Source organism: Bubalus kerabau, chromosome 5 (assembly GCF_029407905.1).
Source record: "Bubalus kerabau isolate K-KA32 ecotype Philippines breed swamp buffalo chromosome 5, PCC_UOA_SB_1v2, whole genome shotgun sequence".
NCBI classification, from domain to species: Eukaryota; Metazoa; Chordata; class Mammalia; order Artiodactyla; family Bovidae; genus Bubalus; species Bubalus kerabau.
Genome location: NC_073628.1, coordinates 44,976,159 through 46,097,528, shown reverse-complemented (window position 1 = coordinate 46,097,528; position 1,121,370 = coordinate 44,976,159). Strand labels below are relative to the sequence as shown.

The following is a 1,121,370-nucleotide window of genomic DNA, read 5'->3' as shown; positions in this document are numbered from 1 at the left end:
ATCAGCATACCCCTTCCTGTGCCACAACCACACGTCCATGGATGACCTCACCATGTGGAACAGACAGTCCTGTGCTGCCCACAGTCACAAGAGGGATTCAGCACAGCAAACTCGATCACAGAGACCAACAAGGGAGGTTTCCGACACTTCCCTTCAGATCAGGCTCGCCCGGGAGTTCCCTGGTGGCCTAGTGAATGGTTAGGATTCTGGGCTCTCACTGTCATGGCCTAGGTTCAGTTCCTGGTGAGGAAACAGGTCCTGTCAGCCAAGAAACTTTCCACTATATAAGAAGAGGAGAATAAGGCACTCAGGCCTGGAATAAATCATAGCAGTAATGGCAACGTCTGATTTACTTGAGGTGGAGGACCAGGTGCTGGGATTTGAGGTCCCTGGAGGGTTCCACATCAGCCTGAAGTATAGCAGGGTACCATGCAGCACAAAGTTTTATCCCATATTTTCAGAAATGTGCCAAAAGCAAAACCAGGATGTGGTTATTTTACCAAGAGTAATATTAAGGTGGTGTTAACGAGCCATGGCTTTCTAATATGCCTGTCTGCATGTAATACAAAATGTTTTGTTGTTATAACAAGATTTAAACACACTGCAGGGCAAATCATATTTTCTAAAACACAAGAACTACTTTTAGTAAAGAAGCCTGACTGGATATATCGTATTTCAAGATGTTGTGTTCCTCCTCCACTCACCTCAGCTTTATTGAGAATTTCTGTTATGTTTAGTTTCTGTAGGGCTTCCCTGGTGGCTAAGATGGTAAAGCGTCTGCCTACAATGCGGGAGACCCGGGTTCAATCCCTAGGTCGGGAAGATCCTCTGGAGAAGGAAACGGCACCCCACTCCAGTACTCTTGCCAGGAAAATCCCATGGACAGAGGAGCCTGATAGGCTACAGTCTGCTAAGTCTGCTGCTAAGTTGCTTCAGTCATGTCCGACTCTGTGCGACCCCATAGACGGCAGCCCACCAGGCTCCCCCGTCCCTGGATTCTCCAGGCAAGAACACTGGAGTGGGTTGCCATTTCCTTCTCCAATGCATGAAAGTGAAAAGTGAAAGGGAAGTCACTCAGTCGTGTCCGACTCTTAGCGACCTCATGGACTGCAGCCTACCAGGCTCCTCCATCCATGGGATTTTCCAGGCAAGAGTACTGGAGTGGGGTGCCATTGCCTTCTCCGTGGCTACAGTCTATGGGGTCGCAAAGAGTCGGACACGACTGAGTGACTTCACTCACTCACTCAAACATTGACTATACTGTAAATATTTACACCCATACAGAAAGTCCTGCTTAAAGAATTTGGTTTATTTTCCCCAGTATGTCATCATCTCCGTTTTTTGAAATTTACGCATTACACAAAATAAAGAATAATAGGATAATGGCTCACAGGTATGTCTGACATTTAAATAGGTGGAATATGAGAGGTCTGCTTTGTTGCAGACACCTGTGTTCCAGTATCATTTGAAAACTAGCTGTGTGATTTCCCCATCAGAAAAATGCAGACCGGAATTTTCTCTAAGATTTATTCCATCTTGTGTTTCTGTGCTGGCTGTGAACCTGTCATTTTAGAGTGGACAGAGGGAGTGAAAGCGCTTCAGTATACATGATTACACTCGCGTTTAGGCTCTAATGCATGCAAAATTGGAAAACCTTCTTGCATCAGGATAAAAAATATTTGCTTCAGAGTAAAGGACTTTTTGGTAGCTCAGTGGTAAAGAATCCGCCTGTCCATGCAGGAGACGCAAGTTCAATCCCTGGGTCAGGAAGATGTCCTGGAGAAGGAAATGGCCACCCACTCCAGTATTCTTGCCTGGAAAATCCCATGGACAGAGGAGCCTGGTGGGCTACAGTCCATGGGGTCGCAAAGAGTGGGACATGACTTAGCAACTAAACAATAACGACAACAACAAAAGATGTTATGCTGTCTGCATCTCTAAATGTACGCTCTTGATGTTCCATTGTTATTCATTGTTTTCTTTCATCTAAAAGTCATTCGTCGATCATACCAGCTGCCACGGTGCCCTCATTTATAGAGCTTTTAGGAGTAGCGACTTGTTTGTAGGGTTTAAGCAGATTACTCTTCACAACATGGAATTGCATTTTTCTCAATCAATTCCTACCATGTTACAGTCCTTCAGGGGATTTATCTTCAGGGTATCGGCCTTCCTGAGATGGTGTCTTGCATCCTGTGTTTTGCCAAGCGGTCAAGCATTCTATAATGAGCATTCCAATAGGTCAAGTTTAGACGCATTTCAAAAGCAAGATTAGCAGTTATGTGCTTGCATTCCCCATGTGCATTATTTGCTTTGTATCACAATGGGGTCATGAGTGCATGTTTTAATAGCATTCGTGTTGTAAAATTACTCATCAGCAGCGGCCAGAAAGAACACAAAAGATAATTGCGAAAAAATGCTTTGGGAGGGTGTGCAAATCAAGGAGACTTTGATGCAAACCTCAATTCTGAAGATTAAAAGTTCCTTTAAAATGGCTTTCCTTATTCATATTGATTACCTTGCTGTCAGGAATGTGTTTGCCAGAGCTCAAAAATATGAAAATGTATGACAATAAAAGTTTCTCATCAGGCTTTTTATTAGGCAATGAAATATACAAGAAATCTTTTTAAGTGGCTTGTGTTGCAGAGACCCTGTTTGCAGCTTGGTGGTAAATATGTCATCTACTGGGAGATATAAGCCAATGTCCAAACCTGTTTTTGCATCTCAGATATAGACCCCATGGTATTGTATAAATAATATTTTTTTACTTACAATGACTGTTAATTGTGACAGATTCCCAAGTCACCTGATACACATTTTGACAAGATGATTTCTGAAATTTAATTCCAGGTTTGTGCTGACAGAAGACTTCTGTAGGAGGTATTGATTAGTAGACAAATTTAGACTTCAAGTTTTTAGAATAGCTCTCTGCCTTGGGTTTCTTTTGATTCCCTGGTGGCTCAGATGGTAAAGAATCTGCCTGCAGTGCAGGAGACCTGGGTTCAATCTCTGAGTCAGAGAAATCCCCTGGAGAAAAGAATGGCAATCCATTCCAGCATTCTTGCTTGGAGAATTTATGGACAGAGGAGCCTGGCAGGCTATAATCCATGGGGTCCCAAAGAATCAGACACCAATGAATGACTAACACTTTCACTTTTGGGTTTCTTTTATGGTGGTGGTGAGAAATGGTTATTTATTTAAATCTGTAATAGGATACTTGGGGAAAAATACATTTTCATCTTCCAAAGCAGATGAAAATAACATTTCTAGCAATGTTCTACCAGAGAAGGCAATGGCACAACTGTGTTGCTTCTGTTAAGCTTTGCCTTTGGAGTAGTTGTTGTACCCTTTAACCCTTATCTTTTAGTAACAGGAAGTATATCTCAAATTAGATAAGCTGGCAGACAAGCCCTGGGAGCCATGACCATACTCTGATGTTGAAGTGACTACAGTTTCTCTTCTCAGTTGTCTAATATAAAGTCCATTCCTTGCCTGTTTCACTGAATCCAGCTTTAGCCTGAAACATTAAACTTAAAAGCTTTTGCACAGCAAAGGAAACTGTAAACAAGGTGAAAGACAACCCTCAGAATGAGAGAAAATAATAGCAAATAAAACAACTGACAAAGGATTAATTTCCAAAATATACAAACAGCTCATACAACTCAATATTAGAAAAACAAACAATCCAATCAAAAAATGGGAAAAAGATCTAAACAGACATTTCTCCAAAGAAGACATATAGAAGGCTAACAAACATATGCAAGGATGCTCAGCATTGCTCATTATTAGAGAAATGCAAATCAGAACTACAAAGATATCACCTCACACTGATCAGAATGACTATCATCAAAAAGTCTACGAACAATAAATGCTGGAGAAGGTGTGGAGAAAGGGAACCCTCTTGCACTGTTGGTGGGAATGTAAATTGATACAGCCACTATGGAAGACGGTATGGAGATTCCTTAAAAAAACTAGGAATAAAACCACCATATGACCCAGCAATCCCACTCCTAGGCATATGCCCTGAGGAAACCAAAATTGAAAAAGACACATGTACCCCAATGTTCATTGCAGCACTATTTACAATAGCTAGAACATGGAAGCAACCTATTGGAAGGAATCCATCAACAATTTCCATCAATCCATGGAAGTTGTCCATCAACAACTGAATGGATAAAAAAAAGTTGTGGTACATATACACAATGGAATATTACTCAGCCATAAAAGGAATGCATTTGAGTCAGTTCTAATGAGGTGGATGAAAATAGAGCCTATTATACAGAGTGAAAAAGTGAAAGTCACTCAGCTGTGTCCAACTCTGCGACCCCATGGACTGTAGAGTCTATGGAGTTCTCCAGGCCACAATACTGGAGACAGTTGACATTCCCTTCTCTAGGGGATCTTCTCAACCCAGGGATCGAACCCAGGTCTCCCACATTGCAGGCTGATTCTTTACCAGCTGAGCCACAAGTCAGAAAGAGAAAGATAAATATTGTATATAATGCATATACATGGAATCTAGAAAGATTGTCCTGATGAATTTTTTTGCAAGGCAGCAATGGAGAAAAAGGTAAAGAGAACAGACTTATGGGCACAGGGAGAGGGGAGGAGAGGGTGAGATGTATGGAAAGAGTAACATGGAAACTTACATTACCATATGTAAAATAGATAGCCTATGGGAATTTGCTATATGTCTCAGGGAACTCGAACAGGGGCTCTGTATCAACCTAGAGTGGTGGGGTAAGGAGGGAGACAGGAGGGAGGTTCAAAAGGGAGGGGATGTATGCATACATATGGCTGATTCATGTTGAGGTCTTCACAGAAAACAACAAAACTCTGTGAAGCAATTATCCTTCAGTAATAAATTTATAAAAAGTTAAAAAGAGAATGCTTCATTTATTTTTTCTTGTTGGTTCCTCAGCTCAGCTATAGACTTTAGAACCTTGATATTCTATGCTATACTCAGCACATGCTGTGTATTCTCAGTCACCCAGTCGTGTCTGACTCTTTGTGGCCACTTGGACTGTAGCCCGCCAGGCTCCTCTCTCCATGGGATTCTCCAAGCAAGGATACTGGAAAGGATTGTCATTTCCTACTCCAGGAGATCTTCCCGACACAGGGATTGAACCCACGTCTCTTACGTCTCCTGCATTGCTGGCAGATTCTTTACCACTGTACCACCTGGGTCCAGGCTCTGCTTCTGTATGTTCCCCAGTCATCTTCTGAATTAGCCTATTTTCCTTGCTTCCAAGTTTTCCTTTCCCTCTGGGCTTGGGAAAATAATCCATGCGCTGGCTCTGCTCAGCAACAGCCCCGCTGTGCCCCTGGTTGCAGTAGGCGCCCGTCACATACCAGTGTGCTGCAGAACCAGATGTCTCTATGGCAGCCTGTTCAGTAGTTTATTTACATGGGAAGTGATGCTGCAAGTACAGTCGAGTCTTATTTTCCTGGTGGTTTTGTTCTATAAAGATCACACAAGCACACATACTGAATTCGTGAATACTGAACCTTTGCTCCCAATTTAGTTCTTGTGAGCATCTGATCCCAATATTTTTATCAACCGATCAATACATGACCTGTATGTTTGTGTGTTTCCGGTTAAAGACACTTTATTTAATATATATCGTCAATTCATTGGTGTTGAATTAACAGCCAGCAGCACTATAACTCATGCCTGAATGAAGGTTGTCTAACACATGTATATTCTCCAGAAGGCACATCATGGATAGATTATGAAGGTTTTATTAAGCCTCATTTATTATTAGTTCAGTTTAGTCGCTCAGTCATGTCCAGCTCTTCGTGACCCCAATAGATATGTTAATATGTGTAAAAAGTGTGCAAACACTTGTGTTCAGCAAAGGTTAACATGGCAGGCCTGAGGCTGCTGTTTTTCTTATGAAGTCCTTCTTGCAGGATTGGCCATCTGGGAACCTAAATTTCAGGAGCATTCCCACCACCCTAACTGCTAAGAGGGACTCAGTGTAACTAAACTTTTGTGCCAACTATGAGGTTCGTACTGAACACCTGCTTTCCTTCTGAGGGCCTGGAATTTTGGCGAGTGCTGGGCAGAGGTCTTATGTGATCAACCCCCCATAAAACCTTGGACACTCTCTAATGACCTTCACTGGCTCATAACATTTCACAAAGCTTGTCACAACTTATTGCTGGAGAACTTCTGTGTGTCTTATATGATCTTGCTGGGAGAAGACTCTTGGAAGCAATTGCCTGGTTTCCTCTGGACTTCATCCTACACACCTTTTCCCTTGGCTGATTTTGCTCTGCTTCCTTTTGCTGTAATGATTTTTAGCTCTGAGTGCAATTACATGCCGAGGCTTGTGAGTTTTAAATAAGAATCATGAAACCTAAGTCACACTGGGCTCCTCGGCCACAGCCTGCATGACTCTTAGTACAGTGGGTGTCCACTGGTTTTGTACCTGAGGAGTTAATGAACCAGATTACTTTGATACAAGTTAGGCTGAAATTGTGGGTGTGAATCCCGTGGATTTGGAGGGCCGACTGTGTTGCTGTGCCACATTGTACACAAGGAGCTTGAGCATCTGCAGGCTTTGGTGCCCACGGGGGCTCTTGGACTCAATCTCCCATGCACACTGAGACCACTATGCCTTCTATTCTCACTATTCTATGTGCCTGAGAGGGAAGTGGATTAGGACCTTTCCTCTACCCTCTCGTCTCCCTTCCATTCATAGAGCTGACCCCCTTGCTGTCTTCTTTGTTGTATCTCTTTTCTCTGTTTACTTTCTTTTTTTCCATTGACAGATTAAGAGCAGTAAGTGCCCAGATTTGGACTCATCCTTTACTAACAGTTGAAGGCTCCATTTGGGACTTTCTTAAGCCTCATGCACCAACTGAGATTTACCAATAAACTCCAAGTTGGAATTGGACACTGGCCCAGTTACTAATGTCACTTCCTCTCCTCTTCTAATATTGTGTACTGTATACACCTCTTATACCTTGGAAGGAAAGCTATGACCAACCTAGACAACATATTAAAAAGTGGAGACATTACTTTGCCAACAAAGGTCCATCTAGTCAAAGCTATGGTTTTTCCAGTAGTCATGTATGGATGTGAGAGTTGGACTATAAAGAAAGCTGAGCACCTAAGAACTGATGCTTTTGAACTATGATGTTGGAGAAGACTCTTGAGAGTCCCTTGGACTGCAAGGAGATCCAACCAGTCCATCCTAAAGGAGATTAGTCCTGGATGTTCATTGGAGGGACTGATGTTGAAGCTGAAACTCCAATACTTTGGCCACCTCATGCGAAGAGCGGACTCATTGGAAAAGACCCTGATGCTGGGAAAGATTGAAGGAGGGAGGAGAAGGGGACAACAGAGGATGAGATGGTTGGATGGCATCACCGACTCAGTGGACATGAGTTTGAGTAAACTCCAATAGTTGGTGATGGACAGGGAGGCCTGGTGTGCTGCAGTCCATGGGGTCGCAAAGAGTCAGACACAACTGAGCGATTGAAGTGAACTGAACTGAACAAAAACTGCCATGCAAAAATAAGGGGTGCAAAGCAGAGGCAATGTGGGATTCCAACCATTTTTTGATCTTCTTTGAAAATTAGTAAAATACTCCCCAAAGCACTAATATTCCTTGTCTGTTTCCCTCCTTTTTCTTCTCATCCTCTTCTTCAATCTATTTATTTCCATGTTTCCCTTGAGTGGATTGTGGTGAATGTAATCTGTGTTGATAGAATTAGCTGTTCTCTAAGATATTCCTTTTTCTCTTTGTTATCTTCCCTGTATTCTCTAGCCCATCACTTTAAGTGATTAAGTCAAATCTCTTTTTAAGATTAAGTCAGATCTCTTAATTCCAACTGTAACCTACAGAAGCGGTTACATTCCCAAGAAAAACAAGCTCTACCCCATTAGCCACTCTTTATTACACTTCTGAAAACCACTAAGTTTTCCCAACAATATTTGATTTATTTCAACACAGAAGATTCACTATACCTGAGACAGTAGTTTTAGTCATTACACAACACAGTGATTCTGTTTTACTTGTTTATCAGATGTTGTATTTTTGGTGTTATACCTTACCAAGGAGCCTTTAGGTTCTTGTCAAGAGGAAGACTGATAATTTGTTTCAGCTGACTTCATAGATAGGTGTCTTTCTGAACCTACAGAATCCCAGCATTGGCCATATAATCCAATGTGGAGTTAGCATTTCTTTTGAGACAAACCCCCTGAATTTTAGAGTCTTACTGCTTAAGTTAAAATCTTACCTCCACTAATGTGAGCTCTGTTATGTGGGCCATTTTTTAAGAAACCTTTTATCAGCTTTAGTTTTCCTTTTTGTAGAATGAGGGTTACATAAGTTAATAGATATGAAGTATTTAGGGGCACTAAATAAGTACTCATTGCTATTAATAATAGCAATACTTTTAATAAGTACAGAAAGATAAGTATGAAAGTCTGGAAGCAGGAAGGTATGAATTAAAATTCCTGGTTCCACACACTTACTAGATTTGTGACTTTTGGGCACGTATTTTTTGTTCACGTTTTTTCCTTATTAAAATTAAGGTGAAAATACACATTTAGGGTATGTGAGAACCAGATATTATAAAATAATATTGTTTAGAATTATGTCTAGCATAAAATATACAAAGAGGTAACTATTATAATTATTATGGGAGAAAATAAATAATCTGAAGAAATCAGGTAGTAGACCATTGATAATTCATGCCTTTTATTATCTTATTTATGAAAATGTGCTTAAAAGTATTGCTTTGAGGTGATTACATTTCCATTACAATTTCGTAGTTATTTATCTGCTTCCCTGTCAGCTCCACTAATTGTTCATTTCTTCAATGAAGTGCACACTCTTAGGGTCTTAATCATCTTTGTATTCTAGGTCTTAGAAAAATATCTGATCCTCGATAGGTTCTCAGTAACTGTTTGCTAAATTAAATCTAATTCTCATTGTGCTATTACAACTAAGGAGCATAACTAATAGGAAATATTGGGTACTGTTAGGACATATTTATAAGCACAGGAAGAATTCTAAACTGGCTGTCCTCAAGAAAGAAAAGCTAGAAAGAATCAGTTAAAATTTATATGATCAAAAGATGATGTTTTTAGCACTTACACATTATTTGAGTCATTAAGAAAAAGATAATATCAGACTTAAAAACTTGAATATTAATTTTGATTAGTTTTCTATCTTCCTTATGGCACCAAAAAAACTCTTAGTTATTTTCCTTTTTTGGAATTTCTTGCCTCTGTCCTTTTCTTGTTCCATATCCACCATCTTAGTTGTAGATACAGCCTCAACATCAGCTCACTGACTCAGTGGCCAAAATACAGAACAGCATTAAATTTGGGATAGCTCACATAACATAATAGAAATGACTTTTCCATGTGTATTTGAAAGCATTTTATTAAAAGATTAATATCACTATCTCTCTGCCTTCTCTTTTACTTAATACCAACAACTACACTCAAAATTCTTTTAGGCAGCAACTGAGACCTGTCTTGGGCTTCCCAGGTGCCTCAGTGGTAAAGAATTCGCCTGCCAATATAGGAGACTCAGGAAGATCCCCTGGAGGAGTAAACGGTATCCCATTCCAATATTCTTGCCTGAAAAATACCATGGACAGAGAGGCCTGGAGGGCTACAGTCCATAGGGTCGCAAAGAGTCCAACACAACGAAGGCACACACGAGATGTATCTTAATGGAAATTTTCCAGGATGAAAATTTTCATCCCAGTGATCCCACTCATCCCAGTGATCTCTAGCTAATTGAGGATCAGAAGAGCACTGCTTACTTTTGCTTTGCTAGAAATATCTCATTATGAAAGGAAACAAATTCAACATTCTCAAATACACTCCTTTCAGCTTTATTTTCAAACCTTGATTCAAGACACAGTAGTCATTAAATAACCAGAAAGATTAGCTTAAATACCTTTTCTTCCTTGAACTTTTCTTGATGCTACCACCAGATGCACACACACACACAACACACAGTAACACACATATGGCAATAAGCTATACCAACATGGAATATTAGAATACATGAACTTTGGAGTTAGATGTGGGTTTGGATCACAACTTCATAGTAGCAGTATAACCTTGGGCATACCCTCTTGGCATTCTAGTTTTCTTATTTTTCAAGGAAAGTAAAGATAATACTAAACTCAGAATTTTAGTGACAGTGGAATGAGATCAAATGCATTAAACACCAGATGCTGACATATCATATGACAAAACTCTATCTAAATATTAAGTCCATAAAATCTTTCAACTTCTGAAATTCTTCTCCATTGACCATAAGCCAAATCTGCTATATGTTTATACCTTGTGTGTATATTTCTTACATTTCTTCATGGACTCTAAGCATCTGCAGGGCAGAATTTCTGTCTCTTCATTTCTGTATCTGCACAAATCCAAGCTTAGTGAAGTTGCTCAGTCGTGTCTGACTCTTTGCGACCCTATGGACTGTAGCCCACCAGGCTCCTCCATCCATGGAATGTTCTAGGCAAGAGTACTGGAGTGGGTTGCCATTTCCTTCTTCAGGAGATCTTCCCAACCCAGGGATTGAACCCGGGTCTCCTGCATTGTGGGCAGACACTTCACTGTCTGAGCCACCAGGGAATCCAAGCTTGGGGATGCCTAATTTCAGCTCAAGCTTTCATCTATTTGTTTCTACCAAAAACTGTTCTGAATCAAAGTTTTTTTTTTTAACACATGATTCCACTATTGTCTATCATTAATGGCCTTTTCATCATGACTTATCATGCAATAGAATCTCTAATAGGAATGTTCACCATCTATATCTTAGAACATGGTCTTCTAGAACCACTAGCAGATTTATCACGTCCTTATGCTTTCAGTTCCTGCTGAGAATCTTCTCTGTGAGCATTTCTGTCTTCTCAGGATCACTCTTTTCACCAAGTTTAGTTTTCTGTCTTCTTTTATTAGGAGTATTTCTTCACTTTAGTCAAGTGTGACTTTTTCTAGAGCTATCAGCAGCCCTTACTTTATGGAAGTTCTCAATGTGCTGAAGTGGAGCTGATCTTACTTTCTAAGTATAAACTGTTTCTTCTATTCTTATTTTTCTCTACTTGCTGAAGTCCAACCTTTTGTGAGCTGCACTCTTATTCTTCCACTTACCCTCCATCACATGCTTACTAGGAGTCGGGCACTAGAAATATCATGTCTGAAAATCACTGCAGGCCTTGTCTTCATGGAGTTTATAGTTTGGTGGAAGAAAATACATTAAACTTAATGCACACAAACAGATATATAATAAAAAGTATGGTACGTTCTATGAAAGGAAAGTAAAATATGTGATAAGAGGTTAAGAAATAAAGATTGGAATTAGATTGGGAAGGCAGTTTGGAGAAAGTGGCATTTAAGAAGAGATCTAAAAATATGAGTAGAAATTTGAGAAAAGTGTGGTCCTAAAGTGGCAGAACAAATCACATGTTTAATTAGCTAAAAACATATTATATGGTTAGAGCACTGAGGGTAATGTGCAGAGTTGCATGAGATAGACTGGAAAGACTGGCAGAGGCCACATCAAGGAGCTCTTTGTTCAGTATTTGGAATTTAACTGGAGGAAAATGTTAACCTTCTAAAGGGTTATAAGCATGCTTGAAAACAGTCACTTCAGTCACTATGTATATTAGAAAAAGGTAGATGAAGAAGGTAGAATCCAGTCAAGAGGTTATTGTAGTAGTTTCAGCAACAGATGATGACGGCTTAGACCAGAACTAAAGTAGAGATTTATGGCCCACGCTAGATGAAAGAGCAATGTCAGAACTTCCATGGCTGTTGGTGAAGGGAAGATCACAGAGCAGGTCAGAATGGATGTCCCAGATGAGGCTAGGAAAACTGCCTCTGATTACATTGCATGGTAAGGCTTCCAGAAATCTCTGTTTGTCAAGATGATAAAAAATTGCTGATGAGAAGGACACTCATATTTTTGAGATGCTCAGTGGTGTCTGTGCTCTGGAAGTCAAGGCTAATTGTAGGAGATGTAGCTTTAGAACAGTATCAACGAATCCAGAGGGGAATCATAGGATACTAACACTGTATTAAAAAAAGGATGGAACGGGGGCATATGACCGTGGGATTCAGTGGTCTACCACCAAGGAGCCGCTGGCTTGACAATTTGATGATGAATGAGCAAGTCCAGTAGCCGTGGCCTGAGAATGGTTCTAAGCATGAAAGGCTTAGTCCTACCATGTGTGATGACGTTTGCTCTGTCAACTTGGCTATGATGAGCCACAGTTCCCTGAGACCCCTGTCTAAAAAAGGAATCAAAAGGAATATTCTCTCAGAGAGCTGGAGGAAGTATTTTGTAGCATTCATACATTCTCTCCAGTTAGCCAGTCAAATGTTAATATGAGTACAGCTGGGAAGGGATTTTGCAGATATGATTAAACTTTTTAATCAGTTGACTGTGTGTTAATCAAGAAGGAGATTATTCTGGCAGTCAGTTGTAAAGCCTTTTTCTATAGGGTTTTGGACTTTGCTAAGAGACTCCCCCTTGTGAACAAGTTCCACCTCATGCTCTTGGGGTTCCAGTTTGCTTATCTTCTCTTTCTAACCGCTTGCCATAAGGATTTCAGATTTATTTCATCAGTCTTGCATTGCTGTATAAGACAATCCCGTATAATAAACAAATAGATGGATAGATAGGAGATAATAGATATTCATCTTAGTTGCAGAGCTCTCTGTAGGGTTGGCTGAGGACTCTGTTGTATTACATTTTCTCTTATTTCCACATCCTACTTCCATTTCTCTCTTAGAGGTGGTAATCCTATAAGTTCAGTTCAGTTCAGTTCAGTTCAATCCAGTCGCTCAGTCGTGTCCGACTCTTTGCAACCCCATGAATCGCAGCATGCCAGGCCTCCCTGTCCATCACCAAGTCCCGGAGTTCACTCAAACTCATGTCCATCGAGTCGGTGATGTCATCCAGCCATCTCATCCTCTGTTGTCCCCTTCTCCTCCTGCCCCCAATCCCTCCCAGCATCAGAGTCTTTTCCAATGAGTCAACTCTTCGCATGAGGTGGCCGAAGTACTGGAGTTTCAGCTTTAGCATCATTCCTTCCAAAGAACACCCAGGACCGATCTCCTTTAGAATGGACTGGTTGGATCTCCTTGCAGTCCAAGGGACTCTCAAGAGTCTTCTTCAACACCACAGTTCAAAAGCATCGATTCTTCGGTGCTCAGCTTTCTTCACAGTCCAACTCTCACATCCATACATGACCTACCCCCTAGCAAAACTCCTGCATGAAAACTTGTCTTAGTCCATTTCTCAGAGAACCCCAACTAAGAATCCCCCCATATTTAGAGGAAGAAGAGTTGAACCTATAAGTGATGCTGAGAAAGAAAACCCGGGAAGTAAGAAAGAAAATCACAAGCAGATTGTCTCCCAGAAACCACAAGAAAATTGTTCAAGAGGAGAGCAATAAGAAGTTATAATAGTGCCCAAATATCAAGTAAATGCATCATGAAAAATCCTCTGATATGGCAATGTAGAGACCATTAGTGACCTTGGTAAGAAGCTTCATAGAGAGATGGGGACAGAAAATAAGCTGGGGTGGGTTGAGTAGTACATAAGAGACAGAACACAAATTTAAAACAGCTAAGAAGCTTGACTGTACATATGAAATAGGGGAAAAGTTGAGTGGAAATGATATCAGTGGAGAGCAATTTTCTTCTTAAGATGAGCATGTCTAAATATGGAAGGGATAAGGATCCTACAGAGTGGAAGAGTTGAAGATGCAGGGAAGGATGAGGAAAAGTGATGAAGCAAAGGCCCTGGGAAGTTCAGGAGGGTTGGGATCTCAAGATTATAGAGACATGGGACAGGAAGGTCATGTACATAGAAACAGCAGGGGTTAAAAAAAGTTGAGTAAAATTGAGATATAGGATGTTTAAAGAGTTTCTGGCAAAAGAATAGAGGATTTCCTAATTGGCAGTTTCATGTACAAACAGCAAAAACAGTTACATATACTTTATTCAAAAAATTTAATATTGTAAATATATTAATATCATATACATACCTGTATCTATAGGTATGTTTATATCTGTACCAAAGAACTTTATATCTTAATAAACTGGCAAAAAAGTGAAATTAGCAAGAACACTAATGAACTATTGTTATCACAGTTGTTAAGGTGGAACTGTCATGATTTTATAACTACCTTCTCTTCAGCTACTCTGAATTTCTTGATTTGGTTTAAGGCCAAGGACAGCAAACTTTTTTCAACAAAAGGCCTGATAGTGAATACTGCAGGTTTGTGAGCCATGGTTTCTTCTGCAACTATCCAATTCTATCATTGTATCATGAAAACTGTCATAGACAGTATGTAACATAAATGAATGAGTGCAGCTGTGTTCCAATAAAATTTAAAGAACAAAAACAGATGGCAGGCAGGATTTAGGCCACGGGCCATCACTTGTCCACACGTGCTTTTATCCATGCCATGGATCTCATCTCACGGGTGATTTTGATGAGTTCAATTCAATGATCAGTTTATTGTTGAAGTCTTCTGTGTCTCCCAGGTTCATATTAATGTACCTCTTCCCTGGCTGCTCAGTGGTGAAGAATCCACCTGCCAATGCAGGAGATGCAAGTTCCATCCCTGGGTCAGGAAGAGCCTCTGAAGAAGGAAATGGCAACCCACTCTATTATTCTTGCCTGGGAAATCCCATGGACAGAGGAGACTGGCGGGCTTCAGTCCAAGATGTCACAAAAGAGTCAGACACAACTTTGCAATTAAATGACAACAACAAATGGTGTTAGTATAGTATTCTTAAAATACCTACAATATTTATGCAATACCTATTATGTAATAATTTATGTATTTTATTCTGATTTCACTGAGAATGGAGATCAAATCTTATTAACCTTTGTATCCCTAGCACAGTACTAACATAAAGTGGAAGTCCTACAAATAATTGTTCATTTAATGAATGACTAAGCAAAGTATGGCACCCCACTCCAGTACTCTTGCCTGGAAAATCCCATGGACGGAGGAGCCTGGTAGGCTGCAGTCCATGGAGTCGCTAAAAGTCGGGCACGACTGAGCGACTTCAGTTTCACTTTTCACTTTCATGCATTGGAGAAGGAAATGGCAACCTACTCCAGTGTTCTTGCCTGAAGAATCCCAGGGATGGGGGAGCCTGGGCTGCCGTCTCTGGGGTCGCACAGAGTCGGACACGACTGAAGCGACTTAGCAGCAGCAAGCAAAGTATGAACCATTACTGTCTGACTCAAATAGAAGTCCTTCCTGCTGAGGCAGTTGAGCTGTTAATTAGGTTCAAGTTCAGTACCACCTTCAGAGGTGGTTTAATAGCCACGAGTGTTTTATGAACTCTGAACCTGTTACTGGCATGATGTATATTTCCATGTCTTAAATGTTTCTCTGTCTTAAGGTATACACTTCTATTTATTATGATGCATGTGTGTGCTCAGTCATGTTCAACTCTTTGTGGTCCTATGGACTGTAGCCTGCCAAGGTCCTCTGTCCATGGAAACTTCCAGGCAGTTGCCATTTCCTACTCCAGGGGATTTTCCCAATCCAGGGATTGAACCCACATCTCTTGCATCTCTTTCATTAGTAGGCAGATTCTTTACCACTAGCACCACCTGGGAAGACCTTATATCATGATTTCATTTCATTAAATAGATTTACTATATTCACATTATGCAAAATGATTTTGCAGAAACAAAGTAGATTATATTTTGTCTCTCTTTTTTAAAGATAGTTAATTTGTGCTAAGTTAACGTGCTCTATGAGAATTTGATAAATAACACTTACTGAGTACTTAAGCTGTTATTCAGTCGCCCAGTCATATCCAACTCTTTGTGACCCCACGGACTGCAGCACATCAGACTTCCCTGTCCCTCACCATCTCCTGGAGTTTCCCCAAGGTTCATGTTCGTTGCATCGGTGATGCCGATCAGCCGTCTCATCCCTTTAAGCCCTCTTCTCATTCTGCCCTCAATCTCTCCCAGCATCAGGGACTTTTCCATTCAGCTGTCTGTTCACATCAGATGACCAAAATACTGGAGCTTCAGCTTCAGCACCATTCGTTCCAGTGAATATTCAGGGTTGATCTCCCTTAAGATTGACTGGTTTGATTCAGGAGTCATCTCCAGCACCACAGTTCGAAGGCATCAATTCTTTAGCATTCTGCCTTCTTCATGGGCCAACCCTCACAACCATATGTGACTGCTGGGGAAACCATAGCCTTGACTATACAGACCTTTGTCAGCAGAGCAGTGTCTCTGCTTTTCAACACACTGTCTAGGTTTGTCATCCCTTTCCTGCTGTTAATAAATGCTTGTATTATTCTCCAGGCTATGTTAAGGAACATTCTAGTATAATCTACATTTTAAAAATGCAAAAACCAAGAATGTAGAGGTAAAATAATTCATAAAAGGTCATACAGTTAATGAGACTGAGCCAGGACTCCAATTCATAGAGTCTGACTTCAGATCCCATGCATTTTAAAGGTTTTCCTGTATCTTTAATGTACTGAATATCACAGCCCATCCCATGTTAATCACATATGAAGAACAATTTATCATCTGACCAATTCTTGTTAGTTTTTAGGTCAATATTGTAGGCAGAATAAGGCTTTTTCCCATCTCCCTCAAATGTCCCTACCCTAATCCCCAGAACCTAGGTACATGTTATTAACATAGCAAAAAGGGCTTTGGGGATATGATTAAAGTGAAGGACCTTGAAATGGAGTTTCTAGGAGTACCAGGTTGACCCAAACTATTTTGATTGCTTAAAAGCACAAAACTTTTCCTTGCTGCAGTCAGTCAGAGAGAGAGAGAGAGAGATGTGATTACAGAATAAGGATCAAAGTGAGGCAATGCTACCTGTCTTTAAAGAGGAAGGGAGGGGGCTATATGATGAGGCATGCAGGTGGCTTCAGGATGCTGAAAAGGCAAGGAAATGAACTATTTCCTGGTGTCTCCACAAAGAACGTAACCTCATTGCCACTTTGATTTCAGCCCTTTGAAACCTGTAACACTAGAACCCGCAATTCTGGTCTACTGAATTACAGGATAACAAACCTGCGGCATTTTAAGCTACTGTGTTTGTGGTTATTTACTGCACTATCAATGTTGCTGTTCAGTCACTAAGTCATATCTGCCTTTTGCAACCTATGGACTGCAGCCTGCCAGGCTCCTCTGTCCATGGGATTTCTGAGGCAAGAATATTGGAGTTGCCATTTCTTTCTCCAGGGGATCTTCCCGACCCAGGGGTCAAACCATGTCTCCTTCATTGGCAAGCAGGTTCTTTACTACTGAGCCACCAGGGAGCCCCCTGCAGTAGCAATAGAAAGCATATAATCAGCAATAAAGTTCTCTCCAGTATTAAAGAGAGGAGAAATGTTTTCATTCTTTCTGTATTTTCTGTCTCCCTTTCTCCCTCTTTTTCTCCACACATATGTGACCACTCACACAGACACATCTGTCTTTATAATTCTTCTGGCAAGGATGTTTTAAAATGACATGATTTGATAAGGAAGACTGACCAAATTCAGGTGGCGCTAGTGGTAAAGAATCTACTTATCAATGCAGGAGACATAAGACACTGGGGTTCGATCCCTGGGTCAGGTTGGGAAGATCCCCTGGAGGAGGGCCTGGCAACCCACTCCAGTATTCTTGCCTGGAGAATCCCATGGGCAGAGGAGTCGGGGAGGCTACAGTACATGGGGTCGCAAAGAGTCAGACGTGGCTGAAGCAACTGAGCACGCATGACCAAATTCCAGGCAGAATGCAGAACTTTCTCAAAAAGCAGTAAAAACAAGTGGTTCAAACTTGTCTTGGGCTTGGTTTTCAGGTCCTTTCCAGCCTTCCCTACCCTGTCACATGATCTCCTGTCTATCCTAATCGCTGACCCTGACTCTGCTTTGATTCAGACTATTTTGATGACGTGGGCTTATTCTTCCAAGTATGGATTCCTGGTTTTGCTGTTTTCATTCCTATATGATTCTGAAAGGTACGCACATGTTTCTACCTAGCCAAGATGTACTCATTTCTAAAAATATCTTACCTGAGAACCAATTTACATGCAAGTTTCTCCCTACCTTTCTGAAATGGCCTCAGTCTGTATTTTCTTCTGATTTTAATGAGAGAAAATGCTCATTACATAAATGTTATAATTTGAAAAAGTTTCATGAGAAGAAGTACCAAGTGAAGTGGCAATTAAGTCTTTAGTTCCTAAGTTCTTCACCTTTGCATTTTCTTCTTCATGCCTTTTGATCTCTTATTTTTAGACTCCATCTCTTTGCATTTTTTGATCGATGCAACCCTTTTCAAAAGCATATGACAATTCATTACAAAAACCATGAAAGTATTCAAAGCTTTGACCCAGAGATTCTACTCCTGGAAAACAAATGAAGTGAAATAAGATGCAAAATGTACCAGGATATTCATTATAGCAATAATTTACAGCTAGATGAAATCTAAATATTCAGAAAAGACAGTTGATAAAGTATGACATGTCAACATAATTGAATAACAGATAATGAAATTTATAATCATGAAGAACTGGATTCAAATCCCAGATAAATTACCTAAACTACTGAACACATATGTAAATAGGGAAGGCAAGTCTCCTATTTAAGCCATAGTCTCCTCATTTAAAAATATGAATAATACTCTCATACTGACAACATGAAGATTAGATGAATTAACATATGTTAATATCCTGTGTTTATCACAGTTCTTGGAACATCATAACCACTCACTGCATTAACATCTTAGCTATTCATTTTATAAGAATAAATTAGAAATCACCATAAAAATGATTAAAAAACATACAAGAATTGGTAGATTAACATGAAGTTATAAGAATATTGCTATTAAGAAAAGAACTCAGGAAACAATTAGATAAATGTAAGCTATCTACAGTTTTAATAAGGTTTTGATTTAAAAGAAAATACTTAAAGATTTCTTACAATTTTAAATAGCTGAAGGATTTGAAAGCCCTTAAAGCCTCCAGTGGTTGCCAAAGGCAGTTTTATATTCATTATATTGTACAAACTGGCAAATGCTTTCGAAAATAAGCAACGCAAAGTTAAAAAACTCATACTTGCATTTTAGCAGCTTTCAGAAAGAGTCTAATCAGAAGGCCAGTGGACCTTTGTTCTACTGACATGCCCTCCAAAATTACACAAGCTCACAATAGGTGGCCCCAATGAGGCCTCTTTTTATAATGACAAAGAAAACTGTTCCTACAAATCAAAGCCCATATAAACAAGGGAAAGGCTATTTTAAAACATTCACAATCAAAGCCAGTTGTCAGCCAGCAAGAGACACTGTTGAAATGACTCCTATCCATCGCATATTTATTTCTACAGATGGAGAATTATACATTTGACTTGTTGGAAAGGTTGGGTACTAAAAATAGTCTTTAAAAAACGGAAGCACATAGAGAGGAACAAAAAGAGAGGCAGCTGCTTATTTCTTTTTCTGTAACAAAATGTGACTTCTAATGTAGTAATGGAAAAACAGCAGAGCCCCAAACGAAGCAATTTATAAAATCCATACTATAAAATAATGCCGCAGAATATGATGCTGATTAGCATTTAATGAAACTGCCAAGTATCTTAAAATATCAGTTATATAATTTTGCTACCTTATTGAGAAAACCACGGAGTCAGTGAGGTGGTGGTTTTTATCACAGATGTTGTTGCTACACAAGTGGATAACCTGAGCCTCTAGAGAAAAAAAATGATGTTCTATGTTGAAGGTCAGTGATAAAAGAGGGAATTGCCTTGTGATAAGAAAGAGAATGACTTCATACAGATCCCATCAGCAGCAATGAAAATTCCTTGGGTAGATTTTGATTCAAGATGCTTTGTAAAAATGATTTAAAATGTCACCGGGACTGAAAATTTCTTTCAACTCAAACTTAGCTAAATAATTATTTTGCATTCTGAGATCAGAATAAAGGCAACCACAATCACTAGTCCTGTTTCTTGAGAATTTTCTTCAGACCTCATCAAAATTTATTTTGCCACTCTTTGCTCTGTTTTACTTGTTTCTGTTCTTTCAAATTTTGGTGCTGGAGAAGATTCTTAAGAGTCCCTTGGACAGCAAGGAGAGCCAACCAGTCCATCCTAAAGGAAATCATTCTTAATATTCATTGGAAAGACTGATACTGAAGCTGAAACTCCAATACTTTGGCCACCTGATGCGAATAGCTGACTCACTGGAAAAAAACCTGATGCTGGGGAAGATTGAAGGCAGGAAGAGAAGGGGACAACAGAGGATGAGATGATTGGACGGCATCACGTATTCAATGGACGTGAGTTTGAGCACCTCCGGGAGATGGAGAAGGACAGGGGAGCCTGGCGTGCCGCAGTTCATGGGGTCACAAAGAGCTGGACACAGATTAGCAACTGAACAACAACAACAAAATTCCTTACTAAATTGAATCCAGTCCTCAAATGTTATTGCTAATTTATTTTAAATCTTGTAGTTCTGGTTCTGTACCAAGTGGAGGACATAAACCGTAGTATTTGCTCTGTGGTCCCACAGACCTTCCTCTGTGTTGATAAACATGCTGCTGCCCATCCTTGGCCTGATTTTCTCCTCTGGGCATCAGAAATTAGACGAGCCAGCAAATGATGACTGACAGCTAAGGTGAGTTAGAAAATGAACCTTGCTATATAAACTGAGTTTATTAACTATTAGTAATCTCTGAGAGTTGATGGCATTACTTCAATAATTGTACATTTTTATTTGTTCTAGATGAAAATTAGCCAAAATCATCTGACCAATATATATAGCAAGATGATTTTTACTTTTCTCTGAATTTCTAAGTGCATTCATAAACAGCCTAACACTACATGGCACGCCTTATAGGAATTGTAGGATATTTTAATTGAAAGGTACCATACAGATCAATGGGTCCTCTCTTAAAAACCATTCCAGATATGTAGAGGTTTAGGTGTCAGACTGAGGTGTATTTCTGGAGCTTGGATTGGATAATTCTGTTTTAAAAGCATGGCTATCTCAAGAGAGAGAGAGTAAAAAGACAGTGTCTAGGAATAAGGCTGGAAGTATAAGTTAAGCAGTCAAATGGAGATACATACCTAAAAATGCTGAGCAATTAAATGCAAACTAGACATAAGGGAACTAAAAGAGACTAGGGATTCAAGCACAGAGTTATTGAGTTTGGATGAGACGGTGGAAGAAGAAATTTGGTGAAACACTGAAATACTGTGGCAGAGTCAGAGGGACCTTTTCTAGAGCATGTTTGGCCTCATTTCTGAATGGGGAGTTGTTATAAGCCCTGAGCCAATGTAAATAAGTATGACTATAGACTCAATACTTAAATTCTATTTCTAGAATTCAAGTCAAATTTGTCATCCAACCTCTATGTGAAGAACTCTAGTGGCAAACACTTATTATTTTCCAAAAATGTCCATTTTGGTTTTGGAAAACTCTGAATATTGGACAGTTTTTCCTTTTCTTATACCCAAATGGGTCCCTGATAACTTCCACCCACTAGTCTTTTATGCTTTACATAACGATAGAAGGAATGGAATATCAATTGGATTATTTTTAGAAATTCAACTGGACCAAAAATTCAAGTAGCAAGATTATCTGGACATCTTAATTTAGGGTCTTAATTGCCAGGAAAAATAGAAATAAGTTATTTTACTAAAACTACAGACAGGCTAATATTCATGTAATTGTTTTCTACTAGCAAATGTTTCACAGCATTTTAAACATTCTGTAATAAAATAAAGTCCTTTTTAGAAGATATTTTAAAAGCGCTATAATAAGATTATTATCTTTATTGTCAACACCTTTGGTGAGGACATCTTGAGGCAGGTACTTAGCTTGATTCTTTGTAGGAGAAATGTCCTTGATGTCAATGACCTTCAAATGTACAGTCAAAATTATGGCAGGAAAAGTCTGAAGACTATTTTTTACTTGAATTCCATAACATATTTTGGAGGAAGAATGAAAATAAAAGGGGAACATTATGCTTTCTTAAGATAATTGGAAAGTATTTATCAAGCTCAAAGGAGTCAATTAGTGTAAATTTGTTGCTATTTTATTAAAATTAAAGAAAGGGGGTAATAAAAGGAACAAGTCATTCCACAATCAAGAGGAAAAGAATCACAATCGTTCCCATATTTTACAAGAGCATGTTCATTCAGATACAACTAGCAGTTACTTATTACCAAATGGCATCCTTTCCATGGAAATATGAGCTTGAGAAGAACCCTTCGGGGAATGATCAAAATCCAGCAAAGCAAGCACAGGTGGCTTCTACCTGAGTAGGAGGAGGGCTACATTTTGTATTGATAACAGTTTTGATAAGGATCTCCAGAGACACATGCCAAGGATTTCCTCTGGGACATCCCCTGGGGACTTTAACATCATTTAAGTTATAGCAAGGTCAGGTTTTTTGCCCCAGCTCTATTGCCTAAACCTTTCATAAATGGCTCTGATACATCAAATTGTGGTAATCCTCTTTTTCCATGAGCAGGGGCTGCTTTTCTTCTGGAAGCTGGTTTCTCTTTCGACGACATAACAGGCTAGTAAGTCCTCCCAGCACAGCAGTAAGGACAGACCCAACCACAGCTGCCCCAATGAGCCACGGCCAGATTCGTTGTGCTTGTTCTAAGTAGGGCTTAATGTAATCTTGAAAAATGTCCGGTTCTGAAATAGAAAGACATCCCAATGTTTTTACTATCATCATCATCACCATCATCCTTGCTGCATACTTTGGAGTCAGAGGCTTAAGTCTGAATGCCAGCTCTGCTACTCACTAGCTGTAAGAGCTTGGGGAAGTTACACCTAGAACCCCAAGGCTTCAGCGTCTTCAACAGGAAAATAGGAAAACAATACCACCTTGTCTGGATGTTTCAAACTTCATAGATAGTATCTGACCTGTAAATTGTATAGTGTCTGCTCCCTGCCAGCTACTCTAACTCCTCTAGCTGTTTATAGTTATTTGACTCCATATTTCTAAATAATAGGCAAATACTACTATCTCTTAATTTCTCGAGTTTATCTCTGGAGTTTGTCATGCATAAGTAATTATTTTAGCTCTCTCACAACTTCCCTTTTCTCCATCTTTTCAGTATAATAACATCAGGATTTGGGGCCAAATCCACATCTAGGACTTTCATTATTTTTAGTATTTAAATTTGATTCACAATTGAACCTAATAGTATTCTATGATTACATTATGATTACATTTCTTTCTCACATCATTTTCCTCTTGGAGTTGCTTGATTTTAAAGGAACCATCATTATTTACAAGACACTCTAAAATATCAGTTTTGTGACACAAAGGAAAGAAGAGAGTGTATCTTGGGCTTACCTTGCAAAAAAATATGACTTTATGTGACTCAAGTCTTAAGCAAAAGTAATGCATGTAACTTTGGGGTAGTTCCCTAAAAAAGAAAAAGGATGCCTTCTCCTTTTCCCTTTTCTCCTTTCAACTAATGCAAATAGCATGCTGGTGAGCCAGCACAGGTCATGTGATCAAGGGTACACCCCAGGTCTTATAGAACTACAAGGAAGCAGCGGCTCTGGTCCCTGAAATTATGGAGCCCGTATTTGACTATATGCCAAGACTGCTATTTGACCAATTAATAAACTAACTTATCTGGGCCATGGATATTTGAGCCTATATCTGCTCCCCAACCTTACCTTCCCTCTGTGGCTGATGTAGGAACTGTAACAGCTTTTTTTTATAACCTATTTTGTTGGCTACAACTGATTAGTTCTGAGTGAACCACTGACTCCAGATGGGCCAATCAGAATTGGCCATTACTCAGAATTCACTGAGGAGAATTGAGTCCGGTGACTCAGGAGCTGGTAACAGTCTTAGCGCTAGGGAAGGGTTGGGGAGGGGAAAATGAGAAAGGGAAAGAGAGAGAGAGGAGATAAATCTTTAGACTGCTTGTTTCCTGGTTCCTACTGTTTCTCTGTCTCAGCTACATTTTTGTCTTTTTTACATTTCTAGTGTTCATTCCTTCCTTGGGTTCTGTAAACCACTAAATTAGCTTTTTATGTAATCTTGTTTCTATGGCGTTTCTGACATTTGCACTTCAAAAAGTCCTAATTATTTTTAAAGGTTAATTAGATTTCTGCAGTAATAAAAGATGGAGTAAGTACCTTAAGATACTCTGAAATTACAGTTATATGAAAGCTATGTTATCATAAAAAATTACATCAACCAAATAAAAAGAAAATGAGTATTAGTTTATAAAATAACTAGGAAAGAATGGGTAGCAACATGTTGTGAATGTAAAATGAGAGTCTCAATGTTCACCATAAACTCAAGAACTCAGAACAATTAAAACAAGAGAATTTGTTAAAAATTAATTTTATATTATATTTCAATCTTCATTCGAAGGAGAAAAAAGTGGCGTTTCCCTGACTTAAGTGGGACAGAGCTCAGACCCTGTCTGTTTCCCCTGTTACTTTCCGCATTCCTGTCCTTCGCACAGCCTTTTGCCAGCTGTCACTAAGATACTTTTAATATTCTTAGGTTCCATTAAGCATAATTTGAAAAATATAGCCAATTAATGTTTCTCTTCATCATGAAGGGGCAATAAGCTCCAAAGAATTAACATTATAGAGTAAATAATAATAACAATTTATAACTTTGAATTAATAAATTTAAATCTAAGAAATAAAAGCTAACAAAACTAAATTTTAAAATGTGAAAAATATTTTCATCAAACATAAAAGTTACTGTTTTAATACATTTAAAAATCATATTGAAAATGAGACTACAAATGCTTAGCTTGCATTGCTATTAATCACTTCACTATATCATGCATTTTAACTGTGACAAAATGCAGATACATAGAGGTTACATAATAATTATGATTTTCTTTATTGCTTGCTGCTCAGCTCAAATGCTTTCAAAGTTTTAAAATACTATTTCTTTAGGTGTCCTTTCCGGCTTATTTTATGATTTCTCTACTTTGGTTCATTTCAAGTGGTTTTAAATTTTACTGTCACCAGTGGACTATCTTCTTTGAAACAACCCGTGTTTCTTAATGGCTTCAATCTAAACTTTTGACTTTTCCTTCTCAGTTATTTGTTTTGCAGCCTCAATAGTGCTCCTGTAAATTATTTCTTAATATAAAAAGTTTTCTATTATTTTTACCTACTTAAAATTTCATTTTTCTTGTTACCTATTCTCTATAGAATAATTATATAGTTTTCTATTTGGTGCTCTGTCATTTCCAGCATTTCAAGCATTATTCACATGACCATTTATCTATACAAGAAATGCATAAGGTAGTTAGGAATCATTATCCTAATTTAATGAATTCCCAACCTGAAACTTAGAAAATTTGCCTGTAATATTTAAACTCTTCAATGTATGTGTAACGTTAGGTATGATGCCTTTCACATAAAAAGTAATTTATAACTATTATTTATTACTCTCATTTTATACTGTTCATGGGGTTCTCAAGGCAACAATACTGAAGTGGTTCACCATTCCCTTCTCCAGTGGACCACATTCTGTCAGACCTCTCCACCATGACCTGGCCATCTTGGGTGACCCCTGCATGGCATGGCTTAGTTTCATTGAGTTAGACAAGGCTGTAGTCCATGTGATCAGATTGGCTCATTTTCTGTGACTGTGGTGATGAAAAGGCAAAAAGTTAGGATACTGAAAGATGAACTCCCCAGGTCATTAGGTGCCCCATATGCTACTGGAGATCAGTAGAGGAATAACTACAGAAAGAATGAAGGGATGGAGCCAAAGCAAAAGCAACACCCAGTTGTGGATGTGACTGATGATAGAAGCAAGGTCTGATGCTGTAAAAAACAATATTGTATAGGAACCTGAAATGATAGGTCGATGAATCAAGGCAAATTGGAAGTGGTCAAACAAGAGATGGCAAGAGTGAACTTCAACATTCTAGGAATCAGCAAACTAAAATTGACTGGAATGGGTGAATTTAACTCAGATGACCATTATATCTACTACTATGAGCAGGAATCCCTTGGAAGAAATGGAGTCATAGTCAACAAAAGAGTCCGAAATGTATTACTTGGATGCAATCTCAAAAACGACAGAATGATCTCTGTTCGTTTCCAAGGCAAACCATTCAATATCACGGTAATCCAAGTCTATGACCCGACCAGTAAAGCTGAAGTTGAACGGTTCTATGAAGACCTACAAGACCTTCTAGAATTAACACACAAAAGAGATGCTCTTTTCATTATAGAGGACTGGAATGCAAAAGTAGGAAGTCAAGAAACGCCTTAAGTAACAGGCAAATTTGGCCTTGGAGTACAGAATGAAGCAGGCAAAGGCTAATAGAGTTTTGCCAAGAGAATACACTGGTCATAGCAAATACCCTCTTCCAACAACACAAGAGAATACTCTACACATGGCCATCACCAGATGGCCAACACTGAAATCAGATTGATTATATTCTTTGCCGCAAAAGATGAAGAAGCTCTATACAGTCAGCAAAAACAAGACTTCTGACTGTGACTCATGAAACCTTATTGCCAAATTCAGACTTGAACTGAGGAAAGTGGGGAAAACCACTAGATCATTAGGTATGATTATACAGTGGAAGTGAGAAATAGATTTAAGGGACTAGATCTGATAGACAGAATGCCTGATGAACTATGGACGGAGGTTTGTGACATTGTACAGGAGACAGGGGTCAAGACCATCCCCAAGGAAAAGAAATGCAAAAAAAGCAAAATGGCTGTTTGAGGAAGCCTTACAAATAGTTGTGAAAAGCAAAGGAGAAAAGGAAAGATATACCCATTTGAAAATGGAGTTACAGAGAAGAGCAAGGAGAGATAAGAAAGCCTTCCTCAGTGATCAGTGCAAAGAAATAGAGGAAAACAATAGAATGGGAAAGACTAGAGATCTCTTCAAGAAAATTAGAGATACCAAGGGAACATTTCATGCAAAGATGGGCTCAATAAAGGACAAAAATGGTATGGACCTAACAGAAGCAGAAGATATTTAGAAGAGGTGACAAGAATACACAGAAGAAATGTACAAAAAAGATCTTCATAAGATCCTCATGACCCAGATAATTATGTTGGTGCGCTCACTCACCTAGAGCCAGACATCCTGGAATGTGAAGTCAAGTGGGCCTTAGGAAGCATCACTACAAACAAAGCTAGTGGAGGTGAGGGAATTCCAGTTGAGCTATTTCAAATCCTAAAAGATGATGCTGTGAAAGTGCTGCACTCAATATGCCAGCAAATTTGGAAAACTCAGCAGTGACCACAGGACTGGAAAAGGTCAGTTTTCATTCCAATGCCAAAGAAAGGCAATGCCAAAGAATGCTCAAACTACCGCACAATTGCACTCATCTCACACACTAGTAAAGTAATGCTCAAAATTCTCCACGCCAGGCTTCAGCAGTACATGGATTTCCAGATGTTCAAACTGGTTTTAGAAAAGACAGAGGAACCAGAGATCAAATTGCCAATATCTGTTAGATCATTGAAAAAGCAAGAGAGTTCCAGAAAAACATCTCTTTCTGCTTTATTGACTATGCCAAAGCCTTTGACTGTGTGGATGACAATAAACTGTGGAAAATTTCGAAAGAGATGGGAATACCAGACCACTTGACTTGCCTCTTGAGAAACCTATATGCAGGTCAGGAAGCAATAGTCAGAACCAGGCATGGAAAATCAGACTGGTTCCAAATAGGAAAAGGAGTCCATCAAGGCTGTATATTGTCACCCTGCTTATTTAACTTATATGCAGAGTACATCATGAGAAATGCTGGGCTGGAGGAAGCACAAGCTGGAATCATGATTGCTGGGAGAAATATCAATAACCTCAGATATGCAGATGACACCACCCTTAAGGCAGAAAGTGAAGAAGAACTAAAGACCATCTTGATGAAAGTGAAAGAGGAGAGTGAAAAAGTTGGCTTAAAGCTCAACATTCAGAAAACTAAGATCATGGCATTCACTCCCATCACTTCATGGCAAATAGATGGGGAAACAGTGGAAACAGTATCAGACTTTATTTTTTGGGGCTCCAAAATCATGGCAGATTGTGTTTGCTCCATGATATTAAAAGACGCTTACTCCTTGGAAGAAAAGTTATGCCCAACCTAGACAGCAGAGGCATTACTTTGTCAACAAAGGTCCATCTAGTCAAGGCTATGGTTTTTCCAGTAGTCATGTATGGATGTGAGAGTTGGACTATAAAGAAAGCTGATTGCTAAAGAATCGATGCTTTTGAACTGTGGTGTTGGAGAAGACTCTTGAGAGTCCCTTGGTCTGCAAGGAGATCCAACCAGTCCATCATAAATGAGATCAGTCCTGGGTGTTCATTGGAAGGACTGATGTTGAAGCCGAAACTCCAATACTTTGGCCACCTGATGCAAAGAGCTGACTCATCTGAAAAGACCCTGATGCTGGGAAAGACTGAGGGCAAGAGGAGCAGGGGACGACAGAGGATGAGATGGTTGGATGGCATCACCGACTCAATGGACATGAGTTTGGGTAGACTCCAGGAGTTGGGATGGACAGGGAGGCCTGCCATGCTGAGGTTCATGGGTCACAAACAGTTGGACACGACTGAGCGACTGAACTGAACTGAACTGAATTCTTATTCCAAAGTAGTTCCATCAATATTTCAAATGAATCAGCTTGCAATAAAATTTTATCTCTTTCAAACTTGTTTTGGTCACTGATTTTATTCAATTTTCTCTTCTGGATTCCCAGATTCTTTTCTTCTATGCTCCTTTGTGACACTTGGCACAATCATCTGTGTTATAGTTATTTATATATGTGTCTTACTTTTCAAACTTGATCACAAACTCTTGACAGCAAGTAGTGCATCTTTATTTATCTTTCATTCTTCTATTTATTTATTTATTCATTCATACAGCAACATTTACTGAGACACAATATATGCCATGTGGTTGTTCACACATGTGAAAGGATCAGAGCCCCTGGCCTGAAGGAAACAATAACTGGAAGAGGAGCCTGACAAGTAAACAAATTGTTTTAAGAACAGTGCTGTTCTAATGAAAGCATGTAAAAGATATAATGGGATCACAGGGAAAAGACCTCCTCTATCTGTCTGGGGAGTCAGAGAAGGCATCCCAGGAGACTATCCCTCTGAGTAGAAAAATGAATTAGAACTTGAATGTAGGATGCTGATGGCAAGCCATTCCTGGCAGAAGGAACAGGATATACCTTTGCATACACATAGGCAAGCATAAGTGAACAAATCCATGAACAACAGAGACCTCATCAAATCCCGTGTGCAGAATGAAATATTCCAATTACTGTGCATGCCTCTTCCTCTCATTTTTAAAAATTAATTTATTCATTTTAATTGGAGGCTAATTACTTTACAATATTGTAGTGGTTTTTGCCATAGATTGACATGAATCAGCCATGGGTGTACATGTGTTCCCCATCCTGAACCCCCCACCCACTTCCCTCCCCATCCCATCCCTCAGGGTTGTCCCAATGCACCGGTTTTGAGTGCTCTGTTTCATGCATCAAACTTGGACTGATGATCTATCTCACATATGGTAATATACATGTTTAAATGCTATTCTCTCAAATCATCCTACTTTGGCCTTCTCCCACAGAGTCCAAAAGTCTTTTCCTTATATCTGTGTCTCTATTGCTGTCTCACGTATAGGGTCATCAGTACCATCTTTCTAAATTCCATATATATGCATTAATATATCGTATTAGTGTTTTTCTTTCTGACTTACTTAACTCTGTATAATAGGCTCAAGTTGCATCCAGCTTATTAGAACTGATTCAAATGTGTTCTTTTAAATAGCTGAGTAATATTCCATTGTGTATATATACTACAGCTTTCTTACCCATTCACCTGCCAATGGACATCTGGGTTTGTCCATGTCTTAGCTATTGTAAACAGTGCAAAAAAAACCAATCTCATTCACCATTGTGATGAAAAGAATAAAATCTTTAGGAATAAAAAGTGAAAGTGAAGTTGCTCAGTCATGTCCGACTCTTTGCTACCCCCATGGACTGTAGCCTACCAGGCTTCTCCATCCATGGGATTTTCCAGGCAAGAGTACTGGAGTGGGTTGCCATTTCCTTCTCCAGGATATCTTCCCAACCCAGGGATTGAACCCTGGTCTCCCGCATTGTAGGCAGACGCTTTACCAGCTTAGCCATTTATCCTTAGGAATAAATCTACCTAAAAAACAAAAGACCTATATATAGAAAACTATAAAACTATGAAAGAAATCAAAGATGACACAAATAGATGAAGAAATATACCATGTTCATGGATTGGAAGAATCAATATAGTGAAAATGAGTATACTACTCAAAGCAATCTAAAGATTCAATGAAATCCCTATCCAGCTACCAATGGTATTTTTCACAGAACTAGAACAAATAATTTCACAATTTGCATGGAAATACAAAAACCCTCAAATAGCCAAAGCATCTTGAGAAAGAAAAATGGAACTGGAGGAATCAACCTGCCTGATTTCAGACTATACCACAAAGCTACAGTCATCAAGTATGGATGTGAGAGTTGGACTGTGAAGAAAGCTGAGTACTGAAGAATTGATGCTTTTGAACTGTGGTGCTGGAGAAGACTCTTGAGAGTCCCTTTAACTGCAAGGAGATCCAACCAGTCCATCCTAAAGGAGATCAGTCCTGGGTGTTAATTGGAAGGACTGATGCTGAGGCTGAAACTCCAATACTTTGGCCACCTCATGTGAAGAGTTGACTCATTGGAAAAGACCCTGATGCTGGGAGGGATTGGGGGCAGGAGGAGAAGGGGACGACAGAGGATGAGATAGCTGGATGGCATCACCGACTTGATGCACATGAGTTTGGAGGAACTCTGTGAGTTGGTGATGGACAGGGAGGCCTGGCATGCTGCGATTCATGGGGTTGCAGAGTCAGACGTGACTGAGCAATTGAACTGATTGACTGAGAGTCATCAGGACAGTATGGTACTGGCACAAAGACATAAATATAGATCAATGGACCAAAATAGAAATCCCAGAGATAAATCCATGCACCTATGGACACCTTATCTTTGACAAAAGAAGCAAAAATATACAATGGAGAAAAGGCAATCTCTTTAACAAGTGGTGCTGGGAAAACTGGACAACCACCTGTAAAATAATGGAACTAGAACACTTTCTAACACCATACACAAAAATAAACTCAAAATGGATTAAAGATCTAAATGTAAGACCAGAAACTATAAAACTCCTAGACCAGAAACTATAAAACTCCTATAAAACATAAGTAAAACACTCTCTGACATAAATCACAGCAAGATCCTCTATGACCCACCTCTCAGAGTAACGGAAATAAAAGCCAAAATAAACAAATGAGACCTAATTAAACTTAAAAGCTTTTGCACAACAAAGGATACTATAAGCAAGGTGAAAAAACAGCCTTCAGGATGGGAGAAAGTAATAGCAAACAAGGCAACTGACAAAGAGTTAATCTCTAAAATATACAAGCAGCTCATGCAGCTCAATACCATAAAAATAAACTACCCAATCAAAAAATGGGCCAAAGAACTAAACAGACATTTCTCCAAAGAAGACATACAGATGGCTAACAAACACGTGAAAAGATGCTCAACATCTCCCATTATCAGAGAAATGCAAATCAAAACCACAATGACGTACCATCTCATGCCAGTCAGAATGGCTGCTATCAAAAGTCTGCAAAAAATAAATGCTGGAGAGGGTGTGGGGAAAAGGGAACCCTCTTACCCTGTTGGTGGCACTGCAAAGTAGTGCGGCCTCTATGGAGAACAGTGTGGAGATTCCTTAAAAAAACTGGAACTAGAACTGCCATATGACCCAGCAATCCCACTGCTGGGCATACACACCGAGGAAACCAGAATTGAAAGTGACACGTGCATCCTCCTATCATTTTTAAAATCAAATGTCAAGTCTTTTGAAATATATTAGAAGAAGGAAGCTCTTAGCAAAGTAGCACCATATAGAAAGCAGAAGTACATTTGCCAACAGGATTCAACCCATTTCGGTTCCATCTTTTAACCAGTTATGCATGTGACAAAATGACCTGCTACTCAATTTTTTAAAACATCGCTATATTCAATTATAAGAGAAAATGTTTTACTAAAGCAAGAAATTATCAGCAGCCTTTTATGGAAAACACTTGAGTAATTATAAACATGTCTGCCTAAATGATGAATAACTAACTGCCTGAACTAAATTATATTGAAAAATTTAAAGACATTTTTAGTAAGGTGGTTAAAGTTTAGCAATGAATAGAGATAAAATTTAAACTCCTTGAAAGTACTATAGGAGCACTAGAATAATTCATAAAATGGAAAATAGGCAGCTATTGTTGTTTATTTTAAAGCAAAACTTTTCTAAAACTTGTGCAAATTCACAGCTGTATGAAAATACTGTAAATACATAAAACATTTAAAATCAATTTTATTAAAAAAAATCTAACTATAAATAAATAATAAATACCATTAATCCCTTAATGTGATACTCCTTTCCCTTTTCTTCTCTAATACTTCTTATTGCCTTTTCGGTAAAAAGTACCCATTTGGACATTAGGGAAGGAACAATGAGGTGGAGCTTGGTAGGCTGCAGTCTACAGGGTTGCAAAGAGTTGAACATAACTGAGCATGAACACATGCATGCATACAATGAGGTGGAACATGAAAGTCACTACCACATTGTGATCGTAAAGGACTGTAAAGACTGGCAATTTATATGTTCATGTCTCTCACATCAGCATCTGCAGGCCACAATCTCTTCTGAGGTTCAAGGCCATCTAGCTACTCAGAGACATCTTGATTCTGATGTGCCATTCACCCCATTTCACTATGTAGCAGATACCACCTTGAGATTCTCTCCATGTCTGGCCCTGTTCCTGTTGTTACTGCCTTGATGAATTCAATCACCATTTATCATAGGCCAGAAAGCTTAAAGTCATCTCTAATATTTCCTTCTTTCTCACCTATTACATAAATCATTTTCCAAGTTCCATAAATTTTGCTTTCAAAATAACTTCAAATTCTTTTGTCCTTTCTACCTCGCCTCCTATCACCGCTGCTGCAATTCAAATTTCCTTCAGCTCTCCCCTGGATACTTGTAATAGCATTTTCATCAGCCTCCCTGAATGTGCTTTGCGACTGCCATAAAACTTTCTACAAGCTGCAGCAAACATAATCTTATGAAAACTCAAATTCGACCCTGATTTATTTAAAATTCATTAATGAATCTGTTATCCTAGCAGTATGGCCCAAATTCATGATCAAGACTCCCTTTTCAACTAATGAATTCCTCCTGTCATGGATATTCTCTGAAATGTCACTTCATTGACTCCTAGAGATAGGCACATCTCTAAATAAATGAGTCATTAGGAAAGTAGTGGTTTAAGGTCTTATTCTTTCATTAGGAGGAGACTACGTTGTTTGCCACTGTATTTGTAGTCTAAAAGAATGCCTTGTACAAGACAGTTACTAAACATATGTATGTAAAAGGAATAAATAAGCCAATAAAATCACCTAAAAAATACCTAGTGCAATAGAAGGCTTGAAATACATTCAGTTCAGTTCAGTTCAGTCGCTCAGTCGTGTCCGACTCTTTGCGACCCCATGAATCGCAGCACGCCAGGCCTCCCTGTCTATCACCAACTCCCGGAGTTCACTCAGACTCACATCCATCGAGTCAGTGATGCCATCCAGCCATCTCATCCTCTGTCGTCCCCTTCTCCTCCTGCCCCCAATCCCTCCCAGCATCAGAGTCTTTTCCAATGAGTCAACTCTTCGCATGAGGTGGCCAAAGTACTGGAGTTTCAGCTTCAGCATCATTCCTTCCAATGAACAACCTGTCTGACTCTTTGTGATCCTATGGACTGTGGCCCAACAGGCTCTTCTGTCCATGGGATTTTCCAGGCAAGAATACTGGAGTGGGTTGCCATTTCCTTCTACAACAGCCAAGGTAGAGAGGGGGACAAATCATATGTAGAAAAACTAGCATGCAGTTCTAACAAAGGAGTGATTAAACATGACTGTGTGTGTGTGTGTGTGTGTGTGTGTGTATATATATATATATATATATATATAATTATTTCATATCTGAGAGTTTGACACATAGATGAAGAGGATCAGAATTTAGCTAGAGAGAATAGTGTGATCAAAAGCATGAGCCCAAGAAAGAGTCTATTATGTTCTGGAAATGGAAATCATAAAATCCTGATGGTGAATCTTTGAAAGACTGTTATCAACATGTTCCTTTCTTTACACACTATGGGTGTTTCTAGAAGGAAGGGGAAACATGTCACTGGAGATGACCCTTCTTTTCGACTCACAGGAATTCACCCCCCTTATCACTTCTCCACACTCCACCCTTATCACATCTTAACCCTGTTCACAGTGATCTTAAGGTTTTCAAAGAACTGATCTCCTCCACCAGCCATTTTAGTCCTCTTCCTATTGGCTATGATCTTCAGATAAAACAGAACAGGTCAATCAAACCCATATCTGTCCAACTAATGGCTCCCCAAAGGGCAAGAGAATATTGATAAAATACAGATTCTCCTGTTGACCTTAAAGTGTGGTTCTGCTATGCCACATACTAGCTAGATGGCCTGGGACAAGTTATTCATATGCTTTACACCTCTATTTTCTCATCTATGATCTGGAAAAAGAAATAATAGTATCTTCATAAGGGTAGTTATGAAGGTTAAAGCAAATAATGCATACAGCACATCTAGAAGAGTTCATGAAACCTAAAAAGATTCATAATGTGTTGGCTATTATGAAGTGACTCAGTTTATCACATTTGTGTAATTTTCCATTGCTCATGCTTCTCAAATTGGACAATTTAGCATTCCAGAAATATATAGTACACTTTACACCTCTATTTTGTTATTCTTTTATTTTATTTTATTTTATTTTTTTTTAATTTAAATTTATTTTTAAACTTTACATAATTGTATTAGTCTTGCCAAATATCAAAATGAATCTGCCACAGGTATACATGTGTTCCCCATCCTGAACCCTCCTCCCTCCTCCCTCCCCATACCATTCCTCTGGGTTGTCCCAGTGCACCAGCCCCAAGCATCCAGTATCATGCATTGAACCTGGACTGGCGACTCATTTCATATATGATATCATACATGTTTCAATGCCACAGGTCTTTTATTTATTTATTTATTTTTGACTCATTATTTAGAGAATACTTTATTAGTTTCTATAATCAAACCCATGTAGATAAGACCTTACATAGTTAATACAATCTGCTACCTGCCCGCTCACCCTTCATGGCCTCATCTTGTTTTTCTAGTTTGAACTATTCTGAAGTCATTGCTTTCTCCTCTGTGCTCCCGTAGTATTCTGTTTATGACTCCTTTACTGCACTTAACACAGCCTGATGTTTCATAGTTTCTTTGCCAATGGCCTGATTTGTACACTGAATTTAGAGCTCTTTGAGGCTAGAGGTATGTCATTAATGTATGTGTCACTAAGGTGTAACAAGAGGTAGGAAGTTGATAAATGTCATTTATCTGTTCATTTAATTTTACTAATTTATTCACCTTTTCATGAATTATCCATGAATATAATTAGTGCTTGTTGAATACCTCTTATCCACAAGCTCTGTGTTGTTTTATTGCTTTTGACCATCTTCTGTTAAGTAGAGAGGACCCTGTAAAATTGAAATCTGGCTCTTACGTATGTTGGTATTTGATACTGGGAAAGTCACTGAGATTGTTTTAGCATCAATGTCCTCACCTCATTCTAGGGATAATAATACTTACCTAATATATTCTGACTAATAATACATGTATAGTATGGAGTAGACTCTCAGATTGTGGGGGAACTTTGCTATCTGTTCTTCATTTATCAAGAAAATACACACATACTTAAACTAAGGAAGATTATTTAAAGCCTGGGTATAGTTACAATCCTAGGCTTTTTAACACTACCTTAATCATAGTCATAGCAATTATTATTATTATATCTATTAGCATTATTATTATTAATAGGATTTAATATCAAAAATGTTCACAGGTTTTCTTGATAACCCTAGCAGGAAGCTCCCAAAGACGATTCTAAAACTGGTAGTTATTTTTCTTGTGCAGACTGCACTAGGTTCTTAATGCCCTTAATTATCACAATATCTCTTTGAGGTATTATATTCCCAATATCTTAGGTTAAGAAGCTGAAATTCAGGGAGTGGAAGTCAGAATTCCCAAGGTCACACCAAAGTCTGTTAGCATCAGGTCTCACACTCTCTGATTTTAATTCTTGTGCTCTTCCCAGGTTGCCACACACAGAATGCCTTATATTAAGCACAATGGATAATAGCTTAAAGATTCTTTCAGCTTGGGCCATGTAATAATAAATCAGTGATGAACTAAGGATTATAATGCACTTTCTAAGTTAAAACATTGGGGGATAACACTTTAAAATCATAAGGTTTTGCACACTCTCAAAAAAGATTGGTCACATCAGACTGAGCAACTCATATGAAAGAAACTGAGCTTTACCTGAATCTTGTATGTAGCTATAGTCGTAGCCTAGATCTTTGGATGAAATAAAGAAATCACCGTTTCTGTAGAGAGGGATGAAAGGAACCATGTAGGATTCCCGGTTGTGCCCAATGGGTGCATTAGCTTCTGGATAAACATCTTGAAGAGGATGATACTTTCGAAGCCACTGTTCAAAAATACTGCAGAGGCAAGGATTATTCAGAATCAGAAACATATTGTTGTTGAAGAAATATCTGGAGTTCTTAAAGTAAAATAACAAGGCATATCTTAAAATCTAAAGCCATGGAAATATACCAAACATAGTTTTCATGCTTTGAAAAGATTTTGTAAAGCCACAGTTCATGCTGTCAGGCCCTGATGAAATCCACTCATTTGAGAGAAATATTAGAGGATAATTTTGGAAAAGGAATTTCTTAGATGATAAGTGAAAGTTAAATGACAAGTTAAAACCCTTCTGAATGCCACAGAGCAAGTGTAATTATTGGCTGAGTGACAACCGAGACATAGTCATAAATAATATATGTCTCTTATCTCAAAGAAAGTTCACCCAAAGAAAGAACATGCAAAACTAAATTGGAATCAGTATTAGAAGTTGGCTAATTTTTGGTCATGGTAGGGGACTTTATTTCAACCTCCTTGTTATATTTAGAGAAGTATATGTTTAATGCGGGCTGTCCCTGTTGGTTCAGCAGTAAAGATTCTGCCTGCAATGCATCAGTCCCTGGGTTGGGAAGGTCCCCTGGAGAACGGCAAGGCAACCACTCCAACATTCTTGCATCTCATGGACAGAGGAGCCTGGTGGGCCACAGTCCATGGGGTCACAAAGAGTTGGACATGACTGAAGTGACTTAGCATGCATACACACATACTTCATTAAGTCTTGTTGAGAGAAAGAGCTCACCTTCCATGACAGAAGTTAAACATATTTAGCACTTACCATTTCCCAACTTCCCAGAAAGCTAGAGTATGACCGCACAATCAATACTCAGCCAATCAGACATACCCATTCAAGACTTTGTAACAGGAGATACTGACACAAAGAAGCAAGGACAATGGAAAAGCATTCTAGCAGTGGGCAAGGGCAGTGGTGCTAACATCATCCTGTTTATAAGCATGAGATCAGAGGTATCAGTAAAGGTAAGCGCTGCCCAGAGGTACCCTGTGTTCGAGAGCACAGCTTTGGCAGATGATTTGGCTGCTGCCCTCCTTTCTCGTTCTTACCTGTTTCTCAACCTGCATCTCCACGATCTCCTGAATTATCCATTATTCTTTCAGCAAACTTGTTCCCTTTTTAATTCAGCCAGAGTGAATTTCTGTTGCAAGCAATTAAAAACTCTGACAGGAACAAAAGCTAAAAAACTAAGAGATCAAAACTGTCCAGTAGGGATGGAAGTGAAACTAAGTATAACAGAACATGTAGTGGATAATTACAGGGGTGACAAAGAGAATGCCTCTGTATGATCAGACCACATAACACAGAGGGAAGAACACTAGATCTGGGGTCAGAAAATTCCCCTTGGGTCCTAGATTTGTGATTTAAGAGCTGTATAGAAACTGGAACCTATTATACAGAGTGAAGTAAGCCAGAAAGAAAAACACCAATACAGTATACTAACGCATATATATGGAATTTAGAAAGATGGTAACAATAACCCTATGTATGAGACAGCAAAAGAGACACTGATGTATAGAACAGTCTTATGGACTCTGTGAGAGAGGGAGAGGGTGGGAAGATTTGGGAGAATGGCATTGAAACATGTAAAATATCATGTATGAAACGAGTTGCCAGTCCAGGTTCGATGCACGATACTGGATGCTTGGGGCTGGTGCACTGGGACGACCCAGAGGGATGGAATGGGGAGGGAGGAGGGAGGAGGGTTCAGGATGGGGAACACATGTATACCTGTGGCGGATTCATTTTGATATTTGGCAAAACTAATACAGTTATGTAAAGTTTAAAAAAAAAAAAGAGCTGTATACGTTGTATAAGCTCATAAGCAAATCACAGAAACTCTTGAAGGTTTAGCCTTCACATCCTTAAAATGAAAGTAATAATATCTATCCCATCTGTCTCCAAACAAATTATCCAAGGTGGTAGTTTTTAGGAAAGTGCTAAATAGATAAGCTATTGTTATTTAGCTCTAGAATTAAAGCTCGGAGGCAAAAGTTTTGTGCAAGAAGCTGGTGTCTAAAAAAAGAAAGTGATGTTTCAAGTAGACAGAGAAGTTTAAAAAAAATTTTTTTTTGAAATACGATAAAGAAGCCAGATGGCAGCAGTGATGATTGCTTTTTGGTGATGAAAAAGAATTCTATTTGTTTAAAAAATCTGGACTTCAAATGCTAGTTGTGGTCAAAGTTGTTTTCATTGTGAATTAATTGCAGGATAAGTAGGCTGCTGATAAATACCTCGATTATTAAATACAGTTTCTGAGTATTTCCTATATGTTTAGTTTTGAAGAAATATGAACCTATGTAAAACTCAAGTTCTGTGGGTTTTGACAAAGTTGTCTTAACGTTAAGACAACTTTAAGACTCTAAAATGTTTTAACCTGTTTAATTTTTCTTTTATTCATCTGAATAATGAGAGTGATATTTAAGTCATGAAGGTATTGCAAGGATTAATTAAGTAACCTAAATGTCAGATGAATGGATAAAGAAGATGTGATATATATATATATATGTATATATACACACACAATGGAATATTGCTCAGCCCATAAAAAAGAATGATATAATGCCATTTTCAGTAACATGGATGGACCTAAAAATTACCATGCTAAGTGAATTAAATAGGTAGATAAAGACAAATATATTATATTACTTGTATGTGGAATCTAAAATAGGATACAAATGAACTTATTTATAAAACAGAAATAGACTCACAGACATAGGAAAAACTTATGGTTGCTAAAGGAGAAGGGAGTAGAATGGTAAAATAGGAATTTGGGATTAACACATATACACTACTATACATAAAATAGATAAACAAGGACCTACTGTATTCAATGTCTTAAAATAACCTCTAATGGGAACTATATTCAATGTCTTGTAATAACCCATAATGGAAAAGTATCTGAAAAGTATATATACACATGGGCATCCCTGGTGGCTCAGTAGTAAACAATCTGACTGTCAATGCCGGAGATGAGGGTTCAATCCCTGGGTCAGAAAGATCACTAAGAAAAGGAAATGGCAACCCACGCCAGTATTCTTGCCTGGGAAATCCCATGGACACAGGATCCTGGGGGGCTACAGTCCATGGGGTTGCAGAAGAGTTGGACATGACTCAGTGACTAAATAACAACAATGTATGCATATATATGTGTGTGTGTGTGTGTACTATGTAAACTAATCAATTTGCTGTACACCTGAAACATTGTAAGTCAACTCTACGTCAATAAAAATTAATTAATTGAAAAGATTAAAGGGTTAATTAAAATAGCATAAGTAAGATATTGGAACAGATCCTGATGCTGGTAAAGACTGAAATCTAAGGAGAAGGTGCAACAGAGGATGAGACAGTTAGATTGCATCACTGACTCAATGGACGTGAATGTGAACAAACTTTGGGAGACGATGAAGGAATGGAGCCTGGTGTGCTGCAGTCCACGGGGTCTCAGAGTCGAACACAGCTTAGTGACTGAGCAACAACAACTGAAATATATGGCTAAGCGTTGGACAGATGGTGAGGAGAAGCCGTCTTCACCCCACAGCATCTTTCTCTTCTTCATGATTCATGTTATACTAGAAGTTACAGCTGGTGAGAGATGTGAGACATGCTATCACAGAAATGCCAAAGCTGTGCATATTTGAACTAGCTCTTTTAAAATGGTTATTATTCTTTAAGCAGCAATGGGGAAACAGTATTCAAGAGGATTTTTTTTTTTTTTTTGGTGTGTACCTCCATTTCCTCAACTGAAGAAATTAGGAACTGGCTTAACTGGCTTAACAAATAAATCCCAAATTCTTTTCAAGTCCTGTATTTTATGAACTACTCTTCTTATTTTGATGTCTATGGTTTTCTTCTTTTCATGAAAGCATTACTTGTTCATTACACAAAATTCAGAAAATAGAAACATGCAAAAAGGAGAAAATTAAAAAACACACATACTTGCTTAATATTTCTGTTAGTTTTTTAAATATGCAAATATAACACTATATACATATTTTAACAAAAAGAATTATAACATAGACACTATTTTATAAGACTTTTTATTAGTATTAAATGTTGAAGTTATATTTAAACATGTTTAAACAATATTATCCCAGGGACGGGGGAGCCTGGTGGGCTGCCGTCTATAGGGTCGCACAGAGTCGGACACGACTGAAGCGACTTAGCAGCAGCAGCAGCAGAAACAATATTCAGCAGTTTTCAAGTGGTAAATCTATTTTTTAATGAGAAGGAGGCCCTCTGATAATTAATCTCTCCCTATCCCTATTAAACTTTGGTGATTTAGAAACAGTCCAATATACAATGAGCTATTAGATAAGAGCTTCAGGCAGACATTGCACCTTTTGTCAATTGAGAAAAATTACTCTTATAGTTCAGTTTATATATAATCTTATTTCTGCCAAGAAATAAAAATTCTTTACCTAAATAGGACAAGGACATCAATTCTTAGCACCAAGAGATATAATGGATGAAACCATTAATGTGCTCACCCACCTTATCCACCTTTTAAAATGAAGGTATTAATCCTGTTTAAATTCTTCATCAGTGGTTCTCATCTTCAGTTAATTTCATCATGCCATGTCTAGAATGGCTCACATCAGAATACTAATGTTTAACTTGGATAAGCACACTCACATTTTGGGAAGCAAATTATCTTCTTACCGAAGATTTATTTAACCTGCATCTAGATGGTTTTCTGGAAGCCTGAGCAACAATGAAATGCACAAGAGAGGGTTTAGGAAAAGGTTAAACTGATCACAGACAAAAACAAGGAGGAATGTGTTTTATGTATAAAAATAGCACGGATGTCTGGTCACTTCCATCCTTACAATAAGACAAAGCTAGATAAGTGGAAAATCAATAACTTTTCTTGGACTTATGAGAGAACCGAGGTCACAGAGCAGACTACTTCTCCCCAAACTGCAGAGATAACTGCAAGCAGAGGAACTCAACTGCTATTCCCTTTTCAGGAAGAGAAGCTGGATCCATAAACCTAAACACTTTGATAAATGCCTGGAAACTGGTGATGAGAGAAGCTAGTGATGAGATGGACGGCTAGTGATGAGAGACACTCCTGGGACCCATAGTCGTAGGGGGATTCCCACACATGTGGGGCTTTTACTTCCAGGAACTCTGTCCGATTTTCACAATAAAGATCTGAGAAAGATCCTCTCCTGGCTGTGTTGGGGGAGGGAGAGAGTATCCATTGTGAAATATGCCCAGAGATCTTCTCCACACCAAAGCCCTTCAATCCAGAGGAAATAACCACCAGAGTATTATTCCAGTAGGAGGAAGGGAACTCCTCTCAGTCCAGCCTCTTTCAGCCTTCCTGTCTCATTTAAGGCCACACGGGTCAGGGCTTCAAGGAAATAGATTGGGAATATGACAACTAAAAAGGGTGATCAGAGGTGGAAAAATCAAGAAGCTATACCACTGCAGAAACACTCATGACAGTCACAGCCCCAAGACACTGGCCAACTAAAAGATTGAAATTTAATCAGAATTCTATAGAACACGTTCCCTCTCCTGTACTTTATCATGATACCAACAGAGTTCTAGTATGATATGAGTGGATTATAACTAAAAGATCTGTGAGACAAATAGTTTCTGAGGAATAGTATCACTTTGTGTCATAGAATAAATGCTTGATTATAAGCAAAAGTGTAAAATAATAGTCTCTGTGGAATAGTATCAATTTGAGCCATAGAATATATGATTATAAGCAAAAGTATAAAATAATAGTCTCTGTGGAATAGTATCAATTTGAGCCATAGAATAAATGATTATAAGCAAAAGTGTAAAATAAATATAGATGAATGCAAACTGATATGCATACCTACCTACATCTACCACGTGGAAGAATTCCAAATAATTATGCAGACACTTTGAGTACATAAGGAGCAATGCACAATTCCCACTCCTTATGTGTGGGTTGTCTGTAGTAACTTTCCCCCAAAGAGCACAGTACGGAAGAGCAGTGGAACCATTTAGGGGTTTGAAAGTGAAAGTGTTAGTCGCTCAGTCATGTCTGACTCTGCCAACCCTATGGACTATAGCCCGCCAGGCCTTTCAGTCCATGGAATTCTCCAGGCCAGAATACTGGAGTGGGTTGCCATGCACTTCTCCAGGGGATCTTCCCAACCCAGGGATCAAACCCAGGTCGCAGATTCTTTACCATCAGAGCCACCAGGGAAGTCCTTAGGTTTGAGAAAACTGGTGAATATGGTATCTGCCAAGTGACCAAAGCTAACACTGCCCATGTTCAGCCATGTTGATAGCGTGTACCCTTGATATGATGAGGAGAAAAGAGTGCTTTTTCCTCGGTCCTCTTCCTTCCCAAGTAACTCCAGTCTACAAAATTCCAGTCGAGGGGCATTCTATAAAACACCTGAGCAGTAATCCTCAAAACTGTCAAGGTCATCAAAAACAAGCAAAGCTCGAAAAATAGCCACAGTCAAGAAGGAGGGAGGAGACATGATCACTCAATGTAATATGAGATCCTGGATGGGATCTTGAAACACAAAGAGATATTAGATAACAACTAAGTAATCTTAATAGACTGTAGTTAATAATAATATAGCAAAATTGTTTCATGAATTGTGACAAAACTTCCATACTGATGTAAATTAAGAATAGGGGAAACTGGATGTGAGATATATGCAAACTCTGGTATGTAAAGAGAAAATGATTCTTAAATTTCCTTTTTAAAAATAGAACAACAAAGACACCTAATGTGATTGGATATTAGGGAACTGATTTGCTTTAGTACATTCACTGGTACAAAAAAACTGTATAAATACAATAGAATTCTTTTTCATTGATTTATTCAACCATTTCATAAATAGTTGAATACATATACACATCAATAAACTGGCTCTTTGTCGGGTATTGATGTAGTTCTGTGTCCTTGTAGTACTTAGATCTAGTGATGGAGATGGATACTAACCAGTAATTTCAGAAATGTATCTTTAGTTACAGACTGGCAGATACAAAAGCAACATGGAAATACAATTTAGTGAAGAGGTCTTATTGATTCTGCTGCCTTTGGGAAAGTCTTTGATGGTGTTAAAGGATGACTATTTAGAGAAGTGGTATATGAGTTTTTCTGAAAAAGAATAGAATTTGCAAGAACCTTCAATGGGATGCTACATTCTCTTATCTGTCTCACTCCTCCTGTAGCTTCACTTATTATCTACAGCTGATGACTTCTCAATTTATATTTACAGAGTAAATCTTGGTCTGAAATCTCAGCCCAAATTTCCAGCTGCCCATCTGGCACCCTCATTGAAATATCTCAAAAGCATCTTAAAGCACAGCAAACAGAATCTTCAAAAATCATGACATTAATATCTCTTCCTTATGCTACCCTTCTCCACTGATCTGTAACTTTGGGAATAAAAATATCTGTCCAGCCAGAATATGTAAAAAGTGGCCAATGTATCTATGGAGAGAACAGTTTGAGATGAAGCTAGAGAGGAATCGGGGGCAAAATCAAGAAGGGCAGTTGAGGACATGCAAGAAATATTTGCAATTTCTCCTAAGAGCAATAGGAAGTCACTGTTTGTCTCTGCAGTGATGAGAGATAACATGAACAGATAATTTTTTAAAGAATACACAGATTGCACTGTGAAGAAAGAACTGGAGGATAGTCAGAACTGATGTGCAGGGAACAAGGGATGAGGAAATCAGCAAGAAAATGTATCTATGTTAAAAAAAAAAATGTGTAGCTTTCCAAGTGGTACAACTCAGGAGTGAGGCATCACAGAAGACTCCACATTTTCTGGTTAAAGGGGACTCACAATCAAAACAGAAGCAGAAAAAAGGAAACTGAAGAAATTCGGTAAGGCCCTGGAGGCAGATAAGAACCCAGGTCTTTGGGCTGATATACTTGGGCTGCTTTTTCCTCTGACACTCCAGTCACCTCTGCTGGGGACTTGGTTTTTTTCTTCCTTATTTTCCCCGAGTGGATCCTGAATTACTTCTGTCACTGACTAAGCCTTGCTTTCGGGGGCAGGGTTTGGAGATAGGACTGGAAACGTACAGAAAAATAGATGCTAGAATATGAGTTAAAGACTCCACTTCAGAAGTTATCTCTGAAAATAGAAAATAGTCTATAGTCATCCACTATAGTCTATAGTCATCCTATTTTCTTTCCCTGTGGGAGGAACAAACCTAGACTGAGACAGACATTGTTTTCAGAGCAAGCAAAAATACACTGGAAAATATCAGTGCTACCTACTAGCTACAAAACCTCATCTTTTTAATCTTCCTTTTCTCTGTGCCTAACACATAGTAGGTGTTCAATATTTACATGATCATTGCTGCCGCCCTCCTGAGTTTATAATCTCACCCAGGAGAATGAGTTCTTAATAAAGCCACTTCTCTTAACACAGCCTCTCGGTGTATGTTGCTTATTGACGTAAGCTTCAACAAATCAAGGAGGTAACTGTTATATTGATCCCATTTTACAGAAGAGAACATTGACTCAAAGGGTTGAAACTCTGCCAATGCAGACCCAACAAGACTGTGGCAGAGAATCCAGTGTTTCATGTCAGATTTCTGTTAGTTTTACAATTATACTCAACTTGCAGAGCTGTGGCCAGAGCCCAGGTGTTCTATTCCAAGTTAAATACTCTTCCACTAACAAGCGAAATGTTATTGATTACTATTTAAAGCAGAAAGATGGACAAAGCATTAATGCTTTGCTCCAGGTGGTGCTAGTGGTAAAGAACCCATCTGCCAATGCAGGAGACTTGAGATGCGGGTTCGGTCCCTAGGTTGGGAAGATGCCCTGGAGAGGAGCATGGCAACAATGCCAGTGTTCTTGCCTGGAGAATCCCATGGACAGAGGAGGCTGGGAGGCTATAGTCCATAGCGTCGCACAGCTTCAGACATGATTGAAGTGACTTAGCATGCACTAAGCGTTTTAGAGCTGTGCACAGAAGTGAGAACTAGGTATCCTTTGTCATTTTACTTTACCTGAGAAATGAACATTTTATTACAAAGTGTCTCAACAGTGCAGAGAAGAGTTGTGAAATATTAACATCGATAGTCTAAAGACTTGTGATTTTTCTTTGTGGAACTGAGACCCTTTTTACTTCCTCCCAAAGGCCATGAGAACCCATAGACCAGCACTGGCTTAGTAGGTCACAAAGTGGCGACAGAGAAGGGGGCCAAAGAGAACGGCCTTGGCACGGATTCTGGGTCTGTGCATTGACCTGTCCTTGAGGACCAATGGAGAGTTCCTCCCGAGGGAGGCCAGTGAGCACCCGTGAAGTGACTCTGGAAGTGCTGAGCCTTATCTAGAAGCTGACACTCACTGCAGGCACATGGGAGAAAGGGGAGCTAAGGGAAGAGGGTGCAGTGCATGCTGTGAACACAGGGGAGCCCTGCAGGATGTGCAGACAAAAGGGCAAAAATCCAGCTTCAACCATTTATAAGCAAAGGTTCAATGCCTGAGTGCGTGCTAAGTCGCTCAGTCATGTCAGACTTGAGAGACCCTATGAACTGTAGCCTGCCAGGCTCCTCTGTCCACGGGATTCTCCAGGCCAGAATACTGGAGTGGGTTGCATGTCCTCCTCCAGGGGATCTTCCCAACCCAGGGACTGAACCCTCACCTCTTATGTCTTTTGCATTGGCAGGGGGGTTCTTTACCACTAGTGCCATCTGGGAAGCCCAAAGGTTCAATAAAAAGTCCCAGTTTTGGTGCTGGGATTTGGGGGCCCCAAAAGAAGCCAAAAACATAAAATTTCTTGACAGACCTTGATTCATATTTCTGGTATTGGTTTTGTGAGAGGATAATCTTTGTGAGCCTCAGTTTACTCATCTGTAAAATGTGGATAATAAACTTCAAAATGCCGTGAGATATAACTGAGATTAGGTGTACAGTACACCCGAAACAGTGCCAACACACAGTAAGCACTCAACAGTGGGTAATTGTTGCTGTTATTCTTACACCCATCAGAAGCCATCATTTCGGCAGTTTAATATAAGGAGCCAATTTGAATTCCCTTAAAACAGAGGTTTTATATTTCTGCTCCTTGGGAATTTTGGTGTATCACAAGAAGGATGGAGTTAGCTTAACAAACAAATATGTCAGTGAACTTTATTTCTTGTTTTAAAGAAATTATATGAACAGAGAGTGAATTAATTATAGAAGTTAGCTTCACAGATGCTGAAACTGGATTGCTCAGATTAAGATTTTGGTTGTGATTCTCAGAGGCTGTGCAGACTTGGGCAAACTACTTCAGCTCTGTATGCTTCCGTTTCCTTCCCAGTAGAGTGACAGCTACAGTATGGGTTGGATCGTGCCCCCAAAATGCACATGTGGCTTTTTGGAAAGTGCTTGCATTTAGAGATAGGGTCTTTAAAGAGCTAATTAAGTGAATATGAGATCCTCAGGGTTGGTTCTAATCATTATGTCTGGTGCCCGTATAAGGAGGAGAAATTTGGACACAGACAGGTACAACAGAAGGAAGAGCCTGTGAAGACACAGGGAAAAGGGAGTCAAAAAGAAACCATGAAGTGAGGTCTCAAAAGTCACCAGTTTTGCCCATACCTCGATCTTGAAATTTCTAGTATCCAGGATTGCAAGAAAATAAATTTCTCTTGTTTAAGCCACCAAGTCTATGGTACTATGTCATGGTAGCCGTAGTGGTTTAATACAAAACAGCATGTTATCTGAAGGGTTTCTTGTAAGTATTTAGGGAATAAATATATGTAAAATTACTTAGAATAATACATATAATAGAATACAGAATGCTGTTACTTTTATGAAAATTATAGCTACTTTGTTTTTAAGTTTCTTATTGGAGTATAATTGCTTTACCATGTTGCTTAGTTTCTGCTGTGGAACAAACTGAACCAACTCTATGCATACATACATCCCTCCCTCTTAGGCCTCCCTCCTGCCCCACTCCTTTCCACACCCCAGGTCATCACAGAGCACTGAACTGAGCTCCTTGTGCAATACAGCAGGATCCCATTAGCCGTTTATTTTACACATGGTAGTGAATACATGTCAGTGCTAATCTCCAAGTTCATTCCTCCCCTTCCCCTACTGTGTCCACATGGCCATTTTTGTGTGTGTTCTTGAATGTTGAGTCTGTTTTTGAGTTCTTCTTCCTTTGCTGTTGCTGTTTAGCTGCTAAGTCATGTCCAACTCTTTCTCAATCCCAAGAACTGCAGCCCACCAAGATGCGTCTGTCCATGGGATTTCCCAGACAAAAATACTGGAGTGGGTTGCCATTTTCTTCTCCAGGGTATCTTCCCAATGCAGGGATCGAACCTGTGACTCCTGCATTGCAAGTGGATTCTTTACCATGGAGCCACCAGGGAAACTCCTTTCCTTATGATTTCCTTAAACTTTTATTTGCCACTGTATCCTTTGCTTCTTTAAGGCTTTTAGGGTATAAAAACATCAATCAGATTTACTGTTTCCCTCCTGTGATCATTACATATGTCATGCTAGATTGTAATTATTTGATTTTGTGTCATTCTCCAATAGTATATGGGGAATCCAGGGAGAGTAATTACATTGTCTTATTGGTCACTGCAGACCAAATGTCCATCACAGTGCCTTCTCATTAACAAGAGGGCTAGATTCGTGTAGATCAAAAATAGGTAAAATTTGAGAATTTTGTAGTATTTTTGGGAGAGAGCTCACATTTTATCAAATTCTGAAAGAGTATTAATTAAATTAAAGAATCATTTACTTAGTGGTTAACTATTAGAACTGAGAGAAGGAGAAATCCAAGAGATGCTGATGATTTATTTTGAGTTGGTTATCTCTAAATGTGGAGTTACTCTCTGACCCACACCAGTTAGCACAGTGTCTGGCATGTAGTAAGCATTGTTGTTGTTGTTGTTTTTCTGTTGCTTAGTCACGTCCAAAATTTTGCAACCCCATACCCGGCCTCCCTGTCCATCACCATCTCCCGGAGCCTGCTCAAACTCATGTCCATCGAGTCAGTGATGCCATCCAACCATCTCATCCTCTGCCGTCCCCTTCTCCTCCCGCCTCCTTCCTCTTCTGCTGAGACCACTGGAAAAACTTGGAGCCTTTCTTTGGGTTTGAAATAACAGTGTCCCAGTAATTCCTCATCTTCATGTTGCTGGCTAATGATATTATATAACTCATTTAAGGAGTATTTGAAAATTTTTACTGAAAAGCAATACTTTTAAAAGAAATGGACACTTTAAGAGCATAAATTGTTAGGAATGAGTAGCTGCAAATGAAAAGCCTGCTATACAGCTAAGAAATTCAACCTCAGTTGACTATAATTCCAAATGTATACTCTACTCCACAATTTCTTAGCTTAGTTGAGGAAAAGGCAAAGAAGTCTTTGGGGAATGGGTATGGAGTGAAAACCAGATTACAATCATTTAAGCTAATGATAAAACTTGAAGGAACTTAGGGTACAAACCAAAGTATCAATGATAGCGAACTGAAAAAAAAAAAAAAAAAAACAACAACAACAGTAAGCTAGAAGTCTAAGGGGAGAAAAAGGCAGTTTCAGAAGTTACTATTTTTTTCTTTTCCCATAAATACTTACTGGTATCATAAAGTGGCAAGGTACACTACTAAGAACCATGAACGCTACCATATGTAAAATAGGCAGCCAATGGAAATTTGCTGCATGACTCAAGGAGCTCAAACCAAGGCTCTGTAACAACCTAGAGGGATGGGGAAGGGTGGGAAGTGGGAGGGAGCTTTAAGAGGGAGGGGACACATGTACACCTATGGCTAATTCATGCTGATACGTGGCAGAAACCAAAGCAATATTGTAAAGCAATTATCCTCCAGTTAAAAATAAATAAATATTTTTAAAAACATGAAAAAAGCAAGCCATAGTGCTTCCCATGTGATGACAACATGCACCCAGAATTGAGAGAAAATTCATTAGACAAAAATTGATTGAAATTAAATGAGCCAAGCTGCACTCACAGACCAGAGCTAGTCAGAGTGAATTTGTGAAAAAGGTATCCTAAAGGGCCAGCCCTCTCAGCTGATGCTCAGTGTAAGTGAGAGGAAGGCTATTCATGTGGCTCTCAGTAGACACTACTGATTGACCTTCAGAGTCTCTGTGGTCTTACCTGGGAAGTTGTACTAATAAAGCTTACCTTGTTCCTTTCACTATGGTGCCCATTTTGTAATTCGTTAAACATTGTATCTTGAACCCACTACATGTTAAGTTCCAAGGATGGAAAAGAAATGTTCCGATTCTCATGGATCTCACTCCATGATAAAAAGATAAATAAAATTTCAAAGCAATGTAAATGACACTTTGGAGGGGGCATGTGTATAAAACCTATGGGATTACAGAAGCAGCAGCTAACTGCTGGAGTCAAGGAAAGTTTCACAGCAGGGATGATATTTAAACTGGATGGATAGATTATGGGGAAGGCATTGCACAGACCAACAGGGAGCCTGGGCACTCATGCTACTGAAAAATGAAAGTGGCTTGTTGTGTTAGAGTGGGATATAGAGTTGTGCAGGATCAACAGGAAGTGAGACAAGAAAGGTGAGAAGAGTCAGACTGTAAAAGATCATCTGTCCACCAAGGAGATGGAAGAAGTAGGGATGGGGAAGTAATTTGAACTCCATCCTCAGAGTTAATTTGCCTGATAAGGAGTGAACATGACTGAACTTGAATTTTCTAAATGCAACTATAGGAATATGTATATTATTAAATAATAATAAATCAACATCTATTACTTCTGTCTATTGAAGATCGCACAGTGTGACAGTAGGCCAGTAGAGAAACATATGCAGACAATTACTACTTTTCTGCAGGTCGTTACGATGCCTCTCTTTCATACAAAATTTCTCTTCTCGTAAACTTTTCCATCCTTTCTACTATTCAGAGTGATGCTTATAAGCAACTAATCAATTCAGTAATGATTCCCATTTATTATGTAGTCATGTATCTAGTACTAGGCTTGGGATTTTGATATATATCATTATATTATTTCTCCCCCAATACTGCAAGAGAGGTCTTAGTAACAGTAGCAGTAGTGAGAGTTAGCTCATATAACACTCACTATATATCATGTACCATTATAGGTACTCCTATATGGGAACTCAATTAATCCCCAAATAATTCCATAAGGAATGTTCTGTTGTTATCCCTATTTTGCGCATGAGAAAACTGAACCACAGAATGGTTATGACAATGGCCCAGGGTCACATAGCTTGGATTCAAATCTAGGATTTGGAAGGATTCAAATGCAGGAGTGGCAGGATTCAAACTAGGCAGTCTGATCTCAGTACTAGCTCTTAGCCTTAGCAAAGTATGACCTCATGGTGGTATTCACATTAAAATACAGGAAAAAAACAAGCAAACAAAAAGCAGGAGTTTAAATAACTTTCCTCAGTTTATTTAGTTAATAAATGTAGCAGCAGGACTCAAACTCAGGTTTGCTGCACTCAGCACTTCCCATAAATGCTTCCAGTTGTGTGTTTTGCAAACACACACACACACACACAGAGTAGACCTGTGTGACTTGCACATTTTCCAGTTTAGTCAGGAAAAGAAAAAGAATGTTGGAAAAGAGATTTTGAGTCTCAGAGATTTTCTGTGACTGAGTATTAGAAATGAAAGCTCAATCTGTTCACTGCTATATTCATAGAACTTAGAAGAGCATCTGTACACAGTTGGCACTCAATAAATGTTGGATAAATAACTATCCCAGAGGGATATGGAGAATATATCATATATATTCAGTGAACAGTGGTGGTGGTTTAGTATTTAAGTTGTGACTCTTGTGACCCATGAACTGTGAGCCCACCAGGCTCCTCTGTCCATGAGATTTCCCAGGCAAGAATATTGGGGTGGGTAGCCATTCCCTTCTCCAGATATTTAGTGAATATTTATTCACTAAATGGGGATTTATTGAGCATCATCTCCCCATGCAGGCAAGTCAGGCAGTATACATGGTAATGTGGAAGATAAAAGGCTACAAAAGGTAGAGTCTTTCCCATAAGCAATGTTTAGGAAGGATTTATACCATTTACACATATTTTTTTGTATCTTTCCTTTAGTCAAGGCTCTAGGATCTGTATATGATGTGAAAAGCCTTTTTAGGTATCGATACTTAAAAGTCATCCTTGGTGATAATAACAATATGTTCAAGGTGGGCATAATTAGTATACAGTTTCACCCGCCTAACATTCCTTTCATGAACACCAGACAATACTCTGTGGTTTCCAACTTTCCCTGTGAATTATGTTTTTAATACCATTATCTCTATGTCATAGGGGCTTCCCAGGTGGCGCTAGTGGTAAAGAATCCATCTGCCAATGCAGGAGATGTAAGAGTTGTAGATTCGATTCCTCTGTCGGGAAGATCCCCTGGAGAAGGAAATGGCAACCCACTCCAGTATTCTTGCCTGGAGGATCCCATGGACAGAGGGGCCTGGCGGGCTACAGTCCTTGGGGCCGTGAAGAGTCGGACACGACTGAAGTGACCTAGCACAAACGCACGCTTATATAAGCATCACTTTCCATATGATGTTAATGGCTTTACTGATTAAGGTAGGATTCACCTCATTCTGACGGTGGAAAGTCCATCAAACTGAATAGATAGAGAACTCCTTCATTTGGAGAGATAACACCTTCCTCCAGACAAAAGGATATTGCTACCATTTCAGCACAGTGCCCTTCAGACACAGCCTGTACAATTTCAGCCTCTCATGGAATTGATATTGGTTTGATAGGAATTCAGAGAAGTTATGGAATTATTCCTTCACCTAATAGCCTACATCACAACCTAGAGATATGTGCATTCACAGTTAAACAAAGACTATAAAATCAATTTTATTTCCCTTGCTGGCTCCAAGAGTCCATGTTAATAGAAATTACTAAAATCCTCGTTTTTCATCTTGGCTCACTAATAGGATATTTGTCAATTTATCAATATCCATACCTGGCCTGCATATTTGCTGGTCTCTGTCTCTTTTCCAGAACATATAATGAGAAAACTGAATAGGTTAATTCGGTACATATGGATTTTAAAAGGGAGTAATGAGGAAAGTGAGCCGATAGGACAAAAATCTATGATTGTCAGCTTAAGGCATTTGCACTTCTCCATATGTAATGAGTCTCTGTTGCCATTTGAGAGGGTGAATGACATGAAAAAAACCTATGCATAAAAGGATTTATATGAAAGTGTCACACTTTTTTTAGTTGGAGGGAATTAGAGGATTTTTTGGTTGGAGAGAGATTAGAGGCAACGCGTACTTCTAGGTAGTTAAGTATCTTACAGCCTCTACTAAAAATGTAAGAAAAATCAAAGGTAATGTGTGTAAATGAGATAAGGGAGCAAAGAAGATCACAAATGTTTGAACACCAAGGATGCCATCTGGCAGAGGGAAAAAAATCATTCTGAGCTCAAGTACTGCATTTCAATGAACAGAAAATATTCCATGCACGCCTAAGAGTATTTATGATGTTGTACAATTATAGAAACATATGCAACAGAAATGCATAAATAATTTATAAAGTAATAATACTATCATTAGCCATTTAGATGAAAAAATATATAATGTGCTCAAGACTAGCATAATGAACAAAGAAGACAATGTAAAACATCCTTTAGAAAGCAAATTCATCTGGAGCTGACAACCTGACATCTTAATCACAACTAACGATTCTGACTGCTGGAAGGAAAGAGCCCAGGGAAGCACAGGTCAAGGACTGAAGAAGGGATTATTTTCTGTGTGATTTTCTTTAAAATAGTAGTTATATACCCATCTAGTCACTTTTTTTTTTCTGCAGCTGAAATCTTCATCTACGAATATGTCCTAATCTTTCCTTTCCTACTCCTCTAATCTCCTATTCAACTTGAGAAAAACTGATGAATATATTTCTTACGAAGGTCAGTGATCTGTCCCCAACCTGGAATGCTCCTATGGAACAGTTCCTCCTCTTTACACCAGTATGTCACAAACTACATTTGTATATATTGTGTACCTATCATTTTTCAACTTTAAACTTTCCTTTTAATAAGATTTATCTCTTTATTAATATTCTCTGCTTGGTAAGTTGCCCTTCTTATATTTTCCTTTAATTCTTTATATATGGCATCCTTTAGCTCCCTGCACATATTTAAAATAATTTATTAAAGTATATTCCTAGAAAGTCTAACATCTAGATTCCCTTAGTCAGCTTCCATCGACTGTTTCTCCTTCCTTGTGTATGGGATACACTGTTTGTATTTTCATTCATTATGAATATAATTTTTAAATACCACCATCAACAAAATACCACCAAACCAAATCCATAAATACATAAAAAGAATTATACAGAGTAACCAAGTGGGATTTTCCTAGGAATTCAAGGTTGGTTTAACATCCCCAAATCAATTAATGGAGTTCACTCATGATTTCCTACCTAAAGAGAATAATAGGATTAAATAATGAGAATAATTTTTAATTAGCATTAGAAGAAATTCGGTACAACGATAGTGGCATATGTTTTAAGAAGTTCCAAATGTTTCTGCTATTATTTACTGATGTTAGGTCAACAAATACATTTGGAAAATTGAATTTCAGCTTGGAACAAAAGAATGTAGTCACAAGTAAATGAAGTTTCAACACTGCCCTGGCTTTTGGTAGGTAAACCCTAAACGTGGAATTCAGGGATCCAAACAGAAGCATTCAAAGGCATGTGATGGACTCTGGTTTGACTTTGACTTACCCAAATTCACAGGTATTGAAAAGTCATTCCTGGGTCCTCCTATTTCTTCCAACCCTTCATATGAATAATATCTCCCCCCAAAACTAGCTACATTAGATACTTAAGTAAAGTCATATTTGGCACTATTTACAATTTTTTATTTTTGCAGAAGGACCAAATTTAATTTCCATGGGTCAGGGGCAGATGAGTGCTAAGATTATAGTTGTAGGTAGTCCGTCTGCTTGATATTTTTAAAATCAAGCAGATTTAAATAGTGGTTGAAATCTGTGATAGAGGTTTAAATAGCCTAAACCTTCTTGAAAAAGAGGCTAAGAAGAGTCAGGCAAGATATTAGCATCCTAGCCAAGTATCCTTCACAACAAGGAAGAATTTGATTTTCAATATGAAGAGTTTCTCCTGTGTCTCTGCAGTAAAGAATCCACCTGCAATGCAGGAGACCTGGGTTTGATCCTCAGGTCAAGAAGATCCCCTGGAGAAGGAAATGGCTACCCACTCCAGAATTCTTGCCTGGAGAATCCCACAAACAGAAAACACTGGTGGACCATGGGGTTGGAAAAGAAGCAGACAAGACTGAGGGACTAAACAACAAGCTTGAAAGAAAGAAGTCCAGGTGTACAAAGAAGAGGTTAACAGAATGCTGTATGTTGGTGGATATCTGTGTTCATAAAATTAACTTTTGCCAAGTCTGTGGTAATGTGAACGGTGCTAATTCAACCTATTCATCTAGGGCATGAACATAGTGGTTATGAGCACATTAAAATGCTGATGCCCAAGCTTCCATATTTATTAACTAAGAAGTTCTATGTCTCAGGTCTGTATCTGGGTATTTTTAAAAAGGTATCCAATGGATTTAAGCAGCAAGGATTGAGAACCACTTTTACAGTAAATAACCTATTTTGTTAGGTTTGATTTATGAAAAGAATGAGACAGACACTGAACAGAACATTAAGTATCTCAAGCTGAGTGGAGCTGCAAAGCTACTGACTAATTGATTTTTAAAAAATAAGCCATTCACAGTTCTCATAAAATTTAAAATGTGTAATGTGTTTTGGTAAAAACAAAATCCCAAGAGATTGCTTTAATTGCTTCCACAATATTTATTTTTATGTCTTTTGATTAATTTTGAAAGAGTGGCATTGTGACAGTAAGATGCATACTGATTACTGTGGAGAAAGGTAAAAATCGTCTCAGACAGTCTCTCCCTGAACACAGATGAAAAAAAGTTGTGTTTTTTGTCTTTGTTTATTTTACTATTATAACTTGAAGAATCATGACATCTTATATCTTGAAGGCAATGAAGAAGAAAAATTGCATTTTCATATTGGCTGTCTGCATCAAATCAAGCAAGAATAAAAAGAAAATTGATTTTTTTTCTAAAAGTCTGGTGGATAGAGTAGCCTGTTTTAAAGAAAATAAGGAAAAATTTCCATCACCTATTTGCTAACATCTGGCCAAATAAAATGTGAAAAATGGAAAAATAGCAAAATTACCTGGGGATACTCCTTATTCAGTGTGAAAAATGAAAAGATTTTCTTTTTAGATATTAGACTAGAGAAATGAGGATTTAAGGGCCACCTCTTTTGGTACCTTTGACGATGTGCATCACAGATGGTATTTGGGGGAAAATCTCATGACGTTATGATTGGAAGAGTGAATAAATCGATAAACAGAAGCAAAACATATATTGATAGATATTGCATGGATTTGAGATAAAATGGAATATTTTTATTGCCCACAAAATAATCATTATGACGTTCGTTGTAGACAACGTAAATAAACACTGACCTATTTTTCCAGCCCCAACAGGCCCCTTTCACGCCTATCTTGCTAATTTCTGCCCGGAGTTCAGGGTTGTCCCAGTTTTGAGGACTGATCTTGATCTCAGTAGGAAGAACTGGTTATAGTTGTTGTTGCGGTTTAGTTGCTAAGTTGTGTCCAACTCTTTGCAACAGCATCGACTGTAGCCCACCAGGCTTCTTCTCCACAGTATTTCCCAGGCAAGAATACTGGTGTGGGTTGTCATTTCCTTCACCAGGGGATCTTCCTGACTCCTGTGTCTCCTGCATTGCCTGGTGGATTCCTTACCCTGGGCCACCAGGGAAGCCCAGGAAGACCTGGGACATCACTACAATAGAACTTAAGTCCTACCATAGACTAACCCTGACTGTTTGTTGACATATCTATTCCAATAACTCTGCTTCTTTTCTGCCATGTTTCCTTGATCTGGCTACTATCTTATTAACTTATTTGTGAAGTTCTTCTAGAATTGAGTCTCTACCTATCTAAACAAAACTTCCCATGACAATCGGGTGCCTTGTCCCAAATTGAATCTACTTGAGTAAGCAATTTTTTTTTCTAAACAGACTGTCCCTTTCAACTGCAGCTAAAACAGTGTTATCTGTCCATCCCCTGCCTAGAATACAACAGAATACTCAGCACATTCTCCTTCTGCAATTAAGAGTTAGTATTTGTAAATCCCCAAATTCAAATACCTCCTGAAAATTCAGCAAATATTTCTGAGTGGCTACTATGATTCTTGCACATAAAAATCTTTAAAATATATTTCCTGCACTTAAAAGCACACAGTCTGGAGAGGAAGACAGATATATGAATATGCTATTTTAATCTACACTAGGATAGAGACAAGTAAAAGACAGTAAAAAGGAGGAAGTGATCAGCTTCTATTGAAAGGAAATAGAAAGTAACAGTGTTTGAGCTGAATATCAAAAGGCTGCTAGAAGACCAGGTGTTATATGGAGACCGAGAAGCTGGTGGAGAATTTCAAGGAGGAGATTCCAGTTTACACAAAGGCTCCGTGGAGCGGGGTACATTTGTGACAATTCCACACGGAGGTATCTTAAGGAGCTGGCACGTATATTTTGCCTTCAACTCTTGGTGCCCTGAGTTAAGGTATCTACTTTTCATTCTCTCCTCAAAGTTTGTGTACTGCCCTTCTCTGCATTTAGAGGCCTGTAGGCAAATAGGAAGAAGCTTCATGATTCATCATGACATACCAAAATCTTTGGGGTTTGTCAGTCTAAGAAGGAGTGAAAGACACTTTGAAGAATACTTTATTTCCTTTTCTCCATAGAAATAATTCTCAAGGGAGGAGTCTCTGAGGGAATTTTTATTGAGGGGGTTAGATGCTATAGAAAAATATTTTATATTTAGATCCTGTGATAGTTATTATACTATTGCTTTACAGACCCAAATATACCCTACCACTATCAATAATAAGGTGGACAAATTGGTATATTCTGTTGAGGTCATCCATCCTCTTTGCCAAGTTGCAACAATGTTTGCTCAATACATTCATGTACAGAGTAGCCATAGTGGCAGAGATGGAGGCCAGGAAATGGGTTCAACCATATAGCTCATACAGGTTTCCTTCTCAGGAAGGCTGACCTAGCTACCACCACTGAGTGCCAAATCTGCTAACACCAGGGATCTATTTTGAGGTTCTGATCAAGTAACAACCCTTGGAAGCAGAGCATAATTTACTACCTGGTATGTTGATTATATTGGATTCCTATCATCATAAAGTATACCACAACTGCTTTCACCAGCACAGATGAAAATTTGTGTATAATTGATGTTTTTGAACTGTGGTGTTGGAGAAGACTCTTGAGAGTCCCTTGGCCTGCAAGGAGATCCAACCAGTCCATTCTAAAGGAGATCAGCCCTGGGTGTTCTTTGGAAGGAATGATTGTAAAGCTGAAACTCCAGTACTTTGGCCACCTCATGCGAAGAGTTGACTCATTGGAAAAGATCCTGATGCTGGGAGGAGTTGGGGGCAGGAGGAGAAAGGAACGGCAGAGGATGAGATGGCTGGATGGCATCACCGACTTGATGGACCTGAGTTTGAGTGAACTCCAGGAGTTGGTGATGGATAGGGAGGCCTGGCGTGCTGCAATTCATGGGGTCGAAAAAAGTCGGACATGACTGAATGACTGAACTGAACTGAACTGAACTGTACTTTCTCTGTATTTCTGCAACTACCACCACCCATAGACCCATGAAATGTTTCTTTATTGCTACATTCTCCCATTCAACATTACTTCTGAGTACAGAATCCATCTCATAGCAAAACCAATGCAACACAGCTATTTCCTATGGAATGCACTAGTTTTACCATGTATTCCTATCTAAAAGCAACCAGCCTGATAAAATGATGAATTGGCCACTGAAGATTCAGTTAGGTGCCAGTGAGGACTCGCATCCTAAAGAGCTGAGGTCCTCTGTTTTATAAAGACAGTAAATGCTTTGAAAGACAGTGGTGGTGGTTTAGTCGCTAAGTCATGTCCGACTCTTGCCATCCCTGGACTGTGCCTTCCAGGCTCCTCTGTCCATGGGATTCTCCAGGCAAGAATACTGGAGTGGGTTGCCATTTCCTTCTCCAGCAGATCTTCCCAACCCAGGAACTGAACCCGGGTCTCCTGCACTGTAGGCAGATGACTCACGAATTGAGCTATGAAGGAAACCCCCAAAACATGATTCACTGCTAAAACTGTCACTGGTGGTGGTGGTTTAGTCACTAAGTTGTATCCGACTCTTGCGATCCCATGGACTGTAGCCCGCCAGGCTCCTCTGTCCATGGGATTCTCCAGGCAAGAATACTGGAGTGGGTTGCCATTTCCTTCTCCAGGGGATCTTCCCAATCCAGGAATCGAACCCGGGTCTCCGCCATTGCAGGCAGATTCTTTACCGACTGAGCTACAAGGGAAGATTTGAAATTATATACTGTTGAAAGACAGTATATGCTTTGAAATTCTCCTGTGTATATTCTCTACAGGCGCTAGAAATAAGAGTGGAAATGGAATGGTTCCTTTCACAATAACATCTTATAACACACTTACAAACGTTTTTCATGTCACTATCATTTTGAAATTGTCTGGTTTTTAGGTATTAATTTTCTGAAATAGAAGAACTGCTTCCACCTGGGTACATAGAAATATTTCATTGAATTGGAAATTTAATTGAAAAATATTTTAGATGCTTCATGATACTGAGTATATGCGTATGAAAGAGGATTACTATATTGGTTAATGATTCTATGTTAAATTATCCTGATTATTAAGGTATATTTGAGTTTCTTCCACACAGTAGTGCAGGAAGCACTATGTAAGATATTCAGGGAATTCTCTAGGGGCGTTTTTAGTGTTTCTACATTAAATACTAATGAATTAGTGGAAGACTATTGTAACCAGAGAAAGGTAAAACAACTTGAAATTCAGGTTCTCTAGGAATAAAAGTTCGATATTAAACAGCCAATGGATGGGCTCTGCTTGTTATTAGCTAGTGTTTGTCAGTCCCAAAGATACTTCTACTTCTACTGGGAATGGGACTGTGTAATCTGCACACATTCTTTGCCAAATGGATCCCTGACAGACACTGCCAGTGGACTGGAAGAAGAAAAGGGACTTGTTCATCCTTGTTTATTTCAGCAACTGCTTGTTACCCTCAGAAGGGCAGCAGAATATGGATACTAAGGCGGAAAGGAGGGGTAGGATGCATTGAGACATTGGGATTGACATATATACGCTAATTATCCTACGTACAAAATAGATCACCAATGAGAACCTGCCATATAGCACAGGGAACTCTACTCAATGCTCTGTAGTGACTTAAATGGGAAGGAAATCCAAAAAAGAGGGGGCATATATATATGGCATAGCTGATTCACTTTGCTGTATGGCAGAAACTAACCCAACACTGTAAAACAACTATAATCCAATAATTTTTTTTTTTTTTAAGAGAAGAGCAGTAGAGTCCAGCCTCCAGCTTTTTTATCTAAACTCCTAGTCATCATCACCATTCCCTCTAAGAAGTGTCTACATTGTTGGGCTAGCACCCCCCACCAAAGTCTGGTATCTAGTCCTGTAAAATGCTGAAGACCAGCGGACTAGAGCCCCCAATGAAACTTTTGAATTCCTGCTCTGTGAGGCCCCTCTTCCAATGTCAAAACACCACGAAATACCTATTCTAGCTGAACAATACCCTCTGTCAGAAGTCTGAGTCCTTTTCTGTGTTTTGTTGTTTAGTCAGTAAGCTGTGTCTGACCCTTTTGCAACCCCTCCAAATGCCACTTATCTCTAACCATCGCCATATCTCCCCTTAGTCTTGGAAGGGGTACTGCTTCCTCTACTTCCTTTCCCTGGATATATTCTTTCAATTTCTTTGTTCACTTTTTAATTCTCTAATCTGATATGAAACACACACACAAATCCTTATCATTTTTCATAATAAACTACAGAAAATTAAGTTCTTATTGGCTAATTGATCATGGGTTAATTTTTTTTTTTCATACAAAGTTAAGAAAAACCCAGTCAGTAATCATAGAGCACATTTTGAAGATATAAGGCATAGGATAGTACCACAAATATTTGAGATGTATTGGGGTCGCACAGAGTCGGACACAACTGAAGCAACTTAGCAGCAGCAGCAGCAGCAGCAGATTTCATATATTTTATAGGTGAAAAAGTATATTCACATACTCAAATTGTTCCAAGCATACAAGTTTTTTAATAACAGATGCACACATCAGTTTTTGAAGTAAAACTAAAAATTACATCGAGTTGCACTAGTGAAATTTCCAGTGCTCAAAAGTTAAATTTGCAGACCTAGATCATTAGCTTTCTTACTTATATTAGACTACGATGATATAAGGTAAGGTTAAGGTAAGGTGAAGTCGCTCAGTCGTGTCTGACTCTTTGCGACCCCACGGACTGTAGCCTGCCAGGCTCTTCCATCCATGGGATTTTCCAGGCAAGAGTACTGGAGTGGGTTGCCATTTCCTTCTCCAGAGGCTCTTCCCGACCCAGGGATCGAACCCAGGTCTCCCACATTGTAGGCAGAGCTTTACTGTCTGAGCTATATGTGGCAGTCGTATGATGCCAAAGATGAGAATGCAAATAAAATACCACTATTCAATGATGTTTCCATTTTCCATCTTTGTTCTAATTTTACACGTGCCCACAAGACTGACAGAGCTGGGGAACACAGCTCTCTCACGTCAATCCCATCATAATAACAGTGCACCACGAGAAATATCTTGGATGGAAGTTGGGGCCACAGCAGCACTTGACTCTTTTGTTTCTTTTTGTTTTTGTTTCTGAGCTTTTGTACTTACTCATGAACTTTGCTTCCTGAGTTTACACCACTCTGCTTCAGCAGTTCCTCTGACATCAATTCTGTCTCCGCCTCTGAACACACGTTTATGTCTTAGCTATTATTCATTGATCTCTCAGGATTCCTCACTCCCTAGTCTCTGTCCCAAGGTCTTTGCTTGATGGCTTCCATATATACACTCACCACTGACACTAGTATTGCCTTTACTGGTAACTGAGAAGACAAAATTAATACTTGTCAGTAATCAGTTCTGTTTCTGCTTAAGAGGTAAAATGTTGCAAGAGGTTGTAGCTCCTAATTTAACAATAAGAAGAAAAATCATTACTAAAAAAAAAATATGTTTGTCTCATCCAAGAGCTAGAGTCACAATGAAACCAGCAAACTGATTACGGTGGATGATAAAAAAATGTTGAGGGGAGACAGGATATGTGAACTGTTTCACCTTTGGCAGAATAAAAGTCATTAAACTGGGCAAGAGGGAAACCACTGAAATTTTAACAAATTGATTAAGCTACATGTGGGCTATGGAACAGTTTAGAAGTCCTGGGAATCCCAGACAGAGGAATACACAACCGCTTGCCAGTCCTTTTCTCCAGGACTCCACTGGATGCCTATGGAAAGACTGGGAGCCCTGCCTGTGTTCTGAAGATGAAGGAGGTGCACCTGGAGGGCCCACTGTGCTCAGGGGCAAAGGTGATAACTGACTGTGTTCAGACCCCAGATCTTTCTTTCATATGAAGAAAGCTACTGGGAAATGGAAGATGCTGGTTCACAAACCACCTTGGGAGCTTTCCCCATTGTAATCTGAAACTCACCCCGTTAGCAGAGGGCTGGGACAGCCAGAAGTAAGAGGCAGACCACTTCTGACTGCTAGTGGAGGGTTTAATAATACGCAAGGGATCTACATCGCGGAGGCTGGTTTGGGGGGCTTCCAGGTGGCTCAGCATTAAAGAATCCGCCTGCAATGCAAGACCTCAGGAGACTCAGTTTGATCCCTGAGTCAGGAAGATGCCCTGGAGGAGGGTATAGCAACCCACACCAATATTCTTGTCTGGAGAATCCTATGGACAGAGCATCCTGGCAGGCCTGATGTTGGAAAAGACTGAAGGCAGGAGGAGAAGGGGCTGACTGAGGATGATGGTTAGATGGCATCACTGACTCAATGGACATGAGTTTGTGTAAACTCTGGGAGTTGGCGATGGACAGGGAGGCCTGGTGTGCTGCAGTCCATGGGATTGCAAAGAGTCGGAAACTAAGCAACTGAACTAATTATCTCAAGCCTAGGTCTTGGGCATAGCTCCCACTGTCAATGAATGGTGGGCAGACTGTCCATTCCTAATATGGGCAAGTAGATGAGGAGACTCTGATTGCCTGGTTTCAGCTCTAAAGAAGACCACAGTAGTCACATCTTCTCGATGACCGCCTTCAGCAGGGGGAAGCATTTCACCTCCACTCCTGTCCTCAGACAAAAATTAACTGCCTGTGGGAGAGAGCTAAGAATTCTGCCACCAGACTCCATGTTGTAACTGACATTAGCACACCCCCACAACACAAATCTGGAAACTTGTTCTGATTTCTCTTCCCCCCTGAAATTAAAGGGACTCTGCTGCTTCCGTTTTTGAGGAAATGAGCCCTTTTTTTTTTTTTTTTTTAGAAACGATTTTTCTTTTTGTAAATATTTCTCTTTCTCCAGATAAACTCCTCTGTTTAAGGATATAGCTATAGAAAATTCTTTTCATTACTGACATTTTTGACATTGTGAGTCTAGTAACATGTCTTTCCTGAGATTCCAACAGATTCTCATCCTCACTGCTATTTCTAGAGTATTGTGACATCTTGTGCTTGACAATAGTTATCTTGGGCCTTGTTGACTTCAGGATGGAAATAACATTTGTATCGTACATCCTTGATTTTCTCTGTTCTCAGCGTTGCCAATCCTACATGCAAAAGCTTTGTTTTGATATTTCCATAAATCTTCATATCATCTAAATCACCTTAATTAAACAAATGCATATAGCAAAAAGACATATTATGAATAATTTGACAAATGAGGTTCTGAATACAACATTTCTTACGGATAGTTTGCACATTAGTTATCATTCTTTGATTAATTTTTTCTTTGGGAAAAATATGGGATCATCTACTCTAGATGATTATCTTTTAGAATTGAAACCATCTATCTTTTTTCTTAATTTTTTAAAGCATTTCAATGTGCTTCATTTCAATGCTTTTTTTTCTTATTTCCTTAGCAATATTTCCCTTAAATTATAAATTCAGGCATGTATCTCTTACTGTTTGTTAAAGGAAAGAAAAGCCATTTCAAAAAGATCTTTTTCTTAATTCTTTTCCTCAAAAAATTTGTTGTCCTTTCTGTTTTAGTTTGTTACCACATTTAAAAAACTTTGGCCTAATTTGACATTTTCAATTCCTTTTCTGTTACTAGTACAGTTAGAAAGTCTACTACAGTTAGACTTTCAGGCTCACCACTCGTTATGGTGAAAATTATGCTCCCCTAACCCAAATTCATATGTTAAAGTTCACATCTACAGAACCTTCAGTTCAGTTCAGTTCAGTCGCTCAGCTGTCTCTGACTCTTTGCAACCCCATGGACTGCAGCAGGCCAGGCTTCCCTGTCCGTCACCAACTCCCAGAGCTTGCTCAAACTCATGTCCATCAAGTCGGTGATGCCATCCAACCATCTCATCCTCTGTTGTCCCCTTCTCCTCCTGCCTTCAGTCTTTCCCAGTATCAGGGTCTTTTCAAATGTGTAATTTCTTCACATCAGGTGGTCAAAGTATTGGAGTTTCAGCTTCAGCATCAGTCCTTACAAGGAATATTCAGGACTGATTTCCTTTAGGATGGAGTGGTTTGATCTCCTTGCAGTCCAAGGGACTCTCAAGAGTCTTCTCCAACACCACAGTTTAAAAGCATCAATTCTTCAGCACTCAGCTTTATTTATAATCCAACTCTCACATCCATACATGACTACTAGAAAAACCATAGCTTTGACTAGATGGACATTTGTTGGTAAAGCAATGCCTGTGCTTTTTAAAATGCTGTCTAGGTTGCTCATAACTTTTCTTCCAAGGAGCAAGCGTCTTTTAATTCATGGCTGCACTCACCACCTGCAGTGATTTTGGAGCCCAAAAAATTGGTGTCTCACTGTTTCCATTGTTTCCTCACCTATTTGCAATGATGTGATGGGACCAGATGCCATGATCTTAGTTTTCTGAAAGTTGAGTTTTAAGCCAACTTTCTCACTCTCCTCTTTCACTTTCATCCAGAGGCTCTTTAGTTCTTCTTTGCTTTCTGCCATAACAGTGGTGTCATCTGCATATCCCAGGTTATTGATATTTCTCCTGGCAATCTTGATTCCAGCTTGTGCTTCATCCAGCCCAGCTTTTCTCATGATGTAAAGCTAAATAAGCTAAATAAGCAGGGTGACAATATACAGTGACATACTCCTTTCCTTTTTGGAACCAGTCTGTTGTTCCACGTCCAGTTCTAACTCTTGCTTCTCTATCTGCATACAGATTTCTCAGGAGGCAGGTCAGGTGGTCTGGTGTTCCCATCTCTTTATGAATTTTCCAGTTTGTTGTGATCTACACAGTTAAAGGTTTTGGCGTAGTCAATAAAGCAGAAGTAGATGTTTTTCTTGAACTCTCTTGCTTTTTCTATGATCCAACAGATGTTGGCAATTTGATCTCTACTTCCTCTGCCTTTTCTAAATCCTGCTTGAACATCTGGAAATTCACAATTCAGGTTCTGTTGAAGCCTGGCTTGGAGAATTTTGAGTATTACTTTGCTAGCATGTGAGATGAGTGCAATTGTGCGGTAGTTTGAGCATTCTTTGGCAGAACCATAGAATGTAACTATATAGAGATAGGGTCTTTGAAGAAGTAATTAAGTTAAAATGAGGTCATTAGAGTGGTCTTCTACCCAATCTGACTTGTGTCCATATAAGAAGAGGAAATTAGGGCATGGACATGTACAGAGAGATGACCCTGTGGAAATATTGAGAGAAGACAGCCATATAAAAGCCAAGGAGACAGAAACTAAACCTGCCAGTACAGTGATCTCAAACTTCTAGCCTCCAGAATTGTGAGAAAATTAGAATGTAAGCATCTTAAATCAAAGACCTTGTCTATTTTGTAGTTGTGTGCCAACAACTTGAATATGCATTTATAAAAATATAATATTAACTATTAAAGCTACAAGTTCAGATTGGTACCAATATTAGCAGAATTTAATGGCTGAGGAAAGTAAGACTTAGAAGAGAATAAATAGTTTGCCAGAGATCACGTAGCTAGATGTAGCAGCCTTGGGATTCAAAATGTCACATATCTGATGCTAAAATCTGTGACCTTAATCACATGATTTACTGCTTCCGAATCTCCTGATTTTTGACCTTTTGATAAATTTTACAGTCCTGTTCATCCCTTGAATCTGATATTTGGTGCTATTTCAGCAGGCCTAAGCTTTGTATATCTATATGATTATGGTGGGTAGCTTCCTATAGTCACACTACTTCTGCCTTCTTTGGTTAAATCTCCCCTGTCATGTTAGATATTCCATTCTTACCCTTCCCCACAAGACCTTGAAACACTCTTCCCTTTACTTTGCAAAAAAGTGTGTCCTTGGTTAAGTTATACTCTCTGGGCCTCAATTTCTTAACACTCTCTTTCAAATTTAAAAGTTCAGCAATAATAGTCACAACTCATGTTTCTTTATTGTCTTTCATTTGGAACTTTTAAGTTATCATGATTTTAACTTCAGCAATTTAATTTCCCTACTACTAAGACATACTAATCCTGCAAAGAGTTGGGAGATTCCCCATATTGTAGGAGGGCCATTCTTTACAGACTTAGTTATAGCACATGGCCTCTTCATCGGTTAATCAAGTACAACAATGCTTTAATAAGTATTTCATGAATGTCTCCTATGTGTGAGGGTCTTTGTTAGGAGTTTGGTGTGTGTTGAGATGCTACAGATGATCAATGCATAGATGTGGCCATGTGTGTGAGTACTCACTCACTTTAGTCATGTCCAACTCTTTGCAATCCCATGGATGGTAGCCCACCAGGTTCCTCTGTCCATGGGATTCTCCAGGCAAGAATACTGAAGTCAGTTACCATGCCCTCCTCCAGGGGATCTTCCTGAACCAGGAATTGAACCCATGTCTCCTGCATTGCAGGTGGATTCTTTACCACTGAGCCACTGGGGAAGCCCAGATGTGGCCTTAAAGGAGTTCAAAATTGAGTGGGAGATACAGACAAACCTATGATATGTCTAGTCGAAGCAACTGATATTAGAGTTAAATCCAATGATAACAGCAACAACAAAATCAGTTGTGGAAATATGGATAAGCATGACTATAATGGTATAACTGCCTTTTGTTCTAGGGATTTAAGTCCAGGGAGCATCTTTAAAGCTGGTAGAATCCAAAAGTATGAAAAGAAACCAAGAAACAGGGAGGTCCTCCTCTACCATCTGATTTGATTCCTAGCGCAGAATTTCAGACACTCCTCTGGTTTCTGAGTTCACCTCCTTCCCTAACCCTGGGATTTCTGTCTTTCTAAGCAAGTTTCAGCCTTGCAATCACCAGCAGGCAGGCAATCTGCTCCAGGGACCTGCTTTCTGCTTGGACTATTTCTGAGCTGCCACATTGGCAAGGCATTTGGTTTGCAGGCATGTGGGTCAGGGCAGCCTTCTTAGCAAGATGACCCAGGGGAGGCTTGAGGAATAGAATGGAAAGGAAGTCTCATCAGCAATCACAGCCAGGAAGTCACGCCAAAAGATATAGTTAATCTGTAGCTGAGGAGTGAGGCAGGCTTGGCATCCCTGGAATGTTTTGTTTCAAGTTAGTACCTAGCTGGGATTCCCATGCCCTCAAGAGACAGACTACAGGAGAACTGAGGAAGTGTTGTTGATCCTAGAGAGCACTTGAAAATAGAGTAAAGAACAAAAGTATTACATATGCTTCATAAAAGTGCCTTATACTCTACTCTCTTTACAAGAACTAGTCATATGTGTGTGCTCAGTCACTTCAGTAGTGTCTGACTCTCTGCGACCCCATGGACTGTAGCCCACTAGGCTTCTCTGCCCATGGGATTCTCCAGGAAAGAATACTGGAGCGAGTTGCTATGCCCTCCCTTCAGGGGATCTTCCCGACCCAGGGATTGAACCCGAGTCTCCTGTGTCTCTTGCATTGCAGGGAGATTCTTCACCTCTGGGTCACCAGGGAAGCCCTAGTTCTTGTATAATGCATTACAAACTGTAAAGTCACTTTCCTATGAGAAAAGGAATAATATTACCACACTGTGAGTGAGGAAACAGAGGTGGGGAGAGGTTCAGCCACCTTCCCAGGGTCATATTTGTATCTCAAAGCAGAGCCAGGACACACTCACAGGCCTTCTGCTCCCAGGTCTCGTGGTTCTTCCGCTAGAGGACTTCTCATTCACGCTTAGAGTCTAGGAACTATGCTATGAGATTCTAGAGGTTGGGCATCCCTTCCTGCCTTCTCCAACTTTGCCACACTTACTTCCTGAGTCAGTGCCTGCTGCCTGCTCAGCAAAGATGAGTCCTACCCACATCAGAGGAGGGTTTAAGATGAATGTGTAAAGAAGATGTATTTATATATATATATATATATATATTTGTATGAATATATATATATATATATATATGACATATGACATATAAAATGACATCTTAAATGTATGGAATATCATCAAAATATATTACATGATATGCCACAGGGTATGTCCAAGGGATGTTTGAAAAATTTGGAGTCTACATTGGAAACCTTTGCAAAGTTAAGGGTAAGTTATCTATTTTGGGCAAAAACTAATGTGGTTGCAGACTTCTGTACTATATATGTGTGTGTGTGTGTGTGTGTGTGTGTGTGTAGTATGGGCTTCCCTGGTGGCTCAGTGGTAAAGAATTGCCTGCCGTTGCAGGAGACACAGGTTCAATCCCTAGGTTGGGAAGATCCCCTGGAGAAGGAAATGCAACCCACTCCAGTATTCTGGCCTGGGATCCCATGGACAGAGGGGCCTAGCGGGCTACAGTCCATGGAGTCGCAAAAGAGTTGGATACAACTTAGCGACTAAATAAAATGTGTAGTATACACACGATGAAATATTACTCAGGCATAAAAGAATGAGATAATGCCATCTGCAGCAACATGAATGGACCGAGAGATTCTCATACTAAATAAACTAAGAGAAAGATAAATATATGATATAGCTTACATGTGGAATCTAAAAAAAAAGATACAAATTAATTTATTTACAAAAGAGACTCACAGACATAAAAAATGAACTTATGATTATCAAAGGACAAAGGAGATGAGGAATAAATTAGGAGTTGGGTTTAAAATATACACACTACCATATATAAAATAGATAAATAAGAATCTATTGTATAGCACAAGGAACTACACTCAACATCTTGTAATAACTATAATGAAGAAGAATGTAAAAATAATATATAAATATATTTTCAGTTATATATATAAAACTAAATCACTTTGCTGTGCATCTGAAATTAATACAACATTGTAAATCAATTATATTTCAATACAATTTTTAAAAAGAGAGAATCAGTTAAAACTGCAGGCTCAAGCTTCTGAGCACTCTAAACTGCAACCTTTATTCCAAATATTTGGTCTGGTTTTTGTTACCCTTCACATCTCCCATTCCTCACTGTCTAGCCTCCACTTGCCCCCTGCACCCTTCCCTCACCCTCACAGTCCCCCTGTTACCCCATACCCTGTCCAGTTTGAGGTTGCTAAATTTTTCACCATCTAATTCTGCTTAGTTGATTGGCCTCCGGCTACAGTAACCACACTGCTTGACTAGGGCTCAAGATAACCACCTATTCTGTTAGCTCCTGTTCTTATGTTGGGGTAAGATTAGATTCTCTCTATATATAGACATATATTTCTTCTGTTCTCCAAACCTTTTATGAAGCAGTAAATAGTACAGGATGAGAAGATGGGTTCATATCCTGACAGGTTACTTAACCTTTCTGTACTTTAGTCTGATCATCCCTAAGATGGGGATGATAATGGCACTTAATTGGTAGGATTTCTGTAACTATTAAATGGGTCAGTCCATGGATGCCCTGAGCATTTGGTGCACAGTATGCACTCACATCCTAAATCCTAAAAGATGATGCTGTTAAAGTGCTGCACTCAATATGCCAGCAAATTAAACTGGAAAAGCTCAGCTTTCTTTCCAATCCCTAAGAAAGGCAACGCCAAAGACTGTTTAAACTACTGCACAATTGCAATCATCTCACATACTAGAAAAGTAATGCTCAAAATTCTTCAAGTCAGTCTTCAACAGCACATGAACTGTGAACTTCCAGATGTTCAAGCTGGATTTTAAAAAGGCAGAGGAACCAAAGATCAAACTGCCAACATCTGTTGGATCATCGAAAAAGCAAGAGAGTGCCAAAAAAACATCTACTTCTGCTTTATTGACTACACCAAAGCCTTTGACTGTATGGATCAGAACAAACTGTGGAAAATTCTGAAAGTGATGGGAGTACCAGACCACCTGACCTGCCTCCTGAGAAATCTGTATGCAAGTCAAGAGGCAACAGTTAGAACTGGCATGGAACAAAAGACCGGTTCCAAATAGGATAAGGAGTACATCAAGGCTGTATATTGTCACCCTGCTTATTTAACTTATATGCAGAGTACATCATGCAACATGTTGGACTGGATGAAGCATAAGCTGAAATCAAGATTGCTGGGAGAAATATCAATAACTTCAGATATGCAGATGATACCACTCTTATAGCAGAAAGCAAAGAAGAGCTAAAGAGCCTCTGGATGAAAGTGAAAGAGGAGAGTGAAAAAGTTGGTTTAAAACTCAACACTCAGAAAACTAAGATTATGTCATCTGGTCCTATCACTTCATGGCAAATAGGTGGGGGAACAATGGAAACAGTGACAGACTTTTTGTTTTTGGGGTCCAAAATCACTGCAGGTGGTGACTTCAGCCATGAAATTAAAAGACGCTTGCTCCTTGGAAGAAAAGCTATGACCAACCTAGACAGCATATTAAAAAGCAGAGACATTACTTTGCCAACAAAGGTCCATCTAGCCAAGGCTATGGCTTTCCCAGTAGTCATGTATGGATGTGAGAGTTGGGCTATAAAGAAAGTTGAGTGCTGAAGAATTGATGCTTTTGAACTGTGGTGTTGGAGAAGGCTCTTGAGAGTCCTTTGGATTGCAAGGAGATACAACCAGTCAATCCTAAAGGAAATCAACACTGAATATTCCTTGGAAGGACTGATGCTGAACCTGAAACTCCAATCCTTTGGCCACCTGATGAGAAAAGACTCATTGGAAAAGACTCTGATGCTGGGAAAGATTGAAGGCGAGAGGAGAAGGGGACGACAGAGGATGAGATGGTTGGATGGCATCACTGACTCAACGGACACAAGTTTAAGCAAGCTCCGTAGTTGGTGATAGACAGGGAAGCCTGGCGTGCTGCAGTCCATGGGGTCGCAAAGAGTTGGACATGACTGAGCAACTGAAGAGAACTGAACTGCAGCACTCACATTAGGGCTTCCCTAGTGGCTCAAATGGTGAAGAGATAGCCTGCAATGGAGAAGACTCGAGTTAAGCTGTGGTTTCAGTATTTTATTTGGGTATTAACAATGACCTATTTCCTGAAGTTTCTGAGTTTTTCTTGTTTTGTTTCTCATGACTTGAAATTTTTTACTACCAAACTTCACAAGTCAGAATCTTACTCATTCTTCATAAAGTCACCAGTCATATGAATTCCAAACAGTAGGCCCTAACAACTATTCATGACTGTCTGCTCTGCGCCTGGCAGGCTGCTCGGTCTTGCAGATCCAGGGGTTGAGGAGGACCATCTTGTGGCCTCTACTTCCTTGACGCTCTTCTCTTCACTCTCATATATTCCGGCCTATTAAGCCACTAACCCTGCAGAAGTTACATTTTCTTTTATGTTACTTAGTTTTTACATATCTGGATCAGTGGCATTAGGTGGGGAGGGATAATATTAGTGACTGTTGCATCCTGGTGGCCTAATATATAATATAGCACACAAAACAGAGAGAGGACTTATTGTTTGTTGAATTAACAGCTGAATGAATGCATGCATGCAGAGATGCGCTTATTTTTGTCCACTCGAGCCCTCCTAAGCAATGAGGTATTAAGGAAAAGGAAGTATTTCTAAAGCTCTCTCTGTTTCTCTGACAGTTATCCATAGAGTACCCTCAGGCATCAATGTTCATCTTCCTTCCGGAGGAATTTATGGGCATAAACATTCCAGATTCCATAGCTAAAAACATCAGCTTGGCTTGATGGGTGCTGTAGTCTTAGGTTGCTTTAAAGTTTCAAATGTCTCTGTTTTTAGCATACCCAAAATCTGATCTTCTTAGAGAAAAAGAATAAACAACATTCCAAACTATTCGCTTTTTTAAGGGAATCACTCTTCAATCCTTTCTTCTTTTGAGAAAGTTTTTACAGATCTGAGAACAGCGTAGAGTCCCTTATCAGACCTTAATCTTTATAGCAGAGAAAAATAATTTATACTATAAATTGGACTTATCTATTTGCCAGTTACCTATTAATCATAACTAAAAGCATGATTACAATGTCACTAAGAAACCTGCCTAAAGCCCCGTAATTGTCCTAATGCATTCTATTGTCACCTCATCAAAAGCATGTTATCCAGAGGACTGTAAAGTTGAGAAAGAACCAAGGATTTTGAGATCAGTCCATTCTTTTGACAAAGAAGAATACTGAAGAACAAAGAGTTAAAGACTCTGAAGCTATAAACATTGAATATGAAAAATTATATAAAAGGTCATATATTAACTTCTGAATATCAAGAAACATACCATTAATATTTAAATGACAATTAACAACTGCAGAAAATATTCGTAAGGCTACTGACAAAAAAGACCAACTAAGAAATTATGAGGATCCTGTACAATTCAATAATAGAGTGACAAGTTAACCTAATATAACATAGCAAAGAATGTAAATAGACACACATAGGAGACAGAAAATACAGATAAATATTTTTTCACTTGAGTCAAAAGATTATTAAGTTTGAGAATAGCTAGTGCAAATGAGCATACAGGTTGGCCAACACACTTTATTTGTGGAAATGTGTAAATAGATAGCACAACCAGTTTTGAATGGCAATTTGAAAATATTGACAAATTTTAAATGTATTTAACCTCTCACCTTTCAATTCCAATATGAAAAATCTATTCTTTAGCTATACTCACAAATGTCCAAAATCATATATATATGATTTAAATTTTTACAAATAAATATTATATTAAATAATATATGTATATTATTTTACCAAAAACAATAGAAAAAAGAAAAATCAAAATGCCTGTCAATAAGTGATTTTTGTTGTGTTTAGTCACTAAGTCGTGTCTGACTCATTTGCAACCTCATGGGCTGTAGCCCGCCAGGATTCTCTCTCCAGAAGATTTCCCAGGAGTTCCCAGGCAAGAGTACTGGAGTGGGTTGCCATTTCCTTCTCCAGGGGATCTTTCTGACTCCGGGATTGAATCTGATTACTAAAGAATGTTGCAACCAATATGATGAAATTCTATTTTTTAAAAAATATTTTATTGAATCACTTAAACAGTGACTAGATTAACACTGCATGATAATAACATCTTTTAAAATTTTTATTTATTTAAATTGGAGGCTAATTACTTTACAATATTGTAGTGGTTTTTGCCATACATTGACATGAATCAGCCTTGACATCTTAATATCATAAAGAAATTAATGCTGACCTTGTGGAGTCCCTAGAATCTGTCTTAAAGTGCCATTGTGTTCCAGGATACGAAGAAGTTAATGAAGGATAAATTTTGGAAAGTGAGTTTTATTTATAACACCTAAGTTTGAAAAATAAGTTATAAATTTTTTAAAAACCTTAAAATGATCTCAATTTTGACTTGGCTTACTTACTGACAGACTTATTTACTAATTTATTTACTCACTGGCTTACTGCTTACAACCTTTGCCTACAATATAAAGGATTAAAAAAAAAACTTTCTAGATAGCAGATATTTTGTGTCTAACTAGAAGAATTTCCTGAGATTTGTGTAGCCTTTACTATAATCTTGATTGTTTAAGCGAGAAAAAAGCAAATGTTTCTTGTTCCTCACTTATAAAAGAATGAAGATTCTTTACAATCCTGTTGCCATCTTTTTAAAAATTTTAAATGTTTTATTGACACTTTGATTAAAAATATAATGAAATATTATTTCTCAGCCATTCATAATCCTACTTACTCATGCCCACATTTCCTCCTCCTATTTTTGCCTTGCTCAAATCAGATCCTCCATATAGAAAATGTGAAATAAATCTTGTAGAATATCTTTTAAATTACCTTCGTGATTTCTTAGAGGGTTCTTAGAAAATAACAAAGTTTTGTTTGCTTCACCTTACAAGAAGAGAGATGCTAGAAATACTTAGGTTCATTCATTAGTTACATTTGATGAGTTGCATGAGAAACATTCTCAAATAAGAAGCTGCTCAGACTGCTGCTGCTGCTAAGTCGCTTCAGTCGTGTCTGACTCTGTGTGACCCCATAGACGGCAGCCCACCAGGCTCCTCCGTCCCTGGAATTCTCTAGGCAAGACCATTGGAGTGGGTTGCCATTGCCTTCTCCAATGTATGCATGTGTGCTAAGTCGCTTCAGTCGTGTCCGATTCTATGCGACCCTACAGACAGCAGCCCACCAGGCTTCTCTGTCCACAGGATTCTCTAGGCAAAAATACTGGAGTGGGTTGCTATTTCCTTCTCTGACTCAGGCTACCTAGGTTAAATTGGTATAAGTCAATGCCATTAACTTTTTCGAACTTCTGGGCTTTATGACAGTTTCCTAGAGATTCATCAATGCCTCACTGTCCATGTCACATTTCTGATTATCAGAGTCTTGATGGTGTATTGCTTGATATTAGGCAACAACAGTACATTGTGACCAGTCATAATTGCAGTTATTTAAAGTGCTAAGTTGGCTACAACCATACTTACCTCTTTTTAAAGACTTTTTTTGAAAGAGAAGTTTTAGCCTTACAACAAAATTAAAGGAAGACAGAGATTTCCAGATACTCCTCCCTCCACCACACACACATAACCTCCCTCTCATCAATATCCCCCACCAGAGTGGTGTATTTGCTATAACTGATGAACCTACAAAGTCATGCCACAGGCAAGCAAAGTTCGTAGGTTACCTTAGGGTTCACTCTTGGCCTCCTACATTCTATGGGTTTGGACAAATGTATAATGATGTAACCATCATTATGCTATCATACAGCATTATGCTATCATACAAATTTTAGTGCCCTACAAATTCTCTGTGTTCTACTTGTGTTCATTCCTGCTGCTCTTAACCCTGACAACAACTGATCATTTCATAATCTTCACTGTATTGTTTTGAGATTGTTCTATAGTTGGAATCATACAATACATAGCCTTTTCAGGTTGGCTTCTTTTGCTTAGTAATATGCATTTAGGTTTCTTCATGTCTTATCATGCCTTGATAGCTCATTTCTTTTTAGCACTGAATAATATATTACTGTGTGCATTTATTTACCCATTCACCTATTGAAAGACATTCTGTTTGCCTACAAGTTTGGAAGTTGGAAGTTGCTATACACATCTATGTTCAGGATTTTATGTGCACATGGGTTTTCAACTCCTTCGTGTAAATACCAAGAAGCATGTTTATTAGATCCTATGGTAAGAGTATTTTTAGTTTATGAGAAGCTGCCAAACCGTCTTCCAAAGTGGCTTGCATAATTTTGCATTTTCACCAGCAATGACAGAGTTCTCACAGCTCCATATCCTCACCAGCATTTGGTATTGTCAGATGCTCCTAGTTCTTATAACTGTATAGTGGTATCTCTGTGTTATAATTTGCATTTCTCCAATGACATATAACATGGAACACTTTTTTATGTGTTTGTGTGCCATTGTATATCTTCTTTGGTGAAGTGTCTGCTAAGACTTTGACCCATTTTTTACTTAGGACCATTTTCTTATTGTTGGGTTTTAAGAATTCTTTGTGCATTTTAGATAACTATTTTTACCATATGTGTGTTTTACAAATATTTTCTCCCAATCTGTGGCTTACAATGAAATTCTATGAAGCCTTTAAAAAGAAAGAGATAGATCTGTATGTACTGATATAGAAATATACCTGATACAGATTATTAAATAGATGGAAAAGTATAGAATCAAGACAACTTTGTGCATATCAGACAAATATTTTTCTTTCTGGAAATACCAAAGAAAAATGGTGATGTGAAACTTCTCTTACTTTGTTAATTTGTTTCTTTATCTACTTTTTAAAATTTTCTAAACATTCAAAATTCATTTATTCTACCTAGATGGTAGTATAGACTTTAGGCAATTTTTCTCAATTTGCTTATTCCTCAGGTTGTATGTGTGATTTAATTTAAAATTAAAGAAAAACTAACATATTTTAATAGAATTTTAAAGGAAGTCCTTAAAAGAAATCAAGAACATGCAAGTTTCCCCAATTTTGACCTTAGCTTTCTCGATTTTCGCTCATGGAAAACTATTCTCCAGCCAGCCTGGCCAAATACCTCAGTTTGTTTTCATCTATCTTATAATTTATATATTTTGTTTCCTTAGTATGATATACACTTTCTTACCTTCCTGTCATGTCTGTAATTTCTCCTCATCTTTAAGAATCAATCTAAGCATAGTCTTCTTTAGAAAGCATTTAATTTTCAGGACAAAGTTAAGTTCTTCCTTCTCTGGATTCACATACCTCTTACATTTTTTTAATGGGCTTTCCGGGCAGTTCAGCCATAAAGAATTCGCTTGCATTGCAGGAGATGCAGGTGATAGTGTTATATTGCTATGTATTTTTGTCTCCGGTCTTTTTGAAGGATTATAAAGACGGTTGAGAGCCAAAGAACTGAAGCTTTCAAACTGTGGTACTGGAGAATAGTCTTGAGAGTCTCTTGAACTGCAAGGAGATCAAACCAATCTTAAAAAAATCAACCCTGAGTATTCATTGAAAGGACTTATGCTGAAGCTGAAGCTCCAATATTTTGGCCACCTGATACAAAGAGCCAACTCACTGGAAAAGATCTGATGATGGGAATGATTGAGGGCAGGAGGAGAAGGAGGCAACAGAGGATGAGATAGTTGGATAGCATCACTGACTCAATGGACATGAATTTGAGTAAACTCTGGGAGATAGTGAAGGACAAGAAAACCTGGCATGCTGCAGTCCATGGGGTTGCAATGAGTTGGAACAACTTGGCTACTAAACACCACCAAAGCATCTGGAGGTCAGGCCTTTTTATTCATACTAATAGATAAAAAGGCACAGTTACTGGCATAGTATCTAGAATATAGTAAAAACTTAAAATGTTTGATGAATGAATGAATTTTTAATGAAAATGATTTATCCTCAATCTAAGAGTAGTCAAGTCTAGTCAAGGCTATGGTTTTTCCAGTAGTCATATATGGATGTGAGCGTTGGACTACAAAGAAAGCTGAGTGCCGAAGAATTGATGCTTTTGAACTGTGGTGTTGGAGAAGACTTTTGAGAGTCCCTTGGACTGCAAGGAGATCCAACCAGTTCATCCTAAAGGAAATCAGTCCTGAATATTCATTGGAAAGACTGATGTTGAAGATGAAACTCCAATACTATGGCCACATGATGTGAAGAACTGACTCATTGGAAAAGACCCTGATGCTGGGCAAGATTGAAGGCAGGAGGAGAAGGTGACAACAGAGGATGAGATGGTTGGATGTCATCCCTGACTCGATAGACATGAATTTGAGTAAGCTCCAGGAGTTGGTGATGGACAGGGAGGCCTGGCATACTGCAGTCCATGGTGTCGCAGAGTCGGACACAAATGAGCGACTGAACTGAACTGAACTGAAGAGTAATCAAAAGGAAAACTCATCTTTGGACTTTCCAAGAATTCTCCAATGTGATTAAGAACATGGCTCTTTAGTAAGACTGCATTGTTTAACTCTCAGTTCTGCTCTCTTATTAGCTATATATCTTGGGACAATTACAGAACTTCTCCAACTCTCTTTTTAAAAATATAAAGTAAGGATAATACTAGAACATTGCAGACTTGTTGTGGATTAAATGAAATAAAACTCGTAAAGAGCTTAGAATAGTGCCTGCATGCGTGCATGCTCAGTCGGAAGTCATGTACAATTCTTCTGCAATTCCATGGACTGTAGCCCACCAGGCTCTTCTGTCCAAGGAATTTTCCAGACAAGAATACCGGAGTGGGTTGCCGTTTCCTCCTCCAGGGGATCTTCCTGATCCAGGAATCAAACCTGTGTCTCCCAAGTCTCATGCATAGGCAGGCAGATTCTTTTTGACTGAGCCACCTGGGAACAGTGCCTAGCACATAGTAAAAGCTAAATACATATTATCCTTTAGAATGACTGTATTAGATCCATTCTCCTACTTTTTTAGAAAAAAAATATTAATTCATTATTTTTAAAATTTTTGGCTGAGCTGGATGTTTGTTGCTTCTTGTGGACTTTCTCTAGTTGCAGCAAGAAGGGATTATGCTCTCATTGCTGTGCATGGACTTCTCATTGCAGCGGAGCACACGCTCTAGCATGCAAGGGTTTCAGTAGTTATAGCTCACGGGCTCACTAGTTGTGGCTCACCAGCTTAATTGCCCTGTGGCATGTGGGATCTTCTCTGTCCGGGGATGTATCAACTACATTGGCAGGTGGCTTCATAAACATTGAACCACTACAGAAGTCTCATTCTCTGATTTTCTTTTCTTTCTTTCTTTCTTTTTTTTTTTAACTTAAAGTGATAGAAAGAACTGGAATTACTCTATGTCTTGAGAGTCGCTTGGACTGCAAGGAGATCCAACCAGTCCATCCTAAAGGAAGTTAGTCCTGACTGTTCATTGGAAGGACTAATATTGAAGCTGAAACTCCAATAGTTTGGCCACCTGATCTGAAGAACCGACTCATTGGAAAAGACCCTGATGCTGGGAAAGATTGAAGGTGGAGGAGAAGGGGACGACAGAGGATGAGATGGTTGGATGGCATCACTGACTCAATGGACATGAGTTTGAGTAAGATGCAGGAGTTGGTGATGGACAGAGAGGCCTGGTGTGCTGCAGTCCATGGGGTCACAAAGAGTTGGACATGACTGAGCAACTGAACTGAACTGATGTCTTTATTTGCCCAACAATGGTACGTTTTGGTGGCAAGTAATTTGTTACTGGAATCTTCTCACTTTCTCTAAACATGCGCCTTGAGGCATATTTCCTAGTTTTGGACCCTACGCTTCCATTTTCTTCTTCAGTTCATGTTTCTGGCTTGTGCCTGGTTTCAATGCGGTAAGAGTTATTCTCCTGATCCTGAGTATACTTCTTGTCTTGTAGGCCTGCCGCTCTTCAGAGTTCCATTCATTTTTCATCCTTTTTATGTAGTTTTCCAAGAATGGCTGTAATGATCGCATGAATTATAATATACTACAGTTGTTTACTTGTTTGTATTTCCCACTAGACTAAGCTTTGTTAAGCCAGTGATCTTATCTCATTATTCTGTTTGGCCAATGCCAAGAACAAGGTCTAATGGTCTAGAAGCATGCTAAATCTTGAAGCAAGTTTATAGCTTTGGATGATTTGTGCTTTACCAGACTTGCAAAAAACATTTTTTAGCTAAAATGACTTCTCTATAGTTTCCTTTGTAGCTATGATGAAAGTAACTTGCTAAGATTTTTTTCAATTATTTATTTATTTTATACAAATTTATTACAGATCTTCTAATTACAAAGTAGACAAAATGTTGTGGGGAAAAACAAAAACAACAGATATAATTCAAGACGTGGGTCCTGCCATAGTAGCTCAGAGATTAGTGGTAGAGACAAAGCACAATCAATAAGAAAAGCACACAATCAATAAGAATGATATAAATGATGTGTTCAAAATAAGAAGTAGAGAAAGTGATGTGAGTTAACAGATAGGAGCAGGATTATGCTGGCCATTATTTTAACAACCAGCTCTCTGAGTGAAAGCCTTGATTTGTAGCATTTGCCAGCTTCCTGATGTAAATACTCCTACCAACACTGGTTTCTAGCTACGCTTGAGATCACCGAATGCAAAGTTGTGAAAATATGTACATAATTCAACCTTGCTAGTGATTTGCGGCTGGGTCCAACATGCCTTTGGATGGGAGAAATGGTTTTAGACAGTCATGGTCTGGTCATTCATCATGGAAGAGCTAAAAATTGAAAATAGTCTTGAAGATTGTATAGAAAATAGTTTAGTCATGGAAAATATGTTCCAGATTTGGAGACTGGTAAAAGCAATGCATAACAGCAGTAATGAGTGTGGAACATTCAGGCAAATGTATTCAGCACACAGTAGGCATTCAACAAATATGTTTGTGAATAATTGAACAGTAGTAAATAGACCATCTGATTGGATAATGCATCTGTATGCCGAGAACTAAGAGGACGGCTCAGATGTTGCAGCAATCCACAGGTCTCTATCTTTCTTTATAAAGATGCTTTTCAGAGGAGATGATTGGATGACATCACTGTTTCAATGGACATGAGTTTGAGCAAATTGTAGGAGATGAGGAAGGACAGGGAAGCCTGGCATGCTGCAGTCCATGGGGTCACAAAGAGTTGGACACAACTGAGAAGCCATAAGATAGGATTAACAAATAATTCTAAGAAAGAAGAAAATTTTAGTTTTCATAGGTGGGAGAGGCTTCTAAATGTTGTATATCTTCCTAATAGCTTTACCTCCATTAAACATGCCTCCAAACGTTGAATTAAATTATAGTATTTTCTATAAATATAGATCAAAGAGGGCTAGATAAAGATCAACCATTTTCTCTCACCTGGCTTATAAACATGGAATTCGGTGGTTGGCAGGAGTCAAGAAATGTTTTTTTTGTAAATGACCAGAAACTAGATCTTTTCTACTTTGTGGGCCATATAGTCTTGTTTCAACTCTGCCATTTTAGCACGGAAACAGCCATAGACAATATGTAGATGAATGATTGTGGTTGTGTTCCAATTATATCTTATTTATGAATAAGGTAAGGGACAGATATGGCCTAAAAGCCATAGTTCGCATGTTTCTTGCCTGGGGCATCAAGAGATCTAGGAAATTTAGGTTTCTTAAAAGTTCACAGGATGGTACCAAAGATCAAAAAAATGCCCCAAATTCACAAAGATAATATGACATAAAAATGAGTCAGTAATCAGGATGAGATGGTGGGAGGCATTATTGACTCAAGGAACATGAGTTTGAGCAAAATCCCAGAGACAGTGAAAGACAAGGAAGCCTGGCATGCTGCAGTCCCTCGGGTCGCAAAGAGTCATACAAGACTGAGTGACTGAACAACAGTAGCAAACAGAGTTTAATCTGTTCTGGTAGGATATTCTTCCCAACACTCTTCCTTCTGCTTGATGTCTGGGTTTTGTGGTTTTGATGTTATTTGCTATCATAATTTTGGTACTTATATACTTTCTTGGAAACTGATCTCTGAATAAAACTTGATATGGGATATTACTTAATTCTTATAATATTAAAGTTGCCAAGAAAGCAATAAAATCTGCTTAATAACCTTCCACTTACTTATTTGATACTATATCCATGTTCTTGGGAACATGAGTGAGATGGAGATGGTGACAACTTCTTCAACCACTCATCCATTGATGGACCCTTATGTTGTGTCCACATCCTGGTTATTGTAAATAATGCTGCTATGAAGGTAGGAGTGCCCTTTTCGAGTTAAGTGTTTTGTTTTCTTTGGATATGTTCCCAGAATTGGGACTGCTGGATCATATGGCGGTTGTATTTTTAATTTTTTGAGGATCCTCCATAGCATTTTCCATAATGGCTATATCAATTTACAAATTTCACCAACACTGCACAAGGATTCCCCTTTCTCCACATCCCCTTTCTCCGCATCTATCTCTCGTCTTTTTGTTGATGGCCATTCTAACAAGCAAGAAGTACTGTTTCATTTTGGTTTTAATTTGCAGTTCTCTAATGACTAGTGATGCTGAGCATCTTTTTATGGACCTGTTGGCTTTTTGTACATCTTCTTGACATCCACTACATTTAAAACCAATAAGCATGTAATTTATGAAGTGCCAACCAACCTGTCAACAAACGCGTGATGAAGAAGGAAGATGGGATCATTGGCAGATCCTGGTACCTGGGACATTGTTCCATTCATGTAGATGTGCAAGGCATTGTGCATACTGCTTTGAGAGGCATCTGCTATCCCAGTAAGTGGATCAGCAAATCCTGTTGGCAAAAAGAAAATTGGGAAAAAAAAAAAAGTAGTTTGTTTTAATGATTGAAAATCTAAGTGAGTTTCTCATTTGGTTTACAACTACACTTGAAAAATAATTGCATGATTCAAAACAATGAAGTCAATCATAAAATGCATTCTGTATTGGGATTGTTCATATTCTAGATACCCAGTGAGCATTTAGTAAATCTTTGTAGAGTTGAATGGTGTTAATCTGGTCACAATGGACTGATTAGCCAGATGGAATTGGCTAAGCCAGTCTGTTTCATCCTGTTGCTTCTGCCTACTATTCCTCCTTTAGATCCTAAAAAGTAGTAAGACCTTTTTGCAATAATCAGCATAGTCACTCTCACTTCAGTCTGTACCAGCACTTAAAAACAGATCTTTCCAGCTGTTATGTGTCCTCTTGCTTTCCAGTTCTGGTGGTTACTTTTACTTTTTATTTCTGATTCCAGAGAAAAATTAAAACTTATGACCATTGACATTACAATTCATCTTTGACAGTCTGGAGGACTTCGGGTAATGTGTTTCATTTTGCAAAATATTTCAAAGTTAATCAGGACTCCATTAAATGGCTCTATTCATTGCACCAGGAATAATAATTATGATAAGTTATTTTTTCCTGTATGTTAATTGAGCTAAATGCTTTCTGTGACATAAGTCCTTCAGTCTTTGCAGTAGCTCTACTGATTAGAAATTATCCCCACTGGAAAGAAGAGAAAAATGAAGCTCAGAAAAGTCCTGAGTTTTCCAAGCTTGCACAGGTAGTAGCAGAGTTGGTATTTTAACCCATATCAGTTAGATGGCAACATCTGCGCTCTTGATATTCTGTGTTCTCTCCCATACATTACCAGGGAATAGGTGAAGTATGATATTATTTCAGTGTCCATTCAGGGAAAACACAAAACAAAAGTAGAACTCAGTTTTAAATTAAAAAAAGTGGGAGGAATAGAGTTAAACCTTAAATCAGAACCAAGCTAAAGGAAAATGCCAAGGATATATTGAATTTCAAAATGTAGCCTTATCAGGAAAACAGAAACTATGAGGTTATAATTTTATTTTAAAAGGTAGGATAGAAACAGTGCAGACAATAGGAGGCAGAAGGAAACTAGCTTCCTTTCAAACAATTAGGATTATTTTGTTGTCAGCTCCATTTTTAAAGTGCAGCTCTTGACTTTTGAGTTCAATGCTTTGTGTTCTCCTACCGTTGTGACTGACTATCTCTGCCCCTTCAGCTGATGTTTTTGTCTCCTCCTTTTGAGCTTTTAAACTCATTCTCAGAGACAGTATCAAGCCCAGCTACCTCCAGAAGCTTAGCCCAAGACCACACACTTCTTTCTCCCCTCTGACATCGCTTGTGTATGACAACTTTTATGATTGTGTATGTGTGTGTGTGCTCAGTTGCTCAGTCATATCTGACTCTTTGAGGACCATGGACTGTAGCCCACCAGGCTCCTCTGTCTATGGGATTTTCCAGGAAAGAATACTGGAGTGGGTTGCCATTTCTTCTCCAGGGGATCTTCCTGACCCAGGGATCAAATCCACGTTTCTTGCTTCTCCTGCATTGGCAGGTGGATTCTTTACAATGAGCGCAACCTGAGAAGCCCAAGATTGTATATACATGGTTCTTAATATGTGCAGGTATTTTTCTAAAAGCTTAACATGATTATTTTCATGTAACCTTCAGAATGATTCTAAAAATTAGATATCTTCATAATCTCTGTTATGTAGATTTGGATAAAGCAGTTTAGAGAGTTTAAGCAAACTGTCTAAGATTAAAAAGCAAATAACAGAAGCTAAGGTTGGAACACAAACCTGTTTTATTCCAGAACTTAAGCTCTTAAATGCATTGGTTTATTGCTTTTCCTATTAGTAATAAGTCATATATCATGGGGGGAATTTTTGTAGAGCAATGGTCTTTAAGCTTTTATCTTTGAGTAGAACAAAATGAAAGCTTTAAAACCATCTTTTATGTATGCTCTCACATATTTTAAGTAGCTTCTAAATTGCTTTAATTATAATTGCAAATAGTTTTAGAGGAAAAAATTCAGGGGTAGATATTGCAAATAGTATAAATTTTAAAATAAAAATTTGAAATCACTTTATAAAAATGTATCCAGTGTAATGATTTGTTATTTGCCATCATCCATATCAAAAGTACCTAAACAAACTCTTCTATTATAGTCTGAAATTTTATAGGATTTCCTTTTTTTCACCAGATCTAATGTTCTTGTTCTGTTTTCCCACAGGAGTATGCCAAAATATTATATATTATGCTTGAAATATTTTTTAAAAATTCATCAGCCTATCATACTTTTCTGAAACAAAACTAGGTATAAAAGTTAAAATTACCTTTTAAAAACTTCATGTGACAATATAATCTAGATTGTCATTAAAAATTTTAGTAATACATATTTTATTAGAATGATGTAACACTAAATATTTTACAACATAAGTTATTAAATGTAAAAAGTAAAGTTTTATTGAAAATTCATTTATTAACAATATTTATGGAAGATTGTTATTTAAAAGGTCTTCCCTGGTGGATCAGACAGTAAAGGATCTGCCCGCAATGCAGGAGATCAGGCTCAATCCCTGGGTTGGAAAGATCCTTTGGAAAAGGGATGGCTACCCACTCCAGTTGGAGAAGGAAATGGCAACCCACTCCAGCACTCTTGCCTGGAAAATCCCATGGACGGAGGAGCCTGGTAGGCTATAGTCTATGGGGTCGCAAAGAGTCGGACACGACTGAGCGACTTCACTCACTCACTCACCCTCTCCAGTATTCTTGCCTGGAGAATCCCATGGACAGAGGAGCCTGGTGGGGTGCAGTCCATGGGGTTGTAAAGAGTCAGACACGACTGAGTGACTAACATCCATTAGTTAAAAATTATTGCAGATATCTACAATACCCTACAATAGTCGTTGCTAGAAAGAATAAGGCTCAGCATATTACTCAGCCATTAACAAGAATACATTTGAATCAGTTCTAATGAGGTGGATGAAACTGGAGCCTATTACACAGAGTGAAGTAAGCCAGAAAGAAAAACACCAATACAGTATACTAACGCATATATATGGAATTTAGAAAGATGGTAACAATAACCCTGTATACGAGACAGCAAAAGAGACACTGATGTATAAAACAGTCTTTTGGACTCTGTCGGAGAGGGAGAGGGTGGAATGATTTGGGAGAATGGCATTGAAACATGTATAATATCATATATGAAACGAGTCACCAGTCCAGGTTCGATGCACTATACTGGATACTTGGGGCTGGTGCACTGAGACGACCCAGAGGGATGGTACGGGGAGGGAGGAGGGAGGAGGGTTCAGGATGGGGAACACGTGTATACCTGTGGCAGATTCATGTTGATATATGGCAAAACCAATACAATATTGTAAAGTTAAAAAATAAAATCAAATAAAAAAAGAAAACAAACAACAACAAAAAACCATTAGTCCTGAAAACTTTATTCTCATAAAAAACTAGATGGTAATAAAAAGATTTTTATAGGAGTTTCACTTAATTACTTAAAGTCTTTTTTTAGTATATGCCAAAAATGACATAGCTGATTCAGCATGAAAATAATCTAATCCATCAGTGACAACTCAAACAAAAATTCTTTGATGAAAGTAGCTATAAGTGCTTTTGTTTACAAAGCGCTTAACTTCCAAGATACTCGCTACTTTTCGTTAGAGCCATTCATTCCAGCAACACTGGCATCAATATTCTGAGTTCTCTGCTGGTTTAGTACCTCGTATGATTTTACCCCTTCTGGGAGTGTACTGTGATAAGTAGGGATATAGGCTAGAGGTACGCCTTTCTTCTGAAAAGTTGAAGGGAGATTATGCAAGGGTATGTGGTAAAGAAGAATCTCAGGAGATTTTTCATTCAGACTCATTTTAGTAAATTATATTTGGGAGAAAGATCTGGAAATAAATTTTCTTAAAACTCTCTGCCAGGTACCCTTTAAAGTGTCTTAGTGAACCTGTAGTGGTGTTTTTTTTTTTTTTTTTTTTTTTTTTTTTTTTTTTTTTAGCAATTTGAAGATACTGTTTGTAGAGAAAAGAAATTTAGAGAAGACCAAACTGGGTTTAAATTCTACGTTTCTTACTGAAAGTATTACTTTTCTCATGTTATGTTTTGTGAGCCTTGTTTTCTTCACTGGTAAAAGAGGGAATAATTAATACCCATCTCTCATACCCTTAGTCAGTCAGTTCAGCCACTAAATCCTGTCTGACTCTTTGCAACCCCATGGACTGCAGCACACCAGGGCTCCCTGTCCATCACCAGCTCTCGGACTCAAACTCATGTCCATTGAGTCGGTGATGCCATCCAACCATCTCATCCTCTGTTGTCCCTTTCTTCTCTTGCCTTCAATCTTTCTGAGCATCAGGGTCTTTTCAAGTGAGTCAATTCTTCGCATCAGGTGGCCAAAGTATTGGAGTTTCAGTTTCAGCATCAGTCCTTCCAATGAATATTCAGGACTGATTTCTTTTAGGATGGACTGGTTGGATCTCCTTGCAGTCCAAGGGACTCTCAGGAGTCTTCTCCAACACCACAGTTCAAAAGCATCAGTTGTTTGGTGCTCAGCTTTCTTTATAGTCCAACTCTCACATCCATACATGACTACTGGAAAAGCCATAGCTTTGACTAGACAGACCATTGTTGGCAAAGTAGTATCTCTACTTTTGAATATGCTATTTGGGTTGGTCATAGCTTTTCTTCCAAGAAGCAAGCGTTTTTTAATTTCATGGCTGCAGTCACCATCTGCAGCGATTTTGGAGCCCAAACACTAAAGTCTCTCACTGTTTCCATTGTTTCCCCATCTATTTGTCTATTTATCAAACAATTTCTCTCACTTTTATAGCAAGTGTGCTACAATTAGTATAGAATCTAGCACAAGACAAATGCTTCCTGAATAGCACCTATCATTTTTGTAAGTTTGCTGCATCTGAGAAATCGGTGCCTATCCAGAGAGCTGATAACCAAGAATATGGGCCACTCCAACTGCAGAAAAGCTGCTTTTGCCACAAATTTCCACCTTAAGGATCCATCCCAGCACCAGACACTTTTTGACTCATGACCCCATGATCTGTAGCCCGCCAGGCTCCTCTGTCCCTGGGATTTACCAGGCAAGAGTACTGGAGTGGGTTGCCATTTCCTTCTCCAGGGGATCTTCCTGACCCAGGGATGAGACCCATGTCTCTTCCACCTCCTGCACTGGCCGCAGATTCTTTCTAGCACCACTTGGGAAACCCCTCCTAAACTCGATTTCTCTACAAAAGCCTGCCTGCTTGCCCTCAGCCAACAATAGATGCGTCAGGGTGATCCTGAAAACTAGATTGCTATTCTAAGCATGTTTTCAGCTAGGCTAGAGTTTCTCTACTCATTTTTTTTTTGCTAACTTGCCAGATGATGCATCTAGGAAAGTCTCCAATGTTCTTATGAAGGGTATTTGAATGAGAAGCGCGTGGGGTTTGCCAGAATATATTGTGTTATGTGCTCAGAAATAGTTCAAAGGTATAGGTTGGACAAACACCCAACCTCTTTGTGATAAATACCAAATTGTTAATACAGACAATCTGATTATATTAACAATTTTAAACGGACTCTGTGTATCTAATGTCTTAAAATAGGACTGGAAAGTCCTCAGAAACAGAAACCAAAGACTTTGCTTTGATTTTCCATAGTCAGAAACAGAACCTTGAACATATTTGTATTTAAAAGAAAATGTAAAATATTTCTCAACATATATATATGTATATCTATATGCAGATATGTACAATGTATATATGTGTGTGTTTGTAGACATACAATGGAATACTATTCCAGCCCTAAAAATGAGAGAACTTTTGCCATTTGCAGCAACATGGATGGACTTGGAGAGCATTATGCTAAGTGAAATAAGTCAGATAAAGAAAGCCAAATGCTGTATAATATCACTTATATGTGGAATCTAAAAAATATACCAAAGTAGTGAGTATAGCAAAAAAGGAGCAGACTCACATATATGGAGAAGAATTTAAAAACCATCAGTGAGGAGAGAAGGGGGGCAGGGCTGGTATAGGGATAGGTGAATAAGTATGAACTATTAGGTGTAAAATGAGCTACAAGGATATATTGTACAAGACAGGGAATATAGCCAATACTTTATAATAACTATAAATGAAAGATAATCTTTGAAAATTGTGAATCAGTATGTTGTACACCCGTAACTTATATAATATTGTACAGTAACTATATATCAATTTTTTAAAAAGCCTTAAAAAATACTTCTCAATTCTTCACTGATACCATCCTGTAAAGATTGGGAGGAGGAAAAAGAACAGTGCTCTCCATAAAATCTACAAGGGACCTTTAAAGAGCTCTATGCGCCTACTTGTTAAGTGACCAAATAAAGAGAATGTCATGGTTGTAAACAATATAAAATGTGAATAATTTATTTTCTATTTTACTTCTTCACACAATTCATTTTTTGGCTGGTGAATCAACTTGAAAAAATAGAAAAAATAACACCAACATCAGTAGTTTCTTTTGCCAAGATTTTATTCCCTTTTGGAAGAGTGAGTCCAAGAGGAATTCTAGTCTATAGATCAAACTTCTCAAATATCTTTCATGTACATGATCTCATTTGAATCCCAGGGGTGAATATTATCACTGTCCCAAGTTTTCAGATGAGAAGACTTAATGGAAGTTAAAAAACACACTTAAATTCAAGCTAGAAACCAAGGCAATCAAGGAATTGACTATGGCTCTGACTGATTTCAAATGCCATGCTCTTTTCTGCACACTAAACCGGGGTAGTGTTCATACTGACTTGCTGACACACCTTGAGAACCTTTTATTATGCACTATGAGATGAGTTTAGTGACTTGCTATTCTCATCCGTTGACTATCCTCAGCAAGGTGCAGAATGCATTATTGCCTCTCTCTTGTCCAAGGGTTCCCCACGGATGGAAAGTCTAATAAGCCAGCAGGGACCTTGTTAGCAGTCACAGATGCCAAAATGGCTCAAAGTTCTTTGTGAAGGGCAGTGACAGTTGCCCAAATTACTCTTTGTTATGCCTTCAAGTCTGCGTGCTACATTCCTATGGGAAATTAATAAACACAGTTTCAGGCTGATAACAATAGGAAACTTCAGCTTGTCACTCCATCTGTCTTTCTCTTTCGTTTCTTCCCCAACAGCACTCTGGAGAGTTTTTGTGTTTGTTCGCTTGTTTTTTTAATATTGATGCCTATCTCTGAGCCCTGGAGATTCAGATTTAATTGGTACAGAGTGGGGCTTAGGCACCTGGAGTTTTAAAAACACCCCAGGTGGTTCTAATATGCAAACAGGGTTGAAATTCAATGATTTAGGCAAAATTGCTCTCTAACCTCTAAACTTGAACTCACACTTAAAAAACTTTGCCTCTGAATATATTATTTTCTTCACCTAAAATATTTTCCTCCTATATTGTGACAGTCTAAAAATGCTTCTGTATTTAAAATTCCACATCATGAACTTCTACCTTGAAATATTTTCATACTGATAACTGCTCCAATGTGTACCCATAAAAATGATGTTTTAAAAAATTGAGCAACTACTACAAAGCAGGCACTAGGTAGGCGTTTTCACATGCATTATCTAATTCATTACACTCCTTTCTAGGAAGCTGGGCTATAAATGTTACATTTTATCATGTCTGTTGGAGTCTAAAATGTGAAAAAATACATGGTTAAAATTTTAGAACAGAGTACATTGAATTTATTTAATTTTAAGTGCTTCTCTAACCTATTTTAACATTTCATAGAGTTTCAGGGATATGACTGGAGGAAAAAACCAAACAGAAGATAGAAAAATGTACATTGATGCATGTAAAGATCAAAGAGAAGGGACAGTTGATAACATTCCCCGCCACCCCCCACCCCCCAGCTATATTCCAATTCACTCTCCTGATGCAGCTTTCTTCTGGAACTATGAAGTACATAGCCTCACAGGGTTACACACAATGATTTTATGAGGTTGTATTTCATGGTTGAGTACTTTTCAAAAGTTTATAATTTAGATGACTTGCAGCAGAAATATAATACTGTAGATCAAAAAGGATCCCTGGATCTATGCAAGTCGCTAGTTACAATGAAGCATTAACTTTCATTCCAACTTCAAGGTTTCTTACACAAAGTGCTAGCTCTACAGTCATAATTAATTAGCATTTATGTTTATTAAGAAATATTTTTAATTTGACTCAGGAAGTCTCTTCAACTATGGGGAACAAAGCAATGAAGCAAACACGGCTGTGGGTGACTGTTTACCATGTAATTATTAGATGGCAGTTAAAAGGTCTGGAGAAGGAAATGGCAACCCACTCCAGTGTTCTTGCCTGGAGAATCCCAGGGACAGGGGAGCCTGGTGGGCTGCCGTCTTTGGGGTTCCACAGAGTTGGACACGACTGAAGCGACTTAGCAGCAGCAGCAGCAGTTAAAAGGTCACGGTTCAGATGGTGCAGAATCTGCCTGCAATGCAAGAGACCCTGGGTTTGATTTCTGGGTCAGAAAGTTCCTCTGGAGAAGGGATAGGCTACCCACTCCAGTATTCTTGGGCTTCCCTGGCAGCACAATTGGTAAAGAATCTGCCTGCAGTGGGGAGGCCTGGGTTCGATATGTGCGTTGGGAAGATCCCCTGGAGGAGGGCATGGCAACCCACTCCATTATTCTTGCGTGGAGAATCCCCATGGACAGAGGAGCCTGGAGGGCTATATACTGTCCATGGGGTCTCAGAGAGTTGGACATGACTGAGCGACACAGCACACACAGCACAAAAGGTCACAAATGATCCATAAATTATGTAAATTGCTTAGAAATGCAAACACAAACCCTACCCAAAACTGTGAATCAGAAAGTCACTGAGATTCACCATTTGTGTTAAAAAGTCTTTCCCGTGGTTCTAAGGCACACTAAAGTCTGCATTAGAGAACTGCTGCTCTAATTTTCATTGTTTGCCCAAAGACAATGGTGAAACCAGTCAAAATTACAGTCATCTCCATGAACTCAATAAAGAAAGTAGAATTATTTCCTGTATTGTCACTTGAAATTGTTTATTTTAAATATCAGACTGATTTCTCCTCTTGGTAACACCAGTGTTCATGTGTGTATATGTATACTTGTGTGTGTGTGTATGCAAAGAAAATGACATTAATCCTTTTGTTTATATACATATTTACACAGTATACATGCGATTTACATTATCCAGTGATTTTTTCAACATTTCTTAGATCTTATCTCCAGTTTATAAACATATCTATACAATTTTCTTACACATTAATCATAATGGTTCAGTCTTCATTTACAATTTGTCTGAAGGTTGTTTTAAGGTAACATTTTAAATGGCATTCCATATTCTTAGACTTGTGCATTCAGGAAAACTCAGGAGTCACAGTAGAATCATTTAGTTCACTAAATGGCACAGACTGAATCAGCAAACGAGTTATAGGCAAAGTGGTATTCAAGCTGTCTTCTCTTCCTTGTCCTTACTTTGACTGAATTGATAGTATCTCCTACAGTTGGTATACTTCATTAGGTGTGATAAGTCTTTGATAATACATTAATGTTAATTTAATGCTAACTATTTTTGAAGCAAAGGTAGAGTCACAACCATCTTAGTCTCTGTTTCCCCCAGTCTATTCTGATTTTAGCACTAAAAGTCCTGGGTCCTAGGTACAGCCAGCTTTATTGCAACTGAGTGTTCCTCACCCAAACCTATCTATATCTGGTTTAATGCTTTGCTGTTGCTATCTTGAAATTTTTAATAATTTTTGAATGAACTGCTTCATGTTTTAATTTTGTGATATATTCTGGAAATTATATAGCTCATCTTAATTCTGGAAAACCCCATAGTCTCGGGCAAACAAGGATGGTTAGTCAGACTGCAAAATTTCTATATATAATATTCCTTCATCAGCTTGATTTGATAGGGCATTTCTATCATACGGAAGTCTGTTAAATCATTTAAATGTATCCTACAAGCTCATTTATGTCTTTGCTTTTTAATTAGATAAGATCATTTAATGATACTTTCATATGCAAGTCACAGATTGTCACTCTATTTATAATTTTCTGTAATGAATATTATAACATATTTGCATGTTAGAGTTCATAAAGCATTTTTCCACTTGACATTCCCAGTAATGTACTAGAAAAATATTAACCTTATCTCAGAGGAAAAATGAGGGTGGTAGTGGAGAATATATCGACTTGTACTGTCAATTTCCATAATGTAAATAGTCCCATGATTGTTTCTTTCAAAGTACCAACTGGGTCTCATTGAGTAAAGGGTTGGGAAAAGGTATTGTCAACTCTCAAAGCAGATATGAATTAGCACACTCTTGTATGTTCCTCACATAAAGGAGACAGAGTAAAGCTCAGCATGCTTATGCTACAAATAAAGTTAATGAGACTGAAAATCTAGATGACACATTAAAAGTCACATGTCTTCTGAATGGCTAATTCCAAAACTGTATCAATCATCTCATTTCAAATCCCATATTTTCTCCTTATATCATTGTTTTTCTCCTCTTTCATATCTATAAACTTGTATATAAAAGTTATTGCTATGAATGTATAAGAGCATACATATGCACAGATGAAAAAAAAATCAACATCAAATAAAGTTAGGTGGCGCTAGTAGTAAAGAACCCACCTGCCAGTGCAGGAGACATAAGAGACGAGATGTAGGTTCAATTTCTAGGTTGGAAAATACCCTGGAGAAGGAAATGGCAACCCACTCCAGGATTCTTGCCTGGAGAATCCCATGGACAGAAGAGCCTGGTGGGCTACAGCCCATGAGGTCACACAAGAGTCAGATATGACTGAAGCAACTTAGCACACAAAGTTAGCTGCAGGAAAGTATAATTAGTAAAGATTCTATTTATATTAAGGGTAATTATTTTTAAGATGCTTTGATTAAAATCACTTGAAAATGTTTGAATTTTTTCATAGGTGTGCTTGCATTCATCAACCTTCAATTTAAAAAAGTCTTCCCTAGGCTAACAAATTACAAAGCCTCATCTTCATAGTTTAATTATAAATGGAAGTATAATTCATATCTTTGTTATGACTTAATTACCACTTGGCAACAGAGATTACTGCTTTTACTATGCTCTCAACTACTGTGTAGTGGGCTGTTTTATTACATAGTTATGAAACAATCCTCACAGTAACTCTGTAAAGAGGATACAATTGAAGCAACTTTCAGGTGGTGAAACTAATGCTTAGAAAGGTTCACTGGTTTATCCAAGGTCATTCAACTGGTAAGTGGTGAAGCCAGAATTTGGGCTAGTTATCAAGCAGATTTCTGCTCTCAATCATTCTGTTATACTCCCTTACTTGGTGCAGATTAATTGTATTGAAATATAAATACATTAAGATGACAGCAGATCTTTTTTTCTAGTTATAAGAGTACGCTTAATTCTTTTTAAGGAATTCCCTTAATTTTTATTATGAAAAAAGTTGGACAAAAACAAACAAACAAACAAAAAACCACAAAGCATCAAGGACTTCCCTGGTGGTCCAGTTGCTTTGGTCTTCACCTTCCAATGCAGGTATTGTGTGTTCGACCCCTGGTCAGGGAGCTAAGATACCACATGCCTTGCAGCCAAAAGCCAAAACATAAAACAGAAGCAATATTGTAACACATTCAAAACGACTTTAGAAATGTTCCACATTAAAAAAAAATCTTAAAAAACAAACAAACAAAAAACACAAGGCATCGTATCCAGCCCAGTTTTCTATAAAATACTCTTTCAGCATAGAGAAGCCCCTTGATATTATGGACATTTCCACTGTCTTTAGATGACTACCTTAAAAGCTTTGTATCATAGAACTTCAAAGGCATATAGTCAGTTGAATCAATCAGATTCTTGTCACAAATCACAGAAAAGTTTAGCATTATTTGGTAATGCCGCCAATATACAAGGTCAGATGTTTATCCAGTGATTGGCTCTGTCAAATGCAATTCCTTTACTGAATGTCAAACGTTTGTAGACTATATTTTTCCTCCTTTCCCCTTGATATTGTCACTTGCTGCTGTTGTCAATTCCTCTTCCATCACCCCACGCCATCCATCAGCTTCCCAGGCATTTGCTCTTTTCCTTTCTGCTTTTCTTTTTAGCTATGCAGGATCCTAGTTCCTATTTTAGAGGGCTGTCTACCAGCATCAATACCATGCAAAGCCATATCAGAGTGAAAGGTGAAAAGAAAAATCAGTAATACTGGCTCTGTATTTATTTAAAATTTGATATTTCATTTTAAAAAAGTTTCTAGAGATATAACTCCATCTCAAAGATTGCTTTTATGAGTCTTTCTAAGTAGAAAGTACTATCATTTTGCTACAATTTGGATATCAGCTCAGCTTAGATCTTATATATAACGTTTCTGAAATATATGATATATAATGTTTTTGAAATATTTTTTGTCCACTGGAGGTCTCAAATACTGGTCTATTCCATTGTTTAGAATTTACTTTCTAAATGGAGTTAGAAAATAGACTAAGCATCAACATGCAAGACAGTGACTTTATCATTTAATGAAATTTTTCCATTAATAGATAAGCATTTACAGATATCTGTAAAGATCATGTAAATTTTACAATGATGCATGAGGTAGGTATTGTGATTTTCCTTATTTTGTAAACGAAGGAATTCAAGTCAAGACAGTGACCAAAGGTCAACTAATTAGTAAGTAATAGTATAAGGATTTTAACCCAGGTAATCTGTTAACCATTGGAGAAGGAAATGGCAGCCCACTCCAGTGTTCTTGCCTGGAGAATCCCAGGGACAGGGGAGCCTGGTGGGCTGCCGTCTATGGGGGCACACAAAGTCGGACACAACTGAAGCGACTTAGCAGCAGTAGCAGCAGCAATCTGTTAACTGGGCTTCCCCGGTGGTTGAGTGGTAAAGAATTTGCCTGCCAATGCAGGAAATGGCAACCCACTCCAGTATTCTTGCCTGGGAAATTCCATGGACAGAGGGGCCTGGTCCTCTAAGTGTTGGATACAACTTAGTGACTAAACAATAACAACAAATCTGTTAACCACAACCTTATGGTTCCTATAAAACTCTGTTTGGAAGACTTGGGGATATGACCTACCCAGGTGATGGTCTAACTTTACTACCTATTAGCTGTGTAACCTTGTCAAGTTAAATTCTCTGAATCTCAGTCCTTCATCTTTGAGTGTGATAATGAATATGGTATTAGTCATTTGAAAGGAGTAATTAAGATAATGGATGTGAAAGGCTGTTAGGAACTGAAAATGTAGGGCTACATTGATGTCAGCAGTGGTTTTTAATTACAAGGGACTCTGGGAATCTGCAAGACTATTTTTTAGCAGACTGAAAAAATTTGTGTTTTTTTCTTTTTTTTCTTTGGACCTTATCTGACATTCCAGCCCTTTTAGTCATTTATTTTCTTTAGATTATAGTTAGTTATTCACGGCCCAGTTCTTAATTACACTGTAAATTCCAAGACAGAAACATCTGCATCATATTTGTTAGTTATTCCTAGTGTCATATCTTTTTGCCTTTTCATACTGTTCATGACGTTCTCAAGGCAAGGCTGCTGAAGTTGTTTGCCATTCCCTTCTCCAGTGGACCATGTTTTGTTAGAACTCTCCACCATAACCCATCTGTTTTCAGTGGCCCTACATGGGCCATAGTTTTATTGAGTTAGACAAGGCTGTGATCCCTGTGATCAGTTTGATTAGTTTTCTTTGCTAGTGGTTTTCATTTTGTTTGCCCTCTGATGGATGAGGTCAAAGCTGTGTTTTTCCAGTAATCATGTATGGATGTGAGAGTTGGACCATAAAGAAGGCTGAGGGCCAAAGAACTGATGCTTTTGAACTATGGTATTAGAGAAGACTCTTGAGAGTGCCTTGGACTGCAAGGAGATCAAACCAGCCCATCCTAAAGGAAATCAACCTTGAACATTCATTGGAAGGACTGATGCTGGAGCTGAAGTCCCAATACTTTGGCCACCTGAAGAGTCAACTCATTAGAAAAGATCCTGATGCTGGGAAAGATTAAAAGCAGGAGAAGGGGCAACAGAGGATGAGATGGTTGGATGGCATCATTAACTCAATGGACGTGAGTTTGAGCAAGCTCCAGGAGATGGTGAAAGACAGGGAAGCCTTGCATGCTGTAGTCCATGAGGTCACAGAGTCAGACACAACTGAGCAACTAAACAACAATAATTCCTAGTGTATAGCAAAGTGCCTGCACAGAGTGGATACTTTATAAAAGTTTGTTGAATAAATAAATATGGAATATTTATTTTTCTTTCTAAAACCATGTAACTCCAGTTGCTAGCATAATTTTATTTGACCTTATTTTAAATTTAAGTTCTTGATTTATTTTTACAAACAATTTCCAAGTACAATAGCATAATTATAAAATCAGTTAAGCTGAAATTTTTGGAACATGCCTTTAGTATTCCAAGGTTTATGATTGAGTAAAATGGATCTTGACCCTGAATTGGCTCTTATGCTTTTATTTAATAGGTGATCCTATCAATAGTCTCCTGAGGGAATAGTTAATTACATATAGAGAAGACCCTGAGCTTGTATGAAAAATAGGTATGGTGTTGCTCAGCATGTAGATGATAATAGATGTTAGGAGAGGAGAGACAGGCAATTCTTTTCTCAAACAAACCATATTATATAAATAATTATTCACCCATAAATAATGGAATATATTTTGGGAAGTTCCATAGGGAAAAAGGACATGGAATGGCTAAGGAAAACAGAATTTCATAGCCTTTTTATATTTGTTGGAAAATGAGCTTAAGTGGGAAAACTTTTATAGAAAATGGAGAAAAGTAAATAATGGCACATGAGAGAAAATAATTTACTTTTTCTCAGTCAAGAATTGAGGCTTCAACATAAGTGAGGCATCCTAGACCAAAACTAAAATCCCAAGCAATTACTAGATCCTACAGTGTAAAAAATTGAAAAGGCTCAAACAGAAAGACCTAACACATATCTGTTAATATGGTCACTAAACCCATTTCCTCAAACTCCTACTCACAACCAAACTCATACCCAGTTTTGGCCTTGTCAATGAATTGTGGACAGTGGAATGTGGGCAGTAGGCAGGTAAATCACTTCCAGGTTTGGCCCATATATTCCTCCTCTGCTAACTGCTAAGTCACTTCAGTTGTGTCCGACTCTGTGCGACCCCATGGATGGCAGCCCACCAGGCTCTGCCGTCCCTGGGATTCTCCAGGCAAGAACACTAGACTAAGTTGCCATTTCCTTCTCCAATGCGTGAAAGTGAAAAGTGAAAGTGAAGTCGCTCAGTCGTATCCGACTCTCAGTGACTCCATGGACTGCAGCCTACCAGGCTCCTCTGTCCATGGGATTTTCCAGGCAAGAGTACTGGAGTGGGGTGCCATTGCCTTCTCCAATTCCTCCTCTGGGACCCTCCAAATACGCTTTTCCCTTATGTCCCAGAAGATGCAGAAGATCATCAGGGAGATGGGGTTTAGAGAAGCCATTAAAATGGTCATGTGAAAGACTGCTCACCAGCCATTAACATCCACACTGGACTTGGCATGAGCAAGAAATCAACCCATTTTTATTAGGTTAGGCCATTGGGTTTGTTTGTTACAGCTTCTATGACTTGTCAGTTTGGACTACCATAACAAAGTACAATAGACTGAGTGTTATACACAACATAAATTTATTTCTCAGAGTTCTGGAGGCTGAAAGTCTGAGATTAGGGTGCTGGCATGATCAAGTTTTGATGAGAGCACTTTCAGGTTGCAAACTGCTACATTCTGGTATACCCTCACATGGTAGACAGCAGAGAAGGGAAGCAAAATTGTGTTGTCACTTACAATGGCACTAATCCTATTCATGAGGGCTCCACCCACATGACCTCATCTAATCCCAATTGAATCCCAAAAGTCCAACTTCTAATACCATCACACTGGGGAGGAGATAAGGTTTCAACTCAAGAATTTGGAGAGAACACAAACATTCAGTCTATAATATCCTAACATGTTTCTCTTATACATTCTAATTTCCTTTTGTAAAACAAATGCTCATAAGTTTAATAACTTGAAAAGTCTGGAGTAAAAGAATATTTTGACACTTCATTTACCAGTAGAGAATTAGTTTTGTTTTAAATGAAACCCAGACATAATACTGTGGTAAAGGTATATGATTTTAATTTTATGCACTTCAATGAACACTAGGAAAAGGCACTGTGATAGAAGCTGCTACTTTTTTTTTTTTTTTTTTTACCAATACTAATTCCTTTCTTTTCCAAATAATGACTATACTAAATGTGGGGCACATGGCTACTGGCTGGAGGTTTTATTTTCCAGTTTCCCTTTAGAGCTAAGTGTGGCCATGTCTGTGTGACCATGGGGATAAAATAGAATTGATAAAAAACTCTTCCAATGTAGGTCTTTAAATAGGAATGGGCATGTGCTCCTTTCCCCATTTTGTGTGCTTCCTACTGATTAGAGTGAAGGCATTAGAATGCCTTCTAGAGGTGGAAGTTGGGAATCAAGGACCATAGAATTGTACTACCAGTTCTAGATCATCTACCTCTGCATTGTTTCATCTGAGCAAAATAAACAAAACACTTTTTCAGTCACATTATTTTGGGGTTTTTTTTCTTACAATATTTTAACAGGAGAAATAGACTAATTCAGCAGCAACGTCCTATGAAACTCATGGCATATGGAAGGAATCTCAGAAGGGATACTTAAAATCACAGTTGCTGTTGGTGTATATATAAATGGGGCTTCTTATCCTGATTAATTACCATACTTCAAGTATTTATTACAACTGATCTTTTTTATCAATATATTCTTTTCTACCTTTTTAAACACCTAAGTTATAATTTCAAGTTCACAAGCTTTCAAAGCTTTTATTTTCAAGTCACCTACTGTGAAGTCAGTCACAAGATTCTGAATTTAGTATGGAAAAGAAAAATAAATACAGATAAGGTTAAAATTAATGACCAAAGATAACAATTCTAATACTTTGAATAAATCCTAAACAGTACTTTCTTCATTGTAATATTTAACATTTAACAAACATTTATCTGATTGGAGGAAGAAACGGAGACCCACTCCAGTATTCTTGCCTGGGAAATCCCATGGACAGAAGAGCCTGGCAACAACAGTCCGTGGGGTCACAAAAGAATTGGACACAATTTACTGACTAAATAGCAATAATCTTATTTGATACATGGACGTTCAGAGATAATACAGAAATACTATCTCCATTTTATAAACGAAAAAGATGTGCTCTGTGAACTTCAATGACTTACACAACGTCTCAAGTCGAGCTCAATAGAGCGTCCAACAGGAGCAGCTGTCCTCGTGCGCCTGTTATCGCGAGACTGGCCGTTAGCGCGAGACTGGCCGTTAGCGCGCTGCCGTTAGCCGTCCCCGCCCCCAGCGGTTAGAGTCACGGTGGTCCCCATGGCAGCAGTCTCCCAGGGTGGCAGTCTGTGGAACCTGGCCCAGTTGCCTGCCAGCGCCGACACCGGGCAGGGCAGGGGCCCTTTGTTTGGCTTGTAAAAACTGCGAAACAGAGGCGCCCTCAGTGACAGCCGGCGAGCAGCCCCAAGCTGGAGTGGCGGCCTGTGGGCTACTGTGAGGAGCGTCGATGGTGGAGGTGACCTCCTGCCTGGCCTCGCACCAGCTGCCCCGCAGGTGTGAAAGCAGCCTGTTCTGACATCTGAGGCAGGCTCCGTGAGTCCCTTCTCTGGTTGTTAAACTTTAAGAGTATTATACTTTTAGATAAAATTTTGTGGAACAGATAATAGCATTTGTTGCTTTGGAGGTTTACAGGAACATCGTGACCTGACCCACATGGTCAGCTGCAAGAACAAGAAGTATGCAACAATTAACCACGTCCCTCCATCACCTTGCCTTTAAAAGGACTTAGCTGAAAGGCTTCTGGGAGTTTGGGGGTTGTTGTTGTTTTTTTTTTTAACCGCGTGAACCACCCCTCTTCTGCAATAAACTTCTGTCTCCTTCAAACTCTGATGTTTTGGTCCCATTTGGCCTCACTGTGCCCTGGGCACAGGGACTTGAGGTGAGTAACAGTTATTCTTCAAGGATCAGAGTATCCTTATAATATATCTAAGCATTTCCCAATGAGATTATGAGCTCAGAATTCGGCATTTGTATTCAAGGTTTTATGGTCTACATTTGGATTTCAGCTCTTATGATTTATGTGCTGCAAGCAGATGGCATCCAACATTTTTTAAATCTATGAAATGGGGATAATAGAAATCAAGGCTGATACCAGGCAGATAAATTGTATACTAAAATACCTTATTTAGTAGTAACCTCTCAATAAATGTTAGCTGTTAGTTCTTTTTGAGTTTTAATTTTTGAGACAGAATAGGTTTATAGGACAATAAAAATACACAACCCTAGGGAGTACCATTTATGTTGTATTTTATGATAATATATTCCCTAGCACAATACAATAAAATCTGGATGTTGCCCCTAGAGCTGTACAATGTAGTAACCTTAATGAATTTTTTAAAAAAACAATTGAATAGCTTTTATCTTGAGGAAAGTGGTATCTCACCACACACTCAGCATTGAAGATAAGCTCCTATTTCACATGTATTCCCTTGGATCCAGCTAAAGCTGTAATATAAATTTCTGCTGAAATTGACCTAAATAAATAAATAATCACTTTCATCCTCTTAAATTTTGCTTTTAAAAGGCAAGGATAATTATTCATAGTCTCTGGCATGAAATTGATTGGCTCTAAAAAGATGAAGACTAGAGTTAACCCTTGGCATTTGTAGCTGTGATATTTTAAAAGACCAGATTTTCCTAAGTAAGTTTCTTGAGATTTAAAAGTCAAAAGTTTATTTAAAAATTTTTTTTGAAGTAACACTGGTTTGTGATGTTATATGTTTCATGTGTTAAACATTATATTCAACTTCTGTCCTGCTGCCGCTAAGTCGCTTCAGTCGTGTCCGACTCTGTGCGACCCCATAGACGGAAGCCCACCAGGCTCCCTTGCCCCTGGGATTCTCCAGGCAAGAACACCAGAGTGGGTTGCCATTTCCTTCTCCAATGCATGAAAGTGAAAAGTGAAAAGGAAGTCTCTCAGTCGTGTCCGACTCTTAGCGACCCCATGGACTACAGCCTACCAGGCTCCTCCATCCATGGGATTTTCCAGGCAAGAGTACTGGAGTGGGGTGCCATTGCCTTCTCCGAGCTTCTGTCCACACTATAGCAAAAGTTTAGTTCCATCTGTCATCATACAATTGATTTCAGTTACCCTTTCTGCTCTCTCTCAACCCCTTCCTTCTGGTAACCACTATTCTGTTCACTATATCTATTTATTTTCTTTTTGTTTATTTATTTGGTTTTTGTTTGTTTGTTTGTTTGTTTTTTAGTAAAATAATAGAATATCTGTCTTTGTCTGACTTATTTCATATAGCCTAATACCCTCAAGGTTCATCCATGTTTTTGTAAATGGCAAAATTTTCTGTTTTTTAAGGCTGAGTTGTATACCATTGTGTGTGTGTGTGTTTATCTCATCTTTACTTCTCATCCACTGATGGACATTTAGGTTGTTTTCATACCTTATAAATAATGCTGTAATGAATATATGAACATAAGTAGTGTTAGTTGCTCAGTTGAGTCCGACTCTGCAACCCCATGTAGCCTGTCAGGCTCCTCTGTCCATAGAATTCTCCAGGCCAGAATACCGGGGTTGCCATTTCATTCTCCCGGGATCTTCCCAAACCAGCCATTGAACCCGGGTCTCCTGCGTTGAAGGCAGACTCAGGGGATATATTTTTTCAAACTGATACTTTCTTATTCTTCAGATAAGTACACAGAAGTGGAATAGCTGGTTCATACAGTAATTCTATTCTTAATTGTTTCGAGGAATCTTCATAATGTTTTCCACAGTGGCTGTACAAACTTGCATTCCCACCAGCAGTTGTAGAGTTTACTTTTTTTCTCCCCATCTTCTTCAAGGTTCTTTTTTTGGCCAAGTCACATTATTTGCAGCATCTCAGTTCCCTAACCTGCAATTGAACCCATGTCCAGTACTTTTTATTTCTTGCCTTTTTGATAAAAGCCATTCTAACAGATATGAGGTGATATCTCATTGTGGTTTTGATTTTCATTTCCCTAATAATTATTACTTTGACAACAAAGGTTCGTCTAGTCAAGGCTATGGTTTTTTCTGTGGTCATGTATGGATGTGAGAGTTGGACTGTGAAGAAGGCTGAGTGCCGAAGAATTGATGCTTTTGAACTGTGGTGTTGGAGAAGACTCTTGAGAGTCCCTTGGACTGCAAGGAGATCCAACCAGTCCATTCTGAAGGAGATCAGCCCTGGGATTTCTGTGGAAGGAATGATGCTAAAGCTGAAACTCCAGTACTTTGGCCACCTCATGCGAAGAGTTGACTCATTGGAAAAGACTCTGATGCTGGGAGGGATTGGGGGCAGGAGGAGAAGGGGACGACAGAGGATGAGATAGCTGGATGGCATCATTGACTCGATGGACGTGAGTCTGAGTGAACTCCGGGAGTTGGTGATGGACAGGGAGGCCTGGCGTGCTGCGATTCATGGGGTCGCAAAGAGTTGGACACGACTGAGCGACTGAACTGAACTGAATAATTACTGATGTTGAACATTTTTTCATCTGCCTGTTGACCACCTTTGAAAAAATGTCTATCCAACTCCTCGGTCCATTTTTAAATTAGATTCTGTGTTTTTTGTTTTATTTTTGCTGTTGTTGAATTGTATGCTGCTGCTGCTAAGTCGCTTCAGTCATGTCCAACTCTGTGCGACCCCATAGACGGCAGCCAAGAAGGCTCCTCTGTCCCGGGGATTCTCCAGGCAAGAATACTGGAGTGGGTTGCCATTTCCTTCTCCAATGCATGCATGAATGCTAAGTCGCTTCAGTTGTGTCCGACTCTGTGCAACCCTATGGACAACAGCCCACCAGGCTCCTCTCTCCACGGGATTCTCTAGGCAAGAATAGTGGAGTGGGTTGCCATTTCCTTCTCCTGAGTTGTATGAATTTTGTATAATTGGGATATTAACCCCTTATCAAATATATGATTTGCAAGTATCTTCTTCCATTCAGTAGATTGTCATTTCATTTTACTTTTTTTAATTGTGAAGATTTTTAGCTTGAGATAGTCTCATTTTTTATTTCTGCTTTTACTTCCTTTATCTGAGGAGACACATTCAGAAATATATTGCTGAGACTCATGTCAGAGAACAAAGAGGAATAGCGAAAAGTATATCTAATCTACTTTCTCAGGAGTAGAAATGTATACTTTTATTAGTGTGTTGACTATGATTCTTCTATATTTTTGGCCATCTAAAATGTCCACTGTTTTCACAAAAGAATTTCTTCTAAGATTCCCACATAGAGTAGAGTGATTAGTGCTGGACCATGAAACAGATGCAGGATTAGAAGTGTATCAGAGCTCTAAGTTCTGCTCTGCCAACTTAGGGAAGCCAGAATGGGATACACATGTAATATTTTACATATGTAATATTTCTGCTGCATTTTGAAATATGATGGTTACCTAGAGTAAAAGCCCTTGTGCTTGTGCTGAGAACTGAAGTAACCATATACAGTACTTTCCAAGGAATGCCATTTTTACCTGAAGGCACACTTGAGAAATTAACTATGATTATTCAGAATTAGGCAGTTTGGTAGACAATGTATTCAAAGTAAGTATGTCACTTAGCACAACTGATAATATTTTTTGCCAATGAGAAAATTTTAGCTTTCAAGCAAAAATTAGAATTTTGGAATGTTTTATTCCATCACTATAATTTTGCCAGATTCTCAGTATTTAAAGACATTCCTCATGAGATTGTTGGTGATATTAATAAATTTGACATTTAGTATTGTACAATGAGAAATGTCAGCATTTGAAAGATCTACATATTGCAGTGAACCTGTATTTTGCAAATGATCCATATGTGATATTACAAACTAATTATGATAAAAATCATTCATAATGTAAGATAGATCAACAAATTTTAATATAACAAATACAAAAAGCTTATTGATCTGCTTTCAGCTTTGACAGTACAACTAAACATTTAAGAAATTATACTAGTTAAGTTTTGGTAGAGAAAGATAAAGAAGATCCAGAATTATCAAAAAATATTTTTAAAAAACTGTTCCTATTCCAATTTTATATGTGTGAAGATGGATTTTCTTCAAGGTCTTCAATTAAACATCTTGTCATAATATGTTGAGTGTGGAAGCAGACATAGAATCCAGATGTCTTTTTTTTTTTGCAAATATATAAATCAGTGTCATGCCACTCACTACTTTTTTGAAAATAAAATTATGTTATTTATATTAGCATGGAATGACTAATATTATTATATAAATATTTACAAATCTTATGTTTTCGTTTTAAAAATGGAAAGTAGCTATCAACATAACCCACATAAAAAAAAAAGCTTTTTGGCATTCTCCATACATTATAAGATGTGTAAGTAGATACTGAAACCAAAATACAGGATTTTAGATCAATCGTTGTATAAGATTATAAAGCAGTCGTACAAATACATGAGGCATAGCCAAATTGTATTTGGTTCCTCAAGTCTCCCAACTCATAATTTTTAAGTGAACAAATGCATAAAATAGAATTCTAATTTTTCTTTGCAGTGTTTTTATTGTTAATGAGTGGTGGCATTTTCCCCAAGATTTGTCCCAAGGAAGTGAAATCTCCACAGACCAAATGCCTGACTTTACATTTAGAAAAGATACATTGTTAACTTTCTCCTTAAAGATCTTCTAGGCCCTTAAGTTGAAATATTTATTGGAAAAAAAATATTATCCTGTGGAAAATGGCTATTTGCCATTTTTTACCTTCCAAAGGTAAAAAACCTAAATGAGAACTATTATTAGTAAATACATATCATTAAACTAGTAACCTATGCCTAATTATAAGGGACGTTGGGATGACTAATGAGATTGCAAAGAAGACAGATGGGGGGGGAAAAAGAAACATGTCTTACATACACAGTTGGAGGTACGGATGTGTACATCCTTACAATAGCCTCGATATGTAGTTATTAAATACATTTTTAAATGAGGGAGAAGATGCTCATAATGTTAGAATTGATGCTCAAGTATATTGCTACATGCCTTCAAAATTAGTATTTCAATCCCTTTTAAATGGCCCTGTCCAAGTATGAGATATTTTTCCTCTCTGAACTTCCCAGATGGTGTTAGTGGTAAAGAACTCACCTAACAATGCAGGAGACAGTAAGAGACTGTATTAGATCCCTGGGTCGGGGAGATCCCCTGGAGAAAGAAATGGCAACTCAGTCCAGTATTCTTGCCTGGAGTATCCCATGAACAGAGGTGCCTGGCAGGCTGCAGTCCATGGGGTCGCAAAGAGTTGGACACAACTGAAGTGACTTAGTACTTTCTCTAATGTAGCACTCCATATTATTTCAGGCTTTTTAAAAAGGTAACATTACCTTCTAATAAAAGAATCCCAATTCAAAGCAAATTCACTCAGACAATAATATCCAGGATACTTATTTAAATTTCTTACATATAATAGAAAGGATCCTATTTGCACTGAGAGTTTGAAGTAAAGAGAAAAAAGAATATTCTTCGGGTCAAATTAGTTGAATCAGCTCATTCAACTAAAAGGAGACAGGATGTCTCCTAAACTCATTGGAATAACTACTTCACTGAAGATGGTGCTTCAGCTTAATTTGTGAATATTAAATATTGCAATAGTGTTGCAAGGATTAAGTGATATAGCATGTGGGAAATGAGAAGTCTGGCACACAGAGGATTTTATTATTATGATCAGGATCATTGCCTGATCAGAATATCAACAAAGTTGGATTTTATTGTTATTATTATGATCAGGATCATCGCCTGTTCAGAATATCAACAAGGTTGGCAAGGTGATAATTCTGGGGTGTTAAGTAATCCAGGCAAAGAAAGATTTTCCTGGTCTGCATGAACTCTTTCTCAAAACCTTCCACCTCATTCTAAGTCAGAGTACACCAGTCTACACCAACCTATTTAGTTTTTTTATTTTCTCAGCACTGGTAAAGAAGATGGATAAGGAAGAGCTTGAGCCTTGCCATCACTAGAATGGCTCATCGCACTTAACAAATCTCCTTGGCATTCTGGTTTACACAGTAGTTCTCAGTTTAATTTATATTTTGAGTTTGTGTGACCATTTCTGGATATACTAAGAAAGTCCATTTCTCAGGCAGGGAGACTGGAAACTAGAACATCCTTTGAGACATCATTGTGACCTGTCACTGACCTTTTTCTTCTGGTATGAACAGTTACCTTAAGACTTTATTCAAAATTTCAAAATTCCCATTATCTTTCATGAAATCTCAGAACTGACTTACCATTTCCTAGACTGGCTTCCCTGGCAGCACAGTGGTAAAGAATCCACCTGTAATGCAGGAGGCCGCTTGCAACACAGGAGACTCAGGTTCGATCCCTGGCTCAGGAAGATCCTCTAGAGAAGGAAATGGCAACCCACTCCAGTATTCTTGCTTGGGAAATCCCATGGACAAAGGAGCCTGGTGGGGTACAGTCCCTGGGGTCACAAGAGTTGGACATGACAGAGAAACTAAACTACCACCAGACTGTTCCTCAAAAAATTCTGGCAAATGAAAAGGTAAAATACTTTCCAGGTAGTCACAATAAAATAGAAAGGGTAGATACACTACATGAAAAAAAGATGCCAGAGAATCATAAAAGAAGGGATTTTTTTAGAAGAGCTGCTACATAAACTAGATGTTTTAGTGTTGTACAGCTTAAGAGGACAAAACAAGGACCAATTATTAGAAGTCAATGGGAGAAGTTCCATAATTCTCAATCTGATGCTTACCTTTCTGCCTCCTAAAATAGTCACCAAGTGTTTATGATACTCTGTACTCTAGAGTCTACAAGAGTTTCTATACTCCAACCAACTCATATTTGTCTTCTTCATCCTACCTTGGATAAAGTCCTCACCATTAATCATCCTCCCACAGCTTGTTGATTAGTATATTCTACACCTTCTATTGTTTTTGTTCAGTTGTTAAGTCATTTCCAATGCTTTGCTACCCCATGGACTGCAGCACGTTAGGCTTCTCTGTCCTTCACTATCTCTGAGTTTGCTCAAACTCATGTCCATTGAGTTAGTGATGCCATTCAAGCATTTCATCCTCTGTCACCCCCTTTCTCCTCTTGCCCTCAGTCTTTCCCAACATCAGAGTCTTTTCCAGTGAGTCAACTTTTCGCATTAGGTGGCCAGAGTATTGGAGCTTCAGCTTCAGCATCAGTCCTTCCAATGAATATTCAAGGTTGATTTCCTTTAGGATTGACCGGTTTGATCTCCTCGCTGTCCAAGGGACTCTCAAGAGTCTTCTCCAACACCACAGTTCAAAAGTATCAATTCTTAAGTGCTCAGCCTTCTTTATGGTCCAAATGTCACATCCATACATGACTACTGGAAAAACCATAGCTTTGACTATATGGACCTTTGCCAGCAAAGTGATATCTCTGCTTTTTCATACACTGTCTTGGTTTGCCATAGCTTTTCTTCCAAGGAGCAAGCATCTTTTAATTTCATGGCTGCAGTCACAATCTACAGTGATTTGGGGGCCCAAGAAAATGAATCTGATACTGTTTCCATATTTTCCCCATCAATTTGCCATGAAGTGATAGGACTGGATGCCATGATCTTAGTTTTTTGAATGCTGAGTTTTAAGCCAGCTTTTTCACTCTCTTTCACATTCATCTAGAGGCTCTTTAGTTTTCATCACTTTTTGCCAGTTTAATGGTATCATTTGCATGCCTGAGGTTGTTGATATTTCTTCCAGCAATCTTGATTCCAACTTGTGCTTCACTCAGCCCAGCATTTTGCATGATGTTCTCTGTATATAAGTTAAATAAGCAGGGTGACAATATACAGCCTTGATGTACTCCTTTCCTAATTTTGAACCAGTCCCATATTCTATGTCCAGTTCTAACTGTTGCTTCTTGTCCTGCATACAGGTTTCTCAGGAGACAGGTAATGTGGTCTGGTATTCCCATCTCATTAAGAAGATTCCATAGATTTTGTGATGCAGTCAAGGGCTTTAGCATAGTCAATGAAGCAGAAGTAGATTTTTTTTTGGAATTCCCTTGCTTTTCCTCTGATCTGCCTTCTATATGTCTTTGCTATTTCTCAGCTTTATCAACTTTATCAACTGCATAGCTCAGTTGATAAAGAATCCATCTGCAATGAAGGAGACCCCAGTTCGATTCCAGGTTTGGGAAGATCCGCTGGAGAAGGGATAAGCTACCCACTCTAGTATCCTTGGGCTTCTGTTATGGCTCAGCTGGTAAAGAATCCACCTGCAACGTGGGCAATCTGGCTTCAGTCCCTGGGTTAGGAAGATCCCCTGGAGAAGGGAAAGGCTACCCACTCCGGTATTCTGGCCTGGAGAATTCCATGAACTGTATAGTCCATGGTTTTGCAAATAGTTGGACATGACTGAGTTAATTTCACTTTCACTATAAACACTATTCTAGCCATATATATTTTATCCTTTTGTTTTATCTACACTTATGTTTTCATACTTCTATTTCACTGCATAAGTTGTTTCCTCTACTAGAAATGCTTTTCCTTCCCTTCTTTTCTTGGTGAGAAATTACTGATATTTCAACTGTCAGTTCCAGTTTCACCAGCTTGGGAGATAGTTCTGGTTTAGCTCTGGGTTCCTATCTCATTTTATATTGACCATCATATTGTGTTTTCCTTGTGGATTTGTGTGATGTTTTCTCACTAGACGGTGAGCTTCTCAAGGTCAGAAAGTGTGTAAGAGTCATCTTTGTATGTCTTTGAACTTTCATAATTTCCCATAGTACCAGGTTCATGGAGGACTCTTGAAGTTGAATGCAATTAGATTTCATCTTAACCTAAAGAACTTCCTTTTTTTCCCCCTAATGAGATAGGTTGATCTGTATCCTTAAATGGCCACATAGACATTCTATTAGAGTGGACATGTCAGCAAAATGCGAGATGTTGAAATGAATATGTTGAGAAGAGTCTTTGAACTATAAGTCCCATGGTTCTATGTTGCAATGTGCTTGAGGCTGAAACATACCATTCAATTAGAGTTGTTCCTTGTTCCTGCACCTTCTTCTATTTTAGGTAACAGAAACTGCTTTTGCTCTTTCCTCCTTGATTCTGGGAATTCACCCTGAAAAGCAATAGCTTTTATCTCCAGAAATGCTCCTTCCCTGAGTCAATCTCAAGAAATTTTATTTTCTGTCCTTGCTCCTCCCTGTGTTTTTCTCTGTACCTCGCACATCATAATCTGTTTTCTCAGGACTCAGTCTATACTTTGCTTCTAAGCTAATTGTCAGAAAAATTAATGACTGATAACCAAGTTGTCAAAAACTAATTCCAGTTTAACATAATAATAGCTGCCATTTATTGAAGAAATCTTATATGTTCCTTACATGTATTATATTATTAAATCCTTACATGAACCCTGTAAGTTATTATTCTTATCTACATTTTCCAGATGATGACATTAAGGCCCTAAGAAGTTAAACAGCTTACTCAAGATAACAGACGTAGGAACTGGTAGAATTTAAATCAAATCCCAGTCACCTTGACTGCCTTTAACTACTTTGCTAAACTGCCAACCCATACCCATCCTCCAATATACACTCCAGTATGAATTTTGCATTAACATTATTATAAAGTGTGCAATGCAACACACCATGGGTATCAGAGATTTGCATATGGGAAGATTCTTCTCTGAATCCATAGCCCATACTCCACAGGGACCACCTAATCAGAAGGCTACCTTTTATAATGCATGCTAATTTTTCTTTGCTTTCTGGGTATCTTTCATGCAATTCATAAATCGCACATCTTCAATCTTTAGCATTTAAATCTAAGAGGAAAGCTGCAGTTCCTCCATCCCAGGACTGACTGTGGGAATCTGTTTTATGGGAAGTACATTACATACCTCTAACAAGACCCAAAAGAAAAAAGAAAAGGCAGCAATAACTGTGAGGTTCAATCAAAACCCACAGTTCCAACTCCACCTGCATTAATTGAGGGAGCAGAGAGCAGTGTTTGCCTGTGCTCCTGCTTCTCCAGTCTTGCCCTCCTGGCAGCTGTACCCACTTGAGCACTCCCTGAAGTCCAAGACACCTCTAATCCTTAGCTCCTATCCTGGTTTTGAGATGAACTCTGTCTCTCCAGTGAGCAAACTATTCTCTCGATCTTGATCTTTGTCTTTGTCCTTCCCCACTGAAAGGAACCAATGTTTCTTGGAGATATGGCTGATTCCAGGCTTTGGGCAGTGTAGGCACAAGATGAATCTAGAATATTTTTTTGCACCAGAAAAAAAAAAAAGAAAACGCTAAAAATGATAGGTCATGAAACAGAGACACAGCGTCACAAGAATCAGCTTAAAGGTCTGCTCAGTGGTGAAATCTGGAACGGTTATCGTGCAGTGGGGAATCTGGGCCACACCTAGAGCAGGTGATCAAATTAATGTCTCCCAAGTGAGACATGTTCACCATGTACCTTCAGCTGTCATACTCTCTTAGAAAGACACAAAACCACTTCTATAAAATTCTGGCTAAGTATATACTACCTGGATCCATTCTGTTAAAAATTCTATTTAAAATGTGTTGTGTGCATGCTCAGTCACGTCCAACTCTTTGCAACTCCATGGACTACAACCACCAGGCTCCTCTGTCCATGGAGTTTTCCATGCAAGAATACTGGAGTGGTTGCCACTTCCTACTCCAAGGGATCTTCCCGATCCAGGGACTGAACCCACATTTCCAAAGTAGGTTTTCTACCACTGAGTCACCTGGGAGGTCCACCCACTAAAAGTAGGAACATTTTATTTAAAATTGGGAGACTATATTTTCTAAAAATCATGAATCTCATTTAAGAAAAGGTTGTGAAGATATTTCAGATTAAAAGAAGCTCAAAGAGACAGAACAACTAAATGTCACCTGACCCTAGACTAGATCCTGTTACAGAGAAGAAAAAATGATATAAAGGATATTAGTGAATTAAAAATATTGCAATATAAACAGCAGATTAGATTAAAGCATTACACCTATATAGAATTTACTGAAGTGTTAACTGTTTTGTGTTTATATAAGAGAATGATACAGTGAAATATCCAAGGGTAAAGTATTCTTTACCCTTGCAATGTATCTATGCAGTTTATCCTCAGATGGTTCAGAATAAGAAAGGAAAAAAAAAAGATAAAATGTAAACAGTAAGTGAATCTGAGTAGAAAGTATATGTGTGAATGAGAAAGAAAAAAAACTTACAATGTAAACAGTAAGTGAATCTGAATAGAAAGCATATGTGGTTTTTTACGGATTTTATTGTTGTAATTTTTCTGTAAGCTTAACATTATTTCTTAGTAAAAGTTTAAAGAAAAGAATAAATAAATATGTCCCTTGTAAGGAAAAGCTCTTGGTGGTGGCTGAGATCAATGTTTTCTGACATCTTGCTACCAGTAAATAAGCTTCATACAATCGGTATAGACAAACTAAGTGTTGAGTTAAGTGCAATTGGAAGAGTTTTAGATAATATTTATGTTTTCATCATCAAACACACATTGAATATTTATTAATATTATGTTCTATAATGTCTTTTCTCTCCTCAACAAAGAATAGTAGATTGTGTGTATGTCGGGAGCCGCGTTAGGCATTACTGACAAAATAGAGGCACGGCCCTAAACCCCCTCCCTTTGTTCTGTAGGCACGGACTCGGAATGAAGGAGTTAGGCTTTGTGATTCTGACTTGTTTTTCCCTTTCCTTGGCTGAGTTGACTGAAGAGAATATTAAGGTGCTTATTGTTTTTGAGAGGAGCATGAGAAGGCATAAAGCCTTCTGCAGCTGTGCTCAAAGAATAATTCATAAAGTTAACCACTGACATTTGTTCAAGGACTTTTACAAAAAAGTATTCCAGGGTGAGCACATAGGCCACAGCTTGAGGCCATGGGAGGGATTGCTATCTGAAGCCCATTTGTGAGAAAAGTTTATGGCAAAGGAGTTTGCTGAATTTAGGGCCTAGGAATAATTAAAATAGTTAGAAGCTAAAGATTTAAGGATTGCTGTAATGTTAGCATATTCTACTATAGCTTATAGAAATTAGGGACTTTAGAGATATTATTAGGTAGAAGCCCTTTCTAAGAAATAGTGAGCTTAGGATACTAGGGGCAAACAGGACTTAGAAAGATAAAAATTAAACTGAGGAACGTGGTATGCAGCCCAGACATTAGCATGAGTTACAGTGTATTCACAAGGACACATGAGAAAAAGTAGATAAGAGAATCACTGAGGAAGGAACTCCTTTTGAGGGGCAACAATGATTTTTTGAGAAAAATAAATCTGGGTCCATGAGAACTAAAAATATAAAACCTCTGACCTAATGCTTTTGTAAAAGTATAAAAGAGAATCATAAACTTGAAATAAACAGGTCCAAGAAAACTGAGAGGCTGCCTCAGTTTCTCTCTCGCCGACACTGCTCACCCCTTCAGGCTGAATCCCTGGCTGCTGGAGCTGGACTCCGGCATGTGTACATAAGAATGCTTTGTAGGAAAAAAATAATTTACAAACATAACTTATTAGTATTAACAAATTATTTACAATAAGCCTGATGTCCCCTACTGATTCTGTACATTAGAAACTTATTTGAAAGCCACTGGCTCTGTTGACATGACTCAAGCAGTTTTCTTTTTTGACTTGAGATCCAGAGAAATGAGGATCCCTACCTTATTTTTAAGATCAGCCCAATTTCCCAAATAACAAAGTACATGCGTTCTCACAGTTAGAAAATATGTCTGAATAACCTGTAAAGGTCTTGATCCCTGCCTCCTGTAAATGTCATAAACTTCTGTCCATAGATCTTCAGGCACTCTTTCAAATCTAATTCCTTCAATCTATTTGTCACTTCCACTGTATAATTGTAAGGGATTTGATTTAGGTCATACCTGAATGGTCTAGTGGTTTTCCCAACTTTCTTCAGTTTAAATCTGAATTTGGCAATAAGGAGTTCATGGTCTGTGCCACAGTCAGTTCCTGGTCTTGTTTTTGCTGACTGTATAGAACTCCTCCATCTTTGGCTGTAAAGAATATAATCAATCTGATTTTGGTATTGACCATCTGGTGATGTCCATGTGTAGAGTCTTCTCTTGTGTTGTTGGAAGAGGGTGTTTGCTATGACCTGTGTATTCTCTTAGCAAAACTCTGTTAGCCTTTGCCCTGCTTCATTCTGTACTCCAAGGCCAAATTTGCCTGTTACTCCAGGTATTTCTTGACTTCCTACTTTTGCAATCTACTCCCCTATAGTGAAAAGGACATCTGTTTGGGGGTGTTAGTTCTAGAAGGTCTTGTAGGTATTCATAGAACCATTCAACTTCAGCTTCTTCAGCATTACTGGTCGGGGCATAGATTTGGATTACTGTGATATTGGATGGTTTGCCTTGGAAATGAACAGAGATCATTCTGTTGTTTTTGAGATTGCATCCAAGTACTGCATTTCAGACTGGACATGGAACAACAAACTTGTTCCAAATAGGAGAAGGAGTACATCAAGGCTGTATATTGTCACCCTGCTTATTTAACTTATATGCAGAGTACATCATAAGAAACGCTGGGCTAGATGAAGCACAAGCTGAAATCAAGATTGCCTGGAGAAATATCAATAACCTCAGATATGCAGATGACAATACCCATATGGCATAAAGTGAAGAAGAACTAAAGAGCCTCTTGATGAAAGTGAAAGAGGAGAGTGAAGAAGTTGGCTTAAAGCTCAACATTCAGAAAACTAAGATCATGGCATTTGGTCCCATCACTTCTTGGAAAATAGATGGGGAAACAGTGGAAACAGTATCAGACTTTATTTTGGGGGGCTCCAAAATCACTGAAGATGGTGACTGCAGCCATGAAGTTAAAAGATGCTTACTCATTGGAAGAAAAGTTATGACCAATCTAGACAGCATATTAAAAAGCAGAGACATTACTTTGCCAACAAAGGTCCGTCTAGTCAAGGCTATGGTTTTTCTAGTAGTCATGTATGGATGTGAGAGTTGGACTATAAAGAAAGCTGAGCACCAAAGAATTGATGCTTTTGAACTGTTGTGTTGGAGTAGACTCTTGAGAGTCCTTTGGACTGCAAGGAGATCCAACCAGTCCATCCTAAAGGAGATAAGTCCTGAGTGTTCATTGGAAAGTTTGATGTTGAAGCTGAAACTCCAGTACTTTGGCCACCTCATGCGAAGAGTTGACTCATTGGGAAAGACCCTGATGCTGGGAAAGATTGAGAGCAGGAGGAGAAGGGGACAATGGAGGGTGAGATGGTTGGGTGGCATCACCCAGTCAATGGACGTGAGTTTGTGTTGGATCCGGGAGTTGGTGACGGACAGGGAGGCCTGGCATGCTGCAGTTCATGGGGTCTCAAAGAGTTGGACACGACTGAGCGACTGAACTGAACTGAACTGCATTTCAGAATCTTTTGTTGACTATGATGGCTACTCCATTTCTTCTAAGGGATTCTTGCCCAAAGTAGTAGATATAATGGCCATCTGAGTTAAATTTACCCATTCCAGTCCATTTTAGTTCGCTGGTTCCAAATAGGGAAAGGAGTACATCAAAGCTGTATATTGTCACCCTGCTTATTTTACATATATGCAAAGTACATCATGAGAAACGTTGGGCTGGATGAAGCACAAGCTGAAATCAAGATTGCCAAGAGAAATATCAATAACCTCAGATATGCAGACGATACCACCCTTATGGTAGAAAGTGAAGAACTAAAGAGCCTCTTGATGAAAGTGAAAGAAGAGAGTGAAAATGTTGGCTTAAAGCTCAACATTCAGAAAACGAAAATCATGGCATTCGTCCCATCACTTCTTGGCAAATAGATGGGGAAACAGCGACAGACTTTATTTTTCTGGGCTCCAAAGTCACTGCAGATGGTGACTGCGGCCATGAAATTAAAAGATGCTTACTCCTTGGAAGACAAGTTATGACCAACCTAGACAGCATATTAAAAAGCAGAGACATTACTTTGCCAAGAAAGGTCTGTCTTGTCAAGGCTATGGTTTTTCTAGTAGTCATGTATGGATGTGAGAGTTGGACTATAAGAAAGCTGAGCGCCAAAGAATTGATGCTTTTGAACTGTGGTATTGGAGAAGACTTTTGAGAGTCCCTTGGACTGCAAGGAGATCCAACTAGTCCATCCTAAATGAAATCAATACTGAATATTCCTTGTAAGGACTGATGCTGAAGCTGAAATTCCAATACTTTGGCCACCTGATGCAAAGAACTGACTCATTTGAAAAGACCCTGATGCTGGGAAAGATTGAAGGCAGGAGGAGAAGGGGACGACAGAGGATGAGATGGCTGGATTCATCACCATCACTGACTCAATGGACATGAGTCTGAGTAAACTCTGGGTGTTGGTGATGGACAGGGAGGCCTGGTGTGCTGCAGTCCATGGGGTCACAGAGAGTCGAACACAACTTAGCGACTGAACTGACTGAGCCTGCAATGGACTATAATTCCCTTAAGAATCAAGCCCTGCTTTATGTCTTTAAGTCAACATCTGGAATCTAGCTATTAACCCCTACAAACTCCAACAGTGTGCCCAGTCCTCCCATGCAGTGACTGCAAACTTGTCTGTGTGCCTTTCTCTTAGCTTGTAGGTTCAGACTCTTGTGCACCATACAGTGCCTTCTCGTGTTATATTATTGTAGGACCAGCTTGATATTCGGCCTTCGAGAAATGTTCAACTCACTCAGGGTCATCAGAGTGCAATAGAAAGGACTCTGGGATTTTGGCATTTGGCAAATCTAGGAACATATTTAGCTCTGCTGCTGCTGCTGCTGCTAAGTCGCTTCAGTCGTGTCCGACTCTGTGCGACCCCAGAGACGGCAGCCCACCAGGCTCCCCCGTCCCTGGGATTCTCCAGGCAAGAACACTGGAGTGGGTTGCCATTTCCTTCTCCAATGCATGAAAGTGAAAAGTGAAAGTGAAGTCGCTCAGTCGTGTCTGACTCCTAGCGACCCCATGGACGGCAGCCTACCAGGCTCCTCCGTCCACGGGATTTTCCAGGCAAGAGTACTGGAGTGGGGTGCCATTGCCTTCTCCGATATTTAGCTCTGCCATTTAGCAAATGGATGGTAGCCAAAGTACTTAATATCTCTGATCTTGTTTCCTCTCTTTAAATTGGAAATAACAATGCTACTTCCTCAGAGGATGGTTGTAAGAATTGAGACAGTGCTACACAGAATCTTTGGTATGGTGACTTGCACATGGTGATTATTGGAAAACATTAATTACTAACACTATTTAAGGAAAATAAACAAAATTTTTATTTTAATAGCTGCACCATGTTCTCTTTAGGGTGATACTCTCCTTATTTAAATTCTTCTGGGAAAAAGCAAGGCTCTAAGGTGTTCGGGATTAAAAGAATACAGGAAAATGAAAGAGACAATGAAACTATCCTGCGTAGCTCATCAACAGAAGTTAGAGGACACAGCAGAAACCACAATGATGAGAATCAAGTGAAAAGTTAAGGAGGTTAAGGAGGAAATAGGAAAAGAGAAAGTTTCATCTCCACGATAAGGTGCCAGAGAGATAAAATATCTAGTGGTAAATTTTGAGTATCTGCTTTGCCACGAATTGACAGCCTTTGTCTTCCTGGAACTCAAATTAAATCTGTAACTTGAGTGAATGTTCCTGTTTTCTCTGTTTGTAGGTTTGTTTCCACAGTGAAAATTGAAGTGGCAGAGATGGGTTCTCATGACTGAGATGGCGCCGAGCAGAGAAGGATGAACAGGTACTTAAGGGACGGTGCAAGCAAGGTTGAGAGTTTTGCAGGAGAAGTAAGTAGGCCTTAGAAGAGGCTGTGAGAGGGGATCTCTGATAAAGCACAGAAAACTTGAGGGATAACAGGATGGGACCTTAACCTGACCTCTGGATTTTATCCTTATTATAGTTAAGAACATGGACTTGTCTCAAAGAAGCTTGTGTTCAGAATATTTTAAACTAGATAAAAATACTAAAAGTTAGAAAAATATGATAGGTCCCCAGTCTTATATCTATGATTCCAAAATACAACAGTTCTAACAATGTGTTGTTTTGTTTGGCACCCATATAAGTGGTGAAACCTGATTTTATTCTCCAGTAGGCTGCCTATTGTTTCTGTTTATTGCCACGATAGGTATAGTCATACAATTTGCTGAAGAGTTATTCATGTTTTGAAATATGTGTGCCACCCACGTTCTGCTAGAGTGATTGGTTTTATTTATATTATCATATTCTCAAACACTTCTGGGCCCAGGGTTTTGGATAAGAGTTTGTAAACATAAATTCAGAAAAAAAGAAAATTTAAATGAGTGAAAAAAAAAAAAGAAAAAGCGTTTACCTTCCAGGGTATTTCTAAAGCTGAAATTGGCAGCTTTATCCATGGGACCTGATTCATACTGGGTCAAACTCAGGCAAAACTGCACATCAGCCGAGGAGGGGAGCCTTGGGGTCCTGGCTTTGTCGTGGTTTCCAGGATTGCGCAGTAATGGTCCCTCAGACGTCCCGTTGCATAAAGCCTGGCGACTGTTGTACTCCTCCAGTCTGCTGCAGACGATCTGCACGGAATGCCTTTGTGTTAAATGAGTGTTGTAAAAGGGGGAAGGTAGGGAGGTTGGGATTCCTTATTCGGATTTTGGATATTTGGATGTCTAATCATCAGGAGATTCATGTCTTAAATTGTTGAAGGAAGCAGCTTTCTGACGCTTGCAGAGTAACTGTAACCCATGAAAGTTACAGTTCAGACCACAGTTCTGGTCTTGATCTACCACTTAAGAAAATAAATTCCACAGATCTCATGTAACAAATAATAATAATTACTTCATATAATTGTTGTCAAATATTAGGAAAATTAATTTGACAAACATTTGCTAAACATCCACTGTGTATCTTCACTGGGCATATGCTTGTGAAGCTAGCCATGGCCCAGAGTTTAGGTCTGTACCCTCTTCTTTTAATTCTTTCTCTCTCTGCCTCCTTCGCTATAATAACCAGTTTCATGGCTTACATGCCACTGCATGATAAGAACTTTCTAATTCCTATCTCAAGTTCAAAAGCTCTCTTCTGAGCTCTAACCCTGTATATCCATCTCTGACTTCATATTTCAGTGTTATCTCACAGGCATGTCAAATGTAGTATTAAAAAAAAAATTGTTCCTTCGTAATAGCTAATAAGGGGAAAAATCTGAAAAAAGATATATATACACATATAACTGAATCATTTTGGGGTACACCTAAAACTAGCACAACATTGTAAATCAACTATGTTGTTATTATTGTTTAGTTGCTAAGTTGTGTTCGAATCTTTGACCCCATGGACGTTAGCCTGCCAGGCTTCTCTGTCCATGGGATTTCCCACCAAAGGATACTGGAGTGGGTTGTCATTTCCTTCTCCACGGGATCTTCCTGACCCAGGGATCAAACCTGTGTCTCCTGCACTGGCAAGTGTGTCCTTTACCACTGAGCCACTTTACTATAAAAATTAAATTTAAAAAGAAGTTAAAAAATGAAAAAAACTTGAAATTAAAACAAGGTTAAAAAATTGTATTCCTCTCCCTATACTTCCAGTCACATCAACTATCCTGAAACTTAAACCAGAAGTCCATAAATCTTCATTTCATAGCCAAAGACTGTTATCATCTGTATTTTGTTCCCCTTTATTTTTCACATTGAAATCATCAGCCAAACTTGTCAATTCTACCTCCAGAATACATCTTGAATCTCTATTTGTTTACAAATTAGACCAAGTCAGACTGGCTACTTTTCTCTGTGCATCACCTGTGCTTCTCCATCCCATGCCTTTGTTTCTGCCTAAGCACATCCATTCCTTACCATTTATCTGATATTCTACTTAGTCTTCAAGGTTAAACCAATATTTTGGAAAAAAAATAAAAAGGTCAACTATGACTTAAAAAGTAATTCAAAATTGTCCAACTCTAAAATCTGAAGAAGTTTGAGATCCTTCGCCAAATCATTACAATTTCATTTATATGTGAAAGTCACTCAGTCATCTCTGGCTCTTTGTGACCCCATGGGCTGTAGCCTGCCAGGCTCCTCTGTCTGTGGAATTCTCCAGGCTAGTACTGGGGTGGTTAGCTGTTCCTTTCTCCAGGTTATCTTCCCAATCCAGGGATTGAACCCAGGTCTCCAACATTGCAGGAGGATTCTTTACTGTCTGAACCACCAGGGAAGCCCAAATATACTGGAGTGGGCAGCCTATCCCTTCTCCAGGGGATCTTCCTGACCCAGGAATCGAACTGAGGTCGCCTGCATTGCAGGTGGATTCTTTACAAGCTGAGCTACCAGGGAAGTGCTCACTTATATGCTGGCAGAAGAATAAACTATGATCAAAATATTTGACAAGTCAAAAGGAGTTCTTTCAATAAATACAAAATAAAAATTCTAAGTGATTAAAAATATCACATTATAATTTAATTAGCAGATTTTTTTCTCAGTGGTATGTAAGTTAATTCCTCAACTTAAAATCATCGATGCCTTAAATTCCATGAGGGCAATTAAACAGGTAGCAAGATAACAAACTTAAACCGAAGCATAAAGTATAGGAGAGCTCACCTTGCCATTTGTGACTATTCACAATGGCACTTAATCCATAAGAGGCCTGTGCCCACTGAGTAGATAATAGGGTTGTTTGTCAAACTCAAACTTGACTCATTTTAATCTCCCTTGATAGTCAGTAGCACATCCTTTTAAAATAATATCTCCATGAAGATAACTTTCTTTTTTTTTTTTCAATTTTGTTCTTCCCCAGAATCTAGAAGAGATGCTATAAATATTTGATGGAATAATAAAAAAAACATCGATGGAAGAATCAGTGACTCTTCAACTACCAACATGTGTTGAACACCATTTTTTCCTAGTTCTGTTATTGGTACCAACATTGGCCCTAAAAGATATTTTCAAAAATATATCATTTGTGTTAAACATGTATTGAGTCCTCACTCTCAACAGGAAAGGCATCTCTGTGTATACTTTCTAAAATTCACAAATCACCTTGTAGGTTGATATCATTTTATTCCTATTTTAATGATAAGGAAACTGAGTGTGGAAGTGTGTAAAAGGCTGGTAGTATCTAAAGCCCTGTATCATGATTAATTTATGGGCAATAGGCAAGGTACATGGAACAATACTTTAAAAGTGAGTCTTCCTGCTTAACTGTTTATATCACTGTTAAGAATAATCAAGGCAATCCTATCAGTGTCCTACTCCAGTGAGTTGGCAATCTATAAGAATGTAAAATCAAGTTATGTTGTTGTGCTCAGTCGCTTCAGTCATGTCCAACTCTGAATGTCATGGACTACAGCCCACCAGGCTCCTCTGTCCATTTCTCCAGGCAAGAATATTGGAGTGGGTTGCCATGCCCTCCTCCAGGGGATCTTCCCGACCCAGGGATCACACCTGCATCTTATGTCTCCTGCATGGGCAGGCAGGTTCTTTACCACAAATGCCATCAAGTAAAATCACCATCAAATAGAACTGAATGAGCCTTGCTCCCAAGGGATGGCTGCTACCATGTTACACAACAGACACTTGGAGAAGCTTTTAAGTTCCAGTCACAAAGATATCACTTACTAAATCAAGGGCTGTGTGTTAGAAAAAAAATTAGGTTCCAGATTCACATTCGTGTGGGCTTCAATTCTGGTTCAGCGACTTACTAGCAATGTGTCAATGAATATATTATTTAGGCTTGCTAAGTCTCAATTTCTTCAACTGTAATATGAAATAATAAATATAATGTTAATATATATCATATTTACATGTGTTTATTTTTAAAATATACTTAAACACATTATTCATATTTAAATATGCATTAAATATATATAACAGACTAGTTCAAAATTGGGAAAGGAGTACATCAAGGCTGTATATTATCATCTTGCTTATTTAACTTATATCAGAGTACATCATGTGAAATATCAATAACCTCAGATATGCAAATGATACCACCCTTATGGCAGAAAGTGAACTAAAGAGCTTCTTGATAAAGGTGAAAGAAGAGAGTGAAAAAGCTTACTTAAAACTCAACATTCAGAAAACTAAGACCATGCATCCAGTCCCATCAGTTCATGGCAAAACAGTGGAAACAGTGACAGATTTTATTTTCTTGGGCTGTAAAATCACTGCAGACGGTGACTGCAGCCATGAAGTTAAAAGACACTTGCTCCTTGGAAGAAAAGCTATGACAAACCTAGACAGCATATTGAAAAGCAGAAACATTACTTTGCTTTGGGGGATACTGAAGGACAGGGAATCCTGGTGTATGCAGTCCATGAGGCAGCAAATAGTCAGATACAACTTAGGGATGGAACAACAACAATTTTTGCATTAAATGTAATATATTGGATCCCTTTATAGTGTTAATTAACTACCCATCACAGCATGTATATAGATGGAAGCATTTTCATTTCTGTTTGAAAAATAAATCATATCCAGATATTTTTAAAAGATCTAAGAAATCCTACTGCCTAGAAGACTCCTGCAGTAGAATCAGTTAAATTAGAGAGGTTTGAATGAAACTATTTTACTTAAATTACAACTGCCAAGTGACTACATGTTCAGATGGCTAAATGTCTTAGTAACAAGGAGTAAATCTACCCCAGTTCCAGAAATAATTTGAAATAAATCTCAAATTATTGTTCTTATATTTGATATAAAAGGGGAGGCAGGGTAGGAGAAAGTATTAGCACTAGCTATCATCATGGAGATTGCAATCAGACATGGTTTCCAAACTGAGCAAATTACATAATCTCCTACTATCAAGGTTTTTCATCTGTAAATGAGGACTATAACAACTTTTTATGAAGGATCCAATAATTTTACCTATGTAAAGCACTTAGTATATAATGCCAAGTAGAGAGTGTTTAATAATGACAGCTATTATATTATTATTGCATACAAGACTATTGGGCAGGCCACCAAATTGTTAACCCTGACTCTATTACACAGGATGAATAATCATTATTATAATAGCTATCATCAATATATCATATGAGGATATATTGTGATAATAATTCCATACTTAAAATTCAAAGAATATGTCAGATACTAAACTAGTCATTTTACATTAACAGTTTTCATTGAATCCCTTCAGGATAATGCTTTAAAATATATTATTCTAATTTTCAGGGGGAAAAGGTCTCAGATAATTAAGTAACTTTTCCAGGATCTTGTAGCTAAGTGAGTTACAAAAGTCATGTTTTTATGGCTCAAAAGACTATCCCCTTCCACTTCATTAATCTGCTTTCCATTCAGCTTAGTATTTTCATTAGCACAGAAAGCATACATATATCTTAATAACACCCCATTTTTTTCTGTTGAGAAAAGAAGCCAAAGGTCAAAGATTACAAATAACTTGTCCAATATCATCTGACAAGTGGCAGAGGTAGAATCTGGTGACAAAAGTCTTCTGGTGAGGAATTTGTTCTTTTTCTGTTTCAACAAAGGTGACTTATATAATGTAGAGAAAAATCAAGTGTCCCAAGTCAAATGAAAAAAAAAAAAAGAAGAAGAAACGGATGTATTAATGGAGAAGGTGAGCTTAGTGTTCTCTTAAACTTAAAGAAATAGCAGGAAAAAAAGCCCAGTTATTAAAAGCGTTAGGAACAAAAATTCTATTATGGCATTAGAGGTTTATCTAAAAGAATGTAAAACATATGACATTCCACAGAATCTTTTTCATAAAGAAAAAAGAGAAGCTGTTATTTCACAGAGCTGTTGCCATGGTTACCTAAAACCCATGACTCTCTGCTGAAATGTAACTTTTTTTCTTCCTACTGTTTGCTTCCATGTGATGTGCTTTTCACCTGATGAGTGAATTCCCTGGCCATACTTCACTCATGTCCATCATCTCAAAATGTTTTTTTCTCTTTATTTTGATCCATCATAACAGCTATTCTTGAAATACCTTTTCTTGTTACAGCTAGCTCATCTGCTGCTTGCATAACATTGGATCTAACTGTGTTGAACACAGTTCGCTGCCCCGCCCCCCCCCCAAAATCAGTGAACTGCTTTAATTCAGGAGCACTTTAAACATGCTTCTAGTTTAAAGGCTCTTGGAATTAAACAAACCAAAAAATAAATAAATAAATAAATGAACAAATATACAGAAGATATGAATACTGAAAATAAGCTTCCTATCATAAGTAATATTTAGTAATTAAGTAATGTTTTTTAATGTATTACTTTATTTAATAATAAACCTCGTCAGTAAATATTATTAGTCTCACTTAAAACTCAGATTGGGTTATAACATGCTTGATCTTCTCTATGTGTGCTTTATTTTTTTGCACACACACAAACACACACCTAGAGAAAGCTACCAAAAATGTTTTATTCCAGATTATAAGTTGCTGCTTATTTTTGGCATCATTGTTTTCTTGGCCTTGGTTATCCAGTGGTTAAGGTTATGGTTATGGTTTAAGGTTCCAGAAATCTAGCTATGTCTATACAGAGTTTAGTTTTTTATGTGTGTTAGCATTGGAGCTAATGTTTCTATGGTTTTCAATTTTGTTCAATTTAGCATATACTGATAAAGCCCATTCTATGTATATATTATGTTCCTGGGTTCTGTGGATATAAAAATAAATTAGAAATGGTTTCTACATTGGAACAGCTGGCAGTCTGTTAGATAAAGACAGGTCTGAAAACCTGAAGAATTATAGTTACTATGTTATAAAATCTGTACAAAGTGTAATGATAGTACACAAGGGTGAAGGTCAATTCTACCTGAATAAGGGCTGTGAATAAATAAATACCTAATGGAATATTTTCACTATAACGTGAATGAAAGGGACTACTTCAGAACATCTGCCGCAGTTGTCTGTGTAACTGAACTTTAAGAGAGTTAAAGCAACTACAAGTCAGAATTTACATCCATGAATTAGCGGCTCGTTTGATCCTTTCTCAGCCTAAATGGCCCTTTATAAATAGGAAACTGCATGGTTGGCTTGAAATAGCACTGGAGTCAAAGGCACTGGGTTTTTCTGTCCTCAGCTGTGTCGCCTTAGGCAAATTATTGTACCTTTGGGGGCCTCACTATGTTTTACAAAATGTAGGTACAACACTACACACCAATGGCGGTCTCTCAGCTAAGAGTTAATAAATTCAATGAATTTCTGAAAACTCCATTTTTTGTGTGTGAAGTAAAAGATATTTTAAATCAAGAAAAAGCAGAAGGCATTTTTTTTTTAACCAAAGGGGTTTGAGTATAACTGCTTAGGAAGATATTAATGAATTCACCAAGTGTGGAAGCTATTTAGTCTCACCATCTCACACAGTCTAGTTCTTTATTTGAGTGTTTGATTCTGGCAAAAGCATTTCAATTAGTGATATGTTTATTATAGAACCTAAGTTTGTAAAGTGAAAGAGATACCAAAACAATTTCCATATTAATTAAATCAGTCATTCTTAGGGCTGGCTCTGCATTAGAATTACAGTAGAAGGTTTTAAAAATACAGATGCTTGAACTTCACAGTGGACCTCCTGAATATGATTTTCTGGCAGAAGGTAGATGCGGGAGCACATAAAAATTTTTAAGTTCTTAAGCGAGTGATTTAGAGGATACTGAGAACCGCTGCCTTGTTGTTGTTCCATTGCAGAGTCATGTCCCACTCTTTGCGACCCCATGGGCTGTAGCATGCCAGGCTTCCCTGTCCTGCCCTATCTCTCGGAGTTAGGTCAGTTGCATTGATTTAATTGCATTAAGTTGATATAAATAACTGATCTTCATTGTTATAGGACTTTAACCAGAAATGTGCAAAGGAATGGAAATAGCCAACTAGAACTGAGTTTGACTGTAACCACACATAGCAACACTGCTCACAGCAGGTGGACATAAATGTTTACTCATTTCACCTTCCTTAAATTATTGTTTGCTCACTTTTCTTCAGTGGTCTTTGTCCCCTGTATTTCCTAATCTTATTTTTAACACCAGTTACTCCACAGTGGTTTAATCATAGAATGATATTAAATCTAATGCTGCAACTATTTTAACCTAGTGTTTACATACTAGACACACAAAAAAACTGTTTAGAAGTAAAATTGAATATAATCATAAAGGAAAAAGAGAAAAATTCCACTCAATAATCAATAAATGAATAGAAAAAGTTAACATAATTTGGTACTTCTCATGTAATTAAGTGGCTTCCCAGGTGGCTCAGTGGTAAAGAATCTGCCACCCAATACAAGAGATGCAGGAGACGGGTTCAATCCCTGGGTCAGGAAGATCTCCTGAAGGAGGAAATGACAACCCACTCCAGTATTTTTGCCTCAAAAATTTCATGGACAGAAGATGCTGGCAAGCTACAGCCCGTGGGGTCACAAAGAGTTGTACACAACTGAGCACACACACTCACAAACACATGTAATTGAATATCAATTAGTATTTGTCTATGAAGCTTCAGTGTGGATGTTGTAACTTTTTGGTAATTTAGATAATCCACCAGTTTTTCTAGGTCAAGACAAGCAGTACAGTTAAGGAAAGCATTATAACTAACTGAAAAATCCCATGTTCAAGCTTAACAGTATTTTAAGCAGTAACAGAGGATGTGAGAGTTAGATGAGTTTTGCACTATATAGATTAAGGTAGGAGGTCTGAAGGCTTATTGAAATAGATTTTTTTGAAGCACATTTTTTCCAGTCTTTCCTGCACAAATACACTCCTTGCTCTTGGTAAATAGCTGACATTAGTGACACCAGATATTACAGTGGCCATTTTCAATGAGTTTCAATAGGTCCATTTGGAAGTTGTAGTAACTTAGTGTGGGGTTTGGGGGGTGTGGGTGGGGGAGGGGGAATGTTTAGGAAGCAGTTCACATTTCAAAATTGCAGAGTTCAGGTGAGAAGGCAAGATTCTTCCCATCTTATTTAAATATTGAGCTTATTTCCATAAAGCATGGCTAGTCAAAAGTGCTGTGTTAGAAATGGTTGGAACACAGGCAGACAAGCATTCCTTCTACCTTATAGTTTTAAAATAATAAATAATTAAAAGCATATTTCTTTTGTTACCTTTTGCCCCTAATCCAAAGTGAAAAAAATCAGAAGAGGAAAAATAAAAATTAAATTTCAAAATAGCGATCTCTTATCCTATACCTCAAAAGTTTACACATGTTTAGGGAAAATGCTTATTTCTTCTGCATCCTATTTTAAAAAGTGAGTCAGGATGGGTCAGATCCTTTGGCTAAAGATATCATCACAGATATGTCCTTGGAAATAGTATAGTGTGGTTGTGCAACCAGGCTGCCTGAGAACACATTTTGTCTCTGCTACTTACTAGCTTTGATATCCTGTACAAGTTACATAATATCTCTAAACCTCAGTTTTTTTTTTTTTTAATCTTTAACATGGGGAAGGTTAGTAAGATTATTAAATGAATTAATGCACAAAACCACTCAGAATAGGGCCTCACACTTGCTAATCAATCAGTGAATATTAGCTATTTTCACTGTTTACCTGTTTAAGCCTGAGTATTCATATTTTTTTAAAAGAATATTTAATCTAAGTAATATTCCCCTAAATTCCTAATGGTAATAATCACTATAGACATTTAGTAAATGATGTCTTTCCAGGACCCTCCTTTGAATATTCTTATCAATAGGGATCCTGGGATATGGCCAGAGATTTGTATTTTCAGTTTATACACTGAATTTTATTGGGAATAAAATTTCAGAAATATTGACCTAAATCATTTTTTTTTAACTTAATCATCTAAATACTCATTCATCCATTGGTTCAACAAATACTTCATGAGCTCTTACATTTTGCCTGGCATTGTATTATGTGCTAGGAGACAGAGTGATGAACCAAGTACTTTTTATTCATTAGATTTTAGGACCCAAGTACAGGATATTGGACAAAGAACCACACAAATCTCTATGGAACTGCAATTGTGAAGTGTGCTATAAAGGAAAATTATAAAGTATGTTGAGAGCTCTTGACAGGGGACATTTTCTAGGCTTGGCAGGAGAATAACAGATGGAAAAGGAGGTTTCTGAAGACCTGCCAGAAGAAGTGATGGCTAAGGTTCTTTTAAGCTTTGATACTGTATGTCCTGCACACCTTACCTGCCAAGAGGAGAAGAAGGATGCTGGGCTGAGTAGATTAGGGTTTGCAGGGTTGCGCCCTCCCATGTACTCATCTGTGCAAACGTCACAGTTTTCTGCATCTCTCCAGTCCCAGTATGGAATCGTGAAGTTCTCATCCCCGGTCAGCTTCTGGATTTCCTGTTCCCACAGCAGCAGGAAGAGTCTATGCCAAGGCAGGAAACCCGGGGCTTCATGAGCAAAATCAATGTCTCTCCAGACTTCAGAGTCCCCAAGCAGCGTGTCCCTTGACACATAATAATGCATCCAGACAAAGAGGTCATAAACACTGACGTCATTAAACAGGGGTGTTGTTCCATGATTCATTTGGCCATAGGTGCCCGTGGGGATGACATAGTCTGGGCTGGTGGTATGTTTTGCCAAAGTGAGATAGGCAAGAAATTTGTTCTTCTCTGGGACACTCAAATCAAAGATGTTTCTTCTCACCAAAAGTCGCCTTTCTGTGCAGCGGGGTCCCCTAAATCCAAACTTACAACTTCCGCAATTGAATCCCATGAAGTTGCCAAAGCACTGGCAGGTTCTGTTATAAAAGATGGAGGGCCAAGACTCGCGGTCGTCCACCCCCGTGAAGGGGAACTGAGGTCCAAGTGGTGCCGTGGACAGAATGACGTCCTGGCAGGAGCCCCTGCCTGAGAGCCGGCCACAGGGGCTCCCATCGCCTGCCCAGGGCGGGCAGCACTCCTTCTCCATCAGGCTCTTGGAGGAGGCACAGGCTCGAGGGAAGTGGCCGGAGGAGGTCTGGAAACTCCACAGTAGGCAGTACAGGGCAGCCAGGAGCATTCTTCCTCCGGTCCTCACACGGTCTGCCTGAGCTGGTTAATGGAGCCACACTCTTCCCTTTCCAGCTCCCCACTCAGTGACTATCACATGTTTTGGCTAAGATCTATATAATACCACTCCCACCTCCCGCATTAAACCCTCTCAGCCTTTATCTAAGCTTTCATCTTCTGAAAACCACATGACTAACTTTTCTCTGGAGTTGGCATATATCCCATCAGTGGGATAGGCCTATGTTAAAGTGAGAAACACTATTCACTATTAATAGTTTAAGTCTTATGGTTAGAATAATACAAATAATACCATCCGATCTACATAAACCCAGTTAATTGACTATATAACTAGTGACATTTCAATTTGAAAATAAGAAGGCATGTCAGGAATAGAGCCTCTTTATTAAGACAATTCAGGTAGTTAGAGATTTTGGATGTAAGATGGTTTGTTTCTCAAAGACCCTAAATAATAGGCCAAGGCATTGGTAGGATTTGGCTTTGCAGGAAGAGGCATTTTTCAGAGCCTGGAGATTATGTCTTATATCTGAAGCTTATTTATTTTATACAAAGTATCAGAAGATTAAAACTTTTTCTGATACGCTTCCAGATTATCTTGATGCCAGTTGCTGCTTGCTGTCTAATTGCTCATTTTCTGAATATTGCTAAGGATATGTCACTTTGATAGCTGGGTCATCAGCTTTACTTTGGAAACGTTTTCTGGCGAATATTTGAAAGAAATCTTCCCAGGTGGCTCAGTGGTAAAGAATCTGTCTGCCAATGCAGGAGAATCAAGAGACATAGGTTCAATCCTTGGCTTGGGAAGATCATCTGGAGGAGGAAATGGCAACCCGTTCCAGTATTCTTGCCTGGAAAATCCCTTGGATAGAGGAGCTGGTGGGCTATAGTGCATGGGGTCACAAAGAGACAGACATGACTGGGCAATTGAAAACAAAGCACACATTAGAAAGGAAACTTTTTTATTGAAGTGTAGGTGGTTGTCAATATTTTATTAGTTTCAGGTATACAACATAGTGATTCAATATTTTAGTGTTATACTAAAGTCACTATAAAATATCGCCTATATTACCTGTGCTGCACAATATGTATTTCTGCTTATTTATATATAGTATTATATATATAATAGTTTGTACTTTTCTTATTTTAATGCTTTCACCACCTTGTTTCACCCATAAGTTCTAGAAATCAGTAAATCATTTGAAGTTTTGTTTGCAATTTGGTCTTGCAAAGGAGTTCTCATTGCAGTGAGTGAGCGAATAAGGTCTGATACTTTATTCAACAAATTTTTATTGATCATGCAAATTCTTTCTATATTTTTTTGTCTCTCTGTGTATAGTGATCTGCTGCTGCTGCTGCTAAGTCGCTTCAGTCGTGTCAGACTCTGTGCGACCCCGTAGATGGTAGCCCACCAGGCTCCCGGTCCCTGGGATTCTCCATGCAAGAACACTAGAGTGGGTTGCCATTTCCTTCTCCAATGCATGAAAGTGAGAAGTGAAATTGAAGTCGCTCAGTCATGTCCGACTCTTAGCGAGCCCATGGACTGCAGCCCACCAGGCTCCTCCATCCATGGGATTTTCCAGGCAAGAGTACTGGATTGGGGTGCCATTGCCTTCTCCAGTATAGTGAGCTAGATAAACTGAAATACATGGATAGAAATATCATTTTACCACTACACTAGTTTTTAAATGAGTAGTGTGTTGATGTATGGCAAAACCAATACAATATTGAAAAGTAAAAATAATAATAATAATAATAAAGAAAATCAAAACATCAGACTTTTAATGGAGAGACATCTTTGAGAACTGAGGATATAGAAAAGATTGAATAGTTTGAAATAATTATGCATGAGTTTTTTAATAGAAGTATTCTCTGAGTCAAGCTTTAAAGGATAGGCATAAGTTGGAAAGACAAATGAGAATGGAGACAATACTTCAGGCAGGGGAAACTGTAGAGAGATGAGAGCTGTATTTTTCATCTGCTGAGTAGGAGCATGAGCTTCATGTATGCACCCATGCCATAGGAATTAAACCTGGGCCCAATCCATGTGCTGTGCTGTGCTTAGTTGCTCAGTCATGTCTGACTCTTTGTGACCCCAGGGACTGTAGACCACCAGGCTCCTCTGTCCATGGGGATTCTCCAAGCAAGAATACTGGAGTGGGTTGCTATGCCCTCCTCTAGGGGATCTTCCCAACCCCGGGATTGAACCCAGGTCTCCCGCATTGCAGGTGGTCTTTACCATCTGAGGCACCCAGGGACCCAATCCATGGAAGGGCTTAAAAACTAAGTGGTTTGAACTAAAGTGAGTTGAAGAGCTAGAAGATAAGAGCAGTCAAGTCAAAGTTGTCCCTGTGAGGGATTTTTTTTTCCTTATCCTGTTCCATACTTAAAGCTAGTGGCCCATTGAACTTGCAGAACAAGACAAGAAGGTGAAAACTGAAAAAGCAGCAGGGATGCAGAGAAGGTCATCACTACATGTGATGCTGGAATGTCAGCCTTTCTGTTCTCTTCCCATTCTGCTTGAGTTTGTCTCGCTATTTAGAAAAAATATCGAGGCCACCCTACAACTCTCTTGAGACTTAAGTAGCCGTTTTAGGTGGAAGGAAGCAGTGTGTGCATGAGAGGAAGAGAAGAGAAGTTTCCATGGAAATGCTGCCTCTGGCTGGATCAGAAAGTCATCACATGATCTCCACAAGGAGGCTTAATCTTTTTTCTTCTTGCTTTCAGAGCCACAGAGAGACTAACACGAGGCTTCTTGTCCCTGGAAGTCTTGCTTCTATGTTACTTATAAGCATATGTGGTCTTTTAAAATTCTATTCCATCTACTTACAGACAGAACTTAACTTTTCATGTTCAATTTAATTAGAAATTTTGCTTTATATCCCCTCCCCACCACCCCTGCATCAGGCTTCCCAGTGAATAACTGAGAAAGCCTCCATCATACTACTGGGCTTCTGTGTCTATTCTCACAAGTCTCTTTTTCATACTCTTCAGAGCATGCTCAGAGGAATTCCTGATGTACTTTGTTCTCTTAATTTCATTTGCAAAACTGATAACCTTAAATTGGTAGACTTCTTTATTAGTCTCAAATATAGGACATTATCTCCTCTGGCCTATTTGTAAAACAGTCTTATTGCTAATACAAAATTCTTTGGAGAAATGTCTATTGGTACAGTCGCTATGGAGAACAGCATGTAGGTTGCTTTAAAAACTGAAAATAGAGCTACTATATGATTTAGCAAGTCCACTCCTGGGCATATATTAACAGAAAATTATAATTCGAAAAGATGCATGCACCCCTGTGTTCATTGCAGCACAATTTACTATAGCCAAGACATGGGAGCAATATAAAAATCGAGCAACAGATAAATGGATCAAGAAGTGCTTCATATATACAATGGACTATTAATCATAAAAGAGAATGAAATAATGCCTTTTGCAGCAATGTGCATGGACCTAGAAATTGTCATACTAAGTCAGATCAGATCAGTCGCTCAGTCGTGTCTGACTCTTTGCAACCCTATGAATTGCAGCACGCCAGGCCTCCCTGTCCAACACCAACTCCCAGAGTTCACTGAGACTCACATCCATCGAGTCAGTGATGCCATTCAGCCATCTCATCCTCTGTCGTCCCCTTCTCCTCCTGCCCCCAATCCCTCCCAGCATCAGAGTCTTTTCCAATGAGTCAACTCTTCGCATGAGGTGGCCAAAGTACTGGAGTTTCAGCTTTAGCATCATTCCTTCCAAAGAAATCCCAGGGCTGATCTCCTTCAGAATGGACTGGTTGGATCTCCTTGCAGTCCAAGGGACTCTCAAGAGTCTTCTCCAACACCACAGTTCAAAAGCATCAATTCTTTGGTGCTCAGCCTTCTTCACAGTCCAACTCACATCCATACATGACCACAGGAAAAACCATAGCCTTGACTAGACGAACCTTTGTTGGCAAAGTAATGTCTCTGCTTTTGAATATGCTATCTAGGTTGGTCAGAGAAAGACAAATATCATTTGATATCATTTATATGTAGAATCTAAAAATAAAAAAATGATACAAGTGAGCTTACATAAAAAAAACAGAAATAAACTCACAGACATAGAAAACAAAGAGATGATTACCAAAGGGGAAAAGAGGTGGAGAGATAAATTAGGAGCTTGGGATTAACATATACACATTACTATACAAGAAATAGACAACAAGGATCTGCTGTATAGTACAGAGAAAATAATATTTTGTTATTACTTATAAGGGAAAAGAATCTGAAAATTTTATATCTATCTATCTACCTATCTACCTATATATATGTATCTCTCTGAATCACTTTGCTATGTGCCTGAAACTAACACAACATCATAAATCAACTATATTTCAATTTTTAAAAAGTGCAAAGTTTTTGTCAAACCCCATCTAGATTGGTTCCTCCTTGAACTCTAGATATACATTTACTAAGTGTCTCCAGTTTACAGAATTTGAAAGTGTTCTGTCCTATCCTGGGAGATTATTGTATGAGTTAACACCTTAGCTAATGTGAGACTATATTAGTCAGAATTAGGGCCTCTGTAAATATTCTGCAATTATTTATGGAGCATCAATTATCAGGCATACTATGAGGAAGGGATACTATGGGAAGCACAATGAAAGGTTTGGTTTCTCATATAAGAGGTTTCTACCCTCATGAAACATATAGCCTATTAAAATAATGTCTTAATTTTAGTAATTTTAATAATATTTATTGGAGAAGGGAATGGCAACCTACTCCAGCATTCTTGCCTGAAGAATCCCAAGAATGAAGGAGCCTGGAGGGTTGCAGTCCATAGGATCACAAAGAGTTGGACATGACTGAGAGACCAAGAACAGCACAGCACAGCATATTTCAAGAGACATCTGAAAGATTAGTAGAAGTCTGTTTGGTGAAGAGAATAATAGGAGTGTAAGCTTTCTAGACCTAGGAAACACAATATGCAGAAGTTCTAACTTGGAAACGGTATGGCATGTTCAAGGATCCTAAGCAGTTAAAGTGGCTATAACCCCCAAAGAGATGTGATGTATGTATAGAAGGTATGTGTGGATAGGATCATAGTACTTGAAGAATTTGAAGCAGAGTTTTGATGTAATCATGTGCACGTTTAAAACATTTAAACATAAAACTCAAGCTGCTGACATGAAAACAGATGTAGGGTGGAAGCAAGAGTAAATGTAGAAATAAATCTTAGGAGATTATTGGAGTAACCCAGACAATAAATTATGTGGCTTGGACCAGAGTGATGATCCCTGTGATAAAGAGAAGTGAAGGAATTTAAGACACACACAAGTGATGAATTCAAGAGGCATGAGAGGTGAAGAGAAAGAGAAGAGAATCAGGAGTTGACTTCTAGGTTTCTGGTTTGTAGAGGGTAAAATGTTTGTGCGAATTGAAGACAGTTTCAATTTTAGACATAGAATTTGAGTGTTTAAGTTTAGTCTAGCCACAAACAACTTCCTCTCTTTTCTGGTGTTTGCACTGATAATTCAGCTACTCACAAGTTGTGACCTAGCCAACTTTGATAGGTTCCTTCACTCTGACCACTTGCCTTTGCTTCTTTGTTTGATGATGACTTGAACCTTCTTTTCCAGCATTTTTAGACCCCCTCTTCTAAATTTTAACAATAACTAACATTTATTGAATATAAGTAACATATTTAGTTCAGTTTGAGTAGTTACCATTTTTAAAATAAATGTAACTATGCATATTAAAAAGCAGAGACATTATTTTGCCAACAAAGGTCTGTCTAGTCAAGGCTATGGCTTTTCCAGTAGTCATGTATGGATGTGAAAGTTGGACCATAAAGAAAGCTGAGTGCCGAAGAATTGATGCTTTTGAACTGTGGTGTTGGAGAAGACTCTTGAGAGTTCCTTGGACTGCAAGGAGATCCAACCAGTCCATCCTAAAGGAGATCAGTCCTGGGTGTTCACTGGAAGGACTGATGCTGAAGCTGAAGCTCCAGTACTTTGGCCACCTGATGTGAAGAACTGACTCATTTGAAAAGACTCTGATGTTGGGAAAGATTGAAGGCAGGAGGAGAAGGGGACAACAGAGGATGAGATGGTTGGATGGCATCACTGACTCAGTGGACATGAGCTTGAGTAAACTCCAGGAGTTGGTAATGGACAGGGAGGTCTGGCGTGCTGCAGTCCACAGGGTTGCAGAGTCGGACACAACTGAGTGACTGAACTGAACTGAACTGAACTGAACTTATGCAAATAGTTAAATACACTCAAGTTAGGAAAAATAATATAATGAATGAGCATGTACCCATCATCAAGCTTCTTCAACCATCATCTTTCTCTAGGTACTGTTTCTTCAGTCATACCCACAAAAAAAGCAAAGAATTCTTTAGTGTTTTAAAACTCTCAGATAGCATATATTGCCTGTAATATTTCAGTGAAGATAGCTCACAATTAAGAACTTGAAAATACAAACAGAGAAGTAGTACAACATCTCAGACAAAAAGAGAGAACAATAACTCCTTAATATTTTTATATCTATCTGACTTTAAGATTATGCTCAATTTAACTTAATTATATTAAAAGTATTTTTTCCCCAAGATCCAAATAAGGCCTATACATTGCTTTTGGTTGATATATTTCTTAGGCTTTCTTTTTAATCAATGTTTCTCTTCTTTGTTTCTTCCAAATAAAATACTTACAGAAGAAACTAGAATCTCTTCTATAGAGTTCTCCACATTTTGAGGTTGACTAATTTTATCCTGTGGCTTCATTTAATGTTTCTTTATCCCATATTTCCTATCACTTCATGAATCAGTTCAGTTCAGTCTCTCAGTCGTGTCCGACTCTTTGCGACCCCATGAATCGCAGCACGCCAGGCCTCCCTGTCCATCACCAACTCACAGAGTTCACACAAACTCATGTGCATTGAGTCAATGATGCCATCCAGCCATCTCATCCTATGTTGTCCCCTTCTCCTCTTGTCCCCAATCCCTCCCAACATCAGAGTCTTTTCAAATGAGTCAGTTCTTCACATCAGGTGGCCAAAGTACTGGAGCTTCAGCTTCAGCATCAGTCCTTCCAATGAACACCCAGGACTGATCTCCTTTAGGATGGACTGGTTGGATCTCCTTGCAGTCCAAGGAACTCTCAAGAGTCTTCTCCAACACCACAGTTCAAAAGCATCAATTCTTCGGCACTCAGCTTTCTTCACGGTCCAACTCTCACATCCATACATGACCACTGGAAAAACCACAGCCTTGACTAGATGGACCTTTGTTGGCAAAGTAATGTCTCTTCTTTTCAATATGCTATCTAGGTTGGTCATAACTTTCCTTCCAAAGAGTAAGCGTCTTTTAATTTCATGGCTGCAATCACCATCTGCAGTAATTTTGGAGCCCCCCAAAATAAAGTCTGACACTGTTTCCACTGTTTCCCCATATATTTCCCATGAAGTGATGGGACCAGATGCCATAATCTTCGTTTTCTGAATGTTGAGCTTTAAGCCAACTTTTTCACTCTCCACTTTCACTTTCATCAAGAGGCTCTTTAGTTCCTCTTCACTTTCTGCCGTAAGGGTGGTGTCATCTGCATATCTGAGGTTATTGACATTTCTCCCAGCAATCTTGATTCCATCTTGTGCTTCTTCCAGCCCAGCATTTCCCATGATGTACTCTGCATATAAGTTAAATAAACAGGGTGACAATATACTTCATGAATATTCACTTATAATCTCATATTTTCTATAATTAGGGAATTAGAAACAGGGGATTTGATTAGATTCAAATGCAATTTTGTGCTTATTTTGTTTAGAATGACTTCACATGTGTTTCTGTGTACTGTTTATTTAAAGACATCAGAGGAAACGGTTGTCTTATTTTTGCACTTTTTTTTTTTGAATTTGTTATCAATATTTATTAACTATACTTGTGATATCATTGAACAAGCAACATTAGGTTTTTTTTTTCATGGAGATTTTTATTTTAAAATTCCAGCATATTTTAAAATCCCTGATCAGAATATTTTATTTATTTTAATATAAATTTATTTACTTTAATTGGAGGATAATTACTTTACAATATTGTATTGGTTTTGCCATACATCAACATGAATCTATCACGGGTGTACACATGTTCCCCATCCTGAACCCCCCTCCCACTTCCCTCCCCATACCATCCCTCTGGGTCATCCCAGTGCACCACACCCAGGATCCTGTATCATGCATCGAACCTGGACTGGCAATTCATTTCACATATGATATTATACATGTTTCAATACCATTCTCCCAAATTATCCCACCCTCGCCCTCTCCCACAGAGTCCAAAAGGCTGTTCTATACATCTATGTCTCTTTTGCTGTCTTGCATACAGGTTTATCATTACCATCTTTCTAAATTCCATATATATGTGTTAGTATTGTATTGGTGTTTTTCTTTCTGGCTTACTTCTATAATAGGCCCCAGTTTCATTCACCTCATTAGAACTGATTCAAATGTATTCTTTTTAATGTCTGAGTAATATTCCATTGTGTATATGTACCACAGCTTTCCTTTTCATTCATCTGCTGATGGACATCTAGGTTGCTTCCATGTCCTGGCTATTATAAACAGTGCTGCGATGAACATTGGGGTACACATGTCTCTTTCAATTCTGGTTTCCTTGGTGTGTATGCCCAGCAGTGGGATTTCTGGGTCATATGGCAGTTCTATTTCCAGGTTTTTAAGGAATCTCCACACTGTGCTCCATAGTGGCTGTACTACTTTGCATTCCCACCAACAGTGTAAGAGGGTTCCCTTTTCTCCACACCCTCTCCAGCATTTATTGCTTGTAGACTTTTGGGTCGCAGCCATTCTGACTGGCTTGAAATGGTACCTCATTGTGGTTTTGATTTGCATTTCTCTGATAATGAGTGATGTTGAGCATCTTTTCATGTGTTTGTTAGCCATCTGTATTTCTTTGGAGAAATGTCTGTTTAGTTTTTTGGCCCACTTTTGGATTGGGTCATTTATTTTTCTGGAATTGAGCTGCAGGAGTTGCTTGTATATTTTTGAGATTAGTTGTTTGTCAGTTGCTTCATTTGCTATAATTTTCTCCCATTCTGAAAGCTGTCTTTTCACCTTGCTTATAGTTTCCTTTGTTGTGCAGAAGCTTTTAATTTTAATTAGGTCCTATTCGTTTATTTTTGCTTTTATTTCCAATATTCTGGGAGGCGGGTCATAGAGGATCCTGCTGTGATGTATGTCGGAGAGTGTTTTGCCTATATTCTCCTATAGAAGTTTTATAGTTTCTGGTCTTATGTTTACATCTTTAATCCATTTAGAGTTTATTTTTGTGTATGGTGTTAGAAAGTGTTTAGTTTCATTCTTTTACAAGTGGTTGACTAGTTTTCCCAGCACCACTTGTTAAAGAGATTGTCTTTTCTCCATTGTATATTCTTGCCTCCTTTGTCAAAGATAAGGTGTCCATATGTGCGTGGATTTATCTCTGGGCTTTCTATTTTGTTCCATTGATCTATATTTCTTTCTGCCAGTACCATACTGTCTTGATGACTGTGGCTTTGTAGTAGAACCTGAAGTCAAGCAGGTTGATTCCTCCAGTTCCATTCTTCTTTCTCAAGATTGCTTTGGCTATTCGAGGTTTTTTTGTATTTCCATACAAATTGTGAAATTATTTGTTCTAGCTCTGTGAAAAATACCGTTGGTAGCTTGATAGGGATTGCGTTGAATCTATAGATTGCTTTGGGTAGTATACTCATTTTCACGATATTGATTCTTCTGATCCACGAACACAGTATATTTCTCCATTTATTGGTGTCCTCTTTGATTTCTTTCACCAGTGTTTTATAGTTTTCTATATATAGGTCTTTGTTTCTTTAGGTAGATATAGTCCTAAGTATTTTATTCTTTTCATTGCAATGGTGAATGGAATTGTTTCCTTAATTTCTCTATTTTCTCATTATTAATGTATAGGAATGCAAGGGATTTCTGTGTGTTGATTTTATATCCTGCCACTTTACTATATTCATTGATTAGCTTTGGTAATTTTCCAGTGGAGTTTTTAAGGTTTTCTATGTAGAGGACCATGTCATCTACAAACAGTGAGAGTTTTACTTCTTCTTTTCCAATTTGGATTCCTTTTATTTCTTTTTCTGCTCTGATTTTGTGGCCAAAACTTCCAAAACTATGTTGAATAGTAGTGGTGAGAGTGGGCACCCTTGTCTTGTTCCTGACTTTAGTGGAAATGCTTTCAATTTTTCACCATTGAGGATAATGTTTGCTGTGGGTTTGTCATATATAGCTTTTATTATGTTGGAGTATGTTCCTTCTATTCCTGCTTGCTGGAGGGTTTTTATCATAAATGGATGTTGAATTTTGTCAAAGGCTTTCTCTGCATCTATTGAGATAATCAATGGTTTTTATTTTTCAATTTGTTCATGTGGTGTGTTACATTGATTGATTTGTGGATATTGAAGAATCCTTGCCTTCCTGGGATAAAGCCCACTTGGTCATGATGTACGATCTTTTTAATGTGTTGTTGGGTTCTGATTGCTAGAATTTTGTTTGGATTTTTGCATCTATGTTCATCAGTGATATTGGCCTGTAGTTTTCTTTTTTTGTGGCATCTTTGTCAGGTTTTGGTATTAGGGTGATGGTGGCCTCATAGAATGAGTTTGGAAGTTTATATTCCTCTGCAATTTTCTGGAAGAGTTTGAGTAGGATAAGCGTTAGCTCTTCTCTAAATTTTTGGTAGAATTCAGCTGTGAAGCCGTCTGGACCTGGGCTTTATTGCTATAAGATTCCTGATTACAGTTTCAATTTCCGTGCTTGTGATGGGTCTGTTAAGATTTTCAATTTCTTCCTGGCTCAGTTTTGAAAAGTTGTACTTTTCTAAGAATTTGTCCATTTCTCCCACGTTGTCCATTTTATTGGCATATAATTGCTGATAGTAATCTCTTATGATCCTTTGTATTTGTGTGTTGTCTGTGTGATCTCTCCATTTTCATTTCTAATTTTATTGATTTGATTTTTCTCTCTTTATTTCTTGATGAGTCTGGCTAGTGGTTTGTCAATTTTATTTATCCTCTCAAAGAACCAGCTTTTGGCTTTGTTGAGTTTTGCTATGGTCTCTTTTGTTTCTTTTGCATTTATTTCTGCCCTAATTTTTAAGATTTCTTTCCTTCTACTAACCCTGGGGTTCTTCATTTCTTCCTTTTCTAGTTGCTTTAGGTGTAGAGTTAGGTTATTTTTTTTGACTTTTTTCTTGTTTCTTGAGGTGTGCCTGTATTGCTATGAACATTCCCCTTAGCACTTCTTTTACAGTGTCCCACAGGTTTTGGGTTGTTGTGTTTTCATTTTCATTCATTTCTATGCATATTTTGATTTCTTTTTTGATATCCTCTATGATTTGTTGGTTATTCAGTAGCATGTTGTTCAGCCTCCATATGTTGGAATTTTTAATAGTTTTTCTCCTGTATTTGAGATCTAATCTTACTGCATTGTGCTCAGAAAAGATGCTTGGAATGATTTAAGTTTTTTTTAAATTTACCAAGGCTAGATTTATGGCCCAGGATGTGATCTATCATGGAGAAGGTTCCGTGTGCACTTGAGAAAAAGGTGAAATTCATTGTTATGGGGTGAAATGTCCTATAGATATCAATTAAGTCTAACTGGTCTATTGTATCATTTAAAGTTTTTGTTTCCTTGTTAAGTTTCTATTTAGTTGATCTATCCATAGGTGTGAGTGGGGTATTAAAGTCTCCCACTATTATTGTGTTACTGTTAATTTCCCCTTTCATACTTGTTAGCATTTGTCTTACATATAGTGATGTTCCTATGTTGGGTGCATATATATTTATAATTGTTATATCTTCTTCTTGGATTGATCCTTTGATCATTATGTAGTGTCCTTCCTTGTCTCTTTTCACAGCCTTTGTTTTAAAGTCTATTTTATCCGATATGAACATTGTTACTCCTGCTTTCTTTTGGTCTCTATTTGCATAGAATATCTTTTTCCAGCCCTTTACTTTCCATCTGTATGTGTCCCTTGTTTTGAGGTGGGTCTCTTGTTTTTGTATCCATTCAGCCAGTCTTTGTCTTTTGGTTGGGGCATTCAACCCATTTACGTTTAAGGTAATTATTGATAAGTATGATCCATTTCCATTTACTTTATTGTTTTGGGTTCGAATTTATACACCCTTTTTGTGTTTCCTGTCTAGAGAAGATCCTTTAGTATTTGTTAGAGAGCTGGTTTGGTGGTGCTGAATTCTCTCAGCATTTGCTTGTCTGTCAAGCTTTTGATTTCTCCTTCATATTTGAATGAGATCCTTGCTGAGTACAGTAAACTGAGCTGTAGGTTATTTTCTTTCATCACTTTAAGTATGTCTTGCCATTCCCTCCTGGCCTGAAGAGTTTCTATTGAAAGATCAGCTGTTATCCTTATGGGAATATCCTTGTGTCTTATTTGTTGTTTTTCTGTTACTGCTTTTAATATTTGTGTTTGATCTTTGTTAATTTGATTAATATGTGTCTTGGGGTGTTTCGTCTTGAGTTTATCCTCTTTGGGTCTCCCTGGGTTTCTTGGACTTGGGTGATTATTTCCTTCCCCATTTTAGGGAAGTTTTCAACTATTATCTCCTCAAGTATTTTCTCATGGTCTTTCTTTTTGTCTTCTTCTTCTGGGACTCCTATGATTTGAATGTTGGGGTGTTTAACATTGTCCAAGAGGTCTCTGAGATTGTCCTCATTTCTTTTAATTCGTTTTTCTTTTTTCCTTTCTTATTCATTTATTTCTACCATTCTATCTTCTACCTCACTAGTCCTATCTTCTGCCTCCATTATTCTACTATTTGTTCCCTCCAGAGTGTTTTTTTCTCATTTATTGCATTATTCATTATATATTGACTCTTTTTTATTTCTTCTAGGTCCTTGTTAAACTTTTCTTGCATCTTCTCAATCCTTGTCTCCAGGCTATTTATCTGTGATTCTATTGTGTTTTCAACACTTTGGATCATTTTCACTATCATTATTCAGAATTCTTTATCAGGTAGATTCCCTATCTCTTCCTCTTTTGTTTGATTTGGTAGGCATTTATCCTGTTCCTTTACCTGCTGGGTATTCCTCTGTCTCTTCATCTTGTTTATATTGCTGTGTTTGGGGTAGCCTTTTTGTATTCTGGCAGTTTGTAGAGTTCTCTTTATTGTAGAGTTTCCTTGATGTGGGTGGGGGTAGTACTGGTGGCTTGTCAAGGTTTCCTGGTTAGGGAAGCTTGTGTCGGTGTTCTGGTGGGTGGAACTGGATTTCTTCTCTCTGGAGTGCAATGAAGTGTCCAGTAATGAGTTATGAGATGTCAATGGGTTTAGAGTGACTTTGGGCAGCCTGTATATATATTGAAGCTCAGGGCTATGTTCCTGTGTTGCTAGAGAATTTGCACCGTATATCTTTCTCTGGAACTTGTTGCCCCTTGGGTGGTGCTTGATTTCAGTGTAGGTATGGAGGCGTTTGATGAATTCCTGTCGATTAATGTTCCCTGGAGTCAGGAGTTCTCTGGTGTTCTCAGGATTTGGACTTAAGCCTTCTCCTTCTGGTTTTCAGTCTTATTTTTACAGTAGTCTCAAGACTTCTCCTTCTATACAGCACCATTGATAAAACATCTAGGTTAAAGATGAAAAGTTTCTCCACAGTGAGGGACACCCAGAGAGTTTCACAGAGTTACATGGAGAAGAAAAAAGGAAGGAAGGAGACAGAGGTGATCAGGAGGATAAAGGGGGAAATCAAAAGGAGAGAGACAGATCCAGCCAGTAATCAGTTCCCTAAGTGTTCTCCACCATCCAGAACACATAAAGAGATTCACAGAGTTGCATAGAAAAGAGAAGGGGGAGGGAAGAGATAGAGGCGACCTGGTGAAGAAAAAGGAGAGTCCAAAGGGGGAGAGAGCAGTCAAGCCAGTAATCTTTCTCCCAAGTAAAAATGGGTACTGAAGATTGGCTTCTTAGAGGACAAAATTGATAGCAAATACCAAAAAGCAAAGATTAAAAATCTAGAGTAGAGGTTGGATTTTCAAAAATACAATATTAAAAAAAAAGACAAAGTCACAAAAATTATAAAAAATATATATATGAAGTTTTGCTTTAAAAAATAGGGTGTCTCTCTCTTTTTTTTTGCAAAGTAATAGTAGGTTATAAAAATGAAAATTAAAGGAGTAATAGAGGACTTAAAAAAATTAAAGAATGATAGTAAAAATAGTAAAAATATATCTAGGACTTTCTCTGGTGTTGTTGTGGGCAGTGTGGTGTCATTTCATTTTTGGATAGTTTCTTGGTCCGGCTTATGTTTCTCAAGATCTATAGGCCCCTTCCTATGTAGTTGGTACTAACTGCAGGGTTTTAATCTATTGCACCTGTCACTTCCAACCTGTTCCCTCTGTTTTATCTTATTTTTGCTGGTCTCTTCAGTGTCTAATTTCCACCCTGGCACAAGGGGTGGTGGTGGACACTTTTTTAGGCTCACTTGTTCAGTCATGCTGTGGGGAGGGAGGGACACTGCAAACAAATAACACTGGTTTGTGCTTGCAGTGTCTCGGGCACACTGGGTTTGCCCCCACTCACGGTTGTGTGCTTTCCCTGTCTACCCTGCTTAAGCTCTAGGTTGTTCTGCCAGGAACTGTCTGAGGCTGGCCCTGGGTTGTATGCACTTCCCAGGTCTAAGCCGCTCAGGTTCAGGTACTCGGGTGGTCCTCAGAGGCACAGACTGAGCAGCTCAGGTGACTAGGTGTTTGGGGAGTGCGGTCGCTGTGACTTATCGCCTCCCCCGTCCCTGCCGCTCGGTTTTCTGGGTGTACAACTGCACCTTCTCAGGCGGATGTTGACCGTCCAGAATCCCAAGAAATCTTGGTTAGCAACGAAGCCTGCTTGCAGTTTGGTAGATGATGCCTTTCTGGGGCGCGACTGCCCCCTTCCGGCTCTGGTTTCCCTCCACTGCCTGTCACCAGAGGGGCGGGATGGTCCGGTCTGCAGCCTGCTCACTCTGCTCAGTCCTTTGTTCTGTGAGCGGGCCTGATGGTCTCAGGTTTGGGCTTTTCGTGTAGCTCTAGTCAGTCCTTTGTTCTGTGAACGGGCCTGGCGGTGTCTTAGGTTAGGGCTTTTCGCGTGGTAGCTATCCCACAGTCTGGTTTGCTAGCCCAAATTAGTTCCCTCAGATTGCTCTCGGGGCATTCAGGCCAGGTCCTTACTCTAAGCAGTGCAGCCCTCACCTTCCTGCCCAGCCCCCACTTGCTAGTGGTGGATGCAGGCGTCTGCGCTGCTTCTCCGCTGGGAGTTACCACTGGGCACGTAATCTGTGGGCTTTAATTATTTATTTTTCCTCCTGATTATGTTGCCCTCTGTGGTTCCAAGGCTAGCCACAGACTTGGCAGTGAGAGTGTTTCCTGGTGTTTGGAAACCTCTCTCTTTTTTAAGACTCCCTTCCCGGGACAGAGCTCCATCCTTACCTCTTTTGTCTCTCTTTTTCTCTTTTATATTTTTTCCTACTTCCTTTTGAAGACAATGGGCTGCTTTTCTGGGTTCTTGATGTCCTCTGCCAGCATTCAGAAGTTGTTTTGTGGAATTTACTCAGCGTTCAAATGTTCTTTGATGAATTTGTGGGGGAGAAAGCGGTCTTCCCCTCCTATTCCGCCACCATCTTCTCTGCTATCTGCACTGTTATTTTTTAAATTGATCCGTGGTTTGAGGTGATGTCAGATGGTCTTCTCTATTATATAGTTTTTAAAAGCAGAGACATTACTTTGCCAATGAAGATCCATCTAGTCAAAGCTATGGTTTTTCTAGTAGTCATGTATGAGCATGAGAGTTGGACTATAAAGAAAGCTGAGCACCGAATAATAGATTCTTTTAAATCGTGGTGTTGGAAAAGACTCTTGAGTGTCCCTTGGACTGCAAGAATATTCAACCAGTCCATCCTAAAGGAAATCAGTCCTGAATATTCATTGGAAGGACTGATGCTGAAGCTGAAACTCCAGTATTTTGGCCACTTGATGCGAAAAGCTGACTCATTTGAAAAGACCCTGATGCTGGGAAAGATTGAAGGCAGGAGAAGAAGGAGATGACAGAGGACAAGATGGTTGGATGCCATCACCAGCTCAGTGGACATAAGTTTGAGTAAGCTCTGGGAGTTGGTGATGGACAGGGAAGCCTGGTGTACTGCAGTCCATGGGGTTGCAAAGTCAAACATGGCTGAGGGACTGAACTGAACTAACAAACTTTTACTTCATGGCTTCATCATTCACTAATTGTTTCTTACATCCAGAATTTCAACTAAAGATTACAAGAATAGGTAATTTTGTAGTTGGAGAAATATCAATAACCTCAGATATGCAGATGACACCACCCTTATGGCAGAAAGTGAAGAGGAACTAAAAAGCCTCTTGATGAAAGTGAAAGTGGAGAGTGAAAAAGTTGGCTTAAAGCTCAACATTCAGAAAACAAAGATCGTGGCATACGGTCCCATCACTTCATGGGAAATAGATGGGGAAACAGTGGAAACAGTGTCAGACTTTATTTTTTTGGGTCTCCAAAATCACTGCAGATGGTGATTGCAGCCATGAAATTAAAAGACGCTTACTCCTTGGAAGGAAAGTTTTAGATAGCATATTGAAAAGCAGAGACATTACTTTGCCAACAAGGGTCCGTCTAGTCAAGGCTATGGTTTTTCCTGTGGTCATGTATGGATGTGAGAGTTGGACTGTGAAGAAGGCTGAGCGCCGAAGAATTGATGCTTTTGAACTGTGGTGTTGGAGAAGACTCTTGAGCATCCCTTGGACTGCAAAGAGATCCAACCAGTCCATTCTGAAGAAGATCAGCCCTGGGATTTCTTTGGAAGGAATGATGCTAAAGCTGAAACTCCAGTACTTTGGCCACCTCATGCGAAGAGTTGACTCATTGGAAAAGACTCTGATGCTGGGAGGGATTGGGTGCAGGAGGAGAAGGGGACGACAGGGGATGAGATGGCTGGATGACATCACTGACTCGATGGATTTGAGTCTGGGTGAACTCCGGGAGTTGGTGATGGACAGGGAGGCCTGGCGTGCTGCGATTCATGGGGTCGCAAAGAGTCGGACACGACTGAGTGACTGAACTGAACTGAACTTCTCCACTTGCATTTATTAAATGTAATTCTTTTGTAAAAAAAAAAAAAAATAACTTTTCCTCACCAACTATTTGGCTACTCTGAAATATGCTCAGTACAAGAAAGGTGGGGAAATGTTCAATTCTTACCCCTGATTTACTGATTTTCAGAATAATGATTTGATGCCCTAACAACCTCTAAACAGAACCTATATTTTTGTTTTAACTCTCATGAAGACTTCTGGAGTTTTATGTATTTGATGTGTTTCCTTTATATGTAAAAACTGGTGCATCTTTGCTCAATGTTCAGTTTATTAGTGGCCATTAGCCAAACTACATTATGATATGTTAGACAATGATTTTTATGATTGTGTTAGGTCTATGCCAGTGAAGAACTGAAGGGGGAAAATTGTAACCACTAACCCTCTACATTCTATGTTTAAACTCATTAAATTTATTCAGTAAATATTGAGCATCTACCTTGCCTCTGAACCTGTACTAAATACTGAAGAAATGCAAAGCTGTATAAGTCACAGGCTTCAGCTGCCACTGGATTTGATGCCCTGAAGTCAGACTTTTATTTTTTAGTCTAAGTTCTATGAATTATTAATTCATAGGCCCATGAAGAGAAAAGGGAGGAGGAAATAAGCATATAGTTACATCTTGTTCAGTAATATCATTTGTTGCAGCTTCAGTATATTTAGCCATACCAAATAGGGCTCTCTTGAGTCTTAAATGGTATAATACATGTTAAACACTCAACACAAGGTCTGACACCTATTAAGTACTCAATAAATGTTGACACTGTTATTATTAAAGACCACAAATTAGGTATGGACTGTGTTCATTGGTACAGGGTTCTCATTAGTTCTATATCTTTTCAGTGTAAAGAGCTAGGAAATAGCCATTTTATTAGATATAATTAAATACCATTATTATAAATTGGCCCCTTTTTCTCTTTCCAGGAACCTCACTTGCCCTTTCTCTCCAATTAAATCCTTATTTTATAAGATACTAAACTTTTGTCATTTTACTGAGAAATCATGCTTCCTAAGACTCTGAGCTTAGCACAGGCTCCTTCCCCAATAAAAATCCTTCCTTTTTAATTTCACTTTCACAGTCTTCTTACAATGAAAGATTCAGCTCAGATATTAAGGAAGACTTTGCTAACATACAGACCTCCTTCAAGGATGTGTTGTGGGACTTTCCTCTATTTTCTCATTGAGCCATGGGATCACCTTTGTCATTGCACTCATCTCATTCAGCACTGGTTTAGGAGTCATCGTGATAAGGTAGAAAGCAATGGGACTCAGAATAGTTCAAATTAACTTTGGTGCTGCCATGTTATGTGTGACTTTGGGCAAAGCACTTAAACTTTCTGATTTTAAACTTCTTCAGTTTGAAGTCATAGTGCCTGTCTTTGTTGTTGTTCAGTCGCTAGTCATGTAAGACTCTTTGCAGTGCCATGAACTGCAGCACACCAGTCTTCCCTGTCCTTCACTATCTCCCAGAGTTTGCTTAGACTCATGTCCTTTGAGTTAGTGATGCCATCCAACCATCTCATCCTCTGTCGACCCCTTCTCCTCCTGCCCTCAATCTTTCCCAGCATCAGGGTCTTTTCCAAGGGGACAGATCTTCACCATCAGGTGGCCAAAGTATTGAAGTTTCGGCTTCAGCATCAGTTCTTCAGGTTGATTTCCTTTAGGGTTGAGTGGTTTGATCTCCTTGCTGTCCAAGGGACTCTCAGGAGTCTTTTCCAGCACCAAAGTTCAAAAGTATCAATTCTTCAGTGCTCAGTCTTCTTTATGGTCCAAATCTCACATCCATGTGTGACTACTGGAAAAGCCATAGATTTGACTATATTGACCTTTGTAGACAAAGTAATGCCAACAAAGTTTGCTTTTTAATATGCTTGTTAGGTTTGTCATAGCCTTTCTTCTGAGGAGCAAGTTTCTTTTAATTTTATGGCCGCAGTCACCATCTGAAGAGATTATGGAGCCCAAGAAAATAAAATCGTCTACTGTTTCCATTTTTTCTCCATCTATTTACCATAAAGTGATGGGACCAGATGCCATAATTTAGTTTTTTTCAGTGCTGAGTTTTAGGCCAGCTTTTTCACTGTCCGCTTCACCTTCATCAGGAGGCTCTTTAGCTCCTCTTTACTTTCTGTTATTAGGGTGGTATCATCTGCATATCTGAGACTATTTCTCCCAGCAATCTTGATTCCAGCTTGAGTTTAATCCAGCCCAGAATTTTGCATAATGTACTCTGCATATAAATTAAATAAGCAAAGTGACAACATACAGCCTTGATGTACTCCTTTCTGAATTTTGAACCATTCTGTTTTTCCAGGTCTGATTTTAACTGTTGCTTCTTGATCTGCCTACAGATTTCTCAGGAGGCAGGTCAGGTGGTCTGGAATTCTCATCTCTTTAAGAATTTTCCATAGTTTGTTGTGATCCACAGAGACAAAGGCTTTAGCATAATCAATGAAGCAGAAGTAGATATTTTTCTGGAATTCCCTTGCTTTTTCTGTGATCCAGTGGATTTGCCAATTTAATCTCTGGTTCCTCTCTATACCTTTTTTAAATCCAGCCTGTACATCTGGAAGTTCTTGGTTCACAGAGTAGCATAGGCTCAAGCATAGCTTGAAGGATTTTGAGCATTACCATGCTAGCATATGAAATGAGTGCAGTTGTGCAATAGTTTGAACATTCTTTGGCATTGCCTTCCTTTGAGATTAGGATGAAAACTGACCTTTTCCAGTCCTGTGGCCATTGCTAAATTTTCCAAATTTTCTGGTATATTGAGTGCAGTACTTTCACAGCATCATCTTTTAGGATTTGAAATAGCTCAACGGAAATTCCATCACCTCCACTAGCTTTGTTCATAATATTCCTTCCTATGGTTCACTAGACTTCATACTCCAGGATATCTGACTGTAGGTGAGTGGTCACACCATTGTGCTTATCTAGGTCATTAAGACCTTTTTTTGTATAGCTCTTCTGTGTATTCTTTAGACCTCTTCTCAATCTCTTCTGCTTCTGTCGGGTTCTTGCGGTTTCTGTCCTTTATTGTGTCCATGTTTGCATAAAATATTCCTTAGTATCTCGTTTTCTTGAAGAGATCTCTAGTCTTTCCCATTCTATTGTTTTCCTCTATTTCTTTGCACTGTTCACTTAAGAAGGCTTTCTTGTCTCTTCTTGCTATTCTTTGAATCTCTACATTCAGTTGGGAATATCTTTTCCCTTTCTCCTTTGCTTTTTGCTTCTTTTCTTTTTTTCCAGCTATTTGTTAGGCCTTCTCAGACAACTATTTTTTCTTCTTGCCTTTCTTTTTCTTTGGAATGGTTTTGGTCACCACCTCTGTACAAAGATATGAACCTCTGTCCATAGTTCTTCCAGCACTCTGTTTATCAGTTCTAATCCCTTGAATCTATTTGCCATTTCTACTGCATAATCATAGGGAATTTTATTTAGGTCATACTTGAATGGCCTAGTGGTTTTCCCTACTTTGTCCAATTTAAGTCTGAATTTGGCAATAAGGAGTTCATGATTTGAGCCACAGTCAATTCCAGATCTTGTTTTTGCTGACTGTATACAGCTCTGGCAGAAGGAGAAGGGGACAACAGAGTATGAGATGGTTGGATAGCATCACCGATTCGATGGACTTGAGTTTGAGCAGGAGCTGGGTGTTGGTGATGGACAGGGAAGCCTGGCGTGCTGCGGTCCATGGGGTTGCAAAGAATCGGACATGACTGAGCAATTAAATTGAATAGAGCTTCTCCATCTTCAACTGCAAAAAATATAATAAGTCTGATTTTAGTATTAACCACCTGGTGATATCTATGTGTAGAGTTATCTCTTGTGTTGTTGCTAGTGGGTGTTTGCTATGACCAATGTGTGTGTGATGGGAGGGACTAGCTGTGGGGAAAACTGAGTCCTGCTCTGGTGGGCAGGGTCATGCTCAATAAATCTTTAATCCAATTTTCCGCTAATGGGAGATGCTGTGCTCCCTCTCTGTTAGTTGTTTGGCCTAATGTAGGCTCAGTCCTGGAGTCTGCAGTCTCTATTGTATGGCTATAGGCTCTATGGTAAGGCAAACAGTGACCTCCTTCAAGAGGACTCATGCCAACACATCATGCCTCCCAGGACTGCTGCTACCAATGCTTCTGATCCCACCTCAGGCCACTGTAGACCCACACCTCCACAGGAGACCCCCAGACACTCACATGCAGGTCTGGCTCAGTCTCTTGTGGGGTCACTGCTTGTTTCCCCTGGGCGGGTGCACACAAAGTTTTGTTTGTGCCTGCCAGGTTTCTCTGTTTCCCCCAGTCCTGTGGAAGTTCTGAAATCAAATCTCTCTGCCCTTCAATGTCAGATTCCCTGGGGATTCCAATATTTGTCGAGGTGCCTTTTTAGGGCAAATCCCTTGATTATTGTAGTATTGTAGTCAGTTTTGAAATCAGGAGGAATGGTTGCTTCAACTCCCCCCCTCCCCCCCCAGGATTCTCTTGGCTATTCTGAGTCCCTTGCCCTGCTGTATGAATTTTAAGATCTGCTTGTCAATTTATACTGCCTCACATTAATGGTAGACACCTCTGACTAGGAAACCTGTCTGCCCTTTGGCACCACAAACTGGGGCACCCAATGCAGGGCTGCCTGCTGCCTATGAGGGCTGGGACAGCCATTGAGGCAAACTGCAGACAGACCCGGGGTTGGGGTGGGGGGTGTTTCCGGGCCATGTGGGCAGCCCAGGGGCCTCAGGGCAGGAAGTCCACTGGCCCGGGATACACATGACTGGCTGGCTAGGGCAGTGGTGGTGGCCTGTCTTATTTGCTTCCAAAAGTTGCTAATGTGCCACAGCTTTCTTCTTCTTCTTTTTTTTTTTAATATATAGCTTTGGATAACAAAAACTCAATTTCTTGTCTCTTAAAGTTTAAATCTGAGCACTCATTACAGCTCACAATTTCTGATTGGCCATTTTAAATCAATTGTCTTTTCCTGAGCAGCTCCTCTTGTCCCTGAGTATCCTGTGATCCATTCAATAAATAAAAAAAATAATTCCCAACATAGGTCTTAGCAAGCCAAGTTAACATAATTAGCGTATCTTTTATGGTGAATAGAAAAAAATTAACCTAGTGATTATGCTTGAGGTGATATATTTCCAAATAAATGCAGCAGAATAATGTTCTATGCAAGATGACAGTTGAAAAAATGTTACCTAAATAATCTATAGAATTTTTTCTTTCCCACTTCACTTTTGTCCAAATAGCTGCATAAATTACTAAAGTTAAGTATGGGTTTATGAACATATTCACCTAATCTCAACTTTTGTGCCCTCTCTATAGCATTCAGTGAGTCCTGACTATCCTTTTAACTAATTTTTTTGACACTTAACCTGATAGCCTTTTGACTGTTCCCAAGATCAATTTGCCCAGAAACATTTCTTTTAATAATATTATGTTCTTATTTCTGGGCAAACTCACATTCATTGCAGCAAATATTTATTTATATTATTCACTGTGAAGCTTGTACTCAGAAGAATAAAGGGCAGTGCCTTATTTTTTCATTTAATCAACCAACATACATTTATTAAGGCTTGTATTTTGCCCAGCAATGTATGTGACAATGGAAGATAACAGTGACTAATGAGCCATGGTCCCTGCTCTGAAGTAGTTTGGCAAGGGAATTCAGAGAAATCAAGAGACAATTATGGAACAGTTTGTTAAGTGCATATTGTTAATAATAGTGAATGTGGTATCTGTCAGGGCCCTTGCAGGAAACAGCTGACACACTCAAGTTGACTTTTTGAGGAGACTTTAATAAAGGAACTATTTACAATTTTGGCAACAGGGTTAAAGGAAAGGAACATGGGATAATGCTGTACCCTGGGCATGAAGGGCAAGGGGAGGAAACAATTACTGGAAGACAGAGAAGGTTACTGTGTTGACTGAGCCAGCTGGCAGGAGCTGTGGCCTTGTAGAAGGATGCAGGCAACCCCTTGCTACATGGCAAAGAAGGATTGGGAGATTAAATACACTGACCCCTGACTCCACTTGCTTTCTGATTTTTCTGTCTGTGCACCTCTATGGATGAAGTCAAGCTTAAGCCAGAGGAGCAAGGAGCCTACTAGTCCAGATCTTATAAGTCAGTTATGTATTACTTGGAGCCCAGAACAGGATGGAGAAGGCAAAAAATGGGCCTGGGAGACCAAAGGAATGATATTTAGCACAAATGCCAGTTCTGTGCTTTTCACATAGTGTTATGCATCTTTACAATAAACTTGAATAAAGTGGTTATTCTAATTCTGCAGATAAAAAAAATGAGGTTCAGAAATAATAGATGACTTATCTGAGAGTATGCAACTAATAACTGATGAATCCAGGGCTTAATACACTGTCTCTGTCCTTTTCACCAAGTCTATCTGTTGGGATTTATGTGCAGGGAATCATGGGAACACAGTAGAGACACATAACCCATACTATCCTGTGAAAAGGCCTGCAGAGACAAGATTGTCAGGAATGGCTTCCTGGGGAAAGATGATGCCTGAACTGAACTTTGAAGGAACACTGGGCTAAGTGAACAGATGAAGGGAAGGAAGTGCAGTGTAGGTAGAGGGAGCAGCAAAATTCAGAGATCACAGATGCAATTAATTGATTATGGATGGAACAGACAAAGCAGAAACAAAAATATGATTTCTATTCAAGAAGTGTGAAAAACTGATAGAATTTAGTATTTAGGGCATTTTAGGTGAGTTAAAGACTGGATGCTTTAAAATATGTGGAAAAACGGTACAGATGAACCTATTTGCAGAGCAGGAATAGAGACGCAAAAGTGAGAATGGATGCCTGGACATGGTTGAGGGTGGGGCGAATTAGTAGTTTAGGATCGACTTATATACAGTACCATGTTTTAAATAGATGCTTGGGGATAGTGCACTGGGATGACCCAGGGGGATGGTATGGGGAGGGAGGAGGGAGGAGGGTTCAGGATGGGGAACACATGTATACCTGTGGCAGATTCATTTTGATGTTTGGCAAAACTAATACAATTATGTAAAGTTTAAAAATAAATAAAATTAAAAAAAAAATAGATAGCCAGTGGGAACCAGCTGTAGAGCTCAGGGAGCCCAGCTTGGTGCTCTCTGGTGACCTAGAAGGGTAGGATGGGGGTGGGTGAAAAGGGGCTAAAGGAGGGAGGGGAGATATATAGGTGTGTGGCTCATTCATTTTGTTGTGCAGTGGAAGCTAACACAATACTATGGAGCAACTATACCCCAATAAATTAAAGAAAAAAAATGGATACTATTACTTCATGGCATATAGATATTGGTGTTCATCTGGACAAATGCATAGGATTATTTTCAATGAAAATAAGAGCAAAGGAGATATATTAAAAAGTCATCATCATGACCAGTGACACAACATGTTTCCTCATTACTGAAACCCTACTCTTTTACCATTCCCCAATTCATCACTCTCAAGGATGAGGCCATCATTTTCTAGAAGTTTCACCATGATAAAATTTATAATTTTTACTACTTCCCAGAGTATAATAATATGTGCTGTTAATGTGGCTGACAGACCTAATCCCATTAAAATATTACATATGTGAAAAAAATCAATCAATAATGCTAGGTCTATGAGGAGATTAATGAGACTTCTGGTTCCAAAGTTCTATAATAGCACATTTGTTATAGCTTGGTGCCCACACCACTTAGATATAAACTGTATTATGTTAAACATTTCCTTTTTATCCAGTGGCTGATGACATAGCCTCCTACGTAGAGTCAATCATTATGTATACCAAAATCCAACATATAAACAAAAATAGGCTTTGAAACAAGTGAGTCCATTACATAAAACCAAAGTTTTGTCTCATACAATATTTGCCTCATTTTGAGCCCTGGTTTGTTTGTTTATGGTAAAATAAGGGTAATAAAATCAGTTCACAGGATTACTGTGAGAACTAAATTAGACAGTGTTTTTAAAACAGAAGACTTCAATCCTCAACCCTAAAATGTTCCATAACTTTTCCTCTTGCATTCTATACACTTCTTTTCTGGAGGACATGCCATTGTTTGACTTTTAAAAAGACAGGTGCTGTTTTAAAATGTAGAAACCATGTACATTTAGTTTGTTCCTAATTAAGCAATTCTAAAAGATTGTTAGGCAATGAACATGAAAGAATTATATAGAATTTTAAATTATCAACTTCTCTTTCATCTCACATTATCTGAATTCATTAATAACTGAGCTTAATGACAAATATATTTTTATACTACTAAGATTATACATCACACTATTCCTATTTTATAAGCTAGAGAATCAGACAACCTAAGATATCAAGAAACTTTTCTCTGATCCTTTGCGTATTTCATAGTTGTAACTAAGTTCCCAGGCATAGAATTCCTCATTCTTTCTGATCACTTTACTCCTCAAGGATCTGATATTTTTAAATCCCTTTGATAGCATCATATGAAAATCACTACTGTACACAAAGGCATATTTACATCATACGATCAAAGGAGTGAAATAGAAAGCATGCTTTATGCCACAGGCAAGCAATTCTGATGCAGCCTCAACTTTTTTGGCTTTAACTTAGCCTGGAATAAGCTGGAAATGAGGCAAATGCCTCACACTCAGGTCATGTTATGAACTAGTTCTGAGGAAAGAGAAACTCCAGGAAAATCGGCAAGCTTTCCATAAAATCAGGAACTTTCACCTACACTTCAATTCAAGTGTGTCTTCCCACTGGCTTGACTGTAAAACCAACCTGCTTCTTTTCACCCTGTAGAGATGATAGTTTATTATCAACTAGGAACATACAGAGCACACTGACAGCTTTCAGACCAACTTTCATGCCAACTATATGACGCAGTTTCACTTCATTGAGGAACAATGGTTAAATGCAAAGCCTAAAGGCCACACTCTACAAAGGCCGAGCGAGGGATACCAGGACTGTGTCAGAAGGACTGAAGAAAAGGCAATTTTCCTTTGATCTGACAGCCTAGGCCCTACTTCAAACTCAGTTACCTTGTCTACGGTGCTATTTAGTGGCTTAGAATCTTTCCAGCCAAGAGCTGGCCTAATAGTGAAAGTCATATGATTTTCAGTATATCAGGTAAAGAAACAAGAGACTATGTCAGACATAAGCTTTTTGTTATTAAACTCCTAGGGATGCATGTGTTTATTAATTTCATTTTCTTCCAGCTTATACACATATATATTTATAGAAATGTGAAGTAAAATACTGATGCAGACACTCAGTTGCTTTAAAAGAAATTTAAATTTGAAAAAAGATATTGAAAAATATATTACATGAGTGTTAGTTGCTCATGCATGTCCAACTCTTTGCAACCCCATGGACTTAGCCTGCCAGGCTAAGTCTGCCCATAGGATTTCCAGGCAAGAATACTGGAATAAGTTGCCATTCTCTTCTCCAGGGGATATTCTTGACTCAGGGATTGAACCTGGGTCTCCTGCATTGCAGGCAGATTCTTTACTGTCTGAGCCACCAGGGAAGCCCTACAAGGTTGAAGTCAAAAAAAGAAAGAAAAGAAAAGAAAAAAAAAAAAAAGGTGGAAAGAGGGAGGAAGGAAAAAGAAAGGAGGGAAGGGAGGGAGGGTGGGGGAAAAAAAGAAATGTAGGGTAGGAAAACATTTCCCATCTTCTTTTCTAGTTTCTTCAGTTCAATTCGGTTCAGTCTCTGAGTTGTGTCTGACTCTTTGCAACCCCATGGACTGCAGCACCCCAGGCTTCCCTATCCATCACCAACTCCTGGAGTTTGCTCAAGCTCATGTCCATCGAGTCAGTGATGCCATCCAACCATCTCATCCTCTGTCATCCCCTTTTCCTCCTGCCTTCAATATTTCCTAGCATCAAGGTCTTTTCCAAGGAGTCTAGTTTCTTAGGCTGGTCTAATAACTGATGTGAGACAGATTAACAGGAGAAAAACAAGTTTACTGTTGTAAATACAGAAGGTCATAAAAATATGAGTCTCAGAGAAGTGACCAAAGCAGGCAGCTTTCATGCATTTTAGACAAAGAATCAATTATTTGTGAAGATTTGACAAAATAAAGGGATTGGGGGTTGGAGTAGCAAATTAATGAAGTAATAAAGTTCTTTTGTACAGTGTTCTTGTCCTTGAATTTCCTGTCTGGTGATAAGGTGTAGGGAGAATACATTCACATGGGAGATTTAATTCATGCTTTCAAAGGATAAAGGAAGGTTAGAATGTCCTTCTTGCATTGGCTATTTCTCAAGTAACTTTAATTCAAAATAGTCAATGTGCCAAAGTGGCATATTTGGGGGTAGTGCATTTTGCTCTCCCTTAGAAAGAAAGGCAAAGAGGAAGGAAAGATGGATGGAGAGAATTCAGAAAGGGAAATACTTGGTTAATAATATAGATGTGGACTTATTGGTAGGAGGTAAGGTTTCAACACCCAAGTAGGACATTAAATAATTTGAGTGATAGAAAAGTGAGGTAGAACTCTAAGATTAATTAACAAACAGTACAGACTTCAAGCTAAAAGCTTTATTAAGGAAAAATAGTCATTTCTTAAAGATGCCAGAATCAATTTATTTACCAGAAAAGTAAAAATTTTCTCAATTTGAATACACCTGTTTATTGCTCAAACCCAAATCCTAAAAGTGAAGTTACCAAAAGGATGAAATACAGAGAAAAGAAGAAAACTAGGAAATTATTAACCAAAATCTGTGGTAGCTTTATCAGATAAAATAGATAAAAGATTTATTAAGGATAAAGAAAGTTATTGTTGACAATAAAAGGAACAATTTCTTACCATATGAATTCAAGATTATTAATTTACATTTACTAGTATCTTCTGTGTATAATAAACATTCAATTGTATTGTTTTTGTTGTATAATTTAAAATATTTTATAGTTTTGCATCAACAATACACAAATTCTCTGTACTTTTATATTTCCCCAAATTTGTAGAGTGAACACTGACCAAATTGAACATTGATGTTGAAGTGTTTAAAATCATAGCAGGGATCTTTCAGAAACTATTACACCAAAGTTCATCATTTTAGTAAAATATTAAACATTTCAATAATTGACCATCAACCAGGCCAAAAATTAAATATCAAAAATACTAAGTAAATAAAATCACAGAGATGACTTTTCTGACCATATTACAATAAAGTAATTAGATACAAAAAAGGCAAAACTACAAAACATATATTTATAAATGTGCAAATTATATAAGAAATTAAAATAGATGTTAACATATATTTAGGGGTTAACACACAAGTTATAAGTAACAAAACCTGGAGGATGCAGGAAAAATGTTTCTTAGAAAGAAATTTATAGTTCAAACTGCATATATTTCAATACAGGTCCCACTGAGAAGTAGTGATTTAAATGTTCAATTGAAGAAATTAAAGGAAAAAAAAAGAAACCAAAGAAAGTAGAACAAAATAAATACAATTAAAGTAGTGATTTTTAAGACAATGAAACAATAAAAAATATTTTTCTTGAGAACTAGTAGTTAAATTTCTAAGATCAATAAGAAACTCCAGTGAAATCATAAGTTAACTCTATTAAATTGTAAAGAAAGCATAACTATAAGTCCAGAGAGAATTAAACAAAATCCTAAGAATTATATAAGCATTTATGATCAAAATTCTTAAGTTTAAATGTTTATGATCAAAATGGAGTGTATACATCTAGGGGAAAATACAATAAACAAAACTGACTTGATAAGAAATAGAAAATATAAATATACTCTAAAACCATTAAATAAATTTAGTCAGTAATAATATATCTATGTACTTTCAGAAATGCAGCTTTTCCAGTTGCTCTTATAATTGTTTAATTAAAACATCCAGGAACACATATCTCCTATATTATATTAAAAATAGTAAAAATGGTAAACGATGCTATAACTTATTTTTTGAGTCTAGTTCAGTTTATTTCAAAACTAAACCAAGATAATATGAGACAGGAAGACAGTAGGGGATTAGCATTTATGGAAATCATGAAAAAAGTTCAATTTTAGCAGAGAAAATTAGCAAAGTAATCAAAAAACAACATGTTATGACAAACTAGGACTTATCTTAGTAATTAGAAGATAATTTCAAACTATAAATTCATTACTGCTACTGCTGCTGCTGCTGCTGCTAAGTCGCTTCAGTCGTGTCCGACTCTGTGTGACCTCACAGACGGCAGCCCACCAGGCTCCCCCGTCCCTGGGACTCTCCAGGCAAGAACACTGGAGCAGGTTGCCATTTCCTTCTCCAATGCATGAAAGTGAAAAGGGAAAGTGAAGTCGGTCAGTCATGTTCGACTCTTAGCGACCCCATGGACTAGGTTTTATTAAAGCATACTTAATTTCACTTACTGCTAACATTAAACACAAATACATGATAAAAGGGATTCTTAAATGAATAAATTCACAAGGACATGACTCCAAGGAGAGATGGTGACGCATCACAGGAGGGGGAGACGTAAAGATGAGCACAAACGCCTGCGAAACTGAACCTGAGCCAGAAGAAAGGAGATCAGCAAAGCTACAGAACACGGACTGTAGAAATTCCAAAGTGAAAGTCGCTCCCTGTCTGACTCTTTGGGACCCCACGGACTATACAGTCCATGGAATTCACCAGGCCAGAATACTGGAATGGGTGGCCGTTCCCTTCTCCAGGGGAATCTTCCCAACCCAGGGATTGAATCCAGGTCTCCTGCATTGCAGGCAGATTCTTTACCAGCTGAGCTATCAGGGAAGCACATAGAAATTTCAAAGGGCTCAGCTATTGACAGCGCAGTGCAGGCCTGGAAGTGTGTTTGGAGGGTAACCTGGAAACAACTTGATTATTTGAAAGACTTTTGAAGATGCAGTTGAATTCTAAGATCTTTAACCCCAATTCTGAGAAACTGTGTCCTCTGCACTCCACTGTCTTGCCAGCAGAAGTCAGAAGATTCTTCTCTGAGAAGGGCAGCAAGTGCACAATTGGGGGTGGAGTATTGTGTTAAAAACAGAGGAAATGGGGAAAAGCCCATCCAGTTTTTGAAAAGGAGCCCCCAAACATCAATCTTCATCCTCTCCTTGGCTTGTAGATTTTGAACAGTATTTTTTGTTTAATTCTAGAGAAGAGATTGGAAATATTATTTGAAAAACATTACCAGCCCTAAGAACTCAGTGTTTCTGAAAAGCTTTCTGAAAAGCTACTTTACTCCCTGTGATTCATCTTCCAGGCTACAAGCCCCTCCTCCCAGTGGCTCATGTTTTCCAATTAGCTTTTATTTTTTTTTTACTTCAGGTTGAAGTGTGAGCAAAGATCACACAATACCCAAAGAAAGCTTTCATGTGAAAGAGACAAAAGCAAAGAGGTGACAGCAACTGTGACCCTAAACTAACTGATACAAGATTTTGTTTTGTCCTCCAGAAGCACCTAATGTCAGATTTCTCCATCAGAATATAAAGATGAATATACATGAACTTCAGACATTAGCTTTTACAGAGAAGTATGAGGCCAACCTCCTTTTTATTTCTTTACAGATAACTTATTTTATCTATTTGGATTCTTATAAGATTCTTTTCATCTTCATAGAAAAGATCAGAATTTTGTAAAGATTTTATAGAGAGGAAAAGAAGAAATTTCATTGAGTACCTGCTAAAAGGTCTTCAGGAAATTTTTGATAAAGAAGATTATTATGAAGTCTTGAAATGTAGTTTTCCTTTTGTTGCCTCTTTTAAAATACTTCACTAAATATGCATAATTTTTTGAGAGTGTGACATCAATGTTTAGTTCTTTTTTATGGTATGCCGTGTCTCTAAGACTGTCCACAAATTGTCCCAGTTATATTTGGGTAACAGGGTATGTGCCAACCATTTCATTAATGTTTCCTTAGAATTGTTAAACCTTTATGGGTATTTTCATATCTGGGGGCATGGGGAGAAGAATGATAATCTCGCATATCAGACATAGCATTTAACAAGAGGGAGTTGCTCATTGTCCTCTGACAAAAACCTGGGGTTCTAAATGGAAGAATTTCAAATCGGCAGGAGTGAGACAGAAATTACCTCCCTAACTTCTTCAGTTGTGTAGGATTGTCCTTCAAGAGATGATTCAGGAATAGGACACGATGATATTTGTTTGTGAATTGGTTTATCTTACCCAGTTATATCAGTTTTATAATTAGTGGAAATTCTTAAGGTTTAAGCTGGCAGCGTCCATTAAATTATGGTATGCATATTTGTCTTTGTCTACATCCCTAAAAGTACTTTGATGTAAGTTTAAGAGGCTGTATATGGAGTTTGCTAGTCAAGTACCACTTTAAAGAAGTCGAAGTCGTCATTTAATTGAATAGGCAGTTCCATATTAAACGTGCTAAGTTAAACATTTAGCATCTTTACTAAAACTCTCTGACTCTCCAGTGAGAAAAAATGATTTGAAGTATTCATCCATAGAAACTGTTTATTTTTTATCACTATGTACTGAACTCTGTGTTTGATCTTGCTGCTGCAGCTGCTGCTAAATCGCTTCAGTCGTGTCCGACTCTGTGCGACCCCACAGACGGAAGCCCACCAGGCTCCCCCGTCCCTGGGATTCTCCAGGCAAGAACACTGAAGTGGGTTGCCATTTCCTTCTCCAATGCATGAAAGTGAAAGTGAAATCGCTCAGTCATGTCTAACTCTTAGCGACCCCATGGACAGCAGCCTACTAGGCTCCTCCATCCATGGGATTTTCCTAGGGAAATAATTATTAATATGGTATTACTTCACCTCCCAAAAGGAGAACAATCTAATGTGAAGACAGCCATGAAACCATGAAATTCAGTGCAAGTGGAAAGAGCTATGATAACGGTCAGCCCAGAGTAGCATCATACACACCAACCTAGGCAATCGGGGAGGATTCTTGGAAGAAATAACCAGGGTCAAACACCGATAGAGGGTTCAGAGTAGAACAAAAGGCTCCCACATAATTTTTTTTAGTTTGATGCAAATATCTTTTCCAATTAATTTTTAATGTCTTTATTGAGATATAATTCATATACCATGCAATTCACTTAAAGTGTACAATGTGTTGGTTTTGGGGTTTTTTGTTGTTGTTGTTGCTGTTTGTATTTAGTTTCTTTTATCATTGCTGCTCCTTTTTTAATTGGAATATAATTGCTTTTCAATATTGTGTTAATTTCTGCTGTACAATGAAGTGAATCAATCATATCAATGCATGTATTCCCCTCCCTCTTGGGCATCCCTCCCACCCCAACCCCATCCAACCCATTTAGGTCATCACAGAGCCCTGAGCTGAGCTTCCTATGTTATACAGCAGGTTCCCACTAGCTATCTAGTTTACATTGGTATTGATTTTTAATATATTCAAAGACATGTGTAACCATCAGCACAGTCAGTCTTAGAACATTTTCATCACTTCAGCAAGAAACCCCACACTCTTTAGCCTTTAGCCCCTATATTCTCCCCTCTACTTTCAGCCTTTTGCCATCATTACTATACTTTCTGTCTATCAGTTCAGTTCAGTTCAGTCGCTCAGTCGTGTCCGACTCTTTGCAACCCCATGAATTGCAGCACTCCAATTCAGGCCTCCCTGTCCATCACCATCTCCCGGAGTTCACTCAAACTCACGTCCATCGAGTCGGTGATGCCATCCAGCCATCTCATCCTCTGTCATCCCCGTCTCCTCCTGCCCCCAATCCCTCCCTGCATCAGAGTCTTTTCCAATGAGTCAACTCTTCGCATGAGGTGGCCAAAGTACTGGAGTTTCAGCTTTAGCATCATTCCTTCCAAAGAACACCCAGAGCTGATCTCCTTTAGAATGGACTGGTTGGATCACCTTGCAGTCCAAGGGACTCTCAAGAGTCTTCTCCAACACCACAGTTCAAAAGCATTAATTCTTCGGTGCTCAGCGTTCTTCACAGTCCAATTCTCACATCCATTCATGACCACTGGAAAAACCATAGCCTCGACTAGACGGACCTCTGTTGGCAAAGTAATGTCTCTGCTTTTCAATATGCTATCTAGGTTGGTCATAACTTTTCTTCCTATAGATTTCTTTATTTTGTACTTTAAAATGAGTGAAATCATATAGTATGTAGTCTTTGTTACTGGCTGCTTCCACTTTGCATAATGTTTTCACTAAGCATAGAATTACCAAATGACCCAGCAATTTTAATCCTAGGTTTATATGCAAGAGAAATGAAAACATATGTTTACATAGAAATGTGTATGTGAATGTTTATGGCAGCATTATTCAAAACAGCCCAAAAAAGTGGAAACATACCGAGTGTCTATTAATGAATGAATGAATGGGTAAAAAAAATGCAGTGCACATTTACAGTGGAATGTTACCCAGTCATAAAAAGGAATAACCCACATCCACGCTTCTATATGTGTGTTCTGCGACAGCGAGGATGAGGGGTCTAAAACAAATTAGGACTGCAATCATCGCCAATTCCTATTAACCTAAATTTCATTGTCCACAAGGCATATTCTCTGTCTCTGTCTAAAATCTTCATCCAAGTCTCTAAGATCATAGGCTTTCTGAGAAAATTGAAGGCTACGCAACTGGGTCTGACTCAGATTATTTTGTCATTCACCAGAATGACCAGAAATTTACTAGAATCACCAGAAATTTACTAGATTGAAGAGATATATGAGGAAAAACTGAAAAAAAGAAAGGTTAAAGGAAAGAAATAAGCAACTCTAAAAGACAGCAACATTTGCTGTAATAGAAGAAAGGAAGAAGTCTCTTTGTTTGAACTTGCTGAACACCATTCCTGCCCCCCCAGATCGGGAGAGCCACTGTGAGGATCGCTGGAGGAGGTCATGGAGAGGACTAGACCGTTGATTGACCCTTGAGCCAGCCCCAGGCAATCAGAGGGTCCTCACCCCTCCCCTGTCCTTGGAATGCACATCTGCCCACTGCTGCCACAATAGGAGCCATTTTCAAGGACATGGCTCTGAGAGAACACTGTGTTTTTGAGACCTTCTGGATGGTATATGTGGTTAATTATTCACAATAAGGCCTCTATATAAACTTATGTATGTATGTGAGAAGCTGTCAGGTAGGTATGGAAATGTGCTCATCTCAGACTCACCAAGGCAAGCTTCATATGTAAGTTTCCTTGCTTATTAAAGGACTCCTACCAGTCTGGAGTGGTCTGCCTCTCTCTTTGGGATCTCTTTGACCCCAAGGTACAGGCCCCAATATGCAAACTAAAAGAGATACAGAAAAGAGAATAAATACATTAATCAGTGCAATATGAACAACAACAAATTCCTCCTTCTTGTTCAATTGTCTGCTTCAATTTTCAAGCTTTTCAAGGTTTACCTTATACTATGTCTTTCCTGGTGCCACAGTACAGATAATCGCTACTATGATGCCATCAGCGTTACAGTAGGTCGTTTTTGGCACAGGATCCAGAGTTGAATTTTGTCTCATTTGGCGTCTTTCTCTCTGGGGCTCTGTCCTCTCTTTCCCTTTCTCCCTTCACCCCTTCTGTGCTGTTTGTCTTTCTGTGTATTCTCTCTATTTCTCTCTCTCTCTCCCTCTCAGAAACGTTTATACTTATTGAAGTTAAAAGAATTTCTTAAGATTTTGGTGTCCATTTTCTAAAGCTTAGTGACACATTTCTTATTCACCTGAATCTCAGTTTCATGTACCAATTTTTTGAAGCATAGGTTTTTTTTTTTTTGGTGGGGAAAATAAAGGAACTTAAAGATGATGTGTTAATAATTCCATTCATTCTCCAGAGCAGGAAAATAAGGGGGAAAGAGATGTAATAAAATAGTCAAAATTACAGTTAGATAGGAGCAGAACAAGGAATAGAGTCAAGTTTTCCTGACCCTTTTTTAATGATCTTTAAACCCTTCATCCCTACCTGTTGTGAGAAACTTGAAAGAATTCAAGATATGAAGCCTTTGAAAATTGTCTGTCTACCGTATCTATAAACCAAAAGCAGATTTCCCATGTGTGTTTTCTTACGAGGCCCCTTCAGAGCCCTTTCCATTGTGAGACTTTTCTCCTACTCCTGTTTATTCTTCCCTCAAACCATTAATGATGATTAACTCGGTGAGACTGCTATGCACACAGTCTTTTACCTCTTCCCAGACACCTCTCTACTCACCACCAGAGGCTGGTCTGGTAACAATCTGATTCCATGCACAGTAGCTTTCACATTGCCACTCCCAACAAGTTTGTGAGACTCGGATTCAATCCAGAGTATAATTTTAGCATGATAAAACATATAGCACTATTGAAAACCAAGATCTTCCAAATACCTTCTTAGTTCCTACCCTTTCACTGGTGTTTACTGTGAAAACATTCTATTCAAATCAAGATTTAATGGATAAAGGTATCTACTAGATGCTTTGGAGAATAAGAAGCATATTGAAGAGGTACTTCATGAGAAGAAACAGGAAGTAAAAGCCTCTTTCAACCTAGTAGAAAAAATAACATCACTTTAGTTCAGAAATGTACCTGAATGCAGTATCTGAATACAGACTTGACTGCAGGAGAATCACCTGCAAACTCTGGCAAAATGAGGATTCCCAGGCTCCATTGTTAAAAATGTTCATTCAAGAGAACCAGGCAGAAGTCAGGAAACTTTAATTTTGAAGTTAAGATTAAAGTTTTAACATCCCCAGAAGATTCTAATATGAAGCCAGATTTGATTAAGCTCAACAATATTTTGCAGTTTGGGGCATACAAATTTTGCACATCGTTGCACATATTCTGTTGGATTTATCCATGAGATTTCTTTGCATTTTTATGATTGTAACTGGTACTATTTATCTAATTTCATTTTTTTTTCAAATAGTCATTGCTACTATGTAAATATTCAACAAATATCTTGGTACCTCTTTGATATTTTCTGTATATTCAATCACATCATTTGTGGAAAAAGCAACAGCTTTTATGCCTTCCTTTCCAATCTGTGTTTTTATCTCCTTCACTTGCTGTACTGATTAAACCTCATATTCCTGGGATAAATTCCACTTAATGTATTTTACTATTTATAGGTTACTGTTTTGATATACTTATATTTTTTTAGGAATTTTTGCATCCCTGTTATATAAATATGATAGTAGAGTTCATGGGTTAAATGTTATAGAATAAGAATAATAAGTTCTAGGCTAAATTCTGGCTGAGAATATGGGATATTATTCATTCTAAGCCATCACTGTTCATCTAAACAATATTAATATAAATCTCTTGCTTTTATCATACATGTACACTTTAAATATTTCTCTCATAAGCATTATTTAATAAGATTTTCAAAATAACCCTGTGGAGGAATATTTTTTCATTTTTCAGATAAAGTGACTGAAATCTGAGAAAAGGTGATATAAGCTCAAGTGCTTACAATTTATTAGTTTCATTAGTAATTAGGGGACTGCACTCTAATATAGTTAGTATTTGGAATATAACATTTCTAAATTTGAATCAGTGTTAACATTCTCCCTATGTTCTTACTAACACTTTGGCTTGTTAATTGTGATTGCTGCTGGCTATAAAGTATGGGAAATTCTTAATGTCTCTATAGAACTAAAATTTACATGTTGCAATCATAATAGATTTTCACTTTTTGTGTTTTCTCCATGTTTTCCAAATACATTTTAAAGAATATTAAAGAAACACGAGATCAGTCCTGAGTGTTCATTGGAAGGACTGATGTTGAAGCTGAAACTCCAATACTTTGGCCACCTGATATGAAGAACTGACTCATTTGAAAAGACCCTGATGCTAGGAAAGATTGAAGGCTGGAGGAGAAGGGGACGACAGAGGATGAGATGGTTGGAATGCATCACCGACTCAATGGACATGAGTTTGAGTAAACTCCGGGCATTGGTAATGGACAGGGAGGCCTGGCTGCTGCAGTCCATGGGGTTGCAAAGAGTCAAACACGACTGAGCGACTGAATTGAACTGAGCTGGAGTAAGTCTTGGAAAGATGAGGGGAGGCCACTGGAAAAGTTAAGGTTGCAAATCTTTGCTCTTAGTCCTTTGCATTATATGGATTTCCATAATAATGAGACGATGAAAGAATTGGAGAGGGGGATTCTGGTGGTATTCTTTAGCTATTTTAACATACAAGATCTTTGTACCTGAATCTCCTGGATTGCAGACAGATTCTTTACCACCTGAGCCACCAGGGAAGCCCTTGTAAAATCCCCTGTTTCTCAATTAGGCTTAGCCTAATTAAGCAAGGCCACATATCAGGAAATATCCCTAAGATCTGCCAGGCGAATGACTTTCATTTCTTTCTAGAGTATTTTCCCATTTTAGAATGTCCCTTTACCCTCAAAAGGGCTGTATCTACTCAAAAAGGGAATGGATGGAGTGGATACTTGTAACAGAAAACTCTTTAGTTCCTAGTTAGTGGAAGAAACAGGTGATTATTTCTGTAACCACTCTAGGGTCACTATAGGCATCAATATTCTTATGAAATCAACTTTAATTCTTCATCTTATTTTTAGTAAAGCCTCATCGGGTGAAAGAAGTAAGCATTGGAATGGAAGCTTCTGAAGATTTCAGAATGAAATCTCTGAGAGTTTAAAGACTGATGTGCCCCAAATCTGTCAGAGAGGACCCTGTATATAGTTTTTTTTCCCTCATTTACTGTGATGCTCTTAGTCACACTACTTTCTGAACTTCTATTACAGCATGCTATAGTAGTAGGCACTGGAGCAATGAGAAATAAATTTTGCAATATTTATAGTTAACTCCCCACTTCCTGATTTTCTCCCTCCCTGACCATGAAACTTCAAGAGCCCCACTTATCTTCTACAGATCAGATTGACATTGAGTAAGGTGTATCCAGAGTTTGAGCCTGAATCTGTTATGACAGATAATAAATCACCTTGAATACTTACTGTATTTGAGGAGGTGTCAAAATCACTTTTATAGCAAGTTGATGACAGGGATTATTTTTCCCCTGAGATAAGAACTTCCATAGTAACACCAATTTTAGAATGGTTACTGAACTAATGATCCAATTCCAATCAAATGCTTATGATTATTTCTTGCCATCTAATTTGTGATCATGAAGAAGGTGGAGTGCTGAAAGCACTAATGTGATTTTTTTCATATCTTTTAATACATAGAGAAAGCATTCTTATTAATCTCCTGAGTACTTCCTCCCTATCTTTTTCTACTCAAAATTCAGTAAGTTTCATTAATAATGTTTTCTCCTAGATTCCCAGAGTGACATCACTAGGGAAAAAAATTACAGTTCTGTGACTGTCTAGTCAAATACAAATTAAATTTATTTAACTTCAACTGGACCTTGAGTGCACCTTTTCATCTTTTCTACAAATACTCCAAACTTTAAACACACACACACACACATACATACACACTTCTTGGCAGAGGACCTGATCTTTTATCTTAGCTAGAAAATTTCTCCCTTTTTCAGAGGAAGAAGCACTTGTACCCTTCTTTCCATTATTTTATTTCTTCTTTTTTTCTTTTTTCAATGTTTATTTGGTTGCGTTGGGTCTTGGTTGTGGCATGCAAGATTGTTGTTTCATGTGGGATTTTGCTGTGGTGCAGAGACACTCAAGTTGTGGGCTCAGTAGTTATGGCATGAGAGCTTAGTTGCTCCACAACATGTAGGACGTGAAGGATCTTAGTTCCTTGACTAGGGATCAAACCTGCATCCCCCACATTGCAAGGCAGATTCTTAACCACTGGACCACCAAGGAAGTCCCATCCCATCCTTTCATTTCTCTTGCACCATGCACTTTTGCTCTTTTGTACCTCTTCTCAAGTCCTGCCCCCATGCCCATATTGTATGCTGTGACAGTCTTTGATTTCTGCTCTGAACTCATCAAATCTTTCTTCCTTCAGTTGTAGAAGAAGAAGCTTGATGAGTTTCAAAGAAAAACTTTCTCTTGACTCTCTCAGGATGGCTTTTCCCCGCCTTCATTTCACTGCCCACTTCTCTTCATCTTTTAATCTGATGATAGCTTCCTTCAAGATACTAAATATCTCTTTAACAGGTCAGTGGCAGATCCCTAGAGCTGTAGTGATGAGTTGCTCTTAGTTCTTATTCTTTGATGTCTCTCTGCACACTGATTCTGTTGTCTTCCTCCTCTCTACTGAAAATCTCCCCACTTTGGTTATCCATAGTTTCTTCCTTCCCTGATCATTCCACCTGCTCCTTCACTTGCTTTTCTTCCTATTATTGTCACTTATGGATAGATTTCTCAAGGTTCTATTCTCAATCTCTTCCTTTAATATACTTATTTACTTTCCCTAGGAGGATATCCAAACTTGAAGAGTTTTAAATATTCTTTAAAAAGTATTTCCAAATCTATAACTCCTAAATTGTTTCTCTTGTATTTTAATTTCCTAAGCAGAAAAATCTAGGAGCTATTTGTAGAATTTTTTTTTCTTTCCATTTAGACCAATAAGCCATGAAGGGGAGAAGAACTTGCCACACCCAAAATATGACTCTGTGCATAAAGATCATCTTAAGCTGGTTGTTATTTTTTTTTTTAAATAGCAGACACAGAAAAGCTCTGAAAACCAAGTAGAAGTTATCCTTTTGTAAAAGACACATGTTATAAGGGAAATCTGCATCTTAAGGACGACTGTCTCTGGAGAGAGGAGGGTGACAAATTATCTAGAAACTCTTATCGATGGTGATGGCGAAGGGATCATGCTAACCTACATTAGCAACCATACCCTTGTTGACTGGATTTTCCTGACAGCCCTCCATAACTCACTCTTCCCGACCCCTCAAAATCTTTTTTTGTATTTAACTGGAGATTGTGTTTAAGGTGGTGACCTGGGCCATTTCATACTGTTCATGGGGTTCTCAAGGCAAGAATACTGAAGTGGTTTGCCATTCCCTTCTGCAGTGGACCACATTTTATCAGAACTCTCCACCATGACCCATATGTCTTAGGTGGCCCTACATGGCATGGCTCATAGTTTCATTGAGTTAGACAAGACTATGGTCCATGTGATCAGATTGGTTAGTTTTCTGTGATTGTGGTTTTCAGTCTGTCTGCCCTCTGATGAAGAAGGATAAGAAGCTTATGGAAACTTCCTGATGGGAGAGAATTTGGCCACCTGATGCGAAGAACGGACTCGTTGGAAAAGACCCTGATGCTGGGAAAGATTGAAGGCAGGAGGAGAAGGGGATGACAGGATGAGATGGCTGGATGGCATCACTCTTTGCAACCTCATGGACTGCAGCATGCCAGGCTTCCCTGTTCATCACCAACTCCCAGAGCTTGCTCAAACTCATGTCCATTGAGTCAGTGATGCCATCCAGCCATCTCATCATCCGTCGTCCCCTTCTCCTCCTGCCCCCAATCCTTCCCAGCATCAGAGTCTTTTCCAGTGAGTCAGCTCTTCGCATGAGGTGGCCAAAGTACTGGAGTTTCAGCTTTAGTAGCATCATTCCTTCCAAAGAACACCCAGGACTGATCTTTTTTAGAATGGACTGGTTGGATCTCCTTGCAGTCCCACAATTTGAAAGCATCAATTCTTTGGCACTCAGCCTTCTTTATGGTCCAACTCTCACATCCATACATGGCTAATGGAAAAACCATAGCTTTGACTATAGGAATCTTTGTTGGCAAAGTGATGTCTCTGCTTTTTTAGTACACTGTCTAGGTTTATCATAGCTTTTCTTCCAGGGAACAAACATCTTTTAATTTCATGGTTGCAGTTATGTCTGCAGTGACTTTGGAGCCCAAGACACTTTAGCAAATATTGGTATAGCAATGCTTCTGGGGGAGACTACTGTACTTCCGGTGGTATAGTTATAGTGGCTGTTATTATTAAAGGCCTGTCCCACATATTTCAGGAAATTTTGCCTCCCTGATCCCTGTTTCCCCCCATATCCTCTGCTTTAGCTCCTCTTTGAAGTATGTAGATAATAGGATTCAATCCACATTTCCTGAATTGTTTGGCAGATATGAAGACCCCCCTCCCCACCAAATGGAAGTGTTAACTACTTGATGACCCTGAACACATAGCCCCAGGCCTCTTGGAGCCTAAGGACTGATAAAGTTAACCCCTATGACACTACTCTGTTCCCTCATCATCAGTCAGAGAACTGTACATGTTCTATAAGGACAAAGACCCATATAGTCAAAGCTATCGTTTTTCCATTAGTAATGTATGGTTGAGAAAGTTGGCCCTAAAGAAGGCTGAGTGGTGAAGAATTGATGCTTTCGAATTGTGGTGTTGGAGATGACTCTTGAGAGTCTCATGGACTGCAAGGAGGTCAAATCAGTCCATCTTAAAGGAAATCAACCCTGAATATTCATTGAAAGGACTGATGTTGAAGCTGAAGCTCCAATACTTTGGCCACCTGATATGAAGAACCGACTCATTGGAAAAGACCTTGATGCTGGAGAAGACTGAGAGCAGGAGGAGAAGGGGACAACAGAGGATGAGATGTTTGGATGACATCCCCATGTTTGGATGGACGTGAATTTGAGCAAACTTCGGGAGATAGTGAAGGACAAGGAAGCCTGGCATGCTGCAGTTCATGGGGTCACGAAGAGTTGGACAGAACTTAGAGACTGAACAACAATAGCATGATCTGATCACATACCCTCTGATACCCTCTCCCTATCTGGCATTTGAAAATGCTTTGCCGAAACCCTTCAGGGAACTTGAGGATTTTAGAGACCTGTGCCACCTCATCAACTTCCATGATCCTGTCTCTGCTGCAGCCTCCTGTGTTTCGGATTGTTTGGCCTCACTTCACATAGGGCACATGAACTTGCATTAACATGTTCACTAACAGTCAGCAGCATGCCTTAGTGATTTTGATAACTTAAAATATCCCAATAAATTGCCAGTCACTCTCAGGGAGATGGTATTACTCCAAGTTTAGAGCTATCATATAGCTAGTTGGTCATTAGGCCCAAAGAATAGGGGAGGTTAAATCCATCAGTTGGGAGTTATTCTCACTGCAAATCTCTGAGTCTTGTTAGCATTGGTCCATATCTTTCTTGTTGTCTTTGTTTTGATCCATATGTAAATCAGCGATCCCTGCTAGCACCATATCTAGATTTTTGAGTCCTTCAGAGCATTTCCAAAATCTATAGAGGCTCAAATTTCTCAGAGAGGTTTTGCCCTATGAAAAATTCAAAAAAGTTTACAGCCGATGGGGAACATTACAACAACAATACCAATGGATTACCTGGGCCTGATCACAGTTATGCTGTGATCACATCTTTAGCCATCCATCCTTAACTTCCAAATGTCTACCAGAGATATTTCTTTTTTTTCCTAAATCACTAATCAGACTGTGTCATTCTGTACTTAAAATACGTTATTGGTTTCCATTTGCTAAAGATAAAAATGTAGATCCTTAGTGTGACATTGTAAAAAAGTGCCATAATGTGTGAATAAGTTGCCTTTTTCTACACATGGACATCACCAGATGGTCAACACCGAAATCAGATCGATTATATTCTTTGCAGCCAAAGATGGAGAAGCTCTATACGGTCAACAAAAACAAGACCAGGAGCTGACTGTGGCTCAGATCATGAACTCCTTATTGCCAAATTCAGACGTAAATTGAAGAAAGTAGGGAAAACCACTAGACCATTCAGGTACAACCTAAATCAAATCCCTTATGATTATACAGTGGAAGTGAGAAATAGATTTAAGGGGCTAGATCTAATAGAGTGCCTGATGAACTATGGACGGAAGTTCATGACATTGTACAGGAGACAGGGATTAAGACCATCCCCATGGAAAAGAAATGCAAAAAGGCAAAATAGCTGTTTGAGAAAGTCTTACAAATAGCTGTGAAAAGAAGAGAAGCAAAAAGCAAAGGAGAAAAGGAAAGATATAAGCATCTGAATGCAGAGTTCCAAAGAACAGCAAGAAGAGATAAGAAAGCCTTCCTCAGTAATCAGTGCAAAGAAATAGAGGGAAACAACAGAATGGGAAAGACTAGAGATCTCTTCAAGAAAATTAGAGATACCAAGGGAACATTTCATGCAAAGATGGGCTCAATAAAGGACAGAAAAGGTATGGACCTAACAGAAGCAGAAGATATTAAGAAGAGGTGGCAAGAATACACAGAAGAACTGTACAAAAAAGATCTTCACGACCTAGATAATCACAATGGTGTGATTATTGACCTAGAGCCAGACATCCTGGAAAGTGAAGTCAAGTGGGCCTTAGAAAGCATCACTACGAACAAAGCTAGTGGAGGTGATGGAATTCCAGTTGAGCTATTTCAAATCCTGAAAGATGATGCTGTGAAAGTGCTGCACTCAATATGCCAGCAAATTTGGAAAACTCAGCAGTGGCCACAGGACTGGAAAAGGTTAGTTTTCATTCCAATGCCAAAGAAAGGCAATGCCAAAGAATGCTCAAACTACCGCACAATTGCACTCATTTCACACGCTAGTAAAGTAATGCTCAAAATTCTCCAAGCCAGGCTTCAGCAATATGTGAACCGTGAACTTTCTGATGTTCAAGCTGGTTTTAGAAAAGGCAGAGGAACCAGAGACCAAATTGCCAACATCCGCTGGATCATGGAAAAGGCAAGAGAGTTCCAGAAAAACATCTATTTCTGCTTTATTGACTATGCCAAAGCCTTTGACTGTGTGGATCACAATCAACTGTGGAAAATTCTGAAAGAGAGGGAATACCAGGCCACCTGATCTGCCTCTTGAGAAATCTGTATGCAGATCAGGAAGCAACAGTTAGAACTGGACATGGAACAACAGACTGGTTCCAAATAGGAAAAGAAGAACGTCAAGGATGTATATTGTCACCCTACTTATTTAACTTCTATGCAGAGTACATCATGAGAAATGCTGGGCTGGAAGAAGCACAAGCTGGAATCAAGATTGCCGGGAGAAATATCAATAACCTCAGATATGCAGATGACACCACTGTTATGGCAGAAAGAGAAGAGAAACTCAAAAGCCTCTTGATGAAAGTGAAAGAGGAGAGTGAAAAAGTTGGCTTAAAGCACAACATTCAGAAAACGAAGATCATGGTTTCTGGTCCCATCACTTCATGGGAAATAGATGGGGAAACAGTGGAAACAGTGTCAGACTGTTTTTTCGGGCTCCAAAATCACTGCAGATGGTGATTGAAGCCATGGAATTAAAAGATGCTTACTCCTTGGAAGAAAAGTTATGACCAACCTAGATAGCATATTCAAAAGCAAAGACATTACTTTGCCAACAAAGGTCTGTCTAGTCAAGGCTATGGTTTTTCCAGTGGTCATGTATGGATGTGAGAGTTGGACTGTGAAGAAAGCTGAGCACTGAAGAATTGATCGTTTTGAACTGTAGTGTTGGAGAAGACTCTTGAGAGTCCCTTGGACTGCAAGGAGATCCAACCAGTCCATTCTGAAGGACATCAGCCCTGGGATTTCTTTGGAAGGAATGATGCTAAAGCTGAAACTCCAGTACTTTGGCCACCTCATGCAAAGTGTTGACTCATTGGAAAAGACTCTGATGCTGGGAGGGATTGTGGGCAGGAGGAGACAGGGACGACAGAGGATGAGATGGCTGGATGGCATCACTGACTGGATGGACGTGAGTCTGGGTGAACTCCGGGAGTTGGTGATGGACAGGGAGGCCTGGCATGGTGCGATTCATGGGGTTGCAAAGAGTCGGACACGACTGAGCGACTGAACTGAACTGAACTAAAGTTGCCTTTTTCGCACATATTCCTACACACCCATACACCCATACACTCTCTCTCCCTCTCCATTTCTTTGTCAATTCCATTGTGCACATGCTCATTCACTAAGTCATTTCTGACTTTTCGCAACTCCATGGACTGTAGCCACCTAGTCCCCTCTGTCTGTGGGATTTTCCAGGCAAGAATACTGGAGTGGGTTTCCCTTTCGTATTCCAAGGGATCTTCCTGACCCATGTATTGAACCTATGTCTCCCACGACTCCTGCACTGGCAGATGGATTCTTTACCACTGAGCCAATTCCAGTAACCTGAGCCTTTCCTGACTGAATTTTTACTATTTGCCAAATGACATATACTCTACATCTCTAAGCTTTTGCTCCTGTGACTTGGAATGCCTTTTTCAACTTGACGGTCTAATAAAAATCTTATGTAACTTTTAAAGCATCTTTGAAATGTCAAATGTCAGAATGCATCTCCTCTGAAAAAAAAAAAAAAAATCTGCAACACGGATGTGGACCAGTCACTTCTTTCTGCTCATGCCTTCAGACTCATACCACTCATGGCAGCGATCCACATGGAATTATAATACATGGTGGATATTGCTGTGTTGCCAGAAGGTGGACCCATTTCAGGGCCCAAGAATAAGCTCTTGTCTAACACTCAGAAATTTTCTGAGGAGACACATGTACTGACAAAGCAAAGGACTTTATTGGGAAGGGGCAGAGTAGCAGAGTGCAGCAGCCTGAGGGAACCCAGGAGAATGTCTTAGCCATGTGACTCACAGTCGGGTTTTATGGCAATGAGGTTAGTTTTCCAGGTTGTCTCTGTTTCCATCTTCCTTGTCCCCATTTCTGGTCTGACTCAGAGTTCTTCCTAGTGGTATATGCATCTCCCACCCAAGATGGATTCCAGCATGACCATTTCTGAGAGGTTGGCAGGACATATTATAGGCTGGCGGCCCCTCCTTGCTTGTGGCCCCTCCTGAATTCTCCACGTTAGTTATCCACAGCAGTACAGTGTTTCTTATTGCAACTTGCTGTTGTGAGACAACTCAAACAAGCACTTATTATCATTCATGGCACAAGTGGGCAGGCGGTTTAGGCCAGAAGTTCCCCCAAAGTAGGAAATATCTTTTTTCCTTCCCCTCATTCCAGTCTGGGCTGTTAGAGGAGGGCACTCCCATAGATCACGTGTCTTCTGACATCACGCTGAGATGGCAGCTTCCATCATCTGGCCTATTTGTCCCGCTCAGAAGAGAAAGAGTAGTCAACCTATTATGTGAGACCCTGGCATGTAATGAGCAACACTGTTCTACTAGTTGTTAGAAGTCCTTTGCCTACATATTAAGAAAGACTCTTAGGAAAGACCCTTTGCTTTCCCTTGCACTGCCTGTCTCACAGACGAGAAGGAAGGTCAGTGGAAGAAGTTTCCTCTATGTGGTAACAATCTAGGGCCAGAGTCTTAAAACTGCCTTCTAAAGGAGTACCCTTAGTCTCTCCTTGTCTCTGCCTGTCTTCATCTTTGTGTGTGTGTGTGATTCTCATTGCTTCCTCTTTCTCCTTGCCTGTTTTTGTGTATTCTCTGTCTCTATGTCTTCCTCCCTCTTTTCCTTGACTCTTAATTGTGAGAGGCCTGAATTATTTGAAGCTGATAAAGTGAACTCCATGCCTTAGTTATGTGTATGTGTGCGTTTTTGTGTGTGTGTGCACTTGTGTGTGTATGTACCTGCGCAGTCGTGTCTGACTCTGCAACCTCCCTGGACAGTAGCCGGCCAGGTTCATCTGTCCATGGAATTCTTCAGGCAAGAACACTGGAGTGGGTTGCCATTTCCTTCTCCAGGAGATCTTCCCAACCAAGAGATCAAATCAGCATCTTTTGCATCTCCTGCATTAGCAGGTGGATTCTTTACCATTGAGCCACCTGGGAAGCCCATAACATAGGTGGGTGTTCTAAGCTATTAATATGGGTAGATTATAAATAGACCCAATTTGACTTATACCTAAGCCACTTTCTTTAGTATACTTTTGAGAGACTTGTTCTCTGGAGCTATCAGAGACATTGCTTGACTGACTAAAAGGTTTTCACTTGGTCTGATTTTCTTGAGTCTTGTTTCAATTTTCCTGATAGAACTTGTGGAGAACCCCCACCCCACTTGATCGCTAGCATGTGGTGTATTGGTCATTGGGAGTGCTGGGAAGGAGGGTGGCAGTTGCTCTATTGTGGCTAAATTGACCCTGATCCTTTGACGTTGCATAATAAATAAGAACAGTTGGGTTTTCAGAAGGTAACTATTATAAAGGAAACCATGTTCCATTTAAATAAGACCTGCCTTAGATAAGACTAGCAAAACTAAGATACTGATGCTGGAACACATTTGGATATTGATGTAGGAAGACGTCATAGGGTTGATTCAATAAGATGTCTGGTGTCTAAATATGACACTATTGCAACATTTTCAAGTTTTGAAAGAGTACAAGAGCATTTAAGATTCCTCAAATGATTTTCCTTTCAAATTTGCAGCTCCCCGAATATCATTTATATATCTTTGTTATTTTTTTTGTAATGACAGTCTATACTGTTCTTAGTCATAGTTGCAAGAAGCAAAATTTTGCTCAGCCTATTTTTTTAAAGTACTATATTGTTTTTGCAATGTTTTAGAGAGAAAATACATGTCTAGTTGTAAAGCTGATTATGTGATATTCTTTGAGTCCTATTGCCTTTTCTCAAGTCTTTAGAAAAGTGGAACTTACAAGAGACTTAGAGTAGGATTAATATAATTCCAAAGATGTTGGAGGAGTTACAGCTATGCTGAGGAACCAAGATATTATTTGAGAGAAATTCTTTGAATTGAGACTGAATGTATTAAGATATCAAGTTGTTAGAAATTTCTAATTTGAATTTCTTTAAGCCAGAAAGCGTGGGTGATTTCATTTTTTGGACTTAAGTTTTCTTACTAAGAGGAGAGAATTAATAATCTTTAAACATGAATTTTTTATATGGCAACAACTGTATTATTTCAAATATGCTGGCTCACAGCACTCACTGTCCAACATGTCCTGTGAGACCCATTTGACTACATGACAAGGAAAACTTAAGATCGAAATTAGATTGGAATAAAATGTAATTAATATACATTTTTTTCATCCATTTTAGATTCATCTGAATACATAAACACTGAACCACAGGAAACTTGTTCCAGGAGAGCAGAGATTAGGGAGCAACATGAGGAAGGTGAGTGTAGACCAAGCGTGATTTATCATTGGTCTTTTTTCTTGGTGTCTTACAAATACTACTGGCTGACCACAGATATCACTATTGACTATCTGGATAAAAAAGCAAAATCTGAAGAATGTGAAGGGAAACCTTCTTTCTTTCTATGATATTCTACTTTAGCCTCACTGGAGAAGTGCTGTAGGAAAATTTCTGTCTTATAACCCCACCTCCTTTCCTTCAACTCATTCTTACCTGTATCAATAAGAAAAAGTAATTGGACTGGTGAGATTTTTCCTTCAGTAAGCTATATTCTCCTCTATAAGTTGGTGCTCTGCATTCAAACTCACTTCTCGTGTAAGCAATGGTCTGTTATTTGGTGGGCACTTGTATTCTCTTTTCTTAAACACAAACTGTTTCCACTCAATAAGCACACCATCAGACAAGGACAGATCCATCTCCTGATTTTTATATTTGTCCTGTAGAATTTGGCCAGCCATTCTTTCACTTTTTGTTTTTGCAGGCAGTTTGATACAAGAGCAAATGCCACACAAATTGGATAAAGCTTGTGCTACAAATCTGATTCCCATCACTGTGCCCCAGGGTTTAGTTTCCAGGAGGTAGTGAGCTGGCCCATTATAATACCAATTTAAATCCATACACTCTGACCCAGTATTCCAGAAATCCTACATTTGAAAATAATTGAACATTAACATCTCTGCTGGGAATCAAGATTGCTGGAACAAATATCAGTAACCTCAGATATGAAGATGACACCACCATTATGGCAGAAAGTGTAGAAGAACTAAAGAGCCTCTTGATGAAAGTGAAAGAGGAGAGTGAAAAAGTTGGCTTAAAGCTCAACATTCAGAAAACAAAGATCATGGTATCTGGTCCCATCACTCCATGGCAAATAGATGGGGAAACAGTAGAAACAGTGTCAAACTTTATTTTTTTGGGCTCCAAATTCACTGCAGATAGTGATTGCAGCCATGAAATTAAAAGACACATACTCCTTGGAAGGAAAGTTATGACCAACCTAGATAGCATATTCAAAAGCAGACATTACTTTGCCAACAAAGGTCCATCTAGTCAAGGCTATGGTTTTTCCAGTGGTCCCGTATGGATGTGAAAGTTGGACTGTGAAGAAGGCTGAGCACCAAAGAATTGATGCATTTGAACTGTGGTGTTGGAGAAGACTCTTGAGAGTCCCTTGGACTGCAAGGAGATCCAACCAGTCAATTCTAAAGGAAGTAAGTCCTGAATATTCATTGGAAGGACTGATGCTGAAGCTGAAACTGCAGTACTTTGGCTACCTGATGTGAGGAACTGACTCTTTGGAAAAGACCCTGATGTTGGGAAAGATTGAAGGCAGGAGGAAAAGGGGATGACGGAGGATGATTTCGTTGGATGGCATCACCGACTCAATGGACATGAGTTTGAGCAAGCTCCAGGAATTGGTGACTGACAAGGAAGCCTGGCATGCTGCAGTCTATGGGGTCATAAGAGTTGGACACAACTGAGCAACTGAACTGAAGTGACTGAACTTCCTTGTTAATAAATGTGTTCTTTGATTTTCATTTAGATTGCCTCTGTGTTTATTATTTCCATCATTACTCTATTACTTGAAACTTGGATAAAAGGTGGACTGAAGACAGGCTCTTGTTCCCTCTCTCTGAAATGCTTGTGTCCTAGATAGCTACTCAACTTACTCAATTTTTTCATTCTGTTCTCTGTTGAAAGGTCACCTTTTCAGAATACCTTCATCTGACAATCCTGTCTAAATTCATACATTTGTCTTGCTTTGGCCTCTTCATATGTTCTAACTTTCTAACTTTGATTAATTAGTCAATTTTGTATAGCCATGTTGTGATAATTTCCTAAATTTTTGTTGCACATTTAACACTATAAAACATTATATAAGTAAATTTATACTAAAGGTATATAATTATGTAATATGTAAACCCTGAAAAGAAATTATCATATACATACATTGTTGTTGTTTAGTCTCTAAGTAGTGTCCTACTCTCTGTGACCCCATGGACCGTGCACGCCAGGGCTCCTGTCCTTCATTATCTCTCAGACTTTGCTCAAACTCATGTGCATTGAGTCGGTGATGCCATCCAACCATCTCATCCTCTGATTCCCTTCTTCTCCTGCTCTAAATCTTTACCAGCAGCAGGGTGTTTCACAATGAGGTAGCTCTTCACATCAGGCTGCCAAAGTATTGAAGCTTCAGCTTCAGCGTTGGTGTTTCCAATGATTACTCAGGGTTGATTTCCTTTACACACACATCAGTCAGTTCAGTTCAGTTGCTCAGTCATGTCCGACTATTTGCAACCCCATGAATTGCAGCACGCCAGGCCTCCCTGTCCATCACCAACTACCAGAGTTCACCCAAATCCATGTGCATCGAGTCAGTGATGCCATCCAGCCATCTCATCCTCTGTCGTTCCCTTCTCCTCCTGCCCCCAATCCCTCCCAGCAGCAGGGTCTTTTCCAATGTGTCAACTCTTTGCATGAGGTGGCCAAAGTATTGGAGTTTCAACCTCAGCATCAGTCCTTCCAGTGAACACCCAGGATTGATCTCCTTTAGGATGGACTAGTTAGATCTCCTTGCAGTCCAAGGCACTCTCAAGAGTCTTCTCCAGCACCACAGTTCAAAACCATCAATCCTTTGGCACTCAGCTTTCTTCACAGTCCAACTCTCACATCAGTACATGACCTCTGGAAAACCATAGCCTTGACTAGATGGACCTTTGTTGGCAAGGTAATATCTTTGCTTTTGAATATGCTATCTAGGTTGGTCATAACTTTCCTTCCAAGGAGTAAGCGTCTTTTAATTTCATGGCTGCAGTCACCATCTGCAGTGATTTTGGAGCCCCCAAAAATAAAGTCTGCCACTGTTTCCACTGTTTCCCCATCTATTTCCGTTGAAGTGATGGGACCAGATGCCATGATCTTTGTTTTCTGAATGTTGAGCTTTAGCCAACTTTTTCACTCTCCTCTTTCACTTTCATCAAGAGGCTCTTTATTTCCTCTTCACTTTCTGCCATAAGGGTGGTGTCATCTGCATATCTGAAGTTATTGATATTTCTCCTGGCAATCTTGATTCCAGCTTGTGCTTCTTCCAGCCCAGCATTTCTCATGATGTACTCTGCATATAAGTTCAATAAGCAGGGTGACAATATACAGCCTTGACAGACTCCTTTTCCTATTTGGAACCAGTCTGTTGTTCCATGTCCAGTTCTAACTGTTGCTTTCTGACCTTCATACAGGTTTCTCAAGAGGCAGGTCAGGTGGTCTGGTATTCCCATCTCTTTCAGAATTTTCCACAGTTTATTGTGATCCACACAGTCAAAGACTTCAGCATAGTCAATAGAGCAGAAATAGATGTTTTTCTGGAACTCTCTTGCTTTTTAGATGATCCAGCAGATGTTGGCAATTTGATCTCTGGTTCCTCTGCCTTTTCTAAAACCAGCTTGAACATTTGGAAGTTCATGGTTCACGTATTGCTGAAGACTGGCTTGGAGAATTTTGAGCATTACTTTACTAGCATGTGGGATGAGTCCAACTGTGCAGTAGTTTGAGCATTCTTTGGCATTGCCTTTCTTTGGGATTGGAATGAAAACTGACCTTTTCCAGTCCTGTGGCCACTGCTGAGTTTTCCAAATTTGCTGGCATATTGAGTGCAGCACTTTCACCGCATCATCTTTCAGGATTTGAAATAGCTCAACTGGAATTCCATCACCTCCACTAGCTTTGTTCGTAGTGATGCTTTCTAAGGCCCACTTGACTTCACATTCCAGGATGTCTGGCTCTAGGTGAGTGATCACACCATCATGATTATCTTGGACATGAAGATCTTTTTTGTACAGTTCTTCTGTGTATTCTTGCCACCTCTTCTTAATATCTTTTGTTTCTTTTAGGTCCCTACCACTTCTGTCCTTTATCGAGGCCATATTTGCATGAAATATTCCCTTGATATCTTAATTTTCTTGAAGAGATCTCTGGTCTTTCCCATTCTGTTGTTTTCCTCTATTTCTTTGCATTGATCACTAAGGAAGGCTTTCTTATCTCTCCTTGCTCTTCCTTGGAACTCTGCATTTAAATGGGAATATCTTTCTTTTTCTCCTTTGCTTTTTGCTTCTCTTCTTTTCACAGCTATTTGTAAGGCCTCCTCAAACAGCCATTTTGCTTTTTGCATTTCTTTTCCATGGGAATGGTCTTAATCCCTGTCTCCTGTACAATGTCACGAACCTCCATCCATAGTTCATCAGGCACTCCATCAGATCTAGCCCCTTAAATCTATTTCTCACTTCCACTGTATAATCATAAGGGATTTGATTTAGGTCGTACCTGAATGGTCTAGTGGTTTTCCTTACTTTCTTCAATTTAAGTCTGAATTTGGCAATCAGGAGTTCATGATCTGAGCCACAGTCAGCTCCCGGTCTTGTTTTTGCTGACTGTATAGAGCTTCTCCACCTTTGGCTGCAAAGAATATAATCGATCTGATTTCGGTGTTGACCATCTGGTGATGTCCGTGTGTAGAGTCTTCTCTTGTGTTGTTGGAAGAGGGTGTTTGCTATGACCAGTGTATTCTCTTGGCAGAACTCTATTAGCCTTTGCCCTGCTTCATTCCGTATTCCAAGGCCAAATTTGCCTGTTACTCCTGGTGTTTCTTGACTCCCTATTTTTGCATTCCAGTCCCCTATAATGAAAAGGACATCTTTTTTGGGTGTTAGTTCTAAAAGGTCTTGTAGGTCTTCATAGAATCGTTCAGATTCTTCAGCGTTACTGGTTGAGGCATAGCCTTGGATCACCATGATATTGAATGGTTTCCTTGGAAACAAACAGAGATCATTCTGTCGTTTTTGAGATTGCATCCAAGTACTGCATTTCAGACTCTTTTGTTGACCATGATGGCTACTCCATTTCTTCTAAGGGATTCCTGCCCACAGTAGTAGATATAATGGTCATCTGAGTTAAATTCACCCATTCCAGTCCATTTTAGTTCGCTAATTCCTAGAATGTCGACGTTCACTCTTGCCATCTCCTGTTTGACCACTTCCAATTTGACTTGATTCATGGACCTAACATTCCAGGTTCCTAGGCAATATTGCTCTTTACAGCATCGCACCTGGCTTCTGTCACCAGTCACATCCACAACTGTGTATTGTTCTGGCCTTGGTTCCATCCCTTCATTCTTTCTGGAGTTATTTCTCCACTGATCGATCTCCTGTAGCATATTGGGCACCTACCAACCTGGGGAGTTCCTCTTTCAGTATCCTATCATTTTGCCTTTTCATACTGTTCATGGGGTTCTCAAGGCAAGAATACTGAAGTGGTTTGCCATTCCCTTCTCCAGTGGACCACATTCTTTCAGACATCTCCACTGTGACCCGCCCATCTTGTGTGGCCCCACACAGCATGGCTTAGTTTCATTGAGTTAGACAAGGCTATGGTCCATGTGATCAGATTGACTAGTTTTCTGTGATTATGTTTTCAGTGTGTCTGCCCTCTGATGCCCTCTTGCAACACCTACTGTCTTACTTGGGTTTCTCTTACCTTAGACATGGGGCATCTTTTCACGTCTTGTCCAGCAAAGCACAGCTGGTGCTCCTTACCAAATGCACACATGCACATATAATCAATCAGGTTTGAATTGAGAATATGTACAAAGACCTTAAGTAGATAATGCTAAGAGTTTGAATTACTAGTAATTACTGACAGCAGTATCTCTAACTTTCAGGAGATTTTATAATGTGCGTGTGCATATATGTGTGTGTGTGTGTGTGTGTATATATGTATATAAAATCAGATTATGGTTTGGGAAGTGGTTTACAATATAAGTCATATGCTATTTAGAGTCTTGGTGCATAGTTTTCAACTCAAACATAATTGATAGAGTACATATCTGTATGTGTATGTGCATTGAGTGTTTATATGTGTCTAAGTGTGTATATATATATATATGTATATATACACATACACTTTTTTTTAGGTATTTTATATAGATAATATATTATACTATATATACTATATACATCTCATCTTATTATAGGATGATTTATTATGAAACATATATAATCTAAAGTATACCTGAAATCAACCTTCATCATAAGAGCACTTAAAAAAAAAATAGTACTGAGTATTTTAAAAGTTTGTTATTCTCATGCATTTTCACTTTTTATTTCTCATCTTACTCTGAGTCTTCGATTGGAATCTTCTTGATTGGTTTGACTTTAACCTTTGGTTTTATGAAAGAATTATAGAATTTCAGAGCTGGAAGCCCTTGCTGAACATCAAAGGGCCAGAGCCACTTATCTTTGAAGCAGTCAGATATTCTCTGACTTGGCCATAGGCTCTGTCCACCCATCCTGAGTTGTTTGGCCTGACAGGGAAGATTTTAATTCGCTATTCTGCCCCACTGCCCTCAGAGAACTGTTACTTTCTCTATATTCTGCATTAAGAAAACAGACAGAAAAGGAAGGGGAATAGAATTCAGACTTCCACTATGCCAAGAATTCATATTACTCCTACCAACTTGTCTTTGCTTTGATAAATTTTACCAGGCTGTCCCTAGCAGCAGCTCAAAATTCCCACACAGCTTGATTTTTGGAGCAGCAATACAGTGGAAAGGTGACCAAGGTGGTATTAAATCTGCATGTACATGGAATGCACACAGTTTTTATTTACAAATATTATTTGTATAAGTATTGTATTCAGTTCACTTCAGTCGCTCAGTCATGTCTGACTCTTTGCGACCCCATGAACCCTGTCCATCACTAACTCCTGGAGTTTACCCAAACTCATATCCCTTGAGTCGGTGATGCCATCCAACCATCTCATCCTCTGTTGTCGCCTTCTCCTTCTGCCTTCAATTTTCCCCAGCATCAGGGTCTTTTCAAATGATGCTCTTTGCATCAGGTGGCCAAAATATATATACACATATACAAAAAGGGTACATACATTTTCTAAAAATGATGTTTTTCAGTTTTACATAAAGTTGAGGAAATACCCATTGTCTTTATAAATTAGTTTTGGCGTTGTGATTTGGGCGTTGCTAGAGATTACTTAGGTGTGCGCACTGAAGCCCTTCACAACTATTTTTGGCACCATCACTAACAAAGCAATTTAATTAATTTATTTGAAAACAGTTTGTTTTAATGACCTACTTCTTGCAGTATCAACTATCAATCTTGAAAGCTAAGGGTAGTCAGGATTATTTTTTTCAGGAAATATTTGGTTAATAGGAAATTCATCCATTATCCCAATAATCCGTAACCTGAGATCCAAGTACAGATGGACAGACTTCATTCATCCAAGAATACCTAAAACCTGAGCAAAATTCACATGGATATGTACTTTTCTGTAGAAAGGGTCTATAATTCCATAGAAGCATGCTAGATTATACTGGTTCATAGGATGTTTGTAAGGCTGAATATGAGAAAGAAAGAATGTTTTGAAATCTTAACATGACAGAAATGTATTTCTTCCTCACTTAAAATTCTAGGCTGATATGGTGACATTACATTCTGAAATGGTCAAAGACCCAGGATCCTTTCATCCTTTGTTCCACCATTCTGTAATATTTATTTCCAGACGGATCATAAATAGATCAGAGTTTGAGCCAAGAAAGAGAACTCTTCCCTTTAAAAGTAAACCTGAAAATTGTTCCATGCTTTCAATAAATACCCTATTAATTAAAACTTAGAGTCCTCATTTTGGGTTGCATGTATCTAGGCAAATATTAAATGTTCTGTTACCTTAAAGGAGGAAGAGAGTGGATTCTAGGTAGTATCAGTAGTCTCTGACATAAACATACACTGTTAGTGGTTAGAATGATACTTGGTACACACAAAAAAAATGTGTAATAAATAAATATAGCTCTTTTAACCATGGATTCTTTTAAAGAGCTCTATCTTATCCAGGATGGAAAGAAAGTAGAAGCAGAAGAGTCAAGATAATATGATTTATAAATTATTCCATGTAGTATTGCCTTTTTCATCTTATATATAATTTATTGAATTCTGCCTTAGTAAGAATGATCTACTACAGTGAGATCCAAACTGTTTCTTCCACAGTGCTAGGGATGCATGAGAGGACTTGCTCGTTGACAGAATTCCAGAGTGCTAACTTCAGTTTGTGATCATTGAAAAGCATTCTGTCAGGTGTGAGGCTTCAGCCCTAGATAATCTTTATCCTCTGCTACATGGGAATTCTAGACTTGCACTAAAGAAATAATGTCTCTACAGGATTATTTTATGCCAACCACATTGTTCTATTTGATGCAAGAGGCAGGGTTAATATTTTTTTAAAACTTCTCAAGACCAAAGAAATACAACTTTGTATATCTCAAAGAAGAGATATGGCATAGATATATCAATATTTCTAAACTATCTTAGAATATTATTATGTAAGTATTATTATCATCATCATTATTGATATTAAAATTATTTCTCTATGAGGAGCTTGATGATTATCTAATCAAGAAGATGGCACATCTTTGGAGATTCTGAACGTCATAAAATCTAAGTTCCGTAACTAATCAGATCCATTACTTTATAAACTATAAGACCATATGTTTGACATCAAATAGCATTACTATTCCCCTTATTTAGTATTTGTGGTTGTTGTCCAGTTGCTCAGTCATGTCCGACACTTGTGACCCCATGGACTGCAGCCCGCCAGGCTTCCCTGTCCATCACCATCTCTCAGAGATTGCTCAGTCATGTCCATTGAGTCGGTGATGCCATCCAACCATCTCATCCTCTGTTGTCCCCTTCTCCTCCTGCCTTCAGTCTTTCCCAGTATCATGGTCTTTTCTAATGAGTTGGCTCTTCGCATCAGGTGGCCAAAGTATTAGAGCTTCAGTTTCAACATCAGTCCTTCCAATGAATGTTCAGGGTTGATTTCCTTTAGGGTTGACTGGTTTGATCTCCTTGCTGTCCATGGGACTTGCAAGAGTCTTCTCCAAAACCACAGTTCGAAAGCATCAATTTTTTGGCATTCAGCCTTATTTATGGTCCAACTCTCACATCCATACATGACTTCTGAAAAAACCATAGCTTTGAATAGATAGTCCTTTGTTGGCAAAGTAATGTCTCTACTTTTTAATACACTGTCTAGGTTTATCCTAGCTTTTCTTCCAAGGAGCAAGCGTCTTTTAATTTCAATGGCTGCAGTTACCATCTGCAGTGATTTTGGACTCCAAGAAAATAAAGTCTGTCACTGTTTCCATTGTTTCCCCATCTATTTACCATAAAGTGGTGGGACTGGATGCCATGATCTTAGTTTTTTGAATGTTGAGTTATTTAGTATACAGAGAATTAAATATGATTTATTATTCTCAATAATTATGAAAAACAATTCCCAATAACTATAATCATGAAACATGAATTTGATATTTGTTAGGGATTTTATCAAAAGCATTCAAGTATTACATTAGGAATTAGAATAGGTGAGTTTTATTGCTCCTTTCAGCTCCAAAAGGTCATTATTATTTTATCAATTATGAAACCTAGATTCTAATTCTAATTCCTCTCCTAACTGTGCAAATATAGGTAAGTCACCCAAATTTCCAATTCTATAAGGCCAAATGATCCACTTCAAAAAAATCTAAATCTAAATCTAAAGATTTATAATCTAAATTTAGCTATTAAGTGTATTAATTTCCGAGAGAAATCTTTAAAAGAACATATTGATGGAAACTTTGTAATTTTTGTTGCAAATAAAGAAACATATTTTAAAATAAATTAATAAAATAGGTGGAAGAAAGATTTCTTAGGAAGCAATGGAAGCATTTATCTTTGAAAATATTTCATGACCAGATGAATCATAATGGCTAGGTTCAGGGGATAATATAATTGGCAAGCCTTGGCATATATCCACCTTTGTGCTTGCAATAGGGTCGCTGGTCTATAACCAGAGAAGGAAGAGTATTAGATGCTTTGGCTTGTAGGTGGCCTTCATATTCACGTGGAATTTTCTCTATATACATGTTTATGTCCCAATATTTCCTTTTTATAACACCAGTTATATTGGATTAAGCTTCAACCAAATGACCTAACTTCATCATCTCTGTAAAATCCTATCTCCAAATTATTGGGGGTTAGGTCTTCAATATAAGACTTTCTGAGGGTTATGGTTCAACTCATAACTAGAATAGGTCCATATTTAAAACTTTATTTAAAGATACATAAAGATCACATCTCTTCAGTAATTCATTCTGCTTTTACCTTTCCTATGTTAGTAGAAAATATATGATCTCTTTTAGTGTAGCTTCCTCCCTTGAGTTACATTGTTTAATAATCCCACAATTTATTCAGTCCTGGGATCCAGTCTGCTGGAAAATATTCAGTGCAAGAAACTTAAAGGTTTTGATCAGTGTAGCAGTGTTTTTTTTCCCCTGCTGCCTTTGTTCTTTCACTGACATCTGATGTCACTGTTTTAGGGAGACCCCAGATAGTAAGGATGTTTTCAGTTACCCACTAATCCAGTGGCTCCTTCACTGGTCAGACAGGAGTTTCTAAAGCTATAAGATGGGAAAGAAATGGTTTCTACAAAGTATTATGCTTGGCAGTCGTGGCCATATGGACAGCTGGGGCTGTCAGGCTGACTGTGCTTGAATAACCCAGGAGGATGTAGATCCCTTCACAGTCTGTAGTGACTTAGTTGGAGAACAGCCAGAATCAGTCTGCCTTGTGGTCTCCAGAATTACTGGTTTTTATTTGACCTGGTATGCTGAGTGACTATTCCCAGAGTACTCCCTCTGGACCAAAGTAGTTAGGATGTCAGGGGTGGGAGTGGAAGGTTTTCAGCCTTATCCACACATTTTTTTCTTTGTGACATCCTTTTTCTCCATAAACACTCAGTCTTGGAAGTGAGCCTGATTCACTTGCCTGGACAATTCCGAGTGAGTAGCCCTTGGATGACCTTGATTTCTTTTCAGCCAGCATTCCCAACCTGGTTGATTTCAAGCCATGAGACCAGAAAAATTTTAATAAAACTGAGCCTAAGGAAGGAGAGGGATTGAGTATAAACTCTAGCTTACGTTTTTCTCTCTGAGGCTCCTTGCCTCTATAAAGATATTTTTTGACCCGTTTATCAGTGATATGAAATAGATGTTATCAGTTAAACCACAACTTACCAGTAATGGCTTAGTCCACTTTTTTTAGCTAGAGTGATTTTCCCTTTTGTGATCTTAGCTAGAAGAGAAAATTTAAGCAATTATTCCTATAGCAACAATGACATCAGAAAGGCCCACTCTGTCAAAATAAATGTTTTTAAGTTAAAAAATAGTAATTCTTATACAAATATATATCAAACACATTTCAAAAATTTAATACTTTGAGGGAGCCAATAGAGTGGTAATTCTGGTTCAAAATACATTTGTTCTTTGCATCTCGTAGACACAAAGAATAGATTAATTGTTGCCAGAGGTAAAGGGTGCAGGGTGGTTGAAATGGGTGAGGGGGATCAAAAGGAACAAACTTCCGGTTGTAGAAAACTAAGTCATAACGATAAAACCTGTAGCAAGGCAGCTATAGTTAATAATACTCTACTGCATATTTGAATGTTGCTAAGAGAATAGTTCTTAAAAGTTCTCATCACAAGAAAAGAATTGCAACTATGTATGGTGATGGATACATTGTTGTAGTGATCATTTCACAATGTATACAAATATTGAATCATTATGTTGTACATATAAAACTAATATTTATATATGTCAATTATACCTCAATAAAAAAGATTCATAAAATGGATTCCCTTAGGGCAATGAGGAAAAACATAACTTGGATGAATTTCACAAATTTAATGCTGAATTGAAGCAGTCAGATAGGAAAGAGCACATCCTTTATGACTATCTATATATAAAATAATGATATATGATATATGTGATATAGAGAAGCTTGACATACATATAACTTGTACTTTATATGTGTACATATGTATTCATTTTATGTATAATGCAAAAATAATCATGATTAGAAGTCAAGTGGTGGCTATCATTTTGTGCGTAAACTGAGTTTGTAGGGGCTTCTCTGATGATTGCCGCAGTCTGCATCCTGATTTGAGTGCTGGTTACATTGGGCGAGCTCAATTTTTGAAAAATCATTGAACTGACACTTATTCTTAATATCCCTACCCCCAAAAAACAAAGAAAATTTGTGGAACACATTTATTTATTAAGCTATCGGATAAATGTGTAAATGCATTTGCTAAGTTAGATTTAAAAAAAACTGATATCCTACATGTAAATAATACTATAATGTTTGGGGTTATCTTTTCTATTGGGCAAGGGTTATTTTATATTTACACGGACTAAAATATTTTCAATTAGGAAATTTCTGAAGGTTTAAAAAGTTTGCAGCTCTATTGTACAGTATTTTACAGAATCTATGAACAGATCCCTGTGTGCTTCATTGCCCAGTCGTGTCCAACTCTTTGAGACCCTTTGTACTATAGCCCTCCAGGCTCCTCTGTTCATGGGATTTCCCAGGCAACATACTTGCCTGGGAAAGCAGAATACTTGCCAAGGAAATGGAGTGGATTGTCATTTCCTTCTCCAGAAAAGTGCCCTGCTGCTGCTGCTGCTGCTAAGTCGCTTCAGTCGTGTCCGACTCTTAGCAACCCCACGGACTGCAGCCTACCATGCTCCTCCGTCTATGGGATTTTCCAGGCAAGAGTGCTGGAGTGGGGTGCCATTGCCTTCTCCAAAAAGTGCCCTAATCAATAGTAAATAGTAAGTCAAATATACATTCACCTAGGAAATAAGTTAATCATGGGTTTTGTGTTTAATTTAGCAAACTTATTTCTGCATTCTTTTCCTTACTGATTATACATCTTTACTTCTCAAATACTCTTTGAATTCTTGGCTGGATCTGTTAGACAATGTGACATTTAAAAATACGAAATAATCTTTTTGTGCTATTTCCATATTTTGAATAATTTTATCTTAATTACTCTAAAGTTATATTCTGCATAAATAATAGCTTCGGGAAGGAAATCGATCTTTAAAATGGCAAATTCTCTCCCTTAAATATAATTTTAAAAATTTTATATTATCAGTCACCCAGATACATGTTAATTGTTATTAATAAAATAAATCAAGGCCTTAAACTTTCTCAGTATCTACTTATATTATCACTTCTCTTTCAACAAGTTAATGAACAACAAAAAATTAACAGGTTCCTCGAAAACGTTTGTTGGACATAAAAAATATGCCTATTTATCATGAGAGGAGATTAATCCTCAAAACAGTTTGGCAAGGTTGGTATTAATTTGTCACTAATTCATCAAAATATGTAAGTAATTGGTTCAAGATCACTTGACTTATAAGTAGTGGATTGAGATCATAAGCCCTCAATCTTTTTCCAATGTCATCTCAGAGATGACTTCTCAACAATTTGCAAGGGGCTTGTTGGAAGAGTGAAATTTAATGAGGTGATTATCAAGACTTTAGCCTAAATCTCTAATAGGATAAAAGCAATTTTGTTTGAAATGGCTAAATGAGCATTAAAGAATGTCAACTATTCTAATTCCACATAATGAAAAACCAATGTCTACTTCTTTTCTGTCTCACACTGGATGTCAGATATGATAAATGTGGAAAGGGCAGAAGGTGATGTCATTAGGGTTGGAATTACACTGATTGCTACTGGCTTGAATTGATGATTTTTAAAAACCCAGGAAGAGACTATTAGCAAAAGGAATACAACATGAAAGTATAGACTGAGTCTGGAGTTCTAGATTTTAATTGTACCCTACCAGCAAATCTCTATAGCTTGACGAGCCTGATGGTCCTCTCTGAGCTTCAGTTCCTTACTGTGTAAATTAAAATAGTTGAGCTAGGTGGCCTCCAAGGTCCATTTTAGCTTGAACCCAGTAAGGAGTCAGTAATAGAAGACTGAACTGAACTGAACTGAACTGAAGACAGTATTTACACAGAAGCATCATTTTCTTGCTTATAGAACAGTCTTATGGACTCTGTGGGAGAGGGAGAGGGTGGGAAGATTTGGAAGAATGGAATTGAAACATGTAAAATATCATGTATGAAACGAGTTGCCAGTCCAGGTTCAATGCACGATACTGGATGCTTGGGGCTAGTGCACTGGGACGACCCAGAGGGATGGTATGGGGAGGGAGGAGGGAGGAAGGTTCAGGGTGAGGAACACATGTATACCTGTGGTGGATTCATTTTGATATTTGGCAAAACTAATACAATTATGTAAAGTTTAAAAATAAAATAAAATTAAAAAGAAAAACTTTCAATGACTCCCCATTACAATATAGCATTGTAGTTTAAAAATTAATTTCTCTCTATCCCTATTTTCTTATTTGGGTTGTTGTAAGGATTTAAGTAAGATTCAATTCAGGTCAGTTCAGTCGTGTCCAAGGCTTTGTGACCCCATGGACTGCAGCATGCCAGGCTTCCCTGTCTGTCACCAACTCCCAGAGTTTGCTCAAACTCATGTCTATTGAGTCGGTGATACCATCCAACCATCTCATCTGCTGTCACCCTCTTCTGCCTTCACTCTTTCCCAGCATCAGGGTGTTTTCCAGTGGGCTAGTTCTTTGCATCAGGTGGCCATAGTATTGGAGCTTCAGCTTCAGCATCAGTCCTTGCAATCAATATTGAGGGTTGATTTCCTTTAGGATTGATTGGTTTGATCTCCTTGCTGTCTGAGGGACTCTCAAGAGTCTTCTCCAACACCACAGTTCAAAAGCATCAATTCTTCGGCACTCAGATTTCTTTATGGCCCAACTCTCACATCCATACATGACCACTGGAAAAACCATAGCTCTGACTTTACCTTTGTTGGCAAAGTAACGTCTCTGCTTTTGAATATGCTGTTCAGTTTGTCATAGCCTTCCTTCCAAGAAGCAAGTGTCTTTTAATCTCATGGCTGCAGTTCCCATCTGCAGTGATTTTGGATGCCAAGAAAATAAAATTTGTCACTGTTTCCATTGTTTCCCCAACTATTTGCCATGAAGGATGGGGCTGGATGCCATGATCATAGTTTTTTGAATGTTGAGTTTGAAGTCATCTGCTTATCTGAAGTTATTGATATTTCTCCTGGAAATCTTGATTCCAGCTCGTGTTTCATCCAACCCAGTATTTTGCATGATGTACTCTGCATGTGAGTTAAATAAGCAAGGTGACAATATACAGCCTTGACATACTCCTTTCCCAATTTGGAAACAGTCCATTGTTTCATGTCTGGCTCTAACTTGCTTCTTTACTTGCATACAGGTTTCTCAGGAGGCAGGTAAGGTAAGGTGGTCTAGTATTCCTGTCTCTTTCAGAATTTTCCACAATTTGTTGTGATCCACACAGTCAAAGGCTTTAGCATAGTCAATTACGTATGTTAAAAATACCACAGTGTTCATAAAATGGTAAACATTCAATAAATACTGGCTATTACTATTGACTATGGGCTTAATTAATTTTTCACCTGATTCACCTAACAGCCTTTAATCTGCATTTTATCCACCTCACTACCATTGTCTCTCACTGTTCTCTGCCTTACTCATCCTGCTGAACGAAACAAGAGTCTGTTTTTCAAGGATCATTTGCAGGGTAAAGAGTTCTAAATTAGTCATTTTTGTCCCTCAACACTTTATTCACTCTATTTCCTTCTTGCTTGCCTAGTTTCTGAGGAGAAGTTGGATGTAATTGTCTTTTTTTCTGGCTTCTTTAGGGACTTCATCTGTGATTTTTCTGCAATTTAAATATGACATGTAGAGATGAATTTTTTTTTTTTTTTTTTGGCATTTATCCTACTTGATGTTCTCTGAGTTCCTGGATCTGTGATTTGATGTCTTACATTAGACTGGGGAAATTCTCAGTCATTATTGCCTCAAATATTTTTAATATTCCTTTTCAGCTTTCTTCTCTTTCTGATATTCCCCATTACAAGTATGTTGCACCTTTATTTATTTGGCCGAGCTGGATCTTAACAGTGGGACCTGGGATATAGTTCCCTGACCTGGGGTAGAACCTGGGTCCCCTGCATTGGGAACATAGAGTCTTAGCCACTGGACCACCAGGGAAGTCCCTGTTGCATCTTTTATAATTGTCCCACATTTCTGGTTATTCTGGGTTTGTTTCTTTTTTCAGTCTTCTTTTCTCTTTGCTTTTCAGTCTGGGCGATTTCTGTTTAGATGTCCTCAGGCTCAGAGATTCTTTCTTGAGGGGTCCACTGTGTTAGTAAGCCCATTAAAGACATTCTTTAGTTTGTTTCCATCTCTAGCATGTCTTTTTTATTTTTACTTCAAATTTCCATCTCTCTGCTTACATTACCCCATCTACTCTTTTCTTTTAAATTTGTTTTTAATTGGAGGATCACTGCTTCACAGTGTCGTGTTGGTCTCTGCCTTACAACAGCATGAATCAGCCCTAAGGACACATGTGTTCTCTCCCTCTGAAACCTCCCTCCCACTGCCCACCCCACCCCACCCCACCCCTCTAGGTTATCATAGAGGACCAGGTTGAGCTCCCTGTGAAATATAGCAATTTCCCATTAGCTACCTATTTTACAAACCCCATCTCTTCTTGTATACTGTCTACTTTATTGGAGTTCTTATATTAATCATAGTTGTTTTGAATTTTCACAGTCTGATCATTCTAACATACCAGCTGTATCAGAATCTGGTTGTGTTGCTTACTTGGTCTCTTAAAATTAAAACTGTATTTTCCACCCTTTTGTATGTCATATTTTTTTCTGGGTACCTGGACGCAATGTACTGGGTTAGAGAACTTCTGTAAATAGGCCCGTAGTAATGTGGTGATATACAGAATGGGCATGAATTTGAGCAAATTCTGGTAGGTAGTGAAGGACAGAGGAGCTTGGCGTGCTTCAGTCCATGGGGTCACAAAGAATCGGACATGACTTAGTGACTGAACAATAGCCACAACGTGGTGTTGAGGTGTCAGGGGATGGGAAACATTCTAGGGTCCTATGACCAGATCTTGATGTTTCAATGAGTCTGGGCCTCTGGAGTGTTGATTTCACAGGCACTTCTGAGTTCTCCCTGCCCTCAGGTGGGAAAAGAACAAGCATTTTTCCTGACATTGAATTAATGTGTGTGTTCTTAGACACGAATAGCAAAATAAAAAATACTTAACACCTTATCTAAACAACCTCTATGTCTTCCATGGCACTTATGAGTCCAACCAAGAATGCAGAAGGGAATGTACATCTAGATTTTCTCTGTTGCTTAATGTCTTGGTAAACTGGCTACTCCCTTTTTGCTTGCTAACAACTGAAGAAGCAGTTGCATCACCTATCAAAGAATAAGTGAAAAAAAAGTCATTTTGAGTTATGTGTCCAGATTTTCAGACCCTTTACATTTGTACAACTCAAAAGAGAAGATTGATGAGGTCACCACTCCAAATTTCATTTCAGAATCAAACCACTAGCCCTGAATTTCATGTTCTAGAAATCCTTGGTGGATAAAGGATGAACCACCGAGAGCTATGGAATGGTGCTGAGAAGAAAACAGTATCCAGGAGACACTTAAATAATAACAGGGCCACCTCACCTGGGAAAAGAACTGCTTCTGTGTTAAGTGGCTTTACTGTAAAGTAGTGAAAGTATTGGATTTTTTTTTTTTTTTAGTATTTCTGTGACTCACTTGGAAAAGAAAGGAAAGGGAACAAGTAAAATGTTAAATTTTGGATTTAATTTTATAGCAGTAAACTCAGTAAAGATATTTTCATAGGTCAGGGGAAAAATGGTCAATTTTTTCATATATGAGGCATAAAATCATGTGTTAATGTAAACTGACAGAATGTATGGTATTGGAACAAGAATAGAGAGGACTGTAAAATATAACAAAAGGAAAAGTAGATCCTGAAAAATGTGGAATGATAAAAGCAGCATATCAAATCTGTCACAGATAAGCTTTTTAATAAATGTTGGAGCAACTGGTAAACCATTTGAAAAAAAAAAATTATAAACTTTTACCAATCCTTTACCTTACACACAAAAATGTCTAAATGAGTTAAGCAGTATTATATCAAAATCAAACCAAACTAGTACTAGAAGAATAAATCTTTTTACCACTTGTAAAAATTAACTCAAAATGGATTACGGACCTGAAATTTAAGAGCTAAAAACTAATATCTAGAAGAAAACATAGAAGGTCTTGAATTCAGATATTTTAATAGTACAAAAGGAAATGAGATATCAAAGGATGAATTCAACTTTATCAAAATTTAGACGTTTTACTCTTTAGAAGACTCATTAACCAATGAAAAAAAATTAAGCTATGGCTGGGGGAAAATATTTGCAAAACATTGACAAAAGAAATACATATCTAGAATATATAAAGAACATTTCAACTCAATAATAAACCAATTTAAAAATAGGCAAAAGATTTTAATAGACACTTCATAAAAGATGGAAAATAGAAAAATGGTCCTGATGAACCTATTGGCAGGGCCGCAGTGGAAATGCAGACATAGAGAGCAGACTTTTGGACACAGTGGCGGAAGGAGAGGGTGGGACAAACTGAGAGCATAGCATGGAAGCGTATGAATTACCATATGTAAAATAGATAGCAAGTGGGAATTTGCTGTGCGACACAGGAAGCTCAACCTAGTGCCCCGTGACCACCTAGCAGGGTGCGGGGGCGATGAGCCGGGAGGTTCAGGAAGGAGAGGACGTATGTAAACTTGTGGCTGAACTGTGTTGATATATGGCAGAGAGCAGCACAATATTATAAAGCAATCACCTTCCAAGAAAAAAAAAATCCAAAACAAGATCCTTAATATCAGTCTTAAGGAAAATGCAAATTTCAACACTACAGAGCTGCTGTAATGCTTACAACTTTAAAGATGAACATGCCAAGCGCAGGTGAGCAACCGAACTCTAAGACACCGCTGACAGAAATGTAAAATGGTACAATCAATTATTTTCTATTTCCTTTCCTCTGTTTATCTTGGATTTGATTCGCTAAACCTTTTCAAGTGTCTTAAAGTGAAAGTTGAAGTCGTTATCTGAGACCCTCCTTCTTATCTAACATAGGCTTTTTTGCTCTAATTTTACTCTGATTATTGCATTAGGTGCATCCACAAATTTTAATATGCCACATTTTCACTTCCATTCAGTTTAAAATGTTTTCTGTTTTGATGTCTTCTTTGAACCATTTTCAAGTGTGACATTTAGTTTCCAAATATTTGATTTTCTAGATATATTTACACTATTGATTTTTATTGAAATTTAATTGTGATGAAACACATATTTATAAGATTTGTTTTATGAACCAGAAGATAGTCTATCTTAGTAATATTTCATATGCACTTATAAAATATATGTATTCTGATATTTTTGGATGGGATGTTATGTAAATGTCAAACAGGTCATGTTAGTTGATAATGAAGTGAAAATCTCCTATATCTCTACTGACTTTCTATCTCCTTGTTCTCTAAAATATTGAGACATCCTCAACTATATTTGTGGACTTCTTTATTTGTATAAGTCTATGCTTCGTGTGTTTTGAAGTTCCATTATTAAGTGCAGAAGCATTTAAAACTGTTATGTCTTCTTGATGATTTAACTCCTTTATCATTATAAAATGACTATTTTATTAATGGTTGTAATCTTTACTCTAAAATACACATTTTCTGATATTAAATTTGCCATTCTACCTTCCTTTTGATCACGTTAACCTGACATGTCTTTTTTCATCCTTTCATCTGATGTATATTCTTACAATTAAAGTGAATTTCTTCCAGTCAACATACAGCTGGATCTTTTTATAAAATTCAATATACCTTTTATACTTTTTGACTGCTTGTTTACATAATTTTACGTTCAACATAATTATTGATATGGTTTGGATTAAATCTCCCATCTTGTTTTTTGTTTCAATTGATCCTCTTTGTGGTTATCACAATTTCCCTTAATTTTTTTATTTTGGATTAACTGAATATTTTTAGTCATTATTCCATTTTATCTTCTTTGCTAACTTACTGGTTTTTGCCTATGTATTTGAATATTCAGTGGTTCTTTTAGTGTTCATATTATGCATCTTTATATTCCTTGAACTACTTTAGTCCTGTAGGTATATAAAGTAAGAAGGGCAAAGCACTTGGCCTCTCCTTTTGGTTAAATTTTGGATTGTTTCTTTTCTATGCCTTAAGTCACTAATATTCTGCCCCACCCCAAGTGTGTGCTCTTCTCTTAACCAAATATAATGTAATGTAGTTTTCACTTCAGACAATACATATTTTTTATCTCTAGAAATTCAGTTTTGCATGTTTCTGTTTTTAATCTCCCTCCTTAACATGGTCATGGTTTTGCCTACTTTCTTGAACATATGAGATATACTCTCTGTTATGTCCTTATGTACTTATGCTGTTATCTGTGCCTTTTTCATTTACATTACTCAGTTTTCCTTCTTATTAGAGGTTATATTTTCCTGCTTCTTGTATGTTTGCTAAATTTTTTATTAAATGGCAGATATGGTGGATTTTACCTTGTTGAGTACTGGATAATAGATTCTTTAAATATTTCTGAGTTTTTATCTGTGGTGCAGTTTATTTTCTTAAGATTAGTTTCAACCTCTGAGGCTTGCTTTTTAGCTTTGTGAAGTTGGTCTAGAGCAAGGTCAAGTTTTTCCATAATATTCAGGTAACCTGAGTCCTTGACCTGATGCGTCATAACACATAATGTTTTCCACTCTGGCTAGTGGGAAGGAAAACTGTTTCTAGCCAGAGTCTTCCAAGTGCCCCTGTTTGGCAGTCCTTGCCCTGGCTGTGAGTAATATCTCACACTTATGCACAGTTCTGCGCTCAGCCAAAGATTCTGAGGAAGCCCTCTGCAAAGGGTTTTTTCAGCTCTCTATGTAGTTTCTTCCACTCCTGGCAGCTTTCCTTGTTCTGGTACCTGCCTCCAAAATTGCAGCTGCAAGTATAAAATGATGGGTATTATCCTTACCTGACTGGGTTTTTGTGATGATTGAATTAGATTGACCATGATATAAATAAGGTATAATGTCCCTACCCATCAAGGGGTTACCATATGTTACTTCCTGTCCTCTATTCTTTCTCCTTACTCAAGAATAAATGAGGCTAGTTTGAGTTTCCACTTTAGTCAATGGGGTAACAGTATTTTTAGAAGGAAGGACTAGAAGACAATTCACCTGCTTACAAGCGTTTTCTTAAAAGTATAGCAGTAAGACATACTTTCCACTGTGCTTTGCTGGATTAGACTCACAGCTTCCACCCTTCTCCCCACGCTGCACAGAGATTAAACAGAATGAAAGTGGCTAATTGCTTATCTATGCTCTATACATCACAAGTAAATGGGCTACCTTCACATAGAAAGCTTTGAAAATAGCCTGTGACTAGTGTATGTATGTATGTGTGCTCAGTCATGTCTGACTCTCTGGGACACCGTGGACTATAGCCCGCCAGGCTCCTCTGTCCATGGGACTTCCCAGGCAAGAATACTAGAGCAGTTTGCTTTTTCCTACTCCAAGGGATCTTCCCAACCCAGGGATGGAACTCGTGTCTACTGCATCTCCTGCACTGGCAGGCAGATTCTTTACCACTGAGCCACCTGGGAAGACAAGACTATGTAGTAGCCAGTCTCTAAGAGGGACCCCAAGGATCCTCCCTCCTGATACTGAAAACCTTGCTTACCTGCCTCCAACAATATATCAGGTATATTCTGCATGCCAAATAGAATACAACAGAAATAAAGAAATGACAGCTTCTGACTCTGAAGACCATAGATCAAAAAAGCCACTGAAGTTTCCTGCTTTCTTGCTCACTCTCTCTTTCTCAAATTATTCACGCTGGGGAAAAGTCAGCTATGTTGTTTGAGAAGTCACATGGAGAGGTCCCTGTCACAGGGAACTGAGTTCTCCTGCCAATAGCTATATGAGTGACTTGGAAGTGAAGCCTTCTGCCCCAGTCAGGTTTACAGATGACTGCAACTTCAGCAAAAACTTGATTGAAACTTCACAAGTGCTCCTAAACTAGAACCACCCAGGTAGCCTGCTCCTGGAGTCCTGATCTTCAGAAACTGTGCTAGATATTTAATGTTTAATGTTTTAAATTGCCAAGTTTTGGAGTAATTTTTTTATGCAGACTGGATAACTAATATTGATGTTGGTATTTGGATGTGGGAGTGCTGTAACAAATATCTAAAAAATTGGTAGTGGCTTTGGAACCAGGAAGTGTTAGAAGCTGGAATGATATGAAGAGTTTTAGTGAGGAAACTGTCTGCCAGACATCATGGATTTTGAGAAGACTTCCTGTGATGGGATAAAGGGGCATGAGGATAATACTGGAAAACAGGAAGGAAGATCCTAGTTATGTGGTAGCTAAAAGTTTAGCAAAAAAAAAAAAATTTTTTTTTTCATTTACAATAATGTCCTGAATATTCATTGAAAGGACTGATGATGAACCTGAAACTCCAATACTTTGGCCACCTGATGCGAAGAACTGATGTATTGGAAAAGACCCTGATGCTGGGAAAGATTGAAGGCAGGAGGAGAAGGGGATGACAGAGGATGAGATTGTTGGATGGCATCACCGATTCAATGGACATGGGTTTGAGTAAGCTACAGGAGTTGGTGAGGAAAAGGCAATGGCACCCAACTCCAGTACTTTTGCCTAGAAAATCCCATGGACGGAGGAGCCTGGTAGGTTGCAGTCCATGGGGTCGCTACAGTCGGACACAACTGAGCGACTTCACTTTGACTTTTCACTTTCATGCATTGGAGAAGGAAATGGCAACCTACTCCAGTGTTCTTGCCTGGAGAATCCCAGGGACGGGAAGTCTGGTGGGCTGCCGTCTATGGGGTCGCACAGAGTCAGACACAACTGAAGCAACGCAGCAGCAGGAGTTGGTGATAGGGAAGCCTGGCGTGCTGCAGTCCATGGGGTCACAAAGAGTTGGACACGACTGAGTGACTGAACTGAAACGAACTGAATGTGAAAGGTAGGAAACACGCTTATTGAACTAAATGACCCAGTAGGGAGATTCTTGGACAAGACATTTTTCTCCTTGTTGCTTCTAGTAAATGAAAAAGAAAAGTGGTAAACAAAAGCAAAAACTGTTATATGTGAAACGGCTAGGATTTGATTGCTTTAAAATTATTAAGCCTCTGAAGATAGCAAAGGATGTTAAAATTAAGAAGTTATTTCTTAATTAAAAAATTAAACATTCCTTGGGATTTCCCTCGGGGTCCATTGCTTAGGACTTCGCCTTCCAATGCAGGGGGTACAGGTTCCATCTTTGGTCAAGGAGCTGAGATCCCATATGTTTGGCAGCCAATAAACCAAAACAAAAAACAGAAATTCAATAAAGACTTTAAAAACGGTCTACATGAAAAAAAAATCTTTAAAAAATATTAAGCAATCCAGGCTACTTCCAGGAAAACTAAAGATGTAACAAATACTGTAACTGAAAAATATTTTGGTAAGATTTCAGATAGATTGAAGGTGATGTCTCCAGGTACGTCTGGAGGCAGAAGACCCTCCAGAGAGATAGGATTACTGGGATAATTAAGGGTGCTGTACATCAGCATCACCCAGCATTGGACAGAGACCCACAGAAGAGAAAGGCTTATTACAAAGGCTTTTGTTACTGTAGATTTTGTCTAATGAACTCCAAGAAGATTCACAGGGGACCCAAAAAGTTTTTAAGAGGATTATATCAGCAGAAACAATGTCAGCTTGGAGCAAAAGGGACAGAAAGAGGACAAAATGAAATACCGTTGTACTCTCAGACTCCACTAGGAGTAAATAGGCTGATAAGACAGCTTACCTGTTAATATGCACTGTTTCTCATGGAAAAGGAAAAGTGGCTTGGTGTAACCAAGAGCCTAGAAGGCAAACTGAAAAGCCATGGAACATAATTCCTGAAGAGGAGTAGGACTGACTGACTTATAATAATAATTAAAAAAAAAAAAAAAACTTTCAACATTTTCTCAGCAGCATCTGAGAGCTTCCAGGAACCATGACTCCTATGTGCCACTCATGTCTCCCTTTTTGAAAAAGGATGTAAGTAGTATATGTAGACATTCTTGTATGTTTATGTTGGATGTATGAGGGCAGATAACTAGTTTCATTAGTTTATGACTTCAAATGGAAAGGAACTAAACTTCAGGATTTATAATGGAATGAAGCTTTGAGGGGCCTTGAATGTGTTTGTGTGTTTTGATATAGGAGTGATATGAATCACTGGATCCAGACAGAAACATATTAATAACATAGTCTTTACTGATCCCCACCTCCTAGTACTCATGTCCTTGTATATTCCCTACCTACTTTATATTGTAGATACTCTGTGTGTACAATAGAATACAACAGAAGAGGCACTGTGAAACTTTGGACACTGTAGGTCAGAAAAATTGAATATATATTCTCTCTCTTCCTTCCTCTCTCTCTCTTTCTCTTTTTCCACTGCAGGAAACCACCTACGATGTTATGAGGAATGCTATGGAATCAGTATTTGGATGAGATTCTCTAGTTCATGCCAAGCCTCTACATGATTGCAGTCCTACCTGATAGCTTGACTGAAATCTCATGACACACCATGGATCAAAAATATTCAATTAACCTGCTCCAGGATTTGTGCTCCTCAGAAACTGCAGGTGAAAAAATGTTGATTTAGGTGGATAACTTGGGAGTACTTTATTAGACAAAGATAAATAATTAATACACCACTTATGCAAAGCAATGATGTGCAGGACAGCTGGTCTAAGCATCAAGCTGTCTTATTATTTCACCAGCTAAAAAATAAAGCAGAAGATGGTGGGTTCCATTATAACCACTGAGCAACAGTAGCATCGAAACATGGCTTTTCTGTATGGTTTGTACTCAGTTATTCCTGATAAAACCTTAACAGAGTAAGTGAGATGTACTGCGATTTATTGCCCACTTGGTAAGTCAACTCTGTTTCCATCACTCCTGTGTTACAGCCCATACTTCACCCACATAGAATGACTTGTATTTCCCCAGGGTGTCGTATTTTTTATATGCTTGTATCGGATTTTCTCTTTGTCCTGTTGTCTTCTTGTCCAGCTAACAAACTCCTTCTCATCCTTCCTCAAATATGTCCTCTTCTGTAATGCCTTCCATAATGCTTTCAAGAAAATTGGCTCATTCTTTTGCCTGCTAATGCACCTTGAATATAATTCTTCCTGATGTCTATAATACTACAATATCTCTTTATTCCAAGTGCTTCCTAGACTGCCATACATGGAATAGGTGTTATTAATAAATATTCTCTGGCTTAAGGAAAGAATGAAAAGATGAGAAAGCACTCTCAGAAGACCTGTTGAATAGGAAATACAAAATAAAAAATAAACTTAAGTTCTAGAATAAAGAGATGTAATATGCAATTAAGAAGTGACAATTTTATTACAGTGTTCCTAAATGTATTGTTACTTTAAAATAGAAATATCTAACATATCACCAAGACAGATCCCTTGATTTAATATAGAAGCGAATTTTAATTTTTGTAGGAAAAAAAGCTGTGTTTTCTACTCGAGATGAATAACTGGACTAGTGGAATATGATAGTTGTAAAACTCTGTGTGTGCACACACACTCAGTCATGTCCGATTCTTTGCAACCCCATGGACTATAGCCTATCAAGGTCCTCTGTTCATGGAATTTTCCAGGTGCAAATACTGAAATGGGTTGCTATTTCCTTCTCCAAGGAGATCTTCCCAACCCAGGGATCAAACCTGAGTCTCTTGTGTCTCCTGCAGGCAGATTCTTTACCACTGCACCCCCTGGGAAGCACATAAAACAGCTATATCCCACTTATATTCCCAGAAATCATAAATTATGTTTCAAGACTGGCACATCTAGCAATGGTAAAAGAGATGCCAAGCAATTGGACTCGGCCAAACTGAACCGCAGATTCCAGGACTCTTTATAAACAGCAGGGTCAGTGAGAGAGTTTCCGTTGACTTAGGGACATGTTTCTAAACACCTAGCACATGCTTGAGCTTAAGAGTGGGCATGGACCCTGCCCATGAACTTCTTACAACAGAATACAAAAAATAAGGAAATGTGGCAAATGACTTATAGAATGATGGATAAGACACTGTAAGAGATGTAACACACAGAAATTGAAAAGAGGGAACTAGGAATGTTGAAAAAATGGTGGCTCTTAAAGGCATGATGGAGAATGTGGATCTGAAAGAGGTTTTGAAGTACAGTTACACACCAGTGTATTCTATTACTCATTCAATGATTCTAAGAAACAGTACAACAAAGGATTGAGAGCACCACAGTGAGAACCAGAGAGAACAGAACTGAAATTGTGCTTTTCCTTCTTGCTAATTATATGACCTTGAATATATGAACTTACCTTTCTGGGTCTCAACTTTATTTCACGTAAAATGAGGTCAAATAAAACTGTACGTAGAATAGTCAGATTATGTAAGGGAATCTATAGAAAAAAATATTATACAACCTAGCATATGTGCAGTTACAAATGCACTGAAATAATTATTACTGCTCTTATTATAGCTATTAATATTAATATTATTAGTTCTGTAGCTACCTGGAGAGCCACAAAGGTGAACTTGTCCCTTTTCTCCTTCATACTGCTGTGATGGATGCCGATATGATGCCTGAAGTTGGAGCAATCTCCATGTGATTATGAGAAAAGGTCAAGAGCATGATACAGCAGTAGAAATGTTGACACTGTTTTCATTGGGCCTTTGGATCATGCCATAGGCATCTTTATTTTATTTATTTATTTATGACCGTGCTGGGCCTTGGTTGCTGCATGGCTTTCCTCTGGTTGTGGAGAGCGGGGCAGCTCTCTAGCTGTGGGGTGTCTGCTCCTCACTGCGGTGGCTTGTCTTGTCGTGGAGCAGGGCTCCAGGCGCGTGGGCTTCAGTCCTTGTGGCTCCTGGGCTCTAGAGCACAGGCTCAGAAGCTGTGGCTCACAGGCTTAGCTCCTCTGTGGTTATGGGATCCTCCCAACCCCAGGATCAAACCCGCATCTTCTACACTGCCAGGTGGATTCTTGACCACTGAGCCAGCAGTGAAGTCCCGACATCAGCATCTAACTGTAAGATGGTTGTTACAGGACAGTCATAATTTATGTATTTTAAGTCACTAGTTAATACATTTTATTTGTATCCCCAAACACTGCTGGCTGATCTATTAACCATCCAGCAAAGCCCTTCTAGAATGATTACGATAAGGGAGACACTACATGGCATGATGATGTTGGAAGGTGAAAGCAGGCCCCTTTGTTCTAGAAAGCAATACTATCATACAAAGTCTCGCTAGATTCCAGGTTGGGAGGAAAGAGGGCCGTTGCCTCCTGGATTCAGACTGCAGGCCCTTCCTTCCCCTTCACGTTATCTCCGTGCCTATGTCGGAATCTGAGTTTCCTCATTGGCAGAATGGAAATAAATAATGAAGACTTTATCAAGCTGTCATGAGGAATAGATACAATAACATATGAAAATTTTCTTCCATGGTGCCTGGCAATAGAAATCATCATCAGCTTGTAGTTATTCATGTTTTTATAGCATCATATTATCATTTCCTAATGGATTTTCTTGAAAAATTCCCCAAGTATGTAATATGTAAGCAACTAGGCTCCTAATTTGAAGTATCATTATAAATTCCTCCTGGTCCAAGACCCAACTATTCTTATTTTTGATCTGTTTCTCTTATCCCCAGTCCCACCTGCCAACCAGTCAGAGCCCAGCTTAAAGGCCAGTTTATTGAATTGAACATTTCCAAAGTACCTTTAGGTATGTGGTAAAGAATCTGCCTGCAGTGCAAGAGACCCAGGTTCAATCCCTAGGTTGAGAAGATGCCCTGTAGAAGCGAATCGCTACCCGCTCCACTATTCTTGCTTGGATAATTTCATGGAAGCAGTGGCCTGGTAGGCTACAGTCCATGGGGTCACAAAGAGACATGACTATCACTTTTTCTTTCACAAAAGCATCATTATTCCTTTACATATTTGAGGCTGCTCCCATGATATAAATGCAAGACTCCTGAGAGTTTTTGTTAAATGATTATATCATACTAATTATCCTTGGAGGTTAAAATTTCTAAAAGTTAAATAGGAACCTCAGATTTTCTTTGAAATATACATTTACTTCCTGGGCATAATGAAGAGAAGTTTGCAAACTGTGTGAGAGTTGCATTAGAATAGCTCATTTTGATTGTGTTTTAAATGGTGATAATAAGGAAACATCCTAACTAATGGCTCTATTAGCATATTTCTTGGAATCATGTTAGCACTATGTGACAGGGTTGAATCTAAATTAGTGAATAATTTAGAGATAAAAAGTTTCTGCTCTAACTACAATTATATCTGCAAGTTCTTGAAATTATGGAGTAGAACACTTTTTAAGGTCATAGACACCTTAAAAACTTCAGGTGACCTATCTGATCCTATACTGATTCTATTTCCTATGGGATTTTGAGAAAAATTAAGTAGTATCTCCAAGCCTCACTGTTCATTTGTAAAATGCTAATAATCATTATATTCACTGAATAGAGTTGTGAGAATTGGATAAAACCACGAATGGAAAAATGCACTGAAAGTCATCCACGGGTTACAGTTATAATCTAGACATCAGACTCTCCTTTCTTCTCAATACCTGGGTTGGATCAGCCTGAGTCCCCCTGTTGCATACCATATTTTCTCTCCAGTATTTCTGAAATCCTGAGGGAGGTCAGTTCTCACAGTCATATTTCATCTTGACCTTCATTTTTGTTCAATACTGTTCTCTGTGTGAATTTCAGGATTTTTCTCTTTGTTGCTGTTCAGTGTCAATTCAAACAAAGCAAAGCACATCCTCCTGATTTTCTTCTGTAAAAATTTAGTTCTTACTAGACCCCACTGCCACACTCTGCTCTATATCTCAGGTTTGTATAATCATATCATTAAACATCCATTAATGTACTCTGCCAAACAACTGGACTGCCTCCGCCCTTGGTTTCTCTTTCCCACTTTCCCATCTGAGAGTATTTATGTCACTGCCGCTTACCTCCCCATCCTCTCCACACATGTGATTATTGTGTTTGTTTTTTATGTCTTTTCAGCATTTTGAGTAAAGGAAATGTAGTTCTGTATGTTTTTAATTACCTAATGAATGGGCAAGTTGAGTTGCTCTTAAGAATCCATCTAGGACTGAAAAGACACATCTTATCTTGACCGCCTGTTTGATCTTAGTTATAAGTTGAACAGCCTGACCTACTTTACAAGGGCAGGCCATTTGTTTAAGGAAGATAGGAATTATTTTCAAAGTGTATATGCTCTCATTCTGGCCTTAATATCCTCATCTGTCTGAAGAGAGAACGAATATTTTATCTGTCCAATATGGTGCTTGTGATGAGTAAATTAGAAAATCAGTATTGATATATTTTGCAAAATTTAAAATCTAATACATGGGCAAAATTGAATTGAAACATGGCACAGTAAACAAAACATGGACCCTAACATTAATAGACCTGTTAAGTGACCTTAAAGGAGTCTTTTGACCTGCCTTTACTTCACTGACTCTTAAAAACATTGTTGCTGTTGTTCAGTTGCTAAGTCCTGTATGACTCTTTGTGACCCCATGGACTACAGCATGCCAGGCACCTCTGTCCTCCTCTATCTCCCTGAGTTTGCTCAGATTCGTGTCCATTGATTGGGTGATGCCATCCAACCATCTCCTCTTCTGTCGTCCCCTTCCCCTCCTGTCTTCAATCTTTCCCAGCATCAGGGTCTTTTCCAATGAGTCGGCTCTCCTCATCAGGTGGCCAAAGTACTGGAACTTCAGCTTCAATCAACATCAGTCCTACCAATAAATATCCAGGGTTGATTTCCTTTAGGATTGACTGGTTTGACCTTGCTGTCCAAGGGACTCTCAAGAGTCTCCTCCAACCCCACAGTTCGAAAGCATCAATTCTTTGGTGCTCAGCCTTTACGGTCCAACTCTCACATCCATACATGACTACTGGAAAAACCATGGCTTTGACTGTACAGATCTTTGTCTGTAAAGTGATGTCTCTGCTTTTTAAAACACATCTAGGTTTGTCATTTTTCCTGAAAAAGAAGAAAATAATAATACTTTTCTGCAGATCTGTTATAAAAATTAAGAGAAACAAAGCTTTGAATTAGTTTCTTTTTTGGTTTTTACAGTACAAAAAGAATAGACTCAATGAATTCTATTCATACTCCTTTCTCATATATTTGGCTCTGGGAGTCAAGAATATTATCTTTCTTCTTGCCCAGAATTCTGTTAGCTCTGTTTGAGGGAGACAGGATGGTAGATGTGCTGTAGCTGACAGGCAGCAGGACCCTGTCCATGAAAAGCACAGAAGAGAGCACAGATCTTAGGCCTTATTTGGACCACGGGTCGGGGGATGATCATCTTAAGGCCATCCTGCTTTCCTTTAATGCGGTTTAGCTTCATTCATTCGGTGTCACTGTCAGCTTGCTGCCTTAAGAGATAAGTAGGTGAGAGGCTTCCTTCTTGGTGCTGCTGACAAAGGAAGAGTTATGTCTGGTTTCTGCTGAGCATAAGATAGAAACGAAATTTGTCACACTACTGCCCCTTTTTAGGAAGACAAACTTTAAAAATTACCATCTGGGTTAACTGCTTTTTGCGATAATATGAAGTCTTAACAATAAATAGCAATGAGTATCTATAAGGTACCAGGCACTGGGCTCATTGCTGGGATTGCAGAGAAAAATCCCACACGGTGATTTGTTCCTGCCTTCATGTAGTTCTCAAATTAGGGGAGAATCTGAGACTCAAGTTTTAATTCTGTATAGGATCAGCTTAAGCTGGGGATTCAATATGAACAAATGTTTGCCAGAGAAGGAAAAAAAAAGGTTTGGGTCTTAAGGTCTCTCAGAACACTCAGAAGCCATCGTGTTGCTAATGGGGTGGAACTGAACAGAGATAGAGTAAAGAGGGGCCAGCGTAGGGATAGACGCTTGTCATGTTATTTAGCAAGAAATGGAATGCTTGTTAATAGGTAAGGGAGCTTCTTGGGGCTTCTCACGTGGCTCAGTGGTGAAGGATCCATTTGCAGTGCAGGAGACAGGGTTCAATCCCTGAGTAAGGAAGATCCCCTGGAGAAGCAATGGCAACCGACGGCAGTGTTCTTGACTGGGAAATCCCATGGACAGAGGACCCTGGCGGGCTCTAGTCCATGGAGTCGGAAAAGAGTCAGACATGACTTAGCAACTAAACAACAGGAGAGTTTATTAGAAAAGTGCTCTCAAATTGTCACTTCAGTATGCTACACTCTCCCTTCTTTCCAGGGCATGTCAGTTCTATACTAGGTCCAGCTCTTATAAAAGCTGTTGCTGAGGCCAACGCTTTCCCCAGTGGATTCACCTCTCGGACTACCTTAATGCTATGTTTGAACTGATCTCGTTGGGGGAAGACCTACGCCCGCAGCGGCGTTTTCTCTGCAGCCCTCTGCTACCCTCTTCTGGTGAGAGTCTATCACTGCAACTAGCCCTTAAATCCGGGCCAATCTGTCATCTCGAGGTATGGTTCAGATCAGATCAGTCGCTCAGTCGTGTCCGACTCTTTGCGACCCCATGAATCGCAGCACGCCAGGCCTCCCTGTCCATCACCAACTCCCGGAGTTCACTGAGACTCACGTCCATCGAGTCAGTGATGCCATCCAGCCATCTCATCCTCTGTCGTCCCTGTCTCCTCCTGCCGCCAATCCCTCCCAGCATCAGAGTCTTTTCCAATGAGTCAACTCTTCGCATGAGGTGGCCAAAGTACTGGAGTTTCAGCTTTAGCATCATTCCTTCCCAAGAACACCCAGGGCTGATCTCCTTCAGAATGGACTGGTTGGATCTCCTTGCAGTCCAAGGGACTCTCAAGAGTCTTCTCCAACACCATAGTTCAAAAGCATCAATTCTTCGGCGCTCAGCCTTCTTCACAGTCCAACTCTCACATCCATACGTGACCACTGGAAAAACCATAGCCTTGACTAGCCAAACCTTTGTTGGCAAAGTAATGTCTCTGCTTTTGAATATGCTATCTAGGTTGGTCATAACTTTCCTTCCAAGGAGTAAGCGTCTTTTAATTTCATGGCTGCAGTCACCATCTGTAGTGTTTATGGTTGGTAAGGACCAAATTGGGGAAAATGACATAGGGCAGGACTTCATAGCCAGATCCAGCTCCAGGATTTAGGAAAACAAGCACAACCCAAGAATTTGACATCTTAAGGCGATGGTGAGAGACTTCAGGTGGTGGGCTCAAAGTCATATCAGGCAATGACCCATTCCATCACTGGCATGCTCCCCTCAAAAGGGTAGACAATACATGAGTAACAAAAAGATTATTTTCCATTAGATCATGTTAGGAAGCATCTTCCATGATACCTTTCCTGGTCATCTGATTTAAAATGATAATCTTCCCACTTCTATTTCTTTTCATGTTTCATTTTCTCTATAACATTTAGTTATCTAACATTATATTTAATAGCTTAATTTTTATTAATTTTCTGTATATGCTGCTAGAACAGCAGGAGATCATGGCCTTTTTTTGTGTGTGTCACTGTTCTATCTGTAACACTTAGATTGGGGCCCAACACCTATTATTTGCTCCATAAACATTTTCAGAATAAAGAAATAACACTAGGAATCAGAATCTGATCACTAGATTATAGGTTGGGACGAGAATCTTCCATTACAAATGCAATGAAATCCTTCATTCCTGCTGCTTAGAAGTGAGAACCAGGTAAGGACTGTAGATATGAACTGAATTATCAAAATTAGGCCCAAGATTAGTCTCACTTTCAGTTATCTCACTTTCGGTTTGGCTATCATTCTCAAAGTTTATAAGAATTACCCAGGAGGCTTGTTTAAATGCAGATTCCTGAATCCCAACCCTAGAAGTTATAATTCAGAGGGAATGGATTGTGGTTCAAACATCGGATTTTAAACAAGCACCCCCAAGATATTCTAATGGAGGAAGTCTATTCATGACATTTAAACGGAAAGAAAAAAAAACAAAACATAAAAGCGAGTCCTTCATGATTCAAGATTAAAATCATTCTTAGAGATTGAGGCAGAGAAAGCAATGGTACCCCACTCTAGTACCATTGCCTGGAAAATCCCATGGATGGAGGAGCCTGGTGGGCTGCAGTCCATGGGGTTGCTAAGAGTCGGACACGACTTCACTTTCACTTTTCACTTTCATGCGTTGGAGAAAGAAATGGCAGCCCACTCCAGGATTCTTGCCTGGAGAATCCCAGGGACGGGGGAGCCTGGTGGGCTGCCGTCTATGGGGTCGCACAGAGTCAGACAAAACTGAAGTGACTTAGCAGCAGCAGTGGCAGTAGAGACTGAGGAAGATCATTCAAGTGGGAATTTTGCTTATGGAATAAAATGGTGGTGGAGACTAGGGACCAGTGAAGCCTGAATGTATCAGAGCATCACTGCAAGCTTGATTTTAGCACTTGCTAAAATGTACTTTCTGCGATCTTATTCTCAAGATTTGCATTTTAATATTCATTGGTGATTTTGATGCTAGGAGTCCGAAAGTCATACTTTTGAAAAATACTGGCATGAAAGGAAGAGAAGGGAAATTAAAAAAAAAAAATACTTGCTGATGTCAAGTACTGTTCCAAAAGAACTTTACACAGAGGAAAATATTATGACCATTATTTTACAGGTGAGAAAAATTAGAACTACACATGATATAAGACCCTGTGGTCACATTGATAGGAAAGAGGTGAGCTTTGACTTGGGTAAAAGAATTCTTAAATTCACCAGCTATGGCCCTTTTGCTGCTGTTAGATTTATCTAGTATTCACAGTAATCATCTTGTAGCACTTACATAGTTTGGCCAACTCTCTATAGGTGTGTAGGCTTCCCAGGTGCTGCTAGTGGTAAAGCACTCGCCTGCCAATGCAGGAGATGTAAGAGATGCAGGTTTGATCCCTGTGTCAGGAAGATCCCCTGGAGAAGGGCATGGCAACCCACTCCAGTATCCTCAGCTGGGAAATCCCATGGACAAAGGAGCTTGGCAGGCTACACACAGTCCATAGGGTCATACAGAGTAGGACATGGTTGGAGTGACTTAGCATGCAAGCACACATGTAGTTGTGTAAACCCTGCTACAATCAAGATATAGAATCTTACCAGACCATTTTGCAATTATTTCCCTTCTCCCATCACTGGCAACCACCTTTCTATTTTCTGTTTCTGAGTTTGACTAATTTCAGTTCGGTTCAGTTGCTCAGTCATGTCCAACTCTTTGCAACCCCATGAATTGCAGCACGCCAGGCCTCCCTGTCCATCACCAACTCCCAGAGTTCACTCAGACTCAACGTCCATCGAATCAGTGATGCCATCCAGCCATCTCATCCTCTGTCGTCCCCTTTTCCTCCTGCCCCCAATCCTTCCCAGCATCAGAGTCTTTTCCAATGAGTCAACTCTTCGCATGAGGTGGCCAAAGTACTGGAGTTTCAGCTTTAGCATCAGTCCTTCCAATGAACATCCAGGACTGATCTCATCAGAAAGGACTTGGATCTCCTTGCAGTCCAAGGGACTCTCAAGAGTCTTCTCCAACACCACAGTTCAAAAGCATCAATTATTTGGCACTCAGCTTTCTTCACAGCCCAACTCTCACATCCATACACGACCACTGGAAAAACCGTAGCCTTGACTAGACGGACCTTTGTTGGCAAAGTAATGACTCTGCTTCTGAATATGCTATCTAGGTTGGTCATAACTTTTCTTCCAAGGAGTAAGCGTCTTTTAATTTCATGGCTGCAATCACCATCTGCAGTGAATTTGGAGCCCCCAAAAACAAAATCTGATACTGTTTCCACTGTTTCCCCATCTATTTCCCATGAAGTGATGGGACCAGATGCCGTGATCTTCGTTTTCTGAATGTTGTGCTTTAAGCCAACTTTTTCACTCTCTTCTTTCACTTTCATCAAGAGGCTTTTGAGTTCCTCTTCACTTTCTGCCATAAGGGTGGTGTCATCTGCATATCTGAGGTTATTGATATTTCTCCCAGCAATCTTGATTCCAGCTTGTGTTTCTTCCAGCCCAGAGTTTCTCATGATGTACTCTGCATATAAGTTAAATAAGCAGGGTGAGAATATACAGCCTTGACGTACTCCTTTTCCTATTTGGAACCAGTGTGTTGTTCCATGTCCAGTTCTAACTGTTGCTTCCTGACCTGCATACAGGTTTCTCATGAGGCAGGTCAGGTGGTCTGGTATTCCCATCTCTTTCAGAATTTCCCACAGTTTATTGTGATCCACACAGTCAAAGGCTTTGGCATAGTCAATAAAGCAGAAATAGATGTTTTTCTGGAACTCTCTTGCTTTTTCCATGATCCAGCGGATGTTGGCAATTTGGGCTCTGGTTCCTCTGCCTTTTCTAAAACCAGCTTGAACATCTGGAAGTTCACAGTTCATGTATTGCTGAAGCCTGGCTTGGAGAATTTTGAGCATTACTTTACTAGCGTGTGAAATGAGTGCAGTTGTGCGGTAGTTTGAGCATTCTTTGGCATTGCCTTTCTTTGGGGTTGGAATGAAAACTGACCTTTTCCAGTCCTGCGGCCACTGCTGAGTTTTCCAAATTTGCTGGCATATTGAGTGCAGCACTTTCACAGCATCATCTTTCAGGATTTGAAATAGTTTAACTGGAATTCCATCACCTCCACTAGCTTTGTTCGTAGTGATGCTTTCTAAGGCCCACTTGACTTCACATTCCAGGATGTCTGGCTCTAGGTCAGTGATCACACCATTGTGATTATCTGGGTTGTGAAGATCTTTTTTGTACAGTTCTTCTGTGTATTCTTGCCACCTCTTCTTAATATCTTCTACTTCTGTTAGGTCCATACCATTTCTGTCCTTTATCGAGCCCATCTTTGCATGAAATATTCCCTTGGTATGTCTAATTTTTTTGAAGAGATCTCTGGTCTTTCCCATTCTGTTGTTTTCCTCTATTTCTTTGCATTGATCGCTGACTAATTTAAGTATCTCATATAATTGAATCATGAAATTTTTGTCTTTTAGCCATGGGATTATGTAACTCACCATAACATCCTTAAGGTTCATCTGTGTTGGTGTATATGACAGGATTTCCTTTTTGAAAGCTGAATAGTATTCCATTGTGTATGTGTGTGTTCATATATATGTATGTATGTGTATCTATATATATTTATTACATCATATTTTCTTTATCCATTCATCCATTGATAGACACTTAGGCTGTTTCCATGTGTTGGCTACTTTAAATAATGCTGCAACAAACATGGATATGCAAATATGTCTTTGAGAATTTTATTTTTATTCTTCTGGATAAATGCCCAGAAGTGGGATTGCTGAATTATATGGTTATTTTTAATTTTTAAAGAACTCTATATAGTGGTTTCTAGACTACTTTACACTCTCATCAATAGTGCACAAGGATTCTGAATTCTCCACATCTTTACCAGCATTTGTTATTTTATGCTGTGTTGTTTTTTGTTTTTTTTTTTGCAGTGGCTAACCAAACTGGCATTAGGTGATATTTCATTATGGTTTTGATTTGCATTTCTCTGATGATTAGTGATGTTGAGCATTAAAAAATATTTTTAATGTCTTTCAGCCTACTGGGGGTCCAGCACTCAGTTGGAACCACAGACTGAATCCTGACTCTCGTGCTGTCTCTGTGACTGCCTTCACCCCAGCTCCTCTTGGTACCTTTAATAAATTTAATGGCAATTTTTATATCTTCTTTAAAGAAATAGCTACTTCAGTCCTTCTTACCTTCTCCTGGTAACTTGAAGGGATGTTCTCGTCCAGCTGATCACTCAAAAAATTCTTAGACAAAATTTCTTCTTTGGAGACTGCAAGGTAGAAATGCCCTTATTGTCTTGCTGGCTTCATAAATATCAGCGTTAGTGCTGTGTGCACACTGATTCAGAGCTTTTAGACACCTACAGTTCTATGCCAAAAATAAGATTAAATCACTGTTTCCTAGGCAACAATTTCATGGAAAATATATAGTTTTCCTCCAAAAGTGTCTTAAATGGTAAAATTTACTATTTACTATCCTAATGTGTTCACTTTTTAAAGGAACAATCGACAACCAAATGCTTTAGCAGGCATGGATTATTAAATTAGGCAGCTAAACCCTGATCGAGTTCTAACTCATGCACATGGGCCGGATGTCCTTTTCCGTGTAAGCACTACGTGGCAGATGCCAGTGGGGTGGGCTGCAAGGACAGAAGGAAGGACGGAAGGAAGCAGAGAGGAGGACAAGGAGTGGGGAGGGAGGAAGAAGTTACTAATGCATATCTATGGGATTGTTTTGAAGATTAAAGCAAAAGGCTCTTCATGGGACTAGAGGCTTACTATACCCTCAGTAAATGGTGACATTGTTATTTTTTATCTTGTTAAACTAAAAACAATTGTTTCCAAGCCAAAAACTTAGGCAAGCACTCAAGTATTAAAAGTATCCAGAAACATGGCCTGCATTGTATCTGAGATGGTATGGTATGTTTGAGTCTAGGCATTGATAGGCTGGCACAGACAAATCTGTCCTTTTTGACTTAAATTGACATTAAGATATAAAGATTTGGAGTCTGGATGAATTTCATCCCAATTCTTCCAACTATTTAGACCTCCTATCTAAAGGCTTTACAAGAAATATTTTATATGCATTAACTCTTTAAACTCTGACACTCCTAGAGAAGAAACATATCATTGTTAATACTTTAAAGGCATGAAAGAGATGCTCAGAGATTTTAAGTGATCAGATCAAGCTTGCAAGATCTGTTTAAGTCTAGTTTCTAGAATTCAACCTCAGGTCAGCTCCTTGATGTCCAGCTGCACACTAACCTACAGGTCCTTTCTTTTGTCCTTTTTCTAGGGAAATTGATGAGGCATTTTCATAAATTAGAACTAGCTAAATAATATTTAACAAAATGGTCCTAGACAAATCATGTACGGCTTATCTAGTAGAGTAATGAGTCAGTACACACTACCTAATACTCCAGGCTATGAGTAGGACGCAAATCAAAATTATAAATTATTTTGGTAGTACTTTCCCACCAGAGAACCTTCTTTAGAACTAGGTTAATTACACAATAATAAGTATATTTCACAGTAATTCATAGTGTTATTATATCAAACCTGAAACCTCCCTGAGTTCATACAGATGCCTTAGAAACACAAATGCTACAGAATAGGTTACTGGCAAACTCTGGGATAGAAACACATCCTGGCCCTTTTTATTCCCTCATCTTAAGTCACTTCAAAAATAAACCTCAGAAAAGAGTGCATTGAAATAAGACACAAATGAACCCATTCAATGAACTGGCACCCAACCTTCAGCTAGTTTTATAAACTGCAAAACTATTATTCATTTAATCTGTATTCAGTTCAGTTCAGTCACTCAGTTGTGTCCGACTCTGTGACCTCATAGACTGCAGCACGCCAGGCTTCCCTGTTTATCACCAGCTTCTGGAGCTTGTTGAAACTCATGTCCATCGAGTTGGTGATGCCATCCAACCACCTCATTCTCTGTCATAGATTTTCTTGTTCTGACACACTTATACTCACATATTTTAGAGGGAATAGCTTACGACGAATTTCAGGGAGGTCTTCTTGGTGTATTTTTCAAACAAACAAAACATAAATGTTCTCGTCAGTTAAAAGCATATTTTCCTCTCTCTTTTCCAGAGTTGAGTGCAATCCTCCTGTAGGCTGATGACATTGCATTTGTTTTCATTTAAGGGCTGGCTTGGATGGAGACGTTCAACTGGTTCAGTGTTTCCAGCTCTCTCCCTTGGCTAACAGATGAGAATGTTTTTGTTTCCTTTGTCAGTTTGGATCCAGACTATTAGCTCAATATTGACAATACGATGCTCTGAGAGGTATCAGCTGATTAGGCTCTGAAACAGAATATGCTTTTGTTGAAAATGGATCAAACATTTATATATCCTTTTAACAGTGTTTTAACCACATTACTGTGGGCGAGGTATAGTGCGGCCAGCCACCCATCAAGAGAGGGAAACCAGAACGTGGTTTATAATTCTGTCACTCACAGTCCCCTGGGGGGAACAGAGTACGACACCCAGTGTCACTCAGGGGAAGCCCCTGGGTCGGTCATGAGGCAGGAGAGCGGGGAGCTGTGCTTGGTGTCTTTGCTGTGGTTTCCATGGGAAGCAAGTTTAGGATTAGCTACTTTGAATAATTTCAGCTGACTTTCAGACAGAGGCGCTGCCCCTTGTTGTCTGATATCTGGTCTTGGGACAGTTAGGGCAGGTACACAGTGATCCGGGGCTTTCCCGGTGGCTCAGCGGTAAAGAGTCCATCTGCAGTGCAGGGGACGCAGGTTCAGTCCCTGGGTCAGGAAGATCCTCTGGAGAAGGAAATGCAACCCACTCCAGGATTCTTGCCTGAGAAATCCCACAGACAGAGGAGCCTGGTGGGCTGCAGTCCATGGGGTCGCAAAGAACCAAAGAGGACTTAGAGACAACAATAACATCAAACAGTGGCCCAGAGCGTGAGAACCTGATGGGAGCTGGTTCAGAGTGTGAACTTAATGGTCCATTGAAAGGAAACTGACTGGCCTCTCATGGGGGCCTCAAAATGGGATCAAGACAGCATTAAAAAAAAAATCATAGACAAAGTAAAGAATGTAAGTGGTATACCTTGTTTCTATGTTTTGTTATTGCCTCTCGGATCCTTTGGGCTTCCCTAGTGGCTCAGTGGTAAAGAACTTGCCTGACAATGCAGGAGATGCAGGTTCAGTCCTTGGGTGGGGAAGATCCCTTGGAGAAGGAAATGGTAACACACTCCAGTATTTTTGCCTGGGAAATCCCATGGACAGAGGAGCCTGGCAGGCTACAGTCCATGGGGTTGCAAAGAGTCTGACACGACTTAGTGACCGAGCATGCATGCACACTCAGATCCTTCTCTTTTCTTATGGGTTAGATAGAAATTCTCTACCAGATGTTCAACCATTCATTTCATTTTCCCCCTGGGTATAAAGGAGGAAACTCCAAATTCCCTTATAATTAAGTTGGTCCATTTGACTTAATTATGGTGAAGAAAATGAAGGTAGAATTGAGAACACATTCAGATCTGATCACAAAACCCTCACCTTCCCCCTTTCAACCCCATGGACATTTGGGGACTATATATTGAAAGTAAGTGGCACAATTAGAAAGTAACTTGGGTCCTAAATTAATGTGTAGCAGAAAAGACACCATTTCCAGCAGAAAAGAAATCAATCCCCAAATGTCTTGCTGTCACAGCTAATGTAAGCAACCAACAAGTCTTTTTGAAGTTTAAGGACTTATCTGTTAACTTGCCTATGGATGCTTGGTTATTTTCAGAGCAATGACATTGTTAGATAGGAAATCTTATAGTTCAGATCTCATAGGGTATAAATTATGATGCTAGTAAGATATGACACTAAGACTGTAACATTTCTACATAGTACAATGAAACAAAATTTTTCTCAGTGTTTAGGGAGCTTGCATTTTCTCCCTTGTTACTATTCTCAATGATAATTCCTTGGTTTTGCAAAAGTCACTGTGAGATAGGAATTCTTAAGATATAGGAAAGGTTTTCCTGTGCCTTAGATTAGGAGCATCTAGAAGGCAGAAGGGTTTTGTTGTTGTTGTTCTCTTTTTCTTTTCCTTTTTAATTTTCCACTGTATACCAACATTTGCTGTTGTTGTTCAGTCACTCAGTTTTGTCTGCTTCTTTGTGACCCATGGACTCCAGACCACCGGGCTTCCCTGTCCTTCACCATCTCCTGGAGTTTGCTCAAACTCATCTCCATTGAGTCAGTGATGCCATCCAGCCATCTCATCCTATGTCCTCCCCTTCTCCTCCTGCCTTCAATCTTTCCCAGCATCAGGGTCTTTTCCAATGCGTCAGTTCTTCGCATCAGGTGGCCAAAGTATTGGAGCTCCAGCATCAGTCCTTCCAATGAATATTCAGGGTTGATTTCCTTTAGGATTAACTGATTTGATCTCCTTGCAGCCCAAGGGACTCTCAAGAGCCTTCTCCAGCACCACAGTTCAAAGGCATCAATTCTTCAGTGCTTAGCTTTCTTTATGGTACAATTCTCACATCTGTACATGACTACTGGAAACTATAGCTTTGACTATACAGACCTATGTTGGCAAAGTAATGTCTCTGCCAACAACTGTCTCTCTCTAACTCACAAACTGACTGGTCAGCATGGAGTCATGTATATAGTAGTTTTGTATCATATATTTGTGTGTTTAATTTTATGGACACTTAGTTATTGTGGTTTGAGCTGTTTAAAGGTCTGTTTTCTGTTTTAGCTAGCTTGACAAGCATACTTGTGGAAAACACTACAAAGAATCACCTATTATTAGATTTTAAAGCATGAGGCTAATAAGCCCTTATTACACATTCCTTGTCATCTGTGGTGCCTACCACTGCTCCTCAGGATTACCTTTTAGATTATTAAAAAAAGCAAAACAAGACAAAACAAAACACCTGCTTCCAGGAACTACGCCTTTAGTTGTAGTTGATTGATCCTGGTAAAGCTAGATGAAGCCTGCAAACTTTCATAATCATTTATGGTTCTGAGAAGCATAGGCACCCTTGAAAATTATATAGCATGCTCATTCCCCAGACTTTAAGGCAGTTTAGGTGTGTTTGTGTTGTATGTGATATATATCATGGAAATACAATAAAATCAGTTTTTTTTCTGTTTTTATTTAAATTCTCTAGAGCTCCTTCTCCATTCTTTTTAAAAATCACACGGATTGTTGAAGGAGCAAAGCTGACTAATTCCATTTCTCATTTTTCCTACTAGGGAAACTGAGCCAGCCAAGCGATATTTTTTTCCTTCTGCTTCAAAGAATTTGTTATTTCTTCCCTTGTACACATCCCATTATCACTCTGTCCTTTCCAAGTCACATTTTGCTGCTCCTTCAGAAGGTAAAAGTATTTTTTGAAAAATATCATGTCACTCTGTTGTATTCACTGGCTCTCTATACCATTTCTCTAAGATTCACTTGTATCTCTATACCATTTGAATGCTCCTGCCTTTCTCACAGAACCGAGATGGTAGTGTTGTTCAGAATATGTGTAATGAATGCTTATTGAGTGACTTCAAATCTACTACACAGGAATGTCTTCTACATCCCTGATTGTGAAAACTGCACAATAAAAGCTGTATCTATGTAACTTGTCTTACCACTGCCTTGGGCTGGGAGCTTATCGACTGTGGATAGTTCATTTATTTAATTTCTGTACTAGATCTAGAATAATGATGATATACTAATAATATATACAACTAATAATGCAACTATATAATAATATATATCACAATGTATTAACCAGAGTCACACTATTTGTCCTCATGGAGTTTACTCTAGCAGGAGAAACACACATAAATAGATTACAAAACAAAAGCTTATTTAGTTTCTTTGTAAAAAGGGATTTAAAAGTAATGAATAGAGTGTACAGAGTATATAATAGGGGTGCCTGACCTGGCTGGAAGAGTTATGAATGGTTTCCCTGTTGAAGTAATTCTTGAAGCTGAGACCTGAGGATGAATAGAAGTGAGTCAGTAATTATTTTACTTGGCTTCAGTATTAATCACCAAATTGCTAAATGTGATTTAAATTATTTGCTTCCATTTACATTTTTTTTGGGATAAACCTATGTAAGGCATCAGATAGTTTTTAACTTAAAAAAAGTTTTTAATTTAAAAAGTCAGGGATGAAAACTAGAATGCTATGCAGGAACATAATGTAAGGATTCTACATATCTTATTCTTTCCAAAGAGCTTTCAACCAAAGACCACGTGTGATTACATGTTTAGTCCTTTTTCTAGTGAATATAAAGGAGAACATAGCAATGTCCATGTTAGCACTACACTTTTTTGGTTGTGCTGTGCTTGTCTTCAAGTTAAGTAGATGAATTCAGTTGTTTTTTTATTTGTAAACAAACAGTTAAGGTTTGTTTTAATTGCACATTGTCCAAATATGACCATATGCATTGCAATCATTATATCACCTTTACAAAAATGAACCAGTGTTTACAACAGGCATCCTACCTGTATAGGGACTGTTTTGAGATTTTTTTTTAAATTTTATTTTATTTTTAAACTTTACATAATTGTATTAGTTTTGCCAAATATCAAAATGAATCCGCCACAGGTATACATGTGTTCCCCATCCTGAACCCTCCTCCCTCCTCCCTTCCTATTCCATCCCTCTGGGTCGTCCCAGTGCACCAGCCCCAAGCATCCAGTATCGTGCATCGAACCTGGACTGGCAACTCACTTCATACATGCTATTTTACATGTCTCAATGCCATTCTCCCAAATCTTCCCACCCTCTCCCTCTCTCACAGAGTCCATAAGACTGTTCTATACATCAGTGTCTCTTTTGCTATCTCGTACACAGGGTTATTGTTACCATCTTTCTAAATTCCATATATATGCATTAGTATACTGTATTGGTGTTTTTCTTTTTTCTTTTTTTTTTTTTTAAATTTTATTTTATTTTTAAACTTTACATAACTGTATTAGATTTGCCAAATATCAAAATTAATCCTGGCTTACTTCACTCTGTATAATAGGGTCCAGTTTCATCCACCTCATTAGAACTGATTCAAATGTATTCTTTTTAATGGCTGAGTAATACTCCATTGTGTATATGTACCACTGCTTTCTTATCCATTCGTCTGCTGATGGACATCTAGGTTGCTTCCATGTCCTGGCTATTATAAACAGTGCTGCGATGAACACTGGGGTACACGTGTCTCTTTCCCTTCTGGTTTCCTCAGTGTGTATGCCCAGCAGTGGGATTGCTGGATCATAAGGCAGTTCTATTTCCAGTTTTTTAATTCAAATAAGAAAATAAATATGAAAGAGATATGAAGAGGGATGAAATACAAGGGTGAAGGACACATGCTATATTTGTGACATTCTTTTCCACCTTTCTGGTTATTTCAAAATACAACTATGAGAACTTAGGAATGATTCATGGATTGTTTTAATGAAAGAACAAAGTTAAGAGGAATAGAAAACAAAAAAGGAAGAAGATAAACCTCCACATAATTACTTTTAAAATTAGTAATATATAACTTTGAGGATTACATCAAAATTATGAGTTGTGGGATTAAAATGCTTACCTAATACTTAATGCCAATTAACTTTAAAATGGTTAAAATAATGCATTTTATGTTATATATATTTATCACAATAGAAAAAGTGATTCTACAGTTGATAATATAATAGTTTAAAGTGTTTGCTCAAATACAATATAGTATTGATGCAAAAATTTTAAATAAACAATTAATAAATAGAATCTAATAGAATAATTAAAGCATGATAAACCATCATCAAATGAAACCTAGTCCAGAATGAAAGAATATTTTATTATTAGGTAATCTATTCATAATTTTATCAAGATTATTTGACAAATGACAAATCTCCAAAAATGTTACAAAAAAGAATCAGAGTTAAGCATCTGTTTCTGACAAAGTAGCAATAGATAGAGATGTGTCATGTGTATGAGAAAAGTATTCTTGCTAAAACCAGGTGGCTCAGATGGTTAAGCATCTGCCCGCAATGTGGGAGACCCGGGTTTGATCCCTGGGTTGGGAAGATCCCCTGGAGAAGGAAATGGCAACCCACTCCAGTATTCTTGCCTGAAAAATTCCATGGACGGAGGAGCCTGGTAGGCTACAGTCCATGGGATCACAAAGAGTCAGACACGAATGCGTGACTTCACTTTACTGCCACTATTATGTAATATCATTTGTGAGTACTGAACAATGCAACTGGACAAAGAATAGAAAAAAATTATACACATTAGGAAGTACATAAAATTATTATTCTTTGTACTTCATATAATTGTTTACTATAAAAACTAATCACTTTTTCAGAAATTTTTAAAGTCAAATAAAGGTACTCACAAGGGTTCTATCCCTGGGTTGGGAATATCCCCTGGAAGAGGAAATGGTAACCCACTGCAGTATTCTTGCCTGGAAAAATCCCATAGACAGAGGATCCTGGCAGGCACGACTGAGCACATTAAACTCTAATGCTGTCTAAAAGGGTACTTACAAAGGATAAGAGACTGTATTAAGCTGAAAGTTAATTTACCAAAACCAATTAGTATAAAACAAAGTACGCAAAGAAAATATAATGAAATATCCCCATTTCACATAAAAATTAAAAGAAAATAAATTTTATATTTTATTTACTTATTGAAGTATAGTTGATTTACAATATTGTCCTAGTTTCAGGTATATAGTAAATATATATATATACATAAATATTTATATATACACATATGTATTTATGTATACTTTTTTAGTTGTTTCCATTATAGACTATTACAACCTATTGAATATAGTTCCCTGTGCTATATCAGTTCAGTTCAGTTCAGTCGCTCAGTCGTGTCTGACTCTTTGTGACCCCAAGGACTGTAGCACGCCAGGTCTCCCTGTCCATCACCAACTCCCGAAGTTTACTCAAACTCACGTCCATTGACTTGGTGATCCCATCCAACCATCTCATCCTCTGTTGTCCCCTTCTCCTCCAGCCTTCAATTTTTCCCAGCATCAGGGTCTTTTCAAATGAGTCAGCTCTTTGCATAAGGTGGCCAAAGTATTGGAGTTTCAGCATCAACATCAGTTCTTCCAATGAACACCCAGGACTGATCTCCTTTAGGATGGACTAGTTGGATCCCCTTGCAATCCAAGGGATTCTCAAGAGTCTTCTCCAACACCACAGTTCAAAAGCATCAATTCTTTGGCACTCAGCTTTCTTTATAGTCCAACTCTCATATCCATACATGACCACTGGAAAAACCATAGCCTTGACTAGATGGACCTTTGTTGGCAAAGTAATGTCTCTGCTTTTCAATATGCTATCTAGGTTGGTCATAACTTTCCTTCCAAGGAGTAGGCGTCTTTTAATTTCATGGCTGCAGTCACCATCTGCAGTGATTTTGGAGCCAAAAAATAAATAAATAAATAAAGTCAGCCACTGTTTCCACTGTTTCCCCATCTATTTCCCATGAAGTGATGGGACCAGATGCCATGACCTTAGTTTTCTGAATGTTGAGCTTTAAGCCAACTTTTTCACTCTCCTCTTTCACTTTCATAGAGAAAGAGGCTTTTTAGTTCCTCTTCACTTTCTGTCATAAGGGTGGTGCCATTTGCATATCTAAGGTTATTGATATTTCTCCCAGCAATCCAATTCCGGCTTGTGCTATACAGTAAATAGGAAGTCCTTGGTTTTCTCATCTATGTTATATATGGTAGTGTGCATCTCAGAGAAGGCAATGGCAATCCACTCCAGTACTCTTGCCTGGAGAATCCCAGGGACAGAGGAACCTGGTAGGCTGCCATCTATGGGGTCACACAGAGTGGGACACGACTGAAGCGACTTAGCAGCAGAGCAGTGTGCATCTGTTAGTCCCGTACTCCTAATTAATCCCTCCCCTGCCCTTCCATTTGATAACCAGAAATTTGCCTTCTGTGTCTGTGAGTTTCTTTCTACTTTATAAATAAAATCATTTGTACTATTTTTTATATCTATATAGAAATGATATCATATAATATTTATCTTTGACTTACTTCACTTAGTATGGTATTCTTTAGGTCCATCCATGTTGCTACAAACAGCAATATTTCATTCTTTTATGAATAACATTCCATTGTATTTATATATTCCACATCTTCTTAAAATAATTGTCTGTTGATGGGCATTTTGGTTGTTTCCATTATAAACAGTGCTGCTATGAACATTGGGTTACATGTATCTTTTCAATTTACAGTTTTCATTTTTTCCAGATGTATGCCCAGAAGTAGGATTGCTGGATCATATGGTAACTCTATTTTTGTTTTTTTAAGGAAGCTCCATACTGTTTTCCATAGTGGATGCAACAATTTATATTCCTACCAACAGTGTAGGGGGGTTCCCTTAGCTCCATATCCACTCCATAATTTATTTTTTGCAAACTTTTTGATGATAGCCCTTCTGACCCATGTGAGGTGGTACCTCATGCAGTTTGATTTGCGTTTCTCTAGTAATTAATGATGTTCAGTATCTTTTCATGTGCCTGTTAGCCATCTGTATGTCTTCTCTCAAGAAATGTCTATTAAGTCTTCTGCTCATTTCTTAAATGTTTTTTTGTTGTTGATATTGAGTTGTATGAGCTGTTTGTGTATTTTGGAAATTTAACCCTATCAGTCACAATGCAAATATTTTCTCCCAGTTCATAAGTTGTCTTTTTGTTTATGGTTTCGTTTGCTGTACAGAAGCGTGTAGGTTTGATTAGGTTCCATTTGTTTAGTTTTTCTTTTCTTTCTTTCTTCTTGAGAGACTGACTTAAGAAAATATTGCTACAGTTTGTGTCAAATAGTGTTTTGCCTATGTTGTCTTCTAGCAGTTTTATGGCACCCCACTCCAGTACTGTTGCCTGGAAAATCCTATGGATGGAGGACCCTGGTAGGCTGCAGTCCATGGGGTTGCTAAGAGTCAGACACGACTGGGCGAATTCAGTTTCACTTTCCACTTTCATGCATTGGAGAAGGAACGGTAACCCACTCCAGTGTTCTTGCCTGGAGAATCCCATGCACGGAGAAGCCTGGTAGGCTGTAGTCCATGGGGTCACATAGAGTCAGAAACGACTGAAGCGGCTTAGCAGCAGCAGCAGTTTTATGATGTTGTATCTTACATCTAAGTCTTTAAGCCATTTTGAGTTGATTTTTGTATATGGTGTGAGAGTGTTCTAAATTCATTGACTTATATGCAACTGTCCAGCTTTTCCAACACCACTTGCTGAAGAGATTATTTTTTCTCTATTGTATTTTCTTGCCTCCTTTGTTGAAGACTATTTGACTGCAGGTGTGTGTTTTTGTCTCTGGGCTTTCTCTTCTATCCCTTTGATCTATATGTCTGGTTTTGTACCAATATCACACTGTTTTGATTGCTGTAGCCTTGTGGTATAAAATGATTTTCTATTTTATACTTGCTATTTAAAATAAATATTGAGGCAGACATCACAGGGATAAATAAGAACTATGTAGGACTTTTTGTACAGTTTTAGCAGATATTTAAAGTTTTGTTTTGTGTTTTATATGAGTATGTCCTTAATCATTTGATTGTTTACGGGACTCTTAATTCTTCCTGGAATAAATCTGCATCTAATATCCCTGAATGACACTCTTTCCCTCTACCTTTATGTCATATTAGCCATATGGTAGCCACATTGAAGTATCTTCCTAGGGTTGAATATAATGAAACCCAGCACACCTGTCTTAAAATGAAAACTGTATGACCTTAACCTGAATTTCCACTGGAGGCATACAGGATATTTCCTTCTCTTGGAGCCCCAGCAAATCAACTGGAACTAGCTGCCTCTGTCTACCTGACTTCAAGGGTCATCAGGCACTTCAGCACCTCTGTGTATATACCTCTGTGTATATATCAGACTGCTTCCTCCCGATGGTGAAGCACACTCATACCCAGGGCAACTTTCCCACCCACTTTGGTGATTGTAGACAGAGATTCTAGTTGTAAGTACTCCTTGAGGGAAATTCTACAATACAGCCATTTTCCACAGTCTCTGTGAGTTTGCTTCCTGGCTGAGAATCCCAGTTAATGTGAAAAAGGGACCAAGAAATAGACAAAGCAGAGAGGATATACAGAATAACTGCAGGAGGCATTCATTCATTTATCCTAAAAATATTTTTTTGATTGTTCAGTGTAAGGCAGTGTGCTATGTTAGGAACACTGAGAGGAGGAAAGACTGGTTGCTGTTCTCTAGGACTCAGATATTATTAAAGGACCTTTCATCAAAATTATTTCCAAATTTTCATAGAAAGTGCCACAGGCTTCATAACTGATGCTTTCATGCATTTTAAAAAGCTTATCAATGGCTATGTTGTATTAGTCTGGGTGCTGCTCTTTGATGATGCCTCTTTGATATCAACTTTGATATAATGAACTGCAGGTCTGTGAGGCACCTTAAAAAAGAGAAAGGGTCATTTCAAAATTCCTGAAAGGATTTTGGTATGACCCTCCCCTGTGATACTGCTTTTGCTTTCCAGTTTTATGTATTTAAATTTTAGTATAAGTAATTATGTGTGACCACAGCTTTCTGACATCACAAGATCTTAAATCTGTTTCTCCTGGATGCTTTCAGCGTGTCTGTAGTCTGCCCACGGGTGGCGGCTTTACTTCGCTTTCTCCTGGCACTTGTCTCACCGTGTTGTCACTGTTTTCTCCTCACGTTGCCTTCTAGACTGTGAGGTTCCCAGAACAGAAGGTAGTTTGACTATACAGATTAAAATTGCCAGGTTTATTAAGTAAAAATATAGGAATCCAGTTAAACTTGAATTTCAGAAAAAAAAAAAAATATAGTGTAAGTATGTACCATGAAGTGTCTGGGATATACTTAGATTATAAAAATGACTCATTAATCTGAAATTGAAATTTAGCTCAGCTTTTTCTGTTTTTTTTTTTTTTTCTGGAAACTGTAAAAAATGTCTTAAAACCTGAAGATCCTATAATTCTGTTTTTAAATGTTATTTAACGATAAAGGACATGATATAATCAGTAGCAAAGGAAAGTTTAAAAATTATGTCAGTCCTTTTATCAAATACTGTATTGTGGGTTATGTGTGCATGCTCAGTTGTTCAGTCATGTCCAACCTTTTTGCAACTCCATGTCACTGTAGCCCACCAGACTCCTCTGTTCATGGGATTTCCCAGGCAAAAATACTAAAGTGGGTTGCCATTCCCTTCTCTAGGGAATATTCCCAACCCAGAGATCAAACCCATGTCTACTGTGTCTCCTGCCGGGGTAGGCGGATTTTTTTTTTACCACTGAGCCCCCTGGGAAGCCCCATTAAGGGACACACACACACACACGTATAAAACATGGGAATAAGTCTTTAAGTGTAGATGGGTACGCTTTCACATCTGGGCTTACTGCAGCATAAAGTAAGCTGTAGAAACCCTAACGCTATAGGTCTGTTAAACAATTCAAAATGTATCACATACTGGGTATAAGTCCATTCACTGAAAGAGCACTGTGACCAAATTTTATTTCATGTATCTATAGATTTTATAAGATCTGTTTTTTAAACCACAGTCTTAATAGGTATTAATTTCAGTTTTTTCATGAATTTGTGCTTTATCAAAGAAAATGAAAATCAGTACATGCATTCATTCAGTAAAGTCTTGTTTAGATGCTAAAATGTGCCAGTCCTAACCTAAGCAAAATCCTAAACAAAGATGGTGGCATAACAGTGAGAAGAAAATGAGCATTCATAGAAATAAAATTGGCAATATGTTCTTATAAGTAATGTCAGATGATCCAAACAATAAGCAGTTAATACCTATATTGTGTAATTCTGTGATTATAAAAATTTGTGGAACTTTGGGAACAAAATAGGAGATCTGCTAAGTACTTCAGAGTAGCAAAGTAGTCAAGTAATGTAAATGAGGTAGAGATACCAAGGTTACACTAGAAAAGTCTTTAGTTTTTCCTATTACTCATGTCTAGATTCAATGTATTGTTTACCTGCTTTCAGTTGGTAATTGATTCTTTATAATAAAATACATAGAATTATCAAATAAAAAAGAATTGGATCCAACAATTGTGGATCCAAAAAATTAAGGGCTTAAGTTTAGATAGGACATGTTTATAGGAGAGAATGCCAAGGTATCTAGGAAACTTTCTTAATTGTATTTTGAGTATTATTTGATGTAGGAGAGCCATCTTCAGAATGTTTTAAATTTAAAAAAATCTAAAAAGTTGGTTATAGGTTATTAACTTTATCCCCCTAAAGCACAGCTTATTTCCTCAAAACAGTTCTGTTTCCTCATTGACTCTTTACTGGTTATAGTTCTTATGTTTCCATGGAAAAAGGAAATCTAAGCTTATGTGCATTTCATCAGAAAAACAAACACAAGACTATTTTACTCCATCTAGCTATCATGCATTTATCTAAAATACTACCTTGTCGAGCTCCATACCTCTTTACTTCTCTTTCTGACACTTTTTTATTGAGATGATAATTTATGACCTAAGTTAAGGGCATTTAAATCAAAGACAACCTTCCTTTGGACGCCAGGAAGGCAAGAAAAATTCCTCCTAAGATTCTGATAATAAATGATAAGATAGATTTTTCTTACTGTTTAAAAGACACATGAAAGTGGTCACCATGGAAACCAGACGTGAGTCTCTGGAACATCAAGAAATCAGAAGAGAGGTCTTGAGCTGAGACTCTGAGTCTTAATTTTGGAATGCTGACATAGATTTTAACCCTCATCTGAGGATAACTTCTTCATAAGCTGGGTGATTTATTTTAGATTACAGTCTTGGGATCTGACTTTTTTTTTTTTGTAAAATTCTACTCTGAGCTATTTTCTTTCTCTTTTAGTTCTCCTTCCTCCCCCTCTTCCTTTCTTCTTTTATTTCTCTTTATCTTACATTTTCTTTTTCCTTTCCTTCTTCTTTCATTCTTTTTCCTGCTCTTTCCCTTCCTCCTCCTCCTGTTTCTTCTTTTCTTTATTTTTTGATGAACAATTTATGGTGGCACATGTGACAAGAAAGAAGACAGAAGAAGACTCCCTTGGCTTTTCTACACTTGGGATATTACTAAGAGGACTTCCCTGGTGGCCCAGTGGATGAAAATCCCCTGCCAGTTCAGGGGACTCAGGTTCAGTCCCTAGTCCACGAGGCTTCCACATGCTGTGCGGCAACTAAGCCCGTGAACCACAACTGCTGAGCCTGCACTCGAGAGCCCATGAACCTCAACTACGAAGCCTGCGTGCTGCAACTACCAAAGCCTGTGTGCCTAGAGCCCGTGCTCCGCAACAGGGAAGCACTATGAAAGAGAAACCTGTGCACAGGGAGGAAGGGAGAGTAGCTCCTGCTCCCCCAACTAGAGGAAACCTGCGTGCAGCAATGAAGACCCAGCACCACCAAGAACTAAATAAGAATATTGCCAAAAACTGTGGAAAACTGTACAACATATTAAGGTCTAAAATGAAAGCAATACTTGGGAAACATATCACTTAAGTATTCTGACTGAGCGAATATTCTAGCTAGATCAGAGTTAACTCATAATTGTTAAAAATGATTTTTTTCCCAGGATCTCCTTATATAATTATATATGATTTAAATAGAATGATATGTATTTATAAATCATATTTATAAATGTATTCATAACTTATATAAATACATTTATATAATAACATATAAATATAATAACATATATAGTAAATAAATATATATAACATATAAATATAGAACTCATCTAATTTATATAACTATATATAACACATTAATATAAAACATATAACATATAAATATATTTATATAAATACATTTATAAATATAGGAAATTGTTTAGAAAAGAATTTCAAGTAAAACAATTAAAATACAATTCATATTCATGTACAATATAAAGGTAGCTAGACTTCCAGATGGAGAAGGCAATGGCACCCCACTCCAGTACTCTTGCCTGGAAAATCCTATGGACGGAGGAGCCTGGTAGGCTGAATTCCATGGGGTCGCTAAGGGTCGGGCACGACTGAACGACTTCACTATCACGCATTGGAGAAGGAAACGGCAACCCATTCCAGTGTTCTTGCCTGGAGAATCCCAGGGACGGGGGAGCCTGGTGGGCTGCCGTCTATGGGGTCGCACAAAGTCGGACACGACTGAAGTGACTTAGCAGCAGTAGACTTCCAGAATGTGAGGTTATTGCTCTTTGTAACCTTAGTGCAGGGGCTGATATGCGAACTAACTTGGGCTAGCAAACCAGACTGTGGGATAGCTACCACGTGAAAAGCCCTAACCTAAGACACTGCCAGGCCTGCACACAGGACAAAGGACTGAACAGAGCTAGCTGGCTGCAGACCATCTCCTTCCGGTGACAGGCAGCCAGAGCCGGAAGGGGGCAATCGCAGCCCTAGAGAGACGTTTTCTACCAAACTGCAAGCAGGCTTCTTTGCTAACTAAGACTTCTTGGGGTTCTGGATGGTCAACATCTGCCTGAGAAGGCACACCCATTGTACACCCAGAAAACCGAGTGGCAGGGATGGGGGAGGTAGTAAGTTGCAGCAACCGCACACACCAAACACTTCATCACCTGAGCTGCTCGGACCTGGGAAGGGCACACACAGGCCCAACCATGTCTGCGCCTCTGAGGACTACCTGAGTGCCTGAACCTGAGCGGCTTAGACCTGGGAGGTGCATGCACCCCAGGGCAGCCCTCGGACGGTTCCTGGCGGAGCAACCTAGAGCATAAGCAGTGTGGGCAGGGAGGGCACATGTGCCGTGAGTGGGGGCAGGCCCAGTGTAGCTGAGACACTGCGAGCACACGCCAGTGTTATTTGTTTGCAGGGTCCCTCCCTCCCCACAGCGCGATTGAACAAGTGAGCCTAAAAAAGTGTCCACCACTGCCCCCCTTGTGTCAGGGTGGATATCAGACCCTGAAGAGACCAGCAAACAGAAGAAGCTGAAACAGAGGGAACCGCCTTGGAAGTGACAGGTACAATAGATTACAACCCTGTAGTTAGTACTGACTAAATAGGAAGGGCCCTATAGATCTTGAGAAATATGTAAGCTGGACCAAGGAACTATCCAAAAATGAACTGACCCCACACTGCCAACAACACCATGAGAGAAAGTCCTAGCTATTTTTTTTTGTTACTATTTTTATGATCATTCTTTTCTTTTTAAATTTTTTTTTAATTTTTAAGTCCTCTATTACTCCCTTAATTTTCATTTTTATAACCTACTATTACTTTGCAAAATAAAGACCCTATTTTTTAAAGCAAACTTCATATATATATATATATATTTTATAATTTTTGTGACTTTCTTTTTCTTCTTTTCTTTAATATTGTATTTTTGAAAATCCATCTGCTACTCTAGATTTTAAATCTTTGCTTTTTGGTATTTGTTATCAATTTTGTACCTTTAAGAACCCAATTTTCAGTACCCATTTTTACTTGGGAGCAAGATTACTGGCTTGACTCCTCTCTCCTCCTTTGGACTCTCCTTTTTCTCCACCAAGTCACCTCTGTCTCCTCCCTCCCCCTTCTCTTCTCTACCCAACTCTGTGAATCTCTGTGTGTTCCAGACGGTGGACAACACTTAGGTAAGTGATTACTGGCTGGATCTGTCTCTCTCCTTTTGATTCCCCCCTTTTATCCTCCTGGCCACCTCTGTATCCATCCTCCCTCTTCTCTTCTCTGTATAACTCTGTGAACATCTCTGATCGGTCCAGACTGCGGAGTGCACATAAAGAAGTGATTGCTGGCTAGCCTGCTCTCTCCTCTTTTGATTCCACCTCATCTCATTTGGGTCACCTCTAACTCCATCCTCCCTCTTCCCTTCTCCATGTAATTCTGTGAACCTCTCTGGGTGTCCCTCACTGTGGAGAAACTTTTCATCTTTAACCTAGATGTTTTATCAACAGTGCTATATAGAAGGAGAAGTCTTGAGACTACTGTAAAAATAAGACTGAAAACCAGAAGCAGGAGGCTTAAGTCCAAATCCTGAGAACAGCAGAGCACTCCTGACTCCAGGGAACATTAGTCGACAGGAGCTCATCAAATGCCTCCATACCTACACTGAAACCAAGTACCACCCAAGGGCCAACAAGTTCCAGAGCAAGACATACCACTCAAATTCTTCAGCAACACAGGAACATAGCCCTAAGCTTCAATATACAGGCTGCCCAAAGTTACTCCAAAACCATTGACATCTCATAACTCATTACTGGACACTTCATTGCACTCCAGAGAGAAGAAATACAGCTCCACCCACCAGAACACCGACACGCTTCCGTAACCAGGAAACCTTGACAAGCCACCCGTACAACCCCACCGAAAGTGAGGAAACTCCACAATAAAGAGAACTCCACAAACTGCCAGAATACAGAAAGGCCACCCCAAACTCAGCAATATAAACAAGATGAAGAGACAGAGGAATACCCAGCAAGTAAAGGAACAGGATAAATGCCCATCAAACCAAACAAAACAGGAAAAGATAGGGAATCTATCTGATAAAGAATTCCCAATAATGATAGTGAAAAGGATCCAAAATCTTGAAATCAAAATGGAATCACAGATAAATAGCCTGGAGACAAGGTTTGAGAAGATGCAAGAAAGGTTTAACAAGGACCTAGAAGAAATAAAAAAGAGTCAATATATAATGAATAATGCAATAAATGAGATGGAAAACACTCTGGAAGCAACAAATAATAGAATAACAGAGGCAGAACATAGGATTAGTGAAGTAGAAGACAGAATGGTAGAAATAAATGAATCAGAGAGGAAAAAAGAAAAACGAATTAAAAGAAATGGGGACAATCTCAGAGATCTCCAGGACAATATTAAATGCCCCAACATTCGAATCATAGGAGTCCCAGAAGAAAAAGACAAAAATAAAGACCATGAGAAAATACTTGAGGAGATAATAGTTGAAAACTTCCCTAAAATGGGGAAGGAAATAATCACCCAAGTGCAAGAAACCCAGAGAGTCCCAAACAGGATAAACCCAAGGCAAAACACCCCAAGACACATATTAATCAAATTAACAAAGATCAAACACAAAGAACAAATATTAAAAGCAGCAAGGGAAAAACAACAAATAACACACAAGGAGATTCCCATAAGGATAATAGCTGATCTTTCAATAGAAACTCTTCAGGCCAGGAGGGAATGGCAAGACATACTTAAAGTGATGAAAGAAAATAACCTACAGCCCAGATTACTGTACCCAGCAAGGCTCTCATTGAAATATGAAGGAGAAATCAAAAGCTTGACAGACAAGCAAAAGCTGAGAGAATTCAGCACCACCAAACCAGCTCTCCAACAAATGCTAAAGGAAATTATCTAGACAGGAAACACAAAAAGCGTGTATAAACTCGAACCCCAAACAATAAAGTTTATGGCAATGGGATCATGAGGCTGCTGCTGCTAAGTCGCTTCAGTTGTGTCCGACTCTGTGTGAGCCCCTAGATGGCACCCCACCAGGCTCTCCATCCCTGGGCTTCTCCAGGCAAAAGCACAGGAGTGGGTTGCCATCTCGTTCTCCAATGCATGAAACAAAAAGTGAAAGTGAAGTCGCTCAGTCAGGTCCGACTCCCAGCGACCCCATGGACTGCAGCCCACCAGGCTCCTCCGTCCATGGGATTTTCCATGCAAGAGTACTGGAATGGGGTGCCATTGCCTTCTCCACAATGGGATCATACTTATCAATAATTACTTTAAACGTAAATGGGTTGAATGCCCCAACCAAAAGACAAAGATTGGCTGAATGGATACAAAAACAAGACCCCTATATATGTTGTCTACAAGAGACCCACCTCAAAACAGGGGACACATACAGACTGAAAGTGAAGGGCTGGAAAAAGTTTTTCCATGCAAATTGAGACTGAAAGAAAGCAGGAGTAACAATACTCATATCAGATAAAATAGACTTTAAAACAAAGGCCGCGAAAAGAGACAAAGAAGGACACTACATGATGATCAAAGGATGAATCTAAGAAGAAGATATAACAATTATAAATATATATGTACCCAACATAGGAGCACCGCAATATGTAAGACTAAAATGCTAGCAAGTATGAAAGGGGAAATTAACAATAACACAATAATAGTGGAAGACTTTAATACCCCACTCACACTTATGGATAGATCAACTAAACAGAAAATTAACAAGGAAACACAAACTTTAAATGATACAATAGACCAGTTAGACCTAATTGGTATCTATAGGACATTTCACCCCAAAACAATGAATTTCACCTTTTTCTCAAGCGCACATGGAACCTTCTCCAGGATAGATCACATCCTGGGCCATAAATCTAGCCTTAGTAAATTCAAAAAAAATGAAATCATTCCAAGCATCTTTTCTGGCAATGCAGTAAGATTAGATCTCAGTTACAGGAGAAAAACAATTAAAAATTCCAACATACGGAGGCTGAACAACACACTGCTGAATAACCAACAAATCACAGAAGAAATCAAAAAAGAAATCAAAATATGCATAGAAATGAATGAAAATGAAAACACAACAACCCAAAACCTGTGGGACACTGTAAAAGCAGTGCTAAGGGGAACGTTCATAGCAATACAGGCATACCTCAAGAAACAAGGAAAAAGTCAAATAAATAACCTAACTCTAAACCTAAAGCAACTAGAAAAGGAAGAAATGAAGAACCCCAGGGTTAGTAGAGGAAAGAAATCTTAAAAATTAGGTCAGAAATAAATGCGAAAGAAACAAAAGAGACCATAGCAAAAATCAGCAAAGCCAAAAGCTGGTTCTTTGAAAGGATGAAGAAAAGTGACAAACCATTAGCCAGACTCATCAAGAAACAAAGGGAGAAAAATCAAATCAATAAAATTAGAAATGAAAATGGAGAGATCACAACAGATAACACACAAATACAAAGGATCATGAGACTACTATCAGCAATTATATGCCAATAAAATGGACAACGTGGAACAAATGGACAAATTTTTAGAAAAGTACAACTTTCTCAAACTGAACCAAGAAGAAATAGAAAATCTTAACAGACCCATCACAAGCACGGAAATTGAAACTGTAATCAGAAATCTTCCAGCAAACAAAAGCCCAGGTCCAGACAGCTTCACAGCTGAATTCTACCAAAAATTTAGAGAAGAGCTAACACCTATCCTACTCAAACTCTTCCAGAAAATTGCAGAGGAAGGAAAACTTCCAAACTCATTCTATGAGGCTACCATCACCCTAATACCAAAACCTGACAAAGATGCCACAAAAAAAGAAAAGTACAGGCCAATATCACTGATGAACATAGATGCAAAAATCCTTAACAAAATTCTAGCAATCAGAATCCAACAACACATTAAAAAGATCATACATCATGACCAAGTGGGCTTTATCCCAGGGATGCAAGGATTCTTCAATATCTGCAAATCAATCAATGTAATACACCACATTAACAGATTGAAAAATAAAAGCCATATGATTATCTCAATAGATGCAGAGAAAGCCTTTGACAAATTTCAACATCCATTTATCATAAAAACTCTCCAGAAAGCAGGAATAGAAGGAACATACCTCAACATAATAAAAGCTATATATGACAAACCCACGGCATACATTACCCTCAATGGTGAAAAATTGAAAGTATTTCCCCTAAAGTCAGAAACAAGACAAGGGTGCCCACTCTCACCACTACTATTCAACATAGGTTTGGAAGTTTTGGCCACAGCAATCAGAGCAGAGAAAGAAATAAAAGGAATCCAGATTGGAAAAGAAGAAGTAAAACTCTCACTGCATATGGCATGATCCTCTACATAGAAAACCCTAAAGACTCCATCAGAAAATTGCTAGAGCTAATCAATGAATATAGTAAAGTTGCTTGAAATAAAATCAACACACAGAAATCCCTTGCATTCCTATACACTAATAATGAGAAAATAGAAAGAGAAATTAAGGAAACAATTCCATTCACCATTGCAATGAAAAGAATAAAATACTTAGGAATATATCTACCTAAAGAAACTAAAGACCTATATAGAGAAAACTATAAAACACTGGTGAAAGAAATCAAAGAGGACACTAATAGATGGAGAAATATACCATGTTCATGGATTGGAAGAACCAATATAGTAAAAATGAGTATACTACCCAAAGCAATCTATAGATTCAATGCAATCCCTATCAAGCTACCAATGGTATTTTTCACAGAGCTAGAACAAATAATTTCACAATTTGTATGGAAATACAAAAAACCTCGAATAGCCAAAGCAATCTTGAGAAAGAAGAATGGAACTGGAGGAATCAACCTGCCTGACTTCAGGCTCTACTACAAAGCCACAGTCATCAAGACAGTATGGTACTGGCACAAAGACAGAAATATAGATCAATGGAACAAAATAGAAAGCCCAGAGATAAATCCACGCACATATGGACACCTTATCTTTGACAAAGGAGGCAAGAATATACAATGGAGAAAAGAAAATTTCTTTAACAAGTGGTGCTGGGAAAACTGGTCAACCACTTGTAAAAGAATGAAACTAGAACACTTTCTAACACCATACACAAAAATAAATTCAAAATGAATTAAAGATCTAAACATAAGACCAGAAACTATGAAACTCCTAGAGGAAAACATAGGCAAAACACTCGCCGACATAAACCACAGCAGGATCCTCTATGACCCACCTCCCAGAATATTGGGAAAAAAAGCAAAAATAAACAAATGGGACCTAATTTAAATTAAAAGCTTCTGCACAACAAAGGAAACTATAAGCAAGGTAAAAAGACAGCCTTCAGAATGGGAGAAAATAATAGCAAATGAAGCAACTGACAAACAACTAATCTCAAAAATATACAAGCAACTCCTGCAGCTCAATTCCAGAAAAATAAATGACCCAATCAAAAATGGGCCAAAGAACTAAATAGACATTTCTCCAAAGAAGACATACAGATGGCTAACAAACACATGAAAAGATGCTCAACATCACTCATTATCAGAGAAGTGCAAATCAAAACCACTATGAGGTACCATTTCACGCCAGTCAGAATGGCTGCGATCCAAAAGTCTACAAGCAATAAATGCTGGAGAGGGTGTGGAGAAAAGGGAACCCTCTTACACTGTTGGTGGGAATGCAAACTAGTACAGCCACTATGGAGAACAGTGTGGAGATTCCTTAAAAAACTGGAAATAGAACTGCCTTATGATCCAGCAGTCCCACTGCTGGGCATACACACCGAGGAAACCAGAATTGAAAGAGACATGTGTACCCCAGTGTTCATCGCAGCACTGTTTATAATAGCCAGGACATGGAAGCAACCTAGATGTCCATCAGCAGATGAATGGATAAGAAAGCAGTGGTACATATACACAATGGAGTATTACTCAGCCATTAAAAAGTATACATTTGAATCAGTTCTAATGAGGTGGATGAAACTGGAGCCTATTACACAGAGTGAAGTAAGCCAGAAATAAAAACACCAATACAGTATACTAATGCATATATATGGAATTTAGAAAGATAGTAATGATCACCCTGTATATGAGACAGCAAAAGAGACACAGATGTATAGAACAGTTTTTGGACTCTGTGGGAGAGGGAGAGAGGGTGGGATGATTTTGGAGAATGGCATTTGAAACATGTATAATATCATATAAGAAATGAATCGCGAGTCCAGGCTTGATGTAGGATATAGGATGCTTGGGGCTGGTGCACTGGGATGACCCAGAGGGATGGTATGGGAAGAGATGTGGGAGGGGGGTTCAGGATGGGGAAGATGTGTACACCCGTGGCAGATTCATGTTGATGTATTGCAAAACCAATACAATATTGTAAAGTAAAATACATACATATATATATATATATATATATATATATATATATATATATAGGACCAACAGACGCAGGAAAAAAAATAAAATGATATCAAATAAAAAAAAAAGAGTAGACATCAAGTTCCAAGCTACATGTCTAGCATCTTGTCCATTCTATGTATAGATGTAAATAACTGAATATTAAAATAAACTAGTCCTCATTCCCAAATATTCACTTACCACATTACAATTGCTTCAGACCCCTTATTGCTTATCTACAGCAACCTCACTATTATTTATGTTTTAGAGAAGGAAAATAAGACATCTCTGACCAATTTGAAAACAAAATTGAGAGGAATTTTTTTTGTTATTTATGATCCTAATAATCCAACAGTATTATCAAAATTCTTGCCTCCACACAGTATTGTACTGGAAGAATAGAGCCAGATTGTGAGAGAATGTGAGAAGAAAACAACCATGATTTGCCTGGGATCACTATAATAATGCTTAGTTTGTAAAGTGACTTTATATATAACCAAGAGAATTAGTTTCAAAATTATTTTCCATTTTTCCCATTTCCAGATAAGGAAATCAGGTTCTAAAATTCAATAGCTTGTCCGAGTTCCCTTGTCAAGTAAGAGCCAGATAAACCACTTGGACTGGGACTCAAAATCTAAGTGGGTCTGGGTATCCATTCTGGGCTATCACAGCAATGCAGGGCCTAGAGTAATGACAGTTCAAGTGGGGCTGGCCGGCGCTGTACAGTGAAGATAAGGATCTGTGTTTGCCTCATGTATGCCAAGAGCACTGGTTGGACAAGGGCTTTACCCTAGAGAACACTGACTGAAGAACTTGTAGCTCTCCTTGTACTGAGGGAAAAAGCTCTTTTATTATTGTGTTTTTACCCAGTATCAAGACAAATTAAAAAATTCCCAGGGCGATCTTCTCCATTTGTCCTGCTTGGAGAATAATAAAGACATAAGTGACACTTGACTCATAAGTAACAACTTCTTTGACGTAAATTTCCAAGTTATGCCTAGAACTTAGATTGAAATTTTATATACAACAATGTAAAATGAAAAACATTTCAGTTTTCATTGAAAGCATTGAATTTTTAAGGGTCATTTAAATAAGGGTCTATGTAATAATAATAGCCTTAAAAATAGCAAGAATAACAAAACTTTTTCAAAGAACAGGCTACTTTTCTTATAGTAATTATAAGAAATTTATAAGAAATCTAAGAAGTAAAGAAATCTTATACTAATTATAAGAAATATACAATTTATATTCTTAAATACTTATTAGTTAAGACATTTTCCCTTTTCTCTTTGTTTTGCTAGTGAACTCATCACTAAACATTTTTCATAAACCACTGGTACTACATTAATAAAAAACCACTTGGGTGTTTGTCAGCTCCTTTTTCTACATGGTTTTCATTTTATATTTCTAGTGACTTTTATATCTCACTCACGTTTAGAAATTTGGCATATTAAATGCATTGAATAAAATGAGATAAAAGAACAAATTCTATTTTGCAATTAAGCAAACTGAGATATGCTGAAAGATTGTCCAAGCTCTACTTCACTGACACCAATGTCTTTTTGGTTTTCAAAATATAGCAATATAGTATTCTATTACTTCAGAAGTTATAGTTGTTGTTCCCTATGCCTGTAAAACCCCTTCCTTTCTTCCTTCTCTTGGGTAAACCATACCTCCCCACCACCAACACACAAACACAAGCACACAGAGAACATTTTTTGCATAGTTGACTGGAATGGATCTTTACCTGTTATTAATGCCTCAGAGAGAATTTATTTTTTAATGTTCTATACAAACAAGACACCATGGTCCCTCATGTCATGCTCTACTTTACAGCTTACCTTGTCCAATTCTTATTTGCCTCCAATCCACAAGTTGTGAGACAAATTAGTTAAGTTTGTGTGTTCCTTAGTTGACTGTAAGCTCCATGAGGACAGGGGCTAATTCTACTTCATTCATCATTGAACCCCAATATCTAGCTATGATTTACACACAGTAGTTTAAAAAATACCTAATCAATGGGATGAACAAATCAATAAACATATAAACACTCATATATACATACCTAATAGTATAGGCTTTTTAAAGCTAAGCGAGTATTTACTTAGTTTATCATTCTTATTGCAGTCCCTCGTATAGTAACTGATGAAAAGAAAAAGCCGTGATAAGTTTTCATTAAATGAATGAAAATAAAATTCCCTTAAATTATTTTATAAAGCCACTTATAATCTGTTAACTGGTGGGTTCAGAGAAACATATAGTTGCAAACCCTTTAGAATTGCAATAACCCCTTTGGAGTCTAGAACGTGAGCAGGTAAAATCTGTGAAGCACGGATGCAAAAACAGAAAGCAAAAGGTGGGTAAGAGTGCCCAGGTTGCAAAAAGGCCCAGTCAGTAATCTTGCATATCTCTTACAAACCAAATTTATTGTCAGTGATGTTAGCTGAGAAAATGGGTGACAGCATGTACCGTGTGTACCTCTATTTTCATAAATATTCATTTAAACATTCAGACATATTGAGTGGCTTTTAGGTTCTAGAATCCTTTCCTAAGAATCTGAATACATCAAACAAACAAAGATAGAGTCCTTCCTTGAGGAGCCCACAGTCTAATGGAAGGGAAGGGAAGACACCCACAATAAACAATAATCACAACAAATGGGTACCTTATATGGTACATGGGACAGGATAAAGAGATACAGGGGAAAACAGATTTGAGTAGAGGGGTCAGGAGTACTGAGGCTGTAAGGGAGAATAGGTTACAGTATTAAACATACTAGTCTGGGAAGGCTTCATTAAGGAGGTGCAGGAAAGAAGCAAATTAGCCAAGACCGTGCGGTCAGGCTCTCTCGCCCCTCGTCCTCTCACCCTCCAGCCACGTTCTGTGAATAAAGATTATGTTAACAACCGAGATCACGTCTAGTACTGCGATGCGCGGCACGAGGTACGCGCTTGGCCACGGGCTAGTTTTGTTCTGTAAGCACATACAAGCTCCACCTGAAACGCCCTTAGTGAAGGAGTTGTGTTTGCTGCTCTGGCTTTTGTGCCGGCCGGGAGAGACTAGGTCTGGAGTTCCTACGGCTCCTTGAGTTTTCTTCCAGGCTCTTGGCTCACGCCTTGCCTACCCCAGGTTCAGTGAACGGTGAGATAAGGCAAGGCCAGAGGTAAGATTTTAGCAAAGATTTGAAGGGGAAGAGAGGGCCCAATGATAACTTGAGAAAGAGCATTTCATGAGGAAGAAACATCAGTGTTGGAGCATGCCAGGCTTGTTTTAAGAAACAGCAGAGAAGTCCTGGTGGCTGGGGTAGAATGAGGAAAGAGAATGAATACTAGGAAACCAAGTCAGAAAGGTAATGAAGTGGGAACAGACTCTAGAGGTTCCATTTGACTCTGTTTCAAATGGAAAATTACTGGAGGATTTTGAGTTAAGCTAACTTCTTAAAGAGAAAATTCTGGCTGCCGTGTTGAATATTAGACTGTAGTGAAAAAGTGAAGAAGCTGAAAGACCAGTTTGGATGCTACTGCTGTAGGCAAATAAAAGATGATGGTGGCTTGAGTCAACATGGTATCTGGGAAGGCGGTTAGAAGTGGGAGGATTCTGGATAGATTTTGAAGATAGAGCCAAGAGGATTTCCTGACATTGTCATGTGCGAGAGAAAGAAAAGAACCAAGGGAAGTTTCGAGTTTTAAATGTAATAAGTAGCTTTTCCATTCTTTTTCGCTGTTCTACATATTTTTACATGTAGAATTCCATAATAGCTCGTGCATGCATGCTACATCACTTCAGTCGTGTTTGACTCTTTGTGATCCCTGCATGGACTGCAGCCGGACAAACGCCTCTGTCCATGGGATTCTCTAGGAAAAAATACTGGAGCGGGTTGCCATGCCCTCCTCCAGGGTATCTTCCAGACCCAGGGATCCAACCCAAATCTTACTATGCTTCCTGCATTGGCAGGAGGGTTCTTTACCACTAGTGCCTCCTGAGAAGCCCTATTAATAGCTAATCCTAAGGTAAAAGTCTTACCCTTGAGCAATTTACAATCTGAATTTGCTTTGGGGACTTAAAACAATGCTCCTTTTAATTTTTACCTAATTCATCACTTTACAATTATGAGGTTAAAGCTGTATTGTAAAATGTCACTGAGCAATTTAAGATTATGTAATACTGTTTTCCTTTCTCAGCTGAAAATATCACTGTTGCTCAACATGAGGAATGTGCTTTAGTTCTAGCTTTTACAGCATGGAAGTGGCTATGTCTTGATAAACTATATGATGCATCTATGGAGTGCTTTATCATTTCTGACATGATTTGAGATGTTCTATTGTGCCCCATCCTCTCCATAACCCTGGGAGACAGCAAGAAAGATATGCAGGAAATTGAAGAATGTAAGTGACTGAGTAGCCACTGTGAGAACCCCTTCTTACATAGGTTCGGCCCACTTGGGTGCTTTAAGCTAGTTTCCCATGATGAAAAAAGACAGGGAACTTGTGTTCCATGCTCATTCAAAGCTAAATGCCTCACACAAGGGTCAAATCTATGACCATGCCGTCATCACCGATGCCTCAGTCAACTGGGCTTGCAAATCATTTTCTTCAGCAGACTTAATCACACTTCCACAATCATCTAGTCATCAGCTTCCCTTTATTTTCCTCACTATTTTTGTATTCTCTCATCTATTCCACCTTATCTTTCTTATTCAGGAAGGTCCACAAGAGCTTTGCTGGCCTCTCTACAAAGTACTAAAGCTTGCTTTGCAGATTGCAATCAAAGAATCTCAAAAACAAAGAATGCCACCATCAGTACACAGGAAAAATGGGGAGAAGAAAGATGCCATTGTAAAGACCAACAGGGTGTGAGATACATATCTTTTTTTTTTGTCAAATCAGGAAGGAAAGCTATCAAAGAACAACTTGCCTTGCTTTCAAGAGTCGTGTGTGAAACCTATATTAGCAGTGTCTACCTTATAACCAACTGCCTGACTTCAGGGTCCTCATCTTTTAACCTTTCACACAACTGCTGCAAGCACATGGCTAGGAAACATAAGGGGCACAATAATCATACTGCTGTAATGTCTTTTCTTTAAGCCGCACAATTAATTTACACTAATTTCTTTTTTCAGAGGCAGAAATGAAGTCTGATTTGGGAATTTAAAGATAGCCTCAGCATTTTTTTTTTTACAATATTGGTCAGTTACAGGGGTAGTGGTGGAAAAGGAAGTCAAGTCATTTAAGGAAGTAAAAGATACTTAATTGCTACAGAGAAAGAAATTTTAATGGACGTAGAGAGAATCCTTTGCAAGAAGTGCAGGCAAATGCAAAATGGCATTATTAAGTAATGCTAATAAAAAGCCCATTCTTTCAAATCATTCACACCTCTGAATCCTATTGGGGCTCCCTGAATTCCCCGTCCTCTGCACCCTACCGCCGTGACACCCCTTCTCCCAATCCCGGTCGGAGGTTTAAGTGCCATCGTCAGGGAGAAGCTTATGATCTACCTGCTCCCCCAGCCTCTCTCTGAGTGACGAGCCACCCACGCCTCCCCGCACCGCTCTGCTCCTCCCGCGGCTCCCGGAGGGAAGCCGAGGCGCCGCAGAGGGAGCCCGAGGCGACCCTGGATCGAACCCCAAGCCTACGAGGCTCCAAGACTCCGGTCACCCGGCCTGTGCGCGCCCGTTCGCTCCCCCGGCCCCGCCGCGCGCCGCAGGAGCCGGGCCGGCGGACGCTGCGTTTCCAGCCGCGTCTGCCCTAGCGCGGCACGTGCTCCCGGCGCGGGCCCGAGAGCGCGAGCGCCCAGGCCGCCGCGCCGCCTGCCGCTGCCGCCGCCCGCACCGCCGCCGCTAGCGCCCCAGCCGCATCCCAGGCCGCTCGGCGAGCGCGGGTCTCCGGCTAAGAGCGGCCGGCCGGGGGACGCCGGGCTCCGGGCGCGCACCCGGTAAGCGCAGCGCGTTTCTCCTTCTTTGGGCTCGGGGGTCGCGGTGGCGGTGGCGGTGGGAGCCAGCCGGGGCCCCTCCCCCAGCACAGGGATGGAGGGCCGCCCGGCACGGGGCGGGAGCCGGGGCGATGCACCCGGGAGGGCGGGCGGTGGGCAGGCGGAGAGCCGGGGGAGCCAGGGACGCTGCGAGGTCCTGCAAGTTTGGAAAAGTCACCCGCCAAGGACGTGTGGTGGGTAAATCAGAGAGGAATCTCGAGTCCGGAGCCCAGGCTACCGCGGCGTCTCTCCAATGAAAGCTTTATGAAGATCGCTTTGCTCGTATTTGCATAAGTGAGGAATTTAAGTGGGCTTGTTTCCATAGAAAATGAACTAAAAAAAAATCAGAGGAGAAAAAAAAAGAGGTCTGAGCCAAAGGGAGGGTTTGGACATTTCTCTTTCTGTCTCTTCACGCATACCGATACATGTGCACAGAGGGGCACGTTTGGCAAAGAAGGGGAGTCTCTATTTTTGAAGCCATTAGGTGTTGCTGGGGGAACTCATAAGAGCGTTTGCTGGCGCTTCACCCTGAAGAAGAGCAAAAGAGGAATCTCGCTGGGTGTAAATGCCAGTGTTCCATTTCTAAAATGACACTTCCATGACTACATTTCCGAGAAGGAGCAGTATTCTAGAACAGGGGCCATTTTAAGGGGTACACCTGCAACTCTGGACCTTTAAGCTCAAGTTTATGTACTTCCTCTGGGGCTAGGAAAACATCCTTACTCCAGGTTCCCTTATGGGACTTTGCAAAGGATGGGGTCAGAAAGAGGGTGATGGAGAGAGAGGAAAGAGAGGAGAGCTAAACATGACCGAATGGGCTGTGTATGGTGACAGAAGGAGCAGGAGCTGGGGGTCAGGTTTGCCATCACTGCGTTTATTTGGTATCACCTTGGGTTAGTAGTCTCTGGGCTGGTGTCTAGGAAAATGTGTGACCTTGAACATGTAGAAATGTAGAGGCTCTTCTGTGTATTGGGTCACTAAGGTCCCATGCAGCAGCAGTGTCTGCCTAGGATCGAATAGGTTTGAGGATCTGCACACAAGGAAGAGCACCCAGAAAATCTGGATCAAGGGAGCTTCAGGGTAAAGTATCAAAGGCATTTGCAAGCTCTTGGCTGTGCTGTTGGTGTAATGCATACAGAGAGGTCTGTAGAAATGGCTGGGAAGGACGATCAGACATGTCGCCTATAGCCAAGAGAATCTGGAGTTCTGAATGTGATTTGGAGAGGTTCAGATCCACAGAGTCTAAAGTCACATGCTTTTCTAAAGGTAGCAGTTAAAGAAGAAAGTTGGGTGGCAAGCTGTGATGTTCCTTGAATGAGGGTTGGGAAATACTCTGGAATTGATTCTAGTGCAAGGAAAATGAATGGCATCCTACTTTAAAGGTTGGGCACTCAGGTGATGGCAGGATGGTTTGAGAGTGATGTTTGAGAATACTGTAATCTGGGCAGAAGGGTTAGCAGAGAGAAGGGTTCCTAGGCTCCTAGGAGGCTACTGGCACCTGCCTAGTGTCCTTGACACCTCTGCCACTTGTGTGCAGAGGGCACAGGTGCCTGTTGCCCCTCAACACCAGCTTATCCTTAGAATGTAAGGATCTGAATCCCAGGGATTGAGATGAGAAAGAGCACATGGGGAAACTCAAGTCCTAGGGGTGTGCCCCAATCCCCCGACCCTGGGAGCATCTGGCTGTGGAGCTGGTTTACCCATCCAAATTCGATCCGAAGTCTGTGTTCCTAAAGGAACTCACTGTGCCACTTGGTGGCACCAAAAAGTTGCGCTGAGAACTCTCTTCTCTATAAATACAAACTACCACCCCTCCCTCCTCCGCGCTTCCCCCCCTTCCCCCCTTTCTCAGTAGCAGGGAGAATTGCTGCACACGCCGCCCTCAGCTCTGCTGTTCTGCGCGCACGGAGCGCAGGAGATGAGCTTAAGATCATCTTGGGGCTGGGGGAGCCTGGGACCGGAGAGGCCGACTATGCCCCGCTGATCCGCGCGGCTCAACTTTCTGGGGGGGCTGGCTAGACCGCGACTCCTTGCCTGCTGCGCCGCCAACAGGGGGTAAGCTTGCCAAGTGTCTGTGTGCCTAGAGGGTCCCCGGGCCCACCGAGGACGAAGGAGCTGTAAGCTTGCGGGGCGCTCCCAGTTGTGTTTGGGGGAGGGGGTCGCGGGTGGAGCGGCGGGGGTGGCCAGAACCTCGAGGTCGAAGCCCGCTCCATTCGCGGGTGGCTTCGGTTAAACCTGTTGGCGAGACAGGGCGAGAGCAACCGGGGAAAGGAGGGAATGGCCGGGGCTGGCGAGGAATTCTGCATGCCTTCGGGGGCGAGGTCCCGCGCCCCAAGGCCAGGGGCGGGCGTTTAGAATTCGGACTGGGCTCCACCGACCCACCCGAGGGCTCAGAATTCAGAGATGCGAAGGCAGAGGGAAAGAGAGGGGAGAACCGCTTCGCGGTGGATCGCTTGGCGGTGGTGACCGCGGCTCCGGCTGCGGGAGCACGGAGGACAGCGGGTGGTGCTGAAAGCCCTCTCTCCGCTCCCGGTCCGGCCCTCCGGCTCTTTGCTCTCCCCTGGATGTAGCTTGCCCTTCGGACACAAAGCCCGCTAGTTACCTTCAAGCGGCATTGTCCAGGCTACAGCCACTTGGGAAAGAACCCGGGCAGGCCAACGAGCTAGCCAGGTGACCAGAGCCTCGCCTGCACCTGGGACCTCACAGAGGGAAGGGGGCACTCCACCTGGAGGGCTTAGGTGCTGGTGTTAGGTCTCCCTCCGGAGCAGGTGCTGTGGGGAAGGGAAGTTGAGGGGCGGGTAACAAGTGCTTGTGCTCACTCAGGCACCATCTCAGTGCTGCCTAAGCTGAATCGAAAGCTCTCGAGTGAGCAGGCAGATAGACTCTCCCACAGTTTACTCTCCGCCGAGTTACTGACAGAGGCCAGTCGGAAGGCAGTGGCTTCCTGCCACCGTCTTGATTCCCTACGTGTTTCATTGTTCTGAGTCCCGTGAGACTGAGCTAGAGCTCATCTGCTGGCCTTCTGAGGCAGCCAAGAAATCATTGTCGTGGGCTCTATGCAGCCCCCCACCCTACCCCCGTGGGGAGCTCAGCTTAGGGTTTCTGCAGAATTTTCTTGGCTATGCAACGTTCTAGACATTCTTTAGAGTTTCGAGTGTTGGGCATGCCACCTCTTGTTAGGTGAGCTTTGTGTATCTCCTTCCTCTCATGGAGCACAGGGCATCTCCTTCAATTTCTCTCTTATATCCATTTAAAAATTAGTTGTGACTGTTTTTGTCCTTTATGGACGTCAGTTTCTGTTTAAAAGGATCTTTGGTTGGGACTTGAAAATCCTGCTTGGTGAGCTCATCAGGTTACTTGGTCTTCCAGACTCCAGCCTTCTCCAGCGGAAACCTTTTCAGCACTCCGGACAGATCCTACAAGGTTTGGGGGTTTTTTGGTTTGTTTTTGACGAATGGGAATAGAATGTAGTATTTCCTACATAACTGCTTGACTGTTTCTCTAAGAGAAAAGCTTTCCCTGATCATTTAAACTCCAAATATGTTATTTAGGTAGTTTCATTGCACTCCCGAGACTGTTGCTATCCCAAGGTAATGTTTTGGCTGTAGGTTATGCTCAAAAAGAAACCGAACTCTTTAATGTTCATTCATTAAAGGGCATATTGAGATTGTTTGGAGGAGAGGGATGGTATTTGAATATTCAACTACTTGCCCAGTTCTTCACTTTCCTTTCATAGGTAGACAAGCCTTTGCCATCACATCATGGTACACATTTTTTATGGACATAATGACAAATGTCAAGTTGAAAACTGAAAAATTCACTCATAGGTGAATTTTTTGATATGTCCAACCAGTACAAAATATGCAAACTTTGCGAATGTTGAAGCAACTACATAATATTTTCAGTTTTTACTCTGTTGACATTGTTATATTACCTATTCAATGATTTATCTCATTAAACATGTTTACTTTCATGACTAAAGGATTTTACTAATTTTAATTTTTTTACATTTCTTCAAAACATGTTGAAGGTTTTATGAGTTGTATTATATTGTTTCTTATGGTATTTTCAGAGCATTTTATAGAGAAAAACTAAATTAAATGCCAATGAAAGTAGAAAAATGTGAGATACAGTTAATTGTGAAAAATGTTGCACTTATTTGTGTACCATTTTTTCCCCAGGATTTCTGTCCTCATGAGATGAAGAGACACACTTATTCCTCCTTATACTTTTTGCTGTGTTATTTTAGTAGGTAGTTTAAACTAACTTCATAAAACACTGAAGATTGTTTTTTGATATATGGTGATATATGCTGAAAGTGATCAGTTTGGAGTTTGGATAAATTGAAGAGGTATTAATACAAAGCAGAAACCTTCTTACAATTGAGAAATATAGGTCACTTTTAATATTCAGAGAATTGTTAACACTAGTCCCAAAGTATCATTTAGTTATTTTCATTGAGTAGAGTTTGGAGAATATAAGAATATAGGAGCATCAGAAGACATATTTTAAACATATGACATGCTTGTATAACATGAGAAAATTTAAATTTTCATTTTGCATTTTAACTGTTTGAAACTAAGAAAACATTTTCTTGTTATTTCTTTCTCTCAGTTGGTTAAAATGTAGTTCTATAACAGTTCTAAAAAACATTATGTCATAAGCTTACTTTCATTTCCTTTAAATTCTCAAACAGAAGGAAAAATATTTAGATTTTACCAGTTCTAATCTCATTTGAATTGTGTTTACCTTTAGTAGGAAGGGAAACTAAGCAAAGGTCTTGATGCAGGCTTATCTCTGCTCTTATAACTATCATTTATTGAGCATAGGAACCATGCCAAGTATTAAATATGTTAGTTAATACATATAACAATCATACAAGGCAGTGATTTTTCTGTCGTTAAAACTGAGGGCTTTTTCCTTTCATTGTCATGTAGCAGAGAAGTGGAAAAAATAAAATTATATGTGTATATAATTTTATACACATAACTGCATACATAACTCTCTCTCCACACACACACTTATACACATGAATCTGATTTGTTTGGAACTCAGACTTATCCTTTTCCCATTATATTGTTTTTGTTGTTTAGTTGCTAAGTTGTGTCCGACTCTGAGGCCCCTTGGACTGTAGTCCACCAGGCTCCTCTGTCCATGGAGGAGTGGACTGCCATTTCCTTCTCCAGGGATCTTTCTGACCCAGGGATCAAACCTGGGTTTCCTGCATTGGCAGGTGAATTCTTTACTGCTGAGCCATTAGGTAACTTTAATCTGTGATGTGGCTAAACACCATGGAATGATTTCATTGTGGTTTCCAGTGACTTGTGATACAATTGGGAGTACAGACCCTTGCACAAGATTGCTTGAGTTTGAATCCCAGCTTTGTGGCTTATTAGCTATGTGACCTTGGGCAAATTACTTAGCATTGCTCTGCCTCTCTTCCTCATTTTTGAAATGAGGAACAGGTTGTAACACTATTAACCTCATTGAGTGATTATGGTGAATTAATTACACAAATAGGCTTCTTGGGTGACTCAGTTGGAGAAGCCAATGGCACCCTACTCCAGTACTCTTGCCTGGAAAATCCCATGGATGGAGGAGCCTGGTAGGCTGCAGTCCATGGGGTCGCTAAGAGTCAGACATGACTGAGGGACTTCACTTTTCACTTTCATGCATTGGAAAAGGAAATGGCAACCCACTCCAGTGTTCTTGCCTGGAGAATCCCAGGGATAGGGGAGCCTGGTGGGCTGCCGTCTATGAGGTCACACAGAGTCGGACACAACTGAAGCGACTTAGCAGCAGGTGACTCAGTGGTAAATAATCCACCTGCCAGTGCAGGAAACATGGGATCGATCCCTGGATCAGGAAGATCCCCTGGAGAAGGAAATGGCAACCCCCTCCTGTATTTTTACCTGGAGAATCCCATGGAGAGAGGAGCCTAGTGGGCTACAGTCCATGGGGTCTTAAGAATCGGACACGGCTGAGTGACAAAACCACGATCACCAATATAATCTTTGACAGTTTACTCTGTATTTCTCAAATTGATATTCCAAGCTTCAAAACAAGAAACACAGCCAGAAACAAGTTACAATGTAAAGAAGGAGGAAGGCAAGTCTATTCCAAACTACTCTCCTTAGAATTATTAGAACATTTCAGAAAAAGGGAGTGACACATCCAGATGGCTCTTACTTGTCTTCTTTTTTTGATGATTATGTAGACCTTGACAGGATGAGTTTCAAGTAAATCAGCAGTTTTCAATTGGCAATGGCTTTGACCTGCAAGGAACATTTGACAGCGTCTAGAGACATTTTTATTCATCACAAGGGTGAGGAGGTGTGTGCTGTTGGCATCTGCAGATCAGGGATGCGCTAAGCATCCTGCAATGCATAGGATGGCAGCCTGCCAAAACCTCCAAAATTACCTAGTCCAAAATGGCAACAGGTGTAAGGTCAAGAAAGCCTAATCTAAATGATTCTATGAAACAGCTTTATTTATTAGGTTTGTTTGTATGGCTTCTAAATGTAGCTGATTCACATTACATAAGAATTTGGTGGAAAGTTGAATTTCCAAAATGTTTTGTAGCCAATGCATAAGGTTTAACTAACCATCCCATTTGGTCAGATGGGAAGCAGTAGCATCTGATTATGTTGAGTGTGGGTTTCGGAGCCAGAGAGAATTGAATTTATGTCCTGACTCTGCCGTTCATTATTATGTGTGAGACCTCTGGCAAGACTCTTCACCTCTAAACCTCAATTTCAAGAGAGATTAAATGTAGGTAGTAATCATACCTACCCCACAAGGTTATCATGAGACTTACATTAAATTATGCTTATATATTATTTAGCACAAAGTAGGCACTCAATAAATATTAGCTATTAATAAGTAACTAGAGATTGAGTTAGAAATGCCAAACCACATTTTCAAGCACCTGATGCTAGGTAATATAAGATGCACAATAATGCTTTACAGTCTTTCGAGGTGTGCCGTAAATAACAAGAAAGCAGCTGAAGGCTGCAAAATGGGAAGAAGTTTAGAATCCCTGCTTGATAATTAAATTGAGACTAGTTAACAGTTGATAACATCATTTCTATTGCTTTGCTGTAAAAGGCTGTTTCAGGTCTTCATGGACTACTAAACCAGTTGTGTAATGATTTAAGATGATTTAGTGAGCTTTATTCTACTGCCAACACCTTTTAATTAATGCGTAAAATTACAGACTTCACTTTTGCACAATGTTATTTTATGGCCCCTTTTTGCTTTAAGGGGATTTCAGTCTAAATATGGCATATTTTTCGTCCTGGGCTAGATGGAGGGGGTGCTGGACTTTCCTATTTACAAGGTCACAGATGTGTGCTTGAGATAGCTATGACAATGGAGCTTTCCCCAGACTACGATGCTCTCGGTATCGTTATACCCCAGAGTGTCTCTTATCTATGGGATGCACTTGTTTTCAGGAAAATGTATCCGAGGCATCCATGACATATGCAGTATTGATACCCCTATCTGTGAGGAGGCTGTTGCTCAGGCAGAAGGAATCATTTTAGTGCTGATGTCTTGAGCTGTGTGATTTGCTTGTGTGGGGATTAAGTTATATAAGAGACATCTGTGCCAGAAAGATGGTCAGCATTTGAGAAAATTGTTGAGAATAAGACAATGCGACTGTGAATCTGATTACTATGTAAGTTGCCATTTATGCTAAATTCTGTCCACCAATAGTTTCTTCTCCATCTTCACTTAGGATACAATATGAGACCGTATGGTTCCCTGAGGCACAGTACTTTTATGCATATTAAATATATGTCTATTTTCTATAATGGGGTAGTGATTGATTTTATTATGGTATGAACCTAGAATATTGAATAAAGTAGTCTAGTGCTTCTGAGGAGAAGACAATGGCACCCCACTCCAGTACTGTTGCCTGGAAAATCCCATGGATGGAAGAGCCTGGTGGGCTGCAGTCCATGAGGTTGCTAAGAGTCGGACACGACTGAGCAACTTCCCTTTCACTTTTCACTTTCATGGATTAGAGAAGGAAATGGCAACCCACTCCAGTGTTCTTGCCTGGAGAATCCCAGGGAAGGGGGAGCCTGGTGGGAGGCCGTCTATGGGGTCACACAGAGTCGGACACGACTGAAGTGACTTAGCAGCAGCAGCAGTGCTTCTGAAAATAGGACCCTGAACCAAAATATCATGTAAGTTATAGTATTTGTGCAAACTCTTATCATTTACTACTTTTGATTGAATTATAGAGTACTGCATATTTTTAGATCACAGGTCTATAATATTTTGAAAGCTTTTAAAATTACTGTCATAATTAATTTCTTCCCATTATCTATAACAAGAAAAAATATATATAATATATATTTACATATATATGAATTAAAAAAATATATAGCTAACCCTGCCACATCAGAGTTATAACTTAAAGCAATAATTTGTTCTCTTGGGGATTCTGTTCTGATATATGAAATGGAAATAATCAGACCTTCTGAGTGGTAATTTTGTTTAGTTTAAAATGGGATTAAAAGGGAAAAGGCTCTGTATGCTGAAAATAAAATAATATGATTTTACTATCCTTTTTTTTCCTATAAGACCCTTGCTAAATGAATGAGTGGACCTCCTGATGCAATAGCTAGGGAGAAAGGGCCTCACTCATGAACTTATATAGAAGCAAGAGAGAGCAGGTTCTTATGGAAAGAACGCTGTGGGATACAAAGAATTAATAAGCTTAAGGAGAAAGGACTGAGAGTGAAGTTAATGCCACCTTTTACAGTCTAAGTTCATAGACTGTAAAACGTGAAAAGATTTATGCCAGCAACATCATGCATTTGTCCTACAGAAATACATTGAAAAGTAATTAAAATGCAACACTGTTTATGATAGTAGTAAAATCTATGAGGAATCTAAATATTCAAAAATAGGGAATAATTAAATTTTGTACATTCATATAATTGAATATGATGCAGCTGTTTGAAAGAAATAGGAGTTCTAGGTGTGAATCTCGACTCTGCTATTCACTTGCCTTAGAATCTTAGCCAAACCATCCTCTCTCTCTGAGTCCTAGATATGTCAAGTGAAAATATGCATAAAATGATCTATCTTGCAGTTTTTTTTAATGATAGTTAAATGACATTTCATGTGAAACGCTAGCCTAGAACATAGTAAGCTGTGGTGAATTATAATCTTATCATTATCCCCATCTTCAAAATGAGCTAATCTCAAAAGATATTTATAATACATTATATAGAGAAGAATAAAATATATTGCATTGTGGATTTCATACTAATATTCCATTTAAATAAAAAAAAGTCTCTGTGTTAAAGATTATATGCTTAGAGAATTATAGAAAAGCAGAACCAAGTTTCAGGATGTGATTAAATACCAGTTTTGAGATGATGTTTTGCTGGGTTCTAGTCCCAGTCAATGGACATGAGTTTGAGTAAGCTCTGGGAGTTGGTGATGGACAGGGAGGCCTGGTGCGCTGCAGTGCATGGGGTCGCAAAGAGTCGGACACAACTGAGCGGCTGAACTGAGTCCTAGTTCTGCTAAAAAGCATTATTCTTCATGAGTTTCAATTAAACTATATCATATAGAACTCTTCCTAGTTCTATGTTGCTGTTTTTCTTCATATATCGAGAAGCCACGTGGAGCACCAGAGGTTTCTCCCTCCTACTTCGGTTAGTCTGTACTTCTCTTTTTGATGGTCTCTGTTGCCTGGACCCATTGGACAGGAGGATTTTCATGATCTGTTTTTTAATTTTCCATAGTGGGATGGGGGCACGTGTTTAAATCTCAGTCAAGTAGCTGACCAAAGCGCCTGGTGGAGGCAGTTCCTTTTATTCCTTTGTTCAGCAGAATTTATTGAATATGCATTTTGTGTAAGGATTATATCAGGTGTTGTATATGGCACAAATTTACTCTTTTAAGGGTTTGAAGTCTGTCTGAAGACAAAGCTTGTGTATAAATAGTGATAGTGTTGTGGTTTAGTCACTCAGTTGTGTTCAACTCTTGTGACCCCCTGGACTGTAGCCCACCAGGCTCCTCTGTCCATGGGATTCTCCAGGCAAGAATGCAGGACTAGGTAGCCATTCCATTCTCTAGGGGATCTTCCCAACCAGGGATCGAACCTGGGTCTCCTACATTGCAGGCAGATTCTTTCCCATCTGAGCCACTAGTTCAGTTCAGTTCAGTCACTCAGTCATGTCTGACTCTTTGCGACCCCATGAATCGCAGCACGCCAGGCCTCCCTGTTCATCACCAACTCCCGGAGTTTACTCAAACTCATGTGCATCGAGTCGGTGATGCCATCCAACCATCTCATCCTCTGTCGTCCCCTTCTCCTCCTGCCCCCAATCCCTCCCAGCATCAGGGTCTTTTCCAATGAGTCAGCTCTTCGCATCAGGTGGCCAAAGTATTAGAGTTTCAGCTTCAGTGTCAGTCCTTCAAATGAACACCTAGGACTGATCTCCTTTAGGATGGACTGGTTGGATCTCTGTGCAGTCCAGGGGACTCTCAAGAGTCTTCTCCAACACCACAGTTCAGAAGCATCAATTCTTCGGTGGTCAGTTTTCTTCACAGTCCAACTCTCACATCCATACATGACCACTAGAAAAACCATAGCCTTGACTAGATGGACCTTTGTTGGCAGAGTAATGTCTCTGCTTTTGAATATGCTATCTAGGCTGGTCATAACTTTCCTTCCAAGGAGTAAGCCTCTTTTAATTTCACGGCTGCAATCACCATCTGCACTGATTTTGGAGCCCCCCAAAATAAAATCTGACACTGTTTCCACTGTTTCCCCATCTATTTCCCATGAAGTGATGGGACCAGATGCCATGATCTTCGTTTTCTGAATGTTGAGCTTTAAGCCAACTTTTTCACTCTCCTCTTTCACTTTCATCAAGAGCTTTTAAGTTCCTCTTCACTTTCTGCCATAAGGGTGGTGTCATCTGCATATCTGAGGTTATTGATATTTCTCCTGGAAATCTTGATTCCAGTTTGTGCTTCTTCCAGCCCAGCGTTTCTCATGATGTACTCTGCATATAAGTTAAATAAGCAGGGTGACAATATACAGCCTTGACGTACTCCTTTTCCTATTTGTAACCAGTCTGTTGTTCCATGTCCAGTTCTAACTGTTGCTTCCTGACCTGCATATACGTCTCTCAAGAGGCAGGTCAGGTGGTCTGGTATTCCCATCTCTTTCAGAATTCTCCACAGTTTATTGTGATTCAAGCCCATAAGTAGCTATACTCTTAGCTGCTTATAAATCATATGAAAAAATATGGATGAAAATGCCTCTTAAACGGAGAGAATAGAGTATATCCTGCAAGGTGAGGGACCTGGGGAGATTTTATAAAGAGACTATTTAAAAATATTACTTCATTCTATCCTCATTAATGTTTGAGGTAGGTACTATTCTCATTCCAGTTAGGCTCAGAGAGACTAAGTGATCAAGGGCGCACAACCAGCCCATGGCAGTGCCAGGATTTAAACCCAGGTTTTCTTGACTCCAAGCCAATGCTCTTAAAAAACTCTGCCTTAAAGGCCATGAAACAGGAGCATATCAGGGCTAAATTCCAGTGTGAACAGAACCACTGGGGCAAAGGGATATACACCCAGAAGAGAAAAAAATTTGACTTGACTAGCAGACACCCTGGGCTTCCCTCATAGCTCAGTTGGTAAAGAATCCACCTGCAGTGCAGGAGACCCTGGTTCAATTCCTGGATTGGGAAGATCCCCTGGAGAAAGGAAAGGCTACCCACTCCAATATTCTGGCCTGGAGAATTCCATGGACTGTGTAGTCCATGGGATCACAAAGAGTCGGAAACAACTAAGTGACTTTCACTTTTAGCAGACACCCAAGTGGGGGGCAGTTTTAGGAGAGATCAGGGCACAAGGAAAACTGGGATAGCAATTTGGAAAGCAGATTGCTCAGTCCAACACTTAAAAAATACTACAAATAATGAGTAGTCTTGATAGCAGAAATTCAGAAAATTACAAAACAAAGGTAAAAAGCAAAGAAGAAATTAAAAATTATGCATATTCCCACCACCCAGTGGATATCTCATTATATCAGTTCAAACTGCAGGGAGATCAAACCAGTCAATCCTAAAGGAAATCAACCCTGAGTATTGATTGGAAGGACTGATGCTGAAGCTACAATACTTTGACCACCTGATGTGAGGAGCTGACTCTTTGGAAAAGACCCTGATGATGGGAAAGATTGGAGATAGGAGAAGAAGGGATCAATGTAGAATAAGATGGTTGGATTGTATCACTGACTCAATGGACATGAGTTTGGGCAAACTCTGGGAGATAGTAAAGGTCAGGGAAGCCTGGCATGCTGCAGTTCATGGGGTCACAAAGAGTTGGACACAACTTAGCGACCGAACAGCAATGTTTCCAGACCATGTGTACGTACATCCACACTCATAATATTTCTTGTGAAAACACAGCCATATCCATTTTTTAATTTTTCTCAATATGTGTGTAGTTCACTTTTCATCTCCTCTCCCCACCCTCCACACATACACTTTACAAGATAAGCTTTCTATTCAAAATTTTTTTTCCAGTCTCTTTTACTGGTTTCTCCTTGTCTCTGGGTCTTTTGGAGTTTAAACATTGGAATTCTTTGGGGGCTTAGTCTCAGAAGTAGTTTCCTTTCTCTAATTCCTAGGTCATTTCATCCAGTTTTGTGGTGTCCAAAAAAAAAAAAAAAGTCATACCAATGCCCCTTCCATTTATATCTCCTGTGAAGACCTCTCTGTAGAATTTCAATATCAGATGCTTATTAAATATCTCTTTTTGAATTTCTACCAAGTATTAAGGTGGGGCTGGTGGTAAAGAACCTGCGTGCCGGTTCAGGTAGATGAAAAGATGTGGGCTTCATCCCTAGTTAGATAGGATCCTTTGGAGGAGGAATTGGCAACTCACTCCAGTATTCTTGCCTGGAGAATCTCATGGACAGAGGAATCTGGCTGGCTAAAGTCCATTGGGTCACAAAGAGTCACATGCATTAAAAATTGATGTATTAAAAAACTGAATTTTGGTTATCTCCCCCCAAGTCTGTTCTTCCACAGTTTTCTGTCAATATGACACCATCTTTTGTTTGATCAACCTGAAACCTTAGTGTCCTCATTGATTCTTCTCTTTCCTTTGTAGCCCCAGTCAGATCTGAAAGCAAACAGTTCCACTCTATGGTCGAGATAGATTCAGAATCCTATCAGTTCTCAACCACCTATACTACCATCTCCCTAAGCCAAGCCACTGTTATCTTTCCCACCTGAATCGCTGCAGCAGTTTCCCCAGTACTTCTTTGGTTCTGCCTCTGTGCCCATATTCTTGTTGAAGAGTTGGTCATCTGTGTCCCTCCTCTGTTAAAAACTCCTTGAACAGTTGGTCCTTGTCTGTCCCTCCTCTGCTGAAAATTCTTCCAGAAAGTCACTCTCACAGTTTTAAAGCCGAAGTCTTTTAAAGTCCAAAAAGGCTTTAGTCATCACTCTAGCTCTCAGACATGCCTTCTTCCTCTCTCCCCAGTTTTACTTCACTTCAGTCACCCTGGCCTTCTTGCTGTCTCTCAGCACACTAAGTATAAACCTGCCTTAGGGACTTAGCCTTTATTATTTTTTTTTAACCTGAAATTTTTGTTCCCTCGATATTTGCATGACTCATTCTCTTTCACAAATTTTGCAGTTTAAACTTCTTTGGCTACATTAGAAATTTTTGTTTTTCATATGTCTTGACCCTTTCTGCCTTCCTTCCCTGCATTATTGTTCTCTGTAATCTTCATTACTGTGTAGCATACACTATTTTACCTCCTTACCTTGTTTGACACACCACCTTGGGTTACAGGATCCAGTGAGGGTGTGAATTTGTGTCTTCTTTGTCTACAATTGAATCCTCCGCAACTAGAAGAGTGCTTATTACAGAACAGTTATTTAATAAAGACTTACTAGACAAATGAGTGATGCTGTCAGAGTTAGGATATATTCTACTGATCTATTTGGAATTTATGCTCTATTAATTTCTTGTAGTTTGGAAGCACATGGGATGACTTGTTGCCTAACTATATAATATACTGAGTCATAGCACAGTTCTGTGAAATTTCTAAGTCATAATTTATTTCAAAGTATATTGCATGGGCCAAAAAGTTTGTTTGGATTTTTCCGTAAGACGTAACAGAAGAACCTGTTGTTCTGTTGGCAAACTTTTTGCCAACCCAATACTTTCCAGTATCTGAGGTTCATAACTAGTGTCAGTAACATACAGTCCCTGTGTGTAGTCAAGGCAGATGATGAAGCAATCACTGCTTTATCATCTGGCAGGTCACAATCTAGTGGTTGATGCCAGGGCAATAAAAATACATTTGTGCTAGATAGCCATACACTTCTGTACCTTCTTCTGTGTGCTGATTCATCACTCTCTAGTTTTTAAGCAAACTCCTGTAGATTCTATGTCCCTTGGAAGTTCCAACTATGTTGCGTGGCCCCTCTCATTTTTCATGGACTTTGGAAATGACCTCTTTTGAAAGAAAGGTAAGTAATGTGACCAGGGATGATACAGAGAGTATGTTATCGAGTTACTAGGTGTAGACATGAATTCTAGCTCCACAATTCTTTAAGTGATTGGCTTGTTTTTAAGTTCCAAAACCCATTATGTCATTAGGAAAATAAAGATAATAAAATAATACCTACATCTCTGGGTTGTTATAAGGATTTTTGATATACACACAACACATACAAAGGCATACCCACATACAGACCTAGATATACAGTGGACATAGTATATAATCTGTAGAAGTGAGAAAAAGAGAGCCTTGTATGTGTCTGTTCTTATAAAGTGCTCAGGAAACTCTCTTGTCTTTCTGACATCATATGTTCTTACTTTTTCTGCTTCCTTCCTGAGCTGCCTGCTTCTAACACAACCTTGCCTCTTTGTGGGACTTCCTTTTCAGCCGCACTTTTTCTTTATTTATACTTGGGCTTCCCTGGTGGCTCAGACACTAAAGCATCTGCTTACAATGAGGGAGACCCAGGTTCGATCCCTGGGTTGGGAAGATCCCCTGGAGAAGAAAATGGCAGCCCACTCCAGTACTCTTACCTGGAAAACCCCAGGGATGGAGGAGCCTGGTAGGGTACAGTCCATGGGGTTGCAAAAAGTTGGATATGACTGATTGACTTCACTTTCACTTTCATACTTGCTCTTCAGGTAATATTACTCATTCCAAAAGATTTATATATTGGTGACCCTCAATTTATATCTATAACCCAAAATGCTTCTCTCGGTCCAGCCTTTCAAATCTACTTTCTTCTTCGACAGCTATACCTGGGTGCTTCCAAAGCATCTCAAATTTAACATGTTCAGAAGAAAAATCATTGTTTTCCTTTGCTTTCATCTGTTTCTGTTCCAGTCGATCCTATCTCTCTTAAATAGTATCCCAAATATACCAGTTTTATAGACTCCAAACCCAGGAGTAGACCCTAATTCCCCTCTACCTTACCCAGATCCAGTCCATCAGCAAGTCCAGTTGATTCTACTGGCAAAAGATATCTGATTGTGTCCACTTCTCTCCATATCCTTGTCACCAGTCACAGCCAAGTCATTATCATCTCTTACCTAGAGTATCATGTCTCCTTATCAAGTCCACTGTCCAGAACGGTGACAGTCTTTTCTAAGGCTTTATGCGCCTGTCATTTGTTTACACCTCCTCAATGGCTTTCGGTTGCACTTAGGCTCCAAATTCCTTTGATGAGCTTCCCAGACCCTACATGGTCTGGCCCTTTCTTATCTTTCCAATCTCATCTTGTACCACAGCTGCACTCACCCTTTATGTTCTTACCACGCTTTTCACATGACTGACTTAGTTTCTTTCTTCATTTTATTGTTCGCATTCATCAGGTTCCAGCTAAAGTCAGCTTTTTAATGTATTCATCTGTAATCTCCATGAGTATGGTAAGCATGTACACCCTGTTCTCTCTTGAATATTTGATTCCCAGGAGAGAGTCATAGCATGGGACATAAATATATGTTCAATAAGTTAATGAATAAATGCCTGGTGTATGATGAGTGCTCAATGAAAGATAATAAGGGTAATCATCAGTGTACTTCACTGCACTTGTTGCATTAGTCTCTCCCACTCCATAGTTAATAGATATTCATTGAATGAGTTAAATAATTTAGCCTATCATGAGAAGATTATATACACACACACACACACACACACACACACACACACACACATATTCTCAGTACATGGGGCTTGCTGGAAACAACTAATAAATACATGAAACTGGTATTTTAAATTCATTAGTTTGATGTGCTGCTTCTAGCCTCACATCACTTTGATGTTCTTACATAATAAAAATGAGCCCTGTTTCCTTACTAGATTTTCTCACTAACATTCTGGATTTAATGAGAGATTGTGATTGCTTTTACTTCAGATTTTTTCTGTCTGCAGTAGAATTCACATGATCATGAGAATAAGCATTGGTCCCCAAGTCTTTGCTAAGCAAAGTGAAGGGAAAGCTTGAGAATATTCAGATAATTTCCCAGTGACAAAATGTCTTTGCTTCCTTCCCCCCTTGCTTACAGTGCCAATTTCCATACAGAAGCTGATTTTTCCTTTAAATATTGCTAAAAATCTAGTTGTTCTGGAACATCTAGCTATTTTGATGACAGGTTTGTGTGTGTGTGTGTGTGTGTGTGTGTGTGTGTGTGTGTGTGTGTTTGGCAATATATAGAGGAAGCCTTTTTCTGTTGCCATAGGAGCCAGTGGAAGGAAATGGTGAAAATGAAGGTGAGAGTGATTAGAAATGTGATTCAGGTTATATTCATTTTGTGTCTGGACTAGAATTTTTGCAGATCTGATGAGTTTTGAAAACCATTAGTATTCTTGAAGAAGCATCATAATTACATAAATTCCTGAAGCAACATCACCTGTCTTTGAAAGAGACAGATTAGGGAATTAGTCACTTTAAAACAATTTGACATCCTTGGCTGGAGGAGTGGATATCTTAAAAAATAAGTCTTTTAAACAACCCTTTAAATAAACCAAATCACCAATCTGTCCATTGTTTTTCTTTCTTTTTTTTTTTTTACAAATCATGCTAGAATTTGCTGTAGGCAACCTGGGACAATTTTTTTTTTTATTCCCAGGAGTTTAAACTGAATTAGATGACTGTATTCATAGCTGTCTTAAGTTTCTACTTGGAAGTGTAGTTCTACATACTCATCTTTCTAGCCCTTTGAGTCTTCATGATGTGGAAATTTTTCCTGAATCAGGAGTAAAGGACTGATTACTGTCAATTTTATTACAGGACTTTGTAATTACTTTGACGACTCTGGAGAACTGAGTGGGTTGCCAGAGAATTTTCTGTCCTCACCACCTAGCCACCAAATGCCCTTGGAAATTTAATAACAGAAAAAAATCATCTCTTTATATAGCCCCTTTCAATATACAAAACATTTGCATAGCTGATATCTTATATTAATTCCCATAAGGGCAGCCTAGCACATGTTATCCCCATTTTTCAGATGACAAAATTCTGGTGCTGAGAGGTTAAAACAATTTAGTAACAGTTCTTAGTAGCAGAACTGGAATTTGAATATTATTTTCTGCAAAAGTTGGTACCCATTTCACTATGCCTATGTACTTGGGGTTGCTTTACTTTATAAATCTTCCATACCTCTTCCTTCTATCCTACAGTTCATTTAATGTGCAAATATCAATCTGGCCTCATTTGTTATTTTCTGTATTATATGGAAACTAAACTTAATACTTGTTGGGAAGATCATTCAACTTGCTTTATATTGCATTTGAAAGGGAGGATGTAGGCTTTTTTTTGAAGTAACTTTTTTTAATTGCATACTCAATACATGTCCAATGCTGGAAATTTGGAAGGAAATAAAGAACGTTTTAGAAAAAGAAGCAAAAAAGCCCATTATTTTTATTGGATATCACCAGTGTTTAATATTTTGGGATTTTTTTTTGAAGATTTTTGTTCATGACATACTTCTTATTTTAGGATACTTTCCCTCACCTCTGTGTGATAATATAGGTTGACCTCCCACACATAATTTTTGGTTTTGTGTACTCCATATAGGGCTTCTCTGGTGGCTCAGATGGTAAAGAACTTGCTTGTAATGCAGGTGATCCAGGTTTGATTCCTGTGTTGGGCAGATCCCCTGGAGAAGGAAATGGCAACCCACTCCAGTATTCTTGCTTGGAGAATTCCATGGACACAGGAGCCTGGCGGGCTACAGTCCATGGAGTCTCAGTGAGTTGAACACAACTGAGCAACTTATTCCATACGAACAAATAAAGAAATTAACCTAAGCAAAGTAGGATCAAGATGCTTAGCAAGCTGCTTTTATTGAATCACAAAATCACAAAGGAGACAAGAAAAAGATTTTGGGATTCTTTTTTTCAAGTTATATCATAAGCACTCTCTTTCTCTGCTACCATAAACAGAAGTTCCCAAACTGGTTATACTTCTGTTGTTAAATCCCCTTTCTGTTTACTTTTCCAGGTGTTGAAGATCATGATCACATGGATGCGTTTAACCACATGGTCCCTGGAGACATGATGGTCCTTTAGCGCATCTAAAGTACTGGCTGACTTTTTGGGTTGCCACTCACCATCGGACATCGTTGGATTCCATCTGTCAGAACCCTCCTAAATTTTCCCCACCATGCTGTCTTTATTAGCGTGAACTCCTTCCCTAAAATGGTCCTTCTGTTGATCCTGTCAGTCCTGCTTTTGAAAGAAAATGTCCGTGGGAGCGCACAGTCCAGCGAGCGGAGGGTGGTGGCGCACATGCCGGGCGACATCATCATCGGGGCTCTGTTTTCCGTCCACCACCAGCCCACGGTGGACAAGGTTCACGAGCGCAAGTGCGGGGCGGTGCGGGAGCAGTACGGCATCCAGCGGGTGGAGGCCATGCTGCACACCCTGGAGAGGATCAACTCGGACCCCACGCTCCTGCCCAACATCACGCTGGGCTGCGAGATCCGGGACTCCTGCTGGCACTCGGCCGTGGCCCTGGAGCAGAGCATCGAGTTCATAAGGGACTCGCTCATTTCTTCAGAGGAAGAGGAAGGCCTGGTGCGCTGCGTGGATGGCTCTTCATCGTCCTTCCGCTCCAAGAAGCCCATCGTGGGGGTCATCGGGCCGGGCTCCAGTTCGGTGGCCATTCAGGTCCAGAACCTGCTCCAGCTTTTCAACATACCTCAAATCGCCTACTCGGCCACAAGCATGGATCTGAGTGACAAAACTCTGTTCAAGTACTTCATGAGGGTCGTGCCTTCCGATGCCCAGCAGGCACGTGCCATGGTGGACATCGTGAAGAGGTACAACTGGACCTACGTGTCCGCCGTGCACACAGAAGGTGAGTCTTTATCACTCTGAGTATGTCGCATGCCCTCTAGCTTCCCAGTTAGCATTTCAAGGTTTGGAGGGCTAAAATTGTCCTAATAATTTGAGATTCTTTGAGTGTCTCAGTTATACCAGTTATATAAGAAGGGACAGGATAGCGGATGTCTAGGGCAATACAGATTTAAGCTAAGGCGACTGGATACCTGGCCATCATTTGGCAAAATGTATACTTTATGTTTGTTTGTTTTGGCTTACTATTATATTATTTGTACGTCTTCTATAATGATGCTAGGGACTTTTAAGTTCTAGATCTTCACTGAACTCCTGACATTTTCAGCAGTTGCCCTGAGTGCCCTCTGAGAGGCTTTGTGTTAAAGGGAGGTACCCTTAAGTACACATCAGGCCTCAAGCCAGCCAGATCTGGCCCAGGTATGTTGTAAGAGGAAATGACCAAACAGTTTACTCTAACAACTATCTTTCAGTAGTGTGTCTGGTTAAATCTGAAATGGAGATGTGTTAGTTCTGTCCTTGTATGAGACATTCTCTGGAAGTGTAAGTTTTAATAATTTAATGTTAGTTGGTTTTGAAATTTATTGCTGCTTTATGCTGAAAGCATCGTGAGGGAGGAAACTATGACTGAGGTCTTATACCAGATAATAGTAGCCTTATTTATTGTTGATAGTGCTTTTAAAGTTCTTTTGTATAATTTGTTAATTCTCAACCAAGACTGTTTGAACGATAGGTTTGATTGGACCTACAGAGGTTAAGACATGCAAATCGTGAGGTTTGCTCATCATGCAACACTCTTTCTAAGAAAGCGTGCTGCCTGTGCTAAACACTGTGGTATACCAAAGAAGATGCACAACACTTTGTTAGCATTAGCTGAGATTTTAAAATTCTGCAATAACACTGTCTGTACGTTCCAAACAATCTAGTCTTGTAAACCGTGAGATTAAGTTATTAGGAAATTAATGAAATGGCCAGAATAAGACTACTTCATAGGTTGGGAGCCAATCACCAGTTAGATTTAGCAAACCTTTCATTCATTGTCAAGTAGCGTAATATGGATTGCACTGTGTGGCCACTCAATAATATTCAGAGTCGCACAAACATAAAATAATAAGCCTCTACACTGGATTAAGACTTCTGTGCCTTTGGAAATTTTCATACGTAATTTTATGGATTATTTACAGAGATGTTGATGTATAGAAGTTTTGTGCAATGGATAGGTGATTGGACTAGGAGACCTTTGAAATTTTTTTCCATAATGCTGGGATTTTTCTTACAAAAACACTAATTCATTTGATTCTCACAACAAGCAGTGATACAGACAATCCACATATTTTGTTTCTATTTTAAAATACAAAAGTTTCAAGAATTTAAATAATTCATCCAGTAAATACGTGATAGCAACTTGAGAGGCAGAAGTGGGGCTTATAGCTACAAATTTCTAACTCAGTACCCTGTTAGAATTTAGTAGACTCCAATAGAAATACACCCAGAGGATATATTTATGCTGCTGCTGCTGCTGCTAAGTCGCTTCAGTTGTGTCCGACTCTGTGTGACCCCATAGACAGCAGCCCACCAGGCTCCCCCGTCCCTGGGATTCTCCAGGCAAGAACACTGGAGTGGTTTGCCATTTCCTTCTCCAATGCGTGAAAGTGAAAAGTGAAAGTGAAGTCGCACAGTAGTGTCTGACTCTTTGTGACCCTATGGACTGCAGCCTACCAGGCTCCTCCATCCATGGGATTTTCCAGGCAAGAGTACTGGAGTGGGGTGCCATTGCAGCACATATTTATTAAGTTCTAATATGCAAATAATATACTAATATTCTGTGAAGGATGGCAGTATGTTTCATGCATTATCACCCTCAGTGGGTATGCAATCTGGCAAAGGAGGTGGAGCATGCATTAATACTTGCATAACCATAGTTCAAGATGACCAGAGTTAGAAATGTTTCTAAAGTAGATTGAAGTAGAAAAAATATAACATCCTGCTCCATGATGATGGAGGCCAGGGTGGAAATCTTAGAGAAGAAAATGAATTTGATAGTGAAATTTTAACTGGATGAATATTGACAATTGGTGAAAATTAAAAAGGCATGGGTTTTCAATAAAGGACATGAGAAAATAAAAGATGAGACAGTATCTTCTGTCTAGCTTCAGAAGAGTTGGTCGGTCTATATGAGATACTAATCCAAAATTGTATTCAAACAGAAACTAGTCATCGTTGATTCTTACTAATTTAAACTTTTTTTTTTAACCTAAGTGTACACCAGTAGTGAATGATATAATACATTATGATATGTCCACATAATACACTATTACATGGCTATTAAAATAAATGAGGCACTTTATAGATAATGAGATCATAATGATCTCCACAATCATTTTAAATGAAAAAAGCACAGCATAGTTGTATGTAAATGGTGTGTTATTTGTATAAAATTGAGTTTGTAAAAGCCATTTGATTGAAATTTCATAGACTTGTTCTCAAGAGAAGAGCAAAACTGATAACAGTTGTTCCTTCTGAGGAGGGCTTCTAAGGAGTTAAGGAATAGGGTGGAAGGGAAGACTTTCTTTTCTTATGTAATGTCTATATGCAAACATTTGAAGTTGTGTGTTACAAGCATAGGCTACCTATTGCGACTTAATAATTAACAGAAAATATTCTCTTTGTGGGCAAAAAAAGGAATAAAATCTTGATTGCCAAATTTAGGCAAATTTAATTATTTTTTAAAAAATAGGCCAATAGAAATTTTGTTGACAAATTTGGACAAAATATTTGGAAGATACCACTGGGATACAAACATTAAAAATCGGAAGAAATGCTCTTTGGTTTGTTGTTTTATGTGGTTAATCAAGAGGTATTTATATTGCTTGGCTCCTCAGCAAGTAAGTGGCTAGTGAAGTTACATGGTGTTCTATCTTAAAATGTATTATTAGCATAGGGGCAGTGAGGTAGGAAGTTTTATAAAGTAAAACTTACCTCCAGGGTCAGAAAAGTGCTTGAGTATAACAAAATACAACTCTGTTGGGTACCCTGGAAGTCCTCAAAGGGATGCCTGGCTTTCTGTTGCCTGGCCCTTCAGGAAGCCCCTGGAGGATTTTCATGAAATGATAATACCATGTCTTACTTGAGCCTTTTTCTTGGCTGGTTTAGGGCAGTTCTCTCTAGCAGTAGGTCACCGTACCCCAGTATCTCAAACTTATTCCCATGTCCGAATAATTATCTCTTTCACTCAGTAGATACTCCTCCTCCTTGAAGAGAATGGAAATTTCCAAATGCTTTATACACAAGACATTGAGGTCTGTAAACAGATGTTTTATTTTCAAAAACATCTTTTGTCCCCCCGTGTTGCCTGTTCACTTTATACTTAAATGTGGCAATACTTTGTCACTCAGTCCTCTTGGTGGCTGTCTCAAGATCTTCCTTGGAGAATGCATGAGCTATCGCTGAATTTCAGAGGAGAGCACAAGGAGACTTGGATTTCAGCTCCAAGGTTAATCTCCTACACTTGCATTTCATTGCTTTATGGTTTTTGTAGGTTGTGCTAAGTTGCTTCAGTCGTGTCCAACTCTGCGACCCCATGGACCATAACCCATCAGGCTCCCCTGTCCGTGGGAGTCTCCAGGCAAGCCTACTAGAGTGGGTTGCCATTTCCTTCTCCATTTGTAGATTACAGGGCTGTGAATTTACTGTGGCTTGTTATATTATGCAGAAATACTGACTAGGCCTTGAAGGCAAAGAGATTAAATGCATGGGAAAAAAAAAAAGAAAAAATATTTTTAAAGACAGATCACTGTAGGGCTTCAGCTGTGTGGAGGAAAGGAATGTGAAATGACTAAAAAAAAAAAATTGTATTCCTTGTAAAAGAGTCAGTCCAATAGCCACTGTCTCTGCTCTAAGAAAGTTTAAAGGGCCCTTTGCTGCCATACATTTGGAAACCTTGGTACCTGTGTCCATTGACAGAGTGAGTGGGGCTTGCCTGTGGAGCAGTGTGGCAGGTCAATTGCTTTGGTTCTGATGACTTCCACTAATGACTTCTTTGCTTTGCAACTTGATAGTTCCCTTCCACTCTCACTTGCTTTGGTCAATAGAAGTTGGTAGAAATGAGTCCTTTCTTTGTAGTCTGTCTGTCTTAGAACCCTGTCTTCAGCATGTAAAGGACGAGAGCTGCTCGGTTGTCCAGATGAGGCCACCTTAGATCACTTGACCTCAGCTTTGTGAGAGCACTCAGTCAAGGCACACAGTTGCTCTCCTGACCCACAGTCAATTTCAATCACCTAGTAGATCCTAACCAAAACTATAAACATTACCTGCTGCTACTGCTGCTGCTGCTAAGTCACGTCAGTCGTGTCCGACTCTGTGCGACCCCATAGATGGCAGCCCACCAGGCTCCCCCATCCCTGGGATTCTCTAGGCAAGAACACTGGAGTGGGTTGCCATTTCCTTCTCCAATGCATGAAAGTGAAAAGTGAAAGTGAAGTCCCTCAGTCGTGCCCAACTCTTAGCAACCCCATGGACTGCAGCCCACCAGGCTCCTACACCCATGGGATTTTCCAGGCAAGATACTGGACTGGGTTGCCATTGCCTTCTCTGAAACATTACCTAAGTAACCACAAATTCTTTATTTGTTGTTCAGTTGCTGAATCATGTCCAACTCTTTGAGACCCTATGAACTGTAGCACGCCAGGCTTCCCTGCCCTTTACTATCTTCTGGAGCTTGCTCAAATTCATGTCCATTGAGCTGGTGATGCTATCTAATCATCTTTTCCTCTGTTGTCCCCTTATCCTCTTGCCCTCAGTCTTTCCTAGCATCAGAGTCTTTTCAAATGAGTCTGCTCTTTGCATCAGGTGGCCAAAATATAGGAGCTTTAGCATCAGTCCTTCCAATGAATATTCAGGGTTGATTTCCTTTAGGATTGACTGGTTGGATCTCCTTGCAGTTGAAGGGAATTTCAAGAGTCTTCTCCAACACCACAGTTTGAAAGCATCAATTTTTCGGCTCTTAGGTTTCTTTATAGTCCAACTCTCACATCTGTAAATGACCGCTGGAAAAACCATAGCTTTGACTATACAAACGTTTGTCAACAAAGTGATATTTCTGCTTTTCAATATGCTGTCTAGGTTTGTCATAACTTTTCTTTCAAGGAGCAAGCTTCTTTTAATTTTTGTAGCTGCAGTCACCATCCACAGTGATTTTTGGAGCCCAAGAAAGTAAAGTCTGTCACTGTTTCCGCTTTCCCCTCTATCTATTTACCATGAAGTGATGGGCCCAGATGTCATGATCTTGGCTTTTTGAGTGTTGAGTTTTAAGCCAGGTGTTTCACTCTCCTCTTTCACCTTCATCAAGAGTCTCTTTAGTTCCTCTTCACTTTCTGCTATTAGGATGGTATTATCTGCATATCTGAGATTATTGATATTTCTCCCAGCAATCCTAATTCCAGTTTGTGAGTCATCCAGCCTGGTATTTCGCATGATGTACTCTGTATATAAGTTAAATTATTGTATAATAATAGATGCCTTCAAGATGGTTTCCAGGATAAGTATTTTCATTCCAGTGACTTTAAACTTGAACCCTACTGCCAAATAGGATACTATTATAATGTTTAAACTTCAAAATCAAAACAAAAATACATATATTAATAGGCATTAATATTCTTGAGCTTTCAGTGGAATAAATGCCATGGGCAAGAAAGAATATTTAAATGCCTCACCCATACCTCTGGTTCAAAGCTAGAAATTTGACAGTTTTCTTAAAGTACAAATGCTTTAAATAATCAGACACTTGCATATATTCCATTATTATATGCTTTCCTTTGATATAGCTCAGTTTCATTGAGAAAAGTAATTATAAATTGGCTTTTATGTACAAAACATGTATATTGTACTCTGTGGTTGACTCACAGCATTTTCACACTGCCCAGTTTTGCTGACTTTAGTTGAAACTGTACTGTACATTAGCACCCCCTGTCAGAGTGCCTAGCATATAGTAGATGCTCAAAGACTACTTGGTGAATGAATGTATTTGTGTTAAAATAATATCCAGCACACTATTAATGAACATATAGCCTGTGGACAAATAGCAGGCACTTGTGATTTTTCACAGTTTTGATCTCTGTAAAAATGAGATGACAAAAATGCCTGCCCTTGATTAATTGTAAAATCCTGTTCACACCCAACTCCGCTTTTTGTTTATGCTGGTTCTTGAATTAGTTGCTTCCACCTAATGATAAAGGGATGCTAATTTGTTTTAGCCAAACAAAACAAAAGGAAACATCTGAGTGATGCTCCAGGGGAAACAATGTTCGAGTAAGTTGAAATGGTAATGTGACATCCTTATAGCATTGTCTTCAGGCTAACTTTCAGGTGATGATATGGTTCTTCCAACAATTATTTAAAAATTTGATAATAATCGAGCTTTGGTTGAAAGACCTTCAATGTGAGTCATAGACTGGAAAGTGGAAACAATCACCATCACATCTTTTCTACTGCTCGAACTGGGAAGGGTTAATTTTGACTCCACATTCCATCTGTTTCTGTGACTTTAATCCTGTGTTTTGCTGCTTTTGCTGTTGCAGCATACATGATGCCCTGCCTCAGGGAGTCCTGCCCCCTCCCTGACCCTTAAACTGAAGTACGTTTGTCTAGCTCACTGCCCACCTGTGAAGGACTGTGACTTTGTTAAGTTCCTTGTGTGAGAATGGAGGCCCTCATCTGCCGCTTGCTGACGTGGCAGTGACCTTCACTTTGTGGGGCCAGAAGCATGGACAGCTGCGGCTTCCCTGTTGATTGATGTGGCAGGGGATACTCCATTTCATAGCGCCTGTGAAATGGTGGTGAGGATGTGAAATGAGCAGATCTGCCTGCCTGAGGCTTGCCATTCTAGGAGATACACACAAGAAAAGATCTTTTTACTTTGTTTCCTCACTTCCACCATTTCTGATCCATAATGAACCTGACATCGAGGCCCCAACAAGTGGTTATTTTGAGAAGTTAGTCTGCCGTCTTCTCGGTTATCTGGCTTTGCGAATAAAGTCATACTCCTTGCTGCAACATCTTGTCCCTGGGATTTATTGGGCTATCACATGGCAAGCAGGGTGAGCTTGGACTTGGTGACACTAACTGTGATTCTATGAGGACAACAATGTAGTTTGGAAAGATGAGAAACAGCAGCATGGGCCCTACTGAGTACTTTTTAAGGGGGTTTCATTTTGCTTCTTTCAGGAGTTGTATAGTGTTGAGAGTTGAGATCAATCTTCAGATAGTCATGATGTTAATTCAGACAGAAACACTATTGTTAATTTTATACAATGTTTAACATTGGAAGCATCTTAGGCAAGCATTTAATAACCCCTTTATCTTACATTTGAGGAAACAAACAGTAAGGATAAATAATTTGACCTTATTTTACACAATCATTCACTGGTGGCTCAGACGGTAAAGCATCTGCCTACAATGTAGGAGACCCGGGTTCGATCCCTGGGTTGGGAAGATCCTCTGGAGAAGGCAATGGCAACCCACTCCAGTACTCTTTCCTGGAAAATCCCATGGGAGGAGCCTGGTAGACTACAGTCCATGGGGTCGCAAAGAGTTGTACATGACTGAGCGACTTTACTTCTACTTCTACATGATCATTAACAAAGTTGAGTCTCACAACACAAGATTCCTGTCCAAAATTTTGTTTTCACATTCAGTGAAAGAATTATGTCTCTAAGAGGTAGAGGGTAAGTTCTTGTTAAGTCCTGTGTACAAGACTGGAATAAATAACCTCATGGAGGGGCTCTGGAGAAATGAACTTAAACCTCAGTTGGGTGATGAGGAAGTTAGATTATTTGTCCTTTTTGACAACTCCCTTTCTTGACAACCAAATGTTTAATTGAGATTCTTTTATTCTATGAGTTAAAGCATGGTCATTTATACTATATTGTGTCATTAATTTTCTAGTTGATTCATTTATCCCATCAGATAGTCTGATAAAATTACCATTTTTTTTTTTTTTTAGGTTAGAGAATAGGTATGGAAAGAGAAAGTGATTTTTCCCATAATACTCCAGCTACTTAGTGACAGAGCAAGAATTTGTACCCAAGGCCAACTCTTTGGTATCTCAGATGGTAAAGAATCTGCCTGCAATGCAGGAGGTCTGGGTTTGATCCCTGGGTTGGAAAGATCCCCTGGAGAAGGGAAAGGCTACCCACTCCAGTATTCTTGCCTGGAGGATTCCATGGACAGAAGAGTCTGGTGAGCTACTGTCCATGGTGCTGCAGAGTCAGACACAACTGAGTGACTTAACACACAACTCTTTTTAATTAAGCCCAGACTCCCTCCCTGTATATTGGGATAGGTGTTGCTTCAAGGAAAAGTAGAATACACATCTATGAGTCTCTTCCCTTCATAGGAAACAAGACACTGTTCATCCTTCTTTTGAGAAAATCTTTTGAGCATATTTCCTGTGTCTTTGTATCTGCCTTTGAAAGCAGCACCTTTCCTTGTTCCCATGGAAGGATTTAATTATAGTAAAAAGAAAATGAATTAAGAAGGAGGCATGTGGCAACAAGTTGTCCTCATAGAGGACCTTTGTGTGCGTCTGATGATAAGTACAGACTGTACCTGGTTGTTTCTATTCTCATCTCCATTGCAGATGCCCCAGCCCGTCCTTCAGATGCCAATTATGGGAGGAAGCCTTATGGTACAATTTTTTTCAGCACAGGAAGACATATTGTTAAATGTTGTAGCCTTATGTATGAAAAACTTCTTTGGAATTCATCAGAACTAGGAGTTATAAAACCTCATCTTGGCACATTTGCAAATACTCCAGAGAGACTTCTCAATTTAACCAAATGTTGAATTGAGGATGTATTTTGGCAAGAGATGTAATAGTCAGATGTGTTCATCTTAGGGGACTTTGAAACCAGAGATCATGCCCCAGTGATGCTTTTTATGCATCATTTTTCACATATTCAGAAAGGGTTTTTTAAAAGAGAAAAATATCTAGTCAGTGGTTTTTTTTTTCCCCCCAAAAAAATACATCATGGGCGTGAATTCATTGTAAAACCAACTTAGTTGCTTGAGACCAGCAGTTAGTATAGAGTAGAATATAAATATCAATATATTACATGATAGAGTAGATACTGCTTTGTAAATTTTTATCTTTAGATACATATAGCCATATGTGTATATGGTTACCATTTACAATGTTTTCCTCACTGTGTCTTACTGCTAAAAAAAAAATAAGCTTACAAGCAACTAATTCTGCTTTTCTCTTTTAGAGAAATGCAATTCACATACAGATGTTTATTCTTCTGTGACAATGTCATTTGATTTGTCTCTCCTGCATAGGTGGGTTTAAGCCTTATTAGAAACAAGCAAGAATTCCAAAGTATCCAGGGTGGGAAATGATAGAAACTTTGAGCAAAATAAAAATAAGTCATATACGGTTAGTGATAAATGGCATAAGCATCAATATCAGACAATGTCAAGGACACTAGTTGAGGATTTTAGAGGCAAGTTTCCAGTACTAGTTTTTATTAAAGATCAAAGTACACTTGAAAGTGAAAGTTGCTCAGTCATGTCCGACTCTTTGTGACCCCATGGACCATACAGTCCATGGAATTCTCCAGGCCAGAATACTGCAGTGGGTCGCCATTCCCTTCTTCAGGGGATCTTCCCAACCCAGGGATCAAACCCAGGTCTCCCGCATTGCAGGCAGATTCTTTACCAGCTGAGCCACCAGGAAAACCCAATGAACATTTTATTTTTGGAATATTTCAGTCCAATATAATAAGAAATAAATGTCAAAAGTTATTATGTAATTTTGGTATTAAAAGTTTACACAAAACACATTAACATGTGTAACTCCCTCATACACACACACACATAAACATATAAAATACAATGTGAAGTATTTATACTGCTTATAAGGTGATCCCTTGGTTATATAAAATCATGATGCACCATGAGATAAGGTGTGTAATAAGACACAGCTTTAAACATATAAAGTGACAGTCTTCTTTCAGTTTTCTCTGAGTTTCCAAAGATTCGATTTTTAATTTTCAATTAATAATATAGTCAGGTCCAAATTTAAGGTGTCTTTAGAGTGTGAAGATCAGGCCATATACCATTACTAAAAAAAAATGTTAGATAAAACATGAGAGAGCGCTTTTAGAAATAAAAGTTGTTCAATGAAATAGGCAAGCTGCAGTGGAGTCATAACCTTAAATCCAGTGTGTTGCAAAGACATCTCAAGAATTTACATTTCTTGACCTTTTAGATCACTCTAAGTAGTAGTATGAACACAGGCAGGTTTGAATGAAAATCCTGATTAATATTCTTGCTAGTTGGACGGATTTTGGACAAGTAAGTTATTTAGTTTCCTCATTATTAAACTGAGATAATAATTCCTGCCCCATAAAACTGTTTTGAAAAGTAAGCATAAAGCAGTTAATGTTTGGCACAAAGCAAGTGCTCAATAAGTGCGTTCTAAATTTGCCTGCCAGGGACTTGCCTTGCCTTACCTTGGGCATGAAGAAAAATGCATCGATAATGTTTCAGTTTGGCTTTGGTTGGTTAAAATTTATTATTGGATGAGATGGAAAATTAGCCAGGAAAGTGAACAGTAAATATAGTGAGTTTTAGATTCCTCCTGATTTTCCTTTTGGAAGTTGGGTCTGTAATCACGTATTATGACATAGTTCTTAGTGCTTTGGAACAATTGTAACTGGATCCCACAACCTCTCCTCCAGTAGCTGAGATGCATTGTGGTGTAGTATAATGAACAAGGTCTGAGGAGTCCTCGCTAGACTGCTTACACCATTATCTCCAGTGTGTGAGGGTGCAGGTAGGGGGCCAGGAGGGAATCAGGTTGTATAAACACGAGATTAAAGGCAGAAAGTTGATGCTGTACTGTAAGCACTTCTGAATTGTCACTTTTATAAAGAACATGAATATATTTTATAGTAAAAAAAAGCACAGTGGTTCCGTAACTTCTTTATAAATTTCAAATTAGACTTGCTCCATCACCTTCACTCGTCAGTAACTGCAACTTTGTTAATGAAAGCTAAGCTGTAGCACATTGAGGCATGCCATGGGCTTGAGTTTAAACCTGAAAGGATATAACATGGACTTCAGGAAATAAAACAGACTATATCTAATAATAAATAATAACATTAAATAAGTTATAATATATTAATATAAGTTAATATTAATTATATCATAATTAATATAAATATATAACATAATGTAAATATATACTATGATGTAAATATACTATAAATATTAGTCAATATAAAATAATAATATGATAATTAAATAAATAATAAATATTTAATAATAAGTTGACTATATTTAATAGCTATTCTAGTTTATAAACAAAACAGATGCTGTCTTACACATCATTAAAGCTTAGCTATAACAATGACAGTAATAACTTATTTATCAATTATTTAATGTGTTATCACAAATTACCTGTTTTTTTATAATCTCTGAAGTGGTATCAAAATACAAATGTTTATGCTATTATTAGTACATTATTACTAATATTGTTTGAAAGTCAATCTTACCCATAGCTACAATGAGAAGTAGATAGCAAATAAGCAAAGCAAAAAGGGTGTGTCTATGCTCCTTTTCTCAAGGACTCTAAAAACAAAAAAATTTGTATCTTTGACAATTCTTTCATCATATTTCTTTTTTTGTTGGTTGTGTAACTTTTTTTAGAAGTTTTATATCAGCTTTTCACCAGATTTTGGTTCAGAATTCAATCTTTGATTCTTCTTGAAGAGAGTAGAGGGCCATTAATATTAAGGAAAGCTGTATTCTTACATTGCTGCATGATGGCTTTATACTCTTTAAAGAAGCTGGAGAAATTTAAAAGTAAGACATATTGAAGTATTATGTTAGTTTAACTTCAATTTTAGGAATTTGAAAAAAATTTAAATTAAAAATGAAGCTCATAATAGGTTTTATTGTAGTAAATTGAGAAAAGAGAAAAACTATATTAAGACACTTAAAAAGTTAAGCTATCCGGCTATGTTATTTATGATCAAATTTAATTTGATCATTTTCAGTTCCCATGTTAGTACTCTCCTCCGTTATCAGTTCGGCTCAGTCACGTCCGAATCTTTGTGACCTCGTAAACTACAGCACGCCAGGCCTCCATGTCCATCATCAACTCCTGGAGTTTACCCAAACCCATGTACATTGAGTTGGTGATGCCATCCAACCATCTCATCCTCTGTGGTCACCCTCTCCTCCTGCCCTCAATCTTTCCCAGCATCAGGGTCTTTTCAAATGAGTCACTCTTCACATCAGGTGGGCAAAGTATTGGAGTTTCAGCTTCAGCATCAGTCCTTCCGATGAATATTCTAGACTGATTTCCTTTAGGATGGACTGGTTGGATCTCCTTGCAGTCCAAGGGACTCTCAAGAGTCTTCTCCAATGCCACAGTTCAAAAGCATCAATTCTTTGGTGCTCAGCCTTCTTTATAGCCCAACTCTCACATCCATACGTGACCACTGGAAAAACCATAGCCTTGACTAGACGGACCTTTCTTGACAAAGTAATGTCTCTGCTTTTGAATATGCTGTCTAGGTTGGTCATAACTTTCCTTCCAAAAAGTAAGCATCTTTTAATTTCTGGCTGCAGTCACCATCTGCAGTGATTTTGGAGCCCAGAAAAATAAAATCAGCCACTGTTTCCACTGTTTCCCCATCTATTTGCCATGAAGTGATGGGACCAGATGCCATGATCTTCGTTTTCTGAATGTTGAGCTTTAAGCCAACTTTTTCACTCTCCTCTTTCACTTTCATTAAGAGGCTCTTTAGTTCTTCTTCACTTTCTGCCATAAAGGTGGTGTCATCTGCATATCTGAGGTTACTGATATTTCTCCCGGCAATCTTGATTCCAGCTTGTGCTTCCTCCAGCCCACCATTTCTTATGATGTACTCTGCATATAAGTTTAATGAGCAGGGTGACAATATACAGCCTTGATGTACTCCTTTTGCTATTTGGAACCAGTCTGTTGTTCCATGTCCAGTTCTAACTGTTGCTCCTCATCCCTTATCAGTTCAGTTCAGTTCAGTTGCTCAGTCGTGTCCGACTCTTTGCGACCCTGTGAATCACAGCACACCAGGCCTCCCTGTCCATCACCAACTCCTGGAGTCTACCCAAACTCATGTCCATCAAGTTGGTGATGAATCCAGCCATCTCATCCTCTGTCGTCCCCTTCTCCTCCTGCCCCCAATCCCTCCCAGCATCAGGGTCTTTTCCAGTGAGTCAACTCTTCGCATGAGGTGGCCAAAGTATTGGTTTCATAGATAAGCATAATTATTAATAATTCTTAGTTGTTTTTTTTCTTTTTAATTTATTTATTTTTTTAATTTAAATTTATTTATTTTAATTAGAGGCTAATTACTTTACAATATTGTATTGGTTTTGCCATACATCAACATGAATCCCCCACGGGTGTACACGTGTTCCCAATCCTGAACCCCCCTCCCACCTCCCTCCCCATATCCAGAGGAAATAACAAATATAAACAATAATTAATTTTCTTACAATTAATATTGAAACTCTATGTTTTTATTAAAAATATATGGTGGTGAATCAGGCTGGCAATATTAATTACATAAATTTATATTTATATGCAATCAATAACAGTAAACTGTTATTGATAATGAAAAAATTCAAATTATTTGGCAATTTGTAGGTACTTTCATTTACTGAATTGCACAAAATTATGAAAATAAGTAAAAACTGGGAGCAAAATTTTTGATTTGAGAGAATATTTTACATAAATTGTATTATACATTTTTGACAAAGTGCAATATATTTCAATACAAGTATATAGTATAGAAAACCATACTTAATAGAGCTTGAAGTCCATGTGATGCTATAATGAATGAATGAATTTGCTCATTAAACATTTATTGGGAATATACTATGAGCTAGACTCTGTCATACATAATATGAAAAGGTAAGATGGAAACACTTGTCAGCATGTGACTTTTCTCAGATATATACCAAACCCTGATCTCATACTAAGATAAAATGTACACTTATAGAAAGAATAGGGTATGTGTAAGCAGGAACTCAAAAAGTGCACCTGTCTGGCAAGAGATTAATGTATTAAGCAAATTGATTGAAAGAAGTCTTTATTAAGTGTATATAATTTAGAAAATTATAGAGAATATAAAGATTTTTTTTCCTCAAAGCAATCTCCACTTACCAGTCCTTACCAAATAATACCAGTGAGATATGTGATCCTATAAGCAGGATATTTACATGACTAAGGTGAATAGGGATGGATATCTCTGTTGGAAGAAAAAAATGAAAAGAAATAAGCAGTGTGCTCCATCATTTTGTTTAACACAATATGATTGTATACTTGCCTTGTGCTTAGTATTCTGGAATTGAAGGGAGCCATGTGAAATGCCACTGGTGACCTAGTTTTGGTTTTGTTAATATTGTTTAATGCCCCTGGTCTATTATGAAGTTTTTGTTCCATTCAAGATAGGGGATCTGATCTAGGTGCCAGAAAAATGCTTTTTTTATTTAATAAAAAGGAAAGATTTTAATCTCCCTCACTGACAGATATAGCAGAATACTGTAAACAATAAGCTATGAAATGCATTATCATACATTATCACTAGTAATTAAGATATTCTCTGGCTTAACAAAATTGAAATAATTTATTTTCTGAACTTAAGACTTCTGATAATTATCTTGTTATGGGGAACCCTCAGAAAACTTAAATAAAGAAACCTTTTCTCCCTTTTAATCATACTACATTTTTCTTGGTACAAACTTAGCATTCTTTGAGAAAAGTTATTCATTATCTCAACCCTATCTCTAATTTTGATGTTATCTGGTATCTGGATTTTTCTTTAAATTTTCAAGCCTCCCCATCATCTCTGAGTCTTTTCTGAGTCTTAAACTCTCTAAAAAGCATCAAGTTCTTTTGAGTAATCATTGGAATAAATGGTTGTACTGAATTGGTTTCCTTACTTGAAAAATGCCTATTTTCAGGAGGCTGTGCTGCTGTGTGACTTTAGGCAATAGTGTTTTGGATTTGTCAGGAACCTAGCCTCAAAGCCTATTATATACTTTTGTTTTACCTTCACTTTGTCAGAAGATGGCAAATTATTGTATATGGTTAGAAGGTTTCTTTATTGTATATGGTTACTAGTTTTTCAGTAGTCATGTATGGATGTAAGAGTTGGACTATGAAGAAAACTGAGCGCCAAAGAATTGATGCTTTTGAACTGTGGTGTTGGAGAAGACTCTTGAGAGTCCCTTGGACTGCAAGGAGATCAAACCAGTCCATCCTAAAGGAAATCAGTCCTGAAAATTCACTGAAAGGACTGATGTTGAAGCTGAAACTCCAAAACTTTGGCCACCTGATGCGAAGAGCTGACTCATTTGAAAAGACCCTGATGCTGGGAAAGATTGAAGGTGGGAGGAGAAGGGGACGACAGAGGATAAGATGGTTGGATGGCATCATCACCTTGATGCACATGAGTTTGAGTAAACTCCGGGAGCTTTGTGATGGACACGGAGGCCTGGCGTGCTGCAGTCCATGGGGTCACAAAGAGTTGGACATGACTGAGAGACTGAACTGAATTGAGAAGGTTTAAAGAGACTTAGGAGAATATAATACTTATGCCATCAATAGAAAGAAAGAATATCATCTGTAAACATGAAGAAGAAAAATAAACTCTCAAGCTGTTTATATACAACACACTAAAGTGGTCATTATAGGACTCTGAAATGTCTTAACCATTCCTGAAGAAAAGCAGAAATGCTGAAGTGATTGAATTTGAATATGAAAAACTTGACTTTTGATCCAGGTACCACATCAAAGAATTTGGTTTTGAGATCAGTGGAAAGAGCATTAATCTTGGAATTATTCTGGAGACCATATTTGATTTCCCACTTTGGGATAACCTTGGGCAGTTCACTGAACCTTTCTGAATACATGAATTCTCATTTGCAAGATGACAGACTACATTTGCACTTTCTGTACTCATGTTTTGTTATGATGGTCAATTGAATAATCAGTTAATGCACTTTGTAAATCTAAAGCTGCCTGATACCTTAATTAAATATTAAATGAACGCTTACTATGTGCCAAGATCTATATGCTTGGACTTTCACAAAATATTTTGCTTTTACAAAATATTGAGTACAGTACTGTGAAAATTAGATGCCAGTCCAAGACTTCATGAATAACGTTTTCATCACAGTAAGTACAGTAATGATAACTGTAACAGTAAGAGTTCAAAAAATCGTAGCTGTTATTTTGTGCTCTTTTGTCAACCTCAATTTTAGGAAAGAGAAACTCAGGGTTTAGAAATTTAAACAACTTGTCTATAAAGTAGCAGACTTCCTGGTGGCAGGATACCAGTTGGAAAGGAAATTTAATGTTCAAAGAACGTTTATTTTAAGGACACTCAGTTTTACAAGCAATTGTGTTTTTGTTATATTGAAAGATTTATATTTTTACTGCTTTTATCATTGAGTCTAAGGGCTTAGACTCTATGGTTAAATAGGCCAAAATTTGAACAAGTTACATCATAACCTCTGTAAATCTCAGCTTCAATTGTTCAATGATTGATGACGTTGATGGTGATGATGATGATAGACAGCCATTGCAAGGTGTTTCCCGGATGTCCAGGCACTTTGCTGAGTTCTTGTACTACATGGTTCTTGTACATACATGGATTCATCCAATACATCGATCGTATGAGATGGTACTATCATTATCTCAGTTTTGTGGATGTGGGAACTGCGTCACAGAAAGTAAGAACACTGGTTGACCTACATCCACTATTTATTGTGCAAATTAAATGAGCCTTTTAAATATATAAAACACTTATGGTGTGCAGTTCATAGCAAGCAGTCAATAAATATCATCCATTACAACCAATTTAATTATTAGAAGAATTTTTTTCTTGGCCTAATAATGGATTCAAATGTAAATTCTTGGCCTGTGTTTGCACTTTGAAGCATCGTCATCCTATCCTTCTGGTGGCTGAAAACAACTTAAATGATAGTAAGTGAAAACAAGACAGGCACAATGATATATTTAAAAACATATATTGTTTTCAGATACAAAAGTAATATATAGATATTATTTAACATTTGGAAAAGAATAAAGTAAAAAGTAATTTTAAAAGTCCTTAATATAACAGCAATAAAACATTTTTGGTATCTTTTTACCTATCTTATGCACGATTTTAATAACTAGTTATAACTAATTTTAAATTTTGCAATTTTTGTTCACATTTTTAAACTTAACATTGTAAAGAGAACAGTTTCCTTATTTTCCGTACCCTTTATGCACATTATTAACCATGGTTATCTATTATCTTTTCTCCACTAAATTACAGATTTGAGGGCCAGTAGACTATTTTTATTTTTTACAATTATGAAAAGTGTGTAAATGAACATATTTTATGTGGTATTCACCTTTGTATTTAAAAGTTTTTCTTAGATAAATTAGTAACAACAACTATTACAAGTGCCACAAGTAAAAAAGATTAAATTCCTGTATTAACTTTCAAAGGGTATGAACAACTTTTAAGACTCAGTATTTGACTGTTTATAATACAGCAAGACTGAATTTTTAAATAATTGCTGGCAAAAAAAGTTCAGGTAATGTAAGTATATTTAACTAAATACTAGCTTTCTTAGGAAGCAAACCATTGCATTTCTCCCTGCCCATATATGACCCTTGGCTTCCTTGATGACCCAGTGGGTAAAGAATCTGACTGCAATGTAGGAAACACAGGAGACACAGATTGGATAACTGGATTGGGAAGATCCCCTGGAGGAGGAAATGACAACCTATTCCAGGATTCTTGCCTGAAAAATCCCATGGTCAGATGAGCCTGGTGGGCTACAATCCAAAGGGTTGAAAAGAGTCAGACATGACTGAGTGACTAAGCATGCACGTAATGTACGGCTCCCTCAAAGTTGTATTCAATTAAAGCTTTTGGTACTATAAAATAAATTCTGAAGATTTAAATATATAAAGTGTGCACCAGTTATGAGGTTGTTATTAACCTACTGTAGAGACCTCATCTCTATGGTGAATCATCCTCCTTCATAAGTCCTACTCTTAACCATACACAGACATTTTATTGCCACTTTAGTCACACTCCTTCTTTATTAAGAATAGTCATAGTGAGGTATAACTGATATACAACAACCTGTACACATTTGATATTTACAACTCAGTGAGTGTGAGCACATGCATACACCTGTGGGACTATCTTTTAAGTCCACCTGCACTGAATGGCCTTCTTCTAATCACGTTTCATCCATCTTTGATGTTTGGTCCTGCTTCCTCCATGGGCTCCTTAAGCCCGTGTATATCATTCTTTCCCATTTTCTGTCGTAAACTTTGCAGTGTTTGTCCTCATTATTATAATACTTTATAACGCTTTGCAATTTTGTGTCTGTGCCCTATTGACTTAATGAAGCATAAAAGGAGGTGAAAGCATAGAATTTGGAATCAGAATATCTCGATCTGAGGTTCTCAATTTTAAGCTATCTTGCAAACATGATATAGCACATCTTAAGGTCTTTCTTTATATATTTTAAAAGAGTTGTTCTTTAAGATTACTGTAGATTGACTGAGAAGGGGCATGAGCAGCATTTAGCTGGTAAACTGGCTCTCAGGGGGATATGGTTTGTAATATTTGCTGATTTCCCATCATGGCCAACTTTAAGCTAACAACAGGATGGGGGGATATTTGTTTTTCAGTCACTAAGTCATATCCGACTCTGCGATCCCATGGACTGCAGCATGCCAGGCTTCCCTGTCCTTCACCATCTCTAGAAGTTTGCTCAAAGTCATGTCCATTGAGTCAGTGATGTCATCCAACCATCTCATCCTCTGTTGCCCCCTTCTCCTCTTGCCGTCAATCTTTCCCAGCATCAGGGTCTTTTCCATTGAGTCAGTCTTTTGCAGAGGTAGCCAAATGTATTGGAGCTTCAGCTTCAGCATCAGTCTCTCCAATGAACAGTCAGGTTTAATTTCCTTCAGGATTCACTGGTTTGATCTTGCAGTCCAAGGAACTCTCAAGAGTCTTCTCCAGCACCACAATTTGAAAGTATCAATTCTTTGGTGCTTATCCTTCTTTATGGTTCAACTTTCACATCCATACATGGCTACTGGAAAACAAGCTTTGACTATATTGACCTTTGTCAGCAAAGTGATGTCTCTGCTTTGTAATATGCTATTTAGGTTTGTCATAGCTTTTCTTCCAAGGAGCAGGTGTCTTTTGATTTCATGGCTGAGGTCACCATCTGAAGTGATTTTGGAGCCCAAGAAAATAAAAGCTGCCACTGTTTCCACTTTTCCCCATCAGTTTGCTATGAAGTGATGGGACTGAATGCAATGATCTTAGTTATTTGAATGTTGAGTTTTAAGCCAGCCTTTTCACTCTCCTCTTTCAACCTCATCAAAAAGCCCTTTGGTTCCTCTTTGCTTTTTGCCATTAGAGCAAAGAGGAACTCAACAGTCTACTTAGGTGACATGTCTGGAATTGTCTGAATGGGAGCTACCTCCTACACACTTCTGGCCCCAGGGGGCTTTTCCAGGGTGATGAAAATGCTCTGTACTTTGGGGTAGTAGTTACTTTGGTGTACACAGTTGTCCAAATTCACTGCAGTATATAATAAAGATATGCATATTTCACTGTAAAGAAAAAGACTCCTGAAATGGTGGTAGTTGTTATCTCATTACTGTAGCTAAAAATGAGTATTTATTATGTTCTAGGAAATGTGGTTCTATTTTGTTTAATCCTTACAACGATGCTCTGAGTTATGTAAAATTATCATTACTATTTAACAGATGAGGAAATGGAGGCAAAAAGGGACTAAATAAAAGAATATATTTATCAGAATGCATCCTTAAATAGTCTGCATGGTCATGTGATTATTGCTGCCTTTTTAAAAAATTAATTAATTAATTTATTTTACTTTACAATATTGTAATGGTTTTGCCATACATTGACTTGAATCCACCATGGGTGTACATGTGTTCCCCATCCTGAACTCCCCTCCCTCCTTCCTCCCCATCCCATCCCTCTGGGTCATCCCAGTGCACAGCCCCAAGCACCCTGTATCATGCATAGAACCTGGACTGGCGATTCATTGCACATATGGTAATTTACATGTTTCAATGCCATTTTCCCATATCACCCCACCCTCTCCATCTCCCACAGAGTCCAAAAGACTGTTCTATACATCTGTGTTTCTTTTGCTGTCTTGCATACAGGGTTATCGTTACCATCTTTCTAAATTCCACATATATAGGTGAAGTCGCACAGTCGTGTCCGACTCTTTGCGACTTCACACAGTGTAGCTTAACCAAGCTCCTCCATCCATGGGATTTTCCAGGCAAGAGTACTGGAGTGGGTTGCCATTTCCTTTTCCAGAGGATCTTCCTGACCCAGGGTTCGAACCCAGGTCTCCCACATTGTAGGCAGACGCTTTACCATCTGAGCCACCAGGGAAGTCCATATATGCATTAGTATACTGTATTGGTGTTTTTCTTTCTGACTTACTTCACTCTGTATAATAGGCTCCAGTTTCATCCACCTCATTAGAACTGATTCAAATGTATTCTTTTTAATGGCTGAATAATATTCCACTGTCTATATGTACCACAGCTTTCTTATCCATTCATCTGCTGATGGACATCTGGGTTGCTTCCATGTCCTGGCTATTATAAACAGTGCTGCAATGAACATTGGGGTACACGTGTCTCTTTCAATTCTGGTTTCCTTGGTGTGTATGCCCAGCAGTGGGATTGCTGGGTTGTATGGCAGTTCTATTTCCAGTTTTTTAAGGAATCGCCACACTGTTCTCCATAGTGGCTGTACTAGTTTGCATTCCCACCAACAGTGTAAGAGGGTTCCCTTTTCTCCACACCCTCTCCAGCATTTATTGCTTGTAGACTTTTGGATCGCAGCCATTCTGACTGGCATGAAATGGTACCTCATTGTGGTTTTGGTTTGCACTTCTCTGATAATGAGTGATGTTGAGCATCTTTTCATGTGTTTGTTAGCCATCTGTATGTCTTCTTTGGAGAAATGTCTGTTTAGTTCTTTGGTCCACTTTTTGATTGGGCTGTTTATTTTTCTGGAATTGAGCTGCAGGAGTTGCTTGTACATTTTTGAGATTGATTCTTTGTCCATTGCTTCGCTTGCTATTATCTTCTCCATTCTGACGGTTGTCTTTTCACCTTGCTTATAGTTTCCTTTGTTGCGCAGAAGCTTTTAAGTTTAATTAGGTCCCATTTGTTTATTTTTGCTTTTATTTCCAATATTTTTGCCTATGTTTTCCTCTAGAAGTTTAATAGTTTCTGGTCTTACATTTAGATCTTTAATACATTTTGAGTTTATTTTTGTGTATGGTGTTAGAAAGTGTTCTAGTTTCATTCATTTACAAGTGGTTGACCAGTTTCCCCAGCACCACTTGTTAAAGAGATTGTCTTTTCTCCATTGTATATTCTTGCCTCCTTTGTCAAAGATAAGGTGTCCATAGGTGCATGGATTTATCTCTGGGCTTTCTATTTTGTTCCATTGATCTATATTTCTGTCTTTGTGCCAGTACCATACTGTCTTTTTTTTTTTTTAATTTTATTTATTTATTTTTATTTTATTTTTAAACTTTACATAATTGTATGAGTTTTGCCAAATATCAAAATGAATCTGCCACAGGTATACATACTGTCTTGATGACTGTGGCTTTGTAGTAGAGCCTGAAGTCAGGCAGGTTGATTCCTCCAGTTCCATTCTTCTTTCTCAAGATTGCTTTGGTTATTCGAGGTTTTTTGTATTTCCATACAAATTGTGAAATTATTTTTTCTAGCTCTGTGAAAAATACTGCTGGTAGCATGATAGGGGTTGCATTGAATCTATAGATTGCTTTGGGTAGTATACTCATTTTCACTATATTGATTCTTCCAATCCATGAACACGGTATATTTCTCCATCTATTAGTGTCCTCTTTGATTTCTTTCACCAGTGTTTTATACTTTTCTCTATATAGGTCTTTAGTTTCTTTAGGTAGGTATATTCCTAAGTATTTTATTCTTTTCGTTGCAATGGTGAATGGAATTGTTTCCTTAATTTCTCTTTCTGTTTTCTCATTGTTAGTGTATAGGAATGCAAGGGACTTCTGTGTGTTAATTTTATATCCTGCAACTTTACTATATTCATTGATTAGCTCTAGTAATTTTCTAGTGGAGTCTTTAGGGTTTTCTATGTAGAGGATCATGTCATCTGCAAACAGTGAGAGTTTTACTTCTTCTTTTCCAATCTGGATTCCTTTTATTTCTTTTTCTGCTCTGATTGCTGTGGCTGCCTTACTTTTTCTCCTTTTGCTTGAGAAAACTTCCTCATTATGGATGCATGTTGACACTTTGGAATTGCCACAAAGCTCTGTAGTCACTGATAGAGCTAATGAGACAATTATAATTTATTTTTTGAAAAGTTCATTTGGGTACTTTTATGAATTGTAACTATTCTGAAGACAATTTTATTGAAAAAGTAATAGATTAGAATAATTAGGAATAAACTCAAATATCCAAATTTTGCCATTCAGAGAATGTGTTAAAGTTAGATGATTAAAACTGGTATGTGCTCCCATACTGGCACTCATTGTAGTAGTATTATTTGGAAAAAGGGTGAATTATGGTTGCTAGGTTTTGTGGTAAATGACATGTCATTATTCATGTCTGTTTTAGAATTGTTAAAGGAGGCTGTGTCTCTTTAAGAATAAATTAGAGTAATAAGCTATAAATAACAACTTAAGTGGGCATAAAAAATTTTATATAACATAATATGTATGGCTTCTGTTGTCTCCTTTGTTTTTGTCTCCTTACCTGCCTTTTTACACTCTTCAAATAGGCAAGCATTCACTATTGTCTAAACTCAGCTTACCACCTTACTGTCAATCTGCAGTAAATAAATTTTGTGGGGAATTCTGTAGGAAATTTTGACTATGTGATGTAAAAATACAAGGCATTTAAGAAACAAGAAGTTTTTGCATACATCATCGTCACTGCAGCACCACAGTGACCTCAGCAAAATCTGATTAGGGTTGCATCTAGAATAACCAAGAACACATTATTCCCACGGTAGCAATACTTAAAAACTCAAAGAACTAAATATTTAAATATTAGCAGGTGTTCTTTTCATGTCAGTGTTTATGATAGAAGACTAGGAATTTATTCTATAAGTTTATTGTTTACTTTTAAATATGTATGTCTAAGGAAAAAGCACTTACCATTCAAAATGAATATAACCTCTGCTGCAGAAACAGACACATAGATCAATAGAGTAGATCAGAATAGAGAGCCTAGAAATAAACCCACACCTGTGGTCAATTAATCAATGACAAAGGGGCAAAAATTTACAATGGAGTAAAGATGGCCTGTTCAGTAAGTGGTGCTGGGAAAACTGGACAGCTATGTGTAAAGCAAGATATTAGAACATTTTCTCATGCCATATGCAAAATAAATCCCAAATTAATTAAAGACTTAGATGTAAGACCTGAAACCATAAAATTCCTAGAAGAAAACTCAGGTAAAACACCTTTTGACATAAATCGTAGCAATGTTTATTTTGGCTCTGTCTCCTATGGCAAAAGAAATAAAAGCAAAAATAAACAGAAGGGACCTGATTAAAGTTAAAAGCTTTTGCACAGCAAAAAAAAAATCACTGACAAAATGAAAGACAATTTAACTGAACTGGAGAAAATATTTGCAAATTATATGGTCAGCCAGGGATTAATATTCAAAATATATGAACTGCTTGTACAACTCAATATCAAATGGACAGGGAACTCATTTTGAAAAATGGGCAGAAGACCTAAATACACATTTTTCCAAAGAAGACATTCAGCTGGCCAGCAGACTCAAAAGTTGCTAATCATCAGAGAAATGCAAATTGAAACCATGACTAGATATTTCCTCACACCTATCAGAATGGCTATCATTAAAATGAACATATATAAGAAATGTTGGTGGGGATATGGGGAAAAGGAAACCCTTGTATATTGATGGTGGAAATGTAAACTGATGCAACCACTGTGGAAAAAATATGGAGGTTCTTCACAAAAGTAAATGTAGCCCTGCCCATAATCTCTAGTAATTCCACTCCTGGGGACATAGCCAAAGAAAGGGAAACTCGAACTGGAAAAGATACATATACCCCAATATTCATAGCAGCATTATTTACAGTAGCCAAGATAATGGAAGAAATGTGAATGTCCATCAACAGATGAATGGCTAAAGAAGATGCGGTCTGTGCATACTCACACACTCACAGAGGAAAATTCTTTAGCCACAAAAGGAATGGAATTCTGCCATTTGCAACAACATGCGTGAACCTAGAGTACCACACTCAGTGAAATAAGTCACATAGGGAAAGACAAATACTGTATGTTATCACTTATATGTGGAATCTAAAAAAGAAAACACATGATTGTAAATAACAAAACAGAGACCCACAAATATAGGGAACAAACTAGTGGTTACCAGTGGGGAGGGGGGAAGAGAAGAGGCAAGACAAGAATATAGGATTGAGAGATACAAGCTTATATATATATATATATATATATATATATATATATATATATATACACACACACATACATACATACATACACACACACACCCCCACACATACATGTATGCAAAATGGATGTATTATACAGCACAAGGGAAATACAGTAACTGTTTTGTAATTACTCTAAATGAAGTATACTCTATAAAATATTGAATTACTATATTATGCACCTGAAAAAAATCTTTATAAAGTTAGAACTTGGATTCATCTTTAGAAAAAGCAACCCCAAGCCTCATGCATGTATCTGACACATTTATTATTGAAAAATCAATTTGCATATTTGCATATAATATTCTAAATAAAAGCCATCTGCTCTAAGAAAGCTAAGATGAGGCACATTAATAGCTCACATAAAACAGAACATACCTTTTTAAAAAAATGTTTGCATGAAAAAATGAATGTTACCTGTGATCAAATGGTATCAGAATCTTAGGAAAAGAGCACTGATTATTAAGGAAACCTGTTTTGTGTTAATGTTCCCATTTATAGGTGGATTAATATACAATATCTAACTTTCCTATATGTCACTGAGTCTTTCTACATTGTTTACTTCTTGTTGTATTGAATTATTCCTCAAAAAATACTATACTGGCAGAATAATCCAAAAAGTATTTTAATAGTACATTTACCAAATAATTTTAGCTTTCTTTTCCTAATTAACTTCTTAGGTTTATTTGTGTTATAAATTTTGTAATGTTCTGATCAGAAAAACTCCATTTGAGATGTACCAGGGCACTTATTCTCTTTAACTAACATTATGTTGTGTGTGTATTTAATGTCACTAAATACTTTGGTCATTGACATATAAGCTAAGAAGTACCAGTTGAGTTGAAAGTACAAGTTTGGTTTTGGTATTTGAATTGTTAAAAATTAAGTAATAAAAATTCTATTGGAGTAAGGTGTTAAATAGATGTTAATTATAATTCATGAGCATGGAAGCTTCTTTCAGTAAAGGAAGAAAAATTCCTTAGAAGTCTTTCATAACATTTGTCACAGTTCTTTTTTTTTTTAATTGGAGGATAATTGCTTTACAGTGTTGGTTTCTGTCGTACAATAGCATGACTCATCCATAAATACACATACATCCCCTCCCTCTTGGGACTGCCCCCTTCCCCCGCCATCCCTCTCCTCCAGCTTGTCACAGTGTGCTGGTTTGAGCTCCCTGTGTTATGTAACTTCACACTAGCTCTCTGTTTTACACCGGGTAATATGTATGTTTTAATGCTACACTCTCAATTCATCCCACCCTCTCCTTCACCCACTGTGTCTACAAGTCTCTTCTCTATGTCTGCATCTCTATTCCTGCCCTGCACATAGGCTCATCAGTCCCATTTTTCTAGATTCCATGTATATGCATTAATATCTAATATTTGTTTTTATCTTTCTGGCTTGCTTCACTCTGTATAACAAACTCTAGGTTCATCCACTTCAGTTCAACTGATTCTTTGCCGTAGTTTTGAGTACATGATGAATGAATACATATTGAGTTACATTTATTTAAAGTTGAATTTAAATACCACCATATATTCTAATAGGACATAAATATGCTAAATTATATAGAAAATTTTCCTTTTAGGACCTAGAAGTCACAGTGTATTTTGTAGGCTACTCTTGGCAGTTGATTGGTGAAGGCTTGCTCTGTATTGTAGCCTTAGGGTGTTTGGTTTCCCACCAGTATGAAAATCTGAAACTCTGTCATAAACTAATTTTATCTAATAAACCAACAGTTCTTGGATTCCCTTGTTTCAGTAGCCTGTTGAGCCCTATAACTTAGTTACCAGTTGCTACTAGACGTTAAGATGTTGAGTGAGTAGCCAGATATGGTATACAACAGTTACGTGTTGCTGGGCGTGGTTAGTGAGCAATCATCCCTTATGAAAGAGGAAGTGGAGGGTGAGGAGTGAGCGTTAACTTGGCCCTGCTGCTTGAAACAGTATGATTAAACCCTTTTCCTTTTATCCCATACACAATCACTTGACCTTTTTTTACTTGAAGACTTCGGCTTTGTCCCGTGGGTTACTGCAACATATGGATTCAATAGTATATGAGGTATTGTAAGACTGTTTACAACATTTGCATAGTCATAAAAACTGATCGGCCCAGATGACTTTCCATGCTACATTATGGGTCTTTTTTTCCTTACATTGTATTTGATTCACAGAGGAAAATAAAAGAATGCTTAATCTACTGTATTCATCTTCCTTTCTTCCAACAAGGACTGAGAATATGACAAACAATAGCAGATTTCACACATTGAATGACAATTCTGTATAGTATTTCATACGTATGATCTCATTTCATCTTCCTGTTGACTGGTAATGCACATTCAATGATTGTCATTTTATAGGCACCAAGGAAACTGAAGTATAAAGAAAACAAATAATTTTATAAGGTTACATTATGACTGAGACAAAATTTATTTTTGCCAATTTCTGATTCCAAAGACTCTTTTCATTATATCTTGCTATATTTAATGTTCCAAAGTCAAATGGTACACAAGTATAAAGGGTAACTGTGAAATCCTGAACCTCCAATTCCACTCACGAAGGTACCTACTAGGGACTGTTTCCTGTGTAACTTTCTACCTTTTCTTTGTATTTTTTTCAAAATCAGTTTCTTTTTCTTCTTTCCTCTTTTCCTCCATACTTTTTTAAGTAATATTTTTAACAAAAATTCAGTTATGTTTACCTTCTTTTGTAGCTTAATTTTTAAAGCAACAACAATATATTATGGACTCTTTTTCACATCAGCGTGTTGCATCTTGTGAGTGTAAATCAATTCCAGATCATTGTCCAGGTGCTTTGCTCTTTGTGTGTGTAATTCTATTGGCCACATTCTTTCTGTCTGTATTCCCTGTTTCAGATCTCTGCTGTTGATCATATCATCAGCGTTGGACCTATACTTTTCCTTTCTACCATGTTTCTGATTGCCATCCTCAGTTGACTTCTAAACATAAATTTGTGTCCTTCTCAGGTACTAAGCTCACAATTTATCTTCAGCCAGAATTACAGATACCGAGTATTATCACTTGAATAGATTATGTTCTTACCCTGGCCATCAGGAACGCAAACACAAGTTTACCCTCAGAAAGGAAAAGCATTGTTTATGTTCTTTTTTCCCCATAGCCCAGTGCTCTAACATCCTCATATCATAGAATGTAGAGGGAAAATGGAAGCCTGTGTAACATAAATAAGACTTTCTAGATGGATTTCAGCTTTCACTGTCTCCTGCCAATGTCTTAAAGATTTCTGGCTAAAGAAAGACATCAAGAGGAGAGAAATTAATCTTTCTTGGTGGAAGACTTGCCTAATCATGTTGTAGAATTGATTTGATTACTTGCCATTTGAGATAGTCATCCATAGGACAGCCAGTTCTGGTTATTTAGGGAATCTGCTATAAAACAGGACTGGGCCAAGGTGTAGAAGATAATTAGTGAGTGTTCGAGCCCAATATTAGGTTACAAGGCTTGACTCATAAATTTCGAGCTTATAGACCAGGCTGTTTGATTTGTTCTTTTCAGTTATACAAACAACAACTGAAAATGCATAATTAGAAAGCTGAACAAAGTAGAACGCGTTGTTTTCCAGCATTGTGGGCCATAGCATGTTGGTGTGTGAATGTGTAGTCGCTCAGTCATGTCTGACTCTTTGTGACCCCATGGACTGTAGCCAGCTAGGCTCTGCTGTCTGTGGAATTTTCCAGGCGAGAATACTGAAGCGGGTTGCCATTTCTTACTTCAGGGGGTCTTCCCAAACTCAGGGACTGAACCAGTGTCTCCTGTATTTCCCACACTGGCAGGTGGATTCTTTACCACTGCGCCACCTGGCAAGCCTCACAGTTTACTGGAGTAGAGTACAAATATTTTCTGTTATTTTGACTTTGAGATCTTGCGATCTTTGAGCTACAAAAAGTAATACAGTGGTGGGAGTGAATACGTTTGCTAGTATTTTGTGTTTAGCAAGGTCTATATCAATTGAAAAAATATTCTATTGTTGTAAGAGTTAAGTCAAATACTAATTTAATGCTGAAGCAAGCTGTCTCTATAACTGGTAGAATATCATAATTATTTGTGACATATGGATTCTGAAATCAGATTCAGGCTGGGGGATATTTTAAACCAGTGATAATACAGCAGGGACCCATCCAGCATATCTCTCCCTCGGAATCTCGAGCATGGCAGGGCTAGCTCCCTGAGTCTTTATGTGTATAATGTTTAAGTGAGTATCACTGGTATAAGAGGAAAGACATTTTTTTATCAGAGGGGCAACCTCAAGAGTAATATGAATATTTTAATATTTATTAAGGAATCCACTCTAGGGAAAAAGAGCATCAAGGAACTGATGGAACACATAAGGCGGATCCAGGAAAGCCCTTGGTGTGTCTGGCCTGGAGTTCCAAACTAGCCTGTGTTACCTTGAGACTAGAGCATTTCTGATTACTTCACTGACCACTGATCTCAGTTTAAGAGCAAATTCTATTTATGGCAGGTAGGACGAGTCTGGGAAGTGGCAGGAAAAGGCAGAAGAAGAGTTGATAGGTCCATGTTGTATAAAATGGAAAACAAAGAGTTCTCAAAGGGATAACATTTGTCCCTAGTATTATATTATGGAGTATTCTCCAATTTTATTCCAATATTTTTCATCTACACGTTTAATGAAAGCACACACAAATATCGGAGAAGGCAATGGCAACCCACTCCAGAACTCTTGCCTGGAGAATCCCACGGGAGGAGCCTGGTGGGCTTCAGTCCATGGGGTCATGAAGAGTTGGACACGACTGAGTGACTTCACTTTCACTTTTCACTTTCATACATTGGATAAGGAAATGGCAACCCACTCCAGTGTTCTTGCCTGGAGAATCCCAGGGACGGGGGAGCCTGGTGGGCTGCCATCTATGGGGTCGCACAGAGTCAGACACGACTGAAGTGACTTAGCAGCAGCAGCAGCAGCACACAAATACACACACGTGATCCCACATATCCCTGACATGTGTTTTTTTTCATGCGTCCTAGTAGAGCCGGGGATGTTGTGACATGTATGATGTATGTTGGACTAACATACATCACTGGGAGAAATACATGCCAGCTTTAATGAGGATCACCTGGCAACCTGTCAGAAATACACATTCTTGCCCCACCCCCCCACACTTAGTGAATCAGAAACTTTGGGAGTGGGGCCCAGAGATCTGTGTTTTAAACATTCTGATGAAGGCTAATGTTTGAGAAGTACTGAATTGAGTCCCTGGGGGTTTCATTTTTATATAATTCTTGAGAAGCATCTGCTCCTATGTTCTCATTTTTAAATCCTTCCAGACGCAATTCAAAACCCACTTCCCGCTTCAACTTTCCTGGAACCCAAGTGGACTCTTCTTCCTCTTGACATACCAAAACCATTTCATACCATACTAAGGACTAAGGGACCTTGTAAGGCACTGTCTTTTATTACAGTTCTGTTGGCACACATTTCAAGTCCCTACCAGACTAGTAAGGAACACAACTTTGTCTTACTGTGTTTTTTAAAATCTTGCATAGCTCCTAGCTTGCAGTGAATCATATTCAATAGTTGGTGATTATGGGTTTAAGGTCCTGTGATACATGCTGGAGACACAGGAGACGTGGGTTCGATCCCTGAGTCAGGAAGATCCCCTCGAGTAGGAAACGGCAACCCACTCCAGTATCCTTGCATGAAAAACTCTGTGGACAGAGGAGCCTGGTAGGTGATGGTCCATGGCATCGCAATGAGTTGGACATGACTGAGCGACTGAGTGCTTGCACACACACACACAGACACATGCAATAGCAGAATGCTTGAATTTTCAGTTACCCTGTATAGTGTACATTGAATGCTTTAGGCCATAGAAACCAACTTTCATAGAACATTCATGAAGTGAGATCCTATTGCGGGCCAGGCACTAATTCATTTAAAATTTATGTTGAATAATTGCTGCAAACCAGGCTTCATGTGATACACTGGGGAAAATTATGATATGGCATCTGCCCCTAAGAAACAAACAGGCTGTGTTTACTTACAGTTCTCATGAAGCCTTATCCAGACCACTCCATCCCTTCCAGGCCACATCTAATCTAACCAAAGCCTCAAGACACTCTACCCACCTACTCTTGTTTTATTTTCTTAGGGACGTTTATCATTATCTCAAAATGTCATGTGGTTTTCATTGTCGTTTTGTTTTTTGTCTACCCTTCTCCCAACTCCTTCAGAGTAGGAACTTTGCCCAGTATATTCACAGCTGTATCCCCAGTGCTTAAAAGAGGACTTGGTACATAATACCCACTCATTAAATATTTTTAAATGGATGAATGATTTCCAGGGTGAACAACATTGTGGGGAACATATTTTAAGTCCCTTCATCGATAAGGAAACTGAGGCTTCAAGAATTTAAATGATAAAGAGCCTAGAATTCAAGTTAAAAATCTTTCTAATTCCAAAGCTTGTATTCCTAGCTAGCACCATCTGTCTCCATGTGATTTTTTTCCCCATTAGTGTCTCTATCTCTCTTTTTTCCAAGGGCACACAGGAATTTGAGCTGCGGTCCTCACTACAGATTGCCTGTGCTTGAAAACTCTGCTCAGAATGTTAGGGAACTTTGCAAGTAAGCATTCCTATGCATTAAAGTACCTAGGACTGCCAGGATCTTGCACAGAATCAATTCTTCCAATAGTTTTGGTTATCTGCAGTCCTAGGTTGTGGAAGCTTCCTTGAACTGAATCAAGGAAGCAGAAAGATGGGATTAAGGAAGCAGCTAGCCAATGCATTGCCAGTCCAGTAAACTGACAGCAGGAACCTTGGCCATGAGGTTGTTTTTAAAGAGGCCTGTGCAGGTAATGGGGTGACCTTCTTGGCAGCAATAATTTTTTCCCCTTTCTGGGTAGCTTGCTTTCTGTTCATGATATTGAGAGAAGAAGGCTTATGAAGAACTTTAGAAAGCTTTTCTTTTTTTTGATCAGGACTTCAAATATCCATTCAATCAGTAGAATCATTTAATTCTGACCTTGTCCTCCTTAGCTTCAAAGTATTGAGTATTAGATTGGAATAGTAACAAATTCACTGATTATAAACTAATGGGGTTGTATAAAGATACTACTTAGGTGGTGAAATGAAGCAATTCCTTCTTCATGGGGCTTTCACATGCTGTGGACAGGGAATAGGCTTGTTAGGAAGAGTGTCCTGAATTTTAGTCCTACTTCTGCTACCACTGGAAAGCCTTTATTCTCACTCAGCCTTAGTTTTTCTGTCTAATGGGATTCATCAGGATTATGTGGCAGAGATATTTGAGAATTAAGTGAGAGAGTAGATTGTAAAGGACCTTAGAACCATGTTTGGCATGGTACAGCTTAAAGGTGCGTTAGACCTATTATTTTAACCTGTATGTATGTATCAGTAGCTCAGTCGTGTCTCTGAGACCCCCATGGACCATCACCCACCAGGCTCCTCTGTCCAAGGGATTCTCCAGGCAAGAGTACTGGAGTGGGTTGCCATTTCCTTCTCCAGTTATTTTAACATAGGATAGTATATAATGGGGAGAAGGCAATGGCACCCCACTCCATTAGTGTTGCCCGGAAAATCCCATGGATGGAGGAGCCTGGTGGGCTGCAGTCCATGGGGTCCCTAAGAGTCAGACACAACTGAGTGATTTCACTTTCACTTTCCACTTTCATGCATTGGAGAAGGAAATGGCAACCCACTCCAGTGTTCTTGCCTGGAGAATCCCATGGACGGAGGAGCCTGGTAGGCTGCAGTCCATGGGGTCGCACAGAGCTGGACACGACTAAAGTGACTTAGCAGCAGCAGCAGTATATAATGAATGAGGTCCCAGGTATAACAGATTGGAAACCCTTCAAACCTAGACTGGGCCCGGAGCTGGAATTGTTGCTGCCTGCAGTTCTGTGTCAAGGTCATGCTGGCCAAGTTAGCCTCAGGTCCTTAAAAAGGCTACCCGCTAGACTAATTGAATGAGGGTCATCTTGGCCATATTTTGGCTTGGTTTTGTTCCTCTTGATAATAGTATTATAGTTATTTATTTTTCTGTTAACACCCACCAATCTTTCATCATTCAAGTTTGTCACTAAATTCTGCCCTGGTTCACATTCTCAATGAACCTCTTTTATTTTTCTTCACTCACAGGAGAGATGAAGGCTTAGCTTAAGAATGTTTTCTACAAATGGGTACACTGTACAATTTCTGTGATGATACAAAGAATGGAATATGTGTTAAAGTTGGGTCTTTGCTTAAAAGTGGTTTCCCCTATGGCTCAGATGGTAAAGAATCTGCCTGCAATGCAAGAGACCTGGGTTTGATCCCTGGGTTGGGAAGATCCCCTGGAGGAGAGCATGGCAACCCACTCCAGTTTTCTTGCCTGGAGGATCCCCTTGGACAGAGGAGCCAGGAGGGCTACAGTCCATGGGGTTGCAAAGAGTTGTCCATGACTGAGCGTCTAAACACATTTCCCATTCCAGGCCACATGTGAGTGCTTTAATTCAGAGGGTTTTCATTTAGAGCTTGGCCAATCTCTCCCTCTTCAGTCCTGAAAAATGGTAGGGGGTTCAGTTCTTCCCTCTGGAAGATTTGAGCTCCATGAACCCTCAAAATCTGACAGCATATTTGCTTAAAATATGTTTTGGTGCTGTAAACATGGGAGTCCAGACACCTGAGTTCTGCTGCTTGCCATCTGGTGTGATCTAACTTGCACTACTCTGCTATAAAATAAGGCCAGCAATGCCTCCCTCACAAGGTTATTGCTACTGCTACTGCTACTGCTAAGTCACTTCAGTCGTGTCCGACTCTGTGCGACCTCAGAGACGGCAGCCCACCAGGCTCCCCTGTCCCTGGGGTTCTCCAAGCAAGAACACTGGAGTGGGTTGCCATTTCCTTCTCCAATGCATGAAAGTGAAAAGTGAAAGTGAAGTCGCTCAGTCGTGTCTGACTCTTAGCGACCCCATGGACTGCAGCCTACCAGGCTCGTCCACCCATGGGATTTTCCAGGCAAGAGTACTGGAGTGGGTTGCCATTGCCTTCTCCCACAAGGTTATTAGGTAGGTTACATTAAATAAGATAATGTATATTCATCACCTTGAAAGGAAGAAATTAACAACTGTTGATGTGTTTGCTTATCTCCTTCCGCAAACCTTGCGTAGCTGTGTGCCACCCCTCTCTCTGCCCAGATTTTGCCATGATAAGATTATGAGGCATATCCTAAGGAAGCTGTAGCTACAGCCCATAAACAGAGCTCTGTGTCTGTGTGAAGAAAGTGGCAATGAGAGTGCCTTCCTGAGTTGTGTCACTTTTTTTCAGACAATGCACCATCTTCCATTTAAATCATGTGAATAGTTGAACCAAAGGTCACCAACTCATCACCCTAGTTTATGGCAGAAACATTTCTGCAGATTTCTGCATCAGATATAATTCTCCCACTCAGAAATTTGGGGAGAATTTAGGAATGTTTTTCAGATGGCATTTTTCTCTGCACTAGAAGTCCATATAGTGGGGATGGAGGAGAGTAACTTTTCAGTGGGGGAATCGAACACGCTACTGCAGCCAGGTGACCAGCTTTGCCATAAAAGTCATAAATCATATGGATAAAATGTCCCCTTGATATGATGTGATGAGAATGCTACTTTCTTCTGTGGTCTTCTCAAAACACATGCTGTTGTTCTTCAGTTGCTAAGTTGTATCTGACTCTTTTGTGACCCTAGGGACTCTAGCCCACCAGGCTTCTCTGACTGTGGGATTTCCCAGGCAAGAATACTAGAATGGGTTGCTATTTCCTTCTCCAGGGAATCTTCCCTTCCCATTGGTAGGCAGATTCTTCACTACTGAGCTACCAGGGAAGCCCAAAACACATAACCCCCATCTAATCATGAGAGAAACAGTAGAAGAATCTGAACTTTGAAAGTGAAAGCAAAGGTCCCTCAGTCGTGTCCGACTCTTCGCGACCCCATGGGTTATACAGTCCATGGAATTCTCCAGGCCAGAATACTGGAGTGGGTAGCCTTCCCCTTCTTCAGGGGATCTTCCCAACCCAGGAATAGAACCCAGGTCTCCTGCACTGTAGGCAGATTCTTTACCAACTGAGCTATGAGGGAAGCCCAGTTTTGAAGGGCATGTACAAAATACCTGATTAGTACCCCCTCAAAAATGCCAAAATAATAAAAGAAAACAAGAAAAATCTGAGAATGAATTAGTCATGAGGATTCATAATGTGGTATCCTGGGTGAGATCTTAGAAAACAAAAAGGAAATTAGGTAGAAAAACAAAAAACAGGAAATGTGAATAAAGTATGAACTTTAATTAATAGTAATGTATCAGTAAAGATATTAGCAGTAGGAGAAACTGGGTATGGGACATATGAGGAATCTCTGTACAATCTTCACAATAATTCTATAAATCTAAAATTGAAATAGTTTTAAATCATCATTTTTCTAACTTATCCTTCACAATTCAGGTCACTCCTTTAGGGAACCTTCCTTTTATGTAATTCCAAAATCTCACAACTTCCTCTCACCTACCACCATGGTTTTATAAGCCTCTTCTGTCTATTCCATACTACATTGTGTTACAATTATTTCACAAGACTAAATGCTCCTTAAGGACAGGCATGTGGTTTTTTATCTTTATATTCTAGTGCTATCCAGAGTGTATGGGAGACCTTAGAGATAAATGTTCAGTAAGTGGTAGAATAGATGAAAATGTTAAAAAAAAATCAAAGTTAAAATAATTAGATGTTTTTAAAATGAATGAAAAGCTTAAGGGGCAGGCCAATAGATGCCATGAACTGTCATATGCTGAGATGCTGTTGGAGGAGACCAGTGACTGACAATCCTGCTCACAGTACACTTCACATGTTGTTACATCACTGAAACCATCATCATTAGCAAGTGGTTCATTTCTGAAGGGCAAGGCTCCACTGTAGGGATTGAAAATGGTACACAGAGACCTGTGGGTATAAGCACAGATGTTCCATCTATAGTTACTCCATTTGTCCTGCGTATGGGCTTCATTCATTAATTCACACTTTCGTTCAACAAATGTGTCATGACAAAGATAACACTACTAATTTTCATTTATTGCATAAAAATATATATAGCCATATATTGTGCCAGTTGCTGTAGCTGTACTAGCTGATTCTGTCCTTGCAACAACTTTCAGATATATATTAATGCTATTGCACGCATGCTCAGTTGCTTCACACATGTCAGACTCTTTACAACTCCATGGACTGTGGCCTGCCAGGCTCCTGACATGGAATTCTCCAGGCAAGAATACTGCAGTGTACTGTATTTCCTTATCCAGGGGATCTTCCAGACCTAGGAATTGAACTTGCATCTCCTGCTTTGCAGGCAGATTCTTGACCATCTGAGCTACCAGTGAGGCCTATATTAATGCTTTTAGTCCTGTTTTAATAGATGAGGAAATTGAGGCAGAGAAGTTAGGTAACTTTGTCTGAGGGTAAAGAAGAGTTTGCCATGTTGCGAGCACAGGATATTCAACTGGCAGAGTCAGGGGAGAAAATGGAGAGGGGGTGGGAAGAAGCAGAAATGGTGTGCTACTGATGAATGTGTTGCCCTGGACTTTTGCCTGAAAATTTGTTTCACTTACACCCTTTCTTTGAAGAAACTGAGAAACCAAAACTTTTGTACATTTTCTTCTCAACCTTTTCTTTTCCTTCTTCAATAGAAATTCAGTATTAGTTCAGTTCAGTTCAGTCACTCAGTCGTGTCTGACTCTTTGAGACCCCATGAACCGCAGCACGCCAGGCCTCCCTTTCCATTATCAACTCCCGGAGTTCACTCAGACTCACGTCCATCGAGTCAGTGATGCCATCCAGCCATCTCATCTTCTGTCATCCCCTTCTCCTCCTGCCCTCAATCTTTCCCAGCATTAGGGTCTTTTCCAATGAGTCAGCTCTTTGCATCAGGTGGCAAAAGTATTGGAGTTTCAGCCTCAACATCAGTCCTTCCAATGAACACCCAGGACTGATATCCTTTAGGATGGACTGGTTAGATTTCCAGGGGACTCTCAAGAGTCTTCTCCAGCACCATATTTCAAAAGCATCAATTCTTCGGTCCTCAGCTTTCTTTATAGTCCATCTCTCACATCCATACATGACCACTGGAAAAACCATAGCCTTGACTAGACGGACCTTTGTTGGAAAAGTAATGTCTCTGCTTTTGAATATGCTATCTAGGTTGGTCATAACTTTCCTTCCAAGGAGTAAGCGTCTTTTAATTTCATTGCTGCAATCGCTATCTGCAGTGATTTTGGAGCCCCCAAAAATAAAGTCAGCCACTGTTTCCACTGTTTCCCCGTCTATCTGCCATGAAGTGATGGGACCAGATGCCATGATCTTAGTTTTCTGAATGTTGAGCTTTAAGCCAACTTTTTCACTCTCCTCTTTGATTTTCATCAAGAATCTTCACTTTCTGCCATAAGGGTGGTGTCATCTGCATATCTGAGGTTATTGATATTTCTCCCTACAATCATGATTCCAGCTTGTGCTTCCTCCAGCCCAGCGTTTCTCATGATGTACTCTGCATATAAGTTAAATAATCAGGGTGACAATATATAGGCTTGACGTACTCCTTTTCCTATTTGGAACCAGTCTGTTGTTTCATGTCCAATTCTAACTGTTGCTTCCTGACCTGCATACAGATTTCTCAAGAAGCAGGTCAGGTGGTCTGGTATTCCCATCTCTTTCAGAATTTTCCACAGTTTACTGTGATCCACATAGTCAAAGGCTTTGGCATAGTCAATAAAGCAGAAATAGATGTTTTTCTGGAACTCTCTTGCTTTTTCCATGATCCAGCGGATGTTGGCAATTTGGTCTCTGGTTCCTCTGCCTTTTCTAAAACCAGCTTGAACATCAGGAAGTTCACGGTTCACGTATTGCTGAAGCCTGGCTTGGAAAATTTTGAGCATTACTTTACTAGTGTGTGAGATGAGTGCAATTGTGTGGTAGTTTGAGCATTCTTTGGCATTGCCTTCCTTTGGGAGTGGAATGAAAACTGACCTTTTCCAGTTCTGTGGCCACTGCTGAGTTTTCCAAATTTGCTGGCATATTGAGTGCAGCACTTTCACAGCATCATCTTTCAGGATTTGAAATAGCTCAGCTGGAGTTCCATCACCTCCACTAGCTTTGTTCCTGGTGATGCTTCCTAAGGCCCACTTGACTTCACAATTCAGGATGTCTGGCTCTAGGTGAGTGATCACACCATCATGATTATCTGGGTCGTGAAGATCTTTTTTGTACAGTTCTTCTGTGTATGCTTGCCACCTCTTCTTAATATCTTCTGCTTCTGTTAGGTCCATACCATTTCTGTCCTTTATCAAACACATCTTTGGCATGAAATGTTCCCTTGGTATCTCTAATTTTTTTAAAGAGATCTCTAGTCTTTCCCATTCTATTGTTTTCCTCTATTTCTTTGCATTGATTGCTGAGGAAGGCTTTCTTATCTCTCCTTGCTATTCTTTGGAACTCTGCATTCAAATGGGTATATCTTTCCTTTTCTCCTTTTCTTTTTGCTTCCTGTCTTTTCACAGCTATTTGTAAGGCATCCTTAGACAGCCATTTTGCTTTTTTGCATTTCTTTTTCTTGGGGTTTGTCTTGATCCCTGTCTCCTGTACAATGTCACGAACATCCGACCATAGTTCATCAGGCTCTCTATCAGATCTAGTCCCTTAAATCTATTTCTCACTGCCACTGTATAGTCATAAGGGATTTGATTTAGGTCATACCTGAATGGTCTAGTGGTTTTCTCCACTTTCTCCAATTTCAGTCTGAATTTGGCAATAAGGAGTTCATGATCTGAGCCAAAGTCAGCTCCCAGTCTTGTTTTTGCTGACTGTATAGAGCTTCTGCATCTTTGGCTACAAAGAATATAATCAGTCTTATTTTGGTGTTGACCATCTGGTGATGTCCATGTGTAGAGTCTTCTCTTGTGTTGTTGGAAGCGGGTGTTTGCTATGACCAGTGCATTCTCTTGGCAAAACTTTGTTAGCCTTTGCCCTGCTTCATTCCGTATTCCAAGGCCAAATTTGCCTGTTATTCCAGGTGTTTCTTGACTTTCTACTTTTGCATTCTAGTCCCCTATAATGAAAAGGATATCTTTTTTTATTTTATTTTATTTATTCATTTATTTTTAAAAATTTATTTATTTTATTTTTTAACTTTACAATATTGTATTGATTTTGCCATATATCAACATGAATCCGCCACAGGTATACATGTGTTCCCCATCCTGAACCCTCCTCCCTCCTCCCTCCCTATGCCCTGACCAGTAATGCCAAAGAAGCTGAAGTTGAAAAGTTCTATGAAGACCTACAAGACCTTCTAGAATTAACACCTTAAAAAGATGTCCTCTGGGGCTGGTGCACTGGGACGACCCAGAGGACATCATTTTAAGGTGTTAGTTCTGGAAGGTCTTGTAGGTCTTCATAGAACTTTTCAACTTCAGCTTCTTTGGCGTTACTGGTCAGGGCATAGACTTTAATTACCGTGATATTGTATGGTTTGCTTTGGAAAGGAACAAAGATCATACTGTCGTTTTTGAAATTGCATCCAAGTACTGCATTTCGGACTCTTTTGTTGACTATGATGGCTACTCCATTTCTTCTAAGGGATTCTTGCCCACAGTAGTAGATATAATGGGCATCTGAGTTAAAACCACCCATTTTATTCCATTTTAGTTCACTGATTCCTAGAATGTTGATGTTCACTCTTGTCATCTCCTATTTGGCCACTTCCAATTTGCCTTGATTCATGGACCTAACATTCCAGGTTCCTATGCAATATTGCTCTTTATAGCATTGGACCTTGCTTCTACACCAGTCACACCCACACCTGGGTATTGTTTTTGCTTTGGCTCCATCCCTTTTCATTATTTCTGGAGTTATTTCTCCACTGATCTCCTGTAGCATATTGAGCACCTACCAACCTGGGGAGTTCCTCTTTCAGTATCCTATCATTTTGCCTTTTCATACTGTTCATGGGGTTCTCAAGGCAAGAATACTGAAGTGGTTTGCCATTCCCTTCTCCAGTGGACCACATTCTGTCAGACCTCTCCAGCATGACCCGTCCGTCTTGGGTGGCCCTGAACGGCATGGCTTAATTTCACTTAGCCTTAGACAAGGCTGTGGTCAGTGTGATCAGATTGGCTAGTTGTCCGTGACTGTAGTTTCAGTCTGTCTGTCCCCTGATCCCCTCTCTCAGTGCCTGCCATCTTACCTGGGTTTCTCTTACCTTGGACATGGGGTATCTCTTCACGGATGCTCCAGAAAAGCGTAGCCACTGCTCCTTACCTTGGATGCGGGGTAGCTCCTCCTGGCCGCTGCCCCTGACCTCCAGCCTGGGGTAGCTCCTCTCGGCCTTAATAATTCAGTATTAAGTACTCAGTAAATACCAGGTAACCACTATGCACCTGGCAGTGCTTAGGAGAGAAAGGCCTTTGTTATTTTGAAGCTTTCAAGCTAGACTCAGAGAGATCACCCTGGAATCCTGGGTCTGCAATTACTAACATTTTTACTTTGGCCGGTCAGATTCCAGCTGCCTCTTTGTAAGTGGAAACTCTCATTCTTCTCTTGCAAGGTTATTGGGAGGATTAGAGATATGTGTCAAGCAGTGGGTGTATGGTATTTATTTGATTAATGGTAAACAGCATTTTTATTACCCATGGGAAGATAAAAGCATGGGGGCTGGTGGGAGGAGGAATTGTGCTGAAAGCCGGCTTTCAATTTTCATATATTTTCCTGCGCCTTGTTTGAATTTTAATTTTATTGAATGCGCTTACCCCATGAGGAACATTCTGAATAGGGTTTATTTTGTAGGGAGAAAATAGTATTAACAGATGTGTCAACTTATCTTTTATTCATTGTGCATTATTTGCGGATGGGAGCCCTGCTCATGCTCAGAAGTCCAGTCGTTTGGCATGGACGGTCTGAGGCTCATACTAGAACCGGAATGCACTGATGAGTTCTTCACCGTCAGTATAGTCAAATGCAGGCTACTCTTACATAGAGCCTATTCTGTAGTGGCTGAATCTTACTATTGGAAGGGATCTGACTGCTCATCAGGTTCATTCTCCCTATATCCACCTCTGTGTAGTCATCCACATGAAAACATGAATGACTTCTTGGTGTTTATTCATATTCCAGTCTTGCTGCTTATATCTGTAGTAAAAATAGGGAGCCTTACTTTCTACCAGCTATTTAAAATGCCCCCATTTTATAATCTCGTCAGGAAGCTTGTCTGCAGATGGCTCTTATTCGGCTCCATTTGCCTGTGAAAACCTGAGTGGAGGAAATACTTTAGGGTGGGATGTTCCAGACTATGTTCAGCTGGTCTACCCTCCTGCCTTTCTAGAGGTGGAAACTGCATCCGTGCCCCACGTCTCGTTATGTTCCTCGTTGAGCTGGCCTCTCAAAAGAAGCATGTCTACTGATTATGCCCAGGTATATGGAAATAGCCACATGATGATGGCTTTGTGCTCTCCCAGCTCATTGATTGTGATCTAAGTGCTGGTTTCTTCCTTTCTAGAAGTGGAGAGGATAGTATCTACTTTTCAGAGCTATTTAAATGGCTATAGAATGTATGTAAAGAACTTCACATTGGCCAGCAAATACCACACCCTCAAAGTATTGGAAAATTAAAGAGTATCTTTAAAGACAATATAAATCTTGTTCACAGTTTTGTATAAAGGAAAATCAGGAGGAAAAAAATTTTGGAACAAATTTTATGAAAATATGTCTATATGGAAAAAACATTATCTTTCTAAGCATATAACATATAAATATATGTATAATATATATAATGAATGTAACATTATATGTCATTATGTTATATAACATGGTTTATGTTATGTATAAGTATATAAGTATATAAATATAGCATATAACATATAAATAATGGTGATAAAAAGAGAGATAAAGATTTTTCCTTTTTACCTAAACTTCCAGGGAACTCAGTGCTAAGATAAATTTTTAAATATACTGTTATTTTCCCTTAGATGATTGATACCTTTAGTTCTTTTTCCTTGTAACTGAGTTTTGATTGTTCAATTTCAGCAATCGGCTCCTTTTATGATACGCCTCATTAGATCGCTTTTAGATGACCTCAGTTACAAACATGTCATGCCTTTTATTTCAAGAGAAAAATGAAGGCAGTGAGATTAGATGGCATGCTCCTTAAATCACACTGTTAGTATTGGTAGATTCAAGGTGAGGACGACCAGATGCTGCGTAGTGTTCTTCCAAGCTAGTCTGTGGAGTCACACTCCAAGTTTTAATGGGAGCTTATGAAGCTATTTTCAGTCAAATAACTTTTATCCAGTCAGGAAGCTATTCTAATGGGAAGTTCAATGAATACCTTCCAAAGTACTTAATATTTTATACTTAGGAAATGGCTGTTAGTGCTATCTTTGCTCTTAAAAAAAAATACACAGAAAAAGTATTTGCCTACCCTCTATTTAATATTTTCAAGGGAAAAAAATGAACTGGCAGTTGCCTGATGCAGAATTAAGCTCTGAAATATCCACATGAGGGCAGACTCATATTCAGAAACAATTTCTATTTGCCCACGAGTAACCACCTCTAAATGTTACCTACGGAATATACCTTCTAAATCCTGCCAGTGGGCCCCCGTTGATTTCTTTTCAGTCCTGAGCACTGAGTAGCAGGAAGAAGCACAGTCAGATAAACAGACATCCCAGTCCCTCAGAGCTGGCACCCAAGTGACGTCATGAGTTACGTCGCAGTAGAGGGAGACAAAAGGAATGCGATAGCTGCCTATACGTTTTATCTCGTACTTTTCTCCCAGGCTCATCACCAGTGTTGTTATCTTGGTGTTCTGAAGTATCTATGTTCTTAAAAAAAAAAAAAAAACATTTACTGAAGTATAGTTGATTTACAGTGTGTTAATTTCTGCTGTATAGCAAAGTGACTCAGTTATACATGGATACATTTTTATATTCCTTTCCATTATGGTTTAACACAGAATGTTGAAGGGAGTTCCCTGTGCTAGACAGTAAGACCTTGTTGTCCATCCATCCTGTATGTAACAGTTTGCCTCTGATAACCCTGAACTCCCGTTCTTTCCCTCACCTCCCACCTCTCCCTCTTGGCGACCATAAGTCTGTTCTCTATATCTGTGTGTCTGTTTTTGTTTCAGAGATATGTCGATTTTATCATATTTTAGACTCCACATGTGAGTGGTATATGGTATATTACTTTTTGCCTTTTGTCATAAATTTTAAATTATATGATCTGATATCACTGACTTTTATATAATAAAATTTACAAAATTATGTAGTGTAGCAGTCTCATGAAGTAAATCTATGGAACTTTAGAATGGTGCTGATTTAACCAATAAGAAATTTGAGGTTTAGACAAGCTGAGTGGCCAGTCCAAGTTCAAAAAATTATTAAGTTATGGAATGTTCTTAAAAACCCAGGTCTTTTGACACCTAGTTCTATGATTCATTTGCTATTCTTTCATTTTACTTTTCAAAAAAGTCTATAGTAATCTTTATTTTTTTTCTTTACAATTTTAAAGGCTATACTGTCTCAGTGGTAAAGAATCCGCCTGCCAATGCAGGAGCTGCAGGTTTGATCCCTGGGTTGGGAAGATCCCCTGGAGAAGGAAGTGGCAAGCCACTCCAGTATTCTTGCCTGGGAAATCCCATGGACAGAGGGGCCTGGTGGGCTACAGTCCATGGGTCTGTGAAAGAGTTGGGTGTGACTTAGTAACTAAACAAAAATGACAGACTCCACTTACAGTTATTATAAGCTGTTTCATATATTCCCTGTGTTGTAGCCTACCTGACACCCCACGCTTTCTCCCTCTCCCCTTCCCCTGTATTGTCCCTCCCTCCCTCACTGTAACTACTCATTTGTTCTCTGTATCTGTGAGTCTCCTTTGTTGTCATACCGACTAGTTTGTTGTATCTTTTAGATTCCACTTATAAATGATGTGACACTGTATTTATCTTTCCCTGTCTGACTTATTTCACGTAGCGTAATACCCTCCAAGTCCATCCATGTTGCAAAATTCCATTCCTTTTTATGGCTTAATAGCATTCCATACACATATATCTTCTTTATCCATTCATCTGCCTGTAGACACTTAGGTTGCTTTTATATCTTGGCAATTCTAAATAAAGCTGCTGTGAACATTGAGGTTCATATATCTTTTCAAATTAGTGTTTTCTTTTTTTCAGTGTATACCTGGGAGTGGAATTCCTGGGTCATACAATAGTTTTTTGAGGAGCCTCCATACTGTTTTCAACCGTGGCTATACCAGTTTACATTCCCACCAATAGTGTAAGGGTTCCCTTTTCCCCATGTTCTTGCTGAAACATGTTATACTGTGTTTTGTGTGATTTGACTGATTGACATGAGCAACAGGAAATAGTCCTTCACAAGGCACTGGCCACACTGAGTCAGCCTTGGTGAAAGGTGAAGGGGCACAGGTCTGCTGAGTGAGCGCCTGTGGTGGATCCTCTGCTTGCAGAAAGTTGGCGGAACCAGGACCAGGTATTCAAGAGTAATTAAAGCACAGAAGAAGCCGCAGCCCCATTTGCAGGGGAAATGAATGTAGGCAATCGCTTCTAAACAGGTTTATATCAGCTTAGGAAACTTTTCCTGGTGCTCTTATCATATGGCAGCATTGTTGACCAGGGGTTTTTCTACTACGTGTTGTGAAACTGTATCACAGAAATGGTCCATGACCTTTGCAATTTTCTCTCCTGAAGCAGGCTAAAATTTTTGATTAGGAAATAGAGGTTGCTGCTGCTGCTGCTGCTAAGTTGCTTCAGTCGTATCCGACTCTGTGCAACCCCATAGATGGCAGCCCACCAGGCTCCCTGGTCCCTGGGATTCTCCAGGCAAGACACTGGAGTGGGTTGCCATTTCCTTCTGCAATGCATGAAAGTGAAAAGTGAAAAAAGTGAAGTCGCTCAGTCGTGTCTGACTCTTAGCGACCCCATGGACTGCAGCCTACCAGGCTCCTCCACCCATGGGACTTTCCAGGCAAGAGTACTGGAGTGGGGTGCCATTGCGTTCTCCGGAAATAGAGGTTGAGTTACTAGCAAATACTGTGAGATGATAAGGAAAGATGTCTGTAGCACTGTGTGTGGGTGTGTGTCGGAGTGCTTGTGTTTGTGTAGTGGAGGCATACACGCACTCATATGTGGACAGATGGTTGTGGTCAGGAATGCTATGAGTGGCTGTGCTGATGAATGTGTTCTATAGAAGACCTGCTTTACTAAAATTTGGCCACTGGGTCTTTCCTGACCTAGGACAAAAATATATTTAGCCTGACAAATTGAAATCAGTCCATACCTTTCACATATAATATACTTTGAAAGGACCGAGCAATTCTACAAGCATGTCATATCACCTCTACTCACTAGACATACTCATTCTAGACCAAAGCACATACTCAGATAATTTCAATAATCATCTGGCAGGTTGTGATAAGCTCTGTGAAAGGATTACAATTGCTGAAGGATTACAGAAGAAGGACATTAAATTTAGTTGTGTGTAAAAACCATGTGTCAGTAGAAATGACATTGGGCTAAACTCTTTTGTGTGTGTGTGGTTTTATTTTTAATTATTTTTAGTATAAATTTACTTATTTTAATTGGAGGGTAATTTACAATATTGTATTGGTTTTGCCATACATCAACATGAATCCACCACGGGGGTACACGTATTCCCCATTCTGAACCCCCTTCCCACCTTCCTCCCTGTACCATCCCTCTGGGTCATCCCAGTGTACCAGCCCCAAGCATCCTGTATCATGCATCAAACATGGACTGGCGATTCGTTTCATATATGATATTATATATGTTTCAATGCCATTCTCCCAAATCATCCCACCCTCTCCCTCTCCCACAGAGTCCAAAAGACTGTTCTATACATCTGTGTCTCTTTTGCTGTCTCGCATACAGGGTTATCGTTACCATCTTTCTAAATTCCATATATATGCGTTAGTATACTGTATTGGTGTTTTTCTTTCTGGCTTACTTCACTCTGTATAATAGGCTCCAGTTTCATCCACCTTATTAAAACTGATTCAAATGTATTCTGTTTAATAGTTGAGTAATATTCCATTGTGTATATTGTACCACAGCTTTCTTATCCATTCATCTGCTGATGGACATCTAGGTTGCTTCCATGTCCTGGCTGTTATAAACAGTGCTGCGATGAACATTGGGGTACACGTGTCTCTTTCGATTCTGGTTTCCTCGGTGTGTTTGCCCAGCAGTGGGATTGCTGGGTCATAATGCAGTTCTATTTCCAGTTTTTTAAGGAATCTCCACACTGTTCTCCATAGTGGCTTGGGCTAAACTCTTAATTGTGAAAAAGATGCTGGCATGGTATGATGAGAAGTCTTCAAAGTTTACAGCTATTGCTGCAACCAGAAGCTGAAGGAGTCCTGCTTGAAAGTAGTGTGTGGGTAATTCTGCCCTCGTAGGTAAAGATTTGCAAACACTTCAGAATATTTTGTGTTACTGGGGGACTGAGTTGGGATTTTGCTGCCTGATTTTTATTATTTACTCTCTTCTTCACTAGTAGCCTGACCAAAATATGATGCCCATAAAGTCAGTGTGGGGACCCATAAATCAGCTTTATTCAGGTGTCACATGCAGGGTTCTACCCTCTCTCTCTCTGGTGCTATTTTTTAAAAATAAAAGAAGTTAGAGACAGAGATATTTCCTTCTACTATCCCCAGAAGATGGAAGTGTTTGTGGACGTTTGTTCCCCTTGGGCCATGGCAGGAACATAGATGAGGAGAGCCTAAATATTTTCCCCTATAATTGCTATTGACAAATATAGAGAAATAACAAGTGGCTGTTTTACTTCTTATGTTTTTCATTTATCTTACATTTACAAAACTCTCACATAAGGTGAGTACACATGTCATCCTAAAGACTGATCTGATCTGAATTGAAAAGGGAAATAAAACTGCATGTAGCAACTTGGTCCATAGGGACTTAGATTCACTGAAATATGTAGAATGGATCATATTACATTTGTAATGATGCAGCTAATGAATAATGAATTTTCTGATGCTATCTTTGGGTAATCATCTGCAAACATATGTTTTTTTTTTCCCCAAGACTTCATGGGATGTTGATTTTTATGCAAACTAGAAATTCTCCACCATCTGTAATAGCAAACAAGTTCTCAGTGCTTTGGCGAATAATAGAACACCAAATGAATTTGTGAAATTATTCAAGCAGTGTGGAATGATTTCTTAAAGTTGTTCTTGAGCATTACTCTCTAGCTCTTTGACCGCTGGGGCTGGCTGGCTTGCTGATGCGCTGAAAGCTTTTTAAAAGTTTAATGTTTTGTCTATATAGGGTCTTCAGTTCTGTTTAGTTTTGTGTATGCTTTGAGCGCTTGTCTCCTACACACTTCTTTGCTTTTAATATTAGGCTGTGGGTTGTCAGAAGCTTCTTTGCAGTAGCAGCTTTTGCTTCTTAGTAGACCTAGCCCTGGAGATAGGATTCTGTACGTACTCAAGGTGGAATTAAAAGGCACACATTATATAGCTTTCCAGTTTCCATGGTTATGATGGATTAGTCACTAAGTCATGTCCAACTCTTGTGACCCCATGGACTGTAGCCCACTAGGTTCCTTTGTCATAGATTGTACCAAATAGGTCCCAAATTTGCAATGAGCAGAATAACCAAATTTAATTCTCTTAGCATGCTAGGTTAAATGGTCCAGACTTCGCTTATGGTAATTTGATGCCAGGGCTCTTTGGTTGGATCTGAATTCTTTGACCTAAAGAATGTGAGCCAGTTTATTAGATTCCTGCTACTGCTGCATATATTCAATTGCAAGTATTATTTGTAGGCATATTTGCTTTCTTTTGCCCCAAATTCTGTTGCAATAAAAGTCTACTCTTACTCTGCTCTTTGTTTCATCTGCAGCTCCTTCTCCTTTGATCATAGATGTCCCACCTTACTTACTTAAAATGTATGATAATCTGTCTTCCTTCCTCTCTCCCTTTTGTCTTTTCTAATCAATATGAAATTTACATTCATTAACCTGTGCATTATTGCTATCATGTATGGAATATGGAAGAAAAAAATAACTTGGTGATTAATAGAGCTAACTTTGGAATCAAAGGAATTTGAAATCAAATCCAGACTCTGTTCCTTACTAGTTATGTGAGAAGGGACTAATCATTTAATCTTATTAAATGCAAGTTTCCTCATCTATCTGGAGAAGGAAAAGGCAACCCAATCCAGTCTTCTTGCCTGGAGAATCCCATGGACGGAGGAGCCTGGCAGGCTACAGTCCATGGGGTCACAGAGAGCCAGACACGACAGACATTTTCCTCATCTATGAAAATACCTATGAAATGGCAGTGTTGTTATATACATATTAATAGGAGTAATATTATCTATGGAATAGCAATGTCATGAATATGACATAGAATGATGTATGCAATACATTTAGCAGACTGGGCAACAGTAAGATGCTGGGACTGCCATTGCTGCTCTGGTGGTAGTGTTGGTGGTGGGAGCAACAGTGGAAAATCGTGCCTTTTCAAGGGCTTTCTAGTACCATTTGAATGTGTGTTGCAAAGTTCAAGTCATCAGCATTGGGACGCCATCATGACTGAAAAGTGGTGTGTAAAGTTTTAGTTTTCACTAATGACTTAGGATTAATTTTTACACATGAACAAACTGAGCAGCTCCTGCCAATTTCTTTGCAACTCAGCAATACTCAACACCACTGAATTGATAATGGAGATGTCATCTCTCCTTTAAGTTATTCCTATAAAATCTATGACTATGTTAGCCTGAAGACCTTCATGACTGTGTCTTTGAAAATTGCTTTTTTCATCCCTCTATCCTCAAAAACAAACATCCAGAATAACATTGCACTATAATGTTACAATAAGATAAGAAACCTGACTGTAAGCTACTGAAAATAAAGCTAATGAAGGATTACAAGAGCTTCAAAATGAGGAAAAAGACTAATAGATTAGGAAAATTAAGGAGAGGCACCATGAACATTCATTACAGCAAACTGAGGTTTTGTTAACTGAGGTTCGCAGGTTCGAGGTCATTGAGTTCCCTTAGAAAATGGCCATAGTTAGCCTTGCACCATAATTTATAAAGCAGAAGATATTGTTTCTCTCTACACATTGAACCATTTGAAACTGAACACAGATTTTGTTATTAACCTCTTGAGAAGCAAAGAAAGGAGGGACAAAGAAAGAAAGGATCACTCTAGGAATCCTTAACACCACTGAGTCTTCTCACTTTCACATGTGTATGTGCCATCCTCTGCAGATACCATCTTCGAGTTGTGGGTATTACGTGTGACCCTATAATATGGGAAAGGGTATTGGAATTAGAAGGAAGAGACCTGTGCTCTAGTACTGTTCTTCCAGTGTCCAGCTGCTTTGTCACCAGAAGTCACTTTAGCTCTCTGTGCCTCCACTTTATCCATAAAAGTTTGTTTGTTTTATATGCTGCTGCTGTTTTATATGACTGGTTCTTAAATGTCTTCAATCAAAACCCCCTTTGATAATACCATGGAATCCATGAATTTTCATGCCAGAGGTGTACAAATCTTATGAAATATACCTATGTAGAGTTTCAATAATTCCATACGTCCCTAAAGCTCATACATCTGTATTGACCTTAGGCTAAGAACTGTTACTCTAGGTGATTGCTGTTGTCCATCATAACTTCTTAATTCTGTGATCCTTGGGCATGTAAAATTTAAAATTTTTCTGTCAAATAACTTAGCTTTTTAGGGTCTAGTGGAAAAATGTTTGTGTAAATGTTCTAGTAATAATTTTGAGACTCAGGTATGTCTGTTTTGTACTTCCTCTCACTTTGGATTTACTGTGAGATTTGGGCAAGTTTCATAGTTTCTCTGGGTTGTATCCCTAGGGTAATGGAGTTGCAGAAAAATCTTGGACTTCAGAATCAGATCTGTCCAAATTCTGGTTCCTTCACATAGTCCCTTTGCAAGTTTAAGGGAAAGTACTCTGTGAGCCTATATTCACTGTAAAAAATCTAATGCTTTGTGATTTTGAGGTATAAAAAAAATTTTAAACTATTTGCCCAGTACTGACCTCAATCCCTAACAACTGATCCCCTCTCAAATCTAAGAATGTGCTTACTTTGGTTAGCCTTGCATTTTCTTTCCTCCTCTCTCTTCCCGTCTTTAATCTTGGTCCTCTTTCAGCTCATTCCAAGTTATCCTCAAGTCATCACTTTCTGTTTTGGATCATGGTGTGAACTATGATACGGTGTGCTCCCAGTACCTCTGAATTTTTAAACAGGAGTAATAATACATGTCAAAGCCATCTTAAGACATTTGTAAGCCTTGGACATCCTTACAGGTAGAACTGCTTTTCTCAAAATAACATTCACAGTTTAATACAGTTACATTCCATATTTTAAGAAGTTTTCTGTTGCTGAAGATGTGAAAACATTTTTGTATTTTATAATTCTGAGATTTGAGTTTTTTGTTTTTTTTTTGAGATTTGAGTTTTAAAAAGAAATTTGTTGTTGCCTTAATATATGTATGCATATAAGTATACAGATATATGTGATTTGTCTTGTGTTTGTATATATAGAGAGTTATAACTAATTACTTGGTGTATGTTTTAGTTTGCAGATTTTCATGGCTTAAAAGTAAAAGTCTCTCAGTCTCTCAGATCAACTCTTTGTGATCCCATAGTCTGTAGTCTGCCTGGCTCTTCTGTCCATGGAATTCTACAATAAAGAGTACCGAGTGGGTTGCCATTTCCTTCTCCAGGGTATCTTCCCAACCCAGGGATCGAACCTGGGTGTCCTGCATTGCAGGCAGATTCTTTATCAACTGAGCCACTAGGGAAGCCTGCACAGCTTAGAGAGGATAATTGTTTTTGTTTAGGTCTTTTGCACTTTTGATAGTCTCTACAATTTTATATCTGTCTTATTGTTACCAATGAATACAATGGCTATGTTTTTCCCCAGTTTTGTTGAAGTATAACTGACAATTAAAATTATAAGCGAGTTGAAGTGTATATCGTGATTTGATATACATATACATTGTGAAAGGATTCTTTTGATCTAGTTAATTAACACACTCATCACTTGACACACAGTGGCTGTGGTTTGAGTCCTAGTTTTCTTACCTATTAAGTTTCGTGAGTTTGGGTAAATTCTTGCATTTCTCCAAGCTTATAGTTTTCTTAATGGACTGCTCTTTCTCATTCAAGGAAACTTAGGTTAATTAGTAATTAAAATGAGGCCATAAATAATCTTGGGAGAAGGCAATGGCACCCCACTCCAGTACTGTTGCCCGGAAGATCCCATGGATGGAGGAGCCTGGTAGGCTACAGTCCATGGGGTCGCTAAGAGTCGGACACGACTGAGCGACTTCATTTTCACTTTCCACTTTCATGCATTGGAGAAGGAAATGGCAGCCCACTCCAGTGTTCTTGCCTGGAGAATCCCATGGATGGAGAAGCCTGGTAGGCTGCAGTCCATGGGGTCGCACAGAGTAGGACACGACTGAAGTGACTTAGCAGCAGCATATATAATCTCATTCTTCACTCTTGAATTTTTTTTCAAAATTAAAATTAGTTTATTCAGCTTGAAAAGTCAAATATAAAAGAATGGAAAGAGTTAAGAATAAAGACTGTAGTGATTTGATTTACAATTTAGTGTCTTTCATCTTGTATGCTAACATGGCAGTTTGCCTTTCCATTGATGAATTAGTTTGATTTCAAGTTTATAAAATGAATTATTAATACTGAGATTATCCTCTAAATTTTAGCTTTTGTTTGTAATTTGCTTTTGGTTGAGGGCTGCAAAGAAGAAAAGATGCATAAGGAAGATTAGTTGTTGACAGTCTCTTTTATACAGTGTTTTAAATGATAGGGCTAAAGACGGTTTAGACTGTTCATTACTGATAAGTATGGAGGTATTCTTTGTCATTTTCTTAAAAAAATATGCCAGTGTCTTTAATTGTGAAACAAAGAAATACCAGAAGCGAATGAAAGTGCAGCAGTTTTAACCTGTGCACATTTATTCCTTCCATCCTCTAAGTGTACTTTCTCTTGATTGTTTTTACTGAAAGCCTTACTTATATGTGAGCAGCTGCAAATCATAACTCACTGTATAATGCAGAGAAACAAAATATGTCTTGAGTTTGAATCAGAAATAAAATGAGACATCTTTAAACTTAAACTAGGACATACAAGAGAATCTGATACTGCTGCTGCTAACTCGCTTCAGTCGTGTCCGACTGTGCGACACCATAGATGGCAGCCCACCAGGCTCCCCCATCCCTGGGATTCTCCAGGCAAGAACACTGGAGTGGGTTGCCATTTCCTTCTCCAATGCATGAAAGTGAAAAGTGAAAGTGAAGTCGCTCAGTCGAGTCCGACTCTTAGCGACCCCATGGACTGCAGCCTACCAGGCTCCTCTGTCCATGGGATTTTCCAGGCAAGAGTACCGGAATAGGTCAAACTATTTTCTCCAGCATCATATGTTACAGTGAAATTCTTACTATGTGAAACTAGAGAATTTAAGTTTAAAATTAAAACAATAACAACAAAACTATTATGAGTTTTGAGTTCAGTTACCACTGAAAAGTCTATTTATGAATTATCATGTCTACTCTAGCCTTAGTTCAAAGTATATGCTATTATCAGAAATAAATCTTTTGCAGTCTTGATGTCTGTACAACCATAGCCTTGAGGAATAACATTTAGATGTTTGAATATAGACTGTGTAGTAGAACAGTTTTACCTGAAAATAGTTCTTGTTTATTCACATATAACAGAGAGAAATAAAAGAGAAAATGTGTTACTTATGAACTTAAGATAGAAATCTCAGCATAGTCAAATTTAATTTTACTGGGAACATTTACATAATTATCCAGCTGACCAATAGCTCTTATTTTAGTAAAATCAGCAGCTTAAGTAGTAAATATTTGTTTACTTATCAGCACTAGATAAGCCTTTTTTGCAAAATAGAATATCAAAGAATAAATTTTGACCCAAAGAGAATTCTTTGTCTCTTAGTACTTCTATACAGTACTATTTTTCTATAGATTCCTTTTTAATCAAGACTCTACAAAAAGAGAAACATAATTTTATTCTGTATCTAATAGCAAAGATAAGTATTTTCTGAGTATGTACTGATCATACTGAAGTTTGGAATTCTGTTTTCTTAATGGTCCTGGGACTGCTTTCGTTTATTTGAAGAGTAACAGGCAAATTTGGCCTTGGAATATGGAATGAAGCAGGGCAAAGACTAATAGAGTTTTGCCAAGAAAATGCACTGGTCATTACAAACACCCTCTTCCAACAACACAAGAGAAGACTCTATACATGGACATCACCAGATGGTCAACACCGAAATCAGATTGATTATACTCTTTGCAGCCAAAGATGGAGAAGCTCTATACAGTCAGCAAAAACAAGACCAGGAGCTGACTGTGGCTCAGACCATGAACTCCTTATTGCCAAATTCAGACTTAAACTGTATAAAGTAGGGAAAACCACTAGACCATTCAGGTATGACCTAAATCAAATCCCTTATGATTATACAGTGGAAGTGAGAAATAGATTTAAGGGCCTAGATCTGATAGATAGAGTGCCTGATGAACTATGGAATGAGGTTCGTGACATTGTACACGAGACAGGGATCAAGACCATTCCCATAGAAAAGAAATGCAAAAAAGCAAAATGGCTGTCTGGGGAGGCCTTACAAATAGCTGTGAAAAGAAGAGAAGTGAAAAGCAAAGGAGAAAAGGAAAGATATAAGCATCTGAATGCAGAGTTCCAAAGAATAGCAAGAAGAGATAAGAAAGCCTTCTTCAGCCATCAATGCTAAGAAATAGAGGAAAACAACAGAATGGGAAAGACTAGGGATCTCTTCAAGAAAATCAGAGATACCAAAGGAACATTTCATGCAAAGATGGACTCGATAAAGGACAGAAATGGTATAGACCTAACAGAAGCAGAAGATATTAAGAAGAGATGGCAAGAATACAGAGAAGAACTGTACAAAAAAGATCTTCATGACCCAGATAATCACGATGGTGTGATCACTGACCTAGAGCCAGACATCCTGGAATGTGAAGTCAAGTGGGCCTTAGACAGCATCACTACGAACAAAGCTAGTGGAGGTGATGGAATTCCAGTTGAGCTACTCCAAATCCTGAAAGAGGATGCTGTGAAAGTGCTGCACTCAATATGCCAGCAAATTTGGAAAACTCAGCAGTGGCCACAGAACTGGAAAAGGTCAGTTTTCATTCTAATCCCAAAGAAAGGCAATGCCAAAGAATGCTCAAACTACCACACAATTGCACTCATCTCATACACTAGTAAAGTAATGCTCAAAATTTTCCAAGCCAGGCTTCAGCAATACGTGAACCGTGAACTTTCTGATGTTCAAGCTGGTTTTAGAAAAGTCAGAGGAACCAGAGATCAAATTGCCAACATCCGCTGGATCATGGAAAAAGCAAGAGAGTTCCAGAAAAGCATCTATTTCTGCTTTATTGACTATGCCAAAGCCTTTGACTGTGTGGATCACAATAAACTGTGAAAAATTCTGAAAGGGATGGGAATACCAGACCACCTGATCTGCCTCTTGAGAAACCTGGATGCAGGTCAGGAAGCAACAGTTAGAACTGGACATGGAACAACAGACTCATTCCAAATAGGAAAAGTAGTCCGTCAAGGCTGTATATTGTCTCCCTGTTTATTTAACTTATATGCAGAGTACATCATGAGAAACGCTGGACTGGAAGAAACACAAGCTGGAATCCAGATTGCTGGGAGAAATATCAATAACCTCAGATATGCAGATGACACCACCCTTATGGCAGAAAGTGAAGAGGAACTAAAAAGCCTCTTGATGAAAGTGAAAGTGGAGAGTGAAAAAGTTGGCTTAAAGCTCAACATTCAGAAAATGAAGATCATGGCATCCGGTCCCACCACTTCATGGGAAATAGATGGGGAAACAGTGGAAACAGTGTCAGACTTTATTTTTCTGGGCTCCAAAATCACTGCAGATGGTGACTGCAGCCATGAAATTAAAAGACACTTACTCCTTGGAAGGAAAGTTATGACCAACCTAGATAGCATATTCAAAAGCAGAGACATTACTCTGCCAACAAAGGTTCGTCTAGTCAAGGCTATGGTTTTTCCTGTGGTCATGTATGGATGTGAGAGTTGGGCTGTGAAGAAAGCTGAGCGCTGAAGAATTGATGCTTTTGAACTGTGGTGTTGGAGAAGACTCTTGAGAGTCCCTTGGACTGCAAGGAGATCCAACCAGTCCATTCTGAAGGAGATCAGCCCTGGGATTTCTTTGGAGGGAATGATGCTAAAGCTGAGACTCCAGTACTTTGGCCACCTCATGCGAAGAGTTGACTCATTGGAAAAGACTCTGATGCTGGGAGGGATTGGGGGCAGGAGGAGAAGGGGATGACAGAGGATGAGATGGCTGGATGGCATCACTGACTCGATGGACGTGAGTCTGCGTGAACTTCGGGAGTTGGTGATGGACAGGGATGCCTGGCATGCTGCGATTCATGGGGTCGCAAAGAGTGGGACACGACTGAGCGACTGATCTGATCTGATCTGATAGATCTTTTACTATTGTAGGTAATGGCTTAATTGATTAGGGATTGCCGCTTCAGCCATCCACAACAGTGGATCTAGGTAGATTGGAGAATTGAGAAACTCAGGACCCACAGCCCTTGTTCAGCAGCTGCTTCTGCTCTCAGTTGGATGACATAGGAGACTTCTAAATCACTTCCCTGCCTTCCCTTTGTCCTTCGAAGCAGTTTTGTACTCTGAGCTGAGAAAGTTCTTAAACACTGATCTACTCACAACAGTCTTCTTCTTTAACCCCTAACTGCTTCCTCTTATACACCTGGATAAAACCCATATTACTTAGTAAGGCATATAAGATACTCCATTACCTGTTCCTGTTTTGCTTCCCCAGGCATTACTTTTCTGTCTTCATTGCCTCACATTTTTGTTATTCATAAAAAACCTAAACATGAAATAACAGCAGAACAATAATAGTAACAAAACCCCAACCATTGATTCATTACCAGCTGTGTGATTGATCACTGGATTTGGAGTTTTCATTATTCATCTAATCAGAAATTACTTCCTGAATGCATACTGTATACTTGGCATTATACTTAGCAGAGGTTTCCATTGGCAAGCAAAGAATACTAGTCGTACAGGTCAAGCAACAGCAAGTACATTCCCTTCCCTCTTAGAGTTGCAGTCTTGGGAATCGGGGGGTGGTGAGATAATGTTATCATTCAAGCAAATGAAAAGTTTCATTTCTTTTGGGTGCAAGTCCTAGGAGACTCTGTGTTGGGGCATGTGACTAATCAGAGAGGATGGGGAAGGTACATTTAATACAAGAGCTGAAGAAGGATTAGAAATTGTGTAGGCAGAGTGGGAGGTATAGAAGTGCAATGTAGAAGTAATATGCAAAGTACAGAGTTGGAGGGGAAATAGACATGGGTGAACTCAAAGAAGGCTGGAGTGGTTAGAAAATAGAGAATGGGGAAACGGGGTTCATGAAAGGGACTTCAGCATGACAGGGAACAAAGCATGCAGAACCAGTGAACTTATCATTAATAATTTGGTTTGAGGGGTACTAGGACGTCATTACTTCCCTGGTTACTCAGACAGTAAGGAGTCTGCCTGCAATGCAGGAGACCTGGGTTCGATCTCTGGGTTAGGAAGATCTCCTGTAGAAGGAAATGGCAACCCACTCCAGTATTCTTGCTTGGAAAATCCCACAGACGGAAGAGCTTGGCAGGCTAAAGTCCATGGGGTCGCAAAGAGTTGGACACAACTGAGCTACTTCACTAGAAAGTCATTTGGGGTTTTTTAATGAAATACTTTGGCCACCTAATGTGAAGAACCAACCCATTAGAAAAGACCCTGATGCTGGGGAAGATTGGAGGCAGGAGGAGAAGGGGACGACAGAGGATGAGATGGTTGGATGACATCACCGACTCAATAGACATGAATTCAGGAGTTGGTGAAGAACAGGGAAGCCTGACGTGCTGCAGTCCATGGGGTCACAAAGAGTCAGACACAACTGGGAGACTGAAAAACAATGACAGTATAACTTTGATATTTATTTTGAAAGATTCTTCTTCCTGCATGACAGGGAATTGGTTAGAAGCAAGGGTCCAATTGGATGCGCAGGAGAGTTAGAGTTAATGGCTAGAGTCCAACAAAGGGGACATCAGTTTATACTTATGCTAGTTTGCAAATGGTGAGTATAAAATGAGATATATTTCTGGAGTAAAATATATAATCTCATTTAAGCCTTACAACCATGCTAGGAAGTTGATCTTATAAAGCCCATTATACAGATCAGTCAATTGAGGCTTCAAAGAGTTATGTAAATTTACTTAGTCCCACAGGGATGTTGGCATAGTCAAGCCACAGAAGCCAGGTCCCTTAATTCTAAATCATATTCTTTGTCAGCTATGCTGCTGTTTTTCCGTATTCTGCCGTGCTGGGTTTCTCACATTGCTATGACTTTTCATTTACTGTTTTCTCACATTACAATGCTGTTCTTTTTTTTTCTTTTTTTTTTTTTAATTTTATTTTATTTTTAAACTTTACATAATTGTATCCTGAAAATCTTCTCCAACCATTTGCCATTTCATGTTCCTGGTCTTTGGTAATACCTGTGCTTTATGATTTCATAGCACGTTTTGCTCCCTTCTGTCTCCTTGTTTCTCTTTTTAGTAGTTTATAAGTTTTTAAAGACAGGCAGTAGAGCTTTTACTTTTACAGCCCCAATGCCTAGCAAGATGCTAGGTGTATAGGGTGAGCAGAAACATTTAAATTAAAAGAATGTTCATGATAACCATCTAGATCGAGCACTCTAACACCTGGTAGATTATCTGTACAGCACTTCTGCCAAGTGATCACTGCAGGCATCTGCCGGTACCCTTGATAATACTTTATTGACCACTTTCTACGTCTCAAGCACATAACTTAGACACTTACTACATTATCATATTTAATAATCATAAGGTCTTTATGAAATACTTGCTACGATTGTATCCATGTTGCAGAGAAGGGAACTGAGTAACTTACTCAGGTCATCAACTCCAGAATTCAAATTTAAGTGGCTCTGAATTCAGAGATCCTTGGTCTCGATTACAATGCATTCATTCCTGTTATACTTGTTTGATATTCTTTTTTTTTTGGCTATCCAGTCCTAGATGGCATGTAGCACTTTGACTTCCCTGACCCTAGTCTCACAATGACGTCTTCTCCATGCCAAACAAATCTGATAGAAATGAGTGGTTCTTTCTGACCCCTGCCATTTCTGCTCTTTCTAACTCCTTCCGCTAATGGAACGGAGAGCCTGCTTTTGGTGTACAATGACATATATTCAAGTTGTGCTGAAATGATGAGAAAGCTTTCAACAAGCTCTGGCATCAATGGATAGGAATCTATTCCTTTTATAAATGCATTTAAAAATATAAGACATTAGTAAAAGTATTTAAAAAGCAAGTTGTTGGAATCTTACTTGTCAGTGTAAATCTAAAGGTTGGTTTCACCTATGTGAAAGTTTTGCTGAATGTTGGCCCTGCTCTCAGCACATGAAATCCTGCAGTCATGGAAGGATTAGTGTCCTAATCCCAGAAGCAGTCTAGTCTGCCAGAGTGTGTTCCAGTTTTAGAGGTGGTAGAATCATTGAGTTCTTAATTGCTTGTAACCCGTACATTCTCTGTCTAGGATCAGCTTTCTGATTGGGCCAAGGAACCAGGCAGAGGTCTGTTTGAAAGACAATATCTCTCTGTGAAAGGAAATAGGCTTTAGTCTCAAAACATAAATTTTGTACCCAATGTATCAAAACATTGTGGATTTGAAGTGGATCTTAATGTTCACATAATCAAACAACAATTCTCAGCAACCTTATAAATGGCTTCCTTGGCCATGCTTTATAAAGGAAGAAAATGATTGTTAGGAAGATAAGTAACTTGCCTAAGTTGCAAAGCTGGATTTCAAATGTAGGTCTGAAGGATTCCAGAGCCTAAGCTTCTAAACATTAAGCCCTTGTCCTATACAAGCGTTCCTTTAGTATTTTAGCACTGTTGTATTTTCCCTTTTGGTTTCAGGTTAAATATCCCCATAGCTTGTAATTTTTCTTTACGTGATGTGTCTTTGTACCATCCCCACCAGTAGTCCCAGTCTTGGTTGACTAAGGGGGAGAAGAACTATAGCCCTCTAATCCAAGTGCAATAGATTCTTTAGAGAGACAGTCAAAAGTAGAAATGTAAAATAATGTGAGAAATTAAATTTTCTTTAAATTGCAGAATGTAAGTGTAAATATTAAAGACTTTTTCAGGCTTCTTTGCATTTAATAATCTACCCCTGATAAAATCACATATCAGAATATTACAAAACATTTTCTTCCTGAGTGAAATGAGAAACCTACCTTAGAAATCTTTCTTGCAATTTAGCATAAAGGATAATAGATCATTTGGTCCAACCTCTGGCATTTTAGGAGAAAACTGTGGTGAATTCATTCATAAACTATAGTGTTTAGTACCTACTAATTTGCCAGGACCTCTGATGCCCCTGGACTTCCCTGGTGGCTCACTGGTACAGAATCCACCTGCCAGTGCAGGAGACACAGGTTCAGTCGCTGGGTTAGGAAGATCCCCTGGAGAAGGAAATGGTAATCTACTCTAGTATTCTTGTCTGGAAAATCCCATGGACAGAGGAGCCTGGTAGGCTCCAGTCTGTAGCGTTGCAAAGAGTCGGACACAGCTTAGCAACTAAACAACAATTGATATCTTCTGTTTTTTCAGTTGTGTTCCTTTAGTATGCCCAGCTCTAATTATTCTTTGATTCTGTGAGGACCTACAACTCATGACCTTACCTATCGTTTAATGTCCATTATCCTTCTGAAGCCCTCTCCAGTACTCTTGCCTGGAAAATCCCATGGACGGAGGAGCCTGGTAGGCTGCAGTCCATGAGGTCGCTAGGAGTCGGACATGACTGAGCGACTTCACTTTCACTTTTCACTTTCATGCATTGGAGAAGGAAATGGCAACCCACTCCAGTGTTCTTGCCTGGAGAATCCCAGGGACGGGGGAGCCTGGTGGGGGGGGAGGGGAGGGGGGCTTGTGGGCTGCCGTCTCTGGGTTCGCACAGAGTCGAACATGACTGAAGCAACTTAGCAGCAGCAGCAGCAGCAGCAGCATCCTTCAGAAGTCTTCGTTTCCATTTTATTTAACCTATATTTCGAGTTCAACTTTATAATCACCCATTGGCAGATCTTAATTTTCCCCTGTACATCATTCCTGCCACCATAACTTCCCAGACATGACTCCAGCTTTGATTATCCCAGTTTCTCCCATTTAACACATGCCCCTGAACCGCTGAACAGGGCTGGAGTAAACATGCGGTGATACTGGTTGGTTTTACTTTAATTTGTGATCATAAACCTTATGTGGTTTCAATTTACTGCCTGTCAGTCCTGAAACCACATTTGGTTAGTCAATCCACTCTCCCACCATCCTGGTTTACTATTTCACACCTGTTTCTGTCTTCTGGAACATGTACTGTTTCTCTTTCTCTCTATGCTAAATAATGTCCTTGATCTTATTTCACTGAGAAAGTGGAGAAAATCAGGAGAAATCTTAATTCACTCAGCAATACATCCATCAAACCTTCTGGTTTTCTACCTTTGGATTTTGCGTTCCCTCCTGTTTTAATAGATGAACAGAGCACAAGGTCTTAAGGATTATGGTTCTAGGCATATGGGTCCTCTCCTAATGAAATGTATCAGCTAATGAGAATGGTAGGTTTTAAAAAGATGACTTTGTATGACTTGATGTCAGAAAAGTTGGGCACAAGTTCTGCACCTGTCATCAGCTAGCTATGTAACTTTGGATGTTGCTGTTGTTCAGTTGCTAAGTCTTGTCTGACTCTTTGCAACCCCGTGGACTGCAGCACGCCAGGCTTCCCTATCCTTTACTATCTCCTGGAGTTTGCTCAAACTCATGTGCATTGAGTCACTGATGCCATCCAACCATCTCATCCTCTGTTGTCTCCTTCTTCTCCTGCTCTCAATCTTTCCCAGCATCAGAGTCTGTTCCAATGAGTTGGCTCTTCACACGAGGTGGCCAAAGTATTGGAGCTTCAACTTCAGCATCAGTCCTTCCAGTGAATATTCAGGACTGATTTCCTTTAGGATGGACTGGTTGGATCTCCTTGCAGTCCAAGGGACTCTCAAGAGTCTTCTCTAGCACTGCAATTTGAAAGGATCTAGTCTTTGACCCTCAACCTTCTTTATGGTCCAACGCTCACATTTGTACATGGCTACTGGGAAAACCATAGCTTTCACTATAAACTTTGAAAGTAGGTAAAAGTAGATATTTTAAACCTCACTTCCTTATCTTTTAAGAAAGGAGGCAACAATATCTATTGCCCATATTGTAAGATTTAATGAAATAACAAATGTTAATGTGCTTTGTATATTATGAAACAAATAAGCATGAAGATTAGCCTGCTCTGTCGGAACCGGGCTCCGTGGTCAGCTGCGTGGACCGTGCCTTGCGCTAATCGGGTGGAGAGTGTGGACAGAGGTGTTCACTTAGGTTCACCATGGTGTCACCACTCAGACGTGCTGCGTGGCTGCCCTGACTGACCCATTCCAATAACAGGTTGTCTAATTGTTCAAGGAGAGTGTCTCAGCAGCTTCCCTTAGCAGTGCACTCTAGCTTTACAGTTTGTAAAGCACCAGTAAAAATGTATCAATAATCCTTTAAGGCCCAGTTCAAGAGTTACTCTGAGAGTTACCCATGCCATCTCAACAGGCCTTCCTCCCAGCTCCAAGAATCCCCAGTTTTTGCATTCATATTCATGCACACAATGTTGTTTCTTCTTTTGTTTTTCCTTCCTCCCCCTCCCTGTCTTTATACCATGACACAGTAGACGCTTTGATCCCTAAGGGTACGGATGTGGAGGGCCGTTGTGCTCTGTGTGTCTTTGTTTCCCGGGATTTAACGAGAGGGAGAAGCCTGGCACCGTGGCCCGTGCTGAGCTGAAGCGCTGCAGTTGCCTGTCTGTTTTCAGTACCTGCTCCTCACCCAGCTCCAACTTATTCTTCCGTAGTGTGAACCCTGAGGGCAAAGGCTGTCAAGCACATAGTTGCTTCTGGTTCTAGTATGACGCTGGGAACGTAATAAATACTAAGCAAATGGTGGACATGCAGTGAGGCAGGAGAACCTAAATTCTTCCATTTATTTAACACATTTTTTCAAGGATGTGATCTGTCCCTAATTATGAGAAAAAGTACTGAAAATAGAGCGGTGAACAAAAGCAAAAAAAAAAAAATATGCCTGCTTTTTGGAGCTCATATGTTAGTGGGTGAAGATGGACAATAAGGTAATAAATGAATGCTGATGTACGTCAACGTGGGATCAGCCAGATCAAATGTTAGATAAGGTTCCTGGAGCAAGCCTTACTGGGAAGAGGGCTTTGGACTCTTGGTTCAAGGGGGTGCAGGCTTGTGGCTATCTAGAGAAGAGAATTCTGAAAAGTGGGGAAAAGTGCAGGATCCTTGGTAGTGATGGGAAGCCTTTAGAGTATTTCAAACAGAAGCTTGAGATGATCTGATTTATGCTAAAATACATATTTATACATATATATAAATATGTACATTTATAAGTGAAAATACAGTATTATATTTACTGATTGTAAAAAATGTCCAATAACTTGTTTATTAAATACCAATTTCTGTTGCTTCTGTGTATTTTACTGATGCTGGACACATGCAAAACAAGCTTGCTCTTGTTGCAAATAATATATTTGGTGAATACATTACCCAAATACACTCATCATATACTTGATGAATAAAGGAGCTAATGAACTTGAATGAGAGGTTGCCAAGGAGCCCATCTACCAGGATTCTTTGAAAAAGTGTCCTGGGTTTATGTAAGAATTAGAGGCAACAAATCTAGTTATTAGCATTCACAGCTTCTCATTTTTCAGTGTTTTTTAGGAAGTAAGGATTCCAAGACAGGATTTTCTGCCTGCCTTTACCTAATGTTCTTAAATGGCAAGATCAATGCACATCCGGCTGTCTAAATATATCCATCAGCTCTTTCCTTGATGAAAATAACACACATTTTTATAAACTCCTTCAGTTCCTTATTATGACTTTATATAAAATATAATCTTTTGGAATTCTTAATGGTCCCTACTTTAGCATCTTACGTTTTTCTTAACCTAAATTCAGTTTTAAAAAATAACAAGCCAAAAATAGATACACTTGAAATAGAAGTCAATGCATGGAAGCCAAGAAGTTTAGAAGAGGACATGCATACCATGCACTTGTTTTATGTCCACATGTCTTTTAAAATGTTATCACCACATTTCCAGAACTCTCCTGGGGGCAGAGATAGCTCGAGTTCTAGGAAATATAGGTGCTTCTTGTTTTAATATAAGTAAGAGTTGCACTGAAGTGAGAACATGAAGAACGAATAGAGGAGGCATTTTTGTTTCAATAATGACAATCTGCCTAAAAAAAAAAAATATATATATATATATAGTTGATATTATTATGATTAATGTGATGTTATTTGTAGTCTTTGCATGATTTATTTTTTTAATAAAGTCAGATGGTGATCTTAGGGGCTTTGTTATAATTTGGGGATAATCACTGACTCCCATGCAGTTGTGAGAAATATAAATATACAGGGAGATCTCCTGTGGTCTTTATACAGTTTCCTCCACTGGTGACGTTTTGCAGACATCACCAGAACAGTGATTTTCATGCAGTCAAGGGAATTCCCTGGCAGTCCAGGGGTTAGGACTTGACGCTTCCACTGCAGGGGACACAGGTTCGATCCGTGCCTAGGGAATTAAGATCCTGCATGCTGTGCAGCGTGGCATAGTGGTAGTAATAATGATGGTGATGCAGTCAAGATACAGTGAAGCTCCACCACCACAAAAATCTCTCATGCCTTTTTTTTTTTTTTCGCTAGCCGCACCACTTCACCTGCCTTCCCACTTCCGCCATGTGGCCTCTGGCAACCACTAAGCTGTTCCCTATTTCTGTAATTTTGTCATTTTAAGAATGTTATAAACATAGAACCATGCAGTACGTGATCCTTTGGGACTGGCTTTTTTTTTAAAAAAATTTAGCATAATTCTCTGAAGATTTATGTAGATTGTTGAATGTGTCAGCAGAGTGTTCCTTTTTACTGATGGCCATATTCCATGGTATAGGTACATCAAGTTCATTTAACCATTCACCCATTGAAGGACATCTGATCTGATTCCAGATGTTGACCATGATTAATAAAGCTACCACAAACCTTCCACTACAGGTTTGATGTCAATATAAGTTTTCATTTCTTTAGGATAAATGCCCAGAGATGCAATTGCTTGGTTGTAAGATAGTGGAAAGTTTGGTCTTTTGTTTTTCCCCCAAGAAACCTCCAAACTGATTTCCCAGGTGGCTGTACCCATTTTAAATTCCCACTAGTAACATATAAATAATTGATTGTGTCATTATTCAGCTTTTTCAGTTTAAGCCACTCTGAAGTGTGTAGTGATATTTTAATGTTTAATGAGCATTTCCCTGATGGCGGTTGATGTTGAACATCTTTTTATACGCTTGTCGTCAGCATGGCCTCTTCAGTGAAAAATATCTAAGCAGGACTTTTATCCATAATCTAATTGGAATATTTTATTTGACTGTTGAGTTTCAATAGTTCTTTATATATTCTAGATAGTATTCCTGTGTTGGCTATGTGGTTTACAAATGTTTTCTCCAGGTAGACTGACTTTATTCTTCCTCTCCAAAAAATATTTTACAAATACTTTCTTATAGCTGTCCTTTTAACAAACTCTTTTAACAAACTTATAGCTGTCCTTTTAACAAACTCTTTTAATGGGGTCTTGGCAGAGGACAGTTTTGAATTTGATGAAGTCCCATTTATCAATGCTTCCTTAAATGCTTTCTATTTCAAATTTAAGCACTTTTTGCCTAACACTAAGGTATGAAAAATTTTTCCTAGTTTTTAAAAAATTTGTAGTTTTAGGTGTTTCTTTAACTTCATGATCTATCTTGAATTATTTTTTGTATGAGATGTGAGTTTAGGTAGGTGCTCTTCTCCTTCTCCACCCCCCTTCTTTTTTTTGCCTGTGGGTGATGACTTTTCCATCATCATTTGTTGAAAGAGCTCTATTTCCTCCATTGAATTACTTTACTCCTTTCTCACAGATCAGTTGGCATATTTTGTTTGGATGGGTTCATTTCTGACTTCTCTGATCGTGAAACCAGGTAGACTGATTTTATTCTTCCTCTCCAAAATTGTTTTAGCTATTCTAGTTTCTTTACTTCTCACTATAAATTTTATAGTTATCTTGCCTGTCTCTACAAAAAAATTGTACATATTTTGTTAGCTCTATACCCAAGTACTTCATTTTTTGACTGATTATATTTGCTATAGTGATTTTTATGTTTATTGCTAGTGTATAAAAATACAATTGATTTTTATATGTTTGTCTTATATCCTGTAGCTTTGCTGAACTCACTTAATAGTTAGGCATATGTTTGGAGATTCTTTGGGATTTTGTTTTTAGACAATCATGTCATCTTCAAAAAGGAATCATTTTATTTATTCCTTTAAAATCTTTATATCTTTTATTTACTTTTATTACCTATTGCATTGGTTAGAACACCTCTGTCTTGAGTAAAAATGGGAAGGTTGGGCATTTTGCTTTGTGACCAGTCTTATAGGAAAGCTCTCAGTCTTTCCCATTCATATAACAGCACGTGTTGTCTTTCTATAGGCGCTCTTTATTTATTTATTTATTTATTTTTTAAAATTTTATTTTATTTTTAAACTTTACCTAACTGTATTAGTTTTGCCAAATATCAAAATGAATCCGCCACGGGTATACATGTGTTCCCCTTCCTGAACCCTCCTCCCTCCTCCCTCCCCATTCCATCCCTCTATAGGCTCTCTTTATCAAGATGAGGAAATGCCCCAGGATTCCTGTATTCCAGAGTTGTTTTTTCTTTTTAATTAATTTATGTTGAATTTTGCCAGATGATCTTTCTGTACTGATTGGCACAATCATATCATGTGGTGTATTACTTTGATTTTCAAATATTGTACTAGCTTTGCATCCATGAATAAACACCATTTAGTCATGGTGCTTGATTCCTTTTATATATTGCTGAATTCCATATGCTAGAATTTTGTGTAAATATTTGGCATGTATATTTATTAGGGATATTGGTCTTCAGTGGTTTCTTTCTTTCTTTCTTTCTTTTTATTTTGGCAAGGTTTTGGTGTCAGAGGACTACTTTCTCTAGCTTGAGTATCATAGATTACTGGATTCCTAAGTTAAATTGAGAAAGGAATCTTCCTCTTCTTTGTTCTGGAAGAAATCGTGTAGACCATATTTTAATTCTTCCTTAAATTGTTGGTAGAATTCTGTAATGAAACCCTCTGAACCTGGAGATTTCTTTATTTTGAATTCTAAATTATGACTTTAATGTCTTTGATAAATATAAAGTATTCAAATTATCTATTTCCAATTGGGGGAGTTGTGGTTTTTTGAGGAATTGCTTCATTTCCTTTAAGCTGTTAAATTTATGTTTATAAAGTTGTTCATAGTATTCCATTATGACCCTTTGGATGTTTTCAGGTTTTGTGTTGAGATCCAATATTTCATTTATGGTATTGATAATTTGCATCATCTCATACCAGCCTTCTTAGAGATCTGTCAATTTTATTGATCTTTTTTTAAAAGAGCTAATTCTTTGCTGCATTGATTTTCTTGATTTGTGTGTAGTTTCAGTTTCATTGATTTCTGCTATTATTTTATTATTTTCTTCCTTTAGCTTGCGTTGGATTTCCTTTATACTTTTTTTTCTTTTTAAGGTGGGGGTTTAAATGATTTATTTGAGACTTCTGCTTTTCTAATGTAAGCTTTTAAGTGCTGTACATGTTTCAGAATTCCATTAACTGTGCCCCACAAATTTTGATTTGTTATATTCCATATTTTATTTTCAGTGTATTTTAAAATTTTTCTTGAAACTTCTTTTTGGCCCTTAGATTATTTAAAAATTTGTTACTCAGTTTCTTAGTGTTTGGAGATTTTCCTGTTATCTTTCTGTTGTTGATTATAGCTTGATTTCTCTATAATAAAACAATAAACTGTGCATGATTTCAAGTCTTTTATGTTGAGGTTTGTTTTATGGACCAGAGTAATGTCTACCCTGATGTATGTTCCAAGGGCACCTGAAAAAGAAAAGTTTTTTTTCTGCTGTTGTTGGGCGGAATGTTCTATAAATGTTCATTAGATTCTTGATATGTTCATCTGTGGTATTGTTCTTTGTTTTATATCTTTACTGCTTTTCTGTCAGGTTATTCTATCAAAATGGTTGAGAGTGAAGTGTTGAAGTTTCCTACTAAAATTATGGATTTGTCAAATGCTCCTTTCGATTCTGTCAGTTTTTGCTTCATGTAATCAGTAGCTTTATTGTGTGTTGCATGCATATTTAGATTAGATTACCCTCTTTATTGTTATATAATGTCCTGCCCTATCTCTGATAATTGTTTTGTTTTGTTTTGGATTCAGAGTTCTTTTCTTTCAGCCCCTGAAAAATACTTAGTTAATTCTTTATGGTCTCCTTAGTTTCCAATAAGAAATCTACTGTCAATCAGATTATTTTTCCTCTTAGGTAAGGAGGCCTTTCAGTCTTATTGTTTTAAGGGTTTTTATTGTTTTTATCTCTGTGTTACAGGTTTCATTTAAATGGATTTCATTGGGTTTGTAATGCTTAGGGTTTGTTCCAATGAGGTACCCTATTAGTGGAGATCACGAATCTCTTATTGATATGTGGGCTTCTTGAATCTGTAGGCTGTTTCTTGCCATATTTGGAAGTTTCAAGTCATTATGTATTTCAGAACTTTCTCTGCTCCACCCTCTTTCTTTCCAGGACTCCAATGACGTGAATGACAAGGAAATTGGGTCCCTCCTTACTCCTTGGCAAGGTTGGAGGTGTAGTCTCTGGCGTAGCCTTTGCTAGCATAAATGGGGGAGAGGGGAGCAGTTTTGCTGTAGATTTTTAAGTTGAGTAGAGGGATTATTATCTAAAAGTTTTCTTTTTGGTCAGGCTGCTCCTTTTCTGATCCAGTGGCTAGAGGGAGCAGGCTTTTGTTAAGGCTATTTTGACTGTGCCCCCTGGTATTTCTAGGTTGCCACCTTCTTTAGATCCAAATCTGAGATACATGAGGTGAAAAGTAAACTCAGGAAACTCAACGTCATGTTCTTCTTTAAGTCTTGGTATTCATGCTTTCTCCCTCCCTCTACTCTTAAGATGTTTTAATACTTGTTTTGTTTTGTTTTTTTAATTTTCTTAAAAAAATTTTTTTTTAAACTTTTAATGCATAAGGTTTTAGTTTTACCTAGTGAGGTGAGTAAGAAAAAGTACATATATTCCATCTTCCCAGAAACAAAAGTTGGCACTTGGTTTTGAAAATATTTATAGTTTTGAAAATTTTGACAGTTGAATCATTTAGGAAAATATAAATCTTTGTAATCTTATACATTAAGTTCATATGTAGAGTGAAGAATTTCATTTGACTGGGAAGATGAAAGTGGGTGAATTAAGAATTGAGCATTGTGTTCTCACAGCTGGTAAGATAATAGTTTATATGATCTATGGGAAGACACCATTTGGAAACTTTTTTATTGTTTTACATGGGAGGAAATATTTTTAAATTTGCATGCCAATTTCCTTCTTGAAGCACTTCCTTTATGAAGCATTATCCTGTTGTATCTGATGGTGGTGCTGGTTTAGTTGCTAACTTGTGTCCAACTCTTGTAACACCATGTACCGCAATTCCTCTGTCCATGGAATTCCCCAGGCAAGATACTGGAGTGGGTTGCCATTTCTTTCTCCAGGGGATCTTCCCAACCCAGGGATGGAACCTGGGTCTCCTGCATTGCAGGTGGAGTCTTTACCAACTGAGGCTCCAGGGAAGCCCTACTCTATTTCATCTTTCACTATTTTTTGACCCTAGTTTTCTAATATAATCTCTTGAATATACTAGCTGCTCAAAAAAAAAAAAAAAAAAAGCTTAATTAAATAATAATAGGCTTCTTTTCTGCTTATTTAGGCCCTGCCTTTGACCTCTGCTTGCAGGTATTTGTCTTCAGTTGGTGTGCTGGGTTTCTTCTAAAATATTTGTTTTCAAAGAGATCTTATTCATTTTGATGCCTCTTAAGTGTTCAAACCTGATCCGGCTTCTCTTCTGTTTCTAGGCTTTCACTTATAAAGACATATATTATGAAAATATGGATGAACCTGGAGGACATGATCTAAGACACAGAACAACAGACACTACATAATTCTACTTATATATCTAAAATAGTCAAACTCCCAGAAGCAAAGAATCTAATAGTGGTTTCCAGGGGCTGAGGGTTAGGAGACATGGGGAGTTGTTGTTCAGTGGGTTTAAGGTTTCAGTTATCCAAGATGAATAAATTCTAGAGTTCTACTATACAACATAGTCCTGTAGTAACTATTGTGTAGTTTAATTTTTTTAAGAGGGCAAGTCTCATATTAAGTGCTCTTATTGCAATAACCAAACAAATAAACAAAAAAGACATAATAAAACTCTGGGAAGTTTTGGGTATGTCCATTACTTTGCGACAGTGGTATCATAGGTTTTGCATGATGGCAGCCCACTCCAGTGTTCTTGTCTGGAGAATCCCAGGGACGGGGGAGCCTGGTGGGCTGCCGTCTATGGGGTCACACAGAGTCAGACACGACTGAAGCGACTCAGCAGCAGCAGCAAACTCATCAAATCTTGCAGTTATTTTTCTATCAATTGTACCTCAGGAAAGCTGTTAAAAGGGCATACAGTAGATATATCATCACACCTAAATCTGCACATCAAAATACTCAATCAGTAATCTGTTTATTAAAAACCACACGTTTCTTTTCCTAATTCCAACTTTAATGTCAAAGATACCACTTTACCACTCCCATCAAGACTTAATATCAATCGAACCTAATTCAATTCAACCTCTCTCTCACCCTTTGTACCTCATTATGGAGCACGTTTTGCCAGTTCTTTCTTCATGATGCTCTCTCATCTTTGTTTTCCTTTGCTATTCTACTTTTGTCAGTGTAACCCAGGTCCCTAATCGCTCATTCTTGGAATACTATAATTGCCTAACTGGTCTTTCTGTCTTGTTGCTCTGCCAATCTACCCATGTGAAATTGCACATGCGTCTTATAAACACATTTTCCATATAATTTCCCTGATAATAACCTTAATGACTTGCCATTACCCACAACACTGAGTTCAGCATGCTTTAACCTGGAATGCTGTGACCTTTTAAATATAATTCCAATGCATCCTTCCTTGCTTCTCTACAAAGCTTCTTAGAAAAATTTACATATATACCTAAAATGGAAAGAGTTCCAGAAGACAGTCAATTTGAGTTTTACATACAGCTCTCCCTTGATAGCTCATTTGGTAAAGAATCCCCTGGAAATGCAGGAGACGTGAGTTCAGTCCCTGGGTTGGGAAGATCCCCTGGAGAAGGGAAACGGTACCCACTCCAGTATTCTGGCCTGGAGAATTCCATGGACTGTAGAGTCCATGGGGTTGCAAAGAGTCGGACATGACTGAGCAACTTTCACTTTCACTGCCATTAGCTGTGAGAACTTGGACAAGTGACTTAATTTGGTGACTTTTTTTTTCGTCTGTCAAACTAAGGCTGCTGCTGCTGCTGCTGCTAAGTTGCTTCAGTCGTGTCCGACTCTGTGCGACCCCATAGACAGCAGCCCACCAGGCTCCCCCGTTCCTGGGATTCTCCAGGCAAGAACACTGGAGCAGGTTGCCATTTCCTTCTCCAGTGCATGGAAGTGAAAAGTGAAAGTGAAGTCGCTCAGTCATGTCCGACTCCTAGCGACCCCATGGACTGCAGCCTACCAGGCTCCTCCATCCATGGGATTTTCCAGGCAAGAGTCCTGGTGTGGGGTGCCATTGCCTTCTCCAAACTAAGGCTATAATTATATAATTAGATAATTCCTAAGGCCAAGTATAGATTTCAGTCTTAAAAAAATACAAATAATATACCCTTTATCTACTCTATTTTGTCTTTTTCCTCTAGAAAACCACTTTTGTTTCTTACATTTGGATATCCAATATGCTCTTATTTTTTTTAGCCAGTAGGTATGCTAGGTAAGGCCCATTAGTGGGTTTGGAAACAATTTTGTGAACAAAACCAGAATGTTTTTAATGAACTGCCAAAGTATAGAACAGAACAACATAGAAATATCAGAGTACATTCAATGTAGTAAAAATAAATATATTTCATAATTTTTGTTCTAAATACACACATGATGGATATGTTTTAAAATATATTTCTTTCCATTGGTCAATGAAGTTGCAAGTCACAGCTTTAAGTCATATACCACACATTCATGAATGCCATATTTAAACCATGGAGACTCTACTGGACAGTTCTCTTAGATGCTACACTAACCCTTCTTCCCTTTGTCTTGTGCTTCCATCTCAATAGCATTTTGTTTCTTTCAGCCTGGTCCTGAATCTTGCTTCAGACCCAAGCTTTTTTTTTTTTAAAAGATTCTAGGTGAGTTATATTTTAAATTTATTCGAGGGAGATATAATTTTTTATTGGAGTATAATTGCTTTTCAATGTTGTGTGGTTAATAGTTCTAGTTTTTGCTGTACAATAGAGTGAATCAGCTGTAAGTATACATATACCCCCTCCCTCTTGAGCCCCCCTCCTACCCTCCCCATCCCACCCCTCCTAGGTCATCCCAGAGCACCGAGCTGACCCCTGGTGCTATACAGCAGCTTCCCACCAGCTATCTATTTTACACATGGTCGTGTATAAATGTTAGTCCCTATCTCACTACTGGCCATATACTCAGAGCCCAGCTTTAATATCTGTCTCTAGCACCCGCTGGTTTGATACCATGTGGAATCTATCCTGGCTTCTAGCATCTTTACTTTTTTGTGTGACCTGTGATAATGTTCTTAGTTTTTTTCCACATGTCTCAATGGAGCCCCTGTCCTGAATTAGCTTCTGTTATGTATCTGACACTCCCCAGGTAACTTGAAATAGACAAATAGAGCAAATGAGGAAGGATAAGGGGGAAAGATTCATATTTTTTAAATGTAGACATTTCCATTTATTTTTTTTTTTTTGTCTTTAATTGCAAAGGTAAGTAGACAGCATCTATTTATGGCCTTTGGGAACCGTTATTACCGTGCACGTTTGTTCAGAAATTAGTTCAGGCCATGCATAGTGTTTGTGCATGTATGTATGCACGTGCTTATGTGTGTTAAGTGTGTGTATTGTTTCTACTTGAACTATTCTGTATGGTTTATAAAGCCCCGCTGCGCCGAAACCCATCATTTCTTCTCTTCAGAGGCATTCAAAGGAGTCCTTGAGAAGTTCATCAGCATTTTTCCTTTTGTTTTTGAAGATGGAGTATGTCTTTCCAAATGGAGATAGCTTTCCTCATGGACTTCAGAGACAGACATAGTTGTAATCAAATTTTGTGCATAGAAAATGTGCCATTTTGTAGTAAAAGTCTCCCGTAGGGTTTTTCATGCTAAATTGAACTGTGAAGTTAATAAATTGAATGATAATTAAAATTTCCCTGAGAAATGAGAGGCTGTAAGCTCTCACACAAGTGTGTATTTTTTCTAACAAATATATGTAGTTGTCCCTCTGATCTGTGAGGTGGTTTTTTTTTTTTTTTTTTTGTCTCTGGTTTTAAAGATCATGTCTGAGGTAGCTGTCAATCTGTGGAAAATCTCTGGATGAAGAATTCAGGTGAAGAAGGCAATTATATGATTCCTCCCTATTCCATGCCCAAGGCTTCAGTTTACGATCACTCCTTATGCACTTGTGGGCTTCCCTCGTAGCTCAGTTGGTTAAGAATCTGCCTGCAGTGCAGGAGACCAAGGTTAGATTCCTGAGTCAGGGAGACCCCCTGGAGAAAGAAATGGCAACAACCTCCAGTACTCTTGCCTGGAGAATCCCATGACAGAGGAGCCTGGCGGGCTACAGTCTATGGGGTTGTAAGAGTCGGACACGACTCAGCAACTAAACTACTGCTGCTATGCACTTGTACGTGTTTTATCACTTGGAATTTCAGGATCTAGAACTTGATGGGCATCCTTCCCTGTTTGATACACCTTATAAATTATTTTTCAGTCACATTATTAGAAATGAGAATGGTGTTGAGGCACATGTCAAATGATTTGCACCCTGTTTGTATTGGTATTTCAGTAGCCATCATAGTTTTTAAACAAGCAAGAAAAATCAAAGTGTTAGTCGCCCAGTCATGTCAGACTCTGTGACACCATGGGCTACAGCCTGCCAGGTTCCTATGTCCATAGGATTTCCCAGGAAGGAATACTTGAGAGGGTTGCCATTTCCTTCTCCAGGGGATCTTCCCAACCCAGGGATCAAGCCTGGGTCTTCTGCATTGCAGGCAGATTCTTTACTCTCTGAGCCATTAGGGAAGCCCAAACCAGTCTTATGGTTAAATTGTTCCTGCCTCAACTATGTCCCACAGCATCAATGCATTGACATCTTCTACAACTTGTAGCATACACACCCTTCCATACTTTGCACTGTGTACTTCCCTGGCCTTATTTAAGTCACATGTTTGCACATAGCCTTTGCCTGGCCAGCCATTTCTTGGTTTTCCCATTTTAGGTCCTTTTCTGTGTAGGTGCCAGTTATTTCCTATTCTCTCTGCTTAAAGACCTGCTGTTCACTCTGACTCCCAAATCTCTTCAAGTTTAAGAAATCTTGATTGTAGTTTTCTCATCTTCTGAGAAATTTTGCTTATCCTCAGACCTACAATTCTCAAAGTTTAGGTGGCCTAAACTAGACAAGATTAGTTTTGTTTATTTCTATATTTCTGTAGTCTGGCAAATTATGGGTACATAATATCCTTTAAATGATTTAATATTAATATTAACAATGGTTATGGGAATACATGAAAAAGTAGGTCAAGGTTCTAAGTATAATTAAGAAGCAAGTTATTGGTGAAGTATTTCCCAGGATAATTAAGATAACTTAAGGCATAACTCTTGTAGCTGGGGAGCTTTGTGGCTCTCAGATGAACACTACCTTGCCAGCAAAGTAAATACAAATCTTAGTGTTAATTGAATCCTCATCATACCAAGAATATCAACAGAGTGTTTCCTTGTTTCATTTAATTTCCTTTTTGATATCATGACCATGGACACCTGAAGGGATCCTAAAGACCCTTTCAGAGGATGTATAATGTCAAAATTATTTTCTTAGCAATGTTGTTTTGCAGTTGCTAAGTTGTGTCTGATTTTTGGGGCTCCATGGACTGCGGCACACCTTATCTCCTTTATCCTCCACTATCTCCTGGAGTATGCTCAAATTCATGTCTCCTGAATCGGTGATGCTATCTAACCATTTCATCCTCTGCCACCCCCTTCTCCCTTTGTTTTCAATCTTTCCCAGCCTCAGGGGTCTTTTCCATTGAGTCATCTCTTCATGTCAGGCGGCCAAAGTACTGGAGCTTCAGCTTCAGCAGCAGCCCTTCCATTGAATATTCAGGACTGATTTCCTTTAGGATGGACTGGTTGGATCTCCTTGCAGTCCAGGGGACTCTCAAGAGTCTTCTCCAACACCACAGTTCAAAAGCATCAGTTCTTTGACACTCAGCTTTCTTTATGGTCAAACTCACATCTGTAAATGACTGCTGGAAAAACCATAGCTTTGACTATATGGACCTTTGTCAGCAAAATGATGTCTCTGCTTTTTAATATGCTGGCTATGTTTGTCATAGCTTTTCTTCCAAGGAGCAAGCGTCTCTTAATTTCATGGCTGCAGTCATCATTCCCAGTGATTTTGGAGCCCAAGAAAATAAAATCTTTCACTACTCCCACTTCTTCGCCTTCTATTTGCCAAGAAGTAATAGGACCAGGTGCCATGATCTTAGTTTTTTGAATGAGAGTTTTAAGCCAGCTTTTTCAGTTTTTCTTTCAGACCAATACTTAAACATTATTAAAATATGTAATAGTGACAATAATTTAAAAGTACCAATAAAAATTAATAATAGCAGAATTGAGTTTTTGTGTCAGGCATCTTACCAGATGCTTGAGGTATTTCCTCTCATTTAATTTCACAGAAAATCTCTAAAGTACGAATAATACTCTTTTTTTTTTTCCCTCTAATAGAAGACAACATCAAGGCTCAGAGTTAAGTGTCATACTTCTGGTTACAGAGTTAAAATATGTGTAGGAGAAACTCAAATCCAGGTGTATTTTAATCTAAAGCCTATGCTTCCTCCTGGGCTTCCCAGGTGGCGCTAGTGGTAAAGAACGCGCCTGCCAATGCAGGAGACCTGAGACACAGGTTTGATCCCTGGGTTGGGAAGATCCCCAGGAGGAGGATGCAGAAAGCCACTCAAGTACTCTTGCTTAGAGAATCCCATGGATAGAAGAGCCTGGCGGGCTACAGTCCGTAGGGTCGCAAAGAATAAATAAGGCATGACTGTGGCAACCAGGCATGTATGTGCATATATTATGCTTAGTACTGTACTCCTCTACTGCTTCATCAGAGTTTCATGGAGAGGAAAACCATGGTACCAAATCATTAGTCATGTAAGAGTATATCATCTGTTTCTGTGTAAGCTGTGTAAACTAAAGAGCAATTCATACTGTCTTCAACATGGTCAAGGAATAATTTATGAAAAAGATTTTGTCTGAGCTGGGTATTTAAAAGATGACTAGGTTTTATCCTGTGTAAAAAACAGGAAGAACACAAGATCACAATTGACAAAGTGACTAGTCTGTATAATGGCATAAAAGTGTTGACCCAGCAAAACACATTTGATGAACTGCAAGGCATTCCTTATTAATAAAGATTCAAGGACAGCAAGCCAACTGCTGGAGAAGAGTTTGGAAGGGTGCTGTGCTTAGTTGCTCAGTTGTGGCTGACTTTTTGTGACCCCATGGACTCTAGCCCGCCAGGCTCCTCTTCCGTGGGATTCTCCAGGCAAGAGTACTGGAGTGGGTTGCCATGCCCTCCTCCAGGGGATCTTCCCAACCCAGGGACTAAACCCAGGTCTCCCACGCTGCAGGCAGACTCTCTACCATCTGAGCCACCAGGGAAGGGTGACAGGCGCTAAATCACCTTGTAAGCCAGGATAAAGTGCTTAGTCTTGGACTAAAAACAGTGGGGAGGGGACAACTCTTAACCATAGTTTTTATTAAAATCTTTTGGGGCAGGGGGTAATTTTAAATTTGTAGAACAGCTGCAGGGATGGTTCTCACATGCCCTTAGCCCAGTCTCCCCTAATGTACATTTTATATACTCCTGATACATTTGTTAAAAGTAAGAAATCAGCTTTGAAATGACAGTCTTTATTTGGATCCCAACAGTTTATCCATGCATCCCCCCTTTTTTCCATTTCAAGGATACAATTCAGGATATTATGTTGCCTTTAGAAGGGTTTCCTAATTTTGGTATCACCATTATTTAACAGTTTCTCAGTATTCACTTGTTCTTGGTGATCTTGCCACACTTTTGTAGAGTATGACTTCCTCATAGATTTTAAAAATTAAATTCTTTGAGATAAATATAAACTCATATGCAGTTGTAAAAAACAATATAAGGAAAAAAAACAACTATATTCTTGCAAAACTATACTTTCAAATTCCTATTGGAATAAGTGAATGATTGGTGTTGCCTTTTTTTTTTTTGGACTCTACCGTGGGTCTTGGATCTTATTTCCTCTACCAGGGATAGAACCTGGACCCTAAGCAATGAGACCATAGACTCTTAACCAGCAGGGAATTCCATTTTTTGGAGGGGAGGTGTTGTCATTTTTAATTTTAGGCTTCCCTGATGGCTCAGATTGTGAAGAATCTGCCTGCAGTGAGGGAGACTTGGGTTCTATCTCTGAGTCAGGAAGATCCCCTGGAGAAAAGAATTGGCTACCCACTTCTGTATTCTTGCCTGGAGAATTCCATGGACAGAGGGGCCTGATGGGCTATAGCCCATGTTCCATGGGATTGCAAAGAGTTAGACACAACTGAGCAGTTAGTACTTCCACTACACACTTTCAGTAGTTGTGTAGTAATAACTCATTATGGTTTGAATTTCCAGTTCCCTGTTAATTACAGATATAGAATACCTTTTCATCTGCATTTGCTCTTCAGTGAATTACCTGTTCATATATTTTCCCATTTTCTAATTGGACTGTTATTTTTTAACATTCAGTTTTGAAAGTTCTATATGTATTGTAGATACTAGTCCTTCATCAGGTTTGGTTTGCAAATATTTTCTTTCAGTCTGTAGATTATCCCCTCATTTCCTTCACGTGGGCTTTCGCAAAGCAAAAGCTTTTCATTTTGATGAAGTACTATTTCAATTCAGTTCAAGTGCTCAGTCGTGTCTGGCTTTTTGCGACCCCATGGACTGCAGCACGTCAGGCTTCCCTGTCCATCACCAACTCCCATTGCTCAAACTCATGTCCATTGAGTCGGTGATGCCATCCAACCATCTCATCCTCTGTCGTCCCCTTCTCCTCCTGCCTTCAATCTTTCCCAGCATCAGGGTCTTTTCGAATGAGTCAGCTCTTTGCATCAGGTGGCCAAAGTATTGGAGTTTCAGCTTCAGCATCAGTCCTTACAAAGAACACCCAGGACTGATCTCCTTTAGGATGGACCAGTTGGATCTCTTTGCAGTCCAAGGGACTCTCAGGAGTCTTCTCCAACACTACAGTTCAAAAGCATCAGTTCTTCAGTGCTCAGCTTTCTTTATGGTCCAACTCTCACATCCATACATGACCACTGGAAAAACCATAGCCTTGACTAGACGAACCTTTGTTGGCTAAGCAATGTCTCTACTTTTAATATGCTGTCTAGGTTGGTCATAACTTTCCTTCCAAGGAGTAAGCATCTTTGAATTTCATGGCTGCAATCAGCATCTGCAGTGATTTTGGAGCCCCCAAAAATAAAGTCTGACACTGCTTCCGCTGTACTATTTATCAGTTTTCATTTTATGGATGATCCTTTTGGTATCAAGTCTAATCGAACTCTTTGCCTAGCTCTAGATACTGAAGATTTTCTCATATGCTCTTGGTTTTTTTCCTAGACTTTTATAATTTTGTGTTTCACATGTAGGCCTCTTATCTGTTGAATTCATTTCTGTTTAAGGAAATGGTTTAGGTTGAGGTCCATTGTTCTGCTTATGAGTGTCGGTTTACTCCAGCATCATTTGTCAAAAGGCCATCCTTCCTCTACTGAATTGCTTTTGCATGTCTGTCAAAAATTTATTGGACGTATTTGTGTGGTTCTATTTCTGAATATTCTATTTTAAAGATCTGTGCATGTCTCCTTCCACCAATACCACTTTGTCTTGATTACTGTAATTAAATAGTAGATATGAGTATCATTATGCATAGATTTTTAAAGAGATAAAGCAAAAACTATATTTATTTTCTTCTTGTGCCTTGTATTATGAATTCACACCAAAGGCAAATGATTTTTACTAACTCTAAAACTCCAGATTGAATTCTGCTTCCTGGCTGTATGATTTTTATCATTTCACTTAAGCTCTGTAGATCTGTTTCCTTAACAGTATATATCACTGGGGGACTAAAATAAAGTAAGATAAATTAATAAAGCAGTTTACCACATTTTTCTATTTCCATGCTTCCATATAGTCTTAAAAAATAACACGCCTCCCAAAAGCTTTTATATGACTTTTATTTATTGATATTCACCATATTAAAATTAATACTGAAAAATGTTTTAAGTATTCATAAGTTAATTTTAGAACAACAATGTAACAATTATTTGTTATATCAATAACAATTTTTAAAATAATTTTAATTTCCAAACAAAATAATTGTTGAAACGAGTGGTACTTGTTAACATATTTGCAAACCTTTCAAATATCTGGCTTAAGAGAAGACATCTCATTTCTCATAACTGCTTCAGAATTGTCTTTTTAATATATTGTTTTGACCTAAGTATTTGAAGAAATTCTAGCATCATGCAGATATATAAATGGAAAAGAGGAATATTTCATAGTATTTCAAATAATTGTAGATATTACTCATTGCTTCTGCAATGAAAGGATGCAAGTAGCAGCTTCTAAAAGGTTAGTTGCAATGTAGCATCTGATAGGTTTAGCAATGAAAATTTGATGCTTTTTGACATTAAATCCACTAGCAAGTTTTGGACTTTGAATGAATTTTTACCCTTGCATACTTTTGTAACTCCATCCATTCATCATTTGGAAAATTTTGTTCACTGAGTTGTGGACATTTTCAAATGTTTACAAATATCTTGTTATATACATTCAAATAGCTCATTTGTTAATATCACTATTGATCCCATTAGAATAGTATTGAAGTATTGAGAAATTAACTTCATAGTAGTGGGTAAAAGTTTTCCAAAATTATTTTTTCCTTTTAATCTCAAGTTTTATTACTGGCATAAAATACAGTCAGCTGTTTTCTTTGAAATGATAAAGTTACTTCGTAAAACTTGGATAAAATACCTGCTAAATATCCAAATCTAAAAACCATCAATTGTATGGCAGTCATTCTTTCAAAGAAAGTTGTGCTTCTGTGAAAAACCTGGCCAGTTCATTTCCCAGTTCAGTCTCACAAGGGCTGTTCCTGTAGATAACCACCCTGCTTTGATATGCAGCAATGTGCCTTATTAATACTTATTAATACCTGCCACTTTATTATACAGAATATTTTTTCTTTTTTTAATTATAGTTGATGTACAATGTTGTGCCAATCTCTGCTCTACAGCAAAGTAACTCAGTTATACTCATCATACAGAATATTTCAAAGATGTGTATTGAAAAAAAGGGTTGATGTGAGTATAACTGTAATTTTCTTTCAATTTTTTATTTAAGTGTGTGATGGTGATAAAACAAAACTTTTCCAGTTTCATACTGCTGCCTTGATTCATATTAATGCCCCAGGAGTTTTACCAGCCACTGCTTTTGTACCATCAGGGCAACTGTCCATACAGGAGAAAACACAAACAACGCCTTAGTAATATTATGAAAATTATTTCAATATTGTGAATCCTCTGAAAGATTCTTCAGGACCGCCAGGGTTCATGGCCATTTTTTGAAAACTGTTGAATTACAGCATTATATAAAATGGGAGGACACTCTGTTGGTGTTCTTAGTATGATTAGAATTTGAATTTATTTTGTATCAGAAAACTTGGTTTATTAAAAAGTTGTTCCAAGTGTGCTTTGCTGGGCGTGGGGTTTTATTGAGATCCACAAAGCTCCCCTGTTCAAATGAGTTATAGCTTTAATTTTCTTAATTGTCTTAAAGAACTGCCTCAGTTTATGTTTGGGTATTCACCTACTGTTAACATTTTATCTAGTCCCATAATCATTATTAAGATGAAATAATTTAAAAGATGTTTATTACATACTTACAATTTGCCAGACTCTGGGGATACATTAACAAGTAAAATGAGTCTTGTCTTGCTGTGGTGGCATGAGACGGGGCACTTAACTTTTGGAAATTGTGAGCACGTGGGTAGTCAGAAAATAATTTCCAGAAGAATGATAACACTGCAACCACGTCTTAAAAAAAAACATGTGTGGCTAAGAGAACTGAGGTTGAGAATTGGAACAGCAGACCTTCTTCCTGGAGAGTAGCATTTATGATGCTTTGTGTGCTTCATCCTTGGGGTATAATGTCAAAAGTACGCAATAATTAAGTTGAATTGAGTCAAACTGAATACCAGATTTTAAGTTACAAATAATCATACAATTAGAAAGAAAATGACTCAAATTGTTCAAGTGGCAGTTTAACAGAAAATCTTAGATAAAAATAAAGGATTTTCTTTTTGTGATACCATCAGGCAAGTTCCTAGATTTAAAGAAATGAAATGGGATGTTTCCTTGAGATGCTATGCCTGGCAAGTACAAGTGCCTGAAGGCTGTCTTTAGGTTTTATCAGTAATACTGCAATTCAAATCTTAGCCTTCCTTTCTCCTGGTGCTTTTAATAAACCATCTAGGCATTACATAGATTTTAAACCCTTTAAGTTAAAAAATATATATCTTACAAGTGTAAAGTGAACTTAATTTAGCTGGGTTTTATGATCTTTATTTAAGTTTAGAGAAGTAACTTTCTTAAAGAGAATAAAGATATTGCTAATTAGTTGCATAATATACATAAAGTTGCTGTACACATGGAAGCTTTAGTTGCTAATTAAAATCCATTGGGAAAACAACCAAGGAGGAAATAGTCTTATTCATGTGTCGGTTTAAAGTAGGCAGAGAATTACTATCAGGGAGAAGTTTGTAATGGATTGATCCAAAAATTATTATGCTCACATTGTAAAGACTTGCCTGTTACTGTTACAGTCAGTCAGTTCACTCAGTCGTGTCTGACTCTTTCTGACCCCATGGACTGCAACACACCAGGCTTCCCTGTCCATCACCAACTCCCGAAGCTTGCTCAAACTCAAGTCCATTGCATCGGTGATGCCATCCAACCATCTCATCCTCTGTCGTCCCCTTCTCCTGCTGCCTTCAATCTTTCCCAGCATCAGGGTCTTTTCAGATGAGTCAGCTCTTTGCATCAGGTGGCCAAAGTATTGGAGTTTCAGCTTCAGCATCAGTCTTTCCAATGAATATTCACGACTGATCTCCTTTAGAATGGACTGGTTTGATCTCCTTGCAGTCCAAGGGACTCTCAAGAGTCTTCTTCAACATCACAGTTCAAAAGCATCAATTTTTCAGTGCTCAGCTTACTTCATAGTCCAACTCTCACATCCATACATGACTACTGGAAAAACCATAGCTTTGACTAGATGGACCTTTGTTGACAAAGTAATGTCTCTGCTTTTTAAAATGCTGTCTAGTTTGGTCATAACTTTCCTTCCAAGGAGTAAGTGTCTTTTAAATTCATGGCTGCAGTCACCATCTGCAGTGAATTTGGAGCCCAGAAAAATAAAGTCAGTCACTGTTTCTATTATTTCCCTATTTGCCATGAAGTGATGGGATTTGATGCCATGATCTTAGTTTTCTGAATGTTGAGCTTTAAGCCAACTTTTTCACTCTCCTCTTTCACTTTCATCAGGAGGCTCTTTAGTTCTTCTTCGCTTTCTGCCATAAGGGTGGTGTCATCTGCATATCTGAGATTAATGATATTTCTCCCAGCAATCTTGATTCCAGCTTGTGCTTCATCCAGCCCGACATTTCACGTGATGTACTCTGCGTATAAGTTAAATAAGCAGGGTGACAATATACAGCCTTGACGTGCTCCTTTCCTGATTTGGATCCAGTTGGTTGTCCCATGTCTGGTTCTAACTGTTGCTTCTTGAGCTGGATACAAATTTCTCAGGAGGCAGGTCAGGTGGTCTGGTATTCCTGTCTCTTTCAGAATTTTCTACAGTTTGTTGTGATCAATGCAAAAGCTTTGGCATAGTCAATAAAGCAAAAGTAGATGTTTTTTGTAACTGAGAGAGTCAATTCCTAGGAAGGTTGATTAGAAGTCCAGGGTCCCCGAGGAGGAGAGAGGGGTTGGGGTTATCAATGAGGAGGAAAGGACAAATAACTCAGTTTAAACTCTGTGCTGGGGATCATATAACAACAATGTATCCTGCTTGAGGACAGTTTCTCCTTCCTGAAAATCTAACTAATCCTGATATTTTAGAATGTATATTATGGGAGTGGGTCTGGTAGGATCTTTCTAATGTTAAGTTCTAATCCTATTATCCTAAAATATAAATTGGGGGAGTGGGTCTGGTAAAATTTTTACAACCTTGAGACATTCTTTTGATTAATTGTGATAACCAATTAAAAAAGTGTATAACTCCCTTGCTAACACCAGCAAGGGGTCATTCTCTGTCCCCCTTCTGATGTCTATGTCAGAAGTTTTTCTGGCCCTTTTCTTATTTTAATAAAACTTTGCTACACAGAAGCTCTTGAATGATGAAGGCTGGTTGCTGGTCCCGAAGCTAAATATTCAGAGATCACGAATCCAACATCATTCGCCATAAGCTATCAGAACTGTCTTGCTTTTTCGATGATCCAGCGGATGTTGGCAATATGATCTCTGGTTCCTTTTCCTTTTCTAAATCCAGAATACACGCCTAACTGCAACTGCAGAAAAGAGAACCTTCCCGTGAAAGACTCCAACCTAACAACCTAAGGCACAGCCTGGCTGGCTCACAGAAGGAAGGATTGAGAGAATACCAAAGGAGAGCTAGCAGGCTGTGTACCGGCCCCTCCCTGCCTGGAGGCAGAGAAGCAGGCTTGAGACAGCCAGAGCCTGCAGGCAAGGGGCTGCTGCAATCTCAGCCCTGAGATGACATCCTCCACCAAACTGTGAGCAGGCTCCCAGCTGCTAACCAGGTCTTCCTGAGATCCTGGATGGTTGACATCTGCCAGGAAGATCACAGCCTAAGATCAGCTCCCCGGAGGAGAGCTGTGGGGCACCCGGGAAACAGAGCAGCGGGAGCAGGGAGGTGATTAAGACACACAGACCACCTGGGACAGCGCGCTCGCCAAGCACCTGGTTGCCGGAGATGCTTGGACCTGGGAAGCGCACAAAACGCCACCCAACCCACAGAGACTGAGACAGAACTGTGTCTGAGTGTCTTATGTGGAGGTTCCAGTCAGCAGTGAACTGGGTGTGGCATAAGCCCTCTTGGAGGAGGTCACCATTAACCCCATCATAGAACTACCAGAACTTACACAGGACTGGGAAATAAACTCTGAGGGGGCACAAACAGAACCTTGTGTGCACCAGGACCCAGGAGAAAGGAGCAGTGACCCCACAAGAGACTGACCCCGACTTGCCCATGTCCAGGAGTCTCCGGTGGTGGCATGGATCAGCGGTGGCCTGCTGCACAGTCAGGGGCACCGAGTGCGCCATTGGGACCTTTTGAAGGAGGCCACCATTATCTTCATTACCTCCACCATAGTTTGGCCTCAGGTCAAGCAACAGGAGGGAACACAGCTCCACCTACCAACAGAAAATTGGATTAAAGATTTACTGAGCATGGCCTTGCTCATCAGAACAAAACCCAGTTTCCCCCTCAGTCAGTCTCTCCCATCAGGAAGCTTCCATAAGCCTCTTATCCTTCTCCATCAGAGGGCATACAGACTGAAAATCACAATCACAGAAAACTAACCAATCTGATCACATGGACCTCAGCTTCCTCTAACTCAATTAAACTATGAGCCATGCCGTGTAGGGCCACCCAAGACAGACGGTTCATGGTGGAGAGTTCCAACAAAATGTGGTCCACTGGAGAAGGGAATGGCAAACCACTTCAGTGTTCTTGCCTTGAGAACCCCATGAACAGTATGAAAAGGCAAAAAGATAGGACACTGAAAGAGGAACTCCCCAGGTTGCTACTGGAAAAGAATGGAGACAAAACTCCAGAAAGAATGAAGAGACAGAAGGGAAAACCACTAGACCATTCAGGTATGACCTAAATCAAATCCCTTACGATTATACAGTGGAAGTGACAAATAGATTCAAGGGATTAGATCTGATAGACAGAGTGCCTGAAGGAGGTTCATGACATTGTACAGGAGGTAGGGATCAAGACCATCCCCAAGAAAAAGAAATGCAAAAAGGCAAAATGGTTGTCTGAAGATGCCTTACAAATAGCTGAGACAAGAAGAGAAGCTAAAGGCAAAGGAGAAAAAGAAAGATATACCCATTTGAATACAGAGTTACTGTTGACAGCATAGCCTTAAAAATGCAAATATTAATGCCTTGCAAAAGAAGAATTGAAAAAGCAGGATAACCATGTAGCTAACTGTAGGTTAGCTACAGTTTTACTTCTCTGGAAGAAGAAAATCAGCAGAGAAAGATAGTGAAGAAGTATGTCCTAAAGCAGTGTGGATTAACATGAACTCTACAATAAGTTATTCATTCATTCTAAAGTGATTTATTGAGTACTTATTGTGTTCTAGGCATTTTTCAAGAGATAGAACAGCAAGTAAGATGGATTTAGTTTCTATCTTCAGAGTCCTTCCCTTGTAGGCTCATGAGTCTTTACTCTTCCAAATTGCCCCAGAGCTAGTTACTTAAAACCAGCATATTGCACCAGTCGAGTGCTATCTCATTTGTTTTCAAACTCTTGCTCACATAGACGCTAAAAGAATTACATGCACACACAATAAATATGTTTATGTATATATATACATGCACTTTTCAACAGGTTGATGTTGTTCTCTGAAATGTTTAATTATAAATTTTAAGAGTTTCAAAGGATACAATTGTTACTATATTGTATTTACATTTTAAAATAAACCATAACAATGTGGCAGTCTGGATAGGAGGGGAGTTTGGGGAGAATGGATACATGTATAGGTATATGGCTGAGTCCCTTCACTGTCCATCTGAAACTATTACATTGTTAATAGGCTATACCCCAATATAAAATAAAAATGTTAAAAAAGAAAGAAACATCTATAATGATAAAAAATAAACTGTAACGTCCTTGATTTAAATGTAATCAGTGAAATCTAAAACATATAGTGATTTAATATATAGCATTGAGCCATTTAAAAATACAACTACATATTTTAATTAATGTCCATAAAATTAACATTGCTCTTAGTTCCTCTTGAATTTGTCTTTCCATTCTATTTCCTTCACAAAATTTTGTCTTAACATAATGTATTTTTATCTTAATATATTTTTATTTCTAATCTATTGTATGTTCCTAAAACAACAACAGGAAATGCAGACAAATTATGTGTGTGTTTCCTGTGATTAAAAGTATCCAGGTTTGAGTTATTCTCATAAATATTTTAGTATTCAATTTATCAAAATGTTATAAAACATTATAAATATGATATAAATTATGAAATATTATTACACATATAAAATATTTATTGGAAATATTAATTTTTTATAAGGTGGATGAAGCTTTTCCCCTTATTATTCACAAACCCAGGGCTAAATATTACTTAATGTTAGGATTGAGACTTAGGTTAGCAAAAGATTTATGTGTCACTTTTTTCTTATTTTTTAATTTTATAAATATATGGACTATGAAATACTCTTTACATAAATAAAGAGATGGGCTCAGAGCAGTTCTGTTATTCAAATGACAGTAAATTCTTTGAACTCCTTCTGAATTATCTGCCCAAACCACATCATGAACATAAGGAAGTATTTAATGACCAACTGACCTGTAAATCCTCCTTCAGTTTTGATAAAAGCAGAGAATTATAATCCATTTGATTTGCCAAAGTACTGGTTTCCCAATACCACTGCCACGATTTTGAAATGCTATTTTATTTGCTTTCCCTAAGGTTTTACACCTTGGGGCAATATATCATGGTAAATTTAGGAGAGAAAATGCTGTGTGTCTTGCATTTTAAGTGTACTATGGAGAAGAAGAAACCAGCATGGTTGATCAATAGTAGAATGTAGCTCATTTTTAGACTTAATTTGACCTTCCAGATGCCAGTCGCTCAGTTGTGTCTGACTCTTCGCAGCCCGATGGACTGTAGCCCACCAGGCTCCTCTGTTCATGGAATTCTCCAGGCAAGTATACTGGAGCGGTTGCCATTTCCTACTCAGGGGATCTTTCTGACCCAGGAATCGAACTCATGTCTCTTGTGTCTCCTGCATAGGCAGGCCAGATTCTTTATCACTAGCACTATCTGGGAAGCCCTTCAGGTACCAGTTTCTATCTAAACATTTCACCTGCCTTATCTCATTTAACCTTCATATCCACTTAGGAAATAAGAATTTCTCTTACTTCTTTCTGTAATCTTAAAATAACTTGGTGTGGATATGGTGGCACAGTCACTTGAGAAAGTTTTTAGTTCACATACTGAGAATAATAAATGTCTAAATCATTTGGAACAAATGAGTATCTTGATTCATCATTTGGAAAGCAACCCTTTGATAATGTATTTCAGTGTTTTGTCTGTAAATGGTAAAAGATCATTATTAACTAGAATAATCTTTCATATGAAATATATGCCATTTTTAAAATTCAACTTTAAGATATGCTGGTTCATTACCATTTCAAGAAGGACAGTTTCAAATCTAGGATTTGAACTCATATAGACTTACACATGTTAATGCTTTACTGAATATATCTGTAAAATACAGCTAATAACAAGGTTCTTATAAATTTTTAATGAGATGATATATCTAAAATATTAATGAAGTGAGGGGCATAGAATCCACACTTGCATCACATTGACTAGGAAAAAAAGCATGCAGCCTCTGACGCGATATGGAGCTGAAAAGAAAGTAGAAGCTGGATCCCGAGGTAGGTGCGGGTGTGTGTGAGTTGCTCAGTCATGTCCAACTCTTTGTGATCTCATGGACTGTAGCTCACCAGTCTCCTCTATCCATAGAATTCTCCAGGCAAGAATACTGGAGTGGGTTGCCATTCCCTTCTCCAAGGGATCTTCCCGACCGAGGGATTGAACCCAGGTCTCCGACACTGTGGTCAGATTCTTTACTTTCTGAGCCACCAGGGAAGCCCAGATTACTTTGTATTCTGAAAAAAAAAAAAAAAAGCTTAATCTTTGAGGAAAGGATAGGGGTAAGGGATAGTTACCACTCATAGATTAAGAAAAATAAAACTCCATATATATGCGTTAGTATACTGTATTGGTGTTTTTCTTTCTGGCTTACTTCACTCTGTATAATAGGCTCCAGTTTCATCCACCTCATTAGAACTGATTCAAATGTATTCTTTTTAATGGCTGAGTAATACTCCATTGTGTATATGTACCACAGCTTTCTTATCCATTCATCTGCTGATGGACATCTAGGTTGCTTCCATGTCCTGGCTATTATAAACAGTGCTGCGATGAACATTGGGGTACTCGTGTCTCTTTCCCTTCTGGTTTTCTCAGTGTGTATGCCCAGCAGTGGGATTGCTGGATCATAAGGCATGTCTATTTCCAGTTTTTTAAGGAATCTCCACACTGTTCTCCATAGTGGCTGTACTAGTTTGCATTCCCACCAACAGTGTAAGAGGGTTCCCTTTTCTCCACACCCTCTCCAGCATTTATTACTTGTAGACTTTTGGATCGCAGCCATTCTGACTGGTGTGAAATGGTACCTCATAGTGGTTTTGATTTGCATTTCTCTGATAATGAGTGATGTTGAGCATCTTTTCATGTGTTTGTTAGCCATCTGTATGTCTTCTTTGGAGAAATGTCTATTTAGTTCTTTGGCCCATTTTTTGATTGGGTCATTTATTTTTCTGGAGTTGAGCTGTAGGAGTTGCTTGTATATTCTCGAGATTAGTTGTTTGTCAGTTGCTTCATTTGCTATTATCTTCTCCCATTCTGAAGCATATATATGGAATTTAGAAAGATGGTAACAATAACCCTGTGTACGAGACAGCAAAAGAGACACTGATGTATAGAACAGTCTTATGGACTCTGTGGGAGAGGGAGAGGGTGGGAAGATTTGGGAGAATGGCATTGAAACATGTAAAATGTCATGTAAGAAATGAGTTGCCAGTCCAGGTTCGATGCACGATACTGGATGCTTGGGGCTGGTGCACTGGGACGACCCAGAGGGATGGAATGGGGAGGGAGGAGGGAGGAGGGTTCAGGATGGGGAACACATGTATACCTGTGGCGGATTCATTTTGATATTTGGCAAATCTAATACAGTTATGTAAAGTTTAAAAATAAAATAAAATTAAAAAAAAAAAAGAAAAAAAAACTCATTTATTTGGGAATAGTTTTAGATTTACAAAAAGATTTGCAAAGATAGTACATAAAATTCTGGTATACTCTTCACCCAGTTTCCCCTAATATTAGCATCTTACATTTGTCAAAACAATGAAAGAGCATTGTACAGGATTTTTAACTAAACTACTACTGGTCATATCCTTTTTATAATGTAGGAACTACTAGGAAAGGCAAGAATGCTTTACTTTTATCAACATAACTCTTTGGGGATGTGTTTTATAGACTTTCATTTTTCATCCACATCCAGCAGCCATTTCAGTTTAGTCAAGACTTTTCTGCCCCACTCAATGCTCAGAAAACAAATTCAGTAAGAATCCTCTCAATTACATCACTTATCTAAATACAATTAAGATCTAGTTAGTTAACCAGACAATATTTATCTTAATTTAAATTCTTGCTTTTAACTATTCCAATTGAGTGGGCAATTGAGATATTATATTTGTCATTAATGTTTCCAGTGTTTTTTAGTTTTTTTTTTAAATATATAAAGTAGGAAGTAATTATTAAAATGTGCACAGAACCTTTAGTCAGTGAATAGAATAACAGGTGTGCAGGACTCACCTTTACACAGGAGGAGCATCTCTCTACACTGTAAATCATACAATAGAATGCCTTTGATTTTTGAGCTTTTTGCCATGGACCAAAATCACTGCAGATGGTGATTGCAGCCATGAAATTAAAAGACGCTTACTCCTTGGAAGGAAAGTTATGACCAACCTAGACAGCATATTCAAAAGCAGAGACATTACTTTGCCAACAAAGGTCCGTCTAGTCAAGGCTATGGTTTTTCCAGTGGTCATGTATGGTTGTGAGAGTTGGACTATAAAGAAAGCTGAGCGCTGAAGAATTGATGCTTTTGAACTGTGGTGTTGGAAAAGACTCTTGAGAGTCCCCTGGACTGCAAGGAGATCCAACCAGTCCATCCTAAAGGAGAGAAGTCCTGGGTATTTATTGGAAGGTTTGATGTTGAAGCTGAAACTCAACATCAATACTCAACTGAATACTTTGGCCACCTGATGTGAAGAGCTGACTCATTTGAAAAGATCCTGATGCTGGGCAAGATTGAAGGCAGGAGGAGAAGGAGACAACAGAGGATGAGATGGTTGGATGGCATCACCGACTCAATGGACATGGGTTTGGGTGGACTCTGAGAGTTGGTGATGGACAGGGAGGCCTGGCATGCTGCTGTTCATGGGGTCGCAAAGAGTCAGACATGACTGAGCAACTGAACTGAGCTGAAGCTGATATGGGCCCCACAGCAACATTTTGGATTGGAAAATACATTCATATTTGTTACAAACCTCCATGTGTCTGCTTGGTTACCCATCAGTTTCACCCCAGACTCCTATCAGGAAGTGTGTTTTTCCACAAAAGGAGTTTAAAATTACTCTTCTATACTATAGTGCATGAGAGCAACAGACAGGAATACACAGAAGCATCAGAGTTGAAAACAAAGAAGGGCAGAGCCAGAGTGTTTAGCAGATGAACCAGAAGATAACTCTTAGCAAACCTGAAGGCCTTCTGCAATGGTAGGAAAGTCCCTCAGACAATATAAATGGCACGGGGACCTCAAGAGATCACTGGCAATGATCAGACATGTATACAAATGAAGGTCAACCCAATAAAAATATATCCTAGCAAGGATTATCATTTTTTCAAATATCTGTAAGGAAATGGTTTGGAAAGTTATATCAGACTCCCAGAACATTTATGTTTGATGTGTATATTCATAATGAAGTTAAAGAATAAGTGTTTAGCTCCTTATTCCAGCAAATGGTTGGTCCCTGTATCTCAAGAAATATTCAGTTTATTTGCTGGAATCAAGAGTTAGATCCTGCAGGTGCTGTGCCGACACAGTGGTGGGATGCTTGACTCTCGTGACATCGGCGGCTTCTCTTGCTTTAGCAGTCGGTTTGCTCTCAGGGTTAGCTGAGCATTCATCACAGAACTCCCGGGCCCTCCTGTTGTCACCGGCCTATGACTCCTGCCACCTTAGGAATGCCATGCATTAGGTTTAGATTATGTAAGAGTTACTAGCTGCATCGGGGATGACATTGCATTGCTGAGCAAGAAAATGAATTTCTTTTGGGTCTTTGCAAAATGGATTTTTATTAAAACTGGGACTCTTTTAGAGAAGGCTGGAGGTGCATGAAGGACCTTGAGACACCCCATTAAGGTTATGCCTTCTTTAAAGCAGTAAAGGTCTTGCAGTTTTAAAGGCCTGTAAATTGAAGTTAGGAATCACACATTGAATCTCAACTTCCACTTGCTGGTTTGGCAGCTTTTGGCAAGTTGTTTACTCATTCTGTGCCTCGGTTTTCTCACCAGTAAAATGGAGATAATATACTCCTAATAGAGGATGAGAGAATTCCAGGATGTAACAGCTCTGCAGTTCCTCATGTGGCAGCTGACACATATGAGACACGCAAAGTATTAGCTCTTCGTTCTCTCCACCGTCAGTCTTTTAAGGGCAGACTAACGCTGAAGATTGATCTGCTATAAATGAAGGAACTTAACTGAGTAGAGTAAGAGGGGACATGTGTTACATTTAACTGATTCACTTTGCCATACAGTGGAAACCAACACAACATTGTAAAGCAAACATGCTCAGATAAAAATGATTTTTAAAAAAGATAAATGCACCACAATATTTATTGCTGTGCTGTTTACAATAGCCAGGACATGTAGGTAACCTAAATGTCCAACACCAGAGGAATGGATGAAGCATATATGGTACATGTGCACAATGAACTATTACTCAGCCATTAAAAGAATGGAATGATGTCATTGCAGTAACATGGATGTATCTAGAGATTGTCATACTGAGTGAAGTAAGACAGAGAAAGACAGATACCACATGATAGTGCTTATATGTGGAATCTAGTAAAAGGATAGAAATGAACCTATTTACAAAACAATCACAGATGTAGAAAACACACTGATGGTTACAGGAAGAAAAGAGGCAGGGAGGGGTAAATTGTGAACTTGGGATTGACATACACACTACTCTGTGTAAAAGAAACTAAGGAGGACCTATTGTGCACCACGGGGAACTCTGCTCAATACTCTGTAATGGCCTATATGGGAAAAATAATCTAAAACAGGGTGGATATATGCATATGTTTAACTGATTCACTTTGCTGTGTACCCAAAACTAACACAGCATTATGAATTAACAATACTCCAATAAAAATTTAAAACAAACAAAAAAGAAAATATCTGAAACTTTCATATCAACTGTAATAATAACATGCAGCTGTGTTTGTTAGTCACTCAGTCTTGTCAGACTCTTTGCGACCCCATTGACTATAGCCCGCCAGGTTCCTCTGTCTATAGGATTCTCCAGGCAAGCATACTGGAGTGGGTAGCCATTCCTTTCTCCAGGGGATCTTCCCAACCCAGGGATCAGACCTGGGTCTTCCACATTGCAGGAGGCTTCTTTACCATCTGAGCCACTGGTGAAGTCCCAATAATATGCAAATAAATTTATGCAAATATCTGCAAATAAAAAGAGCTTCTACAAATGAAAATGTGCAGACTTTTCTGTATGGTGATAGATAAAGCAGATCTAAATTGTTATAAATCTAAGGATTTATAAGCAGAAATGATAAATGTCAGGAGAAGTTAAAAATTATTTGCAAGATTTCTGTAAGATTGAATGCCTTGGCAGTGGAGTTATGCCGATGGGCAAGAGAAAGCAAGCCTTCTCTCTGTCCATCATTACCAGGGCATTTTGAAGTCAAATAACACTCCTATCAAATGCTGATATAGAACCTAAGAGTTGAGGGAATTCTATGCATATTAAATGTCATTCTGTTCGATATTTTTCTCCATAACAAATGGCCTATCCTTAAACTCTGAAGGTGACACAGTGTGATAGCTTAAATTAATATCTCCACTTTGCACCTGCAGAAAATGCCCTTCTTACCTGCTGTGGTCATTTACTAGAACTAGTACCAACCTCCAACACTATTTCAGATAGTCAAGACCTTAATATCTGATAACAAGGAGATAATACCCTTGAAATTGAAACTTGTACATTCTGGGTTGAACTTACTAAAAAAAAAAAGGCCGGTTTTTTTTAAAAGACTTAAGCTATCATTAATTATCAGATATTTAAGACTGTCTTACAATGAAAACATCTGGGATGAATTTCTCCAGCTCATTTATTTTTTTTTTAAATGTTCCTTCACTTGGCAAAGAAAGTGAGAGTGTTAGTCGTTCCTTCGTGTCTGACTCTTTGGGACCCCATGGACTGTAGCCCACCAGGCTCCTCTGTCCATGGGATTCTCCAGGCAAGGATACTGGAGCGGGTAGACTTTCCCTTCTCCAGAGGATCTTCCCGACCTAGAGATCGAATCCATGTCTCCTGAATTGTGGGCAGATACTTTACCATCTGAGCCACAGTGAATTTTTAACATTTTCAGATGGATCTGTTGTTTGAAAATACAGTTTTGCTGGGCTCTCCTTTTCGACACCCCAGAAATAATATTTCATTCAATCTATGAGAAAATTAAAATAAGAGTGCTCCAACAGGAACTGCTTTACTAGAGATGCAATTATACATTTACTCTTCTAAACAGGATGAGTCAAGAAAAATATGCTAAGCCTAGAGGAAAAATTAGAATACCTAAATGTTTTAAATGTATTTGTAGAAAAACTTCAGTGAGAAGAAGTCTTCACTTGCAGTTCACTAAAGGAACTTCCATTTTTGTGTCTGAATAAAGGGAAATTTATGTTTTTCAATTTACTGCTAAATTGCACTGGTGCAATATAAAAACTTACTCTGAATTAAGAGTCAGAAAACAATTATTGGGTTGCTTCTATGGATAATAGAGTGCTGCTAATCTTAAAGAACATAGTGTTGAAAACTTAGCATCATCAACTTCCTTACAGATCTATTGTGGGTAAGATTTATATAATAACAGCTATCATTGATTCCTTTTGTGCCAAACCTGGTGTTCAGCCCTTGGATTTTCAAGTGTACTTCTTATAATAACCTAATTTATTAGATGTGATTATTCCAATTTATTAGATAAAGAAACCAAGTCTTTGAAAAATAAGATTCAGGTTCGCCAAGTCCTGTTTTTTTAAAAAAAACTGAGTTTAAGAAAAGAGAGGTAATAGTAGATTCATAAGACTCATAAGACTGAATTACATTTCAACAGGGATTTAGAGCGTATTATTGAAGACATTCTGAGAACTCTGAAAGGGAAACAGTAATGAAACAATAATAAAGTTTCAATAAAGCTCATATCTTTTTTTAATGGTAAGTTTAGAAATACAAAGTTATGACCCAGAGGGATGGTATGGGGTGGGAGGGGGTTCAGGATGGGGAACATGTGTATACCTGTGGTGGGTTTATGTTGATGTATGGCAAAACCAATACAATATTGTAAAGTAATCAGCCTCCAATTAAAATAAATAAATTTAAATAAAAAAAAGAAATACAAAGTTATGAGAATCTATAGGCACGTTATATCTGGATTTTGGCAAGGAATTTAATAAGATAAAGTAGTCTGACATCTAATGTGAGATGGACGGTTCTGGTAGATTTATAACTTGTTTGCTGATGCTAATAAGCATGTGGATTCTGTGGTGGTTCAGAGTTTGGGTTCTAGATTCATATCTGCCTTCCTTGCTGTGCCTCAGTTTCTTTGTGCAGCCATTAAGGTCCTCCCTTATTGAACAGCCGTCACACATTTGTCTTAGATTTTACTATGATGGAGTAGATAATCTAGGACAACCCAGAAGTTACCAAATTCTTTATCATCAACTCTAATGTCAGGCATGTCCTGCTGGACATATGCATTATTGATTTGAATACTGGCAGAGATAGAGTACTGATGAAACTTGAAACCATTCCAACCTTTGGGATATTGTCACTGACAGATTAGACACAATACTAACAATACAGATGAAAGTATAGTATCATTTGCTGAGCGCCAAGTATATGTCAGATGCTTCTCATGCATTGCCTGTAATCGTCAGAGTCACCTAGAAGGGTATGCATCATTTTCCTCCTTTTACCCATGGAGGATTTCAGGCACTGAGAGGCTCAGGGCTTCCCAGGTGGCGTCGTTTAGTTGCTCAGTCGTGTCTGACTCTTTGTGATACTCTGGACTGCAGCCACGCCAGGCTTCCCTGTTCTTCACCATCTCCTGTAGTTTGCTCAAACTCATGTCCGTTGAATCAGTGATGCCATCTCACCCTCTGCTGTCCCCTTCTCCTTCAGTCTTTCCCAGGTGGTGCTAATGGTAAAGAACCTGCCTGTAGGTGCAGGAGACATGAGAGACTCGGGATCCATTGATCCCTGGATTGGGAAGATCCCCTGGAGGAGGGCATAGCAACCTACTCCAGTATTCTTGCCTTGAGAATCCCTTGGACAGAAGAGCCTGACGGGGTCATAGGGTCACCAAAAGTCAGACACTACTGAAGTGACTTAGCGAGTACACACACAGGGTCAAGAAAATGACCTTCAGTCAAACAGCCAGGTCATAGCAGTCCTGGGGAACAAAGGCCCAGATCTGCTTCATCTACTTCACACCAAAGCTCAGGTCTTTCTGTTACATTTTACTGTCGCTAATGAGATGGAATTTTACAAGTATAAATAATTTATTTTTAATTTTAGGTTAAAACATACTATGCTTGAATAAGAACAGAATAAGGTATCTGTGACTTCCTAAAGTTCTCATTAAAACAATCATAAAGACTTTATTGGAAATTAAACATGAATCAATAATATGGTGGTCATTTCATGATAACCACAGAAGGCTCTAGGAGTGATAATATAATGGATGTACTCTGTAAAGGATCTGTCCACCTTATGCCTGGGTTCATGGGAGACAATTAATAAATGGTAGTGATGTTGATAATGATGATGGTTTTTTGCCCTGAGCAGCCAGTATAATTGTATTTCATTTTGAGTTCAGGGACTCTTATTTAAGAAGGACTCAAATAAGCTGATCGGAGAAGGCAGTGGCACCCCACTCCAGTACTCTTGCCTGGAAAATCCATGGACAGAGGAGCCTGGTAGGCTGCAGTCCATGGGGTCGCTAAGAGTTGGGAACGACTGAGCAACTTCACTTTCACTTTTCACTTTCATGCATTGGAGAAGGAAATGGCAACCTACTCCAGTGTTCTTGCCTGGAGAATCCCGGGGATGGGGAAGCCTGGTGGGCTGCTGTCTCTGGGGTCGCACAGAGTCGGACATGACTGAAGCAACTTAGCAGCAGCCGCAGCAGCAAATAAGCTGATAATGTCTCACAAAAGAGCAACTTGACAGGTTTCAATACTATGCCACTTAGGTAAGATTGAAGAAATTAGAGATATTTGGCTTAAAAAAGACTTGATTAATGGGTATCATAGGATACATATAGACCTGTGAGAGAGACTCACAAACATTAGTAAGTTAATTCAGTTCAAGATTAGAAAGAAAGTCTGGAGAATTGGTATAAAGTGTCTCATGAGGTCCTGAGCTTCTCATTACTGGAAACATTCAGGCACATAGCAGATGACTGTCAAAAATATAGGAAAAGTTTGAGGGTAAATAAGCATTGGAGAGATGGCCTTACTTCCTGTTACTTTCTCTCTGAAAATTTATACACATTTACATACAGCATTTACATTGCCACATATATAAACTCACATGTGCACACAAATACACATACTAGGAGTATGTCTAGAATAAAATTGTAGTGTTTGCCCAGCTTCAGATTATGGGGGATAACAGTGAATTACTAAAATACAAATTTTGCACAGCAATCCCTTCTATATTTTAAAACTAAAATATATTCACTTTGAAATCCTGGTAAAACTCATTTCGAAACCTCAACTGAGGCATAAGGGTAATCTAATACTGTAAATTTTATATACAGGTTATTAAAGAACATATTTATCCTTGAAACAAAAAAGCCAAAGCCAAAGTAGCGGCTGTGACTGAATCTCATAAAACAAAAAATTTTAGGAAACTTCCTAGATTACATGTGATGAGTGTGGTACCCTTGAGTCCAGCAGTATTGACTCAATAACTTGTCCTTCAAAGAGGTCATTAGTAATCTTGTAATCATCAGTGATCATTAATACTAATAATCTTGTGATCATTAGTAATTCTTAAGGCCCCTGCCTTAAGGAATGGCAGACTTCACCCATCAGACCTTTCAGCATTTCTCTAATATGAGCTTTACCCTCAGTTTCTTCAGGGGGCTTCTCTGGTGGCTCAGTGGTAAAGACTCTGCCTGCAGTGTAGGAGATGCAGGAGACGTGAGTTCGATCCCTGGGTCAGGAAGTTTCCCTGAAGAAGGAAATGGAAACCCACTCCAATGTCCTTGCCTAGGAAATCCCATGGACAGAGGAGCCTGGCGGGCTACAGTCCATGGGGTCACAAAGAATCGGACATGACTTAGTGACTAAACCACAACAAAAGAAAAGTTCCTTCAAGCAACATAAAAGTTGAGGAGGCAAGTGAAGGCAAACAGCGACCGAGTTACAGTCAGCTTTGCTTAGCATTTCTTCCAGCACGTTTACTAACTCCCTTTCCTTGTGAGACCCTGAAGCTTGTCACTCCCCTAGATCTAGAATGAGCCAGCTCTCCCAGTTCTCGAGTACTTTTTCTGATGTGACCCCTGGCAGCTTTACACTTGTGATCCTCATCAGAACTGTGTTCCTTAGCTGGCCTCCACTCTTGGCTCCAGCTACACAGTCTTCCAGGTGCCTAGAGCAAAGCCTTTCCTAGACACTATCCTTTTACTACCGTTATCTCAACCTGTGAGCATCTTTCGTGTGTTTTATCTGATGATGGGAGCCTTCAGAGAAGCTGTGTTTAGATGTAAACTGTTGAGATCTTTGAACAGGTAAAATAACAAAACTTGGAATGAGAGGTTGTAGGGTGACAATGCCTGAAGTATTTAAGCAGAATCTGATCATCTGACAAGAATAAAGTAGAAAGTGAGACAACATAAAAATTTACTTTCAACTTTGTAAGAGCAAAATAGCATGTTTCCTGTGGTAGCATCCTTTATGGATCAGTCCAACAGTATTCCTCTCTGACTGTTCCTTGCTAGACAATGGGAAGTCAAGGTGGGTGACGCTCATCATTGCCCTGGTAGTGTGCCGATCTATCCTGTAATGTATTCAGTGCCATAAATCTGTTAATTAGTGTGGCAGAGAGTTGTTAACTTCTGAGGGGTGTTTTGCATAATAAGTTTTGCTTTGATAATAGTAGTAGGCAAAAAGCTTGTAACCTTATTTGACTAATTCCTCAGGGTTAAGAGATTCAGAATACAACTTTTTGAATCACTCTTAAAATATGGTCATTTTTGAGGCAATTGATGTAAAAAGTGAAGACTAAAAGCATCAAGAGGGGAAAAGTCCTATGGATTATTTCTTCAAGAAACGCTCAAAATACAGAAAGTTTTAAGAGTTATCTGTTATCATGATCCCTTCAAAGAAAACCAACTGCTGAGTTGTCTGTTAGTTCAGTTCAGTTCAGTCGCTCAGTCATGTCTGACTCTGCAACCCCATGAATCGCAGCACACCAGGCCTCCCTGTCTATCACCATCTCCTGGAGTTCACTCAAACTCACATCCATCAAGTTGGTGATGCCATCCAGCCATCTCATCCTCTGTCGTCCCCTTTTCCTCCTTCCCCCAATCCCTCCCAGCATCATAGTCTTTTCCAATGAGTCAACTCTTCGCATGAGGTGGCCAAAGTACTGGAGTTTCAGCTTTAGCATCATTCCTTCCAAAGAAATCCCAGGGCTGATGTCCTTCAGAATGGACTGGCTGGATCTCCTTGCAGTCCAAGGGACTCTCAAGAGTCTTCTCCAACATCACAGTTCAAAAGCATCAATTCTCCAGCGCTCAGCTTTCTTCACAGTCCAACTCTTGCATCCGTACATGACCACTGGAAAAACCATAGCCTTGATTAGATGGACCTTTGTTGGCAAAGTAACGTCTCTGCTCCTCAATAGGCCATCTATTCTTCGAAGGAGTAAGCGTCTTTTAATTTCATGGCTGCAGTCACCATCTGTAGTGATTTTGGAGCCCCAAAAATAAAGTCTGACACTGCTTCCACTGTTTCCCCATCTATTTGCCATGAAGTGATGGGACCGGATTCCATGATCTTTGTTTTCTGAATGTTGAGCTTTAAGCCAACTTTTTCACTCTCCTCTTTCACTTTCATCAAGAGGCTTTTTAGTTCCTCTTCACTTTCTGCCATAAGGGTGGTGTCATTTGCATATCTGAGGTTACTGATATTTCTCCCAGCAATCTTGATTCCAGCCTGTGCCTCTTCCAGCCCAGCGTTTCTCATGATGTCTGTATTAGTTTTCTATTGCTCTGTGGTGAATTTCCTCTGATTTTGCAACTTTAAAAAAAAAAAAAAAAATATATATATATATATATTTCCTCTGAGTTTCTCTAGGTCAGGAATCTGAGAGAAGCTCAGCTTCATGATTTGGGCCCAAGGGTCTCTCCTGAGTCTCATATGAAGGCTTGACACAGGGAGTGGTCTCTCCCAGGCCCACTCGTGTTTCTTGAAAGCTTTGTTTCTTTTTTTTTTTTAATTGGGGCATAGTTGCTCTACATCACTGTGTTAGTTTCTGCTGTACAATGAAGTGAGTCAGCTATGTGTACACATATATCCCGTCCCTCTTAAATCTCCTTCCCACCCAAGCCCCATTCCGTCTTCGAGGTCACCACGGAGCAGCAGCTGAGCATCCTGCAGTGTTCAGTAGCTTCCGACTAGACATTTATTTTACACGTGGTAGGGACACAACTGAAGTGACTTAGCACACACACGCAGTGTATTATGGGGCCCTCCCCTGTGGCTCAGCGGTAAGGAACCTGCCCGCTAATGCAGGAGATGTAAGAGACGTGGGTTCGATCCCTCGGTTGGGAGGATTCCCTGGTGGAAGTAAATGGCAGCCCACCGCAGTATTATTGCCTGGGAAATCCCGTGGACAGAGGAGTCTGGCAGGCTACAGTTGGACTTGACAGAGTGGCTAAACAAGTATATATACGTCAACCCCCCCTCCCGGTTCATCTCATGCCTCTCCCCACCGTGTCCACATATCTGTTCTCTGTGTCTGCATCTCTACTCCGGCCCTGCAAATAGGTTCATCAGTACCATTTTCTAGATTCCATATATATGTGTTAATATACAATATTTGGTTTTGTTTTCCTATTTTTTAATGACTGGTGCCTGGAGATTCCAGTTTCCGACAGTGTGAGCCTCTCCATGGGCTACCTGAATGCCTTCAGAACATGTCAGCTAGTTTTCCAGAGGCAAGAGTGCTGAAGTTGGGCGCTTTAACCTTTTTATATCTTAATCACGGAAATGATAGATCATGGCTTTTGCTGCATCCTACTTGTTAGTTAGGAGTCAGTCATCCCGGTTGCCCAGTCGACATTCAAGTAGAGGGTGTGTGTGCATGTGTGCTAAGTCGCTTCAGTCGTATCTGCCTCTGCAACCCCATGGACTGTAGCCTCCCAGGCTCCTCTGTCCATGGAATTTTCCAGGCAAGAATACTGGAGTGGGCCGCCACGCCCTCCTCCAGGGGATCTTCCTGACCCAGTGACAGAACCCACATCTCTTATGTCTCTTGTACTGGCAGGCGGGTTCATTTACCACTAGTGCCACCTGGGAAGCCCATCAAAGAATTTGTTGACCTAATTTTAAAACCATCACATGGTCAACTTTAGGGAGAAACATTTGTAGATCAGTATGGTGATGGACAGGGAGGCCTGGTGTGCTGCGATTCATGGGGTCGCAAAGAGTCGGACACGACTGAGCGACTGAACTGAACTGATGGCTTGATTAGTGCAGCTAATTCCAGCTTTGGGAGGAAGAGTCTGGTAGATAGGAAAAAGGACTGCTCAGAAGAGTGAGGCAACAAAGTTTCTTGTTCTGATGCTATTCAACGTGCAAAGTGAATGCTTCTAGAGTTTTAGTGTGAACATGAATTACCTTGAAACACTGATAAAGCATGGATTTCCAGGTCCCATGCCCAGATATTCTAATTCAGTGGGTCAGAGAGCTTGAATTTCTAAGGAAGTCTCAGAGATCACTTTGATCCATCTTCTGAAACCAACTTTAAATTTCAAGACTCTAATTGAATTAGCCTCCTCAAAATGTGGCCCAAGGGCTAGCAACCTTGTCCCCTGGTAGCTAGTTAAAAATGTGAAATCCGAGGCTCCAGCCCAGGTCTACTGGGTCAGAAACAGCAGTTTCACATTATCCCCAGGTGATTCATAATAGCGTTGGAGTTTGACAAGCACTGCAATCTAGACGGTATTTCTCAACTGAACAGGACCTCAGTTTTATCCTCTGTTGAAATGGCAGTATTAATCTTATTTTAAATCCAACCTACTGTGGGGTGAAAAATTAGGATTTGAAGTCAAATATGCAGGAGTGAACTGAGCTTCCACTAGCCATAGTTTCTGCATGGATAAAATGGGGACATTTCATAGCATCCTCTCTTGGTTATTCTAAAAATGAAGTAATGCTATGACTGTAATGTGCCTAGCTCCCTTTTGAACAGTCTGACATTCATTTTTACATGAATATTCAAGATGCAGCTACTGCAGAACTGCTTGTGAAATTGCTTATTTGTTATGTTGGTTCCACCTATTTGATTAGTTAATTTGGTAAATTTAATGATGCTGTAAGTGAAATGATTCCAGCTAAGGATTATTGATTTGAACCTCAAGAAGAGGGAAATAAATTGATTCCTAGGTAATTACAACTTAAAATACATACATTGAGTGTGTGCAGATGCTGGCTGATTAAGATAATGAATATTTAAAAACTGATATAAAACTGGGGCCAAGTTGTAGGGAGGTAAATTGTGGTTCAGAGAATAATTAAAACAAAAATGAGGGATGACTGACCAAAAATTAAATGGGCTTGCCTGTTAAGTGGGGTATTCTTCAAGCTGAGGTTAGATGTTCTAAGAATGTATATCATTGCGGGGCTTTTGCTTCAAAAGAAAGCTTAAAATAGATGATTTCCAATGTCCCTGAAATTCTAAGTCCTGCTTTATAGTATCTGCATTTCTTTTTCCTGCTTATACTCTTTCCCCTCATCTTCAGGGAAGTGCATACTTTGATCTATGATTATTATCTTCTGAGAGATGTTGGTGAGGTCCCAATATAAACAGCAGGTTGTATTGCTGAGTAATTAAGAATATGGTATGAAGAACCAGTCAGGCCAGAGTTAGAATCAAAGTTATTCTACTTACAAGCTATGTAACATGGGCAAGTTATTATATACCTGTCAGCATCAATTTCCTCATCTGTTCATAGGCTTGAGAAGAGTAATCAGTCAAAGGATGCTCCGAAGGCCATAGAAAATGAGACATAGGAGGGATTTTACAAAGTGTGGCATGTGGTAAACTTTCAGAAAGTGCTAGCTACTCTTATCTGAAATATTTATCTAGGATATAAATCTCTTATCATTTCAGAACCCTCACTTCTCTTACCGATCACAGTAAGGACAACATATATATTACAAGCTAATTCTCTTCCTGTATTATATTCTGACCCTGTAAATTTCACCATAATGTTATTTTGCTGTATCCTCATTTTTAATATAGCCAGGTACCCAGAAAGAAAATTTCACATTCACCAGAACCTACATACTTATTTCCAATGATGGGCTTTATTTGATTTGGAGATATTTTAGTTAGCGTGCAATATGATTTTCTTGAACAAACATGCTGACCTGAATTCTGGCACATGCCTTTTCTCTTCCTAAGGCATCTCCTTACTCCTTATTTCCACTCCCACAAAACATCTCTCTGTCTATTTTTCTCATATATCATATATCATTGTTCCAACTAATGTATTTCACAATCAAATCTGTGACTCTACGTTATGTCTTCTCCTCCCATTCAAAACTGAAATCGTTTAAATTCCTTTTAGAGTTTATAAAACCCCTTCTTCACGTATTTTCAGCTAACATCTCATGGGCAAATATCACCAGTGATTTCCAAATTGCAGATCCAAGGTCTCGTTTTCATCCTTCACCTATGAAACATCCTCACACCATTTGATTGGTTAAGAACTCCTATGCTCTTTTTTGTTGTGGCATTCATGCCTTTCTGTGTTTTAGGGTTCCTTCTTTTGTTCAAGGAACAATGGCTGGTAGACTCCCAACTCTATTTCTAAACAGGGACAAATGACTTACACTTTCTGGCTTCCAAGGATCTATGCCTATATGAAGGATCTGTACCTAGCATCATGGTGCTTTGCATGTAGTAGTAAATGGTGGCTCTTGTTATGGTAATAATTCCTTATAATTTTTCTTTCAGTTCTCTAGCTGCCATTAGGGTTTGTGAATCTTCAGGGTTTTATTCATAGTTTTTTTTCACACTTTACATGGTTTCCTTTTTAAATTTTTATATTTTTAACTTTTTTTTATTGGAGGATAGCTAATTAACAATGTGATAGTTTCAGGTGGACAGCAATTAACTGAGCCATACATATGTATATATTAATGGTTTCTTGATCCTCTCTGTTCACAAGCTTCAGCTATCATTTTCATGCAGAAAAATGCCAAATTTTTATCTCATGTTCTAACTTCTCTTAGTTTGAGGTTCAAATGGCTAGTTCTTAACTATTCACCTGCAGAAGGATGTCCCACAAGCAAATCATACTTTATGCCTCAACATCATTCATCAATTTTACATAATCTGTTTATTATCAATTAGTCTCTTTTGCTGTGTTTGGTATTCCCATCCACTTAGTTATCAAGGACAGGATCTTCAGAATATTTATTGAGTACCTTATTAACCACCCCTTATGCTTAACATTTGCCAACATTTACCTTCCCCATTTTCCCCTCTTCTTTATGTGCCTCGTTACTTGCATTACCTCGTTACTTTAATGGGGTAGGAGACAAGACGTTGAGAAAGTAAAAACTAGGAGACTATTTCAACAATTCAGACAAGAGCTTAGTACAGGTTTAGTCTATACCATTATACTGGGCACAAAAAGTGAATCTATAGACAAATTGTCATGACGTAATATAAAACTTACATGATAAAAGGCAGATGACCACATAGGTATTCAAGTATTCTAAAATACTGATGGCTTTTTAAATGATTCTGCATTGGGGACTGTGTTCTAATAAAGCTGATATTTATTCACATTGTTAATGTTATTAACATTAACATGTTAACACTGTTAACATTTATTCACATTGTTAACATTTTTAGAGTATTAGATTCATTTATCTGTTCATTCACATATTCATTCATACATGCACAAATTAATTCTATAAGCAATTAATGAGCATATATTTAAAGCATTGTGGCAGGATCTTTAACCACAGCTCTTTCAAGGAGCTGACAGTCTGGGAGGGGAGATAAGCAACTCCATGTAAGGTGTATGGTTTATTAGCCAACTCAGCTGACCATTTCAGTCTCTCGTCCATTGTGATACCCACTCAGGAAACTGGGAAAGTCAGTGCTCACATCCATAGACTCTTTAGCTGGATACATTTCTAGCTATTGAGATTGAAACAGAGCTTTTCTATGGATAGCTCGAAAAGTTCTGCTTTTTGATACAAAGAATAGATTCAGCTGAGTTGATCCCTTTTCCTCTTTTACATCACTGCTGATCTTGAAGGCAAATGTGGTATTTGTGAGTATTACAACTACCTTGCAAAGAGGAAGTAAAGAGTTTAGGATACAGGTCAAGATTCTGAGGATGAAATGCTGGAAATTTAGGAGTCTGGATGTCTCTAGAATTTTTATCTTTCTCAATTTTCATGTTACTTGAGTAACAGCTCTTAACCTATACCAAATTAGTCATCTAATTTTTAAATTTTTTTTAAATTTTAAAACAACTTCAAATTTATTAAAAAAATTGGAAAGGTATACAGAGCTCCTATATATTTCTTAACCTAGAATTTTTGTTAGCATTTCTCCTACTCTGAAAAGCTTGAGAACAAGTTTTAGATATGATCCCCTCTTATTCCTTGTGGGGTGGCTGGCTATGGGCCCGTAACTAATCACCACAAACTTGGTAGCTTGACAACAGAAGTTTCTTCTTTCACATTTCTAGAGGCCAGAAGTCCAAAGTTAGCACTCCTGTGCTAGCATCAAGAAGTCAGTGGACGGTGCTCCCTCCAGAGGCTCTCGGGGGAGCAGTTCCTCACCTCTTCCAGCAACTGGTGTCCCCTTCCTTTGGCCTGTGTCTGCATGGCTCTAGTAAATGCCTCTATCTTCACACTATCTTTTCTTTGTCAGATTTCCCCTTTCCTCTCTCTTATAAGAGCATCTGTAATGTCATTTCACAGGCCATCTGTATAATACAAAATAGTCTCCCCATCTCATTATAATTAATTAATTTAGTCACATCTGCAAAAAAACCCTTTTATAAGGTGATACTTACATGTTGTAGGTACCAGGTACCTTGACTCCTTTAGATCATGATTCTGTTTACCATGGACTCCCCTCGTGGCTTAGCCGGTAAGGAATCTGCCTGCGATGCAGGAGACCTGGGTTCGATCTCTAGGTTGGGAAGATCCTCTGGAGAAGGAAATGGCAACCCACTCCAAGTGTCTTGCCTGGAAAATCCCATGGACAGAGGAACCTGGTGGGCTACAGTTCATGGGGTCGCAAAGAGTCAGACACGACTGAGCAACTTCCCTTCTTCTCTGTGTTTGCCATAGCTCTTGATTCTCTAATATATGTTTCCTATTTATAAGAACATTTTGTCACATAGGCATAATATAGCCATCAAAATGAAGAAGTAAACATTGATTCAGTAATATTACTTAGACCACAGACCCTGTTCAGATTTTTATAATAATAGCAAATATATCCTTTTTAAAGTCTGTCAGCAAATCCAGGATTAAGTATTCTTCATTATCATTTCTCTTTAATGCCCTTCAATTTGAAATAGTTCCTTGGTCTTTTCTTACTTTTCACGGTCTTATTGTTTTTAAAGTATGTAGTCCAGTTACTGTGTAGGATGTCCTGCCATTTGGGGTTGTCTGATATTTGTTATGATGAAAGAATCTGTATATTCTGTGCGAGATTACCACAAAAGTGATGTTGGGCTCAGTGTTTCATATCAGAAGACACACAATGTTGATATGTGTCATTATCAACGATATTGACATTTATCATTAGGTGAGTGAGATCTGTCAAATTTTCTCACTAGGAAATTCATTAACAACTGTGTGATATTTATTAATGAATAAAGAACCAAAAGGTATCTCCTGAGAAGTTACTTTGAAAGCATGTCAATATCCTCACTCATTAGCCTAAATCTCAAACACCAGACTTAGTATCCACTGATGATACCTGCCCAAAACAGTTATCACTATGATGATGGTCAAATGATGTTCAAACCTTCTAATTACATAATTCATTGTAGATTTATTAGTTGGCATGGAAGAATTCCATGCTCTCCCATTTATATGTGTACCCATTTATGTTTTTGTATCAATGCAGTCTCATGGGTTCTTATTTAACTCAAAAGATTACAACCTGTCATCATCAGCATTTATTTGATGTTCTAATTGTCCCAGGCTTGGCTTGTGGGAGTCGCTGGTCCCTGTGTCCTTTTGATATGTCCATTGAGTATGTCCATTTTTGGCACAACACGATGTTCTCAGATTATCTTGTATTTTTCCTGCTTCAGCCCTGGAGTCAATTATATGTCTTTAGGAAACTCTTCATCCTTGGCAATTATAAAAAAATACTTGGACATTCTGTATTCTATTTGTGACTTGAATGTCACCTTTGCAACAGACTGAGATAAGAAAAATCTGTAAGTTATATGTGTGTTTGCATGTATCTATGTATTTCTATATCTTACCTTAATTTTGACTGGGGCTATACCATAGTAGGTCATATTTCACATTGATGCTTCCAGTTGCTTTCCAACATCATCGCTTTTCCATATTCAGAAATCTGATTTTCAGTAGTGAGAAACTGGTTTTCCGTTATCCTTAATGAATTGACCCATTTCGTCAATCTTGTCTCTGTGTTACCAAACTCCTCACTATGACTGCAGAAAGCTTGGTCTTGAGTTCATTGTCTTCCCCCTTGGATATATTGGCTACCCTAATTTAGGTTCTCATTTTTCCCACTTGGGCTAACCAGCTACCTTGCCTCATAGATTGTCTTATGCTTTCCACCTAGATGCTAGAGTTTTCTGTTTAAATATCTGATCTGACTGTTACTATCTCTAAAAACCCCTGCAAAGGCTAATCATATGCTATAGAAGAAATTTAATATTTATTGGCATAGTATATAAGCCCTTTGATTGCATACCTCTTGCCTACTTGTTTTTCAGTTTATTTTAAATTTTTAAGTGTATAATTTAGTGAGCTTTGATATATTCACAAAGTTGTACAATCATTACATACCAGTGCCAGAACATTTCCATCACTGAAACCTTGAACCCATTAGCAGTCAGTCCTTCTGGTCTCTGGAAGCCACTAATCTACTTTCTTTTTCTGAAGATTTACTAATTCTGGACATTGCATAGGATTCCAGACAATATGTCCCTGTCTGCTTTTAAAGTCCCTTTCTTTTATAATCCATCTCTCAAACCCTTCTTTCCATCTATGCAGTTCTGATTGTAACATACCACATTAATATAGGCTAAATATTGAATCAGGCGTTCAAAATTAACCATGGCTTAATAAGACGTATATGTATTTCCTTTTCTTATAAAAACCTGGTCTTATTTATTTATTTATTTATTTTTCCATAAAAGCCTTGATTAAGCTTTCAGTAGCTCAGGCTCTTTCTATCGTCCTGTCCACCATCAACAGATAACTTCCTATCACATCCAGATTCCAACCCAAAGGAAGGGCTAGACCAGCTATCCTTTTCATATATATTTGCTGGTCATTAATTTAATGCTGTGGACTTCCCTGGTGACTCAGATGGTAAAGCATCTGCCTGCAATGCGGGAGACCTGGGTTCAATCCTTGGGTTGGGAAGACTCCCTGGAGAAGGAAATGGCAACCCGTATTCTTGCCTGGAAAATTCCATGGTTGGAGGAGCCCGGTAGGCTGAAATCTATGGAGTCACAAAGTCAGACACAACTGAGCAACTTCACTTTCTTTTCTTTTTCTTTTTTTCATTTAATGCCGTAAGATGCATGTCTTACTTTTCCTGTTCTGCCTGTAACCCTGGCAATGACCTTGTAGGCAGGGCAGCTCTCCCCTCCCTGTCTGCCTTGAGTGGCATCCACAGCAGCTGTTCTTCCTTTTGCTCCCATTTTAGATGACCCGGACTCCATAACCCAGGGCTCCCCACCACTTCTCCCATTTCTCTCGGTTCCCAAGCAGCCGTCAATAGGAAGCTCTGGTTTCGGATATCTTCCTGTTGTCCCTTCATCCTCGTGAGTTGTGGTGGTGTCCTTCTACCACTAATGTTTACCAGTAGTATGACTATTCATCTTATATCTCCTTTAGTGAGTTTGGATAGTTTGTGATTTTTAAGGAAATCACTTGTGTTTGGCTTCCCAGATGTTTTATCATTATGCAACAAATCTATTCTACAAGACACTTCTGATTAAAACAGATAGACTGGTCTCTGTTCTAATAGCTGACCTATGCCTGATAGAGAACATGATATTGAATTCCGCACATCATGTTTTCACTTCTGTTGGCCTAACTTCATGGGCACAGTTAGCTTTAAAAGATGGTGGGGAATACAGTTATTATTTTGGTTGGCCATGCACACAACTGAAAATTGTGGATCTTATTCTGTGAAAGAAGAGGACACTGCAAGTTAAAGGACAGCCAGCGTTATTTGCCACAGTGTGCAGCCTGGGCACCCACGAGTGTTTGTGCACACTGCCTCCTACGTTATCCATCTTACACCCAGGAAAGACAGCTTCAAAACCTCATCCAGTTCAGGATCTTGAGGTTATGGTACTCGACTATAGCAGCTCTAGTCGTGGATCTTTGTGAGCCAGTGACCCCTAACATACACAGAGTACAACCCTGGAGTAGGGGCAGGACAGCTCCAGCGCCACTGCTGTCTAACTTTCCAAATTTATGGATGCTAATTTGCTCAGTTTTCCCTTATTATTCTTATAATGTCTGAGGGTATATAGTGATATTTCTTATTCTATTTCTGATATGCATCATTTCTCTTTTTTGGTTACCAGTTGACTAGAGTTTTATCAATTAAAAAAATTTTTTTTCAAATATGCTACTTTTGTTTAAATTTATTTTTTTCATTACTTGTATGTTTTCAGTTTTGATGATTCCTACTTATAACTTTATTTCCTTATTTCTGCTTATCCTGAGTTTAACTCTCTCTTCATACTCTAAATTCTCAAATTGCAAGTTAGATTGCTGATCTAAGATATTAATTATTTTATAAGGTAAGCGTTTAATGAGATCACTCTAAAATTTGTTTAACTTCATCTTACAGATTGTGATGTATCTTATTTACATATTCATTCAGTTAATTTTTTTCCCTGGAGACTTTCTCTTTGGCCTTTGTCAAAGTGTGTGATTTAGAAGTGCACTGTTTACTTTCAAATATTTGAACATTTCCCAGATATCTGCCTGCTATTTATTTCTAACTGGATTCTATTAGGATTCAATAAGGAGAAGGCACTGGCGACCCACTTCAGCACTCTTGCCTGGAAACTTCCATGGACGGAGGAGCCTGGTGGGCTGCAGTCCATGGGGTCGCTGAGTTGGACACGACTGAGCGACTTCACTTTCACTTTTCACTTTCACGCATTGGAGAAGGAAATGGCAACCCACTCCAGTGTTCTTGCCTGGAGAATCCCAGGGACGGGGAAGCCTGGTGGGCTGCTATCTATGGGGTTGCACAGAGTTGGACGCAACTGATGTGACTTAGCAGTAGCAGCAGGATTCAATAATACAATTATATGATTTTTACTTTTGTAAATTTAAGGTTTCTTGAATGTATCAGTTTGTGGTCTATATTGGTGAAGGCTCCATGTGTGTATTTGAACAATGTGTATTCTCCTGTTTGAGGGTAGAGCACTCCATGATGTGTAAATTAGGTCAAGTAGGTTACAGTGTTTTTGAGATCTTTTATGAGTGTCCTAATTTTTCACCTACTTGTTCTATAAATTATTGAACAGAGTATTGAAGTCTCTAACCATAGTTGCAGATTTGTCTATTTCTCCTTTCTGTAATAAGCATTTTTATTCTTGTTTTTGGGCTATCATATAAACTTTGCCATATAGAAAGCTTTATATTTAACATGAGCTTCTTATAGTCATATGCCTTAGAATTTTCATCTATCTGACAATCTTTTAACTGATGTTTTTAGACTATTCCCACTTAATATTATCTATATTAATATGGTTGAATTAAAATCTACAAATCTGGTAGTTGTTTTCTATTTGTTCCATCTGTTCTTTGCTTGATTTTTCTTCTTTTTCTGACTCCTCTTGGGTTAACTGCACTTTTTTAAAAGAGAATTTTCAGTTTTCTTTCAGCACTTTGAAGATGTCACTTCATCATCTTCCAGCTTGCCTGGTTTCTGAAGATATGTCTATAATTCTTATTCTTATTCCACTAAATATAATTTGACTTTGTTCTTTGCCTACCGTGAAGAAATTGTCCATGGTTTTCCAAAGCTTGAATATTATGTGCCTAAATATGATACTTTTGGTAGTTATCCTGCTTTTTCTGAGTTCCCTGGATTCATGATTTTTCTTCTATCAATAATTTCGGACAATTATTATGTTTCACTTATCTCTGCAGGTGTCTCTCTGTTTGTAGTTTTTGGGACAGTTGGTTGCTTATAGCACTTTGATGAGTTCAACAGAATTTGTGAACTTGCTGTTTGCCTGGCTTTTTCTTGTTGTTAGATTGGGAGTTGCACACATTCTGGCCTTCAACATCCTTGAGCAAAATATGGAACTTACTGTAGTTGTAAATCTGGAAAATTTGGCATTTTTAAAATCCTCTATAAGTTCTATCTATCATACTCTCTCTTAAAATGGTGCAGCTATCCTAGAGTCATCTGGAATAACAGACTTGAATGGAAAAGCAAATCCCTTATTTTGACTTTTACTACTGTAGTAACTCCACTGTGTCACACTTTTTTAATGAAAAAGATCTGGTGCCACATTCTTTTCTCCACTAAGGTGCTTTTTTAAAACTTCCTAATGTGACTGTTTAAGATAAAAATATCAGTTCACCTTTCCAACCCCTTAGGCCACAAGTTACCAGATTTTCTATCAAATCAGATTGAAAGCTGCATCAACAGAGTGCCTCACTTAGCATATCTGTATAGTCATCAATCTGGGCTGTTTAGCTCCAGCCTAGTGGCATCCATCTCTCTTGGGTCTTTACTAAAATATTAAATCAGAGCCCAATAAATAGCAGTATTTCAATACTTCCAGTCATTTCTTCAGCATAGACTTGCAGAAAGTGGTCTTCCTTCTAGATATTGGGACAAGTTTCACCAAATACTTGTCACAACATGCTGAGAGTTATCAAGTTTCCAGAATATATTACCTGTGTGCTCGCAGCCTGTTCAACTACCTCAAAGAAAATACCACTTATTTTATATTCTGTTAGAGAACATTTCATAATATGGTACCAAAATATAAGCTGTTTAGAATATAGTTTCACATACCTTTAAAAATCTGAATTAATAGATTGCATATGGTATGAGATAAAAGGTAAAATCCCAAGATAGGGGATGTTCAAAAGCACAAAGTCATCAGAGGCCCTGGATTTTCCTCTCCTATTACTCTGCCATCTCTAGCAGATTGCTTTTATCTGCTTGATTCAAGATGGTTTAATAGTACAATGGCATTCCAGCCAAAAGGAAGACAAAGATACGATTCTTTCCATTTAAAATATAATATAGATATTGCACACATCACTCCTGCTCACATTCCATGATAAAAATTTATATAACTGGCAATATTTAACTGCCCAAAAGAGGTTGGAAAATTTAATTTGATTTCACGTAACTATTTACCTAGCCTTCATATTTCCCATTGCCTAAAATGATTGTTTCCCTTGTTTTCCAACTTGTCAACTCATATTTCTTTTGAAACTGCATTTGTATGTCACCTAGTTTGAGAATAATTTTTTTTTTTATTAAGCTACCTCATGACCCCTTGCATAGTTTTCTCCTCTGCCACCTAGTACTTTTTCTAGATTCTTTCAATTAGAGCAGAGACTGTGTCTTACTCATCTTGGTATTCTATGTGTCTAGCAAAGGTATGCTGTAAATGAGTTTAATGATGGTAGGGCATGAATGTATTTTTAATTACTAGATGAAGATGTGAGTGAGTGAATGAATGAATCAGAGAAGGCAATGGCACCCCACTCCAGTACTCTTGCCTGGAAAATCCCATGGACGGAGGAGCCTGGTAGGCTGCAGTCCATGGGGTCGCAGAGAGTCGGACACGACTGAGTGACTTCACTTTCACTTTTCACTTTCATGCATTGGAGAAGGAAATGGCAACCCACTCCAGTGTTCTTGCCTGGAGAATCCCAGGGACAGGGGAGCCTGGTGGGCTGCCGTCTATGGGGTTGCACAGAGTCGGACATGGCTGAAGCGACTTAGCAGCAGCAGTAGCAGAATGAATGAATAGATTAGAAATAAGTAACTTAATACATGAATGGGTGACTGAATAAACGGACAGATTTTCAAGACCTTTGGTATGAAGATGAGTGGTGAAATTAGTGAGTTAGGGAATAATTGGGTGAGAAGATTGATCAATTAATGAATTATTTAGTGTGCATAAATGGTTAGATGAATGGATGGGTTAGATTGGTTGGTATGAGAGTAAATGAATGAATGATAGGGTGAGTGGATGTATGAATGGATGAATGGATAGAAAGGAAAGTGGGTGAATGGATGAATCATTAAATTGATGGATAAATGGATTCATATATATACGTGTATTGGTGAGTGAATGGTGAATAAATCATAGATATAGCTAGATATATACATCTATATGCATCTCTGTATATATACATATATATATATATGTATATAGATATGCACACACACACATATCTAAGGGCTTCCCTGGTGGCTCAGACAGTAAAGAATCTGCCTGCAATTCAGGAGACCTGGGTTTCTTCCCCACATTGAGATCTCCTGGAGGAGAGCATGGCAACCCACTCCAGTATTCTTGTCTGGAGAATCCCCATGAACAGAAGAGCCTGGCAGACTACAGTCCATGGCATCGCAAAGAGTCGGACACGACTGAGTGACTAAGCACAATAATTCGCAATACACATCTGAATTGACCCTTCTGCCATGTTGGATCATTTTGGGAGATAGAAAAGTCAGCCTGGATTTTGATCATATCTCTGCCACTTTCTCTCTGATTCTTCTGTTACTTAAACAGGTCCCTTGAAAGTGTTTTGTGAAGGGGAAATAAGGCACTATGTAATGTGATTGGTGCAAAGCATATGTTCCATAAACAGTAATTGCTATTGCATTCATCATCATCATCATCAAATACTTAGTCAGCTCCTGTTTCCCACACAGCTTTTGACTGATGCCTGCACGTATGTGGACACGTATATATAATTTTGGCTCTGCCTTCTAGGATCTCCCAGTTACTCCGAGTAGATAGGACATATGTATTAAAGGATAACCACCGTTAAGATGAAGGGAACACTCAGTGCCAGATGACAAATTAATGAGGAACTGAAAAAAGAGAAAGATCATTAAAAGTTAAGCGAGTCTTGAAATGTTATGTTGGAAGTTGGGAGGTAATGAGAAGGAGGATTAAATTAGCAGAGAGCAGATGATAACATCTTGCCCATACTTCTCATTATATTGCCACTTATCTCAAGAATCTATCAGTAAAAATGAATAAGTAGCAGGAGTTTCATTTAACTTAAAAAAAAAAAATGAGGTCTCAATAGTTGAATGAATAGCCCAAGGACAAACAGTGACTTTGACCCTGGCGCAGTTGCAAATGGCAACCTCAGTTCTTGGCTGCTGCGTCTCATTGGACTTGCCAGTTTTCTCAAAAATAAGCAAAATATTTTTTTAATGCTGTAACATTGCTCGGAGGGCAACTTGACTGAATTGTTTTGACTTAAAAACGTTAATCACTGAGAACATGTGAGATGCTTATCCATGGTATCCATTCATTTACTTACTTGTCTAGATATTCTAACAAGAGATATATTCTAAATATTGAATAAGAACAATATTCTAAAACAGTAAATTCATGTATGTTGCCTAGTCTCAGTATTCTTTTATACCTCTTGTCTCTGGTCAAGGCTTCTAGGTTAAGTTGATTTATTTACTTAGGTTATTCCTGAAAAAGTTCTCACCTAGCGATTCAGAGGCTCCTGCAACTATAAAAAAAGGGCTTAGTGATCTAATATAACAGTAATTTTAGGCCCTGAAGTCTAACCCAAAGGGATTCAAATCAAAATTTTAGAAGTTGTTTGATATGTGTCATTTAGTATATACTGCCTAATCTCTCTGAGCCTTATCAGTATCTTTTTCAGTATCACAGAAATGCCTGTACCTGTTGACTCACTCACTCTGATGGGTCTAGAATATTTGTTTTCCATACACCAATGGAATCATAAATAAAAGGTGACTTTACCTCCATCCACTCTGGGCATACCATTTATACTAACTACAGCCTGTAGGATTGGTTGTAGATCCAGGTTCTAGATTGGTTTTAGACTGGGTTTTGGATCTGGGTACTCGGATTTAGATCTTTAGATCTCTAGATCTCCCAGATTCCATTACTGCTGTATTTGTCCTGTGCTATCAAATGTAGCTAACTCTATTAGATCTCTAGCAATGATGAAGAGTACAGGATGAACCAACCAAAACATTTTTATCTCTCAGTTTCCTGATTATCCCCAAATTCTTGAATATTGTTTACTAAATTTTGTTCCTGCTTCCACATTTTTTCTGTCATTGTTTATTCTCAACATGCAGTGTGGTCCTTTTACATTAGAAATTAGTTCTGTTGCGCTGAAGCATTAACCAAAAATCAACTTCAGTTAGCAGTGGACGTTCCTTTCTAGAAAACTTCCTTGGTCTACAGATAGTTTAGAAAGCAGTTTTAAGAACTCTATAAAGCTCTTTTGGTATTTAGCAACATTCTTTTGTAATAAAAGTTGTACATACTTAAGATGTACAAGATGATTTATATATATCTATATATATATTATATATGTACACATTGGCAGGCGGATTCTTTACCACTATTACCTCCTGGGAAGCCCTACCTAACACATAGTAATTGTTGTATGTTAATTATTGGATAATATCTCTACTCTGTTTACAGTCTCTCAACATTTCCCAAACCCATTCATGGTAAGTGTAAATCAACTCACACATTCTGATCCTTCCTACTTCTCTGACCTCATGCCCTTACTGCACTCATTCACCCATTAAGGTAAATTAGTCTCCTTGGTCTTCCTCAAAATCTCCAAGCACAAGTCTGCCTCAATAGTTTGCTCTGCCTACAACAAACTTTGTCTCAATCTGCTTGGTTTCCCCTCTCTCCTCCTTCAGATGTTTACTCAAATATCATTAATGAAGGCCTTTGTTGAACACTGTATTTTGAGTTGAACATGTTCTATATAAAATAAGAGAAAAAGATCTTTCCAAGTTCCAATTGTATTTTTTTCCCATCAAGAAGACTTCATTGGCTTTCATGATTTATTCCACCACATCTCGTCTAAGCTTCAGTTTAGTTCAGTTCAGTTTAGTCGCTCAGTCGTGTCCAACTCTTTGTGACCCCGTGAATCGCAGCACGCCAGGCCTCCCTGTCCATCAGAGGCCAGTATTATGATGAATAGCTGTACAGTGAACTCTTATCACATTTCCTCCTTCTTGGCCGGGCAATGGTGCTAACCCAGAGCTCTATGTCTCTGGCTGACTCAACCATGGTCAGTACCTCAACACTCTCCCAAATAAGAGGTAAACCTTGTGTGTGTTTATGCGTTTCTGTGTGTGCATGTTGGGGGGTGGCGTTCAGACTTTTGATCCATTCCCCAAGTAAGAATTTCTCAAAACTGCTGTAAGAAGCTACAGTTATGAAATAAGTATATCTGTATTGCAATTCATAGCTGTAAAACTGTATTTTCTTGGGGACTTAACATTTTAAAATTAAAATTTCAAATGCATGTGAAATGTAAAATTATTTCTAAAAATGGTTCAACTGGTAAAGAATCTGCCTGCAATGCAGGAGACATAGGGGATGTGGATTCAATCCCTGGGTCAGGAAGATGCCCTGGAGGAGAAAATGGCAACCTACTCCAGTATTCTTGACTGGAAAATCCCAGGGACAGAGAAGCCTGGAGGGTTACAGACCATAGGGTTGCAAGGAGTCGGACATGACTGAAATGACTTAGCAAAGAGCAAATATGCACTAAAGATAATTTTAAAAACTGTTATTTTTATATTGAGCTCAGTTCAGACAAGTACTTGAACATTAAAAATTATATAACTTGAATAATTATTAGTGGTAATGATTTTATGTAATTTTATCAGTTTCCATTATATCTGTCCTTAATAGAGTCACTGATATTTTTCTGAGTATATTTATTTCAATACCATGTCAGTTTTTAACTTTTCTATAAAATTGCTACAATCATCTCAAAACTGCATTTCGGGTTACTAAAGTTTAAGTTGTTGATACCTTCAATTGACTCTTCCATGAAGAGCAACAATTACCAAAATATGGTCCAAAAACTTCAGAGGAGTCTCAAAAATTTTTTCATGGGTTCCATGTGATCAAAACCACACACACATATATATCGATATATGTGTATCATTACCTTTTTGGTTTTCATTTCCTTATGAATACATGGTAGAGTTTTCTATAGGCTTCTTGATATGGTATCACAATAGACTGAATCAGAAGCAAATATGAAAATCCAACTGTCTTCTGTAAATAAGATACTTTATAAAACAAAAATGTAAAAAAAGCCACTTTTAACAGAATTTTGTATAGAAATATGCCAATCTTTGTCAAAATATTTATAACATGTAATGGTTTTATTATTAAGTAAATTAATAAGTAAGTATTTTGTTTAAATTTTTAATTTTGTAAATGTCAACGTATCACCCACATAAACAAAAGTCATTCTTGTTACTCAATAGTATACCCAGTAGACACCAGAATAAATTCTACTAAGTGAAGGACATGTTCAGTTATATTATACGGAGGTGCATACATATTTAGGTTGACTCTTGAGAGTCCCTTGGACTGAAAGGAGATCCAACCAGTCCATCCCAAGGGAAATCAGTCCTGAATATTCATTGGAAGGACTGATGCTGAAGTTGAAACTCAAATACTTTGGCCACCTGATGTGAAGAACTGACTCATTTGAAAAGACCCTGATGCTGGGAAAGATTGAAGGTGGGAGGAGAAAGGGATGACAGAGGATGAGATGGTTGGATCCATGGCATCACCGATGCAATGGACATGAGTTTGAGTAAACTCCGGGAGTTGGTGATGGACAGGGAGGCCTTGTGTGCTGCAGTCCATGGGGTCGCAAAGAGTCAGACGCGACTGAGCAACTGAACTGAACTGAATCTTATAGGTATGGTCTTTAAAACATTTTTGTAAAACAAATTCATCAAACAAATTGTTTCTATGATTTTTTAAATTATTTTTAACAATTTTAGATTCTGAAAAAAATCTATATCTTGTCAATTTCAATCCTTTGTGTTATAAAATATGTTTCCAAAATTAAAGTAGGAGTCCTTTAAAATATTATCCTCATTCTCAGTTACATTATAAATATTTCAAAGTTCAGTCCCTTTGAATATGTAGTTGTGCTTGTGACAACTATAGAAATGTACCTGAATTGGCAGAAACAGCAGCTTGTTTTCCTGTTTTCATAATTTATGTGTGTATCACAACAACTTTCAAGTAGATTTCTGATCCTTTTCTTATGTAGTAAGAATACTATTTTTCCATGGTACTGTGCTCCATCAAAATTAGAACTTCATTTGTGTTACAGAAACAAACCATTTTATCTCCAAATGCTTATCTTTCAAACTGAACTTAATTGTCTCATTCCCCATACTGCCAGATATTTTACCTTCAGTGGAAAGAACTTCGAAAAGTTTATTCCATGAAGTGGAAGAAAAAAATTAAGACGCTTCTAGTGATTCTCTTGTAAACTGTGTCATTAAACTATTGCAGTTAACTGTTTACCATGCTTTTATTTTTCTTATCTACACAACACAGCTTGAAATGAAAATGGGCAAAATTACTGCAGAACACAGTTATTTGATCTAAATGAAAATTCATGCATATTCTGTGTCTATATGTGGGTTGCATTATTGTCTCGGACATAGTGTTCTAAAATGAAGGACTAACTTGGGAATCAGATGCTGGCTTCTTTAGAAAGTTTCTGTTATCAAGTTTTCATCTGGTCAGTGATATGACTGTCATGCTGGACGGTAAACATCAAACAAAAGTTTGTTATATTGTACATCAATTTCTATAGAAATGGGAATGGTAACTTTTAATTAAACATGCACCTCTAATTTTTTTATGTCATTGCTACTGAAACAGTTTATTTACAAAATAAAAAAGCATTACAGTATAATCAAGTGTGTGCATAGTTGGAGATTGATCCCATTCTCAAGAGAACGAACTACTGCAGTAAGAGTTCAAATTACTCTCTCATACTCATTGACTATTGCCTGCAGAATCCTATGGAGGAGGAGCCTGGTGGGCTACAGTCCCTGGGGTCACAGAAGAGTCAGACACGACTTACTGACGGAACAACAACTCATTGACTGCTTGACCTCTGTTTACTGAACATATTCCATATACACTTAACTTATTCATTTTCCATTTTCCTTGATGCAGCTGACTGTATGGCATGACACATACTACTGCTGCTGCTAAGTTGCTTCAGTCGTGTCCGACTCTGTGCGACCCCATACACGGCAGCCCACCAGGCTCCGCCGTCCCTGGGATTCTCCAGGCAAGAATACTGGAGTGGGTTGCCATTTCCTTCTCCAATGCACGAAAGTGAAAAGTGAAAGTGAAGTCGCTCAGTCGTGTCCGACTCTTAGCAACCCCATGGACTGCAGCCCACCAGGCTCCTCCATCCATGGGATTTTCCAGGCAAGAGTACTGGAGTGGGGTGCCATTGCCTTCTCCGACAACATATACTAGAGCATCAAACACATCTGCTACAAACACCTCAGACTGGAAAAAGTTACCTGTCCCTAGCTACTCATGTCAAAAAATGCTGTGTGTTGTCAGCATAGCTCCTGTGTGCTACCCTTGAAAGAAAATTAGTTATATTGTATCTGAAAAGTCATCAGAGGAGAAAATAACTTTCTTCCTATTTAACCATCTGTTTAGGTAGAAACTGTTCAGTTCAGTCGTTCAGTCGTGTCTGACTCTTCATGACCCCACGAACCGCAGCACACCAGGCCTCCCTGTCCATCACCAACTCCTGGAGTCCACCCAAACCCATGTCCACTGAGTTGGTGATGCCATACAACCATCTCATCCTCTGTCGTCTGTTCCTCCTCCTTCCCTCAATCCTTCCCAGCATCAGGGTCTTTTCAAATGAGTCAGCTCTTTGCATCAGGTGGCCAAAGTATTGGAGTTTCAGCTTCAACATCAGTCCTACCAATCAACACCCAGGACTGATCTCCTTTAGAATGGACTGGTTGGATCTCCTTGTAGTCCAAGGGACTCTCAAGAGTCTTCTCCAACACCACACTTCAAAAGCATCAATTCTCCAGCGCTCAGCTTTCTTTATTGTCCAACTCTCACATCCATACATGACCACTGGAAAAACCATAGCCTTGACTAACTGGACCTTTGTTGACAAAGTAATGTCTCTGCTTTTTAAAATGCTATCTAGGTTGGTCATAACTTTCCTTCCAAGGAGTAATCGTCTTTTAAATTCATGGCTGCAGTCACCATCTGCAGTGATTTTGGAGCCCACAAAAATAAAGTCAGTCACTGTTTCTATTGTTTCCCTATCTATTTGCCATGAAGTGATGGGACCAGGTGCTATGATCTTAGTTTTCTGAATGTTGAGCTTTAAGCCAACTTTTTCACTCTCCTCTTTCACTTTCATCAAGAGGCTCTTTAGTTCTTCTTCATTTTCTGCCATGAGGGTGGTGTCATCTGCATATCTGAGATTATTGATATTTCTCCCAGCAATCATGATTCCAGCTTCCTCTGTGCTTCCTCCAACCCAGTGTTTCTCATGATGTATTCTGCATATAAGTTAAATAAGCAGAGTGACAATATGCAGCCTTGACGGACTCCTTTTCCTATTTGGAACCAGTCTGTTGTTCCATGTCCAGTTCTGTCACTTCCTGACCTGCATACAGGTTTCTCAAGAGGCAGGTCAGGTGGTCTGGTATTCCCATCTCTTTCAGAATTTTCCAGTTTATTGTGATCCACACAGTCAAAGGCTTTGGCATAGTCACTAAAGCAGAAATAGATGGTTTTCTGGAACTCTCCTGCTTTTTTGATGATCCAGCGGGTGTTGGCAATTTGATCTCTAATTCCTCTGCCTTTTCTAAAACCAGCTTGAACATCTGGAAGTTCATGGTTCACGTATTGCTGAAGGCTGGCTTGGAGAATTTTAAGCATTACTTTACTAGCGTCTAAGATGAGTGCAATTGTGTGGTAGTTTGAGCATTCTTTGGCATTGCCTTTCTTTGGGATTGGAATGAAAACTGCCCTTTTCCAGTCCTGTGGCCACTGCTGAGTTTTCCAAATTTGCTGGCATATTGAGTGCAGCACTTTCACAGCATCGTCTTTCAGGATTTGAAATAGCTCAACTCTTAATTGCGTGCTTTTTTAAACACTTTACTAGACGAGATTATGGACAAAGGTAGGAGTACAAAATAGAGATCTGTCAGAACCATCCCAGAAAAAGAGAAATACCATTTGATACCACTTATATGTGAAAGCTAAAAAGAAATGATACAAATGAACGTATTTACACAATAGGAAGAGACTTCCAGGCTTAGAGAACAAACTTCTGGACCAGGGAGAAAGGATAGGGGGAAGGAATAGTTAGGGTGTTTGGGGCTGCCATGTATACACTGCTGTATTTAAAATGGATAACCAACGAGTCCTACTGTATAGCAGAGGGAACTCTGCTCAGTATTGTGTGTCAACCTAAATGGGAAAAGAATTTGAAACCGTGTATATATGTAACTGAATCACCTTGCTGTATATCTGAAAATACCACAACATAATTAATCATCCAATATAAAATAAAAAAGTTAATAAAACAAATAATCTCAATTCCTTTAATATAGGCTTTTTTCCCAAATGAGAAAGATGTTCAGAGGTGGATAGGCAGTCTGCAGTAAGCAGGGGGCTCTGCCCTGTTAGATTACTGAGGGCCATAGGTTCATCTGTCTGGCTGCCCTCCAGCCTCTTAGGTGTTGCTGTCGTCTCATTCTTAAAGCTAGCTGACGATCACCATTCACATTTGAGCAGGAAGGCAAAAGAAAAAAGTGCAGGACAAGCAATTTCCTCTTAAAGAGGTAGTACTGAAGCTCTGTACTTCTTTTCTGCTTGTATTCCATTTGAAAGACTATAGTCATGGATACCCATAGCTGCAAGTAAGATTAAGAAATATAGGCTAGGAAATGTAATGGGGAAGATACCACAAACTCACTACTTGAAACCAAGATTGTGCTAGTGATATGAATTACATTGTCAAAGGAAAGAATTCTCACCAGCCAGGTCTCAGAAACATATTAAATTAAATATCTTACTTTATGCATAACTATGCCCAAGAGCCCCTATAATATTTTCCTTGAGGTTTAATGTGATTATTAAAATAATACTTTATTTAAAAGCAAAAAAGTCCAAGAGGAATAACTAAACCAAGGACACCAGGATAACAAGGATAAACTGGGACAATTTTGGGGAAACTGAAATACATATTATCTCTCTAACGGATGATAGTAGGAAAGGGCCTTATATTTATTTGGCACCTAATACATAGCCAGATTATGCCAGTTACTGTAAATTTGCAGGTTATTTTGGCCTCTTAACCATCTAAGCATGTCAGTATTATTCTCCTCAATTTCTATATGAATGAACCAAAAGGTTAGGTGACATCCCCAAAGGCCTCATAATCACTGACACATTCAAAACTCCAAATCATGCACTTTCCACTACACCAAACTCTCTCAGTTCATAAATAGATTCTTAAATAAATGCTTATCAGAAAATAGAAGAGTATTACAAGATTGCTGCTGCTAAGTCACTTCAGTCATGTCATATGTGGGGTCATATGTGACCCCATAGACGGCAGCCCACCAGGCTCCCCCGTCCCTGGGATTCTCCAGGCAAGAATACTGGAGTGGGTTGCCATTTCCTTCTCTAATGCAGGAAAAGTGAAAAGTGAAAGTGAAGTCGCTCAGTTGTGTCCGACCCTCAGCGACCCCATGGACTGCAGCCCTCCAGGCTCCTCCAACCATGGGATTTTCCTGGCAGGAGTACTGGAGTTGGGTGCCATTGCCTTCTCCAATTACAAGATTAGATAATGCTTTAATAGATTTCCCCCCCATGGGGATGGTATTGCTTTTTATTTTTATTTTGAGTAATCGTAGTTAATGTTTTGTTACTTTTAGTGTGTAAGTCCTGGTATCCCAGCTGCTGCTGCTAAGTCCAACTCTGTGCGACCCCATAGACGGCAGCCCACCAGGCTCCCCCATCCCTGCGATTCTCCAGGCAAGAACACTAGAGTGGGTTGCCGTTTCCTTCTCCAATGCAGGAAAGTGAAAAGTGAAAGTGAAGTCGCTCAGTTGTGTCTGACTCTTAGCGACCCCATGGACTGCAGCCTACCAGGCCCCTCCATCCATGGGATTTTCCAGGCAACAGTACTGGAGTGGGTTGCCATTGCCTTCTCTGGGTAACCCAGAAATATGTCTTATGTTTGGATATAGTACTTGAGAAGATTCTCACGCAGCAGGATACATAGTAACCTGATCAGAATAGCACACATCTTGTTGGATTAAATTCTCCCCACCATTTCTAATATGATCCAGTTAGATCCCAAGAGACTTCCCGGGTGGCGCAGTGGTAAACAGTCTGCCTGCCAGTGCAGGAGATGCAAGAGATGCGGGTTCAATCCCTGGATTGGAAGATCCCCTGAAGAAGGAAATGAACCCACTCCGGTATTCTTGCCTGGAGAATTCCATGGACAGAGGAGCCTGGTGAGCTACAGTTCATGGGGTCACAAAGAGTCAGACACGACTGCGTGACTGAGGACACACAGGTCCCAAGCAGTGACTGAATTATCCTACTTACTTTACCATTCAAGCATTTGTGTATACATTTTCATCATAGCAAATGGGTGAAAAATATCTCATTTAAGGAATATACTTTCTGCTAGCATGGTGATGTCTCAACTCCTGTTACCATCATTTGACTCTTCCCCATCTCTCCCTTACCTCTAACTATGTAGCCTGTTATGAAATTTGAAGTTTTGTCATAGACGGCTTGATTATCATTGAAGTGACCTTCCAACTTATTTTCTGATTTAAAGCATCAGCTCCCTAAAGTGTGTGAAGTGCGGCCATAGGTAAGGCCATTTTATCCTTGTAAAATGGAAATTCATTGCCAGCCCTCAGCTTCTGAGTTTCTTGGATCCCTTTGCCACGTTCCACAGTTCCATGTCCACATGCCCTCGGCTGCAGCTACCCTGTGCTGCTTACAGGTCTCTGAATATAGTCTCCTGTCTACGTTTCCTTAAAGGAAAACAGCCATCTCTTTCCCAGTGATGTCACCTGGAAAATTCCTACTCATCTTTCACGTCTTAACTCTCAACATCGCTCCCTCTGAGAAGGCTTCTTCCACTCAGCTCTGACAGAATGAGGTCCTTGTGTTTTCACATTTGCATAGCAGACTCTGTATTCCTTGGTCATAGCACTTTTTGCCTTGAATTACAATTATTATTACTAATTGCACTTATTAAACTCCAAACATTGGAGGAAGTATTTTATATATTTATGTACTTTGGCTTACTTCAGATAACAACCCAGTGAGAGTTGTTCTTTTAGTATAAAGAAGGCTCAAGAAGAGCAAAGGGAATGTCCCAAAATTAAATTATTAGTTGATCAAGCCAGGAAATAAATGGAAGTCAGTGTACTTAAGGTTATGTTTTGAACTATTATGTGATTTTGTTCCCCTACCAGACTTTGCGTTCTTAAGAATAGGGACAATATAATATTTATAATCAATCTCTAGCCTAGCAGAGTGCCTACCATGTAAATGCATGCTTAATGAATATTTGTGGACTAAATGAAGAAAGAGTTTATGAAAGAAATGAAGAAAGTCCTGCTAAATAATGTTGTATTAGGATAGTAACTGGGCAACCAAGAAACTCACTTAATTAGAATAAGTTTTATGATAAATGTCACCTATCACTTAGATTTATTTTATTCTTTGCTCTACTTAAGAATTCTATTAAGAGAGCTGCATTCTGAACACTGTAGTTTTTATGTTCAAGGCTTGTTAAGGCAAAGTGTTAGGTGATTATTTATTCTGACAGATTTAACAAACTGAGGGGATCCTGTGTCAACTTGCTACGCTGAGCTTTGCACTTGCACGATCTCACTTATGAGTAGTATCAACAATGCTTGAGTAGAGGTTTTGAATTTCTTTTGATGCTGTTTTGTGAAACTGATGGTCTAGAATCAGTAAGACAAAAACAAGTGACTCTCAAGTGCTGTTTTCACATCTTGATTTTTAAAAGATTCCTTACAACTGGCGTTATGTAAGAATCAATTTTATAGGCAGGCATTCAAACAGTCTTCACCTCAAGGTGCTGTTCAACTAGTAACTAGTAGCAAATGCATTCAGACATTTATTTATTGTGCAAAACATGATGTCAAGGTCAGAATTGCTAAGGAAACACTGAGGAGAGAGTGATGAATTCTGATGAAGGAAAAGACTTTCTGTTAGTGGGAGGTATCTAGGTGCTGAAAATGTAAGATTTTGTAGGTGGATGACAGGTGGGGAGGAAACTCCATATATAATGGCAGAAAAGCAAGAAAAGTTCAGGGTAAATTTGGAACATGGAGAGGAACAAGGTGTGATTAGAGAGTAGGTGAGATGTGAAGAAATTTGATAGAAAGAAGATAGGCTTTTAAACTAATGAAGTTGTGGGGAGAGGGAGAAGAGTGGCAGATAATTTCTTATGTGCTCAGAAAATGCAGATATTTTAAAATTTTATAATTACATATTATATATATAGTTTTAGTTATCAAGAGGCAATATATGTGGCATACAAAATATACTGACTTACAGGATAGAATAATTAAACATAAATACTGTTCTTATGAAACTTGAATACTTGGCATGAGATTTCTCAGTATCATCATTTACGCACAGCAGTGATCAATCAATGTATTGGGGTGGCCAAAAAGTTCATTCAGGTTTTTCAAGTAAGATCTTAACAGCAACCCAAATTAACTTTTTGGGTTAATACCAACCCAATACCACTGTAAAACATATGCTGCGTTGTTCAAAACTTTGTAGAGCTAGTTTTTAAAGACTTTTCACCATCCTTCTTATTCTTTTTTTTTTTTTAGAGTATTTTTTATTTTTTTTAATTTTTTTTATTTTTTATTTTTTTTTTTTTTGTGAGCACATGTATACCTGTGGTGGATTCATTTTTTTTTTTTTTAATTTTATTTTATTTTTAAACTTAACATAACTGTATTAGATTTGCCAAATATCAAAATGAATCCGCCACAGGTATACATGTGTTCCCCATCCTGAACCCTCCTCCCTCCTCCCTCCCCATTCCATCCCTCTGGGTCGTCCCAGTGCACCAGCCCCAAGCATCCAGTATCGTGCATCGAACCTGGACTGGCAACTCATTTCATACATGATACTTTACATGTTTCAATGCCATTCTCCCAAATCTTCCCACCCTCTCCCTCTCCCACAGAGTCCATAAGACTGTTCTATACATCGGTGTCTCTATTGCTGTCTCGTACACAGGGTTATTGTTACCATCGTTCTAAATTCCATATATATGCGTTAGTATACTGTACTGGTGTTTTTCTTTCTGGCTTACTTCACTCTGTATAATAGGCTCCAGTTTCATCCACCCCATTAGAACTGATTCAAATGTATTCTTTTTAATGGCTGAATAATACTCCATTGTGTATATGTACCACTGCTTTCTTATCCATTCATCTGCTGATGGACATCTAGGTTGCTTCCATGTCCTGGCTATTATAAACAGTGCTGCGATGAACATTGGGGTACTCGTGTCTCTTTCCCTTCTGGTTTCCTCAGTGTGTATGCCCAGCAGTGGGATTGCTGGATCATAAGGCATGTCTATTTCCAGTTTTTTAAGGAATCTCCACACTGTTCTCCATAGTGGCTGTACTAGTTTGCATTCCCACCAACAGTGTAAGAGGGTTCCCTTTTCTCCACACCCTCTCCAGCATTTATTACTTGTAGACTTTTGGATCGCAGCCATTCTGACTGGTGTGAAATGGTATATATTTTTAATTTAATTTTATTTTTTAAACTTTACATAATTGTATTAGTTTTGCCAAATATCAAAATGAATCCGCCACAGGTATACATGTGTTCCCCATCCTGAACCCTCCTCCCTCCTCCCTCCCCATTCCATCCCTCTGGGTCGTCCCAGTGCACCAGCCCCAAGCATCCAGTATCATGCATCGAACCTGGACTGGCAACTTGTTTCATACATGATATTTTACATGTTTCAATGCCATTCTCCCAAATCTTCCCACCCTCTCCCTCTCTCTCAGAGTCCATAAGACTGTTCTATACATCAGTGTCTCTTTTGCTGTCTCGTACACAGGGTTATTGTTACCATCTTTCTAAATTCCATATATATGCGTTAGTATACTGTATTGGTGTTTTTCTTTCTGGCTTACTTCACTCTGTATAATAGGCTCCAGTTTCATGCACCTCATTAGAACTGATTCAAATGTATTCTTTTTAATGGCTGAGTAATATTCCATTGTGTATATGTACCACAGCTTTCTTATCCATTCATCTGCTGATGGACATCTAGGTTGCTTCCATGTCCTGGCTATTATAAACAGTGCTGCAATGAACATTGGGGTACGAAATAAATGAATCAGAGAGGATAAAAGAAAAACGAATTAAAAGAAATGAGGACAATCTCAGAGACCTCCAGGACAATATTAAACGCTACAACATTCGAATCATAGGGGTCCCAGAAGAAGAAGACAAAAAGAAAGACCATGAGAAAATACTTGAGGAGATAATAGTTGAAAACTTCCCTAAAATGGGGAAGGAAATAATCACCCAAGTCCAAGAAACCCAGAGAGTCCCAAACAGGATAAACCCAAGGCGAAACACCCCAAGACACATATTAATCAAATTAACAAAGATCAAACACAAAGAACAAATATTAAAAGCAGCAAGGGAAAAACAACAAATAACACACAAGGGAATACCCATAAGGATAACAGCTGACCTTTCAATAGAAACTCTTCAAGCCAGGAGGGAATGGCAAGACATACTTAAAATGATGAAAGAAAATAACCTACAGCCCAGATTATTGTACCCAGCAAGGATCTCATTCAAGTATGAAGGAGAAATCAAAAGCTTTTCAGACAAGCAAAAGCTGAGAGAATTCTGCACCACCAAACCAGCTCTCCAACAAATACTAAAGGATATTCTCTAGACAGGAAACACAAAAACGGTGTATAAATTCGAACCCAAAACAATAAAGTAAATGGCAACGGGATCATACTTATCAGTAATTACCTTAAACGTAAATGGGTTGATTGCCCCAACCAAAAGACAAAGACTGGCTGAATGGATACAAAAACAAGACCCATACATATGTTGTCTACAAGAGACCCACCTCAAAACAGGGGACACATACAGACTGAAAGTGAAGGGCTGGAAAAAGATTTTCCATGCAAATAGGGACCAAAAGAAAGCAGGAGTAGCAATACTCATATCAGATAAAATAGACTTTAAAACAAAGACTGTGAAAAGAGACAAAGACGGTCACTACATAATGATCAAAGGATCAATCCAAGAAGAAGATATAACAATTATAAATATATATGCACCCAACACGGGAGCACCGCAGTATGTAAGACAAATGCTAACAAGTATGAAAGGAGAAATTAACAATAACACAATAATAGTGGGAGACTTTAATACCCCACTCACACCTATGAATAGATCAACTAAACAGAAAATTAACAAGGAAACACAAACTTTAAATGATACAATAGACCAGTTAGACCTAATTGATATCTATAGGACATTTCATCCCAAAATAATGAATTTCACCTTTTTCTCAAGCGCACATCCTTCTTATTCTTGAAGACTCATGATATTGTACTCTTGTGGTTACATCCCTGAATAAGGGCCCTTAGTTTAGCTTTAGTTTACATGTGTATGAAGGCAATATAAAATTACTTTCTTATAGACTTATCACTGTTGTTGTTAATGTGCAATTAAAGTGTGGTTGTTGTTCAGTCACTAAGTCCTGTCCAACTCTTTGCGACCCCACGGACTGCAGCACGCCAGGCTTCCCTGTCCTTCACCAGGGCTCAAACTCATGTCCATTGAGTTGGTGATGCCATCCAACCATCTCATCTTCTGTCACCCCCTTCTCCTCCTGCCCTCAATCTTTCCCAGCATCAGGGTCTTTTCATATCAGGTGGCCAAATACTGGAGCTTCAGCTTCAGCATCAGTCCTTTCAATGAATGTTCGGGGTGGATTTCCTTTAGCATTGACTGGCTTGATGTCCAGTGCAGAAGGTCATAAATCATTAGAAACTGTGTCCACATCCTTTTTCAGAAGTTTGGTGAATGGAAAAGACATACAGTTTTGGAAGGGATAATGGACTCAAGGATCCTTACTCTTTACCCTGTTAAATTTTGATCCCTCAGGTTTGCCATCCCAGCCTTCCTCCATCACCAGAGCCTTCTCCCCTAAACACACTATGAGGATGTGAGGGTGAAGAACCATCATTGACAGCAAGCTGAGCTCCCAACAGTGGTAATAGAAGCAACTTGCTGATAATGGGACTGATCAAAGAGGGATTGGACAGCACTGTGCTATCCAAGACAGTTGCTGCGAGTCACATGTGGCTGTTTAAACTTAAATTAAAACTGAATAAACAAAAAATCTGGTTCTTTAGTTGGTACTTGCCACATTTTGAGTGCTCACTGATACTAGACAGCTCAGGTTTGCAGAACATTTCCATCATTGCAGAGAGTCATGTTGGGCAGTGTTAGACTCTAACCTTAGGCCTGCCTGGGGTACTAAGTTGTTAAATAATTACTCATCAATTATCTTTTCTCTCTGAGCATCACTTCTCTTTATGTAACATTATGATAAAATGATAACACTGGCTTTAATGACCTGAAGGAGAAGACAAAAAATATTAGCTAAAGCCCCTTTCAACATTGTATTAAAAGCCACTCTAAAGTGTCAGATATCACTGTATCATGTGGGGGAACTCGTGAGTTTGATGGCAGGCTTTTGAGTCTAGCACTGATTTCTTTTTAGTGCATTTTTTTTTTTTTAGTACATCATTACATCTTACATGGAACATTTTTGGTACAGTTAGTATGAAAGGGAAAACACGGGTTGGCTATTGTGTTTTATCCTGTCTTCAACTGGGAAGGGAAAGCATTTTAGCTAAACTACAGATTCATACTTTGAATAAAACTGCTGAAAAATGGCTGAAATGTGAGCCTACCCTAACAAAGTCAAACAGCATGTTGATAACTATGTTATTTGAATACTAACTTGGTCTACACCATTTGTGACCCTAAAGACTGAGTTAACATGAAGAAGAGTGTGTTACTTTCAGTGGTGTTTACATAAGCCTCTGCTCTGTGACACACACATTTAGGTGAAACACTCTTGAAACCTTGCAAGGCAGGAAGCCACATTACAAAGGTCATATGCAAATCACTGCTGAAATATCTTTAGTAGCATGAAACATTCAATTATATAATTTTCTGCCTCGCTCTGAATTCATACCTTTTTTCTTTCTCCATAAAATGACATTTTTTGTATTTTTTCCCTATAACTTACATGACTAAGCAGCAAAGATTTGGAATAAAATTGCCACGTTAGGCAGTGCTGATGCTGGGGATACTGAGGATTCTGTGAGTATTGTGCTTGCCTGATGGCGGCTGACTGACAACATTTATTCAGGGTCCAGAACATCCCATGGAGCCCTGTAATAATACCCATTAACAAGGGGACAGAGAAGCAAATGAAAGGGGCATGCTCATATAGTCTAATGGCTTATGAGCAATCAGAACATGTGACTTTAAGGAAGCATCAGAATATATACATCCAGGTTATATCTCTGCTTAACACACTTTCTTGTACTTCTTTGAAGATACTCTATTAATGAAGAAAAATATGACACCATAAGCTTTTGCCATTTAAAAAAACAGGTTAGTTTCTTCTTCTTTTTTTTTTTTTCTTATATAAGCATTTATTGTCCAGATATACCAGTAAGTTGTCATTTGAGAACTTATTCTCTGCCTAGTTTTAAGCAAGGAACTTTTAATCTACTTGCAGTGATGTGTGTGTGTGTGTGTGTGTGTGTGTGTGTGTGTGTGTGTGTGTATACATCACAGTAAATGAATAAAATTAGTTTGGAAACTGTTATGTTGCTATTTGTGTCTTGATCCTTCCTTTTTTCTCATAACGTTCAATCAGTAAACACAAGACTTCTACCAGCTGCAAGGTGCTCTAATGGTCTGCAACGAATTTTATCCATAACATCCAGGGGTTTTATTTTATTTCTAACAGGGGAAATGGCAATTCGGAAATCTGGGTGTTTTCTGTGCTTTCTATACATTTTATCTATAACCATAATGTGGGAGACCTGGGTTCGATCCCTGGATTGGGAAGATCTCCTGGAAACCGGAAAAGCTACCCACTCCAGTATTCTGGCCTGGAGAATTCCATGGACTGTATGATCCATGGGGTTGCAAAGAGTTGGACACGACTGAGCGACTTTCACTTTCACTTTTCACCATAACCATAAAGACAATTTAAGATTATAGGAACTTTAGAAAACAGAAGAAAAAAAAGGTCATCCATAGTCCTAACACTCAAATTCAGTGACCCCTACAATTTTATTTTCTTTCCATCTTCTCTCTATTCATATTAAGAGATGTTTTACAGATAAAAACAGTCATGGGGTAACAGATAGAAGTAGATACCTGTTCTTCTGTTTTGTTATTATTCTCATGTAAGAAATGGAAACCAGATGCCCAAGACTGGAGAGAAATTGTTCTGGTGAGATGTATGGAAAGAGTAACATGGAAACTTACATTACCATATGTAAAATAGATAGCCAACGGGGAATTTGCTGTATGGCTCAGGGAATTCAAACAGGCTCTGTATCAACCTAGAGGGGTGGGGTGGGAAGGAGGTTCAAAAGGGAGGGACATATGTATACCTATGGCTGATTCATGTTGAGGTTTGACAGAAAACAGCAACATTCTGTAACGCAATTATCCTTCAATTGAAAAATAAATTAAAAAAATAGTAAAATAAATAGACAACCAAAAAAAAATTGTTCTGATCTATTTTTTGGAAAAAAAAATCCGTGTCTGTTTTTCCTCTGTCCATATGCAGTGGTAGGGCAGTAGCCATTCTGACAGCACCCGGGTCCCTGTGCCTTCTCAGACTAGAGTTGCTGGTCAGGAGAGCTCTCTATTCCCAGTGGTCCTTTTCCCACTTACTATGAAATTTAGAGGACATAGTTGACTGAGAAGTTGATGGTACAAGTTTTTACCACATTTTGGAATATAAATTGTGTATTAGAGTATTTGTTCAACCATTCAACCTATATTCATTGAGTGTATGCCACATGCCATTCTATGTACCATTTGTTGCCGTTGTTCAGTCGCTAAGTAGTGTCCAACTCTTTGCGACTTCATGGACTGTAGCAACCAGGCTCCTCTGTCTTCTCAGTCTAAATCTATATAAGCAGACAATACGCTCTTTGCCTCCTTTCCTCATTTCCTATCAATATATGTTTTAAATTGTTGTTGTTCAATTCTGACTCTTGGTGACCCCATGGACTGCAGCATGCCAGGCTTCCCTGTGCTTCACTGTCTCCCAGAATTTGCTCAAATTCATGTCCATTGAGTCAGTGATGCTATCTAACTATCTCATCCTCTGCTGCCCCTTCCCCTTCTATCTTCAGTATTTCTCAGAAGAGGTAGATGTTTTTCTGGAACTCCTTTGCTTTCTTGGGATTGGAATGAAAGCTGACCTTTTCCAGTCCTGTGGCCACTGCTGAGATTTCCAAATTTGATAATGTATTGAGTGCAGCACTTTCACAGCATCATCTTTTAGGATTTGAAATAGCTCAGCTGGAACTCCATCACCTTTAATAGCTTTGTTCATAGTGATGGTTCCTAAGGCCCACTTGACTTCAAATTCCAGGATGTCTGACTCTAGGTGAGTGATCACACCATTGTGGTTATCCAGATCATTGAGACCTTTCTTGTACAGTTCTTCTGTGTATTCTTGCCACCTCTTTTTAATATCTTCTGTTTCTGTTAGGTATTTATCATTTTCTGTTCTTTATTGTGCCCACCTAATGTGAACTATTCCCGTGATAGCTCCAGTTTTCTTGAAGATATCTCTAGTATTTCCCATTCTATTGTTTTCCTCTATTTCTTTGCATTGTTTACTCTCCTTGTTATTCTCCGGAATTCTGCTATCAGTTGGGTATATCTTACCCTTTCTCCCTTGCCTTTTGCTTTTCTTCTTTCCTCAGCTATTTACAAAGTCTCCTCAGACAACCACTTTGCTTTCCTGCATTTCTTTTTCTTTGGGATGGTTTTGGTCATGGGTTTTGTCCATGAGGTTCTCCTGGCAAAAATACTGGAGTGGGTTGCCATTTATTACCTTCCACAATGCACCACAATTTTTCAGAACTCAGCAGTATGACCCATTCGCCTTGGGTGGCCCTGTATGGCATGACTCATAACTTCATTGAGTTATTCAAGCCCCTTCACCATGACAAGGCTGTGATCCCCGAAGGAGCCTGTATAATCCACTGGAAATTAAATGGCAGGTGAGGGAGAAAAATCTCTGCTCTTGTCCAGGCTACGGGCTTGTGTATGAGACATGTAGTTAAACACGCAGTTATAATCCAGTACACCCAATGATACTGCAGAGACAACATATGTCCAGGAGCTGTCTAGGCCCTTAAAGAATCTAGGAGGTCAGAAAAGCCTTCAGTAAAGAGATGTGAAAAATTAACAGGAGATTTTCAGAGAAGGAGCAGAGATTGGTGTTCTAGGAAGAGAAGATAGCGTGAGTGAGCTCAAAGGAAAAGCAAAGAATATGGTGCATTCCACGTGTGTGTGAGTGTGTGTGTGTGTTTGTGGTGGTAGAAGAGTAGTGGACTTTGCTGAGAGCTTATACTGAAGATTCTGGCAAAATGTAACCGAAAGGCCCTCCCATGAAGGTGGATCACCTTATCGAAAAGGCATGCAAAGACAGTTGGGAGAGTTCCGTGAGTTCTAATGAGGGGAGTAGCAGGAAGAGAATTGTGTTTTAGAAAGACCATTTTGCCAGAAGTGTCTTCTGTTATTCCTTGGCTGAACACTAATAGGAAGAGACTGTACAGAGCAATCACATTTGAATGGACTGAATGAACCCACCACGTTTGGAAGATGAGGTAACACATAGTCTGTTTAATGATGGGTAAATACACACACATACTGACATAGATCTAGGTCAGAATTTGTCATCAGTAATCATAACAGCACTTAGTTATTGAACATTTAATATGTATACTAGCAATTGCACATAGAATATCTTTAGCCTCTCCAAATTTCTGCAGTGTAGGTATCCCTGTTTATAGTCCAGAGAGTACTGAAGCTCACAGAGCCTCTTTCCCAGGCCCCTCTATTCAGTGAATGACACAGGCCTCTCTTCACTAACCACCTCCCCCCCATACTGTGTCAACCATACACTATAGTCCTTCTCTATTTAAGTGCTGATCCAGGAGAACCAATATGAACCACTATTGAGGTTTGTTAGGTTGGAAAAGCAAACACAGCATGAGTCAGTTTTTACCTCCCAACACACTGAATAGAGGGATCAGCCTGCTAAGGGGCAGAGACATGCAGTTTAATCCAGGGAGACCTGAGTTTCTGAGCAAGGTAAAAGCTCTTTCCCTTTAATTTCTCATGCTTCTCAAAATCTGATTTTTCAATACCCCAATTAGCCCAGAGAAAATTTTCTTACATTCAAACCTTAGCTCTTACCTCTTCATTCTTCAATAAAACATTTGAAAGCTGTAGCAGTTCTGGAAATGGAATTGATGCTGCTAACATTATCCCTCTCTGGTTTGGATTCAACCCAGTTTACCTGCAAAGGAGAAAAGAGATAGGAATCTATTCACTGGTTTAAAAAATGAGATAAACTTGTTCTGTGTCTGTCTTATTCACACACACATGGGCGCAAACGTGTCTGCCATTTGAGGAGGAGAAATTGTGAAGCAGAAATTCCTAGACCAATTTTCTGTAGTAAAGAAATTCATTTTCTGGTTTCAGCCGTGTCTCTTTGCCAGCAGTGATGGGCAAATAGCTGGAATGTTATTCATGGGTGCATTTGTACACTTAGATATTTCCAGCTTCTTTCACAAGTAGCGTCTCCTTTGATCTTAACAATAGACCTGTGAATCGAATGTGAGTTAGACTTGAGAGGTGAAAATTCTCTTCAATGATCACAATAGAACGGGCTTTGCTACAAAGTAGCTTTTTAGCTAGGTACTCTGAAGATCAAAGAGAATAATGCCAAAAGAAGAATTTTCTTGTAATAGGACAGGATGGTATTTTTGACTGTATGGTAGAATCCCCAATAGCTTTTCGTAGTATTTTTCTGATTTCTTAGTTTTGTACTTCTGTTTGCCATTCTAACAAAAGATTGTCCCATGTCAAAGCATATCACCTTATAAACACTAATACTGGTTTCAAGATTTGTATTTAATTTTTCTCTTAAAATTAATATATTCATTGCAGGAAATTTAGAAGATATTTCTGATTAAAATAATAAAGTTTCTCCAAGGACAATTATGCTATTATCTGTCTCATTATTACTTTGTCTCCCCCCTCTCTGTTTCTCTTTGTCTGTCTGTATCTATGCACACAGACTTACCCAGTACATACATACATAGATGTCTATGTACACCCATCATTTATCACATACTCTCTTAATAGGTTCTTTTTATAAATATTTTCTGTTATTTTTTTCAATTGACAGTACTACATAGATTCAAGTGAGTTACTACTGGGTACCAGGAGTTTTGCTGAAGAGTTACGGTTGTAAATGAGAAAGAGTAGTTATTCTAATGGAGTCCAGTTGATAACAAACAGAAGAAATACTTAATCATAAGCAATATAGTCATCATTTTAGGTTTCTAAAATATTGCTTCTGATCGTTACATACTGTTGTCGTATGGGTATATGTATTAGATATATATATATATACACACACACATATATACATTGCTATTTTTTAAATGTTGCAATGAATATCCTTATAGATAAGGATATAACACATTTATATCTTTTATAACACATCCACAGTTATTTTAAAAGTAATACATTTCAAAGGTTTCCTTAAGGTTAGCCTTAAGTTTCTTAGAAGTAAAAGTGTGTGTCTTATTATTTATATATCTAGTATCTTATAATATCTAACTTGCACTTTATGAATTGTCCATGTTACAGTGCCTCAGGCTCAACCATTGATCTGATCAGTTGCTTGAAATTTTTCTTCAATTAGAATAATATTTCATGATTATACTTTCTATGGTAAAATTTGTTCATCTAACAAATGTTTAGCTAGTATATTACCTAATATAGTTCAAAAGTTGGGGTACACACTGGGGATGTAATGAAAATTAACTAGAACCTAATATTTTCCTCATCATGTTTATGGTAATGAAAGAGGCATAGTAAGCCACCAGTTACAATAGTGTGATGATTTTATTGATGGAAGAAATTCAGAGCTGAAGGAGCACAAAGATAGAAGAGGGCAACGGGAAGGGGAAACCATTAGAAGAATGTGAGCTCATGCATGAGAGAAGGTGAGTTCCCTCTGGACATCACTCATATTTACTTTGAGGTCTGGTGGTTGATCCATGTTATTTTTATTATAAAACCATAATTATAGTAGCCTGAGATTGCTTGTACATCCTAGGAGGGATAGCTTCAAGGGACAGCCAGGAAATCAGGCATCATCCAAACAGTAATGAAGGAGCAAAGAAAACTCATTCTGGGCTTGATGGTTAGTTTGGGAGCAAAAGTAATGTCATTCCAGGTATACAAACGGGAAGGTGGCCGTGTTTCATTTCTCATCACTTGCCCCAGTTGAAAGCAATTGTTCTTTTTACTCACTTTTCATTTTATTTGTATTTTGCTTTTATTACTCTTCTTTATCTTTTGTATTATATTAAATTCAAATCTTATTTCCCCTTTAATTCTGCTCTTTGGATGGTTTACATGATTAACTCTTATCTCTTCGAGATCTGTTATTTTGCATATATTATAATAGGACACCAATAAGTATTTCTTGAATTCATCCTGTCTTTTGGAAATTAGTCTATTCCTAATAATTATAATGAAAAGTGTGTGTGCATATTAGTATTTGAACAACAAACATACTCAAAATAAAGATTTCCATCAATTTTAACAGGCAAGAGCAGCAAAAGGATATAGGGGTGAATCATAGTTTTGAAAAAATATTTACTCCATGTAATAGAGACTCAAAACTTCTAGGAACTTTTTCTGAGATCTTCGAGACTTGAATTCTGTGTCCAGCCAGGGTATACCTAAGTTAACCAAGAAACATGATGCTTTCTGCCTTGTCAGGTGAACTTCATTAATGTATAAAATAAAGAATAAGATTTCATTTTTGTACTGTCATGGGTAAACTTTTGTTTCTGCTCATTGGAGAGTTGCGTAAACTGGAAGCACTGTGTCATCTTTAACTGAAACTGTAGCCATCTGGCTTTTGTGAACCACACTGGGAGCTTAATTAGAGAAACTGGCCCCTGACTCAGACTGCTTTGAATACCAATACCTGATTCATTAATTGGGGAATAAAATTCCTCTTGCTTTGAACCACACTAATACTGGAAGGCAGAATGTTAATACCAGTGATTTTCAAAATTAGAGAAAAATCAGCAGTTTTCTCCTTTTCTTTCATTTTAGAAAGGGAATCTTACACCGAAAGCGTACAAAACAGCTCTGGGTGAGATGGCACCGGGTTGCCAAAGGCCCCCTCCTTTCTCCTCTCCTTCCCCTTTTGGGCCTGCCTCCTCCTCCCAGTCTCCCAGTCATATCTGAACTTTTGCATGGAATCCAGGTTTCTTCCAATCATGTTTGAAAGCCAGGGGCTGCACAATCTAATTTTTTGGTTCTAGGTCCAGAGGTTAGCCCTTGACACTCATGCAAATTGCTGATATTCTTATTGGTAGTTTTTGGATAGGAGTGAGGTTTATAATAGACTGTTCATTTGCTGCTCTTTCCTCAGCTCTGAATAAGGTTGTTCAGAAAGAGATGATGAATCCTGGTGTCCCACCCTCACTATCCAGCAAAAAGCAAGTCTTTTCCTGCATTGCTGATGGTTGATATTAATATATCTGTTCACTAGAACCACACAAAACAGCAGAATGGGTAGCTAACTTGAAAACAAGAGGTGGTGTGTTAAAGTTAAAGCAGAGACTTGAAAGGTGAGTTCACCCAGGGAAGAGTGTGGAAGAGGTACTAGGAAAAGGGAATCACCATTCCAAGGGCACAGCGGTAAAAATAACACATTATACATGGCTGAAGCTCCTTGGCTTGCATGTGCATTGATCGGTATAGGAATTCAGTCAAGAGGAAAGACCTGTGAGTGACTTCATTGTCCTAATGAGGAGTTTACATTTATCTCTGTATGGGAGGCACTGGCATGTGAGTAAATACAATTTTTTTTGAGAAAGTTTTTTACCCAGTATTCACTCAGCAAACATTTTCAACAGAAGGAACAAGCATACTCAAAAACAGAGATTTCTATCAATTTTAATAGGCAAGAACATCAAAATATTAATGCAGGTTGTTGGGTTGTTGTTTAGCCGCTAAGTCACGTCTGACTCTTTGTGACCACATGGACTGTAGCCCACCAGGCTCCTCTGTCCAGTGAGGCTTCCCAGGCAAGAATCCTGGAGTGGGTTGCCATTTCCTTCTCCAGGGGAAAGTGCTGATCCGGAGACTGAACCTGTATCTCCTGCTTCACCACTGGATTCTCTACCACTGCGCCATCAGGGAAGCCATTAATGCAGGAGATAGGATAATAAAAGCTGTATATTTAAGTCATACATGAGGCTTAACAAGTGATGCAATCACAGGGAATCACTTTTCAGAATTCTAGTTATAATCTCTCATTTAGTTATCCTATTAAAAGTCTTATCAGTAATGTGTTTCCCATTTCTTTGTGTAAAATATTCAGTATGTTCAACCCGTTTTTAAAGCTAAAGAACATTTTATTGATGGAGTTGCAAGATTTTTCAGTGAGTCTACCTGTGCAGAGACTTTTCCCATTGGTAAACATTCTCACTCCTATTAAAGCACAAGAAGTAATAAAGTAGTTAGACTAAGAGTGCTCCAGGTGATAATATTTCATTGATTGGCAGTCCATCAGCAGTTTGAATGCCATCCTGCTCTCATCTGCTCCCAGAGCCCTGTGGAGGAGCCAGGTTGAATAACTATCCTAAAACAATCATAATGATATTCTTTGAAAAGTTCATGACAGTTTGGTGCCTCAGATAATTGATTACTTTCTTTGCATGGACGAAACCAGAATAGATGATATGGAAGACTTAAGGACACCGTCACACATCCACTTGGTGTTTGTATTTAGTTAACTGATAACTTATCAATTCTAAGCGTCCTTGTGAATTGCAGTCTTTGTTTTTAGCTCTTTATGATCAGCGCATTTTCTGCCTAGAAATTGGATCAAAATAGTTATTAAGAATTATAAAATTGTTAGAAATGTAGCTACAAGCTACACACAGCTGTCTTCTTTTAAACCATAAAGGAACAATTAAAGAATTTATTCTCCCCCTCTGACCCAAAACACACATGCACACACACAGATGTACCAAACTTGATTGTGTTTCTTCCCCTTATAAAACTTCACTAGTTCTCAATCATCCAAAATCCTGAGTTTGTTTTAGTTCCTTTATAATCTGGCCTCTCCCTGTCTTTCCAGCTTCAGCTTCGCCTCTGTGTCTCCTGCACCTTTTACACCTATCAAAGCAAACTTCTTGCTCATCCTGTCACAAGATAAACCTGTAAGGATGAAACAGTGCCCCTCTCAAAAAAAAAAAAAAAGCCTTTTCAAGAGGTCACAGCAATGATCAGTTTAACCTTCACATGTATCTTGCTTTAGGTCACACAACTTTAGGAACATCTGTTCTCTGGCCAATGCTCTCAAAGTATCAAGCATTTGACACTGATTATTTTGAGTTATTATTCACAACTTCTTAAATAAGGTTTATCATGTCCCTTTTAGAAAAGAGGAATCTGAGGCCCAAAACAAGTGAGGGTGTGGGCTTCGTTCAAGATGCAACAGAATTTGAATGCATATTTATTGAGACAATTCCAGATCTATCAATATCTATTATTTTACTATTTCCTCTACACTCATAATGGGCGAGAATGAGGCAGAAGGCATCAAGAATTCTCACTTGGAAGGCCGGTAAAACATCATTTGTTGATGAAAATATCACAGAACATAGAATGTTTGCATGGGAAGAAAATAATCTTCATATTTATTTTGAAATATTACCATGTCAGTGAGGGATAGCATTGTGGCTTCCCAGGTGGCACAGTGGCAAAGAATCCAGCTGCCAATGCAGGAGATGCAAGGAGAGACAGGTTTGATCCCTGGGTTGGGAAGATCCCCTGAAGGAGGAAATGGCAACTCACTCTAGTATTCTTGCCTGGAAAATTCCATGGACAGAGGAGCCTGACTGGGCTACAGTCCATGGGGTTGCAAAGAGTTGGACATGACTGAGCCCGCACCTAACAATAACAATATTGCATACTGTTGTTGAGATGGATACAGACAATAGAAAATTGACCATACTCAGAACTCAGAATTAGTAGCATTTATCCATTTAGTGCTTCCCCGATGGTGCTACTGGTAAAGAACCCAGCTGCCAATGAGGAGACGTGAGAGACATGGTTCTATCCCTGGGTTGGGAAGATATCCTGGAGAAGGGAAGGACAACCCACTCCAGTATTCTTGCCTGGAGAATTCCATGGAGAGAGGAGCCTGGCAGGCTACAGTCCATGGGGTCACACAGAGTTGGACACGACTACTGTCACTTAGCATGCATGCACACATTCTGATACATTCACAGAGCTGTGCAACTGTCCCACCACCATCATGCATTTATGTGCTGGAAGAAATGGATGAGGTTATCCAACTGCTGCTAACTCTAAAGGTAATATAGAGAAGAGAGACCCAGATCCATTTTGTGTTGATATCTACTTGTCCAGATAAATTTTCATATCATGTAATCTTCACAAATGAAAGTTAAGTTGTATCAAATGACTACTGTAAATTTTAACGCTGTACAGAGTCAAAGTGATTACCTAATAGATGAGAGGAGGGATAATGCTGATCATAGAGTTTGAATTCTTTACTAATGACTCCTATGGGAAGACATATCAGAATACTTAATCCTTCTAAACCTCAAAGTAATAGCAGTTATTAGTAACAACAGCCGTAATGTGCTCATATGAGACCACTTGCTCCTTGCTTCCTAGGGGGTTGTAAGGATTCACGAGATGGTGCCATTTGAATAGCACAATTGGAGTTACTTACCTGATACATGCATTAATCTAAAACTTTTGACTTAGGTTTCTACTTTGCATCCTGAAATTTATTAGAACAACAACAAAAAAGAGAGGCCTGGGATGACAATGATATTGAAACCCATTTGTTGAGATATTAAAAGAGGAAATGACATATTATAAAAGTCAAACTCAAAACATCAAAGTAATTTCAATATTCAGCAGTGTCACGTTATATTTTTGAATTTCAGTACTGTCCTTTTAAAGTAAAAATGAGATATCTAGGTCATCAGATCTTCAAATGGAAGCTCTTGTATGCTGTGCTAATCTTAAAGTTGTCCAGTAGGGCAATGGAAGTACTTAAAGTGTTTTAAATAGTTTAGTGATGTGTTCAGATTTAATTTATGAATGTGCAATCCTGAGAGAACCTTTGAGGGATGTAAGAAACTGGTTGTGGGGGAGAGTAGCAGCCAGCCTCTGGTGCTGTTAGCATTTGAGAAGGAAGTAGATAATGAGCATATACTCTGGGATCAGGATGAACTGATTGTTCAAATAGTGTCTTTAACTTGTTATCTTTTCACTTAAAAATATATCTAGCTAAAAAATGTTGAAAGTTGGTACCATATATTCATATATGTCTCACCAAATTCACCATCTGTTAACATCTTACCTTGCACTTCTCTTTTGTCAAACCACTTGAAAATGTCTGTAGATGTCATAACATTTCACCCGTAAGTACTTCCGCATGCATATTTCAAGAATGAGCAACTTCAGCCAATAGCACCTTGAAACAACTAAGGAAATCAACCTTAATTCAATAACATCACCAATACACAGTCTGTACAAATTTCCGCATCTAAGAACTCTTCTTTATGGCTATAATTTTTGCTTTTATAAACATGTGTTTTTTTCTTTTTGTTTTCATGTATAATATCCCATTGAGTTTCATATATTCACATCGTTTCTCATCACTTTGCTGTTAAGTCTATGGTATTTTTTATTTTATTGACGTATCATTGACTTACAATGTTTTGTTTATCTCTGCCAAACAGCAAAATGATGCAGTTAAACATATATATTCTTTTAATATTCTTTTCCATTATGGTTTATTACAAGACATTGAATATAGTTCCCTGAGCTATACAGTAGAAGCTTGTAGTTTATCCATCCTGCATATACTGATTTGCATCTGAAAAATTTAAACTCCCCATCCATCCCTCCTCCAGCCTGCTTCCCCTGGGTGACCACAGTTCCCTCTGTCTCTCATCAGTCTCTCTTGATCAAGCAACAGTCTCTTTCAGTTGCATCATTTCTCCATATCATTGAATTACTAAAAAAATACTCCAGGCCAGTTGTCCTTTGAATACCTCATAGTCCAGGTACACCTGATTATTTTTCCTCATGAATAAACTTACAGCAAACATTTCAAGCAAGAACACTGTTGGTGACGTTGCATCTCTCACAGCATGGTGCAGGCACAAGATGTACCCCTACTTGGTTAAGATGAGGATCGATAGGTACCTTCATCGCAGAGGTAGTTTTTCCATTTTGTATTGATAAAATGAAAATTGATATCTTGTTCCCTAGCAGCAGTACGACCTATGGTTTAGTGATCTTGTCTAAAGTCATTATTACCATTACATTGTTTTTACATTTGTGATATTGGCATTTTTCTGTATAAGAATGTCTGTCCCTTTTCTTCTCTTTTTGCTTCTCTCTCTGCCTGTCTCTCACTCACTGCTGTGTACACATGGTGTCTTTCTGTTTTCAGTTAGAATGTGGTATATTCCATCATCATCATTGTTCTTTTCGCCGTTCAGTCTGCCCCAGTTTTGACGGTGGGATCTCCTTTAAACTGAAGTCCTTGTCCTTCTGTTGTTTCTCCATTAGACATGAGCATCTCCTCATTTTCTGGCACAACAAGATGTTCCCGGCTCATCTTGTCCTTTTTCTGCCCCAGAGTGGAATCAGCCATTTCCCCAAGAAGCTCTGGTTTTATTATTAGAAAATGATGATTAAAGAAACAAAGATCTAAGTTCTGGATGTTTATTTACTTTGGTGTTTTACCTTTTGGGCCCTTTCAAGGGTTCAGTTGGGGACAAACATGTGCACACACGTGTATGCACATGAGCACAAGCATTAATGTGTTTTTACTGATAGTTCACATGGAAATTCAACACCACAGGGTTTTTTCTCCCCTTCCTCCTTTTGATGTTTATGTTTCTTTCCTACACTAATAGTCTTGCTTCCCAAAATATCCATGTTTACTCATATTTCTAATCTTACAATGTTCCCCAAAAGGTTTCAGATTAGACCACCAACTCCACCACAATTTAAATCATCTAAACAAACTTTAAGATTGTTTTCCAGTTCTTTTTATCCCTGTGTTACATTTCACATAGGTTTTACAGCCATTGTTTCCTTAATATAGGTACTATATTTTTGAACAATTAGATCCTTTCCATTATTCTAAAGTTACAACTACGTAAAATTATAAACTCAGGGAACTGTTTATTATTCCTACCTTTATTCCAATCAAAAAATTCTCCTTTTTCCCAAGCAAATGAAATAAAAAATAATTCCCGACTCTCCCTGGAGGTCGAAGTGCTTTTAAAGTTCCTCCAGAAAGATAGAAACCTGGGACGAGGTCACAGTGCATGGGGAGATGTCAGATCAGAAAAAATAGGGACACTCAAATAATGTTGCAGGTTGAAGCTAAAGCACAAAAAAGAAAGAAAATCACCATCGGTTTATTCTGGAGAATTTTGGAGTGTATCAGCTAAGGCCTGAGCCACTAATAGGGCCTGTTTTGATGTGTCCAGACAGGCTTATTTAATTTTGTGTTAAGAAGTTTCAAGTTTAAAACTAGGGCACCCAGATCTGGGAGAAATTACTAAACCCCACTGAATGGTATTTGACCAAGTCAATTTGACTGTCAAAATATACCAGACCTTCTACAGTCTAGCTCCTTCTATTTCTGCATTTTGACTCTTCATGTTATATTATTTGTTCTTTCCATTAAGCCACTCCGACTTATGTCCTGGTTCTTGCATACACCTTTTTATTTCTAATTTCTCTGCTTTTGTCCATTGCTTAGAATATGTATAGCATTTTCAACTGGGGAGCTACTAATTTAAATACAAGACAACAGATATTTTGTTTCCTTCCTGTCTCTCAGCATTTGTTTACCTGTGCCTACTAGATGCCAGATGTGCTCTTTTTATTTCACCAAAGACAGACAGACTTACAATTGTTGTGAGTTTGTTTAGTGTTTATTTGTCCTAAACTGTGAGCTCCTTGAGGACTGGCCTTAATGGTCTAGCGTAATGCTAACACTTGGGAGTGTCCAATAATTTTTTGTTAAATAATCAAGTATAAATTACCAAAGAGGAATGATCATGGTTTCTTCCTTTGTAGCTTGCATGTGGAGATAAAATGCACAAATTACAAGTTTCAAATGTCCTTAGCTTCAGCTGTCCTTTGATACATTTTTGGTCTATTTTTTTCTAGATCTATCCCCATGAGCCATGATAGCATAATATTGGTCCATCTTACTTGTTTGAGCTTCATGAAAATACAATTAATATGGGTAACCTTGGCTTTTTGCTGTGAAAATTAGTTGTTTTGTATTCTACAGAGACTATTTTAAAGTAGGTAGACCTGGCGGCAAGGTTCTGGGTGATTAAAAACAAAGCAAAATAAAATTGAATAAACAGTTCAGACCTTAACAGTGGCATTGGGTGCCACTCAGTTGGACTTGGGATACATGTTGTGGTGATCTCAGGAGGAGACAAATTATGTCAGATGTGCCAGAATAAAAAGGAATTCTTGAGTCATCCACAGATGAATTAGTCATCAACTAAAAATATAGAATATGCAAGGAAAATTATTGCAGGAGATGAAAAATAGAGCAATTGTGAATTTATAATATAGTGCAATCAAGCATTTTTAGGCAAGTATCAGTAGCGTAGCAAACACAGCACAAATTCAAAGTTATGAGGATAAAAGAGAAATATGGACTAGAATCAGTGTTGGAATGTGTTGATGAGGATGGTTTGTTTTTAAGATGAAAAGCCAGTATACCTTAGAATTTAAACTATATATTTGATACCAACACACACATGTAAAAATATAACCAAAGTTTAAAGTTAATAAATCTCATTCTAATGGCCACACTGTTTTGCTTCAGGTGGGATTGTTGTTGTTCAGTCACTCAGACATGTCTGACTCTGCAACCCCATGGACTGTAGCATGCCAGGCTTCCCTGTCCATCACCATCTCCTGGAGCTTGCTCAAACTCATGTCCATAGAGTTGGTGATGCCATCCAACCATCTCATCCTCTGTCATCCCCTTCTCTTCCTGCCTTCAATCTTTCCCAGCATCAGGGTCTTTTCCAATGAGTCAGCTCTTCCATCACGTGGCCAAAATATTGGAGCTTCAGCATCAGTCCCTCAAATGAATATTCAGGGTTGATTTCCTTTAGGATTGACTGGTTTGATCTCCATGCAGTCCAAGGAACTCTTAAGAGTCTTCTCTAACACTACAGTTTGAAAGCAATTCTTCGGTGCTCAGCCTTCTTTATGGTCCAACTCTCACATCCATACATGCCTACTGGAAAAACCATACCTTTGACTAGATGGACCTTTGTCGGCAAAGTAATCTCTCTGCTTTTTAATATGCTGTCTAGGTTGGTCATAGCTTTTCTTCCAAGGAACAAGCATCTTTTAATTTCATGGCTGCAGTCACCATTTGCAGTGATTTTGGAGCTCAAGGAAATAAAGTCTGTTTCCATTGTTTTCCCATCTATTTGCCATGAAGTGATGGGACTGGCTGCCATGATCTTAGTTTTTTGAATGTTGAGTTTTAAGCCAACTTTTCACTCTCCTCTTTCACTTTCATCAAGAGGCTCTTTAGTTCCTCTTCATTTTCTGCCACAAGGGTGGTGTCATCTGCATATCTGAGGTTATTGATGTTCCTCCCAGCAATCTTGATTCCAGCTTGTGCTTCTTCCAGCCAGGCATTTCACATGTGTACTCTGCATATAAGTTAAATAAGCAGGGTGACAATATACAGCCTTAATGCACTCCTTTCCCAATTTTGCACCATTTTGTTGGTCCATGTCAGTTGTAACTGTTGCTTTTTGTCCTATATACAGATTTCTCAAGAGGCAGGTCAGGTGGTCTGGTATTCCCATCTCTTTAAGAATGGGTGGGATAAGAAACAGTAAGTGTAAGTTTTGTACAGAGGTACTTGAGAGTCAGAAAGACTGGATTTGGTTCTACCACTTAGTGAATTGAGGGCTTCCCTGGTGGCTCAGTAGTAAAGAATCTGCCTGCCAGTGAAGGAGATGCAGGTTCATTCACTGGGTTGGGAAGATCACTGGAGAAGGAAATGGTAACCCACTTCTGTATTCTTGCCTGGGCCATCCAGTGAATAGAGGAGTCTGGCGGGCTGCAGTCCATGGGGGTCACAAAACAGTTGGACATGCCTTACAGACTGAACCACAAACTTACTGAATTAGACAAATTACTTGACTTCTCTGAGGCATAATTTTTTTCTTTAAAAAAAAAAAGAATAATAGAAATTCTCTCACAATAATATTATATGAATTATATCAGAAATTTTGTGAAAAGCATTTGTATAAGACCTGTAATATAATACATGCCTAGTGATGATCATTTTTCTTGTTGAAGATCAGGCTCTTTTAGGTAAATTTTCTAAATAAAGGATGTTCAAAGATTAAAAGTATAAAAATATGTTTTCACCATTTAAATAATAATCTATTTTTAGAAACAAAAGAATGTATTTGAAACTTGCTTATCTTCCTAAAATGAATAAAAAGTAAAGACTAAAATTGTATTCATAAGCTCATTGTTATGATTATTTGTAATTACATTTTTGTTATATTACAGCCATGATGTGTAATTTTTTTGGATCATTGCAACTGTTTGTCCCTATAGTAAACGACACTGACTGTATGTCAAAGAGTTTGATTCATTACCTTCCATTTTTTTCCCACATATTCATTTACTTTGCTTATTGGTTTAATGTATGACTCTAACAACCATCTCTTCCAATTTTTTGCTTCTATTCCACAGTATTCTTAGTCTGGGTTTGCTTTAAGATCTGCTTATAAAATTAGAGGACATATACTTCAAGTGAGTCCTGGACATTCTCTTGAAAGAGATGTACAGAGTCGAAGGATTTTATGGCACAGAATATGTTTAGAAATCTTTTTTTTTCTAGTTACTGAGTGTATTTCCTTTATTTTAGAGTTTGAGACATAGGAATGCTAGATAAAAGAAGTGTTACTATTCCTATAATTGTTTTCATTTGGTTCATTTCTTATCCTACTGTTCATTTATTATATACTGATAAATTGTGATATATGAATTGATATCAGAAATAAAAAAGGCCCTGTTGTCACTGTCCGTGTCAAACATGAGCAGTCTATCAGATTTCCAAGTCATTATAAGTGATGAAAGGAGAGAGCTGTTAAGAACAGCAAGCGTATGACTTAGAGGAGTGGAATGGGGGTGTGGGAGGGAGACTCACGAGGGAGAGGATATAGGTGTGCTTATAGCTGATTCACGTTGATATATGGCAGAGACCAGCACAACATTGTAAAGAGGTTATCCTCCATTTAAAAATAAATTGAAAAGAAAGAACAGCAAATGTAAATATTGCTTTATCAGATCCTCAGGTTACTTTCATGTTTCATTTGTTCTACTCAGAGACTATTATGATAATGTCATTTTCTCTTTGATATTAAGCACCTTAAAGGCAAGTCTATATGAGAAGTAACATCTTTAGTACAAGAAATCCTGATGACATCTCCATGCATGAAGGTCAAGACAGCTTGGTTCCTCTACGCTCAAATTAAGCTGAGTACTTACCTTCTTTCTTACAGATTCCAGATCCACATACACATTCTTCTCTTTAGACTGACTTTGAGTGACACACTGCGTATCTCTGTGTATGAATGTGTTTAACCACTCACATCAATGTCATTTATATGATCTTCTGTAATAAATTATAAATTATAGTATGACCAAGATTGGACTGGCTCTTTCTTTAGTAGTATTCCAGATTCTAACTTTTCCAACTCCCTCTACCTATACTTCAAATGCTAGAAGAGTTACGTGTACTGTAATGATCAAACTGACTAATGTTTAATAAATTGTACCTGAGCTACCTCCTTCTCTCAATGGTAGGTTTAAATTTTAAAAGGCTAGTTGGTTCAAATAAAACTGACTGACTGAAGGAAGTGATTGAGCTCTTTAGGTGCCTTGTGCCTTGTTAATTGTGAACAAATGGATTAATGATATTTCTATACCATTCATAATTATGGTTTAAAATTAGCAAATTAAAATATTACATGTGGGATCTTTAATTCTAGTTTTAATATCCATGAAGGCCCAAAATCCACATTTTCATCCTTTGTATAAAGTACTTGTTATTACCACATGTCTTATCTAGTTATGTCAGCTTTCCTTGGTTGTATGTTAAATGCCGCTTTATTTCACATTGTTTTTCATATTTTCCCAACTTTCATTTCTTCCTTTGACAAGAGAGTAAACAGAAGAAAGTGTGAGAGACAATAGCGAGAAAGACCCGGGTGACTCAGATGTGTCTTATTGCTACTGTCCTTGATAGCCAAGCCTCCGCTACCTTCCACAAGGGCTTTCATCATTAAGTTTTGACTTATGCTTAAAATAATGGTCTCCTGACCAAAAACAGTAGTCACTATATGTTGACTTTTTGCCAATTCCAGGCACTTGGTTAAGTACTTTACATATGTCATTTTGAATCTCTGCAGTCACCCTGCAAGGATGACTTGGATGGCTATTTGGATGAGGAAATTAGACCCTATGGAGTTTAAATAAAGTAATCAAGTCACAGAGCTACTAGGTAGTTGAGATAGGATTTGAACACTGGTCTTTCATCTTTCTTATAACTCTTTCTATAGCTGCCTGCACGCTTTCTGTTTGTGTCCATTAATAATCAGCAGTTCCTCCCAACTGCCAATAATCAGAAAAAGGAAATGTGGGGTACACTTTAAGGAGGAAAATGTAACAAAACCTTAAAATAGATGTAATCTTTGTGTCAGCTAAATATTGTCAAAAGAGATCAGGATTAGTTGGAGTTTATTTTTGTTTTTAATTATCCCTATCCCAAAATATACTATACTAATCAGCCCATCATATCTTTGCAGGAATCATAGAATGTATGTTTTTTTTAAAACGTTTTAGGAAAAGTACAGTTTAAAGACTTTTTAGAAAAAGTATAATGAACAGAAAATAGCATATGAAAAATATGAAACGTATAGTTTACTTGTAAAGGTTATTCATTCTATAAAATTTCTATGTCTTTGAATGTTTTTGAATAGAGCAAAACCTATTCAAACTCCTTCCCTGCCATTGATCCAGTGAAGGAGTGAGGCTTGAGACCCATCTACTCTTTGCTCTTAGGGAGGGTCATCTGCCCCTCACACCTTAGTAATGGGTGAAATTAACACCTAACCCCCACTGACAGAATTCCTTCCTGTTTATTTGGAAGCATATGCTTCCCTGGTAGCTCAGATGATAAAGAATCTGCATGCAGTGCAGGAGACCCAGGTTCGATCCCTGAGTCAAGAAGATCCCCTGGAGAGGGGTATGGCAACCCACTCCAGTATTCTTGCCTAGAGAATTCCATGGACAGAGGAGCCTGGCAGGCTATAGTCCATGGGGTTGCAGAGTAGGACAAGGATTGAGCAACTATCATTTTCACTTGCTCATAATAACTAGAGTACCACTTTAGATCTAGATAAGTGTGATTAGTAATTACGACTCTAAGTCTTATAACCATGTAGCTTTTTCAGCCTTGTTTCCTTATTTGCAAAATAGGAAGTCATTACAAGGATTGGATGAATGACAATTTATGTATATATAAATGTATATATAATTTCTTATCATCTATGTCATCATCTCTCTCCACTCTTCTATTCACACCTGTCATCATATACATTTATTTTATTTTTGGCATCATCTAATCTGAAAATTGACAGCCATCACAGTCTCTTAAGAATAAAATATGAGGTTGTAAAAAATAAAATCAAAATCTGAATCTTAGCTCTGTCATCTCCTAAGTTGGGACCTTGTGAAGTCACTTAGTCTTTCTGTACTTCAAATTTCTCTTTTGTCATATGGGGATATTAATAGTTGCGGTTGTACATTGTTGATGTGAGCATGCAATGAAGTTGTTAATTACAGTAGAAATTAGCACTGTGCTGGGCATAGAGTAGGCCTACAATCGACAATTGAAATATGTTAGTTAGTTTGCCACTCCCCTTTCCTTCCTCAGAGCTTTACATTGTAGAGTCTGGTAAAGCATCTTGCACATTGATGTCTGTTTGTTGTAGCCCAGTGTTTTTCATACTTAAGTTTCAGCTCCTTTAAAAGGGAAAGCATTAAGAAGAAAAGTGGAACCTTGCCACTGACTTCAGTTCATTTCAGTTGCTCAGTCATGTCCGACTCTTTGCGACCCCATGGGCTGCAGCATGCCAGGCTTCCCTGTCCATCACCAACTCCCAGAGTTTACTCAAACTCATGTCCACTGAGTCGGTGATGCCATCCAACCATCTCATCCTCTGTTGTCCCCTTCTCCTTCTGCCTTCAATCATTCCCAGCATCAGGGTCTTTTCCAAGGAGTCAGCTCTTCACATCACATGGCCAAAGTATTGGAATTTCAGCTTCGACGTCAGTCCTTCCAATGAATATTCAGGACTGATTTCTGTTAGGATGGACTCGTTGGATCTCCTTGCAGTCCAAAGGACTCTCAAGAGTCTTCTCCAACACCACAGTTCAAAAGCATCAATTCTTCGGCATTCAGCTTTCTTTGTAGTCCAACTCTCACGCCAGTCAGAATGGCTGTGATCCAAAAGTCTACAAGCAATAAATGCTGGAGAGGGTGTGAAGAAAAGGGAACCCTCTTACACTGTTGGTGGGAATGCAAACTAGTACAGCCACTATGGAGAACAGTGTGGAGATTCCTTAAAAAATGGAAATAGAACTGCCTTATGATCCAGCAATCCCACTGCTGGGCATACACACTGAGGAAACCAGAATTGAAAGAGACACGTGTACCCCAGTGTTCATCACAGCACTGTTTATAATAGCCAGGACATGGAAGCAACCTAGATGCCCATCAGCAGATGAATGGATAAGAAAGCAGTGGTACATATACACAATGGAGTATTAATCAGCCATTAAAAAGAATACATTTGAATCAGTCCTAATGAGGTGGACGAAACTGGAGCCTATTATACAGAGTGAAGTAAGCCAGAAAGAAAAACACCAATATAGTATACTAACGCATATATATGGAATTTAGAAAGATGGTAACAATAACCCTGTATACGAGACAGCAAAAGAGACACTGATATATAGAACAGTCTTTTGGACTCTGTGGGAGAGGGAGAGGGTGGGATGATTTGGGAGAATGGCATTGAAACATGTATAATATCATATATGAAACGAGTCGCCAGTCCAGGTTCTATGCACTATACTGGATGCTTGGGGCTGGTGCACTGGGACGACCCAGAGGGATGGTATGGGGAGGGAGGAGGGAGGAGGGTTCAGGATGGGGAACACGGGTATACCTGTGGCAGATTCATTTTAATATATGGCAAAACCAATACAATATTGTAAAGTTAAAAGATAAAGAAAAAAAAAAGGAACAATAAATGTGAGAGGACACAGGAAAAAAAAAAAGAAAACTATCACCTTGACTAGACAGACTTTTGTTGGCAAAGTAATGGCTCTGATTTCTAATATGCTGTCTTGGTTGGTCATAACTTTTCTCCCGAAGAGTAAGTGTCTTTTAATTTCATGGCTGCAGTTACCATCTGCAATGATTTTGGAGCACAAAAAATAAAGTCTGCCACTGTTTCCCCATCTATTTGCCATGAAGTGATGGGACAAGATGCCATGATCTTAGTTTTCTGAATGTTGAGTTTTAAGCCAACTCTTTCACTCTCCTCTTTCACTTTTATCAAGAGGCTCTTAAGTTCTTCGCTTTCTGCCATAATGGTGGTGTCATCTACATATCTGAGGTTATTGATATTTCTTCTGGCAATCTTGATTCCAGCTTGTGCTTCATCCAGCCCAGCGTTTCTCATGATGTACTCTGCATATAAGTTAAATAAGTAAGGTGACAATATACAGCCTTAACATACTCCTTTCCCAATTTGGAACCAGTCTGTTGTTCCATGTCCAGTTCTAACTGTTGCTTCCTGACCTGCATACAGATTTTTCAAGAGGCCGGTCAGGTGGTCTGGTATTCTCATCTCTTTAAGAATTTTCTACAATTTGTGGTGATCTACATAGTCAAAGGCTTTGGCATGGTCACTAAAGCAGAAATAGATGTTATTCTGGAACTCTCTTGCTTTATCCATGATCCAGCGGATGTTGGCAATTTGATCTCTAGTTCCTCTGCCTTTTCTAAAACCAGCTTGAACATCTGGAAGTTCACAAATTCATGTACTGTTGAAACCTGGCTTGGAGAATTTTGAGCATTACTTTACTCGCATGTGAGATGAGTGCAATTGTGCAGTAGTTTGAACATTCTTTGGCATTGCCTTTCTTTAGGATTGGAATGAAAACTGACTTACATGTTTAAAAATTTTATTAGCGATATTTTAAATACAAAAGCAGTACATTATGAATTAAGTGCTAATATTTATAATGCCTATCCAATTATAAGTGAAACAGATTTCCAAATAAAGCTTAAATGAATTAACAGCCAATAAAACTCAGTCATTCATTTATTGTGGTTGATGATGCTATTTTTCTGAAATTAAATGATAGTGTGCTACATGAGTTTAACATTGAATATGGTTTTGTATTTAGCATGATTCTATCTCATTGTTGTATATTATAACTCAAGTCTCCTGTTACTTTTCTTTAATTATCCAAATCCTTTATTTGTGCATTTGGTCAAAGCATGATTTAACATTAACTTTTACAAATGCATTATCTATGTATTGTTTGTCACCTTTTTTCCCTAAAAAAAAAACACACAGTAAATAATTAGATGTGGCTTGACCACTGAAATGCATGATAGTATTTGGCTATTAACTATCCAGAAGATAAGAGCTATTGATTTCTTTGGGTTATCTTTGAAATCAGTAGACAAAGTTTGACAAAATTTGACAAAGTTTGACTTCATTATGAGCCCTTTTATCAAAGAATAGCAGATCACTCTTTGAAAATCCTTCCTTATTCAAAGACCAATACAAGAATAAAAAAATAAAGCCTTTCGTAGTTGTTTTGATGATGTTACTAAGATAGGAAAAAATAGACAAGAAGCAAGTTACAAGGCAGTGTAAAGTAAAGGGTTTTGGTTTTCTTTTGTGTTTTTTTAGTCATGCTGAAAGAAATAAGACTTTTATTATGTTAAGCCCCCTCTTGAAAGAAGAAAAAGAAAATTATCACTAAGATAAAAATCAATCTTAGTACCCTAGACCTGAAGAACCCTCTCCCTTTTTTGTATCTCAGGGTACATTTTTATTTTAATAGATCCAGGTCTGGTTCACTTTTATATTCCCTTTAATGCCTAGCATATGTAATAGATGTTCCAAGTCATTTACTGAAGGAAGTAGTGATTTAAATCTTTGAAGAATATTTTCAAAGCTGCTTCACTCTTATCTCCCAGGAGCAGTTTAGGCAGCCTATATATAAGGAAATGAATGAATTAAATAATATTTTTAAGCATGTATGATTTCTAGGTTCTCATGATTTGAATCTAATGCAAGAGTAAGTAATGAATGGGATTAGGAAAAATGTCAAATTTGGCGTAGGCAATTGTGTGGTGTTGGATTGATTTTTAAGACCCAAGATTCAACAAGTGAGAATGAATTGACTATATGACATGGGATGATAAATGAGAATATTAAGGAAACTGTTTACAATTTTAAAAGTGAAGGAAAATGTCCAAAGAATAGCATGTTCATGGATTTTGAGAAATAAGAAAGTATGAACAGTTGAAAAAGAAGTTTGGCAATGAACAGTGAGATGGGAAAGTCACAGATAAGGAAGCAAAGACATTTCACAAATAGAAAAACACCAGCTTGTGGACTTTTACTTCAGCATTCATTGCTGTTATTTAATTTTTTATTATTGAGTCCACATTTAGTTAGATGTTAGTTGAGGGAAAAGAAGACACATTTCTTTTCAACTGGCAAATCAAAGCATATGCTTAGCAAAAAGAATGGCCAAAAACATTTGAATTTAAGAGTTCAGATATTTTCTGAAAATCTCTCAAGTTTTCTAGTTTATTTAAAGGTAGGAAATAATATGTAAATTTAAATGTTAATTACCTATGAATGACCTTTCTGAATTGCCTGTTTGAAAGGCTTGTCTCTGAGACAATTTAAAGGAATTTCAAAGAGTATGTTTTTTCAAATAAAATTGATTTATAAAAAGGTCATCTACATGACTTAGAGATACATGGGTCAGGCAAGTAGATAAGTAATTGCAAATTAAATGTTAACAGTTTAGGAAGTCTTTAAGAAAAGCCTACCTGGCATTTTGGTAATATTAGCTTTTAAAGGATTCAACAAGGCACTGAAACGTCCACGAAACAGTTTTTTCTAGAGTGGATTTCAATCCAAGTCAGCCAATGTGATTTAAATATATTGATAACCTTAGAAAAATAGACAGTACCAGCTATTTGTAAAACAAAGAATGATTATTACATCGCTGTAATATCATGACCTAAATATAACAACACCTAACATGTTGTTATTTATATGATTATCTTTCTATGATCATTCTGTATATACAGATATAAAGCTTGCTTCTTGTTTATATATTTTACATTTTGTTGCTAATAGAGAAGTAACAATAGCTGCTGCTGCTAAGTCATTTCAGTCGTGTCCGACTCTGTGCGACCCCACAGACAGCAGCCCACCAAGCTCCTCCATCCCTGGGATTTTCCAGGCAAGAACACTGGAGTGGGTTGCCATTTTCTTCTCCAATGCATGAAAGTGAAAAGTGAAAGTGAAGTCGCTCAGTTGTGTCTGACTCTTAGCGACCCCATGGACTGCAGCCTACCAGGTTCCTCCATCCATGGGATTTTCCAGGCAAAAGTACTGGAGTGGGGTGCCATTGCCTTCTCCATAACAATAGCTAAGCAGGATCAAATGCTCACTGTATGCAAGGAACTATGCTAAGCACCACTTACACATATCATGAATATTTCCATATCATTTATTATAGATATATACATTGTAAATTAATATCTGTAGTAGGAATATGTCAGCATGGTACAGATGACTCTGTCACAGCTATCTTTAGGCGTTTACTTTATTTGTAAATTTACTGTGATATACATATATCATTTATAGATGTATATCCAGCACATACATAAGATGACTTTTTGTAGTCAGATCTTTCACGCATCTTAAATCATTACTTTAGGATAAGTTGTTAGAAGCAGAACTGAGTCAAAACACATATTTCATTGAAACATCATTATTTTATTGCTGTATCAGAAAGATATAAAAATAGTGAGGTTTTGATAGGAATGATAAATTATCATCCAGTAATCTCATGCCCGTTTTACACCCCCATTAGTAGTTCGTGACACGTATTTCCCTACATCCTTACTGACATTGGAAGTCGAGTCTATCTTATTCATCTTTGCAATATATCCAGAACTTTGCCTGACAAAACACATACTTAAATATATTTGTTGAATAATGAACTCATCTACAAAATATTAATAAATGCACAGACATAGAAAACAGCTTTCTGCTTGCCAAGGGGGAGGTGTTGGGGAAGGGATGGATTGGGAGTTTGGGATTAGCAGATGCAGACTTTTGTAAGTAGATCGGATAAACAACACATAGCACAGTGATAAATCATAATGGGAAATAATGTGAAAAAGAATAAACATATACGTATAACAGAATCACTTTGCTGTACAGCAGAAATTAACACGACACTGCAAATCAACCATAAAATAAACTAATAAAATAAATTGTGGAAAATTTATTGCATGAATAAGATATACCATTTATTTATAATGCTTGCTTTTATAGCCTGTAATAGTCTAAAGTTTTTGATTTTTCTTAACTGAATTGTTTTCAGGAAAAGTTTTCAATTTTTTCTTTGACTGTTTTCAAAGAAAAGCATCTCCATATTATGATAGCACATCTACACATCTGTAGCATATATAATAGCAATTTTTCATTCTGTCATTAAAATAGTGTTCTTTACTTTTATTAATATGTACTTGACCTAAATTTTCACAGCTAGAAATAATTAAATCAGAAACTACACTCCACCTTTTTTTTTTTTTAGCAAAAACTATCACTATTTTATCTATAATTGAAATAGTTCTTATGTCTACCTGTCTATTTCCTTTTGTTCTCTACCTTCAAGGAGTAGGGATATGACATGAAACCATATTTGAAGATCATATAATCCAAGTCGTGTTTCTTTTCCTTTGTGTAATGAGCCAGATTATCTTTTAATCATCATTTCTCTTTTCCTAAATTAACAGACAAACTTTCTTTGGCATGTCTTATTTTGAGGTGGGGAAGGGTTGATAAACATGGACAGCAGCAAAGTTTAGAGATGACAGTTTCTTATTCGTATCTAACAACTTCATTCAACTATTTATATATTAATTTATGTCTTTGTAATACAAGTCTGACCCAGTGATATTTTTAGGAAAACTCAGGTAATAATGCAAAGTAAGATCTTGGGTGTATTTAAGCACAACAGAAGTGGATGAGAATAGTGCATATATCACTTATGTACATAGTGATTCAGTCCAGATGAACTGGGGAAATCTGTTCTCAATTTTATTCTTTTTTATACTTTTGATCAGATTATGTATATTTAATTAGAAGACATTTATAGCACTAGCAAATGATAAATACATTTAATTTGTTATCATTTGACTCTATTTTTTCACACAGAACTGTGAAGTCTCATTGATAAATATAGGTCAACTTTTTCCAGGTCATAAAATGCTTACTGATAAGTGGTTATCTGGACTAGTCCTTTCAGTACATTTTGACATAGCCCACACTTAACTGTCATTTTTTTTTCAGTAATGTTGGTTGATCTAAAACTATAATGAATTGAGGGATGCTTTTAAGTGTTTCTGTATGTTATTAATCACCATTCAAACACCATTCATTAGAAACATGTATGTGTGAGATCAATTGCCAGTTTATAAATGGAGCTTGGTGCCCATATGGATTCGTACACTCACAAGTACTCTTTGGTACTGACATTAATTGCAGCCCAGAGTGTAGAATCACTGGTACAACCTATTATTCTCATTTCAGATGAAGTAACTGTGGCCAGAGGGGAAGTGATTTCCTCACTGTTACATAACTTGTGAGCACCCTACTATAGTGAGAATCCAGAATTGCTAAATTTTGGTCTTACATGCTTTTCCCCTCTCATCATTTTTCTTCATGGCCCCTTAAAAAAATCTGATGGGCTCTTAGCCCAGGAAAATATCTGTGTACCCATCCATATGAAGTGTTGTATGTAGCCCTGAGAGAAGTTACAGACCTGTCAAAAGACAGTCACAAGCCCAGGTAGAAATCCTCATCAAAATTACCATCATCATTTTTGTGTCTGGGAGGCAGAGTGAGTGTGGGCTTCCAGAACGTGGGGCTGAAATGAAATCCAATGATTAAGGGAAGTTTTAAGACCATATTTTTAAATTATTTTATTTATTTTAATTGGAGGATAATTACTTTATAATATTGTGATGGTTTTTGCCATACATTGACATGAATCAGCCACAGGTGTATATGTGTCCCCCATCCTGAACCCCCCCCCCACCTCCTTCCTCACCCTATCTCTCTGGGTTGTCCCAGAGCACCGGCTTTGAGTGCCCTGCTTCATGCATCGAATTTGCACTGGTCATCTGTTTTACATATGGTAATGTTCATGTTTCAGTGCTGTTCTCTCAAACCATCCCACCCTTGCCTTCTCCCAGAGTCCAAAGTCTATTCTTTATATCTGTGTCTCTCTTGCTGCCCTACATGTAGAATTGTCATTACTGTCTTTCTGAGTTCCATATATAGGCATTAATATAAAATATTTGTGTTTCTTTTCTGACTTACTTCACTCTGTATAGTAGGCTCCAGTTTCATCCACCTCATTAGAACTGACTCAAATACATTCCTTTTTATAGCTGAGTAATGTTCCATTGTGTGTATGTTCCGCAACTTCCTTATCCATTCATCTGGCAATGGACATCTAGGTTGCTTCCATGTCCTAGCTATTGTAAACAGTGCTACAATGAACATTGGGGCACGCGTGTCTCTTTCAATTCTTGTTTCTTTAGGGTGTATGCCCAGCAGCGAGATTGTTGGGTTGTATCACAGTTCTGTTCCTCCATTTTTAAAAGAATCTCCACTCTGTTCACCATAGTGGCTGTACTAGTTTGCATTCCCACCAACAGTGTAAGAGAGTTCCCTTTTACCCATATCCTCTCCAGCATCCATTGTTTGTAGACTTTTTAATGATGGCCATTCTGACTGGCCGAAGAATTGATGCTTTTAAACTGTGCTGTTGGAGAAGACTCTTGAAAGTCCCTTGGGCTGCAAGGAGATCCAACCAGTCCATCCTAAAGGAAGTCAGTCCTGAATATTCATTGGAAGGACTGTTGCTCAACCTGAAACTCCAATACTTTGGCCACCTGATGCGAAGAACTGGCTCATTGGAAAAGACCCTGATGCTGGGAAAGATTGAAGGCAGGAGGAGAAGGGGATGACAGAGGATGAGATGGTTGGCTGGTATCACCGATGTGATGGACATGAGTTTGAGTAAACTTGGGAGTTGGTGATGGACAGGGAAGCCGGGTGTGCTGCAGTGTATGGGGTTGCAAAGAGTCAGACACGACTGAGCGACTGAACTGATTCGATTATGATTGGCATGAGATGATACTTCATTGTGGTTTGAGCTGTATTTCTCTAATAATGAATGATGTTGAGCATCTCCTCCTGTGTTTATTAGCCACCTGTATGTCTTCTTTGGAGAAATGTCTGGTTAGTTCCTTTGCCCACTTTTTGATTGGGCTGTTCGTTTTTCTGGTATTGAGCTGCATGAGCTGCTTGTATATTTTGGAGATTAATTCTTTGTCAGTTTCATTCACTATTCTCCCATTCTGAAGGATGCAAGACCAAATTTTTAAAGTATATTTTCCCTCAATTTTTAAAAGGAAACAGTTGATATAATATGCATTTATTAGAGGCTTCATTTGAGCTGTAAATAGAATCCTGGAGAATGTCTTTAAGGAATTTAAATCTCACTCCTATTTCACTAAAATTAATTGAGCACACACAAAAACAAAATAAGCAAAGAAAACAGGAGAAAATAGAGAGTGAAAATCCTTCCTGACTGTATTGGTGGCTTGACTTTGTGGTGTTTCAATAGTAACGACAGCCTTTAGTTTGAGAAAAGATGGAGGAGTTACTACTGTAGCTCATAAATATTGAGGAGCGTGATCTTCCTCCAGAGACAGTGCCTACCAATTCATGTGGATTCTGGTTGCCAAGAGACAAAGTTTGGCCCATTTAAATTATGTTCAGTGGTCTGACAAATGCCAGATTTATGATAAAATCCTCTCTTTTGTGGCAGAAAAATTCTACTTAAAACATTTAGGCCTTTTAAAATTTAATTATCTTTCTAAACGATGGCAAATATGGGCAGCTTTCAAATTGAGGGCTTTTTTTTCCCCTTTTATCTGTTTGTTTTTTTTGGGGGGGGGGTCAGCATTCACATTGAAAATTCTAAATAATGCTTTCTCCCAGATAGTCAAAACAACCTAACACTGAAATCTTACTTCTAGAATACATTCATGCTGCCAAAAATTCTGAAGGCTTGAATTTTCAATCCTGGGGTATTTGGCTTTGTGCAAAGAGCTAATAGAACTGGAGGAGGGCCAAGAAGAGGCCAGAGCTTCCTAAACCACTATATTGACTTCCTTCCTTCTGGTACATCCTCTGTCCTGGTGGATTCCGCTAAGCTCTTCCAAACCAGTGACTGATAAAGAGGGCTTTCTTTATTCAAGACATCGTGAGCCTGAAAATCAATTAGTATGGTATGCCTTAAGGTTCTAGACTTCTGAAAAGAAAGGCTAAAAAAGCTGCATGAAATAGGAAAGCAGTAGTTCATACCATTTTAGTGTAAATGGTTTCAAGATGAGATGGCTCGATGGCATCACTGACTCGATGGATGTGAGTCTGAGTGAACTCCGGGAGTTGGTGATGGACAGGGAGGCCTGGCATGCTGCGATTCATGGGTTCACAAAGAGTTGGACACGACCGAGCGACTGAACTGAACTGACCTCATTATACTTAACTGTTCATTAAATATTAAGTAGTTGAAATAGAAGTGCTAAATAGTTATTTCAAATAGAGAGGCTAGATGCTCTTATTCATTGTATATATAATATTTGCAGAGGTGAAAATCCATTCTTGACTTGGGATCAACAGCGAACAGAGCATGGAGCTGTCCTCATAAAATTTATGTTTTTGTGGGCTCAAGATTGAGGTCCCTTAAGGAGTGGATTCCTCTGTGATTTATGTGTGAAGCCGCAACCTGAGGTTACTTTAGAAAAGCTTTACAAGGCAGTTTGGAGAACTGCTTCAAAGAAGAGCAGTTGATATTTCTTTCCCTACTCTTCCTTCCCCTCCCCCTTCTTGTTTTACATTTCTTTTGTTTGCAACATAATTCAAGATTAAATTTTTTATTTTATAAAGAGTAGGTGGTATACTATTTGTACCCAATGTTCTATGTATTATGATTATCAATTATTCTATCCCCTGAAAAATATGACACTCTCTTTTTCTTAAAAGCTGGTTTTTGAAAAGCTGTTATAAATCTTATTGAAGAAACTTTATCTGAATATCTTCTTTGTCTTATCTGACCATTGAGACCAATTAAAGATGATAAACTTCTTTTTATTTTGTTTTAGACAATGTTCAATGACTAATTCAGTAAAAGGTCTTTCATTTGCCTTTTATTTTTAATTTTGTCATGGCCCTTAGGCAGCTAGTTATAATTTCATTTTCTTATGTTTGAGAAGAGACAAAGTCATAAATATTGCTAAGAAAAAAGAAAATTACTTTCCTTGTCCTTCTGAAGTGTGCATTATTGACCTTTCATCCATTGTGTAGTTATTCATACCTTGTTCCGTGGTGGCTCAGATGGTAAAGAATCTGCCTGCAGTGTACGAGACCCAGGTTTGATCCCTGGATCATGACAATCTCTTGGAGAAGGGAATGGCAATCCAGTCCAGTGTTCTTACCTGGAGAATCCCATGGACAGAGGAGCCTGGAGGGCTACAGTCCATGGGGTCACAAAGAGTCAGACACAACCGAGCAACTAACACTTTCACTTCTCATACCTTGTGTGAAGTGAATAAGTGACTTGCAGATGGCATATGGATCCTACTTTAGGATTCAGTGGAACAAGGCAAGAGAGGCAGGGAGAGCGGTACTGAGGTCTAGGATTAGCCTTAGTGATCCTGCTGCCCTTACCATGGTCTGAGCTGCCTGATCTTTCACCCAGGATTTTTCTAACTGTCCTTCCTGCTTCTGCCCCTGGCTTTGGCAGTCTGTTCTCAATACAGCAGCCCGAATGGTTCTAAATTGTGTCAGTAATATCACTTAGCCCCTCAGAGTCCTCTGGTTTATTATCTGTCACTCTTCGAAAGAATATAAGCTCCATTAGGATGAGTGTATTTTATGTGCTTGGTCATTACTATATCCCCAGCTTTTGGAAGAATCTTTGACATATGATAACTGTTTCTTCACATTTGTTTAAATGAGTGAATTCTGGAAGCAGTCTGTTCTAAGGCTAGAGGTTTGAGTATTATCAGTCTGCAGACAGTGATTGAAAAAATGGAAGAAGACAGATCAGTTATTGGGTGAATCAAAGAAAGTCAACTTCAGCCTTCCAGAGAAATTTTCAAAAAAAAAAAAAAATGCGAACTGGTTGCATTAATTGATGCATAGTCTTCTCCTGCCATAAGGTTTATCATTTAGGGTCTTGGGAGAACTTACCCCATAAGGTTCAAAAGAAAAAGAAAGTACTTTAATGAAAGGACTCCATACTGATGTGTGATTAAGGCTGGGGACCAGCAGCAACAGGAGACCAATACTGCCCACTAGAACTGTGATCAAGGAGAGAGAACTAGTAATACGAGTCCAGGGAGATAGGAAGCTGTAGAAGAAGGGCCACCAATGGGAAGTCTACTCAGGAAGGAATGCTGCTTCTCTCAGAGATGCGACTCTGAAATGGGAAGGGAGGACAGAAAAACATGCTAAACTCTCTTCTACCCCCCCTCCCCTATTGCCTCCCATTAGCCAAACTCAACTAAAAGCCAGGCAAAAAGGGACACCTACCACTGCCCCCTTTAGGGGTCAGCCTTCTTGGGCCTAGACCATAGAGCAGGGCAGAGAAGTGTAGAGACTGGGCTTTGCACTCCAGTGAAGGGAAAAAGGGAGACCCACTGGATATGCACCATACAACAGAATTATACTTCTATTTTCTCAGTGATCAGACCATACCTGGGACACTGTGCTTTTTCTGGGCATCATTACTTTACATGGTCATAGACAGACAAACACAAGCTATTTCATGTAAGTCATTGTGAATATAGGCACTGGGGTTATTGAGTTTCAGAATACATGATTTGAGAAAACATACAGAATTGGCTATATAATTTGCAAGACCCACTGGAAAATAAAGTTGTGGGATCAGTGTTCAGAAATCATTAAGCCTGTCAGGACAGTGACATCAGAGGATTAAACCAAGCATGTTGCCATTCTAAGCCATGCTCCTAGATTGTATGCCCATGTAGGCAGCCCTGGGAATATGTTAACTCCATCAAACATTTAAAGGACTGGCATGTGGATAATGGGGTCAACAGGTAAAGCTCAGTATGTATCTTAAGATGGTACAACTCAGATCCAAGGTAGAGCATTTTATCAAATATTCTTTGTTTCTTTGGTGTTCTTGGTTCTTTGTTTTTGTTTTTAATTGATCTGTTAAACACCAGAAGATTCTTCCTATAAGCTGGAATTGTCTGTGCTGAATTTAGCTACAATCTGTCAGAGATGTTATGGAAAGGATTAAGTAAAATGTTGAACTATATGAATGTTTCCAACACTAAGGATTATAGATTAACATTTTTTGGTGAAAATTTTATCAGGAAATGATGTATTATTCTAATTAGAGAAGACCAATTTGAGGTTGATATCACTTCATGGCAAATAGATGGGGAAACAGTAGAAACAGTGGCTGACTTTATTTTTCTGGGCTCCAAAAACAGTGCAGATGGTGATTGCAGCCAGGAAATTAAAAGACACTTACTCCTTGGAAGAAAAGTTATGACCAACCTAGACAGCATATTAAAAAGCAGAGACATCATTTTGCCAACAAAGGTCTGTCTAGTCAAGGCTATGTTTTTTCCAGTGGTCATGTATGGATGTGAAAGTTGGACTATAAGGAAAGCTGAGTGCCGAAGAATTGATGCTTTTGAACTGTGGTGTTGGAGAAGACTCTTGGGAGTCCCTTAGACTGTAAGGGGATCCAACTAGTCCATCCTAAAGGAGACCAGTCCTGGGTATTCATTGGAAGGACTGATGCTGAAGCTGAAACTCCAATACTTTGGCCACCTGATGTGAAGAGTTGACTCATTGGAAAAGACCCTAATACTGGGAAGTATTGGGGGCAGGAGGAGAAGGGGACAACAGAGGATGAGATGGTTGGATGGCATCACCAACTCAATGGACATGGGTTTGGGTACACTCCAGGAGTTGGTGATGGACAGGGAGGCCTGTTGTACTGCAGCCCATGGGGTCACAAAGAGTCGGACACAACTGAGCAACTGAACTGACTGATAGATAGATAGATATTAGCAATGGGGTACTATGCCAAAGCCTTTGACTGTCTGGATCACAATAAACTGTGGAAAATTCTGAAAGAGATGGGAATACCAGACCACCTGATCTGCCTCTTGAGAAATTTGTATGCAGGTCAGGAAGCAACAGTTAGAACTGGACATGGAACAACAGACTGGTTCCAGATAGGAAAAGGAGTTTGTCAAGGCTGTATATTGTCACCCTGTTTATTTAACTTATATGCAGAGTACATCATGAGAAATGCTGAACTGGAAGAAACACAAGCTGGAATCAAGATTGCTGGGAGAAATATCAATAACCTCAGATATGCAGATGACACCACCCTTATGGCAGAAAGTGGAGAGGAACTCAAAAGCCTCTTGATGAAAGTGAAAGAGGAGAGTGAAAAAATTGGCTTAAAGCTCAACATTCAGAAAACGAAGATCATGGCATCCGGTCCCATCACTTCCTGGCAAATAGATGGGGAAACAGTGGAAACAGTGTCAGACTTTATTTTTCTGGGCTCCAAAATCACTGCAGATGGTGACTGCAGCCATGAAATTAAAAGACACTTACTCCTTGGAAGGAAAGTTATGACCAACCTAGATAGCATATTCAAAAGCAGAGGTATTACTTTGCCAACAAAGGTTCATCTAGTCAAGGCTATGGTTTTTCCTTTGGTCATGTATGGCTGTGAGACTTGGACTGTGAAGAAGGCTGAGCGCTGAAGAATTGATGCTTTTGAACTATGGTGTTGTAGAAGACTCTTGAGAGTCCCTTGGACTACAAGGAGATCCAACCAGTCCATTCTGAAGGAGATCAGCCCTGGGATTTCTTTGGAAGGAATGAGGCTAAAGCTGAAACTGCAGTACTTTGGCCACCTCATGCGAAGAGTTGAGTCATTGGAAAAGACTCTGATGCTGGGAGGGATTGGGGGCAGGAGGAGAAGGGGACGACAGAGGATGAGATGGCTGGATGGCATCACTGACTCGATGGACGTGAGTCTGGGTGAACTCCGGGAGTTGGTGATGGACAGGGAGGCCTGGCGTGCTGCAATTCATGGGGTCGCAGAGTCGGACACGACTGAGCGACTGATCTGATCTGATCTGATCTGATGCTTTTAGTGGTCTTTTTGTATGTAGAGGACTTATAGGTCTTTTTTGTATATAGTCACAATGTCAATAGTTTGGACATTTGCTTTCACATTATTATAGTTGTTCTAACTTACCATATTTATATGGTTTGGTTCAGTTCAGTCACTCAGTACTGACTTTTTGTGACCTCATGGACTGTAGCATGCCAGGCTTCCCTGTCCATCACCAACTCCAGAAGCTTGCTCAAACTCATGTCAAATGAATAGATGAAGTCATCCAACCATCTGATCCTCTCTTGTCCCCTTCTCCCGCCTTCCATTTTTCACAGCATCAGGGTCTTTTCCAATGAGTCAGCTCTTTGCATCAGGTGGCCAAAATACTGGAGTTTCAGCTTTAGCATCCTTCCAATGAGTATTCAGGACTGATTTCCTTTAGGATTGACTGGTTCCATCTCTTTGCAGTCCAAGGGGCTCTCAGGAGTCAGCTCCAACACTTCACTTCAAAAGCATGAATTCCTCAGGGCTCAGCTGTTTTTATACTCCAACTCACATCCATACATGACTACTGGGAAAACCATAGCTTTGACTAAATGGACCTTTGTTGGCAAAGTAATTTCTCTGCTTTTTAATATGCTATCCAGGTGATCATAGGTTTTCTTTCAAGAAGCAAGTGTCTTTTAATTTCATGGCTGCAGTCACCATCGGCAGTGATTTTGGAGCCCAAAAACATAAAGTCTGTCACTGTTTCCACTGTTTCCCCATCTATTTGCCATGAAGTGATGGGACCAGCTGCCACCATCTTAGTTTTCTGAATGTTAAATTTCAAGCCAGCTTTTTCACTCTCCTCTTTCACTTTCATCAAGAGGCTCTTTAGCTCTTCTTTGCTTTCTGCCATAAGGGTGGTATCATCTGCGTATTTCAGGTTATTGGTATTTCTCCAGGCAATCTTGATTCTAGTTTCTGCTTCATCCAGCCTGGGATTTCACATGCTATACTCTGAGTATAAGTTAAATAAAAAGGGTGGCAATATATAACCTTGACCTACTCCCTTCCCTATTTGGAACCAGTCTGTTGTTCCATGTCTGGTTATCACTGTTGCTTCTTGACTTGAATACAGATTTCTCAGCAGGCAAGTCAGTTCAGTTCAGTTCAGTTCAGTCGCTTAGTCATGTCCGACTCTTTGCGACCCCATGAATCGCAGCACACCAGGCCTCCCTGTCCATCACCAACTTCCGGAGTTCACCCAGACTCACGTCCATCGAGTCAGTGATGCCATCCAGCCATCTCATCCTCTGTCGTCCCCTTCTCCTCCTGCCCCAAATCCCTCCCAGCATCAGAGTCTTTTCCAATGAGTCAACCCTTCGCATGAAGTGGCCAAAGAACTGGAGTTTCAGCTTTAGCCTCATTCCTTCCAAAGAAATCCCAGGGCCGATCTCCTTCAGAATACTGGTTGGATCTCCTTGCAGTCCAAGGGACTCTCAAGAGTCTTCTCCAACACCACAGTTCAAAAGCATCAATTCTTTGGTGCTCAGCCTTCTTCACAGTCCAACTCTCACACCCATACATGACCAAAGGAAAAACCATAGCCTTGACTAGATGAACCTTTGTTGGCAAAGTAATGTCTCTGCTTTTGAATATGCTATCTAGGTGGGTCATCACTTTCCTTCCAAGGAGTAAGTGTCTTTTAATTTCATGGCTGCAGTCACCATCTGCTGTGATTTTGGAGCCCAGAAAAATAAAGTCTGACACTGTTTCCACTGTTTCCCCATCTATTTGCCATGAAGTGATGGGACCAGATGCCATGATCTTCATTTTCTGAATGTTGAGCTTTAAGCCAACTTTTTCACTCTCCACTTTCACTTTCATCAAGAGGCTTTTAGTTCCTCTTCACTTTCTGCCATAAGGGTGGTGTCATCTGCATATCTGAGGTTATTGATATTTCTCCCGGCAATCTGGATTCTAGCTTGTGCTTCTTCCAGTCCAGCGTTTCTCATGATGTACTCTGGATATAAGTTAAATAAGCAGGGTGACAATATACAGCCTTGATGGACTACTTTTCCTATTTGGAACGAGTCTGTTGTTCCATGTCCAGTTCTAACTGTTGCTTCCTGCCCTGCATACAAATTCCTCAAGAGGCAGATCAGGTGGTCTGGTATTCCCATCTCTTTCAGAATTTTCCATGGTTTACTGTAATCCACACAGTCAAAGGCTTTGGCATAGTCACTAAAGCAGAAATGGATGTTTTTCTGGAATCTCTTGCTTTTTCCATGATCCATCACATGTTGGCAATTGGATCCCTAGCTCCTCTGCCTTTTCTAAAACCAGCTTGAATTCTGGAAGTTCTCGGTCATGTATTATTGAAGCCTCACTTGGAGAATTTTGAACATTACTTTGCTAGCATGTGAGATGAGTGCAATTTTGTGGTAGTTTGAACATTCCTTGGCATTTCATTTCTTTGGGATTGGAATGAAACCTGACCTTTTCCAGTCCTGTGGCCACTGCTGAGTTTTCCAAGTTAGCTGGCATTTTGAGTGCAGCACTTTCACAGCATCATCTTTTAGGATTTGAAATAGCTCAGATGAAATTCCATCACCTCCACTAGCTTTGTTCATAGTGGTGCCTCTTCCTATGGCCTACTTGACTTCGCATTCCAGGATGTTTGGCTCTAGGTGAGTGATCACACCATCATTGTTATCTGGGTCATTAAGATCTTTAATGTATAGTTCTTTTGTGTATTCTTGCCACCTCTTCTTAATATCTTCTGCTTCTGTTATGTCCATACTATTTTTGTCCTTTATTGTGCCCATCTTTGCATGAAATATTCCCTTGGTCTCACTAATTTTCTTGAAGATATCTCTAGTTTTTCCCATTCTGTTGTTTTCCTCTCTCTCTTTACACTGATCACTTAGGAAGGCTTTCTTATCTCTCTGTGCTATTGTTTGGAACTCTGCATTCAAATGGGTATATCTTTCCTTTTCTCCTTTGCCTTTCACTTGCTTCTTTTCTCAGTTGTTTGTAAGGCCTCCTCAGATAGCCATTTTGCCATTTGTGTTCTTTTTCTTGGGAATGGTCTTGATCACTGCTTCCTGTACAGTGTCTTGTATCTCTGCCCATAGTTCTTCAGGCACTCTGTTTCTCAGATCTAATCCCTTGAATCTATTTATCACTCACACTGTATAATCATAAGGGATTTGATTTCGGTCATACCTGAATTGTCCAGTGGTTTTCCCTACTTTCTTCAATTTAAATCTGAATTTGGCAATAAGGGGTTCATGATGTGAGCCACAGTCAGCTCCCAGACTTGGTTTTGCTGACTGTATAGAACTCCTCCATCTTTGGCTGCAAAGAATATAATCAATCTGATTTTTGTATTGACCAAGTGTTGCCCATTTGTAGAGTCTTCTGTTGTGTTGTTGGAAGAGGGTGTTTGCTATGACCAGTGCATTCTCTTGGCAAAACTCTGTTAGCCTTTGCCCTGCTTCATTCTGTGCTCCAAGGCCAAATTTCCCTGTTACTCCAGGTATTTCTTGGCTTCCTACTTTTGCATTCCAGTCCCCTATAATGAAAAGGACATTTTTTTTGGGTGCTAGTTCTAAAAGGTCTTGTAGGTCTTCATAGAACTGTTCAATTTCAGCTTCTTCAGCATTAGTGGTTGGGGCATAGACTTGGATTACTGTCAAATTGAATGGTTTACCTTCAAAACAAACAGAGATCATTCTGTTGTGTTTGAGATTGCACTCAAGTACTGCATTTTGGAAACTTTTATTGACTATCATGGCTATTCCATTTCTTCTGATGTATTTTTGCCCACAGTAGTAGATATAATGGTCATCTGAATTAAATTCATGCATTCTAGTGCATTTTAGTTCACTGATTCCTAAAATGTCAATGTTCACTCTTGCCATCTTCTATTTGACCACTTCCAATTTGCCTTGGTTCATGGACCTAACATTCCAGGTTCCTATGCAGTATTGTTCTTTATAGCATCACACTTTACTTCCATCACCAGTCACATCCACAACTGGGTGTTGTTTTTGCTTTGGTTCCATCCCTTCATTTATATTGTTTATATTGTTACACTGTGACAAAAAAAAGTGACAATATACAGAAATATAGGATAATTGCTTGGAGGGTGAATGCCAGTGTTTGACGCCAAAGTTAGTTTAGGGACCCAAATTCAGAATCATAGCAGCTTGATTCCCAGCCTACAGTTATTCCCACAAAACATGAGGAACAGTGAAGTTCCTCCAGATAAGGGAGACCCTTTTTGAAAATAATAAACATGGATTTGTTACAAGACAGTTAATGTCAATATAACATTATCATTTAGTTAGACTAAAGTATATTTAAAATGTGTTACCTTGGTATAGAAAAGACCCCAAACTGTTGAAGATTAGAAGTTTAACCTATATTCCACAATCTTAAATTTTGAGCAGTCCGCAACTCATCATTTTGGCTATTTTAGGAAGTTATGTAGAAACATGTTTTTCTGAACCTAACTTTGCACACTTACAGCGCAGCTTAAAACTTACTGCTCAACAGCACCCCCAAATGGTTGATGCTGTAATTTTAGCTGGTTTGTATTTATTAAGCTTTTATTGACATATTAAAGTAAATTAAATTAAACTTAATAAGGACTTCCTTGGTGGCTCAAATGGAAAGAACCTGCCTGCCACACAAGAGATGGGAGTTCCATTCCTGGTTTGGGAAGATCCCCTGTAGAAGTGAATGGGAACCCCCGTTCCGGTATTCCTGCTTTGAGAATTCCATAAAAAGAGGACCATAGGGGTCTTCTGTCCATGGGGTCACAAAGAGTCGGACATGACTGAGTGACTAACACTTCAATTCAGTTCAGTTTCGTCACTCAGTTGTGTCTGACTCTTTGTGACCCCATGAATCACAGCACGCCAGACCTCCCAGTCCATCAGCAACTCCCAGAGTTTACCCAAACTGATGTCCATTAAGTTGGTGATGCCATCCAGCCATCTCATCCTCTGTCGTCCCCTTCTCCTCCTGCCCCCAATCCCTCCCAGCATCAGAGTCTTTTCCAATGAGTCAACTCTTCGCATGAGGTGGCCAAAGTACTGCAGTTTCAGCTTCAGCATCAGTCCTTCCAATGAGCACCCAGGACTCATCTCCTTTAGGATGGACTGGTTGGATCTCCTTGCAGTCCAAGGGACTCTCAAGCGTCTTCTCCAACACCACAGTTCAAAAGCATCAATTCTTTGGTGCTCAGCCTTCTTCACAGTCCAACTCTCACATCCATACATGACCACAGGAAAAACCATAGCCTTGACTAAACAGACCTTTGTTGGCAAAGTAATGTTTCTGCTTTTGAATATGCTATCTAGGTTGGTCATAACTTTCCTTCCAAGGAGTAAGCGTCTTTTAATTTCATGGCTGCAGTCACCATCTGCAGTGATTTTGAAGCCCCCCGAAATAAAGTCTGACACTGTTTCCACTGTTTCCCCATCTATTTCCCATGAAGTGGTGGGACCGGATGCTATGATCTTAATTTTCTGAATGTTGAGCTTTAAGCCAACTTTTTCACTCTCCACTTTCACTTTCATCAAGAGGCTTTTGAGTTCCTCTTCACTTTCTGCCATAATGGTGGTGTCATCTGCATATTTGAAGTTATTGATATTTCTCCTGGCAATCTTGATTCCAGCTTGTGCTTCTTCCAGCCCAGCGTTTCTCATGATGTACTCTGCATATAAGTTAAATAAGCAGAGTGACAATATACAGCTTTGACATACTCCTTTTCCTATTTGTTACCAGTCTGTTGTTCCATGTCCAGTTCTAACTGTTGCTTCCTGACCTGTTTATAGGTTTCTCAAGAGGCAGTTCAGGTGGTCTGGTATTCCCATCTCTTTCAGAATTTTCCACAGTTTATTGTGATTCACACAGTCAAAGGCTTTGACATAGTCAATAAAGCAGAAATAGATGTTAACTAACACTTACTTAAACTTAATAAACAAATATACTTATTTATTAAAATAATTTCATATTTAGATAATAGATATTTTATTATTACTGAATAGTTTATATTTGTAGGTTTCCCATTACTGCCTCCAATAAGAGAACTTTTTCTTCTTTTCTTCAAACAAAATTGTCCCAGACTCTAGAAGTATGAGACAAATAAAAGTAAAACCCCTATGTTTGAAGTGAAGAAAAGGAGCCCAGAGCCTCACCAGTTTACCAACAGTTTACATCTAATTTTAACTTCTGAGATAACCCAACATTTAAATCAGCAATCTAGTTCAACCTCCTTAGCTTACAAATAAAGAACATAGCTCAGAGAGATTTGGTGGCTCATTCAGTATCACAGAGCTCATTAGAAACACAACCAGCATAAAAACCAAGGCGGTGAACTTCAGTGCTTCTTTGAGTATAGTATGCTGCCTGGGCTAAAGTTTTGTTGGTACCAGAGAACTACTCCGACTGCCAATCATACAGATAGAAAAGTCTGGAGTGTTTTAACAGAGAGGGAAAGCTTTGCCTTTCAGTACTCGGATCTCATGCCTTCTCATTTGCTTGTGTTAATTTCACCTTGCTTATGCCATCATTCTTTTTTTCTTTCAGTAGGAAATGAGCAGGAAACAGGATAGATAAATAAATAAAGATACAAACACCTACACAAGCTATGCAATTATAGTACTGAGTAGGCAAATGACTTGTTAAAAATGAATCGTTTTTTTTTTTTTTATATGAGTCTCCAGAGAGTTCAGTCCAGTTATCCCTGTACCCGAAATTGAGCTATACACAAAATGGCCAGTCACCTTTTATTGTTATTAGGCTCTATACTGTGGATTTTAATCTTTTTCATCTCTTTGGGAGTAGGTGTGTCACATGGAAAAATCATAAAGTGGCTAGAGAAAAAAATAATGTTCCTGTTTATAAAGAAACCATTTTGTTTCCAGTATAATATCAGATGCTTACTTGTTAGTTTAGGGTGTATATTCATACCAGTAGAAGATTTAATACTTCAGAGTGTGAGAGAAATTTGAATTTCCTTTCCCTCTCCATTTCCTAGCCATCAAAAAGGACAGAAACCAGGAATTCCTAAGCATTTGTTAGATTTTAAGTGGCATGGAATTTTAGAACTTTTATTTGAAACTGAAATAAAATGTTCTGCTGTGTATGTGTGTGTGTGTGTGTCTGTGTGTGTACACACACTCCCCCAGATAGCACTAGATAGCACCCACCTACCAATCAATGCAAGAGACATAAGAGATGTGGGTTCAATCCCTGGGTCGGGAAGATCCCCTGGAGGAGGGCATGTCAACCCACTCCAGTATTCTTGCCTAGAGAATTCCATAGACAGAGGAGCCTGATGGGCTACAGTCCATGGGGTCAAAGAGTTGGACATGACTGAAGCAACCCAGCACACAGGCATATATATATATATGTATGTATGTATGTATCTCCTGTGAATGGATATTTCAGCTACTGAGTTCCTGCTTAAAATAGATTTTAAATACTTCAGCTGTTTTTCATAGTTTTGCTTGTAACTGCCACTGATTCAAATGCCATAAGTGGCAATATTTCTCTTTGTCTAACTGCTTGACAATTTTAGACATATATACAAGAAAATGTATTATGCTTTTGTCTAATCCATCTCCTCCTCACAATGTCAGTTAAAGGAAAAAACAATTGAAATTACACCCACTAGAATGTACAATGATGCAACTACCATGGAAAACAGTTTGGTGGTACCTCTAAAGGTTAAATGCAGAGTTTCTGTATGACCCAAATATACCATTTTTAGGTATGTACCTGAAGTAGTGAAAATGGACTCACAAAGAAATTTGCACACCAACATTTGTAAAATCATTATCTTACAATAGCCACAAGGTGTAAACAACTCAAGTGTCCATGGACAAGTGAATAGATAAACAAATGTGGAATATATCCATCCAATGTAATGTTACTCTGCCATAAAAATGAAGTTTTGATGCATGCTACAAGATGCATGAACCTTTAAAACATTAAGAGAAATAAACTAAACACAAAAAGTCAAATGTTGTGTGATCCTACTTATATGAAAAATCTAGAATAGACCTATTGAAAGAGACAGAAAGTAGATTAGTGGTTACCAAGGACAGGGAAGGTTGAATGGGACATTGTTGTTTACTAATTAAGAGTTTCTGTTTGGGGTCAAAAGATTTTGGAGATGGTGAGGATGGCTATACAACACTGTACATATAATTAATGAAAAAATCACAGTTTACAAAAGAATGAAATGTATCCAACAACTCTAGAAGAATAAGAAAGGAAACACCAGGGAAAATCTTATTTTCCTGCAAAATGACTGTGAGTGAAATATCTGTGGATGCCCACTGCAGGGCTCTGGATGCCAGACACCAGGTGAAAATGTATTGATCATTATTGTGCTCCCTATCTATGTGAGGCATTGCCATGGAGGCCCTGGTTGCAGAGGTGATAAGATAGGACTCACCTTTTGCCCTCTTGGAGCTTATGTGCCAGTGGGGAAGGCTGAGAAACAACAAGCAAACAGACTCAAAAAGAGAAAAAAAGTAAGTTGCAGTAATTGTCATGAAAGAAAGAAGCAGGGGGTTGAAATAGAGTGTGTTTGTCTTGTCCATGTGTGTACTGGGGCAGATGAGGGTGGAGCAATTTCTCTTTCTAAAGAATTGTATGGTTCAGAGTAAAAGGAAAAGTCATAGAAAACGCAGAGTCAGAAATAAGAATGGCAAGGTACTTTAGCCATTCAGCCACATGGTAGTGGCAGGTAATAAAGAAAGAAGAATATTAATAGGAATGGACCTTGAAACTCAGTGTACCCCACACACCATCCACATTGAGAGAGGAGGCAGATGAGGAAGAGCAAGATGCCAGCTTCCATAATATGTTAAGTGTAAGATGAGTTTTAGATTTCTATTAAATTGTATTTGGCCAGAAGAGCTCAGGATTGTTCGAACCATGTCTTATAAATAATCTATTTCCCTTGAGGCTTCCAAGGTAATTATATCCTCAATGAACAATGAATAATGAGAAATCAAAGTCCCACTTTAATTTTACTTAAGCTAGTGCCTATAACTGCCAATGAAACTTGTTGAAAAAGCTGGATTGGAGTATGTGAATTGCTCTCAATACTCCCAAGCTAAGCTTCCTACATCAAAGTCCAGGTCGTATCAAACCAAATCTGGCTGCCAAGTTTATAGTGATGGGAGTTCCTGAGCACCAAGGGAGTAAGAAAAGGCAAAGAAAAGTAAGCTGATAGGATTCTGTGAGGAGTGGAGAGATAGGACAACTGCATACTTTGGGGTGACTTTACTCTTTGCTAATGCAACCTGTGCAGTGGATGTCCTGAAATCTGACCTACATCCAAATCAGTTTAGAATCTACTCTGTGGGGGCATGTTAGATTAATCTGAGATATGGAAAGGATTTTCACAGGCAAATAACAGGAGAAGAATAATGTGTACCAGTCAGAGGAGGACGATGACCCAAGGTTTACGTATATGTACCTAGAAAATAGAATATGGTCATAGAAGAAAGTATAGTAAGAGAAGCTGAAAATGGAATTTATGTCATGTTACTTTTGAAAAATAGACCCCAGAATTAGCCTCCTTAGCTTTTATGCTTTGGGCTATCATTTTCAAATTCAGAGGAAAATAATTGCCTGATCTAGGGATTATATGTGAAAGATAAAAGAGGAACAAGAAGGGTGGTAGGAAGGGTAGCAAGGATGTAGTCACTACTGAAGTGAAAAAAGTGAAAGTGAAAGTTGCTCAGTTGTGTCCAACTCTTTGCAACTCCATGGACTATACAGTCCACAGAATTCTCCAGGTCACGATACTAGAGTGGGTAGCCTTTCCTTTCTCCCGAGGATCTTCCCAACCCAGGGACTGAACCCAAGTCTCTTGCATTGCAGGTGGATTCTTTACCAGCTGAGCCACCAGGGAAGCCCAGGAATACTGGAGTGGGTAGCCTATCCCTTCGCCAGGGGATCTTCCCGACCTAGGAATCGAACCAGGGTCTCCTGCATTGCAGGCAGATTCTTTACCAACTGAGCTATCAGGGAAGCCTAGTCACTACTGACGAGACCGAAAATGATCATTGTTATTCATGTTACTAAGAAAGAGTCTAATAATTGGCTTTTTATGTCATCAAGTAAGGAGAGATGATGAATCATGAGTATTACTTTCAAACCCTGTCATGCTATCTTAGGCATTTCAGGAGAAACCCCTCCTGTTGCAGCTACCAGGTAGAAGGCAGGGAACAGCAAGTTTACTCGACTCTGAACAGCACTGAAAAATGGGCAGTGTTCACGTGGGACTCTGTTCAGTTATTTGTATTGCACATGCCATTTGCTCAAATGCTGAAAATAGAGTATTCATAGAAAGATGACAAAATATGTAAAAAGTGTAAATAAGAAACATTGCCCCCAAGTTGTAATCTCATGCTGATAGCTATGGTTAGTATTTTAGGACACGTTCTATTTGGTGTATATGTGTGGTATTGTTACATAATACACTTTCATCAATAGTGTCTGACTTTGCTTTTAGCTCAGATAATAGTGATTCTAGTAGTAGTGGGATCTCGTGAGGAGGGTACCGGTCACAACAGGCAGAGCATGTCAAATGCTTTGGAAGCTGTGAGGACCACCACTGCCAAATTTTCTGCTACCAGATTCTGTAACTATGTATATGTGCCTGGACAAGTTTCTTTATATCTTGACTAATTTTGTGAGGAACACATCATAATTACTACTCTCCGAATGAAGACACTGGGGCATAGAGGACTTAAATGAATCTCCCAGATTACACAGGGAGTACAGGGCAGAACTGGGATTTAATCCATATCTGTTTGATTCCAAAGCTCTAGTAAAACCTACATGGTAAAATCTACAAACATTCCATGTAATTAGAATAATTTCAGATATACGGGTGAATGAGAACAGCTGTGGAGAACTTGTGATATTTTCAAGTCATGTGAACATTTAGCGGTAAAATGGAGCACTAGAGTCTGGGTCTGGAGCTGTGGCCAGAAATGAAAAATGAAATAGCATATTTTCTATTTCCACCATCCTCTCTCTCTTGGTCTTCTCTCTCCCAGTGGCTCTCAGTGTCCATGCGTGGCACAAGCGGCAGGCCCTGGGTGGACTTGGAGCCCGGAAGGCCCCCTGTGGGGAGTTCCCTGTGGGGCTTTTGTGGACTGCGGCCCCATCACCACCTGTGACCTCCCAGTGGTTAGCACCGTTTTAGTTTAATTCTCCCATGACGACTGGATTTCCCAGGTGGTTCAGTGATAAAAGAATCTGCCTGCCAAGAGGAGATGCAGGTTCAACCCCTGGGTCAGGAAGATCCCCTGGAGAAGGAAATGGCAACCCCCTCCAGTATTCTTGCCTGGAAAATTCCATGAATAGACGAGCGTGGTGGGCAGCAGTCCATGGGGTCCCAAAGAGTCAGACATGACTTAGCGACTAAGCAGCAAGAACTATAGGCCAGCCAAACCTGTAGGCACTGTAAGTGTGGTTACTTAATTCTCACAAGAATCCCTATTATACAGCTGAGGACATTATAGTACAGAAGAGCCAAATAACCTGTGCAAAGTCTCATAACCGGAAAAATGGAACAGCTAGAACTTAAACTCTGACATCTGCTTCCAATCCAGCATTCTCCATGCATTATCCAAACTACCGCAACTCCTCAAGATCAGATCAGATCAGATCAGTCGCTCAGTCATGTCCAATTCTTTGCGACCCCATGAATCACAGCACGCCAGGCCTCCCTGTCCATCACCAACTCCCGGAGTTCACCCAGACTCACGTCCATCGAGTCAGTGATGCCATCCAGCCATCTCATCCTCTGTCGTCCCCTTCTGCTCCTGCCCCCAATCCCTCCCAGCATCAGAGTCTTTTCCAATGAGTCAACTCTTCGCATGAGGTGGCCAAAGTACTGCAGTTTCAGCTTTAGCATCATTCCTTCCAAAGAAATCCCAGGACTGATCTTCAGAATGGACTGGTTGGATCTCCTGGCAGTCCAAGGGACTCTCAAGCGTCTTCTCTAATACCACAGTTCAAAAGCATCAATTCTTCAGTGCTCAGCCTTCTTCACAGTCCAACTCTCACACCCATACATGACCACAGGAAAAACCATAGCCTTGACTAGACGAACCTTTGTTGGCAAACTAATGTCTCTGCTTTTGTATATGCTATCTAGGTTGGTCATAACTTTCCTTCCAAGGAGTAAGCAACTTTTAATTTCATGGCTGCAGTCACCATCTGCAGTGATTTTGGAGCCCAGAAAAATAAAGTCTGACACTGTTTCCACTGTTTCCCCATCTATTTCCCATGAATTGATGGGACCGGATGCCGTGATCTTCGTTTTCTGAATGTTGAGCTTTAAGCCAACTTTTTCACTCTCCACTTTCACTTTCATCAAGAGGCAACTCCTCAAAGTAACTGTTAAATTACTAGGACAGACAGACAAAGGTACTGGCAGTTATAAGTGTTCAAAATAGTAACAAGAACCTGGAGTTACTTACTGCTTCTTCTCAAGAACAATAGTCATGGATCATCTCCTAAACCTTAACCTGTTCTGGTGTGGACTTCTTTCCACGTGCAAAAGTGGCAGTGTGTTTTAATCCATCTAACTGTGCTGTGATGATGCACTCAGCTTTGAGCAGTGGAAGAAGGTGTATATGTAGGATTAAGTGATTTGCACATGGTCATGTCACTAATATGTGACAAAGCTCAAAATTTATGCCCCATTTCCCAACTCCAAGTCAGATGCTATAGTCATAATACCCTGATTGTGGTCATTTTTAACCAAGGTAATTTCTAGTATTTTGGCATATATTTATTTCTTGAAAACTTACTGACATCTGCTCTTCATAGGAATGTAGGTTCACCTCTGCCTAGAAAGTAAAATGAAAACAGACAGAAAAAGCTTTTATGAAGGTTTTCTCCCAAAGGAAAAGCATTATTTCATAGTGCTGCCTGTACCCAGCATGATATCTAGTGAGATCATTTCTTGAAGATAACTCTTGGATTTATGTATAAATATCCTCAAAATTTGGGAATAGCAAATAAAATAATGAAATATGTCTTACCTGCTAGAAAAAATGACTTGAGAGACACTCTTGTTGCACTGCCCTGATGTTTTTCATCAAAATGGCCCAGTATTAATGCTGAAAACTTGAATTTCAGAGGCAAGAGGATATGAAATTAACAAGCTAATAATTTTAAATATCTTTGATTTAATTGTGAATAAATATCAGTTATTTTTATCTGCCTTACAGCGATGCTTTCAAATTAATTCATGTTTAGCAAACATGGAGGGCCAGTATAATTCATTTTCTACTGTTTCATATATTAAGTAGATTTAAGGGTTCTTCAGAATTTTGAATGTATTTTTAAACTTCTTAGAAGTATTTAATGTTCTTTGTTTCTACCTTCCCTTCTTTTTCTTTTTGATATGCTGAAAAAATTAAAGTATGCTAAGATTATATATCTTATTAAATCATATGTATGTGTATAATACACTGTATTTCTTGAATGCAGTAATGTATATGTATCTCCCCAAGGCTCCACCATGTGCTACAGCCCTGCGTACTCCAGGCTTTATGTTACCCTAGAGCTTCCCAGGGGACGCTAGTGGTAAAGAACCTGCCTGCCAATGCAGGAGATGTAAAAGACACAGGTTCGATCCTTGGGTCAGGAAGATCCCCTGGAGGAGGGCATGGCAACTTACTCCAGTATTCTTGCCTGGAGAATCCCATGGACAGAGGAGCCTGGCAGGTTACAATCCCTAGAGTCCAAAGAAACAGACATGACTGAAGCAACTTAACATGCACGCAGAGCAAGGGACTTTGTTGTGTTCATTTGCTCATCTCAATATCTGGCATTTACTAGGTTTCTAATAAATGTCTCTTGGAATGAGCTTTTGAGAGATAGTAAAGGAGCCCAGCACTCAAAGACAGACATCACTAAGACAGGCTAACGGGAGAACCAATCTAATGGGATCCGAACCTCTTGAATACATTGTCTACTTGGTTCTCGTGACATGCCTTTTGCTTCCTGACATGGTCTGCTGTCAGGCCAATTTTATTAATAAATATTGCCCAGTCTTTGGGAATATATACCCAGACGTAATTTTCCCACTCTTTTCTACCTTCTAATCATTCTCCCAACTGAAAATCATTTATCTGCAATGGTAATATTCTTCTTCCCCCACAGAGTTTTTGTAAGATCAATGGATAAAAGTATATAAACACAACAGCCCTGAATCTTCTGATTGGGTGCAGATGTGTGTATGACATATTCATGGTCCCCGTGGAACCTGTGAAAAGTCAAATAAACACATATCAATAAAAGTGACATTGTTAACATAATAGTTCTAGATGCTTAACAGTTAATGCAGCTTGATAGCTCTCCTTTCCAATCCATTTTCCAGTGGCTGTCTACATCTGTCTGTCTGTCTATATATCTTTTGGAAGCTATCTTTTGTTTACACATATATATGTGTGTGTGTGTGTATGTATTTCAGTAGGAGTTGAGAAGTGGTCCCCAAAATATATATCCACATCCTAACCCCCAGGACCTGTGAATGTTACCTTTTTTGGGAGCATCATATACACAATTTGTACATATGCTTTAGAAATACAGTGTATTATATACATAATAGATTTATTAAGATATATAATGCCTTATGCAAGACAGAATTTTATATATGTTTATATAAATATATGTATACATATATATATATATATTTGCAGGTTTTCATGAGTGTTTAGTCTCAAATCTGTGGTTCATATATTCACAAAATAAATGGTGTATAAAGTTATTTTCAATATTTAAAAGAACCCAAGAGATAGCATATGATGCTTGCAATAAAGTAACACAGGTTGATGAAAATTGGAGATTCATTTGCTCTTGCTTGGATATGCTCTTGGCTAGAATGGTGATTCTGGGAGAGGATGACATTGGTTTGTTCCCAACAGTCAGAAGTTCAAATTGATGGTGACTTATGGCTTTGGTGAATAACATATGGTAAGATGAATTAATTATAAATTGTTTTTGGTGAATAGAATGTTCTAAAGTATGAGCTCCTAGAGCAAAATAAAATAAATGGTCAAAGATTCTTGAAACTTGATAACTAAACCCAGGCATGCATACATACACTCACAGTCTTACACTGATCACAGTGTCTTTGTCTTAATTTTCCTTCACACAGGTTCAGTCTACTTTTACTGTTAATATCTCATTCATCAATTCATAACCATTTCCTAAACTTCATCCCTTTTAATGCATCCTTTTTATCAGCTGGCTACTAGACACTTTGTTGTCTATCTGAAACTGCCCTTCTTGGCAGTTATTTATTTTATTCTCAATTGAAGCATTGGTAGTTCATGTCGTAATCTCTTTCCAAACTCTGAAATGGCTCTCCATCGCACTCAGAATGAAATGCAAATCAAAACCACTATGAGGTACCATTTCACGCCAGTCAGAATGGCTGCCATCCAAAAGTCTACAAGCAATAAATGCTGGAGAGGGTGTGGAGAAAAGGGAACCCTCTTACACTGTTGGGAATGCAAACTAGTACAGCCACTATGGAGAACAGTGTGGAGATTCCTTAAAAAACTGGAAATAGAACTGCCTTATGACCCAGCAATCCCACTGCTGGGCATACACACTGAGGAAACCAGAAGGGAAAAAGACACGTGTACCCCAATGTTCATCACAGCACTGTTTATAATAGCCAGGACATGGAAGCAACCTAGATGCCCAACAGCAGATGAATGGATAAGAAAGCTGTGGTACATATACAAAATGGAGTATTACTCAGCCATTAAAAAGAATACATTTGAATCAGTTCTAATGAGGTGGATGAAACTGGAACCTATTATACAGAGTGAAGTAAGCCAGAAAGAAAAACACCAATACAGTATACTAACGCATATATATGGAATTTAGAAAGATGGTAACAATAACCCTGTGTACGAGACAGCGAAAGAGACACTGATGTATAGAACAGTCTTATGGACTCTGTGGGAGAGGGAGAGGGTGGGAAGATTTGGGAGAATGGCATTGAAACATGTATAATATCATGTATGAAACGAGTCACCAGTCCAGGTTCGATGCACGATACTGGATGCTTGGGGCTGGTGCACTGGGACGACCCAGAGGGAGGGTATGGGGAGGGAGGAGGGAGGAGAGTTCAGGATGGGGAACACAGGTATACCTGTGGTGGATTCATTTCGATATTTGGCAAAACTAATACAATATTGTAAAGTTTAAAAATAAAATAAAATTAAAAAAAAAAAAAGAATGAAATCCACAGTTCTTACCTGGCTGACAAACCTGAAATGTCTATCACACTCTCGTGCCCACCCTCTCCCCCTAGTATTCCCCAGCTATATTCTCCACCATCACTCAGCTTCTACCAGGTGCAGGAGCCAAACTGTTTTTATTTAATAAAAATGCTTCTCTGCTTTTAAGCAGCCGATAGCTTTATGAGAGAAGGAGAAAGCAGCTTGTAATACAGTAGGATAGGGTTGAAACAGAGTTAAAAATGGAGATCATTTGGGAACCTCTCAGAGGATCATCGAAACCACACAGAATAAAGAGAATAAGAGATGTAAAAAAATGAGCAAAAGGCTAGGGCCACTCCCAGAAGTGGACAAAACCTGCATAATTCCAGAGTTGTGGGAAAACATGGCTCATTTGCAGAATTCATTTTGGCTGTTTGCATAGAAAACGGGGGAACAAATTGAAGCATTTGGCTTGTTTAGCCCTAGGTTTGAGATGCATTCAGAAAAGGAGGTTTCAAAAATGTTAAGTAATTAAAAATAAACAACCCAGAAGAGATGAAAAGAAAATATCAGAAGCAATGGGAAGATCTCTGATGAGAACAATCAAACGGATGATCACTTTTTCAAAGGCCAAGGAGAAGACAGACCTGCCTCCTAATTAGTAAACTGGGGAATATTGCTGAAAAGTTAATGTGAAGACTTGATGGCAAAATTCCCTGCCATCAAGCTTATTCACAAAGATGCATATGCCTGACAGCGCCCAGCCTGGCTCCTGGTTACCCCCGGCTTTGCTGTATTGCCAGTACAGCGATGAAGAGAACGTGCCAGGGTGGCTCTGAGGTTTAAAACAAACAAAAAAATTAACCCTAGGAACTGCCTCAGGAGATGTCTGACAGGTTTGAGTCAGAAAGAACTAGATTGGAATTCTACTTCCATGCATTTTTAATTTTGGGATTTTATGTAGCTTGCAATGATCTCAAATTTCTTGAGTATAAAAAGGGAAATAAAGATACCCACTTATGGGTCTGTGGAGAGAATTAATGTATGTGATGGACTTAACACCATTGAAATCACACAATAAAAACAGCTGTTATTTTGTTATTATCCAGCCCAAACTATTTATTTCACTGATAAGGAAACAGGTAAGGGAAAAATGACTAAACGAGCACATGGAATTCATTAACTTCCTGGTCCATCTGCCTACCACCAGCTCTCTCCATCTCACCGTCACCCCTTACGGCTTTAGGATCATTAAGGATTTATAAATGACCTGAATTTCTATTCAATTTGCAGCTTCTGTTTATCATCCTCACAAAATCAGGGACTTGCTTCATCTTCAAGGAAGTCTTCAGAGATCACTTCAAATACGAGGGCCGGGTGTAGGGGGCAATACTAGAATGATCCTAAAATAAAAGAATCTGTTTCAGAATGTGACTCGGGCAGCATCATTTTCCCAGAAAGCCATCCTGAACCAGACTAGGCTAAATATCCCTCTCTGCACTGCAGAACCGGTGCTCACCTCCGTGTTACTACTTGTTCCATGACCTACTGGAACTACTCGTCTTACCAGTGGCCTTCTCTAGAATGTCAGGGCAGATGCAATGCCCAGCTCGTCTCTGAATCATTTGTTCATAGTATGGTGTCAGAAACATAGTATGTATTCTATATAATTGAAAATAACCTTGTATGTTCCATAGAGGATGTCATTACTGTGTTTTATTTAATAACATCAGTTAAAAGGATGACTGTTCCCATGTGGCTCAGTGGTAAAGAATCCGCCTGCTAGTGTGGGAGACGCAGGAGACGTGGGTGCAATCCCTGGGTTGGGAAGATCGCCTGAAGAAGGAAATGGCAACACACTCCAGTATTTTTGCCTGAGAAATCCCATGGACAGAGGAGCCTGGCGGGCTACAGTCCATGGGGTCGCAAAGAGTTGGACATGACTGAGCACACATGCATGCACGTGCAAATCTATATATTCAAATTATAATTTTGACCACCATTCTTTTGGATGCATACAATTTACTATCTTAGTTGACGTTCACGTAGATTCTTTAATATTGTATCTAGCAAAAATCATTTGCTCTACACATTTGTGTCTAAGCAGCGGTGCATTGCTGTTTGTTCACCTCAACTCACAAGTTCCAACTTGTGCTTCTCTTTCCAACTCAGTGTTCAGCAGCTTCATGCTGACAGCTTGAAATTGGCAATGGTGGGAATATTTTATGCCATGGAAATCAACAAATGCTGTGTATCAGGGCTCTTTATTTTCCAGAGAGCAGGTTGTTGTACCCTTATCAGAATATCACTGCATATAAGATTCTAAATCCACTATGATTTGTATAGTTTTGCATTCAATGTTTTGTCTATCTAAAGTAAAAGCTGTGTCTAATTTTCTGGGTCCACTTCATTCTTTATACCACCTAGATTCCTGTAAATAATTCCCAGCAGAGTTGTTTGGATTTATAACAGACACCCATAAAATAAATAGTGAATTAATATGGAAACAGGCTACTCTTTTCCTGATTTACCTTTTAAAGTTGCTTAGGTTTATTAAATACTAGTTGAGAAGATTAGCTTTTTGAGTGGATCAAATTTTAGTGAACTGGGGGAAAAAAAAACTTTGTGAAGCTAGAAAACAGTGATATTGCTAAAAGTATAGATGAATTTAATTAGCCTGATGAAACCTTTTCTTGGTCTTGTTCATTTGGACCAAAAAATGTGGAATTAAGGTGTTTCTTTGGATTTTTTTGGAAAGTATAAGGCTCTGATTGTTTTATACCCTTTTACATAGGAAAGGGGTGGATTTTCCCCCCCTTAATTTCTGATTTGTATGCAGCCAGATTATTTCAGGCTATTCCAGTGTTAAGAATAATTTGTTCATGTCCCTAAATGAAGTCTGGATTTTGAACTGCAGGTCTTTATTATAAATCTGTCTTTAGTGATAAATCAGTCCATTTCCTCTGTCGTTACTTCAAGAATATGGGTGTGTTTTAAAATTCTATTACAATACTGTTCTCAGTCCTTTTACTCATAAATAATCAGTGAAGCTAATAGATTTTTCTTCCAAATATAGTAAATGGGAAAGAAATAATTTTTATTGCAAAATGTAAATTGGTTCCATATCTCCGCCTTCTCCGAGTGTGTGAGATAACATTTAACTGTGATGGATGTCTGAATTATAACCAGGAACATTACTTATGAGACTTCTCCCCATATACGCTCCTGCACAGGGTGTTGATATACTTGGAGATGAAATAACCTGAAAGAACAATTAATTATTTGGGCAGATATTCTAAAAGGAAACTCCCAGGAAATGGCAGTGGATACCATTAGGATTTTAAAGATCTAAGCGCCTGGAGTAGTGAAAAAATCTAAAGATCTCAATTAGTTAACTAGGAAACTAACAGGAGATAAGAAAACATAAGGAAAGCAGTAACAATGCAAAATATGACTATTCCTAAGGTTACTTTGAAACTACCTAAACTCTGACCCACGAAGAGAAATTAAGGAAATAATTTTGGTAAAGTTGGCATGTTTCATCTATCCATCTATTTGTTCATTCCTCCTTCTATTTAATCAATGAATCCTTAATGAGTAGACTAAGTTGTATATTAGGTATCTAAAAATTACTGTGACAGTCTCTAAGCTCAAAATAGTACCAAGTTAGACAAATAGATATGCAGTTTCAATAGAATGTAATACTTGGAAATAAAGTTGCATCATGCTTTGTGTGAATGCTTAGGAGATATAAATATCTGGGAGAAATGCAAATGAAATAGGAAAATTCTATGTATTTGAGCACCTGTGATACACCAGCTGCTCTGCTAGTTGGCTCCCTCCAGCTTATTTCTTCCACTTTTCTCAATAATACTGCAGACAGTATTATTTCCATTTTACAGACAAAGAAACTGAAGCTAAGGAAAATAGATAAGTTGATGTTTGGGTCAAATTTGTCCTTTCCAAAGGGTATGTTGACATCCTAATGCCAGGCATCTCAGAATGTGACCATATGGAAATAGTCTTTACAGAAGCAATCAAGTTAAACATAGGCTATTAGGGTAAGCCCTAAATCAGTATGACTGATTCTCTTATAAACGGAAGAAATTTGAACACAGAGGCAAGTATGCACAGAAGGAAGACATTGAGAAGGCAGACATGTCAGATAGGGGACTGGAGTAATGCATTTATTAAAAAAGGAAATGCCAAAGTTTGCTGTCAAAGCACTGGAAGCTCGAAATAGACCCGGATTTCATACTGAAATTGCGGATTTCAGCAGATCAGGGCCCCGAAGTTTTGTCTCACTAGCCTACTGTGAGACAGTGACTTTCTGTTAAACTAAGCCACTCAGTGTGTGATTCTTTGCTATGGCAACCTAGGAACTAATAAAGCTGGGCAAAGCCATAAGGCTAGTAAGTGGTGACTCACAGTCATCCTTTTCTGGCTCCAAAGCCCACGTTTCCTCCCACACGGAGGAAGTGATTTTTAACCCACATCTCTAAGGATGAGTTCCAGGTGGAAAAGTAAAGAAAGTGCTTTCCTGTATTAGACAACTCTGAGAGTTCAGGCTGAATCTAAAGGCTTTGAAAAATGATTTCAACCATAAAATCAGCTCTGTCTTAAGGAGACTTTGAAGATCTCTGTTTAATTTGAGCAAGTAGCTAGCATGGCTGTTAGCCTCTGGAGTTGTCATTTTGTTTTGTTTTTAAATTCATACTTAGTTGCCTGGTGTGCAGGATGGTAGAGCTTAAAAACAAGAACCTTTCTGATCCTTCCAGGCAGTCATAGCTCCCTGACCCTCAGCACTCAAGCACTTATTGCCTCATGCCGTAATTTTGACAACTTCATCCTGCCTTGTAAGGGTACATCTGGTTTCCTATCCATGTTTTACTGAACACTTCTCAAATGTTTCCAGACTCTACCTGTGTATTTCATTTTCCTATCCAGAGTCTAACACAGTGAAATTTAAAACCTATGCTGATTGTGGGGCAGCTAGTCTAGAAACTTTTTATCATTGGTGTGCTTGTGTTCAATGTCCTGAAATAGGTATAGGATTTATTGTTCTGAGAAAGGGAAGAATTTCTTCCCCTTTATTATTGTTGATAATTAGATAAAGCCAAATGCTCCTATTCAGTTTCATATCCCAAAACAGAAGAAATTTTTAAATCATATATGAAGACTTTAAAAAATCTTCTATGGGACCATACAAAAGAAATATATAATTAAGTATAGAAATGCATATGCACAATTTTAGGATTCCCAAACATTGTACTAATACTATGCCTTACATAAAAAACAAAATACATATGCTTATGTTTTGGTATTTTAATTTATTTTTTGTCTTTCTTTAAAATACAAATATTTAGCAATACTCATGCTTAATTAACATATAAATAAATTTATAGATGAATAAATTATCACAAACTTTATTCTTAATTACTACCCTAGTGAGTATTGTTCTTTTAACAATGTGAAATATATCTTAATATATTAAGCTACAGAAGAAAAAAGATATCTTTCTTATATTGAGTTTTCATCAATATTTGAAGAATAAAGTTTTATTTTTATATTTGCCTTCTATAGGAAAAAGTCCGGTTTTTAAAACATTAATCTTTATTATATTTTTGAGCATTTGATAAGATATATAGCTTGTTCTGGGCATTGTGATAGCAGTATGAACAATTAGAACATACATTTCTTTCTTTTTTTGGTTATCTGTTTGGTTGTTTGCAAACAGGGAAAAGGTTCTCCACTTTTAAAGACTCATGTGACTTGACTGAGACATCTGAATAGTCCAGAATAAGTCCCCCATTTCAAGGTGTTTAGCCTTAATCACACCCGCAAAGTCTCTTTGCCCAGGTAAGGTAACATTTCTTGGATACGAGGATTATAGCATTAACATATTTGAGGACCATATTCTGCCTTTCACAGGCAGAATATAAGTTTAAGTGCCAACTCAAATACAGAGGTAAAAGAAGTATCTTCTGATTTCTCCAGATTTGAGTTGTCAAATCAAACTTCAAACCAAAGTTGAAGTGAAATAATATTTATTTGAAAGCCAAATAAATGTAGACAATAATGTTACCTTGGGAGGAAAGTTTCTATGTCTTATGGAAATCATTAATATCAATTTGAAGTTGATTATGATGATTTAAGGTGTATATTGCAAGCCTTACAGGAGCCACTAAAAACAAAAAACTCAAAAAAATATTTAAAGGAAAAACTGAGTTGATTTGTTCTTTGCAGATGCCAGTGATTTTAGATTGGGGAAATTTATACTGCAGAATTATCAAACAAACTCTGTGATGCATTTTAATCTTCTGTAAAGTGCAGGTTTCCTGAAAACTACTTCTCAGTTAAGTTGTAGGCGTGATGAACTTGAATGAGTTTTGGCAGTAGGCAGACTGGAATTTTGAATCACAACTGCAATGTTGTGACCTTGAGCATATTATTTTACTTCAGTATGGCTGTTTCTTTCATTGTAAAATGGGACAATCAGTTCAATTCAGTTCAGTTGCTCAGTTGTGTCTGACTCATTGCAACCCCATGGACTGCAGCACACCAGGCTTCCCTGTCCTTCACCATCTCCCAGAGTTTGATCAAACTCATATCCATTGAGTTGGTGATGACATCTATCCATCTCATCCTCTATTGTCCCTTTCTTCTCCTGCCTTCAATCTTTCCCAGCATCAGGGTCTTTTCCAGTGAGTCAGTTCTTCACACCACGTGGCCAAAGTATTGGAGTTTCAGCTTCAGCATCAGTGCTTCCAATGAATATTCAGAACTGATCTCCTCTAGGATGGACTGGTTGGATTTCCTTGCAGTCCAAGGGACTCTCAAGAGTCTTCTCCAACATCACCATTCAAAAGCATCAATTCTTCTGTGCTCAGCTTTCTTTATAGTCCAGCTCTCACATCTATACATGACTAATGGAAAAACCATAGCTTTGACTAGACAGACTTTGTTGGCAAATGGGATGATGAGTGTACCCATCTCTGAGTTATACCATGAGGATCAAATAAAAATAATACGTTAAAGAATTTTGGACAGGTAACAGTATATTTTGACTATTATAATTGGATTTAGAAGCATTTTTGAGCTATAAAGAGTATAAAATATTACTATTAATCATTATTAATCTTATGCAAGCTACTCTTCCTATTATCCAGGGCAAAAATAGACAGAGACAAGTCTGTGGTTTTTACTTGCTTTCTTGGCATCTGTGCCAAGATTTTTAATTAATAACAATGTCAACATTCTGAACTGTTATAAATTGCCTCTGCTGTGAAAATATTTGCTGCTCAATGGCATGTACTACAAGTAATGTATCTCTCACATCTATTATAGAAAGCATGTGTAGGAGGTCTGCATGATCAAATATAATTCAGCAATATTTACTGCATCTGTCGGGCACTATGCTAGATTCAGGGGATGTAGAGGTTAAAATGGTATGCCTCTATCCATAGACTTGTGAAGGAAATAGAACAAAAATTGAGAAATATTAGGATAATATTAAAATTTGACTTCAAGGGTGAATCAGAATTCTCTAGGCAAAAAAGGTAGCAAAGATATCTTAAAATATATTAACAACTGCTTGTTAGTGTCTACAATGTACAGGGAGTTTTACCTATAAAGCATTGCTTAGACAATGACTACTCCAAATTCGTAGATAAGAAATACTAATTCAGAGGGTTTAAGAAATTTGAGCAAGTAACAACAGCTACTAGATGATGAACCAAGGTAAAAATCTAAGCTTGTCCAACTCCAGAATGTGTGCATTGAACCACTAGGTTTATCCAAAGGAATAAGGCAGTAAGGTTTCAAAGAAGTGTTTGAAACCTCCCTGAGCATTCTAAAAGGAAAAAGCATCAGATCACAGAGAATCTGAGCTCCAGTAAACCATTCTCTAATCAACTGAACTACCAAAGTTGGAAAACTCAACAATGGCCACAGGACTGGAAAAGGTCAGTTTTCATTCCAATCCCAAAGAAAGGCAATGCCAAAGAATGCTCAAACTACCGCACAATTGCACTCATCTCACATGCTAGCAAAGTAGTGCTCAAAATTCTCCAAGCCAGGCTTCAGCAATATGTCAACCGTGAACTTCCAGATGTTCAAGCTGGTTTTAGAAAAGGCAGAGGAACCAGAGATCAAATTGCCAACATCCGTTGGATCATCAAAAAAGCAAGAGAGTTTCAGAAAAACATCTACTTCTGCTTTATTGACTATGTCAAAGCTTTTGATTGTGTGGACCACATCAGACTGTGGAAAATTCTTCAAGAGATGGAAATACCAGACCACCTGACCTGCCTCCTGAGAAATCTGTATGCAGGTCAGGCAGCAACAGTTGGAACTGGACATGAAACAACAGACTGGTTCCAAATCGGGCAAGGAGTATATTGAGGCTGTATATTGTCACCCTGCTTATTTTAATTATATGCAGGGTGTATTTTATTTAAATAAAATACAGGGTGTATATATATTTAAATTATATAAATTTAAATTATATTTAAATTAGATGCTGGACGGGATGAAGCACAACCTGGAATTAAGATTGCTGGGAGAAATATCAGTAATCTCAGATACGCAGATGACACCACGCTTATGGCAGAAAGTGAAGAGCTAAAGAGCCTCTTGATGAAAGTGAAAGAGGAGAGTGAAAAATTGGCTTAAAACTCAACATTCAGCAAACTAAAATCATGGCATTTGGTCCCATCACTTCATGGCAAATTGATGGGGAAACAATGGAAACAGTGACAGACTATTTTTTGAGGCCCCCAAATCACTGCAGATGGTGACTGCAGCCATGTAATTAAAAGATGCTTGCTCCTTGGAAGAAAAGCTATGACCAACCTAGACAGCATATTAAAAAGCAGAGACAGTACTTTGCCAACAAAGGTCCATCTAGTCAAGGCTATGGTTTTTCCATTAGTCATGTATGAATGTGAGAGTTGGACTATAAAGAAAGCTAAGCACCGAAGAATTGATGCTTTTGAACTGTGGTGTTGGAGAAGACTCTTGAGAGTCCCTTGGGCTGCAAGGAGTTCCAAGCAGTCCATTCTAAATGAGATCAGTCCTGAATATTCATTGGAAGGACTGATGCTGAAGCTGAAACTTCAATACACTGGCCACCTGATGTGAAGGACTGACTCATTTGAAAAGTCCCTGATACTGGGAAACACTGAAGTCGGGAGGAGAAGGGAATGACAGAGGATAAGATGGTTGGATGACATCACTGACTCAGTGGACATGAGCTTGAGTAAACTCTGGGAATTGGTGATGGACAGGGAAGCCTGGTGTACTGTAGTCCATGGGATCACAAAGAGTCTGACATGACTGAGTGACTGGACTGAACTGAACTGAACTGAACCAGCTAGTGCTACTGAAATCTAAGGTGTGACATCAGTTCAATCATGATGACCAAAGCTAAACAGTTTTCCCTTAATGATTACTTTCATCTGCCAATTATCTGAAATCTTTTCTCAAAATAAATTTTTTATGAAAATACTGACTCTTTACATACTTAATCCCAAGGGACTATCTCAAATTTTATTATGTCAAATTTCTCCAATACAAGCTAATTCTTCACCATTTCCAACATCTAGAAATCCTAACATTCTGGTGAATCCATATTTATATGAAGTGTTTATTTTAAACATCCCATTTTTACCATATATTAGAATAATTGCCTGACATAGAAGTAATAATGTAATTTCAATATAAAGAATTTACTTTTTATCCAAGAAATATTTGGAAGAATGTCATTTGAATTTTGTTAACATGCCCATGTTTACTTCATTGTAATATTTGTGTTTTAAGTGTTCCCAACATTTGTTCTCAAAGAACTTACAATTCTCTGACAACACAGAAATCTTTAATGATCATTTATCCTTTTTTAAAATACCGAAGTTTTATTTTTGAATACTTAAGCCCCTGTTCAGACATATATATTTTACTGAGTAGCATTTTTTGCAAGGCACTCTGCAAAGTCCTGTGCATATATATAGATGAAAAAAAATATAAGATTAGATCCATTCCTTAAGAAAGTGTGTTCTACTCGAGATAACAAGGTATAACAAGTGTTGGCAAAAAAGTAGAGGAAAGGAAAGCCTTGTGCACTGTGGCTGGGCATGTGCTGGGTGCAGCCACTATGAAAAACAGTATGGAGGTTTCTCAAAAAATTAAAATGTGATCCAACAATTTCATATATGGGTATGTACCAAAAGGAAATGAAAACAAGATATCAGAGAGATGTTTGCAGCCCTATGTTTAGTGCAGTGTTGTTGACAATTAGAATATTTGCATGTGCATGCATGTGTGCTCAGTCGTGTCTGATTCTTTGCAACCCCATAGACTGTAGCACACTAGGCTCCTCTGTCCATGGAATTCTCCGGATAAGAATACTGAAGTGGGTTGCCATTCCCTTCTCCAGGGGCTCTTCCTGACCCAGGGACCGAACCCACCATTGAGCCAGCTGGGAATTACTGACAATAGCCAAGTTACAAAAACAAGCTAAGTGCTCTTCAGTGGGTGAATGGATAAAGATGAGAGATACACACACACAAAATATTATTCAGCCATGAGAAAGAAATCCTTGACATGCCTATAAATACAGAAAATGATAACAGCAATTTTTGTAGTGGGGTTACTAGTAACAGAAAAAAAAAGATATAAAATATTAAAAATCTTGAAAAATAATTTCAAATTTATTAAAGAAAAGTCTTGACCAATTTACAAAGAAAAGGATATGTCTCAGTATTGCTTCACTTTTGTATTTGTTAGACATTCAGTAAAACTGCAGTGTGTTGTTTTTTTTTAACACGTATTTATTACTCTCAATTTATCTTGTGTAATTTGTTATTGGGCTTCCCTGGTGGCTCAGTGGTAAAGAACCAGATTGCCAGTCCAGAAGACACAGATTGATCCCTGGTTCAGGAAGATCCCCTGGAGTAGGAAATGGCAACCCACTCCAGTATTCTCGCCTGGGAAAGTCCCATGGACAGAACAGCATGGTGGTTTAGAGTCCTTGGGGTCTCAAAAGAATCGAACACAACTTAGCAACTAAATGACAAATTTTTCATTTTTCATTTCTACTTTTCTATTGTCATGGACATTTTTTCTTATGAATTGATGTACATTTTTAAGTTAAAGATTTAAACTTTTTGGTGTATATATTCAAAAATTTTGCCAATTATAAAATTGATTTGTTTTCTTATTGGTGGTTTTGAGAGTCCTTTCTGTATTCTGGATACAAGGCTTTTGTCATATGTATAGTTTCTCAGATACTTTATTAAAGTCTATGTTATTTTTAACATAGGAACTATTTACACATTCATCCATTTAGTCTACTTTATTCACTATCCTTTTTATTATGCTTATACTTAGAACGTCCTTCTCAGTTAAATATTTAGGGAAAAAATTCCCTCACTTTTCATATTTGTATTTCTATTTTACATTATACTCCTTATCCTATACTGTCTTCTAAATTTATATCCAGTAAATATATTCATTTTGATAAAAATCAAGCTATAAATTTTGAAAAAATACACAGACTTTCATAACGAAAATCAAAACAAAAAAGTTTCTTCACTCCCTAAAATTTGCCTTGTTGGCTTGTGACCAACCATTCCCTTGTCCCTCACAAACACTAATCTGATTTCCATCCTCAGAGCTTTATCTTTCTCGGGAAGTCTTAAACGAATTGTATAACGTGAAGCATGTTGAATTTGTTTTCTTGCTTAATGTATTAGAGGTCCATCCAAGTCATTGCATGTATTCATTCTTGGATCTATTTCATCGATGACTGGTCTTCCACTATATAGATGCATGGCCTAGTTTGTCAACCATTCACATGTTGAAGAATATTTGTGTTATTTCAAAATTTAGCATTTATATATACTTGGTGAGAGCAAATATTATGTAAATTTTGCATGAACGTGAATTATCAACTATATTGGGTAAAGAGAGTAGGATTGCTGGGTTACGTGGTGTGTTTCTTGATAATAAACTGACAGACCTCTTTTCACAGTGGTTATACCATTTTGTATTCCCATCAGCAATGTATGAGAATTCTTCTTGCTTCACATTTTTGCTAGCACTTATTGTTATTTTGTTTTATTTCAGCCTTTCTAATATTTGTGTGAAATTCTCTTTGTTTTTAATTAAATTCCTCTAATGACTAATGGTGTTGAACATCTTTTCATGTGCTAATTTACTATTCACATATCTTCTTTGGTAAGTTACAAATTAAATTATTTTGTCTATTTTTAAAAATGATATTATTTGTTTTCCTGTTGTTGAGGCTTGAAAGTATTCTCCATATTTAAATAAAAATCCTTTGTCAGACTTCTGATTAGCAAATACTTTATTCCTGTCGATGGCTCTTCTGTAAGTACTGAGAATATTTTTCACAGTTGAAAGATATTTCATTTTGCTGAAGTCCAGTATATCAATGTTGCATTAATTTTTTTCAGTCACACTCAGATAAGGCACATCAAAATTATTTATATACTCATAATCACAAAGATGCTCTCTTCTTTCTTTAAGAAGATTTACAGGTTTAGGTTGTATGTTTAATGACCCATTTGAGTTATTTTTTTAATAAGGTATGAGTTTTGGTTAGAGGTCCATTTCCTTACATATTGATGCCCAGTTGTTCCAGCAATGTTTGTTAAATACAGTACTGTCTCCTTTAAATGGCACTTGCAATGAAGTCAAACATCAGTTTACCATATGTCTTTGGGTTTGTTTCTAGACTCTTCTGATTTTAGTCTGTTCAGTCGCTCAGTTGTGTCCAACTCTTTGAAACCCCAGGGACTGCAGCACGCCAGGCCTCCCTGTCCATCACCAACTCCTGGAGCTTACTCAAACTCATGTCTATCATGTTGGTGATGCCATTGAATCATCTCATCCTCTGGCATCCCCTTCTCCTCCCACCTTCAATCATTCCCAGCATCAGTGTCTTTTCCAATGAGTTGGTTCTTAGCATCAGGTGGCCAAAGTATTGGAGCTTCAGCTTCAGCATCAATCCTCCCAATGAATATTCAGGACTGATTTCCTTTAGGATGGACTGGTTGGATCTCCTTGCAGTCCAAGGGACTCTCAAGAGTCTTCTCCAACACCACAGTTCAAAAGCATCAATTCTTCGGCACTCAGCTTTCTTTATAGTCCAACTCTCACAACCATACATGACTACTGGAAAAACCACAGGCTTGACTAGATGGACCTTTGTTGGGTAAGGTAATGTCTCTGATTTTCAACACATTGTCCAGACTGGTCATAGCCTTTCTTCCAAGGAGCAAACATCTTTTAATTTCATGGCAGCAGTCACCATCTGCAGTGATTTTAGAGCCCAAAAGAATAAAGTCTCTCATTATTTCCATTGTTTCCCCATCTATTTACCATGAAGTGATGGGACCAAATGCCATGGTCTTAGTTTTCTGAATGTTGACTTTTAAGCCAGCTTTTTCACTCTCCACTTTCACTTTCATCAAGAGGCTCTTTAGCTGTTCTTCACTTTCTGCCATAAGGGTGGTGTCATCTGCATATCTGAGGTTATTGATATTTCTCCCGGCAATCTTGATTCCAGCTTGTGCTTCATCCATCCCAGCATTTCACATGATGTACTCTGCATATAAGTTAAATAAGCAGAGTGACAATACACAGCCTTGACTTACCTCTTTCCCAATTTGGAACCAGTCTGTTGTTCCATGTCCAGTTCTAACTGTTGCTTTCTGACCTACATACAGATTTCTCAGGAGGTAGGTCAAGTGGTCTGGTATTCTCATCTCTTGAAGAATTTTCCAGTTTGTTGTGATCCACACAGTCAAAGGCTTTGGCATAGTTAATAAAGCAGAAATAGATGTTTTCTCTGGAACTCTCAGTATACAAATCCAACACTGTTTTGCTCAGGTGTAATTTGTATCTAAGTATTTAATTTGTGTGGGGTGCTATTGTAAATGTCATTGTTTTTTAAACTGCATTCTAGTTATTCATTGCTAATACTTAATATGATTTCTTATGTAAAATGATCCTGTAATTTGTGATCTTGCTAGACTTTTAATCTAGGGGGTATCTTTGTAGACTCCTAAGGATGTTTTGCCTAGACTATTATGTTGAAACAATGTCTGTGATAGGAGATATTTTTATTTTTGATTTCCAATCTAAATTTATATTATTTACCTTCCTGTATTATTGCACTGGTTAGTACTTTCCAGTATGCTGTTGAATCATAATGATAAGAAAGGACACGCTTTCATTGTTTTTGATTTAGATTGAGTGTATTCAGTCTTTTACAGGAAGCATTGTGTTATCTGTATATTTTTAGTAAATATCCTTTATCAGGTTGATTAAATTTCATTCTATTTCTAATATGCTGAGAGATTTTATTATGAGTGGATATTGAATCTTACCTAAAGTTTTTCTGTAAATATTGTGAGGACCATGTTATATTTCTTCTTTATTCTGTTAATTTGGTGATTTATATTACTTGATTTTTGAATATTGAACTAGTCTTGCATTCCTAGAGTAAGAAGTCATACTCTGTGGTGTTTTCTTTATATATTTATGGAATTTATTAACATTTTATTAAGGGTTTTTCTTGTCTCTGCTTATTAGGAGTATAGGTCTGTGGTTTTCTTGTAGTATCTTTTCATACTCTGGTTTAGGACATTTCTGGCTTTATAAAATGAATTGTGAATTGCTTTTTCTTACCCTATTTTCTGAAAGAGACTGTATGGAAATGGTGTTATATCCAACTTAAATGTTTGGAGGAATTCAGTAGTAAAATGATCTGAGCCTGGAGCTTTATTTTTGGAGGAATTTTAGATATTGACTTACTATTTTGCCAAAAATAAAACTATAGGAATTACCCATTTTTTTCTTGAGAGAGTTTTCATAGGTGTGACTTTGAAAGAATTATTCCATTTCATCGAAGTTGTCAAATTTTTGTTCAGAGCTGTTAGTATACTTTTAATACCTGTAGGGTATTTAGTGATCTCCTTGTTTCATCCCTGGTTATTTGTGATTTGCCTCACCCCCCTTTTAATCATGGTCAGTATGGCTAGGTGGTTCTTTAGGTTTCATTTATTTTGTCAATGGTTTTTCTGTTTTAGATTTTATCAATATCAGTCCTTATGTATGTTATTTCCTATGTTATGTATGTTTGCTTTGGGATTAACTCATTCACTCTTTTTCTAGCTTATTAAGTTCAGAGCATAGCTTATTTTTTAAGGTTGAAGGTTTGATTATTGATTTAAGACTTTTTCATTTCGAGTTTAAGAATTTATTGCTATCAGTTTCCTTCTAAATGCTGATATGCTGCATTCTACAGTTTTGGTATGTTTCATAAAATTTTTGCCTAACCAAATTCATGAATGTGATGAATTCAACCTGTAGACTCTTTGAGGCTGTGGAGACAAGGTAAGAAACCCTGTAAAGTTAGAGTAGACAGAACACATCTCTTTACTTCTCAGCGGTCCATGTACATATAAGTGGCAACTGGCTATTAGGGAAGAAGATTCTCAGACCAGTTGATTTGGGGCTAATTTACTCAACACATACTCAACATACTCAACACATACTCAACTCTGTAATTTGCCGTGAAGTTGTATTTTCACTCTAATGACCTTCTCTTGTGTTATGGCATTATTTCACATTAAGCCAAACTTGATAATACATCATTGATGCAAAATGAGCTTATACCCCTTCATCTTTGTGTCTCTCTCCCTTCATTTGCAGTGAACTTTCTTGAACTTCAAGTTTTATGAATTAGTATCCAAATCTCCAGCCTGCTTCTTTTATCATATATTGTATTGAATTGTTATTTCTAAGTGAGGTGTTTTTTTTTTTTTTTTTTTTTTTTTTTTTTACTGTAATGTAGGCTTCTTGCCTGGAAAATCCCATGGATGGAGGAGCCTGGTGGGCTACAGTCCATGGGGTCACTAAGAGTTGGACACGACTGAGCGACTTCCCTTTCACTTTTCACTTTCATGCATTGGAGAAGAAAATGGCAACCCACTCCAGTGTTCTTGCCTGGAGAATCCCAGGGACAGGGGAGCATGGTGGGCTGCCGTCTATGGGGTCACACAGAGTTGGACACGACTGAAGCAACTTAGCAGCAGCAGCAGGCTTCTCAAAGTCATGGCCTATCTCAGCATTCTGTATATCCATCTCAGTGCCCAGGGCCTCCCAATATAAATGCTCAATAAATACTTACTGTTTAGTTTTTGATCATTTCATCTTTCAGTTTATTGTCATTTAATGGATGTCTTTAAAGCAGTGTAATTGCATGCCTTGCCCTATAAAGGTAGATTTGATTACCATAGAACATCTTAAATGCTCTATTTTGCTTTCATTAATACTCAGAATACAATTACCATATGAAATTATTTTTATGTGTTCTAAAAGTGCCCTCATTTAAAATATAGAGGTTTTTATTTCATTTAAATTGAAGTATAATTGATATACAGTACCACTGGGGATAATATGTTGACAACATTACAGACTGATCACCACAATACATCTACTAACCATCTGTCACCGTAAAAAGTTAGTACATTACTGGCTGTATTCTCTATACTATACATTATATCCCCATGACTTATTTAGTTTTGTACTAGAAGTTTCTACCTCTTAATCCCCTTCACCTATTTTGCCCAACATCCCACTGCCTCCCCTCTGGCAACCATTAATTCTTCTCTGTATCTATAAATCTATTTCTCCCTTGTTTTGTTTGTTCATTTATTTTGCTTCTTAAATTCCACATATAAGTGACATCATATGGTTTTGTCTTTCTCTGATTTATTTCTAGAGCATAATACCCTCTAGATCTGTCCATGTTGTCACAAATGGCAATTTTTCATTCTTTATGGCTGAGTAGCATTTCCGCAAGTGTGCCTGCATATGCCTTGTGCCTTCTTCTTTATCCATTCATCTAGAGATGGACACTTAGAATGCTTTCATGTCTTGGCTATTATAAATAATGATGCAACAAACATAGAGGCACATATTTCTTTCTGAATTATTTTTTGTGGTTGTTTTCTTCAGATTAATACCCAGAATAAGAATGGCTAAATCATCGGGTAATTCTATTTTTAATTTTTTGAGGAACCTCCATACTATTTCCCTAGTGATTATACTAATTTATAATCCCACCAATAGTGCATGAGCCTACCCATGTCTCCATAGATTAGCAAGTGCTTATTATTTCTTATCTTTTTGATAGCAGCCATCCTGGCAGGTGTGAGATGATATTCCATTGCTGTTTTTATATGCTTTTCCCTGATGATGAGTGATGTTGAACATCTTTCCATGTATCTGTTGGCTATCGATACATCTTCCTTAGAAAAACACCTACTCTGGTCCTTTGCCCATTTTTTTTTAATCAGATGGTTCAGTTTTTGAGATTGAATTGTGTGAGCTTGAGTGCTTTGTATAATTTAAATATCAACTCCTTGTAGAATGCTTCATTTGCAAATAAGTCTTCATATTCAACAGGCAGCCTTGTTATTCTGTTGCTAGTTCCTAACTGGGCACAAGCTCCTTAGTTTGATGAGGTCTTGTTTATTTTTTCTTTTATTTCCCTTTTGTGAGGAGACATTTACAAAAAAAAAAAAATATATTGCTAAGACCAATGTCCAAGAGTATACTGCTTATGTTTTATTCTAGGACTTTTATGATTTGTGGTATTATAAAATACAGAAGTTTTGAAGGAGAAAAGACTTGCAGCAATACTTTAGATTATCAAGAGTTTACTATTTAGAACGCTTATTTTGATAAGGTATCAGTTCAGTTCAGTCGCTCAGTCATGTGTGACTCTGCTACACCATGCACTGCAGCACGCCAAGCCTCCCTGTCCATCACCAACTCCCGGAGCTTACTCAAATCCATGTCCATCGAGTCGGTGATGCCATCCAACCGTCTCATCCTCTGTCGTCCCCTTCTCCTCTCACCTTCAATATCATTCCTAGCATCAGGGTCTTTTCAAATGAGTCACTTCTTTGTATCAGGTGGCCAAAGTAGTGGAGTTTCAGCTTCAGCATCAGTCCTTCACAAGACTATTCAGGGATGATTTCCTTTAGGATTGACTGGATAGATATCCTTGCGGTCCAAGGGACTCTCAAGGGTCTTCTCCAAAACCACAGTTTATTCTTCAGCACTCAGCTTTCTTTATAGTCCAACTCTCACATCCAAACATGATTATTGGAAAAACCATAGCTTTAACTAGACGGACCTCTGTTGGCAAAGTAATGTCTCTGCTTTTTAATATGCTGTCTAGGTTGGTCATAACTTTTCTTCCAAGGAGCAAGTGTCTTTTAATTTCATGGCTGAAGTCACCATCTGCAGTGATTTTGGAGCCCCCCAAAATGAAGTCTGTCACTGTTTCCACTGTTTCCCCATCTATTTGCCATGAAGTGATGGGAACAGAGGCCATTAGCTTAGTTTTCTGAATGTTGAATTTTAAGCCAACTTTTTCATTCTCTTCTTTCACTTTCATCAAGAGATTCTTCAGTTCTTCTTTGCTTTCTGCCATAAGGGTCATGCCACCTGTGTATCTGAGGTTACTGATATTTCTCCCAGCAAACTTGATTCCAGCTTGTGCTTCTTCTAGCCTAGCATTTCTCATGATGTACTCTGCTTAGAAGTTAAATAAGCAGGGTGGCAATATACAGCCTTGGCTTACTCCTTTCAGATTTGGAACCAGTCTGTTGTTCCATGTCCAGTTCTAACTGTTGCTTCCTGACCTGCATACAGATTTTTCAAAAAGCAGGTCAGGTGGTCTGGTGTTCCCATCTCTTGAAGAATTTTCCAGAGACTGTTATGATCCACACAGTCAAAGACTTTGGCATAGTCAGTAAAGCAGAAGTAGATGTTTTTCTGCAACTCTCTTGCTTTCTCGATGATCTAGCAGATGTTGGCAAATTGATCTCTGGTTCTTCTGCCTTTTCTAAATCCAGCTTCAACATCTGGAAGTTCATGGTTCATGTACTGTTGAAGCCTGGCTTGGAGAATTTTGAGCATTACTTACTAGCATGTGAGATGAGTGCAATGGTGCAGAAGTTTGAGCATTCTTTGGCATTGCCTTTCTTTAGGATTGGAATGAAAGCTGACCTTTTCCAGTCCTGTGACCACTGCTGAGTTTTCCAAATTTGCTGGCATATTGAGTACAGCACTTTCACAGCATCATCTGTTCAGATCAGATCAGTTGCTCAGTCGTGTCCGACTTTTTGCGACCCCATGAATCGCAGCACGCCAGGCCTCCCTGTCCATCACCAGCTCCTGGAGTTCACTCAGACTCACGTCCATCGAGTCAGTGATGCCATCCAGCCATCTCATCCTCTGTCGTCCCCTTCTCCTCCTGCCCGCAATCCCTCCCAGCATCAGAGTCTTTTCCAATGAGTCAACTCTTCGCATGAGGTGGCCAAAGTACTGGAGTTTTAGCTTTAGTATCATTCCTTCCAAAGAAATCCCAGGGCTGATCTCCTTCAGAATGGACTGGTTGGATCTCCTTGCAGTCCAAAGGACTCTCAAGAGTCTTCTCCAACACCACAGTTCAAAAGCATCAATTCTTTGGTGCTCAGCCTTCTTCACAGTCCAACTCTCACATCCATACATGACCACAGGAAAAACCATAGCCTTGACTAGACGAACCTTTGTTGGCAAAGTAATGTCTCTGCTTTTGAATATGCTATCTAGGTTGGTCATAATTTTCCTTCCAAGGAGTAAGCGTCTTTTAATTTCATGGCTGCAGTCACCATCTGTAATGATTTTGGAGCCCAGAAAAATAAAATCTGACACTGTTTCCCCATCTATTTCCCATGAAGTGATGGGACTGGATGCCATGATCTTCGTTTTCTGAATGTTGAGCTTCCAACTTTTTCACTCTCCTCTTTCACTTTCATCAAGAGGCTTTTGAGTTCCTCTTCACTTTCTGCCATAAGGGTGGTGTCATCTGCATATCTGAGGTTATTGATATTTCTTCCAGCAATCTTGATTCCAGCTTGTGTTTCTTCCAGCCCAGCGTTTCTCATGATGTACTCTGCATATAAGTTAAATAAACAGGGTGACAATATACAGCCTTGACGAACTCCTTTTCCTATTTGGAACCAGTCTGTTGTTCCATGTCCAGTTCTAACTGTTGCTTCCTGACCTGCATACAAATTTCTCAAAAGGCAGATCAGGTATTCTGGTATTCCCATCTCTTTCAGAATTTTCCACAGTTTATTGTGATCCACACAGTCAAAGGCTTTGGCATAGTCACGAAAGCAGAAATAGATGTTTTTCTGGAACTCTCTTGCTTTTTCCATGATCCAGTGGATGTTGACGATTTGATCTCTGGTTCCTCTGCCTTTTCTAAAACCAGCTTGAACATCAGGAAGTTCATGGTTCACATATTGCTGAAACCTGGCTTGGAGAATTTTGAGCATTACTTTACTAGCGTGTGAGATGAGTGCGATTGTGCGGTAGTTTGAGCATTCTTTGGCATTGCCTTTCTTTGGAATTGGAATGAAAACTGACCTTTCCAGTCCTGTGGCCACTGCTGACTTTTCCAAATTTGCTGGCATATTGAGTGCAGCACTTTCACAGCATCATCTTTCAGGATTTGGAATAGTCAACTGGAATTCCATCACCTCCACTAGCTTTGCTTGTAGTGATGCTTTCTAAGGCCCATTTGACTTCACATTCCAGGTTGTCTGGCTCTAGGTCAGTGACCACACCATCGTGATTATCTGGGTCATGAAGATCTTTTTTGTACAGTTCTTCTCTGTATTCTTGCCATCTCTTCTTAATATCTTCTGCTTCTGTTAGGTCCATACCATTTCTGTCCTTTATCGAGCCCATCTTTGCATGAAATGTTCCTTTGGTATTTCTGATTTTCTTGAAGAGATCCCTAGTCTTTCCCATTCTGTTGTTTTCCTCTATTTCTTTGCATTGATGGCTGAAGAAGGCTTTCTTATCTCTTCTTGCTATTCTTTGGAACTCTGCATTCAGATGTTTATATCTTTCCTTTTCTCCTTTGCTTTTCGCTTCTCTTCTTTTCACAGCTATTTGTAAGGCCTCCCCAGACAGCCATTTTGCTTTTTTGCATTTCTTTTCCATGGGGATGGTCTTGACCCCAGTCTCCAGTACAACGTCATGAACCTCATTCCATAGTTCATCAGGCACTCTGTCTATTGGATCTAGGCCCTTAAATCTATTTCTCACTTCCACTGTATAATCAATCATAAGGGATTTGATTTAGGTCATGCCTGAATGGTCTAGTGGTTTTCCCTACTTTCTTCAATTTAAGTCTGAATTTGGCAATAAGGAGTTCATGGACTAAGCCACAGTCAGCTCCTGGTCTTGTTTTTGCTGACTGTAGGATTTGAAATAGTTCATCTGGAATCCCATCACCTCCACTAGCTTTGTTTGTAGTGATGCTTCCTAAGGCCCACTTGACTTCACATTCTATCATCTCTGGCTCTAGGTAGTGATCACACCATTGTGGTTATCTGGGTCACGAAGATCTTTAATGTGTAGTTCTTCTGTGTATTCTTGCCACCTCTTCTTAATATCTTCTGCTTCTGTTAGGTCCATACCATTTCTGTCCTTTATTGTGCTCATCTTTGCATGAAATGTTCCCTTGGTATCTCTAATTTTCTTGAAGAGATCTCTAGTCTTTCCCATTCTATTGTTTTTCTCCATCTCTTTGCATTGATCACTGAGGAAGCCTTTCTTTTCTCTCCTTGCTATTATTTGGAAATCTGCATTCATTTGAGTATGCCTTTCGTTTTCTTCTTTGCCTTTTGCTTTTCTTCTTTTCTCAGCCTTTTGTAAGGCCTCCTCAGACAACCATCTGGCCTTTTTGCATTTCTTTTCCTTGGGGATGGTCTTGATCACTGCCTCCTGTACAATGTCACAAACCTCCGTCCATAGTTCTTTGTGCACTCTGTCTCTCTGATCTAATCCCTTGAATCTATTTCTCACTTCCACTGTAGAATTGTAAGGGATTTGATTTAGGTCATACCTGAATGGTCTAGTGGTTTTCCCTACTTTCTTCAATTTCAGTTTGAATTTTGCAATAAAGAGTTCATGGTCTGGGCCACAGTCAGCTCCCGTTCTTTTTTTTTGTTGATTGTATAGAGCTTCTCCACCTTTGGCTGCAAAGAATATAATCAATCTGATTTTGGTATTGACCATCTGGTGATGTCTATGTATAGAGTCTTCTCTTGTGTTGTTGGAAGAGGGTGTTTGCTATGACCAGTACTTTCTTTTAGCAAAACTCTGTTAGCCTTTGCCCTGCTTCATTGTGTACTTATAGGCCAAATTTGCCTGTTACTCCACATATTTCTTAAATTCCTACTTTTGCATTCTAGTTCCTTATATTGAAAAGGACATTTTTGGGGGGGGTATTAGTTCTAGAAGGTCTTGTAGGTCTTCATAGAACCGTTCAACTTTAGCTTCAGCTTCTTCAGCATTCCTGGTCGGTTCACAGACTTGGATTAATGTGATATTGAATGGTTGGCTTGGAAACAAACAGAGACCATTCTGTCATTTTTGATATTGCATCCAAGTACTGCATTTAGGACTCTTTTAGGGATTCCTATCCACAGTAGTAGATATAATGGTCATCTGATTTATATTCACCCATTCCAGTCCATTTTAGTTCACTGATTCCTAATACATTGACATTCGCTGTTGCCATCTCCTCTTTGACCACTTCCAATTTGAATTGATTCATGGACCTAACCTTCCAGTTTCTTATGCAACATTGTTCTCACAGCATCAGACTTCCATCACCAGTCACATCCACCACTGAGTGTTGTTTTTGCTTTGGCTCTGTCTCTTCATTCTTTCTGGAGTTACTTCTCCACTAGCATATTGGGCATCTATTGACTTGGGGAGTTCATCTTTCAGTGTCCTATCTTTTTGCCTTTTCATACTGTTCATGGGGTTCTCAAGGCAAGAATACTGAAGTAGTTTGCCATTCCCTTCTCCAGTAGGCCACGTTTTGTCAGAACTCTCCGCCATGACCCGTCCATCTTGGGTGGCCCTTCAAGGTATGGCTCATAGTTTCATTGAGTTAGACAAGGCTGTAGTCCATGTTATTAAATTGGTTAGTTTCCTGTGATTGTGGTTTTCAGTCTGTCTGCCCTCTGATGGAGAAGGATAAAAGGCTTATGGAAGTTTCCTGATTGGAGAGACTGACTGAGGGGGAAGTTGGGTCTTCTTCTGATAGGCAGGTCCATGCTCAGTAAATCTTTAATGGAATTTTCTGTTGATGGGTGGGATTGTGTCCCCTTCCTGCTATTTACCTGGGGCCAAACTATGGTGGAGGTAATGAAGATAATGGTGACTTCCTTCCAAAGGTCTCATGCAGGTACTGCTACACTCAGTGCCCCTGACCATGCAGCAGCCCTCCGCCAACTCATGCCTCCACTGGAGTCTCCTGGACACTCACGGGCAAGTCTGGGTCAGTCTCTTGTGGGGTACTGCTCCTTTCTCCTGGGTCCTGATGCACACAAGGTTCTGTTTGTGCCCTCCCAGCGTCTATTTCCCCAGTCCTGTGTAAGTTTTCACAGCTCTTGGTGGGGTTAATGGCGACCTCCTCCTGAGGCTTATGTCATACCCAGGTCTGCTGCACCCAGTCCACTGCTGACCCGTACCTCAGCAGGAGACACTCAGGCATAGTTCTGTCTCAGTCTTTGTGGGGTCTCTGGGTCCTGGTGTGCACAAGGTTTGTTTGAGCCCTCTGAGCATCTCTGGCAGGAATGGGGTTTGGTTCTAAATGCGATTTTGCCCCTCTTACCATCTTGCTGGGGCTTCTCCTTTGCTTTTGGACGTGGGTATCTCCTCACAGTCACTCCCACAGCATGCAGTATAGATTTTAAATTATCTCTGCTTTCTATCATTTCACTGTATTATAATTCTTGAATGACTGAATTTATCTTATCACATTGTGTTTGTGCATCGTTTCCTATATCTTGACCTGCCAGCAGAATGCAGGTGAAGTCATTTAGTTTAAAATTTTAGCCCTTGGTTTAATCTCTGTTAAGTCTTTCTTTAATAAATAGCATTTTATGTTACTCTGAAGGATGAAGATATCACAGGGATGAAAGCTTCCCTAATACGCTAGTACATTTCTTGATAGCATTGATTTACCTAATGTAGGTTGGTTGGAGAAGGCAATGGCACCCCACTCCAGTAGTGGGGTGTAGCCATTTTCTCTACTCTTGCCTGGAAAATCCCATGGACGGAGGAGCCTGGTGGGCTGCAGTCCATGGGGTCGCTAAGACTTGGACACGACTGAGCAATTTCACTTTCACTTTTCACTTTCATGCATTGGAGGAGGAAATGGCAACCCACTCCAGTGTTCTTGCCTGGAGAATCCCAGGAACAGGGGAGCCTGGTGGGCTGCCGTCTATGGGGTCGCACAGAGTCGGACACGACTGAAGTGACTTAGCAGCAGCAGCAGCAGGTTGGTTACTTCCTTTCCTTCATCCCCATGTACATACTAGAATTTTCAGTCCATAGAGGGGTGATATAAGGGGAGGAGAGGGAGTCGAGGGAGGGAATGATGACTGATTTGCGTTGTTATACAGCAGAAAACAACTCAGAGCTGTAAAGCAATTTGCCACCAATTGAAAAATTAATAAAAAATTTTAGAAACACTCTGTGTACCTCCTATTTCTCATGTTGCCTGTGTACTCTGAAGTCTGATCTGTTTTCCGCCACTCTTTATAATGCCAGTCACCACTTTCTTCTTATAGGTGCCTCATTCTTCTCCGTTTCTGCGGCCTGTGTCCCGCTTCAGGCTCTTGTCATCTTGTAGTTGATTCCTTCAGTAACTTCTCAAGTGATCTCTCACTGTTCTTTCCCCCAATCATTGCTACAAACATCTTCCCCCCAAAATTAATACAGTGTTTATTCTGGAACTTTCCTGCTTGATGTATTAAGGGTTTTGTCATCCGCTACATTAGGTTGAAGCTCTCTACCTGGCTTTGATACCTTTCTGTATTTTAGGGCTTTTTCCCATTGTTAACTCACATAGACTCTGTGATTCAGAAAAGTCCGATGACAAATACAAGTATATTTCATGTCTGTTATCCCTCCCCTCAACTTCATATAAGGTTCTGTTTCATATGTCGAATTCTCTGAAACCTACTATTTACTTTCTCTACTGCCCTTTCTCTGTGGCTTAACTAAATTTCTAACACCTCTATGAAATCATTCATTCCTTTATCTTAATCTTGTTCCTGACTTTGACTAGAACACCAGTCAAGAAGCTATCATTGTAAATGGATAGAAATTGAATTCAAGTTAGCTTAACCAATAAAGGGAATTTATTTATTTATTTGCATAATTATGAAAACCAGGAATGCAGTAGAGGAAACTAACATAAAAGTAGGGCCCAGTATTGACAGATCTACTCTGTTCACCTCTTAATTTTTTCTCTTTTTCACTGAGGCATTGTTTTTTCTTTTCATTTCTTCATGAGTCTAAAACCATGGTTGCTGACTACTCTTGGTTTACATTATTGCAGAGAAAAAAGAGATTTGCTATGTTAGCTTGAGTTAAAAGAAATACAACCAAAAAGAACCTCAAGTAACTTTTCACCTGGTTAGGCTAATCACTGAGGCCAGGGGGCTAAAGAGCTGTGAATGTAAAATAGACCGTAGACTCGACTCATCTCAAACAGAGAGACGGGGGAGTCTGTTGCTAGGAAAAGGGACTATGCCCATACATGGCCCTTGGAAGCAGGACTGATGCCATGATGGTATCAACAAAAATGAGTTCTCATTAAACTTAAACATGGCCACAGTCATTTCCTTTTCTCCATAGGTGGCCTACAATACCGCAAGTTCATGACCCAACATAGTCTTGAATCCTAGGATTGTTTCTAAAACTGACTTGCCTTTATAGTGCAACATTAGGAGTAGAAAGGACTCCTATATCAGGGACTTTTCTCAGCCAGAAGTGCCCCCTGCAGACCTGGGAAGAATCATAGACATCCTGAGGGACAAGGAGAAAATAAGCCACACAGGCAGCCTCCATATGCTTCAGAGGAGACTTTGCAATTTCTGTGTGTTAGGTAATCTCAAATGGTTTACTCCGCTGTAGTATCCCAAAGGTATGATTAAAGGATTAGAGTGTGGGGAAAAGAGCAGACATTAGTGCAACAGAGTGAAAAAAAGCCAACACTTCGGTACTCTCCTGGGATTTCATTAGCTGCAAAATGAGGACGAGAGAATTGGACCATGAGTGATTATGAAAACACTGGGTGAATCCAATCGAGATGTGTTAGCTATTAAGTTCCCTGTTGACAGAAGTTATGTCTGTTCTAATTTGCTTTTTGAGTTGCCTACCTAAGTAATAGGGGTAGTGATCATGTTTTTAAGAAACATTAAAATGTTGTTACTTTTTAACAGCATTACACTCAGTGTACTACCCTATCTAATGAGCAGCTTTTTACATTTTTTGGAAGAATGCTTGGCAGTAGTTGAATGAACATATTCCAGGCCAGGTATCTACCTGGAGTTATAAATTGAGAGCTGTAGGTGTTAGCCGAAGAGTTGAGAATAGAAACAACACAGGGAGAGTTTCTACTAAGAGTTGGGCATAGACAGTGATGGCAAATAGAATGAGCAAAAAGAACTTACATCATGAGAAACGCTGGACTGGAAGAAACACAAGCTGGAATCAAGATTGCTGGGAGAAATATCAATAACCTAAGATATGCAGATGACACCACCCTTATGGCAGAAAGTGAAGAGGAACTCAAAAGCCTCTTGATGAAAGTGAAAGTGGAGAGTGAAAAAGTTGGCTTAAAGCTCAACATTCAGAAAACGAAGATCATGGCATCCGGTCCCATCACTTCATGGGAAATAGATGGGGAAACAGTGGAAACAGTGTCAGACTTTATTTTTCTGGGCTCCAAAATCACTGCAGAGGGTGACTGCAGCCATGAAATTAAAAGACGCTTACTCCTTGGAAGGAAAGTTATGACCAACCTGGATAGCATATTCAAAAGCAGAGACATTGCTTTGCCAACAAAGGTTCATCTAGTCAAGGCTATGGTTTTTCCTGTGGTCATGTATGGATGTGAGAGTTGGACTGTGAAGAAGGCTGAGCACCGAAGAATTAATGCTTTTGAACTGTGGTGCTGGAGAAGACTCTTGAGAGTCCCTTGGACTGCAAGGAGATCCAACCAGTCCATTCTGAAGGAGATCAGCCCTGGGATTTCTTTGGAAGGAATGATGCTAAAGCTGAAACTCCAGTGCTTTGGCCACCTCATGCGAAGAGTTGACTCATTGGAAAAGACTCTGATGCTGGGAGGGATTGGGGGCAGGAGGAGAAGGGGACGACAGAGGATGAGATGGCTGGATGGCATCACTGACTCCATGGACATGAGTCTGAGTAAACTCCGGGAGCTGGTGATGGACAGGGAGGCCTGGTGTGCTGTGATTCATGGGGTCGCAAAGAGTCGGACATGACTGAGTGACTGATCTGATCTGGTCTGATCTGATGATTAATAATAGCTATACTTGTTGAGACCTTTTTTTTTATGCACCAGACATTGTTCTAAACATTTCACATGCAAAAATCACATTTAACCCTTGTAACCACTTTATGAGAATTTTCTAGATAAGGAAACAAAGGCTAGGAAAGTTTAACCAACATGCACAAATGCTGAAATGAGTGATGGAGCCAGGTTTGATTAATTCAAATGAAATTTGAACTTAATCTAACTTTAGCGACATTTTTTAGGCCAATTTTGTGGCTGCCTCTTTAGAATAGAAATACTAAGAGAGCTAGGACAGGAACTAACCTTCGTTGAGTATGTATTTTGTGCCAGGCCTTGGGCTCATGGTTGTCCTACCATATCTGATGTGATTTTGAAAACTGAAGCTCAAAGACATTTAAATAAGTTATCTAGGCTCATCTATCTATTTGCAGGTGTAAGATTCAGACTTTGTCTCTTTATTGCAAAAGCTAGTGTGCTTTCCAAATATCATGATACCTGTGACAACAAAATTGTATTCATTTTTATCTTGCCAAAGAATTTGGGTACCTTTGGTGACTGGAACTTTTGGTAAGCTGCAGAGGACCATATTAATTTGATTGGACAGCAGTAACAAAGAACCATAAACTAGGTGGCTGAAACAACAGAAATTGATTTCCTCACAGCTCTGCAGAATAAAAATCTAAGATCAGTGTGTTAGCAGTGTTGGTTCTTTCTTAGGGCCTTACTCCTTGACCTGTGGATGGTCATCTTCTCCCTGGGTCCTCTTATAGTTTATTCTCTGTGCATATCTATGTCCTGATCACCTCTTCTTAAAATAATACTGATCGTAGTGAATTTGGGGGTCAGCCATATGACCTCATGTTACCTTAAGTACCTATTCAAAGGTCCTATCTCCATATAAATTAACATTCTGAGGTACTAGAGGTTAGAATCGCAACATATAAACCTGAAGAACATACAATTCAACCTATAACTTGGGCAAACAGTGCTCTGGGATCAAAACCAAAACTGCCACCACATTCAAGGTGCCATTCTCTCTCACCTGACTGCTGCATTAACCTCCAAGCTAAGCTTCCTGCTTTCTCTCTTAGCTAATCTCACATGACGTAATAACGTGTCAGTGTTTTTTCTTAAACAATTACAAAGTGTAATTCCAAAGACCATCATTCACTTTGTGTTCCACGTGAATGTCAACACCCTCTGAGCAATATTACCAAGTGGCCCCACATACTGCCATGGCTTTATTTCCATTGTCCCCATCCTAATTCAGTCCCTTATTACTTCTAAATTTTATAATTATACTCATAAAGATGGTCTATTGTTTCTCTCTAGACCATCACTCTACTCTCTTGTCTCATTATCGCTAGCGTTCTCTTTCTTAAGTGCAGTTCACATAATGTCACCTGCTCTCTCAAACCCCTTCTCTTGTACCTCTTTGCCTAAGAAGTCAGGGCCTCCACATTGTGATCCTAGCCTACTTCTGGACCTACTTCTGGTCCTCCCATCTTGTACCCTCTGCAGTGGGAAAACCGGATCTTCACCACACACTTACCCACCCCAGCCTGCCTCTGTCATTCTGTTTGCTCCTTCTGGAATGCCATCTCCTTTTCTTTTTAAAATATATTTTAAAATATTTATTCATTTATTTGCTGTGTTGGGTCTCACTGGTGTGCAAGATCTTGGATCCTTGCTGTGGCATGTGGGATCTTAAGTTGTGGTGTGGGGAACTTTTAGTTGCAGAATGAAAAACTCTGAGTTGTTGCATGTGGGGTCTGGTTCCCTGACCAGGGATCAAACCCCAGCACCCCGCACAGCACCTTAGCCATTGGACCAGAAGGAAGTTCGAAAAACCTGGACTTTTTTTTCTTGACTGCACCATGTAGCTTCCTCAACCAGGTGTTGAACCCAGGCCCACGCCAGTGAAAACACTGAGTGCTAACCACTGGACTGCCAGGGAAGCCCTGGAAGACCATCTCCTTATTGTCAAAACCCACTCCTTCTGCAAGGCCCAGCTAAAATTCTGTTTATGGGAAGACATTTTCCTGACATATTCAAACAGAAGTTATATAATCTTCCTCTCTCCACCACCAAAATTTCAACTTTATTGCATTGGATCTTCTTACAAAGAAAGTCTCTATTGTAATCACCATAAGCAAAATGGTTCTTTCAAAGTCCTGGAGTAACTGAAAATATGACAGATATTGGTGAGAAGAATCTTAGAAGATTCTATTGGCATAGTCCAGTGTTGGTGCTGGCAATAGCTCATAGAAATATGCACAGAGAACTGTTAAATTTTCAAGTCTTTTGTTAAGCATGATCATTATTAAACATTAAATTTTATTAAATAAATTATTTTAAAGAAGTAAAATATCAGGAAATTGTAATGAAAAACAAATTAATGCTAATTATTTGACAACATTTTATTGTTTTCTGTACTCTTTCAGCTGTTTACAGCCATAGTATTTATATGGTCAATATACTATATATTGGTATGCTACTATGAATCCATTTCCAGCTCCATATTCAATCACATAATGTTGGTAGATTGAAATTAGTCATAGTGAGAATATTGCTAAAAAATCAAGGCTTGATTTTTATTGTCTACACTTAAGAAAGTAATGAAGAAATTGTTAACAATTCAGATTAAATATTAAGTGTGTCATATTGGTAATAGCAGGATATAAGAATGTAGAAGAATATTATACTTTTTGAAACTGTTTTCCAATTTAGCACAGGAGTTGCTTGTGCCATGGATTGGTGAGCAAAGATCTGATACACAACTTATTTGGTTTCACTTTCATCAAACATCTTAGCACAAAACTTTCAGTCACCATGCATGTCAGAAATACCCTGATTAGTCCATTGTACCATACATTGATTACTGACACAAGATTTTGTCAAAATTCAGTGAAGGCATTTTATAAAAAGAGGATTGTCTATTTTATTATTATTTCTAAATTGTATGCTACATTTATTTTATAATTAGTAAAATTAATATCAAACACACACACCCCTGTAGAGAAGTTGTTGTTAAACATTTACCACCAGATGTCCCTCATATTCTGGGAGTCAAGGAAACTCAATCAAAAGCTATGAAACAGAGATATTTGCAAATAGTATAAATGACTACAGTGTTTTCCCCTTGCCTGTAGAGATGTTATTTAACATACCACTTCAGATCTTGACTTTACTTATTTCTAGACCTTTGTTCTTTATTTTACTCCCAGCCAATGTAGAAACTAAGGGAACATTTCATGCAGAGATAGGCACAGTAGAGGACAGAAACAGTATGGACCTAACAGAATCCAAAGTGGCAAGAATACACAGAAGAACTATTCAAAAAAGATCTTCATGACCCAGATAACGACAATGGTGTGATCACTCACCTAGAGCAGATATCCTGGAGTGTGACTTCAAGTGCATCTTAGAAAGCATCACTACGAACAAAGATAGTGGAGGTGATGGAATTCCAGCTGAGCTATTTCAAATCTTAAAAGATGATGCTGTGAAAGTGCTGCACTCAATATGTCAGCAAATTTGGAAAACTCAGCAGTGGCCACAGAACTGGAAAAGGTCAGTTTTCATTCCAATCCCAAAGAAAGGCAATGCCAAAGCATGCTCAAACTACCACACCTTTGTGCTTATTTCATATGCTAGCAAAGTAATGCTCAAAATTCTCCAAGCTGGGCTTCTACATACTTCCAGATGTTCAAGCTGGATTTAGAAAAGGAAAAGGAACAAAAAATCAAAATGCCACATTCTGTTGGATCATAGAAAAAGCAAGAGAGTTCAGGAAAAACATCTAATTCTGCTTCATTGACTACGCTGAAGTCTTTGACTGTGTAGATCACAACAAACTGTGGAAAATTCTTGAAGAGATGGGAATACCAAAACACATTACCTGCCTCCTGCAAAACCTGTATGCAGGTCAAGAAGCAACAGTTAGAACCAGACATGGAACAATGAACTGGTTCCAATTTGGGAAAGGAGTACTTCAAGGCTGTATATTGTCACCCTGCTTATTTAACCTATATGCAGAGTGCATCATGTGAGATGCCAGGCTGGTTGAAGAACAAGCTGGAATCAGGATTGCTGGTAGAAATATCAATAACCTCAGATATGCTACACTACCCTTATGGCAGGAAGCAGAGAGGAATTAAAGAGTCTCCTGATGAAGGTGAAAGAGAAGAGTGAAAAAGCTGGCTTGAAACTCAACATTCAGAAAACAAAAATCATGATATCCAGTCCCATCACTTCATTAAAATAGATGGGGAAACAGTGGAAACAGTGACAGACTTTATTTTCTTGGGATCCAAAATCACTGTGGATGGTGACCTCAGCCATGAAATTAAAAGATGCTTGCTCCCTGGAACAAAAGCTATGACAAACCTAGACGGTATATTAAAAAGTGGAGACATTATTTTGCCAACAAATGTTCCTTTAGTCTAAGCTATGGTTTTTCCAGTAGTCAAGTATGGATGTGAGAGCTGTACAATAAAAAAGGCTGAGTGTCGAAGAATTCATGCCTTCAAGACTCTTGAGAGTCCCTTGGATAGCAAGGAGATCAAACCAGTCAATCCTAAAGGAAATCAGCCATGAATATTCATTGGAAGGATTGATGCTGAAGCTCCAATACTTTGGCTACCTGATGCGAAGATCCAACTCTTTGGAAAAGACCCTGATACTAGGAAAGATTGAAAGCAGGAGGAGAAGAAGGCCTCAGAATTAGATGGCTGGATGGCATCACCAACTCAATGGACATGAGCTTGAGCTAGCTCTGGAAGATGGTGAAGGACAGGGAAGCCTGGCGTGATGCAGTCCATGGGGTCACAAAGAGTAGGACACAGTTGATTGACTGAACAGCAATATTGCAGTGACCAAGTTTGCAGGACTCAATGTTACTGTACATGGGTATGAGTCAGTAATGTCTTGCTTCCTCTCTCTCTACTTAGGAGTTACCTGCATGTATGCTGTGTGTGTGCTTAGTTACTCAGTCGTGTCTGACTCTTTGAGACCCCATGGACTGTAGCCTGCCAGGATCCTCTGTCCATGGAATTCTTCAGACAAAAGAATACTGGAGTGGGTTGCCATTCCTTTCTTCAGGCGATCTTCCTGACCCAGAGATCGAACCTGGGTCTCTCGCATTGCCTGTGGATTCTTTACTGTCTGAGTCACCAGGGAAGCCCAGGAGTTACCTTATTACCTTGCTAAGACAGCTGGAAACCAATTAATGATAAGAAGGAAGAACATGGGAATCAATGCTCTTTGGAGGCAGTCTGTAACCATTGGCAGTTAAGAGACTGAGGACATACTGTTCTCTCTTCCTCCTCAACACAGCTTTGAGTTGCAGTCTTAATGGCCTCTTGAAAGATGTTCCCATGAAATAAACAATTTAGCAGCCTCAGTTTCCACTCTTGGACTGACTTCCTCTGCTTCCCTGTGTCTCTTGATTTCCCTTAGCCTTGTGTTATGGAGGACCGAGGCTATGGGACTCCTCATAATCGTGTGGGACAGATGGGGAAAAGCTTGATAACATCTGCTTCACCTGAATGAATTAATCCTTTGAAATAGGGTGTAACTAAGCTATTTGCCATGTCAAATATAAAAATTAAAATTACCCAGACATCATTGAAGAGGGAAACAGAAGATGCAAAAGGGATATAGTGTAGGCCTCATCACCTGAGGTGTCCAGTTAGAAGTAATTTTTCCTTCCTTTGGATCCTAACACCTATATCCACCCAGTGTTTTGAACCTTTATTATGGTATATACATGTATATGTATACATATGTACATATGTGCATATCATATTTGAATATGAATATCTTTCATATATATGCAAACATATATAAAATGCCTATCATTATATGTATATGGACATTCTTATACCAACCCCCTCTAATGCTTATTAATATTATATGAACAAAGACTTATGTACCCACCCACCCCCCAGCCCCATATGGTTTTTATTGTTTTATTCATTTCAATAAGTGCTTGGGTATTGACTGAGGTTCCTCTTAAAGTGTTGAATCTGAGGCCAATGGAAACTACCTAAGATCAGGAAACTAGTAAACTGATCAGTCTTCCTCCAGGTATTCCATTTTTTCCCTAGATTAAGCAAGAATTTTAGTGGCATTTGTATTTAAAACCCTGGAGTCAACATACGAATGCTTGAAATTGAGCTTCTTTCTAGAAGAGAGCCAAAATCACAACCTTTATGGACCCAGGCTGGGAGATATTCCCCTTGCTTTAGAACAGATGAAAGTGTTAGTCGCTCAGCCCTGTCTGACTCTTTGCAACCCCATGGACTGTAGCCCGCCAGGCTCCTCTGTCCTGGGACTTCTCCAGGCAAGAATACTGGAGTGGGTTGCCATTTCATTCTCCAGGGGATCTTCCTGACCCAGGTATTGAATCCAGGTCTCCTGCATTGCAGGCAGATTCTTTATTGTCTGAGATATTAGTATTAAAAAAACAAAAACAGAAAAAACAAATAACAGCAACAAAAACAAACAAACAATAGCTAGTGAATCTGATTTACAAGTAAATGTACATTTCTTCCTAACAAGGTTACAATTATTATCAGCAAAAATTATAGTTCTTTTAGAAATGTATATACTGAGTTTTATTTTCTTTGGCTTTATATATGTGGGGAGAATGCATGTCATGTGTCTGGTGAAAAATTATTGCCATTGGTCAACTCACTGAACAAATTGACATGAGTCCATAGAGTAGAAAAATAAAATCTTTATCATACTAAGTGGATCTTATAAAAGGTAGAATATCTCAAAAGATGAACAAATACGTTATTCAGTGTCTGAGAAATGAGGTAGAACAAATAATTGAATGAAGAGTAGTTATATAAGTTACAAAATTTCCCACTTCAATGATGGTAGTTTTCTTAATGTTACTAGACACCTTTCTAGTAACTCTGCTTTAGATAGAATTTTTGACTCTGGAAACATTTACTTTTACAAAGCAAACTTAGCTTAGGAATTACCCTCAAGGCTCAAAATATATATTGAGCAATGGAAAATGAAATGCAGAATGGAATGTATATTGAAAAATGGCAAATGGAATTTGAAATGGAGTAGTCTTGAGAAATGGAAAATTGAAATTTGAGCAAGTAAGTATAAGAAAAATGTGAAGACAGTGTAAGAAAAAGTGAAATTCTCTTTATAATCATTGCAACTTCATAAAACAATGTAGGAGGCAGATTTAAAATCCCACTCTGTGGACCGTATACATATCATATTTTACAGAGACCACATATAATATGGTGGGTGATATGTTGAAGAACAAAATTTCAGACACTATCTCCTCACTCTGTCCGAGGTACAGGTTACTGATTGGTGCTCCCCTTCCTCATAGATCTAAGTCCAACTCTAGCTCTTTTGGATCACAATGAATGCATATTAGTTTCAATACCAGAGATGCTTTGCACAGCTATTCATAGTCAATGCTCAAATAATTTATGAATGGAAAGTCTATGAACCTCGAGGGCATTACTCTAAGTGAAATAAGTCAAGCAGAGAAAAACACAAATACTGTGTGATCTCACTTATTTGTGGAAAAACAAAAAACAACTCATAGACACAAAGAGTAAACTGGGGGTTGCCCATGGCTGGGTGAGGAGGGGAAACGGGGAGATGTTGGTCAAGATACAAACTTTATCTTATAAGATGAATAAGTTCCCAGAATATAATATGCAGTATAGTGACTGCAGTTATCAATGTGGTATTGTACACGTGAAAGTTGCTAAGAGACTAGATCTTTTGGTGAGATAAATATTCTCACCAAAAAAAAAAAAAATTCCTGGTAAATATATGAAGTGACAGATATGTTAACTAACCTTATTGTGGTAGTCATTTCGCATTAAATACATATATAGAATCATCATGTTCACACCTTAAAGACTTAGACAGTGTTATCTGACTGAACTGACTGACTGATATGTCATTTATATCTCTATAAAGCTGGTGGAAAACTCAATACTCATTTTCCAAAATGCATTTATTCAGCACATACTTAAGGCTGCCAAGGCTCTGGAGAAAAATGGGTAATTAAGATGTAATCCTTTTTGGTCAATAACTCACAGCATGTTAGAAAGTCAAACAAATATATAATTTCAATAAAACGTGAAAAATCTTGTGACATTGAAGTGGGGGTCAGCAATGAAGGCATAGTGAAAGGGAAAGTGTTAGATGCTCAGTTGTGTCTTACTCTTTGTGACCCCATTGAGGCATCAGTTCAGTTCAGTCATTCAGTCATGTCCAACTCTGCAACCCCATGGACTACAGCACGCCAAGCTTCCCTGTCCATCACCAACTCCTGGAGCCTACTCAAATTCATGTTCATCACATCAGTGATGCCATCCAACCATCTCATCCTCTGTTGTCCCCTTCTCCTCCCGCCTTCAGTCTTTCCCAGCATCAGGGTCTTTCAGTTCAGTTCAGTTCAGTTCAGTTGCTCAGTCGTATCCGACTCTTTGCAACCCCATGAATCGCAGCACACCAGGCCTCCCTGTCCATCACCATCTCCCAGAGTTCACTCAAACTCACATCCATCGAGTTTGTGATGCCATCCAGCCATCTCATCTTCTGTCGTCCCCTCTTCCTCCTGCTCCCAATCCCTCCCAGCATCAGAGTCTTTTCCAATGAGTCAACTCTTTGCATGAGGTGGCCAAAGTACTGGAGTTTCAGCTTTAGCATCATTCTTTCCAAAGAACGCCCAGGGCTGATCTCCTTCAGAATGGATTGGTTGGATCTCCTTGCAGTCCAAGGGACTCTCAAGAGTCTTCTCCAACACCACAGTTCAAAAGCATCAATTCTTCAGCACTCAGCTTTCTTCACAGTCCAACTCTTGCATCCGTACATGACCACTGGAAAAACCATAGCTTTGACTAGATGGACCTTTGTTGGCAAAGTAATGTCTCTGCTTTTCAATATGCTATCTAGGTTGGTCATAATGGAGGTTATTTATTTTGAATTGAAGCGCTCGAGAATTCTGTCCCTTTCAGCTGAGTGTTGAAGTATGAGCAGGAATTAAACAGAGGAATTTTGCAATAACAAGGAGTGTTGTGAAATTAGAGATAGGAGAAAGCATGGTGTATTTGGTGGTCTATATATTTTTGGTATGGCTGAAATATGTGTGTATACATAAAGAAAGAAAAGCAATAAGACTGGAGAAAAAGGCTAGATGCTAGATAATAAAAACTCCTGGATGTCATAGAGTATCCTAAGAAATTTAGATTCTACACTAAAATTATAGGATATAAATCTCTTTATATACATAATTCATTCCTCTCTAATAAAGATAATAATGCTAGCCATGTGTATGGTTTTAAGAAAAGGTAAAAAGAAGTGAAATTAATGTCTAAACCGTATTTTATTTAACTGAATACATCCAAAAATTTATCATTTCAACATGTAATCAATATTATGTTTTACATTGTCTTTTTTTTTGAAATCTATTTTGTTTTTTCTGTGAAATCTATTTTGTTTTATGCTGAAAGTGCCTCAGTGTGAATTAGCTATTTGTCAAATGCTTATTTGCCACATGTGGCCAGTGGCAACGATATTGGACAGCAAAGATCTCAACTTGAGAGGACAGTCACCAGGGCCATAATCCCAGAACCCAGCATGGTTGACGCCCTCCTGAATGGAGCTTAGAATTTAGCAACAGCAACAGCAGCAGCAGCACAGCCATTACACAACACTTCAGTTCTTTCTACTCATTTCTGAATCCTGCCATGAATGATGGTGCAGACAGACATTTCCAAACTGAGCTCCTCCTCTCAGTACCGTAGGAGTCACTGAGTCCTTCCAGAGGGGACTGGCAGCCACAGAACCCACACAGGACAGATCTGCACTGAAGAAGGTGGTGGCAGGCCAGGGAGCTGCTGTCAAAGAAGTTTCTTCTTTTCAGCAAAGGCTGTCAAGCTTGAACAGATTTGGCTGTGCTGCAGAGAATTTTCTGCCTTCATCTGGCGATGGGAGAATTTCTGGGTTGTCATTAGATCCAGTTAGAACTGAGGATCAGAGGTGGCTAGTGAGCTAAAACAGAGGCACAGTGAATAGCTCACCAACCCGCCCAACCCACTGACACACAGTTCCGTATAGAGACGTGTCCTTTCTGTGGAAATGGAATCACCCTTAATGAGACATGCACTGCAGGTTTCAGCTGGGAAGTTGACAGCTTACAAGGAAAGCAGAAGGCAGTTGAGTTCTGCAGGGTTACAGTGGGAATCTGGGTCATAGCTTCTGTCTCAACTTTTCATTTTCCTCTGGGAAGAATAGCCAGGAAAAAGAACAAAGGCAAAAACAGTTATTTTTTTCAGAAGATTAATAAATTGATATGTTTTCACTTTCAAATCTCAGTTTAAGTTATACTAACAAGATAACTGGGGCTTCCCTGGTGGCTTAGTGGAAAAGATCTGCCTACTAATGCAGGAGACTTGGGTTCGATCCCTGCAGAAGGAAATGGCAACCCACTCCGGTATTCTTGCGTGGAGAACCTCATGGACAGAGCAGCCTGGTGGGCTACAGTCCGTGGGGTAGCAAAAGAGTCAAGACAGCACGGTGACTAAAACAACAGCGGCAGCAGCAGCAAGGTAACAATTAAAATACTGTATCCCTTTTAACGTCAGAACCAGGTTTTTCTGTTCCCACTGTGCCGCTGAAGTCCTTCCTTCCTCTGCAATGAAGATTTAGTTAAGTATTTAATAATAAGTGTGATGGCGTGTCTATTTCCAGAAGCCTCTTCTTATTTTCCAGCCCTTTTCTATAGAAAAACTATAGTTAACCACTGTATATTTTGTAGGAAGACTCTTGATATTTAAACATCAATTCTCTGTAATGATGTGGATTGGGTCATTTAGTACTAAATAATACATGTCTATAATATTTCTAGAAATTGGGCAAAAGAACTCTGTTTGTTAAATAACATGTTTGCTGAGATGAATTCTATTTGGTAGTATCTCAAATTGGATTCAGATGAAACACTTTGTGGTGGGTGAATGCCTTTGGAAGAGCCGCCGAACAAAATTGAGTGATTCTCTCTCAGGGCTTTAAGGGCAATAATGTACTAAAGGAAAGGAGCATGACTTTGAAATTTAACAGATGAACAGTGAAATTCGAGCTCTTCTACTCACTAGATATCAATTATTTGGCAAATTATTTCAGCATAAATGCTCTGTTATATAAATGTGGGAAATAATAGCTACCTCATAGGATTGGTTTGGAGAAGGCAATGGCACCCCAGTACTCTTGCCTGGAAAATCCCATGGATGGAGGAGCCTGGTAAGCTGCAGTCCATGGGGTCGCTAAGAGTCGGATACCACTGAGTGACTTTACTTTCACTTTTCACTTTCATGCATTGGAGAAGGAAATGGCAACCCACTCCAGTGTTCTTGTCTGGAGAATCCCAGGGGCAGCAGAGCCTGGTGGGCTGCTGTCTATGGGGTCGCAAGAGTTGGACACGACTGAAGTGACTTAGCAGCATAGGATTGGTTGGTTTAAATAATAGCAGTAGGAGTTCTTATTACTAGTTTAATTTGAAGTGACCAGTGCAGTGTTTGGTACATACTATTAACCTTTTATCAGCTAATTCCACAGGATCTAGGTAAATGTTGTTGATAATGATGATTAAAACTGTCATGAGTAATTACTTTGCCCCATGTTCTGGTCTAATAACTTTCCCTAAGGTGCCCTGTGGGCTTCCCAGGTGACGCTAGTAGTAAAGAATCAGCCCATCAAGGCAGGAGATGCAGGAGACGTGGGTTTGCTCCCTAGGTCAGGAAGATCCCCTGGAGTAGGAAATGGCAACCCACTCCAGTATCCTTGCCTGGAAAATTCCATGGACCAGAAGCCTGGTAGTCTGCAGTCCATGGAGCTGCAAAGAGTCAGACATGACTGAACAGCCTAGCACACACACACACACACAAGGTACCCATATCTAGAAATAAAATCCGTCCTTGGGCTTCCACATTCTCTTCCTATTGTCATCATACTTCTTAGCTTTTCTTCACTGCCAAGCATCTCTCAAAAAAGTTGTATAAATATATTGTCTTCACTCTCTGACTCCCATTTACTCACAGTCTACTCCTTTATGGCTTTGGCTGTGTTGCCAAAATCAGTGGATTTTTTCCACTATGCATCTCATTTTAGTAGTCACACTGTTAATGTCCAGAAGAAAATAAAACACTCTGTTATCTTCATTCCCATAGCCATACATTCTCTTGGTTCCTTCTCCGTTATCTTTGATAGCTTTGTCTTTTCAGTTAATGCATAAATATTTGAATTCTTTAGGATGTAAGCAGAGCTCTTTTCCTTTCGCATCCTACATGTTCATCTATTACTGTTGCTGTCCATATTCTGATGATCTCAAATACTTCCAATTTTAACTTTTCTTTTCTGAGCCAGAATGTCATTCAATTTCCAATTTGGCATTTCTACTTGGCAGAAATTTTAAAATAAATCTAAAATAAATTCTAAAACTTGATACTTTTTCTAACTTTGATTCTCTTTCAGTTTTGGCTATCTCAGTTCAACTCAGTTGTGTGAACTAGAGTTACTGGAAGAGCTAGTTATCATAATTTTTTATTCCAACCCCCAGCAACCCACATTACAGAACCACAGATGGCACTCATACTGGCTATAATTTAATTGACCTGTTGGCACCCCACACCAGTACTCTTGCCTGGAAAATCCCATGGACAGAGGAGCCTGGTAGGCTGCAGTCCATGGGGTCGCAAAGAGTCAGACACAACTGTGAGACTTCACTTTCACTTTTCACTTTCATGCATTGGAGAAGGAAATGGCAACTCACTCCAGTGTTCTTGCCTGGAGAATCCCAGGGACGGGGGAGCCTGGTGGGCTGCCATCTATGGGGTCGCACAGAGTCGGACACGACTGAAGCGACTTAGCAGCAGCAGCAGCAGTGTGATTTTTACACAAGTCAGCTCCCATATATTTTTATTTCATTTATTTGATTTCATGACATCTGCCATGTATGGATTTGTATGGTCAACTTGTACCTTTGTTCTGAAGATCAAATTTCTTTTTCTAGCACCATGCCTGGTAGCAAAAAAAAAAAAAAAAAAAAAAAAAAACAGTTCAGCAACACATTATACCACTCAGCAATGCACTTGGCACATACTTTTCTGACAAATTCTAATATCCCTGGTTAGGATTCCATAATTATTATTTCTGTGTGTATTTCAAAATCCAAATTACTGTTATGCTATACTAGCTTTATTTTTCTGAATTATCTATTGGAGTATTGCTCAAATGTTGCTTATATACTCCTTGCCTGGTATAATGTCTCCAGTGAGTTTGCAGAATGAAATCCTTCTAGTAAGTTTAAAAATAAAATAAAATTTAAAATTAAAAAAAAAAAATCTTGGATGAAATTCAATAATGTCCTGCCTCACCGTGAATAATCTGCTCTGTGGGTCATGTCATAGACAGACTCCAGGGTAAGATTTTAAATAAATGGCCCAAGCTTGGAAATCTGTTAGCAAAGGTTTTCACGACAAAGGCATTTGCCATCGTTTGTGGAGTCTTATGAGAGTATGTGTTGCGTTGTTTTGTTCTGAGGAGAGAAACATCTGCCTTGAAGAACTGTATTGTTTTGTGCCGGGAAGTGAATAGACACCAGTGAGTCAGTAGAGAGTTTGGAATTGCTCTACTCATTGTGCATATGGCTGTAATGGGGAAGGACACACATTTCTGAAAGGGGGAACGACTTCAAAAGAGATGGTGATGAAATGAGAAGAGGTGTTTGTCTCTCTGGCTTTTCTCGCTCCCGGTTGTTTAATTAACCACGAGCTTAACCAAGACACAGCCCACTCAATATGGGCAGTTTTGTCTAGGATCACTTGATGAATGCTTATGGCCCCGTGAACGGCCGGGAAGTGGTGATTAGGCACTCACTGATTAATCCTGCCCACACGTATTTTGGGGGTTGGTATTGTGCCAGGCAGTAACTCCCATGAAAAATGGCAGCGTTTTCCTTCACCAGTAGTTGCCAACAAAATATGCTGTTTATAATAGCAACAGGAAATCAGGAGTAAAAACCACTTGGAATGTATTTATAAATTATTATTTATATTGAGAATCTTAATTTCCTTTTGGAAAAAAAAGATAATTTGTGTCAAATAAAAGGGGGAAAAAATCTCTTAATGTGGAAGTCCAAGCTCAGTATTTTTTTAAAGTGAATTACATTTCCTTTTCTGAAAGACTAGATTTACATGTTTTGAAATAAAATTATTTGTCTCTGGCGGCACTGGGTCTTTGAGGGCTTTCTCTGGTTGCGGGCAGCAGAGGTTGCGCTCTAGTCGCAGTGAGTTACTCGTTACTCTGGAGCTTGCAGGTGTCAGTAACTATGGTGCCCAGGCCTTGCCGTTCCCCCATATGTGGGATCTAACCTGACCAGGCATTGAACCCACATCCCCTGCATTGGCAGTCGGATTCTTAACCACTGGACTCACCAGGGAAGTCCAGTTTTTACATTTTTTTAGCATCCACTTGATGATTATATTTGAACAAATAAATTTACTCTTCCAAAATTTTATCTTTGTGTTCAAAATATCCCTGAGTAGGACTTTCTTGGCAGTCCAGTGATTAAGACTCTGTGCTTCTAATGCAAAGGGCATGCACATATTTCATCTCTGATTGGAAACTAAGGTCCTCCATGGGGAAGTGAGATCCCACATGCTGCACGGTACAGTCACCCCCCCAACTGAAAAAAAAATGAAGGAAATACAATTATAAACTTTTCCAGCAATTACAAATAGCAAAAATTATGCACTTCATAATTATGCTCTATAAAATAGAGCAATAGGCTCCAATGTGTTAATATCTAGAGTCTACCATGTGCCTAGTATTATACCTGTATGTAATTAATTAACTAATATTTGTCAAATGAATATCTAGGTTATACTATCCCTCTAGGGAGATCCTTGGAAAGCATGATGGAGCAGGTCAGTTTTATCCCACAAGCATTTGCTGGATGGCACTAGGGAGATGTGGTCTACATCTTAAGTTACACCCTGGGCAGTTGAGTTGGAACAGAAAGAATTCAACATAGAGAAGTGGTAAGATTTCAACATAGAGAAATGGGAAATAGGTATTCCAGGTAGAAAGAGCATCATGAATAAAACTAAATAAGTGGGAAGATGTGGGGTATGTTCCATATGAAGGAACATAAGAAGTAAGACCCCCAAAATGAAAGATAGGAGATGATAAGAGGTTATGCTACCAAGTAAGTAATATTGAAGGTCTGATTATGGTGGGAGAAGTAAAAGTACAACGGAAAAAAGGAAACAACTGTTAGAGAAAATTATTTGTGTCTCTTTAGTATGATTCTATTAGTTTAACTTTTATTCTTATGATCAGTTTCTCTAATACACACAGATTTATGATTTGAATCATACCTCCAATGGACATTTTGCCAGAAAAAAAACTCATTTACCAGATACAGCTTATCAATGGCTCCGTACTTTATTATCTGTCCCCAAGTATGTTTGAGCCACAGCAGCACAGTCTTTACTAATAGTGAATTGGTGCCTCCTGAAATAGTAGTCATCTGTGGCTGTGCATTGCATACTAAAGGATTGTTCCATGCCTATGCCTTTAAACACAAATTTAAAATAAATAATCTCTCTTAGGTTAAAAGAAAGATTTAAAGTCATTCTTTAGCAAGTCTTGTTTTCACTGTGTACTTTATACAAATGGAGGCAGATGCTTCCAGACCCTTCCTGAAACAGTACAGGTCAAACAGTACTGGTGAAAGCATCTAGCTTTAAATGACAGTCAAGGGTGAAATATTAGAAGCTCTTATTATCTGAATATCGAAGCCATCGGGAAATAATCTAGATGTTTTGACTGTGGTACAGTTCTGTCCGTCAGGTTTTTAGTGGAATAATATATAATCATTCAGTAGCATGATACATTCTAGACACAACCATTGCAGTTCTGATTTCAGGTAGGATAGTTAATTGTACAAATATTTTCATCTGGAAGATTTCCTTTTAATGTTGATAACTTTGTATCTGCTCATTCATTCACTTATTTTTTTTTTATTCTGCTTGTGCAAGCTATCTTCCAGGCCCCTTTAAGGACTTAAGAATACAAAAGAGAATAATATACATGTCCTGAAGGTATATAGTCTTATTGGAGCAAAGACAAATAAAACCAATTCTCTATTGGAACACTGAATGACAAATGTATGCAGGGATACATAGGTTGGGAAGAGTTTGCAGAAAAATTCCTTGAGCTTAATATTAAAGTAAGCAGATATCAACAATAAGTAGAGGTCATTTGACAGGAAGGAGACAAATTAACTGGACTTCTCTATTTTAATTTAGATGTATAACATCTTGTGGAAACCATCTCAATTGTAAAGTTTTTCTGGCATACTAGAAATGAAATGCCTCATTTGATTTTAAGTAGAGTATCTGCTCTTAGAATAAATGTGAATTAAGCATTCTGCTGTGGCTTCAGGATTGTTATCTTTCTTGATATAAGAAAAAGAATAACCTTGATCCTATTTTACATTTTCATTCATTAGGTTCTCATTCTGTGGTTGAAATGGAAAAAAATGCACGCGAATTAAAGTTTTGAAAAACAATGTAGCAAAATCTAACTGATGTGATAGAAACATTGAACCAAAACAAAATGATATCTAAGCAGTTGTTTGAGATAACATTTGATTCAGATCAATTTTGCTTTGTAATAATACTGTTTACAAAATTAGCTTCCCCAAAATTTCTCAAGTTATTTTTATTACTGAGATTGTTTTGTAATAATTTCATGAGTGTCTCTTATCAGAAATAAGCCAGGATATCTAAAAGTTATAATTAATCTTAACAATTTTATGTTGGAATCAAGGAAATTATAGGAAAATTTTATCCTATCAGCAGGCTGATTTTCTTTATTCAGTGATATTCACTTGGCATTCCATTTAAAACTGCCCATATCTACTCTCCAATTTCAGTAACTTTTAAGTATGTTATTTAAATTTTTTCATCGAACTTGTACTTTTATATTTTTCAAAATCATATTGTTGAGAATGGCTTAAAGTAAGAAAGAAAATTTTAGGGTTTTTTTTTTTCTGTTTTTTCACCTTCATATTTCTAAGCACTATGAATATATGCTTGCTTTTTTAAAGCCTACTTTTTAATTTATGGAAAATACACATCTCTTGTTGTTGTTCTTCAGTCACTAAGTCATGTCTGACTCTTTGTGACCCCATGGGAGGGAACAAGCCAGGCTTCCCTGTCCTTCACTGTCTCCTGGAAATTGCTCAGACTCATGTCCATTGCATCGGTGATGCCATCCAACCATCTCATCCTCTGTCATCCCCTTCTCCTCCTGCCCTCAGTCTTTCCCAGTATCAAGGTATTTTCCAATGAGTCCATTCTTTGCATCAGGTGGCCAAAGTACTGGAGCTTCAGCATAAGACATCTCTTAATTCACATATATTATTTCATCTTAGTATAATTGTATTATTAATCTCATATATTAAGATTCAGATAATTCTGTTAATCATCTTTCTTTTGTTCTCTGGGTATCTTCACTTCCAAATACTGAGTGGAGTATTTTAATACCCTTCCCTTTCTGGTCAGTTCTCCCTACTTCCACAGCTCAACCTATAATCTTTCTCCTTAATTTTCAATGGAAAGATTGCTTACATAGTATTTTCTATTACATAATAAGTTTTCTAGCTTGTGTAGTGTTGAAGCTGAAACTCCAATACTTTGGCCACCTGATTTGAAGAACTGACTCATTTGAAAAGACCCTAATGCTGGGAAAGATTGAGGGTGGGAGGAGAAGGGGATGACACAGGATGAGATGGTTGGATGGCATCACCGACTCGATGGACATGAGTTTGAGCAAGCTCCGGGAGTGGTGATGGACAGTGAGGCCCGGCGTGCTGCAGTCCATGGGGTCACAAAGAGCTGGACATGACTGAGCGACTGAACTGAATTGAACTGAACTTCGTGTATGTGTGGATTTATACAGTTGAAAGATCAATAACTGATATTTGAATCATTGCAACTATAATGTGGACTGAGAGTAAACTGGACTATGATTACATTTTATTCTCATAGTTCCCAGCCACAGGGCCTCTGCTACTTGAAGAAGAGTGTCACATGGATTCTTTCTTCCTTTAACCAGTGGCTTGAAATGAAGCCACAGACTAGTTTCTTATTTTACACCACATCTTCCTTTCTCCATCACCTTTGTTTCATTCTGTACCCTGCTTGAAATCAATTTCATTTTCTTCAAGAAGCCTATGAAAGTTTTTAGTTTCTCCTTTATTTTAAAATATACAATTCTAAAATATAGTCATTATATCAACTGCTGAAAAATCTAAACACTTAAAGCTTTCCAATTTTACTGGAGCACATACTCCCATTTTTTAATTCCCAGCTTACAGGAGGTTTCTTTTATGAACTTAAAATTAGTATTCTGCAGAATTTTTATGTTAAACATACATTACAACTCTTTTCTATTTTAATTTTAAAGAATACTGCTTGGACTTTGCCCTGAGAAAATCATATTTCCCTCACTAGTTTAAGCTTATTTTTTAGTCTAATATTCAGGATTAATGCCATTTGCTCCATGATTCATTTTAGTTGCTCCAAGAGAGAGTATCTTTACTAGAATATTCTTTATAACCCCAATGTATGCAATTACTGGGGCTTCCCTGGTGGTTCAGGGTCAAGAATCTGCCTGCAGTGTAGGAGCCACAAGAGACAAGGGTTTGATCCCTGAGTCAGGAATATCCCCTGGAGGAGGAAATGGGAACCCACTCTGGTATTCTTGCCTGGAGAAGCCCCATGGACAGAGGAGCCTGGCAGGATGCAGTCCATAGGATCTGAAAGAATCAGACACGACTGAAGTGATTCGGCACACCTGAAGTGTTATTAGGTCCAGGCTGCCTATAAAGTATTTTGTTGTTGTTTAATTGTTAAGTCATGACCTGCTCTTTTGCAACCCTCTGGACTGTGGCCTGCCAGTCTCCTCTGTCCATGGGATTTCTCAGGAAAGAATACTAGAGTGGGTTGCCATTTCCTTCCCCAGGGTATGTTTCCAACCCAGGGATAGAACCAGCATCTCCTGTATAGCAGGCAGATTTTTTACCACTGAGCCACCAAAGAAGCCCATAGATATTTTACATTAATAAATTATGATATGCAAAAGCCCATATATTAGGCAGTGTTGTTTGTGATTTTCAGGTGATAAAACTGAGACTTAGAAATGATAAAAGCTAAATTAGAACCCAGACCTAATAACAAAGTTCTCTCTTACAAGCTGCTTCTATATAACTTACTGTATAAACACACAATGTTTAAACAAGGCTGTTAGAAGGCATGCTAAAGATTATTACTTTGTAAAGGTATTTTTTCTATTTAACTATGAATATATTGAGAATTTTCATCATTGCCATCACAATCATTATGCACTAATATCAAATTACTTTTGCAAATCTTCCAGCATTAATGTAACCATCAAGTGCAAGACAGTCAATTGAAAAGTAGAGCTGGCTAAAAATGATCAGAAAAAAATAGATTACTCAGGTTAGTGTAAGACTGATAATGTAGCCCCCTCGGCACATTTTTCAGGAAGAGCCCTTTAAACTTTGTTAATTGAAAAATAACTAAATTGCCTACTTGCCATCATCATAGAGGCTTCTTCTTGCTTTACTTCTGAAGAAGGAAACATGCAGATGGTCTACTAGTGTTTGTTGGCTGGGGCTCAAGCTGCTATAAAGGGTCTAGCTCTGCTTTAGCTCTTTACAGTTTGTTCATAAAGATGAAACTTCACAAAAACCCACCCTCAATGTCTGAGGCTCCTATGTGCTGTGTGCTTAGCTGCTGTGATGGAGCACACTCAGGGCTGGGAGGGAGAAGATAGGTGTTCAAACCCAGACTCTGCCATCTACCCGCTAATTGCAAGCTCCAGTTGCATCAGCTGCAAAAGGAAGATAATAGGACCTTTATCACAGAGTTGATGTAAGGAGCATTGAGCTCAAATGTATGAACTAACTTTCCATACATCAAAATGTTACAGGGCATAGTTATTTACGAGTTCTCTCTCTTATCGTCTTATCGTGAAATGTGTGCAGTTGAATGACTCGTTAGTCATTTATTCCTTTGAGATCAACCCCTCCTGGTGAAATTCCATCTCCTGACTGCTAGGCCATTTCCATCCACAGCTTGGTCCCACAGCTCAGTTGTCTTGTAATTGTCTCCTGTATTTTTCAAATTAATCGCCCTTTCCCACCTTAACTTTTGAAAGCTCATAAAATGAACCTGTCATGATTTATAGGGCCTCAAAAGGCTCCAAAAATATCTAAAATTGAAGCATCATGACCTTTAAATTGGAAAGAGGAATGCAGATATAATTGGGCTTCCGAGTCTCCTAAAAGTCAATGGTAGAAGAGTGGAGGGGGTAGAATCTTCAGTCTTAGACAGATCTGTGAATAGAATGCAGCTTTCCGCCTCTGGGGATAGTAACTCTGGACAACTGTAAACCTAACTGCCTCATCTGTTTTCTTATCTGTGGAAGGAGGTCATAATATATGTCTAAATATATTATTCTGAAAGTTAAATGAGGTCACATATATCTTCATATACCTCCTGGCCGATAAGTAGCCGTCAATCTTGATCCCCATGTTCCATAATTTTAAAAGATCGCCATGAGTCCTTAACCCCAGAACTTTGCTAAATACTTTGGAATTATTCCCCCCGAATCAGTAACTTTCCAATGGTATATAAAACTTGCAAATATTTTAAATGCGCTTATACTTTTATCTGTGACAAGACTAAAATCTCAGTCAAGGATCTGGAATTTTCACTTGCAGTAAAACCATAAACTATCATGATTAGTAATAAAATATATGCATAATAGTCTGTAAAATATGACAGTAAGATATTTTTACATCTATTCTACATAAAGTATATGTTTTGCATCTGTATATTATGGCTTTAAACACAAAAATCTGAATCAGTGGGGTGAGAGGATCATCTAATGAGAAACAGAGATGAGAAAGTGAGACAGAATGAAAAAACAGGTAAATATTTTCTATCATCTCACACTAGAGTATAAGCTTTTTGGAATCAAAGGAGGAGCCAGATTGCTAGTACTGTTTGTGATATTCTCTCAGTGGAAAAGTTTTAAAAGATCAGTGTGTACATACCTACTGTAGTTTGACTGTATATTGTCCAAATAAGCAGATCAGTGAAAGAACAAAATCTCATTCATGTCTTCAAGTGCCAAATCCAACACTCCAAGGGGACCTGCACACTCCTGGCCCCACCGCATTCCAGCTCTACCCAGTGACTCCAACACTCTCCCCTCTGCTTCTCTGTTTCCCTACAGGCAACTATGGAGAAAGTGGGATGGAAGCTTTCAAAGATATGTCAGCCAAGGAAGGGATTTGCATCGCTCATTCTTACAAAATCTATAGCAATGCGGGGGAGCAGAGCTTCGATAAACTGCTCAAGAAGCTCACGAGTCACTTGCCCAAGGCGCGGGTGGTAGCCTGCTTCTGCGAGGGCATGACGGTGAGAGGGCTGCTGATGGCCATGCGGCGCCTGGGGCTGGCTGGAGAGTTCCTGCTTCTGGGCAGGTAAGTGCCGAGGAGACAGTTCACTTGCAGGTAATAATGTCAGGGATTTGGCAGCTTCAGAGGGTATCTTTTGCTTTGGAAGCTTAATCTGTTGTAGTGCAAGTAGAGCTTAAAAATCATTAACACCAGAGCCTGGAAATAATCACAGAAAATAAGTAGATAGGCCACGAGCTGATGACTAATGATAGCAGAAATCAACATATGAAAATGAGGAATCCTTAAGTCCTCAAAAAAGAATTGTAAGGAAATGAGAAGGCTTTTAAAATAACTTGCATAATCCCCCTTGGTAAGTAAACATGTGTCAAACTTTATGCAGTCTCTTCTCAAATTGATTCTAAGAATGGCTGTGTAAGCTTCTTTTATAACATAGCATTTTAGAATTTGGGGCTGGAACGGGGGAATTGCTTTTAGTACTAATTTTAAGGCATTGGTAATTTGGCTCATTATTTTATTTCACAAGTGTTATCACATTGCCTGATCACTCACATTGTTACCAGATGAGTTTCTAAAAGATTTACTTCTACAGAGACTGACTTTAATTATCTGGATGATATACTTGATTGGCACAACTCATCTCATTTCCTCCTGATCTTGTTGAATCAGTATATTAGTTAGTGTTCTGCAAAGAAACAGAAACAGCAATGTGTATCTATGAAAAGAGATACCCAGGAGAATCAAAGTTACAGCTCTGGTCCAAAAACTGGCAGGTGAGATACTCAGGAAAATCGAATGCTTCAGTTTCAGTCTGAAGTCCAGAAAAGACTAATATCCCAACTCAAGCAGTCTTGAAGGAGGAGTTCCTCTGACTCAACCTTTTTCAGGTTTTCCATTGATTGGATGAGGCCCACCCACCTTAGAGAAGAAGCTTCATTACTCAGTCTACCCATACAAGTGTTAATCTCATCCATATCCTTGTAGACAGAATAATGTTTGGCCAAATGTTTCAGCACCCTATGGCCCAATCAAGATGTCACATAGAGTTAGCCATCACAATCCAAGTCAACACCATAGTTTGAAAAGGTGAACACAGTTCATCATTTCATACCTTTAAAAAGTCATGATATTATCACATCTTTTCTCGCTAGGTAGCCAATTTAAAGAAGAGACAACCTTCAGAACCACTCCATCTTTCTAAGTGTAACTGTCCAAATTAAAAGCCAGCTAACTTGTTATTAGCTTTTGATGGCTCATTAAAGAAAACACGCTTCCTTTATTTTCCAAATACTTAACTGACCTTCTGTGATGAGACTTAGCTCCTGCTTGGCTACATTTTATGACAGCCAGTTTATGTACCTAATTCTCTTCTGTCTGAGCTGATGGCAGTAGATTGATGGGACTGTTTTATATGAGGCCAACCATCCTTCATAAAAATGATATGAGTGAGATTCCTTTCTCATCGGTGTCATACGTTTTGTTTAAAATCATCCTTGTTGGAAAGAGTGATGCATCAGCTAGTTTTGCACAATCTAGGAACCTCCTCACTGCCAATATTCTGATGTTCCAAAGTACAGTGTTACCAGTGGGATGAAAAGAACAAGAAAGAAGCTGGCTTTATACAGTCCTGTTTTTCTTTATGGGGAGGGAGGCAGACAAGGGATTCTGCAGCTCCTGTCTGCTGCTTTGCTAACATAAATAAGACAAATCCGAAGCACTTGCTTATCAGCCATATGTTATATCAACAAACAAATGTATTTTGATCACATGTAACCAAGAAAAGTAGGTTGGTAAGTACTATATTTGCCATTTTCCATCTACATTTTTTTGCCAATGGTATCACAAGGCCAAAATTCAATATTTTGTATATTTTAAAATTTATTCTGTATGTGCTGTTGATAAGTTCTTTTCAAATCATTTCATTCATGAAATAATAAATTCATAGCCTTAAATAGATTTCTTAGTTCTCTAATTGATTGGATGATAATAATACAACATTTACTTGAGCACCAGTTCATCTTTGAGCGATTCTGTTAGAAAAATCTTCCTTTCTCTGAATTTTAAAAGTATCTCTCTGTAGTTTCTACATCTTGGATCATATTTTTCTCTTTGAAAGTAATATGCTATACTCTTTCAAATATCTGGAAACCGCAGTCCAGTCCTTAGGCCCCCTTCATCTTCCCTTGGAAATCCCTAATTTTTCTATTCCTATTTCTTCATAGTGAAAAGGCACTTTGGGTCCTGACCATTTATCAGGACCATTTATAGGATCATTTATCAACTGTTGTGTGCCAGTGTCTTCACTAACCATTTAAATGCATTGTTTCATTTAATTATTAATTTGACAAATATTAAGTTGCTAGAGACTTCCCTGTAGCTCAGATGGTAAAGAATCTTGCCTGCATTACAGAAGACCTGGGTTAGATCCCTGGGTCTGGAAGAGCCCCTGGAGAAGAAAATGGCAACCCATTCCACTATTCTTGCCTGGATAATCCCATGGACAGAGGAGCCTGGTGGGCTACAGTCCACGGAGTTGCAAGGAGTCGGACATGTCGAAGCCACTAAGACATAGTATCTGTTAAAATGCTTGGACTCTATTAGTGAACAAAATAGACAATAATCACTACCCTTGTGGACCTTGAAGATGATGAGTTAGATAAAAGTTAATAAGTGCTGTGAAAAAAATCTAAGAACAACTTGCATGATGAATACCATTATCATCTCCATTTTATAGACAAGGACTTTAAGACTCAATAAATACTGAGTTATAGTAATAATAATTGGTTATATAGACGTATGCCTTGAAGGCAGAATTCCAAATGCCTTTGTAACTCTAGAGACTGAGCAGTTAGCGCTGTGTTCTACTACTTCCAACAGCAAACAACAACAAAGAGAATTTAGATCATCTATTCACTCTCATTTTATAAATGAGGAAATGGATAATGCAAGTGTTTGAATGACATGGTCAAAGTCCCAGAGGAACCCAATTACCTTGACTCAAAATCTTGTGCTGTTTTCTTCTGTCACCTATAGAATAGGAAAGGGGAAAAGTTATAAATTGATAGCAGATTCCTGGTTCTTCATAGATCCTTGGTGTAGGAAAAAAAAAAAACTACCCTAGATGATTTCAATTGAAGTTAGCATTTTTATATTAAAGTTCCCTTCTAAAAACTCGCATTCAGCTAACCCTGTAACTCCTAATAATTTAACTTAATTTTGTTTGCATGCACTTCCCTGATCTCTTTGTATGCTCCTTCCTTCCCTTACCCCCAACTCAAACTTAAATGGATCTTAGATACAAGAAGTCAAAATTAAGAGAAAAGACTATATTCAGAACTTCCTACAGGACTCCACATTTAACCACTATAGTTACTTAAAAATCTATCCAGCTGCCTTGGGACAGGCATGTTTAATAGGTCATTCAACTAAAATGTTAGGCATGTCTAAGATAACTCTGCCTCCAAGACAACCACATCAATCAATATATCTCACCATCTGTGCGGCTCATCTGTAGACTGTTAGAGTGATATGGACCTGGCCACTGGGTCTTCTCGTTTGAGCTCTGGGTAATCTGTTGTCTAATTGCCAAGAAAAATGGCCTGTCCGGGTCCCGGAAATAGTCTTGCTAAACACCTTAGCCTTGACAGCAGAATGAGATCAGTAATCTGAACAAAGGGGCTTATTTTTCTAGAATGGATACAGTGTTTTAGAGCTTGACTTGGGAAAATATTGTTTGAGACATATTATTTACAACTTGTAAAACCTAAATGATAACTTGGAAACAAGGACCAATTTTCAACAAATTAATAATTTAAAGATTGTTTTACCTTGTCTATGATTAAAACTATTTAGCTATTTGAATTGAGAATTTGATTGTTATCAGGACACAAGAGGAAATGTACTTAAATTTTAAGACTCAGTGGAATTATTACCAGTGTTTTTTTCCCCCGAGGTTATTGATTTCAAGCTATTGTTTTTAGCTTTTAATTTTTTAAAATTTAAGTATAGTTGATTTACAATGTTGTGTTAATTTCTGCTGTATAGCAAAATTATTCAGTTATATATATATATATATACTTTTCCCATATTTTTTTCCATTTTGGTTTATCTCAGGATTTGAATATAGACATTTATTCATCCTCTGTGTACAAGTTTGCATCTGCTAACCCCAGACTCCCACTTTATCCTTCCCCTCTTCTCCTGCCTCTTGGTAATCAGGTATCTGTGAATCTGTTTCACAGATGGCTTTATTGGTGTCATATTTTGGATCCAACATATATGCGATATTATACGGTGTTCGTCTTCCTTTCTCTAACTTGTCTCATTTAGTATGATAAGCTCTAGGTTCATCTATGTTGCTGCCAATAGCATCATCACATTCTTTTTCACGTGTGGGTAATACTCCATTGTGTGTATGTGTGTGTGTGTGTGTGTATATATATATATACACCATATCTTCTTAAACCATTCATCTGTGGACTGACAGTTAAGTTGTTTCCATGTCTTGGCTGTTGTGAATAGCACTCCTGTGGACATAGGGGTGCATGCATCTTTGTGAATTACAGGTTTATCTGGATATATACCCAGGAGTTGGATTGCTGGACCATATGGCAACTCTATTTTCATTTTCTGAGGAACCTCCATACAGCTTTCCATAATTGCTGCACCAACTACATTCCCACCAACAGTGTAGGAAGGTTCACTTTTCTCTGCACTCTCTCCAGTATTTGCTACTTGTAGACTTTTTAATGGTGACCATTCTGACGAATGTGAGGTGATATCTCACTTGCATTTCTCTAATAATTAAAGATGTTGAGCATCTTTTCCTGTATCTGTTGGCCGGCTGTATGTGTCCTTTGGAGAATTGTCTATTGAGGGTCCTCTGCCCTTTTTTTGATTGGGTTGTTTATTCTTTTGTTGTTATATGAGATGTTTATCAGTGTTTCTCATAGGAGGTCATGCTGCATCAATATTTTTCAAGATGGAAAGGATAAGAGATCACTTTAGTAAACATCTTTGTGGATAACATTATACACTATTGTTCTAGTAAAACTATGATAGCTATTATGCAGAAGTAGACATTAGTCTTTATACTTGTATCTCACCAGAGTATTCATTATATTTGTAAATAAGTGTACTTGATTTCCATTGGGCCATTTAGTGTAATTTAATTGTAGTTTGAAAAAAAGTTGTTTTTTGGGAAATCTTTATAATTTATTTACAGTTCCTCTTAATCCAGATGCAATGTACCCATCAGAGGTTATTTTCACCAGAGGTGATAATGCTGGGATATAGTTGACATTCTACTTTTACCAAGTTGCCAGGAGTACAGTGTTCAATAGTTAGGAAACTTAAACACTCATAGAGAAGGGAGAAGGGCTTGGCCAACACTTTACCACAGAATGTATCACGTTTTACTCACCCACTCCCCCTTTCCATGGAAATTTTGGTTGTTTCCAGTCTTTTATTATTATAAAGTGGTTGTTATATATAGGACTTCCCAGGTGGCTCAGTGATAAAGAATCTGCCTGCCAATGTAGGAAACATGGGTTCTATCCCTGGGTCGGAAAGATCCCCTGGAAGAGGAAATGGCAACCCACTCCAGTAGTCTTGCCTGGAAAATCCTACGGACAGAGGAGCCTGGTGGGCTGCACTTCATGGGGTTGGAAACAAAGAGTCAGACACAACTGAGCGACTGAGCAAGCGTGCACACGCACACATGTTGCAGTGTGCAGTCATGGGCGTGTGCTGTTTCATATTTACAGTGATGAATCTTCACGGTAGATTCTTTGAAGTGGGATTGGCTAGATCAAAAGATAAATGCATATGTACTTTCGTTAGATAGTGTCAAATTGCTTTTGAAAAATTTTATTTTCCCTTCAGTGATGTATGGAAAGTAGCTATTTCCCCTCGACTTGTCTGACAGTATATGTGTCAAGCTTTTCATTTGTAAATCTGTTATTGGAAAAATGGTATATCAATGTAATATAATTTGAATTTATTTTTTTCTGCACAAGGTTAAACTTGGTTTTCTTATGCTAAAGTACAAATATATACTTCTTAGTGCACTATCTCTATACATCTTTTGTCTGCCTTTTATTAGGTAAAAAAGTTGCTTTCGTTGAGTTCCTGTTCTGTGTTAGAAGACAAGGAGAGAGGGAAAGAGCGTGGGAAGGAGAAGGAAGTCAGCAGGAGAGGAAAGAGGGGGGAGCAGAAATTTAATGCTCTAAGCAACGTTGGATGTTTCAAGTTTTAGATGCCTTTAAGTTTGGTAATTTGTTGTTGTTCAGTCCCTCATTCGTGTCCCACTCTTTTTGACCCCATAGACTGCAGCATGCCAGGTTTCCTTGTCTGTCCATCACCAACTCCCAGAACTTACTCAAACTCATGTCTATCGAGTCGGTGATACCATCCAACCATCTCATCCTCTGTCGTCCCCTTCTCCTCTTTCCTTTAATCTTTCCCAGCATCAGGGTCTTTTCTAACGAGTCAGCTCTTTGCACCAGGTGGCCAAAGTATTGGAGCTTCAGTTTCAGCATCAGTGTTTCCAATGACTATTCAGGGTTGATTTCCTTTAGGATTGAGTGGTTTGATCTCCTTGAAGCCCAAGAGACTCTCAAGAGCCTTCTCCAGCACCACAGTTCAAAACCATCAATTTTTGTTAATATCCCCATTTTATAATTAATTTGTGTCATATTTTATATTCAGCATATATGTGATATCATACTGTATTTCTCTTTCTTTTCCAAACCTACTTTGCTTAAATAATCTCTAGATCCATCTATGTTGCTGCAAATGACATTATTTCATTATTTTTATGTAGAATATTCCATTGTATGTGTGTGTGTGTATATATGTATGTATGTATGTGTGTGTGTGTGTGTGTGTGTGTATATATATATATATATACATATATATATATATATATATACACCACATCTTCTTTAAACATTCATCTATTGATGGAGAATTGATTACTCACTGTACTTAAATGACTGGACAAGGTCACATTAGTTTATCCTAGTGGCTGTTCTAAGTATCACAAAGAGAGACATCTTTTAGCAACAGAAGTGTTTGCATATTTATGATAACTTCCCTGGTTATAGGTGGCTCAGAGAGTAAAGAATCCACCTGCAATGCTGGAGACCTGGGTTTGATCCCTGGGTTGGAAAGATCCCCTGGAGAAGGGCCTAGCAACCCACTTCAGTATTCATGCCTGGAGAATCCCCATGGACAGAGGAGCCTGGAGGGTCCTTGTCCATAGGATCACAAAGAGTCGAACATGACTGAGTGACTAAACACCCAGCACATGATAGCTTCAGTCTAATTTTGATTCAGCTTCGTTTTTGTTGTTTTAGGTTATCCTGTGAAAATTAAATAAACCTATTAAATGTAAATGCCTTAAAACTTGTTGTAAATTTTGTGATGATCTTGTAATGCAAGTAAAGTCAACCAAACTATGCCTGCTTTGCCTGGAGTTGTTTTACTCTTTATCTTCATTTGAGTTGGAAAGACCAGACGAATTACATTATGTTCGGTCTATAAACAGCCTGTTGTTTAGATGCATGTGCCTCGGATCATATGAAAAACTCTCTGAACCATATGGGTTGAGCACTGAGTATGTGTTAAGAAATTTGGAGAGCAACCTAGGAGACAGTATTTTCAGCCTTGTAGTATTTTGATAATTATTCCATCATTGGAGAAGGCTCTTTTTAGGAGTGTGAGAATATGATAGGTGTTATTTTCCAAAAGATAATCCCAGGATATGGCTTATGAATAGACGAAGTCAGACGCATATAGAAGAACAGTATCTCTAATAAAAATTACACTATTGAGGACTATGGCAGTGTGAATGATGAAAAGGCAATAGACCATGCCCTCATTACTAATTAAAATGTGCATATCACCTTGTTTGTGATAATAGCATCAGGAATGCATGTCTGTGTCCAAGCTCACCAAGATGTATACATCTAATATGTGCAACTTTTTGTATATCATGCACAACTCAATGAAGTCAGAAAAATATGTAGGAACTGCTGATGTGTTGGATAATAAGGAGTGTAGGGAGATGTCAAGGGTGTTTTCTAGATTCAGTTCATTTGCTCAGTCATGTCTGACTCTTTGCAACCCCATGGACTACAGCACGCCAGGCTTCCCTGTCCATCACCAACTCCCGGAGCTTGTTCAAACTCATGTTCATCGAGTCGGTGATGCCATCCAACCATCTCATCTGCTGTCATCCCCTTCTCCTCCTGCCCTCAATCTTTCCCTGAATCAGGGTCTTTTCAAATGAGTCAGTTTTTTGCATCAGGTGGCCAAAGTATTGGAGTTTCAGCTTCAGCACCAGTCCTTCCAATTAATATTCAGGGCTGATCTCCTTTAGGATGGACAGGTTGGATCTCCTTGCAGTCTAAGGACTCTCAAGAGTCTTTTCCAACACCATAGTTCAAAAGCATCAATTCTTTGGCACTCAGCGTTCTTTATAGTCCAACTCTCACATCCATACGTGACTAGTGGGAAAACCATAGCTTTGACTAGATGGACCTTTGTCAGCAAAGTAATGTCTCTGCTTTTTAATACACTGTCTAGGTTGGTCATAGCTCTTTTTCCAAGGAGCAAGTGTCTTTTAATTCCATGGCTGCAGTCACCATCTGCAATGATTTTGGAGCCCAAGAAAATAAAGTCTCTCACTATTTCCATTGTTTCCCTATCTATTTGCCATGAAGTGATGGGACCAAATGCCATGATCTTAGTTTTCTAAATGTTGAGTTTTAAGCCAGCTTTTGCACTCTCCTCTTTAACTTTCACCAAGAGGTTCTTTAGTTCTTCACTTGCTGATTTCTAGAGTATTAAGTGTATAACAAGATAGATGATGGTACCTTTATTGAGATTAAGATAATTGGGTAAGAACCAGGTATGAGGTTGAGAGCAGATCATGAGTTCAATTTGGATAAGTTTACCTAATGTGCATTTCAAACATAGAAATAGGCAAGAAAGCAGAAGAATTTGTAAATCTGGAGCTCAAAAGAGAAATATGTGTACTCAGTCACTCAGTCATTTCTGACTGTTTGCAGCCCCATGGCCTGTAGCCAGCTAGGCTCCTCTGCAAATGGAATTCTCCACGCAAGAATACTGGAATGGGGTGCCATTTCATACTCCAGGGGGTCTTCTCGACCCAGGGCTTGGAAACCACATGTATCTTGCATCCCCTACATCGACAGGCAGGTTCTTTACCATTACCACCACCTGGGAAACCCCAAAAGAGATATATAGGCTGTAAATAAAAATAAGCAATGCATCTGAATAATTTAGCCTTATTAATGGAAGATGTGGATATGTAGAATTAGAAAGTCTAAGAAATTGTCTTTGAGCGACCTCAACATTGAATGCATGGAAGAAAGATGAACTCAGCAAAGGAGATAGAGAAAAAGCAAATTCAGAGTTTGGGGAGGAAAACCCAGACAGTGCTGTGACCCATGGAAGAGCAGGTTTAAAGCAGAGGCCACCGGTGTCAAATGATTCTAGGAGACAAATGCAAATAATTTTGAGAGGACCTTTTTTTAAGTGGAAGTAATTGAGGGTTTAGTAAGTGTTGAGTGAATGGAGAAATAAAAACAGTCAGAATGAAGTAGCTAAGAAGTGAGTAGGAGGTGAGAAAATGAACCCAGAGCATACAAGCCACTGCTTTGGAAAGTGAAACTGAGGAATGAAGAATGATAGAATTATATATTGAGAGAAAATGAGCTCAAGAGAGAGGTTTTTAACATAATATTTTACTTTTTCTCCAAAACTGTAGTTTATGATGAAAAGTATTTTAAACAGTAAACAAGCTATACAATTAAAAGCATTTATTTTCACATCTGTAGCAACACAAGGTATTATTAAATGTTTTGATGTTTACTAATGTTATAGTGAAATTTAACATCATCATGTTTTAATTCCTAATTCCTTAATTATGAATGAGATTATATGTCTTTCATATTTTAGTCAATAGGTAATATATGTTTATATTTTTTGCAAGCTACCTAATCATGCACTGAGTCCATTTTTTGTTTATTTTTTCTTATTGGTTTATATAAAAGTTCTTTATAAATTAAAGAAAGTAGATTATTGACATGTGTAGTAGATATTTTCCCTCTCGTAATTAATTTGACTTTACAGCACTTGGAACAATACCAAACTTTATACTTCAGCTATTTTTTCACATTTTTCTTCTATGACTCTTGAAATTTGTATATTGCATACAGAGGCCTGTCACAGAGATTTTCTTAGTGGGTTGTTTAACTTTAGGATCCAGGTAGAATAGGAGGATGTAATAAATGGGGGGACAGTTTATAGTATCAACTCCCTAAAAATGTGGAAATGAGTGACATTTACAGTGTAGGTGGAGGGAGGAAGCTGAGAAGGTCAGCTCCAGATTCGGAACAGAAAGAATTTATGTCAGGGGCAAAGGTAGGTAATGTTTAAAAGTTTGAAAATAGGAAACTCGTTTAGTAACCCGTCTTTCCTTTGTAAAATCAGAGGCAAGAAGTGGGGCAGAGAGACTGTGTGTGTGTTAGGAGGGTTGTGTACCAGTGATCTAAGGAGTTGTCACTGGAGATTGTAGAAAAAGGAAAACAGTACTTTCAATAAGTGGTTTTATATATTATCATTTTATTTTCTTACTCCATTTGTTATAAGTAATAGAAGAAGATTGGTTATACTGTAATGAAGACATGTTCTTAAAATAACCACAAATTTAACATTTGTACATATGTGGTCACATCAAGCATTGTAATGAATTCTCTCTGTTAGGGTTTTAAAGGTTGATTGAACAACAGCCTTGATCTCAAATTAAAAACCAAGAGGAGCAAGTCGTGGAGATGAGTTATCTTAGCTAACTAGAGACCAAGTCCATGACCGAATAGACCTCCCTTCTAGGTAGTGAAGGACAGGGAAGCTTGGTGAGCTGCAGTCCATGGGGTCACAGAGAGTCGGACATGACTGAACGGCTGAATGACAACAAAACGCTGCCCTGAGGCCTGGCACAGCTGGACAATGCAGAACTTCCTTCCTTTAGAATCGGCCTTAAGGATGACAATAGGGAAACGCTCACATTCAGAGGGATAATTTGCTTTGAAAAAGAAGAGACTGAGTGGTCAACACTTGGCCCAGTCTCACCAAACAGATGTCGGTCATTCTCTCGAGCAGAAGAGAGGGTAATAGAGGAGAAAATCTGTGTGTCTTTATTTTACGTGTTTTGGTTTTTTTTAACCCCTGCCCAGTGGGAAAGTCCTCTGAAATACTCCTTTTTGAAGTGTAAAGAATGAGATTTATTCTCCTTCTGAAGCAGATAGATAATATTGACTTTGCTTTCAGATGAAGACTATGATGCTCAGAGACATCCCTTGTCTCATCAATGTCGCCATCTGAAATTTAAATGAAACCAATTGTTTTGTAAGGTGCTATCGATCTTACACGTGGAAATGCCCAGAAGGAGAACAAAAGGTCTTTGTATTATTCCACAGAGCAGAATTCTTCTGTGACAGATGAAACTAACCAGTGTCTTCAAAGGCTCTTCCAGTACTTGGGCTTGTGCTTTGGAGGCATCTGCATCCCAAAGGGGTCTGGTAGCTTTAAGGCTGATTGCTCTTCCAAAATTTTGTTTAGATGAATTTTTAAAATAATTGGATGGTAATAGTAGCTCTTTATGGGATATTCTTTGTGTAGTAAACACTGTTCTAAGTGGTTGGTTTTCATGTGTTTATTGACTTTTCATAACATTCCAAATTAAAAGTTATTGTTATTAACATCAGTTTATTGCTGAAGAAACTGCCACACAGAGAGACAATGAATTTTCTCAAAATCACAAGGCAGGAAGTAGCAGAGAGGGCACTGTTTGCTTAGTCTCTGTGCTAACCTATCTAGATCTTTGACAATCCTTAATGCCATTATATATTTGATCCATACAGTATAAAATATTTTTCTCCATCTTTAATAAAAAAATAATAGCAATTAAAGATGATTCTAAAAGAAAGATTTCTTTTTTTAAGTAAGATAAATAAAGCCTGGAGCAATCCAACCTTCTGTAAATGAGAAAAATTCAATGATTAGATGGGCTGTTCCCTTGGACTGCAAGGAGATCCAACCATTCCATCCTAAATGATATCAGTCCTGGGTTTTCAGTGGAAGGACTGATGCTGAAGCTGAAACTCCAATACTTTGGCCACCTGATGCGAACAGCTGACTCATTTGAGAAGACCCTGATGCTGGGAAAGATTGAGGGCAGGAGGAGAAGGGGTTGACAGAGGATGAGATGGTTGGATGGCATCACCGACTCGATGGACATGAGTTTGGGTAGACTCCAGGAGTTGATGATGGACAGAGAGGCCTGGCGTGCTGCAGTTCATGGGTTCACAAAGAGTCGGACACGACTGAGCGACTGAACTAAACTGAGATGGGCTGTTGAATCTGCATGACTATTTTTCCATGCACAACTTTTTAGGAAAACACTCTAGTAAAGTTTAGCTTCCAGGAAAGAGAAAAGTTTAAAGTTGTTTATAAGAATGATCAAGCATCTGTGCAGAAATGAAGGCAAACATAAAATGTTATTCTGTGGTGAAACCAGTAGAAATTCATTTGTTCTTCCGGTGTTTTCCAGAAGACTAAAATGTTTTGGTAGACTGACCATCTTGTGTACATATTTCTATTAATTGGAGGACACTGTGATAAATCATTCTATGCCAGTGGCTGGCAAACTAAGGGCCATGGGTTAAATCCAGCTCTCCTCCTATTTTTGTAAATGAAGTTTTATTGAAAAACTGCCACACTCATTTATACAATGTCTATGACTGTTTTGGAGCTACAATAATACAGCTGAGTAATTGCAACAGAGACTGTATGTGTCATAAAGCTTAAAGTATTTACTGTCTGGCCCTGTGTAAAAAAATTCATTGACCCTTGATCTAGAGGGTTTCTTTTTGTGTGTGTGTGTGAATCTGGCTTTCCTTACTCACACAGCTTATTAACACTTAGGCTTCGGATATTTATTCAGCAGCACTCATGATTTCTACATACATTCCACTTCCTTTTCAGTTCTCCTTGAGGTTTAATGGCAGCTGCTAGGTCATGGGATCAGAAAATTCTAGAACTGTTGGTTGAGTTAGGATATTACTTATTCACTTCACTGTCCAGCAGAAACTAACACAACGTTGTAGTTCAGTTCAGTTCAGTTCACTTGCTCAGTCGTGTCCGACTCTCCGCGACCCCATGAATCACAGCACGCCAGGCCTCCCTGTCCATCACCAACTCCCGGAGTTCACTCAAACTCACACCCATCGAGTCAGTGATGCCATCCAGCCATCTCATCCTCTGTCGTCCCTTCTTCCTCCTGCGCCCAATCCCTCCCAGCATCAGAGTCTTTTCCAGTGAGTCAACTCTTCGCATGAGGTGGCCAAAGTACTGGAGTTTCAGCTTTAGCATCATTCCTTCCAAAGAACACCCAGGGCCGATCTCCTTTAGAATGGACTGGTTGGATCTCCTTGCAGTCCAAGGGACTCTCAAGACCCTTCTCCAACACCACAAAAAAGTTCAAAAGCATCAATTCTTCGGCGCTCAGCCTTCTTCACAGTCCAACTCTCACATCCATACATGACCACTGGAAAAACCATAGCCTTGACTAGACGGACCTTTGTTGGCAAAGTAATGTCTCTGCTTTTCAATATGCTGTCTAGGTTGGTCATAGCTTTTCTTCCAAGGAGTAAGCGTCTTTTAATTTCATGGCTGCAGTCACCATCTGCAGTGATTTTGGAGCCCCCCAAAAATAAAGTCTGACACTGTTTCCACTGTTTCCCTATCTATTTCCCACGAAGTGATGGGACCGGATGCCATGATCTTCGTTTTCTGAATGTTGAGCTTTAAGCCAACTTTTTCGCTCTCCACTTTCACTTTCATCAAGAGGCTTTTAGTTCCTCTTCACTTTCTGCCATAAGGGTGGTGTCATCTGCATATCTGAGGTTATTGATATTTCTCCCAGCAATCTGGATTCTAGCTTGTGCTTCTTCCAGTCCAGCGTTTCTCATGATGTACTCTGGATATAAGTTAAATAAGCAGGGTGACAATATACAGCCTTGATGTACTCCTTTTCCTATTTGAAACCAGTCTGTTGTTCCATGTCCAGTTCTAACTGTTGCTTCCTGACCTGCATATAGGTTTCTCAAGAGGCAGGTCAGGTGGTCTGGTATTCCCATCTCTTTCAGAATTTTCCACAGTTTATTGTGATCCACACAGTGAAAGGCTTTGGCATAGTCAATAAAGCAGAAATAGATGTTTTTCTGGAACTCCCTTGCTTTTTCGATGCAGTCACAACTCCAGTTAAAAAAAAAAAACAAACAAAAAAAAACAGTGGAGAGGAGACCAAGAACAAAGGAGCTTTCCTGATTATCTTGAAACATAATGTCCAAAGCAGTTGGAACATACAGTGCATTGGAAATACTTCCTTTGAGTACCCACTCAGTTTTGAATTATTTAACTTTATCTAAAATAAATTTAACAAGGAATGGACTGGGTATAAATGTTAGTATTTCTAGTGTAGTTATGTTTACTCCTTTCATTTGCTGTCATGGACTGATGACATGGATTAAAAATTCACCCTTTTGAATATTTTCTGAAATCCAGTCTCAAAATCAAATATCTGTTTTTATTTCATTTACTTTTTCAAATTTGAGGCTTTGAAATGTGCCCATTGATCTTTATTTGTAGTAGTAAGTAGACATGTAAGTAGACATTATACTAATACTTATTTCCTTGTTTTTCCAGTATTTCTTTTTTTTCCCTTACATCGTCCTTCTCACCCTACCTCACTCCCTTCTTTTCCTCCACCCCAGTCCCACCCTGTAACCAACATGAATAACTTGCCTGTTTTCTTCTCACATTTTTTCTTGGTCTTATAATCATTGACATACATATCTCCCTCCAATTTATGGGGAATTTGCTCAGAGGGTAAAGCATCTGCCTACAATGCTGGAGACCCGGGTTCGATCCCTGAGTTGGGAAGATCCTCTGGAGAAAGAAATGGCAACCCACTACAGTACTCTTGCCTGGAAAATCCCATGGACTGAGAAGCCTGGTAGGCTACAGTCCATGGGGTCACAAAGAGTTGGAAACAACTGATCGACTTCACTTCATGTTAAATTTTGTAATTTGTATTTGTATCCATAATTAAGTATGGTTCTTTTTATAGCTTCTGGATTTTTTCCCTCAATCTCTGAAACCAGGAGAGTATTGTTTGTTTTTTCCCTTTATTCATTTAATCCAACCAGAAGTGTTTAAATTAAATTCATAAAGGGGAAAGCCAACATTATTTTCTGTAAGATAGATGTGCCTGCATCAAGCATCATGCATGCATGCATACTTGGTCATGTTCAACTCTTTGTGACTCCCTGGGCTGTAGCCCACTGGGCTCCTCTGTCTATAGACTTTTTCCAACAAGAATACTGGAGTGCATCATTTATTAAATAAATAGTCCTTTCACATTGAAATAACAATATTTCATATATTAAATTTTACATGTTAAAAAATTACGTATTTTCTGTATACCAGTATGTAATTTTAGAGTCTTTTTTTGATGCCGTTGTTTCATTTGTTTTTATCTAATGCTAGAAACATAGTGTTTTAATTATACTGTCTCTCTAGAATACTTTAATAACTGGTAAGGTATATCATCCTAATTATTCTTATATCCATAATTTTAGTGTTTTATTAAAATATTTTTGTCTATAAAGACAATATTATTTTCTAATTATAAAGTTAGTTTTCTAAGAACTAATTTTAGAAAATTGAAATTTAATGATATTAAATGTTCAATCCAAAAATTGGAAATGAGTTTTATTCACATATTTGCATCTTTCCATAAAGATAGATTGCTTTATAAAGATTGTGTATTTTTTCAGTTATTACTGTGCTTTGTAGTTTTTCTTAGCATATTTTTAAATTTCTAGCTAGTTATTGCTAGTATAGAGAATAGCAACTTAACGTTTTTATAATTCAAGTTCCTTTTAAATTATTTATAGCTTTTTCCAGAAGTTTTGGATTTTGTAGATATACAATAATTTTATCAAGGCAAATTAGCTGAGTCACTTCCTCTCCTTTACTTATACAAATTATGCCATTTCCAGAATTTATGACATTGACTAAAATCTCTAAGACATTGTTTTGTAATTATAGTGATAATAAGTATCCCTTTCTGTACTTGATTTCAGTACTCTTGCCTGGAAAATCCCATGGACGGAGGAGCCTGGAAGGCTGCAGTCCATGGGGTCGCTAAGAGTTGGACACGACTGAGCGTCTTCACTTTCACTTTTCACTTTCATGCATTGGAGAAGGAAATGGCAACCCACTCCAGTGTTCTTGCCTGGACAGTCCCAGGGACGGGGGAGCCTGGTGGGCTGCATCTATGGGGTCACACAGAGTCGGACATGACTGAAGTGACTTAGCAGCAGCAGCATTCTATTTTTGTCCTTAGCATATTTGCTTATTTTCTTTCTTCTTACATTGTTATTTTAGTCATGCTGGGTGTTCATATCTTCAGATCCAAATATGCACACACACACGCACACACAACTTAAAGAAGAATAAATACAATTGGATATGAAGTTAAAAGCTCCAGTGGTGTGTTTATAATTTGCTCTATCACCAGGAATTCTTTTAAAAATTAATTTGATTCTGGCTTAAGGTGGCAACCTAAACACGCACGTTTATCCCTGCTCCTGCTTCAGAAATCCATTAACCTGACCTGCCATTTCATTTAAAGTAAAAGCCAATCTTTACAATATTTTGCTGGACTCCCAAATATATTACTTCCCCCTCCCACCTGTGTCCTATTGCCCCTCTCCTCTCTCACTACAGTCCAGCCACAATGGCCTCTCAAAAAATCATAGTCCCATTTCCACCTAGGGGCCAGTGTGCTTACTATTTCCATAGCCTGAAACAATCTTCTGCAGATACCTCCTCGCTGGATTCTTTATCATGAAGTCTTCACTCACACATCACCTTCTCAGTGAAACTTCCCGAAACACTACCTTTAAACATGAAACATGCACTCCCATGCACACTTCTCACTCCCTACCTGCTTTATATTTGTCAGCAATACATATTACCTTCTAATGCACTATGTAATTCTCTTATTCACTCAATTTATTGTCACTGTAGTCTGTGCTAGAAGATAAACTCCAGGAATTTTTATCTGTTTGTTGCTCTCTCCTCTGTCCCTGGAAAAATACTTGGTACATAACAAGCACTTAATAAAATTATATTAAGCAGCTGGAAAACCTTTAACCCCTATGTGGCAAGCAAGATAAAAAAAAAAACAAAAAAAAAAACAAAACATTTTCCAAGCTAAAATCCTGAATGAGCTGAGATCAGAGATAGTGGAGCTGGGAGAAGAAGCAAGTTTCACATCCCCAGACAAGTGTGTAGTTTTATGATCTCAGAAAAGTTCAGCTAGTTCTGTTGTTTCCACCATCCTCATCTCACCCAAACTCTCTTTGACCATCTGATTCTTCCTTTGTCGCCAAACAAGCCTTACTTAGGAAGAGGGGGTGATATATTTAAGAGAAAGTTAAAAGTTCTAGAGATCTCCATGAAATACGAGGGTATGTGTGGAGATGAATTGTGTGAGTCTATGCAGATTACGGTACGAAAATGTAACAGTGCTGGTATGAAGCAGTGCTCAGGTCATGGCCCAAGAGGTGGCCCTAGGAATGAGGGACTGGATTCATGTAGAGATGAATAATGTTGCTAATAGGACACTGATTAAGTTATCTGCATAAAATGTTGAATTTGCTGTTTCTGTGTTTTTGGTCTTCCCTGGTGACTCTGATGGTACAGAATCTGCCTGTAATGCAGCAGACCTGGGTTCAGTCCCTGGGTCGGGAAGATCCCCAGGAGAAGGAAATGACTACCCATTCCTGTATTCTTGCCTGGAAAATCCCATGGACATAAGAGACTAGCAGGCTACAGTCCATCAGGTCACTGAAGAGTCAGATGAAACTGAGCAACTGACACGGTGTTTTTAGTATTAAGAATTTTCATATTCCAAACAAATAATTAAAAAAAAGACATTTGATGTTTTTCTTTCTGGCTTACTTCACTCTGTATAATAGGCAAGTCTGCGGCAGGGCCCCACTCTGTACCCAGAATCACAGCAAATCTTCTCCTTTCATCCTCTAGTCTCGTAGGAAGATATGAGATATCTGAGGAAAGAGGAAAGGAAGGAAAAAAACCAGAGAACAAAACAAACCAAAGGAAAGCAAGAGAATGAGAGGAACAGAACCAAATGCTGTTGTGGGAGCCACTGGTCAGCAAGCGCATGCTGAAAAAGAGAGCTTTTTGGTTACTCAACCTGTAAAAGCATACCACTTAAACTACTAACGCATATATATGGAATTTAGAAAGATGGTAACAATAACCCTGTGTATGAGACAGCAAAAGAGACACTGATGTATAGAACAGTCTTATGGACTCTGTGGGAGAGGGAGAGGGTGGGAAGATTTGGGAGAATGGCATTGAAACATGTAAAATATCATGTATGAAACGAGTTGCCAGTCCAGGTTCGATGCACGATACTGGATGCTTGGGGCTAGTGCACTGGGAAGACCCAGAGGGAGGGTATGGGGAGGGAGGAGGGAGGAGGGTTCAGGGTGGGGCACACATGTATACCTGTGGCAGATTCATTTTGATATTTGGCAAAACTAATACAATTATGTAAAGTTTAAAAATAAAAAAAATTAAAAAAAAAATTAAAAAAAGACATTTGACAATTCTACAAATCATTTAGCCTGAGAAGAAGAGCATTATATTTTTTAAATTCATTACAGAAAAGCATTTTGTTCCCTGTAACAGAATCTTAGTTTACATGATATGCCCCCAAACTTTTAAAGATGTATCTACATTTACTGTGATAATCTCAAGAGATGGTTATAACTTGACAATTCCATTTTTATATTTTTACAGTTTCTATAGTAGGCTAGATTATGTGGCAAAACAATTGAAAAAAGACAGTGGTGGAAACTTCTGTGGGAAAATTTCATTTCTAAAAATGCTACATAATCTTGATTTCTAAGTACACAGGAGGATTTTTTTTCCTTTAGCTTAGACTTTACTGCTGTGCATTTTGAGGCAATATCATAACCACAGCAATGCTAATACCTTATATTTCTGTGGTGCTCTACAGATTACAAATGCTTTTATATGCATTATTCCATTTAATCCTCCTTGTTCCATAAATGCATGATAGTCATCAGTAAAAATATGTCCAGATGGACAAATTGGACATCAGCCATCCAAATAAACACTAGGCCAGTGGCTACCAAATACAGTCTTATAGGCCCTTAGAAACCTGTAATGAAAATTTCAAAGGTCCACAATGAAATTAAAGAAATAAATGGATAAATAAATACATAAACAGACAATTATCTGTACATATACATGCGAATGTGTCCAGTTACTGGCTGCTGTTATCTTTTTTTTGAAAAGATATTTTCATTTATTTCTTCAAGTATTTATTTGGTAATACATTGCAGGTGTGAGCATATCTTAGTTGTGTCCAACTCTTTGCAACCCCATGGGCTGTAGCCCTCCAGGCTCCCCTGTCCTTGGAGTTTTCCAGGCAAGAATACTGGAGCAGGTTGCCATTTCCTCCTGCAGGAGATCTTCCCCACCACTATACAGTAAATATAATATAAGAAAAATGACCAATATAATCCTGTCCTTCTGCAGCTTAAGGTTTAAGTAAGCAAAAAATAAGAACTAATTATTTAATTCTATGATTTTTAGCTTTATCGAGGGATGTATGAAAAATTGCACACATTCAATATGTATATCTTAATTAGTTCAGTTCAGTCACTCAGTCATGTCCTACTCTTTGCAACCTCATGGATTGCAGCATGCCAGGCCTCCCTGTCCATCACCAACTCCCGGAGTTCACTGAGACTCACGTCCATCAAGTCAGTGATGCCATCCAGCCATCTCATCCTCTGTCATCCCCTTCTCCTCCTACCTTCAATCTTTCCCAGCACCAGGGTCTTTTCAAATGAGTTAGCTCTTCACATCAGGTGGCCAAAGTATTGGAGTTTCAGCTTCAACATTAGTCCTTCTTAAGGAGTTTGGACATATACCTAACCTGTGATACCATCACCACAACCAAAGTACTAAACATCTATCATCTGCAAAAATTTCCTTGTGTTCTTATGTGTGTGTGTGATTTGGTAAGAAAACTACCCTTTTAACATATTTTAAAGTACACAATAGTATATTGTTAACAGTATATACTGTGCTCTACAGCAAATCTCTAGACCTGTTCCTATAAAAACTAAGATTTTATATCCATTAAAAAAAAACAAACAAAATTTCTCCATCTCCTAGGCCGTGGCAACCAGCATTTTACTCTCTCTTTTTACGACTTTGAATGGAATTATGCAACATTTGTCCTTCAGTGATTGGCCATTTCACTTAACATAAAGGTCTCTAGGTTCATCTATGTTGTCATAAATGGCAGAATTTCCTTTTTTAAGACTGAATAATATTGCATTAATTAAATTTGAGGTTTTCCATATCTTGATTGGGCTTCCTTGGTGGCTCAGATGGTAAAGAGTCCACCTGCAATCCAGGAGATCTCTGGGTTGCGAAGATTCCCTGGAGAAAGGGAACAGCTATGCACTCCAGTATTCTGGCCTGGAGTATTCCATGGTCAGAGGAGCCTGGCAGCTACAGTCCATGGAGTTGCAAAGAGTCAGACATGACTGAGCAACTTTCATTCATTCATTCATATCTTAATTATTGTGAATAATGCTTCAGTGAACATGAGGACACAGATACCTATTCAAGATTCTGATTTCAGTAAGCTTGGGTATACACTCAGAAGTGCGGTTGCTGAGTCATATGGTACTTCTGTTTTTATCTCTTAGAGAAACCTCCATACTGCTTTCCCTTGTGGTTGCATCAATTTACATTCCTATCAACAATATATAGGGTTCCAATTCCTCCACATCCTCGCCAATATTTATTGCTACTGCTAAGTCGCTTCAGTCGTGTCCGACTCTGCGCGACCCCATAGACGGCAGCCCACCAGAATCCCCCTGGGATTCTCCAGGCAAGAACACTGGAGTGGGTTGTCATTTCCTTCTCCAATGCATGAAAGTGAAAAGTGAAAGTGAAGTCGCTCAGTCATGTCCGACTCTTAGCGACCCCATGGACTGCAGCTGACCAGGCTCCTCCGTCCATGGGATTTTCCAGGCAAGAGTACTGGAGTGGGGTGCCATTGTCTTCTCTGGCCAATATTTATTATCCTTTGTGTTTTGATAATAGCCATTCTAACAGGTATGAGGTAATATCTAATTTTGATTTTGATGTGCATTTTCTTAATGATTAGTGATGCTGGGTACCTTTTCTTATAACTGTTGTCCATTTGTATGTTTTCTTTGGAGAAATATCTGTTTGATGTTAACCCCTTACCAGAGAGATGATGTCCAGATATTTTCTCCCATTCCATATAATGCCTTTTCAATATGTTGATTTTTTTGCTGTGCGGAAACAAAGTTTAATAAGTACAGTGAGTAAATCTTTTTAAAAAATTTTTTTGAAATAGAATATTCATTTTTATATTAAGTGATGATGATAATTAATGGTAAATTGCTGAAAGGTTTCCAAATAGAAAATTGAATTGCCAGTGTTCTGTTGGCTCTAAAATAATTTGTAACCACAATGGTGTTTGTGAACCACCATTCAAGGCTGACACTGATGTGCATATACTGCTAAAGATATTATTCCAGAGGGAGTAGTGATGAGTTGAGATCCAGCTTGGCAACTTCTGTGTGACTTGTTCTTTTATTTTACATGAATGTAATTGCTACTTCTTAAGTATAATCCAGTAACTATCTACAAAATACAACATATTTGTGTTCTAAATTAAAATGCAGAGTATGGTTAGCATTTATAACAGTGTTTCAGTCATATAGTGTTAAAGGTGAAATAACATTAGTATGGATGAAAATACCAAAGAAAGCATGTAGTGTCATTCACACTAAAACCCAAGCTGCCTTGATTTCTTTCCATGTTCTTTCAGATATATATTTGTTGTTGTTGTTCAGTCGCCAATTATCCAAGTCTTTGCAACCACATGGACTGTGCATGCCAGCCCTCCCTGTCCCTCACCATCTCCTGGAGTTTGCCCAAGTTCATGTCCATTGAATTGGTGATGACATCCAACTATCTCATCCTCTTCTTTTGCCTTCAGTTTTTCCCAGCATCTCTGTCACCCCCTTCTTTTGCCTTCAGTTTTTCCCAGCATCAGGGTCTTTTTTAATGAGTCAGCTGTTTTCATCAGGTGGCCAAAGTATTAAAGCTTCAGCATCAGTCCTTCCAATGAATATTCAGGGTTGATTTCCTTTAGGATTGACTGGTTTGATCTCCTTGCTGTCCAAGGGACTCTCACAAGTCTTCTCCAGCACCACAGTTCAAAAGCATCAAATTCTACAGTGCTCAGATGTATAAAAATCATAATAATCTTTCTGTTGGCTACATTTGCCCTAATTAATCTTAATTCCAAAAGCTGTCATCATTCCAGTCCAGCTTGTCTTTCTACATTCACATTTTGAGTGATTTATTCTTATTTAAAACACAAAGCAGCTTTTTCAGATGTCTCACATTTATTGCACCCTGCTTATGATTTATGTTGTCAATCTCATTTCATAAGGATCATTGAGGTATTGTGAGAGATACCCATGGCTCTATGTCAAATGATATCCAGTCCTTCATCTTGAAAGAAGTCACAGGAAAGGTTGATTTGCTGATTTAAGACATAACTCATTTCTGAATTAATATAATTATGACAGAGTAGTAAATAAAGCAAATAAGACTGCTTCTAGTATTCTTGAACTGGTTGGGCTAGTGCCAATAGCTCTGGATAGAAAAACTAAAGACAACTGATAACATACTTAACAAAAACCTCTCAACCTCATTTGAGTGATATTTACCTTGTTATCACTGGTACAAACAAAGTAAGTCAAGAAAGAAGAAATTCAGCAATAATTAAGAAAAGAACACACCTTAACTAAAACAAAGGATTAAAAATCCAGCTTCATTGATCTTTATCCTGTTAGTTGAAAGTATGCAAATATCCTGAAGGTGAATTGAATAGCTAACAGAAAGGTAATAAAAATAAAAAGTTGCAGATAAAAATATAAGGAAAAACAAACACTTCATACTAAGGCAGTAAGAATTGTGTAGGGTACAAAATTTCTGACTGCATTCATAGTCAGAAATGGTAGTTTTCACATGAACTTATTAATCCAAGTATTTATATATCAAAAATTAAAACATATATAATTTTTACACATATGGTTATGCATGTAAGATCTATAACTGAAAATGAGACACAATAAAAATATATGACTCCTGAAGGATAAGGGTAATTAAAGATATTCAGTTTAACATATGTACATGTATACCCAACCAAACATACATGCTGAAGCTGGTTAATGATTTAGAGCTTTCTAAATAAACCACTGGACTTCCCAGGTGACTTAGTGGTAAAGAATCTGCCTGCAATGCAGGAGAGGTGAGTTTGATCCCTGGGTCAGGAAGGTCCCCAGGAGAAAGAAATGGCAACCCACTCCAGTATTCTTGCTTGGGAAATCCCATGGACAGAGGAGCCTGGCGGGCTACAGTCCATGGGGTCGCAAAAGAGTTGGATGTGACTAATGACTAAACAACAACAAAATAAGCCATCTCTAAAAGGACATGAGTTTGACCTTCACAAATTCTGGGAGATAGTGAAGGACATGGAGACCTGGGGCGCTGCAGTTCATGGGGTTGCAAAGAGTTGGACATGACTTAGTGACTAAACAACAAATGGATTGTCTCAGGGAAGGGCAAGGCATATAGAGGTTCAAACAGATGAAAAGACCCCTCATATAGTCTAGCCCTTTAGTTTCTGATGTTTTTGATAAGTATTATATCACTATGTTGTACATCTGAAATTAAAATAGTATTGTATATCAATTAGAATTCAGTTTTTTAAAAAAACCCAACTATTATCTGCAGTCTTTCTAAACAGCCTCAGATACAGAGTCTCCAACCTTTTTTTTTGATGTCCCACTGTTAAATATGAAAAGACCATTGTACACTCCTAAACATCTGAGAAAAGCCTCTAACAAGGAAGACAGAGCACAGACCCAGTCAACGTATAAGTCGTTTAGAGGAAATAGGGACTCTTCAGGGAGATGACAAGTTCAGATAAAGAACCATAGTATCTTCAAAGACATGGTAAAATATTGCATCCTTGAAAATAAAAGAAAATAATGCACAAGGGAATAGAATAAGAGACTCAGAAGCAAAAAAGCATATGCAATAATAGAAATGAAAATGTATGAATAATCAAATTGAGGAAATATATGAATATGTAAAACAAAAAGGCAAAAGGAATGATGATATAGGCAAGAAGATACAAGAAAACTGATCCTGGATGCCCCAACATTTAAATAAGAAAAGTTTGAGAAAGAATAAACAAAAGGATTACCAGTAAAGCAGTGCGTGAGACCCGGGTTCAATCCCTGGGTCAGGAAGATCCCCTGGAGAAGGAAATGGCAACCCACTCCAGTACTCTTGCCTAGAAAGTTCCATGGATGGAGGAGCCTTGTGGGTTACAGTCCATGGGGTCTCAAAGAATCGAACACGACTGAGCGACTTCACTTTCTTTCTTTTTTTCTATCGTTAAATCTATATTTCAAGAAAATTTCCCAGAACTAAATTTCCCAGAACTAAAGAACATGAATTTCAGGATTGAAATGCCCTCTGAATAGCACAATGGGTGGAGATCCCTCCCTTCTCTTCTGATGTTGAGGTACTTTTTTGTCAAATTTTTGGTAAGTGGGGAAAGAAAATGAGAAGATATATCGTTTCCAAAGGGAGATGAAAGAATGGAGGAAAGTGGGGGAGGAAAGGAAAATCTAGAGAATTAGGAATTAGGAATCACTGAGAAACATTTAAAAATAAAGAAATAAGAGGATATGCCACATTCAGGAATAGGAAGAGTTGATATTGTTAAGATGGTAATTCTACTCCAACTCTGTCTGCTGCCTCGCTTTTTAACCATGTACTAGCTGAGCTATAATTGCTTGAGTTCTTAAATATAACAAGCCTCAGAATGCTGGCATATGCTGTTCTTTAAATCTGAATGTTCTCATAGTTTTCATCTCAGCTAGCTCCTACGCATCCATCACATGTCAGTACAGATGTCACTTCATCAATGAATTTTTACCTTATTACCTAAAATAACTCCATCTTTGTTGCATGATCTTATTAATATAAGATCCTGCCATTTTTAATCATTGTATTTGTATAATTTGTAATTATATATTAATTGGCATTTTTATCTTCAGGTTTGTTCACAAGATTATCTCTACTAAACCTAGTATTATGGCTAGGACCACCTATCAAATTATGGTTCCCTATCAAATAATGAATCATCCTTGCTGAAATTACCTATTTTTGTAATCCTCCTTCCAAGCAAGACATAAATTTCATGGGGCATGTATTAGGTCTGTGTGGTTTACCATGCATTTTCAGTGCTGGCATTTAGTAGTTAAAGAATATATGTTATATGAAGTCACTTAAATATTTGATCCAAAAACAGTCTGAGAGGAATTTTCAAAAGATACTTGAGTAACAACTTCTACTGAAATTGTTTCCCATGAGAAGAGGTATCAAAAAGGTAAGCTTCTCTGTAAAGCATTAGGTATAAGCTGCTTCATAATAAAATTTGTGTATCAAATAAGGGGAAATCTATTATTCAGTAACTCATTCTTCACCAGGTATTTCTTTTTTAAACTGAAGTAAAGTTGATTTGCAATGCTGTGTTAGTTTGAGGTGTACAGCACAGTGAATATATATAAATATTCTCTTTTCAGAATCTTTTCCCTTTGAGGGTATTACAAAATATTGAGTATATTTCCCTGTGCTATACAGTAAGTCTTTATTGGTTATCTGTTTTATATAGTATGTATATGTTAATCCCATCCTCCTAATTTATCGCTCTCCCCTCCTCCTTCCCATTTGGTAACCATAAGTTTGCTTTCTATATCTGTGATTCTACTTCTGATTTGTAAATAAGTTCATTTATGTCTTTTTAAAAAGATTCTACATATAAACAATATCATGTGATATTTGTTTTCCTCCATCTGGTTTACTTCACTTAGTATAGTAATCTCGAGGTCCATCCATGTTGCTGCAGATGACATTATTTTATTTTTTATGGCTGAGTAAAACTCCATTGTGTGTATGTAAATGTAACAAATCTTCTTTGTCCATTCATCTTTTGATGGTCAAGTATTTCTTATAGACTTATCATATCCACGCAGGACAAGTGATTTCCTGGTGGGAAAGAAGTGAAGTATGAGGGTGAATGCTGTGGTCATTTTATGCAGACTCTCCCTCTGTCTCCTTCCTTCAGAATCATATCTGAATGTCCTTCATGTCCTGGAACTTTCTCACCTTTCATCATAGTTGATGTAGTTTCTCTATCCTTCAAAGTCACCCCAAGAGTCTTAAATCATATCAAGCCCACTATTTCTCAGAGGTTTCTGTTGCTCATTTTTGCTTCCCTTACTGTTTGTTTTACTGAGGACACTGTTTTGTTGCTGTTGTTCAGTTGCTAAGTCATATCCGACTCTTTGCAATCCCATGGACTGTAGTCTGCCAGGCTTCTCTGGCCATGGGGTTCTCCAGGCGAGAATACTGGAGTGGGCTCCCCTTTCCTTCTCCAGGGAATCTTGCTAGACCAGGGATCAGACCCACATCTCCTGCACAGGTAGGTGGATTCTTTACTACTGACTCACCTGGGAAGCTCCCTATCCATAATACTACCAGTTTTTAAGGGCCTGCCTTTTCAAGTCCAAATTTCCCTGTGGCTGCAAAATATTCTGGAAACATATACTAAGTTGAAAATTAGAGTTCTTTTTTTCCCTGCAGTTTAAACTTCATCCTGAAGGCAGTGGACTTGTGAGACATTTTAAGCAGGGGAAATACAGGAGCAGTTTTGGTATGGTAAGGATCATTCCATCAGTGAAATGGAAGGGAATCAGAAGGGGAGCCAGACTCCACAGAGGGGGATAATCAGCAGGAATGCCATTGCAGTAATTCAGGATCTGCTAAGGGCCTGAGATATAGTGGTAATAAGGGGAGAGCAAGAAACTGTGGATCATAGCTGTGCAGCATGAAGGGAGGTAGCAGTGAAAACTGAGCTTCTTTCACTCTGGTGCTGATCCTGGAACGGAGGGCTACCTGCTCAGGTGGTTACCAGTTCAGGCCTGTGCCTGATCACCCCTTGCTTTATTCTTCCCTTTCTTTCTGTCTCCTCAGGAAAATTCCCAACGATGCAATCAACTCAAAAGACTAAAGAGCATCTTTTAAAACAGGAAACTGGAAGCCAGGAAATTTAAGGAGCCCAAACTCTGTGCTTTCACTTCTCTCCTTTTGATGACTTACTCTCAGAAGCTTAGAACAGCCCTTTTCAAATGGATTTTCAGGACAGATGCTTAATTATCTTGTTATTTAAGGCCATTTTAGCACTGATGTAGAGACCTTTTGGGAACTCAGCTGAGGCCATTGGATCATTACCTTTGCTGACAAACTTCCTGATTTCAGTGATGCGTGTCTGCAGGCGGTGCCCTCTGTTTGTATATATTTCTCAAATGAGATCCTACATGTCTGAACAAAGAGAATTTTGCCTTTCCTGTATGAGGCTAAATTGTCTGGGGCCCCAAGGAAAAAGGCTGTTGACAACACCAATTTTGGTGCTTTTGTTGGCTTATGCAAATTTTAGAAAAGTCATTCCCTTAGTGTTCACTGTATTTCCTAGTTAGAATATATATTTAGGAAGCCATGCCTCCAAATGATATATCCAGGAATATCTCATTTATTTCAGAGAAGAGGGGCGGGGAGGAGGAGGGAATGTAAGGTGGGTAACATTTGGTGTGGTTCAGATATTAAATACAACTGAATGCATATTTACTTAATTTTCATACAGAACAATGAAATTTAAAATGCTATGCATTTCTATGGATGAAGAAGCCAGTTCTCAGAAAAGCCAGGCTACTTGCATGGATAATAAATGTCAGAGTCAGGTTTAAATCATAGTTTTTCAGACTCCAAACTTCTTTCCCTACTAACTAACAGCAAATGAGTCAACAGACCAGTGAATGCCTCATTTTTGAAAGAAAGATGGTTGAGAAGAATGAAAATTATAGGAACTTTAATTCTGCTGATTATGTTTATTTTGGCTTATTTTCAAAAATTTGGCTTTGGGCCTATGTAAAGGAATTATGTGATGCACAGGATTCACATATAATCACTAAGAATGACTTAAACAAAAGTAATCATTTTTTTCTTACATTTTTAATGATTTTGCCATTAACAACATACAGTATTTCAATCCTTCTTTCAAAAAAGGGCAATTGACATACTGAATTTAGCAATATATCTGGTAAATCTCTGTACAGATATTATTAATAATGACCTAAAAATATGAATTTGGATGAGTTGATAAATATGAATTTAGAAGAATTCATTTTTTAAATAATGTTTATAGATTATTATCAATTTAAGAGATGTCTTCAGTGATATACCTACTGTATGATGTGAACACCATCTGTACATTTATATAGTCATTTGCAGTTGATGAGGTATTTTCCTTTTTTTTTAACATTATCTCTATTTCAGAGAAAAAGGCTATGACTCACAATGTTATACATTTTATCCAAGGTCACAAGCTCAGAAATTATGGCATTAAGCCTCACACCTAGCTATTTTGATTCCAAGATCTGTGTTCTTTTCTGTCTACATAGACTGCCTTTCTTTGGAAACATTTGTATTAGTGATTTGTATGAAGTCACGGAAGTGTTGCTTATCAAATTTGCCCTTCACACAGAGCTTCAAGTTTCAACTAATGTGACTAATGACAGAATCCACATCTGAAGGAGAAAACCTTCCTGAATGAGAAGTTGAACTTAGACAGATGAAATTTAGTAGAGGTAAATATAGACTCTAGCAATTAGGTTCAATTAATGGATTCAGTGACCTTCAAGTTCTATGCACAACTGTAAGAATTTTTTGTCAATATAATTAATGCTTTGTCTTTATTTCCTTTCCTACTTTATAGAGTTAAAATCTTTATTTGCTTAATACTTTTGATATATACTTTGCTGCTTTTATTGAATATTTGTATAGGAAACCATGATCTAGAGAGATATGATTATTAGCTTTGTTCTTCAAATGAATTGATTGATTGTAGCTACTTTGAGGAGAGAAATTTGAGAACTCGATGTAGAACAACTTAGGGTTGAATAAAGCCTACTGCCTATATACAGATTGCATATTTCATTCTGTTATAATTCATGAAACAATAATTCCTACGTAATGAATGTTTAACAGCAATGAGAAAATTGTATGAATATCGAAGTAGCCATACATTTATGTCTAATCCTGTTACCACAAAGAGCATGACTTAATCACATTTGAAAGATACATTCATCATTCATGAACATACTTGCAAAATATAGGTACACCATACTTCTGCACAGAGTAGAGGCATTTATAGAATGTCAAAGGCTGATTTTTTTTTTCCCCTGTCAATATCTTAAATACAACCTATTGCTGAAAAAGCTAGAGATAATGATGGCAGGTAAACTAAATATGCTCTTCCAACTTAGATGTGCAGGATTCTATCTGTCTTCCAAGGCATCATCAAGATAGGACTATCACAGATCCTTTAGACCAGTGATCCCCAATCTTTCTGGTACCAGGGACCAATTTTTCCCATGGACCAGGTTGTGGGGGTGGTGGTTTGGGGATGGTTTAAGTGAGTTACATTTATTATGCACTTTATTTCTACTTAGATGCTGCTGCTGATCTGACATGAGGTAGCGATCCGTGGCCCGGAGGTTGGGCACCCCTGTTGTAGGCTGTATGTTTATGTTTCAGAAGTGGTCTCCCTTTGCGAAATGAAGAGGGATTGAGGTTTTTATCTGTTTAAATAGTGGAAATGTCAGTGAACCACTTGCTCCATTGTGCTCACGAATGCTTATTATGATAACATCAATAATGTAATTAAAATCCCATGTAAAATTTTTAATATGGTAAAATATTCATACTTTTGAGTTGATATAATGACACCAATTAATTCTTCAGAGTTTGGGAATTATTTTTAGGCACAGCTGAAAGCTGGGTAGGTCACAAGTTTTAAGACCATCTAGCAAGAAAAAAACATGGGTAAAAAAGAGAGAAAAATTACTTAATATACTTAATAATATTAAACTTTCTTAAATCAAGAGGGCATTTTGTACACTGACTACACTTTAGTGGCAGAACTAAGCAAATATATTCAAAATTATTTGTGGGAAATTCCCATCTGTTTTCCTACTATACACTTCCAATCCTTAGGACCAATCTATGTGAACCCCAGCTACAGAGCATTACAGAGACAAATTTTGTCTTGATAATTTGGTTGTTTAGTTTGTTCTTTTATTTCATAGGCATTAATTTATTTTGTATACACACATGTATATGTTTCCTGGTAATATTTGTTAATGGCTTTAATGAAGTATAATTGACATACAATTAACTAGACATTTTAAAATTTACAAACAAGCATATCTTTAATCCAATCTACATGCCCTTAATTTCTTTTCTTATTTTATTGGCTAGAATCTCTACTATAATGCTGAGTAAGTATGTGGACAGAAGGCATCTTTTTCTTCTTCCTCATCTTAGGAAGAAAGCATTCAGTCTTTCACTAATAAGTGTGATATGGGCTTTAATTTTCTTGCAAACACCCTTTAACAGGTTGAATAAGATCCCCTCTATTCCTAGTTTACTGAGATAATTTATCAGGAATGGATGCTGCTGCTGCTGCTGCTAAATCACTTCAGTCGTGTCCGACTCTGTGCGACCCCATAGACAGCAGCCCACTAGGCTCCCCTGTCCCTAGGATTCTCCAGGCAAGAACACTGGAGTGGGTTGCCATTGTCTTCTCCAGTGCATGAAAGTGAAAAGTGAAAGTGAAGTCGCTCACTCATGTCCGACTCTTTGCGACCCCATGGACTGCAGCTCACCAGGCTCCTCCGTCCCTGCTAGATTCTGTCAAATACCTTTACTGTGTCTATTTAAATAATCATATTTTTTCAATGTGTTAATATATACTATTAAATGAGTTGATTTTTGTATGTTAAGCTAATCGCAAGTGTCTGTAATAAGCTCCAGCATAAAGCAATGAGCTGTTTTTTGTTTGTTTACTGAAAAAGTCTTAAATTACAAATGCATTTTAAAATCGCTACATCTGCTTGAGTTAATCTATTTCTTCTTGAATGAGATATGAAGGAATTTTTCCATCTCATCTATTTTGTCAACATCATTAGAATAGAGTTATTAATAATGCTTCTTTATTACCTTTTAATGCCTGTAGAATCCACAATGATGTAACTTCTTATAACTCAAATTGGTAGTTTGTGTCTTTTCTTGCTCTTGTTTTTCCTTGATCAGTCTGGCCAAAGATTTATCAATTTTATTGATCTCTAATAAAAAGGTTTTATTTCACTGATTTTCTCAGGCATTTGTCTGCTTTCCCTTTTATTGGTTTCTGCTTTCTTATTACTTTTCCCTGTTTACTTTTAGTTTCATTTGTTTTTCTAACTTCTTAAGATGGAAGATAAGGTCTTAGATTGTGACCTCTTTTCTAATACAGGCATGTAATGCCTAAATTTCCCCTTATGTAATAGTTCTCTATTGATATCCACAAATTTCTCATGCTGTATTCTTATTTTTATTTATTTCAAAATATTTTCTCATTTCTATTATTTCTTCTTTGATGCATTATTTTAAGCGTGTTACTTGGTTTTCAAATAAAGAAGGATTTTCCCAATATCCTTCTATATTGATTTCTAAATTAATTCAGTTTTGGTCAAAAGTATACTTTCCTGGTGGCTCAGACAGTAAAGGGTCTGCCTGCAATGAGGGAGACCCAGGTTCAATCCCTGGATTGGGAAGATCCCCTGGAGAAGGAAATGGAAACCCACTCCAGTACTCTTGGCTGGAAAATTCCTGGTAGGCTACTCAGTCCATGGGGTTGCAAAGAGCCAGACACGACTGAGCAACTTCACTTATACTTTGCGTGGTTTAAATTATTTAAAATTAATTTGTTGAGTTTTAAAATTTTTATACAATTTTAAAGGCTGCCCTCCATTTATAGTTATTACAGAATATTGGCTATATTCCCCATGTTGTGTAATCCTTGTATTCCATCTAACACCCAATAGTTTATAGCTCCCACTTGCCCATCCCTATGTTGTCCTCCCCACCCCCACCAAGGTTTGTTTTATGGCCAAGTCATTGGTCTGTTTTTGTAAATGTTCCATCCGTATTTTAAAATGATGCTAATTCTATTAATTCTATCTTTTGGTAGAATGTTCTATAAGTTTCAACTAGTTCATGTTGGTTAACTCAGTTCAAGTCTTCTCTACCTTTAGTATTTTTCAACCAACTTATTCTTTCAGTTATTGAGAAAGGGGTTTTGACATTTTGACTTGACTATAGTTATAAATTCTTCTGTGTCTTTTCTTCAGTTCCATCGATTTTCACTTCATGTATTTTGAAGTCCTGTTATTTAGTGCTTAGATGCTTAGGATTATTATGTCCACTTGTCCAAATGACACTTTGATACAGTATAATACTTTTTTCAATTCTGGGTCAGATTTTATTGATTAATCTTCTTATTTCCATATGGATTGCATTTTCCTACCATCACACATGCCTGATAACTCTTTTTATTGGAATATAGGTAATGTAAGTTTTATCTTTGTGCTGGCTGCCTGTTTTTCTATCTGTCCTCCATAGGTTTTTTTTTTTTTCCTTTTGGTATTCATTATTATTGGGGGATAAAGTTCAGTTAGTTGAAAGAAGCTTGATCCTTATTGGTCTTGGTTTATAAATTTGTTAGTCAGGGCTATACACTGGAAGTGAAAAATAGATTCAAGGGATTAGATTTGACAGAGTGCTTGAAGAACTATGGATGTAAGTTTGTGACATTGTACACGAGGCAATGATCAAGACCATCCCCAAGAAGAAGAAATGTGAAAAGGCAAAATGGCTGTCTGAGGAGGCGTTACAAATAGCTGAAAAAAGAAGAGAAGCTAAAGGCAAAGGAGAAAAGGAAAGATATACCCATCTGAATGCAGAGTTCCAAAGAATAGCAAGGAGAGATAAGAAAGGCTTCTTTAGCGATCAATGCAAAAAAATAGAGGAAAACACTTAGAATGAGAAAGACTAGAGATCTCTTCAAGAAAATTAGAGATACCAAGGAAACATTTCATGCCAACATGGGTACAATAAAGGACAGAAATGGTATGGACCTAACAGAAGCAAAAGATATTAAGAAGAGGTGGCAAGAATACACAGAAGAACTATACAAAAAAGATCTTTTTGACACAGATAACCACGATGGTGTGATCACTCATCTAGAGCCAGACAACATGAAATGAGAAGTCAAGTGGGAGGCATCACATGAACATAGCTAGTGGAGGTGATGGAATTTCAGTTCAGCTATTTCAAATTGTAAGATATGCTGTGAAAGTGCTGTACTCAATATGCCAGCAAATTTGGAAAACTAAGCAGTGGTCACAGGACTGGAAAAGGTCAGCTTTCATTCCAATCCCAAAGAAAGGCAATGCCAAAGAATGCTCAAACTACCGCACAATTGCACTCATCTCACATGTGGAGCAGCCTGGTAGGCTGCAGTCCATGGGGTCGCTAAGAGTCGGGCACGACTGAGCGACTTCACTTTCACTTTTCACTTTCATGCATTGGGAAGGAAATGGCAACCCACTCCAGTATTCTTGCCTGGAGAATCCCAGGGACAGAGGAGCCTAGAGGGCTGCCGTCTATGGGGTCTCACAGAGTCGGACACGACTGAAGCGACTTAGCAGCAGCAGCAGCAGCACATGCTAGCCCAGTAATGCTCAAAATTCTCCAAGACAGGCTTTAACAGTACGTGAACTGTGAACTCCCAGCTGTTCAAGCTGGATTTAGAAAAGGCAGAGGAACCAGAGATCAAATTACCAATATCCATTGGATCATTGAAAAGCAAGAGAGTTCGAGAAAAACATCTACTTTTGCCTTGACTATGCCAAAGCCTTTGACTGTGTGGATCACAAAAAACTGTGGAAAATTCTTCAAGAGATGGGAGTACCAGACCACCTGACCTGCCTCCTGAGAAATCTGTATGCAGATCAAGAAGCAACAGTTTAAACTGGACATGGAACAACAGACTGGTTCTGAATAGGAAAAGGAGTACGTCAAGGCTGTATATTGTCACCCTGCTTATTTAACTTCTATGCAGAGTACATCGGAGAAACGCTGGGCTGGATGACCCACAAGCTGGAATCAAGATTGCTGGGAAAAATATCAATAACCTCAGATATGCAGATGACACCACCCTTAAGGCAGAAAATGAAGAAGAAATAAAGAGCCTCTTGATGAAAGAGAGGAGAGTGAAAAAGTTGGCTTAAGACTCAACATTCAGAAAACTAAGATCATGGCATCTGGTCTCATCACTTCATGGCAAATAGATGGGGAAACAGTGGAAACAGTGGCTGACTTTATTTTCTTGGGCTCCAAAATCACTGCAGATGGTGACTGCAGCCATGAAATTAAAAGATACTTGCTCCTTGGAAGAAAAGCTATGACCAACCTAGACTGCATATTAAAAAGCAGAGATATTACTTTGCAACAAAGGTCCATCTAGTCAAAGCTATGGTTTTTCCAGTAGTTATGTATGGATGTGAGAATTAGACTATAAAGAATGCTGAGTGCCAAAGAATTGATGCTTTTGAACTGTGGTGTTGGAGAAGACTCTTGAGAGTCCTTTGGACTGCAAGGAGATACAACCAGTCCATCCTAAAGGAAATCAGTCCTGAATATTCATTGGAAGGACTGATGCTGAAGCTGAAAATCCACTACTCTGCCCACCTGATGCAAAGAGCTGACTCATTGGAAAAGACCCCGATGCTGGGAAAGATTGAAAGCAGGAGAAGGAGACGACAGAGGATGAGATGGTTGGATGGCATCACCGACTCAATGGACATGAGTTTGGGTAGACTCCGGGAGTTGGTGATGGACAAGGAGCCCCTGGCGTCCTGCAGTCCATGGGGTCACAAAGAGACGGACACGACTGAGCCACTGAAGTCAACTGAACTGAGAATGCTAATGCAGTGTGCTGAATCAAGATAAAAAATGACATATTAAAGTGAGATAAGTATAAAGTCTTACAGTGTGGTTAAAACAAAATGTTGAATATAAATATATTAAGTTGGGGATGAGGATAATAAAGAGGTAGGACAGGAAAGTAGGGCTTTTCCAGCATTTAGGTAAGTAAGGATATAAATGATGACTATAAAATGCAGAGACTGAAATTCAGAAACCCTGGATTCAAGTCATCTCTAGATGTGGAAATATGTCCAAAACACTTAAAATATTAGTGTTTCCATTTCTCTCTATGAAAAACTGGGTATATATTTTTCTATTCCAACTTCAAAAGGAATATTTTACTTCTTAGAATTCAAAGCTTTCTGGGTTAAAACCTAGGTTTAAGGGAGAATGTAATTTTGGCTTTTATTATTGAAAGGGTTTAGTAAGCTTTTTGTTTCATCTTCTTATAAGTAACTTCAAAGCAGAGACAAAGCATCATATGTATTTGTATTATCAATAATAGTTTATTGCTGGAAAGAATGGGGCTTCCCTAGTGGCTCAAGAATGTAAGTCGAGAGATCGTTCAGGACCACCTCTTCCAGTTACAGGACAACCCTAAACAAACAATCTCCAGGTAGCAGTTGTCTTATCTCTCCAAGGAATGCATTAGGAATGATCCTCTTCAACTAGAGCATTCAAAAATTCTTAGATTCTTATTCATACATAATTAAGCAGCTCTCACCAATGTGCCTTTGGTAGCTGATGTATCACATGTAATTATCTCAAGTTTGTGGGGACACTTCAAAGCCTCATCATTGAAATGGCTCTTCCTGGTGAGCCAACTGCAGTACGTATGAATATTGGGACAATTTCTCTGGATATTTATGGAAATACTATTGAAATATAGTGTTTCTTTTGGCAGAAAATGGTTAAGATTGTATGTAGGTTAATATTATAATATTGCACTCTTCAGGCTTATAAAACATGTAACTTCTGAAGCAAGGGAAATTAACTTAACCTTCCTCTTATTACCACATAGCTGTATCACCTAGATATTTCCTAAACGTGGCTTAGAGTGTGCACATTTAATGTTGAGTCTTATATAACTGACCTAATTCTCCCTCTAAACTCTGGAAAAAAGACTTTCTTCAGAGACGAATCATGTCCTTCCTAACCAGTATCTCTGGAAATGTTGTAAATTTATACTACTGGGTACTGGCTTTTCTTTGCACGTTGTACCCCTGGAAGGGTACAGACATTGGGCTTTGAAGGACAGATTTGATTGAAGGAGGAAGGAAATCACCATTTATTGTGTGCCTGTGGTACGCTTTGTTGAAGATAACTCACTCAATAATATGAAAGTAAATATATTTTGTGGGCTTTCCTGGTGGCAAAGAGATGGTAAAGAGTACGCCTGCAATGCAGGAGACCCAAGTTCGATACCTGGGTCGGGAAGATCAGTGCAGAAGGGAATGGCTACTCACTCCAGTATTCTTGCCTGGAGAATTCCATGGTTGGGCTACAGTCCATGGAGGTGCATAGTGTTGAACACAACTGATCTGCTAACACAAACATACATACATGCATATATTTTGTATTGTTACTCCCTTAACTTCTCAAGCCTGTATTTTGTTAGAGATGTAAATCTCTCTAACTCTGAAAAATCCATTCTACTTTCACTTTTCAAGGCAGATTAGGCCCATTTGATCTTCAGAACTGCACCATAGCTGACATCAGACAAAACTATTTTCTTCTGCATCTCTCAGAGAGCCCTCCAGGAATCCTGTCTTCCCTCTTCCAGAAGTCAGAATTTTCTACATGTAATGAAGAGGAACTAAAGAGCCTCTTGATGAAGGTGAAAGAGGAGAGGGGAAAAAAACTGGCTTAAAACTCAACATCCAGAAAACGAAGATCTTGGCATCCAGTCCCATCACTTCATGGCAAATAGATGGGGGAAAAGTGGAATCAGTGTCAGATTTCATTTTCTTGAGCTCCAAAATCACTGTGGATGGTGACTTCAGCCACAAAATTAAAAGGCAGTTGCTTCTTGGAAGAAAAGCTATGACAAACCTAGTCACTGTATTAAAAAGCAGAAACATCACTTTGCCGACAAAGGTCTGTATAGTCAAAGCTATGGTTTTTCCAGTAGTCATGTATGAATGTGATAGTTGGACCATAAAGAAGGCTGAGTGCCGAAGAATTGGTGCTTTTGGACTGTGGTGCTGGAGAAGACTCTTGAGAGTCCTTGGACCACAAGGAGATCAAACCAGACAATCCTGAAGGAAACTAACCCTGAATATTCATTGAAAGGACTGATGCTGAAGCTGAAGCTCCACTACTCTGGCCATCTGATGCAAAGAGGTGAAAAAACCCTGATGCTGGGAAAGATTGAGGGCAGGAGGAAAAGGGGGCAACAGAGGATGAGATGGTTAGATGGCATTACTGACTCGGTGGCCAGGAGTTTGAGCAAACTTTGGGAGATAGTAAAGGTCAGGGAAGCCTGGTGTGCTGCAGTTCATGGGGTCACAAAGAGTTGGACATGACTTAGTGACTGAACAACAACCACTGAATACTAGAAAATACTGCAGGTTCCATAAAAGATCTTGTTTTCTTTTAAAATATTCAAAATTGAATTTATGATTCCTTATTCAGTTTATCAACGTCCTTGTTTCTTTATATTCTAGATTTCATTTTAAGCCTTTTATTCTATCTAACCTCTTTCTTCAGTCTGTCATAAAATCAACTAAAACTTATTTTGAATATTTTTTGGAAAAGACCTTTCATTATTTGTCCTTAAGACACCAGCTTAGTCTTTGTCCTGCTGGAGACACGTTTGGATAATTGAATTGTTTTCCTTCTAGGTGTTCTAACTTTTAAATTGTCCTAATTGCTCAGAAAATCATAGTTTGGAAAGAACAATAAAGTCATTTCTACATCAGTGGCTTTTTCAAAGGGGAAAACCCAGAATATTAGAGCTCAGGTAATTTTTGCTCAAACCATATCTAATTTAATCTTCATGATTTTTCTTGAAGTAATTTTATTCCCATTTTATAGGGAAAAAAAAACCTGTTAATATGTTGGTTGCAGAGTCAGGTTTTCAGACTCTAGTTCTGATTCTGTTAAATACTGAGATAATTTTGTAAACTCTTCAAGGATAAGGAGAGCATCTGTCAGTATAGACTTCCTTCTTGAACGTGGTTGGCTGCTTGGTGACAAATGGATTAGAAAAAAACTCATATACAGCAGTCCTGGTCACACCAATTAAGCTTTAGAACTTCATTATGACAACATGTAAAAGTAGTGACACACATATCAGCTGTCAGAGAAAGTTGTTTCTTTTCCTCCTGTTCAGTCTCTGTTGGAGAAATGAAGATTCATTTTGTCAGTGATGCCTTCTGCAGTATGCTTACTCTAACAGCCCCCTGATTAATCTTTTGAATCATCGTTCCTGATTCAATCTCTGTTTTCCAAAAGCCCCGCTCTAGCTTGTATATTATTTATGGGCATTTCCTCTCAGCTGTTTCTTCCTACAGAGCTACTGAGGTATTAGTACGACATTGATGTTTAATACTCAGTCTCATATTTTGATTTTTGCTAATACTTCAGGGAGAGACTGATCCTGCTTTATATCTCTTCAGATTCCTAAATCCTACTCATCATTCAGGATTCTGCCCAAAGCCTTTCTCAACTACCCTCACCTCATAATTACTGACTTTCCTGGATCCCATTGAGACCACCACACCAGTACTCGTCCATTAATTCAAACACGCTCATCTAAACTGCAGTTTTATCCAAATGGTTTTATCCAACTGTTTTGCTCTGGAATCTTCTTCATACTTAGAGCCTCTTTTCTATGATTGATGGTCATCATATCAGAGGTCTAACCCAAACGTAGAAATCATATGAGCTCCTCCAGTGGTTTCTATCCACACTAGCAAAGTTCTTGTTAGCCTTTATTTCTTGTAGGTGAAGTGCCCTGAGTAGGGCTGGTGGATAAAATATGATACTCACTTTAATTTGAATGTCAGATTAAATTAAAAAAAGAAACATTTGTTTAGTATCAACTATGCACTCCTGGAGGACTCTTGAGAGTCCCTTGGACAGCAAGGAGATAGATCAAACCAGTCAATCCTAATGGAGATCAGTCCTGAATGTTCATTGAAAGGACTGATGCTGAAGCTGAAGCTCCAATACTTTGGCCACCTGATGAGAAGAGCTGATTTATTGAGAAAGACCCTGATGCTGGGAAAGATTGAGGGCAAAAGGAGAGGAGGGTGGTAGAAAATGAAATGGTTGGATAGTGTCACCAATTAAATGGACATGAATTTGGGGGAACTCTATGAGACAGTGAGGGACAGGGAGGCCTTGTGTGCTGCCATCCGTGGGGTCACAAAGAGTCGGACATGACTTAGCAACTGGAAAACAACAAAACGCCATACAGTTCCTAGGAAATACTTACACTTAAAAAAAATGTCATTTTAATGACATTCAGATTTAAGCCCCTATATTTTTATTTGCTAAATCTGGCAACTGTATAGCTCCCAAAGTTTTTGACATATTAACTGTGTGATACCTGCTCTCAATCAATCTTGATTCAGGGAGCTTATCTAATGCACTGTTTTCAAAGCACGCTTATTACCTTATTGGTTCCTCAGAGTTGTCCAGGTGTATGGTTTACCACTTATTAACTTTACTACTTATTAACTTGTTTATTATCTCCTGGTTTCAATTTTCTAGTTTAAACAGAGTTAATTACACCTACTTTGATGAATATGCAGTTTCAGTTCTGTTTTAGGGAGTTTGTGCTATAAAATCAGTTGCTGACATAAGCTTATTTTCCCCATTCCCACTCAATCACTGTATTCTTTTTCCTTGGAAAGTTCCTTTTAAAAATTATATGTTCAGTTTACCCTTATGATTGGGAGAAGAATATTTTAAGCAGAAAATAACATTTGTTTACTTTTCGTGAGTGATATTTTCTATTATATTTGGAGCAATGAATATTCGTGGGAGGCACTAAACCTTAGGGGTTAGAGAAACATTGGACTTTCCTGGTAGCCCAGTTGGTAAAAAATCTGTCTGCAGTGCACAAGACCCCAGTTCGATTCCTGAGTCAGGAAGATCCCCTGGAAAAAGGATAGTCTACCCACTCTAGTAGTCTTGGGCTTCCCTGGTGGCTCAGACGGTAAAGAATCTGCCTATGATGAGGGAGACCTGGGTTCATTCCCTGGGTTGGGAAGATCCCCTGGAGGAGGGCATGGTAACCCTCTCCAGTATTTTTGCCTGACAAATGGACTGAGGAGCCTGGTGGGCTGTGGTCCATGGGGTTGCAAAGAGTCGGACATAACTGAGAGACTAAGCACAGCACTTTGACGAGTGGTTTCAAAGATTAAATGGGATGAACGACATAAAACAAACTCCCTGACAGGTAAGAGTAAACAAATGATGAAATGAAACTTGTAGCCTCTACACTCCTCTGCCATCACCCTAATTAGCTTGCTTAAGATCACAGACCCAGCACATAGGGAAACTGGGAACTTAAACGAGTCAGCTGGTTATAAAGACTTTTTGTAACGTGCCCCGCAATGAGAGTCCAACGTGAAGAAAATACACATACTCATCACCTTCTTTCCTTCTGTTGGATATTCCACTACCTTCATGGTGAGATTTTTTACATGTAGTTCCCCAGTTTTAAGAAATATATGAAATAATGTTCTTAATTTGAGAGTTTCTTTTCAGTGACTTGAGAATTTTAAAAACAATGTTTTTAGGGAGTTTGGGGTTAAACTAATTAACATTCTTTACACAGGAACAAGCAGGCTATTCAGAGATAAAAGAAGTATATTGTAAGTCTGTGCCTATTCTCCTCCATGGATACACAAGAACGTTAATTGTAAAACACTGATGCCAATAAATGCCATAGAGCTGTCTCTCATAAATCTTGGTGAAATGTGAAAAATAAAACTGTGTCCTGGCTAGTAGAATGAATTCATGTCCGAGGATCATATTTCAAGGAACTTGATTAGTATTCGTGAACAGTGCTAGAACAGAATTCGGTGATTTCTGCCAAGCCAGTGGTTCATTCAGGACAATTGAGAGATTAAGAAAAGGAAATGTTAAAATACTTAATTTTGATACCATTACTATTAGTAGTATTCCTGCAGTCGTATTTTAGATTCCACCATATCATGCTGATACCTAGGAGTGTCATTTTCCACAGTAATTGTGTTGAAATGTGTTTTAAGAAGTCAGTCACTTCTTAATAAACTGTATGAAAACTTACTTTTTACTTTATAAAAGCTATTTTTCACAATTCCAGCTATTGGACTTTAAAAATTCACGCCATTCTGTGTTTCTCTCCCTTTTAAAGTGGAGAAATTAAAATACTGCAAATACAGCATATAATTTTAGTATGTTTTCCATTCAATTCTTTGTGTGCCTGTATGCCCTTTCAAAAAGTTGTTTGCCCATAGTAAATACTCACTTTATGTAGCACATCTAAAATTATATGATCATAAAGTATTGAGATATATAGATATATCTCAGAGAACATATACAGTGTCTAATGACAGATTTTCTCATATGTTGCTAATTTTTAGTGTTATAATTAGAAATTAGAAAATGATATCATTCCAAAATTTATTTTCCAGTAGAAAATTCAAATATCAGATATTAGATAACAGGGCTTTAATATATATGTCCAAGTGCATTCCATATTTATATATGAAAAATCTGAAAATTAGTCACTCAGTCATGTCCAGCTCTTTGCAACCCCATGGACTGTAGCCTGCCCAGCCCCTGTGTCCATAGAATTCTCCAGGCAAGAATACTGGAGTGGGTTGCCATTTCCTTTTCCAGTGGATCTTCCCTACCCAAGGATCAAACCCGGGTCTCCTGCATCACAGGCAGTTTCTTTACCAACTGAGCCACTATATATATATATATATATATATAATATATATATATATATAATATATATATTCTGTAAATATGTCTGCTGCTGCTGTTGCCAAGTCGCTTCAGTCGTGTCTGACTCTGTGCGACTTCATGGACTGCAGCCTACCAGGCTTCTCCGTCCATGGGATTCTCCAGGCAAGAACACTGGAGTGGGTTGCCATTTCCTTCTCCAGTAAATATGTCTATGCAATATCAATGACAGTATATAGTGTATATATTGTAACAACCAATATAAATAAATAATATATATTAGGCAATGATATGCATATTATAGAATAAATAACCCAAATCTAGAAATTTATAATTGAATATTTTACCAAAATATATGACACAAAAAGTCCAATATAATTTTTTGAATTAACATCAGCACTCAACAAATGATAACAAATACTGAGAAATAAATGTTCTAACCTGTTGCAAGAACTGCATGGCAAGTGCTGCTGCTCCTGCTAAGTCGCTTCAGTCGTCTCTGACTCTGTGCGACCCCATAGACGGCAGCCCACAAGGCTCCTCCGTCTCTGGGATTCTCCAGGCAAGAACACTGGAGTGGGTTGCCATTTCCTTCTCCAATGCATGAAAGTGAAAAGTGAAAGTTAAGTCACTCAGTCATGTCTGACCCTCAGTGACCCCATGGACTGCAGCCCACCAGGCTCCTCCATCCATGGGATTTTCCAGGCAAGAGTACTGGAGTGGGATGCCATTGCCTTCTCTGCATGGCAAGTGAGACATGGCTTTTAACTTCTTAGCCAAGTATATGCATTTCCTAACTTAACCAAGTATATGCATTTTGAATTCATAAAAATTAAAAGAAACTTTCTGCTTACTCTATTTTGGGACACACTACATAGAATTTATATATCAGATCTCTCTCTCTCAACAACACAATTGCTTAGCAGCCTTATGGCCAATAATTACGTGCAGTTTTCAGGTTTTTCAAAAAGGTGTCAGGCATCAATCAGTCCTGGCTCAGGAGCCTGGCAGTGAGAGCTCACCAGAGTGGTGGTATTTACTGGTCGTGGGTATGATTGATGGTAGATGTCACATTAGCCCTTGGCAGAGCAGGGAAGTGTTTCACATAACAATAGCAGAACAGTGCCATAATTGTCTTCCCAGGTACTAAATACTAGGGGTACCTGTGTCCTTTTCTTGCTCCCCTAGAGCACTAGCCTAGCCTTAATTGGCTCCTGTTTGAGCAAAAGTCCTCTAACAGTCTCCTTTTCCTATCTCTTCATATTTCAAAATAGCATCCTCACTGTAAACAGGACAATCTTTCTAAAATAAAATACACTGACAAGATTTTGTTGAGTGAATATTAGAAGCTAAGCACAGTGTTCTGTGCTTTAAAGGGATCACTTCTTTTTTTAAATTAATTTATTTATTTTAATTGGAGGCTAATTACTTTACAATATTATAGTGTTATTTGTGATATATTGACATGAATCATCTGTGGGTGTACATGTGTCCCCCATCCTGGGATCACTTCTTTAATCCTTATGGTAACTAACAAAGCAGGTTATGAGCTGGCTCTGAGTGCTTAGGTAACTCACTTGTGCAAATGACTCTAAAACCCCAGGGTTAGTAGAAGGAAAGAAATCTTAAAACTTAGAGCAGAAATAAATGCAAAAGAAACAAAAGAGATCATAGCAAAAATCAACAAAACCAAAAGCTGGTTTTTTGAAAGGATAAATAAAATTGAAAAACCATTAGCCAGACTCATCAAGAAACAAAGGGAGAAAAATCAAATCAATAAAATTAGAAATGAAAATGGAGAGATCACAACAGACAACACAGAAATACAAAGGATCATAAGAGAGTACTATCAACAATTATATGCCAATAAAATGGACAACATGGAAGAAATGGACAAATTCTTAGAAAAGTACAACTTTCCAAAACTCGATCAGGAAGCAATAGAAAATCTTAACAGGCCCATCACAAGCACGGAAATTGAAACTGTAATCAAAAATCTTCCAGCAAACAAAAGCCCAGGTCCAGACGGCTTCACAGCTGAATTCTACCAAAAATTTAGAGAAGAGCTAACACCTATCCTGCTCAAACTCTTCCAGAAAATTGCAGAGGATGGTAAACCTCCAAACTCATTCTATGAGGCCACCATCACCCTAATACCAAAACCTGACAGAGATCCCACAAAAAAAGAAAACTACAGACCAATATCACTGATGAACATAGATGCAAAAATCCTTAACAAAATTCTAGCAATCAGAATCCAACAACACATTAAAAAGATCATACACCATGACCAAGTGGGCTTTATCCCAGGGATGCAAGGATTCTTCAATATCCACAAATCAATCAATGTAATACACCATATTAACAAATTGAAAAATAAAAACCATATGATTATCTCAATAGATGCAGAGAAAGCCTTTGACAAAATTCAACATCCATTTATGATCAAAACTCTCCAGAAAGCAGGAATAGAAGGAACATACCTCAACATAATCAAAGCTATATATGACAAACCCACGGCATACATTATCCTCAATGGTGAAAAATTGAAAGCATTTCCTCTAAAGTCAGGAACAAGACAAGGGTGCCCACTTTCACCATTACTATTCAACATAGTTTTGGAAGTTTTGGCCACAGCAATCAGAGCAGAAAAAGAAAGAAAAGGAATCCAAATTGGAAACGAAGAAGTAAGGCTTCACTGTTTGCAGATGACATGATCCTCTACATAGAAAACCCTAAAGACTCCACCAGAAAATTACTAGAGCTAATCAATGACTATAGTAAAGTTTCAGGATATAAAATCAACACACAGAAATCACTTGCATTCCTATACACTAATAATGAGAAAACAGAAAGAGAAATTAAGGAAACAATTCCATTCACCATTGCAATGGAAAGAATAAAATACTTCAGAATATATCTACCTAAAGAAACTAAAGACCTATATATAGAAAACTATAAAACACTGGTGAAAGAAATCAAAGAGGACACTAACAGATGGAGAAATATACCATATTCATGGACTGGAAGAATCAATATAGTGAAAATGAGTATACTACCCAAAGCAATCTATAGATTCAATGCAATCCCTATCAAGCTACCAACAGTATTCTTCACAGAGCTAGAACAAATAATTTCACAATTTGTATGGAAATACAAAAAACCTCAAATAGCCAAAGCAATCTTGAGAAAGAAGAATGGAACTGGAGGAATCAACCTACCTGACTTCAGGCTCTACTACAAAGCCACAGTCATCAAGACAGTATGGTACTGGCACAAAGACAGAAATATAGATCAATGGAACAAAATAGAAAGCCCAGAGATAAATCCACGCACATATGGACACCTTATCTTTGACAAAGGAGGCAAGAATATACAATGGATTAAAGACAATCTCTTTAACAAGTGGTGCTGGGAAAACTGGTCAACCACTTGTAAAACAATGAAACTAGAACACTTTCTAACACCATACACAAAAACAAACTCAAAATGGATTAAATATCTAAACATAAGACCAGAGACTATAAAACTCCTAGAGGAGAACATAGGCAAAACACTCTCTGACATACATCACAGCAGAATCCTCTATGACCCACCTCCCGGAATGTTGGAAATAAAAGCAAAAATAAACAAATGGGACCTAATTAACCTTAAAAGCTTCTGCACATCAAAGGAAACTATTAGCAAGATGAAAAGACAGCCTTCAGAATGGGAGAAGATAATGGCAAATGAAGCAACTGACAAACAACTAATCTCGAGAATATACAAGCAACTCCTACAGCTCAACTCCAGAAAAATAAATGACCCAATCAAAAAATGGGCCAAAGAACTAAATAGACATTTCTCCAAAGAAGACATAGAGATGGATAACACACACATGAAAAGATGCTCAACATCATTCATTATCAGAGAAATTCAAATCAAAACCACTATGAGGTGCCATTTCACACCAGTCAGAGTGGCTGCGATCCAAAAGTCTACAAGTAATGAATGCTGGAGAGGGTGTGGAGAAAAGGGAACCCTCTTGCACTGTTGGTGGGAATGCAAACTAGTACAGCCACTATGGAGAACAGTGTGGAGATTCCTTAAAAAACTGGAAATAGAACTGTCTTATGATCCAGCAATCCCACTGCTGGGCATACACACTGAGGAAACCAGAAGGGAAAGAGACACGTGTACCCCAGTGTTCATCGCAGCACTGTTTATAATAGCCAGGACATGGAAGCAACCTAGATGTCCATCAGCAGATGAATGGATAAGAAAGCGGTGGTACATATAAACAATGGAGTATTACTCAGCCATTAAAAAGAATACATTTGAATCAGTTCTAATGAGGTGGATGAAACTGGAGCCTATTATACAGAGTGAAGTAAGCCAGAAAGAAAAACACCAATACAGTATATTAACGCATATATATGGAATTTAGAAAGATGGTAACAATAACCCTGTGTACGAGACAGCAAAAGAGACACTGATGTATAGAACAGTCTTATGGACTCTGTTGGAGAGGGAGAGGGTGGGAAGATTTGGGAGAATGGCATTGAAACATGTAAAATATCATGTATGAAACAAGTTGCCAGTCCAGGTTCAATGCACGATACTGGATGCTTGGGGCTGGTGCACTGGGATGACCCAGAGGGATGGAATGGGGAGGGAGGAGGGAGGAGGGTTCAGGATGGGGAACACATGTATACCTGTGGCGGATTCATTTTGATATTTGGCAAAACTAATACAATTATTAAAGTTTAAAAATAAAATAAAATTAAAAAAAGAAAAGAAAAAAAAATAAAAGCTTCAGAAAAAAAAAAAAGGCAGATCTGATCATTGAATTTAGGTTTGTCTTATGTGATAGGTTTTTCTCTTTCTGATAATGTTTCTCCTGATGAGAAGTCCAGTGATTTCCCACTGATGCAGGAAGACAGAATTCAAACTCAGTTGCACACCCTCAGAGCTGTGCATGATCTGCCTCTATTCTACACATTTTCAAACCTTTCTCCACCGCTGGAAATGTGTATGAATCCCATACGTGTTTTACTTCCCTCCTTGCTTTTGTAAATGTATTCTCTCAGCTTGGAATAACCTTGCCAATTCTCTGCTTATTCAAATACCACATTATTTCAGGATCCAAGTTCACTTTTCCTTTAATTCCTTGGTTAATCGCTTTCTCCAAATCATTGTAAGACGTCCTGTGTACCTGAATTACAACTTTGTATTACCATTATTCATTTATGTGTTGTACTCTTCCCACTAGACCATAAATTACTTGAAAGGAGAATTTACTTCAGACTCGTCTCTGCATCCAACAGTGCCTGTCTTGAATGGGATTGCAGATGCAGTTGGCCTGAACAAAAAAAGGCATGAATGAATGGATGCTGTCTTTACCTAAACAATCCAGTCATTTGATGATATAATTTCTTTCTTTCAGAAAATGTGGAGTACAGATTTACCAGTATGCTCCATCGTGAGGGGATATTTAAAGTTCCCTTTTAAAGGGTGCCTGGAGTTTTAGGAAAGTTCATAAAAGCTGTCTGCAAGTCTCATTTTATCCATTCATTCATTGTTCAACTGGCAATTTTTGAATGCTGACTCTGTTCTGAAATTATGATTGGCAGTGCAGAGACATGCAAGTGAAAGTGTTACTTGCTTAGTTGTATCTGACTTTTTGTGCCTCCACGGACTGTAGCTCGCCAGGCTCCTCTGCCCATGGGATTCTCTGGCCAAGAATACTGGAGTGGGTTGCCATGTTCTCCTCCAGGGAATCTTCCCCACCCAGGGATGGAACCCAAATCTCCTATGTCTCCTGCATTGGCAGGCAGATTCTTTACTGTCTGAGCCACCAGGGAAGCCCATACAGATACAGAGATAAAAAGGCAATGTCTTTAACATTGAGAGACTTACAGTCAAGGGAAAAATCTATGTCAGCAGATAATTAGTACAACATATAAAATGCAGAGGTGGCTCAGAGGAAACAGAACTTTGGTTTGCTAAGCCAAGTCAGGGAAGACTTCACTGCAGTAATATTTGAAGAAAGTCTTGATGTATTGAAGTTCCTTTAAGATTTACAGTCAGGGTACGTGCATGCAGGCTTAGTCACTCAGACATGTCCAGCTCTTTCTGACCTCATGAACTGTAGCCCACCAGGCTCCTGTGTCCATGGGATTTTTCAGGCAAGAATACTGGAGTGGGTTGCCATCACCTTCTCCAGGGGATCTTCCTGACCCAGGGATTGAACCCATGTTTCCTGTGTCTCCTGCATTGCAGGTGGATTCTTTACCTGCTGAGATATTGGGGAAGCCCCCTAGGATACAGTTTAGGGTAGGAAAAGGACAGGGAACAGAACTAGCCATTAATGGCCCTGCAGAACAGTTGATATATTAGGACCATAAAAAATTAAATCTATACAAGTCTAAGAATTTGGGTCGAGTGTCATAGGACACCAGACAGGTAGCCTGCGACACTTTATTTCCTTGGGAAAACTCAGCACAAGAGTGTTGAAGGTAACAGAGGGTGCCAGAGTGGATGGATTTGACCCACATCATAAGTAGGCATATATTCAATTCCATCTAAAGTAACTGGAGTAGTACTAACTGCAGAGCTGCATTCTCTCCATCATCAGTCAATTCCCAGGAGCTAGTTAGTGTTCACAGTGGAAGCCAACTGAAATGAGAGTGTACTTTGCATATTGCCTCCTTGGCTCCAGAACTTAATTAACTAGAGGCAGAGACAAATAAATTAGAACTCATCTGTTAATAATTAAATTGACCATTAAAATTAGTGATTAATAGGATAATTAAAATTAATGGTTAGATTAATGTTGAAACAGCCAATGCATTCCCTCCAGAAAATTTAGAATATTACAGAGAACACTATTCCTGTTTCATAAATTCTTGTTGAATACATGATTGAGAATTCTGGAAATCCTGGGACTTCAAACTTACATTTGAAAGAAGTTTGTGGATCATCTTAGAAATACAGTTATTTATAGTAATCTTGTTGAACACACAATTGAAAAACGTGAAAATTCTAGGACTTCAAACTTACTTTTGAAATAACTTTGTGGATCGTCTTAGAACAGATTCAGAATCCCTGTGGAAGTACCTGGACGTGTGTGTGTTAACAGAGTCCCACAGGTGATTTCTTTGTGCCTTCTTGGTTAAGAATCATCATCAAAATTCATTCTCTACATTGCACAGATGAGAAAACTGAGGTCCAGAGGGATTAAGTACATTGTTCAAGGCCATACAGCTAGTAAATGACAGACCTGGGATTTAAATTTTTATTTTTCTTTCCAGTGCTCCTGGCAGCACTTAATAGCTGCCCTGAAGGACTTCAACTCTAGAGACATGGGGAAGAACTAGCAAATCAAAATTAATGACAGAATAAAAACTCTGATCAGAAGTTTTAAATGGCCGTGGCAATAATGCAGGAAAGCAAAGAGAAGAGACTACTCCCAACGCTTCAAAGATTCCTTAACTAGAGCAAAACAAGGTAGAGAGATGGATTCCCTCATGCAATAAGCATTTTGTTGTTGCTGTTGTTTAGTCATTAAGTCATGTCTGACTCTTTTGTGACCCCATGAACCGTAGCCCATCAGGCTCCTTTGTCCATGGGATTTCTCAGGCAAGAATATGGAGTGGGTTGCCATTTCCTTCTGCAGGGGATTTTCCCAACACAAGGATCAAACTTGCATCTCCTGCATTGGTAGGCAGATTCTTTACCACTGAGCCACGAGAGAAGCCTGTAATAAAAATTATTGAGCATTTATTATATGTTGATTCCTGAGAACAGAGAGAAAGGAGATGCCAAGTGACAAAGCCTACCTAAGCTTTCCTCTCTGGGGTTTTAGAGTTTTTTTTTTTATAAAAAATTTTTTATTGGAAGTGTAAAGATTGATAGATCAATAATATTTGATTTCCCTTGAAGTCTCTCTTTTGCATGAATCAAGCTGTGCAGGTGGTTAACCTGCCCAATTTTTCTGGAAACTAACACTGAGTGTATTAAACAGCAGCAGAATTTTCTATTTTCTATCAGTATAGAGAGAAATGCCAGCACTTATGAGCTGATACACTCAAAAGCTTGTGAAATAAAAAGAGAGCTTCAGGCTCCAGCTTCTTAATAAGCCACCTACCAACGGTTGCAATGGTCCCCATTAGGCCTCTACTGCATGCATTTATAGGGAAGACACTGGAAAAAAAATACTGAATTTATTGCGATTGAGGTTTCAGCATCAGCTTCAATTTGGAATGTCCATTTTTTAATAAGCTGAGCTGGATGTCATAGAGCCTTAAAGCCTAGACTGAACGCAGAAGAAATGTTATTCTTGGTCCTTTTTCTATCTCTGTATTCTTAAGTCTTGATCCATGATCTCATCACTCTCATTGCAAAAGTTGAAAAAAAAAAAAATTCAAGGAAACCAAGGAAAAGGGAGAGAATTTGTCTCCCTGAAGCTTAGAAGAATTATCCCCAGTCATCCTCCACTTTTCCTTTGTTCACAATTGTCCCTGCTTAGCCAACCAAGAGAAGGGGTTTTCTTCAGCCTGAGAATATTCCTGGACCTTACTGCATCATGCACATGGAAGCAACGAGGGAAAGATTTAGCCTCTGCTCGGATACCAAAATCTCTGGCTCCTTTTGGCATGGCCTATGTGAGCTTTTCTCCTTGTGCAGGTTATAAATTCAACTGAACTGTATATGTAGTTGAATTTTATAACCTGAATGAGCCGTATATCTAGTGGGCTTTTCAGGTGGTAATAATGGTAAAGAACCCGTCTGCCAATGCAGGAGGCATAAGGGATACGAGTTTGACCTCTGGGTTGGGTAGAGCCACTGGAGAAGAGCAACCCACTCCAGTATTCTTGCCTAGTGAATCCCATGGACTGAGGAGCCTGGCAGCTACAGTTTGTAGGGTCGCAAAGAGTCAGACTCAACTGAAGTGACTTAGCACACATACACATATATCTAGTAAGTGGCAGGACTCGAATTTAAGTCCAGAGCTAGGAAGCTCTGTCCCATAGCCAGTGTGACTTTTATTTCACTACACTTACTCTCTGTGTGAAAGAAATCTAATTTTCCTGTTTTTGATATATGGGTTTTTGGCTTACACTTTACTCTTTCCCCCATTATCTGCTTGCTAACCCACCTTTGGTATTTAAGAAGAAACTAATGAGGCTTTAGAGATCAATTCACAGAATTTAGGTTGGTTGGTATACTTAGAGAGCCCTAATTTTGCCTCCAGTAGGACTTGGATGAATGATTATTTACAATGGATTTCTTTGCTCCAAAGAACTACTTTGGTCTCTGTCTTTACTGTGCGATGTTGAAGTTCTTGAATTTAACATGTGCAACGTCCTCTATGAAAAAGGGGACCCAGCAGTCTGCAATATGGAGTAGTTTACTGTTGTTATTGATATACAAGTAGGAGTCCTCAACCTAAGTCATAGAGGAAAATGCCCTTTTGCCAGTTGCCAGCTATCTGCATAACAACATCCTTTCTTATCATCCACTTGCAAATATTATGTGTTTTAGGAAGAAAATAGAATTTAAAATCTTTCAAGTTTCTGCAAAACCCCAAAATCTGTGGATGTATCACTCTCAAATGTCAGATTGACAGATATGCCTTGAACTGCCTTTCTCACAGGACTGTATAACAAGTAACTTTGGATTTCTCAGCAGAGCATCAGTTCAGTTTAGTTGCTCAGTTGTGTCCAACTCTTTGCAATCCCATGGACTGTAGAACTCCAGGCTTCCCTGTCCATCACCAAATCCCGGAGCTTATTCAAACTCATGTCCATTGAGTTGGTGATACTATCCAACCATCTTATCCTCTGTCATCCCCTTCTCCTCCCAACTTCAATCTTTTCCAGTGTCAGGGTCTTTTCCGATGAGTCAGTTCTTCCCATCAGCTGGCCAAAGTACTGGAGTTTCAGCTTTAGCATCAGTCCTCCCAGTGAATATTCAGGACTGATTTCCTTTAGGACAGACTGGTTGGATCTCCTTGCAGTCCAAGGGACTCTCAAGAGTCTTCTCCAACACCACAGTTCAAAAGTATCAATTCTTTGGCGCTCAGTTTTCTTTATAGTCGAAATTTCACATCCATACATGACTACTGGAAAAACCATAGCCTTGACTAGATGGACCTTTGTTGGCAAAATAATGTCTCTGGTTTTTAATATTCTGTCTAGGTTGGTCATAGTTTTTCTTCCAAAGAGCAAGCATCTTTTAATTTCATGGCTGCAGTTACCATCTGCAGTGATTTTGGAGCCCCCAAAATAAAATCTCTCACTCTTTCCATTGTTTCCCTATCTATTTGCCATGAAATGATGGGACCAGATGCCATGGTCTTAGTTTTCTGAATGTTGAGTTTTAAGTCAAATTTTTGACTCTCCTCTTTCACTTTCATCAAGAGGCTCTTTACTTCTTCTTCGCTTTCTGCCATTAAGGTGATGTTATCTGCATATCTGAGGTTATTGATATTTCTCCCAGCAATCTTGATTCCATCTTGTCCTTCATCCAGCCTGGTATTTTGCATGATGTACTCTTCATATAAGGTAAATAAGCAGGATGACAATATACAGCCTTGACACACTCCTTTCCCAATTTGGAACCAGTCTGTTGTTCCATGTCCAGTTCTAAGTGATCCTTCTTGACTTGCATACAGTTTTCTCATGAGGCAGGTCAGGTGATGGTATTCTCATCTCTTTAAGAATTTTCCAGTTTGTTGTAATCCACACAGTCAAAGGCTTTGATGTGGATAATAAAGCAGAAGTACATGTTTTCTCTTGCTTTTTTGATGATCCAACGAATGTTGGTAATTTGATCTCTGGTTCCTCTGCCTTTTCTAAATGCAGCTTGAACATCTGGAAGTTCATTGTTCATCTACTATTGAAGCCTGGCTTAGATAATTTTGAGCATTACTTTGCTAGCATGTGAGATGAATGCAATTGTGCGGTAGTTTGAGCATTCTTTGGCATTGCCCTTCGGGATTGGAATGAAAACTGACATTTTCCAGTCCTGTGGCCACTGCTGAGTTTTCCAAATTTGCTGGCATATTGAGTACAGCACTTTCATAGCATCATCTTTTAGGATTTGAAATAGCTCAACTGGAATTCCATCACCTCCACTAGGTTTGTTCATTGTGATGCTTCCTAAGGCCCACTTGACTTCACATTCCAGAATGTCTGGCTCTAGATGAGTGATCACAACATGGTGATTATCTGGGTCATGAAGATCTTTTTTGTATAGTTCTTCTATGTATTCTTGCCACCCCTTCTTAATCTCTTCTGCTTCTGTTAGGTCCATACCATTTCTGTCCTTTATTGTACCCATGTTGGCATGAAATGTTTCCTTGGTATCTCTAATTTTCTTGAAGAGATCTCTAGTCTTTCCCATTTTAGTGTTTTCCTCTATTTCTTTGCATTGATCACTGAAGCAGGTTTTCTTATCTCTCCTTGCTATTCTTTGGAACTCTGCATTCAAATGGGTATATGTTTCCTTTTCTCCTTTACCTTTCAATTCTCTTCTTTTCTCAGCTATCTGTAAGGTCTCCTCACTCAACCATTTTGCCTTTTTGCCTTTCTTTTTCTTGGGGATTTCATTTCTTCTTCTTTTTTCTTGGGGATCATCTTGATCACTGCCTCTTGTACAATGTCATGAATCATGTACAGCAGAGCATACTTGAGGCATATGTCATATACCAGTAGAAGCAGTCTTAAATATTGAATTTTATATACAGTGGATATCATATCTGAATGACATGTCCTTTAAAAGCCAGACCATGGTTAAAAGCCCCCTGCCAATACCCACATCCCTTCCATTCATGTAACAGTTTGCTCTTTTTTTTTTTAATTTTTTTTAAATTTTATTTTATTTTTAAACTTTACAATATTGTGTTAGTTTTGCCAAATATCGAAATGAATCCACCACAGGTATACATGTGTTCCCCATCCTGAACCCTCCTCCCTCCTGCCTCCCCATACCATCCCTCTGGGTCATCCCAGTGCACCAGCCCCAAGCATCCAGTATCGTGCATCGAACCTGGACTGGCAATTCGTTTCATACATGATATTATACACATTTCAATGCCATTCTCCCAAATCTTCCCACCCTCTCCCTCTCCAAGAGAGTCCATAAGACTGTTCTTTACATCAGTGTCTCTTTTGCTTTCTTGTACACAGGGTTATTGTTACCATCTTTCTAAATTCCATATATATGCGTTAGTATACTGTATTGGTGTTTTTCTTTCTGGCTTACTTCACTCTGTATAATAGGCTCCAGTTTCATCCACCTCATTAGAACTGATTCAAATGTATTCTTTTTAATGGCTGAGTAATACTCCATTGTGTATATGTACCACTGCTTTCTTATCCATTCATCTGCTGATGGACATCTAGGTTGCTTCCATGTCCTGGCTATTATAAACAGTGCTGCGATGAACACTGGGGTACACGTGTCTCTTTCCCTTCTGGTTTCCTCAGTGTGTATGCCCAGCAGTGGGATTGCTGGATCATAAGACAGTTCTATTTCCAGTTTTTTAAGGAATCTCCACACTGTTCTCCATAGTGGCTGTACTAGTTTGCATTCCCACCAACAGTGCAAGAGGGTTCCCTTTTCTCCACACCCTCTCCAGCATTTATTACTTGTAGACTTTTGGATCGCAGCCATTCTGACTGGTGTGAAATGGTACCTCGTAGTGGTTTTGATTTGCATTTCTCTGATAATGAGTGATGTTGAGCATCTTTTCATGTGTTTGTTAGCCATCTGTATGTCTTCTTTGGAGAAATGTCTATTTAGTTCTTTGGCCCATTTTTTGATTGGGTCATTTATTTTTCTGGAGTTGAGCTGTAGGAGTTGCTTGTATATTTTTGAGATTAGTTGTTTGTCAGTTGCTTCATTTGCTATTATTTTCTCCCATTCTGAAGGCTGCCTTTAACCTTGCTAATAGTTTCCTTTGATGTGCAGAAGCTTTTAAGGTTAATTAGGTCCCATTTGTTTATTTTTGCTTTTATTTCCAACATTCCGGGAGGTGGGTCATAGAGGATCCTGCTGTGATGTATGTCAGAGAGTGTTTTGCCTATGTTCTCCTCTAGGAGTTTTATAGTCTCTGGTCTTACGTTTAGATCTTTAATCCATTTTGAGTTTGTTTTTGTGTATGGTGTTAGAAAGTGTTCTAGTTTCATTGTTTTACAAGTGGTTGACCAGTTTTCCCAGCACCACTTGTTAAAGAGATTGTCTTTAATCCATTGTATATTCTTGCCTCCTTTGTCAAAGATAAGGTGTCCATATGTGCATGGATTTATCTCTGGGCTTTCTATTTTGTTCCATTGATCTATATTTCTGTCTTTGTGCCAGTACCATACTGTCTTGATGACTGTGGCTTTGTAGTAGAGCCTGAAGTCAGGTAGGTTGATTCCTCCAGTTCCATTCTTCTTTCTCAAGATCGCTTTGGCTATTTGAGGTTTTTTGTATTTCCATACAAATTGTGAAATTATTTGTTCTAGCTCTGTGAAGAATACCGTTGGTAGCTTGATAGGGATTGCACTGAATCTGTAAATTGCTTTGGGTAGTATACTCATTTTCACTATATTGATTCTTCCAATCCATGAACATGGTATATTTCTCCATCGCATTTCCTCTAAAGTCAGGAACAAGACAAGGGTGCCCACTTTCACCATTACTATTCAACATAGTTTTAGAAGTTTTGGCCACAGCAATCAGAGCAGAAGAAGAAATAAAAGGAATCCAAATTGGAAAAGAAGAAGTAAAACTCTCACTATTTGCAGATGACATAATCCTCTACATAGAAAACCCTAAAGACTCCACCAGAAAATTACTAGAACTAATCAATGATTATAGTAAAGTTGCAGGATATAAAATCAACACACAGAAATCCCTTGCATTCCTATACACTAATAATGAGAAAACAGAAAGAGAAATTAAGGAAACAATTCCATTCACCATTGCAACGGAGAGAATAAAATACTTCGGAATATATCTGCCTAAAGAAACTAAAGACCTATATATAGAAAACTATAAAACACTGGTGAAAGAAATCAAAGAGGACACTAATAGATGGAGAAATATACAATTTGCTCTTAATAAAAGTATTTTTAATTCCAGCCTTCCCTGTTGAATCAGATGGTAAAGAATCTGCCTGCAATATGGGAGACTTGGGTTGGATCCTGGGTTGGAAAGATCCCCTGGAGGAGGGCATGGCAACCCACTTCAGTATTCTTGCCTGGAGAATCCCCATGGACAGAGGAGCCTGGCAGGCTACAGTCCATAGGGTTGCAAAGAGTCGGACCTGACTGAGCAACTAACCACAACACAGCACAGCGTTTTTAATTTCAGATGTTTCACATTTGATCCTCATGGCTAAATTGGGAAGTAGAATTGCTGTTCAGTCACTAAGTCATGTCCAAATCTTTGTGACCCTATGGACTGCAGTGCACCAGGTTCCCCTGTTCTTAAGTATCTCCTAGAGTTTGCTCAAATTCATGTCCATTGAGGTGGTGATGCCATCCAACCATCTCATTCTCTGTCACCTACTTCTCATGCCCTCAGTATTTCCCAGCATCAAGGTCTTTTCCAATGAGTTGGCTCTTCATATCAGGTGGCTATCAGGTATCATTTCTTCAAGTTTATAGGTGAGGAATATGTTGCTCAGGGTACTTAAGAGTCTTGCCTAAAGTCTTACTCTCAGAGAGTGGTACAGATGAGACTCAAATCCAGGGCTCTTAACTATGAGAGTCTACTCCATCATATGATGATATCCCTTGGTTAATCCATTAAGCATTCCTCTCATCACCAGATATAACAGGGAAAAAGCATTCATTCATTTATGAACTATTTACCAAGTACCTGCTATATTCTGGACAGTGTTATTGGCACAGGGGATTCAAGGTGAATAAAATATGATCCTTATCCTCAAGGAACACCTACTTTTCAATGACAGTTAAATAAATAAGTGATTGTGTTTTGCAAGTAATGTAACAAAAGTTTTAAAAAAGAGGACATTAAAACAACAAAATATTGCATAACTCTGCCTGGGATGATCTGAAAATGATTTGATGTGACATAATCTCCTTTTGTCCAGATAATTACATGACCCACAGAACCAGTAGTGCTTTAGTTTAGGAGTCCTATTAGATAAGAACTGTACTAATTTGGGGATTAGGAGATTTGATTTTAAAGAACTAATTTACAGAGTGACTTTGGCAACTTTTTCCTCATTGGAGACTCAATTTCTTCATCTGTGAAATGAAAGGATTAAGCTAAATGATAGGTAAGTTCCTTTCCTGTCCCCAAGGTTTTATTTTATTTTATCTATTTTGCTTTTCTCACAGATGTGCATAAACTCTCTGTAGGGCTGTTTTCAGAAATTGCTTCTTAGGATTTTTTCAAGTAGGAACTCATTCATGATGTCAGTGTCTCTTCTCACTGGGAGGTTGGCTCTGATTCCCATTGTCTCTCGACCCACAGAGTGTTGTTTGCCAGGAGGTCTGGGACCAAAGCCCAGACAGTTTCAGTTGGGGTTACTGATAGGGACTTCACTGCATTATCCAGGATTCGGTTTGAGCTGGGCACTTTCTAAACTATTCTTGCCATTCTCATTTCTCTAGGTAAAGGATAAGAAAATGTGGATTGAGAGATCTTTCGACTTCTATTATCCTAAAACTACTGTGATTATAAGTAAACAAAAGAGCCAACATGGTTCCTGAGAAACCCAGGGCAGTTGGCCAGACATGTCCTTATGCAAACTGAGACTGAAATCATATCTGTTTTCTTTTCTTTTTTTTTTTTTATCTTTGTTAACTCATATTTGTGGTTTAATATTTTTTTTTTTTATTTTATTTTTAAACTTTACAATATTGTATTGGTTCTGCTATATATCGAAATGAATCTGCCACAGGCATACATGTGTTCCCCATGCTGAACCCTCCTCCCTCCTCCCTCCCCATACTATCCCTCTGGGTCGTCCCAGTGCACCAGCCCCAAGCATCCAGTATCGTGCATCGAATCTGGATATTAAAGGTGCTGAGTGTCATATTTTATGTTTGGAATGTCTTTATGGTATGCACTTCTAATTTTTTATTTCACTTTCTGTTTATCCATATATCCATAACAACATCACTCCCTCAAAAAAAAAAAAATAGGACTAGGGACTTCCCTAGCAGTCCAGTGGTTAAGACTCTGCTTCAACTGCCAGAGACAGGGATTCAATCCCTGGTCAGGGTACTAAGATGCTACGTGGCCAAAAAGAAAACAAAAACAAAAAAGAAATAGAACTAATAATTTGGAGCTTATACTTAAGAATTTCCCATGTACATATGTATGAATATCATTGTTTATCATATATGTAATATATGTAATTCTCTTGAAATATACATTCACATAAACTTTTATGAAAATGAGATCACACTAAAATACACTGCTCTGTAGTTCCTAATTACTGCTGAAGAGTTTCCATGGTAAATGGTTAGTTTTAAATGTTCACTTTAAATCTTCACAAAGAATTTAGAAAGTCAATATGAACATTTGGGTTGCATCAAATTATAAACATAAATGTATAAACATAAATGTAATGAATACTCTCATATGAAAAGATGCAGACAGTTTGAAGACCAGTTTCTAACAGCATACTGAATTAAAGACTACTTACTTTTTAGAACTCGTATGCACATTACCAATTTGCCCTAAAAAAGGACATTTAAGTCTCTGTTTTCACATCTTTGTTTACACTGGATGCTGCTGCTGCTGCTAAGTTGCTTCAGTCATGTCCGACTCTGTGCGACCCCATAGACGGCAGCCCACCAGGCTCCGCCGTCCCTGGGATTCTCCAGGCAAGAACTCTGGAGTGGGTTGCCATTTCCTTCTCCAATGCAAAATGAACAGCAATTAATTTTAGGGAAAAATAAAGCCTCCTTTTTTTAACATTATATCTTTCTCATTTACTATACATGCAGAACTATCTTAGAACAAGTGTCAAGATTTCACCTTTGATTCCTCTTGGGTCTTCTTGAGTTTTTCATACAGGATAGGTTCTACATTGTATTTTTTCATGGTTTATAAGATTAAGAAAGCACTGAATCACAACTTTGACTGAAAAGCTAGGATTTTAAATCCCAGCTCTTTCATAAACAGCCCTATCTAAAAAACAATTGTTCTGTTGCTCAGTCATGTCCAACTCTTTGAGACCGCATGGACTGCAGCACTCCAGGTTTCCCTGTCCTTCACTATCTCCTGGATTTTGCCCAAATTCGTGTCCATTGAATCAAAGATGCCATCCAACTGTCTCATCCTCTGTTGCCCCTTCTCCTCCTGCCCTTAGTCTTTCCCAGCATCAAGGTCTTTTCCAGTGAGTCATCTCTTCACATCATGTAGCCAAAGTATTGGAGTTTCAGCTTCAGCACCAGTCCTTCCAATGAATATTCAGGACTGATTTCCTTTAGGATTGACTGGTTTTTATCTACTTGCTGTCCAAGGGACTCTTTAAGAGTCTTCTCCACCAGAATTCAAAAGCATTAATTCTTCAGCGCTCAGCTTTCTTTATAGTCCAACTCTCACATCCATCAGAGAAGGCAATGGCACCCCACTCCAGTACTCTTGCCTGGAAAATCCCATGGACGGAGGAGCCTGGTGGGCTGTAATCCATGGGGTCGCTAAGAGTCAGGCACGACTGAGTGACTTCACTTTCACTTTTCACTTTCATGCATTGGAGAAGGAAATGGCAACCCACTCCAGTGTTCTTGCCTGGAGAATCCCAGGGATGGGGGAGCCTGGTGGGCTGCCATCTATGGGGTCATGCAGAGTCGTACACAACTGAAGTGACTTAGCAGCAGCAGCAGCTCACATCCATACATGTGAAAGTGAAGTTGCTCAGTCGTGTCTGACTCTTTGTGACCCCGTGGACTGTAGCCTACCAGGTCCTCTGTCCATGGGATTTTCCAGGCAAGAATACTGGAGTGGGTTGCCATTTCCTTCTCCAGGGGATCTTCCCGACCCAGGGATCGAACCCAGGTCTCCTGCATTGTAGGCGGATGCTTTACCGTCTGAGCCACTACTGGAAAAATTATAGCTTTGACTATATGGACCTTTGTTGGCAAAATGATGTCTCTGCTGTATGCTGTCTAGGTTGGTCATAACTTCTCTTCCAAGGAGTAAGCATCTTTTAATTTCATGGCTGCAGTCACCATCAGCAGTGATTTTGGAGCCCAAGAAAATAAAACCTGTCACCATTTCCCTTTTTCCCCAGCTATTTGCCATGAAATGATGGGACCATGTTAATACTTTACAACACTGTATACTTTTTTTCCTTTCTTTTTTTAAAAAATTTATTGTATTTTTAACTTTACAATATTGTATTGGTTTTGCCGTATATCAACATGAATCCGCCACACGTATACATGTGTTCCCCATCCTGAACCCTCCTCCCTCCTTCCTCCCCATACCGTCCCTCTGGGTCGTCCCAGTGCACCAGCCCCAAGCATCCAGTATCGTGCATCGAACCTGGACTGGCGACTCGTTTCATATATGATATTATACATGTTTCAATGCCATTCATATTTACTTTCTCATTTATTTCTGTACCAGTGTTACTAAAACTGTAGGAAAGATGTGACATTTAAGATAAAAAGTTCACTTTGTTGAACAGAGAATGAATTTAATGATGTGAGATGAAAAGTGCTGTTTTCTGTCCTACCTGGACAGTCACCCGATAATGACTAACTTTCCATTTATGTTTTTCTTTAAAGTGAGCTGCATTTTAAAATGTTCCTGATTTGCTACAGGTTCCTACTTATTCATTCCATAGAACTACTTTCTGTGTAACATACTAAATTTAAGGTCAAGAATTTCTAGCTTCATATACAGTACCTTGTACATAATAAATGTTCAGTAAAAGTCTTTGCAATGAGTGGATGGAAGATAGTAAGACATAGTACCTACCTCAAATGATTTTTCAGACAGTTGATGAAAACTGAAGGAAAAAAAGTTAATTAAATGATGTTGTCATAGTCAATGATAAGATTGAGAGCAAAGTTGAAAGCCACCTGACACTAATTTAGTGGAAAGAGAGCATTTAAGTGGCAGAAAAAAAATTCCATCAGAAATTGATATGGACCTGGGATGTAAGGCCCGAATAAGAGTTTGTGATTGGCTAAGTGAGAGAGGAAAGAGCAGGCAAGAAAGGAAATGGGATTTCAGTGAATGAGAGAAGCACAGGATAAAAAGTTAAGAAAAAACCCTAACGCACTTCTTGGCCAACCCCATATTATAAAATGCATAGAAGGAAAGAACAACATGGTAGTTTATCATATACCATGATATTTTAGGTTTATTATTTTCTATACTTTAGTCATATCACCAATTAAGTTAAAAGATAAGTAGGGCCATGGGCAAGGAGAGAAAGAGAGCATGCTTGTATGTTTATGTTAACAACAGCAATTCATGGAACTATTCATTTAAGTATATACTGTAAATTATACTTTTAAAATCAAGATAGGAATATAGCTATCTTGTCATGTGGCTCAAACGTCTTATACCATACTAGGCTCCTGCATTGTACTAAGAGGGAGAATCAAGAACATGTAAAACCTACTTTAAAAACCAAAAAGGAGAGTCTCTTATCAGTGTTGTGAAATTAGTGTTGCTTGATTTATCAAGTTTTAGATTTGGTGGATCACAGTGTTTTGGATATGGTCTCAAACAAATCTTAAAAGAATTCAATGGTTAGACCCTCCAGATTGCTTAGATCACTTAAGACACCCTTGTTATATTTGGCATTTCTCAGGAATTAGATCTTTGATTTTTTTTTAACTGACTTGATAATGAAAACCTCCCTCTTCTCATGTTGAACACCTAAATTTTGCAGAAATGATGTTCATTCCACTGGAATTAATTTGGCATTCACTAATTCAGTAGAAAACATTTTTTGGTTGCCTACTCTGTACCAAGAAGTAATCAAGATTCTAAGAGTGTCATAAAATTATGCCCCTTTCCTGAATGTATGGGTATACTCTCTTTCTACCTAAGTCATCAGGAAAAGCAATGCAGGCACCTGTTATATTCTGCATCTTTTCCATGTTTCATGGGCCCTCACAGGAGATAACGTGTGATAAAGGAGAAACTTGTCTGACCCTAACTAAAAGCTTAAAGATATTGTTTTCTGTCTTCCAAGTTCAATTTTTTTAGGCTATGAATCAGGCAGATGCTTCCCAGGTGGCACTAGTGGTAAAGAGTCTGCTGGCCAATGCAAGAGACACAGGAGACTCGGGTTCAATCCCTGTGTCAGGAAGAGCCCCTGGAGTAGGAAATGGCAACTCACTCCAGTATTCTTGCCTGGAGAATCCCATGGACAGAGGAGGCTGATGAGATACAGTCCATGAGGTTGTGCAGCATCAGACATGACTGAGCATATGCACAGAGACACAGAGAATCAGGCATGTATAATGGAAGACCCATGGCCGATACGATTGGTCTCTCTTTAGTGAGCTCTTATGCACAATGGAAATCAGTCATTAAAAACATCTGGGTGCTTAAAAAAATAATTGCATTCCTTACTATTAGTTACCTGACTTCTTTTTTTTAATCACCATGCATTTCTATAGAAGTGACAATATTGAATTGAAGCCATATATGATTTTCTGATCCAATTTTTTATCATTAGCATGAAGCAGCTTAAATTCACTAATGAATATGGCAAGTGCCATATATGTATTTTAAATTGTGTATTCCATAAAATTTGGAAGAAAATATTTCTTTAAAAAAATAAAATTTCTTTATTGAAATATGTTTATTAAACAACTTTGATTCCAACAACATCCTAGGACTCAGAAGTATGGTCTTCAAAAAGATGGTAACCCTCATAAGAAAAAAATCCTTAGAGTTTGATGATTATTTTAAATGGATGATTCCTAAGAACTAAAATATATAGCAGGAAACCCAACTGCTGGAAAGAATTCAAATAACGACCTTGCTTTGCTTTCATTAGCTAACCACAGGACTGATTCCTTGAACCACATTTTGCTCATGGATCTTGTCTTTCCCACCACTTATTTTTAATTATGCTGGAAATGCAAGCAGTCCTGAAGATCAGTAACAGTATTTATGTTAGCAGTAATAGTACACTAGGCAATTTAATTATATCCTTGAGATGATTTTCTGGACCAATTAGTTGAACCCATTTTCTCTGAGTAATTCATTGTAGTCCATTTCAAATTACTAATACATTTCATTTAAATAAGTAACAATTCTGAAGACTAGCTAATTGTTTTTGTTTTTTTTACCAAGAAAGCTTTTGCAATGGCTCTCTAGGGCCCTTCTCTGCAATAGGGACATATGAGAGTACGAAATATTTTTTCTCAGGCTAAGAGACCCACCACAGTAAGCACACTGGCAGTATCACAAAGTGGCTAAAACATGGAATGAGTTCCAAGTCTCAGTTCATGCACTTACTAGAGAAATTATTTTGAGCGAGTCACATAATCTCTTTTTTGGACTTCCCTGGTGGCTCAGATGGTAAAGCGTCTACCTACAATGTGGGAGACCTGGGCTCAATTCCTGGGTCTGGAAGATCTCCTGGAGAAGGAAATGGCAACCCACTCCAGTATTCTTGCTTGGAAAATCCCATGGACGGAGGAGCCTGGTGGGCTACAGTCCATGGGGTTGCAAAGAGGCTGACATGACTGAGTGGCTTTACTTTCATTCTTTTCATTTTCATAGTCTAAAGAAGCCTTTGTTTACTCATTTGTAAAACAAGAAATAATAATAGTATGCAACTGATAAGATTGCTGTAAAGATAGAATAATATCCAGGCTAAGAACATATCAGAGTGCCTTGCACAAAGTAAGTGTATAATACTATAGATACTATCATTATTATCATTGTTATTATTATCAGTAATTATTTCTAATGACTTCACAGATTTCTTGATAGTAATATCATGAAAAACATTATTTACCTTTCTCTATTATATATTCTGGGGTGTCCCAGGTGGTGCAGCAGTAAAGAACTCACCTGCCAATTCAGGAGATGCAAGAGACATGGGTTCAATCCCTGACTTAGGAAGATCCCCTGGAGTAGAAAATGGCAACCCACTCCAGTATTCTTGCCTGGGAAACCCCACAGACAAAGTAGCGGGGTGGGCTACAGTCCATGAGGTTGCAAAGAGTCAGACACGACTGAATGACTGAGCACACACACGACATATTCCATCTTAACAGACTATCTATGTTCATGGTCAAGTTACTTCCCTTTCTTTTCCAGCTGCATTGTCCCACTTGAGCCTCCCCTCTGTGTTCTCTGTGGGAATCACAACACTGCTGCTTGAACTTGAGCACCCGCTGTTATGTCGTATGGAGGGTGTGGGGGTGTGCATCTCATTGGATTTGCTATAGTCAGCAGCCGTATAACCCTGGCCGAGTCACTTCTTCTCTGGGATGCTGCTTTCTCTTGTGAAGTAAAGGCCCCTTCAGCTCCAACCTGCTACAGTTGGGGTTCCCTGTCCCTTTCCTTCTCATATTCCTCTAACAGGGGGTGAGGGGACCCTACCCTCTTTCCACATGCTCCAGCTCTGAGTATTAAAATGCTCTTGCTTATTCTGATCTGAAATGTTTATAAATTCTACTCATGGCCATTTGGCCTTTGGTCATTGTTTTCATCGCTAGAGCCACTTAACCGAAGTGATTTCTCAGGTCGTGCATGTTGTGGGTGGTAAGCAGACCTTACCTGAGTTCTCTGGGGCTTTACATCCACAGTGGTCCTAGCTGTCTTACCAACGGGGCTCGAGACTTATAGAGAAAGAATGTGGGCTCTTCATGTAGCTCCTGCAGACAGCAGGTCCACGAGGATAAGAATGTACTTTTTGGCCCATTTGTTTGTGTAAATAGGCAAGGCACAATGACCCTTCAGTGACAGGATGTGACTCCTCGCCTTAATACTCTTTCTTCATAGCACCATCATCCTCTTCAATGTTCAGGCTTGAATCTCCCGGAATATCCACATGTTTTGTTCTCAGGTCTGACTGAGTTTACCTCCCTGATACTTCTCACATCCATTCCCACTGCTTCCCTTTGCTTTAGGTTCTTAACATCTCATTGTAATCCATTTTTCACTGCTAATTTCAGCTCAGAGGGTCTTCACCTTGATTCATCTTCTGATGTTCTAGCAGAGTATTCCTCTCAAAATATCATTCATCCAAAAGTCTTTGATCTGGCCCCAACCTGATGCCCCAGACTCACCACACTATCCCAGATCTGCCCAGGAATTTTAAGCCATGGTAAACAATTTTGACTTAAAATGAGGGCAAAAAAAAGTATCAACAGAGGAGTTTTACAGAAGGGGATAAAATAGCCTTATTAAAAAGCAGTTTTAATTTCAGTGCAAAGAATAGACTGAATATAGAAAAGAGAAAGACTGAGTAGTATCAGAGGCAGAAAAGCCATTTGGGAGGTTGTTACATCAATCTAAGAGAGATGCTTATTCCCTAAAGGAGGCTAATACAGATATTGATACATAAAAATGTACATGCTCCATGCATGTACATTTTTATGTATCAAAATGGACTCTGTGGGAGAGGGAGAGGGTGGGAAGATTTGGGAGAATGGCATTGAAACATGTAAAATATCATGTATGAAACGAATTGCCAGTCCAGGTTCGATGCACGATACTGGATGCTTGGGGCTGGTGCACTGGGACGACCCAGAGGGATGGAATGGGGAGGGAGGAGGGAGGAGGGTTCAGGATGGGGAACACATGTATACCTGTGGCGGATTCATTTTGATATTTGGCAAAACTAATACAGTTATGTAAAGTCTAAAAATAAAATAAAATTAAAAAAAATAAATAAAACTGGTAAATAAGTCAAAAAAAAAAAAAAAAAAAGTACATGCTCCAGACACAGTGAAAATTCCAAGGTTAGTTATTCTTCCTTCTCTGTCCTTTCTCCACCTGTTCCTGATGAGTTTGGTTTCTTCTTTTTGACCTCACTGCCTGAATGCATCTCTATTCCAAAGTGAGTGAACATGGTTGACCCTCCTCATAGTTTTGTCTAAACTCTGGTCCTGAAATATTAGACAATGACTATATAATAAAATAGAGATTCTAGGCCTTACTCAGAAATATATGCTAATTTTTATCTCTATACCATGATTGACACTTTGAAGTTTTTAAGGATTTTTAAAAATTCATCCATATATTCTTAGAGGTTTCTGGGGTGGCGCTAGTGGTAAAGAATCTGCCTGCCAAAGCAGGAGATGCAAGAGACTGGGGTTCAATCCATGGGTCAAGACAATCCCCTGAAGTAGGAAGTGGCAACCCACTGCAGTATTCTTGCCTGGAAAATTCCATGGACAGAAGAGCCTGGTGGGCTGCTGTCCATGGGGTCGCAAAGAGTCAGATGCAACTGAGCACGTATATTCTTAAGTTTATGAGAATTTTTTTTTAGTCCTCATGCAAGGTGGTGTGATTCCCTATGAGGCCACTTAAAAACTGTTTTTCAAGAAAATACTATTAGATGGCAGTAGTTTATGATCAAAACCATGTCTTTGAAGTTTCTTACCTTTTCTAAAGTATCAGAATATATCAGGTAGGACAGGCTAAATATTAGTTACCAGCTAAGTAGTGATTGAGTTGTTGATAGAAATTCTTGACTTTCAAATTTCTTTCTTACAACAGAGATGTAAGTTGGAGCTTTATCAGTCTGATATCTAAAAATTCCCCATTCAATGTCACTCTCATTTGCTCAGTATCAGAAATTATAGAAGTTCTGATGTAGGCATGTTTTGCTTTTGTTTGAATACAGTATGTTAATGGCAAGTCATAAAAAGAATAGTTTTCCTGACCTCCACATTTCTTTATTTCTTTTCTTCTTTGAGACATGGCATCAATTATGGTAATTCTGGCCCATAAATATCTCAAATTAGAATAATGAAGCAATTGTCTCAATATCCCATGACTGATTGTGCCCAGGTAAGATTCATACATGCAGACTCATCTAAGCATGAGATAGACTATTTCTAGTACATAAATATCTGTGAGGTTTATCAGGCTCCTACTAAGTAAATAGTGCTGTTGGTTTGATTGCAGGACTCAACCCTCTAATGCCTCCACAAGAATAAAAAAAATCAGATTTTTGGTAATGAGATTGGGTGCTGAGATGAAGCAGCCTCAATGTCAGCTTGCTCCTGGGATTCTCCATTCTACCCAACTTATTCTCCCAACTTCCTTTGATTGCCACAGATGTCCTTCTGCCTGGTTTGCAAATGATCAGGTAGTATCCTGACTGACGCCTTCTAATCCACTTTCCTGTCCTTCCAGAAAAGTTAAAATGGGTTGTTACAAGGAATTTAATAGGAAATAACTGACAGAAAAGCCCAGAGAAAAACAAATGTGTTTATAAGAGCACAAAGTAAACATGGATTAATTGAAGGAATACAAATTCCTGTCCATCGACTAAACGTGAATTAGTGTCAATTCCATTTCTGACCATCCCACAAAATTGTCAGCTTTTTAAAGTTTGTTTCCTTTTTCTTATTACTACTTTATCTTTGGCTGTGCTGGATCTTCATTGCTGCACGCAGGCTTTCTGTAGTTGCAGTACACGGCCTTCTCATTGTGGTGGCTTCACTTGTTGCAGAGCACAGGTGGTCAGGCTTGCAGGCTCAGCAATTGTGGCACACAGGCTTAGTTGGCCCCTAGTATGTGGACTCTTCCTCCACCAGGGATCGAGCTTGCATTGCAGGTGTCTCCTGCATTGGCAGGTGGATTCTTAGCCACCGGACCACCAGTGAAGTCCCCTAAATTGTAAGCTTTTAAATGATTGATATAAAGAAAAGAAAGTGAAGTCCCTCAGTCGTGTCCAACTCTTTGCGACCCCATGGACTATAGCCCACCAGGCTCTTCCGTCCATGGGATTTTCCAGGCAAGAATACTGGAGTGGGTTGCCATTTCCTTCTCCAGGAGATCTTCCCAACCCATGGATTGAACCCGGGTCTCACGCACTGTAGGGAGACACTTTACTGTCTGAGCCACCAGGGAAGTTACATATAAGGATTGATTTAAGGCCTGAAATTGATATAAGGCCTGAAAATAATTTGTTGTTTAGTCACTAATTCATGTCCAACTCTTTTGCGACCCCATGGACTGTAACCCATCAGGCTCCTCTATCCACGAGATTTTCCAGGCAAGAACACTGAAGTGGGTTGCCATTTCCTTGTCCAGATTTAAATTTAAATTTAAAATAAATTAGCTCTTCTTTATTTATTAGTATTATTCCCCTATATACTTTAGTATATATTGTGATGATGGCCATTTATTATATTGATATTTCATAAATTGAGATAATAGGAAAAAACTCAACTGTCCAAGTTATCTATGATTATAGCCATTTCTTGAGCTCCTACTTTGTAACAGGAGATTTGCATCTATTACATAGCTGAACAAGAGAACTTGGAGGTCGGTGATGGTATTAGTTCAACATTAATGAAAGCAGCTTAGCATTTGTTGAAAGTTATAGGCTTTAGATTTTAAATTAAGAATACAGAGAAAATAAGACAAAGTTGCTCTTATGAAGCATCGTATTGTTTTCCCACATCTGTGTTTTCAACCCACAATTCTCTTCTAGATCTTCACCCACATGCAATTTTTAAATTCATTTTTCTCAGGGACCTCAAATTCAGCTAAAGTAAAGCAAAGTTATTAACATCTAAAGCTCCACCTGCCTTCTTTGGAAGTTTCAGTCTTGAAAAATGAGAGTCGTTGTAGAAATTTTTGTAAAACACCTTAACCCTAATGTCTAATTCATTCCTATGTGTTCATTCTTCTGCTTTTACACTCCTGCTGCTTTCAGACCTTCATCACCTCTGGCCATTGTTGTTATTTCGAATTTGGTCTTCCTGCATTCCACCCACCACCCTTGCAATTCATCTTCTTTATTGCTGCCAGAGTGATCTTTCTAAAATTTAATTCTGCTGCTCAATTTCCAGAGGCTCTCCCATTGCCAAAGTTCAAATTATCTATCACGGCATTTAGAGGTCTGCATAGTCTAGCCCTTGCCACCCTCTCTAAACCATTGTTTGCTATGCTTACTCTTGCTGTCACATACTCCAACTTCACTTTTTCAGAGTATATCAGATTATTCCCTACATCTGTATCATTACCTCTGTTACCTAAAATGAGCTTTCCCTTTATCCTTATTCTTCATTTTTACTTTATGATTTTTCTCTCTATTCCATCTTAAGTATCCTGTCTTCTCATTATATCTTAAAAGTCTGTTTCCATGTCATAGACATTTAACCCCATATATATGTTTTGAAAATGACTTATCTCATAGACACACAGGAGCCTGGTGGGCTACAATTCAGAGGGTTGCAAAGAGTCAGACACAACTGAGTGACTAACACACACACGTGTGTGTTTTGAAAATGACTTATTACACCTTATCTCCCATTGATTTTTAAAAATATTTTAAAAGAGAAAGTTTCATGCTTCATCTGGAGTTAGAAATCTCATAGGGTAAGGTTTTTAGTAGAGCAAATATTGCTGATCATTGTGACTGTTACAGAATAATAATATTTAAAATTATTTCATGTGGACGTCCCTGGTGGTCCAGTGGTTAAGAGCTTCCACTGCAGAGGCCTCACGTTTGATCTCTGGTCAAGGAAATTCTGCATGCCACAGGATGTGGTCAAAAAAAATTATTTCACGTATAGGTTTATTGTTTATTTGCTTATTCAGTAAAGATGTGTAAGACAGAATCTAGGTAGTCAACAAATTTAGAGTTTGATGGGGAAAACGGTCACATAAATTGGTAAGTACAGTACAGTGTGCTGTTTGTCACGTGTGTGCAAATAGTATGAATCATATATTACAAGTGAACTAATGGGTATATGGGTGCTGGATGAAGCACGAGCTGGAATCCAGACTGCTGGGAGAAATATCAATAGCCTCAGATATGCAGATGAACCACCCTTATGGCAGAAAGTGAAGAGAAAACTAAAGAGTCTCTTGATGAAAATGAAAGAGGAGAGTGAAAAAGCTGGCTTAAAACTCAACATTCAAAAACTATGATCATGGCATCCGGTCCCATCACTTCATGCAAATAGATGGGGAAACAATGGAAACAGAGACTTTATTTTCTTGGGTTCCAAAATCACTACAGATGGTGACTGCAGCCATGAAATTAAAAGATTACTCCTTGGAAGAAAAGCTATGACCAACCTAGACAGCACATTAAAAAGCAGAGACATTACTTTGCCAACAAAGGTCCATCTAGTCAAATTATGATTTTTCCAATAGTCATGTATGGATGTGAGAGTTGGGCTATAAATAAAGAAAGCTGAGCACTGAAGAATTGATGCTTTTGAACTGTGGTGTTGGAGAAGACTCTTGAGAGTCCCTTGGACCACAAGGAGATTCAACCAATCAATCCTAAAGGAAATCAGTCCTGAATATTCCTTGGAAGGACTGATGCTGAAGCTGAAACTCCAATACTTTGGCCACCTGATGGGAAGAACTGACTCATTGGAAAAGACCCTGATGCTGGGAAAGATTGAAGTTGGGAGGAGAAGGGGATGACAGAGGATGAGATGGTTGGATTTTATCACTGACTCAATGGACATGAGTTTGAGCAGGCTCCAGGAGTTGGTGATGGACAAGGAGGCCTGGCATGTTGCAGTCCATGGGGTTGCAAAGAGTTGGACATGACTGAGTGACTGAACTGAACTGAATGTGTATATAGATGGGAAAATAAAACATAGTGAAAAAAGCACACAACAGGTCTGCAAGAACACATAAAAGTTACCTGGCACATACTAAATGGTCAGAAATAATTGTGAGATGAATTGGTTTAATGATTTCAGTTGATTGGTGAGTGATTTTTAATAGCATCAAGGAAGACTTTATTTGGTATGTGATAACAACTAAACTTTGAAGAATATGTACAGTTTGGGTAGAAATACAAGGAAAGAAATTGTAGGCCAGAGCAATTGTATGTGCAAAACCATGAGGGAATTTAAAAAAAAAAGCATTGTTTATTTGGGAAGGAGTAAGTATTTTGACATCACTCCAGCATAGAATTTACTACAGGGAGAAGTGGAATAAAGATCTCTGGAGCTGGTGAACTTTTAATTTTGTCTAATAGCTATTCCTGTGGTCATGTATGGATGTGAGAGTTGGACTGTGAAGAAGGCTGAGCACCGAAGAATTGATGCTTTTGAACTGTGGTGTTGGAGAAGACTCTTGAGAGTCCCTTGGACTGCAAGGAGATCCAACCAGTCCATTCTGAAGGAGATCAGCCCTGGGATTTCTTTGGAAGGAATGATGCTAGAGCTGAAACTCCAGTACTTTGGCCACCTCATGCGAAGAGTTGACTCATTGGAAAAGACTCTGATGCTGGGAGGGATTGGGGGCAGGAGGAGAAGGTGACGACAGAGGATGAGATGGCTGGATGGCATTACTGACTCGATGGACGTGAGTCTGAGTGAACTCCGGGAGTTGGTGATGGACAGGGAGGCCTGGCATGCTGCGATTTATGGGGTTGCAAAGAGTCGGACACGACTGAGCAACTGATCTGATCTGATCTGACCTGAATAGCTATTCTGTAGACTAGGGAACACCACAGGTATGTGGTTTGAAGACTTTGAAAATTTCCCTTGTGTTTTTGATTTTGTACAGAAGGAGGTAGCTAAGAGTTTTCTATCATCCCAAAAGATAGAACTTATGACAGTATTTTAGAAATGTTTATAAATTATGTTGTTCATTTAAAAAATCTTTTTAAGTGGCTAAATATAGTAAACTTGGTGTTTCAATTTATGACACAAAATGAAAAGTATTATATTTGGCAGATAGCTTAAGTGACAGATAAGCTTTTCCTAAATAACTCATTCTTAAATTTTTACTTACAGATATTTTTGGGGTACTGTGCTACTTAAACTGAACTTTGCCTCTAAATTCTGACAGTTTATCTTACTACCCACAATTTCCTTCTTATTAAGGATACTATCCTTCTTTATTTTTTAGGTTGATGTTCATCTGTCAATTATAGATTATTATAGCTAGAAGGAACTTCGGCAGTTGTTTGTCCTGTATTCATTATTATCCTGTATCATTATTATGTTGTAACTGAAGACCAGAAAGGATAACTAACTTTACTAATTTCACATCTGGGGCTGGTTTGTAGCATGGCTCTAATTCAATGATCTTTCCTCCAGTAGTACTGTTAATCCAAGAAGATCCTGGCTTTTCTTCTAAGTTAATCACCCTCCCCAAGAGGCCAATAAGAAGATGGATGCCCACAAAAATACTGATAGTTTATGGTAAAGGTGCCATAGACTCTCCATCAGAATATCAATTTCGATATACAGCAAACTAAAAAGCTCCTGCACAGCAAAAAAACCATCAATAGTATGAAAAAACAACATAATCAATGGGAGGAGATATCTGCAAACCATATATCTTATAAGACATTAATACCCAAAACACATAAAGAGGTCCACAAACAACCTAATCAAAAAATGGGCAGAGGATCAGGATAGATGCTTTTCCAGAAAAGGCAGATTGCCCACAGGCATATGAAAAAATGTTCACCACCACTGACTATTAGGGAAGTAGTCAAAAACACAAAGAGATGTTATTCACACCTGTTAGATGACTATTATCAGAAAGACAACAAATATCAAGTATTGTAAAGGATGTGGAGAAAAGGGTAAACCCTTACACTGTTGGTAGGAATGTAAATTGGCACAGCCACTATGGAAAACAGTATAGATGTTCCTCAAAAATTTAAGAATAGAACAACCAGATGATGCAGCTACTCCCTTACTAGGTATTTATCTGAAGAATACAAAAACACTAATGCAAAAAGATGTATGTGCCTCTACATTCATAATGGCATTATTTATAATAAGCAAGATAAGGAAACAACCTAAGTGCCCATCGAAGGATGAATGAGTAAAGATTGGTATGTGTGTATATATACAGTAAGTCCCCTACATACAATAGCCATCACGCTGCCAACTTTCAGAGATACAAACGTGCATTCACATGTCCAGTCATGTAATTTTATTCATGTGTCTGGTGTACATCGTCACGAGTGTGCGTCCTCTACAAGTAGTTGTGCTTTTGTGTCCTTTACAGTACATTATGATATACAGTAGTACAGTATCTTTATTTCCAGCCCAGGATGTCTGGAAGCAAGCATAAAAGCTGTGGTGATGTAGCTGGTGCTGCTAAGTGTCAAACGATAACAGTGGAAACAAAAGTGAAAATAATTGAGAGTGGAGCTCATTCTTATAACATGAATCATTCAACTATCAGCATGATTCTAAAGAACAAGAGCAGGATCAAGGAACATGTGAAGGCTGCTGTGCGAGTGATGTTGATAATAGCATCAAAGAAGCATGGAAAAGTGATGCAGGAGACGGAGAAACTACTCAGTCAGACAGAAGTCAAAATAAAATATTGTGTGTATGAAACTTACATAACATTATAAGCTAGTGTATCTTGATTGTATAGGAGCTTTCATCATTCTTTTAGGCTATTATGCATTTTATTGATTCTAAAAAGTTATATCTAGCTGCTTACATCTCCACTTGTATTTTGCAATCATATAGCTTTCCATTTACAGTTTAATAACCCCCTTTCCAGTTTCCCTAACAACTGACTGAATTTGAAAACTACACAGTTTCTTTAAACAGAACTGGAAATTAAGAAAAAAAATTAACCTGTTCCTATCATAGACACATTTTCTGAGATCTCAAATAATGTAAAGATATTTTTAGTAATTTACTCTCACTACTTTTACAGCCAAGTTCAACCATGTCTCTCTTGTTCACGATTAGAAAAGATGTCCTGTGAAACACAGCTCCCATGGAACACAATATAAAATTGTCATTTCAATATTTTTGGTGATAGAATTATTAGATATAAATATGACTTCTTTATTGATAAATGTCCTTTCCACCACCCCAACATTTTAAATATACTTTACCATCTCGCATTGTCCCTGATCTCTCTTCTCTTTATTCTTATTCTTTTTTGTTCAGTCTTAGATCCTCTCATCCAAAATTCTTCAAATTCTCACGCATACAATTATACTCCTATGTTTGATCTGCTTTGTTTCTTCTAAAAATTTATCATCATGTTTATTTGGCATTACCAAAGGCCCATCAGGGTTACTTTACAAAACAAAGAAAAATATTTTTTAAATGTATTCTGGTCTAAGGAGTAAAGACGAGTAAGGAGATGTTTCTTTTTTTATTTTCAGATAGATATCCTTTATTGTGTTAAAAAAGTTTTCATTAATAATTTAAAAATCATTAAGGATTGTTGGATTTTATTGAGTGCTTGTCCTGCATGTATCAAGATGAAGTTTCTTTATTTCTTGTTTATCTCCTCATTTGCAAATTTTATTTATTTATTTTTTAATTTTATTTTATTTTTAAACTTTACATAACTGTATTAGTTTTGCCAAATATCAAAATGAATCTGCCACAGGTATACATGTGTTCCTGGACTTTGAATCTCATGCACTATACCTTTATGTCTCTTAGCACAATATTTTACTTTATTTTGCATCTTTTTTTCTCATTGTGTTCTGGAAGACTTTCTCAAAATTTTTCACAGGCTATCCATTAAGTAAAAAATTTTAGGCAGAAACCTGGGAAAGCAGCAGTGTAGAAAAACAGGCATGCCTTGGCTGGAGCACCATGCTGTAATCCCTTTTACATCTGAGAGAACCTGAATTCAGCGATCTAACCACTGGTATTGCAGGGTTAAAATGAAGGAAGATTGGCAATTGCAGAAACACACTAAGGGCTTGGATGTACAAGGAGTTCTGCAAAGCTAGGGGACGTGGGACTCCTAATATTACTGGACATTCCTAAATACAAAAAGTTCAAAGTAAGATAAGACTAATAAAATAGTTGGATTTGTTGAGAGGATGGAACATGAGTCTAGTGCTGTTACAGCCTTCTGTCTCCCTAACTGGAGGACCTACCATAAGTGGAAACAACACAGAGAGAAGCTAGAGCTAAGAGAGGGAAAGACTCCTGAGAAGGCCCAAGAACAGAATTTAAACCACAGAGTGGAACTTTTCAGAGATCAAGCCCTGAGCTGTTGGAGTGGGAGCACTGACTCCAAGACTCTAGACTACCAGAGAACTAACCCTAGGGAGTATCAAATAGTGAGAACTCACGCAGAGGAAACCACTTAAATATAAGACCACCAACCAACCACCAGAAGCAGGACGACTCATCCAGACAACAAACAAACAAAAAATACAAACCCTATCATCAGCAGACAGGATTACCACCTCACTCGGCCTTGCCCATCAGAGGAAAAACAAACAAATGAACAAAAACTCAACACAAATCTTACCCTATACAAGCTTACAATAACAACTGGACCAGCCTTAGGAGGGCAGAAACCAAAAGGAAGAAAGAATTCAATCTTGAGGCCTGGGAAAAGGAGACCTCAAACACAATATGTTTAAAAAAAAAAAAAAAAAAGAGAGAGAGAGAGAAATACTACACAAATGAAGGAACAAACTAGAAACACAGAAGTCCAAATAAATGAAGAGGAAATAGGCAAACTACCTGAAAAAGAATTCAGAGTAATGATAGTAAAGATGATCGAAAACCTTGAAAACAGAATGGAGAAAATGCAAGAATCAATTAACAAAGACCTAGAAGAATTAAAGAATAAACACACAGAGACAAACAACACAATCCTGCCAGAAGGAATCAATAGCAGAGTATCTGAAGCAGAGGAATGAATCAGTGAGCTGGAAGATAAAATTATGGAAATAATTCTGAAGAGCAGAATAAAGTAAAAAGAATGGAAAGAACTGAGGATAATCTCAGAGACCTCTGGGACAATATAAAATGCACCAACATTCAAATTATAGGGGTCCCAGAAGAAGAGGAAAAGAAAGGGTATAAGAAAATTTTTGAAGAGATTATAGTTGAAAATTTCCCCAACATGGAATAAGAAATAGTCCATCAAGTGCAAAAGGTACAGAGTCCCAAACAGGATAAACCCAAGGAGAAACACGCCAAGACACATATGAATCAAACTAACAAAGACTAAACACAAAGAAAGAATATTAAAAACAACAAGGGAAAAGCAACAAGTGACATACAAGGGAAACCCCATATGCTTAACAGCTGATCTTTCAGCAGAAACTCTGCAGGTCAGAAGGGAATGGCAGGATATATTTAAAGTACTGAAAGGGAAAAATCTACAACCAAGATCACTGTACCTGGAAATGATCTCATTCAAAATTGATGGGGAAATGAAAAGCTTTTCAGACAAGCAAAAGTTAAGAGAATTCAGTACCACCAAACCAGCTTTACAACAAATGTTAAAGGGATTTATATAGTCAAGAAATACAAGAGAAGAAAAATGATCTAATAAATCAACCCTAAACAATTAAGAAAATGGCAATAGGAGCATATGTATCAATAATTACTTTAAATGTAAACAGATTAAATGCTCTAACCAAAAGACACGGACTGGCTGAATGGATACAAAAGCAAGACCCATATATATGCTGTCTACAAGAAACCCACTTCAGACCTAAAGACACATATAGACTGAAAGTGAGAAGATGAAAAAATATATTCCATTTCAATGGGAAGCAAAATAAAGCTAGAGTAGCAATCCTCATATCAGACAAAATAGGCCTTATAATAAAGAATATTACAAGAGATAAGGAAGGACACTCCATAATGATCAAGAGATCAATCCAAGAGGAGGACAGCACAATTGTAAAAATCTCTGCACTCAACATAGGAGCACCTCAATACATAAGACAAACACTAACAGACATAAAAGGAGAATTTGACAGTAACACAATAATAGTGGGAGACTTTAACACCCCACTCACACCAACGGACAGATCATCAAAACAGAAAATTAATAAGGAAACACATAAGGAAAATTAATAAATACATTAGATGAGATGGATCTCATTGATATCTTCAGGACATTCCATCCAAATGCAGAAGAATACACCTTCTTTTCAAGTGCAAATGGAACATTCTCCAGGATAGACCATTCTTACAAATCAAACCTCAGTAAATTTAAGAACATTGAAATCATATCAATTATCTTCTGTGACCACAACACTATGAGACTAGATATCAATTACAAGAAAAAAACTGTAAAAAAGACAAGCACATGGAGATTAAACAATATGTTTCTAAATATCCAACAGCTTACTGAAGAAATCAAAAGGGAAATCAAAAAATTTCTAGAAACAACAGACAATTAAAACATGACAACTCAAAACCTATGGGATGCAGCAAAAGCAGTTCTAAGAGGGAAGTTGATAGCAATACAATCCTACCTCAAGAAACAAGAAAAAAATTGAATAGACAACCTAACTTTACACCTAAAACAATTGGGTAAAGAAGAATAAAAAAAAAAACAAAATTAGTAGAAGGAAAGAAATCATAATGATCTGAGGAGAAATAAATGAAAAAGAAATGAAACAAGCAGTAGTAAATATTAACAAAAATAAAAGCTGGTTCTTTGAGAAGATAAACAAAATTGACAAACCTTTGGCCAGACTCATTGAGAAAAAAAGAGAAAAAAATCAAATCAACAAAACTCAAAATGAAAAAAGAGAGGTTACAACAGACAATGCAGAAATACAAAGGCTTATAAAAGACTATTATGAACAGCTATATGGCAATAAAATGGATAACCTGGAAGAAATGGACAGATTCTTAGAAAAGTTCAACCTTCCAAGACTTAACCAGGAAGAAATAGAAATTATGAACAACCCAATTACAAGCACTGAAATTGAAGCTGTGATCAAAATTCTCCCAAAAAAACAAAAGCCCAGGACCAGATGGCTTCAGAGGAGAATTCTATCAAACATTCAGAGAGGGGCTACTGCCTATCCTTCTTCTTTTTTTTTTTTTTTAATTTTATTTTATTTTTAAACTTTACATAACTGTATTAGTTTTGCCAAATATCAAAATGAATCTGCCACAGGTATACATGTGTTCCTTCTAAAACACTTTCAAAAAATTGTAGAGGAAAGAACACTTCCAAACTCGTTCTATGAGGCCACCATCATCTTGATACCAACACCAGACAAAGACAACACAAAAAAAGAAAACTACAGGCCAATATCACTGATGAGCATAGATACAAAACTCCTCAGCAAAATTTTAGCAAACAGAATTCAACAACACATCAAAAAGCTCATACTTTGATCAAGTTGGATTAATCTAGGGATGCAAGGATTATTCAAAATATTCAAATCAATCAATGTGATATACCATATTAACAAATTGAAAGATAAAAACCATATGATCATCTCAATAGATGCAGAAAAACTCTTTGACAAAATTCGGCAGCCATTTATGATTAAAACTCCTCAACAAATGAGCATAGAAGGAACCTATCTCAGCATAGTAAAGGCCATATATGATAAGCCTACAGTAAACATTATTCTCAATGGTGAAAAACTGAAAGCATTCCCCCTAAGATCAGGAATGAGACAGGGGTGTCCATTTTCACCACTATTATTCAACATAGTTCTGGAAGTCCTAGCTACAGCAATCAGAGTAGAAAAAGATATAAAAAGTATCCAGATCAGAAAAGAAGAAGTAAAGCTCTCACTGTTTGCAGATGACATGACAGTGTACATAGAAAACCCTAAAGATAGTATCAGAAAATTACTAGAGCTAATCAGTGAATTTAGCAAAGTTGCAGGATACAAAATCAATACACAGAAATTACTTGCATTTCTATATACTACCAATGAAAAATCAGAGAAATTAAGGAATCAATCCCATTCACCATGGCAATAAAAATAATTAAATGTTTAGAAATAAACTTACCTAAGGAGACAAAAGAATTGTACACAGAAAATTGTAAGACGCTAATGAAAGAAATCAAAGATGACATAAAGAGATGGAGAGATATTATATGTTCCTGGGTAGGAATAATCAATATTGTAAAATGGCTATACTACCAAATGCAATCTATAGATTCAGTTCAATCCCTAACAAATTATTACTGGCGTTTTTCACAGAACTAGAACAAAATATTTCAGATTTCATATGGAAACACAAGAGACCCTGAATAGCTAAAGCAGTCTTGAGAAAGAAGAATAGAGCTGGAGGAATCAACCTTCCTGACTTCAGATTATACTATTAAACTACAGTCATCAAGACAGTATGGTACTGTCACAAAAACAGAAATGTAGACCAATGGATCAAGACATAAAACCCAGAATTAAACCCATGCACCTACTGTTACCTTATTTTTGACAAAGTAAGCAAGAACATACAATAAGGCAAAGAGAGCCTCTGCAATAAATGGTGCTGGGAAAACTGGACAGCTACACATAGAAGAATGAAATTAGAACACTTCCTAACACCATACACAAAGATAAACTCAAAATAGATTAAAGACCTAAATCTAAGACCAGAAACTATAAAATTCTTAGAGGAAAACTTAGGCAGAACACTCAATGATACAAATTAAAGAAAGATCCTCTATGACCCACCTCCTGCTAAGTCACTTCAGTCATGTCCGACTCTGTGTGACCCCATAGACGACAGCCCACCAGCCTCCCCCATCCTTGGGATTCTCCAGGCAAGAACACTGGAGTGGGTTGCCATTTCCTTCTCCAATGATGAAAGTGAAAAGTGAAAGTGAAGCCGCTCAGTTGTGTCCAACTCGCAGCGACCCCAGGGACTGCAGCACCAGGCTCCTCCGTCCATGGGATTTTCCAGGCAAGAGTACTGGAGTGGGGTGCCATTGCCTTCTCTTAAAGTAAGGGAAATAAGAAAAAAAGAAAGCAAGTGGGACCTGATTAAACTTAAAAGCTTTTGCACACCAAAGGAAACTATAAGCAAGGTGAAAAGACAACCCTGAGAATGGGAGTAAATAATAGCAAATGAAATAACTGACATCGGATTAATTTCCAAAATATACAAGCAGCTCATATAATTCAATACCAGAAAAAAAAGCAACCCAATCAAAAAGTGGGAAAAAGACCTAAACAGACATTTCTCCAAAGAAGACATACTGATGGCAAACAAACACATGAAAATATTCTCAGCATTGCTCATTATTAGACAAATGCAAATCAAAACTACAATGAGATATCACCTCACACCAGTCAGAATGGCCATCGTCAAAAAATCCACAAACAATAAATGCTGGAGAGGCTGTGGAGAAAAGGGACCGCTCTTGCATTGTTGGTGTGAATGTAAATTGATAACAGCCACTATGGAAGATGATATGGAGATTCCTTAGAAAACTAGGAATAAAACCAGCATATGACCCAGCAATCCTACTCCTAGGCATATACCCTAAGGAAAACAAAATTGAAAAAGACACATGTATCCCATTGTTCATTGCAGGAATATTTACAGTAGCTAGAACATGGAAGCAACCTAGATGTCCATTGACAAATGAATGGATGAAGAAGTTGAGGTACATATACACAATGGAATGTTTTTCAGCCATAAAACGGAACACATTTGAGTCAGTTCTAATGAGGTGGATGAACCTAGAGCCTATTATACAGAGTGAAGTAAGTCAGAAAGAAAAAGATAAATACCATATTCTAATGCATATATAAGGAATCTAGAAAAATGGTATAAAAAATTTATTTACAGGGCATCAGTGGAGGAACAGACATAGAGAATAGACTTATGGACATGGGGAGAGGGGAGGAGAGGGTGAGATGTATGGAAAGAGTAACATGGAAACTTACATTACCGTATGTAAAATAGATAGCCACCGGGAATTTTCTCTATGGCTCAGGAAACTGAAACTGGGGCTCTGTATCAACCTAGAGGGGTGGGATGGGGAGGGAGGTTCAAAAGGAAGGGGATATATATATATAGCTATGGCTGATTCATGTTGAGGTTTGACAAAAACAAAATTCTGTAAAGCAATTATCCTTCAATTAAAAAATAAACTAATTTAAAAACACAAAAAGCAACTTAGGTATTTTTAATTTCTAAAGGCTCCTTCTTATTTAATGATGTCTTTAGTAGTACTGGAGTGTATATTTATTATTACTAATATTATTATTATAAATGAATATCTTCTTGAATCTCTCTAAAGATACTAAGTATAATTTTAAGGATTTTTTTATACTTTCTTTTCATCATAGGTCAGTTGTACTGTTGTGCTATTTTCATCTTCGTTCTCATGTCTGGAGAGCTTTGATTGTTGATTCGTATTTATAATGAAATTGGTTCTTTCAGACCCAATATTCAGTAGCCTGAGCTGCTAAGAGCAGGATATAAAGAGAATAGTTTTTGCAGCAACATACAAAACACCCACTTTGCCCACAGAGATGAATAAAGTAAACTGTCTTCCCTTGAAAAATTCACAGCTTAATGGTGAAGACAGGCATAGCTGGAACCTACCTATCCACCCATCTACTTGACATCTCCACTTGGACATTACACAGGCCTTTCAAACTTAAAATGTCAAAACAAACAAATCAACAAACAAACAGAACAACTAGATTTCCATTCCTCTCCTCCTAATCAGGTCAGAGTCCCCATTTTACTAAATAATATTATTTTATGACCAAGGCCAGAAAATGGAAGGTCATCTCTTTTCTTCGACTCTCAAATTCAATGCACCAGCAACACCTGTTAATTTATCATTAAAGTAGATCTTAAATATACTTAACTTCTCACCATTGTTTCTGCTCTCCTTCGAACCCAAACAGTTGGATCCACCTGAACTGCTGTAGGAGCCTTCTAGCTCCATCCTTGCAGCAGTCCCATTTACTCACTGCAAAGAATCTACTTGAAACTACTAAGAGATCGTACCGTCTTAACTGAAACCATTTGACACCTTTTGAAAAATCCCAGTGAATTATCATGTCTCCTAAAGCCCTGCCTGATGTGGCCTCCACCGATAGCCTTACTCATCCTTCTGTCATCCACCCTTGTCTTTTCAGCTGTCCTGACATTTAAAATTCTTTTCCAGCCCTTTGCTCCCTGGACATTTATATTTGTCTCATCCCTTATTTTGATTGCTACTGATCCCTGCTCACCAGCTCTATGTTCCATCTTTGACAGCAGATCTCAGCTAAAATATCATCTCCTCCAAGAATGAGTATTGCCTCAATCAAAACACATACATGCACTATATTTTTATGTAAATAAATCTTTATTTCCTTTATTGTATCAATTCCAATGTATATTTTCATATATTTGCCTGTATATTGTCAGTCCCTTCCATCTAAAGGTCATGTCGAATGTATTGTAAGGGCTTAATATGTATTTTCAATAAATAAGTGCATTATTTTCATTTTAATTTATCCTATAAATATTTATAGAGTGTGCCCCATGTGTCTGAAACTCTTCATGGCCCATGGGGACCCAGCAATGAGCAAAACAAAAAATCTCTGACTTCATGGAAATCACATTCTAATTTATGGTAAATGGAATTATTGGATAAAAATTTGATTTGCTCACCCATAAAAGTCCTTTTCTCTGCTCCAACTAACAGTAGGGAGGGGAGATAGATGATAAACACAAAAAGCAAAGTATGTGATACAAGTAAAATACAGCAGAAAAAGGACATTTGGAGACTGCATGTGAAGGCGGTATTTTTAACAAGGCAGTCAGGAATGACTCCTGAGAGGGTGATGTTTGAGGAGACTTTAAGGATGGGTGGGGGGAGTCACGCTGGTACCTATAGGGAGAGCTGTCTAGGCTAAGGGCACAAAAAGAGGGGCCCAGAAGTGGAGATGCTCCTCAAATGTCAGTAGCAGCAAGAAACCCAGGACGGCTGACATAGCATGGATGATCCGAAGAGTTGAAAGGGGAAAGTACAGAAACCTCAAGCTAGTGGACTGAATAATGAAAGAATTGTGAGCACTTTGGCTTTTACTTTTAAAAACATAGGAGGCCCCGAGAAAATTTTGTGGTGGTACCTAATTATAACAAATCATGGGAGCGCAATACATTAATCATTCTGGGAGCCCAGGGGCATCATCTCAAATCATCTGGATGGTGCAGGGAGGCCAGAGGCAGCAGAGAGTTCTTGGAGGAAATGGTAGCTGAGATGATGTTCATTTATCTATCAAGCTCCTACCCATCCTTCCAATCACACCCCAGGTGTGGCCTCCTCATGCCACCACTATATCTTAAATATACTCTTATTTCATTATGCCACATGTTTATAATCTTCTGGCCTTGAGGTTTTTGGTGCTGGAGACCAAGTCACATTCATGTCTGTATATTCAAAACCTGGTGTAGTGTATGGCAAACACTTGATGTCCCTTGGACACATAGGCATGAGTGGAGATTAGGAAATGAGTGCTTGCTCTTGATGCTTCTGAACTAGCAGATTTTCAAACTAAGTGATCGGGCATCTCATCTAACATATCAGTATAGGATTAGATGATACTGTATTATTATTGAACCTGAGAAGAGCACCAGGGTGCTGCCAATAAAAGCACCATATTCACTTTTCTTTCCAGTAGTTACCTTTCACCCTGCCTTCAGCCAAATGGTTCACAGTCACTACTGCTAGCCATGTCAAAAAAAGACAAAAATACAGATACTCTTTTCTTGTTATTTACCGCTAAAATTGTCAATAAAAATTTGAAGCTTCAGGACTTCTCTGGTGGTCCAGTGGCTAAGACTCCAAACTTTCAAAGCAGGGGGCTCCCAAGGAACTAGATCCCACATGCCTCACCTATGACCTGGTGCAGCCAAATAGATAAATGAAGACAGGAAAAAAAAAAAAGACTTGAGGCTCCACTTCATCAGGTATAGCAAGCTTTTCCTAGACATGTATTATTGGCAAATATCATTAGTAAAAGTGACTAATTAGATCAAGCAGCTGAATGCCTTGACTGCGTAATGTCATGTGTATGAGGATTATATATCATTTGCCAAACTGTGTTTTTCATAACATAACTACCCACACAATATTCTTAGACACAATTTTCCAGCTGCCTTAAGTGCTTAACTTTTTCTTAAAGTGTAAGTGTTTTGAAGTCACAGGGAATACTACAGTGTAAATCTTCATTCCATCCTTCTCAATTCATTTGTTTTACTTTAGTCTGTTTCCCTTCGCTCTATTCATCTCCATGTTGAGCTTTAGCATAAGCTAACCTTTTTTCTTCAGATTGTAGAGAAACGTCAAGAAGATCGTGCTCTCTACATTTAGCAATTGAGTGAAATAGCTACCCAATACAGAAAGAATAAAATTCTGGTGAAGTGTGTAATTTGTTCACAAAACTATTTATTTGAAGGTCGTTAATTATAAGGGAACATAATTGCAATTTTAATGTTACTAAGTAACCACATGCTAACCATGGAATCATTTCAGCTGAGATAGAATGATAATCCCATACAGTCCACCTCCACTGACAACCGTCTGCAAAATGCATTTGGAATCTTTCTGTTTAATGCCAGTAATCAAAATGTTCTGCTTTTTCAGTGTGTTAGTTACCACAGTGTGATAAATTGAATATAGAATTTTACATCTGGAGATCTCTTGAGAATGGTTTCAACGTGTTAGCTTAGGCTAGGTCTTTTCTTGTAAATTATGTGTCACAGAGGGAGCTGTAAAAATGTTTAAAGATAAAATTGCCAAAAGGGATTATGTGATGGAGATAACAGTTAAATATTTGCAGCATGTGACCAGAGATTAACATTCTCCAAGATGGACAGCCCTTTATCTGCTAATCGGGTTTATGGACTTGTATTTTGGATAATTCTGAAAGGACAAATGACATTCTACATTTACGGGATCATTTTTTTAAAAAACTCTCATTTCCTAATGCCTCTGTTATCTTCACTCATATGATGAATAACGTCTACCTATGTCAACAGAGTTGTGATTCAGCAGGATGGGAGAGGGTATAATAACAGTGATAAAAAGTACCAGCTCTGGAGTCTGACAATCTGTGTTGTAGCCAGTTAAGTTCTGTGCATTGGGTTATTCCCTCAGTCTCTCTGAACTCAATTTTCCTCCTCTGCATTTAGTGGAGGGTAATCTCTGTGGCACAGAATCACTGTCATAATTAAAGGTGATTTGCATTCACAAAATCTGGCAAGTAAGTAAGTAAGAGTGGGCTTAGTGGAAAGAGCCCTCCAGTGGGCATGAGAGTGGAGAGCAGACCTGTGCTCCCGGGGCACATGAGCAGACTTTTACACTGAGTGCCGGATCATCCTGTCTAATGGGCTGGTATATGATTCGGTGACACCGCATTGTCTTTGACACCTAAGCAGAGCATGAGACTGTCGTGAACCCAAACAGGATATCTGCGTACTCGCTTCCTAGTAGTTGCTTTCCACCCTGCCTGCTGCTATATGATTTCCTAGATAGAACAACGTGGAAAGTAAATTGTGTGTTGTACTGGTGAATGTGCAACAAATGCATTTCTGGGAGAAAAACGTGGAGGGAACTCAGTTTGTAACATTATGAGAATTTGAGAAGAAATGTGCACCAAAATGGGCTTCTGTAAACTGGCATGAGGCTGGCACAGCACTTTACTGATTATGGGGAATTATTTTTTCCTTTGTGTATGTAAGGCTTCACTGCTACCAGATTTATGGGACGAAAAGATAGAATGTCAAAGGATTCACATAGTGCTTCCTATGTGCCCAGCGTGTAAGGTGTTTTGCAAGCACAAGCCCCTCTAATCCTCCCCAAACCCTGTAAAATGGGCATTTTTATACATTTTAGAGATAAGAGAACAAAGGTTAAGATACATTCTAAGTGCAAATGAAAAAATACGACCTAGAAGTGCTCCTTCGATTCTGTCATAATACATCAGCTGCTGCCTCAGTCATAAGTGTGTTCTAGTATTCAAGATGAACATGGGTCCTCCTTACTCAGAGAGAGGAAAAGGAAAAAAAAATTAGAATTAGAAGTCAGGTTTCTGGAAAGTCATGGTTATTGTGTATTAGACCTAATTCTGGGTAGGCTTCCCTGGTGGCTCAGCTGGTAAAGAATCTGCCTGCAATGCGGGAGACCTGGGTTCAGTCCCTCGGTCGGGAAGATCCCCTGGAGGAGGGCATGGCAACCCACTCTAGTATTCTGGCCTGGAGAATTCCATGGACAAAGGAGCATGGCAGGCTACAGTCCATGGGGTCACAAAGAGTTGGACATGACTGTATGACTTTCACTTTCACTTCAGACCTAATTCTGGGATAGACACACTGCTTAAACTACTATCCTGCTTCATCACTTCCTTCATCTTTGTTTTTACTCTGATTTCTGCTGAGACGCACCTACCTACATGCATTCTTACTTCCTTCTTATTGTGGTCTTCTAGAGCCTGGAGAATTTTAAATAGTCAACTTGCACTGACACACAGGCCTCATCTGGGGTAACAGACTACTGTTACATAATAGAAGCTCAGGCATAATGTATATGGACGATGAGGAAGTAACCCAGTATTTAATGCTGGCTTGTGTGTGAATGTGTGTGTGTGTATGTGTGTGCGCTAAGTCACTTCAGTCGTTCCCGACTCTGTGACCTTAAGGACTGTAGCCCACCAGGCTCCTCTGTCCATGAGACTCTCCAGGCAAGAATACTGGAGTGGGTTGCCATGCCCTCCTCCAGGGGATCTTTCTGAGTCAGGGATCAAACCAACATCTCTTAATCTCTTACATCTCCTGCAGTGGCAGGTGGGTTCTTGACCACTAGTGCCATTTGGGAAACCCCACTGATTACAGGATCCTAAAGATGCAAGGATTATTCTAATGAGCAAATCATTTGAACTAAGTCTATTACATTGAGTTTAATTTGAAGATAGCTCCAAATTATTATAAAAGGATGGTTAAACTTCATTAAATCTAACAGACGGCATCCATATCTTAATTATATGTAAAGATGCCCTCACTGTAAAGTGGAAAATGTGCAAAGAAACATAATATTTAGAAAATAATTTGTGTATGAGTCAGCATCATGATTTAGTGCCAGTCTTTGGAGTCAGAAAGACTTTAGTTTCAGTCTCTGCTCTGCCACAGTCAAGCATGGTGATCCCAAGCAAATATCTTCACACCTCAATTGTCATCTGCAAAATGAAAACAACATTAATTTTTAACTAATAAATTTGCTTTAAAGATAAAAACCAACAAGGTCTGTCAAAGGCTCAGCACTTGGCCTGGCCTGCCTAGTGAACATCCATGAGTGCGTGCTGCCGGTATCACCACTGATGTTTCCTTGGAAGCTGTTGGAACCAAAATTGGTCAGTCTTGAATCATCTGAATTGACATTTTAATTACTTTGGCATTATGGTAATAAAGACAATTTCTCCCCCATAACGTAGGGAAACCTAACATTTTCCCGTACCCAGAGCATAGTGAGGTAGAGCAGCATTTATCATAATTGATCATTATTACTGCTGCTACCACTGCAAGTATTGGGCTTCCCAAGTAGTTCAGTGGTAAAGAACCTCCCTGTCAGTGCAAGAGACACAGTAGATGTGGCTTTGATCCCCGGCTCGGGAATGTCCCCTGGAGGAGGAAATGGCACTCCACTCCAGGATTCTTGGAGAATCTTGTGGACAGAGGAGCTTGGTAGGCTACAGTCCATTGTGTTGCAAAAAGTCATACAAAACTGAGCACACATGTACTGCAAGTATTATTGATGTTTTCTTATTAAAAATACCAGTTTTTTCTTAGTTTGGAGGGAAAATTAGACCTATAGTAATACATTTAATAAATATCATGTGATATAAGGAGAAAATATGTAAAACATCTAAGTAAATAAAATTATAATTTTGTGGATCATGATATTTTGTCAGGGCATAAAAGCAAAATTTGTATCCGAGAGGGATAGCATACGAAGAAGACTTAGAAATGACGTCTGTAAATCCAGTACCGTGTCAATGTGATTCTTAGGCTTCTGCTGTCTTGGAGCAATGTCGTTGGCAGGGAGGAGAGTCCCTAATTCCTCCACACAGCATGGGATCTCAGCTCTGTTGACCTGTCAGTTTCAACAGGTGTCAATGAGCGAAGAGGCGATTAGACCCAGGTTGCTGGTTCCCCTGTGAGGCAGAATGCCGTGCCTGGGTTATGGTATGCTCAGCACCTTGAAGGCTCCTTTCTATGTTCACACTTAGCAGGAATCCAGGGACCCTTCTGAAAGTCACTGGGCAGCAGAACATGCTCACTGTTTGCCTGACAAATGGGCCTGGTTGGAAGCAACCAGGGGACCATCTGTGAGAATCAGTGTAGTTACGATGGCTGGCATCACAGCCAGGAAAATCCAACCTGCTTGGAAACTCCAAGGGATATATAGCTTTACTTCACTTAACTGTACATGCCGCATACTATCTGTGTGTAGAAGTATGGATAGAGTGGTTTGAGTTCTGTGAACAAATGAACTGTGACCCTATCCAGTGCCTGGGTGCTCTGTTGTGTCCAATTCTTTGTGACCCCATTGACTGTAGCCCCGCAGGCTCCTCTGTCCATGGGATTTCCCAGGTGCAAATACTGGAGCAGATTGCCATTTCCTACTCCAGATCTTCCCAACCCAGGGATCAAACTCGTGTCTCTTGTGTCTTTGCCATTGGCAGGAGGATTCTTTACCACTGCACCACTTGGGAAGCCCTGCCTGCACAGTAAGTACTCATATATATCTTGTGATGTCCATCTCTGTTTAAGTAGTGTTTCCAGTTTTCTGCTGCCAATGTTCAGAACCCTTTCGGGGATTCTTTGGCATCAGATGCAAATAGTGCTGATAATCAGAGAGACCGATCTTTGACTCTTTTCTTCTCCTCATGCTTCCTTTCTTAACCATCCCTACCCCCAACATACCCTTCAAACTAAGCCTTGCAGAAAAGGCTTAGAAATACAGAACACAATAGCTTGATTGCTTCTTTGCTATCCCATTAATTTGTTTTTTCAGATCTTCATGCCATACACAACTCCTTAGAAATAACAGGATCAGCCTAAAGTGATTTTTCAAGGAGTTTTAAGATTTCCTAGTGAAAAACAAAAAACTCCAGGTTTTAATGACTGCAGAAATGAGATGTGTGAATAGCTCAAAGAATGATGTAAATGTTTCTCACTCTCAAGATTTGCTCCCAGCAGTAGTGGCAGTTTATTTTTGAGAGCTTGCCAGGTTTTCTGTGTCTCTAAGAACTGATTTGGGGTATATTTATACCTCCTAAATATATAGATATTCTGAAAATTCAGACATATTAGATATTGGATAGCACTGATGGACATTATGTATGTACCTGAATATATTACCTGAATTCACTCTAAAATAGATTCAGTGCCATTTGCGTCCCCATGTTCCAGATGAACAAACCAAAACACAAAGAAGTTAAGACAACTTCTCAGTATGATATGACTGAAAAGTAGTTTGGTCAATGCTATCTAGATAGATTAAGAATAGGAGTCTAAAGTCATAATCAGTCTAAACCATGCTAATGGCCATCTGTAGTGGTACTTTAAGAATTCCAAAACACTTAGTACTTTTACTAGTGTTTTGGAAATTTTCAAAGATGGAAATAGTAGAGGAAGCTCTTTATTAGAAAAAGCCACATACTATAGTGGAGAAACAGCTTAGCATGATATTTAATTTTGTAAAGTTTAAAAATAAAATAAAATTAAAAAAAAGAACATTCCAGCAAACAAGACGAGTGCTAAAATATAGCTGCACAATTGTTATAAATGGTATGAAGAAAACACACAGGATGCCATGAGAGTCTATTCAAATAAGACTTTCCTAATCTCCCTTATTTCTGCAGGAAAGAATTCTGCAGAAAAATTGAAACCTGGAGAAAGGGTGAGACTTCGGTAGAGAAAGGAGGAGGAGGGAGGACATTCCAGGCATAAGAGCAAGAGGCAGAAGCACTGTAGCTCTAGCCTAGAAAGAGGTGATAAGGGCCGTGACTAGGTGGTCCTGATGCCCAAGGATAGGAAGGAGAGGAAAAGAGACGTCGTGGAGTTGGTACTTCTGGGCATCAATGACCTGTAGAGTGAAGAAGGTTGATGCGAAGCTGTGGAAGATGAGTTGTGGAAAATGAGATGTGGCTTTTGCTTTTTGTTGACTAAACACCAAATAAAGAAAGTTTGTAACTGCAATATACAAGTTAGGAGGAGGAGCAGTTTCAAGGGTGAAGAACCTTTTCCAGAGCTATATGTGTGGGTGGGCAAGAAGGTGGGTATGTGAGGATATTAATTTCTTTAATTCTGAAATTAGAAAGCTTTGATGTCATTTCCTCTTTCTTCTGAAAGAGCACAGAACAAAGTGCTATTATTGAAACCTGCAGATAACTGGGGGTTTTCTAAATAGCAGGAGAGTTGAACACCAGTCCAACTCAAAGCTGTTCTCCTGTTTCCGTAGCCCCTGTGGCAGTGTGAACCCGTATCCCCAGAACACTCTGACAAATTTAAGACACCAGAGAACAAAACATGGTATGGTTATTTTCTTCAGAGCAAATGCCACCGTGGCTAGATTCAGCCAGATGAGGTTGAAGGAATCTCAACTTGTCTTCTACTCCCAAATATCTGTGAAAGGCTAAAATATCCTTGTAGGGCTTGTTTTCAGCTCCAACATCTTAGACAGACACCTCTCCTTGTCTCTAGGATGCAGTTGAAACAGTAGATGGAACACAACTTGAAATTGAACACGTCCATTTGAATACCCTGTCCACCACTTTCTGACTAGGATGGTTCCTTTAGTGGCTCTCTGAGCATTACATTCTTCACCCATCAAGGATTCTGGCTAGAATTAAACTCCATAAATTCTGCAAGTTATTTATTATACAAAACACAGCCCTGGTTTAGATAGAGTAGGCCTTCAGTAAATGGTAGCTCACTTTATTTAACCCAGAAGAGCAGCAGGCAAGATCTTGCCTCAGTAGAGAGCAGTGAATGTGTTTTATAAAATATATTTAAACTTCATGAAAGCTAAGTGAAAATATCCTAAATGACACATGATTTGAAACAAATCTTTTCCCCATTTCAACAGAGAAATATCTCTGTTTAAAAATATCCAGTTGACTAAGAACAGGACCTTGAATTGATCATACTTAGGTTCTGTGGGTCATAGTCTCTTCCTTTATACAAAAAACAAGATGTCCAGCAGAACCACATGTATAATTTTACACTTTCTAAGGAAAACATTATAAAAGTGAAAGGAAATTTTAATATTATATTTAATATACCTAAAATATTATCATTTCAACATGTTTAAGTATAAAAATTATCAAGTTATTTTGCTTTCTCTTTTTTGGTACTAAGTCTCCCAAGTCATGAGTGTGTTTTACACTTTCAGCACATCTTAATTCAAACCACCCATGACATGTCCTATGCCTAGTGGCTACCATTCTAAACAGCTCAAGGCTAGATTATCTCTCAAAATCTCTTATTCTGTGTTATTAGCTACATATGTAGCCATTTTTAAAAATTATTATTACTGAATATTATTTTTCATGAACACCTGGGTTTACCATGGTGCAAGGGATGAAATTCTGATTTCACTGAGTTAAGAATGAGAAAAGGACATTTAAATTCCTTAGCAACTGCTGAGTGGCAATATGGTCATATCTGTCCAGGAATCCATTCTGAGGCTAAGTGACAAATGTCCCTCTGTTATTCTTTTAAGAACTGAATACATTATAAAATGATTATATTTAAATTAACACTCTGCCAGATTCTACTAATACATATGTTGTAAATGATTTAAATCATTAGATGCCCCAGAACTGTAACCTTTATCAATTTCTGTCAAGAATACATTCTTTGCTGGAAGCATATTCTTGTTACTCCCTTCATGTGATAAAATTCTGTTCAGCTTTAGTGACACAAACTATCAATCACCAAGTAATAAAACAAATCCATAACCAAGCCTACACAATCTCTGATTTCCATGTTAACACAGAAACTATTTGGAATTTTCACCCATTAGTTAAAAGCAAGGGATTTTTTTCAATAGATTTCCTTATGAATAGACTATGTTTCAGAATTTTTATATTTATGGGAAAAAATGAGTTAATGGTAAAATTCCTTATTACCATCTAAATACACAATTTCCCCTCTGAACATCTTTAGATAATACATTAATTTTAAATTAATATGGTATATTTAACTGAAACACAGATACGTCATTATTAAGTAAAGTTCATATGTTAAGATTTCCTTGGTTTTTGCCTAATGTCCTCTTACCGTTCTCAGATTCCATCCAGGACACCCCATTATATTCAGTCATCATGTCTTCTTAGGCTCTTCATGGCTCTGATGGTTTCTCAAAACGTTCCTTGTTTTTGATGACTTTGAGAATTTCAATGAGTATTGGTCAGGTCTTTTGTAAAACATTCCCAAACTGAGATTTGACTGATATTTTTCTCATAGTTAACTGGGGTTATAGATTTTTGGACAGTAGAACATAGAGGCAAAGTGCCATTTTAATCACATCACATGAAGGATGCAAACTGTCAACATGATTGAATTTATGACTCTTGATCTGGACCTTGGTCGCCTGGCTGAAGGAGTGTTTATCAGGTTTCCCTTCTGTAAAGTTACAGTCCCTTCCCTGACTTCCACACTTTACTCTTTGGGGGAAAAAGTCACTGCATACTCTTACTTTAAGATTGTAGAGTTTTGCTCCCTTATCTTTATGATGGAATACGTAACATAATTTATTTGGAATTACTCTGTAGAGGAGATTTGTTGGTACTTATTATTCAATTATTTACTTATACTGTATCATTATGAACTTGTGGCTGTTTATTCTCTACTTTAGATTATAATCTAATAATACTTTTTTTAAAAAAATTCAGATTGTCTTGCTTTGTCCATTAGGAATCCTTTCAGCTGGAAGCCAATTGAAATTGCCCCTTTGATATATCCCCATCAATTTGTATCTTTGTGTGTATCTGTCAGCAATTCCTTACTTTATGATGATACCATAGGATGCTCCAGGCTCATCTTTAAATATTTTCTGCACTGAGAATCGGCCATGTTTCCAAGCAGCCCTTGTTACTTTTCATGGAGAATGGTAATCATCTTGCTGATCTATATAATCTCAGCCCAACAGTAAGAAATTCTGACTTCCATGATCTGCTATCCATTTACTTTATTCTTCAGTTGAGGAATACTTCTATATCACTATCATCATACTTGTCATATCCCCACAGTAAACAACTTCACTGACTATAGCACATTCCTTTTGCCTTATTCAGTTCAGTCCAGTAGCTCAGTCATGTCCGATTCTTTGTGAACCCATGGACTGCAGCACGCCAGGCTTCCCTATCCATCACCAGCTCCCAGAGCTTGCTCAGACTCATGTCACTCAAGTCAGTGATGCCATCCAACCATCTCATCCTCTGTCATCCCCTTCTCCTCCTGCCTTCAATATTTCCCAGCATCAGGGTCTTTTCCAGTGAGTCGGTTCTTCACATCAGGTGGCCAAAATATTGGAATTTCAGCTTCGGCATCAGTCCTTCCAGTGAATATGCAGGACTGATTTCCTTTAGGATGGACAAGTTGGCTCTCCTTGCAGTCCAAGGGACTCTCAAGAGTCTTCTCCAACACCACAGTTCAAAAGCATCAATTCTTTGGTGCTCAGCTTTCTTTATAGTTAAATTATCACATGCATACATGACTACTGGAAAAACCATAGTTTTGACTAGGTGGACCTTTGTTGGCAAAGTAATGTCTCTGCTTTTTAATATGCTGTCTAGATTGGTCATAGCTTTTCTTCCAAGGAGCAAGTATCTTTTTAATTTCATGGCTGCAGTCACCATCAGCAGTGATTTTGCAGCCCCCAAAATAAAGTCTGTCACTGTTTCCATTGTTTCCCTATCTATTTGCCTTGAAATGATGGTCAATAAAGCAGAAGTAGATGTTTTTCTGGAACCCTCTTGGTTTTTCAATGATCCACTGGATGTTGGTAATTGGATCTCTGGTTCCTCTGCCTTTTCTAAAACCAGCTTGAACATCTGGAAGTTCATAGGTCATGTTCTGTTGAAACCTGGCTTGGAGAATTTTGAGCATTACTTTGCTAGGATGTGAGATGAGTGCAATTGTGCAGTACTTTGAACATTCTTTGGCATTGCCTTTCTTTGGGATTGGAATGAAAACTGACATTTTCCAGTCCTCTGGCCACTGCTGAGTTTTCCAAATTTGCTGGCATATTGAGTGCAGCACTTTCACAGCATCATCTTTTATGATTTGGAATAGCTCAACTGGAATTCCATTGCCTCCACTAGGTTTGTTCGTAGTGATGCTTCCTAAGATCCACTTGACTTTGCATTCCAGCATGTCTGGCTTTAGGTGAGTGGTCACACCATTGTAGTTATCTGGCTCCTGATCTTTCATACAGAGGCTAAAATCAAAGGGACACAAAAATAGTCCATGTAAATAGTAAGCAAAAGTGAGAAGAGTTGGCTATACTTACGTCAGATATAATAGGGTATTAAATAATATTAATATATGATTATTAATACTTTATTAGGTATGATTATGATATTGTGAAATATAGATTTTTAAAATATTTTTTGGAAAGAAATACCAATGTGTTTGCAGGTAAAATGCCTTGATGTCAAGGATTCACTTTGAAATACTAGAACATGAGAGATAGTTTAGGGGGGACAAGGTGATTGGCAAAATTCTGAAGAGTAATGAAGCCAGTGGTGGATAAATGGAGATTCATTATGTGATCCTGTCTCTCTTGGAATATGTCTGAAACTTTCTACAAGTAAAAAGTTAAAAAGAAAAGTCATTTTATTTCAAGATTTTATACTTACTGGTGATGGAGTTGGATAATTTTATCTCAAACAGTAGGTGTCTGTTCAACAGATTTCAATTCACCTAGGTAACTTGAAGTCTTATTTAATATATATTAAAACCCATTAAGCATATCAAATATTAGAGCTAAGAATACCCAATTTTGATCAAGGCTAGAAAAATACAATTACTTTTAGGATATTTGAATATTTCAAGGTCAAATTATATAAAATTTTTGTATGCAAGACTAAAGAGGAAAAGGAAAATTTATGAAAAATATCATTTCCTTCAAATATTCTGCTTCTAATCATAGTGGAAAACCAAAGTAAGGAGAATATAATCTTTCAAATCACTTAATTCAAGGAAGTTTCTCTTTAAGCTTGTTTCTCAAAATGAACTTGATTTTATTCTGAATTTAAATCTATTCCTAAATGTTATTGTGCCTTGCTCTTAGACCACTGATTTGGTGCCGTTAGGTGCTTATCTACTTACAGTTTTCCATTTTGGTCTCATTAGCAGAGGAAGATCTCTCTGCTGCTTCTCCATTTTGAAGTGTTTTCTTAAGTTCTGTTGCCTTCCCGGGGACCAGAGCTCATTGTAACTGGCTTATCCTCTAGACTGGATTCTGAGTTGTGGAGTATCTGCAAAGGAAAAAAAGAAGTTGAGAGAAATGTGATATGATTATGAGAAAGGAGAGGAAAGGAAATAAATAAAGGTTACAAGTCTTTTTAAAACAGGATCATTTGGGAGATTCAGTCAGTTGAAGTTGCTTGGCTCCTGTTGCCATCTTTCCCACAAAGGTTGGGGTGTTTATAGGCAAAGGCAGGTCCTGGGTCAACTGGATATTATCAGACCCTATGGTTTACCCATCAACCACTTCCTCTAGACTTGTTAAGAGTGATTTCCTCTTGAATGCTTTGGACAGTTCTCAGCATGGGAGGAAATCAGCTAAATAAAAAACCCAGGGTTGAGGGTAGATGCTGGGAACTCTGCCCAGAGCTTGACTATAGCAGTCCTTTGCCACTGGTATCACTGCCAATGAGGGAGATGCAGGTTCAATCCCTGGGTCAGGAAGAGCCTCTGGAGTAGGAAATGGCAGCCCACTCTAGTATTCTTGCCTGGGAAATTCCATTGACAGAGGAGCCTGGCAGGCTACAGTCCACGGGGTTGCAAAGAGTTGGACTGAACAACTGAGCACATCACTCCTAATATGGGCTATGTCAGAAGTATGTGAAGTACCATCCTTGGTGTTGGGAATATAAAGAGGTATCTGAGTTTGCCATCCTCTTGGGAACACAGGGCTGCCACAGAGAAAAACCTTGGAAAGGTTTATATAACAGGATATATAACATGGTCCAGATCCAATTGAATTATTCAGACTGAGAATGCTATAGGATTTCAGTGGAGATTCAGGGAATTTCAAGAGATCTGAGTGGTTAGAGAAGCAAAATCAGGGCTTTGGGGCCTACAGACTAGGATATAAAACCTGGCTTTGCCACTTCTTGACCATGTGACCTTGTGCAAATCACTTAAACACTCTGTGACACATTGATTTTTTTTTTTCTCAGCAGAAAGTCTTAATAATACTTATACTATCACGTATAAGTAAAAGTAAATTGCTGTTATAGAGCCAAGCATATAGTTGGTATTCAGTCAGTGGGAGCCAGCATTATTAATCAAGGTATTCTAGTGGGCTTGCTTATTCTAAATTGGCCCATAGACATGAGACTATTCTGAAGTAGTAAGAAGCTACCCTGTCCTAAAAACTAAGATCATGGCCTCTGGTCCCACCACTTCATGCCAAATAGATGGGGAGACAATGGAAACAGTAGCAGAATTTATTTTCTTGGGCTCCAAAATCCCTACAGATGGTGAATGCAGTCATGAAATGAAAAGACGCTTGCTCCTTGGAATAAAAACTATGGCAAACCTAGACAGCATATTGAAAAGCAGAGATATCGCTTTGCTGACAAAGGTCTGTCTAGTCAAAGCTATAGTTTTCCCAGTAGTCATGTACGGATGTGAGAGATGGATCATAAAGAAGGCTGAGCACTGAAGAATTGATGCTTTTGAACTGTGGTGCTGGAGAAGACTCTTGAGAGTTCCTTGGACTGCAAGGAGATCCAACCAGTCAATTCTAAAGGAAATCAACCCTGAATATTCATTGGAAGGACTGATGCTGAAGCTCTAATACTTGGGCCACCTGATGTGAAGAGCTGACTCACTGGAAAAGACCTTGATGTTGGGAAAGATTGAAGGCAGGAAAACAAGGCAACAGAGGATGAGATGGTTGGATGGTATCACCAATCCAATGGATGTGAGTTTGAGTAAACTCTGGGAGATGGTGAAGGATGAGGAAGCCTGGTGTGCTGCAGTCCATGGGATCTCAGGGAGTCAGACATGACTTAGTGACTGAACAACAACAACCTTGTCCTAAAACCCAATGGCTGTCAGATGCTCACACTTTTAAAATTTTCCCAGATGCTATTTTTGAGATTCTAGAAAGTGTCTCTGATAGAATTTTTATGGGCTGATTCCTGGGTGAAGAATGAACACACTCCTGAGGCCAGAGTTCAGGCCAAACACTGGCACTTGTTCACCAAATGGGCCAGATGTGATTGCATCCTGAAGGGCAGCGTGGAGTGCCAGGAGGAGCTCCACCACTTCTCTGAAGCCTTGGTTTCCTCTTTTGTGCCCTGGGACAGTGACACATGCCTATCAAGGCTTACGTGGAGATTGAATGAGTGGGATCTGGAAAAGGCATAGAGATGTGCACTTTTCCATGATAGATACTTAATAATTGTTAGTTTCTTCCTTTCTCTTCCATTCCTTATTCCTGGGCTCCAGTTGTAGAAGCTGGAAAATGAAGGGGATGGATTTTGTAATTTTTCAGGTCTCCACTGGCCTATAACTCAATGGTTGCTGAATATCTACTTATAGCCAAGGTGACCTTGTCATAAATAATGGTTTGCTGCACAGAATGTCTGGCTGTTAATGTCTCTCTGTCTGTTTGTAATGCATTGCTATTAAGTCTCAGTATCATTTTTTCTTGTCCTGCCTTTCCCCCCGCTCTGGCCTTTCATTAATATTATTTAGTTGGGAATATTTAATGTAAATCAAATTGCTCTCATTTGGCTTTCTGCTAGACTGAGGTGGAAATTTATCTAACTCTGGTCCTAGATGTATAAATTCAGACCTTTGTAAATGGAGGGTACGTGCTTATTATCCTTTTGTAATTATGATATAGAAGAGAATTTACTAGCATGTTTCTCATATTAATGTTCATTTGACAGATCTGCAAGCAGCTGTCTTGTTCACCAGTCTTCAGTATCATTTCAATCTTTCCTTGAAGCACCTTGAATTTTGCTTTTGATGTTTGCCCAACTAGTCAATATAAGCTCCATTACCACTGGCAATTACTAGCAGTTCCTTCCAGCATGTTTGCTCAAATCAGTGTGTGTGGTCAATCATCTAGAACTAATTAGAAGTCTCTGCTGCGTCTGGGGCTACAATCTGCCATTTTTGGTTAGTGATTAGTTGTGGAAAATTGTTGTTAGGTTTCTGATATGATGCAATGTGATTTTCCTTGTCTTGCGCCTCTTCCAGACAGGCTGTTGTGTTCACTGATAATTTGCATCCTGGCAGAATGGCCCCCAGCCTTACCGAGGCTTTGTAATCATCTCTCTTTCACTGTCACCTGCAAGCCTGCCCAGACTGGGGGAGCCCGCAAAATGAAAACGACAATGTACTCGAAGAGGTCGCCATTGAGGGTCAAAATTCTGGGGACGACCCAGGCTTTGGCAATTCCCAATGAGAGTATTTAGCAGTTGTGTAGCAAACCATTTTCCATGGGAGATAAAGTGCATGTCCCAGATACTTGAAAGCTAAAGTGGGGTAATACCTAACAAACTCAGGTTATCAAATTATCATCTGCCCACTACTCTTTTCTCCCCCAGAATCTTTTGTGTGTGCTACTAAAAAACATCTTTTTTAATTGTGAAATCTGTCGTGTTACCCAGATTCTGAGCCAAACAGTAGAGGCTTGGGTGACTGTTTTCTTGTGGGGGTTTCCTCAGAGCTTTGCATATTTCCTTACTATCAGGGTCCTATGGGGAAGGTGAGATGGTTCCTCACCCTCTTCCCTGCAAACCTTGGGTCTGATGTCATAGCCCATGCAGGAGCAAATATGGAGTTTATGTAAAAGTAGGGTTTGATGAGTGGCAGTCTCATTAGAAGGAGAGCCTAGGAGACCTTTCTTAAAACAGTGTTGCATAGCAAGCATCCTGTTTTCATATGTCTCTTCAGGAGTTAAGAACAGAGGATCAGAAAGATATCTGCATCCCAAGGCTTATAGCAGCTTTACTCACAATAGCCAAGCTGTGGGAGCAACCTATGTGTTGGTTAACAGGTGAATGGATAAAAAACATGTGGTATATATAGATATATGATGAACTATTATTCAGCCATGAGAAAGAAGGAAATCCTGCCATTTGCAACAACATGGATGAAACTTGAGGGCACTACGCTAAGTGAGATCAGTCAGAAAGACAAATATTATATGATGGCATTTATTGGAATCAAGAAAAGCTGAACCCTTAGAAATGGAGTAGAATGGTGGTTACTGGGGGCTGCGGGATGAGGAAACTGGGGAGATGATGGTCAAAGGGTACAGACTTAGAGTCAGAAGAAAAATACAATCCCTAATGCAGAGCACTGTCATTATAGGTGACAATAATGAGTTATGTCCTTCATTAAAGGTTCTCACTATGCAACATAATCATGTGACTTGATGGAGGTGTTAGCTAATGTGATGATGGTAATCATATTACCATATATAAATGCATCAAATTAAAATGTTGTACACCTTAAACATACACAGTGTTGCATGCCAGTTACATCGCAATTTTTAAAAATATTCATGTATTTTTTAAAAATTTTATTTTATTTAACTTTACAATATTGTATTGGTTTTGCCATATATCAAAATGAATCTGCCACAGGTATACATATGTTCCCCATCCTGAACCCTCCTCCCTCCTCCCTCCCCATACCATCCCTCTGGGTCGTCCCAGTGCACCAGCCCCAAGCATCCAGTATCGTGCATCGAACCTGGACTGGCGACTCGTTTCATATATGATATTATACATATTTCAACGCCATTCTCCCAAATCATCCCACCCTCTCCCTCTCCACTGTGCTGGTCTTTGTTGCTACCTGTGGGCTTTCTCTAGTTGCAGCCAGCGGGGGCTGCTCTCTAGTTGCCGTGCCCAGTTTCTCGTCCAAGTGGCTAATCTTGTTGCCAAGCACAGGCTCTAGAGCACGCGGGAGTCAGTAGCTGCAGTGCGGGGGTCTGTAGTCATGGCCTGCACACATAGCTGCTCTGAGGTACGTGGGTCTTCTGGGGCCAGGGATCGAACCTGTGTCCCCTGCATAACAAGGCAAATTCTTCACCACTGGACCAGGGAAGCCCTCAGATTTCTGAGGACAGATCTTCCAAATCTCTGTAGAAGCAGTTCTCAAATTTCAGTGTGCATCAAAATTCCCAGATGAGCTTCTTGAAAATCCATTCCTCACACCCCCAGAGTCTCAAACTCCAGGATGAAGTCAGGATAAATACACCTATTCCATAAATTCTTGAGGAGAAGCTCAGATAGGTGTTCCAGAGGGCTCACCCTATGAAAGACTTTCTCTGTATGATGCTATTACTCCCGTTCTCATAACCCTCCATCCAGGGGAGATGGTAGATAGATGGGGAGTTGCTAAAACAGAACATCAGACCCTCCATTTCAAAGTATGAGCTGCCCCTTGATTAAGTGGCAAATTGGAGGAGTTGATTTTATGGAGAAGATGCTGGATGAGACATTAGAAACCTTGATGTCACCTTGGCTCTACTTCCTAACTTTTCCTTCTATAGACATTGAATTTTCTAGCTCCTTTAATTTCCTCTTCTGGAAAAGGAGGATTTTAATAAGATTGTTTCTGCTTATCTCACAAAATTGTTGTGAAGATCAAATGAGATAAATGGTTATAAAAGTGCATTATAAAGCATTATGCAAATGTAAATAATTATTACACTACCTTGTCTAGAATTAGAAATGATCAGAGATGGAACTCCATGACTGCCTAGATCTTTTGCAGCTCTGATCCCTGTGATGAGGAAAGGGGTTACACAAACATCATTTGGTGCCATGCTTTATTCTATAAATACCTCTGTCACAGCCTAACCTTCCTTCCATTTCACAGTGCTGAACTCAGAGGTGCTCCTCAGAGGTAGTGGGGGTGGTTTGATGATATTCCTTTACTGAGGTTGTCATCTTGGGCACTTCATATTGTTTTAATGTCTTTGCATTTATAACAAGTATGTGCTTCTGTGGGTGCTTGCCTCAGCTTCTCTGCCTTGATTATCATCAGATCTGAATCTGTTTCCTTTGTGAAATCTTCTGTTAACCCTCCTACCCAGACACACCGCCACAGGTTTGAGCCTCTGTTCCCTCCTCTGTGCACTCCGTGTTTATTCCTGGAGCTCTCCCTCACTAGAATATCAATTTTCTGAGGATGCAGATCATGTGTTGATCATGGTCTATTTCCTGCATTTACTCATGGCTCTGTAGGCACTTGACATGGACTGAACGCGTGAATGTAAGAATAAATGAATGAGAGAGCCCCATCAATAGGTTCAACTATGTCCGGTGTTTGAGACATTTTCCTGGCAGATGCAATCAGCATGTCAGCAGTCTCAGTCCCACCGAAAGAAGTTCAGTGTGAAGTCCAATCACCACAAGCTGAGCCCTGGCTATGAAACCGCTGTGACACCTACCAGAAACAGGTGCCTTGAAGGTTGTGAGGTCTCCAAGTTGCAATGTTCCTTTTTTTTTTTCCTCTGCCGGCCCAAGTGAGGGACTGAAATTTTGCTTCCATTCTCTACTCTCCAGTGTGCCTGACTTCTTGCCTGATATCCCAGACCACTGATCTCACCTGGTTTTGACTAGCCTTATTTCTAGATTTGGATATTAATTCTTTTCATCATAAATATTCTTTGCTTACCACTGAACTTCTCTCAAGTGTAAGTGGCTGTTGCCTAGTCTCCCAATTGTTGGTCTGGCCTCTAGATCTGACTCAGTAGCTGCCGCAGGGGTGACCATTCTCCCAGCACCCAGATACACACTCCTGACCAGCTACGGCAGCGAGCATGATTAAGACAGCGCAGCAGGAAGATGCTACCAATAGACAGTGTTTGGGACACTATGAGACCACTCTCTGTTGTGTCTCTGTTGCTTTACCATCCTTGCTAGGACCTGCCTGGACAGCTAGATTTTCTCTTCTAACTTCCAAGTCCTTCATCCTTGTGAACAAATTCTCTTTCTTGGTCCCATGAGTCTGAGATCCCAGCAGGACTTTTTACTCACTGATCGTGGCTATAGACATGTAAATGACAAGAGAGAGAGAAAGAAAACTCCTCTGATTCTTACCAAGCCTTATTAGAAGAAATGTATTTATTTTGGTTTAAACCACGGGCTCTGGAGCCAGTCTGCTGAGGTTCTAATCCTAACTCTGAATGACTTGGACAAGATATATAAGTTTTCTGTGTCTCAATTTCCTTATCTTTAAAGTGAATGTGGTACACTACCTACCTCTTGGGATTACTTTGAAGATGAATGAGTTGAAATACAGGAACATTAAGAACAGTACCCATCTGAATACTAACCATATATTTTCTAATATATATATATATACACATATACATATATATATGTGTGTGTGTGTGTGTTCTGTTTCAACATATATTTAATTCTATAAAAATATTAAGTGGGCAATATTCATGAGAGAATAATAGAATTAAATGATTAAATATGAGTAAATGAGGGGTGAGGTGGAAAGATATTCCTGATGGTAGAATTTGAATTAGTGGTGTTGAAAGTGATGAAAATAGAAAAAAAAAATCATCATCTGATAAACATCATAGTAACATTGTTTTAGGTATGTATCATCAGTAGATGCTAAAATTTGTGTGTTATGAGAAATAGGATATTTTCATATTCTGAAAGTATCTCTCTACAATATACTTAGCTATTACCCAGGAGAAAATAGTAACTTGATATTGGAGAGACTAGACAAAAATCATCTCAAGACTAGACAAAAATCATCTCAACCAAGTGATCAAAATGAACATCATTAATAATGAGACATATCAATATCATGTGCCTCTTGATAAAGTCCCCTCAGAGGGCTCAAAATAACCTCTGTGGCATATTTACCAAAAATATGCAATCTAAATTTAATCAGGAAGAAATGCAGACCAACCCAGATTGAGCAATATTCTACAAAATGTCTGGCCAATATTCTTCAAAAGTGACAGACATCAAAAATAAAAGACTGAAAAAAGTAATAAAAGATTGAAGATCTGGCATAAAGGAAAGTTGGGTGACGTATCAATTAAATGCTGTATATGATCCTAAGACTGGATCCTTGTCCACAGAAAGGTCTTTAGTGGTGAAATTTAAAAACATTGAAAAAACTCAGTAGACTACTTATCAGTTTAGAATTGAAGTCAGTTCCCTGGTCTTGAAAAGTATACTTGCTTATGTTACCTGTTAGCGCTTGGGGAATCTGGTTGATAGCTGCATGAGAACCATGTGTACTACTAGTGGGATTTTTATAAATCTGAACTTATTTGCCATGTGCCAAGAAAGGTACTAGTTCCAATTCAGTGATGGTTACATAAAGCAAACATGGGGGTTTATACTCCAGGAACTCATAGTCTAGTAAAAGATATTAAAATAACAATGTAAAAAGTGCTAAATACTATGAAATATTTAACTTTAGTTCTGTGTAAAGTTTAGAAATTGAGCACTTTCTTTTAATGGCAATAAAAATACTTCATGAACAAGACAGCGTTTTAGCTGCACTTTGATTAACATCTGGAATCAAAACCTGCAAACTTAGAGGAAGAGCGAGGTCTGGGTGCAGCAATGGCGTCACCAAAGAGCCCAGAGGAAGCAGTTTCACTGGGAGGTTCAGTGTGGGGCATGAGGCTATTTGTAGGAGATAAGGGACATAGGTATTAGAGTTTCACTGAAAAGGGTCTTGAATACAGTGACAAAATGTCTTAATTTCTTCCAGTTATCAACAAGGAGCCATGGGAGGATTCTGGACAAATGATGTCAAGAGCATTAAGTACAGAGGGACATGGGTGACTGTGTTCTGAGGTGGAAGTGAAGATCATGGTGTGAACCACTACTTTATTATTTATTTTGCATTAAAATTTTTTTATTGAAATATATTTGATTTACAATGTTCTGTTAGTTTCAGGTATACAGCAAAGTGGTTCAGTTATATATATATGTATGTATATACACACACACATCACACATATCACATCACATGCATCGCATCCTCATCCATTCATCTTTTGCTGGTCGCTTAGTTTGCGTCCATGACTGCCTACCGTAAATAGTGCTGCAGTGAAAGTTGCTGTGCATGTATCTTTCCGAATTATGGTTTTACCTGATATAAGCCCAGGAATAGAATTGCAGAATCAGATGTTACAGTATTCAGAGAAAAAAGGTAGTCTGCAAGTATGAGCATTGCTCTCTTAACTGTGAAACAGTTGTTCATGTTCAAATTGACCAATCAAAAACTGTAAACTCAGACATCTTCGCATTTACAGAGGCAGATGGTGGAAATGAAGAGACTCGTCTATCACTAACACATTTGCTACTCAGCCATCCTGAACAATAGATAGGGCAGTTTTAAGTAAAGGCTTGAAAGTAGATGAAAATAATATAAAATAAAATAAAAAATAAAATAATATTATCTTTTTATAATGAAAATTTAGGAAAGGAGGCATGTCAAATGCAACTCAGGAACCTGAGGACACCATTTTACTGAGGTTTTGACCATTGATTTTTCTATAACATTTTCTAAATACCCATTTATTGCACAAATGTTGGAACATAATACTTAGGTTACCAGCTATTCATTATATAATACATCTTTTTATACTCTATTCTTATGTTTTGTATTCAGAAGAGATTTTACAACTATGTTAAAATACAAATAATAAAATGATAACACTGTAAAAATACAGAAACATGAGTTTAAACATTTTAAAAATGCCTTGAGATTTCAAATGTTAGTAACAGCTCAGTGTTTTGCTTCTAAACTACTCTCTGAATAACTGAATTTTAAAAATCTGTTTTCACTTTCCAACTTCATTCTAGTTTATTCATTTTCATATGTATATTTCAAAAATATTATAATTATGAATTTGGCATCCCACTTTTTATCACTTTAATATTTTTAATACTTTTCTGTGTATTATGTAATTTTCTTATCCATTGATTTCAATGACTGCAAAATATCACATAATGTCGCTAAACATATTTACCCTAACCATTCTATTACCCCTGGAGATACAGGTTTTTTTTACTGTTATAAACAATGTTAGTTGAAACATGTATAATATCATACGTGAAACGAATCACCAGTCCAGGTTCGATGCATGCTTGGGGCTGGTGCATTGGGATGACCCAGAGGGATGATACGGGGAGGGAGGTGGAAGGGGGGTTCAGATGGGGAACACATGTACACCCATGGCAGATTCATGTTGATGTATGGCAAAACCAATACAATATTGTAAAGTAATTAGCCTCTAATTAAAATAAATAAATCTATATTAAAAAATATATATATATAAGCAATGCTAGGACAAATACCCATTTACATATAAATAGTTTTTTTCTAAATAAAAAATAGTAAGTATCTAGAAACATCCACTTCTAAAGTGATGTATGTTTTAGTTCCTAAAAGTAAATTTGGTTTATTTCACTAATCAGAAAATATATATGGCACTTTTGTAATTGAATTTTCATTACTGATAATTAATATTGTTCAGTTTGAGAGGAATTATTAAAATAATGGGTACATTTGTTCTGAAATCCAGAGAAGGAAATCTTCCAAAGATATGCAGCAAATTCATACAAAAGATAGGAAAGTAACCTAAGGTCCCTACATTTTGTTTAACCTTTCTTTCAAAACATGTTTAATTGCATGCCATGAATCAAAATCATCATTGCTGTCTCTTTGGTACTAAGATGAGTAAAACCATCTTTGCCCTCAAGAAGGTTATAACCTACAGGGGAAAATGGGCAAAAACATTCATTTTTAGTGTAGTAAGTTCCATGAGAAGAACATACTCAGGTATCATTTGACAATAATTATTAACATCAATTTAGTAATAGATTTTTGATGAGTGATTTTAATCTCCATAATAGTCCTTTGAGATAAAAGTAAAATTGGGCCCATCTAAAGGGCTTCCCAGGTGGCTCAGTGGTAAAGAATCTGCTTGTTAATGCAGAAGATGTGGGTTCAATCCCTGGGTCAGGAAGATCCCCTGGAAAAAGAAATGGTGACCCACTCCAGTATTCTTGCCTTGAAAATCCTATGGACAGAAGAGCCTGGCGGGCTACAGACCATGGGGTCACAAAGAGTCAGATATAACTTAGCAACAAAACAACAACGATACTGTAGTATCGCTTGGTGATAAAAGTTAGAGACTAAAATCATGACAAGATGCCCCATCCACATCTTATTTTCATAGACCTGGAATAAAATACCATAAGATAGTCTGTACAAGTCTCCCATGTAGCTCTCCTCCTTCTGACATTCTCATATGATGTGCCTTGGTACTGGCATATGGGTATGGAGGGCAGATAACTACATGTGCAATTTACAAACAGTAATTCTTGCTCTAGCACATACAGGCATTGTGAAATATCCAAGGTTCAGCTTTTTTGTGAAAAAAGAAAAGATGTGAAAGAACTTAACATATAAGGGAGGTTTAATATATGTTACATGTCTCTGCTGCTGTTGCTGCTGCTGCTAAGTCGCGTCAGTTGTGTCCGACTCTGTGAGACCCTATAGACGGCAGCCCACCAGGCTCCCCCGTCCCTGGGATTCTCCAGGCAAGAACACTGGAGTGGGTTGCCATTTCCTTCTCCAATGCATGAAAGTGAAAAGAGAAGTCACTCAGTCGTGTCCGACTCTTAGCGACCCCATGGACTGCAGCCCACCAGGCTCCTCCGTACATGTCTCTGTTTCATTAATTTTCATCAACATTTAAGTATTAAATACCTTCTGGGTATAAGACATTGGGGCTTCCTGAGAAGGATACCATTCCTGACTTCAACTTAGTTCTAGAGGTTGGACATGCAGATCAAATCAACTTTTAACTCTGTCTGTGAAAAGGCTGAGACCTAGATGTGAATGCTAATAACTGCACTGTTAGAAAGAGCCATCGACATTGAAATCTGTATCTGAACATAGGAAGCAACACTTTATGGGCACTGAATGTTCTCTTAGTAGACATTACATTTTTTCAAAACTTGAACTTCAAGATGCAGGCTCCTATCTAGACATAATATCTGTGATTCAAATGATCGCTTTCTCTAGTCATGTCTTCTTAAAATCCTTGAATTCACAATCAATTTATTTATTTAAGTAGCTTAATAGCTCAGAATTTAGTTTGATCTATCCAGTGCATCTATTAATACTTCCTAGATGAAGAGACAGATTTGGAGGCTACACAACAAGGCCGCACAGCCTTAACATGGGAGCCCTGGGCCAGGGGCCAGGAGCTGTCCAGGACTCTTGCTAAACTGGGATACCTCATTCTTGGTATACTGATGATAAATGATTTTGTACCCCTGATGGAGTGGCTACTGACACTATGAAATGACTATTCTAATGTTGTCATGGTTGTATTATATTGTTGGCATGCAAGGGGATTTAATGAAAGAGAATTAGACAACTTATAGTTTCTCCATCCGTTAACAACCTGTAGAGAAACATGCCTGAGTGGGTCAAATGGAAGGCACCATGGAAAATGCTAGCAAAGTGGGACCCTGCTTTCTTCACACTCACATATTTGTAAGAAAGGTAGAAAGGAAGGCAGGGAATACCAACTCCACTATGTAGTTATAGGTGTCTTAGTTGAGGAAATGGCCTTGTTGGAAAGGGACCTCCAGAGTGAAGCTGCAGGAATCAGCCTGTTCTGTCTTTGAACTGACTCAGACGCATACAGCTAGTTGCTTGCCAAGAGATGCCAAGGAAGAGACAGAGAGAAAATAAGCCTCCCAGTGCCGTCAGAACTTATCTTTCTTCACCTATGTAAGCTTGGGTAGATATAAGATCAATTTGCACATGAAAACACAAAATCCCTGTAGAAGTTAGTCTATGAGTCCAAAATTTAAGCAAATTTCATATTATTACCCAGAATGGTAGATTTCAGGAAAGTTTTGATTTTGGTTTCTAAAATTGTTTTTTTTCTGCATACTTAAGGTGGGCCTTATTTCTTGTAGGATGTTAAAACTGGAAGGATCTTTAGAAACTATAGTGTTGAGTTCCTTTGGTTGTGGCTGAGAGAGATGAACAGGTTTTTGTAAGGACATAAATAAAGTGACCACATGGATGTCTAAATGAGTACAACTTTGAGTGCTCCTCAAATGCACTGTCACTCTGGGAAAACAGGCATAAAAGGGAAAAGCACAGTAAAACTAGCCTTTATGGTTACTTTAGGCATAGAGTAATTAACGATTGTCTCTTTTGAACTTGGTTATCAAGCAATTTTGCAAGTGCACCCTCTTCTGGGCTGTGAGGTAGTGCCCAAGTCTGCGGGTGTCATGTGTCAGAAGGATGGAGAATGGCATTACCCCAGGCTGTGTCACCTGCCCGGCCTGACATCTGGACACCATGACTTGGCGGATTTGAGAATAGGGTGAGAAAGCGATGAACTGTATTCCAGTTGTATATTAGGGGAAAGACAGACGCACACATAGATGGGTGTGCATGCAAGTGTGAACGTGCAGCTCAGTGTATCCCCTGGGCTGTCTTCATACCCCGAATATTGGGCGTGAGGACAGTAGACACATTTTAGACCCTGTTTACCTGTTAAAGGGAAGGAAAACCCAACCTCCTTCCAGATTCTCCTTGGCTCAGAGTCTGGGGAACGAGACTGCTGTGTGGAAACCAAGCTGACAGGCGTGGATAGAACAGGTGAGAAGTGACGTGGAGCACAGTGAAAGTTTACTCATGCAAAATTAAATAAGTTAATGGGCATGGAGTGTATGTGTCCTGAGAACTTGTTTTTATTTCATTTTCCAGCAAAATGGAATGCCAGCAAGACTACATTTTCAGGCTGTTTACTGACCATAGAGTGCCAGGGAAGCTGAGAGATTTCATTTCACTGTTAAAGTAACAGTTATTTTTGGGAGAATGAAGTGAAAGCCCATGAGACAGGGGTGAGACTGTGGTGAATATCAACGTTTTAAAAAACTAGCACTAAATTTAATGTATTTCTTAGAGTTATATAATGAGATGATTTCATTAGAGCGAATAACTCGTATTACAAAAGCAGTGATAATTTAAAACAGGTTTATTTTGAATGAGCACATTAAATGGAGAATCTCAATAATAGACTAGTTTAGGAGTAGATTATAGAATTTATTTTCATATACTGTTATGTTGTGTGTGTGTGCTCAGTCACTCAGTCATGTCTGACACTTTGCAACCCTGTGGACTGTAGCCTGCCAGGATCCATGGGATTTTCCCATCAGGAATACTTCAGTGGGTTGCCATGCCCTCCCCCAGGGGATCTCCCTGACCTAGGGGTTGAACCCGTGTCTCATGCGTCTCCTGCGCTGGCAGGCAGATTCTTTACCACTAAGCTACCTGGGAAGCCCATGTTGTTATCTTATTAATTGTTTAGTTTAGTGAACCTAAACTCCATCTATGATGTCTCTCCCTGGTCACACAGCACAACCATCTGGTTCCCACATACTATCAGTTACAACTCTGGAATCTGTTTTCAGTTTTCTGTATAAATCATCAGACACGGGCTCTTTAAAAATGCATAATTGGCTGCTCTTATTTAGCACCTATTATACCAAACATTGTGGGTTTTTTAGAAAAATAACTCACAAAACTTTTGTTTTAGGTTTCTAGCATTTGTGCCACTAGAAGAAGTGATCCAAATAGTCTCAAATTTAAATCAGGTTTGCAAGTTGAGAAACACAACTGAGAGGGCCTTTTATTTTGCAAAAGAAGTTGAAAGATAAGACTACTTTGGTCAACTTATTTGTAACCTAGTGTTTCTTAAAATGTCAGTCATGATGATTTCATTTATCAGAAATAATTTCTTTGCTGTTTCTGAATCAAACCACTTCTACACTGAAATAAGGATTTTAGAAGAAGTTGCTTTACTTCTGTAAATGGAAGAATGCAGTCATTTTAATAAACACAGTTCAGTTCAGTCACTAAGTCGTGTCCAACTCTGTGACCCCATGAACTGCAGCATGCCAGGCCTCCCTGACCATCACCAACCCCCAGAGTTTACTCAGACTCATGTCCATTGAGTCAGTGATGCCATCCAATAAACACAAGGTAATCATAAAAAATGAATGATTGTTGAAATAAAAGTATTCATCAGTAAGTACCTAAAAATCATCTTATATATTCCCAGTGGTCTTCAAACTACACTTTGCTAAACATTATTCACCCAGTGTCTTAGAAATGCAGAGCACACGGGCATCAGGAGATGCCTGATTTAGCATGTGAGGAAACCTCTAAGGTAGGGGTCGGTAGGATTGGTTAGAGGCACTCTTATGTTCTGCACTTTTCTTTCATTACTGCATTTTGTTCTTAGAGAAGCCAGTTGCCTTCTGTAAAGTGTATTAATTCCCCTGAGCTTCCCCAGAACCATAAACATTTGCAATAATAACATTTATTCTAGTTCCTGAGAAGCTCCTCTGTTGTTATGTAACACACACAAGCAGAAAAAACATCTGCAGTCCTGTGGGGTCAACTCCCAGAAATCTTAATATCTATCTTTACTATTTCCAGCTTTTTAATTTTCACTTGTTATTGTGTCTAAGAGTACCATGTATATATAGATGGCAGCATTTCTCATTTTCTCTGAAAAGAGAAAAATCTCATAGAATTTGCTGGGCTCTCAAGGTATATCCCTGGTGGCTCAGAGGGTAAAGTGTCTGCCTGCAATGCAGGAGACCAGGGTTCGATCCCTGGGTTGGGAAGATCCCCTGGAGAAGGAAATGGCAACCCACTTCAGTACTCTTGCCTGGAAAATCCCATGGCTGGAGGAGCCTGGTAGGCTACAGTCCATGGGGTCACAAAGAGTCAGACATGGCTGAGCAACTTCACTTTCGCTTTCAAGGTATATCATATATGACACCCACTGCTGCTGCTGCTGCTAAGTCACTTCAGTCGTGTCCAACTCTGTGCGACCCCATAGACGGCAGCCCACCAGGCTCCCCCATCACTGGGATTCTCCAGGCAAGAACACTGGAGTGGATATGACACCCACTAGCCACCCCCAAAATGCTTAAACTGCAAACAGAGAGGACTGAGAGTCAGAAAATGTGGGTTCCAGCCCTCCCAATATACTAAATCTCAGTTTACACACTCACACACACAAATGTGTGTGTGTATAATGGGAAAAATTATTCATCTCAAAGTGTGTTACTTTGATGAGGCTTTCCAGAACCTTCAGGAACAGATGGAAGGCTAATATATACCTTTTCATTATTCAATAACAGACTTTTATTTACACCTGTTATATTTAAGATACTCTTCTAGATGCTGAGGATACACAGCTAAGCAGAATGTGGTTCCTGCTTTCAAAGAGCTTACAATATAAGGAGGAAAATAATGTATAAACACCCAGAGAAATGACACAATGTAATACAAAGTACTGCTTGATCCAATAGAAACTAAAAATTTTTCATCTGCTATTATTATATATTGGACTTCCCTGGTGTACCTGCTTCCCTGCTGGTACCACCTGCCTGCCCGCCTGTGATGCAGGAGACATAAAAGCCATGGGTTCCATCCCTGGGTCGGGAAGATCCCCTCGAGAAGGAAATGGCAACCCTCTCCAGTATTCTTGTCTGGGAAATCCCATGGGCAGAGGAGCCTGGCAGGCTACAGTCTATGTGATGGCAGAGTCAGACATGACTGAGCATCTTAGCACACATGCATTATATATATATATATATATATATATATATATATATATATATATATATAATTGCTAGTTTTATTGGCCAGTGAAATATATTTGGCAAGATCAATAAATTGTACTAAAATTAAAATGTTCAAGAAATTCAGGAAAAAAATGCCCTTAAGTAATCACAACTTTGGAAGGATTATTTGACAGGTATCCTAGGTTAAGGCATTTCTGATGTCATGCAGTCCTAGGAAAATCCTGCCAGGACAGGCCTTCCAGGGTTTGTAGGGTGGCATGAGTTCTCTTGGCTTAGATACAGAGAGCCTTGTCAGGGACCATCAAGGGGATGGCGTGAGACTTTGTGTTCTGAGATCAGTAAAGTTTTACATGTGGAGGGTTACTTTTCACTCTTAATCAGAGATCCCTTCATCTTCTTTCTCCATGGATTTTCCCATTCTGAATATTTTTCTCTTCAAATAATAGTCTTTCAGTGCAGGAAAGGCAACGTTAGTGTCAGATGTTTCTTAAATGAATAACCCCATCCTCTGAATTCATGTTTCTTCTTCTGAAAAATAAGGTGATTGTGTCTACGTTGACAGGCTATTATAAAGATGAAACAAGGTAATATTGACAGAACCCAGCATGGTACATAGTAGACATTCAAATAAATGTCAGTTCTTCCCCAGAGCCAGTGTTGGACAGTATTTTAAAAATAGTGTGGATTTCTTTGTTGTTGTTGTTCAGTCACTAAGTTGTCTCCAACTCTTTGTGATGCCATGGACTGCAGCATGCCGGGCTTCCCTGTCCTTCACCATCTCCCGGAGTTTGTGCAAACTCATGTCCATTGAGTTGATGATGCCATCAAACCATCTCATCCTCTGTCACCCCCTCATCCCCCTGCCCTCAATCTTTCCCAGTGGATTTCTTGCTTTTTATATATGTATAACACCTATTCATAACACTACACTCTACTTATTGTACATATGGTCATTGCACATTCCTGGTTCATTCATTTGAAAAATATGGATTGCTGTGTCCATGGAATAGATGCTTGGAATTTAGAGGCTAATGGAACAGGGTCCTGCCCTCAGTGAGCTTGCAATCAAATGTGAGAGACATACATTTCAACAAACAATTTTAATACAACTTGGTAAGTGCTGTGACAGAGGCAAGCACAGTATATGGTGGAACTCAGAAGGAGGGCTCAAATTTGGTGGTAGACAGGGACATTTCAAAATGGAAATGGATGAATATTGACTGTGTCATCACTGAAGGAAGAATTAGGATGCAGTCTGAGAAAACCTGGATAAATCCTACCTTTGGTCTCATTTTTGTGAGGTGTCTAGCAACAGGAGCCTTGATTCAGTAGTCCTAGGTCAGCCTAGACTGAAGCTGGGACATAAAGGGACATATCACTCTGTTTATAGTCTAGAAGATATACATGCTGTCAGCTGTTGGGGAAGTCAGCAAATTCATACACACAAATGTATAAACACATACATACACACATAATTTATACTGAAGTATAGTTGATTTACAATGTTGTCTTAGTTTCAGGTATGCAGCCAAGTGATTCAGATATAATTTATCTATATATATGTGTGTGTGTTCCTTACATATTCTTTCCAATTATATTTGGTTACAAGATATTGAATATAGCTCCCTGTGCCATACAGTAGGTCTATGTTGTTATTTTATCCATAGTAGTGTGTATAGGCTGGAGAAGGCGATGGCACCCCACTCCAGTACTCTTGCCTGGAAAATCCCATGGACCGAGGAGCCTGGTGGGCTGCAGTCCATGGGGTCGCTAAGAGTCAGACACGACTGAGCGACTTCACTTTCACTTTTCACTTTCATGCATTGGAGAAGGAAATGGCAACCCACTCCAGTGTTCTTGCCTGGAGAATCCCAGGGACAGGGGAGCCTGCTGGGCTGCCGTCTATGGGGTCGCACAGAGTCGGACACGACTGAAGCGACTTAGCAGCAGCAGCAGCAGTGTGTATATGCAGCTATGTGTGACCGATATCAACTTTCTGGAGTCATTTAAAAGGGGGCAATCGTTCTCAATAATATATATTTCTGTTTGGAGTAGTGCGCTGATAAAGATTTTGTTTTTAATTTATGGTTACTATCTGGAAGTATAATATTTATATGTTTGTTATCTATTCATTTACTCAATAAATACTTATTGATTTCCTGGAATGCCCAATCATTGTGATGGGCTCTAAGAAGCAGTGAGTAAAATACATACAAAATCTGACCCTCATGAGACATACTGTCTAGAGAGTGGGATAAATTCAAATCGATTACCATGAAATAATAATTATGAAACACACCATGAAGAGAAAGTATGGAGTATTAGGAAGCTGGTAGCTTTAGAGCCCATTGTGAACAGAGTGCCAGGGAAGGTGTTCTGGGAAAAGGTGGGTTTGGTGCAGACCTGAAGAATGCAGATGCTTTCAGTAGGTGAAGATGGAGTGAAGGAGCAGAGAGGTGAATAGACTTCGGAGGATGTTTAGGGCAATAAACTGTCCTGTAAGATACTATAATAGTGGACACATGTCATTATACACTTGTCAAAACGCACAGAATGTACAATACAGTGAAGTCTAATGTAAACTCCAGTGGACTTTAGCCAATAAGAATATATCAGTGCTGGCTTATCAGTTGTAAGAAGTACACCATGCTAATGCAGTACATTAATAATAAGGGAAACTGGGGGTGCAGAGAGAGGATATATGGGAAATTTATACTTTCTGATAAATTTCTCCATAAATCTGAAACTGCTCTAAAAAATAAAGTCTATTAATTTAAAAATATAAATAAATCATGGCATCACCACGAATTGCTAGAAAGCCCAAACTAAACAGAGAATTCTGTCATATGGCAAACAATGGGAAATTTTTGGCTTTCTGCCCAGGGCTCTCCCTGGTCTCAGGGAGGAGAGATTTACTGTGCCAGAATCTCCTGGACAAATGTGAGAGATTTAGGTAGTAAGAAGCAATTGTACCTAGAGTTCTGCATGTTACAGCCTCTGAAAAATATGAAAGCTACCATGAAGTGATTCCTTGCACTTCTGGGTTTTCTTTCTGCTCAATGCATAGAGATGTGTCCAAGAGAGGGTCACAGCAAGAGCTCTGGAGCAGGATGGAGCAGTGTCAAAAAGCCCAGCAGATTCCCCAGGAAGCTATAAATGTTAGAGGGAGATGTTACATCAGGTCGTCAGAGCCCTCGGTGGTAGCACCAACTCAAATTATCACACAGTTTTACAGGAACGGCTTATTAATATCATTCTACAATTCCACACCCTGCCCCCGCCCCCAGAAAAAAAGGCCAAAACCAGAGAAAGGTGCAAACACAGCGTCAAATATGTTTACAAGCTAAATGCACAGGTGCTAACTGTTAGTGATTCTCAGCCATGCCATATACTCTGGACTAAATGTGGACCCAGAGAATATCCAGTTATTGCTGCTTTCTTCTCATTGCTTTGCTAATTGATTTAGAAATGAGAATTGACCCAATACTCAGCGACGGGCCATGTGTTCAGCTTGTGATAATTAGATATCACTAGTCATGCCGTCACACCTTACATTCCCAGGCTGTTTTTCTGGGAAGAAATTAGAAAGCAATGAGGTGTGTCTTCATAAAAGTGAGCAGTCTTTCAAATTTGCATATGCTATTGTGAAGAACAAGAGCTGTCTTTTCCTTTGTCAATTTCTTTTCACATATTTGATAATCTTGGTACAATAGGACATTCTCATCTACATTAACCTCGGAAGCATACATTTTTCATTACAAAGGGAGACTTCATCTATGCTCTGCATTCATTTCCAACAAACTGTCAATGGCTGGGGGTCAGTAACTAACTTCAGTTACTGAGATGGACCATGATAAAACTGTACGTGTGCATTTGTAACAATATGATTCTGGGGAGGTTTATTCTTGTTTGGAATAATTGCTGATATTTATCTTAAAAGTATACATGATTAATGCCAATACAATGAAAGATAGTGCCGCACCTATGTTAAATTATGTTCTTGTAGTTGCTAATTTGCACTAAACATATTTTTCTAAATTAGGAAGCGAGCTCCCACTTTTGAACAGTTCCCAGTTCTCTACTCCTCAGTTAATAAGATCAAGAAAATATGAAACAATGCATTCTTATGTTCAGATTCCCAAATGTTGGTGAGGTGGCTGTAACGAACAGATGCTATAATGACTAGAAAGGTCTATGGACCTTCCTCAACCCCATGTTCACAACAAAATAAGGCTCAATTTCTAGAAAGAAGGAAAGTTAGTTGTTCTTTCCATGATAGAAATACCATTATAGAAAACCATTACTGAGTATGCTTCTGTGTTACAGGCATGATGCTAAAAATCTAACATGTATTCTCTCATTTAACCTTCCAACAATCCTACATTGAATTTATTTTATTATCAAATTTATAGCTAAGCAGAAAAAGTTTCAAAAAGGTTAAATTACGTACTTAAGGTCACACTGGAGGTAAAATGGCAATGCCAGGATTTGAACCCACATACTAAAGTGCTACATCATGGCTAACCTATATTAACCACTATATATTTGTTTTACCTTATGGAAAAAAGCACTTGAGGTTTTTGAGACATTACTGAACATTTGTTGCTCTCCATAGGGACTGGTTTTGAGCCAAGAATGATTTTAAGCTCAACATGGAACAGCCCACCACACACACAGGCATGCACACACACTCACACTCTCTCTGTCTCCTAGAAATGACTGTCCTACAGAAACTGCGTGAGTCTAAGTCCATAGAATGGCCTTAAGATAGGGCACATAACGATTTTCAGAGAGGTTGAACAGAAATGCTCCCCAACGTTCTTTTCAGCTTTTCTTAGGTCACATTAGCTTCATATTGCTGAAAGGAGTGAATGGTCTAAAACAAATGTGTCTTTTGTTGTTGCTCCCAGGCTGTTGCCTAGGTACTCAGCTAGTTAAGTCTCTCGGTGTCTCATCCCATTTATCTGGGGGAACTGCAAGGAGGAAGCCACATGCTCTGAAAGCGCTTTGTGGAGATTGTACCCTGACTAGAATGGGTATCTGGTAACATCTGCATGAAGTATATGTCAAGCTAGCACACTTTTGGCTTTGATTTGTGGGGTACAATTTTAAAGCCTTCTTCAACCATCTGATTGTGAGAGAAGCAGGTTCTGAGCAGTTTTTTTAAGGTGAACGGCAGGTTATCTTGCAGATATTCCTGCAAGTACCTTTTATGAGAGGCTGGGTTGGTCATCTGCATTTTCCTAATTAATTGATTTTTACTTGAAGGATAATTGCTTTACACTATTGTGTTGGTTTCTACCAAACATGAACATATATCAGTCATTTAATGAAAAGATGCTCACCCTTCCCTTCACTTAATTGTCTGCGAGGGACAACTAAGGTTCTGATGAGATCTGCACTCAGCAGTCAGTATAAAAGACTCCCGCTCATAGCTCTTTCAGGGTATTATCTTGAGTTCACGGCCACTCCTTGGTTGTCAAGACAATATTCAAGAAGAAGTCTTCAATTTTGTATAGCAGAGCCGTGCTGCTCTTCCCTTCTCCTGTGCATCTCGCCATAATTTTGTACATGGCATTCATTTATTCTACAAATATCAACTGGATATCTCCTGTATACCAGGGCTTGTTTTAGGCTCTGGGGATAAAGCAGTGGACAAAACAGACACGTATCTCAGTCTTCATATGGCTGATATCCTAGCAAGGAGAGACAAGCAATGAAGGGATGAGTTAGTAATGTGTATACCATGTTAGCGAGCTTCCCAGGTGATTCAATGGTAAAGAACCTGCCTGCCAATGCAGGAGACTTGGGTTCAATCCCTGGGTTGTGAAGATCCCCTGGAGAAGGAATGGTAATCCACTCCACTATTCTTGCCTGGGAAATCCCATGGACAGCAGATCCTGGTAGGTTACAGTCCATGGGGTTGCTAAAGAGTTGCTACGACTTAGTGACTAAACAACAGCAACAATACCATGTTAGGTGGCAATAAATACTAAGGAGAAAAAACATAACAGGGAAGGGAAAGACAGTGATGGACAAGGGAGGCAGGGAATGATGCCATCCCAACAGGATGGCCAGGCATGATTTGCTGTGGATGGGCCTTGCAATAACAACTGGAAGCAGATAAGGACTTAGTTCAATGTCACCTTCTGGGTGAGGTCTTTGCCAGAGTCTGTGAGTTATCTGGAAAGGAGTCCTGTGTCCGTTCAGCCATTATGGAATGTACACTATGAGTTAAGTCTTTAGACTAAAAAGTGAATTAGACCTTGTGCTCTCCCTCATGTAAGAGTAGGAGAAATGGTCATGAATAAATAATTGCAATGCAGTGAAATATGTAGAGAGAGAGACAAAAAAAAATTAAGTGGAAAACAGGAAGATAGAGAGGCAAACTGGGCCCAAGGAAAGGACTAGCAGGCTCAGGCTTCTTCTCAATATTTTGATAAATTTCCTTATAATCTTTTAAATACATTAATAGGTTTTATTTTAATTGGTAACATATCATTATCCTTCTGACTATAAATAGTTATTATAGAAATTATGGAAAAACACCAAAGTATTGGGCAGAATACAAATACATCTGTAGTTTGCCCACACAGACTAAAAATGCTAACATTTTGATATATTTCTCAGATACACATTTTCCTAGATGTGTACGTTTTTTAGTGTACATCATATGAACTTACTATTGTACCATGGACATTTCCCCACATCTTTAAATATTGTTCAAAAACACAATGACTAGAGAATAATATTCTGTTGTATGGGAAGATCTAATTTATTTACTTGGAAATAATTTAGGTTGGACCTTAAAAACATGGGCTGGGGAGTCAAATACAAGAGCACTTGAGTCCTTGCTGTGAACTGCCCACTGGCTATCTCAGGAAACTCAGGCTCTATAAACCTCCATTTCCTCATCATTAAAATGAGATCACAAAGGGATCTAGTTCATAGGTTTCTTAGGAAGATTAGATAAATTGTGGAAAACAGTTTCAAAGCATAGTGACTGGAGTCAGTAAACGTTCAATAAATATAAGTTAACTGCTATCATTAACAGTATCAACAAATCTAATAAGATATGGAATAAAACAACATCTCTTTCTTAATGTTTCAGTATCTATACAGTAATCTTAATATACACAAAGATTAACATGTGTCTTTCATTAGTATGTAAAAATACTCAATAGACATTATTGGCTATACTGGCTTTCTGGGATAAAGAGAACTGATTCCTATTTAAGTGGCTTAGTTTATGGAACAGAAGCTTGTTGTTGTACTGCGTGCTTTTTCTCTAAAGAAAGGAAGCTGTTGCATTGTGTAGTTTGGCTATTAAGACACAGACCTACATGATGGTTTACTCCTTTTCTAAATGAGAAGCAGAAATACAAGCAACTGGTTGACTTAATCTTCATAAAGTCAAAGTCACTCCAAATTAGCCCAGTCCTGAACAGTCTAGGGAATCGACCTCTGGCCTAAGCCACTCAGGATCAGAGCTGGCACTTGCCCAAGCCCCCCTTGAATTTCCAAACCAAACTCTCCTCCTTACAGCAACAATTCTCATCTTTTTTTCCCCCTAGTGTTCCTTCTTAGAGCAATGCTCTGCTTGCAGAAACATGCATCTTTTTATCACTATTTTTGTAAGAAATTTTTAGAATGATAGAAAATCATAGACTTATAAAGCTGGCAAGAGATTTTAATGTGCATCTAATTCAGTGCTTCCTAAATTTGGCTGTGAATCATTATGATCTAGGGCTATGATCAAAACAGAAATTCTCAGACCCAATCCCAGAGAGCTGCATTCTGTATGTTTAATATGCTCCACGAGTTATTCTTACATACAACCAGGTTTAGAAAATACTGATTTGCTCTAATCTTCCCACCTAAAATAAAGCTATGAGCTAATTCAGGCAGGAATTGTATCCTTCCGCCATTATGTATCTGATCCCTAATAGCACATATTCAGTACAGAAATCCATACTTGGCACTTAATAAATACCTGTTAAAATGAGTATGAAACTGCAGTATATCCTTGGAATTACTTATTTGTGTATTATGCTTACTCACCCTTGTTTCGAAAAAGATTTAAGGTATCTTACAAATATTCATGTAAAACCTCTCTCCATTCTGAATCCGGAAAAGATTCAATTGTACAATAATCCAAGAAGGATTAGCAGCTCTGACTGCTTCCTAGATAAAGTCTAATTCTCAATCAGTAACATTTATCTTACTGAGAATCATATGTATTTTTCTTCCATGTAAAATGCTACCGTGGAGAGGAATTATGACATAGTTGAAAAATCATGTGTCATGTAGTCAGATAAATCTACATTCAAATCTTCCTCTTTGCACCCACACTTAGCCCATGGTAGCTCTGAAATCCTGGGAAATGCATTTAACCGTTCTTTACACTATTTCTTCAAAGACAAGACTCAACTCAATTCATTTTTACCTGACAGGTATTTTTTTCAGCATCTATTATGTAAGGTGCTATTTTAAGCACTTGGGGAACAAAACAGACAATAATCACCACCCTCATGATGCTTTTATTCTATAAGGCATAATTATGCCTATTGCAGAGGATTAATATGAGGGTGAAATGTACATAAAGGATTCATATACTCATAAACATTTCATAAATGTTAATTCTCTTCCCTGCCTTTGATTTTCTTCTGATCATATAGAACAACCCAAAATGTCATTGAGAAAATAATTCTCCCTAATGCCCCTGTGCCAAAAAACTTCAAATTTTGAAGACAAATCAGATGCTAACATCCCCTCCCAAAAAAGTCCCTTGATCTGTATTTAGGCTCTTTCTTCCCTTGTGGCTCAGCTGGTAAAGAATCCACCTGCAATGTGGGAGACCTGGGTTCGATCCCTGGGTTGGGAAGATCCCCTGGAGAAGGGAAAGTCTACCTGCTTGAGTATTCTCGCCTAGAGAATTCCATGGAATGTATAGGCCATGGCGTCGCAAAGAGTCAGACATGACTGAGTGACTTTCACTTTCACTTTCCATGCAGAACTAGTGGAATTTACAGACACCTTTGGAATTTTTCAACTTGACTGGTCCCAGGCGAAGAGCAAGCAGGCAGTCACATCTTCACAGAGTTCTCAAGGCAGCTACACGTAGATGCATTCAGTATACAGTAGCAGGGAACATGCATCCATTCTCATTCTCGTGCTCATCAAACTCCAGTTCACAAGGAAATTTATGCCGTGACGCTGGCAAGCAGCAGAGGGAAACTGATGACCATCGAGGTGTACTTCTTCAAACTACATCTCGAAGAAGGCACCACAGTGATTTACAAAACTGGCTGGCTCCGCAGTGCTATGTGGCCTTACCTGTGAGCCATCAGACATGCTCTAGATTTTCATCACTGTTTCCCAGACTGTCTGCAGCAATATAATTTCCCTCCATTTTCACCCTGAATGAATACAGTGCTTCTAAAGTCAGTGGTGTTGATGTCACATTGTGAAGCTGACTGGCTAGCTGACAGTCCCACCCCAGCATCTCCATGCATGCCTAACACTAGGCATGCCTTTCTTGCTCTTTGAGAAATCTTCCAATGCCTTTCCTGCTACCCACCACTGTTCTAATTGTCTCTCAAAGCCCAGTTCATGACCTACATCTTTTAGAAAACCTTCCACAGTTCCCTGCAACCCACAGTGGCTCCTTCACCTGCTAAATTTCTCCAAAGTTGATTCTCTGTGCTACTCTTTCACAAGTTAATTGAAGCTATAAAACAAAACCCTTAGATCTATATCAAATTAGGAAACATGACTGAAAGAAAAAACTAAAATCCATGTTCTTTGCACAAAAATATCTACCTATTTGAAATCTAAAAAAAAAAAAATCTTTGATAAGTTAATTATAACCCTAAAGATTCATAAATCAGTGTCAATCTTGTTCCTGTATTGTCTTAAAAAATCCACTGCTTTCAACTGAAAGGAAAAAGGTAACTTTTTTTAAAGTTTTATAGAGACTCAGCAACTTGGAGGATTTTTAGAAATAAAGGGAAGTGTTTGTCTCCTGTAGTGTTTTAAACATCTAGTCCCCTGGATCAATCAAAGTCTCTAAAGATGGCCCCGAGTGCCTGAGCCAAGCTGCACATGCCTGCAGAGGCAAAGCTGCATCCTTCCTACTGGAGAAAAGGACTATTCTTCTTCCTTCCATGGGGCGTACACAACCTCATATCCATGGCTCTGACACTGTAATCGTTAGTATAGAGCAAAATGGGTGTGTACCCTAGGACAGAAAAAGAAGACGGGCAGAAGATTTTCTACTGGACTTCTCCAGTGGCTCAGTGGTAAAGAATGCACATGCAGTGCAGGAGACATAGGAAACACGGCTTCAATCCCTGGATTGGGAAGACCCCCCTGGAGGAGGAAATGGCAACCGCTCCAGTGTTCTCGCCTGAAAAATCCCATGGACAGAGAAGCCTGGCGGGCTGCGGTTCATGAGGTCACAAAGAGTCAGATGCAACTGAGCATGTACATACAAAGATTCTCTAGCTCAGTGGTCCCCAACCTTTATGGCACTGCTGCTGCTGCTGCTGCGTCGCTTCAGTCGTGTCCGACTCTGTGCGACCCCATAGACGGCAGCCCACCAGGCTCCCTCGTCCCTGGGATTCTCCAGGCAAGAACACTGGAGTGGGTTGCCATTTCCTTCTCCAATGCATGTATACCTGTGGCGGATTCATTTTGATATTTGGCAAATCTAATACAGTTATGTAAAGTTAAAAAAAAATGAATAAAAAAAAAAAAGAAAGTGAAAAGTGAAAGTGAAGTCGCTCAGTCGTGTCGGACTCTTAGCGACCCCATGGACTACAGCCTACCAGGCTCCTCCAGGCTCCTCCATCAGGGACCAGTTTCATGGAAGACAGTTTTTCCAAAGACTGCAGGGGTGGGGGGCATGGTAATGCAAGCAGTGGGAGCAGCTATAAATGCAGGTGAAACTTTGCTCTCCTGTGGCTCACATCCTGCTATGCAGCCTGGTCCCTAACAGGTAATACACAGACTGGTATCAGTCCACGGCCCGATGGGGACCCCTGCTCTAGATGACCACACCACCTCTGTTTTGTCACTATGTAGCACATGTCATGGTAAGATCTGTTTCTCTATGTGCCTTTCCTAATAAAAAATTTAAAAGCCATCATTCAGTTCAGTTCAGTTGCTCAGTTGTGTCCGACTCTTTGCAACCCCATGAATTGCAGCATGCCAGGCCTCCCTGTCCATCACCAACTCCCGGAGTTCACCCAAACTCACGTCCATCGAGTCGGTGCCATCCAGCCATCTCACCCTCTGTCGTCCCCTTCTCCTCCTGTCCCCCCCTCCATCATTACTTGAACACTAATGTGACAGACACTGCTCAAGCTTCATAATTATCAACCTCTTTCATCTTCACAGCAACCTTAGGGATAAATACAATTATTATCTCATGACATACGATATGACACAACAGAAATGGAAGCTTGCAGAGAAAGGATCAAGTTACTTACTCAAAGCTCTTACTCTTAATTGCTGCACTAGATTGTAATAAACCATGATTCCCTTGGGAAAGAGGACATTTGTTAATATTTATTTAGAGCCCACTTGGCTAACAGCAAGGGGCTCTTAATACATGCTCAGTAAATATTTGCTATGTTGAGTAAATGTTCAGAGTGAATTAGAGGCACAGTGTGGCACTGTGCTTTCTGCAACGTAATGGCAAACTCTGGTTGTTCCCCAATTTTGCCACCATCTTCAAGATCTGCCCAAATCACTGCATCATTGTAAAGTTTTTACAAAAAGAAAGGTAACAACTTTGGGGTTTTGCCTTGGTTTTTCTATCATTCACAGCATGTTCCAAATAAAACTGTATCTGATTCTAATGCCATCACTGAGATGATAGCAAGGCATTATTTTCATTTTATAATTTAGTGAAATTTCCCTGTCCAATAATCAATGATATGACAAAAGTCTTCTGACTCCTAGTCTGTTTTTCCTTATGGATTTATTGACATCAAACTATGAATAGGATTCCTTCTAAGAGCATTCTAAGACTTCAGATCACTAAGTGATCTCTGTTATCATTTAAGATGCCTATGTTACTCCCAAACAAGTAAGACTTTAAATCACAGCTCTAAGGTTCTACTCTTAAAGGCTTCATTTCCCCAGGGAAGCTCCAGGTTGTCCCCACCCTCAAGGCCAGATGAAATGAATAAAACTCCAATGAGACCACTGAAAATGTCTCATTGAAAACCATCACAATATTGTAAAGTAATTATCTGCCAACTGAAATAAATTTAAAAAAGAAAATGTCTATTGAATGATGCACTGCATAACGCATCATTCCTCCACCAAGCAATACCAGAAGTCTTGGACTACAGAGAATGCTGGCTCTGGTGGGTTCCTACCATCACAGAGCATCTCTACTTCCTGCTGATACGTGGGATAGGGGAGGGGAAGACTTCGGAAATGGTGACTCAAAATATTTCAACCAAAGCAGTGGACTTCAGAGCAGGCATACAATATGTCAGTCATTTATAATTTAAGACTAAAGCTCAGTACCTTCTGGAAGAAGCCAAGTTACATTTTGTTTTTTATAGCATTATTTATATAGGACAAGAGGAAAGGACTTTAGGCTTGCAAGGGAGGCTCTCCTCTCTCCTCCAGTAATTACTTCTCTACCTTCAGTCACAGTGCTTTATATACTCATTCATCAAACATTTATTGAGCAAAAATTATGTACTATAATGGGTTTTTAAATGCAAAATAATCCTTGCCCTCAGGAATTTACAGTCTTGTGGGGAGGGAGGGTGACAAGCAAAAGTCTAGATTGTCATTTTTAGAGTTGCTGTGTTGTAGTGGAATCTCTACCCCCTGGTTCTGTCACCGACTAGTTGTGCAATTTTTGAAAAAAATCTCTAAACTTTGATTCTTTATTCTTTGAAATGTCAATAATATGAATCAGGAGAGTAAGCATTTTTTAATGCCTACTATTTGCCAGATATTGCTCTACATGTATTAATTTTATTTAATCCTTCCAATAGTTCTAATAAAAAATTACTATTATTATCATCTTACAGATGGGGAAGGGTGCTTCCCTGGTGGTCAGCAGTAAGGAATTTGCCTGCTCATGAAGAGATGCAAAAGATGCGGGTTCAATCCCTGGGTTGGGAAGATCCCCTGGAGTAGGAAATGGCAACCCACTCTAGTATTCTTGCTTGGGAAATTCCATGGACAGAGGAGCCTGGTGGGCAGTCCATGGGGTCGCAAAGTGACCCCAAAGAGTCAAACATAACTGAGTGCATACTCATATGCACGTGCACACACATACACACAGACACACGAGGAAACTGAGAGATTAAATGATTTGCCCATGGTCTAACAGGTGGGTAGGTCCAGGTTTTGACACAGGCAATCATAATCCCCCTCTGTAGTGGAGGAGTGCACACCAAAATGAGGACACTTGGGACCTCTAAGGCAAAGGTTTCTCAGCCCAGGAGAGGAAAGTTGGCTTAAAACTCAACATTCAGAAAACTAAGATCACGCATCCGGTCCCATTACGTCATGGGAAATAGATGGGGAAACAATGTAAACAGTGGCACTTTATTTTCCTGGGCTCCAAAATCACTGCAGCTGGTGACTGCAGCCATGAAATTAAAAGACGCTTGCTCCTCCGAAGAAAAGTTACGACAAACCTAGACAGCACACTAAAAAGCAGAGACATTACCGACAAAGGTCCATATAGTCAAAGCTATGGTTTTTCCAGCAGTCATGTATGGATATGAGAGTTGGACTATAAAGAAAGCTGAATGCCAAAGAATTGATGCTTTTGAACTGTGGTGTTGCAGAAGACTCTTGAGAGTCCCTTGGACTGCAAGGAGATCCAACCAGTCCATTCTAAAGGATATCAGTCCTGGGTGTTCATTGGAAGGACTGATGCTAAAGCTGAAACTCCAGTACTTTGGCCACCTTATGCGAAGAACTGACTCACTGGAAAAGACCTGATGCTGAGAAAGATTGAAGTCAGGAGGAGAAGAGGTGTCAGAGGATGAGATGGTTGGAAGGCATCACTGAATCGATGGACATGAGTCTGAGCAAGCTCTGGGAGTTGGTGATGGATAGGGAAGCCTGGCGTGCTGCAGTCCACAGGGTAGCAGAGAGTCGGACATGGCTGAGCGACTGAACTGAACTTCTAAGCCCAGAAGCTTCCATTGCTGTTAATGACGCATTCCTCGGTAGGGAACACCCCTTCCATTCATCACTCCGGATTCACAGCTGCCTCTTCTCAGCCCCACCTGATGCCCTGAGAGCTGACGCACATAACTGCGTCCTGGGCTCTTTTGCCTCTGGCTGCAGAACCAGTGCGAGGCACTAGCCAAAAGCTGATGGAAAGAAGGAGAAAGATTTCAAGTTGTTTATGCCCCTGGCGGATGTCTTTTCAGTGGGTTTACTGGTTGCATCCTTTCCCAGCATCGCCTGGCTTGGCTGTCTTTGCTCAGGCCTGTTTATCCCTGGGTCTCTGTAAAGTCACAACTCGATCCTCTTGCTCCTTTGCTTTAAGGTTGGTAACTGGGCCCCACTGTTCTAGAATTCGGTACGGCAGTACCACTAATGATTTCAGCACACCCTGCCTACATCTTCACGAACAGCCCCTTTATTAATTTTGCCCAAATTTTCCTAATTATCCTAACCTAAGTGTGCCATCTGTTCCCTCCTGAGATGCAGATGAATACACTGGATTTATAAGGTACAAAAAGGTCAACATCTCTGACCCCAACTCACCCTAAATAGTGTAATTTTTTCCTATATCAATTTTCAGTGCCTCTGTAATACAGTCCTTTTCATATCTTCAAATTTCCCTGGCTGTTTTTTTTTGACTTTTTTTTTTTTTTTTTTTGCAGGGACATTCCTTACCCTGTTCCCCCTACCTGGAATATCGCCTTTTTAATACTACCCCCTCTCTTTCCCTGCAACATACACTTATACCTAATTATACAAATCTATGTGCCACATATTTATGTTCTTCATACAAATCGTGGTAAAGAAGTGTTACATCTTTAAAAATATTTTATTCTATATTAGAACATAGTTGATTAACAATGTTATGTTAGTTTTAGGCATATAGCAAAGTGATTCAGTTATACATATACGTGTATCTATTTTTTTCAAGTTCTTTTCCCATTGGTATTACAGAATCCTGGGCAGAGCTCCCTGTGTTATATACTAGTTCCTTGTTGGTTATCCATTTTAAATATACCATTGTGTACCTGTCAATCCCAAATGCCTAATCTATCCCTCACGCCCCAACCCTTCTCTCCTGGCAACCATAAGTTCATTCTCTCAGGCTGTGAGTCTATTTCTGTTTTGTAAATAAGTTCATTTGTATCATTTTTTAGATTCTGCATATAAGCAATATCATGTGATATTTGTCTTTCTCTGACTTCCTTCACTCAGTATGACAATCTCTAGGTCCATCGATAGTGCTGCAAATGGCATTATTTCATTCCTTTCAATAACTGAGTAATATTTCACTGTATATATGTACCACATCTTCTTTATCCACTCATCTGTTGATGGACATTTAGGTTGATCCATGTCTTGGCTATTATAAACAGCACTGCAATGAACACTGGGGTGTATGTATCCTTTTGAAACATCTCTTACTCCGGCTATATGTGCAGGAGTGGGATTTCAGATCATATGGTAGCTCTATTTTTAGTCTTTTAGGGACCTCCATACTCTTCTCCATAGTGGCTGTACCAATTTACATTATGACCAACAAGGTAGGAAGGCTCTCTTTTCTCCACACCTTCTCCAGCATTTTTTTTGTTTTTAAAATTTTTGAGGATGGCCATTCTGACTGTTGTGAGGTGATATATCATTGTAGTTTTGATTTGCATTTCTCTAATAATTAGTGATGTTAAACATGTTTTATGTGCCTTGACCATCTGGATATCTTCTTTGTAGAAATGTCCATGTAGGTCTTCTGCCCATTTTTTGATTGGAATGTTTGTTTTTTTGAGATTGAGCTTCATGAGCTGTTTGTAAATTTTGGAGATTAATTCCTTATTGGTCACATTGTTTGCAAATATTTTATCCTATTCTATGGGCTGTATTTTTTTGTTTTGTTTATGATTTCCTTTACTGTGAAAAACTTTATTTTAATTATGTTTTATTTATTTTTGTTTTTATTTCCATTATTCTAGGGGACAATGAAAAATATATTATTGCAGTTTACATCAAAGAGTGTTCTCCCTATGTTTTCCTCTAAGAGTTTTATGATATCCAAACTTACATTTAGGTCTTTAATCCATTTGGGGTTTATTTTGTGTATGGTGTTAAAGAATGTTCTAATTACATTTATATGTAGCTGTCCGGTTAGCCCAGAACCATTTATTAAAGAGGCTATCTTGCCTCCATTGCTGAGTTATGCCTCCTTTATCAAAGATTAACTGACCATAGGTGCATGGGTTTATTTATGCGCTTTATATCCTGTTCTGTTGATCTATATTTCTCTTTTTGTGCCAATATCATATTCTTTTGATGTAACTATAGTTTGCAGTATAGTCTGAAGTCAGGGGGTCTGATTCCTCCAGCTCCATGTTTCATTCTCAAGATTGCTCTGGCTGTTCCATTTTTTTGTGTCTCCATACAAATTAAAAAAAAAATGTTTTGGTTCTGTAAAAGATGGCATTGGTAATCTGATAGGCAGTGCTCTGAATCTATAGATTGCCTTGGGCAGTATATTTATGTTAATAGTATTGATTATTCCAATCCAAGAACATGGCATATCTTTCCATCTGTTTCTGTCATCTTCCATTTCTTTCATCAGCATCTTAGAGTTTTTGGAGTATTCTTTGTTTATGCAGTGGTAAATTGGGTTGTTTCTTTAATTTCTCTTTGTGATCTTTAGTTGTTGATATGTAGAAATGCAACAGATTTCTGTGTATTAATTTTGTATCCTGCAGCTTTACTGAATTCATTGATGAGCTCTAGTAGTTTTCTTGTAGCATATTTAAGATTCTCTGTGTATAGCATCATGTCATGTGCAAAGAGTGACAGTTTTACTTCTTCTTTTCCAATTTGAATTCCTTTTGCTTCCTCTTCTCTGACTGCCATGACTAGGACTTCCAGAACCATGGTGAGTTAAAGTGGAAGGAGTGAGCATCCGGAGCTTCTTCCTGGTCTTAGAGGAATGCTGTCAGCTTTTCCCAATGAAATGATGCTAGCTGTAGGTTTGTCGTGTGTGTCCTTTATTATGTTGAGGTATGCTCCCTCTATGCCCTCTTTCTGGAGAGTTTTTATCATCAATGGGTGCTGAATTTTGTCAAAAGATTTTTCTGCCTTTGAGATGATCATATGGTTTCTATTGTTCAGTGTGTTAAGGTGGTATATCACAGTGATGATTTGCAGATATTGAAATATCCTTCCATCCCCAGGATAAAGCTCAGTGATCATGGTATATGATCATTTTAATGTGTTGTTGAAATTAGTTTGATAGCATTTTTTGACAATTTTTGTGTCTACATTCATCAGTGACACTGGCTTATAATTTCTGTGTGTGTACTCTTTGATTGATTTTAATATCAGGGTGATGGTGGCCTCATAGAAGGAAATTACGAGTGTTCCTTCTGCAATTTTTTGGAACGGTTTCTGCAGGATGGGTGTTAACTCTTATCCAGCTATTTGATGGCATTCCTGTGAAGCCATCTGGCCCTGGGCTTTTGTTTGATTTGGAAGATTTTTGTTGTTGTTGGAATATTTTTAGTCATAGTTTCACTTTCAGTACTTTGTGATTGTTTCTTCATGTTTCTGTTTCTTCCTGGTTCAGTCTGGGAAGGTTGTATTTTTCTAAGCACTCACCCATGTCTTCTAGGTCATCCATTTTATTGGCAGACAGTTGCTTGTAGTAGTAGTCTCTTATGATCTTTTGTATTTCTGCGGTGTCAGTCAGTTGTTTGACTGACATTTCTAATTTTACTAATTTGAGTCATCTCTCTTTTTTTCTGATGAGTTTCCCTAAAGATTTACCAGTTTTGTCAAGAACTCACTTTTAGTGTCATTGATCTTTGTTTTCTTTGTCTCTATTTCATTTGTTTCTGCTCTGATTTTTGTATTTTCTTTCCCTGTACTAAGTTTGGATTTTGTTTGTTCTTCTTTCTCTAGTTGTAGAGGTGTAAGGTTTGGTTGTCTGAGGTATTTCTTGTTTCTTGAAGTAAAATTGTACTGGTATAAACTTCCTTCCTAGAACTGCTTTTGCTGTATCTCATAGCTTTTGGATTGTTCTGCTTTCATTTTCCTTTGTTTTTAGGTATTTTTTGATTCCTCTTTTATTTCTTCAGTGATCCATTGATTATTTAGTAGCTTATTGTTTAGCCTCCACATTTTTGTGTCTTTTACAGTTTCTTTTTCTACAGCTGATTTCTAAAGCATTATGGTTGGAAAAGATGCTTCATATGATTTCAATTTTCATAAATTTACTCAGGTTTGCATTGTGGTCAAGCATGTGACCAATCCTGGAGAATTTTTCATGAGCACATGAGAAAAATGTTTATTCTGCTGCTTTGGAATGTAATTTAATTTTCTTCTGATGGGTGGGGCTGTGTTCCCTCCCTGTAGTTTAGCCTGAATCCCCAGGACCATTGTAGTCAGTCCCCCTGAACCTGCAGCAGGCCACTGTTGACCCACACCACCGCCGGAAACTCCCAGACACTCACAGGTAAGCCTGGCTCAGTCTCTTGCAGAGTCACTGCTCCTTCCTCCTGGGTCCTGGTGCCCACAAGGTTTTGTTGTGGCCTCCAAGAGTCTGTTTCCCTGGTGGTGCTCCATCCTTTTGCTGGATCCCCAGGTTGGGAAATCTGTGGTAGGCCTAGAACTTTTCCAACAGTGCGAGAACTTCTTTGGTATAATTGTTCTCCAGTTTATGGGTCGTCTGCTCGGTGGCTCTATAGTGGGGCTAATGGTGACCTCCTCCAAGAGGACTGATGCCACCTGCCAAGCTTCCCAGGTCTGCTGCAGCCAGAGCCCCTGTCCCCACAGCAGGTCACTGCTGACCCGTGCCTCCACAAGAGACACTCAAACACTCAAGTGCGTGTCTAGCTCAGTCTCTTGTGGGGGTCACTGCTCTTTTCCCTTAGTGCTGGTGCATACAAGGTTTTGTTTGCACCCTCTAAGCGTCCCTGGTGGGTCTGAGATTTGATTTTTAAACACTCCCTTTTTAGCCTCTGCTACTGTCCTGTTGGGGCTTCTCCTTTTCCCTTGGATCCAGGGTATCCTTTTTACGGTGGGATCCAACATTCTCATGTCAATGGTTGTTCAGCAGTTAGTTGTGATTTTGGTGTTTACCTAGAAGATGAGTGCACATCCTGCTACTCCACCATCTTGATTGGAATGGAATGCTCTGTAAATATCACTTAAGTTCATGTCATCTAGTATGCCATTTATGGCTGTGTTCCTTGTTGATTTTCTATCTGGATGATCTCTCCACTGATGAAAGTGGGGTGATAAAGTACCCTCCTATTATTGTGTTACTGTTGATTTCTCCTTTTATGACTGTTAGTATTTGTCTTATACATTAAGGTGCTCCTATATTGCATGCTAAGTTGCTTCAGTCATGTCCAACTCTATCTGACCCTATGGACTGTAGCCTGCCAGGCTCCTCTGTCCATGAGATTCTCCAGGCAAGAATCCTGGAGTGGGTTGCCATTCTCTGCTCCAGGGGATCTTCCTGACCCAGGGATTGAACCTGCATCTCCTACCAAGATGCACCTGTTCTCAGTGGATTTTTTACCACTAAGCAAAAGTGAATATATATTCACAATTGTTATATCTTCTTGGTTTGATCCCTTGATTATTATATAGTATCTTTCTTTGTCTCCTGTAACAGTCTATTTTAAAATCTATTTTTTTCTTATATGAGTACTGCTATTCTAGCTTTCTTTTGGTTTCCATTTGCATGGAATAACTTTTTCCATTCTCTCATTTTCATTCTGTATGTGTCCCTAGATCTGACGTGGATGTCTTATAGACAGTATTTATATTGGTCTTGTTTTTGTATCCATTCAGCAGTCTGTCTTTTGTCTCTTTGGTTTGGGGCATTTAATCTGTTTACATTTGAGGTAATTATCAATATGTATGTGCTTGTTGCCTTATTGTTAATTGCTCTGGATTTGTTTTGGTAGGTCTGTTTTCTTCCCTTCCTCTTTGGTTTTCTACTCTTGTTATTTGATGACTAATTCTAGTATTGTGTTTGGATTTCTTTTTCTTTTTTGTGTATCTACTGTAGATATTTTTTTACCATTACCATGAGGTTTTTATAAAACAGTCTATATATAAACAAGATTGTTTTAAGTTGCTGGTCTTTTAACACATTATTGACCAGAGTTATATTAATAAAAGACATATTAATATGTCTTTTGTTGCTTATGCTCAGTCGCTTCAGTCATGTCTGACTCTTTGTGATCCCATGGACTGTAGCCCACTAGGCTCCTCTGTCCATAGGATTTCCCAAGGAAGAGTACTAGAGTGGGTTGCCATTTCCTCCTCCAGGTGATCTTGCCAACCCAGGGATCAAACCTGCATCTCCCTTATGTATTTAAATGCTTCTTCTCAGAGAAGCATTTCAATATATTAAAAAAAAATCCAATTTCTAAGGCTACTGACTTCCCTCTTACCAGTTCTTCTCTTGTCTTTGAAATTCTCTCCTTTCTTGACCTTTTAAACTCCAAGACCTATTTCTTCTCCAACCTCTTTGCCAGTCTTCTCATTTACTTTGCCTGCTTCTAAATATCCGTGTTCCTCTAAGCACAATTCCTCAGGACTCTTCCCACTTGCTCATGTCTTTTGTCACCTTAACATTATTGACTAGAGATACATCAATACATTTTTGAAGAGTGACACGGTTAACATCACCAGCACTGTGCTAAGTTGTTACAGCTTAAAACTGATCAAGGGCTAATAATACAACTTGTGATTGTCATTATCATTCACATTTTGCTCTGTTAGACTTTTGTTCCAACCTTGTGTATATTATAAATGTAAAATTTTCAAAAGTGACACATTATGAAATTTTGAGTGAAGAATTTTTTGGTAAATTTTATGATGATACTTTCTTCGACTGTCCACATAGCATATATACTAGTGTCTTAGAAGATGACAGGTCTTCAGAATATAGTTTGATTCAGACAATGTGAATATTAGACCAACGAAAAGATAAAAATTCTTAGTGATTGATTCTGATATGGAAAGTGAAAATGAAACTCACAGTGCTGGAGAATGTTCCTGTGCTTCTGCAGAAAAGTGGATTGAAGACAATGTTTCATGGAAATTAGAAGACTTTATAGGTGTGTGAGATATAACTATTGAATGTGATAACTCACAAAGTGTTTGTGAAATAAAAGAATTAATTCTTGGCCTGCCAAAAGAAAAGCTGCTGGCCACAGGAGTTCGTTTCTGGAAAAAATCCCTTTGTCAATAATGAGTTAATTTCAAATGCGTTTCCAATATCCTGCATTTATCTCTTCTCACAGTTGCTGGGTTTGATATCATATTTGTGTGTGGATGATTTTCTACCTTTAGTGTATGTCTGCCTTTCCTGGTGAGCTTTTCCATTTTGTAATTTGCTTGTTTCTGTGAAAGTGAAAGTGATAATCGCTCAGTTGTGTCCAATTCTTTTGCAACCCCAGGGACTGTAGCTTCTAGGCTCCTCTGTTCATGGGAGAATACTGGAGTGGGTTGCCATTTCCTTCTCCAGGGTATCTTCCTGACCCAGGGATCAAACCTGAACTTTCTGCAGATTCTGTACAGTCTGAGCCACCAGGGAAGCCTAAGTGTGGCCTTTTCTCTTCCGCCTAGAGAAGTTCCTTTAGCATTTGTTGCAAAGTTGGTCTGGTGGTGCTGGATTCTCTTAGCTTTTGCTTGTTTGTAAAGCTTTTGATCTGTTGAATCTGCATGAGTGCCTTGCTGGGTAGAGTATTCTTGGTTGTAGCTTCTTTCGTCACTTTAAATACATTCTGACACTCCCTTCTGGTCTGGAGAATTTCTGCAAAGAACTCACTCGATAACCTTATAAGAATTCCCCGTATGTAATTTGCTGCTTTTCCCTTGTTATTTTCAATACTTTGGCTTTAATTTTTGTCAATTTGATTACTGTTTGTCTCAGCAGGGTTCATCCTGCATGGGACTATTTGTGCTTCCTGGGCTTAGATGACTCTCTTTTCCCATATTAGAGAAGTTTTCAGCTACTATCTCCTCAAATATATTTTCTCGGGTCCTTTCTTTCTTCTTGTGGAACCCCTATAATGTGAATATCAGTTTGTTTCATATTGTCACAGAGGTCTCTGGGTCCTCAAGTCTTTTCATTCTTTTTTCTTTATTCTGTTCCATGGCTGTGATTTCCATCATTCTGTCTTCCATATCACTTACTGTTCTTCTGCTTCAGTTATTCTGGTATTGATTCTTTCCAGTGTATTTTTCTTTGCCAATATTGTATTCATCTCTGTTTTTTAGTCCATTTAGGTCTTTGTTAAACATTTATTGTATCATCTTGATCTCTGCCTCCATTCTTTTTCTGAGATATTGAGTCATCTTTATTGTCATTACTCTGAAGTATTTTTCATGTAGATTGCATACCTCAACTTCACTTAGTTGTCCTTTTGCGGTTTTATCTTGTTCCCTCATCTAGGACACACCCCTTTGCAGTCTCATTTTGTCTGATTTTCTGTGATTGTGGTTTCTGTTCTGTAGGCTGCAGAGTTATAGTTCTTGCTTCTGCTATCTGCCCCCGGGTGGATGAGGCTGATCTAGAGTCTTGTGCAGGCTTCCTGGTGGAAGTGGCTGGTTCCTGCCAACTGGTGGGTGGAGCTGGGTGTTGTCCCTCAAGTGGGCAGGACCATGTCAAGAGCTGTGTTTACCAAGAGGCTGGGTGGTCAGGAAAACTTTAAGTGGTCTGTCTGCTGATGGGTAGGGCTGTGTTTCTTCCCTGTTGGTTGTTTGGTCTGAGGCATACCAGCATCAGAGTCTACAGGCTGCCAGGTCTTGGTGAGAAAGTGGCAGCCTCCAGGAGGGCTCACGCCAGTAAGTTCTTCCCAGAACTACTGCTGCCAGTGACTTAGTCCCTGAAGGCAACCACTGCTGCACCCTGCCCCCACAGAAGACCCCCTAATACTAGGAGGCCTAGCCTCTCATTAGATAACTGCATTTTACCCAAGACCTGTGTGTGATCTCCAAATGTGGGGTTTCTGTTTCCCCCAGTCCTGTGGAATTCTTGAAGTCAAATCCCCTACCCTTCAAAGCCAGACTCTCTGGGGGATCCTCCTCCTATTGCCAGACCCCCAGGCTGGGGAGCCTGATAGTGGGGTTCAGAACTTTCAATCTTATGGGAGAACTTCTGTGGTATAATTATTCTCCAGTTTGTAGCTTGCGTGGGATTTGATTTTACTGTGATTGTGCCCCTCCTACTGGCCTGTTGTGGCTTCTTCTTTGTCTTTAGGTGTAGGACTTTTTTGGTAGGTTCCAGCATTTTTGTTGTTGTTAATGGCTGTTTTGGAATTAGTTGTGGTTTTAGTGTTTTTGTAAGAAGTGGGTGAGGCTTATGACCTTCTACTCTGCCATCTTGTCTCCATCCAGCACATATAATTTCAATGATAATTTTTAATTAATTAATGGACTAGGGATCAAAAAAGACTGCTTTCTTCAAGGATTTAGCAAATAATTTTGATCCTTTAGAGTCAAATAGCTCATTATATTTTACAAACTGATTTATAACATGCTATATTTTCATCCACACTTATTCTGCAAGAGTGAAGAAAATGAGTTCTGAGGATCTTAAGTGACTAGTCTATAATACTACAGGTAGTACATGACAGAGCCATAATAAGCCCAGGTTGCTGGGAATTCATGTCCTGCTTTGGGCTTTTAAGCTAGCCCGTCCTACTCACCTGCTCAGCAAGTTTCTCTCAGATCCTAAAAATAAAAGGGTTTCGATAAACTTTTCTTAGGGATGTGCTGAAAACTATTCTTTTCCAGACCTTTTATTTTCTTTCTTTCTTTTTTTTTTTTTTTTTTTGCCAGTATGTTCTTCCCACCCACCATTTTTATGAAACCAAACAACACTTTCTGTGGTGAACACAGTTGTAACTTTGCAAGTGCTTTATTTTTGAACAGATGAAGGAACAATGACTGTCTTCAGGGAATCTCATTCAAAACCTCTTGATTGCAGAGTGCCACATTTCTGAGAAACAGTAGCTAAGGTAATTCAACTCCTGGGGCAGTTTAATGTGAACTGTTTAGATTGATGAATGCGAGTACACAGTGCTCTCCCTCTGGTTGGTGGGGGAGACAGAACGGAAGGGGCCTTTAGCAAGAAGCTAGGAGAGGCAGCTTGGTAGGCAGCAGAGCTGTTGCTTGCTTTCTTTCCAACGTTGTCCTGCCAACTCCAGTGCAGTTGTTCCCTATTGAGAGCAGATGCCTTTTGCACAGTTCCGGTTTGCAGAGAGAGATTTTCAGACACTCAGATATAATGGGGCATTCACACATTCAAAGACCATTTAAATTTGTCCCCAGGGCACGTGGTGACGGTGCCAGGAACACACACGTGCCTAGAAATGGTCATGGAAATATAGCCTCTGTCGACGTAGAGTTGGATAGGTAAATCAACCCGCACATGCAGGTTTCTGCTCTGACCAGTCAGGATGATGTTTAGCTGGCTTCTTCGATGCCCAGCCTTCTTTATGGTTTAAATCTCTCATCCATACATGACTACTGGAAAAACCATAGTTTTGACTAGATGGGCCTTTGTCAGCAAGGTAATATCTCTGCTTTTTAATATGTGGTCTAGGTTTTTCATGGATTTTCTTCAAAGGAACAAGCATCTACTATTTCATGGCTGCAGTCACCATCTGCAGTGATTTTGGAGCCCAGGAAAATAAAATCTGCCACTGTTTGCACTGTTTCCCCATCTATTTGCCATGAAGTGATGGGACTAGATACCATGATCTTAGTTTTTTGAATGTTGAGTTTTAAGCCAGCTTTTTCACTCTCCTCTTTCACTTTCATCAAGAGGCTCTTCAGTTCTTCTTTGCTTTCTACCATTAGGGTGGTATCATCTGCATAGCTGAGGTTATTGATATTTCTCCTGGCACTCTTGATTTCACCTTGTACTTCATCCAGCCCAGTATTTCATATGATGTACTTTGCATAGAAGTTAAATAATCAGGGTGACAATATACAGCCCTGACATGCTCCTTTCTCAATTTGGAACCAGTCCATAGTTCCATGTCCGGTTCTAACTGTTGCTTCTTGACCTGCATACACGTTTTGCTGGAGGCAGGTAAGGTGTTCTGGTATTCCCATCTCTTGAAGAATTTTCCACAGTTTGCTGTGATCCACACAATCAAAAGTTTTACCACTGTCAATGAAACAAAAGTAGATTTTTTTCTGGAATTCTCTTGCTTTTTCTATGATCCAGTGGATATTGGCAATTGAATCTCTGGTTTCTCTGCCTTTCTAAATCCAGCTTGAATATGTGGGAGTTTCTTGGTTCATGTGCTATTGAAGCCTCTCTTGGAGAATTTTAAGCATTACTTTGTTAGCGTGTGAAATGAGTGTGATTGTGCAGTAGTTTGAACATTCTTTGGCATTCCCCTTCTTTGGGATTGGAATGAAAACTGACCTTTTCCAGTCCTGTGGCCACTGCTGAGTTTTCCAAATATGCTGGCATGTTGAGTGCAGCACTTCCACAGCATCATCTTTTAGGATTTGATATAGCTCAACTGGAATTCCATCACCTCCACTAGCTTTGTTTGTAGTGATACTTCATAAGACCCATTTGACATCACACTCCAAGATGTCTGGCTCTAGGTGAGTGATCACACCATCATGGTTATCTGGGTCATTGAGATCTTTTTTGTATGGTTATCTGTGTATTCTTGCCACCTCTTCTTAATATCTTCTGCTTTTGTTAAGTCCATGCCATTTCTGTCCTTTATTGTGCCCATCTTTGCATGAAATATTCCCTTGGAATCTTTAATTTTCTTGAAGAGCTCTCTACTCTCCCATTGTATTCTTTTCCTCTGTTTCTTTGCATGTTCACTGAAGAAGGCTTTCTTACCTCTCTTTTCTCTTCTTTGGAATTCTCCATTCAGATGGGTATTCTTTCCTTTTCTCCTTTACCTTTTGTTTCTCTTCTTTCCTGAGCTATATCTAAGGCCTCCTCAGACAGCCATTTTGCCTTTTTGCATTTCATTTTCTTAATTAGTCCTTTTAGAATATATAAAATAGATACTCTCACTTTGCTTCACATGTAGGCAGGCAATTGTGCCCAGTTAGGCTACTTCCTTTACATTGATAGATGTTCTCCATGGCTCAGTGAGTAAAGAAACTGCCTGCAATGCAAAAGACAGGAGACACAGGAGATGCAGGTTGGACCCCTGGGTTGGGAAGAGCCCATGAAGGAGGAAATTTCAACCCACTCCTGTATTCTTGCCTGAAAAATTCCATGGACAGAGGAGCCTTGTAGGCTACTGTCCAAGGAGTTGCAAAGAGTCAGACATGACTTGAGTGACTAAACACACAGACACACACACACCATAACTTAATGCTCTTCAGCCTCCTCTTATCAACTTAGTAAAGGAGTACAGTTTCAAAGATACATGGAGGTTGTTTGAAGGCACAAAGAATGTTCGAATCCCCTACTAACAAATGTTCTTCCTTTCCAAAGACTCCTGGAGAACTTAGGCGTAAAGAGCAATACTGTGATTTATTAACTGGGTTACGATCCATAGCACCACTGAGGTACCGCTAAACTTTCAGATCTAAATGTCCTCCTTATTCCTCAGCTAAAATTCATCAGAGCCTCATGATTGCATCGCCCACTGGAGGCCCCATAGTACAGAAATTTGAAGTAATAGCCAGCATTCTCAGCCAGACGCAGAGGGAAATATATGGGTACATGTCATTTATGCATGAAGTAGAATAGTTGGTGATGCACAGGCTGGTTGGCTTAGCCAACTAGTACCCTCATGTGCATGGGTTTTTATATTCACAATGACAATGCTCTTTTATCTACCACATACTTATATATAACATACCAAATGGCAGGCATTGATCTGAGTACATTTAAATGCTAAGTCACTTCAGTCGTGTCCAACTCTTTGTGACTCTATGAACCATAGCCTGCCAGACTCCTATGTCCATGGAATTTTTCAGACAAGAATATTGCAGTGGGTTGCCATGCCCTTCTCCAGGGGATTTTCCTGACTCAGGGATTGATTGAATCTGAGTCTGTTAAGTCTTCTGCATTGAAAGGCAGGTTCTTTACCACTAGCGCCACCTGGGAAGCCCCATTGATCTGAGTATTTTGAGATATTAACATAATAACTATATGTGGTAGTTATAATATTTTATAAATGAGGAAACTCGGGCACATTAATTTCCCCAAGATTACACACGTAACAGCAGAACTAGGAGTCACCGTCAAACATTCAAGCACCAGTGATCATCTTGTGACTGACTGAGCTAGGATCAGTCAGACTATCCACTGGTGTTCCCCTTGAGGGACTCAGAAAGGAGTAACACAGAGAGATGCGGAAGTATTCTTTGGACCTCATCTAGTGAGAATAAGAGAAAGAGAGAGAAGTTTCAACTTCATTCATCCTCAAACACCGCAATCTGTATACCAAGTCAGTCAGCATTTCTCCTACTGTAAGATCCCCAGTTTCATGAGATTTTAACACCAATGATTTGTGACCACTAACTAAATACCATGCCCATTAATGATATACCAATTCTACACACAGTTACTAACTTTTGATTTATATTTAGCTATGAGAAAAAGTACAGATGTTGTAGAATTAAAAGCATGTGTACCTTGGAGAATTTGTATAAGCTTTCTTGCAAAATAAAAGGATTTACTTGAAGGAAGATCAATTTCTCTATTCTGCCTAAGAATTTGCTATTAAGACCTGGGGGAAATCACTGTAGGAAGCAGTTTTTTAAATAAGGAAATGATACATCCAGGTTTATACCCATTAATCCCTGGGCAACTGTTAACATTGTCCCCTTTCACCCTCAAAAATGTCCTGGGTTGGATGATAAATGGCATAGCTACTCTGTCTCTAGAAACACCCTTGTCCAGGACTTGACTCTCACCTGTGATGAGTGAGAGCAGTACATAGATGGTGGACCAGAAGACACTCCTCCCCCAAAGACTTCAGAAACTGTATTTCACTCCACTTTGAGGGAGATCCATAAACAATTATAATATAGTACAACAAATGCCAGGATGGAGATGCTGAGACATGGTGCCTGGAGAGTAGAGAAGAGGTACTAAAGGTAGCATGAAATCTGAGGGCTCAGAGACTGTTTCTAAACACTTTAGCTGCATATTAAAGTTTTGAAAGTTTTAATCAGTATCTGAGGATCTGTTGAAAGATGAACTTTCAAAATAGAGAAACACCAACTGAAGTTTGATAAGATTGACAGAGATAACACATGGTCAAGAAGCATAGAATCTGGAATCAGGTGTCAGATTTTGAATCCCAGGTCTGTGAAATTCAAGCAAGTTATTGAACCTGAGTCTTGGGTTCTTCGTGGATAAAATGGAGATCAATGGTATCTAGGATTGTTGTGAGTCTTTAATAATTTAATGCATATAAAAACCTTTAGATATATAGTAAGTGCTATAAAAGATTGGTTGTTACTGGTTTAATAAGACCGGAATATGTAGAGTGTCTGCATGTGAATATAAGTTGGGAGAGGAGAGCAGTTTCTTGGGTGAAATACCCAAGGAGTCTGCCCTTGATCCTGAGGAAAGCGGCAATTATTGAAGGGAGTGACATAAAGAGGAGTGATATGATCAGATTGGATTTTTAAAGATTAATCTTTCTTGGCAATCTTTCCTTTGTTGAAGATGGATTGGAGTTGAGATTAGCAGGAGGCAGAAGGAAAAGTTCTATCACAGTAGATTACAAGCGGCAGTAAGGAGGAGGAGCATACCCCTGTTCTATTTAGGAAACATTTAGGCAGCATCACCTAACTCCATGTCAAAAGCTTCACTACAATGCAGGCAGATCCTTACCACAAAAGCTTCTTAACTAAATTAGGGCTGTAGAGATGAAATTTGAGCTACTAATACTTTGATGTAAAGTAATACTTTAGCGTCTATTTTTATAAAGGTTTCACTGAGGGGTGACTGAATGTTAAAACTGCAAAGAACCTTCAGCCAGTAGTCTGACTGACTACTATTAACATTCCACACAATACAAATCCCCAGGTCCCACACTTGAGCAATTAAGGAAGGGGCTCTGGAAGTGGGACTCAAGCTCTGATGTGTCTTCAAAGCTCTCCAGGTGATCTAAATGGGCAGCCTCAGCAGAGAGCAACCACGGATCTCATCCAGCCTCCTCCTCTGAACACATGGGGAAGGTGAGTCCCCGACTTCTTTCAGAATGTGGATGGCACTCATATTACCAGTCTTACCTATAATATGCAAATACTGTTTCTAAGGAATTTATAGGGCTTCCCAGGTGATGCTAGTCATAAAGAATAACGCCAATGCAAATTCACCCCAGTGCAAGAGAACAGGAGATGTGGGTTTGATCCCTGGGTCAGGAAGATCCCCTGGAGAAGGGCATGGCAACCCACTTGCCTGGAGAATCCTTGCCTAGAGAATCCCATGCACAGAGGAGCCTGGTGGCTTACAGTCTCTGGGATCGCAGAGTTGGACATGACTAAGCACATGAGTGCGCACACAGACACACACACACACACACAAATTTATAACTAGATTAGAACTTCTTGGACACTGAATATAAAATCATATTTTGTAATAAATGTATGCCGATGCTAGAAACTGGGAGAATACATAAGACATGAAAAGAAAAATTTAAAATAAGAAAACCAAGAGAGGAAGAGATTTATGCAAACAAAAGGAAATGAGACCACATATGCATTCCAGTGGGAGAAGGCAATGGCAACCCACTCCAGTACTCTTTCCTGGAAAATCCCATGGATGGAGGAGTCTGGTGGGCTGCAGTCCATGGGGTCGCTAGGAGTGGGACACGACTGAGCGGCTTCACTTTCACTTTTCACTTTCATGCATTGGAGAAGAAAATGGCAACCCACTCCAGTGTTCTTGCCTGGAGAATCCCAGGGACGAGGGAGCCTGCTGGGCTGCCGTCTATGGGGTTGCACAGAGTCGGACACGACTGAAGCGACTTAGCAGCATGCATTCCAGTAACCTAGGGTGGACAGGGTTTACTAAGCTATACATACCAGTATCTTCCTCTGGGAGGCAGAGAAAAAGTAGTTAGGAGAGAATAGAAAAGACTAGAGATAAGAAAGAATGTCCTGTGAAAGCAAGGGGTTGTGTCTGTCTTCTTCACTCTTGCATCCCCAGCATGGAGGGCAGCACTTTGCAAATAAACTAGTTCCATGCCTTTGCTAAGGACGAAATAAGAGGAAGAAAGGAACGAATGAAGGGGAGCAAAAGAGTCAGGCAGAGTCATGCATTCACTTTTTCTCATAGGCCTATTAATTCCTTCTAAACGACCTCAGGGATGAGAAAATAATTTTCAAAATGTTCAGTTCCTCTGATATCCCAGCCTTTCTCTTTCTGCCAGAAGCAGCTTTCTTTAGGAGAGGAATCAGCGATGGTCCCTGTCCTGGGTCTGATGCGCTGTGTAGGGAGGACATTTACTGATGCTCCATGTGTAAAAGTGGGGCCTCAGTAGAGAAAAAGTTATGGATTTAAAATCAGGCCCTGTTGCATCTCATGTGACCTGAGGCCAAGTCCTTAACTGCTTTACCAACAGATTCCTTACAGTGGATATTTCTATGGACTCAGTGCTTGTGTGCCCTGTCCCACACTCCCTCCAAACCCTATTGACATATTGATGCCCTAATATTGTAGTATTTGGAGGTGGGGCCTTTGGAAAGTAATTCAAATTAGATTTCAGCATGAAGGTATTAATAGATTCCTCATCATGGGATTAGTGAAAGTCACTCAGTCGTGTCCGACTCTTTGCGACCCCATGGATTATATACAGTCCATGGAATTCTCCAGGCCAGAATACTGCAGTGGGTAGCCTTTCCCTTCTCCAGGGGATCTTCCCAAATCAGGGATCGAACCCAGGTCTCCCACATTGCAGGTGGATTCTTACCAGCTGAGCCACAAGGGAAGCCATCATGGGATTGTAAAAAGAGAAATAGACAGACGCATTCTCCCTCCCTCCCCCTCCCCTTTCTCTCTGTGCCTGCACTAAGGAAAAGCCATGTAACGGTATGCAAAAACAGTTGTCTGTAAACCAGGAAATAGCCCCTCACCAGGGGAATCTGCTGGCACCTTGATCTTGGACTTCCCAGGCTTCAGACCCTGCCCTATAGGCCTGCCTGTGGTCCCATTTTGATCAAAGACTGGGAATCAGGCATTTTAAGGTAATGTTCAGTCATGCCCAACTCTTTGCAACCCTGGACTGCAGCACACCAGGCTTCCCAGTCCTTCACTATCTCCTGGAGTTTGCTCAAACTCATGTCCATTGAGTCAATGATGCCACCCAACCATCTCAACCTGTGTAGCCCCCTTTTCCTCCTGCCCTCAACCTTTCCTGGCATTAGGGTCTTTTCCAGTGAGTCAGCTCTTGGCATAAGATGGCCAAAGTATTGGAATTTCAGCTTCAGCATCAGTCCTGCCAATGAATATTCAAGGTTGATTTCCTGTAGGATTGACTGGTTTGATCTCCTTGCAGTCCAAGGGACTCTCAAGAGTCTTCAACCACAGTTCACAAGCATCAATTCTTCGGTGCTCAGCCTTCTTTATGTTCCAACTCTTACATCCACACGACTACTGGAAAAACCATAGCTTTGACTAGATGGTTGTTTGTTGGCAAAGTGATGTCTCTGCTTTATAATACTCTTTCTAGGTTTGTCATATACAGGTGTTCCTATCCCATTCGTCAGGCCTCCAATCCTGTATACAAAGTGATATGTTTCTTATAAAGAGATTGCCATTCTTACTTAGAGTGTAATCAGATAAGTAGGAAATATCATGACTGAAAAGCAGCTTCTTTCTTTTCTTTAAATATTTGCTTTAGGGGTCTTGATTGTTCCATGAGAGGTTACATGTGGCAGGGAATGGTTATCAGTGGGGGACTCAGATCTTTCTCCTGGATACAAACATGTGCTAATGATTTAGAATTTATATACAGCAAGATTTTAGGCTGAATTCTCCATTTTAAGTTGACCCAACTTGAGAACATATTTGCTGATTAAATCAAATAGGATCTGCAGTCCTCTCATTGAAAACATCCCTGTATATATTCGTTTGCTAGAGTGGCCATAACAAAAGACCACAAAATGGCCCATTTGAACAAAGAAAGGGTCACTCTGGAGGCTGGAATCCCAAGAGCAGGGTGCCACAGGGTTGATTTCTTCCAAGGCCTCCCTCCGTGGCTGGCAGATGGTACCCACTGTTGCCTCTGCACATGGCTGTCCATCTGTGCACACACACTCCAGGTGTCACTCTGCGTCCTAATCTCTTCTTATAAGGACACCAGCCCATTGGGATTAAGCAGCCCCTAAGACCTCATTTCAGGCTTCCCTGATGGCTTAGTGTACCTAAGCTAATACCTCAGTTGTACTTTCAAGATGCCCCTCCCATTACTCTGTAAGGTGGGAGGAGTCTGGGAGGGGTGGTACGTGATGGGACCCGTGAGTCCAGTGGATGTGTGTGGCTCCCATACCTCTCTGGCTGCTCAGCGAGTCCCTTGTTCTGGTGCAGAATTGTGCAGCACCCTGTGTTGGTGGATCAGACAGTTTTGTGAAATCATCATTTAGTGAGGTCAGTGGAGGTTCTGTGGGCAGGAAAGGTAAATCCATAAATGGATTATGCACTGATATCAGAGAAAATTGCTCATTTCAAGATGGAAGAAGGACCATACAGATGACATGCCACCCAGTGTCTTGTGGGTCTCGTGCAGTGATACTGCCATCCTGGGGACTTGGACATGGTCTCTGTTGCTTACAGGTTAAACTTGAGACACTGTCAGGAATGGGACCATTCTTGGAGGATGAGAGCCCGTGCTGTTAGCCACAGGCATGATAAGTAGCTCCCCTCTTTGTGGCCCTCTGTGTCAGCAGAGGGGTGGCCAGGGACAGAGGACGGTTGGTATCATGCAGTTGTTCAGTGCCTCCTCTGTAGTGGCTGCTCTGTGATGAGCTGTAATTTGCAACACACAGGTATTCATACTGTGGCCACTCTCACAGGTCCATACATGTGTCTTTTCCACAGACCTCTTTGTTGCTGATTAACCAGCCATTCAACACTGTCCAATAATCCAGATATATTCTACTTTAGGCCTCTTTTCTTTGCACATACATGGATATCCACCAAACTTTGGCCCGGTAGGAGGATTTTCTCACACCACTATTTTTCAGGGCTACCCTGAGAAGATCTGTGGTGTAGCAACAGCCCAGTTTTGCCTTTGACCCATTCATTAACTCATCCATTAAACAAGCTCAAATTTTTTCTCTTCTGTTGTTGGGCCAGGAGAGACTCTCCATCAGCCATAGGTATTAGCTTCAGGAGAATTACTGATTTGTTATTATAGTGGGTGACATGGAGTCTGGACTAGCTACACATCTGGCACACAAGTGCTTGCTGGCCTTGCTCGTGCCTGATCCAAAATGTACCACTTGCTCATCTTGCACTAGAATGCTACTTCACCCACCAGAATTGTCTCCATTTAGAACAACAGGGTCTGCCTCTGTACCTCCACATCCACCAGTCATTGGAAGGCGGCAATGCTCATGGATGCTGGGTGCTGGGTGAGGCACTTTCCGAGCCCCTTAGGCAGAGGCAACTGCCTGGAGGAGGCTTCCCTAGGGTCCCAGCAGTAAAGAATCTACTTGCTAATGCAGGAGACATGAGTTCAATCCCTGAATCAGAAAGATCCCCTGGAGTAGGAAATGGCAACCCACTCCAGTATTCTTGCCTGGAAAATTCCATGGACGGAGGAGCCTGGCGGGGTACAGTCCATGAGGTCACAAAAGAGTCAGACAGGACTTAATGACTACCCACTGACCTACCTGCTGGAAAAGGGCTCAGTTGTGAGTAATTGGCAGTCAATACTCCCGGCTGCTGAGAGAATGTATGCCTTGGTCCTGGAGAGAGACCTTCATGGCACCTCACTGCAACCACTATACATATGTTAAAAGATAATATTGACAGAGATAAAGCCAAGGAAATGAGGGAAGTTTGGTAACTCTGAATCTTGCTTGGAGTCTGATGTCACGATGAGTTTTTTATTTGTATACTTGAAAAGAAGAAGCTTCAGTAAAAAGTCAGATTCAGAACTTCTATTTCTATCTACAGGTTTAAGTCTCTCTCTCCCAGGTGCCCTACTGAATGTTGATAATAGACTATCTCAAGCTGCAAAAACTTTCATCCCCAAAGCTTTTAGACATCATAATCAAGAATGATCCTTAGAAAGTGACTAATCCAGCTCTTTTATTTGTAACATGAGGATACTAACACATACAAGGAATGGCTTATCTGCTGTTACTAAGCCTCGGTTTTCTGCATCTGTAAACTTGAAATAACAGTAGTTCCTACTCATAAGTTGTAACTACTTGTAGAACAGAGAGGCTCAAAGGGACCCAAGACCACATGGCTAAGAAAGTAAATGAAAAGGACATGTGATGTTAGGACAGATGGTTAGAAATCCTTCAATTTGTTCAATCTACTACACAGCAATAATTTCTACTTCTAAAAGCTTTAGAGTTTAATAGAAGAGACCATCCATTCATTCACTCAGTAAAAACTTATCGAGGCCTCCTCTGTATTAGGCAGAATGCCAAGCCATGGAAATTCAACAATAAAGAGTACTTGCTTGAGACTTCCCTGGTGGTCCAGTGGCTAACACTCTGTGCTCCCAATGCATGGGGCCTGAGTTTGACCCCTGGTCAGGAAACTAGATCCTGCATGCCACGGCTAAAGATCCTGCATGCTGCAGTTAAGACCCAGCGTAGCCAAATAAGTTTAAAAAAAAAGAGTACTTGCTTTCAAGAAGCCTAAAGTCTAATTGGAAGGATTCACATTTATTAAATAACCACAAAGTAAATAAAAACTTATTTTTTTTTAATTTTATTTTATTTTTAAACTTAACATAACTGTATTAGATTTGCCAAATATCAAAATGAATCCGCCACAGGTATACATGTGTTCCCCATCCTGAAAAACTTATAATTTACTGTCTGAGCCACCAGGGAAGACCCTCTAATTGTGATAAGTGCTCTGAAATAGAGAAAGGTGGGCCCCATGAAGGTGCATAGAGTGGAACTGACCTAGCCGTAGAGGACACGGAAGATTTTGCTAAATGTCTACTGCATGGAGAAGTGGAGTGTTAATAGAGGTGACTGGATAAAGACAATAGAAAGGAGTATTCAAGGCAGAGGGAAGAATATGTGCTGAGACCCTTTGGCAGACGAGGACATAGCACATACCTAGGATTAAAGAAGGTTATTCTGGCTGGAGTGTTTAGCAGAGAGGGACTGCAAAGGTCAGACCATACAGGGTCATGTTCAGGACTTTGTCTTTAACTTGAGAGAACTTACGAAGTCATCTTCATCAAGGAAGGATGTAATCAGGTTTGCATCTTTAAAAGGTCCGCTAACTTCCCTGTGGAGACTGGATAGGTAGAGGACATGACTGGATGATGACAGAGTTATGGGACTATTGCAGCTGTTCAGATAAGAAATGATGAGAGCGTAGATGAGACTTAGTAGAACTGGAGAAAAGTGAATGGATTTGAAAAGTATGTAATCAGTAGACTTGACAGCACTTGATACTAGATTACATCTGGGAGAGCTAATGTCTACAATGACCTTCTAGGTTTTTGGTTATTATAACTGAATGGAAGTAGTGCCAAGATATACACATATAAACATTTCCAGGCAAAATGTGATTAAATATTTGATGAGTTGACTTGCAGTAAATATTTGATGAGTTGAATTCTATGAATTTAGAGCTTTGGTTTTGAATATGGTCCTTAATTTTTGAATTGTGGATTCTATAAGAAATTGATGAAAGTTATGAAATCTCTGTTCAGACAAAAGCACTTTCCTATCAATTCACAATTTTGCATGTATTCTCTGGATCAGCTTCATCCATGTAGAGTTAAATGCACATGACATTTATGTAGCCCATGGATATAAGGTGGGCTTCCGCGATGGCTCAGAGGGTAAAGCGTCTGCCTGCAATGCAGGAGACCTGGGTTCGATCCCTGGGTCAGGAACATCCCCTGGAGAAGGAAATGGCAACCCACTCCAGTACTCTTGCCTGAAAAAATCCCATGGACTACAGTCCATGGGATCCAAAGAGTCGGACACGACTGAGCAACTTCACTTTCTTTCTTTCTTGGATATAAGGTCAAAAATACTAAATCTTTATGTGTGTTCCATTGTGTCAGTTACATACTGCATCCTCCAAAGTTGAAAGATAGGGAACACGGCTTTGCACGGCTGCTACAGTTACCCATTTATTACATTTTACTTGATTAACAAATGAATGTTGAGTGTGTGGGCTCAGCTCCTCCTTGATGTCTCAGTGATAAAGAATCTGCCTGCCATTGCAGGAGATCCAGGTTTGATCTTTGGGTCAGGAAGATACCCTGGAGGAGGAAACTGCAACCCTCTCCAGTATTCTTGCCTGGAAAATCTCACGGACAGAGGAGCCTGGAGGGCGGGCTACAGCCCATGGGGTCACAAGAGTCAGACATGACTTAGTGACTAAACAACAATAACAACAATAGAGTGGGCACTTGCAAAGTGTTATTCTAATTCTCACAGGGAATCACAAAACAGAAATGCTCCTCCCTCTCAGAATCCATACAAAAGTACATCAATCCTTCATGACAGAACCAAATACAAGGGTTGCTCCAGAATACTGTCAGGAAAAGGCAGCTCTCCCTGAGAAAAACTGCCTGCTCTCAGCACCTCTTCGTGTCCCTGTCTTTGTGTGGCCTTGGAGGGAAAATAAAATATTTTCTTCTCCAGGGAAAGAGTCATTTGGATGCAGCTGCACGTGAAAGAGAATTGCTGATTTAGGATCTGACTCCATGATGAGCATTTTATAAACATACTATATATAGCAGTGATATACACTACCTACTGTATACACATGAGACACCAATTATATGCTAAATCAGCTCCTGTGCCAATCTGGAAATAATGGGGAAAAAATAAGTGCTTAAATTGCAGCTGGCAGGCTTGGAAGGAAAGATATTTTAAAGGAAAAGTCACATACAAGGAGATGCAGTATCACCTTCTCCAGAGAGCCTTTTCTTTTCTTTTTTTTTTTTTTCTTCTTATTTTTTTTAAATGTATTTATTTTTAATTGGAGGATAATTGCTTTACAATATTATGTTGGTTTCTGCCATACATCAACATGAATCAGCAATTGTTTATTCACTAAATCATGTCCAACTCTGTGACCCCATGGACTGCAGGACACCAGGCTTCCCTGTCCTTCACTATCCCCCTGAGTTTGCTCAAACTCATGTCCATTGAGTCAACTGATGCCATCCAACCACTTCATCCTCTGTCACCCCCTTCTCCTGCCTTCAGTCTTTGCCAGCATCAGGGTCTTTTCCAGTGAGTTGGCTCTTCGTATCAGGTGGCCAAAGTATAGGAGCTTCAGTACCAGTCCTTCCAATGACTATGCAGGGTTGATTGCCTTTAGAATTGACTGGTTTCATCTCCTTGAGAGCTTCCAAGGGCTCTCAAGAGTCTTCTCTGGCACCACCATTTGAAAGCATCAATTCTCCGGTGCTCAGCCTTCTTTATGGTCCAACTCTTACATCTGAAAATGACTACCAGAAAACCATAGCTTTGATTATGCAGACCTTTGTCAGCAAAGTGATGCCTCTGCTTTCTAACATGCTGTCTTTTTTTGTGTTAGTCACTCAGTCATGTCCAGCTCTTTGTGACCCCATGGACTACAGCCTGCCAGGCTCCTCTGTCCATGGAATTCTCCAGGTAAAAAAACTGGAGTGGGTAGCCTTTCCCTCTCCAGGGGATCTTCCCAACCCAGGTCTCCCACACTGTGAACAGATTCTTTATAGCCAAAGCCACCAGGGAGGCCCAATAGGCTGTCTAGGTTTGTAATAGCTTTTCTTCCAAGGAGTAAGCATCTTTTAATTTCATGGCTGCAGTCTCTGTCTGCAGTGATTTTGGAGGCCAAGAAAATAAAATCTGCCACTGTTTACATTTTTTCCCCTTCTGTTTGTCATAAAGTGATGAGACTGGATGTCATGATCTTAGTTTTTTGAATGCTGAGTTTGAAGCCAGCCTTTTCACTTTCCTCTTTCACGTTCATCAAGAGGGTCTTTAGTTCTTCTTCACTTTCTGCCATTAGAGTGGTGTCATCTGCATATCTGAGGTTGTTGATAATTCTCCTGGCAGTCTTGATTCCAGCCTGTGATTCATCAAGTCCAACATTTCACATGATGTATCCTGCATAGAAGTTAAATAAGTAGGGTGACAATATACAGCCTTGAGGTACTCATTTCCCAATTTGTAACCAGTCGGTTGTTCCATGTCCAGTTCTAACTGTTACTTCCTGACCTGCATACAGATTTCTCAAGATGCAGGTTAGTTGGTCTGGTATTCCCATCTCTTAAAGAATTTGCTACAATTTGCTGTGATTTACACAGTCAAAGGCTTTGGCATAGTCAATAAAGTAGAAATAGATGGTTTTTCTGGAACTAATGGCACCCCACTCCAGTACTCTTGCCTGGAAAATCCCATGGATGGAGGAGCCTGGTAGGCTGCAGTCCATGGGGTTGCAAAGAGTCGGACACGACTGAGCAACTTCACTTCACTTTCACTTTCACTTGCTTTTTCAATAATCCAGTAGATGTTGGCAATTTGATCTATGGTTCCTCTGCCTTTTCTAAATCCAGCTTGAACATTACAGTTCATGTACTGTTGAAGCCTGGCTTGGAGAATTTTGAGCATTACTTTGCTAGTGTGTGAGATGACTGCAATTGTGCAGTAGTTTGGACATTCTTTGGCATTGCCTTTCTTAGGGATTGGAATGAAAACTGACCTTTTCCAGTACTGTGGCCACTGCTGGGTTTTCCAAATTTGCTGTCATGTTGAGTGCAGCACTTTCACAGCATCATCTTTTAGGATTTGAAATAGCTCAACTGAAATCCCATCACCTCCACTAGCTTTGTTCATAGTGATGCTTCCTAAGGCCCACTTGACTTCACATTCCAGGATGTCTGGCTCTAGGTTCTTTCCTCAGAGGCAGCTTAATTAGTGTGGTTCTGGGCTTCTCTCTGAGGATGTAGAGTGACTTCTCTGATTGGTAAGTTTTGGAGGAATAACGAGGATCAGCTCATCTTTACCTTTCTTCTGCAGGGAGTGATCTGTCTTTTTAGGGTGAGAGCTGCCATGAATTCCCAAATCTCACCTGGCAGCCTGTTCCCCGTGGAGGTGTAACAGCTCTCCATTAGACTCGTCTCCCAGCTCAGTGTCTTCAGTCATTATGGTGATACTTTGCCATACACTGTTAATCTTAATTTCCCAGTTTTTTTTTGTTTGTTTGTTTGTTTTTTTTCCAGAATGAGGTAGGGATGAAGGCTTCAGCTTGGAAGCCTGCCCAGACCACTAGATTCTACACTCTCTGCAAAGCTTTTCCTACATCTCAAGTCAGAAATCACTTTGCTCTTTGCTCTTCCTACAATACTTTGTATTTCCACATAGTCATTAAAACAGGTTCATTTATGTTAGTGACACATTTTACCTCTACTTATGTGAAACTGCAGAGGCTTGGAGCTATTTCTCATCCATTCATCAGTGGTCCTCCCACAGCACTGAAGGTAGACAGTAGAACCTCAAAAACAGGCTTGTTGGATTGGTTTGAACTGAATGTTTTAATGCCATGTCATCTCTATACGTAGCTTTAAACTTTTTTTTTAATGTACACTTTCCTTAATTCCTTAGTTGGTTAAAAGCTGTGGGAAGCACACACTCCATTTTCTTTCCTCTGCATTGGAGAGGAATCATCAGTGCAATGATTCAGGTCCAGTAGAGAAACTGTAAAATTGCCAGCTTTCTGACTACCAGCCCCTTGACTCTTTCCATTAGGAGAACTCCCTGTTTGCCCCCACCTTCATTCCCTCTGATTACTTAGCCTGCACGCGCCCCCAGGTGCAGGCATCATGGAAGCTTGCTGTGGAATTAAAGGCCTTTGCATCTCTGATGTAGTAATATCCCCATGTTTGAAGCTGAGGCATCTTCAGGAACAGCTGGGAGACAGCTGCCATTAAATCTATTTCAGGGAAGAGGGAATCTAGCATTTTTAATTGAAAATGGAGTATAGTTGCCCATCTAATAGTTTTATTCCAAATGACTATGAGCGTGATGGTGTTTCTGAAGCAATGAATAGAACACCTAGCATTTTATGGGCTTGCACTTATTGCTGAAGCACTAATTAAGCTTTACAGATGAGAGATTAAGTGACTCATTAGCGGTCACAGGGAACATCAGTAATGGAGTCTTCAGGATGTCATAAGGAGCTTGTGTGAAGGTTGGATTCTGTGTATTCAGCATTATTTTTTACTTAGAGTTCATTCTACAGCTAATCATAATCCAGTTCTTTCACTTATTCATTCATGCACTCATGCATATATGCCTTAACAGAGAAACCTTATTGAGCACCTGTACTGTGCAAAACCCAGCATGCACATGTGCAAAGTCGCTTCAGTCATGTCCAACTCTGTGCGACCCCAGGACTACAGCACATCAGGTTCCTCTCTCCGTGGGTTTCTCCAGTTAAGAATACTGGAGTGAGTTGCCATACCCCTCTCCAGGGTATCTTCCCAACCCAGGGGTCGAACCTGCATCTCTTACATTTCCTGCATTGGCAGGCGGATTCTTTACCACTCGCACCAGGTGGGAAGTCCAGGAGGTGCTAAAGACAGATAAAAACAAATCATCACTCATGCCCTTAAGGAGCCCATAGGAAAGGACAGATGAGAACAGGAAGTACTGGAACACACTGGCTAAGAGAGAGAGGTGCTAAAGGAGGATGAAAGAGGGTCTCTAGCCATCCTGGGGTCCAGGAAAATTTCCTAAAGGAGATCAGGTCTGAGCTAACATTGAGGGCTTTAAGGGAATAATCAGAGATAAGGAAACATGGTGCAGAGCTTCCAGTGTTTCCAGAGTGGAGTTTCCCCCGGGAAGAGGGGGAGCAGATGACTAACAACTGGGACCAGGTTAGGAAGAGCAGCATAGAACGTATTAAGTAAGTAATTTTAGACTTTGTCCTGTAGCTCATAGGAAGCTGCCTTAAGCAGGAGGATAATGTCATCAATTACATCATAAAAGTTTGATTGTGGAGCCATGGAACTAGATTATAGGCTTGAAGTATTCCTGTCTAATCAGAATCAATAGGATGAAGAGACTTGTCTGAAAGACATTTATAATGGAATGACAGGCCTTGGCTCTGATTCAATGCTTGCTTTATTAGGAGTTAATAGGAAAGGTCATGAAAGAGATAGTAGAAGAGAAGGTGGGAATTCCTAAAGTTCTAGCTTAAGGACCTTAGTGGGTAGTAGCATCTATTAACAATATTATGAAACATAAGATGACAATGAAGTTTGGGGCAATAAGTTGTAAGTGCAGATGTTGAGACTGCTGTGTCTGTGAAATATCCAAATTGTGGTGGGCAGACACGGTAGTGAGTAGCTGAGGAGTATGGTCAGGAAGTATAACATAGCCCCCTACATAGAGACAGCAGTGACTTGCAGATGGATGTAGGTGGGATCTACTCTACATGCAACCCTATTTCTAATTGCTTTGACTGCACAGATGATGCTTCTTACTTATTAAAAGCATAATAAGCAGGTCACTCTTGGGTCTTCCTTTCTACATGGCTGAGCAAAGACCGTTATTCTTTTGAAATACCAAACATCAGAATTATTACACATCTACACATTCTCAGGAAAGTAGGAAAATGACTACAAGAAAAAGGACAGTAGTCAAAATACGTTAATATTAAATGTGATCCTTTCTCTGGTAATAGAGAAAAGAAAAACTGCACTTAGAGGAGAAGGATTTGACCAGGCCCCTTTCCAGCTTCACTGGAGATAGAATATCCTCTCCTGGTTCCATTCCATCACCTCTGCCATCTGCAGAACTGCACTGCGCTTATAGCCTTCTCTTTAAGAATTAGTGGCACCTTATTTAAAGAAGAACCAAAGGGGCAGAGTCCTCTTTGTGTTCCACAACCTTCATCCATCAGAATAGGTGAACATGTCCATACCCTGGTTTCAAACTGATTCACTTCCAAACTCCACATATGCCAGTTCCATCGATAAAGCTACCCCAAACCACTGAACAAAGAGATGAATAAAAATATGAGGTCAACATTGAATGGGGGTTCAGTAACGGTAGAATTTGCTTCCAAAGCTCAATTCAGGTTACTCCTCTGGCCCAGAAAAACTTCCACTGCTCCTCTCCCTGCCAGCCCCAGCCTGACTTAGAGGAGCCCTTTGCCACACCACATCAGAACAACCTGAATCTTTGTGACTAGACTGACAGCTCCTTCAGGACTGGGCCCTGCCATGCATTTCATTTCTACCAGCACCTCACGTGGCATCAAACACAAAATAGGAATTTAGTTACTCATCCACCAGTGCAAATGGTGTCAAGTCATGTGAATTAGGAACTATTTCTTTTAAATAAATTGTAATTCATGCCAGAAGTCATTTTTTTTTAACAAAGATAAATCAATGTGAATGAAAATGTCATTGGCAAATTGCATACAATATCCTATTTTAAGCAATGGATTTATGTCAATTTTTAAATGGATCCGTTTAATGAACGGATTTATGTCACTTTTTTGTTCAAGTTTTATCATATGCATTCCCACAAGGATGGAGTTTCTCTTCTCTGCCACCCTGCTACTGCTGCTACTGCTGCTGCTAAGTCGCTTCAGTCGTGTCCGACTCTGTGCGACCCCATAGACGGAAGCCCACCAGGCTCCTCTGTCCCTGGGATTCTCCAGGCAAGAACACTGTAGTGGGTTGCCATTTCCTTCTCCAATGCATGAAAGTGAAAAGTGAAAGTGAAGTCGCTCAGTCGTGTCTGACTCTTAGCGACCCCATGGACTATAGCCTACACGGCTCCTCCGTCCATGGGATTTCCCAGGATGGGAATTTCCTAAGAGTACTGGAGTGGGTGCCATTGCCTTCTCCTCTCTGCCACCCGCCCCCACACAAAAAAAAAAAAAAAAAAAAAAAAATCAACACATTGAGTTCTTTTTTTTCAATTTAAATTTATTTATTTTATTTTTTTTTTTCTCAATAAGAGATGCTGTTTATTTTTTTTTCACTTTTTTTTTTTTAAGATTTTAAATTTTATTTTATTTTTAAACTTTACATAATCCGCCACAGGTATACATGTGTTCCCCATCCTGAACCCTCCTCCCTCCTCCCTTCCCATTCCATCCCTCTGGGTCGTCCCAGTGCACCAGCCCCAAGCATCCAGTATCGTGCATCGAACCTGGACTGGCAACTCATTTCATACATGATATTTTACATGTTTCAATGCCATTCTCCCAAATTTCCCACCCTCTCCCTCTCCCACAGAGTCCATTGTAGGCTAATTACTTTACAATACTGTATTGGTTTTGCCATACATCAACAAGAATCCCCCATGGGTGTACACGTGTTCCCCATCCAGAACCCCCTCCCACCTCCCTCCCCGTACCATCCCTCTGGGTCATCCCAGTGCACCAGCTCCAAGCATCCTGTATCCTGCATCAAACCTGGACTGGCAATTCGTTTCTTATATGATATTATACATGTTTCAATGCCATTCTCCCAAATCATCCCACCCTCTCCCTCTCCCACAGAGTCCAAAAGACTGTTCTATACATCTGTGTCTCTTTTGCTGTCTCGCATACAGGGTTATTGTTACCATCTTTCTAAATTCCATATATATGTGTTAGTATACTGTATTGGTGTTTTTCTTTCTGGCTTACTTCACTCTATAATAGGCACCAGTTTCATCCACCTCATTAGAACTGATTCAAATGTATTCTTTTTAATGGCTGAGTAATACTCCATTGTGTATATGTACCACTGCTTTCTTATCCATTCATCTGCTGATGGACACCTAGGTTGCTTCCATGTCCTGGCTATTATAAACAGTGCTGCAATGAACATTGGGGTACACGTGTCTCTTTCAATTCTGGTTTCCTCAGTGTGTATGCCCAGCAGTGGGATTGCTGGATCATAAGACAGGTCTATTTCCAGTTTTTTAAGGAATCTCCACACTGTTCTCCATAGTGACTGTACTAGTTTGCATTCCCACCAACAGTGTAAGAGGGTTCCCGTTTCTCCACACCCTCTCCAGCATTTATTGCTTGTAGACTTTTGGATCACAGACATTCTGACTGGCATGAAATGGCACCTCATTGTGGTTTTGATTTGCATTTCTCTGATAATGAGTGATGTTGAGCATCTTTTCATGTGTTTGTTAGCCATCTGTATGTCTTCTTTGGAGAAAAATCTATTTATTTCTTTGGCCTGTTTTTTGATTGGGTCATTTATTTTTCTGGAATTGAGCTGCAGGAGTTGCTTATATATTTTTGAGATTAATTCTTTGTCAGTTGATTCATTTGCTATTATTTTCTCCCAATCTGAAGGCTGTCTTTTCACCTTGCTTATAGTTTCCTTTGTTGTGCAGATGCTTTTAATTTTAATTAGGTCCCATTTGTTTATTTTTGCTTTTATTTCCAATATTCTGGGAGGTGGGTCAGAGAGGATCCTGCTGTGATTATGTCGGAGAGTGTTTTGCCTATGTTCTCCAATAGGAGTTTTATAGTTTCTGGTCTTACATTTAGATCTTTAATCCATTTTGAGTTTATTTTTGTGTATGGTGTTAGAAAGTGTTCTAGTTTCATTGTTTTACAAGTGGTTGACCAATTTTCCCAGCACCACTTGTTAAAGAGATTGTCTTTTTTCCATTGTATATTCTTGCCTCCTTTGTCAAAGATAAAGTGTCCATAGGTGTGTGGATTTATCTCTGGGCTTTCTATTTTGTCCCATTGATCTATATTTCTGTCTTTGTGCCAGTACCATACTCTCTTGATGACTGTGGCTTTGTAGTAGAGCCTGAAGTCAGGCAGGTTGATTCCTCCAGTTCCATTCTTCTTTCTCAAGATTGCTTTGGCTATTCGAGGTTTTTTGTATTTCCATACAAATTGTGAAATTATTTGTTCTAGCTCTGTGAAAAATACTGCTGGTAGCTTGATAGGGATTGCATTGAATCTATAGATTGCTTTGGGTAGTATACTCATTTTCACTATATTGATTCTTCTGATCCATGAACGTGGTATATCCATCTATTAGTGTCCTCTTTGATTTCTTTCACCAGTGTTTTATAGTTTTCTATATATAGATCTTTAGTTTCTTTAGGTAGATATATTCCTAAGTATTTTATTCTTTTTGTTGCAATGGTGAATGAAATTGTTTCCTTAATTTCTCTATTTTCTCATTATTAGTGTATAGGAATGCAATGGAGTTCTGTGTGTTGATTTTATATCCTGAAACTTTACTATATTCATTGATTAGCTCTACTAATTTCCTGGTGGAGTCTTTAAGGTTTTCTATGTAGAGGATCACACATAGTGAGAGTTTTACTTCTTCTTTTCCAATTTGGATTCCTTTTATTTCTTTTTCTGCTCTGATTGCTGTGGCCAAAACTATGTTGAATAGTAGTGGTGAGAGTGGGCACCTTTGTCTTGTTCCTGACTTTAGGGGAAATGCTTTCAATTTTTCATCATTGAGGATAATGTTTGCTGTGGGGTTGTCATATATAGCTTTTATTATGTTGAGGCATGTTCCTTCTATTCCTGCTTTCTGGAGAGTTTTTATCATAAATGGATATTGAATTTTATCAAAGGCTTTCTCTGCATCTATGAGATAATCATGTGGCTTTTATTTTTCAATTTGTTAATGTAGTATATTACATTGATTGATTTGCAGATATTGAAGAATCCTTGCATCCCTGGGATAAAGCCCACTTGGTCATGGTGTATGATCTTTTTAATGTGTTGTTGGATTCTGATTGCTAGAATTTTGTTAAGTATTTTTGCATCTATGTTCATCAGTAATATTGGCCTCTAATTTTCTTTTTTTGTGGCATCTTTGTCAGGTTTTGGTATTAGGGTGATGGTGGCCTCATAGAATGAGTTTGGAAGTTTACCTTCCTCTGCAATTTTATGGAAGAGTTTGAGTAGGATAAGTGTTGGCTCTTCTCTAAATTTTTGGTAGAATTCAGCTGTGAAGCCATCTGGACCTGGGCTTTTGTTTGCTGGAAGATTTCTGATTACAGTTTCAATTTCCGTGCTTGTGATGGGTCTGTTAAGATATTCTATTTCTTCCTGGCTCAGTTTTGGAAAGTTGTACTTTTCTAAGAATTTGTCCATTTCTTCCATGTTTTCCATTTTATTGGCATATAATTGCTGATAGTAGTCTTATGATCCTTTGTATTTCTGTGTTGTCTGTTGTGATCTCTCCATTTTCATTTCTAATTTTATTGATTTGATTTTTCTCCCTTTGTTTCCTGATGAATCTGGCTAATGGTTTGTCAATTTTATTTATCCTTTCAAATAATTAGCTTTTGGCTTTGTTGATTTTTGCTATGGTCTCTTTTGTTTCTTTTGCATTTATTTCTGCCCTACTTTTTAAGATTTCTTTCCTTCTACTAACCCTGGGGTTCTTCATTTCTTCCTTTTCTAGTTGCTTTAAGTGTAGAGTTAGGTTATTTATTTGACTTTTTTCTTGTTTCTTGAGGTATGCCTGTACTGCTATGAACTTTCCCCTTATCACTGCTTTTACAGTCTCCCCAGTGTGTTGTTCAGCCTCCATATGTTGGGATTTTTAATAGTTTTTCTCCTGTAATTGAGATCTAATCTTACTGCATTGTGGTCAGAAAAGATGCTTGGAATTATTTCAATTTTTTTTTTAATTTACCAAAGCTAGATTTATGGCCCAGAATGTGATCTATCCTGGAGAAGGTTCCGTGTGCGCTTGAGAAGAAGGTGAAATTCATTGTTTGGGGGTGAAATGTCCTATAGATATCAATTAGGTCTAACTGGTCTGTTGTATCATTTAAAGTTTGTGTTTCCTTGTAAATTTTCTGTTTAGTTGATCTATCCATAGGTGTGAGTGGGGTATTAAAGTCTCCCACTATTATTGTGTTATTGTTAATTTCCCCTTTCATACTTGTTAGCATTTGTCTTACATACTGCGGTGCTCCTATGTTGGGTACATATATATTTAATTGTTATATCTTCTTCTTGGATTGATCCTTTGATCATTATGTAGTGTCCTTCTTTGTCTCTTTACATGGCCTTTGTTTTAAAGTCTATTTTATCTGATATGAGTATGGCTATTCCTGCTTTCCTTTGGTCTCTATTTGCGTGGAATATCTTTTTCCAGCCCTTCACTTTCAGTCTGTATGTGTCCCCTGTTTTGAGGTGGGTCTCTTGTAGACAACATATATAGGGGGTCTTGTTTTTGTATCCATTCAGCCAGTCTTTGTCTTTTGGTTGGGGCATTCAACCCATTTACGTTTAAGGTAATTATTGATAAGTATGATCCCATTGCTATTTACTTTATTGTTTTGGGTTTGAGTTTATACACCCTTTTTGTGTTTCCTGTCTAGAGAAGATCCTTTAGCATTTGTTGGAGAGCTGGTTTGGTGGTGCTGAATTCTCTCAGCTTTTGCTTGTCTGTAAAGCTTTTGATTTCTCCTTCATATTCGAATGAGATCCTTGCTGGGTACAGTAATCTGGGCTGTAGGTTATTTTCTTTCATCATTTTAAGTATGTCTTGCCATTCCTAGCCTGAAGAGTTTCTGTTGAAAGATCAACTGTTATCCTTATGGGAATCCCCTTGTGTGTTATTTGTTGTTTTTCCCTTGCTGCTTTTAATATTTGTTCTTTGTGTTTGATCTTTGTTAATTTGATTAGTATGTGTCTTGGAGTGTTTTGCCTTGGGTTTATCCTGTTTGGGACTCTCTGGGTTTCTTGGACTTGGGTGATTATTTCCTTCCCCATTTTAGGGAAGTTTTCAACTATTATCTCAAGTATTTTCTCATGGCCTTTATTTTTGTCTTCTTCTTTTGGGACTCCTATGATTCGAATGTTGGGGCATTTAATATTGTCCCGGAGATCTCTGAGATTGTCCTCATTTCTTTTAATTCATTTTTCTTTTTTCCTCTCTGATTTATTTATTTCTATCATTGTATCTTCTACTTCACTAATCCTATCTTCTGCCTCCATTATTCTACTATTTGTTGCCTCCAGAGTGTTTTTTTATCTCATTTATTGCATTATTCATTATATATTGACTCTTTTTTTATTTCTTCTAGGTCCTTGTTAAACCTTTCTTGCATCTTCTCAATCCTTGTCTCCAGGCTATTTATCTGTGATTCCATTTTGATTTCAAGATTTTGGATCATTTTCACTATCATTATTGGGAATTCTTTATCAGGTAGATTCCCTATCTCTTCCTCTTTTGTTTGGTTTGGTGGGCATTTATCCTGTTCCTTTACCTGCTGGGTATTCCTCTGTCTCTTCATCTTGTTTATATTGCTGTGTTTGGGGTGGCCTTTCTGTATTCTGGCAGTTTGTGGAGTTCTCTTTATTGTGGAGTTTCCTCGCTGTTGGTGGGGTTGTACAGGTGGCTTGTCAAGGTTTCCTGGTTAGAGAAGCTTGTGTCGGTGTTCTGGTGGGTGGAGCTGGATTTCTTCTCTCTGGAGTGCAATGAAGTGTCCAGTAATGAGTAATGAGATGTCAGTGGGTTTGGAGTAACTTTGGGCAGCCTGTATATTGAAGCTCAGGGCTATGGTCCTGTGTTGCTGGAGAATTTGCGTGGTATGTCTTGCTCTGGAACTTGTTGTCCCTTGGGTGGTGCTTGGTTTCAGTGTAGGTATGGAGGCGTTTGATGAGTTCCTGTCAATTAATGTTCCCTGGAGTCAGGAGTTCTCTGGTATTCTCAGGATTTAGACTTAAGCCTCCTACTTCTGGTTTTCAGTCTTATTTTTACAATAGTCTCAAGACTTCTCCTTCTATACAGCAGAATTGATAAAACATCTAGTTTAAAGATGAAAAGTTTCTCCACAGTGAGGGACACCCAGAGAGGTTCACAGAGTTACATGGAGAAGAGAAGAGGAAGGAGGGAGTTAGAGGTGACCCAAATGAGATGAGGTGGAATCAAAAGAGGAGAGAGCAAGCTAGCCAGTAATCACTTCCTTATGTGCACTCCACAGTCTGGACTGCTCAGAGATGTTCATGGGGTTATACAGAGAAGAGAAGAGGGAGGAAGGAGACAGAGGTGACCAGGAGGATAAATAGGGGGATCAAAAGGAGAGAGACAGATCCAGCCAATAATCAGTTCCCTAAGTGTTCTCCGCCGTCTGGAACACACAAAGAGATTCACAGAGTTGGTTAGAGAAGATAAGGGGGAGGGAGGGGATAGAGGCGACCTGGTGGAGAAAAAGGAGAGTCCAAAGGGGGAGAGAGCAGTCAAGCCAGTAATCTTGCTCCCAAGTAAAAATGGGTACTGAAGATTGGGTTCTTAAAGGTACAAAATTGATAACAAATACCAAAAAGCAAAGATTAAAAATCTAGAGTAGAGGTTGGATTTTCAAAAATACAATATTAAAGAAAAGAAGAAAAAAAAGTCACAAAAATTATTATATATGTATATATGAAGTTTGCTTTAAAAAATAGGATCTTTTTTTTGCAAAGTAATAGTAGGTTATAAAAATGAAAATTAAAGGAGTAATACAGGACTTAAAAATTTTTAAAAATTTAAAAAAATTATTGTAAAAATAGTAAAAATATATCTAGAACTTTCTCTGGTGTTGTTGTGCACAGTGTGGGGTCAGTTCATTTTCAGAAAGTTCCTTGGTCCGGCTTTTATATTTCTCAAGATTTATAGGCCCCTTCCTATGTAGTCGGTACTAACTATAGGGTTTTAATCTATTGCACCTGTCACTTCCAAGGCTGTTCCCTCTGTTTTAGCTTCTGCTGTTTGCTGGTCTCTTCAGTGTCTGACTTCTGCCCTGACACCAGGGGGGCAGTGGTGGACACTTTTTTAGGCTCACTTGTTCAGTCGCGCACGCTGTTGGGAGGGAGGGATGCTGCAAACAAATAACACTGGCATGTGCTCGCAGTGTCTCAGCTACACTGGGCCTGCCCCCACTCACAGCGCGTGTGCCCTCCCTGCCCACACTGCTCAGGCTCTATGTTGCTCCTCTGGGAACCATTCAAGGCCAGCCCTGGGCTGTATGCACCTCCCAGGTCTAAGCCACTCAGGTTCAGGCACTCAGGTAGTCCTCAGAGGCACAGACTCTGTTGGGCCTGCGTTTTGTGCCCTTCTCAGGTCCAAGCAGCTCAGGTGATGAGGTGTTTGGCTAGCGCAGTCGCTGTGACTTATCGCCTCCCCTATCCCTGCTGCTCGGTTTTCTGGGTGTACAACCAGCACACTTTCTCAGGCGGATGTTGATTGTCCAGAACCCCAAGAAGTCTTAGTTAGCAAAGAAACCTGCTTGCAGTTTGGTAGATAATGTCTCTCTGGGGCTGCAATTGCCCCCTTCTGGCTCTGGCTGCCTGTCACCAGAGGGGGATGGTCTGCAGCCAACTAGCTCTGTACAGTCCCATGTTCTGTGAGCAGGCCTGGCGGTGTCTTAAGTTAGGGCTTTTCGTGTGGTAGCTATCCCACAGTCTAGTTTGCTAGCCCAAGTTAGTTCCCTCAGATTGCCCTCAGGGCATTCAGGCCCGGTCCTTACTCTAAGCAATGCAGCCCGCGCCTCCATGCCCAGCCCCCACTTGCTAGTGGCGGGTGCAGGCGTCTGCGCTGCTTCCCCACTGGGGGAGTTACTGCTGGGCATGTAATCTGTGGGTTTTAATTATTTATTCATTTTTCCTCCCAGTTATGTTGCCCTCTGTGGTTCCAAGGCTTGCCACAGACTCAGCAGTAAGAGTGTTTCCTGGTGTTTGGAAACTTCTCTCTTTTTAAGACTCCCTTCCCGGGATGAAGCTCCGTCCCTACCTCTTTTGTCTCTTTATTTGTCTTTTATATTTTTTCCTACCTCCTTTTGAAGACAATGGGCTGCTTTTCTGGGTGCCTGATGTCCTCTGCTGGCATTCAGAAGTTGTTTTGTGGAATTTACTCAGCGTTTAAATGTTCTTTTGATGAATTTGTGGGGGAGAAAGTGGTCTCCCCATCCTATCCCTCTGCCATCTTTCACATTGAGTTCTGTTCAAAAAATAAAATGTGAGTTATTAAGTTAGAATCAAATATTCTGAACCATTTATCTGAAATTCAGAGTCAAGAAAGCTGCTTACAAAAACTGATTCTGCAATATAAAAGGGTTGATTTAGCTATAAATAAACAAAAAACAACACCGTGATGCCTGATGCAGGCATTTGTGGTATAGATGCTCAACTGCCCTCTCATTTATTTGCATTAGTAAACTGACTGCTTGATAAGCCTTGTCTCTGTGTTATTAGACCTTTGCACAGATTTTCATCAGTGCCTCTCTTGCTGTGCTATTCATTTGTTCTCATGTCATTTACCTAGCTGGATAATGAGCTTCTGAAGGACAAGTTGTTTTGATGCCCCAGTATCTATGACAGTATCTGGCATAAAAATGGAACTTCAAACATATCTCCTCAATTAATTAAAAAAAAAACAAAAAGGCTCCAAGGTTAAGGGCATCAGGACCATTTTTACCCCCACAGCTTAGGCTGGGATGGTGTCTAAAGATCAAGTGTATCACCAGCCTGCACAGGCAAACCGTTGTCTTCATGCCAAGAGCAGTGCATAGGAAGGGAGCCAGAGAAGGGTCAGGAATTGATGTCAGAGAACAGCAGGAATAGTCCTTGTTGTTATTCAGTCACTAAGTCATGTCTGACTCTTTGTGGCCCCATGGACTGCAGCACAGCAGGCTTCACTGTCCTTCACCATCTCTGGAATTTGTGCAAACTCATATCCATTGAGTTGGTGATACCATCCAACCATCTCATCCTCTGTCATCCCTTTCTCCTGCCCTCAGTCTTTCCCAGCACTGGGGTCTTTTCCAATGAATTTGCTCTTTACATCAGGTGGCCAAAGTATTGGAGCTTCAGCATCAGCCTTTTCAATGAATATTCAGGGTTGATTTCCTTTAGGATTGACTGGATTGACCTCCTTGCAGGAACTGGCACAACCTCAAAGCTGAGCAGGTAGAAGACAGATAGAACTGGTGATCTGCTAATATTCAGCCCAGATGCAAGTGCGAGTAATAGTTTGTTGAGGGATCCAGAGAGTGACACAAACTGACAGAAATGAGCAAGTGTTTTAATGGTGTATAATTTCCTCACTGTAGCTCTACAGGCCCATAATGAGCAGGTTTTTTCTAGTGTTTACATGTTCCCTCCACCTATATTATGCTTTCATCACCCCAGTTCTTCTGCTATTTTTGTACGGGCTCATCCATCTCAGTCATTCTTGGAGAAGACTTAACAAATTCCTCAAAACAAGTTAGGATCTTCCTAGAAGTTCATATTATTCTTGTGCTTACTGAATTCATCACAGTGTATGGAAATTGCCTATTCAGGGATCTCTTTTACTAACTTGTTTGAAAGTTACACATATCTACTGTACCCACACAGTGCCTAAGACAGACCAGGTATTTGATACACATATTTGTTGAATGAAATGGGATGCATGTTTTGTTCATGTGAAGAGCTGTTGAAACACTGGGTTGTCTTTTCAGTACGGCAGTTAGCAGTTTCTAGTATTCACTCATTCAACAAATATTTGTTATTGTTGTCGTTCAGTACCTAAGTCGATGTCTTTTCCAATGAGTTAGCACTTGGCATTAGGTGGCCAAAGTACTGGTGCTTCAGCATCAGTCTTTCCAGTGAATATTGAAGGTTGACTTCCTTTAGCATTGACTGGATTGATCTCCTTGCAGTCCAGGACTCTCAAGAGCCTTCTCCAACACCACAGTTGGAAAGCATCAATTCTTCATGCTCAGCTTCCTTTATAGTCCAAATCTCACATCCATAAATGACTACTGGAAAAACCATAGCTTAGACTATACAGACTTTTGTTGGCAAAGCGATGTCTCTGCTTTTTAATACGCTGTCTAGGTTTCTCATGGCTTTCCTTTCAAGGAGCAATTGTCTTTTAATTTCATGGCTGCAGTCACAGTCCACGGTGATTATGGAGTCCAGGAAAATAAAATTTGTCACTGCTTATACGTTTTCCCCTTCTATTTGCCATGAAGTGATGGGACCAGAGATCAAATTGCCAACATCCATTGGATCATGGAGAAAGCAAGAGAGTTCCAGAAAAACATCTACTTCTGCTTTATTGACTATGCCAAAGCCTTTGACTGTGTGCATCACAACAAACTGGAAAATTCTGAAAGAGATGGGAATACCAGACTACCTGACCTGCCTCCTGAGAAATATGTATGCAGGTCAAGAAGCAACCGTTAGAAATGGACATGGAACAACAGACTGGTTCCAAATCAGGAAAGGAATATGTCAAGCCTGTATACTATCACCCTGCTTATTTAACTTAAATGGAGAGTACATCATTAGAAATGCTGGACTGGATGAAGAACAAGCTAGAATCAAGATTTCCAGGAGAAATATCAATAATCTCACATATGCAGATGATACAATACTTATGGCAGAAAGGGAAGAAGAACTAAAGCATCTCTTGATGAAAGTGAAAGAGGAGAGTGAAAAAGTTAGTTTCAAATTCAACATTCAAAAAACTGAAATCATGGCATTTGGTCCCATCACTTCATGGGAAATAGATGGGGAAACAATGGAAACAGTGAAGGACTTGATTTTGGGGGGCTCCAAAATCACTGCAGATGGTGACTGCAGCCATAAAATAAAAAGATGTTTGCTCCTTGGAAGAAAAGCTATGACCAACCTAGATAGCATATTAAAAAGCAGAGACATTACTTTGCCAACAAAAATCGTCGAGTCAAAGCTATGGTTTTTCCAGTAGTCATGTATAGATGTGAGAGTTGGACTATAAAGAATGCTGAGCATGGAAGTATTGCTGCTTTTGAACTGAGGTGTTGGAGAAGACTCTTGAGAATCCCTTGGACTGCAAGGAGATCCAACCAGTCCATCCTAAAGGAAATCAGTCCTGAATATTCATTGGAAGGACTGATGCTAAAGTTGAAACTCCAATACTTGGGCCACCTGATGTGAAGAACTGACTCATTGGAAAAGACCCCGATACTGGGATTGATTGAAGGTGAGAGGAGAAGGGGACAACAGAGGATGAGATGGTTGGATGGCATCACCATCTCTAAGGACATGAGCTTGAGAAAGCTCCAGGAGTTGGTGATGCACAGGGAGGCCTGGTGTGCTGCAGTCCATGGGTTGGCAAAGAGTCAGACATGAATGATTGACTGAATTGACTGAACTGAACTGATGGCACCAAATGCCATTAGTTTTTTGAATGTTGAGTTTTAAGCCAGCTTTTTCACTCTCCTCTTTCACCCTCATCAAGAGGCTCTTTAGTTCTTTTTGCTTTCTGCTATTAGAATGGTATTATCTGCATATCTGAAGTTGTTGGTATTTATCCCAGCAATCTTGATTCCAGCTTGGCATTCATCCAGATTGGTGGGATTCATCCAGACTTTTCATGATGTATTCTGCATAGAAGTTAAATAAACAGAATGACAATATATAACCTTGTCATTCTCCTTTCCCCATTATGGACCAGTTCACTGTTCCATGTAAGGTTCTAACTGTTGCTTCTTCATCCACATACAGATTTATCATGAGGAGGGTAAGGTAGTCTGATATTCCCATCTCTTTTAAGAATTTTCCATGGTTTGTTGTCATCAACACAGTCAAAGGCTTTCATGTAGTCATTGAAACAAAAGTAAATATTTTTCTGGAATTCACTTGCTTTCTCTGTGATCCAACGGATGTTGGCAATTTTATCTCTGATTCCTCTGCCTTTTCTAAACCCAGCTTGTACATATTAAAAAGCAGAGACATTACTTTGTCAACAAAGGTCCGTCTAGTCAAGACTATGGTTTTTCCAGTGGTCACGTATGGATGTGAGATTTGGACTATAAAGAAAGCTGAGTGCAGAATAATTGATGCTTTTGAACTGTGGTGTTGGAGAAGACTCTTGAGAGTCCCTTGGACTGCAAGGAGATCCAGGCAGTCCATCCTAAAGGAGATCAGTCCCAGGTGTTCATTAGAAGGACTGATGTTGAAGCTGAAACTCCAGTACTTTGGCCACCTGATGTGAAGAGCTGGCTCATTTGAAAAGACCCTGATGCTGGGAAAGATTGAGGGCAGGAGGAGAAGGGGACGACAGAGGATGAGATGGTTGGATGGCATCACCTACTCAATGGACATGAGTTTGAGTGAACTCCGGGAGTTGGTGATGGACAGGGAAGCCTGGCGTGCTATGGTTCATGGGGTCGCAAAGAGTCAGACACGACTGGGCAACTGAACTAACTGTACATCTGGAAGTTTTTGGTTCAAATACTTCTGAAGCCTAGCTTGAAGGATTTTGAACACGACCTTCATAGCATGCTAAATGAGCATGACTGTCTGATAGTTTGAACATTCTTTGGCATTGCCCTTCTTTGGGATTGTAATGAAAATTGACCTTTTCCAATCCTGTGGCCTCTGCTGAGTTTTGCAAATTTGCTGGCATATTGAATGAAGCACTTTAACAGCATCATGTTTTAGGATTAAAATAGCTCAGCTGAAATTCCATCACCTCCACTAGCTTTGTTTGCAGTAATGCTCCCTAAGGTCCACTTGACTTCACACTCCAGGATGTCTGGCTCTAGGTGAGTGACCACACCATCATGGTTATCCCTTTCATTAAGATCTTTTATGTTTAGTTCTTTTGTGAATTCTTGCCACCTCTTCTTAATCTCTTCTACCTTTGTTAGGTCGTTACGGTTTCTGTCCTTTATCGTGCCTCCTGTATCATGCCCATCCTTGCGTGAAATGTTCCCTTGGTATCTCTAATTTTCTTGAAGAGATCTCTAGTCTTTCCCTTTCTATCGTTTTCCTCTATTTCTTTGCATTTTTCACTTAAGGTTTTCATATGTCTTCTTGCTCTTCTCTGAAACTCTGCATTCAGTTGGGTATTATCTTTCCATTTCTACCTTGTCTTTTGCTTCTCTTCTTTTCTTAGGCATTTTTAAGGCCTCTTTAGACAACCAGTTTGCCTTCTTCAACAAATATTTATCAAGGGCTTATTTAGGGGCCAGGTAAAATACTAGATATTGTGAGCCTTACATTGTGAATGTTAGTCTTATCTACACAATGACCCTTTCCTATAGTGTCTTGTTTTGTATGGCTTATTTTGTATTTTAACATTAAGTATAACAATAACTATGTAGAAGTGGTGCTTTTGTCTCATTTTGCAAATTATGAAAGTGAGTTACATGGAAGTTAACTACTCAAAAGCTAATCTTCTAATAAGTTGAGGGGGCAGATCAAATCAAACTCAGCTCTGTCTGATTCAAAGTCAATCCTTTTTCTACTATGCATCTATGAATATTTGTTATAATTAATATAATTCCCTTACTTGGTGAACAGATAAATTACAGAGATCGTGTCCCTTTTTGAGGACTTTGGGACTAGTGAATAAAATATCTGGGTAAATTTTTTCCCTTTAGTATTTATCTAGATGACAAAAAATTATCTCAGGATAGCTGAAAAGTTTTCTAACTGGGTATTTCCATGTGCCTTAAATACTGGCTTTTGCTAGGCAATATTTAATTTGAAATAAAATAAAATTTGTTAAAATATAAGACATCCCACTCTTGGTCAATATTTTAAGAATGCTCTTAAGATTTGTACTGAATGTGGAGAATATAATTCTGAGTTGTTATCTAAGTCTTCTATAACCTGAGCATCAGAAAATAACTTGTACCTTAATTATACCTACTGGGAATGCAATGATTTAAAATTAAATGCAATTAAAGAAACTTGAAAGAGATTATGTAGCAATGAGATGTTAAGATGTAAACTTTATTTTACCCACTATGTAGTAACTTTAGGACATTTATTTAACTACGCAGTGATCTTAATGCCATGTGGCATTAGGGGTAAAGAACACGCCTCCCAATGCAGCAGACAAAATATCCGAGTTCAATTCCTAGGTTGGGAAGGTCCCCTGGAGGAGGGCATGGCAACCCATTCCAGTATTCTTGCCTGGAGAATCCCATGGACAGAGGAGCCTGGAGGGTTACAGGTCCTGGGGTTGCAAAGAGGTGGACACGACTGAAGTGACTTAGCTTGCCCAGTCTTATTCCCAGAATTTAACTCTTTTATATTCGAGTGCAGTACCTCAGGTAGATCTTTACAGAGTTTTACTTTATAGGTCATACTGCCCTTCTCTCTTCTCATCCACGACTTTTGTAAATGGTCTAGCCTGTTTGACCACTTAATGTAATGAGTGAAAATGAAAGTCGCTCAGTTGTGTTTGACTCTTTGCGACCCCATGGGCTATATAGTCCCTGGAATTCTCCAGGCCAGAATACTGGAGTGGGGAGCTGTTCTCTTGAGTATATATATGCAAACACCTGTGAAGGTGTGAATGTAAATATACATGGTGAAAGGAAGGAAGATTAAAAATTAAATCAAGGCTAAAGTGAAAATTTGAGACTTCTGAACAAGTTGTTAAGGTGGAAGGAATACTGCAATCGTAGGAGAGTTCTGGATCTGGCTCTCAGTACTGCTAATATCTTATAAGTTAGATAAAAATTTTAAAGTCTCCTAATGTTTACTTTTCTCATACATAGTATAATTGTTGTTGTTGTTTTAGTTGCTAAGTCATATCTAACTCTTTTTCAACCCCGTGGATTGCAGCCCAACAGGCTACTATGTCCATGGGATTTCCCAGGCAAGAATATTGGAGAGGGTTGCTGGTTCCTTCTTCAGGGAACCTTTCAGACTCAGGGATTGAACCTGTGTCATTGCAGGTGGATTTCTTACCGCTGAGCCACTAGGGAAGCCCCATAGTATACTAACAGTTAATTGTATAGGAGGCAGTGTACAGGAGGCAATAATCAAAATGATCCCCAAGAAAAAGAAATGAAAAAAGGCAAAATGACTGTCTGAGGAGGCCTTACAAATAGCTGAGAAAAGAAGAGAAGCTAAAGGCAAAGGAGAAAAAGGAAAGATATACCCATTTGAATGCAGCGTTCCAAAGAATAGCAAGGAAAGATAAGAAAGCCTTCCTTAGTGATCAATGCAAATAAATAGAGGAAAACAATAGAATGGGAAAGACTAGAGATCTCTTCAGGAGAATTAGAGATACCAAGGGAACATTTCATGCAAAGATGGGCACAATGAAGGACAGAAATGGTATGGACCTAGAGAAGCAGAAGATATTAAGAAGAGGTGGCAACAATACACAGAAGAATTGTACAAAAAATATCTTCATGACCCAGATAACCACGATGGTGTGATCACTCACCTAGAGCCAGACATCCTGAAATGTGAAGTCAAGTGGGCCTTAGAAAGCATCACTATGAACAAAGCTAGTGGAAGTGATGGAATGCCAGTTGAGCTATTTCAGATCCTAAAAGAAAAGTGCTGTGCTCAATATGCCAGCAAATCTTAAAAACTCAGCAGTGGCCACAGGACTGGAAAAGGTCAGTTTTCATCCCAGTCCCAAAGAAGGGAAATGCCAAAGAATGTTTAAATTACCACAGTTTCACTCATCTCATATGTTAACAAAGTAATGCTCAAAATTCTCCACATCAGGTTTCAAAAGTATGTAAACTATGAACTTCTGGATGTTCAACCTGGATTTATAAAAGTCAGAGGAACCAGAGATCCAATTGCCAATATCCAATTGATGATAGAAAAAGCAAAAGAGTTCCAGAAAAACATCTGCTTCTGCTTTATTGACTATGCCAAAGCCTTTGACTGTGTAAATCACCAAACTGTGGAAATTCTTCAAGAGATGGGACTACCAGACCATCTTTCCTGCCTTCTGAGAAATCTGTATGCAGGTCAAGAAGCAACAATTAGAACCAGATGTGGAACAACAGACTGGTTCCAAATCGGGAAAGGAGTATGTCAAGGCTGTATATTGTCACCTTGCTTATTTAACTTAAATGCAGGGTACATCACATAAAATGCCAGGCTGTATGAAGCACAAGCTGGAATCAAGATTGCCAGGAGAAATATCAATAACCTGAGATACACAGATGACACCACCCTTATAGGAGAAAGTGAAGAGGAACTAAAGAGTGTCTTGATGAAAGTGAAAGAGGAGAGTGAAAAGTTGGCTTAAAACTCGACATTCAGAAAACTAAAATCATTGTGTCTGGTCCCATCACTTCATGGCAAATAGACAGGGAAACAATGGAAACTGAGAGACTTTATTTTGGGGGGCTCCAAAATCACTGCAGATGGTGACTGCAGCCATGAAATTAAAAGACGTTTGCTCCTTGGAAGAAAAGCTATGACCAACCTAGATAGCACATTAAAAAGCTGTGTGTATGGATGTGAGAGTTGGACTATAAAGAACACTGAGCACGGAAGAATTGCTGCTTTTGAACTGTGGTGTTGGAGAAGACTCTTGAGAGTCCCTTGGACTGCAAGGAGATCCAACCAGTCCATCCTAAAGGAAATCAGTCCTGAATATCCATTGGAAGAACTGATGCTAAAGCTGAAACTCCAGTACTTTTGCCACCTGTTGTGAAGAACCAACTCATTGGAAAAGACCCTGATGCTCGGAAAGATTGAAGTTGGGAGGAGAAGCAAATGGACAGAGGATGAGATTGTTGGATGGCATCACCGACTCAATGGACATGAGTTTGAGCAAGCTCCAGGAATTGGTGATGGACAGGGAGGCCTGGCGTGGTGCAGTCTTTGGGGTTGCAAAGAGTTGGACATGACTGAGCAACTGAACTGAACTGAATAGTTAACTGGTATGATAAGTTTAATAAGTTAATTAAATAATGTTTGTGAAGGGACACTTCTAAATATAAAACAGCATACAGATACACATATTGAATGAAAAAATCCCCATTTTTCTTAATGAAACTGTATAGAAATACATTTAGATACACAGTGTGTTTTGATATAAATCATTTTCCACCATCATGTGTAGACAGGTGTGAAATGCATTTTTTTTTAAATTTTATTTTATTTTTAAACTTTACAATATTGTATTAGTTTTGCCAAATATCAAAATGAATCCGCCACAGGTATACCTGTGTTCCCCATCCTGAACCCTCCTCCCTCCTCCCTGCCCATACCCTCCCTCTGGGTCATCCCAGTGCACCAGCCCCAAGCATCCAGTATCGTGCATCGAACCTGGACTGGTGACTCGTTTCATACATGATATTATACATGTTTCAATGCCATTCTCCCAAATCTCCCCACCCTTTCCCACAGAGTCCATAAGACTGATCTATACATCAGTGTCTCTTTTGCTGTCTCGTACACAGCATATTTTTTTTAGTGATGAATATCTGATCTGGCTTTCCTTTTGTGGGAAGCCCTGCATCTGGAGTTGTGCCAGAGCCTCCTTTAGATTGGGAGGTTACAGAAAGTTTGGGTAAGGAAGGGCCCTGCCCGAAGAATAAATGTAGGCTAGATAAAAATGCTCAGGCAAGAGCAGGGATGGAGAAAGGAAGTACCATTTCCAGGCAAACTGAACAGAAAATCAGAAGCTTTCATGTGGGACTCCTGACTGAGGGTCTCATAAAGGAGATAAAGATAAAACAGCTATGAAGTGTTAGTCCTTCAGTCGTGTTTGACTCGTTGTGACCCCATGGACTGTAGCCGGCCAGGCTCCCCCGTCCATGGAATTCTCCAGGCAAGAATACTGAGGTGGGCTGCCATTAATTGAAAGCAAAATCTCGTCAGTGCCATGACATGGGAAAGGGATGAACTGAAGGGAGCTTGGAGAAGGACCACTTGTAGCTGAGCAATCATGAAGGGTGTGGGGGTCTGGGAGGGTGGAAAGAAGAGAGGGAGGAAGGCTCGTGCAGAGTGCAGCTGACCCATGCTCCTTGTGTCACAGCCGCATTCGTCCTGTGGTTCTGAAGGCCATATATTGCTGATTCTCAAATGTACTGTCTCCAGCCTGGAACTCTCCCTTTGAGCTCCAGATTCATCTACTGAAATGTTTTCTCATCATGAATGTCTAACAGGCATTTTATATTTACCGTATTCATATAGGTACCTTGATCTGTGCCTCTAAACCCTGCTCTGCCCCCAGACATCTCCACTTTAATTCTGTTTCTTCAAGTCAAAAACTCTGGGTTCACCCTTCACTCCTATTTATAACTCCTCCTATTTGGTCCAACGGCAAGTTATACTGTGTTTAAGCTTCAAATATATATATATAAGTGTGTGTGTGTGTGTGGTGTGTGTGTGTGTGTGTGCAGTAATTGGTATTACCAACATTTCTACCTCTCTGTCCCAAGCCATCATCATCTCTTACCTGGACACTATATTAACTTCCCAACTGAGCTCTCCAATTCCACTCTTGATTCCCTGTAATACATTCTCCACAGAATAGCTGGAATCATCTTGAAACATAAATCAGTCATGTAATTCCTCTGCTTAAAACAGCAAAAGGTTTCACATCACATTTAGAACAAAATGGCCCCCAAGTTCAATGTGATTGGATCCCTCTCTTCATCTTCAAAGGAATCTCTAATCCAGTCTCCCTTTTCCATTATGCTTCAGTTACATTGTTCTTTGTTCTATTCTCAGAACAAAATGCTTATTTCAAGCCCTTGAATTTTCTCTGCCCAAATATAATTTTCCCAGACTTCCATGTGACTGCTTCCTTCTCATTATTCAGGTCTGAGTTCAAATACCATCAACTCTTTCCTGATCACTCTAGCTGAAGTACCACAGTTCCTTCCACCATATTATTTAATCCATTGCACTCAACTCTTTTATTACAGCAAACATTGCTGTCTAAAGTTATTATATGTATATCTGTGTGTGTCTGAATTTTTTTTCTGCCAGTCCCTCTGAAAGGCGCTCCATAAGAGAAGTCACCCTTCTTATTTCTTTTCTCGCCTGATTTGCCAGTGCCTAAGCCAATGCTTTGTACGTAAGAGGTCTCATTAAATATTTTTTAGCTGTTGAATGATTTTGTCCTATGTAATCAGTTTTCATTTATTCAACATAGTTATTGAATCTTGCCTGAAGGAACAAACTCTTCTTTTTACATTACCAATTATAAATTAACATATAGAAAACTAATTTGCAAATAATAAAACTTATTAAAGATATTTTGAACGGGTATTAATGAGTGTGAGGACAGTGTCAACTGACAGACTCATTCTGATAATTCCATGCATAACTTACTACATTATAACTAGAAAATCATTAACATGTTTTAGTCCAGCAGAAGAAAAATAAATAAATGAAATTAACAGGTACAGTATAAATTGCTAAGGTAATAGAAGATGATTGTGTGCATAGCTACATGACATGCCATTAGGCATTGTTTTTCCTGTTGACAACTTAGTGGGAAGGAATTCTTGGTAAAAGAATAGAATGCAAGCCAAGTAATCAGGAAACATCAGGGATTCACAAACACCCATACCCCATGGGGGTATTGACAATACCATTAATAAACCACAGTGTGAAGTTAATGCACTGCCTTGTGGTGACAAGGACCCCCTGAGACCCGGCTGTGTGACCCTGCGGCTAGGACTCATTGTCAGAAACTGTTGGGAGGGAAGGAGCCTTGAACATAGGATTACAACTTTATGAATAATGTAATGTTTACATGAGTTGGGAGGGAAGTATTTAGCTTTTGTCTCAGAGCTGAGAAATTAACTAAGTTAGCTATGAAATTGACATCATTGAAAATGTTGATACAAAATGGTTGCCTAACATGTCAGTGGATGAATAAGACTGCTCAATTTAAACACAAGTAAGCTATATAGTCAAGGCTACGGTTTTTCCTGTGGTCATGTATGGATGTGAGAGTTGGACTGTGAAGAAAGCTGAGCACCGAAGAATTGATGCTTTTGAACTGTGGTGTTGGAGAAGACTCTCGAGAGTCCTTTGGACTGCAAGGAGATCCAACCAGTCCATTCTGAAGGAGATCAGTCCTGGGTGTTCTTTGGAAGGAATGACGCTAAAGCTGAAACTCCAGTACTTTGGCCACCTCATGCGAAGAGTTGACTCATTGGAAAAGACTCTGATGCTGGGAGGGATTGGGGGCAGGAGGAGAAGGGGACGACAGAGGATGAGATGGCTGGATGGCATCACTGACTCAATGGACGTGAGTCTGAGTGAACTCTGGGAGTTGGCGATGGACAGGGAGGCCTGGCATGCTGCAATTCATGGGGTTGCAAAGAGTCAGACATGACTGAGCGACTGAACTGAACTGAAGCTATTGAGCAGCTAGAACGAGCCAGAAATGGGGAAAATACAAACAAAGAATGAAAGGAGAGAGAAAGGGAGGAGGAGGAAAAGTAGGAAAGATGGAGGAAGAAAGGCTCCTTTAACTCATGAAGATCACAAATTACTGAGGATACACAAGTAAACACTGGACTGTGCTCTGTCCAACTCAAATGAGAAATAAGTGCATTAATAGGCATACAAACAAAACATCACAAGCAGGTGTATGAAAAAAACAACTCATTATTGAGACAGAAGGGAGGATTGTATAAAGTGTCAGGAAGTAATTAATACTAGAATGTGTCCTTAAAGGACAAATAACTCTTTGCCTCCCCATGGATGGTAGCCTATCAGGCTCCTCTGTCCATAAAATTCTCCAGACAGGAGTACTGGAGTGGGCAGCCATTCCCTTCTCCAGGGGATCTTTCCAACCCAGGGATCAAACCCAGGTCTCCTACATTGCAGGCAGATTCTTTATTGTCTAAGCCACACCAGGGAAGCCCTAAGTACAAAAGAGAGATGGTATACACACAATCTTTTTTTAGTTTTTGAATAACTAATAGATATTATGGGGGTAGCTTCCATGGAGCTAAATAATAGGTAGTCCACAGTCACATATATTATTGTAGCATATGATTATATATAACACCAGACCTGATTATAATCAATGTTTACTTTTACTGATTTGAATTGTAAACTCAGTATTTTTATTAAAATTTTTTATTAAAATAATTTTTCTCCCAGAATAGATTTTTGCTAAATTTTTATATTATATTTATAAGAAAGTTGTAAGATACTCCTTGCATCTTTCAGGTTCTGCCTCTTTTGCTAACTTTCCAGTAGCCCTGTAGACATGTACTGACATATATGGATATAACTTACCTATTTGAGGCCCTGACTCCTGGTTTAAATCAGTTTATTGGATATAAATCATACAGTAACCATCAGTTTTAAATTGTACCCACAATATTGGTAATCTAGTGAACACTAGATTTTTCATAGATAAATATTTGATAAGTACTTGGTGGCTACAATTTGGATAATTCAGTGAGTAGCACAAGCAATTTTCATTAGAACAGTAATATTTCTCAAGAGAAAGAACATTTGACATGATTAACAAAGAGAGAGGTACTCAACCTCTAGTTTGTGAAAAAGAGAGGAAATACAGGGGACAAATGAAAAGAAAGAAGAGAAGTCAGGAAAAGTAGTTCTAAGTTAAATAGCTCTGGATCACAAAACTAAGGAGAAGAAGGGAGTTTCAAGAAGAAAGGACTCCAGAGAAGTACAAGGGGAAAAGGATGAAAACTGCAAAGAAAAAAGTCAACATTTATTTACTTTACAAAACAATTTTTTGAGGAAGAGTTGAAGATGACTTTAAAAAGTAGTGTGTTTCATAATAGATATTTGAAAGTGAATAAAAAGTTATAATATGTTGTAACTGGCAGGGATGGAACAAATTAAGAGCTGTACTTTTTATGATGTTGAGACCTCTGCAAATTTGAAGATCTTAGGAAAGAAGAGAATACAACAAGAAAAACAAATGCTGACAAGGATTCTGAGAGCAAGCCCACTCAAGTATCTTGAAGAGGGGAGTCTAAGATGTAGAGACAATGAAGGACATTGAATATGAGACTTAGAACTAGTTATGATGACATCTTACAGAAACTACAGAATCGTGCGAAATTCCTGTTGTAATCTCATCTGTAATTCTCATCTGCCTTTGTCACATAGTATTGGACACCATGATAGATTTTTGATTTCCAAATTAGTTCCAACATACTCTGTGCCTTTTTGTTAAGTGATATAGGCTTCTTCATTCAAGGGATCTCTCAGTCTAACTCTAGATTAGGAAAAAACCTTACATGTGAAGAAGTAGCCTCTTCGAGGACTTCCTGAGAGTCAAGTGGGACATTTATATCATGAAGTCTTCTAGATGGAGTGGAACCCATGTCATCATTCCACCTTCACTTCCTTGCACACTTCTTTCCTCGTGCTTTTCAGGAAGGCTCAAGAAGGAAAATGGTAAGGGTGATATGATAGAAGTGAAATGTAAACATGATGAAAGATCAAGAAGGTGTGAATTTTTTATTTAATGCTAAGAATGTCACTGAAATGACTGTTCATAGAAAGAATATCCACAGAGCATCTGGAGAAGCCAGAAGAAAGGGAACAGGCTAGGTTTGTGTGAGTAGGTGAAAGTGTTAGTCGCTCAGTCATGTCCCACTCTTTGTGACAACGTGGACTGTAGCCCTCCAGGCTCCTCTGCCCATGGGATTCTCCAGGCAAGGATACTGGAGTGGGTTGCCATGCCCTTCTCCAGGGGATCTTCTCAACCCAGGGATCGAACCCAGGTGTCCTGCATTGCAGGAGGATTCAGGGAAGCCTGTTTAAGTAAAGTATTAGTTTAACCATCGAAACTGTAGCAATTATCAGGTCTTTTTGGGGTTTATTTCTTATTAAATGGTCGAGGGAAAACTGAAGAGTAAGGAGAGTGCCATGAAATATAGAGGTGAGGGAGTGAGTTCCAAGTTTAAGAACTCGGAAGTAAAAAATTACCTTACTTAAAATGGATCTGTGGTCAAGCTTCTGTTTTACTGAATTTAATTAGTGCAAATCAAGAATGGTAAAGTTAAGTGGCATCAATAGACATGTTCATCAGCATAATGTCACTTGTTCTTCAATTTATTCCCCATCCACATAGATTTCAAGCCAATTTAATCCAGCTTCCCTCCCAACTTCTAAATTAAAGGAGTTAATAAAGTAATTTGAGTTCCAGTTTATAGTGATAACATGAAGCTAACTCTGTAAGTGGACTTCTCAATAACATAAGGCAACAGACATCAGATAGACAAAGACAGGCAGGCAGATGGACAGAATAATTAGTATAAATGCATACAGACATGTCCTTACATAGTTAATCTGTATTTTATTTTTTAATAACCATAAAGTCTAGACTCCTCACTCTCAGATTCATGTCTCCAATGCACAATCTCTGGAATTCCAAACTAGCATCTCTAACATATTCACTTGTATATTAGAAAGTCATCATATTTAAGATAGAATTTATAATCTTCTCGCCCAAACTGATTATTTTCTGTGAACCTTTTCTTGATGAATGCTACAAATAGCCCTCCAGTTGTTTAAGCAGATCTGAAAATCATAGAATCCTGTTTCTCCTCTTATAGCCGATGAGTCTGAAAATCCTATGATTCCATTCTTCATTGTCTCTCAAATTCCTTCACTCTTTTCTTTATCTCCATCTCCACTACCATCATCCATGCTGCAGTGACTTCTCTTACTGCATCCTCATACATTTACTTTTACCTCTCATCATTAATGTTTTTTCATATTTTAACTAGTATGTGGAGTGATGCAAATCTAACATGCAAATCTGACTGCATCATTGCAAATAGCAAGACTTTTCATTGTCTTTAGGACAAAGACTAAAATCTTTAAACTGGCCTGGGACCTAGGATGTGGTGCTTGGCACCGTGTGCCATTCTCTGCCTCTGCCACGGCCATCCTTCTTTTCTGTGAATGAGTCATGGTCCTTCCTATCTTAAGGACTTCAAATAATGACTTCAAATAGGACACTTCTTCCTAGGATATGGCTTTACCTTGTTAATATTACTGGCATATTTCATTACTTGGTTAATTATCACTCATCTTTTGAGCTCAGATTGAACACTGGCTTCATGGAAGTCTTCCTGTTCCCGAGACAGGGTCAAGTCAGCTTCTCATATTTCTTCATTGTACTTCTTTCCCTTCTTGCAATCAATTTGTAATTTAAAATTATTATGTGATCTTGATGTTAATATTTGTATTCACTGTTATGGCCTCAAATATATCTTTTCTGTTATATTGGGTGTTTCATATGTAAGTTCATTGCATAGCATTTAGGAGCTGCTAAATAAATGTGTTGAATGAAGGAATTTATAAAGGAGAAAATTATATAGAGAAAAGGATTTGCCAATTGCTGAAATGTATTAAAAGCTAGAAAATGAGTGCTGATGGCCAGCAGACTAAAGCAGCAGCAATTTGGATGGTGTGATTATGATCATGGACAAGCAAGGAGAGGGTCAGGAAGGGCTGCTAGACCTATTAAAAATTATCATGTCTGTAATCCTAAGTCCACAATCTTATGTGTGTTGTGCTTTTTACTTAGTACAGATCACAAGTTCATTATCAATACTATATGTTAATTCCAATAGTTTGAAACATATATAGCATAATTGTCAGTAGCTGATTATCTGGAAGCAGTAATAACATTCATCTAATGTGATAATATGCACCACTAATCAAAAAATTTGCCATTTTTAGTGTTCAGTAAAATTAAATTCTCTTTCTTCCAATTAAACATTTAACATAGCAAATCAAGCACAAAGACACAGTCTTATGATCAATGAAAAATTAACAGCCACATTTCAATTTAACGCCTACTGGTAGCATTTAATGTTTTTGTTTTTGATACAAATAGCACATAATTCAACATAGACTGACTTCAGCATTAAAGAGGATCGATTATTTTGTGTAAATAAGAAGCCAAGGTGGTCAGGATTTGGTATGGTATGACCAGGACTCGGACTCTCTTTCTTAGGAACCCTTCACATTTTAGTTCCATCTCTGGCTCATTTCTCTGTCATGGTGGAAGAATAATATTGAGCAGCTTTACAATCTCATGTGACATTGTCCATATGGACAAAGAGAATGTGTGCATCCCACAATTCCCAGCAAAGGAGAAATATAAAGTCTAATTATATTAACTTCAGATCAGATCAGTTGCTCAGTCGTGTCCAACTCTTTGCGACCCCATGAATCGCAGCACACCAGGCCTCCCTGTCCATCACCAACTCCCGGAGTTCACTCAGACTCACGTCCATCGAGTCAGTGATGCCATCCAACCATCTCATCCTCTGTCGTCCCCTTCTCCTCCTGCCCCCAATCCCTCCCAGCATCAGAGTCTTTTCCAATGAGTCAACTCTTCGCATGAGGTGGCCAAAGTACTGGAGTTTCAGCTTTAGCATCATTCCTTCCAAAGAAATCCCAGGGCTGATCTCCTTCAGAATGGACTGGTTGGATCTCCTGGCAGTCCAAGGGACTCTCAAGAGTCTTCTCCAACACCACAGTTCAAAAGCATCAATTCTTCAGCGCTCAGCCTTCACAGTCCAACTCTCACATCCATACATGACCACAGGAAAAGCCATAGCCTTGACTAGACGGACCTTTGTTGGCAAAGTAATGTCTCTGCTTTTCAATATGCTATCTAGGTTGGTCATAACTTTCCTTCCAAGGAGTAAGCGTCGTTTAATTTCATGGCTGCAGTCATCATCTGCAGTGATTTTGGAGCCCCCCAAAATAAAGTCTGACACTGTTTCCACTGTTTCCCATGAAGTGATGGGACCAGATGCCATGGTCTTTGTTTTCTGAATGTTGAGCTTTAAGCCAACGTTTTCACTCTCCACTTTCACTTTCATCAACAGGCCTTTGAGTTCCTCTTCACTTTCTGCCATAAGGGTGGTGTCATCTGCATATCTGAGGTTATTGAGATTTCTCCCTGCAATCTTGATTCCAGCTTGTGTTTCTTCCAGTCCAGCGTTTCTCATGATGTACTCTGCATAAAAGTTAAATAAACAGGGTGACAATATAGAGCCTTGACCTACTCCTTTTCCTATTTGGAGCCAGTTGTTGTTCCATGTCCAGTTCTAACTGTTGCTTCCTGACCTGCATACAGGTTTCTCAAGAGGCAGATCAGGTGTTCTGGTATTCCCATCTCTTTCAGGATTTTCCACAGTTTATTGTGATCCACACAGTCAAAGGCTTTGGCATAGTCAATAAAGCAGAAATAGATGTTTTTCTGGAACTCTCTTGCTTTTTCCATGACCCAGCAGATGTTGGCAATTTGATCTCTGGTTCCTCTGCCTTTTCTAAAACCAGCTTGAACATCAGGAAGTTCATGGTTCACATATTGCTGAAGCCTGGCTTGGAGAATTTTGAGCATTACTTTACTAGCGTGTGAGATGAGTGTAATTGTGCGGTAGTTTGAGCATTCTTTGGCTTTGCCTTTCTTTGGGATCGGAATGAAAACTGACCTTTTCCAGTCCTGTGGCCACTGCTGAGTAACTTAGGTTACCTCAGTCAATAACTGTGGCAACAATGGAAACCAATAGGCACATAGCTTTGGAGTTGTGTTTACTACAGGGGAGTACAGGAGTGATATTGACAAGAAAACACTTCCCATTATAAGTTAGGGCTTTTGGATAACGCTGCAAACATACAACTAAAAAGAGAGGACAGTGTATGTGTGTGTGTGTGTGCGCACACATGCCTCTAGTCACATAAATGCATACAGTAAAATTAACTTTATTGGACATTAGTGTAAATAAAAATGTAACTATGGGTTGTCCACCAAAAATTTTTTTAAGTTATTAATATATATAGTAACTTGTTATCTCAATTATTCTAACTGCATTTCCTCAGATTTCAAGTATGTTTTAAAGCAATTTGGTAATGAGAAGAGATTATTTTCATTTCTCAAATACACGTTGCTTGTATATAATTTCAGATGAATAACCACTGAGTTCTTTCAACCAAAATGACCCTGTCTTGGTCACCATTTGACCACACACATTAAGTGCTTTGCCTAGCACACAGTAGGTTCTAAAAAAAAAATAAATAGATGTTGATTAAATTAATGAATTTCCACTTTAATCACATTTATTATCTAGCAGCTTGATAGTAATGGAGTATTTGAGTTGAGGATTTTACTAGGTCTCATTCACTTACTCATCTAAAAAAAAAACTAATTAAATTGAAAATCTGCTCTCTGAAATACACTATGCTAGGTAATAAGTAAAAATAAGTAATAAAAAGTCATTATTCTTATATTTATCATAACCTGTGCATATATAAATCATAGAACTTATAATGCTTAATTTGTCATCCGTTAATTCAATATATATTTATTCATTGTTTACTATTTGTCAAATATGGGGATATAAATATAAAAAATATATAATACCTGTCCCCAAGGAACTTAAGTATGGGTGGGGTGGGAATGAAGGAGGATAAAGAATGTGTTATTTATCATTGTAACTCAAATGATAGCATAGATATGTAGTAAGTGCCTAATAAAGATTTGTTAAGTTTACATATAATCATTGAAGAATGAATTAATAATGTCCTATGGAGAATTTTACAGCTCACTCAATTCTTCTGGAGGGGATTAGAGTGGAACTCCAGTCAATCATGGTTATAAAACCAATCAATTAGGGGAATAAAACACTGAATTAGATAGACTGAATTTTATGAGAGTGTTGTGATAAAATTCAAGACATTAAATTAAGTTTTATGGAATGCTGGTAAATTCCCTAAAGGATAAAATACTTTAACTTTCCTAATGAGCCCAGTTGCCAAGTTCTTCGTTATAATTAACCTCAGGGCTTTTATCCAAGAGTTCTTGAACGCAGAGCTGCAGTTCCCAGAACCTAATGTTTCTCTTTCCAAACACTGTTTGATTCTCTTGCATTTGCGAATGTCCAGACCCTCAGTTATGACCAGCTGTTCCTTCTGCATTTCCAAACTCAATCCATCATCCCTGTGTTTAACCTTCACATGGTCACACTAGACTCCCAATTCATTTGTTGATTCAACAAGCATTTATAGAATGCCTGTTATGTACCCAAACCATTACTTGACTTTGTCAGGGATGTGTGAGAATGGGTCCCTGCTCTGATGTCTGGGTGACTCAAAAGTCGAGACAGAGAAACTGACTAGGGAAGAAAGAAGATAGTTTCAGTCTAGAGTTTCAGATGAGGATGGGACATACCTAGATAGAACCATCAGGAAAATAGTTATAATTGTGGGACAGAATCTTTGGAGAGAATCTGGATCCTCATAAATGCAATAGTTTAAATGGAATTCTTATCACTACTCACACATGCCATAAAATTCTCCTTCCTTGTACCTGATGGGCCCTTGGTCCGAAAGAAAAAATTTCTCAGCCTATACAAAACTTATGGATATGTCAAGACTCAGTTCAAATCCTTTCTTTTCTTTAGAGCCTGCCTCACCTATCCTTATTCCTGTAAATATTCCCTATTGCTACAACTTCTCTTTTAATGTGTATCATAACAGTTGTCATTTGCTTACAGATAGCCTTGTGTGTGTTAATTGCTCAGTCATGTCCAATTCTTTGCAGTCTCATGGACTTTAGCCCATCAGGTTCCTCTGTCCATGGAATTCTCCTGGCAAGAATACTGGAGTGGTTTCCATTCCCTTCTCCAGGGGATCTTCATGACCCAGGGATCGAACCTTGGTCTTCTGCACTGTAGGCAGGTTCTTTACCATCTGAGTCACCAAGGAAGCACAACAGATAGCCTTAGGTTGTTCTAAATTAGTTTGTGAACCAAAAGTGTATCAACCAAGAAGGCTAATTTTCTTGAAGACAGAAAATATTATTTCCTCTCTTAATCCCCCAGAGGCCTTAAACCTCAATCTATTTTCCAAAATCATTATCCATTTAAATTGCTAGCATATCTCTCTTTTCCATCTTACAACAATGTCCTTCTTTAACAACTGCCACACTCCTTCCTGTTACCCAATACTATGGAGTCCCTGTTTTAGTGACAAGCAATAGATTATGTGCTGGACTTAATGGAACTAAAACACCATCTTCAGAATTTCACATTTCTTGAAGAAAAGCATATAAAAAATGCAACGCAATGCAATGCATGCTAAATCGGAATTAAACACTGAGAGTTTAAGGTACAAAATGCATATTTCTTTCAGACTGGATGAGTCACAAAATGCTTAGAAGAGAAGGCTCTGAAATGAGGTTAGAAAAACAGGTGAAAGTGAAGTGTCCAACTCTCTGCGACCCCATGGACTGTAGCCTACCAGGCTCCTCTGTCCATGGGATTTTCCAGGCAATCGTACTGGAGTGGACTGCCATTTCCTTTTCCAGGGGATCTTTCCAACCCAGGGATAGAATCTGGGTCTCCTGCATTGTAGACAGACGCTTTACCATCTGAGTCACCAGGGAAGTACTGGATGAGTCACAAAATGCTTAGAAGAGAAGGCTCTGAAACGAGGTTAAACAAACAGGTAGAAGTTAATAAAATGAAGAAAGAAGAATGTGACTAACAACCATGAATGATTATTAAAACTAGCTGTTGGGAGAATTAGTAAGAACCATGATGTTTTCTGAGAACTTAATCAAGGCATGTAAAAAGAACAGGAGAATGATGAGAGACAAAGGAAGGGCAATTTAATAAAAGATCTTATCTGATTGGTGATTGTCAAGGAGTCTGCATTTTATTTAAAGGCAAAGAGAGCCAAAGAAAATGTTTATATAGAGGTGTAGTGTTATTAAGTTTGTGTTTTATAAATCTCACTGATAACAGCAAAGGAAGACATGCAGCACCTATTCCATGTGAGAGAGGATGGATTCCTAAATAAACTCATCTCTGGGATGATCATAGGAAAGGAATAGATTCTCAAGATAGTGAGGGCATGGAGTCACCATGACTCTGTCTCTGGAAGGAGAAGATCCTTGGTAAGGAAGAGTGACACTACCCACACCCTAAGGTTCTGGTTTAAACAACTGAAGGAATAATGGTAGAACCCATCTAGAGACACACAGCGGAAAAGGCAACCACTTTCTGTAGGGGGAAATGATGAGGATTGTAGTTTGGGTCAACCTCTATTGGGGGAAGCTTGGGTTCAGCTATCTCATAGGTGTGAAATCCTCTGATTTGGAGTGGGAAGAATAACAAAGTTGGACTCAGAGATTTAGAAGTAATTAGAAAAAAATAGAAGTTGAAGTTACAGCAGGAAATGTAAATGAGAGACTATATAAAAGTAGAGAAAATGCTTCCCCTGGTGGCTCAGTGGTAAATAATCCACCCACCAATGCAGGAGACACAGGTTCAATCCCTGATCCCGGAAGATTCCCACATGCAGCAGAGCCACTAAGCTCCTGGACACAACTATTGAGCCAGTGCTCTAAAACCCAGGAGCCGCAAGTACTGAGCCCATGTGCTGCAGCTACTGAAGCCGGCACAACCCAGAGCCTGTGCTCTGCAACAAGAGAAGCCGCTGCAATGAGAAGCCCGTGAGAGCAGTCTCCGCTCACCACAACTAGAGAAAAGTCCATGCAGCAACAAAGACCCAACAGAACCAACAATAAATAATTATGAAAAAAAGCACAGGTAAAAAATACCAGACAAAAGAAATTGTGCCATAGACATATATGCATATACATACACACACACACACACTGGAATATTATTAAGCTATAAAAAAGAATGAGATTTGCTGTTTTCATCAACGTGGAAGAACCATGAAGGGATTAGGCTAAGTGAAATAATTCAAACAGAGAAAGACATATACTGTATGATCGCACTTAAATGTGGAATCTAAAAAGAAAATCATAGATACAAAGAACAGACTGGTGGTCACCAGAGGTGGGGGTGGGTTTGGTGGGTGAAATGGGTGAAGGGAGTCAAATGGTACAAATTTCCAGTTATAAAGTCAGTCAGTCATGGGGGTATAATGCATAATGTATAGCATTTTGACTACAGTTATAATACTGTTTTGCATATTTGAAAGTTGCTAAGAGAATAGATCTTGAAAGTTTCCATCACACACACTAAATTCTGTAACTGTGTGTGGTGATGGACATAACTAGACTTATTGTGATCATTTCACAGTGTATACAAATATAAAATCATTATATTGTACACCTGAAACTAATATAATGTCAATTATATCTCAATTTTAAAAGGATAAAACCCCAATGAGCACTAATACGTAAGGTGTATGTGTAAGCCAAAAGGCTTACTCAGAGGATGAAGAAGGCAGAGGGGTAGTGAGAAGCGGGTCACGGATAAGAGGTGTTCAAGGAGAGCGCGGCCAGCTGTCTAAAGTGCAGCAGAGGTCAGTGGCCCTCAGCACCCTTCCCCATCCCAACGTAACGCAGAATGAGTCCCCATCACACTCGGACATTTCTTAGATCCACCATATGAATGACACGCTTCCTCCGTACTTCTCTGAGTCTTCCCAGTGCTTCTCTCTATATGGTCCTGACCTCACATCTGCTTGCTACAAATGCTGCAATGCAGTCCCACGTAGATGCTTGACAATTACACTCCTTGTCTTAATAGTGTGGTATTTCCTGGTCTGAAATTACAGATATTAAACTATGAACCATTTGGCCCTGTCCACCTCTTCTCTGTTCTTATTGTCTGATTCATATTTTCTACTAAACATAAAATACATTTCCCTGAATGCTTTATCCCTCCCTTTGTACCTCTGAAACATGACTTTTGCTCTAACTGGATATTCAGGCATGCACAGCTAGTACATTTAAACCATTTAGGGGCAATAGCAAACTAGAAAAATGATTTCATTAACCTAAAAGACATCTGTAATAAATGAATTTGGTAAGATGAGGAAGAAATGAGTCTATTTCTCAGAAATAAATTACTTTTAAGTTGCCAGGCTTCTCTAGGGCAACTTTAATAAGAGACACAGGTCCAGAGCAAAATGAGTAAACTGCCTCAATTCACAGTGTTGATTACATGGTGGTTGTTGTTGACCCTTCTGTATTGAATTGTGACTAAAATCTTGTACTCCTCATTGCCAGTAATTTCACAACCGCAGATCATGTTGTCCCAGCTCTTTGGAACAAATGATTTTCTGTTTGCCCTTTTCAAAAGTATCCTATGAGGAATAATATCTCAAATGAGGTGAAAATATCAGGTTTTGTTTCCTTGTGAAGGTGTATGTGACATTCAGGTGTGTGTGTGCAAGCACTTAAGTGTGTCTGCATGTGTTAGTGTGTGTATTGATGTGTGTGCTTGTGTGTGATTGTTCGTGCAAAATCCCAAGTGCTCTGCTAGTCAGATACCATCAATGCTTTTCTGGTTAGCAGAGAAGACTAGCGGGTCATATACCAGGTTAGATAAAAATATTCTGTCCATCAAATGAGGATCAGATTGGGTTAACACAACTCAGCAAATGAACAAGAATAATAACAAACAAAATTATTTCCTTGTTATTAAAATCTTGCTTACTGATGCCTGTTCAAGTAAAATTTCTGTTAATCTAACATAATCTATAGGTGCTTAAGAGAATTTGTTGAAGTGAAATTTTATTGGAAAGAATAGTGTTGCATGATGGGTAAGGAAATAAGGGTCCAATCCATGCTGCCCCCTGCATAATGGCACATCTTCAATTCTTCCATCACCTAAAAATCATAATTCCAGTATCCTACTCTCTGAATAGGAGCTTTCAGGTGGCTCAGTGATAAAGAATCTGTCTGCCAATGTAGGAGACACGGGTTTGATCCCTGGCTCAGGCAGATCCCCTGGAGAAGGAAATTACCAGAGAAAATTCCTCTACGGTATTCTTGCCTGGAAAATCCCATGGACAGAGGAGCCTGGCAGGCTACAATCCATGGGGTCACAAAAAGAGTCACACACAACTTAGTGGTTAAACAACAACTCTCTGAATAAGCACCCTTTTATCAACTCTTGATTTTGCTTTTACTATCTCTTATTTTCACTGCCTTTTCATATGCCCTTGCTCTCAGAGAATGCCCTTGTTTTACAATTTCTCCATTTCCCCCCAATATCTCAGCTCTTTCCAGGTAAGTCAGACTTTAAGGATCCGACACCACAGTTAATTACTCAAACACTTTCTCAGCCAGATCATCAGATGTCTCACAAACCTGATCATTTAGCAAAATCTGTTCTGTAATTCACCTCTGCACCCCTACTTCTAAACTGTGTAGAATTACTAGATAAAAACATAGCTCTATTCCGTCATGATCTGCATCAGCTCTGTCTTCTTCCTCACTTCTTCCAATGCCTCCTCCAGTAAAATCTGGCTTCTGTCTTTACCTCTCCACCAAAACTCCCCAATCGTGTTGCCAGATTCTAAAAACTATTTTAAATCCTGTGTCCTCTGCTAGATCTGACATCGCCAGCTGTCTTTTTCCTTGTAAAGCTCTTGCCTTTCTTGGCTTTCTGGTAGCACTGCACTCCCCCTCACTACTCTCCATAGGCATTCTCTTCCCTCTACACCTTTCCTTTATCAAGTTCCTAAAACAGTATCTTCTCTTCCACATATTCCTTAAATAGTTGTATTATCTGGACTTCTACACTTATGACTTAACTCGTATCATGCAGAACACTCTCACTGGGTGATCACATTTCTTCTATTCTACCAAGTATCGACTTGTTGACATTTAAATGAAATATCTCAGACCAGATTTCTCTTTAACTTTCAGATTATATCTGTAACTGTATTCTTGACATAATCCACTTGAATGTCTCACAAATTATTCAACTTCAACATATAAAACTGAACTACCCTAACACACATTTCTCACTAGTAAATGGTACTGATCACTCAAGTAAGAAGATCTGGTCATTCTAGACTCAATTTCCTGCCTTACACACCAAAGAATATTAATCAACAACACTGTCTCTTTGAACCTCTAAAATAATAATTCTTACTTTAGTTCATTACTTTCCTTTTTTAAAAAAATATATTTACCCACATTTATTCCATTGCAACTTTTATTTGTTTATATGTTATACCTTACCAAAGTTTTCTTTTTTTTTATTTAATTTTATTTTTAAACTTTACAATATTGTATTAGCTCCGCCAAACATCGAAATGAATCCGCCACAGGTACACCTGTGCCCCCCATCCTGAACCCCCCTCCCCACACCCTCCCCCTGGGTCGTCCCAGTGCACCAGCCCCAAGCAAAGTTTTTAAAAATGTATTGAACTTGTTCTGACCTTTTAGCAGTTACACACCAGTTCCTGGCTCTTTCTGGCTCTATTGTGCATGGGCAGCTAGAAATATGTTTGATTTTTTAATTATTTTGTTCTTACTTCAATTCAGTTCAGTACAGTCGCTCAGTCGTGTCTGACTCTTTGCAACCCCATGAATTGCAGCATGCCAGGCCTCCCTGTCTATCACCAACTCCAAGAGTTCACTCAAACTCACGTACATTGAGTTGGTGATGCCACCCAGCCATCTCATCCTCTGTCATCCCCTCTTCCTCCTGCCCCCAATCCTACCCAGAATCAGAGTCTTTTCCAATGAGTCAACTCTTCACATGAGGTGGCCAAAGTACTGGAATTTCAGTTTCAGCATCATTCTCTCCAAAGAACAGCCAGGACTGATCTCCTTTAGAATGGACTGGTTGGATCTCCTTGCAGTCCAAGGGACTCTCAAGAGTCTTCTCCAACACCACAGTTCAAAAGCATCAATTCTTCGGTGCTCAGCTTTCTTCACAGTCCAACTCTCACATCCATACATGACCACAGGAAAAACCATAGCCTCGACTAGACAGACCTTTGTTGGCAAAGTAACGTCTCTGCTTTTGAATATGCTATCTAGGTTGGTCATAACTTTCCTTCCAAGGAGTAAGCGTCTTTTAATTTCATGGCTGCAGTCACCATCTGCAGTGATTTTAGAGCCCCTCAAAATAAAGTCTGACACTGTTTCCACTGTTTCCCCATCTATTTCCCATGAAGTGATGGGACCAGATGCCATGATCTTCATTTTCTGAATGTTGAGCTTTAAGCCAAAGTTTTCACTCTCCACTTTCACCTTCATCAAGAAGCTCTTTAGTTCCTCTTCACTTTCTGCCATAAGGGTGGTGTCATTTGCATATCTGAGGTTACTGGTATTTCTCCCGGCAATCTTGATTCCAGCTTGTGCTTCTTCCAGCCCAGAGTTTCTCATGATGTATTCTGCATATAAGTTAAATAAGCAGGGTGACAATATACAGCCTTGACATACTCCTTTTCCTATTTGGAACCAGTCTATTGTTCCATGTCCAGTTCTTTTTTTTTTTTTTTTTTGGAATGCAAAATTTTATTTTATTTATTTATTATTATTATTTTTTTAATTTATTTTTTTAATTTTTAAAATTTTTTTAAATTTTATTTTTTTTAAACTTTACATAATTGTATTAGTTTTGCCAAATATCAAAATGAATCCGCCACAGGTATACATGTGTTCCCCATTCTGAACCCTCCTCCCTCCTCCCTCCTCCCTCCCCATTCCATCCCTCTGGGTCGTCCCAGTGCACCAGCCCCAAGCATCCAGTATCGTGCATCAAACCTGGACTGGCAACTCGTTTCATACATGATATTTTACATGTTTCAATGCCATTCTCCCAAATCTTCCCACCCTCTCCCTCTCCAAGAGAGTCCATAAGACTGTTCTATACATCAGTGTCTCTTTTGCTGTCTCGTACACAGGGTTATTGTTACCATCTTTCTAAATTCCATATATATGCATTAGTATACTGTATTGGTGTTTTTCTTTCTGGCTTACTTCACTCTGTATAATAGGCTCCAGTTTCATCCACCTCATTAGAACTGATTCAAATGTATTCTTTTTAATGGCCGAGTAATACTCCATTGTGTATATGTACCACAGCTTTCTTATCCATTCATCTGCTGATGGACATCTAGGTTGCTTCCATGTCCTGGCTATTATAAACAGTGCTGCGATGAACATTGCGGTACACGTGTCTCTTTCCCTTCTGGTTTCCTCAGTGTGTATGCCCAGCAGTGGGATTGCTGGATCATAAGGCAGTTCTATTTCCAGTTTTTTAAGGAATCTCCACACTGTTCTCCATAGTGGCTGTACTAGTTTGCATTCCCACCAACAGTGTAAGAGGGTTCCCTTTTCTCCACACCCTCTCCAGCATTTATTACTTGTAGACTTTTGGATCGCAGCCATTCTGACTGGTGTGAAATGGTACCTCATAGTGGTTTTGATTTGCATTTCTCTGATAATGAGTGATGTGGAGCATCTTTTCATGTGTTTGTTAGCCATCTGTATGTCTTCTTTGGAGAAATGTCTATTTAGTTCTTTGGCCCATTTTTTGATTGGGTCATTTATTTTTCTGGAGTTGAGCTGTAGGAGTTGCTTGTATATTCTCGAGATTAGTTGTTTGTCAGTTGCTTCATTTGCTATTATCTTCTCCCATTCTGAAGGCTGTCTTTTCACCTTGCTAATAGTTTCCTTTGATGTGCAGAAGCTTTTAAGGTTAATTAGGTCCCATTTGTTTATTTTTGCTTTTATTTCCAATATTCTGGGAGGTGGGTCATAGAGGATCCTGCTGTGATGTATGTCAGAGAGTGTTTTGCCTATGTTCTCCTCTAGGAGTTTTATAGTTTCTGGTCTTACGTTTAGATCTTTAATCCATTTTGAGTTTATTTTTGTGTATGGTGTTAGAAAGTGTTCTAGTTTCATTCTTTTACAAGTGGTTGACCAGATTTCCCAGCACTACTTGTTAAAGAGATTGTCTTTAATCCATTGTATATTCTTGCCTCCTTTGTCAAAGATAAGGTGTCTATTTTGTTCCATTGATCTATATTTCTGTCTTTGTGCCAGTACCATACTGTCTTGATAACTGTGGCTTTGTAGTAGAGCCTGAAGTCAGGTAGGTTGATTCCTCCAGTTCCATTCTTCTTTCTCGAGATCGCTTTGGCTATTCGAGGTTTTTTGTATTTCCATAGAAATTGTGAAATTATTTGTTCTAGCTCTGTGAAGAATACTGTTGGTAGCTTGATAGGGATTGCATTGAATCTATAAATTGCTTTGGGTAGTATACTCATTTTCACTATATTGATTCTTCCAATCCATGAACATGGTATATTTCTCCATCTATTAGTGTCCTCTTTGATTTCTTTCACCAGTGTTTTATAGTTTTCTATATATAGGTCTTTAGTTTCTTTAGGTAGATATATTCCTAAGTATTTTATTCTTTCCGTTGCAATGGTGAATGGGATTGTTTCCTTAATTTCTCTTTCTGTTTTCTCATTATTAGTGTATAGGAATGCAAGGGATTTCTGGGTGTTGATTTTATATCCTGCAACTTTACTATAGTCATTGATTAGTTCTAGTAATTTTCTGGTGGAGTCTTTAGGGTTTTCTATGTAGAGGATCATGTCATCTGCAAACAGTGAGAGTTTTACTTCTTCTTTTCCAATTTGGATTCCTTTTATTTCTAACTGTTGCTTCCTGACCTGCATACAGGTTTCTCAAGAGGCAGGTCAGGTGGACTGGTATTCCCATCTGTTTGAGAATTTTCCACAATTTATTGTGATCTACACAGCTGCAGCCATGAAATTAAACGATGCTTACTCCTTGGAAGAAAAGTTATGACCAACCTAGATAGCATATTCAAAAGCAGAGACATTACTTTGCCAACAAACGTCCATCTAGTCAAGGCTATGGTTTTTCCCATGGTCATGTATGGATGTGAGAGTTGGACTGTGAAGAAACCTGAGTGCCAAAGAATTGATGCTTTTGAACTGTGGTGTTGGAGAAGACTCTTGACAGTCCCTTGGACTGCAAGGAGATCCAACCAGTCCATTCTGAAGGAGATCAGCTCTGGGATTTCTTTGGAAGGAATGATGCTAAAGCTGAAACTCCAGTACTTTGGCCATCTCATGAGAAGAGTTGACTCACTGGAAAAGACTCTGATGCTGGGAGGGATTGGGGGCAGGAGGAAGAGGGGACGACAGAGGATGAGATGGCTGGATGGCATCATTGACTCAATGGACATGAGTCTGAGTGAACTCCGGGAGTTGGTGATGGACAGGGAGGCCTGGCTTGCTGCGATTCATGGGGTTGCAAAGAGTCGGACATGACTGAGCGACTGAACTGAACTGAACTGAACTGACACAGTCAAAGGCTTTGGCATAGTCAATAAAGCAGAAATAGATGTTTTTCTGGAACTCTCTTGCTTTTTCCATGATCCAGAGGATGTTGGCAATTTGATCTCTGGTTCCTCTGCCTTTTCTAAAACCAGCTTGAACATCTGGAAGTTCACGGTTCACGTATTGCTGAAGCCTGGCTTCTAGAATTTTTGAGCATTACTTTACTAGCGTATGAGATGAGTGCAATTTTGCGGTAGTTTGAGCATTCTTTGGCATTGCCTTTCTTTGGGATTGGAATAAAAACTGACCTTTTCCAGTCCTGTGGCCACTGCTGAGTTTTCCAAATTTGCTGGCATATTGAGTGCAGCACTTTCACAGCATCATCTTTCAGGATTTGGAATAGCTCAACTGGAATTCCATCACCTCCACTAGCTTTGTTCGTAGTGATGCTTTCTAAGACCCACTTGACTTTACATTCCAGGATGTCTGGCTCTAGGTGAGTGATCACACCATCATGATTATCTTGGTCATGAAGATCTTTTTTGTACAGTTCTTCTGTGCATTCTTGCCACCTTTTATTAATATCTTCTGCTTCTGTTAGGTCCATATCATTTCTGTCCTTTATCAAGCCCATCTTTGCATGAAATGTTCTCTTGATATCTCTAATTTTCTTGAAGAGATCTCTAGTCTTTCCCATTCTGTTGTTTTCCTCTATTTCTTTGCATTGATCGCTGAGGAAGGCTTTCTTATCTCTCTTGATATTCTTTGGAATTCTGCATTCAGATGCTTATCTTTCCTTTTCACCTTTGCTTTTCACTTCTCTTCTTTCACAGCTATTTGTAAGGCCTCCCCAGACAGCCATTTTGCTTTTTTGAATTTCTTTTCCATGGGGATGTTCTTGATCCCTGTCTCCTGTACAATGTCACAAACCTCCGTCCATAGTTCCTCAGGCACTCTATCTATCAGATCTAGTCCCTTAAATCCATTTCTCACTTCCACTGTATAATCATAAGGGATTTTATTTAGGTCATACCTGAATGGTCTAGTTGTTTTCCCTACTTTCTTCAATTTCAGTCTGAATTTGGCAATAAGGAATTCATGATCTGAGCCACAGTCAGCTCCCAGTCTTGTTTTTGCTGACTGAATAGAGCTTCTCCATCTTTGGCTGCAAAGAATATAATCAATCTGATTTCAGTGTTGACCATCTGGTGATGTCCATGTGTAGAGTCTTCTCTTGTGTTGTTGTGTTCTTACTTAGAATTTCTGAACCACTGAACTAAATGTATTCAAAAGTATGTAATTTTCAACGTCTATCAGATTTACTTCAACTGATCTTAAGACTTATGTGAAGTTCTCTCTCTGTGGTTATACATAAACCTGCTTGGTCTCTGTCTGTCTCAGTCTCATTCCCTTGTTCTCATGACTGGAGAGGGAGCATCAGGACCTCAATGTCCTGCTTTTAAAAAAAAAAAATTGTTGAAGTAGAGTTACTTTACAATGTTGTACTAGTTTCTGCTGCACAACAAAGTGAATCAGCTATATGTACACATATGTCCACTCTTTTCTGGATTTCCTTCCCATTTAGGTCACCACCGAGTGCTGAGGAGAGTTCCCGGTGCTGTCCTGTATGTTCTTACTCGTCATGTATTTTATATACAGCCATGTACATATGTCAGTCCCGTTCTTCCATCTCATCCCACCCCTCTCACTCCCTCCAGTATCCGAACATCCGTTCTCTACTTCTGTGTTTCTATGCCTGCTTTGCAAATAAGTTCATCTCTATCATTTTTCTAGATTCCACATATAAGTTGATATTATACAGTATTTGTTTTTCTCTTTCTGACTCACTTCACTCTGTATGATAGTCTCTAGGTCCATCGACATCTCTGCAAATTGCCGTTTCATTCCTTTCTATGGCTGAGTAATATTATTGTGTATATTAATACAGACCACATCTTCTTTATCCATTCTTCTGTTTACGGATATTTAGATTGCCCCCATGCCTGGCAATTGTAAATAGTGCTGCAGTGAACCCCTGGGGTGAATTGAAATGCTCAAGACTGTATGAGACTTGCACAGAAACAGAAATGCAGATCAGTGGAAAAGGACTGAAAGCCCAGAGATAAACCCGTGGACTTGAGGTCACCTAATCTATGACAAAGGGGGTAAGAATATACAATGGAGAAAAGATAGTCTCTTCAATAAGTGGTGCTGGGAAAACTGGACAGCTACATGAAAAAGAATGAAATTACAACACTCCCTAATATCATGCACAAAATAAATTTAAAATGGACTAGAGACCTAAATGTAGGAAAGATATTATAAAACTCTTAGAGGAAAACATAGGCAGAACCCTCTTGGACATAAATCACAGCAAGATCCTTTTTGACCTACCTCCTAGAGTAATGGAAAAAAAACAAACAAACAAAAACTGGGACCTAATTTAACTTAAAAGCTTTTGCACAGCAGAGGAATCCATAAACAAGATGAAAAGACAACCCTTAGAATGGGAGAAAATATTTGCAAATGAAGCAACTGACAAGGGATTAATCTCAAAAATATACAAATAGTTCATGCAGTTCAATAACAAAAAAGAACCCAATCAAAAAATGGGCAGAAGACCTAAATAGACATTTCTCCAAAGAAGACATACAGATGGGCACCAAGAACATGAGAAAATGCTCAACATCACAAATTATTTGAGAAATACAAACCAAAACTATAATGAGTATCACCTCACACCAGTCAGCATGGCCATCATCAAAAGAATCTACAAACAGTAAATGCTGCAGAGTATGGAGAAAAGCGAACCCTCTTTCAATGTTGGTGAGAATGTAAATTGATACAAACACTATGGAGAGCAGTATGGAGGTTCATTAATAAACTAAAAATAGAACTACAATAAGACCCAGCAAGCCCACTCCTGGGCATCTACCTGGAGAAAATCATAGTCTGTTACTTTTCACCCTGTGATCACTTCTTTTTTTCAAACCCTCATCAGTCCTCACTTAAGTTATTGCAGAGACTTTCTAATAGGTTTACCTGCCTTTCTTTAAATTTATTTGTAGAGAAGAACCATCTGTCAAAACTGTAAATTGAATTGTATCATTTTCATGTAAAATTTCTATAGAAATGAAACTGCTGGCCAGAGTGTCACCTCAGGATGGAGACACCGGCAGTTCTTTATTTCCGTTGTGCTCCAAGAAGCCCAATTAGCAACTATCCATAGGTAAGACAGCAATGTGAAAATCTTAGAGCCTAGGAACAAGGCTAAAGCCCTCCCCGTCTTCCAAGCACAGAGACTGTGAAGGACCCCAACGGAAGGTTAAGAGGAGCAGTTACACTCTGTGTCACCTCTTCCCCAGACAAGCAGGGGAAGAACTGCAGTGAGAGGGCCTCTCGGAGCCTACAGCTTCTCCAGTGGGAAAGAAGGAGCCCAGGGTGGGTGTCCTGCTCCCTTAGTGTGGCAGGACACTTCCCAGCAGGGACACTTGGGTCCTGCCTCACAGAGCTCATGGGGAAATCTGTGCGACTTGCCACCGAGGATCAGACAGAAACCGAGAAGCACGTAGAGAAGCAACCAGGGCTCAGATCTCTGCAGGACACATTGCTCCTTGCCCAGGGCCCCCGTGGAGAGTCCACCCAGAGACTCTATCCATCTGCAGAGCTGAGCCGGGCGCCCTGTTTGCTCAGGGTGGGCAGTTCAGCCTGGCTCGAGTCACAGTGAGTTATGCTGGCCTTAGAGCTTGTTCTAAAGCCACACTCACACAGGGAAACAAATATGAAGCCCTGCCTACACAGAGTTCAGTCAGTGGTACACTACGGTTGAGAATCACAGCCTGAGATTCTACACGACCAGGAGAAATTACTGAGTCAAGCCCACAGCCCCGTCCAGTCTAGAAATCCAAGCAGTGGCCCTGCCCTGCCAGGGAACACAGCCAGAGACCTCTGACCAGTGGTGGAAACTGTCCACCAAGAATACGATACGAAGCAAAGCTGTCTTTCAGAAATGGAGAGATAAACACTTTCCAAAATGAATAAAATCTAAAGAAGTTTGCCGCCACTAGGCTTGCCGTATAAGAAATGCTAACAGGTGTTCTTTAAGTAAAAGGATGCTAATTAACATTGTAAAAACATATGAATATGAAAAATTCCCTGGTAATGGTCCGTGCATGGTCAAAGTCAGATTCTCTAATACTGTAATGACGGTGCATGTTTCACTTACAGCTCTAGGGTAAAAGTTTTAAACCAACATGAAAATAACCATAACTACAGTGATCTGAAGTTGGATGCACAATATAAAAATATGGAAATTATAACACCAGTAACCTAAAATGTAAGGGGGAAGAATTAAAGGTCTAAAATTTCTATATGCTATTGACGGTAAAGTTATCAGCTTAAAATAAGATGTGATAAATGTAACATATTTTATGTAAGTCTCATAGTATTGTGTGTTCATTCTGAGTCATGTCCGACTCTCTTTGCAACCCCATGGACTGTAGCCCGCCAGGCTCCTCTGTCCATGGGGTTTTCCAGGCAAGAATACTGGAGTGGGTTTCCATGCCCTTCTCTAGGGGATCTTCCCTTCCCGAGGATCAAACCTGTGTCTTCTGCACTGGCAGGCAGATTCCTTACCACTGAGCCACCTAAGAAGCCCTCATGGTAACCACAAAGGAAAAATCAGTAGTAGATACACAAAGAAGTCTGGTAAAAGGTTAAAGAATGTGACTACAAATGTTTACCAAACCATACCGGAAGATAGCAAGAGAGGGAGCAAGGAACAAAATATACAAACAGAAAACAACAAAACTACAGTATTAAATCCTTACAGATCAATTACTTTTTTTTTTTTAATGGCTTAAATTATCCAATAAAAAGGACTTCCTAGGTGGTGCTAGTCTTAAGAACATGCCTGCCAATGCAGGAGACATAAGAGATGGTGGTTTTATCTCTGGGTTGGGAAGATTCCCTGGAGGAGGGCATGGCAACTCACTCCAGTATTCTTGCCGAGAGAATCCTATGGACACACAGGAGCCTGGAAGGCTACAGCCCTTAGGATCACAAAGAGTCAGATACAACTGAAGAGACTTATCATCCAATAAAAAGACATAGAATGGTTGAATGAATAGAAAATACAAAATCCAAGGATATATGCTGCCTATAAAGGACTCACTTTTGCTTTAAAGACATGTATAAACTGAGGGTGAAGGAATAGAAAAGCTATTTTAAGCAATGGTAACCAAAAGAGAACAGGGGTAGCTGTACTTATATCAGACAAAATAAATTCTAAGTTAAAAATGATCAAAAAGGACAAAGAATTTCCATATAAAATAAGTAATGGCTCAATCTCAGGAGAAATAACAATTTTAAATATTTGTGAACCTGTTCTGTATTATGCACCTAAATATATAAAGCAAATACTAACAGAACTCAAAGGAAAAGTAAACATCAAAACAGTAGTTGGGGACATGAATACCCACTCTTAACAATGGATAGATCATCTAGATAGAAAAATCTATAAGGAAACAGAAGATCTGAACTACACTATAGATCAAAGGGTCCTAACAGCCACATATACAACATTCCTTCTAACACCAGCATATTATACATTTTCCTCGTGTACACAGAATATTCTCTAGGATAGGTCATATGTTAGGCCATAAAAAGTCTTAACGAATTCAAGACAATAGAAATGCAGCAATGGAATGAAACAAGAAATCCATAAAAGTGGGAAACCTAGAACATACTCATCAAAAGGAACCAATATTTTAACTGTTAAAACTAACTTACTTGATGAAAATAAGTTATCAATCTTATTGTAAATACACTTAACAATCTTGACTTTATAATTAATCTTTTATGTGATGTGCTAGAGAAACCTTTCTTATCAATGTATTTCCCCCAAATATAAATTTGAAAGTGAAAGTGTTAGTTGCTCTGTCATGTCCAACTCTTTGTGACCCCATGGACTGTAGCCTGCCAGGCTCCTCTGTCCATGGAATTCTCCAGGCAAGGATACTAGAGTGAGTTGCCATTTCCTTCTCCAGGGGATCTTCCCAACCCAGGGATTGAACCCTGGTCTCCCGCTTGCAGGCAGATTTGTTACCTCCTGAGCGACCAGGGTTATTGATATTACTCCCGGCAATCTTTATTCCAGCTTGTGCTTCCAGCCCAGCATTTCTCATGATGTACTCTGCATATAAGCTAAATAAGCAGGGTGACAATATACAGCCTTGGCGTACTCCTTTTCCTATTTGGAACCACTCTGTTGTTCCATGTCCAGTTCTAACTTGCTTCCTGACCTGCATATAGGTTTCTCAAGAGGCAGGTCAGGTGGTCTGGTATTCCCATCTCTTTCAGAATTTTCCACAGATTGCCGGGAGAAATATCAATAACCTCACATATACAGATGACACCACCCTTATGGCAGAAAGTGAAGAGGAACTCAAAAGCCTCTTGATGAAAGTGAAAGAGGAGAGTGAAAAAGTTGGCTTAAAGTTCAACATTTAGAAAACTACTATCATAGCATCTGGTCCCATCACTTCATGGGAAATAGATGGGGAAACAGTGGAAACAGTGTCAGACTTTAATTTTGGGGGGCTCCAAAATCACTGCAGATGGTGATTGCAGCCATGAAATTAAAAGATGCTTACTCCTTGGAAGGAAAGTTATGACCAACCTAGATATCATATTCAAAAGCAGAGACATTATTTTGCCAACAAAGGTCCGTCTAGTCAAGGCTATGGTTTTTCCTGTGGTCATGTACAGATGTGAGAGTTGGATTGTGAAGAAAGCTGAGCGCCAAAGAATTGATGCTTTTAAACTGTGGTGTTGGAGAAGACTCTTGAGAGTCCCCTGGACTACAAGGAGATCCAACCAGTCCATCCTAAAGGAGATCAGTCCTGGGTGTTCTTTGGAAGGACTGATGCTGAAGCTGAAATTCCAATACTTTGGCCACCTCATGGGAAGAGTTGACTCACTGGAAAAGATCCTGATGCTGGGAGGGATTGGGGGCAGGAGGAGAAGAGGACAACAGAGGATGAGATCGCTGGATGGTATCACGGACTCGATGGACATGAGTTTGGGTAAACTCCGGGAGCTGGTGTTGAACAGTGAGGCCTGGCGTGCTGCGATTCATGGGGTCGCAAAGAGTCGGACACGACTGAGCTACTGAACTGAACTGAGCCACCAGGGAAGCCCAAATATAAATTTACCCAGAATCATTTATTTAATAGAATGTTTTTCCTACTTCTTTGCCTTTGTCAAAAATCAATTCTCTAAGTACCTGTGAATTCTGTTCCATTAGTCTATTTATCCCTACAAATTGTGTATCATTGAAAATATACAAATTGGGTATCTTTATGATGTCTTACTACCTAATAGTTTATTTCCCCAACTTTGTTCTTTATCATTATTATCTTGACTATACTTGGTCCTTTATTTTTTTTAATTAATTAATTAATTTACTTTTACTTTACAGTATTAGAAAGATGGTAATGACAACCCTGTATGCAAGACAACAAAAGAGACACAGATGTATAGAACAGTCTTTTGGACTCTGTGGGTGGAGGGGGGGGGGGATGATTTGGGAGAATGGCATTAAAACATATATACTTGGTCCTTTAAAATTCCACAAAAATTTTAGAATTTGCTCATAAATATCCTCCACATGTCTCCTCCAATGCTCCCTCCCCCCCAAAAAAATCTGCTGGAATTTTGATTAGGATAACGTTGAATCTATAGATCAATTTCAGGAAAATGAACTTTATTGACTCCTCTAATTTATGAATGTAGCATTTCCTTTATTAATTTAAGTCTTTCATAATTGCTCTTACATGCATGGAGAAATATTATTTATCTTCCTTAGATTTTTTTCTAACTATGGCTTTTAAGTAGTATTTTAAAAACAGTTTTCTAATTGTATGTTCCAGATATATAGAAATTAGCTGATTTATGTAGGCTACACTAATGTTCACCAAATTTTCTAAATTTATTCACTACTTATTTTAATAGCTTATCCATACAATTTCAGATTTTTCTATGTAAACAATCGACTTGTCTTGAATAATAACAATTTATTCCTTTTATTTCCTTACTTAATTGCCTAGAAGATTCAATAAAATACTGAAGAAAAATAAGAGAAGATAACCTTTACTTGTTCTACATATCAGGAAGAAATCTTTAAACACTTTTTGTGTATGATGTTTACTGTAAAAACTCATGCACAGATTTAGGGAGTTGTCTTTAGGGAGTTGTCTTTTTTAGCTAGTTTGCTGAGGACTTTTTATCAGAGTGATGTTAATTTGTCAGATATCTTCCTCCATAATTTTGTTAACATGGTAAATTAAACTGGTTGATTTTAAAATATTAAACTTCAGATTTCCTTTCTCCATTTTCTTTATCCATTCATCTACTGATAGACATTAATGGATGTTGTTTTCATATTGTGGCTTAAAACCCACTGGTGCATATCGCTGAGATCCTGATTTTAATTATTTTGTATAAATACCCACAAATGGGATTGCTGAATCATTTGTTAATATATTTTAATTGTTTTAGGAAATGCCAAACTCTGTTCAATGATAGTTGTACCTTATTGCCATATGTGACAACATGGATGAACTTTGAAAACATTATCCTAAGTGAAATAAACCAATCACAGAGATGAATGTCACATGATTTCATTTATGTATGTGCTAAGTTGTTTCAGTCATGTCCAGATCTTTGGGACACTCTGAATTATAGCCCGCCAAGCTCCACTGTCCATCGGATTCTCCAGGCAAGAATACTGGAGTGGGTTGCCATGCCCTCCTCCAGGGGTTATTCCCAATGGAGGGATTGAACCTTCATCTCTAATATCTCCTGCAATGGCAGGTGGGTTCTTTACCACTAGGCCCAACTGGGAAGCCCAATTTCATTTATATGAATTATCTTAAACAGTCAAGTTCATAGAAGTAGAAAGTAAGATGGTACTTGCCAGGTGTGGAGGAAAGGGAAAAATGGGCAGTTACTACTCCATGGGTACCAAGTTTCAGTTATGAGAGAACAATTTCTTGAGCTTCACCTACTGCTTTTGATCCAGCTTCTTCACCTGCCATCCTTGTCTTTCAGTAAATGTGTCACATACCTCAAGGGAATGTCTTACCTCAGTACATCATTTTTTTTTTCCTTCCTAGGATTTTGGTCACTTGAGTTCTAGCTGTCTAAATAGCTTTCTGATAGTTTAAAGACATTTAAGTTTACCCAGCCTTTGTAGTTGTCTTCAGAGGAAGGTTTGTCTAATCTATCGTAGCTAGAAATGGAAGTAGTTCAGTTTCTAATATGTGATTTACCATTTCAGTCTATTTGGATTAATTGGCATGTGGCTGGAGAAGGCAATGGCACCCCACTCCAGTACTCTTGCCTGGAAAATCCCATGGATGGAGGAGCCTGGTGGGCTGCAGTCCATGGGGTCGCTAAAAGTTGGACACAACTGAGCGACTTCACTTTCACTTTTTACTTTCATGCATTGGACAAGGAAATGGCAACCCACTCCAATGTTCTTGCCTGGAGAATCCCAGGGATGGGGGAGCCTACTGGGCTGCAGTATATGGGGTCGCACAGAGTCGGACACGACTGAAGTGACTTAGCAGCAGCAGCAGCAGCATTGGGCGTGTGGCATCTAAATTTTCCAGACTTTAGGCTGTGACTTTTACCTGGATTCTTACATAATGACTACTTCTAAACCTTTTTTTTTTTTTAATTTTATTTTATTTTTAAACTTTACAAAATTGTATTAGTTTTGCCAAATATCAAAATGAATCCACCACAGGTATACATGTGTTCCCCCTCCTGAACCCTCCTCCCTCCTCCCTCCCCATACCATCCCTCTGGGTCGTCCCAGTGCAACAATCTTTGATCATTTACTGGTCTTCTACAGCTTGTGTTCATTTGTAAACCAGATCTGATAGGTGTGAGAAGTTAACAGTGGACTTGGTTTCAGTGCTTGTCATGGGGATAACTAGTCAGTGAAGAACATATTGCCTCCAAGTAAAATGGGAACCGAAGAGAGTTCATTCTGTTTATGTACGGATATCAGTCTCCTGAGCATCTGCTAATAGCCCTTTACCTTGTCAATAGAGAGACTCTTAATAATTCCGCCAGTTTATTTTAATATTACAAAGATGGGCATTTTATCAGAAGATGAATGCAGTGATTTTAGGCAATTCTTTATTTAAAGTCTCAGAAAGGAAAAAGAGAAATGAATTCCAAGGTGTGCGTGTGCGTGTGTAACAAATTAAAATACTCCCCCCTCTGCATTTTCATGGACACAATCAGAAAAGTTTGGATACAGGTTTGGAATCAAAGACCACAATGATGGGTTGTACTGGTTCAGTTTTGTTTTCTAGATTTAGGTAGGCTGAATTTACTGAATCCTCTTTAACTTAGGGTTACTGCCTGCTTTTCAAGCTGAAAAGTGAAATGTGAAGATGTAAAAATATTTATCTCACCAGTTCACACTTGTTATCACTCTAAGTATTTGTTTGCCCGAATCTAATGTTCAAGAGTGGGTAGGGAATGCCAGTTTTTCTTTTCTTTATTCCTCCTGTGCAGTACTCTGCAGGAAAATTGGCATGTACGGTGTTGGTCACAAGATTCAGCTGAATGAGAAAACAGTATCCAATACTGGAGGAAGTTGAAGAAAGTAAGAGAAAAGCATGTTAGATCTGAAATTACGAATTCTTCTGTGACCTGTTATAAGGGGTAAGGTGAAGAAAACAAATTGGACACTGGGAATTATAATCACCAACATCATTATAAAGTCTGCCTTACTGCTTGGGATTGAATAGATGTCCAATAATTGACTATCCAGCTGAACACCATGCTCAGTTAACAGAGTAACAGAAGAAATTAGCTCAATTCAATGGGAAGGGGTTTGAAACTGGAAGTTACCCTAAGTAAGGAAGCTTTCAGGAAAAAAGAAGGTTATGTAAAGTAATGGATACAATAGCTTATTCATAACATGCTTTCTCTATTTAACTGAGTCATTTCGCTCACTATATTGCACATTTTACACAATTGCTGCAATTTCTGCAATTCTCCAAATGGCTGTAATATGACAAGAGAAACAATAGATTGTGTAATTCTCAATCTATTTACAATGATTTTTCTCAGCTTCTCTGTGAAGGATGTGTACAGTAAGGAAGCATCCATGGAGGGATAAAATTTTTAACCAGAGGGGGAAATACCTACCTCAATTTAAATCCTAAATGGAGGCAGGATGGATGTTCCAAGGATGGATGTAAGGATTTTATATGTAATACCTTCCATTATTTTCTGTGATCCCTAAGTCTCTGGAAGTTGGTCTGCTCTGATCAAACCCAGAATTAGGTCAGATTACATCACTTCTGATATTAACATGCTTTAGCCTTCCAAGGACATCAACCCAGTCAATCCTAAAGGAAATCAACCCTGAATGTTCTTTGGAAGGACTCATTTGAAGCTCCAATACTGTGGCCACCTGATTCAAAGAGCCAGTTCAGTTCAGTTCAGTCACTCAGTTGTGTCCGACTCTTTGCAACCCCATGAATCGCAGCACGCCAGGCCTCCCTGTCCATCACCAACTCCCGGAGTTCACTCAGACTCATGTCCATTGAGTCAGTGATGCCATCCAGCAATCTCATCCTCTGTTGTCCCCTTCTCCTCCTGCCCCCAATCCCTCCCAGCATCAGAGTCTTTTCCAATGAGTCAACTCTTCACATGAGGTGGCCAAAGTACTTGAGTTTCAGCTTTAGCATCATTCCTTCCAAAGAAATCCCAGGATTGATCTCCTTCAGAATGGACTGGTTGGATCTCCTTGCAGTCCAAGGGACTCTCAAGAGTCTTCTCCAACACCACAGTTCAAAAGTATCAATTCTTCGGCGCTCAGCTTTCTTTACAGTAAAGAGCCAACTCATTGGAAAAGACCCTGATGCTGGGAAAGACTGAAGGCAGGAGGAGAAGGGCGGCAAAGGATGAGATGGTTGGATGGCATCACCCACTCAATGGACATGAATTTGAGCAAGCTTCAGGAGATGATGAAGGACAGAAGAGCCTGGCTGCAGTCCATGGGGTCACAAAGAGCTGGGCAGGACTTAGCGACTGAGCAACAACAACAACAAAGCCTTCCAAGTGACGAAACATAGAAAAGAGGTGGAAAGTGAGTAATAACTCTCTATTGCTGTGTGACAAATTACCACATATGCAGCTACTTAAAACAATTTTTCAATATTCTATTGAACTTTCTGGAGATCAGGAGTCTATGTAGAGCATAACTGGGTTCTCCAATCAGGGGAAAACAGGCTGAAACCAAGGTGCATTCCTTTCTGGAGGCTTTGTGGAAGAATCTGCTACCAAGCTCATTCAAATTTTGGTGGAATTCAGTTCCTTTGAAATGCAGCTTAAGTCTCCATTTCTTTGCTGGCATGACCCAGGGGCACACAGAGCTCCTCAGGGCCACCTTCACTCTTTACTGGGCAGCTCCCTCCATCCTGCAGCTTGGTGCTGTGCTTAGTCCCTCAGTCCTCTCCAACTCTTTGCAACCCCATGGACTGTAGCCATCAATCTCCTCTGTTCATGAGAATTCTCCAAGCAAGAATACTGGAGTGAGTAGCCTATCCCTTCTCCAGGGAATCTTCCCAACCCAGAAATCCAACTGGGGTCTTCTGCATTGCAGGCAGATTCTTTACCAGCTGAGCTACCAGGGAAGTCCCTCTTCAACTCTTTCTCCTGCCGAATCCTACTCATGTTTCAATGTCTTTTGTCAGGAAAAGACATTCACTTTTTAGGGACTTTCCTGATTATGTGAGACCTACTAAGACTTACCTCCCTATTTCAAGGCTACTTTTCTTGGGATCTTGTCTGCATGCTAAGTCACTTTACTTGTGTCTAACTTTTTGTGACCCCATGGACTGGAGCCCACCAGGCTCCTCTGTCCATGGGATTTTGCAGGCAAGAATACTGGAGTCGGTTGCCATTTCCTACTCCAGGGGATCTTCCTAACCCAGGTATTGAACCCATATCTCTTATGTCTCCTGCATTGGCAAGTGGGTTCTTTACTAGGAGCACTGCCTGGGAAGCCCCCTTGGGATATTAATTATATTTTAAGTATCTCTTCCCAGCAGCACCAATCTAGATTAGTCTTTGACTGAAGCAGTAGCAGGTGTGACTGCACCAGCGTGAGAATCTTACTCATGTATCCCTGGCTCTTTACTCTGTTTCCTGTCCTCCTTCATGTGCCTCTTAAATATGATCCCCTTAACATTTCTCGGAGCTACTGCCACTGTACGCCATCACTTTGGAGGCTCTAGGCAGTATGGAAAGTGCTAGAGTGTTGGAGTAAGAAGGATTTGTAGGATTTTGAGTGGGTTATTTAATTCCTCAGAGCCTCAATATGGCTCAGAGGGTAAAGCATTTGCCTGCAATGCAGGAGACCTGGGTTTGATCCTTGGATCGGGAAGATCCCCTGAAGAAGGCAATGGCAACCCACTCCAGTACTCTTGCCTGGAAAATCCCATGGACAGAGGAGCCTCGTGGGCTACAGTCCATGGGGTCTCAAAGAGTGGGACACAACCGAGTGACTTTACTTTCACTTTCAATGTCCTCAATGGTAAAAACTAGAGCTAATTATTACCTCTAAGGCCTGCAGAGAATTAGGAAAGTAGTATAATGAAATCTGGGCTTCCCTGATGGCTCAGGTGGTAAAAACTCTGCTGGCAGTGCAGGAGACCCAGGTTTGAGCCCTGGGTCAGGAAGATCCTCTGGAGAAAGAAATGGCACCCCACTCCAGTACTCTTGCCTGGAAAATCCCATGGACAGAGGAGCCTGGTGGGCTACAGTCCACGGGGTTGCAAAGAGTGGGACACATCTGAGGGACTAACACAAATACAATGGAAATCACCTGACTTACACAAGCCCTGACATTTCTTCATTCTTTTGAATGTTCCCATATAGCTCCTCCATTCCCATCACTTATCCTTGGAAATGGGACAAAACTAAGATTTACAAGCCCTGGAGATAAGGTGATTTTCAGTCAATAATCTAACCATTTTCTCAAGAAGTCTACGTTGCCATTCACTTTGGAATTAGTTCATTAGTGTTAACTGGTGTACATTCATAAGAACTTTCATTTAAAAGCTCAGTATCTTTCTTTGTTTTCACTATTTTTTAGGGATCCTAATCTCTTACTGCCCCAGGGGAGGAAAGCAAAGAATATTACATAAAGACAGACAACCAGTCAGTAGACTCCTAGTATTAGGGGAAAAAAAGTCCCCAAATATCTGTTAAAATGCTACTGGTAATGCCATATATCAAAATGAATCTGCCACAGGTATACATGTGTTCCCTATCCTGAACCCTCCTCCCTCCTATTGTCAAGTTAAATAAAATAAAATAAAAATGCTATTGGTAAGAGATTTGGCAAGATGATGATTACACGTGAGTAGAACAGCAGTTTCCATAATAATTATGTGGGCTGTGAACAGATTTTGAAAAAAAAATGCTGAGATGCAGCCTAATGAATGTACTCATTAACCTTAATAGCATCAGGTAGAGGAGAGGACCAGTTTGGAGGGGACATGAATTCAGCCCTTCAGAGTCATTTTATAAGGCACATCCAACAGTGTTGTTTTCTCGGATACAAATGAATACAGGCAGTTATCTGAAAAGAATGCTCTATAAACTGAAATTTGCTTTTTAAAGTCTAATTTTCTAATGTTATGTTAAACATACGTTAAGTATTTAGCATGTTCAAGGCATTATAATAAACATAAGGATAAGATGTCCAAAACATGAAATTTATAGTCAATATAGAGAAAACATAAATAAAGGTACCTAATTTTAATATGATGACAAATGCAAAATGAAAAGCATCAACATGTTATCTCTATGAGAGAAGAAATCTTGTCTTCTAGTTGACCTCTTTATTCCCACATATCTAACAAGTTATTAGTTACCCAATACTTATTCAGTGAATAAGAAATAAATGTCACAGGATTTCGTAAGCAGAGAGGAAGGAACTATTAAACCAATGGGAGCTTGAGAAAGGTTTTAATAAGCTGCATTCAAGTTCAGTCTGTCTGCTTGATAGATGAATTGGACTTTATCAAATCAGGAAAAATGTGAGGGGTTGAAGAGGTGACTCTCCATGCAGACGGACCAGCATACTCAAAGGCTTGGAGGTGTGAAAGTCTGATGTATTGGAGGAATAAGAATCAAGTACAGTGTCTCCAGTACACAGTATGTGTGTGAAAGCTTCAGCAGTACCAATATTACCATGCTGCTGCTGCTGCTACTAAGTCACTTCAGTCGTGTCCAACTCTGTGCGACCCCATAGACGGCAGCCCACCAGGTGCCACCGTCCCTGGGATTCTCCAGGCAAGAACATTGGAGTGGGTTGCCATTTCCTTCTCCAATTCATGAAAGTGAAAAATGAAAGTGAAGTCGCTCAGTCGTGGCCAAGTCTTAGAGACCCCATGGACTGCAGCCTACCAGGCTCCTCCGTCCATGGGATTTTCCAGGCAAGAGTATTGGAGTGGGGTGCCATTGCCTTCTCCAATCATCATGCCAAGTGGGACTAAAGAGTTCAGTGACCAAGAATAACTGTGTGTGCCTGGCATACTCACAACCCTACCCCCAGCTCCCTAATACACACATGCATACCTGACACAAATTTAATGACTACTATGCAGGTCAGGAAGCAACAGTTAGAACTGAACATGGAACAACAGACTGGTTCCACATAGGAAAAGGAGTACATCAAGGCTGTATATTGTCACCCTGCTTATTTAACTTCTATGCAGAGTACATCATGAGAAATGTTGGGCTGGAAGAAGCACAAGCTGGAATCAAGATTGCCTGGAGAAATACCAGTAACCTCAGATATGCAGATAACACCACCCTTATGGCAGAAAGTGAAGAGGAACTAAAAAGGCTCTTGATGAAAGTGAAAGTGGAGAATGAAAACGTTGGCTTAAAGCTCAACATTCAGAAAACGAAGATCATGGCATCTGGTCCCATCACTTCATGGGAAATAGATGGGGAAACAGTGGAAACAGTGTCAGACTTTAATTTTGGGGGGCTCCAAAATCACTGCAGATGGTGACTGCAGCCATGAAGTTAAAAGACACTTACTCCTTGAAAGAAAAGTTATGACCAGCCTAGATAGCGTATTGAAAAGCAGAGACATTACTTTTCTATGGTCTGTCTAGTCAAGGCTATGGTTTTTCCAGTGGTCATGTATGGATGTGAGAGTTGGACTGTGAAGAAAGCTGAGCACCAAAGAATTGATGGTTTTGAACTGTGGTGTTGGAGAAGACTCTTGAGAGTCCCTTGGACTGCAAGGAGATCCAACCAGTCCATTCTGAAGGAGATCAGCCCTGGGATATTTTTGGAAGGACTGATGCTAAGGCTGAAACTCCAGTACTTTGGTCACCTCATGTGAAGAGTTGACTCATTGGAAAAGACTCTGATGCTGGGAGGGATTGGGGGCAGGAGGAAAAGGGGACGACAGAGGATGAGATGGCTGGATGGCATCACTGACTCGATGGACATGAGTCTGAGTGAACTCCGGGAGTTGGTGATAGACAGGGAGGCCTGGCGTGCTGCAATTCATGGGGTCGCAAAGAGTCGGACACGACTGAGTGACTGAACTGAACTGAACTGAACTGAACTTCTCAGAATGGGCTTCCCTGATAGCTCAGCTGATAAAGAATCCACCTGCGATGTAGGAGACCCCTGTTCAACTCCCGGGTCGGGAAGATCCCCTGGAGAAGGGATAGGCTACCCACACCAGTATTCTTGGGCTTAGATGTTAAAGAATCCACCTGCAATGCAGAAGACCAGGGTTTGATCCCTGGGTTGGGGAGATCCCCTGGAGGAGAGCATGGCAATCCACTCCAGTATTCTTGCCTGGAGAATCCCCAAGGATAGAGGAGTCTGGCAGGCTAATGTCCATGGGGTTGCAAAGAGTCAGACACGACTGAGTGACTAAGCACAGCACACCTTCTAGGAAAAATCATTCTGATGCCTACATTTTTGGTCTGGTATTTCTCCTTCTAACACTTTGAAATGATTTATTTATGTTGTTTGCCCATGGCAGATATCTCCCCAAGAACTCTGCAGAGTTATACTAAATAATCATGTTGCCATTTGAGAGTTCAGCTAATGAAATCCTTACCCGTTGTATGTGATTAGCCTTCCATGTAAATAAATCAAGAGACAATAGATGTAAGAACTAAGAGTTTAGGAACACCCAGAATACTAATTGAGGTGATGGGAGAATAAATCTCAGGAAGGCAGGACCGGAATGCAATTTTCAGTAAGTGACGATTCAGTGACTGGGAACCTAATGAATTGTACTGTTAATAGGCAGATTGAGTAAAAAGAGAAGAGGATATTCAGTCTGAAGGATAAATGAGGAAACTTCCAGTGGGCTAGAAGTCAGCATCGCCCATTCAAGCAGGCCGTGTCTAATGGACTACTGGCTCCTTGAGGGCATGTATTGGAAGCTACCACACTATCTGTGCAATTTGAATGTACAGAATATGCATAATATGCATTCAAATGCTTATTAGATTAATTAATTGGAATAAAAAGAACATGGAGACTGTTACTGGAGGATCACTTGAGTCAACTTTCTGTGCCACACAATTTTTTGTTTCCATAGCAATAACTTAAAATATATATTGAAGATCTTCCCTGGTGGTCCAGTAGTTAAGAATCCACCTGCCAATGCAGAGCACATGGGTATGATCCCTGGTCTGGGAATATTCCACATGCCGTGGGGTAGCTAAGTCTGTCGGCCATAGCTACTGAGCACACACTCTAGAGCCTGCATGCCGCAATTAGAAGGTAGCTCCTGTTCCGTGCATCTAGAGAAAGCTGTGTGCAGCAACAAATACCCAGACCAGCAAAAACAGAAATAAAGTCACTAATTGATTAAACAAAGAGAAACCAGGGGACTTCCTTTGTGGTCCAGTCGTTTTTTTAAAAAGATATATTAATACAAAATGAGGAAAGAAAAGAAAGAACATATTGTCTGCATTGTACAGATTTATATTTTGATAAGAGAGACAAATTTTTAAATTATTGATCAACTCTGTTTAACATTCAATAATTAGTAAACCTTTCTCCTTCATAATTTTCCAATGATATTTTATTACTATGGATCCTTAAGGGATTCCACATTCCAGAATTATATTTTGCAATTAATTCTACTGACTATAAACCCTGCAGAAATTATATTACAGCCATGAGCATTGGCCTGCTTTAAATATCTATTAGTTAATACAAAAATAATTAAAATAACAATTCTAAAGTTAAAATGTTTATAAGGATATAATTGTATAGAGCATCTGATCTTTAGAGTGCTATAATTTTCATTAGCTTTACCTTTTTTTTTGAGTGCAAATAGCTATTTCTCAGCGTACAATATGCTAAATACAATAGTAGAAGGTGGATTAAAATGCTACTGGACCACAGCAAAGAAGATTTTTAACCTGCACTTTTTTACACTCATTAATTTTATTTGCAGAGAACAGAAATCCAGAAGAAGCAAAGTGCTGGAGAGCATATAAAAGGAAATTGGATCATTGCAGAGCCCCTACTTGTATTCATTTCCCTCCTTTTTCAAACTCAAACCTATTTTTCTATACTTTAACCTAGGATATGGAGTGACAATGTCACTTAGAGTATCATTAATGTTTCCCATAAACCATAAATATCTTCCGCTACCCGCTATTCTCCACATAACTAGTCCTTGGATTTCTGAAAATTCCTTACAAATAACCTCTTCCTTCCCACTGCTAATACAACCATCCGTTAGTTTCCTTAACCACTGACGCATATTGCCTAACTTGATTCTCTAACACATATCTACAAGGTCTCCTACCAGGAGAGGCTTTTCTATGTCTCCTTGCTATTCTTCAGAACTCTGCATTCAGATGGGTACATCTGTCCTTTTCTCCTTTGCCTTTCACTTCTCTTCTTTTCACAGCTATTTGTAAGGCCTCCTCAGACAGCCATATTGCCTTTTTTGCATTTCTTTTTCTTGGGGATGGTCTTGAACACTGCCTCCTGTACAATGTCATGAACCTCCATCCATAGTTCTTCAGGCACTCTATCAGATCTAATCCCTTGAATCTATTCGTCACTTCCACTGTATAATCATAAGGGATTTGATTCAGGTCATACCTGAATAGCCTAGTGGTTTTCCCTACTTTCTTCAATTTAAGTCTGAATTTGGCAATAAGGACTTCATGATCTGAGCCATCCTCATGCGAAGAGTTGACTCATTGGAAAAGACTCTGATGCTGGGAGGGATTGGGGGCAGGAGGAGAAGGGGACAACAGAGGATGAGATGGCTGGATGGCATCACTGACTCGATGGAAATGAGTTTGGATAAACTCTGGGAGTTGGTAATGGACAGGGAGGCCTGGCGTGCTGTGATTCATGGGGTTGCAAAGCCTCAGACACGACTGAGCAACTGAACTGAACTGAACTGATCTGAGCCATAGTCAGCTCCCAGTCTTGTTTTTGCTGACTGTATAGAGCTTCTCCATCTGTGGCTGCAAAGAATATAATCAATCTGATTTCAGTGTTGGCCATCTGGTGATGTCCATGTGTAGAGTCTTCTCTTGTGTTGTTGGAAGAGAGTATTTGCTATGACTGTTGCATTCTCTTAGCAAAACTCTGTTAGCCTTATGCCCTGCTTCATTTTGTACCCCAAGGCCAAATTTTCTTGCTACTCCAGGTGTTTCTTGGCTTCCTACTTTTGCATTCCAGTCCCCTATGATGAAAAGGACATCTTTTGGAGGTATTAGTTCTAGAAGGTCTTGTAGGCCTTCATAGAACTGTTTGACTTCAGCTTCTTCAGCTTTACTTGCAGGGGCATAAACTTGGATTACTGTGATATTGAATGGTTTGCCTTAGAAACGAAAAGAGAGCATTCTGTTGTTTTTGAGACTGCACCCAAGTACTCCATTTTGGACTCTTCTGTTGGCTATGATGGCTTCTCCATTTCTTCTAAAGGATTCTTGTACACAGTAGTAGATATAATGGTCATCTGAGTTAAATTCACCCATTCCAGTCCATTTTGGTTCACTGATTCCTAAAATGTCAGTGTTCACTCTTGCCATCTTCTGTTTGACCACTTCCAATTTACCCTGATTCATGGACCTAACATTCCAGTTTCCTATGCAATATTATTCTTTACAGCATCGGACTTTACTTCCATCACCAGTTACATGAGCAACTGGGTGTTTTTGCTTTGGCTCTGTCTCTTCATTCTTTCTGGAGCTACTCTGCACTCTTCTCCAATAGCGTATTGGGCCCCTACTGACCTGGGGAGTTCATCTTTCAGTGTCCTATATTTTCACCTTTTCATACTCTTCATGGGGTTCTCAAGGCAAGAATAATGAAGTGGTTTGCCATTCCCTTCTCCAGTGGACCATGTTTTGTCAGAACTCTCCACCATAACCAGTCCATCTTAGATGGCCCTATATGACATGGCTCATAGTTTCATTGAGTTAGACAAGGCTGTGGTCCATGTGATCAGTTGATTAGTTTTCTGGATTGTGCTTTTCATTCTGTCTGCCCTCTGAAGGATAAGGATAAGAAGCTCATGGAAGAGAAAAGGAAAGATATACCACTTGAATGCTGAGTTCCAAAGAATAGCAAGGACAGATAGGAATGCCTTCCTAAGTGATTAATGCAAAGAAATAGAGGGAAAAAATGGAATGGGAAAGACCAGAGATCTCTTTTAGAAAATTAGAGATGCCAGGGGAACATTTCATACAAAGATGGGCACAAGAAAGGACAGAAACGTATGGAACTAGCAGAACCAGAAGATATTAAGAAGACTCAGATAACCACAACAGTGTGAACACTTACCTAGAGCCAGACATCCTGGAATGCGAAGTGGGCCTTAGGAAGCATCACTATGAACAAAACTAGGGGTGGTGATGGAATCCCAGTTGAGCTACATCAGATCCTAAAAAATGATGCTGTGAAAGTGATGCACTCAATATGCTAGTAAATTTGGAAAACTCAGCAGTGGCCACAGGACTGGAAAAGGTTAGTTTTCATTCCAATCCCTAAGAAAGGCAATGCCAAAGAATGTTCAAAGTACTGCAAAATTGTACTCATCTACTAGCAAAGTAATGCTCAAAATTCTCTAAGCTAGGCTTCAACAGTACATGAACCGAGAACTTCCAGATGTTCAAGCTGGATTTAGAAAAGGCAGAGAAACCAGAAATTAAATTGCCAATATTTATTGGATCATAGAAAAAGCAAGATAATTCCAGAAAAATGTCTACTTCCACTTCATTGGCTACGCTAAAACCTTTGACTGTGTGGATCACAACAAACTGGAAAATTCTTACAGAGACGGGAATACCAGACCACCTGACCTGCCTCTTGAGAAATCTGTATGGAGGTCAAGAAGCAACAGTTAGAACCAGACATGAAATAATGGACTGGTTCTAAACTGGGAAAGGAGTGCATCAGGCTGTATATTGTTACCCTCCTTATTTAACTTATATGCGGAGTACATCATGTAAAATGCTGGACTAGATGAAGCACAAGCTGGAATTAAGATTGCAGGAGAAATATCAATAACCTCAGAAATGCAAATGACGCCAGGTTCTTGGCAGAAAGCAAAGAGGACTAAAGAGTGAAAGTGAAAGACAGGAGTGAAAAAGCTGATTTAAAACTCAACACTCAAAAAAACGAAGATTACGGCATCCAGCCCCATCACTTCATGGAAATAGATGGGGAAACAATGGAAACAATGACAGACTTTATTTTCTTGGGCTCCAAAATCACTGCAGATGGTGACTGCAGCCATGAAATTAAAAGACGCTTGCTCCCTGGAAGAAAAGCTCTAACCATTCTAGACAGCATATTAAAAAGCAGAGACATTACTTTGCCAACAAAGGTCCGTCTAGTCAAAACTATGGTTTTGCTAGTAGTCATGTATGTATGTGAGAGTTGGACTGTAAAGAAAGCTGAGCACTGAAGAATTGATGCTTTTGAACTGTGGTGTTGAAGAAGACTCTTGAGAGTCCCTTGGACTGCAAGGAGATCCAACCAGTCCATCCTAAAGGAAATCAGTCCTGAATATTCATTGGAAGGACTGATGCTGAAGCTGAATCTCCATAACATTTTGGCCACCTGATGCAAAGAACCAACTCATTGGAAAAGACCCTGATGCTGGGAAAGATTGAAGGCAGGAGGAAAAGGGGACAACAGAGGATGAGATGGTTGGCTTGCATCACCAACTCGATGGACATGAGTTTGAGTAAACTCCAGTAGTTTGTCATGGACAGGGAAGCCTGGTGTGCTGCAGTCCATGGGGTTGCAAAGAGTTGGACACGACTGAGTGACTGAAGTGAAGTGAGTCAATATATAACCTTGTTTCATAGATATTCCAATCTAAAAACACTTTACTTTATATATACATATATATATATATAGTTGATGAATTCATATTCAATTCATAGAAAAACAGCCCTGTACTCATGCCTGAATGCATCTGACTTTGTATGTAATGCATATCACAGATTTCTTGCCATTGGGAACTCTAGATAACATATCAGTATTATATATTATATACTTGGGGGTATTTTAAACAGCAAAACCATTTTTTAAATTCAGTGAAATTGGAGGATAATTACTTTACAGTATTGTGGTGGGTTTTGCCAGACATCAGCACGAATCAGCCCTGGCACACGTGTCCCCTGGTTCCTGAACACCCCTCTCAGCCCCAGCCCCACTCTATCTCTCCAGGTTGTCCCAGAGCACTGGCTTTGAGTGCCCTGAATCATACATCAAACTCCCACTGGCTATCTGTTTTATATGTAGTAATGTATATCTTTTAATGCTAAAAACACAAAATACAAAAATTTGGCACTTAATAGACAATAAAGAAAATGTCTTTATAGTAGCAAAACTGAAGCAAAAAAGCAGAGGTTCACCTGGTCCAGCCTCCTCTGTGAACATGCACATTGGGAGACTCAAATTTTTGGCCTCCCTGTGCATGTCTAAGAGTGACCATAAAAGTGGTCTGAGTATTGAAATGGGGGCTGCAAATAAATTTTAGGAAACCCATGAATTTGCAAATTCAGAATCTGCAAATAATGAAGAATGGCTATATATCAAAGAATTGGAAGGAAAGTAATGAAATGGATTATAAGGAGATGGTTAAAATGCCCACCAATTAGAAGAGAGAGAAACCGGACAGATGGATGGATGGACAGATAGACATAAAGAAAGGAAGGAAGAAAGAATAGATACTAAATCTATAAAGCTGGTTAAATGTGGTACATTTTCAGTTTTTCTCCTTATCTCCCCCTACTTTTTTATCTAACTTGGTAAAATTTATGTCACCCAAGTGGCGCACTGGTAAAAAATTTGCCTGCCAGTACAGGAGATGCAAGAGACACGGGTTCCATCCCCGGGTCAGGAACATCCTCTGGAAGAGGAAATGGCAACCCACTCTAGTATTCTTGAGAATCCCATGGACAGAGTAGCCTGCGGGCTACAGTCCACGGGGTCACAAATAGGCAGTCATGTCTGAGCACACACACACACACACACACACAGGTCACCCAAAAGCATTACAGTAGTGCCAGAATCCTAAGAGTCCACTCTAACAATGCAATGGAAAGCATTAGATAGTAGAAAGGTGAGCTCAAGGTTTTCTTGGCTATTCATTTTTGGATTTATTATTCCTTACTAAGAGATACCCTATCATCTTAAAGCAAACCTTAAAAGCATATTTTTATGAAAATGTTAATATTTAATAAGCTAAAGTCAATAGAGCACCATCTAACTTAGCCAAGATGGATTGAACTTTATTGAGACTTAGATGGCAAATATTCCCTGCTAAGCTTAAACACAATAACCCTTTTCTGTCCACAGATACTGGAATTTTCTGTTTACATACAAACTATGTTACAGTTTTTATTTTGCTGTTGAATGGAAATCCCTAGAACAAACCTGTTTTAAAAATCAGCTTACTTATATACTGCTGAAAAAAAGATCATCTTTTGCTAAATTAAATGTAGAAATTAATTCCTGGGGGAAAAAAAAGAAAGAAAAAAGCTGAAGAATGTTATGAGAGAGGAGTAAATTAACAAACTGGTCCTGACTTTTTAATGGAAACATTACCTCCAGAAAAGTTTATCAAGACAGGCTTTTTACAATCCCCATTAAATTCAGTGAATGAATTGTGAAGGGTAAATTGGACCCATTATAATCTTAACATTTCTTATGTAATACTCATAATCACAGCATTACATAAGAGCAAGCTAACACTAACAAAAGGAGCAATTTAAATTTCCCCTTCTTGGAGAACGCCGCTCCGCCTGACAAACAGGGCTTCCTGTCCCATTTGCAGCACGCCCATGCATCTCCTCGAGTGCCAGTGAGACCCACACTCTCCTATCAGTGATATAATAAACCCTCCAAAACAGAGCGAGAAAATGAAGCAAACAAGCCCACTTCATTTCAACTTGTCAGCTTTAAATAAAACCTCTGCTGCTGAAAATGAGAAACTTGAGGGAAGACAATGTGTGAAGTAACCACTTTCAACATGGGGACAAAACATATTCCATTACTTGTTTTTTCCTGATCTGCCACAAAAGTTTCTGAAATTTCAACAGAGATCATTTTTAATAAAATCTTTTCTTGTCAAGGAGGACTTAAGAGGAAGAAATTGCTTATTTTTTCTGTTTGTTTATTTTTCCTCCTTCTCCTTCACCCACTGATGCCTTTGGAAAAATCTCAAGTTATCCTAAGCCCCTATGATATCTTAATGAGTAATCTGTGACCTTTGGAACAACTCTCATCAATTTTTAAGTCAGAGTTAGTATAGCAGAACACACTGAAAAAAGTACATGCTTTTTTTTTTTTTTTTACTTATTCTAATTTATTACTTACATATTACTTACATAAAACCTTACATAATACACAGATTTTATATCCAAAGTTTTGGAGCATGCCCTCTGCTTACCAAAATAAAAAGTATAAAAAACAAAAATGCCTTGGGAGGAAGATAAAAAGAAATGAACATTCCAATAAATAGAAATACCTGAATATTGGTGAAATAAATAATGATTGTTAATGTAAACCCTTTCACTTAACTTTTCCCAGTACCTACTCCCCCCTCACCCAGCTTATCTCCAAACCCTTTCCTGTCTTGCATTCAGGAGGCTCTATTCTGCTCTTCCCCTCAACTCTCTCCATGTCATCTCTTCCTTCTTTGTTTTTACCCTTTTTTCATTGTTAAATTTCCCTTGACTTTATTTACTTCTCCTGAAAGGGCACGTGTGCCTCTTTAAAGGACGGTTAGTACCGCTGGGTCCCAGCAGATACACAGCATAAGCTGTGCATATTTCAAATGACAGGAAGGATGGGAAAAGTCAGACACTTTTTTCCTGAATGTCCCAAGGTGTGTCCAGATTTCAAAGAAACACATTTTCATGTCTTTTATTTCCAAAGTTTTATCTCATGTATTTTACAAATAAGCTTAGAATACTCTTCCTTATTCTGTTACACTATTATAATAGAAAGTCTCCAATTTCAAACTCTTGTTTTGAAATTCCTAGGTTACTTTGAGTGATCAGTACATAGAATGATATTGATGTTGAGGAGTATGATTCCTGTCACCATCATTGATGGCCTATTGTTAAGAAGTTCTTTCAATGACTCTAGTGTAAAGAGACACAAAAGCTATGACCAACCTAGACAGCATATTAAAAAGCAGAGACATTACTTTACCAACAAAGGTCTGTCTAGTCAATGCTGTGGTTTTTCCAGTGGTCATGTATGGATGTGAGAGTTGGACTATAAAGAAAGCTGAGTGCCGAAGAATTGATGCTTTTGAACTGTGGTGTTGGAGAAGACTCTTGCGAGTCCCTTGGACTGCAAGGAGATCCAACCAGTCCATGATAAGGAAATCAGTCCTGGGTGTTCATTGGAAGGACAGATGCTGAAGCTGAAACTCCAATACATTGGCCACCTGATGCGAAGAGTTGACTCACTGGAAAAGACCCTGATGCTGGGAAATATTGAAGGCAGGAGGAGAAGGTGACAACAGAGGATGAGATGGTTGGATGGCACCACCAATGTGATGGACATGAGTTTGAGTATGTTCTGGGAGACCTGGCTTGCTTCAGTCCATAGGGTCACAAAGAGTCAGACACGACTGAGTGACTGAACTGATACTGATAGTGTAAAACATGATTTCATATGTTTATTTTACATGTATCCTTATTAAAGAAGTATCATGGGAAAGGAAAGAGGATATGGACTATAAGGACTTCAGTTTGGGCTCTGATGAATCAATTAATAGAATGATCATAATCAGAAAGTTTCTCTTGTTTAACCACTCAGGAAAATCCCCTCAAGTAGGAAATGGCAACCCTCCCCATTAGTCTTGCCTGGAAAATCCCATGGACAGAGGAGCCTGGCAGGCTACAGTCCATGGGGTCACAAAGAGTCAGACACAAGTGATCACACACACACACTCACACATCATTACATGTAAAATGTAGGAAAAAAATGAATATCATATGATGGTTAAATTAACGTTAGGTATATTTTAGAAATATTTTTCAGTTTTACTTTATGATCCTTATCATGATCTATTATTAAGGAAAAGAAATATACTTAAAATTAATTTAACCTAGCTTAATTTAACATTCAGTAAATTAAAATTAATTTAACATTCAGTAAATTAAAATTAATTTAACATTCAGTAAATAGTGTGAACGGTGATATATAGCTTTCATGATTATACTCTATTTTACAACCAGTGAAATTCTGCCAAAAGCATTAGGTTATTCTCTGCAGTTCAAGGTAAGTGAGACGACCGGTACCTTCCAGCATTCTTAGACGCAAAGTTTCCATTGTATTTTGCACTTTTTATCCTTCCAAGCTGCTATCTCAATAATCACATAGTATAATGTAAGACCATAGTGTGGCCTGAGTGCCATTTACTGATGAATGTTTTCAAAACGATAGCAAACAGCCTCGTTTTCTCAGATGAGACCTGTTCTGAGCTGAGGGGTTTTTGTTTCCCCACAGTGACGGCTGGGCTGACAGGTATGACGTGACAGATGGCTATCAGCGAGAAGCTGTTGGTGGAATCACAATCAAGCTCCAGTCTCCCGACGTCAAGTGGTTTGATGATTATTATCTGAAGCTCCGGCCAGAAACAAACCTCCGAAACCCTTGGTTTCAAGAATTCTGGCAGCATCGCTTTCAGTGCCGGCTGGAAGGGTTTGCACAGGAGAACAGCAAATACAACAAGACTTGCAATAGTAAGCAGATTTATTCTTTCATTTAAAGTGGGTAAGGCTCCAATTTAAGTAAACTGTGTTATGAGGATAGCGGCTGTCATCTGTTAGAAAGGAGGGCTCTTATATAGAGTGGGTACTGCTTCTTGGAGGGATAAGAAAACATAAGAGAGTAAATGTTCACTCTATTAAGATTTCAAACTGTTTCTATCATTCAGGATATTGGCAGTGTACTACAAAGCTAATGTGAGCTCCAGAAAGAAACTCGTCTTGACATTTTTGAAGGCAAGAACTACATTCTGGTTATTTTGATTATCTTTAGCAATTAGCACAGTGGAAGGCACATAACAAGGGTTTCATGTATGCCTGAAAAATGAATGAGTGCATGTTGAAGGATGGACCAATTCCTACTTCCATCAATAAACTATAAAACAGTAGCAAGGATTTGCTGTGTATAATTATGATGTTCCAGAGACATAAACTAAGCAGAGCCATTCAAATGATTTATAAGGATTCAAAACGAATCCTTTAGTTGTAAGGGTAACAAGATGAGGAAAACTAGATCCTGCCCTCAAGGGATTTATTGTCTAGTTAGGGAGATCATAATGCCAACAAAAGTTGCACTTCAGTGTTGTACGTGATGTAATAGGAATTTTAAACAAAGGGTTTGGTCAGTTTTATTTGTAGCAAATCCAAAGGGAATCTTGACTCTTAATAATCAGACAGGGTCAATGCTGATCTGTAAGTCAAAGTGCAAAGGTTAAGATTTGTTAAAACCAACAAAGGGTTTGCTAAGACTGATTTATCCTGCATTGTGTAACAAGCACCTCATATGTGTTTACAAAGGAGTGAAATGTTTTAGTTGGTGGTATAATGCCTCTCTCATGATGCTGGAACAGGAGAGAGCACTGGAGCAATGAGGCTGAGGTTGAAATCCTAGCCCATGAATTAATTCCAGTCTACAGAGAAGCTGTCACCAGCACCAAAATGAGGAAAATAGGAACAATGTAGGGACTTCTTTATAAGGCATCTCCTGAGTTCACATCCGTACTGTGTTTTTCCGATCAGTCCCTTCTTTTGTGAAATGAATGAAGTAGTAAGTGCTGATCTGTGATGACTCTTAAATGTCAGTATTTGGAAAAATGAGAATGTGGCAGCCTCATGTAAGTGCCTAATCTAGCAATGGTGGACAGGAAGGCTGGGGTGTGGGATGGGACTGCCCAGTAAAATCCAGAAACCACAGAAGCCTGCTGTGAAACTACATTTGCTTCTCTCCTGCTTTAAATACTGCTAACTCTTGTCCAGAATCTTCAAATGCTTATTCATTTCCTTTGTTTTTATGTTTTATGTTCATGAAAAAAAAATGTGTGTGAATACACAGGACTGTGACTTCTGTTTCACAATTTTTATACCCAAGTTTCTATTTTTCACAGTTCTATCCAGTTTCTTTTTTCAATTTAATTTTTTAAATTTTATTTTACTTCTAATTGGAGGATAATTACTTCACAATATTGTGATGGTTTCCACCCTACATCAACATGAATCCGCCATATGTATACATACATCGCCTTCCTCCTAAGCTCCCTCCTATCTCCCACCCCTCCCTCTAGGCTGTCACAGTGCACTAGCTTTGGGTTCTATGTCATACAGTAAATTCTCACTGTGTGCATTAGTCACTCAGTCATGTCTGACTCTTTGTGACCCCATGGACTGTAGTCCGCCAGGCTCCTCTTTCCATGGAATTCTCCAGGCAAGAATACTGGAGTGGGTTGCCATTCCCTTCTCCGGGGACTCTTCCCCATCCAGGGATCAAACAAAGGTCCACTGTATTGCAGGCAGACTCTTTACCGTCTGAACCACCAGGGAAGCCCAAAGGTCCACGGGCTAGCTACTTTACATATGGCCATAGATATATGTCAATGCTACTCTCGCAAATCATCCCACCTTCTCTCCCTACACTGTGTCCAAAAGTGTGTTCTCCATGTCTGCATCTCCAGTGCTGCCCTGTAGATAGGTTCATCACTACCATCTTTCTAGACTCCACATATATGCATTAAAATACAATATTTGTCTTTTTCTTTCTGACTTCACTTTGTATAATAATCTCTAGGTTTGTCCACCACATTAGAACCAACCTAAATGCAAAAAGTGGTGCTGGGAAAAGAGGCCAGCTACATGTAAAATAATAAAATTAGAACACTTCCTAACACCATACACAAAAATAAACTCAAAATGGATTAAAGAAACACCCAAATGTAAGACTAGAAACTATAAAACTCTTAGAGGAAAACATAGGCAGAACAGTCTTTGACATAAAGCACAGCAAGATCCTCTACGACCCACCTCCTAGAGTAATGGAAATACAAACAAAAATAAACAACTGTGGTCTAATTAAACTTAAAAGCTTTTGCAAGGAAAGCTTATGAAGGAAACTAAAAGCAAGGTAAAAAGAAAACCCTCAGAATGGGAGAAAATAACAGCAAATGAGACAACCAACAAGGAACTAATTTCCAAAATATACAAGCAGTGCATGAAGCTCAATACAAGAAAAATAATCCAATCAAAGACTAGGCAGAAGACTTAAACAGACATTTCTCCAAAGAAGACATAGAGATGGCTAATAAACACATGAAAAGATGCTCAACATCGCTCATTATCAGAGAAATGCAAATCAAAACCACAACAAGGCATCATCTCGCAACAGTCAGAATGGCCGTCATCAAAAAGTCTATCCAGTTTCTGAAGGACACAAACTTCTTTCTTCCCTTGAGATTTGGGGAGCACGCAGCCTCTATGCACCGATCCTATGATTGGTGTACAGATAACTCTATGTAGCTACATTGGAGGCATTTTGGAGGGTCAGCTGCAGATCCGATCTTGTTTCTGGTTCCTCTTTAGTAAGGAGTTAGTGACAGCCCCTAACCAGTGCGGCTAAGTAAATTTTTCCAGTTGGTCTTCGCCCTCTTTTGTACTAGCGTTCTTCTTCCCCAACTCCTTTTTGTCTGAAATGTCCTCTCCTGGAAATAATTCTTTGTTTCTCTTACTTTTTTTTTTTTTTTTTTTCTGTTGGAGGCCTTTTGACATACAGTCTTGAAAAACTCTTTGATTCCCATGGAAACATTATTTCTATGGAAATTATTCTATAAAATTCTCCATTTGAAATTGTTGCTGCAGCTCTGCCTTTCCCATGAACACCCTGATGTGATTTCTCTGCTCCGGGGCTGTCCCTCACTCTAGTTATGGAAAAGCATTCTTTTAGTCCCACCCCCGTGGAATCTTATCTGTCAACTGGTGTCATCCGTGTACATAAAGATGAACACGGGTATGTAATACCTCCGTTATTCTTCTCAATGAGAGAAGAACTGTCATTATCATTAAAGATAACAAAACCAAGAATTAGAGAGACAAAACAACTTGCTCAGGAAAACACCAGAACTGAGACTCAAGCTCAGGTTTGTCTGAAGTTTAGCTTATATGCTACACTAAGTAGGTGATGGAGAGGGAGGCCTGTCGTGCTGCGATTCATGGGGTCGCAAAGAGTCGGACACGACTGAGCGACTGAACTAAACTGAACTGACTGAAGTGAAAGTCACTCAGTCATGTCTGACTCTCTGCGATCCCATGGACTATACAGAATACTGTATGGTAGAATACTGGAGTGGGTAGTCTTTCCCTTCTTCAGGGGATCTTCCCAACTCAGGGATCGAACCCAGGTCTCCCACATGGCAGGTGGACTCTTTACCAGCTGAGCCACAAGGGAAGTCCATACTACACTAAAGAGAGAGACTATTTTAGTTTTAAAAATCACAATCAAATTTGCCTTCTATAATAGTTAACATATAGGTCAAAAATACAAAAAAGAGAAAAATAAATATTAAGATTATTTGTATATAACTATGGAATGCAGTAATAAATACCTCAATATTCAGTAATCTCTACTTTTGACCATATTTCCTTATTTATTCAAATGTCCTTTCAGTATCCCAATCTACATTTTCAAATGACCCCAGGTAGTTTATTCTGTAACACTACTGAATATGAGTAGTGTTTCCCTGAATATACTATCATCAAGCAGTGTGCGTAAGACAACTATTTTTGAGTTGGAGAGGTATGTTGGACTTTACAATTCATGACAGGCAAGAAATATTCACCTTATTCACTCTCTATAGTACCCAAATCTAATAGATACGTCAATAAGCAAAATGACTTGATACAAAGAGTGGAAATACTCATAGCTGAATAACTGCCGTTTTGGTTTTTTTTTTTTTTTTAGAAACTTCTTGAAAGGCAAAGTATAAGAGCTAGGAGAAGTATATGAATCTGAGTCTAAAATTAGCAGTAGCCTTATACAAAATGAGCTAAGAAAAGCTCTGAGTAACCAAAAAGTTTAACACTTAACAGAAAACACTTAACACTGAATAAGTAGCAGAGACATCTTAGAGACCAACTCCTAGAAATTAATTCCTAAGAGATTACGGCTAAGTGATTTTTTTAAAAAAAATCTGGATGGGAAACCAATGTGACTAATATTAACAGCACAATGTTCATGGCAAAACCACTAATATTACCTTAGTATAATTTTCTAAGTACAGTTTATTTTTCTTTAAACTAATGATTTATAGTAACACCTGGATAACAGTCTTTCATATAGCCTCTTCTGGTTTCCCACTAAAGTACTGATGACTGTATCAATAACAATAGAAAACTCATGTAACAACAATCTTTGAGAAAGGCAGCCATCAGAATGCCAGTGCCTGGAAGATTTCCACTAAATAGCCATAATGCCTATGAAATCAGATATTGGTACAACTGGCTAACTATAGAGAAAAAAGTTGGTGTAGCCTCATACCACAATGTATATACACACACACTTGTATACATATATACATACACACCCAGATGAGCAAAATACTTCAGTGTGAAAAAAGAAAACTATGGAGACAAAAGAAATCACTGTAGAGGGATTCAATTCAGATCAGTTGCTCAGTCATGTCGGACTCCCCGCGACCTCCATGGTCTGCAGCATGCCAGGCTTCCCTGTCCATCAACAACTCCCAGAGCCGACTCAAACTCATGTCCATCACATCAGTGATGCCATCCAACCATCTCATCCTCTGTCGTCCCCTTCTCCTCCCGCCTTCAGTCTTTGCCAGCATCAGGGCCTTTTCCAATGAGCTGGTTCTTCACATCAGGAGGCCAAAGTATTGGAGTTTCAGCTTCAGCATCAGTCCTTCCAATGAATATTCAGGACTGATTTCCTTCAGGATGGACTGGTTGGATCTCCTTGCAGTTCAAGGGACTCTCAAGAGTCTTCTCCAACATCACATTTCAAAAGCATTCAATTCTTCAGTGCTCAGCTTTCTTAATAGTTCAACTCTCACATCCATAAATGACTACTGGAAAAACCATAGCTTTGACTAGATGGACCTTTGTCAGCAAAGTTAATGTCTCTGCTTTTTAATATGCTATCTAGGTTGGTCAGAGCTTTTCTTCCAGGGAGCAAGCGTCTTTTAATTTCATGTCGGTAGTCACCATCTGCAGTGATTTTGGAGCCCAAGAAAATAAAGTTTGTTACTGTTTCCATTGTTTCCCCTTCTATTTGCCATGAAGTGATGGGACTGGATGCCATGATCTTAGTTTTCTGAATGTTGAGTTTTAAGCCAACTTTTTCACTCTCCTCTTTCACTTTCATCAAGAGGCTCTTGAGTTCTTCTTTGCTTTCTGCCATAAGGATGGTGTCATCTGCATATCTGAGGTCATTGGTATTTCTCCTGGCACTCTTGATTCCAGCTTGTGCTTCACCCAGCCCAGCATTTCACGATGTACTCTGCATATAAGTTAAATAAGCAGGGTGACAATATATAGCCTTGATGTACTCCTTTCCTGATTTGGAACCAGTCTGTTGTTCCATGTCCAGATCTAACTGTTTGTTGCTTCTTGACCTGCATACAGATTAGGAAGGTTTTACTCAGAAAAAGAATGATACAGTTTATGAGACTGAGAATGTTTTGTGTTTTTTTTTTTTTTTTTCATGTTGCTGTTGTTTAGTCACTAAGTTATTTTAATAACTTAAAATAACTTTAAATAACTGTGTATTTTATGTAATTACTATTAATTATTATATGACATACATGCACCACATGCATATAAATGAAAATGCCTCAATAATGTGTGTGGGGGGTGTAGTTATTGTTATTGTAACATTATTGTAATAATATTGTTTTTATTTATAATAAAACATTCAATAACATTGAACAGTTATTGTTCAACCCTTTTGTGACCCCATGGTCTGTAACCCACCAGGCTCCTCTGTCCATAGGATTTCCCAGGCAAGACTACTGGAGTGGGTTGCCCCTTCCTTCTCCATGGTGGCTTTAATTAAATAAAAAATTTTAAATTCCATGTGTTAAAAACATAATAAAAAGGGAAAAAAGGCCAATATGTCAGTCTAAATATTTATTTCTTACAAGAAAAACCCATCCAACTTTAAAACATAAAAATAAAAAACAAAACAAATGTACAACGGACATATTAGCAAATGCTTCACAGAACAATTAAAAATTATTAATAAACATAAGAAAAATTCACTCATTATTGAGAAAAGTTCACTCTCATTATTAATTGTAAATATACAAATGTTCTTCCTTTTTTCTTTCTGTATTTTCCAAACATTCCAGAATGAGGATAAGTTATTTCTTATCCCCCCCAAAAAAGAAAAAGAAATAACATTTTCAAATTGTTATTTAAGGACACTACACCACCCACACACATTATTGAGGCATTTTCATTTATATGCATGTGGTGCATGTATGTCATATAATAATAGTAATTACATAAAATACACAACTCAAGTGAATTTATGTTTTATGAATTTATATATATATACACACACACACTCACACACACACACACACATCTCTGTAAATACCATCCAAAGAAACAATATCAGAAAGTTCTCTCATACCCAGTCCCAAACAATAACATGCTCCATTAATATAAAATTTAAAAAAATTTTAATTTATTTTTTAATTGAAGGATAATTGCCTTACAGAATTTTGTTTCCTGTCAAACCTCAACATAAATCAGCCATAGGCATACATATATCCCCTCTGATCTCCCTCCCCATCCCACCCTCCTAGGTTGATACAGAGGGCCTGTTTGATTTCCTGAGACATGCAGCAAATTCCCGTTGGCTATCTATTTTACAAATGGTAATGTAAGTTTCCATGTTACTCTCTCCATACATCTCACCCTCTCCTCCCTCTCCCCATGTCCATAAGTCTGTTCTCTATATCTCTTTCCCATTGCTGCCCTGCAAATAAATTCTTCAGTACCATTTTTCTAGATTCCATATATATGCGTTCCTATATGATATTTATCTTTCTCTTCCTGACTTAATTCACTCTGTAAAACAGGCTGTAGGTTCATCCACATCATTAGAACTGACTCAAATGTATTCCATTTTATGGCTGAATAACATTCCATTGTGTATATGTTCCACAACTTCTTTATCCATTCAACTGTTGATGGACATCTAAGTTGCTTCCATGCTCTAGCTACTGTAAACAGTGCTGCAATGAACAATGGATGCACGTGTCTTTTTCAATTTTGGTTTCCTCAGGGTATATGCCTAGGAGTGGGATTTCTGGGTCATATGGTGGTTTTATTCCTAGTTTTTTAAGGAATCTCCATACCGTCATCCATAGTGGCTGTATCCATTTACATTCCCACCAACAGTGCAAGAGCATTCCCTTTTCTCCTCACCCTCTCCAGCATTTATTGTTTGTAGACTTTTTGATGATGGCCACTCTTACTGGTGCAAGGTGATACCTCATTATAGTTTTGATTTGCATTTCTCTAATAATGAGGCAAGAGTACTGGAGTGGGGTGCCATTGCCTTCTCCAATAATGAGTGGTGTTCAGCATCTTTTCATGTGTTTGTTAGCCATCTGTATATCTACTTTGGAGAAATGTCTGTTTAGGTCTTTTTCTCACTTTTTTTATTGGGTTGTTTGTTTTTCTGGAATTGAGTTGTATGAGCTGCTTGTATATTTTGGAAATTAATCCTTTGTCAGTTGTTTCATTTGCTATTATTTTCTCCCATTCTGAGGCTTGTGTCTTTACACCTTGTTTATAGTTTCCTTTGCTGTACAAAAGCTTTTAAGTTTAATCAGGTCCCACTTGTTTACTTTTGTTTTTATTTCCATTACTCTAGGAGGTAGGCCATAGAAGGTCTTGCTTTGATTTATGTCATCGAGTGTGCTGCCTATGTTTTCCTTTAAGAGGTTTATAGTTTCTGGTCTTACATTTATGTCTTTAATCCATTTTGAGTTTATCTTTGTGTACAGTGTTAGGAAGTATTCTAATTTCATTCTTTTACATATAGCTGTTCAGTTTTCCCAGTACCATTTATTGAAGAGGCTGTCTTTACCTCATTGTACGTTCTTGCCTCCTTTGTCAAAAATAAGGTATGCATAGGTGCATGGGTTTATTTCTGGGCTCTCTATCTTGTTTCATTGGTCTATATTTCTGGTTTTGTGCCAGAACTACACTGTCTTGATGACTGTAGCTTTGTAGTATAATCTGAAGTCAGGAAGGTTGACTCCTCCAGCTCCATTCTTCTTTCTCAAGACTGCTTTGGCTACTCAGGTACTTTGGGGTTTCCATATGAATTGTGAAATTTTTTGTTCTACTTCTGTGAAAAATGCCATTGGTAATTTGATAGGGATCACATTGAATCTGTAGATTACATTTGTTAGCATAGTCATTTTCACAATATTGATTCTTCCTACCCAGGAACATGGCATATCTCTCCATCTGTTTATGTTATCTTTGATTTCTTTCATCAGCGTCTTATAATTTTCTGTGTACAGTTATTTTGTCTCCTTAGATAGGTTTATTCCTAGATATTTAATTATTTTTGTTGCAATGGTGAATGGGATTGATTCCTTAATTTCTTTTTATGATTTTTCATTGTTAGTATATAGAAATGCAAGAGATTTCTGTGTATTGATTTTGTGTCCTGCAACTTTGCTAAATTAATTGATTAGTTCTAGTAATTTTCTGATAGTATCTTAAGGGTTTTCTATGTACAGTATCATATTATCTGAAAATAGTGAGAGATTTATTTCTTCTTTTCTGATATGGGCTCCTTTTATTTCTTTTTCTGCTCTGATTGCAGTAGGCAGGACTTCCAAAGCTATGTCGAATAATAGTCGTGAAAGTGGACACCCTTGTTTTGTTCCTGATGTTGGGGGAATGCTGTCAGTCTTTCACCATTGAGAATAATGTTTGCTGTAGACTTATCGTATGTTGGCCTTTACTGTGTTGAGGTAGGTTCTTTCTATGCACATTTGTTGAAGAGTTTTAATCATAAATGGGTGCTGAATTTTGTCAAGGGCTTTTTCTGCATCTATTGAGAATAATATATGGTTTTCATGTTTCAATTTGTTAATATGGTGTATCACATTGATTGATTTGTATATATTGAAGAATCCTTGCATCTCTGGAATAAACCCAACTTGATCATGGTGTATGAGCTTTTTGATGTGTTGCTAAAATTTTGTTGAGGAGTTTTGCATCTATGTTGATCAGTGGTACTGGCCTGTAGTTTTCTTTTTTTGTGTTGTCTTTGTCTGATTTTGGTATCAGGGTGATGGTGGCCTCATAGAATGAGTTTGGAAGTGTTCCTTCCTCTTCAATTTTTTGAAAGAGTTTTAGAAGAATAGGCATTAGCTCTTCTTTAGTTATTGATAGAATTCTCCTGTGAAGCCATCTGGTCCAGGGCTTTTGTTTTTTGGGAGATTTTTTTTTATCACAGCTTCAATTTCAGTGCTTGTAACTGGGTTGTTCATACTTTCTGTTTCTTCCTGGTTTAGTCTTGGAAGATGGAACTTTTCTAAGAATCTGTCCATTTCTTCCAGGTTATCCATTTTATTGCTATAAATTTGTTCAAAATAGTCTCTTAAATCCTTTGTATTTTGGCATTGTCTGTTGTAACCTCTCCTGTTTCACTTCTAATTTTGTTGATTTGATTCTTCTCTCTTTTTTTCTTGATGAATCTGGGTAAAGTTTTCTCAAATTTGTTTATCTTCTCAAAGAACAAGCTTTTAGTATTATTAATCTTTACTATTGTTTCTTTCATTTCTTTTTCATTTATTTCTGCTCTGATATTTATGCTTTCTTTCCTTCTGCTAATATTGTGGAGTCTTTTGTTCTTTTTCCAGTTGTTTTAGGTGTAAAGTTAGGTTGTCTATTGGATGTTTTTCTTGTTCCTAGAGGTAGGATTGTATTGCTATCAACTTCCCTCTTAGAACTGCTTTTGCTACATCCCATAGGTTTTGAGTTGTGTTTTCACTGTCATTTGTTTCTAGAATTTTTTCTTATTTCCCTTTTGATTTCTTCAGTAACCTGTTATTTAGAAACACTGTTTTGGGTGTGTGTGTGTGTGTGTTACATAGAAACATATTGTTTAATCTCCACGTGTTTTGTGTTTTTTTACACTTCTTTTCTTGAAATTGATATCTAGTCTCATAGCCTTGTGATCAGAAAAGATGCTTGATATGATTACAATTTTCTTAAATTTACTGAGGTATGATTTGTGACCCAAGATGTGGTCTATCCCGGACAATGTTCCATGTGCACTTGAGAAGAAGGTGTATTCTTTTGCATTTAGATGAAATGTCCTGAAGATATCAATGAGGTCCATCTCATCTAATGTATCATTTAAAACTTGCGTTTCTGTATTAATTTCCTGTTTTGAAGCTCTGTCCATTGGTGTGAGTGGGGTGGGTTAAAGTCTCCTATTATGACTGTGTTACTGTAACTTTCTCCTTCTATGTCTGTTAGTGTTTGTCTTATGTATTCAGGTGCTCCTATGTTGAGTGCAGAGATATTTACAATTGTGTTGTCATCCTCTTGGACTGATCCCCTGATCATTATGGAGTGTCCTTCCTTGTAATGTTCTTTATTATAAGGTCTGTTTTGTCTGATATGAGGATTGCTACTCCAGCTTTCTTTTGCTTCCCATTTGCATGGAATATATTTTTCCATCTTCTCACTTTCAGTATATATGTGTCTTCAGGTCTGAAGTGGGTTTCATGTAGACAGCATATATATGGGTCTTGTTTTGGTATCCATTCAGCCAGTCTGTGTAATTTGGAGCATTTGATCCATTTACATTTAAAGTAATTATTGATATATATGTTCCTATTGCCATTTTCTTAATTGTTTGGGATTTGATTCTGTATATCTTTATATTCTCTTGTAGTTTTTGACTATACAAGTCCCTTTAACATTTGTTGTAAAGCTGGTTTGGTAGTACTGAATTATCTTAACTTTTGCTTGTCTGAAAAGGTTTTGATTTCTCCATCAATTTTGAATGAGATCCTTGCTGGGTACACTAATCTTGGTTGTAGGTTTTTCCCTTTCAGTACTTTATATCCTACCATTCCCTTTTGGCCTGCAGTTTCTGCTGAAAGATCAGCTGTTAAACCTGTGGGGTTTCCCTTGTATATTACTTGTTGCCTTTCCCTTTCTGCTTTTAATGTTTTTTTTTTCTTTGTGTTTAGTCTTCATTAGTTTGATAAGTATGTGTCTTGCTGTGTTTCTCCTAGGATTTATCCTATATGGAACTCTTTGTGCTTCTTGAACTTGATTGACTGTTTCCTTTTCCATGTTGGGGAAATTTTCAGCTATAATCTCTTCAAAAATTTTCTCATACCCTTTTTCTCTTCTTCTGGGACCTCTATAATTCTAATGTTGGTGTTTTTGATATTATCCCAGAGGTCTCTGAGACTATCCTCAGTTCTTTTCATTCTTTTTACTTTATTCTGCTCTTCAGAAGTTATTTCCACCATTTTATCTTCCAGCTCACTGATTCATCCTTCTGCTTCAAATATTCTGCTATTGATTCCTTCTAGAGTATTTTTAATTTCAGTAATTGTGTTGTTTGTCTCTGTATGCTTATTCTTTAATTCTTCTAAGTCTTTGTTAATTGATTCTTGCATTTTCTCAATTCTGTTTTCAAGGTTTTTGATCATCTTTACTATCATTATTCTGAATTTTCAGGTAATTCCTTCTTCATTTCTTTGGACTTCTGTGTTTCTAGTTTGTTTATTCATTTGTGTATTATTTCTCTGCCTTTTCTTTTCTTTTTTTTTTTTTTAATTATTGTGTTTGAGGTCTCCTTTTCCGAGGCTTCAAGGTTGAGTTCTTTCTTCCCCTTGGTTTCTGCCCTCTTATGTTTGGTCCATTGGTTTGTATAAGCTTCGTATAGGGTAAAATTTGTGCTGAGTTTTTGTTGATGGGCAAGGCTGAGTGAGGTGGTCCTGTCTGCTGATGACTGGGTTTGTATTTTTGTTTTGTTTCTTGTTTAGATGAGGCATCCTGCATGGTGCTAATGGTGGTTGGGTGATGCTGGGTCTTGTATTCAAGTGGTTTCCTTTGTGCGAGTTCTCACTATCTGATACTCCCTTGGGTTAGTTCTCTGATAATCTAGGGTCTCGGAGTCAGTGTTCCCACTCCAAAGGCTCATGGCTTGATCTCTGGTCATGAATGAAGATTCCACAAGTGGTTTGTTATGGCATTAAGTGAGATTGAGTCAGATATCCAAAAATGAGAAACCAAAGATGTTTGAACCCCAGACAAATGGCGTTACAAATCAGGCAAATAATAATTAAAATAATGGAATATACACATATACACCCATAAATAAAATCAAAATAGTTCAACAAAAATAAAGTACAATAGATTTACCCAGCAAACAAAGGAGACCCAAAATTATATCTACCAGTTAAGGACAAAACTAACTAATGCACAAACTAGAAAACAGAACTAAAGCAAGGTGCCAAGTGGGGAACAAAGCAATGAACACAAAACTAGCAAATATGTGGAGAGGAAAGGAAAGAAAGAACAGATATGCTAGGAAAATAGAGGTAGAGGAAGATTTATATATATTAAAGATTAACTGCAAGGGGAAAAGAACAGTAGGAAAAGTAAACAAAGGAATAAATGTGGAAAAATAATATTAGGTTTAAATTTTTAAATTTAAAAAAAAGAAAGGAAGAAGAAAGAAAAAAGAAAAAAAGGAAAACTCCACAGAACTGAGAAAGCCCAAAATAGAGACAGAGGTTTATAACAACAATAAAAAATGTTACTGAGTGGGGAAAAAAAAATCAAAAGCTTAATTCGAGTTTATTGTGCCAATAAAATTGACAACTACAATGGAGGTGGGAGGAAAAGAAGGGAAAAGAAAAAAAGTAAAAAAACATCCAGAAGAATCTACAGAACAAGTCAAAACACAAGAATAATAGATGTTTCTCTTAAGTCACTGCTGTCAGAGTCCTTTCCCTCGCTGGGAGTCACAGTCTACCTCACCTCCCTATGATGCCCTCCAACACCGTGCTGGTCTCTGGACCTACTGTGGGGGCGGCTCAGATTCTAATCTGGTCCTACTCCTGTGTGTTCTTGCCTCCAGTGTCCATAGCTATCAGAAGTAGTGTGTTTTCTTTTGTGGGAGCTTTCAATGTCCTTTTATATATTCCAGAGGCACAGAGTCTGCTTAGTTGATCATGTGGATTTAATCTGCAGCTTGTACAGCTTGGGGAAGGTTTTGAGTCTTCTTCTTTAGCCACACTGGCCCTGGGTTTCAATTGTAGTTTTATTTCCACCTTTGCATGTGGGTCATCCACTGGAGTTTCCTCCTGAGGCTGTCCTGGAGGACTTGGGTCTGCCCCAATGAGGGCCAGGTGTGGAGGTGGTGCAGCTGCTTGTTGTTGTACGGGTTCTGGCAGCAGCAGGTACTCAGGGGGGTTGGCGGCTAGGGTAGTAGGAAATATAGTGCTCTAGAAGGGTATGGCAACCAGTATTGGCTAGTACGTTCCAGTATTATTGAGTGGAGAAAGCCCCTGACACAGAAGCCTGGCAGGCCAAAGGGTTGCCAACAGTTGAACATGACCGAAGTGACCCTGCATGCATAGACGCAAGCTTTTTTTTGCCTGTGGCAGGTCTGCCCCAGTGAGGGTTGAGCGTGAAGGTGGCGCAGCTTCTTGGGTCGTGGAAACCCTTGTGGCGCCAAGTGTGCAAGGACACGGACTGCCTCCACTGCAAGAGTTATGGCCCAGAGTCTTTTTTCAACCTCTTGAAGCTGGTGCTCAGAAGGCCTCTTTGGCCAGTCTTTCTCTATAGCTCTGCCCGTTCAGGCACTTAGAGGGCTCCCTTGCCTGGGGTCCTTCTCTGTTGTTTGGTGCATCAGGCACATAGAGGGCCCCCTGGCTGGGGTCCTATTCTGTACATCGGCAGGTCAGGTGCTTGATAGGCCAGCCTGTCTATTGTTAAGCTGCCAATGCTGGCATGTGGGAAGAGAGAGGCTACGGTTGATGGCTCTACCCACTACGCATGACTCAGCAGTATCGCCTTGCTTCCATGGCTGCCTGGCTTTCCTCCACAGGCATTTCCCACCACAATCTCCTCCTTCACATCCCCTCAGTCCTTCTCTCTGCAGTCAACAACAGTCCTCACCCTGGGATTGCTCTGCAATCCCTAAACTCCAGCTCCCAGCTGCTGCTCCCTCTAGGGGACCAGCATCCCCATTCAGGGTATGTGTGGCTGTGGCAAGGCCAGTCTGATTCTCATTCCATTTAGGCCGCCACAGATTAGCTGTTTCACTCTCAGCCTTAAAGATTTCTCCTCTGACTCAGACAGTTCCCCCGATGTGGGGATCAGACCCCTGCTTCAGTTCCCCCACCCGCCGAGGGCAGGTCCAGTCCTACTAACACTCCTGTTTCCCCTGCTAGTTCCTTCATCCTACCGAGTTTTGCGTGGGTCTATATATTCTTTTCCGCTGGTCAGGTCCTCCTGTCCACTCTCAGCGGGTGTTCTGCATGCACTTCTGTGTCTGAAGGTGTGTTCCTGATGTATGCGTGGAGATAGATGTACTCCACGCCCACCTACTCCTCCACCTTCTTGTTCTCCAATATAACATTTTTTAATGCCCATCAGTTTCACCTACCCTTGTGCATCATATAAATGGAATTATATGTTAATTACCTTTTGTGTCTGGCCTTTCCCCCTCAAAATAATGTTGTAGGGTTCATCCCTGTTGTTACATGTATCAGTAGTTTATTCTTTGTTATCATTGTGTAGTGATCCTTTGTATGGATAGAGCAGAATTTATCTATCAGTTCTCCTATAGATGGAAATTTGGATTATTCACAGTTTTAAGTATTATAAATAAAGCTTTTATGAACTATACATACCATCTGGCAAACACATCCTAATTCCTGTTACATGTACTATATACCTGAAAATTGCTAGATCATAAGCTAAGCATATGTTTAGCTTTCTTAGATATTACCAAGCAGTTTTCCAGACTAACTGAACTAAACTTCCACTGAAATGTGTAATAAGTCAAGTTTCTATGAACCCTTCACAAGAGTTGGTATTATCTTTTTTCACTTTAAACATTGTTAGTGTTGGATTATTATATTGTGATTTTGATTGGCATTTCCATTATGCATTAGGAAGCTAAGTTCCATTTCAAATGCTTATTGGAAATATAGGTATCCTCTTTTGTAAAGTATATTGTCCAGTCTTTTGCATGTTTCTTTGAACTGATTACTTCTTAATATATATTTTAAAACTTCCTATATCCTATGGATACAAGTCTTTGGTTAGATATACATACCATGAAAATCACCCAGTTGAAGTGTAGCTTATTACTATTTCCTATTTCTCTCATTTGCTATTTATTTTGCTGTTTTTTTTCTATTTGTCCAATTTTTCTTTAATTTTTAATTCTTTTTTTCCTATTTGCCACTTTATTTTGGATTAATCAGTACTTTTTATTATCCTATTTTGTCACCTCTGTGAGCATTTTTATTTCATCTCAGTACATTTCATTTTGAGTTTTCAATAAATATAAATGAATCCTTAATACAAACTATGTTAAGTTGACTCTTATTTACATTCAAGAATCTTACAAATATTTATACCTGTTTATCTGCTTTCACGATGGTGTGATCACTCACCTAGAGCCAGATATTCTAGAATGTGAAGTCAAGTGGGCCTTAGAAAGCATCACTATGAACAAAGCTAGTGCAGGTGATGGAATTCCAGTTGAGCTATTTCAAATCCTGAAAGAGGATGCTATGAAAGTGCTGCACTCAATATGCCAGCAAATTTGGAAAACTCAGCAGTGGCCACAGGACTGGAAAAGGTCAGCTTTCATTCCAATCTCAAAGAAAGGCAATGCCAAAGAATGCTCAAACTACCGCACAATTGCACTCATCTCACACGCTAGTAAAGTAATGCTCAAAATTCTCCAAGCCAGACTTCAGCAATACGTGAACCATGAATTTCCAGATGTTCAAGCTGGTTTTAGAAAAGGCAGAGGAACAAGAGATCAAATTGCCAACATCAGCTGGATCATGGAAAAAGGTAGAGAGTTCCAGAAAAACGTCTATTTCTGCTTTGTTGACTACGCCAAAGCCTTTGACTGTGTGGATCACAATAAACTGTGGAAAATTCTGAAAGAGATGGGAATACCAGACCACCTGACCTGCCTCTTGAGAAACCTATATGCAGGTCAGGAAGCAACAGTTAGAACTGGGCATGGAACAACAGACTGGTTCCAAATAGGAAAAGGAGTACGTCAAGGCTGTATATTGTCACCCTGCTTGTTTAACTTATATGCAGAGTACATCATGGGCAGGAAGAAGCACAAGCTGGAATCAAGATTGCCAGGAGAAATATAAAATAACTTCAGATATGCAGATGACAGCACCCTTATGGCAGAAAGTGAAGAGGAACTAAAAAGCCTCTTGATAAAAGTAAAAGTGGAGAGTGAAAAAGTTGGCTTAAAGCTCAACATTAAGAAATCGATCATGGCATCTGGTCCCATAACTTCATGGGAAATAGACGGGGAAACAATGGAAACCATGTCAGACTTTATTTTGCAGGGCTCCAAAATCACTGCAGATGGTAATTGCAGCCATGAAATTAAAAGACGCTTGCTCCTTGGAAGGAAAGTTATGACCAACCTAGATAGCATATTCAAAAGCAGAGGCATTACTTTGCCAACAAAGGGTCCATCTAGTCAAGGCTATGGTTTTTCCAGTGGTCATGTATGGATGTGAGAGTTGGACTGTGAAGAAAGCTGAACGCTGAAGAATTGATGCTTTTGAACTGTGGTGTTGGAGAAGACTCTTGAGAGTCCCTTGGACTGCAAGGAGATCCAGCCAGTCCATTCTAAAGGAGATCAGTCCTGGGTGTTCTTTGGAAGGAATGATGCTAAAGCTGAAACTCCAGTACTTTGGCGACCTCATGCAAAGAGTTGACTCATTGCAAAACACTGATGCTGCGAGGGATTGCAGGCAGGAGGAGAAGGAGACGACAGAGGGAGGAGAAGGAGACGACAGAGGATGAGATGGCTGGATGGCATCACCAACTTGATAGACGTGAATTTGAGCAAACTCCGGGAGTTGGTGATGGAGAGGGAGGCCTGGCGTGCTGCAATTCATGGGGTCGCAAAGAGTCGGACACGACTGAGTGACTGAATTGAACTGATCTGCTTTCACTGGTTTTTTTTGTTACTGCCATTTAATTTATTTTATATGTATTATATATACTACTTTGTTATGATTTATTTGATTTGTCATGATTGTTGCTCTGAATGGTCAACAATCAGATTTACTCATGCTTTTTCTTCATTCCTTCTGGTATGTCTTTGTTTTCATCTCTGATTCTTTCAGGCTAAAGATTTTTCTTTAGTGTTTTTTATAATGTAGGCCACTGTCAACAAATTTATCATATTTTTTCCTCAGAATATCTTTATTTTCCCTTTATTTTTTCAAGTTTTATAGAGATATAATTCACATACAGTGCTGTATAAATTTAAGGTGTTTGACATAATGATTTGACTTACATACATCATGAAAAGTGAAAGTGTTAGTCACTCAGTTGTGTCTGATTCTGCAACCCCATGGACTGTAGCCCGCCAGGCTCCTCTGTCCATGGGATTCTCCAGGCAAGAATATTGGAGTGGGTAGCCATTTCTTCTCCAGGGAATCGTCCCAACCCGGGGACTGAACTCAGGTTTCCTGCATTGAAGGCAGATTATTTACCATCTGAGCCACCAGGGAAGCCCTATGAAATGGTTACCACAATAGTTTGGTGAACATCTGTCATCTCATTTAGACACTTTATAGAAAAAAAAATGTTTTTCTCTTTGTGATGAAAATTATTAGGATTTACTCTCTCAACAGGTTTCCTTTACAATGTACAGCAGTGTTATTAATAATTATTTTTATCATATTGTACATTACATCCATAGTACTTATTTATCCTGTAAGTTTGTACCTTTTGACTGCCATCATCCAAACCCCTTTCCTCCCCCCTCTCCCTCTGGTAGCCAGAGATATGATCTATTTGATTTGATGTTTGTTATTTGATATTTCTATACATTTCAAAATGTATTGTTTTTGAAGGATATATTTACTGAGTATAGCATTCTATATTGGTAGGTTTTCTCATTTACGTTTTTCTCAATTTTCTTTTTCCTTTAAAAACAGCTTTCCTTTTTTCCCTTAAGTTCATGATTTCATTGAGAAATTAGCTGTCATTCTTTGTGTTGTTTCACTGATGCAAATATGTCTTTTTCTCTAGGGTTTTAAGATGGCTTTTTAAAAATGTTTTGGTTGACTATAATGAAAGTAGTTGTGATTTCCATTATGTATTTTGTTTTTAGGGTTTCTAGAACTTCTTAAACCTGTGGATTAAAGACTTGCATCTGTTTTGAAAATTCACCAGATATTGTTCCCTGAAACATTCCTTCTGCCACATTTCTTTCTCTGTTCCTTACAGTACCCAATCACACCTGCATTAGATCATTTGACTATGTCTCACACGTGACATTTTCTCTGGGCTCTCTTTCTTTCTCTCTGTGTTTCAGTTTGACTTTTTTCTGCTTTTCTTTCTTTGATTTCACTGATCATGTCTTCTCCTGTGTCCAGTCTGCTGTTAACCATCATTAAATTTCTTAATTTCAAATATTGCATTTTACAATCCAAGAATGCCTACTTAATTCTTTCTATAATTGCAAATATTCTGTTGAAGTTCTCCTCATTCATTTTTCAATCCTTTCTCAATTTGTTTGAACATATTGATTATAGATATTTTAAGGTCCTTTTCTTCAAACTGTAACATCCAAGATCTTCTATCAGTCTACTTCTATTGACTTATTTTTCTCAGTTACTGGTCACCTTTTATGCTTCTTGACACATCACAGTATTTATTTTTTAATGCCAGATATTGAATATAAAGTAACCATATGGACTGGATTTTACTTTTCCCCCAGTGATGGTTTGCCTTTTCCAGATTCAAAGTAACTGAGATAGACGACATTGCAGCAGAAGACAGAAGCAATCAACTTCCGATTAAGAACATCTTTACAGGACAGTTGGCATGGAATTTTAATCGAGAGTCTGGCTAGCATGAGGGCTTCCCTGGTGGCTCAGTGGTAAAGAATCTGCCTGCCAATGCAGGAGACAAGTTCAGTCCTTGGCTCAGGAAGATCCCCTGGAGGAGGGCATGGCAACCCACTCCAGTATTCTTGCCTGAAGAATCCCTTGGACAGAGGAGCCTGGTGGGCTACAGTCCAAGGGGTCACAAGAGTCAGACACAACTTGGCAACTAAGCAACAACAACTAGCTAACGTATCCCCTAACCTGGATGACTTAGATTTTTATATTTTTGAGTTTTGTCCTCTAACCTCCTGCACCATAATGTTTCTAGAGCATGAGTAAAAACCTATGGAAGTTTGAGCAGTTTTCATTCCTCAAGTGGTGCTTTTCTTCCAAATATCACGAAACAGTGTAAGATTTCAGTATTCGCTTTCAAAGTCATGAGCCTCTCACGCAGCTTCCAGAATCAGCAAGTGAAGTATGAGGTCAAATGACTATTGTGCATTTAGGTCTCCTGGAGTTTACAAATTCACGCATCAGATCATTTCAATATCCAAACATTTTTTGAGTTTCTTTCTTCCAGCAGTGTCATATACTAGGTATAATTATATTGCCCCCTCTCCCAACCCCAATTCATATCCTTTCCCAGAACCTCAGAATGTGACTTCACTAGAAATAGTGTTACTGTAAATGTAACTAGTTAAAATCAGGTCAGACTGAAGGAGGATGGGCTTGTAATTCAATATGACAAAAAGAAGAGAAGGGACAGGGCCTTCCCTGGTAGTCCAGGGGTTAGGAATCTGCCTGCCAATGCAGGGGTTAGTGGTTCAATCCCTGGTCTGGGAACTAAGATCTTACATGCCATGGGGAAACTAAACCCATGTGCCACAACTTCTGAGCATGCGCCCTAGAGCCTGGGAGACAAATACTGAGCCAGCACACCCCAACTACTGAAGCTTGCTCCTCCTGGAGCCCATGCTCCCAACAAGAGAGGCCACTGCAATGAGAAGCCCTCACATGGAAACTTGAGAGTAGCCCCCACTCGCCACAACCAAAGAAAGCCCACATGCAGCCAATAAATAAATCCTTAGAGAGAGAGAGAGAAGGGACACAGAGATGAGAGATACAGAGGGAAAGTGGCATGGGAAGACACAGTGGGAGCTTGAGTGATGCAGCCAAAAGCCCAGGAATGCCAAGGATTAACAGCCACCACCAGAAGCTAGGAGAGGCAAGGAAGAGTCTACACAGAGTCTCAGAGGAGTAAGGCCCTGCTCTCACTGTGATTTCAAACTTCTAGCATCTAGAACAGGGAGAGAATAAATTTCTGTTGCTTTAAGCTACCTATTTTGTGGCACTTTGTATGGAAACCTTAGGAAACTAATGACCCTTCATTTAAACCAAGCTGGATCATCAGCCTGAGTTCAGCATCTGCAGATACCCTCCAACAGTAAAGAGGCTTCCTGGGTGGAGCTAGCGGTACAGAACCCACCTGCCAATGCAAGAGACTTAGGAGACGTGTGTTAGATCTCTGGGTTGGGAAGAGCCCCTGGAGGAGGAAATGCCAACCCACTCCAGTATTCTTGCCTGGAAAAATCCCACAGAGAAGCCTTGTGGGCTACAGTCCGTGGGGTCACAAAGAGTAGGACACAACTGAAGCGACTTAGTATACTCAGACAGTAAAGCAACTGGTGACTCCTGTCCACTTGTACAGGTTTCCTCTCTGTTAGTTCATTTTAACTTTGTTGCTTCTATACATCTCCATTGCCTTAATTTTTTTGGTTTTCGCATTTTTTGACCTTTTAAATTACTGCACAGTAGCTGTATTGTACTGCATAACAGTTAAAGAATGTTCATTTGCTTTCTTCTCCCTTCTAACCTAACACCACAAGTTCCTCCTCTAGTCTTTATTAATTGCTACCACCCCATCCCAATTTTGATGTCGAATTAAAACCTATAACTTAATAATGTCTATAATGCTTATACTTTTGTCAACTTTGTTTTATTTTTAAGCATTCAGAAACTTAAACTATGTGGTATTGTTAGACTACAGCTTTATCTACTGATAACAGTGAGCCTGATTTAGTAAACTTTATTTGAAATGCATAATTATGTCAGAGTTAAATTATAAATTAAATGAATACTAATAAATTAAAAGCATTAAGAATATAATTTAATTCTAATTGCTCACTTAAGTAACCCAGTAAGAAAAGCTACAGAGAATTAAAATAAAACTGTTTTCTAGTAATGGTATGCTGTTCTATTTTGGGACCAATTTAAGGACTATTTCCTTTACAGTTATCCTCTGTCACTCACTCACATTCATTTACTGTCTCCTTGCTATGATTTCTTCCTGTCACCTCCGGTAACTTCCAGTGGTGTTATTTATGACATTAACACACAAACATTCTTACCTCCATATCCTGAGAGCATCTCAAACTTATGTGTCCAAAACTAATCTCATTATAACTTTTCCAACCACAGCCCCAAAGTTTGAGTTCCTTCTCTTCGCCTCTCCAATTTAAGCAGATGATACACTCATCCACTCTGTCTCCTAAGATGTGGGACTAAGGGATCCTCCTGTATCCCCTTCTGTCAGCTTCACCACCAACTGGTGACCAAATACTACAAATTCTTCTGTCTGAACACCTTCCACATCTGTTCCCTCCTTTACTTTGCTGCCTGAATTCAAATCTTTATACTATTGCTGTGGTTTAGATTTTCATCATCTCTCACCTCAGCATTTAGAATAATCTCCCTATTGAATCTTCTCTCTTTAAAAAAAAAACAACTAAATTTATTTTTTTAATTGGAGAATAATTGCTTTACAATATTGTGTTGGTTTCTGCCATACATCAACATGAATCAGCCATAGGTATAAATATATTCCCTCCATCTTGAACCTCCCTCCCACCTCCCACCCCATCCCACTCCTCTCGATTGATACTGGCTTTTTCCTCCTACCTTTTATGCTGAAAACTAGTCCTTAAACTGTCTATGCAAAGAACAGGTTTTATCACATTACTTCCATTTTTAAAGATCTTTGGTTCTGCACTGGCTACAAAAAGGAATCCCAACTTCTCTGCTCCAGTCAAAACTCTTCAAATTCATCATTTACATTTTTCATGCCTCTTTAATTCCTTAAACGCATGGAATCTATGCTCCAGCCTCTTCACTGATAGTGCTCTTGCATTTTAAAGCTGCACACCCACTTAAGTCCCTGCGCTTCTGCACATGCTAAGTCTTGCTCAGTGAAAAGCCTACCTCGAGTTTTTGGTCAATTCCACTGAGCTCACATTCTCCTGGTTTCTAATAACTCTAGTTGTCCATTCTCAAATAAACTATGTCCCTCACATTTAACTTCCTGTGTTTGTCTTCCTTTTGTCACGTACAATCCAGATACTGAACACAGATTCTCCGCTTCCTTAGCTTTATGCCACCAACTAACCACTCACACGGGCTTCCCAGATGGTTCAAGTGGTAAAGAACCCCCTGCCAATGCAGGAGATATGAGTTCAATCCCTGGCAACCCACTCCAGTATTCTTGCCTGGAGAATCCCATGGACAGAGGGGCCTGGTGGGCTACAGTCCATAGAGTCCCAAAGAGTTATACACAACTAAAGTGACTTAGCACAGCACAGCACAACCACTCACACAGGCATCTATGTGTGTGCCAAACTACTATCAACAAAATGAGGATGAGATAAATAGGTTCAGAACAATAAAAAAGTACTTTGTCCCTTAGGGAATTTCTGGAGTTCTAATAATGCTCTATTTCTTGAGCCAGGATGTGTGTGTTTTGAGAAAAACTAATGTATGGTTATGATTTTTACACTTTCCTGCGTTAATGTTTTCCTAAGAGTTCACCTTAACCCTCTATCCAGATAAAAGTCCTATGACCACTATATCCAGTCTAACATTTCTTCCAGTCCGTTTTTTTTTGGTTGTTGTTTTTCACAGCACTCTCCCCTGCACACTCCTGTGCCTCCAACCAGATTTCTGCCACCATGATGATTGATTCTTCTCCCTTGCTTTCTCTGTAATCCTTACTTCCTTTCTTCTCAGTATTTCTACACACCAAAATAAATAAGTTACTCTGTCACACAGAAGGCCATTTACTCCAGAGGAAAAAAAATGATGCGCTCCCTACAGGGGATAATGCAACTGCAGCAATGTAATTTTTTCCACTGAATTACACCAACATACAAATGGAAATCTCATATGGTTACACCAGCATATAAACATGTTCCTTTTTCTCCATTAAACTATAGGTTTCTGCAGAAAACAATGTCTTACTTATCTCTGCTTTCCAAATTCCTAGCACAATGCCTTATATATGGCAAGTATTTGAAAAATACTGCTAAATTAACATGACTTTATTTCCCTCAGACCTAGGTGGGGTTACAATGGCTAGAGGACCTAAAACAGTGCTTCTTCCCAGTCTGTGGGCTGCAGATTCCAGGGGCCACCGTTGATTTGTTGACTGGGTCTAGAATTCTTGGATGGTTGAGCACTGTCAGGATACTGAATTATACCTTGCATCTCCTTATATAGATATGTATGTGTTTATACATACATGTGCCTTATTTTTAATGCACAAGCTGCTGCAGTTAACAAATTACAAATTAATTGTTAAGTGACTGAAGTCAGTAATTTCTGGTTACTATGTGTTTTCTGTAAGAAAAAAATACTAAAAGTACAAATAACATTTATGAAGTGCATGGAATTTTTTGGCATTAAAACAATTTTCTTTATTTAAAAAGGCTGGTCCCCCTAGTGTGGCAGAGTTTCTTTTCCCTTTCTGTTACAGTACATTTCCAGCTGGAGCTGTCCACATTTTATCTGATAAAAATATCTCATGAGGATTTGAGGTGGTTAGTTACCGGATACTTCCTTATGCCTCAGAATTTCTTTCCTACCACCTTATTTGCTTTAAAAAAGCTTATTAATGGTTTAGCCATTGCTCAAAACACTTCAGCAGCTCAGTCTGAAAGCATGACTGGAAAAGCCAAAACAGTGTGTTGAGAGGAAAGAACTGTCTGGTAAGAGTAGCTGGACTATAGGAAAACTGTCACGAGGGCCAAACAAAATAAACAAAATAAAACAAAATAAACAAAATAAAACAAAATAAACTGTCACAGCCCCCTGAATTAGAGATTTCTCGTCATAAAATACACCAACGCATTGAAAAAGGTCAAATTTTGTAGAAACAAAAAAAAATTCTCTTTCTTTAGTTCACCACTTCCTTTTTGTTTTACTATGTATGAACTCACTTCAGGAAAGACTACACCAGAGCAGTATTAATAACTGTACATTGATGAAGAAATTTCATCATGTTATACTAGTGTTGTTGTTGTTGTTGCTGTTGTTCTATTGCTAAGTTGTGTCCAACTCTTTGTGATCCCATGGACTGCATACGCCAGGCTTCCCTGACCTTCACCATCTCCTGGAGTTTGCTCAAACTCACGTCCATTGATTCAGTGATGCTATCTAACCATCTCATCATCTGTCACCACCTCTCCTCCTGTACTCAGTCTTTCCCAGAATCAGGGTCTGTGCTGAACAGAAGTCCATGTTTGTCTTTATGTTAGCCAAAGATTTAAGTTAATTAAAATTTGACATGACAGCTTTGGCTTAATATACTTCTTGGATTTTTTACACTTTGACACTACTTCTCATTGCCAGGGTAAATAAAAATTTCTGTTTTGGAGTCTACTTTAAGGAAATGGAACATAGAGCCAGATCAAGACCTCAGATACTAACACATCAAAGTTTTGAGAAACATTAGCTGTCACATTTTTTTTATTTCAATTCCAGAGTTTAAGAAATGAAAGTAATTATCCATCCAAGTGTTAGTGCATGTAATTTTCCATGATGAGTACCCACCATCAAAAGTACTCCAAGAGATCCTTTGAAAAAATCCCTTGCATTAGAAAACTGCAAAGTCTTATAAACTCTTAATACACTGGGACTGAAATCCAAGATGTACTAAAGACGTTTAAAATAAACCAACCAGTTTGCTCAATCAGTCACTTGAGGCACTGGATTTAGATTCCAAAGATCTATAAAGAAAACTTAACCAGTAGCTGACCCTATATCTTCCCGAGTCTCAGTTTCTCATGTGCAAGATGGGGATAATTATTAAAAACACCTAACTCACAGGACTCGAGAGAGGATTGAATAGGATGGTGTGTGGGAAGAAAATGCCTGCTTCCAACCAAAACAAAATAATTGACACTGGACTTATTTTCCTGCTTGAAATAACAACAACAAATAAGACAAAGCACTAAAAATAATAGTTTTCAAGATATTGGACATCAAGAGGTGGAGGACAGTTTATTCTTAAGAGACAGGAAATAAATGAGGTGAGCCCTCTGAGTTGAGAAGATGGGATTGTGAGTTAAGAGAGACCATGAAAGCTAGAGTTCAGAGAGCACAGAACAAAAAGGCAAAAGGGCCATGTAAAGAGAACTCGGAATCTGTGTAGGCTCCCTTTTGAGTATTCAGCTGAGTATTGATCATTATATGCATGTGAGGATAACACTTGAGACCCGAGAAAGAACCACCCCGAAGGAACAGAGAGATCAGAGCTCCTGGCACCCATATGGGACAAGAACAGTGTCTGTCCCCAGCAGTCAGAATGGAAAAACTTATAATTCACTGGGCAGAAACAATACTTAAGAGAAACTATATAGCAGTAATGGATTCCCAGGTGGCGCCAGAGGTAAAGAATCCACCTGCCAACACAGGAGATGCAAGGGACAACCGTCCAATCCCTGGGTTGGAGGGATCTCCTGGAGAAAGAAAGGGCAACCACTCCAATATTCTTGCCTGGAAAACCCCATGGACAGAGGAGCCTGGTGGGCTACAGTCCATGGGGTTGCAAAGAGTCAAACACAACTGAGAGATTAAGTATACACAGCACATATAGCATGAACAGGATATATTAGAGAAGAAAAATAAATCAGTGACCATAGATCCAGCTTAAGGAAAAAAAAAAACAAAGAAATTTGGGGAAAAAAAAGAGAAAATTAAACCCAAAGTAAATGGAAGAAATGAAGTAATAGATCAGAGTGAAAACTCAATGAAATATAAAACAGAAACACAGTAGAGCAAATCAATGAACCGAAAGCTTGGTTCTTTGAAAAGATCAATAAAACTGAAGACAGACTGATCGTGAAGAGACAGAAAACACAAATTACCACTGTCAGGAATGAGAGCAGTAACATCACTACAGTGTCTATAGATGTGAAAAGGAAAACAAGGAAATATTTTTTAAAACATCTAATAAATGTTAATTTAAATAAAATGGAGAAGTTCCTTGAAATTCAAAAACTACAGGACTTCAAAGAAGAACACACAGCCTAAATAGTCCTATAGCTCTTAAAGAAATTCAATTTAAATTTAATTTAGTTAAAACTTTATCATAGTAGTAGTATGATAAAGTAGTAGTAGTTAAAAACTTTATCTCTCTCTCTCTCTCTCTCTCTCACACACACACACACACACACACACACACATATCCCTCTAAGCTTTATCGTTTAACTGGTGAAATGCCACCAAATATTTAAGGAAGAACTGATATAAATTCTATATAAACTCTACCAGAAAATTAAAGAGGCAAGAATACTTCCCAGTTTGATCAATGAAGCTGGCATTGCCTTGTACAAAAATCAGACCAAGATGATCACAAGAAAACTACAAACCAATGTACTTCATAAGCATTGGTATAAATATTCCAAACAAAATTTTAGCAAATCATATCCAACAAATGTAAAAAGTATATCATGTCATGAACAAGTATGATTTAGCCCCACATGTAAGACTGATTAAATAGTCAAAGATTCATCAAAGTAATTTTATGAGTGAAAGTCATTCAGTTGTGTACAACTCTTTGCGACCCCATGGGCGCTACAGACCATAGAATTCTCCAGGCCAGAATACCGGACAGGGTAGCCTTTCCCTTCTCCAGGGGATCTTCCCAACCCAGGGATCAAACCCAGGTCTGCTACATTGCAGGCAGACTCTTTACAAGCTGAGCCACAAAACCTAAAAAACTGTTAAATGTGTTGAAACCTAATATTTATTTCTGACAAAATTCTCAGCAAATTAGAATTAGACATAAATCTCCTCAAGCTAATAATATATCCCCCATGATTAGGCAAAGAGATAAGCTCTTACTACAAGAGGGTCTAGTCAGTGAAATATACATCAAGAAAGGAAATTAAATGCACCCAGATTTGAAACAATAAAACTGTCTTTATTAACAAATTACATGAATTCTAGCCTAAAAAAATCCAGTGGTATCTACAAAAAGTTCTAGGGAGTGTATTAAGGCTGCAAGATTAACATACAAAAATCTACTCTATTTCTCTACAGTAACAGTGAACAGAAAGTAAAATTAAAAACTAGTACTGCTTAAAATACTACTAAAACTTTGAAATACTATAGGGTGTATCTAGCAATAGATATGCAACTCTTTATGATAAAAGCTACAAATCATTGCTCAGAAAATTAAAGATGACTTAAACAACTTTTTTGTTGTTTAAGATACACTGTGTGCACATATCATGAGACTTCATAACATTAAGATGTCAATTCTCCCAAAATTGATCTATGGATTTGAAGAATTCTAATCAAAGTCCTAGCAATATTTTTGAAACATAAATTGAAAAACTGATTAAATATATTTTATGGAAATGCAAAGGATGTAGAATACTCAAAAGAACTCAATATTCAAATATTGGGCTTCCCAGGTGGTGCAAGTGGTAAAGAATCCGCCTGGCAATGCAGGAGATGTAAGAAATGATGGTTCAATCCCTGGGTCAGGAAGATCCCCTGGAAAAGAAAATGCCAACACACTCCAGTATTTCTTTTTCTATTTCTGGAAAATTCCACGGACAGAGGGCCCTGGTGAGCTACAGTCCATGGGATTGAAAAGAGTTGGAATGACTGAGCATGCACCCGCCATATGCAAAGATAGGCTTTTTAACAAATGGCACTGGAAAATCTGGATAGCCATTAGTTCACTGGAAACTCATCAACAGAAAGCAATACACGATTGATATACCTGTGTAGCAAATCTCAAAATAATTCTGCTGAATGAAAGACACCAGGAAAAGGAAGATAAACACTGCATGATTCAATTTCTATGAAACTTTAGAAAAATACAAGGTAATCTCCAGGGACAGAACACAGATTAGTAGTTACATCAGATCCCATCAGGGGATGGGAGGCATTAAGAAAGTCCATGAGGAAACTCTTGGAGTTGACGGATATATTTGCTATCTTGTTTGTTGAAATGATTTCACAAAAGAAAACATAAATGAAAATTTATGTTTACCAAATTGCTCAGTTTCAATATGTGCGGTGCATTGTATGTCAATTTTATCTTAATAAAGCTCTTTAGAGATGTTTAAGTATATATATATATTGATATTGTTGTTTAGTCACTAAGTTGTATCCGATTCTTTTGCAACCCCATGGACTGTAGCCCACCAGGCTCCTCTGTCCACAGGATTTCCCAGGCAAGAATACTGGAGTGGCTTGCCATTTCCTTCTCCAGGGGATCTTCCTGACCCAGGGATCAAACCTGTGGTCTCCTACATTGGTAGGCAGATTCTTTATCAATGACCACCTGGGAAGCCCCTATTCAGAGAGTAGGATACTGGAAATATGATTTCTAGGTGATGGAAGAATAGAGGATGTGCTATTATGCATGCAGCAGCATAAATTAGATGTTTGTTTTCCTTCCCCATCATGCAACACTATTCTTTTCAATAAAGGATACCACTGAGTCACCTGGGAAATGTTACATAAAAATTATATAACAATCTACCTTATACAAATTATATTAATACATCACATTAGGATAGGTATAAAATATATATTATATAAAAATGTACCATTTTTTCCCAGACTTTGTCTCAGGCTTCAGAGAAGTTTTGCAAATAACCAAGCTGTCTATCTCTTACAACTCTTGCGATTTTGATGCCCAGAGCCAAATAGAAATTGATTTTATAGAAGGATTTTTTCCCTCTTGCTTTTCATTCCTAAGCTCATCCCTTTGGGGTTGTCCAGTGGAGCATTCTCTCATGGAGCTGACTCAGGAGGCTGTGCTGAGTGATGGCCAGAAGGCTAGTGAGTAAGGAGCAGTGTTAAATTCAGCTTCACCACTCACTCGCTCTTTAACCTTGGGCCAGTCACTTAGCCTTGCCTTCTTTAATGATATAATGTAAATAGTTCTTATATTTCAGAGTCATTATGAAGATAAAGGAAGATGGTATAGGTAAAGATTCTAATAAAAGGATCTTTAGAAATGTTCTATTGTACTTATGCTTATAAATTATCACAATAGATTGTGCTTTAAAAAATTCTTATGCTTACATTGTTGTGAAGAAGGAATATACCAGGTGGTATGGTTAAATATATTTTCTAATAATCTCATGGCTACAGGTGATGATTGCATGTGTGCTCAGTCGCTTCAGCGTGTCTGACTCTTTGCGACCCTATGGACTGTAGCCCGCTAGGCTCCTCTGTCCATGGGGATTCTCCAGGCAAGAATACTGAAGTGGGTTGCTGTGCCTGCCTCCACGGGATCCTTCCAACCCAGGGATTCAACCCATGTCTCTTCTATCTACTGCATTGAAAGGTGGCCTCTTTCCCATTATTGCCACCTGGGAAGCCCACATATTATTAGAATACAAGATAAAAAAACAGATGGGTTCCTCTGCCTGTTGGTGGCCCTAGTCTTCATATTAACGTAGTGTTTTAGTTTAGTATACCTGCCTTATAACAAGTGCCATTCCCTGGAGACACTGCAGAGAGCAAATCTCTATTGTAATCTTATGGCTCAGTGTTGGGTGCTATATATGAGTTTGTCCACATCACCATAGCAACTGTGTGGGATAACTGTTGCCGCGGCCCACATGCTTGGCCTGGAGTTTTGACATTCCAGTAATTTCCAGTGTCGCAACCTTTAAAAATTGTCAAGAACTGGCACCCAGGCCATATGGATACTAAATAAAGAAGCTACTGTCCCCTACAACTGTGATGGGCGTTGAGGTGACAAGTGAGCTTCCATCAAAGATGCAGTCACTGAGAAAATGATGTGAAAGAACTTGACCATTAAAAGATGATGTGAATTAGGAAATTGTGATTGCATCCTGACAACATGCCAGGGTAGAATCCAGGGGAAACACATGCTCTGGTACTTGACTTCAGGGTATCCATATACATGAATTAAAAAATGTGCTATTAAAACTAGCAACTTGTTTATCTCTTCAGCAAATACTTACTGAATGCCTATTATGTGCCCCTCATTTATTTTTAGGTGCTGGAGCTATAGCAGGAAACAAAACAGACAAAAATATTAATACCTTCCTGAATGGAGCTTAACATTCCTGTTAGAGGAAGGCAGGAAAAAATAAAGTAAGTTATACTATGTTAGATGATGATGACTGCTAAGAGGAAGATAAACTAGAGAAACAGGATTTAGAACGTGAGAGAGAGCACAATTAAATTGGGTGGTCAGGGACCATCTTACTGGGGACGTGACTTGGTAAATCCCAGGAGGAGATGAGGGAGTAACATGGGGGAAACAGGTGGACATGGAGGAAGATGATCCCAGAAGGGGGAAACCACAGGTACAAAATCCGGAGAAGGGCACGAGCTGCGATATTTGAGGAAGCAGTTGGAAGGCTGGTGCGGCTGGAGCAAAGTTCAGGGAACCTAGCAGATGATGGCAAAGAGGTCACAGAGGGAAGGTCTTGTAGGGTCGACTGGCACTGCATTGACCTTGACTTTTATTCAAACGAAACATGAAACATTTAGAGGTTGGGCAAAGGAAGTACTTGCACTGACTTTTTTTTTTTTTTTAAAGATCACTTTATGTTAAGAATTGATGGTAGACGTACAGCAAATGGAACTCCACTCAATGTCACGTGGCAGCCTGGATGGGAGGGGAGTTTCAGTTCAGTTCAGTCGCTCAGTCGTGTCCGACTCTTTGCGACCCCATGAATCGCAGCACGCCAGGCCTCCCTGTCCATCACCAACTCCTGGAGTTCACTCAAACTCATACCCATAGAGTCGGTGATGCCATCCAGCCATCTCATCCTCTGTCGTCCCCTTCTCCTCCTGCCCCCAATCCCTCCCAGCATCAGAGTCTTTTCCAATGAGTCAACTCTTCACATGAGGTGGCCAAAGTATTGGAGTTTCAGGAGGGGAATTTAGGGGAGAATGAATATATGTATATGTATGGCTAAGCTCCTTTGTTGTTCATCTGAAACTATGGCATAACTGTTAACTGGCAATACCCCGATACACAATAAAAAGTTTAAACAAAAAATGAATAGATAGTAGGCATGGGCATAAAAGAAAGCACAGAGATAGTTAGAAGACTACTGAGATATCAGGATGAGATATGATGCCTTGGATCCACACAGTTAGCAGTGGAAGCAATGGGTGTTTTTAATTAGTGAAAGTCAAATACAGGGAACCTCCATTTGCTGAGTGCCTCTGTGCCAGGCACTGTGAAAGGAGGTTCAAGTATAGTCGTATCATTTGTTCTTCATGTAGTTCTACTGGACAGTGCGTGCTAAGTCGCTTCAGTCATGTCTGACTCTTTGCAACCCCATGGACTGCAGCCCATCAGATTCTGTCCATGGGATTCTCCAGGAAAGAATAGCAGAGCAGTTTGCCAGGCCCTCCTGGCAAACCAGGGAAGATGCCCTGGAAGAGGGCCTGGAAAACCACTCCAGTATTCTTGCCTGGAGACAAGTAGTAGAATAACTGTTTTGTTCAATAGGAAACTAAAGCTTGGGCAGGTTCACTAGTTTTTCTAAGATAAGTTGCACCACACGTATTGAATTCAGTCTGACTCCAGAGTCCACACTCTGCCACAAGGTCTCTCAGGTTTAAAGCACTACCGGGATGTGTGACTCCATCAGTAAGACTCATGGAAGTCTATGGGTAGGAGAAATCAGCACAGATCAGGGTATCCAAGGAGACTTGGAAGGGATAGCTTGGATGTGATATGGGTGAGTGGAGACGAGGGGTCAGGCCAAAGTAGCCCAAGCAAAGAGAAATAGTGCTGGAGTAGAAGAGTCCATTACGAAGTGGGGCTTCTACTTGCTTAGGGACAATCATGACAGGATTCCAACCCACAAGTCCTGTGATAGAAAGCTTCACCGTCTACGTCAGACTGTTATGTGAGCAAGAAATAAACTTTTATGAAGCTGGCAGAAATCTGAGGATTGTCACAGAAGGTATATTTACTACTCTGACTTGATACATTAATACCTTCCCACAACTGCTGAGGGGCGGCAGCTCCCAGGCTTTCATCGAGATGCGCAAACGCTCCGCCACTCCAAAGTGACTACAGAAATTAGAGGATGCATCCGTTTCCATGGTGACTCCCACCGAGCTGTTGCTTCCAAAATATTTACTGATTAATTCAAAGCTTGATGACTATCAGAGCAGATATTAAATATGACTGAAGTGGCACGTGATTTCTTTTCCAAGAAATAAAGTATTAATCCAAGTTCAGGGCATTTATTAAACTTCTGCTATAGCTTCTTTGGAGAAGGCAATGGCATCCCACTCCAGTACTCTTGCCTGGAAAATCCCATGGACAGAGGAGCCTGGTGGGCTGCCGTCTATGGAGTAGCACAGAGTCGGACATGACTGAAGCGACTTAGCAGCAGCAGTAGCAGCATAGCTTCTTTACCCAATTACCACTTTTTGAACATCCTTTAACATGCTCATGAGTTCATTCAAGAGTTGTTAGGAGAGGATGCAAAGATTAGCTAGCAATTGATCTCTTTCTTCTTTCCAGGTATGTTATAATTTATCTGGAGATACCTTTAAAATAAGGTTATACAGGACTTCCCTGGTGGTCCTGGTGGAGAGTCTGTCTGCCCGTGCAGGGGACATGGGTTCAATCCCTGATGCAGGAAGACTGCACACGCCACAGGCAGCTAAGTGCATGCAGTGCAGCCACTGAAGCTGGCACTCTAGAGCCAGTGCTCCGCAACAAGAGAAGTCGCCGCAGTGAGAAGCCCGCACACCGCAACGGGAGGGCGACCCCCTTCACAGCAAGCAGAGAAAGCCCAGCACGGCCAACAATTAATTCATTAAAAAATGATAAAGCTACACATGTTAAGTAGAATCTAAGTGAAATGGTCCTTAAGAGCTCTGGGCATTAGCAAAGGTAGAAAACGCTTGCGTCTGGGGACGTTAGGGCTTCACGATATGGTTAGCACTTGTTGAGTCCTTAAGTTTGGTTGGGCTGCAAGAGGGAGAGTTTGAGGCAGTGTTCCAAGCTTGGAAGACTAGAAAAATGGAAGAGTGGAGCTGAGAAAATACAAGGCTGGTTCAGATAATGGAAGGTAATCTTGTTTCAACCAGGGTGGAAGTGTCATATGGAACAACAGATAAGGCTGGGCCGTGAAAGTGGGAAAAGATGTCTTAAGGATCAAGTATGCTAGGCCATGACAGGGGGAGTTTTCTTCTACATCTTAAGTAATTGACAAAAACATTTGAGCAAGAAAATTATATGATAAAAACCACACTTAAAAATGTTAATCTGACAGTATCATTTGAAGTTCATTGGATGAAACAGAGGTCAGTACTAGATGTGAGCAAGAAATGAACTTTTATTGCACGAAGCTACTGGGAATCTGAGGGTGTAACAGCACGTGCTGTTGAATGACACAGGAGTGGTGTAACCTTGGTGATCTTCCGCAGGGCTGAGGGGAGAGGAAGTGTCAAAGGTGACTTCAAGACTTCAGCTGTAGGTTCTTCAGAAAATTTTGTTAGTAGGGAAAAGAAAAAAGGGGGACAGGGTGGGTAAAGAAGCTGAGTTTCGCACAAAATATTTCAAGTTTGAAGTTACACAGGTAGACGTGTGAAGACGAATGAGAGAGGTGGAACCGGTACTGCAGTGACGTGCGGCGCTAGTGGAGAGTCCCTGGAGCAAAATGACTAGCAGTCAGTAGAAGACTGGAAGCCTGGAGGCATGAAGAACTTCGAGGCAAATGAAAACTGTCCTTAATATCTGTGTTTCAGACAGTACCTGCAGGAAGATCAGGGACCACTAGAGACCTAAAATGTTTCACAAAGAACTATGAGGTAAACTTATCAGATCAGATCAGATCAGTCCCTCAGTTGTGTCCGACTCTTTGCGACCCCATGAATCGCAGCACGCCAGGCCTCCCTGTCCATCACCAACTCCCGGAGTTCACTGAGACTCACGTCCATCGAGTCAGTGATGCCATCCAGCCATCTTATCCTCTGTCGTCCCCTTCTCCTCTTGCCCCCAATCCCTCCCAGCATCAGTCTTTTCCAGTGAGTCAACTCTTCGCATGAGGTGGCCAAAGTACTTGAGTTTCAGCTTTAGCGTCATTCCTTCCAAAGAAATCCCAGGGCTGATCTCCTTCAGAATGGACTGGTCGGATCTCCTTGCAGTTCAAGGGACTCTCAAGAGTCTTCTCCAACACCACAGTTCAAAGGCATCAATTCTTCAGCGCTCAGCCTTCTTCACAGTCCAACTCTCACATCCATACATGACCACAGGAAAAACCATAGCCTTGACTAGATGAACCTTTGTTGGCAAAGTAATGTCTCTGCTTTTGAATATGCTATCTAGGTTGGTCATAACTTTCCTTCCAAGGAGTAAGCGTCTTTTAATTTCATGGCTGCAGTCACCATCTGTAGTGATTTTGGAGCCCAGAAAAATAAAGTCTGACGCTGTTTCCACTGTTTCCCCATCTATTTCCCATGAAGTGATGGGACCAGATGCCATGATCTTCGTTTTCTGAAAGTTGAGCTTTAAGCCAACTTTTTCACTCTCCACTTTCACTTTCATCAAGAGGCTTCTGAGTTCCTCTTCACTTTCTGCCATAAGGGTGGTGTCATCTGCATATCTGAGGTTATTGATGTTTCTCCCGGCAATCTTGATTCCAGCTTGTGTTTCTTCCAGTCCAGCGTTTCTCATGATGTACTCTGCATAGAAGTTAAATAAACAGGGTGACAATACACAGCCTTGACGTACTCCTTTTACTATTTGGAACCAGTAAACTTATATATTGTGACAAATATATTGTGTATGACAAATGTGACTGATTCTTGAGTGCTGAATTTGCACAAATGGAAAGTTAAGACATCATCATAGAGAGGCAATTGGCATTGGACTAGCCTGTCAAATGCCAAAGTCATTTATATGCTGACTTTTCTGCTTGGTAGCTTTGTTACACTGGACAAAGGGCTTCCCGGAAGAGCACTGGTAAAGAATCCACCTGCCTGTGCAGGAGATGCAAGAGACTTGGGTTTGATCCCTGGATTGAGAAGATCCCCTGAAGAATGAAAGTACTGAAGTATTGGCAACCTGCTCCAGTACTCTTGCCTGGAAAATCCCATGGACCGAGGAGTCTGGTGGGTCTACAGTCCATGGGGTTGCAATAGAGTCAGACATGACTTCATGATGAAACAACAACACTGGACAAGTTACTGAAATGCTCTTTCCACACTTTCTTCTCTTGTAAGTTTGGGATATTAAATGCCTACTTGATAGCGGTCTTATGAGAAGAACATAGACTGGTACCCATGAAGCATTTAACAGTGTCTCAGTTCAGGCTACCAAAACAAAATACTGTTGCCTGGAATATTTAAGCCTGACCAAGATCATGGTGCCAGTATGGTTGGGCTGCGGTGAGGACCTCTTCCTGGCTTGCAGACAGCCACCTCCTCACTTGGCAGAGAGAAACAGAGCAAGCTCTCTGGTGTCTCTGCTCATAAGGACTCTAATCCCATGATGAGGGCCCCACCCTCGGATCTCACAGGCCCCATCCCAAATACCCCCCTCAAAAGTCCTGTCAACACTCTGGCAGTTAGGACCGCAATGTGTGAATTTTGAGGGGACACAAATCGGTCCATAGCACATAGTCTCTAGCATTTAGTAAAATTCAACAAATCATATCACTAGTAGCATTTTTCTTCTGCACAGTATTTTTCTCTAGAAATTTCACAGAGCTTCTTATGAATCCCAACATTTCAAAATAAATACAATAATGTGATTCTAAGAACAACAATTAAAAAGAATGTGATTCTAAGAATTCCACCAAAATTTACAATGTATGAAAAATGCAACTCAAACAAGTGTAAGCCACAAATCTCTACTGGGTACAGTAGAAACACAAGAGGTTTGTGCATTTATGAACCATGTTCAAACCCTTGCTTCCACAAATGTTCCAGGTCAAAATGTTTTCCAGATTCTGCTTGAATTGGTGTATGTTACATCTGGGAAATTCTAGCAAAATATAAAAACCTTATTCAAGGGTATTTAATGGTTCTAAAATACTTTATTTGGCATTTAGTAAACTCCTTCAAAGTGGATGTTTCTTTAAAATTCTGGATAACTAAGGGTAATCAGACAGACATCATGTGGGAAATTTGGGACAACAAAATTGGTATTTGAACGGACTGTCTCAAAAGCACATGGCAAATTTTGTTTCGTGGGAGTTCCCTTGATGCCTTAAATTTTAAGCCTCTGATCCCACTTTATCTGATGTTATTTTTTCTTCCTTCCATGTCTCTTAGTTTCTTTGGAGGAGGTGAAGAAGTAGGCATGGACCAGGGTTTCCTTTTATGTTCTCAGGCAATGTTTAATTAAACCTCAATGCACGATACTGGATGCTTGGGGCTGGAGCACTGGGACGACCCAGAGGGATGGTATGGGGAGGGAGGAGGGAGGAGGGTTCAGGATGGGGAACACATGTATACCTGTGGCGGATTCATTTTGATATTTGGCAAAACTAATACAATTATGTAAAGTTTAAAAATAAAATAAAATTAAAAAAAAAAAACAAACCTCATTTAGTGATGAGAAGGAAATGGCAACCCACTCCAGTGTTCTTGCCTGGAGAATCCCAGGGACAGGGAAGCCTGGTGGGCTGCCATCTATGGGGTCGCACAGAGTCGGACACAACTGAAGTGACTTAGCAGCAGCAGCAATGATGAGAGAGAAGAAAAGTCATCTTCTGATTCTTTCTAAACTGAATTAGTTGGTTCAAATAGTCACAGGTAACTGGAGAATGTTCTCCATCGTGAGGTCAGCTTCCAGGGTACAAGGCATCTGCTATCTCAGATGAGAAATTGTGAGTTAAATTTGATGTCTGCATTCTCTTTGTCAAATAATTCAGTTCCAGAAATCTTTTGGTCCATGGTTCTACTTCAATATAAAATTAAATAATTTGCCTCTCTTGGACTGTAGGCACCCATGAAATACTAGATAGAGTAAAACCAGTAATTATTACAAAAAATTAACAGTAGAATTAGAATTCAAATAATTAGTCCATTAGTTGTCCAGCTGATAACAGGTTGCTTTTCTAAACAAGAATCTGACTCATGTCGGGATTTGGGTTGTAATCACTGGAAACCAATTTTAGCTTGGCTCTCTTAAGTAAAATAAATACATATAAATATAAATAAATACTATTATTTGGAAGAATATTGTGGCCTCCCAGGATCTACTGGTAGCTGGAGGACTAAGTTGGTAAACGTGGACCTGTTCCCAAAGGCCGTGAAGCAGGAAGCTCAGCTTTCAGCAGTTTGGCCAGAGTATATCTGCACTTGGACCCTATCCACTCACTTTATTTTGAATAAATAGCGGCCATGCTTTGATTTACTTCACTTTCTCCAGATTCCTGGGAAAAAGCTTCCAATTCCTTGGGCCTGGGTTACATTCCTGTTACCTGGCAACCAGGGCATGGAGAATGCAGGAGGAAACAGCTACTTCAGCTTCCCTAATGAAAGGAATATATGGTCTTCCAGAATCTAAGTACAATGAGGAATTCATCAGTATTAGGAATGGTTTTGGATTCTAGGCAACCAAATAGTGAAGTCTACTATCGCTTAATTCAGTAATTGGAAATGATATAAGTGGCTTCATTACTAGCATCATTATCATAATTGACATTTAATAAGCAGTTATTTGCTTGCTAGGCTCTGTCTTATTTTAAGCTCTCAACAATCTTATAACTACCTTTAGCATTCTTTCATGAAAAAAAATGGAAGAAAAAATACTTAGTGAGGTTAACTGACTTGCTAAGATTACACAGCTAGTAAGTAGCAAAGCAACCTCAAACTTCAGGCTGTGTAACTCCAAATAAGCTAATGCATGTGCACACACATGGAGCTGACTTCTCGGCTGCCATGAGGCACTTTTATAGATTATTAAATACACCAGGTGCTTAATAAGTACCTGCTGAAAACTCAGCTTGAACAGCTGGAGTATATAGTTGGTGCTCAATACTTGTTGAATGAATAAAGAAATGTATATTACATCATGCAAAATGCCAGGCTGAATGAATCACAAGCTGGGATTAAGACTGCCAGGAGAAATATCAACCACCTCAGGTATGCAGATGGAGAAGGCAATGGCACCCCACTCCAGTACTCTTACCTGGAAAATCCCATGGGCAGAGGAGCCTGGTAGGCTACAATCCATGGGGTCGCTAAGAGTCGGACACGATTGAGAGACTTCCCTTTCACTTTTCACTTTCATGCATTGGAGAAAGAAATGGCAACCCACTCCAGTGTTCTTGCCTGGAGAATCCCAGGGACGGGGGAGCCTGGTGGGCTGCCGTCTATGGGGTCGCACAGAGTCAGACACGACTGAAGTGACTTAGCAGCAGCAGCAGGTATGCAGACAATATCACTCCAATGGCAGAAAGCAAAGAGGACTGAAAGAGCCTCTTGATGAGGGTGAAAGAGCCTCTTGATGAGGGTGAAAGAGGAGAGCGAAAAAGCTGGCCTAAACCCGACATTCACAAAACTAAGATCACAACATCCAGTCTCACCCCTACTTGGCAAATAGAAGGGAAGGGAGTGGAAACAGTGACAGATTTTATTTTCTTGGGCTCCAAAATCACTGTGGACAGTGACTACAGCCATGAAATTAAAGACACTTGCTCCTTGAAATAAAAGCTATGACAAACTTCTGTTCAGTTTAGTTGTACAGTCATGTCTGACTCTTTGAGGCCCCATGGACTGCAGCACGCCAGGCCTCCCTGTCCATCACCAATTCCCAGAGCTTGTTCAAGCTCATGTCCATTGAGTTGGTGATGCCATCCAACCATCACATCCTGTTATCCCCTTCTCCTCCTGCCTTCAATCTTCCCCAGCATCACAGTCTTTTCCAATGAGTCAATTCTTCACATCAGGTGGTCAAAGTATCTGAGTTTCAGCTTCAGCATCAGTCCTTCCAATGAATATTCAGGACTGATTTCCTTTAGGATTGACTGGTTGGATTTCCTTGCAGTCCAAAGGACTCTCAAGAGTCTTCTCCAGCACCACAGTTCAAAAGCATCAATTCTTCAGTGTTCAGCTTTCTTTATGGTCCAACTCTCATATCCATATGTGACTACTGAAAAACCATAGCTCTGACTAGACAGACCTTTGTCGGCAAAATAATGTCTTTGGTTTTTAATATGCTGTCTAGGTTGGTGACAGATTTCTTCTAAGGAGGAGAAAAGCTTTAATTTTAATTTCATGGCTGCAGTCACCATCTGCAGTGAGTTTGGAGCCCTAGACAGCATATTAAAAGGCAGAGACATCATTTTGCTGACAAAGGTCTGTCTAGTCAAAGATATGGTTTTTCCAGTAGTCCTGTACAGATGTGAAAGTTGGACCATAAAGAAGGCTGAGTGTCGAAGAATTGATGGTTTTGAATTGTGGTGCTGGAGAAGACTCTTGAGAGTCCTTTGGACTGCAGGGAGATCAAACCAGTCAATTCTAAAGGGAATAAATCCTGAATATTCATTGGAAGGACTGATGCTGAAGCTCCAATACTTTGGCCACCTGATGCGAAGAGCTGACTCATTGGAAAAGACCTTGATGCTGGGAAATATTGAGGTCAGGAGGAGAAGGGGACAACAGAGGATGAGATGGTTGGATGGCATTACCAACTTGATGAATGTGAGTTTGAGCAAACTCTGGGAGATGGTGAAGGACAGGGAAGCCTGGCATGCTGTAGTCCATGGGGTCAAAAAGAGTCAGACACAATTTAGCTACTGAACAACAACAATATTACATATTTAATAAAACACCTGTCAAGAGACAGGTGTCCCTCCCCTTTATAGATACCCCCCAGCATGCAGTCTGAACCCAGTGCTGAGTTGGTGATGGAACAAAAGGATTGAAGTCTAAGTTGAAATGAATGTATATTCATAATGATACCATAAACTGTGTATTTAAGTAGTTTCTTATCTTTATTACTTCTTATATATGATAATATTTTTAATGGCTTCTTTGTATAAAAGATTGTATACAATTGGAATATCTTTGTGAATATTTAATGCTTTAACTCCATGGTTTTCCACTCCACCTTTTAAAAAATGGATCAATCCTGGAGAATAAGAAATAAAGAATATTTTAGACACTGGACAGACATCTATGGATGAGCCACAGTTAACATACCCAAAGACAGGTTCCGCCTTAACCTCCAGCAATAATTAGACTGAAGAAACTTAAATTTTGCTTAAGACTTAAGCAAAAATTAGACTTAAAAAGTCAGAAATTCTTTTCAAAGTACAATGTCTCAGCTCTGAACTGCTTCATTGTAGATAGTAATCAGACCAGAATGAGCCAGGCCAAATATTTCTTTGGAGATCTTATTCTCAGATCTATAGATTAGAAAATAATAACATTAATTTATTAGAATTGCAAAATGGTTCATTGTTTCCTCTTTGATTCACTGGCCCTCTCTTGATCCTCAAATATTATTGTTGTTATTTTACAGATGAGCAAACTCAAACAGGTTTCCTGGCTTGCCCAGGAATGGGCATATAACTGACAATTAAGAGCTAAAATCGAATCTATGTTATTTTAATTACATTATTTTAATTATATTGTGTTGCTTTCAGTAAATGCAAAACAAACCCATGGGACACTGGATAGAAACAAAATTGTAATTATTATAAAAATGAGTAGTTGAATTGGAACTCAAATACAGTAATTAGCAAGTGGTTGTCCAGTTGCTAATATTGGGACACCACTGAATCCAACATGGAATCGCAGAATGATGGAAAGCAAGAAAAATCAGTCTCTCACTGAGTAGTCTCAAGGAGATTTAGTCTAGTGCTTCCCATGTTATTGGGTTTTGACTTCAGTACATTGTACTGCTAAGTCTCTTCAGTCGTGTCCGACTCTGTGCGACCCCATAGACGGCAGTCCACCAGGCTCCCTCGTCCCTGGGATTCTCCAGGCAAGAACACTGGAGTGGGTTGCCATTTCCTCCTCCGATGCATGAAAGTGAAAAGTGAAAGTGAAGTCACCCAGTCGTGTCCGACTCTTAGCGACCCCATGGCCTGCAGCCTACCAGGCTCCTCCATCCATGGGATTTGCCAGGCAAGAGTACTGGAGTGGGGTGCCATTGCCTTCTCCCTCAGTACATTGTATTAGATACCAATCCACTGGAAAGGACCTGGGCTGTGTTGTGTCTGTCTGGCATTCTGAAGGCATGTCTGGTGACATGATGGCATAGAGTTAAGTTGGGACTGAGTCCAGGAGATAAAAAAGTATTTCAAAGAATGGTTTCTTATAACCCCTCAGTGATTCTCTATGTTAATACAGTGCTGCAGTGTTTGAAAAACGCTCAGTCAAGATACAAGCAATTTGATGTGTTTTCAACCTGTGGAGAAGGAAATGGCAACCCACTCCAGTGTTCTTGCCTGGAGAATCCCAGGGACAGGGGAGCCTGGTGGGCCGCTGTCTATGGGGTCACACAGAGTCGGACACGACCGAAGCAACTTAGCAGCAGCAGCAGCAGCAACGTGTAGTAGTAGTGTTAGTTGCTCAGTCGTGTCTGACTCTTTGCGACTCCGTGGACTGTAGCCCACCAGTCTCCTCTGTCCACGGAATTCTCCAGGGAAGAATACTGAAGTGATCAGCCATTCCTTTCTCCAGGGGATCTTCCTAACCCAGGGGATCGAACCTGGTCTCCTGCATTGCAGGCGGATTCTTTACCATCTGAGCCACCAGGGAAGCCCTTTTGATCTGTGAGTTCTTAGAAAAAGTGAAATGTCTTTAAAACTCAGTTTCCTTGTTAAAAAAAAAAAATACAGTGAGACTAATGGTAGTAACTACTTAGAAGGCTTTTGAAATGGCTAAATTAGAATAATAGTCATTTCTCAATAAATATACCCATTACTATTAATTGGAATCTTTTACATATAACCTCTCATTTATTTGCTCAAGTGCTGTCTTCAGAAGTTAGTAGGGATGATTATTCTTGTTTTCCAGTGAAGGAAAATGATAGTCACAAAATTAAGCTTGTTACATTTATAAAAAGGGGAGATACTGAGTTTGAAATCCTACTTTAAGTTTTAGTTTTATGTTACTGGGCATTTTACTTTAACTCTCTGAGTCCAAATTTTCTCATCTAAACCAAAGCAGAGGACAATGCTTATCGAGCTTTTATGTTTGCTGTGAGGGTTAAATAAGGTAGTGAATGTCCAGCACATAGCATCTAGCATGTGTGGGATACTTTCTTCTCCCATCTCTTCTTTAATGATTGCCTTTGACCTTTTCAAAATAAAGTCACCTATAGAAAATAATCCTTGTCATTGTGAAAGTGACATGATTGTCATTTTAAAGTAACCTCTATAATAAAGAAGCTGGTACAAGTGGCATAATAGCCACTCATAAGTAGCATACTCATAAGAAGGTGCTTCATAAAAACATTTTGATAAAAATGATCCAATGTCTATCATTTTATACAAATCCTTCTACCCTAATCAAGTCTCTTGTATTAGACATGATACTTAATCTTCCATGTGTACAATCTGTGAACTCTGCATTTACAGATTTATACACTAAAGTGTATTTTTTTTAAATTTTCTACTTCACTTCTAGTGAAGCTTATTATATGAGATGGGGTTTTCATTTAGCTGCTTGTTATTTTTAATTAGAAGTAAAAGTCTTAATGGAACTTAAATTTTTAGCATCACTTATTTTCAGAAACATAAACTCTGGAACATTTTGTGAATAAAAATATAGTAATTCTGAAATTTTCAAAGGTGGGAGTGCTAATTTTTACAAATATCTTACACTAATCTAGTGACTTCTTGTATTAAATTGTACTAGATATACAACAGCAAGTACCCTACGGGGTCTTGACTTCTACATATATTGTCTTTAATTGTCACAACTCTACAAGAAGGTATTATTTTCTTTATTTTCCAAATGAGGAAGCCCTGGAAAAAGAATTCTACCTGAATAACTCTAGCAAAGCTGTACACTAAAGTGATCGTTAAACCATGTTTTAAAATATGATAGGAAGCTCATCAAATAGAAATGGGAAAGTCAAGACTTCAGGAAATATTATGAAAACACAATTAAAATGAAAAAGCATAGTGGTGATGAAGATGGACCAAGTAGGATGTACAGCCAAGTAGGAAAGGTCTGGCCTAGGACTTTGGTCTTAGTATAGTAAGGAGAATGGAATGCTAGGGCTTTTTGCAATATAGTCTTTTAAATAATATCATAACTGCCAGCTTTCATACCCCTGTGAAATTCTTCCTTCATTTACACACCATATGGAAGTTCCTCAAAAATCTGTAATGAGAATAAAAGGGATATACTATCCGAAATAACATATCCATCAGAGGGCTGCCAACCTGCATTTCATGGTGAATCATTTAAATTTAAAATTTGGTGTTTTGCACATAGAAGTTTACCATCCCTGTTGAGTTTCTGTAGCTCCCTGGAGACGTCTTCTCTCTGCAGATGCTGCCTTCATTTGCATTTCAATATGAGCATTTAGGGGTCAACTGCCTGTATTTCAGGCACAGTTTAAATCGAAGTAGCTACAGATATTACAAATCAGTGTCTCTCTAGGCTTGTGGCTACAGCTCTGGGTTCCCAATGTTGCCATGCTTCCTGACCCAGAAGAGGCACATACAGTGTTAAGAATAAAGGCTGAATGATTTATACGATGTCATCAGTTTCTTTCAACCCTTTTGTAGGTTGTGCCTTCCAGCTTGACATCACTAGTCCCTGTTCAAGCCCTACATCACCTAACTGGTCCTAACGAGTCCTTTATTTTACTAATCTTAACCTAGATAGCATATTAAAAAGCAGAGACATTAGTTTGCCAACAAAGGTCCGTCTAGTCAAGGCTATGGTTTTTCCAGTGGTCATGTATGGATGTGAGAGTTGGACTGTGAAGAAAGCTGAACGCTGAAGAATTGATGCTTTTGAACTGTGGTGTTGGAGAAGACTCTTGGGAGTCCCTTGGGCTGCAAGGAGATCCAACCAATCCATCCTAAATCAGTCCTGGGTGTTCATTGGAAGGACTGATGCTGAAGCTGAAACTCCAGTACTTTGGCTACCTCATGCGAAGAGTTGACTCATTGGAAAAGACCCTGATGCTGGGAGGGATTGGGGGCAGGAGGAGAAGGGGACGACAGAGGATGAGATGGCTGGATGGCATCACGACTCGATGCACATGAGTTTGGGTGAACTCCGCGAGTTGGAGATGGACAGGGAGGCCTGGCACGCTGCAATTCATGGGGTCGCAAAGAGTCGGACACGACTGAGCGACTGAATTGAACTGAACTGACTGAACCTACACTCCCAAGAACCTACCTGCATCTTCATTATAACATTCATTTCTCTGTCTGAATCACTATACAGTAAGTCTGTTCATATTCATTCATCATTTATATGCATGCTAAGTCACTTCAGTTGTGTCCCACTCTTTGTGACCCCATGAACTGCAGCCTGCCAGGCTCCTCTGTCCATGGGATCCTCCAGGCAAGAATACTGGAGTGGGTTGCAATGTCCTCCTCCAAGGGATCTTCCTGACCCAGGGACTGAACCAATGTCTCTTATGTCTGCTGCACTGGCAGGCAGTTTCTTTACTACTGCACCACCAGTGAATGACGGAAGCCCATCATTCATATAACCAACCATTATTATGACCATTGTTCTGGGTACAAGCAATGCAATATATGCAGAATCAGTGTGGGCCCAATCTGCTTGAAGCTGAACTATTCTGAACAAATCTAAGTCTATTCTGAATCAATCCCTGAATCCCATGGTATGTTTATAGAGGCTTTTGCACCAAAGCAGCGCTTAGTAAATGTTAAGTGAAAGAATGGATTGTTCACTCGATGCCACTGTGTTAGGAACTGTGGAGGATACAGCCTAAACAAGACAGTTTTAAGTTTTCAGGATGCTCATACTCTGTGGTGGGCACAGACAAGCACATAGATAAACCTAATGCATGGCAGAAAGCATTTGTGTCGTAATAGAGGTATAAACACATTTCTGTGGGAGTGTGTAATGGCAAAAGATTAATTCTGGCTAGGGGGATGCTCTGCCCTTCTGTCACAGCAGGAAACAAATTATTGTCTCATCCACTGAGTATAAATGGAATCCATTTGCCAGATGCGTAAGGAATGAGTAGAAAATAAATGAGAGCGGGGAGAATTTGTTTCACTGCAATGTTACAATATGTTATCCAACGGACTCTTGTAGATTTATGGTCTCCTTCCCTTGAATCCCTGGTGGCTCAGATGATAAAGAATCTGCCTGCAATGCGGGAGACCCAGGTTTAATCCCTGGGTCAGGAAGATCCCCTGGAGAAGGAAATGGCAACCCCTCCAGCATTCTTGCCTGGAAAATTCCATGAACGGAGGAGTCTGGCGGGCTACAGTCCATGGGGTCACAGAGTCTGGACCCAACTGAACAACTAACACTTTCACTTTTTTCCCCCTTGAATCCCTTTCCTTATATCCTCCTTCCCTTTACTATCTTTTCCCTATTGGTGAGTAGAAAGGAAATAATGAAGATGATCCCAACGTATTTCAGTATCTAGTATAAGGGCTAACACAAAGAACAGCTTTGGATTTTTAAAAAATAAATTGTTGCTGGTTTCCTTACTCTCTGGTCATAAATTCATTTGCTGAAAAGAGTGTTAAATCATGATCTCCTTTGCCTCCCATATGAAAACAGCTTCAGTCCAAGAGGTTGGACACAAAAGGTTGGGGCCAGCTGTCACTAACCACAGGTATGACTTTAGGGATGTACTCTTCCCTCTCTTGGCCTTATTTTCCTCCAGTGAGTTTGCTGGACCAGATTATGAGGTGCCAATCTCCAGTGAGTATAGGGTCAGAGAGACAATGTAAGAGATAGAAACAGGTCAGCATTTGCCATTTTAGAATCTGATGCCAGCATTGTGATAACTTCTGATTTTTCCCAGAGAGTATAACAAGCTCAATTTTTATGTGAAATTTCCACACAATAGCACATAGGCCCAACGAAACATAACAAAAGCCAGATTCAGCCCAAGGGCTTGCTTTCTGCAGCTTCGGAACTAGGCGCTCTCTAGTCAATGTCCCTTGGATCTCAGACCTTCTCTGATTCTGCATTAAGAGTCTGATTTCCCTTTGTTTAACAGCAACTTCAAAGTTCCGGTTCCCCAGATGAATTAAAGAACAGGCTTTGAGTGCTGTAAAATTAAATTGTGATCACAGATTGAAGTATTTCGGTTGCTGCTTATCCCTTTGGAGCCTTCTGATTTGATTAAACAATAGTAAAATTAGGATGGAACGTGAAGTGTTCTAAATCAGAGAACCCAGCTCTGAAGAAAGAAACAAAGCCGGAACAGCCATGCTACCCCGCTTCCACTTCCTCTCTCCGGGACACTGACGGACAGACCCAGCCTGGAGGAGCAGCTGGCAAGCTCGGGGTTGCAGAGATCCTCATGCTGACCCTGGGCCTGGCCTTCAGGAGACCCTAAAAACTCATCCTTGAGCAAAGCAAATATGGCTGAATGAGGTCCAGTTGTTTTGTGCGTTAACATGCCAACTAATTAACGTGCCTTCTCTTCCCTACCACTTAGTGCATAAGAAAAGAAGCCTGGATAAAATGAGCACTCAGGGCTTTTTGTTGTTGTTGTTCAGTCACCCAGTCGTGTCCCACTCTTTGTGACCCCATGGACTGCAGCACACCAGGCTTCCCCATCCTCCACTATCTCCCAGAGTTTGCTCAAACTCACGTCCATTGAGTCAGTGATGCCATCCAACCATCTCATCCTCTGTTGCCCCCTTCTCCTCCGGCCCTCAGTTTTTCCCAGCATCACGGTCTTTTTCAATGAGTCGGCCCTTTGCATCAGGTGGCCAAAGTATTGGAGCTTTAGCATTAGTCCTTCCAATGAATATTCAGGGTTGATTTCTTTAGAATTGACTTTAAATCTTGCCTGATAAGGTGAAACTCCTTGGGCCCACCACACACTTCTATCCCTGAGCCAGTCCCTCACAGGCTGAGTGTTTCTGTGGAGATACTATGTCACTCATGCTGGGATCACCACCATCCAGAAAAACAGTGGTCCCCAACCTTTTTGGAACCAGGGACCTGTTTCATAGGAGACAATTTTTTCACAGACGGGTGGTGGGGATGGTTTCGAGATGGTTCAAGTGCATTACATTTATTGTGCACTTTATTTCTATTATTTCTATTATTCTATCTATTATTATTATATTATGCAATATATGATGAAATAATTATACAACTCATCGTAATGCAGGATCAGGGGGGCCCTGAGCTTCCTGCAACTAGATGGTTTCATCTTTGGGTGAAGGGAGAACAATGGGAAGCAGCTGTAAACACAGGTGAACTTTTGCTCGCCTGCCTGTCACTCACCTTCTGCTGTGTGGCCTGGTTCCTAACAGGCCACTGACCAGTACTGGTCCATGGCCCAGGGGTTCGGGACCCTTGCAGCATAATATCTGACCTACAGTAAGGGCTTAATAAATGTCTGTTTAATCAGTAACTTAATCTCTGAGTGAGTCAACAAATAAATTACTTAAGAAGCCAGGATTTCTCTTTAGGGCCTAAGAAGCAAGATAAAAAACAGTGGAATATAATTCTAAGTTTCTATTAGGACAGCTAAAGAAAGGCTATGCCGACCAAAGTAGAGTGTTTGGGAATACAGACTCTTCGGAGAAGGCAATGGCACCCCACTCCAATACTCTTGCTTGGAAAATCCCATGGACGGAGGAGTCTGGTAGGCTGCAGTCCATGGGGTCGCTGAGAGTTGGACACGACTGAGTGACTTCACTTTCACTTTTCACTTTCATGTAGTGGAGAAGGAAATGGCAACCCACTCCAGTGTTCTTGCCTGGAGAATCCCAGGGTCGGGGGAGCCTGGTGGGCTGCTGTCTATGGGGTCGCACAGAGTCGGACACGACTGAAGTGACTTAGCATAGCACAGCACCCCCAGTGGTCACAGATGGTCCCTTTACACCAAGTGTCATCTCATGGTTCTGGATGTTTCAGATATAATGTTATCTTACAGAGAATACTGATTTTTAAAAAATTAGAACCAGCCTGGTTTGCTTTAGGTTGTATGTTCATACCTGCCTTCTGTGGCTGTGGTCCCATCGGCAGTGCAGATTTCAGAACCTCTGTAGTTCGATCAGAGTTTACTGAAGGTGTGCCTCATTGAGTAAGTCTGGGATTCAGGCAGAATTCTATCCTGTTGTTCCCTTCTCAGAACTCTGGTGTGCTGACCAGGGTCAAATCCATCCCTGCACAACTCAGCAGGGAGCCCAGGAGTTCATATTCAATTTTGTGTGATCGTTTTCATGAGATCTGCCCTGTTCACGGTCTCCCTGAAACTTCCCAGCTTCCAGTCTCTTCCATCCCATTCTTGGACCTCTGGGCAAAAGTCAAAGGCTTTAGTTTCTACCTCTGCCTCACACATCCTGTTCCAGCTAGACTGCCACGGGAGCCAAATGGGGAGAGGCTCAAGAACAGGAAAGAGCAACAGGGAGTTTCCCCGTACTTTTGGGGACAGTTCCTCAGGTCATGGAGAAGAGTTTCCTTCCTCAATTATAGTTGCCTGCCCAGCCACCATGGCCTTCGCTACCACCATCTCTGCAGGGCTGCTCCAGGACTTACACAGGAAAACAAACAAAAAACAAAAATGGAATTTCTCCCACTCTCCTTGACTTGTAGGGTGCCCCTTTCCACAGACCACAAAGGAGGACCTCTTGTAGAGCTCTTTTTGTCTGGTACCTGTTTTGGGGGCTGTCTGATGGCTCAGACAGTAAAGAATGTGCCTGCAATGCAGGAGACCTGGGTTTAATCCCTGGGTCAGGAAGATACTCTGGAGAAGGAAATGGCAACCTGCTCCAGTATTCTTGCCTGGAGAATTCCATGGACAAAGAAGACTAGCTGGCTACAGTCCATGGGGTAGCAAAGAGTCGGACATGAGTGAGCAACTAACACTTTCACTGTCTTTATTTGACTCCAGCTCTGGAGACTGAAGGAAAAAATCCAAAAATCTCATGCATGACTCAGTAGCGTTCTCAATTCTGTTTTTTTTCCCCCCATCCACGTGTTACCATTTATTTTTCAGAATGCTCAAAAAGCTGCTCCAGTCATTCCATTCAGGATTTTCAACTGCACTCCATGGGAGAAACATGGTGGACAGTACTTACTCCATCTTTATTAGACCAGAATTTTCCCCATGAAATGTTATTAGATGGTGAAAGCACAGAAGATTGCTTACTGGGATTGTATGGATCACCTGGCAGATTCTGTTGTAAACTGACATTGATATTTAGTTTTGTTTGGTGCCATTCTGCAAAGCAATGATTACTCTAATAAACTGACTTGACAATCTGAAAACCAGACCTGGTATTTGGTGACTTGCTTTGAGATATCTGGTCAAGCATCAGACCTCATTCATATTCCTAAGGTATTTTAAGAGTGACAAGTATGTGTCAGATGCTATGGTAAGCACAAGAGCTACCTCTGTGAAAGGCATAGGACCCTTGTCCTCAGGGAGCCCACAGTGTACTAGAAATCAGCCCCAGGTCATCACCAGTGCTACGAGAGGACGAAGCAGAACCTTAAGTCCATATTAGAGACAGATATGTAAGCAGGAAATTTCCTTATAGGATGTTCAGTGTACGATAAACTGATGTTTATCAGATATTTACTGAGCACCAGGGCTAGAGGCTGCTGCTGCTGCTGCTAAGTCGCTTCAGTCATGTCTGACTCTGTGCGACCCCATAGACGGCAGCCCACCAGGCCCTGCCGTCCCTGGGATTCTCCAGGCAAGAACGCTGGAGTGGGTTGCCATTTCCTTCTCCAGTGCATGAAAGTGAAAAGTGAAAGTGAAGTCGCTCAGTTGTGTCCGACTCTTAGCAACCCGGTGGACTGCAGCCCACCAGGCTCCTCCATCCATGGGATTTTCCAGGCAAGAGTACTGGAGTGGGGTGCCATTGCCTTCTCTGTGGCTAGAGGAGGACAGAGCAAAACCTTAATTCTGAACTGGAGGAGGGCCCTAAACAACTGCTAAGTGGAGGTGACTCCTAGACACACACAAATTCATAAGTAGAAAATCTACCAGAAAGTATGTTCCAGATGTATGGAGTGAGACACCCAGAGGCCCAGATACAGAAGAGTTTGTTATGCGGATGCAAGAAGTTCCAGACAGCTGATGCACAGTGTATGATGGATCAGAGCAGAGAGGCGAATACAGGGCAGGAGAGGAAAGGTCTTAAAGGTCAGGACAAAGTATTTAGGGTATAATTTGTTTATCAACTGAATGGTTCCAAGAGAAGACTAACAAAATCACTTTTGTTCTTAAGACCACTCACTATATATCTACACTGGAAATACACAGATTTGAGCAGGGCAAGATTAGAGGCAGTGATGTTAGTTAGGAGGCTGTTGTAGTAACCCAAGCAAGGAATTTTTAAGACATTCTGAAACCAGTAAAAATATATCCATACAAGAGAACACTATACAGCCAGTAAAATTAATCTAGCATTTCTGCTTGTTTTAAAGGACTGATCAGGAACTCAAAAAGAAGTCTGGTGTCTGAGACAGATCCAGTTACTCATGTCAGTTCAATTTTCCAAATATGTCCTGAATCTGAACACTTCTTATCATCTCAACCGCTATCACTCTAATCTAAGCCACCAATACCCCTTGTCTACTCAGTCCCTTTGGACACTGACCTCGCTGTTTAACAGGTTAAACAGCACTTTTGATCCTACATCCCCACCAACCTATTCCTCACATTCAATGTCATTCTAATCCATTGCTTAAAAAGGAAAACCTGGACTAACTCCTGATTCTTCTTTTTCCTTTACAACTCACATACAATCCACTGATATATCCTGTTCTCCCTGATTTCAACATATAATTAGAATCCTACCCTGGATTAAGCCACCATCACCTCTTAGCATCCTATTTCATTATCCCCTAGATTTTTCCACTCTCGTTCTATTTTCCATCCTCAATGAAAAAAATTTTTAAATGAAAATGAGATTATGATCTTTCTCTGATTAAAAAAAAAAAAAATCCCCAAACCTATACGCTACAGCCCTGCCTAGCTGCCATACCTCAAATCCTGCTTCTCTTCCCCTTCCTCACTGTTTTAGCCTTTGTTCTCTTCTTTACTCAATAGCTAATTTCTCTTCTTAGCAACATACTTCTTCCAGATGTTTATATTTTGAATAGAAAGAAACAAACGATCATTAGTAACAGAACTTGGGTAACATTGATCAAGAAGCAAGCAATATTGATCAATTTATCAAATGCTTTATAAGTACAAATTCATTTATTCCTTGTATAAATCTATTAGTTAGAAACTATTATTGAGCTCATTTGTTTCAGGCACAGAGAGGCTAATGACTTTGGCCATAGTCACACAGCCATGAATAGTAAGTAGCAGAGCCGTAACACTAACCTGCTACCTTGTCCCAGAATCTGTACTCTTGTCCTGTTTACTCTGCTGCCTGCACCCTCTAACACAAAGTAAGACAATATCACGCAGATTCACCCCCTTCAGATATGTGGCATTAGGGAGGGGGTGGAGATAGACAGAGATCTAAGCCTAAAGAGATAAGAGCCATAAGAATCCCCTAAGAAGCCAATATCTCCCCAATAGCTACAAATATTGAGTCTATTGCATAAATTGCTTTTAAATATGGGTACCAGACGCCCCCCTACATCCAAAGAAAGACAAGCTTGTCAACTACTGTCAGTCATCTTGATTTCCTTAGTTTCTTCATGTATAGTGGAAATAGCTCCTAGCTCCCTGAGTCTTATGATATTTAAATGTTTTTAAAGCACTTATTTGTTAGCTCACATTTCAATAGAGCTTTCTTAGCAATCTGAAGTTCATAGCCCATCTATGGCTGCTTCTCATAATGGAGGGATAAGACTAGAAAGAAGATGAAATGGTGTAAGGAGAATTCAAACTTGAATTGCACTGAATTGACCCCCTGTTGCATCCTGAATGCTGAAACATATTAAGATATCTTTCTTTAAAACACACACTCACAAATACTGAGTCTTCTCATCTGAAACTAATATAATATTGTAAATTAACTATACTTCATAAAAATAGATAAATAGAGACAAAATCAGGGAAGGAGGGTGGGAAACCACAGGCATCAAAATGACTTAAGGAGAAATTACAAAGTTTACACTTCCATTGGTTTTCTTCTGATATTTTTCCTTTTTTTTCTTTTGAATTTGTAATCATTTGGAATGTTTGGGTGGCAAGGGAAGATAGTCACCAGGACATCTACAAGACTCTAATGTTGCCCAAAGAGGTCAGATGTTCCCAGATGCCTAAAAAACCAAAGGACTTGGCAGACTGCGCATGAACACTGTATCCCTTGGGTTTCAACTTCTTGCTCTCGGTCAGCTTCTTCTGCAGATCCCAGGCCCCGGTCTCGGGCAGCACTAATGAGCATTATTTGAGGGAACAGAAACACAGCACTTTCCAGGAGAGACCTGATCTTCTTATCAGTTTGTCTTCCCTAACTTTATATTTTAATCAGAATATTTTTAAAAGGTGATACAATAATACTGTTCAGGGAGCGCATATTTCCAATGCAAAGCAATTGAATATATCAAAAAGGACACTGATCTTGGAATTAGAAACCCTTGTTGACTTCCAATTATTATTATCTTTGTGACCCTGGGAAACCTACTTGACCCGTCTGCACCTTTGCTTCTTTATCTCTACAGGATGGAAACAGTATTGATGCACCTGGCTAGTGAATGCCAAAATTATTTTTTAAAGTATCATACAAATGCAAATTTTCATCCTTGCCTCCATTCAATTCAACAAACAGTACAGTAACCGGGCCCTGAGCACTTTGGTTTGATTTACAAATGAATAAGTCTCCAACTGGCCTTTGTGCCAATTGCTATCTGTTGTCCAGGAGGCACAAAGAAAAATCAGGAAGGGAACCTGAAAGATGACTGCTGGAGAGCTCTCCTGGGCATCACATCAGGAGAGACCTTTGGCTTGCTTTTATTCTCCAGAGTCTTAACCACAAAGCACAGTGGCTAAACGTTATTATGATTTACATCTTGGCACAGTTAATCTTGATGAAGCATCGACCTTGTGCCAGGCTGTGTGCAACGTAACATTTCATCTCGCATCCCCTTTTCAAGATAAAGGTCACCATATTTAACAGATGGTTAAGCTGAATTTTAAGAGTATCCAAGTAACTTTTCCAAGTCACAGAGCTACGAAGACATCAAGCAGAAATTTAAACCTAGATCCCTTTCTTCTGCTCAAAACAAAAGAATGAGAATCAAAGTACCTACCTACCACCTTTTACTAGCCACAAAAGCACCTACTGCTAAACCCTGATAGTGGGTTAGGAGGCTGAGTTGCAGTACCTGGCTTAGGCTCAATATGAGGCATTTAAGCATGGCCTCAAAGACTACCTGGAAAGAGAATCAGTCAGGTGAGTAACTACCTCCATTTAGGGAGTTACATGGAGGAAGGGAGCTGGACTAACTTGGGAACTGGATGTTTCAAATCCTCCTCCCCCTAAGTATGCCCACATTTCTAAAACATAGTGGGAAGGGTACCTAACAAGAGGTATAGGCCGACCTAGCAGATGCTGCAAATTCGGTTCCAGACTGTCACAATAAAGTGAATGCTACAGCAAAGCAAGTCTCACAAACTTGTAGGTTTCCAAGTGTATATAACAATTATGTTTAGATACTGTACTGTAGCCTATAGTACATACATACATGGCACAATAGCATTATGTCTAAAAAAAAGATGGACATACCTTCATTCAAAAATCCTGTGCTGCTAAAAGATGATAACTATCATCTGTTCTTTCAGTAAGTCATAGCAGTAGCAGCAAAGAACACTGATCACAGATCACCATCAGTTCAGTTCAGTTCAGTCGCTCAGTTGTGTCCGATTCTTTGTGACCCTATGAACCGCAGCACGCCAGGCCTCCCTGTCCATCACCAACTCCCCGAGTTTACCCAAACTCATGTCCATTGAGTCAGTGATGCCATCCAACCATCTCATCCTTTGTCGTCCCCTTCTCCTCCCGCCTTCAATCTGTCCCAACATCAGGATCTTTTCAAATGAGTCAGCTCTTCGCATCAGGTGGCCAAAATATTGGAGTTTCAGCTTCCGCATCAGTCCTTCCAATGAATATACAGGACTGATTTCCTTCAGGATGGACTGGTTGGATCTCCTTGCAGTCCAAGGGACTCTCAAGAGTCTTCTCCAACACCATAGTTCAAAAGCATCAATTCTTCGGTGCTCAGCTTTCTTCACAGTCCAACTCTCACATCCATACATGACCACTGGAAAAACCAAAGCCTTGACTAGACAGACCTTTGTTGACAAAGTAATGTCTCTGCTTTTTAATATGTTGTCTAGGTTGGTCATAACTTTCCTTCCAAGGAGTAAGCGTCTTTTAATTTCATGGCTGCAGTCACCATCTGCAGTGATCACCATAACAAGTATGATAATAATGAAGAAGTGTGAAATTAGGATTGCCAAATATGACACAGAGACGTGAAGTGAGCAAATACTGTTGGGGAAAATAGTGTCCATAGACTTGCTCAACACAAGGTTGTGACAGTCTTTCAACTTATGAAAAACATGATATCCACAAAGAGGAATAAAACAAAGTGTGCTTGTATAGAGAAAATAATAGGGAGATCAGAAGAGCAAGATTAATTTTAGTACCTGAAACCGTGGTGGCTTTAGGAAAGAAGTGCTCTTGGAGTCTTGAAACATTGGTTAGCATTAGTAGGGTTGAGGAAAAGAAAACAGAAGGGATAGTCCAAGTTGGTTCTTTAATTCATTTAACAAATATTTATCAAGGGCCTACTATGTGCTAGGAATTGTTCTGGGAACTGTTCTAAGAAGTGGTAAGGAGAAAAATAATGTTGAGAAAGGAGATAGGGAGTGTGTGTGTGTGTGTGTGTGGTGGGGGGTGGAGGGGAGTGGAACAGAGATGAGATTTAGACAGGATATCAGAGAAATCTCACAGAGGAGATGATATTTGAGGAAAGACCTGAATTGGGGAGGGAATAGCTCTGCACATCTCTGAGGCAGATATTCCCCACATAGAATGAACAGCAAGTATTGGGTTGACCAAAACGTTTGTCCAGGTTTTCCCAAAACACTAATAATCCAAATGAACTTTTTGGCCAACCCAATTCAAGGGCCCAGAGGCATGAGCATGCCTGGAATGCTTGAGGATCAGGGAGGAGGATGGTGTAGCTGCAGAGGATTGACTGAGTGATTTAACTATTTTTATTAAAATATAGTTGATACACAATATGATATTAGTTTCAGGTGTACCACATAGTGATTCAACATTTATGTAAATCATTTATTGGGAAATGGTCACCACAATAAGTCCAGTGACCCTCTACTCTCATACAAAATTACAATATTTTTGACCACATCCCTCATACTGTATATTATATCCTGATGATCTGTTTATTTTAGAACTGGAGGTTTATACCTCTTAATCTCCTCTACCTATTCCACCCAACACCCCACCACCACCCTGCCCTTGGGCAACCACCCACTTGTTCTCCATATGTATGAGCCTATTTTTGTTCTGTTTTGCTTATTTGTGTTTTAGATACCACATGTAAGTGAGATCATTTGGCATTTGTCTTTCTAACTTATTTCACTTAGCATGATGCCCTCTACATCCATCTATGTTGTCACAAATGGCAAGCTTTCTTTTTTATGGATGGATAATATTCTATTCTGTGTGTTTGTGTGTGTGTGTGTACCACATCTTCTCTATCCATTTATCTACTTATGGAATATAGCTTGCTTCCACGTCTTTGTTATTATAAACAATGCTGTAATGAACATTGGGGTGCATATATCTTTTCATGTTAGTGTTTTTTGTTTTCTTTGACTGAACACCCAGAAGTGAAACTGCTGAAAGCCTGAGTTGTTTTTTTTTTTTTTTGAGGGCCCTCCATACTGTTTTTCCATAGTGACGGCACCAGTTTATGACTCCATCAACAATTCTCAAGAGCCCCCTTTCCCCATATCCTTGCCACCAGTTCACACTGCTTGATGCCAGTCATTCTGACAGGCGTGAGGTAGTAACTCATTGTGGTTTGTATTTGCATTTCCCTGATGATTAGTGATGTTGATTATTTTTTCATGTGTCTGTTGGAACTCTATGTGTATTCTTTGGAAGAATGTCCATTGAGGTTCTCAGACCACATTCCAATTTGATTGTTTCCCTGATTTTGAGTTATACCAATTCTTTATATATTTTGCATATTAACTTCTCATCAGATACATTGCTTACAAATATCTTCTGCCATTCAATAGACTGCCTTTTCATTTTGTTACTGTTTTCCTTTTCTACACAAGCGCTTTTTTAGTTTGATATTTTTAGTACCATTTCTTTATGTTTGCTTTTGTTTCTCTTGTCTGAGGCAACAGATACAAAAAAATGTTGCTAAGACTATCAAAGAATATACTGCCTGTGTTTTCTATGGGTTTTATATTTTTAGGTCTAATATTTAAGTCTTTCATCCATTTTTAGTTTATGTTTGCATATGGTGTACAAAAGTGATCCAGTTAAAATTTTTGAAAGTAGCTGTCCAGTTTTCCCAGCACCATTTATTGAAGAAAGTATTTTTGTGTATCCTTGACTCCACTGTCATAGATTATTAATTGCCGATATAAGAGTAGGTTTATTTCTGAGCTCTCTATTCTGTACCATTGATCCATGTGTCTGTTTTTGTGCCAGTACCATACTGTTTTGATTACTGTAGCTTTGTATTATTATTTGAACTCAGGGAGTTCTTCCAGCTTTGTTCTTTATTGAGATTGCCTCAGCTATTTGGGATCTTCTATGGTTCCATAGAAACTTCAGGATTATTTTTTCCAGTTGTGAAAAATACCATTGGAATTTTGATAGAGATTACAGTGAAGTGGTACATTTCCTTCAGGCGTATGGTCACTTTAACAATGATAACTCTTCCAATTCATGACACATTTCATTGTGTCATCTTCAATTTGTTTCATCAACAACTTACAGTTATCTGAGTACAAATATTTACTATTTTGGTTAGATTTACCCCTACTGTTTTATTCTTTCTGATGTGATTATAAATGGGATTGCTTTCCTAATTTCTATTTCTAATCATTTGTTGTTAGTACATAGAAACACAACAGATTCCAGAAAAATTGTATCTTGAAAATTTAATGAATACTTTTAATACTTCTAATAGTTTCTTTGATGGAGTCTTTAGGGTTTTCTATATATAGTATCATGTCATCTGCAAACAGTGACAGTTTTACTTCTCCTTTCCCACTTTGTGATTCAGCTGGTAAAGAATCCATCTGCAGTGGGGGAGACGGTTCAGCCCCTAGGTTGGGAAGATCCCCCGGAAAAGGGAAAGGCTACCCAATCCAGTATTCTGACTTGGAGAATGCCACGGACTGTATAGTCCATGGAGTCGCAAAGAGTAGGACACGACTGAGTGACTTTCACATTCACTTTCCTCTTTGCATTACTTTTGTTTTTCTTTTCTGACTGTTATGGGTATGATTTCCAATATGATGTTGAATAAAAGTAGAAAGAGTGGGCATCCTTGTTTTTTTCCAGATCTTAGATGAAATACTTTCTGTTTTTCACTGATGAGTATGAGGTTGACTATCAGTTCAGTCACTCACTCGTGTCCTACTCTTTGCAACCCCATGGACTGCAGCACACCAGTTTCCCAGTCCATCAACAATTCCCAGAGCTTACACAAACTCATGTCCATCAAGTCAGTGATGCCATCCAACCATCTCATCCTCTCTCGTCCCGTTCTCCTCCCTCCTTCAATCTTTACTAGCATCAGGGTCTTTTCCAATGAGTCAGTTCTTCAAATCAGGTGGCCAAAGTATTGGAGTTTCAGCTTTAGTAGTATTCGTTCCAATGAATATCCAGGACTGATTTCCTTTAGGATGGACTGGTTGGATCTCCTTGCAGTCCAAGGGACTCTCAAGAGTATTCTTCAACACCACAGTTCAAAAGCATCAACTCTTCGGCACTCAGCTTTCTTTATAGTCCAACTCTCACATCCATACATGACTACTGGAAAAACCATAGCTTTGACTAGATGTACCTTTGCTGGCAAAATAATTTCTCTGCTTTTTAATATGCTGTCTAGGTTGGCCATAGCTTTTCTTCTAAGGAGCAAATGTCTTTTAATTTCATGGCTGCAGTGACCATCTGCAGTGATTTTGGAGGCCCCCCCCACCCCTGCAAAAAGTCTCTGATTGTCTCCATTGCTTCCCCATCTGTTTGCCAAGAAGTGATAGGACCGGATGCCATGATCTTAGTTTTTTTGAATGTTGAGTTTTAAGCCAGCTTTTTCACTCTCCTCTTTCACTTTCATCAAGAGGCTCTTGAGCTCTTTTTTGCTTTCTGCCATAAGGGTGGTGTCATCTGCATATCTGAGGTTATTGATATTTCTCCAAGCAATCTTGATTCCAGCTTGTGCTTCATCCAGCCCAGCATTTCACCTGATGTATTTTGCATATAAGTTAAATAACCAGGGTGACAATATACAGCCTTTATGTACTCCTTTCCTGATTTGGAAGCAGTCTGTCATTCCATGGCCAGTTCTAACTGTTGCTTCTTGACATGCATACAGATTTCTCAGGAGGCAGGTAAGCTGATAGGTCTGTTACTCCCATCTCTTGAAGAATTTTCCACAGTTTGTTGTGATGCACACAGTCAAAGTCTTTGGCATAGTCAATAAAGCTGAAGTAGATGTGTATTTTTTGGAACTCTCTTGGTTTTTCTATGATCCAACTGATGTTGGCAATTTCATCTCTTGTTCCTCTGCCTTTTCTAAAACCAGCTTGAACATCTGGAAGTTCACAGTTCACGTATTGCTAAAGCCTGGCCTGGAGAATTTTGAACATTACTTTACTAGCGTGTGAGATGAGTGCAATTGTGCGGTAGTTTGAGCATTCTTTGGCATTGCCTTTCTTTGGGATTGGAAGGAAAACTGACCTTTTCCAGTCCTGTGGCCACTGCTGAGTTTTCCAAATTTGCTGACATACTGAGTGCAGCACTTTCACAGCATCATCTTCCAGGATTTGAAATAGCTCAACTGGAATTCCATCACCTCTACTAGCTTTGTTCTTAGTGATGCTTTCTAAGGCCCACTTGATTTCACATTCCAGGATGTCTGGCTCTAGGTGAGTGATCACACCATCCTGATTATCTTGGTCGTGAAGATCTTTTTTGTACTGTTCTTCTGTGTATTCTTGCCACCTCTTCTTTATATCTTCTGCTTCTGTTAGGTCCATACCATTTCTGTCCTTTATAGAGCCCATTTTTGCATGAAATGTTCCCTTCACATCTCTGATTTTCCTGAAGAGATCTCTAGTCTTTCCCATTCTGTTGTTTTCCTCTATTTCTTTACACTGATCATTGAGTAAGGCTTTCTTATCTCTCCATGCTATTCTTTGGAATTCTGAATTCAAATGGGTATATCTTTCCTTTTCTCCTTTGCCTTTCACTTCTCTTCTTTTTTCAGCTATTTTTAAGGCCTCCTCAGACATTGCCTTTCTGCATTTCTTTTTCTTGGGGATGGTCTCTATCACTGCCTCCTCTACAATGTCACGAACCTCCATCCATAGTTCTTCAGGCACTGTGTCTATCAGATCTAATCCCTTGAATCTATTTGTCACTTCCACTGTATAATTGTAAGGGATTTGATTTAGTTCATACATGAATTGTCTAGTGGTTTCCCCTACTTTCTTCAATTTAAGTCTGAATTTGGCAATAAGGAGTTCATGGTCTGAGCCACAGTCAGCTCCCAGTCTTGTTTTTGCCAACTATATAGACCTTCTCCATCTTTGGCTGCAAAGGATATAATCAATCTGATTTCAGTATTGACCATCTGGTGATGTCCATGTGTAGAGTCTTCTCTTGTGTTGTTGGAAGAGGGTGTTTGATATGACCAGTGCATTCTCTTGGGAAAACTCTTGTTAGCCTTTGTCCTGCCTCATTTTGTACTCCAAGGCCAAATTTGCCTGTTACTTCAGGTATCTCTTGACTTCCTACTTTTGCATTCCAGTCCCCTATAATGAAAAAGACATCTTTTGGGGTGTTAATTCTAGAAGGTCTTATCCGCCTTCATAGAAGCATTCAACTTCAGCTTCTTCAGCACTACTGGTTGGGGGACAGACTTGGATTACTGTGATACTGAATGGTTTTCCTTGGAAATGAACAGAGATCCTTCTGTCGTATTTGAGATTGCATCCAAATACTGCATTTTGGGCTCTTTTGTTGACTATGAGGGTTACTCCATTTCTTCTAAGGGATTCTTGCCCACAGTAGTAGATAAAATGGTCAATGGAGGTTGACTGTGGGTTTATCCAGTAGGACCCTTAGGTTGAGGTACATTCCCTCTACACCACTTTTTGGAGAGTTTAATGGATGTTGAATTTTGTCAAAAGCTTTTTCTGCATCTATAGAGAAAATCATATTACTTCAATTTGTTAATGTGGTGTTGTGACACTGATTGTTTTCTGAATATTGAAACATCCTTGCATCCCTAGGATAAATCCCACTTGATCTTGATATACAATCCATTTAATGTCCTTTTGAATTCTATATTCTAGCATTTTATTGAGGATTTTTACATCTATTTTTATTAGTGATATTGGTCTGTAATGTTCTTTTCTGTGTATGTTGTGCCTTTAGCTTTGGTATCAGGATGAAACTAGCCTCATAGAATTAGTTCAGACGTGTTCCTATCTCTTAAATTTTTTGAAACAGTTTGAGAAGGCTAGGTTTTAACTCTTCTTTTAAATGTTTTATAGAATTCACATGTGAAGCCATTTTGTCCCAGACTTTTGTTGCTTAAGAGTTTTTTATTTAGTGACTGACTCAGTTTCATTACCAGTAATTGGTATGTTCATATTTTCTATTTCATCTTTATTGAGTCTTAGGAGATCATTCATTTCTAGAAATTTATCCATTTCTTCTAGTTTGTCCATTTTATTGCCATATGATTATTCATAGTAATCTCTTGTGATCCTTTCTATTTCTCTGGTGTTAATTGTAACATATTCATTAATATTTTATTTATTTAGGCCACTTCTCTTTTTTTTCCTTAATTAATCTGGATAAAGTTTTATCAATTTTATTTTTTAAAAACAACCTCTTTTTTTGTTTGTTTTTGTTAATTTTATTTTATTTTTATTTTTTTTAATATGAGAAAAGAGCAATACTTTATTTCCTTTTGCAGTTGTGTATAATTTTCCCTTATCTTCAAAAAGTAACTGTATCTTATTGATAAATTTTCTAAAATTAGGTAGTTAACTTCCATGTAAAGCAAGTTAAGTTTCAAATTAATTCAAAGTTTCAATTCAATTCAAAGTTTCAATTCATCAAATGAATTTAAATATTTTATTTATTTTTTAATTTTTTTAAATTTTATTTTATTTTTAAACCTGAAACACTGTATTAGTTTTGCCAAACATCAAAACGAATCCACCACAGGTATACATACGCTCCCCATCCTGAACCCTCCTCCCTCCTCCCTCCCCACACCATCCCTCTGGGTCGTCCCAGTTTAAACTTTACAAAATTGTATTAGTTTTGCCAAATATCAAAATGAATCCGCCACAGGTATACATGTGTTCCCCATCCTGAACTCTCCTCCTTCCTCCCTCCCCATATCATCCCTCTGGGTCTTCCCAGTGCACTAGCTCCAAGCATCCAGTATTGTGCATCGAAACTGGACTGGCAACTCGTTTCATACATGATATTTTACATGTTTCAATGCCATTCTCCCAAATCTTCCCACCCTCTCCCTCTCCAGCAGAGTCCATAAGACTGTTCTATACATCAGTGTCTCTTTTGCTGTCTCGTACACAGGGTTATTGTTACCATCTTTCTAAATTCCATATATATGTGTTAGTATATTGTATTGGTGTTTTTCTTTCTGGCTTACTTCACTCTGTATAATAGGCTCCAGTTTCATCCACCTCATTAGAACTGATTCAAATGTATTCTTTTTAATGACTGAGTAATACTCCATTGTGTATATGTACCACCGCTTTCTTATCCATTCATCTGCTGTTGGGCATCTAGGTTGCTTCCATGTCCTGGCTATTATAAACAGTGCTGCGATGAACATTGGGGCACACGTGTCTCTTTCCCTTCTGGTTTCCTCAGTGTGTATGCCCAGCAGTGGGATTGCTGGATCATAAGGCAGTTCTATTTCCAGTTTTTTAAGAATGGGCCAAAGAACTAAATAGACATTTATCCAAAGAAGACATACAGATGGCTAACACACACATGAAAAGATGCTCAACATCACTCATTATCAGAGAAATGCAAATCAAAACCACTATGAGGTACCATTTCACACCAGTCAGAATGGCTGCAATCCAAAAGTCTACAAGTAATAAATGCTGGAGAGGGTGTGGAGAAAAGGGAACCCTCTTACACTGTTGGTGGGAATGCAAACTAGTACAGCCACTATGGAGAACAGTGTGGAGATTCCTTAAAAACAACCTCTTAATTTCATTAACCATTCCTCTTTTTCTTAGTCTAATTTATTTTCATTCTGATCTTATATATCTTCTACTAATTCTGGGTTTTGTTTGATCTTTTCCTCTAGTTACTTTAGGTGTAAATTTAGGTTGTTAACTTGGCCTTTTCTTGTTTCCTGCTGTAGGCCTCTATCACCATCAACTTTCCTCTTAGAACTGCTTTTGCTGTGTTCCTTAGAGTTGAATCATTGTTTTTCCATTTTTCACTTACTTCTAAGTATAATTTCCTCTTTGACTTATTCATTGATGGTTGTTTATTTTCATATTCTTTAGACTCCAGCTGTTTGTATTTTTTGTAGTTTTTTCTTGTAGTCAATTTCTAGTCTCATACTGTTATGGTCAAAATTTTATTTATTTATTTAATAAATATCAAATTTATTAAGGCTTGTTTTCTGGCCTAGTATGTGTTCTATCCTAAGTAATGTTCCCTGTGCACTTGAAAAGAATGTTGCTTTTGGATGGAATGTTCCATGTGTAGCTGCTAAATCCATCTGGTCTAATATATCATAAGGGCAATAATTACTGACTTTCTGTCTGGATAATCTGTCCATTGATTTAAGTGAAGTCTTAAAGCATTCTCCTACTATTGAATTACTGTCAGTTTCTCCTTTTATGTTTCTCAGTTATTTGCTTTATATATTGAGATGCTTCTATTTTGACTACATATATATTTACAACAGTTATATCTTCATCTTGGATTGATCCCTTTATCATTAAGTAATGTCCTTCTTTGTCTATTGGTACAGTCTTTGTTTTATTTTGTTTTATTTTTTTAATTTTAATTTAATTTTATTTTTTAACTTTACAATATTGTATTGGTTTTGCCATATATCAACATGAATCCACCACAGGTATACACGTGTTCCCCATCTTGAACCCTCCTCCCTCCTCCCTCCCTGTACCATCCTTCTGGGTCGTCCCAGTGCACCAGCCCCAAGCATCCAGTATCGTGCATCGAACCTGGACTGGTGACTTGTTTCATATATGATATTATACATGTTTCAATGCCATTCTCCCAAATCATCCTACCCTCTCCCTCTCCCACAGAGTCCAAAAGACTGTTCTATACATCAGTGTCTCTTTTGCTGTCTCGTATACAGCTAATCTCAAAAATATACAAGCAACTCCTGCAGCTCAATTCCAGAAAAATAAATGACCCAATCAAAAAATGGGCCAAAAAACTAAGTAGATATTTCTCCAAAGAAGACATACAGATGGCTAACAAACACATGAAAAGATGCTCAACATCACTCATTATCAGAGAAATGCAAATCAAAACCACTATGAGGTACCATTTCACGTCAGTCAAAATTGCTGCGATCCAAAAGTCTACAAGCAATAAATGCTTGAGAGGGTGTGGAGAAAAGGGAACCCTCTTACACTGTTGGTGGGAATGCAAACTAGTACAGCCACTATGGAGAACAGTGTGGAGATTCCTTAAAAAACTGGAAATAGAACTGCCTTATGATCCAGCAACCCCACTGCTGGGCATACACACTGAGGAAACCAGAATTGAAAGAGACACATGTATCCCAATGTTCATCGCAGCACTGTTTATAATAGCCAGGACATGGAAGCAACCTAGATGTCCATCAGCAGATGAATGGATAAGAAAGCGGTGGTACATATACACAATGGAGTATTACTCAGCCATTAAAAAGAATACATTTGAATCAGTTCTAATGAGGTGTATGAAACTGGAGCCTATTATACAGAGTGAAGTAAGCCAGAAAGAAAAACACCAATACAGTATACTAACACATGTATATGGAATTTAGAAAGATGGTAACACTCTTTGTTTTAAAGTCCATTTTGTCTGATTCAAGTATTGCTGCCTCAGTTTCTTTTCATTTCCATTTGCATGGATTATCTTTTTCCATCCCCTCACTTTCACTTGTCTTTAGATCTGAAGTGAGTCTCTTATAGACAATGTATACATGGGTCTTGTATTTCTATCCATTCATTCTATGTATTTTGATTGGAACATATATGGACTAAAGTCCCTTTACATTTAAAGAATTATTGATAAGTATTCACTTATTGGGTTTCCCTGGTGGTTCAGTGGTAAAGAATCTGTCTGCCAATGCAGGAGACATGGGTTTGATCCCTGGGTCAGGAAGATATTCTGGAGAAGGAAATGGCAACCCATTCCACTATGCCTGCCTGGGAAATCCCAAGGACAGATGAGCCAGGTGGGCTACAGTCCATAGGGTCACAAAAGAGTCTGACACAACTTAGCAACTAAACCACAACAGCAAAATTAGCTCACTGCCTTTTGGTTAATTGTTTTGGGGTTGTTCCATAGTTCTTTTTTGTTCCTTTTTCCTTTCTCTATTCTGATTTTATAACTGCTGTGTTATGCTCAGAATCCTTTCTCTTTTTGGTGTGTATCTATTATATAGATTTTTGGTTTGTGTACCATGAGGTTCCTATATAACAATCTATATTTATAGATGACTATTTTAAGTTAGTGATCTCATAAGTTCAAATGCATTCTAATAAGCTTATGCTTTTACCACCACCAGCCCCCACCATTTTAGGGTTTTGATGTCATATTTTACATTTTTTTAATTTTGTGTATCCCTCAACTTCTTATTGTATTAATAGGTACAGATTATTTTAATATTTGTCTTTTAACATTCTTAATTGTATGTAATTAGTTGCCTTTTCTTGCTAAATATTCAGGGAGGAATAATTTAAGTAAAGAATATTAAGAGTCAGAAGGATAAGGTGTGGAATACCATGAGTCAAAATCCTGTTTGTCTTTGAAAGTCATGGCTTGGACATTGGGTTTTTCCTTCAGTAATAATGGAGCCACTAGAAGTCTGATCAGAGGAGTATCATAATCTGACTCTTATTTTAAGAATATTTTTATAGTTATTGCATTAAAAATTTACTGGCGTGGGTATAGAATAGTTTAAGGTAGAAAGAAAGAATCTAGTTAAAAGACTATTGCTGTAATCCAGACAGGATATATATCTTGAACCTGACAAAAGTAGATTTGCATCAAATAATCTAATTCTGGATATATTTTGAAGATAGATCAAATAAAAGTAGACAGAGAATGAAGGAAAGAAAAAAAAGTCAAAAGTGACTCCCAAGTATTGACTTAGCACCTAGAACAATGGCGTTTCCAGTGGAATGAGGTCAAATGTCAAAGTGTGAATAGAGTCTGTGCAGAAAAGGAAATTGTAAGATTTGGTTGGAAAGTAGCCTAGGGCCAGTGTCTTGTCCTGAGATGGAAACAAGATTACCCATCTTACACTTATGTCAGGATGAACCATGCTGGCTTCCCCAGGAGCCTCTATGCCAGTACTGTTTGAAAGTCATAAAAAGTCATGTCATCTTTGGAGAGTTCCTATATATCTCTCATAAATAAAAACTTCTCCCCATATGAAATGTTCTGTGTTTACCTGATCTGTTACTTTTATATAATACCCATGTTCTTTCTACATGTTTCACTCCTCTCCATTCCTCAATTACCAGGCCTGGTAGTAGATTCCATCTCCTAAATACTTCTGTCCATAATCATGACCTCTACCCTCAGCAAGGGCATTTTCACCTGTCCCTGGGATCACTGCATTACCACTTAATGGGTCTTCATGACTCCACTCCTGTAGCCCTTTAAATGTTTCTCCAATGTAGTCAGATTGATCTTTCTAAATTAGAAATCTGATCATGTTTTTTCCTATTTTAAACACAATAAAAGATCCTAGGGCCCTTAACCTGGTTTAAGCAATCCTGCCTTCCTTTACTATTTCATTTCTCCTCATTCTCCTACCTCCTACCCTACATTCCAAACATTCCAACCTTTTTAAAGGTTCCCAAACATAGTGTGTTTGATCTCATCTGTGAACCTTCAAACATGCTGTCCTCCACTCTTCTTCCAGCAGATACTCAGCCACAATGCTCAGCATCAGTGAATGTCTTGTTCTAGTGCTCCTCCCTATTCAGTCCTGCTAAGATGCTTATCTGCCCTCTAGACTCTGAGTAAACAAAAACAATAACCATGTCTATTTTATTCTACATTATGTTCCCCACTTTCAGCAAGTTCTGAGCAGTCAGAACTAACAGGCATTCATTCCATATTTGTTTAACCGGTAATTCATCCCAAATGTTAGTTCTTTAATGAAATGTTCCCAAGGGCCCCTCATTGACAGGGACTGCTCCCTCTTTGGATCTCAATAGATTTTAACTCCACATCTGTTATAGATTTATCACCTTCTGCCTTTCAGTGTTACATAATTTATCTCTATTACTGAACAACTCTCCTTTTAAGTGCAGAATCCATCTCCAATTCATTTTTAAATTTTCCTTAGATCACCATACACAGAGCTTTATGTATACTCAGACTCCAGTAAATATTTAATTAATGGATGAATTAATGAGGCTTCAGATCAGATCAGATCAGATCAGTCGCTCAGTCGTGTCCGACTCTTTGCGACCCCATGAATCGCAGCACACCAGGCCTCCCTGTCCATCACCAAATCCCGGAGTTCACCCAGACTCACGTCCATCGAGTCAGTGATGCCATCCAGCCATCTCATCCTCTGTCGTCCCCTTCTCCTCCTGCCCCCAATCCCTCCCAGCATCAGAGTCTTTTCCAATGAGTCAACTCTTCGCATGAGGTGGCCAAAGTACTGGAGTTTCAGCTTCAGCATCATTCCTTCCAAAGAAATCCCAGGGCTGATCTCCTTCAGAATGGACTGGTTGGATCTCCTTGCAGTCCAAGGGACTCTCAAGAGTCTTCTCCAACACCACAGTTCAAAAGCATCAATTCTTCGGCGCTCAGCCTTCTTCACAGTCCAACTCTCACATCCATACGTGACCACAGGAAACACCATAGCCTTGACTAGACGAAACTTTGTTGGCAAAGTAATGTCTCTGCTTTTGAATATGCTATCTAGGTTGGTCATAACTTTCCTTCCAAGGAGTAAGCGTCTTTTAATTTCATGGCTGCAGTCACCATCTGCAGTGATTTTGGAGCCCCCCAAAATAAAGTCTGATACTGTTTCCACTGTTTCCCCATCTGTTTCCCATGAAGTGATGGGACCAGATGCCATGATCTTAGTTTTCTGAATGTTGAGCTTTAAGCCAACTTTTTCACTCTCCTCTTTCACTTTCATCAAGAGGCTTTTTAGTTCCTCTTCACTTTCTGCCATAAGGGTGCTGTCATCTGCATATCTGAGGTTATTGATATTTCTCCCAGCAATCTTGATTCCAGCTTGTGCTTCTTCCAGCCCAGCGTTTCTCATGATGTACTCTGCATAGAAGTTAAATAAGCAGGGTGACAACATACAGCCTTGACGTACTCCTTTTCCTATTTGGAACCAGTCTGTTGTTCCATGCCCGGTTCTAACTGTTGCTTCCTGACCTGCATATAGGTTTCTCAAGAGGCAGGTCAGGTGGTCTGGTATGCCCATCTCTTTCAGAATTTTCTACAGTTTATTGTGATCCACACAGTCAAAGGCTTTGGCATAGTCAATAAAGCAGAAATAGATGTTTTTCTGGAACTCTCTTGCTTTTTTGATGATCCAGCAGATGTTGGCAATTTGATCTCTGGTTCCTCTGCCTTTTCTAAAACCAGCTTGAACATCAGGAAGTTCACGGTTCACATATTGCTGAAGCCTGGCTTGGAGAATTTTGAGCATTACTTTACTAGCATGTGAGATGAGTGCAATTGTGTGGTAGTTTGAGGATTCTTTGGCATTCCCTTTCTTTGGGATCGGAATGAAAACTGACCTTTTCCAGTCCTGTGGCCACTGCTGAGTTTTCCAAATTTGCTGGCATATTGTATTTCAGAATTTCCAAATAGGTCAATTTATGGAGCATATATACTTTGAGGTTGGAAGTAGTAGGTGATAAATCCAACTAGGTAAGTTGAGGCAAGACAATAGGGTATCTACTTTGCTCAGCTAAGACTTAATTGGAGATTTGTTGGAGATTAATTGGAGAAACTGGAGATTTGTTGAGGATATCTAAACCAAGGAGGTATATTATCACAGGTAAGTACTTGGTAGATTAATCTGTCTTTAAGATAAAGTTTGTGGAATTTGATGGAGTGCTATACTCCATTCATCCCCAGAATTTGGTAATAGAGGAAGTGAATCTTGGTATTGGAGGGGATTCAGGTCTTTAAGGTCTTGGGGAAAAACATGAATATAGAAGAGAATTAGGAATACTAATAGTATTAGGAATACTATTTTGGCACCTGTTCTTGGTATTTCCTCTGGTTCTAATTCTTATAAATTGTTCTAATGCATTGTCAAATTATTCAGAATCCATAAAGAGCTATAGTAGGATTAAATCTCAAATTTAATCCCTAATTTGTTTTCCCACAGGTTCTCTGACTCTGAGAACACATCATGTGCAAGACTCCAAAATGGGATTTGTGATCAATGCAATCTATTCCATGGCCTATGGGCTCCACAACATGCAGATGGCCCTCTGTCCAGGCTATGCGGGCCTCTGTGACGCCATGAAGCCAATTGATGGACGGAAACTTTTGGACTCTCTGATGAAAACCAATTTTACTGGAGTTTCTGGAGACATGATCCTATTTGATGAGAATGGAGACTCTCCAGGAAGGTATTGTTACCATTCTCCTCTAGACACCAGAGCCTGATCACTCTGTCTCTTGATCCTGTGGAGCCTATTTCTCTCCTTTGTGGTTATCTATGCTTCCCGGACATGTTTGCTTAGTTCTGACATCACAAAGCGAGTAAAGACAGAGAGAGGAAGCCCCATTTCCTGTGGCCAGGAAAAAGTGTGAATGCCGATGTCTAAAACGCAGTCTTGGAACCATCACCACACTTCCGAGACCCACACTTAGAGGCAGGAGCCTCACAGTATAGTTGGATAATTAAAAGCCAGTTCATGGTTTCTCTGTACATACTTGCCCTGTTATTCCACGTATTCTGATATCTTCTTGGGTCACAGAATTATTCTGAAACAGGAAGAATTCCATTTCTGGTAATCCAGAAACAGGACTGAGGTGTTATTCTATTGTTTGTTGTAGGTACAGTAAGTTACAAATCATATTTTATTTTAGAATACTCCACTGGAACACTGTCTCCCTTCTTGAGGTCTAAATGGCATTTTTCTCTACAATTTTACCTTTCACTTAGAGAGGAGCCTGAGAAATACGAACTCACTGATAATTATAGGCCAGACTCCAGGGAAGTCATTAAGTACCTAGAACTTACCATCTTTCACATCTATCTAAGACTAAATTCTTAAGTGACTCTTCACATGAGACTTTTAATCCATGAGGGATAATGTCACTGAAGTGACATTCTGACTTGTAGCAGGGCTGAGTCTTCGATCTGCCCTGCATTAGGACAGTCGGGGTCCTTGGGTTGGCCACCTTAAAACCCCTGCTATTTTTCCAGCCACAGCTTTTGCTTGACAGGTATGCCTGGAGAGGCTGTGTTTACACTGTTTGCAGCTGATCCTGCCAAGAGAAGGTCCCATGAGTCCCTCCATGACTCACACGCCATGTGCCCACACATGGTACCAGCCATCTTGGTCTAGCTTGTTTCACACGCCTGATGCGAGCTGGAGTTTGTCCCTGATGCAGCTGTTACTATCTCACAAGCTGAACTTCTACGTGACAGCAGTTCCAAGTCAGGCAGCCAAGAGGAGAGCTGGATACTTTCTCTGTTCTCGCGAGTTGATGAGTACTGCTCCATGCAAGCTGTTGGCCAAGATAAGACTTTTATATATATATTTTAAAAAAAGACTTTTATATATTGTTTTCTACTTGGCAGAAATGTAAGCATTTTCTCTGGGCCAAAGAGAACTTCACATTCGTTGTAAGGCATCTTGGTGTTTGGTGTTTAGTTGTTAAGTCATGTCATTTGTGACCCCATGGACTGTAGCCTGCCAGGTTTTTCTGTCCATGGGACTTCCCAGGTGAGAATACTGGAATGGGTTGCCATTTCCTTCTCCAGAACTTCTTCGGGCAGGTCAATGAATAAGCTCAGGCTTCAGGCTCAGGTCAAGGCTGGGCTCTGACATCGTCCCGTGGATTTATTATTCCTGTGTGCATCCCTGGAGCACTCACATCAGCTTGGAATTTGTTCATAGCCTTTGTTGACTACAGCTCCATTCATTCAAATAGTTTTCATGACATGTACCTAAGTCAGTTCCAGAAACCAGACAATGAAGAAATAGCTCAGATGGCTCAGCTCTATTCTAGTGGGAAGGCTTAACAGATCTGAACATCACTGTCTCATTCACAATCTCCCAAATATGCTGGAATAGGGGATGTTTAGGACACTGGCCCTTAACCATTTGCAGAATAGGAATCTCTTTAAGACTCAGATGAGATTTATAAGTATTTTCTCATGGACAATATCCATAAAATTTTGCAAACAATTTCTGGGAATTCACAGTTGTTTAGAAACTTCTCATTCATTACTAAGGTTGGATATTACAGTAATCTACTAATAAATGATCAGAATTGGCCCCTGAGCATACAAGCCAAACTCAGAAAAAAGTGGTTTGCAAATTTTGTTTTTTCCAATGAATCCAGTGATAGTTACAAGATAATTACAACTCATATTTACTGAGTGTGTGTTCTGAGGCAAACACTTAGCTAAATCCTCTACATTTTAATCCTATGAGGTAAGTAATATTATCATACTCTTTTCTAGCTGAAGGCTCACAAACTGAGACTTACAAAGGTTAAATGACTTGCCCAAAGATACAGCCTAATATACGATAGAGTCAAGATTCTAACTCAGTGTTCTGGACTTCAACTCCTAACCTGATACAGCAGCCTGCCAATTACAGTATCAAAATCAAAAAGCCCCTAGTCTCCTGAAAATGTATTTGTAGGCACTGCATTGTTATTTCTCTGGAGTAAAAGTTGCAGCTGAATCAAAGGCATTTCAACCTGGGCCATAAACCAGAGGAGACTAGGGTGATTAGGGGTTCTCCTAAAATGCTGGGGTCACAAGAGGAAGATCCTAAACAGGGGAAGCTAGGAGAGGTGACAACTTAGACTGGCACGCGTAACTACAGATTGTTAGAGACTCAAATTCAATCATTGCTTTTAAGTCTCACATAACTAGACTATTACAGTTCTTGAAACCCTTGGGCAAGCAAGTGTGGTACAGAATTCTGAATTTTTGGTTTACAAAAGTATACAGTCATATAATGCCTGCAGCATACTGTGGAGCAGTATTCCTTAAACAACACATTAATATTTCTACCGCAAAACATATGCATATTCACAGGTAAGTGTCTCATGACACTGTGGGTCAAGTTCAGTCACTAGATAAGTCCAGAATGGCTCATGATTTGCTGCCAAGTGCATTATGAAAAAACTTATGGTTTTTAAGAGCTCTAAGGATTTTAGAATTATAGACAAGAAATATGGACCTTTACTATTTACCACCAATGGGATAGATCACAGGTTGGCAAACTGCTCCACAGGCCAAATCAGGTCTGCTGTTTTTGTAAATAAGGTTTTACTGGAACACAGCTTAATTTATTTTGGACTTTCCTGGTGACTCAGTGGTAAAGAATCTGCCTGCTGGTGCAGAGGATGCAGGTGCAGAGGATCCCTAGGTTGGGAAGATCCCCTGGAGTAGGAAAGGGCAACCCACACCAGTATTCCTGCCTGGAAAATTCCATGGAGACAGGAGCCTAATGGGGTCACAAACAATCAGACACAACTTAGCAACTAAATAACAACAAAAAGTCTCGTTTGTTTAGATACTGTCTATGGCTCTTTCACACTGCTCTAACAGTGTTGTGTAGTTTCAGCAGAAGCCATCTCACAAAGCCTAAAATATTTACTATCTGTCCCATTATAGCAAAAGTTTTCTGACCCCAACAGATAAATAGGAGTCCACTGACAAATAAGGTTTAAGAGGCTCTGTGACTGCCTGGGGCTGCCCAGGTGGCTCAAGAGGTAAGGAATCTGCCTGCCAATGCAGGAGACACAGGCAGTAGACTCGGGTTCAATCCTTCAGTCAGGAAGATCCCCTGGAGGAGGAAATGGCAACCCGCTCCAGTATTCTTGCCTGAAGAATCCCATGGACAGAGGAGCCTGGCGGGATACAATCCATGGGGTCGAAGAGAGTCAGACACACACATGCACACACACACACACACACACACACACACACATGTTGATGCCTGGGAATAACCATAACTGAGCAGAGGAGACATGGAGAATCAACGTCAGATTAAGTACAAATCACTATTTAAAGCAAAAATATAAACATTATATTGTGGGGATTTGTAAGCATGAGTATATAAAACAGACAACATGGCCTAAGAACAATAAATGTTAAAGGCTGAGAATTCACAAGGTACTAGTACGTTCCAGCATTTCTACATTGCATAAGGTACTTTGCTGCTGCTGCTAAGTCGCTTCAGTCGTGTCCAACTCTGTGTGACCCCATAGATGGCAGCCCACCAGGCTCCCCCGTCCCTGGGATTCTCCAGGCAAGAACATTGGAGTGGGTTGCCATTTCCTTCTCCAATGCATGAAAGTGAAAAAATAAAGTGAAGTCGCTCAGTCGTGTCCGACTCTTAGCGACCCCATGGACTGCAGCCTACCAGGCTCCTCCATCCATGGGATTTTCCAGGCCAGAGTACTGGAGTGGAATGCCATTGCCTTCTCCAATAAGGTACTTCAGAAGCTGTCAATTTTCAGAACTATTTTAAACATCATTCCTTCAAGTGTCTTTATACAATGAGTTTAGCCATTGATAAAGGATAAAATAAGAACGGATCAGGTCCTATCCAAATTACCTCCACATTCATTAAAGCTGAAGCTAAGATTAAAGATTTACCAAACTTCTCACTTAGTTAACGAAGGAAATTTATCATTTTATTTCAGAGGAGATGAAAACCTTGCTGTCTTTTTAAGAAGCCTAAAGAAGTACTTCCTTAAACTTCTTGAAGTTATTCCAAAACTGTCTTTCATCATGCTGAGGTCAAGTCACCTTCTCACATGGGCTTATTTTCTATTTCAGGTGTAAGCTTCAAAGTTTAAAAAATAAAGGTCTCTGAAGAGAAAGTGAAATAGACAAGCTTTTTGTTATTCTAAGTGTACTGTCATGGAAAATTCCAGTGTCACTAATATGACAATAGGTACATTTTGGAGGGCAGAAATCTGTTGCTTTTTCATAGCTGAATATTTATATTTTAGCTGAATAATTATTACATTCTTGTTTCTAAGGTATGAAATAATGAACTTCAAAGAAATGGGAAAAGATTATTTTGATTATATCAATGTTGGAAGCTGGGACAATGGAGAATTAAAAATGGATGATGATGAAGTATGGGCCAAGAAAAGCCACATCATCAGATCTGTGTGCAGTGAACCATGTGAAAAAGGCCAGATAAAGGTAAAATAGAGCCTGTGTTTCTTTCATGTTTGTTGTAAGTTCTAATGGATTCATTATCACTGAATGTTTTGAACAAGTTGAGACATTTGTTTTGCCTTTTCCACAGTAAGCTTCTAATGTCAAAAACCTCTAATTCTTTTCTTATTAAGTCCTTTTGATACTTAGTAAAACCCAGAGCAGTCTTCACAGTTGGACTGACTGAACCAACTGGTGCGTCGTGCTTACACCCCGTCTACTCATGTAAGCCTTTAGAAGACACGCTTCCTGGGAATAAAGAGTTCATAGCTGGAATTCACATCAATTTCTAATTAACAACAAATATTTATCAAACTCCTCTAATGTAATAGTTTACATTAGTGGGGCAAAAATAAGTAAGACACATTTACTCTCACAAGATTAATAGTCTCAATGAGGAACAACCGTGTGGGCACAGAGAGGTAATGTTATATAAAATGTGATGATGTCATTAAAAGAAAGAAAATAAAAGGGAGCTTAAATAAGTTCTTACAGAAGAAAGGAACAAATGTCTTCTCCATAAAATGTCAGACATTGAATCATGAAAAGTGGATATGATATCAGAGAGGGATGCAGGGAAGTCATCAATTTAGAGGGAAGAACAACAGGAAAAGTACAGAAGTGGTCAGATTGTTCTGGAATAACAGTGAATTAAGCTAGGGTGCAGTGCTCTAAACGGTTACTGTGAAAGAGAAAGCTGCAATGATAGATTGAAGCCACATTTGTGGAGAGTTTCGGATACCATACTAACAGGTTAAACTTATTTTTAACCAGGAGTCTGAAAAAATTTTGCCCAAGATGCTGACATATTAAGGCGAAAGTGTTAGTCACTCAGTCATGTCCAACTCTTTGCGAACCCATGGAATGTGGCCCATCAGGCTCCTCTGTCCATGGGATTCTCCAGGCAAGAATACTGGAGATCCAGGGGATCTTCCTGACCCAGGGATCTGCTGAATTTCAGGCAGATTCTTTACCGTCTGAGTAGTGAAGATTCATGAGAAGAGTTATGAGAAATGAATAAAGAAAGAAGAGACAGGTTAAAAGGACACTGTAACAGTGATGACAAGGGCCCCGCGTTATGGAAGCAACAGTGGGAGTGGAAAGTGGGTGCGGAGCTATTTGAAAAAAACAGTAGAGGGGTAGCCTTAATCAGCCCTGGCTATCAACCATAAGCCAAGAATATTTACTATCTGGTCTTTTGTAGAAAAAGGTTGCCAACTCCTAATATTCAGTGACCATTTGCATCTTGACCAATCATCTTGCAATCAAACTCTTCATGTAAAACTCTTTTTAGACTCACTTAAAATATCAACTGTCCATAATTTCCAGCCCTTCCCATATAAAGATTAGCTGGTATAAATTACTACATGGAAGTGGCCTGTTTTGACCCTTCATAGCAATACAGTTTGAACCTGTAACTTCAAAATGTTGAATGATTGTTTCAAGAGATTTTTTTATATATGCTTTTCTCCCCCTTTCTCCCAGGAATAACTTACCCATTGGAAGAACTTAACTCCCTGTTACCATATTTTCAATACTAGTTAATTTGTTGCAATGTTTATATAGTCTTTTTTTTTTTTTTTTTTTTTGACTCAAGAAAAACATTTATTATTCTTATTTTTTGACTTGTTCTATAGAATCTTTTGGATTTTTTTTCTTTTTTTTTCCTTCCTCCACCCCCTGTTGTAGTTGTTGATTTTATAGGCAGTATGAAATCCAATTATGCTTTTGAGCTTTAAAAATTTTTTTCTCAGTCATATTTTTTATTGTTGTTATAAATCTCTGCCTCTACATTGAGTTTTTGCAGTTCTGTGGAGTTTTCCTCTCTTTTTTTAATTTTAATTTTTAAAACCTATTATTTTTTCTTTTTTTTTTTTTTTTCTTTTCTTTTTTTTTTTTTTTAATTTTATTTTATTTTTAAACTTTACATAACTGTATTAGATTTGCCAAATATCAAAATGAATCCGCCACAGGTATACATGTGTTCCCCATCCTGAACCCTCCTCCCTCCTCCCTCCCCATTCCATCCCTCTGGGTTGTCCCAGTGCACCAGCCCCAAGCATCCAGTATCGTGCATCGAACCTGGACTGGCAACTCATTTCATACATGATATTTACATGTTTCAATGCCATTCTCCCAAATCTTCCCACCCTCTCCCTCTCCCACAGAGTCCATAAGACTGTTCTATACATCACTGTCTCTTTTGCTGTCTCGTACACAGGGTTATTGTTACCATCTTTCTAAATTCCATATATATGCGTTAGTATACTGTATTGGTGTTTTTCTTTCTGGCTATATAGTCTTTTTTAATCCCAAATTCTATTTTCCCAACCAGATCTCATTTTCACCCCATTAAATATATAACAGAGGTTCATGACATTGTAGAGGAGGCAGGAATCAAGACCATCCCCAAGAAAAAGAAATGCAAAAAAGTAAAATGGCTGTTCTGAGGAGGCCTTAGAAATACCTGTGAAAAGAAGGGAAGCGAAAAACAAAGGAGAAAAGGAAAGGTATACCCATTTGAATGCAGAGTTACAGAGAATAGCAAGGAGAGATAAGAAAGCCTTCTTCAGTGATCAGTGCAATGAAATAGAGGGAAAAAATAGAATGCGAAAGACTAGAGATCTCTTCAAGAAAATTAGAGATACCAAGGGAACATTTAATGCAAAGATGGGCTCAATAAAGGACAGAAATAGTATGGATCTAACAGAAGCAGAAGATATTAAGAAGAGGTGGCAAGAATACACAGAAGAACAGTACCAAAAAGATCTTCATGACCCAGATAATCATGATGGTGTGATCACTCACCTAGAGCCAGACATCCTGGAATGTGAAGTCAAATGGGCCTTAGGAAGCATCACTACGAACAAAGCTAGTAGAGGTGATAGAATTCCAGCTGAGCTATTTCAAATCCTGGAAGATGATGCTGTGAAAGTGCTGCACTCAATATGCCAGCAAATTTGGAAAACTCAGCAGTGGCCACTGGACTGAAAAACGTCAGTTTTCCTTCCAATCCCAAAGAAAGGCAATGCCAAAGAATGCTCAAACTACCACACAATTACACTCATCTCACACACTAGTAAAGCAATGCTCAAAATTCTCCAAGCCACGCTTTAGCAATACGTGAACTGTGAACTTCCAGATGTTCAAGCTAGATTTAGAAAAGGCAGAGGAACCAGAGATCAAATTGCCAACATCCGCTGGATCATCGAAAAAGCAAGAGAGTTCCAGAAAAACATCTATTTCTGCTTTATTGACTATGCCAAAGCCTTTGACTGTGTGGATCACAATAAACCATGGAAAATTCTGAAAGAGATGGGAATACCAGGCCACCTGGCCTGCCTCCTGAGAAACCTGTATGCACATCAGGAAGCAACAGTTAGAACTGGACATGGAACAACAGACTGGTTCCAAATAGCAAAAGGAGTATGTCAAGGCTGTATATTGTCACCCTGCTTATTTAACTTAAATGCAGAGTACATCATGAGAAATGCTGGGCTGGAAGAAGCACAAGCTGGAATCAAGATTGCCAGGAGAAATATCAATAACCTCAGATATGCAGATGACACCACCCTTATGGCAGAAAGTGAAAAAGAACTAAAGAGCCTCTTGATGAAAGTGAAAAAGGAGAGTGAAAAAGTTGGCTTAAAGCTCAACATTCAGAAAATTAAGATTATGGCATCTGGTCCCATCATTTCATGCCAAATAGATGGGGAAACAATGGCTGACTTTATTTTTCTGGGCTCCAAAATTACTGAAGATGGTGATTGTAGCCATGAAATTAAAAGATGCTTACTCCTTGGAAGGAAAGTTATGACCAACCTAGATAGCATATTCAAAAGCAGAGACATTACTTTGTCAAAAAAGGTCAGTCTAGTCAAGGCTATGGTTTTTACAGTGGTCGTGTGTGGATGTGAGAGTTGAACTATAAAGAAAGCTGAGCACCGAAGAATTGATGCTTTTGAACTGTGATGTTGGAGAAGACTCTTGAGAGTCCCTTGGACTGCAAGGAGATCCAACCAGTCCATCTTAAAGGAGATCAGTCCTGGATGTTCATTGGAAGGACTGATGTTGGAGCTGAAACTCCAATACTTTGGCCACCTGATGCAAAGAGCTGACTCATTTGAAAAGACCCTGATGCTGGGAAAGATTGAGGGCAGGAGGAGAAGGGGACGACCGAGGATAAGATGGTTGGATGGCATCACTGACTCAATGGACATGGATTTGGGTGGACTCCGGGAGTTGGTCACGGACAGGGAGGCCTGGCATGCTGTGGTTCATGGGATCGCAAAAAGTCAGACACTGCTGAGCAACTGAACTGAACTGAAATATATAACTGACTACACTTTCTTGATATGGCTTAAAATGGTCACGGAACAGCTTCCCTAATGATATCAACACCTCGTAGCATTGATCAGATTTGTTAATTTAGGGTCCATGAAAGGACACTTAGTCTGGCAAAGGGTCAAATATTTTACATATTGTTATTCATAAGGAAAGCATACTACTTCCAGGGTGTTCAAAAAGATTGGAAATTAGTCTGAAAGAGAATTGTCAGCACCTCTTGTATTCAAAATGAATGTGAAACAGAACATATATAACAAGTGAAAAAAGGTAAAACAAATCAGTTCTTAATGATTGGAAGACATTATGTTGTCCCTATCAATTCAAAAAAGATCATAATAATCGGAATTAATCTTGGAAAAGGTCATAAGCTTTTCTGGTAAAAAACTGAAGTTTATAAAGCCATGCAAGTTGAATCACAGAAAGTCAGCATATTTCTAAGAGGAAAAATTCAAGTGCTTTTGTTTGCTAGGCTGCTAAGAAACAATCCTTCAGCATTTGAAATGTGCCTCCTTGCATTACAAAATCTAGTAACTGTCCCAATGATAGTTTTTTACCAAGTGGGGTTGAAAATACCCTGAAAATGAATTCCATATCTCTATGTGGGTATGTATATGTATATTACTAATAAAATAGTTAATATTTAAAAGTATTCTACAGTTTACAAGGGCTTCCCTGGTGTCTCAGATGGTAAAGAATCTGCCTTCAATGAAGGAGACCGGGTTTCATCCCTGGGTCGGGAAGATCCCCTGGAGAAGGGAATGGCTCCCCACTCCAGAATTCTGGCCTGGAGAATTCCACGGACAGAGGAGCCTGGCAGGTTACAGTCCATGGGGTCGCAAGAGTCAGACGCAACTGAGCAACTAACACACACACAGTTTACAAATCATCATGATACTCGATTCACTCAGCTGTGTTTGACTCCTTACAACCCCATGGACTATAGAGCATCAAGCTTCTCTGTCCACTGAATTTTCTAGGCAAGAATACTGGAGTGGGTTGCCATTGCCTTTGCCACAGATTTAATCCTCAGGGGACTCTAAACACAGGTTTTATTTCAAAAGCATTAGTCTTGGTTGGAAGAAAGAGAATCAGCTGGGAGACTGCTCCAGGCTACACAATTATTTGGTGGCTCTAAGTAAGACGGCTTCCCTGATGGCTCAGTGGTAAAGAATGTGCCTGCCAATGCAAGAGACCTGGGTTCAAAATCTGGGTTGGAAAAATCCCCTGCAGGAGGCAATGGCAACCCTGTATTCTTGTCTGGAGAATCACATGGACAGAGGAGCCTGGTAAGCTACTGCTCTGTGGGGTCACATAGAGTTGGACACAAATGAGCGACTGAACAACACCATAAGTAAGACTGGAACTTTGGTACCCCTTGATTCTCTTTCCTCCACCTATTTCAAAATATCATGAACCCTATCTTGATATAAACCAATAAGGCTCAATATTTATGAGCATGACCTCAAAGTCCAACAGGCATTACTTGATCTCTCATTTACCCACATGTTGTGCGAACTCTCTAAACTTTAGTTTTCTCCCCCACCCCCCAAAAAATGAATAAAATAAAACTAGCTACCTTATACAGAGCTATTCCAAAGTTTCAATGAGATGACACCATACGGCATGCACTAAATTACCTGTACACAGTCAATATTCTTATGAAGGAAGCTTTAGATAGATGAAGCAGGTCTGATGAGCAGTTTTGCCTCATTTGCTGGTTATTTTAGGGAAAGGATGTTTCAGGTGCTTTTGTCATCATTTCCTACTAGTATTGCTGGAGTGCCAAAAGTCAGCACGGGGGACAGTACAGAAGAAAGGCATGCCAGCTTACAACTGTGTTTAGCTACAGAAATCCAGACATTATTATCAAAGGTCGTTAACAGAGTTAGCACCTCAGACAAGGAATCTGAAGTGTAATCACTTCTGTGTCTAGTTTTTAATCACAGATTTAATTATTTATAGGAATGTTTAATGAATGCTGTCTCTATTCCACAGAGGCTATTCATGTACCATTTGGTGGGGGAAAAAAAAAAAGAAAGACCCATTTCTAAAGAATAACATCTGGGACTCTTTCAGCTGTTAAATTATTTCAATTATTTTCCATTGCCTTTTTAAAAAATGAAACAGATGAAGAGGAATATAATAGTCTCAGTGACCTTATTCCTCTTCCTCCCAAGCAAATCAAACTACTAGAATAGGAAGGAATGGGATGAATCGTTGAGCCAGATTTTTAGTAGAAACTGTCTAAGAAGTGATCTCCAGAAAAAGCATCTTCTGCCTCTGAATTCAAAACAAATTCTTAATTGCTTTATCAATATAGATAGATTTTTTTTTTACACTTTAATAGACATACCATGAGGGGCTTTTTTTTCCCTAACAATTATTCAACGAATGGTGGGAAGCCAAGGGAAATCCAGAAAGCAAAAATTCGTAATTTGAAGCAAAGAAAGGCACAAACTCTGGGGGAAATTCAGTTACATTTACACATATGGAAATGTAAACATATTTACTTGTGAGCACAAATACAGTCACTTCATTAATACGGGTAGCTAAAGCTAATTATCCAGAGATTTACACTTAATTTCATTCTTGACCCTGTCTCCAACCAGTTTTATGATGTTGGACTGGTTGCTTAAATTCAGCCTGTTTCTTTAATTATAAAATGAGAATGTCCATATTCATACTGCCTAACCAAAAACATCAGAAATAATTTATGTGAAAGCCCCTTTTGGCTTTGTAAAGCAGTATGTTTGAATAGGAGGTTGCTGTATTTTTATCTATGTGAGAAAAAAAAATAATCAAAAATGTCGGTATTTGCCGTAGGTGATCCGGAAGGGAGAGGTGAGCTGCTGTTGGACCTGCACACCTTGTAAGGAGAACGAGTACGTCTTCGACGAGTACACCTGCAAGGCGTGCCAGCTGGGGTCCTGGCCCACTGACGACCTCACAGGTACACGCACCATGTCAGCACAGGCAGCTCCCTCCAAACTCCGAAAGGACACAGACGTGGGAGGGGGTCACATCTCCAAGCAGCCCTCATCTTAGTGGAACTGTTTATGCAACAAAGAGTTCCCTCAGGAACAGAAGGCTTCCCAACACCCGGGCTAATCATGAAAATCTTGTATCTCAGAGAGAAATCAGCCTACATTCCTGCCTTCACCGCTAAACTGGAACAGAATCCTTAGGTTGTCTACTGGGCATTTTCAGCCCATCTTCAGGATATTCCCAGAAGTTGCTAGGAAGGACCCCAGTTAACTGTGGAGGCGTAGAGAGGAGTAGAGAGAGAAACATTGGCCAGGAAGAGACTAAAATATGTCATGATATGTCCAAGGACCAAAGGATAGCACAGAATTAGGCAGAATTTGGTCTAAAACTCTTTGTTTCTCTTAGTGCTTATCCTAACCTAAACCAGAAACCTCTAACTCATTAGAGTTTTCAAATAATGTCAACACAGGGTAAGACTCATGTCTCCCTGATCTGGGGGGTACTTTGGGAGGGTTGTTTTTTTTGTTGTTGTTTTTGTGATGTTTTGGTTTAGGAGTTTTTCCTCCGAAAATGTTAGGAAATGATTGTCATTGTCTTCTCAAAATGGTAGTTTATAGTTGTTTCTAATCTTTACAATATGAAAACCAAATGATACCTTCCATCTTTCCTTCCAATTTATTCAATAAACCTTTAGTAAATGCATTTTATGCACCTTTTTGCCTACCACTGAAATATATAAAAATAAAGATATGCCACTCTATTCTCAAGAAGTTAATGAGAGAGGCAAAGAGTAAAAGTGTGATTACAATAAAATAAAGGATACAGATTTGTGAACAGAAAGTATGAGAAGGGGACCTGTAAAACTAAGTTTTTTCAGGAAAATAAGAGAAAAAGACATTCCAGGCAGAGGGCCCACCTGGTAGGTCAGGTCATCTGGTCATTTTACAATTAAGATGGATTTAACACAAACTCCTAGAGGCTAGATTATAACGTCATTGGTGTTACACTCAGTCCCTCACAGGACAAGAGATTATCCATGGTAGCTCTGTTAGCTTATTGCAAAAGCCTGGTTCTAAAAATCCTATTATTTTGGGCCCTCTGAGACCAGCTCACATTAAGACTTTGTTTTCAGTGAGTGGTATTTATGCAGAAAACTTTCCTTTTCTTAAAAAAAATTTAAAATTCTGATTTAATAAAACACCCAAGTACCTTGTGACAGCATTTGAGTCCCATTTCACTGCAGACGATCAGCTTTCGGATGCTCATAAATCCCGGTGTCCCCAGAGCCAAGTCAGGGCTGAACACAAAGTTTTTATTAAATTTAGCTAAACAGATGAAATAAAGCACACATACACACATACAGTAAAAATATAAGAAAGAAAAAAAATACAATTGGTTCTCTTGTGAGGGAAATAAAAATCAATATTGGTGATCTTTTCCTTTATACTATTTCTTTACTTTTTTTCTATTCATAACTTCTCATTTCAATATGGATTATCATTAAATTGAACTACTATTTCACAGATTCAACTATCTACATGGCTAAGCACCTTGAACATGAGTATACTGATGTAAACTTTTGTCCTATATTTTGTAAAACTATCACAATGAAACATGGTCTTTTCATTCATTCAATAGAAAAGTATTTTATTATTACCATTTGCACTAGAATAATGTGCTGGATAAAACTAGGGTTGAAAAAATATACATGGTTCTTATGTAATTTACCCTCTTGTTGGGAGAGAGATATGACTCTCTTCCTCTTCCTCCCTCCCCCTGTCCCACATACACAGGCACAGACAAATTGTGTTAAGGAGTATGAAGCAAAAGAATAAGCATTTTTAGAAAATGAATATAGTAGGGGAGACATAATTTAAATTTGTGATCATAAAAGATCTCTCTAATGAAGTGAAAATTAGCAGAGACCTAAGTGATAAATACAGACGTAGCTATCAAAAAATGATGAGAAGGGCATTTCTGGCTAAGATAAAAGGTCTATTTATGGATAAGCCAATGAGAAAACGATGTGATAAGAGATCATAAAGATAGCAGGGGCTAGTTCACATACAGCCTTACAGAACAGGTTCAGGATTTGCGTGTTTAATACTAAGTGCATTGAGAAACCTTTGCAGGGAGTATAGTAGAAGAAGAAAACATGATTGGATGCATATTTCTGAAATATTATTGTTTGCTGTGGGGGAGAATAATTTGGAGATGAATGGAAAGTGGAACCAGGGAGGTAGATGGGGTGGTTACCGCTGGTTGCCACTGCAGGCACCAAAAGTTCTTGGTGTCTTGGGCTGAACAGTGCATTGGAAGATTTCAGATGCACTTTGGAGTAGAATCAACGGGACATAGAGATGATTGGTTGCAATGGATATTAAGTAAGGCTGCCCAATTTTCTGCCTTGAGGACTGGAGAAATAAATGCTTTTTTTGATAAAGATCAGTAGTTTGGTTTTAGACAAGATCAGCTGGAGATGTCTTTGAGATTTTCAAGTATGAATTCATTTAACAAATTAAGGCCTTAGTATGCACCAGAAAATGTAATAGAAAAATAGAAAAACTGGAAATATAAAATTAGTCTAAGTTTCCAAGAAACTTAATAATCTAGTGGGAGAAAAGCATGTAAACAATAACCACTTCTCCTGGGAGAGGGAAAGAGTCTTATCTCTCTCCCAACAAGATGGTAAATTATATAAGAATTATGTCTGTTTTTTAACCCCAGTTTTCCCAGCACATTATTATAGTCCAAATACTAATAATAAAATTCTTTTCTGTTGAATGAAAAAATAGACCATGTTCATTGTGATAATTTTACAAAACATAGGACAAAAAAATTTCATTTGTATATTCACGACCAAGTGCTATAGGGGAGGAATGAGCAAAGTATTATGGAAAAATGGAGAAGGCCACACCTAACCCTGGGGAAGTTTAAGAAGGTTTAGTCTTGAGGCATGGTCTTTAAGTTCACTTTTAAAACAGTGAAGAAGAGGACCTCCTTGGTAGTCCAGTGGTTAAGACTTAAGGCTTCAAAGGCAGGGGGGCACAGGTTCAATTCCTGTTCAATTCCCCCTTAATTCAGGGAACTAAGATCCTCCATGCTGCATGGTGTGGCCACAAAAGAAAGAGAAAAATAAAATAAAAAATTTTTAAAGTGAGGAAGATCATACTGGAAAGAGTATGCAGCATTGAGGCTCTGAATGGCACCATCATTCTCATTTCTCCAAACAAAAAGAAGTGAGTCATATAAACTCTCCCTTCTCCCTGGCCACCCATATCCAGTCACTCAGCAAGTTCTCCTATTGGCACTGCTAAATATTTTTATCCCTCCTCTCCATTTATTTGTAAAACTTTTCCCTTGGCTAAGTTATCATCTCACATTTGACTATTGCAGTAATCTCCCACTTTATTTCTCTACTCCCAAATTTATGCTACATGCCTCTGTTTTTTCATCTCGCTAGTACATAATGTATCCAAATACAGATCTGTCCATTTTATTTAATTGCTCAACACTTAGCAGTGTTTTCATAACTCTAAGGGATATATCCAAGTTTTTCAACCTGGCATAGAGTTCCCTCACCCTCCTATGATCTTTCTAATTTCATTCACCACCACTTTACAATTCTCATTTTACATTCTAGTATCAAGGGCTGCTTATAATTCTCATCTACACACAACACTATTTTATTCCTCCATGTCCATACATGTGTTACCTTCCCTGCCTTATTTACTTGAATAATTCCTGCTCACCTCTGCCTAGATGTCACCTTCTTTCTGATACTTTCTTTGCTGTACTTAGACACTGATAAGCCCCCTATTCTGTATTTCTAAAGCAAATTCTGCTTCCCTCTTTACATTTTCAAACAGATTTTAAGGTCCTATATCCTTATCTCCCCCCACTCCCTGCTACTGCTGAATCATTTAGTTTCTCAAGGACATAACTGTATCTCACTCATCTTTGCGTCCCTAGCATCTAACACCATGCCTGACACAGAGCAGGCCCTCAGTATGTGTGTGTCAATCTGCAATAAATGATGGGGAATGTTAAAAAAAAGAAGATGGAAGTATTAGGGCCATCCTCTGAAGACAGCTTTAACTAAGGAATGTGGACCTTATCCTATAAACAGTGTGGGGCCAGGGAAGTTTCTCAAGCAGAAGAATGAAATGACCTTCCTCTTGCTCCATGCATTTGTGTGAGCGTGTGTGTATATGCAGGGATAGGGGGGAGAAAGTGGGAAGGGAGAAAGGCGAATAAGTGCTAAACCTGGAAAGGTCTCCACACGGACAGTACATGAAGTTTAACTTTTAGTTAAGACCTGCAGCACTTTTCCAAAGAGCTTATAGCTGTTTGCAGCTATCTCATTGACTCTGATTCAAAGTCACTTGGCACCTGGCTCTGCTAGCTAAGCCAGAAGACTGGTCTGATGGCTTCAGCTATTCCTAAGCTTGTTACGGAGATGCCTGGGTCTTTCTTCTACCTACTTGGCTTACAGTTGACAGCTCAGGTCACTCCGGGTCAGTGCCCTCACTGTGATAATGGCAACTAACACACACATAATGTTTCCTGTGTGCAGGAACTGGCTGAAGCCTCATACGAATGTTAATTTGTTTAATTCCAATACAACTCTGTAAGATTGTTAGCGCAGTTAGAGATTTTAGGATTAAATAACTGCAAAAACAACTAGGAGAGGCAGTCAACTGACATTAATGTCTATATTATATTTAGCCATTTCCTTGTATATATTCACAGAAAGATGTTTGAAATGAACATTACCTATTGTTAAGAAAAAATGTTCATGAGAGGTAGGATTGTGGGTTACTTGTTTGCACACACACATACAGATGCATATAATATTGTATTATGAGAATGTATTTTCATCAGTAACTCTATTAAAATAAATATGTGTGTGTGCACCCTCAGTCGTGTCTGACTCTTTGCAACCCCATGGACTGTAGCCCCCACCAGGCCTTTCTGTCCATGATATTTTCCAGGTAAGAATACTGGAGTGGGTTGCCATTCACTACTCTAGGGGATCCTCCTGACGCAGGGATCGAACCCGCATCTCTTGGTCCAGGTGGATTCTTTACCACTAGTGCCACTGAAGAAGCCCCAGTATTAGGCCAGCAATATTTTTAATAGCCATCATAAACTGAAAGTAGCCAGGAATCAAGAATTAGAAGAGAAAGAAAGGAAACCTGGCAGGAAAACAAGAAAGAAAAGAAAGAGGATTTTAAATGGAGGATGAGGGCAGAACATAGACAATATTCCTAATTCAAGTCACTTTCATTAAGGACAGCAAGTAGTTTGTCTAACAGTCTTCAGGTATCCTTGTTGGCAGTGAAGAGGATAAACAGGATCGCTGCCCTCATAGTGATTATCATCGTAAATACTGACAAGCAATAAGATGCTGAGTGTCAACAGAGAAGACTAGAATGGTGTAGGAGCCTGGATCATTGGAAGCTACTTGGATGAGGTTTAGAGTTGCCTATCCATGTAAGAATTAAAGATGGAAGTTGGCCAAATTCAAATGAAAGAGAAGAGTGTCTGGGGCCTAGAATACAAAAACTGAGGAGGAACTGAGAGCCTGGGGGAATGAGACAGGTGAGCCAAGCAAAGGCCAGCTCTTGCAGGGCTTCATAAGGCATGGTAACTATTTTAAAGTTTATTCTACAGGAAATGAAGACTCATTATATATATTCATTCAGTCATGTAGTCATTCATTCAACAGTGATATAACTAGCAATGCCTTTATCCCAGGCAATGTTCTAAGTACTGAAAATGTCAACATTTCTCTGACCAAAACATAAAATTCTCTGACTTTATGTCTATATTCGAGCAGAGAAAATAGTTTTAAGCAGAGCAAGTATAATTTCCAGGAGTATCCAAAAATTGAATGAGAAAAGGAAGTGCGATCATGATAGTTGTTACTGTTTAGGTAAGTCTTGTCTGACTCTTTTGCAACCCTATGGATTTTAGCCCACCAGGCTCCTCTGTCCGTGGGATTTCCCACATAAGAATACCGGAGTGGGTTGTCATTTCCTTCTCCAGGGGATCTTCTGACCCAGGGATCGAACCCCAGTCTCCTGCACTGGCAGGCAGATTCTTTACCACTGAGCCACCAGAGAAACCTGCAATCATGATGGGCTACTTTATAAATATCATTCATATAGTCAATGTAAAGAGTTAGTATTGTTTAAAAACATGAGTAGAAAGGATATTGATTTCGGAATAGTGGTTTCATCTGGAAACAGATGGGAGGGAGTCTGGTAGGATTTATAAGAGAGTTTTTAATTATATCTGTAAGTTGTATGTGTATGTAATTTGAAACAAATGACCAAATATCAATATCTGTTGAATCCAGATGTTTATGTTTGTTCTATACTTTCCTGCGTGTTTAAAATTTGTTTAAAATACTTTATACTATTTGAGCTAGTTAAATAATTGAATATTAAAAGATAAAATTTTAAAATAAAGACTCCATTTGGGGACTTTGAAAGGAGGAGGAGAGAAAACCATGGGAATGAAATGTTGCAAGTCACAGCGTGAATCTGTTGGTGGTTTGGACTGTGACGATGCAGTGGGAATAAAGGGCAATGAAGAGATCAGAAATTACAGTCAACAGGAGGAGGTCACTGTTGCCCTAAGACAAGAATGTAACTTCAGTGAGGTCTGGTTTGAAAGAGGAAGGAAGAAGCAATAGTGGAAGGCAACAATTGGGCTAGGCACTCAGAAAATTCCCTTCAGTTTTCTGCCAAGACAAGTTTTCCACTGAACACAACTCCCCACCAGTACATGCAAATATTGTACTAGAAAGCATCTTTGTTTTCCTTCAGAGAATTTAGGATGGGTTATAAGTAGCAGATCACGAGCTGCCCAGGCCAAAGCCAAAGCCAGGGAAACACTTTCAGGTGGGTATGCCAACTCTGGCAACCTTCCAACAAACCCAAGTAAAAGGAAAAAGCATAAAACAACAGCAACATGACTTTCAAGAAGTAAGTTGGTGGGAAGCTTTATGACAGAAAGAATGATTCCCTGCTTTTCACTCATAAAGAAATATAACTTAAAGTGCAAAGTTGTAAAATGGAAGGAGGGCAGTACCCATCTACATTTTAATGTCAGTAGGAACATTCTCTAGGAAGTCCTGTGGTTCCCTAAGTTACCTAATTGCTTTGGAACCTTTGTATCTTCACTTTAGGGGAAAACAAGAGAACAGAGTCAAACAAAAGAGAGTTAGTGGGAACCCTGGCAGGGTGGAAGGGGGATGAGCTCCAAGGAGGCAGAACTACTGACAAGTTTCACAGCTCTGGCATTTGAGTTACTCTCTTCTTACAAATGTGGCCTTCATCTATGTTCCTCGGTTTGCCCTACTTTTCTTGGAACTTTATTTTTTTTTTTTTACCTTTTAACGAGTAAATAGAAACATGGGAAGAATTGCTTTTCATCACCAATATTTTTTAACTATCTTAAGCACTATCCTTTTGAATCCAATGAGGTACATATTATTTTACCACTGAATTAACTAAGACCCAGGAAGATTCTATAAATTGCTCAAGGTCACAAGCTAGTGGAAAATCAAGCCCAGCCACTATGATTCCACCATTTTATGCTACACCACATGTCTCTCTTCACAATTACATTTGGGAGCCCTGTATTTTCAGGAAATTATAGAAAGAGAAAAAAATTCAGCTTTCAAACTGGTTACATGTTAATTATCTCCAGGTTGCTCTGATATTTTCATTTGAAATGTTTGTAAAAAGTGCTGCCTATTTGATTATCACAATTCACTTTGGATGAGGAAAGGGTAAAAAAAAAAACCTCTTTCCATTTATTATGTGTTTCTGGTTGTTTAGAGGAAATTTGTTACTAGTTTAGATAAGAAATATGCTTATTTTTTATAATTACAGTGGTAATAAGTAGTTCCTGTTAGTATTTTAAATGGAATAGTTTTTCATAATGCAACCTCTAATTTCTTGGCTTCTAAGTTAGGTAATAGTCTGAATGGAAACACATGCTATACAAGCTGTCTATCCTATTACTCATTCATTCAGCAAAAGTTCTTTTTGTTAATCAACTTTCTACACTATTTTCAACACTGTGCTAGGTTCTTTTGATTAAAATAAATATGTCAAGTGTCTGACCTTCCATTTCTATGCATCAGATGTCCACAGTAGAAGAAGGTTGACTTAAATAACCACACTAAGAGTACAACATATAATACATACAATAATTAAATTTGCATTGGTGGCACAAAGGACTGAAACACTCATTAGCAAATAGCCCCAGTGTGGCTCAAACAAAGCACTAGACACCGGACACACAGTGATCATGGAGTCACAGTTCCTACCCTCGAGCATCCCAGGGCCTGGGCTGACACACACACAAATAAAGAGCAATTTCAATACGTTGAGTATGTCATGCATATATGGAAACTAATCTAATGTTTGTCTAATAATGAGAGAGAGAAGGGATAAGGGAAAATGAATGAATGAACAGAACAACAAAGGGAAGGAAGGAAGACGGAAGGAAAAAAAAAAACCGCTTGCATGAGAATAAGTGCTGATTACATTGAGGAGAAAAAAATTAACCAGGTCATAGAATGGAATAAAATTTCATGTCCAAATCAAAGTTCATGTCTAAATGAGAAGTTAACCAGGTAAAAGGGAGAAGAATTTTTAAGGAGAAAGCAAAACTCTAAGGAATATTTCTAAGGAATGTGTATTCATAAATATTTTTTCGAATATAACCAAGCTATTTCGAAGCAAGTGAATCACTATTTCACATTTAGTTTCCTATCAAAGCCTACTTATGGAAAATATACTTTTCTAAATATCAGATATCATAATGGTCAGATCAGATCAGATCAGTCGCTCAGTCATGTCTGACTCTTTGCGACCCCATGAATCGCAGCACGCCAGGCCTCCCTGTCCATCACTAACTCCCAGAGTTCACTCAGACTCACGTCCATCGAGTCAGTGATGCCATCCAGCCATCACATCCTCTGTCGTCCCCTTTTCCTCCTGCCCCCAATCCCTCCCAGCATCAGGATCTTTTCCAATGAGTCAACTCTTTGCATGAGGTGGCCAAAGTACTGGAGTTTCAGCTTCAGCATCATTCCTTCCAAAGAAATCCCAGGGCTGATCTCCTTCAGAATGGACTGGTTGGATCTCCTTGCAGTCCAAGGGACTCTCAAGAGTCTTCTCCAACACCACAGTTCAAAAGCATCAATTTTTTAGCGCTCAGCCTTCTTCACAGTCCAACTCTCATCTCCATACATGACCACAGGAAAAACCATAGCCTTGACTAGACGAACCTTTGTTGGCAAAGTAATGTCTCTGCTTTTGAATATGCTATCTAGGTTGGTCATAACTTTCCTTCCAAGGAGTAAGTGTCTTTTAATTTCATGGCTGCAATCACCATCTGCAGTGATTTTGGAGTCCAGAAAAATAAAGTCTGACACTGTTTCCACTGTTTCCCCATCTATTTCCCATGAAGTGATGGGACCAGATGCCATGATCTTCGTTTTCTGAATGTTGAGCTTTAAGCCCACTTTTTCACTCTCCACTTTCATTTTCATCAAGAGGCTTTTTAGTTCCTCTTAACTTTCTGCCATAATGGTGGTGTCATCTGCATATCTGAGGTTATTGATATTTCTCCCAACAATCTTGATTCCAGCTTGTGTTTCTTCCAGTCCAGCATTTCTCATGATGTACTCTGCATATAAGTTAAATAAACAGGGTGACAATATACAGCCTTGACATACTCCTTTTCCTATTTGGAACCAGTCTGTTCTTCCATGTCCAGTTCTGTTACTTCCTGACCTGCATATAGGTTTCTCAAGAGGCAGATCAGGTGGTCTGGTATTCCCATCTCTTTCAGAATTTTCCACAGTTTATTGTGATCCACACAGTCAAAGGCTTTGCATAGTCAATAAAACAGAAATAGATGCTTTTCTGGAACTCTCTTGCTTTTCCCATGATCCAGCAAATGTTGGCAATTTGATCTCTGGTTCTTCTGCCTTTTCTAAAACCAGCTTGAACATCAGGAAGTTCACAGTTCACATATTACTGAAGCCTGGCTTGGAGAATTTTGAGCATTACTTTACTAGTGTGTGAGATCAGTGCAACTGTGCAGTAGTTTGAGCATTCTTTGGCATTCCCTTTCTTTGGGATTGGAATGAAAACTGACCTTTTCCAGTCCTGTGGCCACTGCTGAGTTTTCCAGATTTGCTGGCATATTGAGTGCAGCACTTTCACAGCATCATCTTTTAGGATTTGGAATAGCCCAACTGGAATTCTATCACCTCCACTAGCTTTGTTCGTAGCGATGCTTTCTAACCAGTTGTAAAAAAAAATACTTTAACAATAGAATTCCTGGATCCCTAAGCACTTTCTATTAATAGATTTCCCTTACATTTGTTACATAGACTCACCAGTGCTATCTAAGGAAAGCAACATTTATGACAAACATAGTGTAAAAAAATATAGCTGAGATTTCTAACTGCATGTGAAACATGTCTTGAACAATTCATCTTTATTATCTCCCAATAACAGTGGCTTAAATCAAAAGGCTTGGAGTCAGACACATCCCTGTTGAAATCCACACACCATCAATGACTCACTGTGTGACTTTAAGAAAATGTAAATTTCCCTTCCCTGAGCTTCAGCTCCTCTTACCTAAAAAGTATAGGTAACAGTAGTAATTAGTTCATAGAATTACTGGAGAGATTAAATAGCACACAAATAGTTTGGTCAGATCAGATCAGATCAGTCGCTCAGTCATGTTCGACTCGTTGCGACCCCATGAATCGCAGCATGCCAGGCCTCCCTGTCTATCACCAACTCCCGGAGTTTGGTACCTATTAGCAATTCAATTACGTTAATGATTATCACTCTTTTGTGGTGGTTGTTGTTTAGTCACTAAGTCGGGTCCAACTCTTTGCGACCATGTGGTCTGTAGCCTGCCACACTTCTCAGTCCATGGAATTTTCCAGGCAAGAATACCAGAGTGGGTTGCCCTTTCCTTCTCCAGGGGATCTTCCCAACCCAGGGACTGAACCTGCTTCTCTTGCCTCTCCTGCACTGGCAGATGGATTATTTACCACTAGCATCACTTAATTGACTAGTGTTAATTAAGTTTAAAAACATAGTGACTAAAAATGAATATAGAGATAGACTGATTTAAAAATAAATGAGAAAATCTGGGAAAAGTTCCAACCTCTATCGAATGTCTTTCACATTTTAAAGTAATATCCTCTAAGTCAATGATTGTCTAGCCCAGCAAATGGCACAGAATAGGCAATGAATTTGAATTTGTTGAACTATTATGAACTTCTCTTTTAACCTCACTTAGATTACCTTCTTAGAAAATATAATAAGATTGATTTCTGATTCCAAATGAATGGATCACACAAGGTTAATGTAATTTGGAAGCTCCAAAAAGATATCATAGTCATGAGCTATAACAAATCTAAACAGCATATGCCATCTTTCTATTTTTAATTTCTTGTTGTTTCCTATTTATTTCTTTTAGGTTCTGGAGTGCTGATAAATTTAGCTACAGTACCCAGTCTCTACTGTCTTTTTCTTTAATTAATATATTTTGCTGCTATTTCATTATCAATGCATGAATGACAAGGAGTACAATAATCACTGCCTGTACATTAACAAGGAGAAGGCGATGGCACCCCACTCCAGTACTCCTGCCTGGAAAATCCCATGGACTGAGGAGCCTGGTAGGCTGCAGTCCATGGGGTCGCTAAGAGTCGACACGACTGAGCGACTTCACTTTCACTTTTCACTTTCATGCATTGGAGAAGGAAATGGCAACCCACTCCAGTGTTCTTGCCTGGAGAATCCCAGGGACGGGGGAGCCTGGTGGGCTGCCGTCTATGGGGTCACACAGAGTCGGACACGACTGAAGTGACTTAGCAGCAGTAGCAGCAGTACATTAACAACTGGACACATAAACCACATTTATTACTTTGTGTTAATGTTGGTTGTTTCCAGTTTGCCAAAGTACATTAAAAAAATATTTAGTGAACACTAAAATTAACATATTTTCATATATGTGCCTATTTTTGTCTTCCATTCTAGATTGAAATCTATTCCCAAGACTGATGCTTTGATTCCTCTTATGCTTGAAAGTAGATTATTTTTTCCCCCTGCTATCTATTTTTTTAATCACTCTCTCTGAACAAAAGTTTTTCTGGTTTCAGTGGATAATAACGGAATCATTATTCGCTTTTTCTGTTTTCCTCAATGACAAAAAAAATGAACCTTCTCAGGGGAGATCTAGCGTCTACTGCTTTCAGTATTTTTACATTTAAATCTAACTGGTGGAAATAGAACTAAGGATAGACTTTTGGGGTGTCCCAGGGTTCAGTCTTCATCCTCTTCTATCTACATTTGCTTCACTGGTTTTCTTACTCAGTCTCATTCTTGGTTATACACTGCAAATTTCTGAATTTAAATATATAGCCCAGACTTCTCATAAACCTCCAGACTTGAATATTCAACTGCCTACTTGACATATTTATTTGAATGTGCAATAGATATTTCATTTTACATTTCCAAAACTGAAATCCAGGTCTTTACCTTCTGATTCCCCAAGGCTGCTCTATCCTTGGCATTCTGAATTTCATGGGATAGCAAATTCATTCTTTCAGTAGCTCAGGCCAGTAACTTTGGAATCATCTTTCGAATTTTCTGTTATCCTTTGGTCAACTGGTTAGGAAGTTCCACTGACTCTTCCTTCAAATATAGAAGTCCACATCTCACTACCTCCCCCGGGAGAAATAGATCCAGCCCCTAGGAATCATGATTAATCACCTTTACTAGTGAAATAACCTCCTAACTAATCATCCTGATTCTACCCTTGCCCTGACCTAAAGCCACTTTCTCAATAACCTGGGCAAAGATAAACTAATACAATTATGTAAAATTTAAAAATAAAATAAAATAAAAAAATAAATAAATAAAAAGTAAGCCAGATCATGTTAGTCCATGGTCCAAGGATACACAATAGTTCCCCCTCATTCAAAGTCACATTTATGGTCTTATAGAACCTGGACTACTTTCCCTTTGAAAGTATGAATCTGGGCTACTTTCCCTTTCCCTTCATCTCTCTTTGTCCCCTGATATACTGGTCCTTTTGTTCTTCTGTTAAATATCCGGAAGCTCTTATCCCAGGGTCTCTGCTTAGAATGCTCCACCCTAGACACCCATACTGCTATTACAAGTCCTTGCTCACATGTCTACCTTGACCAACTTGCTTAAGACTACCAGTTGTCCCTTTTTAGCCTCTTCCACCTCTTATTTTCCCCACTTCACATATAACCTTTTATTCTATTCTGTTGCTAATGTGTTCATTTATTTTTGCTGATTACATATTGTTAGTCTCCCCAATTAGAATACAAGATAAAGTGGGGGTGGGGGTTGTATGTTTTGTCCACTTGGGAAAAACAGGCTTCTAGAACACAGCAGACACTCAATAAATATTTGTTAAGAAATAAATTACAGAATAGAAGAAAGGCAACAAATCCCCATGTATTGAGTGCCTGTCACCCACTATAATAGGAACTTCATGTTCTGCCCCCAATCCTCCTTATACTGAAAGGTCTTATCCAGAAAAATTGGAATCACTATCTCCATTTTACAGAAAACTGAGTTGAAAATGTAAAATATCCATACTTGTGATCACACAGCAAGTAGCAGGAGTAAGGCTCAAGCCTTAGTATGAAAGTCTTCCTTGAAAACTCATGTTTTTATCCTTGATAATCAGAAGCTGCAGGCAACAACAAAATGGCCATTAATTGCTAGATTCTCTCTAAAAGAATCTCTAAAATGCTGTGAAAATTTTTGTGCAGTGGTCTTTTTCAAATAAATGAATTTGATGAAGTTGTTTCAGTCACTGCTGAAAAGAACAACATCTTTTCAGTGAGGTGCCAGGACTCATATATTGATAAATTATAAAATGGCTCCTTACTATTCTCATTTCTCAGTAACTTATAAATTTATGTATCCCACCAGATCAGTCAAAAAGATGGTATTCTTATAAATGTAAACACCATTTCCTTCAGGAAAAATAAATGCTAAAGTGCCCTCTCTCAATGGACCTTCTCAAAACAGGTCCCCAAAGAGAACATAAACCACTTTGCATCTTGCCAGAAACTGAGCAATGAAAAATGTACATTACATTCCTCTTCACAATGATAAATTTGTGGTCTGGCTAAAAACAATGTCATCATGGTCAAAAACCACTCTGATATAACCAGACTGAAGGAAATACTGTGGTTTCATTGATTTCAGCTTTTGATAAATATAGCTTAGCTGAAATAAATTCTCACGTTCCACCCCCCCCCCCCCAAGGAACATAAAACATTATAACACAGTGCCTACCACTACATTATCTAACCTACTTGGAAAATGCTTCATAAAGCACTGGTGTATTACATGAGTAATATGAAGTAGATAAATGTCTCCTATCTTGCCACCTCTTAAAAAATCACTTTGAGTGAAAAATTCAGAGAGCGTATGTGCTGCCTTGTACTTACAAGCAACTTAAGACAATACAATACCATTTACTTGGGTTGTGTATTTATAAACCGGCTGGAAAGATAAAACAGGCCTGGATTTTCCCCAGAAAAACATAGCACAATCCAATAAAACACACAAGCAATTTAGCAGATGTTGACTTGGTATTGTTTTATGTATATACATCTCTTTCCCCCTTTTTCACACTTCATAATTATTACACCACTGTTCAAGTCACGTGTTATTTTATATGGTGCTCACTTTAATCCTTGAGATGTAGGCAGGAAGGCATTATTATCTTCCCTCCTAAAGCTTTTACTGATTTCCCACCTGAACTCTCAGTAGTAATTCCCAGAAATATTATAATTCTCTCATGACATTCTATCACTGTGCTGTAGAAGGCTTCCTCTGTATATCTGACTTGTAATTTTGGCTGTTTCCTTTACATTTCTTCTTTTTCTCTCCTCTCTTCTCTCTTTTTCTCCTCCTCTGGCTCCTTTTCAAATGCTCCTCAATTACAATCCTACTACTTCGGTTTCCTTGATTGAAAATGCATGAAACAACAGGGCCCACTTCACTGAAGGTTGTGGATCGTAAAGAAGAAATAAGTGTACAGTACTCAGGGTGGTGCCCAGCAGAGCACAGAGCCTGAGCACTGGACCAGCAGACCATTTTAAAGGAATAAACAATTGCCTTTGTGTAGACACAGTGCAGACTCAGGACCTTGGGCAGAACAGGCACTCAATAATGTGAGCTGAACTAAGGGGGAAGTATAACACACTCGATTTGCTCAGTGAACAATTTTCAGTGCACTTTCACATGGGGGCTTTGTTTCTCATATTTTCATTTTATAATAAACATGAGCATTGTTGTTACTTAAATATATACCAGTAGCTTACCTGAGGAATCCTTATAATATGATAATACTTAAAATTCAGAAACTGGCATTCTGAGGAGGAGAAACAGGAAGTAAAAATCCATGGCAGAGTATGCACTGAATTTTTGCAGCCAATCTTAGGAAACGTGATGTAAACCCAAGCCCTAGAACAGTCTGGTATATCTCAAAGGAAAAAATAAAAAATCAAGACTGTGTAACAGGGTCTATGGAAATACAGAGTACCATGAAACCTAGAGAGTGGCAGCAAGAATTCTGAGTCACAAAATCTGAAACCCTTTGAACATTTGGATAGGAGAACAATCACAAGAGGAAAAGGCTTTTTACTGTCTATGCAGATTATTTGTAAAAAGTTAAAAAAAAAAAAAAAAAAAAAAGACTGACTGAAAGCAGAGGAAAGGGAGCCTGAAAAGAGTCTGGCAAGCCAGAAAATTAACAGAAATAAATAGAAATTAATTGTAAAACACTCATTATAGCTCAAATCATATCTGTAAAATTCAATTCATTATCTGTTGGTTTAACATTGATGACTTCAATGTTTTATTCCAGTAAAATACAAAAACAGTCTTAAGTGTTTTATTTTCTCAGTCCTGAATAATTGCTTCACTGGGCTTTTCAAGCAATCAGTCTTAAATTTCTCATATGCAGACTTTTCTACAAGGGTTTTCTAAATTAAAATCTTCATCAGGAAAGGGAGGTTTGCGTTATTTCCCTTTTTTGTATAGAAAAATGGAGACGCAGACGAGCGGAGGAAGACCCCCATAATCACAGGAAGTATTTGCACGCGAGCCGGAAGTGAAATTCGTTTTTCCGGAGTCCTCAGCTGGTCTCCCTGCCATTGGCAGAATCATTCATTTGTTCAACCTGTTTAATGGCCTGTTGTGTGCTGGCTACAGTGCCTGGCACAGCAGAGCAAAATGCAGTCTCCTGCTGCTCAGTCTCTCCGCCTACTGCATGAAACTGACAAGCTCACTATGAGCATCATAGTTGTGCTATCATGTGCGAAAAAAAGTGTGCAAGAGACATGACAGGCAGGAGGAGCTGTCTGACCACACGGGAGGAACCTGTCGCTCCAGGAATCAGAAAAGCCATGCTCAAAGAAGAGCCAGAAAATGAAAGAGTAATGAGTCAGCTAGGGAGGGAGAAAGGAAAGGTAAAGATGGAGTGAAGAATCCCAGCCAGCACATTTTATTATTACTTAAATTCATATGCTGTGTTTTTCCTCTCTTATTCATGTGCAGTATGACCGGAAGTCATGTTTTACAAAGCTGTTCCCTGCCAATGTGCATCTGTGATAATCCCCCCTCTCAGCACTCTGCAGAACTATTAGATCATTCTTTATTGTCTTAATTGTGAAATATCTTTGCATACAATTTCAAATTCCCCTATAAAATAAACCAGCAAAAAATAAATAAATAAAAACTATAGCCCTGAGTTGCTATTTCTCTGAGGGAATTTTATTTAAGGGAATCTTAAACAAAAAATATGTCCTAAACCTGGAAGGGCATGAAATAGGGTGGATCTGATGACAAATGGGTGGCTGAGGACTCCGGAGACACGAATTTCACTTCCGGCTCGCATGCAAATACTTCCTGTGATTATGGGGGTCTTCCACCGCTCGTCTGTGTCTCCATTTTTCTGGGAGTAGCTGTGTCCTACCAACAGTTCTTGTCCCCATGTGCTACGGGTACTGGGTACACATTCAGAAAAAAATGTCCACGCTAGAAAACTTTAGGGACACATAAGGACTAATTTACTAATCTGTGTCTAGCTAGCAACCCTCGGGACAACATATAAGCCAGGATGAGAACCTTGCTGAAGACTCTGAACCAATGAGATTTCATAGATGGGAGCATGGATTTATATCAGGATAACAAATATCAATGTCTCAGATGTAAAGAAACTACCTGGAATGCAGGAGACCTGGGCTTCATCCCTGGGTCTGGAAGATCCCTTGGAGAAGGGAATGGCAACCCACTCCAGTATTCTTGAGAATCCCATGGACAGAGGAGCCTGAGGGGCTGCAGACCATGGGGCTGCAAAGAGTTGAACACGACTGAGTGACTAACACTACTACTAACAAACATCAAATACCTATGTCACCATTAACCCCTCCTTGCCCATGGCAGACACTGCTGATAATTCAAGAGTCTCCCTCCTACTAATTAACCTCAGGGCCCCTTTGAAAGGAACACTTTGATCAGTCTGGCTCCCCTGATGTAACATAAACTTCTCTGGTGGCTCAGATGGTAAAGAATCTGCCTGAAGTGCAGGAGACTTGGGTTTGATCACTGGGTTGGAAGATTCCCCTGGAGAAGGGAATAGCTAAGTCAATCAGTTAATCAATCAATAAAAACTTTCACAGGGTTTTAATCTCAGCACCAAGTTAGATTAAACCTCATTTTGTCTCTCTGTAAAATAGAGTTAATGATGCTTACCTGACTTATTATGAAAATTACCTAAAATATCTAGGATAACACCTGAAATTTAGTAGGCATTCAATAAATGTTAGTTTCTCCTTTTTTTAATGCTGGCATAAACAAGAATAAAGTGGCTTCCCACTGAGTGACTGTCATAAAACCTAACATTTTGAATAGAGACTAAATTTTTATTTGAGGGAGTGTTCATGGTATGTTTTGTTTCATGCTAAGAGAAAGGGAAAATCAATCAACTCTAGAATATGCTTTTCCTGAAGAGGACCTGGGGGCTTTTGTTCTGGCCTAGAGTAAAAAATGTTGCAATTAACAACAGCTTTTTGGGGAACAGTGTATCTGAACTTTACAGTAAATGATACTTGTTAAAGAATGACTTCTGTGACTGCCACCCTCTTTCTTCTACTCATAATTCCCAGATCCAGTGAATTACTCAGAATTAATCGGTCAAGCACAAATATTGATCACTGCCAAGTCAGTACCAGGAACATTTCTAATGTGAGACACATCACGCCACTAGGCAGAAGGAAGCCTCTTAGGTGTTTACTTAGTTTTGCCCTCTCTGGTTTAGAATCCTGACTCTAAGATTCAGGTGTAAAACACCAAATTTAAATTTCTTTCTACAACAGTACATAACAGTTCTGTAACTTGAGACTTCCTAAAGGCAACAAAAAGGTTTGCTGAGAATGACTTGTCTATATACCACAATGATAATTACATACTTTGATTATATAGTAGGTACTGTATATTAATTTGTAAATTCTATGCTAACCATATGAGTGAAGCACTGTACTCAGTACAGGGTTCCATTTGTGAGCAAAAGAGGCAAAGTCGTCTCTGACACCAGGGCGCTTATAGTAAAGTAGAGCTGCTGCTAAGTCACTTCAGTCATGTCGGACTCTGTGCGACCCCATAGATGGCAGCCCACCAGGCTCCCCTGTTCCTGCACATAGACCTAAACAATATGACCTCTCTCTCACTCCCTCTCACATATGCACATATATACATACAAAACAGATTGTATTTATAGTAATACAAAGAAAAATAAGGTATCTAAATAGAACATGGGCTTCCCAGGTGGCTCAGTGGTAAAGAATCTGTCTGCCAATGCACAAGACATGAGTTTGATCCTTGGTTCAAGAAGATCCCCTGGAGAAGCAAATGGCAACCTTCTCCAGTATTCTGGCCTGGGAATACCCATGGACAGAGGAGCCCGGCAGGCTACAGTCCATGAGGTTGCAAAGACCTGGACACAACTTAGCAACTAAACAACACTAAATATAACACAGACACACACACCACTTCCAATTCTTCTCAAATATCAAAGCAGAAAAACTTCAGCTTAGGCTAAGTGATGAGAAGATATTAAATGATCAGGGTTATGAACAAAGCAGAAAGAATTCTGAGTCTGCATCATCCTGTGATCTCAAGCCAGCACCCAAATCCAGACACGTAAAGAAAGAAGCAAAGGCAGACCCGTGGTCTGTTGGTGGAACCAACTGAAAGCAGGCGTGACAGTGTTGGTCCCAGGCAGCCCCTCGCACTCTGGGCACGCCTGTTGTTCATGTGCCAAAGGAGAGTCCCACAAGAGCCCCACACGAGCTTTGCACCTGAAATGCCCTGATTGACAGCAAAGGACACACAATCGGACTCTCAGATATTCTCAGCAGCATCTTCCTTTCCTCCAAAATCATACAGGAAGTGTGGAGCTCAGTAAGGAGTCCCTGCCAAGTCAACATACAGACCATCAGGCACATGTTCTAAGATCTTTGACTCCTCATTCACTCTGCCTGAACAAAGACTTGGAAGAGGGTTTGAAAACCCAGCAGTCTAGGAACTATGAACTACAGGAATATTAACCCTGTAAGACTGATACCCGAACAGTAAGCATGAGTACCAATTATTGCTAAACAACCATATTGTTTTTAGGTGTCCAGGAAATCAGTGAGCCATCCATCCACAAGGGGAATCACAGGATAATGTGCATAATACAGTTTTGGCACCTCACTATCCCTTTAAAAAAAAAATTGTATTTTCTGCTGGAGAAGGTATAGAGAAAAGGGAACTCTCCTACATTGTTGCTGGGAATGTAAACTGGTACAGCCACTATGGAGAAACAGTATGGAGGTTCCTTATAAAACCAAAAATAGAGTTACCAAATGATTCCTATAATCCCACTCCTCAGTATCTATCTGGGGAAAACTCTAATTCAAAAAGATTTATGAACCCATGTTCACAGCAGCACTATTCACAATAGCCAAGACATGGAAGTGACCTAAACATCCACTGACAGATGAGGGGATAAAACATGTGACACAGATGTACACACATACAGGGGCATGTATACATACATATGTATCATGGGATATTATTCAGCCATAAAAAATAAAATAATGCCATTTGCTGCAGCATGGATGGACCTAGAGATTATCATGCTAAGTGAAGTATGTCAGAGAAAAGCAAATATCATATGATATCACTTATATTTGGAATCGTAAAAAAAAAAAATTATACAAATGCACTTATTTTCAAAACAGAAACAGACCCATTGACATAGAAAACAAACTTATAGTTACCAAAGGGGAAAGGGGGTGGGGAGGGATAAACTAGGATTTAGGGGTGAGCAGATACAAACTACTATACATGAAACAGATACACAACAAGATGCCATGCACAGCACAAGGAACTATATTCAGTATCTTGCAATAAACTGTAATGGAAAAGCAAAAAACTCTTGTTATCTCCAATATATGTCACTGCACGCTATGAAAGGATGGATTATACTAGAGAATCACAGAATACAGATCAGGCGTGAAAGTGGGGGAAGCGGGGAAAGTGAGAAATGGAGACCTTTCTAAATAAATGTCATCAGAAAACAGGCCTTGATTTTGTAATTTATGCCTCCTGTGCTTTTCAGAAAGGAAATACTTGTGCATCTTCTGAGAAACTCTAATATGCTTGTTAGAAGGGAACTTCACTGATATGATCAAGATTCTTTAAAATATTAAAGCATATGCTAAACTGATTAAATGTAAAATAAAATATAAAGTACACATTCCATACATTCTTAGTTAACTTCTACAAACCCTTCTAGTCGTGACTTACCAGTACACTGAGTACTGCCAATAATTTACCATTATACTAAGAATGAAACAGGGATTAAAATAAAAAAGAAAGAAAACCATTAATGGAGAAAAGGCCCAGTAATTCACAGAAGAATATAAGGAAGAGATTTAGGAAGAATAACAGGGCGTTCAGATGTTTGTAAACCAATGCAAAGTGGGGAGAGTAATCAATGAAAATCTAAATATATAATAATGTTAACAATATCTCAAGATTCTGAGATTGGATAGAACATGTCCCATGACAGGAATACAGCAATGGAAGGATACCACCCCTTGCTCAAAGGAATTATATGTAATAGTAGGGGAAGCAGGGGGCTTCCCAAGTGGCACTAGAGGTAAAGAACCCACCTGCCAATGAAGGAGACATAAGAGATGAAGTTTCACTCCTTGGGTCAGGAGGATCCCCTAGAGAAGGAAATGGCAACACATCCAGTTTTCTTGCCTGGAGAATTCCATGGACAGAGGAGCCTGGCAGGCTACAGTCCATGGGTTGCAAAGAGTTGGGCACAACTGAGGCAACTGAGGACGAGCATGGATAGGAAAACGGGTATGTATGAGAGCAATATGCCACTAGGAAAGAGATCTGTAAAACTGAAGCTCAAAAATTTGTTCAAGTTCTTGGGTGAGGATTTAAGAAGGAAAAAGAAAAAAAAATTAAATTGTATTTTTAGAGGAGGGGTGTGGTGGGTCATCCAGGGAACCACTTTCCTTTGGACTCTGACATCCTTCCTTCTTTCTAGCTGATCTAGCTTATGTCTTCCCTGGCATGTCGTCTTCTGCTGCCATTCCTTCAGGTCAGTGTCACATCAGACTTGTAGGCTCCTCAGAACTCTAAATCTATATCCATGAATTTCCTGTTGATTACATTCATTTCCATGTCTCTAATTTCTACTCACAGATGATGCTTAAAGCTATACCTTCCACCCTGATCTCTCTCCTAAGCTTCTGCTTCTGTCTGCTCCACTGGTCATAAACATTTCAAATACAACACGTCCAAACTGGGACTAGATGTCATTCCTACAAACTGTGATCCTTTTCTTCCAACAGCCCTCTTCCAACCATTGGCTTGGTTGGAAGCCTCTATCCTGACCCTGCTATCTATCTACCTCATCATTTCTTTCAGTATTAGCCCTGAAATATCTTTACCAGCTGAATGTTCTCAGGACAGTGGCTTTTAGCTGTAACCCTATCACCCCTTGACAGTCCTATGTGATAGCTTTCTAACCATTTAGTTCACCTCTAGTCTCTACCCGCCATCCAGACCTCCTGAATTTCCAGTCTATCTTCCCCCTCCTACTATTCCTGGCCTTGAGATACTATAGTTGATGGAAAGCCTGAGGTAGGGTTAGGGAATTGTCATATAAGACATTCACATACTGGATGAGAAGTCAGCTTGATGATCTCTACGGTTGGGCTGCCAACCCAGGGCCAGTTGTACAGTCAATGAACTTTGTTGCTGTTGTTCAGTCGTTCAGTTGTGTCTCACTCTTTGTGACCCCATGGACTGCAGCGTGCCAGGCTTCCCTGCCCTTCACTCTCTCCCAGAGTTTGCTCAGTTTCATGTCCACTGAGTTGGTGTTGCAATCCAACCATCTCATTCTCTGTTGCCCCCTTCTCCTGTCCTCAATCTTTCCTAGCATGAGGATCTTTTCCAATGAATCAGCTGTTCGCATCAGGTGGCCAAAGTATTGGAGCTTCAGGTTCAGCATCAGTTCTTCCAGTGAATATTCAGGGTTGATTTCCTTTAGGACTGACTGGTTTGATTTCCTTGCTGTCCAAGGGACTCTCAAGAGTCTTCTCCAACACCACAGTCTGAAAGCATCAAGTCTTCAGTGCTCAGCCTTCTTTATGATCCAACTCTCACATCCATTATTGAGCCTTCTTATTAAAAAAAAAAATCCTTTGTCCCACCCTCTATGTACTGATTCAAAATCTCTTGAGTTTAGACTCTTGAGTTGTATTTTTCTAGACTCTCCCAGTGACTGTGATGCACATTCATTTTTGAAAGCTCTAAGATCTTATCCAATTATAAGATTCAGTGATTATAACACTCTAATCAGAATCCAATTTGCTATTCCAAGAGAATAGCTTCAAAAGTATTTTGTGCAATGGCAGCATCATTAAACTCAACATAAAGTCTTTAGAGTGGTTCATGTCAAATGAAAACAAAAAACACTCATTTGAATGTATAAATTCTGACAAGTTTGTGAAAATAGCCACAACATATTAGAGGCATCCCTTATACACATTTCTTCCAACACATATCTAGTGGAGCTTTCTTTAGGTTCACACATGATGTTAATAGGTTGTACATGAAGAGTTCAAGAATATATTTGACATAAAAATAGTGCTGAATCTTATCATATAGAAAGCATTTAGTAATTAGTGTGATAATTACATTTATACAAAAACAGTTAAGATTCAGTAAAACAGTATGGGGTAACAAAAAGAAGCGAGTCAAGGGAAAGCCCTCTTTGTTGTTGTTTCATCACTAAGTCACGTCCAGCCCTTTGCTAGTCCATGGACTATAGCCCACTAGGTCCTGGATCCATGGGGTTTCTGAGGCAAGAGTATTGGAGTGCATTGCTGTTTCCTTCTCCAGGAGATCTTCCCAAACCAGGGACTGAAACTGTGTCTCCCTCATCGGCAGGTGGAGTCTACCACTGAGCCATTAGGGATATATGTGTGTGTGTGTGTAATTATATAAATACAGTGATTCTCTTTAGCTAATGAAGGGATTCCTGCTTCATGTACCACATAATATCTTTCCTCTATAAGTAAATTACTATGGTCATTTAATAGCTCAGGACCTAGCAGGGGAAATAGACTCCTAGAGAATTAACTACAGTATATGATAAATTTCACTGTCATATCACTATTATAAACTGTTATGGAAGAATGATAGAGATGATTGGTTCCTATTTTCTTGTTGTAAAATAGTCTCTATGAGGAACAAATTTGTAAATATGAACCTTAGCCCTGTGGTATACTAAAGTTTCAGAAGCTGAATTCCTACATATAAACAGTATATGTGAACACGGTTGCCTAAACTATGGATACAGGTATAGTCATTAGCGGGCATCCCTGGTGGCTCAGGTGGTAAAGAATCTGCTTTCAATTCAGGAGACCCAGGTTCGGTCTCTGGGTCGGAAGATCCCCTGGAGAAGGGAATGGCCCATTGCAATATTCTTGCCTGGAGAATTCCACGGACAGAGGCGCCTGACAGGCTACAGTCCATGGGGTCACAAAGAGTCAGACATGGCTGAGCGACTAACACACATATTCATTAGCAATGAGATATGCATTTATTTATGATTCTATACACTATATAAAATAACTCATATTTTCTCTGGACTATCCACATACACACTTTTTAAAGTTAAAAGCACAGGTGTTTTAAATAAGCATATATTTTCCCACAGAAACTATTTTGTAAAGTGTGCTGGGGATCCTAAGCTAACTCACAAATCCTATTAAGCCCATAATGAATCTTATTAGAAACTAATAATACTATTTGAAACCTAAGATCTTGAAGAAAGAGACTGGCAAGTCAGAAATAAGGGAAAGGAAAAAGAATGTTTCCAGTCCTTTTTACAAGAGAGCTGCCCTTAAACATATTTTGAAAGAACCACACACTTCTTTGTCACTATCAGGGAGAAAGAATTTTTCCTCTGCCCTTCTAGGTTCTTCTCGCTGGTCTAAGAATTAAATTGACACGAGACAACAAGAAGAGAAATCGAAGAGCTTAATAACCTGTAGACAGGGGAGAGACTCAGGAAAAATGAGGAACTCACCAAAATGGCCAAAGCCCTTACCTTAAATACCATCCTCAGTTAAAGACAAAAGATGTTAAGGGTGGTGACAGTCAGCAAGGGGAGAAAAAGCACAGCAGTAAGGGGAACAAAGGTCATTATGCAGATTTAAGTCTTTGCCTTCTCCACCAATTAGAATTTCTAGTGATATTGTTCAGCCTCCTCTTCTACACAGTGAGGGAGATCCCCTTACAAAAAGAAATTTCCCTTATAAGTGCAAACGTTTCTGACAAAAAGGCGTCTCCTATTTGGTTTTCAGAGTTTTTCCTTTGTCTGCAGTTTCTTAGAAAATAACCATCTTAAAATAATTGATATGTCAAAGAGACATATTTTGGGGCAGCAAATTCTGCGCCCCTATACCATCATTACATACTGTTACTGCTGCTTCCCTTAGCTCCAATTAACCACTGCAATTCAGTCACTTACTACAACACCCTTGACCATGGGATATAGGAAGTTATGCCTATATCAGTTAGGATCTGGTCTGGCTGCATTGTTGTTATTTAATCACTCAGTCATGTCTGACTCTTTTATGACCCCAAGGACTGTAGCCCAGCAGGCTCCTCTGTCCATGGGATTCTCCAGGCAAGAATACTGGAGTGGGTTGCCATTGCTCTCCTCCAGGGGATCTTCCCAAACCAGGGATCAAACCCCAGTCTCCTGAACTGCAGGCAGATTCTTTACCACTGAGCCATCAGAGAAAACCAACTCCTCTCCTGCTCACTCAATAAAGATATCTCAATTCTGTTTTAAAAATCTAATTGACAGGAATGATCCTTCTAAAGCAATGGTTCTCAACTCTGGCTGCACACTTAGAAGCCCTTGGAGTGCCTTTTAAAAATCCTGATGCCCAGGCCAGTGAAATCAGAAACTCTGGCAGTAAAACCTAAGCCACAGTATTCTTAAAAAATACCTAAGTGATTACAGCGTGTAGTCAAGCTTGAGAATCACTGTCCTAAAGACATTTTAAAAGAAGGCACGTAACCCAAATGTTGCCACATTGCTGTGTTTTTTGTGGTAGAGTCAAAGACAGCATAGATGGATCCAACATTGGTCATCCTGATGCCTTTACCTTTCACATACCATCTCATCCGCATAAACAGTCTATCATTTCAAATAGTTCTCAAATCTCTCTACACCTTTATCTCATCCAAAATCCACACAGCAATCCAAAGAATGTTTAAAACACACACACACGCAAATCTGACCACCTTATTCCTCTACTCTGCATAGATCCCTCCAATGACTTCCCATCGATCTAAGACTCTTTGCCTGGCAAGATCCCCTCCTGCCTACATCCCGGGCTTGTCTTGGGCCACTCATCACATTACTGTATGTGACCTCCTCCCATGCCCCCAAGCTCTTTCTGTACAATTGATTTGTTTGCCAAACCAACCAAATCCACAAAGAAGCCAAACCTCAGCGCTTGCATTTGCTCATTCCTGTTGAAGGAGGCTTCACTATCCGCAGATGGAGTCAAGATCCTTGCTGTGTGTCAACATGGCCCTTATCCCACCTGTGAGTCTTTAAAAGTGCCCCCCACCCTCTTCCCCACCACGTTTGTTTGTTTGTTTAAGGGCAGGGAATATGTTCTTTATCATTTTGTTTTCAGAAACCAGAACAGCTCCTGTCACAGAGTATACATTTCATAATCTAAAGATAAATATTTGATGACTGAATATCTGAGGAAAGGAGCAGTATGGGATATTAAAAGGGTCGACTGGAGACCAACTGAGAGAGGCACAAGCATCTGCTTGTACCTTAGTGCAGGTGACCCACATCCACATTTCTTCCCTCTTCTTCACTGTGTGTCTGTGTCTCTGCAGGTTGTGACTTGATTCCAGTGCAGTATCTCCGCTGGGGTGACCCCGAGCCCATTGCAGCCGTGGTGTTTGCCTGCCTCGGCCTGCTGGCCACCCTGTTTGTCACCGCAATCTTCATCATCTACCGAGACACGCCGGTAGTCAAGTCCTCCAGCAGGGAACTCTGCTACATTATCCTTGCCGGCATCTGCCTGGGCTACCTGTGTACCTTCTGCCTCATTGCAAAGCCCAAACAGATTTACTGCTACCTGCAAAGAATAGGCATTGGTCTCTCCCCAGCCATGAGCTACTCGGCTCTGGTCACCAAGACCAATCGGATTGCCAGGATCCTGGCTGGGAGCAAGAAGAAGATCTGTACCAAAAAGCCCCGATTCATGAGTGCCTGCGCCCAGCTGGTTATCGCGTTCATCCTCATATGCATTCAGCTGGGCATCATCGTCGCCCTGTTTATCATGGAGCCTCCGGATATAATGCATGACTACCCGAGCATTCGAGAGGTCTACCTGATCTGTAACACCACCAACCTGGGGGTCGTCACCCCTCTGGGATACAACGGACTGCTGATCCTGAGTTGCACCTTCTACGCCTTCAAGACCAGAAACGTTCCGGCGAACTTCAACGAGGCCAAGTACATCGCCTTCACGATGTACACCACCTGCATCATTTGGCTGGCCTTTGTGCCCATCTACTTCGGCAGCAACTACAAGATCATCACTATGTGTTTCTCCGTCAGCCTCAGCGCCACGGTGGCGCTCGGCTGCATGTTCGTGCCCAAGGTGTACATCATCCTGGCCAAACCCGAGAGAAACGTGCGCAGCGCCTTCACCACGTCCACCGTGGTGCGCATGCACGTGGGCGACGGCAAGTCCTCCTCGGCCGCCAGCAGGTCCAGCAGCCTGGTCAACCTGTGGAAGAGGAGGGGCTCCTCCGGGGAAACCCTAAGGTAAAGCCTGTGTGTGTGCGGGGGCGGGGTGGGGAGGGGGGCCGCTGGCCCCTGTGGCCAAAGCAGTGGCCTTTGTTTCCCAGGGCTTTTATATGGAAAATAGCTGAGGAACTAAAACTAGGGGAGGCGGGGTGCTGGCTAAGGGTTTTGGACATCAGCCTTGAATGGTTTTCGCGGAAAGACTTGGATATGTACCTATAAGTGGATATGGGACCTAGTGACTTAACCTAAGCCTAGAAACTTAGAAGTTGAGATAAAGGGGAAAAAGCAAAGACTTAGGGCAAAGGGAAGTGAGGTCAGAAGGACTGGGAGGGCACACCTAAGTCACTAAGGCAAGGCAGGGTGTCTGGGTCCTGAGGGGCACAGAGATCCACTGTGGACTAAATTCTGACTCACTAGAATGGAGCAGAAAAGAGTGTAGAGAGCAGAGCACCAAGAGCCTTACCCGTCTGCACTCACACGAGTCTGACTCTTTCCTGAGCCCAGACGAACCCTTGACTGCCTGTGCCACAGAGATGCAAGAATGTAGAATTGGTCTTTTCATTCTTAAGGGGCAACTTGAACTCCTGGGACATGTCTAAGGAGCTGAAAGGGGCAGAACAACAGAGTGGTTTTGCCTATAATCAGCCTTAACAAGCAACCAGTTCCCCACGCTCCCTACTGTCCCACCCCACCCACCAAGGTCAGTGTCCCAGGTAATAGTTTTTGGCCAACCGCCATCAGAAAAGAATCTGAAGCCAACAGCCAAGGCCACCCCTCTCCCCACCATATGAGGGACTAAAGTGCTTCAAAAGGCAATGAGATCATCTTAGTGGCTTGAGAACCATTTTGGAGGTGTCAAAAAGGCTACATATACTGTTACTGGGAATAACATTTAAGAATATATCTCAAAAGAACCAGTCAGAATATCATCTGCTAACTCTTACAGAGATTTGAGAATTTTCTGAAAATCTGAATAGACAAGTGGGAGAGAAATACTTTTCAAATGGAAGATAAAAAGCTAAACACGAATCCTTGAACAATTCTCTTACCCCGTCATTTAGCCAGCATGAAAAGTCCTACTTTCCAGTCAGCTCTAATTCATCAAAGCCTGGATGACGGGTGATGTTAGTAAAGGTACTGTGTCTGCTGAGGACTAAAACAGATTTCACAAAATGCTTGGAGTTTATCCACACGGCCTAACTCATTTGCATTGTTACCTTGCCTCCTTGCCTCTTTCAATTCTCTTCTGATTCTTGTATGCCTCTCATCTCTTTCCGTGTATACTTTGATAGGTATTCAACTAACTTGTAAGCCTTAGTAAAAATAACCTCTTCTACTTCAATAAATCCTGGAAATGCCATGGTCTATACACAGAAGACCTTCCATATATCTAACTTCAGGCATATTTTCCATCTACCTTCTTGACTCCACTCTCAAACATTCTTTTTCTGTAACTCTGCATGACCAGCCTTTTATTTTGTCTAAGAAAATGTATTTTTCCAAGCTTTCATTTTATCAGCTTTTCTTTAAACTTTCTCTTCAAATATAATCTTCCAGGGCATGCTGATAGATAAAAGAAACAGGTTGCTGGAGGGAAAGTTGTGAGTCTGTACCTAAGTACCCCAAAACTCACCGGGGTAGGCTCCTTAGAGAGAGGATGCAGCAATGGTGAAGAGCACTGACCTTGAAGCCAGCTTGTCCTGAGTTTGAACACTAGCACTGCCATTTCTTCTCTCTGAGCCTTAGTTTCTTCCTCTGCCATATTGAGATCCTATCACCTACCTCACAGGATTGTCAGGAGTGAAAGAAACAGTGTGTGCAAAGGCCAGGCAGACAGTAGACATGTTAGTGGAGGTAGCGGAGTGCAGAGCTGGGCAGCATGGGATTGAACAGCAGCAGCAGCACTCACCAGCTGTATGACCAACCATACGCAAGTTACGTGACCTCTCTATACCTCGATTTCCTCCTCTGATGAATGAAACACATATTACATATAGTCGTTATAAAACTAAATGAGTAAATATACGTAAGTCCTTGCCACACAGTAAGTACCAGGGACAGAGGAGCCTGGTGGGCTACAGTCCATGGGGTCACAAAGAGTCAGACACGACTTAGTGACTAAATGACAACAGCAAGTACTACTGAAGTGTTTGCTATTATTATTCAATTTGGTCGCTCAGTCGTGTCTGACTCTTTGCAACGCAGCACACCAGGCTTCCCTGTCCCTCACCAACTCCCAGAGCTTACTCAAACTCATGTCCATCAAGTTGGTGATGTCATCCAACCATCTCATCCTCTGTTGTCCCCTTCTCCTCCCACCTTCAATCTTTTCCAGACTCAGGGTCTTTTCCAATGAGTCAGTTCTTCCCATCAGGTGGCCAAAGTACTGGAGTTTCAGCTTCAGCATCAGTACTTCCAATGAATATTCAGGACTGATTTCTTTTAGGATGGACTAGTTGGATCTCCTTGCAGTCCAAGGGCCTCTCAAGAGTCTTCTCCAACACACAGTTCAAAAGCATTGATTCTTCCATGCTCAGCTTTCTTTATAGCCCAACTCTTACATCCATACATGACTACTGGAAAAACCATAGCTTTGACTAGATGGACCTTTGTTGGCAAAGTAATGTCTCTGCTTTTTAATATGCTGTCTAGGTTGGTTATAGCTTTTCTTCCAAGGAGCAAGCATTTTTTAATTTCGTGGATGCAATTACCCTCTGCAGTGATTTTGGAGCCCCAAAATATGAAGTCCCTCACTGTTTCCATTGTTTCACCATCTATTTGCCATGAAGTGATGGGACCAGATGCCATGATCTTAGTTTTTTGAATGTTGAGTTTTAAGCCAGCTTTTCACTCTCCTGTTTCACTTTCATCCAGAGGCTCTTGAGTTCTTCTTCGCTTTCTGCCATAAGGGTGGTCCCATCTGCGTATCTAAGTTTATTGATATTTCTCCCAGCAATCTTTATTCCAGCTTTATTCCAATCTTTATTTCCAGCGAAATCCCAGCATTTCACATGATATATTTTGCATATAAGTTAAATAAGCAGGGTGACAACAAACAGCCTTTACGTACTCCTTTCCTGATTTGGAAGCAGTCTGTTGTTCTATGTCTAGTTCTAACTGTTGCTTCTTGACATGCATACAGATTTCTCAGGAGGCAGGTAAGGTGGTCTGGTTTTTCCATCTCTTCAAGAATTTTCCACAGTTTGTTGTGATCTACACAGTCAAAGGCTTTGGCATAATCAATGAAGCAGAAGTAGATGTTTTTCTGGAATTCTCCTGCTTTTTCTATGATCCAGCGGATGTTGGCAATTTGATTTCTGGTTCCTCTGCCTTTTCTAAATCCAGCTTGAACATCTGGAAGCTCTTGGTTCATGTACTGTTGAAGCCTGGCTTGGAGAATTTTCAGCATTACTTTGCTGGTGTGTACTAACTTAACAACTGTCCATCTTTTTCCACACCTGAAAGTGTCTATGCCGGGTATGCAATAAGGATGATCTTAACAAAGAGAGCATCATAAAAGGCAGGACAAACCTACAGATATATTGATTATATAGCCTGGGCCTGATCGAGTATCTGTTTTCACCTTGTCCAGCTGTATGCCTGACTAAAGAGCACAGCCTTTGCAGGGTAAGCTTGGAGTGGAGGCCTTGTCTACCTTGTTCATCACTGTGCCTCCAGTGCCTAGAAGTACTGAGAAGGGTGCTTGACACATAGATGACACTCAGCAATCATCGTTGGTATGTCTGTTGAATGAATGGACTGGAGAAGGTAGTAATGTGGTAGCTATTTTTTGCTTGTCTTCAAGTGTTCACACTACTGCCCCCTAGTGGTTCTTTCATAAGATCAAGTCTGCAGTGATCTGTATTACAGACACCCTCTGCGCTCACTCCTGGGGTCATCAGTTTCTGCTCAAGACTGGGATCATTAATCCCATCCACAGATCTCATGTTTTGCTATAATTCTAACGGAGAAGGCAATGGCATCCCACTCCAGTACTCTTGCCTGGAAAATCCCATGGATGGAGGAGCCTAGTGGGCTACAGTCCATGGGGTTGCTAAGAGTTGGACACGACTGAAGCGACTTAGCAGCAGTGGCAGCAGCAACATTCCTCTAGTAATATTAAATTACTGTTTTCAACTATCTCATTTCTAATGGCAACATAAGCAACAAAATTCACTGATAATGCTAAGGCATGCACACATCCTGAATTGCTTGAGTCGTATCTGACTCTTGAGACCCCATGGATTGTCGCCTGCCAGGCTCCTCTGTCCATGGGATTTTGCACACAAGAATACTGGAGTGGGTTGCCATGCCCTCCTCTAGGGGATCAAACCCACATCTCTTTCTTGCCTACGTTGGTTCTTTACCATGGTGCCACCTGATAGTCCATACAAAATAGGAGTTCTCAAGATTTGGGGCAGTATTTTAACTTGTTTCCCCTATGGGGTCATGTAGTTATTCATGATTAGATTTTGTAGTCAGTACATCTGGGTATTAGAATATCAAAGAAGTTACAGAGGGAACTTTGGCTAGTGTTGGCTTTTCTGTATGCAGTGTTGGCAACTGCTGGTCTGTCTATGTGATTATAGCTGAGATAGGCTACACTCTGATTATATAGAAACTTCTTTCTGCCATTAACCAAGATATTCAGGCTGGAACCTGCTTTTGACATATAGAAGATGAAAGATAAGAGAAAGCTAGCATACCCTTGCATCACATATATTCCACAGCAACTCCCCGTTTTGAAGCTATAATACTAAGAAATAAATTAGATCCTAATTAAAATTCTTCTTATAGCGCTTCCCTGGTGGGTCAATGGTAAAGCATCCACCTGCTAATGCAGGGACATGGGTTCCATCCCTGGGTTGGGAAGATCCCCTGGAGAAGGGAATGGCTACCCACTCCAGTATTTTTGCCTGGGAAATTCCATGGACAGAGGAGACTGGTGGGCTACAGTCCATGGGGCCACAGTCCATGGGGCCACAAAGAGTTGGACACGACTTAGCAACTAAACAACAACAAAAATTCCTCTATACCTACCATGAGCCCTCGAACTAAGTATTCCTTCTCTATGGTCCAAAATCAAGACGTTCAGAACACTGTAGACATAACTGCTCGTGTATGGATTTCTGTCTCCTTTTATAGCTTTCTAGAGGCCAGTGTATATCACCTTACCTGTCACTCTGGGGCTTATTTAAAGGCAAACAAGTGGACTTGGGTGCTCCAAATATTTTCACATTTTAGTTTGAATTACCTTCATTAGTTGCGCTTCTCCAGTTTGCATCCTGTAATATGCCAATGGGCCCACTACTGGGATCTAGGATGAACTTAACGGTGTAACCTAAGTCTGCGGATGTCAGTCTCTGGGGAGAAGCTGCCATGCCTGCCTGGCTCTGCTCCCCTCTATGTGGTGTATGGAGAGGCAGGCAGCTGTAAACCCGCACTGGGTGCCATAAACCCATCCTGGGTGCCGTAAACCCGCACTGGCTGCCGTAAACCTGATCTGACTGCCGTAAACCCACACTGGCTGCCGTAAACCCGGACTGGTTGCTGTAAATCTGCACTGGGTGTGGGCCCACTCTCTGAAAAGCTTTATACGTGTCTTCCACATTTCATGGCAGATGGTGAGGGCTCCGTTTTAAAAGAGGACACTAACTGCCTAATTTAAAATGAGAAATATTAATAACTTCTGATGTTATAGTGACTACATTTCCAAAGGTTAGTCCATCCTTTGTGTGAATTTGAACAAGGTCTGCTTCCTCACCTGTGAAATGGTATTACAGTGTTGTGAGGAGTGGCCGAGTTCATATGTATTAAATGCTTCCTAGGAACACAAGGAAACCACTCAATAGATGGTAGATAATTTAGAAGAGTGTTCAGCTGCAAGTAAACTTGCTTTTCAGAGACTTATATGACTTGTTTGCTTTTCACTTCCACGTGTTACAAAAAGTATGCAGATAGACTGTTCCTGGCATTCCTCCAGTGCTCACCTATGCCGGAGGCAACTTCCTCAGGCATCTTATGTGCGAGAGCTCCATGCATGGCACCCCCTTATGAGGGAAAGCAGTATTCTTCTAAGAGTCCCCTAAGAATTGCCTTTCAGTCTTATTGGCCCAGACTGTCTCATATAATAGATACCCCTAGCTGCAAGAGAGTGTAAGAAAGCATGCATTTCATTTAGTTTTCACATCTTCTATTATGGAAACTGAAAGAGGGGGAGGAGATGTCAGGTGCTTTTTGGATACTCAAAGAGTAGTGTCTGCCATGGACAGTGGCAGCACTTAGCAGTTTAGCAGTAGTAGTAATACTCATGGGCTTCCCAGGTGGCTCAGTAATAAAGAATCCGCCTGCCAATGCAGGAGATGCGGGTTCAATCCCTGAGTCAGGAAGATCCCCTTGCAGGAGAAAATGGCAACCCACTCCAGTATTTTTGCCTGGGAAATCCCATTGACAGAGGAGCCTGGTGGGCTACATCCATGGGGTCACAAAAGTCAGACATGACTGAGCATACACACACACACACACACACACAGAGTAATACTAATAGAATTGTCTAGCAGCCACAGAATACTTTGGCTACCTGATTGATGCAAAGAGCTGACTCACTGGAAAAGACCTTGATGCTGGGAAACATTTGAAGGCTGGAGGAGAAGGGGGCAAAAGAGGATGAGATGTTTGGATGGCATCATTGACTCAATGGACATGAGTCTGAGCAAACTCCAGGAGACAGTGAAGGATGAGGAAGCCTGGCGTGCTGCAATCTGTGGGGTCGTGAAGAGTCGGACACAACTGAGTGATTGAGCAACAACAACACAAAATGTTTAAAGTAGAAGCAATAATTATTCCCATTTTTCAAATGAAGGGTTTGAGGTCCAGAGTGGGTAGAACACTTGCCCATAGTCTCATGACTAGTAAGTTATGGAGCAGGTTTTTACTCAGGCCTTAGCTTTTTGGCTTTGGAGCAGAGCATTTCCCAGAATATATTCTTTGGTAAGCTAGTGTCACAAACTGTTCCTTGAAAAAAAATGTATTTGGTCAAACAAACTTGAAAAAACTCTATTACTGAAGATAAACACCGAGAAGCCTTGCAGTGTGTACACCAATCATTCATTTGTGAATTCTTTTCCAACTCTTCCCAAGCTCGCTGAGCATAACACTACTTTTTCAAGTAACTCTCCTAATGTTCTGGAGAGTTGATATTACAAGCAGGATTCTCTTTGGAAACCATCACCATAGCCAAAAAAGAAGAAACAGTTCAGGGGGCCTGAAGAATAGTTCCTATCTTCAGTGAGAAGGAGGCTAGAAAGAGCCAATTCTACCTCCGATCATGGAGAGAATCACTTTTGTTTTCTGAACACTGAAGGGAAGCACAGAGCCTAATTCTAACAGATTGAAAAGTTTCCTGAGAAGTTAAATAGGCTCATCCTAGAGCACAAAAAACAAAAGTGCCTGGAGTCAGTCATTCAGTTCACTGAAATAGCAAGGGGAGATTTTTACTTAAAAGAGAGTGAGTCACTACAGATTTTTTTTTTTTATATATATAGAAATGTATTATTTGTGCCATCAATGTATAGAGGTCCCTGTGATTAACATTTTGGTTCTAGACCTTAATTTTCTAGCACGACATGGTGAGCGTCAAATCACTGTCAGGAAGATAATGCCATGCTTCTGTTTAGGGCCTTCACTTCAGCTGCAAATTGGCAAATGAACACAAAGCCAGTTCTGACCTAAATAAAGCATTGAGTTTGATGAGTCTAAAGTTCTAGCCCTTCAACAGTCAGAAATGCCAGGGTCACGGGGCTGAGATTGTGAGCAGCGGTGGGCCTTTTGTGGCTAAATCAATGGCAGAGGCCTAGAGCCCTAAATGATAAATTTTCTCAGAAGGTAAAACCCTCCCCGGGGATTCTGGTCAGGTGGCAGAGACATTAGCATTGTCTCCACCTTAATTTTAGAAACTATCATTTGCCACTTTTGTTTTAATTAACTAATTAACTTTGGTCTAATTAACATTGTCATGAAGGCCCACTTTAGGCTATTTTCTAAAGCAACTGGCTAAGCCCTTTCACATTCATCGCCCGAATTACAATCTGCCCGGAAAACTGGCTCTCTTGTGTGAATTCCAATATATCCAACTATTAGAGCTTTGAAGATTTCCAATTGCTTAGATTTCATTAAGTGGTGATTCGTCTTGATGAAGTGATTTGCATGCTAATTGTCCCTCTCTAGAATTGTCTGCCTCTTCCTTCTCTCTCTCCAAATCTTTTTTATCTTCCAAGGCCTAGGTTCCTCAATGAAACTCTATGAGATTAAACTACCTCTTAGACTTTCCCTCATCTGGCCTCAGAACATTTAGCTTGCATTCCTCACGCCTTCTTCATTTATTATTTATTCACAAGCAATTACTGAGAACTGAGGATTGCCAGGCACTGTGCTAGGTCCTGGGGATCTGAGGGTTATTTGGTGTATGTACACAATAGTTTCACAACCTAGCTAATGAGATATTAAAAGTATATGGATTAACATATACACACTATATAAAACAGATAACCAACAAGTAGCTACTGCATAGCACAGGGAACTCTACTCAATATTTTGTAATAACCAACAACAGAAAAGAATCTGAAAAGGTACATACACATATATATTTTTAAGAGGTACATGTGTGTGTGCTAAGTTGCTCAGGTGGACTCTTTGTGACCCCATAGACTGTAGACCACCAGGCTTCTCTGTTCATGGTATTTCCCAGGCAAAGATACTAGAGTGAGTTGCTATTTCCTCCTCCTGGGGATCTTCCCAACTCAGGGGTCAAACCCACATCTCTTATGTCTCCTGCATTGGCAGGGAGATTCTTTACCACTAGCGTCACCTGAGAGCCCTGGGCGAATGTAATTCAGGTGACTATTATATCTACTACTGTGGGCAAGAATCCCTTAGAAGAAATAGTGTAGCTCTCATTGTCAACAGAAGAGCCTGAAATGCAGTAATTGGGAGTGATCTCAAAAATGACAGATGAAATTGGTGCATTTCCAAGGCAAATTATTCAATATCACAGTAATCCAAGTCTATGCCCCAACCACTAATGCTAAAGAAGCTGAAATTGAACAGTTCTATGAAGACCTAAAAGACCTTCTAGAACTAACACAAAAAGAGATGTCCTTTCCATCTTAGGGGACTGGAATGTGAAAGTAGGAAGTCAAGAGATACGTGGAGTAGTAGGAAGTTTTGCCTTGGAGTACAAAATGAAGCAGGCAAAGACTAACAGAATTTTGCCAAAAGAACGCACTGGTCCTAGCAAACACCCTCTTCCAACAGCACAAGACTCTACACATGGACATCATGAGACAGACAACACCGAAATCAGACTGATTATATTCTCTGCAGCTGAAGATTGAGAAGCTCTATAGAGTCAGCAAAAATAAGACCTGGAGTTGACTGTTGCTCAGATCATGAACTCTTTACTGCAAAATTCAGACTTAAATTGAATAAAATAGGGAAAGGCATTTATCTATGATATAAATCAAATCTGCTATGATTATACAGTGGAAGTAACAAATAGTTTCAAGGGATTAGATCTGATAGACAAAGTGCCTGAAGAACTAAGGATGGAGATCTATAACATTGTACAGAAGGCAGTGACCAGAATCATTTAAAAGAAAAAGAAATGCAAGAAGGCAAAATGGTTGTCAGAGGAGACCTTACAAATAGCTGAGAAAAAAAGAGACGCAAAAGGCAAGGAAGAGAGGGAAAGATATATTCAACTGAATGCAAAGTTCCAAAGAATAGCAAGGAGAGTTAAGAAAGCCTTCTTAAGGGAACAATGCAAATAAATAAGAGGAAAACAATAAAATGGGAAAGACTAGAGATTTCTTCAAGAAAATTGGAGATGCCAAGGAAATATTTCATGCAAAGATGGACAATAAAGGACAGAAAGAGCAAGAACCTAACAGAAGCAGAAGAGATTAAGAAGAGGTGGAAAGAATAAACAGAAAAACTGTTTGTTTGTTTTTTAAAAAAGGTCTTAATGACATGGATAACCACAATGGTGTGGTCACTCACCTAGAATCAATATCCTGAAGTGTGAAGCCAAGTGAGCCTTAGGAAGCATTACTAAAAACAAAGCTAGTGGAAGTGATGGAATTCCAGCTGAACTATTTTAAATCCTTAAAACGATGCTGTTAAAGTGTTGCACTCAATATGCCAGCAAATATGAAAAACTCAGCAGTGGCCACAGGACTGGAAAAGGTCAGTTTTCATTCCAATTCCAAAGAAGGGCAATGCCAAAGCATGTTAAGACTACTGCACAATTGCACTCATTTCACACGCTAGCAAGGTAATGCTCAAAATCCTTCAAGCTAGGCTTCAATTGTATGTGAATCAAGAACTTTCAGATGTATGAACTGGATTTTAGAAAAGGCAGAGAAACAAGAGATCAAATTGCCAACATCTGCTGGATCATATAAAAAGCAAGGGAATTCCAGAATAATATCTACTTCTGCTTCATTGACTATATTAAAGCCTTTGACTGTGTGGATCACAACAAACTGTGGAAAATTCTTCAAGAGATGGGAATACCAGGCCACCTTATCTACCTCCTGAGAAACGTGTATGCAGGTCAATAAACAACAGAACCAGACATGGAACAATGGACAGGTTCAAAATTGGGAAAGGAGGACTTCAAGGCTGTATATTGTCACCCTGCCTATTTAACTTCTATGCAGGTACATCATGTGAAATACCAGGCTAAATGAATCCCAAGCTGGAATCAAGATTGCCGGGAGAAATATCAATAACCTCAGAAATGCAGATGATACTACCCTAATGGCAGAAAGCAAAGAGGAACAAAAGAGATTTTTGTTGAGGGTGAGGAGAGTGAAAAACCTGGCTTAAAATTCAACATTCAAAAAACTAAGACCATGACAGCCTGTCCCATCACTTCATGAAAACAGAAGGGGAAAAAAGGGTAACAATGGCAGATTTTATTTTCTTTGGCTTCAAAATCACTGTGGATGATGAATGCAGTCATGAAATTAAAAGAAAAGCTATGACAAACCTAGACAGCATATTAAAAAGCATATATCACTTTGCTGACAAAGATCTGTCTAGTCAAAACTATGGTTTTTCCAGTATTCAAGTATGGATGTGAGAGTTGCACTATAAAGAAAGCTGAGCACCGAAGAATTGATGCTTTCGAACTGCAGTGCTGGACAAGACTTCTGGAAATCCCTTTGACTTCAAGGAGATCAAACCAGTCAAATCCTAAAGGAAATCAATATTTCCTGAATATTCATTAGAAGAAGTGATGCTGAAGCTGAAACTGTAAAACTTTGGCCACCTCACGCGAAGAGCCAACTCATTGGAAAAGACCCTGATGCAGGGGAATATTGAAGGCTCAGAGAAGGGGACAACAGAGGATGAGATGGTTAGATGGAATCACCAACTCAATGGACATGAGTTTGAGCAAACTCCGGTAGTTGGTGATGGACAGGGAGGCCTGGCGTGCTGCAGTCCGTGGGGTTGCAAAGAGTCAGACATGACTGAGCGACTGAACTGAGTAGACTGAAGTTTAGTAAAGGGATACAGGATACTTATTAAGAATCTACAAGGGACTAGAGGGGCCCAAATGTAGAAGCAGTAAATTGTACATGTTAAGGATTAGCAAAACTTTTCAAAGGAACCAATTCAAATGATAAAAATTATTTAAACATTTCAATGTCTACTTAGATGTCCTCAGGACTTCTTTATTGGCTAAGATAGGACAGAGAAGAGCTCTCTCTTCCTGGAAGGGAAGGCCCCTGATAATATGACAACCCCTTCCCTGGCCATCCTTGCATCTCGTCCCTCCCTGCTTGATTTTCCATACCAACCTGCTCACAAGTTTCCAGCTTTCAGGCCTCTATCAAGGTGGCTCCATTGGTATTGAATAGACCTGGCCCACTCACCTTCAGCTCTCACTTGGCCAACTCAGACCCATTTTTAACATCATTTCTACTGGAAATTCTGTCCTGACCATCTGGGACATTACAGGGGCATTAGGTCTCTCTCTTCACAGTCCACATGAGCTTCTCCCTACACAGAATTTATCATCTTTGTTGTTATGACCAGCTTAACTGTGACCCTCTTACCCTCATGCACACGTGCACATGTACACACATACACACAATGCCATGGATTTACTCAGCACAGGAGCCACGTCTTACTCTTTTTCTGTGTAGTCGACACCCAGCACAGTACCAGACACATAGTCAGTGTGCAAACATACTTGCTAAATGAATGGATGAATGGCTGGATGGATGGACAGATAACAAAAAATGATGTCTGAGCTACACTGGCATTTGACAGTGAAAAAAGAAGGACTAAAGATAGTGGATAATTGCATTTATTGAGCACTTGCTATGGGTCAGGTACTGCTCTGAACCCCTTACAAGTATTAACTCTTCTAACCTTTTTTGTACAGATGAGGAAACTGAGGCAAGCAGAGGTGAATTTATCTGCTCGCATCCATACAGACTAAGTAGGAGAAAGGGAGGCTAGTTTCAGAGCCCATGCGTGTTAACTGCTAAATGGATATTCCCCATTCCAGCTCTTATACACTGTGGCCTCAACTTAGGAAAAACAAGACCGCATGGGCGTGGAAAAGGACTCTCCTCTGAGGAGTCTCCCTGAGCACTGTTCCCTGGTTCTTTTCTGTACTGTATTTTCTGGATGTGGTTATACCTTCAGCTGAGCCTGACATGATTTACTTTTATGCTGCATATGAATAATGTACACAGAGGCCTGTGAGATAAAATCTGAACTTTAAGGGTTGCCTGAAATCTTCTCGATGAGTGGTGATGTTAAAATTTCTGTATAGATTCTGCTTGTGAGGGAAAAAAATCTGGCTGACCCATTTTTACTACTTATTATGCTTATTAATAATATCATTTTATTATAACAAGGATAATGAGGATTTATACTACTTTCATGTATAATAATAGTTCTCCTTCCTCTCCTCCTTTCTCCCCCCACCCTCCTCCTTTTGCTCTGTCTAATCTCATATAAGGGCTTCCCAGGTGGCTCAGTATAAAGCATCCACCTGCCAATTCAGAAGACACAGATGTGGGTTCAATCCCTGGTTTAGAAAGATCCCCTGGAGAAGGGGATAGCAACCCACTCAGAATTCTTGCCTGGGAAATCCCATGGACAGAGGAGCTTGGAGGGCTACAGGCCCTGGGGTTGCGAAGAGTCAGCCACGACTGAGCACACACGCACACAATCTCATATAAGAGCTCATGAAACAGGCAAAGAATCCTGATGTTTCCTACCTTGGTCCAGTTCAGTTTAATTCCAACCAGTGTTTTTAAAGTAATCCCTTAATACCAGGCACATTGCTGAGTTCTAGCTAGGAGTATAAAGATAAATAAGACACAAACTCTGACCTTAGGAGCAGCTCACAGAGTAGTGAGGAAGACCAACCCATACACAAATAATTAATTTTTATAGTATATGAATAAGGGGCCTCCCTGGTGACTCAGGTAAAGCATCTGTCTGCAATTTGGGAGACCGGGGTTCAATCTCTGGGTTGGAAAGATTCCCTGGAGAAGGAAATGGCTACCCACTCCAGTATTCCTGCCTGGAAAATCCCACGGACAGAGGAGCCTGGTGGGCTACAGTCCATGGGGTCGCAAAGAATCGAACACGACTTCACTTTCACTTTCATGAAGTAATAAAGGAAAGAATGCACACAGAAGCAGAGGTCATTAAGGGCACTTTGGCCAACCTGAAGGTCTCGGGAAGGCTTCCTAGAAGGGTGTTTACCTGGGTTGAATCCCGATGGATGGAAGATGAGACAAAGTCAGGTGAAAACCAAGGCACACACTGTTCTGGGCAAGAGTATGAATGAGAGCCCAGAGGTTTGAGCCGAGCGGTGCGTGCAGGGACTCAGAGGGTGTGAAACGTGGGCCAACGCTTTATAGGAAGTGGGCTGGAGAGGTGTAGCCGGAGGAACTCTCTGCCAACCACCTCCCTGCTCTCTCGATTTCCTTCCAACAACCTCTTTGTTTAACACCCACTTCATTTCTTTTTATACTTTTATTTATTGACCTGTTTTATTTTTGGTTGCTCTGGGTCTTTGTTGCCGTGCATGGCCTTTCTCTAGTTGCCGCAAGTGGGGGCCATGCTCTAGCTGCAGTGCACAGTCTTCTCACTCTGGTGGGTTCTCTTCTTGTGGACCATGGGCTCTAGGGTGCGGGCTCAGTAGTTGGGGTGCCAGGCTTAGTTACCCCACAGTATGTGGGATCTTTCCAGACTGAGGATCGAATCCATGTCCCCTGCGCTGGTAGGTGGAATCTTAACCACTGGACCACCAGGGAAGTACCTAACACCCACCTTAGATATCCACTTTCCTCGCAGCCACCTTCCAATGTCAACTTGACGCCTCCCACCCTTTTTCTCTGCTAGACAACAGACAGATTCATTTATGCTTCTAAATACTGATTACTAGTGATCTCAGTTCAGTTCAGTCACTCAGTCGTGGCTGACTCTTTGTGACTCCAAGGTCTGCAGCACGCCAGGCTTTCCCGTCCATCACCAACTCCCAGAGCTTACTCAAACTCATGTCCATTGAGTCAGTGATGCCATCCAACCGTCTCATTCTCTGTCGTCCCCTTCTCCCCCGCCTTCAGTCTTTCCTAGCATTGGGGTCTTTTCCAATGAATCAGCTCTTCGCATCAGGTGGCCCAAGTATTGGAGTTTCAGCTTCAGCATCAGTCCTTCCAATGAATATTCAGGACTGATTTCCTGCTTCATCCTTTATGTAGCAAACACTTATTGTGCAACTGCTTTGTTATAGACACTGTGCCAGGCACTTTGACACACATTGTCCCATTGGGTCTTCACACAGTATTATATAATAGAAAGCATTATCCCCATCCACGGGTAAGAAAACATAGTAAACTGAGATGTGTACAGATGCTGCTGCTGCTGCTGCTGCTAAGTCGCTTCAGTCGTGTCCGACTCTGTGTGACCCCACAGACAGCAGCCCAGCAGGCTCCCCCGTCCCTGGGATTCTCCAGGCAAGAATAATAAGTAGTAAGTTTTGGATTCAAACTCAAGTCCATAGACTTTCATTTTTTTTCATTCTAATATGAATTAAACATTCATTTTCTCAACCATGTATCCCATGTCACCGTTGTTCATAAATAAGGGCACTGTGAACATATTTCTGTCACATAAAATATCCATATTTTGATTCTGATTTTACACCCAGGGAAATGGCCCCAAAGGTGACCTTTTTTGATACAGAGACAGATCAGTTGAGGTGACGTCATGCAACAAGGTAGCCTTTGGTGCCACTTACCTTCCAACTTGGCAGAAGCAGTGTGCTGTGGGGAAGTGAGCCTGGTCAGCAAGGACATGGATTCCAGTCCTGGCGGCTCTGCCGTGTCCGAGCTGGGGTCTTAGCCGGAGCCTCTGGCTGGTGAGGACAGTAACACACACCACTCTCTGCATTAAGCTCACAGGGTCACTGAGAGCATGACATGGAGTGCGTCCAGGTTCATGAGATGAGACCCCTCATCATGGGGCCCTCTCAGCTCCTGTCGACCCCATACACAGCTCTGGGAACATGATATGAGGAGGCTCCATAACGTCACTCTTTGGGAAAGTTACTGAACTAGAAATGTCTGACCATGTAAATCTGGCCTGGATGTGTGTGCTCCGTCGCTTCAGTCGTGTCCAACTCTTTGCGACCCCGTGGACTGTAGCCCACCAGGCTCCTCTGTCCATGGGATTCTCCAGGCGAGAATACTGAAGTGCGTTGCCATTTCCTTCTCCAGGGAATCATCCCAACCCGCAGACTGAACCCAAGTCTCTTAGGTCCTCTGCACTGGCAGGCCAGTTCTTTACCACTAGCACCACGTAGGAGGCCCAAACCTGGCCTGATCAATCTGGTCAATCACTGCTATATCCTGGGGGCTCCTCCCCCCCACATTTCCATCATATTCCGAAGTAGTGCATTAAGAGATTTCCATTAAACTACCTTTGTAGAAGTCAGGTTTGCCTCAGAGTTTCAAGGTGACTTGTAGGAATTAGCCATTTTTGTCATTCTCCTTGTGGTGTTGGTAATGCATTTATGCTTCTTCATGAAAAAAACAAAATTGACTTTTAACCTGGCCTAGAACACGCAGCTTCACTTCACCTAATGTACAGAAACGAGATGACAAACCCCTGTGGTGAATTGTATACCTAACATAATATGAAGCTCTGTTTGGTGAGGCAAATGCATGCTTACATTATTCACTTATGTTTAACCAAAAAAGAAAAAGCAGCGGAAGCAAAGAGTTACCACCTCCCTGATGGGCACAAGGGAGCCGCCCGGCTGGCTCTGGGGCCCACAACGGATACCCCAGGTGGTGGGAGCTGCCAGAGAGCTCTCTCTGCTGAGTTAAAATGGCAGAGCCCAAAATGCAAACTAATCACTCGGTTTTCTCCGATCTGTTATTCACATGGCTGTTTAAACTGGAGAGAAAAAGAGAGACCCTGAGTTGGGAAACAAACAGATGGGGCAGTGACCTTCCTCTTCCAAAAAACAGACAATGACTGAAAACAAAGCATGGTAAACCCAAAGAAGCTGCCGGGAAAGATAAGGCAAGGTAGGATCCACGTCTGTTAAGCAAGTCTCAACCACCATTGAGAGATAATAGTGGTCGATATCATGAACATGCTGCCGACACAGGCCTCATGCTTTGAAAACCACCAACTTCCATATGCTAAGCTCACAGCGACCACATGAAGTAGATAGTATTATATTTTTATTCTCTGTTTTAAAAGTGAGAGAACTCAAGTGCAAAGAGGTTGTTTTGTCCAACATGGCACAGCTGTTAAGGGAAACGGATGGTATTCAAACCCAGGGTCCTCTGAATCTAAACACCATGTTTTTTCTACAACAGCATCACTGGTAAATCCTGAAGAGGATATACAAGTGGGTAACTGCCCCCCTTTCCTGTCTGCCCCCCGTTAGGACTTTTGCTCTGTGGACTCATGAAACTCTAAGAGGCTGGCTATTGGCTAGAGCCTTCAGCATATGCTCTGCTCTCCACATACGTGGTAAAGGCCACAGCAGTTTCAGAAATGACTCTAACATGCTCCTCCTCTGTCTGCCTGCTTCTGACGGTGGGGCTTCCCCACCTGCCCCCTGGTGCCAGTGTCCAACATCAGGAGCCGCTCCTCTGCACACAGGTCTAGATACACAAGTGCCTCAGTGCCAGCTGGGGGCTGTGGTTAGCTAGCGAGAGTGTGAACAGGCCTTGAGGCACACACTGGCCAGAATCCCAGGGTGTAATCACCACATAACACTGCCAGAGCAACAGGAGTAAAAGCCAACAAGCGAAGACACTTTCTTCAGGCTCAGATGGCACGGGTAGACCAAGGGAGACACAGAGTGCTACAGTATCAGTGTGGATGCCCGCTGTGATGGGCAGAATAATGATTCCCAAACATGGTAACACCCCATTCCCTGGAACCTGTCAGTATGCTATCTCCCATGGCAAACAGACTTTGAGGATGTGCCTATGTTCAAGATCTTGAGACGAGATTACCCTGAATTATCCAAGTGGGCCCAGTGTAATCACAAGGGTCCTTACTGGAACTGGTGGTAAAGCACCTCCCTACCAATGCAGGAGGCACAAGAGATGCTGTTTCATTCCCTGGGTCAGGAAGACCCCCTGGAGGAGGGCATGGCAACCCACTCCAGTATTCTTGCCTGGAGAATCCCATGGTCAGAGGAGCCTGGCGGGCTACAGTCCACAGGGTCGTAAAGGGTCGGACATGACTGAGTACACAGGCTTACAAAAGGAAGGCAGGGATATCAGAGTTGGAGAGAACTGAAGATGCTGACTTAAAGGATGGAGGAAGGGCCTAGAGGGCAAGGCAGCCTCTAGAAGCTGGAAAGGCAAGGAAATGGATCATCCTCTAGAGACTCAGGAGGAATGAGGTCCTCATGATTTTAACTTAATGGAAGCCCTATTGGACTCCTGATCTATAGAACTGTAAGATAATAAATTTAAGTCATTAAGTTTGTGGTCATTCATTATAGAAGGAAGAGAAAACACACACCTTCTGTAAGATTGGGGGCACAAACACCCCCCAAAAGATACCCTGATTCAACCAGAGAGGAGATTTTCATCTTTACACAGAACTCCTGTGCGGTTCCATAACATTCTCCAAGGTTTTATTCTGGTTCAGTGTGAGACACACACACACACACACACACAACTAGAGATCACTGAGACAAGACCATTTTCTTATTCATCCCTAGGTTGAATTATTCAGTCCCCAGGTTTCTCATCATCTCTAGCAGAAACTCGGTAAATTGTTACTGTGGTCACAGAGGAAATAAACGGAAATCAAGCCCTACTGAGCCCTGACTTTGCTCCCCTGAGTATCCACAGGGCCCACTGTGCTACCCTTCCATCTCAGCCTCTCCCGAGGTTATGTCCTGTCCATGGTACTCCAGATCCCAGCGGAGTCCTGGTCAGCAGCTGAGGGGAGCAGCGCCCACTTGACTCACTGGGGCGAGCCTGGCACCACGGACAGTGTGCTCCGACCCAGACAGACACACGGTGACATTGCAGGGGCATCTGAGGGAAACGAGGGGTGACCTGAGTCCAGAGTGACCACAGACACGTCTCGCAGGAACTCTCCCGCCACCGGGCACAGCCAAGTGTGCAGCCCCTCACTGGAAGGATGGGCCTGGGCGAAGCAGGCTCTGCTCCTCTGGGCACAGAGCTGGTGGCTGCCAGGGTAGCACGTGGAGAACCCAGTGTTCTAGCCCGCAAGCAGACTAGCAAGCCCTTTTCCGTTTCAATAGTTCACTAATGAAAAACTAAGGAAAAATCGATTCCAACCTCCACTCACAACTGGAGTCTAACTCCAGGATTTGTTTTAATCTAAAGGATGTTTGCAATATCTGAGGATACTTGAGAAAAACTGAGAACACTGACTTCAGTGGAGAGCTTGCAGACACCTGTGCAGAATGCTAATGTGCCGAACGGGAGCCGAGCGGATACGGACTTCGGGCGTCTGGCCTGTCTCTTTCACCTTCAAACTCCAGATCCCTGCATCAAGGCACAGGTTATCTAATTTCCCCTTGGACATTTCCAGAGGCTTCTGTTTAATTGTATTCACTGTGCAGACACTGCTTTGTGACTGCTTCTCCAGGGAAAACCATGCCAGACAGAGCGCGAGCTAGCAGACAGCCTCTAAACTCCAGGGCATCTCTAACCGTCCTGAGAAATGCTGCTGAAGGACCAGACTCTGGGTGTCAGCTGCTTACAGACACCCCCCCTTCTCTCCTTCTTACTCTCCCTGCAACCTTCATCCCCACCCCCGCAGTCAGTGGACCAGGTCCTTCGCCTGCACTGGGTGCCAGGAGGGAGGCTGGGCATCTAAGAAGGGACAGCGTGTTTCTGCTGTAGGAGTTCTCACCTTGTGTACCAGGGAAAAGGAACCGCCACCATGGGCTCGTACAAAGAGCCTGATGCACGGAGCCAGACGCTAACTCTTGTGGAAGCGCTGCTAACAGCAGATGTTCTGACTCCTGGCTGTACCAACTGAAGGACATTCCTCATACTAACATGCTCATTTCTTCATCATTGTGGCTATCATATTTCTATACCCACAAAGTAATATAGCATATAAAAGCTGGGGGGGGGGGAAATCAACATTATTTCCTAGCACACGAATGCCAGATTTTTATAACATGCCTATTATTCTCACACATCACAGAGGAGCCTTGCCTAAATATTCTCCTGCCGCTCACTTTTCCACCAGATCAGATCAGTCACTCAGTCATGTCCGACTCTTTGCGACCCCATGAATCACAGCACACCAGGCCTCCCTGTCCATCACCAACTCCCGGAGTTTACTCAGACTCAGGTCCATCGAGTCAGTGATGCCATCCAGCCATCTCATCCTCTGTCGTCCCCTTCTCCTCCTGCCCCTAATCCCTCCCAGCATCAGAGTCTTTTCCAATGAGTCAACTCCTCGCATGAGGTGGCTGAAGTACTGGAGTTTCAGCTTCAGCATCATTCCTTCCAAAGAAATCCCAGGGCTGATCTCCTTCAGAATGGACTGGTCGGATCTCCTTGCAGTCCAAGGGACTCTCAAGAGTCTTATCCAACACCACAGTTCAAAAGCATCGATTCTTCGGCGCTCAGCCTTCTTCACAGTCCAACTCTCACATCCATACATGACCACAGGAAAAACCATAGCCTTGACTAGACAAACCTTTGTTGGCAAAGTAATGTCTCTGCTTTTGAATATGCTATCTAGGTTGGTCATAACTTTCCTTCCAAGGAGTAAGCGTCTTTTAATTTCATGGCTGCAGTCACCATCTGTAGTGATTTTGGAGCCCAGAAAAATAAAGTCTGACACTGTTTCCACTGTTTCCCCATCTATTTCCCATGAAGTGGTGGGACCGGATGCCATGATCTTAGTTTTCTGAATGTTGAGCTTTAAGCCAGCTTTTTCACTCTCCACTTTCACTTTCATCAACAGGCCTTTGAGTTCCTCTTCACTTTCTGCCATAAGGGTGGTGTCATCTGCATATCTGAGGTTATTGATATTTCTCCTGGCAATCTTGATTCCAGCTTGTGCTTCTTCCAGTCCAGCGTTTCTCATGATGTACTCTGCATATAAGTTAAATAAACAGGGTGACAAAATACAGCCTCGACGAACTCCTTTTCTTATTTGGAACCAGTCTGTTGTTCCATATCCAGTTCTAACTGTTGCTTCCTGGCCTGCATACAAATTTCTCAAGAGGTAGATCAGGTGGTCTGGTATTCCCATCTCTTTCAGAATTTTCCACAGTTTATTGTGATCCACACAGTCAAAGGCTTTGGCATAGTCAATAAAGCAGAAATAGATGTTTTTCTGGAACTCTCTTGCTTTTTTGATGATCCAGTGGATGTTAGCAATTTGATCTCTGGTTCCTCTGCCTTTTCTAAAACCAGCTTGAACATCAGGAAGTTCACAGTTCACATATTGCTGAAGCCTGGCTTGGAGAATTTTGAGCATTACTTTACTAGCGTGTGAGATGAGTGCAATTGTGCGGTAGTTTGAGCATTCTTTGGCATTGCCTTTCTTTGGGATTGGAATGAAAACTTGTTGGGGGCTGGCATGAGGCACTCCGCCCGTGGCAAAGGTCATGAGGAAGGAGGCTCGACATACGCAAAGGCGGGATCGGGCCTCAGGAGTCCCCCTGGAAATCCTCGAGCATCTACCCCCATAACCAGAGCCTGCCTACTTTATTACTTTGTGCTCTCATCTACACCTCTGATTTTATGGGGGGCTGTCCCCCACCACCTCTTTCGGAGAAGGGGTAAACTTAGAGCTCCAGTTAATAAAAACTCCTGGGCATGACAAGAGCGTTTTAACCTAACAAACTCCTCTGAAGGCTCTCTAGCCTGCCTGACAGGCTTGTCCGGCCACATGTGATTGCTCACAGCCTCCCAACCATGAGAGGCACGAGATGCTTTAAACCTTCTAAAAACAGGTTCCTTAGAAAAGTTAGAAAACTATTAGTATAAGTATAATGGGCTGATTAGAAATTGTATTGGTGAAGGGTTTTTCATTTGTTGAGCCAATGTTTACTGCTAAGTCTCCACATCCCCTGCCCTTACACACATTAATGAATATATAGAAATAAGTATTAACCTTTGATATTAATCACATTAGACCTTAGGCTAAGTAAATTCTTTCCTTAACTAAAACCCACTACACCCTCACCCTATAGGAATGTAACTTTATTTGGGTGGCGTCTGTTTTAAGAATAATCACCCTTGGAGAAATAAGTGTCCTGGTTGACTGACTGCTGTCACAAGGAGAGGGTCATAAATTGTCAGCAGGCCCCCCTGGCCAGAAGATGATGTAACACCCCTAAGACCTCTGTATACATTTGTATGAAGCACCTGACTTTGATAAAAGTCAGGACTGCTGACCCCGCATGACTTTTGCATAACATCTCAGTGTATAAAAGTAGACCATGGAAAATAAAGAATTGGGATCAGTTTCTTGAAATACTGGTCTCCCCATGTCGCTCTCTCTCTCTCACTCTGGCTGAGTCTCCATCTGGAGTGCAGAACCCGCCATGCTTACTAATTATGCCTGGGCTTCTAAGATCCGACCAGGGAGGCCTCAGTGTCTCCTCTCCTTCGGGAGAACGGAAGGACGCCTGTGGCCTACGTAAGTGGTGCAAGCTTCTTGTCTTGAAGTTTTATTGATCTCCCGTGTAAACCAAGCTACTCAGCCTCTTTTCTCCACTGAATTTTCCTACTGAGCTATCCTCATTCTATTACTCTTTACATCTTTAATTAATATCTAATTGAAGCTATTGTATCCTGATCCTCGCCGACACCGTCCCTGCTTCGAACTCCCTGGATCAGCCAGGGCTGGACCCCGGCAAAAACTGACCTTTTCCAGTCCTGTGACCACTGCTGAGTTTTCCAAATTTGCTGGCATATTGAGTGCAGCACTTTCACAGCATCATCTTTCAGGATTTGGAATAGCTCAACTGGAATTCCATCACCTCCACTAGCTTTGTTCGTAGTGATGCTTTCTAAGGCCCACTTGACTTCACATTCCAGGATGTCTGGCTCTAGGTCAGTCATCACACCATCGTGATTATCTGGGTCATGAAGGTCTTTTCTGTACAATTCTTCTGTGTATTTTTGCCCTCTCTTCTTAATATCTTCTGCTTCTGTTAGGTCCATACCATTTCTGTCCTTTATCGAGCTCATCTTTGCATGAAATGTTGCTTTGGTATCTCTGATTTTCTTGAAGAGACCCCTAGTCCTTCCCATTCTGTTGTTTTCCTCTATTTCTTTGTATTGATCACTGAAGAAGGCTTTCTTATCTCTTCTTGCTATTCTTTGGAACTCTGCAGTCAGATGTTTATATCTTTCCTTTTCTCCTTTGCTTTTCACTTCTCTTCTTTTCACAGCTATTTGTAAGGCCTCCATAGACAGCCATTTTGCTTTTTTGCATTTCTTTTCCATGGGGATGGTCTTGATCCCTGTCTCCTGTACAATGTCACAAACCTCATTCCATAGTTCATCAGGCACTCTATCTATCAGATCTAGGCCCTTAAATCTATTTCTCACTTCCACTGTATAATCATAAGGGATTTGATTTAGGTCATACCTGAATGGTCTAGTGGTTTTCCCTACTTTCTTCAATTTAAGTCTGAATTTGGCAATAAGGAGTTCATGGTCTGAGCCACAGTCAGCTCCTGGTCTTGTTTTTGCTGACTGTATAGAGCTTCTCCATCTTTGGCTGCAAAGAATATAATCAATCTGATTTCGGTGTTGACCATCTGGTGATATCCATGTATAGAGTCTTCTCTTGTGTTGTTGGAAGAGGGTGTTTGTTATGACCAGTGCATTTTCTTGGCAAAACTCCATTAGTCTTTGCCCTGCTTCATTCCGTATTCAAATCCAATAGGTCATGTTACCAGTGTTGAGTCTTCAGGAATCAAACTGACTACCATCAAGAGCTTCCATTTACTGAGGATGCCCCAAATGCCCATGAGTGTGATTTATTTCATCCAGTATGTTTCTTACAGCAACCCTGTTCAGGAGGGTCAGTATGCCCACTATGCTGATGGGGCTTAGAGAGATAAAGACACTTGCCCACCAGGGTGAGCGGCTACCTCAGGGTTTGAACTCAGTTGCTGCAGTGAAGAACTTCAGCTCTAAGACACCCCAACATGTAAGGCTTTCTCTAAAGCCTGAGAAGCCAGTCTGCTGTGTCACATGCTTAGTCCCACTGTTTCTGGAGAGGAACAAAGCATGCTGAAGAGACAGGTCGTAGCCTTCAACCTGAGTGGAAGTTATTGAGTCAGATTCTGTATGCAGCACTTCATATCTGGGGCTCAGTGCAAGTGAGATGGGGATGGGGTCTGGGGTGGGAGGGGGTGAGAAAGCATGCTGAGGGCGGGGTCAGGCAGTCACTGCTGCCTGACGTGAAATCAAGCCCAGAGGCACTCCAGCTCAAGGTTTAAACAGGCAGAACCTAGAGAAGAGAAGGTGCCACGTAGGATGTGAAAAAAGGCTAATCACCGTGATGACGCTGATGACGACAGCCTACTTTTATGAACACTTAGCACATGGCAGGCACTATTATCAGTTCCTCACAAACATTCATTGACTCCTTGAGACAGCCCCGTGAAGGAGGCAACGTGAGCAGCCTCATTTTATCAATGAGTGAACTGAGAGACAGAGCTGGAAAGCCCACCGCCCAGGGACAGATATCTAGAAAGGATGTGAACCTTGAATTCTAATCCAAGTCCATGGCCGTCACCAGCAGCAATTATAAACGTGAAGACTGTATTTGAAAGGGTATTTGTATTTGTAAAGAGTTAGTAGGAACGGACGAAAGGCCAGGCTCGAGAAAGACGACATTTGAGAATGTGTCACTGTCGCCGTAATTTGATTTTTTTTTAATTTATTTTTTATTTTTTAGCTGGAGGATAATTGCCTTACAGTGTGTTGGCTTCTGCTGTACAACAATGCAGATCAGTCCTATATATATATTATATGTATTTTATATATATATACATATTCTCTCCCTGTTGAGCCTCTCTCCCACCCACACTCTTTCTGGAAGTCTTAAAGCCCCTGTCGAGAGCACCAGTCCCCAACCTTTCTGGCACCAGTGACCAGTTCTGAGGGAGGCAATTTTCCCACAGATGGGGGTGGGGAAATGGTTTCAGGATGGTTCTTACAAGGAGCACTCAACCTAGCCCCCTTGCATGCCTGGTTTACAGGAGGGTCTGAGCTGCTATGAGAATCCAAAGCTGCCTCCGCTCTGGCAGGAAGTGGCACTCAGGAGGTGATGCCATAAACACAGGTGGGGGTGGCCACAAACACCCAGCAAGGTTCCCTCACTCACCTCCTGCTGTGTGGCCTGGCTCCTAACAGACCACCCACAGGTCCCAGTCTGTGGCCCGGGGGCTGGGGACCTCTGGTCTAGAGCACTCTAGTTAATCCAGTTAAGGCCCAGAGCCAATCCAGTTTGGTCATTAAAGCAAACACCCAAGAGAAGGACATTTCAGAGTCTTGGTGGAAATGTCTGCATAAGGCAGACTGTGCTAACTTTAACTACATTGCTACAAGGAAAGGGATATATCTTCTAAAGGCAGATTCAGATTAAGTATGTGGTTTCATTTTTCTTAGTTATGATTCATTTTAAAATATAAAAATATATATTTATAAAAATATATAGTATAAATAATATATTTATAAATATAAACATAAATCATTTACTTTTATGATTTGTCTTCCCATTCTTCAAATGAAGACTATTCCTAAAGTTGTCCATTTAAAAACGTTTGAGATGGTGAAGGTTTCTTTTACAAATGGCTAGATATAGTTGAAATTCACCAGGGATTTCTCTAGCACCTACTTGATGCAAATATTTCAGTTAAATTTTTAGAATTAAGTGTATTTGAAATCCTGGATAATTATAACATGTAAGACAGGTAATCAGAGGAAAGCATTATTTTGACCAAGAAATTAAATAATGATTTCATCATTATTTGTGAAAGTGCTAAATGAAAGAACTTGTCAGAAACTACATGCAATTATCATTGCCTTAAAAATGGCTTTTTCACTATTATTTCTGCAACTTGAGATGAGGTGCTAGTTTCAACTCGTTGTTCAGTCTTTAAGTCATGTCCAACTCTTTGCGACCCCATGGACTCTAGCACACCAAGCTTCCCTGTCTTTCACTATCTCCTGGAGTTTACTGAAACTCATGTCCACTGAGTCGCTGATGCCATCCAACCATCTCATCCTCTGTCGCCCCCTTCTCCCCCTGCCCTCAATCTCTCCCAGCATCAGTGGCTTTTTCAGTGAATCAGCTCTTTACATTAGGTGGCCAGTATTGGAGCTTCTAGCTGCTAGGTTTAATACTTAGCTCTTATTGCCCCAGTGGGAAGTTTGGGATTATCTTGCATATTAAAAAAACAAAAAACAAAAAACAAAAAAACTTGACATTGAATAAAATGAACATTTCTCAAAAGGGAAAAGGAGTTATCATTGAAGGTTCTTCTTCCTCTTATACCGCCACTCTAGATAAATGCTATACCTTCAACCTAGTTGCCCAGCCCAGTGTCATTTCTGAGTCTTCCCTCAACCATTTTTTTCTACTTGTTTTACTTCATCTTTTCCCTTCTTAATGATACTACTGTAGATCAGGACACCATCAACTACAGTCTGAACTTCCAACAAAATGTCCTAAATCTCTATGATTGATGTACACCCATCCCAACAATCTTCCCAGGTGGTTCAGTGGTAAAGAATTTTTCAGCCTGCCCATGCAGGAGACACAGGAGATACAGGTTTGATCCCTGAGTCGGGAAGATCCCCCGGAAAAGGAAATGGCAACCCACTCTGGTATTCTTGCCTAGAGAATCCCACGAACAGAGGAGCCTGGCAGGTTACAGTCCATGAGGTTGCAAAGAGTGAATTAGTGACTGAGCACACATGCAACACACTTTCTCAACAGCTGCCCTCCTAAAGTACAAATTTGATCACATCACTCAGTCTTTAAATTGGCAGGTATACATGTCTTAAAATATAAACATCAAAAACTCTTGCCCATGGCTCACAAACCCTTTAAGACCTGGCCCTTGAAGACTTGACCTTCTCAACCTGAGGCCTAGTCCCCAGTCTGTTCCACCAATTCCCCCAACGTTTCCCCCACCCCAACATTGCTCCTCCCAACACACACTGCATATTCTCCCAAGGCCAGACTGCACACAATTCCCCAATACTCCACACTTTAGTCAGTCCTTTGTCTGGCCTACTCCTGCTGTATATATTCTATTCTTTCTCATTCACCTCTCTTCCTTTTACCCAGAAAACACCTTCTCACCCTCCAGATTCTCACCTAAATGTAACACCTCCTTAAAAACTGTATTTCCCCTGGACTTCCTGGATCGCCTCATACGGAACTCTTCACATTGTATTATCGTGTCGTTCATGTGTCCTTCTCCCTGCTAGACTACGTTTCTTGTAGGCACTGACTTCTGTGTCTCCATCACCAGTAACTATCACAATGCCTTTTTAAACAGATTCACCAGTAAAAATGTGAGGAATAGGCAGCAAAAATGCACTTCTGTAGTCTCTGGTGAAGACCTAGTTCCTTCCCTAATAGTGAAAAAAACACTCAATGGTAGTTCATTTTCCAAAAGAATAAGTCAACTTTTTAAGTCTCGCTCTACCATTGTCTAATATACTATTTAAATGTACTTCTGTCTTTCACTGGGCATGTAGAAAGCAAATGCTAAGAAGATTTAGATCTGGTGGGTTATAGTGTTATGAATAACGTGTTTCAGGTGTTTAATTCGGGGGAAGAGAAATGCTTTGAAATGATTAATTAACTGGCTTGGCTCTGCAATAATTGAAGTATATCTGTGGAGCTATAAAAGACTATGTCTGGATGATTTTGATGAATCGCATCTAAAGCACTCCCTTTGTATAATGAATTGATATTTTGAATGCTGTGATTACAGTGAATTTTAATTTGCATGTGATGTTAGTAGTCTCATTTGTTACTACTTGAATTTGATTAAAATGTTTTTGATTAACTGATATAAATTGTTGGGTGGTGGGGTAAATAGCATTTTTGTCAAAATTCTGTATCCAAAAATGTTCCTTTTGCATTAGCCTTGTGTGGCTTAACTACATCATATATATCTGGGCATGTAAGTCATATCTCTTGTAGAACATACCAGAAAAAGAGTATGTCTCAGGCATACACCTGTGAGTTAACAATTCCTTCTCCTCCCTGACATGTATTCCCTTGGTAAAGATGGAATGTCCTTTTTTCTAACTTCTTGGCAAAAATAAGTTCTCTACTTTTCCTGAGTCGTTTGGTCCCGCCTTCCCCCCACAATTTGTCTGACATTCCTCCCGTCATATATATTATTTTATACATCCATATATATATATATAAAATGCCTTATTATATCCTCCATTACTCAAAGCTGGAAAAAGATTCCTGTGGGTCTGCAAAGGGAGAATCAGTTATAGACTTTCAACCTTCAGTAACATGCTAAAGAGACTCAGGAAGCAGATAACACTGAAAAGAAAGATAAGTAGGAGTGTCTGAGTTGCTTAGGTGGGGAAAGAAGTTCCAACAAGAGATAACAACAGACACAAAGGTTCAGAGGTCAGGGCGTTTGGGGCCACTTCCTGTATCCCAGCTCTCTGTGTCACTAAGGTTAATCCACGGCCCCTGGCTCCTTTGTCCCTGTGTTCTCTTCTTCAGAGAATTCAGCTATCATCCTACCTTCAAATCTCAAGGGTTCTTTCTTGAGGTCAAGTAGTGAGTAGCCAGATGGCAGTTGGATAGTTCCATCTTTATACCCAGCATCATCTCAACACATACCAAAACTCACTCTTTTATATCAAATAAGTTCTTTAATGATTTCTTTTTTCTGTGTTTCTGTTAAATGTAACAAGTGCTACTTCCCACCATCAAAATGTTAGCCATGCTTAACTTGTCTTTGTCCTCAACTGAAGCATATTTAATTAGAGATTAGATGCTGGTGAGATATTACATGTTATTTAAAATGTTTTTTCAAACATTTTTTTATCTTCATTTGTATTTCCATAACTGCTACACAAATCCATTACTTTATCTCTGTACATCTGAATTACTGTAAGGGTGATAAATCCAATACATTTGACCTTCTCAAAAACCGTCAATGTTTCCTCAGTTCCTATATGTTGAAAAATACAACAGGGACAATTCAAGGCTCTTCAGAACGTCTTCAGGTTATCTTCTTACCTTTCCAACCTTCCTTCATGCTCGTCCTGAGCTTTAGTCTTCTGCATAAAGCAAGTTGCCTCACCTGTGGACCCCAAACACTTTTTTTACATCACTGCTTCTATACATTATTTAATGACCATGAAATTAATTCACCCTCACTCATATTTACTGATCCAGCTTATGCCATTTATAAAGCCATTATTCACCATCTAGTCTACAAAAGTTCTAAACACATATATCCCATTATTAATGACTTCACCATTCATTTAGATGGGGATATATATATATATACCTATATATATATGGTAGAGATCATTTAAGCTATTATAATGTATGTGATATCTTATCTCTGTAGTAGAAATTTTTAATTTCTTCCATACCTTCAATTTTTATGAATTCTTCATAGTACATAGAAAAAGTTCTTAGTTTTGAATGCTATAGTTTTTATACAAACATCTTTCTAAAAGGAATAAAATGCAGTTTGTCTAAGTAAAATTTTCTTCCTTTTAGAAAGATCTTTGTATAAAAACTATAGCATTCAACTACTGCAATAAAAGTATTATACTAATACATAATACATCAGATATATATTGCATATATATATATATATATATATATATATATATATATATAGTCCCCACTGAAGATAAACCAAAAGTTATGTGACAGAGAACTTAGCATACATTTCAATATCCTGACTTGCTCACCACTACACCCAGCAATGATTCACTGAGAAGGTGCTGTGTACCAGGAATTGTCCTCTCTTTGAAGATAAAGTGGTAAAACAAAATCTCAACCCTCACAGAAGTTCAACTGCAGTCAGAGAGAACAACAATAAAAAGTAAACAAATAAAACAATTCTATATAGGTATCAGTTCAGTTCAGTCTCTCAGTCGTGTCGGACTCTTTGCGACCCCATGAATTGCAGCACATCAGGCCTCCCTGTCCATCACCAATTCCTGGAGTTCACCCAAACTCATGTCCATCGAGTCGATGATGCCATCCAGCCATCTTATCCTCTGTCGTCCCTTTCTCCTCCTGCCCCGAATCGCTCCCAGCATCAGGGTCTTTTCAAATGAGTCAGCTCTTCACATCAGGTAGCCAAAGTATTGGAGTTTCAGCCTCAGCATCAGTCCTTCCAATGAACACCCAGGACTGGTCTCCTTTAGGATGGACTGGTTGGATCTCCTTGTAGACCAAGGGACTCGAAAGACTTCAAAAGCATCAATTCTTCGGTGCTCAGCTTTCTTTATAGTCCAACTCTCACATCCATACATGACCACTGGAAAAACCATAGCCTTGACTAGACGGACCTTTGTTGGCAAAGTAATGTCTCTGCTCTTTAATATGCTGTCTAGGTTGGTCATAACTTTCCTTCCAAGGAGTAAGCATCTTTTAATTTCATGGCTGCAATCACTATCGTATAACTGCTATTAAAAATAATGAAGAAAAGTGAAGAACTAGAATGTGCTGGATAGACAGTGATTTTAGACATTTTAAATTATGGTATCATGAATAGCCTCTCTGACTAAGTTGAATAGAGAGCAAAATGAAGTGAGAAAACAGGATACATAAATATTGGAGAGGTGGAGGGAACAAGTGAGAAGATTTTGAGGCAGGAGCGAGATTATCATTTTGGGGGACAAGCAAGACCCACTGTGGGTGGAGTAGCCTAAGAAGGGGCGATGATGGTCAAAGGAACAGGTAGACCAGCATGTGGAGATCAGACGGCATGAGATACAGATTTCGTACTTTGTCCTGCATATAATGGGATGCTTTGGTAGGTTTGAGAAGTTACATGATGAGACTGATATGTTAAAGTGATCCTTCTGGTTTCTATAGATAGAACAGAATGTAGAGTGGAAAGAAGAGAAGTGAGAAATCAGCTCGATGTCCATTGTGATGGGCTTAGAGATTATGATGGTTTCAAATAGAAAGTACAACAATAGAACTCAATCATTGTTATATGTATGTGAAGGAAAGAGAAAAAGATGAGTCCTAGATTTTTGACCTGTATCAAAATCGGGGGATTGGGACCTATATAATTCGGACTTGGAGAGGAGAATCTTGAAGGATAAAATGAAGTGTGAAGTTTTGTCAATACTATGTCTGATGAGCTCAGAAAAGTCCAGGATGGATACTAAAATAAAAGGGTTGGGGAATCGTTTGCATTGGATGATAATCAGACTAAATGAGCATAAATTTGGGAGCAAGGATGGTAAGATAAAGGAGAGAAAGGTGGAAGGAAAATGAGCTTCATGTGGGAACTGTTAAATTTGAGAATCCTAAGAGACATCTAAGTGAACATATCCAAGAAGCTGCTGGAAAAACTGGCCGGCAAAACTAGAGAGTTTGGTGTCTGAAGTACAGTTTGGAAAAGCAAAGGGCAGGGTCCTCTAGATAAAGAGCCCAGACTAGATAAAGGAAAGTCTGATAAGTAGACAAAAAATTCCTGAGTATTAGTATTAAGTGTATCTGAGACCTAGACACAACTGATAACACAAAAGTAGGAAGAATGATCCAAGAGTGATCAATAGTTCCAGTGTTACAGAGAAGTCAAATTAGATCGAGTTACGAGCCATCACCATTGGATATGGTAACCAGATGTTGGTTTAACCAAGAAAACCACTGAGGCCCCAGTTCTTTGAGGAAGTTCTTTATATCACAGAGGCCCAAGCAAAGATGGAAATCATCATTCATTTACCAGGTAAAACACTCTCATTAGCTGGATACTGGATTCCAGAGAATAAACTTTGACATAATATGCATACTACCAAGATACTTTCCTCGTGGCTCAGCCAGTAAGGAGTCCGCCTGCAATGCAGGAGACCCGGGTTTGATCCATGGGTTGGGAAGATCCCCTGGAGAGGGAAATGGCAAGGCACTCCAGTATTCTTGACTGGAAAATTCTATGGAGAGAGAAGCCTGACAGGCTACAGTTCATGGTGTCACAAAGAGTGGGACACGACGAAGTGACTTCACTTCACTTCACTCCTCCAAGATACAGGTGGGATACTCACAGCTGAGGATCCTGTTGGTACCAAGAGCACTGGGACCCAGTGGCTGCCACCTCAAAAGCTCCTCTTGGGATGGGATTCAATTTTTGACAGCTTCCTTGCTTGCTTATGCCACAGGCTCATATTCCTAAGCCCATTACACTGTACAGCCACAGGTTTATAAACTGGGGGCTGCAGGAGTAGGTAAAGGAGCCTCAGAGTCTGGCAGCCCTGCCATGAGGGCAGCAATCCCAACCAAGGACTGGATGGTCAATCGCAGAGCAAACGGGGTCCGGAGACGTATGTGGTGAGCAAGGCCCCCTAGAGGGCAGCAGAGTCCTGCAGAAGGGGGCAGAAACACCTAAAAGGGGATGCTTGTGGGCAGTTCCACTGAAGGAGACACAAGGGGGCAATACACACTTCTATGGAGCATGGAATCAAAATTAAAATGTAGTGAATTAAAGGGAGTCAGTAATACAAGAGGTGGAAAAATGTAAGTTGTGTATCAGGCAACAAACCAAGTTAGCAGGAGGAGACTTGGGCAGAAGTCAATCACAGGAAAGGAACGATCTCCACTCAGTGCTGTTTATTACCCAAACAGCAATAATAAATAGGTATTATTTGCTGAGAATGTATCATTCATCATGTTGTCTGCTGAGCTAGATGGTATTTTAGGCACTAGAGATATAAAGGTGAATACGATACCTTCCTCCCTCTAGATAACTCCTCTCCTCTCAGTAGAGCCAGGGATGCAAGCCAACAATGTCAGCAGAGGTTTGGAGGAGGTTTGTCTTTGTAGGAGGACTGCAGGGGCACAGAAGAGGAAATAATTACATGAGACGGGAAGGGAGAGACCTCAAAGGAAGGATAACATGATGGTATGGATCCTGGTTGTGATTTTTTTTCCCTCCCCTCTCTGATCACTGTAGGTCTTCCCTGAAATAATCCATCTCTTTTTGTGTGTCTCATTCATTTATTCGTTCATCCAGCACATTGCTTCATGCAGCCCTGCCAGGCTCCAGTCACTGTTGAGGGCACTGATACAGACGTGGTCCCTGACCTGGCATTAACTGGCAAGGCAGCGAGCATGCCCCTGCGGGACCGCCCCCTCCTGACCTCTCTCCAGAGTTGAAGGGGAAAGCTAATAGGTCCTGTGTGAGGAGGAAGCTAACTGGAAAAGAACTATGTCTTTTCTCTTAACTCTCCTGATCAGGCATTCGACAGTGATTGTGAATGGTGTGCCAAGCTTCAGCCTCTTGGTCCAGGTGAAGTTCAAGGTCCACCATGACATTTTCCATTTGAGTTCTAGGATCTTTCCCGTCCTAGCCACCCACACCAATGGGTGTTGTTACCTTCACCGTGAATGTTGTGTTTCCTTGCTTGTGGCACCCATGTCTGTCATCCCCATTAAGACTCTAAGCTCCTTGAGCTCAGAGCCTGTGAAAGGTATTTTCCTAATGCCAACTACAGAACTATGCTATGTACCTAGAAGCACAAGATGTATCTCAGTATAGCATTTATAATCAGAAGGACCTAGATTGAATCCCAGTATCAGCTTTCATCAGCTGTAGTTGTGAACTGTAGTTCTCTTTTATAAAAGGTCATTGCGACCCCGCCCCAGGGTTTTAAGGATGTTTGAGACAATGTCTAAAGACTCCTAAAGGTGCCTGGCACATATGTTTGTTCTTTCTCCTTTTCCTGGTCTTTGGCTTCTTCTTGATTCTTTTAATTGAGTTTTATTTTCTTGTAGTCATCCCTTTGGCAATTTCAGTTATTTTCTTTAATCTAATGCCCTAGAGTATAAGCATTATAGTTCAACAGCCCAGAGATGTGTCTGATTTTGCCCCCTCTGACCTCTGAGCAAGTCATTTAACTACTTTGTGACTCAGCTTCTTTATCTGTAAAATGCGGATGACAACAATACCAACTTTATAGCGTCTTTGTGAAAATAAATGCTAAAATCCATTGTAAAACATCAATGTTGTGAGTTAAGAGACACTGCTCTCATTATTGAAAGATGAAATTTAAGAAAAGCTATGTAAGTCACATGAAATCATATAGCAAGTAAGTGGTATTGCTAGGAACCAAAACCATGCTGATTCACTCCAAAGTCAGTACATTCAATTGCCAGTCCTTGGGGTCACAAAGAATTGGACACGACTGAGCACACACGCTCATATCTACATACATACATTCATAGCCTGTCTCAAGAAAACAAGCCCAGTGCCTTTAGAAAAATTTGGAGAAATATTGTATATCTATTCCTGTGTATTTGTATATGATTATATAGAGATATGTGTATTTGTATGCATATATGTGCAGTATGTGTATATATGTTATACATGTAGTATAATAGCATACATTATTTTATTACATTCTATCTGTATTTCTAGATCACCATGCAACTCCTAGTTAAGTATCTGGTACATAAGTACTTAAGAAACACAAGAGACTAAACCCTACAGATAAAGCCTTATTGCATCATTTTTATGTAATGTTTCTTTATCTACCATTATGAAATTAGAACAATCTCAATTAGAGTTTTTGTGATATTGGGCAATGAATAATGAGGAACCTGCTTAGAAAGGGCAAAATTAGTAAATAATTCTGTTGTAATGACATGTGATTATAATAAACCATAAGACATGATCCTAAACCCAGAAGAAACATAATTCGCTTTATTAAAATGATACTATTAAAACAATGGGAGGAAGAATGAAAGTGGACAGTCCCTGGCCATAGACCTGTGATTAGTATCTTGCGTGGTAACATGGAGCAGAGATGGTTCTCTTGAAGCTCACGTAAGAGCGCCCTCAGCCGGCCGAGGACTTGCAGAGAGACAGCCTCCCTCTCTGTGGGCGCTGTTTGCCGCCGTAACTGTACGGTAAGCTTGCCTCTCCCATCCTCATCCCCACATTCCTACAGGGGCTGGGAACTCCCCAGCTTCCCTTGACCACCACTACTTCATCTTGGTCTTGTCAAAAACCAATTAATCTTTAAACCTGAGTGAAATGGGACCTAAGATTTTTTTTTTTTTTTTGGCAATATTTGGAAACACTTTGTGTGTTCCTCCATAGAAGCCAGAGGAAGAGAAAAAAGAAGGACATTTTGTGTGCAGATGTGAGATGGGAACAACCAAGGTGAAGGAATAGGACTAGAGGAAGAAATGGGGGAGACAAACAGAAGAACTCTGCTGAGATACGAAGAACCGGTGAACGTCTGTGTACAACAGAAGGGGAGAGCCTGTGCCGATGCAGCCACATTTGGATGAATCGCAGGCCTCACCCCTGGCAAATGTTCTTGCCTTTACCATCTTCATGGCTACCTGCATGCAAAAAAGCCTTTGTTGAGTTGCTGCTATACACCTGGCCTTATGCTAGGTGTCCGTGAAAAGAACAGATGTGCCTTTGGTTCCATGAAGTTTACAGGCTAATGAGAAACACAGATCATAGACTAATAAGCAAACTAATATCTGTTTATAACTTGAAATGAGGGTATGAAGGAGGAGAATAGGGTTCTCATACAGATTAACAGGGGTGATAGGCTGAGATACAATAAAGAGACCATCAACCGTCTCCAGATCATTTTTAAATCCAGCCTAAATCACAGCTGCCTAACTTAGAGCATGCAGGAGCACATGAACCAGGTCTGGATGTTGTTAAAAATCAAAGATTTATTAAACCATAAGATTTAGTGGAGATGATACAAGTCATACCCAGCAGAAGGGTCAATGGTTTCATAAGTATTAGGAGAACATGTGGAGAAAACAAGACAAAGTATTCTGTATCAGAATTGTCTGGGGAAAACCTGCCTGGACACAGAAGTTACTAGAATGACAGAGTAATATTAATATGCACCTGCTAAGATCAAGAATTTTACAAGGATTTCACCTGATCCCCAACATTTCCATTTTACAAATACAGAAATTATAACTCAGAAAGCATCAGCAAGTCTTTTAGGGGTGAAAGGGAGGAGTTTGTTTGTTTTTTAGTTAAAATGTATTCATTTCTACTGTATAGCAAAGTGAATCAGCTACAGGAATACATATCAGTTCAGTTGCTCAGTCGTGTCCGACTCTTTGTGCCCCCATGGACTGCAGCACACCAGGCCTCCTTATCCATCACCAACTCCCGGAGCTTGCTCAAACTCATGTCCATCACGTTGATGATGCCATCCAACCAGCTCATCCACTATTGTCTCCTTCCCCTCCTGCTTTCAATCTTTCCCAGCATCAGGGCCTTTTCAAATGAGTCAGCTCTTCACATCAGGTCGCCAAAGTATTGGAGTTTTCGCTTCAGCATCAATCCTTCCAATGAATATTCAGGACTGATTTCCTTTGGGATTGACTGGCTGGATCTCCTTGCAGTCCAAGGGACTCTCAAGAGTCTTTTCCAACACCATAGTTCAAAAGCATCAATTCTATGGCGCTCAGTTTTCTTTATGGTACAACTCTCACATCCATATATGACTACTGGAAAACCCACAGTTTTGACTAGACGGACTTTTGTCAATAAAGTAACATCTCTGCTTTTTAATATGCTGTCTAGAATGGTCATAACTTTTCTTCCAAGGAGCAAGCGTCTTTTAATTTCATGGCTGCAGTCACCATCTGTAGTGATTTTGGAGCCTCCCCTCAAAATAAAGTCTCTCACTGTTTCCATTGTTTACCCACCTATTTGCCATGAAGTGATGGGACCAGATGCCATGATCTTACTTTTCTGAATGTTGAGTTTTAAGCCAACTTTTTCACTTTCCTCTTTCACTTTCATCAAGAAACCCTTTAGTTCCTCTTCACTTTCTGCCATGAGGGTAGTGTCATCTGTGTGTCTGAGGTTATTGATATTTCTCCCAGCAATCTTGATTCCAGCTTGTGCTTCATCCAGCCTGGCATTTTGCATGATGTACTCTATCAGATCTAATCCCTTGAATCTATTTTTCACTTCCATTGTATTTGTGACACTTAGAGTTCATGCAATTCCAGGGAAGGGGGAACTCTATTTAAGAAAAAGTTTGAAAAATGTGAATACACAAGTAGGAACAGGGCCTTGCAAGGGACTGCTGTATGTGAGGGGCCCTGATCCTTCATCAGCTTTAGAGCAATCTGCTTCCACGGAGATGCCCTGAGGTGTGGGCGTCTTGAGTTGTGAGCCCAGATCTATCTGGCTCCAAAGCTAAAGCATTTAATCATTCTTCTATATTGCCTTGTTCATTCATTCAAACATGACTGCATCCATACTTTATTATTCCAACTCAGTACAGTAACTTTTATCTTAGTAGAGGCCTAATGGCAATGCAGAACTGAATTTATTTAAAATGAATCCTTCTTCACAGTGAAATGTTCTCCTCATCCCAGAAAGATAATAGAGCAATGAAACAACTATCAACCTAAGATTTTTGATATTCATGTCTTTCAAGGTGCTTTCTCTTCTCAAATCCATCTTTCTAGGTATGTAGCCTCACATCCCAAGGGAAATATTATTGTCATATAAGCAGTACTAGACCCCAAATGGAGAAAACCACGTTGCTAAGGGCAAATTGCAACTGAAATAAGTGCTGAAAAGGGATCAGGTTTCCAACATTCTAGGGTTCATGTGAGTATGCTAAGTTCCTTCAGTCATGCCCAACTCTTTGCCATCCTATGGACTGTAGCTGGCCAGGGTCCTCTGTCCATGGGATTTTCCAAGCAGAATACTGGAGTGGGTTGCCATCACCTCCTCCAGGGTATCTTTCCAACCCAGGGATCGAACCTGAGACTCTTATATCTCCTGCATTATCAGGAGGGTTCTTTACCACTAGTGCCACCTGGGAAGCCCCTCTTTTAGGGTAATAATGGTCAAAAAAGCGCAAGGCAGTGGCTCAAGCCAGGAGATCAGGAAAAAGGTGAAAGGGTTTGAAGCACAGCACAGTTACCTGAGTACCTTAAGCCACTTAAAATGAAAAGACAGAAGAGCCCAACAAATGGCCCAGTCGGTGTCTATAACCAGCAATTAAGTGATAATATGCATCATGGTTAACCAATCCAGTAAACCTGGGCAAGTTACTTAATCTCCCTGTGTTCTAGTTCTTCCTCATTTGCAAAATAAAGATAAGAGACATATCTAGTTCAAAGGGCTGTTGCAATGATTAAATCAGTAAAAATTTGGGTATAGACTGTGTCTGATCTATTCCAAGTGCTCAGTAAATATTGGCTCTCACTGTCATTATGACCCAGCTTGGTCTGACTCCAAAGCTTTTCCAATTTCCATGCACAAAAATGTTAGGAAAAATGCCTCCTTGAAAGTTACTCATCTATCTTTAGAAAGAATAAACAATTTAGTCTAAAAATTTCTCAACCCGAAGATGTGCTCAGTCACTAATTCATGTCCAACTCTTTGTGATCCCATGGACTATAGCCCACTAGGCTCCTCTGTCCATGGAATTTTCCAGGCAAGAATACTGGAATGGGATGCCATTTCCTACTGCAGGGGATCTTCCTGGCCCAGGGATCGAACCTGCGTCTCCTACATTGGCAGGTGGGTTCTTTACCAGTAACACCACCTGGGAAGCCCGCCCTGAAGATCACAGCCAGCAATATTAAATTAACACTCCTGCGAGTTTCTTCTGGCTGACCCTGTTCTCCTAAGGAGACCCTCCTTCTGGTTAACATTTTGCTCCTCCTTGCAAACGCCTCCCTCTTGAGGATGTTGCATAAGCCTGTAAAGCACATTAGAATTAGTTTTAAAATCTGTATGTTCCCGAGTTTCTACCGATTGTGAAACAAACAGCAACATCAAAGGAAAGTACACCATGGAAAGGCAATGACTTAAGATGATTCATATCTGAAAACAAGTTCTCATCGTAAGTGCCATTAAAATACATCCTTTGGGAACTCTCCGGAAGTTCAATGAAAGGCTTTACCCAATACAAAATTTTACGCATTTCCATAATATTGCTGTAATTTATTACACTGTTCTCCAGTGGTTTATTTGTTCTTCTTTTGTATTGTTTTTGCCATTTTCTATATCACTGAAGAGAGAAGTCTTTGCAAGAAGCCTTCCAGCTTCTGTTATTTCTTTAGAATGAATTCCTCTGAATAGAATTACTGGGTCAAGATGGCTGATTCTTTACATTTTAAGTGCTTATTTGCATTGCTTCCCCACCTGCCAACTTCTACTTCCTTTTATTTAATAGAGGATAGAGCCATATGCTCCCTGGCAGCTTCTCAAATACTTTCACAACGCATATTCAATTCTGACATTCTTTTCTGGGCCTATTAATCATGCTCAATTTTTGTTTTTAATCTGAAATCTCTGAATGGATCAAGCTGACATTTCAAGTCTGGGCAAATGCTGCTTTTCTGCAGATGGAGACCACAAGATCTGCCGGAACACATAGTAAAGTCCTCCAAAGTATTTATTTCTGTAGCAGCTCAATGAGGGCAGAGGGATGAGACTGAAGTAGCGAATTACTCTGCAGTATTACTTGGTGATAATGAGCCAGGTTTGGCCTTCCTCTTCCCCTCGGAAGATTCACTCATAAGAACTCTCATTCACTCACGTCTAAAATTCTCCTTTGATCAATACGATTTGAAAGGATGGCTCGGGCTTTTGCTTCAGCTCTCTCCAGTATCCCCTACTCCCCCCGTCTGTCTCTGCAGTCACACAGCGTCCCATGCAGCAACACTGATGCTCTTCTCAGAGAAGCCTCTGTCACAGGTTTGAGACTTCTGCGTAGTCCTGGGTCTGCAAACTCCTGTCAAAGGGATGGCCGGGGCCCTGGAGGGTGATTTATGCCGCCTGGCCACTATGGAGTCGAATCTGACCTTTGGAAAAATAAGTTTATATTGTGTTCAAAACCTCCCTATCCTGAATACACATTGTTGCTCTTATGTGTGACCTTTTCAGTCCCTCAAATGGCTTATCAAATTATTTAGATAAGGGCATTTTTTTCCAGCATAAAATGAAGAAAGTGAGGTGTTAATAAGGAGCATGATATTTGGAAGTAAGACATCTGGTTTCTAGCCCCATTTCTGTGACTTACCACTTATGGGGCCATGGCCAGACTGGAGCAGCTTTCTGAGCCATACATTCCTTATCTGAAGGAGGAGGATAATAATGACTTTAGTTTATTGAGAGAATTAGAAATAGAGGAGAAGCTTTCTGCAATATTTTAAATGCTATTCAAATGTATATCATAGTTTCTCTCCTTACTTTATCACTGTCAGGCTCCAAAATTAGGATGATCCTAAAGGTAACATGGCAATAAATCTGAAAAATAAAATGCAGTTTTACACTCTGCCTCATTCATTTTAAAATTAGAAACTGTGAGAAAGTCTAAAAAAGAGGGGATATGTGTATATGTATAGCTGATTCCCTATGCTGTACAGCAGAATGTAGCATGACATTATAAAGCAACTACACTCCAATAAAAATTTTAAAATAAATAAAGAAATTTTTACAAAATAAAATAGAAGTAGAAACTGTGTTTCTGGGTGACCACTACAGAGATCTCCTAGCATATATCTGCAGGATAGATCCAAACTTTGCCTGGAGGCTAAAAGCTGAGATCCAGCCTGGTGGTTGAGATCACATAGGAAGAGAGTTGAATGTGCCCAGAGCTGTTATAAAGGTTGTAGACAGGAGAAGTGTGGGACAAAGACTGGACCAAAGTTAAAATTGAAAACTGAAGGAAGGAACAGCCCGTCCAAAGCCAGGGAGGCAAAGCGAAAGAACAGAGAAATAAAACTGGCTCCTAAACTTACTATAATCAGGCTCAAATAAGACGGTACCTGGAAAAGGGCTTCCCTGGTGGCTCAGCTGGTAAAGAATCTGCCTGCAATGCAGGAGACCTGGGTTCAATCCCTGGGTTGGGAAGATCTCCTAGAGAAGGGAACGGCTACCCGTTCCAGTGTTCTGGCCTGGAGAATTCATGGACTATTCCATGGGGTCGCAAAGAGTTGGACATGACTGAGCAACTTTCACTTTTGGAAAAGAATTCCAAAATAATCACTGAGTAAAGCCAAGCCCTCTTTTACATGAATGTATAACTGCCCAAGTAAGGGATAAGCACACAGAAACACTAAGCTTCGTTTTCTTCATTTTGTGTTTGTTGATACTTTCCTAGTCTAGTGACTTGAAAGGTAACTGAGGGAAATATTTGAAAAATACCTGCCAGCCAATGCCAATTCTTCAAACATATGTGACCAAAAACTTTATCTAAGTATTTATAAGTTCTTGGACTTGTGTGGTTCCACTAGTTAAAGCAGTTTGAGAACACAACAATGAATACATAGTTAGTGACTGGTTATTTTGGGTTTCTGGACTCAGTTCCAATTATGGGGTGGTCCCCCCACACAAACAAGCAATTCTTTGAACACCAACTGGATGTCTGACAATTCAACTCAATTCTAACCCTACCTACCTGAAGGTAACATCAGATCCCACAGGCTAAGGGTTCAGTCCCACAAGTCTGCCCTCCCCCTCACAGCTATCACCAACCAGTGACAGACTGGAGGTGCCCACGACCCCTTCTTTGGATGTCAGGGCCAGTTCCAAGTCCAAGCTGTTATCTGTATTTCTCTCTGGCCATAAATGAGAGGTTCACATGACCTCCTCTTTGGCTGGATAAATTTGCTAGAGTGGCTCACAGGACTCAGAGAAACACTGTACTTTCTAGATCACTAATTTCTGTACAAGGACAGAACTCAGAACAACCAGACAGAAGAGATTCAGAGAGCAAGGTATGTGGTCAGAGACACAGAGATTCCATTCCCTCTCCAGGCTCTGCATTCTCCCATCATCTCTGCTGCTAAGTTACTTCAGTCGTGTCCGACTCGGTGCGACCCATAGACAGAAGCCCACGAGGCTCCCCCATCCCTGGGATTCTCCAGGCAAGAACACTGGAGTGGGTTGCCATTTCCTTCTCCAATGCATGAAAGTGAAAAGTGAAAGTGAAGACGCTCAGTCGTGTCCAACTCTTCATGACCCCATGGACTACAGCCCACCAGGTTTCTCCATCCATGGGATTTTCCAGGCAAGAGTACTGGAGTGGGGTGCCATTGCCTTCTCTGCTGCTGCTAAGTCGCTTCAGTCGTGTCCAACTCTGTGCGACCCCATAGATGGCAGCCCACCAGGCTCCCCCATCCCTGGGATTCTCCAGGCAAGAACACTGGAGTGGGTTGCCATTTCCTTCTCCAATGCATGAAAGTGAAAAGTGAAAGTGAAGACGCTCAGTCGTGTCCAACTCTTCATGACCCCATGGACTACAGCCCACCAGGTTTCTCCATCCATGGGATTTTCCAGGCAAGAGTACTGGAGTGGGGTGCCATTGCCTTCTCTGCTGCTGCTAAGTCGCTTCAGTCGTGTCCAACTCTGTGCGACCCCATAGATGGCAGCCCACCAGGCTCCCCCGTCCCTGGGATTCTCCAGGCAAGAACACTGGAGAATGGCAGTGGCAACACTGGGTTGCCATTTCCTTCTCCAATGCATGAAAGTAAAAAGTGAAAGTGAAGTCGCTCAGTCGTGTCCGACTCTTCGTGACCCCATGGACTGCAGCCTTCCAGGCTCCTCCGTCCATGGGATTTTCCAGGCAGGAGTACTGGAGTGGGTTGCCACTGCCTTCTAGAGTTACACTATTACAATCATTGATCATATATCGAACTATGCATTTGATCAACTGCTTCAAGTCTAGTCATCATTTCCATTGAAGGCTCAGTCATATACTTGGTAATACAAGAAATAATAATCTTGTGAAACAAGCAAACTACAAATGGAATAGTTAATAACATTAGTAGAATTAAAAGTAAATATTTTAGCCATGAGCCTCCCACACCAGTTTTTTTTTTTTTTTTTTTTAAAGATTGTCAAGATTAGGGAACGGGTCACTTGGAGCAGAAATCTGATTTTTCATGTGGTTCAAATATGTTACATTAAAGGATTTACCAGGCACAAAAATACAACATTCAGTTTGAATTATAGCACAGATATCTCCCCGAGATGCTGTAAGGTGTCAAGGGTCTTGCAGTTGTATAGTACTGCCTTTCTCATCAAAGAGATCTCAGAATTCAGTAGGCTAAAACCCCGGTTACTATCATTTAAAGCTTATGAAAGTTGTCAAGGCTTAGATATGGTCAATTACATCCTCCAACCCCACTGAAGGCACATACACACACAAGCTGCTAAATGGACATACCAGTAGAATACAGATCTTTGACCCACTGGGATCATACCAATGGTAGATTGGTTGGGGTTACCTGTAATTTGCTAACATGTATGACCTTAAATTCATGGGAATCCCAGGCTACACCTTCGTATCATTCCTGTAGATGTCAAGGCCATAAATTAGTGCCACAAATCCATTGAGTCCCATACCACTCTCTCTTTCTAAGGGTAATAACAGGCATAGTTCATTAAGCACCCAGCCTTGTCTCATAATTACCAGGTTGATCATTTTTAGTATGATTTAACCACTCCTAACATAGAGGAGCCTTTAAACTTAAATGACCATAGCCTGGTGTTAACCATGTAGATCCTCCCCATAATTGTAGGAGTTTTCCTTTTAATAGATGAGAAGTTAATTTTTTATTGAGACTTATCTCATCACTCTGATTGAGTTTAAATGACCCTAAGAGAAAACTTAAATCTATGGCCAGCCTCAGAGCAGGTATTTTTAATTGGCCAGGTGAGAGGATCCCATCTAGAATTATTATGAATAGATAGAACACGACTGAACACTCATCTAAAACAAATTTCCTAGGGGGTATCCAATCAGAGCCCCAAAGAAGAGAAATCCACCAAGGTAACCCAGAATAGGTACAGGTACTACCTGTGGTTTGGACTGAGTTTTAAACTAGCATAGAATCATGTCCATGATAGAAAACATGGGATTGATAGGCATAGGTCCAAGGAATCAAGAAAACATTATAAATGATCATAAAAGTCAGATCAGCATCTTGGGTGAGCTGTCTGCTTCTGATGTCATCTTCTTCTCCTCCTAGTGTAGTGTAGTTTCCTGTTTGAGCATTGTTTTAAGGTGAGTTTGAGGTCAGCAGGCCTCTCTACAGACCAGTCCAGCTTAGGGGCCTTTGGAAGTGGGAGTTAACCGAAGAGTGAATTTCCCATCATCTCTCAGTTCAGTTCAGTTCAGTCGCTCAGTCATGTCCGACTCTATGCGACCCCATGAATCGCAGCATGCCAGGCCTCCCTGTCCATCACCAACTCCCGGAGTTCACTCAGACTCACGTCCATCGAGTCAGTGATGCCATCCAGCCATCTCATCCTCTGTCATCCCCTTCTCCTCCTGCCCCCAATCCCTCCCAGCATCTCTACAAGAAACCAAAGCTTCCACACCCATCCTTTGGATTTTTATGGAGGCTTCATCACATAGGCCTGATGGATTAAATCACTAACCACTGGCAATTGAAATCAATCTCTGGCCCCTTTCCCCTCCCTGGAGGTCAAAAGGGTGGAATTGGAAGTTCTGACCCTTTAATCACATGGTTGGATCCACTGGCAACCAAGCCCCATCCTTAGCCGAGTTTCAAAAGTCACCTCATTAACGTCACAGAAGGCACATTTATCACTCTTAGTACTTAGGAAATTCCAAGAGGTTTTAGAGCTGTGAGCCAGGAATAGTGGAGGAAGACCAAATATATATGAAACACACATTTTGGTGATCTGAAATCTTATAAATCATGATATTGTACTGGTCATAAATGTAATTAGCATAGCTTCTGATAAGTGAACAGTGGTGTTTGCACCATGGTTACAAGGGCCAACTGTATAGGCATTTTCCAAATCTGGATTACTGAGATCACAATACATCTTTTTACTCAGTCTATCTCCCGCTTTTATTTTCTATACAAATATAATGCTATGAAGACTCTCATACTTTTTATATACAACAATATGTATAAAAAGGAACAATATTTAAAAGACTATTAAAAAGCAGAGATATTACTTTGCCAACAAAGATCCGTCTATTCAAGGCTTTTTCAGTGGTCATGTTAAGGTTTTTCCAGTGGTCATGTACGGATGTGAGAGTTGGACTGTGAAGAAAGCTGAGTGCCAAAGAATTGATGCTTTTGAACTGTGGTGTTGGAGAAGACTCTTGAGACTCCCTGGGACTGCAAGGAGGTCCAACCAGTCCATCCTAAAGGAGATCAGTCCTGGGTGTTCATTGGAAGGACTGATGCTGAAGCTGAAATTCCAATACTTTGGCCACCTCATGCGAAGAGTTGACTCATTGGAAAAGACCCTGATGCTGGGAGGGATTGGGGACAGGAGGAAAAGGGGACGACAGAGAATGAGATGGCTGGATGGCATCACCGACTCGATGGACGTGAGTTTGAGTAAACTCTGGGAGTTGGTGATGGACAGGGAGGCCTGGCGTGCTGCGATTCATGGGGTCGCATAGAGTCGGACATGACTGAGCGATTGAACTGAACTGAACAAATGATTAGGTAAGACTAAAGTATTTGGTAGTAACTTGCTTCTTTAGGATTTTCATAAATACATATAAACACACTCCTTGATAAATACCTTAACATAAACAAATGCCATAAACAACCTTAGAAATTTTGAACTGAGCCTTGGTAGAGAAAGTAATGAAACAAGGTAAGCTGTAGGAGGGTGCTGGCATCAGAGTATCTAAAACATAATTGACAGCTACTTACATCATAAGGAAACTAACCTCACCTAAAGAAAGTTCTGAGGTTCAAGAGGCTAATTCAGTGGCTCAGAGACACTGTTTAGGACCTACATTCATTTAATCTTCCATGCCGCCATTTTTTGGCAAGTTGGCTGGCTTCACTCCTCTCACCTTACAGCATATTGTAACATTGTCAGATATAACATCCAAACAACCGCCCACAGCAAAAGGGGCCATGTTTTCCAGTGTCTTATTGATAAGACTAAAAAAATCATTAGAAATCTCCAGAATACCCCCTCTCATGATCACTGGCTGACAATGACAAGTAACACTGGTTACCATTATCATCTCAGTTTAACTCGAATGCAAGAATGGAACAGCTTGGTGTGAAGAATGGGATGATGTGAAAGAGAGGCAAACATATTTTTAAAAATGAGGATCTTTTACACCATCTTCTGTGTTTCACCTGACAGTCATTCTCCCTACATTCTTGCTTACTCAATAAGCTTCCTGCCCAAAGTTGCTCTTTCACTTTTCCACCCAACCTTTCACAAACCTCCAGTTTCAACCACTCTACTCCTATTATCACTCCAACTCCGAGAGACCTAATGTCATTTCTTATGAACTTGCTACTCTTTCCTCCTCCCCAGCTGAACATTTTCCCTTAACACGATTCTCCTTTCATTCATTCGTTCATGTACGCGTGCATTCATCGAACAAGCATAATCACCTGCAATAAGCTCGGTACTGTCACAGTGCTGGAAGGGTGGCAGTGAAGAAAACAGTCTAAGATCCATGACTTCACAGAGTTCACATGCTTGTGAAGATTGTGCTGGGAAAAAACAGACAGTAAATAAAACAAATAAGTGAAAATATAAATTACATTGGATAAGAGAAAAGCAGGAAATGGTAGGAAGAGTGAGGTCACAGTTGCATTTTTTAAACTGAGTAGTCATGGCAGGCTATATTGCAACAGTAACATTTGCGAAAAGATTTAAGGGAGATCCTCTCTCAGGATATTTGGGAGAAAAGCCCTGAAAGCAGAGGAAATGGCCATAGCAAAGGCACTTCGGTGGGAGGATGCCCAGGGTCTTCAAGGAGAAGAAAGTGAGCAAGAAGGGAGAAAAGAGTAAGTTATGGGATCAGAGAAATAATAGAGGATGGAGAAGACTGTATAGAACTTTGTAAACCATTATAATAAATTTAGATTTTACTCAGGGAGATGGGTAACTAGTCGAGAGCTTTCAACAGAGAAGTAATATAAAAATAATTTTGTTTTCAAAGGATTATTGCTTTGTAGAGATTGGGTTGGGTTGGCTTGGGTTGAGTAAGAGGAAGGGATTAGTAAGGACAGAAGCAGGACCAGTTTGGGAAGCTGTTGTAATTTTTATAATAAAAGTGATGGTGGCTTGGACCCGAGTAGTAAATAGAGGAGGTGGTTAAAAATGGCCAGGTTCTGGGTATGTTTTGAAAATGAAGCCTGTGGTATATGCCAACTGGTTAATGATGAATTATAAGTGAAAACTGTGTGTTCTTTCCTCCTTTTTTTCTGTAATTATCTCAAAACACTATATTAGTTTTTCTCTTTCCCCAAACATCTTTCATTTGTTCTCTTTTCCTTGGTCTCTTAATGTAAATCTACAAAGTTGCTTCAGTTTCCATTTATTAAAAAAAAAAAAAAAAAAAAAACAAACAAGCACAACGAACAACAACAAAGCCCTTTGAAGATCTGATAACCCCTCAAGTTACCGTTCCATTTTATTCATTTATTCATCCACATACTCATTCACAAGTTTTACTCACTCTGATGATTTAATTCTCCAGTTTTCCAGATTTATTCTTAGTCTTAGCCTCAAAACTCTGCCTTCTTGACAGCAATTTTGGTGTGAAAATCATTTCTTGGGTTTTCTGACATTCAAAGTGATTTGTTTTATAATTACTTCAATAATTCTTATTTTTTCTGTACTTTATTGGCCAAGAAGACTCTTTTCTCTCATATCATTTTGCACAGCTCATACATATGTCTATCCTGAATAAGAGAAAATAGATGAAGAAAAATAAGATTTAAATTTACTTTGTAAATGGGATGCATTTATGATCATTTAAATGAGAGATTTCCTTAAAGAACACTCTCCTACACACTAACTGTACAGTGCTCCTCTCCTGCCCCACTGATGTCCATTTCATATTGAATTTACACAGAAAACATACATGAAATTTCCAACATTTTCCATGATCCTTTCACTGACTTTTTAATTTTATTAATGCCTTCAGTTTGTGCATCATTTAAAATAAGGTATGTGCTTCAAAAAGCAATCTTATACATAAATAGACCAAGGGATGGTTAAACAGTTTATCCCTAAAACATGCACATCCTGTTTTTCAGGTGTGTATAAGACAGGGAAATAAGCTTTAAGTCTTTTCTTTGGATTAAAGACATTCGGAAATTATTAATAAGAGAGTGGTTAAATGCAAGTGGTCGAATAGGAGATGGCAAGAGTGAACATGGACATTTTAGAAATCAGTGAAATAAAATGGATGTGAACGGGGAAATTTAATTTAATTCAGATGGCCATTATATCTACTACTGTGGGCAAGCCCTTAGAAGAAGAAATAGAATAGCCTCATAGTCAACAAGAGTCTGAAATGCAGTACTTGGGTGCAATCTCAAAAACAAACCACTCAACATTAAGGCCTAGAGCTGACTGTGGCTCAAATAATCATCTATTTATTGCAAAGTTCAGATTTAAGTTGAAGAAAGTAGAGTAAACCACTAGGCAGTGTTCTTGCCTGGAAAATCCCAGGGACGGGGAGCCTCGTGGGCTGTCGTCTATGGGGTCACACAGAGTCGGACACAACTGAAGCGACTCAGCAGCTGCAGCAGCAGAATAAAGTAAAATATGTGTACCGTGGTTTCTGCACATCAGATAAACTATGTCCCTGTGAATTTCACTAAACTGAATGATACCTAGTGTGGTTTGAGAGTTAAAGAAAATACAGTAAATGGTGTGTTTGGTGAAGAGGCTGAAGATGAAGGTGGATCTAAGGACATGCCTCCCTCTATAGGACTTTCATAGAACATTACTTATCCTTCAGCATCACATATTCCTCAATGCACAAGGCTGGGAGTTAGCAACTCCATACTGCCTCCAGACACATTCCACACGTCATGTAGAAACGCAAAAGTGAAAAACCGCCTTCTTTGAGGCTCCTGACATCTAGTTATCCATCTATCCTTCAACTTTGTTTAAAAGTACCATCTACTGGGTAAAGAATTTCTGTCTACTCCAAGCTCTGCTACCATTCTGAGTTACTTTAATGGCTATATAAAGGGCAAATTAGGGCTTCCCAGGTGACTCAGTGGTAAAGAATCCATCTGCCGATGCAGGAGACACAGGTTCAATCCCTGGGTCGGGAAGATGCCCTGGAGAAGGAAATGGCAACCCACTCCAGTACTCCTACCTGGAGAATTCCAAGAACAAGGGAGCCTGGAGGGCTACAGCCCATGGGGTCACAAAGAGTCAGGCATGACTTTTTAGCAACAAAACGGCAACAAAGGGCAAACTATCATCATAGGCTCATTTCTCAGTTGTAATGATTAGCTTCTAATACAATTAGAATCATCATTTTAGTCACTCTACTTCTGATAAATTACCCGAATCTCCCTCACATAAGTAATAGTTATTTCTAATATAAAATTCTCTTTTCCTTCTAGCTTTAGGCATTATCTCCACAATATCTGCTATTTCACCTAACATACACACTTTTGTTTGAATATATTCATTTTATTCTAATCCTTCATCTCATTCTGCATTCATTTACCCAGTTTGAACCACATAGCCTGTATAGAAATTTCAATATGTCTAGTAGATTTCTAAAAATTTCCAATGTCTAGTAGACACAGATAGAAACAGGGGAAAGGAAATAAAGAAATGGAATTTTTATTCAAATCATTATGGGCAAATTACATTTATTATCCACCCCTGTATTTTTTAATTTATTTATTTTTAATTTTTTAATTTTATCACCAGATAAACATGGTCTCTTGTAGATCTAAGTAAAGAGGAACTAGAGCTTTCTGAACAAAGGAGATATAAAAGGAACAAAAATAAAAAATCTTTACAGAAGGTAACTAAAGCTAATTCAGAACAATTCATTCTTAAATATTTAAAAACCATTATGACAGTTTTTCATACCAGAGTTATGGCATAGAAACCAAAGTGTCAAAGCTATACTGAGATCTGTAGCACAGATCTACAAGTCTAAAGAGTATGAAGGAAAAAAAAAATAGCAGATTGAAGAACCCTGAATTCACCATCTAACATATAGTAGGCACTCAAAAAGTGTTTATCAGTAATGCTTACATAAACAGTGTTATAGAAGTTTTTGAACAGGTAGACTGAATATGTAATTCCCTTCCCTCAACCATCCCATAGTTTATCTGCTTTCTGTGGGTACTTTCAACCATCCTCATGGTATTTGCAATCATCTGTATGATGGCTCCCAACTATGTAAGAATCCCCTAACTTCTGGATTCTTAAATCCACGTGCCTACTAAATGTGTCCAATTGTATGGTTCACCAGCTCATATTCCACAATGAAGCTTTTTATTTCTGCCTCCAAATATATATCTTCTCCTATATTTTCTTAACTTAGTTAAGTGCACCACGCAAGGCAGTAACTGAGGTAGCATTCTACACTTCTCTGTTTATCAATGAAAAGTGAAAGTCGCTCAGTCGTGTCCAACTCTTTGCGACCCCATGGACTATACAGTCCACAGAATTCTCCAAGCCAGAATACTGGAGTGGGTAGCCTTTCCCTTCTCTAAGGGGTCTTCCCAACCCAGGGATTGAACACAGGACTCCTGCATTGCAGGTGATTTCTTTACCAGCTGAGCCACAAGGGAAGCCCAAATTCATCAATAATCCTACTCATTTTACTTCCCATATATTCTTGAAACTGTTATCTACTCTTTCTCCATATCAACACTACCCCCAAGGAATTATCTCATCATCTCTCACATGACTATTGCAGTCGAATGAATCTATCTTAAGGAGTCTATCTCAAGTCTGTACTCAAGTCCACAGTATTTTATCTAAATGTCACCTCTGTTTTTTTCCTTAGCCTTAAGATCTCACAGTGGAATCTCACAATATACAGTATAAATTCATCCATAAGCTACATTTTATATCCTGCTCCATCTACACCCTGAATTTTACTTTGTCTTATTTTACACTTGATTGGCTCAGTGGTAAAGAATCTGCCTGCCAGCACAGGTTCGATCCCTGGGTTGGGAACATCCCCAGAGAAGGAGATGGCAATCCACTCCAGGATTCTTGCTTGGGAAATCCCATGGACAGAGGAGCCTGGCGGGCTGCAGTCCAGAGGGTCACAAAGAATTGGACAGGTCTTGGCACTTAAACCACCATCACAGTTGGCAGTGGGGTTGGGGGGCCGAGGGGGAGAAGCACTGCTTCCCCATCTACACCATGCTGCTAAGACTCTTACGTGTTTGTGCTTGATTTTTTTTTTTTTTTCTGTCTGCTTACCAGTCTCTTCATACTGTATTCCTTCTCATCTTTGACGATTTACCGTAGGATCATATCTTGCTGAAGTTTTTCCAGCCCTCCTAGTATGGGTTAAGAGTCCTTCTTGAATGTTTCTACAGTAAAACTTCTCACTTTCTTTAAAAATTATCTGTTTACAGTTCATCATCGCACTCCAGATTGTGAACATATCAATGAGTTACCCACATGCTCCTTATCACCGTACCTTGCACATAGAGTATTCAGTAAATAGGAATGCTGTAAATTAAACCCAAACCAGAGAACACGATTTAAAGTTAGTAAGTCATCACTTCAGTTCAGTGCAGTCGTTCAGTCATGTCGGACTCTTTGCGACCCCATGATCACAGCACGCCAGGCCTCCCTGTCCATCACCAACTCCCAGAGTTCACTCAAACTCACGTCCATCGAGTCAGTGATGCCATCCAGCCATCTCATCCTCTGTCGTCCCCTTCTCCTCCTGCCCCCAATCCCTCCCAGCATCAGGGTCTTTTCCAATGAGTCAACTCTCCGCATGAGGTGGCCAAAGTATTGGAGTTTCAGCTTCAGCATCAGTCCTTCCAATGAACACCCAGGACTGATGTCCTTTAGGACGGACTGGTTGGATCTCCTTACAGACCAAGGGACTCTCAAGAGTCTTCTCCAACACCACCATTCAAAAGCATCAATTCTTCGGTGCTCTGCTTTCCTCACAGTCCATAATAAGTCATAGTCTTGTTTCTAAAATTATTGACATTGTTACTTATATGGAAGTTGAATGGAAATAAGATGAGCTTAGGAATCAGAGGCACAAATTCTCATCCTGAGTTCCCCACGCATAAACCCTGTGAGCCTGGGTTTACTCATGTTCATCCTCAAGGCCTGCCTCTTTAGGATGATAATAGCACCCACGCTTTAGGGTAGTTTTAAGAACTGAGGATAATATAGCAAAAAGAACCTGGCACACTCAGTATTCTGTTATCACTATTTCTTTTTTAGGACTTTTTAACATGGAAGTATAGCTGATTTACAATGTTGCGTCAGTCTCTTGTGTATAACAAAGTGATTAAGGTACTTACATGTATATATAGTTATTATTATTTTTATTGTGACCTTGAAAATAATTACAAAGCAATTTGAAAAGTGAGTCAATATTTGTAAAACACTTAAACAGTCCTCACAAGTATGTACATGTGTGTGGATACGTGTGGATATGTGCGTGTGTGCCTAGGTTTTAGTAGGTGCCTAAAAGATACATGAACTTATTACATAAGAAAAATAAATTTCACTGACATTGTATTAATTATACATTCTGAAGAGCTTCAACTATTTTTAGTTGATGTTTTTTATTTTTTAAATAAGCTCAAATAGAAAGAATTATGCAGCTGCAGCAAAGACTATAAAAGCATTATTAGCTACTTTAAAGTGTACATTATTGTTGAATGGAATAATGCATAAGTGAATGAATGAAAATGTGGTCTATTTAGACATCTGGTAAACATACTTAAGCTGTAATTATAGTTACAGACAGGAAGAGGGAGGCTCCCATCTGATAGCAAAGATGAGCTTCCCAGTCTGTAAGGGACAGTCTGTAAATTCACCTTACTCTGAAAACAAGAACTATTTGGAAGTTCCAAATAAATCTAATGTATCTCTTGCTTTACTAGAATTAAGTTGGGACTTGTATTTCTTTATAAAATTTTTTACCAAAACAGAATGGGTTATGAGAGAATAGAATGTTTAAGATCTGTTTCATAAGCAGGGCCACTTGGTTGTGTGTGTGTGTGTGTGTGTGTGTGTGTGTACATAAGGGAGATAGACAAACAGAGACAGAAGTTTTTGAACTGGAAATGTAGATGTCCTAAATTATCTATTAAAATATTTAAATTAACTGGAAATTAGCCTAACAGAAAATATTAAAAAATACTTCAAAGACCCCTTTGTAAGGAACCATGAATAATTCTATTGTTCTATTAACATTCTCTTAATCTCTAAAGCCATGCCCTGGCAGTGTAACTAAGTTCACAAATAAATACAACATGTCTTCTACTGCAATGTGACGACTGGTACTTCACAAGGGATCCTCTTCTGAGGTGTTTTCTTTGGTGCAGTAAAGACTGCTCAATCTGGTCTTTAAGTTCTTTTCCTCTCTTCTTTATGGCCTAGACCTAAAGTTACTGAGTACATACTGCCTTCTCGCCTTCCTTCTCCCAAGAGACGGTGAGCTCTATGAGGCAACGCCTGTGGGTTATTATCTCTCTATCCCCAGGACAAAGCCCAATGCCTAGAATTTAACAGATGCTCAGCTAACATCTACCGAAGACGCTAATCCATTTTGCTTCACTTAAAAAGCCATTTCACTTTCATTCAGATGCTGAATACTTTTTAACATCTTAGAAGAAAACAAAGTTATGAGGAAGGCCTTTATCCCAGGACAAATAATGATTATAATTTTATTGCTTTTTGTTTTATTTAATATTAATATTGAAACAGAAGGAAAAGAAGCTTTTCTAAAAAGTGACTATATCGAGGGCAAACAATTCTTCTGAAAGTAAGACACTCTATCACGACCTGCTGAATGTCAGGAGCCTGGATGGTGTGGCACCAGATCAGGCTCCTGATTTCGGAGGGAAACATAATAAACACAATAAATCTTAAGAGTCTTGGACGCTTACAAGCTCTACGGACGATTCCGCCCCACTAGGTAGGCTTGTGATTCCGGTCAAGTTAGTTAAGTAAGTCTGTTTCCTCATTTGGCCAATGGGGATCACAGTGCCTCCCCCGCAGACTTAAACTGATGAATAAAAAAGAGATTATTTCTGTGAAAGCATGTAGGCTCTGAAAACTGGCATACAAATACAAGGGCTCATCTTGATGCACCACGTAGCTGACACATGTTGGAAATCATGTATTTTAGTTGAAACTTCTAGTATCTTCCAGGAGTGCTGAATTGCCAACTCAGGTAAAAGCTGTTTGAGCCACCCTCCACAATGCAGGCAGCTCAGTGCTGACTGTTACACATCAGTTGAACGGTTATATAAACCTCCTACATCGAAGGAACATCTCTTTTCTCTTTTAGCATCACCAGTTTCCAGTATAACACACAGGCATAGTACTACTCAGTGAAGCGTCATTAATGATACTTTTTAAGCTAGGAGACAACACATTATAATAGCTAAAGTGCAGCTTCTGAATTTAGCTTCCTGTGTTCAAATCCTTGATCAGTCTGCTCAAACCTTATAATCTCAGGTTTCTGCTTCGGTCAAATGGACATAATAAAAACAGAGGCTCTGCCACGAGTTGTTGCCAGGACTGCATTTAGGTCAAATGCCAGCATCATGGCTGACACATGGTAAACATAAAATAAATTCTAATTTACTGACATTCATCTTTTCCTTGCTGCTGCTGCTAAGTCGCTTCAGTCGTGTTCGACTCTGTGCGACCCCATAGACGGCAGCCCACCAGGCTCCCCCGTCCCTGGGATCCTCCAGGCAAGAATACTGGAGTGGGTTGCCATTTCCTTCTCCAATGCATGAAAGTGAAAAGGGAAAGTGAAGTCGCTCAGTCGTGTCCGACTCTTAGAGACCCCATGGACTGCAGCCTACCAGGCTCCTCCATCCATGGGATTTTCCAGGCAAGAGTACTGCAGTGGGGTGCCATTGCCTTCTCCATCTTTTCCTTAGATGCTATGAATTATGTTCCTTTTACCATAGATTATCAAATATGATCAACAGGCAATTTAAAAGGGTAGACCACACGTGGTTCAACCAAGAAGTAACAAAATTGTCCCACAGTGTGATCCACATACCATCACAACTATCTGCAGCGTCACCGGTCAGCCATGCAGTGAAAGCAGGGGCCCGTTCAGCCACGAGGCCACCCTTGAGAGCCCAGCTCTCCCTCAGCCCGGCCAGTGAAGCCCACAATCACATCTTTCTGTTTGCTCCTGTCCTTGTTCAACCTCACCAGGTACAAAGACAGGAGACTGGCCCAGCACAAGTCGGAAATAGAGTGTTTCACCCCCAAAGGGAGTATGGGGAATGGTGGGAGAGCAACCATGAGCAGGTAAGCAAAACGTGAGTGGCCTGAGGTGGTGTGAACTAAGTGTCTGCAAGCTGTAGGCACAGGTGGCTCCCTGGTCCAGGCCCTCACTCAACCCTGCCCCCCAGGCAGTGTGTCCAACCTGGGCCACCGCTGGGTTTCTTTGTGTGTTTGATTTGCAAAACCCACACCATCCTCACAAGAAGTGATGGGAGCCTCCTGTCCCAGATGCTGCTGTTCCCCAGGGCTGTGCGCTTTGCATGTCTGAAGCCTTAGCTCACAGTCAGTGTCCCTGTGGATCTTAACTTAGTGGTCAAACGCTTCTGTGGAGTTTGCAAAGTGGAAGAGATGGGAGGAAACTCAAAACTATCCAGTCACTTGACAAAAATTAAACGGCAAAAGCCTAGGACTGGTTTTGAGGGAAGGACTGCAATGGAGGGAAAGAGTCAGCCCTGATCTCACAAGCCTGGGAATTAATCTGACTTACATTGAATGAAAAGTCATCTCACAGCCAAGGGCAAATGCCAGGCCAAACAAGCGAACCGCAGAGGCCGGAGGCTTTTTGTGAACTGACACCAGGAAAGCTAGTCCTCCTCTAGCTACTGTAGCTTTGCAGCTCCCTTATTCCTCTGTGTTTGGTGGTGAACGCCCCATGTCGCTGCGCTGTGCATGTTCCTTCCTACCAGGCCTTCCCAACTGAACTGTGTCCAGGAAACGGGAATACTTGGAACTATGAGCATCGACTGAGCTGTGTTGCATGAAATAATCGTGCTTTATTGCATGGGACTGGGTTTCAAAGAAGAGGGCTCTGGAGATAAAGACTGTCAAGGCTGGCATTAAATGGTTCCAGGAGGCTGGAGGGGCCCTGCGTTGGGAAACTGATCACCATGAACTAACTCCCCACCTCTAATTTGCTGTGGCGTTTCCCAGTCCATCTGTCGTACACAGGTGTGGAAGGGAAGCTCTCGCAAATCAGCCTGGGTTAAAGGAAAGGTGCAGAGTGCAGTGTGCACACACGTGTGTGCATGTGCTGAGAGCAGAGGCTGCGATCCTGCTACAGAGCAACGAGAGAATCCAGTCCCACTGAAATTTCACTCCCCAACACTGTGTGATTCCACAGCAGTGGGTTTCTTTTGGTTTCCAAAATAATGCCTAAGTTTCTACAAGGACACTGCACAACTTTTGGAAGGCCATTCACATTGCGGTCTGTGAAAATGGTGTCCTGACCTGTGCGGTGTATAGCCTGAGCCATTGTTCCTCGCAGCCTGGTCAAGAGCTTGACTGACTTCATCCACTGCTCCCAGACAAAAGACAGTGAGAGCATGCGTACGTGTAAGCACGTACGTGTGCACACGGGTATATCTGATGGGCTTACGCCCCTTTATAGGGCCATCTTTAGATCCCAGTGTATCTGGAAGATAACCACCAATGCATCATTTTGTGGGGGTCACTCAACAGACTGCTACTGGGGCTCCTAGTGTCCTTCCATGCAGATTTGAGAAAGTGGCAGAGTCCCTGTACTTGAAAATCATTCAAACAGTGTCAGGGTTGGCAGGACAAGGTGAAAAGACTGCACCAGATGAGAACAGGGGCTCTGTCCAAAGTGACTTCTGATCTGAAGCACTGTCTCTGGATTTCCCAAACCTAGCAAACCTGATTGCCTATCAAATATACTAAGGCAAAAACAGATAACACGGATCTAGTGTATTTAGCACATGGAACTCTGCTCCATGTTATGTGGCAGCCTGGATGGGAGGGGAGTTTGGGGGCAAGTGGATACATGTATATGTATGGCTGAGTCCCTTCACTGTTTACCTGAAACTATCACCACGTTGTTAATTGGCTTTACCGAAATACAAAATAAAAAGTTTAAAATATATATATATATATATACACACACACACACACACACACACACACACACACACACATACATACACTGAGGCAAAACCCAGGAATCTGTAGTGCAACAAGTTTCCAAGGTCATCCTGATTTAGTCAGTCCATAAACCTGTATTTTGAAATAATCCATTTGTGTAGGAGATGACGTGGACTATTCATGGCAAACATCAGGTTTCAATTCTGTCACACAGTATTCTTGAGAGTGTTTGGTCAGTGCCTGGAACTCTCATGTCTGATCAGCCTAGCAATTAGATTTGTTTAAGGCTGCCTTGACTGAAAACAGGTGAGAAGACAGAGCGTGAGTATGGGGATGCCAGCTTCCTTGGTTCAGGTCCAGATCTACAAAGGTAGCCACGCAGTATGTCTACACTGGCATGGTCTGTTTCCCTACAATAGGAAGACATCATTTAGCATTTGTTTGTATACAGCCACGGTAATGGCGAGGCTTATCACACTGATATGTCCTGGCAGGCAGATGGGAACAGTGTACGATGCACCAAAGACAGTTCTGTTGGCGCAAACACCTCTGCCCCACAGATAACAACAGTTAAGAAGAAACAAATGACCTTCCCTTCCTACTTTTTCTTCTAATTTCTTTAGCATCAAGTAAAAACTGACAGAGAGAAAGTGTATGGGAGGAGTCCTTATAGTTGTTCATATCAATACACACACAAATATATCCAAACTTACCCAGAAGAAATAAGCTTAATGTGAGTATTAAGAGAAAGATATTAAGATATCAGAGGGGAGACCACTGCAGTGTAAACTATTTCTAAATAAGGGGTTAGAATAGTTAATCTCAAGTTGCTTGCTCAGAAATAGAATGGAAGGGCTGGAAACCGAATACCTACATGAGACTTTGGTAGGTACTTTTCGTACCTGCTGATAAGGCCCTCTTTCTTATCCACTCTCACTCCGTCCCCCAGTCACTTTGCAGAGTCACAGGCACGCATCATATTTACTCTGCAAACATCGGGGGTGGTTCTGTGGCCATCATCAAGTCCAACCAGTCCCAGGGAGGGGCTAAGGGAAGCTCAAGCCACCACAGAAAACCAGGAACGTCAGCCTGCATCTCACTGCCCACAGTTTCTATGATGAAACTACAGAGTGGACTGGATCCTATGAATTTACGCCTGGGGAGGTCCTTGTGAGCCACACTGCTTAGCAGGAAGGAGAAGCAGCTGTACAAGGCATGCAGTCACGGCCCAGCAGAACAGCGTGACCTTATCAGCAGCGCTGGCAGGGCCTGGAGACACCCCTCCCCTCTCCCTCCTCCTCCACACTTGGAAAGGAATCGGAACACTGTAGGTATCCATCACAGTCTAGCTTCCTGAAACACTATGTCATTGTTTTCCCTTGGGGGAACTTTCTTTTTCTGTCTGACTGTAGCGTAATTTGTCATTTGTTCATACTTTCACAGTGGACAGTTTGTGTTTCAGAGTAGTCTTCCTGATTGCAGGAGGAGTGAAAGAGAGTCCTGAACAGGGAGATGCTCTAAGAAACAGGAATTCTCTAAACCCTGGAACGTGGGAGTTCATACAGAGATGATCCACCCCCAGGAATGGCTAGAACCTCGACGATGAATGTCATCACTGCCCGTCTCAGCAGGGGGAGTCCACCTCTGTGCTTCTTAAGTCTGTATTCCGATGTGCTCACGTTAGACTCCGTGATGGAGAGGCACAGCCACTCTGAGCCTCCCAGTCTCTGAGAAAGGGCCCTCCTTCAACAAATGAAGTAGATCTAAAGCCCCCATTCAATGCTTGAGGGAAGGAGGATGGTAAGGGGCGATTTTTACTGTTGCAATGTCATGATATCAATTATGTGAAAGAAAGATTAATCCCCAATCAGTTGATTAACTGATTTTCACCTAGTAGATGCAGCATCTAATTTTAGTGGGTATAAATATTTAATAATTCCTTGGAGAACTCAGTAACAGTGATGTCATAAGAGTCATTATTAAATGAATAAGGAACTCAGATTTGAAAGTAACCCCAAAACATGATATCTGTACTAGGATTCTTTTGCCTTTCATTCATTCAATTACTTCTTCCTCCATGTAATGCTCATTATTAAGCATCTACTATGAGCCAAGCACTGACAAGACCCAAGGTGAATGGATGACCAAGACTAATGCCTCTGAAAACCCACTGTCCATTGAGGAACAGAGTCAGAAAAACAGATCACTGCAAAGCAATGTGGAACTCTTCCCCCATAGAATAATTATTTATCAAATTAACTTCTCATTTAATATCATATACAGTAACCTATGCCAGTGCAAACAGAATTAAGAGTAATAGAAACTAAATAATAATAAATGTTCAGAAATGGCTAGACACACAGTTACACAAAATTCAAAGTCCATAAAATGATCCAATCAAAAGACATAGAGTGGCAGATTGTTTAAAAAAGAAAAGCCTACAATATGTGGCCTACAAGAGACCCACTTTGTGGCAAAGCACACAAACAGATTGAAAGTGAGGGGTTAGAAAAAATATTTCATGCAAACGGGAATGACAAAAAAGCAAGGGTCCCAATACTCATACCAGACAAAACAGACTATATCAAAACAGGCCATAAAGAAAAACTTCAGAGTCCATAGAAGAGAAAGAGTCCAGCTTTGCAGCATAGCAGAGGCCAGCTGGTTGCTGAGCAGTAGATGAGGATGGGTGAAATAGTCTTGTCTTCATTCCTCCCCAATATCAACTTCAAATTAACATTCTAACATATTCAGAGAAGTTCTAAAACAAATAAAACTAATAACAGTTGCTGCCATTATTGTAATTACTATGCACCAGACACTGGTAGTCCCTTCACAAATGTTATACAAGTTCTCACAAGAACAAGATATTTTTCCTTTCCATGGGACATATGAGATCATAACAGTATTTGTCTTTCTCTAGCTTATTTCACTTAATATAATGCCCTCAAGTTTCATCCATGTTGTCACAAATGGCAGGATTTCCTTCTATTTCTAAATAGAATTAGCTGAGTAATATTTTTTAACCACATTTCCTTTATCCATTTGTCCACCAATGGACTCTCAATGCTAGTGCTAAGTCACTTCAGCTGTGTTTGACTCTGCTCCTCTGTCTTTGGGATTCTCCAGGCAAGAATACTGAAGTGGTTGCCATTTCCTCCTCCAGGGCATCTTCCCAACCCAGGGATTGAACTCACATCTCCTGCACCTCCTGCTTTTGCAGGTGGGTTCTTTACCACTAGCACCACCTGGGAAGCCGATGGACTCTTACATGGCTTCCATATTTTGGCCATTGTAAATACTGCTGCAGTGAACACGGGGGTACAGATATCTTTTCAAGATATTGATTTCATTTCTTTGGGATTAATATCTAGTAGTGGAATCACTGGATTCACATGGTAGTGTGATTTTTTAAATTTTTTGAGGAATCTCCAAACTGTTTTCCACGGTGGCTGCATCCATTCATATTCCCACCAAAGTGTACAAGGGTTCCCTCTTCTCCCTATCCTTGTCAAGACTTGTCATTTCTTCTCTTTTTTGATAGCAGCCATTCTAACAGGCATGACGTGATTGTGGTTTGGATTTGCATTTCCCTGATTATTAATAATGATAAGCACCTTTTCACATACCTGTTGGCTATTTGTATGTCTTCTTTGGAAAAGCGACTCTTCAGAAAGGACACATTCTCTTTATCCATTTATCCATCAATGGACATTTAGGTTGTTAGGCTACTGTGAACGTGGAGGTACTAATGCCTCTTTGAGATCCTAATTCCAATTTTTTTTTTAAATATAAGATTGCCGGGAGAAATATCAGTAACCTCAAATATGCAGATGATACCACCCTTATGGCAGAAAGTGAAGAGGAACTAAAAAGCCTCTTGATGAAAGTGAAAGAGGAGAATGAAAAAGTTGGCTTAGAGCTCAACATTCAGAAAACTAAGATCATGGCATCTGGTCCCATCACTTCATGGGAAATAGATGGGGAAACAATGGAAACAGTGTCAGACTTTATTTTGGGGCTCCAAAATCACTGCAGATGGTGATTGCAGCCATGAAATTAAAAGACGCTTACTCTTTGGAAGGAAAATTATGACCAACCTAGATAGCATATTGAAAAGCAGAGATATTACTTTGCCAACAAAGGTCCATCTAGTCAAGGCTATGGTTTTTCCAGTGGTCATGTATGGATGTGAGAGTTGGACTGTGAAGAAAGCTGAGTGCCAAAGAATTGATGCTTTTGAACTGAGGTGTTGGAGAAGACTCTTGAGAGTCCCTTGGTCTGCAAGGAGATCCAACCAGTCCATTCTGAAGGAGATCAGTCCTGGGTGTTCATTGGAAGGACTGATGCTGAAGCTGAAACTCCAATACTTTGGCCACCTCATGCGAAGAGTTGACTCATTGGAAAAGACCCTGATGCTGGGAGGGATTGGGGGCAGGAGGAGAAGGGGATGACAGAGGATGAGATGGCTGGATGGCATCACTGACTCGATGGATGTGAGATTGGGTGAACTCTGGGAGTTGGTGATGAACAGGGAGGCCTGGCATGCTGTGGTTCACGGGGTCGCAAAGAGTCGGACATGACTGAACGACTGAACTGAGCTGAACCCAGAAGTAGGATTGCTGGATCAGGTGGCAGTGTGTTTTCAATTCTTTAAGGAACGTCCATACTGTTTTCCACAGATGTTTTGCATTCCCACCAACACTGTGCAAGGATTCCAATTTCTCCACACCCTTACCAACATTTATTATCTATCCTTTGTAAAAGTTTTGTTGTTGTTGTTGTTGTTGTTGTTTGATAGTTATCCTAACAGGTATGATGTGATAATACTATGTTGTCCACTAAAAAATTTAAAAGGGTAGGCCTCATTTTAAGTGTCCTTATGATAATACAAGGAAGGAAGGAAGGGAGAGAGGAAGGAAAGTTTGCAAAGATATATCATGAAGCGTGTGAAGCATCCCAAGGGGAATGGAACCGGAACTGAGTGCCTCCCATCTATGGCATGTGTCCATTTTATGCAATAAGGAAAAATAATCCAAAAAATTGCTTTCTTAAATGAGGAGTTCTTTTATAGATGTTAACAATAAGCAGGTCAGTGGTAGACGTTTAAGTGGGATTCAAGCCATGAACTTCAAGTACTCTTCATACATCAGATTTAACCTACATGCTTTAGTTGAAGTGCTTTAACTAAGGTCAAAAGGAATCTTTTGTCTAAATGGAAACCATTTGGAGGACTTCCCTGGCAGTGCAGTAGTTAGGGCTCCATGCTTCCACTGCAGGCGGCATGGGTTTGATCCCTAGTCAGGGAATTAAGATCTTACATGCCACAATGAGTGGCCAAAAAAAGAAGAAGAAGAAGAAATTAGTCTTCAGCAACTGCTGTAAAATTCCAGGGACGTTCTCTTATCCTACAATCCCTCAGGAGCCATCTCTGCCGTGTTCAGGTGAATGTCGATACAGAGGTTTGGAATTTATCAGCAGGTCATCGTACGGACACAGACTTTGGCGCTGCCGTTGCCCTTGCTGTTCCACAAAGGTATGTCTTGTCAGGCCCTCAGTTCAGCGTGCATCTTGGCCCTTCGCAGAGACAATATTGCGTGGTGGCTGTGACCGTCATTTAGCGTCATATTTGAGGCCCTGTTCTGCCTTTTGAGTTAGACAATTTAGTTAAGTTCCATAAACCTCAGTTTTTGCATCTATAACACAAGTTAGTAATACCTGTCTATACCAAGCATTCAAGGTGAAAGAATTGACTTCATCTTCTTGAAGTGAAAGGGAGAAGGAAATGGCAACCTGCTCCAGTATTCTTGCCTTGAGAATCCTACGGAAGAAGGAGCCTGGTAGGTTACAGTCCATGGGGTCGTAAAGAGTCAGACATGATTGAGTAACTCCCAGCCCCCTACTCTGTACCAGGTACCATACTAAGCACAGGAGATGCGTGCAGTTGCTGCCCAGGAGGGTTCCACATTTAGTGCAGGAACAGACCTATCATGAAAAATGCTATATTGCTAAGAGCATGTCAAACTGCTGTTGAGAAGGTCAAATATAACAATATAGGGAAAAACACCTTGTGAAGTAGAAAATTCCATTCAAATGGGAGCTATTAGCATTCCAGGACTCTCCTTTGCCACCAATCCCAATCCCATGTTTTATTCAAGGCTTACATCAAGCTGGATTCTTCCACAAAGTCTTCCCGACTGCTCTGGGCAGCAGAGGCACAAAACAGCTGCGTCTCCTTTTGTTCTCTCCTCAGTTGCAATCTGGGCATTACAGTGATTGCTCAGGGGAAAAAAATCATTTCCTATTTTGGAAAAAACTTCTCATCTTAGCCAAAGCACCTCAGCTAAGCCTAGAACCCATATCTCAGTATGAAGAGGAGTTTAGAGTCCACGTTACTGAATTACGGATCGAAAGAAACAACTTAACTTGAGAAAGAAAACTCTGTGATCATTCAACAAACTGCCTCTGCTTGGCACACACTCCTGCCTGTCCTTCATTGGATACTTCCTCTTTATAAAACCTTGCGGTTTAGTCACAACAATTCTATACTGTGTATAAAATAAATAAGCTGGGGGGAGAAGGAAAATAAATAAGCTATAAGGCTATATTGTACAGGAAAAGATAGCCATCATTTTGTAGTGACTTTAAATGAAATATAATCTATAAAAATTTTGAATCACTTTGGTATTCACCTGAAACTCATAAAATATTACAAATCAACTATTTATACAATAAAAAGTAATTTAAAATATTTATATATTTTTAAAGCAGCATCAGTACTAGACCATCAGGCACTTTAATAACCCACCTGAGTGGACCTGGGATGTACTGAAAAGGCCTCCTGCTGCTATTTGACCAAAGACAGTTAAAATAGGGCTGAAAGCTTCTCCTCCCACCAGGGTTTTATTAGGGACTAAATGCTTACTAAGAGATGTCCTCCGAGAGAACCGTGTTAGAAGCATGCAGCCACTGCTCTTGTTCCAGCTACTTTAAAAGAGAGGCAAAAGTCCACCTTGGGGTTCTTGGAAGGTCTGCTTAGGATTAAACACATGGAATTATTTTCTTCGCCATATATGCATGATGCATATTAACTGGATTTTGTTTATCCATGTTATTTCAACATTCCCTAGGCTTTCAGGCCTCGGTAAGCTCCACTTTATTTGCAAATCCTTCTTTGAGCTTCTTCCCCCGTGAGCAACCTTTTCTCTGAATTCCTCTAATACCAACAAGAAAAACTCAATGCATAAGGACAAATGTCTTTTTTTTTTCACAATAGTTTTCACATCCATATGTTCCTTTCTATCCTCATTTTGGCCGCACCTGTTAGCATCTTCAAACTGTATCCTGCCCTCTTAAAACAAGCTCTTAAATCTACCCTGGGCACCACTATTATGTCAATTTTCTTCTCATTGCCTAAAGGACTAAGTTAAATACTAAATAGGCTTGAATACTTTCCTGAAGTAGGACCAGGACTAGGGACCAGATGAGGTGTACGGTCAAAGGATGAAGCTGTGGTGAAGGTTAAAGAAGATTACGGCATGCATGCTTCCTGGGTTCAACTGTTTTAGCTGAGCTCAAGAAAGAAGATCGAATGCATAAAATATTAACAAACAGAAGGGAATTCTTACACTTGAAGTTTAACACAGAAAAGTCATGTGTATTTCTTTATATAATCATTTACTGATTGATCAGTCCTATAGATTACAAGGGCATCTAATAATGAGGGGCTTCCCAGGTGGCTCACTGGTCAAGAATCCACCTGCCAATGCAGGAGAGTCAGATTCGACCCCTGGGTCAGGAAGATCCCCTGAAGGAGGAAATAGCAACCCACTCCAGTATTCTTGCCTGGAGAATCCCATGGACAGAGGAGCCTGGTGGGCTACAGTTCATGGGGTCACAGAGAGCCAGACATGAGTTGTTGACAAAACAGCAGCAGCAGCAGCAGCAGCATAAAAACCCAGCATTGTAACTAGTGCTCAAAGAAGCTAAGGCCTTTTCTACTTTCCTCCTTTCCCAACATACCATTTTCTCAGAGATTGGACACAGCTGAAGAGACTGAGCACACACACACAGTGACAGCACCTCTCTGGTCTAATATATCAGACCACCCATCTACCCCAGATGCTATTAACAATAAGCCCAAGGCGGATTCCTACTGAGTTATTAAAAGAGAAAAAGAAAGTAGAAGAAAGAAGATTCTTGTAGGTCTGGGATGGCCAAGAAGACTTTTTACAGCAGACAAAAAAGTCTAAACACTACCTTCTGATTCCTTAACTTCTTAACTCTATCCCCACACAGTCAAACTGGACTACTGGCTACCTCCTGGAAAGGTCTTTGTGGACTCCTGGACTTCCGTCACTGCGAACCTTCCTGAAGAGCACTGCCTGGCATTCTCTCTTTGGATCTTGCCATAAGCTACTAAGTATTCAACACCTAGATGCAGTCTGCCTCATGTATGCAGGCAGCATTCCCTGGCCAATCCCCTCCCATGGAAAATGGCTTCTTCCTCCTGTGAGGTTTTGAACCCCTTGTGATTTGTACCCTCTAATAGCTCAGTAAACTGACCACTTGTCCCCACACTCCACCATCCCTCACTCACCTCATGCTTAGCATCCTTCCTTCTGTCCATCTGCTTCCTCATTTCAAGGTCCTAGGAAAAGAAAAACAACGTCTATCAGAATCCTGTAACTCACAGTGCTAGCCTTCTTCCACAAGTGTGCTCTCTGTTGAATTCAGTTATACCCTCTTTGAGGGAAGTCTCATATCAAGAACTCTCAACCACAATATAAAAAGCTCAGGTGAATCAAAATCATTGGCAAATGTGTCACAAAGATCTTATTACCAATATTAGTATTTGAAATACCAAAATTTTCAAAACAGTGCAGATTTAAGATTGTCCCTGACATTACACTCCTCTCATTTACTAGTATTTCAAAATAAGTCAGAGAGAAATTAAGTGTACTATAGAGACGACACCTGGAGGAGGGCATGGCTACCCACTCCAGTATTCTTGCCTAGAGAATCCCGTGGACAGAGGAGCCTGGTGGGCTACAGGCCATAGGGTCACAGAGTCCGACATGACTGAAGTGACTTAACATGTATGTATGCATACAGATATAAGCATCTGAATGCAGAGTTCCAAAGAATAGCAAGGAGAGATAAGAAAGCATTCCTCAGCGATCAATGCAAAGAAATAGAGGAAAACAACAGGATGGGAAAGACTAGAGATCTCTTCAAGAAAATTAGAGATACCAAGGGAACATTTCATGCAAAGATGGGCTCTATAAAGGACAAAAATGGTATGGACCTAATAGAAGCAGAAGATATTAAGAAGAGGTGGCAAGAATACACAGAAGAACTGTACAAAAAAGATCTTCATGACCAAGATAATCACAATGGTGTGGTCACTCACCTAAAGCCAGACATCCTGGAATGTGAAGTCAAGTGGGCCTTAGAAAGCATCACTATGAACAAAGCTAGTGGAGGTGATGGAATTCCAGTTGAGCTATTTCAAATCCTGAAAGATGATGCTGTAAAAGTGCTGAACTCAATATGCCAGCAAATTTGGAAAACTCAGCAGTGGCCACAGGACTGGAAAAGGTCAGTTTTCATTCCAATCCCAAAGAAAGGCAATGCCAAAGAATGCTCAAACTACCACACAATTGCACTCAGCCCACATGCTAGTAAAGTAATGCTCAAAATTCTCCAAGCCAGGCTTCAGGAATACGTGAACCGTGAACTTTCAGATGTTCAAGCTGGTTTTAGAAAAGGCAGAGGATCCAGAGATCAAATTGCCAACATCCACTGGATCATGGAAAAAGCAAGAGAGTTTCAGAAAAGCATCTATTTCTGCTTTAGTGACTATGCCAAAGCCTTTGACTGTGTGGATCACAATAAAATGTGGAAAATTCTGAAAGAGATAGGAATACCAGACCACCTGACCTGCCTCTTGGGAAACCTATATGCAGGTCAGGAAGCAACAGTTAGAACAGGACATGGAACAACAACAGACTGGTTCCAAATAGGAAAAGGAGTTCGTCAAGGCTGTATATTGTCACCCTGTTTATTTAACTTATATGCAGAGTACATCATGACAAACGCTGGGCTGGAAGAACCACAAGCTGGAATCAAGATTGCTGGAAGAAATATCAATAACCTCAGATATGCAGATGACACCACCCTTATGACAGAAAATGAAGAGGAACTAAAAAGCCTGTTGATGAAAGGGAAAGAGGAGAGTGAAAAAGTTGGCTTAAAGCTCAACATTCAGAAAACTAAGATCATGGCATCTGGTCCCATCACTTCAAATAGATGGAGAAACAGTGGAAACAGTGTCAGACCTTATTTTTGGGGGCTCCAAAATCACTGCAGATGTTGGTTGCAGCCATGAAATTAAAAGACGCTTACTCCTTGGAAGGAAAGTTATGACCAACCTAGATAGCATATTGAAAAGCAGAGATATTACTTTGCCAACAAAGGTCCGTCTAGTCAAGGCTATGGTTTTTCCAGTGATCATGTATGGATGTGAGAGTTGGACTATAAAGAAAGCTGAGCACCGAAGAATTGATTCTTTTGAACTGTGGTGTTGGAGAAGATTCTTGAGAGTCCCTTGGACTGCAAGGAGATCCAACCAGTCCATCCTAAAGGAGATCAGTCCTGGGTGTTCTTTGGAAGGACTGATGCTAAAGCTGAAACTCCAATACTTTGGCCACCTCATGCGGAGAGTTGACTCATTGGAAAAGACTCTGATGCTGGGAGGGATTGGGGGCAGGAGGAGAAGGGGACGACGGAGGATGAGATGGCTGGATGGCATCACCTACTGGATGGATACGAGTTTGAGTAAACTCTGGGAGCTGGTGACAGACAGGGAGGCCTGGTGTGCTGCGATTCACGGGGTCGCAGAGTCGGACACGACTGAGCAACTGAACTGAACTGAATGCATACAGAGGACAACTGTCTTTTGTTGAATCACAGCGTGAAAAAAAAGGCTGATAATATTAACTTGTATGATCGCAAGCTTCAAATTCCTTCATCCTTATCCTTGACCAATACAGGTGCTCAATCAACCTGTGCTATTTGAGTCAGCAACCAAAGAGATATGCAGGGTGTTTTCTTGAAATTGCAAATATGTGAAATGTAAAGAGATAAGGGGTAAATAAAAGAGAATATAAATCAATAATTTATCTCCTTAAAAACACATATCACCAGATAACATCTGAGGCCGCTCTTTCATGGAATAAAGAAAGTTCACTTCAGAAAGCAAATCTGGCAATGTATGGTCATGGAAAATGGAATTGAAAAATCATGACATATTAGTACACATTTTGCCACTTTCTGTGTAACCTTGGGTAAATCACCTAATCTCACTGAGCCTTGATTTTCTTATTTTTGGAAGGAGGATAAAGACTTTGATCCTATCAACTTCTGACAGTCAGTGTTTCTAAAAGTGCTTTATAAAGCACTATGAAAATAGATGTTGTTGCTTTGATTATTATGTCTCTATCAGGTAATTTAGTCCTTGACTCCATTTCAATTTACTCAAGTGTTTTTCTCTATACATGCATCTCTAATGCATACATCATCCTGGCCATTTAAATTGTTCTTGACAGCAAGCCAGCTATTTACATCCATTTACGCCGTAACTGGGAAAATTTATATAGATGATTCTGCCATTTTCTTATATATTATGGTGCGTTTCTCAGTGTAACTGTCAAAATCAAGATGTCAGGTTTTAGGCAAAGCTCAGAAAGAAATTTTTCCATCTAATTTAGAGTGTCTGAATATAAACAATATCAGATTCCTCAGTATTTTAAAAAAACTGTATTTCCATACTTTGTAATTCAAAACTATTGAAAGCAAAATACTGATTTTTAAAAGTTTAAGAAAATGCTCAGAAAATGGAACTGCAATTGCAAATTTTCTGCTTATAATATTAATTAATGAAATTATTTTATTGATCTGTTGTCTAATGTAACTCTAAAGACATGTTTGCTAATGATGTTATAAGGTTTTTGTATTTTTTAAATATGTTTTTATATTAGGAAGTTCTTTTTTATATATAGTAAGTATAACCTTACTATACCTCTCTCTTGGCTACCCCTGAATTCAAAATCACAAACAAAAGAGGTTAGTAATGATAGTTTTTTCATAACAAGAATTTTTGGATTTTCAGGGGATATAGTCAATATTTAATTTTTCTTATGCCCTACAACTGTGCAACTTAGGAAAGTGTTAATAAACTGTAGAACAAAAGAGAAGATAAAGGCCTAGTTTTTTAAATTTCATAAAATAGTCTGAGAATTTTAATTGCTTACATGCCATTAATAAAACTAAATGAGTTCTGAAGGGAAAAAAAAATCAGACTATTCAACAGCCATTTAAAATGAACACAAAAATTCTAAATTCCATGGACCTTATTGACAGTCAAACTCTCTCTTTATTCACTTTTGCTTCCTAATGATGGCGTACCATTGCAGTGTGCTCTAATTCCTGCAGGTTTTGGCAGATGAATCGAGGAATCAGGAGAGGTCATTGAGCTGACATTCAGAGCCTGCCTGAAATGAATAAATTATTCAAGGGTCCCACATGGAAGGGAAGAAGTTGGGAGAACAAACTTTGAGAATAAAAGTAGAAAGGGTCATTTTGGCAGGCCCAGAATGTTAACAAAAAGAAAGCAAACAAAAAATCCAACCCTCTAATATTGTAGAAGGTGATGGCACCCCACTCCAGTACTCTTGCCTGGAAAATCCCATGGACGGAGGAGCCTGGAAGGCTGCAGTCCATGGGGTCACAAAGAGTCGGACATGACTGAATGACTTCACTTTCACTTTTCACTTTCATGCATTGGAGATGGCAATGGCAACCCACTCCAGTGTTCTTGCCTGGAGAATCCCAGGGATGGAGGAGCCTGTGGGCTGCTGTCTATGGGGTTGCACACAGTCGGACACAACTGAAGTGACTTAGCAGCAGCAGCAGCAATAACATTATTGAAATGTTGAATTTTGCTGTTTTTGTTTTTCCAGAGATAAAGACCAAATCATCATAAAAAAGAGAACATTAGACTACAGACTAGACAGTATTACATATGGCAATAGGGCTAACTGGGGCCTGCAAAGAGCAAGGTCCTTGCTTTCTCTTCTTTTTTTTTGGCCAGTGTGTTCTTCTCAAGCAAAACACTGGTTCTGTCTCTCTCTCCAATCCTCTTTCCTCTTCCTCCTTTGTTAATGCCCAAAATATTACCTGAGAAAGTGAAGTGCTATAGACAAGTAAGGAAAAGCTCAGTCCTTTCTCTTACCTCGCGCACTAGGACAAACATATAATCCTGATACTTTATATGTATATATATATATATGTGTGTGTGTGTGTGTGTGTATATCTATATATAACTATATATATATATATATATATATATATATATATAGTTGTTGTTCAGTCTCCAAGTCATGTCCAACTCTCTGTGACCCCATGAACTGCAATAATATATATACATATATATAAAATATATCAGCCTAAATACTGTTAATAATAAGCAACATTTTACTTCCATTGAGTGGAAGGTTTGATGGTGCTAACCCCTTGCAGAGGTGCTCTGCTTCATAAAGTACCCTAATATATAGTTACCCTTTTGGTTCCTCCCAGAAATCACATGAGATGAGAAAGAGTGGTTCTTCTATTTTTTACCACTAAGCAAAGAGGCTCTAAGGTATTAAGTGATTTGCCCAACATCAACCAGGCCAGCTCTTGTAGCCACATCTTGGGTCCCCTACTCATACTGCCTCAATAAGCTTTCATCACTGAGAAGTTTCTCTCAAACAGATACAAGAACGACAAAAAAGAAATCAACACTTCCTTTGTGTATTTTATGACAGATATCCAGATCTGTGTTTTTTACTTCATTTATGAAATAATCTTTTCTCTGTATACACTGAGTACTAATTACACTGATTTATATAAAAAGATGAATCCATATGACAAAAGAAATAAAATTTCATTAATACTAAATTTTTAAAACTTAATTCTAACAAAAATAATTATGAATGTATGACTTTTTAAGAATAGAAAGGATTTATCCACTCAGTTATGAGCCAAAAAATATTACTGAGCAGGCAATGGAGTGTCCCCAGTGGCTCCATGGTAAAGAATCTGCCTGCTAAGTTGGAGACATGGGTTTAATCCCTGAGTCAGGAAGATCCACTGGAGAAGGAAATGGTAACCCACTGTAGTATTCTTGCTTGGAGAATTTCATGGACAGAGGAGTCTGGTGGGCTACAGTCCATGGGGTTGCAAAGAGTTGAAACAACTTAGCGACTGAACAACAACAACACACTGGGTATTATGCATATAACAGGAAACAAAGAACCCTCTGTCTCTGTCTTCAAAACACTCCACCCATCCCTCAGATGAGATGGACATACCACAGAGTTACTCAGTGCCTAAGGCAGGGAATCTAGGAATCTAACCCGGTCAGGGATGGCATCAGGAAAACTTCCTTCAAGAAAAAGCAATTAAGGTAAAGTCCAAAAAAAAAAAAAAAAAAAAGGAACTATTTAGGCAAAAAGGAAGAAAAAGGCAGAGGAGGGAGTGCACAGGAAAGAGCAGGAAGAAGTAAACTTTGAAAGTAGAATGTTTACTCTATTGGAGTAGAGGTGATCACCCGAGGAGACAGCTGCTGCTGCTAAGTCACTTCAGTCGTGTCCAACTCTGTGCGACCCCATACACGGCAGCCCACAAGGCTCCCTTGTCCCTGGGATTCTCCAGGCAAGAACACTGGAGTGGGTTGCCATTTCCTTCTCCAATGCATGAAACTGAAAAGTGAAAGTGAAGTCGCTCAGTCGTGTCCGACTCTTAGCGACCCCATGCACTGCAGCCTACCAGGCTCCTCCATCCACGGGATTTTCCAGGCAAAAGTACTGGAGTGGGGTGCCATTGCCTTCTCCAGCTAGGGTGAGAAAAGGCATGCTGCAGATAAAACCCTATGTAACTCCACAGCTGGGTACAGTCGGTCAGGTTAAGGAGGAACAACCAGAAATCTGTTACAGCATTACCATAAACACTGACTTTGCACTGACTTCTCTCTTCCTCAAGCAGAGCTCAAGACAGCACAGAGAATAGTGGGCCCTGCGTATTCCCGGTCATTGATTCTAGGAGTCCCAATGGAGACCAAAGCCCCAGCTGCTCAAACTCCTGGCATAAACGGCACAGTGAAATGAATACAGTTGGCACTCCGTATCCTCAGGTTTTGCATCCACAGATTCAACCAACAGCAGACCTGACTGCTTTGGGTTGTAGCCACGGACATGAAACAGCAGATACAGAGGGCCAACTGTAGATAATATTTTTGTTTCCTGAAACAGCATTCACATAGAATGCAAAAAATAACTCCTTAGATACCTTCTTACTTTCGTTGTTTCCTTTAATCCTTAGAACAGTCTTCACCAAATGAAGTCTATACCACCTGCTTTTTTACTGAGACTTAAGGATATTATTATTTTGTAAACATCCAGAATGACAGATCCAGAATTAGAACCCTGATTTTAGAATCCTTTGTCCACTGTACTTTCCAGGACACCACACAATGGCCCTGTTGGCTTAAAAATCCTAATCTTCCATCAAACCCTTATTAAGATCTTGCTGTGTGCCAATGAACAAGACAGAATAGGTCCCTATCTTCATGGGACCACATTCTACTAGTATACTGACTAATGTCGTAAGGTCAGTTTTCTCTTAATTCCCATGTGCTTTGGAGAAAAAAAAAAAAAAAAAATACCCCATGACCCAAGAAAGGCAATGAAGTGTTCAGTTAGGGACTCCGTGTCGCCGGCGTCTTCTGTGTCCATTTCCCCTGTTATTTAGATTGCCTGGTGTGCTCTCTCCTGTGTGACCACAAGCTCCGTCACTCTGTGAGCAAAGACACGGCCACGAAAGGCGGCAGGCCCCTGTGCGGGCGGCCTGGTGTCTGGCCGATCCTGCCGGCCATGCCAACCGTCTTGCTGATCACACTGTTTGCACTGTTCACTGAACCTGTGGTGAGCAAGGCGTGAGCTATGAGGCTGGAAGAAAACGCGAGGAACCCTAGGAACTGCAGATACGTTTATTCTCTGGGGGCCGGCACCGCGGCTCTAGCAGCGGCAGCCATGCTGTATCCTCTCCTGGTTGACCCAGTGGACACAGCCCTTCCGCAGCCTCATCAGCCTAACGTAGCCATAGCACAGCCCTAACACCACCCCAAGGGCTTTTTAAGGTGGAGCTTATATATACCTTGGGGCTTCCCTGGTGGCTCAGACAGTAAAGCATCTGCCTATAATGCGGGATACCTGGATTCCATCCCTGGGTCAGGAAGATCCCCTGGAGGAGGAAATGGCAACCCACTCCAGAATTCTTGCCTGGAAAATCCCATGGACGGAGGAGCCTGGTGGGCTACAGTCCATGGGGTCACAAAGAGTCAGACACGACTTCACTTTCACTTTCTATATTCCTACACAAGGAAAGCAGCCTGTGGGCAAGCCAGTGCCTCAGGAGGCACATGCATAGCGCCCTAAGTGAGCTCAGCTGTTACATAACCATTATTTACAAAACGTGGTGAGAGGGCCAGGCGAGAGAACCTGACCATCCCATCTTGGCTAATTTGCTCTTCCCCGACACTCGTTGGGACCATTTCCTTCTCACACATTCACCCAAGGGTTTTTCAACCCGCTCTCCTGTCTTGGAGCCCGGCTACCTGGGATTCTGATGATTGTCACTGTTAGGGTTATGTTCTATTAAAACCTCTGTGTGCTGAGGGCGAGAGCTTCCCTAGGGTAAAGCTTGGTACAGTGAATCCAGCTACACTTCTAGCTTCTAGCCTGTGCTTTGTAGCAAAAGTGGCCTCAGCTACCCGAAAGACTAACTGCCCCTCCAGACTTGTCTGTTTCTTATCCTGCCTGCAGGAGAGAAACGGGGTTGCTGGCAACCGTGTTCCCAATGAAATCCCATACATCGTTTGGCCCGTTTCTCCTGTGCCATGTTCCAAAAGTTAGTGGACACTTGGGAAGAAGAAAAGTGATGCGCTGAAAACATAAAGGGTGGCAGGTCAAGTTAATGCAAAAATGTTAAAAAAAAAAAAAAACCCTGAAACTCTCTGGAAAGTTTACAGGTTAGCAGGGTCCCTTCTGTTACTGGGGATACATAAAACCTCAATAGCTGGAAATAATGTCCACTGGGCAGGGTGGGGGTGGGGATATCTCATATTCCAGAATTTTGAAGGACACCAAGTGGCAAAATACAGGGTAGATTAAATGGACTGAGATTTCAGTGGAAAGAGCAAAAATAGGAAGACCACACAGTGGAAAAGGACAGATGAAGACATGGGAAGCAGTGTGGCAAAGAGGCAGGAAGCATGCTTGTCATAGGGGCTGTAAAAACAGTGGTCTGTTATCAAGGGACTGGACGTCTCAAGCAAGACAGGCTCAAAGTTGCAGTCGGCAGTCCCAAGGCAGGTGGGCTCCAAACACAATTCCGTCCCTTGCCTGGCAAAGGCCGGTCAGTCTGCCAGCTAGGAGGTCAAAGGAACAACAGGAACCCAGAGAAAAAGGATACCTTCTTGTTAGAGTTTCTTAGTCTGTGAAACACCGACTGCAGAATCACTTTAGGGAAGCAGAGTGCTTGTCAAATGCATGGATCCATAGACCCCAACCTAGACAATCAGAATCTCTGGGGTCCCACCTGGGTATATGACAATACCACAGGTGAGTCCTATATGCTATTAAGTTTAATAACCACCAGCTGAGATAATCAAATTGAGTGGCTAAAGCCTTTGTTTAGACACCGCCTAGTGCCCTCTCTCGGAGAAGGCAATTGCACCCCACTCCAGCACTCTTGCCTGGAAAATGCCATGGACGGAGGAGCCTGGTGGGCTGCAGTCCATGGGGTCACTGAGTCGGACACAACTGAGAGACTTCAATTTACTTTCGCTTTCATGCATTGGAGAAGGAAATGGCAACCCACTCCAGTGTTCTTGCCTAGAGAATCCCAGGGACGGGGGAGCCTGGTGGGCTGCCGTCTATGGGGTCGCACAGAGTCGGACACGACTGAAGCAACTTAGCAGCAGCAGCAGCAGGGCTCTCTCTTGGTCCACAGCACCTAGAACAGAGCTGTCTGGACATAACAGACCCCCTAGTTACAGAGCTCTCACATTCCTTCCTGGGGGTAAATCACACCAGGATCTCTCCATATCACCTCCCTGAAGGTCAGGCCACATCCTCTGAACATAGGTGAACTTCTTGATTGTGTTCTGAGAAGCAGTTGTCTCATTTTTTTAGAGGGAAGGAGGGTACAGGCTATCTGTCTGTAAGGCTGAAGCATCAATTCATTAGAGGCTTTCTTCACCAGAGGAGATTTCAGTTCCCAGAGGGGAGACCAGAAAGGACTACTTGGGAAAGAAAGGCCGGAGAAAGGCTCTAAGAAACCATGTCAATCAGGCACTACTCATCAGGACCCTAACTTGAATGTAGTGTGCCAGGTGCCAAGGGCAATAATACTGCAATGCTCCCTGGCAGAATTGTTATTCGACTTTTAGGCCTAAAAATAAATGTGTGAGGAAAGTTTCTAGGAGGTAAAAAAGTTCTAATTATAAATCAATGTATGTGTTCACTGAATTTGTATTTTCCACCCCGTAAGTCAGACTAAGTAAAATTGTGTTCCAAGTCAGGAGTTCTTACAGTAAACCCTAGTTAAATGCACCAACCACTGGCCTGCAGAATAAAAACTGAATTGGAACCACTATCTCCTTCCTGGTGACCCCCAACTCCTACCTCTACGGTCCCCTCTGATGATCAGGTTGAGGGGTGCTCCTAGTTCTACCGTTTCCTTTCAGAGGCTCCCAACTTTAGGAAACCCGTGCTGTGTACTGGGCACGTCTACATACAACCACAATACCGGAAGCCCTTGCTTCTAGGTTTGCAACTTAACCAGCTGCCGCACTCCCGGGTAGGCGGAACTGACATTATTGTTTAGTCGCCAAGTCCTCTTGGATGGGTTTTCCAAGCCGGTGGTCTGCAGCCCGCCAGGCTCCTCGGTCCATTTCGTCCTCCAGGGTTCCCATGAACAACCCCTTTAACCTTCCTAGTATCCCCTTCGACATCCTTTCGCGGTAATGATGAACGAACGGAAGGCCAGAGACAAGAAAGCAGCCTTGAACTCAAAGGCAGCAAAAAGCCCGTTCCCAGATCTCTTCCCCTGGTGTCCTTGGATGCCTCCTGTCCCCAGTCCGAGTCCCACAGCCCCCCAGCCCCACCTCCCCACCACCACCACGGAGGAGCGCGCAGTCACCTCTCGTCTACCTTCTTTCCGCAGCTCCAACGGCAAGTCGGTCACTTGGGCACAGAACGAGAAGAGCAGCCGCGGGCAGCACCTGTGGCAGAGGTTGTCGGTGCACATCAACAAGAAGGAGAACCCCAACCAGACGGCCGTCATCAAGCCCTTCCCCAAGAGCACGGAAGGTCGCGGCGCGGGGGGCGCGGGCGGCGGCGGGCCCGAGCCCCCGGACACCGGCCCCAAGGCGCTCCCCGCTGCGGCCGAGGCCGAGGAGCGCCTCGCCGTGCCGCGCGCGCCGTCGCCCATCAGCACGCTGAGCCGGCAAGCGGGCGGCCGCCCCGACGACGAGGACGCGCGCTCGCTGCGCTCAGAGCCCGCGGCGCGCAGCAGCTCGTCGCAGGGCTCGCTGCTGGAGCAGATCAGCAGCGTGGTGACCCGCTTCACGGCCAACATCAGCGAGCTCAACTCCATGATGCTGGCCTCCCCGGGGGCACCCGGCGCGGGCGCCGCGCTCTGCTCAGCCTACCTGATCCCCACGGAGATGCAGCTGCCCGCCGCCGTGATGACCACGTTCGCGGAGATCCAGCCGCCGCCAGCCGCCGAGGGCCCGGGCGGCGCGGCCCCGCCGGCGGAGGGCGCAGCCAGGGAGCCTTCCCCCTCGGCGGCGGCGGCCGGGCCCGAGGCTGCGGCAGGCAAGGCGGACCTGGAGGAGCTGGTGGCGCTCACACCGCCGTCCCCCTTCAGGGACTCGGTGGACTCTGGGAGCACCACCCCCAACTCGCCCGTGTCCGAGTCGGCCCTGTGTATCCCGTCGTCTCCCAAGTACGACACGCTTATCATCAGAGATTACACCCAGAGCTCTTCGTCCTTGTGAATGTCCTTGGAAACCACGCTGGGGTCCCCCCCCGCCCCAAGGAGCCGAGACCCTCCGGTGTCCCCACAGACAGCAAGGACAGGCCTGGGCGCCTGCTTAAGACCCCGAGGTGGAAGACATCGCGTACACCTACAGTGGAAACAAGAGATCAAGAGTGCTATCTACCATCCACCGACGAAGACACCAACCACAAATCTTTCGGCAGATTTTCTTCTAGTGGCCTTAGAAAATATGGGCTTTTAAGAAACACCGCTTCTACTTTTGAGGGCTCACGAGGAGTCTGTTGAACCAGTTACATCCCAAGTGCTTTGCTCTCGGGAAACAAGGAGTGTGAAACAGCAAAACGGAGGGTTGAAAAGACATAGTTAATAAGCTACTGTAAAAAAAAATTTTTTTTGTTTGTTTACTTTAATTCTTTTCCCAGAAGATTCTTTGATTCACCAAACATGAATGTACATTTTCTAACAAACTCAAAATCTGGGACCAAAACATCAACCTTTCTCCTCCTCTTTTTTTTTTTTTTTTTCCCTTTTTCTTTCCTTTAAAGACCTTGGAAAGCAGACTTGGGCCCAGTATTTGCTGAGGCGTTGATATGAGTGTGTCCCATGGGTAACACGCAACCTTGTGAGGAGGGCCACACTGATGTATGTAGGGCTTTTATCAGACACTTTCCAATTTGGTTGTGACCTCCTCTTCCAAAAGCCTGCATCCTGGATTCCACCTAGTTATTTCAGTTCACCTCCATTAACCAAGAAAACCAGTGGAGATTTCTTGACTATTTCACCATGTTGCCAATCAATACTGGAGTAGCAAAAAATATTTTCTGGAATACTGTTTTGTAATTCCCTCACTGGGGTGCGTTGTGTAGCTGGAAATTCTCTTTCTAATAATAATAATTCTTGAGCTCCAGCTTGGCTATCTCTTTCATGAAATGTGGCCACTCATTATGAATGCATTGCCAGCTAAAATATTTAAAATATGCATTTGGGCTTCTTCATTCATTTCTTTTGAGAACCTGATGCACAAAGAGCTCCTCTGTTCTTTTCAAGTCCCACCACTGGAAGAATGGTCCGTAGACCCAATGAAGACACTGTCGTGATTGGAGGGACTGTTCAAAAAATTAACACGATCTTAATACACTGGAGACTTTAAACTGTCAAGTCGGCTTAGCAGAGATTTAGCTATGCCAGTGAGCAGTGATTTTAACTTTTCTTGGCTGCTTAAACAGGGCAGCTATGAACTATGACACATGTAGATTTTTCAAAGCAATACAGAAACTAAAACAAAGGAACCTTAACAGATACAAACCACACAATCTTTCTTAGCCATTCCAAAAAGAGGCAAAGCAATTATTAATATTTTCCTTTTTAAAATAATTATGAATATAATTTTGTGCACTTCATACTGTCACTTTTTAAAAACTGCAGAAAAGAGATTTAAAGTTCTAATAGACATATCTGTGCTTTGATAGGCTCCTATAGATAGAATTCAGCTCAAGACCTGCATCCACTGTCATTTCTTTCTTCCTCCCATTACAGCTATCCTCAGGTGCCAAATGTTTTTGATTTTTAAATAAGGATAGTAATAAAAGGAGGAGGTATCCTATAAATTTAAAGTCCAGTTGACCCAGCCTTATACTAAAGATAGCCTTATGAGAAAGATTTGCTGTAAGGCAGAAGTATATTTTTAGCAGAGAGAAACATAAATAAAAACCTTTTTCCTTTTGCTCAATATCCTTATTTGGTATTTTTTATTTCACATCTACTTAAAAGAAGGAATTGAGAAATGAAAATGTATCTATTACCATAATTTATCATTCTCTACTTTTAAACGTTATAATACACTGTTTTACCTTTCCTGATAACTATTCTCATATTAAATTATATTAAATCAAATCTCCCAATATAAAACATTAAAAGCTAACATTAATTTACTAAAATAGAAATTTTTAAAAAATCAAACCTCCCATGCAAATTTGAAAATAGCATCATTGGAGCCCCTTGATCCCAAATATTATGAGACTCTTGAAACAGTCAATTAGCTAAGTTTTGTGGTTTCATTGAAAGCAAATGTCTGCGTCTACTTGAAAAACAAATGTAAATATTTTGAAGTAAATATCAATATCCCTGGATTCTCATCAAAGGGGTGGCATTCACCTGGGGGTTCCTGTCTTGATTTCTTAGGCGTGGAAACCTTCCTAAGTATGCTCTATCTAAGTTTTTAAATTTGTTTCAAAGAACCGTTATGTTGGTTTCCACTGTATTCTCAAATGCAAGTTTCACTGTGTTGACCAACAGGAAAACATTTTTAAAACTTTCTCCATGATCAAATTCCTTTTCTATTTTTTTAGTAACATATTTCCTTTAAAAGTATACTACCATATGAGAAAATTCATTAGAAATTAAAATTTAATGTGAATAAATTGCCATCATATAATTCTATGTGAATTAATAGTCAACATAAGAAAAATAATTTATCTAATTAGAGGAGAACAAGAGGTATTTTTCTGTGTATTTATATAACCCTTTGCCACTTCATTCAGTACATTGTATAATATATAATATTATTGGTAATGCATTCTTGGGATCTTTTATTTTGGAATGATACTAACTCTGTCTCTTTGCCAATTCTAATACCAGGTTCCAAGTTAAATCTACAGTACAAAAGAGAACTGAATATTCATTCTAGGGCTAGGATATGAACTTCACAATTCATTTGAGTACCTATTTTCATTGAATTTCCTAGAAAACAATCTGTTCCTGGTGCCCAGTGATAATTCAGGTGGGACCAGCATGACTCAAAGGAAGGGGAAAGTACAGTGAAATGCTGAGCTTCAGAAATGCGACCCTAAAGGACAGTTTGGTCCCAGGATTAAAAAGAGAAGACCTGGTTCGATCAAGTTGTACGGACTATCTGAGCAGTCCACCCATTCTCTATTGTGGGAAGCGGTGGGGACCGCCTGAGAAGACCGTGTCTGCGCCGCAAAGAAGCAGAACCACCTCTCTGGGTTAGGGGTGGGGAACAGAAAGGGAGTGTGGAAAGGAGAACATGTGAGATTTGACTGAAGCAAAGAGAAAAAAGCAGACCCCTGAATGTGCTAATCCTTGTTAGTAACAGTCTTTCCCAAGTTTCTGCTGTTACCAGCATGTGATCAGAAAGACTAGGAACTATTTCTGACTGTCAATGAATTGTATAATTCTGTGCAATTCTGTGACTTCCAAACCAGGAATAAAACTCTTGAAAAAAAAATTTTTCCTGTGCTAGTCTCCCAGCAAAATGTATGTGTTTCGGAGACTTCAAAGGTTATTACCTGAGTTCACATTTAGCCACAGCTTATTAATAACCCTCAAGCTGTCAGAATCTCTATAGTTACCATTTACAATTTTATACTGTGAAAAATATACAGATCAGTGAAAACCGAAAGATAAGTTGGAATTCACTTTAAAGAGGGCCTGAAGCCTGAGAGATGCTCTACTATCTGTTGAAGAATGAGGCATGTATGAAATAGTTGGCTGAATTTCACTGATCTTCCCAATGTGAACAAATATACTATGTATATTGTGTGTATTTCTAGAATTCAATGGCAGCTGCTGGTGGTGTTGTAATTAGAAATCTATATAGAATATAGATGTTTTAGAGAGATGGTGCCAATCCTAAAAGATTTGTGTGGGCTACAAGTGCTTGTACTTATTTTTTCTGCACTTTAACTAATTTGGTTTTAAGATGGTGTGCGTGTATGTTTTTCTTTTATTTTTTTCTGTTGTTGCAGCTTGTGCTATTAAAATGATAGAGAATGTTAAATTATTTTGATGTGAATTGCAAATGATTTTTTCATAAAGTTTAACATTTCTATCAGCATTGTTTTGCTTTGTACTTGTATAAATGTGTTTTATTTTAGTACTTTAAAATATACTTGCCTGTTTCTCAGTTGTCTAACTCATGTTAGAGCTGGTATTTGTGAAGTCAGTTACTTTTTGAAAAATATTAAAAAAGAAACTATGATATGACTTTAAGATTCTTCCCCTTAAATGTTTAGATTGTTGTCTTAATAGTGTTTTCTGTGACCCAAAGAGCCATACTATTAATTCACCTTAAATTCTGAACAATCTGTATGTTCGAGTTATGGGGTTTACAAAGCAGCCTGTGGACAATAGATTAAAACATAAATGTAAACTAAGCACAAAACAACCAGACATGCTGTCCCCAAAGGCACCTGCAAATACCTTTCAAGACATAAATAAATACTTATATTAAAACAAGGAAGCATGTAGGGAATAAGTCTTGTGTGTGTCTGAAAATACCAATACAAATTATAGGTGTAATTCCACAGTTATCTGTGTTGATAGAAGATCACAAAAATAATATAGATTATTTGTGTGTGTATATATACATATATGTGTCTGTGTATGTATACAGACTTACACACATCAACATAGATATTTTACTTTTGAATCTATCTCTATAGTTTTGTATGTGTGTGCTTATGTGTGTATGTATGGGCATATCTATATAATTTTTCTGGAAAAAATTACTTATTAACTCACTTTTTGCTTTGATAGATTCTTAAGCAAATTTACACTCCCTGAACACAAATTAGCTAAAACCTAAAAGCATAATGTAGACTAGATGAATGATGTATGGAAAAGAAAAACAATGTAAATTTTTAAAATATATCTTCTTTATACTCCCCTATATTATTTGTACACATTTAATATGTATATACACATTTATTCTTAAACATATATAAGTGGATACAAAGTATGTCTGAACTTACAAAAGAAAACCTTTTTTTGTCAGATTGTCTAATTCAGTCTCTTCTAAGTAATCCAAATGGGCATATGTTTATGTGAACTTAAGGTTAATATGGAATACCTGGACTACATACAGAAAATTATCTCCTAAAGATCAAAAGAGTTTTGTAAGACTCCATAGAATCACAGGAGGTCAGGTAAAACCAGATGATGCAGTAGAAACAGGATAAATAGGATTAAAAGTCACTCTCTATTGCCCTGTCCCATATGATCTTGGATGAATAATCTTGACATCTATAAAACTCAGTTCATTTTTATTTAAATGCAGACATGAGTAACAATAACCTGTGAGATTTATTTCATTTCCAGCATTCCTGGTATGTGGTAAATACTTAATAGGTGATAGCTATCAATGGCAACATAGTATTTTTTATATAGTTAATATCCAGCAGTCAGCTTAGATATATTACGTCCAATATTACTTGTGGAGTGGTAACAAATTCTTGTCCAACATAAGGCATATATCATTGCAGGGGAAAGCCTATGGAGGTTGGAACTGTCCATATAGGATGACTTAGTAAAGTGATCTTAAGCACCACAGAAAGAATGTTTTTCTTCTGTTTATAGTCTATGCTGAATGCTAGCCAGTTTTGGGGTATAGTATGTAAATGATCAGTTTGTAAAAATTAACAGTTCTCAAACATTTACTTTTTTATGGTAGCTAGCTAGATAGGTAGGTGCGTGCTAAGTCACTTCATTCATGTCCAGCTCATTGTAACTCTATGCACCTTAGCCTGTCAGGCTCTTCTGTCCATGGGATTCTCCAGGCAAGAATAGTGAAGTGAGGTGCCACGCCCTTCTCCAGGGAATCTTCCTGATTGAGGGTTCGAACTGGTATCTCCCACTGCTCCTCCACTGCAGGCAGATTCTTTATTGCTGAGCCACTAGGGAAGCCCCAGACAGGTAGGTAAATAAGATTATATTAATGAAATTGTCCCCTTAAAAACACAGTAACTTCATTTTTTTTTCTCAAAGTATTTTGAAATATGAAATCAGTTACTACATTATTTTTTAAGAATAATTTCAATAGATAAGTTTTAAGAAGAGAACTTCAGACTCAGGTTTCCTGGCCATGTTTAGACACCTAAACAAAAAGTATTATGGGAAAACTTAGCGGAACCTCCACAAGAATAAATATTTTAAATTAGCTTTAACTCCAGACCAAACACACTTATTTTTGTCATGACATGTCAGTCTTTTTGTATGAACATTTATACAAATATATGGTATATAGATCAGACACATTTGGTTTATTTATATATAACTTGTATTTTGTCTCATTGACATAAAGCAAAGCCTTACATAACTAGCATGTTTCTGTAACAGGATAGATATTATATAATAAATTTATGAATTACATGTCCATGAAAATTATAATTTAATATATAAATTGGCTTTTCTGAACTGCTAAGTGGTAATAGTTTTTAGAGTTTTAAATGTTTGGAAATCATAATAACTCCAAGTTTAATGGCTGCCTTTACCTCAGAATTTGCCACTCTTCTTTAAATATGCTAATATGCGTTAACCTTGGAAGTATTTTTACTTTTATTTTTTTATGAGTAGTTTCCTCAGAGTAGAACTTCATAGAATGAATTTCAAAAATGTTATGATATAAAATTTATAATTTGTAGACAACTTTTTCTTTCAATCTTGAAAATTAATTGCAATTTCCATGATGCTCTCTTAAGGATTTCAGAGAAGAAAACGTAGAGTCTATCATCACTTTCAGAGCCATTCTACTGAATCATGGAATGCCTTTCTTCATTTTATTATCCACTTTCCTCCTGTCTTCTGATTTCTCAGAGCTCGACCAGCACTTTAACTTACTCCCAGTAGTCAAACAGAAGATTTTCTTTTTCTGTTTCAATCAACATGTTGGATGGTTTCCTTAACTCTGCCAGCCTCAGATGAAGCTATACATGAAACAGTAGCAGTAGTAGATGTTAAGTAGCCAGTGAACTGTATTCCAAGAGCAGTAAAAGGCTATGAGAGTATTATCCAGAACTTTTTTTGGAAACTCTTATCACATGTTTTCTAAATTACCTAAGTAATCAAAATTACGTGGCCACATCTAATGCATGTACCATACTGATGTGATCCTACTCCAGCATGTTCAAAGCCATGATTTCCACCTTTCACTTCCCTGTATGCTGGGGTACTTTCTGTCATGCACTTTCTCTCTCTAAAGAGCTCAAGTCATATCACTAGTCCTGCTACATTCACCCCGCTCTTCAAGGAGGCATGAAACACTCTAAATGTATACACAGAGAAAAGGGCTTATTCTGGGATTGCAAATACCCACTCTAATAATCCAGGACAATCAACAAAAAAATCAGGGGACTATCCTGACTAGTTCTATTCAGTCACTATGAGAACAAGGACACTTCCTTATACTTTGCATAGTAACAAAAACCCCAAAATTTAATTTTAAGAAATTAGAGAAGGCTGAGATATAACCATTTCTAACTGATAAAGTGGTGGTCAGGAATCCAAGAAAAATGCAAGTAAGAATGACTAGGCTAATAAATAGATAAAAAGTCTGAATAAATTAAAGGAAACTGAGAGGCTCTAAGAAATAATGCAGTTGTGTTACTCAGTGATATTATTTGCTGAAGCAACACTACCAGTTAACCTAGCTCTGGTATATGCAAAACACGGGGGAAGGTAAGTGCAAGATAAACAAAAGTAGGTGTAGGAATATTGACGTCTGGCAAGAAGTAACACAAATTAAAATGTATTAAAATGGCCAATTTTAAATTGGTGAACAACATATAGTGCATGAACCAATATGTGCTTTAAAATATGGCTTTAAAATATACAAAGTAAAGACTAATAGAAACATACACACACACATACAAATTCCACAGTCACAAAGAACCTCGTTAATATACTTAAAACACAAATACATCAAGAAGTCAAAAAAATAAAACAAAATTTAAAGGAATCAAGTAACAAAACAATGAATAATCAAATTTATTTAGAGCTTTATATCTATTAAAAAGAAAATAGACATTGTTTTCATGAATGTTTCATGAAACATTCATAAACATTAACCTTGAATTTGACCACAAAAAAGACCTTAACACATTCCAAAAGGCAAAAATCATGTAGACTACATTCACCAACTAAAAGTCATAAAATTTTGAATTAAAAAAAAACAGCGATACCCCCCAAAAAAACTTGGGATCTCTCTTCCAAGAGCACTTTTGGTTAAAGAGAAAAACTTAACTATATCTTACCTAGAAATGAAGTTATTGAAAACCCTGCACACAGTACTCTAAAGAAAATGTTTTACTCTAAATGTATACATTAAAAAATTAGCTAAAAATAAATTAACTAGACATTCAGTTGAAGAAGTTGAAAAATAATCAATAAAAAAACAAAGAAAATACAAAAAAATTGAATAAATTGAAATTAATACAAGAAAACAAACATCTAACAAAAAATTTTAAGTGATCATTAAAACCAAAGTCTTTTAACTTGTAAAGACCAACACATTGACGAACATCTGTCAAGCTTAATCTAGTAAAAAAGAAAGCACAATTACTATTGTGAGAAAAGAGACATAGCTAAACATTAGAGAAGATATGCAAAAGAAAACACTAGGTAAAACTTTGTTTTCAATTAATAAAATTTAAAATATAGATGAAATAATATTCTAGGAAAATATAAATTATCAAATTGAAACAAAAACAAGTAGAAAATGCAGATAAACCAATAATGATAGAATATCACGAAAAGGAATTTAAAAATATTTAACTCTAAGTGTAATATGCTTAAACATTTTAGTTTCATCATGATATAGAATATGGATACATGGAAATATCTGTAGCTCATTTTATGAGGCTTTTATAACTTTGGTACACAAATCAGACAAGCAAGGACATAAAGTTATAAACTATTCCCATAAACATCAATTTTAGAATCCCATATAAACTATTCATACATCAAATTTTGAAATTTAATAAACTAATAATACTTCATGACTAAGTACAGTTTACACTAGGATTTTAAATGTTGCTCAATATTAGGAAATCTATTATAGCTTGCTACATTAAAACGTAATTATCTAGTAGATAAGATAGAAGCATTTGATCAAGTAAACAATTTCTGATTAAAATAAAACAACAACTAAAAATAAAAGGAAATTTTTGTAAGATGAAAAATTTCTATTATAAACCTATGGCAAACATAATACTAACAGAAAAATATCAGAAGAATTCCCATTAAATCAGGAATGAAAGATGTATTCCATATATCCACAATTCTAAACTGAAAATGAAAGTTTTCAGTTTTTCTCAGCACATTTTCTGAAAATTAAATAAAGTGCAAGCATTTGTTATAGTGAGAAAGTGGCCTTTCTTGGGACAACCATTTATACCTGCACTGTTCTGGCAAACCAGAACACAGACCCATTCTAAATCACTAGTATTTAATATGGTATTTGATGTTCTAGATAAAACTCTAAGTCAAGAAAAAGAAAGTAGATATTACTGGGCTTCCCTGGTGGCTCAGAAGTAAAGAATCTTCCTGCAGTGCAGGAGACCTGGGTTGGATCCCTGGGTTGAGAAGATCCCCTGGAGGAGGAAATGGCAACCCCCTCTAGTACTCCTGCCTTGAGAATCCCATGGACAGAGGAGCCTGGCGGGCTGCAGTTCGTGGGGTCACACAGAGTCAGACACGCCTGAAATGATGCAGCAGCAGAAACAGATATTAATACTTAGAAGAAAGAAAGAAATCTACTATCAGCAGATTCATTAACCTATAGAATCTAAAATAATCAAAAGATGAAATATTAAAAGATTAAGATTAAGAAGATTATTAAAGCTTTCCTGGTGGCTCAGTGGTAAAGAAGCTGCTTACCAATGCAGGACTCATGGGTTCAATCCTTGATCTGGGAAGTTTCCACGTGCAGTGGAGCAACTGAGCTTGCGCACCACAGCTACTGAGCCTGTGCCCTAGAGCCAGGGAGCCACAGCTACGGAGCACACGTGCAGCAACTACTGAAGCCTGAGTGCCCCAGAGCGCATGCTCTGCAACAAGAGGCGCCATCACCATGGGAAACCTGTGCACCGCAACTGGAGAGTTACTCCTACTCGCTGCAGCTAGAGAAAAGGGTGCAGCAATGAAGACCCAGCACAACCAAAAATAAGTAAATAAATCAAATCATACAAAATAGAATAAAAATAAAAGTCAATGTAATGATATGAAAAGGCAAAAGGAAAAATAACTAGATGAGCTATATGACTTTGAGCAAGCATTTTCTTGTCATGGGTTGTTCATGAGCATCATAAGATCTGCTAAAGAAGTAGGAAAACTTAAAGATATAAACAATGATCTTTTAATTGTCAAAAATACAGTAAAGTGTGCTTGATGAAAAGGAAGCAAAGGGGAAGAATGTAGGTGAAAGCAGTATCTCGGAACACTTCCCTAAGAGATTTCCAAATAGAATTTTAAAGAGTCAGTACCTGCTAACCAGATAGATACAAGCAAGGAAAACAGTCAGGCACAGGAAACAGCCTGTCCACGGAGACAAGAAAGTGCATAGAGTGTTCAGGGAAGTAGCATTAGTTTAGTAATTAGAGCTCCTTGGGAGGATTAAATGAGATGAAGTACATGAAGTATGCAGTGCTGGGCACGCAGTGTATGTTGCTTCAATGCTAGGTGCTTTAAGAGTAGTACTAGTCATTGTAGTAATGGCAGTGCTAAATGTCTAGATCTCACAGAATACTATATAAAATCTAAAATACATGTAATCATTCAGTTCAGTCCAGTCGCTCAGTCGTATCTGACTCTTGCGACCCCATGGACTGCAGCACACCAGGCCTCCCTGTCCATCACCAATTCCCAGAGTTTACTCAAACTCATGTCCATTGAGTCTATTGAGTAATCATGCATCTTTGTAAAACTGGTTATTCTACTTTTATTCCTGAACATATATGCATCTTTTTCTAACAACACAACAAAATTCAACCATTCAGAACTCAGAAGGATCCTAATCACCCGTGATCACGTGTGTACATGATCTGTGTACATGATTGTACATGATACAATTGTTTGCTGTAGCAAATACCAGAACTATAATAAATTCAAGAAAGAAATTGATATTGATATTTACAATCAAATTTGATGAAATGGAAGACTAAATTAGTAAATCACCTATGGTTAGTAATTAATATAAAATAAATAAATAATACTCAATAATAACAAAAATGCAGAGAATATAACCAAGGCATGCCATATTTAAAACTGGGGAGAAAAAAAAAAGAAAGGATTTAGAAATATACAAATTACATTGTGTATAACTCTGGTCAAACACCTTCTTCAGTTCTGAAGCCTCCTCTAGTCACTTAAGCCTCTTTTTATAGATCTCCTTTCTTCGATAAGCTGCAACAACTGTTTTAAGGTCAACATTTCCAAGATTTTCAAAGTTACTCTACAGCCTTTATGCCAGTGTAAGCATCCATTTTAATTTCTCTCTTTTTGTTATTGTGGCAATAACACCATGAAACCTACCCTCTTAAAAGTATTTTAAGTGTTCATTACAGTATTGTTAACTGTAGGCAACATTTTTGTATAGCAGATCTCTAGAATTTATTCGTCATGCATAACTGAAGCTTTTTCACAGGAAACAACCAATGCAGAGGACACTACTATCTGGACTTCACCCAAAGGTAGGCCAGGTAGAGAGTCACGGAATTCAAACAAAAAGCCCTGGCAGCCTCACCATGACATAGTTTAACTAAAACGGGCTGGACAGGAGACAGAGTAAGCCTTCTGGGGCCTTACAGAACAGCTCATGAACTGGAATCAAAGCCAGAGTAACAGACATCAAGAGGGATAGCTACAAAGGCAGGAAGGGCCAGGGAGGCAACTTTCTGGTGAAAAGTTTCACAATTCTCCCATGTTGGGATGTGGGGCAAGTCCAGAGGGTGCGAAAAGCCATACTCATTTTGGGAGAAAACCTTACTCTAGTGTTGGGAGGTCACAAGAATGGCATGAACACTGAGAAAGGCTAGGGAGGGCTCACAGCTAAGAATGAGACTCGTGTGGCTTCAGTATACCTTTGTTTAGACTACTAAACACTATTAAGCACTGAGTTTCTTTTGATTATTTTTCAACTTAATATTGATTTAAACATGTCTGGCTTAATTTAGAAACAAATCATGAACATTATCAGTTCAGTTCAGTTCAGATCAATCACTCAGTCGTGTCCGACTCTTGGTGACCCCATGGACTGCAGCACGCCAGGCCTCCCTGTCCATCACCAACTCCTGGAGTTCACTCAGACTCACGTCCATCAAGTCAGTGATGCCATCCAGCCATCTCATCCTCTGTCGTCCCCTTCTCCTCCTGCCTTCAATATTTCCTAGCATCAGGGTCTTTTCCAATGAGTCAGCTCTTCACATCAGGTGGCCAAAATATTGAAGTTTCAGCTTCAGCATCAGTCCCTCCAATGAACATTCAGGCCTGATTTCCTTTAGGATGGACTGGCTGGATCTCCTTGCAGTCCAAGGGACTCTCAAGAGTCTTCTCCAACACTACAGTTCAAAAGCATCAGTTCTTCGGCGCTCAGCTTTCTTTATAATCCAACTCGCACATCCATACATGACTACTGGAAAAACCATAGCCTTGACTAGATGGACCTTTGTTGGCAAAGTAATGTCTCTGCTTTTGAACATGCTGTCTAGGTTGGTCATAACTTTTCTTCCAAGGAGTAAGTGTCTTTTAATTTCATGGCTGCTGTGATTTTGGAGCCCCCAAAAATAAAGTCTGCCACTGTTTCCACTGTTTCCCCATCTATTTGCCATGAACTGATGGGACCAGATGCCATGATCTTTGTTTTCTGAATGTTGAGCTTTAAGTCAAATTTTTCACTCTCCTCTCTCACTTAGGCAATTTGGTTTTTTTAAACTCCAGATATATTTTCTAACATTAGATCATGAAAGCAAGGTGTTTTTGCCATACTGTATAGTGTCAACTCTTTGCGACCCCATGGACCGTAGACCACCAGGCTCCTCTGTCTATAGGATTCTCTGGGCAAGAATACTGGAGGGGGTTGCCACTTTCTTCTCCAAGAGATCATCTCAACCCAGGGATCTAACCCACATCTCCTACATTGCAGGCAGATTCTTTATGACTGAGCCACCTGGGAAGCTCCAGTGTCATTTCAGCCTACCTTTAAATTATATTCAATATCTAAACTACATATGAAATGATCCCAAGCCTTCTTTTGTCACCAAAACATGATTTTCACTTCTGAATGTAATTTAGAGTAATTTTCAAGAAGCTTTCTGATAAATAGAAAAAAATTGAAATTTACCTTTGTATATTATTTATTCAAATAACAAATACTTCCTGGGTGTCTGCTATGTATGTGCCAGGACAATTTTCTAGATTTGAGGGAATCCAGCAATGAACAAAACTAAAATTAAGTTTATATGGACCTTACTTTTTATTATGTGTATGAATATGAGTGTTGATGGAAAAGACAAAAATTAAAAAGGAAAGTTTAGTATACATTATGAAATGATAAGTGCTGTGGAGAAAAATAAAGTAGGTAAAGGAGACATAAATTCTGGAAAGGGGAGTAATTTTAAATACGTTTATCAGGAAAGATTTTACTTTTAGGTAATGTCTGAACAAAGACTTGAAGGAAATAGAGAAGCAAACCACGAATATATCTGGGGACAGAATATGGCAGGCAGAGAAAATAATTAAAGCAAAGAGCATGAGGAAGGGCTAAGTCTGGAAAAGTTAGGAACTGAAAGGGCGACCCACTCCAGTGTTCTTGCCTGGAGAATCCCAGGGATGGGGGAGCCTGGTGGGCTGCCGTCTATGGGGTCGCACAGAATCGGACACGACTGAAGAGATTTAGCAGCAGCAGCAGCAAGTCTAGTGTGGCTGAAAGGGACTAAGCCTTAAGTAGGGCAGTCAGAGCTGATCTCAGCAAGCCCAGCGTCAACTCATAAAAGTTCTGGAAGTCGGTATAAGGAAGTTGGCTTTTATACTGAAGATTTTGAGTAAAAGAGAAACATCTGGTTGATTTTAAGAGAAGCAATCTGGAAGCCCTGGAATAAATTGTTAGGAAGTAAAGTTAGAAACAGGGAGGCTAGTAAGAAACTATTGCAATAAACAGACAAAATAATTGTGACTTTGAGGCCATGGTGGTGGCAATGGAGGTCATGAGAAGCGGTCATACTTTGTGTATGTTTATAAAGTAGACTCATCAAGCTTCGCTGATGGATGGGTGCTGGACTTTAAAGAAAGAAGAATACAGAATAGCTCCAGGGTTTTGGGTCAGGATGGAGTGGCCCTTAACTGTGTTGAGAAACAATTCAGTCAGAGATGTGGGTTCGATCCCTGGCTTGGGAAGATCCCCTGGAGGATGGCATGACAACCCACTACAGAATTCTTGCCTGGAGAATCCCACGGACAAAAGGGCCTGGTAGGCTAAAGTGCACAGAGTCACAAAGAGTTGGACATGACTGAAGTGACTTGGCATGCACACACCTAAAACTTATGATTTTTTTTAATTCTAAGGGGTGTTGCGAGATTACGTATCACTATGAAAGTGATGGTATTTCCTCCAGCAGAACAGAGCACCTTGCCCTGGCACATGCCATCACCTGCAGAACAGAGGCCAATGGAACCCTTGAGGTGCTCCCAAACAAGTTACGGGGGTTGTGGTTATCTGGGCAGGTGGCCTAGAGAGGGTTATGCTGGAGGTAGGACTTGAAGGACTACCATGCAGAGATTCCCCTTGGCAAAGGCAATAGATGTTCAAATGCATGAGTGTGAAGTTCAACCATCTATGATAAACATGGGAGGACTTTGTAGCACTCAATATAGAGTGCTTATGAGGAAGTACCAGGAAAAAGGTTAAGAAGTTTAAAAAAAAAGAAAAGGAAGAAAAAGGAGATCTCCTTGGTGGTCCTGTGGTTAAGCATCCACCTTGCAATGCAGGGAATGTGGGTTCGATCCCTGGTCAGGGAATTAGGACCCCACATGGCACAGGGCATCTAGGCCTGAGGGTCACAGCTCCTGGGCTCACGAGCCACAACCAGAGAAACCACCCGCTGCACACAAGAGCCTGCATGACCAACCAAGGTCCCTCCCACCACAACTGGCACAATACAGCCAAAGAAATATATATATATATATATTTTTTTTTTTTAAGGAAGGAAGAAAAACAAATTACATGCTTTGTTAAGAAGTTTAAACTTTATCTTTATGGTGATAATAAGCCATTAAAGGTTTTATAGAGTACTTGGTAAAGACAGTTTTTGTCTCTATAATGTACAATTGTGAGAAGACGAAAACAATGGAAAAGAAATAGGGAAGGAGAGTTGGGGGCAGCTGGAGCCATTAGAAGGCAATGTTGACAAATAATGAGAACAGAACTGTAAAGATGGTGAAGAAGTGGTAAATATGGGAAACCTTAGGAAGGAGAGTTGATATAAATTAGTAATGGTCAGGGTGATGTGAGATGGAGAGAAATGGGTAATATCTCAGTGTCTGGGGTGGTACCTAATATAAACTAGCGTCTCTGTTGAGTCAGGCAATGCATCAAGAGCGGCAGGTTTCTGATGAGTTCTGTTTGGGAAGTTGAGACTCCTGTGAAGTGACAGTCAATACATTCAGATAGTACTGGACCATAGGGGTAGAGCTCAGGAAAGAGAATAAGTGAGGATTACAGCAAGTAACAGGTGAGTGATGCAAAAGGGAATTGAAAAGCTGTTACCAAAGGAAATATTTATCAAGGTAAGAGCCGGACGAGGCAACTAACTAGGAATTCATAGGGAGAAGTAACAGTGGGAAGTGGCCATAACTCCTAGGACTGAAGGGTAAGAGGGAAAAGGGTTTCCTGAATGGTAAGACCTGCAGCTGTGCAAAAGGGTCGCCTGAAAGGCACTGTGGTCTTTCGGAGCTGGGTGATGCCACGTTCCCCCAATCAAAGCTGTCCGCACATCTCATCTGGGCTGCCTAGAACTGTCTGATGGTTGACTACAGGAGATACACAGACTCAGGAGAAGGTAGTCATCAGTCCTAACAGCTGGTCCCTTCCAACAGCTGAGGGAGACTGCCCCATGAACAACTCCTGAAGCAACTGTCCTTGCATTAAGATGGCATTACGTTTCCAAGTAACACTGAGAACTGTTCACCTCTACAATGCTAACTGCCGGATAACCGGTGAAATTAGTTAAAGCTCTAAATCATTAAAATCAGAAGGGGACCATAGAGACCACCTGCTAAAGTTTATTATTACCACATCTCTGGATGTGCACATTGTCTAGGAAGTAGCACATAAAGGGGATACACAGAAGCAGAAATTAAACACAACTATAACGTATTCATTTTACAATAAAACAATTGCACACACGTGGTGGGGTAGAATGCAAATAAGTCCAAACGGATTTTAAAGAAAAAACAGAAAATGCAAAGTGACTTCTTGTGTTCATGTTCTTCTTCCACGAGGAAAAACTTGAGAAGCATTATTTCCACTTCTCTCATTGACCTTGATATTGGAGCCCACAATATCAATTGGAGTCCAACTCTTGTCAATTCAAATTTTGCATGACCTTGAACAAATTTTTAAAATTGTCAGAGCCTTGGATGTCTCCTTTGTCTCTTGTGATGATAATGCCTAAACATAAGCGTTTTGAGGATGAAATGAGAGCGTTTGTGTTAAATACCCAACATAGTGTCCAAATGTGTACTCTTTCCATTGTTAGCAATTCTTCCCTTGGAGATGTGGTTACACAGTGTTGCTGATGTGCTCAACACCACAAGTAATTCATGAACAAGGAGGAAAGGGAAAGATTGAGCATCCGCTCTATGACTGTAACTGGACATGGAACATACATAGTGGCATTTAATCCACACAAAAGCCCTGGTGAATTAAATTGGAACCTACTTCCTAGCTCCCTTTCCAGAGGCTTCCTGCTCCAGCACACTGATTCTCTTTGGTTTGTATCTTCTACTTTCTCAACATGTAATTGCATCAGCTTCCAATGACAGAGACATTCACATCTAATTCGCCCCCTCGCCGCAGCCTCTCTCCTGATTACCATGGTGACAGGTGGCTTGAAAGTCATAAATGGATGGGATTCTGGAGGAGCTGAACAGAGCAGCTGGCGGGCCAAGGTCATAAAGGCACTCGGATTCAAATGATTTTAGGATATTGGGATCGGACTTGAAAATCTTTCTCCCATCCAGTTCTTTCCTAGAAAGAGTAATTTACGATGGTCCCAGATGACGTCTCACTTTTCTTAACTAGAGAATATGAGATGCTCACGCAATCGCTCACTAGCATCAAGGGGTAAGAGATGGCATACAGCATTGTCTCCCACAGCATTCTCCAGAGATCAGGCTGACACACTTCTGACCCAGAACTCCTGGCCAAGGGCTTGTAGCCACAGCTAGCATCATCCATCTGTAGACAATATGCTAAAAATTTGTTCTGCCAACGGATAGGCACGCTGCATGGAATAGCATCTGGGAATGTGGGAAATGGTCCTCTTTCAAGATTATGCATTATACCCCAGGTTGGCCTCCAAGGACCACTGTGATTAATTTTTTAAGTCAGTTTTGCCAACACTGCTGTTCAGGGAGGACACGCCGAGCATCCAGAGAGACATTCAGAGTGCTGAGAAACGTGCACTTGTTTGAGCCAGGCAAACAGCTCAGCACCAGCACGCCTTGCCTGCTGTCGGGTCCCGACTGAAGTGGCAAATCGTGTCTGGACAAAGGATGGCAAGAGATGAAGAAGGGGGAAAGGATAAAGCTTAGCAAGTTTTTCGCTAACATTTTGATTTTAGAATGTTCAATAGATCAAGCGTTCATGAATTGTAGCCAAAATTCTTGAAGATGAAAGAAATAAACTGGAAGGTTGGCCCAAGGTTTTCAGAAGACTAGATATGGCACGTTTTCTGCAAAGAGCAATGGACTTAACGTGTCCTCAGTTCTGTTTACTATTTATTAACAGTCTCAGAATTCTCATCAGTAAGACATCCTCCTTTGCAGGATTAGTGGAGGCTGATGCAAAATAATATTTGTGATCAATGTCAGTCATGAGTTGTTAGTTACTATTAATTTTAATAAGATAAAATCCCATTCTAAATAAGCTCTGTATCAGCCTTTTGAAAGGAACATGATCAGACATCTAAAATGCTAAAACTTGAACTAGGTCTTCTAACTTTAGTTCTTAATGTCAGGTCTACCTCTGTGACCTCCCAATGCCTCCTCCTTTAACTGAACTCTTGCTGTATCTTGGCAATTTGCAAAAGAAATTCGCTTCCAGGTCACAAGTGTGCATGGCTAAGTGTGTCAATTTCTTGGAGAAGCAAGGTCATGCAGTTAAGCATTCCTCTCTGTCACCTTTCCCTTTGTGTGCATCTCCCCAGAATGGCATTAGCTGTCAGTTGCCTGGTTCCATAAGTTGGAGTAAGAGAAAACAATAAGCAAACAGAAGTACTCTTAGTTTGAGTAAACATTGGATAAACAGCAAATTGAAAGGCAAACAGACAGACTGTGACCTGGATTTGGGTCCAACAGATTTGGACAAAAATTCGAGTCTCATCACCAACTAGCTGTGAGATCTTAGGCCAAGTAATTTAATTTCCCTGAGCCATGGTTTCATTTTCTGTAAAATAGGGATAATAATGATGCCAAGCCTATCTCAAGTTTGCTTGGATGAGAAAATAATGTAATAATATATACAAATGCCCTTGTCATTATAAAGAATTATAAAATGATTAGCCATTAGCTGTTATAGCAGACATTAAAATGCTATAACGTTTCAGCTCGATCTTCTGTCTACTCCATTCTTCTAATTGTTCAGAAAAAACTGCACCCATGACTCGTCTCTTTTTTCCTTCCTCCCTCTTTCATGCATTCAGAGCAGTCATTTGATCTACATTCAAAATACATACAGAATCAGAACACTTGACACCAGTCTGTACATGTGTGTATCAGTCACTCAGTCATGCCTGACTCTTGGTGGCCTGTACGCTGTGGCCCACCAGGCTCCTCTGTCCATGGGATTCTAGGCAAGAATACAGGAGTGGGTTGCCATTCCCTTCTCCAGGGGATTTTCCTGACCCAGGGATCGAACCCAGGTGTCCAGTATTGCAGGCAGATTCTTTACCATCTGAGCCTCCAGGGAAACCAATCTACTTCCACCCTGTTCAAAAGCTCACTATCTCTTGTCAGAGTTTCAGGAAGAGCCTTCAACACATTGCTGCTTTCACCTTTGCCTATCTCCCGCCTCCTTCCCCACCCAGCTCCCCCACAATTTTTTCAGCACAATAGCCAAACCAATTTCTTTCAAAATAAGTATGACACTCTTCTACTCAAAACCTTCTGGGACTCCTGATTTTACTGAAAATAGAAGCTAAAATACTTACAATAGCCTTCATAGTCTTTTTATTCCTTTAAGGCTGTCCTTCTAATAAATCACAACATATATGTCAAAACAACTTGCAGTCTCAGAAGACTAACTAAGAGGCAGTGAAACCATTCACTTCCAACTTTAACCTCCCACGGAGTTTGGACAGATTTCAAGCCACTTTCCTATCTGTTTGGCTTCCCTGGTGGCTCAGACGTTAAAGAATTTGTCTGCAACTCAGGAGACCCAGGTTCAATCCCTAGGTTAGGAAAGATCCCCTGGAGAAGGGAATGGCCACCCCCATCCATATTGTTGCCTGGAGAAGTCCATGCACAGAGGAGCTTGGAAGGCTACAGACCAGGGGACCTATCTGTTATTATTTCTGTGTTAGATCACAAGATGTGGCTTTAGACCATGCTCTCAAAGTTCTAGAAACCAACCTTTCAACACAGGCAACATCGTGCACCCACATGGAATACCTGTGAAGCTCAGAGAAATCACCTTACAATCCAGTCAAGGGAGAGAACATAGCTGACCTCTGGTCTAAGCTCCAAAGAGACCACGCTAGAGTGTTAGGGCTCTGTGTCTAAGTACCGCTGTCTTTCATCTGTCACTCGTCAAAATCCCACCCCCCAGCCATGGCTGACCTTGTATAACACTGCCTTCCTGGCTCCTGACCTAACCTATCCAGTCAAGAGTGGTTATTCCTTCCCTTGCCCAGCCTCCACCCCCAAATTTCTCCTTCTCAGTTTTCCTCTTCTAAAACTACTGAGTAAGTCTGCCAAGTATTGACAGATGGTCTTTTCCTCCAAGACAAAATTAGTAACATTGGTTCATTGTAACATTAGTTCTCAAGGCAAGTAGGGAAAAGATCCTTCAGAATTTCATAGTGGGGATTCAAGGATGATGAGACTTCTGAAATGGCCCATACTCCACAGAGTGTGGAGTGTGTTTCTCTCTCAATAAATCTACTTCTTACCTATCTGCACCCCTCCCCCCCAAAAAAAGTGTGATGAGAAAGACCACACTTTCCTGCAGGGTAAAATACCTTTTCAGAGAGAGGTTTGTTGTCCCTCCCTCTCCACCAAGCCCTCACCCCAGCCCTGCCCCCTCCAGTCTCATTTCAGTGCATTGACTCTATTAGGGTGTTGAAAACAGTAGACCAGTCCAGCATTTCCTCAAAGCAGATCAGGGAGAGTCTTCCCGCAGGATCATCTGGGATAAATTTTGAATACCTGGACACCTGAGCTACTTCTCTAGAAGTCCCTAGAAGTTCAGATTAAGTAAAAATTAAGATTAAGATTAAGGACCTGAGCCAGGACCTAGGTATAAAATTCAGCATCAAATGATCAGCAAAGTTTGGCAAAAACGGGTGAATTTTAATAGATTTTTAAGGAGGAAAAAAGAGGACTATAAATGCCAGCATGGCACAAGAGAGAAGTGATCTAGGTGGATGATGCAATTTTCCAGTTTAAGCTCATTTCATTTTTTAAATTAATTTATTTATTTAGACATGTCTTGCTGCTAAGTCGCTTCAGTCATGTCCGACTCTGTGTGACCCCATGGACGGCAGCCCACTGGGGTTACCCCTGTCCCTGGGATTCTCCAGGCAAGAACACTGGAGTGGGTTGCCATTTCCTTCTCCAGTGCATGGAAGTGAAAAGTGAAGTCGTTCAGTTGTGTCCGACTCTTAGTGACCCCATGGACTGCAGGCTACCAGGCTCCTCCGTCCATGGGATCCTCCAGGCAAGAGTACAGGGTGGGGAAAAGTTTTCGTTTGGGCTTAGGTCACCACAGGGAATGAATATGTGGGCCAAATATTACAATATTCTTTCCTTTGAAAGTTATATTTCTCAGGATACATTAATAAATTGACATCCTAGTAACTATATGGCTTCCCAGGTGATGCTAGTGGTAAAGAATCCACCTGCCAATGCAGGAGATGCAAGAGATGCGGGTTCAATCCCCTGGAGTAGGAAGTGGCAACCCACTCCAGTATTCTTGCCTATAAAATCCAATGGACAGAGAAGCCTGGCAGGCTACAGTCCATGGGGCAGCAAAGAGTCAGACACAACTGAGCAATTGAGCACACAGTAACTATACATTAGCTTATGTGGGCTTGTTTGCTATGAGTCTGTTTTAAGAGACACATCTGTTATCATTATGTTAACAAAATCAGGTTTCTGAACCTGAAAATCTCCAGGCTTTGAGAGGACCTGGGAGAGCTTCATCTAATTCAAAACCCATATATTAGTAGCTGGTGGAAACCCCTAGGTACCCTAACACCTTTTACCCATTAATATATAATTAATACATGAGAAATGATCAATAGGGAAGATCTGGAAACTTAGATACAGGTCTTGAATTTGGCCAGTTTGCTCTGTAATACTGGTCACTCACAGGACCACTTGTATGCTCAACTCCTAGTCGCAGGCATTGTGCTTGGCATCTGACATACGTTATCCTGTTCAATTATCCCACTAACCCTGCAAAAGAGTTATTACGTGGCAGATACCGCCAGATTTCCACACCTTAACTGTTCTTTCCTTTGTACTTAGAAAAAGAGCCCCACTTTGATGTTAGGTTCTTGATACCTAGAGTGTACATAAAATGACTGGAACTCTAGCGGCTGTCTTGGACTCTAAAAGGACTTTAAGGATGGAAGCCACATGCCAAGGAGGCAACGTAGAAATAACCTGAGTTCCTGATGCTAGAAGACACTATACATTCCCTGGATGGTCTCCTTCTGTAATTGTTTTACAAAAGAAAGAAATAAACCACTATAATTTTGGATTTTATTTTCATGTTGCCAAACATAATCCTAAGTGGTACAGAACTGGATTCTCATTTTAGATTTAGGAACCCAAGTACAGAGAGGTTATATAATTTATCTGATATTATACAGCTGGGAGTATTGAGCAGAAATTATTCACCTGGCAGTATGATTCTAAGACCAATGTTCTTGAATATATGCTACAGGCTCTCCAAAAAAGAAAATTTTGCTTTTACGTTTGGTATAGAAGAAGCAAACTAGTTATCCACTGATGCTTTTTATATGCCAGGCACTGTGCTAGGTATTATCAGATATATTATCATGTTTGTTCTTTAAGCTTGGGTTTCTCTGAATCTAAAAATTAGGTGATTAAATTATCTTTTTTTTTTTTTTTGGTCATCTCTGTAAACCAAAACCAAAACCAAAAATATTCCCTACAGTTTAGCAGGGAGCACTTGCCAATCTACAGCCAATCTTTTCTCCAACTCAAGCAGCTCCACAGGAGAAAGTGATCTCTTCATTTTTGATGAGCACTCAGACATAAGATTCAAACAAGCCCAACGTGTTCTCGTCCTTGGCTTTCCTTTCAAAGTCACTCTCCCGCTGTGGAAGCAGTATTAGAACCTTCAGACCCATTGCAAACAGGATAAAGGATAATAGAAATAAATAGCTCTCCTGCCACAGGAAAGAAATGAAAGAGAAAGGCTCTTTTTCCCAACCAGCAGCTTCATATTACAAGGTTAAATAAAGAAGAAATGCCCATACAACACAAACATATACCTGCCACATAAAAATACAGCAAGTGAAAACTGAAACTAGAGAATTATGAAACACCAAACACCATGTTATATTTAAATACAATTGAAGTGTTAAATGTAAATGTAATTAATTAAGTAGTTGAAGTTCTAAAAAAGAAAAAAGTGGTTATTTAAGCTTGAGATTAAAAACAGGACTTTTAGCTTAGAAGCAAGGAAAAGATCACAAAGAGGGAAAAAATCAACATATTTGATTATTTTAAAAAATTAAAAGAAATACAAATGACAAATAGGAAAGATTTGAGTTTTCTGAGAAATGAAAGAATTATACATTACAATGATAAATAATCATTTCTAACATATCAAGCAAACATATTTAAATGATAAATCTTAATGTTAACCAAAAGATAATTAAACAAGTCCCATTGAGGGTAGGGAAATAAAGTACATAGCATCTCGAGCAAGAATTTTGGCAATGACTGACTATTTACCCAAGAATTCAGACCAAACTGTCTATGTAAATATTTTTATTTTTTCAAATATTTTATCAGGCATGACCTTTGACTCTTTCTTTAAATAAAAACCACTCTTAAATTATAAATATTTGCTTTCGCTGAAGATATTTATCTAATGAAATGCACAGCAGGCTCAGTAGATTTCCAGAAATGATTTGGTAATGCTAGATTTATCATAAGAAGCATGAAGTTTCCCAAGGGAACTAATGGAAGTGCTCTGAAATCCTCGATAAAGTGAATGTTTTAGGATGATGGCTAGGGCAAGAGTCTTACGAGTTCATTCACTCATCCTTCAGCAAATGGTTTTGATTGTCTACTAGGCGTGAGGTATGAAGGTAGACCCTGTGTATCTGATGGTGAACAGGAAGCTTGTCAGTTGTCATCCTCAAAGATCATCTAGTACAGTGATACAAATCGTAATCAATTTATTACCGAAACTAATGGGGACATTGCAATTGTAGAGATATTCGTGTCTTGAATGAGGTTGCATGGTACCCAGAGAGCAGATACTAGAGAAATGATGCAATGACAAACCCTTTCATTTTGTTGTGAGTGTAATGGAAACTTTTATCCACAGATTTGACTCTTGATTTCAACTATTCCCTGGCACACTTGTAGGTCTCTGTTTTTTAGCTAATGAATGAGCCTTCCTCCCTGTAGCTTTGCTGTTCTCTCTTCAAGGCTTTGGAAATTTGTGAAAATCTCTGAATTCGTCCCTTATGAATAGCAAGTGTCTATCCTACAACTAGTATTTCTATCCCTAGCATTAGAGCTCTCTCAAAATTATGGTGTTTAAAGAAACCTCTGTGCTTGGTTGCCATGAAATCAGCATCTGTCTTATTCATAGCTTTATCCTCTCTCTACAACTTGTGCCCACCATATGCATTATACATAATTCTTTGTTGATGGGTTACTGGGATGGCTGATTTAGAAGAGCTATAAGAAGGTTCTGAAAAAGCAACTTGCAACTCTGTTAGTCAGAATTAGCTGGTGGGCTTAAGAAAGAGAGAAATAAAGAAAGAGAAAGAAAAAAGAAGCCAAGTCCACATGTACTAACTCCAAAAAATATGGAATCAGAATCTCTAGGGATGGAACTCAAAAAACATATTTTTTATCCAATCCAGGTGATTCTGATGCAGTCTATTGGAAGTCCATATGAAGGAACATTTGAGGTGGTTAAAGGAACACTGGGGGCTTCCCTGGTGGCACAGTGGTAAAGAATCTCCTGCAATGCAGGAGACCTGGGTTCGATCCCTGCATTAGGAAGACCCCAAGGAGGAGGGAATGGCTACCTACTCCAGTATTCTTGCCTGGAGAATTCCATGGACAGAGGAGCCTGGCTGGCTACAGCCCATAGAGTTGCAAAGAATCAGACATGACTGAAGCAACTAAGCAGCAGCAGCAGCAAGGATTGCTGAGTATTATTCTCCTTTTATTTTATTATTTTACTGACATGGCACTGTGATGAAATTGATGGAATACCATTGACACTAATGAGGTAACAAGGTAGAGGAGTGACCCATATGAATGACCAGAAATGTATAGAAAAAGAAATAGAAAGGAACTTATTTGTATACAAGAAAGCCTAGACATAAATCATTTTTCAAAAATAGTTATTGTCAAACTTTACATGCCATCTATTTCCCCAATAACCAAATCATAAAATATATACTGTGTGCCAATGAAGTTTCCTGCCTATACTGTGAGTGGCAAATCTGATTTTGTACCTCACATCCTCAGGGTATTTAAATAGTGATATGGATACTTATGCAAATGTATGAGTGAGGAAAAAATACATGATGGGAAAGGAGGAAAGTAGAAAAAGTCTTAGCTTCCTTGAGCACTAGTTATAATGCTGGGTTTTTATGATGCTGCTGCTGTTGTTTAATCAACAACTCAGGTCTGACTCCCTGTGACCCCATAGAGTGTAGCCCGCCAGGCTCCTCTGTCCATGGGATTTCCCAGGCGAGAATACTGCAGTGGGTTGCCATTGCCTTCTTCAGGGGATCTTCCCGACCCAAGGATGGAACATGCATCTTCTGCATTGGCAGGGGGATTCTTTACCACTGAGCCACCAGGGAAGCCTTTTATCATGCTGGGTGATCTACAAATATCTCATTTAAGAGTTTGATTATAATCACTTTGCTGCTGCTAAGTTGCTTCAGTCATGTCCGACTGTGTGCAACCCCATAGACTGCAACCCACCAGGTTCCCCTGTCCCTAGGATTCTCCAGGCAAGAACACTGGAGTGGGTTGCCATTTCCTTCTCCAATGCATGAAAGTGAAAAGTGAAAGTGAAGTCGCCCAGTCATGTTCAACTCTTAGCCACCCCATGGACTGCAGCCCACCAGGCTCCTCCATCCATGGGATTTTCCAGGCAGGAGTACTGGAGTGGGGTGCCATTGCCTTCTCATAATCACTTTAGTCATGAGGAAATCAAGGTTTTTAAAATGAACTGAATCCTGAGATTGTTTCACTCCTGAGTCTATGCTCTTGCCTCCAGTAGACACATAACTAGGATGACACAGCCTGATTTTCCTCGGGACAGTCCCAGTTTATGCCTGCTGACTCAGCATAATCTTTGACAGCATCCGCTTTCACCCTCAAAAGTATCCCAATTTAGGTATTAATTATGTGGCCTCTAAGTATGGAACCCGGATATGAAATGTAAGTAGACTATAGATATCAAAGATGGACTTCTGTGAGACATACTTTGGAGTCAGACACATCTACATTCTAATCCCTGCTCTTCCGATTAGTATTGTTCACGTTGTTTAGTTGCTAAGTCATGTCAGACTCTTGTGACACCATGGACTGTAGCCCACCAGGCTCCTCTGTCTGTGGGATTTCCCAGGCAAGAATATTTGAACAGGTTGTCATTTCCTTCTCCAGGGATTCTTCCCAATCCGTGGACTGAACCCGTGTCTCCTGCATTGGCAGGCAGATTCTTTACCACTGAGCCACCCGGGAAGCCCTTCACTTAGTTTGGGCTTGGCCAAAAACTTTGCTTGGGTTTTTCCATAATATTTTACAGACAGAAAAACCCAAAGAATGTTTTGGCCAACTCAATAGTATCGTGTGTTGGTTACTGAAACTGGAATCTTGGGCCAGTTACTTTATCTCCCTAATACTCAGTTTCATCAACTACAAAATGGAAATAATAATGCCATCTTCCTCCTAGGACTGGGTGAAAATTGAAATTTCAGGAACAATATTTACATGACACAATTTAAAGTATAGAGAAAGAAAATAGTTTCTCTCCAAGATGTAACAAGGACAGTTTGCCAACTGTCTGTTGACCTTAAGTAATGGAATGAGACCCATACTTTTGAAAATGGACAAGGACAATCATTCAAACATGACATACTTAATGCCTTGTGGGAAGCATTTTCACTTCAAATCACTGTTTTGTTCTACATGTCTGAGTTACGGTTTCTTTCTAGAGAACGAACATTTGACCTGAAGATGATAATATGCACAAAGCCTTGTCTTTATATGCAGTAGAAAATAACATGGTTTCAACTGTCTGGTGTTCATCTCTTTGCAGCTTCCTTTTGTAATTTGTTTCAGGGTTTAAAAAATATCAGGTCTCACAGTTTGGAGCCTTTCAGCAACATGTCATGGACATGGGTAGGGAGATGAATTGGAGATTGGGATTGACATATACACACTACCATGCGTGAAATAGACAGAAGTTGGAAGGTGCAGCAGAGCACGGGGAGCTCAGCTTGGTGCTCTATGGCCACGTGGAAGGGGGGCTCCAAGGGAAGGGGTATATGTATACATATATGGCTGGTTCACTTCGCTGTACTGCAGAAACTAACACAACACTGTAAAGCAATTTTATTCCAATTAACTAAACAAATAATAAAAGGCATATTATTTGAGAGATGACATCTACCCATCTAATATCTGAAAGTTTTACAGCCTACCATTGAGCATATAGAAGCCAGCAGAAGAAAGGCAAGCATTAGGCACTGTTTTATTCTCTGCAAATGATTGTCAGTTTACTATATGTGTTGCCCAACAAGCACAGATTGTCAGTTTCAGTTCAATTCAGTCTCTCAGTCATGTCCAACACCTTGCAACCCCATGAACAGCAGCACGCCAGGCCTCCCTGTCCATCACCAACTCCCGGAGTCCACCCAAACTCATATCCATTGAGTCAGTGATGCCATCCAACCATCTCATCCTCTGTCGTCCCCTTCTCCTCCCGCCTTCAATCTTTCCCAGCATCAGAGTCTTTTCAAATGAGTCAGCTCTTCTCATCAGGTGGCCAAAGTATTGGAGTTTCAGCTTCAGCATCAGTCCTTCCAATGAACACCCAGGACTGATCTCCTTTAGGATGGACTGGTTGGATCTCCTTGCAGTCCAAGGGACTCTCAAGAGTCTTCTCCAATATCACAGTTTAGGTATTACTAAATTTAGCATATGAGAAATATCAACACAGGTCTCAGCCTTCCTCACATTTTACCTCTCACAACTGGCTTTTTTGTTGATCTGAGCTCAACCTCATTTTACCCTACATGCTTAGTATCAAGGCAACAGTAGAAATGACTGTAATCCCATTCCCAGAGCAGTCAAGGCTTGAGGACTAGCTGTAGGACACAAATCAGGCCAATGAGATCCTTAAACATCTTTCCATATAATATCCTCACTAAGGAAATGGCAACCCACTCCAATACTCTTGCCTGGAGAATCCCATGGACAGAGGAGCCTGGCAGACTATAGTCCCTGAGGTCACAAGAGTTGGACATGACTGAGCAACTAAACCATCACCACCACCCCTGCCATAGCTCTCTATCCCTTGGCCCATTAGGATACTGCCAAAGGCAAATACTGACAAGTGTCAGCTCCACATGGCTTACACCAGAAGGAAATGCACAATCTGACCCAACAAGACATTCAGAGGACTGTGAGCTTCTCTGAGGTGCCATCTTCCTCCCTGAGAATTTTCTCCTTGGGTAAGTATTAATAGTAAGATGACTTCAGCAGTGCCACGTGTAGATACACCAGTGCCTGGAAGAAGAAAGGGAATATGTCTTCCTGGAGCGCCCTCTTTCTAGCAGACAACCCTTCCCCAGAGCCCGTAGATGACTTCCCTTAGAGCCGGTGGGTTTGAATTTTTCTCATTTTGGGCTCCTCAAACCTTAAAGTGAAAGTGAAGTCGCTCAGTTGTGTCCGACTCTTTCCGACCCCATGGACTGTAGCCTACCAGGCCCCTCTGTCCATGGGATTTTCCAGGCAATAGTACTGGAGTGGATTGCCATTTCCTTCTCCAGGAGATCTTCCCAACCCAGGGATTGAATCCATGTCTCCTGCATTATAGACAGACACTTTACCGTCTGAGTCACCAGGGAAGTGGTATGGAAATGGGATTATAGTTATTTCCATTATTGCCTCATGATAAAGCATTTAGGGTAGAATGGAGAAATAAAGCAACCACATGACCTCTACCATCCTCTTAACTTTCATTCTTCAACACTATCAAAATTTGTTTGTTGTGTGTGCCTATCAACTTATCACTGTAATTTTAGACTCTACCACATAACTGTGCGTTAATTCATTTGTGCTAAGTTGCTTCAGTCGTGTCTGACTCTTTGAGACCCTATGGACTGTAGCCTGCCAGGCTCCTCTGTCCAAGAAATTCTCCAGGCTAGAATATAGGAGTGGGTTGCCATTCCCTCCTCCAGGGGATCTTCCTGACCCAGGGATCGAACCCATGGCTCTTGCATCTCTGCACTGGTGGGGAGTTCTTTACCACTAGCACCACCTGGGAAGCTGCAGAGTTATCACACAATAAATATTTGTTGAGTGATTATGTTGATGTTATCTGCAATAAAGGCCACTTCCTAACTGAAAGAATTTTTATGACATTTGACGTTCAGATGGGTAGCATTACTCTTAGCGTGTAGCAAGTCAAGAAAATGAGGCCACAAATGCATTAAAAAAAAAAAAAGAAAAGAAAACAATAGGATAATAGGTAAGCAACCCGATGCCGAGGGACATAATGCAGACTGCCCACAGAGGAGTCTTCCAAGACAACAGCTCTTTCTAATGATGAGGACGCTGTTTTTTTCTGCAGGTCATTCAGTTTGAGTCTGTATTTATTTATTGGCAAATGAAGCTACAGGGCAGAATGGAAGTAGCCTGGGTCTCATAGTGAGGCTTGGCCTGCAGGTCTGCTGAGCACCTGTCTCAGTCATTTTGGTACTTCCTCTAGCATTCACTCTGAACCTCAGTTTGCTTATCTATAAAGAATAAGGGAAAATCATCATAACTATACAAAGATTGCAGACCTGATGGTGGATCTATCCACAACCAATTGTGATTAACCAGGGTCATGTTAAAAAACATTTTCCCTGTGAGTTATGTAGGTTCTAGATAACTGACTTTACTCACTCCCACCTTTTGCCCCTATGCTTGCTTCTGAGTCTTCTGATTTTGCATCCATCTAATTCTTTTTAATTCAATATTTGATTTTTCTAGCCTTTGACCAAAAGTGTCCTTGGGGATTCTACTTTGACTCCCCCCTCTTAGGATTGAGGATGATATAAATTACCTTCTGGAAAACAGTACCTGGATAAAAACATCCCCTGACACTTGCTTTCTGTACCCTGCCCTCCTGGGTAAGTTAGTTTAAACGGATATGGGGGCTAGACTCAGGCAAAGTCAGGTATGGAATTAATGTTTGTGGCGGTTGTAAACATGATAGCAGTAGATCTCACACTCCAGTGGGCATCAGAGACACCCAGAGGACTTTTAAAACCTTAATTGCTGTGCCTTTCTGCACAGCAGAACTTCTGTTTCAATCAGTCTGGAGGGAGGTTTGAAAATTTACATATCTATTAAGTCCTGTGTAAGGTGGCACTGATCCTGCTTACTGGGAGACTTTGGGACCTGTTGCTCTAAGGACTCTACAAATGGTCATAGTAGCTGAATAAGGAGCAGCCAAGTTCGTCTAGAGAGGCTCTCTCCCCTCAGTTCAGTTCAATCACTCAGTCGTGTCAGACTCTTTACGACCCCATGGACTGCAGCACACCAGGCCTGCCTGTCCATCATCAACTCCTGGAGTCCACCCAAACCCATGTGCATCGAGTCGGTGATGCCCTCCAGCCATCTCATCCTCTGTCGTCCCCTTCTCCTCCTGCCTTTAATCTTTCCCAGCATCAGAGTCTTTTCAAATGAGTCAGTTCTTTGCTTCAGGTAGCCAAAGTATTGGAGCTTCAGCTTCAGCATCAGTCCTTCCAATGCATATTCAGGACTGATTTCCTTTAGGTTGGACTGGTTGGATCTCCTTGTAGTCCAGGGGCCTCTCAAGAGTCTTCTCCAACACCACAGTTCAAAAGCATCAATCTCTCCCCTCAAGTTTAGTTAAATCAGCAAACAGAGGTAAGTATGTGCCATGCATAGGTTTACAAAGGTGAAAAAAATATTCCCTGCCCTCAGGGAGCTTACAGTTTAGAGAAGTGAACATGTGAACAGATGTTGTCCAGCACACAAAAAGTGTGTGCTATAAGTATTCACAGAGTACTGTGGGACAGTGGATGAGGGTAGAAAACCAAGAAAGAGGGGTCAGGAAAGGCTTCCAGGAGATGGCTCAGTTGCCTCATTAAGCTTACAGTATAGCTTAGCAGTGGGAGAGGTATATGGAAATAACCCCTGTACCAAGAGAATTAAGAACAGACATGGTGAGGGTGTATGAGAGGTGTGGGCACAGCAGAAGCATCATCAGTCAGCCTGGGACATTCTGAAAGGCTTCTTGGAGCATAAAGTTTGTGATTCTGACTTAAGGAATAAATAGGATTATCCCAGGCAGAAAAGATTCCAGAGGGAACAAGTTATCAAGATATGGAAGAGCTACATGACTTTAAGGAAAGTTAATAATCAGTCTAGGGAAAGTAGAGTGTACGTAATGTCAAGCATACATTGGAAAATGAGAACTGAATGCTGTGTAGGGGGCAGATCGTGAAGGGTTTCAGGTTCTAGATTAGTAAGCTTGGATACTATTCTCTATGTAGAGACTGTGGGGAACAGGACAGCATATTCCCTACTTATAACTATCACTTGTTACTCAGCAACAGCGCGTAAGCCCCATTCGACAGTGCTGTTCTGTGCCTACAGTTACCTGCCCCGGAAGCAGTGTGAAAGACAGACATGTCTGTGATCTAATGAGCCTTGTGATGAAATGCAGGAGTCTGGAGGGCAGTAGCCAAGCATCACAGTGCTAGAAACTGTAGGACTCAGTAACTGATTAGATTCGGAAAGTCAAAGAAAAAGAGAAGGGAGAGGGCTTTGATATTCAAATTGGATTGTTTGGAAGATGGTGATGTCCTAAACCACTTAAACAATGCTAGAATCGGTAGGACTGAGTAACTGATTGGATTTGGAAAATGAAAGAAAAAGGGAAGGCAGATGACTCTGATATTCAAGTTACATTGTTTGGAGAAATGGTGATGTCCTAAACTACTTTAGTTGCTGGCCATTTTGACCTAGCGTAAGCTCCCAAGGGGAGTTTATTATATACAGAGTAACAGCTAACAGTTATTTAGCATCTATAGTGCCAGGCATATAAGTTAAATAAATAAGCAGGGTGAGAATATACAGCCTTTACGTACTCCTTTTCTTATTTGGAACCAGTCTGTTGTTCCATGTCCAGTTCTAACTGTTGCTTCCTGACCTGCATACAGGTTTCTCAAGAGGCAGGTCAGGTGGTCTGGTATGCCCATCTCTTTCAGAATTTTCCACAGTTTATTGTGATCCACACAGTCAAAGGCTTTGGCATAGTCAATAAAGCAGAAATAGATGTTTTTCTGGAACTCTCTTGCTTTTTTGATGATCCAGCAGATGTTGGCAATTTGATCTCTGGTTCCATTCAGAAAACTAAGATCATGGCATCCAGTACCATCACTTTATGCCAAATAGATGGGGAAACAGTGGAAACAGTGGCTGACTTTATTTTTCTGGGCTCCAAAATCACTGCAGATGGCGATTGCAGCCATGAAATTAAAAGATGCTTACTCTTTGGAAGGAAAGTTATGAACAACCTAGATAGCATATTCAAAAGCAGAGACATTACTTTGCCAACAAAGGTCCGTCTAGTCAAGACTATGGTTTTTCCAGTGGTCATGTATGGATGTGAGAGTTGGACTATAAAGAAAGCTGAGCGCCAAAGAATTGATGCTTTTGAACTGTGGTGTTGGAGAAGACTCTTGAGAGGCCCTTGGACTGCAAGGAGATCCAACCAGTCCATCCTAAAGGAGATCAGTCCTGGGTGTTCATTGGAAGGACTGATGGTGAAGCTGAAACTCCGGTACTTTGGCCACCTGATGCAAAGAGTTGACTCATTTGAAAAGACCCTGATGCTGGGAAAGATTGAAGGCGGGAGGAGAAGGGGACGACAGAGGATGAGATGGTTGGATGGCATCACCGACTCAATGCACATGGGTCTGGGTGGACTCCGGGAGTTGGTGATGGACAGGCAGGCCTGGCGTGCTGCGGTTCATGGGGTCACAAAGAGTTGGACACAACTGAGCGACTGAACTGAACTGAACTGAATAGTGCCAGGCACTAGTTATCTCATTTCCTATCCGTAATAGTATTGATGAGCTAGGGACTATTTTCATCCCCATTTTACAGAAGAGGAAAGTGACACCAGAGCTTTTAACCAAGGTCACATGGCCAGTAAGTGGTAAAGGTAAGATTTGAAATAGAACAACCTAGACCAAAGTCTTTGCTCTAATCAGCATTTCTTTGCCACAGCTAATTCTTGTCTCACAGAATCCGCACCTTTGCAGAAGGAATACAGACAGCTCTCAGGAAGGGCTGAAAATTGGGAACGGAAATGGATGGCCAAAAATAAGTGGTCTTCATCTTTTATGGGCTTCCCTGGTGGCTCCGCTGGTAAAGAATCCACCTACAATGTGGGAGACCTGCATTCGATCCCTGGGTGGGGAAGATCCCCTGGAGAAAAGAAAGGCCACCCACTCCAGTATTCTGGCCTGGAGAATTCCATGGACTGGGGTTGCAGAGTCGGACATGACTGAGTGACTTTCACCATCAACATTTTTTATAGCCACCTGGTAGAGTATGGGAATAGTGCAGGAACCTGTCTATCCTTGGTTCCCAAGGTTATATGACCAAGTTCTGGCTCTTTCTCTCTTAATTTTATTCTTATTTTTACTCTTACTCTCTTTCTAGATGCCAAATGCCTGGCAAAATAATTCTGACTGGGGACTTCCCTGCTGGTCCTGTGGTTAAGACTTCACTTTCCAATGTAAGGGTGTGAGTTTGATCCGTGATTGGGAGAGCAAAGATCCCACATGCCTTGTAGCCAAAAAAGCAAAACAGAGCAGAAACAACAAATTCAATACAGACTTTCAAAAATAGTCCACATCAAAAAAAAAAAGCTCAACAAAAATAAATTTTTAAAGAAAGAGAATTCTAATTGAACTATGAGTAGACACCCAATTGTGATATAGTCAATGGGGTCTGGGAGGGCTTGAGGGACCATCTCTGTATATAAGAGGCATTTTATCCCTTAATAATCACTGTAAATTGTAAAGAGAGTTCAAAAATTTTCTATCATCAAATATCCCTGGACTTGAAATTTTAAGGAACTGATTTTAGATCTGCTTTATACAAATGTCATTAAACAAGTGGTTTGTTCTCTCCGGGTCTTGATTTCCTCAAAATTAAAGTCTCCATAAATATCCTTGCCTAGCCCAACTCACAGGTTGATTGTGATGGACCAAACAGAACAACTTCTCCTCCTCCTAGGGTAAGGCGAGTTAAGTTCTTATCACACGTAAGCACTATTTTAAGCCTTTTACGTATTATTGACGTCACTCTCACATTAACCCTATGAAATGGTGGCTGATTTATTTAATGGAGAAATTGAGAAACAGAGAAGAAAAACTTGCTCAAGTATACACCTGTAAGCAATGGAATACAGCTTTTGAGGCCACCTTCTCAACAAGTCCTAACATGGAGGTGAAAACACTTAGAAATCAATAAAGCACGACTCAGACATAAGAGACTGTCATTACTACTCTCAACCACTGAATCTGAGTACCAGAAAACAGTGTTATTAGTCAGAGGATCAAACAAGTGAAATATGACTGAGCATCTGGATCTTTGTTTATACAAGTTTTTAATACTCCGGTGTCCTATTTTGGTAGTTTTAGGGAAAAAAATGCTTTCAATGTTGGCTCAAATTATTTCATGAGAGTCTTTTGGGAAGCACTGTGTTTGGCATTTGTGATAAATATTTTGATGCCTCTCTCAGAAATTTTGGTTTCACTCAGTTTCATGGTTCATAAGATTTATGTGATTTATTGTTGCTTTGGGACCTCGGCCTCACTCAGTTCTAGTTCCAGAGTAAAGTCCCATGACCAAAGGAAATGAGAGCGTGAGAAAAATGGCAAGACTGACTGAGTCAAGGAGCAGAGAGCCAAAAGACCATGGCAGGGAGCCAGGGAGCCAGGGAGGGGATCTCCATCATTTCCCAAAGGAACATGCTTTCTCGAGAAAGAGTTCAGTTCAGTTCAGTTGCTCAGTCGTGTCTGACTCTTTGGGACCCCATGAATCGCAGCATGCCAGGCCCCCCTGTCCATCACCAACTCCTGGAGTTCAGGAGACCTACCAAATGAAGAGAAAAGGGCGAGAGTGTTGTCAGGATACAGTGGGGCTCAAAGACTGGTGGACAAGCCCCCTGGCACTGCTGGGCACCTGGATACTGGGCTGGAGCTCTGAGAAAAAGGCAAGAGTGTTGACCAGAAGGCCCACCACCAATGTGATCGTAGGCAGAATTTGCCTCTTTCTTTTCTGCATTTAACTAATTCCATGTAGGAAAGAGTGGGAAATGGGAGGTTTCTTTGATTCGTAGATTCATTTATGCAACAGGTATTAATTGAACCTCTCTTTATGTGGCAGATCTTGTGCTGGGATGTGCAGACCTGAAAAGGTGCTCCATACACCCTTTATGAAAGGAGGGATGGAGACTCTGCATACATAGGAGGGAGGTGCTACACAAGGTAGAAGACGAAAAACTGAGACGAGGCCAGGAGATATGGAGAGACCGGAAAGTCAAGCAATATACTTCATCAATAAGGGTGAACTGAATTTTTTAAAACAAAATCTTTAATTTTTTATTTTGTACTGAGAGTCCCTTGGACTGCAAGAAGATCCAACCCATCCATCCTAAAGGAAATCAGTCCTGAATATTCATTGGAAGGACTGATGTTGACGCTGAAACTCCAATACTTTGTCACCTGATGCAAAGAGCTGACTCATTTGAAAAGACCCTGATGCTGGGAGGGATTGGGGGCAGGAGGAGAAAGGGACGACAGAGGATAAGATGGCTGGATGGCATCATCGACTCTATGGACATGAGTTTGGGTGAACTCCGGGAATTGGTGATGGACAGGGAGGCCTGGTGTGCTGCAGTCCATGGTGTCAAAAAGAGTCGGAGACGACTGAGCGACTGAACTGGTTGGGGTATAGCCAATTCCCTTCACAATCACTGCCTTGTCATGGTGAAGAGGCTCGCGTAACTCAATAAAGCTATGAGCCATGCTGTGCAGGGCCACCCAAGATGGACAGGACATAGTGGAGAGTTCTGACAAAACATGATCCACTGGAGGGGGGAATGGCAAACCACCCCAGTATACTTGCCATGAGAACCTCATGAATTGTATGAAAGGACAAAAACATATGATACCGAAAGATGCGTCCCCCAGAGTTGTCAGAAGGTGTCCAATACGCTACTGGGGAAGAACAGAGGAGAACTACTAACAGCCCCAGAAAGAATGAAGCGGCTGGCCCAAAGCGGAAATGATGATCAGTTGTGGACGTGTCTGGTGATGAAAGTAAAATCTGATGCTGCAAAAAACAGTATTGCATAGGAACCTGGAATGTTAGGTCCATGAATCAAAGTAAATTGCATGCGGTCATCAGGTCAATCAGGATTTTCTCCTGAAAGTCCTTGGACAACAAGAAGATCAAACCAGTCAATCTTCAGGGAAATCAACCCTGAATACTCTTGAAAGGACTGATGCTGAGTTCAAGCTCCAAAGCTCACAAAGCTGACAAAGCTCAGGCTCCGGTATTTTGGTCTCCGGATGCAATCAGACGACTCATTGGAAAAGTCCCTGATGCTGGAAAGACTGAGGACAGAAGGAGAAGAGGGCATAAGAGGATGAGATGGCTGGATGGCATAACCAATGCAATGGACATGAACTTGGATAAATTTCAGGAGATGGGAGGGACAGGGAGGCCTGGCATGCTGCAGTGCAGGGGGTCGCAGAGAGTCTGACATGACTGGGCGACTTAACAACAACATAGCCAACTAGTAACATTGTGATAATTTCAGGTGAACAGCAAAAGGGACCCAGCCATACATATACATGTATCCATTCTCCCCAAACTCCCCTCTCATCTAGGCTGCCACATAATTTTGAGCCGATTTCCCTGTGCTATACAGTAAGATCTTGTTGTTTATCCATTTTAAACATAGCAGTATGTACATGTCCATCCCAGACACCCTAACTATCCCTTCTGCCTGGCAACCATAAGTTCGTTCTCTAAGTCTGTGAGTCTCTTTCTGTTCTGTAAGTAAGTTCATTTGTATCATTTCTTTTTTTTAAGTTCCACATATAAGGGATGTCATATGATGTTTCTCCTTCTCTGTGTGACTTACTTCTTTCAGTATGACAATCTCTAGGTCCAGGATAAACCAAATTTCAACTACAGCTTATCTTTTTGCAGCAGATTGAAGGGTCAAACTTTGATACAGGTGTAAACCCTGACCTAGGCAGCTGTTTGCCAAGAGGATATTTAAGTGTTTGCTTAGCCAAAACTGGGCAAACATATTCTAGTAGAAAAGATTGTGGCTGGGTAGACACAATACACTATTTAATACCATTCCCTAACCATGAATAATTATGCATTTATGTAAAGGTGGCAAAGTAGCACAAGGCAAATTATTTTTCTGCACAAAATTTGAGCTTTGTTTTGAATGATCGGACTATCATAAAACAGAATTAAAGGAGAAATTGGTCGACTAATAAAACACTTTATGATGCAATGAAGATAGCGGATAGCATAAAAACTTGGAGAAAATGAAGTCAAATGACCAGAGTGGAAGGAGAGGTTTCCCCACGGGAGTCTGACCATGCTCTAGACCTGGAAGGATTGCTGTGTTTGGAATGGGATACGACAAGGCCATTTCGTGTAGGAAACAGTGGGAAAGGGGAGGTTTCTGTGATTCGTAGATTCATTTATGCAATAGGTTGTTATTAATTGGACCTCTCTTATGTGGCAGATCCTGTGCTGGGAAATGCAGATATGAAGGGGTGTGCCATCCATTCTTTATCAGTGGATGGGTGGAGAATCTGCACACACAGGAGAGAGGTGCTAGAAAAAAGAAGATACAAAACTGAGACGAGGGCGGGTGTCACAGAGAACTTGAAAGCCAAGCCACAGACTCGCAGGAAAGAGAAAATTATCAGAGGCACTTAAATCAGGAAATGTCAATGATGAAATTGGCAATTAAAGACTATGAATTGAGCTGAGATGTATGGCCAGGAGAAGTCAGCCAGAAGAATATGGCCACAGACTAGGCATGAATTATTGAGACCTGGTCCAGGCTGCTGGCACAGCACAGAGAGGGAAAGACCGACGCGGATGATATTCTAAAGGAAGAAGACAGGAGAGGGTAACCTGTGATGCTTCTGAGCGCTTCCTGCTGTGACTAGAGGTGGTGACTGGTCAGAGACTGAAGAACTGGACGGAAGAGTGTGTTCGGGCATCCTCCTAAATGTGATGTGTAGCTAACAGAAAGTAGCAAGCCCTTAAAGCCCCAGTTACACCTCCACTAACGGCAAGGCTCAGGGCATTTCTTCTCTTGTTGCTTTCTATTTTTTTTCCTGTCTCATATTTGGTACAGGATTTCCAGTGGATGCAGAGAAAAGAAACAGGCCTAATGTGAGGCTTCTTCATGTCTTTGGTAAACGACAAGACGACACGTAGAAGTCCTTGTTAAGAGGAAGGCTGCCCCAAGTTGAAGTGTCCCTGCGAGGTATGGAACAGCTGGCTGCGTCCTCTGGGCCACACAGTCCTTTCATTGGCACACTGATTCCTACCCCAGGCTCCTCTCAGCAGAGGCCGTCACACTGAGCTGAAGGCTCTGGCACAGCAGGTGAGGGGCTGGGGAACAATGCCCAGTTACCTAGGATGCTACTCCACCCCAACGGGAACGTTTGTTTGCTACTCACCCACAGGGCAAGCCGTGCTTCAAGAATACATATGCTTCAAGAGTGCAGCATCAAGGACATATATACAGACCACAGCAAAAAAGGTCATTTCTGCTAACTAGAAGATTAAATCAAAAGTGTCTTACTTACTAGAAAAAAATAAAAATTAAAAATGTATTATGTGTGTGTGCTTAGTTGCTCCGTCATGTCAGATTCGTTGTGACCCCATGGACTGTAGCCCGCCAGGCTCTTCTGTCTGTGGGCATTCTCCAGGCAAGAGCATACTGGAGCGGGGTTGCCATGCCCTCCTCCGGGGGATGGTCTCCACCCAGGGATCAACTCCAAGTCTCCTGCATTCCAGGCAGATTCTTTACCATCTGAGCTTACTCACTGCCAAAATACTACCTTTCTTGCTCCCAAATGTTTCCGATTTTTAAGCCTCTTTCTTTGGCCAAAAGACAAGATTGTGATGCCAGGTTCTTTCCGATCTCTATTGTAAAAACCCTGCTTTCCACCAGAAAGCAAGTTGAATGTCTTTCCAGAGAGCCTAACCCAGAAAATCTATCCCAGAGGCAGGGTCTGGGGACAACCAGGGCTGAGTGTAGGCATTCCCCCTGGAGTTCACTGTCAGTAGAATTTTACTTTTTGTACAGAATAATTTTAACAGAACCGGGAAACATGACAGGCTGTGCTGCTGCTGCTGCTGCTAAGTCACTTCAGTCGTGTCCGACTCTGTGCGACCCCATGGACGACAGCCCACCAGGCTCCGCTGTCCCTGGGATTCTCCAGAGAACATTGGAGTGGGTTGCCATTTCCTTTTCCAATGCATGAAAGTGAAAAGTCAAAGTGAAGTCGCTCAGTCGTGTCCAACTCTTCGCGACCCCATGGATTACAGCCTATTAGGCTCTTCCACCCATGGGATTTTCTAGGCAAGAGTACTGGACGGGGGTGCCATTACCTTCTCCGTGACAGGCTGTGACTGGCACCAAATAAATCTTGTTGAAAGAGCAGAAATTCAATCCTGTTGATGTCAAATTTTTGGATGACATATCTCAAGTGGGATCTTGAGTCCGTAAAGACCTTTATGGAGTTTAGGGAGTGATTGTTTCACTTTACAGTAAGTCCTCCCTCTTATTCCACCTCATTCTTAGAATGAAGTAAGTAATTCTATTTATGGTGGCCTCTCCATCATCAGGGGTTTTCCAACGTTATTCCATCTTGAGCGTATCCATTAACTGCAACTTTGCTAACACCTTACCAAGGTCACTGAAACGCAAAGTATGAACTTTACTACTTGAGACTCTCCACAGCCCAACCCCATAATCTTTATTCCTCATCTGTATTCTGTACACAGGCTGTGTCTTACCATCTTTCCATATTTGTTCATTTTCTTCCTGCTGCCTGGAAAACACTTGCTTCTTGATTTCAAATATCAACATGCAATCTTTATTTTAAAATTGGAAGTGTGAACATGGGGGAAAGGGGGAGAATTGCCATTTACCACCTGTCAGACACAATGCTGTATACTTTGTATAATTAGGAGAGAAGAGGACAGGGCACAACCTTTAAAGAATGGTGTAACCATGCATGTATACATGCTAAGTCATTTCAGTCGTGTCCAACTCTGAGACCCTAAGGGCTGTAGCCTGCCAGGCTCCTCTGTCCAAGGGATTCTCTGGGCAAAACTACTGGAGTGGGTTTCCACACCCTCCTCCAGGGGATCTTCCCAATCCAGGGGTCTACCCAGTACCTCTTAAGTCTCCTGCATTGGCAGGTGGGTTCTTTACCACTAGAGCCACCTGAGAAGCCCAGTATAACCATAGGACATAAAAATTGGTTAGAACCAACTAGGTCCAAAATGGTAGAAGATTTGACTTCCAGCAGACCTTGGGCCTTGTTGTATGCTCATCGTAATACATTAGCATGCTAAATGACACACCACCAGTGGCATGACAGTTCTAAAAGGAAAGTGAAGTCCCTCAGTCGTGTCCGACTCTTTGCAACCCCATGGACCATAACCTACCAGGCTCCTCTGTCCATGGGATTTTCCAGGCAAGAGTACTGGAATGGGTTGCCATTGATAGTTCTGAGGCTAACCGTAAATAGTCTAAAAGTGAGTGGTGGCCCAATTCCTGGAAATTCCCACCCCATCCCCCCAAATAATTAGAATAATACTCCCGCTTATTAACCTAAGAAATTACCCAGCCCATAAAAACTAACCACTCCGTACTTCAGGGGTGTCTCTCTCTCACCTTCTGCGATGGCACACACTCTGTCTATGGAGTGTGTTTCTCTCTAAATAAATCTGCTTTTTAACCTATCACTTCATGTCAGAATTCTTTCACAGTGAAGCAAGAACCTTAAATTCACCAGCAACATAATTATCTCATGTAACCCCACCAACAGCACCGTGCTAATATCCCCATTTTAGAAAAGAGGTGGATGTAGCTTATTGAGCTAGAGTAGTTTTTCCTGATGTAGCAGCCAAGAATCAAAACCAATTTGTCCAGAGCTTGAACCTTCAATCTCTTAGATGCTGTTTCCTGACATTTACTGGCCTGTGTCTGGGATCAGCCGAATCTGCTTCCTAACCTGGTTCTGCTGGAAGTCACTGATTGCATCCTTGCTTTCCTCCTCTTCACTGAATTCCCTTCCCCACCACCATCTCCTTGAACACAGAGCCTCTGCAGAGGCACTTTTATGTTCAGATTCCTCTCTCTCTCTCTTTTTTTTATCAGTATCTCCAGACACTCAAATGAGTCCATCCTCACTTGATTCCTAGGGTTGTGCTGTTCCAAAGGCCTACCCGAGGGAGGCCCCAGACTAAAACTCATCTGACCATCTTTGAAAAGCATTAATAGCCAGTGAGTGTCAGCTTTGTGGTTTCAAGAACATGGGTCTCTAGAAGTTTTATTTTTTTATTATTTTTTATTTTACATATTTATATGTTTATGTATTTATGGTAAATACATAAGAAAGTACATATCAGAAGTGCAGGCTGAACACACAGATGTGTAATCAACAACCCCAAAGCCCCCCTCATGCTTCCTTTTAGTCTCTGCCTTCCCCAAAGAGGAACACTCAGCTTCCCAGGTTCTAGATCTCTCTTTCCATGACTTGTGTAAGCTGGATGATAACAGTGTATACCATTTGTGTCTGCCCCTTGCCTGGAGAATCCCAGGGACGGGGGAGCCTGGTGGGCTGCCGTCTATGGGGTCGCACAGAGTCGGGCACGACTGAAGCGACTTAGTAGCAGCAGCAGCAGCTGTCAGTTAACACTGTGACATTCATTCATGCGGTTGGAACATATGCAGGTTATTCTTATTGTTGCTTAGCACTCTCTTGCTTAGTTTTATGCTCTCAGAAATGATTAAAATACTTTAGTTACAAAGGTCAGAAGAATCCCATATATCAAATGTGCAATATTTAATATATAATTAGATTTGCTAATTTTTAAATTATACTTTTTCCTGGCCCAGCTTCATTGAGGTATACTCGACACAGATGAATTTCATATATTTGAGGTATAGAATGTGGTGTTTTGATATATATAAAACATTGTGCAATGATTACCACAGTCAAGCTAATTAACATATCTACCACCTCACAAAGTTATGGTTTTTTGTGTGTGGGACATTTTTCTGTGTGTGTGTGTGTGTGTGTGTGTGTGTGTGTGTGTGGTGAAAACACTTAAGATCAGATCTCTCAACAGATTTCAGGTCGCGACACAGTATTAACTATAGCCATCATGCGGGACATTAGATCTCCACAATGTATATCCAAACAGAACCTTTGTGCCCTTCGATCAATATCTCCTGAGTTCTCTCCACCCGCCACCTCAAGCCCTGGCGGCCACCATTCTACTTTCTGCTTTTAAGAGTTCAACTCTTTTAGATTCCACATATAGATGAGATCATGCCTTATTTACTTTTCTGTGTCTGACTTATTTCACTTAGCATAATGTCCTCCAGGTTTATCCATGTTGCCCCAAATGCTGTTGCAGGATTTCTTTCTTTTTTAAGGCTGAATACTATTTCATTGTATACACAAACACATATTTTCAGTTAGTGGATTATATAGTAGTTAGAAATTGATTAATGAAATCATACTTTTAAATGTTCATTTACTTGTTCAAAGATCATTAATTAGAAGCTTCCTCTGTACTGGAGAAATAACACATGTTTCATCCCACTATTATAATCTTTCTTTTTTGCCCTCACTGTTATGACCTTCAGAACACTTTGCTTCCCTCATAGCTCAGTTGGTAAAGAATCCACCTGCAAGGCAGGAGACCCCCATTTGATTCCTGGGTCAGAAAGATTCCCTGGGAAAGGGATAGGCTACCCACTCCAGTATTCCTGGGCTTCCTTGTGGGTCAGCTGGTAAAGAATCACCTACAATGTGGAAGACCTGGGTTCAATCCCTGGGTTGGGAAGATCCCCTGGAGAAGGGAAAGGCTACCCACCCCAGTATTCTGGCCTGGAGAATTCCATGGACTATACAGTCCATGGGGTCACAAAGAGTCACACACGACTGAGTGACTTTCACTTTCAGAGCACTTTGGTTCTGTATTAATGAGAACAAACATTTAAATGAGAATTATGCAAGTACCAGTAAATCCTTGATAAGAAATTACTTTAATAATTCCATCTGTTGTTGTTCAGTCACCGAGTCATATCTGTCTGTAACTCCATGGACTGTAGCACACCAGGCTTCCTTGTCCTTCACTATCTCCTGGAGTTTGCTCAAACTTAGGTCCATTGAGTAAGTGATGCTATTTAACCATTTCATCCTCTGCCGCCCCCTTCTCCTTTTGCCTTCAGTCTTTCCCAGCATCAGGGTCTTTTCCAATGAGTTGGCTCTTTGCAGTAGATGACCCAAGTATTGGAGCTTCAGCTTTGGCATCAGTCCTTCCAGTGAATATTCAGGGTTGATTTCCTTTAGGATTGACTGGTTTGAGCTCCTTGCAGCCCAAGGTACTCTCAAGAGTCTAGAACACCACAATTTGAAAGCATCAGTTTTTTGGTGCTCAGTCTTCTTTACAGTCCAACTCTCACATCTGTGTGTGGTTATTGGAAAAATCTTAACTTTGACTATAGGGACCTTTGTCAGAAAAGTGATGTCTCTATTTTTAATATGCTATCTAGGTTTGTCAAAGCTTTCCTTCCAGGGAGCAAGCATGTTTTAATCTCATGGTTGCAGTCACCATCCACAGTGATTTTGGAGACCAAGAAATTTAAATCTGCCACTGCTTCCACTTTTTGGACCAGATACCATGATTTAGTTTTTGTAATATTGTTTTAAGCCAGTTTTTCACTAATTAATTTAATTAACCCAAATTAATTTCTTGATCAGTTTTCTATAGTACACTTACTATATTTCTAATTTTTTCATGTGAATAAAACATTGAAGTTGAAAAAAGTTTACAAGAATCTCACATGAATATTGTCTTAAGGGAAAAGAAGCTTAAGGTTTTACAGCTTCTTAGGAGTTCTGGACCATTTGGCCCAATATTTTTCAAACACTTTTGCATCCAACGAACACTTAGTGATGGTGTGCCCATGGGCAAGTCAATTGCCCTTATCTGTAAAGTGGAGATGATTCCTATTCCAGAGAGTTGCAACCCAGATTACAAATTATGATATATGTGCAAATTCCAAGTAGTATGCTTGACATACAGTAGAGACTCAAGTTTATATATATTTCAAATATACAAGTAGGTAATTGTGTTTGTATGACCAACCTCACTCCAGACTTGTGATCATTACTGTAAATTACCAGTTAGAGCAGGGAAGTAGTATGAATGTGTTATAAAGAAAATTTGTCTTCATTTCTGAATACTTGAGGTTTATTACTAACCTCCCTTCTTCCTATCTTGATACGGGGAAAGATTGAGGGTAGGAGGAGAAGGGGGCGACAGAGGATGAGTTGGTTGGATGGCATCACTGACTCTACAGACCTGAGTTTGAGCAAGCTCCGGGAGACAGTGAAGTACAGGGAAGCCTGGCGTGCTGCAGTCCATGAGGTCGCAGAGAGTCAGACACGACTGAGCAACTGCAAAACAACGAAACTTCCAACCTAAGGCTTAACATTTCCAGCCTTAATACTAGTATCTGTTAAATGGGGGTATTTTACATATATACCACATAGACTTTTGGTAGTAACATTATGCATACAGAAGTTCTTTGTAAAATAAAATGCTTTAAAAATCCAAATGACTCATTTTACTATAGAAAAGACTACAGAGAAACACTATGGCATCACTTAGGGGAGAAGCCAGAGGGTTTTTTTTTTTTTAATATTTTTCTTTTTTTACTATTTATTTTTGGCTATATGGGTCTTCGTTGCTGCCGCAGGGACTTTCTCTAGATACAGTAAGTGGGGCTGCTCTCTAGGTGCGGTGCACAGGCTTCTCCTTGTGGCTGCTTCTCCTGTCCTAAAGCTCAGGCTCTGCAGTGCAGGCTCAGTGGTCTTGGCACATGGGCTTAGCTGTGAGAGAGGCAATTCCTAGGCAGGTTGATAGGAAGTCCGGGGTCCGCGAGGAGGAGAGGGGGGTCTGGGACTCACGAAAAGGAGATAGGGGTCTGCAAATCTCAAGGAGGAGGGGGACAAACGCCTTTTGTTTCTCTACATTCCTTAGTCACCTAAAACATTTTCTTTTTCTTTAAGCATGGAACTGATGATTACACAACAAACTACTCAGTTTAAACTCTGCTCTAAGGATTCAGTTCGGTTCAGTTCAGTCGCTCAGTCCTGTCCAACTTTGCGACCCCATGGACTGCAGCACGCCAGGCCTCCCTGTCCTTCACCAGCTCCCAGAGCTTACTCAAACACATGTCCATGTACTCAAACTCATATGCTGCTGCTGCTGCTGCTAAGTCGCTTCAGTGGTGTCTGACTCTGTGCGACCCCATAGACGGCAGCCCGCCAGGCTCCACCATCCCTGGGATTCTCCAGGCAAGAACACTGGAGTGGGTTGCCATTTCCTTCTCCAATGCATGAAAGTGAAAAGTGAAAGTGAAGTCGCTCAGTCGTGTCTGACCCTTAGTGACCCCATGGACTGCAGCCTACCAGGCTCCTCCATCCATGGGATTTTAAGGATTATATAACAACAATGTATCCTGCTTGAGGACAGTTTCTCCTTCTTGAAAACCTTTTGACTAATCCTGATATCTTAGAATGTATATTATGGGAGTGGGTCTGGTAAGATCTTTCTATTGTTAAATTCTAATCCTGTTATCTTAAAATGTAAATTGCGGGAGTGGGTCTGGTAAAATTTTTACAACCTTGAGACATTCATTTGATGTATTGTAATGACTAATTAAGAAAGTGTATAACTCTCTTGCTAACACTAGAGAGGGGGGTGCTCTCCATCCCCCTCTGATGTCTATGTCAGAAGCTTTGTCAGTCCCTTTTCTTACTTTAACAAAACTCTGGTACACAAAAGCTCTTGAGTGATCAAGCCCGGTCCCTGGTCCCGAAGCTAAATCTTCTTCTTTGGAGACCATGAATCCCACGCTGTTCACCGTAAGCTATCAATTGTCCCGCAGCATGTAGAATCCTCCTGGACCAGAGATCGAACCCATTCCCCAGAATTGGTAGGCAGATTCTCAACCATTGAGCCATCAAGGGAAGTTCCAGAGTGATTTTAGTTCAATTTTTTATAGATATACATTATAGAGTATCTACAGTATGCCAGTCACTGCTAAGAACTTTATAGACACATTCACTGATTCACTAAATTCTCACAACAAGCAGGATTTAGCATTCCTCCCACTTTCACATGAAGACACTGAGGCTCAGAAGAAGTTAAACATCTTAGCCAAGGCTACTTGGCAGTGGGTAGGACCAAAACACAGTTCCAGGTCTCTTTGGCTCCAAGGCCCGTGCTCTCTGTACCACCTGGCACTGCTACAGCAGTGGGAAGTAACAGATGTTGCCCAAATTAAAATTGCATGGAGTTGTGACTGGTGTGAGCTGTGCAAAGTGGGTAGGAGAGATGTTGGGGCTAGGCAGAAGTGAGTACTCTCTGGAGAAACCAGGACAAACTGTCAAAGGATAGGCTTATGGAAAAAAAAAAATCTGTTGCTCTTAAAATGTTAAAACACTTTGTTTGGGTAGAATCTTCATTTCCCTGTAATGATAAGCAATCAGAGACTCAGTGGAATACGTTTAGTGAGGCAATTGAGAATGCTGTTCAGCGTTACAGTGTGCTTCAAGGTCTCAGGAAGATCACCCTGAGTAGACAGTGGCCTTTAAAAGGGTCTAATTTAAATGTGACCCTTCAGTCCATTAGTATCTATTTAGTGAGCATTTTAAAATTACTTGTAAAAACATCACACAGCTATTTAAATGAAACATGGAGGAGATTTTCAACCCTCTTGGCTAATATGGTCCTAGAATCAGTTTAGTTCAGTTCAGTCACTCAGTCGTGTCTGACTCTTTGTGACCCCATGGACTGCAGCACACCAGGCTTCCCCCTGTCCATCACCAGCTCCCGGAGTTTACCCAAACTCATGTCCATTGAGTCGGTGATGCCATCCAGCCATCTCATCCTCTGTCGTCCCCTTCTCCTCCCGCCCCCAATCCCTCCCAGCATCAGGGTCTTTTCAAAAGAGTCAGCTCTTCGCATCAGGTGGCCAAAGTATTGGAGTTTCAGCTTTAGCATCAGTCCTTCCAATGAATATTCAGGACTGATCTCCTTTAGGATGGACTGGTTGGATCTCCTTGCAGTCCAAGGAACTCTCAAGAGTCTTCTCCAGCACCACAGTTCAAAAGCATCAATTCTTCAGTGGTCAGCTTTCTTTATAGTTCAACTCTCACATCCATACATGAATACTGGAAAAACCATAGCTTTGCTAATAAAAGATGTTTTATTAGAAATAGCACTCTTTCTTTTTTAACTGTGAATAAAGCTACTTACCGGATTCTCTTAGTAAAGAACCTGCCTACCAATGCAGGAGAAGTGGGTTCAGTCTCTGGATTGGGAAGATCCCCTGGAGAAGGGAATGGCAATTCAGTCCTGTATCCTTGCCTGGGAAAATCCATGGACAGAGGAACCTGGAGGGCTACAGTCCATGGAGTTGCAAAAGAGTCTCACAGACAACTTAGTGACTAAACAATAACAACAAAAAAGCCACTAAAGCAACTTCATTATCTTAAGTTAAATTTAAAAGAGCAGAGAAACTACTCAGTTCCACCTATACTACCTGGCTATACAGTTCTTCTTAAAAATATCCTAAAGTGGAAACTTTAAGAAGGAAAGAAAACGATCGGGATTCTCTAGTAAAATCTTTGTTGAATCTCCAAGCAAACTTTACAGGAAGCAATTTCCTTTTATACTGTAAATATCAATTCAGCCTTTTTGTGGTTTTATTGCTCACAAGCAATAATGCATTCTTGATGCAATTATTTTAAGGGATATCAAGATTATATAGAAAAAATAACCTAAACATAAAACATTGTTAGAAATTTTGATGACCAGTCCTCTGTACACATGTACCTTCTCTGTCTCTCTTATGCATGTGCCCACACACATGAATGCACACACACATACAGATATATACATAATCTATATAAATGGAATCATACACATGTAATGTACATTTTATTAATCTTCTTTGCAAGTTTCCATGGATATCTTTTCAAGTTTTTATTATCATGCTAAAGGTCTGCTTCAGTGTAGTACAGTTTAGTCACTCAGTCATGTCTGACTTTGTGAGCCCATGGACTACAGCATGACAGGCCTCCCTGTCCATCACCAACTCCTGGAGCTTGCTCAAACTCATGTCCATCAAGTCAGCGATGCCATTCAGCCATCTCATTCTCTGTCGTCCCCTTCACCTCCTGCCTTCAGTCTTTCCCAGCATCAGGGTCTTTTCCAGTGAGTCAGTTCTTTGTATCAGGTGGCCAAAGCATTGGAGCTTCAACTTCAGCATGAGTCCTTCCAATGAATATTCAGAAATGATTTCTTTTATGACTGACTGGTTGGATCTCCTTGCAGTCCAAGGGACTCTCAAGAGTCTTCTCCAACACCACAGTTCAAAAGCATCAATTCTTTGGTGCTCAGCTTTCTTTATAGTCCAACTCTCACATCCATACATGACTACTAGAAAAACCGTAGCTTTGACTAGATGGACCTTGTTGGCAAAGTAATGTCTCTGCTTTTTAATATGATGCCTAATTTGGTCATAATTTTTCTTCCAAGGAGCAAGCATCTTTTAATTTCATGGCTGCAATCACCATCTGTAGTGATTTGGGAGTCCCCCAAAACTAAAGTCTCTCACTGTTTCCATTGTTTCCCCATTTATTTGCCATGAAGTGATGGGACCGGATGCCATGATCTTAGTTTTCTGAATGTTGAGCTTTAAGCCAACATTTTCACTCTCCTCTTTCACTTTCATCAAGAGGCTCTTTAGTTCCTCTTCGCTTTCTGCCATAAGGGTGGTGTCATCTGGATATCTGTGCTTATTGATATTTCTCCCAGCAATCTTGATTCCAGCTTCTGCTTCATCCAGCCCAGCATTTCGCATGATGTACTCTATATATAAGTTAAATAAGCAGGGTGACAATATACAGCCTTTTCCTGATTTGGAACTAGTCTGTTGTTTCATGTCCAGCTCTAACTGTTCCTTCTTGACCTGCATACAGATTTCTCGGGATGCAGGTCAGGTGGTCTGGTAGTCCCATATCTTGAAGAATTTTCCAGTCTGTTGTGATCTACACCATCAAAGGCTTTGGTGTAATCAATAAAGCAGAAGTAGATGTTTTTCAGGAATTCTCTTGCTTTTTTGATGATCCAGTGGATGTTGGCAATTTGATCTCTGGTTCCTCTGCCTTTTCTAAATCCAGCTTGAACATCTGGAAGTTCACAGTTCACCTACTGTTGAAGCCTGGATTGGAGAATTTTGGGCATTACTTTGCTAACTTGTGAGATGAGTGCAATTGTGTGATAGTCTGAACATTCTTTGGCATTGCCTTTTTTGGGGATTGGAATGAAAACTAACCTTTTCCAGTCCTGTGGCCATGCAGCACTTTAACAGCATCATCTTTTAATATCTGAAAGAACTCAACTTGAATTCCATCATCTCCACTAGCTTTGCTCATGGTGATGCTTCCTAAGGCCCATTTTTCCTAAGGCTGCTTCTCTTAGGTCCATACCATTTCTGTCCTTTATTGTGATCATCTTTGCATGAAATGTTCACTTAATATCTCTAATTTTCTTGAAGAGATCTCTAGTCTTTCCCATTCTATTTTTTTCCTCTATTTGTTTGCAGTGATCACTGAGGAAGGCTTTCTTATCTCTTCTGGCTATTCTTTGGAACTCTGCATTCAGATGGGTATATCTTTCCTTTTCTCCTTTGCCTTTCACGTCTTTTCTTTTCTCAGCTATTTGGAAGGCCTCCTCAACCATTTTGCCTTTTTGCATTTCTTTTTCTGGGGGATGGTCTTGATCCCTGCCTCCTGTACAATGTCATGAACCTCTGTCCATAGTTCTTCAGGTACTCTGTCTATCAGAACTAATCCCTTGAATCTATTTGTCACTTCCACTGTATAATTGTAAGGGATTTGATTTAGATCATACCTGAATCATCTAGTAGTTTTCCCTACTTTCTTTGATTTAAGTCTTAATTTTGCAATAATGTAATGTCTGCTTAGCATTTCTTTTCCTTTTTTTGAAATTTTTTTTTAATTTTAAATGTGATTTTATTTATTTTTTTGGTTTTATTTTTTAAATTTAAATTTATTCATTTTAATTGGAGGCTAATTACTTTACAATATTGTATTGATTTTGCCATACATCAACATGAATCTGCCACGGGTGTACACATGTTCCCCATCCTGAACCCCTCTTCCACTTCCCTCCCCGTACCATCCCTCTGGTATAGATGAGGCTTATTAACAGTATGACTATGCTGGAATCACAGTCAGTAGTTTCTATCAACTCATAATAAGTCCCTTTCTCTATCTTTTAAAAGTTTGTACCCCTAAAATAAGGAATTTGAAGTAGGTGACATCCCTAAGGCTGATATTCCAAACTTCTGGACATCATGCCTCAAATTTTCCTTTCTAGATTTATGTTCCCTATCTTTGTTCACCTCCCAGAATGAGGTAGAGACACAGAGACAGAGAGACAAAGAGAAAAAGTGGGAAGGAAACTTCATTTGGGAATCAAGAGATTCCCAAGGAAAGCTTCCAAAGACACCATGACTTTGGAGACCTCATAGGACCAAGTGTGTTGGCACGATGTGGATCAAGGAATCCAGAAAGCAGGCACCAGCGCTAACGTGGGCACTGAGGCAGGACAGAGCACCCTGGCAAAACTAGCAAGCTACCTAGAAGAAAGTGGCAATGAGGCTGGGCTCATCCTATGGAGGAAATTTGTAAGTTGGGGGAACTGTGCGAGTGGGTGGAGAGGCATAGGTGACAAAAGTTTTTAAAGATTTTAAGTGAGAGGAAGATAAAATAATGTCAGAAGAATTTCTCTTGTCCTCGTCCTCTCACCTTTCCTGAGTGGTTCAGAACAGGGGAGTTGCTGGAGCCTGCAGACCTGGTGGGATCAGCAGCAGTGGGATGGACAGGCAGCAGAGCTGCCCCACAGGGCAGCCAGTCCTTAGGGACAAGGCTTCCAGGACCAGCCCGCCTGGATCTGGATTTTTTTTATTTTAATTATTTATTTTCAATTGAAGGATAATTGCTTCACAATATTGTGTTGGTTCCTGTAATCAGATCAGATCAGATCAGATCAGTCGCTCAGTCCTGTCCAACTCTTTGTGACCCCATGAATCGCAGCACGCCAGGCCTCCCTGTCCATCACCAACTCCCGGAGTTCACTCAGACTCACATCCATCAAGTCAGTGATGCCATCCAGCCATCTCATCCTCTGTCATCCCCTTCTCCTCCTGCCCCCAATCCCTCCCAGCATCAGAGTCTTTTCCAATGTGTCAACTCCTCGCATGAGGTGGCCAAAGTACTGGAGTTTCAGCTTTAACATCATTCCTTCCAAAGAAATCCTAGGGCTGATCTCCTTCAGAATGGACTGGTTGGATCTCCTTGCAGTCCAAGGGACTCTCAAGAGTCTTCTCCAACACCACAGTTCAAAAGCATCAATTCTTCGGCGCTCAGCCTTCTTCACAGTCCAACTCTCACATCCATACATGACCACAGGAAAAACCATAGCCTTGACTAGACGGACCTTTGTTGGCAAAGTAATGTCTCTGCTTTTGAATATGCTATCTAGGTTGGTCATAACTTTCCTTCCAAGGAGTAAGCGTCTTTTAATTTCATGGCTGCAGTCACCATCTGTAGTGATTTTGGAACCCAGAAAAATAAAGTCTGACACTGTTTCCACTGTTTTCCCATCTATTTCCCATGAAGTGGTGGGACCGGATGCCATGATCTTCGTTTTCTGAATGTTGAGCTTTAAGCCCACTTTTTCACTCTCCACTTTCACTTTCATCAAGAGGCTTTTTAGTTCCTCTTCACTTTCTGCCATAAGGGTGGTATCATGTGAAACACACCAAAGTGACAGTGAAACTCTAAGGTGGTTTCCTGGCACCCAGGCCCACCCTCTCTGCCAAGAAACCAATGACCCACCCAACCCGGTCCCTAGTGTGTTAGCAAAACTGGTAGGCAGACTATGAAATAATCTCTTCCTGCAATAGCTCACTCATTCCCATCACAGAATCACAAAGATATTTTAGTCTAATTTGATATAAGGAAATTTGAAGTTCGGAGAAATATAAAGATTTGACCCAAGTCATGAAATTATTTGAATAATTTCATAAGCATAAGCAAACACCCAGTTTTTCTAATCCTAGCTAAGTTCTTTTTCCATTATTTCCTTCTCATTCTGTCAGGACTGAACAACAATCTACAGCCCAGTCAGACCAGACTTCTGTAGCCTTTGAAATCTGTTCTGAAAATTAACTTTTAATTGATTTATCAAGCTCATTTAATCATCACAGTGAAGTGTTGTTTATTGTTTCTCTGATATCAATGCAGTAGAATTCTCTGATGTGTCTGTGGTTTGAGTGTGTTGGAGCTCATTAAGTAGAGAATTTGTCATTGTCTTATGCCATCCAGTCGGAAAATCACCATTCGGAAATTACACTACAGGCTAGTCAAATGTCATAAACACAGTATCATTCATGTTTTCTTAGAATAACAGATCATTTTAAGTCGTGGGCTAAATGGATCCTTGTTATCCAGGACCAGTGTTAAAATTACAATTCTGCTACGCGCATATTAGATATCTCTAATATATATTTACTGATGGATGCACGCACTCTATCTCCTTATACATAGAATTTTCTACCGATCACATCCCAAGCTGAAAATCACACCCAATGATATATGAAACTCATGACTCCAAAATCTACTTACCGGATTCTCTTAGTAAAGAACTCTGTTCTTTTTCCCGTTTTATTCGCTTCTGCACATGAGTCTGCCCCTGGGAAATGGACCAAGGAGCCTGGGGATATTCTACAATCTGGGTGGTACAACACAGGAACTGCTACCGCATGTAAGTAGCTGCATGTGACTAGTGAGCAGGCTCCTGGACAGTAAAGGTATTGCGGTGGTTCCTAAAGTCACTGAACCAGAAAACTTTGTAAGTGGGCCTCAGGCATCTCTACTTTGTGTTCTGAAGGCTTCCTGGAACTTTCCTGGTGGTTTGTTGGTTAAGAATCGGCCTAGGGTCAGATACCTGGGACAGACAATGCAGGGGACAAGGGTTCAATCCCTGGTCCTGGAAGATCCCATATGCCACGGGGCAGCTAAGCCTGGACACCACAACTACTGAGCCTGGGCCCTGCACCGAGAACCTGTGCTCTGCAACAAGAGGAGCCCCTGCAATGAGCAGCCCCACGACCACAATGAGAGAAAGCCTAGGCACAGCAATGATGACCCAGCACAGACAAAAATAAACAACTTGATATTTTCTTAATATATTTAAAGAAAAAGTTTCCCAGGGAATTCTGATGTACAAACACCTTTGGAAACTTCTCGAGAAGAAGTAGTGTACGTAGAATAGAGAAGTGTATTCCTACCTTTGATCTTTTAGTTTGGGGTGAGTAACTTAGCCAATCTGATTTTCAGCTTCTTTTTACATAGAAAGAAAATTGTCTTAGGGTCACTGTATGTATTATTTAAATCAATACTTGTGATAAACTGTTAGGTCCACATTTGGTGAATCCCAGAGTTTCTAGCACAACAGAAGATGCTGAATAAATGACTGAATGGTTTTAAACTATGCTGTGAGAAAATTCTTAACAAGATACTTGCTGGTTCATAAGCATCATCTAGTCATAATATTTATAGCTAAAATGTATTAACCAGTTACTATGTGCCAACCAATATATTGAATACTTGTATTGCTCTGTGTAGGAGATATTTTGCAGAGGTGGTATCTAAGATTAAGGGAGGTTAAATTTTTTAGCAAAGACCACATTGTTAACAATTCACTGGGGAGGGGGTCCAATCCATATCCATTTGAATCTCATATCGATGTACATAATCAGTAAACTCTACTTCAGTTTCATCATCAGCTCTTCTTCCATCGGGATCTAAATTAGACCTATAGACGAAGTAGTGCTTGGGGGCTTCAACTGCTCACATCCTGTCTGGTTTGAAGCCATCATCAAAATGAAGAGACTGGATGTATTCTAGAGCAGAGAGACTTGGCAGGAACCACACATGGATTGAGACAGAGCTGGCGACAGGGCACAGCAAGCTCTGGAGGGGTGTCAGGCTTGGTAGCCTCCACACATCTGTGCACTTCAGCCCACAATAACTCCCAGCCCAATTCTCAGTTTTAATTAAGATATCTGAACATCCTAAAGGATATCAGTCCTGAATATTCATTGGAAAGACTGATGCTGAAGCTGAAACTCCAATGCTTTGGCCACCTGATGCAAAGAGGTGAGTCATTTGAAAAGACCCTGTTTCTGGGAAAGATTATGGGTGGGAGGGAAAGGGGACGACAGAGGCTGAGATGGTTGGATGTCATCACCGACTCAATGGACATGAGTTTAGGTAATCCCCAAGAGTTGGTGATGGACAGGGAGGCCTGGTGTGCTACAGTCCATGGGGTTGCAAAGAGTCAGACACGACTGAGCAACTAAACTGAACTGAATTCTGTGGCAGATTTTGCGAACATACTATAGTCAGGAACCAAATTTTTCCAAAGGTCTCTCAATTTTGACATCAGATTATTTTACATAATTTGGCTTTGTTCCTTTTAAAAATGTACAATTTTCCCCAACAGAATTCTCTTCTGTCAAAAGCCACTTTGCCCTACATTGTAAAGTCTCGAGCAGTTTCTCTATTTATGCTTGTAATAGCAATGATAAGAGACTGACTCGTCTAATTTTAATTTGCCACCTATTTCTACTCTGGAAGCTGTAAAACTACCTACCTCAATCCCCTACTCCTTGTGAGGAGCAGTGGTATCACACTGGTCCAGGAGACATAAGCAGAAGTCTAGTTGAGATGCACTCTTGCCCCTTTCAATCATCATCACACTTTAACCCTTGGGGGCTGGAAATGCAGGAACCATCTTGAGGGAAAATCTGTGGAATAGGAGAGCTGTTGGTTTGAACTTTCTAACCTATGGAACTAAGGCCAGCAACCCCCCTGCCATGGACATGCTTGTTTCAAGGCTGACATTGCATTTATTTTTATCCATTGTAGTAGAGTTTTCTAATATGTGCAGTTAAAAGGATCCATAACTGATATGGCCAACCTAGACAACATATTAAAAAGCAGAGACATTACTTTGCCAACAAAGGTCCATCAATCAGAGCTATGGTTTTCCCAATAGTCATGCATGGATGTGAGAGTTAGACTATAAAGAAAGCTGAGTGCCTAAGAATTGATGCTTTTGAACTGTGGTGCTGGAGAAGACTCTTGAGAGTCCCTTGGACTGCAAGGAGATCTAGCCAGTCCATCCTAAAGGAAAGCAAGCCTGAATATTCATTGGAAGGACTAACGCTGAAGCTGAAACTCCAATACTTTGACCACCTGATGTGAAGAACTGATTGGTTAGAAAAGACCCTGATGCTGGGAAAGACTGAAGGCGGGAGGAGAAAGGGATGACAGAGGATGAGATGATTGGATGGCATCACCAACTCAATGGATATGAGTTTGAGCAAGCTCCGGGAGTTGGTGATGGACAGGGAAGCCTGGCATGCTGTAGTCCATGGGGTAACAAAGAGTTGGACATGACTGAGTGACTGAACTAATCCTAATACAGAAAAATCATTTTATTATTGCCATGTAATAAGATGTTGCGGGCTTTCCAGATGGCCCTGGTGGTAAAGAACCCACCTGTCAGTGTGGGAGACATAAGGGACATGGTTTGATACCTGGGTCAGGAAGATCCCTTGGAGCATGGAATGGCAACCCACTCCAGTATTCTTTCCTGGAAAATCCCATGGACAGAGGAGCCTGGCAGGCTACATACAGTCCATGGGATCACAAAGAGTCGGACACAACTGAGCGACTGAACTAAACTGAACTTTTATGCCTGGCTTAAAATGAATTGGGGTATTACCCTTCTTTTTCAATGATCCACAACTATTGACCATTGGAATTATGTATATTTTAAAATTAGATCTTAGCTATAAAAGCATCTAGTCCTATTGTCTGTTAAAATTATATATCTTAGTCACATCTCTTCTTGGAAACTGATTTAAATGACATATGGAGGGTGAAGTCATTTTTGTAACATATTTTGTTGATTAATTATTTATTTCTTCTAGATCTGAAAGTTTGGGAGTTTTTGGCCACAGAGTTCCATATATTATTTTTATATATGGTTTCCTCATTTTCAAAAATTTTCTTACTACCTTTAATACTACTTTAGATTTTAATATGTTCAATCTCTCTACTTTTGACTAAGTAAATAAAATCACTTGTTAGATTATGTTAAGTGATGAAGATTATTTATTAGAATATCATATTTAATTTGTTGCCCTAATTTAATTATATTTTACTACTCAGAGCTTTACAGATATCATTGAGCCAACTTTCAGAACTCAATAAATTACAAGAAATACAAAACTTGTTATTTGTCATATTCTAAGCATATTTTCCTATAACTTGTTATGCAATCTAACTCCCTAGGAATTGTTACTTTGTTTTGTTTCAAATGGTATGTTATCTTTGTTCATTTCTAGAGTTTCACTTCTCTTTCATGGATTCTTTGTTTTGATTTATACATTCAGTCACTTTAATTGTTTATTGAATTAATCTATGAGGCTTATTACTGATATGTCTCTTTTTGTCAAATGATCTTGGTGAAAAGAAAAAATAGCATATTTGTTAAAATACCATTTAGAAAAGCCAAATTAAGCCCAAAATTTATTCTTCAAATTTTTAATGACTTCCATTTCACAATTTTCAGCTAATTGAATATCCGAGGGCTGATAACATTTCCAAACCACTTCACTAGCTAGAAGAGGAGAACTGGCCAATTTGGCTTATATTCTTCCCATTTCCAGTTTCTAGCTCCTCACATTTTTTAATCCTCCTTGATGTTTCTATGTTGACTAGGAGTAAGTATAACATTCATTGAAAAAGATGATTTAAATGATTTTCTTAATTATTACAAGATGAAGAGATACTTTTATCTGGAGACAGTGCCAACTAAAACATCTGGAAACTTTCAGAATCTTGGCTGAAACTCCCATCTCTCTCTCTAGTGTTATACTGTACCATCTGCAGAAAGGTTTTCAAAGTTTTTAATAACCCCATTCTTCTGCCACAAATAATAAAGCTAAATATATCATTTCAGATAATGTCCTTTACAATTCACACAATCAACATAAACCATAAAAATAACTTCAAAGTTATGAATTCTATGTTTTAAGTACATTTCTAAAACAAGTGAAACAGATGAAACTTTTGAAGTATAATGAACAGAAGAAGGAAAGCATGCACATTGTGAGTTTACAGCTCTCTAAATGATCCCAATTCCATGGACAGAGGAGCCTGGTGGGCTACAGCCCACGGTGTCGCAAAGAGTTGGACATGACCAAGTGTGGGCACGTGCTCACACACACACACACACACACACATGAATTATTACAAAAGAATGACTGCTACTGACTATCCCTTCCCATATGAAATGGAAACTCCAAACTCAATGTCTCCCATCAGTCCCACTTCCTTTTTTTCACTGTAACACTTATTGTCATCTCATATAGAATAAATTTCCTGTCTTATTTGCTTGGGCTCTTAAAATAGCTACCTAAGTCTGCTTGCTTCCACTTTTATATGAACTTGGTTTTTAAGTTCTCAAAACTTTATTTTACCATTTCAGTATTGAAATGGCCCTTCTTGTTTTTTCTATTGAAATTTCTTCATACCACTTGGTAACTAATGTAATAATATTTGTGGTACACAGCAAGCTTAATTAATGATAAACACTGTGATTTCATTGGTTGATGCTGATTGTCTGAGGATGCTTGGGGATTGGACTACCATCATGGTGGCGTGTGTGAAATACTCACACTGCCTTCCAGTTGGCCAAAATCATGATTAGTTGCAAGGCTCCTCCAAAGATCGTTTATCAAATGCTTTATGCTTTAAGTGAAGTACCAATTCATCATTATCCTTGAGTTACGCTATGACTAATACTTCTGAGTTTAGATAAATCCTCCAAAGGTAAAGGAGGAAAAAAATGACATTAACAATGAACTGCAGTCTAGACATTTTTCTGATATTGTGCAAAATTTAGAAAAGCCGGGAATATTTTTTGATGATGTGAAAGTTAGTTTTAAAAAAAAGTAAAAACAAATTAATTGGTATGTTGTGTAAGAAAAACTAATTTATTATTTTAACCAAGAGTATGAGCGACTTCTTGATGCTAGTAACGTAAAGGCTGGATACAAGTGGCCACTCAAAAACTTTATCATTAATAATTGAAAGTGTTAGGCAATTTCCAGTGCAGGCATTCATTGCTCTGCTTTCTATCACTAGTTTTTCCAATTATAAGACTTCATATAAATGCAATCAGACAGGATTTATTCTTTTGAGTTTCACCTCTTTCAGTTAGCATAATTTTTGGTTTTGTGAAAAGTCAACATGTATCTATAAGAAATGTTACATGATGCTTGCTCTTCTCTTCCTGACTTGCTTTACTCTGTGTGACAGTTTCTTGGTCCTTATGGTTACCAAAGGGGAAAGTGGGGTGGGATGAACTGGGGGGTTGGGACATACACTGCTGCTGCTGCTAAGTCACTTCAGTTGTGTCTGACTCTGTGCCACCCCATACACGGCAGCCCACCAGGCTCCTCTGTCCCTGGGATTCTCCAGGCAAGAATACTGGAGTGGGTTGCCATTTCCTTCTCCAATACATACACTGCTGCTGCTGCTGCTGCTAAGTCACATCAGTCGTGTCCGACTCTGTGCGACCCCATAGATGGCAGCCCACCAGGCCCTTCCATCCATGGGATTTTCCAGGCAAGAGTACTGGAGTGGGTTACCATTTCCTTCTCCGAATACATACACTACTATCTATAAGTAGATAACTAAGGAGAACCTCATGTGCAGCAGAAGGACCTCTGCTTACTGCTCTGTAGTGACCTGAATGGGAAGGAAATCCAAAACAGAGAGTGGGTATATGTATACATACAGCTGATTCACTTTGTTGTACAGCAAGAAATCAACACACCTTTGTAAAAACAACCATACTCAATAAAAATTCATTTAAAACCAATTTTTAAAGTTAAAAAATAACTGAATGTGCTAAGCATTTACTGTTTCTCTCAGGGTGGCACACATGTTCTGTTTAAAATTCAGTTTCAGATAAAGAATACGTACACTCTTCAATGAGGAAAATTTCTTTTAAAGAACATAAATCAGTTTCACATCATAAAGCAGTGAAAAAAAAACACCTGGGGAAAATTCTTAGCCACAGTGAGCCTACAAGCCCTCTTGGAGATGGTCTCCAAAGCACCTTCTTTCAGACAGTTTTGTTTGTCTGAAAGCTTCTAGGAAACTTCCCCTTGCCTGTTTTTGGTGTCTTAACAAAGGATCTCACAGCCATATCCTAATTTTGATCTTTAACTGGTGCTCGTTTCATAAATTCAGAATTTTTCAACATCTGGAGAAGGTGGGAATGAGATGCAGTTACATTTCTGAATCCAGCAAGTCCTGGATCCTTCACATGTAACTTTTTTTCCACCCCTTTAACTCTTCAGTCTCCTTTCACATTCATTATGGCAGTGAGAGAAAGTCAGGTGATACTTTTGTCTTCCTGGAAACCTCCAGGACTACATCACAGAGTTTACCAGATATGTGTCTTATTTTCCGCATTGCTGTATGTGACAGTGTGGCCAAACTCTCTATACTAAGTAGCAAGGGTCCCCTTTCCTCCCACTATCAACAAATATTACTCACTTTCCTTCAAGCTTTCACTGATGGCCCTTCTCAAAACTGTTGACTTCACTGATAACTCTTTTTTGAGGCCCTCTGTGAAGAAAGCTGAGTGCTGAAGAATTGATGCTTTTGAACTGTGGTGTTGGAGAAGACTCTTGAGAGTCCCTTGGACTGCAAGGAGATCCAACCAGTCCATTCTAAAGGAGATCAGTCCTGGGTGTTCATTGGAAGGACTGATGCTAAAGCTGAAACTCCAGTACTTTGGCCACCTCATGCGAAGAGTTGACTCATTGGAAAAGACTCTGATGCTGGGAGGAATTGGGGGCAAGAGAAGAAGGGGACGACAGAGGATGAGATGGCTGGATGGCATCACCGACTCAATGGACATGAGTTTGAGTGAACTCCAGGAGTTGGTGATGGACAGGGAGGCCTGGTTTGCCGCAATGCATGGGATCGCAAAGAGTCGGACACAACTGAGTGACTGAACTGAACTGACCCTCACTCACTGCATAATTCCAAAGTTAATGATCATTATTTTAGACTTTTATGATAGCAGCACACAACTTCTGGTGCCCAAATATCTTCTAGTTACTCTTTTGCTGCATAACAACCCCAAACCTAGTGACGTAAAACAACCATCATATTATTATGGTCCTTAATGCTGTGGGTCAGGGTTCAGAAATGTTACTGTCAGAATAGGTTGTTTCTACTCTACATGTCTGGGGCATCAGATAGTAAGGCTCAGTGACCAGGGTTGACTCCACAAGTGAGATCTGGAGTCACCTGATGAATGTTTACTCGAGTGGGTGGTGGATTTTGCTGCTTATCAGCTGGGACCTCACACGTACATTGTTGTTGCTGTTCCATCATCCAGTCGTGTCTGACTCTTTGCGACCCCCTGGACTGCAGCACGCCAGGCCTCCCTGTCCCTCACCATCTCCTGAAGTTTGCCCAAGTTCATGTCCATTGCATCTGTGATGCCATCCAGCCATCTCATCCTCTGTCGCCCTCTTCTCCTTCTGCCTTCAATTTTTCCCAGCATCAGGGTCTTTTCCAATGAGTCACACATTTGCATCAGAGGACCAAAATACTGGAGCTTCAGCTCAGCATCAGTCCCTCCAATGAGTATTCAGGGTTGATTTACCTTGACTGGTTTGATCCCCTTGCTGTCCAAGGGACTTCCAGGAACCTTCTCCAGCACCACGGTTTGAAGGCATCGATTCTTTGGTGCTCTGCCTTCTTTAGAGTCCAGCTCTCACAACCATACGTGACCACTGGGAAGACCGTAGCCTTACCTGTACTTACATACAAACACCTAAAATGACCACTCTGTATGGCTGATCAGGCTTTGGTATGCATAGTGACTGGGTTCCAGGAGGAAAAGTCCCAAGAGAATAAGGAGGAAGTTCTATCACCTTTGCAGGTAGTGTAGTGGTAAAGAACCTGCCTGTCAGTGCAGGAGAGGTAAGAGATGCAGGTTCGATCCCTGGGCAGGGAAGATCCCCTAGAGGAAGGCATAGCAACCCACTCCAGTATTCTTGCCTGGAGAATCCCTTGGACAGAAGAGCCTGGCAGGCTACAGTCCATAGGATCACAAAGAATTGGACATGACTAAAGTGACTTAGTATGCACTCATATGTCACCTTTTCTGACCTAACTTCAGAGGTTACATAGCATCACTCAGCTGTCTCAAGCCCAGGCAGTTTGAAAGGAGAGACCATAAACCTCACCTGCCTATGGAAGGAACATCATTGTAGGAAGAGGATGTATGATGGGAAGACTTTTGTGGCTGATTTTGCAAAATACAGTCAGCAACAATAGTATTTCCAAACTACATACACCATAATTTCAAGAGTTGAATCAGAGGAATATAGCAGAGATGGTGTACATAAATTATAAATTTTGAGAAGAGTTTACAGGAGACTATTTGCAAATGTGGAATTAAGCTGTACTAAAATTGCAAGGGATAATGTAGTACCCCAGGCACACCACTGCTACCACTCTTAAGTTGGAAACAGTGAACCCAGTTTTGAATTATGCTATATGCATTATTTCACAAGTTGCTCCTTTTTTTTCCCAACAGTATATTTGCAAGATTCATTCATTTTCTTGAACATCAGTCATCTATTTTCATAACTGTATAGAATTCTCTTTTATGAATATACTGCAACTTATCCATTCTCCTGTTGATGGCCTGTCTTTGCTTTTTTCTAGTTCTGGCCATTGTGAACAAGGCTGGTGCACACGTGCCCATTTTCTTGTGTATCTGAGTCAATTTGCAAAACCACCAATGGTGACTAAGAGTAACTTTTGGTTGATATCCTGGATAACATTTAGTATTCTTAAACTCTTCTATTTTTGTTTACCATTCTGCTGTAGTGGTATTGTTAAATTTTTCTTTTCTGAGTACTGATACCATCGTGGGTTTTTTTTGTTTTTTTTTTTTTTAATGTTTAGTGACCATTTGCATTTCCTACTTATAGAAGGAAATCATAACTCAAGTCTTCTGCTTAATATGCTATTGAGTTTCCTGTCTTATTGTTTTTACAGATATTTTAAAGTACTCTCAGACAAACCTTTTGCCAGGTATATATATTGCACATATCTTTTGTCTCACTTCACTTACGATGACAGTCTTTCATCATATTGCTTTTTTCCCTTTTTGTTTCACTTAAGCAAGTTTTCCATAATACTAGGTGGTGATATCTTCTCATGTAATCTTCTGAAAGCATTGTAGTTTTTTTCATTTTTATTTAGGTCAAAGGAGAGCAGTCCTGAGTGTTCATTGGAAGGAATGATGCTAAAGCTGAAACTCCAGTACTTTGGCCACCTCATGCAGAGTTGACTCATTGGAAAAGACTCTGATGCTGGGAGGGATTGGGGGCAGGAGGAGAAGGGGATGACAGAGAATGAGATGGCTGGATGGCATCACTGACTGGATGGACGTGAGTCTGAGTGAACTCCAGGAGTTGGTGATGGACAGGGAGGCCTGGCGTGCTGTGATTCATGGGGTCACAAAGAGTCAGACACTACTGAGCGACTGAACTGAACTGAACCGACAAACTCTCTGAGGCAAATGCCTTTGTTTCATGTGTGGGAAGCATCCACTTTTATTTATTTACCTACAAATACTCAATTGTCTAAAGCATTTATTGAAAAAGATGCCTTTTCCCCATCGCTCTGCATTTCAATAAGGGAAGAGGCATCTCACATTTGCTGTAGCAAACGATATGCTTGGTTTTATTCTCCACATTTTACTCTGTATTGACTACATAAGTTTTCCTTTTTATTCATTAAAAAGTTTATTTTGGTTTTGTTAAATATTTACTCAATATTTCTCCCTTTTATTATGAAAGATTGGTGTTTTTCCAAACCACTGTGTCTACCCTCCATTTCCTCAACCTCAAATCTATATATCCATCTATAAGTCTATACACTTAATATTATATGATACCAACTCTTTTCCGTATCTGTAATTCCCTGTTTCACTTGCTTTATTTCACACTGTGTTAAGAAAAAGATTTTAGTGTGTTTTGCTTCCCTAGCTATGGCTTACTCCAGGATAAGAAATTTAGAAAGTTTCAAGATTTCTCTCCTGTCACCTACTTCCTGAACACCTTCAGATAAATTAGAGATTTTAAACAAAGACAGTTATCAAATTTTCCCTTGCTTGCAGTATAACTATAATAAAGAGTCCCTGTTTAGAATTTTTATTCTACATTTATAGCCTATCACTATCCATTTACAGACACATGCATAGAGGTTAAAAATAAGAGACAGATTGAGTCATTTCTAACCACTTCACTTTCTCCCATCTTGATTTTCTGGGAGTTCCCTGGAGGTCCAGTGGGTAAGGCTTGGTGCTCCCAGTGCAGAAGGCATGGGTTCAATCCCTGGTGGAGAAACTAAGATCCCACATGCTACAGAGTGTGGCCACAAAACAAAAACAAAAACAAAAACAAAAAAACCTAAAACAAAATAAAGATTGATTCTCTGATTTGTTTTATTTCTTGGCTTGTTAGAATCCTTACAGGAGTATTTTTATCAAATAGATATCTTCTCTAAATATTTCCATATCTATAAAATTATTTTCATTTTTCCTGACAGATAAATGATCTACTGATTGGTTATAACAATCTAGTGTAGTAGCTCTTTTCTCTGTCATCTGTAGATAATATTCTTCATCTTCTAGATCTACTGTTTCAGATGAAATATCTGATAACACTCTAATTTTTTTATAAGTAACTTGTTTTTCTGCAGAAAAATTTAACATTTTGTGTAAGACCAGAAACTATAGGAAACTATAGTTTCCTAGAGGAAAACACAGGCAAAACACTCTCTGACATAAAATACAGCAAAATTCTCTATGACCCACTTCCTAGAGTAATGGGAAAAAAAGCAAAAATAAACAAATGGGACCAAATTAACTTAAAAGCTTTTGCACAACAAAGGAAACGATAAACAAGGTGAAAAGGCAGCCTTCAGAATTGGAGAAAAATAATAGCAAATGAAACAACTGACAAAGAATCTCCAAAATATACAAGCAGCTCATGCAGCTCAATACCAGAAAAATAAATGACCCAATCAAAAAAATGGGCCAAAGAACTAAACAGACATTTCTCCAAAGAAGACATACAGATGGCTAACAAACACATGAAAAGATGCTCAACATCATTCATTATTAGAGAAATGCAAATCAAAACCACAATGAGGTACCATTTAACGCCAGTCAGAATGGCTGCTATCAAAAAGTCTACAAACAATAAATGCTGGAGAGGGTGTGCAGAAAAAGGAACCCTCTTACACTGTTGGTGGGAATGCAAACTAGTATAGCCACTATGGAGAACAGTGTGGAGATTCCTTAAAAACCTGGAACTAGAACTGTGTTATGACCCAGCAATCCCACTCCTGGGCACACACACCGAGGAAACCAGAATTGAAAGAGATGCATGTACCCCAATGTTCATCGCAGCACTGTTTACAATAGCCAGGACATGGAAGCAAGCTAGATGTCCATCAGCAGATGAATGGATAAGAAAGCTGTGGTACATATACACAATGGACTATTAAAAAGAATGCATTTGAGCCAGTTCTAATGAGGTGGATGAAACTAGAGCTTATTATACAGAGTGAAGTAAATCAGAAAAAAAAAAAAAAAAAAACCACCAATACAGTAAATTAACGCATATATATGGAATTTAGAAAGATGGCAACAATGACCCTATATGCAAGACAGCAAAAGAAACACAGATGTAAGGAACAGGCTTTTGGACTCTGTGGGAGAAGGCAAGGGGGGATGATTTGAGAGAATAGTACTGAAACATGTATATTACCGTATATGAAATAGATCACCAGTCCAAGTTTGATGCATGAGACAGGGCACTCAAAGCCGGTGCACTGGGACAACCCAGAGGGATGGGATAAGGAGGGAGGTGGGAGGGGGGGTTCGGGATGGGGGACACATGTACATCCATGGCTGATTCACGTCAATGTATTGCAAAAACCACCACAATATTGTAGAGTAATTAGCTTCCAATTAAAATAAATAATTTTTTTAATTAAAAAAAAATCTTCTCCAGCCCCCCTCAAAAAAAGTAACACTTTAATCTTTATATTAATATTTTAAAAAACCTTTACCTTTAGAATGTAGGTGTTTTACCAGGATATTTGTGTGCGCATACCTTTGTCCTACCAATCTTACCTGGAATATAATGGGGACTTTAAATAAGATGATTTAAATGTTCTTAAATTCAATGAGATTTTCTTCTATCATTTAACCATTTCCTCTCTTATTTCAGCTCCTTTACCTTCTAAAGGGCTTCCCTGGTAGCTCAGCTGGTAAAGAATCCACCTGCAATAGAGGAGAGCCCAGTTCGATCCCTGGGTCAGGAAGATCCCCTGGAGAAGGAATAGGCTACCCACTCCAGAATTCTTGGGCTTCCCTGGTGGCTCAGATAGTAAAGAATTCACTTGCAATGTGGGAGACCTGGGTTCAATCCCTGGATTGGGAAGATTCCCTGGAGAAAGGAAAGGCTACCCACTCCAGTATTCTCGCCTGAGAATTCCGTGGACAGAGAAAACTGGCAGTCCACAGGGTCGCAGAGAGTCAGACACGACTGAGTGACTTTCACTTTACCTTCTAAAAGTCCCATCGTGAAAGTTAAATCCTGTGGGTTTTTCTTTTAAGTCCCTTTTCCCATTGCCACCATTTCCTTATATTTTATGTTTGGTCATTTCTCCTTGTTCTTCCAAAACACTAGGAACTGTTTCAAAGGTGTCTACATTCTCTTTTTTAATTCCTCTTTGGACACATTTTAAAATTTGAAAATTATGTATATTTTTTCACCTCACACATTTAGCTACATTTTTTTGGTGCAAACCTTTAAATTTTTACTCTTAGCAAATTCCAACTTATTTGCCTGTTTTCTCTTACAGAATTTTGTGAATCTAAAAGCCTTCCTTTATTTTGTATTTATACTTTCTTTTTTCATTCCATGCTGTGTTTCTGATGGTATAACATTTTCAACAATTTTGGGGGAGACCATGTATATTTCAAGAATTCACTCCATTAAACAAGAAATGCTTCTACAGGTCTTTTTCCTGTAACCTCATCTCTATTTCTGGCTTCTATTTAGATAGCTGAAGGGAATCACGTGACCAATCTCTTCAAAGAGCCTTCTGTATGACTCAATACACTGACTTTCTTAAAAAAATATTTATAAGCCACTCTCAAAAAGCTCTTGAACTATATTCTTAGCTTTCTGTCCAGGGCACAGATTTGTAACAGCGAATCTACCAATCATTGCATCCTTTGCAACGTGGATAGGTTGAGAACGTTCAAAAATCATAAAGTCACAGTTCCTTTTTGCTTCAAAGTTCTTCCCTCAATCTATTTTTTATTTTACTAAGCAGCAAGAAGGGACCAAGTTATGCCATCAAGCATCTGCTTAGAAAGGTATCTGGGTAAATATCCAGCTTCACTGCTCACAGGTTCTGCGTCCCACAGAGCTGTAGGTACAATGCAGCTTGCTTTTCTGCCACTGTATAGCAAGGCTCTCCTTTCCTCCAGTTTCCAATAACATGATTCTCATTTTGTTTTGACCCTTCATCGGCAATATCTTTAATGCTCATATTTCCACCAACAGTGTGTTTATAATGCTTTATATGCTCACTAAGACAATGCAGGTTTTCTTTACCATGATTTTCACTTTCTTGTGAATCCTCACTAGAAGAGTGGTTAATGCCCACTTCTAAACTAACAGTCTGTTCAAGGCAATCTAGTCTTCTTCTATCATGTACCTAAAAATTCTTTCATCTTCTGCCTACTGCCCAATTCTAAAACTAGTTCCATATTTTAGGCATTTACCCAGCAGGGCCCCACTTCCAGGTACCAAAATATGTATTAGCTTCTTCTTGCTTCTATAACAAAATGCCCCAAACAGTGGCTTAACACAAATTTATTCTTATAGTTTTGAATGTCATAAATCTAAAATAGATTTAATTTGGTTAAAACCATGGTGTCGGCAGGGCTGAATTCCCCTGGAGGCTCTAGGGGAGAATCTGTCTCTTTTGCTTTCACAGCTTCTAGGGGCCTCGTGAGTTCCTTGGGTTGTTACCCCTTCCTCCATTCCCAAAGTCAGGCGGCACCTTCACCTTCTCTTTAACTCTGCTGCTCCCGCCTCCCTTGTGACTATGCTGGATATTCTGGATGACCCAGGGTAATCTTCCCATCACAAGATTCCTAACTTAATCACCAAGCTCCTTTTGCTTTGTCAGCTCATGTAACATAGTATATCATTCAGGGTTCTCCAAAGAGGCAGAAAGAACCAATTATATGTACATTGTGCTAAGTTGCTTTGGTAGTGTCCAGCTGTTTGCAACCCTATGGACTGTAGCCCACCAGGCTCCTCTGTCCATGGGATTCTACAAGTCAGAATACTGGAGTGGGTTGCCATGGCCTCCTCCAGGTGATCTTCCCAACCCAGGAATCGAACTTGTGTCTCTTATGTCTCCTGCAATGTCAGATGAGCCCTTTACCACTAGCACCACTTGGGAAGTTATCATTCTATATATATATACACACACACATATATATACATGTAAATAAATACACAAATCTGTGTATTATCTGTGACATATATGTACATACATATATACACATATATACAAATATTTTTCTTTCTTCATTATTGGAGGTTAGTTTTCATGGTTTTTTTTTTTTTTTCTATTAAGGTCTACTCACATTATAGAGGATAATTAAAGGCATTGATTTAAATGTCAATCTCATGTAAAAATTACTTTACAATATATAAAATAACACTTGACCAAGTACCTGGCCTAGCTGACACAGAAAATTAACCATCACACATACAGGCAAACTTCATATTATTAGATTATTGTGCTCCGCAGATACTGTGTTTGTTACAAAATGAAAAAGCACCTGTGGTAACCCTGCATTTCTCAGATGATGGTTAGCGTTTTTTGGCAATAAGTCATGGTTTTGAATTTTGTTTATTTATTTTTGGTTATGCTGAGTCTTCGCTGCTGTGCAGACTTTTCCCTGGTTGTGGCGAGCAGGGGCAGCTCTCCAGTTGTGGTGCGCAGGCTTCTCACTGCAGGGGTTTCTCTTGTTGCAGAGCACAGTTTCTAGGGCACATGGGCTTCTGTAGTTGTGGGTCCTGACTCTAGAGCACAGGCTCAATCGTTGTGATACACGGGCTTAGTTGCTCCTTGGCACATGGGATCTTCCTGGACCAAGGATTGAAACTGTGTCTCCTTCACTGGCAGGGGGATTCTTTACCACTGAGCCAACAGGGAAGTTCTGCAATAAAGGATCTTTAGATCAGGTATATGTCTTTATTAGACATAACTCTGCAACACATTTAATAGACTACTGCACAGTGTGAGCATAACTTTTATATGCACGGGGAAACCAAAAATGTGTATGACTCAGGTTATTGAGACAGTGACTTTATTGCAGTGGTCTGGAGCAGAATTCTACCATATTTCCAGGGTATGCCTATGGCAATAGGTTTCAAGGATTAATAGATGAACAACTTTGAAGGGCCGATATTCTGTCTACCACCGTGATGGTTTTAAAATGTGAAGAGTGAAAGAAGCGAAAGAAGACAAAAGTGGCAGAGAGGGGAGCACAGGTATAAACAAAGTTGTGAAAGACCATTTCAAACAGAGAAAATGTAATTGGTGACAGTGCGGGGGCATGGGGGAATAGACGGGAAGGGAGCGGTCAGAAAAGGTGAAAGGAAGCGAGGCTGTTTGCAGAAGTGGCCGTGGGCTGGCTTTCAGACATAAGGGGGTTGTCTTCATACTGCTGCTGCTGCTAAGTCGGTTCAGTCGTGTCCGACTCTGTGCGACCCCATAGACAGCAGCCCACCAGGCTCCCCCGTCCCTGGGATTCTCTAGGCAAGAACACTGGAGTGGGTTGCCATTTCCTTCTCCAATGCATGGAAGTGAAAAGTGAAAGTGAAGTCTCTCAGTCATGTCTGACTCTTAGCAACCCCATGGACTGCAGCCCACCAGGCTCCTCCATGCATGGGATTTTCCAGGCAAGAGTACTGGAGTGGGGTGCCATCGCCTTCTCCATGTCTTCATACAGGGTACTGATTTTTACCCTTCAGTAAATCATGCAGTGTGGACAATAAGACGATCCACCCTATGCGTTCTGAAGAGTTTGAAGTAGGAAATGATGGGATCACCACTGTGCTTCATGAAGGCCACTCTGGAACCAGTGTGAAGAAAGCCTGACTCCCAGGGAGAACCACTGGAGATAAAGGGAACAGTGGCTGAAACAACACTCTAACAAGGGCTCTGAAGGAACGGAGCTCAAGGCTTGATCAACAAAACTTGGTGACAGATGAGCTCAAGATGATAAATTGGTAAAAATTTGCCTGCCAAGCATTGTAAATATTCTGCTCATATTTAAGCCAGAAATGTGATTATAAAGACAAATGATCATATTATTAGAAGATGGTGTAGGCATCTGGCAATGTTTTGTCAGAGTGCTGATATCTGATTACATTCTAGAAAAATGTCACAGTCAGTGGGTAGGAAACAGTGGGGGCTTCTCATTACCAGAGACTCTCAAGGGAATAAGATTGCTTTCTTGGCAGTCTCAAGGCAAGAGTAGAAAGGGGAGTATTTGTTGAGGATCCTAAGAATGAAGAGGAAGCAATGGAAGACTTCCAACTTATAAGACAGATACAATGAGGAAAAGGCTCAGAGGCTTCTGGTGCCTATGTGCTGTGCACTTTCACAGGCGAATTACACATGGTAATAACAGGGATGACTTGTGTCGAGCGTGGTGTTTTTAGAGGAAACACTGAGACAGCCCACTACGGAGGTACCACAGTAACTGTCGGCCTGAGTCACTTTCCGACACGAGGGCCTGGGAAGGAACATGGAACTAACAAGCCACCACCAAGCGGAAGAGTTCAAGAAAAGTCAAAGGGGGCACCGGGTGCCCTGCCACCTCCCAGAACCCTGCCTGGAATCCATCTTGGCCAAGTGACACATGAGTCACCAGGAACCCCTGGGACAGAATGATTGGCCAGAGACAATCTGGGAGCATAAACCCCCGGCAGTCACGCGGCACAGCAGTCCTCCTGGGTTCCCTCACCCTGCTGCTCTCCACCCGGGTGCCCCTTCCCAGTAAAGTCTCTTGCTTTGTCATCGCGTGTGTCTCCTCAAGTAATTCATTTCTGAGTGTTAGGCAGAAACTCACTCAAGAGCCCTGCAAGGGGTCCCTCTTCCTGCAACAGTATCAGGCTTCAACAGAAACATTTGCATGCATTTATCATTTAATATTTATGATATGGTATATATGTACTGTTAGTATATTACCATTGAAGCTTAGAAAGCTATTATAGCATATTACCCTGAGTTACATAGTGGAGAAGTAAGAATTCAAACTTAGACCTCTCAAACACTCATAGATGTTTGTTTAGTGTTTAAGAAAAGAAAGGCACTTCAGTCTTTTTTAACTGACAAAGTCTCACTTGATCTAAATAATGAACCAAGTAGCAGCTATGATGTAAAATACCAAGAGCATAACCAATAGCCTCAAGGTTGCATCTTCAGACAGCCAATGACCGGCTGTGCGACCTTGAGCAAGTCTTTACTCTCTCTTTATCCCATTTTATTCTCTGCTAATTAAGTCTGTTTTCCATTCTACTGATCCACTGACCAATACAGCAAATTGTTTACCCCTGAGTGACTATTTTTTCACCATTCATCACTATGGGAGTATAAGGTTCAGATTTCCCTTCTTCCTGACACATATTCTATATTTTATCTGGTGGATGATGACCACTGAGCCTGCAATATGATTTGGTTTGCAAAATATCATACAATGGAAACTTGAAAGTCCCTTCTAGATCATAAAGCCTAAGAATGCACTATATCTGACAATGTTTGCTTTTTTAAAAAGGCTGCAAATGGATTCAGCTGTGAAAGAGAAATACTATTTACTGAGACCCTTTTGAAGGTCCATTTCATTTTGTACAAAGGAGAAAGCCCACAGGAAGAAAAAAAAAAAAAATAAGGCTGGGGATTTTTTTTTCTCTATGGGAGAGATTACAGAAATGCTAAAGTACATTAAGGACAATGGAATGTAGACAATATAGATTCATCCCAAAACTTTGAAACATCTTCATACCCTGGAATTAGTTATAGAGAATGGATAAAAAGAAGTGAAGCCTTCCTGGAGTGAACCCAGAAAAGGTAATTTGACATTTGCAAAACTCTTTAGGCCTGAATCCCCCAAAGATGAATTGTTTATTTTCCTTAGAAATTTAATTTAACAACAGCTGCTAGTGATATGAGAGGAGCAGGCAGGCTTTTAAAGATTAATACTGAAGTACAGAGAGCTATTATACCAAGGGAATCATATTCTGTAACAAGCTGAAAAGCAGTATCTTCCTTCAGTAGACGTGTTTGACAGGGTTTGGGGCTGTTAAACCATTAGAATTCCTTATAATTGGGAAACTGCCTCTTTTGCACAGGCCATCAGGTGCCCACTTGGCTGTACTTAATGGGAGATGCTGATGGAAAGCCACAAAGGCAGCACTGGGGTGACATTCCATTTAATGCCATCCCCAAACAGACAAAAGTGTGAGATTTCCAAGGGGAGGCATAACCACTGGGCTGGAAGCAGGATTATAGTGCAGAACCGAACAACTCAGGAGAGGGTCGTGCAGCCCGGTGACTTAGGATGGGGCTCAGCGGGTAAGCAGGGCCATTGTTGCTCGTGGATGGATTTCCCATCCCTCTCTCCACATCTCTGCAACCCTATCCACCCCATGAAGAAAGAGTGCGGATTGTGGAAGCAGTGCATGCTATTGTTTGAGAATTTATTTAAGTGAAAATAAGGAGTGGAAAGAACAACCAAAGCCCTTGTGTAATGGCATGAAGAGCGGACAGAGGGCAGGGGAACAGCTCTTTGTGTTCGAGGTCACAGCAAAATGTCACCTCCGTTTGGTCATCGATGCGAGAGCTGCCTCAGATGATGTCAAAGTCAGCCCTAAAAGTTTATTTCTGTGGATTAATAATTGCTTGCTTATTTTAATTGGGGAGAGGGATTTAAGGGATAAAATAAAGAGTAGCTGTGTAGGAATTGGGAGTTCCTTTTAAGAAATAAAAGAGAAAACTGACCTAAGTCCATTATGGTGACCGGTGGTAACATGACACTGAATCTACTGACTGACTCTAGAATCACCTCTCTGTCCCCTTTGATCAGCTCCCCATCACCATTCGTGGTCTCAACCATCTTGAACTTGCCCGTCAACTTTCCTTCTTCCCTTCTTATTATCTTCCAATTTGCTTCTCCACTGCAGCTGCTATCATATGAGTACAAACTCAGACTACTCCCAGTGTGACAGGCCAAGAAACTGAGAGATGAGGTTGCTGGGGCAAGGGATAGTGACTTTATTGGGAAAGCCAGCAGACCAAGAAGATGGGAGACTAGTGTTCCAAAGAACCGCCTTACCTGAGTTAGAATTCAGGCTTCTTCTGTAAGTATTTAAAGGGGAGGAGAGAGTGGCCGCTTGTTGTAAACATCTTGGTGCAGGAATTCTTTGTTCTAATACCTATCCACCAGGGCTGTGGTCACAATGCTACTGAAAACCTCCAACAAGACAAAAGTTGGCAGCCCACTCTAGTATTCTTGCCTGGAGAATCCCATGGACAGAGAAGCCTGGCAGGCTGCAGTCCATGGGGTCTCAAAGAGTCAGACACGACAGAAGCAACTTCACTTTCTTTCTTTCAGAAGAATCTTCCTGTTCTGCAACTATTCATCTCTGTATGAATAGAAAAGTGTTATATCTTTAAAAGTCAGAGCCTGGAGAATGGACTAGCATACACATTTCAGGCTATAGGCAACATTCTTTTAGTCATTCTTAGCACAAGCGACAGAGCACAAGGGTTAGAGCTAAAAGGATAGATCCAGTATGGCGCCAGGCTTGTTCTTCCCTATTACATAACCAGAGATAGTTCCCGAAACACAAATCTGCTCATGTCACTCCTTTGTTCACAGTTTATAAAATGTTCACCACTGGCCTCAAAATAAAATCCAGACTCCTTAGCATGCTGCTCGAAGCGCCTGTGATATGGCCTCCAGGAAGGCCACCAATGGCAGGGCTAAGGCGGAAGCCTGCAAGGACTGTGAATTGTGCTTACCTGAAGGATGCTCAGGAATGTTCCTGGGAGAGAGAACAGGAGTCACGTACAAAGGGAGGCGCACAGAAACCAGCAAAAATGCCTTGAGTCGAATTTGAAGGGTTGAGGAGGAAAAGCCTGAGCCCCAGTTAGAAAGCTCTGCAGCAGAACAGACGGCAGTGGTGCGGGACACTGGGTGAGGCGAGGGTGGGCTCTTCATTCACGGCCGCCCTCTGCCTGCCCTGGCACAGAGGGAGAGTGAGGCAGGGGATGCCCCCACGGCCCTGTCCAGCCTCAAACTCCTGCTGGCCTTCAGCCATGCTCTCCTCCTTCAGGGGAAGAGCATGCTGAAGAATGAAGAACACTGTCTCTCACATGGCTCTTCCACACTCGCCCCACTCTGGAGCAGACTTGGCTTTTCCTTTTTCTTCTGCCTAACAAACTATTTCTCAACCTTCAAGATATGGCAGAGATTTCAAAGACTGAGTGTACCTTCCTACAGGCTCTGACAACTCATTGTTCCTTCTCTGTGTCTTGTTAGGACCTTGCACATTACCTAAGATATGACTTATCACATACTATAATGACTTGTTAGAGTGGCTGTGTCCACACTAGAGTGTAAGTTTCTAGTGAGGATATGTCTTACTCAATATGCTAAATGTAAGAGAGACCAGGACTCATGAAAGGCACTCTTCTTTCTCACTGATTGAACCCAAAGAACTAAAATAGAATTCTATATTAAATGTTTTTATTTTTCTGACTTCAGAACCTCAGGGAATGTCTTCTTCTGATTTAAAAGCTATGCCAAAAATGTTCTTTGCCTATACCCATAAGAGGAAGACCTGCGTAGAAGAAAACGAAGAGGAAGCTAATAGACTTCAGATCAAAATTCTAAAGATATGGGGCAGATTCCAACTTGTCTCTAGCACTATATTGACTCGAGGAAAAGGTTTTAAGCTGCTTCCAGGGAATAGCCTGCTCTGGGTGAGGCTGAGTAAATAGTAAAGGGAGCTAGAGTTGGATCTGCTGCTGCTGCTAAGTCGCTTCAGTCATGTCTGACTCTGTGCGACCCCATAGACGGCAGCCCACGAGGCTCCCCCGTCCCTGGGATTCTCCAGGCAAGAACACCGGAGTGGGTTGCCATTTCCTTCTCCAATGCATGAAAGTGAAAAGTGAAAGTGAAGTCACCCAGTCGTGTCCGACTACTACTGTTGGATCTAGTACTGCTTATATGAGAATAATATTTCCCTTGGGATGTGAGGCTACATATCTAGAAAGATGGATTTGAGAAGAGAAACCACCTTGAAAGACATGAATATCAAAAATCTTAGGTTGATAGTTGTTTCATTGCTCTATTATCTTTCTGGGATGAGGAGAACATTTCACTGTGAAGAAGGATTCATTTTAAATAAATTCAGTTCTGCATTGCCATTAGGTTTCTACTGAGGTAAAAGTTACTGTGCTGAGTTGGAATAATAAAGTAGGGATGCAGTCATGTTTGAATGAATGAACAAGGCAATATAGAAGAATGATTAAATGCTTTAGCTTTGGAGCCAGATAGATCTGGGCTCACAACTCAAATCTTCCATTATTCTGTGTAATACGTTTTGGTGCTATAATAAAAATTTTAAAAATAAGGTACATGGATCGGGGAAGGTAATTCCAGCTGAAAGTAGCAGACTACCCATCTAAAAGTGGCTTAAACCATACGGAAACAAAATCTCTCACCCGAGAGAGAAAGTCACGAGAAGAGGCGGTACTAGGATTAGAGCTGTGACCCGCTGACATTAACAAGGACCATGTGTCTCCACTCTGTTGTGGGTTAAATTGCATCCTCGCAAAATGATATGCTGAAGACGCAACCCCCAGTGCCTAGGAATGTGACTTCATTTGGAAATAGGGCCTTAACAGAGGGAGTCAAGATTAAGTAAGTGGGCTCCAACACAAGATGACTAGAGTCCTCATAAAAAAAGGGAAATTTGGATATAGAAATGGACATTCACAGAGGGAAAATGTTATAAACAAACATAGAGAAAACACAGGTTGTAAACAAACACCCATCAAGACAGAGGACTAATGTATCTAAAAGGCAAGGAAAGCCAAAGGTTGCCAAGAAATCACCAGAAGTTAGGAGCAGGCAAGGAAAGATTCCTGGACAGTTTTCAGAGACAGCATGGCCCTGCTGATACCTTGATTTCAGACTACTAACCTCTAGAATTGTGAGGCAATCGGTTTATGTTTATTTTTTACTTTTACAATGTTGTGTTGGTTTCTGCCGTACAACAATGCAAATTGGCCATAATTATATACACATGCCCTCACTCCACCCCTCTAGATCTTCACGAGTGCCAGACTGGGTCCCTGTGCTACTCAGCAACTTCCCACCAGTTTACACACCATCGTGCAGGGACTGGAGAAAAGCATAAGGTTGAGGATGGCAGAGCTGCAACAATGGGTATTAATTTCCTAGATGTGAGCTGCCACAAATAAGTACGGTAAACTGTGGGACTTAAAACAACAGAAACTCAAAACATAGAAGAATGAATTTGAGTTTCTGTTGTTTTAAGCCCCACAGTTTACGGTCCTTAGTTGTAGTAGCTCATAACTAGGAAATTAATACATGTTGTTGAAGCTCTGCCATCCTCAACCTTATTCTTTTTGCCAATCCCTCCACATAATCACAAAACAACTGCTACAGTTCCAGGCACTATATTCTGCCACATACAAAAAAGGACAATTTCTCCTAGAGTGCTAATTTTTTTTTTTTTTTTTTTTAGGAAAAAGAAAAAAAAAAAAGTTTTCTTTCCCAGGAGGAAAACTTAGCTTTAGGTCTCCAAGAAGACTTATTTTCAGGTCCCATTCAGCAGGAATGGTGATATGCCCACACTCTACGTGCATGAGTGGCTGAACATGATGTCCACAATGTCAAGTATCTATCACGAGAGGCAGACACTGCTTTCAAAGCAAAAAGGAGAGGAAAACAGTTGCTAGATGGGCATGGGCAGCCAATGCCATCTGCCACAGGACAGAAGAATCGGATGGGTGACGATAGCTATCAAAGTCCCAACTTTATTCGATGTTCACAATTTCTGTATTTATGTAGACTCTATTATGAAACTTTATGTTAAAGTAACAGCGAGTAGGACTTCCCTGGTGGTCCAGGGGTCAAGAATCACCTTCCAATGCAGGGGATAAGGGTCTGATCTCTGGTCTGGGAACTAAGATCCTACATGCCAAAAAACACAACAGCTAGCAAAGGTCTATTTGACCATCTACTGTGCGCCAGGACATTACGATGGATTTTGCATGTATTTCCTAACTTTATTTTAACAAACACCTACGAAGTCAGTACAGTTAATGATCCCAGTTAACAGATGAGAAATCTGAGACAGAGAAAGTAAGGAAATTGTCCAGTGTCACACAACTAGTAAATGAACTTAGGCAATCTGATTAGAAAAATCAATTGATAAAACATCTAAACATCTATCCTGTGAGATAGAAAAATATGCCCCTCATTAACCAGTTTCTCTTTGGAAGCTTTATGACAAAGTTGAAAATTTTCATCAAATGAAACAAATTCCCTTGGAGATTCTCACAAACAACCTCTAATACAGTTCTGTAAATTCCTTTCTTACATATATAAAAGTCCATATTCCTCAGAGGAAAACATTTTCAGCAAAATTCAAAAGTGGAATATTTAAAAACCAAATGCAAATTGTTTTCTTTTCAGAGAGGCTTGGTGGTGTGGGAGACTCCCTAATTTCAGAGTCTTTGAATCCTAGCTTAATCAGAAAACATATAAATTTGGATCAGTTACAAAACTTCCTCACACCTAATTTTCCTCATCTGTGAAAGGAGTAGTATAAGGACTAATTTGTGAGGCGGTTTAGGGAAGAAATGAGACAAAGTACGTACGATATCTGGCACTGTTGCATGTTGCAGAGTAGTCACTCAATGATTAGTAGCTCTTATTATTAGTCTGGCTTCCCAGGGAACTCAGTAGTAAATAATCCACCTGCCAATGCAGAAGACTTGGGTTTGATCCCTGGGTTGGGAAGACCCCTTGGAGAAAGAAATGGCAACCCACTCCAGTAGTCTTGCCTGGGAAATCCTATGGGAGGAGCCTGGTGGGTTACAGTCCGTGGGGTCACAAAGAGTCAGACATGACTTAGTGACCGAACAAGAAATGATTAGTCCACATTAGAAAAGACTGTTTCAGTCATCAGGCATGGGTACTGTCTTTGAAATTAGCATCATCTAAAGAATTTTTTTTAATCTACATAATTTAAGCAACAGTGGATCAAACTGAAAAAAAAGAAAAAAAAAAAAAATCCAGGGACTTACCTGGTGATCCAGTGGTTAAGACTTCATGCTTTCACTGCAGGAGGCACGCGTTCCATCCTCGGTCTGGGAAAGAAGATCTCACATGCTGCACGGCACAATCAAAAACAAACAAAAATCCAAAAACTGCATTTGTGTTTGCACTGGAACAGCCCCAAGGAAGTATCGTCAGGGCTAAGTACCGTATTTCAAGGTAACCAAAGTTAGTGTTTTTTGATATAGCTTTACAGTAATTAATGTTGTCATGTGGCAATAGCCTATGAAAAGTGGCAAGAACGGATCAATTTAGACTTGTATTTTGCAATATAAAAACATTGGGAGGTATGAAATAGTATTGGAGTTCCTGTTAAAAGTCCCTCTATGGCTTTGGTCATTTGGTCACTTGAATTTCTGAATGTGTCTTAGAAGTATGGTTCTTTTTAAATACAAATTTATTTCTTCTAAATGCATTTAGCATCGACTTCTGTGCAAGATTAATATTTGACCTGGCAACCATAGTTTGTTCATTTGGGAGTTGAGTAGTGCCTAATTCAGAGGATTTTTGTGAGGATTAAATGAATTTATATACACAAATTGCTTAAAATAGTGTCTGACACACAGTGACCATTCCATTCAGTTCAGTCGTTCAGTCGTGTCCAATTCTTTGCAACCCCATGGACTGCAGCACGCCAGGCCTCCCTGTCCGTCACCAATTCCCGGAGTTTACTCAAACTCATGTCCATCGAGTCAGTGATGCCATCCAACCATCTCATCCTCTATCGTCCCCTTCTCCTCCTGCTCTCAATCTTTCCCAAGATCAGGGCCTTTTCAAATGAGTCAGTTCTTCGCATCAGGTGGCCAAAGTATTGGAGTTTCAGCTTCAGCATCAGTCCTTCCAATGAATATTCTGGACTGATTTCCTTTAGGATGGACATGTTGGATCTCCTTGCAGTCAAAGGCACTCGCAAGAGTCTTCTCCAACACCACAGTTCAAAAGCATCAATTCTTAAGTGCTCATCTTTCCTTATAGTCCAACTCTCACATCCATACACACTACTGGAAAAACCATAGCTTTGACTAGACCATTCCATAAGAATTTGTTATTATCATTGTTACTATTATCTTTGTCATCATTACTAATATTCTACTGAGAAATGAAATCATTTTCATTAGAAAATGATTAGAAATAAGAAGCCCATAGTATTTTCTTTAGAGTGGTCTATGTGAATTACTTCATGATTATAATTTAGATGTAAATGAAGAATTATTATCAGCACATATTAACAAAGGTCTAAAACATGAAAAAAGTCTGGATTATTTTGCCCAAGATAGATGGGCAGGATAAAGAAAAGACATATTGCTTTTTTTCTTTCATTCCATTTTTTAAAATTTATGATTATATCCCAAATCTTCTTGAGGCAAAAGAAAAAATTATTACACTGGGGAGAGGGGAGAAGAGGGTGAGATTCATGGAAAGAGTAACATGGAAATCTACATTACCATATGTAAAATGGACAGCCAAGGAGAATTTTCTGTATGGCTCAGGAAACTCCAACAGGGGCTCTGTACAAACCTAGAGGGGTAGGGTAGGGAGGGACATGGGCTGCTAAGTCACTTCAGTGTCTGACTCTGTGTGACCCCAGAGTCGGCAGCCCACCAGGCTCCCCCATCCATGGGACTCTCCAGGCAAGAACACTGGAGTGGGTTGCCATTTCCTTCTCCAATGTATGAAAGTGAAAAGTGAAAGTGAAGTTGCTCAGTCGTGTCCGACTCCTAGCGACCCCATGAACTGCAGCCTACCAGGCTCCTCCGTCCATGGGATTTTCCAGGCAAGAGTACTGGAGTGGGGTGCCATTGCCTTCTCCGAGGGACATGGGAAGGAGGTTCAAAAGGGATGGAATATATGTATACCCATGGCTGATTCATGTTGAGGTTTGACAGAAAGCAACAAAATTCTGTAAAGCAATTATCCTTCAATAAAAAAAATTAATTAAAAACAAACAAACAAACAAAAGTATTATATGATAAAATGTTAGGGATTTTTGGATAACTTTAAGACATGAAGCATGTCTCATATTTAGATATATAGATATTCTTTACTATTCTCTCTGTGGTCAGGGGAACTTCCTAGAAGGTTGTAATTAGTTGGACACGAGACCATGGAACATGAGACCAATTTAGAAAAATTGTTTTCTGTCTCCCAATTTAGAAAAATTCATGAGGAAATGAATTATCCTGATCTTTTTTATGAAATGGGAAGTGGAAAAGTAAGTGAACAAATTAATAGTTTGATAAATTATTCTGCCACACACATGCTCCTTAACAAAAAAAGAAAAAAATCTGGTCACTTCAGCACTGTATACAATGCCCCTGATTTTTTAAATCATGTCCTGTTGTTCTTCATTGAGGCTACTTGCAAGTATACAAATCGAACTGCTTTTCTTTTTTAAAACTTTGCAAACTTTCTAATAGACTTCCCTTCCAGATGTTTCAGATGCTGTGTCATGACTGTTTTTCTCTCTGAACTTCTTGAAATTTGCTTCTTGAAGCAAACTTCAGACTGTGCTCGGTCTTTCTTTCTCCGGCTACGAGATCAACTAGCAAACACGACAGCTTCTACCCCAAAGCCAATATCTTTCCTTTCCCTTCATGGTGAGTCCCCAAATATCAGTTCCCTGAGACATTTTATCTTCTTCTCCAGACAAAATTATCCAAAAGACAGTAAAGAATTTGTCAGAAACTCTTCTTTGAGCCAAAGGAGCGTTTTGACAGATGTTGCGTGAGGCTCCGTGTGTTCTCTTGGTTGGGGTGTGTGGTTCTTTTCTGTAGCTGGCTCCTCATGCTTCTAGTGGGCAGCCACTGCGACACCACCATTGTTTGTCTCCTTCCATCGTCATGCAAATACACTCTAAAGTCTAATGTGTGGATTTCCACATTGTATACACTCTTGATACACAGAGCTCCAAATCCCAGGTTAAAAGAAGCATTTAAAAAAAATAAGACACTTAAATCACCATATTCCAATCTTGAGCTTTAACTCAGCGAGTCTCAATAATCCTTATAAGATTAGTATTATCTGGGGTAATAATCTTAATTTCATAATTTAATATACACATATACATGGTCTTATCTTGTTTACCACTTTTTTTTTAAGAATTGAGAGCTACTTGATATTTTTTCCTTTCTTCACTTTATCTCAATGTATTTTCACTCACAGACTCCCTGGTTTGGCGCTGTTTAATTGACAGATAAACTATCTAATAGGCCATGAATTCTCAAAGCCCACAGTACATAACAGGCACCTGTAAGATGAATTTAGAGTTGCAGATTCAATGATATCCAACCCCCCCCTTTCACAATGGAATCCATAGATTTATAGTAGGGCCCATGAATTGGTATTCTAGGCAATAATTTTGACACAGACTACCCTTTGAGAGGTCCGTCTAGTCAAGGCTATGGTTTTTCCAGTGATCATGTATGGATGTGAGAGCTGGACTGTAAAGAAAGCTGAGTGCCGAAGAATTGATGCTTTTGAACTGTGGTGTTGGAGAAGACTCTTGAGAGTCCCTTGGTCTGCAAGGAGATCCAACCAGTCCATCCTAAAGGAGATCAGTCCTGGGTGTTCTTTGGAAGGACTGATGCTAAAGTTGAAACTCCAATACTTTGGCCTCCTCATGCAAAGAGTTGACTCATTGGAAAAGACTCTGATGCCGGGAGGGATTTGGGGCAGGAGGAGAAGGGGACGACAGAGGATGAGATGGCTGGATGGCATCACCGACTCAATGGACAAGAGTTTGAGTGAACTCCAGGAGTTGGTGATGGACAGGGAGGCCTGGCATGCTGCAGTTCTTGGGGTCACAAAGACTCGGACACAACTGAGCGACTGAACTGAATTGAACCCTTTGAGAAGTACTATTCCAGACCAAAAAAAAAAAAGTTCCTCCTTTACTGAGACAGGCTACATTATCCAAGAGCCCATTATTCCAACATCTTAAGCTATTGTCCAGAAATTCCAGTGATTGCCAATACCATCTGTGTAGCCAAATGTTTGACTTCAAGACAGTTTTTCTCTTCTAAAATCTTATGGATAGAAAAATATGTTTAAAATACCACTTAGCATCCATAGCCCCTTTCCTTCCTTTGACTTCCTACCCAACATTTCAGAAAGAATCCTGTTTTCAAACGTCTTTAATCCTGAGATGAGTCAGCAAGAGTGGGAAATGGTTAGCCATGTTGATCAAGTTATTCTTCCCTTATAGGATACATGCTTTGGAAAAACAACACATCTCCTAAATTATGAGGATATTTACATTCATCTGCATCTAAATGAATCAGTAGAAAGTTACCAACAGCCATGCCAACTTTTCCATGCCTCCTGTGATCGATGTCAAGCTTTCCTGTTCCCAACAGTGCTTGAAAATCATACTTACTGGATCATGTCTTTTCCAAAAGATCTGAAATCTCTAAGTCAGTGGTACCACACCAAGTGCAATCTGGACCCAGGGTGCATCGGCGATATCTGGAGACATTTGTAATTGTTACGAACAGAGCCGGGAGTGCTACTACCACCTGATACGTGGAGGCCAGGATGCTGCTAAATACTTGACAAGCACAGAGAATAAATACAAGTTGCACTGATACTGGGAAACTCTGCTATATAAAACAAGCCTCACACTTGCCATGAACACACAAGAACTATCATATGCTCTTTAAAAATTTTTATTATTAAGTATATATATCCCATTAGATCAGAGTCGGACACAACTGAGTGACTTCACTTTCACTTTTCACTTTCATGCATTGGAGAAGGAAACGGCAACCCACTCCAGTGTTCTTGCCTGGAGAATCCCAGGGACGGGGGAGCCTGATGGGCTGCCGTCTATGGGGTCACACAGAGTCAGACACGACTGAAGCAACTTAGCAGCAGCAGCAGATCAGTATTATAGCTTCTCAAATTTTGTTCTTACATCAACTGAAAAAAAAAAATTCATAACCTAATTATGTTTTACTCAATGGACTCACTGAGGACGGAAGCCCAGAAGACAGACTTCGAGGGGCTGCTCCAAAGAGGTGAGGGAGGAACCAGGATATACAAGAGTTCAAACAAACAAAAAGTCGCGTAGTTGAACATCAAAGATTGCTGCTAATTAAAGAAAACCAGACATCTCAAATTAATGAACTTAGTACTTTTCTATATACTGGAAGATGCAAGAGTCTGGGCTCTTTGAAATCATTTCTTTGATTCGTACCCTAGCTTCCTGGGGCCAGTATCCTGGCTCCTTCCTCCCCAGTCCCCTGGGCTGCACAGTGGGGGGCTGGCCGCAGTGACTGGTGTCTTGATGGCCTGCACATCCTGTTTACTGATGTGGCAGGTGGCATTTTTTAAACTACGCTCTAACTCAGCTTTTGGCTTTCTGATAGAATCTTTAATTCCACACATACTTCTTTTTTTTTTTTTTACTTTTCTGTATTAGAAACAGTATCATGGACATCTGTGTTTCTGTTGTTTGGCACCTCTTCCTTTGGAAGAACAGTATCTCACCTGCTCTGTTTCTGTGATTTTTAGTGAATCTGCTGTTCATGAGTTCCCTTCTCTCCTGAACACACGGTGACCGGGGGGCCCAAAGCTAGGCCAATCTGTCTCCTCTGTTGGGAATGACACACTTATGCGCTCGTGTGAAGGCACACAAGAGCACGAGGCAGTTGTAAGGGCTTCATCCAGCGGCAGGGCTCAACAGTCACGCGCTGCGGATACTACAAGCTGTGCTGATTCCTCTCTCTGTGAACCCTGCAGAATCTGCCCGCTAACTGTTCTCCTCATTTAAAATCTTTAGAGACCTATGCCTGCAAACAGCCAAGGAACCTACAGTGAAATGGAGCCAGACCCTGTGGTTCTTCCCCCACTATGTCATCAGTCTGCCTTTTGTCTGTAGAAAAACATGAGCCAAAGAATACGTTTAATCAGAGAAGTGAGAACATGCAGAAGCCAAGAAAAGCAGTCAAACAAGAAAAAAACAATAACAGTTTGGTCATTAAGAAAAGTCAAGGGCTTTCAGTACCCTTTCCAGGATCATAGATAATATTCTGAGCTATATTTCTGAGCTGTTTTGTAGATACTGAAACCCTCACCAAGTGGGAGAAATTAACTACATGATGACCAGACCATAATATAAGCTGCAACAATTCTGAGAACAGGCCTCAAAGAAATGGAAACAAACCAGCCCTGGACTTGAAGATTAACTGTACTAAAAACAACTAAGATGATGCTGGTCAGACTGCCGCTTGAGCAATTTCAAGTCACTATCAGAGCTGACTGTGCTGAATCTGCATGTAGCCCCCTCCCTCCACCTATACACCCTAAAATCCCATTTAAAAGCTCTTGCCCGCTGCTTGTTGGGAGGAGGAACACCGCCTTTGGACAGGCGTCTGCCCCTTTATTGATTTTAGAGCTGGGAGCAGCCAGACCCCACTGTCAGCAACAACAGGATACACTTTTTTTTTTTATCACTGATGTGCTGATGAAAAGAAGAAATATTTTCCCAGTTGCTTCACCTCCTCTTTTGGAAAGAAATAGGCTTGAATTAGTTCACAGTTAGGGCTTAACTCTGGTAAGGAGAAAAACTTAGTATTCATCCCTCAAGCTCTGAAGTCTTAGCCTCATCGTCCACCCAGGGGAGTATTTCAGAGGAGCTGCTCAAAGGCGGTCTGCCTTCCAAGGGCATCAGCAACACCTGTGGCTTGTTGGAAATGCAAATCAGGCGCCGATCTGGGCTGCAGTGGTTCGGATTTAGTAGGTCTGGGATGGGGCCCAAGAATTTGCTTTTCTAACAAGTTCCAAGGTGATGCTACCATTCTTTAGACCACATTAGAGCAGAACAGGGAGACCCTGTCACTTTTTTCTGCTTTTAACCTTTATCTTACCTGACTTAAAGCTCAGCTTCTTTCAGTTGCAAATAACTGAAACTGGCTTAAATAACAAAGAGAATTTATTTCCTCATGCAGATTGAGTTTAGAGGTTTGAGGGCTTCAGCTGTAGCCCAATTATGTTGCCAGCTATCTGCTTCTTTCCAAGTAAATGACCTCTTTTTGAATATAACTGAAAACTCTAGAGCTGCCAGGTGTGGACATACTTACCAACTAATCACCACTCCTCAGATTTACCTTTAATCTGTGCATTTTTAGCACATTTTAGGGCCTTAATAAAAAGTAAATGTTAATCTCTGTCATTCCTCCTCCTTTGAAGATGTCTGTTAATAATTTCAGGGCTCCCCTGAGGTTTCTTTCAGTGGTAAAGAAACCTCCTGCCAGTGTAGGAAAGGCAGGTTCAATCCCTGAGTCAAAAAGATGTCCTGAAGAAGTAAATGGATACCCACTCCAGTATTCTTGCCTGGAGAACCCCATGGACAGAAGAGCTTCTCAGTCTATAGTCCACAGGGTTGCAAAAGAATCAGACATGACTTAGAGACATAGTAACAACAACGTCTGTTATTTCTACCCAAAACAATTTCTTTTTTCCATTTCCACATCCTTTTGCCATACCGGAGGAGCTCCCATGTGCTAGGTAGAGAGTGGAGGACAGACATGGTTCTTCTTTGAAGAGCATTACTGTCCAGCTCAGATGACTCTCTAAGTTTTCTTTGTGTGTATGTGTTAGTTGCTTAGTCGTGTCCATCTCTTTGCAACCCCATGGACTGTAGCCCATCAGGCTCCTCTGTTCGTGGAATTCTCTGGGCAAGAATACTGAAGTGGGTTACCATTCCCTTCTCCAGGGGATCTTCCCATCCCAGGGATTGAACCCAGGTCTCCTGAATTCAGGCAGATTCTTCACCATCTGTGCTATCAGGGAAGACCAAGTTTTCTTTACCCACTCCCCAAACCAACTTAGGAATCCTTGCTACTCCAATCTTTCCTCTTACACACTATATCACATTATACTGGGTATATATAATAAATGCTGTGTATATAGAAAAATACGAATAAATATAAAGAAGGCTCAATGACGTAGAATTGTTACCTGAACGCTGGGTTTGCCTTTTGGTGGTATTGCCAAAAGACAGAAAAGCCAAATTGCAGAAGGTCTTGTTACTCACTGCAAGTGAGGTGAACACTAGGGATCTTTCTCAGAGCAGTGTTTTCTCTGAACAGCAAAAGTGGTACATTGGTACATGCATATTCATGAAGGGGCCTGGATGGTAGGCAGAGTCCAAGCTTCAGTTGATTGAAGTCAAGAGGGTCAGAAAAGGTCAACATTCCTTTCGATTCCAGTTGATCTAGTTGTTGGCATTTCGATTCTGCAAAATGGCTCAAGACCGTGCTTTAGGCTAGTCTTTGCCATCAAAAGAGAACTGAGAGTCTTTGTGATAGATCTAATATTTTTGCTCTTGTTATTTCTCTTGCCCATTAACAATCTGTTGTTTATGCATTCTTTTGTTCCCTTAAGACCGTTTATCACTGAGACCTGTTCAAGATCAAGCATTATGGCCAGGCTGAGACCACGAAGGGCGTAGGCCAAAAACAGCTTCTCTTATGTCAAGAAAGCCATGCCTGGTTCTTTCTCCAGGGACGACCCCTGCCCCACAAGTCTGCTTACAGAAAGAGGTAAGTGGAGGAAAATGACAATGTGGCCATAAAGGTTTTTGTAACTTAGATCAGGATTTGTTCAGCTGATACTTAGTAGACACTCTCATTTTCAACTAAGAAACACACAAGGGTGATAAAGATTGGGAAAACATAAAAAACCCATAAAAGAAATCATATTATGCTTTATTAAATCCAAATCTTAAAATATCTGACAGTGACTTGAGAAATCAATAATGTTGCAAAGTATTCTTTTTTTAATAATACTCTTCTGCCTTGGGATAGTTGACTATATTAACTGTTATTTCTCCGTGTAAGCAAAAAGAAAGCAGAAAGCCATAAGGTCCTGCATTGGACACGTCTTCAGTTGAATATAAATCCTCGGAAGAGCACAGAGCTGATTTATAACTCCCGCTTTCCTGGCGGTCTTTTCTTCTTCCATCCAGCCTGGTAAAGCCCCGTCAAAGAAAACGACTGGGACCCTGTGTTGATTCCGTGTCTACTTTATCTGGAGGCCTTCATGTTCTTCTCTTGTGCATATCTAACAGTCAGTTCTCAAGTAAAGGAGAGTGTGAGAATACATGGCTGAGCAAATGGGAAATAAAACTAGGGAAGTTTTTGGAGAAAGGGCAGAAAAGAAGAAGCTGTCTCCCGCCCCCACCGCACCTTGCCTTTAGATTTCCCCTTTCTGTCCTCCTCTCATCAACTCATCAACTCAGGCGCTGGCGTAGATGAGTTGTAATGGCTGCATTTTAACCCACTGTTGTTAATGGTAATGATGGAGATTGTGTCTGGTGACTTGGACAAGGGCCAAAAAATTGCCAAGACCATACACTGAGAACCAAGGCCCGTCCTTCTGCTCTTTGGGTCACTCACGCTGGACAGATGGGCAAACCGCACGTAACTCAAAGTGCTGAGACACCTGCTGGGCTATTTATCAGGAGAGGCTCAAAGTTGTATGGGACCAGAAGTTCTCCCAATGTGGGGTTCCTAAGAGAACAGGGCACATAATAACAATTAAAATTGTGTAACCAAGTGTTTAGAAAATGGCAAAAGAAACACGGAAAATGACAAATGTAATGACAGATACTACAGCTGTCAAAAAACCTAGAAAAATAGCATAACATTCTTATTAATAGACTGTCTCTTCCACCATGGTAATGCTTTTTTTCCTCCATACGTATGTCCTATTACTGGTGCCTTATATGGATCACTTTTATATAACAAATAACTCTGGTCCTGTAGGTTCTGGAGATTAAAAAGGCAATAAGCAACTCATGTGGTTAAAATGTATTAGGACTGTGCGTTTAACAAGGCCTATCAACATGTTAATAGTGCACCTAGGGAACTTCCTTAGTGGTTCAGTGGTGAAGAATCTGCCTTGCAATGCAGGAGACTTGGGTTCAATCCCAGGTAGGGGAAGTAAGGCCCCACATACCTCAGAGGAACTAAGCCTGCGTGTTGCAACCACTGAGCCCATGTGCCACAACTAGAGAGTCCACACACCACAATGAAAGATGCTGCCTGATGCAACGAGGACCTGAGGCAGTCAAATAAATAATAGAAAAGAAATAAAAATTTAAGAATAAAATTCATTACCGAAGAAAAAAAATAATGTTCCTAGAAGATGACTTGGAAGTGGCCTGCTAGAGACTGAATGTTTATGTCTCCCCAAGTTCATATGTTAAATTCTAGCTCCCAGTGTAATGGTGTTAGGATGTGGCACCTTTGGAAGATCACTGGGTCGTCAGGGGGGAGCCTGCATGAATGGGATCCATAACATTATAAAAGAGACCCCAGAGAGTCTCCTTCCCCCTGCCGCAGGTAGAAACACAGTGAGAAGACAACTGTGAACCAAGAGGCAGGCTTTAGCAGACATCAGACCTGCTGGCACCTTGGGCTCAGGCTGCTGAGCATCCAGAGCTAGGAGGAATTTCTGTTGTTTATAAGCCACCCAGTGGACAGTATTTTGTCACGGCAGCCTGAACAGGCTAAGACAGGGCCCAAGCAAGTAAATCCATCTCCTGTGCTAAGTGTACTTGGCTCGGAAATTGACAGTTAAAATTCAGCGACGATGTTGAGATCCTACACTAGCAAAACTGGAGAGATTTATGAAGAACATGACAATGTCGAAGGGATTCTTGGTACTTACCTACTTTCATCTTAGAATTCTGATCTTTCTGAATGAATTGCATATTCAAAAAAAAAAGTAAATCATTTTTAAGTGAAAATTATAAAAAGAAATCTAAAAGACATAGTTCTAGTCTTACCTTTGATTTTTGTTGTTGTTTAGTTGTTCAATCATGTCCAATTCTTGGTGACCCCATGGACTACAGCACACCAGGCTTCCCTGTCCTTCACTATCTCCTGGAGTTTCCTCAAACTCATATCCATTGAGTCGATGGTCCCATCCAACCATCTCATCCTCTGTCACCCCTTTCTCCCCCTGCCCTCAATCTTTCCCAGCATCAGGGTCTTTTCCAATGAGTCAGCTCTTCGCATGAGGTGGCCAAAGTGCTGGAGCTTCAGCTTCAGCATCAGTCCTTCCAATGAATATTCAGGGTTGATTTCCTTTAGGATGGACTGGTTTGATCTTGCTGTCCAAGGGACTCTCAAGAGTCTTTTCTAACACCACAGTTCAAAAGCATCGATTCTTTAGCTCTCAGCCTTCTTTATGGTCCAATTCTGACATCTGTACATGACTACTGGAAAAATCATAGCTTTGACTTGATAAGCTTGATACGCTTCTTCAAATCATGCTGAGGTGGAAGAAAAGAAAAGAAAAAACCTGAGATGTTTGAGAACTATCAGGAATCTAACAAGGACCTCGACTACAGTTTCTGTGAAAATACCAGGGCATCTCAACTCATTCTTAGTTCTGAGCTGAAGGAAAGAGGTGAGAAAAAGCAGGATAGAAAGGTGCTCAAGAGGGGCCACTGTGGCCTCAGGAGACCAGTCCATTCACAAAAGTCCATTTATAAGGCCTTGTTTAGAGGGAGAGTAAAGACCCAGGCACGCCCCCCAAGCAGGAGCTCTGCAACTGGATGGAATCCCAGAGGTGTCACTAGTGGTAAAGAAGCCCCCTGCCAATGCAGGAGATGTAAGAGACGCAGGTTCCATCCCTGGGTTGGGAAGATCCCCTGGAGGAGGGCATGGCAACCCACTTCAGTATTCTTGCCTGGAGAATCCCATGGAAGGAGGAGCCTGGCAGGCTACAGCCCCTAGGGTCGCACAGACCTGCTGTATACCAGTGCATTTCAAGAACGCCAAACTCCCACCACTGCCTCTGCAGCCTGGCTGTGTTCTACTCTCTTTCTTTCTTTTGTACACACTCTTCCTTTCACCAGGGGTATCTCCCCTGAATCTCACTCCTTCCATCATATTCCTCCCCTCCATCATCACCTTCTTCCTTATCCAACTCCCTACAGTATAAATGAGCCTCTTCTGACTGCACAGACCCCTGCTTCTGCATTGTGAGTGAGCATCACATTACACAGTAACTGCCGTTTTGCATGTTTCTCTCATATGATTATGAAATCATGAAAGACTTCCAATTCAAAATGAAACCAGATAATACGAAATGGAAAATCTTATACATGTGCCCTCAGAAGAATGGAATTTAAGAAGTGAGACTGATTTCTGTACATGCCTGTTGTACTAAAAACTAAGACTTACCTCCAGACCAATGAATATTTGCTACGAATCTCTCCCATCCTCAAACTGGTGAACTTCCTGTCTGGACTCTAGCTGGACTTCTCCTTCTTCCCACTTTCCCCCATAAATTCAGCCTTCCCCGATCCTCATGGACTCACCTGTAACTTGCTACAGCACGTTTTCTGTGTTTTTTTTTTTTTTTTTTTAACTTTATCTTCTTTATTGCAAGTGGATTCAGGTCTCCTGGCTAGATATTCTGCAGAAAAGTCCAATCATAATTAGCACATGTTTTCTGAATTGCAATTCATCTACTATTTCCAAATAAATTCAATTTCTGGTAATTGGAACTTGTTCCAGTTTACTTCTTTATTTAGACTGACAAAATCCCAAAGGTGTAGAAAAATTCTTGGTCAATTGTTGTACTTCTAAAGCTCTAATATGCACATATATTTTGGTGTATAGTAAATGCTCATTATTTTCTCATTAAAAGGATAAATGAACTGTAACATGCCCTTTATGCAGGGATTCAGTTAAGGGACTCTTTAACCCAATTTAGTTTTTCTTAGTATGTGCTGGCCAAATGGACCTGAATCTTCATTCTATTCTCAGAGAAGAGCAGGACCCATTCTATAAACCAATATGAAGATTCCAGCTGATAAAAGCCACTGGGTATATTGATCTGGTCTTATAAAGCCACTGGTCATATTGACCTGGCCCCTTATAACCTATAATTCTCCAATATAAAGGGAAACTCTACATTCTATTGGAGCTCACCCTTCATTATGCCTGGGAGGGACTGATTCCAGGACCTCTACTGATAACAAAATTCACGGATGCTTAAGGCCCTTATATAAAATAGCATAGTACCATGAAGACAGCTCTCCAAATCTGTGGATGCAAAACTTGCAGATAGATGACCACCTGGACAACTTGAGAAAGATCTGAGCACTCTCTCCTTTGTGTAGCTCTTAGATTAAGCCTGGGCCAGTATGGGCCATGGGCCATGCCCCTGCCCTGGTACCATAATTTAGATCTTTTGGTAGCTGTGGTGAAGGCAAAGTTCTAGCCCTACAAAGGCAATGAAAACACCAAGCTGACCTTGCAGGAGGCCAGGGAAGGGAGTTCAGTGGCCGAATACTATTTGTGCCACATACCTCCTGTGAAATGTGGGGAAAATAGTAATAACAACACCACAAAAGTATTTTTGACATTAATGAGCTGATGAATGGTAAAATGTTAATCCCCTTACAAATGTCAATTATTCTTGCAAGCAAAAGGTAGGTAAAACATAATAAAATCTTAGCAAAAGATGGAGTACTATCTCTACCAATACAGGAAATAAATGACTCTACCGTTTCCCAGGGGTCATGGGCAAGTCACATGATCTCTTTGTTCAGATATGAGATGGAGTCAAAAGCCACATTTACCTGCAATGTTAATACATGTAAAACGCTTAACCTAGCACCTGACATAGACTAAATTCTCATCATAAATTAACAAAACACAACTGTGTACCCTTAAACACACTTGGAAGTTTAAGAGAGGGAAACCTTATATATATATAGTTGTTTTTATTTAGTTGCTAAGTCATGTCCAATTCTTTTGCACCCTTTGGACTGTAGCCTGCCAGGCTCTTCTGTCCATGGGATTTCCCAGGTAAGAATACCGGAGTGGGTTGCCATTTCCTTCTCCAGGGGATTTTCCCAACCCAACCCAGGGATCAAGCCCTGTCTCCTGAATTGACAGGCAGATTATTTTCCACTGAGCCACCATGGAAGCCATATATATACATATAGTTTGTTTCATTTAGTTTTGGGTTTGGAAGAATTAGAGGAGGCTTCACAATGTATGTTGTCTATGCTTTGAAATATAGGTATCATTTTGACATAGAGAAAAGTCTCAGAATCTGCCTCTAACACAGAGAAGGAAAGAGGTATATTTTGCCAGCTAGCTGTCTTTCTCAAAAAGTTAGATGACATTCTTTCACTGTATAATATGGTAGGGAAATGATAATGCAGGGAGGTGGGGGAGTGGAAGTAATCTGAGGATCTCAAGTCTGTCCAGCCCGTAGCATTTCACAAAAGGGGACCTTCAGAGGCAATGTAGAAACTGGACCTAGAGCCATTGTTCTGGGGGTATTTCAAATAGAGGATCAAAATGCAACGTTAAAATTGCTCAGGGTATCATCCATTCTGCTCTGAGTACTTGGAAATATGATAATTAACTTTTTCTAAGGGTTAGACAGACAGACACATAACACACACACAGAATTTTTACCTGCTTATCAATGTAGGAATCCCACTCAGATTTTCTTACTCCAGCCACACAGCCTCCCTCAGGCAATTTCAGCCCCTCCCAGAACAAGACCTAGCTCATAGAAGTGCAGTCCAAACAAATACTTTTTAAAAAAAGAAAAGGCAAGAGAAATGTTCTTGCCTGGAGAATCCCAGGGACGGCGGAGCCTCGTGGGCTGCCATCTATGGGGTCGCACAGAGTCAGACACGACTGAAGCGACTTAGCAGCAGCAGCAGCAGTGGGCCTAACCAGAATTGAAACAGGAGATAATTCTTTTGCCTGTGAAGTAGAATGCAATAGGAAAAGGGAAAAGAAAGCCAGAAAAGGAAATTGCTGGCTTCTCTGAGCCATTTTGGAGGGCAGGACTCCAGGGCACCAGAGATCAAGGTAGATGCTCTTGCCCTGCTAACCCGTGAGCTTTAGGACTTACTGGCTAGAAGAAGCTGTGGGTGAGGCGTTTGCTAGACAAGACTTCTCAGAAAAGTGATTCCTCAAGCCTTCAGGTTCTTGGAGGTCACATGAGAGGTTGTTTCCTGGTATCCAATCTGAGGACAGCTGCCACGCCACCCCCACCGCCCACTGCCACCTCACTATATTTCCTCTGCTCTGGGCCTTTACTGCCAAGGAAAGAATTTTCACCTTCATTAAAAGAAATCAACACACAAAGACAGCACCCTCCCAAACACCAAGTATACTTTAATATAGGGCTAGAGGGGGACACATCCCTTTGAAAGTCAGAACAGACCTCACTAGAAAAAAGTATTCCTCTGAGTTCTACCTCTGTCTTTCTGTGCTGGTTCAGTTTAAATCCTCTGTTATCCTGTTGTAGAAAGCTCACTCTCACAAGTTTCTCTTATTTTCTGCAAAGCTGCAAATGATTGTTATTTTAAGTCCTCCTGGTCCACGGAATCTAAATATACAAATGAAAAGACCGTTAGGGATTACCTGAGGTTGTTCAGCCCCTTCTGATATGACCAGAGGCTTGACTTCCCCAAGCAGCTGAGCTCAGAGAAACCTTCAGAGAAAGATGCTGTGACCCTCTCCGGGCTGACATCAGGGCTCCAGACATTCCAAACCCAACTCTTTGCACTCTACGATAAAGCCTTCTTGTGTTCCTGACTCCTTGTATTAAGGCTTCTCTTGTGCCTGCCTACATCCAGCCAGAGGGCTGAGAGCATCTAAAACTTATCTTGGATTTCAATATCAATATTCACTTTTTCATGAAAGAAGATTTGTGCCTTACTTGGAGGATTTTAGACACCTCCCATGAATGTGATTAGAAAGAGGGGTTTAAGAAAAAGCCTCAAAATTTCATTAGGAAAGCATTTACTCACTTGGTGCAAACATAAAGCAGAACATGGATGAGATTGAGAAATGAAGTATTTGTTATCAGATCAATAAGCAAGGAGGTCACAGTCATCAGGGATTCCAGCCCTCCAGGGCACTCAGGAAGGAGAAGAATACCTGCACAGATCTGGCAGCTGCAAGGCTGCAGCCACTCCCTGCGGGGCATCCTGAAGGACTCAGGATGTGAAAAATCACTGGATACTCACCCCAGCTGAGATGATGAAAGCAATGATTTCAGGGAGCAGACTCCTGCATCTTCTCGCACGTAAAAAAGTGCTAAACTCCTTAACTTGAGATATCTAGGCTTCTTTAATTCACAACAATCTCTTGATGTTCAGGCTACCAGTCCTTTGTTACAAACTTCTGGCTCAGAAGGTAAAGCGTCTGCCTACAATGTGGGAGACCTGGGTTCGATCCCTGGGTCGGGAAGATCCCCTGGAGGAAGAAATGGCAACCCACTCCAGTACTCTTGCCTGGAAAATCGCATGGACGGAGAATCCTGTTAGGCTACAGTCCATGGGGGCACAAAGAGTCAGACGCGACTTCACTTCACTTCTACATAACCTGACCCCTTACTTCCCGCCCGCCCTTCCTTGGAGCAATTCTCTCGGGATTACTTGAGATGCTGTCTGTTGGCCTTGAAGTCCTAAAAATTCCTACCAAATAAAACATAACTCTCAGTTTTTAGGTTGTGATTATTTTTTAAGTCAACAAAGTAAAAACATGGGCCAAAGAAGAGCTCAGGAATTTATTCCTCCCTGTGCCCATGTCCCTCCTTAGCACAGACAGCCAGGCTGCTTCTAACTGCCAGCAAACTCGTGTTGGCACCCTGCTGGCATGACATACTTAGGTGCTTTGCTTTCTCTCTTAACTCCTGACTGTCTTTATGCCAGTTGGAAAGTCTGCTGTTATAAAAACTAAACATGACTCAGAAAAAGCCAAACATCACACACACACACACACACATATCCCTCCTGTCTCTTTCCAAGTCACATCACTGCACAGCCTGCTCTCTGACTGCCCATGACACCACAGCTGCTCATCTGGTCTTGTCTGCCATGTACGTTGGTGGGTCCTCCTCCAGAGTCTCTCAGGCCCTCTGCTGTTTCCCATCTCCCCACAGCTTAGTTTCGGGCAGGAGGGAAGCATTTTCTAACTCTGACTGTCTCTTCTGGGCTTGCAGAAGTGAGACCCAAGCCAAATTATGAAATCTTCCAAGGTCTTTGGGTCTTAGCTTTCCCATGCCCTTTGATACTTTTCTTCCAGTTGGAAAATTATGCAGGCATATTATATAGGCACCTAAGTACACTTTCTTAAATAAGTTATAGTGTTGCTAATTTAACAATATAGTATAACACAGGCAGAATGGGAAATAAGCCTTAAACAATTCTCAACTATCCCTAAAATATTTCTCTCCATTCTCACTACATTGTTCTGGTCCAGACCTTCATTGTCTTTTACTTGGACACTAGCGTCCTGACAAATTTCCATGCTTCCTGTCTGCTTCTAACCTCTTTATACTATGCATTCCACACTGCCACCCACTGTAATCTATAGAAATGAAGGTCTGACTATATGAATCCTCTGCTTAAATGCCTCTGTACTTAGAGGATAAAAACTAAGATTCATAGCATGGCTTCTAATTCCCATCTCCTAGTGTGACCCAGGACACACCTCAGGTGACAGGAGCTGACCACTCCAGCATCTGCACACCTCGGGTCCTTCTCCCGAATGCCATTCACTAAGGTCTTTCCTAAAGAGCTTTTTATCCTTCAAAGCTAAGCATAGAGATTCTACCCAGTCAACATTTAATTCAGAAACATCCATTCCCATAATATCCTATGGATAACTTATTCCTAGCATTTGACGTCTTGTATTTTTCTTAAAACATGTTGGGCTGCTTTACTATTTATAAAATGTATTTCTTGCAGAAAATGTGAAAAATACAGGGAAATGGGAAAACAAAGCCAAATGAAAGCATCTAGAGGTATTCTACTAATGTTTTGAGGTATATTTTCTAACCTTTAGCTCTATGAATATATTTGTACTTTTTCTCTCTTGCTCCCTTTCATGCAGCACACACATATTCACCAAAACACCTGCTTGTCAATCAAACATATTTTGTAATCACTTTTATTTTCCACTTAAAAATACATTATGAGCTTTGCTCTGTATCCTTAAGTGTTCATAGAGTAAGCTCCATGATGGGAATATGTGTGTGTAAAGCAAACATGGACAGACATTTAGATGAATGAATAGCACAGGCTCCCAAGAAATATTTGTTGAACTAATTTAATAAAGAAAACAATGAAAGGAAAGAGAGAGAAAAAAAAAAAGAATATGAGAAGAACTAGAGCACATGGATGGTAGACAGACAAAGAGAGGAAAGTGGATCATCCGAACAGGGCTTTCATGACATTTAAAGTTTTTATATACTTTGTCTTTGATTCCTGCAATAGCCTTCTGAAGTAGCTAAAATAGTTATTTACAAATCAGGAAAGGGAAACTCAGAAAGGTTAAGTGACTTGCCCTGGCTTGTGGGCTTAATAAGTGGCAGAACTAGTTGTGGGAATCCATAAACTGTATTTATCTTACTCCACATGACTTCTGGAAAAGCAAGAGCAATAACAAAGGCCCTGCTGAGGTCTGGGAGCTTGGAGCAGTGGGTGTCCCTGCCCCCTGGAGTGGTGCCCTGCACGTAGCTGGTGCTGTGAGTGACTGAGATGAGAAAGAACAAGCAAGCAGATGTTGGTCAGCGTCTGGGGTTCGGCACCCTCAAGCCACTCTTCCTGCTTGCCGGATTCCCTGACTGACGAAGCCGGGGATCCTGAATGCCTGCTCCCAGTCTGTGCCGTGTTCCTCATGCTCCATAAACGCGAGCTCTGGTAAACAGTTCACTGGTTCCCTTTGCTCTTGGAAAATAGTCTCCTGGCTTAAAACACTCTTCACGATCAGACTCACCTCATCTCATCTTTCAGTCTCTTCTCTCTTCTCCTCACACATTCCATTTCCTTCTCCAGGGGATCTTCCAGGCCCAGGGATGGAACCCCAGTCTCCTGCACTGCAGGCAAACTCTTTACAGACTGAGCCACCAGGGAAGTTCCCTTGTACATTCCAAACACCTCTAAATCCCTGAAAGTGTTGGCATATTCTTCCCCACCCTGCTCTTCTTTAGTAACTATTACTTTGATCCTTTCTTTACTGACTGTATTACTTTTGTATTGATGTGTAACAAATTATCACACATGTAGCAGTTTTACACAAGCCTCACTGTTTCTCTAGGTCACATGTCTGGAATGGTGTGGCTTGGAATGGTGTGTCTGGAATGGTGTTTCTTAAGGTCTCACTGGGTTAAAATCAAAGTATTTGCCAGGACTGGGTTCTCACTGGCAGCTGAGGGAGGTTCCTCTTTCAGACTTACTGGTTATTGACAGAAGTCAGCTTTTGGTGGTTAGAAGACAGTGGTTGCCATTTCCCTGTGACATGATTCCCTTCCTCCTCAAACAAACAACAGCACATAAGATCTTTTCTGTGCTTTGAACCTCTGTGGTTTCTGCTTCTGCCTCCCTCTTCTGTTTTAAGGGTTCATGTGATTACATTACACACACTTGGATAACCAAGGATAACCTCTCTGTCTAAAGGTCATCTAATTAAAAATTTTTTATAAATGTTTCTGGCCTTGCCATGACTTGCAGGATCTTAGTCCCCCAACCAGGGATTGAACCTGAGCCCCTGACAGTAAAAGTGAAAAGTCCTAACCACTTGACCACCAGGGAATTCCTGGTCTTCTAATTTATAAAACCAGTGAGATCTACAAAGTCCCGTTACCATGTATCATAACATATTCGTTGTCATAACAACCAGATGGTGAAGGTTATGGGGGTCAAATTTCTGCCTACCCCACTGATCACTCCTTTGGCTTCATGTCCTCACAGGAACCACGCCCATTCACTTCTGGACTATATGCTTCCTGAGGGCAGTGACTGCCTCTATTTCACAAGTCAGCAATGCGCTGGAGCCAGCCCTCAACTAACAAGGGCCTATTATTGAATGTTCACACAGTTTGTAATCCGGAGGCTAACCGTACATATTATTAAAAAAAATGAAAGTATATAATCAAATAAATTTTATTTCTAAGAGGTAATAAATAATCAGACTCATCATTCCTATTTATCGCTCACCTATTCACTCTTATCTTTTCTCTTGAGGTTACTTTCACTGATGGTATCTCTGTGGTGGAAACACTGTTCATAGACATGCACATTTCTTCCTAACTCCTTGTTCAGTGATGTCATATTGCTAGCTTGAAATTGGCCATAGTGGATATATTTATACCACAGAAATCAGAAAAAAGCTAGCTGCTGGCTTGCTTTACTGTTTCTTTCTCTCTCTCTCTCTTTTTTTCTTTCTGGCCATGTAACATGGCTTGTGGCATCTTAGTTCCCAGACCAGGGGTTGAACCTTGGTCCTTGTCAGTAAGAGTGCAGAGTCCTAACCCCTGGATCGCTAAGGCATTCCCTAGTGCAGGGCTCCCCAGCCTCTGGGATCTAATGCTGGAGAGCTGAGGTGGAGCTGATGTAATAATAATAGAGTGCAGACCAAATGTGACGAGTTTGAATCATTCCAAAACAATCCCCTCGTCAAGTCTGTGGAAAAACTGTTCTCCACAAAACGGGTCCCTGGTGCCTAAAGTGTTGGGGACCACTGCCCTAGCGTTGATTTCTCTTGTCAGAAGTGAAGAATAAGTAATAAGTAATAAGGTTAATAAATGTGTCCAGACTCAATAGCAAATACAAAACAGAAGCCAGTGTGGTCTGAGCTTACAACCTGGACTCTGATAAACGACACCAAAATTGAACCAAGAACAAGGCCATGGGTAGGTGGAGGGTAAGCCCTTGCTCCTCTGTGTGTTCAGAAGGGGGAACCTCCCAGAATGTTGACATTGGGGGTCCCACTCCAGATTCATAAAGTCAAAATCTGTCTTTTAAAAATTCTTTTACAAGATACCCTTGAAATTCCCAAGCACCTTAAAATAGAAAGCCACTGTTTGGGGAGGCAGATGTAGCAGCAGGTGACTACTCTGCAGATTGTCATTAGAGCTGAAGAGGCAGAGAAATACTGTCGGGGGTTTTACAAGGCAGAGTGGGTGCTTCCGCTATCCTGCCGCACAGTAAAATCGCCTAGAGGACTTTATACACCGTCAGGGCCTTGGCCCTGTGTTACGCACATACATGGAATCTACACAAGTGCTGTTGATGACTCAGTCTGCAGGGCAGGAATAGAGATGCATGCAGACACAGAGAATGGGCTTGTGGACACAACTGGGGAAGGAGAGGGTAGGAGGAATTGACCGAGTAGCCCTGAAATACATGCACTCGCGTGTGTAAAACAGACAGCTAGTGGGAAGCTGCTATACAGGGAACCCGGCCCGCTGCTTAGTGACAACCTAGAGGGGCTGGAGGGTGGGGGGAACTTGTCAGAAATAGGATGTTACTCACAGCATCCTTAGATGGGCACAGCCGTGCACCAGCTATGAAAACCAACAATGAAACCAGGGTCTCCGTGGCTCTCAGCTCAGGTTTCATAGGCTGCAGCAGTCCCCTGCCTAGAGCTATAATTTGCCCCCTTCCCCACAGTGGTTTCCCCGCCCTGCTCTCTCCACAAACAGCCTTCCCTTCCCTCCCCAAGCAGATCTCCTGTCTCTTGGGATCTCACATGTCACATGGCCGTCCCCTAACACATCCTCTTCTCTCCTCGCCACTAAGCCACATCCTCTCCTTCTTCCTGCCTCCATTTCTTTTTCAGTCTTAAAATGATGTCTTAATATAAGCCTTTTTCAGCTCACATGACATCACTTCCCTCATTGGGATCAAATTTTTACCACAGATCCTTGGAAACCAACTGCACAAAATAAGCAGCAGGATTTAAGGGAAGCTATAGAGCTGCTTGTTCAAATCAAGCATTCTCTTTAAAAAAAAAAAAAAAAAAAAAAAGCAGCTGAATCCAGCTCGTTTCCTTTTGTCAGGGTCCTCTGTGTGCAGCAACAATCCAGGGCCCACAAAAGAGCCCCGATCTCCCTCCCACAGGTACCATTTTTGCTCCATTAATTGACTGTGTTCTGGTCGACCGCAAAGCAACAATAGTTGACTCCTGCTGGCCAGCTTTCAAAACAGGTCTCAGAAGAAGCCGGAAACAGGGCAAGTTCTTGCTTCTAGTTTTCTCCCAACAACGCATCTCCAGGGTTCAGATTTACACGTGGACTCCTGTTATCACCTTCAACCTCTTTATGGAGGTCCCTTGTCACTGTTTGAGTGATACGGAGCCTCTGTGAGACTAGCAATAAGAAATCTTATGGTCCCCTCACATGATCAACAGACTGACTACATCTTCTGTTTTAGCAACTTCCTCTTTATTCTCACAAGCTGCTAAACAAGTTGCCAGTATCCCTGATTGGGGATGTAATTGATTCTTTGGGTTTTGTTCCATTCCTAACCACATTTCAAGGTTGTATTTAGGTAGTGGGTCATTCCCTTATAGCTCAGTTGGTAAAGAATCCACCTGCAATGCAGGAGACCCTGGTTTGACTCCTGAGTGGGGAAGATCTGCTGGAGAAGGGATAGGCTATCCACTCCAGTATTCTTGGGCTTCCCTTGTGGCTCAGCTGGTAAAGAACCCACCTGCAATGTCGGGAGACCTGGGTTCGATCCCTGAGTTGGGAAGATCCCCTGGAGAAGGGAAAGGCTACCCACTCCAGTATTCTGGCCTGGAGAATTCCATGGACTGTAGAGTACATGGGGTCGCAAAGAGTCAGACATGACTGAGCAACTTTCACATATAGATGGGAAAATGGTTCAGCCGAGTGCAAGAGAAAGTGCTTCCAGGTTACTCTTTCCTCCTAAAAATTCATCAAGACATGCAAACTGACTTTACTTTTTTCTTTTGTTTCTCAGAGAAAAGTTTTTTTGGCTTTTGGGTTTTTTTTGGAGGGGGGGAGGATGGGAGTTAATAGTGATGGTGATGGCTTACAGAAATGTTAGGAACAACAACATGGAAATGAATTATATTTAAAATAAGCAACCTAAAACAGTCTCTAGAAAAGAGGTCCACCAGAACTCCTTTTGACAATTGAAAGATTTCAGTTTGATTTGATCTCTCACTTGACTTTGTTATATAAAATTTCCTATGTTTAGATTACAAATTCTACGAGCATAGATACTCATATCATTTATTTACTTATTATGAATATGTATGTTTAATCATGAATTCATCCTTGTATACAACAGACATTTCCTGAATGTTTGATATGAACAATAGATTCAGAGTAAACAGGTATAAATAAGACATATCCCTTGCCCTCAATTAGCTCATTACCTAAAGGGATAGAAAAGGGTATGTAATGATATATACTGTCTAACATTTTACATGTGCTAAAATGGACATTTCTAGAGAATACAACGGGATCGGAACAATCAGCAGACGCTGTGATCAACTTTGCAATGATGGGAGTAGCTGGGTGGGAAATTGTCTTAATAAAGCAAAAGGAAGAAAGAAGAGGAAGCTCCTGGGGGAAAAGCACTTTAAGATCACCTTTCTATGATCAAAACTGAGGCGCTCAGATTTTACGTCGAGCTTGTCCCATGTTTTCTGCAAGCGACATCACATCCTCTACCAGGATCGAATCATACCACAGATACTCAGAAACAAATTGTACAAAGTAAACAGGATTAAAAGGAGAGTAAATATTTCTGTTTGTTCAAATCAAGTATTCTTTAAAAAAAAAAAAAAGTTCATCTAGTGTTATAGTTTACGTAATACCCGTAAGTCAACTGGGGTAATGCTATGCCTTGAGCTAAGATTACTCAGAACTCCACTGCTACAATCAGAGTTGTTCCGTGAATCCCTGGCAGACTTGGGTGTCCAGTGTCATGTCTAGCTCTGAGCTCCTGCTCCCACAACTCAGCTCTGTTGAAGGATTATTTCATTTTCCTTGCATAATGCTCCAATTTACACTTTGACTCAGGTATAGGAACTTCAAATCTTTTCCTTGACCTTAATAAAATCTTTTCCTTGACCTTTTGGCCCCCAAATCACTGCAGATGGTGACTGTAGCCATGAAATTAAAAGACACTGCTCCTTGGAAGAAAGCTATGACCAACCTAGACAGCATATTAAAAAGCAAGAGCATTACTATTTTGCCAACAAAGGTCATCTAGTCAAAACTATGGTTTTTCCAGTAGTCATGTATGGATGTGAGAGTTTGGACGTAAAGAAAGCTGAGCACTGAAGAATTGATGCTTTGAACTGACGGTGTCGGAAAAGACTCTTGAGAGTCCCTTGGACTGCAGGAGATCCAACCAGTTCATCCTAAAGGAAATCAGTTCTGGATATTCATTGGAAGGACTGATGTGAAGCTGAATTCCAATACTTTGGCACCTGATGTGAAGAACTGATTCATTGGAAAGACCCTGATGCTGGGAAAGATTGAGACAGGAGAGAAGGGGATGACAAAGGATGAGATGGTTGTATGGCATCACCAACTCAATGGACATGAATTTGAGTAGGCTCCGGGAGTTGGTGATGGACAGGGCGAAGCCTGGAGTGCTGCAGTCCATGGGGTTGCAGAGTCAGACATGACTGAGCAACTGAACTAAATAAATACTCCAACAAATCATGCTGGTATCATTCATACTTGTAACAACAGTATAAGGCACAAGGAACAAAAGCCTTGTGTGAAACCATGACCCATTTAAACCAAGACACCTCAGTCCTTTGGCCACAGAACACAGGGGTGTCATCTGCTGTTTCTTCATCTTGATGGCGTTCCCTCCCCTTTCCTGCTCACTTCTCCTTCCAGGCGGGCCTCCTGGCTTGCTCCTAGGAACTCCACATCCTTTGGAGAATAGTGTAGTGAAATCAAGTCCCACTCCCCAAATTCAGCTCTAGATTACTTTTGCTTATTCAAGAGCCTACAGGGTCTGAGTAACCCTGGGATGGTGCTTTTGTTCCCAAGATAAATTACGCTTCTAGTACAATTGGCTTTTCTGAGACAGTCCTCATGGTTTTATGTAGCCCTCTCCCCCTACATTACACCCAGCACTCTTCACATTTGAGGATGACATTACTATTCATCAAATCTGTTTCTCTTCTTTACTTTCCATTCTGGTGTTCTTTGGAGCTGGTCTGCAATAAATCCAGTTGTGTTACTGTTAGCCATACTTCACCATGAGCTCCAAACATAGATCATGCTTTTGTTGCATGTGGTTGTCTTAAATCTCTAGACACCCAAAACACCCAGGAACAAGTATTCTCACCAGTCAAGTGTTTCAAATGTGCCCGTGTCTCTGGATTAATTTACTTGTTCTATAAACCTTAATCATGCATCATACGTTCTTTGTTCTGCTCTAGGCGACTTCACCGGAGAAGGCAATGGCACCCCACTCCAGTACTCTTGCCTGGAAAATCCCATGGATGGAGGAGCCTGGTAGGCTGCAGTCCATGGGTCGCCAAGAGTCAGACAGGACTGAACTACTTCACTTTCACTTTTCACTTTCATGCATGTGAGAAGGAAATGGCAACCAACTCCAGTATTCTTGCCTGGAGAATCCCAGGGACGGGGAGCCTGGTGCGCTGCCGTCTGTGGGTTGCACAGAGTCGAACACCACTGAAGTGACTTAGCAGCAGCAGCAGCAGCAGGCTAGTTCACAGTCTGACCGAATATAAATTCCAAGATGCATTAATGAAAGACAGCATTTTGGAATTATGCGCAAAACCTCTCAGGGGGTGACTTAAAGAGGCAATCTTGTTTTGCGCATATTTCCCAGTTCATTAGTTAGAACATTAGTTCCAGGCTTTGTAGTTGTGCCTCGTACTACACGCTCCATCTCCCTCCTGGGATAGAATGGTGGAATACCCTTGGAAAAGCAAGAGTTTGTAGAAATTTAAGGTTTAAGATTCCTCCCCCACCCAACATGTGACTTAGAGAGTCCTCTCCCATGCTTTCCACAGAGTTGACGGCATCACACATACTATGTTTTATTACAATCATGCAATTTCTTGTCTGTCTGCTATCCTAGACATGACAGGGCAGGGTTTTGGTTTACCAAATTCAGTTCCCAGATAGGAAATGGAAACTGGCGGTGTACTCACAGGAGTTTTATGGAAAGAAAGGAAAGGGAGGAGGGGAAGAAGAGAGAGAAAAGAACCTATTATGATATCATTCGTGGAGTGAGATGATTCTACACAATGGCTTTTGATTTGGCAGCTGGGAGAATCTCCCTTAAGAGGTGTGGTCAAATGAATAGCTTGTGGATGGCTTAGCACACGGCGGGAGGAGAGGGCACGAGATGAGACGGTTGGATGGCAGCACCGACGGGAGAGACATCTGTTGAGCAAGCTCCGGGAATTGGTGATGGACAGGGAGGCCTGGCGTGCTGCGGTCCATGGGTCGCAGAGTCAGACATGACTGAGTGACTGCACTGAACTGAAGTAGCACAAGGATCTCAGCTGTCAGCTGTTTCCCAACCTGCGTATAGTCTAGGCACTGGGATTAAAGCTCTTTGGTAAGATGGACAATAATAAGAAGTCCAGCGATATTTTATGCAAACTCTACCAACATATACTCCGTGAGCACCACTGCTGCTGAAGACCATGATGGATTTAATTATGGTTTCTTTTATTTTGTTTTAAGGTAAAATGCTTTCAATTGGTCATATCTTTGTGTATCAGCTGAACTATGTCCCACTTCCCAAATGATGTTCAAGCTGCTACCCTGAGTACTCAAAATGTGACTATATTTGGGGACAGGACTTTTGAAGAACTGATTAAGGTAGGTGGCTCAGTGGTAAAGAATTTGCCTGCAATGCAGGAGATGTGAGTTCGATCCCTGTCCGGGAAATCCCCTGGAGGAGGGCATGCAGCCCACTCCAGTATTCTTGCCTGGAGAATCCCATGACAGAGGAGCCAGGTGGCTACTCTCATGGGGTCACAAAGAATCAGACAACTGTGCACACGCATACATACCACACACACACACAACACTTATATTTATGGAGTTATTGATGAAAATAATCCTCATAATATAGTTCAACATTGCATTCACCTTTATCTGTGTGTGCAAACATGTAACCCATAGTCCAGACATGACTTAGCAACCTACAACAAGGTAAAAAGAGGCTCTGAGGGTGGTCATAATCCTATCTGACTGGCGTCCTCATAAGAAAGAAACTTGGACACTCACAGAGACACTAGGGAAACATATGCACAGGGGAAAGACCGGGTGAGAACACACATGAACATGACCATCTGTACACCAGGGGAGGGGGCTGCAGAAGAAGCCAATGCTGCTGACAGCGTGAGGACTTTCAGCCCCCAAAACTATGAGAAAGAGGGTCTCTGTTTAAGTCATGCAGCCTGTGGTATTTTGTTATGGCAGCCCTAGCAAACTAACCAGAGAAGGCAATGGCACCCCCTCCAGTACTCTTGCCTGGAAATCCCATGGACGGAGGAGCCTGGTGGGCTGCAGTCCATGTGGTCGCTAAGAGTTGGACAGGACTGAGCGACTTCACTTTCACTTTTCACTTTCATGCATTGGAGAAGGCAATGGCACCCCACTCCAGTACTCTTGCCTGGAAAATCCCACGGATGGAGGAGCTGGTAGGCTGCAGTCCATGGGGTTGCACAGAGTCAGACACGACTGAAGCGACTTAGCCAGCAGCAGCAGCAAACTAACATGCTTAGAAGCAGCACTGGTCGTTAGTAAAAATCATTAGACTAACTAGCAAATATTCACTTGTTAAATTTAACCTAAAAATTGAATGAATAAATGAATGGAGTAGGTTACAAGGTACAAAGACCTAGAAAAATATCCCAGGTTAAAATTAAGAGAAACCACCTGGATGTTCCCAGATAATTTCTTATCTTTTGGAAAATCTGAAGTTTCTCCTTTCTGAAATAAGACTGTTAGATAGCTATTTTATCCTTTAAGAGTCTCTAATTTACTGTTCAGTACATGATTCGTAATACTGATTGTGATTTTAAAAGTAAATGATTCAAGCCAGGATCCACTAGCAAGGTATAAGATTTTATAATGACTTACGGCATGTGTTTGCATTGACCTGAAGACTATCTTAGAAACTAACTTTTCAGTCGGAGAAGATAAGATTAAAAATCTATAATGTGGTTGCATTTTATTGCAGTAGTGTATTATGCTGCAGTAACAACCGACTTCTGAATCTCTATGTCTTAACTGCTGACTTATTCCTCTCTTCTTTGTACATTTCCATTCTGGTCATCACTGCTCATACTATTCCCACAGGGACCCAGGCTGATAGGGTTTAATCTTCAATTACCTTGACAGGAGAAAAGATGGGCAAATAGAGCTTGGCTCCTAAAATTTCTGCTCAGAAGTTCGCATATGCCACCTTTCATTCAGATTTCACTGGGAAGAGTAAATCATGTGACTATCCCCAGTACTGGGCTTCCCAGGTGGCACCAGTAGTAAAGAACCCGGCCTGCCAATGCACAAGACATAGAGATGCCGGTTTGATCCCTGGGGTCAGGAAGATCCCCTGGAGAAGTAAGTGGCAACCACTCCAGTATTCTTGTCTGGAGAATCCCATGGGCAGAGAAGCCTGGCGGGCTACAGAGTGTATAAGGTTGCAAGAGTCAGACATGACCTGAGTGACTTAGCATACACACATGCCCAATATGAAAGTAGGTGGGAGTAAAATTCTCTACGTGACAGAAAGGATAAGAAATGTAATACTTGTGAACAGCCTGGAGATGATGACAACCAAAATGCTTAAAAATACTCCCCAAATCTGATCATATTCATAGGTGAACATAATTAGGAAGTTTCGGTCTATCAGCTCTAGGAAATGCTAATTTAAGCTTGACAGTTAATTTACTACAAAAAGAAGAAAATAAAGGAGAAGGAGGAAAGAGCAAAGGAAGGGGAAGGGGAGGAAGAAGAGAAGGCTGAGTCCACACACCAGGAAGCAAGCTTCTGAAACTCATTACTTCAAAGAAGCGGTGCAGATTGAAAAACGGCTTCAGATAAAGTCTAAATCAATACATAGAACTGACTCCATGCCAACTGGTAATGAAAAAAAATGTATATATCCCCGTGTCTCCAGTCAGCCAATCATGCAGTTTTGATTTGTTTTATTTTAGACAGATAACTGGATGTTAATACATTAATATCCAATGTACTGATAATTCAGTAGTAACAACAGTTCTGGGTGCCCATAGAAACAAATATAATGTGTTCCTGAAATTGAATTTCTGTCAGTTTATGTTTTATTTATTCAATGATGAAGAAGGGCAACCAATTTTGCAGCATGAAATACAGTGGTCCCCCAAACCTAGGAAAGCAACTCTTAAAATGTTTAGTATGTAGGTTGACATGAAACCTCTTTAATGTTGCTCTCTGCTAGGTGCTTTACATACAGTGTAATGCTTACTTTTCTCATCCGCCTGCAGACGTAATGTGCGTGACCCTGAGCTGTTCCTACAGGCGTGTAGGGCCAAGACTGATGAACATTTGACATGAAACCACTCTCCCTTTTCAGGAAAAATTTGGGCTTTTTTCACCTGTTATTAGGAGAAGGCAATGGCAACCCACTCAGTACTCTACCTGGAAAACCCCATGGACGGAGGAGCTGGTGGGCTGCAGCCCATGGGGTCGTGAAGAGTCGGACATGACTGGGCGACTTCACTTTCACTTTTCACTTTCATGCATTGGAGAAGGAAATGGCACCCAGTGTTGCCATTGCCATTCTCCAGTGTTCTTGCCTGGAGAATCCCAGTGACGGGGGAGCCTGGTGGGCTGCCATCTATGGGGTCGCACAGAGTCGGACACGACTGAAGCAACTTAGCAGCAGCCAGCAGCACAACTGTTATTAGGGGAGCAATCTGGAGTACAATATCTAAAAAGACTTTGCCCCAAATTACTTAAATTACAAGGAAAGAGAACAAAAGCACAAAACCATCTTGTCTTTCAAATTACTGATCAAATCATGTCCATGAACTATGAACTTGGGCCAACTTCAGTCCCTAATCTAAGATGATATGAGTATCCTTTCAATATACCTTTAAAAAAGTAAAGAATTCTTACCAGGGAGAGCCAAGAAACAAATACAAGAGATATTGGAAAAGATTATTTTGATGATATATATCTCCTGAGATTCTGGAATTTTACAGTTTTGTATAGAGAACAAATTAATTAGTCTGACAAAGGAAAGAGAGTCTCCCCTGATCACTGACCAAGAATCTCCACAAAAAAATTTATTGGTTCTATTTTACAGATGAAGAAACTGAGGCTTAAAAAAGTCAAATCATCAGTCTAAATCCAATTGACCTCTACTCATCTTATCTCCTTCACTTTCTGAGCCCTTATCTTCCCTTTTTTACTTCCTATCTACCTCAAGTGGCTTCCCAGGTGGCCCTAGTGGTAAGAAACCCACCTGCCAATGCAGAAGACAAATAGATGTGAGTTCGATCCCTGGGTTGGGAAGATCCCCTGAAGGAGGGCATGGCAACCCACTCCAGTATTCTTGCCTGGAGAATGCCATTGACAGAGAAGTCTGCTGGGTTACAATCCATAGGACTGCAAAGAGTCAGACATGACTGAAGCGACTTAGCACACATGAACACATCTACCTCAAAAGCCTTTCTGTTTCTGCTTGCTGCTAGAATTTCAAAATCTGGGGTCAGGGGTGACGCTAAGGGGCTGCATTCTCAGGAATCAGGATACATGCCACTACAGCTTTTCCCAGGCCCTGAGAGATTCAGACGGAATTTTATCTTTTAATAAAATCCTTTTACCCAGGATGTGCATTTTAAAACCAAGTTTGAGATGCTGACTGATTTTGAAGAAAGAAGGAATCCTTCATGGTGAGATTATGATCTTCATGGAGAAAGAAAGGTCAGTGAAGGCTTTCCTGGTGGCCTTGAAATCATACCACCATGGCATCGCCTACATAGAGGTATGGCCTTGCTCTCATTTCTTCCAATCCAGGTACCAGAAACCTGCTAGGCAAAGACAGTGATCCTTGAGTAGGAATCACGAATCTCCTCCCCCTCCACACACACAAAAAGGGGGTTTAAAAATATATAGGGCATGAAGAGTTGATTTCAAACACCTAATCCAACCACAGTGTTAAAAAAAGGGAAAATCCATGAGCATTCATGCTCTCATCTCCTCAGAGATGAGTCATGCAATCCTTTATCCCTTTCTGTTGTTCACGCAGCCTGTGATTCTCTTCTAATTAAAACATCTGGTAACTTCTACAGATGTTTCTAGACTGACTAGTGCACCCTTTCTTCATGGCTTGCTGGACCCCCATCTTATAAAACAGTCTGATCTCTTCGGGTGAGTGTTCAGTAGCATTTCAACACAGCACTGCAGAAGGATAATTTGAAATGATCAGAGGCATATCTAAACTTAAGACAAGGGTCTGCAAAGGAAATAGGCACGTACTAAGATCTGTGCTATAATCCAGTGGAAAAAAGACAGGGAACTGAATAAAGGGGCTACTTCCCAGAAAACTGATCCTGCCCTGATTTCCCCACAGCTTTTTGGCCAACCAGCAAGCACTTGAGTTAAATTCTTTGTTGGTGCTTGTCTCCATTTATCCCCAGTGATGCAATTTGCTTACCTAACTCTCAAAACCCCAGTTAAGCAAACATAAATGGGAATTTCCATGGAACATATTTCTAGAGAACCTCTGATGTTGGCCATTGAATTGGAACAGCTGTGTTATCTAATGTACACAAAATGCTAATTAACCCCTCTTCTACTGTCAACTCTTCCACTCCAATATTTTAATGTTCAACCAGAGAGACTAAATTTAGAAAAGGCCTCTTTACTGAGAGCTCTAAGTACACCTAAAGAGCTCAATCTGAGAAATAAATGCAGAAACTGAGATGTGACCTGGAAACGGGATTTTTCTGGGACTCCCCATTAGACAGATGTTTGGGCTCTGGGGTCTTTCAGTTGACTCACGGCTCAACGAACGCCTACAGAAACCTACTATGAGCTGTTGGAACATGAATGCAAGGAGAAAAAGACCACTCCCTAGCTAATGTTTGTCACAATCTGGTGGAGAAGTGAGATAATTCATATCTATAATTTAGATGACTTTAGAGGGCAGATACTACCAACTGGTATTACAAATAAGCTTTAGAGAGGAACTCTTAGCTCCTCATTCTTTGATGCTGATGATATGTTTCTTAAGGTTGGCTGGTTCAGTTTGTGCTTTTATGTAGTTTTCTATATCAATTTTTAATGTATTTCTGTATTCTATATGTACTATTTTAATTAAAAAATGTTTAAAATCCCCTTCAGCTAATTACATATAGTTGTTATTGTTGTTCAGTCATTAAATTGTGTCTGATTCTTTGTGACCCCATGGACTGCAGCACTCCAGGCTTCCATGTCTACATATAGTTGTTATTGTTGTTCAGTCATTAAATTGTGTCTGATTCTTTGTGACCCCATGGACTGCAGCACTCCAGGCTTCCATGTCTTTCACTATCTCCTGGACCTTGCTCAAACTCATGTCCATTGAATTAGTGATGGCATCCAACCATTTCATTCTATACTGCTGCTGCTACTCCTAGGTCACTTCAGTCGTGTCCAACCCTGTACGACCCCATAGACAGCAGCCCACCAGGCTCCTCCGTCCATAGGATTTTCCAGGCAAGAGTACTGGAGTGGGTTGCCATGACCTTCTCCCATTTCATACTATATTCAGCTCTAAATCCAGTATTGTTTCTAATAATCATCCTAATAATATTTAACATTTGACCAACTTAAATACTTTTGTCCAACAGTTCAGTTCAGTTCAGTTGCTCAGTCATGTGCGATTCTTTGTGATCCCATAAACCACAGCACACTAGGCCTCCCTGTCTATCACCAACTCCCAGAGTTTACCCAAACTCATGTCCATTGAGTCAGTGATGCCATCCAACCATCTCATCCTCTGTCATCTCCTCCTCCCACCTTCAATCTTTCCCAGCATCAGGGTCTTTCCAAATGAGTCAGCTCTTCACATCAGGTGGCCAAAGTATTGGAGTTTCAGCTTCAACATCAGTCAGTCCTTCCAATGAATACCCAGGACTGATCACCTTTAGGATGGACTCGTTGGATCTCCTTGCAGTCCAAGGGACTCTCAAGAGTCTTCTTCAACACCACAGTTCAAAAGTATCAATTCTTCAGTGCTCAGCTTTCTTTATAGTCCAACTTTCACATCCATACATGACCACTGGAAAACCATAGCCTTGACTAGACTTTGTTGGCAAAGTAATGTCTCTGCTTTTTAATATGCTGTCTAGGTTGGTCATAACTTTCCTTCCAAGGAGTAAGCGTCTTTTAATTTCATGGCTGCAATCACCATCTGCAGTGCTTTTGGAGCCCAGAAAAATAAAGTCAGCCATTGTTTCCACTGTTTCCCCATCTGTCTGCCATGAAGTGATGGGACCAGATGCCATGACAAGGGGGGATAAAAACAAATAACAACAAAAATAGCTTCTTTGGTTAAATACGACAGTGTGCCAGGCACTGGAGATCAAAAGTCACAGTGTTGGGGTGAAGCTTGTGCTTTCTGGTTAATTGCTAACCACACCACTAGCTATTGCCATGTGCCCATCTGCTTCACACACACATGCGCACTTGCAGGGCCCCAATCAGTGCTAGGCTCTTCTATTCTTAGGACTGCCACCTGCAATTTGAATTTGAATGTCACCATCAAGCTCCACGAAGAATCACTGGGCAACCTTTGATATCTCCAAGCAGCCAACTGTGCAGTTAACACAAACATATAGGCTTGGTAGTACCCACATCAATAAAACAAAAATAAACCATCTCCTTCACAGGCGGTGTGGAAAGTCCAGTGAATCCCTCACTAACCTTGTAAGTAGCCATGGTCATACAGTAGGCACTATCCATCCTCATAAAATGAAGGAGTAAGAGTAAAAATCAAAACCATCTTTTACTGTATTTTGTGAACGTGGTGGCCTCATTTGTATCTCAGGAAATTATAAAATGTTCTCTCTTGCCCTTGTCCTTTCCATTCCATCTCCATCCCTGCCTCCCTTCCCCAGCACTCGCTTCTGCTCCAACTGCCTTGTTGCTGTTTACAAAACAGTGGCCACCCGGCCTGTGAGGTGGTAGATGGTGGTGATAATATCTTCCCCATCTGGTATGCCCACTGCCTAAAACACTGGTCAAATACCAGGTAGCCACTCAATAAATGTGGATAAAATAAGGAAGAAAATACAAATAGCAATCAAATTATGTGAGACTAAATATACATATGGGACTTGAAACAAGAATCCAGTTAGGAATTCCCTGGTGGCTCAGTGGATAAGAATCTGCCTGCCAATGCAGGGGACGCAAGTTCAGTCCCTGGTCCCGGAAGATTCCACATGGCGGGTGGGGTGGGGGAAGGGCGGAGCAACTAAGCCAGTGTTTCACAGTGACTGAGCTCACATGCTGCAGCTACTGGAGCTGATGTGCCGAGAGCCTGTGCTCTGTGGCAAGAGAAGCCACCACAATAAGCCCACGCAGCATGACTAGAAAGGAGCTCCTGCTCTCCACAGCTAGAGAGAACCTGCATACAGCAACGAAAGACCCAGTCCAACCAAAAAAAAGAATCTATTTAATCTGCTAGAAAATTCTAGCCCTCTATAAAACGTTAAAATTGGAAAGGATCTTATATATCATTTGATCTAATATCCTTATTTTAAAAATGAGGGTCACATGGCCAGAAGAGTCAGTTAGCCCGGGGAAAGCCAGGCATAGACCTCCCTCCATGAGTCGTGCAAATTTCTTCACCTCATAATCTTTTCTGATTAACTTTCCTACTCTCATCACTTGTAGCTCTGGTATTCTTTGATTTTGAAAAATCAAAAATCTCCTGATTTTTCTGGTTTGCTTTTTGTCCGTTAAACGTGGCTTTTTTTTTTTTAGTGAGTCACACCCTTCTTGCTAATTGCAGTGACCTTTCCTAAATCTTCCGTTACTTCTCTTTTGTTTTAAATATTTTCTACGTTGCCTAACATCCTGTTCAAGTTTAGGAGGGGGAAACCGTGCACAGTAGAACGTGGTTTGGAAACTCCATTCTCAAAGACGATGTGAATTGATCTGGGGGAGAGGTGGCTCGGGGAAGTGCAGGGTCCTCCCAGACTGTCAAGGAGATACCAAGCCAGACAGGCTAGGGCACAACGGAAAGATCTGGCAAAGACGACCCAAAGGAATAAAAATGAATGGATGAGAAAACTCAATTGAGTATTTTCTTTTAAAAAGTAAGCAATGTAAAAATGAAACAAAGTTCATAGTTGGTGAATTTATTCAAATATTCGTTTATTCAACTGACATTTAGAAAGCACGTTCTTTGGTACACAACCTCCTACCAGGTGACTGGGCTGCAGTGGAAAGAAACAAACCCTTTCCCAAGGAGTCCAGGTTCAAGAAACAAAGGGATGTTAACGTAAAGTTCTCAGATGCTTGGTTTTGAGCAAAGGTCAAGGTTTACTTCAAACTTGCCACAAGGGTACAACTTCAGGGAAAGCCCATTCAAATCTTACTTCCACAAAGAGAAGCAAACCAGAACAAAAACACTGTCTTAATAAGTTTGTAAGTTGAGGTGCTAGAAGGAAATATCTGTCAAAATTTATTGATCTAGTCCCAAGATTTCTTAAAGGGTTTAAATCTGTAAAACTAGCCTATGTACATCCATTTTGCAGGCGAAATTCTAATTTCACTGACCCGGAAGTTAATCAGATATACCACCAATTTAGTAAAGAAAGATTGCTCAAGTATGTCATCAAAAAGTAATCACGTTTTTCCTCAGGTTTGGGACATTTCATTTCTTTTTCAATTCCTAAAACTTATCCTCAGAAAAAGGTGAGACAATACAGACTGAAAATTATAATGCATACTCTCTATCATGAAAAAAGATAGTTTTTGTGACTAATAAGAATATTTAGTAAGAATGAAAAATAATAGTATTAGATATTCAATGTATGTTGCATCATGGCATGAAGGTACATGATCAGTCCCTCCTAGGAGAACTTCAGTGGTTTTCTATCCTCTACCACACCCTTGATGAAATGTTCTGTCAACTAACAAATTCTTTCCATTCTGACTCTTATTCATCAGATAGTCTTAACATTGCCTGGCAGCAAAAAGTACTTTGTGGGCAGAGAGACCTGGTTTGAATATCGGCCACTTCAATTAATCAGGTTAAGAAAGTTATTTAAACTTTTTGAGCAAACTGTTTCCTCATTGTTCAGTGGAAATAGTTTCTCACTTAATAGAGTTGTTAAGGTTACATAAGATAATGCATGTCAAAGTATTTAAGGTAATAGCAACCCTCTCCAGTATTCTTGCCTAGAGAATCCCATGGACAGAGAAGGTGGGTGGGCTACAGTCCAAAGGGTCACAAAGAGTTGGACATGACTGAAGAAGAGACTTAGCAAGCATGCACACATGCCGAAAATATCCAATAAATCATAATTACGTTAATTAAATAATTATCTTTTTTTTTTTTTCAGCCAGTGTGGGTGCACTCAGCTCATTGCATGGGGCAGAAATCAAAGCACTTGAATCTTAGCTCCAAAACTTAGAGGCTGTGGGATTAAAGTAGATCATTTAATGTTTCTCACTTAAGTTTCTCATATATAAATCTGGGACGAAATAAGAAGTATATCACAGAGTTGTGGTGACAAGTGATTGAAATAATACAAGGAAATGCCCACTATCACACGGAGTAGTTCTTCACTAACTGATATTCCCTTACTCAGCACATCCAGATCTGGTATTCTGGGTAATGGAGAGTCATCCCTGTGTTACAAATGAATAAGTTGCCATTTAATTTGTCAGTTCAGTAGTTAAGTATTTTTAGTATGAGGTGGTCCTCTAGGGCCTCTAAGGCCTGCTCATCCCTGGAGAAGGTGATCAGGTCACATTAAAGAACCTACGGGAGGATGATTTGGGAGAATGGCATTAAAATATGTATAATATCATATAAGAAAGGAATCACCAGTCCAGGTTCGATGCAGGATACAGGAAGCTTGGGGCTGGTGCACTGGGATGACCCAGAGGGATGGTATGGGGAGGGAAGTGGGAGGGGGGTTCAGGATGGGGAACACGTGTACACCCGTGGTGGATGCATGTTGATGTATGGCAAAGCCAATACAATATTGTAAAGTAAAATAATAATAATAAAACAATGTGGCAGAAAAAAAAAAAAAGAAATCACAATATCAACTCTAAAAAAAAAAAGAACCTGCCCAATTGTGGACAAAATCAGGTTATTTTTATCAATCTTTGTCCACATAAGAAGTCCTGCCCCATTAAATCATTTGTTCTCTCATTTAAAATGAGTATAACCATATTAAAAAATAAATTAAAATCAAAGTTCTGAGTTCCATATTATACATCTAAGAGGGAAAAAAAGAAAATGGTTGGAAAATCCCTGTGGGTAGCGTCCAGGAGATTGAGTCCAATTTGGGGTTCAGTTGGTTGCCAGGCATGAGAGTAGTTTCTTAGGAGCTTGCCTTGCAGATTGCATCGCCTGTTGTTGCTCCCCAGGCTCATCCTGGGGCCCATGCATTGACCTGCAGCAGGCTGTAGCCATTCGGGACTATCTGCTGTTCTCTGATGATCTGGGATTCCTCATGGTAATGACTTAGTACCATCTAGTCCCTCCCCCAGAAGTGGCTTGGTGCCCCTTTCTCCTACCTTTCTTCTGCATCTGCCTATCTTTAAGACTCAGCTAAGGGTCACTTCCCGGAGAAGGCAATGGCACCCCACTCCAGTACTCTTGCCTGGAAAATCCCATGGATGGAGGAGCCTGGTAGGCTGCAGTCCATGGGGTCGCTAAGAGTTGGATACGACTGAGCGACTTCACTTTCACTTTTCACTTTCATGCATTGGAAAGGGAAATGGCAACCCACTCCAGTATTCTTGCCTGGAGAATCCCAGGGACAGAGGAGCCTAGTGGGCTGCCATCTATGGGGTCGCACAGAGTCGGACACAACTGAAGCGACTTAGCAGCAGCAGCAGCAGCAAGGGTCACTTCCTCTGAAAAGACTTGCATTTCTCACACCAAGACCCTGCCTCTGGGTTTCTTTGAACTCTGTCTTGACTTTCACTGTAGATATCTAGGGAATATCTTGTTAGTCTCCATCTTCTTTCAAACACTGAATGTAGGGACCCTCTCTTATTCTGCCCCCCTTCCTTTTTTTTTTTCTTTTTAATCTCAAGCCCAGTGCACAATAGGTTCTCACTAATACTTAACTGGAGACTGGTCAAAAATAGAAATAAAAACATGATCGAAATTCCAAGTAGAGGTAAAATAAACAGACTTACTGCTTTGTTACTGTTGTTGCTCCGTTGGTTTGTTTGTTTTTTGCCACACCATGCAGGATCTTAGTTCCTCAGCCACGCACTGAATCCATGCCCCCTGTATCGACAGCATGGAGTCTTAACCACTGGACTGCCAAGGAAGTCCATAAGCAGCTTTATCTTTGCATTTATTTTATTTATTTATTTTACCTCTTACTTATTTTATTCATTTACCTGGCTGCACCAGGTCTCACTTGCAGCCTGCAGGACCTTTAGTTGGGGCAAGTGAACCTTTAGTTGTGACATGTGGGATCCAGCTCCCTGGCCAGAGATTGAATTCAGGACCCATGTGTGGACAGAGAGCAGTCTCAGCCACTGGAGCTCCAGGGAAGTCCCAGCTCTATCTTTAATCGGAATGTGGAGGGCAAAGTTTGGGACCTTCCAGTATGTTATTCTTAGCAAGTTTTCTGTTGCTATCTGTTTCATTTGGGGTTTAGTATGGGGCATATGTTTTTTAATCTCTAAAAGGGTAATAATAATTATTGTTCAAAATGTATTATTTGAAATAGATAATATATGTGACTGCACAGTAGAATACCTCAACAAAGTTAAAGGGTCAACAGATGTTGCTATCATAACCAAATCATCAGCAGTCTTTTCATAAAAAAAAACAACTGATACACAATAACCAGTGACTTACACAGACCTTACTGAAGGTTTCAGGGGAAAAATAGAGAAAAGTGTTTACATGTTGCTCCAACCACAAACCACAGAAAATCCTCAGTGGAAGACCTCTTCTTGGCCATGTACTATTGGGGACTTCCTCTCTGATCTTTGAATAACTACCCAAGAGTAGAATGACTGGATTATACGATAGATGAAATTTTAAAAAAATTGCCAAACAATTTTACAAAGTGATTGTACCATTTTACATTCCCATTTAGAGTAAATGAGAGTTTTGGTTTTTCCACAACTTGTTCAACTTTTGGTATAGCCGGTCTTTTAAAATTGTAGCCATTTTATATATTATATCTATAATGATCTTATATCTCTAGTACCTAAAGAATTAATAAGAAAAAAACCAAAGATGGTCATGATTCTTGAATAAGCACTTAACTAAAAACAAAACAGCCAATTCACTTGCTGGAAGTAGGAGCAGGGCGATCCTAAGGAGAAAGATGAATCTTTAAATTGGGCCATGAAAGGAATGAGGACAGCTTGTAGCCAGTAGAATGCAGGGTTCCATGGCAATACTGTGAGTCCTGTCGCAGTATTCAATGGGGCTGAAGCAATTTTTCCCACACTGTTCAGTCCCTTAGGAATAGCAGTGGACAATCAGAGTCCAAGTCAGTGATAATGATTATTGCAGATTATTCAGCAAGGGGTATGGGTAGAATAATTGCTGAAAGAAATAGTCCCCAAATTCTAGTGACTTACCTCGAAATAGAACTTGCTTCTCTCTTGACATGGAAGTGTAGGTCCGTGGATGGTCTCTGCTCCATAAAGTCACTTGGGCACCCAGATCCTTTCATCTTGCCTCTCATGCAGGTCTTTCAGTTCTCTTTATTTATCCAGTGATGCAGTAAAAATGCTAGGATTAGACATGGGGGGCTTTGATGAGCTAGGCTTGGATGTACTTGCTGCTTATCCCTTCCACTCCAGCTTCACTGGCCAGGACTTTAGCACTGGTTTTATCTAATTGCCAGGGGAAATGAACAAAGAAATCATATGTCCTGGTGATAAGGACAATAAAACTACTGGTGACCATTTTAAGTCTCTGACACACAAGGCAAGTGAGGTACCAGAATGCTTTTCAGTATAAGAAAAAAATAGACATGGGAATTTTTCAAGCTCAGTTCATATAGTGACATGATGTATTTTTACATCTTAGTGTGTCATTTCTCCTCCTAAAAGCTGATTCATGCCTCCACCTTCTTAACTTCCTTCTCACTTAATGCCCAGTCTCCCCTCTTATCTTATTCCTGGCTTCATTCTCAGTTGTACATGAGCGTTCATGTTCCCCATCATCTTTCAGCTCTGCGCCAAGAGCTCATTTTTGTGCTTGAGTTCACTCCCTCTACAGAGATCCATTCCACACCCGTGCTCAGGCAGTTGGCTTCCTCTGCTGTTTTCTTTGCCTTTTCAAAATTCTACTCACTCTTTCATCAAGGCTCAGTTTAGTTCAAAGGACACTCCTCTAGGAAGCTTTTCCGTAAACAAATACCTGGACTGGAGACACACTTTTTGATTCTAAATCGTCCCTTTATTTATTTTATTCTGGGTTTGTGAACTCAAGAAATTTAAGGATCTTTTTTCATTCATTGGCAAATGAGTAAAAATACAAAATGAGTTGTTTTACATAAAAATGGTCAACTATTCAAACCTAGTATATGAAAGTACAAAGTATCTAGTGTATAATAGATACTCAAATATCCTAAGTGATAGTTTTTCTGCTCAGAAGTTTTTTGGCATTTTTATTTTATCAATCCTTTCACATATTACTACATTTCTCTTGAGTTATTGGTGTCTAGGTACTTGTCCTTGCTTTATACTGGATTCTGGATAATGAGCACATGTTTTGTGTGTGTGTGTGTGTGTGTGTGTGAATTCTTAAACGTACTGAGCACAAGTACTCCTGGTACAGATCCAATAAATGTGTTTTCATCAAAAAAGTTCTGGGAACCTCATCCCAAAAGGAGATGATGAAAAGACTAAAGCTAATGTGTTAAGTATAAGAAACACACAAAAATTCTTTAACAAGAAAGTATAAGCAAGCACAAAATATATTTCAGTAAACATGGAAATACTATAAAAACCCTATAATGTTACACAAATTACAAAGGATTATTATTAGAAAGTAGAATAAAATTGAAGTTAAAATTTTGTATTTTTTTAGTTACCATTAAGAGTTTGGCTTATAACTGCTATTTTATTGCTTTCCATCCCAGGAAGTGAGGCAGAATGATTCTCTCTTGGGAGAAATTGAACTTGTTTGTTATTTTCCACCAAAAATTGCTTGATGGAGGCAAATAAAATTCTGCAACTACTCCTCTTTCCTAAATACTGTATGAAATCCCCATGCACATCTGGTTTCAGCAAATAGAGAGAAACTTCAGCATGAGACAAATTATGCCTATAAACAGGAGAGAAACGTGACAAAAGATTCAGAAATTGAGGGTCCACAGCAAAACAAGTGGTCTTCAACATATGTTGTATATTTCAACTACATAGATTTTTTTCCACCATACATGAAACTGAAAAAAATAAATATAGCAAACCCTTGCACTATATGTAATGTTCATCTTTGTATAGATCTTGTTTCCAAATTTGCTTTTCAGGAAGTTGATTTATAGCTGTGAAATTGCTGTTCCTTTTGTATTTCTAAGAAACTAAAAGTTATCAAGTTAGCCCATGGAATTAAAAACTGGGCCTCAAATAAAGAATAATGACAACTAAAAATATTTCATGCCCTCATTTTTTGAAGCCTTGAAGCATTTATTTTAAAGAGTTCAAGTTATGGCCCTAGTTGAAAATAGTTCTTTCATTGCCCTTTTATTCCATAGAGCATTAAACTAACATGGAATCTAGGTTGCTTCTGATTAAGTAAAGACTGGAGGACATAGAGACTTTTCAGATTTAGAGATCTCCCGCCAATGCTAGGGACTTTTGTAGTTAAACAAAGTGCAAGAGTATCAGAAATGTTTATATAATCTAGCTAAAGTAGAGTATGATAATGAGCAGTAACACATTTAGGGCAAAATGTGTCTGCAGAGTGCTCACTCTTTTATATGCATATACTGGCGTTCCTTCAATAACAGCAATGACATATTAAGCTCCCACTCTGAGTGAAACCTTGCTGAGAGTTGCTTTACAAATTGCGCCTGTTGACCAGAGTGCAATCCCCCAGCCCCTCCACCACTCACCAGACACAGACAATTTCATAAAAGACATTCTGGAACCAGTCATTTTGGGAAATGATATGGCCAGCTAAATCTACCAACCTACTCATTTGGCCTTTTAGTTACTAAGTCACTCTCATCCATCCATCCACTTGTTCAAAACTATTCAAAAGCATGCATTGACTTACTCTACTAAGTTAGGCATTTCTTTAAGGGAGGCAAAAGAAATATGATTCCTATTCTCATAGTACTTCAGTAGAAGAGATGGTAAGTAAATAGTTGCCTAAATACCAAGGAGTTGTTGACTGAAATAAAAAGTATGGTAGAAAAGTATCATATCCTTTAAGAGAGACTAAGAGAGGTTTAATTTAGTTTGAGAACTTAGGTGGAAAAAAGAACTTTCAGAAAATAGCACTTAAATTGGGTATTTAGGAATGATTAAGAGTTAGTCAAATAAGAAATGGGAGTAGAGAGTACAGTATTCAGGAGGAAGCTTTCAAGTTGAATGTGTCTAGGCACTGAGAAAGTGAAAGGGGACCAGGGAGGAAATAGTACAGCAAATAGAGGAAGCGCTGGATCATGAAAGACTCAGTACATCTTTCAGAGAGGTTTTAGACATTTTCCTAAAACTACTGAAGACTAAAAAGTTCAGATTTATCTTTTGAAAACAATCACTCTGGTTGCTGGTGAGATGAAGGTAGATGAGGGGCTCCAGAGAGGCTATGTATATTAGACAAGAGGAAAATGATCGTCTCTTGAACCACAGTGGTGGCACTGAGAGATATTTCTCACCAAAAATAGAGAAGACTTGATCTACGTGTGATATTGCCCAATACAGTACTGCATAAAACAGAAGGTGATCTGGACATTACTTCAAGGACCACCTATAGTGTTAAATTTGGTAATTCTTAAGGTAGATTACTAGGAAGTGAGTAAAATAGTAATATAAATCTATATTTATTAACTGAACATATGCCTATAACATGTTGGGTACAAACAAGACAGGTGTGTACTATGAACCTGGATATATTATGAAGGTCAAACTAAAAGGGTTTGCATAAAGAGATACCTAAAAAACTGGCCATAGAAGATGAAATTTCCAATGATTTGTAATTACTTCTTTAAATGTTTTTGTATTGTTTGAATGCTTTACCATCAGAATATACAACATTTACAATCAGAATATTCAATAAGGCTTTCTGTATTTTCATGTTAATAACAACAAATGAAGCTAGAAAAGACTTAATGATTTCGGAGTCACCTCCAAAATGATTCCCAATGAGCCTCACCTCCTGATAGTCACGGGCTTCTATAAGCTACTTCCATATTGAGTCGGATTGGCCAGCATGACCAATAGAATGTTACAAAAGTGACAATGTATCACTACTGAGGATAGATCATAAAAGGCACTGCGACTTCTGCCTTGGTGTCTTAGATCACTCTTTCTGGGGAAAGCTAGCAAGTGTGTCATGAGTACACTCAAGCAGCCCTTTGAAGTCTGTATGGAGAAGAGTGGGGCTTCACATCAACAGCTAGGACCAACTTGCAAACCATGTGAATGAACCAATTTCAAAGTAGATTTTTCTGCCCCAGTCAAGCTTTCAGATCAGTGCAGTCTCAGCTGACATCTGACTACATCCTTAAGAGAATTCCCAAGCCAGAATTGCCCAGCCAAGCTACATCTGAATTACTGAATGACAGAAATGGTGAGATAACATAGGTTATTGTTGTTTTAAACTACTAACTTGTTACACTGCAATAGACAGTTAATAGGGCGACAGATTAAATATTATAACTGAGAAAGGTGGAGCTATCAAGGATAATTCCTAGATTTCTGGCTTGCACAGCTGGTTTGACATGCTCTTACAGATAACAGAGGGAATGACCTATTTTTGAAGGTAGAACAAATTTTGCTTTATTTTATATGGATCTGGAGTACCTTGGGACATCTAGTAATTATAAATATCAGGATTCTTAGTTGCAAGCAAAGTAAGCAAGCTTTGTCTGGTTTATACAGAAAATAACTTGCTGGGGGAAAAGTCTTTGGAAGAAAATATGGAAAAACATCTACATGAATTCAGTTGTTTCTTAATTAGGACAAAAAAGCACTAAACATACAGAATAACTTCAAAATTCTTTAAAAAAACTTTTTTATAAAAAGATATCAGTAAGAGAATGAAAAGATAAAAGCAACCCACAGATTGAGACACGATGTTATATATCTCAAAGGAATCTTATCCAGAAAACATAAAAAAACCTACAAATAGTTACATACATATGTTAACAAAGCAATATATGCAGAATATACAAGAAAACCTACGAATTAATGGGAAAGGCAGAGCTCTCAAGAGAGAAATGATCATAGGCTATCCAAATGGAAAATATACACATGAAGAGACGCTCAATTTCATTGCTGCTAAAAATTGAATGTTTATATCCCCCCCTCCAAATTTGTTTATTGAAACTCTAATCCTCAACATGCTGGTATTTGGAGATGTGGCCTTTGGGAGGCTATTGGGTCATTAGGGTGGAGCCCTTATTTTGTCATTAGCATCCTCATAAAGACACAGAGACCTTGCTCCCTTTCTCTCAACCATGTGAGGATAGAGGGAGAAAGTGGCTGCCTATACGCCAGGAAGCGGGCCCTTTCCAAACACTGGATCTGCAAAAACCATAATCTTAGACTTAACCTCCAGAACTATGAGAAATAAATGATTTTCATTTAAGCCACCCACCCGGCATATGGTGTTTTTGTTACAGCAGTCAGAACAAAGACAATTGCTTATAAAGGAAATCTGAAATAAGTTCATTCAACAAACTACCTAGACACCAAAGTGGCTAAAACATAAATGTTGATGACGGTACACAGGAACTGGGGTGCTTATACACTCTAACCAAAGAGTGAATTGTATTCATCACTTTAGAGAACTGTTTGGAAATGTCTAACTGAACATTCAAAAACCCTGTGACTCAGCAATTCCACTCATCAATAGGTATCCAATTGAATTGCTTACCTATTTTCACCAAAAGATAAATACAGGCAAGTTCAAAACAATACTGTTGCAAATAATGGTGGGCATAGCCCCTCTCTGGCAACTACTCGGATGTATACAGGAAAATGGATTAATAAACTGTGTATTCTCACCTGATGGTAAATATAAACCAATAGGAATGAATGAGTCGACAACCACCTGCAAAAATGTGGGTGAATCCCAAGTATATAATGTTACGTGAAAGAAGTCAGACGCCAAGGACATGCATTATATGAAACTATTCATACAGAGTTCAAATCTGTGGTTTCACAAGTCAGGGTTCTAGTTACATTTGTCAGAGAGGCTGTGAAAGGAAGTAGGCATAAAGGATGCTTCCGGGGGTGTCGATTACATGTTCATTATTTTTTAGTTTGCACTTATTTCATTAAGCCTATACACTTAGAATTTGGTCACTTGTCTGTATCAGTGTTATGTTTCAGTAAACAGTTTGCAAGCAAAAGAAATGTTATCTAGTGGCTCACAGAATCACCAGTCTGGTACAGAGCCAGGTCCATCAATACAGATTCAGGAACAATGGCCAAAACTATGCCATAGAACTGGCCCATGAGAACCCACCCACAGACACCGTAGACTGCACCCCTGACCTTATGAACTCTGAACACTGAGTCCTGTCACCAAATCCACCATAGCTGCTAGATCATTTTTCCCCTTGACACCATGGCCAGAGGAAATGTCTCACAAATTTTGATTCCTTTTGTCACCAGTTCTCCATTCAAAGTCTGTGACACATACATCAGATTGATGGATCCTATGACATGTCCCCATTTGCTCCTCCCATTTACCAGGAAATAAGGAAAAACAAGGATATGGAATTTAAAACTTTTATCGCAGGACGAGGGCTATCTCTCTTAATTTTCTCAAGTAAGAAAAGAGGGTTCCCATACTGGGAAGTTAAAAGCAAGTCCAGTTTTAACTGTAATTTGTCATGTGGTAGCAGGGATTTGTCAGGAGTCTGTAACTTGAAGAAGAAATCTTGGCTTTAGATAAAAACTTGGAATTACTGACATATAACTATTATTGACCCCAAAGAATGAATCATATCATCAAGAATATAGAAAGATAAGAGAAAGAGATTTCAGGTCTGGCTCTGAGGAATTTCAACATATGATGGAAAGTAAACAAGGATGGGCTGGCAGGCTGACAGGGAGGTCAGGAGGAAAAATAGAGTGGGGGTGTCACAGAAGAGAAGGGGGTCCTTCAAGAAAGAGGGGGAATTTTATTGGGTCAGATGATGTCAAAAAGATAATTAAAACCAGGTGCCAAAAAATGTACATTCATTATAGAGACATGAAGTTACTGGTAAGTATAATAGTGCTGTTTTCATTGCAGTGACAAGGTTCAGTTCAGTTCAGTCACTCAGTCGTGTCCAACTCTTTGCGACCCCATGAATCGCAGCACGCCAGGCCTCCCTGTCCATCACCAACTCCCGGACTTCACTCAGCCTCACATCCGTTGAGTCGGTGATGCCATCCAGCCATCTCATCCTTTGTCATCCCCTTCTCCTCCTGCCCCCAATCCCTCCCAGCATCAGAGTCTTTTCCAATGAGTCAACTCTTTGCATGAGGTGGCCAAAGTACTGGAGTTTCAGCTTTAGCATCATTCCTTCCAAAGAAATCCCAGGGCTGATCTCCTTCAGAATGACAAGGTAGAAATGGGAAAAGACAGATTAGAATAGACTGGAAGACTGGGGGAGGGGGCAAAGAATGAAGTCAAGAATAAATAACTATTTTGAAAAGTTTAATGATGAAGGAAAGTAGCAAAACTTTCTTGACTGCCTCTTCTGTCTCCAATAATAACATATGGCCTGTCATACCTTATATTTCATAGTAATTTATAACCCAGGACAGTGAGCTTCTTTTAAGGTACTGACTTCCCTCCCTAGAAACTCTTTAGGGGGCATTCCCGTGTTCATTTTGCTTTTCGTACTTTTACGAACTAAGGGGTTGAAACAATAAATATTTTATTGGTACAAAAAAATGTACCAATGTTTTACGGTATTGATAAGATTTTCACAGGGACCTTGAAAAGTACATGGAGAGGAAACTGAGACTCATAAAGTTTACATAATGTTTTCACATAGCTGTGAGTGGAAACCAAGATTCAAATTATGCTACACTAACTCCTGAAAATTTTCACATGTACATATGCATTACATCATTCTCACAGTCACGATTCTTCGTTTCCAGGTATTGCACCTTCACGCCTAGGTGCAAGGAAGGAAACAAAGGAAGATGCCAAGAATCAAAGAGGTATGCTAGGTAAGCATGCTACATTACATTAAGGAAATACTGCTTTCTGGAAATATCCTCCCAGTAGACCCTAACAATATCTTCTTGGCCAGGCTACCAGCAATAAGTTGGAGATTGTGACACCAAGTTTTCTGAGTACATGGTCATTCTGAATAAAACTGATGTTGTGCTGGTACTGAAAAGGGAAGGACCAATACTGGGCACACGACGAGCAGCAACTGTCTCAGCACAGAATCAGAAAATCAGATTGAAAAATTATCACCGAGAACATTCTTTGTCAGAGGTATGAATACAACAGAACAAAATTTTCTACACCAGTAGAAAGGAGCACCCTTTTCTCTGTCAGTTGAACGCCTGTTGAAGTGTGGTTGAAGTATTATAATACTGACAATTTAATTCGCTGCCTTGACGTGACTCAGAGGGTCCCCAGGGTCTAGCAGTTCCTTGCTTACCCGATATGCCTCCTGCCCAGCAGGAAACTCTCCTCACTCAGCTGGTTCCCCTGGCAGCTGGACCAGCTGCACGCTACCTCAACCTTGCTGCTCTGCTTCCTGTAATCTGGGAAATTATTCAACCTCGTCAGTTACATTCTCCTGCAGGAACCAAGGGCACCTATCTTCATCCTCTAAAGCCTGCCTCCCACCACCTCTTCTTATTCTCTCTCCTCCCAAATGCGATCCTTGTGGCCCTACAGGGCCAATAATGTCCTTCTCCCCCTGCTGTGAGTGCATGTGACTAATAAACAGCTGTCGATCTTATTTGTCCAGAGTTGGGTGTCCTGTGTTTGATTATCTCGTATTATTTAGGGTAGGGAAATCCCTCCTTCATCAGCAGAATGAGTAGAAGGTGATCTAAACAGTGGAACAATAGAAAATTGCTAAAATCTGACAGATTTGACCTGCAAAAATGAAAAGTTTATATGATTGAGCCTAATAATTGGCTTACATTAGTGACCATGCCATATCAAAGCAAGAAATTCTTAAATCTTGAAATCATTCCAGTTCAATAAGATGATCATCCTGGGCATGTGGAAAGAGACTATATGAAGGAGCCAACATTCCTCTTGCTCTCTCAGAAAGTAGAACATATGGATTCTTGAATTTCTCTTTCTCTCACTCTTGATCTCACTCCATTTCTGTATATAAATATATAAATTTACATTTAGGTATGTGTGTATAGGGCTTCCCAGGCGGCACTAGTGGTAAAGAACCTGCCTGCAATGCAGGAGACATAAGAGAGGCAGGTTTGATCTCTGGGTCAGGAAGATCCCCTGGAGGAGGGCATGGCAATTCACTCCAATATTCTTGCCTGGAGAATCCCATGGACAGAGGAGCCTGGTGGGCTACAGTCCATGGAGTCGCAAAGAGTAGGACCCAATTGAAGCAACTTAGCACACATGTGTGTATATGTATGTATCTTGCTAACTGTTTCTCTGTATCTCTCTTCCCAGTGCATTTGATTAATGTCAGGTAGCGCAATTCCTTGAGAAACCATGAATATTGTACCCACCTTTGTAAAAGTTGATTCCTGCTTTATGGGAAATTGAAGAGTCTTGTGAAGATACATATGATTGTTGTAAAGTTGTTATTCTAGTATTACAAGTTTGAACATCTGTTTAGAGGAATTTAGGGAGAATCAGGGAATTAAATTATTCTATTGTCCTGGAAAATAGTTGAGAGAGCTGTGTCTTTGTCAGGAAATGGCAAAAGGAAGCAACCAGAGGTCTATAACAGAGTGGACATGATGAACACCTTCCAGTTTATGGGCTTGAAGACTCCCCATCTTAAACACTCTGCATAAAACAAGATAGTTAGAGAGAGAAACAGGGATACATTTCAAAAATTCTGAGGGAAATTCTTCTTGTCTAAAAACTGTCTTTAGTTGCTTTTGAATGATTCCTTCAGAGAATATAGACACCATCCCAAATGAACAAACAGAGTTTGAGCATCAATATTTCTGCCTCTCTTGTTCAATCACTCAGTCGTGTCTGACTGTAAGCAGCTCCATGAACTGCAGCAGCCAGGCCTCCCTATCCATCACCATCTCCCAGAGTTTGCTCAAACTCATGTCCATTGAGTCCATGATGCCATCCAACCATCTCATCCTCTGTTGTCCCCTTCTCCTGCCTTCAATCTTCCCAAGAATCAGGGTCTTTTTCAATGAGTCAGCTCTTTGCATCAGGTGGCCTAAGTACTAGAACTTCAGCTTCAGCATCAGTCCTTCCAATGAATATTCAGGGTTGATCTCCTTTAGAATTGACTGGTTTGCTGTCAAGGGACTCTCAAGAGTCTTCTAGAGCACCACAGTTCAACGGCATCAATTCTTTGGCACTCAGCCTTTAGGAGAGGTGATTAAAAGTGATCTGATTACGGTTGTCCATTGGTAGCTGTGGGGAATTAGTTTCAGGACATGCTCCCATCCTCCCTGTGGATATCAAAATCTGGCTCTCAAGTCCTTTATAGATAATGGCATGGTACACTTGGCCCTCGGTATCTGTTGGTCCGACCGCCTAGATTCAACCAACCACATCTGTTGGTTCTGTTGGTTGAACTGGTAGAGGTGGAACTCGTGGATGCAGAAGATCAAGTGTACTGACCTTTGAGCATCCTGTAGTCTTGCCTGTGGACTGTGACTTTGGGGAAAATTTAATTTCCGCTTTCCTTTCCAAAGGAGATATGCCAGTTCAAGTGTCTAGATGGCTCAAGGGTGCAAAATAAACCTACCTTCAGCAGAGAACTGCAAGCAATGTACATGATATTTAAACATTGATAAGTATGTTCTCAATGAAGCATTTAAATGAAAAAATTATTTGACTTGTTTTTGTATTTTGACATTTTTGTTGCATTTTATTTAAAAGATTTATAAAAAAAAATTTTCCTCATTTCTTGAGGAACACATTTATAAAAGAGCTCTGCTTCTTGCTATTTTTCAGTGTGCTTTTTGTTTAATTAATTAAAAAAAAACATTTATTGAGCACCCTGCTAGTTACTGGGCTAAGGATAGGGGATGCAAAAAGTGATAAGGCATTCAATTGTGTTTAGAAAGTGATCATGTCTTTTTCATCTTTATAATCCACCAGAGTGCCTCATTTATAATAGACATTCCAGAAATTTGTTTGACTGAATTTATCAGGATTGAATTACATTAACACCAGTATTCTATTAAGTGCCATTACTATTCCTACCAGTTGAGCTCTGAGTAGGTGGTCCTAGAAAACCAGGATCTACTAAGGATACAGAGAAAGCAGGAAAGTGCGATGGGAGTTACAGCCCACTCTGAATGGTAGACATCATCTGAGAATAATAAGTAACAAGTCTGACATGGGATACATTATTTGTCGCACTGTGCTGTGTGCTCAGTCCTCAGTCATATACAACTCTTTGCGACATCATGGACTGTAGCTCACCAGGCTACTCTGTCCATGGGACTTTCAAGACGAGAATACTGGAATGGGTTACCATTTCCTTCTCCAAAGGATGGTTCCAACCCAGGGATGGGACCAGCCTCTCCTGCATTGGCAGGTGGATTCTTTACCACTGGCATCACCTGGGAAGCCCCAATGTTATTTGTTAGGAATCTTCGATCTTCTCTGCTAGCCCAGTACGATTCACTCAGTTTTGAGAAGGAACATAGCGATAGTTGTCCTTGAGTGGCACCTCATGAGATATAAAAATAATGGTTTACTACCAGGAATACCAGTGGAATAGAGACACAGAAACTGTTTATGGGTTTAGGTCATTTGTCAAGTTCCTAGATGGTAATCCAACCCACAGGTCCCCAGTGAAGGGGAACCTGAGAAAAGAGAGCTGTGTTGATGCATATATACCTCTGCTTTGACATCACTTGACTTAATGGCCTCCAACTCAACAATACCTGTTTCCCAAAACAAATGGTTTACAGATAAGGCATACTGATGACTCAGATTTTACATAGGAAAAAAATAATTGTAGAACAGAAAATCAGCGTTAAGCTGACCAAAATTGAAGGAACAAATGTTTATATCATGAAATATCTAAAATACAGTAGAAGTTTTTAAGGAGAAATGAAACACATGGAAAGAACTTGGCAAAATATTAGCAATCCTATATTTTACAAAACAGTAAAATAAAACAATATGCACTAAAAGGAAATCTTTCACATTCGATTAACATTCATTGTACCCATTGAAGGGAGCATCTCTTGGAAAAGATATCTCAGAAATTAAAGCTTTAGTCAGGTATGTGGACCACAAAAAAGAGAAAAAAAAAAACAACACATAACTATCAGGGTTACACTACACTCATAGTTTCCTATTTCATTCAATGTGTTTTCATCCATTACTGTTATTTTTTTATTCTGATGCTCACACTGTCCCACATTTGGTCTGTGGGAGCCCATTTTAGCTGGCTTCCGCATCATTTTGACACGTCTCCATCACTCCTTGAGCACTTCTTTCTTTCTCTCAGAACAGGATATTTGTTCCAGCGTCATTTTGTACTTTCCCGTCCTCAGACCTGGAAACAGCTATTTCTCCAAGGAGTCCTCATTCCACGTGGACCACACACCTTGTGCTGTGTTGCACAGTGACAGGAATCAGGCACATACTTGGCAAGGAGGGTGTGCAGGAGGCTGGGTTCCCAGGTTGACCTGAGAACTGTTGGTTCCAGTCCCCAGCATGCAGATGCCCTCTTCACCCTGCTCTGGCTTCAGCACCCTGTGCGGGACCATGTCCCCCAACTCTTCGGTTCTGGTATCATCACTGTAGCATGCCCCCATAAAGATGCCCTCCTTGCCCCCACCCCGACCCCAAGTTCTGTCTCCCCACTTCGTGCCATAGTGGCCTTCTTCCTACTATTGGCTCCACGTCATGATTTCTGGCCTCAATTATTCAGGAAGGCTAAGGAAGAAAAAGGAAAGAGAAGAAAAGAGAAAAGAAGTAAAGTGGGGAGAAGAGTAAGAAAGCAGCTAAAGAGGAAGAAAAAAGAAAAATGAAAGATTTGGGGGAAAAAATAATAGAGCCATACAATTTAAGGAGACCTTAAGGATATGTATCCAGTGATCCTCAGTTCAGTTCAGTTCAGTCACTCAGTCGTGTCCGACTCTTTGTGACCCCATGAATTGCAGCACACCAGGCCTCCCTGTCCATCACCAACTCCTGGAGTTTGCTCAATCTCATGTCCATTGAGTGGATGATACCATCCAACCATCTCATCCTCTGTCATCCCCTTCTCCTCCTGCCCTCAATCTTTCCCAGCATCAGGGTCTTTTCAAATGAGTCAGCTCTTGGCATCAGGTGGCCAAAGTATTGGAGCTTCAGCTTCAACATCAGTCAGTCCTTTCAATGAATATTCAGGACTGATCTCCTTTAGGATGGACTAGTTGGATCTCCTTGCAGTCTAAGGCACTCTCAAGAGTCTTCTCCAACACCACAGTCCAAAAGCATCAATTCTTCGGCACTCAGCTTTCTTCACAGTTCAAATCTCACATCCATACATGACCACTGGAAAAACCATAACCTTGACTAGATGGACCTTTGTTGGCAAAGTAATGTCTCTGCTTTTGAATATGCTATCTAGGTTGGTCATAACTTTTCTTCCAAGGAGTAAGCGTCTTTTTATTTCATGGCTGCAGTCACCATCTGCAGTGGTTTTGGAGCCCAAAATATCTGCCACTGTTTCCACTGTTTCCCCATCTATTTGCCATGAAGTGATAGGACCAGATGCCATGATCTTTGTTTTCTGAATGTTGAGCTTTAAGCCAGTTTTTTCACTCTCCTCTTTCACTTTCAACAAGAGGCCAGTGATCCTAAGTCTAGCTAAATATTGGAATCACTTGGAGAACTTTTAAAAATTAAGATCATGAATGTCCTGGTAAAAAGACTGTTATTTATCCATGTCCCCCGATGCCCTGTTTATGAGTCCTTCTAGTGCACAGATGTTTTCAATCTGTCTCAGACAGGGCAGTGCAGTTTCCTTGAGCTTCAGGGGAATGTGTGTGCATGTGTCTGTGTGTAAATACAAAGGAAGTGGAAGGGGATCCTCCTAAGGAAACTTTCTGCACTTCCAGTTCAACCTGGGAAGAATGGAGCTATAAATATATTCTCTGTATTTGGCCTCTATTCAGTATTCCTTTAAAAGGCTTTTTTGGCTTTAAAATGATGATAAAGCATTGTATTACAGTATTTGCCTTCTTTTCATCATTGTATTTCACCTTTACTATAATCAAGACAAATTCTGGAAATACTCAAGGATTCTTTTAGAGATACAAGCATTTTTCTAACAAAAATTACTTGAATTGGCTAATCTCATTTAACATTGTATCTAGCAACACATAACTTTTCATAATATTTTGTACATAGTTTTACAGGCTTCATCCTTTCATACAAAGGGTACATTTTTACAAATGCATTCTTTCTAAAACAAATCTAATATTTTGGAAACAATGAAGCTTATAAAACTATGTGCTACCTAAATCATGGCAAACATTATAGCTATGGCTATTTTTAAGTCACGAAGCAGGTGAAGTACAGTGATGTATACATACTGATGTGTATACATATAAATGTGTGTGTGTGTGTGTGTATATATATATATCTTTTTACATCACAAGGACATTAGTTTAATGAATTGTCTGACTCTTTGTGACACTATGGACCATAGCCCACCAGGCTCCTGTGTCCATGGGATTCTCCAGGCAAGAATACTTGAGTGGGTTGCCACACCCTTCCCCAGACAAATCTACTTAGTATGCTTCTGAGATAAAATGATTGTGAGAGATGAGACAATTCAGATAAATCAATCAGGATTTGATGACTCTGAAAAAAGTATAAATCACCTGAAGCGAGGGAAATCAGGGAAAGCTTCATGAATGAGTAACATTTGTTTGGTAGGGTAGGTAAGTTTTCAAGCATTGGTACAGTATATGAAAGAAAGAGAGACAGAGAACCACATCCTTGGTTGTTGGCAAATTTTCACTGGAACACGATTAACAGAGGAGATAGATGCACGGATGCTTACACATGACCTAGAGTCTCAGGTCTTATCATCGGAACAAGTGGTTTAGATTAAATACAGAATATAGTGTATTTGAATAGATGAGTGATAGATCTAGATATAAAATTCAGGAGAATTAAACTTGTCCCATCAACAGTTGCAAAATGACTTAAGGAGAGCAGAAATAATGGATGAAACTCAAATTACTTATTAAAATCTACTTTAAAAATTGTTCTCTATTCATTCAATAGATTTTTATTGAGGACCTGTTATGCTCCAGGAACAATGTAATATCAATTTGTTTTCATGTCATCTGCTAGTTTATAGGTATTATTTTTAAGATTAAAAACAACAGCCTACATCTTGATCTCCAAACACCATACTTCACTAAATGGAGGAACAAGTGCTCAAGGGAGAAATAACTAGCTGTAGAATCCGACAAAGGAAGAGAAAAGATGTTCCTAGAACATCTAGTGGTAGCAGAAAGTAAGGTTGCTAAAGAATGATGTGTGTGTGTGCATGTGTGTGTGTGTGTGTGTGTGTGTGCACACGCACACGCTCTGTCATGAAGTCAGGTCAGCTCTTTGCAACCCCATGGACTAGTCCACCTGGCTTCTCTCTATGGGATTTCCCAGGCAAGAATATTGGGGGGGGGTTGTTATTTTCTCCCCCAAAGGATTTTCTTAACCCAGGGATCCAACCCACATCTCCTGTGTCTCATGCACTGACTATGGATTCTTTACCACTGAGCCACCAAACAATGATCGGTCATGTCAAAAGGCCACAGGGGTCAGCTTTAAGTGGTTCCTCCTGGCCAAATCAGGAAACACTGAAACATCAAAACAATGATAGCAAAGGATTATAATGCTTGAATAAAGAATCTGTGAGTCTTCCCTGATATAAACAAAATAGGTAAATATATAAGGGGATAATGAAAGTTCTTCCTTACTGTAGAAAGCTGCCAAACAAATATATAAGGAATGATGGAATTAAAAATTACAACTTGTCAAGCATCATAATAATAATTGATTTGGGCAAAGTGCATCACTAAATCCTAAAGCTAGCAGGTACAGTTTGAGGAAAAATACAATGTTTACATAGACACACAGCTCTCCTGCATGGTAAATTATGTACAAAGGACAAGGGTATAATTTTCAGCAGAGAACTGTGGCAGACAACCAAGGAACTAGAGATTGGTAATAATAGTAGTTCCTTCCTTTATAAAATTAACTCTTAAATTTTTAAAATTATTGTTTCATCTCATAACATCATCAGAAACCTCATTACTTTGCAATGTCATGTGTGCTGGGAGAAAATAGCAATGGTGTGTAGGATGCTGTGGATTGATGATCTCTGTATCTACTTCAATCACTTTCTAGTATTATTGAGGCTGGAAAACTGAAAAATCACTTTTTCCATATTCCCTTGACACTAAGATTCTGCATATGCATATGTTTTACAAACCAGATGCACAAGCTTGAAACCTGAATTTAAACTGGGTTAATATAATGAAGGGGCTTCCCTGATGGTTCAGTGGAAAAGAATCTGCCTGCCAATGCAGGAGATGCAAGAGACACAGGTTCAATCTCCGAGTCTGGAAGATCCCCTGGAGCAGGAAGTGGCAATCCACTCCACTATTCTTGCCTGGAAAATCCCATGAACAGAGGAGCCTGGTAGGCTACAGTCCATAGGGTCACAAAGAGTCGGACCTGACTGAGCAACTGAACACACACACACACACACACACACACACACGCGCGCGCGCAATAAAACAGAGAGAAGGGCCAGGTGTGATGGATATGTTCTGCTGATGTGACTTACAGCAGAATAGAGAGTTTATAGATCTGACTCTAACAGCATCGTCTTGATTTAACAGGAAGATTCCTGACTACAATGGGAAGAGCAGCACCTGTAGATTTATGGTTCTTCTTCTTTTTTCTTTTTTTTTTTTTTTAATTTTTTGGAGGCAACTTGGTGGTGTGTGGGATTTTAGTTCCCTAACCAGGGGTTGAACCCTCACCCCCTTCAGTGGAAGCACAGAGCCCTGATCACTGGACAACCAGGGAAGTCCTCAAGTACAGTTCTATGCTGAAGCTTTGGGGGTCATTGATAGAAGTTCAGCCTAAACTCTGTTACATTATTTATCCCCAGATTGTTCTAGGTCATTTAACACAGGTTAGTAAATTTCTTTCTCTTTGCATTAGCTACAGTGGATTCAGTACTATGCAATCAAACGGACACAATATTGAGTAACAAAAGGAAAAGGTGCCTTGAAAGAGTTTTGATAATAGTCAAAGTCAAAATCTCCCAAACTGATCTGAAAATGTTAGTGATCTGAGAGATATCTAAATAGGTGTTTTAGTATAATAGATTTCTTTTCCGTAGGACTTCTCAAAAACTTTAAGTACTCCATTTGTGTTGTAAATCACACTGTGCATCATTTCCCCAATGTATTTCACTAGGAAATTATTCATTTCAGGGGAAACTTATTATTAGCTTGAGAAACACAGACAGAGTTTGTGAAACATTGGTCTAAGTAAAATACCTAGCACTCTGAGCCAAAAACCTTTGCTTTTGTTCCAAGTCTATTTGTTCTAAGCGATCTGTTATTAGACTTTTTGTTTCCATATGCCTTGTTGTCATGCTGCAGGAGGCAGTTTTCTGGCTAGGGCTATCAATGTCCAACCAGTATAAAAAATATATACTCTTATTTTATAAGTTGACAGCATTATTTATTTGGACAAAGTAATTTCAGTTTGTCTAGAATAGCAAAAACCAGACACAAAAGTATGCCCAGCTTACTGTATGATCCCAAAGAAATCAAAATGAAAACACTAAGATAAATATATCTTGTCTTCTTTATTTCTTAGCTTATGTGTGGTTCCAAATGAGTTCAATGGGGATGAGAATTTTACAAGAGTCAGGTAAGTGTTTTTGTGGTGGGTAGTATTTGAATACTAAAGCTTATAAATGTATAGGCTTGGGATTAGCCTTAGCTTTGCAAAATTAATGACATTTTTCGTGAACTGTGATAAACAGACTTATTTTCTAGAATAGATGGGAAACTTAATTCAGCCTAGAGTGCTAGGAAAGACTTCTTCATGGAAGATGTGATGTTTGATGTCTAGAAGGCTTATTAGAACTTGTGTTACATAGTGTAGGGCAAGCATGCATGCTAAGTCACTTCAGTCATGTCCAATTCTTTGCAACTCTATGGGCTGTAGCCCACCAGGCTCCTCTGTCCATGGGATTCTCCAGGCAAGAATACTGGAGTGGGTTGTCATTTCCTTCTCTACATGTAGGGTAGAGTGGAATGTAAATAAGATGATTGAAGGTGGGTCAGTGTGATTACAGATGCTGCATAATAACTTCTACATGTCTAATGGATTCTGAAAATCACAATCAAGGCTTTCAACTTGGCAATATGGACATCATGTGAATTAAGTGATTAGAAAAGAATCATAACGTGGAATGTCATTACTACAGTTAATTATCATAAATAAAATTCATGCCTCCATCTTAGGCAGGGCCCATATGTCTGGCCTTAGAGTCATAATTTTTCTGCATTCCTGCTCCTTTCCAAGATGTTTTGTTTTGTTTTTCCTCTCAGTGTCAGGTCTTGGGCAGGAAAGAGTTTCCTAACCATCTCCCAGGAGTAACTGAACTCTGCTGTGTCAGTCCAGCAACCAGGGTCCAGGAGCTTTTCTTTCACCTTTACCAAAGGCAGAGGTCTTTTAATGCTACACTTCTCCCAGGAGAAGAGGATTTTTTACACCTCTGGGTCCCAGGGCTGGGAGAGTTTCCTATTTTTCCTTGGGAATAGATAGTTTTCGCATCATCACTTTCACATAAATAGAGGACCTTTCTCTGGACTTTTCATGTTGGAGAGGGCACTACCCCTCCCCCAGTTGGCTTAAGAATTGTGTTTTATATGAGACATGTTTCCAGCCAAGTGAGAGGTAATTTGCAACTTTGTCCCAATGACAACCAATCACTAACCAATCGCCTGCACACTAGTTTCACTGAGGGGGAGTCTCTGCTGTCTTCAGCCCTGCACCCGGTCTTACACAGGAACACTTCTGGTGGCCTGGACGCAGGGGGAGTTCATGCTAACACACAAGTTCCATTCCACAGGCCAGGTTCTTGCAGTCATTTTAAACTGATAAGCTATCCTATACACTGATTTTCAGCATTTGGTAGCTGATTCCTCTTCAACTGCTTTGATGACAGCAAAACTGTCCTCTACTGCTCTGTCAAAGATAAAATAGTTCCTTAGTCTCATCTCTTCTCAGAGGTGTATGCCATTCATTGAAATTCAGTTGCTTTGCCTTGAAGTCTCAACTCTCAGGGGAGTTTGTAATTTCCTCGGTTCTGTCTCATTACAACAAAAATCTGAAGCAATGGCCAGATCATTGTTAGAGCCCCGTGTAATTTCCTCCAATAGGCCAGTGTTACAGCTCCGGGTTCCAGCTCAGTTTTATTTAGAAAACAAAGGAAAATGTATCCTTGAGGCATGAGGGAAGGTCAACCAAAAAGACGCAAGGAGAAGAGAAGCCACCAGTTCAATTTTGGCTCCTCTTTTTATGTTTTTCTCCTCCCCCCGAGCCTGCCCTATGTAGACTGGGCTAGCCAGGAGGGCTGTTTGTTTTACCTGAGGTCCTCACTCCGGTCCTTGGACCTTTCTTTGTTCTATTTTTGTGGGTTTTCCCCTTCTTTGTCTTTTAGCCACAGCCATTTTGGACTCCTTTTTCCTATTCTAACTACCTAACAGTTTCAAGAAAATTTATGATTTTGTAAATTACCTAACTTTTTCTTATTGTTAAGGCAGCACTGACATTTGCTTGCCACTTCCTACGTCCTAAGCAGAAATGGAAATGCTTGTCCACTAGTTTTCGCATCATTTGATGACTTATCTGAAATTGTCACTCCTGTTGTAAATTTTTCTAAGTTCATCATCCTTTTCACATTTATTAATCGACATTTGAGAGCTTGTGTTTTGGGGAAAAAACAGGTGGGAAAGGGTTGTTGAGTGTCAGTGAGTAACCAGGAGGGTACCCCACATTAAGTTTCCTGAGATACATGAACTATGAAGAAAAAATAGGTACAGCTGTCAGTAAAGTTTAGGGATCTTAGAAACACCACTGATTCCTGGTTAGGTTCTGTTCATCTCGGTTTAGTTTTTCATCTGAAAAACAGGCAAATAGTACCTATACAGTTAAGTGATTAAAACAAAGTACAGGGCTTCCCTGGTGGCTCAGTGGTAAAGAATCTGCCTGCCACTGCAGGAGACACAGGTCTGATCCCTCGTCCAGAACGACCCCACATGCCGCAGAGCAACGTATGGCCATGTCCCAGAACTACTGAGCCTGTGCTCTAGAGCTTGAGAGTCACAACTTCCGAGCCCACAGGCCGCCACCACTGAAGTCTGTGCACCCCAGAGCCCACACTCCATAAGAGGAGCAGCCCCCGCAACGAGAGGCCCACACACTGCAAGTAGAGAGGAGCCCCGCACCTCCACAACTAGAGAAAAGCCTGTGCAGCCGTGATGACCCAGCACGGCTGAAAATAAACACATAAATAAAATAAAGCTGTTAAAAAAATGAGGCACAGAATATTTTAAAATTTGAGTATTGTATCTGATGGAACAATGACTCAATTAACACTTAGTTTCCTTTCCATTTCCCTTTCCAGCCAGGATCTTGATTTACTGCAAGTGAAATGTGTTTTAAGGGTAGCAGTGCTAAGAGATGTGTGAAGTGCTATCCTAACACCAAGGAGTTATTTCTTTCCAACTGGGGAGAAGGTTGGAGAAAGTTACACAGGACAAATGAGCCTGCAGTACTAGAAAAGCACCACCTAATCTGTGTACTTGAAACGAGGGATAAAAATCACATTCTCACGCCGGCTTCCTCTTTGTTCACATTCGCAGATGTAGCTGCTATATAAGCCTTGATGATAGTTTTAAAAAGCATTAGATCCTTGAAACAAATCTTTCTTCATGAACAAACTCTTGTTGGTCCTGACTCTGGACTCTGCTGTTACAGTTAACACCGAGAAGATCACTCCCAGGTCCACCCCAAATGTCCACTCTTAAGAAACCAGTAGGTGGGATTCATGACCCTTTTAGGTATTTTATGTTCTACAAAACATCTCAAAGGCTATCACTTATCTTCCTCTTCTGTTTATTTTTTCTAGTAACATTCACTGGTATACCATACACTAAGAAAGACACTGGGAATACAGCGGCAAGTGGGAATATATATCCTGCTCTGGGGGAAGAGTACAGATTAGGGAGAAGTCAGACAAATGAACTGGTCTTCCCCTGTGGCTCAGCCGTAAAGACTCTGCCTGCAATGCAGGAGCTGCCTCTTGCTCAGGAGACTTGGGTTTGATCCCTGGGTTGGGATGATTCCCCGGAGAAGGAAGTGGCAACCCACTCCAGTCTTCTGTCCTGGAAAATCCCATGGACAGAGGAACCTGGTGGGCTACAGTCCATGGGATCACAAGAGTTGGATGTGACTTAGCAACTAAACAACAGGTAAATGAATAGATCTTCTTTCAGCATGCTGTGGATTCCAGGCCCTTCTTCCTCCATGCTTCCACCTCGGAACAAACACCACCAGTAAAACATGAGCAAACCTCACATTTCAGTCACATTTGACGTGTATGAAATTCTTAGAAATCAAAAAAGAAAAAAAAAAAAAAAAGAACAACATTGCAGTGAAATTATCTCTCTTATCTCTCAGTAAGAAATTCCTGGTTCTGGTTCAAAAAAAAATTACAGAACCGGAAAAGTCAACGTGACTAATCCTGCAGAGAAAGAGACAGAACTTGGAGGCAGGAGAGCGAAAAGCTGACTGGTGCAGAATCAGTCTAGATGGCACTCTAAACCAATTGATATAATGTGGACCTCAGGCCAATGCATTTCCTGTTCTCATGATTATATGAAGCATCCTCCCTGGTGTAGATGAAACGATTGCCTTGTTTTGTTTTCTGAGGCACTCCCACAACTCTGCTGACCGAATCCCTAAGGAATCACACTCATCAGCTGGACTTCTTAAGTAGTGGCTGTTTCACAAATTCAATGGAACTATTAATACTTCAGTCATGCTTGACTCAAGCATACTCTTTTCATTTTTCATTTGTGGACTGCACTGTACTCAAAGAGAGGTGGAAATATCTTGGCACTTTGCTGTCAGTGAGAAATAAAGTTGGGGAGGAAGGCTCTTCCTAACTTCAAATATTCTTCATTCCTCGCTCATGAAAGTGAAACTACGGATCCAAGATCAACGGTTTTCCTATTTTGCAGTCTGGTGATTAAATGCATTCACAAGGTGGCCAGCCAAATTCAGCAGTTCATTCTGTGACCACAGATTAGTTTTTCTTGCATAGCAATGGGACTTCTGCAGACACAAACATTGACAACATCATGTCTTTACTGGACAGGATCATAATTAACTATCCAGGCCCCAGAAACCACATACTTCGTCTCCACAGCTTTGAAATCAGGAATGATGTAAGCCCTCCAATTTGTCAAAAGAAAAATTAAGTTTTAAAAAACTGAAGTTTGGGGTCAGAGGGAAGGTGCTGATGCTTTAATGAGAAGACCATGATTGAATCAGCTCTTTCAAGACTTCTTTTCAAAGAGATGCAGAAAAAATAGGTAGGTTTCATAACCCATGCCTCCATGGACCTCAGAGCCAAATTTTATTTATTCCTTAAAATTATGTGAAGCTGGTATAAGGAGAGAGCAGAGTTATAGCTTCAACAAAACAGACTTCTATAGACACAAAGTGGGGAAAAATTTTAGGATTTTAATTTAAAAAATAATGGAAATAAATGTCTTTGTCATGATGTATGTATGTATGTATAGTGGTAGGGAAATACTGAAGTACTAGGCTATAAGGGTTATTCTCTTTATCTCCAAGAGTGGTTACAGGAAGTCTATTGATTTCTTCACAATTCCTTGCTAGGAGAGATTGCAAGCAAACTTGATATACATGATAAAAGTACATCCAACCTCTGAGTAAACTAAAGTTTTACTAAAGAGTTTCGCTTTGGGACTCTATGGACCTTTGAGGCCCCATCCTAATTATTTCATCAGTCTCAAGCATGACTCGGTAAAAGTCACATTGAAAGTTATTTTATTCAAGAAAAATATATGAAATCTGGACCTTGTACAAGGTATTATATTAGACTTTATTTGAGAGAGATATAGAAATTAAATATATTTATATATAGCAGGTACAGATAAAGGAAGTGATAGAGAGGAAGAAATTCATAGAAATGATGGAGAAGAGGAAATCTGATCATTGCTGCCAGTGGAGCTGGATAATGAAGAACCTCAGAATGTGAATTGGCTCTTGGAGGATGGGTAGGATTTTAACCTGAAGAGAGAGAGCAGGACATTCTGAATACAGGGAAGAATATGAGTAATAGCATGGCTCAGAGGCTGAGGCATATTTGAAAGAAAATATTTATTGGCATGTTTAGAAAGGAGGATTGGGGTGCAAGAATACTGAGCAAAGGCCAGGAATTTCACCACCAATGAGAACTGGAGTTATGCTCATTATAGAACAGTTTGACTCTATAAAACAGGATATACTTCTTAGAGTTTCTTCTTGATGAAATAAAAATTCATATTTTAAGGTAAGATAAGAAAGAATTAAACATGAAATTTTCTCTGCCTGTCTGAAACTCCTCCCTCCCCACTAGTGTGCATGGTCCATCTGCATAAAGCATTAATCAGGCCGCCTCAATGGCAGAAATACTTGCTCAAGCATAAAGAGCAGTTTTTCCTCTTCTGACACCACCCACGTAACTCCTTAAAAGATAACATTTCTTTCTCAATCCTACAGGTAGTCACAGTGATCCATCACTCATCTGGTACATGCAGACATCTTTGGTAAACTTTATGTACAATGCCAACAGATCATTTCCCTTGAAGACAGCAATCGGGGTCGAACAGACTGGTCAGACAACTCGAGAAGATCCAGGCTGTGTCTAATGAAAGTTCTTAGTTTAAATACTTACCTATGGTCTTTTGTTGCTAAGTATAGTACTTGTATTCTTTTATTTTATTTTACTTTTTAAATTAACTAATTTATTTTAATTGGAAGACAATTACTTTACAGTGTTGTGATGGTTTTTGCCATACATCAGCATGAATTGGCTATAGGTATACATGTGTCCCTTCCCATCCTGAAACCCTCTCCCTGATCCCTCCCCATCCTACCCCTCTAGGTTGTCCCAGAGCACTGGCTTTGGGTGCCCTGCTTCCCGCATCAAACTTGCACTGGGCATCTACTTTACATATGGTCTTATATATGTTTCAATGCTATTCTATTTTATAAGATTATTGTTGCCCACATTACCAAATGTGTGCATGAGACTCAGAAAAAATTAATGATGGTTGGATACTTTAAATGACTGAACAAATACAGTTCTATAAGATCAGTAATTGTAATAGTGTAACTCTAAGAGGGTCACTAAGAGTCGGACACGACTGAGCAACTTCACTTTCACTTTTCACTTTCATGCATTGAGAAGGAAATGGCAAACTACTCCAGTGTTCTTGCCTGGAGAATCCCAGGGACAGGGGAGCCTGGTGGGCTGCCGTCTACAGGGTTGCACAGAGTCAGACACGACTGAAGCGATTTAGCAGCAGCAGCAACTCTAAGATAATGGAAAAAAGAATAAGATGGAGTCACTTTCTGGACTATAACTGACCAGTGAGACCGGTGATCCAGAGGCTTTTAGTGCCTGTAACAAGGCCTCATCCAATAGTAGTAAACTGAGTAACGTAATAGTGAAATTGTCTCTCGGTCTAGGAATGAGCGTTCTTAGGGACAAACCGATCATGAAATGCCTGCCAACTCTGGGTCAAAATGAAGACTGAAAGGGAGAGAATTATAAAATAACGAAGGCTGACACCGTCTGGTTCTATAAGGACCCAGCCACTAGCCACTGCCGTCACTGACAATACAACCTGAAGGGAATTCAGAGCAAAATCGAGATGAGAACCCTGTGCTCTGAGAAACTGAAAGATTTGGCTCTCTGACAGCTGGATGTTTTCAGGGGAAATTTTTATGAGCCTAATTTCCTGCATCTTCCCATATCCAGAAAAATAACTAAGATATCTGTTCCCCATGGAAGTTCTACTGGAGAGTGCTGCTCAAAACAGCTAACATTGGATATTATAAATCTTTTATATTTGAGGCAATAAAATAAATTTAATAAGGCCTCGTGTTAAATTTTATGTTTTAATTCAAGTTGTAACCATTTAAAAATTGTTATTGATTATATTTCTTTTAGTAAATGGCTGTTCACAGTCATTCTCCATTTTTCTATAGGATTGTTTGTCTTTAATCATTAATATGCAAGATAGTTATTGAATGACAATATATCAGAGCAAGAGTGATTTAAATAATATTATAGTGGCATTATTTGTCCCATAAAAGGGTTTTGCTTCATAAGTTGTAAAATATATATATATTCATCAAAGTAATTTTCTATAGATCTTAGATCAAGACTTGATTGATAGACTTATGATTATGAATAGAAATGAATTAAACTGTTTTTCTTAAAGAATTAAATACATCTTAAATAAGCTTAACTTTTATTCCCAGTTTTCCATAACTACGGAGGCTTTATTGAATTGAAAAACCGAGAAGCTATATAAGTCCTCAAACATCTGGATAAGTATCCTACAAAAAAAAAAAAGATGTTGTAAAACCTTCTCCTTCAGAATATAAGTAAATATGTAACTTTGTTGTAGATGTAGAAGTATAGAAAAGATCAAAATGTGAATAAGATTTTCAATGTGTTAGTTTTATTTGGGGGGATTTTTATAGTTTTCGTTTTGGCTGCACAGTATGTGGGAATCTTACTTCCCCAACCAGGTATCAAACCCACACCCCCCACATTGGAAGCACAGAGTCTTAACCACTGGACAGTCAGGGAAGTCCCAGTGTTTTAGGTATAATAATCAGAATTTTGTGATAAGAGTTACTAACAGCTAAGCAGAAGACGGAAGCAATAACAATTTCAACATTTCTACAGCACTTTATAATTTTAAAAGAATTTCACTCTTGAGCCAGATTAGACTAAGGACAACAATTAAAGTTTTGGGAAAGCTTGAAAGTGCAGAGTGAGAAGGTTGAAACTATGAGTCACAAAAAATAGAAAAGCCTTTCTTGAAATCTTATCTTAGCCCATGTGCAAGAAACAGAGGCCTGTTGTGATGGGTCCTGACTGGTATTCAACAGGGACATTGTCATCCAGGATGTCAAGGAGCAACAGAACCATCTATGGGTTGGCAAAAAAGATCCTTCGGTTTTAAAAGAAAAAATAAAAGATACATTTTTCATTTTCTGCAAGAATTTTGTTGAACAACGTTTTCAACATTTTGTTCCACTACCTTCTGCCATTTTTCAGGCAATTTCATAATTCCATCTTCCCTAAACTTTTAATCTTTTTGAGCAAAGAACTATTCCAGGTGATTTTTAAAAGGCTTCCAGGGAATTGAAATTTTTTCATGAAGAGAATTTTGTAAAGACCTAAATAAATGGACATCTGAAGGTGCAATGTCTGGTGAATACAGCAGATGAATCAGAACTTCCCAGCCAACCTATAAGAGCTTTCACCTGGTTATCAAAGCAACATGTGGTCTTGCGTTATCCTGTTGGAAGATGGCACATTTCCTGTTGACTAATTCCAGACACTTTTCCACGAGCGCTATCTTCAGTTGGCCTAATTGGGAGCTGTCCTTGTTGGAATTAATCATTTGGTTTCCTGGGAGGAGCTCATAATAGAGGATTCTCACCACAGACACACATCACCTTTGAATGAAGACGGCCTCAGGTGTGGTTGCTTGCGGTTCATTCCACTTGCCCCACAGTCTCTTTCATTCCACCTTGTGTATCATGTGTTCATTCATGTCCGACTCTTTGAGACCTGCCAGGCTCCTCTCTCCATGGAATTTCCCAGACAGGAATACTGGAGTGGGTTGCCATTTCCTACTCCAGGGGATCTTCCCAACCCAGGGACTGAACCTGGGTCTCCTGCACTGCAGGTAGACTCTTTACTGTCTGAGCCACCAGGGAAGCCCACTCAACAATACAATTACTGTACAATATTCACTTTTCATTGCCTGTCACAATTTGTTTTAAAAATGAAATGTTTTCTTTATATTTAAGTAGAGAATCACATGTGGAAATAGGTCCAAAAGGATTTTTTTTCTAACTTCTATGGAACCCAAACATAAATTGATTAACATAACCAAGCTGGTGCAATCATTTTCAGTGCTTGATTTGGATATTTTGAGTATTTCAGCTAACTCCCATGTGGTATAACATTTATTGTTCTCAATTAATGTCTTGATTTAATCACCATCAACTTCAACTATTGTGTTCAATTATGGAGCATTGTCCAGTGAGAAACTTCCAGACAAAACTTCACAAACAACTCTTGACACATTTGATCAGTTACAGCACTTTCTCCATACAAGGCTCTTTGCATTTCAGCTTCATTTTTACCTTTCTTGAAATAATAAAATATAATATGATGAAAGTATTGTTTTTTTCTTCCACCCTCAATCTTAAATTGGCTACACAAAAATTTACCAATTTTGGTAAGTTTTTTATTAAATGCACATTGATATGATAGCTGGTGACTAAAATAACATGATAGCTGTCACAATACAATCTAACAAAAATGTTTCAAATGGAATTAAAGACAGCAAAAAAGCCTCTTGATGAAAGTGAAAGAGGAGAGTGAAAAAGTTGGCTTAAAGCTCAACATTCAGAAAAGGAAGATCATGGCATCTGGTCCCATCACTTCATGGCAAACAGATGGGGAAACAGTGGAAACAGTGTCAGACTTTATTTTTCTGGGTTCCAAAATCACTGCAGATCATGATTGCAGCCAGGAAATTAAAAGACGCTTACACCTTGGAAGGAAAGTTATGACCAAACTAGACAACATACTAAAAAGCAGAGACATTACTTTGCCAACAAAGGTCCATCTAGTCAAGGTTATGGTTTTTCCAGTGGTCATGTATGGATGTGAGAGTTGAACTGTGAAGAAGGCTGAGCGCCGAAGAATTGATGCTTTTGAACTGTGGTGTTGGAGAAGACTCTTGAGAGTCCCTTGGACTGCAAGGAGATCCAACCAGTCCATTCTGAAGGAGATCAGCCCTGGGTGTTCATTGGAAGGAATGATGCTAAAGCTGAAACTCCAGTACTTTGGCCACCTCATGCGAGGAGTTGACTCATTGGAAAAGACTCTGATGCTGGGAGGGATTGGGGGCAGGAGGAGAAGGGGACGACAGAGGATGAGATGGCTGGATGGCATCACTGACTCGATGGACGTGAGTTTGAGTGAACTCCAGGAGCTGGTGATGGACAGGGAGGCCTGGCGTGCTGCGATTCATGGGGTCGCAAAGAGTCGGACACGACTGAGCGACTGAACTGAACTGAAGCACTACTAGAGCTATTGTACAGAAAAAAAATGAACAAACTTTTTTGCCATCCTAATAGTTCTAAAGGCTAGACAAGCATCAGGTGAACTGAGAGCACTCCCAGGGAAGTCGGGGGAGATGAGAAATGAGTCACAGTTGAAGAAAAATTCAAGCCTGGGGTCAGAAAGAATGGACAGTATAACCCAACATGGAAGTTGTTAAGGTTTTTAGACCTATAAAATATTAATTATGGTGATGATGATGACGATGAGAGCTTCCTATGCTGGCCAGCCACACTTAATAGTCACAATTTTATGAAAAATATAATAATAGTTCTGTCATTATATAAAAGCTAGCTTGTTATTGTTGTCGTTCAGTTGCCAAGTTGTGTTCGACTTTTTGCAACCCATGGATGCCAGGTCTGTCTGTCCCTCACCATCTCTGGGAATTTGCCGAAGTTCATGTCTATTGATTGGTGATGCCATCCAACCACCCAACTGGAGGAGGGAATGGCAAACCACTCTAGTATTCTTGCTGAGAACCCCATGAACTGTATATATATAAAAGTGGCTCAGAGCTAGCCAAAATTTAATTACCAAAATTTAATCAGGAGCAGACTGGTGATTGTAATGAAAACCTTTTAACTTGAAGTTCTATGCCCATAACCACTACTCTCCTGCCTCTGGAGGAGTAAAATTAGGTTGGCATAACTTAATACTAATGTCCTTGGGCACAACTGAAATGCATGACAAGTCTGTCCTTTAGTAAGTGAACATGCAGAGTTTCGACTCCAAGATTCCAGATGGTGCGGGGAAGCTGATTTGAACCCTCCTCGGTAGGCTGAAAAAAACCCTGTGGGTTCTGCAGAGGAGAAGGGGAAAGACCATGCATTCCAGGCTATGACCTCTGGAGAGGGGGAAACCTTCAATTAGGAGTCCTTCAGAGGCAGAAGGTGTGGTGCTTTCTGTAAGAAAAGGAAGCTTCTGTTTAGGGGTGATCTTCCCAGCATGAAGTGTTAAAGCTAAGTTTATTCTCAGCCTCTCCATTAAACTCATGCCTCCTCTTTGCCTTTGCTCCTTTCACATCAAGTACCTCAGCAGTGCCCGGTCCTGCACTTAAAAAAAAAAAAAATCCACTTATTTATTTATGGTTGCGCTGAGCCTTCTTATTGCTCATTGCTTTCTAGTTGCGGCGAGTGGGGCATACTCTTCACCGGGGTGCATGGCTTCTCACTGCGGTGCTTCTCTTGCTGTGGAGCACAGACTCTAGGCACATGGGCTTGAGTAGTTGCAGTGTTCAGGCTCAGTACTTGTGGCTTGCAGGCTTAGTTGCTCCTCTGCAGGTGGAATCTTTCCAGACCAGGGATCAATCCCGTGTCACCTGCTTTGGCGGCCAGATTCTCATTCACTATACCACCAGGGCAGTCCGGTCCTGTGTTCTTTTCATTCGTCTGGTTTCCACCAAAATGTCAAGGGGAATTTGAGGACATATGAAGGAGGAATAATAACTTAGTTCCACCTAAGGAGCACTAGCTGAGGATGTCCAGTGTGTTAACAACAAGGAAGGAATACTTGAAATGGAGAATTCCTCCTCATCTGACACCTGTACTTGGGTGGGGATGAGTCTGTCCTCACGGTGAGAGGGATCACTCACTAGTGTTGCTTGACACCCTTGCTAACAGCCTGGTAAGTTAGTCCCTGATGTGAACTAAGACTTTATTTTCTTTGAATTTCCTCAGATATAAATCTGAGATATGTATCCAGTTGGAGCTTTTCATGGATTAAACATAATCATTATGTAACCATAAATCAAGCTCCTGAACTGAAATAGGCAATTTAGAAGGAGCTTTTTTTTTCTTTAAAGTGGCAGTGAATCATACTCTCCTTACAAAATTTCTCTGAACTTCTCATTGGTAAAATCAGAACACTAATACTATATTGCTATTGTGAGAATGAAAGTGGTCTATAAGGTGGTTGGGTAGTAGAGGTAGAGGAAGTTCAGTTCAGTTCGGTTCAGTTCAGTCGCTCAGTCGTGTCTGACTCTTTGCGACCCCATGAATCGCAGCACGCCAGGCCTCCCTGTCCATCACCAACTCCCAGAGTTCACTCAGACTCACGTCCATCGAGTCGATGATGCCATCCAGCCATCTCATTCTCTGTCGTCCCCTTCTCCTCTTGCCCCCAATCCCTCCCAGTATCAGGGTCTTTTCTAATGAGTCAACTCTTCGCATGAGGTGGCCAAAGTACTGGAGTTTCAGCTTCAGCATCATTCCTTCCAAAGAAATCCCAGGGCTGATCTCCTTCAGAATGGACTGGTTGGATCTCCTTGCAGTCCAAGGGGCTCTCAAGAGTCTTCTCCAACACCACAGTTCAAAAGCATCAATTCTTCGGCACTCAGCTTTCTTCACAGTCCAACTCTCACATCCATACATAACCACTGGAAAAACCATAGAAGGGAAGGTGTTAATGTAACTGGTTTCCTTTTAGGGACCCCTGTGTTAGGCCACTTAATCCTAAATGCTCATCTATAGGGCAATAATTTTGTCCATTTGGGGACTTCTCTTTGATGGAATATTCAAAAAAATAATTACTAAATTAGGTAATAAAATAGGAAAAATAATAGCAGGTATGAGTTCTAAGAAAGAGTAGAGAAAAGCATGTATGCACACAGTCTGTTAGCTCTATGAGAGCAGAGATGTGTGTGTGTGCCTGTGTGCAATGTGTATTTGCATATATATTATAGTTTCGCAAAATTCATGGCATAGATAAAGTATTCAAATAATATATGTGTGGGAAATAAATAGAGAAAAATTTCACATTATACCCTAAATGTATTAAGGTTGAAATTTTGCTTTAAGCATTTTCTTTGAGTTTACAACATAAAAATTGGGGTGATAAACACCACTGCCTCGCCGAGTATTCGGGTAAGTGCTCATTTAGAAGACTGCAGCGCATGGGCCGGCTGCTTCCCCCACCCCCGCACCACAAAGCAGCCATTGTTAAGAGTGCTCTGATTATCTCAGTTCCTTTCTTGTATATACAAACATGAAATTACTCATATTCTTTTACCAGGTAATTTGTTTTCATATCATGCATTATGTCTACCTTTCCATGTCTATGTGTAAACTTCTACCTTATTCTTTGTTTGAACATCTCCAAAAATGTCATAGTATGCATTTTCCTCAATTTACTTTACCTCTCTTTTATTACTCATCATTTCACTATTGTAAGCAATGCTATAATGGACCCATAACCCATGGAATTGCAGAGTCAAAGCACTACATGTACTTAAACTTTTTATCAATATCGCCAATTACTCTTCAGAAAGGCTATTTCCATTATCGTGCTCATCAATAATGTAGCAAGGTACCTATTTTCCCACATCTTCAGCTGAAGTGGATATGATCAGTCTATTTATTACATTTTTATCACTGTAACAGGCAAAAATTAATATCACACTTTAATATGCATTTTGAATTAATTGGAAAAAATTAAAATATTTTTATTTCACTTAAACTGCTAACTCATATTTCTGGCTCATTTTTCTATTGAATTTTCTTTCATTATTAATGAAGAATGTGTATCTGTTCAAAAGGAAGACTGAAATGAAATCACTCAAGAGCCTTGCTAAATGTAAGTCTTTTTCCCAGGAGAAATAAATCATTTACAGCTGGGGAGTAAAGAAAAGTCCAAAGGGAAGCAGAAAAGATTCAATTTGGCAATTTCAGCAAGAGCTAGCTTTGCTCTTATTCCCTCCCTAGAAGCAAAGAAAATCCTTTGTGCTTGAAAACAAGTATCTAAGCCCCCAAAGCAGAAGGTTAAGAGTTTGACTGGGCCCTCAGTTTTCTACTGGGGAGGGAAGCTCCTATCAATGTTTCAGATACTTCTTCACCTCTTCAGGTTGAAGAGGTGTCAGTTCATCTATTCATAGGTGATTGCTAGTTAATAGGGACACTGTAAGATAAAACAGTTGTGACTTAATTCCCAAAAGCTGGGGAGAGAGACAACTAGAATTCTTCTTTCCCCTTTTCCTTTACTTCAGTAGAGGTAGGGGCATAAGGCAGAGCTAAATATATAGACTGATAAATTTTGAAAAACTTGGCAGAGTGGGGAGACAAGGTGCAAAGCTGGTGAACATATCTGGGTTATTAAAAAACATAACGATGGTAAAAATAGTTCCTAAACTATAATTATTTTATCTAGTTATTTTTTATTAATATCTAGCAAAGTTAATAGAAAACACTTCGTGAGTTGCTTTTCTCTTTTCTGGTTATGTTTTCTTTGGGTTAAACCTTCCTGTTTCTGTCAGTCTATTCCAGAGATGCTGGTTTGCATTCAAGAAGTTGACTAGTGTTAAAACAGTATTGATGTATGTGGGTGTATTAATTTGTCATAAATACACAATAAATGCTTGGTCCTTTCTATATTTGGAAGAAATAAGCCTATTTCTGACTATTCCTAAAAACTTTTAATGTTTTATAAGCTGCTAACTAAAATAAGTTTCTAAATGTAAAACTGTGATTTCAGCATACCAAAACTAAAAGAATAAACTTAGTCCAATCTTCTACTTTTAGAGATAAGAAAATAAGACAAAAAAATTAAAATCTTTTCCCATATAAAAATGTCCTACTTCTTTCTTTCAAACCCTTCCTTTGTTCAAGAAAAGATGAAGCAAAAGAGAAAAATAAAGGGAAATTCATCCCGGGTTTGGGTGGCATACGTATTCCAACTGGACATGTGAGAGCTTCGTCAGCATCTATAGAAACCATTTCCTCATTTCTTAAAGCCACTGCAGGGTCAGTGTACTCTTCCTGTGGATAATTACACGCCTTCCAAGGCTGCTCAGCACCTCTCACGGCCACACTGCACCCCTGGATAATTACACGCCTTCCAAGGCTGCTCAGCACCTCTCACGGCCACACTGCACCCCTGCCGGCCACAGGGTCTACTAGGGTGGTGGTGGTTGCTTCAGTTGCTAAGTCACGTCCAACTCTTGGCAGCCTCGTGGACTGTAGCCTGCCAGGTTCCTCTGTCTATGGAATTTCCCAGGCAAGAATACTAGAGTAGGTTGCTATTTCCTCCTCCAGGGGACCTTCCTGACAAACTCATGTCTCCATCTCCTGCACTGGCAGGCGGATTTTTTATCAGTAAGCCACCTGGGAAAACCCCATTAGGGTGGTAGTTGCTCTCATTTCGAAACAAAGGAAGTTAAAAATGACTTTAACTCACCCAAAAGTGAGAGATCTTGTGGTTTGGGGAGTTCTGTCAGACTGATTTTGAAGTTTTGTCTGTGAGAGAGATACTTGTAAAATAATAGAAATGTTTCTTAAACTCTTACAATTTCTCAAGGGAAACAGAAGCTCACAATAATGTTAGACAATGTTTGATTTTGGGGGTTTTGGAGGATAGGAAAGTTTACTTTTATTTTTATACAATAAAAATTTGGGTGCATAAGGCATGTGATACAAGGAGAGAGCATGGGGATTAGACATTGACCTGGGTTGAATGTTTACCATGATTTATAAGCTGGGGGCTGTCTGCAAGGTGGTCACCTGTACATTGTTATACATAGTTCATGTTTTTATGAGGGTTGCATCTGTTAAAAATTAAAGCAAAATATCAGAATTAGCAGGCACTATACTATTTCTGCTGACATTCAAGTAACCAAATTTCAAATGACTAGAATTTTTTGATAAGTCTTTACCCAGGGAACTATCATTCCTAAATCTAATTCAGGAACTTTGATGATTAGAAAATACTCTCCTGATTGTTGTTGTTGTTATTTAGTTGCTCAGTCATGTCTGACTCTCTGTGACCCCATAGACTGTATAGCCCCCCAGGCTCCTCTGTCCATGGGATTCTCCAGGCAAGAATACTGGCATGGGTCTCCATTTCCTTCTCCAACTCTCCCGATTATCCTTAAGACATATCTGACTAACACAAAACAGATAAGTCAAGGCAGACCCATTGAGGCAGAGTGACTTGTCCAAGATCACCAGCTAGATAGTATTCAATGATTAAGTTTGGTCTGAAATCTAATTTTCCTGACACTTGAGCAGAGAATACCAAAAGCTGCTTCTCAAAGATGGTATGCGGTAGTCCCTTCCACGTTTTCAAATATAAAACCTTCATTTAAAATAATTTTTAAAATGTCACTATCTCCATTTCACTACTCTCTTAATGGCTCTACCTTTAAAGTTAGTTCCTAAAGAATACACATTTTAACTAAATACTTCTATGGATTGCCTTACATAAAATTGTATCTTCTTAATCCAACAGGACCTACTTTAATATATATCTATGAAAAAGAGCCATGCATATGAATATGAGACATATTACCTGTTTACATACATATTGATGCATTTTGTTCCTTACATCCTACAAAATAACTTCATATGATCCATGTTTGAAAATTGTGGAAGTACAGTTCTTCTTTTTTAAGAACATGAGTTTGCTGAAGGCAGGGAGGGCCAATTCTTGGAAGAAATATGAGGAAGGTCAGTGTTGTTTCTATTGCTCCATTTCCCCTCTCCTCAGGCTGCTGATGCTGCTGCTAAGTCGCTTCAGTCGTGTCCGACTCTGTGAGACCCCATAGATGGCAGCCCACCAGGCTCCCCCGTCCCTGGGATTCTCCAGGTAAGAACACTGGAGTGGGCTGCCATTTCCTTCTCCAATGCATCAAAGTGAAAAAATAAAGTGAAGTCGCTCAGTCGTGTCCGACTCCTAGCGACCCCATGGACTGCAGCCCACCAGGCCCTTCCATCCATGGGATTTTCCAGGCAAGAGTACTGGAGTGGGTTGCCATTGCCTTCTCCCTCTCTGAGCTTTACTCAACTCTGAATCCACCCCTTTTTCTAGTATCACTAAGGGGTTGTGTAGGAAACAGGATCTTAGTCAACAGTGAAATTAGAAGTGGTTTTTCAGTTTTATTAGTGGAGAGATCATGATTTAGGCACTTTTTGTCATAGTGCTCCAAAGGGCTTGCATGTTAACTGGGGACAATTCAATCCAACAACCCTTCATTAAAGCTGAATCCAAGCCCATATAGTACTAGTCACAGTCCCTCCTCCGCTCCAGGCCCGCCCCTAGGACATGCTCAGAAACGCAGACAAATAGATGAATTGAATGAGTACGGTGGGGCTTCCCATGGGACTCAGATGTAAGAATCCTCCTGCCAATGAAGGAGACGTGAGTTCAGCCTCTGAGCTGGGAAGATCTGGTCTCTGAGTTGGAGAAGGAAACGGCAGCCCACTCCGGTTTTCTTGCCGGGAAAATCCCATGGACAGAGGAGCCTGGTGGGCTACAGTTGACAGGGTCGCAAAAAGTCGGATGTGACTGAGCAAGCATGCACACAATGAAACTGTTGGTGGAAGCAGGTACATTACAAATCAGTTTTACAGAAAAAGGAATGGTTAAGCATAGTTGGTATAATAGGAAGGTCTTGGAATCAATCATACAAGTGAAATAAGAGTGAACTTTCTAATACACCACATTAACAAATTGAAAAATAAAAACCATATGATTATCTCAATAGATGCAGAGAAAGCCTTTGACAAAATTCAACATCCATTTATGATCAAAACTCTCCAGAAAGCAGGAATAGAAGGAACATACCTCAACATAATAAAAGCTATATATGACAAACCCACAGCAAACATTATCCTCAATGGTGAAAAATTGAAAGCATTTCCTCTAAAGTCAGGAACAAGACAAGGGTGCCCACTTTCACCATTACTATTCAACATAGTTTTGGAAGTTTTGGCCACAGCAATCAGAGCAGAAAAAGAAATAAAAGGAATCCAAATTGGAAAAGAAGAAGTAAAGCTCTCACTGTTTGCAGATGACATGATCCTCTACATAGAAAACCCTAAAGACTCCACCAGAAAATTACTAGAACTAATCAATGACTATAGTAAAGTTGCAGGATATAAAATCAACACACAGAAATCCCTTGCAGTCCTATACACTAATAATGAGAAAACAGAAAGAGAAATTAAGGAAACAATTCCATTCACCATTGCAACAGAAAGAATAAAATACTTAGGAATATATCTACCTAAAGAAACTAAAGACCTATATATAGAAAACTATAAAACACTGGTGAAAGAAATCAAAGAGGACACTAACAGATGGAGAAATATACCATGTTCATGGACTGGAAGAATCAATATAGTGAAAATGAGTATACTACCCAAAGCAATCTATAGATTCAATGCAATCCCTATCAAGCTACCAACAGCATTCTTCACAGAGCTAGAACAAATAATTTCACAATTTGTATGGAAATACAAAAAACCTCGAATAGCCAAAGTGATCTTGAGAAAGAAGAATTGAACTGGAGGAATCAACCTACCTGACTTCAGGCTCTACTACAAAGCCACAGTTATCAAGACAGTATGGTACTGGCACAAAGACAGAAATATAGATCAATGGAACAAAATAGAAAGCCCAGAGATAAATCCACGCACATATGGACACCTTATCTTTGACAAAGGAGGCAAGAATATACAATGGATTAAAGACAATCTCTTTAACAAGTGGTGCTGGGAAATCTGGTCAACCACTTGTAAAAGAATGAAACTAGAACACTTTCTAACACCATACACAAAAATAAACTCAAAATGGATTAAATATCTAAACATAAGACCAGAAACTATAAAACTCCTAGAGGAGAACATAGGCAAAACACTCTCTGACATACATCACAGCAGGATCCTCTATGACCCACCTCCCAGAATATTGGAAATAAAAGCAAAAATAAACAAATGGGACCTAATTAACCTTAAAAGCTTCTGCACATCAAAGGAAACTATTAGCAAGGTGAAAAGACAGCCTTCAGAATGGGAGAAGATAATAGCAAATGAAGCAACTGACAAACAACTAATCTCAAGAATATACAAGCAACTCCTACAGCTCAACTCCAGAAAAATAAATGACCCAATCAAAAAATGGGCCAAAGAACTAAATAGACATTTCTCCAAAGAAGACATACAGATGGCTAACAAACACATGAAAAGATGCTCAACATCACTCATTATCAGAGAAATGCAAATCAAAACCACTATGAGGTACCATTTCACACCAGTCAGAATGGCTGCAATCCAAAAGTCTACAAGCAATAAATGCTGGAGAGGGTGTGGAGAAAAGGGAACCCTCTTACACTGTTGGTGGGAATGCAAACTAGTACAGCCACTATGGAGAACAGTGTGGAGATTCCTTAAAAAACTGGAAATAGAATTGCCTTATGATCCAGCAATCCCACTGCTGGGCATACACACTGAGGAAACCAGAAGGGAAAGAGACACGTGTACCCCAATGTTCATCGCAGCACTGTTTATAATAGCCAGGACATGGAAGCAACCTAGATGTCCATCAGCAGATGAATGGATAAGAAAGCAGTGGTACATATACACAATGGAGTATTACTCAGCCATTAAAAAGAATACATTTGAATCAGTTCTAATGAGGTGGATGAAACTGGAGCCTATTATACAGAGTGAAGTAAGCCAGAAAGAAACCACCAATACAGTATACTAACGCATATATATGGAATTTAGAAAGATGGTAACAATAACCCTGTGTACGAGACAGCAAAAGAGACACTGATGTATAGATCAATCTTATGGACTCTGCGGGAGAGGGAGAGGGTGGGGAGATTTGGGAGAATAGCATTGAAACATTTATAATATCATGTATGAAACGAGTTGCCAGTCCAGGTTCGATGCACGATACTGGATGCTTGGGGCTGGTGCACTGGGACAACCCAGAGGGATGGTATGGGGAGGGAGGAGGGAGGAGGGTTCAGGATGGGGAACACATGTATACCTGTGGCGGGTTCATTTTGATGTTTGGCAAAACTAATACAATTATGTAAAGTTTAAAAATAAAATAAAATTAAAAAAAAAAAAAAGTGAACTTTCTGACATCAGTGATAAACTAGTAGTGATATTGCTACCAAGAAGCTAAGCTCTGTTTTCTTGTCACATCGACACTTTTTACAAAGTAGAAACTTTCATACCTCTTTGCCTATTTTCCCCCCTCTACCCAAGGTGCACTCCTTGTCAGTGACCCTCTCTCCCCACCACAGATCCCTTATCAGATAATTCTGTGTATTATCACCATCACCACCCAATTTAATAGAAATAAACCTTTACATTCCTATTGTAGATGTTACAGTTTACAAAGCACTTTCACCTATATCAACACATGTGATCCTAATGGCAGCTCTTTATGGTAAAACCTGTTTTTGTTTTATATTAAGAATATCTAAACCTCAGAGAAATTTCCCAAGATAATACACCTAGTAAGTGGATGCCAAAATTGTCTTCTGATGCTAGTGTTCTTTCCACGACAGAACGAGACAAAATTCTTTATATAACACCTTACAAATTGAGAAAATCATGCTTGGGTGTGAATGGAGAAAATAATAAGCAGCATATTTTTCAACTTTCTAGTTTTCCTTGCTTCTCCTTGTATGTTTAAGTTTACAGTAGTCTTTATCACATCTTGTTATTATCTATCCCTAAAATCACAGCTGTGTTTTTGCTATAGAAATAGGCTGTGGAATTAATATGTGCATTGAAAACTACTTGAATTTGGTTTTAAATCTATATAATTCTTTATATTTCTGCACACAGAAGATGTACTAGATCTTTGATTGGATTAATTTAACTGTATACTATTGAGATTACAACTGGACAAATTCCTTCAAATAAAGTGATTTAAGTCTGTTTGTATTCACTAAGTTATATGTGTCCCCCTCCTCCACATATGGAATAACAAAAAGACAGAATTTAAAGTAGGCTAGAGATTAGACAGCCAACAAGTCTTGAACTATCATTTAATAGAAACTGGAGCCCAGAGAAGTGTTACAGCTAATTAGTGGCAAAAACTTTCCTAGATTGGCTAACACTTCCGGGGAGGGAAACCTGGGTCATATGAATATTATAATCCTGGCTAAAACAACATTAATAATTATCATCAGTTAAAATGATAAAAATATTAATAAGGGATTTAAGGAGCCAATTCTCCATGGCAATTCTACACATCTTGTGAGAGAGTATCTTTTCAAGATTGTTCTCTTAGCAGAAGCCCTTGGAAGCTAGAAATGGTGTCTCTCTAGAGGTCAAAAGAGGATTTCCCAGGTGGTGAAAGTGGTAAAGAATCTGCCTGCCAGTACAGGAGATGCAAGAGACATGGGTTAGATCCCTGGGTTGGGAAGATCTTCTGGAGGTAAAAATGGCATCTGGCAACCCATTCCAATATTCTTGCCTGGAAAATTCCATGGACAGAAGAGCCTGGTGGGCTACAGTCCATGGGATTGCAAACAGCTGGACATGACTGAGCATGCACACACCATGCCAGAGGTCAAAGAACAGATTTGTTTGGTGACCAGGACAGTAAATACAAGATGATTCCCTCTTCTTCCCGGAGACAGTCCAGACAACAAAGATAGTATCTCTCTGCAGATGCGAGGTGAGACTAATTTGCCAGTAACTCCTACAGAGATCAGGATATCCTCATCTGAGAATTCCTCAGTTGTGATCCAGACCATGGTGTGAGCATTGCTCACCTGGACCCATGCCTGGACTGCCTGTTTCTTTCTTTAAGTATTATAAAATAGTTTATAATATAATGTTTAATATTGTTACAAACTCTTCACAAACAGACTTTTGTTAGCTGTATGTATTTCTTGATTTCCACATGCTATATTTTTGCTCACCTCTGTGTAGTCATTTATTTTCCTGTTACAAATGCACTGTACAATCTTTGTTCTTAAAATTTTTTTCAGTATTTCATATGATTTTTAGCAGAATAGACATCCAGATATCAAATTGTTGAATCAAAGACTAGAACTACTTTTTTAGACTTTTATTTCATGTTACCAAAATACTTTCCAAAATGTTCAAACCAATTTATGTTCCCACTAGCCACGTCACAACGTGTTCTCATAACTACCTTTCACTTCTTCCCCTTCACTTACCATGATAGCTCTTCTGAACTTTTCATATGTTCTCAGATACTTCCAGCCTCTCTATATGTTGTTCCTTCTACATAGAATGGTGTTGACGTGTGAAATTCTCACCCTGCACATCTCAGCTTACACGTTATCTTCTCAAAGAATTCTTTTCTGACTCCCAAACTAACACACACTACCCTTAACTCTAATACTTTCCTTTGTGTTATTTATGCACATGTAACTGTTAAATAATTTTATTCTTGGCTTGAATTTAAGCCCAGGAAAGCAACAATCTCATTTGGCATGTTCTTCACTGAATCCTTGGCGCTAAATCAGATCTTGACATACAGTAATTACTTAATACATATTTCTTGATTCAATTAATCTTTTTCAGATTTTATAACAATCCAGTAAAGTTTCAAGGAAGAATCACAGGCATAGTTTGAATTGATCTCCTCAAGATCACCATGTGAGTTAGTGGCAAAGACATTATCACAACCCAGCTTTCCTGACTTCTGGCAGAGATTTTAGAAAAAGTTCAATCAATGCTTCAAGAAATATTTGAATAATTTCATCATTTCTCAGGGAAATTGAGATCTCAATTAAAGATATCATAGAGATTCTTTAAATACATTACTGTCTCTGTAGAGATATATCATAATGTCTCTGATTTAATTATTTCCCAATTAATGGATTCAGTTGAACCAAATCAGGAATTATAACTGTAGAATGAAGAACTGTTTTCCCGGTCTTCTAGGGAGCCAGAATGTTGAACTTAACATTGTACGGGAAATGAAATTACACTTTCTTTTTGACTTTGAGACATGTCATGTGAATCATGCGCAGATGATCTTTTTTCATTAGCTCTTGCAATTATGCAACAAGTCTGTTGCCTACAGGTAAAGGTTTTCAAAGACAAATTAATAAAGAAATTCAACAAGGCACAATAATTCCTGTTTATTCCTATTTATTCAGGTTCTAAGTGACTAGAATTATGAAAGTTCAAATTATGGTAATGTGTCTGCATATTTTTATAAAGATACACATACGATGGCTTGATATGAAAAATTTATTTTTTAAAGCAACTCTAAGCATGGTCACATTGTAGTAAAAAGGTATAATAAAACAGGACAGGTTTGAGACACTATTCAGTCTATATCTTGTTGTTCAGTCACTCATTCATGTCCAACTCTTTGTGACCCCATGGACTGCAGCATGCCAGGCTTCCATGTCCTTCACCATCTCCTGGAGCTTGCTCAAACTCATGTCCACTGAGTCAGTGATGCCATCCAACCACATTGAGTCACAGAATATGAGCCAGTGCTTATGGTCCTGTCCATCAGGAATGGCCCTGCTGCGGTTTCAGGTAGCTGTCAGCTGTCTAGAGGATTTCAGGACTATCATCTCCAGCTTTCTGAATCAGTTTCACAAAGAACAGGGATCTTTGCCCTGAACCAAAGAAGTAGAACACCAATTTGGTATGTGGTTCTAGAAGCAGAAGCTAGAATTGGTCCTGACTTAGTGACGGTAGAAGCAAAAACTTGTTCATTAGATTTTAGACTCGGTATTTCCTCTTCCTGTTTTCAACATATCATTAACCTTCTTGGTCCTCCTTCTGATTCTCTTAATTTTTCCTTCGTGAACTCCTGTTCTTCAGCTTAGCCCTTACACTTTGGTAATTGTCAGGCTGTCTTCAGCCTCTTCCCTCCACTTCCTCTATGTTCTATGGGCTTGCTTTGGGTGATCTCTACTGCCATGTCAACTCTTACTTATTTGGTGAGAATTAATAAAAACTGCATTCAGTCAATACCTAAAGTAGTCTGAATACCCTGCAGGTATTCTCATTGCCTGTCTATACCTGAGTAGAGGAGATGCCCGATAAATATCTGTATTGACCTGAATGACTGAATAACCCCTTCCTTAAGTCCTACAGCAATATATCCAGCTTATCATTAGATACCTTCATTCTGATATCCCACAGGTACTTGAAATAAATGTCTCCATTTGTTTTTTGTTGTTGTTGTTGTTTAGTTGCTAGGTTGTGTCTGACTCTTTTTTGACCCCATGGACTCTAGTGCACTGGGCTCCTCTGTCCTTGGAATTGCCCAGGCAAGAATACTGGAGTGGGTTGTCTTTTCCTTCTCCAGGGGATCTTCCAGACCCAGGACTGAGCCCTCATCTCCTGCAAGGTCAGGTAGAGTCTTTACTGCTGAGCGACCAGGGAAGCCTCCATTTGTCTTTACTTTCTTCCAGAAACACCTACTCTACCATCACTTCCTCTTAGTGGCTACAACACTATACCATGTTGAATAAATATGTATTAAATGAATATAGTTTTGTGGCTAAAGAAGTATTGTGCTTTTTATTTATGGACAACTATTTATTCAGAATATCTCCTTAAGTCTGCCTACAAGTAAAGGAGTGTGCTACAGTGGAAAGAAGGGGGCACTGGAACTTAGACACACTTTGGGAATCAGCCAAATTCTCTAGCTCAGTCACTCAAGTTGTATGACACTTGGCATGATCCTTAATCTCTCTAAACACTTTTTCATTTCTAAACTAAAGTGAGTAATACCTACCTTATAGTGAAGCTGTAGGGACTAGAGAGTGAGCACATGCATGTAGTGTCTACATATAGAAGACATTCAATAATTGATAACTTATCATAAAAAGCAATTATACCTGTGCATTTTGCCTCTCTCCATTTCCTCACTTTTAATTCAATTTCTCTGTTCTTCTTAGTTTGCTACTAATACTCTTGTCAGTATTCTGTATTCTACATTGTTGAGAAGACCTGTTAAAATCATAAAAATCAGGAAGAAAAAAAATATATCAGACATTAAAAGCCTAAAGCACCTAATAGCAGTGTGAATTTGCATTTCAACCATTCTTTTCCTCTAAACCCAACCTTACCTAGGTCTTGGAACAAGTCAACACTCAGGAGAGGCAAGTCTTAGAACTACTTTTGAGATTGCAGGTTTAGGTAGAAATTCTAGAGGAGAGGGTTATTGTAGGAAATCTATGATCAGGCAAAAAGCGTATGTTTTTCAAAGTATGGAAATGTACTAAATAAGAAAGCAATTAAAATATTAAGAACAAATGATAACAAAGAAATGTATTAAAATGAAGTTACCTTGAGATACTTCAAACTTTTACAACTGAAAGATGTAATAGACAAAAAATTAAGCATGGTCATAAGAGATGTAATCACTTTGAGTGTATATCAAAGTTCTTTTGAGTAGAGAAAACATAATTTTTAATGTTTATCTCATAAACTTAAGCCATAAATTTAACCAGAAAAAATGATTGCTTAAATTTTAAATGTTAATATTATATATGCTACATTCTTAGAACATAATCTAATTTTTTTAAAAAGAAAATAAATTAAATATAACTAGTTGAAATAAGAAAGATCTTTCTGTGTTGTTGGGTGTTGTCATTATAGACATGCCTGAACCGGCTAAGTCTGCTCCTGCCCCTAAAAAGGGCTCTAAAAAAGCTGTGACCAAGGCCCAGAAGAAGTATGGCAAGAAGCGCAAGCACAGCCGCAAGGAGAGCTACTCCGTGTACGTGTACAAGGTGCTGAAGCAAGTCCATCTGGACACCGGCATCTCGTCCAAGGCCATGGGAATCATGAACTTCTTCCTCAAGGACATTTTCCAGCACATCGCTGGCGAGGCATCTCGCCTGGCGCACTACAACAAGCGCTGGACTATCACATCCAGGGAGATCCAGACCACCGTGCGCTTGCTGCTACCTGGGGAGCTGGCCAAGCACGCCGTGTCCGAGGGCACTAACCTGTCACCAAGTATACCAGCTCCAAGTAAATATAATATGCCTAGCTGCTGTTAACAGAGAAGGCAATGGCACCCCACTCCAGTACTCTTGCCTGGAAAATCCCATGGACGGAGGGCCTGGTGGGCTGTAGTCCATGGGGTCGCTAAGAGTCCCACACGACTGAGCGACTTCGCTTTCACTTTTCACTTTCATGCATTGGAGAAGGAAATGGCAACCCACTCCAGTATTCTTGCCTGGAGAATCCAAGGGACGGGGGAGCCTGGTGGGCTGCCGTCTATGGGGTCGCACAGAGTCAGACACGACTGAAGCGACTTAGCAGCAGCAGCAGCAGTTGAAATAAAAAATGGAATCAACTAGATATTAAACCTTAGTTATAAACTTTTTAAATTACAAAGAAAAACAAGTATGTCATGTGGTAACTTGTGGAATGCAGTTAAAACTTGTTTCAAAAAAATAAAAAAAAAAAACCTGAGCCTAATACACCTTTATTATTAAAGGAAAAGACTTTTTTTCCTTTAGTGAGGTGCTAAGTTCTCATATTAACAAATTAAGAAAAGAAAAGCAAAACAAACCCAATAAAGTAGAAACAAAAAATTATTCCAAATAAAAGATGAAATTGGTTAAAAAATAAACAAATAAAAAAATACCCGAAATTGGTTACTTGAAAGTAATATCCCAAATTTAATTTCACTGAATGAGCCATTGAATTAAAAAAATATTAGAGGGGGTAGCAAGAGCATACAATTTTGAAAATGATAAAAAAATTTTGAAACAAATAAAGCAATCATAAGATTTATACAGAGTGGGAGCTGAGAAAAACATGAAAAAGAAGACTAGGAAGCAAACTTGCTTTAAAATCAATCAGTGAAACAAAACAAAATATTCTAGTATTTAATGAACTGAATATATTCATATTTGGTGTTTAATTTGGAGGGAAAATAAGGTTTATTTTATAAACAGCACTATCATCATTGCCTTAAATAAAAATATGATACCATATACAAAAGCAGAACTTAGGTGCCTCCAAAATACAAATTTAAAATTAAATGGCAATAATTTAAAATATTTCAATTGGAAACAACTTAAAATATCAAATTTTACAACAACTTACAGCATTTAAAACAACCCAGGAAATATAATTTGTAAGGAAAGGATATGGTTGTCACTTTCCTATGGAAATAAAAGGAGCTACAGAAAGTATGTGTATTCAAAATTTCTTATTGCGATATTGTTTGCACTGGCAAAAAATAATGCTAAATACCTAGAAACAACACAAATGACCATTTAACAATAGTTAAATGGATTTGCTACATACCTTAGTATTCAATGCCTTAAGTATTGAACATTCTTTGGCATTGCCTTTCTTTGGGACTGGAATAAAAACTGACCTTTTCCAGTCCTGTGGCCACTGCTGAGTTTTACAAATTTGCTGGGATATTGAGTGTAGCACTTTAACAGTATCATCTTTTATGATTTGAAATAGCTCAACTGGAATTACATCACTTCCACTACCATCACTGACTGGATGGACATGAGTTTGAGCAAGCTTCGGAAATTGGTGATGGGCAGAGAAGTTTGGTGTGCTGCAGTCCATGGGGTCGCAAAGAGTCAGACATGACTGAGTGACTGAACTGAACTGAAGTATTGGTTAAAAACAAAATTCAATTGATTAAATTTGAAGACATGATTGGTGTTATTCAAGGATGTGTGTGTGCTTAGTCACTCAGTCATGTCTAACTCTTGGTGACCCTACGGACTGTAGCCCGCCAGGCTCCTCTGTCAATGGGATTCTCCAGGCAAGAATACTGGAGTGGGTTGCTGTGCCCTCCTCCAGGGGATCTTCCCAACCCAGGGACTGAACCCAGGTCTTCCACAATGCAGGCAGATTCTCTACCTGCTGAGCCACCAGCGAAGCCCATGAATCTAATAAATAGAAGAGAGCTCTGATAAGTGCCACAAAATGGAAGGCTTTCATAGAAAAGAGGGTGGGGGCAAGGAGTTCAATTCAGTTCAGTCACTCAGTTATCTGACTCTTTGTGACCCCATGGACTGCAGTACACCAGGCTTCCCTGTCCATCACCAACTCCCGGAGCTTGCTCAAACTCATGTTCATCAAGCCTGTGATGCCATTCAACCATCTCATCCTCTGTCGTCCCCTTCTCTTCCTGCCTTCAATCCTTCCCAGCATCAGGGTCTTTTCAAATGAGTCCATTCTTCGCATCAGGTAGCCAACATATTTCAGCGTAAGTTTCAATACCAGTCCTTCCAAGGAACATTCAGGACTGATTTCCTTTAGGATGGACTGGTTGGATCTCTTTGCAGTCCAAGGCACTCTCAAGAGTCTTCTCCAACACCACAGTTCAAAAGCATCAATTCTTTGGCACTCAGCCTTCTTCACAGTTCAACTCTCACATCCATACATGACTACTTGAAAAACCATAGCTTTGACTAGATGGACTTTGTTGGCAAAGTAATGTCTCTGCTTTTTAATATGCTGTCTAGGTTGGTCATAGCTTTTCTTCCAAGGAACAAGTGTCTTTTAATTTCATGGCTGCAGTCACCATCTGCAGTGATTTTGGAGTCCCCCAAAAATAAGTCATCAGCAATAAATAATTTATAAATATATAAAAGGTTGCTTCTTCTTCCTCTGAGTAGTAGACTGGAGAAGGCTCAGAATACCTCGTTGGTTCTAACCGGAAAATTCCAAACTGCTTGATCAAGGTTTTATTTGGGAGTAAGGTCAACATCTGCTGGATCATGGAAAAAAAAAAGATAGTTCCAGAAAAACATCTATTTCTGCTTTATTGACTATGCCAAAGCCTTTGACTGTGTGGATCACAATAAACTGTGGAAAATTCTGAAAGAGACAGCAATACCAGGCCACCTGACCTGCCTCTTGAGAAACCTATATGCAGGTCAGGAAGCAACGGTTAGAACTGGACATGGAACAACAGACTGGTTCTAAATAGGAAAAGGAATACGTCAAGGCTGTATATTGTCACCCTGCTTATTTAACTTATATGCAGAGTACATCATGAGAAATGCTGGGCTGGAAGAAGCACAGGCTGGAATCAAGACTGCCGGGAGAAATATCAATAACCCCAGATATGCAGATGACATTACCCTTATGGCAGAAAGTGAAGAGGAACTAAAAAGCCTCCTGATGAAAGTGAAAGTGGAAAGTGAAAAAGTTGGCTTAAAGCTCAACATTCAGAAAATGAAGATCATGGCATCTGGTCCCATCACTTTATGGGAAATAGATGGGGAAACAGTGGAAACAGTGGCAGACTTTATTTTGGGGGGCTCCAAAATCATTGCTGATGGTGACTGCAGCCATGAAATTAAAAGACGCTTACTCCTTGGGAGAAAAGTTATGACCAACCTAGATAGCATATTGAAAAGCAGAGATATTACTTTGCCAACAAAGGTCTGTCTAGTCAAGACTATGGTTTTTCCAGTGGTCATGTATGGATGTGAGAGTTGGACTGTAAAGAAAGCTAAGCACCAAAGAATTGATGCTTTTGAACTGTGGTGTTGGAGAAGACTCTTGAGAGTCCCTTGGACTGAAAGGAGATCCAACCAGTCCATCCTAAAGGAAATCAGTCCTGAATGTTCCTTGGAAGGACTGATACTGAAACTGAAGCTCCAGTACTTTGGCCACCTCATGTGAAGAGTTGACTCATTGGAAAAGACTCTGATGCTGGGAGGGATTGGGGGCAGGAGGAGAAGGGGACGACAGAGGATGAGGTGACTGGATGGCATCACTGACTCGATGGACGTGAGTCTCAGTGAACTCTGGAAGTTGGTGATGGACAGGGAGGCCTGGCGTGCTGCGATTCATGGGGTCGAAAAGAGTCAGATATGATTGAGCGACTGAACTGAACTGAACTGAAGGTCAAAACTGCAGTTAGGTATTAAATCTAGGTTTGGTACCGTGGATTTTTAGCACATGTGAGGCCGTTTTGGATCTGTGGACCATGTTTAGCAGTGTGTGTGTGTGTGTGTGTGTGTGTGTGTGTGCACGTGTGCGCAGTGGGTCATGTCTGACTCTTAGCAATCCCATGAACTGTAGCCTGCCAACTTTTCCAGGCAAGAACACTGGAGGGGGTTGCCATTTTCTTCTCTAGGGGATCTTACTGACCCAGGGATCAAATCCACATCTTTTGTGTCTCCTGCACTGGCAGGCAGATTCTTTACCATTGTGCCACCTGGAAAGTACCATGCAGCTATTTTCCTTAAAATGAATTCAATTTCTTGCTGTGAAGAGATCTCTCTAATGTATTTTTAAGAATGAAAGAACTTCATTAAGAATAGAAAGAAAAGGTGTGGCACTGGGAGTTTTGACACAACCCCGAGGGCCTCACCAGCAACCTATTGCTTATCTAAGCAGAGAATTAGATGTAGTTTCACGTCGGTGGCCCCACTGCCTAAGAGTAATTGGGGCAGTGGCTTTATTAGCACCTGAAGCTTTAAAAATAATTAATGGACGAAACCTTACTGTACTGACTTCTCATGATGTGAGTGGAATCTTAAATTCTAAGGTTAATATTTGGATGACAGACAGTAGGCTTCTTAAGTATCAGTCATTGTTGTTAGAAGGACCAGTAACTAAGCTTAAAGTTTGTGGAAATTTAAATCCTGCCACTTTCCTTCCTGAGAAGGAAAATGAAACACCTGATCACGATTGTTCTCAATTCCTAACTTTAAACTATGCAGCTTGGGAGGATCTAAAGGATACCCCATTAGACAATCCTGACATGGAAATATTTACAGATGGCAGTTCTTTTGTTCAGGATGGAAAGCATAAAGCAGGTTACGCCATGGTGACTGCTGAACAGGTTTTGGAAGCAAAATCTCTCCCCCAGGGAACCAGTGCTCAGTTAGCGGAGCTTGTGGCCCCGACCCGAGCTCTAGAGTTAAGCAAAGGCCAGCGGATGGGCCTGATAGTCTATGTGAGTCTACTTCTGCTGACTCCAAATATCCTGAGTCTGCCGTTGGATCCTCAAGACAATGTCTTCCTGTCCTGGGCTCACTCCTATGCTGCATTCCACAATCGGTCTAACTGCTGGGTCTGCGGAGCGCTCCCCTCTTCATCAGTGGAAGGCTTCCCGTGGTGGACATCCCCACTTCAAGGAAAAGACTTTCTCCAAGTCTGTAAATACCTTCGACAACAATCACATGCGATGCCTCTTCTTCATCTGATGACATCTACCAACCCTAAAATGGACTGGTGCAACACTTTGCACTTTAACTATGGACATAATGTGACTTTTGATTTTGATTCTGAATGTTGTGTTTCTGCTGTTTGCTCCCTGCATCTGTAATTGTATACCTGGATTTGTTTCTAGCCGCATGAAAGCTTTTAAGTTACAAATGGTGGCTCAAACTCCTGCTACTGCTGTAGCTTCCTCCAGCTACTATCTGGGGCCCCTGGATCAGATACCCTCATTATGAGGATTAGGAGAATATGTTGCCTCACCAATTTAGGGACAAAGCCCCTTGTCAGCTCGGAAGTAGTTATGGAACGAGAACGATGCCCCTTTTCCCTAGGCAACATAATTCTCCTAAAAGAAAAGGGGGGAATGAGAGAGTCAGTTCCTAGGCAGGTTGATAGGGAGTCTAGGGGTCCCCAAGGAGAGAGGGGTCTGGAATTCTCAAGGAGGAAGAAAGGACAAACTTTTTTTCTTTCTCCACATTCCTTAGGATTATGTAACAATAATGTATCCTGCCTAAGGACAGTCTTTGGATTAAACCTTCTGGCTAATTCTGTTATCTTAAAATGTAAATTATGGGAGTAGGTCTCATGAGGTCTTTACAACCTCCAGACATTCTTTGGATTATATAACCTCATTGTTAACACTAGCAAGCAGGTATTCTTTCTGCCCTCTTCTGATGCCTATGTCAGAAGCTTTCTCTATCTCCTTTATACTTTAATAAAACTTTATTACACAAAAGCTCTGCGCGATCAAGCCTCGTCTCTGGCCCCGGATTGAATTCTTCTCCTCTGGAGGCCAAGAATCCCGGTGTATTCGCGTGATTCAACAACCTTTCAAAGACCAGGAGTTCCAAAGAAAAATAAAGCCAAGGCCCAGTCTCCATAACACCCTTGAGTTACACCTTTGGAATTAGTGTGAAGATCATTCTGTTAAAAAGTCTCTCTCTTATTCTCCTTTTTTCTTTTACAAATACCTTGAAATATAATTAATGTACATTAATCTATAATTTAAAGGGTACAGTTTTGTGAGTTTTATTATATGTATACATCCAGAAAACTAACATTCTAGTCAAGATACCCCACACTTTTATCACCCAAAAAAAGTTTCCTCATGAACCTTGTTAATTTATTCCTTAATTTTAGTCATTATAGATCAGCTTTCATTTTCTGTAATTGTATATAAATCAAATAATAAAGTATGTATTCTTTTGTCTTTAAAAAAAAAAAGAATGAAAGAACTTCATTAAGAATGAAATGAGGTTGATGAGAACGAAAGAATGAAAACTAGTTGACAGCATTATTCTAAGCATTTCACCTATTAACTCAGTCAGAACGTCACTACATCCCTATGAGGGAGGGCCTATTATTAATCCCAGTTTTGCTAACAAGGAAACCGTGTCAGAGAATATAAACAGCTTTTCTGAACATAGTAAGAAGTGATATTAAGATTCAAATCATGGCATTCTGTATCTAGAATCTGTACCCTGAACATATGTGCCTTGTTTCTTATTCATATTTGTAAGTGACTGGGTAATTTTAGCAGAAAATTTGGAAGTGTTCACACCAGGGAGGGAACAAAAGTTGCCTTTCTTGGCAGAGTATAGATGGAAAGGGGAAAAATCTGTAGCAAATGGCAAAATATATTTAATGTAATTTATTGAGTTTTACTATCTCATATAACAAAAACACAAATATGATTAAGAAGGGATTCTAAAAAAAAGAAGGAATAGGAACAAATGAAAATGATGATAAATTTGAGAGCTTTTCGGCTCAAGTTGTTACATTAACTAAATCTGAACTAATTTATTTAAATATTTAACTATATTTAAATTCTAAGAAGTACTAAGTACTAGTTTAAAAAATGAGATAAATGCATAAATCAGTTTGATCTTGTCAATTAAATAAGTAAAAAGTAATAATAATCTCAGCTTATTTTCAACATATCAAAATGAAATATTTTAAACATTCCCGTATCATTACCTGGGTAAGTAATGTAATTCTTGGTAAAGGAATGCACTTTCTCAATGTGAATAAACTGATAGTCTTGACCTTTAAATCAGCCACCCTGTGCTGGTTTGGCTATCTTCATGCCAAGACTCTCTACAGCTTGCTATTTTAGAATTTACCTTGACTTCATGTTTCCCTTTTGGCAACAACCTAGAGAAAGAAGGGGAGTCAAACTGAACTGCAAAACTTTAGAAATAAAGTGCCAAGAGGAGAAGGACGGGTGACAGAGGATGAGATGGTTGGATGCCATCACTGACTCAATGAACATGAGTTTGAGCAAACTTTAGGGAGATGGTGATAGACAGGGAGGCCTGGCGTGCTGCAGTCCATGCGGTCGAAGAGGTCAGATGCAACTGAGTGACTGAACAGCAAGACATGGTCCTCTTGTCCTCCGTGTGCTTACCCCCTGACCTGCTGATAGCATATGAAATAGTTCCAGGTCAGTGTCTACAACTTCGAAGCTAATCCACACAGGTATATAAACTTAAAATTTCAGATATTGCTGGGGCTGCAAAGTTGGTCCCTTACAAGCTGAATATCTCTGAAAGTGAACAGCATGAGATGAGAAATATAAACATTTATCGGGTGACACGACATTTGCCCCATGAAAATTTGAGACTGATCTAAAGGTCAAGACTATCAGTTTCTCCAAGTTGAGAAACTGCATTCATTTCCCAAGAATCACATTACTAACCCTGGTGATGATATAGGGTTGTTTAAAATACTTCATTTTAATACGTTGAAAGGGCTTCCCTCATAGCTCAGCTGGTACAGAATTCCCTGTAAAGTGGGAGACCTGGGTTTGATCCCTGGGTCGGGAAGATCCCCTAGAGAAGGGAAAGGCTACCCACTCCAGTATTCTTGCCTGGAGAATTCCATGGACTGTATAGTCCATGGATCCGCAAAGAGTTGGACACCACTGAACGACTTTCACCATAATAAGCTGAAAATAAGCTGACATCATAAACCTGATTGTTAAAGTTGTAGAGTAAGTGGTTTCAATCAACATTTAATAAATATTTATTGAGCATCTATTATGTCCTGGTGACACAGTGGTGAACAAGACAGACGAGGCCCAAACCTCATGGAGCTTCTGTTCGGGTGGGACAGATACACAATAAACAAGAAAGTGCAATAAATATAGGCATTTATCATTGTTACGTAGAAACAGCAATAAAACAGAGAGCTAGAGAAGGCCACTTCAGATAGCATGATTAGAGGATCCCTTCCTGCAGGGATAAAATATTTATCAGTGAGAATTTCATACAGTGAGAATGACAGGTCGTGGGGAAAGCTGAGTAAATTATTTCAGGCAGAGAGGACGATAAAGCACAAAGGTAATCGAGACAGAAAATCTAGAAGGTTTGAGGATTAACAGAAGGCAGAGTTTCCTGACACAATTAGGGGGATGAAGGAATAAGTTGGGCATATCGTACAGGATATTATATAATTTTATTCGAAGATGACAAAAGTAACCTATTGTGAAGTATTCCACTTGTCAACATTGGGAGTACCTTGATATGGTTTACATTTCAATAAAAAAAAAAATGGTGCAAGTAAAACAAACTTAGTATGATAAATTGGCAGATCAGCTTGGGTAGGGGCCCTGGGGGGAAAAATGAGTCAAGGATGACACTTAAGTTCCTGGCTTTCATAAATTCAAGAAACAGTGGATGAAACTAGAAGGTAAATTTGATCGACCAGGAAGCAATGATAGCCTATTGGCCCAGAGTGGTGTTGGTGGGAAAGGAGGAAAGTGGAGACATTCACTATTTATTGGGTCTCTAGGGTTGCTCTCCCTTTGTGTGACCTATAGCAGCCATCCCCAGGGCTGGGTTTCGTGGAAGACAATCTTTCCATGCCCACTCCAGTGTTCTTGCCTAGAGAATCCCAGGGATGGGGGAGCCTGGTGGGCTGTCGTCTATGGGGTCGCACAGAGTCGGACACGACTGAAGTGACTTAGCAGCAGCAATCTTTCCAGGTGGGGGCGGGGGGTGGTGTGGATATGTATGTGCTGGTGTTGGGGGTGGTTTCAAGATGATTCAAGCACATTATACTTATTGTGTGCTTTATTTCTATTATTATTACATTGTGATGGATGATGAAACAATTATACAGCTCACCATAGCGCAGAATCAGTGGGAGCCCTGAGCTTGTTTTCTTGAGCTCAGGTGGTTACGTGAGCTATGGGGAGCAGTTGTAAACACAGAGGAAGTGCAGCTTGCTCGTCTGCCATTCACTTCCTGCTGTGTGTGCTGGTCTGTGGCCGAGGGTTGTGGACTCCTGACCTACAGGATAATCCTGGTGTATCAGTAAAAAGTAAAGCTTCTCAAAATTCTCATTTCAAAAACATGGTTTATTTAACAGAAGGAAATAGTGAACTGAGAACAGGATCAACAGTAGAGACTACCTCAGCAATTCTTAGTTTCACAGCTGCATCAGCATGCATCTGCTGTAGAACTTTTCTTTCTCTTAAGTTTGTATCTGACTCTCACCCAAGCAGACAAAGCTTCACGTGCTTAATTTCATTCTAACACTCTAACTTAAAAATGGAGGCTTTTTGTTGGTTATCAGATCTATACTCACTGGCAGTTTGACCACAGAAAAGTCACTTATCCTTTCTAAGTCCCATTTTTCTTATCTCTAAAATGGGAGTAATACTATCTGGGAGATTGCTATCATATTGACACAATATGTGAATGTACTGTGCAAACAATGATGAACTATTCAAAGAGAAAACATAATTGTTATTTTTCTACCTTCACCAGCTCAGATCAGATCAGATCAGCTCAGTCGCTCAGTTGTGTCCGACTCTTTGCGACCCCATGAATCGCAGCACGCCAGGCCTCCCTGTCCATCACCAACTCCCGGAGTTCACTCAGACTCACATCCATCGAGTTAGTGATGCCATCCAGCCATCTCATCCTCTGTCATCCCCTTCTCCTCCTGCCCCCAATCCCTCCCAGCATCAGAGTCTTTTCCAATGAGTCAACTCTTCGCATGAGGTGGCCAGAGTACTGGAGTTTCAGCTTTAGCATCATTCCTTCCAAAGAAATTCCAGGGCTGATCTCCTTTAGGATGGACTGGTTGGATCTCCTTGCAGTCCAAGGGACTCTCAAGAGTCTTCTCCAACACCACAGTTCAAAAGCATCAATTCTTTGGTGCTCAGCCTTCTTCACAGTCCCACTCTCACATCCATACATGACCACAGGAAAAACCATAGCCTTGACTAGATGGACCTTTGTTGGCAAAGTAATGTCTCTTCTTTTGAATATGCTATCTAGGTTGGTCATAACTTTCCTTCCAAGGAGTAAGCGTCTTTTAATTTCATGGCTGCAGTCACCATCTGTAGTGATTTTGGAGCCCAGAAAAATAAAGTCTGACACTGTTTCCACTGTTTCCCCATCTATTTCCCATGAAGTGGTGGGACTGGATGCCATGATCTTCGTTTTCTGAATGTTGAGCTTTAAGCCAACTTTTTCACTCTCCACTTTCACTTTCATCAAGAGGCTTTTTAGTTCCTCTTCACTTTCACCAGCTCACATTGCATCAAATTCAAGGTAACTTCCTTCTATTTCTGTATCTTAACTAAGTAAACTTACAATATTCCTACTCCTGGAAAAAGACACTGTGGAAAAAGTGCTTGAGTGGATTTTTTCCATGGTTGGAATTGTGTCCGTGGTCACATAAACACATCTCTGCTTGTCCCTATTCACCTCATGACCAAGGGCACACACTTTTCAGTAGTTGACAGTGAGAGAATCTCAGAATGTAAAATTATTCTGGTGAAGAAGTTCTCAGAATGTGGTCCAAGGAGCCAGGGGATTCATGAGACTCCTTCATGGGTTGACAGGCTATTTCTTTTTCAAGTATTAAGTCTGTATAATACTGTATTTTCTTCACATACTGCAACTGAAACAATGTATCATAACAAATGGAGTAGAGGAACAGGTAATATAGCATCCATCAATTAAGCCAGGCAATAGAGTTTGCAAAACTGTAAAACAATGTAACTCTTCTGATTTTTTTCATGCTATATTTTAGAGTGCCACTTTCATTTTATTATTATTAAATGAGTAAGTCAATTGTTAATTTTTTTTTTTTTTTTTTTTTTTACTTTCGTCCTAATGGAGTAAACACTGCCAGATATAATCCATATAAAGCTCTTTGGAGTCCTGATAATCTTTAAGAACGTAAAGGGATGCCAAGAACAAAAAGTCTGTGAAATATTGGCAGAGTACAATCAACCAGCCTAGGCAGCATTATTAAGCAACCCTGTGATCTTTCCCAGATAAGCTCTCATCAGTTGAGTTTTCATGCACAGAAAGCTAATCCTTCTGCCTTCTGTAAAGGTGTGAAACCTTCTGCTTTTTTCTTGCTTATCTTCCTCCCTTCCTTTCTTTCATTAATTTTATTGAGAGGATGAATGAGTTGGCTAACTGACAAAATCTTAAGATACAAAATAATAGTCCATAGAGTCCATATAGAGCATGGACTCTAGTGGAAAAGGCAGTCAATCAAATGATGATAGTGAACTGTGAACACAGGAACATAAGGTCACAGAAGAGAGAGTTTTGACATCTGCCTAGGAGATCAGAAGGAGAAAAGCAGAGTATGGCACTTGGGGCATCACAAGATCTGAACAAATAATTCAGCTCTCTTTTTACTCTTGTGGCGCAACCTCTTATTTTAAATAGAAGTGGCCCACTGTAGCCACCAGGTGGTACTTTACTCCTATTTCTCTTCAAGAGAGAAGGTGTCACAGGAGTGCAGTTTGCTGACAGACTCCGGTTGCAGTGACTTCAGGAACCACCTCAGTTTTCCAGTCCAGGACAATGGTGAAGTGCACCATGAATTGACCATTGGCCTCGGCATTTTCCCAAGGCAAGCTCTTGCATGGGTGTCATCACACAAGAGTTCCCTGTTGGACCGGCTGACACTATCTCAGAGTAGTAGTCCCGAGCCTCTTTCTCTCAGATTGATCCTCCTTCATTTTCACAGAGGTCAGAACTACACTGGAGTCTGAGACTTTCCCTTCCTATTCCTCTTCCCTTTCCAAGTTCTGTTTTGCAGGCATTCATTTCAGTGCAATTCAGCCGCTCAGTCGTGTCTGACTCTTTGCGACCCCATGAATCGCAGCACGCCAGGCCTCCCTGTCCATCACCAGCTCCCGGAGATCACTCAAACTCATGTCCATCGAGTCGGTGATGCCACCAGCCATCTCTTCCTCTACAGTTCAAAAGCATCAATTCTTCGGTGCTCAGCTTTCTTTACAGTCCAGCTCTCACATCCATACATGACCACAGGAAAAACCATAGCCTTGACTAGATGGACCTTTGTTGGCAAAGTAATGTTTCTGCTTTTGAATATGCTATCTAGCTTGGTCATAACTTTCCTTCCAAGGAGTAAGCGTCTTCTACTTTCATGGCTGCAGTCACCATCTGCAGTGATTTTGGAGCCCCCCAAAATAAAAGTCTGACACTGTTTCCATCGTTTCCCCATCTATTTCCCATGAAGTGATGGGACCAGATGCCATGATCTTTGTTTTCTGAATCGTAAGCTTTAAGCCAACTTTTTCACTTTCCTCTTTCACTTTCATCAAGAGGCTTTTTAGTTCCTCTTCACTTTCTGCCATAAGGGTGATGTCATCTGCATATCTGAGGTTATTGATATTTCTCCCGGCAATCTTGATTCCAGCTTATGCTTCTTCCAGCCCAGCATTTCTCATGATGTACTCTTCATATAAGTTAAATAAGCATGGTGACAATATACAGCCTTGATGTACTCCTTTCCCTATTTGGAACCAGTCTGTTGTTCCATGTCCAGTTCTAACTGTTGCTTCCTGACCTGCATATAGGTTTCTCAAGAGGCAGGTCAGGTGCTCTGGTATGCCCATCTCTTTCAGAATTTTCCACAGTTTATTGTGATCCACACAGTCAAAGGCTTTGGCATAGTCAATAAAGCAGAAATAGATGTTTATCTGGAACTCTCTTGCTTTTTCAATGATCCAGCGGATGTTGGAAATTTGATCTCTGGTTCCTCTGCCTTTTCTAAAACCAGCTTGAACATCTGGAAGTTCCCAGGCATTACCCCCTAATAAATTCTCTGAGCCTCAGTTCTGTCTCCAGTGAAATTGAAATCATGTAATATCTTGCTCACACAAGTGTGTAATAATTAAATGAGATGATATATGTGAATTACCTTGATAAAATGTAAAGTCCTAAATGGGCTTCACTGGTGACTTAGAGAGTAAACAACCTGCCTGCAATGGTGGAGACCTGGTTTGATTCCTGGGTCGGGAAGATCTCCTGGAGAAGGAAATGGCAACGCACTCCAGTATTCTTGCCTGGAGAATCCCATGGATACAGAGGAGCCTGGCAGGCTACAGTCCATGGGGTCTCAATGAGTCAGACATGACTCAGTGACAAACACACTAAAGTCATAAATAAATGAAATTATTATGGTTGTTACTCTGACTACCAATGCCAGATATGTAGAATGCCAAATGGTATTCTACATTGATATGTCAAATTTTTTGTCTATTTCTTTGATCCTTCTTTGTTTTGATATGCATTTCTGAACAGTGACTTTCAAACTTATTCACAAGGAATATGGGAATCAAGAAGCTCTTTGCCAAATACATGAAATATAGCTATATTTATGTCCATGATACTATTCATTCATTCAAAAAATACGTGAGTACTGTGTGCCAGAATTATTGAGGGTGCTAGGATTATAGCAGAGAAACAGGATTTGGAGTCTACTGTCTAATAAAGATAGTTTTCTAGTAGTAATATATACTACTAATAAATGTAGTCAGTTGTCTGTAGAATCTGTATTAACTCATTCAGTCTTCTCAAAGCTAGATGAGGTAGTCATAGGTCTACACCAATTATGCACATTATAAATGAGAAAACTAAGGCACAAAGAGAAGTCAAATAACTTCCTCAAGATCAAAATATTAATAGTTGGTGAGTAGCAGAACCATGCTTCAAACTTAGGCAGTGTGATACAAGTTCTTGTTCATCTCTAAGCTATCTCTGAGAATCTAAGTGATTCTCAAGTTGCAGCTATCTGAGGATCCTTTGAAAGGGTTAAAACATAAGATAGTTGGGAACTGATTCAGTAGGTATGGCTGGGAGTCAAGAATCTACATTTCTAGCAAATTCCAAAGAGATGCATATGCATCTGGTCATTTTCATCCAGCAGTTTGAGAATTACTGCCAAGTAATGCTGTGCTGTGCTTAGTCACTCAGCCGTGTCCCACTCTCTGTGACCCCATGGACTGTAGCCTGCCAGGCTCCTCTGTCCATGGGATTCTCCAGGCCAGAATACTGGAGTAGATTGACATGCCTTCCTCCAGGGGATCTTCCCAACCCAGGGATCCAACCCAAGTCTCCTGCATTACAGGTGGATTCTTTACCATCTGAGTCACCAGGGAGGTCTGATAAGCAATGCTACTTCTTTATAAATCTAGTTAAAATGATCTGAGCCCAGTACCAAACTGTGGTTTGCACATAAATTGACTTTTACTTCATATCCTTTGAAATATATGAAATTTTCAGGAATGCAACTTTTAGATAAATCAATTGGACTTTGTTCTGCTGGGAACTTGACCAAGAGTTTTCCAGCATGACATCTGATAAAGCAACTGTGACATTCATTCAAGATACTGTCATCTCTGGATCATTTCCTTATAGTAAAATACATCCACTAGACTAAGGGGTATTTGAGTTATAAACTCACTGAAATAATTTCTATTCTTAGAAAAAAGGTACCTGTCAATTTTACAATTCTACATAGAGACATAAAATGCAAGTATCTGAATATCTCATTTTATTCTTCAGTACATTCATACATGAGCATTTTAGGTAATGAAATACAGGTGTTTGTATTAAACTTTATCTAAAATATCTTTTCCTCAATATTTACACCTTTTGCCTTTACTTTCTGTGGTCATATCAATGAGATTTTTTTCCTGTTTTCATTTTAATTTTTTAAAATATCTTTTTGTCTTTCATATTATCGGTACTTTTCAAATAAGCTTATATATGAATTTCATTTCAAATTAGCAAAAGGTCTCTATAAAATATGTTATAAAAATAAAACTTTACATCTGATCAATTTGAGAATCACTAGTTTTTTCCCCTGCTAATGGAGAGAGGACTAGTTTGAGAATTATTAGATTAGTGGAAATAAACTAAATTGAAAGTCAAAGTACCTGAGGTTTATTCCTAAATCTTAGTAACTGGCAATGTGATGTTATTATTATCTCTGGATCTTCATTTCCAAATAGCAAAACAAATCCATTAGGTTAAGAAGTCTTCAAGATTCTTTCCTATTTATTCACTGACTAGAGATGTGTTTTCAACTTTTTTCACAATTGTTTGTGCTACTTTGATTGCACGATCAAAGAAATTTTCAACTTGATTATTCAGTTCATAACTGATGATCTAATATAGGTTTTAGTATTTTAACAACCAATGGCACATTTTCTCAGAGATTAGAAATGCTGTTTCTCTGTCAGAGTGTTATCTCTGAACAGTAAATGGGCTAGTTTAATTCATGCTGTCAGCTTTTCATCCTAAGTAAACGGCAATAAAACCTTGAAGAAGGGTGTTAGCCCCACCCATGCCTTTGCAGTTTGTGACTATATTAGAGAGTATTTTCATTTCTGAGCTTTCAACAGCAACGCCTTCTGCCAAATTGAAATTGGCTTTCAGGCCTAGAAACCAAGATAAGGTTATTAAGTGAATTTACTTTAACACCTTAGGACACTTCCTTAGTTTTTTCAAGCCATTATCTAGTGAGACAAAGGTGAATAATCTGGACTTGCTTCCTTCAATCTGGTGGAAAAGGTGGACATAAAAATATTTATTTGAAACCAGTGTAATGAGGGCAAAATGAACGTGCCCTGGCAGGAACACAGGAAAGTCTGTCTTCTTCATCACTTGTTCTTGATGATGTTAGAAGCCTGACGCCTAGAACACTCTGTGCAGGAAAGGAGCCCCGACTTCCAACAACAGACAGTAAAGACAGCAGCTCTCACAGAAAAGGGTGATAATTAAACTGAACAAGGAAGCATCTGGAAATCGTGCTACTTAATAATTACCAGCCATCAGACTGGCACTCTGAAACCTGATCACAAGACCGGCTTTCTCCCACCTTCCTCATCCAGGGCAAGTTACTTCCTCTCTCTGGGCCTGAAGCTTTTCAGTTGTAAAACAAGAGCTTCAGTGCCTGTATGCGTTTGCCGGCGCGTGAGCACAACTAAATCCTATAAAATTAACAGGAGGACAAAAAAACAAAACACTAATACACAAAAACTGCAAGTTTGCACTACAACTGAATTCTCCTGTAGACAACAGGCCAAGAACATTAACAGGAAACCGACAAAATCCAGCAAAAAAAAAAAAAAAAAGGCAGAGAAAGTTTTGGGAAAAGGAAGGAAGAGCAGTTTTCAAACGGGGGGGGTGGGTGGGAGTGTGCTGGTGGTCGCATGTAAAGTAGTTCTGAGGGGAAAAAAGTTAACCCAGTGAGGACTAAGTGGGGACGACGAGCAAGTAAGGAAAGCTGCCCTAGTTAGACCGCGTGCCCTGGACCTCTTTCCCAGCCTGGATGCCGCCAGCCCCTCACCGCTGCCTCCGCACCTGGCTCCTGCTTCTCTCTGACCTTCACTCTCCCCTCGCCCGCAGGCCTGACTCTGTACGGCCCCCCGCCTTTTATTTTTCTTTTTTATTCTCAGTCTCCCTCCCTCCGTTACCCCTCCAGGAGCGAAGGAGCGCGTCCTGGGCGCCCACGGAACGGCGGTGGCTCTCCCGCCCCCGGAGAGCCGTCCCCGGGCGACCGAACCCCAGAGCCGGCGGCCCACGGCTGACCCGCGAGCCCCGAGCCCCACCTGAGGGGCGGAGCGACTCCCGGGCGCGACCCCTAGCCCCGCCCGAGACCCCACCCCCGCCGGGCCGCGTTTCCGGCCCCTCCGCCGACTTTAAGGCGCGCGCGGCCGCGGTGGCTGCAGTCCCGCCCGGCTCGCCGCGGCTCTCTGTCGCCCCCGCTTCCTCCCGGCTCTGCCGGCATGGGTCCCTGGCCCGGCTCGCGGCTCGCCGCGCTCTTGCTGCTCGTCTGTGGCGCTGGCTCCGTGCTCGGGGACACGCCTGCCAACTGCACCTACCCCGACCTGCTGGGCACCTGGGTCTTCCAGGTGGGCCCCAGCGGCTCCCAGCGCGATGTCAACTGCTCGGTGATGGGTAAGCCGCTGGCGCCTGGGCACCCGCTTCCTCCCTGGGTCTGCCCGGGGCTCCTGCGCTTCGGTCCCTGTACCCTTGTCCCCGCAGTGACCCCCCCCCCCCCGGCCGCGTTGGCGGGAGGCCAGGAAGTCCTGGCTGGACTTGGGGTGCCTCCGAGCGCCCCCCTCGCTCCAGGGCGGCGATGTCAGAGTGGAGAGGCTGAGCGCTTCTAACTTCACGTGGTCTTGATTATTTCCTGGGCCCTCAACACTTTCTGCAGTAACTTTTTTTTCTCCCTTGAGTTTTGTTTCTTGTTTTTTGTTTGTTTGGAAGAGAGTTGAGACCAGGCAATCTTATCTCCCCATCCAATCCTCAGTATTTCATTGTGATAGATTAAAATGAGCTTAAAGACTCTTGAGAATATAGCTGTTAACTTTTTCTCCTTTTATTTGATTGTGGAAAAGAGCCCTTATGCCCAGAGGTTTTGATTTGGACTTGTGTTGATGCTGTTAGTCTGAGAAAGCTTCTGGTATGGTACCCCTCCACAGTTTCATGCATTGCAGGATGGGTTCATGTATTGCAGGGCATGTAGTATACAATTTTTTTTTTTTTTTTAAATACCTCTTTAGCCAGTAATTTGAAATGCAGGGAGCCAAGCACAATGTGTAGCTCACGGAAGGCTCTCAGTATCTTGTATCTGAGCAAACTCAGGGAGATGGTGAAGGACAGGGAAGCCTGGCTTGCTGCAGTCCACTGGGTCACAAAGAGTCAGACACGACTGAGCCACAGAACAACAACATTTGAACACACTAGAACATTTCATATGCTCTCAGATAACACTGCTATCCTGAGGACAAAGGGAGAAGGGAGAGGAAAAACACAGTCTTGGGTCAGGAGAGGCACTCTTGTTCTACTCAGACCCTTACCACACTGTGGCTTCTGCAGAATGAGCAAAGCTCTTGGCCACAATTTCCTTGTTAACAGAACAAAGATTGCCAGTTCATTTGTCACTGAACAGACTTACTCAGCTGTCCGACTCCAAATGACTATGTGGCACTTCATAGTATGGGGCATTATAATCATGTTCTCTTTTAAAAGTTGAACTTGGAGGTCCAAAGCAGAAGGGAGATCAGGATTTGGGTTGTTCTGTCACATGGAATCTCCTGTGTGCACTCATCCTGGGCAACTCTTTACAGCCCCCATGGACTGTGGCCCGCCAGACTCCTCTGTCCTTGGAATTTTCCAGGCAAGAATACTGGAGTGGGTTGCCATTCGTATTCCAGGGGATCTTCCCCATCCAGGGATCGAACCCAGTTCTCTTGTGTCTCCTGCCTTGGCCTTTACCACTAGTGCCACCTGAGAAGCCCTTGGAATCTCCTATTTCAGAGCAGTAATAGGAAGCATGGAAAATTTGTGTACAGTGTGGAAACTTCCAGAGTGGACAAACAGAATCCTTTTCAGGCAGCCTCTGCCCATATACCATACTTTGACCTTAATCTAATCATTAAAGACAAATCTGAGTCCCCATTTTCTGAAGGTTAAAAGTTTAGTTCCTGTTATAAATCAGCTATGTAGGATAAAAACCTTGAGTTTGCTGAAGACTGGAAGGATTTAGATTCTGAGCTTTGTAGCCGTTTTGGAGAAAGATACCCCATTTCTTCTTTGAAGAGATCATTGTCCTTTGTTCTTATGACCTGATAGCGGATGTTTTTATGTTTTTATATTTCCACTTTTTGACTACCATTTTGTCTTCTCTCCATTTCTGTCTGTCATTTTCAACATTCCCTATTTCTCCTTTTCTTCAGGGAAAATTTTTTTTAGTGCTTGGATCCTCTGGGAAGGTGGTGGCTGCACTTTTGGGGGTCTCTACGCGATGGGTTACTTAATATATCTTTTTGAGCCTTCACTTCACAGGCTTGCCTGAGACCCCTCTGGGATTATTCAGAAAGAGGCCACAACACACTCTGATATCTTCATAAGCCAGATCCCTGGTATTCAGCAGCGTGAAAAGAAAGCTGCTTAAAAATAACAGAACTTACTGATGAGATGACCTCCCATCGAAGTCCAGATAACTTTCCTTTGTTGTGTATTTTCTTTTCTTTAGGACCCCCAGAAAAAAAAGTGGTTGTGCACCTCAAGAAGTTGGATACAGCATATGATGACTTGGGCAATTCCGGCCATTTCACCATCATTTACAATCAAGGCTTTGAGATTGTGTTGAATGACTACAAATGGTTCGCCTTTTTTAAGGTAAGTTTTGTTGGAATATGCATTCATTATTTCCAATGATTTGATATCTGAAGACTCTTCTAATAGGGAGACCCTCAGTATTTGAACTTTAGATTAGGAAGATAACCAGAATTGTACCAGTTTTTCAAAGGAGAAATTAGATGATGTAATTTTGCCACTTTATTTAAAATTATGACTTTGGTTTAAAAAAAACACACACACCGAATCTATAGTTGAATGTGTGCAATCCATCTGTATTTAAATTTACATTTTGGTAAGTATGACTAAATACTTAATTTATTTTCTTTATTACTACACCTTTATTTCTAATTGCTTACTTGGCTTTGTACTGAATCTGTAGGAAAGATAGGAATTTTATAAATTTTTCTTGAGGTTATTATACTGTCCCTCTTACCATTGTTTGTTAGCTCTAAGAAATTGACCTGAATGACTCATTGAAATAATGTCATGTACTTTATATTAATGTGAATAACTTATTTGACTAAGCTCAAAGAGATGGAGAGCCTTGGAGTTACCCCTTGGGCTAAAGTAAAAGGTAGCCCCACCAGCCCAGCTGGTTTTCTTCTCTCACCAGGAAAGAAGTGATGTCCATTCCGGTAGTCTTACACACTGCTTCTAATTGCAGACATGCTCTAGGGTAAAACAGTTGGGCACAAACTGCAGTCCGTCCCAGATATCCTTCCTGTTTGCAGAGTATTAAATGGCTTAACTAAGTTGAATCCACAAGCCTGAGACTAGCTGTTTCTTATTATAAATAAAGGTTAATAAATAGAGACTCTATCAAGGGATAGTGTCGATAGCATTTAAAACATATGGTAAGAGTTAACCGGTTAAATGGTTAAGAGTTAAGCAATTACAGGATTTTGTGGAAACATGAGGGAATGAGTCTGTTAAAGATGAAGAAAGACAAAGAACCAGCAAAAGACGAGTTTTTGAATTTATTGTGATTCCTTATGTGGGTTGTGATGTAATCTGAGTCAAATGTCTTAGAATCATAATGCTTTTTTTTTTTTTTAACTATGAGGACCCCTTCTTAACATGAAAAAAGAAAAGAGAGACAGGAAAAATTGTCTCCTCTCACCTGGATTGGCTATCTGCTTTTCAGCTGGTGGGAACTAGTCCATCTGTGCTGGCCACTGGCAAGCCAGAGGTCTGCTTTATTAGTTGAAGCCCATGCTTGACCATTTATTAAATATTTTTTATTATCACCCCTAGATACTATCACCCTATAGATACTATGTATTTTTAAAAGTTGTTAAGAGTATCTGTATGAGCTTTTAAAGTGGTAGTGTGTAAATGTGATTCCATCTGAATATAATTCTTGATCTACGTTTTGATAGGCCTAGGGCTTTGGAGACCTCTTACTGGTACTCTGTTACAGTCCTTTAAAAGTTCTTTGCCTTGAGGTTGGGAGTCAATGCCTGTGGACCTGATGCTCCATGAAAGAGAGATTCGAATCAATTCTTACCATGTACCCTCTTGCCCCTCCTTTCCCTTTTTCTCCCTTTCCTTTTTCTTCTGTGGATACAAAACAGGTAGTCTATATTTGCTTAAAACATGCAAGTGAAGTAGAATTCAGTTGAGAAATAGGTTGCCTGAATTATTTAAGTACAAGATAGGGTGTAGTATATAAATAGATGAATAAATGGTTTTACCCATTTAGCTTGGAAGACTTCATTCTTCACTTGGGTAGACTTGGAGAAATGGGTAGTGGAGCCTCTGATGACACCGTCAATTATCCGAGATGTAATCAGAAAGAGGCAAGGGCAATTTCCGTCCACTAATATTTTCCTATCGGTTTGTCTGCTCTCAGCTTGAATAGGAGTCTGGAGGTGGTGAGGACAGAGGGTATGGCTACCAGCCATACTGACCCTTGAACAATAACAGGTTTGAACTTCATGGGCCCACTTACACAGAGATTTTTTTTTTTTTTTTTCGATAGTAAATGCTGCAGTACTACACGATCAGAGGTTAGTTGAATCTGCAGATGAGAATCCAAGGTTGCTTGATACCTTAGATGTGGAACCCTGTTTGTGGAGGGCTGGCTATTTATTATTGGTGAATTTTCAGCTACTTGCAGGATTGGTGCCCCAAACCCTGTGCTGTTCCTTTGTTCAAGGGTCAGCTCTTATTTCTCTTTAGATTGAAGGTATAAGCAGATTTCGCACTTTTCTGTAGCCTCAGAACATTATTTTCAGGTAAATAAAGGCTTTTTAAAGCCAAATAAGGTTTTAAGTGTTCTCAACCATAATTGGGAAGTCATTGTATACTCTGTTGTAGGGTAGAACCCTACCTGATCATGTGCTTCTGAATGGCATCCTCTCATTAGTAATAAAAATAACAAGAGTGTTCTCTTGCTACTGATTTCAGTATATTTTTTTAAAGTGTCCATTTGACCAGAACCATTATCAGGACTGTGTTTTCTTTTCCTGCTGAAAAATCAGACACTCTACGTCTGTGGTTAGGTCATGTGATGTCATAATTTCGTAAGCAGAGCAGAACATAACAGGATATATGGTTTTAAAATTTCTCTCAACATAATCAAGTAGTTCCAGAGAAGCATGCTTTCCAGGGTGATAAAATGCCATGTTCTCTTAGCAAATTCAACAGGAAAAGTAATAGAGAGTAGCAAAACTTAGCAAATTTAGGAAAAATGATAAAGTGGAGTTGACTTTACATAATAGGACAAATACTTTTGGGGGAACACTTTTTAACATAAAAGTCTTGCTGGACTTTACCCAAAGTTTAGGGTATTTCCTGCAGCGGTGCTGGGGAAACCATGTTGTGACCCAACAAAGGGCACCTATTTACGCAGAGGCACGTGAGATTTTTTTCTTCCCACTGATTTTAGAAGTAACTTTTAAATGAAAATTACTTTTTTAAAGAGCAGTTATCAAAATATAAGCAGTATTTTACTATTCAGCTATCATACATAAGCTAACTGCTATCCTAATTCACTCAACTAACTGCCATTGCAGAAATGTCTGACCAACGTTTGTCATTCATACCCTCCGTTGTTACAAGTCTGCGAATCAGCCGGATTTCAGGTCTCTCCACTGACTCATAACAGACTCTCCCACTTGTTTCCTTTCGCCCTGTTTCAGATATGCTTTCATGAAATTGGTTCTTAGGGTTGTTCCTGCTCGAGTGTGTTGAGCAGGTGATGCGGGCAAGGTTTCCTGTTCGGTGCCTACTCCTCATCCCCTGGCTCAGCCTGCAGTTCAGAGCAGACAGCTTCCGCATCATTCTCCTACATTCCAACTTTGGAGCCATGTGGCACCACTTTTCTTGCCAGGAACGTGCTGTATTAAGTTCTCCTTATTCTGGCCTCATCTGGAGAGTAAGCAGAATTTTTCATGATTTGTTCTTTTTAGGCTTTTTTCCCCTTGGTTTTAACTGCTTAAGAAATCGGCAGTGGAGTAGGATGATCTTGTTTTCTTGTAATGTATGATCTCAAGCTAGATAAAAGTTTGGAAGGAAATCTTTTGACGCTGAAAGTTTATGTACTGTGTGAGTCAGGAAGGAAGCACTAGGTTTATATTTTTGGAAGACACTTTTTCCTACTCAGCTTTCACCGTAGATTCAGTGATCAGAACACTCTGGGGGGGATTACAAACTCAAATGAATTTAGGGCTCACCCAGGCAGATACCTAAACATCTGAAACAACTTTATGTAAAGCAGTAAGCAGTAATTTGATTTATGGCCTATGAAATGAAAACTTTCCTAGAGACATTTGAATTCAGTTTTCCCTTAAAATAATGTTCTGGCCACAGACCAGTTCTAAGACGATCAGCTTTTAATAGCATTGCCATTTGATTATAAGTCCAACACCTCTGCAAGTGAAAAGTACTTGCAGATAAAAAACAACCAACTTCTTTTATGAAAACACACAATGTAACAAAACAATATAAAGGATGTTTAATTATGACTGACTTTGTGATGGGTAGGTAAGTGATTATTTTTTCTTCTTTATGCTTTTGTGTACTTTGTCCTTTTTTTTTTTACCATGAGCATGTGTAACGCTCCTCTCCACTGTCCTCTACCTGATTGCCAAGGAAGGAAGTGGTATGAAACAGACTCAGCTCCAAAGGATACCCTTAAGTTGAATAGGCTTTCGAACGTTTTGCTGTTTCTCCTTTTACTTTCTGAGACGGTAAAAGGGAGCAGCAGAGAATGAACTCAGTTTATATTTTGAAGATTAAACTACTCAAAGGCTAAAGAGAGTACATAGAAGCTAGACTCATAATGGCTGAAAAACTTATTTGGTGATAGTTAAACAAAGTTCACTGATTTTCTAATTGAGTTTTTGTTTGGGACCTACCAGTCTTAGTAGAACTGTAAGCTGAAAACTCTACCATGAGTATCTCTAAAGCAGCTTGGTACTCAAAACAAAGATGTTGGGAAATCCATACCAGAGGATTTATTTGCCCATTTTGTGTGCTAGTGACTTGCAAATTTCAGGCTTGTTACAACAGCCAGAAATCATGTGTTTTCTACAGCAAAGGATTTGGGAGTCTCGTGTGGTCTTTTCCGGTGTGACTTCTGGGTTTATTTCTAAGATGTAACAATTCAACTTTCAGAGTATTACTGAGATAGAGTTACCTGCTTTAATATAGATTGAATACACCAAAATGAGGTGTTGTCTTGTCTTTCTTTTAAATAATTTGATGTTTACTTTTTAAAGTGTTTCGATTGAGGAAAAGAATCAGAAGACGCTTAGCCATTTGTTTTCTTTCATGATGATGCTTTAATCTCAACGTAATGACTGAGTTTTCCATTGTAAACCTTTCATAGGATGTCACTGATCTTATCAGTCAGTTTTTCATGCAACTGGGAACTGTGGGGATGTATGATATTCCACATCTGAGGAACAAACTGGGTGAGCTCCATTGAAATACTTCTAACTTTCTTATTAAATGCAAGCTTCCCTCCTCCCTGGTGGCTTAGGCAAGTTAATGTTTGTTTCTTCATCAGGGAGAGGGAGTTGGAGAATAGACAGATGATGGTTTTCTTACAGATTTTGTGCTTGAGCCTGCTTATTTGCCGCTTCTTACCTGCCTGCAGTATTTTCACTTTAGTATGCTCTGTTTACACACAAGCTTTCTCAAGCGTGACGCTCGTAAGCGGACGTGAAACCAAAAAGGTAAAGACTCAGTGAAGAAGAGGATGGCCCCAATTCAGTTCATGTCCTTGAAGTAGCTGTGCTGCCTGAGATTACTCATTCTTTTCCTAGAATGACTCAAGAGGGACCTGTGTGAGACCATGGCATTTTAGATGTGTCTTCCCAGTAGAAAAGGTGGCTCTTCCTAATGACAGAAATTAGCATACCTGTCATTCATCCCTATGAGACACCACCTGTGTCTTTTTAAATGGGTTCCTTCCCAGAACAGACTCTTGGCTAGGGAGAAAAGAATCTTTTTTTACTGTGTACATTCTCCTCATACTTTCAGAATAGATGTTTAAATCACTGCTCTCCCTGGATCCATAAATTTTGATGGAGAAGTAGGCGGTGAGAAAGAAGAGCTGATGGGGACTTGCCGTCCCTCGCGTTTTATACAGCAGTCTTTCCCCTTTCCCTTCCTCTTTTACTTAGCTCCTAAGTAAGGAAATGAGATATGAAAAAGGGAACTGGGGCAGGTGATGAAAGCACCATAGCCTTATCCTGGGTCAGCGTTTTTCAAGCTGTTTAATGGGCCAGCAGTGGGCCACACATCTGCCAGGAAAAAATTGTTCCTAAGTTGTGTCACTTCGTTTCGTAAAGCCCTAAAGGTTCCAGGCAGCCACTAAGAACAGATCAAAGTAAAAATTAGAGCTGGAACCAGTAGGCTCTTTCTTCTGAATTTATTTCTGGTAGTTGAGTAAGTGTAGACTGTGTGAAATAGCTTCCTTTCAAAACTGCTCAGAATCTTTATTATGCTGTAGCTGAGGAGGGAGATACAATAGAAAAACCTTTCAAAGTTTACCACGTTTTCCTCACAAAAAATAAGGTATTCTCAGAATGTGGTTTATAAAATTCTGTCTTAAAGCTCTCATTCTTTTCCTAACTGGGGAGATGCTTCTACCAGTAGAAAAGATAGATCCTAGTATTTACTTTGTAAATGGGATAAGTAGCCTTATACCTGGAAATATTGATCAAAGTAGCATTAAGCCTATGTTTGGAATTTGTAAGGTATACATGCTATTATGTCTAGGTTGCTAGATTACGCCATTTCTTATCTGTATTCAAAAGCCAAATTAGGCTTATTTGGTAGCATTTAATTTGAAATGCATCTGCATGTGCTTCTAAAGCATGTTGGCTGCACGCACAGTATGTGTTGCTTAAGCATTCAGCTTTTGAGAACAGTGGCTTTTTTGTGAATGTCTTAAATAACATTAAAAAAAAAATACCAGCATTTGAAATACTAAATACTGGTATTTTTTTTTTTCCACGTAAAGAAATGAATATGTTTAAGCATTTTTTAAGAGACAGTATGATCCTTGTTGGCTTGTAACTCTAGTTTTCATTGTCTTTTAGTTATTAAATAGAGCGTCTGTTGAGCGGCTCTTTTAAAACCACAGCCGAAAACAGACTTTGGGGCTAAGAGGCGCAGTGGACCTGCCTCCCTCTAACAGCTAGCAGAGGCCTCTAGCAGCTGCAGTCCCTCTGGAGTCTCTAAGGGCACCTAACACGCAGAGGAGTCCTGGTACCTACCTCCGAGGCAGCTGCCCTCCGAACGTTTCCTTGGAAAGCAGCCACCGCCATTTTGGACTGTGAGCAACCAAAGACCAAGCAGGAAAAAGGAGAAAGTTCTGCAAGTCTTAGGTGGCTTTATCCTTCGGCCTTTGAATGAAAGGAATGATATGCAACACAAGGGTTTTTTGTTGTTTTTGTATTTTTTTTCTCTCTTGAATGTTCTTTTGTTGAAGAGCTTTTTTTTCAAACTGCTTAGGACTTGAATTATTTGTTGTATTTTGTGCAGATTTTACTCACAGTTAAAATGGCCTTCCCACGTGCCTTCTCTTTCTCTAATGACCTTGAGGAACCCCAACACGTGTTATAAGAAGAAAATCAAGCTTCAGAATATCTTGAGATGCACAGATGCATTATGGGAGGGAAGATGGTCCCAGGGAAGACATGTTTTGGCAGAGGGGGCTTTCTGAGATAAGCTGAACTGCTGAAGGGTCTCTTTTTGCAGATCATGGATCTGCAGTGCCCCTGTCCAGAAAGATGGTATGATTAATACATTTGGGGTAGGGGGGGCTGTATTTTTTTACTTAGATGCCAGTCTTGTGCTAAGAGCTTAACATGGTTTACCTTACAAATGTCCTGTGAAGTAGATATTACTAGCTTCAGTTTTCAGGTAGGGAGAATTACTCTCATACAGTGCTTAAGCTCACACAGCTTCTATTTTTTTTTTTTTAATTTTGTTATTTTTTTAAATTTCTTTGGCCATGCTTGTGGCATCTTAGTTTCCCCACCAGGAATCAAACCCACACTCCCTGTACTGAAGTGTGGAGTCTGCATCACTGGACCACCAGGGAAGTCCCACCCAGCTTCTAATTGTAAAGTGATATGGGCTATTTGTCAAGTTTGTTTCAGAAAAAAATACTGGTACTTCAAGTCACATTTGGGCAGATTTTCTGGTGAATCCCAAATGTTAGCTCAATGCACCGCATTGCTCTTGTTAAAATTTTAGGAGAAGAACTGGCCTGAAGCTTAGATTTCCTTACCAAATCAGGCTACTCATTTTCTTTCCTAAGCCTAGGCCCCTTTATTCAAGACAAAATTTACTTTCTTTTTCCTTTTATAGTTCTCCAAATTGAAGGAGAGTTTTATAAGTTCTGAATTAAGTACCCTTGCCAAGCTAACTTCTCTTAATTAAGTTGTTGTTCAAAGCCATTGCTGCCTTTTAGTTCTTTCCTGCTACACAATGGACTGGTTTCCTCCTCAGTTGTGTAGAGCTGATTAAACATCAGCCTTAGCAAACCAGAAACATGGGGCTCCACCCAATTCCGATTTCCTGGGAGGACTTTTCTGCATCCCTTGAATTACTCCTTGAGTGGAGAAATCTTTCTCTAGATGGTAGGTTGTCATCATTACTTTATTGGTTCAGATAATTATGTCATTTGAGAGGCACTAATCTGCTGTTCTGGAAAGGTTGTATCTTATAAACACTAAGGAACAGTACATCCAACTCCTACCTGGATACTTTCTTCCATCCTGATAATTCTGTATCACTCAGGTTCTTGGTGCCACATCTGTGCAGTTCCCCAGCTCTCTCCATTACTGGGAGGGATGCCATTATGTTGGTTCCAGTTGTACTTGACAGGCATCTCTGACCTGGTAGTACTCATTCTGCTGTAAAAGGAATGACTTGAGCATGTCATCTACTTCTAGACTGAAAGCCTGTATATCTTCAGATTCTAATGCATGTAGAACTTTATCTGGGAACTTTGGAAGATTATCCACATTTCTCTAGTCTTTTCAGAGACTTCAGAAGTAATACCAGCTTTCAAAAAACTAATTCTGTAGGGTTCTAGAAGCACAAATCAGGAATGGTGCTGGTGCTATGTTTATATTTTTGGTGTTCTGTTCTAAAAAATATGTTACATGCCTCCAGTGTTCTGTAAGAGTTGTATATTTTCAAACTGACTGGATGTAAATACTGACAAAGCAACAAATGTGTATATATTTAGCAAGGCATTTAAAATCACCCCTACCAAAGTGGTTTTTTTCCCAAAGTGGTTTCTTTGAGTAACTTTGCATTTAATGTTTGTTTTGATTATAGAAGACTTGGGTACAAAATTGCAGGTATCTGTGTTAGAAGTACCCATAATAGATGACTGCTTAGCATTCTCTGTTGTAATTGCCTGTTTGTCCTTTCTTCTGATTTTTAAACCCCTTGAGGGCAGTGATCAACTCTGTGTTACTGACCTTTTTATTCCGTATGTATAGCACACTATGTGATAAATAATAGACCTTCAATAAATATTTGTAAAAAAAAAAAGAAAATTGAATAATATATCATTGTGTTGTTTTCCTGTTTCATTGCTGTGTTTCTGAAAGTATTTTTGCCTTTGTGTCCTTTAGAGGCTACGGTGGACCCTCAAGCCATATTTGTTGAATGACTTTGTAGAAAAGGGATGAGACTTTTAAAACTTTATTCTGCTTGTCATTTTTAATTTTTTGTGTGAGACTATAGAGGCTAAAATGAAACTCATTTAAAAATAGTGAACTTCTAACTTTCAGAATTACTAAAAACTAAATTAGCTGTTGGGCTTCCCAAGTGGCTCAGTGGTAAAGAATCTGATGCAGGAGACACAGGGATCCCCTGGAAGATCTTCCCCTGGAGGAGGAAATGGCAACCCACTCCAGTATTCCTGCCTGGAGAATCCCGTGGACACAGGAGCCTGGTGGGCTCTAGTACATGGGATCGCAGAGAGTTGGACAAAGCTGAGTGACTGAGCATGCACACAAATTAGCTGTCGGGAAATACCGAGCTTTATCGGTGACTACAGTCGTTCCCCAAAGCCTAGGTAACCAAGGACTCGTGTTTGCTTCGGATGCTGTGGGTTATCTGTGCCCCGCCCCTTGAGAAGCGCTAGCTGAAGGTTGTTATTGTCCAGTCACTCAGTTGTGTCTGACTCTTCACGACTTCATGAACAGCAGCACGCCAGGCTTCCTTGTCTTGCACTATTTTCCAGAGTTTGCTCAAACTCATGTGCATCGAGTTGGTGATGCCATCCAACCATTTCATCCTCTGTTGCCCCCTTCTCCTGCTCTCAGTTTTTCCCAGCATCAGGGTCTTTTCCAGTGGGTTGCCTCTTAGCATCAGGTGGCCAGAGTATTGGACCTTCAGCTTCAGCATCAGTGCTCGAGTCAATGAATTCTGAGATTTCTTTCAACCTTACATCTTAAGGGTTTATGAGCAAGTTAGTGAGGAATGAGCCAAGGGACTTTGGTTACCTTGCTGAGGATCAAATTGCTGTTTTCTTAACTAGTTCTAGAACCTACATTTTGGTTTAAAGGGGACATCTTCTCAGCTCTGGAAATAAATCGGTGACCCTCCATTTTCCCATTAAATCTAATTGCCCATTCCTTAAGTAAAATGCTAGAAATTGGTTGCAACCACTGCCACAGTTTCCTATCAGTTTCACAATTCATTAAAATTCAACTTTTAAAATAAATGGGCAAGCTGAAATAGTGGGCAGAAAACTAGAAGGAATCCTTGAAATGACATAGGTTTGTTGATGAAAGATGTGACCATCCTGGATGGTTGGTGAAATACCTGTTTAGAAGATGTGCCTTGTTCTAAAGGCTTTATTCACACTCCAGACGGACAGCGTGTGCAAATCTGCACTTGCGCAGACAGACACGGAACACAAAGGGCAGAATGTAGAGTAAACACTGTTCTTCTGTATTGTTGGAAGGAAATCTCTCTACTTGTACAGTGTATCATCAGATCATTTAATGTCATACTAAGTATTCTTTTCCGAAATGGTGCTTGATGGATTAGACCTACATGTCCAGATTTTTTTTCTTGTATATCCACAGTATGTGTTGTTGTTTAGTCCATAGTATGTATTGTTGTTTAATCACTAAGATGTGTCTGACTCTTTTTTTGTGACCCCATGGACTAGAGTCTGCCAGGCACCTCTGTCCATGGAATTTTCCAGACAAGAATACTGTAGTGGGTTGCCATTTCCTTCTCCAGGGGATCTTCCCGACTCAGGGATCGAACCCAGGTCTCCTGCATTGCAGGCGGATTCTTTACCAACGGAGCTATGAGGGAAGCCCAATTACATCATTAGTATTTGCAAATCCTGTTTTCCTTGTAAGTGTTATTTGAAGCCACGTGTTCATTTTGTGTGAGTTAGTTAATTACATCAGATGTGCGTGAATCTAAGCAGGCACACATGAGTGGGAATATGCCGTGTTCTAGCCGTCTTATAGGCAGCACGCTGCGATTAACAGGTGAGCATCTGACACTGGAAGTGTGTGGGCATATCAGTGTTACTTTGTATATAAACTAATTGTGGAAGTTGGTTTTCAGTTTTATTTCTGTATTACATATATAAATATAAATTATAAAATTTTCTAATATTTTAGTGGGTTATCTTCTCATCTTGGAAAACCGCTGGTTGACAAAACCTTTATCAGCTGCTCAGTTGAGAGTTGGGTTTGAGAGTACAGGTTCTTTGATGACATGAATAAAGTCTTAACAGCTTCGTATGCCCCATGGTAACAGATGGTAGTGTTTATATTGTTACTTGTTTAGTGTTTGATAAGTTTTTAGACTCTGGACATCAGTGGCATCTTTATCCTTGATAGGAATCCAATGAAGTAGATACACCTGTTACCAGCTGGTGAAATTGAGGCTCCTTAGTTGTGACTTGTCCAAAGTTAAATAAATGATAAGTGGAAGAATGGGAATTTAAAGGGCAAAGTCCTTTTTACTAAAGAGCATTTTTTTCTCATAGCCAGTGCATTACATAAAGGAAGGATTCAAATATTTGCGAATGTAACCAGGAAAACAGTGGAACAAAAGGCGTAAGTGATTTTCTCACGCTTAGTGTCAAAAAGCAGTTGAGAATGAGATCCAGGATAAATAACTTAAGTTCTAAAATATCCCAACCTTTTCTTTTTCAATTGGTTAATATTGCTAGGTAATTGGATGGAATTGAATGGTTGATAAAATGAATAGCAAACTGAAGAAGGGCGGCTTTCAGAATGGCAACTCAACGATAATTTTGAAGAAGCAAATGAATAGTTACTGAATGCTAGTAGTTTTCTAAACTTAAGTGCTAGGATTTGTAATTTCTTCACATTTTGTGTGATTATCTATTTGTTGCAATAGAAATTGGCATCAATGAATAGAAACTTAAATTATCTCATTTGTGCAAGTCAGTATTCAGAGACTGTTTATATAAATAAATGAAAATGGTTAGAAAAAATTTTGACTACATTTCAAGCTGGATAGTGTGGCCAAAACTTCAGTTTCCTACTTGGTAATATTTTCAGAAATCACGTAAGATGTATTTTACAGTAGCAGAAAAAATGACAGGAATACTGAGAATATTCAGATCAAGAAAACAGTGGGGGCACATTGCATGCTTCTCTCAAGGTACTGAGTACTTGGGTTCTGGGGTGGGTTAAATATCTCTTTTCTACTAAGTTACAGCTGTCCTGCATAGTGGTATTACAGCCCTCACTCTGCCTTTCATAAAGTGATTTCAGGTTCTAAAAGAAAACCATATTATTTTAGATTGGGAAAACTACAGAATAATATAAAAATTTTAAATGGAAAATAATTCCATCAAATTAATGTATAAAAAATGGTACATAAATGGGTATAGCATCTCTTAGTAATTTGCTTGAGTGAAAACAGGTATAGTTTTTTTAGGATTATTTTGGATTACTTAGAATGTTTAGATGGGGCTTCCTTGGTGGCTCAGATGGTAAAGAATCTGCCTGCAATGCAGGTGCCTCGGGTTTGATCCGTGGGTCAGGAATATGCCCTGGAGAAGAGAGTGGCTTCCCACTCCAGTATTCTTGCCTGGAGAATCCCATGGACAGAGGAGCCTAGTGGGCTACAGTTCATGAGGTTGCAGAGAGTCAGACACAACTGAGCGACTAACAAGCACATTTAGAGAATGTATAGATGCTCTGTATAAGTAGGGAGTCTAAATGATATACCTACTTTGTGAATAATAAGAAAACCGTAGATGTAAAGACTGTGCAGTTAGGAAGCTTGAAGGGATATTTTGGAACTTTCAGGTCAGCTTAAGTTTACAGCTTAGGAAACAGGTTTGGAGAGGAAAAAGTGACATTCCTGAAGTCATACTAGGAGTCAGAATGTGGGTCTCTGCGACCCCTTTTTAATTATAAAAGTATCACACTTTAATTATAAACTTTTCTGAGTTTCTCATGTTACTGTTTAAGTAGAATTTGGCATTTGTTGTTCTTTCTGTTATTCATTTATTTATTCACTCATCACTCATCCAGTAACTAATTGCTTTCTACTGCTAGTGTCCTAGTTACCAAATAAGCAAAAATCCTGTTCACTGTGAGAACAGTGCTTATGTGGAAAGAATAACTCTACAGGCTACTGTGAAATTAAACGGGTTAGTATTTGTAAAATACAGCCTGTGAGGCCCAGTCTGTTACACCATCCTGATTTTGCAGATGTAGACACGGAAAGTACAGAGAGGGTAACTTGCTCAGGATCACACAGCCTATAAGAAGCAGAACTGGGTGCTATCCAGGAGTCATGCCTGCAGACCATGTCCTCTGCCTCTGCCCTGAATCAAAAATCTTCGACAAAAATTTAGGTGAAATTAGATGATCTTTAGATGTGTGGCTCTTAGATGAAATCAGATGAAATAAATGTTTAGGTGAAATAAAAATTTAAAAATTAGGTAAAAATTTAGGTGAAATTAGATGACCTTTAGCCATGTGGGTCTCTCCTTGGATGAGAATTTAGGTGACCCTTAAGATGTGTGGGGCAACAATTTGAATCTGACTCATGAAAGACAGTTAATTTCCAACTTTTTTTTTAAAGGAAATAATAAAGCAATGATTCTTACAACATTTGAACTCATACTTTAATTATATCTTCTCTATTTAACTTTGCAAAGTCTCCTTTTTTTTTTTTTCTCCCCATGAGAACAGTATCCCAAAGAATCATTTTGAAACTCACATAATGTAGATAAAAACCCTTTGCAGATTGCTTAAGCCTTTCCTGTGTGGTTTCTAGGTATCTCCTCTCAGTGTTTTTGGCCATTGACTTTTATGTTTATTTCTCTGGCACTCTGTGAGAAGGAGTGTATAAAGAAATGGTGCTTGGTATTTGGGAAGAACACTTGGTTCTAGAGTCCTTGGTTCTAAATTCTAGTTCAGCCACCTCTTTTAGATCTCGTTTCTGTCCCCCAAGTCTATACGTTTGTGTTCTGTTGAACCTCTAAGATTAATCTGTAAAATGTGTATAAAGTATGATGTGATAGGTAAATGTTAAGATCCTGTAGTTCCATAATATTGATGATGAAGGGTATAGAGTCATTGATCAATATGAACAGTAAGAATCTTTAGCACAGTTGGTCATGTTTTAAGGATTTTTTTCTTCTTCTCCAGTCAAAGTAACAACTCAGCCTTTCCCTCAAAGGGAAATTCATTTCGTATTAGCAATCATGTTTGTAACTGACTAGCTGTGCCAACTAGGCGAACAAAGCCACACTGACGAAATACACGGGGCCCATCTCTTCTAACTTGCATGCCTTGAACTTTTGGTATGTGGGGAAAGTCATTTCATCTGTGATCTACATTGCTGGGGAAATTTCCCAGGTTTTTCCAAGCATGGTTAACTTGCTGAACCACATGGTTTTGGTTCAGATAAATAACCCCATTAATTACATTTTGCATATTTCACGGAGTTCCCATTGTCTTAAGGTCTGGTGCTATGTCAATGGCTAGCACTTAGCATGATGCCTGGAAAATGTTATGTGACCAGTAAGTATTTGACATATAAGTGAAAGGGCTTACTGTTGTTCAGTCGCTGAGTCAGTTTCGTCTCTTTGCGATCCCATAGCATGCCAGGCTTTCCTGTCCTCCACTGTCTCCTGGAGTTTGTTCAGATTCATGTCCGTTGAGTTGGAGATGCCCTCTTCTCCTTTTGCCTTCGGTCTTTCCCAGCATCAGGGTCTTTTCCAGTGAGTCGACTCTTCACATCAGGTGGCCAAAATATTGGAGCTTCAGCATCAGTCCTTCCAGTGAATATTCAGGGTTGATTTCCTTTACGATTGATTGGTTTGATCTCCTTGCAGTCCAATAGGATATATAAATAATGTGGTGTTTGTTTTTTTTTTTTCCCAAGAAACTTGACCATAATCCCAGACAGAACAAAGTTATTCTAGCAACATCTGGACCATCCCTCATAGATGTTCTTTTCTAGGACTTTGTTGGCATGTTTCTCATTCTTAGGAAACAGGAGCATTTTTTTAAAGTGATGAGCTTTACAAAATCTATCTTTTTATAAATATATAACTTTATAAAGTTAAAACGTTTTTACATAACTTTTTATATAGCTATTTTTTTATAAATAACCAAGAAAACCCCACCCAAAGGCTGTTTTTACCTTTCCTTTTTAAAAAACCATATTTCATATTAATAAAAAATTTTACATATTTACATTCCACTTAAGTACCATCTTGTAATTTTTTTCCTGTTAATAGCTCTTGGGTTGTTTTGTTTGTTTTTTCTTTGGACACCCTGCGAGGTTGTAGGATTTTATTTCCCTGTTGTTGTTCAGTCACCCAGTCGTGTCTGACTCTTTGCAACCCCATGGACTGCTGCAGGACTCAAACCTGGGCCCTCAGTGGTGAGCGTGTGGAGTCCTACCCACTGAACCGCCAGGGAATTCCCAGGTTCGTTCTCTCTCTCTTTTTTTTAAATTGTTCTAAGCAGAGAGGTCAGCACATTTTCTTGCAGGGTAGATAGTAAATATTTTAGGCTTTATGAGCCTTGTAGTCTGTTGCAGCACCTCATTCCTGCTGCTGTTGCACCCAAGCAGCCAGAGTGAAGATACTATAACAAGTGGCCCTGGCTGAGTTCCAGCAACACTGTATATAAAAGTAAGCAGCCCTCTCCAGCCTCTTCCTCTGTGATGAACATCCTCCTGTGTTTAGCTTTTTTTTTTTTTTTTTTCATTTATGTGTATCTGACACTTTCAACAAGATAGCTCTGAAAAACTCTTAAAGCCTTGTTAGATTACTTTTTTGTTTAATTGGAGGAAAATTGCTTTACAATGTTACTGGTTTCTACTGTGAGTGAGTGAGTGAGTGAGTGAGTGAGTGAAGTCTCAGTTGTGTCCGACTCTTTGCGACCCCATGGACTGCAGCAGGACTCAAACCTGGGCCCACATGATGGTGAGCGTGTGGAGTCCTACCCACTGAACCACCAGGGAATTCCCAGGTTCTCTTTTTTTTTAATTGTTCCAAACAGAGAGGTCAGCATATTTTCTTGCAGGGTAGATAGTAATGTTTTAGGCTTTATGAGCCTTGTAGTCTCTATTGCAGCACCTCATTCTTGCCGCTGTTGCACCAAAGCAGCCAGAGTCAAGATACTATAAACAAGTGGCCCTGGCTGAGTTCCAGCAACACTGTATATAAAAGCAAGCAGCCTTCTCCAGCCTCTTCCTCTGTGATGAACATCCTCCTGTGTTTAGCTTTTTTTTTTTTTTCATTTCTGTGTATCTGACACTTTCAACAAGGTAGCTCTGAAAAACTCTTAAAGCCTTGTTAGATTACTTTTTTGTTTAATTGGAGGAAAATTGTTTTACAGTGTTATTGGTTTCTACTGTGAGTGAGTGAGTGAAGTCTCTCAGTTGTGTCCGACTCTTTGCGACCCCATGGACTGCAGCCCACCAGGCTCCTCTGTCCATGGGATTTTCCAGGCAAGAATACTGGAACGAGTTGCCATTTCCTTCTCCAGGAGATCTTCCTGACCCAGGGATTGAACCCAGGTCTCCCACATTGTAGGCAGACACTTTACCGTCTGAACCACCAGGGAAGTCTGCTGTACAGGACTGTACGGTAATGCAGATCATCATAATTTTATATATAAAACCCGTCCCCACATGGGGCTTCCCAGGTGGCGCTAGTGCCAAAGAACCTGCCTGCCATTGCGGACCTGTAAGAGACATGGGTTAAATCCCTGTGTGGGGAAGATCCTCTGGAGGAGGGCATGGCAACCCACTGCAGTGTTCTTGCCTGCAGAATCCCATGAATGGAGGAGCCTGGTGGGCACAGAGTCGGACACGACTGAAGCAACTTAGCACACAAGCCCTCCCACGTGAGCCTCCCTCCTCTCGCCCATCCAACCCCTGTGGGTCATCACAGAGTGCCAGGCTGGGCTCCCTGGGTTACATAGCAACTTCCCATCAGCTCTTTTATGTATGATGGGTATTTATATGTCAGTGCTACTTTCTCAATTCATTCCACCCTCTCCTTCCCCCTGATGTATCCAAAAGTCTGTTCTCTATGTCTGTGTCTCCATTTCCTTCCCTGAAGATAGGTTCACCAGTATTATTTTTCTAGTTTCCATACATATGCATTGATGTATGGTATTTGTTCTTTTTCTAACTTAACTTCACTCCGTATAACAAGTTGAGTTCATCCACTTCACTAGAACTGACTCAAATGTGTTCCTTTTTGTGGCTGAGTAATGCTGCTAAGTCACTTCAGTCGTGTCCGACTCTGTGCGACCCCATAGACAGCAGCCCACCAGGCTCCCCCGTCCCTGGGATTCTCCAGGCAAGAACACTGGAGTGGGTTGCCATTTCCTTCTCCAATGCATGAAAGTGAAAAGTGAAAGTGAAGTCGCTCAGTCATGTCTGACCCTTAGCGACCCCATGGACTGCAGCCTACCAGGCTCCTCCATCCATGGGATTTTCCAGGCAAGAGTACTGGAGTGGGGTGCCATTGCCTTCTCTGGCTGAGAAATATTCCTTTGTATATATGTACCACATCTTCTTCATTCATCTGTCGATGGACATCTAGGTTGCTTCTATGTCCTGGCTGTTCTGAAGAGTGTTACAATGAACATTGGGGTACATGTCTTTTTTAATTCTACAGCAGTGGTGGGGGGAGCAGTGGCCTAACCCTGCCTGGCCTGTCTGCATCATATGAGGTTACCAACATTAGACAGTTTTGATCAATGAAAATAGTTTCAGGTAGTTCAGCATAATAAATATGAACTTTTAGGAACTTTTTCACGTGACATACCCTCCAGTGTTGCAGCCCAGTCATATCCTAGACCTTTATTTCAGTGTTCCTTTGTCCTAAGTTGGGGCTTTAGCAGGGACATGAGGAATGGTGAGTCAAACCTATGCTCGTGGAGATATTCTTAGCTCAGGGCGGTACGCGGGCGTCACAGTATCATGAAGCACCAAGACAGAGCAAAATGTGCATGTGAGCGGCCCGCAGTCACTCACCCAGTGCAGCCTACTGGGCGGTGAATCCCAGGATCCAGACCTAGCTCTTTTGGATTCCAAGACCGTGCATTTTTAACTCCATGTTGTTGTTACACAGTCACTAAGTCATGTCTGACTTTACAGTCCCACGGACTGTAGCCCACCAGGTCTCTCTGTCCATGGGGTTCTCCAGGCAAGAATACTGGAGTGAGTTGCCATTTTCTTCTTCCCATACCAGGGATCAAACCCATGTGTCCTGCATTGGCAGACAGATTCCTTACTACTGAGCCACCAAGGAAGCCCTTTTAACTCTATGCCTAAAATTCAGAGACTTGGATGCAGTAAGGTAGTTTTACCTTTCAGTGTAGTTCAGCTTATACATTCCTTTAAACTTGGGGTTTGCAAACCATGGGTCTGTTTTTGCAAATGAAGTTTAATTGGAACAGACTGTGGTTCATTCCTTTATGTATTTCTGGTCTACCTGTCGCACTGCACAGGCAGGGTTGAGTATGGCAGAAGCCTTATAACCTGCAAACGTTAATGTATTTACTGTTTGGCCCTTACTCAGGCCACCTAGCACAGGTAAAGTAGTATCCATTATGCTAGATTTAAGAGTCCACAAACCACATCCTGTGGGCCGAAACCACCCTACTGTGTGCCTTTGTAAAGAAAAGTGTTGAAACACAGCTGCCTGTGCTCATATGTTTATGTTGCTTTGACTGCTTTTGTGCTTCTGTTCCATGAAGTCAGTGCCTGAAACTGTCTGTATTCAAGTCCCTTCTTAAAAAATTTACCATGCATTTTTTTTTTCTTTCCTCCTCCTATGCTCTCTACTTTCATTCAGGATTATATATCCTTCCTCCATAAGGATATATTAAACTATGAGGGTTTTTTTTAAGGCTCTGGAGCCAAAGTATCTGAGTTATAGATCTGTCACTTTATACAGTTGACCCTTGAATGACATAGGTTTGAACTACACAGGTCCACTTGTATTCAGGTTTTTAAAAATTAAATACATACTACAGTACTACGTGAGCCAGGGTTGGTTGGTTCCTTGGACGCAGCACCCAGGATACAGATGGATGACTGAAAAATTATATGTGGATTTTTGCCCGTGGTGTATCGGTGCCCCTGCTCTCTTCAAGGACCAGCTGTAGTTATTTTTCAGTGTCAACACTGATTTAAAACAACAGGCTGTGTTCATGAAATAAAGTGGAGAGAATATTTAATAATTAGGATATTTTAACTCCCTCATGCTTAGAATTTGCTAAGAAGTGGGGAGGTTGATGGAAGAAAACATTTGAATTCTTTGAAAGGTTTTTGTATTTTGCTGGCGTGCCTCTTCTGAGTGGACCAGTCTGAGGAACTGAGCAGGGCTGTGTTGTTTCTGCCCCTTCACAGCTCTGTTAGCGTAGGTAGGGACCGCTTGCTGTCTGAGGTGAGCCTCCGCTTACTCACCGGTCAGTTGGGGTTATTAGTGCCTGTCTCCTCAGAGGCTTGCTGTGAAGATTAAATGAGGTGACTTTGGTAAAGTGCCTTGGAAAGCAGCTGCTTTAAAAATATTATTTTCTTTACCTGCGTTTCATTCTCTTGCAGTGTTGGTTGTGTAAATTTTGCTCGGTGGTCAGTGATGCTAATCCTAGAAATGTTTCTTTTTCTTCCTCTTCTAGAATAGTTCTCAGACTGAAACCTCTCAGATTTTGTTTTGGTTGACAGAGGCTGGTCCCTCAGGTGAAGTGAAAAAGAGGCATCGTTACTGTGAATAAGAGACGAGGAAACGGACCTGAGAGAGAACAGGTTCATGGGGCTTTTCCTTCTCTTGCTTGATTGCAGTATAAAGAAGAGGGTGGCAAGGTAACCAGTTACTGCCACGAGACCATGACTGGCTGGGTCCATGACGTGCTGGGCCGGAACTGGGCCTGTTTCACTGGAAGGAAGACAGGAAATACCTCGGAGAACGTGAACGTGAACACAGCACGCCTTGCGGGTCTCGAGGAAACGTGAGTTGTTGTCAGTGAAAGATCCATTTGGTTTTTTATGATGTTTATAAGGATGTGTCTATATTAATCCTTGGAAAATTTAATTTGATTGTATTAACTTTATTTGACCTAGAAACATAAGCCATGTTATGTACCACTTTACTGGAAAAACACGTTGGGTGATTTAACTGAGAGAAGAAAGTATTTTTTCAAAATACTTCTAAAGTAATGGACCAATGAGGGCTTTAAAGAAGATTTATATAAAGGACCACGGAATTGAGTGACTTATACATGCAAATGAAACAACAGACGGGTTCCAGATCATGAAAGGAGTACGTCAAGGCTGTATATTGTCACCCTGCTTATTTAACTTATATGCAGAGTACATCATGCAAAATGCTGGGCTGGATGAAGCACACCCTAAAATAAAGATTGCCGGGAGAAATATCAATAACCTCAGATATGCAAATGACACCACCCTTATTGGCAGAAAGTGAAGAACTAAAGAGCCTCTTGATGAAAGTGAAAGAGGAAAGTGAAAAAGTTGGCTTAAAACTTAACATTCAGAAAACTAAGATCATGGCATCCGGTCCTATCACTTCATGGGAAATAGATGGGGAAACAATGGAAACAGTGACAGACTTTATTTTTGGGGGCTTCAAAATCACTGCAGATGGTGATTGCAGCCATGAAATTAAAAGACACTTACTCCTTGGAAGGAAAGTTATGACCAACCTAGATAGCATATTCAAAAGCAGAGACATTACTTTGCCAACAAAGGTCCATCTAGTCAAAGCTATGGTTTTTCCATTTGTCAGGTATGGATGTGAGAGTTGGACTGTGAGGAAAGCTGAGTGCTGAAGAATTGATGCTTTTGAAGTGTGGTGTTGGAGAAGACTCTTGCGAGTCCCTTGGACTGCAAGGAGATCCAACCAGTCCATTCTAAAGGAGATCAGTCCTGGGTGTTCACTGGAAGGACTGATGCTGAAGCTGAAACTCCAATACTTTGGCCACCTCATGCAAAGAGCTGACTCATTTAAAAAGACCCTGATGCTGGGAAAGATTGAGGGCAGCAGGAGAAGGGGGCAACAGAGGATACAGTGGTTGGATGGCATCACTGACTCAATGGAGATGAGTTTGAGTAAACTCCGGGAGTTGGTGATGGACAGGGAAGCCTGGTGTGCTGCAGTCCATGGGGTCACAAAGAGACATGACTGAGTGACTGAACTAATTCTAATACAGAAAAATCATTTTATTATTGTCATATAATAAGATGTTGTGGGCTTCTCAGATGGCCCTAGTGGTAAAGAACCCACCTGTCAGTGTGGGAGACATAAGGGACATGAGTTTGATACCTGGGTCAGGAAGATCCCTTGGAGCATGGAATGGCAACCCACTCTAGTATTCTTTCCTGGAAAATCCCGTGGACAGAGGAGCCTGGTGGGCTACAGTCCTTGGGATTGCAAAGAATTGGACAAGACTGAAGTGACTTCACAGCACAGCACGATAAGATGTTGCAGAATCCTTGCAGATACATATGTTTATTTTGCATCAAATATAGGTGATACTAATCTAACATAAATCTTAAGGCAATAATAACTGAATTTCAGGTTCTTAGTATTTATGTAGTATATTTGCTGAGGCTAACACAACAGATTACACAGACTGGGTTAAGCAACAAAGATTTATTTTCTCAGAGTTCTGGAGGCTGTAAGTCCAAGGTCACAGCGTCAGCAGGTTTGACTTCTTCTGAGGGCTCTGTCCTTGGCTTGCAGATGGCTGCTAACAGTTGTCCCTACACAGTCAGCCTGTAAGTGTTCTAATCTCCATTTCTTATAAGTATACCAGTCATGTGAGCTTCCCAGGTGGCTCAGTGGTAAAGAATCCACCTGCTAATTGCTGGAGATGCAAGAGACTTGGGTTTGATCCTGGGTCGGGAAAATCCCTTGGAGAAGGAAATGGCAACCTGCTCCAGTATTCTTGCCTGGGAAATCCCAGGGACAGAGGAGCCTGGCAGCCTTTAGTCCATGGGGTCACAAAGAGTCTGACATGACTGAGCAAACACACACACACACACCAGTCATACTGGAATAGAGCCCATCCATGTGACTTCATTTAACCTTGATGTCCTCTTTAAAGGCCATGTCTCAATATAGTCACATTCTGATACGCTGAAGGTTAGGATGTGAACACATGAATTTAGCTTATAACAGACAGTTAATATTTTTCTTAAGTCAGGTCCAGTGTAAGTCACTGTGAACCACACTAGAGATTTCAGACTTTTTTGGAAGGAAAAGATAAATATTATTGGTAGCAGATTTTGTGTTTTATTTGACTGTGAAATCCCCTGGAAGTGTGTATGAGCAGATCACCCAAAGCCAGGCCACACAGGCAGTGAAGGGCTCTGCAGCAGAAAAGGGGGACGTGAGTTCAAAGAGGACAGATTGTTCTTGTCTGGAGAGGCACCCGCCCACTCAAGATTTAGACCAATTCATCCCCTCCATTTTGAACATAGATTTTAAGTTGCTTTGCTTGGCTTGACCTTTGAGTGACTCATTTCCTGTGAAGCTGCTCACTTTTCACCCTGCCATTTAGGATATAAAGGAAATGGCAACCCACTCCAGTGTTCTTGCCTGGGACGGAGAATCCCAGGGACGGAAGAGAATGATGGGCTGCCGTCTGTGGGGTCGCACAGAGTCGGACACGACTGAAGCGACTTAGCAGCAGCAGCAGTGTATTGTGTACTTTTCTGATATTTCAAGCATTGCCTCATTTAGTGAAGAAGCTACAACCAGAGAGCTCAGAGTCTATGTTGCCTCACTTGGAAAATAAACATTTAGGACTAAGTTACCATCAACGTCTCTTTCAGCTCTTAATGATCACATCTCAAGATAGATATTTACAATTTAAAAACGTGTTTCTTTTGGTGTTCGAGAAGAGTCTTTAGAGTCCCTTGGACTGCAAAGAGATCCAACCAGTCCATCCTAAAGGAAATTAGTCCTGAATATTCATTAGAAGGATTGATGCTGAACCTGAAACTCCAATACTTTGGACAACTAATGCAAAGAACTGACTCATTGGTAAAGACCCTGATGCTGGGAAGGATTGAAGGCAGGAGGAGAAGGGGACGACAGAGGATAAGATGGTTGCATGGCATCACTGACTCCATGGCCATGAGTTTGAGTAAGCTCTGGGAGTTCATGATGGACAGGGAGGCCTGGCGTAGGCCTGCTGCAGTCCATGGGGTTGCAAAGAGTTGGACACAACTGAGGAACTGAACTGAACTGAACCTGTGTCTTAAGAAAAAACAACTGTAACTGGTTTTTGTTGTTTGTTAGCTTGTCAGAAATAGAATACAGACAGTTTTATGTTTAATAAATGTACCTCTCTGTTTTCACATTTTGAAAAATGGGAAAGTACTTTGATAAAAACATTAAAAAACATTGTCAATGTGGTTGCACATTTTTGTTATTATTTCTAATGCTTCCAGGTTATTTGGCTATATCTCAGTACTCTCTCTGTGAACATCTCTCTCTGTGAATTAAAAGAGAAAGAAAAGTTCACAGTATGCCTAAAGTTACTCAGGTTAGGTATATCTTGCTTTGTATAACTGAATGTTAATGGAAGTTATACACTCACTGTATGTATAACTTATATGAATATAACTTATATAATAAGTTATATAATATGTAATAACTTACATAATATAACATATAATAAGTATAACTTATTCACTCTATGTATAACTTTATGTATGTATAGTGTATGAAGTTATCCATACACTATATGGATAGTGAGTCATACTTAAGTCATAGAACCTTTTTTTAGTAGAAATAATGTGGTGAATTCTGTAATGCCTGGCACCCAGCGCATAGGTGTAATACATATTTGAGTTAAATGAATAATCAACTCCCTCAGCCTTTTGCCTTTGTAAACATGCTCTTTGTGTATTAGATTTGTTTACATCTCTGTCCAAGCATTTGACATCAGTTAAACCAGTGCCTCTCAGTATTTAATGTTGCTGTGAATCATCTGGGAATCCTGTTAAAATGTCTATTCTGATTCAGGTGGCCTGGAATGACATTTAGAGTCTGCATTTCTAGCAAGCTTCCAGCTGCTTCTGCTGGTACTGGCTCAAGAACCAAATCTGAGTGACGAGGATATAAACCTTGTCCGTATGGAACAACTTTTTGTTCGTCATGTGGTTACAATACTTGCCTTGCTGTATGTACGTTGAATACAGTTTTGCTGTGCTTCACCCACCCCCTTTTATTATTGCAAAGTTTAAAAGGTGATGTTTGTGTACTCAGTTGTATCCAACTCTTTGTAGCCATGGGTTGCCATTTCCTGCTCCAGGGGATTTTCCGCCCGAGGGACCATACCTGAGTTTCTTTGGCTTCCCGCATTGGCAGGCGGGTTCTTTCCCACTCTGCCACATACACACATTGAAGACAGTTTTGCTGTCTCCTCCACCTTTTCTTATCATTGCCAAGTTTAAAAGGTACATTGCAGAAACTGTATTAATAGAGGTGTGACTCTATCTTACCACTCAGAGATAACCTTGGTTGTATGTACTTTATATAGTATCAATATAAATGTACACTTTCACAGAAATTTGATTCATGCTGTGTCAACTTCTCTGATAGTCTGCTTTTTTGTCTAATATAGTGTGAACATTCTCCCATATCACTAAATAATCTTCCAGACATTTTTACTGAATAAACTGTATAGCAAACGAAGTGCCATTATTTATTTAATCCCTTGTTTGTTTTAGAATTTATGTTTATAATCTATTACTAGTATAAAAGTGTTTCACTGAACATCGTTATACAGTTATCTTAGTTCACTTAAATTTTATTTTCATAGGACATATTCCAGTTCTAGGCTGTGGATATAAATGTAGAGATATAGAGACTAATATACCCAGTTGCCTTCCTGAAAGATTATATCACTTTACACTCAAGCTCACAGTATGAGTGCCTATTTTAATGGAATCTATTTATATCAGTAAAGAGTGTATGTGACCCTATCTTACTTTTGTTGGCAGGTATTCTAATAGGCTCTACAGATATAACCATGACTTTGTGAAAGCTATCAATGCCATTCAGAAGTCTTGGACTGCAGCCCCATACATGGAATATGAGACTCTTACCCTAAAAGAGATGATTAGGAGAGGTGGTGGCCACAGCCGGAGAATTCCAAGGTAATAAAGCACATCTCTTTATCACGAATAAAGATATGTGTTGATTGATGTCTTCCCTTCTAACCAGCCCTCCTTGCATCACTCATTATTTTATTGGTCAATCCCAGTTTAGATGTTTATGTTATCTTTTCTCTGACCGTGCCCCTCTCCTATTCATACATGTCCTGATGTTCTCCAGGCCCCGTTTATGGGCTTTGCTTTCACAGCATCTGCTGCCGCCTTTGCTCTCTTTGCATTTCTCCACTTTGGCTTGAGGGCTTTGTCGTCTCTTGCCTGTATGATGGATCAGCTTCCTGTCTTCTGTCCTTTTGATCTTTTTCCCTCCCTGTCCCCATTCTTAGCCATTCTGTGAAATACTGCCAGTTACATCTTCCTATATTCACCTCTGATCAGATTACTACCTGTTGTCTAAGGAATACATTTAGCCTGGTAATCAAAACCATCTAAATTTGACTGTAACTCTGTTTACCACCCTGACCTGCTTTCAAACAATATGACAAAAATTACTGAAAACTTTAATCTACCGCCATTCATGAAACTTTCTTTGCCTCACATACCCCTGAACTGGCCTATAAAAACCATTGGCAAAAACCAATTTGCCACCAGTAAAAATCTCAAAATCCTTTCTCAGTTTTGAGGTCCAGCAAAAAAAAAAAGTTACATATTTATCAATATACTTCTCCTGCCTTCAGCCAGAAGTGGCATTTCCTATCTTAGTTTACGTACCCCATGATATGCATCTGATGGGAAATTATATCATTCTTTGAATTTATATAGTCAGGAGTTTGGTAGATTTCTTTTATTCCCTGAAAACTATAGATGAGTTTAGCATATGTAGTTCCTTAACATTTATTAAATGACCAATGACATTCTTGTAATGCCATACCTTGCTTCAGGAGAAATTGATGTAACTGAAGGGTAGGAAAACCAATTGGAAAAGCTAATGGGACTCAAAATAAATTTATTTTCAAAAAAATAAAAATAAAAACAAAAAAATTGTGTAGATAGGTTATTTTCTTTTAGTATATTGAAGGATTTTCTAATATTCAGAGATATAATGATTATTTTCTTAATAGCTATAGAGTCCTTTGTTCAAGTTTTATTGTTTAAATAGACCACTGATACATTAATAGTTAACTAAAATACATTGCTGGATAAATGCCAGACTGGATGAATCACAAGCTGGAATCAAGATCGCTGGGAGAAATATCAACGACTTCAGATGTGCAGATGATACCACTCTAGTGGCAGAAAGTAAAGAGGATCTAGAGAGCCTCTTGATGAAGGTGAAAGGGGAGAGTCAAAAAGCTGGCTTAAAACTCAACGTTTAAAAAACTAAGATCATATCATACGATCCTACCATTTCATGACAAATAGAAGGGGAAAAAGTGGAAGCAGTGACAGAGTTAATTTTCTTGGGCTCCAAAATCACTGAAGATGGTGACTTCAGCCATGAAATTAAAAGATGCCTGCTCCTTGGAAGGAAAGTTATGACAAATCTGGACAGTGTATTGAAAAGCAGAGATATCACTTTGCCAACAAAGGTCCATATAGTCAAAGCTATGGTTTTTCCAGTAGTCATTTACAGATGTGAGAGTTGGATGATAAAGTATGCTGAATGCCGAAGAATTGGTGCTTTTGAATCACGGTGCTAGGGAAGACTCTTGAGAGTCCCTTGGACTGTAAGGAGATCAAGCTGGTCAATCCTAAAGAAAATCAACCGTAAATATTCATTGGAAAGACTGTCGCTGAAGCTGAAGCTCCAATACTTGGGCCACCTGATGCAAAGAGCCAACTCATTGGAAAAGATCCTGATGCTGGGAAAGATTGAGGGCAAGAGGAGAAGGGGGTGTCAGAGGATGAGATGATTAAATAGCATCACCTATTCAGTGGACATGAATTTGAGCAAACTCCAGGAGATAGTGGAGGACAGAGGATCCTGGCATACTGCAGTCCATGGTGTCATAAAGAGTAGGACACAACTTGGCAAATGTACAACAATGATAAAATTCATTGCTAAGTTTTTCTTCTGCAGACTAATAATCATAATCTGGCATTTTTTTACTCTGAGACTATATGGAGTTTTTTCCTGTCCGACTGATAGCATTCTCTCATAATTCTACCCCTGTCTCAAAAAATAAATTTTTGTATAATGTTTCTCATAGCATATTCTAAGGAGTGACTAGTCTATGAGATGTTCTGGTTAGTCAAAATTAAGAAAGGGAGAGTATTGTATCACTTCTCAGATTTACTAAAAGGAAAGAGCCATCCTGTGTCTGTGTGAGAGGGAAAGTTGAGAGCTGTTGAGTAGCAATCCAGAGGGTGCCCCAGAGGAGTGTGATCAGTGTTGGAACCTTAGGGAGACCAGGGCTCCTATCCGAAAGATGTGAGCCTGAGACACAACTGCATTGCCACGTGTCAGATGCCATGTTTCTGAAGAACTCCTGAAGAGAGTTTCTGAAGAACTTTGAATTTTTCTCTTTCCACTCAACCACCTTGGTTTTAGAGAAGAGACAGATTTATGAAGCCCTGTTTTTAAGGCTAATAAGTCTCCATAGAATGTTTAAGATAAGATAGAAGTGGGAAATGTTGAAGCCAGACATTGTGGTCTAGCTGCCTGGTTTTCAGTAGCACTTTTGTATATATGTTAGATCTGCTGAAAGTGACATAGTAGAAACTCAGAGATTCTTAACCTGAAACTCTGAAACTGAACCTGCTCAAATTGTAAAAAAATGTACCGTTTATGGACATCTCTCTGAGTGAGTCCAGAGCTTTCTCTGAATTCTTAAAAGCATCTGGACCCAAATGATGAAGAGCCAATAATGTATAGTGTGCCTGTGATGTCTGTAATTCTCACTTCTCCGCCACCCAGCGTCCTCTTTCACTCACTTCATTTTCATACCATTGAGCTTCATTTGTCACGTTGCTTTTATTCTGTCTGTGTGTGCATTGATGGATAAACACTCTGCCTATAGGATGTAGGAAGAAGGAAGTTAACACTTCAATTGAGTGTTTTGTTCACATTTAAGATAGTTACTTAAATGTATCACCAGCATATTTAGTCATAAAGACATGGATGTTGATGGTCGTGGTAATCACCATAATAGCCTAATAGCTTATTAAAGACATCCAAGACTAGGTAATGTTTTAAGCGCATTAATCATTATTGCATTGAATTATCATAACAGTGCTTAGAGGTAGGTATGACTATGCACATCGTAATAGGAGGTGATCATAGTTTTATGATGTTAAGTTCTCTGACGAGTGTCACACAGCTAGGAAGTGGTGAAGCCATTGTAGGTGTCTTTATGTCTTACTTTTATCTGTTTATTGACCTGGTTTGCCTTCTTCTACTTACGTCCTGTATTTCTCTGCCTTTCACTTCTTTTGTGACTACCATCACCACCCTCTGTAGAGTCAAACATCAGTAATTCCTCTGTTTTCTCTAAAACATTTATAGGCCATCTTCAATTTCCCATATCTACTTTTTTGGGTCAAAATATATGAAAAGAGAATGCTGTTATTTAGGCATACTAAAACTAGGAATGGCAATATATAAAACCAGTATTGTTTCATAGGGGAAAATTACTAGATCCTGAAAAATAGATGGGTAATTTTGAGACTTCTCCAGTAGCCAGTGGCTGAGACACTGTGATCTCGGTGCAGGAGGCCTGGGTTCAATCCCTAGTCAAGGAACTAGACCCTGCATGTTGCAACTAAACATCCCACATGCCACAACCAAGACCACTCATAGCCAAATAAATAAATTGAAAAATAAATAATTGTAACAGTTAAAAAAAAAAAAAACAGAAATGGGCAATCTGTATAACTTAGTTGTATAATTGACACATTGTATAATAGATACATTTTTGACTGCAGCCCACCAGGCTCCTCCATCCATGGGATTCTCCAGGCAAGAGTACTGGAGTGGGTTGCCATTTCCTTCTCCAGGGTATCTTCCCGACCCAGGGATCGAACCCACATTGTAGGCAGACACTTTACTATCTGAGTCACCAGGGAAGTCCATAATAGATACATTTTTGTATAATAGAAACATTGAAACACTGATGGACAAGTGTTCTTTGGATCTGAATCTACATCCTAGCCAGCCAGGTGGTTGAAATTATGGGATTAAAGGTTAGGAAATCATCCTCAAAGGAAAGACTGTGCATTGATGTCAAGTGTCTATTTCCATCCTAGGCCCAAACCTGCACCAATAACTGCTGAAATACAGAAAAAGATTTTGCATTTGCCAACATCCTGGGATTGGAGAAATGTTCGTGGTATCAATTTTGTTACTCCCGTTCGAAACCAAGGTAAAAAAATGTCTGATTTTTTTTCTTTTTTATTAAATCATTCTGAAATATTTATTGAACATTTACTATGTACCAGGCTCTCACATTCTGGGGATACAGAGATGAAACTGGTATGATCTACTTTAGTAAAGAAATAGAAAATCTATAGCTAATGAATAAATCTAATGAATACGCACTTCTTCTTTTTGTATCCTTGACAGACACTGGTAATACATGATCTCTCCAGCTGAGCTCAGCATTTCTTCAGTGTCCTCCTCAGTATGTGTTCCAGATAGCTAGTGAAATTCATTAGAGTGGTATATAAGCCAAAGTCATTTGCATTCCAGGTTACGGAGACTTGTACAGAAACAAAGAATTGCAGCTAAAATTAGTCTTTCTTGTCTTTCTTCTGCAGGTGGTTTGTTGCAATCTTTCATTTTTTTAACTGAAATATAGTTGGCTTAGAATGTTGTATTAGTTTCAAGTGTACAGCAAAGTGATTCAGTTTATATATACTTTTTCAGATTCTTTTCCATTATAGTTTAAGATATTGAATATGTGATATGAATAAGTGATCTCATATGTTGTTTGTCTTTCTCTGTGATTCACTTGGGCTTCCCCTGTAGCTAGCTGGTAAAGAATCCACCTGCAATATAGGAGACCCTGGTTCGATTCTTAGGTTGGGAAGATCCCTTGGAGAAGGGATAGGCTACCAGCTCAGTATTCTTGGGCTTTCCTGGTGGCTCAGTCTGTAAAGAACGCCTGCAGTGTGGGAGACCTGGGTTCAATCCCTGGTTTGGGAAGATCCCCTGGAGGCGGGCATGGCAACCCGCTTCGGTATTCATGCCTGGAGAATCCCGATGAAAGAGGAGCCTGGAGGGCTGATTTACTTAGTATGAGAATCTCTAGGTTCATCCATGTTGCTACAAATTGCATTATTTCATTCTTTTCTTATGGCTGAGTAATACTCCACTGTGTGTGTGTGTGTGTATATATATATATACACACATATATATATACATATACATATATATATACATATATATATATACATATATATATATATATATATATATATACACATACACACCGTATCTTCTTTATTCTGGAATCTTTCTTTAAGTATCCACCCACTCTCCCCCCACCCCTCCCCCATCATTAGTCTAATTATAGGAGCCCAGAAAATGAATCCTTAATTTTTTTTGCTGATGAAGTAGATTTTTTGAATTGCGGAAGGATCTTTCAGTTAACTTTACATCAGGATATGACATATAATGGTAAGTATTAACTCAGCTTCCCGGTGGAATGTTTACCAGCATTATCACTATAATTGCATTTTGTCAGTTGTTTCTGAAAATTAGATACAGTATGAGTAGATTTAATAACGTTGCCTCTAATAGCACTTGAGAGCAAATTATCTTAGCCTAAATTTTAGCCAACAATGATTGGAGAATCATTTATACAATGCTCAGGTTTATTACTTCTAAGCTCATTTTGAAGACAATTGTGGTACGCAGGGCTGGTTTGCTACTATAAAGTGGGTGTAGTATTTGCTGTCTGGAAACATTCCGATGGGTGTTTCCTGAAAGGATTATAAATTAATAACACCCAAAAATAAATTTTCCTTCCCCTTTCCTAAAAATTCAGTAATCAGCCTCTGCCAGTTCTCAGTATTCACCACCACCCCTTCAGTTCATCCCCACTGCATTCTTAGAGAGTGTTCTGAATATATGGGGCTTTGGGCAAGTCTTGCAATGGCAGGGTTCCGGTCCTTTATCTGACACTGGAGGTCTCATCTCTTTGTCTTTCCTTTGTGCCAGTTATTCTTGGCCTCTTTGGCTCCAGAGAAAGTGTGGGTCCTGAAATCCATCCCTACCTTTCCTGGGGACAGCTTCTTTGAAAATGAGGGATTGGAAATTTAAAGGTAATTGAGAAATGAGTGCAAAGTCAGTTAAAAAGATTTGATGTTAAGAGAGAATTAAGATTTATTCTGTCATCAAATAGGTTTCCTGTCCTTACTGGAGAGGATTAAGTAGACTTCCCTGGTGGCTCAGGCGGTAAAGTGTCTGTCTACAGTGCGGGAGACCCGGGTTCGATCCCTGGGTGGGGAAGATCTGCTGGAGGAGGGAATGGCAATCCACTCCAGTACTACTGCTAAGTCATTTCAGTCGTGTCTGACTCTGTGTGACCCCATAGACAGCAGCCCACCAGGCTCTCCCGTCCCTGGGATTCTCCAGGCAAGAACACTGGAGTGGGTTGCCATTTCCTTCTCCAATGCATGAAAGTGAAAAGTGAAAGGGAAGTTGCTCAGTCGTGTCCGACCCTCAGCGACCCCATGGACTGCAGCCTTCCAGGCTCCTCCATCCATGGGATTTTCCAGGCAAGAGTACTGGAGTGGGGTGCCATTGCCTCCAGTACTATTGCCTGGAAAATCCCATGGACAGAGGAGCCTGGTAGGCAACAGTCCATGGAGTCGCAAAGAGTCGGACACGTTTGAGCGACTCAATTCTACACATTGACTGTCGAGGGCTTAGCACATGGCTGTTCCCACTGTGTTGTGTTTATAGGGTATCCAACATGTCAGGAATTTTTGTTTAAAGGCTGAAGATATGAAGACTAATATGATACAGTCCTTTGTCCTAGAGACTACAGCTTAGCAAGACTTACAAACAAAACATTAAGATACAATATAACTGCTTTAAGTAGGGCGCTTAAAAAATTCATTCAGAGAAGGTTGGAAGAAAAATTTAGCTCAGCTCACTTCCCAAAAAGGTTTAATTGACTAGTGATGAGATAAGAATTCGAAGGAAATCAGACTTTCCAATCCCAGATTCTTTGACAGTGTCTCTCTTGTAGCTCAGTAAAAGCTATTGTTGTCTGTAATATTCCATATTCTTTGAGTGTTATAAATATGGTTTGTATAGACATGGGCAGTTTAAAAAGAGGGCTTTGAGTGATTCATTGCTTTTAAATTGATCCCTCATCTGTGGTATCTTCTCAGATATCTGAGAAAATAATGTACTCAGTGGTTCCTCTTTTGACTTCTTTGTGGTGTTCTGTACTTTAGGTTATGAAAAAAATTATTTTCTCTTCCTACTAACTGGGCTACTTGGAAGTTTCCACTAACTTAAATACACCAGTGTCCTATAGAATTCAAAATTACCCACAGTTCAGGGAATTCACAACTTTTCTCTATTCAGAGAGCAAATTCAGAGTAATGAAAAAAAAAAAAAAAGTCCTGGGTAGGGGGATAAACTTTTACCCTAAACTTGTTAGGGTAAGTTTAAGCACCAGCCTTATAGCTAAGGTTTACTTTGCATGTGAGAGGGAAGAGAGCTAGGAAATTGGAAGAGACGGACTTTCCTTGTTCATCTCCCAATTGGTGCTGTCTGTCTTACTGTGTCTTCAAGAGAGAAGGGGAGTGTCTTTTAGGTCACATTAATTGGGAAATGCAGAGTGGCTTCCTAACTTTAAAAATCTAGTTCATTTTAGTCTTGTTCTAACTATTGTTTATACTAAAGCTGGAATGCAGGGGCCTTGAACTGTTCCACCCTATTCCTTTTACACCCAAGATGACAAGAAATGTCAGAAAGGTCAAGTGAATTGCCCAGTCACATAGCTGACTGATGGGGTGAGCAGGAAGGGCAAAAAAGAATCCTGGCTCCTTACCACCGGCTCAGTGTGTTCACCACTGTTAGAAGGTGAAGGCTGAGAGTTGACATTCAGTTAAGCCACGTGGCAATCACACTATCTGTTTTAAGATTGTGGAAACTTGATTACTGCAGAACTCTGCTGGGGCCAACTCCCCTTCTTATTCTTTTCTTGTTGTTGTTTAGTTGCTAAGTCTGACTCTTTTGCGACCCCATGTCCTGTAGCCTGCCAGGCTCCTCTGTCCATGGGATTTTCCAGGCAAGAACACTGGATTGGGTTGCCATTTCCTCCTCCAGGGCATCCTCCCAGCCCAAGAATTGAACTCTTATCTCCTGCATTGGTGAGTTGATTCTTAACCAGGAAAGCCCTCCTATTCTTTCTTGCCCTGTAATCTTAAGAGAAAAGGGTCCTTTTGGAAGCTAGACTCTGGCCTTGACTTTTGAAGAGATGTTAATTACTTCAGCAGCTGACCTTTTGGGAACATCAGAGGCTTGAGGAAGATTATTTCCTTCCCTCCTTCTAATTTCTCTGGTAATAGCACATTCTGAGTCCTGGAATGGACATGTGGCCTGTCCCTCCCACGATACTGGATAGGCTGAAAATGAAGGTTTAATACTTAAAGCCAAGAGAGTTATTTCCGTGGCTGCCATGGGCCAAGACTGCTAAATGGCCAAATTGGGATTGTTTCTAGACTCTCTTGTGATACTACTGATGTCTCATGAAAGGAACATTGGCTTTGCCATTTATTGTCACTCATCTAGTTCTCTGACTTTCTGTCATGTGAAAGAAGAGTCCTAAGGGTAGTAGTATTTAGATGGCTTCCAAAACAAAATGGACAAGTTAATTTTGGTCTGCCAAGTAATTGGAAGGTGGGGAAAGGAAATTTGAGAATTCTTTAAAGTAGATATGGATCTGCAAATGGAAGAAAACGGTATTCCTGTGTTAGGAGGCAGCTAGGTGCTGGCATCTGCCGCCCTGTAGTTTGGTGACTAGCCAGGCCATTGCCTCTTTCTGAGTCTCCGTGTATGCATTGTCAAGTGAGTAGATTGTACACTAGATGAATTCCAAGGCCCCCTTCCAAATGTTTCTCTTCTAATTGTCACAGTTTAGCAAAAGCAGTATGGATAAATCTGAGATGTTTATGGGGAGAATTTTGGGAACCATCAGAAATGGTAGCAGTTAAAGGGTAATAGGGCACTAATAGACTTAAAGTAAATATTGACTGTTTCCTTTGAAATAGCTTTCTTTCCTGATTATAAATATGTGTCTGCTTGTCCATAATCTGACTTCTTTCTACAGAGATGCACTGAATTCCTTCATTGCATCAAGGTGAAGAAGACAGATTTCCTGTAAACACTCAAGGAAATTCATAGTTTAGTTTGAGGAAAATAGTATTAAGTAATTCAAGTAGAGTTTAGAATGTTCACTGGTGGCTCAGATGGTAAAGAATCTGCCTGCACTGTGGGAGACCTGGGTTCAATCCCTGGGTTGGGAAGCTCCCCTGGAGAAGGGAATGGTTACCCCCTCCAGTATTCTTGCCTGGGGAATTCCATGGACAGAGGAACCTGGCGGGCTACTGTCCACGGGGCCACAAAGAGTCAGACACAACTGAGCGACTAACACTTTGACTTTCTTTCATAGCACGCCGGAGACGGAGCTTAGAATATCCTGGTGCTCCTTTGTTCTCAGGGAAGGACATGAATGAACATTTACTTGGAGAACAGAAAAACGATGCCCCTTATATTTTTAAAGTATAATGTTATGAATATTTTTCTGAGGAAGGCAGTCACTAAATTACTAAATTCAGATTTATTAAAGAGAACAAAGGCAGCATTCTCTTTATGTAGAATGAGTTTTGTTAGTTTTTGGGGGGTTTTTAAGTTATTAGTAAATTGAATAATATATCAACTTCATTTAATTTCCAGTGTCTTGGGTGCAGGAGATCTTGAATGCAGGATACCTAGGTTCAATCTCTGGGTTGACTGAGTGACTAGCTTTCACTTTTGGGGGTTTTGGTACAAGTATATCTCCATGTAGAATTTACATCAGTGGCAGAGGTAAAAGAGGCCATGTTATAATAGAGATATTAAAATTATGTTCATTTCTTCCTGGAATTGTAATAAGTGGAAATCTAGTTTTATTACATACCTGCCATATTTTATTCTGTGTATAAATTTCTTCTACTCACATATTGAAGAATCAGATTAAAAAATATCATTATGTAAATTACCTCATAATACAGTATTTTTTTCTTCTTTTGAAGTAGCAACTATATTCCTAGCATATGCTTCGTAAGTAAATTCATTTTGTCTTTGCCAGAGCATTCAGGTATTAAATTAAGCTGTTTTATTTTCCCTTCTCCCCTACTTCCATCCAACTACTTTTCAATTTATTTTCAATTTCACTACCTCCATCTGCTTTAATAATCTTTATTTCCTTATCTAATACCTTAAATACCATATTGGTCATTATATAATAATTACTCTTTTTGTTATATTTTCCCTGGTTGAATCCAGCTCTCTATAATGATACATCTATACTTGAGCCATTCTTAGAGTTAATTCCACCCAACAAGTTGCTTTAGAAAACATCTCTCTGGAGATATTTAGAAGCTCAGTTCGTATGTATTCCTCCCTAATTTTCTTTCAACTTGATGACTCAGAATGTTGCAGATGTATCAATACATCATTTCTTCATTATTAAGAATATTGTCAAGTGCTTTGCAGAAGTTAGGAGGTTTCTTCCCTCCCAAAGCATTCTCAAGGAAAGTCCCATGTAGTAATGTTTGCCTTCGGTGAAAAAGCTGAAATCTTAATATTTGCCTGTAAGGTCAATACCGTTCATTGATTGAATCTCCTTTATTGTGCTAATCCTTAGGAACAAAAGCAGCAACACTCAATATAGCTATATTAATGTATGTCATCCACTCAGGTTTTCTTTGGCTTTTCTTGAGGGCATCAGAGTCTCTTAGGTTATATGTCTTCCTTTTCCATCACCAGGGCCTTGTGGAAGCTGCTACTCATTTGCTTCTATGGGGATGATGGAAGCAAGAATCCGCATACTAACCAACAACACTCAGACCCCAATCTTGAGTCCTCAGGAGGTTGTGTCTTGCAGTCAGTATGCTCAAGGTAAGTGTTGTGTTTCAGGCACTGTGGAGCTGTGTGTAGTTTGCCATTGTTGGCAAAACCATCAGGATGGGGGGTAGACAGAGCACAGAGTCTGCTCTCAGAAAACCTGGGTGCAGGTTCTGGCCCTGTCACTCACTACTTAGTGCTTTCTCATGGAACTCGCTGTGGCATCCAGCACAGTGTCAGGAATCGCTATAATCTGAGTAAGGACGGGCTCTTTGGAGCCTCTTACATACATTACCCAACAGTGGTCAGAACCCTGAGGGAGCAGCTGTTATGCTACATATAGACAAGGGACAGACATGAAGCTGTTCTCTAGGATTTTGAAGACCTCCCAGCTTCTAACTACGAGTTTCAGTTCCAAATAAGGTATCACTCTAAAACCTAATTCTTATTGAAAGCGTATGAACACTAGTTTCTCTCTAGAAGGATGTAAAAGTTTTGTACGTAGGCTTTCAGAACAGGGCATATATAAGGTATGTAGAAAGCCAGTGGATTCAGGGCATATATGAGGTATGTAGAAAGCCAGTGGATTCAGGGCATATATGAGGCATGTAGAAAGCCAGTGGATTCAGGGCATATATGAGGCATGTAGAAAGCCAGTGGGTTCAGGGCATATATGAGGCATGTAGAAAGCCAGTGGATTCAGGGCATATATGAGGCATGTAGAAAGCCAGTGGGTTCAGGGCATATATGAGGCATGTAGAAAGCCAGTGGATTCAGGGCATATATGAGGCATGTAGAAAGCCAGTGGATTCAGGGCATATATGAGGTATGTAGAAAGCCAGTGGGTTCAGGGCATATATGAGGCATGTAGAAAGCCAGTGGATTCAGGGCATATATGAGGCATGTAGAGAGCCAGTGGGTTCAGGGCATATATGAGGCATGTAGAAAGCCAGTGGATTCAGGGCATATATGAGGCATGTAGAAAGCCAGTGGATTCAGGGCATATATGAGGTATGTAGAAAGCCAGTGGATTCAGGGCATATATGAGGCATGTAGAAAGCCAGTGGATTCAGGGCATATATGAGGCATGTAGAAAGCCAGTGGGTTCAGGGCATATATGAGGCATGTAGAAAGCCAGTGGATTCAGGGCATATATGAGGCATGTAGAAAGCCAGTGGATTCAGGGCATATATGAGGTATGTAGAAAGCCAGTGGGTTCAGGGCATGTATGAGGCATGTAGAAAGCCAGTGGGTTCAGGGCATGTATGAGGCATGTAGAAAGCCAGTGGGTTCAGGGCATGTATGAGGCATGTAGAAAGCCAGTGGGTTCAGGGCATGTATGAGGCATGTAGAAAGCCAGTGGGTTCAGGGCATATATGAGGCATGTAGAAAGCCAGTGGGTTCAGGGCATGTATGAGGCATGTAGAAAGCCAGTGGGTTCAGGGAGAAGTCGTCTCATTCGGAAGTTTGATGCTGTCACCCCACCCAGATTTGCTGCTGGAAAGCTTCTCAGTTCACCAGTGCAGCTGCTGGTGTGTAGTTATTTGTCAGTGAGCCTTTTATTCTTCCTGAGATACTTATTAAACACCCACATTGTGACTTCTGGGCCACAAAGACTCTAAAGTATCAAGACAGTGACCTCATGAAGCTTACAGTAAAGTGAGGAAAATAGAAATTCAATAAGTATGAGAACAATGAAGGAAAAGTACAGGGTTATGGCTGTGTATACGGGCATAGCTTGGTGTGTTGCTCTTCTCAGACACAGTGCGTTTTTACAAATTGAAGGTTTGTGGGGACCTGCATTGAGCCAGGCTGTCAGTGCCATTTTCCCAGCAGCGTTTGCTCACTTCGTGTCTCTTTGTTACATTTCGGTAATTCTCAAAATGCTTCCAACCCTCCCCCCAGCAAAACTAGCATGACTCACTGAATGCTCTGGTGATGGTTAGTGGGTTTGGTTTTGTTTTGTTTAGTTGCAATAGAGCATTTTTAAATTATGGTGTATGTATTGCTTCTTTTGGAAAACATGAACACTTAATAGACTACAGTAAACTGTAAACATGACTTTTATATACCCTGGGAAAACAAAGCATTTGTGTGGCTTTCTTCATTGTGATATTTGCTTTATTGTGGTGATCTGGAACGAACCTGCAGTGTCTCTGAGACATAATAGGGCCAGGACTGGAGGGAAGGATATGGGGACCTGATTCAGACTTTTCTGCAGGAGATGGTCAGAGAAGACTTCCTTGAGGAAGCATCTTCCTATTTAATAGTGACAATAATTGCAAGCTTTTATTGCTTTTACGTGACTTAGTCCTACAAGGAAGGTGCTATTGCTATCTATATTTTACAGATAAGTAAACAGAAGTACAGAGAAATTAAATTCTTAACACAGTTTTGGATTTGAATCTACTTAGGCTTCAGAGCCTCCCACTTAACCATGAAGCTACCTTCCACATCAGGGGCCAAATAAATGTCTGTCAGATAGATGGGGATGAAAGGATAGTTAGCTAGATGGCTGATGGAAGGGTGAATGGAGTGGTATTTAAGACAAGAGCAACTTCCAGGGGTGACATAAGAATAGTTAGTGGGCTTCCTTGGTGGCTCAGTGATAAAGAATCCACCTGCCAATGCAGGGGACATGGGTTCTATCCCTGGTCCGGGAAGATCCCACGTGCCACAGGACAGCTGAGACCAGGACCCACAACTAGGGAGGTCCACAACCAGAGAGGCCACTGCGATAAGAAGCCCACACGCCACAGCTGGAGAGGAGCCCCCGCTCGCCACAACTGCAGAAGGCCTGCGTGCAGTACCCAAGACCCGTCACAGCCAAATATCAAATAAATCTTTAAAAACAAATTAATGGAGTAGAAAACACGTGAAATGGGACAGTTTCTTCTGTAGCCTTTTCTGACAGACAGTGGTAACACTGTGTGTTCTTCACCCGCAGGCTGTGAAGGTGGCTTCCCTTACCTCATCGCAGGGAAGTATGCCCAGGACTTTGGGCTGGTGGAAGAGGACTGTTTCCCCTACACAGGCACGGATTCTCCATGCAAACTGAAAGAGGGCTGCTTCCGGTACTATTCTTCCGAGTACCACTACGTGGGCGGTTTCTACGGGGGTTGCAATGAAGCCCTGATGAAGCTTGAGCTGGTCCATCAGGGGCCCATGGCCGTTGCCTTTGAAGTCTATGACGACTTCCTCCACTACCACAAGGGCGTCTACCACCACACGGGGCTGCGAGACCCTTTCAACCCCTTCGAGCTGACCAATCACGCGGTGCTGCTGGTGGGCTATGGCACTGACGCGGCCTCTGGGCTGGATTACTGGATTGTTAAAAACAGCTGGGGCACCAGCTGGGGTGAGGACGGTTACTTCCGCATCCGCAGAGGAACCGACGAGTGTGCGATTGAAAGCATAGCGCTGGCGGCCACCCCGATTCCTAAACTGTAGGGTGTACCTCGCAGGGTTTCGCGCTGACCACCGGCAGCCAGGAAGGGAAGATGCCTTATAGGGACTGGAAACATGTACAGTATTGCTACCGCAGTTTCAAAAGATGATAGATAGCTTCTTGTGAAGATCTGTGCCTTTACAATTAAAAGTGCCCTTGATTTTAATTTTAATACACTTTCCCCCTGAAAAGCAGTCTGCTTTTTCCTCAGTACTCTGTTCAATGCCGTTTTTATGGAGGATGGTGAGAGACGAAGTAATGGATTTTGCTAATCATTTTGTGATTCAAACACATGCTGTATTTTAAAAAAATCGACACGACCACACGGGCTTATTTTTAAATTGTATAAATCATGAGACAATATGACAATGGTTATTAAATTTAAAAAAAATTTATAAATATTCAAGTGATATGAAAAAAAGAAAAAATATTCAAGTGATATGTACTATGGAATTTATGTATGTGCTTAAGAGAATTTTTACTCTTGACTCCTTCTGTTATATTTATTTATTTCACGTATATAAATACTTGAAAAAGAAAATTCATTTCAGGGTATTTCAACTAAAAACAACAAAATTATGAATCTTTACCATAGGGGGTATATGCAATTAAAATCTAGTGAACTATTCCCCAGTGGCTCAGTGGTAAAAAATCTACATGCAATGCAGGAGACTTAGGAGGTGCGATTTCTATGCGTGGATCAGGAAGATTCCCCTGGAGGAGGAAATGGCAACTCATTCCAGTATCACTGCCTGGAGAATCCCATGGACAGAGGAGCCTGGCAGTCTACAGTCCATGGGGTTGCAAAGAGTCAGACACGACTTAGTGAATGAGCATGCATGCATGAACCCTGAAAAGCTATCTCCTGGGTATTTGAGGAGCCAGGGATTATAGAGAAAAGAAACTGGAGTTTTGATGAGTCTGGATATTGGTTAAAACGTTTTACAGTGTATCTTGCCCTTGAAGGTATTGGTTAGCCTTCACTGGCTGAGCAGTAATAGCCCAATAAGTGGAATATTAGCAGTTTAGATTTGGTCAGGTCTTTGGGATCTCCGGGCTGCCCTGGTGGCTCAGACGGTAAAGCGTCTGCCTGCAATGCGGGAGATCCGGGTTCGATCCTTGGGTCGGGAAGATCCTCTGGAGAAGGAAATGGCAACCCACTCCAGTATTCTTGCCTGGAAAATCTCATGGATGGAGCCTGGTAGGCTACAGTCCATGGACTCGCAAAGAGTTGGACATGACTGAGCGACTTGGGATCTCCAAGGGATATTTCAGAGATGTGAAACCTCCACACTGAGTAAACATATAGGATCCAGTAGAAATGATAGATCAGGCAAAATCAGGCAAATTAGTCAAAGCTCTAAACCATAAATAAGAACCATAAGCCTAGAACTGACAGGAACCCTAGAGATCATAGAGATCATGCAGTCTCACTTTCTCTTAATCAGAAAAAGAAACTAAGGCTCACTCAGTGGGCAAGTGACTCATCCAAGGTCAAATGATGAGTCTTGATTAGAACCTAGATTTTCTAAGTCTGGCTCTCCTTGAGTGCCTTAGACACTGAATCTCTGCACTTTCCACCAGAGGATCCAAAATCACCAAGGATACCAGGTGCATACTTGGAAATTTCACATTGACATGTTAAGTCTCAGAGCTTTGTCTTAAACCCCATGTCCTTCTTGCATTTCAATTCACTACAATGACATTTTTGCTCTTCTTAACCTGAAGCATATTCCAGGAGTTTGCCTTGTTTTTAAAGGGTGGCCCCTGGCACATGGCCACATACCTTTGACCTTTTTACCACAGGATGACAAAGAGGCAGGCACTCTGAGTAGCAGGTGTAACCAGAGTCCTTATTACCAGGATGACCTCCAAGGAGGTATATTTTCTTTGTTACTGTTACTTGTTGAATATAGTTTATGCCTAGCCTGGTTGCTACATGAATGTGTAAATAAACTTCGCAATGAAGCAGGAATTCATTTTTCACTAAAATTTATAAAGATACATCAGCTTAATACCTAAGATTTTCTTTAACCTGTAAACATGAGCCCATCCTTTGGTTTTTATTTGGACATCAGTCAGCTGACCCATGGGAGAGCATGTCCAAACTTTTCCATAATCTCATGAGGGCCCTGGCTGAGCTCTGAAGGAAAATTGCTGGCCCGTATCATTCATTAAATACTTGAGGAAATATTAAAGGACTAAATACAGCCATGGTCTGGTCTCACAAGCATGATTAGTTGAGGACAAACAGTGGTTTGAAGAGGC

At 39.6% G+C, this 1,121,370-nt stretch overlaps 4 protein-coding genes and 6 long non-coding RNA genes across 16 annotated transcripts; 5 read left to right on the top strand and 5 right to left on the bottom strand.

Moving 5' to 3' along the window:
- Window positions 1-22,058: 22,058 nt before the first annotated feature.
- Window positions 22,059-127,868, bottom strand: TYR (tyrosinase). The gene is made up of 5 exons (XM_055581575.1): window positions 127,034-127,868; window positions 117,299-117,515; window positions 81,684-81,831; window positions 36,503-36,684; window positions 22,059-22,685 (listed from the first exon to the last, which is right to left on the bottom strand). The coding sequence occupies exons 1-5, from the start codon at window positions 127,850-127,852 to the stop codon at window positions 22,459-22,461; spliced, it is 1,593 nt and encodes a 530-aa protein (XP_055437550.1). The 5' UTR covers window positions 127,853-127,868; the 3' UTR covers window positions 22,059-22,458.
- On the top strand, window positions 99,194-120,713 carry LOC129652693 (uncharacterized). Of its 3 annotated transcripts, none has more exons than XR_008714691.1 (3): window positions 99,194-99,545; window positions 116,630-116,710; window positions 119,725-120,713. It is a non-coding gene; the product is annotated as an uncharacterized LOC129652693 (long non-coding RNA). The 3 variants fall into 3 exon arrangements; XR_008714692.1 differs by having other exon boundaries at window positions 99,194-99,584; XR_008714689.1 differs by having other exon boundaries at window positions 99,194-99,930.
- Window positions 127,869-244,986: 117,118 nt separating the features above from the next.
- On the top strand, window positions 244,987-900,217 carry GRM5 (glutamate metabotropic receptor 5). The gene is made up of 10 exons (XM_055581574.1): window positions 244,987-245,546; window positions 260,651-261,508; window positions 491,004-491,253; window positions 711,411-711,646; window positions 781,342-781,588; window positions 786,201-786,369; window positions 793,555-793,681; window positions 820,341-821,280; window positions 876,209-876,304; window positions 897,488-900,217. The coding sequence occupies exons 2-10, from the start codon at window positions 260,848-260,850 to the stop codon at window positions 898,320-898,322; spliced, it is 3,561 nt and encodes a 1,186-aa protein (XP_055437549.1). The 5' UTR covers window positions 244,987-245,546; window positions 260,651-260,847; the 3' UTR covers window positions 898,323-900,217.
- Window positions 478,980-491,146, bottom strand: LOC129652688 (uncharacterized). 2 transcript variants are annotated; one of them, XR_008714685.1, is made up of 3 exons: window positions 490,822-491,146; window positions 482,440-482,687; window positions 478,980-479,896 (listed from the first exon to the last, which is right to left on the bottom strand). It is a non-coding gene; the product is annotated as an uncharacterized LOC129652688 (long non-coding RNA). The 2 variants fall into 2 exon arrangements; XR_008714686.1 differs by having other exon boundaries at window positions 482,648-482,687.
- On the top strand, window positions 517,987-521,303 carry LOC129652690 (uncharacterized). The gene is made up of 6 exons (XR_008714687.1): window positions 517,987-518,029; window positions 518,191-518,265; window positions 519,248-519,333; window positions 520,148-520,250; window positions 520,929-521,014; window positions 521,115-521,303. It is a non-coding gene; the product is annotated as an uncharacterized LOC129652690 (long non-coding RNA).
- LOC129652687 (uncharacterized) lies at window positions 810,611-898,149 on the bottom strand. 3 transcript variants are annotated; one of them, XR_008714682.1, is made up of 5 exons: window positions 897,975-898,149; window positions 897,475-897,545; window positions 886,758-886,808; window positions 811,053-811,181; window positions 810,611-810,835 (listed from the first exon to the last, which is right to left on the bottom strand). It is a non-coding gene; the product is annotated as an uncharacterized LOC129652687 (long non-coding RNA). The 3 variants fall into 3 exon arrangements; XR_008714684.1 differs by lacking the exons at window positions 810,611-810,835; window positions 811,053-811,181; window positions 897,475-897,545; window positions 897,975-898,149 and adding exons at window positions 853,783-853,874; window positions 867,427-867,528; window positions 868,500-868,725; window positions 895,733-897,337; XR_008714683.1 differs by lacking the exons at window positions 810,611-810,835; window positions 811,053-811,181; window positions 897,475-897,545; window positions 897,975-898,149 and adding exons at window positions 865,833-866,309; window positions 867,427-867,528; window positions 868,500-868,725; window positions 895,733-897,337.
- LOC129652691 (uncharacterized) lies at window positions 856,132-861,301 on the bottom strand. Its single transcript, XR_008714688.1, has 3 exons — window positions 861,260-861,301; window positions 861,090-861,144; window positions 856,132-856,395 (listed from the first exon to the last, which is right to left on the bottom strand). It is a non-coding gene; the product is annotated as an uncharacterized LOC129652691 (long non-coding RNA).
- An 84,743-nt stretch (window positions 900,218-984,960) lies between the features above and the next one.
- On the bottom strand, window positions 984,961-988,579 carry LOC129653841 (uncharacterized). The gene is made up of 3 exons (XR_008715235.1): window positions 988,447-988,579; window positions 987,042-987,530; window positions 984,961-985,761 (listed from the first exon to the last, which is right to left on the bottom strand). It is a non-coding gene; the product is annotated as an uncharacterized LOC129653841 (long non-coding RNA).
- Window positions 988,580-1,059,454: 70,875 nt separating this feature from the next.
- On the top strand, window positions 1,059,455-1,076,929 carry LOC129654218 (histone H2B type 1-K-like). The gene is made up of 2 exons (XM_055583744.1): window positions 1,059,455-1,059,713; window positions 1,076,799-1,076,929. The coding sequence occupies exons 1-2, from the start codon at window positions 1,059,455-1,059,457 to the stop codon at window positions 1,076,927-1,076,929; spliced, it is 390 nt and encodes a 129-aa protein (XP_055439719.1).
- A 97-nt stretch (window positions 1,076,930-1,077,026) lies between these two features.
- Window positions 1,077,027-1,121,077, top strand: CTSC (cathepsin C). Of its 2 annotated transcripts, XM_055581572.1 has the most exons (7): window positions 1,077,027-1,077,274; window positions 1,079,358-1,079,503; window positions 1,099,283-1,099,449; window positions 1,104,476-1,104,631; window positions 1,108,832-1,108,947; window positions 1,115,577-1,115,708; window positions 1,118,602-1,121,077. In XM_055581572.1, exons 1-7 carry the CDS (start codon window positions 1,077,103-1,077,105, stop codon window positions 1,119,102-1,119,104), a joined length of 1,392 nt encoding a protein of 463 aa, XP_055437547.1. In that variant the 5' UTR covers window positions 1,077,027-1,077,102; the 3' UTR covers window positions 1,119,105-1,121,077. The 2 variants fall into 2 exon arrangements, with proteins under 2 accessions (XP_055437547.1, XP_055437548.1); XM_055581573.1 differs by lacking the exons at window positions 1,099,283-1,099,449; window positions 1,104,476-1,104,631; window positions 1,108,832-1,108,947; window positions 1,115,577-1,115,708; window positions 1,118,602-1,121,077 and adding exons at window positions 1,084,299-1,084,383; window positions 1,086,019-1,088,506 and having other exon boundaries at window positions 1,077,044-1,077,274.
- Window positions 1,121,078-1,121,370: the final 293 nt, after the last annotated feature.

What these genes read in the sequence shown, in the direction of transcription:
- GRM5 (XM_055581574.1), top strand. Translation starts at nt 260,848, where the DNA reads ATGGTCCTTCTGTTGATCCTGTCAGTCCTGCTTTTGAAAGAAAATGTC. An exon ending in GCCCACTGACGACCTCACAG is followed by an intron (nt 793,682 to 820,340) that starts GTACACGCACCA and finishes GTGTCTCTGCAG; the next exon opens with GTTGTGACTTGATTCCAGTG. An exon ending in GGGAGAGCAACCATGAGCAG is followed by an intron (nt 876,305 to 897,487) that starts GTAAGCAAAACG and finishes TTCTTTCCGCAG; the next exon opens with CTCCAACGGCAAGTCGGTCA.
- TYR (XM_055581575.1), bottom strand. Translation starts at nt 127,852, where the DNA reads ATGCTCCTGGCTGCCCTGTACTGCCTACTGTGGAGTTTCCAGACCTCC. An exon ending in CCTTCTTCTCCTCTTGGCAG is followed by an intron (nt 117,516 to 127,033) that starts GTAAGGTGTGCA and finishes CATTCCGTGCAG; the next exon opens with ATCGTCTGCAGCAGACTGGA. An exon ending in CATCACGCGTTTGTTGACAG is followed by an intron (nt 36,685 to 81,683) that starts GTTGGTTGGCAC and finishes TTGCCTCTGCAG; the next exon opens with TATTTTTGAACAGTGGCTTC.
- CTSC (XM_055581572.1), top strand. Translation starts at nt 1,077,103, where the DNA reads ATGGGTCCCTGGCCCGGCTCGCGGCTCGCCGCGCTCTTGCTGCTCGTC. An exon ending in AATGGTTCGCCTTTTTTAAG is followed by an intron (nt 1,079,504 to 1,099,282) that starts GTAAGTTTTGTT and finishes GCTTGATTGCAG; the next exon opens with TATAAAGAAGAGGGTGGCAA. An exon ending in CTTGCGGGTCTCGAGGAAAC is followed by an intron (nt 1,099,450 to 1,104,475) that starts GTGAGTTGTTGT and finishes TTTTGTTGGCAG; the next exon opens with GTATTCTAATAGGCTCTACA.
- LOC129654218 (XM_055583744.1), top strand. Translation starts at nt 1,059,455, where the DNA reads ATGCCTGAACCGGCTAAGTCTGCTCCTGCCCCTAAAAAGGGCTCTAAA. An exon ending in CCTGGCGCACTACAACAAGC is followed by an intron (nt 1,059,714 to 1,076,798) that starts GCTGGACTATCA and finishes TTACCCCTCCAG; the next exon opens with GAGCGAAGGAGCGCGTCCTG.